Source organism: Triturus cristatus, chromosome 3_2 (assembly GCF_964204655.1).
Source record: "Triturus cristatus chromosome 3_2, aTriCri1.1, whole genome shotgun sequence".
Lineage (NCBI taxonomy): Eukaryota > Metazoa > Chordata > Amphibia > Caudata > Salamandridae > Triturus > Triturus cristatus.
Window position 1 is genome coordinate 725,720,115 of NC_140584.1, and position 1,153,433 is coordinate 726,873,547.

The 1,153,433-nt window shown below is 43.7% G+C and overlaps 1 protein-coding gene across 1 annotated transcript; it reads left to right on the top strand.

Annotated features, from left to right (window-relative positions):
* The first annotated feature begins 104,607 nt into the window (after positions 1 to 104,607).
* On the top strand, positions 104,608 to 931,202 carry TMEFF2 (transmembrane protein with EGF like and two follistatin like domains 2). The gene is made up of 10 exons (XM_085648776.1): positions 104,608 to 105,016; positions 108,950 to 109,059; positions 175,998 to 176,127; positions 198,177 to 198,203; positions 489,853 to 489,949; positions 646,431 to 646,579; positions 727,154 to 727,213; positions 847,741 to 847,864; positions 886,377 to 886,535; positions 930,798 to 931,202. Exons 1-10 carry the CDS (start codon positions 104,848 to 104,850, stop codon positions 930,892 to 930,894), a joined length of 1,122 nt encoding a protein of 373 aa, XP_085504902.1. The 5' UTR covers positions 104,608 to 104,847; the 3' UTR covers positions 930,895 to 931,202.
* The last annotated feature ends 222,231 nt before the right edge of the window (positions 931,203 to 1,153,433 follow it).

The following is a 1,153,433-nucleotide window of genomic DNA, read 5'->3' on the forward strand; positions in this document are numbered from 1 at the left end:
TCTTAGGGGTATATTTATGTATTGTAATGCTGTTTACGATTTTTATATTATTTATTATGTCATAGTAGCTCTATTTATTGCTTACACAATAATTTGGTATTAGATGTTTCCCTTCCCCCCTCCTTTTAAGTTTATATGAATATGACTATTTTCTTTTCTATTGAAATGAGTTCGACAATGTTTTTATACGCATTGTATTAGATATTTTAGTTTATTATTACTCTTTTTTGTATGTTTATGTTGGTGCTGTTCATTATAAAATTTTCAATAAAATATTTTGAACACAAAAAAAAAAAGAAACAACTCACTGGTGCGTCGAGGTCACGTCGGGTAAATATAACAAAGCCCCAAGCGGGAACCTGCTTTCTAGACGTTTACGAAAAGTGCCAGTGTGTTGTATAGAAAATACAAGTATGTGCGAACTTCTCTCTGTTGTCTTGGGGGAAATCGATTTAAATGGGTAATTTTCGCATTTATTGTGAAAAATACGGAGGTGCTCCGGCTGCAAGGAAGTTGCCAATGTTAGAAGCGAAATGTTAAATAGAGTTTCATGCACCCCTTCACAGCATTGCGCACCTGATATGGGTCTGCCCTGCACTTTCTTAGGATGGGACGCACAGCCGGGGCAGCGTGCTCGTGTACTGCTCAGATTCATGAGAACTCACTCAACCATGGCTGTAGTTTATTATGTAATTTTTTATTTTTTTTTAGATAAGAGGTAAGTTATAAAAAAGTAGTTTTTTTGTCGATTTGCAGAGATCTCACTGGTCCATGCGTGAGCTGCTCATCGATCCACGTTCTTTCATTGCATTCTGGGACTTGAAGTGGCGAATACAAAATGACATAGAAGGGCTGCAAACACCTGAAAACATTTGTTTTTATTTAAATCATGTCCTGCTGCACTACTCACGCTGGGACGGGGAACTTTGAGAGCCCTGAATAATTTGTAAGGCTGGGAGCGAAGCGTGTGTCTGAATGAACATTGCAGTCGATGGGCAGATTGATTTGAGTTAAGATGGCACGAGTCTATCAGATCCGGGAGGTGCCCATTTCTTCAATATTCAGTTATTTCTCAGAAAGGTGTGCCCCAGTCTATATTCCTGGCACAAGACTAATTAAAGTAAGATTAAGTACATATCCATACACTTCGGGGCAGATTTATGTTGCACTTGCGGCACTTTTGCGCCGCCGTTGCGTCACTTTTGTGACGCAGCAGCGGCGCAAATCCTGCGCCATGGTGCGGGGCATTTACAAACGTGACGCATCTCCCAGATGCGTCACGTTGTAAAGCCCTGCGCCACATGTAGGCGTTCCAGGGCAGGTGGGGGCGTTCCGGCGCAGGAACGCCTCCTAAAAGTGGCTGAGTGAAATCTACAAGATTTCACTCAGTCACTTTTAGGCCCATGCTGCGTCAAAACCCTGCGCCTGCTTGAAGCAGGCGTAAGGATTGACGCAGCATTGTATAGATAGGGCCCCCCAGATCATTGCTGGAGCTGCGTCGCGCTTGCGACGCAACTCCAGCAATGCGCCACTTTTCGGCAAAGATGCGTCACGCATCTGTGCCGTTTTTGCCCCATGGTGCGCCGCATTATAAATGCGGCGCATCCATGGTGGCGCAGCTGTGGCGCATAATAACTGGCGCATCCCTGCTGATATGCAGGGATGCGCCAGTCATCATAAATCTGCCCCTTCGTTTCCTGTTTATTCAGTGAACGGATGAGAAAAGTAATGAATGCGTATCAATCAAGTGGATTAACATTTGTATTTTCGACTTTCACGAACCAATTAATGCATGACGATGAATGACTCAACTTGAACTTTTTACTTGCGAAAAATGTACAACTGATGAAAAGGGAGCCACCGAATAAACAGTTAAAGAAATGTAAAAATATGTGTTGAATCGTATTTCAATGTGACTTGTGCAAACGGCACGTACCCATAGCATACCATATGCTTTCAAAAGAATAAGAAACCTTTCTTTGAAAGTAAATAATTTTGTAAAAAAAAAAAAGATGTGTGCAAATACAGGATGATAACTATTAACCAGGTGTTCCTCCTGTACTGTCAACTTCCATTACTCTATGCTGCATGCTAGTTATCAAGGGTGTGTGGGTTCATTTTGGTGTGTCAGTCATCTGACATAAAGTTGAGGTCTCAATGCTTCCTAAACGGAGTCAATTCAGGGACAAGCTGGGAATTCCATTGATATCCCGAATACTAAATTGAAACCCCATGAATGTCGTAGACATCAACACATTCCAAATATTAACTGAAATTTTCCTCACAGTAGTGCAGAAGATGTCCAAAACCCGCATGTTAGCAAGTTAATCCAGTACAAACCATTTCTAACTGGTCAACTACAATGTCCATCAGTACCCTTTTCATATCTAGTGGCATTGTAGTCAAATTTCCCCACTGATTATTGATGCAAGCTCCCTCCTATGTCACTTCGACAGAGGATAAGGATTAAACACACAAGCAATTGAAAAGTAAGCTCTAGCGGTCCTGTTAATGCTTTTCAGTGAGGGAATGGGAGTTATAAGAGTTTTAGAAATTCAACTATATTAAAGCTCTGCAAAATATCTAGTGCTCGTTTTAGTCTGAGATGTATGTATTCAGATTCAATTACAATACCGGCATACTCAGTAATGAACCCCTCAGATCTTGATTCTGTCTGTGTGGGCAACTCCACTGCCTGGGGAAGGAGTGTAGGAGAGTAGGATCTGCACTTCTGTTGCCCCCACTTTTTTTCTGATGTATACACTGGTTTCTGGCTATAGTCAGGCTGGGTCCCTGCTAATCAGGGCCCCAGTCTCTCTGTTCTCTCTAAACGACTTGGTGTGCATATTAGATGCACTAGTGATTGGATACTGTGGTCCCTTATGAGCCCCTACTTATATGGTACCTTAGGTACCTAGGGCATAGGCACTTCACAGGCCTACCAGGGGCTGCAGCATGTATTATGCCACCCCTGGGAAGCATTCACAATCTGACACCACAGGCCGGCTACTGCAGCCTGTGTGAGGTAGTGTTAGCACTCCTCACTGAGATATTGGTTTCTATATCTCACCATACATACACATATAAACCTATCAGCCACCCCTATGGCAGGCCCTATCAATCCTGAGGGCAGGGTGCTTCGTTTACAATGTGAGGGGTGCCTCTGCCTGAGCAGGGTCCCTCTGCAGCTACCTGAGTCTATTCTCTATGGCTGTTTGTGGATGCGGTTAAACCATATACTCTTAAGTGCATTAACATGCTAACTTTGGAATGACTGCATCAAAACATGTCGTGTTTGGTGTCAAACAACTTCAAATCATACCCCCACATCAGTCCATGATGTGGGAGCATGATCCCACCCTTCTAGAGGGGACGACATGTACAACGATAGAAATTCTATAGAGCCCTGGCATCACAAAATGGATGCCACCAGCACAGACACTGGGCTGCCCTCCTGCTGCTGACTGAAACTCGCAGTGGAGGAAGCTCAACAAAAGGCATCCTGTCACAGGGAGGTGTCACCACCTTCCAGACAGGATTTAGTGTTTTGGGGCTGGGTGGGTGCACTCCTAGAGTGCTTTGAAGTCCTGCACTGGGGGAGCTGTAGGCTTCTCTGTGCATATGCCAGCTCAAACTGATTCAGGGGCTACCTGTCCCTGCTCTGGCACGAAACTGGACAAAGGGAAGTGGGTGTGACCATCCCCTCCCCTGACCCTCCTAGAGGAGTGGTCATAGAGCTAGTCCTTTCCCTATCTTCACTATAAGATAGCAAACTTTGCCATTGCAAATCAGATAACCCTCGACGACGCTCTACAAAGAAGAATCCTTGCCCTTCGACGTTCCACTACCTTTGGAAGACAGAAAAATCTCCCTTGGAGTCAAGGAGTGACTCCCCTGCTTGGCAGGCACCAAAAACCTTAAACAACGGTTGCAAACTTTCCCGCTCCCGCCAGAGTTCGAAGTCCCTGCAGCCCTGGAAGTAGATTTCCTGACTTCTCAATGGCCATTGTGAGACCCCAGCAGAGCTGTGGCAAGTGGACCCCACGAGTGACGAGGAACAGCAATACCCAGGGACCGTGCACTATTGTCAAGTGCAAACTCTTTGCGACATTCCACAAACTTGTCCATTTGATCATTTCTGGCCCAAGCATCCAGCAGGTTCTGCAGCAAAAATCAGAGGCCTACCCCATCCAGAGTGACCATGGGCTCCTGTGAAGCATTTCCTGAAGAAGCACATTCGCGATCCCTTGCCCATGTGCTTGTGGGTCTCCTGAAGACTTTCTTATCAACTAAAGGGGCTCCTCTGGTTGCCCTGGGCCTGCCCTCACTCACCGTTGCAGAGTGAGTCCCTCAGACCTTGCTGGTTTGCACCATCGACTTTCATCAGTGTACACAAGACTTGCAGTTGCCAAGGCTTGTTGGCTCTAATCCGGTTGCTGACAATGCCATCAGCTGCAGACCTTACAGGACACTTCTAATCCAGCTGCTGGTCATCGTCGATCCCTCCTGGACCTCATGAGCAAAGAGTCAAAACACCATCGATGACCTGAAATCACCCAACATCCGTGGTCAGCCACCTTCCTGGCCACCGGTCACTGGCAAGTGACTTTGAACACTGTCCCTTCAATTTTCAGGTCTTCAGCATCTTGAATCCACCCTTGGATTCCACCGGACACTTCTTCAGTCGACACAAGCAGCAAGTCTTCTTTGGTCTCCATAGAAAACAGCGACGCGACCCGACACCAAAAGACACATATGCACCCGGCTTCCCTGGGTGAGGTAACTCGTGCACTCCAGTGCCCTAGTGTGTGTTGGCCCTCGAAGTACTTACCTTGTAAGTAGCTTGCTTGTAGACTTCCTCGAAGCACCCTAGAACTTTAAAAATCAAACCACGACTTGCACCATTATAATCAATAGGGAACCCGTGGCTGTGTTTACACACTGCACGAGTCTCCTGTGGGCCTGTTACTTACCTGCTAACAATGCAGTAGTGAAGCCCCAGCGATACCCCAGGCCCTAGGCCTTGACATTTTGCAAGTCGACATTCTTATACCATTTTTTTAGTATATGGTCTGGTACGTCCCTAGGTCTCCAGCCATATTTGTGCTAAATTTATTGTGAAACGTTGACATTTGAATGTGTATATGGCTTCTAATCTCATAAAGAGATTAGTAGAGTGTGTCTAGTAATAAATACATATATATTTGATATATATACCCGTGTGGTGTCCTTTCATTTGGTAATTCAAGAGACTATAAGGTAAAACAAGCTGCTTTACATTCCTCTAAGACTTAGCCTGAAGGCTGCTCTCCACAGCTTCCACTAGGATAGCATTCTTTAAAAAGTTGTCTTAAACCTATCTACCATAAGAGTCGAATTGGACTGGTGCAAGGTGGCCACTATAACTAATGACCAGCATATGCCAGGCCAACTTCTCACATTGGTGGGCAGCTTGTGGGATTCCAGCTTGCCAATGTTTTACCAGAAAATCTCTATTTGAATTACTAACTGAAAACCACTAAAGGTACTCAAGGTACATATAAAGTCAAGCTTTGTATCAATATGTTGTACTGAACTTAGAGCTGTTTGTGAAGGGATAGCACACCCTTGCTACAGCTCAAGGTATGTTCAGTAGGCCACAAACTAGTGTAGGCAGTACAACACTGCACAACACTAGAATGTCCTTAAAAGGTGGAGCCAGTGGGTCCACCCAGCCTCAGTACAAGGACATGGCCTACACTGACTTGAAGGCAATGTGTGTTGAAAGACACCGGAAGCTAGGACGGAGTCCCTCAGCCCTACACCTGATAGATCTGTTAATAGCAGATGACCTTAGGTCAGCTCTAGGAGCTGACAGGTCTGAACCAGGGGATGGGTCAATTACAGTGTCTGGGTCTGATGATGAAAATCAGGATGACCAGGACTCTGTGATTGAAGGGCCAGACCCAGAAAGGTCTGAACAGGACAGAGGAATCCTCCCTAAGAGGACTGATAGAGTGGAAGAGAGGCCTAGGTCCCCTTCAAGGGAATCTGACCATTCATATCACTCTAACAGATAATCTGTCCATCAGAGGAACAAATACTTACGTAGAGAGACCTCCTCTGAAAGAAGGTACAAGTTGCTCCAGTATGAGGAAGCTAGGCTTGCCCTCAGAACCAAGCAATTGGCCTTAGATAGAGAAGCCTTTGAGCTCCAGAGAGCTTCTAGAAAAGAGGGGTTATATACCCCTGGTGGCAGCAACAGTGTCTTTAGAGGTAGAGAATATATTCCAGACCATAGGAACCTGTCCAAGGTTGTTCCTCCCTACCAGAGTGGGGATGATATCCACAAAGGGGAACAACCTTTACAACGCAACTTTTACAACGCACTACACTTACAACGCATTTTTTACAACGCAACATCCACTACAACGCATTCCATTACATCGCATGACACTACAACGCATTTTTAAAAACTACCTTTACAACGCATTCCATTACATCGCATACTACCTTTACAACGCATACCATTACAATGCATAATATTACATTGCATTTAAGGTAAGTATGCACCCCCTGGAGTTAGAATAGTAAATTTTACCCCTACACCATCCAACACTTACCCTACTGTTGCACCCCCTGGAGTTAGAATAGTAAATTTTACCCCTACACCATCCAACACTTACCCTACTGTTGCACCCCCTGGAGTTAGAATAGTAAATTTTACCCCTACACTAGCCAACACTTACCCTACTGTTGCACCCCCTGGAGTTAGAATAGTAATTTTTACCCCTATACTATCCAACACTTACCCTACTGTTGCACCCCCTGGAGTTAGAATAGTAATTTTTACCCCTACACTATCCAACACTTACCCTACTGTTGCACCCCCTGGAGTTAGTATAGTAATTTTTACCCCTATACTATCCAACACTTACCCTACTGTTGCACCCCCTGGAGTTAGAATAGTAATTTTTACCCCTACACTATCCAACACTTACCCTACTGTTGCACCCCCTGGAGTTAGAATAGTAATTTTTACCCCTATACTATCCAACACTTACCCTACTGTTGCACCCCCTGGAGTTAGAATAGTAATTGTTACCCCTACACTATCCAACACTTACCCTACTGTTGCACCCCCTGGAGTTAGAATAGTAATTTTTACCCCTACACTATCCAACACTTACCCTACTGTTGCACCCCCTGGAGTTAGAATAGTATTTTTTACCCCTATACTATCCAACACTTACCCTACTGTTGCACCCCCTGGAGTTAGAATAGTAATTTGTACCCCTATACTATCCAACACTTACCCTACTGTTGCACCCCCTGGAGTGAGAATAGTAATTTTTACCCCTATACTATCCAACACTTACCCTACTGTTGCACCCCCTGGAGTGAGAATAGTAATTTTTACCCCTATACTATCCAACACTTACCTTAAATGCAATGTAATATAATGCGTTGTAATGGTATGCGTTGTAAAGGTAGTATGCGATGTAATGGAATGCGTTGTAAAGGTAGTTTTTAAAAATGCGTTGTAGTGTCATGCGATGTAATGGAATGCGTTGTAGTGGATGTTGCGTTGTAAAAATTGCGTTGTAAGTGCATGCGTTGTAAAAGTATGCGTTGTAACGTCATACATCCATCCACAAATGGATAACTGCTATGGAGAGGGCCTGTAAATTTCAACAGGTCCCCCAGAAACAGTGGGCAGCAATCTTGTGGCTCTCCTTTTCTGATAAAGGTAGAGACAAGCTCCTCACTGTTAGAGAAGAGGATGCTAATGACTATGAAGCCCTGAAGAGTGCATTAATAGATGGGTTTGACTTACCAATGAACAGTACAGGTTGAAGTTCAGAGATACCCAGAAAGCACAGACTCAGGAGTGGACTGACTTTATTGATTGTGCAACCAAGGCTCTAGAAGGTTGGCTGGTTGGTAGTAGAGTTACTGATTTTAAGGGATTGTATAATCTTATAATGAGAGAACAGATCCTTAATAATTGCCAAAAACAGTTGTTGCATCAATACCTGGTGGACTCTGATCTGCCCTCTCTCCCAAGAATTGGGAAAGAAGGCAGACAAATAGGTCAGAACCAGGGTGAGGCAGAAAACCCAGAACCAGGGGGGTGACACCAAGAAGCAAGATCCAAAAGGCTCAGATAAAGGTGGGAATAAGGCAAAAGACCAGAAGTTTTCACATGGGCCCCAACAATCGGCATCTGGTGGGGATTCACTGTCTACAAAGGGAAAAGGCCAAAAGAAGCCCTGGTATAAATTCTGTAAACAGAAAGGGCATTGGACTTCTGATTGTACCAAGTCCAAAGACCAAACCACCACCACTCCAGTCCCTAAGGCACCTGTTCCCCCTAGTGCAGTTATTGGTGGAGGTGGTAACCAGAATAAGGGTGTAGTAGGGTTGAAACAAATACAAATAGGGTCTGAGGGAAAATATTTAAAGACCTTAACGGATTCTTAATCCCCCTTTCCGAATATTCAAATACAATAAAGAAATCCGAGGTCTATAACTAAGCAACTCTTGATGCAATTCAAGATGGTTGTCATTTAGCAATTGCTCCAACAAATAAAATAAGAGGTAAGCATGTAATATATCAGATGCAAAAGGTGAAGAACAAAACAGGTGAGAGAAAAGAACTTGATAAGGATAATCAGCATCCCATCATTACACTCTCAAAGTGCCCAGTGTCATCATCTGGGGTACCAAACAACTCTTCTCAGCAACCTCTTATAACATAGAGGAGATATGAACGAGTTGAGTCCTCTTACCAAGTATAGATCAAAGAAAAGAGGAAAAGACTATTGGAGTGCAGTGCAAATTTTCTGGGAAAGAATTTTTGTGTTTTTAAAATAGAATAAGCAAAAGACAAACAACAAGTATATATTTCTTGCTTGTGTCTAATCAATCGCATTCCTGTCTAAAAGCTGTGTATGAAAGAAAATAAACAAGAAGGAACAGTTGAAAACGATTACTGCTCCTGTTTGCTGGTCGACATGTTTCAGCCTTCGGGAAGACTATCCCTGGCTTTCTTCAGGACCTCATAACCAAAGCTTCTAGTAGTAGGCTTCGCAAGAAATAATGGGTTATTACTATACCCTCATTGCTGTTTCCAATTCCTCACTGTAAATATTGATGTATTATGACATCTAAAAGCAACAGAGAGACGTGTATTAAAATTTAAGTTGTGCAAATAATCACATGGCATTTTGTGCTTACACCTTTTGTCCCCATTAATCAAAGTATCTAAAAAGGATAATGATAATAATGCTTACCAATACATATTGAGGAAAAGACCTCACCTCGCTTGGCACCAGCTCAAGTCAAGAAAGAGGCCCCGCTCTGAAAATAAACGTGAGCCAATAAGGAGAAAAGAAAAAGAAAGATGCAGTCTCTTAACTCAAAAAACAGAATGCAAAACAAAACAAAAACGCTTGACCAGGTCCCTTACTATTTCAGTATTCGAATGTGAAGCCTGTCAGCGAAGCAACAAATAATATTTAAGGACCAAAGTCCGCGGTATGGCACGGAAGACAATGCAACAATTTTTCATAGACAAAAGACACCCAAGGTAAAAAAGCCCATCTGGCTTATGATGTAAAGACAGTCCTAGCAAACTGGCAAAACACTGCTCAGGTCAGAGCTACATCTCTTAATCTTAGCAACATACTGACATAGTTGACAATAATGTAATTTAGAGCAGTGATAGAAAAGTAACTAGGACAGTGATTTTCTGTGGCATGGTAGATGTTTATAATCGACAGAGTTCTAAACGTAAGTTAAAAAGCATCAGAAAGCATGTACATATCTCTAGAGCGGAAAAAAAGGCAAGTCATTTACAAGAGACACAAAGGAATGCTATGTGTCCGTACCTGTCCGTCGGTACCTCCGACAGGGACTCGTGCTGGGATGGAGGTACCGAACGTGACCAAACAGCTTACGTTTATACCGTTTGCAAATAATCATCAGCTGTAAGCAATCCGGAATAGACCGCCGTGGAGACTTCCGGCGCTTAAAGCATTGCGTACATCAGAACTACAAAACAGCGTCATAATGGCTGGTAGTTGTAGTTTTCTGTGTCACTACGTATTGTTAACGATATGTCTGTAGGGCATCTATATTGTTGTAATAGTATGTGTACAGTGGCATCAAAAGGGGTGTGATAGCTATCATGCTAGACTTAATTTAAGAGAAATACCCATTAATGATCGGAAAAGAATTTTAATTTTTATTATTTACAAGCAATGTTGATACGGCACTCGTCCTGTCTGTAGATGCCTGTAGGACTAAGTGCGGTGGGGAAAGCAGGATCTGACGTGTATCAATATCATCTAATCTCCGCGTAGGCTAATGTCAATGCTGAAAAAATAGCGTTACTGCTATCAACTAGTAGCTGAGACATGAGATAGTCAAGACTATGCCGACATTCTTACAGGACACTAAGGATGTTCTGCGTTTGCTGCCAGAGATTGATTTTGACTTGGACCAAGACTATTTAGTGTCTTTTGACGTGGAATCACTCTACACGTCAATACCTCAAGATGAGACCTTAGACACTGTTTTTAACATCTTGACTAATGCTACTTTGGACTCTATAACACCAGTCCCATTTATAATGTCTTTGGCCCAACTGGCTATGAAGGACAATTTTTTCAAATATGAGGATACCATCTATCTACAGACCTCTGGGACCAGTATGGGCAGTATTTTCGCGCCTAGCTTGGTGAACCTTTACGTCCATACTTTTGAGCAAGAACATGTCCTGACCACATCTAATCCATTCTTTGAATCGATCAGTTTTTGGAAACGGTATATCGATGATATTTTAATTGTGTGGCGTGGTAGTCTTGAGTCCATTACCACATTCAAAGAGTGGCTAAATACTAGAAATGAATTTCTGAGATTTACTGTAGAAGTGGGAAAAGACAGGATAACTTTTCTAGACCTCTCCATTTTCGCCACTTCTACAGGTTTACAAAGCGAACTATACCGTAAACCAATGGCACGGAATTCACTACTTCGCTTTGACAGCCAACATCCCAAATCACTCCGAGAGAACTTACCTTACGGTCAGTTCCTTCGCATTCGGAGGAACTGTTCTACTCGTGATAAATTTGAGGCACATTCCAACAATCTCAAACAACAACTAAAAGAGAAAGAGTATCCCAAGAAACTGATCAAACGAGCATATGAAAGAGCCTCCAACAACAACCGTGAGGCCCTTTTGGATCTCCCAGTGAGTAAACCTCCACTGGAGTGTTTGACTTTTGTGACTACCTTTTGCACTTTAACAAATGGCATTCAAAAAAGTGTCCGCAAACATTGGCGGATTTTGAACAGCCATACAGATAAGATACCATTACCATTGTTTTCCTTGAAAAGGAGTACCAATCTAAAGGACATATTGGTCCACACTCGACCACGCTATCAGAGACATACAGCAGATGTTACTCTATGGGGCCTACCTCCGGTCCAGGGCCACCATCCGTGCGGCTCCTGTGCCATCTGTCCACAGACTCAAGCGTCAAAAACTGTTGACATTGGCACTACTAAACCATGGGTACAAAAGAGTTTCACGAATTGTAACAGTGAAAACTTAATATACCTCATCACATGTCCGTGCCCTTTTCAATACATTGGCATGACAACGAGGAAAGTTAAGTTACGGATGCAGGAACATAAAAGCACATTTAGATGCAAAAAAACCATGACTAAACTCACCAAACACTTCTTTGAAAAGGGCCACAATGCAGAAGATTTTAATTGGACTGTGTTAGAGAAACCTTACATCCCACCACATGTTAGTGATGTGTCCAATTTTCTGCTTCTACGAGAGCAGAGATGAATATTTAAATTGTCCAGTGATGTATGCGGTCTGAATGACGCAATACCATGGATGTCTCTCAACAAGAAGTAAGAGTTGAGTTCGACCTAAAAAACTGCATTGTAGTTCTGACAAAAGCATTTTTGTATCTAGTAAATTGTCTTATACATGGTATTAATATAAATGCCCATGAGATTGCACCATTGAGAATACTACCACACCTCATAATGTAATTAAAAATTGACAGAGGGCCCCTTCGTTGCATTTTTAAGCTATATAGTACTTGTACATCTATTGACATTTTCTCATGTGGCAAACAGCATGCAGATCGATCATGTCTCAGCTACTAGTTGATAGCAGTAACGCTATTTTTTCAGAATTGACATTAGCCTACGCGGAGATTAGATGATATTGATACACGTCAGATCCTGCTTTCCCCACCGCACTTAGTCCTACAGGCATCTACAGACAGGACGAGTGCCATATCAACATTGCTTGTAAATAATAAAAATTAAAATTATTTTCCGATCATTAATGGGTATTTCTCTTAAATTAAGTCTAGCATGATAGCTATCACACCCCTTTTGATGCCACTGTACACATACTATTACAACAATATAGATGCCCTACAGACATATCGTTAACAATACGTAGTGACACAGAAAACTACAACTACCAGCCATTATGACGCTGTTTTGTAGTTCTGATGTACGCAATGCTTTAAGCGCCGGAAGTCTCCACGGCGGTCTATTCCGGATTGCTTACAGCGGATGATTATTTGCAAACGGTATAAACGTAAGCTGTTTGGTCACGTTCGGTACCTCCATCCCAGCACGAGTCCCTGTCGGAGGTACCGACGGACAGGTACGGACACATAGCATTCCTTTGTGTCTCTTGTAAATGACTTGCCTTTTTTCCGCTCTAGAGATAAGTACATGCTTTCTGATGCTTTTTAACTTACGTTTAGAACTCTGTTGATTATAAACATCTACCATGCCACAGAAAATCACTGTCCTAGTTACTTTTCTATCACTGCTCTAAATTACATTATTGTCAACTATGTCAGTATGTTGCTAAGATTAAGAGATGTAGCTCTGACCTGAGCAGTGTTTTGCCAGTTTGCTAGGACTGTCTTTACATCATAAGCCAGATGGGCTTTTTTACCTTGGGTGTCTTTTGACTATGAAAAATTGTTGCATTGTCTTCCGTGCCATACCGCGGACTTTGGTCCTTAAATATTATTTGTTGCTTCGCTCACAGGCTTCACATTCGAATACTGAAATAGTAAGGGACCTGGTCAAGCGTTTTTGTTTTGTTTTGTTTTGCATTCTGTTTTTTGAGTTAAGAGACTGCATCTTTCTTTTTCTTTTCTCCTTATTGGCTCACGTTTATTTTCAGAGCGGGGCCTCTTTCTTGACTTGAGCTGGTGCCAAGCGAGGTGAGGTCTTTTCCTTAATATGTATTGGTAAGCATTATTATCATTATCCTTTTTAGATACTTTGATTAATGGGGACAAAATGTGTAAGCACAAAATGCCATGTGATTATTTGCACAACTTAAATTTTAATACACGTCTCTCTGTTGCTTTTAGATGTCATAATACATCAATATTTACAGTGAGGAATTGGAAACAGCAATGAGGGTATAGTAATAACCCATTATTTCTTGCGAAGCCTACTACTAGAAGCTTTGGTTATGAGGTCCTGAAGAAAGCCAGGGATAGTCTTCCCGAAGGCTGAAACATGTCGACCAGCAAACAGGAGCAGTAATCGTTTTCAACTGTTACTTCTTGTTTATTTTCTTTCATACACAGCTTTTAGACAGGAATGCGATTGATTAGACACAAGCAAGAAATATATACTTGTTGTTTGTCTTTTGCTTATTCTATTTTAAAAACACAAAAATTCTTTCCCAGAAAATTTGCACTGCACTCCAATAGTCTTTTCCTCTTTTCTTTGATCTATACTTGGTAAGAGGACTCAACTCGTTCATATCTCCTCTATGTTATAAGAGGTTGCTGAGAAGAGTTGTTTGGTACCCCAGATGATGACACTGGGCACTTTGAGAGTGTAATGATGGGATGCTGATTATCCTTATCAAGTTCTTTTCTCTCACCTGTTTTGTTCTTCACCTTTTGCATCTGATATCTTACATGCTTACCTCGTATTTTATTTGTTGGAGCAATTGCTAAATGACAACCATCTTGAATTGCATCAAGAGTTGCTTAGTTATAGACCTCGGATTTCTTTATTGTATTTGTAGTAGGGTTGACCCTGGGTTCTGATGTGGACTCTGGCCTAGTCAGAGTACCAACACAGGCATTGCTAGTTTGTGAGGGAGACCTTGATATGTCCTTCCTAGTGAGCCCCAGTAATCTGGGCAAGTACAAACAGCAGCCTATTATTAATGGCAAGCAGGCTTTGGCATTCAGGGACACAGGTGCTAGTGTCACCATGGTGGCAGAGGATCTAGTGGACCCTGCACAGATCATCCTGGGTGAAATGTACCAGGTGACCAATGCAAGCAATGTCAGGACCAACCATAGTCTGGCAGTTGTGAATTTCTCCTGGGGAGGGGTAACTGGCCTCAAAAAGGTAGTAGTCAGTGCAGACATCCCTGTCGAATGTTTGTTGGGCAATGATCTGGAGACTTCAGCATGGTCTGAAGTAGCATTATGGACTCATGCTGAGATGTTGGGCATACCAGGTCACAGGCCAAAATGCATAAAGTTGAACCAGCTCTGGATCCTGAAACTATGGATCAGATGCTACCCAAGAGGAGGAGCAGTAGGGTTAAGGCGGTGCCTTCCCCTCTGTCTCAGATCTCAGATTCCCCTCCTGAGGGAGGAGAAGCAGAGCCTGAAGAAGGAACTGCCCCAGAGGAACTTGAGCCTGGTCAGGTGGAGTTCTTGGGGGCAGGGTGACCTTCCAGGGAAGATCTGAGCAAAGAGCTGCAGTGCTGCCCCTCTCTTGAACCCCTCAGACAGCAAGCTGCTGCTGAGGCTGCTGGGAGAGCTAGTGGGTCCCATAAAGTTTATTGGGATGAGGGACTCCTATATTCCGAGGCTAGAGATCCTACCCCTGGAAACACCAGGAGGTTGGTAATACTTCAGAAGTTTAGGGGGTTCCTCTTGACCCTAGCACATGACATCCCATTGGCAGGACACTCGGGCCAAAACAAGACCTGGGACAGGCTTGTCCCTCATTTTCATTGGCCACACATGTCTGAGGACACCAAGGAGTTTTATCACTCTTGTGTCACTTGCCAAGCCAGTGGAAAAGTCAGGTGGCACATCAAAGCCCCCCTGATACCACTACCTGTGGTGGGGGTTCCCTTTGAAAGGGTAGGGATTGACATTGTTGGTCCCCCTGACCCTCCAACTGCATCTGGGCACAGATTTATACTGGTGGTAGTGGATCATGCCACCAGGTATCCAGAAGCTATACCCCTCAGGACTACCACAGCCCCTGTGGTAGCAAGAGCCCTCATTGGAGTTTTCTCCAGAGTGGGTTTCCCTAAGGAGGTCATATCTGACAGAGTTACAAACAAAATGTCAGGATATTTAAAAGCAATGTGGAAGGAGTGTGGTGTAAATTATAAATTCACTACTCCCTATCATCCACAATGCAATGGTTTAGTTGAGAGATTCAACAAAACCCTAAAGGGAATGATTATAGGCCTCCGAGAAAAGCTTAGGCGAAAATGGGACCATTTACTTCCCTGCCTTCTGTTTGCATACAGGGAGGTTCCACAGAAGGGGGTTGGCTACAGCCCTTTTGAACTTCTGTTTGGGCACCCTGTCAGAGGACCCTTATGTCTGGTGAAGGAGGGATGGGAGATACCTCTCAAACAAGGATGTGATGGACTATGTACTTGGTCTCTGCTCCCGGGTGGCAGAGCACATGAAGAAGGCAACTAAAAACCTTGAGGCAAGCCAAGAATTACAAAAAGTTTGGTATGACCATAAGGCTGTCCTGACTGTTTATCAGCCAGGCCAGAAAGTGTGGGTGTTGGAGCCTGTGGCCCCAGCAGCTTTCCAGGACAAATGGAGTGGCCCCCATACAATTGTTGAGATAAAGGGAGAGGTCCACTACTTGGTGGATCTTGGAACTCCCAGGAGCCCCCTTAGGGTGCTCCATGTCAGCAAACTTAAGCCATATGTGGACAGGGCTGACAGGGGCTTGCTCATGGCAACTGATGAGGCCCAGGAGGAGGAGAGTGACCCTCTCCCTGACCTGCTCTCACAGAACCCTGATGATGGGTCAGTTGATGGTGTTGCTTTGGCAAGCAGCCTCACTGAACATCAGCAAACTGAATGCAGACAAGTGCTGCACCAGTTTAGACATATGTTTAGCCTGACCCCAAGTCAGACTTCCTGGTGCACCCATGAGGTGGACACTGGAGACAGTCTGCCTGTAAAGAGTAAAATTTACAGGCAACATGACCATGTCAGTGATTGTATCAGCACTGAAGTCCAGAAAATGTTGGAACTAGGTGTTATTGAGCCTTCAGATAGCCCTTGGGCTAGCCCAGTAGTCCTTGTACCTAAACCTCATACCCAGGGTGATAAGAAAGAAATGAGGTTTTGTGTTGACTACAGAGACCTCAATGCAGTCACCAGGACTGATGTCTATCCAATTCCCAGGGCCGATGAACTTATAGAAACTTTGGCCTCAGCCGAGTATCTTAGTACATTGACAGTTGGCTACTGGCAAAACAAGTTAGCTGATGATGCCAAGGCCAAAACAGCATTTTCAAACCCTGGTGGGCACTATCACTTTGTGGTAATGCCCTTTGGTTTGAAGAATGCACCTGCCACTTTTCAGAGGTTGGTGAATAAAGTTCTGACTGGTATGGAAACCTATTGCTCAACTTATCTTGATGATATTGCTGTCTTTAGTTCCACCTTGCAGGATCACCTGGTCCACCTCAGGAATGTTTTGGAGGCCCTGCAAAAATCAGGCCTCACTATCAAGGCCACTAAGTGCCAGATAGGGCAGAGTCAGGTTGTGTACCTGGGCCACCTTGTGGGTGGAGGCCAGGTTCAACCATTGCAGAGCAAAATCCAAACCATCATGGAATGGGTAGCTCCAACCACCCAGACACAGGTTAGAGCCTTTTTAGGCCTGACTGGGTACTATAGGAGGTTTGTTAAGGTATATGGATCTATAGTGACCCCTTAAATTATCTGACCTCTAAGAAAATGCCCAAAAAGCTTTAGTGGACAGCTAGCTGTCAGAAGGCATTTGATGACCTCAAGCAGGCAATGTGCACTGCCCCCATCTTGCAAAGTTCAGATTACAAAAAGAAGTTCATTGTTCAAACAGATGCTTCAGAGCTGGGTGTGGGAGCTGTACTGTCTCAACTTAATGATGAAGGTCAAGACCAGCCAGTAGCTTTCATAAGCCGAAGGCTGACCCCTAGAGAGAAACGTTGGTCAGCTATAGAGAGGGAGGCCTTTGCTGTGGTGTCGGCCCTGAAGAAGCTGAGGCCATACTTGTTTGGCACTCACTTCATAGTTCAGACTGACTACAAGCCCCTCCTATGGCTCAAACAGATGAAAGGTGAAAATCCTAAATTGCTCAGGTGGTCCATGTCCCTAGAGGGGATGGACTATACAATGGAACATAGACCTGGGACCCAACATGATAATGCAGATGGACTCCCAAGGTATTTCCACTTAGAACATGAAGACTCAACTGGTCAAGGTTAGTTTAATGTCCCTGCGTTTGGGGTGGGGGGTTGTGTAGGAGAGTAGGATCTGCACTTATGTTGCCCCCACTTATTTTCTAAAGAATACACTGGTTTCTGGCTATAGTCAGGCTGGGTCCCATTGTTTCTGTCCTCTCTAAACGACTTGGTGTGCATATTAGATGCACTAGTGATTGGATACTGTGGTACCTTATGAGCCCCTAGTATGTGGTACCTTAGGTACCTAGGGCATAGGCACTTCACAGGCCTACCAGGGGCTGCAGCATGTATTATGTCACCCCTGGGAAGCATTCACAATCTGACACCACAGACCTGCTACTGCAGCCTGTGTGAGGTAGTGTTAGCACTCCTCACTGAGATATAGGTTTCTATATCTCACCATACACACACATATAAACTTATCAGCCACCCCTATGGCAGGCCCTATCAATCCTGAGGGCAGGGTGCTTGGTTTACAATGTGAGGGGGTGCCTCTGCCTGAGCAGGGCCCCTCTGCAGCTACCAGAGTCTATTCTCTATGGCTGTTTGTGGATGCGGTTAAACCATATACTCTTAAGTGCATTAAAATGCTAACTTTGGGATGACTGCATCAAAACATGTTGTGTTTGGTGTCAAACAACTTTGAATCATACCCCCACATCAGTCCATGATGTGGGAGCATGATCCCACCCTTCTAGAGGGGACGACATGTAAAATGATAGAAATCCTATAGAGCCCTGACATCACAAAATGGATGCCACCAGCACAGACACTGGGCTGCCCTCCTGCTGCTGACTGAAACTCGCAGTGGAGGAAGCCAAACAAAAGGCATCCTGTCACAGGAAGGTGTCACCACCTTCCAGACAGGATTTAGTGTTTTGGGGCTGGGTGGGTGCACTCCTAGAGTGCTTTGAAGTCCTGCCCTGGGGGAGCAGTAGGCTCCTCTGCGCATATGCCAGCTCAAACCGGTTCAGGGGCTACCTGTCCCTGCTCTGGCGTGAAACTGGACAAAGGGAAGTGGGTGTAACCACCGCCTCCCCTGACCCTCCTAGAGGAGTGGTCATAGAGCTAGTCCCTTCCCTATCTTCACTATAAGATAGCAAACTTTGCCATTGCAAATCAGATAACCCTGGATGACGCTCTACAAAGAAGAATGCTGGCCCTTCGACGTTCCACTACCTTTGGAAGACAGAAGAATCTCCCTTGGAGTCAAGGAGTGACTCCCCTGCTTGGCAGGCACCAAAAACCTTAAACAACGGTTGCAAACTTTCCTGCTCCCGCCGGAGTTCGAAGTCCCTGCAGCCCCAGAAGTAGATTTCCTGACTTCTCGATGGCCATTGTGAGTCCCAAGCGGAGCTGTGGCAAGTGGACTCCACGAGGGACGAGGAACAGCAATACCCGGGGACTGTGCCCTATTGTCGAGTGCAAACCCTTCTCGACGGTCCATGAACTTGTGCATTGGACCATTATTGGCCCAATCATCCAGCAGGTTTTGCAGCGAAAATCAGAGGCCTATCCTATCCCGAGTGACCGTGGGCTCCTGTTAAGCATTTCCTAAAGAGGCACCTTTGCGATCAATTGCCTGTTGGCTTGTGGGTCCCCCGAAGACTTTCTTATCAACTAAAGGGGCTCCACTGGTTGATCCAGGCCTGCCCTTACTCACCGTTGCTGGGTGAGTCCCTCAGATCTTGCTGGTCTGCACCATCGACCTTCTTCAGTCTACACAAGACTTGCAGTTGCCAAGGCTTGTTGGCTCCAATCCGGTTGCCGACACCGCCATCAGCTGCAGACCTTGTGGGACACTCCGAATCCAGCTGCTGGTCATCGTTGATCCCTCCTGGACCTCGTGAGTAAAGAGTCAAAACACCATCGACGACCTGAAATCACCCAACATCCGTGGTCAGCCATCTTCCTGGCCACCGGTCACTGGCAAGTGACTTTGAACACTGTCCCTTTAATTTTCAGGTCTTCAGCATCTTGAATCCACCCTTGAATTCCACCGGACACTTCTTTAGTCGACGCAAGCAGCAAGTCTTCTTTGGTCTCCATAGAAAACAGCGACGCCACCCGACACCAAAAGACACCTATGCACCCGGATTCCCTGAGTGAGGTAACTCGTGCACTCCGGTGCCCTAGTGTGTGTTGGCCCTCGAAGTACTTACCTTGTAAGTAGCTTGCTTGTAGACTTCCTCGAAGTACCCTAGAACTTTAAAAATCAAACCGCGACTTGCACCATTATAATCAATAGGGAACCCGTGGCTGTGTTCACACACTGCACGCGTCTCCCGTGGACCTGTTACTTACCTGCTAACACTGCAGTAGTGAAGCCCCAGCGATACCCCAGGCCCTAGGCCTTGACATTTTGCAAGTCGACATTCTTATACCATTTTTTTAGTATATGGTCTGGTATGCCCCTAGGGCTCCAGCCACATTTGTGCTTAATTTATTGTGAAACGTTGACATTTGAATGTGTATCTGGCTTCTAATCTCATAAAGAGATTAGTAGAGTGTGTATAGTAATAAATACATATATATTTGATATATATACCTGTGTGGTGTCCTTTCATTTGGTAATTCAAGAGATTATAAGGTAAAACAAGCTGCTTTACATTCCTCTGAGACTTAGCCTGAAGGCTGCTCTCCGCAGCTACCACTAGGATAGCTTTCTTTAAAAGGTTGTTGTTAGATCTGGGGGTCTCTAGTTGGCAGAGGTAAGTACCTTAGACCAAATAGGGACCCTTGCTTCTAGTCAGGGTACAGGGACACACACGGTAGATAACCCCTGCTCACCCTCTAGGTAGCTTGGCTCGAGCAGACAGGCTTATCCCCAAGGCAATGTGTAAAGTATTTGCACCTAATCACCACAATGACCCCCCCTAGTACACCACAAACGTAGACCACACCGGTGAGTATATCAAAAATATAGCTTTATCTAGTTTCAGCAGTAAAAAGCTATTATCATAGCATTGCACATTAATCTTCTGTTTCTCTTTTAGCTTTCTTGGATCGCTAGGCACGCAAAATAAATAGTCTCTAGTCTCTTGTGAGCGTTAGGTGTCAAGAAGAATATGTCTTTAGACTCTCAGCACTGAAAACACCTTTTTAGCTATGCCCCTGCACTTATAATTGAAGCGCTCCTCTCCGGCTGCTCCTCCAAGCAAAGGTACCCCGGGCGTTGTCTTCCGGGCCCCACAAGCTATGCGGGACGTTCGGGGGTCAAGCGGGCTGTCACAACAGTTACCGATGCTCCCTCTCCCTGCACGGACTCACCAGGCTGCGGGTCGGGGCGCAAGGACTCAGCGCGTCGGAGCCCTTCCTCGGGACAGAGTTCCCGTAGCTCACGGACGGCGGCCAATCAGGTCGCGGCTCCCTCGACGAGCCCCCATGGACGACATCAGACGTCACCAGCCCTCCGCCAATCGTAGCGCAGTACCTCCGGCCAGGCCTCCGCCGTCAACCAATCAGGACGCGACCTCCTCGCTTCGTTCTTCGCAGTCTGTGGAACGGAGAGGCACATCTCCTGGACGATCTCGGGCCCCCGGGCCGTGGCGATGAATTACGGGCAGGATATTTCAAAGCGCCGTAGTACAGGTGCCGATAAGCACGTCGATCTTCTCAGCGCAGCAGCCGGTTTCAGGCACTAATCAGCGCCGCTCTCTCAAGCAAAGCAGAGAGCAGACAGCGCACTTCACGGGACACAGCAGAGTCTTGAAGTCTCTGCAACCTTTATATCCCTGGGTTGCCAAACAGGAGGCCAGCTCTTCTCAGGCCCTTGGAGATTCCAAATTGTAGACACAGCACACAGCAAAGTCTTGGTTAGGTCAAGTAGGCAGGGTCACAGCACACAGCAAGACCCCTTTCTCCTCCTCAGCTTCAGTTGGTCAGCAAGACAGGTCAGCCCTTAGAGCACACAGCAAGGCAATCTTCCTTTGGTCCTTCAGCGGTCCGTCTTTCAGCAGAGGTTCCTCTTGATTGTAAAATCTAAAAATCTGTTGTCAGGGGTCTTGTACTTATACCCCTAAAAGTCTTTGAAGTCTTTGTGCAAGTGGGTCCTGAGCCCGGTCTGATCCAGTTCTGGGTGTTGCTGGAGCACTTTGTTTTCCTGGCTTCTCCTTTCTTTTCAGAGTGAGGGGCAGAGTCGTCAGCCACCCAGCAGGAGGTGGAGCCAGCAGTGTGGCAGGCAGGCACAGCCCTATTCAATCCCAGGTGCTACCTCCTCCCTCCACTCTACTTGCAAATGTCGCCATTCAGCAAAGGGCTGACTCAGCCAACCTCCTGGGGGATCCCCAGCCCCTGTCACTCTCAAACCAGACAGTCAATCCACAAGCATGCCCAGGCACACAGAAGGGTCAGACAAGAGAACAGCTACTCTCTAAAAAGTACTATTCTCCAACTCAGGATTTAAAAACAACCTCCCCTAAACGATGTGTTATTAAATGCTGAGCTCAGGGATATCAAACACTCATGTCTTATCTTGTTCCTATGAGAAGATAGGCTGATAGCCATTGGCACCAGCCTCCCCCATGTTAGCCTATGGAGCAAGATAAACTTGCAGCAGTGAACACACAAAATGGCCGCTGTTCACTACCAGAGCATGGTACCTGCACTAGTACATACTCTACCTTTTACATACACTGCACCCTGCCCAGGGGGGTACCTTGGGCCTTCCATTGGGATGACTGATGTGCACAAAAAGGGAAGGGTTAGGCCTAGTCAGTGGGGACACTGACCAGGGTGACATGGCAGTCCGGGGACTGCAGGCATGCCTGCGGCGGCAGGCCTGAGACACCATTTTAGGGCTACTCATGTGGGTGGCGCAATCAGCGCTGCAGGCCCACTAGTAGCATCTGTCATCACCAGCCCTGGCACACACAGTGCACTTTACTAGGGACTTCAGGGTGATACAAATATGCCAATCAGGTATATCCAATCAATATGATATTTTACACAGGGAGCACTTACACTCTGGCACTGATTAGCAGTGGCAGAGTGTCCAAAGCATCTAAACCAGCAAAAACGAAATCCAGCACAGCATCAAAAATCCAGGTAGTAGAGGCAAAAGATAGGGGAAAAACCCACGCCAAGGATGTCAGGTCTAACAGTTGTCTTAAACCTATCTACCATAAGAGTCGAATTGGGCTGGTGCAAGGTGGCCACTATAACTAGTGACCAGCATATGCCAGGCCAACTTCTCACAAGGAGGCTGCTAGCTGAGGGCCTGAGGGCCTGTGGTGGGAATAGTCTCATCTTTGGGGTGTAGCCTGCACACACTGCACACACTGCACCTGTAGGTCACATGGTGGAGGCGCTGCATTGTGAAAGGGCTATCACCCACCCCCATGCAACTGATCTGCCTAGATTAATGTGTAACATGCTTATATGAGCAGTGCAAATGCATCTCCACTCACTACGAACCTGCGTCCCAGGAAGTCTGAGGAAGAGGTGTCATGCCTCAGGGGTCTGGGAATCAGCGGTTCCCCGGTAGGGGTGAATACATGGGCGCTATAACATCCCAGTGAGAAACACGGCCCCCTCCCCCGAGGTTAGGATTGGAGCTGTGTTTCTATAGAGCTGCAGACACTTTAAACATACCTAATCAATGTGGAATACTCTTTTAAAACAGTTTTCATTGATTTACGGCTGAAATGAATGATTATGAGTAAAATAAAGTGCCACAAAAATGCCACAAAATGTCAATATTTGTGCCTCAAAATGTCAATTTTTGTGGCACAAAATTTGCAAATCTATGCTGCAATATCCTCTGGGTCTGACTGGTTAGCAGTGGTAAAGTGCACAGAGTCCTAAGGCCAACAGAAGCAAAAATCCAGCGGGTAAGCAGGCAGAATGTTTGGGGGAACACAACTCCAAGGCTTTCAGGTCTAAAATTAGACCTGCCCTTTCCCCTTCCAAATCCATCGAAAATCTGGAGATCTTCAGGGACAATCAAGTTACCATGTATAAACAGGTAAATCAAGTCACCTTTTGCTGCTTTGTGATTCTCCGAATGCTAAGAAATAAAAAATACAGCTTCTCCAGTTCTACTCACAAATCGGTTAGGCAGGCTCTTATTATGTGCGGTTTGCACTATGGCAACGCACTTGCTTCAGGGATTCACACCAGCATGATGCCTAGACTTCAGGTGACTCAACTTTATATAACTACACAACTCCTGTACTCTGCACACTTTCAACTAGACACAGTTTGATGTGTACATCGAACCAAACAGGATGGAAAGTCCTTTTCTGACCTAGCAGGTAAATATTGGAATCTTCTTCCCAGGAATACTGATGACCTTCCCATGTTTATCAAACTTCTCAAAACCTGGCTTTTCCAAAACTCCGATCTTGCTTTTCTCTTGCCTTAATTGAGTCTCAGCACCAGGATCCACTTTTGAGCACAGCGCCCTTAAAATCTAAATAAAATAAATATATAGTGAGACAACAGGCTCATTCTGAGGGTATCTGGTTAAAAACAATTTAAATATTTCCTTGTGTGTTATAATATCAATGAAGCATGGCTAAAGTGAAGATCATAGTATCATGTGATACTTTACTTAACACCATTATTTTTCGACTTTGACCTGGTCATGCGAGACTAGATATCCACAGTTGGTGCTTTGATATTTTAGGTGATAGTTTTACCTAAAAGCTAAAAAGATTCTGAATTTCAGTTCAACCAATTGAAATGTTGTCATTTTTGGTGTTAATTTTGCACGGTTTACTCTATTTTTCTAAATTGGTGTGGGATATTTTCCCTTTAAATCTGTGGGTGTGCTGTATAAATAATTTACTCATTGCTTTGAAGTTAAGCCTGAGTGCTTTTATGCCAAGCGACCAGAGGGTCAAGAGCTGGTTAATTTAGTGAATTCTATGGTATACCCAGACCTGGGACAGGAGTTGGCACGACTTGGCAGGTCAGAAAGCCCAACAGTGGAGTACAGGGACTGCATATGAAGTCTTTGATGGCCCTGAGCCGTCTTAACAGGAGGCAAGAACACAGGCCCTTGGATAACCTTGGATAGCAGGATACAGAAAGCATCTTTCACTGCCCAAGACAGAAGCAGGAAGCAGTAGGCCAGCACAACACAGCAATAAGCAGAGTGGCAGTTCCCCTCCTACAGCTTCTCCAGCTCTTCTTGGCAGAATCTCCTATTAGTACAGATGTGTTCTGAAGTTATGGTGTCACAGCGACTGTACTTATTCCAGTTTCTGCCTTTGAAGAAGGCAAAAAAAAATTTAAAACAAATTTTATAAACTTTTCTTCTAAAATCTCCTAGATTACTGGTTGTACAACTGAGCCTTGCAAAATCTTCATAAATACAGTGTATACTGGATAACAATCGCCTTAGTCAATCACAACGTTATACAATTATGCCCAATTGAATCTCCATACTCTGGTTTGTCACTTTGAAGTAGGCAAACTTGAAAGGAAAGTCTTTGTAGTGTACAAGACCCTGCCTTTTCCTGACCTGGCTCCAAACACACTGCAGGAGGGTGGAGACAGCTTTGTGTGAGGACAGGCGCATCTCAATTCAGGTGTCAATGACAACTCCTCCAACTACTCTAGCTCAGGAAGACCCGTCAGCCTGGTGATGGGTCATCATGATATTCAGGGCACAACTCAGCTCTCCTTGTGTGACTGTCTAGAGTGAATTCACAAACAGCCCAACTTTCAATCTAAACCAGACATGGATTCCACAGGCAGGCACAGAATAGTAAAGCAAGAAAATGCCCAGTTTCTAAGAGTGGCATTTTCAAACAAGCAATTTAAAAACTAACTTCACTAAAAGATGTATTTTTAAATTGTGAGTTCAGGGATCTCTAAACTCCAAATCTCTATCTCTTCCCAAATGCAACTCACACTTGTAAGAGGTTACAAGGTAGATTCAATAATTACCTATTGGAGAGTCAGTCCTCACAATAGTGAAAAACGAAATTGACAGTATTTCACTATCAGGACATGTCAAACACACCAGTACATGTCCTAGTTTTTACATACACTACACCCTGTCCATGGGCTATGTTGGGCCTTATGTGTAGTAAAAGGGAAGATTTGGGCTTGGCAAGTGGGTGCACTAGCCAGGTCGACATGCTAGTTAAAAACTGCACACAGGCATTACAGTGACAGGTCTGAGACATGGTTGCAGGGCTACTCATGTGGGTGGCACAATCAGTGCTGCATGCCACTAGCAGCATTTGATTTACAGGCCCTGGGTACACTCGTTGCACTTTACTAGGGACTTTCCAGTAAATCAAATATGCCAATGATTGATATCTAATCCTAATCACAATTTACACAGGGAGCACTTGCACTTTAGCACTGATCTGCAGTGGTAAAGCACCCAGAGTTCTAAAACCAGCAAAAACGAAATGCAGCACACAGCCCAAAACAATAGGTCAGAAACAAAAAAGACACAGGAAAAACACACCAAAGATGCCAGGTCTAACACCTGACCCCCCCAGCCTAACGTGGGGAGAACTAACAAACTTCATGTTAATAATCTTCACTAAGGCGGAAGAACCTGGACAGATCATCAGCACTGGTGTGCTCTGTGCCAGAACAGTGTTCCACAGTAAAGTCCATTCCTGGTAGGGAGATGGACCAACTCAACAGTACTCACCCCTCATCTGCATTAATCATCTGAGGGGCCTGTGGATTGTCTAAACCCGGAAGAAGTGAGTTCCAAACACGTAAGGTCCTAGTGGCAGATGAATAAAACTATTTTGCGTTTGCAAATGGTGCGAATTGCTAACATCGGCCGTTTGTGAATGCAAAATGGGCCTTTCCCAATGTATGAAAGGGTTCGCATTTGCAAAATTGCTAATCACAAAAAATGTGAATCCTTATTTTTCGAGATTTTATTTTGCGAATCTCAAATTGTGAATTTGCAAATTGATAATCGCAGACCAATATATGAACCATTCGCTAATTCCGAATGATCCAACAATCGCAATTTTACACATGCAAATTACCACCAGTTCCAATCAGGTGGTAACCAAGTGCATAAACAGGCCTAAAGTGCCTCAGAATGTTTCACAATGGCAGAGCTGTACATGATAGCGAGGAGAATGAGGATTGTTGCAGCAGCACAGAGAAGGAGGAGGAGACAAGAATGCACAAGAGTGCGCCTAACACTGTTTCAGCAGAGAGAGGAAGAAATCTTTGAGAAATATAGATTAGACGCCGCTACAATCCAAGACCTGATAGCTAAACTTTATCCACTACTGCAGTATCATAATTGCAGGACCAATTCCATTCCCACACATGTGCAGGTCCTATGTTCACTGCACCTTCTAGCTTCAGGGAGCTACCAGGGGCTGATAGCACTTTTTGATTGCCTTCTTGGATGCAATTATCCAGAAGATAAATTATTACATTAGATTCCCCACTAACCCACAGGAATTGCAGCAGACCAAATCAGATTTCTACCAAATAGCCTTATTCCCCCATGTAATTGGGTGCATGATGGTATGCAAGTAGCCATTTGTCCCCCCTCAGGTAATGAGTTCCATGTTCAGGAACTAGGAAATCCTTTCATTCAATGAACATCCAGGTCACATGGAATGCTTCACAGATATTAGATGACATAGTGGCAAAATTCCCTGGCAGTATACAAACTTCTTTCATATTCAGACACAATGGTATATACACACGTCTCTTTTGGGAGTGAATTAGGCAAAGGATACCTGCTAGGGAAATGCATGTAAGACAGTCTGGCAGACTCTCTGAATATGGTGAAACAGTACAGTGACCAATCTATTGCTTTTTACCCTGTAGGTGACAGCGCATATGCTGTGCGCTCCTTCATACTGACCCCGTATCTAAATCCTGAAACTCAAAGTGAATGGAAATACAATGCTGTACATAAGTCTACACACAATATGATAGAGCGGACCTTCGGCTTACTGAAGAGTAGGTTCCGCTGACTACACAAAAGTGGAGGTGCATTGCAGTATAGGCCGGAGATATAATGTAAAATTGTGGCCACTTGTGCCATGTTGCACAACCTTGCAACAACCAAAGGCATAACATTGGACCTGATAGATTCTGCTTCTGATGAAGAGGATGAGTCAAGTCAACCTCTCCAATCAGCAGACGGTGCAAGGGCAGCAGATAGTAAAGACATGACAAGATAACACAGAATGTTTTGTAAGTAAGTAATGATGAGACAATGCACAATACAATTTCAACTGTTAATGTGTTTTATTCACCCAGGTTGTGTTCATTCACACATTCAAAGTAAGGGATAATAATTGAGAAAGTAATGATGCAAAAATATAACTTTTACACAGTACTTGACTGTCTGCCATGACAACTGAATGCTACAGGTTACATCACCAAATTGATTGTAAAGGCTCAAGCCAATTCTCTTTCTTGCAGTCACGCACTCCTGTGGCCTGGTCTGCTGGCTCTGTTGCCTGCCTTGATGATGCCTCTGAGGCAGAGGCTTGTCTAGAACTGTGCCTTCTACATTCAGTAACTGGTACTGTGAAACTGCTTAGGCTTGATGCCTCCTCACTATCCCCCATCCCAGTAAATTGCTACCACCAACAGTAGCAGTTTGTAACTGTTCTACAGCATTTGTGACCTAAATCAAACCCCTGGCCACATCTCTGCTACAATGTACCATTTCCACTTGGATGGCTACTGCACGTCACTCATGCTGTTGATAGTCCTAATGCAGCCGTCTAAAGATCCAAGTAATTAGTAGTGGCGTCTGCTGTGGGACACATGGTCTTCCAATAGGACATTGCAAAGTTCCCTGATGGCATCCACCATGTGCCTGAAGTTTTCTGAACTTTCTCTCTGCCCTTCCACCACTGCTGTACTGAGCTGTGTTATGCTGTGCTTTATTTCTGAAATTTTGTTTTTGATGGAAACAAGCTGTGTCTGCATTGACCGCATGTGCCGGCATTGCATGCGCTGCACTTTCAACATAGTTGTCTCCAGGCTACCAAAGACTGGAGAGCCGTCGCCTTCCTCCTCTTCCAACTGTGCGATTGCACTGCGCCTCCTGCTTGGGATGTTGTAACGCCGCATGTTGACGTGGACTTTTGGGGGGATGTATGCTCTGCCTGAGTTGTGGGCAGTTCAGGTTTACTTTCCTCTCCTTCCAGACCAAAGTCAGTTAGTGGTGCCACTGGCTTCCTGCACCTTGTAGTTGCAGGTGTTGGGGGAGCTTCTGTGTGCACATCTCCTGACTATTCCTGAGTCTCCACAGAGTCACTGTATGGACTTCCTTCTGGCTCTTGCGCTTGTGCATTTGTGACATTAAACAGTACTCCTTAAGTGTAAATATTTTTGTACTGATATGTCACATTTCACATTGTTTTGTAAAATAAAGTGTGTTTAGCATCAACCAGTGTGTGTTATTGTTACTTGCTTGTATTACTTAAATACACATATGCTGCTTGGTCATGCCTCCTTGCCTTTCCTCTTGTGTTTTCAAACTACTACTACCATAATGCATTGCTGTGTTGCATAAATATGTGGACTGGAGTGGTATTAGCAGTTTTCTGCCTGCTCAACCTAACTTGAGAATTTGCTACACATACCATGCACATGTAGTTTAAAATTCATTTTACCCTGGAAGGTACTGGGTCCCGCGGAGGTGTCTCTGTCACTCCTATGCCAGCTTCAGGCTGAGTGGTAGACTCCACCAAGTCCTCTAAGGGTATGGAACCAGTTTTTGTGGGTGGGCCTGCTCCTTTCTTCTTTGCCTCTGCAAGCCTTGCAACCACCTTTTCCATACCAGCGCTTGCGAAGATCCTCCATGGAGTGTTGTGCGACCCCCACAGCACTGATTTTTTGTGGAATGTCCTGCCATATTTTCCTCTTTTCACTCTCAGGGAGATAGAGTGATGTCTTCCCAAACAGTTTGTCATGGTGCATGACCACTTCCTCAGTAAGGACTTCTAACTTCTTCTCACTAAATTAAATTTTTCTTTTGCACATTACTGCCTCCTATCCACTGTCTTCAGCTGCCATGGTTGTTGTATTCACTGGCTCTGCTCTACAAACAGGTTCCCAGGTGCTATGCTCCTCTCCCTCAGAACACAGGTGTGCGAATGGTATGCCTCACTTTCTGGTTGCGAGGTTATCATGCTGCATCAAAATAGTAGATTTGCAATTTTGCAATTTTTTAAATTGCAAATTCGCTAATTTGCGAATCACAAATTGGGAATCTGTATCTGCAGATGTGAATTTTACCGAGTCAGTATTTTTTTGCGATTTTTTTCATACATTGCATTTTGCCATTACCAAAAAGTGATTTGGTAAAAATCGCTATTTGAGAATCACAAAATGTTTTTTGATACATCTGTCCCATTAGCTTCTTCAGTGCCCACACCACAGGAAAAGCTTCCCTTTCAATTGCACTCCACCTCTGTTCCCGGGGAAATAGCTTCCTAATAATGAAAGCTACAGGTTGGGCAAGGCCTCTTTCATTTAGCTGTGAAAACACAGCTCCTACAACATGCTCTGAGTAACCAGTCTCCACCATGAACTCCTTGTAGAAGTCAGGAGCCTTGAGCACGGGCGCCATGCACATGACCTCCTTCAGGGTAGCAAAAGAGGTTTGGCATGTCTCAGTCCAGATCACCTGACATGGCTGCTTCCTCAAAGTCAGCTCAGTCAAGGGGGCAACAATGGTTCCATACCACTTGACAAATCTGCTGTGGTACTGGGTGAGACCTGAGAAGGCTCTCACATCTGGGTCTTGGGCTGCAGGGGTGCCACTTGGTCACTTCCTACCTGGTGCCCCAAATACACCATAGACCCCTTCCCTATGTGGCCCTTACTGGCCCTGATAGTGATGACTGCCTTTTGCAGGGCCTTCTAAAGTTCCCAGAGGTGTTGCAGCGGGTCTTCCCAATGGGAGCTGAACACTGCAATATCATACATGTAGGCAGCACTAAAATGCTCCAGCCCAGCTAGGACCTGGTTAACCAACCTCTGTAAGGTAGCTGTGGTGTTCTTCAACCCAAAAGGCATGACCTGGAACTGGTAGTGCCCTTCTGGTATTGAGAACAGTAACCTCTCCTCTGCCCCCTCAGTCAAGGCAATCTACCACTACTCAGACATTAGATCAAACGTACTGAAGAACTCGGCTGCTCCCAGCCATACAATGAGCTCATCAGCTTGGGGGATGGGATGGCCATCAGTCTTATTGACAGCATTGAGTCTACGGTCGTCCACACGGTACCGGAGTTCTTGGGTGGCACCAGGTGCAACAGCATTGGGAACCAAGACTACTGGATTGGACCAAGGACTGCGGGAGGGCTTAATCAACCCCAAAGCTAAAATCTTGGACACCTACTCCTTGATGCTACCCTTCACTCTGTCTGTCAACCTGTAAATCTTGTGTTTCAAAGGTCGACTGTCCCCATTATCAATATTATGAATGTACCAATGGGTGACACCTGGGGTATGTGAGAATAGAGTGGAAAACTGCCCCACCAACTGGTAATCACTCATGCACTCATTCACCATGTATGGAGCAGACCACTTATCCTGTAGAGCACGGGGCTTTATTGTCTCCATCCCCCACACCTTCTGGCCAGGCTGAATTTCAACAAGAGTGATATTCTGGTCATACCTGAATTTCATGTCCTTCTGGCTTGCTTCCAGGTTCGTCTGAGCGACTTTCCTTAAGCGGGCTGTCTGGTTTCGGAAGGCCAGCATGTAGCGCAATACATCCTGGGGTGGCTTCCTAGGAGCTTCTTTCCAGCCCTCTTTGACCAAACTAAGCGGTGCTCTCACAGGGTGCCCATACAACAGCTGAAAGGGGCTAAAGCCAACCTCCTTCTGTGGTACTACCCTGTAAGCAAAGAGAAAGCATTGATGGAAGATGTCCCACTTACGTCTCATGGGTTCTGACAGACCCCCAATCATGGCTTTCAGGATACGGTTGAATCTCAACCAACCAATTATGCTGGGGATGGTAAGGAGTGGTTAATTTGCAGTTTACCCCACACTATTTCCACATAGCCTTCATGTACAGTGACATGAAGTTGGCACCCTGGTCAGATGCCACCTCCTTGGAGAATCCCACATGAGTAAAGATCCCCATCAGTGCCCAGGCCACAACAGGAGCCGTCACTGGTCTCAGAGTGATAGCTTCCGGGTACTGAGTGGCATGGTCTACCAAGACGAGGATGAATCTGTTGCCCATGGGAGACACGGGAGCCAGTGTGACTACTGTCATGTGTCACCTGGTGCCTGAAGAGCAAGTAGTCCCTAAAGTACTTTACCAAGCCATGGCAGTAGACAATAGTGAGCCCTTGTGTAAAATGGTTGAGGTTCCCTTTGAGTGTGGGGGTCACAGGTACCTTGAGAGTAGCTGTGAGCCAATCCATGCCTGTGGATTGTCTGCTGGGAAACAACCCGGAGCATACCACCTGGAAGGTGGTGGAGCTCAGGTCACACATGGAGATGTTGGAGATGTTGAGGTTGCCTGAGTGGGCATGCCTGACAACATGGTCCATGGCGGCCATGGTAACCAGTGGGACCCTGGAGCTTGAAACAGTCGCCCAGGTGTCTGCCAAGAACAGTAGAGGCAAAGGGCGCAGGAAACCTGCTCCTGAAATACTCTTGTTCCTAGAGGAAGCTGAACCTGAGGGGGACATCCCGGAACCTACAGGGGAGGAAGTGGCTGAACTGGGCCACTTGCCTGAACTGAACCATTAACAGCAAGAAGTGGGTCCAACCAGGGAAGTGTTATGCCCTGAGTAGAAGACATGCACAATTATTGTGGGTCTTAGGCAGCAGGTCAAGGTCCTGGCAGCTGGCAAAGACTCATAATCACATTTGCTTTACTGGGAGAATGGTCTCCTTCACAGCGGGCCTAAGGTTGTTGAGCCTGGGGCAGCCCGTGTTCTGGTGGTATCCCTGCACTTCAGAACCTTCCTACTGAATTTGGCTCATGATGTGCCTTTGGCGGGAAATTTGGGGCAGGGCAAGACCCTTGACAGGCTTATCACCCATTTATACTGGCCCCGAATGTGAAGGCAATTAGATGCATTTTGTAAGTCTTGTCAGACTTGCCAAGCAAGTAGCAAGAGTGGGGAGAAGTGTAAGGCTGCCCTCCAACCATTCCCTGTCATGAGCACCCCTTTCAAGCGGGTGGGCATTGACATTATGGAGCCTCTGGATCCTAAGACAGCCATGGGCAACAGGTTCATCCTCCTCACCTTCACCCCAGGAAGATCATGAACCATCAGTACATCCTCATGCAAGTTTTGCTCCTCAATGAGATCCTCAGAGTGCCCACTGGCTTTCCCTGGAAGCTACCAAGGCCCTCCGAGCCTTTGTAGCTCCTCCTTTCTGGTGAGGCCTTTGAACTGAACCTTGTGGTCTCCTCAGATCTGCTTAAGTTGCTGCACACTGTAGGACTCCAACCTGTTGTCCTAAAAAATTAAATCTGCAGGGCCAACAGATGATTCTCTAAACTGAGACATGCTTGTAGTAGAAAGCACAGAAAGTATCCAAACTCAAGAAGGTAAAAATAAAAAAGGTATGTGGATGCGCAATGGTCTGCTATCTGGTAGTAGGACACAACAATCACTGTATGTCAAGTACAAACAAAAGTCTTAGCCTCACTGCTGACCACCTATGTTAGAAATGGTGGTCTCTAGTTGGCAGTGGCTTGTACCCTGTCCAAGTAGGGAACCTTATTCTAGTCAGGGTATGGGGATTACACAGCTAAGATAACCCCTGCTTACCCCTTGGCATGAGCAGTCAGGTTTACAGAAGAGGCAATGTGTAATGCATTTATACATAAACACACAGTGACAGGGTGAAAAGACTACAAAAAGACACCACAGCAGTTTAGAGAATAACCAATATGCACAAGCAAAGATATTACTTTTAACTGGTTCACAACAGTTCAGTCCATAGGAGACTATGAATGCACCACTTTTATCACAAAGTGCCTGGGATGCTTCAAAATAAAAGTTGACAACAGGCGCAGGGGAGATGTAGTGCCAGAAAAAGCAAAGAAATGTGTTGATCCCTTACTTTCAGGGGCTGTGATGCATTGAATCCTTATTGTCTGGGGAGGCGATGCATCGATTCCTTACTGTAGCGCAGGGGAGGTGATGCGTCGATTCCTTACAGTCAGGAGAGGTGATGCGTTGATTCCTTAATGTGGGGGAAGGAGATGTGTCAGCTTACAGACACGCAGCCATGGTTCCTTACTGCTAGGCTGCGTCAATGAAGAACTTAGTGTGCAGGTGCGATGCATCGAAAATCAGGATGCATTGCAGCGATTTGGTGGTGGTGAAACATCTGCTGCATCGATTTTCCAGCTATGTAGCAGGTGATGCATTGATTTCTTCAGCCACACAGCAGTGCCTGTGTCGGAGTCAGAGCAGGTGCCTTGGACTGCGGTGATCTTTTTAGCCACACGGCAGTCACTACATCGATTCTTCTGCCGCACCGCAGTGATGTGTTGGTTTTTCAGCTGAACAGTGGTACTGCATCAGGAAAAACAGGTGCTGAAGCTCAGTGCATGAATTATCTCAGTCGTTCGCAGCAAAACCCATTCCAAGGGCCCAGAATGGGAGTTGGCACCACTTGACAAGTCACACCTCTCAGCAGAGGAGTTCAGGGTCTGCAGAGTAAGTCTTAAATGTCCCTGCACCTCTAAACATGAGGCAAGCACAAACAAGCTCATGGAGAACCTTGGTAAGCAGGATACAAGACAGAAGCAGCTAACAGTAGGTCAGCCCAACAAAGCAATAAGCAGCTGGCAGTCCCCCTTGTACAGCTTTTCAAGCTCTTCTTCTTGGCAAAATCTCTTCCTAGTCCAGAGGTTTTCTGAAGTTATGGTGTCACAGCTCTAGTACCTACACCATGTTCTGCCTTTGAAATAGGCAACCTTCAAAGGAAAGTCTTTGAGGTGACCTGGTGCCAGACACACTACAGGAGGGCAGATACTGCTCTGTATGAGGACAGGCACATCCCTATTCAGGTGTCAGTGACAACTTCTCACACTGCTCTAGCTCAGGAAGACCCATCAACCTGGTGATGAGCCATTGGGTTATGCAGGGACACCTCAGCTCCCTCTGTGTGACTGTCTAGAGTGAATGCACAAGCAGCCCAACTGTCAGTCTAAACCAGACATGGCAGGCAGAGGCAGAATGGTAAAGCAAGAAAATGCTCACTTTCTAAAAGGGGTGTTCTCAAACACGCTATTTAAAAACGAACTTCACTAAAAGATGTATTTTAAAATTATGAGTTCAGGGTCCCCAAACAGCAAATCTCTCTCTCTTGCCAATTAGAAATTACATTTATAAGAGGTTAGACGGCAGCTCCATTGATAACCTATGGGAGAGATGGTCCTTGTATTAGTTAAAAACAAAGGGGAACTTTGCTGCTTGTTCGTTGTGTCCACTTGCCGCTTGCATTGCCGCATCAGCCTCCTAGAGAACCCCTGGTGGGATGAGGGTCCCAGGGGCAACGCCACCATTCCAGCATCACTCGCACTGCTCTACACACTCTGGGGAGGACTGCAACCCCCAGAGTGCACCGCTCTATCCCGCAGCTGCTGCGAGTGAGGGGAGGTGTGGCCAACGTGCTTAAAGCGCAGCCTCTCCCACCGCGGCGCGGGACTCAGCCCGGGAGTAGCCCAGGCCAAGGGCGGGCCCGTCTGGGCCCGTCCGTGCCTGGACAAGGCTGAGCTGGGCCACCCCCTTCACATCTGTATTTGGAACTTCATTAGCAGGTGAGAGTGGATTTTTCATGACAGTCCTGCATAGCTAAAGTTTTATGCTGTAGTAATAATGGGGAAGAAGAGTGGGATGTTCTGTACTCGCCCCACCACAAGTATAGACAGAATGCTAGAACGAGCTGTAAGCATTGTTGCCAACAAAACTGAACATGTGGAGAGGTGCCTATCTATGGGGGCTGCGTCTGGCCAGCTTGGGCTTTTGTCGGAGGTGGTTGCATTGGATCCCATGGTCAGTCCACCTGTTTCTATTTCTACTTCGCAACCGAATACAATAAGCTCCCTGCAAGGTTTAAATACTACTTTAGGCCATTTAGGCGACGTTACTAACGCTGCTAATAATGACCTGCCTCGTGTCTCAGGTAATGAGGACAACATGGATAATTTACCGGGCATCTCGGATTCTACGATTATTTCTTCCACCCTGGGCGCTAAAAGGAAAAGGAAGTCGGCCAAACCTGTGTCTACTAAAAGGAAACAACCCCCACGTAATATTCCTTCTCGCACATCTATGAGTTCATGGCTTAAGTGCCCTCCTTCCTCCTCTACTTCTTCCTCTATTGTTAACCCTGTGACTGACGCCCCCCTTACCATTTTAAGCAGAACAATCGCTACTCAGACTGACTGTTATTCTTTTTGCCCATTGGGTGGCTCACCGGACAAAAATGCTATAGACAATATTGCGAATATTGTTTCTACCAGTATTAAAGGCTTGATTGATAAACATTTCACCACCCTGTGGATATGCTTAGACCGATTAGACACTTTGTCTAATAATATAAGTTCTCAAGTAAAATCAGTGAAACGGGTAACGACTGTGGGGGGAAGCAACAACGGGACCATTTGTGAGTCTGCTATTATTACAAATCCAAATTCACAGCCATTATTGCCCACCTCCTTCTTCAAGGATTCATGTGTTACTAGTACCAAAATTAAGGGATGTTTTACATTGGGAGTCGCACCATCATTAGTAGAAACACAGCCTAGTATAGATCTTCCCAGTAATGTTGGAAGTATAGCATCCTTACCACCTATTAATGCCCCTTCACTTTTTAACCCTAATGTAATGCCGCAGATCCATCAGGGCTCTACAAATCGGATTGCTGAATCACAGAAAGAGGGTATTTCATCCCCCGAGGCTATAGACGATCTAACACCTTGCAATGAGTTATTAAATTTACCTCCCGCTGCCAGCCCATATGTGCTAGTCTTAGCCGGAGTACCTTCACTTAGAAGAAACCAGGGAGAATCTTGGGACCAACTCCGAAACAAATGTGCAGATTGGCTTATAAAACATAGGGGCCTCCGGGAATCACAGATTGGAGAAATCATTATGGCCCGCAGGGTCGGGTGGGTTGGGACTCATATTAAGAACATCCAGGGTGACTGTATTGTTATTAATTTCCGTCACACGAACATGGCGAGGTCCCTGCTGTCATCATATGGAACAAACATTGCCAGAACAACTAAGATCTGGCCGTTGCACCTAGGTCATTTTATAAGCCCTCAACTGAGTATAAAATCATAGCCCCATTCATCCCAAAAACATATAATAGGTTCTCTCCCCTATCGGACTTGGACCAGCAAGATTGACTGGTTTCCTCTGCAATATCAGATAATATTTTGACTAATCACAGTTGCTCAAATTTGTCTACCTCTATATTACATCCTATTGAGCCTGTGGATCGCCACATTGTAACACCGCCATCTTTGAACGACCGCGTGAAAATTCTGTCTTGGACTGTAGCGGGCCTAAAGTCAAAAAGAGGCCTTTTAAATTGGGATTTGTTTTTGCAGATCATCATATCATTGCCCTTCAGGAAACGTGGGAGGCTAATGACTGTTTTTATTTAGATTGTTTTAAATCTTTTTGTAAATATGCTATTCCCTCAAATATGGGTAAAGCACGAGGGGGCTTACTTTTAATGTTTTCACTCATACTCTCCTGTAAATCCGAATGGTTGAATGTAAATCTCATCACTTGCTAGCGGTAGAACTTTCTTTTAAGAATCGCGCTACTTTGCTAGAAGTGAACTTTTATCATTCCTTTTCCAGTGGTCACGAGCTCGAACACTTGCTAGCTTTAGAAGGGTTCCTTGCAAATTATGAGGAGGGTTAATCTTTACATTATGATTTAATAATTTTGGGAGATTTTAATATTCATTTGTGCGCCCTAAACTGTATTATTGAACTGGACCAAGGCGAGTTTCCCTCTGCGCTAAATCATTTTGAACACACACCATCTGGCACTTTTTTGGAAAACACTCTTTCAACCTATAATTTACTCCGTTCTTGGCAAACAAGCAGTTTGGAGTCAGTGCCAACCTATACAGGGAACGGAAGGTCTAGTACCATTGATTATATCTTTTTGACTGCACCATCAGCCTCAAATATCGTGGATTGAACAGTTTCTTGGTCATGTTACAGTGACCATAATCCCTTTATACTAACAATTTCACCTTCTGCGATTGAATTCGAGGGGATAATTACCCATATTATAAATAAAGACATTACAACTAAAGATCAAAGTCGCAGGCTAAAATGGGAAAGGATTACCCCAGATAGCTTCCTTGAAAACCTGTATACTTCTTGTGCCTCTGAAATCCAACTCTGCCTAGATCCATCCATGGACGGTTATACCACTCTAGAAGCCTTCGAAACACTAACAAAACATATCTCCACTGACCTTACCGTTGTGAGTACGGTCAGCTGTTCGAAGGCCGAAAGATGGTTTGATAGTACTTGTTCTAAAACTCATAGGGAGCTCCTACAGGCCATTAAACATGTCCCTAGAGATGCAGCAGAAATTAGAGCTAAAAGGACGGCTTATAAATTGGCTACTCAAAATAGAAAGAATCAGTTAAAAGAGCAGGCGTGGGAAGCCCTGAGCGAAGCACGTGTACTGAAAGATAGTGCAAATTTCTGGTCAGTAGTCAATAGCCCTTTCCTCTCTGATTCCCAAACTTTAAATAAAAAGTGTTTAATTCCAGCTGACCAATGGCTTCAGCACTTTGGCCGTATTTTTAACAATGTTAGTGTAGAAGAAATTATAGAGCCCGTGGAGGTTGAGCACATTAGTGCAGGGCTTATTTTTAGCACAGAGGAAGTTTATAATGCAATTTTATCTATAGCGGGGGGAAAGGCTCAGGGCCCCGATGGGGTACCAGCAGATCTGTTTAAGGCTGACCCTAGTGTTTGGTCGAGAATTTAAGCACATGTTTTTAACGCGGCGTGTTCACAAAGTCTTCCGTTATCCTGGGGAAAGGCAGTCATTGTCCCTAATTTTAAAAAAGGTGCAAGAGATGACCCTATATGTTATAGGCCGATCTCTCTTTTAGACTCTGCTGCTAAAATTATGGGCAAATTCATTTTAGAGCGCCTGACAACTTGGTTAGACCCTTTAAATGTTATTTCCGATCTACAATATGGCTTTAGGGCGGGCAAAGGGACCCTGGACCAATGCCTTAATTTACATTTAGTCATAGGAAAGTATACTATTGCCAAACAGTGAGTACTATATTTGGCTTTTATGGATCTGACACAAGCGTTTGATTGTGTAAATAGGTCCAAACTATGGCTAATTTTAAGGGATATGGGCCTTGAACCCCAGCTGGTGGCTTTTTTGTTTAATATTCATGAAAAAAACACGCCCGCAGTCAGATAAAATTAAAATGAAGCCCTTGGGATGTAAAGACGGGGGTACGCCAGGGATGTATACTGGCCCCCTCCTTTTTACTCTTTACATAAACAAGCTGGGGGATTTTTTTAACAACTAGCTGTATGAACATCCCTAGGGTTGGTGACAAGAAAATCCCCGCATTGTTATATGCAGATGATACGGTTTTACTTGCAAGAACAGCTGGGGGGCTCCAAAGATTACTAGATGGTTTTATAGTTTTTATGGATTCTTTAGATCTATCAACAAATTTTAAGAAGTCACACATAATGTCTATTGGCTCCCGAAAACCCCCGAAGTCCAAATTTTATTGCAAGGGAGTTGAACTAACTAAAGTCCCAACATTTCCATATTTGGGGGTACTCTTTGATGAATGCGGGTCGTGGGGAGCACAAATTATACAAAAAAAGAACATCTTGGCCAGAGCAACGGGGGCTACCCTAAACTTTGCAAAGAGACTAGAAACTAAACCTTTACCCATCCTGTTGAAAGTTTATAAAGAAAAGTGTATCCCTATTGCTTCCTATGGTTGTAATATTTGAGGCTATAAGGAAGGTAAAGAGATTCAAAGAGCCGAAGATAAGTTTTTACGCAAACTATTGGCGGTACCTTCCACCACCCCGGCGTTTATATTACATGATGAGGTTGGGGTGGGGTATATTGAGGATGAGATAGAGATAGCCCCCTTGCTACATTGGCTTAGAGTTTGGGCTAGTCCTAGCACAAACTTAAACCAATTGATAATCATGGATTGTATAGCTTTGGACAGAGCCTTGCATATCCCGTGGTTGAAGTATATAATGGACCTGACTAAATGGCTAGGTTGCCCAGATTTATATAACAGGCCGAAACCGATGGGCAAATCTAAAATTTGAGCCCTTAAATCACAGTTTTTGGAGAAGCAACAGGGCCTTAGGGAGGAAACAGAGCTAATAAAACCAACGGTTAGAAGATACATCACATTACCCTTGTATCACCAAGTCCAACCATATTGACTTATTGTGAATAATGCTTTTCCTCGTTTTGTGCTAACAAGATTTCGATTACATTTGATCCCTTGGGTTTTAGCTGTCCAACAAGGTTTTGGGAAACAAGGTACTCGTAAACCTTGTCCTTGCGACGATTTTTCAGAACAAGATACTTTACATTTTATCTTTTTCTGTGATTTTTATGTTCAGCTGCGTAAAAGATTTATACTTCCTCTTCTTAAAGATTGTCACTTTTCCCAAGTTTGGCCCGCTTTGTTATACCTCCAAATGCTATCTTCGCCTATGGTCTGTTTTGGGGTTGCAAGTTTTTTAACAGGAGCCATTAAATGCGGAAAAAAAACCTGTCATTTTAATAATTATTATAAAATAATCATTTTTTATGTAACTATGATTATTCAAATGTTTACTGTTATTTAAACTGTAAATTTAGCACATTGCACTTTATATTCCAGCATTTTTGCACGTCATTGGATACCCCCTGTTCTACTTAGTAATCTTAACTTGTATTGTTTATTATACTGTGAGCATCAACATTTATTTTTTAAATATTAAAATTTGTCTAATTGCTTATGATATTGTGAATGTAGTATTTTGTACTCCACCTGTTAGTACTTGATATTTTATATGTTATCATCTGCTCCAGTCAGGAATTTTAACCTGTTTTCTTATTGTTTATTGTCATGTGAATTTGGCACTATGCACTTTACATGAAACCCTCTGCTCTACCTGATAACCCTAACTCTATCTTTTGGTTTACAAAATTTTAATTACTGTTCTTAAAGCAATGTTTTTTGACGAAACGTTTCCTCTCACATGTTTACTTTTATGGCATTGATTTGTCGAATAAAGTATCTTTTGACTTTGACTTTGACTTTAGTGAAAAACAAAATTGACCTTATTTCACTATCAGAACATGTAAAACATGCCAGTATATTTCCTACCTTTTACATACACTGCACCCGGTCCATGGCCTACCTTGGGCCTACCTTAGAGGTGCCTTACATGTAGTAAAAGGGAAGGTTTGGCCCTGGCAAGCGGGTGCACTTGCCAGGTCGACATGGCAGTTCAAACCTGTACACACAGACACTGTAGTGGCAGGTATGAGACATCTTTGCAGGGCTACTCATGGGGGTGGTACAATCAGTGCCACAGGCCCACTAGTAGCATTTGATTTACCGGCACTAGTCACACTCAGTGCACCTTACTAGGGACTTACAAGTACATCAAATATGCCAATCATGTATAGCCAACCCTAATCACAATTTACACAGGGAGTACTTGCACTTTAGCACTGATCAGCAGTGGTAAAGTGCCCAGAGTTCTAAAACCAGCAAAAATGAAATCCAGCGCACAGTCAAAAACAGCAGGTCAGAAGCAAAAAAGACAGGGAAAAACAAGCCAAAGATGCCAGGTCTAACAGTAGTGTTTGGGGATATATGAGTGCATATGGGTATGAGGTGTTTTCAGGACAGCTGGAATTGAGGGGAGGTGGAGGGAGCATGTGGTGAAATGGGGTTAGTGGTTGGAATGGAGGCAGAAAGAGACATAAAGGCAGGTGTGCCAGGAGCATGGTGTCAGCAGAGGCACTAGCAGAGACCGGACCACTTGGTGAGGCAGACAGGGCAGATCACATGCCGTCCAGGATGTTTTAACTTGAGAGTTGCTAACACCAAGGATGAAATGCAACACATAAATCCTGTCTACCCACAGAGAGGCTCTTCAGAACCACAGGTGTTAGCTCCAATACCCGTGCTGGCAGGTTAGGGCAGAGCAAGTGGTGCCCAGTGCGAAGAAGACCCCAGTCTGTTAATGGATTGGGTGCTGGCATTGAACCGGTTGGATAGGAGAGTGAGGGGTGCTGATACAAGTGATAGTGGAGGCCTCAGTCACAAATCATCTGGCCTGCGTTGTTTCAACCATCACCACAAGGGTCTGGCCCAAGTCAGAGGCATTGCATTCAGATCGGGGAAGTTAATTAGACAACAGGTCTTTGACCCCTAGCTTGCTTCTTGCAACCCCTTGTACTGCCTGTGAAAACCCTGGCCTCAGAAATGGCAAAATCAGTGCCATGAGCACAGGGGCAGCTCCGCATTACTTATCTTTTGCCAATTTGTCATTATACTAATTGTGAGATATTCTGTTATTCACTGTTAGTTTAATAAAATGGAGCAAACTAAGCTGGAATGGGACCTTTGGTGGCAGCTGTGGTAAGTAAAAACTGTTTTAAAAGTATGTTGTGTGGTGGCTTGCAGGTGAAAGTGTTTATGTGAGGGACAGCATTTGCATGTGTGAGCATGTATGTTAGTAAAAGTGAGTGATAGTCAATGACAGGTAATGAGAGAGATTGTGTGAGATTGATGCCTGGATTTAATATACTTAGACACAAGGCAATGCTACACCAAAGTTGATGCACTGGCTTGCATTTAAGGGGGAGAGAAAAATGTGTCATATCTACTAAGATATAGCTAATTATTCCCTCCCTGTACTCTAGCACACTTTTAGAAACTATGTACCAAAGCACAACCTCTTCAGCCACACTGCAATGGTGTGTGCCTTCTCTGAAGCATAGGTTTTGCACTGGTAGGATTCTCTTTCAGCAGAAAAACTATACTTTAACCCGTTCCCTGCTCATGACGGAACCACTCCGTCATGAGCCACGGGCGCTGTGTGCTCATTACGGAGTGGTTCCGTCATGCTGCGGCCGTTGGCGGCCGCTCCGCCCACGCAGCACTGATTCCCCGCCTGTGCGGGCGATCAATGCAAGTGGGCGGAGTCATGACGGAACCACGCCGTCATGAGCACAGCTCGCCCGTGACTCATGACGGCGTGGTTCCGTCATGAGCATGGCGGCGCCGCGCTGACCCCAAACCCCCCCAGCACCGCGGCGGAATTCGTGCCGCGGCGAAGGGGTTAAGGTTATTCCCACTTTGTATGTACGCTGTACAATGCAGCACATATGAAAGGTTGAAAAAAACTAAGAAAAATGACAACCTTTCTTCTTGTTATGCCTGCCTACCAATGTTTGTAGCTAGGATTTTGCATCAAACTTGATGGGTGATTGCATGGGAATGCCCATGTACTACCCATAGAATTCCCTATCAACACAAAGTAATGCAAAGTGGTGTAAAGAGCAACTTTGTATTACTTTGGAATACTATTCATATTTGCATTGGGTAGTAAATTCCACCCTAAGACTTTGTGCCGGGTTTGCTTCCCAAAAGTGATGCAACCCCGGTGCAAAGGTTTAGGAAACCGTGACCTGAGTATCAGTAAGTACGAGTGAGTGAGAATGCTTGAGATTAAGAGTGAATGCAAGTGAGCCAGTTGGAATAAATAAGAAAGAGTGTATGGGGTAAGGGAGTGTGAGTGAGAGGATTGTCAGTTAGTGGATGTGCATGTGAGTGAGAATGTGATGTAATGCTTGTGAGTTTGTCATTGGCCCTGACATACTGGAAGTAAATATTGTGTTATAGATAATATGCTGGCGCTGGCATACTTGTAGAAATTCTTATCATGACAAACACCTGTGACAAAATACTGGCACTGGCTAACTGGGGCTAATTCTTGCCATAAAGGGCATCAATGGTAAATTACTGCTACTGGCATACTAGAGGTAATTTAAGGCATATAGGCCACCCATGGAAAAATACTGGCGTACTTGAGACATTTCTTGGTATGTTGACACCAGTAAGCCTGTACGGAGTTCGCATAGCAGCGCTGTATGGAACTCCACGAAGCAGTAAAAAACACCTCTGCTTTGCTATGGGGAGTTCCGCAAGGGGGCTGAAATGCTTGTCCCACCTGTTCACATGAAGTTTCCGCAGTACGGCAATGCGGATTGCATATTCGGGGGCAAATATTGCATGAAATGCACCACGAGGTCGCACATGGGTGCGGCCATCTTGTTTTTATCTCTATTATGGTGCTGGTGCCTACTTTTTGAATCCTCCTTAAATCTTTTCAATCCTTCTTTCCCAAAACATTTTTCTGATCTTTTTTATTTGTTATCTTCCCCTTGGTCATCTTAAGTGTATATTGTGCGTTTTTTCTACGTTTTGGATGTTTTTTAGTGAGTTTTGTTCTGTTTTCCTCTCTCCTTCTTAAATCATTTCTACTTCCTTCCTTCTTCTCCCTTAAATTTGTAATACTTTCTACATTTTATTTTCCGCCCCCCCATCCCTAGAATCATGACAGAGACCCGTGCCAATAAAAAGTTTGCAAAGAAGAGCTGCCTGGAAGGGGTGCAGCCATGGGCCTTGTTTTCAGAAGTGGAGGTGGCAGCAGTGAGTTTATTTGTGCAGCCTGGCAGCAGGCAGCAGGCCTGGGCTCGGGCTCTGGGCTCCAGGAGTGCCATCTGCAATGGGCAAGGGTGTGCTGGGCAGTGTATCACTGCTCTAGGGTCCGAAGCACCCACAATCAGCTGACGCACCAGTGGGCAGACATACTGGATTGAGAGCAGAACCTGCTGGACCTGCTAGGGGTTGAGGTCGCGGGGCTTTGTGAGTGGCTAATTATTAATATTATTATCACTTGTGTGTTCGATGTTATTGCTAATATTTGTTTCCCAAATAGCAAGCATGCTGCTCACATGCAGGTAAGTTACATTTTCAAATCTTATATTATGTGACAGTCATTATTCTAGACAGGTGCTCGGTGCCATCTAAGCATAATTGTTTGCATCTTTGCGCTCGGTTGGGCTGAATATGTATGAACTTAAGTTAAGTAAGGCAGACTAGAGAGAGACTTTTTTCCTTTGTCCTGTCACCAAGATAGTGGTAGTTAGTTAGTATTAGTAATTTAGCGGCGCATGTCCTCTCACTACAGTTCTTAGAACTTTTTTGTAGCTCGTACAGTGACAAGCAACCAACCAATTTGGTGTATAAATCCCTCCATCTATGCATTTATTGGCAAAATGCAGACTTAGTGAATTTGCCCATCAAAAGGGGTTGAGAATGATTGCGAATGAGATCGGAATTTGGAAGCAAATAATTTGTTGCAATTTATTCCACAGTCTTTGGAATACACGGGCTAGGTAGGTTTAGAAAATGTGGAATAGATAGTGCGATCCGCGATACTAGTCTACTACTAGTCGATATGATTTAGGAAAATTCAGTGTAATTGCAATTACCGTTTCCTGTCTAAAAATCCTTTTGGAGAGATTATTTATTTACCACCAATTATTTCTTGTCTCTTTAATTATGTCTTGCATCAGCATCCAGGGGCAAGAGCAAGAGGTTGTCTGAGGCAGGTGAGGGAGATGGAGGTGCTTCCCAGGAAGAACACTCCTTGGGTGATGGATCTGCGGGGCCCAGTAAGTCCTCCTGTTAATATTAATATATATTTCTGTAACTTTTACTGCTCCTTAATTTGAACTATTTTCTACCTGTTTCCTCATTTTATTTTTTCCCAAATACACTTAGACCTATCCATTTAAAAAATCTTGTTATCCCTGCATTATCCTATTTACTAAGTTATTTTATATTTCTAGTGTCTGTATTTTACCTCAAACTGCCTCTGTCTGTACTAGTTTGTCTGTAGCTTCCTAGCTTCCTTTCTTCTGATTTTTCAGTCAGCTTTTCCTCTCCCCGTATATAGTTTGTGGACTGCCTAGTGGTGGTACTGTAAGACTCAGAGAACCCATTGGTCCTTACTTCTCTAATATACTAGTACTATTACTCTGCCGTGCAGATTGCATGCCCAAGTAAGGTTTTCTACACATGTTTTTTTAGATGAGAAGGCTTTATTTTACTTTCTCATGCTCAATCAGAAAAAATGAGAGAGTGGCCGAGGTCACGTTGAACACCCTAAAGCTGTGTCTTCTTCTTATCTAGGCCTAGTATTATTAGCAGCAGTTGATGGTGAACTGACTACAGTGCACCATGGCTGGAAGCAAGTATGAGTTGGAGGAGGATGCCACCATTACATTTACTAACCAAGAAGGCCTTATGTCTGATTGTCCGCCCAGTTGGCCACTCTTATTTCTTTAAAAAAAAACTCAGATTCACCATTATCTCTAGTCATTTACAGGTTGTCTTCTTGAGAGGCTTTTCAAAAATTGCCACCACCAAAATGCCCAACCGGATATTTTATTATTTTTGATAGGACATAATGTCTGTACCCAAATTGTTAGTGATGTATGTGGTGTATGTATTTTCAATTTTGCCACGAAAAAAAGAAATAGGGGGAAGCACATATGGCATCTAAAAAATGTGTAATGTTTTTCCAGTCGCACTGACCACCAGTGCCGGGGCAAGCGGGGATGACGGCAGCATCCAGCGAGCAGATGTGGCAGGGGGTGAGCCAGCAACAGTGGCGTGGAAGTGGTAAGTCATATTGCTTGCTTATTGACAATTTATATACTCACTGCAAGGGTGTACATTGTACTATTGACAGTGGGACTACGTTGTGAACAGTTAAAGACATCCCTCTTTATTTAGCATTAGTATATAGCGCTTTGATGCCTCGTCAGGGGTAGTAAGTGCCATAAAAATACAATTACAATACAATATACAGTGGGAGTTGAGTAACAAATGGCCTCTTTTATCTTCAACTCAGCAGAGAAAGTTTCATGAAGAAGAGTCAGAAATTGATCGGTTGATGGAAAAGGGAGAGAAGTATGGGAGGAGGAAGGATAGGTAAAATGTAATATGACTGACAGAGAGGATGCGTGGGTGAAAGGATGCATATAGGTGGCTGACAGGATGCATACATGGGTGGGTGAAGGATGGGTGAAAGTTGAAAGAAATGATGCCTGCCTGGGTGGGTGAAATTGTATTGATGAAAGGAGTCCTCCGGGCGGTTTGATGGGTCAAAGCAAGGATGCATGGGTGGTTAAAATGACAAATGTATGTTGATGAAAGGTTTATTGAGGATGATAGCCATGTTTGGATGGGTGGTACTATTCATAGATGAAGACTGGATGAAAAGAATGTGAAACTTAAACGGTGACTGATCAGCAAAGCCAAGGGTGAAGAATGAAAATAATGCTAGAAGAAAAATGCAATGATAAATGGAAAAATCCCTGGGAAGAAGAGTAACAAGGAATCATTTTTATCAAGGTTTTTGATTCAAAAGTTTGAGCAAGGTTGTATTTCAGACTACTGCCTTGACTCACAGTATTTTTCAAGCACAACACATATTATGTACCCTGACCCACCCATCATCATCAATCGCCTCCCTCCAAGGCCCACTCCCGACTCGTGGTATTTCGCTAGTGTCAGCCATGGGTGGCCTATCGGGTGCATGGTTACAATAGTAGTACCTCACGTCGTACTGTATATCATTCATATATTAATAACTATTCATTTGCCTTGTTTCAGTGTTGTGTGAAAGTGAAATTTAGCTTTTGAATTTCCATAGTATATAGATTATTGTAGCTCAGCACTGAATCCCCCACAGTTCTTCTCTTACTTGTGATTAGGCAAATCGATGGCTGCATGGTTTCCCAAGGTGCCATGGTGGTGGTAGTAGACAGTAGCAGCAAGCTAGTGGACTAGTCAAATATTAGTTAAAGCAGGGTTCTACTCCCTCCTAGCCAAACTCAAACTGCAGGATGAGGAATATTTATTGCAGGTAGCTAATTAAATTAAAATGAAAACCATGCTGTTTTATATGTAAGCTTTACAAAACTAGTAGTACACGCTTAGACTCTGTTGTCTTGCTGACTTACTGACTTCTAACCCCAGAAAAAAGGAGAGCAGGCATGCTGCAACTACCTGTTTTGCTCCTACCGCTGCAGCTCAACCCCCCGCTTTCATTAGCGGTCCGCGGGGGTGCGGTGGTAGCGGCAGCGGCGGATGCAGCGGCGGATGTGGTTGCAGTGCGGTGATCCATGCTCCAGGCAGTTGAGTGTTGAGCATTGAGCAGCGGAGCGGCAAGCTTACCAAGGCGCGGAAGTGTGCTCCTGATCTCCAGCGCCCCCAGGCACTGGCATCAGCATCTGTGCGCCGGACCAGAGTACAGAGGAAGCAGAGGTGAGAGGTGGAGCATGAGTCTACTCGCATAGCAAGAGAAAATTTGAAGTGAGCATGGTGAGTCCGCTCCAGCCCCGAAAACAACTGCACATTGCCTTCTCACCATCCGGTGCCTAGCTTATAGCTCTCAGTACGCAGTAACAGCAGAAGAAAGCGGAGATTAGGAGGAGTAAGGAGGGGTGTGGAGGTTTGTGGACGTGAACGGAGGTGAGCGGCGAAATCCTGAGTTCTGCTCCTGCTTTCAGCGACAGCTGAACACCCAGTCAACATTCAGTGATAAGGAGGGAAGCAGAGGGAAGAAGTATAAGACGTGCAAATAAAGTAATGCGTTCAGGGAGAATAAGAGGAGCACGGGAGGTAGTGCTTATGAAGCAAAAATTGCAAGCCAGGTATAATAGCACAGTGCCTTGATAGAACTCCAAATTGTGAACAAATAAAAAGGGTAGGGAAGACGGACTTTTTGAAGAACCCGGTGGATGTACTGCTCACATATCGAAAAGACATGCATAATAGAGAGCTACAAAGCCCGACTCAACCACAAGCAACGGGGCCTTCCAAATCGGCCCCCAGCAAAAACATGAGCAAAAAAGAGGAATTGAAACCTTGCTCTCCCTTGGGGGGGTAAAATACAAAAATAAACACAAAAAAACCCTTGTTTAACTGGGAAACCTGGCATCTAAGTAGTGACCGGCTACGTGAGAAGGAAAGTACCACTATAGTGGCCCAACAAGGGGAGACACCAGCCATTCAGGAAGTAGGCGATAACGGTGATCCACAATCGAACTCGGAGTCGTCTAATAGCAGCAAGGCGCAAGTGGGGCAAAAGGAATGAATGACTCAGACTTGATTGGGAAAAGAAATCCAGATTCAAGTTGAGGTGCACCAACACGTAGACAACGAGATGGTATATATGGTTAATTTGGATGAACTAGATGATGTAGAAGGAATAGATCCTGTTCGGAAATTAAAATTGGAAACAGAGTTAACGGCGGTATTGGACACTGTTGGGGTTATCGCAGTACCTGTGGCGATAGAAGTGCAAATAGAAAAAGTATATGAATCATCGGATGATCCAATTCGTGAACCATCCCAAGACTTATCTCAGAGAAATGTTGCCATTGGGGATAATACAACACCTGTAAAGATAGAAGCTCAATCAGAAAAGAAATATGAACTAACACAGAGAGAGGACAGGGTTGAGGTAGCTGAATTACCAGGGGCTCAATTTGTTGGGTCCCTGGTAATGGGCTCCCCGGCTGATGGCATGCAAGATGGATCTCCAAGTAGAGAATCATTGGGGGAAAAAGGCATGAATAACAACACTTGGGGGATTTTACTTAATTCATTTCAATCGGTGGTCAATGCATTGACATATCAATCAAGTAAGTTGGATATCCAGGTGGACCTTTTAAATACAATAGCGTTATATGTTACAGCGATTGATACAAAAATTGGAGCATTGAATCAGCTGATCCTAAGGGCGCAGGCAGAAGCGTAGGTGGAGACATTGCCTGAGAATACTTGTGAATGTAGCCCAGTATTGGATAAACTGTCCTCGCTGCCTGGGATGCTGGAAACAGGCTCTGGCAGAAATAAAGGGGCAATTACAATCTGCTAAAGACGTGATGAGCACAGTGGGTCAAATAGTTAACAACAGTGGGAAACCAGAGGGAAATAAACCTGCCCGAGTAAGCGTACTGGTGAGGTGGATCCTCGGGGGGAAATTTCAAGTTTGGACAAGACACAGTTGAGGAACAAAGTAGACATAATACAGTTATCCAGAAAAAAACTAAGACAAAACCATTGCCATATGTGAAAGGCTTTCAAGTAACCAGACATCGTCTAGCATGTCAGGTAGGAATGTGCCTGTTGAGCAGGAAGCCCTAGAACTGTCCGCACACGGGGAAGCAGTCAAGATATTTAAGCTCTCTAAGAGACAGAGAAAAAGACTTAGGAAAAGCCACAATAAAAAAGAGGAGGAGAATAATCCAGGTCTCCAAGGGAAGGTGTATCCAATTTTTTGCCCAAAATTAGGAAAACAAGTGGCACCGCCGGAACAAGAAAAGAGTAATGACAAGGTAAGGGAAAATAATGTGGAGAAGGAGTATGAGAATATACCAGCTAGTGAGAAAGGGAAAAGGATGAAGATAAAGGAGGGACAAATGGAAGAGAACCAAAAGGGACTAGTCCAGGCCAAATCAGTAAAAGAAGAACATACAAACCAAATTAAAACAGTTAAGATGGTGGAGCTTTGGGGAACATCGCTCAACTCTCCGGAAGTAGAGAAAGGCTTGGAGGAGAAAGATGAAAAGGAGAACAGAATGCAACAAGTACGGGAACAATCACTAAGGAATGATAATGACCCACAAGGGGAGCAGAGGCAACGACCGCAGGATGAACGTGAATTGGTAAAGCACGACCGAAATGAAACAGGGCAGGTCAAGAATATTCAGCAGGAAATGGTCTGCACGATTCAGCAGGGTCAAAGAGACAGGTCAATTTGGCACAGCTCGCCTAGTATTCACTGTAAAATGACATTCGTACCAAAATATAAATCTAGGGGTCACTTTGATCGAATAAATAGAGGGTCTATGATTCGAATGACCAAAGAAATAGCGGCATTACAACAAATAGAGTCCACGGATATACATTCAGTTACATTTGTAAGTAACCCGATGTGGGGAAGTGAGGAATCCACAATGATTACATGGGCGACTGCTGAGGTAGCAGACCAACTATGGGCGGAAAAGGCGAAACATGGGGTATTGAGATGGTAACGGAAAAGGAGGAACCCTATTCACAGTTCCTAAGACGGAAGGGTGGCGAAAATTGGTTTAAGAGTGTCGATGAAGAATGTGGTAGGGGAAGTCAGAAACTAACAAAAAGTCCACAAATGGGCAATAAAAATCAGCAATCGGGCATAACGACGATCTTGAAAGGGGCAAGGAGTAGCTCAATCACTCCTTTAAGGGACAATATAACCCTTTAGGCAGATAACTACACGGATGTCAAGGGGAGCAAAACTCTTTACTCGAAATCGGACTGGTCCTGGCTCCCGAGTGCCTTGAATGTGAGGACATACAAAGACTTAAGATATTGACAGGCTAAAAAACGTTTTGTTGGTCACAGAAACAAAGGTGACACCTGCTCATGGAATATAGAGGGGCTGGCAGCAAAGGTAGACATCTGCTCCTGGAACATAGAGGGTCTGGCAGCAAAGGTAGACAATCATGAATTTCTAACATATATTGGAGGGTTTCAGATAATCCTCCTTCAAGAAACATGGGCACAAGAGGAAATTAAGTTACCGACATACTCATGCTATAGCAAGCCAGCAATTAAAATAAAATTGAAGGGGCAAGCAGCAGGAGGTTTGGCCTTATACGTAACATTGGCCTTAAAAATAAAGATCGAAGAAGTGAAAATTAACCATTCAAACATTCAAGCAATTGAGGTCTGGCCTCTTAGCCCAGGAAATAAGACTCCTTTGATGATAATAAATGTATATAAACATCCCCTTGGCAGCAAGAAAAAAGAAACTATAGATAAAATACTGAGCATATTGTTAACACTAAGCATGATGAATACAGCTCCTTGGATCCTCTTGACAGGAGATTTTAATATGATTTTCTTCCAGGCGGCTCCTAGGGATCAAATATTGGAGGTGATTGATCAAATTTGGCATATCCCGGCAACTGATGCAATGAAACAACGATCTGACAGAATGGGCAAAAAAAGCGGTGAGAAATCTGGAGCATCACGGCCTTTAAGTTTTGAATGGCCGAGTGGAACCAGACATTCCAGCTCAGGCGACCCATTTTGCGGCACAATCCAAAGCTGCTATTGATTACACCTTTGTGTCCCTCCCATTATATCAATCAATAATAAGCTACAAGCTGGGAAATTGGCTGGAAAGTGATCATCAGCCACAAATGATCAGCCTCAATCTAAATATTACCCGACACGAACAAAGTGCCCCAGAGTTAGGGGAGCCTATGTGTCTGAACTATAGGAGGCTAAACTGGACAGTAAATATTATACAAAACATCGAACAGCAGGCAAGAGACCAGTTGGAAGAAGAGTTAAATAGAATAGATCAAAATCCTTTGACCCTTTGGGAGCAGTTCATAATTAACCTAGTAGAGAAAAATGCTGTGCGTTCAAAAGGCATGGTAACAACGTCTACGTCTTTTCCCAAAAAAATGACTGTTCAACTTAAGATAGCGAAAAGGAAATTAAACAATGCCCTGAGAGTCCTAAGAAATCATACATCCTCCAATGACCGGAATGAGATACTACCAAAACTGAGCTCACTCTACAAAAAAAGAGGTATGGATACAAACAAAAACCAAACTAGATCTGTTCTGGAGTAAAATCAATTATGCATCAAAACGCAAAGATGCACGTGAGTTTTGGAGACTGGTTAATCAAGCCAATGGTAGGAAACAACAACAAGTGGCTACAAATATATATCGGAAGAAGTCTGGGAGAAGCATTTGGGATCCATGACAGGTTGCACAAGAAATATAATAAAGCCAACAGAAGTAGGTACAGCAGACAATACAAGGGATAATGACAATGCAAGGGAAAATACCCAGCTAATGATCCAGCAGACAATAGTGGAAAAAATTATAAGTTCTAGCAGATGGAGTAGTGCTCCAGGGCCAAATGGCCTTCCTCAAGCACTATTCAAAGAAAATCCACAATATTGGGCAAAGAAACTGTCAAACTTATTCAATCATGTTTTGACGAAGGAAGAAGTCCCAGACAAATGGAGGGGTTCAATTTTGGCTCCGATTTACAAATCTGGTCAAGCCTTGGATCCTGCTAATTATAGACTTATAGCTTTAATGGATTGTGAAGCAAAGTTTTTTGATAAATGTCTGCTGGCAGAACTATTATTAACATTCAAATGTTAGTTCTTATAATGGAACTGGCCAGGCGCCGTAAGATGAACCTTCATTTGTGTTTTATTGATTTTAGCTCGGCTTTCGATATGGTGCATAGAAATATTCTTTGGAACAAATTAACGAAAATGGAAATTGCACCGAGTCTGTTGAGAGCGATACAATTGTTATATACCAATACTTGGACGAGAGTAAGGTTGGGACAGGGCACAGTACTGTCAAAAAAATTATGATAAGGGACGGGTTGAAGCAAGGATGTGTTTTGGACCCAACCTTATTCAACTTGTATTTAGCTGGTATTTCATCAAGGCTTAATGAAATTAATTCTCATTCCCCGACTGTGGCAGGTTTTAACGTTTCGCATTTATTGTATGCCGATGATATTGTATTAATAAGTTACACCAAGGTGGGGTTGCAGAGATTAATTAGTGAAAGTGCACATTATGCCTCTACTCAGGGGCTAAAGATTAACTTAAAAAAGACAAAAACAATGCTGGTGACTAGGGGGTTGGCTGCAAGACCAAAATTGAGAATGGAAGGTTCTGTTTTAGAATCAGTTACTAAGTATAGATATCTGGGGGTTATAATAGATGCTAGGGGCATGGGTAAAAATCAGTGCATTGCACTACAGAGAAGAAATAACTAATTAATTGCAGCGTTTTACACACTCCAGAATAACTTAAAAGGGCTTTCCCTTAATCCATTATTACAAATGATGTCAGTTAAACATGTGCCAAATCTCACATATGGAGTAGAGACCTTGAGAGGATGTGCTGACAACACCATAGATAAACTAGTGACAGGGAACTTCAGACGCCTGTTTAATCTACCTCGACAAACTTCACCAGCGCAAATCCGACTTGAGTTCGGACTTAAACAACACAACCTAAACAGCTTAGGAACATATGTAAAATTCTGCCATAAAATTAGAAGGGATAATAACTCCTCGCTTATGACAGTGGTCTGGGAGGCAATATGTGATAATAAACATAAGCAGGCTCATGAATATTTCAAACTGGCGATAGACACGTTCAAGGCGGAACAACAATGGACCTTACCGCTCTCACAGGTGGATTTTAATAAAGTTATAAATGGGTGCAGTAAAAAATTGTAGTCTTTATGGGATAAAGCAGTATTGGCAAAGAGATCCCATGAGTGGACAGTTATTGCTTCGTACGGTATGTTGAAACCTCAGTGCTATCTAGGAGACTCAAATAGCCAAAGGGCAAAGCTGAAGTTTATGAATCTCCGATATGGAAACAGCCAATTTCTTGGAGAAGCCCCTGCATGGAAAATGATGAGTAGAGAGATGATGTGTCGCCTCTGTAACTACAAGAGAGGAGATATTAGCCATATCATTTGTAGCTGCCCTGCTCTAATAGGTGAACGTAGGAGGCTGTTAAGGTCGGACTTTAATAGTCAAATGATACGAACATGTCGACAAGCAGTCATAGCCAGTTTACAAGAATAAAGTTTGCAATTCACAGGCAGACTTTTGATGTTTATAGAAATAGTGGAGAAAAAACTGCTTAACTGAGGACAATGAGGATTGTTTTATATATTCTTGGTTTTTATGAATTGATGAAAAGTACCTCAAATCGGTTGAGTTCAGTGAATTGGTAAACTTCCATCATCTTCTGGTGGCAGTTCTAGAAGTAGCCACACCCACGCCCTGAGTCATTCCATCATCTCTGATCCTTCTGAGTCTGACCCTGAGTATGGTGTTCAACTCCGTACCAACGATGTCCCGAGTCCAGACTAAAAATGCAATAAATAAGCCTGTAGTAGTAAAATGTTGTTATTGAACAACAAGAAGGGAAAGATTGAGTCACTTTTTGAGTAGACTAGAATTGTGTTTTCAAACTTTTCATTCTTTAAGGGACAAGTCGGGTCGGAGTCTTTGAGGAGTATAAAGCATAAAACAATGAAAAACAAAACTGTGTGGATTGTGTGGAGTGGAACCGTGAAAGAACCTTGCTATCCCATTGCTCAAAGGGTAAGGAAAAAAAACAACCTTCTGAGGAAAATTAGTGATCAGCTGTTGGTACTTAGGCCACCAACATTGTATGAATCTCAAATCTCAATCATCACTAACACATTAAGGGTAATAAACAAGCACCCAGTCTCACACTGCCTGCCACCACATGAATCATCTCTTCTCAATCTCAACACACTTGATGATGACATATCACAACAAGTTGACATCACAACACACAGCAATCACTCTGCTTGCAATGCATGCCAGCATTTACCTGTTCTTCCGGTGTGCGCAACTTAATCGATTGGTGGTACATTGCAGAATGCAGATCTTCCATTTGTTCACAAAGCAGAGAATTGCCAGTGTAAATCGAATTATAATAATTTCACATATGGGGAAGTCCCTCTAGGGTAGGAAAGGATAGTCACAGGCCAAGGCCCAGGGTTGGAGGCAGGCACACATTTGTTTGTATTCTCCGTCCAATTTCTGGCTTGAGGGAAATGGCTTTGGATGGCGAGTCGGTCGGGACTTCTTCACTGCACTCAGTTGCAACTCAAATCCAGCAATAAACTGTGTCTAAGAGTAAGATGGGGGTGATGAATTGGTCAACCAGACACTCACAAACAAAAAAGTAAATAATTTTTCCTAGCTCTATCTTGTTTTTGGGGGGGGGCATCAAATAAAGAAAGAAAGCCTGGTTGTCAGGTAAGTAGACCTTGTCTCCAAATTCTGGTGGTTCACCCAGAAGTAGGTCATCTAGCATGCTACTTCCATGACCTGAGTCTCCGTCATCTTCTTCTGGGGGTTCTTCAGGTATGGTGTAATCCAGTGGTATAAAGTGCTGATTCATTTTGATCATGGTTTAGGGTGAGAGTCTGGTCCTTCTAACTGTGACAGCGGCACCAGCAGCACTGAAAACACACTCATCAGATGTATATGAAAGGGCCATCACACAACACCAAAAGTGTTTACAGCATATCACAACTGCAACATGTTTACCAAGGAACCATGTAAAGCAAACTCTAAGCAAAACGTTGACTTCCTAATTTTTACCAGCTCTATTGCATGCCTGTGCAGAGAGATAATTTCATATCCCTAAAATTGTGACTAATTTTGCTGTATTTGTAGGCAGAACCTAGAACAAGGTATCCGAAGCAGATCACCCAAGGTGTCAGCGGGCATGTCAACTGGTGCATAGTGTCAAGAATTCCTGTCATACGAGGGGAGGAAAACGGTAACCAGCGAAAACGGACTACATCTCCCAGGATGCTTAGCGGTTGAGAGGTTATGTAAACAGGAGAGCTGTTACATAACTCAAGGGAAACACGCCCTTATGTAAACAGGAGAGCTGTTACATAACTCAAGGGAAACACGCCCTTATGTAAACAGGAGAGCTGTTACATAACTCAAGGAAAACACGCCCTATAAAGGGAGGAACCGGGAGGTACAAGGCTGTCGGATATTGTGTTTACACCGACGTACCTGCTTCGTGAAGAGCAGTGTTCCGGAGTGGTGCTCCAGTAAGGCAAGAACGGAGGTAGGTCGAGTCGTTACTCCCTGGGCCGTGTCTTGCCCCATCGTCACCTGTGAAGGACCCGGAAGCTCTACCGGTCAACCATTGAGCTTCGCTTTTTGACTCGGCTGAGTCCAAGCGCAGTGGCGCTTTTGCTGGTTGGAGTCGTAACTCCCAGCCCGACCAGAGACACAGGGACTGCCAGCTGTAACGCACACCAGGAGGTGTTTGCCGCGTTACAGACTCGGAAGTCCACAGGATCGATCGAGCGGCTGCTCTCGGTTCAGTCTTCTTGCTTGTGATTGGGGTATCGGTGACGCATCACCAGGAGGTGACTCCGCGTCCCGGTGCAGTCTGAGGAAGAGGTTGAGCGGCTGCTCCCTTCAGGTAGAGACCCCGGCTGGGTGTTTCCCTGACTCCTCGATTCTCCCCAACACTCTTCGTGCCCCTCACAGCCTACCGATTGGCATTGTCGGCCATTTCATTTCTCCCCTCTGTTGGCATACGCCGGGATCGGCGTATATGCAGAGGACGGTTAGGACCATCCGTGCTGTGGGCTGGTAACGTACTTAGCCTGGAGGATTCCAGTGACTATAACTTTTGTTTGTTCTTTGTATTTTATTTGCCTTCATTAAAAGAACTAACCCTTCACAAGTGGTTGCGTCCTCATTGTCGTGTCTGTTAAACGATCCTGAGACGTTCAGGGCGTTACAAAATATCCGACCTTAATAACACTAACTGTCTCCCGGTCGATAACAGACATGGCAACACTTGATGATGTGCTGGCTGCTTTAGCGGCCATGCAAGTTGAAGTGGCTGCCTCTAGGCAAGAAACAGCCGATGTAAAAGCCAGACTGGATGCTATCCAATTGGACCCGCTCACGCCCAGCACCTCCCTCACGAACCAGACCCCTGCGGTAGTAGTGGAAATGCCGGTAGCCATCCCCTTGGCAACACCAGAGAGGTACAGTGGGGATCCTAACACAGTGCAGGTATTCCTCACACAAGTGGCGCTACATTTATCGTGCAAACCAAAGGCGTTCCCCACGAGTCAGGCTCGTGTGGCTTTCCTTATATCCTATTTGGCTGGAAACGCGGCACAATGGGCCGTACCTCTGGTGAGCAGGGACGACCCCCTCTTATGTGATTGGGGTGCTTTTCGCGAGGAATTCCTGAAGGTATTCGACAGAAGGGCTGACTCGTACACGGCGGACCGTGAAATGCTTGAGTTGAGACAGGGATCCAACGACCTGGTGCAGTATCTCAACGCGTTTCGAAGGCTGGTTGCGGAAACCAAGTGGCCTGTTGCTAAACAGACGGCGCTCTTCCATCAAGGGCTGTGCGATGAGCTCAAGGACGCCGTGGCTCATATTGACCCTCAACCCAAGACATGTGAGGGCCTTATCAACCTGGTATTACGGCTGGAACATAGGCTAAGTGAAAGAAAGGGGGATCATGGGAGAAAAGGAAAATCCCTTCCATCCTATGTGACGGTGGGAAGTCCTGAAACTTCCACCGCATCCAAGGGAGAACCCATGGACATCAGCGCAATACGAGCGAGCCTCACAGCCACGGAGAAAGAGTCACGCCGTAAACAAGGATTGTGCCTATATTGTGGCAAAAAAGGCCACTACGTACGTGAATGCCCTGCCAAACCGAAGACGTCACGTTATCGGGCCAACCGGTCGGTAACAGCCGTGGTGGACATACCGGCGGAAAACTAGAGGACTCCAAGACCAGAGAAGGGGCATCTCGGAGTCACTCATCCATCCCTTCACTTTCCAACTCGGTCACTAAGGGACAACGACACCTGTTTATCACGGTGCACGTGGGAGTGCATGACCAGTGGATACCCGTTGTGGCCATGGTGGATTCAGGGGCCACTGGCATGTTTATGGACCACAACGAGGCATGCAGGCTAGGGCTAGTGCTTCTTCCCAAAGCAGTACCCGAAGACGTCTATGCGGTAGACGGAAGGCGATTGGTGACGGGGCCCATCGGACAGCACACGGGGGTCCTTCCGATGAGATATGGGAGGAACCATTTGGAACAAATCGATTTTAACATCATCCGAGCGCCCCAATATGGCGTCATATTGGGATTGCCGTGGCTACAGAAACACAACCCCTTTGTGGATTGGCCAACACATCGCATCGAAATGACGTCACCGTATTGCATCCTGCATTGTGGAATAAGAACGGAATCCCTTGACGCAGATGAGAGCGGGAGTCAGACGGTGGCTACAGCGGCAGAAAAAGATGTGGCTCTCCCCCAGGCTTATCACAGTTTTGAGGATGTATTTGATGAGGTGAAGGCGGAAGTGCTACCACCACATAGACAGTTTGACTGCCAGATCGACCTGGTGCCAGGGGCCAGCGTTCCCAGCGGCAGGCTGTATGCCCTCACGGAGCCTGAAAACGTGCATCTCCGGGGGTACCTGGATAAACTCCTCAAGCTAGGATTCATCCGCCCGTCCAAGTCTCCGGCCGCCTCGCCACTCTTCTTCATCCCGAAGGCTAATGGGGAGCTGAGAGCCTGTGTGGACTTTAGGGCATTGAATGCGATAACCATAAAAAATCGGTACCCCTTGCCTCTCATCAGTGTACTTCTGGAACAGGTCAAGAAAGCTCGTATCTACACCAAGTTGGATTTGAAAGGGGCATACCATCTGGTGCGCATGAGGGACGGAGACGAGTGGAAGACCGCCTTTAAGACCAGGTTCGGCCTTTTTGAGTACCTCGTCATGCCGTTCGGTCTGTGCAACGCCCCGGCAGCCTTTCAGTACTTTTTGAATGAGGTATTCAGAGAGGAGTTGGATATCTACGTGGTCGTATATATCGACGACATCCTCATCTATTCGTCCAGTGTGGAGGAGCACGTACACCACGTCAAAGCTGTGCTCCAAAAGCTGAGGGAAAACATGCTGTTTTGTAAACTCAGCAAGTGTGACTTCCACGTCACATCCGTGGAATTCCTCGGAGTGATGCTGAGTCCAGAGGGACAGGAGATGGCAGAACGAAAGATCAAGGCGGTGAAAGAATGGCCGGTGCCCCAAAGCGTGAAGGACGTCCAAAGTTTCATTGGCTTCGCCAACTTTTACAGGCGGTTTATAGATGGATTTTCAGGAGTGGTGGCCCCAATCACACAGCTACTGAGGAAGTCCAAGGAGTTTGTCTGGTCCCCTGAAGCGAACAAAGCCTTTGAGGCACTGAAAAGCGCCTTTGGTAAGGCGCCGGTGTTGGCTCACCCCGATCCGGATCTCCCCTACGTGGTGGAAGCGGACGCGTCGGATGTGGCGCTGGGGGCTATCTTGTCCCAACGCAACCACGACACAGGGGTGCTTCATCCCGTTGCGTACATGTCCCGCAAACTCAACAACGCCGAACGCAACTACCATATTGCGGAGAAGGAGCTTCTCGCAATCAAGGACGCCTTCACCGAATGGAGGCATTGGTTGATGGGGGCAAGACATGTGGTATCGGTGTACACGGACCATCGGAACCTACAGTTCATGACGGCCACTAGACACCTTTCTCCCAGGCAGCTGCGGTGGATGATCTTCTTTGCGGGGTTCAACTTCCGCATCACATATCGGCCGGGGACGGAAAACCGGAAGGCGGACGCCCTGTCCCGTCAATCTGCAGTTAAGGAACCATTGCCTGCAACCGAGCGTTCCATCATTTCCCCGAGGATGGTATTGGGGGTTATCCAACCGGATACTTTCCTGAGGGGAATAAAGAGAGGGATCAGGTCATTCGCATGGCGGAGGTGGCTCCTCAGTCACAGAGAATGGCAGCTGAAGGACGGGATACCCCTGAAGGGCAGGTGCCTATTGATACCCACGCCTAGGCTAAGGAAACAAGCATTCATCTGGTGCCATGACTCTCCATGCGCAGGTCATTTGGGCTTTGAAAAAACGGTGGCTAGCATGGGACGGCATTTCTGGTGGCCAACCATGAGAGTGGATGTCAGGAGGTGGGGACAGGAGTGTCCTACGTGTGCTACCATGAAGGCCGACCATGGCCGAACCCAAGGGCTCTTACATCCACTTCCGACCCCGGATAGACCATGGGATAGCATATCACTGGACTTCGTGGTGGGCCTACCGGTAGACCAGGGGATGACGGCAATACTGGTGGTGGTGGATTACTTGACGAAAATGGGGCACTTCATCCCCTGCAAGAGAGTCCCTACGGCCGGGGAATTGGCGTCACTACTCCTAAAGAATGTGGTACGACTGCATGGATTACCTGGGGTGATCGTGTCGGACCGGGGGTCGCAGTTTACTGCGCAATTCTGGAAGACTTGGTGCACTGCGCTGCATGTTAAGACCGCCCTGTCCACCAGCTACCACCCTCAAACGGACGGCCAAACCGAGCGCCTGAACCAAACGCTCAAACAGTATCTGCGATGTTTTGTGGACCAGGGCAGGGAAGAATGGGTCGACTTGCTATGGGTTGCAGAGATAGCCTATAACAACGCCACTCACAGCTCCACACAGTCGTCTCCGTTCTATAGCAACTATGGCCAACATCCCAGGTTCTTGCCATTTCTACATCCGTTCAGAGAGGACAGGATTCCCGCCACAGCGGACAGGGTGGCACACATAAAAGACACGTTGATGCGCTCAAGGGCTGTCCTAATAGAGGCCAAGAGAAGATACAAGGCTGCGGCAGATAGGAAGAGAAGGCCCGGGCCACTGTACCGCACTGGAGACTACGTCTGGATATCCACAAGAAACATGAGGATTCGAAAGAACAGTGTGTTCCATCCCAAGTACATGGGCCCCTATCGAATTACCAAGTGTATGGGTCCCGTGAACGTGAAGGTGTGCTTGCCCCAGTCATTGCGGATACACCCTGTCTTTCATGTATCATTGCTCAAACCAGCACCCTCCAAGCCGTCTGGGACACCTAGGCCGGTATGCGTGGAGTCGGAGGTGGAGTATGAAGTGTCGGGCATACGGGCGTCCAAATGGTGCAGGGGGAAGCTGTGGTACCTGGTTGCGTGGAAAGGCTATGGCCCGGAGGAGCATTCATGGGAACCGGCTGAAGGGGTTCATGCTCCGCGCTTGGTCTCCTTGTTCCATCGGCGTTTTCCTGCCAGCGCTGGACCCGTGGGGAGCCGCTGAGAGGGAGGATGTACTGTCAAGAATTCCTGTCATACGAGGGGAGGAAAACGGTAACCAGCGAAAACGGACTACATCTCCCAGGATGCTTAGCGGTTGAGAGGTTATGTAAACAGGAGAGCTGTTACATAACTCAAGGGAAACACGCCCTTATGTAAACAGGAGAGCTGTTACATAACTCAAGGGAAACACGCCCTTATGTAAACAGGAGAGCTGTTACATAACTCAAGGAAAACACGCCCTATAAAGGGAGGAACCGGGAGGTACAAGGCTGTCGGATATTGTGTTTACACCGACGTACCTGCTTCGTGAAGAGCAGTGTTCCGGAGTGGTGCTCCAGTAAGGCAAGAACGGAGGTAGGTCGAGTCGTTACTCCCTGGGCCGTGTCTTGCCCCATCGTCACCTGTGAAGGACCCGGAAGCTCTACCGGTCAACCATTGAGCTTCGCTTTTTGACTCGGCTGAGTCCAAGCGCAGTGGCGCTTTTGCTGGTTGGAGTCGTAACTCCCAGCCCGACCAGAGACACAGGGACTGCCAGCTGTAACGCACACCAGGAGGTGTTTGCCGCGTTACAGACTCGGAAGTCCACAGGATCGATCGAGCGGCTGCTCTCGGTTCAGTCTTCTTGCTTGTGATTGGGGTATCGGTGACGCATCACCAGGAGGTGACTCCGCGTCCCGGTGCAGTCTGAGGAAGAGGTTGAGCGGCTGCTCCCTTCAGGTAGAGACCCCGGCTGGGTGTTTCCCTGACTCCTCGATTCTCCCCAACACTCTTCGTGCCCCTCACAGCCTACCGATTGGCATTGTCGGCCATTTCATTTCTGCCCTCTGTTGGCATACGCCGGGATCGGCGTATATGCAGAGGACGGTTAGGACCATCCGTGCTGTGGGCTGGTAACGTACTTAGCCTGGAGGATTCCAGTGACTATAACTTTTGTTTGTTCTTTGTATTTTATTTGCCTTCATTAAAAGAACTAACCCTTCACAAGTGGTTGCGTCCTCATTGTCGTGTCTGTTAAACGATCCTGAGACGTTCAGGGCGTTACACATAGTTCTGCTTAAATACAGGAATTAAGACGCCAAAAGATTCTAGATGTGTGTTTTCCCTAAGAAAATAGAAGCGTTACCTAACACAACTCTATAACAGGTCGCCTTTTTCCAAAAGTCAAAGACGCACAACTGAAAGGGCGGAAGCACCTGTACCTGATGAAGTTACACTCCACAGAAGAATCAAACAACTTTGGTACAACAGCCCAGTGAGTTAGTCACATGGGTGTGAGGGTGGCGTGCCCCTACCTTGGCGAGCATGGCATTGCGGGTGGCGGTGGCCAGGTCCCTCAGGCTGGCCGTGGTGCTGCCAGCCCTGGTGTGTAAGGCCGGTGAGCCCCCTCCCCCTGAGCTCCAGCTCAGGCTCTCCGAGGGGCTCCTGCCGCCCGCCGCCCTGGGCCGTTGTTGGATGCCGTCCAGCAGGATGTTGGCTGGCAGGCCGTCCACCCTGCATGCCACCAGGACCCTGCACTCTGGGCAGTGCAGCTCCTGGTGGGAGATGGCGATGTTCTGCAAGCAGCGGCGGCAGAAGGTGTGCTGGCAGGGTGTTGTAAATTGAAACGACGATGTGATTAAGCATTTACTAAAGACATGAATTCTCCTTCCTTAGAACATGTCTCTTTCGTTATGTTGACTAAAGTCTGGACTCCATTTTGTATTGTCATGTCTCCACGTGCTCAACACGAGAAGAGTCCTATCTTCGTGTTAGTTGCTCTTGCAATCTGCCTAGTAACAGTCTATAAATAGCTCCTTTGTCCGTCCGGCGCATGCCCAGACTTGACCACATCTGTTATCAGTTAGTCCTTGCTTGACCATGTTTTCGCGGGCCCAGGAAATTGTTGACTCCGCCCACATATTGATCTTGTATCGAAAATGTCCTTAAAAGGTAATGAATTTCGCTCTATGTTGTATCCACCCACTTATGAGCCCCTCTGTTGTGTATAAAAGGGGACCGTGTACGCAAGTTCTTTGTGCTACTCTATGCAATACTGAAGGGTGTTGTATGGATTGTAGGACCACCCTTAAGGGTTAATAAACTTTGTCTTTGTACTTTGCAGTTTCCGTGCCAACTTCCTTATAGATTCCATTTGCAGGAGAGCGAACCCTTGTGTCCTGCGGGCCTAGCTGGGGCCTGTATTCATCAATTGGCGCCCGTCACGTGGGGCTCATCGGCGACTCGGATGCTCGAAGGACTGGTCGCGACGAAGGTGAGGAATTTGGCCGGGGACGTGATCACTGCCAGAGGCACTTTAGTCCTGGCATCCGAGGTTTTCTTCCTTCCCTTCCGAGCTGACCATCTGGGTGGCGCCGGTCCTCGACTGAGACCTCTTCTGTCGGTCCTGCCGTGACAGCCGTTTGGGCGAATTTTGGAGATTGGCAGTTGGAATCTGGACTCTTGATTGGTAAGAACCGTTGTACGGTACTTGCTCCGAGTTTTGGAAGCCTGGTTTGGCTATTTGAGTTTGATTTGTGATGACCGGTCATATCTTGTATTGATTATTGTGAGAATATATGCGTTGCAACACATATACGCAGGTAATGTGGAGATATTTCTCCGGAACTGTGTAACTTTGAACGGCACAACGTTTAAGTGCCATTTTTTTGATAATACTGCATATTTTGCATTATTTTTGAGCATGCCTGCTTTTAGCGCACTCCGTAAGTGGTGCTGCTGCTTTGGAAACCGGTTAAACCTCGAGGAATCTGCTCCAGCTCCCCCAGAGGGGACTCCCAATAGGGATATGTATGTGAAGCATGGTCTTTCATCCATAATGTACAGCACAATATGGAGGAAATACACCAGAAAGGATCCTGAGTTACGATGGCCTTTGTATGGATCGTTTGATATGCGTAAGATTGAGTATGTGGAACAGTGTATGTGTAAACGGCGTGCTCGTCAAGACATGTTTGAATGTGTGTGATTATGGGTGAAGGAAGTGCGTGAGCGAGAGAAACGGGAGAAAGCGCTGTTTGATAAAGAGCAACGGAAGAATGATCATGTGCGAGCACAGGAAGCGAAGCGTCGGGAGGAAAGAGAACAGACGGAGAGACAAGAGAAAGAGCGTAGGTTGCAAGTCTCGGGTCAATATGCTGTCCGTCAGTCACTTTATCCTGTCCTTAATAATCCTGACGATGATTTTTTTTACTAGATCGCTCTCCGCCCCCTTATATTGGCGCGTCTGCCCCGGGACAACCGGATTCTGGATCGGTGTCGGGTAAGGTAGACACGCGGTCCATGTTATCGGCTGACCGAATGGGTGAGCTTCGGCAAGTTTCCTATCGTGCACTTAAGGGCAAGTTATCCCTTGCTGAGTTGTTGAATTCTTGGGAGAAGTGGCAGGATAGAGAGAAGTTGTATTTTTTGGGCCACTTTTCTGATGAAGTGATTGCTGCTTTCCGGAAATATTCCAGCGTCTTTGAGCCTGATGATGTGGTATCAGATGCTAAAGCATTGCGTAATGGTGTTTTCTCTCCCTCTAAGGCGCCTGATGCGGTTCGACGGCTGTTTGCATTACGGGACGCGGTGAGTGACCTTAAAGAGAAAGCGCGACAGAAAGCTGAGGAGGAAAAGCAGTCGGCTTCACGTGTCGGTGATGACCAATCATCTACCTCCCACTCAGATAAGAGCGATTTAGTGCATGTTAAACCAATGCGAGAGGCGGCGCCTTTGTATGTTCCTCCTAAAGGAGCGGGAACTAGTTCGGATATTACCTCCGCCGATGCTAAGGGATATTTTGTGTACAATTGGGTTTATACTCCCTGGCATAGGGCTGACGTCATGGCATTAAAGAATGCGTTGCCTGATCCCCGCAAGAATCCAGCGGCCTTTTACGAAGAAGTCGAGGGGGCCTTGAATTCTTGTACTATGACCTTAGCAGATATAGATTTGTTCTTTGGGCTTATTTTACCACCAGATATGTGGCGATCTGTGCGGAAGGTGGATGATGTTGCCGCTTTTAAGGCTCGGTGGTCTGAGCTTGAGGATGAGAATAGGGAGAGGAAGCCCGCGCAGAAACCACCTCAGGTTATCTTAGATCTCCCCGCTGCTATTCTGACTAAGTTGAAGACAATCATCCCCCCTAAAAAGATTGACTGGAACATGTTAGCCTCGTGTAAGCAGAAAGTCGATGAATCAGTTGCAGATTTCTTTACGCGTTTTGAGGAGACGTTTCATGATTTTAGTGGTCAGTCACTTACGGATGATACGGGTCGACACCTCTTTGCTGATAAATATGTGGCGAATTTACTACCGGCGATCGCAGCCCGCCTAAAAGCGAGTGAAAGTTCTTGGTCCACTGCGACCCCGACAGCCCTCCTGACTATAGCTCAGTATTATGAGCGCCAGGAGCAAGAAGCGAAGGGACAGGAGGAGAAGAAATCGAAGGATTTAAAAACGAAGGTGATGTTAGCGCAAGTATATGGTCCGCCCCGTCGGGGTGTCAATAGAGGTAGGGGAGGATTTTATGGTCCTCCCTCGGGCCGATCTGATTTGAACAGGAATCAATGTGCGTATTGTACGCAATCGGGACACTGGGCCAGAGATTGCACGGCGTTGCATGCTTCGCGTCAGGGACATAATCAGGGTGGCCCGAGAGGTAGAGGGGGTTTCTCGAATTTTAGAGGGAATTCTAACGATCACGCTCGTTTTGACCCTGCCGGGCAGCAACGAGATAGGCCTAATGTTTTTGATCGACAAAACCAGTATCAAGTGTCGGGGATTGACCGCTCTGGGTACCATGATTCTCAGCATGCATAGGAATGCGTTGGATGGGGGTTAGAATCAGTTGAGGTGCCGGTTGATCAGAAGGGTCCTTATGTATCAGCTGAGGTTTTGGGTTCTACTGATCAGTTCCTAGTGGATACAGGAGCGACTCGTAGTGCGCTGTCTAAACAATTGGTTCCGAGGGCTCCCCCATCTGGCTTAATGGTTACATCGGTAGGGTTTGACGGTACACTCTCCCGAAGCCCTCTTTCGCGGCCCCTCACATTTCAGGTTGATTCTTTTTCTGCACCCTGTCTGTTTTTGCTTGCCCCGAACACGCCAGACAACATTATGGGCCTTGATATGTTAAAGCACTTCAGAGCTACGATTCGCTGCTCCCCTGCTGGAGTGCGAGTGATATTAAATGACAATTACCCTCGGTCTGAACGGATGTGTGTGGTTGCAGAGGATGCTGTGTTAGCTACCCTCCCTCGTGCTTTGTGGGCCACTTCGGATACTGATGTGGGACAGATGGTGATTCCGCCTGTCCATATTAGTGTCAAGGAGGGGGCAATGTTACCACGCCTCCCGCAGTATCGTATTTCCCAGGAGGGGGAGGAGGCCCTTATACAGATTGTGCAGGATTTGATTAAGGTGGGAGTAGTGGAGGAAGTTCCCTACAACGTCTGTAATAGCCCGATTCTACCCATTTTGAAAAAGGATACGGATGCCAAGGTTTATCGGTTTATAATTGATTTGAGAGAAGTAAACAAGATCGTGATACCTCAGTATCCAGTGGTTTCTGATATCACGACGTTGCTTACTTTGGTCCCGCCTACGGCGACGACGTTTTCAGTCATTGATTTGAAAAATGCTTTCTTTTCGATTCCTATTCATCCCGATAGCCGATACCTTTTTGGTTTCACTCTGAATAATAGGTCTTATCGATTTTGTAGAGTTCCTCAGGGCTACACAGAAAGCCCTAGCATTCATAGTCAAGCTTTGAAAAGGCAATTGGACTCCTTTGTTCTGCCCGAGGGTGTCGCCCTCATTCAATATGTCGACGACATCTTGCTGGCGGCCGACACTTCGGAGTTGTGTGAAAGGAGTACGTTGTCCTTGCTTTCTTTTTTGGCATCCCACAATCACAAAGTATCTCGGAAGAAATTGCAGTTCTGTAGACCAAAGGTGACTTATCTGGGTCACCTTTTGTCTAAGGAGGGGCGTGCACTCACACCAGATCGTATCCAAGTAATTTTGGACACGCCAGTACCTTCCACGCAGAAGGACGTGCGTGCATTTTTGGGTCTTGTTTCTTTTTGTAGGCAATGGATACTAGGGTTTTCACACATAGCCAAGCCATTGTTAGCCCTTTTGACAAAAGACACACCTATTCCGCTTCCTTGGTCAAATGAGTGTGACACTGCCTTCCAGAAATTGCGACAGGCCCTTTGTTCAGCACCAGTGTTAGGGACTCCTGATTATACAAAACCTTTTTCGCTGTATGTGCATGAGAAAGATGGATGTGCATTATCAGTTTTAGTGCAGATGCACGGCGACAAGCAGCGCCCTTGTGCATATTTTTCGGCTGTACTTGACCCTGTTGCCCGAGCATTGCCTGGTTGTTTCCGTTCGGTTGCGGCGACAGCTGTGTCAATACGCCAAAGCGAGGGAATTGTGTTATCTCATAAGCTGTTGGTATTAGTCCCCCATGCTGTTGATGCCCTGCTTAATCAGACAAAGACGCAGCATTTGACCAGTGCCCGTTTAACGGGATATGAGCTGACGCTTTTGGCTCCTCATATTACGTTAAGGAGGTGCGTAACGTTAAATCCGGCCACATTGTTGCCATACCCCGAGGCTCAGTCTGAAGCACGGAAAGCACATGATTGTATTCTTGTGACTGAGGAACAAACAAAGGGTCGTATTGATCTCCAGGATACGCCCTTTCCAGATGTAGATGGAGAACTGTGGGTGGACGGATCATGCCTGAAGCTACCAGATGGTACGACTTCAGCAGCGTATGCAATTACCACACTGCAAACAATAGTGGAGACAGCACGCATACCACAGAAATCAGCTCAAGCAGTGGAACTGATAGCATTAACACGAGCATGTGAGCTCAGTACAGGATTGTGTGTGAATGTTTATACAGACAGCCGGTATGCCTTCGGAGTAGCGCACGATTTCGGCCTACTCTGTAAGGAGAGAGGGTTTCTAACGTCGCATGGAGTACAAATAATGCATGGAGAGTTAGTTCATAACCTTTTGACTGCATTGACATATCCGAGGAAAATTGCTATCATTAAATGTAGTGCCCATAAGAAAGTAGTTGATAAAGTTGGAGAAGGAAATGCGTTAGCAGACCGGGTGGCACGGGAGACTGCGATGCAGCCCGGTGCTACTGCCATGTATGTAGTGAAGTCGCAAGTAGAAAGATGGCACGATGCGAAGGAAGAAGTGCGAGAAATACAGAGGACCGCTTCTGATAAAGAACGGGACCAATGGTCCAGTGAGGGAGAATTGGATGATGAGGGTTGCTGGAGAAATAAGCAGATGGACAGATGGAAGCTACCCACGGCTTTTGTACAACCTATGGTTCAGATGGCACATGGGCTAGCACATGTTGGAGCTTCCGCAATTGTAAAATTGCTTACCCAAGTCTGGGAGCATCCAGAGATTGCTAGCACGGCAAAGAGGGTGGTGCAGACCTGTATGATCTGCCTGAGGTACAACCCAGGAAAGGGTACTCGGACTCCAGCAGGAGGATTTGTAACACCTACTGCACCCTTTGAGGTTTTGCAGATGGATTACATCCAGCTTGAGCGCTGTAACAATTTGAAGTATGTTCTAGTAGTGGTTTGTGCCTTTAGCGAATGGGTTGAGGCATACCCTACGAAAGACAATACTGCAATGACTACCGCCAAGATGCTGTTGAAGGAGTTCTTCCCTCGATATGGCGTTTGTAGACTTCTGTGGAGTGATAACGGACCCCACTTTATAGCGGATGTTATAAAGTATGTTTTGAAGGGTCTGGGCATCACCCAGAAGTTTCACGCAGTGTTTCACCCTCAATCTGCGGGACTAGTCGAGAAGTATAATGGTACACTGAAGCTCAAGATCGCTAAAATCCAAGCTTCTACGTCTTTGACTTGGCCAGATGCTTTACCGCTGGCGTTATTGTCAATTAGATCGGTACCGCACTCTCGAACCGGTCTTACACCGTACGAGATTGTCTTTGGACGCCCAATGAATATTTGGGGTCCACCAAAACCTAAGACTGTGTATGATGTACCTTGTGTAATGATGAATGATTATCTGGCGCAGTTAACGGATAACTTGGTTTCTATTCATCAACAGGTCCGGGAGGCGCTCCCTGATCGGTCCACCGGTGAAGGACATAGTCTCAGGCCTGGCGACTATGTCATGGTGAAGATCTTTGACAGGACGAACAGCTTGGAGCCGAGATGGGTTGGTCCTGAGCAGGTCCTACTTGCAACGAGGACGGCTGTGCGAGTTTCCAACAGAAAGAATTGGATCCATTCCCTGCACTGCCGCAAAGTACCGCCCGGATTGGTGGAGTCTGCTGTATTGACCGATCAACGAGAAATTCTGGCCGCAGAGAAAGGCCGTGCTGGGGAACCGAACGACACTGAGGAGCTCTTCCCGGACCACGCGACTCCTGGAGGAAAGCGATATCATCTCAGGCCAAGGAAGTGAATTCTTCAGTACTGGGACATGTTGTCAGAACGGCCCTTGGGTTAGTGAAACGGAGAGCCAATGAGGCAAGGGGGGGGGATCAGCCCTGCATTAGTGTAGCGACACCCGTCTTGGCCCGCTGGTGAAGAAATCGACCGCTGCCCAAGGGGAAGAGTTCTGACAAACCTTTTAGTTTCAGGAAGATATTGATTCTTATTTCTGACATGGAGAAAAAGAAAATCCTTTGTGCAACAGGTTTTATGCTCACAGTAGCTATTGTTGGGATAACCACATGGTTTGTGGAGGATGTGACTCCTGCTCGAAAGTTACTTGTGTTGACTACTCCAGTGCCTGAGGAGCACTACTTCTATACCCTTCCGTATCAAGAATTGAAGCATCGTCAGTCTTATTTGAATAACACTTTCATCCAGATGTTGCATCATACCCACGTTGCCACGAATGCTACGAACTGTTGGATATGTGGTATGATGCCAGCTCACCAGAAGAAAGGAGGAACGCCATTCATACCTCTGCCTTTCTCTCATAACGGCTCTTGTAGAGCATGGTACACTTTGCTTTTTGCCACCCGGAAACCCACAGTGGAACGATTACTCTTCAGACTCAATAAAGAATGTCATCAGGATAAAGATGGATATCCGCAAGCGAATGGGACAATTTGGGAATGGGAAGAGTATCGATCAGACAATGAATCGATTCCCTATATTTTCACGAACACCAGAGACACTGTGGGAAAAGACAGATTTGTGATCCAAGTGGCACAAGCTCAAGCGGACCTGTGTGTCCAGAGTGTGGGTTATATTCCTGTTGGTGTTAGTGATTGCATTACCATATTAAACATCGACGGGTTGAATAACAGTACCTTTTTAGCATCCCATAATACATACTTCGTATGTGGAAATAAAGGTTATTACCGTTTGCCAGCCGGTTGGTCTGGAGTATGTTATGTAGCATTTCTATTGCCCCCTGTATTTTTGGCACCTGCATCTTATCATAAGGATTTGAAGTTGTTAAATAATGTGACTGTAAATAGGTATAAACGTACTCTATCAATTGATGATGTGGATCAGACTGACACTAGTCTGCAGCAGTATATTGATTTTAATTTAGGATTGTTTTTCTTCGTTGGAGCTGCCCTAAATAGTAGGAAAGTTTGAAGGTTAACAAGAGTGGTAGAGGCTGTGACAAACCAAACCGCTGCTGCTCTTGGGAATCTTACGGAAGAATTACAGATTACTAGAATTGTTGCATTGCAGAATCGTATGGTGCTAGATGTTATGTTAGCCGACCGAGGTGGAGCTTGTAAAATTATCGGAAGTAGTTGTTGTGTGTTTATCCCTGACCACACGCCGTCAGTTTATAATGCTATCAACGGGTTGCATAAAATTGCAGCTGAAATCCATACAGAAAACGGCACTTGGTCCTTTTCTGGATGGTTTTGGGCATTGATCACTGCTTGGGGGTGGAAGGTTTTAACTGGTCTCTGTATTATTGTAGCAGTTCTGTTCTCTTGTTGCATTTGTGTCCAATGTGGTCCTTTGCTCTGTTCCTTATGTGTATCATTCTGTATTCCCGATAAGAAAGCTATTGCCGATGTCACTTATCAGAAACATTTAGCTAAAGAAGTAGAAGAAATGATGACAATTGACATATACGATGATTATCCTAACAAACCGGATGTCTTCAGTAAATGCTGAAAGGGTCGTCTGTTGTAAATTGAAACGACGATGTGATTAAGCATTTACTAAAGACATGAATTCTCCTTCCTTAGAACATGTCTCTTTCGTTATGTTGACTAAAGTCTGGACTCCATTTTGTATTGTCATGTCTCCACGTGCTCAACACGAGAAGAGTCCTATCTTCGTGTTAGTTGCTCTTGCAATCTGCCTAGTAACAGTCTATAAATAGCTCCTTTGTCCGTCCGGCGCATGCCCAGACTTGACCACATCTGTTATCAGTTAGTCCTTGCTTGACCATGTTTTCGCGGGCCCAGGAAATTGTTGACTCCGCCCACATATTGATCTTGTATCGAAAATGTCCTTAAAAGGTAATGAATTTCGCTCTATGTTGTATCCACCCACTTATGAGCCCCTCTGTTGTGTATAAAAGGGGACCGTGTACGCAAGTTCTTTGTGCTACTCTATGCAATACTGAAGGGTGTTGTATGGATTGTAGGACCACCCTTAAGGGTTAATAAACTTTGTCTTTGTACTTTGCAGTTTCCGTGCCAACTTCCTTATAGATTCCATTTGCGGGAGAGCGAACCCTTGTGTCCTGCGGGCCTAGCTGGGGCCTGTATTCATCAAGGGCAGCACCCTGGACAAGGTTTCCAGTTGCTCCAGGCACACGGAGCACTCCAGCAGGTCCAGCAGCGATGACTCATCCATCTCGCCGCCGCCTCCTCCTCCTCAACCCCTGACGCTGCCGTCTCTTCTGGCTCCTCCATCCCTCTGCGCTCCGTTCTCCTCTCCTCCTCTTCTTGGGTGGCTTTCTGCGGTCCCTTGGGTGTGCACAGCCAAGATGCCCCGAGGAGCATTTAAATCAGATGCCCAGGCCAGGCAGGGAGACAGGTGGGCACTGGCAGTGCCATGCAAGGCACCACCGGTGTGGTGGGAGACAACTCGGAGCAGAGAATTACCCAGAAAAAAAGCAAAAAAACAACTGTGCCGGTAACTCTCCTGACAGAAAGTCTTAGTTGTATTAACAGCATTTGCAATTCAATAGGACTCGCATTTATACGAGACCTATTGCATTGCAAACGGGAGTGCGGTGGGTGAGAAGGCACGAACAACGGGAGTGGGGGCGAGAAGGCATGGACTGCGAGAGGGGGGAGGCAGGGGAAGAAAATAGTGCTCACAAACTAAATAAAGTAAAGGGGCCAATAGCCATGGAAGGATACAAATTGCGACATGGCAGTCATAAGGAGGGACTAACAAACCTAAAACCAATCGGAAGGCAGCATTTAGGAATAACAAAGACACAAGCCAATGAAAAAGATGGGCTGAGAGTGTGGCAAAGCTTCCACGGAGCTTCCACTCCGTACTGAATACTGCATGCCTCGTAAAGCGAGCAGTGCATGCGAGCTGCCGCTATAGGCTCAACCTAAAAAAGGACCTCCAACACCAACTCTTGAGTTCTGGACCTCTGAATCCTCTGCCAGGAAGACGGACTGTTGTGCTGCTCCTGAAGGACTGCCACTCTGCTGAACTGCACTCACCTGGACAACTACCTTGCTATGATGCTGCTTTGCTGTGCTCAACTGCTGCTCACCTACTGCCCTCCTGCCTTGTTGATAAGAACTGATCCTTCATCCCTTGAACCCAGAACCCCAGAGTGACTCTTATGGCGTGTTGGCTGGCCTCCTCACTTGAACCTCAGTGACATAAGGCTCCAACAACCTTGTGCCTGCACCTGGACTCTGGCATCTTTGAGTCTACCCTTCCAAGTGGTGCAACCCCAGTCCTGGACCCTTGAAAGTAGGCTTGAGTGTCTTTGCCAGCCTCTTTGGATCCAGCCGATCTGACACATCTCCTCTGCTGCGTGGCACAACCCCGAGCAGAACCAACACATCTCTGCTGTTACATAGATTGGACCCATCACAAGGAACTGCATTCCTGCCACAGTTCGCATCACCTTCAGAACCACTGCTTTGTGACACATCTTTGGGTTGATGGCTGCCTCGCTGATGATGCCAGAATCTGCATCACATACTCACAGCTCCTTGGAACCGGTGCAGCACCCCGAATAGGAGAGGCATCTCTGACTCTGGACTTTGCATTGCAAGTCCTCATCGATGGGATCTTTAACAAGGATGCAACAGGATCTTCCACTGCAGCCTCGTCACTTTTCTGAACTGACATATCACTTTGGCTGTGCGATGCATCTTTGACCGAGATCCTCACAAGGCTTCGCAAATCAGTATTGAAAGTTCTTTGTTCAGCGGGCCTAACTAGTTCCCTGTAGCTGGTGTGCGCTCCATCGAGGTTGGCTTGAACTTGTGACCTTGTCCTAGTCCAGCGTGACCAAATGTACACAGTTGTCGATTTACGCTTTTTGTCTTACTAGTACCTATAATACTGGGATAGCTCCGGTTCTACTCATAAGATTTTTGTCGCTCTGGTCTTGTTTTACATATTACAAACTGCGTTTCCAACCCTGTTGTGGGCCCGTTTTGTGGTGTGTTTTCACTGTGTTAGTGCTTGAGGTGTTGCACAAATAATTTACACATTGCCTCTGAGTTTAGACTAACTTCTCTGTGCCATACTATCCGATGGTTGATCACAGGTTAATTTAGGGTTTGCTTGTGACTTCATCCTGAGAAAAATTGTGGTTGCTGCTTGAGAAGGGTTTCACCCCCTCAACCAGTAACCCAATGTAATTACCATGTGGGAGCATAGAATAGTAGAACATTTGTTTTTAACAATTGCAATTTGCTGCATTTGAGCCTTCCAAATGGAAGCCAGAGTGTAAGATAGAAGACATTTTGAAAAATGCCCTCTAAATGATATAATAGGAGGGGTACCTACAAATTCAGAGATGTACAAATAACTACAGTTCCTTAACTACATATCTTCTGCCCATTGCAGAAATACATAGGTTTCCGAGATACCCATTTTTCACTCCATACAGTTCACCATTTAAATTGGTCTATACTCTCTACACAATAAAAAACCACATAACAATGCAACTCAGATGTTGGCTCTAAGTACCTTGGGTTTTCAGAGAACCTTCAAACCATATATAACCCCACAACCAGAATGACGTAGTGGTCATAGTAGTATATTGCATTTGTAAATCAGCCATTGTGACAAAATGTTACACTTTCAAACATTGTAACAAATTGCTACTTTTTCCTACTCATTTTCAATGTTTCTGTAGTTCAGCAGTTAATTTCTTTGGGAAAGCCTTGAGAGGTCTACGCAGATGACCACTTGCTGAATTTGTTATTTTGTCTATTTTTCAGAAATCTATGGCTTTACTGGATGACCCATGGGTTTCACACTGGTTTCCACCACAAAGTTGACAGCACAAAAATAAAAATACTAGGCTACTTCTTTGAAAAATGCTAAAACTGTGGTAAAAAAAATCTACTTTTTATTCAGCTCTGCATATTTCTGAAAGCTGGGAAGATGGTGACTTTAGCACAGCATTTGTTGATGTCATTTTAAGGAAGAAACTGACACTTTTAATCAGAGCACTTTTTTACTATTTTCCCCCAAAAACTAAAAATGCATCTATAATTTGCCTATTTACTTGGTCCCCTCCAGGAGAATCTACAAACCATGGGTACCTTTAGAGTCCAAACAGGATTCTGAGAAAAAAGGGTGCAAATTTGGCATGGATACCGTATATGGAACAAAATTATGGAGCCTTTATCGAAATAGCTAGAAAAGAGCTCCCCACTGGGGTGGCGGGGTAGGGGGCAGTGGAGGGGTTAAAGCGCAATTTAAAACCATTTTTTGAATTGTTTAGTTAGAAGAAAATGCCTGGTAGCCAGTTCGGCGCTGCCTGCAAATTAAGTCCTACTGACGATTCGACAACAGTGACTACAGCTTTGGGGGGTGATTAGGATGGCGGGCGGACTTAAGTCCGCCCGCCATCCTCGCAGTGTTGGGACCGGCTGCCAGACATGCGGCGGTCCAACACCACTAATCAGGATGCGACCGCCACCCTGGTGGTCGCATTCCGCAGTTTTCAATTGCCATGTTTTGCATTTCCATGGACAAGGTGGAAGGCACCGCACAGTGCCTGCCAGCTTGTGCATGGAAATGCCAAGTGCACCCCCCACCACCCCCCGACCACCGCGGGGGCCCGCAACAGTCCCCCATGGCAAATCCCCACCAGCCTTTCCATGGCGCCTGAAAAGGCCTGTAAATCCCAGCATCCTAATATGGATGGCGGTGCCTGCTAAGCACCGCCACCATATGGTGGCCCAAGTCCGACCGGCCGGCAATCGGAATGATTGCCGATCTGCAAAAAAGGGGCGGACGAGGGCATCCGCCGCAATACCCCCGCCTTATAATATGGCGGAAGGTAAGTCAGGTTAAGATGGCGGGCGGATCGCCACCGCCGAGTCGGTGGTGGCAATCCGCCCGCAATCTTAATCAGCCCCATGGTGTCAATTCTGGTCTTTGCTGGTTCTTTGGGGAAAAAGGCCCAAAAATGTTTCTAATTGTCCAGTTTTGCAGATTTTAGGGTCAGAGGAGTACGCTCTAACACCACTGGGTGTGGCGGGGTAGGGGGCAGTGGAGGGGTTAAAGCGCACTTCAAAATCATGTTTTGAATTGTTTAGTTAGAACGAAATGCCTGGTGGTCAGTTTGGTGCTGCCTGCAAATTAAGTCCTACTGATGATTTGACAACAGTGGCTACAGCTTTGGGGGGTGATTAGGATGGTGGGTGTACTTCCCCGCAGTGTTTGGGCCGGCCGCCAGACATGCGGTGGCCCCGCACCACTAATCAGGATGCGACCGCCACCCTGGCGGTCACATTCCAAAGTTTAACATTGCGGCGGGTGCTGCTGTAAGCAGCACCCACAGCAATGCCAAATTGCCATGCTGTGCATTTCCATGCACTAGGTGACAGGCACCGCACAGTGCCTGTCACCTTGTGCATGGAAATGTCAAGTGCACCCCCCACCCCCTGACCCCCGCGTGGCCCCGCAATGGTCCCCCATGGCAAATCCCCGCTTGCCTTTTCCTGGCGGGTGAAAAGTCCTTTAAATCCCAGCATCCTAATATGGATGGTAGTGCCTGGTAGGCACCGCCACCATATTGTGGCCCAAGTCAGCCCGCCGACCGGCGTAAAAGGGGCGGAGGCACTTTGCGTCCGCCACGATACCCCTACCATCATAATATGGCGGAAGGTAAATCAGGTGAAGATGGCGGGCGGATCGCCACCGCCGAGTCGGTGGTGGCGATCCGCCCGCAATCGTAATCAGCCCCATGGTGTCAATTCTGGTCTTTGCTGGTTCTTTGGAGAAAAAGGCCCAAAAATGTTTCTAATTGTCCAGTCCATGCCGTGCAGGTACTGGTGTGCATGCTCACAGTGACCCCCTGCATGTAACCCATAGCTCAGATGCCACAGGGGGCCCCGTAGGCCCCTCTTTGCTTCGTCTCTGACACGGTTTTCATGGAGGAGGAACCGCTATGAAAACCATTGTGGGGAGGAAACTCGTAAAATGCTTGGTGGGACTGCAGCGGTCCCGCCAAGCATATTGCAGCTTTAAGACCACCGTGTCACCGCCAGTGATCTCTGATCCCTGTCGGTTGTGGCAGTGCAATTGCAGTCCAACCACCCTAGATGTGATAGGGAGGTCATAAGACTACCACCACCGCACCACCACTAGTTTGGATGTCTGTGGACCACCAGACTCATAATCAGACCATAAGTGCTCCAATCCACTAGTGACATTTAACTTGCAGGTCTGAATACACATGGCCTCATAGGTAAGTTAAGAGTGCCAATCAGGATTTTAACCAATATAAAAAGTTTGTAGTGGTCAGAGCACCTGCTCTGGGGACTGTTTAGAAGGCTCACAGAATACAGAGTCCTAAACCTAACAGCATCAGTACAACAAAATGGAGGTGATCATGCAAAAGAGACATTTCTTTACAATGTCGGTGAGGTGTAAATAATTACTGACAAATTTGTACATCTGATTTTTGAAGATGTCTCTTTACACAAGGATTTAAAAGTGAAATTGGCTACATTCTTGGATGAACTGGAACTGATATTATGTAAGATAAAATCTGAATAAGCAGAAGGTATTTTGATTATTGCTACAGATTTTAATTTGAAAATGAAACTAATTAACAATGATGAAGTATTAAATGGTATCCTTGAAATATATAATATTCCAAACACATTGTTCCCTGTAGTGATCACCCAGCAACTATACCCTGATCCCCAAACCAGATGCAGTGCACTTCAACCTCTGGCCAGGCCGAGCCGGGGGATATACACTTTCACATAGGCCTTTATGCAGGCCACATTTACATTGGTGACAAATGACTCACTCTGCACTTACAGCTGCTTCGATCCTGCTGCGGAATGCCCCTGCTCTCGTCAGCCCTGCCTTTGCACCAGACCTGAAAATTGCAGCTGTCTCTTTGCTTGCTGTTTGCTTCCCATTAGCCGTGTTATGGCCTGCATGTCGCAACAGTGAGCTCCATTGGTGGACCAGCTGTTCTCTGAGCAGGGCATGGTCAGACCTCAGCCTCGGTTGGCCTCCCTGCTCTTCCCCACCCCCTCCTGGCAGATCTGCACAGAGCACATATGCTGGCCTTTGGAGCAGGTCTTTCCACATGGACAGTATAGGGCTTGTTCCAGGTTGGATTGTTGGAGGTGGGGGACCCTGTCTGAGGCGTAAGCTGCCCCCTTCCTGCAGTAGCTGTTGCAGAGTCCAGGGGAGTTCACCAGCAGCCCCAGTGACTTTACAAGAGGTACAGTGCCAGTGGCTGATGATGTCAACACCGCGCAAACCCCGGCACCACCCTTACCTGCAGCTGCTCCACATCACAACTCAATTGGGGCCCTTCAACTGTTCAGTGGGCTAGCAGATCCTGCCACTGCTGCTCCTAGAAGGAAGACTTGGGTGGACCAGTTGAATAATTACTTTCGAGCCACTCGTGAAACTGATGACACAGTTAAGCATTCCCTTCTACTTCATTATGTGGGGAGGAGATTTGCAAATTGTTTGAACACCTCCCCACCACAGGTTATAATGCGGCTATGACGGCCCTCAATGGTCATTTTGACCCACAGCTGAACCTTGATTTTGTGTGTTTCATGCTATGCCAAGTACACCAACTTGAAGAGGAGTAGATTGATAACTTCTACACCCTCCTCCACGAGCTTGCCTGAACCTGCACTGCTGATGACCAGCCAAAGGAGATTTGCGCACAGATCATACAGGGACACTGGACAAAGACCCTCTGTGGTCTGATACTGAGACAACCCAATATCAGTCCCGATAACATCCTCATCCTGGTGAGGTGACATAACCTATCAGTGGTGCAGGCCATAGAGATGGACTTAGCCTTGACAAATGGCTCCAGAAAGCCGCCTGTGGTAAAGCTGGACATCGTAAATGCAGTGTCTCCCAGAGCAAACACCATGTGCCGCAAGGGTCCCCTCGCACCTGTGCAATTGATCGCATGGTGCAGGAACTGTGAACATACCCTGTAAAACAGCCCGGCCCAAGTGTAGACGTGCCCTAACTGTGACAAGCCCAATCACTTTGTTAAGTTTTGCCGTGAAGTACTGAAGGACCATCGGGCACCTGGAAGAATGGCGGATATGAAAGCTATTCGTCAGCTCTGTCTGGCTGACCCAGAACACCAGATTTCGGCCAAGTGCAGCACGTAGGCGTGTGACACTCAAGATAAGTCTTTCTCATTTCAATCACCGAGCACCTCAAATGGCACAGGACACCTTAGCACACAGGTGTGGTTGAAGGAGCCGGCACGTCCATCAAGGCCCTCATTGACACGGGGTGTCCTTCAATGTGATGGGCTTCCAGCAGTATTGACGTCCCTGCCCTAGACCAGTTCTCTCACCATCAGCAACCAAGATCTATTCATATGGGGAGCAGATGCCCCAACCATTAAAAGGGACTATGAATGTACATGTCCGGTCCAATAGTCAGGAGATTTCGACTACGTTCCACATTATCAAAAAGGGCGCCAACACCCTCCTCGGGTGCCACATTGTGGAGGACCTGGGAGGAGGAATCGTTATCTGGCCGAGAGAAAAATATGAGTTGGAAGTACAGCGACAACTAGCGGACAATAAATACTATAGAAAAACCAATGAAGACTGGAACCTGAAAATTAAAGAAAAACTCCTGCCAATTATCAACATAGGCAAAGAAGAAGGATGGCTGACAAGAAAAGAGTCACAGTTTTTGATCAATGACAACCCTAGGACACCCATCATGTATGTTCTTCCAAAAGAGCACAAGGACTCCAGAAACCCGCCAGGAAGACCCATAATTTCGGGAGTAAATTCGATACTGGAAAGACCAGCGAAATATGTGGATACTTTTTTAAAACCATTGATCAGAGATACCCCAAGCTATGTCAAAGACACAATGCAGGCAATCACCATGCTTGAAAATTTCCCCTTCGATGGAGAAAACGAAATTCTTGTGACTCTCGATATTGTCAGTTTATATTCCAACATCCCACAAGAGGGAGGCCTAGAAGCCATACAAGTGTTCCTTGACAAACGCGCTCGACCACATAACGTACCAACGAATTATCTCATTCAACTAGCAGAAATCTGCTTGAAACGCAATTTCTTCACCTTTAACGAAACACAATTTCTGCAAGTCATGGGAACCGCGATGGGATGTCCATTCGCCCCAGAAATGGCCATAATGTTTATGGCTCTATACGAAGAAAAATGGGTGTACAACAATAACCCATACGACGGCCACATAAAAATGTGGCGCCATTACATCGACGATGTTTTTCTGCTGTGGAGAGGCGATGTACAAGCTTTAGAAACCTTTGTGACATGGTTGAACAATAGGAACCCAAACATTCAATTTACAGTTAACCACAACAAAACAGAAATGAATTTTTTGGATCTCCTAATCAGACATGAAGAGGGCCACCTCTACACAACACTCTACACCAAAAAAACTGACCAAAATACATTTCTCCATTTCTCAAGCTTCCACCAACGTAATTTACGGGAAAACCTTCCCTTCAGCCAGTTCCTGAGAATAAGGCGGAACTGCTCCAAAAAAGAGGATTATTTCGTTAATGCGTACTCACTAATGGAGAAATTGCTAAAGAGGAATTACCCTAAAAAACTACTCAAAAGGGCATTAAAAAGGGCCTGGTATACTCCCAGAGACTCACTCCTCACCCCAAGACCAGAGAAAAAAAGTCCAAAACTGGTATGCGTCACGACATTTTCAAGCCGAACAACTGAGATGCAAAAGATCATCCGAAGAAACTGGGATACAGTAAAAGGCATTCCATCTTTCACAGAGATACCAATCTTTGCTCTCAAAAAAAACACAAGCATACGAGAAAAATTGGTACGTGCCAATACGACCTGCAAACAACCAGCAACATCCTTGAGGTCCATGCTTTTATTACCTCCAATAAAAGGACACAAAAAATGCGGTACATGTGTATCCTGCGACAGCACATTGGAAGGCACAAAGTTTGTGTACGGGCAGAAATACATAATCCATGAAAATTTTACCAACTGTAACACACACAACGTCATCTATTGTGTTCTGTGTCCATGCCCACTGGCTTACATCGGGAAAACCACACAATCTGTAAAAAATCGAATTTCCCAACACCGCTCAAGGATCAAATGCAAAACTCCGAATGCCCCTCTGGTATCACACTGCATTGAGAAAAATCATGGTCCTAATGACCTCAAGTGGACAGTTCTGCGCCACATTCAAGGAAAAAACGTTGACGCGATTCTATCAAAAACTGAAGCCAAAACCATCATGTTCCTAGGCACCATAGAAAATGGGCTAAACGAGATGACGGAAATATCACACATCATATAATAGGGGCCAGATATGACACCTCCTCTAGAAGCTACAAGCTGCATCAATAACATAAGCAGACACTTTAACTGAACTACTATCACTAGCCAAATCTGTGAGAAATATACAAAACTTTAAGCACTCATCCTACTTTTTTAAGATAACAATAAACCAACATACTAGCTCCCCAAAGAAGTGGAATCATAAGATCGAACAGAAAGAACCCCAACGCCCCCCCTTTTTTTCAAAAAAGGACTTTTTTATAAAAAAAAGATTACACCAACAACAAAAAGCTATTACAAAAAAATGGACAACCCTTGTTAAAGTCTTTTGTGATTCCAACCACGTCAGAAAAACCAAACAGGCGGGTCCACGAAAAACCGAATATACCTACTTGGTAGAAACCACAGACCAAATACGTCTCTGCCTCTCTCCAAATCAATAGGTTTAAAATAAAAAAGTGACAAAAACACAATCTGACATGAGGTGATAAAGTTTTATTCAAATCCCGTAACTCCGGAGCAACAACAACCTCGTTACCATGACTACGTCCCACGTAATCACGCCGGAAACCCCATAAGAACTAACCAATACGCATGAGCGACTCACAGCACCATGCAAATGCCGGAAACGTGAGGAAAGAGAAACGCCGAAGACGGGAAAAGAAAAGAAACCACGAACTTTCAAGCGAGACGGCCATTCATCCAACAACTACCGAGAAAAAGGTACGGAGTGCTCAAACGGAAAAATCTACTAACAAGCACGCGGTGATGCAAAGGGGCACGCGCTATTCTGAAACACCGACACAAGTGTAACAACCAGATATGACACGGGTGAAGCAACCACACCACGCATGCGACACACAAAAAAAGCCCAGGGAGAACCGATTGGTTTTTAAAGTCCGATCACCCTTTTTTCGGCATTTAAAACCACTTAAAAACACGAGTAACCAGCACCAGTAACTATAACAAGACATAACGTACTGCCAGTCACGTCTCTAATCCTGATACAGACAACATGGCCACGCCCCCACAATGCAGCAATAAACAAAGCTAAGAGCTAGATACTAAATGCACAAGGATAGTCTCGACACAAAATGTACTAACAGCATCAGTTACCCTTGACTGCACGTACAAAATATTTTTCCCATCCACTTTCTGTCCCATAGAGAGAAACCAGCCGCATCAGGCAAGATAAGTTCAACCTCGTAAGCCGGCCTCCTTCACAAAGAACGGCAAGGTAGGACATGCACCAATCAAGCACCAAACCACAAACAGACAACCCCTAAACCAAGAGTGCTAACACCCTTACAATGTATTCATGTATTACAGACAAAGAAGAAAAGCCACCATTACCTGAGTGTACGTAAGTTACTATAACACCCTTGTTTCTACAACGCCCTAATTTAGTTCAAAAATTAAAACAGGCATACCTTTGTCCCAACAGGAATAGATGTCCGACTTCAATCACACAACAGCCCTGAAGACGACCTTACAAACACAATACAGGTCCCCTATGATACAGGTCGAAACGCGTTGGCTAACAAGCAGAGATCCAGAAAATTCTGGGAGAGACTAATCTAGACATCAGAACTCCCAAAAGAGCGCAAACAGCAACTAAGTTTATTGCTCTCTTAAACCACCTAGCCACAACTATTCGACTCTGTCTAGGACCGTAGCAATAGTCAGAACTAGAAGAGCTAACCTGCTTCAGTTCCTAAAGATACACAACATCAGACAACCCAATTATTGTTTTGCAAAAATTCATTATTGGTTTGTTTTCAAGTCTTTTTCAGTGTTGTACGATATGTCATGAAGTCACTGTATAAATGTAAATATTTGCCACTGTTTTATGTATATAACATATGTACTGCAAAATGAAGTAGTGTTCGTTCAGCTTTAAATTAACAAGAAAGTGCAAAAATTGATTTATAAATCGCAGTCATTAAAAAGGCTAGATGGAAAAGACAACCTGTGATCAATGGTGTCAGAGGTAAAATGCATGTTATAAAAAGTATCCATTGCTAGGCATGTATAAGCGTAACAAATTTATGAACTGTTGAGCCAGTTTTCCAGCCTCCTCACGGGGCCGGGGTACCACCACAATCCCCCAATCCAGCTTCACATAGACAAGACAGTCAAGCCAGTGGCACTACAACATCAGTGTGTTTCCTTCCACCTGAGGCCACTAACAGAGCAAGAGCTGGACAAGTTTGAGAAGTTGGGACTAATTAAGAAGGTCTCTGGGCCAATGTTATGGGTATCACTGATGGTCATTGCCCCAAAAACTAAAGCTGCCCAGTAAAATAGGCCTGTGCATTGAAATGCACCTCACAAACAATGCCAATAAATGGGAAAGACATATCACTCCCAAGATAGACGATTTCACTGGGCATCAATGGGGTATGTGGTTTTCGAAGTTTGATCTTAATGCTGGGTACCACCAGCTACAGTTGAATCAAGGAAGCAGATACATCACAATATTCTCCATACTCTTGGTCCTACGGAAGTACAAGCGCCTAAGCTTTGGAATATCATCCAAAATGTGATCAGGGAGATGCTCCCTTTACTGCAAGGGGTGATAAATGGCTGAGACTGTGGCGGAACATCATAAGCGGCTAAGAGCTACTCTGAAGTGCCTGTGTGATCATGGCCTTACTCTCCATTGGGAGAAGTGCCCCTTCTTTCAGACCAGCATTGAGTTCTTCAGACATGTTTTCATCCAGTGGGGCATTGAAGTCGACCCAAGGAAGTCACAAATGATTCACCAGGCACCAGAACCATGCAGTTCCACAACAGTTTGAAGCTATGGTGTCTGGTTCATCCCTAACCTAGCGACCATTTTGGAACTACTCAGGACTCTGACAAAGACAAAGGATGACGTCCCCAGGAAGAGGACACGTTCCAAAGAGTCAAGTTGGAGCTCATCAGCAAAGCAAAGCAACAATGGCTTCATAAACTCAGAGAAAAGGACAGAGCTCTTTATGGACGCAAGCCCCACGAAACTTGGGGCATTGCTGACACAAGAGGTCAACCTCGGAAGGTAGGCACCTCTGCCCTTCGTGAGCCGAGCTTTCTTCCAGACAGAAGCAAGATAGGCCCTGGTCGAGAGGGAAGCCCTCACCATCAAGTGGGCCTGTGGACATTCCACCTGTACTTGTGTGGATGATTGTTCTGTGTAATCATTGACAAAAAGCCACTGGTCCCATTCTTCAAGGATACAGCGGCCCATCCTCCACCCCAGATCCAACGTTGGGCAATACAGTTGCAGTACTAGCAGTCTGAGTTGATATACCAACAGGGGTCCAGTCACACAGCTGACTTTTTATCACGGCACCTCCCTGAGCAGACAGAAGGCCAGAGCATGAGGCAAGACTGATGGTAGAATACATATGGTCGGTGAGCCAGGGAGCGTGCCCAAGGGCTTTGAGTCTTCTGAGATCAGCCAAGCGACTGCTGATGATATCGTGCTAATGAGGGTCATGGCAACATTACACAAGGGATCTTGGAACACGTTCTTGCAGGACGCTAACAAGGAACAACTTATGTAACTTTGGAGAGTCCAGTATGAACTCAGCTCTACTCCTAACATTGTTGTACCAAGAGGGCACCGCACAGTCATCTCTGCAAGTCTGACAACGCAGGTGGCAGAGCTTGCTCATGAAGGACACCAAGGGACCATGGCCCAAATGCATCAAAGCAAAAAACGGTCACAAATGGGCAGAGTCTCAGAATCTGCCCCTTTGCTACCGGTATTTTTGCATTTGGGATGCATCATCCCAAATGCAAAAATCGCAATTTAAGTAATCTCTAAATTGTGATTACTTAAATTGCCATTGCATTTAAGGAATAGCAAATTGAGATTCCTTAAATGCAATGCATTAAAGTAAAGAAACTAGCGATTTTGCCAATAGCGGGAGCAAATTACCATGAAGTTGAACTTCATGGTAATTTGCAAAAACTTTGAAAAATGCACCAAAGTGCCTTTTTCAAAGTTCCATTTTATACACACACATGCCCTTGGGGCATGTGTGTGTGCAAGATATACTCATATGCAGATTTCAGGGGTGCAACAGGGTGTCCTTTTGACACCCTGGCACCCTTGAAATTGCATTCTCAATTTGCGAGTCTCTAATTGAGAATCGCAAATTGAGAATGTCTTCCCATTCATTCCTATGGGCCTCTAGGCCCCTAGGAATAAATGGGGAAATATTCCTTAATTGCGACTCGCAATTTGCGAGTCGCAATTAAGGAATGTTTAGAAATCGCTATTTTTTAAGCAATTTCTACATGCATAGCCTTTTGCTATTCCTTATTAGCAAATCCTTATTTTTCGCTAATAAGGCATCGTAAATGGCATTGTTGATGCATGTGCCAGCATGAGAATGAAAACTCAGTGGCATGGGAAAGCGTGGTTCCCTGGGTTTGAGGCCGTAGTGGATGACCTTGTGCAACAGTGTAAAGAATGATAAGTCACCTGTAGACTGGAAACCCCAGCACTGTTAATCATGGTAGAACCTTGTAAAGGTAGAGTTAGCCTTGATTTTGGCAGCTTCCGAGGTGGGAGGGCCACCATGGTACTAGCAGAAATCCATTCCAACTACCCCATCAAGAACCTCATTGAACTGAGTGCACTCTCCAATGTTGCCCTGGCACAGGAGAAGGTCTTGACCCTGTCCTCCCTTCAGGAAGAAATTAGGACTGACAATGGCCCACCATTTCAAGGCCTTGAATTCCAGGGTTTGCTCCAACACCTGGGTATATGACATCGCAGAACCACCCCGTGCTTTATGTGTACATTAAACAAGGCCCTGAGAATTGCTGTGCATGAGAGAGTGAACCCGAAAACTAGCCTACACCGGTTTCTGTAAGGAATACCGAGGCAACCTGCTTGCACAACCTAGTGCCCTCCTTGGGCTCTCATGCTAAAAGGAGTACCGATGTGACATAATCCAGTAAAACATTGAGTGGACCCTGCCTGAGTATGATCCAGATGGTACCAAGACCAGGCGGGTGCAGAACAACAAATGGGTAAGCCTTAGGAGGGAAGCAACCCACTGCTGTCTGGGACCTGGAGATCATGTGCTCTTGAAAGACAGCCGACTGGGATGAAAGTTCGGTACCGCATACAAATCGGAAATGTGGGAGATAACAACTGTGGAAGGCATGATAGTGACCACCTACAGAGGTGTGGAGACGTGACTTGGAACATATTCTGATTTAAGATGGTGGATGCCCCAGAGGGGGTTTACGATGTTTGGGAAGGGAACCAAGAGGAAGGAGACCTAACTGCAGAAGACAGACCCCATGACCACCACCTGGAGGGCAACCAGTCTCTAAAACAGGCCAGGCATGAGAGTCAAACAACAGACTCCTGAGGTGAAGTGAGCCAAGAGAAACCACCTAACAGTTCCTGGAGCCAGCACTGCAACCTATGCCAAAATCCTCAACCTAGTCAGAGAATTAATGACTTTGTGTCATGGAAATCTGAGTAAAGTGGGAAAGGGATGTAGTGAGCCACCCGGCCCTAAACCCACATGTAGCACACCTCACCCTCCAGTTGGGTGAGGGATGAGGTTATAAATAAAAGGACAAAAGACAGCTTGGTATCTTTGCTGGTAACTACCAACCATTGTGTGCTGTGTAATCTATTGTTGCTCCTGCACATTTACATAGGCCTATCTGCAGGCCATGTTTACATTCTCCCCAGTTTATCACTCGAATGAGACTCACCATGTGTGATTGTCTTAGTTAGAAATGAACTCATAATCCTAAATGGCCTATTTGCACAGGATAGGCCGGCAGCAAAAACCTTTCGCTTTAGGTCTCATCACTGTCCTAGATTATTTGTTTGTTCCGAATTATGTTTTTCATTTTTTAAAGTGATGAAGCATGAAGAAAGAAATTATTGGGTATTGCAAAGGCATACTTGTCTTACAAAAAGTAACATTAACAAATAAGGTATTAGCATGAGGAACGTACTTCCCGAGAAAGCTAAAAACTCAACTTGGCCCAAGTCAACTCCAGGTATTTGCACTACTCCAACTGTCATTTGATCCGTATACTAACTTCTTCACCTATGAAGACAAACTTGTCTGGTTTGCTTTTCTAATGGACAGTGTGCTGGCATGTTGACAAATTCAATCAAAGGATATTAGAATGGTGAGAAATAATTATACCCACAAAACACCTGGGGCCTGGCTTGACCATAGCGGTAGAGTACATAAGAAATTGATTTGGAAAAGGCACCCCCTAAGAGAGGCTCAGGAAACCTACCCCTTCAGTTGTCTCATCAAAAATATAAATATCTGTAATGGCATGTGTCAAGGGTGCATTTTATCACCAATTTTCTTTAGCCTGTATTTGTCCAATCTCTCTGGCGCATTAAAGAGCACCAAACTCCTTTACAACAAAAAATGGACTGAATTCAAATACCATGTTTAATGTATGCCAATGACATGGGAATTTTAAGATGACACACCAAGGAGGCTGCAAAGGAAACTTGATGAATTAACTAGGTACCGAAAGACAAGTTGTTTAAAAATAAACATGAAAAAAACTTTAGCATTTGGTAAGAGGTGTCAAATTATGCTTGCTTTTTAGATAATGCAAAAGTGGGGGCAGTTAAAATGTATAGATGTTTCAGGATGTACTTTATGTCGAACTGTAAATGGGATGAACAAGCAAATTCCAGTCAAAGAAGAACATTTCCGCAGTCTAGATCACTGTTTAAATGTAATTCCATTTATGGGGGGTCTTTCACTTGCACATGTTTTAAAATCAATTTTCGCAAGAGTATTCCTTTACCATTTTATGATTCAGAAATACTTTACATAGAAAAATAGTATATTAGGCCCAGTGGTAAGTGAATGTCTAAAAAGAATCCCCAACTCCGGGTTAAGGAAAACATAATGGCGTTGCTATTTTATGTCATAAACGTTTGGATATACAAATTCTTGCCCAGGATGTTGATTGTGAAAGGCAGATGGGTTTCAGTTTCCTTACTCATTAATAAAATTTCCTTGAATATTGTTATTTTTTATGCGCCTACTAATCCAGATAGATCCTTTTAGCCATGAGTATTGTCTAAATTGATGACTTACACTGATGATTATTTGATAGTTGGTGGTGGTTGTAACATGGTTTTTGATCTCATTATAGATAGACGCTCTAAAACTAAATGTATGCCTTCACAAGTGTATTCCCAGTTTTAAATCAACAATATCCCAACGATCTCCTATTGATGCTTGGACATTATGCATTCCAACACTTCAAAAATATATTTTCTTTTACCCTGTTCATTTTCCCAATCTCGGATGGATTATAAGTTTATTTCTAAGGCTCTTGCTCAACATGTTATCAATTCTGATATTGGGTCCATATTAGTTTCAAATCATGCACTAGTCACTTTGGATTTAGATCCCCTCCCACCTATTCAGGAAACTAGACGATGGAGATTTAATAATTCTCTTCTTTTAGATCTGCAGTTTACACACACTTTTGAACAATTTGATAATAAAGTTTTTTAAAGGAAATAAATCTCCTGACCTTTCTTCTCAGATTATTTGGGATACTTTTAAAGCTGCTGAAGGTACTTACTTCTTGTGTGAAGCAACTAGAGCACTCTTTTTATAAATCTAACTTTAAATTTAACATTTTAGATGACATAGTTGCTGCTACATTTGAATTCAATAAACTTTTAAAATTCAAGATATTTCTAGTGCTATTCGCTTCATTAAACGTGGTAAGGCTCCGTGCACTGATGGTTTTACCATTGAATTTTATTCATATTGTTCCTCGTTTCTTCTACCTACATTACACCAACTTTTTCTCTATTTTAAATTGTCTCGTGTAACGGGCGGTTCTTTTCAAGAGGCTTTTATATGTCTTCTTCCCAAGCACCAACAATGACCATATATTATGTAAAAATTACCACCCGATTTCTCTAATAAATTTAGATTATGTTTTGCTAAAATATTAGCTCTTCGTTTGGATACACTATTATTGCAATTAATTGGGAGGGAACAATGTGGGTTCATTAAAGGTAGGCATCTCTCAGATAATGCTAGATTATTTTTCAATGTTCTAAGTAAATCTAAATCATATAATTCTCCTTTGGCAGCTGTCTCTTTAGATTCAGAAAAAGCATTTTGACAGAGTAGTTGGACTTTTACCTTTTCTACCCTTTCCTGGTTCGGGTTTGGTTCTAAATTTATTACCTATGTTTCTTTTGTGCATTCTTCCCCCAGGTCCTCTATTTTAGTCAATGGCCTTATATCTCCATTTTTCTCTCTTTATGAAGGTGTCTGACAAGGCTGCCTGCATTCTCCTTTATTGTTTATTCTTACCTTAGAACCCTTTTAAATAAATATTCTATCAAATCCACAAATTACATGCTTTGCTTATAGAGACAACCAGCTCAAAATGTATGTTTATGCTGATGATATTTTCTCTCATCCACAGACGACTTCACTTGATTTTTTATTAGAAGTAGACAACTTTGCATCTGTCTCAGGCCATAAATTAAATGCGGATAAGTGTGGAATTCTTCCCCTAAATAGTTTATGTTTTCATGCCGATTTCAAATCTTCCTCTTTTCATTGGAATCCAGATAAGATGAAATATCTTGGGTTGTGGTTCACCAATACCGTTAAAGATACAGTAGCTTTAAACTCAAAAGCACTGCACTCAGTTTTACGTTCATTTACATCTCGTTGGAGTCCTTTATTTTTATCTTGGTGGGGTCGCCTAGGTACTATGAAAATAATGCTAGTCCCTATAATATTATTTTATTTTTCGCTTTTTTAATTTCTTTTCTTATTGAACTTACAGATGTACATCACATCACATTTGAGTGACAAGCAAGTATCATTTACATTCTTCGAGGTTTCAGCTACTAACAGCTTCCAATGCAGGCAGTTCTCGTTGGATCCCGATCTCTCAAGTAACTTGTATATCATCTGGGAGTTCCTGTCCCACTATACCTCGCACTCCTCACATAACTTATTACCTTTACCATTTCAATTCAACAGGTCCCTCTATATGCGCCCACTTAGCCCATGCTTTCCCCGATTTCATATGGCACCCCCTACTTTGGTAAATCACCTTCTCTGCAGCACTACATCAGTAAAGGTCTTTTTCTCAGTAGGTGGCCTTGGGAGGGAGTGTTGACCCCCAATTCCTTGCTATTTTTCTCTTTGCTATTACCGCTGCTAATGACAGCCAATTCTTGATATATTTTGACCATTTGGTTTCCTCCATTTCACACAGGATAAGCCACCTTGCATCTAGAGCGATTAGCTGCCCCGTTACTGCAGTCATCAGTTGTGTATCTAATATTATTTTATCTTTCAAACATGCCTATTAATATTCCCCATTCTCAATACAAAAAGATGTATTCCAGTTTATCTAATTTCTTATGGAATATGAACACCCAGCATGTCGATCCACAAACTTAAAAGACCAAAACATTTGGGTGGAGTTCATTTTCTGGATTTCCATACCTATCACTTAGCCTTTTGCCTTAAACAAACTTCTTTTTTATTACAGGATACTAATCCTTTTCTCTCTCCTTTATGGACTGATCTTGATAATTTTTGGGAAAGATTGGTATTATAAAGGTTTTGAATGGATTCACCAGTTTTTTCAAAATGGTGCTTGTTTTCCATTTTCGGTAAACAGTCACTGTTTTCCTTCCTAGATTCATATGAAACCAAATACTTGTCATTAGTCTCTTTAACTCAATCCTCTTATAACAAATTGTCTGTTGATCTTACACTTTCTTTCACAGCAATTCATATACATAAACTATTGGATGTATTCCCTTTTGCATCCCAATTATATAAACATCTGACACTTATTTCTGATAAAAATAAAACAGAGGTAGACAATTTTGGGGCAATCGATTTGAAAACATATTTTTCTATTTCACTGTGGAATAAACTGTGGATCAAAATAAGGAAATCTTCAAGAGCAGCTAACACAACTCAAACTTTGTTTTTTATATACAATTGACTTTTGATCACTGCTGCTACATTACACAGAATAGATTCTTCTGTCCCTTTTGATTGCTGGTCATGTCCTACACACTTAGCAGACCTTAAACCCATGTTATTTGAGTGTCCTTTTTATTTATAATTTTTGGTTGACGATCTGGTCACAGTTAAATACTATTTTAACACATGTGCCATATACTTTTATTAATATTTTTCTAGGTCGTATTTCTGATAATTGGTTGTCTCAATTCAAATATTTAAACATGATAGATTTACTTCTGGCTGTTGCTTTTCAACAGATTACAAAATCTTGGAAGGATGCATCTCTGGTTTCTTTTCAATTACGATGGTATGGAGTTTGTTACAATCGCAGACTTGATAGAACATATGTTTATCCAGATGTGCTTGTTCTCAAAATGTATCTCTTATGGCTACCCGTAACTACTTTTTAAAATAATTCTGCCTGTAAATTATATTTACATATTCCTCGAAAGGAAGAAGTACCTAAACGTCCATGAATTGTTCTTTATTAATATTATTTCGTTTATTTGATTATGCCTTTAGGCTTTTAGTAGAGCTTTCTGCATTGTAATATAGTTAATCCTTTTTCATGATGGTGTTTATGTGTTTCATACCTGTGATTATATTTTTAATGAGTATCTTGTTTTTTTTCTCATTATAATTGCCTATTTATCTCAACAAACTTTTACTTTCAAACAAGAAAATAATATTCCCCAACCCCCAAAATGGGCTAATGATACAAAGTATACACTGTGAGCTGAACTTATTGGCATGGTCAGGTATGGCTGGAACACCAGGTTTAACATTTTTAAATAATATTTCATTAGAAAGTAGTCCTCATGTGATTTGCCAGATTCATTGGCTTGAGGCATAGCACAGTCAGCATAAATGTGCACAGTCTCCAGAACCACTTAGAAGCTCAGAAAGACTACTAATTATCATTAGGAATTGTCAGAGTTTGGGATCCTTTTTGCATCAAAAATGTTTTTATAAGATGGGGCATTATCACTATCCACCGAAAAAGATACCAATAGTCCGCTTTTGATACAAATAATTCAATAAAAAGTTGGATGAACAAGACTCCTGTGGAATTGATTCTATTTGAACCGTCATTTTGGATACACCTAGACACGGAAACTTTTGGGATTTGTGCATAAATGCTCCAATTTGAGCAATACTGATGATATGATACATTTTTCGCTCCTTTTCAATTGTTCTGTTTGGTTTAAGCGACATTTTTTCATACCTGTTTTATTGGTCTGATCCAGCACTCTCCAACAACTCCAACCTGCGATTTTAAAATATAGGTTATGGTGTAACCCACTAATGCCAAGTACCCCCCTCATCCCCATATGCCTGGACTTAGGAATCAGACCTATCGCAGAGGAGATTGGACTCAGACCATTAACCTTTTGGCGTAGACTGTGGGCGACCCCAGAACTAGCGGTCTACCAGTCTGAAATAAAGGGGATTTTGGGACTCCCGGGGATGGGCGAACTACCATGGTTTTTATGTTTAAGAGATGCATGCCATAGAATAGGCTTACCAAACCTATGGAGCAACCCCGAGGTAGCGTGTCCGACAATTTCACACCTAGAACTAGTAAGAGCCTATAGATCGCTCAAACTAGCTGATATCCAGGGGAACACTAAACTTGGTCACTTAACTGCTGCCTTCCTTAATATTAAAGCTGAGTACCTTATTGAGCCTTTTCTGGATGATATACAACCTACCATGGCAAGGAAGTTATACATCCAGTTTAGAATAGGGACCCTGCCGTTTCGTGCCTTCACAAATAAATGGTCAAAGGCCCATTCCCTTGGGTGCCCTGCCTGCAACTGCGTAGATGAGTCAGATATTCATGTCTTTTCTTTTGCCCTGCCTATAAAACAGCCAGACGACGTTGGCTTGTACCACTTTGCAGAAATTTGGGGTGCAGGCAGTGTTTGGATGCATATAGAATATTGGGAACTGATGCACATTTGCCTATAGTCTTTGCCGTGTTCCGATTTCTGAATTCTATGTGTCATAGTCGCAGGGTGCTGTTAAACTCACCACCCCAAGCATAAACATCTCTCTTCGTACACTGTGTCACATTTTAATCATTTTTAACTTTTTTAACTCGCTTTTTATCATTCTTACCTTCCAAAAACTAAAAATATTAATGAAATGAAACTCGATTAATCTAAAATGAAATGTGGCTACCTTTTTTATGACAATTGTGGCTTTATCTAGGATAATTGCTGTGGTAGCTGCTTGAGGTCGAGAAGAAGTTTTCTATTTCTAGATCATCCCTGCCTGTGATGAAATTTTTATATTGTAAAAAATCAAGTTTTGTTTGTATTTTATTTTTATGTACCTGTTTTGTTACATGTCTCTTTTTTTTTTGCTACTGTTTGAATCATCTACTTTTTATGGTCTATGCTGACCAAAATAAAGTTTGATGGAATGGAATATTTGCAGAATCCTCGAAAGGAAGAAGCACCTAAACGTCCATGAATTGTTCTTTACTAATATTATTTGGCGTATTTGCTTTATGCTTTTAGGTCTTTTAGTAGAGCTTTCTGAATGTTTATATAGGTAATCCTTTTTCATGATGGTGTTTATGTGTTTCATACCTGTGATTATATGTTTAATGAGTATCTTGTTTTTCTTCTCATTATATTTGCCTAAGTATCTCAACAACATTTTACTTTCAAACAAAAAAATATATATTCCTCAACCTCCAAAAAGGGCCAATGATACAAAGTATACACTGTGAGCTGAACTTATTGGCATGGTCAGGTAAGGCTGGAACACCACGTTTTAACATTTTTAAAGAATATTTCATTAGAAATCAGTCCTCATGTGATTTGCCAGATTCATTGGATTGAGGCACTGCATAGTCAGTATAAATGTGCACAGTCTCCAGAACCATTTAGAAGCTCAGTAAGACTACTATTTGTCATTAGGAATTGTCAGAGGTTTGGATCCCACAGGCGGTCGCTCCTATCCCCTGCTGCTGCCTACGCCTGCTGCTGCCTACGCCTGCCTACGCCTGCCGCTGCCTTTCACCCACTGCAACCCCCGTTGGCGCCACTTACCTCCTTCCGCCGCTCTCAGGTACCGGCCTCCGCTCGCTGCCTGCTTGTTTTTCTTCTTTTTCGCCGTTTCCGCCGCCACTGCCCCGGTCACTCTTTCCCCTCCTCCCGCTTCCCTGTTCCGGTCCCCGCAGTCCCGCCTCCCCTCACTGCCCATTGGCTACCCAGCCTCCCGCCTCCCTGCTGACCCTCCCTCCGGGCTCCTACTTAGGGATCCTCACCGCGCTGGTCAGTGTGACCCCCCTGTGACCCACAGGCGGTCGCTCCTATCCCCTGCTGCTGCCTACGCCTGCTGCTGCCTACGCCTGCCGCTGCCTACGCCTGCCGCTGCCTTTCACCCACTGCAACCCCCGTTGGCGCCACTTACCTCCTTCCGCCGCTCTCAGGTACCGGCCTCCGCTCGCTGCCTGCTTGTTTTTCTTCTTTTTCGCCGTTTCCGCCGCCACTGCCCCGGTCACTCTTTCCCCTCCTCCCGCTTCCCTGTTCCGGTCCCCGCAGTCCCGCCTCCCCTCACTGCCCATTGGCTACCCAGCCTCCCGCCTCCCTGCTGACCCTCCCTCCGGGCTCCTACTTAGGGATCCTCACCGCGCTGGTCAGTGTGACCCCCCTGTGACCCACAGGCGGTCGCTCCTATCCCCTGCTGCTGCCTACGCCTGCTGCTGCCTACGCCTGCCGCTGCCTACGCCTGCCGCTGCCTTTCACCCACTGCAACCCCCGTTGGCGCCACTTACCTCCTTCCGCCGCTCTCAGGTACCGGCCTCCGCTCGCTGCCTGCTTGTTTTTCTTCTTTTTCGCCGTTTCCGCCGCCACTGCCCCGGTCACTCTTTCCCCTCCTCCCGCTTCCCTGTTCCGGTCCCCGCAGTCCCGCCTCCCCTCACTGCCCATTGGCTACCCAGCCTCCCGCCTCCCTGCTGACCCTCCCTCCGGGCTCCTACTTATGACGCCCCTTCCGCGACCGCGCAGCGGACGCGCGCAGCGGGAGCGCCGATTGAGCGCCGAAGGTGCGCCAAAGGTAAGCCCGTCTGCGCCCGTCCGCGCCTGGACCGCGCCCAGCGCCAGACTCCCTGGTCCCCGCGCCCGCCAGCCCCCCCGCAGGATCTACGACTTCGCTACGCTCATCGCACTCAAAACCGCCCGAGCCCCCGGATGCTACCGAGCGTCCCCGCGACGCACCCATGGACCCTTCACCTGCCGATCCTGCAACTTCTCTTGCCTCCAAACAAGCACCACGCCCACCAAGACGGACAACAGCAACCACCTCAAGTGCATCCTGCTCAACACCCGCTCCGTCCACAGACACGCCGTGGAACTCTGGAACCTCCTCGACACCGCATCTCCGGACGTCGGCTTCCTCACGGAAACCTGGATGAACGACTCTTCAGCCCCCGACATCGCCATAGCCATCCCGGACGGCTACAAGATCATCAGGAAGGATCGCGTCAACCAGACCGGAGGAGGCATCGCCATCGTACACAAGAGCACCATTCGCATCTCGACTGACTCCATCGACGTATTCAACGCCGCCGAATACCTGCACTTCCAGATCCACACCGACCCCAAGACTACCCTCAGAGGCACCCTCATCTACAGACCCCCGGGACCACGCGCACAGTTCTGCGAAGACATCGCCGACTTCATCAGCCCTCACGCCCTCCCCTCCGCCGACTACATCCTCCTCGGGGACCTCAACTTCCACCTGGAGAACAACAATGACCACAACACCACCGCCCTGCTGGATAACCTCGCCAACCTCGGACTTCAGCAACTGGTCAACACCCCCACCCACTTCGCCGGCCACACGCTCGACCCACTCTTCTCGTCCAGCAAGCACGTCACCTTTAGCCACTCCACCGGACTTCACTGGACCGACCACAGCTGCGTCCATTTCAGCTTCAGAAAGAACACGGTCCACAATCACCCGAAGCAGGCTCCCCACAGAAACTGGAGCAAGATCACCGCCGACCAGCTCGCCACCTCCCTCAGCCAGAGCCCACCTGCCAGGACCACGGACCCTAACACAGCTGCCCTCGACCTCACGCAGTGGCTGACCTCCTGTGCCGACGACCTCGCCCCACTGAAGAACCCCCCCTCCAGACCCAGAAGCAAGAAGGCCCCCTGGTTCACCGACGAACTCAAGGACTCCAAGAAGGCCTGCCGCACCCTCGAGAAGGCCTGGCTCCTCAACAAGACCGCCGACAACAGAACAGCACTCAAACTCGCCACTCGCAGACATCACCAGCTCATCCGCACCACCAAGAAGAAATCTCTGCGGGAACGACTGGACAAGAACGCCCATGACAGCAAGGAGCTCTTCAACATCGTCAAGGAGTTCTCCAACCCCAGCACCGGCAACAACGACATCACTCCCTCACAGGACCTCTGCGACTCCCTCGCCTCGTACTTCCACCGCAAGATCGCCGACATCCACAACAGCTTCGACATTTCACCCCCGCACCCATCGGTTGTACCTTCGCGCCCCGCCGCCACCCTCCAGACATGGACCGAGGTGACCCCCGAAGACACGTCACGCATGATGAACACCATCCACTCCGGATCTCCGACCGACCCGTGCCCCCATCATGTCTTCAACAAGGCAGCCTCTACCATCGCACCCCACCTCCGAGACATCATCAACACCTCCTTCAACACAGCAACCTTCCCGGAGAGCTGGAAGCACGCCGAACTCAGCGCTCTGCTGAAGAAACCAACAGCGGACCCGACCGACCTCAAGAACTACCGCCCCATCTCGCTCCTTCCTTTCCCGGCCAAAGTCATCGAGAAGGTCGTCAACAAGCAACTGGCAGCCTTCCTCGAGACGAACGGATCCCTCGACCCATCACAGTCCGGATTCAGAGCCAACCACAGCACCGAGACAGCCCTCATCGCAGCCACCGACGACATCCGAGCCCTGCTCGACAACGGCGAAACAGCGGCACTCATCCTCCTAGACCTCTCCGCAGCATTTGACACTGTCTGCCACCGCACACTAGTCCAACGCCTCAACGACACCGGCATCCAAGGGAAGGCTCTGGAATGGATCATCTCATACCTCTCCGGCAGAACACAGAGAGTACGCCTCCCTCCGTTCCGCTCCGAGGCCACCGAAGTCATCTGCGGCGTCCCGCAAGGATCGTCGCTCAGCCCTACTCTCTTCAACATCTACATGAAACCCCTCGCTGCCATCGCACGCCAACACAACCTCAACATCATTTCCTACGCCGATGACACCCAGCTGATTCTCTCCCTCTCCAGAGACCCCGACACCGCCAAAGCCAGCCTGCACGAAGGGATGACAGACGTCGCTGAATGGATGAACATCAGCCGCCTGAAACTGAACACGGACAAGACAGAAGTCCTCATTCTGGGACCATCACCCTCCGCATGGGACGACTCCTGGTGGCCCCCGGCACTAGGCACCGCACCTGAACCGACGGACCACGCACGCAACTTGGGCGTCATACTGGATTCCTCCCTATCGATGACCAGACAAGTCAACGCCGTCTCCTCAGCTTGCTTCCACAACCTCCGCTTGCTCCGAAAGATCTTCCGATGGATCCCGACCGAGACCAGGAAGACGGTCACCCACGCTCTCGTCACCAGCAGACTAGACTACGGAAACACCCTCTACGCCGGTACTACAGCCAAGCTTCAGAAAAGACTTCAGCGTATCCAGAACGCCTCCGCCCGACTCATCCTGGACGTCCCCCGACGCAGCCACATCTCGTGCCACCTGAGAGACCTGCACTGGCTCCCTGTCAACAAGAGGATCACGTTCAGACTCCTCACCCACGCACACAAGTCCCTCCACGACCTAGGCCCAGGGTACCTCAACAGCCGCCTCACCTTCTACACGCCCACCCGCCGGCTACGTTCCGCTAACCTCGCCCTCGCCGTCGTCCCTCGCATCCAGAGAGCCACCGCTGGAGGAAGGTCATTCTCCTACCTGGCAGCTAAGACTTGGAACTCCCTACCCGTCCACCTGCGGATGACCCAGGACCACCTGGCCTTCAGGAAACAGCTCAAGACCTGGCTGTTCGAGCAGTAGCAGACCCCCTTCCCCAAGCGCCTTGAGACCCTTACGGGTGAGTAGTGCGCGATATAAGTTCCATGATTGATTGATTGATTGATCCTTTTTTCATCAAAAAGGGTTTTTACAAGACGAGGTATTATCACTATCCACCGAAAAAGATACCAATAGTCTTTTTTTTATAGACATAATTCAATACAAAGTTGGGTGAACAAGACTCCTGTGGAATTTATTCTATTTGAACCGTCATTTTGGATACACCTAGACACGGAAACTTTTGGAACTTGTGCATAAATGCTCCATTTTGAGCAATACTGATGATACATTTTTTGCTCTTTGAAAAAGAGCGAAAAATGTATTTTCAGTATTACTCAAATTGTTCTGTTTGGTTTAAGCGACATTTTTTCATACCTGTATTATTGGTCTGATCCAGCACTCTCCAATGACTCCAACCTGAGATTTTAAAATATAGGTTATGGTGTAACCCACTAATGTGGGTTCCCTGTCTAACCACAAAAATTAAGGCTAGTAAAGGATTCTGTATTTGTGCCCCTTTGATGTGTGTTGGTTTTACAGTCAAACATATGTATTTACTTACTTACTGTGTCTAGAATATAGGTTATAGTGTAACCCACTGATGTGGGTACCCTGTCTAACCACAAAAATTAAGGCTAGTGAAGAATGTGGTATTTGGGCCTCTATGATGTGTGTTGATTTTACAGGCAAACATAATTATTTACTTACTTAATGTGCCTAACTCCTCAAACCATTAGACAGCCAGCAGTTACTCGCAGAAGAGGCTAACGCGGATCCTGATCTGCCTTCCAAATACCGGCCTATTTGTTTACTGCCGGCTTTCTCAAAGATTTTAGAGAGGCATATTAATCTACAATTATCCCAATTTGTAGAGTCGCAAAAGTTCCTACATCCATCTCAATCTGGCTTTAGAGCCGGCTTTTCAACGGAAACTACACTCCTTGGAGTTACAGTAAGACTGCAACGCCACCTAGACTCTGCAGACACGGTGGCCCTCATACTACTTGACTTAAGCACGGCTTTTGACACGGTGTCTCACACCGTGTTAGTGAAAGCCTTAAGATTATTGGGCGTTACTGGGTCGGCTCTTAACTGGCTTATTTATTTTCTTGCTAATCGGACTTTCCAGGTCTTCTGTCCAACAGCCATTTCCGATACCCATTCTTCACCTTATGGGGTACCCCACGGCTCTATTTTTAGCCCTTTACTGTTAAGATATACGTCAGACCTTTGGCTGATATTGCGGAAGAAGCCGGGCTGTCCTTGTTCTTCTATTTGGACAACACCCAAATTATCTTCTCTCTCTCAGTAGAGAGGGCGTCTCAGACTTCTCCCCTCCAGTTGGGCTTGGGTTAAATTACTTCATGGATGCAGGCAAATTATCTCAAGCTCAATGGAGAGGAGACCGATGTCTTGATTCTAGGGAAGAATAAAGATCTTTGGGGTCCTCAACATTGGCCTACTGAAATGGGTACTCTTCCTCAGCCCTTCCGCCAAGTTCGTAACTTAGGCTTCATCAACGATGACTCATTAACTATGCAACACCAAGCCGTAAAGATGGCTGCAACTTGCTTTACCATCTTGAAATGGCTTAAAAAGATTAATTGGATGTTGCCTGGTCATACCCAGAGAACTGTAGTCCAGGCTCTTGTCACATCTAGACTGGACTACAGAAACATTCTTCATCTGGGGACTAACAAGGATGTGACATGTAAGTTGCAGGTGGTAAAGAAGTCTGCCGCCAGACTGATATGCCAGGTTCCTAGCGCTATCTCTGCCTCTGGCTATCTGTGTGATCTTCATTGGCTCAGGGTGGAGAACCAAATTAAGTTGAAAGCCCTGAGCTATATGTTTAAAATCAAAACTGGAGTGGCTCCCCAGTACCTGCAGGCCCTGGTTCATCCTTACGTGCCTCCTCGTCCCCTCGGCTTGTCCACTCAAGTGAAATTCTCTGTCCCCAGAATCAGATTGTCATGGATGGGCGGTCGATCTCTTGCCTGTCTGGGCCCCTCCCTATGGAACTCTCTTCCCATATCACATCGCAATGAAACTGTGTATGTCAATTTCCGTAAATTCTTTAAAACCTGACTTTCTAACCAATAAATTTCACTTTGTTCTGTTCCCTTCTGGCTGGCGCCGGGAAAGCCTTTTTGGGTAGCTGTTGCACCTTGCAAATTAAATTAACATAACATAACATTCAGAACATAAATTAGAAACCAGAACATACTGTTAGACTTACCCTTTGGGAGAAATTCAATCTTCAAATAGGCACATTGGCATATAGCAAAATTATTTATTTGGGTTGCCTGCAAAATATGTAACAGGTCGAAAAGATGGCAACCACTCATGCTATGGCTGCTCAGTTGCCAGCACTAGGCACTAATTCGGGCCATATCTTTGGGCTAAAATTGGCTCTTCCTGGTTGTGGTCTCCATGTACCACAGAGCTTCAGAGATACATGTCACACTCTTAAAGCGTTTTTAACTTGACATGTTTATAGATAGACGACAGAGATAGGTGAAACATTCCTGAGGAATTTTACTTCGGAATTTTTATTCGGAAACACGAGTATTGGTGGCAACCTCGTGCATATGTTAGAACCAATAGAAGAAGTGTGGTGACATTCCAGATATACGTCAGAGTTGAGAGTAAACTTTCCACATTCATTCTAAGGCCAACTTCTTATTCTGTTCCTCTTGCCGGACTGAGTTTTTTCAGCTTGCCCTTCCTGCTCATGGTTCAGAAGCAATGTTTTGATGGAGAATAAAATGCTACATAACCACGCCAAATCAACTGTGTATAGACTATGTTTCCTAACAGAAAATTATAACTCTACCACCAAGTGTAGGGGTTCCATACCTGGGTCAAATGTGCTTTAATGTATGTGGGTGTGCGGATGAGTACATACACGTTGGCAAGGGAAAGTGCCACTATAGCTTAAAAACAGGAAGGAGCTGCGTTCCCTTCAGAGACTCCCACTATTGTTGTGTTCAAGTGGACTGAAATTACCAGACCTCATTCATTTGCGGAAAGTTCACCCAGGTAGAATTACAATACAGTTCACTGCTGCTGTCAGCTTTGATGTGCGCGTAGAGATAATTTAGTCAAATGCATTTAGTATTTCAACCTGGTAATCGTTTCACATGAAGGGGTCGTTGAGCGCATATTGTAGACTATAATAACTGTGAAAACTGCAAAAAATGATGTTCTTCTGCCACACGGTGGTGTTCTCCAGAGTTATCCCTCTTAAATTTAGGGACATTACGCTTTTAAATAATTCAGAAAGTAAATATCAGTGAATGCATAGTTATTTATTTACATACTGTTCACAAACAGTAGCTCTCGGGTTCTGGTACCTGCTCTACCTGGACTGTCATAAATAAACAAGTCAGAATCGATAAACATTAGGACCCAGTGAGGTTCTCGTGTAATGACGGAACGGTTAAGAGGCTGCAGTACACCGAGGCTGCTCTGAATGGCAGCGACTTCCCACACTACCAATGAAATCTTTTAGAACGTGCCTCACTGAGGTCAATGAACAATTGATTTCTGATTGCATGAGTCGCAAAATGTATTCAGATTTCCAAACTGCATTGACGCGGAGATGTTTACGAGTTGCATCTGTCTGTCAGCTGCATCCCTATTTAAACATGTTTTGCCGTTCTACTCTATCTCCCACTGTTTCTCGGTCTCCCCTCCCTCTCTCTCTCGCTTTCTCTTCCAGTGCTTCTCACTCTGCATTCCCATTTCTTTATCTAGGCTTCTTTCATTCATTTTTTACACTCAGTAACAATCTCGGCGATTCTCACAAATGCTCTATCTGTTTTAAGACCACGTCGACGGATGAGTACATAGAGCGCCTTTATCGCGCCACCATGGAGCAAACGTGGGCTCTGTGCTTGCTCTCTCGCCCTCTTCCTTCTGCTATATTGAATGACAGTCCTGGCTAATGGGTATTCCTTAAAGAATTCAGCTGCTATGTCTAGAAATTGAAACTGATTCTCCACTGCCCGGGCCGTCTGGGCACATTGATCTGTTTTAATGGAGTCCTCGGAGCAAGGTGCCCCGGCTCACAACGCGGGGGTGAGATCCACCTTAATTGCCAGAGGTGGGAGAGGGGTCGCTGTATGGGGCAAAGCACGGAGAGAAACCCTTTTATATTGGTATAGCGCGAGTATAAAAATGTAAACAGTAACGTCTCCACGAAGAGAACGTGCGTGAGGGCGAGAGTGTTTTGCTAAAAAAAAAAAAAAAAAAAACTGCTCTCTGTTAATAGCCAGGACCGAGGGCTAATTCTGTGTCGATAAAAGCCAAGGACATGTGGAGAATTATTACTACTTGTGGTGTACAGTAAAGTGAACTATAAATGGGCTGGTGTAGCCTAAGTCTTCGCTGAGTCAATAGAGCAGCAGCTAATTACACTCGCTGCGTTCAAAACAAAGTTGACTTCAATGCCTTGCCTTTTCATAAAAGACGCATTCTGTTTTCCATTCGGTGTCCCGCGGGTTGGACCTTTTAGCGTGTAATTCCTTCCCGGCATCATACACGAAATTGGATATTGCAAACCAGAGAACAGTATGCTGTACTAGGTCGGGCTTCCTGGGATAAAACATTGTTTTCTTTCTTCACTATAACGCCACATGATGCACGTGAGCAATATTGATAAATAGAAAATAATAGAAATCTGCCAGAGGTATAGAATTGAAATATCCTCCAGTTTTCAAATAAGGACATGAAGCGCAAGTTGGCGGTGGTCTTCCCGAATGCAGGGGTGAAATAATCATACATTTTCAAATCTTGGTTCTAATTTCAGTAGCATGTTAGGTTATTGTTGCACAATTCATTTTAAAGCTCAAGGCAGACATACAGCATAGAGGAAATTTGACGGGGGAAAAAAGCATTTATTTATCGTCCCCAAAGAAAATACTTTTAGATATATTTATTTTCGGATAAGGACCACGTTCAAGAAGATGAATGGCATCCCTAAAGAACATGGCTCACGACTTTTCATGTGTGAGAATGGCCCACCCATCAGTTTCCATTGGCAGGATGCTCAATGTGTTTGCTATGAAAGTCGGCAACAGACAAAGGTTCTACTGAAGCGGCGTCTGTGACTGAAACACATATATTTAAGCGGTCTCTCCTGGAGCACAGCTTCGGGTACGCTTGCTTGCTCACTTCAGACTGTCGTGTCCTGCCCTCCGATGGCCCCGCTGCACAGTCAGGGAGATGCAAGTCACACACCGTCCTTGTGCTGCCGCCTCGCGCGCACTCCTTCCTAAAACGCCGTATCCGCATTCTCCCCACAGCGTCGCCGCGCTGAACAGCACCGGTGTAAAAACACAAAAGCACAAACGGGTAAAAGCCGTCGCTGTCTGGGGTCTGGAGGGGCCGTGGGGCTCGCGCAGCGCGAGCGCCTCGGGATTGAGACAGCTCTGGGGCGCCGCAGGCGGCTGCCGGAGCCTGGCGATGGGAGACGCTGAGAGTGAATACTGAAGAAGTGGCGGAGAGTGGCTGTTAGAAACGGACGAATGGCGGTTGCACAACAGACTGGTGCAGACCGAGGAAAGAGGCTGTGCAAGCGTCTATCTCTCTGCCAGTTAAGCCGCGTGAGATAGAACAGTCACCGAAAAGAGTGGGTAAATTCAGATTCTCGACGCCGGTGAAAGTCGTCCGTGGAAAAAACTAACGGATCACTTGATACTACGGAGAAAGAAAGGCAAACGCTGGTTAGGAACAGGATGAGTAGCAGTGTGGAGGAGGACTGTGCAAGGAGTAGGTACCGGCGGTGGTGGTGGAGGAGATGGCGGTGGGTCCCCCCAGGGCAGCCCTAAACCCGCAGCCGCCCAAAGCGGGGCTGAAAAGCGGAGAGCTATTGCCTGAGCCCGAGTCAACCGAGTCTCCTACCTATCGGGTCCCGCCCCTGTCCCTGGACTGAGTCCTGATAGGCGGAGGCAGCCTCTTTGCTTCCAATCAGCTCCTCTGCTCACCTGAGCACGTGACGACGGCCGGCGGGATCGGAGACAGGGAATCTGCTGCTGCTCTGCAACCCGCCAGAGGGCTGCGCGCTGCGGAGCAGGACAGGCTGTGCTGGCGTCTCCTCCTCCTCCCCATGGCAACTCCGTCCGCATCCTCACTCTAGCCGGCAGGTGGGTGTCCCCCTCTCCGCGGACCATGGGAAGGCCGTGCCGCTGCCGGCTGGAGGGATGCTGAGCAGTACCCATCTTCATCATTGCCATCTCCATCACTTCGCCCCCTGGGCCGGACTCCTGGGACTAGCGGAGCACATCTAGTCATGGTGCTTGGGGCGGAGTCCACCCCTCGGCAGTGCTGGACACTCTGTGATTGCCTGGGATCCCTGGTGCTTACCGCGATGTTGCTCGTTATTGCCAGACCAGTGAAACTTGCAGCTTTCCCTACCTCCCTAAGTGACTGTCAAACGCCCACCGGTTGGAACTGCTCCGGTAAGCATGCACACCCCTGCAAGTGGGGCCAGACCTGGGAAAATCACTGCCACCAACTCTTCCAGCAAAGCTACGGAGTCTTTTGCCCAAGCCCTCCCTGCGGATAGAGCGTGGGCAGGACACCACTCACCGAACCACCCGTTCACATGGAGCTCTGCCAAACACAATCGACAGAGGCGCACGACTAGGCTTCAATTCCCCGAAATATTGCCAGTATGGGAGCATGACTAGTGCATCGATTCCATCACCCATCTGCCTGCTTTTAGGCTCCCACAAAAAGCGTGAGCATGGGACCCATTCCCCAACCCATCCCAATATAGCACAGCCACTCGCCTAAGCTCCCGCAACACAGACAACAGAGTCGAGGCAACTACCAACTAACTCCTCTAGCAGCTCCATTCCCATGAGCCCCACCAAATAGGCGGCAGATCCAGGGCACCCACTGTCCGCAAACGTATCCAGAGACAATATGTAGAATGCACCAATTTCGTCAAACCCTCTGAATGCTGCAGATACACAGCTGCCAATACTTTTTCTACAAAGGGGAAATGCACATGTTTCAACCTCAATCCATCCAAACGTTAACGAGCGATTCAAATATATTGATGTGAATTTTTTTAATGTGTTAAATAAAGCAAAATATCACCCAAATAATAATGAGCAATCACATATCAAATAAACGCCCCGTAACGCCTTATCCCAGGGAATGCCCATCAAAAACTGACCAAAAACACCTCCTGTGTATAGGGTGCAACTGAATAAATTAGTTGAAACGCTCTAGTGCAACAGAGTACACTGGAGTAGTACAATCAGTTCCCTTATGGAAAGGTAGCTCAAACGAGCCCCAAACCATTCTCCACACGTTGATCGATAGAAAGCAAACACCCCTTAATTCGTACATAAAATAACTCCAACCCGCACAACGGAGAGAACACACAGAAGAAGAGCTCATATTCCACACAAAGCTTCTGGGCAGACATGGGCATGCATGCAATGTTGCATCTAATGTTCAGCAACAAGCAAGGCATACCTGCACCGTAGATGCCACAGTGCCAGCAAAAAATAACAGCCAGGACATTTACAGCCCTCATTCACCCATTTCAATCACAGCAAAGATCACCCCCGTAAATCCACCACTTCTGAGACCAATGCAAAGAAACGAGCTCCCAAAAAGTTCCCACCAGGTACCCGTGCAAACAAAGCAGCTCCGAACTTCTTGTCACATTTGGATGTATTGAAAAAACACCCTCGAAAACTTGCAACATAAGCTACCAGACCAGTTCAGCCCATTGCATGAACTTGAGTTCAAACCCAGTGCAGGCGCGAACAATACCCTGCATAAGTCTAGGAGGTTGTATGGCTTGGCTTTGCAGGATGCACAGACTAGTTTGGCCTTTGTGGTGTACTGAAGAGTTACATTCTCTCCTTTGCATGTGTCTCTGTGTCTGTATGCCGGTGTAAAGGTTGTGCTCACTATCACATTCGCATTTTCGCCTATTTTGTTCGTGTGCTCAGCTCTAGCTGGGGAAAAGTACGCGGCTTTTTCTGCGCTTGACATACAATGTGGGCTTTTTTACTTTCATCTTTTTTTGGAGCCAACATCCATCCGGTGATAGATGTGTGTTTGTCTACCATAGTCATAGCTTGCTTCAGAGCTGCACTTATTTGAAAACAAACTGGAGACCGACGGGGTCGATTATCTGTCCTTTTTCAGGTTTGGTTGTGGTGCCCAAGATGGTCGGGAAAGTGGAGCGCTTAAGTCTCTTTTGTCGTGCCATTACTCCTTGTTTGGCTGTCCTGTCAGCACTCGGTGCTTGGGAAATGGTAGCACAGAGCGATAATTGTTCCGGGCCTACCCAGGCGTCGCCCCGGAGGTGTCTGTTTTTATCGTCCTGCATTGAAAGTATCATGAGACAAAAAGCAGGAACTTGTGTGTTATTCCAGCTGCATTTCCACGGCAGAGGGTTTCATCGCCACAAACTCTGACAACTGCATGCAATTTAAACATGATTTTAAAGGGCCAGAAAGGCCACCGCCTGCCTAGCTCCCCATTGTGATAATGTTAATATGATATTTCAGGTCATCTCAGGTGAGAGTTGCTTGGGACTGCTTTAAACCCAGAGAGGCCTATAAATCAAACAGTGGCTGTCAAGGAAATGCTGAGTCTCAGGGAAAGTGCAACAGGGATGCGCCAGGATACAGCAACTCTCAGAGGCAGAGAATATTATCATTTTTGAGAAATCGATTTCGGATCTTTGCTTTTGGCCAGTTGATTGCTTTTCTCCGCCGTTCGTCTGGGCATTGATGCCGCCGCTAGCGGCGTGCAGCTCGAAGGAGTTCACGAGGGATGGTGCCGTTTTTGGATGTGGCCTGCCCCCGGCCATATGGATTTAGCTGCGAGTGATGGAAGACAGCTCTGGCGCAGAGGCAGGAGCTAAACGCATCCGACAGTGCAGGGTTAAGCAGGGCCCTTCCTCCTCGCTGCTGTATTCCAGCCTCAGAGCCAGGGCTGGCCGTTCTGCCGAGCTGCTGTTCCAACATTGGGAAATGTCCTAATTGAATAAGGAAGGATGGGCGCTGGAGTTGCTGCACTTGTAAATCAGCCTGGTGGCTGGAGCTAGCATTTTAATTAGATAATTACCCGCTGATGCTGCGGGGAGGCTTTTCTGGACCATCCCAGTCACATTAAGAGAGTGGCGTGAAGGCGGAACCTCCATGTCTGCACCGTCCTTGGCGCGCTCTCGTGTGAGTCTGTTGCACAGTGTGTAAGTGGGGAGGGCTGGGGGAGCGTGCGTCTCCTTTCTGCTCCGCCCCATGCGTGTTACTGCACTGACTGACAAGCAGTGGCTCGCCCTTCACGTATGAAGTTATCACACCGACACGTATTTGAATGCCCACGTCATGCCAGCGGCTCTCTGTTGGTCACAGTGTAGTAACGAGGTCACACATAGGCTTTGATATTAAATGGTGGAAACGCTCAGCAAGCGCTGCATTCCTCTGAGAACTCACCTGCCGAAGTCGGGCCCCACTTATGATGCGCATGTTTTATTTTTCTTCAAGCAGCGAGCAAGGGATTTGGTTGCATATAAGAGATGCCAAAAAGTCGATAGAACAAATCCTAATGGGTTTGACGTCTAATGTAACGGGTCCGTGCAGCATAATGGGGCGGGGTGGGCGGCGAGCGAGGGAAGCAGCTGAAATCTGAAATTCCTGCTGTCACTTAGAAGCTGCCTGTTCGGCCACATCTGTTAGCATGTCTGCGCAAATTGAGGATGAGAGGTCTGGCAATGAGACTGGCTCAGCTGCTTGTGGGTGACCTTGCACCCCTCCTGCAAGTGGAACTTAGCGGTGATCAATCTTCATTCGAGCCAGGCCCACTGCCTGTTTGTCTTTATTAGGAGGCGCGTGACGTCGGCGCCTCGCGTGCGCTCGAATGTTTGCGGCAACACTTAGCAAGAGAGGAAATACCAAACGCTGAACATACGCATGTAAAAGAGAACCAGGAGGCAGCAGGCACTAAGCCACAACTCAGAGCATCGTCTAAGCTCTAGCAGCATTCGCTAAAGGCACATGACATGAACAGTGTTTACATTATAGGGGAGAGAGGGGAAACTGGAGAACCAGGGTACCAGGTTCGGGTCTAGAATTCAGTTCAACATCCTGTGATTCTGGGCAAATCTCTTAATCCCCCTTGCCTGCCAAAAATGTGCGATGTAACTGTGCTCATGTAAAGCGCTCCAATACCTCCGGGTCCAGCTCGCGCTGCGCAAACTGCAAAAATAATAAAGAGGAGGCGGTGGCAGGGGAGGGCGTGTATCGGATGCTTGTCTTTATTTGTGTGATCGTTGTACCAGCCAAATCTGTGTTTAAAAACTAGATTGAATCACCGAATTGATCTCAAAGCTGAAACTGTTTCTTTCGCTTGCATTCGAGGTTACGACGACAGAGAAAACGACCTTTTTCTTTGTGACACCAATACCTGTAAATTTGATGGGGAGTGTTTAAGGATTGGAGACAGCGTCACGTGCGACTGCCAGTTCAAGGTAAGGAGACGGCCGCGGGCCCTTTTCTTTCTTTCGCTGACGGGAGTTGTTGTGTGGGGCCAACTTGTACTGTCCATTTCTGCGCAAGTGTAGCGAAGCCTGGCGCCAAAAGGGAGCTGGGAGGAGAAAGCAAGCGGCGTCGAGATTGCACACATCCCATTCTCTGTTGAGATGCAGGTGCTGTCTCTGCCAGTGCCCCCGGGGAGCTCGTGCTTCCGGCTGCAGGTGTGTTGAAGGTGCAGAATGATGCTGCGGGTGTGGTGTTTAGGTGAATCCACCAGCATGTCTGCTGAAATGCTGAGAACAGCCGTAGCCGGGTGTGGTCATGAAGGTGCTCCAAGCTGAGGTCTTGGATCAGAGCTTCTGCAGCCATCTAGACCCTGCGACTCTCTCTCCCTGGCCTGCTGCTTTGTTAGTGTGTCAGTGCACGCTCGCCCTTTTTTATTCTGTTTAGATCAGGGTCTTGCTGGTTAAAACATGCCATATTGTGTCATTTAAATGCTGAGTTTCCTTTCCTGATTCGGAATTGAACCTTCAATGTTATCATTTTATCCTATGCTATGTTGTGTCAAGAAGTAATCGTCATACACATCAATGTCATCCCCACTGCTTGAGGGCTTGGGTCCTCACCTATGGGGACATATTGTGACACTAGCGTTTGTTTATTGTCCAAGCTGTGGCATGTGCCTCTTCAAAGAACGTTGGAAGATTTCAGTTTTCAAAAGTCTCTTGAACTTGAAGTGGCTTTTTCTCAGTAATTGCTTCTGTCAGTTTATTCCAAAGTCCATGATCCCTGCATTCCACGGTGCATTACCCTGCTTTGATTTTCAGTGGCTGATATATATGCTTTATATGGTCAATTATGCAACACCCGCAATACTTTTTTGTTAAACATAGGCAGACTTGTGCTACTGGAAGGAGACATGGAGGTGAGGCTGAAATGTTTCAGCAAAAGTCTCTTTGTGTCAAGCACAGTACTGAAAATTGTACTTGGATACTTACTGGAAGCCAGTGAGGTAGGCACATTTCGGGTGCGATGTGTCCAAGTACAGCTCCTGCATGCTTCCATTTAGCAGAGGATAATGAATTTGTTTGGCAGCTCAGGTTGAAAGAAAGGACTAGGTAAAATGTGCAACGAAAGAAGCAGTGAAGTCACTAGGCATCTATATTAAACACAAGTGCACGCATCTAAAGTTATAACTTTGACAGCCAAGTCAACATATCATTAAGACAAAATATCGAAAGACGTTTTTTTGTTAGTGTCACATTTTTAAAGTAACAATCTATCGTTATTCTGCTTTGCAGCCCATTAATTTCATAATTTGTTTATTTTATTTGTTAAACAATTTGTGAGTTATTTATTCTCCTGTAGAATAAGTTTGTATTTCTACTATACCTTCAAGTCACTATGAGTTACTTATGTCCACTGTGCAATTGTGGAATGGTGATCTGTACTCATATGGGCATGATATGATCAGATCACAAACCAGTCAGTGTTTGTTGCACAATATCTAGTTTTCTAACGTGACCTTTAAACATCAGGCCCATGTTTCTATATTGAGTACTTTACTACATCAGCATACCCGCTAGAGATCATAAAATAGGTCAAATAATCTGCATTTAGCTCTTGAATGCCTAGCATAATGAATGAGTGTTAAGGTCCTGTAGAATGTAAAGTCTGGTGATTTTTCATTTCAAGCAAGCGAGGTCGGAATGCGCTCCAGGGAGCTTCTCACGCAACAGGAAGCTAAAATATTCTCTTTAGATGTAGACAATTAAAGCACCAAGGGACTGGCCAAGCTAAGGGAGACTTAACATGCCTTGATCTCTGGATGCAGATATATGTTTAAATTACGGCAATTCATGTGGTGGCAGAAACAGCTAGAGTCCCATCGCTGAAAGATTTTTGAAAAAGTGTTCAGATCATAAAGTCAAATGGCTAAGTGATAGGCATTGATCCTGGCGGGCCACCGTCAAACAGTCCCTTTTAGACCGACTATGTCTCAAGTGATCTCTTTGCAGCATCGGCGTGTGGTTGATTGCATTTCTTGAGTAGGTCACTGTATGGCGAATGCTAATATTGCAATGCCGCAGTCATGTTAGTTAGCCGAGGATAAGAATACCACTTCTGTGCATGCCACAGTTATTGTGCCATGCTGATCCATGGTTATATTCTAGAATAGGTACTGTATATAACCTACAGCTTCAAAAAGACACACTGAAAGGTAAACATGCTAAAAACACATCAAGTTGTATGACAAATGTTCTGACAGCTTCATGGCGAAATAATTATTCTAGGGATATTCGGTGTTTTAATTGGGTCCTTTTACCTGTACACTTTGTCCCTTTGCTTAATTTGTTATAGTTGTTATCATAGATGCACTGAAGTACAACATTAGTTCTTGAAATTATATATAGTGTGCATCAATTTTATTGTATTTGTTTTCTGCAGAAGTTATGTTCTATTAGTAAGCAAAAAAGGTTTATCAATCTAAAATATACATGGCATGTTCAGCATATGTTATTGAATTATGTACATAAAACACTCCATATGGAATGTATGGACCATTAAGCTACATATTTCCAAAAGCAGCAGTCAAACATGTTGTTTTGAGAAGTCGATATACCAACACGAGCATCGTTTTTAACTCGGACATCTCAGTAAAAGTCCTGTGAATTTTCTCGTTCAGGGAACAGAATCTGATAAGACATTTAAAGAGTCAATCACATTCTATCCCACTAAAATATTTTTAAAACGAGAGGTGTGCCCACAGAATTTTGGTTATGTGGAAAAAACCACGCCTGAAAGGGGTTGTCCACAAATGTCCAAGCAGACTCATTCTGCAAAACAGAGTAAAAGCTACTCAGTTGTTGGCTTGAAGATCTGTGATTTATGCCTCTATAATTGATGCCCAATTCACAAGGGTGAATTTGGTTGATACTTATGCGTTATATAACTTTGTAGACTAAGCACCAGTGCACAGGCATTCATTTTGTCAAATTAAAGTACACTAATGGATGCTCTAAGGGTGTGTTAGCTGAAGTCCTGTGAAATTATAACATACACTCAACTTTCAAGAAGAGATAATTGAGACATGTTTATCTATGCATTTCTCACAATTTTAGAACAACTAAAGTACACCGGAATGACACATGTACTAGTCATTTTCCTTCAGTTCAAGGAGGCAGTAGTGAATTCACTGGAGAAATCACAACAAAGTTTGTTTAAGTAATGTGCCTCAGTAAAAAAGGCATCATGTAATACGGACAGGCGATTTTATTGGTAAGGTCCCAGAATCTAGAGCCAGATATACCGAAGGATTTTGCATTTGCAAGGTCTGCAAATCACAACATCGCAGGGTTTGTAACAGAAAACTTTCTTTTTGAAATGTACTTTGCTCATTTTACGAGTTTGAAATGTTTCTTTGAATTGAGAAATGAGATTGCAACTAATACCAAATTGAAATTTGTAAGGGACATTCCTTCCAAATTTGATTCAGTATCAGTATGGTATGTGTCAATTGTTTACCACTGCAGTTCTGGTCACAAACTACTAAAATAAAAATTGCACTCAAGCACACACAATTCCAATAAGAAGATAAGTCTTCTGTTTGTTGTCTGTTTTTAATTCCAGCAACAAATCAAGGTATTCTACAAAGTATTTTACTTTAAGAGCAGATTTCCATACAATGCTGTCCAACAATGCCGCAGCCGACACATGTTTCGTCCTACCTGGACTTTTTCAAGGCTATATGTATGGTAATATGTCCAAAATAGGTATAAGGTCTCTCCCAATTGTAATGATTGCAAAGTGTAGGACAATAGTTCGGTCTGTCTGGGACCTCAAAATAATGGTTGTCCCATTGCTGGGCTGACTACGAAGTAATCCCCCAAATGTTTCTGTGCCTGCTTCAGTAGAGTTAAACCATAAAGAGGGATGGCACCAACCTGATAAGTGTACCGGTCTGTAAGTTCCTAGGTCTGGGTACGCTGTATGCGCTTGAGTGCAATTTCTGTTTTGGACATTGGGCACACACTCTGGCTTCAAAGTGTGTCCAAAGTTGCACCAAAGGTTGCTTGGTGCTAAGCACAATAGCAGCAAGAAGAGTACAAATTTTGCAATTAATGGTTTGACTATAGCCAGTGACTACAAATAGTTGTGCAGACATTGGGCCTAGTCACCAAATGTTTTTCTCTGGTCAGAAACTACTGATCAGCTAACAACTCTTCAAAGGAGGTGGGAAGGGCGGGCAAAGGGAATAATGTTGGCACCCTCAGGGGGCATAAGCAGTGTTCTGAGGTCTACTGCCTGCGCTCCCTGATGTTTTCCCAAGTAGGGCTGCTTTAGAAAAATGTTCATTATTTGGGAATGCAAACACAAGGATTGTGGTCTGCTATCCCCGGCAGGCTAACAATCACTGTGTTTGTAGCCAATTGTAGATCACCCTAATGAATAGTCATTAGGGAGGTCATTCTGCGAGCCCCTGCAGGTGACGAATTCGGGAACCAAACTAATAAAGGTAGGTCAGTTGGAAAAATCAAAGTTCATTCACAAAAGAGCCGGAGTGCGGTTTGCAAACATTCTTTGTGGCTAGACTCTTAGTGCATCATGTATGTGGGCACTAAAATGAAATTGGTAGGGATTTAGATATACAACGGTGGATTTATGATCCTTTATTTCAACATTGTGCATCATATAGAAGTGGCTGTCTCATATTCAGTTTCGTAGACATGGCAACCCACACACATCTCAGTTTTTTAGTAGGGACACTTTCAAAATTGATATTGACTTCTATAGAGACATTCAAGAACGTAACCATCACCAGTTAATATTTGTGTTAAATACTTCTATTTTTAGTTAACGTTTAGCTCACTTATTATCAATAGGTTGATGGCGGTCTTTTTTGATTGCTAAAGTAATTAATCATTGTTTGCAGATTAATAAATATGTTCAAATAAAAATAATTCTAAATAGTTTATTGGAGGTGCAGGATGTATTTTTTTCACACTGGATTTGATCTAACTAGTTCAGGATCTGCAATCAATAAACATGTTTTTGAGAAGGGAGAACAAAAACGAGTAGCTCTACAGATAGCAACACACTGTCACAGGAGGTCATAAAAGGGAGATAGGTGATTTTAAAAGACCCATTAGAAATGGATGCACGTGCAACTGATAATTGCTTTGTAGAATGTTTCTTTTTTTTAACATATATCTTTATTAGATTTTTAAACAGTCTCAATGGCAATTACAAAGAAACGACAATTATAGCGTTATGCGAGGATATGTAAATGAGCAACCTGCATGGCAACCATTCAATCCCCAAAAATCACTTCTGTGCTTTGATCAGGTCCATGTGCTTTATCCTGTGGTGGTGGCAATAAAATCGAAATACAAACGTTGCAACCAAAAGGATATTCTATAACCAGCATATACAATAGGCAAGAGAATGATAAGTTATTTTGGGAAATACTGGGTAAAGGTATTATGTCTAAGATCTGAGTGATATTTCACGTCCTATATCCAATGACTGGAGGGCAGCATATATTGAGCTTACATATAGGTGCAAGGAACAGCCATTTACAGCACCCAAAATAGTACTAAGAAGTAAGACCACAACCACTGTAATGTACAAAAATACTTTAATCGATTAAAAGTTGTAAAACATTGGCTGAACCTGCACCAGATGGTTGGCCCATTATCACCTTGAGTATGCAACCACCAGTGGGCAGTTTTATTATTCCAATGATTGAAAGTTATCAATGTAGTGAAAAAGACACTAGTAAAGAGATACCATAGTTCAAGAAGGAAATAAATCTGACCTCCCTGTCTCCGTGACTGCGTTGCATCCCCCTTGCAAGACATTTGCCAAAAGCCTCAAAGGTCTCACTGCCTGGGTGACACTAACCATCTTACACCAGAATATGGACTAATTTCAGGAAGTACGTATCAACAGGGCACCATGCAATGGCTCGCTGAGCTATGAACAGCTACGCCCTGTTTACAAATATTTTCCAAAGCTCTTGACTGCATGGTCAGTGCTTTGGTATAAATAACCTACCATTTCTTTCACACCACATAACTTGATCACCGTATTAAGTGAGCTCTTTACTTACACAATTGTTCTCTCTTCTCCTTTTTATTGAAGGGCTTTCTTCTTTACCTGGATCCCATCCTCGGCATGCCTTTCTTTCCCTGAGCGTGGCCCAGTGTGCCACATGCCTGTCTGTCTCACTGTTATTGTATCTCTGCTCAAACCGTATCCCATAGATCACAGCCTCTCTTTGCTTGAGATCATATCGCTGCAGTCTAAAGTAACTTTCTCTAGATTGTCTACTCATCCTACCGCCATTTGCATGAACTCATAATAAGGGTCCCACCTAACGCCTATTAATTTAATGTAACCCGAGGAAACTGGAGCAAATACAGGGAATAATGCCCTTGAAAGCACAATACTAATCTCAATAAGTAACAATTAATAACAATGACCAATAACCTTTAGATTAACTGTGTTTCACGAATAGCATGCCGTGTGTCATAAAACACTGCAACGCATCCTCCGGGTAAGTGCTATGTAAATTTGATTAAACTACAGTACAATAGAATGCGTCTAAATTCTAAAGTCAAATCGCGCTTGAATTCCTTTGGTAAGTTGCAGCCGCGCTGGTGTGCGCCATGGCTGTATTCTGCCGCCCGTGTCTTTTCATATTTACTTGAATGGCTGTAAAGACCTGTTGTCATCATCTAGAACCAACTCACCTGGAGTGGTTCAAAGAAAGGTGGGACTACGCTGACGACTCGTTTCCGTGTGGTCACAACCCGGTTGGCCCACTGATATCTTTGTATACGCTATGTGCTTGGGCTGGCCAGAATAAAGTTAATATCAGGTATGCAAAAAGTCAAATGACGTGTGAATAAACAGCTACTCTGGGAATTGTTACACACAAGGTGTGTGCGTCTCTGCCATAAACGAGCACTCACTTTAGATGGTTCTGAACTCAGGAATAACATGGACTTCCTTTATTGAAGCAAGAACCTACTCACCGGCCCCCTCTATTATCTGATGCTTTGTATGAAAATGTGAAGTATTTGTTTCAAGTAAATCTAGCATCAAAGCAAGGGGGCAGTGTTCTAAGAGATGCAGATGCAATAAGTGCCTTGTACTCTGCAGAAATGGATGAGTTAGTGATTGAACGTTGAGGCAGGAGAATTCTCTAAGTTGAGTCCAGGGGCAGTCAAGGTAAAAGGCACGACATGGGGCTGCAGAGAAGAGACCGAGGTGAGGGATGAAGGGAAATGTACCTAAAACATTATTAAAGGACATTAAGATACTGTTAACCGGTATTAAATGATGCCACCCCAGTCAAGTTCGAGTGTATAACAAGAATTACAGGCTGCCCTGAAAGCTTTCGTTTTAAGAAGGGAACTGGTGTCTAAACATGCGCACCCATTTAATTAAGTTGACTTGAATTAGGAATAGATTTGATCTTGGCTCATTTCTCCTTTTTCCTGCTACTATACTATACATTATAATGTACGAATTTATATGGGCAAACATGCACATTTAACCTGTTTTGTACTATTTAGATTAAAGAACTAAAGTTGGAATCATTAATTAAATACCATTCCACCAAGAGTGACCTGTTTACATCGAGACTGAAAGTTTCCTAAAAGCTTATTCAAAACAAGCAGTACTTTTATCAGTAACTAAATAATAAAGAAATAATGCTCCGCGCTGGCTACTCTACAGGTCAAATTCCAGCATTTGATTTTAGGGTTATGGTGGCAACTTGTATCGCTAGAACGGTTTCATGTAGTTTCGATTTGCATAGTTTCGGTACTCTACTTTTTAAAAGTTAAAGAGAGCCACTGCTGTCTTTACTGGAACACAATGAAACCAGCATTGGCCAAGCCAATAGGTTTTACCTATTAGACCTGTACAATTTGCTATTTCTTTTAGTCAGAATGTACTGCATCGGAGCTGCCGTGCAGAATGGCTGAAAAAACAAGACATCCTGACGGGGCCACTGCTTGATTTTGGAGATGTGCATGCGTTCAACATGCATGCGCCCACCTACAAAAAGACACGTTTTTTAGTTTACTGATCCAACATAAATAATTAAATTAAAGAGTAGAACAAAAATGCTGCTTTAAAGTATAGTGAGAAAGTGCTTAAAAAATAAATAGTGGATGACCTGGTTGCTGGATTGGCAGGGTGAAGCAACGTGGAAATGGGGGAGAGGCAACACAGCTGGCGGAGGGGGAAGACTGGTGAAACAGTGCAGTCTTGAGCACTGAAGGGACGAAGCACATGGGCGAGAGAGAGCAACTCAAATTCGGTTGCCTGGAGAGAAGCACATGGGCAGAGAGAGCAAGGAGAGGAGAAAAGCACACAAAGAGACAGCTAGAAAACAAATTCCCTCTCAATAATTGCTTGAACGAAAAGAAAAAAAGTTGTTTCCTAAAAGCAAGCAGAGAAAGCATAGAAGCAAGCTGTTGGACTTGGCCCTTTTTGGCTAAAGTTCTTTAAACTTTTTGCCTTCCTCCTAGACCTTTTTCTGACATGATGTTGCCGACTTAGATGCTTTGGGCACTTTGCCACTGCTGATCAGTGTCAAAGTGCAAGTGCTCCCTGTATAAAGTTTTATGGTAATTGGTAGTCCATTATTGGTATATTTGTCTTACTAGTTAAGTCCCCAGTAAAGTGCACTATGTGTGCCAGGGCTGGTAATGCAAATGCTACTAGTGGGCCTGCAGCACTAATTGTGCCACCCACTCAAGTAGCCCTAAAAAGAGATGTCAGGCCTGCCACTGCAGTGCCTGTGCGCAGTTTGTTAGCTGCCTTGTTGTACTGACAAGTGCACCCACTTGCCAGGCCTTACACATCCCTTTTTATGCACATCAGACACCCCTATGGTAGGCCCAAGGTACCCCCCTGGGCAGGGTGCAGTGTATGTGAAAGGCAGGACCATGTCCTGACAGTGAAATACTGCCAAATTCGTTTTTCACTGTTGCAAAGCCATCTTGCCCATAGGATAGAATGGGGAATGCTGTGTGCCATGTTTCCCGCTTATCTTCCCATAGGCATACGATGGAGTTTAGTGTGCCTGAACTCAGAATTTAATAACACATCTTTTTGTGAAGGTGTTTTTTAAATTGTGTGTTTAGAAACCACGCATTTAGAAGTGGCTGGTTTCTTGTCTTAAACCATCCTGTGTGCCTCTGCCTGGTTGTGTATTAACTGTCTGTGTTTGGATGTGACAGGGTCTGGGGAGTGTCCTGACCCATGGGACGAGTAAGTGAGACAGCAACAGGCTGGCCTGCATTTGATGTGGGGGGAGGAGTAGCCCCCTGGATGTGAAGAGGGCTGTGTTGCTGCCACCAAAGGATGGCTCCACCTCCTGCGGAGTGTCTGGGGCTCAGACCCTCACTATCAAAGGAAGAGGGTGTGCACTGGCAGGAAGACACCAAGGTCTGGTTTGGCCTGGGCTCAGAGCCCCCCTGAACAGAAAGAGTTCAAAGGCATTTAGGGGTATAAATGTGAGAGCTGAAACCCCTGAACTCAAGACTGAACTCAAGCCTGAAAAAGGATTGAAACTACTTCGTGATCAAGAGGAACCTCTGCCAAGGAAGAACAGCTGAAGAGACTGAAGAGAAGAACTGCCCTTGCTGTGTGTTCTGGGGCTGGCCTGCAGTTTGCTGATTTGACTAAGGAGAGGACAAGGGACATTGCTGTGGGCTGTGTCCCCCTGCTTGAAAGGAATTTGCTGTGTGCTGTGTCCTGAAGTAACTTGTCTCCAAGGGCCCGAGAGGAGCTGGCTCCCTGTTGTGGAAACTCAGGAACATAAAAGTTTCCAAGTGTGTCTCAGCAACGCTGTGTGCGTGTGCTTTTTGCAGCCTGAAACCGTCATAAGAATTGCCCCGTGACCGTGTGCCCTGGAGCAGTCTTGCGCTCTGCTTCGATCAACAGCATGACCAGAAGTGCTGTGATGGTTATCGCCATCAGCCCGGACCACTGTCCCAAGGGGGAGCAGTTAGAAATCAACGCCGCCGGCCCAAGCCTGCCATTGCCAAGGAGAGACCTGTGAATCTTCACCATCGTGGGTCCGAGGTCCTTTGCCCAAGATCAAAGGAGTCGCGCCAGGAGCCGATCAGCTGCGAGGCTGTTGCCTGGTAGTCAGACTCTCACTGCGAGGAGCTGCCGCCGCCAACCCAAAGCCGCACAGCGTGACGCCCAAGCCGCGAGGAGAGGAGAGAGAGACAGACTGCATCCACTTAGCGAGCGTGCGTGTGTCGCCGCCTGGGGCGGAGTGCGTGCTACAAGAGACTGCTCTCGGACTTTCCCATCTTTGCAGCACGAGCCTCTGCTCAAGTCAGTATCGTGGCCCGTACTCGCCGAGGAGTGGCAGTACCGGGGTCCGATTGGGGAGCTGCACTTTGTTTCCTTAGTAACAGGATTGGGGGCATATTTTGGCAATCACTGACCGCGAGTCAGCCAGGAGTGGCATGGAGACCTTCATGAGCACCGCGATCGGTGCAGAATTATTTTTACGATCCACATTAGTACTTACACTACAAACTGCATTATTACTTGCTTTTACGATCCGCATTAATACTTGCACTACGAACTGACTTATTGTTTTTGCGATCCACATTAGTACGTGCACTACGAACTGCATTATTACTTGTTTGACGATCCGCATTAGTACTTGCATTAAGGACTATCTTATTTCTACATTACGAACTGCATTACGAACTGCATAGCATTGCATTAGGACTGCATTAGATCATCTTGAACTGCTCATTAATACCGCAAGAACCTACAAGTGATTGTTGGCCTAATAACCGGCCCAGTGAAATATTATGAATACGCATATGCTGGATATTTTTATCGTTTGGTCTCATCGTATTTCTTCTTCATAAAGATACCGCTATTTTCCTAAATCAGTGTGGTGTTCATTTGTGGTGTTATCACTGTGTTACTGGGGGTGTGGTTGCAAATACTTTACACATTGCCTTGGAGATAAGCCTGGCTGCTCGTGCCAAGCTACCGGGGGGTGAGCAGGGGTTATCTGAGAGGGTGTCCCTCCTTTCCCTGACTAGAAGCAAGGGTCTCTATTTGGACTAAGGTACCTATCTCAACAAACTAGAGACCCCCAGTTCTAACACAAGCCAATCAAAGAAATAGGCTAAGAGGCACTACTCCAAGTGAGAGAAAACACAAGGATGACAAAAAGCCATCAAAATAGAAGCAATCAAATGAGATTGACAGGAAAGCCAACAAATTTAAAGCAATGAGTGGGCTCCAAGCACTTGTTTGTTTATCGTAGGCTCTCAGTATATCTTTCCCAACAAGACAGCTTGCGCTGTCTTGTAATTTCCACCTAAACACAAATGTACATTATGTTTCATTGATGGGCCCTGCCCCATTTATTAAAACATGTGTATTGATATTTATCACACTGAATATCTAAATTATTTTGCTTTTATATTTTTAAATGTCGGTCATTGGAACACCCATGAGCATAGTTTCAACAGTATTTGTCGATAGGAGCCACACACTTGTCATTAAGAGCCACCAGCCGCGGTCGGTAGTTGGAGTTCCTGCAGGGCGGTGACGTCGGGAGGGGGAGGGGCAGGGTGGGGGGGTAGTAAACTATGGATTACGGAGGTTTACAGGTAAGTAAGCATATAAATTAATAAAACGAATTTCGTTGCGTGCATTACTTACCTGTAAACCTCCGTAATCCATAGTTTACTACCCCCCACCCTGCCCCTCCCCCTCCCGACGTCACCGCCCTGCAGGAACTCCTACTACCGACCGCGGCTGAGAGCCACTAAATTTTCTTTAAAAAAGGACCAGATGAAATAACAAATACATCTTGTGAAAGCAAACCATACAAACGTTGCTCTTTAGCATATGTGTGGTGATGATCTTTCCTCCTCATGGATCTCGTAGTTAGAGGCACATAAAGGACTTCTACATTTAACTGAGTAATTGACTTCAATCTGCAAAGATGGGAATCAATTAACATAATACAGCTTGGCCTAGATTTATCAAAGTTAAGTGTTGGCACTGGAGTCTTTGTGATGCTAAGCTGCACTGTTTGCACCAGTGCTGAACATTGTACCACCGAATCAATGCCCCATTTTGGTAGTCTGTGGTAGCACACATGTACTTTTTGAATGCCTGCGGCTGGCACTTCTGTTCCTATTTAAATGAGTTGCTAAGTGATTTATGAAGTCTCTGCCTTGGCATGAACTTGCACAATGTGTCCAGTACTTAATGGCAGTTGAGAAATGGTGTTAGGAAGCCACAAAGACCAACGTGTCTGCAGTCCTGCTCTCCATAAAGAAGGCAATATTGTAAAGGATGCTTGTTTCTCTGTAGCTCCCTTTATGCATAGGCATTCTGGGTCGTGCATTATTTCTGACAACATTATTTTCTTCATTATGTGTATTTTGTCTGATTGTCATTTTCATCAACAGCGATCTTTCTTTCGCTTTGCATCCGCTGCAATTCGTGTCTGTTTGCGACCATCTCTACGATGATTTGATATCATTATTAAGGACGAAGGAATCTTCCCGTGTTTAGTGTATTAAGGTAATGTTAAGTTAGGTTGTCCACAGTAACTGTCTTTGAAAGGCAAAACTGATGAAAGTGGCACTTGTAGGAGACAGCAGAACACATTCCTCGTCGCAGTCCCTCAGAGAGCACGTCCTGTATTGATTGTAGCCGGCTTTGTATACGTCAACGGCATTGCTCACTTTGATCAAAAATGATTTCATTGTTCTAAATAATAAACCTACCTTTCTGTGTATTAAGATATGCGTTGAACGTGCAAGTTTCTCTTCGTAACGTGCACATTATTACATTTTGGGGGACAAAGCAGTAATATTTGCTTGCATGAAGGTAGAGTGCATAAAAAGGTCCCCAAGCCCCTGCAGCCATTACGGCGCAAGGGGGTACAGCCCTTCAGAGGGCCCCCAACCCTTCAGAGTTCAGCCCGAGGCCAATGAGCATTTGTGCGATATGGGAGAATCAGGGGCCCTTCATCACATTCCGCAGGGGGCCCCTATCAATTTGCGTTATGTCACCGCATTTTCCTTTCGCATATTTTATTAATTGCTACAGTAGAAGTCTACGTGGATTACAGAGCATGGTATTGCACAGAAGTTGAAGTGGTGAAGTTGCAGAATTTGCCTTTTAGTGAAACCATATACCATGGATCCTGGAGGTGGGGGGAATTGTAGATGGTGCTATGAATGGAAGGTGATCAGAAACAAAGAATCGGTCAAGAATTGGAGCCTTAGACGGAAAGTTACTTCCTGCTGGCTTTTAAAGTTGCTTTGAAATGGAAAACTCTTTCACTGTATCAAGACTTTGCCCACCAGACTACTTTGTTCTAAGTGATGTTTTAGTGCTTCTCGTGACGATTTGTGCTATGCGTGAAAACATGTCCAGAGGCAATTGCTCATTTACTCTTCTTTTGCCCTCATTAGTTATCACTGAGGAAAGAATGGATATTTCCATTGTGTAGACTTGGTGGTCCGGGTCATTATCTTGAGGGAATCATTGTATACTGACACCCATAGACCATTGGTCTTTGGCCTTTCCAGATTCTGGTAGGCACTGTGGATCAGGTGTGGGAAGCTACTTGTATGAAGCACTTTATTTTTCTAGGAACTGCTGTATTTCTTTCTTTGCATATCTAACTAATGAAATTGTTTTTAACATATTTATTCCCAAATCTTCTTATCTCTGTTTTTATACTTGTGCTGTGTCCTTTTTTGGATCCTGGTGATCGTAATAATGTTTTGATGGGATCATCAAGTGTCATTGGAGGTTTCTTAGTGGACTTGAGTTCTAGAATTGAGCGGTGGGTAGGTGAGTGATGGGACATGGTTAGCCATTAGCAGAATATGGTCTGGCTAACAAGGCTACCGTAGGACTTAGTCATGGGTGCATTACATTTTTTCTTTACTCTGCTTCCAGCCATCTTTATTAGAGAGATTTGGAGCTTCTTTGAGCAGGGATTCAGCTCGTTCGAGACATTAATTTGCAGAGCTGAGATAAACAACAACATGCAGAGAAAAGCATGGTGAGAAGAGAAACGTAGAATGCATGACCACGTTGCAAACATCTGACAAGCAATTTGCCTGTGGCAGCTTCACTCCGTTTTTAAAACTGACTGAACCACTCAAAATTCGTGCCTTCACTGTGACTTTCAGTTGTTTCAGGAATTACAATGAAGAAATGATACATTACTTTTGAGAATTGATAATTTCCTCTATCATAATTCCAGGACGCCACTTTAGTCGTGTATTTTTAAATATATGTTTTTACCACATTCCCTGGCCTCTCTCAGGTATCTTATGGTGGTAAGAATAGTCTTGCTTCAAAGATCACCAGCTGCTCTTGTTTCAAACATCATTATGTAGGAAAACTGTATCTTAGCTCAAATAGATCATGGCTGATGCCTTCAGAACTTTGCAAATATGTTTTTTTAAAAATAATTTACAAGTAGATGATCGGAGTATAAAGTGCACCAAATGATTTTCAACAGAATAGATTAAGATACACTTACAAAAGTTTGATTACTACGAAGTTATATTTATCAACAGTAGGTTGTTACACTTTGATAGAGCATACAATAATTATTCATCCTAATGATTCAGTCTTAAAATATTTTGCTTTATGACAGTGATGGTGTATTCTCCTCACCATCTCATACTTCTTTCATGCAACATCTATGAGTGTCAGAAAGTAAGTTATTAATTTAGGAAGGGAGACCCATGCCAATTAAATAAACGCACCCTGTTTAGATCCCAACAGACTCAGTGAAACTGCTTAACCACCGGTAGTTTTGGCACAAGCAAATGGCAAATAAAAGTAAAGAAAACAAAACAATAAAATTCTCAAACCAATGAAAAACAAACATTCAACTAACAAAAAGTCACCATAATGACTACATTTGGTTGAGAGAAGATGTGAATTTTTAAAGTTTATGGCAAACACGTGCATACAAAACAGTACAGCACAAATGCAAAGTCTGAGTTTGCAGTTGTTTGGGACCTAGGCAGCATTTTATGTCACCTGCGATGGAGAAGAGTCCGAATGCACAAGCAAAGTATTCGACCTCCCACAGAACTCTTCCCAAGCCCAAATAAGAAGGGAGTTTTTTCAAGTGGAGCAACATTTTTTCTTGAAAGCAAACTTCCTCAAATATATTTTTTCACTACAATACGTGTTGAACTTGGCACTTTTTTAAGGTTTATCCCCTGACTTTTTGCATTTTGCCTCCTATTTTTCTGACCCTCTTTTTGTGGACTTTAGGACTCTGGGCACTCTACAACTGCTGGTCAGTGCTAAAGTGGATTTGCTCTCTGTCTAAATTGTGATTATGATTGGTTAGCCCTAATTGGCATATTTAATTTACTTGTAAGTCCCTAGTAAAGTGCACTATGTGTGCCCAGGGCCTGTGAATCATTCTACTAGGGGCCACAGGTTGTGCCACTTACACAAGTAGCCCTATAAACAAGTATTTGGCCAGACATTGCAGTGTTTTCAAGTGCAGTTTTAAAATTGCCACGTTGACCTGGAAAGCTCCCTCATTTGCCAAGCCCAAACCTTCCTTTTTACTACATGAAGGCACCCCTAAGGTAGGTCCAAGGCAGCCACATGGGCAGAGTGCAGTGAATGTAAAAGTGAGGACATGTACTGGTGTACTTTACATGTCCTGATAGTGAAATACTGCCAATTTAGTTTTTCGCTAATGCAAGGACTAGCTCTCCTGTAGGTTGTCATTGCAGTTGCCCTGTAACATCATACAAGTGTAGCTTTCAATTGAGAAGAGCTAGAGATTTGGAGTTTGGGCTCTCTGAGCTCAGAAGTTAAGAACACATCTTTTAGTGAAGGTGGTTTTTAAATTGTGTGTTTGAAAATGGTGCTTTTTGTAACTGGGTATATTTTTGCTCTGCCATCCTGTCCCTTTGTCTGCCTGTGGAATCTATGTCTGGTTTAGACTGACAGTTGAGCTCTTTGTGCATTCACTCTAGACAGTCACAAAAAAGGTACTGAGACATGGCCTGCACATCCTGATTGCTCATCACCAGGCTGATGGGCCTTCCTGAGCTAGAATGGTGAGAGGTGTTATCACTGACACCATAAATAAGGATGTACCTGGCTTCTCACAAAGCTGTCTCCTCATGTGTCTGGAGCCAAGACAGTGCAAGAGAGGATCTGTGCACTACAAAGACTAACCTTTGAAGTATACCTACTTCGAAGGCCAAAAGGGGTAAAAGTATTAGACCTATAACCCCAGACTTGTAGAACACTTCTTGGTCAAGAGTAAACTCTACGATGAGGAAGAGCTGGAGAGCTGTCAGGAGGAGTACTGTGTTTGCTGTGTTGGCCTTCAGTTGCTGCTCTTGTCTTGGAGAGGAAAAAGACTGGACTTTGCTTTGTATCCTGCTTGAGAAGGTTCTCCAAGGACTTGTGTGTGCTTGCCTCCTGTTAAGAAGTCTTAGGACCATCAATAACTTCATGTGCAGCTTCCCTGGAACATTCTGCTGTGAGTTCCAACCTGCCAAGTGGTATCAATTCCAGTTCTAAGCCCTTGAAGGTGGTTTTGCTGCTTCAAAGACTGAAAAGCAAAGCATCGCCCTTCAGCATTGTTTTTGCAAGCTTGCCATGCAGTTGAAAAACAAATTCACTGTTGCTATGCTGCAGAAAAAATCAGTGCAGCACGTGTCCGTGGCTGAATGAACCATCGCAGCCTGAGTCCAGAGCACCGCATCTCCGACTTCCAAGACTTCCTCTCTGACTCAGGCCTTGCTGTGCAGTGGAAGGAACTGACGCATTGCTTACTCTGGCTGGAAAAATGAATGCAGGGCATGTTTCGCCGCTGCCGCATTGATTCCAGCATGTCCGGAATTTCTACGCATGCACCTGTGTGCCAAGTCAACATCGACGTTGGGCTTCAGTAAGGAACCGAGGCTGCCTGTCAGGAGAATCGACGCATCACCTCACCGAACGCAACCAATGCATCACCTCCCTTCACAGAAGGAAACCGACGCATCACCTCCTCTCTCAGTAAGGTGTGACGAATCCCCTCCCCTCCGTAACATTAAGAAACCACCCCTGAAACAAGAAACCAAGGAACAAGGAACCAACTCATCACCTTCCATGTGAGTAAGGCACCGGCGCATCTCCTTCCCTGTGTGTAAGCAACCAACGCAATGCTGTGCTTTCCAGCGCCTCATCTCCCCGTGTCTCCCCGTGTCTGTTTTCCACTGTGATTTTGAAGCATTCCATTTGTGCTAAAAGTCATGCATCTTGAGTTTTATGTGGACTGAACTATTTGAAACCTTTTAAAAGTGATATTTGGTTTATGTATGTTGGATTTTTTCGTTTTGGTCTTGTTTGATTTAGATAAAGATTAGTTATTTTTGTAAACTGGTGTGGTGTCAATTTATAGTGTTTTCACTATGTTACTGTGTGTTTATGTACACATACTTTACACATTGCCTCTGAGATAAGCCTGACCACGCTACTAAGGGCGTGAGCAGGAGTTATCTTGGATGTTTAACTCCCTTATCCTGACTAGAAGGAACGGTCCCTCCTTGAACAGGGTGCATGCCACTGCCAACTAGAAACCTTCAGTTCTAACAACACGCAAAGGAGGCAACTTGAAAAACTTATATCTGGAAGAAAATTCAGGCTGACCTTACCACAAGATTGAACCCCATGGTTAATTTCATTCATAAAAGTGCTTCAGTTTGCATGTTCTTTCTAAGAACAAGAGCAACCATATAATACTTTCACAAAATTGCTTAATAAACTGCTAGAAAAGCTGATTTTATATTATGGACACGAAAAACATAGCAAAAATGTATAAGCATCTTTTTTTCACAAGGTTATCTAGCAGAAAAGGTTAAATAAAGGCTGTTATAGAATAAAGGTCTTACAACTACTCTTCGGACTGTTCCCCTCTTATGACTGCCTTCCAAAGGAAACTGTAGACTATGTTCACAGCAAAAGGAAACATTCATTCATTTAGTTTGCATTTGAATGTCTTTATTGAATGAACCCAAATTCTGGCTCCGCAATGTTCTCAATTAAAAACGACATTCATATATGTTATCAAGTGATAATTAGCTACATGAGGGGTGAATGAATTTGCACACGTGGTCACAAGATTTACTAAGTAGATGAACAGGGCAGATAGACTACTGATATTTTAAAGCAATAATAACTGACTGCTGGTTTTAAAATCTACAGCAGGCAGCCCCTCTGTCTTTAAAATTGAATATTTTATAATATTTTTTCAACCAATTTAGCTTAACCTTTGGTACTTAGCAAATTGCGCTTTACTCTGTGATGAAAAGTCTTTTAGTATAAACCTGAAGGCAGTAATCATAGCTACACGGTTATCTATTCAGATGGCTATTCTAGAGTTGTTGATCAGTCTGGGACTTCTTTGGGGGACCAGAGGAGACATGGAAGAGAAAGCAAGTCAGAACGAGAAACTAGTAACAGAATCTAATAGAGAAGTGGATGATACTTCATGAACAACTTAGATAACTAATACCAGACTATTACTGTGGAAGAAGGAGGGTAACAGGAGGCGAATGAGCTAAAGAGGCAAGTATGAGACCAGACATGATCACAGGAGGAAATGATACTTTCAGGACTAGAAATATCAATAGCCACATTGTTAGTCTTGATTCTTGAGCAGGGGAATCTCAAGGAAAGAGATAACTGCGAGGGCGTCTGTGAGAGGCAAGATGGCGACCACCTAGCGGTCGACTGCAGCACTGGCGAGCTGGGTCAGGTCGTGATTAGAGGAACACCCTACAGGACTACCGAATGTAGCAAATTAGCAAACTCTCTTAGGAATTGTGGAAGAAAAATACCCCATACCTCTATGTTGGGGCCACGGAGGATCCATTTCAGGCTCTGGGTGGCTCTCACAAAGATCGGGCTGCGGATAATAGAGCGCTCCATCTGGAAGTATCTGCCTCACCTGGTGAAGGTACGGAGTGGAGGAGGAATGGCGCCGAAGCTGGCAACAAATGCAGTTGGATCCAAGGCGGCTGCGGCAGCTCTAAAGTTGCGGGGTGGGGCTGTCACGGGCTCGGCCGTGTCGGCGCCGAATGTAATGGAGCAGACGCCGGGTGACCCGCACCGGATGTTTACACCAGACCTGCCGAGGAGGGGGAGAGGTGGAGTCATGGGGAAGAACCGTCCAGCCCTCCCCGCCCCCCCCCCCAAGCCTGATCCAAAATGGCGAAAACAGCGGCGAAAACGTAGATATTTCAGAAAAGGCATCTGTAACTGGAGGGGTAGAAGATGAAACAGGGTTTCACCATTCGGCTTCTGTGGTGGAAATCGGTGATATGATGGTGGCATTGGATCTTCTAGCAGGCGACAAGGATACACTGGATCTGGATAAGCATAAAGAAAAGGACCTAGTGACTGTTTCTTTTCCATCTCTGAGGGGGCTGAATGGTCCCAAGATGACCGGAGTTCATCACTAGGGGATAGTAATCTGGACTCAGATCCTGAGGACAGTGATTTAGATCACCCCACAAAAACTAAGAAACCCAACTTTCAATCAGACGCACAAGGTCGGGGTAGAGAAGATCTGAAATGGGATTATTCATCTGCTACTCCACACGCTGGTACTCCCCCATCGGAATCTGCCGCAACTCCCCCCATGTTGGAGATAATACATCAGGCCATCCTCTCTCATAGGGAAGAAACGCGCCAGGATAGTCGCAAAGCTCAGGCCGCTATGAGAAAGATGAAAGGGGTCGTAAGGAAGCTCTACAAAACATGTATAAATATAGGAGACAGGGTGACGAACCTCGAGGAAAGAATAGTAGCGACTGAAACAGAAATGGCCACCGCCTCCACTCAAGTACAGGCTCAAAGCGCGCAAATTAAGGATATCCAGTGGAAGCTGGAAGAATTTCAAAACAGACAGAGGAGGAATAACCTCAGGGTGTTGGGGGTCCCAGAGGGGGTGGAAGGGACAGATACTAGAGCCTTTATAATTGATTTGTTTAAATCTGCCTTCCCGGAGCTGTTGGAGTGGAACTGGTCAGTCGAAATTCAAAGGGCACACCGTACCCTGTTCAAGATACGAGCTTCAACAAAAGAGGGGGATAAGCCGCGGGCAAGCTTGGTATTCCTAGGGAAATTCCTCCTGCGGCAAGCTATTTCTGAGAAAGCCAGACCTGAAACAAGGAGATCAAGCGGGGTGGTTGCATTTTTTGTCCAGCCCGACTTTTGCCACACAAGGGTAGAGAGACGCTGGAGACTGAGGCAGTTAATTAAACCATTTTAAGAGAAAAATATTCAGATCTACCTTATTAATCTAGCACAACTTAAGGTGATTCACGATGGACAGACCCGGTATTTTGCGTCCGAGATAAAAGCTAAAGAGTATCTGGATGCTGTGGGTAATCATAGGGAATAATCTCTATTGTCGGACTTGCAGGATGTTTGGTCTAAGGTTTAGTGGGGGGATGGTGGGGTGATGGGGCTGTTAAGTAACAATATGAACTATGGTTTGCTGCTTTCGTTCTTGTTTTTTGGTATGTTTGATCTGTTAGGATGGGGGGGTAATGTAAAAAATTGGGGGACTGGTTTAGGAATGACCCAGGCCGCTATTGCTGCATACATCACATGCACAGACCTAGGTCTGAGTGCTTCACGGGACGACGGGTGAAGGGGGGAAGGGGGAGGGGAGTATGGGGGGTGGAGGGGGTTGGGTGGGATGGTTGGGGCTGGTTGGGGGTGGAAAGGAAGGGGAGGCAAAATAAAAAATAAAAAGAAAAAATACCTGGTGCTATTTGATTTTTTACGGTGTAGGGCTTCCTATATTGATACAGGAAGAGGCAAAGATTGGGCCACTTTGTTAGCACACGCTTTATAGATGTATTATGCTTACAGGAAACCCATCTACCCTGGGAAAAAAACATCTGTCAAGCATAAGAGGCTTCGACTTGTTGGCCTGTTCCTCACAGAAGTTTACAGTAAAAGGGGTGGCAGTTTTAGCTACATCGATGTTGGGAGGGGCAAAACGCGACAGGGCAGATACCTTAGGGAGGTTGGCACTGGTTGTGCTGGATGCTGGATGTACAATCTGTATGATTTATGGCTCTAATCAGGATGATCCTGAGGTATTTGAGTTTTTGGAAGTCAAACTATCTAATTGGCCCAGACCTATTATAGTGTGCGGAGATTTAAGTATCTCTGCTGACTTTATAAATAAGGGTTCTTATGTAGGGCAAAAGCCTAGGGTATTCCGAGCTTTGAGCTCTTTAATTAAGTCACACGGGTTAGAAGATGCCTGGGGGAGTAAAGAGCCTAATAACCCGGGGTTTACATATTTACATATTTCTCATGTCCATTTCAGAAATATACTAAACTGGACTACTTTTTGCTATCTGCAACAGAATTGAAGAAGGTTAGTATCAATAAGCTTCCGAAAATGATGTCTGATCATAGTCCATTAATTCTGCAGTATGATTTAGAAGTTTTTAATAAAAAAACATTCAAGATGGACTTTTGAGAGGAAGCTATTAGCAGACACCAGATGTGTTGAGCATTTAAGGAAATGGGCTCAAGATTATTTTGATGTGAACCGTTTTAGTGCGTCCAGAAATAATGTCTGGGATGCATTCAAGGCAGCTTTGAGAGGTGAAACAATCAGCTTCTCTGCTAGGCTCGGGAAGGATGCTCGGCTAGAAAATGAGAGATTTACTGACCAGCTAGTAGCAGCAGAAGAGCAACATATGAGGGATATTGGGGCAGGGAAAGGAGGGCTGGGGAGCCAGCAGAGGATTCTTACTATCAAAGCAGAGCTACATAAGTGGATAGCCCAGAAAGCTGCTGGGGAATACCAGACCCATAGGGGTAAGCTCTATGAGACCAGAGAACAGGTGGGTAAAATATTGGCACTTCGGATAAGTCAGGGAAGCATCAAGAATATAATCTCAAATATATGGGAAGGTAACCAGAATTATTCGGAACCAAATGATATTCTGAAAGCCTGTAAACATTTTTATAAAAACACTGTATAAAGAAGAGATTGGTCCAGATGCTGTTAGCTGTGAGTTTGAGGATATAGGCCCCCAGCAGGGTAATGTGGATAGAGAAATGCTAGATAAGGATTAGGTAATAAGTGAAGTTGTGGAAGCATTATAGGAGCTAGCAGCGGCAAAGGCTGCAGGGCCAGACAGTATCCCGTTAGAAGTTTATAAAAGTATCCAGAGTGAGATTGCCCCAATACTGCTGGATCTATTTAGCGGGATAATGTGTACCGGTCTAATTCCAGATTCCTGGAAGGAAACAAATATTATTGTGTTCCACAAAAAGGGAAAGCCCAAAGAGAACCCTGGATCATATCGGCCAATATCCTTCCTCAATACGGACACCAAGATCTACGCTAAGATTCTAGCTAAAAGGTTGGGAAGGATCATTGGCAGTCTGGTTTCCCCGTGGCAGCATGTGTTCATCCCAGGCCGAGGGACAACTGACCATATCAGGTGGGCCATTACTCTTTTTGATGTGCAGGCTGCCGCGGGGGACGGATGGCCATAGTCCTTCTCGATGTGGAAAAGGCCTTTGATCACGTTACGTGGAAGTATTTATGGGGGATATTGGATCGAAGGGGCTTTGGCCCTAAAACAATGAGAGCTGTCAAGGCCATGTATTGTGATCCCAAGGCCAAAATCCAGTTAATGGGAGAAAGCTCAGAAAAAATTCACATTTCTAGGGGTACGCACCAGGGGTGTCCCTGTTCACCTATTCTTTTCGCCCTGTATATAGATCCGCAGGTATGGAGGATTTTGGGCTGCGATGATATTAAGCCAGTAGTTTTTAATAGGTTTGAGGCAAAACTGCTGGCCTATGCAGACGATTTGGCTGTAATTACCCCGGAACCAGATAGGGCTATGGCAGCTCTTACAGGGATAGCAGGGGAATTTGGTCGCTGCTCGGGGTACCTTCTGAATGAGAGCAAGACTCAGATAATTTGAACCAACAATATTAGAAGAGATGATACAATATTTTCTGATTCGGCAGTCTATTTAGGAGTCAGGGTTAGCTCAGTGACAGACTCAATTATAAAAGATAATTTTACCCCTCTTTTAAAAACAATGACGGCAGATCTTAAAAGAATAGATGCCCTTCACCTGTCCTTAATAGGGAGGGCTGAAAATGACCATGCTCCCCAAGATCCTGTATCTCTTTCGCTCTATCCCGTTTTTGATAGAGGAGGGACTGATAAAGTCAATAGAGGCAGTTTTCACGAGGTTTATCTGGCAATATGGCAAAATAAGGCGTTCAATGAAATACCGGTCTCTTCCACAGGAAAAAGGGGGGTTAGCAATTCCGATTGTTAGATTCTACCAGTGGGCTTGCCTGCTAACCCAGATGGCAATATTATTTGATCCTGCTACAAATCCCTCCGATACCCCATTCGGCAACCAAAACCCCCCCATCATCTTTGAATTGCTGTTGGGCAGAGAAGCCCTGGGACTTCTACTGCAGAAAACTGATTGGCGATATTACAAGAAAACGCGGTATAAGGTTTTAGATAGTGTTTGGGGGGTCTGGAAGTTAGTGCAAAGTTTATTGGCAATTCCGAAAATTGACTGTTATTCACCACTCTGGAATTCCAGCGTCTTTCCACAATTCAGCAATGATAGAATGGGGAAGCTTTGGGAGCAGCAAGGAATTAAAAGATTAGGTGACATTTTTGAAGGGGACATTCTGATGAGGTTTGACAATATTCAGCAGAAATTTGGCATTTCGACTAACCAAGGGTTTAAATTCTTGCACATCCATAAAACTCTAATGGCAATAAGACCACGGATATCCCAAGGGGGCAGAATTAATATCATGGATTACCTATTAAATGGTGGCACTAAGATCAAAATGGTATATAGGTCCCTATTGTTAGGGATCCAAGATGACTTGGAAAAGGTTGAAGCCGCCTGGGCAGTGAAACTGGGGGACCCGGACGTTGATGTGGACAAAGCACTGCAATTAGCTGTGAAACTCTTCCGCTCCAACAGTATAAAACCCTTTTTAACTTATACTTCACACCAGCCAAACTGTATGATTGGGGTAAAAGGGAGGATGATAGATGCCCTAGGTGTCTGGAAGGGCCAGCTAATCTACTACATATGTTCCATCAGTGTGAGAAATTAAGTACAATCCGAGGGGAAATTGAGAAGCTCTGGGAGGAGCTGCTAGGTGTTAAGATCAACCTATCCCCAACCCTTATGATAATAGGAACTGATAGTAACCTGGGGTTGAATAAGGAGGAGGAAGCCCTTGTTTTTATATCTGTTGCGGTCCTCCGGATTCTCATCTCGGCAGGCTGGAAGGACACTGTAGCACCTTCCTTCCAGATGTGGCTGGCTAGACTTCTGGGGATACACAATATCGAATCTTCCCTATATGTGCATAGGGGCAGGAAAACAAGGTAATTGGGGCTGAAGATCTGGGCCCCTATCAAGTGGTGGAGGGATTTCTGCTTATAAATTTGATCAGTTTAGTAATAACGACAGTGAGCGGATGAGGGTTCCCACCTTACACTGACCTATGAAAGAAGCCGCTCCTGTAAAGTGATTTTATTGCATCATTATCCCGAAGCAATGAAATATTATTACCTCTCAGGTTTAAATGCTTTTAGTAAGCCCTATTCTAGTTTATATCTTGTATAATTGTATTTTGTCTTAAATTTATGTATATTGGATATTTTTAACAATAATGCAATGTAAAGTATATTTATTGTTGTTTGTACCTGGTATTTTTTTTCTGCTAATAAAAAAAAAAAAGAAAGAGATACCTTGTCTTCCATTTGAACGGCTACAGGCATGAATGTCTGGATGAACTGAGAACAAACTATCAAAATTATAGCTGCCCTATAATGGACTTATAAGAACAGTGAATGATGAACGTAACATAAAGGTCGGCGTGGTGCACTACAGAATTGTTAAAATGTGAAGAACCCCAAGGAGGTGGCCAGTGCTCCCGACTAACAGTTCACAATTAAACTAATTACAAACATTATGAGAAGAAACCACAAGGGATTTCACACACCCTCTTACTTCCACTCACTCAATTACAAATGCATCTTATTGTATCTTTAGATTGCACCCCAGCACTAATTTATGAGTTACTGCTCCAATAAAAACTGTTGAACTCTCAGGGAATGCGAAGGGCATACACGTCTCTCTCTCATTCTGTAGGACATCACCCTGTGGATGAAAGCAATAGGAATGGTACATGATGGTTGCTGTCTGTGGTGCTAGAGACACTTCTTTATTTCTTGCAAATGGTATCTTTCTGCCAAAAGCTCACTTCCATTGGTTGTATTCTGCATGGTAAAATAAATGGGACAAAGTACTCCCTACCATGAATTATAAGGATATTGCAAGTCACCAAAGAGTTCCATGGCCATATAGAAGATTGAGGCTGAAGACCGAGTTCAATTATAAGGTTAGGGAACTCCGAGGTGACTTGCAATATCCTTATCATGTACAGCAGAGTGTACTTTATTCCTTATATTACATGGTCACACCATCACCTTTCCAACAATCCACTTAACTACTTGGTGCATTGCTCTTTCAAATAAAAGAGAGAGTATGTTTGCAAACATGAAAAATAAGCAAAAAATATCTAGTGCAAAATAAAACACATAAACTGTTTGATACTTATTGCAAGAAGATATTAGAATCAGTTTAATACAAGTCAGTTTAAAAAAAAAAATAAAGGCGCATGAGCCCAGAGTATGTAGAAATATTCAGAAAGAGTCTAACTTTTCTATAATTACCTGAGGAGTGTAAAAAAGAAACATGTTTCAAAAAAAATCTCCTTCATTAAACAGCTGCTTTAATTGTGTTCCATGGCCTGACCTGCCTTTCACCTCAGTTGCCAGCAGCAGGCATTTTGATGTCAGAACTCAACTGTAATAAGTTATTACAGTTGAGTGGCCGCTTAACTTTCTTATAATTGGTGAATGGGTGGGTCACAAGTTGCTGAATATTAAGAAAGTAAATACAGGTTTGTATGCAGGGATTGCAGAATCCCATGTTTCATACAGAAATTAGAGGCATGTATTTATACAGGGATTGCAGAATCCCATGCATTATAAATAGATATTTATTTTAATTAAAACATTTAGCAATAGAAGACACCAAAATGTACCCATTGGGGTGTAAAAGATCTCCCTAGAGGCCTCGAGGTTCACACCCAGGAAAATCATGATTTGGAGATGGTGAACACCAAAAATTACGACACCCATGGAAATTAGAAATCAGGTGCGCGTGCAATTTGTGCCTGATTTTCGATTTTAATAGGATCTCACAATAAAGGCATTAGAAAAGTTATCTTCCCCACAGAAGTATGTATCCATGCAAATCATTTATGCTATTGCATTCTTCATATTTGTAAATCAGTTGGACATTTCAGTGTTTCAGAACAATTTACTCCATTTGCCTCGCTTAAAAAATGTCAGTCAGTGCAAAACGTGCATGTTGGACCGGGCTCTCTGATGGTCAGTCCCAAACCTTTTGTCTTCACCTTTTCTGTTTTCTGAATTAACTTTTGTTGGTTTTATGACTATTTGCACTTTACCACTGCTAACCAGTGCTAAGGTGCTTGTGCTTTCTTCTTTAAACATCGCAAAATTGGCCTACACCTAATTAGCACATTCAAATTTCTTGTAAGTTCCTAGTTTATCCTACTACATGTGCCAAGGACTGTAAATTAAATGCTATTAGTCGGCCTGCAGCACTCATTGTGCAACCTACTAAAACAGCACTTTAATGCCTGTCTCAGTCCGGGCACTGCAGCCTTTTGTGCAGTTTTAAACTGCCATTTCGACCTGGCAAAATGAACCTTTTGCCTGGTCTAAACCTGCTTTTTAAATACTTATAAGTCACTTCTGAGGTAGTCCCTAAAAGCCCCTAGGGTGTATGATGTTTGCAAATGCAAGAAATGTGGGTTTAAGTTGTATATTCCCTGTTAGTGAAAAACACCTAAAATCGCATTTCGTCACTGTATGGACTTTCTCTGTCATTGGTTAACATTGGCTTGTACTATTACATGTAATACATGCTATTTTGGGAGAAGATAGGCATATGCTCTTTATACTCAAAGTGGTTGTACTTTACAATCCTCTTTAACGGTGAAGTCAGATTTTAAGTCACAATTCAGAAAATGCCACTTTTAGAAAGTTATTACAATCACCACAGAAGCAACTCATTTAAATAGTAAGGGTAGTACATACAGCAATCATAAAGCAACAAATTCCCCTGCAGGTTTGTATTTGATAATACAGATAGTATAGCAGTCTTAGATTGTCAATCAATGTAATTGCAATTAAATATATTCAGGACAAAAGTAATAGTTGGACAAAATGTCAAAAGTTTCAGACTCTTGTACTGTAAGGAAAAGATCTACAGTAAACAAAGAATGGCGCTCTGTGACACAGTGCATGTGACATTTATTTGCTTCCGCTTGCTTAAATTGACAATCTAAGAAAATTATACTGTACTATTAAATGAAACCTAGAGGAGGATTTGTTGCTTTATGATTAGTTTTAGAAAGTTGACAACTTTTTGTCCGAACCGTTTGTGCCTTCTGCCAGTGTCCTAGGTCACATGACTGTGAATGGCTCTGCGGTTGGGGTTTGTGTTTTCCTCCCAGACTTTGCGCTACAGCTATGACAACCCATGGGGATCACCAACGCAAACCTACAGTAATGACCATCCCTAATGACTGACCAGCTCTTCGCACTACAGCAATGACTGCCCGTGACTCTCAGCCTGCTCCTTGCGGCCTCTTCCAGTGTGAATGGAACTCTTTGCGCTGGACTTTGATGACAATTTTTCAGTAAGACTAAACTGGTCCCTGTGCCCCGCCTGCACTTCCAATGACTAATAGTGGCGTTTTGTGCTTTTTAAGCTCTATTTTCACCTAACACTTTAAAATTGAATATCTCTGGTTCTACTGGTTTTTCTTCTTCCAGTACCATTTTAGTTATTTACATTTACTCAATTCTTTTAAAGTTGATTTGGATTGTTCTTGTTGTGTTTTCACTTTCTTAATGTTTGGTTCAACATAAATACTTTACTCATTGCCTCTAGGTTAAGCCTGACTGCTTTTGCAGTAAGCTACCAGAGGATTAAATACAGGTTAATGTTGTGACTTCTGAGGTTCACCCTAACAAGGATTGTGGTTGTTTGAGTGGGGCTTTCACTCCACTCAACCAATGACCCAATTTCGTACAGTGCACTTGAACAAAGTGCAGAAAATCTAAACTTAATTTGAAAAACTTACCCTGCAAAACAACTCACTGGATCAGAATGATTCTAAGTACAAGTAATAATTCCAAGTGACAGTTTGAGGTTTTGTCAGTCACTACTTTGTTCTCTGTGCAAGGATCACAAATTTGAAAGTATATTTGTTGTATAAAACTGTTACTGAATTCAGTGTCCTCTACTTAAAAGTGCAGGATAGTATACACCTTTTGTTGCAAGATATTTGATGGCCTTGTGAAGCCAGGCATGAAATCCATGAGTACAAATAAGAAATAGTCAGATTGGGAGAGGAGATGTGAGGTATTTTTGAAATTTTGGTCACAAAATACCAAGAGTTAATTTGCAACAAATGTTTGTAAATGGCAAACCAATTTCTATACAATGAAGTCAGTTTGCTAAATCACCATTTCAAGGGGATCATAGAGCAACCTTACTAATGAATGGTAATTAGGCAGGGCACACATTCTGACCAGTGAAAAACTGTATGGTTTTTTCCACAAGGCATTTCCCCAGTGGGCATGAGCATTTGGAGGCTGGTTTTTAGAGCCAGGGCCATAGCAGGCATCTCTCTCTATTTCTTCCGCTTTCACAAGAAATTACAGCACTTTAGGTGGGAGATTTTGGGAGACAGAGAGAGAGAGGAAAAATATGATCAATAATATCACCAGCACAGATTGGCAAACATACGTAACTTCTCTGTATGCATCAAATAATCAGAAGGGCTATAAGAATGACATGGAGTTCCCAGGTGAGATATCGGATGGGAGACTCTTTCCCCTTTCTCCTCCGACTAGACAGGAGGTGTTGCAGTATCTTAAGGCTGCTAGAAACACAGGTGAAAGAGACCCAGATCAATTACAAATTGCTATTATAGAATTTTATCTGGACCTATGGGTCTCTTATCTAGCTCTTGGAGGGACAGTGTTATTCTGCCACTACATCAAAAGGCACTCACCTAGCAATTGTAGGCATATTATCCCATTGGACGCCACAGGAAAGATTTTTTCTAGATGTGTATTAGTTCACCTCTTAGAATAGGTGGAAGAATAGTGTATCGTACCATTGGAGCAAACAGGTTTTAGAGCAGGCCATTCGACTTTAGATAATATAACGGCAATACATCTTATAATGGAGAAATAGGGGAAGTGAAGGGGGATGCCTGTCTGTGCAGAATTTATTGATTATTCAGCTGCTTTTCACAGGGTAGACAGGCAGACCCTCTGGAGGAAGTTGAGCACCATGGGAATACCAGAGGGTCTTTTGAAACTCATCTTTTCCCCTACATACTGAAACTTGGTGACATGTTATGTTGGGAGGCAGGTGGGGTATGAGTCCAAGGTCCCCTTCCAGAAATGGTTTGAAACATAGATGCCTGTTGGCCAACCTCCTTTTCTTGTTGTACATGGTGGATTTTACAAATGTGCTGAGTAAGGTAGCTGGCGATGCCTCACAATTAGGCTTGTATCCTTTAGGCACACTCCTTTATGCGGATGCTATTGTTGTGCTGGACCTGGGTCTTCAGAGATGTCTCGATGCTGTCATATTCAGGTGCTCAATTTGTGAAATTAAATATAAATAAAACTAAGGTCATGAGTTTCATCCATGGGGGTATCGGATAGATATGATGTATAATTGGTTGCTTAATAATTCCATCTTAGAAATGGTAAAATCTAACACTTATCTTGGCAGAAGAGTGTTGTCAAACTTGACTGACAATGAGCATATTGCAGATGTATCAACTACGTCCCTGGCCCAGGGAAATACACTAAAGGCACTTTATGGAGCAATAAAGCATAGGAATTTTAATCACCTTTTAACAGTACATAATAAGATTTCCCCCATCACATTTATATGCTATAGAGAAAATAACTGCTGACCAATGGCATTTTATACATAAAGAAGAGGGGAAAGTTCTTCGTACTATCTGGACCTTAAACTGTATTTTCTCTATAGAGGCCCTAATGTTGGAAATAGGACTGGTGAGCATTTTTGTAAGAGGTCTGGCCATAATGTTACGGCAGGACCATTGTTTATTGCATGCTAGAGTAAAGTCCATAATGAGTATTATGGATTTGGAATGTTTTGCATCTACTATGGGGACTGGATTATTTTTAACATATATTTTAACTGCACTGAAGCACTTTTCTTTAACTACATCAGATGTTCAGGATATGAGTTATATTCATCTTAAACATTATTTAAAACAGTCTGTGAAAAACTGCTCCATGGAAAAAGATTTAAAGGTATGGATAGCAAAATGTTGATTTAATAAATAACATATTTCAATCATGTCAGGCAACAGTTCCTCAAATCTACGTGACATGGAAATTGGAACACAAATTGAGAAGATGTATAATGCTCTGTGGACTGAATTGTTTGCTGTTAAAAACTGTGACGGATGCATGGCAGAATGCAATCTGGGAGGAGAGAATATGTACTTTATGCTAGAATGATGTACAGACTATTAAACATGTTATATTTACTTGTCCTGCTTTGGAAATTTATCAACAGAGATTTGTAAAACCACTTAAAAAATGGTATTGCAATGGTTAGTGCTACAATGGAGAACATACATTGATCAGTCAATGAATTAATGTGCTGTAAATGTTTTTAAAGATTTTAGTTCGTTTTTAACCTTATATTAATGAATGTAATAATGTATACTGTAGATCTCATTGATCTCATTATACGATCTAGATCTCTAAATCTTTGATAAAACTTGAACTTGAGAAAAGATAAAAAAGGAAGAGAGAGATGAGAGACTGAGGAGTAAGGGAGCAGGGCTCACTAGTTTGAACATCTTTGCTAGGGCTGCTTTTGGTTTCCAGTCCGGTTCTGTTGATGACACTTTGCAAAACACTATAAACACAGGGGTGTTGTCCTGCAAGGAACGGTAGGTCACCATCCCTGTCTTTGCATTCACAAACAGAAAACCTTATTTTTTATTAGCAGCCTGAGATTCTTAAAGGGACAGGGGATGTTTTAGAAAAAATAAAGCTTTCCAGTTTTGTAAAACATCAGGGGAAACAGGAGTAGTCCTTGGATCACTGCCTATTCTCAGTGAGGCTTCCAACATGATGCCCAAAGGATGAGATCCAAGGCGCCCTTTTCCATTTTCTCCTTCAAGACTGCAGTAATTTGTCAATGGTTTGTCACAGGAATTGCATTGGCAAATCACTGTCATATACCACACTGAATTGGAATTTGAAAGGAGCACCCCTTTCATGCCACTTCTAAATTGTGATTCAGTGTGGGTCTTAAAATCCATGTTATGATGAGGGAAAACTATTCCAATTCATAAAATGGACTTTGCACATTACGAAAAGGAAAAAAGGAATTTTGGGGCCACATACCCAGTAATGTTCTGAATTGTATGGATTGTTATTGCAAATTCCTTTAGTACATCTGGTCCTTGATGACTGAACACATCTGAATATAGAACACAGTGACATGTTTGGAAAACAACAGGAACAGTGTTTTAGATCATGGTACAACCATGGGCACTATTTTAAACCACACCAAGACACATAATTAGAAATTGCTCTACACATCAGTTACATCTTCGATATTCATAAATATAGATAATTTAATGCAGCCATTTGTAGAACAATATTTAGATAGAGCTATATGTTTTTGGACATTAATGTTGTTGACAACAATACATATCCGCATTGTAAGAAATTACAGTATTAGTTAAGGGGGCTGAGAACCTACCTCAAATATTTATCACAATCCCTGTTAGGATGAACCACTAAAGTCACAAAAATAAACCTCAAGCACTACTAAAGTAAAAACAAAAAAACAATACAAGAAAAATCACACACCAATTGAGAAAAAAGAGAATATTTTAAGAAATAAAATGACAGTAAAATGACAAAAATCCAATATGGAGAACTTTAAATATGAATTGTGCCCTGCTTTTTAAATGCCATGCTCAACGCCCTGTGTTTTTAGGTTTAGGAAGTTTAGCATTTGCAAAAGGTCTGTTTTGCCGAATGGAAATGGTAGTTTAAAACTGCACACCCAGGACTCAGGAGCAGGCATGGAGACATGTTTTACAGTGATACTATATTGGGTGGCACAATAAATTCTGCAGCCACTTGTAGCATTCATTTTACAGGCCATGGGTATATGTGCTACCATTCACTAGGGACTGACACAAAATGTGTCAATTAGGTATATGCCAATTTTACCATGTTTAACATTGAGAGCACAAGCACTTTACCACTGGCTAGTAGGAGTAAAGTGAGCAATATCCTAGGACCAACAAAAAAGGGTTCAGCAAAAGTAGGCACATATCTGGGGGAATGCCATGCAAAAGATGGTCACTTCCAACAGCAATGTAAAGAGATAACTTTGTATGATTGCCATACAGTACAAAGAATCAATGTTCTGTAATTAACAAAGAGGGCAAGATATGTATGAGTGAAAGGGACTAACCTATTAGAGAGAAAAACAGCTACCAACCATATCCAAATAACAATTCTTTACGATTTTCAGTACCCTAAGAAAATACCTTTGGCTGCTAATTTCTGGCATGTGAGCATTTTACTTCAGGATGTCAAATGTTCTGAATAAAAGCTATAATATACTTTACAAATAGCCATTATCCTTGCTGTTCATGACGATTGCTATGGCATTCTTTATTTGGCCCATTCAAATTTATTTTTGTCTGGCCTAGCATTAGCTTTAAGTGTTTTGCCAGCTTGGGTCAGCCTTCTTCATCCATTGGTCTGTTCATCTGTCATTTTCTTCTGACTTCTGCCTACAGCAGCATAGAGCATTGGGCAATGAGTTAGCTCAGCTCACTTCAGCCAGTGGCTTGCTTGCACTGTGAACTACAGCATTTGTTCCTGATTACATGAGCACCTTCACCTAAGAAGTGCACCACAGTGACAGACCATTTGGCCCAATACTTTACTGTGACGATATGTTTTTCTTTACAATATTTATCCTTTGTAGGCATTCTTGTATGTTTAAACTATGTCTACAGATTACAGGTATTGAAAGCTGATAGCCTTTCTATGCACCAAAAGGAATCATATTACCTGTTTCAAGCACACATAAAGTATGCAGCATCTGCAATGTTCAGTGAACATTATATACAAGTTGATTTATTTTCAAAGTTAACAATTTTATTGCAAGCATAGGGTGACCACATTAGGGCAGTGACCTGTTCATTTTTTTCTTTAAATGTTTGTAGTATGGTCTCACAATAACTTTAAAAAAATTATAATAATCGTGCCAGCTGTCCAAGGTCAAACTTAACGGTTTTGTAAATGCTTGTTGGTGAATTTTGATGCCAACATTGCAACAAACATTCCCAAGCTACTTTTCTATAACGTGAAATTTAATTTAGTAGTAATTATCAGTGACAATCATGACTGATTTGTTGCAGACAAACTGACAGAGATAATTGAATATGTTTTCTTGCAGTTTCATTGTTGAAGGAACGTTCTCTTTTGGCGTCATCAACCCCATTTTTTCTGAACAGACGCTGCTTTCACTTTGACTTTGGCACTGGGACACCACTACACAGATCACAGTGCATGTGCCCTGACCGCTATAGTTTGACAATGGCTAACTGCCTGCATTGCACCTTAACTATACTCTAAGGGCTTAGTATATGGTGTGGAAATAAACCTGTGGACTACAGCACTCATTGTGTCATGCAGTAGTGTGACAAAGGAAAACATGGGTCGAAGCCTACCATTGCAGCCAAACTGCTGCAGTGTAAAACTTGAAGTACAACCTGTTAAGATAATCTTTTTTAACAGGTAACCCTCCCCCTTTTAAGTATTAGGAAATAATTTTTATGTAAGCCTTGTAACACACACAGTAGCGTGGGTTAGAAATTGGCTTTCTGGTTGGCAGAGGTATGCAACCTGTCCAGGCAGGTCACAACACACACTAAAATAGCCTGTGCTCACACTCTTGGAGCTTGCCACAGAGCTGTCAGTCTTAAACTAAAAGGCAATGTGCAAAGTACTTGTGCAACACTTTATACAATAACACAGTGAAAACACCACAAAAAGACTCCACACCAGGTTAAAAAAATAGGTTATGATTTTAAACAAGACCAAAACGACAAAATTACAATATGTGGAAGTAGATATATGAATTTTTAAAGAATAAATGTCTAAATATCGCTTAGAAGCAATAAAAGGTTAAATGAGTTATCTGGTCGCTCTAGAACGGGGCAAAGTTTAAATTGTGAGTTCACTGACACCAAACTAGAAGAGTCTACCGCTTCACAATTGGGAATTACACTTAAAAGATGTAATAAGGTAATCCAAATGTTATCCTATGGGAGAGATAGGCCTTGCAGTAGTGAAAAACTAAATTAGTAGTTTTTCACTACCAGGACATGTGAAACTTAAAAGTATATGTGTTGCCTTCTAAATACATGTCACCCTGCCCTGTAGATTAGACAGGACGTACTTTTGGGGTAACTTATTTTATATGCAGGGCCACTAGAACTATGCAATTGTCTGCCTGCAGCAATTTTCACCTAAAACAGATTTGCCACATTTGCCACATAATCCATTATCTGCCACATTATCCAGAGATTTTAGCAAAAAATTGTTTCTAGGTCAAACGGTTCAAAAGTTAAAAAAAATATGATGACATGTGTAGCCGCACAGCAGAAGGCCCTTTGCAAAGCTAGACTGCACACTTTTCTGCTGCTTATTGCTATATTTGGGTGTTAAACTGGTATAAATAAGGGGCAACAAATGTCCAGAGAGTGTTAGCAAATTTAAAAATGATGAATTACAGAAGTAATTCTATTACAAAATGTGGCGCATTATGCCCCATAATTTACCAACCCTGAAGCATAATTTGGCCCTCTCATGCTGTATAATTCCAGTGGCCCTGCTTATATGTATAAAAAGGGAAGGTTTAGGCCTGCCAAGAGGGTTACCTTGCCAGGTCGTGGTGGCAGTCAAAAACTGCACATGCAAACTCTGCAATGGCAAGTCTGAGCCATGGTTAGAGGGCTACTTAAGTGGGTGGTGCAATGAGTGCTTTAGGCCCACGAGTAGCATTTGATTTACAGGCCCTCCGCACATGTAGTGCACATTACTAAGGTTGTATAAGTCAATTAAATATGCCAATTGGGAATATGCCCTTGCTACCATGTTTAGGGGAGAGAGCAAAATCACTTTAGCACTAGTCATCAGTGATAAAGTGCACAGAGTCCTAAGACCAGCAAAAATTAGTTTAGAAAATAGAAGTGAGGCAGGCCAAAAGTTAGGGGAAGACCACGCTATGGTTGTCAGGTCTAACAGATGTTCTTTAAAAATGGGAAATATAAAAAAAAATTATGTTAGCACAGCTCTACTGTAACAAGGCCAAAAAAGCTGTAATTGCTGTGGCAAGGTCTAGCTATCATATGTAGAAAACAAGAGTGCCGGATAAAATAATAATACTGCCAACTCAGGAAACGGTCCAGCTACAAAAATAATTTTGCATCTATTTTGAAAAGTTATTAAAAATTTGAATTCAATAGCGAAGTCGGAATTTTAATAAATATTAAGGAACTGATATTTTTAGTAAGCTACCTTTTACCTTCCTGAACTTTCAGGAAACTAATTTGCATTAGCTCTCCAGCTACTCCCACCCAGTGCACAGACTTGAATGAGGTGTAAATGAGGTGTGAATGTCCTCTCAGTAGAGCACTAGAGGCTGAGCTGAATTGGCAGAGCTGACTCGCCTGCGCTCAATAGAATATGCAGGGTGTGGGATATGCCTCTCATATGGATACCCCAGTGCTAACTCCTGTATATCCAGTCTTCCTGAAGGACATCCAAATGTTTTGTGCCCTTCAGAGGGCGAAAACAGGATGCCAGGAAAATTCTTGTCTAACACTTTTCTGGTTGCCAAATAATCCCTCTTTTGTACTACCAAACTTCAATCTCTTAGTTGGTTGTGGTTACAGTGCCTGCTTCAAACTGGATTTAAGTGTTAGATGTGGGAGGACAATGTGAATACCATAGTACACTCCTCACATGCAACCCAGAATCAGAGCCCCATTTTAGTGTGGCTGAAGACCTTTGCACTCTTGGATTTACCCTGACACATTGTATTTTGGCCAGTTTGAAGAAAAACAAACAGGAACTACAGCAAAAGTGGGTAGGCCAGGACCTGAAAACCTTTACTCCACTGGCCAGAGAAGAGCTAAGAGTGTAGTAAGTTGTCGCTACCCATTGGCTAGTGAACGCTTCAAAGCTGAATCCTCAGCCAGCCGTCCTCAGAATACTGCTGAACTTGCAAAAGGATACCAGGGTTCTGAACATGCTGCACACAACATCTGTGACCTGTGAGAAGGACCTGAGGAGGTTGGACCCCTTCCACTGGAAATCCAAGGACAGAAAGATCTCTAAGGATCATAAGACATGTCCCCTTGGTGGCTTCAGCAATATAAAAAAGAGGAAGAGGACATTCCTGTTCTTCAGTACAAAGCTGAAGAATTCCAGCTGACCAGTGGCTACAAGACCTGGACTAGACTTTGCTGTTGCCCTCTGCTTGACACCTTGAGAGTCTCTAAGTACTCCCACTTAGGTCCTGGGGGACTTGGAGGTGTGCTTGTGTGGTTGTTGCGGCAGAAAAATACTTTTAGGAACCTTTTAAAAATGTTTTGCTCCAGAACTTCAAGGGAACTGAGTACGAAAGTATCCTACTTGTAGTTTCGCAGTGTCAGAATACATTTCAGGTTTGTCCCATGTGGAGAGGATTTTTTCTTCAGAAAAACAACAACGTTCCATTTAAGACTGGGGCTTAGAAAAGTTTTGGAACTTACCTACTTTCTTAGTGGGACCAATCTACTTAGTGTATCCGCCCTGTTCTCCATTGTGTTCAGCCTCAAATGGCGCCTTGCTCCCAGTCTACTGCTATTGTTGACTACCATTGACATTTTGCAGTTTTTGGTGCTATTTACACTCACATTGTTAAAAATGTATATTGCTTGCTCCCTTATTGTTTTTGTTGTTGTTTTGATGTCTGTTTATTACATTTATTACTATTTCTACAAATTGGACACAATTTTTATTGCATTGCATTTATCATCATGGTTTTTAGACCTTTTTTAGCAACTGTACGAAACTCCCATACTTGCTGATTTACTGATCACATTGATTTTATTTATTTACTCTCTATAGTTTAAACATTGGACTGATGCTTTATCTAGGAATGAAGGTTCCAACCCATTTATCCCCCTGGAGTTTTCCTTCTGTCTGACTGTTTTTTGTTTGCCTTAGCTTGGAGAATCACTAACTGAGTCTCACTCACTGCAAACTCTGTTAAATGGTTTGGGAGTGCTACCCGCTAGTGTATGCCTTTTAAAACAAGGTGGGCTGTTCCACAGTTGGGGTATAGTGGAAAATGCAGATACTATGTAATGCTGATCAGATGCTAAGTTGTTGCTATGTAAAGAGTGCTGGCATCCTCATACAATTCTATTAATGTAAGACTCATGTTTGAATGTTTGATCACAGAAAAAGAAAATATATAAATAGCAAGTGACTCTATAAATAGAACTAAGAATGTTGGGGACTTGGGGCAACCCTGCCTCATACCCCTCTTGAGGTAATCTACATCTGCACTGTTATTAACAAGCATTTTAGCTTTGGCTATATTGTATAGAGAAGATATCAACCTGATGTGCTTGTTAGAGGGTTATTAAATTCATCAACAATTATAAATATGAATTCCTTGCTTACTAGTTAAAAAATTTTTTCCATATCCATCAAGAATCGCTACTGGAATATTGTTGTTTTAAAATGCAGTATTCTGTAATCTGTATTGATCAGGGATGGCAATCTTTGGCAGTCAATTTGATATTATTTTAGCTACTTTTTTGTACTCCAGGAATGTGGGGTATTAGAACTGCTAGTATTCCCTTCAGGTGGCTCTCTAAGACCATCACTTCCTGCTCCCCAATGCAGACTGCTGTACAGACAGTGCAAGATGCTGGCATTCATCTGTAGTTTCAGGAAACTGCCGATTCCCCTCAACATCCTCGGTTTATTCTACCTTTTCATGTTGTGAGCAGCGCCTTTCGTCCCCAGGGTTTATGTTGAGAGTTTGTTAAATTGAACAGTGTTGAGAAAAGCTAAACATTTACATTGTATCACTGGGACCACTAAGATTGATAGCTTTTTTATAGACTCTCCAGCAAGGGAATACAGGCGTTCTGGGTGTCAGTGCTATTGTTCATAATTAACGAGCTGAATGTTTGCATGGCAACATTGTTTAGTGTGAAGACTGTAGTGATTACAGGCTCCAGCACAGTGCTGTTAATCTTCAGTTTTGTGCAAATGGCGTCTGATGGAATTGTATGCCATAAAATTAAAGGTGGGTGGGTTTACTTGTTCTTTCTTGGATGTTAGTGCAAGTTACTTTTAGACTATTTGGACTTCAGTAACTTTCTTCACCACGACCCACTGGCCCCATCATTTGTTAAACTTTACAGGGAGCAGTGAAGTATGGTAAGGAGGTGGTCAGGGGTAAAAGGAAGCATGGTAGGTGGTGGAGATGAGTGCTGGTACCACCATGTGAAGGAGGCATCCAGGAGAATGTATTTCAAACTGAAGGCTCAAATATGTTTTTAACAAGAGCTATCTAAACAAATACTAGACCAAATATGCGACTAAATACTTTTGCTATTTGTCGTTGGATAAAAAGCTTTTTGATGAAATCTCAAGGTAATTTATTTAGAGCCCATCAAGGAGGTAAAATGACCAATAATATAGTAGATGGCTCTACAACTAAAATAAATCCAGGGAAATTTTAAATAACCCTGAGAGGAGTGATCCTTGCACACTTCGGATCACTCCTCAGTTTCTGAAACCTCTAGTTTGAAGGTCAGCGCAGAAACACCTGTGAATCTCAAATAGCTGTGCATATGGATTCCGGAATTCACTTCAGATTGGATTGATAATTCCCAAAGTTTAGAGTCAACAGAACCAATACCTGGAAAAAAGAAAATCACAACCAATTGATAATACTGTTAGGAGCAATAAACAAAACACTGACAATAAATTCTGATGGCTTCAGATCTAAGCATGAACATTTAACTATGAAAATGAGCCATTGCTCACATAGCATGCCTTTTCCCTCAGAATTGAATGAACAATTCTATAAGGGTGCAAATGATATTTTACCAATGACTGAGTTTCAAGAAATTTAGGAAAGAAATAGAGTGCAGGAAATGTTTCCCAAAATCAATTGATCCTGAGCTATTGATATTTCAGTCAGTAACTCTAAAGGGAGTCAAACTTTCTTGGCACAAAACCATTTGATTCTAACATATTCAGTTTGCTCCATAGACTACTTCTATAAGAAGTACAAGATAGAAAGACCTCTGTTAGACCTGTCATCCTTAGAGTGCTCTTTCCCCTGACTTTTTGCATTTTCCCTCCCATGTTTGCTGATTCTTTTTGCTGGCATTAGGACTCTGAGCACTTTACCATTGCTAACCAGTACTAAAGTGCATGTGCCTCTCCCCTAAACATGGTTGCTTTGGTGGATACCTGATTGGCATATTGGTTGTACTGGTAAGTCCCTTGTAAAGTGGTATACCGTATATCCAGGGCCTGTTCTTCAAATGTCAATAGTGGGCCTGCAGCACTGATTGTGTTGCAGCGTGGAACATCAAATTCCCCTTCGCCACAGACCAAATACCTCAACATCAAATTCACTCATATACATTCATCGGTGGGGCCCATAACACCAATACTTACACTCCGTTGGTCTGCTTTCCTAGGGAAATAAGCTTCCAAACGCTGACATGAAAGGAATACCTTTTACCTTACCCTAAACACACTGACTTCAAACCTAAGATATCCCTCTCATAAGGAAATGGATCATTTAGTTGTTATATATGATTTTATTGACTAAACTCATCTATTTACACATTACTGCTTTATCCTAATACTCTTCTTCGAATAATCGACACAACACATTTGTCAATTAATCAAGTATTCTTTATCTAAGAAATATTGCAAGAAACGTTAGAAAATCATCATCAGCATTTCAGAGCATCATATTTACCTATACTGGCTAAAGTCGTCCTCTAAGTCAGTCAGTCAAGGAAGAATTTTATTTAGCAAAGTTAGGCCGCAATTCAGTCTCTCAAAGATTCAGGATAACAGCTGTCCAGCAGTGTCACCGTCCTCTCCGTCAGCATAACGTCAGGAAATCAAGTTCGTCAAAGAAGAGCGTGAACATTTAGCTCAATTCCCTACCTACTTTTATGATGAAAATAATGTCAAAAAGTATCAAGATCGGGGTTTAGAAAGTCCTGATTGGTCAACTTGGGGTTGTGAGGTGAAGTTCTCAGGGTATCCAAACGATGAACTCATCATACTTGCTGGTTCCAGTTTTTAAATCAAGCATTGTCTTTGGTATTGGCTAGGTTCCCGGAGCGTCCTTGAACGGTACATGTTCTCCCGGGGTTAGGTCCAGGCCACTGCTGCTAGTGGTGACGCATGCGCTCTTCACCCAGAACCTCGTGTTGTCAGGGCAGTCACGTTCAACATCTCGTTCAGCCATTTTGTTTAGGCCGAAATGGTCAACTTAAGCAAAAGAAACACAAAAACTTAATTAAAACATAGAAATAGCTAATAAAATGTTATCCCCCTGCTAATACCCATATGTGTGTGTATTTATCTAGCAGAAGCAACACTCAGAGCAGTTTATACTCACTGAATAAAGCACAAATCACAAATACATCACCAAAGCAACATATAACATGCAATATTCTAATTTCCTACTATTAATATGCGTACTTAAATTAGTTTACAATTAGTATAGCCATGCAAAGTGCAATTCCCACGTGTAATTCTTTTGTTAGTATGATTGGTAAATGTTTCACTGCAAACCAATTAATATGATTACTATTAGTTAATTATTCAGATTATTATAAACATGCAGAATGGGGGGTATACAAAATTTTGTATTACCCGCTCCAGCAATTGCACCACCGCAGAAGTAGCCTTTCAAACCTGTCTCGGGTCTGTCACCGCAGTGCCTGTGTATGCAGTTTACTGCTACTTCGACTTGGCATTTAAAACTACTTGCTAGGTCTTAAACTCCCCTTTTCTTACAAATATGTCATTCCTAAATTAGGCCCTAAGTAACCCCAGGGGCAGGGGAGCATGTAAGTAAAAGGCAGAATATGTGCTTTTATATTTGGCATGTCCTGCAAATTACAAATAGCCTATTTCATTTTGTATTACTGTGAGACCAGCCCCTCTCATAGGCCAGCATAGTGAAGTCCTTGATACACTTCCAGATTAGGGAGGTGTAGCTTTTTCATGTTTCATATCTTTGGAATGGTAAAAATAAATCCTGTAGATTTGTCATGTTTCACATCTTTGGAATGGTAACGATAAAAACTGCTCTATGTGCCTGACATCCGGTCTCCAAAACATGTGTGGGGTTGGTGATAGCTACACATTATGCATTCCCTCTAGACAACCAGAAACACAGGAAGGTGAGGTTTATCTGCATTTTGAATACACATTTGCATTCATTGGCATTCTGATGGATCTTCCTTGTGCAGGGTGGATTGGGAGGGCTGACACTTAAACTTCAATAGGTAATGTGTGGTCCACATACAAAGCACTGATGTATCCCCCACATCCCCCCACAGCTAGCCTTAAAAACAGGACTGGGTTGAAAGGGATGCTTGTGCACAAGTCTATAAGGGTGTTCTTCAGAGAGCTGCTTTGAAGTGACCCCCTAAATCAATGGCACTTTTGGGTATAAGTACCGGGTCTTGAACCCCCTAAAATGAGACACTTCGGATCTTGAACTGAACCCATATCAGAATGACTGCTGTGCTGCTTAAAGGATTCAACTGGACTGCTTTTCTGGATGGACCACTTTTCTGATTGTTACCCTGCTGCCTGCTACTCCCTGACTCTGCTGAAGGAGAACTGGACTCTGCCCTCCCTCCAAGTGATCTCCAAGGGCTTGCTGGCTTGCCTCCTGTTTTCTGAAGTCTCAGTGACACATAAGACTTCCTGCAATTCTGCTGGTGTTACTAGACTCTGCCTTCTGTGAGTCCTAACCTTGCCTGAAGTGCCCTCCCCAAGTTCTGGGCCTCAAAATTGGGTTCTGCAGCTGTTTTCCTACAAAACCGATGAATTGCCAACATTGCGCCAATTGGAACCAGCGCACAACCCTTTGACGCCGACTCAGAGGCTGCTCGACAACAGCAGTTCTACAGCCTACGCAGCCCTATGATGACACTCTGCGAGGCACGACGAGAACACATTGCCTTGACCTCAGCGAAGCTTGACAACAATGCAGCTGCGTGGAAAAGATCAACGCATCATGCCCTCAGCATCAACGCTTTTCTCCATACAAGGTATTTTCTCGGCAGGACCTGTGTGGCTCATGTATCTGACCTGCCCTCCATCGCGGTCAGCCTGAACTTTGGATTTGCACCGGTTCCTTGTGACCTCATATAACCTTTTGACCACTTGTGTAGTCTAAGCAGTGTTTTTGCATTTAATCTTTAAAAATACATAACTTGACTTCAACCGATTGTATTTTTATGCTCTTATTGCCCTCAAATAAATATTCTACAGATACCCAAGCAAACCTTGCTAACAAAGGTTTAGAAGCTGAATTTAGTGGCAGAAAGAGGAAAGCAAAATGAGGCATTCAAAGAATGTAATATGTTTGAAAATAATGCTGAATTAAACTAATCCAATTATCATTGGTTTGGGTTACTACTCGTATCATTCATATGTACAATAACAAGGCACCATTTTGGATGCAAAGGTGGGCAATGTATCAAAAATGGTAAAGTTTGGACACCCAGGGTAGGGTTTTTTAATGAGTTTAATAATGAGTGTGGGGTGGAAGAAGATGGGCGGTTAATAAGGGGTTGTGGGAAGTGGGGAAATTTAAAAATGGAAATGCAGGTGCAGCATTCTGTTTGTAACAATTAACACAGTTTACTTGACACATTATGCAATTTATTTTACACAGTTGATATTGATATATTTTATAAATACTATTTAATATTGTAAGTTTTAATGTCAGTGATATATTTAATAGGAGAAAATGCTGAGCATTATTAGAATAGTTAAAAATGAAAAACACAAAAATTAGTTTGCTTCAAGAAATCCACTTAGGAGAAGAGAACACAGGATCAGATTGTCCTGTGTTCTCTACTCCTGACTATTTGGACCATCTTTATTTTTCATCTTCAACTTTCAGCAGAGCTAAAATTTTGATCAATAAAAACATGTCTTATGGTTATGTCCAAACCAATACAAAATGATGATGAATTATACTAATTGTTACAACTTTGTAAAATATTCTCTTAGTATGGTCAGACTCCTCAGAACCATGCTTCATTACAAAAATTGGAATGGCAGCTAGCCCAATTGCCATGTACTATTTGTATTGGTGGAGAGCATCACTTCCTACCAAACAATAAGTTAGACTGCTCCAATGTGATTTAGGGTCTACACATATGTTTCGGGAAGGTTTAAATCTGCATCTTGTACAGATCATTTTTTAGTTTCAAGCATATTTTTAAATTTCACTATAGGCTATGAACCAGAACCAGTTTCAGATCGTTCTCTATTGTTATTACAAATTCCTAATATTATTCACCCATGTGTGCCTAGATGAAGACTAGACAGATCCATACTTTCAGTAGAAGAAAAAAAAGTTTAAAATTGGGAATAACAGATTTCTTTTAGCACAAAAATAATACTACAGACACTGCTATTGTCTAGTAAGCCTCGACGGCCACAAGTATTGGAATCTTAGTTTCTTTGAAATTATACCAATGTAAATGGATGGGAAGAGAATTACTTGTGTTCAGCATTATCTGAGAGAAAGGGAAAAGAAAAGCTTTTCTAATTGATTCAAAAAAGTTTAATTTATAAGCATTAAATCTGGCAAAATATGATTTGCATTTAGAAGGTGATAACAGGATCCAGGTTTACATAGAAGGGGAGAAGATAGGCCAATTCTTAGTTTGGCTGTCTAGAGAAAAGAGAACTAGAAATCGAATTACAGCAATAAGAGATTGTTCCACAAAAGCTAAAGGATCAAGAGCAGATAGAAATTCTCCTGTTATGTAAACAGAACTGTAAACTAATTTATGGGGAAAGCTAAAGATGTCATAAATAAGCCATACTTTTTGTTGCTAAGCTTTCTATCACAAATCTTTCCAAAGTACCAAGTGATTTATTTGCTGTCCCAATAACAGCTCAGGATATAAAGCAGGCTATTGATTAAATAGCCTGTAGAAATTCACGAGGATAAGATGGGACTCTTATGAAACTGTGCGTTGTCTTTAGATTTAATAGCTCCCCTCCTCCAACAGCTCGTGGATTCTATAATGGAAGGAGGGAAGAATATTCCATCGTTTAATAAAGGTATGATAATTAGCATCCTAAAGTCTTGTAAAGAACTAGAAGAGGTAGGCTCCTCCAATCCAGTTACTTACTTAAACGGGAAAGGCCTGTTGATGAACTGAGGATGGTGGCCCTTTGACAGCTGGGCAGATATCAATGATTGAACACCAATCAAAATATTGGGGAATTTACACCAATGCACCATCAGCAATATCCCATCTCTAAATAAGGAACCATTTGTTTGGCTGGATGGCAGTCCCGCAAATTGCCAGCCAAGCTCCTGCTCTATCATACTGTAAATAAGAGCCCCCAATCCAGTTCTACAGATGGTTACTGAGAATTTCATATATATCAAAATCTGCTTGTTTTTGGAGATGCTTCTTCTTCTTTGGCAACAAACATGTGGATCCTATGGATGAATGTAACAGAGAAGCATATAGATATCAAGATTAATGCTACTTATTTCAGTGACCTTTACATAGCCTACAGTATTTTTTCAAGTATTTGTACCAGAGACAGATCCTCAGGCTAGATATTCAGCACTCTCAAAAAGGATTCAGAGATTTTTCTATGTTTGCAGTTTTCGCCTGATGTTTTGAGTTATCTTATGATTTTGAATTAGTATGAAAACTCTCCTCTTTCCCATTAGGTCAGAGTCCATCTTTATTTTAACAGATATTTTGTTACTTCAACATGTTATGCGTTTTACTGTACACATTTTTATTACTTTGTATCATTGAAGCTCATCGAGCTATGAAGGGTTCGACCACTTTACTGATGATTTTGTACAGCCTAGTTACCCAGTAGATTTTGTGAAAAATATCACACCACACCAAATGTAGTTCATCCATCCTGAACCAATTCTTTGAGAATGTTATCTCTGAATGAAATCTGTTCTGGACAAAGTTTCTCACCCTAATGTCATTGGGCAAGATCGAGAATCAACATATTAACCTAATGGAGAGGAACAAATCATCGTAAGCCACGTATGTAAAACCTTGATACAAATAACTCTCCAGGATCTTTTAATAAGTAGGACCAGTTCCATACTGTAAAACACCTCTATATAGTGATGTCTTGGCCATGAAAGCATTAAATATAATCCAGTCTTCAAAATGTGTTTCTTCTGGATGCCTTTTGGACTAGACGCCTGTAACAGAGTACCCCTTATGGCACATGAAGGCTTTGGTATGAAACAGTCCATTACTCTTTGTATGAGAACATATTTTGAACCATCTTCTAAATCTTTTGATTTAAAGTACAAAGCTTGAATGTATGAGATATACATAGTGAGGGGAAAACTAGCAAAATGTTTACAACAACTGTTGCCAAAGATTGTGAGAGTCAGGGCAAGACATCCTATTTTAATTTTCACATTGTTCTTAGACACAAAAATGCTGACTTGGTTAGAGTGGCTCATAACCTGCAAAAATTGGAAAATCCTAATAATTTGGCAGGCATTTTACAGTAACCTCAGAAAAGGCCCTAGAAGATAATGCAATGACGGCTATAATTAGATGTATGTGCATCCATAGACACTCCTGGGTTTTCATGTGTTTATTTCACTCTGAAATCTAACCGAAAGCAATGGATACACAATTGGAGGAGAAGACTTTATTTTATATAATTAGAGAAGTGAAAAACAAACTTATTGATGGCTAAATATTTAAGTGTAATAGTATCTGCACCCTCTAGATTGAACGCTTATCATTCTGTCATGATTCTTAAGCCTTCAAGCCAAGACTGCAGACTAAAACAAAGTAACAAGAATCCAACAGAGTATTTTTTTCATTCCAGCTTCAAATCAACCACTTCTTCCAAAGTTGTAACCTTGGACTCCTCTTAGAAGTCAGGCTAACATCTCACTGGGTGTGCAAGAGGTAACAATGTGTCCTTTTCAGGCATCCATCCCATGTATTAGACATTCCAGCTTGAGTCATCTTGGTGTATGCAGGCTGTACATGAGGAAAGTGGGTTTATTGTTACTAAAAGTTAGTGAATATTCGAGTTAGTGGGTTCTCAATATCATCAAGATTTTCTTTGAACCTTTTAGTTTGCAAAAGACCACACCGAAGATCATAGAAGAACCTCCACAACATCTTTTCAGGAGGATTTTGCAGAGAAAAACTGTCAGTATCAGTGATGGTCAGATGTCTTTCCAGGTATTTTATTATGCACAAAAAAGCCACAGCATCAGGTGGATTTTAGACCCCTGCTCAGAATCAATTTCGTACAGTGAATGCCTCTCACATTGTCAAACTGGGTAGCTTTAGGAGACTGGATGCCATCTATATATCGCCACAGTGTGTCTTTACAATTTCTGATCAATGAAAACATATAAGCCTGTTTAGCAGCTATGCCATCACAGATCAGCTTTTTCAGTACAATTGGGTACAGTTTGTTCTGAACCCTTCGCCGATGGTTTTTAAGCAGGGTTCTTTAATGGTGCATCATCCTGTTTCTGAAGAAGTTCATTTGTATTCAACCAGAAGGAGCCTTATCTGTTCCCATTGCAAAGTTCAGTTTAGAAGATAAGTTATAGGCCCCTGTATATGCTCAATGTATTCCCTCACAGAGAAAATGCTTCTCTGAAGCAAACAGTAAAGTATGTTTTCAGGTTTCTGGTGGCATTGGCTTATTGTATCCTAGAGTGTGTTTTACTTATGACTAAGTGACCGTATGCAGTTTATTTGACTCATCTGCAAATATATATTCTGGAACACCATTCTGTCAAGTACCGCCACAGGGCCTTATTTACCAGTTTGGCGAACGTGTTACACTGGCACAAGGGTGACGGAGCTACATCCACCATATAACAAGTCTCAAAGGATATAATGTACTGCAATAAGAATAACGAGATATCTGTCACGTTTGTGATAGAGTAACATGTCACTCAAACTCTAAATCAGGCCTCTTCTCTCTTGAGTTGCAGGTCAAAAATATTTAAACTGCTTTTCAAGTGTTGGAGTTTGTTATTTTTGGACTCTAAGGGCCAGATGTATCAATAATGGATTTTGAGATTCCATAATAGCAAATTTTACTGATTTGCTATTATGGAATCGCAAAATGCAATGTATGTAGGTTTTGCAATAATAATTGTGATTCCTACATATTCCTTATTTGCGACTCACAAATAATGAATGGCTTCCCATTCATTCCTATGGGCCCTGAGGCAATTTCAAGGGTGCAAGGGTGCCAAATGGAGACCCTGTTGCACCCCTGGAATATGCATGTGTGCACATGTGGCACACATACATGCCCTAAGGGCATGTATGTACACCACATGGCACCTTGAAAAATGCCAAAAAGTGAATTTTTCATGGAATTCGCATATTACCACCAACTTGAAGTTGGTGGTAATTTGCCATTCCTTAAAGGCAGTTTGCAATTTATTTTGGCTTTGTCCATTTCATTTAAGGAATCGCAAACTGTGATTCCTTAAATACATTCGCACAATAGGGAATCACAATTTTTGCGAGTTCCCCATTTTGCAAATGCATTTTGGGATGATACATCCCAAAAGGCTTTTTCCCATAAGCAAACGGGCTGATTTGAATAATCGGCCCGTTTGCGAATGGGAAAAACTCTTGATACATCTGGCCCTAAATTCTATCCCCTGAAGGCAGTTCTCTGTATTTCCCTGACACCCACAATTACACAAGCCAAAGACATGTCTCAGTAAAGGTACAAAACTCACTGCAGTGGCAATTAGACTTAGGTCTTTTTCACATTCTAGGACTGGGATCTATACATCAACATATTGAGTGAAAGTCAATTTTTCGGATCTGAAGTACTTATTTCCTGTCCTGTGGAGGAATGTTGTCCAAATACTCAGAGAGCACCACTGCTCTGTTTCATGTATAAACGCAGTGGGAACTCATTTTCATCCTTACACTCCTCCAAGAAGTTACGCTAACTTCTTCTTGGGCACTGTTGAAACTAAGGGCCGATTCACAAACTTCTTCACAAAATGTACTACAAAATGCTATTTGTGAACATACCTCATCTCTGCCCAAGTGTGGAATCTTCACACATTTAATTATACGTTTTAGAAGTAAATGTTGAAGGGACAGAGGGCAGTGTTTGGAAAATCAGGAATACTTACTACTAAAGGAAAGAGCAATAGGAAAAAGTAAGGAGGGCTGAGGAGAGCGACAGGGAGGAGTTTAGAGAGGGACGTGTAACTACTCCCAAAAGAATAGCCATATTTCTACTCACAAATTGCACTTTTCAAGTTAGTACAGCCAAAAGGAACCCAAAATGGCAGTAAATTACTCCGGCTCAGAACTGAAGTAAGACATGGCCAACCACTAGAACTTTAACGCACTCAAATAAAACTCAGTAAAGTTTGGGACTTAAAGTAAAATCCCATAGGCAATAATGCTAATTTAAATTGCATTAATTTAAATAGGTATCAAATATAAATAATGATAATATAATGTTGAAAAAATATTGCAAATACTACTTATTTTTTATTAATGACAAATTATTTTTATATCTTCTTTTGCATTTTTAAATTAATGTAGCAGTTAATTTTATTCAATACAAGTTAATTGCTCTTAATTCTGTACATCAATTTTAATCATCATAAATGCATAACATTTATTCTATTATCTTTGGGTGGGAATTTAATTGTAATTGAACCTTTTGAAAAATATGTAATTTAATATAGTTACATTAAAGATTTATTTTAAAAAATTAGTTAGTAGAGCTGTCGTATTTTCTTCTTTAGTTCTTCCTCTAAAAAGAATATATTAAATGAATTTAAATTAATATATAGCATCAGAATACTTTTGCAAACTTTTTCAAAGTGTAATAAACGTTCTTAATTTTCTCTATACTTTACCTCAGGGAAACTCCATAGTCGGGGCGGAGATCTCTATGCTTTACCATAGGAAGATCTCCAACATCATGTCAAAGGTCTTCATATGTTAAAATATATGGAAAATGCACTATATCATACAGAGATGGCCACCATGGTGGCAGAAATCTCAGCATGATAAACTGGTGCCTGATAGCTGAAGCCAGATATACTAGAATGGTTGGCTGCAGTGGCTACTGTCTGATTCTCCCACCCGGAACTTCTAGATACGAGGAGGGCATTTCTCTTTTAAGTTTGGACAACAACTAAGACTTATATTCTTCACTCTCTTTCTGGCACAGGTTATGTTGAGTGATGTTATTGATGAACAGTGAACAGTACCACCAGCATCAGGACAGCATTCATGTACATCAGTCAAATAATGTTATGAGGAATGGAAAAATCACCTTAGACTGCATAGGTTTCAGAATACATAAACCCAGGTGGAGTGGTTTCCCAGAATCATCCTTGCATGGTATTGGCAACTACATTTGTCTTCAATCCTGCTAACTTGCAAATTTTGCATTTAATGGCCCCAAGTGTTCTTTCAATTCCAACAAAAGCTGATGAGTGATTTCCTGCTTGGAGAAACCACTAAGCAATTATGGAAGTACACACTGGACATGTTGTTACTGGAAGTTGAAACTTTGAACCAATTGTTTTGGCCTCAATATGGCAATGGCCTAGTTCAGCACGAGAAAGCTATGTAAATAAAGACTCTTGGGAAGATTTGCTATTTGAAGTTTAAATTTTGGACCAATTGCATTGTCCCCAAAAGGGCAATGACCTAGTACAGAACAAGAAAGCTATGTAAATAACACATCAAGTGAAGCTGAAATAGATTTACTGTAGACTGTTCTTGCCAGATATGTTACCACTACAGAGAAAGCAGGGCTACTTCTCATTGTTGAGTAGACTGTGTTGGCTCCAAAAGAATGGCAGAACCTAGCTCTGGCTAAGGACCTATGCAGAGGAAATTACAGTGATGCATACTATCACCATAAGATTATAACCCTTTGAAATGTTACTCTATTTTGTGTGTTTTTCTCATGTCTATACTCTTGCGTAAGTATTATCAATGAGAAGTCAATTCCTGTTTGATGCCATGCCTTTACATTACATCACCATAACAAAGATATAGAAATTCCATATTTTTTTGTTTCCCCTGGATATTTTGTTTTTCATGGACCTAGATTGCCCATGTTACTGATCTCTGGGCAGTGGTGACCTGAGTTGTCCTCTGCATGCACCATTCCAAAAACATTATGTTCATCTAGACTCTGTTAATTGTATGTTATTTGTCCTTCTGTAAGTTGGTCAGAAGATGTGCAAAAGTCAAATATCATGTGTGTCATGCAGCAAGGCTTTTACTACTCATATGGGAGGACATCATACATGACGAGCTGGGAAGTAGTTATCTGGCACTGCAGGGCAGCCCTCAGTGCTGAAATACACAGTGAACCCATTCTTAAGTAAAAGTATTAAATTTGACACTAGGAGAGTCAACCAAGTAAGTTAACTGTCTTTGTGATTTAAAGCCCAGCCACAGGATGTTTAAATCTGAAAGATGCAGGTTGTCCTATGTTGAAAGTCCTCACATAGGCTGTCAGCGAGATACTACAGTGTTTATATTTTTAAAACCTTTTTAGTTCCCAAACATAATACCTCTAACTTTGGCTCAGAAAGAGAAAGAAAAAGTATTCTTACAACTAATTAGTATAAATAAAACTCATTAGTCAAATTGAATCTTAATTTCAAATGCCACTGTAACACTTCTTTATACTGACGTTATAGTTCTCACTCAGTTTACATGTGAAGGCTGTCATCTCCTGCCCTTGATTGAATTCCTACAGGACACCAGCAATTAGTTACTCCAACACCTCATCCCACCCAGGGCAGTGTGTGAAAAAGTGTGAATTGGCTACAAATCTGAGGTTCCCTGGCAGATTAGGCTTACTTCACTCAAGTCCCTGTTCTGTTTGAAAACTATATGTAAAATATCAATGAAAGGCATGTTCAAGGAAAGGACTGTTTTGTGCCTTCATACTCAGCACACTTAGCACCCTCGTCTCAGACTCTATTCAAAGAAGAACCCTTGCAAAGAGCATACTGCGTCCTGTTTTAACATTGACACCCGGAAGTCAAAATTGATCCCTTTGATGCTTTGGAAGGTCACAGAGCTGTAGGAGCCTAGCTTTCTGGAAAGAAAAGACTGTGCTGCCTAGAAAAAGTATGTTTAGTATAGTGCCAGAAAGCAAAAAAACACCAATCAACAGTTATCTGGTCGTGCCAGACCAGGGAAAGTCATAAATTCAGTCCGACTATGATAGAGCATGAGCCATATACAGGGACCAGGTTAGTCCTGCCGAAAATGTTAACTTCTGGCGAGAAGTGTCTAGATTGCGGTGGAGAAGGGCCATGAGGAGCAGGAAGAGCGTTCAGATGGTTGCAGCTGTAGCACGAAAAGCAGGCCAAGTGCCACGGATGGTCATCGCCGTAGTGTGAAGTAACTGTTGGGAGTCGCAGACTGTTGTTGCTGGAGCTTTGCATTTGTGGGCAATGCTAGCGGTCAGTGCTTTAGAGCGAAGTGAAAATCTCACGTTACTGGTTGTCGCTGGCAGTCTTTGTAGCGGAAGAGTTGGGTACACCAGAGGTTCACTTTGGAGGTATGTGCGGATTAAAAGATTTTTGAACAAACTGGTCCATGTGTGATTGCAAAGAGCCAAAAAGCTTCAGGATGTCTTCCTTTTCTCCCAGAAGAAGCTCAACATTTGCCACACCAGGGGTCCAGGACCTGGGAGGCATCTTTTGTGGATGAGAAACTCATTCCAGCAGAGGCCAGGAGGGCTCAGGCACGTCCTGTTGCAGGTCCAGTACAGCAGGTCAGCTGGGAAGTTGGAAAGAAGACTCTGGAGCTTGTTGTGTCTCTGTAGCTCAGAACAGAAGTCCAGCACACTAGCCCTTAACGTCACTCAGATAGACTTGGGTGAAGGGAGCAGGTCAGTCTTCCATCTGAAGCAGCAGGGTAGGTCTTAAATAGCAGGGCACTCTTCTGGAGCAGGTCAGTTCTTCATCTGTAGTGTCCATTGCTCACAGGTGAAGAGTGGGTGTGAGGGTTCTATTTTTATAAATGGTGCTAGCTTTGAAGTGTAAGAAACATCTGCAGCACCCCACACAGAAGTATTCTGACATTTCCTGCCTCCCTGTACTGGTCCCAAGATGTCTGGGGCACAATAGGCTAGTGTAAAGTTCTTTGAGTGGCTGTGTTGTTAAAGTGCAAGTGTGACAAGTGACAGCTCCGCCCCTCCCATCAAGTCTGGATGGACAATCCTGCCAACACCCAGTCCCTTTATTGTGTGGCTGTCTGGGAGGAATACACAAAGGCCAACTGCCAACTACACATTGTCATGGGATCCAGAATACAGGCTAAAGGCATCAAATGGTTAGGACAAAAAAAAACTTTCTAAAAGTAGCATGTAAGAAATGGGGTTACTGGTTGAGGGAAGTGAAATCTTTCTCAAGGAGAAACCACACCTCCTTTCATGGTGAAGTCACAAGCAAACCCTATATTAACCTGTGCTCTACACTTGATAACTTGGCACAGAACAGTCAGGCTTAACTTAGAGGCAATGTGTAAAGTATTTGTGCAACATTTCAAACAATAGCACAGTGAAAACACACCACAAAAAGGATCCCACACTAGAATAGAAAAATAGATTAATTTAGACTAAATAAAACAGTTGAACCGGAGATATTAAATTTTAAACATTTCAGTAAAAATAGCACCAAAAGGTACAAAGCACCACTGTGAATATCCAATCGAGCCAGACTGCGACAAAGTCACAAGTTCAGATTGGCCAAGATGGAGCGCGGACCAGCTATATGGACCCAGTTGCCCACTGAACAAAGTACCTGAAATCCTGGTTTGTGCAGCGTTGTGAGGGTTTGCATCAAAGATACTTCAAACTTGTGTTGTGCAGCTGAAGCGATGCATCAGTTCCGAGATGCAGTGGGGCTACAGTGTGAGGTCCTGCATCATCATAGAGAATCCCATTGACGAGGACTTGCAATGGAAAGTCTGACATTGAGAAGGCGTCGCGCCTCAGGCGCAGCAAGGCTGTGATGCTGAGTCCAGCATTTGTGGTGAGGCAACAGTCAATAAGGGATGGAAGGGCCTGTGCCAAGGATGGAGTGGCTCCGATGAGGCAATGGACTGCGATGCCCTATGGGTCTTTGCGACACAGAAGATGAGGCGAGGTGCGCTGATGCGTTGGTTGTGTTCAGGGTTGTGCGGCACAGCAGAGAAGAATTGTCAGTTCTGCTGGATCCACAGAAGCTGGCAGAGCCCCTAAGGCCTACTTCCAAGGATCACGGACTGGGGTGGCACCACTTGGCAGGGTAGACTCACAGATGGCAGAGTCCAGGTGCTGTGCCCAAGATTGTTGAAGCCTTTTGTCCCTGAAGCTTAAGTCAGGAAGCCTACCAACTAGCCCTTGGAGTCACTCTAGTGGTCCTGGGGTCAACAGATTCAGGTGTAGTCCTTCTAACCCAGGCAGGAGAGCAGCAAGCAGTAGATCAGCACAGCAGGTCAGCAGCCCTTCAGAGCAGCAGTCCAGCAGAGTGACAGAAGGGGTGGCGAAATTCATGGAGTTTCAGTGTGCAGAATTACACAGAGTTACATAAAAACTCTGCAAGATTCCACAGAGTTCTACAAGTGGGAGAAATTCAGTGTGTTATGCTGCTAGCATTGCTTTTTAGCACTGGGAGTTTATTCTACACTGTAAATGCGGCCTGAGGGCTCTATTTTTTTATGCCGCTTGAGTATATTTTCTACTGGAGCGTCAGCTTTCTCAACACAAACAGTCGCAACCTGCTGCAACTGCACGTGTTGAGAAATCTCGCCGAGAGGTGATCTAGCGACTGAAAATCATGCTAGGGGATGCACATTCTCGCTCATGCTCAGCAACTTAACATTGCCGAGCTACACACGAGCCAGAACACAGTGTTCAAAGCGGAACACAGAGTGGGCAACGCTTCTTGAACTCTGCCGACAGAGTGGAGTTTATTGCCCAACCCTAAGTGACAGTCCTTTCAGCAGCACAGCAGTACTTCCTCATTGCAGAGTATTCACAGGTCTAGAAGTGCACTGAAGAGTTGGTATCTGAGCTCCAATATTTATACCCAGTTCTGCCTTTGAAGTGGAGAGATGCTTCTGGAGATTACCCCTTGAAATGCACAGCTGACCTGCCTTGCTGGCCCAGGCTTCTGGCTAATTACAGGGGGTATTCCAGCCCTTTGTGTGGAGACAGGACACAGGCTATTCAAGTATAAGCAGGGCTGTGGCTAGCTCCTCCTCCCATCCTGACAGGAATGACCCATCCAGGCCACCGAAGCGTGTGTGTGTGGCTCTGTAGGAGGAATATACAAAGCCCAACTCTCAACCACACCCAGTCATGTGGCCCACAGACAGGCTGCAGGCACCAAATGGCTAAGGCAGGAAAATGCCATCTTTCTAAATGTGTAATTTACAAAATTGTAGTTCAAAATCTGACCACCATAAGAGGGTTTTTATTACAATTTCAAAGACATCAAACATGAGCTGGTTCCCATTTGGAAGTTACAGCTTATTAAATGGAATAAGGTAACCCCAATGTTATTCTATGAGAAAGGTAGGCCTTGCAATAGTGAACAACAAATTTAAGAGTATTTTGCTACCAATACATATACAATTTAAAAGTGTATGCCCAGTTTTTCAAATACACAATCATCTTGCCCTCTGGGCTCTCCAGGGCCGACCCTAGGGGTGACATATGTATTAAAATGGTAGGTCTGGGCCTGTGAAATGGTTTATCTTGCCAGGTCCAAATGGCAGTTTAGAACTGCACACACAGGCTGCAATGGCGGGCTTCAGACCAACTTGAAAGGGCTACCTAAGTGAGTGGCGCATTTCATTTACAGGCCCTGGGTACATATAGTACCACTTTACTAGGGACTTGGAAGTAAAGTAAATATGCCAATTGGGCACAAGCCAAGGTTATCATGTTTTAAGGAGCAAGAACATGCACTATAGCACTGGTAAGCAATGGTAAGGAGTCCCAAGGCCAGCAACAAAGAGATAAAATAATGGAGGAGGACGGCAAAATATTTAAGGGAAGACCACCATAAGGCTGACATGTCTAACATGGCATGTTCCGTCTAGTGACTTAAAATACAACTTTACTGTTTAGAGGGTTTTAAATAATAATACCTTTCAGACCAAACTTGACATTCCTACCTACTTCTAATCTAAAGTTATCACGTATTAAATGTAACAAGGCAACCCAATGTTATCTTAAGGGAGAGGTAGGCCTCAGAGTAGTGATAAACGAATTTGTGAGTTTTTCACCGCCAGAACATGTAAAACTTAAAAGTACATGTCCAACTTTTTAAATGCAGTTTACCATTCCAGTGGCGCTGCTTTGGGCCCACTTTAAGGGTGACCTATAAGTATAAGAAAATGTGAGTTTTAGGATTGGCATGGGGTTTGTTTTGTCAAGTTGAATTGGCAGTTTCAAATTGGATACAAGCTGTAATAGACATGTTTAAAAAGGCAACGTACGTACGCGGGTGGCACAATAAGCGCAGCAGGCCCACTAGTAGCATTTAATTCACTGGCCCTGGGTACATATAGCGCCATTTTACCAGGGACTTCTAGGTAAATTGAAAGTGCCATTTGGTGTAAGGCAATTTTACCATGTTTAACGAAGAGAGCGCAGGCACTTTATCACTGAGTTGAAGTAATACAATCCACAGAATCCTAAACATCAATAAAAACAAGTTAAAAAACAGGAGGGTGAGGTGAAAAGGTTTGAGGGTGACACTGCAGAGAGGGTCAGGTCCAGCATTATTAATTTAGTAAAATCAGTCAGTTATTTGGGGGCAACCCTGCTCTTGTCTCTCACAGAGTTAAGTTCTGACTCAAAAAGAGAAAATAGAGGACTACATAATGTTATATCTGCCTGATAGAGATTTGAGAAGAGGTGGTGCTTGCTTTCCCCATAATCCCTGAGACTGGACAGCTTCACTTAGCGCTCACTTAATACGCTGCATGCTGACCCATACAGTTAAATGGTCTGAATCCGTGTGCCTACATTCTGTAGACTGCCTACCTTTTCGAGAATTGGAAATGAGAGAATCTAAGAAGCCGACCTGTCCGCATTTAAAAGAATGCAAGAGCAGCACTGATTGGACTTTTGCCTATGGTTCTGTTTAGGGTTGCGGAAAAGTCTTTCTCCCCCGGAGGCTGTTTTTTAAGCGTATATAAAGACCACAATGGCTCCATAAAGAATTATTTTACAAAATATGTTGAAAAGGAGAAAAGAAAGAAGAACAAGTGCCCACACAGGAATTTTGCAAACAATTACATTTATTATAAAGTTTGTAATGTCTCAGAATTCAAGATGCCAAGTAAGTCACTTGTAGCATGGAAATCTCCAACCCTCTGGACAATCAAGGGGTTCAGAGACACTCAAAAAATTCTTGTGGGATTCACTTTTATGTGCGAAGTTTCGGGACACAGAGGAGGACTCTGTTCCCTTGTAAACAAAAATTGTGGTTGCCTTAATTCGATTGGCAAATCCTGTAAGAGGATCCCATGAGATTTTTTGGGGGAGGTGGGTCTCTGAACTCCTTGATTCTCCAGATCGCTGGAAACTTCCATGCTACAAGTGACTTACTTGAATTCTGAAACATTGTATGCAGTCTGTCCAGTGATCATTTATAATTTATGTCTTGTGGTTGCTCAAAAGTGTTTCCTTGTCCTGATGATAACCTAATACGTTGCAAGAGTCGAAATGCCATCGATGCACCTCTGGCAAATTGGGATAAACCATTAACTGTGTTCTGTTCCTGTTGTAATATGGACAACTTTATGGAACATTTTACCAATAGGATTGTTTTCTTCTTACACAGTATATTGTCGCTATAGGTTTGTTTAGTGTAACGTGGTGAACACCAATGTTTGTTTTTATATTGTATGGTTGTTTGATATATTATTAGTACAATTACATTTTTGTAAAAAAAACACATAACTTGCATTGTTTGAAAATTTCCTGTGTGGGTGCCTGTTCTTTTTTCTTTTCTTCTTGTCGACATATTCTTGAAAAATAATTCTTTCTGGAGCCATTGTGGTCTTTATATTAAATAACAGCCCCAGCTTCTGGGTTTGTAGGGGCATCCCGGTTCGGTGTAATCGTTTTTAAAACATAGACATTTAGTATTCATTGGAAACTATGTTTTAAATTGATAACGTTTTTGAGAAACTACTCACTATTAAATAGATGAAGGGACATTGATTAATTTTACTGTACAAAAATGAATGCACTGATCTCTTCCACAGACTGCCTTTCATTAACAAAACATACCATTTTTAATGTCTCCTTCGCTGTCTTTAGTTTGTTCATCTGTAGTTAAATAGTTAGGCTGTTTTAAAAAAAAAAAAATCTTTTCATATGGAAATTAACACCCTACATATTATAGTTTGATTATATAATTCCTATTGTACACATTCTCTAAAGACCTCAAGGAAGTTCCTGTTATATGCATCACTTTGGGATGCACCTTTTTAATTACAGTAGTTTGTGATTATCATCTTGTTTTTTCTTTTCTGTAATGTTGTTTTGGTGTTGCTATTCATGCACTATTATACTTTTCTCTGAGTAAGGCCTTGTTGCTTGTGCCAAGCTAGTGAGTGCTAGCTCAATACTTTGTGGAGAAAACTGTTTACTTCTAAGAAATGGATAGTTGTGTGGCAGCTCATCCAACTCATATCAAGATGAAGGTTTCACTCGTTCATAATCTACAAATTCTGTTATGGAAACCAAATCCACCGGTCGAGCCCTCTCCTATATCATTTCTAAAGAGTGGAACGACCTGCCACTACACATAAGAGCCTCCGCTTCACTTCTTGAATTCTGCAAGAAACTGAAGACCTGGCTTTTTGAGATGCCCTACTAGGCCCAGGGTTTGTCTAGACTCTCACCTGGTCAGTGTAAGGATACCCTTCTGGGTGATAATGTACTCTACAAATCTGCAAAGCAAGCACAATATAACATAACATTTCCTATATATTGTGAAAAAAGAAACACCCTCTTGTCATTCCTTCATACATATTTAAATAATTGGGTATGCTCTGGGACTTTATGCTTCTTCATTTTTTGTCATATTTCTGTTTACTCATAGTGGTTCATTAACCCCTTCCCTGCTCATGACGGAACCACTCCGTCATGAGCCACGGTCGCGCTGTGCTCATCACGGAGTGGTTCCATCATGCCGCGGCCGTTGGCGGCCGCTCCGCCCATGCGGTGCCTTTTCCCCGCCAGTGCGGGCGTGTAGCGTAAGTGGGCGGTGCCGTGACGGAACCACTCCGTCATGAGCACAGCTCACCCGTGACTCATGACGGCGTGGTTCCGTCATGAGCACAGCGGCGCCGCGCTCACCGAAAACCCCCCCAGCGCCGCGGCGGAATTCGCGCCGCGGCGAAGGGGTTAATGAGAAGGTCTGTGCTCAGTCCCTCTCCTTCCTGCCTATTAATTTTCTTTGTAGTTTCTGTTCACACTGCTGCTTCTGACACTCACTTGGTGTGTCAGACAGCATATTTTATTTGTAACTTGCCTTGAAATGAGGAAGTCACATGGTTGTTTTAGAAATTTTCCTCTTCCTAGCTCTAGGTTATTATTATTACTGTTTGATCACAAAAAAAGAGTGACCAAAACCGTATCGAAAGGAATTTGTTTCTTTGTTGCAGACCTGCAGAGTACATAAACCTATCATGTTTTCGCAATTCATATGTATAACGTATGTGTAAATATGGATAATGCAATCAGCACAAATCATTCTCAAGTATTCGACTTTCAAAAATATCCCTTCAGATTTGCCTTTTACATTTATATTCAAACTTTTCTTGGGGAGAGAACCTCTTCCCCCTAATCCTTTTTTATTATAAGAGTTTGATTCAAGTGCTTGCTAAAATGCAGGACGGTGGTTGCGCCCCATTTATTTGTGCAATGAAATGAATCTTATCTTACGCCACATCACTTTTAAACTTCACCCTTCACCAGTTGCCATTACTGCTTACATCACTAAATGTACCTTTCAATCCTTGCTGCTATCACCACTTTAAAGAATACTAATGAGCAAATTTTAAGTGAATTAGACGTGCTGCGCTACCTGTGCTACTAAAACTTTTTTTTAAAATGTATACATTTAAAGTAATGTATGACCCCAAAGGCGCTTGTTGTAGTTCGTTCGAATGCCTTAAGTCATTCACTCACATCTAAGGAAAGTCCACTCAATACTAATAGGATTGGCAAACTGGCTTACTCCTAATGCTTATCACACCCATAAAATTCGGTCCTATCACATTCTTTTATTCTATTGTTATGTGTCTAAAAAACATTCTTAAAGAGAAGCTACAGTAAAAGTTTATTTCAAAATGTGTTATTAAAAATGTCAAAGATGGATAAAGTCACGCAATGGTACAGGAAATAAAACCTTCTCATGATACCACTTTGCGGTTTGTAATACAGTACAATAATCAATGTGTGAGTACCTAGTAATATGATTGAAATCTGTGATAGCCAAGAATTCTGATAAGGTGTAATGTTACTTGAAGTAATATTTATCCGTTGCTGCCCTTGTTGTAGAGGATGTGTATGCATTTTATTTTTATTTCAGAAGTTTATGCACCACTAAAACTAAACATAACTTTCACCACCTTTGTAGGATAAATTACATAGCACACAATCTTAAAAGAACAACGAAAAATGTTGAATGAACAGAAAATGTGTAATTCAATAAAAGTACCAGAAATTGTAAGGAAATAACCTCCAACGCCATGGATGAATACTTGCTTGAGTTCTCTTTTCATTCATGATAACACTTTAGCTAAAGTGAAGAATGGTATTGTGAGGACTGTAACATGTTCTGCCTCTAAAACCTTGAGAAATGATCGAAGGCCCTAACATGTGACAGTGTGGTGCTTCCCCTAATGCACAGAAATAAAACTAATATTATTCATGAAATAATATTTAAAAAATGTCCAGGGAATAAATTGTGAAGTTGTTTTTCTGAAGAAGCAAGCAGGGTCCGAATTCAATTGAGTGCAAAGAAGGAAAATGCATTTTAGGTAGGTCTGTGACTTCTTTTATGTTACACCAGTCTATCTCACATATGTCCAGAATTTCGTGTTATGTTAAACGTGAATTTTCCAACATTTGCATAACGTCAAAATGTCATGTAATTCTTGACTGTTGGAGACTGGTACAGGTAGAAAATGACTGCAGGAGATACATTTTCTCCTTAAAGTTTTTTCACCTCAAACCAATCTCCTGTCGTATTTGTTATCACTTTTCTGTGTGAGGTTTACTCCTGTAGAATTGTCAATATAGGTGTGTTATATAAGAAATCACTACTTAATTTAAGTCTGTGGTTGCCAGTGGGCACTGCCGGACCTACCGGCACTAATTGTAGGGGACTGGGACACTTACTTGTTTCATGGGCAGCAGACCCGATTATCAGATATTAACTGTAAACAGAACTGGTAAATGAGTTCTTGATATTCCACTAGCTGTATCGAGTAACTACATGCGAGCGCCATCACCTTACGCGGAATTGCAAACAGCTTAGTAATTAAATGTAGTGCCAGATAAATTAATTAAGCAATAAGCAATGACAGGAGTCTCCTACTATTGTGATTATATGTACTTTGGTTGTGGCTGATAGTAGTTGTCAGGCCCAGAGCACAATAAATGTAAGTTCCCAGGAATGAACTGCCCACACTATTGGTGGAAGCTCGCCACACATGTGGCGGAAGCGGGCCTTGCTTGTGGTGAAAATGGATTGCGGCCTCCTAAAAACATTTTGAACAACTGCATTTGATTTTTCTTTTTTACAGATGAAGCACTGCCTATATTTTTGAAAGTATCATTTGTATTCTGCAGAAAAGAATAGTGTACACCCCTAATAAAATGTCAATTTATGTTCATGCAGAGTAATATTCAGAGTATGTGGAATCAATGGTGAGGAATTATGTTTTTCAAAACAGGGCATGAGTTTGTATTGTGTTGTAAGCTACTCAGTACTCTCATGCACATAAATATTATTGGCATCTTGACGTATACAGGAATCAAGTACATCTGTAGAAACAATAAGTTCCTTCTAGAAATCTGCTCAATTTCGGAATCTAAAGTGCATTAATTTGGAAACGAAAACACACTTTCTCCTGAAGTGCGCATTTTGAATTGTATTGAAATTGCATTTATTTAGCACTTTCCATCCCTGATGAGGCATCGAAAAGCTTTATGATGAGTTATGTCCTATGCCGGAGCCCAATGTTAGTGGTTAATCAAGTGGGTATTGTGGATCAGTCTTGTGCTCTCAAAAACATAATTTCATGCATTTTAATTCTATTTCTTTGTGGTGCATTAATGAGTTAGGTGTGATTATTAGTGAGGGTTATGTGAGATCAAATACATGATGGAATGATTAGATATATTGTAATGTTTCAGGAATATGGTTTAATACAGAGATTGAGTAAAACCAGCATGCCTTAATACTCACCTAACACAACAAAGCAAAAAAAAAAGCTCCTCGATCAACATCAGTTCAGTAGAATAATATCTTTATAAGTTTACTGATTGATTGAAACCTACTCTCAATATGGGTCATGAAGACAAATTTAACTTAATTAGTATAATAATTAAGGGGAAAAATCCAAATATCCAAATCCAAATCTAAAGACAATTTAGCAAAGTATTTATTCTGCAATGCCTGTTTTTATCATTGCATTACTTGGTTGATAGATTTAATACAGACAACAAATACCACAAATATACAATTCACATAAAACATATAAACATGATACTAAAAAAATCAGCTAAGCAAACAAGACAACTCAAAGAGAGGCCTTAATATTGTTCCTCAAAGTTGATTATTAAAGGAAGCATCACCTGGCGTTTACAAGATAGGCTTCTTCAAGTATACAATTGACTTTTTCTCACATCGTAGCTATTCATCAGGGCCATCACCATCGTGCTGTATGGGTCACAATCTCTTATTAGTACTGCTGAAAGAATAGAAAACAGAAATTAAGATTTTTCCACATATAATATATCTCCACAGTCACCTGTAACTTGCAAATGTGAACTGCGAATCAATCAAAGGTCGGGTTATATTTAATGCACTTAGGTCAATCAATGGGGTCTTAACATTTTGACAGTTATCATATATCCAAACTGTCATCTCCAAGATGCCAATATGATCTGTAAATCAGTCTAAGGTTGGCATATGTACAAAATCTTAAATAAATCAATGAGGTCTGAACAAACAAAACCATTCTCTGGGCTTGTTCCAAGGATAAATGTCAATCAAATTTAACAACGCATGTGTAAGATGCTTAAATTATTCCATGATGCAGTAACACCATATATAAAGAATAAACACTGACCATTCCAATGGTATAAACAAATGTACAGTGCAAAAAACGAAACGTCCTATTTTATAATCTAATCATCATAAAACCACACATATGGACATTCATATAATCAGATGAATTTAATATTCTACTGGGTTAGTCTAACATTAATTAGAATTTTTGGGGTCTCAGAAATGCATTTAAATAATGCTCAGGTGTCATGCAGAAAGTGGGGGACGGGAGGAGAAGATCATTTAAAAGAAATAAAGGAGAGGAAATTTGAAAGTTTGTCAAGGTCACATTTTCAAGTAGGTTTTTAGGAATATAGAGGGTGGAGTGCTTTTTGTGATAGCACACGTTCTATGAATGTAAACCAATAGAATGAAACTGCAATTCATCTGCTGTGAGACCCAACCACGGTTTTAAATTCTGCTTTAAAGAAAGGTAGCTTTTAGCACTCCCGCTAGAGACAATTTAACATTCAAAGAGGTATCACATATTTGCCTCACTACCGGCAAACCTACTGCTTTTTGTGAAATCCCTTTACGAACAACCCTGAAGCAGTGAGAGTTTAAAGCACATCCTATTACATGAATGTATCATTCAGCAACACCATTGAGAAAGTTAGCATTTACAATGGTTCAAAGCATGTCAGATTATATCTAGCACATTGCCCCACTGTAGAAAATGCATCGCAATAGATACTTTCAAACCTGAAAAGGACCACTGTGTGTACTTACCAAGGCAGTACATTCAATATTACGAATTATGTTCAAACATATAAATGTTAAAAAAATTAAACACCCGCCAACCTAACAATTGACAAGACATTTGATAAACATGTTCAAGCATCATCATTAGTAAATACAGTGCATGTTTATCTACCTTTTCATTACCTGGTTCCCCAACTTGAAGAGCACCTGTCCCACAGAACAGACACCACCTTATGCAGAATAGGTATGCTTGAGGTCACTGTTACTCCTCCATATCCACCTTGTCTCATCTGTCTAGTCAAGTTATGTCAAGCTCATCATCAATAAAACATGTTATGCACAAATATGAATGTGCCATAATGTATGTACAAACCTGTCTTGAAGGTGTTTGGAGAAACACGCGTATTAAGCTGCACAGTGTTAGGTGGTGTGGCTGAGGAGAGGCTCCTCATTCGATGTGAGGTTGAGAGGGATACTCATTTGTATTTGGAAACTAGTAGACAAATAAAAAACGATTTTAACATAGTTTTAGCTGGAGCTCAGTGAATTGATGGTTTGTCAGGCACTGCATATTGTTTGGTCAAAAATTCCACTGTCTGCAATGTCGCCACCGCAACACATCTCCTCCTTGATATCGGCCAGTACTTGCAGAGGCCTCATTCCGAACGTAAATGAATGTATTTCAGTCTTGCAATTTGTTTGAATTGGAGCCTCTACAAGTGGTGGCCACTTGTTTTTGAAAGTCTATTACATGCTTTCTGAAAGACAACATGCTTGTCATGTGTTTTGCTGAGGAAGGTTACATACAGTATGTACCCTTTGGTTTAATGTTAACGTAGAATGTATTAGTGAGCTGGGGTGAAACATACTCTATCACGTTCAATACAGTGTATGAAAAGGCATGGGAACTTGACATAAGACCAATGCATTTTGTGAATCAGCCGATACTAAAATATCATGGCTATATAATATGGTTACTAGGTGGGGTGTCAAATGTCCCCATCACTGTTCACAATGGGTATATAACCCTCAGCGATAGCAACCAGACAATCTCCTGTCATGTTGGAGAATGCGCTGAACACTTAACTTTGAGGATGAGGTAATGCCTTATCTAAACCAAGAACCTCCATCCCTCCATCACTTCAGCTGTTGGCACAGTTTGGGAATGCCTTGGGCAATAAGATTATCTCTGTCAGAGACATTGCCCCTACGTGTAGATATTGCAGAGTATGAATTTCTGGAGAGGGAAACTCTGTTTAGTATTTAGGAAGGTACAACAATTGTGGCTTAGGCTTCCAGACTGTCAGGAGCTACTGCAGGACAGAGGATCCTAAATGACTGGACAGTGAGGGATTCTGAACACCACTGACACATGGACAGAACATTGGCAAGCAGGATGATATGAGATGTTTTCCAGATTCCCAAATTAGCAAGACTGAAACAACTTTATCTAAGACAACTTACCAGTATTACACTACAGGTAGAAGACTCCATAGCTTTAATTAGGAGGCGGATGACATTCCTCTCTCCCTTGTCTCCGACGCTCCATAATATGGTCTTCACACCTGTTTTTTAAGGCTTCAAATCTAAGAAATGGATAGAGGAAAACTGTAGAATAATAGCTGAATTTTATGAACAAGGACAACTGAGATTCTTTGACACCTGTAAGAACACATTCAATGTGGCAGAGTTTAAACGGTACTACAGAGTAAGGCCCTGGGTAACCCACCCAACAGTCAAAGAGGCTGCTACACAACTAACACATTGTGCACACTTTGTAACACTATAAGAAGGTAGTGAAGTCAATGCATCTAAAACATACAAAATACAGACTATGCCACCATTACAAAAAAGATGGAACTACGTGAGAGGGTGAGAAACGTTACTTAGGAGAGTAATGCAAGATCAAAAACAGAGGAAGCTTGAAAGAGACAGATACACGTACAACAAGTTTGTCATATAGGGGCAATCATACATTAAAATGATGATGGGGTTGTATCTAAGACCCATCAAGACATTCAAGATGTTGGGAGGAGACAGGGATCAGTGCCCAAGGGTTGTAGTGAAAGAGGGCACCCAATCCGTGAGTTCTGGAGCTGACCAAATCTTAAAGTATTCCGGGAATAAATGCTGACAGCCATAAAAGAAATGGTACTAATGCAAGGGCTGAGTCTGGTGACATGGCATTTCATATAAAGCATATAAAGCAGAGACCTGGCAATAGTGGTAACACGTCAATGGAAGCAAACTGCAAAACTAATATTAAATGTATTGTATGCAAAATTGGGAAGACTATGTGGTTGGAACAACTATGGATGTACCTAAAAATAAAAAGACAAGGGTGACTTTCTGTCATCATGGTTGTCTGTACCAACCTTTATAAGTGGGGACTGTTGAGGAGTGAAATGGCCACTAAGACTAGGGGCTTTATATCTACTTACGTTAATAGCTGTGTGAAAGTTTGCAACGTTACGGCTTTGTTGTATCCTTCCACGATAACTATGGTATAAGTTAGAGGCAGGGGAGTGGCAACATTATGGGGCATTAGTTAATTAGTTTTCAAAGTGGTGGTTGGCCCTGTGTCGATTGCTAGCGATATTGGGGTACAGAAACACTGTGACATAAGTGCATTCTACCCTGTGTTAGAGAGAAAGCTTTATTAAATATCATATACAACTAATAAAATACTTTAGAAATAACAATGATGGTCTTTAGCAAGATACGCCTAAGAGATAAATGGCACCTTAAGCACAGATGCTGCATCATACATTTTTCTGGTGGAGAGAGGCACAGACAGGAAAGAGGTCAGCATTTAGCAGGAAAATCAATGTATGAATATACTCCTTGTTATTGTTATGCTTTCTTCAATAATTAAGGGCTATCTGGGTAGGATGAGAAGTATTATGTGTAAAGTTTCTTTACTTTTTTAATTAGTAGCTATGGGGGTAGGATGAAAAGTATTATGTGGAAAGTTTCTTTACTTTTTTAATTAGGAGCTATGTGGGTAGGATGAGACGTATTAGGTGGAATGTTTCTACAATTATTTAATTAAGGGCTATGTGGGTAGGATGAGAAGCAGCATGTGAAGTGTGTCATTACTGATTGCTGCACCATTTTTAATGTCCTGTTGTGAATATGTAGCCTCACTATGTATAACCTTTATATTTTTTTATTAGTGTCACAATGACTACGTGCCAGTTTGTGGTTCCAACGGTGTGACTTTTCGAAACAAGTGCAGTTTACGGGAAGCGGCCTGCAGACAACAGAGTGAAATACTAGTGGTTTCTGAGGGATCATGTGTAACTGGTAAGTGTCAATGCCTAGAGATATTTTTGTGAATCATTAACTGGAAAAAAATATTTAAAGGGCAGGGCCAGCCAAGATGGTCGAGAGCATGTGATCTACTAAGGCTCTGCTGCATCCAGCATCAAAGTTAAGGAATGACTATGCAACATATCCAATTTCCCTGCCACAGCACTGATGCCTGCTCTGGGGAACAAAGTTGGCACACAGTGCCTTTGATTTTTATGCCCCTAAGATGGAGGATGGCAACGGACACTCCATAGGCCTGTAGAGGCATGTGATCAGCGTGACGGGTTGGTAGGGCGCATCAGCACTGTAGCTTACTGAGAACCCTGTACAGCAACTCAAGGGTAGGCACCACATTCTGCCAAGACCGCATGCCCACCATCGCCATGGCGGGGAACCCCTCACAACCTTCTGGATCATCAGTGAGTGGGGCGGTGCACAGCCGGGGGGACGGCGCTCAGCCTGCATGGCCTGCGCAGCCTGCCTGATGGGGGGCAGATTTGGACTGAGTGCACCCCGTAGGAACTAAGGCGGACAAGGTGGTGGCTCCAGGTGAGGGGTCCCCCTACATCAGCACTTGGGGCCTCCCAAAGCCATTTGCCCTCAGATTGCGGCAGCGTGGGCCATGTGCCTGGCCCCAAGATGGCTGTGTGAGAGGACTGAGGACAGGCGCTTTTTTTCTTGGTGCCTCTATCGACTCCTTGCTAATTGCACGGCTGGATGGTGGCATCTCTTACCCATTGTGGGGCGCTTAGGCAGCCTCATTAATTAGTGGGTGTACGCACTCCCTCAAGCTGCCAGCCTCTCAGTGCCTGACCCTAAGATGGAGGATGGAGAAAGCAGGTTGAGAACTCCCCTGAAATAGAGACCATGCTGCCGCCCCTGATTTTTATAAGTGGCATCACCCAGCATCACAAGCAGGATTACATCAAACCAGGGATCACTCCCTCACAGCAACAGAGACACTGTGGCTTTGAGTTGGAGTATCTACATGGCTCAGTGCTAAGCCAGGGCTTTCCACCATACATGACACTGCAAGAAATGTGAGAACGAGCCAAACTGGATTCAGTGGGGACCAGGGTGGTGGTTTTAGACGCTAACATCCTCGAGCTCAAATGCTTTGCCGGCCAGATGGAGGACCACACAAACTCTCTACACACGCAGCTCAAAGTATCCATTTTGAAAAAGTAAGATCTGGAGAACAGGTCAAGGCCCAATAATAAATGTATCTAAGACCTGGAGGAAGGAGCGAAGGGCTCGGGCCTAGAGGTCTTCGTAACTAACATATTTTCAGAGCTGCTGGCGGAAGTGCCACCAAAGGTCTAACTAGACAGGGTCCACTGTGTAGCTCTACAATCACCTGGTGAAAGAAAATGTCCTCGTGAGGTGCTGGTCAAACTTCATTGCTTCAAGGTTAAGGAAGCTATCCTTCAGGTGGCGCAGAAGGCCGGGACGTACACCTTCCAAAGGCTACTTGTTTGCTTCTCCAGGACATAGCTTCTGCCACATTTGCCAAACACTTCAGATCAGTGACTGATAAACTGAGAAGAGAGCACATGAAATACTGTTGGACATACCCATTTGGACTAGCCTTCCAATTTCACAATCATTCACCCCATGTGATAGACCTCTTAGAAGCCCTGGCTCTCTTGGACATTCCTGCCCCGAATCACCAGCAGTTCGGAGATGGCCAGGAGACCTCGAGGAATAGTACCAACAGAACTCCAAACATGAACATCTGGCTCGACCAACGCCACCTATGCCAACACAAGAAATGTTGAATCACTGTAACTGTGCATCTCATTTTCAAAACCGGAGTTTGGTGTCATGGCTTCTTAAGAAGTTGGGCGGTGGCGCCTATCTAGCAGTGCAAATGGTTCTCCCATGAATGGGCCTGCGAAGAAAACACTGGATGTTCAGCGAAATGCTTGTAATTTTTTATGGGGCCTTCTCCTCCTAGTTTCTTTTCTATTTCTTACTGTTGATTGATAATGTCTATTGCTTTCACATTTCCTCAACTGAATGTGCTTCAATGCAGATGCATTTGCTGTTTAAGACCAAGTCACCTATCAGGATGCAAATTAATTTTCACTGTATGTTAAAACTGGCATCTGTTGTCCCGCTTATTTCTGTTTTAAAATTCCAGATTCTCAGGGTTTGGATGCATGGAGGGCAGATTTTCCTAGTGGCATGGGGGGGTGAGGAGAGTGCGACACAGACTACAACAGACTCCAAAGGGAGGGCGACGGAGAGAGCATTCCTCTTAAAGGGGCTGAAAGAGGAGGTTCATGGAGCAGATACCGTGGGGTGACATACCATGGTAATTACTACACTCACTGGAATAATAAAGGCCTGAATTTCCCAACAAAACACCACACGTTATGGAAATCTGTACTTGACTAACACTATGATGTAGTTACACTTCAAGAGACACACTTTGAGCGTAATGAGGATCACAGATTATGGCATAAATCTTATCCAATGATGTATAAATCCTCAGCCTCCACGAAACATAAGTGTGAAGATTGTGTTCCATACGTCAACCTAATTTCAACCACAGGGGTACAAAACAGACAAGGAAGGAAGGATTGTACTAGTAAAGAGCTACCTCACAGGTAGATTATCCACTTTTGCATCTATTCACACCACTAACACTAATCAAGCCTCGTTTGTGCACTCCATTTTATCATAGCTGAGGTGTTTTTGAGAGGTTATGATATTTAATGGGGGATTTCATACTCACATGGAACTCGAACGCTGACAGCACTCCCCCCCCCCCCCCCACAGGTCACCCATTGGGGGGCCCGGGTGGTAAACTCGCACTGTTCATGTGGTTTGAGGACTTTTTCGCACTTCGCGTAGCTCGCAGAGTTTCCCTGCTCACGCTCACCAACGATAAATTGGCAAGGGCAAGCAAGGAAAAGCCAATGCTAGGCTGCTTCCCATTGAGATTTCTCAACTCGGGCGGTAGCGGATGGTCGCTACCACTAATAAACCTTCCGTTTGCATTAAGGAAGCTGCCGCTTGAGTAGAACTTCTACTCGAGCAGCAGAAAGAAGTTGAGCTCTCTTGTGCTGCGCGTTAAGACATTTGCCTGATTTTACAGCATGGGACAAACACCCGACACAAAAAATCTGCCTCAACGGCTCGAGGTACTGCGCTCCCCCGCTTGTGGAACTCTGTGTAGCTTGACAGAGATTTTTGTCACTTAATGGAGTTCTGCATAGCTGAATTTACACGGAGCTTGCCGAATTTGGCCGAGGCCTACCCAAAGGGAGCTTCCCAAAGCGTTGAAGCAAGCAATACATGTACGCTGGCTAATAGACGCATGGCGTACACTTCATCCCAACTCCCGCGATTATACATTTTTCTCCCACTCACACCATACTTGCTCTAGGCAGGATTATATATTTCTTAGCCAATCCCTCCTGACCACGACTATCCACCCAATCACTATTTCTGATCATGCCCGGGTGGTGGCAACACTGGATTGTGGACATGCCCCACTGAGATATCGCCGTTGGTCTTCCGTAGCTCCCTCTCCAAATATCGCTTCTTGAGAGACAACATGAGGAAAGCCATATAGTAATTTTCGAATAAATAACACTGGGGACACTACTCCCTCTTTTGATGCATGTCAGGTAGTGCTTAGAGGGAAATGTGTTTCCTTGGTGGCAGCTCGGAACAGGCAGAGAGCGAAAAAATTCTAGCACTTGAAACAGAACTGCACACATTGGAGCTGACACATAAGGAACAACCAACCCTTATCCTGCAGTGGGAAGTTACAGCCAAGGTGGGGGAACTTAATGCTATTTATATCAACAGGGCAGATCTTTCAATGCTTTGCCTTAAGCGCACATTCTACAACCAGTGCAATATGGTCAGATCCCAGCTAGTGAGACAACTCATGGTCAAGTGAGAGAATATATTGCAAACATTAAGCAAATGACAGGTGACCTCACGAGCTCTGACACGGAGAAGGCCCAAATATTCGTCGACTTTTACAAGCGGCTCTAAACAGATGACCATACCACCGTTCAAGCCCAGCTTGACTACTTTGATTATGTAGAGCTCCCACACCATGTGATTCCCCCAAAAATGAAAGACTGGGTGATCCTATTAGTGAAGACGAAGTCTGTTTGGCGATAACAGGCTGGAAGCTCCACAAATCTCAGGGCCGCATGGCCTCACAGCCCACTTCTATAATACCGTCAATTTTGACTTGAACCCCAACTTGACCTCCATGCAAACTACATAGCAGAGGTGGGAGCTGTTATACCCTGATTTTGATGATCCCATAGACGGTAAAAGATCCTCATTCGTGTGGTTCAAATAGACCTATTATGCTATTGAATCTGGACGTCAAGCTTCATTCTAAGATCCTGGCCTTCAGACTGGATTACTTGATGCCGGATTTGATCTACCGGATTTGATCTACCCGGATCAATCCGGTTTATAAAGGGAAAACAGACACATGATAATTTGAGGAAAATGCTTCGTCTAATGGCCACAAACAAAAGAATATCCACAATACTGCTAAATCTCGATGCTGTGAATGCAATCGATCAGGTAGACTATCCATTCCTATTTCTCACTCTTAAATGCTATGGCTTCTGTGATCGATTCATAACAATGATTCAAGCTAACTATGCAACACCTAGGTCTAGAGTCTTGGGTTCAAATCTCATTTAGCTGGAGAGGGGGACGCAACACTCTTTGTGCACAGTATTTAAACCCTAGGAATACAGTCCACATCCGATATCAAGGGAATCACCTTTGGCTCTGTGGCTAATAAGATTTCTGTATTTGCTGATGATGTGCTCTTAATGCTCATTAATCCCCTACCCTCCCAAACAGTGCTCCTGAGGGGATTACACCAATTTGAAGTTGCGGCAGGCTTTACAATTAAACGTAACTAAATCATTTGTACCTAATTTTTTACACTGCCTAAAGTAGATATGGAGACCCTGCTGGCCTCAACACCCTTCCATTGGGTCAGGAAATAGATCAATAATCTCAGTATTGACATCACCCCCAAACTAGGAGACCAATATTGAGCAAACTTTCCACCACTTCTATTATATTCTTTCTTGGGTTGGACATATCCATGCCATAAATATGTCAGTACTGCCCAGGGTTTTATACCTGTTGCAAAGCCTTCCCATGGAAGTAGATCGGAAATTTTTACCTACTCTGCGCACCTTACTTACATGTTTCATCTGGCAGAATCGCAGGGTCTGCTTACCATTTAAGCTGCTTTGGCTTCCCAAAGACTCTCGTGGCCTAGCCCTCCCAGATTTCCACCTCTACTATAAAGCAACTCAATTACGTGTCATTTCAGAATGGTCGCTTCGCGAGTCAGATAAGCACTGATTGCATATGGCCAGGACGATAGTGGAGCGAGTTATTTTGGATGTATTATGGAAGCCAAAGGCAGATCGCCCACCCAATGCATACCTTAACACCCCAACAAAAATGATTCAAAGTTTGGTATGAGGTGGTTAAAACAACGGGGTGGACTACTTTCTCATCTCCGTATACACCACTGCACTACAATCCAGCATTCCCTCTGGCCCCTTTAATGCCTGGAGGGAAGGGGGTGCATTACTCAATCTGATATCTTCCATAACTGGGATAACTTCAACAATGAGATATATTATGAAGCCACCCAGCTTCAATGGCCCAGGCGCTGGCTTGCAAAGACAAATCTAGCTGAACTAGACACGTGGGCAATATCGCTAGCATGACCTGAACTAATTGAATGGCTATCAGGTACAATAACTCCGCTCCAGAGAACAGAGGGTTTTACTCTGCTACGGGCAGCAGGCAGCGCCTGTTCACGCTACATGATACCCAAACGCCGCTCTACTCCGTATGCCCCAGACCTCCCCATCGAGATGCTTCCAGGATCATACACCTATTTAAAACACCCGGAACTGGCCGACTGACAGGCAGCTGGATTGACAACATGGGGAGACTTATTCGTAGACTCTACCTTGTGTGGCTTTGACACTTTGAGGGACGACTATGGGGTGGCTCCCGGAACATTCCTTCTATATGTGATATTGACACAACAGGCAACACACATCTGGGGGGACATAAGCTCGGTTCCACCTACTTCCGAAACTTCACGGACACTACTGACGCATGGGTCAGGTAGGAAGGCCATCACGGCCATATATACTTCACTTAGAGCAGACACAGCCCCCTCATTGTCTCCACTGCGTGTGTATTGGACAGCGGCGCTCTCTACTGAAATCACAGATAAGCAATGGCAACAATGCATCAGAAGCCCCAAGACAATCTCAATTAATGCCCATTTGAAATTCACGCAATTCAATTATCTGCACCACAAATACTTATCCCCGCACAGGCTGGTGCAAATATAGCCGACCTCCATAGATATTTGGCCCAGGTGCTACGACACGAACGCTAATTTCTTGTATATGGTCTGGACGTGCTCCCACATTCTAGCATACTGGGGGAGGATCTCCGACATACTGGAGGCGGCAACGGGAACCAAGTCTCCAATTCAAGGGGCGCATTACCTGCTAGGCATTACTAAGAGAAATGTGAAACGGAAGAACCTTAACAAATTTATTGACTTGACACTGATGCTGGGCAAACGTTCTCTAGTGATGGCCTGGAAATCCCCGACTGGCCCCTCCATAAGACACTGGTTGCTGGCCCTTCGACGTGGCCTAGTAGCTGAACATGACACATCGACAGCGCAGCCCCCACCCCCAATGGCTAGGACCCAACCTGCGGACTGGCAACACTTTGTGACTATCATAGAAGCAAGACTTAGGGACCTGAACGACTATGGGGGATAAGGCATAAACACTGCTGCACCACCGGACTACTGTAACCATGATACCCTGAACACCCACGCTTAGATAAGCCAGTGACAGGGAAGAGGGGACATACGCACAGACGCTTTGGCATGGCACTTAGGTATAACTGTCCCACACAAATGGCCTGACCAGACCGCACCTATATGTAATGCAGCACTTGGGCAGCGTACCCTCCTCCTTATTCTGTTCCCATAATTGCACCCAATACAACAGGACCCCACCAGTTTGCACTCTTTAGTGGCGGTATATTAAGCGTCTATATACATATGACACTTATAGAATAGGCACACTAGCATGGTGGTATCAAGTTTAAAGGTTTTCTTTGTATTTCTCTCTTCTTTTTCTCTTTTGCATTGAGTTTCAATATAGTTATGTACAGTAATATTGGTTGTTAATCTTTGTAATGACTTGACGCTGTCATCGTTTGGGAGTAATGTCGTGAGTGGCAATTTGCCACCCCATCTAGTGGGCACAAACATGCAAATGGAGATCATCTATGTTTTGCACTTCAATATGAGGTATATACAGCTGTATGGTATGATGGATGGAAAACGAATAAAGATTATTAAAAAAAAACCTGGGATATCTTGACTTTTAAACATTGCAAGAGGAACTTACATTTTCTAGACGCAGAGCATTACCATTATACACTGTGACAGTGGTCACTACACTTCGAAGCCATAATGGCTGCCATATGAGATCTGACCCACCACTGAGCAATTTGTTAAATGAATGGGCATTTCCAGGGGTACTATATCCTTTTTGTACTCATTACTGCTCTCCACACTCTCTACCTCAAAACCGCAACATATAATGTTTTGAGGAGACGTACTTGGAGAAGACATTGCTGAAGCAAAATGGCTTCCTCTTTGGAGATACATTCCGGAATGTTATCCCTCTATATGTTTGAGAGTGTTGTCCCACACCCGATAATCTTGGAGGAAATAAGATATGCCATCATCTTTTAATTTCGAATTTGAGATAAGATGGCTTAACCCTTTCTCCTGCTTTAGCAATACTTACTTGATGACAGCATGAATAGCGCTGCTGTCCCTTAACTGTTGGTCCTCCTGGATTTAGACCTACGATGTTCTGGAGATTCTGTGCTCTCTGGTTCATATTTCCTTTTTGTTTTGAGCAAACAGTTGATTGTATCAGAAGACTTTGGTTGGGGACTCTATTTTGCTGTTCTCATTCAGGAAGCGGTGACTTGTTCTGGAGCTGCTGCCTTTTCTGACAACTTGGGTCAATCGATTTCCCCAAAGAGGTCCATCTCTGATGCTGTTGCTGTTCCCTTCTGTGCTGTCTTTCATTTCCAATTATTTACAGGTTGGACTTGTTACTGCCAGTCTGGCATTAGTACTGAGTTGCTGCCTTTCTTCTGCGTAATATACCCTTACGTTTTCTGCTGCTTCCAAGGTTGTTGTTGTGTTGGCCGTTGTTTGCTCTTTGAGTTCCATTGGTCGTTCTGTACTTTAGGGCATTTGTCTCCTTCAGTACCTTTCACAATTGTCTTGCTCTTTCAGCCATTTACTGGGTCATTCCAACGTTCCTTGTCTTCTCTTTGGGTGCAGCCATTTTTGTGTCTCTTCTTGTGGTTTCTGAGTACTGCCATGGCTTCTCCTAGGGCTTCTATTGCATTTCACCTGACCTTAGTTTCTTTGTTTTGGCAAGGCATTGTGGGTCTGCTCTTTGGGCTGTTGCTCTGTGATTCTTGTTTCACTCACCTTGACTGCTATTACTTTGCCCGGGTGGCCTCTCTTCGATTGTCTGTGTTTGGGTTAATTGCCATTGTTACTGCTTCATATACACTCATATATTAGAACTGGGATCAGGAAGAGCAACATAGTGGTAACAACGTGGTTACTTGCTAGTTTCAGAATTGCTAGTTAATGTATTCATCACCACAAGTAAGTGTTGGCTAATACATTTAAGATGTTTGGAATAGAGATGCACAAAAATCGTTTCACACCTCAATGCAATTTCGTCACACAAATATGGCTGTATGTCAAATTCTGGATGATAGAAACACAATGCTACCAAATATCATGACAAAGAGGATCACATTATCGAGAAGGTAAGTGTGTTCAAACTAGTGGGATTTTGAAATCGGAAAAGGAATTATCCACACTTGAGTGCAATTCTGATTGTGTGGGGCTACAGAAGTTCCAGGACGGAGATATCTGTAAAATGTTGTGAGCGCATAAACGCATATGTTTGTGAGTTTTTAAAAGCCTTTGCAGGAAATTTCCCCTACTGAAAATAGGGAAAGGTTAACACCTGTCAAGATAAAATGGCTATGCGTGTAGGGGAACATGTGTTTCCCTGTGGAGAGGGAAAAGATAACTAAACATAGCAAATGCACATGTACATTATATTTGCACATGCAGGGTAGTATTGATGAGATTACACCTATTTAATTCAGCTACACATTTGTTTAGTCCTTAAATTCTGAGCCTTCTTTGAGAATTCCAAGAAAGTCAACATTTGCTCCAAGCAGAGAGTTAACCCCATGGAAGCAGTTTTCTTATGTTCTCTGTGACCTGTTTTCATTCACTCCCTTTATCATCACATTTTCTTTCCCTACATGTAAACCAAATGGCAATAAGTAATACCTAATTTGCACTGTAATCCAGCCAATGATGATAGCAGCCTTCTGCATTTGCCATTACGATTCTAAATTTGAAATGTTAGATATAAAATGCTTCATATGTACTTAAAGTCCCCCTGTCTGCTCTTCTGGTTTATTTTGTACTACTTATACAATGCTGCAGCAGTATTAGATGACAATTCTGAAAAGCAAAGAAAGGAATCATTTGTTCTGTAGAATCTTGGGATTTTTCCGGCTAGCATTTCAGAATTTCATAATAAATACATTATGTGATTTGAATTATTCAGTACCAAGTGGTATTTACATTATATGCACAAATGGATAGCCACTGTTGCTTCTGATAAGCATGGTCTTTTGTAATAAAAAGTATGATCAAAGGAATGGCAAGTGAAAGGATCAGGAGCAATATTGTAGCAGAGGTTCTGTGAAAAATGATAAATTTCTAGGTGGAGTCAAACTGAAAAGCCCTATTTTGACCTTACAACTACTAACATACAGTACAGCATGGATCAATGGTTCAAGTTATTTCGTTTCACTCAAATCCTGATTAAATCCCTTTATAGTCCATGCCATTGCTGGCAGGAGCTTAAGCCTTAGTGTTCTTCATTTTAGTTTATAACAACTAGTCAGCTTTTCTTTTCCCACTTCATCCTAAAATATCAAGCTATAGATTCAATATAGTTGGCAATATATTCATCCATATATGCATGGTGCAGCCAACTGTTCTCAACACAATGCCTGTCTTTAATGTGGTAACATTCCTGTTCATACTGTGTATCCATACAAAACTGTTACTGAATGGTGCCCGTCGCATGCATTTTTATGTTTTGCTAACACTGTGTTTGTCCTTCAATATAAGAGCATGCCATGCTTGAAATGCATGAACAGCTGTCTCAGATGATAGGTGTGCTTTATTCCTGACTCTAATTTCTGTTCTCTAGTTCTGCTTGATTTCAGAATTGTTTCTTGGCACTTATACTTAAGTCCCAGTAACCCTAACTGGTGTAAAGCCTGACTCCTTGTGTTAAAAGAATTAGCAAAAGAGGGCAGTGATGCTAAATGTGAAATCATAGTGCAAAAAAAGGAAAACTTGAAGGACTTACAATAGGACACTTAGATTGGATTTTCTACTGTGATTTAGTATCAGATAATATTTAGAATAATCCTATAAGGTTTGTTAGTCAAACAATTCACAGTCATGTTGCTCACAATAGTAATGACGATAAGGAGCAGTCCTAGTCAGCAATTTTTAAATCTAACTAATCAAGAATAATTAGTATACAAAATCTTCAATTGTTCTAACCTTACTCAAAAAATCCATAGCTGGCCCTTCAAACCAGCTAACTGTCATCCAGTCTCATAATGTCCTTTGTTGACCAAAAGTTTGGAAAAATTAGTTTTTAACTGTCTCGCCTTATTTCTCACTGCCCAGAATTAAATTAACTAATTTAAATCTGGCTTCAAGCTATACCCTCCACTGAGACTACCATTTGTCACATCTTCAATTTCATCACATAAGCTCAACCACAAGAACTGATAATTTTTTGTCATATTTGCTATTGTTGGCTGTCCTTCTTTCTGCTATCACTGCTCAAACGATTAAAGATCATGCCCCAAATAGTTCTCTTCCTATTTCTCTGAAAGATCCTTCTCCACCTCACAGTGCTCTTCATTCTAACAGAGGTGTCCTTGATCTCTTAGCAGCATTTGAGACAGTGTCCATCCGATGCTTCTCAGCCATTTGTCTCTAATATGTAACTCTGCCACTGCTCTAGCCTGGCTCAAATCTGTTTTGTTAGAAATGTCTTACACTGTTTATCTTCTGCCCTATCGCTCTGCCAATGAACATTTTTTACTGTGAGGTCAATCAGGGCTCTTCACATAGCCGTACACCTTTCAGTAAATATGTTAAGGGCTCCTGTTGTGTAGCTCCCATAAAATAAAAATATTGGTTATCAGTGATCATATCACCCTCTAGTCCTCTAACAAGTAGACTCCTGAGCGTGGTTCACTTCATAATGCATACAAAATGTAGGCCTACTTTTTGACAGTTTTGCTTCACTGACCAAATGAATTGTGATTAATGTACCAATTTTTTCTAAATCTCTATTCTTGGCAAATCGTTTTTCTTTCCCCAGTTGACTGATCACACACTGTTATGCTGTCCCTTTCTTCCTATTTCAAATTATGGCAATGCACTGGGCATCCCATGAACCATGATTCATTGTCTTCAGATCATCCAGAATGCAGCCACTCAGCGCATTTTTAGTCTTCCTGCCCTTAATTTAACTACTGCTCTGTTATGGCCTATACTGGCATCTAATGACAGAGCATTCCATATTAGATGCTTTATGCATTTGCCATGGGACCTTTCATTAGGAGAGTCGCAACTCTTGCACATTAATTTACCCCTTTGTCGTCCATCATATGCTGTACTCTTGGATTCTGCCACCCTAACGCTTTTTCTGTCCTTTAGAAACTTTTGCAACAGTTGTTGGATCTTTGAGGAGCATAAAGAGGGGAAAAGAACGCCACATGTAAAGGGCTTTGGACTGACACCTAATTGCGCAGGCAAGGCACTAGATTATGCAACCAGTCATTACACTGGGGGAAGATGACTTATCTATGAAATATGTTGAGACAAACCCTAACTAGAATAAAGAACATATAGTGCTGTGTATTAAATGTGTGAAAAGATTGCATGCCCCTTGAGGTATCAAGGTGCAGATATTGGGTAGCAGAGGGAAGTGCAGACACCCTGGCCCATCTTTCTTTCTCCCAGAAAATGCAACATGAATCCCTCCGTGTCTTCTTGAAATATTGGGCAGGAGTCGCAGGGGCTCTTCAAATTGGTCCTGCCTCTCCATGGCCAGTGTCAGGTTCCTAACACCTCTCAAGCAAGGAATATCTAAGGACTGTGACAGAGACAGGCAGTCCTTGATACACAATCTGTTTAGGAAAAGAGCCTACTCACCCAGATTCTGCGCTACAATAACAAATGACAAGTCCTTAAAACATCCTCAAGGTACATAAGCCCTAGTGCCCTGTGTGAAATAAACAAGGAGGTGGATGGTGGTAAACCCAAAAGGTGTTTTGTATATATTTATTTTCAGTAGTCTGTAATGGCATTAACGCCTGAGAGCCCCATGCCCCTGTGCCGTAGGTGGCCATGGCCATATCAGCACATTTAGCACGATAAATGACCAACATGTGAGTAAGTGATCTTTTGCCCACTTTTCCAGCAAAGGAGAAAACTGCATTAATACTCCTTGCAATCTGGTAATTTCTGTTACCTTTTTGTGGCGTCCAGGAACTGCTGCCATTAAAGGTTACCCCCAAATAGTTAAAGTTAGCCACATCCTTAAGAGGGGCTGTCTGGAGATTAAAAACTGGCCTCGGGTCAAACCTATGACCGCAGGACATTACTAAAATATTACTAGTGTTACTCTTTATATCTAGCCCCTCCATAAAGGAGGCAAAGGTGTTCAGGAGATGCAGCAGAGCTACCGGTATACAACCCATGATGACTGCATTGTCTGCGTACAATAGAAAGACTTTAGCATTAACCATGGTTGAAATGTAGATGGCCAACCCCCCTTTTGAGTGCCCAGAGAGGTATGAAGTGCTGGTAGATGGAATTTGCTAACCCCATTGATATGGGCAGGCAGGATAGACCATGATCCTGTAGGCATAAAATCAAGTTGGAACTCACAAACTCAGTCCACGAGTGGTCCTAGATTTTCCTTTTAATTCTGGCCACATTCCACACTAACAAGGAACATTTGTGGGGATGGGCGCCTCCACTGTCAGGCCATTCCACACCTTCATCTTGTGTTGTATCCAAGGCCAAACAATCAGGAAGTCTGTAAGGTGTGGTAAGAATTTCCAAGCCCTGCACACCATATACTAATTTGGGGCCCAATTCACAAACAGCCCCCGGAGTTGTGGCAGAGACTCTGCACTCGGGGCAGAATCTCTGCACTACAGTTTTTCATAGCGGAGATTCCGCCCATGTGCAGAGCCTCTGCCACGACTGTGGAGGCTCTTTGTGAATCGTGCCCTTGTTCTCCTGAGGTGAGTAAGAAGGTGTAGGAAAAGCACGTTGGAATCCAGTGGCTGTATTTGAGATGGGACATGAAGGTCCACCTGACCCATAATTCACTAGGAAGGGCCTTTTTCGAGCTCCATATTTAATTCATTGGCTGCTGGTCGCCAGAGGCAGGCTACAACTTCAGATTGTCTCAGGTAGGTGCACTTCAATGACATGAGACAGTAAAACTGATCATGAGCACATAACAAAATTCTTTGACCAAATAAGTACCCCAACACTCTCAGGATAGCATTGTAAAGGAGTAAGGTGACTGTTTTAATGGAATTTTCTCACTATATGATAATCAAGCCAAGATTATCCGATGACAGGTACGAAGAATGAATTAGGCAAATCCAACCACTTTTTGCACAGTTGACTAGTACATGATGGTCGACGATTACATGTACAAATCACATTTTGTCACTTCCCCCACATGCTGTTATATTTTCAAACCATACTAGAAATTTCACACAATGGGCGATCACCCATTTTCTATGTAAAAAACAATTTTGTGTGTAAAGCTGCACTCCTTTTAGTGCCTGTGAACTCTGTATTTTTGATGTGCTGTTCAGTGAAGACCATTTGTTAAAGCGACTTGTACAAATATTTACACTTTGTTACTAATATTGACATGTTTTTAATATCACAACACTTCTGAACAAAGCAGCTGAAGACAAGCCACTATTTATTTCACTCACTGTCACTTGTTTTTGCCTTTGCTAACTATTTTCTTAATTCATCCTAACACTGTAAATTGTATTTTTTTCATACACAACATTTCCTAATTCACCCAAACAATGTCAATCAGGCAAACCCTATTTTCATCATGAGTTTGCTATTGTGTGACAATGTCAGTCATGCACAGTACCATTTTACCAATCTCTCAGCCGGATATTTAACTATGACCAAAGAGATGGTAACTAACTGTCTCATATTCACTCACATGCATTGACGACACATTTGCAAACATTTTTCCCTTCTACCCTCCTATTTTGCTGAATTTGTTGTTGTTGATCTCAGGACTCTGCACTTTACCACTGCTAATCAGTACTGAAGAACTTGTGCTCACTCTCTAAAACACAGTAAAATTGGCTTACACCTGATTGGCCTATTTAATTTACTTGTAAGTCCCTAGTAAAATGGTATACCATATACTTAGGGCTGGCAAATTAAATGCTGCTAGTGGGCCTTCAGCACTTATTGTGCCACCCACTTAAGTAGCCCCTTAAGGTAGGAAAGTCATGTTTGCTGCCTGAGAATTGTAATGTAAAACCCTCTTTAATGGTGAAGTCCGATTTTACTTCACAATTCTGAAAATGTCTCTTGTAGAAAGTTGCATTTTCTTGTCCAAAGCATTTGGGGCCCACAGCCTGTTTCCTGGGTCACAAGACTAGGTGTAGATGGTTTTTGTGTATTCCTCCCAGACATTATCACAAAGGAGGGTCTGGTTGTTGGCAGGATTGTCCATCTCAAACTTGATAGGGGGGCAGAGCTGGCACCTACCACACAGGCAATTCAAAAGCACTGGCTCAGCTCACACACAAAGGACTTCACACTAACCTATTGCACCCCCAGACAGTCTGGGATCAGGACAGGGACGCAGGAAATTCCAGACACCTCTGTAGGGGGAAAACTCCAGAAGCTTCTCATACTAAGTGTGCACCAGTTATAAAAATGAGACCGTCAGACCCCCACTTCAGTCCACTTGAGGACCTGTAGATACTACAGAAGAAGGACGTCCTACTGCCCTAGTGCTTGAGGCCTGCCCTGGTGGCTGAGAAGGAAGACTGGACCTACTCCCTTCATCCTAAGCTGAAGTGACTCCAAGGGTGAACTGATTGACTTCCTCTTCTGACCTAAAGGGACACAACAAGCTCCAGAAACCCCTCTGCAACTGCCCAGCTAACCTGCTGCAACTGGGCATGCCTGGATCTGCAACTGGATCTGCCTAAACCTGCTGGCCTCCGATTGAGTGAGTTTTAATCCTCAAGAGGTGTCTCCAAAGTCCTAGACCTTTGTTGTAGCACCAGTTGAGCTCCTGCTTGTAGAAAATGAGGAATCTTGAAGATTTGGGCTCTTTGTGACTGGGAACAGGCCTGTGGGTGCCAAGATCTTGCCACCCGTGCAGATCGCCAAATCGAAGCTCCGATGAACCCACTCTTCTCACTACATCGACCACCAGTGACGCCCAGCAATCAACAGATTGGGTTGATCACCAACGCAAAGCTCAAGCAGTGACCATCTGCAGTGCCCGACAAGATCTTTGCACTACAGCGATTACCCTCTGTGACACCCGCCCTGCTCTTCGCACTACAGGGACAACCATCCACAACAATTCCTTCTCCTCGCAGTCTTCTCAATACAAACTGGATTCTTCATGCTAGACTTTAGAAGGTAACTTTTTCAGCGTGACTAACCTGGTTCCTGTATCTGGCCTACACTACAAATCATTTGGACTGAACTTGTGACTTTCACTTGCACATCCACATAATCACAAGTGGAGATTTGTGGCTGTATGCTCTATAGTCACTTGAAATCTTTTAAATTGCATATCTCCAGTTCTACTGATTGGATATTTATAATTTCTGTGTCAAATGATTTATTAAATTGTACTCAATTGGTGTGGGATCTTTCTTGTGTTTTTGTGTGTTTTTCCCAAGCTACCAGAGAGTTAAGCACAGATTAATATAGTGCCTCTTTGTGGTTTGCCCTGACAAGGGTTGTGGCTGTTGTTTGAGAAGTGTTTCCCCCACCTCAACCAAGAACTCTGTTTCACACATTAGTGCTCAGTGGTAGGATTTGGTACTTCAATCAATTGGTGTTTTTTAAACCTGACTACTCACCTGTGAAAGTCTCAAGGCGCTGGGGGTGGGAGGAGCTGTAGGTTGTGATGGGCACTGAGGTTCAGTCAAAGAGCCAGGTATTTAGATCCTTCCTGAATTGGGTCAGCGACGGGGATAGCCTGATGTGGAGACGCAGGGTGTTCCAGGTTTTGGTGGCAAGGTAGGAGAAGGATTTTCTTCTGGTCCAAGTCTTGTGGATCCAAGGAACAGGGGCAAGGGCCAGTTTGGCAGTGCGGAGATGTCTGGTGGATACGTGGAACGATATGCAGTGATTCAGGTATGCTGGCCCAGCATTGTGGAGGGCATTGTAGGCGTTTGTGAGGAGCTTGAACGTGACTCTTTTGTTGACTGGGAGCCAGTGGAGTTCTCGCAGGTGTTCAGAGATGTGGCTGCAGTGGGGGATGTTGAGGACCAGTCTGCCTGCGGCGTTCTGAACGTTCTGTAGTTTCCTGAGGAGTTTCTGGGTGAATCCTGCATAGTGTGCATTACAGTAGTCAAGTCTGATGCTGAGGAGTGAGCGGGTGAATGTCTTTCTGGTCTCAGCGGGGATCTATCTGAAGGTCTTTCAAAGCAGGCAAAGAGTGTGGAAACATGATGAGGAGATGACGTTGATCTGGTGGGTCATCATGAGTGAGGAGTCAAGTATGATGCTGATGTTTCATGCGTGGGCGCAGTATGAGAGACAGTTGCCTCAGCTCAACTCAGACAAGACCAAAGTCCTCATCCCGGGACACAACACCTCCGCTTAGGAATACTCAATGGTGGCCCACCATGTTAGGAACCCCCCCCACACCTACAGACCACACACTAAACCTCTGCATCATACTGGACTTCTCAGTCACAATGAGCCACTCTTTGCCTGCTTCAAAAACCTTTCAGATGGATCCTCACTGAGGCCAGAAAGACGGTCAACCACACACTCATCAGCAGACGACTACGGCAACGCACTCTACGCAAGTTCGTGCTTGTGTTTATGCAGCACTATACTGTGATTAGTGTAACACTAAAATCACAAATAAATAATTTAAACTCAGAGTAGACCTCTTTTAATATTCACTTTATTTTTTAATTAGCTATTTTTTGCTATTTTTCTTACTTTTCCACATGTAAGTTTTTTCCACCTCCTTTTTGCCTAAAATGGAGATGGAGCTGCTCATGCCACCCAGCCTGTTAGGTCTCGCCTATGCAGCGCGCATGTGCTGCATAGGAAAAAAGACCTTTTGCAATTGATTCAATTTTCGCCCTTAAAACGTGCACGCGTTCCATTACGTTCAATGGCAACACTTGCACGTTTGGCGATTTCCTTACGCGAGCGAGCTTTGACAACCTATGTTTGTAATTAACTTGCAAACACCTGGTGCCCCTGGCTCGCTCCCGCAAGGGAAACGCTTTGTGTGTCTCCCATTTTCCCCCGCTTGTGAGCGCGAGCACTTGTTTTTTTAGACACTAACTCTCTCTCGCTCGAAAACATGTTTTTTGCAAATGTGTATCAATAAACACGTATTTCCACATGTATTATTACAATGTAAAGGTCATTTGTCACGTTATTCCTGTAATGGAACATAAGTAACTTGAAACCTCGCTCAAACACACTGTGTTTAACCACAGTCAACAAAGACGTCTATCAAAATAAACGCCATACTCATTTTCCACCAGCCAGCAATCAACAGGTCATGAATCTTCCTGGAGATCTGCCATTAAATGCACTTTACCAGCTTGTTCCGGGATTGAAAACAATATGCATTGATGTGAGGGTGAAATAGACGCCGTGCTTATTGTATTTGAATTTGATACCAGCGCAATTACCGATCAAAGGGAAAGGACATGAGGAGGAACTTGCCAAACAGAGCGCAGTTCAGAGGCAAAAGGAGACTCCACTTTTCACTGACACTGCTTTAAAACATGACCCTGTGGTCTGTAGGTGGTAATGAAATCCAACTTTTACATGATCAAAATAAAAACATAAATCCGGTTTATAAAGCAAAGCAGTATGCTCAAGATGTTCACTTTTTCTGATGGAAAAGCTGAATATATTAAACAAGTTTTTTGAACTGTCAACGAGCTAACTTGTAACTTTTTCAGTTCTTTAAACATGCCAGAAAAAATACAGTTGCGGGTTCATATCAGCTCTTTACATTGAGGTACATTTTAAAAACATTTTGAAAGTCACTTTAAATAAACATGTTCATCACAAAAGAGCTGCTCCTAACACTAGGAGCAGCTCTTTTGTGATGAACATTTAATATTGGAGGCTGCTGCTCCTAGAACCCCACGCCTCTAGTTCCCCCCTCCACACATCTTGTGGAGTTTTCTTGTGATTGAACTTTAAATAAACAAACATTGGCATAGCCAATAGGTCTCGCCTTTGGGACCTTGTAAGTAAAAAAAAAAAACTGAAGTGTAAGACTTCACGTTTACATTTACTGCATCCGAAATACGAAGTAAATGTAAATGTAAAGTCTTATATTTCAGTTTTTTTTTTACTTACATGGTCCCAAAGGCAAGACCTATTGGCTATGCCAATGCTTGTTTTTTTATGCTACTGCGATTACCATCCACGACACTCTCCCTGCCTAAACAGGCTTGAAATAATCACAAGACCTTTTTTTCTCACAACATTCTCACCGACTGTATACAGTGTGCTCAGGGCTTGGATATTCGGTGGCTGACTTATGTTAAACATACTTTTGTTACTCTGGACAAATCTAGTTTGTTTGGTACTCCTGCATCTGTATGTAAGGCTAATAAGACCATTGTGAAGCTATTGTTTCTGGATAAATGTTGTACTGAACTGGAGCATCTACAAATTAGCAAATCACTTGTATTTAACTATTCCGTTTTGATAAATGCTGTTCTAGAGCCTTATTTAACATATGTGACCAATAATTGGGAAAGAGTTCTACTGTTAAAACTCAGGGAGGGTATTACATCTCCTATGTTGTGATTTCCCCTGATAAGAAATGCGCCTATCAAAATGTTTTCACCTGATATTTTGCACATTGTATAAACCTTTTAGAATATGTTATCTATTACTTCTTTGTAAATCTTACAATTTTAAACAATGTAGAGTCGCCTTTAGGTTTCTTCAATCATTGCCAAGTAGCGATGTCTTTTTTAGAGTGATCAGTTTTCTTAAGGCAGCTGTGTTTTATTGGATAAGTCTTGATCTCTAGTTAACGTATTTTCATATTGCTACTAATGATTGCCATATGTATGTTTTTAGAATTCCTTTATTTTTATCTTTTGTGATTGTCTTTGACATTCTAATAAAGAGAGGTTTGACTTTGACTACTGAATAGTACACCTTCTGGACCAAGATCTAGCTTTCTACCAAATTTGGTGTAAAGTTGTTCAGCCTTTTGGGCTGTAGCTGTGTCTCAATTTCCTATGGAAAAATGAATGAGAAAACGCATTTGGGAGCCTCACTTTTTCTTGGCCCCTGCTTGATGGATCACCTCAAAAGTTTCCAGGTAGAAGCTGAGGTGAAAGATAATTTTTTGGAAAGTTTCATAAAGATTTGTCAAAAGGTGCCAAAGTTATTTCCTATGGAAACACAATCCTTACTATATACATATGTATATTTATATAACTACATATGCGTAATACATTGATTTACTTCCACATTTAATTTTTTACTTGCTCAATACCCTCAAAGGTGTCTCTTGGTACGGTGCTTGTTGGAACTTATAAAAAAAAAAAAATCCTGAGGTTTTTTAAAGCCTTGCAAAGATTGGGCTTGGCGAAGTTCAGTAGGCACTGGATTCCAAAGCTAATGGCCATAGGTGGAAAAGGCCCTGCCTTGCCTTGAGTTCAGTTTATAGCAAGGGGATATCAGGTGCTCGCAATATAGGCTCCTGAGGTTACTGGTTGGGATGAACGTTTTGATTCTATTAACTAGAGAAGCAGGTGAAGTTTGTGTCATCACTGACATGTGAAGCTGACAATGTTAAACTGTATTTGTTGACACCCTGGGAGGTGGCTCAGAGGTCTCTAGCTGCATAGATGTTGTCCCTTTTATGTGAACACTAAGTCATACAGATGTATTTCAGTCTTTCTGGAGTACAAATTTGATAAACATATAACACAGATTTGATAAACCGGGACCTCTGCATGAAAGTTGATGGCACCAAAAACTAGACTTCTATGCTCTAAGCAGAAGTAAGACGAGGTGCATTAATTGGGGCAGTTCATAGAAAGAGCTATGCATCATTGTTTTGATGTGGGCATTAATATTTTTTCACTTATATTTAGGAAAATAATTTCCAAAGAGTTTAGACGTGGGAAGAGAAGTTACCCTAAACCATTCTTGATTAGCTCGGTCTTTGAGCCGTTCAACTGAGCTCTTCACTAGCAGTTATCTGCAGCCATCCACCTATTGATATTATTCCTGAAGTTCTGTTGCATTTTCATCACAACGGGCTCATTGGGTAACAGCAACATTTCAGTGTGGAGTCACCATCCTCTTTGGAATTTAAAATTGAGTTATAATATTTCCTTACATAATGATGGCTATGAAAGTTTTCTAATCCTCTAAATAAGCATCATCACCTTCTTCAAAGTGTGATTACTGGTGAGAATGCAGTTAGGTGTGTATTCAACAGATATGGATCCCGGCTGAAGGACCCTAGAAAGGGAGGTAAACTGGCTGTCATTGGTCCTCCCAGTAACAGCACCTACATATAGGTAACGAAAAAAAACACACAAAAAACAACAGTCCATGTATGCTTCATGTCCATATTATTGATGTTTTTTTAACTTGGAAAAAAGGCAATCAGGAGGTGTTGGCATTAGTCCTAGCCATTGGATTGGCTCAGACAATCTGAGCCTTCACTACAGGGTATTCCCAAGAATTAGTATTAGAAAATCTAACCATGCTCCTGTTATCAACTTCAGAAATATGGTGGGCTTTGTCAGATCTATAGGGAGTTGAATGTGTGATCTTCTCATTATGCACACACAGATAGCAGCGACAGACATTTAACTCACTGTACTATCCTACAGGATTCTGCTTTAATATACGTGTTTTTCTGCATGGCACTAATACCACATTCTTCTACCAGACCTATGGACTCATTACAAGTCCATTTCTCATCCTGATTCACTCAGAAACGTGAATTTCTGCTCAAATTTAAATTGCACATTTTGCAGGGAAAAAAAGGCACATTTGGCCATTCCCAGCCTTTAAAATGTCACTAGGAAAAACCAGTCGAAACGAGAAAAGTGTCTGAAATGGGTGAAAACCTTCATAAATCAGTCCTCAAATAGAGATTCATTTGTATATCCCTCATTTAAAGGGTTCAAAACTGTAAACGGGAGAGAATTCTGCACCTAGTAATCACCACACCCTGTGTATCAGCAATTCAACATCCTTAAGAAGGATTCAGTGCCAAAGGTTTACAGCTATTTTCATAAATTCCATGAAAGCCTTTAGCATTGCTGTGCAGCTGCGGGCAGACATTTACGCATGGGGAAGCCAGCCTGAATGGAACATGTCCAGATTAGATCCATTCAGTTTCTTCAACAACCACAGCCATCCTTGTAACTTGTAACATGGAACAGTAACAGTGTGGAACGTATCAGTGCCTCATCAATGCGTATGGAATGAGTTCATACATGTGAATACAAATTGTATTTTCTTCTTGTTGCAGATGCGGGATCGGGATCTGGGGATGGAGGTAGGAGACATTTTAATAGCTCAGCTTAAACCAATGTGGTTTGTTATCTGTGTGCGTTATGATTATGCCTCTGTATCTCTTCAACGTACCGATGAGCTCTCTCTGACAATAGCGAATAGTAATTTTACGAGGCTGCCAGGAAATTCCATAAGACACTATTATTTGAAAAAGAAAATCGTTTTGTTATTCTAGACTTGGGTTTATCACCATATCCTCGGGGAAAACATTCCCAGTGTTTGAATGTACAAATGTCTGTTCAAATATACCATCGGGTAGGTGTTTAGCACAAAGTGAGCAGTCAGTGGAATAATTTGGTAATTTTCCATAAAATGCAAATGTGAGGTAACCCTTTTTTAATGACAGGCTGAATGCTAGGGTTCCTCCATAAGACCTGATCGGTTAAGCTGATGTCTGCAGAACTGCAAGAGGTCTTCTGCTATTTCTCCAGTCTAATAATGTCATTAATTCTTTATTTAGTCAATGCTGTATTCAGCTTATTTTATTGGCCAGTTGTATAGTATTTGATATATTTATCTTGGAATCAGTTTTCTGGTGGTTTCTGGAAGAGGAAGAAGCATTTAACAAAACTGGCCTTTTTCCTTGTTTGCGATTTAATATTGGAGGGTGAAAAGGATACATGTGGTGGGTGTATATTTTATAGATTGCGTTTTTTGCATACATATGGCAAACGAAGATGAACCGTCACTAAACGTTACGATATTAGAATTCCCCGAGCGCATCTGTCCTTCGGTGCCCCTATCTATGCAAGTGACACCAAAACACTGTGAGAAAGATAAGTGCGCGTCCCATTCTTTTCCTTGGCTGGATCATCTTTTTAATTGGATGAATCAATCTATTTTAATTGGGACGGAAAGCACACTTAGACGCCTCTGATCTTAAATAACGCACAGAGCTCTGCCTCACCATCAACAGAAAAAGACAAGCCCTTATTTGAGTGAAATAGTGCAAGAAGCTGTGGGGAACATGTGCGTCATTTATGCAATACCTTTCCCCTACAGCTAAATAAAAAAACATTCTCAAAATCGTATTTTTTGTCGCCAACACTGTTTGAAGTAATTGACATGGCCACACAATACTACGCTATGCCATAAGTTTGCTCTCTGAGAGTGTTTCAGTTAATATGAACTTTTCTCTTCTTTACGCTGTAGTGCTCTGCCTGTTCAAGTAACCTGGTTTGTTTTGCCAAATGTATTGTAATGATGTGTTTATTGACGCTCGAAGTCCATTTTGTGTTCATAAAGTGTATTGTGTACGTCTTATTAAATAGAATGTTTCTTATTTGATTCCATGTAACTTTTATTTCTGTGTCATTATTTGTTAAAACGAACTGTGAGCATTGGGCATTTCAAGAGATCTGTTGGACTTTTTATTTTAATCTTTGGCTACCGTATTAGATGTACTCGAATTTTACTAAAGGCATTGCATAATTTTTGAAAGAACGCTGCATTTAAAAAAAAAATCTAAGAATCTTGTTACAAATTGTAGTTTTAGTGGGTTTAGAAAAGTACTCTATTTACACTTGTCTGTTTTCAGGCCTAGTCTTGATTTGTCAGAGTTCTGCATTTAATTTTAGAATGACTCCCTCGTCACTACTACTACTTCCAGGTCTATTTACTTACTTTAGGTCCTAAAGAGCCTCTAAGTACCACCCTTCTTAGGGAAGAAGAGGACACTGGTGAAACATTAGGGTGAATGAAACTATTTTTGTATAAAAACCACAGAAGCAAACTATAGATCTAAGTGAAGAGGGGTACTAGTAGCTATTCAGAACAGTGTCTAAGAAGGATTCTGTATTAAGAACAAATGAGATGTTTACAAGATACCACAAGTGTATCCTAAACATAATGAATGTGAAAAGCAACCATACATCTATATAGAAGGAGAAAAGAACATGACCATGTATAACAATTAGACAGAGGCGAATTTAAATAAACAATTACCGCAGGACATAGTATAATTAAGAACTGAGCAGTAGGAAAATGAATTAAACATGTGTTCAGTGTGCAAAGTAAACACACACTGCCAATATGAAAGTGGCAGAAAAAGTGATCCCACATCAGAAAGAAAACAGTGATAGACTCAATACAATATAAATGTGCCTGGCCGTAAGCCATAATATGGGATTTGCTGAAGTTGGCGACTAGCTCCAATTTCCCCATGCAAGATACAAAAGACCTTACAAGTTTGCGAAGAGCATTTGGTGTACAGGCCAAAAAACACACGCAATCAGCATATAATACTGCTGGAATGTGGGTCTTCCCCATCACCAGAACATCAACAGAGACATTGCCTAAACAGGAGATAAGGTCATGGATATATAAGAGTAAATAAAAATGGGGCCAGGATACAACCCTGGCGTACCCCTGGAGATAAATCAAAAGAGTTAGTAAGTTCACCCATAATACCATGACAAACTCTGGCTGACAATTTAACATGAAGAGTATGTAGAAAGCTTACCAAAGAAACTCCAACCTCTATATCCATCAAGAGTAGCCACAACTTGGTTTGATTGGCACAATCAAATGCAGTTGACAGGTCTATAAAGCCGAGGTACAGTGGGAAGCGCCTAGCAAAGATATACTTGCCCAAAAGAGAATTTCTTTCAACCTGAATTTAAGGCGAGAAAACACAACCCTGCCTAATATCTTTACTGTGCTATCGCTCAGTGAAAAGATGATTATTGGATGTTCATAGCTTAAGCCTACTAAGCATCGCTAAGGGTGTTCCAGTTTGATATAGATTATAGTTATCATGATATCTTTTACCTATTTCTCAGGCAACGTTTTCTACTTCGCCAATGCTTGTTTTAGTTTATGATTTTTCTAATAGGAAAGGATTAAACAGCCCTACAATAAAGCTAATTCATTTCTCTATTAACATTATGCAGTCTTCTGGTGGCCTTCAGATGGTTCAATATAAATTGTTAGTATATAGTTGTTTCTGCTAGGAGGCACACTTCTCTACAACTAGCAAATTATTTGAGGTTATCAAAGCAAATTAATTTTAATAGCATACCAATGCCATCATTTTCCGTTATTCAAATGTATGAGGGATGTGCCAAAAATACCTCAGACATGATTCTGTGAAAAAAATGATGTTCTAAAATCAATGAAAACAGTGTTCACTGACCTCAGTGCACGCAGAGGTCTTACAAGGTTGCATGCAATTTAGGTTCTTGATGAGGTCATAGTGTACACAAAGAATTCTTATTTGTTTTACAACAATGAAAAACAGTTCCACTTATACGCTTCCTCTAGTCTCTTGCCAAGACTATAATTCAGTCACATTTCCATATAGGGGTTTAAAGTCTGTCATTCTTCTCCACGGGTCCACTTATCACTTGTTACAACATTCAGAGAAACGCAAGAATTGAATGCTATGAATGTAAAATAACTTCAATCAGGTCGAGTTACTAGGCCTAAAACAAACCCCGCTCGTTTTGGTCGATTTTTAACGTATGCACATTTGTGAGTTAACTTTGTTTATTGGATATCTGCCTTAATATTAGTTTTTCCCTTTTGCATTGGGATATAACTGTTTCCAAAACCCCCATGTCCATGATGTGGAGTAAATTGATCTTTGAGTTTGAACGATAGCGGTTTTAGTCAAACTGGATTTTTGGGTTGCTGTCTGAGTTTGCAGCCAGATGGAGGTTCTTCAAAAAGACAGCCATACTGCTACCATATTTCTAAATACCCCAAAGCGCATACCACAAAGATATGTGCTGTTGCGGGTGCACTGCTGGAATAGTTGCTGTTGCAGGAATGCCTAAATAAACTAGCTGGATCTCAGTTTATTTGTTATATAAACTAGTCTTATACATCCGATATTCAGGTATGCTGAGCAATTCTAGGGATCCCTTCCGATAAGGTCTGGACTCTGTCTTCCTCTCTCCTTGTTCACATTGATTGGGTATATGTTCATGTAAGAATCTGTGAATATATTGGCATTGCAGAGCTCAAGAGGAGTTATTCAATCAGTATCCATTATTTGCCAACTACCATCTTACTATATTCACATAAGCTTGCAATAAACAGAGTTCTAATAATGAATCTAAGATGGAGAGGAGAGGATATAATTTTATTTTCTCTGTTTCTCTATTGTGTCATAGCAGATTTTGGTCAATTCAAGCATCAAAGCAGGTGCATCTTTGGAACTTCCAAATGCTGGATAAATATTACTTCTGCTCAGTAAATATTTCAAACATACCTATGTGCTCTACATGCCTCCTAATAGACCGCAACCTTTGTGTCTTACAGACTGACTTGCAGTTCGTGGCTGGCTAGTTAAGTCTAAATTAAAATAGTCCTTTGTCTTAAATGCTTATGGCCTTCCTCTTTGGAATTTACATTTGGCGGTGGGTTATTTGCTTATTGTCTTTCTTCTAACCTCTTTCATTGCTTTGAATCTAGTTTACTTTTTATATGTAACCTATGTCAAAGTCCGACAAGCAGCACAAAGTCTGTAAGCAGCACATGTCAATGAATTCCTTTGGAATGACTGAGAAAAGTTTCGTAGTGTCTGTCTTGTTGCAGCTTGTAATCACTTTTTTTTATGAGTATGTAATGATGATTGGACATTTTCCTGTATTGGAATCTGTGATATTGCTGGCTCAGGGAGGATTTGTACTGCAATGTGCACATACTGCTGTAGTACACAGTGGCCTAAACCATGCCACCACGTTGTAACATGAGGCCAAACATTTTGCACCTTGTCCGGGTTTTGGCAAGCTGCCTTGTCCTAAAGCAGAGGAGTGCTAGCATAACATCCATTGCTGTATCTGGGTTGGAGCATGCACTTTCTTTTGCTACTTTCAAATCTCACAATTGCTCTTGTGTGCCATTCTGACCTGCACCAGCTCCACAATTTAAGCTAGGGGCCAAATTGAGAACTCTATGACTGGTGGAGGCAATGATAGTTCTGTCACTATGGAGATGGAACAAGGCTCCTTTTGTATTAGAAATGAGGAAAAATGTGGTTTGTTCATCATTTGTATTTTTAGATTTTAACTAGAGACAAAATATGTATTAGAGTTGACTTTAGGTCAGCTCCTTGCTTGGGACTGGATGACTTTGTTGACTATCTCACATTCCTGCACCGGATTCAAAGGCTTTCATCCCTATTCTGGTTTTTGTTGTGCCCATGAGCATTTTGGGCGTACAGTATTTTGATTGGATGATGTATTGATCCAACACTGATATCAGACATTGCTTTGCTGTGCATGGGACAGGATATTTTCTCACTCTGTATCTCTCCTGGTTCCCCTTCTCCAACATCCTCTTGTTTTTATTCCCTCTTCCTACACCTCACCCAGCGCCCAAGTATCCGCCATGCTTTTGCTAGCCAATGTTATGCAATTAGTGGCTGGCAATCTTAAGATTACTTTTTGACTATTGCTAGAACCGCATTAGTGCAAAAGCGCACTTGGGCCTTGTGCATCTCATTCAAAAATGCACATTTTTGCATTTCAGCCATCTTTGAAATAAAACAAAATGTATTCAAAGACAGCCACCTGTTGATGCATGTTTATCTGCTGTGGCCATATCTTAATATATTTTCCCATATTTTAACTACTCCTATTCAATATGCCCATCGCATATGCACAGTCATCCTTGATGACCATTCTGAAAGGTATTTTATTTTAAAACATGGCAGAATACATCCAAAGATGGCCGATGTGGATGAACACACATTCACAGCCAACATATACCAGCTACCCTCAAGGGTGATAGTGCTTTTTATAAGCACATATAGCATAATGTATTTAAATGTGTTGTGTCCAAGAAATTGCAGCCTAAGATAGCTACTGCGGATACATGCACATTCACTGCTTCTATAATACACAAAATCATTGGCATAACCTTTGTAGCTGATACCTGTTGTATTTGCTAATGCTTGATTTAAAGTTGTAGCTTTGGGTCTTCTACAAATGTATGGGGTAATTCGTATTAGTGTGCAAGCTTGATAGAGGTGCATAATGTAAAATGAATTGCATAAATATTATTCTGATTGGGAATACTTTTATTTATGCTTATAGAGGACTTTCCAGCTTGCGTACATTTAATATATTTCAATACAAACTTGTGATAGGTAACTAGCAGCAAATTTAACCAATTTCTCTTGTTTGTATGCACGCCAGCTTCGTTTTTTCCTACTTATAAACAACTCTTTTACCTGCAAGCTACCTAAAGTTTAGCATCAATTACCAAATATTTAGTAATCGTTATGTACCGGAATAGCTCACATGGGGCCTCATTCCAAGTTAGGGCAAGAGAATACCTGGGCTGGAAGTACTGATTCTGGCTGATGCTACTAGGCTTAATGCTGGAAATTCTGAGTGGAAGTCTGGCAAGTAAAATCATCTGCTTAATCCCGAACTATGTCCCAAAAGCTTTCTTAATTGTTCACCTTTATCACCCTCTCTGGACAGGTGGTAAAGATGAGTGGGGTACAGTGGGTATCCCCGCATCAGATGTTTCAACAGGTAAATAGGCAAAGTGATTTCTCCACCAGGAAAAATGGTTTTATTGAGGAGAGAAAAGAAAAAAACAAGTGCTAACATACATTTTCACTAAATGAGTGCTTACAGGACGGATATTCTGCTGAAGTAGATTTGGTGGCAGAAGAGTACTAATGGAAAGCTACAACTAGAATCCCCTGGAAATCGGAGGTCCACTGAAATTGTAGGGAAATATTTGAATGGGTTCCCTTGAAATCAGAAAATTTACCCTCAGAACTCCACTTGTACATTCTCATGGCATGGATATGTAAACATCAATTCAGCAACCATCTGCGAAATTAGTGTCAGCTCGAATTGGATCCTCTAAAATTGTATGAGTAAATGATTTGTTTGTCAAAATTATGGTAATCAATTCGTGTGCTTTTTGTTTCTAACAAAACCACCATTTGTACATCTCATGAAGTGACAGGCAGTCTAGTATCTAGATAGAATTTCTTTCTGCAATGACTTGGTCTCTGTGATCTCTGCTGTTTTTCACTACATTTCTTTTCATTGTCTGCAACATTAGCTATTTACTCCCACATCTCATTTTTCTGCATTGATATCTCTCTTCACTCTTATGTTATATAATTTTATGCGTATTTGTACTGCGCATCGCTCACCTGAGAGGATATTATGGCACTTATTAACTCACTGGCCTCTGTGTCTTTTTTTTTTTAATCGATTGCCTTGCAATGTTTTTTCAGATACCAGATGCATATATTTTTACAATGTAATATTATTTTTTGAATATTGACTAGCAGTATGCATAGAATAGCTTGTTCAGGTCAACATCTACAATGGTGGCACAATGAATAGACACTGCTAAATATCCTAATGTATTACTTGTTCAATCACCATTACATTTTCAAGGCATTAACTACTACCTGATTCTGGTCTGTCTATCAGTCGCCCTTTGCTGTTTACATAAAAACATAACAATTTGTGCGTTTTCTGCCTTCAGTTTTCACGCCTTGATTTATTACTAAAATGATGAATGGCCAAAACACATGCAATATTGTTGTGAGCACCTTCCGTGTAATAAGACGTCAGAATGGCATTTAACAGAGAGAAGCATATTTTGAAGAGAACTCATATGCATTCAATCTGTTTTGAAGAAACTGTGGTTACCACAAAGGTTAGGAGAGGGTTCTGGTATCGAACCAATGTTACGAGAAATACATTATTCAAAGTCAATTGTCCAAAAGGGGTGGTAATCATTTATTACTAAACGCATGTCATTTGTTCCTTTGTTTTTTAAAAGATTTTGACCATGAATGTAATGTTTAAGAAGAGCAGACAGAACACGTTTAGTTGTTTCATTCAGTCTCCCTGTCAGTCCAAAACTGTGGTTATTTGAAATGGGAAAATGATCTTGACCACCTACCAAGAAAACTGTCAAATTTCAAGCTATTTCTGTTATGAAAATGTAACTGCCTCTGGTTGCAGTGCCATGCTCTCTATCATGAGACATAAAATAGACATTCCCACAAGGAAATGTGTGTGGACTTTATTTCAGACTTCATCGTGGCACAATCTCATTATTATGAAAGTGGTGACAAAGCCAACTCTTATTCTTTATCTAGTGCCTTAATTTATAGGCCTCTGGGTCAATCAATCAATCAGTGGGTCTTGTAAAGCACAACTTGTGAACCCAGGGGTCCCCAGGCACTTGTGGGTTAGGCGAGCATGGGTCGGAGGGCAATGGTGGTCGAAAATTCAAGTCTTAAACTGCGTCCTGCAGTGCTTCAGAGATGTGGAGGTGCACAGGTGGAGGGGTAGGTCATTCCAGGAATTGATGGCAAGGTAGGAGAAGGAGCGACCTCCGCAGCCGCTATCACAGATTCAGTGAATGTGGACCAGGGCAAGGGAAAGGGAACGGAGCTCTCTGGTCAGTTGGTGGAATGTCAGGCAGTTGTTGATGTAGGTGGGCCTGGATTCATGGAGGACTTTGTAAGCGTGCATGAGGAGCTTGAAGAGGCATTGTTCTATACAGGAAGACAGCGGAGAGCTCTGAGGTAAGAGGTGATGCTGGTTCTTCTGGGGAGGTCGAGGAGGATTTTTGCCACCGAATTCTGGATGGTCTGGAGGTGGTTCAGGAGCTGTTTAGTGGTTCCAGCATAGAGTGCGTTGCCGTAGTCGAGTCAGCTGGAGATAAAGGCTTGGGTGTCTGTTTTCCTGGTTGAGATGGGGATCCATTGGAAAATCTTGCAGAGCATGCGGAGGGTGTGGAAGCAGTCATAGGAGACAATGTTGATCTGCTTTTTCATAATCTGATGGGTGTCCAGGATGATTCTGAGTTTACGTGCATGGTTGGCTGCGGTGGGTGAGTGTCCGAATGTGGGGGGGGGGGCACCTGGTGTCCTCCCAAGATGAGGGCTTGCCTTACAAACTCCCTCCATCAGCTCACAGACATAATAGGGCAACTGTCGCTTCTTTACTCTAACTTTATAGTATTAGGGGATTTTAATCTACATGTAAATTATTCAAACAGTAGTAAAGCCAAGCAGTCTGAGGCCGCTCTAGATGGTTTTAATTTAAAATAATTATTGATCGGCCCTACACATAAGGCAGGTTACACTTTATATCTTATCTTTTCCAGTCTTTACATGCTATATGTTAAACTAGCCCCTTAGTTCATCTTGTCTGACCAGTTTTTGGTACCTTTCGTGTTTACTATTCCCTTGATTTACAGGTGGCAGGAAGCAGGAAGCAATACAGAAGGTCTGAAGAGTGTGACACAAAAGTTTGGAACCTCTCTTAGCCAATGTCCTTCAATCTATCATAATAAGTATTTTGGGTTCTCTAGATACTGATGTTGAATGCTTTAATGGCTGGTTATCTAAGGCTTCAGATCATATTGTTCCAAAAAAAGAAGTTACTGCTAGAAGATCTAAGCCTTCTGCTTAGTTGTTCTTGCCTACTTTAAAGAGGAAACACTTCAATGCAAATCTCTGGAAAGCAAATGGAGGCAATTATATAATGATAAGGCCAAAATGGCTTATAAAAATGTATTAAAAAGTTTCATAAATCCAATTGTAAAGCCCACAGGGACTATATTTCCTCCACAATTTCTTCTGCATCTAATATGCCCAGGGAACTTTTTAAAATCATCAGTTCTTGTCTTTCTCCTACTGCCTTCAAGTATAAACTTATTCCTATGGCTTAATTATGAGACAGTCTTTCAGATTTCTTATATAAGAAAATCCAAACAATCTATCTTCTGTTTCCAACTCAAGGCCCGATTGTTAATTTTGATGTCTCTAGCCTGTATTCTGGTCCTCTACTATCAGCATTTAAACTTGTATCTCTTGAGAGAAGAGCTTGCCAAATGCAAACCTGGGTCCCCTCTAGATCAATGTCCCCCTGATATCTGAAAGTTAGCCTCCACATCTGTCAGTCCTAATTTGAATGAGATCATGAGCACTTCAATAGCGTCTGCATCAGTTACTAGGAGCTAGAAAATGGTTATTTCGCTTACATTGATAAAGAAACCAAATGCTGATCCTAATATTTTAAGAAATTGTAGATGTATTTCACTTTAGCCGGCCGTGGTAAAAATAATGGAGAAACTAGTTATTAGACAACTCACCTATTACTTAGAACCCAATCATCTTCTACACGACTCACCATCCGGATTCTGCTCAGGTTTTAGTACCGAATCTGTCTTGCTCAAAGTTACAGATTTTATTAGGAACAATCTCAACCAGAATTCCTCGGTGATGGTGGTCCTACTTGATCTAACTTTGGCATTTGATTCGCTTTCTAATACAATTTTATTAAACAGGATCAAGAAAATTGGAATCCAACAGGGTGCCTTGGCTTGGCTTAAATCCTTTCTCGAAGACAGGACTCAGGCTGGTTGTCTTCCATCTTATACATCCACTCAAAAACCTCTAGGATATGGGGTTTCACAGGGCTCAGCTCCGGGTCCTACTCTTTTTGATATATAGATTGAGCCACTGGAGAGCCTTGTTGAATCATGGGGCTTGCTGACAACACTCAACTTCTCCTGTCGAATCAGGAGAAGGATGCGGAAGTTCTGATTTCATTTTTAACAGTGTCTCAAGTCAGAAGTAGAGTGGATAACAGTAATTGTCTCAAGGTAAATCCAGACAAAGATGTTACCAAGCTTTCATATGAACCTCAAATTAAGGCAATTTCCTCCTGGTGTTTTACAATGCTCAAATCTTTTAAAAGGATGTTGCACTTGTATCCAGAATACACTAGTAAGATTATTGTTCACTAAATGGTAGTTTCAAAGCTTGACTTTGCGAACAGTTTGTATTTGGGTCTGCCAGCTAATCTGCTTCAGTGCCTTCGTATTATTCAAAATGCAACTGCTCGTTTCATTTAGAAAATTCCTTTTTGAATTTCAGTGACACCTTATTTGTCACAACTGCACTGGCTGCTTGTAATCTAACATATTCAATTTAAGGCTCTAACGTTTGCCTATAGAGCACTTGAGCTCTTGAGCAGAAAGAACCCCTCTAATTAAGGAAGAGATTTAAACCCTATCGCCCGGCCAGAACTCTGAGATTGAATAAATCCAAACTACTTCAAGTTCCCCGGGTCCGAAAAGCTAGGATAGTCGGGAGATCATTTGTTTATCCCATATCCAAACACTGGTATTCTCTCCCACTTAGTCTTTGCTGAGCCCCTTCTGAAGGCAATTTTAAAAGATAATCTGAAGACTTTACTTTTTTATGTCTTGTTTCTTGTTTTCCGAGTTTTCACTGGATAGTTTTTACTTAGTTTTGTACTGAGCTACTTAAGTGTCACGAACGCCAGGGCGCTTCTTCATAAGCAGTTGTACGCTTTATAAATTGAATACAGAAATCAATAATTGACACAGATTTAGGAGTGTGGAACAGGTTTTGTCTAGAAGTGAGAAGGCGCACTCCAGCTAGGACTTAATTTGTGTCCAACCAAAGGCACATACTTGATGGGACTCTGAGTTTGTTTTTGTTACCCCTCCCACTCTGCCTTGTCTGGCCTGCAGCTGCTTTGATTTACAGAGAAGTGGGAGACGTCATATTCAATAGTTTATTTATTTCTACATACCTTTTTAGAAATAAAAGGATGGTCAATACGGTGATCTTTCCCCATTTAGTCTGTTGGCAGCCCATATCTATTTCCTCAAACTATAATCAAATTAAAAGAAGGACTATTCCCTTCCTCTCTAGCATGCTGCTTCATGGCAAGGCTAACAATACAACTAAAGGGTTGCCTACTGTAAAAAAATTAATTACTGTGAGAGCTCCGAGCCACTAATGGAACAGTAGCTACTTTTGGGACCTGGGCTGTTCAAAAAGTGAGGAAGCTAAAGCTTTCCTCCCTGGCTAACAACCTCTCCTTGTTCTGAAGCAGGATGCTCCTCCTGAACTTTTAAGACCAAGTAGCATGCTCAGTACGTGGATTTACACCACATTGTACAATTTTGATATTGGAAGTAATGTGAGTAAGAAACACCCCTTTCTCCACCAAGAGAGAGAGAGAGTGAGAGAGATGCAGGCATGATTGAGTCTGCTCACAGTAGAAACATTTTAAATAACTGTTGTAACATGTTAGCTTGATGAAGAAAATAATGCTTTTTAATGCTAAGCAATTTAAGACTCATCTGGGTGTAGTATTTCTTAATTTAAATGTATTATTAGGTTAATTTAGGAATATTTAGACGTCTGAAAAGGTTATGATGAAATAATGGGAGTTCTTACTGCCTAGCGACAGCATGGCTCTAGTAATAAATTTAGTGCCTCTGTTGTAGTGGTTTCTCTTCCTTTTAGGTCCTCCCGTTATATCATGTGTATGAACTTAGTGTGATGGATGTTGTGATCCCACTAATGAAAATAGGCTAATTTACATATCCATATGTGGCAACTTTTTCGCTTTCACCATAAAGAAGACACAGAGGAGAGCTGATGTTCACTTATTTGTTATAATAATCTTAGTTTACCACTGGAACAAACAAAATCTTGTATTTTCTTACAACTGTTATTCCTTTTAGTTCTTAAGGGTGCTATATAAGCAGTGTGAGCATATGTAGATAATTATTAGAATATTTCCAGGCAACAGCTATCATTACCATATAAGTGTAGGAGTCTCAAGCATAGGTACGATATTAAAATTATTTTGAATAATGTATGCCTGATGTATTTCAAAGCAAGGTTCTGGCACCCCTTTCCGTAGCATAAATATTTGAATGAAATCGTGCACCAAGCCTTTGAAACAGCTACTCATGAACATGATAATTAGCCATCAGTGGAAGCCAAGTGAAACAAAAGTGGGTCGCCAACGCGAGCTTTAGCCCATCAAAAATAATTCACACATCTTGGAAAGGGAACATGTTGCCTTTTAGGCCACATTTATTCACATTATTTACAGATTTATGTTCTTCCTTAACACAGATAATGTTGCAGCAATGAAGTATGAACCCCTCATTAATTTGTGGGTGTACAAAGATGAATACAAATCTTTGTGCTTATGCATCAGAGAAAGTATGTGAACAAAAACACAGTGCAGCTAGATCCATTTTACAAGGGGTTTAAGTACATGTTAAGTTTGTGGAACTCAAATCAGCCAGAGACACAATGACAGGTTATGTGAATGATTCGTTGTTAGCCTTGTATAGATTGTGTACTGGTATTTCTTTGTTTAAGTAAAGGTGAAACTGTTGGAAATCTGTGCTAAATGTCTCGAGTCGGTAATTGCCAATTGATTGAATTTGTCAGTTGCTCCAGTAATAGGATTGTCAAGTGATACAGTTTGCAATATATTATATTATAAATGTTTAGGACTTTTTTTTACTGATAACATTTTTCAAGGCAGTGTCAGATCCCTATTTAATTCTTTTCAATTGCAGTCAGTATTTTACCTTTATTTATGGGTAGTCCAGCAGTAATATTTCTTGAGCATGAATAAATATTTAACTTGAGATGTTCTCATGTGAGTAGATTGCGATGTAAAACAATAACTGAATTTTATGTATGGTGCCTATGGAAAAGCAGCATTGATTTTTCTTAATGATTTTACCTGTTAATTAAAGAATGTTCATGAAAGAAGAGTAAACTATTTTGTTATTGTGGATAGAAACGTAAAATGTAGCACCTCATTATTAGTAGTGATGCAATTGCACAATTTGGACACCGCACATGGAAAAGTCTGTAAGAATGTAAGGAGACGCATCTAATCGAAAGTCCAGAATAAAAAACACATAACCTATACCTCCAAATGTGCTGAACTGTAATGAAAAGAACAGTCCCTGAGAGAAACTACTGAAATTAATTTTAAACAAGGCATATCTAAACAGAGACTATTCAATCATTTGCCTGCCTGATCTCAACCACATGGCTAAAAGACATTAGCATCTCCCAGTAGCCTTTTCAGTTTTACGATGAACTACTATCCAAAACTTAGAAAAATATGTAGTAGAAGGCATTTCCATTATTCGTCCGTTCATCATCTCAATCTGAACCCCTTCAAATAGGAATTCCTTCCCATTTCTCCTGTTCAAAGATCTATTCTGGATAATCATGACTCGTCCTGAATTTACTGGAATGTGAGCTCTCCATTATCTAATGCATTTAATTATTTGGCTTCACAGCTGAAGCAGAGTGCCACATAAACTCTGTTAAAAAAGGGGCTAGTATCAACTTGATGGGTAAAAGCTTCACCCTGAAACACATTTCAAAAATGTTGGGACAATTTCTCTCCTGTTGAGACTAAACAATGGAAATGGTATGATCAAATGTGTATCTAAGATTCACCTTGCAACTTTTAAGATAAACCTACATGTTCTAGTCAGGCTCTGGAATCAACCCTTTTATCACATAACTCCTGTTCTTATCGCCTTGAATTGGCTTTCTTTGGAAACTAGCAATATTTTCAAACAACCTGGCCATGCCACAAATCAGTTCCATTGAGTGTTAAAAAAACCTGACTCAAAAATTGAGTATCACGTTTGGAATCTAGTGTGTGCCGAACTTGGATTCTGTTCTACTGAAAATTGCTGCCTTAAAGAAAATAAGAAACCTTGCACAGTCATTTTCAGTGAAATCCATAAAAATCACTACTTTGAGAGATTCAAAAATAGTTTACAGTTCCTATTATTTCACCAAAATTTCTAATGATCATGTCACAGCCGGGAAATTATTGAACATGTAAATATTGCTAGAACAGTTATGTTTTTAATTGCCTTTCATATTTATTATATATTGTCTTGAAACTGATTATATGACTATATGCATTCCGACTTATATTTTCCTAGCGTATTTCCATGCATAAGTGATATTTTGTTTGACCTACAACAAAACTATTATCTCTTGAATGTTACAAGCTGAAAGTAATGTTATTTTTTTGTTTTGTGGTCAAACACAAGATTTTTCGGGGTAGTGGACGTTTCAGTAGAGTGCTCTTTCACCCCTTGGGTCTGGCATACTTCATAAGAAATTGCTAATAAATAATTTTTAAAGACAACAACAATGAGTTTGGCTGCAATATTCCGAAGAACAATTTCAGAAGTTCATAACTAAGTTCAATGGAATAATCTATCGTATGGTGCCATTCTTTAATATATTTTTATATAGGATTGTTACTCCTACAACGAGTTTTGTTTGAATTAAGCAGTCTCTTGCACATCACTATAGGAAGCAAATGTGATTAGAGAAACCTGCAAGTCATCAATTCATTTAAAGAAATCTAGACTGTCCAGCATCCAGTGATACACAATCTTGTGCAGATGGTTCTTTTATTTATTAAAAATGAATCACTCTAGTAAGCTAGTATTTTATTCACCTGTGACTGATACTATATACTAACATGCCCAATGTGCAAAACAAAGTATATAACTAGATGAAGATTTAGGAAAAACATATGTGCTTAAAGAAGTTGTGCTTTGTTAAGAACTATGAAAGCAGCTGCCGTGTTACCTAATTCAGGGAATACTCTTTCAGGGTGGTCATTAGGCTAATAATGAGGGATTCTTCATTTAGTAATAGGCAACCTAGTGCCATTTTTGGTAACTGGACAATGTCACTGTTCCCCAAATTTTTCCTATCTGAATGCAAGAATATTTTGTTTATGATTTTCTTTGTTATTAACAATTATGTTATTCTTATGAAAGGAGCTGTATTTTGACAAAGAAATGCAGCCTGCTCACCGCTACAATAGGACAGTTGGTCAAAATGATATTGATCACATTGAGCATAAACCAATGGATTCTAATACTAAATTGCATTTTCAGAGGTGGGGCATGGACTTGAGTGGAATATTACAAATGGAGAGCCCCAAACACATTTGCAAGCAGAATTTTTATAGTGTGCTAAACCACTCCAATAGCCATAATGATTGGTACTATTCTTGTGTTTTCTCTACCCTGGTTCCTCACAATATATTAGTCAAGGGCATAAAAACATTTACCACAGCTAAGCGTGGTCTACATACAGACTAGGGGTGGGCAGAATTTGCGAAATTCACTTTTGCAAATTATCACAAAAATGTTAAAAATCTCCGCAAACACGCGGAAATATCGCGAAGATGCGGAAGTGTTTTTCCCGCCCGTTCGCGATATTTTCTGCGTGGTCGCGGCTCGCCAACTTACCCATGCGGTTGCTCGCGGGCGCGGTCATCTTGTTTTCACTTGTCTCGCGGTGCATGATCGCGAGAAGAAAGACGTGATCGCGCGACGAATGACGTTACTGCGGGCGCGAACTGTCGCGAGACAGCGCAAATGGCTACCAACAATCCAACATCTCATGGAGAACGCGACCGGATCGGGAAAACTTGTCGGCGAACGCGGGGATTCAGGTAAGGCGATCGCGCACACGTGAGAATGTATTATTTTACAGCGGGAGCAAGCAAAACATTTCCGGTAAAATGTGGATTGCGGAAATTTTGACATTTTCGCGCTCTCCGCGAAACGCGAAAATGTCAAATTATCGCAATTTCCGCGAGCGGAACGGATTTTTAGCCCAGGCCTAATACAGACATGGAAACTGCAACAGATCTGTCCGGAATCTCTGAACAAACAGAGTCACGGGTTTTCTAAAACTATTCTTCTCCATCAAGATCAACATATATAAATATCAGTCAGTCACTGTAAATAATGATGCTCCTGCGCTGGGATTGATACTGAAGCACAAGCATAGTGATGTATAGGAAACTGTTACCCCCAGATAACGCACCAGAAATCTGCCATATCCCCATTAAAATATTTTACGATCTAGGGTTTTGTTCTAGAAAAAAAACATGCACTGTAACATATCCTAATAGAAGGCTACTTCTCACTGTGTTTTATTCAGTTTTAGCTGTTCCTTGTCTTTTAGCTTGCAACAGATATTTAAAAAATGTCTATAAAAGAGCATTACCCTACCTGGTCAGAAAGTATTAATGCTGCCATGAAAGGCTTGTAAATTCAACAATTTGTGAGTGTCTATGGGTAGCAATCTTCTAATCCTCCAAATATTACCAAGAAGTTTCATATGAATAATAATGTTTCTATTATTCTGCTAATCAATTAAGCCATACACGCTGTGACGTGCATTTTGAGGCAACAAACGGATTATCAATGATTTTCTCTGTCCCATAATTGAGAAAAGGTGATCTGTTTTGGTCACTGACATGAAATGGCGACTCCGACCTTTTTCCAGAGGACGGGTATCAATATTTCCACGGAGACCACCAAAATGGCATCAATTAGCCTTTTATAGATTCAAGAAATGTATTTCATTGGCAAGGAATCTAAGCCTCCTTGAGGCCCCCAGGGGCCCCCCTCACTGCAGAGTCTTGACATGAGTTAGTGGTCTCTGATTCCTAACGCTTGCTGCATCTGCCTCGGGGAGTGGATTTCATATAGGGTGAGGCAGCTAATGTGAAACGTGAGTGGGTTCATTGGATTAACTGACTCTGTTTTCACTGACTTGGCATAGAAAATGATCCTTTGGAGTGCTGATTGCACTTTGCTGTCACATATATTTTATGAACCAGTAAGTGTTTTATTTGCTATCAATAGTGTGTTTCCGTGCTCCTATCTCCGTTACTCTCTGGAACAGGACGTGTGATAGACTGCATAGTGCAACAGCATATTGCAACAATTGCTTTTAGACTGCATACTGCAACAACTGCTTTTAGGCTGCATATTGCAACAATTGCTTTTAGGCTGCATATTGCAACAATTGCTTTTAGACTGCATATTGCAACAATTGCTTTTAGACTGCATATTGCAACAATTGCTTTTAGACTGCATATTGCAACAATTGCTTTTAGGCTGCATATTGCAACAATTGCTTTTAGACTCCATATTGCAACAATTGCTTTTAGGCTGCATATTGCAACAATTGCTTTCCCAACCAGTTCAAGTGTATTTCATTTCCCCAAAAACAGCTTCAACGATGTGCCTCGATCATTGTTCAAATTCTTTTATCCCATAGTGTAGCAGCAGAGACGTTTTAAGGCATTGGCAAAGTGGGCTCTGGCCCAGGGCCCCAGACTTTCAGGGGACCCCTTATAGATCCAGCCATGTTCTGCAGAGTCTTGCCCTAATGAGGGTAATTCTCAAATCAATTGTTTTAAATACCGTTTTCCTTTCATTTATTTTTAATGTGGGTGATGTGTGAGTTTTTTAGGGGCATTTTGAAGGGAAATGCTGAGTTTATGTTTCATGCAACATTCATAAAAAAGTTTATTTTAGATCAAAACAGGACCTCACCTATGAGAAATGGGAGGGTGTCACAGACATTATTTGCAGTAATATTAGTGAGCTGCTGACGTGTTAAATATTGAAAGCACACATCACCATCCCTGAGTATTAGATGGAAACACATTCAAAATTTGGACGAGTGTACCTGTGTGCTGTCAGTGACCTGGCCAAAGAGGTCATGAAATATCTGAAATTGAATATTAAATTCAAAGTTGTTCTGAACAGGGGGCCCCCAAAATCAGTTCGGCCCAGGGCCCCCAAAATCCTTAAGATGCCCCTGTGTAGCAGACTTGCTGTTATTTCTTTCCCCCAGTCTTTGCTTAATTAGCACGTTGCACATTAAAACACGTGCCATAATTAATCAGGAGGTAGGACATATTTTTCACTTATCACGGAAGGGATTTATATTTCGTTTATGAGTTTGTTTGTTGGCTGCAGCTGCAGAGGATGTCTTTTGGAGCCAAAAATATAATATTGCAATAGTGACAGCTAGCTGACACTATGTACTACTGCATTCAGAATAATGACGTATTTTGATGTATACTAAACAACACAACGTCTTCTGCTATCAAGAGCACACATATTATACACACTCGGAGAAATGCTACTTTGAAAACTATAAGAGTTTTCCAACACTTAACTTTTCCTTTGACAGGACTACTTTGGGACAGTGAATAAATTGAGTATATTATGTAACACTGCGACTGAAATATATAAAATTCCCACAGTTGGGAAATAATTTCATATACAACTCCATGGGTGTAAGGTAGGGAGTTGCCTTTTTTCAAGGTGTTCCTTCCTGGTTCAATGTGTGCTTTTAATTAATCACATTTAAAAGTCTAGACCATAAAGGCCATAAAGCAGTAAATTACATAGATGTACATTCAGTTGTCCTAAAGAGATGCCAGTGTCAGACCGGAAGAACGAAAGTCATCCATGTTTGCCATGCACGTGATTGTAGTGGACTGGTAGAACAGCCCTTGGACTTCGTGACTTTATGCCTTCCTTGTGCCTGGGCACGCTGCCTGCCTCCCCTTTGCTTCCCTCAAAACGATGCCACATTTATGAAAGGAATAGAAAAATTGCTCTTAAAACCATGCCCTTTCTTTCTAGGAAATAAATGTCTCATTGCTGCTTCGAGCCAAAGGAAGGTCAGCACATTGTGACCTTGATAACAACCTAAATTGATGCACTCTCTTAAACATAAATGCTAAATGCAGCTGTCATTGATTGGACAAAATTGGATTGCGCTTCCTAACTATTTCTGTCACATAAAGAGATTTGTTCCCGAGTGGATACAATGTAAGAGTTAGCTTACATGAGAAAAAATATATTTTATGAATATTCTGCGATCCATTTATTGGCTGCAGCATGTCACCAGAAGGCACTAGAACTAGTCTGGCTACTCCTTTTATCGTGGTTCAGTAATACCATCGTGATATGCAGTTCCATCTTCTGATTTGTGTGACAATGGAAAACATGGGGAAAGTGAAGACTCAGCCAATTACTACCCCTCATTTAGATACTCAATTATTGAACATTCATATAGCTCAGAATGATGCTATAGCTCACCAGTTTGAAAACACCATACCACCGAAGATTCAATTTTAATAGCAATTTAAATTTAGTGCTATTTTTGTTTCTCCATTGGATATACAACACCTTCTGGATTGTGGCTAATGGCAAACAGAACATATCATATATATTTCTAAAGCGCAAGTTTAACCCAAAGGGTATCTGGGCCCTGAATAACAAATGTTTATTGTTACCCAACTCAATTGTACTCATTTTATCGCTCTCATAAGGATGAAAGGCTGAGGATATCCGCCAGAATTTGAACCCGTGACCATGAGGTCAACACAGGCCCCTACAGTGGACGCATTATTCCACTAAGTCACCAGACAAGTGAGCTGTAAACTTTCATATTTCCATCAAAAAACGTTTAAATCACCCTCCACTCCACAGGAAATATCGACTAAAGTGTATTTATAGGGAAGGATTGGACCATTACATCCCACCTGCAGTGAAAGCTGCCGCGAGCCTTAAGTCTGTCGGGGAAATGTCAAAGTGGTAAAATGGACATTCTTGCCCTGCTGGGGAACTGTCAGAGTGATAGAATGGACATTTCAGCCCTTTAAGGGAACTCAAAATATGTTTGTTATTCGATCTATCCAAGTTTCAAATTCTGCATAGTTTATGTCCCCTGCATGTTTTGCCCATAGTTTTGCACAAGTACAGAAACTCAAATTTGACAGAATTAATAGATGTGTGGGCAGTGGCTCTTCCGACTTTAGATGCTGTTGACAGCACTTCTCTCTCAGGTGCGGTGATCTAGCGCAGTGACAGCACAAGTGAGTAAAAAAGAGGGCATGATCCAGTGCTTGATTGGTAAAAAAACATGGGCCACATTTATGATGAATTTGCATAGGGCAGCACCGTAATTCTTCTTGCAGCACTGCCCTACCCCAATGTGAAAGGGCAGGAGTGCACCATATTTATGAAATATGGTGCATTCTTTTCCTTTCCCCCTGCACTGGCACTCAATGTATTGCCTACTGCCAACATAACCACCCCTGCACCACAGTGCCAGAGTGCCTCTTGCAGGCAGGATTGTTTTGGTGCAGGAAGCAGAACCTTCCTGCACAGAAACAATCCAGAGAGGTGTTTTCCTCTTTCCACGTGTACTTTAGAATACAGCACACATGGAAAGAGGAAAAAAAGAGAAGAGATAAAAATATTTCTCCTCGTTACGCCTACTCTGGCGAGGCATAAGGTTTTCGCGCTGCCCCATCTTTACGTGAGTAAGTACATGGGGCAGCATCAAAATACATGATTGTTGCATGTGAAAAACCCCACCACAATGCCTATGGATGGCCCCCTTGATGCAGAGTAAGGCAAGGCAGCAACTTGCTCTACTTTGTCTTACTCCATATCTATAAGGCCCTGCAAGCCCACGCAGAGTGGCTTTACATCGCCTCATAGATATGATTCAAAGGCTTGCGCCGTTGGAGTATCAAAAAAGTGATGTTCCGATGGTGCAGGCCTCTCATCAATAAGCCCCCAAGTGACAGGGTCATCATCAGGAGGCCACTGCAGCTTGCACCACTCATTCCCCAGCCAATGCTACTAATGATAGAAACAACACAGGCTACTAACTACCACACTCCTACAAAAATGATAATTCAGACTATTCCAGGCGCCCAAAACTATAAGAATGGCTTGGGCAGCAACTGTTAGTCATTTTTAATGTGTATTTGCCAGCTGTTGTTGTGCTCACCTCTAAATTAGACAACCAGTGCCACCATGTGCAGACTGTCATAACTGTCAGTGTGGACAATTAAGTGCCTCGGAAACCACCAACTCAAATAAATCACTGGGATGATTACTAGAATACTGTGAAGTTGTGACCTCTACTGCTTTAGTTTGTTTCCACACAAAAAGCTGCGCACAAATTGTGTGACATGGGAGCAGAACATTGTTAAGAATTCTGTGAGCTAGGTATCCTGCACAATTCTTGTATCTTAGCAACCCCATTTGCCTCCTACCAAAAGGACTATGTAGGCCATTCGGAGAGGTTTTCACCGACTCTTGAGAGTGGATAGTACAGTTCATATGGATGCACCACTTTGAAAGAATGAGGGAATCACTGTAGATTGAATGCAGTTTCAATGGGCTCTGTGGGAATGACGGGGAATTAAAACAATGGAGACCGCTTTGATGGGGACTCATTTAGTTCCTTTGAGTCATCAAAATCTGAACTTTCTCTTCCACATTTGCAGCTTTGGAAGTACTGGCAAGTGCGCCATTGCTTGAGTGGTAAACTAGGGCGAGATCCAATCAATCTCTCAGCCTCGCCGGTTGTGGACTTCCTTAGCCTGTGGAGTGTTTCTAAGAGTGGTGTGTCTAGTATGTATCAAATACCTATTGACAATTTATACTCATGTGAAACTTGTTTTGTGGCTAAATCCTATTGACAGGAGCGGTTAGAAGTAGAATACTCAGAGGGTGACTGGAAGGAAATATTTAAGTATCATAATCGCTCGTTCAGAGAAGCGTGCTTAAAGTTTGCCTATTTTAAAATTAAGCATAATTGGTAATTGTCTCCATTCAAATTGTACAAAGCTCTTCTAGTTCCCAATGCGGCATGATGGAGGCGCTCTAGCACAGCACGTAATTTGTACCACATACATTAGTCATGCCCTGCATTAGATACATATTAGCGTTGTATATGGGAAACTCTAAGTTGAACTAGTTTTATTTCTTTTGAGAAGTCAGACAAAATAGCTTTGTTACACGAGTGTTGAATTGAATATTATGTCTTCCTATTGGTGTAGATTGAAGTTAATGGCACTTATAGTGGCCAAGATCTGTATTTTAGGCATTGGTCACTGCATTGGTGCAAGAGTGGATAGCCGAGTTTTAAAGGTTGTCTACGTATAAATGCCAAATCTACAGGGTTCAGGATCCAATGCATCTTGTTGATGAGTATTGGGGTTCTTTTTTAAGGCTTTGTGATCATTGACTGTTTTCCTTCGGCATGGGACTACTTCTTTTATACATTAAACTAGGATGGTGTTAGGAGTGCTTTCAGTTCAGGATTAGAGTCTGGTATAATATCCTTGGGGCTTGTGGTGTTATATGTTTGTTTGTAGGGAGTTCGTTTTATGTGGGGGAGCGTTACCCTAGGTATTGCTTAAACTTTGCTATTTAAACATGATGGCTCTTCTGTTTCGTATTGGTTTTTTTTTAACGTTCTCTTTCTCTTCTTTCTTTCTTATGATCTTATTATTCGTTATTGGGATATTATATATTTTAGTGTCCATGTTGAAGGGAGGTACATTGTGGGGTACTTTCTGCGTTATTACAGTTCTTTTCATGTATTATATAAATCACAATAAAGAAAGAAAGAATAACATCAAAAACTCTTACAGCTACTTAATTGCCCCCTTTCATCACCAAGATAGGCATCACGACCAGCAGCATATGTGCTGCAAATGTAGCCAAGAATTCTGTTTGGGTGCTGATGACTGGGTGGTAGGATGGAGAAGAGAAATAGTGGCAAGTAGAAGCAGAGAGAAGTGACAGAAGTGGAAGGAGAGGAAAAAAGAGTGACACAGAGGAAAAAGACATTGAGATTGGAGCATCTAGGTAATACGAGGAAAAACTAGTGTTTGGTATTTGTGCTCAAAAACACTGAAAAAAGAGAACGGTGGGAAGAGATTTTACAGGATGTGGCTGGGGACAGGAAGTAGAAGAAATGGGATCGAATAGGGCAGAGTGTTTAACATTATAGTGCATAGGGCAAAGAGTGGACTGTGGGAACTGAAGAGAGAACCAGGCAAGGCAGGTAATATGGGAGCCAATGAGTGAATGGTATGGGACAACAGAACAGGCTTGATTTGTAGCTAGTCAGGGCCGTGTGTGGCCAAAGCTTATTTATGAGGTTTGTGTAGTCAATCACTTTGCTAGAATTGAGAAAGAAAGACATCAAGCATAGTCTTTGTTGAACAGTTTAAGGAATAGTGTGAGGTTTTTCCTGGACCAGACAGTACCAGGCCAATGCTAGGAATATCCTGTTGGGAAGCACTTCCTAAAATGGTCTGTGTTATGCACTAGCTTTAAATAATTTATATTTCGTTTGTTGGAATAGGTTGTTGGCGCATGTTGGAAGTATCCTTTGTGAGATATTTACTGGAACAGTCCACTCAAGCCATTGACCATCGAGGAATTTTTCTATTCTAATCCATGTTGCCCATGATGCCAGTATTGGAGGCATTTGCTGGAGTAGTCTGTGCGAGCTGTGTTCTAGAATAGTCTGTGCAGGGCACATGCTGCCAGTCCGGTCTAGGCACATGCAGACACGCTGGGCTGCAGGCAGTGGCGGCTCCTCCATACGGGCGTTTGGGCGCCGCCCCCCTGCTTTCTCGCAGTGCGAGAAGGCAGAAACATAAATGGTAATAACTACCATTTATGTTTCTGCCTTCTCGCACTGCGAGAAAGCAGAAGTGCCTGATCGGGGGTGGGCGGTCCTGCTTGAGGGCAGGGGGGAGTGGCTTGCCCAGTGTTGTGCATAGGGACTGTTTGGCCGGCCCTGGGGCCGATCAAACAGTCCGTATGCACAACACTGGGCAAGCCACTCCCCCCATGCCCTCGAGCAGCACCGCCCACGGCGCCCACTCTACATAGCGAAAATGGTCCCGGCTGGGGCGCTCTCTACTGCGCCTCAGCGTTGTGATTGGCAGAGCGGAGGGAGGGAGGCTGCCTTTCATTCATGACGACATGACGACGAGAGCTTCAGGACGGCGGGAGCGGCAGTTTGGACGCATCCAGAAGCTGCGGTGTTGCAGGACGGAGCGGGAGTTGGAACGCATCCAGAAGATGTTGCAGGACGAGGATGGTAAGTTTTATAATCTTCTTTCATTTACCCACCCGCCTCCACCCCCCGTGACGACCCCCATCATGCCGGCCGTTACTGTGAAGTTATGAATGTACAAAACTATTTTAGGCCCTCCTTAGGCCTAAAATAGTTATGTACATTCATTACTATTTTAGACCCTCCGGTGCCGTATCAATGCCAGTCAGGGCTGGCTTTAGGGCGTTGCGATCGGTGCCACCGCACCGGGTGCTGGAATCCTGGGGGCGCCGTGTTTGAAAGTTTATTATGCCTTTAAAGTACCTGCTGCAGCGTTTCTTTCACCCCGCAATTACCAGGCCTCACATAAATGTCAAGATAACTCGTGTGATTAATTATCTTCCTGGAGAGAGAGATCAGCATTTTGTATAGTTGTGGTTTTGACTTAGGTGAAGTTAGTGCAGAGGGTTAATATGCCTGCTACAGAGAACGTGTACCATGTAGATTACAGATGTAAACAGATCAGCAGGTTACTTGCAATGTATAATTTAAAGTCCTTAGTCCTAATATAGAATAGTGAGGTATTAACTTTCATCCTAGAACTGCATACACGCTGCAAAGTACAGAACATTGATCAATGTTGCAAAAAGGGTTAATTTGGCTAGAAATCGATTCTTATTATTAAAGAAAACTCCCAACTATGCTGTTTCTTTTTCGACTCTGAGTTTGTGCTTCTCCACACCAAGCACTCTTAATCTATGCTGCCTACCAGTATGGATGACATGTGACTCCTACACTTTTAGTCCTTTGGCTTACGTAACATTTCCTACACAGTGATTTACACATGTATGATTGAATGTCTGTGTGTAATATGCGTGTGATGCAAAGTGCTCAGACACCCTGCACTGGTATGAGTGGCGCTATATAACTAATTCAATGCATCTGAGAGAGTGTGGTTATGGAGACTTGGTCACTGTTTTCGCCACCCAATCTTTGGCCCTAATGGAGACCTGAGGTGACATATAGTTCATCTTTCTTTGGCAATAAGGTCAGGCGGCTAACGCCAATGTTCCCTATTCTTTTAAAATAATGCAGTCAGGCTAAATGGATGGCACGGGTGCAAGCAGGAATGAAGCACGATATGGGACAGTTTTAAATGTGTTTAATTATTTCAAGTCTACATATCCTACCTACTTTTATAAATATTCTTGCTTTCTGAAATGTGGTTTAACCTGCATCCTTTGGGCCTTTTTTTTTTGTTCTTCAAAATTTCCTTGGCGTGAGGGTCCTGCAGTTCCCCTTTAGTCAATCAGGCTCGCTATGACACAAAACACATTTAGACCCTTTTTTTACGCCCCACCACTTTCAAATGTCACCAGCCACCACTGGCTGCAGGATGTCTTAGCTAGAATGGACCGTTCCGGACGTGTGTTAAAAAATCTTTGGGAAGCATTAGCATGAACAGTTGTGGAAGGAACATTCTGAACTCCACTCTACAATGCTGCGAGTTGGCACAGGGTGACAATAATAAGAAAGAGGGAATCATTCTGTTGTAACAGAGTGTGTTGGCACATGAAGGAAAGTGTTTTTCAATAAACTATGTCAGCACATGCTGTTCATCTGTGAAAAGTGTTGGTTTATGTGGATTAGGCACTTGCAGAGGGCTGTGTGCGAGACACATTTGTAAAACAGCTAGGATAATCTGGGAGATGTTTTCCCAATAGTCTGTGCCAGGTATTTTCTAAAATAGTACGTGCTGGACAACCTGTTTGAGAGTGCATTTGTGGGAATTGTCTAACAAAACATTTTACGGTAAATTGTGTACAAAGCACAATGAAATAATGATTATAGGTATCATCAGCAGCCGTGGTTATTTCTAGGTACATGCTGAAAATAAAGGAGAACACTTCTAGAAAAATCTCTCCTAGCCACATGCTGAGGAAACACTGCGAGGCATATCAAAATCAATCTGTACAATTTTGTTCTAGAAGAGTCTGCCAGACTCTGGGAATCTGTTGGGAATATTTTGTCAAAGGTCTTTGATGGCAAAGATATGTGAAATTCACTGGGTGCTAAAAATGTATGAACAAGTGTACTGGTGCATTCTGTCCTGGATCGTGCTTGGAGGAATCTTTGTGACATACGTTGGGGACATTTTCAGGGATACCCCACACAAGGCATGTGCTGAGAATACCCTGTGCTGAGTGCAGGCTGATAGAGCTCACTTAGAGACATATGATGGGATTGTCTTTGCTAAAATCATGCCGAATCTGACCAAAAAAAGCAAGTTCATAATATGAAGCCTTTTCTGGAATCGACATTGCTAGGTGCTTCATAGAATACTACACGGCTAATGATTACTGTAAAAACCTGTAATGGGTGAGTCCTTTCCAAAGGTCGAGTTGTAGCATTTGTATTCTTGTGACACAAAAAAAAACATTATTTGCTGTTAGACCTGTCACAATTGGCGTGGGTCTCCCTTCCCCTTTTTCACTGTTGCCTCCTATGTTTTTGCTATGTTTTTGCTGGTCTAGATGCTTTGGGCACTTTGCCACTGCTATTCAGTGCCAAAGTGCAAGTGGTCCCTATTGTAAATTGTTGTATTGGATTAGTGGCTCCATGATTTGCTTATTTGATTTACTTGTCAGACCCTAGTACAGTGCACCATGTGTGCCCAGGGCCTGTAAATCAAATGCTGCTGGTGGGCTTGCAGCACTGGTTGTGCCACCCACAGAAGCAGCTTGTAAAATGTGGCCCAGGCCTGCCATTGCAGAGCCTGTGTGAAGTCTGGGACTGACAAGTTGACTTGCAAGTGCAACCACTTGCAAGTCCCTAAACCTTCACTTTTCTACATATTAGTCACCCCTAAGGTAGGCCCAAGGGCAGGGTGCATTGTATGTAAAATGTAGGACATGCCCTGATGTGTATGGCATGTCCTAATAGTGAATTACAGCCAATTTTGTTTTTCACTATTGCAAGGCTATCTGTTCCCATAGGCCAGAATGGGCAGTTTGATTATAACATCATATAATCATAATTGATCCTAGGAACAAGAGGGCAAAATAACATTTAGTGTGCCTGAAATCAGAATGTTAAAATACATCTTTTAGTGAGGGTGATTTTTACATTCTGTGTTTGAAAATACCACTTTTAGAAAGTAGGTATTTTCTTGCCTAACCATCCAGCCTGCCTCAGCTAGGTTGTGTATTACATGTCTGGTTTGTGAGTGACAGGGGCAGGGGTGGCTCCAGGTGGCAGGGTGAGTCAGCACTAGGCTGAATAGACCTATCTGCATTGGGAGTGGTGGGAGGAGTAGCACCTGGGCCTGAATAGGTCTGTGCCTGCTTTCCACAATGCTGGCTCCACCTCCTGTGGTGCGTCTGATGACCTTGACCCACACTGGCAAAGGAAGAAGTTGTGCACTGGCAGAATGCACCCAGAACTGGTTTGGACTAGGTACAGACACTCTCTGCCTTCAGAGACAAAGGATTTGTGTGTATAAAAAGGGGGACCCAGAACCCAGAATTTTAGATCACTTCTGGTCATCAAGACGGACCTTTTGCCAAGGAGAAGTACTAGAGACTCTGCAGGAGTTTTTGACTGCCCCTGTGCCAGCGTGTAATTGCTGGGGTTGGCCTGCAGTGGTTTCTTTATTGCCAAGGAATGGAGAAAGACTTTTATTTGCAACTTTCATCGTCTTGAAGAAGAATCTCCAGGGCTGGAACTGTGCTTGTCTTCCTCTGAAGTCTCAGTGACACCAGACTTCACCACCAGCTGCCCCCTGAATTTCCTTGCTGGGAATCCTGTCTGCAGAAGCCTGCGTGTTGTTGAGAGCTAGAACCGTGACTCAACGAGAAGAAGCGTGTCGCATCCGCAGCCGTCGCATCATCGGAGAAGCGTGTCGCCACCGCAAGGGTTGCAGTCGCCGTTGCAGTTGTGTGTCGTTGCATTCCTGGAGCAGCGTGTCGCCACCGCAATGGTCGCCGTTGCATCACCGGAGAAACGTATCGCAGGGCCTGACGCGGCTCCAAATTTACAGTCGCCGCATGGGTGCCGGGTGTGCACGCATCATCTTCACGTCGTCGCATCGCATCAAGGGCGCCATCTTCTTGCATCGCATCAGATCATCGCATCAAGACGCCATCTTGGTGCATCACAACCGGGACGCACCACAAAGATTGTCGCATCACCTCCTCTCCGGTAAGGAACCAACGCATCGCCTACTTTGCCCAAGCACTGAGGAACAGACGCATCGCCTCCCCCGAAGCAAGGAACTGACACATTATTATCCCTGCAAACCTTCTGTTTATCTTGCGTGACGCATCCAAGGTACTTTGTGAGAAACGTGTCGCATTTACCATCTAAAGTGAACTGAATTATTTCTACCATCTTAAAGTCCTTTTCTTAATACTGTATTGTGGACTTTTGTCGTTTGGGTCTTGTGTTAAGTCTATGTAAATAATACTTATTTTTATAAAAACCTGTGTTGTGCCCATCTGTAGTGTTTTCACTGTATTACTGTATGTGTTCACAAATGCTTTACACACTGCCTCCGAGATAAGTCTTCCTACTCGTGCCAAGCTACCAGGGTTGAGCAGGGGTTATTTGAGGAGTGTAGCCCCCTTACTCTGACTAGAAGCAAGGGTCCCTATTTGGACAAAGGTGCAAGCCATTGCCAACTAGAGACCCCCAGTTCTAACAGTGTTCACAAATGCTTTACACACTGCCTCTTAAACTACCAAGGGGATGAGCAGGGGTTATACATTTTGTGATGCAGCGCGCGCAATTAAATTCATTTTATTAATTTAAATGTGTACTTACCTCAGTTCATCCATATTCTGGTGTTTACATTTCCCCACCCAGCCCACCCCGCCTCACTGCCCACCGAACTCCCACCACGAGCCGCTACTGCTTAGCATGGAGAAACTTGTTTTTTCACTGCCTGGACTGATGCTAATCAGAATCCTGGTAGCACATAAAACAGACTCCATTTTGGAAACATTCTGCAAATAAACACATATTCCCTTTGGTTTAAAAAGTTTTTTGTGATGCTGTACATTGACCCAAATCATAGTGGTTAATGTATTACAGCTTAGATGCAGTTTACCTTGCATGATATAATATGCATTTCAAAATGCTACAGACTTAAATTGCCCTGTTAGCAGGTACATAGCTACATATTTATTCCAAATCGAATAAAACAACTTTTTTGTTACTGTGAAACTGATTGCAAAATCAAGAAAGATTAAAAGATTCATGCATGAAGAAAAAATATTAAATGTAGAATAATAATCAAAACAAAACCTCTTTATCAGCTCTTATACAAATCTTGCAAATTATTGTGGAAAGCAAATAACACCACGATAAAATAACGTATAACTTCAGATTTTTTTTTGGTGTTATTTGATTACTTTTTTGACATCAACAATATATGATGTTGCCAATTCTCTTTAATTAATAAATATTTCCAATATTTAGCCTGATCAAGGTAAAGGTCTCCCATTAACTTAAAATTGAGCTTCTTAGTGACACACATAGCCCTACTGGTCATAGAGATTGTGAATTCACAGATGGGAGAGAGTGCAGATGGGGACTTTCTTGATACATTGTCTCGACCTTGTACGTGCCAGTGGAACGAAAACCTTTATTTTACTAATGAGCTGCTTCTTACAGATGAGCTAATAGCTGTCACTACCAGCTACTGCTATGAATAAAAATGAACTGTATCACTGCAAGCGAGCTCTATCTGGCAAGTTTGCAAAATTTCAATTAGACCCTCGTCTCAGATGAATCATGAAAAATGTATGAACTGAATTTTTTGCCTAGCGTTATGCAACATTTGGCATGAGTTCCGATGTCAAATTAGGATTTTGTCATTATTTGTTTACAAGAATAAAGTGAATGTTTACTTTTTCCTTTTTCTTGTGTGTATGTATAGTTTTTATCTATCTATCTATCTATCTATCTATCTATCTATCTATCTATCTATCTATCTATCTATCTATCTATCTATCTATCTATCTATCTATCTATCTATCTATCGATACATATATATATATATCTATATCTATATAAAAAAACTTGAAATTCACTGAAAAAACCATAGGTTTCAGGGTCGTTATAGTTAGAAATTAGCATTTAAAAAACCTTTGAAATTCACTGGAAAAACCATAGGTTTCAGTGATGTTATAGTTAGTTGGACATTTCACTCGTGCAAAACCAGAGATATTCACCCGTTCTAGTTAGGGCTAACTATAACTCGCGCACCCGCAATACACTGCTGATGACGTCACATATTACATCACTCATGACATGGTCAGTGACATCACTCATGACCTCTCTGATGACATCTCTGATGACATCACTGATGACATCCTCCAGTGACTGTGTGTTTCTGTAAAGTTTAAATATGTTTTACATATATATATATATATATATATATATATATATATATATATATATATATATATATATATATATATATATATATATATATATATATATATATATATATATATATATATATATATATATATATATATATGCCAAGGTGTATTGAAGAATGAGTGGGTGTATAAGTGTCTGAATGGATGATTTAGTAGGTGTGACTGACTGTATAAGTGAGTGATTAAACGTGTCTTACTGAATGCATGCATTAGTGACTAATCTGTGTGAATGTCTGTATCAGTCTGTCAGTTGGTGTGTAAGTGGCTGCCTGGGTTGGTGAGTAGCTACCTGAGTGTCTATATGGGTCATTGATTGGTTGAGTATCTGTATGGGTGCCTGAGTGTCTGTGTGGGTGGGTGGGGGTGTGTGACTGTGCATAAATGTGTGAGTTGGTGATTCACTGGGTGTATGGGTTAAAGAGTGTATCTGTGCAGGGCTGTATGGGTGGGTGACTGTGTGTATGGGTATGTTGGTGAGCACATGGATGTCTCAGTGGTACATGTGTGAGTAACTACATATGTGAAAGGCAGTATATATGAGTGTTAGAGTATATAAATGACTATATGTGAGAGATGCATAGGACTTATGGGAGGTACCAGGAGGGCTTCTTGGCCCCCAAAGTCCCTAAGGACCAAAGTGGACTTTATCCCTCCTCCCGTAGTCTGCCAGGAGGCGCGTTTGCAGAGTGGTGAAGAAAGGGGGTGTGGCCTCTGAAGATGTCTTAGCAATCCTACTGTGTGGGACATACTGGAGGTAAAAAGAGGGGTAGTTGTCCCCCAAAGACATCTTTGTTTGGAGCGTTGGCAGCCAATCAAAATGTAGCTTGTGCTCGGAAGGGTTCGCGAACCCTCCTCACTGCTCAGATATCGATATTTTTTTTTTGTTGATTTTCTCAGGAACTACTGAACGGAATAACACCATTTAAAAAGGGCCCTTTCTGAACCAAGAACTACTTTTTTGCTAAATTTGGTGTAATTCCGTTTAGCAGTTCGGGCTGTAGCCTGTTCAAAGTTTTCTATGGAAATTAATATGGGGAAAATGTGTTTTGGGACCCCCTTTTTTCTCGGCCCCCGCTTGATGAATCATCCCGAAACTTTCAGGACAGGAGTTGACCTGAGTGCACCATTAGTTTTGAAAATTTCGCAAAGATTCGTCAAACGGCGCCAAAGATTTTGGCAAAAAAAAACGCTTTTTGAATATAAACAAGGTCCTAACTATAACTACCTACTGGCGACTGCCAGAAGGTAATATATATATATATATATATCTATATATATATATATATATATATATATATATATATATATATATATATATTTCACCAATGGCCCGAAGCATTTCAGGAGGGCACTCGACCGAATTCCCACCATTCAGTTAGTAGCGTAAGCCTTGCCTTCATTTTCACGCTTCATTAATTATCTGCCCAACGCGTTTCAAGGAATTGCTCCTCTTCGTCAGGGGTTCGCTTGTTTGAACAAAGGAAAAGCCAGTCCGACTTTTATCTTCATGGCATTGCATGTGTTTAATTAGTTACAGCCATCAGTTGGCCCGCCTTGTGTACCGCGGCATGCTGGGACTTGAAGTCCCTGTTGTTCCCTTAGTGGGTAAGGTTCCTTGTGTCCATATTTAAAAGCATGTGCATATTTTCCTGAGTAGGACTCGTGGCATTTCAGGCAAGTCTGTAGAAGCTTGGAACTCTGTGCTGCATCGCGCTTGAAATCGTTTTCAGCAGCAGCCTCTCATGATGTATGCGGATGGTGCTCCTCCCCTTGGGGAGCCTCCAGGCTCCCGCAGCAGCAGGAGCTAGCATTGCTCCCACCCACGGGTAGCTAATACTTATGCTGCTCCCTTCATGGCTCAAGCAATATTTTGAGCTGTTTTCCTGCCCGCATTAGGATGGGCAGAGAAACAGATCTTAAGTCTGATTCCAGCCTGTGGGAGCATTTTCATAGCCTCCACCTGCTGGGGGCAGACTGTGGGCCTGACTCACAAAGGTACATTTTCACTTTCATGTAAGTTTATGATTGTTTGCTCTTCGCAAAGTGATTTACGCATAGTATATTTGAGTGTTGAGTTTCCGCACATAAACAGCCCTATCTTTTTATCGGCGGAGACTTCACCATTCTAAACATACTACTTGTAAATCCCTCTGTGAATAACAAACAATTGTACACTTACACGAAAGTGTAAGTTTATCTTTATGAATCAGGCTCCTTATGTTTGCTTCAGCGTGGTGGAAGATTAAAAAATTCTCCTGCCAAGTGGGAGAAAACACAGGTTTTTCTGCCCATGCTGATGCGGGCAGGAAAACCACTGTGTCCTGAGGGTGGGCTCCTCTGGACATAGCTGCTGAGCCAGACACGATGGGGGGGGGGGTCCCTGGGGCCATTAAAGGATCAGGTAGGGTTGGCAGTATGCCCCGGTCCTTTCTAAAGACTTTAGGGGTCCCTGCGGCTTTGATAGGCTCAGGGAAGGGGCCTGTGCAATCCCTGTGAGAAGTTGGCCTGGTATATGCTGCCCACTAGTAATAGTGGGCAACTTGTACCAGTCCAAACAACCTCTTATTGGTTATAGGTTAAAGACAACCTTTATTGAAAGCTATCCTAGTGGTAGCTATGGAGAGCAGCCTTCAGGCTAAGACTTGAAGGAATGTAAAGCAGCTTGTTTTACCAGTCTATAATCTCTTGAATGGCTAAATGAAAGATAACCACACCAGGTATATATATAAAATATATGTATTTATTTCTAAACACACCCTTCTAGTCTCTTTATGAGACTAGAGGTCAAAACACATAAGTACAAATAGTACAGTAAAATAGCACATATACACGACAGGCCCTAGGGGCGAGCCAAACCATATACTAAAATAGTGGTATAAGAACCATGACTTAACTAGACACAAGGCCTAGAGCCTGTAGAATCGCTGGTACCCAAAGGAAACACCCAAGGTAGTGACACAGGGGACCCACAGGGGCGTGTGCAGTGTGAGAACACAGCCGTGAGCTCGCGTTAGCTTCTATGGGGAAAGTCGCAGTTTGATTTCTAAAGATTAGGTACACTTGGAAACGAGTCAAGACCAATTCTTTGGGACTTAGGAAGTTCTAGGGTCAACACCCACGGGAGCACCAGAGTACTCGTGTTACCTCACCCAGGGAAGCCGGGTGCATAGGTGTCAAATGGTGTTGGGTCGCATCAATCGATTTCAATGGGAGCCGGCAAAGAAGTGCTGCTGCCGGGAAGATGCGAAGTGTCCAAAGAGATCCAAGCCTGGATCGAAGTCAAGAAGAACCTGAAAGCAGAGGGGACAGAGTCTGGGTCACTTGCCAGTGACCAGGAGGACAATAGGCGGATGCCCACCGATGTCGGGTAATTTCAGGTGAAGAAGGTGAAGATTGACTCTTCAGCTACGAGGACCAGGTGGCGTTGAGGATGACCAGGAGCTGGATTTGAGCTGTCCCACAAAGGATGTCGAGTGCTGCAGCATCGGTGCCCGGATTGGAAACAACAGGCCTTGGCAAGTGTAACCCATGCAGAAAGGAGAAAGATGCTTCGGTGCAGACCAGCAAAGTTTGAGGGACTCACCACTTGGTTACCACTTGGTTTGGAGTCACGGCACGTCTGGAGCAACCAGGGAAGCCCAAGGAAATTCAAAGTTACCCTCTCAGGGACCCACCAGTTGACGGACCAGGGATCGCAAAGGGTCCTTGAGAAGAAACACAAAATGGCAGCCCACGGGTCACTCGGGGTGACTAGGCTGACAATCTTCAGTGGATTCTCTGCTTGCGGTGGGGGCTACAAGTAACCTCAAGCACGACTTCAAGAGATGTTGAGAAGTCAATGCACTTGCAAAAGTGCACGGTGACCAGGAGTTCCAGTTCCATGCTACTCACGAGGGCTGTGGGTCTCAGCATTGCTGGGGACTCGAGTCAGCCTCTGAGATGTCTGGAAATCCTCTTCGTGGGCTGAAAATACTTCAGAGTCCAGTGGGAGCTTTGGAGATGCAGACCGGCAAAATGCTTTGTTGGTGCCTGCCAAGCAGGTGAGTCACTCCTTGGCCCCAAGGGAGATTTTTTCAGTCCTCAAGTCTTTAGTAGAGCATCGAAGTTCCAGGATTCAGCTTCAGAGTTTCATCCATGGATATCTAAAAATCTGGTTTTAGAGGTTCCTTACTTATACCTAAGGAAAGGGTTGGACTAACTCTGGGGACCCACCTATGGGAGGGTTTGGAAAGAAGGGTGGCTACACCCATTTCCTTTGTCCAGTTTCATGCCAGAGCAGGAGCTGGAAGCCCCTGAACTGGTTTGAGCTGGACTATGCACAGGGACACCAAATGTGCCCCCAGTGCAGGACTTCAAAGCACTCTGAGAGTGCTCCACCCAGCCCCAATACACATAAGCCTGTCTGGGAGGTGGTTACAGCTCCTGTGACAGGAAACCTATTGTCCAGGCCTCCCCTGCCGGAGTTTCAGTCAGCAGCAGTAGGCCAGACCCATGTCTGTGGCTGCAGCATCCATTTTTTGATGCCAGGGCTCTGTTAAGTTGATACCGGGTATACCGGTGCTGCCATGTCTCTGCCTCTAGAAGGGTGGGATCATATTCACACATCAGGAATTGATGTGGGGGTATGATTCCGAGGTGTTTTACACCAAACACGACATGTTTCCGTGCAGCCAGTCCAAAGTTAGCATTAACCGTTTTAGATGTAATGCATTTAAGAGTATATGGTCAGGCTGCACCACTGACAACCCCGGAGGAAAGATTCTGAAGGCTGCAGAGGGGCTCAGCTCATGCCTGGGCACCCTCTCACATATAACCAAGCAATCTGCCTTCAGGATTGATAAGGCCTGCCATAGGGGTGACTGATAGGTTTCTATGTGCAGTGATAGGTGAGATATAGTGAACCTATATCTCTGTAAGGGGTGCATGCACCACCTTACCCAGGCTGCAGTAGCAGACCAGTGGTGTCATTTTGGAGGGCTTTCCAGGGGTGGCATAATACATGCTTCAGCCCCTGGTAGGCCTCTGGGGTACCTATGCCATAGGTATAAGGGCACCTCAGAATCCAATCTGTTATGTACCTAAGGTACATGGAATCAATTTATAAGAGAAAGCAGATAGGCTGGGGACCTGAATAGCAGGTTCCCAGCCAAAGTAAGTAAAAAACCATCAAAACACCAGGAAAAAAATGGGGGCAAACATATAGTCAGATTCCACCTTCCTACAATCCCCTTCCTGTGTAGAGAAACTTTGGCCCCAGTGTTGGGCTTCCACAGGCATGTAATGGCTCAAGTAGGGAGGCCCACAGCCACCCTCAACTTAATTATTGAATTCGACCCTGGGGGATGAGATCCCCGTGGCCTCTGGGGACTCGGGAGGGGGTGTGCATGACCTCCCTCCCTTTCTATGCAGGGCATTTCATGGCTTGTGTGGAGAAGTTGCACGGCAACCCTCCTCTTATTTAATACAGCCCAGGAGGTGGGTTCTGTGAGACCTTTAATTAATGAGTATGGCCTGACAACCATTTTAGGTTGTTTTATTTAGATCCTATGGAAGTCTCACAGGATCGTAGCAATTTTTGCTAATTTATTTCTCCACCGTGGGGCCGAAGTGGTCAGGGCATCCCTATCCTGCCCCCTTATATTACTTTTCGTTTTTTACTTCAGGACAGGGGACTTAGTCCCCAAGTCCTGTAGTCTCCTGCGGGAGTGTGCATCCCATGGGAGCGAGATTACCCATGGGAAACAAAGCTCTCCGGGCCAATCAGAAAGCTCCATTTTTGAATTGGTTCTCCTGCGAGTGTCTCTTGAGCCTCTAGCAGATGCAGCTTGTCCATTCAGTAGTTTTTGCTGTAGCCTAACTATAACTATACGGTGGAAACTGCCCCTAGGTTTTATATATCAGATTGTATCTCCTGAGGCGGAAAGCCGGGTGTGTGATTCGTGCTATTTTAAAAATTTGAGTGTCACTATTCTCTGTGTTTTTACTACTCACTCTGCTCCCTCCCAGCTCGTCTTCGGTAACTTAATCACCCGACCACACCGCGCAGCGGATCCAGCGCTGCTGCGGTAGTCGACCCGGGATACTCTTGGCGCCATCACCGGCGCTCGCCGAGGCCACGCCCCTCAGTGAGGCCACGCCCTCTTCTTTCCCTGCCCTCTCTCTATAAATCATGTGCCGTTACAGGACGCGCAGCGGACGAGTGCAGCGGGAGCGCCGTTTGCGCGCCTAAGGCAAGCCCGTCTGCGCCCGTCCGCGCCAGGACGGGCCCTAGGGCACGCCACGCTGACCATCTTATCACGTATTCACTCCAATTACTCAGAGATATACAACATACTACCACCATGCCATCCCCAACGGCCATTCGCCGCATAGTCACTGCTGGCCTTATGCGCCCTGACCAACTCCATCTATGCGGACGCACACCTTCAGCTATGCCGATTAGGAATACCACGTCCATCAGGGTGTTATATTTGAACACTCGTTCGTTAGTGAAACACTCCGAGGACATTTTCATCTTGTTATCCAACACCAATCCTGACATGCTCCTGCTTACGGAAACTTGGCTAACATCAGAGTCCCTCCCAGATATCCTGGCTGCCCTCCCCCCTGATTATTACATCCTCCACGCCGATCGCCCCGGTGATCGGCCCGGGGGTGGGGTGGCAGCCATCATATCTAAACGCCTGAACTCTATCTCCTCTCACTCTCTTCCCCTCCCGGAGGTGGAGAACTAACTCTTCAGTGTGCAAACGGACATCGGCACCCTTACTTTCCTCCTCTTATACCGGCCTCCCCATTCCATGTCATCCTTCTCCTCCATCATGAGTGAACAACTGGCCACACTCTTAACGCTGCACTCCAGTTTCGCCATCTTTGGTGACCTAAACTATTGGTTTAACGACACCAATTCCGGCCCCCATGCCACAGAGCTCTTTGAGACTCTTAAAAGTCTGAATCTCACTCAACAGGTCACCCAACCCACCCATATCAAGGGACACATCCTGGAACAGATCTGGACTTGCAATCTGGCCCTGTCCCCACCAGACTTACTCCCCTGCGTCTGGTCCGACCATTACCTAGTTGACACCACCATCACAGTCACCGGTCAGATTTCTGCCCCCCTGATGGCTGGTGGCTTCTCACGGAAATGGAGCACATACGACTCTCTGGGATTCCTCACTGCCCTGGCCGACACCCGCCCAGCCACTCCCCCTTCTAACGACATCGATGAACTAGAACAAGACATCGGCTCCTGGTTAGAATCGGCCAGCGACCTGTTTGCTCCCCTAGTCAAATTCCCCCGCACCAGGCATCGGAACTCCCATAGGTGGTTCTCTGATGACCTCAAGGCTCAGAAATTATAAACGCACCAGTTAGAACGCACCTGGAGACGCGATTATTCCGATTCATCCAGACAGTCCTATCTGGCCGCGCGTAAAGATTATAAAGCAGCCATCAGTTTAGCTAAGATGGAACACTTTTCCAACAGGATCTCTTCGGCGGTCGACAAATCTAAGGAGGTGTTCAGAGTCTTGAATGAGCTAACTACAGATGACAGAACCCTCCCAGCCCAGACCCCCACTCAGGAGGCTTGCGACACCCTCAACTCTTTCTTCTTGGAAAAGATCACAAAAATTAAAAAATCTATCCCCCCCCTTCCCCAGTCACATTCACCGGATATCTCCTCTAATAACTCCTCGACTTTTACCACTTTCCCCGCTTTAGACCCTACTTCCCTAGCGGAACTTGCCACCCGCGTGAAATCTGGCTCCCCGAACGACTGCTGTCCACCGTCCGTCCTGCGGAGTATATGCCTTAACTTGCCAGATTGTATCCTACATTTACTTAACAGGTCTCTTAGCAGTGGCATCTTTCCTACTTCTTTCAAGGAGGCCATCCTAGTGCCCCTCCTCAAAAAACCCGGGGCCGACCCTGCAGAGCCGTCGAATATCGCCCCATCTCCCTCCTCCCATACTTCTCTAAACTAATGGAGGCCCACGTAACCCGGTGCCTGTCAAACTTTATTGAATCTTCCTGTCATCTTGAGCCTAATCAGGCCGGCTTCAGACCTGCCCACTCTACAGAGGCCGTCATCCTGGCAGTCCTTGACACACTCAGGAGCAACGCGGACGCAGGGCTCCCCCAAGCCCTCGTTCTCCTGGACTTGTCGGCCGCATTCGACACGGTGGATCATAACATCCTTCTCCACCGTGTCGAGCAGGCAGGCATCCAGGGTACTGCTCTTGAGTGGGTCAGGTCCTTCCTCACTGGAAGAACACAGGCCTGGGTCCCTACACTGCCAAAAAAAAACCCACGTCTTGCGGAGTCCTCCAAGGCTCCTCCCTTTCCCCACTTCTATTTAATCTATATCTCTGGCCACTGATTCAATCTCTTTTGAAATGGGATATTATCGTCTATAATTACGCCGACGATCTACAAATCATCCTGTCACTCAACTCACCACATGCCATCAATACGTTCCACGCAGCCATGATTCACATCCAACTCTGGATGAACCAGAACCAATTGAAGTTGAACCCCGGTAAAACTGAGCTCCTTCTCCCTGGACTCCGTCACGCCCACTGGGGCCCGCAGTTCTGGCCTCCGAAGCTTGGCTCTCCCCCTGTCCCGGCAAAAACAGTAAAGAGCTTGGGTGTAATCATTGACGCCGAACTCTCCCTTAGAGCCCAAGTTGGAGCGGCAGTCTCATCCTGCATGTACCAACTTCGGAGGATCCGCAAAGTCCGCCACCTTCTTCCCCCTGCGGCACTTACCCAAACTGTCATATCATTTGTGCTCTCCCGTCTGGACTTCTCCAATTCCATTTACCATGGTCTCCCACAATTCTTGCTACATCGCCTCCAAGTCATCCAGAATCAAGCGGCTCGCTTAATTCATGGAACCCCCAGATGGCAATCAGCCAAGCCTTTGCTCCATAGCCTTCATTGGCTCCCAATAGACCAAAGGGCAGCCTTCAAGGTGGCATGCCTCACTTTCAAAGCCCTTCACTGCTCTGGCCCCGCATTCCTCAAATCTCTCATCCGTCCTCATTGTCCAATACGTAACCTCCGATCAGCTCACCGTCATCTGCTAGTCACTCCTAAAAATAAAACCAAGAAATTCGGCGGTCGCCGTTTCTCCTACCTGGCTCCCGTGCTTTGGAATCTCCTTCCTCTTTCAATCAAATCCTCCTCTTCCCTTCTGAACTTCAGGAAATTGCTAAAAACTCACCTCTTCCCTCCCCCTAGCTAGAATCCCGCCATTCATGCTCCCTCCTCTCTCATTCTGTCTATCAGCTCCAGGAAGCTTTGGCGTCAGTGCGCTTTACAAATTGCACCTAAGATAAGATAAGATATATATATATATATATATATATATATATATATATATTCTACAACTCAGCAGCCTTTCCGCAACTGTAAAAACGGAGAGCACACTCAGATAATTTCCTCGCTGGTGTTTATTGTGCAGACTCCCCCCCCCCCCCCCCCTCCTCTGAAAAAATAAATAAAATATATATATATATGATCTATTTTGGATGTATATAGGAATTGTAGTCAAATGTTAAAATAAATGATCACTGGTGATAAATGATTTAAGCAATTAGCACTTTAGTTTTTTGTAGCACATCAACACTTTAAGAATAAAAATAAAAATAATAAAATAAATGTTAGGTTTAAGAAAAAGAGGGAAAAAAAGTGTTTTCATAGGAACAATGGAATAGCATTGATTTTGTAGGAAGGAATAAAGTGACATCGTTGGAGCATTTGAGCAGATATCAAAGTAATTTCAAGTATTAAGCCGACAGATGATAGTAGTATCCCATGTCTTCAATTTACTGTATGACATATAAAGATGTAGAACTTTGTGGTTTTGCACATTTTTATCATTTGCATTAATATATATTTATATATATTAAAAAGGGACATAATTTTGGAGACTATATAAAATGTTGAGATATTTTCTGAAAGTGTATTGGTCTGCGTATTTGCAAAGCAATATGATTCTTTGTTTTGATGTTGCAAATGTTCATGGAACGTTCGTTAGAATACATAAATGCATTGCTAATATTGTCAAAGTAAGAACCTCGTATGAAACACTAATTCCAAACAAACCTGTTATACACGTGTTTAAATAATCAACACTTGTTTTTATGTCTTGCAATGAAATTTTATTGGTGAAACACGTTAGAACAGAATAAGGGTAAATAAGTATGTGGTAAGTCTTTTGTTCATTGTGACTACCATTCTGTACCATGTGATCGGCTGAAAACGTGGTTAAAAGCTTTGTATTGGAGATGCCACCTCATGTGATCAAGGTTACAGCAGTAACTGAAACGCCTCATGGCAAGCTGGAGCGGTTTTAAATAAACAAAGATTGCTGCCGTACCCTTTTCTTTCCATTTGGAAATCGACATTTTGGGGAAACTTGGCTTTTGGTCTAGAAAGCACTCTTTTGTTTATTTGGTGTAAATACGTTCAGTAGTTTTGGAGAAATATACAAATTTACAGATATCAATATTTGGGAATTCTGCCATCTGATTGGCTGAGGCGTTACGAGCACAAGCTTGCTGCTTATTGGCTGCGAGCGGTGCGAGCAGTTGCAACTAGGAAGTGTTGCCAGCCATTTTGTGATTCTGTTGAAGCGAGTAAGGGGAAAAAGGGCAAAAAGAGTAGGAAAGTAGAGGGTAGGAGTGCTGTGAGCTCTGTGGGGGGGTTAGGGTGTGCTATACAGGGAGTGTGAAGCGATGTATTCACCCCTACCGGTGTGAAAGTGCTGTTTTGCACATAGTGAGATGGTGCTGAGGTGAGGTGCCGGTACACTCGGGAATGAAACCGTGAGCTGATTGCTGTAAACTGATGTGCTCTGGACGCTGTAGCATACTGGCCGCTGTAGCATAGCTGTGCAAGTGGTGTTAGTATGGGTTTAGACTATAGCGGGAGTGGGAAGCAAACTACTCACACCTACCGGTCTGAAGACTCAAATGGAGAGTTTTAGCAAGCAGGAATAAAGAAATAATCATGAAGAATATAATACAGAATGTTGCAATGCCACAGAAGACAAATGGTGAAATCAGGTGTGTTTAAGAAAGTGGCTGTGTGGGATAAAATGATGAAGTCTGCAAGTTATATAAAAAGTGTCTTTATTTAAGTGCCATAAATGGACCCACTGGTGCAAGAGCTAAGGCATCCAGCTGAGGCAAACTCCAACCGCTTCTGCTGTATTCAAACCTAAGCTCCTGCATCAGTCAATTCCACATTACATGTTACAGTTCCATGTGACATAAACAATACCTATTAGACATAAATGACTGTAAATTGTAGAATGAAAATAAAGGTAGGATTCGATTACCACACTGTGCCAACCAGTTCCTAAACAATGTCGTGTTTTTTTATCTTGATCGCCATCTCGTGAGCAGAGGCTGAGGATGAGCTAATTTGTGTGAAAGGGCTTCGTGGAAGGCAGGCAGAGAGACGTTTGTACAAAGAATAGACATGGTTTCAAAATGGAAGTCCGGTTTAGGCTAATTTAGCAAGTAAATAGCATATTTGCATAGGCCATACATCAGCCATCCCTGGTTAGTCTGGAGACGTAAGGGGCAATAATGAAAACAGAGTTCAAATGCCTAAGCATACTTAGAAAGTTATTATATGAAAATAGTTCAATTGAAGTGTATTAATAAATTTAATATGAAAAAGTCAAAAAATTTGGAAAAAATCAATCCAAGAATAAAGTGAATTTCTTACAAGTCTTGGAGATTGCAGTCCGGAAGTTCTTCAGCGGCTTGAGATGTGTAATGTTCCAAGAGGCGATTGTTGCCATCGTGTGATGTTGTCAAAGGTCGCATGTTGCAGGAGATCTTTCGTGGCTGTGCAGAAATCCCATTCCACCAGGATACCTTTTTGCGTTGCATCCGACATTGCTCCACTGCCCGAACAATTAAGTTCATGGTTTTCAAGATACTCCATTACCTGCTGGATATCGGGAGCATTAGCTGGGATGTTGGCAAGGCATAGATCCATTTGCCAGTTGAATGGGCATGTTTTCCAATAAAAAGATGGTTGCAAGCAGATTGTATATGTGTAAATAAATGTCATGTTGTTGGAGGCTCCAATAATAGATAGAGACATGCTTGTTACCACAGGGAGCGCAGACATTTTTTACAAGCTAAAATAGTAGTAGGATGGCCCCAAACAGAGCGAGAATTATGGGCACCGTTCCTGTTATTCCAGAGATGATCGAATGAATGAAGTCTGGTATTATACCAAAAACAGTTTGAAAGCCTGTGACAAGGCTGGAGGAGACAGTGTTAAAAAAGTGTGCCAGAGCTTAAATGTCAGATGTGTTGAAAATTTTGTAACAATTCACAAATTGTAATGGTAGGTTCGTATTTAAAAGGGAGTGTATTTTACTTGAAGTTCGTACTGTCGATAAATTACTTTTGGAGAAGTGAGGGACACTTCTGTTTGAAACAAAAGCGCTTTCAGTTTGCTCCGTTTAATAAAATCTGTTTTCAAAGTAGGTAGTGAAGGCCAAGTTGAACTTTGGGAGTTACTTTGTGTGGGTGGGAATAGAGATTGCCACAGGAAGTTATCTGGTTTGAAACAGTAAGGACATACGGTATGCCAGCTCACAGTGCATATCAGTCCATGTTATTAAGAAGCAGATAACTGCCATCAGAAAGCTGTGTGAATGTTGGTCTGAATGTGGGAGTTGGCGTGCTTTTAAGAAAGCACACAAGATTGGGGGCTGTAAGGTTAGAAGCGTCGTGCAGTTTGACATTCTTGCATAGTAATGAATGACTGCCATTGTGGTCCCACTTTTCACCTGTGAGAAAGTTCTGTATCCTCTTTAACACAGCGATATGTAAATGGGAGAAACCAATGCTCGTAAATAAATGCGCTACCTTATATAATCACATACAACATGACAAACAACATGTACACCTAGCAGACACAACGACACTAGGTACTGTGGGAACCGTGGCTAGCCATGTACACAAACCAAACATAGCACCTCTGCCACACTATGCAGAATGCGGGGAGAGATGGGAGCAAAGTATGTGTGAAGGTGGCAAGTGATTCTCGATTATAAAAGTATTACAATGAAAAGTGTTTAGGGGATGTGTCGGACAGGCTTGAGTATGCAGAGCACAGACATATGCATGTCAACATAGGGGAGAGGAGTTGGCCTAATGGCCGGGGCGCTCGACCTCGGATCTGTGGAACTGGGTTCGAGGCTCGGTAATGATGCTGAACATCCTGTGATTCTGGGCAAATCACTTAATCACCCCGTGCCTAACAAAGAATGAATGTGTGTCCTAATGTAACGTAACTGGTGCTATGTGAAGCGCTCTGATACCTGATTGGATTCGGGTCAAGTTCGCGCTATATAAAACTCTGCAAAAAACCCCCAAAAAACATACACTGATGGTCTATTGAGAGAAGTGGACATTGGATGCAACAATGATAGTACAGTCAGTAGGGAAGATTATGAAAACATAGCGCGTATGTGCCCCCTCCCCCCCAAATCTTTAGTGTAGTGGGCTGGCTCGGCGTACGCAAGGCTAGTGTAGGGGTATGAATAAAAGGCACGTTTCTCTGGGTGTGGTTCTCTTCCAGAATGGCGAACATGTCTGTCAGGTCTGCGCAGTTTACACCACCACGAGGCTGACGCCGTGAGCGTAGGTGGCTGCGGGAATAATGCTCTCAGCCTGCTGGTACCCAGAAACCGTCTTGGCCGCTGTGACGCACATATGCCCCACAGTTCACCTTTCGACAGCGCCGTATGTGAAAGAGGGCCCACCACATGCCGGTGGAAGCTTTTGGGCCGAGGTCTGTGAGCTAGGACGGCTCCTGAGATCAACGCTGGTTACCGCGACACAGGCAGACAGCACCCAGCGTGAGGCCCAGCACCGTGGAGTGGTCTGTATACTACGAACACAGTAGTCCAGCAGGTACCAACAGTGGAACGGTGTCTTGATCCCACAATGGACGATGTTAGAACTGCATTTGAGAGTACAGATGAAGGTACTCTCTTCGACCAGGTGTAACCAACTTTAGGTCCCAACAGTGGAACGGTGTCTTGATCCCACAATGGACAATGTCCGATATTACCTGCTGCTTGTTGGTTTTCACAGAACCCCCTCCATTGAGGTGCATCAGACTCTGTGCTTCCGTAGCTAATTGCTGCACATGATTATTGGGCTTGGCTGACTGCAGTTGCTGGAGTACACCGCGGTACAGCAGTCCCAAACAGTGAATCGGGGTCTTGATCCCACAAGTTACAATGTTAGAACTGCATCTGAGAGTGGAGATGAAGGTACTCCCTTTGACCAGGTGCAACCAACTCTAGATCCCAACAGTGGAATGGTGTCTTGATCCCAAAATGGACGATGTGCAATATTACCTGCTACTTGTTTTTCACAGAACTCCCTCTGTTGAGGAGCATCACACTCTGTGCTTCCGTAGCTAACTGCTGCACATGATTATTGGGCTTGGTTGACTGCAGTCGGTGGAGTACACCGTGGTACAGCAGGTCAGAACAGTGAAACGGGATCTTGATTCTGTGATTGAGGATGTCAGAAGTTAAAGTCTGTGATGATTTGTGTGTACCCCCTCCAATCAGGTGCAACCAACTTCATGCTTTCAAATCCAACGGCACGTGGCTGTGAGGCGTTAATGACCATTGCCTCTGGCCTACACGGCGGTCAGCAGGGCTCACAATTCAGATCGAGTGGTGATTGTTTAATTACAGAATCCAGTAGGCAACTAACTACAACGTCTATTGATATATACACAATAGCCTTTCAGTATACTTGCTTGAAGAACTTTTTTTAGATAACTTACAGGTCTAGTACAATGATCAAATTCTTCTTGGTAGTGGTAAAGAACACTGAATAACAGTCTACAATGTGGACAGCAGAGATCGCAATTCGGATTGCTTTGATTTATTTATTGCGGAGTTTTTTGTAATTTATGTTGTATTTTGTGAAGAGGAAATGAGAAAGTATTCATGGATGACTGTGCTCACTACTGCCTTCAATATACACTGCAGACAGCAGTGTTCACAATTCAGATCGAGTCGCTATTGTAGATGACGCAGTTCTGTAGGCAAAAGACATTGCTCCAGTGCGCTCTGTCCGCACCATGCATACGCATCATCACAGGGTCCGCACACGGTTTTTGTTGCTTCGCGTATGACAAACTGGGCAGCTCAAGTCAACGCCACATGGCTGTGGGCCCTTGCTGACCGCTCTCTGGCCTACACTGCAGACAGCAGTGTTTACAATTCAGATCGAGTAGCTATTGCAGATGAGGCAGTCCTGTAGGCAACAGACATTGTTCGTAGTACAGCCTGCCCGCAGCACGCATCATCGCTGGCTGTGCACATGCTGAATGCTTTTGATGTGGCTATCTGAGTGCACTAGACCTGACGGACCCAATATGATACAATCTTTTTGTGTATTATTTCAGATCTACTGCCTGTATCTCAGTATACCACAAGTTATGGTTCTTTTATGATAGAATCTTTTCTGTATTATTTCACATCTAGTGTCCCCACCTTACTGCTGCACAAACTATTGACCCTTTTATTATTGAATCTCTGGGTGTGATCCAATGATTACTGTTGTAGTTGATGCTAGCAGCAACCATTCCCTGAGGGCTTGTTTACAATCACCCCACATGCATTCAGCACAGACGTCACTGGATATGTGACCCTGGCAATAAAAAGGAGTCAAGCGCGCGTTCCCGGACCCACTTCCACTATATATCTGTGTCCGTGTGTTCATTATCTATGCATGATACTGCCCCTGGGCCGTACCACATTACATTGTGCTGTGGACAGCGTATGCAACCATGTTACCTCTGGCAGTGGGGAAGACTTCTGTTATGTAGCTTTTAGATGCATGGCTATCATAGGTGGAAGGCTACTTTACAGAGCATGAATATTGATGAAGATGATGTTTGCATGTTGTGTGTAGTGTCAGATATGTGTACATAGCAAAAAGTTTTCAAGAAAGCTCTCTAAGCAGAAGAGGAGTCTCTCATCAAACGCAGTAGAGAGAATTACTAAAATGGGTGGGGTCCTCCAACTGTTACAATGGGAAATGTTATGAACCAATCAAATGCTTTTCTTTAAGGTCATATGACAATTGTGCACCGAGCACGCAAGGAGGCCACACCCGACGTGATTTTGATAAAATATATTTACCATAATATAAGCTAATTACAGTTAGAAATATATAAATGTTGAAAATATTTTAGATTATCGCTTGTTCTCATATACACTTTAAACTTATTTAGATATAGTTTTGAGACAAAAAAAAATGAGGGAATGGCATTCCCGGCGTGACAACATACATCTATGATGTAACTCAGGGCCTGGCAGCGTGCACTCGTCGAATATGCAACGCGCAGCGGGCGCGACACCATACGTACATGACGTAAGGCGTGGCTTGGTACTGCGTACCCGTCGCATACCAAAGTAGCTGCTGGCGCAACCACATACGTATATGATGTTACGCGGGATGCTGTGCTACGAACCCGCTGGATACGAAATGCGTATCCTTTACGAGTTTAGAAATATGGGGATAGGATTCACGTGCTGATGGAGCTTGGTACACTACCGATACGTGACTTCAGTTTTCTCAACAAAAAAAAAAAAAAGATATAGATACTTTTTTTTGAAGATATAAAACATTACATATTTTTTAAAATTAATTTGAAAAAAGGATAATAGAGTATATATAGAAAAAAATATAGGTTTTATAAATATTAAAATATGAAATTAACATTAAAAAAACTTTCGAAATTCACTGAAAAAACCATAGGTTTTACAGACATTATAGTTGGGAATTAGCATTTAAAAAACCTTTGAAATTCACTGAAAAAAACATAGGTTTTACAGACGTTATAGTTAGGAATTAGCATTTAAAAAACCTTAGAAATTCACTGAAAAAACCTTAGGTTTCAGGGACGTTATAGTTAGTTGGACATTTGACTCATATAAAACCAGAGAAATATGCCCGTTATAGTTAGTTTAGCTAACTATAACTCGCGTGCCCGCAATGCACTGGTGATGACATCACATATTACATCACTCATGACATGGTCAGTGACATCACTGATGACATCTCAAATGACATCACTGATGACATCATCCAGTGAATGTGTGTTTCTGTAAATTTTTAAAATATTTTTCATATATACCTATGCTAAGGTGTATTGAAGAATGAATGGATTTACAAGTGCCTGAATGGATTATCTAGTAGGTGCATGACTGACTGTATAAGTGAGTGATTGAACATGTGTTACTGAATGTATGAGTTAGTGACTAAACTGTGTGAAAGTCTGTATTAGTGTCTCAGTTGGTGTATAAGCGGCTGCATGGGTTGGTGAGTAGCTACATGAGTGTATATATGGGTTATTGATTTGTTGTCTGAGTATCTGTATGAGTGCCTGAGTGTCCGTGTGGGTGGGTGGGGGTGGTGTGTGACTCTGTGCATACATGTCTGAGTGAGTGATTCACTGGTTGTATGGATTCAAAAGTACATCTGGGAAGGGCTGTATGGGTGAGTTAGTGTGAGTTTGGGTGTGTTGATGAGTGAATGAATGTCTCACTGGTATATGTGTGAGTAACTACATATGTTTTAAGGCAGTATATGTGAGTGTTGGAGTATATAAATGACTATATGTGAGAGTAAGTTATTTGAAGAGGGGGTGTATAAAAGAGTGTCTGCTTGTATCAGTGATTGTATAAGACAGTAAATATGTGTTAGTATGTGCATAAATAAGTGATGTGGTGTGTGTATAAATAACACAGTTGGTGTGTTTAACTGTATACATGAGTAAATGGATATGTGATTGATTCTTTGTGTGAGTAACTATGGATGAGTGGCGGACTGTGACTGTATGTCAAGGTGTATGAGTGGATATTATAGTACTGTATTGATGAGTAACTGCATGTATAAGTGAGTGGATGTGAGTGTAGTAGACCTAGGAAATAGTGGGTGGTATGTAGTATCTGGCATTGTTGTGTGTATGGTTTCAAAAATAGTAGTCTGTATTTTAGAGTGCGTGTATCAAAGTATAACCTATGGTTTTTTCAATGAATATATATATATATATATATATATATATATAGATATTACCTACTGGCGGTCACCAGTAGGTAGTTATAGTTAGGATCTTTTATCCATAGGAAATTCGTAACATTATTTTCCCAATAACTTTGGCGCCGGATGACGAATCTTCGTGAAATTTTCAAAACAGGTAGGGCGCTCCAGTCAGCTCCTATCCTGAAAGCTTGGGGGTGATTCATCAAGCGGGGGCTGAGGAAAAAAAAGGGGGGGCCCAAAACGTGTTTTCTCCATGTTTCCCATAGGAAATTTTGGAACAGGCTACTTCCCGAACTGCTGAACGGAATTACACCAAATTTTGCAAAAAGGTAGCCCTTGGCTCAGAAAGAGACCTTTTTTTTTAAAATGGTGTAAATCCGTTCAGTAGTTCCTGAGAAAATCAAAAAATAGAGGTCAAAAAATCAATTTCCCATAGGAAAGTTTAGACACAGTTGTAGCAAAAACTGCTGAACGGAATTACAACAAATTTGGCAAAAAGGTACTGCTTGGCTCAGAAAGCGTCCTTTTTAAAAATAGTGTAAATCCGTTCAGTAGTTTTTGAGAAATGAAGAAATAAAAATAGTGATATCTATGGCCGCGGTGGATCCGCACACCCCCCTTCGATCACAAGCTTTATTCTAATTGGCTGTCAACACTCCAAACCAGGAAGTGTTGGCAGCCATCTTGTGCCTCGGTAGAACCGAGGCACAAGAAAAGAGAAAAACAAAGGCACAAAACAAGAAAAGGGGCAGGGTAGAAATACCCTGACCCCATGGGCCTGATCAGGGGGTCCCACAAGGCCCCCAGGGTCAAAAAAAGCATTTAAAAAAAAAAGAAATCAGCGAGATTCGCACACCCAGCGCGAATTTCGGCCAAAAATTTAAAAAAACAAAGCACGGGCTCCCATGCTTCGTTTAATTAAAGCCCCCGGGTGGGACAGGTCCTGGGGGCATGTAAACAAATGTGTGGGGGGGGCCAATCCCCCCCACACTGCCCCGGGGACCACCACCCCTGGGGCTAAGCAAGAATATTTGCGGGAGCACTGGGCCCCCCCACAAGCCCCGGGGACCACCACCCCCGGGGCTTTTATTTATTAATTAGTGGGGCATGGCACCCCGCTGCCACCCCCGGGGCTTTTGTTTTTAAAATAAAAAGACCTGTGTGAGGGTGGGCTCGCTCCCACACACCCTGGGGACCGCTACCTCCCCGGGGCACTAATTTTTAAATGCGGGGGTCCGTAACAGACACCTGAGCCCCGGGGACCACCACCCCCAGGGCTTTCACAATGTTGGGAGGGGGGCCGCGCGGCCCCCCTCCAGGAGCCAGTGATGACCTTGGGGACCACCACCCCAAGGCCGGGTCCTGCAGTGTCCCGGGGTGCCCACCCAGGGATACTGCAGTTTGCTATGACAGGGCGGGAGCCTGTCACAGCAAACTCTGGTTTGCTTTTTGGAAGAGAGAGCAGAGAACCTGCTCTCTCTTCCAAAAACCAAACCAGATTTCTTTTCCACACGGGGAGCTGCATCTTAGCAGCTCCCCATGTGGAAAAGCAATGCCGGCTCCTGCAGGAGGCGGGGAGCCGGCGGGACCGTGTGGGAATTGGGTACCCCCCACGATCCCCAACGATGCAGCCAGGGCCAGGGGGATGAGGTCCCCGGGGCCAGTAGTGGCTAGGGATGGGGGCCATGAGGCCCCCCTCCCCCATAATTAAAAAAAAAAAAAAATGCAAAGGCAGGCCCCAGGGGATGTGGTTTCTGGGGCCACAAATGGCCTCAGGAGGGGGGCCACGCAGCCCCCATCCAAAAATGTTTTTTAAAAAACACAACCACTGGCCATGCCCCGGGGGATGGGTTCCCCGGGGCCAAATATAGCCTCGGGAGGGTGGCCCCCTTCCGTTTAAAAAAATAACCCCAAAAAAAGGGGTCAGGCCCTGAGAGATGGGGTCCCCAGGGCCCATAAAATAGAAAATGATGGGGTGCCACACAGCCCCCCTTCTTAAAAAACTTAAAAAAGAGAAAAACACGCAATCGTGCCAGAGGCCCCGCCCCCTCCAGCAACACTCTGCAAACGCGACCTGTGGCTCGTTTTAAGTTGGGGAATTAATTCCCCTTCAATACTGGGGGTCCCTGGGGGCCAACTAGCCCACCAGGAACATCCAATAAGCCCCACAGGGCTGCGTTGCAGAGAGGTGGTCCAGGCCACGCCCCTTTTTACACCTCTCTGCAACACAGCTCTGTGGCGCTTACTGGAGGTACCTGGTGGGCTAGTCAGACTCCAGGGACCCTTAGGATCCAAGGGGACTTAATCCCCCAACTTAAAACCCGCCACAGTGTGTGTTTGCACAGTGGTAAAGGGAGGGGGCTGGGCCTGATGTGACATATGCCCTGTGGTGCGTTTTAAGGTGGGGAAATAATTCCCCTTCAATCCTGAGGGTTCCTGTGGGCCAACTAGCCCCCCAGGTACCGGCAGTAAGCGCCACAGGGCTGCGTTGCAGAGAGGTGTAAAAACGGGCATGGCCTCAGACCACCTCTATGCAACGCAGCTCTGTGGTGCTTACTGGAGATTCCTGGTGGGCTAGTCGGACCCCAGGGACCCTCAGGATTCAAGGGGACTTAATCCCCCAACTTAAAATGTGCCACGGGCGTGTTTGCACAGTGGTGAAGGAAGGGCACGGGGCCTGAGGTGATGTGTGCAAACACGCCCTGTGGCGTGTTTTTAGTTGGGGAATTAATTCCCCTTCAATCCTGAAGGCCCCTGGGGACCAACTAGCCCACAAGTTGCTTCCAGTAAGCGCCACTGCGCTGCGTTACAGAGAGGTGGTCCAGGCCATGCCCCTTTTTACACCTCTCTGCAACGCAGCTCTGTGGCGCTTACTGGAGGTAACTGGTTGGCTAGTTGGATTCCAGGGACCGTCAGGATTGAAGGGGAGTTAATCTCCCAACTTAAAACAGTAGGATCTTCTATTTACGGCTGCAAAAAAGGGTCCTACATCTGGCCACAAATGTATAAATTTAGCATGTAAAGAAACCCTTAAATGAGCAACTATAAAAAAATATTCAGCCAGTGCCACTGAGCAATGTTCATAATAATAGTAAAGTCCGCTTATGCTACAAAGTTCCATCACACACCAAAATGGAAAACAAAAACATGAACTGGAGTTTCATTCAAATCATGAGCCACAATGGAAGAGTCTATCTCTTAAATGTCTATATCTAAAAATAAATGCACTAAACAGTAGTGTCACCACTAGCTGTGTCTCTGGTCTGTCTGACAACTGCTTTTTGGCTCACCACAGACTGTGCCTGATAGCCTGCTTGTGCTGTACTCTAAATGCGCACTTTGTTTGGAGAGAGATCAGGCTCCTTCCTGAGCTTGTGCCTGTTGCAGCCGAGAGGCAGTGCTTGTTGATCTGGAGCATTGCCAGGAAACACTGGGCCCCTCCTACCCTTTGGATGGGAGATTGCTGCAGTGCCCCATGTGCACCAACTCAGCACAGCCCCAGGCAGATTACCTCCTCATGAAGAGCCCCATCTATAAAGTCCCCCCAGTCAGAGGTTCACCTTTCTGGAATTAAGCACTTCAATAAGGCACTGTGTACAAAGGACTGGTGCGGTCCCAGGGGAGTCATTGAGGATCTCCTGTGCTCGTGTTTGATGGGCTTGGTCGGAGTGACTGTGCATAACCTATGAAATGTGGGTGTTCTCCGATCACTCAAAACTGAAAAGCCCAGTTATGAGATTGTTCTTTCATACACTCATAGCTTAAAAAAGTGTTATTTTACCTGTATTTTAAAACCTTTATATCTTGCAAAGTTTTCATTGTATTTGTATTGGTTTGGTCTTGTTTTGGTTGGAATATATTAATTTATATTTCTAAACCTATGTAGAGTCTTTTTATGGTGTATTTATTGTCTTACTGTGTGTACGTGTGTGTTGCACAAATACTTTGCACATTGCCTCTTTAGATAAGCTTGATTGCTTGGTGCCAAGCAAGGGTGAGCACGGGCTATCTTTTTGAATGTACCAGCTTACCCTGAATAGAGTCGCCTGGGTGCATACCTCAGCCAACCAAGATTTCCAATTCTAACAGCTTTTGTCTCACCTCTGATTGAAAGTGCATGCACTTCCCCTCCACACATGCACACACACATATTCCCAGATATTATCCACTTTTCCACAAAGAACATCTCCACAATTGTATAAGAAATAACAGCTTGAAATTCACACTCATTTCTGAACTTCACACATTCCAAACATGATCCACTGTTACGCTAAAAGCAAATAAACATTCATAGCCTTTATGGACCCTTTATTCATTGCTTACTAAGTCCAATATATACACAGATAAATACACTTCCACACGACTTGTGTTCACTTTATCACGCATGCACATACAAACACATACTTGATCCACTGTTAACAGAGACTGAATAAAACTATATAAGTCTTTTGCAGAAGTCCACTCCACAGACCTACGAAAGAAGCACACAGACTGAATCAGCAATGATATCACATTAAGATGCTTGTGAATGCATACTCTTTGTCAAACCGAATATAGAGTGATTTAAAAATTCCATACCACCACACATGTATAGTCTAACTCAGACTCCGCCATTCATGGCATACGCAATAACCATCCATACAACATTTATACATTTATACATACAAACCAGACACTGAATCAAAAAACAGTATGCCATACAGTGCCTAGAGCGGCATCTCTTAAAGTCCAACATATGATCCATAGTTCCACACAGACAGAATAACTATCCAAATATTTTTAAACACACACCCCTTATCAAACGTAACAAATACAGTATTCATACAGATCCACAATATATTTGAACCCCTGAGCATGGGTGGACACAACTATTTCATGATTTAGTGTTTCAAAAACTCCTGGCGCTACATTTGAGCACTTGCACTTATGTACTCCTTCTTGAATCCAACACATGCACAGTGAATACTTATCTTCGGTACATCTGAATACACAGACATGTGAACCAGAATATCTGACTCATGATTTTCTCTTTTACAAACTTTGATCAGCATCCATGAAGCACTTGATAAATAGTGAAAGTACCCTTTCAAAAAATTCAACATATGCCAAAAGAAAACACAAATCCATATGTCATCCCATCCCTTGAGCATGCCTGCAAACACAGTCAAGTCATCTGTACAACAACAGGGCCTTTATGTAAGCACAGTGATCTATGAATGAAGTACATTGGAAACAAAGACATCTATATATTCATGCATTGGACATTGTGAGAATGTTCTTCTTTTTGCATGGCCAGACCCATATTTTGTGGACTGAAGCTGCTGTTTTTTTTACTCTTTGCACTCGGATACTTTTAACCAGTTCTTAGTGCATATGCTTTGATTCCTAAAACATGTCGAATTAGCTAACATGAATTGTCATATTTACATTTCCTACAAGTTCACAGTATATGGAGTCCAAAGTACACCCAAGACATAGAAAGTTAAATGATACCTGTTAGATTTGGGGGTCTCTAGTTGGCAGAGGTAGTTACCTTTGACCAAATAGGGACTCTAAAATCTAACATTGGTGGTCAGCAGTGAGGGTTTGGACTTGCATTTGTGACTCATATACAGTGATTGGTGTACACTACTAGTGAGTGCAGACCATAACGCAACCACATACATTTTGGTACAGTGTTTTCCTTGGAACTTCTTTTCTATTTTTGATTCTTGAGAACTGCCAGTCTTTTCTACCATGAGTAAGCCAACATCCATAGCATCTGTAGACATTGAATTGGAAGAAGAGAGAATTGATGCTTACACTGTGCCTAATCTCAAAGCTTTATGCAAGCAATTTAAAATCTCTGTGAAAGGCCTCACTAGGAAAGAGGACTACCAAAAGGCGCTGAGGGCCTGGTTGGAATCTAGGAATGCCAGTGAGCATCCTGAGGAGCTGGTGGTGGAGGCAGAGGATTTAGATGGGCAGCTTGTGAGGCCAGTGGGCCCAACCGGCAATATAGTACCTTCCAGGGCGGGCAGCAGTGTTTCTTCCAAGGGTCTGTCCCCAGGAGAGCTGAAGGACAGCGAGGGAAAGGGTGCACAATTTGGAGCTAGCTAAGCTCAAAATGGATGGTCAGAAAGACATAGAGAGCAAGAAAATAGAGCTTGGGATGGAGTTAGAAAACAAGAAGTTAGCCTTAGAGGAAAATAAAATGCATTTTGAACATGAGAGAGTGTTGAGGGAGTTAGAACTCAAGGCGAAAAAGTTTAGAGGTTCCTTCCTCTGGTGGCAGCGCACCACCAGTGCCTGTAGAAGCAAGAGCCTACATCCCCAAAGAAATAGTTAAAGATTTCCCCAAGAATGAGGATATTGGTCAATGGTTTAGGGCTTATGAAGCTGCAATGTTGGCCCACCGGGTCCCTGATAAGGATTGGGGAGCGGGGTTGTGGGGCCGCTTTGTTAGTGATGGGAGGCACACTTTGTTAAATTTACTTACAGAGGAGCAGGTGGCCAATGCCCACATGAAGGGAGTCCTAATGTTCAGATATGGTTTGACCCCAGAGTTATACAGACAAAGGTTTAGGAAATGCAGAAAACTTAGGTGAAATATATGTCTTTCTTTTGCAGACCATTGGATGGTTGGGTGAAGGGTAGCACAGGGGATACTTTTGAGGTACTCTATGATTTGATTGCATGGGAGCACTTGTCCAATAACTGGTTTCCAGAGCTACGCCAGCACCTGATTGATTGTAAGCTGACTAACCCTAGGAAGCTTGCTGAGAAGGCGTAGCGCTGGGTGAGCACCCGGGTTCAAAAGGGTCATGTGGGGGACTTCGCCAAAGATGGACAGGGTCCCCAGGAGAAGAGTGGGGGGGCAAGGGTAAACAGAGGGAGTTCCAGAAAGGTTCGCAAAGTAATCCCCAAGGGAACAAAGGGAAGGGTTCCCAGCCTCCCCCTAAGAAGAAGGCAGGGGCCCCGACAGATAAGCCTGTTCACAGGGGACCCAACACTTGTTTTAAGTGTGTTCTAGTGGGCCACTGTTCTTATGATGCTAGATGTCCCTTGAATGGACAGACAGCACCCACTGGTGCACCACCCCGGCAGATGGCTAGTGTAGCCCTGAGGGAGGAGATGGGTGCCCAAGGTGGGTGGGGTCCCACAGAGATGTCCCTAGTCTCTTTAGGAGACTGTGAGGTGGTCCCCAGGACCCAGCTGCCTGATATCACTAAAAAGTACAGGCAGTGGGTGACCATCAATGGCCATAGGGTGGAAGCTCTTGGAGACACCAGAGCCAGTGTGACAGCTGTCAGTTGTCGGCAGGTGTCTGAAGAGCAGGTAATCCCCCTTGCATTTTACCCAGTTATTGCCGCTGACAACACAGAGAGCCACTGTAAGGTGGCTCAGGTTCCCTTTGAGTGGGGGGGGGTCTCATGGACTCTTCAAGTAGCTGTGAGGCCAGCCATGTCTGTTGGTAGTCTGTTGGGTAATGATTTGGAGAGCTCCCCTTGGGCTAAGGTGGAGCCCTGTGCGCTCCAGGATAAGTGGACCAGACTATTTGAGGTGGTGGAGCGCAAGAGTGATGTCGCCTACTTGGTGGAATTGCTGTCTCCAAGGAACCCTTTGTGGGTCCTACATGTCAACTGCCTGAAGCCCCACTTAGAGCGGACCGAAGTGGGCATGCTCCTAGCAACAGATGCTGGAATGGAGGAGGATACTGAGCCTTTTCCTGACCTCCTGTCTGCAACAGAGCAAGATGGGTCAGTGGATGGTGTGAACCTCTCTTCCACCCTGACCCCTGAGCAACAGAATGACTGTCACCAGTTGCTGGGACAAGTTTCTGATCTGTTCTCCCTAATTCCTAGTGTCACTGATTGGTGCCTCCATGATGTAGAGGCTGGTGACAGTCCTCCTGTTAAGCACAAAACTTAAAGTTTGACTGACAGGGTAAGAGCTTGCATCAAGGAGGAGGTCTCCAAGATGCGTTGGAGGTGATTGAGTCCTCTAAGAATCCTTGTGCCAGCCCAGTGGTCTTGGTCCCAAAGGCTGCTGCACCGGGTGTCATGCCAGAACTGCGGTTCTGTGTGGACTACCGAGGGCTCAATTCAGTCACCAAGACTGATGCGCACCCCATCCCCAGGGGTGATGAGCTCATTGATCGGTTAGGGGCTGCCCGGTACCTCTCCACGTTTTACTTAACGTCTGGCAGATCACCTTGACTGATTTGGCAAGAGATAGGTCATCATTCTCCACACCAGATGGGCACTACCAATTCTGGGTTATGCCCTTTGGGATGAAGAATGACCCTGCCACCTTTCAGAGGTTGGTCAACCAGGTGTTCGCTGGACTGGAAGGGTTCAGTGCCGCCTACCTGGATGACATTGCAGTGTTCAGCGCCAGTTGGGAAGAACACCTGCGCCACCTCTGAGAAGTGTTGATGGCACTGCGGAGAGCAGGCCTCACAATCAGGGCAAGTAAGTGCAAGATCAGGCAGGGTTCCGTGGTGTACTTGGACCCAGGTAGGGAGCGGCTAGGTGGTGCCCCTCCTGCCCAAGATTGAGACTATCCTGGCTTAGGAACCCCCCAAGACCCAGATGGAGGTGAGAGCCTTTTAAGGACTCACTGGGTATTACAGGAGGTTTGTCAAGCGGTATGGCTGCATCGTTGCCCCCTTGACAGAGCTGACTTCCAGGAAGCAGCCCAAGAAAGTGAACTGGATGACACCTGTCAAAAAGCTTTTGATGTCCTGAAGACTGCCATGTGCACAGCGCAGGTGCACCTGGCACCCAACTTCTCAAAAGATTCGCTTCAGAGCATGGTGTGGGGGTTGTTCTGTCACAGATGAATGAGGAGGGCCTAGACCAACCTAAAGCATTCATTAGTAGGAGGTTACTTCCATGGGAACAGAGGTGAGACATTTGCTGTGGTCTGGGCACTGAAGATGTTGAGACCATACTTGTTTGGGACTCACTTCCGGGTTCAGACAGACCGCAGGCCCCTGAGATGGTTGATACACATGAGGGGTGAGAATCCAAAGCTGTTGAGTTGGTCCATTTCCCTACAGGGGATGGACTTCAATGAAGTGGCGTAATGAAACTCAATCAGGAACTCTGGGTGCTGTGCTGGGGGGGCCCTCTGGAGCTTGGGTGCATCCCCTCACTGCAGGAGCTGTGGGCCTATGTTATGCTCATTCAATGAGGTGCAAAATCACATTTGGTACAACATAAACAGGAGTAGTGTGACACTAGGGTGACCAGGCGTCCCGGATTTGCCCGGATGGTCCCGGTTTTTCAACAGTTGACCCAGCACATTGCGGGAAAAGTGCCTCATGTCCCAGTTTTTTGAGAGGGTAAACTGAAAACAGTGTGAGGCTCTTTTTTAGGTGTTCCAAAGCATGACTAGTAAGCAACTGTTATGAGTAAGCAATTTAATTAACAGGTATGATGCTGGTTTTAAACATTACATTATATTTATTTTCATAGTGCCTCTTCTGTGTGTGTCTATGGGGATAGGGGCTGTCATTCTTTGGCACTTTATTGTTGTAAATTTGTAGTCCTTCCTCTATTTTTACTAAATGTCCCGCTTTGGGTCGCACGATCTGGTTATCATAGTAGTGTGGCAATAGTGTAATATGAAATGAAGTTGCAAAATCGCTCAAAAGAGACAGAAACTGCCGTAGAAAGTTGTCACATGAGGGTTATCGGTGTGCATGAACGTGATAGGATGGCAGCTCATTCACATGAAAAAGCACCATTGGTGAAACAATAGCATAGGTTTGCAAAACGTTTATAAACACAAATGTGCAGCATCACATTTATGATTAAATTCACTCTCTGTGTAAATGATGCAGGGTGCACTATCACCTTTTGGATCGAAATCTTACGGGTGCAAAAATACACGGAGTGCAAATTTAGCAGGCGTGTAGGAAACACATTTAGGAGTACAAATCCCTTTTAGGAGCAAAAACACATTTCAACAAAATTGAATTTAGTTGCAAAATCAGATTTGGATGAAAAAAGAGCTGGGTCTGATGAGACGCTTTCGGGAGGAAAAATAAAATTAAGACAAAAAATAGTTTCGGTGGAAACAAACATTTAGGTGCAAAATCACTCTAGGCACAACATCAGCAGGGGGGTGATACCAATAAGAGGTGCAAAGTCATCGAATACAGAGAGAAAATAAGGTTATAAGAAGTTACATCAACTGTACATATGAGATGGTAGAGATAGACTATTTTCCAATCATCATTCCAAAATGTAAAGCAGCGCAATACACATATGGCTTTATACAGATTGGAAATACTCTTTAAGTAAGCAATGCTGAAGGGGGCCGACCCAAACAATTCAGTGGCTGGAGGCAGCTGACCCAAAGCCCACTCTGTGGATTTTTGTTTATCGGTGACGTGAACCTTAGCTATCAGCAAGGACTCTCTGTAACAAGGCCTAAAATTAATGGAATGGAGTGTGGAGTGTGCAGCAACTGAATGCACCCAGTGTGCTTCCTGCCCGAGCTAGTGACGACTCTGAATAGGTTAATGGTTGCCAGTGGGACTGGGAGAAGGAAGGGTGGGGTTAAGGTGAAGAGAGGCATCACAGAGGCTGGAAATTAAAGCGCAAAACATGTTTCCACAATTTGTGCTACAAACGCTTTGCAGGATCCCACCTCCCTTCTATGCAGCCCACCTTCACAAGGACTATAACAATGTTCCACCTCATGGGCAGTGCTTATGTCTCACAGTGTGACTGACCTCCCAGTTACAGCGGTATCAGATGAGTGTCCCCTACATCTAAATATTGCTGATACCCATCTGCCTCAGTCACCATAGCCCCCAATGGCACCACCCCCCACTCAACCAAAGCACCACCCGGTACTTTCATCTTCCTAAAACTCCCTCTCCTGTATTGACCCCTACACATAATGAAAACATGCACCTGAGCCCCGGCATGCAACCCCCATTGGGCTGAAAGGGCTTCAAATCTCACCCCCCCTACCCCCACACACCCTGTTGTGTGTGTCATCCCGAGTTGAGACACAAGTCTTTAAAAGACCATTTACTTGCTAACGAGGCTTTGTTGTTCTTTCTCCCCTTCTTAGAGCCCCTGCATCTCCACTCTGGCTATCACAGGAAGTATAACCCCCCCCTCTTGAAATTGATGGTAGCCACCCCGCCCTGAAATGTGGCTCTCTCTAGTTGCGCCTCTGCCTGAGCCTATAAGGGGTTCTCTCATCTGTGTGGCCCCTGCCGCCATGTTAATGAGCTTGTACCATTCCAGAAATTAGCATATCCCCGCGCCCTCCATTTTACAAGAACGAGATAGCGGCCCCTCCCGTAATAGGAAATACAATGCAAGCAGTGGTCAAAGTGGAGGGGAAAAAAGTAGGGGAACTGTGGGCCGAGAATCAGAGGGCGGGAGTAATGCTTACATTGGGTCAGTGGGCAGAGTCAGAGGTATGGCAGAAAGAGCAAAATATCCCAATGTTTAGTATTTGTTTCCCATTTCACTAACCGGTTACAGCTTATTATGTTATTTAATTTGACCAATAGATACACATGTTTATTTAAGGTTTAATATGAGTTATTGACATTAAAATACACTCACAAAGTGGGATATGTTTCTAATCACAGAATGTCCCAAATATCGTTAAAAGTGGAATCACAAGCCATTTCTCTCCCAGCCATGAGGTTTTTGTCATCAGCACTTCTCCTCCCTTTTTCCACAAGAGCAGCTCAAACATGAATGGCAAAATATCCTAGTTTGCAACTGTTTTCCACATAATTATGGCTCTGCCATATTTGCCTCATAATGCATCATCTGCTGCATAATCTGACGATTTAACTAATAAATTGTTTATAGCTCAAACGGATCAAAGGTCACTAAAAAATGTGACTTATGCTGCTGTGAAGTGGAGGGTCCTTTGCAAAGGTTGACTGGTCACCTTTCTCACTGCTGCAGTTGTATGTTCCACTGGTACTAATAAGGAAAAATCTTTGCAGAGACTGTTAGCATGTGTAAAAATGCCAAAATAACAAAGTATCAGAAAATGTACAATACCACTAATACCAGTGTAGGGTGTCAGAGCACTTACATCATACACATTACACAGAGACAATCGTTCATACGTGTGTAAATCACTGTATAGGAAATATAAGACAAAGGACTACAAGGTGTAGGAGTCACATGACAATCATACTAGTAGGCAGCATAGTTTTAATAGTGATTGGTCTGGAGAAACACAAACTCAGAATTCAAAACGTAATACCAGGGTTGGGCGTTCTCTTTAATAATCAGAATTGATTTCTACCCAAATGAACCCTTTTTTGCAACATTAGGATAATCAAAGACTGGGGAAAAAACCATAACGCTCTAATTTATACCTTGCAGTTTGCATGCAGCTCTTACACGACAGTTAATAGCTCACGGTTCTATTTTAGGATTTTAACTTATTAACTGCAAGTAACAATAGGGTCTCTCTGACAAAGCAGAAACCCACTGACCTATTTACATTATGTGCTATTTGTGATCTGAATGGTACATGTTCTTAGCAGCAGGCACATTAACCCTCTGTGGTTCCTATTTATGAGTCAAAACTTCCACTAGACAAAACACCATCTTTCTCTACTAAGAACATTAATCACTGGAGTTATCATGACATTTTTATTGTTGCCGAAAATTGTTGGAGGCCAGGAGGAGGCAGCAAGTGCTTTAAAAACCATATTATACTTATAAACACGACGTCCCGACCCGAAGTCAGTGCCCGGTGCGGTCGCACTGCCCTAGAGCCACCCTGTTCCAGGCTCCTGTGACCTCAGTGACAGTCACTGTCACTCTAGGGTGTGCTGCTTCATAGGCATGCCCCCAAGACTGGAGGTGAACTTCTTGGATCATGGTGGACAGGCCTAGAAGGTTAACCCTCACTTGCCACCGCTAGAGTTCACCTGCTGGTGCTAAGACACCAGGGCTTCTAAGGTCTTGCAGGCCTTCTAAGGTCTAGCATGGGAATGTGCTCCCTCAGGAGAGTGGTCTGGGAGACTGGTCATAAACGCTGAACCTGGTTTCCAGTTCTAAATTCAGTAGCTCTGATCATAGTGCCACATCCTCTCCTCCACTGAAAACCATACTGCCCCACTGAGAGAAACTTGCACTGCACTGACCCGCTATAAACACCTGGATGTGACTCAATTTAAATTACGCAATAGACAAGAGCAATATGCTGCCTAAAAAAAATAACAACATCCTAGAAAAAGCAAACACTCATAGGTAATGCAGGATTAAGTCAACTATGTGAAATGTAAGCAGGAACAACATGGTTACCTTTTTCCTTTTACACTCATTATTCAGAAATTAGTGAATGCTTTTGCCTAAAAAGTTAAGGCACTGACTAAAGGGCCGGGAAAGGACCCATTTCAGTGTCCATTTCATATATCCTTTCAAAACATAGGCAGTGTGGTTTAAAAAGACCACGTTTGTGAACACACAGCCGCTGTACACATTTTTTTCCAATTCACACATCAAGCAGGTATTTCAGTACCTCCAGGAAAGGGGCACTTTCCCACCCAGGGAATACAATGTTGGTCAAAGAGAGGAGAAAACAAAAGTAGCGCTTCTCTGGCAAACACTGTAATGTGGCGCTACTGTGTTTAAGTGTGAAAAAGAAATGTGGCCACCTTGCAGCCACTCTGTCTTGCTTTAGTTAGTTAGTTGCTTATTTTTTATATTCGGAATGTTTTATTTCTCTCCACCCCGAGGCTGCACGTAGAAATCGAAAAATGTCAGTAAAAGACAGTTTCCAGCAAAACTGTTTTTCTTTTTTAGATCCATTTCACAGGGGAGCAAATAAACGAAAGAGAAGGTAATACCTGTTTCTTGAAGTCTCGATTTTCACTAAATGAGGAGGAGCGAGAAGAAAGAGAGGGAAGAGGGGGAACAAACAGAGGGGCGGGCAGCTGCCAGTGGCATGAAAACTGGACACTGTTCTCGTCTTCTCAGGGCACGACGCACAAAGTAAAAGAGTGCAAAGTGGTTGCTGGTTGACGGCTGCGGAGGGGCCCCTGAAGCACAGGGGCCCCATGCACCGCGGGGGCCACGGGGACCTGTTTTACGCCCCTGCTTCACTGTGGAACACCGCCCTGGTACAGAACACGCCAATGCTGATGGTCTGTCCAGATTTTTCCGCCTTTAGTGATGAGAACTCCCAAGAGGTAGGGTAGTTCTCCACACATTTCAGCTGGAGGGGACACGTCTTAGACCTGGCACCATTGGCGTGGGTCTCACTTCCATTTTTTGTGGTTGCCTCTGATGTTTTTGCTGGTTTTAGATGCTTTGGCCACTGCTATTCAGTGCCACAGTGCAAGTGCTCCCTATGTTAAATTGATGTATGGATTAGTGACTCCATGACTGGCTTATTTGGTTTACTTGTCAGACCCTAGTACAGTGAACTACGTGTGCCCAGGGCTTGTAAATCAAATGCAACTGGTGGGCTTGCAGCACTGATTGTGCCACCCACCGGAGTAGCTTGTAAAGTGTGTCTCAGGCCTGCCATTGCAGAGCCTGTGTGCAGTCTGGTAGTGCCATGTTGACTTGGCAAGTACACCCACTTGCCAGTCCCCAAACTTTCCCTTTTCCACATATCAGACACCCCTAAGGTAGGCCCAAGGGCAGGGTGCATTGTAGGTAAAAGGTAGGACATGCCCTGATGTGTGTGGCATGTACTAATAGTGAATTACAGCCATTTTCGTTTTTCACTATTGCAAGGCTACCTGCTTCCATAGGCCAGAATGGGCAGTTTGATTATAACACCTTATAATCATAACTGACCCAGGGAACATGGTAGAAAAACGAATGTAGTATGCCTGAACTCATGATAAAATACATCTTTTGGTGAAGTTGGTTTTAACATTCTGTGCTTGAAAATACCACTTTTAGAAAGTAAGTATTTTCTTGCGTAACTATCCAGCCTGCCTCTGCTAGGTTGTGTATTCCATGTCTCGTCTCTGAGTGACAGGGGCTGAGGAGCTCCAGGAGATGGGGGTGAGTCAGCACAAGTCTGAATAGACCTATCTGCATGAGGAGTGGTGAGAGGAGTAGCACCTGGGCCTGAATAGGGCTGTGCCTGCCTTCCACAATGCTGGTTCCACCTCCTGTGGTGTGTCTGAAGACCCTGGCCCACACTGACAAAGGAAGAGGGTGTACACTGGCAGGATGCACCCAGAACTGGTTTGGACTAGGTACAGATACTCTCTGCTTTCAGAGACAAAGGGTTTTGGTGTATAAAATGGGGGACTCAGACCCCAGAACTTTAGATCACTTCTGGGAATCAAGGCACACCTTTGCTGAGGAGAAACAAAAAGGAAGCTGAAGGAGGAGACTACCCCTGTGCTGTGTGTTTGGGGGTTGACCTGCAGTGATTGCTTCATTGCCAACGAGAGGAGGAGAAGACTGAGTGTGCTTTTCATCAACTTGAAGAAGAATCTCCAAGGGCTTGAACTTTGAGCTTGCCTCCTGCCTGAAGTCTCAGGCATGCAAGACTTCACCAACCAGCTTCCTCCCTGAATTCCCTTGCTGGGATTTGAAGTGCCTACTGTTGAGCTGGGCCTTCTGAGAGACAGCATGTCGCTGGGACCTGGAAGCTTGACTCGACAACGAGAAGTGTGTCGCCGCCGCAGCAGTTGCCGTTGCATTGCCAAGGAAGCGTGCCGTCGCTGCCGCTGTCGCCATCGCATCACCGAAGCGCGTCGCATCACCGGAGAAGCATGCCGCCGCTGTAGAGGTCGCCGTTGCATCACCAGAGAAGCGTGTCGCAGGGCCTTTCGCGGCTCCAAAGATCATGGAGTCACCGCACGGCCATCGGGCGTGCACGCATCACGTCAACGTTGTCGCATTGTAAACCAGATGCCATTTTGTCGCATCACACAGGAGAGAAGTATCGCATCGAGGCCCCATCTTGTCGGATTTTACCGGAGAGCAGTAAGAAACTGACGCATCACCTCCCCACACAGTAAGGAAGCGAGCATCAACTCCTCTGCGCAACAGTAAGGAACCAACGCATCCACTCCCCTGAGTGTAAGGAACCGGCGCATCACCTTCCCTGCGACCCTTTTGTTGGCTTTGCGTTACGCATCCAAGGTTCTTTGAGAGTAAAGTGTCACATTTACAATCTTAAGAGAACTGAGCTATTTCCTACCATTTTAAAGTCTATTTTTGAGTACAGTATTGTGGATTTTTGTTGTTTGGTCTTGTGTTAAGTCTATATAAAAATACTTATTTTTATAATACATCCTGTGTGGTGTCCATCTGTAGTATTGTCACTGTATTACTGTATGTGTTCACAGATGCTTTACACACTGCCTCTGAGATAAGCCTGCCTGCTCGTGCCAAGCTACCAAGGGGATGAGCAGGGGCTAATATTAGGAGTGTAGCCCCTTACCCTGACTAGACACAAGGGTCCCTATTTGGTCAAAGGTACCTACCTCTGCCAACTAGACCCCCAAATCTAACAATACCTTTGGGCTACAGCACTACTGTGCCATCCACGAATGACTCCAGGCCTACCAGAGCAACCTGGCAGCTGCAGTTTAAGTTAACAACGTGACCTGTCAAAAATAACCCTTTTTGACTGGAGAAGACCTCCTTTTTAAAATAATATTGTCACCCCTAGGTAGACTGTACAGCCTACAAGGCAGGGTGCATGGTATTTAGAATTAAGACATGTAAAAAATGTATATTAATATGTCCTCATAGTGACTACACCCAAAAGCTATTTTCACTGTGGCTGACTTTCCCATTGAGAAACAATGGAAAGAAATATTACTTATCAGTCTTGCTATCCCAGGTTAGGGACCGGTTAGAAACATATTTCAGACACCATTTTTAATATTTATTACAAACTCAACTCAATGGTGAAGTCAGATTTTTTTATAAACATTAAGAAAAGGGTATATTTAGAAAATTATCCTTTCCCTGCCTAAATCATCTCGCTCCAGCCCTCGAGTGCTCAAGCTCTTAATGAGATTTGAAAACTTCTCCCAGGTCAGGGATAAAAGCCTGGGTGGGAGAGGTAGTTCTGTTCTTCTTGAGGGATTATGGTTTGGGCAACACTCAGAAATGTAATTACCATCAAAGTGACCTCCCCTGTCACTCACAGATGGCAGATTATACATGGATCGTCACTTTCTTCGTTGCCCCAGTCATGCAGCCTCCAATCCCAGTGGGAGGAAGATGACTCCAGAACTGGGTTTAAATTCCCACAGAGGAGAGGTTGCTCATTTCCTTGGCCACAACTCTGAGGTGGGCATAAAGACTTAGCACCTAGGAGAAGAGTTTCACCATCTTGGATTTAGGCAGAGAGGGGCATTGTTGGATTGTTTACAGTAGGACACATAGGGAATGCTGCAAACATTGGTACGGTAACCCCTGGGTACTTTTACTCCATTGGCTAGGGAGCAGTCAGTAATGTCCCCCAACCACAAGCTGGTGCTAGGCTTACATAAGCTATCCCCAATGCCTTCCTCGGAAAACTGTGGGTCTGTGGAAGAACAGAAGAAGACATCACCTGCTATTTGAGACCAGTGAGGAGATTATAAGGGTTTGACCTGCTCCAAATTGTACCCAGAACAAAGAAGTAAACTCCAAGGGTCAGTGGGATGACCACATTTGTAAGCTACAGGGCAACAACAACAAGCATTAGCCCATTTCCTTGAAGAGCCCAGATGACCAGTGCCAACTAGACCTGAACTGGACCCTGTTGGTGGCCTCTGCTAGAGAGTGAGTCTTGGCCCCAAGAGCCGTTCCTCAGCTGAAGAAAGAGGTGTCCCCTGCTCAAAGCTTCTCCACAGCAGTAAATCCCATTCATTGACACCTCGCTGAGAAGGTTTCCAACCTCACAGAGCTCTCTTAAATGCAGCCTACATCCTTGCAATGCTGAAGGATCCTGAGCTCCAAAAAAAGAGAATAAGTCTGAAGCAAAAAATCTTGATGAGGTGAAGGCCCAAAGGTGTAGGACTCGCGAGCGGACTTCCCTTGGCTTGATATCCTCCTTCTCAAGGCTTTTCCTTCCAAAACGAGTGGCATCACTGGTACCTCGTCCAAAACCTATCCATCATTGTGGAGCCCTCTTCAGAAATAGCATGCTGCCTTGCCTCACAGAAAGATTTTGACTTCCAGAAAATAGCTTAAATCCCAAGTTAATATCTCTAACTGAGTCAAACATGGTTGGTATATTTGAACCGTACTCCAATCATGGCCAGTATGAAATCGTGCCTAGGTCCGAGTCTACTGCGACCATTGGCTATCTTTGGAACTTTGCATTTTCTGGCGTTATTTTTAAATAAAGCTTTATCTATCAATCAATCTTCATTTAATCTCAAAAGTGGATAATAAAAAATGCACATTGATTCACAAAGTTATTATGAATTAAAAAAAATATTATAAATATAAACCAGTCAGATAAAAATTCATAAGACAGGTTGAAAAAATATCATAATAAGAACCTTACTTTAGGAATTTCATCATCAAAAGGTGCAAAATGTTGTTATTCCTCAGTGCAACAGACAAAGGAGATCCAAGACAAAGTAGTACAAAGCATAGCAGCATAACAACAAATACAATGGCAATTACTATCATTGTGTAAAACAAATGCATATCAGATACAATTTGGCCTAATGGTTTACTTGAAATAACATTCTCTTCCTCTGAGCTAGGACTCCTTTCACAAAGCTTCCAACCCATGAAACTTTGGTTTTGCGATTCTCAAATAGCAATTTTTAGAGAATCTCTATTTGAGAATCGCAAAATGCTATGTATGTAGGATTTAGAAATAATTTTGTGAATCCTACATATTCCTTAATTGTGAATCGCAAATTGCAATTTGCAATTAAGGAATACCTCCCCATTCATTCCTATGGGCCTACAGGAATGAATGGGAAGACATTCTCAATTTGCGATTCTCAATTAGAGAATCGCAAATTGAGAATGCAATTGAGAATGCAATTTCAAGGGTGCCAGGGTGTGAAAAGGACACCCTGTTGCACCCCTGAAATGTACATGTGCGCACATGTGGCACACATATATGCCCTAAGGGCATGTATGTGTGCCACATGGCACTTTGAAAAATGCAAAAAAGTGAATTTTTCACAGAAAGCGTAAATTACCACCAACTTGAAGTTGGTGGTAATTTGCGATTCCTTAAGGCCAAATTGCACATTTTCTGGGCCTCTTACATTGCATTTAAGGAATCGCTATTTGCGATTCCTTAAATGCAATCGCAAAAAAAGGAATTGCAAATTTTGCGATTCCTTATTTTGCGAAGCTGTTTTCCTTTCATACATCCCACTTAGCTAAATTGCGATCGCAAATGCCGAAATTCTGCTAATTTCGGGGTTTGCGATCGCAATTTTGAATGATACATATGGCCCATAGTCATTAAGTTGCTCTAAAAAGAGCAGATCAGCATTACATTTAGAGAATCTAAACCTATGCAACAGAGACCGTATAACCTTTGTGGTATACGGAAGGTAAAAGCCACAAAAAAAGTCAAAGTGCAATAGAGACTGAGATGATTTCTCATCACATGGACAAGTACATATATCTGAATGGGAGCATTGCCCTAGCGGGAAACACAGCAACCACTGTTTTGAGCCGAATCTAAATCTGGTCAACATTGTTCACTCGGGCAGTGGGACCACGAGCAGCTATCATCAAAATCCAGGCTGAGGTATGGAAAGGAACTTACCCTATCCAGCTTTCTTACTCCTATATTTGGAGCTCTAGTTTTAGAATAGGGATACACACTAAGTTTTAGTAAACCTAAAGCTTTAAAAATTCATTATCCTGGTCACCTTCTTGGAGTTTTGACATTTTTATGTCATTTTATTCATTAAATTGCTCTCTATTTTTATTAATTGAAGTGGGATTTTTATTATGTTGCGTTTTTGGCTTTTTAACTGTTTTGGTACTTCTACATGCTTTACACATGCCCCTATGTTAAGCCTGTCTTCACTATGATATAACTACCTGAGGTTGAGCTCAGGTTTAAATTATTGAAATATGAAACGTTTAACTGAACCTAACAAAACAGTGACCTTAGTACTTGTAGTGGACAGCCATCCACCCCAATTAATAATGCTCTTACTCACAGACATCAAAACTCCTGTGCACCACAATATTACCCTCCAGGACACATTACATTGTGCCACACAAATTGAATACACATCTCCACCACCTTTGGACATTGCACATTGTAGCATGTGCTCCCATCCGTATATTCAGCTCATAAACAACCTACCGTAGACTTGAATATTGCACAATGACATATACACACAGGCAAACCATGGGTCATATAAGTGTATAAACAGCATATCTGATCGTAGTTCATATATTTACAAGCGTGTGGCGCTAGAAGACCTTGGGGCCCCCAATGGGTTGCTCTCCCCCCTGCACCACAGGTGCTTCCGAGGCCTGCTTTACGCTCCTGCTGCAGATGCTGGAAATGGACATAGTGGAACACATGAAATAATAACTCTAATAGAATTAAACATATAGCAACACTCAATACTTTAGCATAATAGGATATAATACCAGAATGAAATGGCACACTATTTTGCCGCTCTGTCATACCGCACCTTACGCAACATAAAGAACACGAAATTAAAGCCTAACATGTACGAGGTGTAAAATTCATGTTGTTTGAACCTCAACAATTTAAAAAAAATCTGAATTTACTGATACGTGTCAGTAAATTCCTTTGCTTTCTTTTCTGTTCCCCATTTGCCATATTAAACGTTCTCACACCACAACAGTCCGCATACAAGTGAAACCAAAAAGCCCTCTGGCACAGGAGGAAAGGTCATTTGTCCCATTAGAACGCTCTGTTTCTCCGAGCAGCTAATTGCTTTTGGAATGATCCAGTGGTTTTTATTCGATTTCTTAGTGCTATCTTTCAGAAATGTCACACACCTGCTGTACTTTGCGAGCAGCGGGGGCTCTCGGCAGGATCTTTCTTTTAAACTGTAATTATGTTAGCATGTTGTTAAACTTCTGTCTCTTCGAAGATCGTGTACATTTCAAAGATGAGGCAGATGAGATTCTGACTTGTGTCCTTTTAGTGAAAATAGAAAGTTCATTAAAACAGATCTCGTAGAAACATTACCTTCCTTTCCACCATCCCGAGTTTAAATGAACAATTTGTGTATTTCTTGTTGCATTGCAGAATCTAAATAAGGTTAACAAAATCGACATCTAAATATGTTCCAAATAAACCATAATCTGATTATTTCAGCTTCTGTCAATCTGTTTATGTAGATCTGGGGTCAGATCGGAAGTACTGCTGGAAACTCTGAAGTGCATTTATACATTTCGACTGACAAAAGTAGGCTTATTCAGTGTCTTTTGACAAGATTGACACCATACAGTAGCCTCTTGATTTAATGGCATTATAACAAAGTTGATGACATGGGCCAGTACGCGCCTAAAGTAATCCCTGTCCATAGACTCCTTTTTACTACATATCTTTCAGGCATGGACGTCATTTGGGGGTAGTCAGGGTTTTTAGCTGTGACCTCTAGCTTGCTCCCTGCTACTCCTGGAACTCCCTGTGTGACCCCTGGCCTCAGAGGTGGCAAAGGTTTTCCCCCCTCTGAGGCCAGGGGTTGAAAGGGAAGTGCCAGGAGTAGCAGGGAGCACGCTAGAGGTCACAGCTGCGACCCCGGACTACCCAAAACGAGTCCCATGCTTTTAGTGAGCCCAGCAAGAATGTACGTGGAGAGATATAGAATTTGAGTAAAACTGAAATTCAATGAAATAAAAAAACGCATGGGGGATTGGAAGTGGCAACTGTTAAAATATGAGTTACACCCTTTTCACTTCAGTACCGGAGTTGGAGGAAGTCAGGAGGAAATCGAAGGGGCACTCCTAGAGGACAGCATGCACGCATGATCATTCCCACACCAGCGTCTATGGAAGAAATAAATGCTCTGGAGTTCCCTAGTCACCTCTAGAATATTGATAAACTATCCTCCGCTGAGGTTCTATCAACCACTCAAACACTGTGTGGAATGGTGGGATTGGTTATTCACTGCAAATTCTCAGAAGTGAGAGAAAAAACTATGCTGCCAGCATTTTTCAAATCTGTCACTGCACTTCCACAGGGGCTGTGTTTTCAAAGTCATGAATCCAGCCTACAATAGAACAACATACAAATGATCCTCTTCAGAAAATATGTTCTCACTATTCTGCCAGTGGAAGCCTTGGTTTGACCCCACTGTACAACTAGCTAAAGATGAAGACAGGCAGAAGACCTCAACGATATGCTTCCATGCAGACATCAATCATGTGCTCAGATTCAAGCAATGCAGGAAGTCTACAGTAACAAATACAGCCTGCTGTACTGCTGCACTCAAAGGAAACTTGGGCTTGGTGGGTAGCTGCATTTATCTCCTGCCAGATGTCCTACCCAGTGCATGCACGTAGGGTCTGGTTTGTGCATTGACAGTCCCCTGCAAGCAACCTTCAATATTGTCATGGCTAATGGGAGTTTTCCTCTATGAACACAAAGGATAAAAACACGACTTCCTTCTCTTCCACAGCACAGCTTCTGCGTCAGCACTAACTCACTTTTGTCTGTTTTGGATCCTGACAAATAACAACATTGCAAACTCCCAACTCAACCTCAAAGCATGTCACTCATCCAGCCTGAATCCTTACTCACCTGCCAATTAATATGTTTTCTAATTTTCCCAACGCTGATGAAGCCGCTGCCTCAATGTATCTATGCCACCACAGAGGAGCAGCTGGCGAAAGAGTGTGCTCTATGACATACTTCTAGAAGCAAAGCATGATGACTTGCTTCATGTCAGGGGCTCTCTCCTAGATATGTTCTACTAAATTAAAGATAGTCATTCACAAAGTTAAGGTTTATTTCTATTTCATCAATAGTCTTGAAACCTCTACGATTGAACTCTCAAGGTGCTCGTTTACAAGGGTCAGTAATACACCCGCCATCATGGAATGACAGACGCACAATTCTGCACAGATAACACAGGATGGCATTTTATAATTTATTTTGCTTTTTTATTTATCTACAATTTGACCATCACTCATTTCAAAGCTACTCAAGGGCTGGAAGCTACACGATACGCACAAGAGGGAGTGGTAGGTCATATGTAGGGACAGACAGGTCTGGAAGGGAAAGTTGGCACTTCAAAGCTGAGACGTAGTGTGTGAGGAAATGGAAAACTGACTAGTTGGGATTATCCAAGAGGAGAGTGGATTTCAGAATCTTGCAGAGCAAAGGAAAACAGTAAGAATGTAGGGTTTGGAATAAAAGCAAATTTAGAAGAAGGATATTAGGGGATGTGCTTCATGCTCCCTGTCCCTAATCCATGCACTTACTTTCAGAGTCCAAACATAACGAGACAAAGTGAGGCAACAGTTAAGTGCCAACAGTTAAGTGCTGGTTCTGAAGCCTCTTTTTTCTAAGTGCTCACGACATGTGGAAAATATTTCATGGTGTCCACTGAGGGTCTATGCTAGGCACTTTCTTATAGTTTCTGAACAGAACAAATACTATTGGGTGGAATGCTTGAATTAATCTTGGTAATATCAGCCACTGGTAATTAGCATGGACCACATTACAGTACATTCTTTTTTGCTTACTGTGTCATGGCTAGCCATATGCAAAGCAGTCTTGTGTCCACACAAAATTAGACAATTCAACCCAAACAGTCGAGGTCTGTAGGAAACATATGCACTTACAGACAGGTTATGCCTTGTGTGCTATGATCCTGAACACAGAAGATGTTGGTGTGGCTGTTACAGTGATTTTGTACTTAGACTGTGTCGGAATTAGCTGTGACAATTCAACAATGAGAAACGAGCATTCAGAATTGTTCCCATCGTTCTTATGCAAGGGATTTTATCATAGCAGAGGGTTAAACTGGGATGGAGCTACATTCATAGAGTAATTTAAATTCCACCCTGACACATAAGGGAGGGATCCATACTGCTAGTGACCAGCGCAATTGACCCGAGGGGGTATTGCATAAGTCCCGTGGGGGCCAATGGGAATTTGAATGCTTTTTTGCTCCACCAAGCACTTCATATTGCAGAATGGGATGCATATGCATGTGCAGCACGTTCCGTCTTACAGATTGTGCGGGTGCACATTTTGCAGCACCATGATTGCGTGGGTGCACATTTTGCACCACCATGATTGTGTGGATGCATATTTTGCATCGCCATGATTACATGGGTGTTAGAACTGGGGGTCTCTAGTTGGCAGAGGTAGGTATCTTTGACCAAATAGGGACCCTTGATTCTAGTCAGGGTAAGGGGGATACACACTTTAGATAACCCCGGCTCACCCCAAAGGCAATGTGTAAAGTATTTGTACCAACACAAATGCACACCTCACCAGTTTAGAAAAATAATATATCTGTATCTAAACTTAACAATATCAAAACGACAAAAATCCAACATACAGATACATAGCAGAATGTCTTTAAAAAGGTTGTTGCAAAACTAAGAATGTAGATGATAAATGCGACACTTAGTCTCAAAGTACCTGGGATGCGTAACGTAAAACAAACAAAAAGGGTCGCAGAGAATGCGATGCATCGATTCTGCCTGCGCTCTGGTTCCGATGCGACAAGATGGCACCTCGATGCATTGCGATCATCCGGTGTAATGTGACAGGATGGCGTCTTTGATGCGATGCGACAACGTGGAGGAGATGCATGCATGCATGAAGGCCGTGCGGCGAAATCGGTGGTTTCCTGAGCCGCGACAGGCCCTGCGACACGCTTCTCCGGTGATGCAACAGCGATCCGCAGCGGCTGCGACGCACTTCCTCAGCGATACGAGGGCCGTACGAAATGCTTCTCTGGTGATGCAGCGGTGTACAGAGCTTCCAGTCCACAACAACCAAGGGCCTCACACACAGTTACAGGCACATCCTGGCAGGCTAGAACTCCCAGCAAGGAAGTTCGGGGAAGCTGGGAGTGAAGTCCTTCTGGTCCTGGGACTTCAGAAAGAAGGAGGCCAGCTCTTCTCAGGCCCATGGAGACTTTTCTTCAGATGGACACAGCACACAGCAGAGTCCTTCTTCAAGCAAAGTCCCTTGGTCCTCTCCTCAGTAGAAACAGCAAACTGCAGGCCAACCCCAGGCACACAGCAAGGGCAGTACTTCTCCTCAGTCTCTTCAGCTGATCTTCTTTGGCAGGAATTCCTCTTGATCACAAAGTAGTCTGACTTACAGGGGTTTCAGCTCTTACATGTAAAAACCAAAAGTCTTTGTTCTCTATTTTCAAGGGGTCCTGGACCCAGTCCAAACCCGTTCTGGGTGCACGCTGCCAGTGCACAATTCTTCCTTTGTGAATGCGGACCAGAGTCTTCAGACGCACCAGTGGAGATGGAGCCAGTATTGTGGAAGGCAGGCACAGCCCTGTTCAGGCCCAGGTGCTACTCCTCCCACCACTCCAAATGCAGATTGGTCTATTCAGCCTAGTGCTGACTCACCCAGACTCCTGGAGCCACCCCAGCTCCTGTAACTCTCAAGCCAGACAGTCAATCCACAAACAGGCAGAGGCACACAGAAAGGTTGAAAAAGAAAATAGCCTCTTTCTAAAAGTGCTATTTTCAAACAAAGAATTTAAAAAACATCCTTACTAAAAGATGTGTTATTAAATTCTGAGTTCAGGGATACCAGACTCCAATTTTCTATCTTACTCCTATGGGAAGATATGCTTGTAAAATGTTACACAGCATTCCCATTCTGTCCTATGGGCAAGATAGCCTTTCAATAGTGAAAAACTAAACTGGCAGTATTTCACTATCAGGACATGTTACACACACTAGAACATGTCCTACCTTTTATATACACTGCACCCTGCCCAGGGGGGTACCTAGGGCCTACCATAGGGGTGTCCTAGGTGCAAGAAAAGGCCTAGCAAGTGGGTACACTGGCCAGGTCGACATGGCAGTTAACAAACTGCTTACAGGAACTGCAGTGGCAGGCCTGGGACCTCTTTTCAGAGCTACTCATGTGGATGGCACAATCTGTGCTGCAAGCCCACTAGTAGCATTTGAGTTACCAGCCCTGGCACACTTGGTGCACTTTACTAGGGACCAAATGGTAAGACAAATATGCCAATCATGGATAACCAATCACAATAACAATTTACACAGAGAGCATATGCCCTTTAGCACTGATCAGCAGTGGTAATGTGCCCAGAGTCCTAAAGCCAACAACCACAGGTCAGGAAAAACAAAGGCGGAAGAAGCAAAAAGTTTGGGGATAACCCTGAAAAAAGGGCCATTTCCAACAGTGGGTGCATATTTTGCACCAGCATGATCTCACTGGAATATTCCCTCATTTTTACAAGATGATGCGATTGCTTTTGCACCCAAGTGGTATTATAAACCTGGGCACGGGCTGTTAGAAGGTGCACTGTGTGCGACAAAGGAAAGGGTGCACAGTTAGCACCCGAATCACACTTTCTAACTCCCTGTAGTGTGATCAGTGCCCCACATTTGGGAAAAAAATCTGGGTCCAGAGTCCATTTATAATGATGCCACAGTTTCATCCAGTTGCTCTGTCTCCCAGTGTTGCACTCGCTCCAGCACAGATAACACCCTAGGATTTGGAGCAGTGCTTTATAAGTGCCAAGGGTCTCGTCAGGAGGTCAGTGCAGGTTGTAACACCCATTGCCCCTGCCATGCTGCCAATGATAGTAACAGCATAGTGTGGCATTTTGGACTATTTCAGGCCCTAAAACTATAAGAATGACTTAGGCACCAGGAAATCGTCATGTTTACTGTTTATTGAATTAATAATTGCCTGTTGTGGTCATTTCTAAATTATCCAGACAGCACCACCTTGTGTCAGACTGCACAAGCACAAGTGTTGACAATTAAGTGCTGGTACTGAGCACCGGAAACCACTGGCTTTAATTTAGCACTGATATGTAGCCTTAATTATGGAAAGTGTGTCTATTCTGTGATCTGGCACACAGTTCCGACCTGCACTGGGTGCACCTGGTGAATGGGGGTCGATTCTCTAAGCCATGGAGAGAGAAAAATTGTGAATTTTTTAAATGAAAGTAAAATTAGAAAGTATATGAACACATTGTAAAAAACATATTCAAGATCAAATGGAAGTCTACGTTTTATCCCAAAATATATTGAGACAAGGTCGACGATTTTAATCAAGTACACTTTAAGAAACATAATGTCACTTCCTCCATTCTTTCACCGAGACAAGGACTAATCCAGCATTTAGTAAAATAAAGATGTTTACTTTAAGTAGCACATATGCAACTGATTTTGACATGCGCATTTTAGGAAAAATTGTTTGAACTAGGACACAAGCATGCTATGTTATTTCACTAACCATATTAATAAAGTACTCAATATGACATATTATGAGATCCTGCCATACCTATGATTAAAGGAGACCTGAAGCGTGCACATGCTCTTTGAATTTCTCCATTAAGTGAAACATCCCACTCCTTGGAAAGATGTGTTTCTTCACTGCATAATTTTGAGGATGATCAGATCAAGCAGAGTCATCCAATTAACCTGTAATTCAACCCAGGCTTGCCCTTAATATTGATCTTCTTTGCTATGCACCAACCATGGCAATTGATGCACCCCCCTCTCCGCCCCGCCCTCCCGGGATTTGTCATGCACAAATGTAACAGGTTTTTAATTGGGTTCTCTGAGGTTACACTGATGCTTAATGTGGAGCAATGATATATTTCCCTTTTCTGAAAAAGGATGTCTTCATAAGTTGAGGGTTTGAGCTATGCTGCATAAAATAGATAAAAGTACATGCAATGTGGACACGCGGTGTCCCAATGTGATGTGGTTTCAAAGTAGACAGTGGACACATCATTCATTGTAATATTTGCTTTTTAGGAAACAGGCACATGGATGTACATTTTGGGTACAAGCGCCATCACTAAGCAGGTCTACACCAATATACATTTTTCACCGTTTAACACTAGCAGGATGACTGCACTGTCAAAATAAATGGCTGCAATAAATATGAGATAAGGGCCAACTCATCTACTCATGTCGATGACTTGGAACCCTTTCATTTGCAGTATCTATATTTTCAATGTTTCTCAAATATACAAAAATATAATGACTGTCTGACATAATACTAATCTGGTTTTCCGCGCAGCAATGGTTTCATGCAAAGTCAGACTTTCATACATTTAAAGGTAATAATGAGAACCAGACCCTAGAAGTACCTTTGATGATCAGGAGCAGAATGTAGGCGTCATGTGATCCGGTCTGGCTGCTCGTGGACTAATTCTGAAGTCTGTGTATGACTGTGTGGTCACAGGTATGAGTCCAGACAGCTCAGCCTTTCATCCTTCTGAGGTCTATCAAATGCTTACTACTGTCTACGCTAAAAATCCATTATCGGAATTAAAAACATCTCTACTTGTAAATGCAAATATTTATGCCATGCGCTTTTTTTCATTTTATTCAACTTTTCAGCAGTAGCAGATAATGAAAGATGCCACCTGATGCCACCTGTAATAAATCTTTAGACACCAACCAATCAGCAGTCTCTAAATGCTATCTAATAGTCACTAACATTTGGCCCCTCCTCCTCAGTGACCAGTAATTGTCCCGGTGGTATGGGATGCCTCAGTTTATCATGGCTCTTTTATGGTGCAAGTATTGGTAGTTTGTTTGAGTGCTGGTAAGATTGTACATATCATTTACCGGCCACGTTATGTATTATAGAATGCGAAGTGCCTCTTGGCCCACCTGATGTTTTCAAAAGATGTCACATTTCATTAAATGTTTCTGAGTTAGCTGCAAAGTTCTTGGCTTGGTTGTCAGCTAAAGTGATTTTCTACGTTTCTGCACTTTTCAGACTGGTCCGTCCAACATGACCCATTCTCACAGGGATTGAGCTGACCTGTCCAAGGACCACTGACTGTAGGTGCGAATGATCATTGTCCAAGTTTGTCAGATTGGTGCACAACAGCAGACCACAGCTGCAAACGCCCTGCTTTCTTGTTAATCTGACAAGTACCACACATTTGCAACATGGCCACCATAAATTAGCATCAAACTACCAGAGAACGTCTTAATACGACCCAATATTGGATGGAGTTCTTAATTTGTAAAAACAAAATAGGTGCCAGGGCCCTCATCAGGGGGCGACTGCAGCTTGCACCTCCCATTGGCCCTAGCAGTGCAGCCAGTACCAGTAACAACCCAACTATTAACTATTACACTCCTGCAGGTGTGGCAATTCAGACTATTCCAGGTCTCCAAAGCTATCTGAATGGCTTGGGCGGCATCGATTAGTCGCTTTTAATGCATATTGAACAAATAAACAACTGTTGTTCTCATCTCCAAATTACACAAGCAGTTTCACCATGTGGCAGGCTGTCATGTGTGCCGGTGTTGACAATTAAATGTTGATTCTGAGCCAAAGGAACTCTCAGGACAAATTTTGGGGGAAAAACGTGGTGAATGTCTGGCAAGTGGTAAGCCTCACAACTTTAAAACATTACCAGTATCTACTGCAGACCAGAAATGTCAGATCTTTTTGAGCTGTTCTATCAGGCCTCAAAGAACAAAATAAGTGTATAATGGTCTCAACATCATCAGAGGAGCACACACACATGCACTCCTGCAGTGGCTTCACTTTCCTGGGACCCAATCCAAGCAGTCAGAGAGCCAGTAAAAAGAGGATGTGATTAAAAGGCTTGAGAAATATAGAAATCTTTTGAAGCTCCTGGTCACAGTCGGCGAAGACTGAGCACAGCTAATAGTGGTTCATAATGGGGTATCACCTTGCATCTTTGTGAATGAAAAATGTCAGGAAGGGATATAGAACATTTGTAAAGCTATTTGAAAATTCTGCCGACCAAGCCAAGGCTATATTGGACATGCAAAAAGTTATTAATTCACACACCTGCAAACACATTTTACCTGGTGTCAAATCAATGCATCCAAGAACCATTTTGAATCATTTTGAGTTTATGGTACCAAAACTGTCAAGTCCAGAACTGCTAATGGTTTACAACAGCTGATTGATGCTTTTGTCTCATACATGGAGCAAAGAGATCTAAAATTAAATTTGACCAAGGTGTTTGTGATGGTCCGTGGACAGGGGAGGACCAAGAAAAATAATCTTCGTGTGAGGGAATATATGTTGGCTGAAGTCCAAACATATTCCCAGCTAGGTATATTTTTCTCCCATAACAGCAGTTGGGGCCCGCACATAGACCAGACAAGACTTAAACTAATTCGAACCATGAAGGCTTTAGTGTCGGGCAATGCTAACACACTTACATTACAAACCTGTGAAAATGCTTTTTTCTGCCGCTTGTTGGCTGCACCAAGGTCTACTTCTGTGTATATTATACATAAGGAACTGGATGCACCATATATCGCCGATTTAAAAGTGAGGGCTTTCTGTTCCTGGTATAACATTTCATCCAAGGAAGGAACAAAGTTCACCAGGGATATGATTGAGGATTGTCTGGCCTTGGAACACTATAACAAAATTCCATCGTTAGCATATATGCTACTTAAAGAGGTTGATGAAGATCTATCAACGATAAAACCTGCAGGGATATTGTAATATAGCAAAAATGAAGTTAAAATGATTTATCTGGAGAAACAATGTCAAGAAAGAGCTAGCAGGTAAGGGGAAAAAACAAGTGTGTCAAGATATGTGACTAGTACAACCTTATTTGGCCTACCTGAATACCTAGTCAAAGTTACAGAAGTGCAAGTTAGGTTCTATTTGACTAGGTTACTGTTGGGCACAATTTACTAACTGGTGGCATTCCCAAGTCGTGAAAAATGGTAAAAAATCATTTGCAGGTGTCCATGTGATGGGAAAACTATCCAGTCTACGATGCACTTTATGCTCTTTTCAGGGCTCTATCAAGCTATCATGCAGACATTTCTACGAACATTCTTTATTGCTAAGAAACGTTTCTTTTATAAGTATGCCATGAAATGTATATGTACTCTTGATAATGAAAAAGCATGTTGAGCTGTTGCAGGTTATATTATTTGGGCTGTAAAAAGAAGGAAATCCTTTGTATACTTGTATAACCTGGATTATAAAGAAGAGTAAAAGATGGCTTTAGGATGATAACAAAAAAACATTATGTATTTTTATCAATCAAATCACTGAATGGCTTTTTACATTATAACGTGTGGAATTATGTTTAATATTTTATCTTATGATGCTTTTTTATGTACTTTTATGGATCAATAAAAAGATTCAGAATAAAGTTAGTCTTGGTTTGGCTAAGTCAAGTCAATATTTGCAGACTCAGAATTTTAGCTACGAACTTAGAACTTAGGGCCAGAGGTACGACCATTCAGTTTAGCAAGTTGCAAATTGCGCAGAATTGCGACTCGCAATTTATGACTCGCTAAACTGGATGCACAACAGTGTCTCAGACACTCTTTGCAATTCCCAATTGGGTTGCAAATTGCATGCCTCATTAATATTGATGAGGCAAGCACAATTTGTGACCACATTGGGAATGGCTAGCACTCATATGGATGGTGGCCTGCTGGGGTCACAGAGATGTGGAAATAGTATAGCCCGATGCCCAGGACATGTTGTTTGGGGTCAAGGGCAACAAGTTTTCATGTGCATTTTGTCCTTGGGACAAGTAGGCCTAACCCCCTACAGCACAAACCCTTTGGCTGCCAGTTTACAGTACAAACCCTTTGGCTGCCAGTTTACAGTAACCACATTATGGGTCAGGGACGGGAATTATCTGCAGTTAAGGTTATAATTGTATCCATGTGTTAATGCTGTTCATTAATGCAAAGCCTTTATTATTAGGGTGAGCGCTCTAAATAAATGTTTTTCGCTCCAAGTGCACTTCACAGTGGTTCCAGTATAAAAATGTGTACACACATTTCCAAAGTTTTGCAATATGAAGCTATGTATAATGTTCCCCGAATGCTCTCTGATAAGATGCAAATATTTGCAGAAGCTTAAAAGCAAGATTCTTATCTTCAAAATAAAATGTTCACAAAAAGAAATGTAAGTAGGAGCTAAAGTACTCAAACAATTTAGATACCATTTCTTTGCAGCATCATTTAGTAAAATGTGTTGATGCATGCTAGTATTTCCCAAAAATATTCAGATTGGAAAATAAGTGTAGCCAGTTTCAATAAGATTATATAAAACATAAAAATAAACAAGCATTGGCAAATCCATAGGTCTCAAATTGGTGGTCAGCCTTTTGGTTTTGGCATGGCTTTTGTAAAGCCTTACTGGTGTGGGAGCTGCTGGGCCCTCACCATTATAACAAACTTTGGCAAAAGCAAAAATTGTTTTTGGTCTCAAAAAGCATACATTGCAACAGTAGTTTCAGGCACTCAACAAAACTACTTAGTGTGCCGATATGCAAAGGTCTAGATTAAAGCCAGACCTAATTCGGGACCCAATTATTAAAGAAAGTCACATAGTGCATCCATGTATATGTCCTTCTGTTAAGTGCAGATATATGGATTTCATGAATTCACAAGAATTTACAGAAGTAGTCCAAGAAATCGTACTCATAGAAAATATTTCTGAACTGAATTTTAGCATGAGAAAATATACACGAGCTGATTTGCTCATTAAAAAGTCTGAGTGTTTGCAAGTTCACTTTGTCTCCAACCCACTATTTTCCCAATCCTGGAAGAAGTTTTATTTCTGCCATTGTCTGGAGTAAATTTTCAACCTTTCTCAGTATAGGAAAAGGTTAGAGAAGAGTTGGTGAAAACCCTTAAAACATTCAGGTTATTAGGTTTGCACAGACTCAAAATGGCATTCTAACCCTGGAACTATTGCTGGCCAATACCTTCAGCCCTAGTATGTACACGTGCAGAAATGCGGCAAAAAAGGGAATTACAATTATTTAAACCCTATATATGAGCCCTGGCATAATCAGTGATGTTATATCCAAGATCTAGTATAATGAGATTGCTGCCATAATCTATCGCCGCATTACATGGCACAAAAGGAACAAGTGAATTTTGTTACAGTACAAGTAGATTTATGAAGCAACTTGCCCCATGGACAAGTGATATTTTATTAAATTCCACACCCTTGGGTCAGCAGATCACCATGTCTGTGACTGTTTTTTCAATAATGTAGAAAGAAAATGGTCCCAGAACATGTGTACTTTTAAAACCTGAACAAAATCAACAAAATAAATATTGAAACAATTAAGGCATATTGAAGTGTTAAATAATCACACCTGGATCGAACACATGAATGTGAAAGTAAATTCACATTAATCAAAAAAGTGCAGGGTGCCACGGGGAAGGGGAGGGAGTGACGAGTAGGGTAATAGGATAAGTGACATACATATATTTATAACAATAGTACAAGTCAATTGCTGGGCACATTAATATCGTGCCAAATAGTCAGGATGAAATTCATTCATTGCAAGATTGCATGTTTTGACAAAAACCATATACAAGCGAAAGAACACAGTGCCCATTGCACTATTGAAAGTACTGGCATAGTCAAATGTCGACGTTTCGACCCCTCGGCAAGGGTAGGTTGATTCAGTCCTTACGGGCGGGGTCTTCCTCAGGACAAAGAGGACGGTGAGACAAGAAGGGTAGGCACCTATAAAGACATTGGGTAGGTATTAAAAATAGTATCAGGTCCCCAAGCGGAATTAATCAGGGAGACTGGGTGAGGGAGGGCATCACCATAGTTACCATGTTAAAGAAGGGACATCTAGTCACTGTCAGCTTGGCGTCCAAAGGCGCAGTGGCTGGTAGGCTCCAAAAACGGGTGAGAGTGACGGACACCTATAACGAATTTAGGGTGTCATTGTGGTGATCCAAAGAACAACTAAATGGATTCTTATGATATGGCTGAATATGAATGTGAACTTACTAGTATTGATACAATCACAAAGGAGGTATTGATTACTCCATCATAACACGCCGTGACGTAGATCGGTGAGTTGAGTGAAATGAATCACGGGGGAATCGGCCTCTATAAATCAAATGAAAAGAGTACTATTTTGGAAAAAACCCACATGGTAATCCAAACCTAGAGAAATATAGAGCAACAGGGACCTGGTCCCCTAATCTATCATCCACACAATAATGTTCAATCAATGGGGGGATAGTCAACACCGTGAAGACGTGGTGGGGCGTGCAATCTGTCATTTAACTGTACGTCAATAGAGAACAGATGTTCAAACCTATCAAAGGAAAAACTGTCCGGAATCTCAATCAGTGCCATGCGTGGTAGAGGAAATCGCATCCAAAATTAAAAGGGAAAAGAAAGGAAAAATCATATACTAAAACGGAAAAGAACTTATCGTGTTAAAATAAGGAGTGAGGAAAAGAGCCACACATTGAACCAAGGGTCGCATTATCAACGTAAAGGGTTGTGAAACACAGGCTAAACGGAAGGGTTAACGGTGGAGCTCCCATACCTTTAGACGGCATCCATGAATGCGGCGCTCGGGGTTCTGACAAAGCACTGGACCCGTGGGGAAACGCCCTCATAAGGAGAACGCCACGCACCGCTTGACGTTAAACCGGGCGCAGCCGCTAGATGCTGCCCGCACCGGTGTATTAGAAGAAAGACAACCCGAGTAGTTTATTGGGGAAAAGAACTATTGGTTAGTGGAGCTATATTGATAATAAACAAAGGTGATGAATAATTGAGTGGGCAAAGCTAAGAGGTGTATCTCAATAACACGAGTAGTGTTTATACATTATTTAAGTAAACTCCAAGTCTTAGAGTGTGCCACTCAACAGGAGTGATCAAAAACAGGTTCATGAACGTAATCAGCCAAATGGTTGTGTGACAGAGAAAAAATATACGTTTGAGTAAATCATAATATACATTACATAACGAAATATAAAGAGAAACATCTAGATGTGCATTGTTTGTAAACACGCATGTGGGTTTGAGCGGATGAACATTGTCCCATTATATTGAAGAGAATAACGTGAAGACATCTTGGATAGGTGAAAAAAAGACACTCAAATTTACCTATGAACATTGTGTACATTAGTCACATGCTTCAAACGGTCAATATAACAAAAGCTTCAAAGATGACATTGACAACAGGCTAGAGTACGAGCTGGATGAAACAGAAAATCATGAACATTATTCCCTAGTTACTGAGAATGGCTAATTGAGCATTACTGGGATCTTGTTCGTTCAAACCCATGATAATAGTATCAAAGCGAATCATCCATTTAGACTCTCTGATGGTCAGGATAGAGGATATATTGCCTCCCCTGGGGCCCAGTTCGGTTTTTTCCAACACAATCCATTGCATTTGATCAGGGCTGTGTCCCAATTGATGATAGTGTTCAACTAGGGGTGCACCCGTCACATTACATCTTATTCTGCTCTGGTGCTGAAGAATTCTCGCTTTAACTTTTTGCTGTGTCTGGCCAATATATAGTTGGCCACAAGGGCAGAGGATTCCATAAATAACGTTAATAGAATTGCAGTTTGTATGGGATTGCAATGTAATAGTCTGATGTTTATATACAAACTTCTTAGATTGGATAGTGGTGGGGCATGCTTTACATGACCCGCATTTGAAATGGCCTATGACTGGTGGTAGATTCCAGAGTGACTGGATAGTCGGTTCCACTGGGTCCTCAAGAAAGGAATGTACCACATGGTCCTTAATGCTCATGGCTTTTCTAAAGGAGTGCATCGGTAAGTTCGGTTGGTCAATCTCAGTAGATACAAGACTCCAGTGTTTGTTAATGATCTTTTTCACGGCATTACTTCTAGTAGAGAATGTTGTGACACATATCATCTTGTTGTTTTTAAGCGATGTGGCAGGATCTTTGGTTGAGAGCAAAATGTCCCGTGGGTTGTACCAGGACCTCTTCTGGGCCCTCTTCACCAAGCGCTTCGGGTAGCCTCTTGCGATTAGTCTGGCACTTAGGTCCTCAGACTCTGCTGTGTAATCTGTTCGCTTCGTGCAGTTCCTGCGGATCCGCAGGAACTGGCCTACTGGAAGATTGTCACGCAGGCCACGTGGGTGGTAACTGCTATACCTCAGTAGGGAATTTCTTTCAGTTGGTTTTCTGTATAGGGTGGTGAAGAGTCACTCCCTCCCCTTCCCCGTGGCACCCTGCACTTTTTTGATTAATGTGAATTTACTTACACATTCATGTGTTCGATCCAGGTGTGATTAAATAACACTTCGATATGCCTTAATTGTTTCAATATTTATTTTGTTGATTTTGTACAGGTTTTAAAAGTACACATGTTCTGGGACCATTTTCTTTCTACTGTCTGATACCCAGGTCCCAGTGACTTTTGGGTTTGCCCTTTGTTTTAATGCTTTTTCAATAAAGCTGTTTTTTTTAATGCAGCCTGTTTTCCTTAAAGAAAAACGGGTTTCATTTAAAAAGAAAAAATGAAACTTATCATGTTCATTTTTTAAGGGCAGCCAGTGGTCCCTGGCACCACTGCCTGCTCTTAAAAAATATTTTCGCACCCATTCACAAATGAGAAGGGGTACTTTCAAATAAGTGGCAAACTGCAAGTGTTTTGTGACAGCAAAGGCAGTTGCAAAACAATAGTACACTGGTGTTAGAGTCGCTATTAGGAAGGGACACCCTTGGCACGCCCCTTCCTAATAGCAAGTCGCAAACGCTATTTTGAGAGTCAGTAACTCGCAAAATAGCATTTGTACATACCACCACCATTTCAACGGGTTGATTTCCCTTTTGCGACTGCAAAAACGGTTGTACATCTGGGCCTTAGTGAACAAATTGAGAGATGTAAATTCATAAACAGCTAAATCAGCAGAGTACTGCATTTTGCTTAGGCCACTTGTCCTCATGCTAAGAATTGCCTCCAAATATCCCAGTGCCAACATTTTGCCACAAGTACCCCATGCCAAGAATGTTAGCCAGTGTGCCAGCACCAACATTTTTCCATGGCTGCCACCATGCCAAGAATTACTTCTAGTATGACAGGGCCTTCATTTTACCTTGGGGGCCCTGCCCTATGCCCAAAACCATCTGCAGTATGCAATCAGCATCATGTTATCTTGGGTGCTGCCTTAAGCCCAAAATTATATTGATCATGCCATGGCAAGTGGCAAACTCACAATCACAAAACACAAACAAACACACAGTTATTTGCACTTCCTCACTCATACTCTCTTTCACGCTCTTTCCCCGCACTCACTCTGACTCATACTCTTTCACTTACTCATTCTTACTCCTGTTCACTCATTGTACCTCACAAACATGCTCACACTGACTGGTTTTCACTCTCATTTACAAACGCACTTACACACATTCACCCTTTCACTCTCACTGACTCTCAAACACAAATCCAGATGTAGAGTCTTTCTGCCTTAAATAGGATTTATTAGGCCTCTTAAGCCCCAGGTGCAACAGCTGCTGCAGCACCATTGATAGCCACACCCCAGACTTACTTTACCTCCCTCTCACAATCTCCCCACACTCACTCCTTCTAAAACTCTCTCTTATTCCTTCACTCCCTCACACCCACTTTCACTTATACTTGCACTCCCTCAATCTCACTGATTATCACTCCCTTTTGGGGGGGGGGGGGAGTTTTATAAAGAGCAAACACGACACAAAGGTATCAGGGCACTTTACATGAGCACCAGTTGCACTACAGATGGACACATTGATTTGTTTGTTAGGCATGGGGAGATTAAATGATTTACCCAGAATCACAGGATATTGAGCATCCTTGCTGAGGCTCGAACCTGGCTCCCCAGCTTCAAGGTCGACCGCTCTAACCGTTGGGTGTCATCCTCTCCTCATTGACACTCTCCAATATACTAACACACACACTCTTACCCAATCTCATTCGCTTTCTGTCATTCACTGACCCACTCACACATGAAACAAAACATTTTTTCACTTAGATTGCTTTCATTACTGGCAACTTAGAGGCTCCATGGCAGCAGAAGAGCAAGATTAAGATACGGAACATCGGAACCCAGTGAGGAGCAAGACAAAACAGCAGGACCAGGTTGAAAAAGGGGAACATCCACCTCTACCCCTCTCCCTGCTTCTCGATAGGGGTGGCCGGAATTTGCACAGTCGCGCTACGCAAAGCTCAGCGAAACAGTAAATAACCGCGAGCACGCAGAAATTCTGCAAACACGCGGAATTGCTTGTTCGCAATGCTTTTTTCCTGTTCGCGAATGCTGTTTGCGTGCTCGGGGGGAAATATCTCGCAAACACGCATTTTGAGAAAGCAAACAAACAAAAAATTCCAAGAAGCTGCGGAACGCAGAATTTTGGGCAATTCCACGTTCTCCGAGGAACGCTAAATTACCCAAATTCCACAAATTTCGCGAGCGGAAAGGAATTTACCGCCCAGGCCTACTTCTCGATATGACTGTAAGTACTATAAGGAACACTAGGCTAGTGCAGGGAAACTTGCCCCAGATGCTCTGAATCCCTTTTCATTGGCTTCAGGGATGTGCTGATGTCCTCCCAGACAGCCCTATTTCAGCAGTTGTACAATGTTGCCTGAGGTACGCACAGTATGTCTGCCAAATAAAAAGGATTGTGATTGTGTTGGGGGATCATAATTAAACTATACCCATCATACATGCACAATCCAGACATCATCCTATAGAAGACCATGCTTTTAAACAGTACTCTTCCGATAGATCATACCTCAGCCCCATTAGCCCCCCTTTTCCTTCTGTTTTCGGGAGCCTGTAGGCGACACCAAAAGAACTGACATGGAAGCTGGCACTGTCCATGAAAACAGAAAAGTTATGTTTTTATGAGCACTGCCCAGCTAAAAGTTGTGGGCAGCGGCAAAGAGCAGTATGCGGCACCTCAAAAGTTGCAGGACTGTACCCTGAAGCCCCTGTTAAGATGCCATCACTGCTGTTCTGCCAGGAATGCTACAAGTTCTTTAGCTCCACAACCAACCATTTTGTAGTTTTTGAAGTTTGGGTTATCCTTTTATACTGAGAGGTTATTACTACTTATTTTTTTGAATCTTAGACGTTGCAGATTTGTAAATTTAGAAGAGGATCTATTAATGCTTTTAACAATTATGCTTTCACTTTATTGTATATCATATATTCTAATTCTCTACAGCATGAACATTATGGTGAATATTTACTTGTGTCGCTCATGGTATTCCAATCTGTACAATTGTTTTAGCTCAAAGACCATTTTGTGAGTTTGGGACTTTAATCTGTACAAACTTACACTAGAGAGTGATTTAAAGAAAATGGCAAAAATATATTTACTGTATTTAAAATGGATTTTGTGGTCTAAGAGTTTATACTCATACTCTTGATTGTTGACTAGAAAGGCACAATTTGTGCATCTATGAAATTGTGATTGGCAGGTAGGTGAAAGTTAGGGGCTCTAAAAATGGTATTAGTGAAATACTACTGCACAATTTTATTTGTTCATTTACTACTGGGACTTTTTTTGCATAAAGTTACATTTAAGAGAATCTATAATATATACAAATAAAGATGAATTATTAAAATTGCATAATTTATGGAATAATGATCAAATTATGTAGCTTCATAAAATTGTTACCTAATACTACCATATTGCTTTACAAGTCTGATTTAGTTCCTCATTTCCCTTTCGGGCAAAGTAATGCTACATGAAAAAAAAGTGATTGACAACCCTGCTATTTTCATTTACCACTGCTTTGTCATGCCAACCTGTAAAATATATAATCAGTCTATTAAATTTAAAAAATGCAATACTGTATAGCTATAACATGGATGCAGCAAAAAATATATCTCATTACAGCCAACTCCCTCACCTGAAATCAGGGCTGGGACAAAGCGGTCCCAAAAAATCATTTGTGGCATTAAACTCACACTCTTTGTCTGTATTCCGGGGTTTTACATACACTGTCCTGTAGAGTTATCTCTCGACCACAAAACACATATACAGATTTAGCTATTAATAAGCTTCTCAACTATCATGAACAGGTAAATGTCGGCATATATAGTAATTTATATATACAGCACGCTTTTGCTCAGGGGTGGCTTGGCACTAGAAAAACTCTTGAGAGCTAAAATGACACAATTATCGGTCCTACTAGACACTCTGATATGGGGTATCCCAGTGGGAAGTGCGCATCTCACTGTATGTGGACTACATTTTGCTATACTAAAGGAAGCCAAGGCAAACTATTGACAGGATACTACAAATCTTCGGTATTTTTGGAGAACACTAGGGGTATCGAATAAATTGGGACACATTCCTGTTATTCCCATAGGTAAGCGATCCCCCAAGATTAACATCTAGGTGTAACGTCCCATTAGAGTTGAAGGGGTTGAAATACCAAGGGATATATGTATTAAGAAACCCACAAGAGTTCCTTGAACAGAATTTGGAGACACAACTAGAGAAATTTATAAGAGACTCCCAGCGTTGGCAGATGCTTCCATTCACATTGTTGGGCAGCACAGACATATTCAAGATGATGACAATGCCCTGTAAGTTATGTCTTGCAGAACACACCTTATCAGCTTCCACCACCTTTCTTTCAGAAATTAGAAGCCGAATAGCAAACTCAGATTCTGAGTCAAGGTATTGCCCTGCATAATTTACAGAGAGAGGTCTGTGATGGGGGACTTGCAATACCCGATGTCAAACTATATTACTGGCCTCCCAACTAGTTACTGTGAATGGGTGGTTGTTCAGGGACTGACTGAGGGGAACCAGCATACAGAGTTGATAGAGCCGGCATGGGAGCCAGAGGCCACCTCCCTCTGCTATACAACAGGAAAGCAGAGAATGGCCTCACAACACACACAAAATCAGTGATAGGAGCATGGAGAGCGCCCACAAAATACCTGGGCTGGGATGATAAATTAACGGCAATCACTCAGCTGTGTGACAGGGATAAACTCAACAAAGTGGGTGGGTTGCGTAGCTCTAGTAAATTTGAAGTTAATTGGTTTAGAGACCCTAGGTGACATCTGGAGAGGGCAGGCATATGTCACGTTTGACTCCCTACAAAGGGGCTACGAGATAGGGAAAGGTGAGTGGCTGAGATATATGCAGTGAGGACATGCATTACTCTATCCGAGAGGGGGAGGAACTGGCAGAAGCGTTTTCCCTGGAAGACCAGCTATAAACGGAACCCCTTGAGAAGCCAATATCGTTAATATCTAAGAAATAAGTAAACAATGCACCAGATTTCCTGTGACCCTGAGAGTAGCGTGGTAAAAAGATGGGGGCCACTATGAAGACGATGAGTGGTTAGATGCCATGCAGGCCCCTCGAGAAGTAGCGATACGGTCCAGATTCCATCTAATTCAATTAAAAATATTTCATAGAGTATATTCCCTCCGAACATTATTACACCGTTTAGGTCATGTGGGAAATGACTGTGTCATTGTGGGTGCTGGCAGGAGGGAACTTTTTATCACCTGTTATGGGAATGCACAGCAATACAGGACTATTGGAAGGCAGTAGGGAGGATTTTGGTGGAGGTTGCAGTGGTGGAAGTCCCATTAGAGCCGAAGTGGCTCCTGCTGTTGATCCCGGGAGCTGATGCCTGACCCAAGCATACAAAGCTGTGGCTGGCTCTGACGGCAGTAGTGGCAAAGCGTAGCATTGCACATTTCTGGTGGGTCCCAACTCTGCCTAAAGCGGTTGACTGGGGAAACAATCTTGACTGGTGCAGGCAAGCAGAGTGTACAATTTATTTGAGCAGAGGATGTCCGAAGAAATGGGGAAAGTTCTGAGAGAACTGGCAGGGCTATAGAGGGCTGTGATCGGGTAGGGGATGGAGTGACTGTTGCCTCTCTATGTGGATTATTCATTCATTATCTAAAACTGTTAAATGTAAATCAAGGCAAGTCAGAAGATTCAATTACTTGTATTCTGTAATACTGTTATTCGAATGAACTGCAATAAAAATATTTTTTTTTTAAAGACACAAGTAGGCCAACTCGACAGAAATTGAACAACAGAGAGACGTTTTCATGGCTGTTTGAGGTGAGCTAATTTATGCACAGCTTGAATAAGAGTGGGCTCCAGACCTTGGAGCCAATACGGTTTTTATATCACATATTAAAAAGTGGAAATCTCGCATCAGCAAACCTCTTTAACAGTGTCCTAGCAGGGATAGATGAGATCCCATTGAGAGAACGGAACTGAGGGCCTGTCCTAGACTTCCTGTTGTAACAGAAATAGGGCTGTAAACAGAAATTGAGGCAGTTGCAAACTCAAAAGAATTGTTTGAGACAAACTTGCCACGGACACTTCATCCTTCCCTCAGAATTGAAGCCAACCTTTCTGTAATTCTGTGGTGGAGGCTTTCCACCTCCAGGTTGAAAATGTATAATAACTTTTCCTCTCTTGGATCTACATCCTCCTCAGCTTTGCTATCCCCCATACTAACTGATATGGGATCTGCACTTAGCCATTTCATGCCACCACCTTCAACCTGGAAGACTGTGTCGGTTCTACCATTAAAAAACCTTTGATCCATGAGACCCTAGTCGTATTTCCCATCTCCTGTCTTACACTGCCAGCCAATATTAGTGAAAAAGTCCTGAATAAACAACTGATGGCGCATATCCCCGCTAGCAACTTCTTAAATGCCACCCAATTCGCCTTTCGTGCTGGGCACAGTACGGAGATTGTACTTATTAAAGCAACCGAGGAGATCAAATTGTCACTGGAACAGAGAGGCAGAACTGCCCTGATCCTGCTTGACTTGTCAGCAGCCTTTGACACAGTGAATCACAGGCTTCTGATGGGTCGCTTAGGCAGGATGGGGGTGACCGGAGCAGAATGGGAGTTGTTAAACTCTTTCCTCACGGGTCGCGAGCAATCAGTATGATCTTGTGACTTTATTTTTCCCTCTTTCTTTTTTCATCACGGGGTCTCCCAGGGATACCCACATATCCTTACTCTTTTTAATAAATGTCACCCCCTTGGCAGAGCTAATTCGATCGTATGGCTTTGCACTGACATCCTATGCTGATGACACAAAAATCGTCCTTTCACTTGCCATGGAGGACAAGGATGTTGCTGCCAGATTCTATGACTGCATGAAGGCATTCAGTCTGTGGATGGCTATGGATAGCCTCAAACTCAACTCTAGTAAAACAGAAGTGTTTCTGTTTGGGGCTCAACCTTCCTTTTGCTCTCCTGAATGGTGACCTCCAGAACTTGGTTCACTACCTTTCACAGTTAGGTCGATGAGGAACCTGGGAGCTTTTCCAAATGGAAAACTGTCCTACGTCAGTCAGGCCAATGCAGTTACCTCTGCCACCTTCTTCATCCTCAAAATGATTAAGAAAATTCTTCCTTTCATCCTTGCCCATTTGCAGAAAACAGTGTTAACTTCACTGGTGTTGTTCAAGATCGATTAGTGCAATGAATTATATTTGAATGCACACCAGCTTGTCATAGTCCTAATAAATTGCAGACATTGCAGAATCCAGTAGCCCACGTACTGAAAGATTCCCAAGTACCAATCAGTTTCTATGGGAGTCAAGAAATTACATTGGCTCCCCGTTAGGCTCTGGATCACCTTTAAAGTGTTATGTTTGATGTATAAAGCACTACACAAGCAAAACCCAGTCTATCTGAGAAATAGTTTTTCCTGGTATGCACCAGGCAGGTAGCTATGCTCAGTCACTACCAAATTGGTGGCAGTCCCTGGATTCAAGCGCATAATTTGAGGCGGCAGAGGCTTTGTACTTGGAGCTTCGAAGACCTGGAATGCCCTTCCCTTGCCCTTCAGAACTATGCTTAATCTTCTGGCTTTCAGAAACTCCCTGAATACATGGCTTTTCCCATCCTGCTAAATACCTCACATGGGTTTACATGTCTTCTGCTAACTCAGTCTGTGCCAGAATGCCTCTTTTGTTATTCAAGCACTTTAAAACATTTATTGAAAGCCATCTTTAAAAACTCAACAAAGCCAAATAGCTTGAGCAGAGCTATTTGACTTTGTTAATGTTATTTTAAGGAGGTTGCACAGCAATGCAGGATGCTGTGCAACATGGATAAAGTAAATACAAATAAAAAGGTATAGTGTGGTCAGTGCTGGAGTCCTGTGCACACTGTGCCACTGGAATCAAGCTATACCTGGCTGATGAGCCCATACCAGGGTGAAAGCAATTCTAGGTTGCTTGTGTCGCGGTTCAAGGAGGACCTGGCTTGGCAGTTCAGGCTGGACTGTAGACATTGGAGAAGGGTCTAGATTGGTTTGCATATGGTTGTGTCTAATGTAAGGTGGCATGGTGGGTGAAAAGCTACGGATTGGGATGCAGCCAGAGCGATTGCAATTTGTTGAGATAAAAAGTATTCCATCCAATATCTTGTTGCTGTTCTTGCTGATTGTGGTTTGGCGAAAGTGACTCTGTCAGAACGTCAGAGCCACCAACCGAGGGAGTATCACTCATAGTGCCAATCGCAGGCATGTGTGCCTTTCACGTAGGAGGCCCTTGCTGTGTGTTCCGAGTTGGACCAGAAGAACAGGAATGCATTTGTCTTTCAGGGCCATGACAGTGCGCGCCAGATCCAGCAGCAGAGATAAGACAGTAGCAGATGTGGGCTACTCACAGGTAGTAGGTATTAAATATATATTATCCATATCCAATGATAACATATTCTGTCTGATTCCCACAATACATTTTTTCTGTACCTATCGTCTTCACTGACCCTTGTCTTCTTTAGCTACTGGCCTGGCTGTCTGTCAGCACAAGGAGAGGCCATGTGACATCACATGGTTACAAGGGAGGGCCTTATAAGGTGAGAGGGCAGGGAGTGCAGGGGCAGTCCATTATAATTATACAAGGCGGTCAATGGTAGTGCTTACATGTACTATCACAGATTGACAGCCCTACAAGCAAATAACATCACTGTGAGTGGTGTTGAATGTTATTACATGTGTTCACATCAAAGGCTAGTGAAAAAACTTTTTAGATGCCTAGAGGGTAGAGAGGATTCAGAGTCAGAGTAACTCCTCCTTACTATAATCAGTTAACCACTATTAAATTACTCTAATAGACCAACAGTGGTCAATATGGATGCACTATGATGGGAAAGATGTGATGAGCTTATGTGGGGTAATCTCTCTTTCTTCACCTGAAGGTGAGCAAGGAAAAAGCTTCCTTTTTATTTAGTTACCCTGACACACCCTAGTGGTGTCATGCTTCATCATCGGGTCACCCCGACGCCTAAAAGTCGGGGTGGGCTCAACCACAGTGTTGGGAGCTCTTGAAAGAAGTGTATGACCTGGGGGGCTGAGAGATTAAAATACCTCAGACAGATTCCCTGTATCCCTTTATTTTTGGGTCTGTCTGGGTTAGTAAAACAAAAAGAATTTTGGTTTTATTGGAAGTCTTATGGTCCTAAGACCCTAGTGCCAACATGTTTCAGTCCATTAGTGGCCAGAAAGGTCCAGGACTTTCTTCAGGGCAAAGTAGGCCTCCCTAGGGGACAGGAAAAAGGGGGGTTCCCTATCCTGCGCGTCTTACAAGGGCAGAGTAGCTACTCTTTGTGTTAATGATTGATTATTTATCAATCATGCGTCATCCTCCATCTGAAAAGAGAAGAACAAACGACAAAGAAACAAACAACATACTTTTGTACGATATCATAATAGTATTTCTATAATGCTGTGTCCCATAACGCGTGCTTTGGAAAAAGACCAAAAACCACAGGTGCCAAATTGTGTCTATGACATAGTGGTGTTCAATTCTTTCCAGACATGTACCACTCATATCCGTATCTGTACATAATATTGCTACGTGACAGATGATTAGTGTGGTGGCGAATTTGCTCATATCCTGACAATAAACTCTTACCACAGAAGAAGAAATGGTCCTATAAAAGGGCTTGGGATTTGTAACAACTTCCCATCTGGACAAATTCCGCTTACACTGTGAGTTGGGGGATTTCTTCAGAAAGATCCGCTTAAAAACATTTTTTAGGGATAAAGAGGATCCACGAGAGGACGATATCCACACTGATCTAAGGTGTAAATCTACCTTCTGTCCTCCTACCAACATGATGCCCCGGAGGTACTCGCCTTTGAAGATGCAGTGACTAAGGAAGTAGAATTACTCCAAATCAGGAAGAATGTATTCAACAACTTAAGCAAAAAAGAATGAGTGGCTTTGACAACCCTTCAATCTAGGACGGACATAATCATAAAACCAGCAGATAAGGGTGGAGCCACGGTCATTCAAAGTACTAGTGCTTACAGAACCACTTGTATGAATTTACTAGCTGACACAAGATACTACAAGAAGATCAACAAAGATCCCACATGACGGATTAAAATTACCATCTCAACACTTACAGCGGATGCATTAGACAAAGAGTGGATCACCAAAAAGGAATATGATTTTCTAAATCAGGAGGACCCAAGAACACCATTGTTCTATACAATCCCAAAAATACACAAAGGGAAAACCCCACCGCCAGGTAGACCGATTGTCTCTGGGATAGGGTCCCTTCTCGAACCCTTATCAAAATACACAGACTGGTTCTTACGTCCTCTGGTAACTAAGATTAAATCTTATGTTCAGGAAAATAAACACCTCTTCAATCTACTTAAACAAGTAGAATACAACTCAGACGAGAACATCTTGGTCAGCCTTGACGTTGAAGCACTATATACAAACATACCCCAGGCTGAAAGTTTCAGAGTGGTTGAAGAAATCCTCAAACAAGAATAATGGCCATGGGCAGCACCAATTGAATGGATCACAACCCTTATTCATTTGGCACTTACAGAAAACTTCTTTAAGTTTGAAAATCAAATATATCTCCAAATACACGGAACTTCAATGGGCAGTACATTCGCCCCGAGCCTGGCCTGTCTATATGTGGGGTTCTTTGAGGATCAACACATATGGACACAGAACCCGTTTTCCATCAATATATGTAGATGGTATAGATATATTGACTACGTGCTCCTGATTTGGAAAGGAGATATGACCAGTCTTAATGATTTCGAAACTTGGATCAACAGTCTGAACCCCCACCTCCATTTAACAATGACCATGGACAGAGAAAGAATATCATTTCTGGACGTCATCTTCACAGCCAGTGAAGGTACTTTTAAGAACTCTCTATACACAAAGGTTACGGACAAGAACAGTCTACTTAGATTTGATAGCGCACATCCACGCTCCCTAAGGGAAAATCTACCTATAGGCCAATTCTTGAGGGTACGTAGAAATTGCTCGGATCTTGAGACATACAAGAAATAAGCAGTTATCCTCACTAACAAACTGAAACAAAAGAAGTATCCTACCAGGATTGTAGAGAGAGCAAACAAAAGAGCACGTAATACACCAAGAGAGGCTCTTTTGGAAACACATGTAAAAAAACAGTCCGACCAATTGATATGTGTTACCGCGTACAATTCGTCCTCTAATGATCTGAAAAAGATAATAAACAAAAAGTGGTCCATATTAACATCAAATACAATATCCTTTGAGAAACCAATGTTCTCATTCAGGAAGAATACGAGCTTGAGAGATGTACTAGTGCATACTGATACATTTACACCAAGAACCACTAATCAGTTGACCCTTTGGAGAACCCCCCAGGTCACTGGACACTATCCATGTGGATCCTGTGTAGCATGCCCCTTCACGGAACACACTAAAACAATAGAATTAGGATTACACTCACCTTGGGAACAAAGATCACATACCAATTGTAATTCTGAATCAGTGATCTACATGATCAAATGCCCGTGTGATCTAATGTACATTGGAATGACGAGTCGCAAAGTAAAAATTCGCATCAGCGAACATAGAAGCACAATACGACGTGCAATAACAGCAACCAGACTTACTGCACACTACAATGATAAGAGACATAAGGAGGATACAGAGATTAAATGGACCATCATAGAAAAGGTTAAAAATGTGAATAATCTACAACGCAAACTCCTGGAACGTGAACAACGATGGGTTCACCGGTTGAAGACCCATGAAAGGGGTTTGAACGACTGTATTCCTTGGAATCAATTGACTAGATGAAATAATTCACCCATAGTCATGATCTATATCTGTGCATTATGGTGTATCCCAATAATGTGATATTCACACTAAAAATCTCCAGTTTGGGAACATAAACATATGGTCATATTATCATAATGCCCTTTCTAAGCATCTCCGAATATACTGTGATCTTTATTACACCACTGATCCATTATCAAACGTATGCATATGATCACGTTATATCTACGCGCATTATGATATTAGAATATTAGATACACTCCCTTAAACAAAAAATCTTTTTGCAAAAACCCTAATATACCATTCATAAAGGGTTGTGTGTACTTTATAATAGAAATTCTTCCAGAAACAGTTGTGAAGAGTATATCATAAATAATTTGATGTGGATATATACATTGATGAGGGCTATGATACATTAATCCACATACCAGCGATCTTTCCTATGTAACTTTCACGCTGGCATTGCAAACACACTACATTTCCCATGACTCCTTAACCTAAATACGGTGTCTGTCATGTGATCACGCATCATTCCACTAGCGCTTAGCAATGAATGGATGAACTATGCATAAGAATGAATGATTATCCCCGTGGTTTATCGCCTATGGTTACTTAGAAATATGGACACATGGAGACAGTGATAATATAGCTTTCTATCGGGATTAATCGTAACCAGTTAATCATGCCGATTTCATTGGATACTACAATTCCCATGATTCCCTGTTGACGTTATGTTCGTCATTACGTCACACTGTGCGCGCACACAAGCGCCAACCAATCAGTATAACGAATAATACGGAAGTACAAAAACCCGTTACTACCGCACCACCAACGCGAAAGCCAGGAACCGAAGCCAAATAGGTTTGCAGGAAGGTAAGGACTCTTGATGAAGTAAGTGACGGGCATGTGCACGGATGTCTCTGTATGATCGTGTTTCCCCACACGGGGAACACATGGGAATATAGACACGATTCAGAGTAATACCCCTTACGCTGCTCTCTTGCATTTCCCTTACCTATTCGGGGCCATTATATTAGGGTTTGACTATAGAGCTACCCTAGATGCATTACGGTTCCTCGAGACACAGAAACCCTCCAGAACTTGGGTAAGGAAGTTTTTATTGATGTTTCCTGCACAACCCTTTGTAAGGAGAGATAATGATCAGTGACTATGTTTTATTCACAAGCACGGTGTGAGTGATGAGTGAGAGCGAGGTATAGAGTTATTTTACTGAGAATATATAGACCAACTGGCAAGAATTTATTGTCAGGATATGAGCAAATTCGCCACCACACTAATCATCTGTCACGTAGCAATATTATGTACAGATACGGATATGAGTGGTACACGTCTGGAAAGAATTGAACACCACTATGTCATAGACACAATTTGGCACCTGTGGTTTTTGGTCTTTTTCCAAAGCACGCGTTATGGGACACAGCATTATAGAAATACTATTATGATATCGTACAAATGTATGCTGTTTGTTTCTTTGTCGTTTGTTCTTCTCTTTTCAGATGGAGGATGATGCATGATTGATAAATAATCAATCATTAACACAAGGAGTAGCTACTCTGCCCTTGTACGACGCGCAGGATAGGGAACCCCCCTTTTTCCTGTCCCCTAGAGAGGCCTACTTTGCCCTGAAGAAAGTCCTGGACCTTTATGGCCACTAATGGACTGAAACATGTTGGCGCTAGGGTCTTAGGACCATAAGACTTCCAATAAGACCCAAATTCTTTTTGTTTTACTAACCCAGACAGACCCAAAAATAAAGGGATACCGGGGATCTGTCTGAGGTATTTTAATCTTTCAGCCCCCCAGGTCATACACTTCTTTCAAGAGCTCCCAACACTGTGGTTGAGCCCACCCCGACTTTAGGCGTCGGGGTGACCCGATGATGAGGCATGACACCACTAGGGTGTGTGAGGGTAACTAAATAAAAAGGAAGCTTTTTCCTTGCTCACCTTCAGGTGAAGAAAGAGAGATTACCCCACATAAACTCATCACATCTTTCCCATCATAGTGCATCCATATTGACCACTGTTGGTCTGTTAGAATGTTATTACATGTCATGTGAGGTTTTAAACAGCAGTGCGAATGCACAGACCTGATAAGCTGGCAGGAGGCTAACCTTGGGAGGATGGAAACTTTAAGTTAGTGGACTGGCGGCTGATTTTATTACTGGAGGCTGATATTTAGGCACTGCTGCAAAAGCGCCTTTCCTCCCTTCCTCCTCAATTCAGGTATTGCTTGATTCCAGTGGTACAGTGAGCATTCAAAAGGTTACTCATAAGTATATACTTACATGTCTCCATGCCCTGAAATGGGGTGGAGCGAAATTTACAAGTGTAAAGTTATTATTGGCAAAAAGTAGCACTAGCAAATTCAGCAACAAACATGATCTACCACTGATATTGCAAAACCGTCAAACTGAAAATAATGAAGACAGTCTTAAAATACAACCCTATAGGAAATAGTGTTAAATTTAATTACATTATTTAAAATATGCAATTTATAGTTTAAAATATGCAACATTACTTTTATTAAAATATAATTAACTTAACTAATTAATTTTATGATTCACTTTATTAAATATTAACACATAATAAAAATATAATTGTTTTAATTAGGCCAGAGTTTCATTTATAAATATTATTTTCCCTATATTTTGTCCACAGTGTGAAGATCTCCATATGGCAAAATATAGGAAAAAGTAAAAAAGTGTATTAAACTTAAAAAAAAAAGTAAACATATTTTATGTTAAATAGTAATGCAATTTACCTATATTTTTATTTTAAATTTAGTACATAATTTTAAAAAATTGTGATGTCACTGTTTACTTAATTTTCCATTAAATTAATTTAAATATACTAGATGAAATAAATCATATTTTTCTGCAGATTAAAGTGAAAAAAATCCCACCTTAAGAAGAAACACTTTTATTATATATCAATAATTATTGAAAGTGATGTATTGAATTAATTAAAACTTAATCAGATTGTATTTTAATAAAATGCAATTTAACATTTTTAAAATCAATTTTTTTATTAAAATAGTTGTAAATTAAATAATAAAGGTTTTCATTTTACATTTTTAGCATTAAAATAAATGTCTTTACATTATTGTGAATTTTGTGAATAGCTCTAAGTAGTAAAGTTACTCAAAAGTATACGAGGATATTTACTAACAGTAAATATGCACGTGTAGATTTGCATTTGTGTCTACACCCCTCAGTCTCAAAGGTCAAATGCTACTGTCCATACCATGGATTCCTGATGTGTATCCTTAAAAGTATATCAAATATGAGGTGTTTGAAGCACCAACTAATAAAAAGGCATGCACTGCTACTTGTTCTTTATTTTTGAGGGAATGCTTCTAGTTAGCTCACACCCACTATGTCCAAAGGTTTTTGTAAATAAGCAGGAGTGCACTCGGGGGTTACTAGTTTAGATTTATGTCTCTCAGCCTGAAGCATCAGGGTTATAGTCTAGCTACTACCATCGGCATGTGCTTGCTTAATCATCTTTTCAATCACAGTCTGTTTCAAGGGCCTTTCTAGTAAGTCAACTGTTTTCACACAACAAAGATATAATCATATTTAGCTAAATAGAAGCTGCTACCATGGCATTCTGGCATCCTATTTTGAGTGACTGGATGTGTCTGGAGCTCATATGCCCTATCACATCTGCTACGGTGGTTACTGTTTACCTGTGGTCTTCAACCTTTCTATTCAGGATTCCATTCTTCTGAGATTGTTTTCACAAATTACACTGGATTATAGTCACCTGTTCTTTGTGGATGCTTCGACAGGGTAGGGCCTGCTGTTTACTGGTGTTAGTTTCTGATCTGTATGTTGTAGGTTCGAGTTCCATTGTCTACCCTTGCTATTACTCCCTCTTACACTGATAAATGTGTGTTTTCCCTTTTTCAGTTTTCAGTCTGTATCATATTTGCTGGCTGAGTGTTCAGCTTGGGACATGTCTTATAGAGGACTTTCTTTATGTTGTGTTCTGTCTTTACTCCTGTACATTCATCCAGTTTCTGCTTCATTGGTCATGGTTGCCACATTTCTGACTAGCTCCTTGTAATCCTAGGCATGGTATTCATGTAGCTTCTGCTCCTACAGGTTCAGGGGCTAGTATCAGCTGCTCCTATGATATTGTGACTGTTTTAAAATGTTCTATTTGTTTTTGGTGTTTCAGCAGTCTAAGCTTAGTGAATGGTCAATATTCCTTTATCCCACTAGGTCTGCAAGCTCTTTCTGGGGAGCAATTCCTGAAGGCCTCCACGCATTCCTGTGGGAGTCTTGGTTGTGATGATCTAGGCTTGCATCCATGGGTCTGGCCAGTGTCAGTGAGTTAGCTCAAAGGATCTAAGTAAGCATTGGGCTTCCACTGGTGTCTGCAGATTAGACTATAGGTAGAGCTTCTGAGCTTTTCTTTTTTATCTGATATAGAATCTGACTAGTAATCTTTCCTGGTTCGTTTTCTGCTGTTCATACATCTTGGCTAAGTATTCGCAGTCTGCTGTTGGCTTGTCATCTTCTTGTCTGCTGTAACAGCTTGAGCATTCGCCCTGGTTATTGGTAATTTTTCGGCTGGTCTGTAACTTCAGCTTCTCACTTCTAAAGCTCAATCTTTGTGCTCTTTCCGAGAAGGTTACAGTTGCTGTGGTTGCTCCGCCTCCCCCATTGTTGATTTCTTTTCTAGGTGTCCTTTACTTGTTTTTTCATCCATGGGGCTACCTGCCTGTAGAGGGAGATGGAATCTTTGGCATCACCACAGTGAATTCATGGGATATGGTTTAGCCTCAGAAGGTACACTATATCGACCGTAGTTGGTACAGGATTAGGAGATCAGCTGGGATTTCTAGCTGCTCTGAGTGAGAATATTCAGTTGTGCTACCCCAGTTCTCCACTAGTGTGCGGACGTTTTCCCTTATGTGGTGAGGTTGCTATTTGGCAAGTCCAATTCTGCTCCTAGTTACCAAGGTATTCATGGCCTTCCTGCCCAGTCTCTGAATTTCAGCCTGGCACTTGTCATTAATTGCCAAAAAGAGCAGGTTAGTTTCTGTTTGCCCTGGGGTCAGTCCCTGTATGAGAACATGGTGACTTTGGTGCTGGTGTTTTCTCTGAACATTCTTGGTATTCCCGACTGCATTTTATGAGACTGAAAATCTTTGGTATTGTTGGTTGCAGGCACAATCCCTTTGACAGATTTACTTTTGCTTTAGCTTTCTCTGACAGACTATCACTGTTGTGGTCCTAGTCTTATTTTTGACATTCACTCATTTTGAGAGGACCTCCATTCTCTTTGCTCATGTACTGTGGGTCATTGTTTAAAATGAAATTATGTTTCATGTTTCTGTTGCTATCTTGTACTGTCATTTGTCAAGGGTCCGGCCAACTTGGGCTGCTTACCTCTGCAGAACATTTACTTGCAATGGTTATCTACTTCCATTCATGTGCTGCTGGTTTCATGGCTTGGGTCCATAGTTGTCAACCTTTTTTGTCAGTTTAGTTCTTAGAAGTTTTTTGTGCTGTCTGCTTTATGCACTTGAAATTACTGCGGGTCACTCCATTGTCTCCTCTCTAATTTAACCATGAGGTTAATCCTTGCTTTTACTGTGCCTTCCAGTTGTGCCAGGAGTCTTTTGCGTTTTCACTCCTTCACTTTTCTGGGGGCAGAGGGAGGTCAGTCTTGGCTATTTTTTCAAATCATGGTTTTGCTGAAGATTACTTTTTGCTTTTTCGCTTAATACATTCCCTGTTGCAGATTTCCCTTGAGTCATCCATGTGGGTTCCTACCTGGAGCAGGATAGATTCTGCATGCGCCCCCCTGGATGAACAATCCATTCTGCCCTGTTGGTAATGTTCTTTTCCATTTTTGCACAGTAGTGGTTCTCCTCCCTTTCTTTTCTGGGTTGTTGATTTTAAAGCCCAGCATCTGTTTTGAGGGATACATTGCTATCTTTTCTGTTCCTGCTGCTTCTGCTCTGCATGACCAGTGCAGCTCTATTGGTTATGGATCATTTGTACCTTTCATAGTTGTGGGTACTTATCAGAATGTGTGGCTTGCTACCATTGTTGCAGTATCATTGAATTTTGTTCCCCTATTTTCCTTTGGAACAATTGGTCATTCAATTCCTGCTGAGTCACGCTGTCTTGTTCTAAGCCCCTTCTGGTTTATGTGGGCATATCAGGGGGAGTGGTGTCTGGTAAGTTCCCAAGGATTTAGTACTGGAATGAGGAAGACAAAAAAAGTGGTAATGGATTACTTATTTACCAGCGATCTTCATTTTGCCAAGGCCAGCTCTTATTTGCCCTACTAAAACCTGAACTCAGAGAGATGAGGATTACTGGTGACTAATGAGGCCCATGTTCCACAAATATTTTACAATGAACAAATGGACGGCATTGCATTTGCAAAGGTCTTGCTACTCCTGAAATTGTTTTCGTGATCGCTGTGCTTGTGAGCAGTACTGTTGCACTTGAAAAGTCAAGACACTATAAAACACTAGCAAGGGTTTCATACCCACCGTTAGCTTCCTCTCAGTTTCAGTCTTGCTCTCTGAAGGTGTAATGCTCACATAGTAGATTCTTCTGCACATTTACATAGAGACCCGCATCTTAAATGGTCATAATATCTCCTTTACATCCATTGAGCGAGATAACCCCCAAGGACCCATTCCAGAATATGAGACTGTGCACACTGGTTATCCTTCTTTGTGTCTAATGACCTGGACAACAGCTACAGATGCATTTCGCTTCAGAGATTTGCTGGATAAATGTGTCAAGATTTGAATGGTAAGCTGTATGTTTTCATTACGTTTCTTATTATGGGATTAATATTTTAATGCAATGTACATTCATTTTCATAATAAAAGAAAATCTCAGAAAATGCATTATTTAAATGCCATCGACATTACAGCTATTCATGACAATAACAGTCATGTAAATGAAGTAAATACACATTAAAAAAACATTACACTAATGCTAGTATTATCGCAGATACAAATTACCAGCCAGCTAGTTTTAAATTAAAATACTGCCTATTTTCATTAGATAATTTGTGTTCCTATAAATACTTCTTAATATTTACAGTCAATGCATCCAAGTGTACTCAGTCTTTGGAAATGGAAAAAAATGGATTCAGGTGGAACATCAGTGAGCAGTAAATGGTGCTAGATTGCCTCCATACTCGTTTTATGGTAGTTTAATGTGTTTTCCCCACCACTAACATCCTCCACCAGAGGACGGAATTTATTCTGTGCTCGTTCTATCTCTTGCGCTAGTTGCCAATTTTGTGTCCAAGAAATATGGAATTGGATGTCTTGGATCTCAATCATTTCCTTTTCCAAATGATACCACTTTCCTGAGTGTTTTTAAATTATCGACAGTGAATTCAAGAAGCAAGAAATTCTTACTCTGTTGATCGATTATATTTGTAAAGGTCTAGAAACATTTTAATACTTTGTACGACTAGAAATTACCTGGGTTATGGAGGCGTCTCTGCTTCTTACAGATACATCTGATTACTTCGGAAGGCGGTCTTCTGTATTATCGTCCTTAATAAGAGAGGTTTATTATCATTCACGGAACTGTACCAACTAAACCAAACAAATAAAAATATTTTTCTTTCTTTGTAAGCTGTCTCTGTGTTTGACTCCTCCTCTTCCTGCCATGACAAATGCATTTGTTTCCTTCTTTCATTGTAAGCTGTTCCAAGCTCCTCCTGTTTTATCTCATACCTGCTCCAAAATGTTCATCAAGACTCAATGTTACCCATTCCATTAAACATCTACATTGAAACTTTAGCCCACATCCCTATACAGTCAATCATCAACGAAACAGATTACTTGCAACGAGATCCAGGCCTGGAACTGCAGTCAACATCTTCAATTCAACCTAATAAAAAAATAATTCCTCCTCATCTCACCCCCACTGTAGCACCCCAATAAAAACTTTGCTCAAAGAATATAATTTTCTCAACACCATTTATCCTCCGTGACTCAAAACTATTTCTGGGGTTCATACTAGACAAACACATGAACCTGTGATATCAATATATGAATATAATTGCAAAGGGCACACAATTCCGAATTAGACTTCTGAGAGAAATATAACAATTCATCCTGCAAGAGGACTTCAAACACATCACAAAGACATTAGTTATTTCAAAAGTCAATTATAGAAACTCAGTTCTAGTTGGAATTCCAAATGTACACCTGCTCCCACCCTCAAAGAAGCACTTCATCAAGCTGCCAGGCTGATCTCCGGAGCAAGAGAATTTGACCACATTTACCCTATGCTGATCTCACCGAAATGGCTCCCTACCAAATTTAAATCCAATTTTAATTTTTTTCAGCATTACATACAAAGCAGTACACAAAGCATACCTAGATATCAAGCAAGGATACTTCACATCTCAGGTGGTGAAAAGACAACTGAGGATCACAAAATAACTTGTACTCAAAATTTGAAAGATGATGAAATCCAAAAGGACCAAACAGTTTGTCTCAGTGAATGCTCCTAGACTTTGGTAGTCCATCCCCAAGAAGATCAGAGCAATTGTCTGCTTTGAGCTAGCTAAAATAAAACTCAGAAACCTACCTTTCAAGTGTAACCTTCTTCAATGAAAAACCCACATCTCCCAGCTAGAAGAGTAGTCAGATTCTATAGTAGCTTCTCCAAATGAGGGATTACTGAATCTCACTCATCCAGTAAACAATTGATTTGACACTTATTCCCCTAATCCACTTCTAGACATTGAAAACTCCATGCACATCTCTAACTCTCCTAATTAACCAGCCATGCAATTTAACCAGCATGTATTACATCCGCCAAAGAGGAGCTCTGTTTGTACTGATTGTTGAATTGATTGCATTCACTAGTGTATTTTTCTTATAAACGTATAATTAGAACTATTTATAAAGTAAAGTACTCTGACGCCCATGGGTCTTCTTCACTCCATAGATAACCAAACAATTGAATAAATACAGAAATATAATGAAAATCTGCAAACTAGACATTTTGCAACTTGAAAACTGTTTGGATGAACAAAGAATATAGTATAATAAATGTATCTTGAAAGAGATTTTGAAACACTAAAACTACTGAATGATACATATGCAAGATATTGTGTGGTGTAAGGACTTGCAGTCCTTGCTATGCAGATTTAAACAATTCATTAAATTGATTTTTCCTGTACAAACAATTTTGTTTGAATTGTTCCTATTCTACTTCCAATGGCTATGACTCCAGCTCAAGCAATTTTAATCTGCACATTCTTGGGGCATCATTTTCTCCAGGTCCTACTTTCATGCACACTGTGCCAGATGGGTTTGCTATAAATAGAGTTGGTCTGTTTAGCTTCAGAATTGTTACTCCTGGTGTCTGTCGTATAGTTCAAAAAATTTACTTGAATTAAGGATGAGATTACCCAATTCTTCCTCTAATTTCTGGATACATCAGAGAAGCAAATTCCCTTCAACACATTTCATTAACTGTTTCTTTAGCTTAGGATATATTCTTGAAGAATCAAGGCATTCCAGAGTAGTCATGATGCTAAATAAATGCCTTCCTAAGTTGTTACTGTGAATTATTGCTGTCTCTATTGTACTTTATATTGGAAAAATTCAGGAGATGAAAACCACAATTTAGATTCTGAATAGATTTTTCCTGAAAACGACAATATTCTGTTACTCTTGCCCTGCTAAACCATCTTCTCATGGGAGAACTGGGGGAGGTCTCTCAATATGGGTTAAACTAAATCTAAGGGTAGATGTTTCAGCTATTTACAAAGTTAGCTCCTCATATCAGACCCTGATTATCAAGGATAGCCTAGGCTCTTTCTATTTTTATTTGGTACATTTGTTTTTTGATAATCAAGTTTTATTGGTTTTAAACACATAGAACAAATCAACAAGTACACAGAAGTCATTAAAAGAATTACATTCCCATGATCAATGCAACCCCCAATCACGACCCCCAAAATGGTTTTATCAATACTTTTCGCTCTCTGTTTGAGGAGTTGCTTCAGTTTATTATGAGCTTAAAACCTACTGGGACTGATGCCACACCCAAAACTCAATTTTTGTTACGTGGTGATTTTAAAGCCAAACTCCGGGGGTTTCTTAAAGAATTTGGTTTCATGGGTTTAGTAGTGAAGGCATCACCACTGGACATTAGAGGGAAGGAGCTGAGGAACCTGTTTGTGTCATATAATCTTGTAGATGTAATTAACATCTTTCAGGGTGATGGGCCAAATAAATCCACCTATGGGGTGAGGAGGTGCCTGTTATTGACTACATATTTGCTTTCAGGCACTTCCTTAACCCCTTCCATGCTGCGCAGATTCCGCCGCTGTGCTGACGGAATCTTGCGCGGGCGGGGTCATGACGGAACGGTTCCGTCATGAGCACAGCTCAACCGTGGCTCATGACGGAACCGTTCCGTCATGAGCACCGAAGGGGTTAACAGTTCAATACTAGAAACCAAAGGGGGACCATAATGCATTATCAATAGAAGGTGTTTTCTCCTTGGGTAGGGATGAACCGCCAACAGTATGTACTGAAATTAATCAGCACTCAAGAGATAGGCTTACACTAGTTTGGCACCTAGAAAATCCTAGCTGTATTCTTGGTCTCTTACTCATCTCTCTGTGTTTATGGGGTGTTTAGCAGAGTAATCTGGGAAAGTTTTATCTACCTGTTACCAACTTTTATGCTCCTGCATTAAGAATCACTTGCTGAAACCATATTCCCATCCCAGACCACCCACGCTGGTTCGATGCAATTTGTTCAGCGACTAGCCACCATTTGTGGAAAGCTTTGACAGGGCACCCAAGAGATTTCAAGGCGGTCCCGGAGGTTAGTAGGGATTATAAATGATCTGTTAAGGAATGGAAGAACTCCCTCAATAAAATGGACTAAGAGAAGCTGGCAATAGCAGCTACCCAGACTAACAGTAAAGTATGCTGGGATAAAGTTAACACGTTTTGCCAGCAGGATGCTCCTCCCAACTGAGTCCCATTCTGTACATTTCTGGCACAGAGTGGGTTAAGGATTTTACCTCTATTTATCAGCTTCCACAGACAAGCTGTGCAACAATAGATTACTTGTGCATTTGGCTGATTCTCCTACTCTCTAGATTTCCTTTCACGAAGTGGCTGAAACTATCAGACAGAGCTCAATCGGTAAAGTCCCTGGGCCCGATGGGATCCAAATAGACTTACATAAGTATAATTTAGATGTCTGGGGTTCCCTGCTCACTTATATGTTCAATAATTCTATGTTCAATAATTCCTTGTGCAGTAGGGTTCCAAATTCCTGGGCTCTTTCAATAATTGTCCCAATTTACAATAAAGGGGACTGAGGGTCCCCCAAATGCTGCAGGCTGATATCACTTATTGACAGCTCAACGAAGATTTATAGGGAGGGTAATTTTTAATCGTCTGTATATTTGGGCTAGCAACAATAGCATCTTGTCCCCATGTCAGTACGGCTTTTGCCCAGGGCTAGGTACAGTGGAGCAGTCCCTGAACTTGCATTAGATCATGAGTAAATATGCAATTGCAAGGGCTGTTCACTGTACCTGACCTTTATGGAATTATAGTCCACATTTGATTGCTTAGATATGGCCAAGCTATGGACGACCTTGATAGATTTGGGGGTGGAAATTCCACTGGTAAACATTTTGCACTCCTTAAATAAAAATCTAGGGGTCGTAGTGCGATATGGGTGAGCAGGAGAAACCTCAGATGTTTTCCCTCTAGCTAGTGGGGTGTGTCAGTGGTTCATTTTGGCACCCCTGCTTTTCAATACCCCCTGTCCACCTCTACCAGTGATCTACACAAAATTGCTAACTCATTCGTCTCGGCATTATTATACGCCGACAATACCATTTTAATGGCTAGGATGCCCCATGCCCTGCGTATTCTGGTAGAGGATTTTGTTTCATTTATGGTAATTTAGGCATGTTAACTAATTATGAGAAATCACATGTAATGGCCTTTGGGCCAGGCATGAGAAATCTGCTGTTTCTAAAAGCTGCAAGACCAATCCCTGAGTTCAGTGCAGTGGTTTTGGAACCGGAGGGGTCACCTTGGATTCCTCCAATTTTCGGCAACTCTAGGTTAATGCAGCAAGTACCAAGCTAGGCAAGGTGTCTGGGTCCCTATTTAATCTCGTTATGAGGGAAAGTAGGGGCCTTATCTCTCCTAACATCAAGATTTATAATTTGTAGTGCGTTCCTACAGTTGCATATGGAGCAGGGGTTTGGGAGTACCATAATGCTTCCCCCATCCAGGTGGAAGAAAATAGGAGCTTTTGAACCTTCCGCCAACTAGCTCCCATTTCATCCTAAACTCTGAACTGAATTTGGACTAAGCCACAGATAAAGTTAAAGTGGCCCGCTCCTGCTTTGGATGAGCGTGTGGTCTAGTACTGAAGCAAGTTTTAATAGAGAAGTTATTTTAGATTGCCTCATTTTAGACAAGGTTCTTTCAATTCCCTGTTTGAAATATGTCAGTCAGTCTTTCACTGATATAGATCTCCCCTAAATGTTTACCGCTCAGCCACTATAAGTAAACTTGATAAGAGGCTGGTTAATCCCCACCATGAAAAGTTCCATCTCTCCCAAAGAACGGCGGAGGTTTTTAGTTAGCAGCTATTTTATTTCACTAGCAACAGGAGATCTGGCATTTTAGCTAAGTCTCAGTGGGAGAGGTCTCTTTACTTTAGATTTAGGGCATGTACTGTGTGGCGTCTTTTGTGCTTTTTTAATGGGGCGAAGGCTTGGGACAGCAGTATGCCATCATGGCCTTGTGATAGGTTGGCTGAGCAATCGTTGTTTCATTTTTATGGGTTTTTTTTAATGTTCTTGCAGTTTTTTTCAGCACTGTTTTAGGCATATTTGAAACCACTATCCTTTAAGAAATGTAGGGATGCTTTAATCTATCTCCAGATGTTAGGAAGTCCTGATATCTGTTTCAGTGTTTGTTGTTTCCTCAAAATGTCCGCAAGAAGAAGGTAATCAATGAAGGGGTTATAGCAGTGGAGTGAGCTTGTTGCTAAGTTAACACACTTCATTGTAACAGCTAACATTTCAATGAAGCTGTGTTTTTAATCGATCCTGTACCAATGTTTTAAAGGTTTATAATGCGTTTTATTGTGTGAATTGTATTTTGCTCTTTTATAGTTTGTATCTAAAGATTGTATAAAGATATTTTAACTAGCAATATCCTTTGTAATTGGTAATTAAGCTGTAGGCCACACAGAGGCACAGAAGCAGCTTTACCCAATGACCAATCTGCCATCCTGGACTTCCTTGATGATGGCTCATAATCTAAGAGTAAGATGCTGGACTTGCCTAGAGCTGCTTGATTTTCTTCATTACGTCATTTTAATGTCTGTAATTGGAGAGGTGATCGTGGTATCCCTTTGGACAAAATACTTTTTTTGATACTTTTATAAATAAGGGCTGTATGACATGCTTTGGAAAATCCAACTCTGTGCAGTTTTAGGTTACTTGAGGTCTCCCACATGGCTGTTGCTTGTCTCCGTCTCTTTTTACTATCTATATACAGCATCTACACCAGTTTCTTATGTAACAGCAGGAAAACGTGAGTTGCCTGGATAAACTCTCTGTGCTAGGTTTAAGGAACCTGGGTGGCGGCTATCAGATTTTGAAAACTACGTCTGTGACTCATTTTGGTAGTCCTATTGTATAGTGTAAAATCTATATGAGTATATTGTTCTCAGCAGTAATGGTAGACCAGATGATAAAGTAATTTGGGTTTGTTGGTATGACTCTAAGTTTAAAGAGCCCAGCTACTTTAAGAAAGTCATATTTAGAACCCTGCAAGTACCTTTTTAAGGATACAGTGGATTGCCCAAAACATCTCTGAAAAGGGGGACCCAAAAACTGATAACCATGGAACAATTCAACATTTCTGCCAGAACGTACAAATGCAGGTCAGGGTTGGAATGGTATAGTCGAGGCTGAACAGGTATTCGACCTTAATAGCAAATCAATTGTATTAACTCTACCGCAAAAAGAAAGGATTCGCTTTGGGTGAAATGTATGTAAAGTTCTACAACTTAGAAGCTATTAGGTCAGCTCAAGGGAATCGTACAGTTCTTTGACCTTTCTAGTTGCCTTTTAGAAGCCACTCAGTAAGGGAAATATTTCTCAGATCTATTTAAAATTAAATTCAGTCATTTTTTTTGTTTAAATCTGTGTTATTAATTTCATGGCTTACATCTTTATGACAGACAAATAACAATATGTATGGCCGACCATATATTGAACCAATCATCGATCTCTAGTAGTCATTACAGTAGGGCAGGTACAAAACTAACATTCATGCCAGTGACTTCATTGACGTAGGTGCAATTAGACCTTCAACAGTTAGTCCAATCCAACTAGGGTAAAAACACTGAGTATTAGCGATGTGGTTCCATTGTTGTGTTGCACCGAGCCTATTCAGATTGTTTAGTTTGAGTAATGAACAGATGCCATAGATTGTAAGGAACAAAACTCAAAACAGTAACAGCAGCATAGACCATCATCCTTAAAATTAAATTCAGTCTTAGCAATAATGCACAAACAACTGTGCAAGGCAGGCGGAGGATCTGGATTTCTGTTTCTTCCATTCGGAGTGGAAAAGAGTGAATGTGGATATGCAAACCTTACTATTACATTCCGTTTTAAGATGAGTACAGTTTTGTGGAATTTACGGATACCTCAAAAAGATTATTAAAACGTCTAGGCAAGATATTTCAGTGAATACCTGAGGGACCTTGCAGCAGAGGGGATTTGGTGCCATATCCTATTACTCTGCACCAAAATACAGGATTTTTGGGGAGGTTTGTTCCTCAAGCTAAGTGAGCTGTTTAATCTTGAGCTGCTACCCACCGCTCCTGCCTGCTGCTCAGCTCCTGTCAGGAGATGCCTGCATTGTCTTTACTGCACAGGAATGGTTTTCTTTTTTTAATGGCTCTGTTTATAAGCCGGAGATCTGTCCACATTGCTTGCCTGGTTAAAGTGATTGATTTTAGTGATGTATCGTAAGGTAACGTGGATTTTTAGAGGGCGAAACGTGTCACCCGTCAGGGTATACAGGTGCTGAAACACAATTAAACACAATGTTTTTTATTCCAAACGTGACATTCAAATAAATAATCAGCTATTGGGTTCTTTAAGATCAAAACTGATAAGGAAGACTAAGAAATAAATGTGTTTGAATGATTTAAATTGTTCTTATTTAAATTTAATGAGTTAAAGAAATGTAAAATATGAATGACCTGTCAATGTTGGCCTTTTATATAATGATTTCATGTTTGAATTTCTAATTATTTTGTCTATTTCCTAAATGCAAGATATGCTTTCAGGTACAGGTCTGTCGATTCCTAACATTCTCATTTTTCTGGGCAGGTTCCCTCTTTTATTCAGTCCATAATGTTGAATAACAGTGATATGCACCTAAACGAGTCAGAACCAGAGTTTATGCTACTAGGGCCCCAACTTCCATTCAGATCAGCATGTATTATGAATAGGCCAGGATTGGTGCGTTTCCATCACACCTAGAACTAAGGATATACCTCTGTGAGCAGAATTCGATTCTACTCATGGTATGGAGAATAAGATGAAAGTTGTATTTTAGTCAAAGGAGCGTCTCTGGCAGAGTTAATCCCTTAATGGATGAAAAGCATGGGGTCACCTTTTCAAAGTCGTTATTTGCACTAAAGTATTCTATTGTAATTTCTAGCACAAGCTATTGTATTATTTTAGTCATTTGTTCCAGTAAACGCACAAATACAGAAACGCCAAATACATTAGAATTCAGCTGCTAGAGCACTGGCCAGGTTTTCCCGAGACAAATAATATATTTCCTGTAATCTAAAAAGGTTACACCGACATCAAAGTCAATGTTTAAGTCTCTGAGTCTATGACCCTAATTTATAGCGCTTCGTAGGGGTGTCTGGCAGCTCAACCTAATTTCAGGCTTAAGATGCCCTCCCTAGCAGATCTCAGAGGGGGAGCAGTGACCGTCCATCGTTGTCATGCCTGAAACTTCCTGCCTGGACCCACAGTCACAAAACCCGATGTTCTCCCTCTGAGACCAGTGGAAGTACACGAATTTGATTCCTACCATCTGTTCTCTACACAAGTATGCTCGTCAGCGCTCAGATGCCTATACCTTTAATAAACTACAGAAGAGCATGCGATGAAGCGATGGTGCATGTGTATACCAAGAGTTTGTGATGAATACATCAAGAACCCCCACCTTTTGCGTTCAGCATAGAGGGACTCAGGGCACCATGCATCCGGCAGTGATATTTCATGATTATTATTGTTGATACTCTGCCCCTCTATGCTTGAAGTGGCACCCACCCTATATATTAGGCAAGATTCGAAGAGGGCTGCTGTTTCACTGGCCCTCCAACTGCATAAGTGCCTGTGAAAAGTGCATCTGTACTGCTAGAACTTGCATCGATTCTGGCAGCTCATGTAAGCGCAGAGGAGACGAGTACGGACACATTCATTTATAAAAATTATGATGCATATTTTTATGTTTTATTTCACGTTTCCTTTTCCTTAAACCTCTTATAACAAGCAGCAGTAGGGTTTTGGTGAATTGAAATGTATGAAATACCTCCATGTTTAATGGGGATATAGGAGAAGTGAAGACATTTTTTTCCAGTTGCCAGAAAATCCCCAAAATGTTAACCGTGTAACTAAGTGCACGTTTGCAACACACACTGCTGTTGATCTTCTACCTGTCAAAAAATCATGTGATCAATTGTAGAGAAGGAGGAGCATGTATGTAAATGTAGGGTTTTAGCATGTTTTCATGTGTCCTCCTATTTGCCCTTTGTCCTGATGGTAGTCAAATGTACGCAACTCACAAGATGGAAAATGTGGCACAGAGATTTCTTTGTGAATTCGCCTATTGACCACTGGACTCCAATGGCAAGTAAAACATACAGAAAAAGAAGCATTTTTTTCTTCATTGTGCTAACTCCTTTTTACACACCTTTTGATTTCTACACCAATTGATTTATATTTCTTGTTTTTGTATAATTGTCTTTCTCGTCGACTCCGTTGTTAAGCGCTGAATGACTTTGTTTCCATTTTCCCAAATATTCTCAGCTTCTGTTTCCAAAACCCATGTATTTGGAGACAATTGAGTGCTCAAGACAGTGAAGATACGCCAGCGATCATTGTGTCAGAGCAGATTTCTCGAAGCTCAGTTACTCCCAACAGGGGGCCCAGAGGGCTCTATTCTTTAAACATTAGTGTACATTGATTATGATTGATTAAGTCATAATGGGAAGCTGTTCAGTAATTATACAGCTAATCACAAATGTTCAAGGTTGCTGAGGGCATTTAGTGAAGTTCATTTACTTATCGTTTGCTCCAGTTTGCATGTCATTACTGTAATGATCACGACTGCATATAAGATATTGGACGGCTCTTCTGCTTACTTAATGTCTACTTTAAAAAAATGAAAAATCGTGGTACGACCAATAGGGGACAGTTTCAAGTGACAATCCCTTTAGTTGAACTGATCATTGATACATGTTGCGTGCTCTTTTATGTCAGGGACTTGACCAATGTACACTTTGCTTCTAAGAGCCCTTAGTTGCTACAGGAGAATCTCCAATGGTAGAAGCTGAGCACTGAACAGTTCTGAGCATGTGAGGTGTGAGTGACATTAGTGAAGGAGGAGGAATAATTGGGCAGTTCTATTATTATTATTTTTTACAGCACACATAATTCCATATTAACCATCTACTTTTCAGTACATCTATTTACAATTTAAATCACTGAGATGTGCACTTATTTGTGTCGACCTGCACATTGTTTTCAAGTGCTGATTTCGGGGTTAGGATCTAGGTCTCTGCTTTGGAAGCTAGGTGACAATGTGACCGGTCTTCATGTGCAAGTCGAGGAGGAGTCTGATGACCTACTTTCCCACGGGCCCTAGATCCTTGTCCATTTGAATTCTGAACCTGCCCAACATCTTTCTTGCATCTCCCCAGATTCAGTCTTTTTCCATTCCCACATACCTCCTCATCCTCTCTTCCAGTTACTGCCTCACTTCTTCATAAGCAGCCCTGATTCCCAAATAGGATGTCAACATATTTTTCTATTACTTTCTTACTTACATCTTTATGCTGTCCCAGTGTACACCACTACCCATGTTGGTCTCTCTGTGCTCACTATGCCATTGGATTCAAGGTAGCCTGGCTGATGAGGGGTGATACCCTGAAACCAGTCCCAGGATGCTTGTTTCTGGTCCAGGGAGGACCTGACCTGTCAGTTCAGGTTGGACTGTTCCCATGGGGAGCCGGGTCAAGGTTGATTTGCATATGGCTAGGTACAAACTAGAATGGCATAGTGAGCAAAAAACACTGGATTTAGGCTCAGATATCTGTACTTGGGGTCAGAGTTTGACAATGTTCAGCATTCTGTCCATCATCTTTTTGTGTTGCTGCAGTCCCCCTAAGTGGGAATGGTGTGCCCCGACATAGGTCTCGTGGCCACTATGCCATTTTATTCAAGATACCCTGGCTAATGAGGTTTGATACCCCAAACCCTGTCCCATGATGTTTGTTTTCGGTCCAGTGAGAACCTGACCTGGCAGTTCGGGCTGAACTGTTCCCAGGGGGAGTTAGGGTCAATGCTGATTCACATATGACTGGACCCAAGCTGGAATTGCATGGTGAGCAAAACAATGATGTATTTAGGCCCAGATCTCTGTACTGGGGATGCATGTTTGGCAATGTTTAGCATTCTGTCCATCGTCTTTTTATGTTGCTATAGTCACACTAAGTGGGAAAGGGGTGCCCAGACGTGGGTCCCGTGCTCAGTATGGTATTGGATTCAAGCTAGCCTGGCTGATGAGGGGTGATACCCCAAAGCTGGGCCAAAGATGATTGTTACCAGTCCAGGGAGGATCTGGCTTGGCAGGTTAGGCTGGACTGGTCCCATAGGGGCAGTGTCAAGACTGATTTGCATATGGCTGGGTTCAAACTGGAATGGCATTTGGAGCATAAAACAATGTATTTAGGCCCGGATCTCTGTACTGGGGTGAATGTTTGACAGTGTTCAGCATTCCGTCCATCATCTTTTTATGTTGCTATAGGCGCCCTAAGTTGAAAGGGTATGCCCAAGCCTGGGTCCCATGCTCACTATACTATTGGATTTCAACTAGCCTGGCTGATTAGTGGTGATACCCCGAAACTGGTCCCAGTATACTTGTTTCTTGTCCAAAGACTTGGCCTGGCAGTTCAGGCTGGACTGTTCGCATGGGGAGAAGGGTCAAGACCGATTTGCATATTGTTGGGCCCAAACTGGAATGGCATGGCGAGCAAAAATACAATGGACTCGGGCCCAGATCTCTGAACTGGGAGAGAATGTTTGACAATGTTCAACAATCTGTCCATTATCTTTTGTGTTGCTATAGTCCCTCTGCATTTGCCATAACCACCTACTTGCCCTTTTATGCCTCCTCTATATTTTGCCATCTACTATTTTACGCATTGTTAGTAGAATCATATCTTAATGTCTGGTGGGACATATGCTCACTAGCAAAATTGAAACCATATGGTAAAGCCCTTGCCGCAGACTTAGGCCCACTCCCACACTTAAGCATCCCTACTACTTCTCATTATTAGTTGGGATGTTTAACAACTTCACATTTTGGTATCTTCTCTTTTGTAAAGTTTTAATTAATTTGTCATGATTCAAACTATCTACAAGGTGGGTGTAAGAACAACAGAAACCTTGCTTCTTTTTGTGAGCGGCACACGTTAACAATTACTTGTTTTTTTGGCACAAATAGTGCAGGTATTTTTACCTTTTTAAGCCTTCCTCTTTCATGCATTACTGTATTTACTTATGCATCATTAAGTCTCAGGCTCTTGAATGGATAAAACCCAACCACCGCCCCCATTCTCCTTCCGCACACATCCCTCCGCTTTTTAATTCTTTAAAATTCCTGTCAACAATGGAGGGATAATGAGGTAAGCAAAATAAGCTAAAGCAAGCAGAATTCCATTTCAGTACTTTGTCAATTGATTAAAATATTGTGCTTTCTGCGCCATTTTAACACGTGCTACTGGAACCACTAAAGAACACTGCCCATGCTCTTTTGTGTGGAGAAAAATCATTATTCCCCTAGAGATTATGAGCAAAAGAATCTGCAGATCCACACAGGCTCAGATGGCAGGGTTGCCAGATGCAGGGAATGACACATTAATTACCGATGAGCACAAATACGCAGAGTGAGATGTACAGGGCCTATTGTTTGGGCCTGATTTAATGCGCTCATTGTTATCTCTCCCCAGCCCATATAATGACACAGATGCACAGCAGGGCTGCAAAGCCTTTGTGGAACTAGAGCAGAATGGCACAGTGGTAGCCGCAGTGGGTATTTGTACTGTGTCATGTTACTGCACTTGTAGTTGTGTCTGGGAGAGAAATACCAGATCTAAAAACACACAGAAGCCTGATCAGTGATTTCTGATCGCCCCGCTCCTGCCGCAGGAGAGTCAGCGCGGGCTTCCTTTGTGCAATGGATCCTAATTACTCTTTGCTCGGCGCGTTGTTAAGCTCACATATTTGCCATAGTTCAAGCAGAAGCTGATATTATGATCAATCGTATGAAATGTAATCTTGGGAATTTGCTACAACGTGCATTGTGATAGTGTTTACAACACTTTCAGTAGGATCAGACAGAGCTGACCTTTGACTAGAATGGCCCCTGGGGCAACAAAATGTGGTGCCTCACCAACCTTTCATTGAACAATATTCCACCCACCGTCTTCCTGAGATGAGGGTGACCCTCAACTTTCTTAGTCCCCACGCCTGCATCGTGTTACCCGAATCACCTATAGCAGAACTACTTCACTATAGAGTGCAATCAATTTCTCTGTTGTCACTGTGGGAAAAATCAATTGTCCCAAAAAAGATTTATCATGAAAATCATAAAAACTGACTTAGCTGATCTGAAGGCCAAAGTGCTGCAACAAAAACCTATTATTTCAGAGACACACTGTGGGTAAAAGTATTTTCTCCTGGAGGTGTAAGTTGTAAATTTTCTTATTTGGACTTACACTTTTTTACCATACACTGTGTGCCGTGCTCCAGAAATATTGCACTGACCTTTAAGTAGCGACCTCTGCTTCTGGCATACAGTGGACGCTCTTCCTCGCATTTATTTGCACGCAATCTTTCAATATTCTATTATATTAAGACTAAAAGCAATATTTGAGGGGGCTTGCTCTACCCTTGTGAAGTTTATCGAAAAAATGGGTGGACCAGGAAGGATACGGGAATTCACAGACAAGTTGACCAGGGGCACAATAAGTCAGCAGAGACAATGATTAAAGACATTTTGGAAAACTGTTTTACCCTGATAATCATGACATAATGACGGTTAGATATCTTTAAAACATTTTTGAGCCTCTTTGACTTGTATGATAGGAATTGCCATTTAAGGATATGTAGATTTCTATGTATATCACACATTACATTTTCCAGCTTTTAAATTGCCAATTGCTTAACACAGGACCTTTATTCTGTTACATGTATTGCTTTTTCAAATGCATATCCTTGCATCTCTCTGTACCACTGTTGGGATAACACTTGAGGTAAGTCCACTATACTTAGTGATGAGTCAATCATATGTGAAACAGCCCTGTTGGAAGTGGTTTATTAGTAGCGACAAGTAGGGACCTACCACTAGTAATAAAGTCACAAACACAATAAAAGGCTCAGCCAAGGTCTCAATAAATTATTCCCTTGCCTTGGTAGCTGGCAATGAGCAGGCAGGCTTTATTTTGGAGACATGTGCATTTATAAACACCAGTACATTGAACAGGTAAGACACAGTACACAATAAAAATTCAACACAAATTTATAAAAATAGGCTATGTTTTTATAGAAAAATAGACACCCAAACGACAAAAATCCAATGTAGAAAACCAAAGATATGAATTTTTAAAGATTAAAAGTAAAACTAGAGCTTAGAAGCAACTAGCTCTCCAGGTGTTAAATAAGGTCATTCTGGTCACGGACAAAGCCAAGAGTTTTTTACACCTACTTCCAGAAGTGTTTCTTGATGCAGGGAAGTATTTCACAGCACCAGCCAAGGGTTCAGATGCTCTGGTTTGACTCTTGGGGTCTGGGACTGCAACTCTCAACATGCAGCTGTTTAAGGTATGGAGCTCTTTACAAACGTTGCTTCAAACTACTCCAAACTTCTGGAACTTTTTCCTGAAGTTCATCTTGCGGATTTGAAGTGTCAAAAATACCTATCAAAGGGGTTAGAAGCTCTGAGATTATCCTTGGGATATTGGGACTACAATTCTCACACAGGACCTGGCCACATAATTAAAAGTCCACTGGACGCACTCCAGGCTGGGCACTGCTTGTTGAGATGGTGCAGGTGAGCTCTGTTAACCTGTTGCTGCCAGGGAGCCCACTCCTTAATCCTTGTGAAACTAGGCAAAGTCCTTAGGGCTGTAGTATCAGATTGTTCAGCAGGTGTAGTCCTTCAGAGTGCAATTCTTTGGGTGCAGATCAAAGTTCCAGCAGGTCAGTCTTTCTTCTCCTTGTTGTTTCAGGCAGCAGATCTGAGTTGCCATGCAGCTCTCCAATATTTATTCTGTGTTCCTGGGCATCAAGCGGGGGCATCCCTGACCAGTGGGATGCAGGGTGACACCCAAGTGTGTGACCACTTCCTCCAAAGTATGGCATATTTTTGTCCCAAAGAGCACTATTCTTCCAAAATCAAAAATGAAGAAAGTCTCTCCCGAAGAATTAGATGTGGCAAGGCCAGCCTAATGGCATGGCTAAGATTCTCTAACACTCCCTTTCCAGCACCTTCACTAATCTAGTTACAGGGGCTACTGTGTGACTGGGTGTGCAGGATGTGTGGGTGAGCCTGTGCTGTCCTAAAGTGTCTTTGAAGACCAGTTTTTTTTATTTTATTTTTATAGTTTATAACGCGCTAGAATCGACTCTGTACAGAGTATCTCTGCGCACAGAAAGAAAATAGAGAGAGGAAGAGAGAAAAGCCATAAAAAAGACATCAGCAGCAGCAGAAAGTATATTGTTCAATAAAATTAAAATAAGAATGTTTTAAGTTTTTTTCTAAAATTTAAATGTTCTGGGCATTGCCTAAGCTCGAGAGGAAGAGTATTCCACAAGGTAGGTCCGACAACCGAAAAAGCTTTACTACCTTGTCTGACCTTCTTTGTGATAGGTATTTTCAATAAAAGTTGGCTGCTTGACCTAAGTGAGCGAGTAGGATTGTAAGGGACGAATTTATCAGTCCAATAGGAAGGTCCACATCCATTTAGGCTCTTATGGATCAGACAGCAAATCTTAAAATAAATTCTCTTACGAACTGAAAGCCAGTGTAACTTATCCAGGAGGGGCTTGGAGGGCGTTCTTGAAGGGGCGTTCAGCACGAACCTCGCTGCAGTATTTTGTATCACCTGGAGTTTTGCTAGGACACCCTCATTAGCTGACAGCAAAAGTCCATTGCAATAATCAAGGCGGCTCAGTACTAGCGCCTGTACCAGGGTTTTTCTGACAGAGTCCGGTAGGATTGGAAAAACTTTTCGTAGGAGTCCAATAACATGGAAACATTGGCCAACCACCCAGTTGCCATGTTGATTAAAATTGAGCTCTCGATCGAGGCAAACCCTAGGGTTTTTTACTACCTGTTTAGGTTCTGGCACTTGGCCAAGCTCACATGGCCACCAATCTGGTGTCCACAATGTTCTTACCTCCCCGAAGAGCACGACTTCGGTCTTGTTTACATTGCATTGGAGATAGTTTGATGTCATCCAATTTGCCACAGCCTTCATGCCTTCTGAGAAGGCCGTCCTCACTTCCTGTGTGAGTTTTTTAAAAGGGAATAAGAGCTGCGTATCATCCGCGTAGGAGACGGGGATGAACCCAAAGTCTCTCAGAATTGTGGCCAGGGGTGCCACATAGATGTTAAAAAGAGTAGGGCTTAGACAGGAGCCCTGTGGCACCCCCTTCGTAATGCAAGTCTCAATCGACCGAAATGCGCCCATGTTGACAGCTTGGGTACGATTAGATAGAAAGCTCTTTAACCAGGCTAATGCTGTGCTCTCAACGCCGATCATAACCAGGCGTTCAATTAAGATTTTATGAGATATTGTATCGAACGCTGCCGATAAATCTAATAGTACCAGGATAACAGAATATCCTCGGTCCTGGTACATATGAAGATCGTCAGTCACTGATAACAGGGCAGATTCGGTACTATGTTTTGGTCTGAAGCCAAACTGAGAGCAGTCTAGCCTACCAGTCTGTTCAATGTAATTTGATACATGTTTGTTGACGTGTTTTTCTATCAGTTTCCCCAAGAAAGGGAGTAAGGAAATGGGCCTAAGGTTGGACATATCAGTCCAGGGAATTGAAGGGTTTTTCCTGATAGGTCGTACTAATGCTTTCTTCCATTCCCTCGGAACTTGACCCTCCTTCAATGAGAGATTGACGAGACATTGGATCTGCGGGCTAATAATCTTACCTACTATTGGTACGATTCTAGCCGGCATGATGTCTGAGTGGCTCCCACTCTTAATCTGGCCTAGATAACATTCAGTTTCTAACAAAGAGATGGGGGGAAAGGAGTCCAAGGTCGCCGATCCTAATTCTGTTCTTTCTTCCCGGGGTAGGGATGTATCTTCTATGATAGACAGATTTGATCTAGTAATGTCATCATGTATCCTATTTATTTTGTTGGTGAAAAACTGAGCGACTTCGTTGCATAATTGTTGAGATGTTAATTCAGAGGTTTCGCAAGCAGCTGGTCTCGAAAACGAATGGAGGGTTCGGTATAGAACTCTTGGATTATTTCCTGCGGTTGAGAGAAGGGACTCAATATGAGTTTTTCGGGCGCGCCGAATTTCTTTGTGATAAGTGGTGAGAGCTGCCCAATAATGCTTCTTGTCATGTTCATCATGGGTCGTTCTCCACACCCTTTCCAGTTTCCTAGCTAGTTGTTTAAGCGATTTTAAATGCTCTGAAAACCATGCTTCTTGTTTACAAGCTAGGCATGGCTTAAATGTTTTCATGGGGGCTATGTAATCTATCGCTTTCAGAATGGCCTGATTATAATTGGCCAAAACCATATCCACATCATCTGTAGAGCCAATAAAAGGTGCAGTAAATTGCTCTTGAAATGATTCGGGGGAGACTTTATACCATTGCCTGCGTCTGGTAGAGAAGGTTTGTACCTGCAAGGGGGCTTTACCTAGGTGGGAGGTGTGGAATTCCAAAACAAAATGATCTGTCCAGTTCACTTGAGTTGGAGGAGCACATGTCATGGTGGTGGGTTTATTAGTAAAAATGAGGTCCAGGGTGTGACCTGCTAAGTGTGTGGGACCAGAGTTCATATGAGTTAGTCCGAACAGAGAAAGATCTGTCAGTAGGGATTGTGCATCTCTACTATCTTCCAGGTCACTATGCACATTGAAATCTCCTAAGAGTATGAATTCATTCTCAGGGTCAATGTGTCTGGCCAGCACTTTCAGCAGTAAGATATTAAAGCTGGCACAGGGACCTGGAGGACGGTATACTAAAGCCCCTTTGTAGTTAATTTTATTAGAGATGCAGACCCTAAAAACCAAAATTTCTAGCTCTGGAGTATTCATTTCTTCTAAGATGGTAATCGATAGGACATTTTTATATACAATCGCAATACCACCCCCAATCTTGACAGGACGATCTAACCTAACTATTTTATAGCCTTCTGGGATTCCTAGTGTGATTGCCGGGACTGAATAGGGTTTTAGCCAGGTTTCAGTCAGATAACAAAGTTCAGGTTGTACTGAGGTAATCAAGTCCCATACTTCACTGTAATGTTTTGACAGTGATCTGATGTTACACAAAAGATTTTTGCTATTGAACCGGCTCTGTGCGATAGCTTTTTGTGTAGTGGTTTCATATGGAATACAAAGCGATTGACATGAAAGGGCTTGATATTGGCATTTGCGACAAGCAAATGGTCCCTCTGGAGGTTCTCCTCCTTCTCCTGAGCAATCATGAAGCGGTGGTGTCCAGATACGTAGTAGATCTAGTACAGAATATCTAACCTGGGGTTTGGTCAGTTCAAAGGGCATGAGAACCATTTCCTCTGGCCCCTAGCCTCGTCCAGTCGCAGACGGGCGCAGACGGGCTTCTCTTTGGCTTGTCTTAGGCGCATTCTTAGGCACACCCCTGCGCGCGACCGCTGCTCGCTCAGAGTGACGAGCAGCCTTTGTAGTCCTCGCAGCTCGCAGTTCGAAACGCTAGAGCGCTAACCGCTCGCAAAGCGGAAGTAGCTGGGTCTGCCTGTCCGCCCTCTGCTCAACGGCTACAATAACCGAGTTGGACCGAGGCGTACAGGCTGGCAACTGACTCCAGACTTCCCTACCAACTCAGTGCGGGTAAGAGGGGGATTAATACACTGATTCTGTTAGCTGTAGCGTATTTTAAAACAAACAAAGGTACGTGATTTTTTGGTTTCTCCACCCCTATCCTGCCTTCTGCTTGTGCAGTTTCACTTCATCCACAGGAAATCTTGTGTCTCTCTACCAGGTTACTTCACACCTCATTAAGACAGCTTGGCTCAGCCTGGTAGAGGCTGACCAATCAGGAGAAAGCAGCTGGAAGGGTGGATTTTGGCTTACAGAAAAGAAAGTACTCTAACGTATTTTCTGTAATAGTTATAACAAATCTAACAATGGCAAGTTGTTGGATTTATCATAACTATTTTTAAGTCCTTCAATGATATTTTTAACTCCTTCCTATCAACAGTTACACTTTATTCAAGTATTCCCATGTCAGCCTATGGAGCCAATGCCTTACATTGGGGAAAAACAGAATTGGCAGTTTTTCCCTCACCATGACGTAAAATATATTTTAAAATGTTCCTGCTTGTAGGTAAAGGCCCCTTACCCCAGAGCCACCAAGGGGAGACATTAGGGGTGAGTTATAAGTAAAAATAAGGTAATTTAATACCTTGGTAGAACCTTTAATTCCAAAGTAGTATTTGCATATAATTCTACTTTAACCCCTTCAGCGCGGCGCGGATTTCCACGCCACGCTGAAGGTTCTGTGCGCGGGCGGGGCCATGACTGAGCGGTTCCGTCATGCGCACAGCGCAACCGACGTGCATGACGGAACCGCTCCGTCATGCGCGTCGAAGGGGTTAAAAGCAGCCTGCCAGGCAGGGCTGGCTTTTAAAATGACAGCAGACACCACCGTAGTGCTCACTTAAGTACATTAAGTCTACTGGGCCTCTGATCCTACATGCCCTACCATATACTAGGGACTTACAGGTAGGTTGTTAGTACCAATTGTAATCATACTTAATGACCATGTACTTTTGATCAAAGCACAAGACCTGGGTCTGGTCAGCAGAGCCCAGGGCACAATCGGAGTCAGAAATCCAGCATCTAGTAGTCAAAATGGGGGCAAAAAGTAGTGGGACACTGCAAACAGGTCCTGGTTTCTCAAAAGCCCTTTGGCTAGTATTGCGATTTTCTAGCAAGGGTGAGCGAGAGCTCACAGAACAAGCATATTTAAGTCTCCCTTCACTCCCCCAACCCTCACTGTAAGAGCATGTCTAGTGCTATAAAGCTATTTGAGTTTGGGGGACATCTATGCTTATAAGAGGAGCAATAGTGGCAAGCACTCTTGTGTCTGAGCTGCAGTGGGGAGATGAAGGCCCTTCTTTTGCTTTTAGTAGTGATCAGTGGGTGCGATGATGGGCTTGGCTATAGAATGGTAAATGTATGACTGTGGGGATTACATTAAGTGAGTGGGAATAGCTGCAGTCATTAGGGCCTGAACATATGATACACTGAAATGTGTTATGGATGTGACACAGTGTGCACTTCGACACCACAAATACGAGCCAGTATACTGAAACACAGGAGCTGGCATGTACCCAACGGGGACTTTGACCAGGCTGGCCCCCTTTAAGACCGACATAAGGCCAGGTCCCTGGAATTTTGGCTTCTGGGAGAGTTGTTTGAAAATATATATATAAACATATAACGTGATTATTTGTGACAGTGGATGGTCCTCATTGTTATGTAATTATTATGCAGCCCTCTTCAATGATGTTGAAAGATTTCAAAGAGATGTGACTCCTTCAGTGGGTTTGTCTAGTTAGTATGACCTTTGCTGCTGGCAGATGCCATGTGGAGGAATTTCTGAGCAACGCCGAATCTCTGCTCACATGCGTTGTGTCTATCCCCACCCCCCATTGCCGCCCACCCCCGCTCTGGCCCCGAGAGGGTTTCACACTGCACTGAAGCTCCACGCTGCGCAAAACTTGTAATATAGTTATTAATATTATCATTAACTTGGTGGAAAAACCGCCCACATCCAAATCATTACTATTATGTGCTGAGCGCAGACGATCTTAATGGATGTCGTGGTCAGCAGTTGCCCCCGTAAAGCCCGTTCCTGCTGCCCGAGGGAGCAGGCCCTCAAGCCGTCTTTGATGAATGAGGTAATTAGTGAACTCACGTGTCGGCGTGCGCGCGCGCGCGCTCACGCGGGATAAGCAGCCACGGCTGCGCTAAAGTAGGCCAGAGTTGGCCGAGCGCGCCTCGATTTGTATGCCACAAGGCTGCACTGTGCACGCTTCGTTGACTTTTAAGTAGAAGTCCTCGGTTTCGGCCGCATAAGGAATGTGTTTCGTCTGCTCATGAAAGGACACGCAGTTGCCCCTACATTCATTAACAGCTAATGCTATTCACGATCCTTTTATTTAGAAATTTATTAACATCAGATTTGAGGCCAGCGGTTCAGTTTTAAAACGGCCTCTCAGAATGAAGGAAACCGCATTATCTGCATACATAATTATATCCACAGAAATGAAAGCTGCAGGCAGGCCTGGGATCAACAGAGTAATCTGGTGGAAACAAGGGACTTACCCTCGGGAGGTCACCTGGAAAAGGCAAGCAACCAGAACAGAACGCCACGCCGCCACATGATATAGGCACAGGATGAATCCATTTAATCAAATACAGATTAGAGTGCTAAAGCCCAGAGATTGCTTTTCCAACTAGTAGAAATCATTTCCGAGATAAAAGCATATCTATGCTCATTTGCCTCCGTGAAAGGGAAAAGGATGCGGATTTGGGAAGAAAATGAGAAACTGTGCAGTGTTACAGGAAATAAAACTAGGAAGGGCAAAATGGTTATTGTAAGAAAACACAGCGAATGCCACAAAATCAGGGATGCAACTGCTTTGCATAGTGCGTAAAATGTGCCCATGTCACTGTGTGCCTTTTGATAGCAAGTCCAGCGGCGGCTCCTATCGCTAAAGCGGAGGGGAAGGGATGGGAGGGTGTCATCCCACTGCTTTTGGCAGTATAAAAAAAAGGAAAAATAAATGATAATAACTTGACATTGTTATCGTTTTATTTGTTCCTGGTGTGGAGTCTTGTAGAGATGGAGTAGGACTGCTCTGATCTCAGAGCAGTAGGGAGAATTGGCGGGCATTCTGTGAGTGCGCAATGACTGATTGGCCGGCCCGAGTCATGCCTACTTTGATTGTTCTCCACCCAGACTGCATTACAGCCTGGGTGGAGAACATGCCCAGGCTTCCATTCCCCTGCTGAGCGCTGAACTACGGCGCTCAGATCAATCCCAACGCTGCAATGTAGCATTGTGTTAGGCTATGGGGAGTCTGGGAGCCCAAATGCTTCCTGTTTGCACAGAAGAATCCAGGAAGAGGACAGAGGAGATGCAACAGCCGGCCAGCGGCCAGTCGGCAAGTAAGTAATTTTTTTATTTAACTCCCCCCCCTCCTTTCCCCTGCCCGCCCCACTGCTGCTTCCCAAGAGCAGCCGCCACTGAGCATGTCATTTCATAGACATTAGAAGTGCAACAATTATATATAACTGGCCACGTGGAGTGCACAACCTGTGCATACTTCTTCCATGTAATTTTACAGTATCGAGGTACAGCAGAGTAAAACGCATTTGCAGAGCTTCACAAAATACTTTTCATTTCCTTGCCTTTCTATACTAAAACATTTATGAGCAATGCAATGAACAGTCAAGGCAACAGGAGGTTTAATCTGACCCAGCTGGTTCAGTTTAGCACACAGTCAGGCTGCCATTACTTCAGACAAGCCTTCAACTGAGATTGACATGAAACAAGGCTAGCAATGAAGAATATCAGGCATATTTACTAACTGCTTCCTTCAACAATTGAGTTGTAGTTCCTTACAGGCTACGACTTTTAAGTTACAAAAAGTAAATAAAATAAGCAGTGAGAAAGCCAATGAATCACAGCTGTGAAACATATCGCCTTTGCCGATGCTTGGTGCTATCCAGGGCTTTAAGTGGGCCGGGTCTGTCTGGGCACAGACAGTTATTTTCAGGGGGCCTCGAAACGGGTCTCTATCAGGCTCTATTTTCGGGCCTCGCAAATGTAGTCCATTTTCTTTTTCTTTAATTTGACTGCAGTGAGAGCATGCACATCGCTCACTACTGAGAAGTGGAGATGTCATGCCAGGTGAGTCGCGTTGTAAGGGAAAGGAAATCCTTTAAAGAGAGCCAATTCGTCTCAGGATTTCCCTTCTCTTTTTGCAGCGCAGGAGCAGCAACATCATCGTAGGATGACTAGGAGAGGGACGACCAGCCGCGCAATGCCCATTGCCCCGGGCTGAGACAGCTTCCCAGGCGCACACACACAGCCGCACTCGATTACTTCACAGGTCTTTAAAAGACCATTTGTTTGTAAATGAGGCTCTGTTGTTTTTCACCCCCTTTTAGAGCCCCTGCATCCTCACTCTGCCTATTGCTGGAAGAATTAGCCTCCCCCAAAATTTGGCTCTAGTTGCGCCTCTGGAGACGACCACAGGCAGCCAACTCCAGCACGACCCTGCTCTGACCTTTCATAGTGTCTTGTTTTAGTGCTACGAAAACACACGCTTTGCCTGGCTCACTTAGTTCTCACAACCCCTGTTTAATATGAAGATAGTAGCGTTGGAATTACCTTTATGTTCCTATACTGTGCTTCACATGGAAATATAGAAGGGCAGGTTGTCACCACCCCAAATTAGCTGTTTGGTATACTCTCTCAAATGTAAGAACTACAGGTATTCAGTATCTGTCAGTCACAGCCAATTTAAAGCTGTATTCCTATATAGAAATGGACAAAAGGTTATGTTTCTGAATTAGCGTCTTACACTGAAAAGCTGGTTTACATTTCTTTTGCTGGATCAACCGTTGTTTAAAACACCACCAGAGAAGGGTGGTGAACTATGGTCCACAAAGAGCAACTCAAAGCTTTCTTGTTCTTTATCAGAAACTTCTGCCTGTCAATGGTTATCACCAGCCTTTTCGGCCCATTAAGAGGCTGGGTGGAAGAGTATAATACGGGGTGCTTAGGATTGAGGGCGAAGGGTGCACGGAAAGAAGGACAGATAGGTGAATAAAGGACGAGTGGATGGATGGCCAGATGGATGAATGGACAGCTAGATGGATGAATGGATGAATATATGGATGTATGGATGGATGGAAGGATGAATGGATGCATGGACCAGTACTTAGGATAGGCGGGTGGGCTGATAGATGCTTAGGATAGGTTCTGGGACAGATGGATGTATGGGCGTATGGATGGGTGGATGGCACAGTGCTTAGGATAGGCAGGTGGGCTGATAGATGTTTAGGATAGGTCCAGGGACACATGTATGTATGTATGGACGGAAGGATAGCTGGATGCATGAATGAATGAATGAATGGATTGCTGGCTGGATGAATGGATGGGTGGATGAATGGATGGATGGATGAATGGATGAATGGACCAGTACTTAGGATAGGCGAGTGTGCTGATAGATGCTTAGGATAGGTGCAGGGACAGATGTATGTATGCATGTAGGTAGGAATGTATGGATGGATTGAAAGATGGTTGGATGGTGCAGTGCTTAGGATGGATGGATGCAGGGCTTTAAGTGGGCCGGGTTTGAGCACCGGCAGTTATTTTCAGGGGGCCTCGAAACAGGTCTCTATCTGGCTCTATTTTCGGGCCTCGCCAAGGTAGTCCGTTTTCTTTTTTTTTTTTATTGGACTGCAGTGAGACCATGCACATCGATGTGCACATGCTCATTTTGCTCACTACTGAGAAGTGGAGACGTCATGCTAGGTGAGCCGCGTTTAGGAGGAAGGGAAATCCTTTAAAGAGTGTTTTCCGAAGGTAGGATAATTGGAGGGGATTTTCTTAAGCACACAGTGCTAGTTATCTTGATTTAGACCACACCTCTACTTGGATAGGCCACACCCCTTTAAGAGGTTTGCCCCGCACCTTTTAGAACACTCCCAGTGTGTTTTCCCACTTAAAGCCCGGGTGCTATCCTAGAAGGCAGTAGCCATCTTTGAATGCCTATTGTTTTATGTTAGCAAAGTAAGGTTCCATGATGGCTGCCATGGAGCCCAGATATCTGCCACTGCCATCGTCAAATAGCATTTTATTAAAGGAAAATACATTCAAATATGGCCAATGAGGATGCATATGCATCTGCAATGACCAGCGGAAATGTGTCTAATTTTAACAAATCCTGTTCAAGAAATGCTGAACCCCTCACAAGATCTATTCATGTGGCCAGTGTTTATTCCCATTCTACATGGCAATATAATACTACAGCACAAATGTAGCTTGTCTAACAACGTTTTAAGAATATGTTAACCTTTAGAGATGCTAATGGACGAAAGGTAAAACCTACAAGAAAGCGGTCCTGAACTGTCAGGATAGCAGTCCTAAATGAGTCAGGAACTCCATAAGGCCTTATTTATATAAGTCAGATTCAACTAACAGCCAGTCCAGGGACTAGTGATAAAGTCTGAGATGTCTTGTTAAGAAGATTAATTAATTTAACTAATATTCCAGTCTGTAAAAAACAGAAAAATGCAACTTAGTGACTACAAGTGTCCCTTTTTGCCACTGAGGAATCTGGTGGAAGACTGTTGCTTCCACATATATTTATTGGGATGAGAATATAACGCTATTCACAAAATTTGAGACCAAATCATGACAATAAGCTTGTAAGTCTAACTTGACAGTGCAGATATCTCCTAGAACGTTTGTCACTACTCTCCTAAAGAATATATATAAAGTGGAATTCAGAGGATTACTCTCTTATCACATGCTACTGGCTGTACGGTGTGCCATTCAGCCTCTTATTGAGTGCTGTAGTGCAATGCTTAAGGGTCCATTTTAAATCTTAAAAGTACAATAGTAATCAAACCTTGTGCCAACTTTAAGTCTATAACTTACGTATACATTCTATGCAGAAAGCAATCCTTTTTTTTCTTCTTTTTTTTTAAGAGAAGGTCATCAATACATCAGTTTTAGAAGATGCAGAAAATAATTTAGAAAAAAGTCAGGTCGGAACAGGCGCGGTCAAATGACTAGTGGGAGGAATGTAGTATTACATTCATACTTAACAAATTAATCAAATTGAAAAAGCTGTTTCCCGGTTATGAGAAAGTTTCAAATAGCTAATTTTCCCCTTAGCTTTCAGTGCTGTGCATTCCACACAGAAAAAGCATTGGCAAAGCCAATAGGATTTGCATCTGCAAATCCTTTTGTTTTTATATATGTTTATAGGCATGGTTCACAGCAGCTCTATCTAGAGCAGGGGTACTCATAGTACGGCCCGCGGGCCGCCAGCAGCCCGGCAAGCCTTTCTTGGCGGCCCGCGGACCTTGCAGACATCGTACCGGTGTTTGTTTAACAGTGTCAGCAAACACGTGGAGCTGCTGGGGCGCTAAGAGGTGAAATACAACAAAGCCTCGTTATCATGCAAATGGTCTCTTAAAGACCTGTGAAGTACTCGGGTGGGGCTGTGTGTGCGCCCTGGAAGGGAAGCTGCCTCAGCTGCCAGGGGCATAACGCAGCCCCCGCGGTGCGGGGGCCCCCACGCTCCAGGGGCCCCCTCACTCTAAGTGAGGGAGACGGCTGCGCCTGGAAGCAATCCTCTTCAGCCTCCCCAAGTCCCCATAAATTAAACTGTGTGCGCACACCATGGTGACGGCATCTAAGCCTCAGAGTCTTCGCTCTCATTCTGTCTCGCTCCTCAGTTAGTGAAAACCGAGACTTCAAGAAACGGGTATTACCCTCTCTTTCCTCCTTTCGTTTATTTGCTCCCCTGTGAAATGGATCCAAAAAAGAATAACATTTTTGCTGGAAACGTTGTCTTTCTCTGACACAAGTGCAGCCTCCGGGTGGAGAGAAATAAAACATTCCAAATGTGAAAAATAAATAACTAATTAAAGCAAGACAGAGTGGTTGCAAGATGTCCAGATTGATTTATTTACACCTAAACACATTAGTGCCACTTTACAGTATTTGCCAGTGAAGTGATACTTTTGTTTTCTCCTCTCTCTTTGAACAACATCGTTTTCCCTGTGTGGGAAAGTGCACCTTGCCTGGAGGTACTGAAATACCTGCTTGATGGGTAAATTGGAAAACAAAATGTGTACAGCGACTGTGTGTTTACGAATGTGGTCTTTTTAAACCATACTGCCTATGTTTTGAAAGAATATAAGCAATGGGCACTGAAGCGGGTCCCTTCCGGGCCCTGTAGTCATGGCCTTACCTTTTCATGCAAAAGCACTCACTAATTTCAGAATAATGAGTGTAAAAGGAAAAAGGTAACCATGACTGAGAGGGAGGGAGACGGGGAGAGGGAGGGAGATGGAGGGAGAGAGGGGAAGAGAGGGAGAGGGGGAGGGAGGGAGGGCGACGGAGAGGGAGGGAGACGGAGAGAGAGAGAGGGAGGGAGAGAGGGAGGGAGACAGGGAGGGAGACAGAGAGGGGGAGACAGAGAGGGGGGAGACAGAGGGAGACGGAGAGGGAGGGAGAGAGGGCGAGAGAGAGAGGGGGAGAGAGAGGGAGGGAGACAGGGAGGGAGACAGAGGGGGTGGGAGACAGAGGGGGAGAGAGACAGAGAGGGGGAGACAGAGAGGGGGGAGACAGAGGGAGACGGAGAGGGAGGGAGAGAGGGAGAGAGAGAAAGGGGGAGAGACAGGGAGGGAGGGAGACAGAGGGGGAGGGAGACAGAGGGGGAGAGAGACAGAGAGGGGGAGACAGAGAGAGACGGAGAGGGAGAGAGACGGATAGTTCATTTTTACAAACTATATAGGAGGCTGTGTAACAGCTGGCGTTGCTGTGCAACATGTTTTAAAAACATTGACAAAACCAATAGATTCCGCAGAGGCGAAACCTATTGCCTTTGCCAATGCTTGTATTATCTAGCCAACACAGGATGTGGCAGATTGGCTACAGCGTCCAACTTTGCAGCTTGCGATCATTGCGATTGCGGGCAAATCACTTAATTTTACCGTTCCTAAAAATAAATGTGTCCATCTGTAATGCAACTGGTGCTAATGTAAAGCCTGTGATACCTTACGGTCGAGTTCATGCTATATAAAACTGCCTAAATTATGCTCAGCAAAAAATGTGCGCTTTTCCTCAACCATTATAAAGAAACGTGCACAGTCTTCTTCAGTAAAGTTAAGGAAATGTACAGTTTGTATTCAACTATAAAAAGGTAATCTGCTTCTTTTGATACAAAACAGAAGGAAACAACAGTGTTCCTTTATTTTAAGAAACCATGCATTCTTTTCACTAATGAAATGAACCATGCAATGTATTTGATAACGGAAATTGTGATAAGCATTGTTTAAGCGAGCAATGGACGCAGTAAGTAGTTGTATTTAGTAATGAAAAGGAACTTCCTGTCATATAAAGTGATAAAATGAGCAATTCCAGAAACAGAATGGCCGGCACTGTTTATTCAGCAACTAGAAGGAATGCGCACATCACTGGTCAACAACCTTGAGGAATGTCCATGGACGAAAACCGCCCAAAGTGAAATAGCTCACTCGGGATCCTGCCTCCAAGCGTGGGACGGGTCTCCGTAGCCAGCTGGAAGTAAACAGTGACAAGCGGAAGCGGAGCCGACCCGGCCCACAGATGTCGGGGTGGGGACAGCGCGGCGCGGCTACACTCCATACGAGTCACATGATGAACAAGCTATTGTCCGCATTGCATAAAGATTAATGCACTACGACAAAACATGTGGCAAACTGAAAAAAGGGTGCATTTTAAAGCACCATTTCTTGTTAAGTGGTAATGACACGACACAGCCGACAGACAGGGTTGGATTGGGATTCAAAATCGCCCGGGCACGCTAAAAATGTGGCCCGCATTTGCATATTGCCTCTCCTCAAAACACTGTTTCGGCAAAATTTTATAAAAAAAAGGGGGGGGATACAAAAAAAGGCACGGTAAGGCCCATTCTGCTCAAGCCCCCTGCCCCGCTAGGTATGCATACATTAATGGGCTGGCCCTGCGAGAGAAAGAAAGTGATACCTCTGCCTGTTGCTAAATGTGAGGTAATGAGCGCCCATCTGCCTCCAGAAAGGCCACTCAGACACCCACTGGGCCTCTGTCTGTATCCAAACAACAGCGACACCGCCCAAATCTGCCTCAAAGACTGCTCCAAAAAGCAGCCCACATTTGGAACTCGTCACCGGCCCCTCGGGCATGGCTCGAGTGTCCGCGTTACCAATCCGACGCTGCCGGCAGAGTTGGGCCCCTTCCTTCCCCGTCGGTGTTAGGTAGTTGGCATTGAGCACTGGTCTTAAGGCGAGGGCTGGAGTTGCTAAAATGGCAGATTATACCGCGCTCCAGAAACCGCTTGCGCACCGGGCAAGAGTTGCCATGCATGTGCATCAGTACCACTCAGGTTTAACTCCTGTGACTATGCGAAACGAAAAAGAATTTCAATAAAAACGCACTGTTAAAGTCAAATGAAGCTTGCCTTTATTAGTAATTTGGTGGTAAAGAACTGTATTCCAACAGGTCATTAACAGGTCACTTAGTCAGATCCCCCAGGATTAGCAAATTTAGCGACACAAATATGGAAATTTAGCGGCAGAAATATGGAAATTTAGCCTCATTTTTGCGGCACTTTATTTTACTCATAATCATTCATTTTCAGCCTGAAATCAATGGAAGGTGTTTTAGCAGAGTATTCCACTTTGAAATAGGCATGTTTAAAGTGTCTGCAGCTCTATGGAAGCACAGCACCAGTCCTAACCTAGTGGGAGGGAGCTGTATTTATCCCTGGGATGTTTTAGGGCCATGTATGCACCCCTATTGGGGCACCGCTGCCTACGGATCCGAGAGGCAGGACACCTCTTCCTCAGGCAATCTTTTGCCAGTTGCGGGTGCCACTGATGCCCTGCAACATTGGTAGCAACATAATATTTCTTTTTTTTAATTTGCTGCAAAGATATTGGTAACAGAGGACAAATGTGACAGTTACTCAATTGGTTACATAGAGGCTGCATTTTAAAATATCTCACAGGGTTAAGATACCTGTTGTAGAGACCATTGTGTGCCCTGCAATTTCGAGGGGATTTTAATAGAGGTAAGATAACTTTTGCTCCCAGCTGAATGTTGAAATAAGAAAGCCCTCCTACTGCCTGCACGTTGCTGCACCCAGCCGAATACAAACAGCATGCAGGCGCTGCTGAATTATCAGACACCAGGACAAATTCAGCATTTTTCTCTGGGAAATTAGCTGCCAGAAGTGAGATCAGGTGAGTTCCCCCTACTTTCCAGCACTGGTTGCCATCCAAAGAAATTGATAGTTCATGTAGCTGATAATTGAAGTTTTCTTATCGGTTACGTTGAACAGTGCATTCTGCACAGACAGGAAACCTTTCGTCATGCCGCAACAAGGTTCAATGGCCACCGCCCATCTTCCCTTCCCTTGGAATTTTGTGAGTATTGACACCCTTATGCCTGCAAAGGCCTATCCAATAAGGCACACATACTGACATCGCAGACAGCTGTACTGTCAACACAGACCTAAAATAATTCAGTTATTTCCATTTCAATCGTTGACTCATTCCTTCTCTCTCTTCGTTTTCTTGCTTTACTGTTATTTTTCTCAATCCTTTTCGCTCCTCTTCCTTTACTCTGTTTTCATTGCCCCTTCCCTTTCTCTTCTCTTTATTTCCTTCCTGCCATTTCTCTGTTCTCGTTTTCAGTTTTGTTCTTGCTTCCATCACTTCTCATCCCTATAATTCCCACTCCAGTGCATCTTATCATTCTCTTTCAAATTCTCTTTCCTCCTTACTCGCTCTGTTCTCTTCGTCGTTTTTTTCTCTCTCTTCCTTGTTTCTTTTCAGTGCACTGTTCTTCCTTTCATGCCTTTCCCTCCTGCTTTCAGTTTGTCCTTCCTGCCTCTCTCGCTCATTCACTTCCCGCACTTCTCCTTTGTCTTCCCATCTCTTCTATCTTTGTCTCTCGTTTATATTCCATCAACCCACCTCTCCTCCTCTTCTCATCCCACCTCTTTGCCTCCCTCCCCCACTTCCGCTCTCAAGCTCTCACCAACCCCTCTATTTCCGCTCGGGGAACCTTTTACTCATTCTCCTCACATCTCTATTCTCCTATCCCACCGCTCGCTACATCTTGAACTCTTTCTCCCTTCTTCCCCCATCTCTTCTGCTCCTCTTTTTCCCATCTCAACCTCGTTCTGCCCCCCTCAAGGCCTCTCCCTTCCCTCCCCTCTTTAGCCTTGGCCTCCTTTCGCACACCTAATTCTTCTATCCCATCTCTCCTTTGCCATCGCTATCTTCCTTTCCACCCTCTCCAACTCACACCTTCCATTTCTTTCCAACCTTCCCCTTTCTAGCTCCTTCACTCTTCCTTCACATCTCACACTTCTCTCCCCTTCTTGTCTCTTCACCTTTCCCCCTCCTCCAATCTCTCTTCCCCTCGCCTCTACATCATCCAGCCCTCCCCCGTTCGCACCCCCTCACTCTTTCTCCCTCCATCTCTTCCTCTTCCAATCCTCATCCTCACATCTCATTCGCAGCTCCCCCCTCTCCACGCTGCACATCTTTCCGTCCCTCGCAGTTTGTTCTTCATTTAAATGCCTGCAGTTGCCGCTGGTCACATCAGCCCCTCTTTCCCCCACACCTCCTTCGCCTACTCCCCCACAGGATGCACAGGCTGTCCGAAATCTCGCTTTTTCGGCACCTACCAGAGATTCACCATGGGTGGGCGGGGGGTCTAGGAGTGAAGCCACCCCCTGTTCCCCACGAGGGCGATGTGCAGGAATACACACGTGGGGCCGACATTCCAGCAGGTCAGGCGAGATCTGCTAAAAAGAGACCTCCCCACAGCTCCTGAAACATTAGACAGACATCGTTGTAACGTTTATCTGCTGATCCCTGCAAAGGCCTAACAAATATGCAGACATTGCAGACATCTGTCCTGTCAGCACAGACACCTAAAAGGGGACTCCTTCCAAGAGCTGACCAACAGTCCAAATTTTGCAGGCAGTTTTGTAAAAATCGCGGCATTTTTACAAAACTGCAGATTTCGCAATTTTTTTGCAAATTGCGCAATCACGAAATCCTGGAGGGTCTGCTTAGTCCAGATTGCTCATGCTGATATGTATACATTTTAAGGCACAAATTGAAATAAGCATGAACAAGCACATCAAGTCTGGAAATAACAACGTGAAAAGAGCGATGGGGTGAAGAGAAGAGGGCCTACAGATGCAATCGCTTGGAGTGTTTGAAAGCAAATATTAAAAAAATAGTACCTTCATGATGTGTAGGCAGTGATGATATTGTCCACGAGCCAGTGGCAGTTGCCTGGAAGCTGCATTTGGTCCAAGCTTCTAGTCAGGCACGGACGGCAAAGCAAGAGCAGAAGTGCAAGCAGACGATGTGGAGACAACGTGCTGGCCAATGAGAAGCACGTAAATTAGACCAACGTTGGACTAAACCAATAGTGGGTTCAGGTAAGTAAGGGCCAGGTTCTAAGCCTCTTTTAAGATTGTTTATTATTCATAAAAGTTTTAACAACAAGCACAGCGCAAGCGGTGTGCAGGGGAAACCTAAAAAGTGGTACATCGAGATATGTCAAGAGTACAAAGTTGGCAGAAATTGACTTTTCCAATATTTTGCAATAGAGTCTTACAATCCCTCTCAGCACTTTTAGATCAGTATCCAGCATAATGTTCATAATGTTCTATTAGTCCAATTCCATCTCTACCTTCAGTCTGAAGTTAGTGAAGATTTTCCTGCATGTTACTTAATATTTCAATTCCTAAATATGTGGCAGCAGTGGTAATCCTAGCATCCAGTATTGTGGTAGCATTATTTTCTATTACTGGGTCTGTGTCTGTGTCTTGTTCATGTTCGATTTGTAGCCTGATGCTTTACCAAACATTAGCACCACCTGTTTGATGTAGGTTATAACCGCAGTGGCATCCCCAGAGTATTTAGCCACATCATCTGCATATGCATCTGCAATCTCAATAGGTGATATGCATTGATTGCTCAAAGGCCGGGATATATACAGTTTGTGATATGTTATAAACATTAAAGTGACAAAAGACAGGACCTGTTGGGTACCCTGGTTGATCAAAATGATTCTGATGCCTCTCTATCTATTATAACCTGAGCCCTAGGGCTTTGATAGAGGCTCTGAATGTGACTCATTCACTTTATGCCGATTCACAATTTTTCCATAGTATCCTAGAAATAGGGCCAAGAGACCTTGTCAAATACCTTCACCAAATCCAAGAAGATCATAACAACATCTTTCTGTAGATTGTTTGGAGAATCAAAGAAAGCTATGGCTGTATTTGTGTGACTAGTAGTGTCTATGCCTAGAATAATACCATGCTGTTGTGTACTGACAAGTTTATCAATAACTGCAACAAGTCTGGCAGTTAAGTTCTTTGCATATATTCCAGCGTCAGCATTGGTGAGTGAAATTGATCGGTATGAACTTCTTTCAATGGGAAGCTTCTCCTATTTTTTTTTTTTTTTTTGTAAATGCTGCATTGACAGAGTCCCAAGACCTAGGGATAGCCTGCCTGTAGTCAATGCTTTTAATTATTTTAAAAAAAGATCAGATCTAGTATATCCAGAAAGAGTTTATAGAATTCGGCAAGGATCCTGCCCTCATCTGAAGCTCTGCCAGATGATAGAGATACGATCACTGTTTTAATTGCTTTCATGTATATACCTACCTGAAACATATTAATTTGGGGCTCACTATGCATTGATATTTCTGCTGTTTTTAAGTAATTAATAGTTGTATCCAGGGTTTGCTCATTATCGGCCATATACAGAGATTGGTAATAGACCCCCAATGTCATGTCGGCTCTCTCTAGGTTGGGAAACAATGTTCCCTTCGCTATACTTATTGCTCACTATGTTATTTCTATTCTGCCTAAATTTATATTACAGGATATTGTGCTGATGGATTCACCTTACTTATAGTCACTTCCCTTTCCAGACAAGTAGGAAGCAGACACTTTCCCCCTGAAAACCCAGCAGATTTTACTCCAGCATTCTACCATACGCTGGAAAAAAGAAAGCAATCCTTTTTTGCTATTGTTTTCCATTGCTGTTTTCACTGCTCAAGTGCAAACCTGACCCCAAGAAGGCTACTTGAAGTATTGCAAGACCAACAAAAATAGCCACAATCTCACAAGACTTTGCAAGTCCTTCTTCAGGTCAAGTCATAACGATGCAGTACTCATCCATGATGTACTGCAAGAATCCCTGTTAAAGGTCCATTGCAATGAATTGACTCCACACCAACTTGGCTGGCTTGTGTAATTTTCATAAGGATAAGAGGATTCACCCTGGGCCAGATGTACGACCTGCCAATTTGCGAGTCCGAAATTGCATTGCATTTGCGACTCGGAAATTGGGATGCAAAACAGTGTCTGAGACACTGTTTGCGATTCCCAATGGGGTTGCAAATTGCATGCCTCATGCATATTAATGAGGCACTTGAAATTTGCGACCCCATTAGGAATGGCTGGCCCTCCCCGGTATGGTGGCCTGCTGGGCTCAGCAGACCTCTATGTCTAGGACTGCTTTTAAATAAAGCAGATTTGTTTTGTTTTTTAAATGCAGCTCGTTTTCCTTAAAGGAAAACGGGATGCATTTAAAAAAAGGAAAATGAAAGGTTTTCGTTTAATTTTTTAAGGGTAGGTGGTGGTCCCTGGGACCACAGCCTGCCCCTGAAAAATATTTTCCCCTGCATTCACAGAGGGGAATGGGGTCCCCTGAGGATGCCTTCCCATTTGCGAGTGCTTTACCACCCTCTTGAAGAGGGCAGTAGATTACAAATATTTTGCGACTGCAATGGCGGTCGCAAAACATTCTTACATAGACCTCTGACTCGGTATTAGGAAGTGATGCACTTGGAACACCCTCCCATAATAGCGACTCGAAATTCCTATTTAGCGAGTCATAAAAAAAATTGTTACTCGCTAAATCATCAGGATTGTACATGGCCCTATTAGATTCTGCATGCGCACATGGGTCGCAAACCGGTTAGCGCATGCAAAATAGGGTTGTACATCTGGTCCTCTATTTCTTCATATCTCCAAGAGCACCCCTTTCAACCCTGTGGAATGGGCTGTGAACCTCTGTTTATATGTTATAAATCCAAAAACGAAAACAGAGAACTAAAAAGATCAGACAATCTAAGTTTCCGTATCTATTCCATCTCAAAGAACACAAGCTACTACGGACGGACACTTTAGTTGACCAGTGACGTTAAAGTATATCCTTTTTCATTCTTCGCTCACTCTTTATACATGACAATCTACCCATCTTGCTGATATTTGAGCCAGTAACCTATCCTAAGCTAAATGGATCCCTAATTCTGAAGTCTGTTCTGTAGTGTGTGGATTTAGCGTTGCTCTACCTTGCATATTGTGAATAGTTGAAGAGGCTCACTGCAGAGCCAAGCACCTGTTCTTAAGTATGTTAGAACTTGTGTACTGGTTGACTGGGGTGTGAGCCCTGGACAAGCAGCAACCACAATCCTAGTCAGGGTAAGGCATTAGAAAACCCCACATTTACCTATGCTTAACCCCCTGGTACCTTGGCACAGAGCAGTGGGGTCCACTCAGAAGCAAAATGTAAAGTATTCGTGCTAGCTTCAAACAGTAAAACAGTATAAACCACAAAAAACATCCCATGCCATGTTAGAAAATTAGATGTAAATTTAATAAATCAAACAAGACAAAAATAAGAAAAATCCAATCAGTAGAAATGGAGTTATGGATTTCTAAAGAATAAACTGCCATATAGCGCCTAAAACCATAAAGTGCCCATTACGGCTATCTGGTCACATTGGACATGGTCAAAATCAAATGTTCAGGCTAACCATGATGGAGCACAGGTACGATGCAATCCAACATTAGTCCAGCTGAAGGTTTAACTTCTCACGTTTTGTGCCAAGAGTCCCGTTCAGGTTGGAGAGGGCCTCAGGAAACAAGTAGATTGTCACTGGCAGTGGTCCACATGGTGCAAGGGGCAGGCCAGGTATTGCAGACAGGCTGGAAGTGGCTTGTGCTGATTTTCAGTGCACACAACATGGTTCATGTGCACATGGGTCCATTTGCAGTTGCGAGGAGCCCAAAAGCTTTGATTTCAAGAGCTCAAGAGCCACGCCAAGGACCCATGACCTGAGAGGCGTAACTTGGGGGCTAGGAGCTTGTTAAATATGGGTATAGGAGGTATTGGGGAGTTTTTTTATGTCCCTGAGGCTCAGAACAGGAGATCATCAGACTAGCCCTTTGAGTCACTCTGGGGTCCTAGGTTCAAGAGGGATTGAAGGTCTTGTTTTTCTTCCCTAGGCAAGAGAGCAGCAGGCAGCAGCTTAGCACAGCAGGGCAGTTGCTCCTTCAGAGTAGCTGTCCAGCAGAGTGGCAGTTCTTTCAGCAATACAGCAGTCCTTCTTCTTGGCAGAGTATCCACAGGTCCAGAAGTATACTGAAGAGTTGGTGTCTGTGGTTCCCTTTCCTTTTTAAAGCCTAGTGCCCCAGTTAAGGAAGGTGGGAGAAGCTTCCAAACAGTGTCTTTGACATGCAGGGAATTCCCAATCTCTCCTGCCCTGTCTCCAAGCTGGCGGAAGTGACAATGCAGGATTGTTAGGCCCTTTGTGTGGAGACAGGACACAGCCTATTCAGGTGTAAGTGAGGCTGGGCCCAGCTCCTCTCTCCCATTCTACCAGTGATGGTCCATCCAGTCACACCTAGGCTCCCATTGTGTGTGGCATTCAAGGAGGAATACACAAAGCCCATCTGCCAACTACACCCAGGCATGTGACCAGAGACAGGCTGCAGGCACCAAAGGGATAAAGTAAGAAAATGGCAACTTTCTAAAAGTGGCATTTTTAGAATTAAAATGTAAAATCCAACTTCACCATAAGTCACAATTTTAAATTAGGGTTCCAGAGATACCAAACTTGATTTAGTTATATTTTCCCCTTTGGAAAATACATTTATAAAATGTAGTAAGGCAACTCCAATTGTATCCTATGGGAGAGCTAGGCCTTGCAGTAGTGAAAAGTTAATTTAAGTGTTTTTTCCATTACAAGACATGTAAAACATAAGCATACATGTCCTACTTTTTGAATAAATTGCACCCTGGCCTCTGGGCTTTCCAGGTTCTACCCTATGAGTGACTTATATGTATTAAAAAGGAAGGTTTAGGCCTGGCAAAAGCTATTTTGTCAGGTCGAATGGCAGTTTAAACTGCACACACAGGCTCTGCAATGGCAGGCATGAGACATGAAGGACTACTTAAGTGGGTGGCAAAATCAGTGCTGCAGGTCCACTAGTAGCATTTAATTTACTGACTTAAATTAAATTTCAGTTTGGTATAGTCCAATATTAACATGTTTAGTGGAGAGAGCACATGCACTTTAGCACTGGTTAGCAATGTTAAAGTGCTCAGAGACCTAAGGCCAGCAAAAACGAGGTCAGAAATAATGGAGTAGAAAGGCATATATGTGGGGGAAGACCACCTTAAGGCTCACAGGTCTAACAATGCAGTTGTACTATTTCAAGTGCATACATATACCTTGAAATTTCGTATACAATGGAATCCTTTACTGGTTAATGTTGGATTTGATCCATGTTAAATACATAATTGTATGCACTTTAAAAGTATTATTCATCTCACTTTGGTCTGTCCGGCCTTACCTGAACAAAGCACAGTCAAAAGCATAGTGTGCATTTGATTAGGACAGTTTGTGTCTGCAAGTGCCACTTTGTTGTCTGAAGCTGATCAACACACACAGACGTGGCGCGGAAATGCCAATAAGTCCCCTAAGGACAGTCACAGCAGCTGTAAAATAGCACATTTGTAATAAGGAATCAAACGTCCAATAGTTTCCTGCATTTAAGGGGAATAGATTAGCTAATGTGTTGAAAGGGCAAGGGTGGTCGCTGGTCATGTTTTGCAATGTTAATCATGACACTAGAGTGGCAGAGGAATGCACAGGCAGCTGTCATGGGAGAAAGATCTTCCAAAGCAGAGTTAGTCCAAAAGATGCTGACATGTTGACTTCTTACTTGGAAAAAATTGACATGCTGAGAAACTGTATAAATCTTTTCCTGATCTTATTGAAAAAGGAGCCTGCTAAAATCAAGCCTCATGAATCAGGCTCATTAAAGTGAGTCAAAACACTGCCGACCGCTCCAAATAGCATCTGGTGATGTATATGAATCAATGAAATACAGCTCAACAGGACCATCGGCTGTGTACAGTGCGCGCCTGATGCACTGGTTTTTGGCTTTGCAGAGTGGCTTTTTGGAGCGAGTAATTGGTGCTTGCACGATTTGCTGCTGTTGAAATGAACTCTCCACTCTAGCACAATGGAATCATTCTGGCACCCAACAGGGGCTTCATGGATGCCAAAAGGCGTTTTTCAGTGATGGATAAATAACTTTTAATGGAACATTTATCACTGCTGCGTGGTTGCGTTAAGGCTCAAGTTGCTGCCAGGTTATGCTGGCATATTGCCGCAAGTGGATTTGTTATTTATTTAGATTTTTTTTTTTTGTCCTATTTGAATTGTTGTCTATCGGAAAGCGCGCGGGGTGTAAAATCCAGCATACATTTCATGTCAGGTCCTTCTTTATTTTTAAGTTGTGAAATCATAAATCGCTTTGTAACAACAAGTGAAGTTATTAACAAGCATAATTGCAGAGAAATACAACGCGCGAATGCTTAAATGGAGCGCTGTGCTGGGCCGTTTAATATTGAGAAGCGGCCGCAGTGTGGTAATCAGCCCGCTCGGTCAAGCCCCTGAATGTGCGGTAATCCTGTTCCTAAGTGAGTTTCACAGAAGATTTGCGGTGAGGCGCGTGTTGCTAAATAGGAGCTAGAGACAGTGAAAGAGCTGCATAGACAGGCAGGGAGACAGAGGGCGAGAGAGTGAGGAAGAGAAGACACGGCATTTATCAGAACACACTTATGTTTCACTCCAGTGGTTGTGCTGACAACCCTACAAAACATTAAGTGTTGCGTGATTTATGTTTGGAAAGTTCATTAGAAATGCAAGCCCCGTTTAAATCAATTGTGGGTACAGCTTTCTATTTTTCCTGAAACATAACAAATATATGTGACTCTGGGACCAGGCCTGCTGGCCCGGGCACCTATTGTCGGGAAGAATCGGGTCAAGAGCTTCCCTAGGGGCCCCTCGGACTCTCCCTAAGGCCCATGGTCTTCCACAGACCGACTGATCTCTGCCCACACTCCTAGGCCCCCTAAGAACCTAGGTCTGTCTCTCAGGCTTCCATCTGTGCCTGGAGGCTTATCCCCCTCTGAATACGTGTAGTGCCTGCCATGGTATGCATGTGCTGTGCCGAGAGGACATGACCTCATTCACAGCAATTGTGTAATCTGCAGGGGCATGGCTATGTCCACAGCACTCAGAGGTGTCATGAGTGCGAGACCCTACATTTCTTACAGTTACTAAGCTGTTGTTGCTAATACTCTAAACACAATATTTCTCCCAAGAACTGTTCAATAATATCAAAACAGTTGAGATCGTAGGCTACATTCCCAGATATGAAATGCATTCATTGCAGGGTCAATAGTGGTTAAAAGGACCTAATAAGAGTAAAACAATACACTATAAGAGGATGCAGTATTTTACGCAATGTGTTCTCTTATCTTCCTGCATTTAACTTTCAATTAGTTTTACCAGAACCTCGAATGTCTCTTCACTTCTCTTGGAAAAGGAAAACGTATCTTTCTCGCTAATATAAGGCCCTCTTAGTGTTGGCTAAATTCTTACAGCTCTGGCGGGGGTGCGGGTGTCGGATACGTGAAGGTCAGTCAGTCCGAGAGCTTTTTACAATGATGCTCTCGCATTACGTTGGCCAGTGTTTGTACTGTTGTGGTCTCCATTTCATATTAAAGTTGATCTGTGTCAGGGTCGTGCTTTGCCTCAAGGCACCTTAAAACGTGGTGTTTGACTGCAGGAAGGCGGGCCACTTTTCAAAGGAATCAGTGGATAGAATGTCTTTGTTTGTTAAAAAAAATGGTCACGAGCACCCACAAACTGTGCTAACATATGTGGTTTAAAAAAAAAAATGACCTAAACAGGACAGCACTCATATTGGCAAATAAGGAGACTTTGAGATAATGGAAGAATATGAAAAGCTTGATTGTTGATTTCATGACCTTGGCTCACCAGTGGCCAAAAAGCTAACATATTTTTTTTGTAAAAGAAATGTGTTTCAATCAAAATTTGAGGATATTTGGGCAGGCAACATGTTGTACAAATTGTTCATACATTAATTCATTCATTTATTTCTTTAAATATTATCTCACCGATTTTAAAGTAACATCATTTACATGTCACAGCCCTTTTTGACAGGTATCTATAAGGGTATCATGATTAATCTGTTGTCCTGTTATCTCACCTTTTTACTTAACTAAAGATTGTATCTCCTTCTCTTTTCAGATGTTTATTGTGCGTTAGTTATTAGCTTCATTATAACTAACATTTGATATGAATGTTTCTAGGACCGAGCATCAATTATACGTTTATTTTTATATGCAAACAATTTTTTTGCATTTCTTGGTTAAAATAATTACAAATTTTTGTCAAGCTATTTCACAGATAATCTGCTTATCAATAAATAACATAACATGGGTGCTGAATTAAAATTATGATGACTCAAAGGTCGAAATATCTCTAACTTTGCTAGATGGCCCACCAAATGCAGTGATCTTCCCACAAAACAGTAGTAGCTCTACCAGCATGTTTACGGGACATAGAACTGTAAAAGCTTGCCATCAGAATGGCCATGGACTTACAAGAAACAATAGGTATGGTGTTGCTGTTGTGCAGAGTGCAGCACCATCATCGTGCGAGGGAGAGCTATGGCAGCACTGAAAACGTATTCTCATTTTTAGATTTATTTCCAGTCTTCCCAGTGGTGCCACTGAACTGCAAACCTCTGGAGGGTTCTCATCTCTAGAATATTTGGTTGTTAACTACGACATCAGAACTCCCAATGAGGGTTGGTCTACAATCAGGGCTGGATACTAGTGATTTTTTCTCTGAATATGCTCTGAAGCCTTTTAGTCTGTGGAAGGAAACAAAAAGAACCAAGTGGTAAGGCATATCTCTGGAGCCTTTTGGGCAGGCACCTTTAGTGCATACCTGTTGTTGTTTTTTCATAATTGAGCTTGCTGCAGGATAATTAAGTTGTGCGTGTGAAGTAGCAAGTTTGCTCACTGTCTAAATTCTACAGATAGTACTCGCCTTAATTATTTTTTTGTTGTTGCAACTATCCTTTACTGACTTTGTAAGTGTTGGAAATTGCTCAACTAAGAAATTGAGTTACTGGTTGACTGAGGTGTGAGCCCTGGTCAAGCAAACAATTCGAATTACGATCTCTGCTGTCCACTGTGTACACTGTTATTCAGTGTTCTTTACCACTACCAAGAAGAATTTGGTCATTGTACTAGACCTATAAGTCATCTTAAAAAACTTCTTCAAGAAAGTATACTAAAAGGCTATTGTGTATATTTCAATAGACGTTGTAGTTAGTTGCCTACTGGATTCTGTAATTAAACAATCACCACTCCATCTGAATTGTGAGCCCTGCTGACCGCACTGTAGGCCAGAGGCAGTTGTCATTAACGCCTCACAGCCACATGCCGTTGGATTCGGAAGCACGCAGTTGGTTGCACCTGATCCTAGTGGGTACACAGAAATCATCACAAACTTTAACTTCTGACATCCTCAATCACAGAATCAAGATCCCGTTTCACTGTTCCCACCTGCTGTACCACAGTGTACTCCACCGGCTGCAGTCAACCAAGCCCAATAACCATGTGCAGCAGGTAGCTACGGAAGCACAGAGTCTGATGCACCTCGACGGAGGGAGTTCTGTCAAAACCAAGCAGAAAGTAATATTGGACATTGTCCATTTTGGGATCAAGGCACCGTTCCACTGTTGGGACCTAGAGTTGCTTGGACCTGGTCGAAGGGAGTACCTTCATCTCCACTCTCAGATACAGTTCTAGCATCGTCCATTGTGGGATCAAGACCCCGTTCCACTGTTCGGACCTGCTGTACTGCGGTGTACTCTGCCGACTGCAGTCACCCAACCCCAATAATCATGTGCAGCAATTAGCTACGGAAGCACAGAGTCTGATGCACCTAAATGGAGGGAGTCCTGTGAAAACCAAGCAGCACATAGTATCGGACATCGTCCATTCTGGGATCAAGACACCATTCCACTGTTGGGACCTAGAGTTGGTTACACCTGGTCAAAGGGAGTACCTTCATCTGCACTCTCAGATGCAGTTCTAACATCGTCCATTTTCGGATCAAGACCCCGTTCCAGTGTTCGGACCTGCTTTACCACGGTGTACTCCACCGACTGGCGTCAACCAAGCACAATAATCATGTGCAGCACTTAGCTACGGAAGCACAGAGTCTGATGCACGTCAACGCAGGGATTTCTGTGAAAATTCACAAGCAGCAGCTAATATCGGACATCGTCCATTGTGGGATCAAGACACCGTTCCACTGTTGGGACCTAGAGTTGCTTACACCTGCTCGAAGCGAGTACCTTCATCTCCACTCTCAGATGTAGTTCTTACATCGTCCATTGTGGGATCAAGACACCGTTCCACTGTTGGTACCTCATCGACTCCTGTGTTAGTAGTATACAGAGCACTTCACAGTGCTGTGCCTGAGGCTGGGCTCTGTCTGCCTGTGTTGTGGTAGCCAGCGTTGATCTCAGGAGCCATCCCAGCTCGCAGACCTCGGCCCAAAAGCTTCCGCCGGCACGTGGTGGGCCCTCTTTCACATACGACGGTGTCGAAAGGTGAACTGTGGGGCATATGTGCATCGCAGCGGCCATGACGGTTTCTGGGTAGCAGAAGGCTGAGAGCATTATTCCCGCAGCCACCTTCGCTCACGGCGTCAGCCTCGTTGCGGTGTAAGCTGCGCAGACCTGACAGACATATTAGCCATTCCGGAAGAGAACCACACCCAGAGAAACATGCCTTTTATTCATTCCCATACGCTAGCCTTGGGTATGCCGAGCCAGCCCACTACGCTAAAGATTTGGGGGGGAAGGGGGCACGTACGCGCTATGTTTTCGAAATCTTCCATACTGACTGTACTATTATGGTTCCGTCCACTATCTAATTCACTCAATAGGCCATCAGTGTATGTTGACATGTACATGTCTGTGCTCTGCATACTCAAGTCTGTCCGGCACATCCCCTCAACACTTTGCATTGTATACTTTTATAATCGAAAATCACTTGCCACCTTCGCACATACTTTGCTCCCATCTCTCCCCGCATTCTGCATTATGTGGCAGAGGTGCCATGCCATGTTTGGTTTGTGTACATGGCTAGCCACAGTTCCCACAGTACGTAGTGTTGTTGTGTCTGCTAGGTGTACATGTTGTTTGTCATGTTGTATTTGATTATATAAGGTAGCGCGTTTATTTATGATCAGTGGTTTTTCCCATTTACATATCGCTGTCTTAAAGAGGATACAAACGTTTTTCTCACAGGTGAAAAGTGCGACCACAATGGCAGTCATTCATAACTATGCAAGAATGTCCAACTGCACAACGCTTCTAACCTTACAGCCCCAAACTTGCATACTCTCTTAAAAGCACACCAACTCCCACAATCAGACCAACATTCACACAGCTTTCTAACGGCAGTTATCTGCTTCTTAATAACATGGACTGCTACGCAATGTGAGCTGTCATACCGTATGTCCTTACTGTTTCAAACCGGATAACTTCCTCTGGCAATCTCTATTCCCACCCACACAAAGTAACTCCCAAACTTCAATTTGGCCTTCAATACCTACTTTGAAAACAGATTTTATTACGAAAGCGCTTTTGTTTTAAACAGAAGTGTCCCTCACTTCTCCAAAAGTAATTTATCCACTGCAGATAGCACGAACTTCAAGTAAAATACAATCCCTTTTAAATACGAACCTTCCATTACACTTTGTGAATTATTACACAATTTAAAACACATCTGACATTTAAGGTCTTTCACACTTTTTTAACATTGTCTCCTCCGGCCTTCTCACAGGCTTTCAAACTGTTTTTAGTCTAATACCAGACTTCATTCATTCGATCATCTCTGGAATAACAGCAACAGTGCCCATAATTCTCTCTCTGTTTGCGGCCATCCTACTACTATTTTAGCTTGTTAAAAATGGCTACCCTCCCTGTGGTAACAAGCATGTCCGACAGAATACGCCTCTATGCGAAGATACATCAATACTGTGAAAAAATGGAACAACTTTTCGGCTGCCTGACTCTATCTATTATCGGAGCCAGCTACAACATTACATTTATTTACACATATACAATCTGCGTGCAACCATCTTTTTATTGCAAAACTTGCCCAATCGACTGGCGAATGGATCTATGCCTTGCCAACATCCCAGCAAACGCTCCCGATATCCATCAGGTAATGGAGTATCTTGAAAACCATGAACTTGATTGTTCGGGCAGTGGAGCAATGGCAGATGCAACGCAAAAAGGTATCCTGGCGGAAAGGGATTGATGCGCAGCCGCGAAAGATCTCCTGCAACGTGCAACCTTTGACAACATCGCAGATTGCCTGCCAATTCAAATTGCCGCTCCAACATTCGAGGAACATTACTGTTCCTTCGAGGATATGAATTGGATCGCTTCGCTTTTCACACACGATGGCAACAATCACCTCTTGGAACATTACGCATCTGAAGCCGCTGAAGAACTTCCGGACTGCAATCTCCAAGACTTGTAAGAAATTCACTTTATTCTTGGATTGATTTTTTCCGACTTTTTTGACTTTTTCCTATTACATTTTTTAATACACTTCAATTGAACTATTTTCATATATTAACTTTCTAAGTATGCTTAGGTATTTGAACTCTGTTTTCATTATTGACCCTTACCTCTCCACACTAACCAGGGATGGATGATGTATGGCCTATGCAAATACGCTATGTATTTGCTAAATTAGCGTAAACCTGACATCCATTTTGAAACCATATCTTTGTACACACCTCTCTCTGCCTGCCTCTTATCCACGAAGCCATTTCACACAAATTAGCTCATCCTCAGCCTCTGCTCACGAACTGGCGATCAAGATCTAAAAACACGCCATTGTTTAGGAACTGGTTGGCACAGTGTGGTAATCGTATCCTTCCTTTATTTTCATTCTACAATTTACAGTCATTCATGTCTAATAGGTATTGTTTATGTCACATGGAACTGTAACATATAATGTGGAATTGACTGATGAAGGAGCTTAGGTTTGAATACAGCAGAAGCGGCTGGAGTTTGCCTCAGCTGGATGCCTTAGCTCTTGCACCAGTGATTCCATTTATGGCACTTAAATAAAGACACTTTTTATACAACTTGCAGACTCCATCGCTTTATCCCACACATCCACTTTCTTAAACACACAGAATTTCACCATTTGTCTTCTGTGGCATTGCAACCTTCTGCATTATATTCTTCACGATTATTTCTTTATTCCTACTTGCTAAAACACTCCATTCGAGTCTTCAGACCGGTAGGGGTGAGTAGTTTGCTTCCCACTTCCTCTATACTCTAATCCCATACTAACATCACTTGCACAGCTATGCTACAGCGGCCAGTATCCTACAGCGCCCAGAGCACATCAGTTTACAGCAATCAGCTCATAGTTTCATTCCCGAGTGTACCGGCACCTCACCTCAGCACCATCTCACTCTGGGCAAAACAGCACTTTCACACCAGTAGCGGTGAATACATCGCTTCACACTCCCTGTATAGCACACCCTTACCACCCCACAGACCTCACAGCGCTCCTACCCTCCTCTTTCCTACTCTTTTCACCCTTTTTCCCCTTACTCACTTCAACAGAATCATAAAATGGTGGCCAACACTTCCTAGTTGTAACTGCTCGCAGCGCTCACAACCAATAAGCAGCAAGCTCGTAACGCCTCAGCCAATCAGATGGCAGAATTCCCAAATATCGATATCTGTAAATTTCAATATTTCTCAAAAACTACTGATCGGATTTACACCAAATAAACAAAAGCGTGCTTTCTTGACCAAGACCCTTCTCTCTGCCAAATGTGGGGTAATTCCGTTCACTGGTTCGACCTGTAGCCTTGTCTAAAGTTTCCAATGGAAATTAACATGGAGAAAACATGTTTTGGGACCCCCCTTTTTTCTCGGCCCCCCCTTGACGAATCACCCCCAAACTTCTGAGCTGAAACGAACCAAAAATTAGTTTGGAAAATTTCATGAAGATTCATCAAACGACGCCAAAGTTATCAGCAAAACAAAAAATGCTCTTCCTATGGAAACTTGCTCCTAACTATAACTACCTACTGGCAACCGCCAGTAGGTAATAAAAAAAAGAAAAAAAAAAATATATATATATATATATATATATATATATATATATATATATATATATATATATATATTTCAACACTCCAGTTTCTGCAATGCGCATCCAGGCGTAGAAAATGATACAGACCCACTAGGACACTGTAGATAGTTTATTGGTGGTTGCACAAGTCGAACGTGATGCGTCTTGGCCGCAGCCGCGGCCTTGATCACACAATTGCTGCGGCACCATATTTGGAAGTTTTGTATCTCAAGTAAGCATAAACATAAACAAAATACTTTCTCTTATTTACTTTTTTCATTATTTTGACTCATCCACTACCTATTATTTGATATTTGTTTTCTTATTTTAAAACCAACATAAACACTTTATAAATGTCTTCTATTGCACATGTTATTTCCAAAATAACATTTAGACTTTTCAAAACTGCATGTACAAAATATATAATACATTGTTGACACAGAGTATGGCGCTACCTTTTTAGGATTAATTAATCCATATTAATCATTACCACTGTGACATCTCTCTATGTATTCCTACACATCTTAGGTCTGTCTGGGGATGACTCGCACTTGCACCTAGGTGGTTACTACTTGTAGAGCATGTGTAATTGTGTATATTTATCGCCTATTGCAGAAGTATCAAAGCATCTTGAACATTTTTTAGCTTATGTATTCTTATACTTTCTAATCATATCACTGATAATTCTTATCCATATTAGTGATAAGCAACCACTGTGTAGGATCCAATAATAGACCAATTTAATTGGGAAAATACAATAACTGCAACATATTCCTTGTGTGTAGTTTCTACAAGCTTCTGTGTGGAATTGTGTTGAAGAGTATGGAGTATACTTTCTATCATTACATCATAGAAAATTATATAAATCCTCTTCTATATTCAATCTATTAGGGTGTTGAGAATCAAGGTTTAGCATATACAAACTCTCCAACCTTTCGGAGGGTTTTGACTCTCCCTCCCCCACTTGTATTTGGTATCGTATCAAAATAGGACATTTGTGCTTCATTATTTTGATGTTCATCAGCACAGTGTCTAGCTGCAGGGTAAGACACATCTTTGTTCTTGATAGCACGCTTGTGTTGTAGGATACTCTTATGTACTTGTAACGTCGTGCTACCACCATACCTTTTTTTGCAGGTACAGGTGAGCACATAGATAGCAAAATCACTATTTGGTGTGTATCTGCCCTTTAACGGTATTGGTTTGTGTGCAATGGGGAAGTATATTCCTTAGTGTTTTTACCTATTCTGCATGCTTTGTATTTCGAACATTTATAAAACCCCTTCACCCCTTCACCCCAGTCATCCAGTCATCAGTTCTTACATTTTCTGGACTCGATTTAACCAGAGTATCCGTCATGGATTTAGCTCCTCGTTATGTGATACAGGGTTTGATTGGTATCTTCTTATCTATGACTGGGTCAGCACACACAATGTGCCAGTTTTTCTTAACTATCTTTTCAAACTGTTTATGCTCATTACTATACTAAGTAATTAACCTCACACTTTCATCTTTGTCCTCCATTTTCTTCCTTCCAAATAATAGCTGTTCTCTTGAAATGGTATTAATTTGTTTCATTGCTGTAATCAATGTGTGTGAATTGTACCCTCTGTCTGTAAATCTTTGTATCTTTGCTTCTTGGCTCGTTTTTATACGTTGTGGTAGGCTACAATTTCTACGTGCTTGGGATGGAAACTTGTTGAATGCAATATAGAATTGCCGGCCATAGTTTTCCTAAATAGTTTGGTTTCAATCTTTCCATCCAGCACAGATATTTCTAGATCTAAAAAATGAATTGAGTGTTTACTGGGTTCCCCCGTAAAGTGTAGATTAAGATCATTGTGATTGATGGAGTCTATAAAGTTTAAAGCACTTTCTTCTGATCCTCTCCATATGATGAAGAAGTCATCAATGTATCGTAACCAAACTACCAAATGTTCTTCCCATAGCTTGCTGTGAGGCACTTTGAGAACCCTCTCCTCCCACCAGCCCACATGTAAACACACGTAGCTGGGGGAGAAGCATGCTCCCATCATGGTTCCTCATATCTGTTGATATAGTTGATTGTTAAACAGAAACAGGTTGTTTTCTAGACACATTCTTATCATAGTTAGTAACATCCTTGCATGTTGATGTAATGCCAGAGGCCTGTTGCCTAAATAAGATTCCACTGCTCTTAAACAGTCTTGGTGGCCTATACTGGTATAGAGGGATGAAAAATCTAATGACATCAAAATAAATTCTTCTTCCCATGGCATATCGTAAATCACTTTTAGAAAGCCCCTGTGTCAAGTTCTGGTCATATACTGCAAAAAATAGTCAATATATTTCAATATATTTTGATATATTCTCATACAATCCCCCTACATCCAAAGTAATAGGTCTTCCTGGAGGTTTGACTGGATTTGTATGCATCTTGGGAATCATGTAAAAGAATTGCAATTTTGGATGTTCATTTATAAGGTTATTTCTGCTGTGTTAGGAGACCCTCCTCACGCCAGTATAGTGAAGCAATTGTAGATAAATAGTTATGAAAAATATTTACTTATTTATGCTATCACTTATATACATGTTAAATACATAGAATAATATAGCTATAAATAATATGTACTTTTGTTATGCTGACAAAAGTCATATATCTATATATATATATATATATATATATATATATATATATATATATATATATATATATATATATATATATATATATATATATATATATTTTAAACATAATTATTCCACATGTTTATACAAAGCAATATACATATATATCGGTACATGTCTATACAACAAATAAATGCTTATATGCAGAAGGATATGCTGTATATTTCTGTTTGTGTATGGTGGTTATGTGAGGAATTACACTTAATAAGTGATTACTTCAGTTTGACAGCAGCTAGATAAATGGTTTTGCCACTCATTTAAATTATAATTTAAAATTATATGTAACGGCAAAATCAGATTTTAAGTTACTATTCTAGAAATGGCACTTTTAGAAAGGTGTAATTTTTCAGGCTTTATCCAAATATTCTTTCCTGCCAGTGTCCAGGGTCACATGACATTTAATTTACAGGGTACAAATATTACCATATTCTAGGGATATGGAAGTAAATTCAACGCGCCAATTAGGTGTAGACCAATTTTACCATGTTCATTATGGCGAGTACAAACAGTTTACTACTGGTTAGCAGGAACAACGTGCACAGAGACCTAAAACCAACAAAAACAGTTTCAGGAAAAATAACACTGTGAAGTTAAAAAAATCTTCGTGAATACTGCCCAAAAGATGGTAATTTCCAACACACATATTAAGGAGGGATCAATCATATGGTAGCTGAGATTTAGGTAAAATTGAAATGACTGTAAATGGGGATAAAGGTGGTTTTATGGGTAAACTGTATCAGATACAGTGATAATGACTATGATCAACAAGCTAATGTATTGTGCTGTGATCACATCCTGCTATCTCACAATACCTGAACAGTCTATGGCAGGAGAGCTAGAGTGTAAACTAGGGAGGAGTGTAACTAGCATAAAATTAGTGCTGTGCCCATCTCGTATACTCATATCAGTATATATAGTAAGAATTCCCTGAAAAACATCAATAGGAGAGTTACCCAGATGGCATGGCTATTCATAATGCTTTCCCTGTGCCAATAAACACTGCTGTCCTCATATTTGTCATCAATATTTGTCTATGCTAGATCATCTGGAGCTCACAACTGCCTATCTAAAAGAGAAAACCTTTAGTGTTTCCAAGACATTCCCCTTGCTCCCTTTCATGATGTCTCGTCACTGGCAACAAACACTGCTACATTGATATGTGGTGTCAATATTTCTTCATGCACAACATTTCTATTTGGATCTCATAGCACTAGTGTGCCTAAAAGAGAAAAACCCAAGGTTCATCCATGGACATCCTCCATGCTAATATGAATAATGCCTTCTCTGTGCAACAAATGCTGTGTTTTTTATATTAGTCATTAATGTTTCTCCATGCTACACTTCTTTAGCTGGAGCGCAAATGAGGCTCTAAAACCTAATCTCATTATTTTCGTCACACAAATCACTATACAGACCATTTGAATTTCTTATATGTATTATTATAGTTTTTTTTTATAAAGGGCTAAGAAATTAACTAGCCAGTAGATCTTGTTTTGTAAAAATAGATAACCTGCTTTAGGTGGTTCCTTTCAATCTCTATGCTATATTTTCACTGTATCCAAAAAACATTAAAGACAAATGGGGTAAATAAGAGTTGGAAAAACATGATCTCTTTACAGTTCTTGAGTGTATGAGTCCCTGAGAGCTACTCATTTGAGGGTGCAATTACTATGGTTTCCAATTAAAACAGAGGACACTTGAGCCTTGAAATTATTTTCAAATGGTGATTTTTGGAAATTGGGTTATTGCTTGAGGTGGGTGAAACTCTTCTCAAGCAGGAACCACAACCTCTGACAGGGTGTAAAACATGCAAACCCCAAATTAACATGTGCTTAACCCTCTGGTAGCTTGCCACAAAGCAGTCATGCTTAACTTTGAAGCAAACATTAAACTATTTATGCTGCACTTCAAACAGTAATAATGTGAAAACACAATAAAAACAAAACCTTATACCAAGTTATAATAATAGAGTAACATTTAAGACCAAAACCACTTCTCTGGGGACTTACAAGTAATTAAAATTTGCCAATTGGGTATAAGTCAATTTCACCACATTTAAAGGGGAGAGCACAAGAACTATAGCACTAATTACCAGTGGTAAAATGGGCATAGTCTTAAAAGCAAACCAAAACAGGTTTTGAAAACAGGAGGGTGAAAGTAAAAAGTTTGGGGATTACACTCATTTGAGAAGAATTTTGAAATGTCTCCTACACACCAATAGAAGTGACTTTGGTTTCCAAGGATGAAGGAGGCTAGACAACCTTAATTATGGTGATATGTTTCCATATGTTTAAACGAAAATGTAAACATTCCACCAAGTCCTAACTTTGTTCTTCTAAGAGATATTTATTTACCCTTTTTCATAGTCTTGCTGCAGGGATTCTGCTCGGGAACAGAGCTATGCTTGGGACCATACAACATCAGCATGTAGGGACTGAGTCAACATACCAACTCAGTATCTGTGAGCCCCAGTCCGACTAGCTGTAGTGCCTCACGTGCTCTCCTAACCTTTCCAGAGAAACCCCAGAACACAACACTCTTGATCCTCTTGGGATCACGGTAACAGGAAACACCCTTACGCTCTCTCACTCTTACCTGTCCACAATAAGATAAACGAGAGGCACAAAAGAAAATTATAATACTTATTTAAACTATCATGCTCAAAGAAACATTATTGGCGCCAAAATTAGAAAACAGATGCATGCAAAAGATATCATTAGCATGGTAACCAAACAATACACCCTAAACAGCCCTGCCATGTTATAAGAGAGATTAGCCTAAACCACCCCTCTTTCTACTGAAGCTAAATGATTATATATCTTAGATCTCTGGGATTAGTAGTAGAACCCGTACTTTAGCACACACAGTTGGATGCTCTACATCTTGGCTGATGAAGCACTCTTACCTCAGGACCTTGGCTCGATGTGTATTTTTTTCAGAACCTCTGTCCTCGGTTATATGAAAAGATATATGTGCTCTCAAACAGCAGCTGCATTCTCTTGCTATGTCTAAGTGCTTGTGTCTGACCAGAGAGAATAACAAGGGGCATTGTTATTTGACCTTGTCTAGTGTGTTCAGACCAAATCCCAGGAAAGGAACAAAATACAAAAAAAACATGTGCAGGTTCTGTATGAAAATGTAATGTGGCGCAAAAGCGAGAGTGTTATTTAGTGATGTGTGCAAAATAAAAGTGGCCTACAAAGTGCACAGTTAGGCTAACATCGGAAAAACTACCATGGGCCATGCAAGAAAGACGCAACAGTCTCCGAATTGGAAATATCTTTCACAATATATCTTGTGTCGTCAGAGCAGTTCATTGTAGCTCCTTTCTTTGTCATAATAAATGTGGGAAATATGTATATTTACATGAACTAAAAAGTTTAAAAAAATACTGCTGTACAGTTGGCTTTTTGGATACACAGGCATTTAGTGCAGTATTCTTCATTATTTACATTTCTGTAGCTGGACATGTTATAACACTGAAAATGCTATGATAGAACTAACATTTATATGGTTTGCTGTAATCTTGCAATCATGTAATCAATAGTAGCGAACAAATGTTTTAATCAAACTTGCCACTTATTACCATATAACTCTATACGCAAATAAGAGATTTCAAATATTTATAGGATAGCTCTGAGCACAAAGCACCCATTTGAAAGGTTCGATGTTATATTTTTAAAATTTTCTATATTGAACTAGAACAGATTTGCTATTTTTTGGGGAAGCCAGCATGTAATAACAAAGTATTATTATTAAATTAGTACCGACTTCTATTCAGTCAGTAAAACAATGTTATTAAAAGAGAGTTGGATGTAGAATTCATTATTTGGGCAATAGTTATGTAAGTGAGTTCTGATCTCATCTGAGGATAATGAAACACACAATGTTCATGAGGGTGCCCTGTAGAGATCATTGCTGCATTTACAACTGTAAATTTGGGAAAAACGGCCTAACAGCTGTGCAAGAACAAATAACAATTGGGGTGTTTAATTGGTCATACTGTTATGATTTGTTTGTGAACTCCCCTACAAAAGACATCTTACGCCCAACATTTCCTAAAAGCATTGCCCTGTGGGCGATGTTTCATGATGTTTCATGACATAGCACCACAATTTTATATATTGAATCATTAAATGAGAAGGATAGCTAATTGACATATTTTTGGGGAAAGTGTACCTCTACATGAATAGTAAATAAAAGCAATTTTACATAATATTATTCTGGTTGGATTATACATATCAAACATGTTCAAATATGCAGTGATAACCAAAGGATCTTTAAGTTTCATTCACAAGCCAAAATTATACAATTACTATCAATGTCTGGAAAGCTAAATGTGCACCTCACAGCCCTCTTCTTTCAACCTTATAGACAACACACAATTGTATTATGTTCTCAGGAGCATGTCTTAATTGCATTGGTTTGTTTTACATTATACATCGCATTTAATATGAAACAGAAATTCTATATGTTAAGGGAATATGAGAATGCCATTTAGAATAGGAGTTGTTCATGGAATTCCCCTCTGGTTTATTGCTAATTATCCATCCTGCGATATCAGGTTTTATGCATATCACATTCATGAAAATCAATAGTGTGCTCGTTTATGAATCCATAAAAATCTAGAATGTCTGAGGGGCAGGTCCGGTACACATCCTTAATAGTATTCATGGCCTTGTCACATACACACATTTATCTCTTAACAGCAATGGGCATGGGGCTGAAAATGTCTTCATTGATTAATTTGGGTTCATGTGAAATGTCACCATCAGATTGGAATGGTTATATCACTGTTGGACCTGACATCCTTGGCGTTGTTTTACATCAACATTTTGCCATCCAGCCTCCTCTTTTCACTGACTTTGTTTTTCCTGGCCTTGGCACTCTGTAAACATATTTAATGCTAACCAGTGCTACAGTGCTTATGCTCTCTCCTTTAAACCAGGTAACATTGGCTTATACCCAATTGGCATATTTAGTTCACTTTTAACTCCCTAGTAAAGTGGTATTACATGTACACAGGGCTTATAAATTAAGTGGTACTAGTGAGCATGCATTTACAAACAAATGGGTGACCAAGTACACCCTTGTGGGCTTGGGTAAATAAGCGTCCGGTAATGATGCTACAAGGGATGTACTTGAGGAAATATTTAAGTAAAGAATCTCCAATTGCTTATTAAATGTCCGCTCATGGATGCGAAGAAAGCAGTTCAAGGCAGAGTAGTCTATATTACTTAAGCAAAGAAATAATACAACCGGCTGCATCTGTTAAATCCTTGTATTTCAATCATACAAAAAAGGTTTCATTATTGGTACAACATGAGGATGTACTTCAACAACATTGATAACAGAACAGAGACGAGTTTCTTAACGGATAGATTTTGCTACTTGTCAATGCACAGTAGCCCAATCCCAAGGATATATAGTTTGGAGAATGTCCTAGACATAGCAACAAAATCTCCCAGGTTTTAATCTTGAGAGAGGAAAGGGGTTAGAGCCTCTATGTTTCACTCTGAGAATATCATTAGGACAAGATGTTTCATATGAAGAGGCCAGATCCTTCAAGGCAAAAGTCAAAGCAAATCTAGAAAGGAAGTTCTCGCAGAATAATTGCAGAATATTAACGCCGAATAAGAGGCGTCCCATAACAATTCGATCCAATATCGTTATTTTAGTGAAAGTCAATGCACAGTAGCCCAATCCCAAGGATATATAGTTTGGAGAATGTCCTAGACATAGCAGGTAGGAATGTCAACTTGGTGTCTAAAGCCTTGACATTTAAATCCCTCTTTAAATGTAAAGGCAGATTTTAGGACACTATTCTGAAAAGGCCAAAGTTGGCATTTACTTGTCCTAAATATTTGGTGCCTGTGTCCTGGGTCACATGACTATAGGTAACTGGCAGTTGGTCTTTGTGTATTGCTCCCAGAGAGTGAGACAAACGAAAGATAGTTGTTGGCAGGATAGGCCACTCTAACTTAATGAGGGGAGGAGCTATCACCCTCCACTATTGCACATCACAGTGGCTCTGCCCATCACACTGGATTTGTCACCAGTCTTTTGTGCTGGGGCGAAGGTAGGGAGTGAGGAAATTTCAAACACCACTGGTAGGGGACACTTTCTAGAAACGTCTTTTACTTTAAAGTGGGCACCACATGTAAATAGTGGACATCAATTCCAACTCTTCAGTACACCTCCAGATCTGTTGAAGACTCAGGACTACTGTGCTGCTCAGCCAGAAGGGCAGCTACTCTGTTGCCCTGATGCTCTACTGCCTGCCACTCTGCTGCCTGAGTGAAGGACTGGACCTGCATCGTGAACCCAGGACCACTAGATTGACTTCAAGTGCCAGTTGGCTGACCTCCAGATCAGAGCCTCAGGGACAGAACAGGCTCCAGCAAACTTTAACCCTGCACATGGACTCTGCCAGCTGTGAGTCCTGTCCCACCAAGTTGTGCCCCCCCCCCCAGTCCTGGACTATTGGAAGTGGGTATGGATGTGCTTTAGCAGCCCATTTGTGGTCGCAGTAGATCCGACGCAGAGTGACCCATGCCTTGAAAGTCTCTGCTTCAGAACCACTATGCGACACATCCCCGATTCAGGCCTGCACCTTGCAGCCCTCTGCCTCCTTGGAACCACCGCTGATTAACGTATTAATAAATCCAAGGAAAGCAGCAGTCCATAAGAAAGCTTTATTATCTCCAACCACCGACAGGACTTGCCAACATGTCCGCACTCCAGTGTCTCCTGAGTCAGAATCCCAGTCTGTCATGGAACCATCAGACTCACATTCTGTCACCAGGACAACCACTGACATAGCACAGAACACAGAAATACAAGCAGATTACAACACATCCCCTTTACCAACAACAAAAGAAAACAAGCCCCCAGAAGACAAGATGAATGAACTAGGAAAGAAAAGCAATAAACCTTGCATTTACACTAACAACTAAAACACAAGAAAAACAGCACTAATACAAAACATAATCTTTAAACTTTGAAGGCATGTGCCCTCGTCTATGCAACCTCCCAAAACCCTCATTTCCCTCTACTGTAACAGGACCATGAACACTGGCTGCACCCGGAACCAAGGCATCAGACTTAATCAATCTAGACATACTCCAAGTGCAACCATTGTCCAAGGTCACAACATTTTTTTTAATTGCAATAATGACAAAAGGACCAGATAGATTAGACACCCCTTTGTAACAACGTTTCACACCCTTCACCCAAACTTTATCCCCAACATTCCACACCCTTTCCTTCACAGACTTCTTGTCATCATAACGCACCTTGTATCGTGCCTGATACTCAGAAAGCTTAGTTTTCCTTTCCTCCTCACACACACCCTTGCTCACCCATTTAGGCAGCCAAACCGGATTCAACTTAGAAACTGCCAACCTCCCCCTCAAAGCTTCAAAAGGAGATTTCTGAGAAATCGCATTGGGAACAGTACGATGAGCCCACCAGGTTTCCCTCAACACATCACTCAAAGAGACCTTGGAATCAAGCGCCCTTTGAACACAACTCTTGACAACCCTGTTCATCCTCTCCGTGAGACCATTAGCCTGTGGAGAATATAATGCAGTCTTCTGATGAACTATCCCTAGCCCTTCAAGAAAAATTTGCATCTCTTGGGAGATGAACTGCACACCATTGTCAGTAACCAGAAACTTGGGCACCCCTTCAGAAATAAAAACATCCTTAAGAAACTCAATTATTGACTTGGAATTGACCGTGGCCATGCACCTGGTAATCACCCATTTTGATGTATAATCTACCAAAAGCACAACAAACCTCTCATGAGACGGCATTAATTCCAACGGACCCATGATGTCCAACCCCAACTTAGTCCACACTGCATCTGGTACATCCACAGGTGAAAGGGGAACCTGATTGGCCACATGAGACTTGTCATTAACAGCACATAAATGACAATCTTTAACAACAGCTTCCACCACTCGATCCATCCCTGGCCACCAGTACCTTTCCCTAACACGTGCTTTTGTGAGACTTCTCCCAAGATGTCCCTCATGGGCCAGATTAACCACCTTATCCCTGAGGACACCAGGCGGAACCAATCTATCCCCCCTCATCAATTTGCCTCCACAAAAAGATAATTCATCCCTTACGCTCCAAAATGGTTCCACAACAGGATTGAGATCTTTGTAACTTGGCCAGCCCTTAGCTACAAACTCTTTCAGGAAAGCAAAAGCCTCGTCTTCAACAGCACCAGCCAACCACTCTTCCTCTGAGAGCGGATCTTCCATCACCCAATTCACATACTCAGACACATCACCAATATCTTCACCACTCACTGGCAACCTTGACAAACAATCAGCTGATTTGTTACTCAAGCCAGAAATGTAGTGCACACGAAAATTAAATTCCTGCAAACCTTCACTCCATCTCTTAAGCCTAGGAGTCAAATGGTCACTGTGATGACACGAGAAAATTTGAACCAGCGGGCGATGATCAGATTTTACTTCAAAAGGAATTCCCCATAAATAAAACTTAAAATGATGTATGGCCCAAAACACACTCAATGCCTCCCTCTCAATACAGGAATAGTTAACCTCTGCTTCTCTGAGAGCCCTGGAGGCAAAAGCCACAACCTTCTCTACGCCATCCTCCACCTGCGAAAGTACTGCCCCCAGACCCTTGAGACTCGCATCTGTTGTAAGAATGGTTCTTAATTTTGCATCAAAATGACCCAAAGTGGGCATCTTTCCAATTTCTGATTTAACTGACTCAAAAGCCCTTTCACACTCAGGTGTCCAGACAAAATGCACCCCTTTCTTCAGTAAAACCCTAATTGGTTCAACCACACTGGCAAACCCCCTCACAAATTTGGAGTAAAACTCCGCCATGCCCAGAAAAGACCTAACCTGCTCCTTGTCCTGCGGGGCAGGGGCCAACACAATACTCTCTGCCAACTTGAGTTTGGGTTGTATTCCCTCTCCAGAAATAACGTGTCCCAGATATGTCACAGATTTCAACCCTATACGACACTTGTCTCTTTTAAGAGTGAGCCCTCTTTCCTTCAACTTGCATAACACAGATCTCAAAACCCTTTCATGCTCACTCTCACACTTCCCATAAGCTAAGATATCGTCTTGGAAGAACAAGACATTAGGAAGATCTCCCAGCACCATCTTCATAATTCTTTGGAAACAAGCTGCGGCTGAAGCCAGCCCAAAAGGCATCCTCAAAAACTGGTAAGCTCCCAAAGGAGTAACAAAAGATGTTAGATGCCTGGAACTTTTGTGAAGCTTAACCTGATGATACGCGGAGGACAAGTCCAACACGCTAAAAACTTTGGCCCCCTTTAACAAACTGATGCATTCAGAAATGTTAGGAAGAGGTTGTCTATCAACCCAGATCCACTCATTCAATCCGCGCAAGTCCACACACATCCTCACCGCTGTTCCCCCATCCTTGGGTGCCAAAACCACCGGGGCCAGCCACTCTGACGCCTCAATCTCCTCAATCACCTTCAGATCCAGCAATCTTTTGAGTTCCATCTTCAGTGGTTCCATCATTAAATTTGGCACCCTACGTACCTTATGTACACAAGGCTTAGCTGAGCTCTTCAAGATAATCCGATGTTCAAAACCATTCAAACAACCAAGACTATCCGAAAACACTTCCGGGAAGTCTTTGACGTATTTCTCATCACCAACCACTTCATCAACCTTTGAAATTCTCCCACTCAACCTCTCACACAATTCATCCATCAACATTACTTGATCTCTCGGGTCACTGGCATTGGGATTTAAAATTATACCCAAGTCACGTTGATGCCTCCACCCCAGCAGATTGTCTCCCCTCACAGCAACATAAACTTTCCCAGTTATCACCCTCTGTTTAAATCCAATCTTGGCAGTTACATATCCAACAATGTCCACACGGGAACCACCATAACTAAAAGGAGCAATATCCGGAGGTTGTAACATCACGCTATCCAACCCAACCACCTCATCCCAAATTTTGTTCCCAATCAGGGTGAAAGGCGAGCCAGAATCAGCCATGACCGTGAAGTTGTTGCCATCAACAGAAATGTCACAAAAAGGCATGGTGACCCTGCCCGAGTCCACCTTGTCACCTACTTCAGAAATGTTGGAAATAACTAACGTACGAATCATATCAGAAGGATTTTCTACATTATGACTCTTCTTGGATGATTTACAAACCCGGGCATAATGCCCCTTGACACCACAGTTTAAACATATCGAGTCTCTGGCATAACAGTTAGGAAAACTGGAGGAATGTGAAAAACTTCCACATCTATAACAGCGTGCCCTCCTAATGTCATTGCTATTCTTCTCCCTATCAAAAACACGCTGTTGTCGAGGGTCACGCTCATTTTTTTGTTGGATGTCTTTGTCTTTACCGCCAGCAACATGTGACTGCGTGTTCTTCAAAGTGTTCTTATTCCTCGTACCCAAAGATACTTTAGCAATCCCCTCAGGAAAATCAGTCTCATCATCACACTCTGCCATGGAGTGGACACTTCCTTGACCTCTCTTCATACTGTCATTATGAGCTAGGTTACCATCCTCTTTGTCTTTTCTAATTTCTTTCACCCAGGAAGAAGTGTTTTCAACACCTTCCACTATTGCGATTGCCTCAGTCAGAGAGGGATTTTTAGACAGTAGCTTCCCTTGTACCCTTGAACTATTTGTGCACCGCACAAGTTGATCTCTTACTAAGGAGTCTGATAATTCGCCAAAGTCACAGGTGCGTGCTAATGTCTTTAAGGAAGCAATATAAGTTCCAACTCGTTCTGTAGGACCCTGAATCCTTGTGAAAAATCTATGACGTTCTAAAACCACATTTATGCGTGGACCAAAATATGTCTCTAACATAGTCATGGACATTTCATAGACATCTGACGGTTCTCCATCACCACTACCAATAGTCAGAGGATCCATGCTGTCGTAGGTGTTCCTGCCTTCAACACCTAAATTGTGTAATAATATGGCTTGTTTCCGTACAGCAGAGAACTTTTCTCCCCCAATTGCCACCAAATAGGAATCAAATAGGTTCCGCCACCTCTTCCAAGGAAGAAGGGGTTCACCCTTTTCAGATAAAAATGCTGGGGGTTGGGACATGCTGGTGGAAGTGGCCATATTTCAAACAATGTCCAATTTAAGTAAAATAACCATAAAAAACGACAAAAATCCAGATAACTGTCTCACCTCAAAGTTTCCTCGCAAATACAATGCCAGAATGTGAAGAGATTGAAAAAAACGCAGGTTGCGAAGAATATCCCAATTCAAAATGGCCGTCACGCTCACTGACGCGAGGTGTGAAAACAGCCCAATCTAAAATGGCCGCCACGCTTGATGACGCTTCACGCTTCACGCTTCACCCCACGTAACGTGAGCGTCGATGTCACAGCGTTGGAACTCCAGACTGAGTTAGAGAACGAAGGACGAGACGCGAGCGAAGAGGGTTGCCATGGAGTCAGCAGCGCGCAGAGATGGCCTCGTGAGACGTTTGAAAGTAAGTAACGTTGAACGTTGGCAGTAACGTTTCCCAACACTTTTGGAGAGCCAAGAAAAATCCATTTACGATCCAAGTCTCGCTGAAAATTACATCTTAGTAGAGTAGATCGGCAAGTCCAACCAGTAGCCAATGAATATTTAAAGCAAATCCGTTAAATCCAAGGTTAGACCAAAACCAAATCAATCCAGCGTAGGTTCGGAGGGGAGTCGGTGGTTGCAGCTTGTCCCCAATCAAGCAACTCGTCGCCAGTAATAAATCCAAGGAAAGCAGCAGTCCATAAGAAAGCTTTATTATCTCCAACCACCGACAGGACTTGCCAACAGGTCCGCACTCCAGTGTCTCCTGAGTCAGAATCCCAGTCTGTCATGGAACCATCAGACTCACATTCTGTCACCAGGACAACCACTGACATAGCACAGAACACAGAAATACAAGCAGATTACAACACGTATCCTTGACGCATCTTCAATGCAGGACTTCGCATCACAAGCCCCTCATTGACGGCATCCTCGATGACAGCACAGGACTTTGCATCACACCTCCGCAGCTCCTCGGAACTACTACTGCATGACCTACCCTCGACGTGGGATCTCACAACGCCCCGCAAAACAGGATTTATGGTACATTGTTCAGCAGCCTAACTGGATCCCTGTATTCGGACTGTGCTGCATCGCCTTCAATCTGAACTTGGCACTTTGTCCTGGTCCGACATGACCAGATAACTGCAGTTGGTGCTTCTTGCTTCACAGCACTATTCTCACTCAACTCTTTAAAATTGCATACCTCCAGTTCCACTGATTAGATTTTTGTTGCTTTGGTGTCAAAACATTAATTAAATCTTACTATATTGTTCCAAATTGGTATGGAATGTTTTTGTGTTGTGTTTCACTTTCTTACTGTTTGAAGTGCTGCATAAATACTTTACATATTGCCTCTAAGTTAAGCCTGACTGCTAGTGCCAAGCTACCAGAGGCTTAAGTACAGAATAATTTGGAGTTAGCTTGAGACTTCACACTTACAGAAATTGTGACTGCTGCTTGAGCAGGGTTTCACCCCTCCAGAGCAGTATGCCAATTTCCAACAACACCTTAATAATACTCATTGGTATACTATGAAACTCATAAATCCAAGAAATGTTTGCTCAGAGCATCAGGAAATACTCCAAAGGCAGAAGACACTGTCAGGCTTTTTACCACATGTTGCAGCAGAGAGGGGTTAACTCACTGAGATCTGCTGCTGGTCTTGTTGAAATCTGTATGTTACCTTCAAGGAGCAAAGGACAGGTGAACACTATCATGTGGCTTATTGTTCTATCTGCATACTATATTGGAAGCTTCAACTGGTCTTGTTTAAACACACCACAATATTAAAAATGGACTGATACTCACTCACATACTGCGACAGGGTAAGCAGCATACAATTTAAAAAACAAATGCAAACTCTGCGAATGACGACTCCTATCAGGCAGTCCTTCTAATGCTAATGATGATGTATCACTGCCTTAAGGCAGGGTGCGATTATTTATAGCCTAGGTTGTTTCTTTGTTTTTGTAATATGTTTTCTGGGACTGTTTTCTGACAGCCCTGCACAATTAAGTGATGTGCCAGATGCCACTGCAAAAAAATTAAGCACTTTGAATTTAAGGTCTTGTTCCCTGATTACTCGTGTGCGCATGAATAGGTTTATGAAGCTTTAAAAGGAGTAATAAATTTAGAATTTAGAAATGTTTTTTTCTTCTTTACTAGCACCTGATTTACATAACCCACGGCTAATCACGGATTTAAATGGTGCATTAATAATGGGAGTCACCTATGAAGCACTTATTTCGAAAATAAACATTAAATGATGCAGTGTGTCTTGCTGGCGAAATGCAGTCATTGACGGTGTACGTGCCTCCTGTTTATTGACTGCATTCACTGGCAAAGTTCAACAGAAAGTCATTAACTCTTCTGAGCCCAAGGTGGAGACTTCATCAACAATGTGGTGTAAAAGAAGGTTTGAATTCATCACCAAGATGTACCAAATATTCCGTGGATTGACCATTGCAACAATGCCTGAAACCCTAAATTGGACAAGACTCTCCACTTTGCTATGTCTATGCAAGCACAGGGAGGCATTTGTGCAAAAGGACCCTGGACTTTCAGAGACTGTGCAGTGGAAGTGGTCATGTTTACTAATGCAGAATTTAGGCTCATAGTGTCTAAGATCATATCGCAATTCTCAACAACCACTGCAATACTCAATGGCAACATGATGAATCCATGTGAGACAAAGTGGAAAGGGTGTATGCCCCGCCTGTAAACTCACATGAACAGGTGCTCATGATATGATTGTAAAGTATTGAATGACTACTGTCTGCAACCTGTTGGCAGTCACAAATGAAGTGGATCTTTTTGGCATTTTATAACATTGAAACTACTGACTGCTGTGTGAGGTCTCAACTTGTAAAATGCGTTGCCCTTATCAGCTGGGGCAGGCTCCAGCCCCTAATGTTTGTTTCACAATGTACTTCTCATTGTGGTGGACACAGGCAATGCCAATTAAATGTGAGCCTGAAACAAACCACAGAGTAGTGTTTGGCATTGTAGCCATCTGCTCCAGCCTTTACTGCTGTTTGCTATGAGCACTGCAGCAAAACAAGCATTAATAAAGCAGCTAGGTCTAACTTGAATGTGCTAATGCATGCAAACCATCTGTGTGCCTGCCTATGTTTGAATGCGTTAGCACATTAAAGGCTTTGCAATTGCCAATGTATTTTTTTTTTAAGTTTAAGAAGCTTTATTTAAACATCACAAATCAATAGTATACATTAAAGGCCTAGAGAATAACAATATGAGAATAACATGTAAGCAAAATAAAATAGGCAGTGAATCAGAGATGAAAGCTATTTATCATTTTTAGGGATTTAGGGAAACGGAAAGGAAAGGAAAAAAAAAAAGACGGGGATAAAGTATCTTGTAATCAAAATCACTGAAATATACGTCAATCAAAACTATGCTCATAAGAAACGGAAAGTGTAAAGAACAAATAAATGTTGAGTATAAACATTGCCAAGTAATAGGAGAAGAGGAAAGATAATAACAAGAGGAAGGAATTCAAGGGGGTTGGAAATTTTCTGAACAATGATGAGAAACATTATTGATTGAAACAATATTTAAATAAGCAATTAATGGCACTCAAAAATCATTTCTATTAACATGTGAATTACATTGGGAGGCAAAAGCCATATCTAACCTATGATAATGACAAACAGTATTCCACCATGACTTAGTTGAAAGTTTAGCCAAACATTTCCAATTGATAATAAGTTGTTGAAATGCTAAAGCCAACATAATATCAAACAACCCTTTTTCATAGGAAGGTAGAAGAATGGATTCTGAGAGACTTCCCATAAAGAGAAGAACATTGGATAATGGAGTGTGAATCTGAAAATCTTTTGATAAACGAACCCAGATTTGTGACCAAAAAGAAAGAACAGCAGGACATGAAAAAAGGAGATGTAAGAAATCTGCTGACGGGAAATCACAGGGCCAACATTTCTTATTATCTGTCTGTGCAAAAGTAGCTATGGAGACAGGAGTGAAATATAATCTATGAGAAAGAAAAAACATTGAGTAGTGTAAGCAGATCTTGAAATCCTCAGCGACCGAGCCCAAATCTTATTTCATATATCAGTGCTCCACTGAGAAATTAAATCTGATTCCCTGGCGAGTTCCAATTTAGTCTTATCACGTTCTGGATTGGTGGTATAAAAGAATTTGTAAATTGAGGAAGCTTTTGGGATTATTGTTAAGATTTTAAGGAGTGAGTCGTGAGTGATGGGATCTTCATCAGAAGGGAGGGAAAAAAAATGGTTAAAAGTAATTCCTTAAGTATGGAAAATGTATGCAAAAAAGATCGAGGACAATTAATAGTAGCTTGAAAGTCAGGAAAAGAACAAGCAGAGATGCCATCAAATAAATCATTAACCCAAGAGATTCCTTTTGCTCTCCATGAAGCCCATAGGTCTATTATTAATAGTTATAAGACGATTATGCCACAAAGGAGAACGAAGAAAGGTATTTCTGGAAATTTATTTTGGTTGAAAATGAGATTGTAATAAATAACAAGTGTGTTTAAATAGCGGGGGGATGTGAGGGTATTTTTAGCAGTAAAAGAAAGAACTTCTTTGAACGAGAAAGGAGCAAACATACAACGTTCAATGGTGACCCATAAAGGAGTAAAAGGAGAGGATTCTGTGAGAAGCCAATGAGAAGCTTGTTTGAAGCTAAAAGCTTTATGGTATAATCGGAAATCCAAAAAGTTCACTCCGCCTACAAGTCTCGGTTTTCTGAGATGAAGTAAAGAGATTCTAGATGTTTTGTTATTCCATAGAAATTGAGAAAGCAGAGAATCTATTTTTTTTTTTTAAATGTTCCATGGATATGAATAGGAATCATTGAAAAATAATATAATGAAATAGGAGTAATCATCATCTTAATGGAATCAAAACGGACCCACCAGGAGAGGAAAAGAGGATTAAAGTATGAGAAGAGTTTGGATATACGATCTAACGCTACATTCATGTTTAATTTAACCGAGTCACAAATGGAATTGGAAAACTAAATACCAACGAATTTGATTTTGGAGCTATTCCAATGAAAACTGGTAGTGTCAAATTGTTGTTTGATGCAAAACTTTGTAATTGGTAAAACTTCTGTTTTATCAGAATTGATCTTATAGCCTGATACCACTGAAAAATCAGATTTCTTGTAATAACAAAGGAATAGAAGAATCTGGTTCGGAGATGAAAAGTAAAATATCATCAGCATAGGCGGATAATTTCAGGTGATGATCTCCATATGGAAAACCAAAGATAGAGGGATTCTGGCGAATACGGGAGAGAAAAGGTTCAAGAGAAAGAACAAACAAAAGGGGGGATAATGGGCAACCTGGCCTAACACCTCTATGAAGAGGGAAATGCTGTGAAATTTGACCATTAACAATAGTAGATGCAGAGGTGGTAGAATAAAGAAGAGAGATAAGAGAAATAAGTTTAGTACCAAAACCATGTCATCTAAGAGATTTAAATAAAAAGGACCAATCTGTCCTATCAAAAGCTTTTTCCGCATCAATGGAGATCGCCGCGAGCAGAAAAGATAGAGAAGGAGCTTTATCAAGAACATTGAAAAATAGACGAGAGTTATCAGAGGTTAGTCTACCTTTAACAAATCCACATTGTTCAGGGCCTATTAAATGAGGGAGCAAGTATTCAAGGCGTAATGCTAAGAGTTTAGCAAAGATTTTATAATCAACATTTATCAAGGATATGGGGCGATAATTTTTACAAAATTTAGGGTCTTTGCCTTCCTTATGAATAGACAAATAGATGCTTCCAGAAAAATACCACTTGCTGCACCAGTAGAACAAAAATATTGGAAAATGTTAAAAAGTGTTGGTAATAGTAAATTGGAAAAATGAATATAAAATTCTACAGAAAAACTGTCAGGGCCTGGGGATTTGTTCTTCTTCAGAGAATTTAAAGAGGAGGATATTTCCTGTAATGAAAGATCTTTGTCGAGAGAGGTGAAATCTAGATCAGAAGAAGAAGGAGAGGGGATAGTACTAAGATAATCATTGAAAAGTGTATCTGTTGGGGGCGACTCAGGAGTGTATAGGGCAGTATAAAACTTTGTAAATTCAGCTGATATATCTGTATCTTTAAAGAGATGTTTACCATCAGTAGACTAAATAGATTCAATGAATGTTCACTCTTTTCTAGATTTTAACTAGCAAGAAGTGAGCCAACCTTATTACGACCACCGTAATACCTGGCACTGCTACGAAGCATGGTGAAGGATGCACTATCAGTAGAAATTTTATTAAATTCCATCTTAGCACGGATAAGTTGTTGCAGAGTAGAGTCTGATAAGGAAGTATAAAACTGGTGCTCTAATAGTTTGATAGCAGATAATAATGCTTTATGTTTATTGGAAGACGGTTTCTTTTTCTGAGAAACAAAGTCAATAATAAAGCCTCGAGCAGCTGCTTTAAAACTGTCCCATTTAGAAACAGGAGATATAGAGACATCGTCATTAATAGAGAAAAATTCCTTAACTGGATCCTGTAGAAGATAGTTATTAAATCTCCACCTAGACATTTTAGAGTGGGGAGGAAGTAAATCAAAGTCCGCGATCACCGGAGCATGATCTGAAATCAAAATGGGCTCATTCGAGGAGGAAACAAGGTTCTGGGCTAAAGATTTAGAAAGAAATATGTAATCAATCCGAGATAGGGAACCATGGGAAGGGGAAAAAAAGGAAAATTCTGCTTGGTCTGGGTTACATAGCCTCTAGGCATCAACCAGTTGAGTCTGCGTAATAGTATTGAGAAATTGTTTGTGGGTTCTATGAGGGAATGGACCTGGGATTTGCGATCAATAATAGGGTCTGCAACTTGATTACAATCACCTCCAAGTATATAAAATTCATCCTAGTTTTGAAAAAATGTGTCGGTATTAGTAGGCCAAATAGAAGAATCAGGTTGAGTTGGGCCGTAGAGGTTAAACACAGTGAGAGGGATGTTATTGATTAATAGTTTGACCAGAATCCACCCTCCATCAGAGTCAGTATCTTGTGCGACAACAGTGCACTTCAATTTTTTGCGACAAAGGATTGCAGCTCCATTCTTTTTTGTATTGGTAGGGGAGATCAATACTGAACCAACCCACTTACGTTTAAGTTTAAGAGCTTCAGCCTCAGATAAGTGAGTTTCCTGTAACAAAACTAAATCAGGATTATATGAGGCTAAATGTGAAAGAATTCTCTGCCTTTTTAAAGCTTTTACGTTCCATGTAATAACTCTGAATAAAAAAGATTAGCATTGCAGAAACAACAGTATAATTTTTAAGAAAAAATGCAATTGAGCATAATATGTAGGATGATCATGTGAAAAATTGGAAGAAATAGATGATAGCAATAAGATGAGATGATAAGGAGTAAAGAAAAAGAGTGAGAAAAGTGGAGAATTAAGAGGAAATAAGATAAAAATAGATTTCTTCCAGCATCACTAAAAGAGAAAACAAAATATAGTTAAAAAGAAAAAGACAGGATATGAAGAAGAGAGAGTCAGATATAGGAAGAAAAAAGAAGAATGTAAAGAAGAGGGAAAGAGGAAAAGAGGAAAAAGAAGAAAGGATAGCAAGAAGAGAAGACAGTACATATCCAAAAGGATGACTGAAAAAACATACCTGAGGGGACAAAGAATGAAAGAAAAACTGGGGCATGAACGACACATGAAAAGATGAAACACCTGAACACGGGGGGTCCGAACCAACATCGGGACAGGGAAGAGAAGGAAAACGAGACCATGATACGAAACGTGGACGAGCGGACCTAAAGAGGGAAAAAAAGGAAAAACAAGAATGATAAACATCAAATACATATGAGAAAGGAATTGCACGCTTATTGAATTTAAGAAAAACAGAGAAAAACAGAGAGGAACAGTGGGACGGGTCGACATGTTCTATTACATAACCAGAGAAAATTCCAAAAACTGAACCATGTCATAAAACACTTCAAATGTAGCTGAAAAAATACCATTACAATTACAGAAGTATTATTCAATCAACCATTAGAAGAGCCAGCAGTGTCCATTTTGTTAGCAGTATGAGATTGGAGAACATTTCTGAGCTCCGCAGGGTCTTCAAAGGACCAAGTTCGATTTTGAAAAGTCACCTTAAATATGCAGGGATGAAAGAAACCATATCTGGCTCCAAGAGATCGGAGAGGCGGACGAAGACTTAGGAATTCCTTTCTCCCAGTTGCTGTGGCATTGGAGACATCTTGGGATAGAAATACCTTCTGACCAAGCCAAGTAATTTGATGTTTTGCTCTAGCTGCAGAGAGGACGGAAAGCAGATCCGTGAATTTTAATAAAAGGATGATGACTCCTCTTGGTCGAACTGGAGACGTGGAGAGTGAAGGACGAGGGCTGAGCCTGTGTGCCCTCTGGATGTTGAGGAATGTGGTAGAAGGCATGTGCAAGAGTTTCATCAATGAGGTTGTAAAAAAGGAGACAGGGTCGTCACCCTCCAAAGTTTCAGGCAGACCATAAATGCGTAGATTGTTCTTCCTATTTCGGTTTTCCAAATCTTCAGTATGTTGTTCCAAAGTATCAACTTATTTTCTAAAGAAGACAGTTATCTGGGAATCACCTTGGACCGCCAAAAGCTGCTGTTCTACTGAAGACACTCTAGATTCTATTGTAGACCATTTCTCTTCCAGGAATTGCATCTTGCTATTCGTTTCCTCCACAAATGGGCGTATGGCGCGAATCTCTTCCAACAGCAATTCCATAGAGATGGGAGAAGACGCCGTGTCCGGAGAAGGAGGACCTTGCTTCAGACGTTTAGAAGCCGAAGACGGTGGGGATGATTTAGAAGTTGATTGTGACGAGGAAGAGCGATTGGAAGATACCCCAGCCATTGATCCTGCAGTAAAAGGTGCAGCCAGAGCAGAAGCAGGAAGAGAAGATGATGATGAGGTACGTCCTTTACATGTGAAAACAAATTTTGGCTTGCGCAGTAAATTCATATATAAGAGTCATCGAAATAGTGCATAGATCATTGAACGGTTATCAAAGTTTTTGGTATACAGACATTCACAAGAGAGGTGAATGTTGGATGACCTCTAGAAATGAGTAAAATATGGACGACACTTGTTATATGATGGGAGGCATAGTGTAGTTTAGTTAATATTTGAAAGGAACCTGACTGAAGACCACCAAATAGTGATGTAAGCAAAATTGTATCAGGAAATATAAAACAGCAAATTCCGGTCAGAATGGTTCTAAAATACCATAAATTCTGTAAGAGGGTAGCAGATATTCTGAAGAAAATGCAGCGTTTTATGCCTTACAGTAAAGTAGCTGACATAGTATTAAGGACAAAATGGAGGGTATTCTGAGGTAAACCCAGCAGCAGAGTAAATGTCCCCTAACGCTGTAATAAACAGGACTTGGTATATTTTCCATTAGATAAGATGTTTGCAGGCATGAGGGCAGCCAGTCAGTGGCAATATGCTGAGGCGAAGAGAAAAAGCGGGCAATTCATGCTCGGAGCTGTGAGGATGGCGGACGTTTTTGTAGAAAAGCCGTTCATGGCTGTAAATAATGATGCGCTTGAGACGAGAAGGAGCTCACCGGGGTCTGCACATCCTCCGATGCCAGGAACAAAGGTTTCCAAGAAAAAAGAGTGCGAAATGACGCACTCGCAGATCTTCAAACGTCCCGGCGGCACGGAGCTTTCCCCCTCAGGTGGCCATCTCATCCGGCGCCGAAGCCACGCCCCTATTGCCAATATTTTTTATCCCATCTCAATGGCAAAAACATCATTGATGTTGCGACATACCATGTGAGCCAGTATACAGGAATGGATACTTGTATCTGGCCCAGTGTATCTCACCTGGCAGCACTGCGTAGGGTGGAAGCACTGTGAAGGCATTGGATATGTTTTGTGATAAAAAATATTTTTGCTTTTAACCAATGCTTTTTATATTGGTAAGAGCCCTGCAAATCCATGATAAAATGCCAGAACCATTGGCGTTACCAATACTTGCTAGTTTTTCTGATGTGTTTATTCCTGTTTCAGAGGTGGCTGAAATGACACGTAGAGGGGCAACTGCAACAACCTGGTGGCATGAACTCACATGTTTTTCTCCACCGTAATGGAAATGTGGTGAGGCATGAACAGTAAAGATTTGCTCTTACCACCAATGGAGGAAACACATTTCTTACCTATTTTAAAAACACTTTTAGTAATGTACATTTCATCCCAGAAGGTGAGCTACTTCAGTCATCGATAAATCAATCCAATCTGGTATTTTCTTTCTTTCAGCTCTGTACATAGGGGGCAGGTTACTGAGAACTTGCAATGTGAAGATGGATATTCTAGTAATGACGTCATCCCGCCATACCTAAGTTCAGTGGTGAATACACACACACACTTCATAACAGTATTTGTCTGTATGTGAACACCTATCTGTACATGTGTCAGCATTTTAGAGAAAACCACATTCACATTCATTGATTTGGCTTATAAAAAGAAGCAGAAACATGGAGTAGTAAGGAGTAAGTAGTAGTGGAGGAGTTTATCAACAAGTTGGATTTTAAAATGCAATTAATATGGATCCTTGAACCATTTTTCTAGTTGCTCCCAAACAAAAATTATGCATAATTTTTCGTGTGACCCAGTGTTTTCCTAAGGGAGAACTGGCCTTGCCACATGAAAAAACAACTTTTGAGGATATTCACTGCCAGGGCATTTAAAACAAATATACATTCCCTACTTTTTAAATATCATGCACCCTGCTATATTGATACTTAGGTCCTACCTGAGGGGTAACTAATAAGCCTTAAAAGGAAGATTTAGGCATGGCAAAAACGTTAATTTTGCCAGGTTCAAATGGCAGTTTAAAATTGCATGATCCAGGCTGCAGTGTCAGTCTTGGAGACATGTTTTTATAGTGCTACTTTACTGATTGCTTCAGCCCATTGGTAGCATATAATTTACCGGTACCAGGCACACATAATACTGTATACTGGGAACTTCCTTAGTAGATTAAGTGTGCCAATTGGGGATATGCCAAGTTTAACATGTTTGAAGGGCACACACATTTTACCTCTGGTTAGCTGTCGTAAAACATGCAGAGTCTTCCGGCCAACAAAAATGGGCATGGAAAAAGAAGGCAAAAAATCTGTCGTGACCCTAAAGAAAAGGCAGTTTTCCAACACTATATCTTTCTTTTTTTATACCCAGTGAGTTGTAAAAACCTGGCTGTATCTTGACTTGTTTATGGTGGAAACTCTGAGAGTGCTGATGTGTACAATACATCATCTATAAAGCCCTTTCTACCTGACCCACTTTTCTGCAGCTCTGACAATATGTGGCTCCTGGCACACTGGTCAAAGCATTGGGTGAGTGTGTGGGGACAGCAATTCTAGAGGCAACATAGTACAGTCCCCTCAAATGGAGGAGATGATGACGAGTATTGGCTTGCTCTCAGACACTCATCACTATCTAGTCTGTGCCCACCTCACTGCTCCTGATTACTTCTCATCATCTCAGTGACACAACTGTAATGTTCTGATGACCTTTGACTAGCCACTGCAGAGCAGCGCACCAGTTGTATAGTGCAGTACTCAAGCAGACTCCCTATGTGAAAGTAAGCTTGTTCGAGTGCTTCCCCTTACGTTTGGAAACAGGTGCACAAAATGAGACCTGATGCATGTAGTCCAGCAGCTATCAATCTATCTTCAAGATATGGAGCCAGGTCAGTCTGGTACAAAAGATAGGCCTGAGCCCCAAAAAGTGGCCCTTTAGCCAACCCGATAGCTAAATAACTGGCCTGCGTTTGCTAATCAGACCAGTTTTTGACTTGTAAAGAGATGTTGTATGGGTATTTTACAAGGTATGGGATAATAAATGCACCTGTGTTAGTGGCAAAATCAGGGAAATCTACATTAAAACAGGCCCACCTGGTCATAAAACAGGACCACAAACTGCTAAAGGAAACAGCCCACATACTGATCAGTCAGGCCAGCCCATCGGGCACTGCCTGATTGCCCTACAGGCCAGTCCAAACCTGCATTAAACGCTTATGTTAGGGCACAGCCTATTGGTGTTACCTGGCCCAGTAGTTTCCGGGGCACAGATGCTCCTCTACCCTCCTACCCCAAGGGGCTCAACTTCATTGGTCTCTCGGAATGTGCCTGATTCAACTTTCTTTTCACCGTCACCTGTGTCTGTGAAGTAATGCAGCTCTGCACCATCGAGCATAAAGATATTTTCCACCCAAAATATTGGCCCAGTTTAGTATATATAATTAAGTCTAGATTTACTATTCTTAATTCCAAATCACAAACCTTCATGATGTATGTGGATATGTGTATATATATATATATATATTCACTTAAAAAACCATAGGTTTCACACATGTTATAGTTAGGTGGACATTTCACTCGTAAAAAACCAATGAAATTCCCCCGTTATAGTTAGTTCAGATAGCTATAACTCGCGCGCCCACAATCCACTGCTCATGCCGTCACATATTACATCACTCATGACATGGTCAGTGGCATCACTCATGACATCACTGATGACATCATCCTTGTGATAGAGTGGCGGTCGCTTGAGCTATCTGAACTAACTATAACGGGGGAATTTCATTGGTTTTTTACGAGTGAAATGTCCACCTAACTATAACATGTGTGAAACCTATGGTTTTCTAAGTGAATTTGCAAGGTTTTTTAAATGCTAATTCCTAACTATAACGTGTGTGAAACCTATGGTTTTTTAAGTGAATTTGTACGGTTTTTTAAATGCTATGTTATGTATGTATTATATATTTTTTTCAGCTTTTTCACCGTGCGCGCACCGTGCGCACACCCTGCGATTTAAAAAAAAAAAAATGTTTTTTTCAGCGTCCGGGGTCCTTTAGGGACCCCCTGACAAAGGCTAGGGGGTCAGGAACTCTCTACCCTGCCCCCTTTTCACGTTCGCCACCTCTCTTTTTCACTGTCGCACCCAAAACAAACAAAATGGCGGCCGACACTTCCTGATTTCGACCGATTCGAACGTTGACTGACATGTAACCATCAATCAGAATTACGCTCGCGCACGTTAGGGTGCGCGCACCGTGCGCGCACGGTGCGCGCTTATAGATATATATGTACTTTTAACTGCAATTTTCTCAGGAACTACTGAACAGATTGACTACATATATGCAAAAGGCACATGCCTGACCTGAGGACTACCTCTCTGCCAAATTTCAAGTAATTCTGTTCAGCCGTTCGGGCTGTACCTTCGACTAAAGGTCCTATGGGAAAATGCATGGGGAGAACGCGTTTTGGGACCCCCCTTTTTTCTCGGCCCCCACTTGACGAATCACCCCGAGACTTTCAGGGTAGGAGCTGAGCGGAGCGCCCCATTAGTTTTGAAAATTTTGCGAGAATTCGTCAACCGGCGCCAAAGTTATTCAAAATAGAATTTTGAGATTTCCTATGGAAACACGGTCCTAACGACCGCCAGTAGATAATATATATATATACATATACTACAGCATTCTGGGAGCTGTAGTTTGTTCACGAGCTACAGGAAGTTGCCATCATGTGACTGTTGTCAGCGGATTTCCGCCTATGGGTGAGACTCTGGACATTTCAAAAAGGTGGGAGTGAAAGTCTATTCTTGTATTCAGCTGCATCTGAGGAAGGCCGAAAGGCAGAAATGCATTACGCAACAGCTGACTAATTAAAGGTTTCCCGAACGCATCCCCTCAGTGGCCTCTACCTGTTCTTTTGGGAGTGGGATGTTTCTGATATATATATATATATATATATATATATATATATATATATATATATATATATATATATATATATATTTTCCTACTTACTCAAGGGGGAACCGCATACGGACTTCATTTCCCAGTATGCAGCAGCCTGTCCTTTCAGCGCAAATTGAACTGTCGCTGTGGCAGAGGAGGAGCCTCGATAAAGGGGGAGTGGTCGAGGGAACACCTAAATGGCCACCAGGTGCGATGACCTGCCATTAGTAACAGGCACTGAGGAAAGCCGCGCCGCTGAAACGTGTCTGCCGAATTGTTACTTACTTGTGCTGTGAAGTCACCCTGAATAAATCCTCTCGATTTCAACCCGGCTGTGTTAGACCCTTCTTCGATAATTAAGTGGAGACTTGGACTTTGTGTTATGCCAGTTTTGCAGGCACTGGCTTACCTGACACGCCCTCTCGGTCTGGAGCAATGTGGTGGCCAGCAGTTTGAATGGACTTTTGTATTTTACATGCAAACGCGTTTCCCCCCCCGCACAGACGAAAGCACGACTGTGTGCAAACATCATTGTGTGGGGAGAGAGGAGCAGCATTTTCTGCAAGGGAAGATTGAGGGGTCTCAGCAAGGATATTTATCAGGACAGTAAGCTGTGGTGGAGTGAAGTCCGGAGCACAGTGATGGGACACCACCAGGTGTTTGGTTTTCCTACTTACTCAAGGGGGATCCACATACGGACTTCATTTCCCAGTATGCAGCAGCCTGTCCTTTCAGCGCGAATTGAACTATCGCTGTGGCAGAGGAGGAGCCTCGATGGAGGGGGGTGGTCGAGGGAACACCTAAATGGCCACCAGGTGCGAGGACCTGCCATTAGTAACAGGCACTGAGGAAAGCCGAGCTGCTGAAACGTGTCTGCCGAATTGTTACTTACTTGCGATGTGAAGTCAACCTGAATAAATCCTCTCTATTTCAACCCGGCTGTGTCAGACCCTTCTTCGATAGTTAAATGGGGACTTGGACTTATATATATATATATATATATATATAAGTCCAAGTCCCCATTTAATATATATAGATAGATAGATAGATAGATAGATAGATAGATAGATAGATAGATAGATAGATAGATAGATAGATAGATAGATAGATAGATAGATAGATAGATAGATAGATAGATAGATTGTTGGTAATGCACCAGGTACACCCCTCGCCAGCCGCTGGATGTCATCCGAGACGTAGCTGCAGGCGTCGATCAGATGGATCGGTGTCCTTGGGCTTGGATAGCCCACGACCTTACTTGGTCAGCAGGGTAGTCAGGGAAGTGGCAGTTCAAGCGGTTAAAAATAGTACAGCTCCATTGTTTCACCAAAGCAGCTGAACTCCAAGGGTGGGTGCTATCATTGTGCGAGGGTGAGCTCGCATATAATATCAAAGCTCCAAAGGTACGAGGCACTCGTAGGGTTTCATGCAAATATTTATTAAAAGCAGTTCCGCAGATGCATTTAGACATGCTGCCTTCTTCAGTGTTTGAACTGCTGAAATATAGTACATGGTTTCCCATTGGCTTATATTCATTGTCCCAAGTTCTAATTGGTTGGTTCTCAGTCAATGGAAGGGCAGCATCGCTTTGATGGCTATTCCATGGCTACAGCGTGTCCCCGCACTGGCACTGACTTCAATTAAGTCTCTCATCAAGTCTAAATGGCAAATATAGTTCATGAACTCCAGATGGGTCGATTCAAATGCCAGCGCAATGCGTGTCTCACGCCATTGGCCATCACATTCGAGCAGTCCCTGTTGGCCCCTCGGTATGGGCGGTAAGTTGTTTATGCATCAGGTACACCCCTCGCCAGCCGCTGGATGTCATCCGAGACGTAGCTGCAGGTGTCGATCAGATGGATCGGCGTCCTTGGGATTGGATAGCCCACAACCTTACTTGGTCAGCAGGGTAGTCAGGGCAGTGGCGATTTAAGCGATTAAAATTAGTAGAGCTCCATTGTCTCACCAAAGCCGCTGAACTCCAAGGACGGGTGCTACCGTTGTGCAATGGTAAGCTCGCATATAATACCAAATATCCAAAGATACGAAGCACTCGCAGGGTTTCCTGCAAATATTTATTAAAAGCAGTTCCCCAGATGCATTTTGGCGTCTTGCCTTCTTCAGTGTTTGAACTTCTGAAATATGGTACCTGGTGTCCCATTGGCTTATATTCATTGTCCCAAGTTCTAAATGGTTGGTTCTCAGCCAATGGAAGGGCAGCATCGCTTTGATAGATATTCCACGGCTACAGCGTGTCCCCGCACTGGCACTGGCACTGCGATCAATTAAGTCTCTCATCAAGCGTATATGGCAAATATAGTTAATGAACTCCCGATGGATCGATTCAAATGTCAGCGCAATGCGTGTTTCTCGCCATTGGCCGTCACATTCGAGCAGTCCCTGTTGGCCCCTCGGTGTGGGTGGTAAGTTATTAATGCACCAGGTACACCACTCGCCAGCCGCTGGATGTCATCCGAGACGTAGCTGCAGGTGTCGATCAGATGGATCGGCGTCCTTGGGCTTGGATAGCCCACGACCTTACATGGTCAGCAGGGTAGTCAGGGCAGCGGCGGTTCAAGCTGGTAAAATTAGTACATCTCAATTGTCTCACCAAAGCCGCTGAACTCCAAGGGCCGGTGCTACCGTTGTGCGAGGGTGAGCTCACATATAATATCAAAGCTCCAAAGGTACGAAGCACTCGCAGGGTTTCACGAAAATATTTATTAAAAGCAGTTCCCCAGATGCATTTCGGCGTGATGACTTCTTCAGTGTTTGAATTGCTGAAATATGGTACCTGGTGTCTACTGTCTATTTATATATAGAAAGCAAATCAGGAAAATCGAAAAAACGCCTTCATGATTAATGAGTGATGCAAATCTGAACATGTACTATGGGGTTAAGGGTAGCTGGTAACTTCATGTGCTCATTAAATATTACTGAGCTAAACATGCTGTTATGATTAACGTGCAATAGTGCAATTCTGAGCATCTATTAAGGATTACAACGGGATTGCCAAATCTGAACATGCACGATGGTGTTAATTCTTTAGGTAATGTAGGCATTCTCGTCACTATGGTTCTAAATCCAGGTTGCATGCTTCATCCTGAATAATAATGGAAACTCTTTGTACATTGTGATCATTCTTGGCACAATGCTGTTCAGCCCCTGTGGAATGATTTCGCTTACAATAAATTGTAATTCTGGTATTTTAATAACATTGAAACTACTGACTGCTGTGTGAGGTCTCAACTTATACAATTTGTGTAGCCTGCCTGTGTTAATCCATACACTCACTTATTCAACCATTGTTTGAAGCACTTATATATTGATCTGTTGGTGCACTCATTCATCTAGCCAGTTATCTCATGTCCACATTTGCGCATTCGCCAAACATACAAATACACTAATCAATTAAACAAACTTTCACCTATAAAATAACCAGAGATATTAACTTAGCTAAATCTTACTTCCACAGTGACCTTCAAATTATTGGGCATGGCTGAGATTAGTAAATGTCTTTAGTACTGGATGTTTATAGCAAACTTTCTCCTAAATGTGCAACTTATGTGCACAAACATCACAACTTGAATCCATTGAAGTTTTTGTGCAACAAATAACAAATTGTCTTCCAACGCTCATATTTCTTTTGAGGCTATGAAAAGGCCTATGAAAATCTTCCTTATGGTGGCAAAATTTGAGAATGCCCTGAATTTCACATTTCAAGAAATTTGAAATGTCATGAACTATACATTATGCAAAGTTGTGTAATTGTTTTTTTTTACCCGAGAGTGCATCATAAATTAAAAAGTCTCATGAAATACCAGCAGGAGACTGGTTTGCCAGAAAATGCCTCACAAAGAGACATTTTCTACACAAACCATTCTCCTACTAGTAACTTGCTTGACTTTTCAATGCCAGGCGTCCATTCAGGTAAAAAAATGTAATGCCAGATACCAGCAATTCACCACTGTTGGACGTGGCCCTCTCGGCAGGGCTATCCCAAAACTTTTTGCCTTCACCCTCCTGTTTGTTATGCCATTTTTGTTGGCTTTTAGAACTCTGTGCACTTTACTACTGGCTTATATGCAATTGGCACCTTTAATTTACTTACAAGTCCCTAGAAAAGTAGTACTACATATCCCCAGGGCCAGTAAAATAACTGCTCCTAGTTCCCCTGATTGTTCCACCCCTTTATCTCAATCCTGCCATTGCAGAATCAATGGGCAGACTAAACTTCAATTCTGACCTGTCAAGGTAAACCTTTTGGTGGGCCTAGGCCTTCCTTTTTAATACATATAAGTCTTCTCTTAGGCAGGCCCTGAACAGTCCATTCAGCATGGTGCAGTGTATTTAAAATGTTGTCCATGTACTTTCAAGTTTTACATGTCCTGATAGTGAAAAACTCCTACATTCGTTTTTCACTACTGTGAAGGCCTACCGCTCCCTTAGGATAACATTGGCTTACCTTATTACATTTTAATAAGTGATAACTTCCAATTGGTAGGAGGTAGAATGGTCAAGCTTGGTCTCTAAAGAATTTTAATTTAAAACCCTCTTTAGTGGTAAAGTCGGATTTTAAGCCACAATTCTGAAAATGCTACTTTCAGAAAGCTGGTATTTTGCTGTCTTAACCTTTTGATGCCTGCAGCCTGTATCCTGGGTCACATGACTAGATGTGGACTGGCATTTGATCTTTTTGTATTATTCCCAGATTGTGAGACAAAGAGGGATAGGTGTTAACAGAACGGGCTATCTCTGACTTGATAGGTAGGTTGAGTTGTTACCTACCACATTTGCACGTCACAAAACTCTGCCTCAGCATACTCATAAGGGGTTTTTACACTAGACTTTTATGCCCCCTGAGAAGTTGGGGCCAGGGCAGCAAGGCAGGAAATTCCAGGCGCCTCTTTAGGGAGATGGCTCCTGAACCTCCTCCTACTTTAAAGTGGGAACAGGGTATAAATGGTGGCCCATCAAACCATACTCTTCAGTACATATCTGGACCTGTGGAAGACTAAGAAGAATGACTGCTGTGATGCTCTGTCGCAAGAAGGGCTGCCACTCTGCTGCCCTGTTACTCTGGTGCCATGATGCTTAAGTGAGAAGAACTGAATCTGCCTCTTTAACATAGGACGGAGAATATACTAAGGCTATAAGTCCAAAATACAAATTCTGTTGAGCCCTAGATACAAGAAGCCCTAGATACAGAAGCTGCAACTCGGCAATCCTGCTACTACGACGTTTGATTCCCATACCAGCTGAAGGCGCTGGACGGGTAATGGACCTCTCCTCTTGTATTTAGGGCTCATCAGTATTTGCATTATGTACTTTTCGCCTTAGTATATTCTCCGTCCTACTCTGGAGAGGACCAGCGGCTCCAACAAGGGATCACATTATCCATTGACCCTCGGGTGTTCTACTTGGTGTTCCACTCCTGAGGACTCTGATATTCTCCTCTCCTGACTCAGGGACTTGGTCCACAGATCTTGGTGGCTCTGGCCACGAGTCTCTTCATCGTCTACCTACCAGTGACTTTTTTGCCTCCTTGTTCCTACCAGGCGCGTCCTCCCTTGTTTGTATCTGACCATTGGGCCCTGAAGAAGGGGAGACCTTTATCAGGGTCACCCACCGAAATGCGCGTCGGCGATGGAGTCAACTTGTTGTCTTTCCCCCTTTGTATTTATCAATATGTTGAGAAAAAAATTAATTTCAAAAACGAATTGTGCTATTAACTGTTTGTTCATTGATTGATTAACTCTGAATTTGACCTAATTGTTCCATCTTTATTGACCTGACAGAGTCATCAATTGTCAAATGTTGAGAGGGGGGGTCTTGCTTCCATGTGTATATTGTTATTTGGAAAGTTGTGAACCCTTATTTTGTAGGACGTTTGAGTATGTATGGGTATGCTTTTGTTGGTATGAACGATTGTGTGTGTGGTGTGGGATGTGCTTGGGCTATTTATGGTACATTATTTACTGTGTTTTCATACAATTGCAATATTATATTTATTGACTAAATTTAATTTTTTTTTGGTACCCATGTAATTGTGGATTACATTTTGTAAGGCCATTGTTTCAGGTTTGTGATTCTATTTTCAGTGACAATTAGCACTCTGGACGATGTACACAGGCAGAGAAATTTGGTTCTGATTGTACCATACTCTGTTGTGGCCTAAACTTGTCTCTTTGTCCAGCACGACAAGATAACCCCAGATGGCGCTTAGTGCTTTTAAGTACTATCTTTAACTAAATCTTTAACACTGCATATCTCTGGTTCTACTGATTGGATTTTTGTTGTTTTGATGTCAAATTATGTATTAAAATGTACTCTATTTTTCTGTATGGGATTTTTTGGGTGCTGGGTTTTCACTTAATTACTGTTTGTGTGCTGCATAAATACTTTACACTTTGACTCTAAGTTATGCCTGCCTGCTTTTGTGCCAAGCCACTAGAGGGTTGAGCCAAGAATAAAGATTTGACAAGAATTGTGGTTGCTGTTTGAGTAGGGTTTCACCCCTTCAACCAGTAACCACATTTCCTACCACCATAAAATCATAACTTCATAAAACATTATTTCGCACAGCCCTAGAGAATAACTGCAGAAGTTTACCTTTTAATAAAGGGCTGACTGCCATTTTAGATTCATGCAAGAAAAGGGACCCTTGTTTGGTTCCATTTTCTACCTATAAAGAAAAGTACTAAATAAGTATTTTCTAAAGCTCAGTGCAACGCTGAATTTGTAACCACATTTTAGAATACTGTTAAGTGGCCTAACTATTTTTCATCATTTTTCTAAATAAGCAAAAAGGATTGAACAGGTGCGTCTGTGTAACACAATATAAACTGTGGAGTTAGAACTGCAAGCAATCTGTTTGCTCTATCTCATATTTGATATATGGCCAAAAAAAGTAATGCTTGTAGTACAATCACTTCATTTTGATGGACTGCTTTTCTAGAAAAGGGTCATCGTTGTTGCCCCATAGCTACCAGGTCAAAAATCAATGCGGGTCTTTCTTCATAGTCCAGCAAGCAAGTCAGAAAATGAAAGAATTCTAGCGTGTCCAAGATGCCGGAAAAAAGGGAATGATGCAATGGTCTTGGAAAAAGCAGCATTATGAAAGGGCATATGAAATTGGCCTGAATGAAACATGCTTTGAATGAAACAAAGGTCTGGAATTTGGAAATAAAGGGCCAGATGTACTGTTTTCCCATTCACAAAAAGTGGCCACAAGTTGTTCACCTACTTTTTGCGAATGTAATCAGATTTTGAGTCTTAAGCTATGTACTAATAGGTCAGTTCACAAAATAGCGAATCATACCTGCTTGCAGAATGACCTACATTCATAGTTTTCATTCGCGTCATTAAGTTTGCGATCTCCTGTGGCTGCAACCACAGATATGATGGCCTGCAAAGGTTAGCAGACCACCATCCTTCTGATTACATTTCAAAACAGAAAAATCTCAAACACAGAGTGTGCCACAAGAACAACACTACTGTGAAAATGATAATACTGAATGATCAGTGTATTGTGTGGCAGAGGCAGCTTGAGAGTAGAGACCAGGTACATAGAACAATGTAAGACAGCCACTGATGTCCTCAGTGACAATAATGAAGTGCAGGCTCTCATTGGATTGTTTACCACAAGTAGCCGCTCCTAGTGTGAAAACCCAAAGCGAGTTACAGGAACGTCGTAAGTGTGGGCATCTCACAAAAAGTCACGGACTGGTCTCACACACCACCTGGTGTCATGCTTCATCATTGACCAGTCCTCGCCCTCTAAAACCTTCGTTTGATAGAGGGCGGGCATACACTTGACGACAAGGATGCACTTTCTAAATGGTTAAGTGGGGGCCCGTGAGATTGTGAGTGAGGTTAAAAATCATTATAGTGGTCAAAAGTGATTTTAATGTGAATGACAACTATATGATATTAAAAATATGTGTGACGGTGTATAGGGTTTCAATGTCCCCAAACCGTCCTATGTGTGGTCAACATGTTTCTGCCAAATGGCCCTGTCGGGTCCGCGGCATTCATCAGGACCAACGATGGGTGAGGGCTCCGTTCTTACCATATGTCAGTAAGATACTACCACCGCGTGAGTGTGGCATGGGTCACACTTCACTTCATATGGTGCTTCCAAAGGTGAAGCCTATAAACAAGGTAAAAACAGAATTTGTTTAGAACTCGTTGACGCGAACGTACCTGTAAACGAAAAGGGAGAAAGAGAATACAATCCATGCATTGACCTCTAAAAGTGAAAAAATAGTGTTCGTGACTCTGTGACACTCTATTTGTGTACACTTTATGTGAGCAATTACAGCCTGGGAGCAGTAAATACTGCTACCAAACTTACCCTAATCGGTCGGACAACTTGTCCCAAGGGGGGAAGGAGGGACCTGTGGAGATCCACTGTTAATTAAACTCTGTAAGGAGAAAAGCACATATCCTGATGCTCAATAAATGTTTTAAAATGAAAAAGTTCACAAATTATCGTCACACAGGAAGGATGGTAGTTGACAAAATAGGCGAATCCCATACTGTCTTACTTGTGGCTTTGATGGCAGCCAGTATGTAAATAACAGAACAAAGTAAATATACACACGCATGCCGTTCAGTCTTTCGCATCATTCGCACTCTTACTGTAACAAGTGGCAGAAAATGCCTGTATCCTACGCGTCCGCTCCAGGCTCCCGGTTGCGAAGACTGGGGAGAGCGGACGTGGCCTTATATGTGCTGCTTAATTGTGTGATTGGAGCCGGGACCTGAAACAGGTGGTGGGTTCCCGGTGTCAGCGAGGCGCAGTGCCTGAGCTCAAGATGGCGGGGTATGCGCATAAAGAGACATGGGTCTTCATTGGTAGAGAACGTAGGTGTGTAAGTGTCTCATCCAATGTGATGCATAACAAACCCACCGACAAAAACAGCCTACTCCTTTATGAGAGCTATCATCCTAAAGCCCTAAAACAGAACCTACCAGTGGGTCAGTTCCTACGTATCAGGAGAAACTGTTCAGAGAAAATGACTTATATTGAGCAAGCAGAACAACTTGAGGAAAAACTGGTTGAACGCCATTATCCGAGGAAACTGGTGAAGAAAGCTAACAAAAGAGCAAGGAACAACCCAAGGGAGGCGCTTCTGGATAACGTGGAAAGAGAGAAAACCAACAGACCGGTCTGTGTCACCACCTTTACCCCAATCTCAAATTCAGTCCAGAAAATCATTCAAAAAAGATGGCACATACTAAACAGCACTGGAAAACATTGGGAACCACCGCTGTTCGCATATAAACGGAATAAAAATCTCAGAGATGAACTTGTACATGCCCAAATGAACACAAATGAGAACACAAATCAACCAAGACTCTGGGAACAACCACCAGTGATTGGCCATTTCTCGTGTGGCGGATGCCAATCGTGCAATCTCACTAAGAACACTAAAACAGTGGACATTGGAACCAACAGACCATGGCAACTAAAATCATTTAGTAATTGCAACACGGATAATGTAATATATCTACTAACATGCCCTTGCCAACTTCAATACGTAGGGATGACTACGAGGAAAGTGAGAATTCGTATTAATGAGCACCGAAGCACCATCAGGTGCAAAAAAACGAACACCAAGCTAACCCGACACTTTTGTGAAAAAAACCACACAGATACAGACCTACAGTGGACTATCCTAGAGGTTATGAAAAAGACAAAATTTGATCTTACAAGGGCCCTTCATGTGAGGGAACAACGTTGGGTGTACCGTCTACGCTCTCATGAGAAGGGTCTCAATGATGACATTCCTTGGTTGCAGCTAACTAATTGAAGAAAGAAGACATAATTCTGACAGTAGAATAACTATACTTAATGGTGTTCTTCATCTTCCTTACTTCCCAAATACCATCACTTTCTGAATAATACACAAATGATCCAACCATTAATAGCCATCTTGCATGTTTTGACCATATATTCTTATTACATGCCAAAAAACGGGCCCCTTTACAAACTGGGAATCTGTGAATGTACTCGTTTTTATTAATGAAGCAGCGTCTTGCACACGTGCTACTTAGCCATTTCATTCTAACGTTAGTATGTTATAGGATTAAACATCTCTGGTTTGATGTAACCAGGTTAACGCTGATGAGCCGATCTCACGTAATCATGCCAGTCCGGTACATTACACTAGTCCGGTTATAGCACGCTCTTTCCACGGCATTTACCTATTACCCGTTCATCATTGGACGGTTCTCTCACACACCCCTAGGCTCCTCATTAAGCCTACGTCACTCCCAGTGATTTTTGGTCGATCTCTCACACTGAACCTGACAGGCTGCAGCGCGCACCACGAGGGGCGCGTTCCTTGCATCACATTGGATGAGACACTTACACACCTACGTTCTCTACCAATGAAGACCCATGTCTCTTTATGCGCATACCCCGCCATCTTGAGCTCAGGCACTGCGCCTCGCTGACACCGGGAACCCACCACCTGTTTCAGGTCCCGGCTCCAATCACACAATTAAGCAGCACATATAAGGCCACGTCCGCTCTCCCCAGTCTTCGCAACCGGGAGCCTGGAGCGGACGCGTAGGATACAGGCATTTTCTGCCACTTGTTACAGTAAGAGTGCGAATGATGCGAAAGACTGAACGGCATGCGTGTGTATATTTACTTTGTTCTGTTATTTACATACTGGCTGCCATCAAAGCCACAAGTAAGACAGTATGGGATTCGCCTATTTTGTCAACTACCATCCTTCCTGTGTGACGATAATTTGTGAACTTTTTCATTTTAAAACATTTATTGAGCATCAGGATATGTGCTTTTCTCCTTACAGAGTTTAATTAACAGTGGATCTCCACAGGTCCCTCCTTCCCCCCTTGGGACAAGTTGTCCGACCGATTAGGGTAAGTTTGGTAGCAGTATTTACTGCTCCCAGGCTGTAATTGCTCACATAAAGTGTACACAAATAGAGTGTCACAGAGTCACGAACACTATTTTTTCACTTTTAGAGGTCAATGCATGGATTGTATTCTCTTTCTCCCTTTTCGTTTACAGGTACGTTCGCGTCAACGAGTTCTAAACACATTCTGTTTTTACCTTGTTTATAGGCTTCACCTTTGGAAGCACCATATGAAGTGAAGTGTGGCCCATGCCACACTCACGCGGTGGTAGTATCTTACTGACATATGGTAAGAACGGAGCCCTCACCCATCGTTGGTCCTGATGAATGCCGCGGACCCGACAGGGCCATTTGGCAGAAACATGTTGACCACACATAGGACGGTTTGGGGACATTGAAACCCTATACACCGTCACACATATTTTTAATATCATATAGTTGTCATTCACATTAAAATCACTTTTGACCACTATAATGATTTTTAACCTCACTCACAATCTCACGGGCCCCCACTTAACCATTTAGAAAGTGCATCCTTGTCGTCAAGTGTATGCCCGCCCTCTATCAAACGAAGGTTTTAGAGGGCGAGGACTGGTCAATGATGAAGCATGACACCAGGTGGTGTGTGAGACCAGTCCGTAACTTTTTGTGAGATGCCCACACTTACGACGTTCCTGTAACTCGCTTTGGGTTTTCACACTAGGAGCGGCTACTTGTGGTAAACAGTTATAGTGGAGGCTGCCAGCTCCTAGAACCCCTGTGCCTCTAGTTCCCTCCTCCACAGATCCAGTGGAGACTTTGTGTGTGCTACCTCTCATTGGATTGTGACACTTACATGACATTTGTCTGTGTAAAGTCCCTGTTGATTTCAAGGCTCCGGTATCCACCACTGAGCCCCCTGCGCGTGGCGCAGCATAGTCAACTTTGACTCGTGATACACCAACCATGGACTTTGGCTTCTTTTTCCTCTTTTTCTTTACATTCAGCCACATGATGTGCACAGCTTCTACTTTTGCTGCTGTTCATTTACAATCTAGTTTACATATTAAAATGTACGTGTTCTTATATACATCTTTGTCTTTTATAAGGGGCTTTCGGTTGTGTCTTTCTATGGGCAATCATTGTAGATTCCAGTGCATTTCTGCCCTCTACATACATGTCTCGACCGTGTCACCATTTCTCCGTGGGCGCCGCCTTTTCCTTTACATGTTCAGGCAGAGCGCTTTGGAGGCGCTGCTCGTTGAGAGAGCCGCGCTATCGAAGTGGGAACAACAGCGTCTGGCAGGCAAATGTTAATGTGTTCTGTGTTTTCTGAAGCAGACACATTCCCAGGGTTGTGTTCAGTCAGAAGTGATAGTCACCTAAGGATTATTCAAATTTGTAAGTGAATTCAAAACTGTGTTCGGATTGAGATAAAGAGTTTTTTAAGAGCGTGCCCCCGTCATTTTAATGCATTTCCAAGATGCAGCCTATTTTGTTGTCACAATTACCAAGCTTTTTAAGCGAACAAGCAATTAACCAAGCGTCCTCGCGCTCGCAGGGCACGCACGTTGACGACTGAACGCTCTTTGTGAGAGAACAGATAAACATCAGAGTATAAAAGCAATTATCAAGAATGTTTACAAAGTTACATGCAAAGTAAAGAAACTCCAGTACACCATGAACAGTGGGGGTTCAGCTTCTTCCCCTTGCAGTCCTTATACAGAATTTGGTTGAATTTTGAAAAGTGTGCTTGCAGGCAGCGCTAGTGCAATTTCATATTTTCCATTAGACAGCTTTGAATTTCTTATACTGTAAAACATAATTCGGGATAATATACATACATCTGGAGGCATCAGGCAACTGTGGTTCAGCATCAGGATACATTTTAACATAATCTTTTAGGTAGGTCCTGAAGACAATAGATTTGTCTGTTGTTGCCTCAATGTTAATTCAAATTGCAACACCAACCTAATTATTTTCTGGGAAAGGCTGATACATTTATAGTCATGTGACATCATGACAAATCTTGTCTTTAATTGATAATGGACTCTGCCCTGATCTCTTTTTGATTCTCTCTCGCACATCAAACTGATTCACTCACTCAGCAGTGGCTTCAATCATTATGCAGACAATCGGATGCATTGTTTATGGGACATAGGTCTGTTGCTCGCGGTGTCACTTGATCCAAGCTATAGCTCACTGATGGGGCCTAGCAAGGTTGAAGCCAGTCTGGCATTATTTATGTTCTCTTCTGAAGGGGAACTCACTTCGTGGTTCGGGGTGGACTGTTCGCATGAGGGGCATCCTCAGCACTGATTTGTTTAATGTAGGTCTCTGTCTAAATTGACACCATGGGTAAACATTATGGGTTGGGATGCTGCCAAGAGTGATTGCCAGTTGTTTTGATTATTTGCAAGCATCACTCACATCACCTTTGTTTGTTTTCTGTAACTCCCTAAGTGGCTAAAGGTATTCCCTTCCTAGCTGTGCCATAGGATCCCGACTGTATCACACTAGTGAGGCCTAATAGGATCAAAATCGGTCTGGGATTGACTGTTTGCCCTTCTGGACAGGGCCCTGGCTGCATTTTGGGCTGGATTATTAAAATGAGGAGCAGGGCCAGTCCTAATTTGCACATGGCTAGCCTCTAATCTGGACCAATGGGTAAAAAGTGATGTTGGAATGCTACCCTGAGCGACTGCTAGTGGTTTAGATCACTCACAAGAATTGGTTCATTGTCCTTTTTATGTGTTTGGTTAAGGTTTGCCCATGTCATACAGTGCATTAAACGTTCTCCAACTACCCATTAACTATTGATTTTTAGATGACAAAAATACATTTAACATAAATACATCAGCAATGGACATTCTCTTTGCTGAAGAAACAGCCAAGTATTTGCAAAGCAATACCCGCACAAATTTCTGCCTCGCTTCTCTTGTAGCAAATTCAAAAACCTGTATTATTTCAGAACCTCTAAGCCCCTAATTTGACAAAGGTAGGGTTTTTCATTCACCTCTTAAGCAAATCTTTTTCCAGTCTCCTTTCACCCTAAAGTGTATGCATTTTTGGCTTGATTAATATTGTCAATTCATGATGCAACAGGATGTATTTAAGCATGCCATAAGAATCCACCTCCTGCAATGAGTAAACAGTTTTGGTATTGTTCATTTTTCACCTTAGGTGCAGATGCTATTTTTTTCCCACACTGGTACCGTTGCACTTGCTCCCTCTCCGTATGTGTTTAATTAGCTTCCAAAAATTCACACCTCTAAACAATACACAAACAAGTATCAGTGCTAATGAATATGATTATTATTTCAGAAAGCAGATGAAGACCCATCTGTTCATATCCAAGTTCGAGTCTCACTTAAGCAGGAGAGCTTTTCAACATATCTTTATGTCAAGATCTATATCTTTGCCTGCAAAGACATATTTATGAAAACTCAGATAATATAACATGTAATTGTTATGTATAACTTTATTTTCTGCATTGGGTGATTGTCAAAGTCAGAATATGAGATTGTGTGTATAAAGAAATCCATGTGTTACCTTGTCCTCCACTGTCATTTATTTTGCTATGCACATCTGGTGCTTTGACCAGCCCTGTGAAAAAGTTTCCAGCACGCTTCCATAATTCATGAAATTTCATATCATGCAAATTACCTGAAATTTCTGAAGACAGCCTAACATATTATCCAATTTTTTGCTGCAGAGGTCTGGTTGAAGCACAAAAAAATACTGTGGGAAACAGGTTCAAACAGAAAATGTGTCTCAAGAGGCAATTTTATCCATGAACCAGGTCCTTTCCCGCAAACTTTTGCGACTTTTGAAAGTAAGGTACGTCCTTGTGGTCAGTTTTCAATCGAGACACCTCAAATCGCATTTTGTGCAATATGCACATTATTTCACATAATATTCCTAACATTTAGTTGAACTGAGGGGAAAAAAATTGATTTTGCTCATTCTTAGTTTTGTCCTCTGTAGTAGCTGTGGCCTGCTGAATAGTTATTAACTACTTGTGCTAATTTTCTATGGTACCGAATCTATATTGGCCTAATTAACTGAGTGCTGGACCCCAGCACAACTGATTCATCAACAGATAGAGGTTTAGGAGAGAATGAAATATGTCCTGAAATGCACCTTAAGCACAACATGTTACTATAGATCAACCGTTTTTCCTATCGGCCTGCTGCGGTCATATTCTCAGTGTGCATAATTCATTTAAACCTTTAAAACAGTAACTTTTTCTGCAAAGATTTCTAAAAAAAGAAATCTCCAGCTTAAAGCTTTTATTAACTATTATTATTTTCCAGTTTTTTACTGTCCCTATCTGCCAATGCATTGAGAAGAACATTAGGCCCTGAATCCAATATACATGGTACTGGCAGTGCAGTAATTTCACACCTACAATTACTGCAACTGTACTTTAAATCTGCACCAGTACCATGCAATTACAATGTCATTTAAAGCTTGGAAAGCCGCACAGAATTCTCATTTTGATGGGATTCAATGCATATGTTTACCACTTGTTCCGAGCAGGTGGTAAATGTAACCTACTGCCACAGGATGGTGTGGTGCGTAGGAAGGGGGTTGAGGTAAATAAGGAAGGGAAGGGGCAGATAAGAGCTGGCATATCCAGGGCTGGTCCAGGTACCAACAGCATTCCCTGGCCCAGTCTGAAGCGTTTTGGTCTAAGTCATAACACTGGCAAGAACAATAAGTCTAAGTCATATGATCACCATGTGTATTAAAACATAACAGTACCTAGTACAGCAAATCATGAGGAAACCGAAACTGGTGCCTAGAGTCATCAATAAATGGATCAGAAGGCAACTGAAGGAGAAGAAAAGGCAATATTGACACAGGAAATGTGGAAGGTACAAGACACAATCAATCTATCAGGAGAGGAAGCAAATGCTACTCAGGTAAGATCAATGATTAGAACCCATATGACACAGAGAAACTACTTAATATTTTATGGAAAATGAACAGCCCCGAAGTGCTGAAGAACATCTCCAGCACAGCCGAACAACACTATAAAAACACATGTTCTGCTTTTCAATGCTAACAACAAAAATGCATAAAATCATTCTGAGCAGTTTGGAGTTCTCATCAAATCCTATCATCCTCCTTCCCCCCTCTTCTGAACTCCTTCGATACACTGAAAATAGTGACTAAGAAGGAGATTACAATAAATGTGTTATATCCAGAATATGTGAGCGACCATTGAAATCTTGCTGGACCACACTGAGGAACAAACTCCCCTCACGACATGAAGCTTGCATGACTATCCTGAAAAGCATGTGAAAAGGGTTGATTCCAAATCAGTTGAAATATGCAATCATTTCCTCACCCCTCGGACAAATTCCCAACAATTGAGCAACTATCCACTCACCAAACCAGGAAATTACTGAAAATGCATGGTCACACAACAGCTGGCCCTGATCTCGTCCTTACCCTTGATCGATGCTAGCATCCCGCTGTCATGCTTCCCTACTTGCTCCAGATTATGAAGAACTGTAATGGTAAATATTGTTATTCAGATTACAAATAATAGAAATGAATGTCTGTAAGTGCCATTAACTCCTTCTCCTTCTTTTGTGAGCATAGCCAGCACATCTGCATACAGTTCACGGAATCATCGCCTCTGTAGTGCCCAATGGAGTGCTTTGGGTCATCACTCTCCCCACCAAGGTCAGTGGCCACATGTGTCTGTCCACTACAGCAGGCAGTGGAGCAGTAATAGATGAATTTCCACTAGACTGCTAATGACACCAGATCCACTTCTGACTTGAGAAAAGATCCACAGAAGTGATTAAAATCACAAGATGCCCAGACTGCATCCATCATTTAATGAGAGAGCACTGCTTCTGTCTACAGAGAGCCAGATGTGAGGATCTAACCCCAGGGATCTCTGGGACAGAGCAGAACCCACTAAATTATCATTCCTCTGGGTCAAGCATGGGCAATGAACTGCCATCTCAGAGAAAAGAAGGGGCATGGGAATTATCTTTAAATGTTCTGTGCCTCAATTACATTTGTGATTTTGGCTATTAACATTCAACTATCCAAAAATCAAATAATTCTCCTTCCATAAAATTACACCGGTTAAGGTTGATAAGGGGTCTGATGATGGCATGCTCGAACTATTATGACGTCATTCAAGATTTACCTAAACATGACATACAGTCTGCAGACTTCAAAATCAGACACTCAGGATGTGATTGGACTTACATGAAGACATTATCAAACCAGCCCCTAAATGTATCAACAGGTTTTCAGTGGTATCAAGAATTATGTTTAAAAGAGTATTCATTGTGCAGAAAGCTTAGTGGATTAAGGTACGTAGGAAACTGCAAAAGGTGGAGCCCCTCTGCCAGTTACCCACTTCTTAATTGATCCACCAGTGAGTTCTCATATAGCTAAACAAGGACAGTTTTTCTGCAATGTCCCAAATTCTGAATCACGTAAACCCGTGCCTAAGAGCAGGGCCATCAGCTGCTGCCAAATCTTCAAGAATGGCACTTGCGACAATGTTGACTATCCTAACCCCAAACAATATCATTGAAAGCAAAATATTCTAAACTGGCAAGAAAAACACTTCTATAGTTCTCCAAAATTACATGACACTTAGATAGATCTCAAAAAAGGCCTCAGAATACTGCATTATATAGCTCTCAACTGATCCTATTTTGCACTGGCAGGACCTCATTTTACAATCCGCAGTCTCTTCGCTTTTACATGGGAAGCTGGAGTTATACTAGCCTTTCACAGTTGCAGTTAGGTTAGGCACAAGATCCGACATCTTCTGGCTCAGACGTCAGTTCAGCAATTTTGCTTTAAGAAGATTTGAACCTGAATCTGTGGCAGCCTCCTCTGCTTTTGACCAGCACAAAGGTAATCTCTTTTTGAGGGAAATGTTTCCTCAAATGATGGCTGCTACTAGTAGTAAAGCATTTGCATTTGGCAGTTTTATTTCTGGTCATCGCAAGCCTGTTCAGTTCTTTCCACCAGGCAGTTTATATTTTTCCATTGCAGTATTTCACCGCATTAATTAAAAATGCTGTTGTTTTTACAGTGACGCCTTTTAATCAGGAGGTGGGTGATACATTTGCATGCCTGTTAGCTTTAGAAAAAAGCAGTTTCTGCGGTACAATCTCAGGTAATATTGAAATCCTAGTTTATTATCATAAACAGCAGAGGTTTTGTCAAATTAAAAGTTAACTTTCTGGTTTGCTGACAGAACAAATTAATAAAATATAGCAAAAAGGAAGAACATTATTGAAATTCTTAGCCTGCACTGGAAAAAAATGTTCTCTGGTGATCTGTTTAAAATAGTGGTTTTTCGGTCCAAGTACGTGTTCTGCCACAGTGCCAGATGGAGCATCTTGGGTCTTAGGCCCACATGCCGAGTAAATGACTACACAGACACATAGAATGTGGAACTGTAACTGGCCCAGCGCACATGCGCTCAGCCCCTTTTATTAGCAGGGTCACCTGACCGGTGATGCCTGTGATGGATGGGTGTACATTGTGTAACATCCATCCCCTGAACACTAGAACATGTCCCACTGGACACTACATCCCTTACAAACTTAATTGGTAACGAAACCAAACAAAAGTCTAACCTATGGAAAAAAAATAAACAACAATACGCAGCACCATTAAGTCTCTTCAAGCCATTTGCCTGGCAGTGCTGGGTATCTGGATCGCACTGCAGAGGTATAGTCCACCTCGGCGATGTAGTTTGGACCAGCCTGGTCTCGCCGTGTTGGAGTCTATTTAAACAGTTCAAATAGTGGTGCATCTGGAGTGGTAGTGGAGTCCACTTTGGAGATCTTCTTGAAGGCACTCAAGCTCCGGTGGACGGCAAACCTGCAAATAATGAGGATGACCTAGGTGGATGAGGACCTTCCTTGGAGGTGATAATGCTTCCCAGTGCTCGCTGGTAGAGCAGCTTCAGACTTGCCTCTCCTGCCTGGACTCCCCTCTCACAGGAGTCTTCTGGAGAGCCTTCCTACGGGGCTGCCATAGGACTGTGTGGTCTGTGCAGGCCTCTCATAGGCCTTGCTGAGGAGATGCCAACAGGACCACAGCCAAGTTGCTCATGCAGCCCCATAAGGGTGGGGTCTCAGAGTCTGTGTGCTCCCACCATCAGGACTTAGGTTCACATGCCTTCATCAGATGGTCTTTGGGTGACCAGTCTCCATCCACAACCTCCATGCTTCCCGATGCCTGTCGAGGAGCTGCTGCAGAAGCATTTCTCTTGTTGGGATCCCCCTCTCACCAGAATTCCCTTGAGGCCCTTGCTCCTGTATTGCCACGTGACTACATGGGCTGTGCGGAGCCTCTCAAAGGCCGCACTGAGGGGTCGCCGCGGAACTCCCAACAGGGCCACAGCCAAGTCTCATGCAACCCCAGGGGTGTTGTCCAATGGTCGAGTATGCTCTTCTTCAGTAGGAGTCAGGTTTACGGGGGCACACAGAAGGTTCCTGGGTGGCTAGCCTCCCACGGCACCAGGAATGTCTCACTGGTCTCCAGATTTCTCAGGTGTTTGGATCCACTCTGGTGGTGCGATGCTCATAGGTGTTTCTGATGGTGCACCAGGGTAATGAGGACGATTACCTTCTTCTATTTGGGTGACAGATGGTGATATCATGCTTGAGGCGATAGGTTAGAGTGAGGAGGAATAGAGGGACTTTGTGGCCACTTGCGGTTGTCTTTTGGTAGGTAGTCGTGATGCCATCGATGCCAATCAGCCGGAGACAGGTGAGTGGACGGTCGCACTGTGAAGAATGGGGCCTGGATGCAGATCATGCTTGCTAGCGGCTTACGGTTGGTCCTCCCATGGAGCTGTCTCCGGTGACATCCCTGCAACCCGTTGGCTGGCTTGTGTATGAACACCTTCTCCAGTGGTGGCATGAGTCCTCTGTTCTATCGCTCTTCTCCTTTTTTTCTTGCGCAGCTGTGGTGTTTGTCCTGTGGCATCCTGCCACTCTCTTCTCCTCTTTTGCGAAATGGTGTCCTGACACACCCTTTTCCTCCTTCACGGTGTGGCACCCTGCCACACTCTTCTCCTCTGTTGGGACATGGAATCCTGCTATGCTCTTCCTTGCTTCTGACCAGGTTCCACACTTGGATGTGGCATCCTGTCACATCTCATGTTTGCAGCACATGGACATCTCGCTGGTCATGTTCAGTTGTTAGGACTGTGGCTTTTTATTTGCTTCGGACCTATTGCAGGTCTGTCCTGTCAGTAGGACATGTTTCTACTCCTCGTGGACCTCTCGCAGGCCCCATTCCCTCCTCAGGGATTTTCGCGGTGCTCCTCTATCAGGATGGCAGGTCACCTTCTCCACTTGAGGGCATTGTGCTTGTGTCTCAAGCCTGCGCCATTTTGGCGCCTGCTCCTGCGTCCATTCAGGCATACTTGGTGGGGTCAGTCACTGCGTGTAACGTGCTCCTTCTTGCATCTGGCCACATGTCACATATCTTCGGTGCAAATATTGTGGTGGCAATTTGCCACTTGTAGCTTGTGACTCTCCTCTTGCCTTGAGGTAGTGTGAGGGAAGACACTCTGTGCTGTCTTTGGCCCACTGCAGGGCTTCGCTGGTGCAGTGGAGATGTAGAGGTTCTCCCAGCTGCCTTCAACATTGCTTCTTCTCTGTGGAGAGGTCTCTCTTTCCTGGGTGCCTGCCCGTGTTGTCAAGCTTCTGATTGCATGCGTCTTGCACCTCAGGCTCCGCACTCTTGGTCCTTCTACAGGGCGTCCTCTTCTGGAGCTTAGCCGGCTTGCTCTTCTTTCTTGTGGTGGTGTCCATTTACCACCAGGGGTACGTGAGGCAGTTTCCTCGCTGTGGTGGTGTCATACATACACTGGGGGTTTGAGTGTTCATTGCATTTCTTTCTTGTGCTTTTTGTGGGGCTTGCTTGGTGCTCTTTCTCAGCAGGGGTTTAGTCTCTCCCCCTTCAGCCCACTAGGCAGTCCAAAAGGGGGTGTGCTGTGCTCACTTCTAATGGTCTTTTGGCTGTGGCTGCTTGGGGCTCGCAGTCTCTTGGGGTTTGCTGCTTGGCTGCCCTTAGCAACACTGGACTTTTGGCAGTCTCTTGATTACCTTAGTGCTTCCTTTCCCCAGTGCCGCACTTTGTGTACTGCCCGCCCATCTCGTCTCACCTACTGAGGAACAGGGGCTTTTGGATTCACTGAACGTGGCTGTCCTCTTCTTGGCAGATTTAGACTGCTTGAGGCTTTCTGCGGGTTTAAGTGTCCCAGCATTCTCTTCATGAGGGACAGTTCATTTGTCTTGCTGCAGTGACCTTATGTCACTAGGGGGCACACAATACTCTTCTCTATTCCGTTCAGTCTTTGGTCTGTGAGAAACTGCTCCCAGCACTCCTGGTGAATGTGCCTGAATGGTGAGAATGATGCAACACTGACTGTTTCAGTCCTTGTGACTACCAGAGGATGGGTAGCCGCTTCCACTGCCTCTGATTTTTTTTTTGCGTTGGTTCAGGCTGGAGTACGTGCCTTCCAATGTGCTCCGTTTCCTTTTGCAGGTCTTCAAACCTTTGTGGTCCCTCTTTCGCTAGGGTGTGATAAAAGGTGGCACTGCAGCACTTCTATTTACAGGTCTCAGTTAATTCCTGAGACTACAGCCGGGAAGTTCTTATTTGCAGAGAGGGGAGACTGCTCTCGTAGCTGCAGACATTTCAAGGCCGTAAGCAGGGGCACTATTTTTGATTCACGGTGGGCAGCAGAGTTGCTTTACTGTTGCACAATTGATGGCCTGAGTCACCTACTTGGCCTGTTTGTGACACTGGTGCATGAGGCCATGGCAGTCATCCCTCGAGCCCCGGGCCACACCAAGCTCGTGTCGCTGGTGTGGGGTGTGGGGGCACTGTGATGCCGATGTGGGCTTCCTTCAATGTTGGTGGGGCAGGGCGACTTGTCTTTCATCTGCTGTTCGCCCAGTCGATGCCACTAGGTGGTGTCGCTTCAAACAGGGGCTGCAGCAGTCTTCTTTTTGTTGCGGCCCGTGTCTTTCCTTGTGGGCGTTTCTCCTCGTAGCTACAGGGTAGATGCGTGATGTCAGCTGATGATGAGTGGCAGTCGCTCTATACTCTGGGTGTGCATATAGGTGTCGCTACCGTTTATGTGCCTCATTTAACTTTAAGGGAACAGTGCTACTCTCCTTTCCTCACCTCTCAGTGCAGCCTGTTCACAAACCCTTCTCGAATTGGGGGACCGCTGCAGCCTGTCCTCTGGTGGGCGTTATCTCTTCTCTCATGCAGGCACCTCCTATGTAGGAGTGGGGGACTTATTCAATGTTGGTGCAACGCGACTCAAACCATGAGGGAGCCCTGTGACAGCTGCAGCACTCTCCCTTTCTAGATTCTCTTGCTGCCGGACCCAGTTAGCACTACGGCTGCAGGGGCCTTACTGGTGGATGCTGTTAGGCTCGCTGCATGGCCGTGGATGTGCCCCGTCAGCCTTGGTTGCTGTTGTGTTGCCAGCAGATGCAGGGTGCCTTATGCTCTTGCAATTATACTCCCCTCATGACAAAACAGACAACGGATGACAGCTCACACGCGGGGATCAACCCACTCATCGCCATTGTGGCATCTTGGACCTTAGGCTCACATGCCAAGTAAATGACTGCATAGATACATAGAATGTGGTACTGTAACTGGCCCAAGGCACATGCGCCTGGCCCCTTTTATTAGCAGGGTCGCCTGACCAGTGACTGTGATGGATGGGTGTAAAGTGTGTAAACATCCATCTCCTGAACACTGAAATCTGTCCCAGCAGATACTACACCAGAAAAATAAAAAATCTTCGATTTTTCCTATTTGTTGAGAAATGCCCCAACTGAATATAATAAACGTCGAACCAACTGCACCAACAAAGGAAGAGCTGATTATGCCACTAGGTTTTTTTAGTAAAGTTTAGGGCTTTGTATAGTTTTCATTATCAAGGTTATTCTCATGGACTTCCTAATCCTTGGCCCTTCATAGTTTGTGGTATTCCCTGCTTTTCCTTCACCTACGCACATATGTGGTATTAGGTCACGCATGTAAGTTGGCGTTTGTAAATTGGGAGAATTTTGTGAGTGAGTGGTTCATTTTTTCTCACGAGTACTGGGAAATTGTTTTATGTTGGTAACTCACTATCATTTTGTATAACTAAATATAAATAACAGCTGCATAGAAAATTACAACTGTACTAAAGAAGGAACCACCATAACAAGTATAAAGTGGACAAAGTCAAAAGGTTAAAAAGGAATGTTCATTTTTAAATATTATGCTGCAAGTTGATCATAACATGCTAATATCTTAATCAAAGGTCCCTGTTCTTCCAAGAGCTCTCTAAAGATCAGCGGAAGCGCTGCTGGTGTTAAGAAGTACAGTTACCAATAAAATATTTTATTTCACTCCAAAAATACACATGACATAAGGCTTCCTTATATTGGATGTGAAATTAAAAGGGCACCTGCAAAGTAATGTAGGTTTTGACATGATAAAAAAGTGCGATTTAGGAAAATCAATAGTAAAGTTGCATGTGTAAATAGGTCAGGGTTGTGATCTTTCGATTATGTAGCTGGCCCAGAAAGGTGTGAAAACAAAAGATTTATAGAAATATATAGTATTATAGATGAGTAACTAAGAATGATGAGGATCTTTCTTATTGAGGGATTTTGAGTGGCATTAGATATACAAGGAGAACTATACCTGACTTGTCTATGATTTCACCCATAATCCGAGGAGGAAAACATCACTCTTACTCACAGTTTACCCATCTGTAATTTTATGGTACATCTGACCAATGGCGGCTTGCACTTATTCCCAGCATTACCGACTCGGCAAAGTAAGTGCTTATATTTATTTATTTCTTTACTCTCCTTTTTCCCGTTGTATGTCACACTCCACTACCCCCGACCCAGCCCCACCCCTGCCCTGCCCCGCCTCACCGCCCCACAGCGTTACCTGTGCGAGCCGCTACTGCATCTGGCCTCCTCATTCATCTGCACTTGCTTCCAACATAAATGGAGTAATGAGGGAGCCATACATTGCAAGGCATGATTTTAAATATTAAACTAGCCAACTCTGGCTTCCTACCACCCACCCCCACCACTCTTGACACTCTTGACATCGAACCTTCCCTCCACCACCAACAATTGAAAGTAAAATAACTGGCCTACTGAAACCCACATTAAGCTCCTTCTGCAAATAATTCTCCCCTCTCCAATACATATATAAAATAATACCTGGCCTCCTACCACTGTGCCATCCCACTATCCTCCCTGCTCAGAGATGTGTGCTCCATTCACATTGAGAGTGGACAGCCAGCAGCACAGTGAGTCTGTGAGAACCACTTGTCAATGCGTGTCACTTTGTCCTGTCAGTGCAGCTTACCAGTGTCCAATGCTGACAAGAGCGAAGATAATAGAAGCAAGCACCGTGCAGCCCTTCGTCCACAGCCATGCTGCAGCTATGCTCGATTGTGTCAAGACCCAGGAGAGGTGGCAGAATAAAGGGAGCCAAGCACTTTCCCATGTGAAATCACAACATGAGATAAACATTTTGGTACCCACCGTTGTTATGTCACTGCTGTGACTAACTGACATTGATCTAATTGTTAATGAAAGAGCCTCCCTTTCGAGGTCAGATATATCTAAGGAATGGTAGGTAAAGGAAAGGCTGCTTTGAACTGATTTTTCATTATCATGTTTGGAGTTAAGCTGCTGGACCTCAAATACAACTAGTGATATTTATCCATTCCTAATGCATGATCCATCATTTTGCCAATTCTTTCCCCTCCTATTTGTTAAGCTTGGCATTATGTCAGGCACCTCTAAGTGCACTCTTTTCTAAGTAATACTACTACCACTAGGACTGACAATGGATATTTACTGTCAAACTAAACTGCTTTTTTAAGGATGTCCATTATTGTAGTTCTTTTGGTGAGTGAGTTTTGTAGCTATGTAAAACACAGATTTCCAATAGAATAAAGCTGAACATACAATTTGTTTTTTTAATTTTAAGAATTCCTAATGCATAGTTCGGAGAAAGTGAATTATTGATTGGTGTGGATGGAAGTCCACCACAAGTAGTAAAGTCACTCACTATCTTGTTAGGTCTTGTTAAAGGTTTCACTAGTTAAATCTGAGCTCAAGCCTTGGTACTTATGGTAGGGATCAGACAGGGATAACTTCAGAAAATATGTAAATGATTTAGAAGCATCAAACAGTTAAAAAACTCATAAACCCAATCAAATAATCTCACTCCAATTTATAAAAGAGAATACTTTTTTGAATATTTACAGATTGTACATCTTTTAAATAGATATAATTTCTCGTTTACTTGCACCCCGTCTAAGTTGGTGACTGCTATTTTTGGAGCAAAAGTAAGAGGGGTGGGGAATTAGTACCGCCTTTTGTGCACTCAAAGTGAATCTTGTCTGGTCGAGAAGTTCTTAGAAAGGGTAACCAGGGAAACTCAATGTACCTTCTCCAGTCAGGAGTGGCAGGTCATATCTTAGTTAGGAAGTAAGGCTTTAAAGAGCAGCCAACTTTAAAAGAATGGACTTTTTGTCCCGGTGGCTGGCATACTATACACCCAAAGCTCTCAATAAAAAATATCCAGAAGTAGAAAACAGATGCTTCTGCTGCCAGGCAGAAGGGAAAGGGGCTTGGCTACATATCATTTTTTATGTGTCCAAGGCTAGGGCCTTTCTGGTTTAAGATTTTTTCTCCAGAAGCGGTGCGATCCAGAAGAGGGTAGATCTAGAGGCTGAGCCCGCCCTCTTTGGCATGACTAGATCTAGGGCAAATCTGACAAAGGCGGAGGAGACTTTTCTAGCCATTTCCTCCCTTGCTGCTCGCTCCCTAATTCTTCAGAATTGGAGGTCGGCGGAAGCACCTACTTATGTGAGGTGGCTAAACAAGATGAAACAGACCAGGATTTTTGAAGAAGCATATGCAAGGTGGGTGGGCACTACAAAAAAAGTTTACTGCGATTTGGAAATATTTAGTTAATCTCGAAACCTTGTCGGATTAGTAGTCTTATTGATATTTTAAGCAGGACCATCTACATTTTAAGGCTGGGGGTAATGTGTTCTGGGTTTTCCGGCATATTTAGCACCTTAGCACCTTAGTACTTTTACACTTTAGTAAATTTGAACTGTATATCCGCAAACAAAGTTGGGATATTAATTCAAATACCCCAAAAAATGTGTATGCCTCCAGAGTATTGCTGCAATAGGCTTTTTGTACTTATTTTTGTACTTTCACTGTATTGGTTTTATCCATCTCTTGTATGTTCTGATCAAATGCTGTTTTTTAAATCCCCTGTTATCTATCATTATTGTTATGCCCCTGATGCTCTGCTCAATAAAAAAAACATAAAAAAGAGAATACTTTAATGAATACAATTACACCAAAATGACAAAAATCCAATTAGAGGAACCAAAGATATGAATTTCTAAAGTTTTAAGAAAAAATAGAGCTAAAAGTACTCAATTGTCCTAGTAGCTAGGGGCCTATGCCAAATTTCAGGTTTAGCTCTCAAGCGTTGGTCAGATGCAGCAAACAGGTTTAAACATGTCAGAGGTTTCATCTTGGAAATTGGTTGTTTTTCTGGAATTCTAAATCATTCTGCAGGGTAAGACAGAAGACTGTATATGAGAAGGGCTCAATGATGTCAGATAAGTATTGGCCAAGGTCCCGGTGAAGCCTTTGGTTATGGCAGGAAAAGCTCAGAGTGAAAAAATTTGAATTTCACACTAAGGGAAGCCCTGTCGCCATTTGGATACTTTTGGTTGCCTTTGCCCGATCAAGATTTCAGAGCTTGAAATCCTTCAGCATGGCAAGGCTCCAGGCCATATCAGAAGAGGGCTCCAGTATGCTGGATATCTTCTCTGAAAGGTCCAGCTGAATCAGATTTGCTGCTGCTGAAAAGCTCCAAGTAGTGGAAACCTGTCCCTTCAGCCCAGCAGCAACACACCTTGGGCAGATCTGCTTGGCAGATGTGTCCAGGTCTTTCAGAGGTCTACAATTCCAAAAATATTTTAAGTCCCATGTTTTCAGGGATATAGGAGAAGTCCAGTTGCACACAGCCAAGGTTTCCGGGACTTAACAAACAGTACTTGTGGGTCAAGACACACTCCAGCAGAGGCCACCAGAAGCATCCAATTGGAACTGGTCAGCTGGGCTCTTCTAGGGAAAGGCCTCTTACAGCTTGTTGTGACCAAGTACCTTAAACAGAAGGTAAGTCAACTGACCTTTGAATCTACATCTTTGGCCTGGCTACAAATGGGAGCAGGTGCAGCCCTTCACACCTCCTTACAGGTCTCTAACAGGAGATGCAGTCCTTCAGTTCTTCCAAAATGTCCAGCAGTGTTCTGAAGAAGGTGCCTTGGGTACCACATTTATGCCAGGCCCTTGTTTGTGGGTGGGAGTGACACCAGACCCTCCCTAACAAAATGAGTAAAAGTTTCCAGAGGAAACCCTACCCACCTCTACAGCAGTTCCTGTGTGCCCTACTTTAAACAATTCCATAGGGTTGCTCACTCACTAACTTGAAGATAGAGAACTCCTTCTCGCCTTGTGCAGACCCTGTGGAGAGTTGTGGACAGAATAATGAGGTTTCCCCTCCTACTTGGTCACTCCGTACCACTTTTGGGGAAAGCTTTCTCTCCACTGGGTTTTGTGCCTGATGATTGCTAGAACAAATGAAGCTGCCTGTGCATATGTCATCTGACATCTGCTTGTGACAGGGGAGTCCCATTTGATGTAAATTTAGCACTGCACAACTGGTCTTCCTGCCAGAGGAACGAAATACCTCCCGACCCCAGACCATTTTCTCTACTCCTGGAGCAGTTTTCACACCTTATCTGGGCCATTCACCAGGTGTGGGATAGTCAGGGGCTAATGAAAATTAGCCTTCAGAAGCTTCAGGCAAGGAGAAGGCAACTTTCTAAAAGTTGTTTTCCCTTATTATTTATAACAATCTGACTTTGCCATTGCGTTGAGCTTTTAATAAATACTAGAACAGCCATTTCATTATTTTTCTAGCTGATCCCACCAGCCATAGGTAGCAGAATTAATATGTACTATTGCTTCACAGTGTTCGCCGATGGGGCTAGGCCTAGGCGGTTAATTCCGTTCCGCTCGCAGAATTTGCGGAATTTGGGTAATTTTTTTGCGTTCCGCGAAGAAGGCAAAATTGGCCAAAATTCTGCGATAGGCGGCTTCGCAGAATTTTTTGCTTGTTCTCGCTTTCAAAATGCGTATTCGCAAGATATTTCTCCCCGAGCACGCAAACAGTGTTCGCGAACAAGAAAAAAGCATCTTGAACGGGTGTAACAAGCAATTCCGCATGTTCGCGGAACTTTTGAGTGCTCGCAGAGATTTCTCACCGTTGCGTGGAGCTTTGCGTAGCGCGACTACGCAAACTTCGCCCACCCCTACATGGGGAAACCAGGCTTCCCAGAGTGAAAATAGCTTTTAGGGGTATGTCACTTTAAAGACATGTTAACTTAAACTTTTTACATGTCCTACTTTTAAATACCACACACCTTTCCCTGCTATAATTGTATTCTGGAACACAATATACTATGGCCTTATAGGAAAGTTAAATATGCCAAATAGGGTTGAGGCAATTTTATCTATGGGTGGGCGTTACTTATGTAATCATGTGTATTGCCTAGAAAATTCCAGGAGATTATGCTTGAATTACGCAAGAAGAGTAATTAAACGTTTAGCGCAATGTTTTAGTGCAAAAATAACTCACATCCAACATGGACACAAGGATGCATTTTGCAATGAGAAATAGTGCTAAATGCAACAGAAGATAAATAGTGAATGTGAGCGTCCGCCCACGTTTGCTAATTGTGCTCTTGGGGTAGGAATTTCTCCCTATTTACTACTGACATTTAGAGCTATTTTCTTAGTGTAAAATGCACCCTTGGTCCAAAATAGATGTGAGGATGGATTTTGCGCTAAGAAATACAGCTAAATGCAGCAAAATATATGTAACCTTCTATTTTTTATTGATCCTTCAGCAAATGCTTTCTGAGATGCTGAGGATGTTAATTGCAAGGGGATGGTGTCCAAGGTTGTCTGGGCAAAGGAGTGTTTTGTTACAATCCTCGTGTTTTACAATTTGCAGAGAGCAATGCAACTCCTTGCTGCGGCCATAATTGTTAATGACAGCTCCTGTTTGTTAGAAAGGAAATCAGGCATGCAAAGTTTTGATTGAGTTAACCATCCATGTATGACATTACTATGCATCCCCTCCTGGTTCGCACCTTTTGCTATGGAGTTCATGTGATTAACAGGCGACCTTCTGTAGGATTTAATTTACCTCCAGTGATTTCTGACATTTAAAATTCTTGTGCTCTGTGACATGTCTTCCTATGGGGATAGACGTAATGCTGTCAGACAGCAGAGGGTTGATGGTAGAGTATTCAGTATGGCTCAAGTAGCAAATGAAGGTACCTAATGTATTAGAGCAGCTGCTTTCCTGAACGGTTCTGCAGAATCTAATACCACTCAGAAGAATGGACTTTTTCATAAGCAATTCAAAAGGCTGTCTTGTTTTGATCATGAGCTGTGAGATATTGAAGAAGGCTTGCCACAATGCGAAGAATCTGTTTTTAAGCAAATTAGAGTTGGTCTCTCTACCTTGCCACAGGTTGGATCATAAGGCATCCAATTATGTGTCTGTCAAAGTCCTGTCAACATAAGGCTGCATTCTCTAGGGTGAACATGGTAGGTCTTGCTTTCAGTACTTGGCTCAACACACACTTCGTCCTTTCCAACTTTGCAATGCAAGTGTGTTCTTGGATCCCTGTTGTAGTCTTGTTGGGCTTTTCAAGACTCTATAGTGAGGAATAATGGGTGATGGACAGCATTTCTAGCGGTCTCCTCAGAATCCATTTCTCTGACAAAATACTTGGTGCCAGAATGTGCAAAAAAGATAGCATTGGAGGCTATGGTACAGTGCTATGAGACAATTTTTCTGGTACCTTGAGGAGAAAAGGGATCTGGGATTTATTCTGTAATTGTTCTGGTAGCAAATGTTAGTGGTGGTTTGATAGATGAGATCCCTAAAAAACCTCAACTGGTTTAATATAGTGACTTGCTTCAAGAGAGAAACTATCCAGGATTAATTTCCACAGATTCTCTCAAAGATTGGATGAAAATGACAACTTTTTACTCACAGATAGGAGTGGGCAAAGTAACAATCTTTGATTCCAAAGATGAGCAAAGTCTGAAACTTGACACTGGTAAAAGCACACCTGTCCAGTTTCACCATGGCAAGATTTCTGCACCCACTCAAGCATTTGTGCTAGTTCAAGAAGGTGCAGAAACTGTTCATTATTTCAGTCATATGTTCACTGGGCAGAATTACATACATCATTGGGTTTTGTTTCAATGTTTGATCATTCTTTGTCTTATTTTCTGTCTATGATTCTGGATTTTTGACTGGTAAAATGTCATAAAGTGTGGCCTGGGGTTCATCAGAAGCTCCAATGGCCTGCTCTACTTGACTTTCTCTCACCCTTGGAATGGTTTAGCAGTGTATACGTCGTTTGTTCCTAAAGAATTAGCATTGGGTTGAATTGGCTTGCATTGGCTTGTTCTGGTTACTTCATGGAACTTGACCTTGGATGTGTTGGTGCTTTGAGCTGCATCCTTTAAGCCTCTGCCCCACTTGAACTTTTTATTTTCAAAAACAAATTTGCTTTCAGTAACATCTCTATAACTGACCAGCGCAATTGGTCTATGCTAAGCTTTATCGGTAGGTTCATCTCATCTCCCAAGCTCTCTGTATTAGGCTAGACCTTTTTACAAAGATCTAGGTGGCTTTTGTCTGGATCATTAGGTGCATCTACCAAAAACCATGGATCAGAGTTTTAGGTGTTAGTGGGTTTAGATGTGTGAGCATAGGATCTAAAACTTCTGAATTGAAGAGATATTTTCAGGCAATGTGAGGATCTTCTTGTTAATTTTAGGCCCATCTATTGGTGTTGTGGTATAACCAATGCACACATAATCAGTGAGTGGGGTGCAGACCTACGCATTGGTCAGTCAGGAGCTTGGTTCCTTTGAGCAAGACTGATTTCCTTAATCGGTTTTGGTGGGTTGACAGATTCTTATCTCTATGAGGGCAGTTCTTCTGTTTCCTATACCACTACTGTACATTAATTTGTAATTACTGTCTGTGGGTGGGGATTGAAGGGAGAGTTTGCTATTATTAGAATGTCAAACTGATATGTACTGTTCTCGAGATCTATGAGATCCTGAGGCAGGCATTAGAAAGGGAAACCGTACAGTAGCTCAGGCATCAAATTTGTTTGGCTGACACATTTGTAAATCTGCAATCTCTCTTTTTTGCATTCTATTTTATTTTATGACTGCATACGATGAAGTATTAGGAGCAAACTATCTATGCTCATATCATATATGATTATTAGCACGGGGCAAATAGAGATATCAACTTCATGCATAACCACAGCAAGTATGGGAATCGACATGGATGGCATTCTAAATAATTAAACTCATATAGTAAAAGCAAGAAGACAGGGATGTCTATAAGCTCCTAAGTTGTTTCCATACTACAAGTCACATTATGAGCTCTATTGGCACATATTCCTTTGATGAATTGTATCCAAGATATTCTTCCACTGTATGAGAATATCACTGTCATGTGCTCACACATGACATACAGCCTACAAAAGCTGCTCTTACGTTTTGAATGATTCTGTAGGAACAAGAGTCTGGCTAGTCTTATTTTAAATATTAGACATTGGTTGTCAGAAAGAGGCAAACTAAGAGGAGGCAAATGAGTCAGGTAGGGAAGAAAATGGTACAGGTTGATGAGTACAGGCCCCAGCTAGGCCCGCAAATACAAGGGTTCGCCCTCCTGTAAGGAAAGCTAGAAGGAAGTTGGCACGGAAACTGCAAATACAAAGACAGAGTTTATTAACCCTTAAGGGTGGTCCTACAACCTACACAACACTCTTCAGTATTGCATAGAGTAGCACACAGAACTTGCGTACATGGTCCCCTTTTATACACAACAGAGGGGCTCATAAGTGGGTGGATACAACATAGAGCAAAATTCATTACCATTTATGGACATAGTCGATACAGGATCAATATGTGGGCGGAGTTAACAATTTCCTGCGCCCGCGAAAACATGGTCAAACAAGGACTAATTGATAACAGATGTGGTCAAGTCTGGGCATGCGCCAGACGGACAAAGGAGCTATTTATAGACTGTTACTAGGCAGATTACAAGAGCAACTAGCAAAGAGGTAGGACTCTTCTCGTGCAAAGCACGTGGAGACATGACAATACAAAATGGACTCCGGACATTAGTCAACATAAGACAACAAACACGTTTTAACTGTAGAGAATTCATGTCTTCAGTTAATGCTTAATCATATCGCTGTTTTAGTTTTCAACAAGGTGATTGTGTTTCATCATTTAGCTTGCCAGTTCTGTGTGCCAGGGAATGAGAAATGATCAGATCTCTAAACCATGAGTTCATTGGCTGCTTCCACCAAAGGGGCTCTGGTCCATTCAGTAAACAATTGGGACTGTACAGTCCCAGCTGCATAAATGGATACAATGTCAAGCTTTTGCCAATTACCTAATGTGGGCCAGAGAACTGGAGACATCAGAATATGGAATCTTTACAAACCTTTAAGAGCAGATATCTGAACACTATTATTAAACGTTTGCAACAACCTTTAAACTTATCTCTATATAGAAATCTTGGTATGCAGAGAATAGAAGGTAAGACTAAATATGAGTTGGGACTAACCTGAACAACTTTCTGTCCGGAGCCTTCTTTTGGCCAGTGAAGGGGCAGCCCATATTCTGTTGTTCAATTATTTTAATAACTTCATCAAGAACATTATTTACACCTTGAGCATGTCATATATTTGCCATATGACAGAGATATTACTGACATCAGATGTTGTGTTATTGGAAATAAAGTTGGACAAAATGTTGAGTTTGCAGATTTTTTTAGACAGTTTTTTCTTCTAGGAATGTTTTGGTTCTATTGCCAAATTAGGCCTAACCCAAGAAGGGAATCCAATATATAGGTCCCCCAGAAACTAGGGCTTTCTATACCCTTTTCAGATGGATTCTCCTTTTAGCAAGCACTGATCAATCAATCAATCAGAGTGGGTAAAGTGCAACTACTCACCCGTGATGGTCTCAAGGCGTTGGATGCGGGAGGTGGCAGCTCCGTTGAGTGCTGAGGTCAACCGAAGAGCCCGGTTTTGAGGTCCTTCCTGAACTGGGGCAGTGTGGGGGCTTGCCAGAGGTGGAGGGGGAGGTCGTTTCCAATGATATGGGCATAGAAACAAGGCTCACTGGATCTACCCCCTTCTCTGAAGTTTCCAGAAGACACTTTTTTAAAGGAATGTGCCGGTAAGGAAGTTGGGTGACAAGAGCAGTACACTGTTTCTTTATGAGAGAGAAGAGTGTTGGGACTTTTGCTGTTGCAAGGTTTACCTAGTTAATTATCCTACCAGTGATTGCCCTATAAGTGTCTTTCCATGACAGATATATGAACTGCCTTCTGATCATGACAGCAGCATTTATAATGACTGTCTATATGATTTGGATACATGATTGGATTATTTTAGTATGCAGAGTGTGCATATTTTGTATTAAATACATGGTAAAGTTTTATAATCCTTTGCCAGTATGCATATTACATTGTTTATCCTCTACTTGGGATAAGTTCATATTGTGAGGAGTTTTTCATTGATAGCTGTATCGATGTAATTGATTGATGATTAATTTAAATGTATTTATTGATTTAAGAATACCTTTCCTTTTCTGGATAAATAAATTTGAGTGATTGACTACGGAGTATTCTTATCCAACACCAGCATTAAGTATGGCTTATCTGTTTTTAATTCCTATCCAGTGTCTGGATGCCTCAGGTAAAGACCTTTCAAAAGGCCTGGGCCAATAACAGAGTAACAGTAAATCAATCTGTGAATGCCTCTTCAATTACCTCTACTTACATTGTGCTTTCTGATTAGATTGGGGAATTCAATGACACAAAGAGGAACTTGTGGGGGTCGTCTTCTTCTCCGAAAAAATATACCATTCTCTCAGAATCTCCTTTGGCTTTAGTATTCTCTGACTTGTAAAAGAATTAATCATTTTATAGTATCTCCCACATTTTTTATAAACCACTTTAAATTTGAAGGCCTTTGTAAATTTCAAAATGAGAAATCCTTTAGATGATACATAGTTTACCTAAAATAGTTGACTTGTTTGCATAGACGAATGAAAGTTATTCTCTGTAAAATTATCATTTTAATCATAATTCAAGCCCAAAGCATTCTAATTGGTATTTATCTCAACCTAGATGACGTAATATTTGTACATTTGGAGTTTTTTATGATAAATAAATGTAGTTATTGGGGAGCACAATATTATAGTGCTGCTTCCATGCCTTCAATTTCCTCCTCATTTAACATACTTTTGCGTATGTGTGCAAGTGTGTGTTTGTGTTTGTGTAAATGTATCAGAACTATCAATAGTGACAGTACTTAAATTTCAGTCACACTTCCATATTCAAAGCATATTTTTATTGCTGATTACTTTGAAGATGTTTCATGAATCTGCAAAAAAACTTGTTCAACATCCAGTTTGCCAATTTACATGCAGATTCATACAGAAACAAAATGTTAGGACGAGTGGTTAAAAAGCAAGCATTTCCCATTCTAGTTACCATCTCAAAATTTGCTGTTTATTAAATAGAAAATTCCTAAATGCCCTTAAACTAACTTGATATAAAAGTAGAACTTGAATTTTATGTAAATGTGTGCATTAGTTTTTGAGAAATTACTGTTTAAAAACTGTGATTTTTCTGCAGTTCAAATTCATGAGGTGGAAATGTGAGTTCTGTCAATCTCATTTTTTTTTTGTTTAGAGAAGTGATTGGTTGATGAAAGGATTATTTTATTTTTTTGCCATTTTGAAATTCACAAGTTCAGTCAGTCAATTATCTTCATTCGATTATTAAAAATCATAAAAGAACGAGCAAAAGTACATGTCACCATTTCATCAGATCACAAATTTTTACAAACAATCATTATATAAAAAAAAACATTAAATTTTACAATAAAATGTGCATAAATATTTAAAAAAGATAAAAAGAAGGGTTTATTAAAATACAAGCTCATTTAAGTAAATGAGTAAAGAGAGAATTCATTTTTCAGAGATAAAGTGCCTGTGCCTTGTACGATGCTTGTTTAAACGTGCTCCTGCAACTAAAAAACTAGCAACTGAAAAAGCTACTTTTGTGTTAGGAAGAAGTTGCAAAAACAGCAGGGCTGGTTTTACCTGAATGAAGCCCTGATTACGTAAAATAGGGAACAAATATCTTTTTCTAATCTCAATATAATGACCGCAAAACATAATAAAGTGCATTGTGTCCTGCGTTAAAAAATGATCGCAGTCACATGGTTCAGCATCATCAGGTCTAGCCCAGGTTCTAAAATCGCCCAGAATAAAATGAATTAAATCAAAACGAAATCTTGTTAGGAGAAAACGATGGTAAGGGTTTGTAACCGACAAAAGGTATGGTTCCATTCCTGGGGCAGAGGAAAGCATACAGTGTTTCCTTACCATGACCATGATTTTTTTCAGCTCTGTTTCTTCCCTCTCCAGACAATATAAGTTTGACAGAGTGTTTTTGACTGATTTTAAGTCTTCATGGGTTATTCCATCTGGAGATGAGAAAAGCTCCGGACGACCTGCTAGGGTAAGCTGGATTTTCACATGTCATACCCATGGAATGTTAAGGGCTCTATCCAGGGCTAAACAATCTTTTAAAATGATATGATTTAGAGTAAGCTCCTGGTTGAGCCAAGTTTTTAACCAGCCAATCACTGGAGCTAATTTTAGGGTATCAGATATGTAGCCCAAACCTAACTCTGTATGCAGTGAAAAGATCGGAGTTGATTGGGGAACAGAAAGCAGAGATCTCAAAAATTTATTTTCTACGTTCTGTATTTTGGCAGAGCTAGTATATCCCCAAATAGCAGAGCCAGACTGACAAACATTTTGCTTTATAAACTTTGATGATACTTTCCATGGGGCGGGCGCCCAGTTTTTTAGCAAAACCTAGCAGCCCTGCGGCCGCTCTAGCGACAGCTCTGCTTTTAACCAAAAGCTGGGGGCCCCAGGTGCCCTTTTCATCGAAGGTCACGCCCAGGTATGGAAAAGAGGGAACTCTCTTAACCTCCTTCCCTGCGCAATAAAATGTTAGCGACTTTCTTTTCCTACCTGCGGATCCAGCAATCATTACATGTGATTTTTCTGTGTTAATTTTCATGTCCAAAGATGACATGAAAACTCCAAAGGAAGTAAGAAGTTTGTTCAACGCAACTCCGGAGCGTGCTAAAAGAACAGCATCGTCCGCGTACAGGAGGACGGGTATCTTTGTCTCACCTGCACGCGGGATGTCACTATGGGATTTTGACATTACTGCCTCAAGGTCATTTATGTATAAAGTGAAGAGGAGGGGGGCGAGTATACACCCTTGCCTAACCCCCCTCTCTGACCTGAAATGACAAGTGCATCTTCCTTCCCTAGTGACTCTAACTGAGGTCATAAGGTCCTTGTGTAGCTCAGCTAGGTATTCAACCAAAGGGGGGTCAGGTCTCACAGCCAAAAGGATCCCCCACAGCTTCGACCTATTGACCAGGTCAAAAGCTGAGGAGAGATCCATAAAGGCTATGTACAATGAACCCCCCTTGGCGATTACATATTTATTTAGGATTAATTCTAGGTTTAGGCACTTGTCTAAAGTTCCTCTATTGGCTCTAAAGCCATATTGTGCATTAGATAAAATACCCTTACTTTCTAAAATCAAGGTCAATCTACCTAAGAGGACTCTCCCTAAGATTTTAACGCTCGAGTCAATAAGAGAGATTGGCCTATAGCAGGCCGGGTCTGTCCTTTGTCCTTTCTTGAAGATTGGCACAATGGTCGAAATTGCCCAGCTAGAGGGGAAAATAAATTCCCTTGTAGCATTAAAAATGTTAGTTAAAATTTTTGAGCTAAGTTCAGGAGCGCTCTTAAAAAAGTCTGCAGGGACCCCATCTGGCCCCGGTGCCTTTTTACAGAGTGTGTCTTTAATTGCTTGTTTCACCTCTTCCTGAGTAAAAGGTGAGATGTGAGTTAGCGATTTTAGGAGAGGAGTTTCACATTCTATAGTGGTGTGAGTATAACTATAGATGTTACTAAAATGTGTCACCCACTGTTCATCTGGAATAATACAATCAGCTCTCTGATTATCTAATCCCACAAAATATGGGTGATTTATAACTGCCCAAAATTTAGCGCTATCTTTCTGTGTCTCGGGCAGTAATAAATCATTCCAGGCCTCGTCTTTTATCTCAGATTTCCTCTTCCTAATAGCTAGATTGTACTGTTTCCTCAGTAGCGCTATCAGCGCTCTGTCTCTAGGTTTAAGTTTTAGGGCCTTAAGAAGGGTTGAAATGGCCCTAGAACAGTTTGTGTCAAACCATTTAGGTCCTTTTATTTTATTAAGTTTTGCCTTTACAGTCAGGTCTAAGTTGACTTGATGGCAAATAACACCAAAGGCCTCGACCATAGTGACACTGGGGTTTGTATTATCTAGACAGATAGCAATTTCACCGGCGACTTTGGCCAGAGTTTCCTGTAGGAAAGTTATTGGGGTAACTTGTTCCCATTTGAGCCTCCGATTTTGATCTCTTAGCACAAGATCAGTCGCACACAATGTGTCCATCTTCCTAGTTCCCAAGACGCCTTGAGCTAAAACCTCTAAAATCACAGGGTTGGGATCACTAAAAACAGAAGTTTCTACCTTATAAGCATCTATTTCAGGTAGAAATCTTAAAGAAACAAAAATATAATCAATGATTGAGCCTGAATCGTTACCCACATATGTCGGTAACCTCAGATCATTTGAACAGGTACATGATTCATAAAGATTGAGGGTAGCCAAGAGCAATTCCAAAGCCTCTCCGCTAGGTGTGTGTTCAAAATGAGGCGAGGAGGAATACAAAGAAAATTTCTCAGCTTCCCTCTGACGACCCGCCAAGCAGGGATGAATATTAAAATCTCCCATGAGGATCACCTCATACCCGTGACAACTATTTTCGATATAAGTGGATAAGAGGTCCTCAAGGGATAACAAGTGCTCGTTTAAAAATTGACTGGTCGGGGAATTATAAAAGTTGACAAGTAAAATAGGGTTACAATTTGGTGAAGTCAATTCAACCACTAAACAGTTTTTAGATTTAGACTTAATATGCCTAGGTTTACCTTTGATGTCAAGTGAAATATATATAGCCAACCCGCCCCTTGCTCTTCCTGCTTTACTTGGGTCTGCAGGTACAAAGAAATGAGCATAGCCATCTAAGGCCAAACAATCTAGCGTTACCCAAGTTTCCTGAAAAGCAAGAATATCATAGTTCCTGATTTTGTCCAACCAGATCTTATCTTTGAATTTGGTTCTAAGCCCAGCGATGTTCCAACTCTTGATTTTGCAGATCCTGACGCCTGCAAAGGACTGTGCTGACGAACCAAAAGCAAGATGTGTTCCTTCTACGTCATTTTTGTGACTTGGCAAAAGTCAGTCATTTTGATCCATAGAAGATAGTGGCATAAAGCGGTTAAACAGTTCCAGAGGCTGGGTATCAGGGTTAAGCATAGAAGGATGATGGCGATGAACTGATGCGTTATTCCTTGAAACTTGTCCCCATCTGGAATGCGAATCCCAATTAGTGTTCCACCCTGGGGCAGGAGTCCTTGGGATAGATACATTCTGTTGTTCCCCATAAAAGAATTTCAAAGTAAGGGGGACCACAGTACCTTGTCTTCGTTGGGGAGGAAGGATATTTGCAAGGATGTTAGGAAGAACGTGTTGATTTGAAAAGCTCACAGCCACACAGTCACCTTTAAGTTTTTTTGGCCGATTTCCCAGCCAGGGAACCCTAGTTGCTGATCTGATTGCATTTGCGAGATGATGCTGACCCCCGGGAGCTAACCGCATATTACTAGTTAGCCAATGTAGGGCTTTGCTACACAGTGAATTAGAGCTTTCCGCCAAGCCTCTTTCCAGCGGGGGGACATTTGCGAGCACTAAAACCACAGGTGTGGCTTCAACTATGAATTGCAGGGGATCCGTAGTAAAAGTTTGGGCTTGTGCTTGTGTTTGCGCTGGGGGAATTTTAGCTGGAGGGTTTGGGTTTATTGGGGGACATGGTAGTATAGGGCCATCACTGATAGCAGACAAGGTTGATGGCGATAAGTTCTCCCTAAGTAATTCACTTCCTTCTCCAACCCCCAAAGCACTTCCGGTGACAACTCCCCTAGAATTATTGCCCAAACCAGTAACTAACATAGTTATATTTTCAATGCCACTTGCAACTGTATTTTGAGAAGCACCCAGCTTCTTAACCTCAGCTTGCAGTTTGTCAATCTTAGATAAGAGAGGTTTAACAATAATGCTGATTTTAGTCTCGATAAGATCTGCAATTTTATCAAGAAGAGCTTCTTCAAGAAGACAAGTAGGGTGATCCTCAGCATGAGTCACTTGTATGCGTTTTGGGGTGATAGCCTTCTTCCGCTTTGTCCCTGAGCGTAGACCACCCCGCTTAGGGGGAACCTTTGTACAATGTTGCTTATGTCTGGCTACATGACCTAGAGGAGATTGGTCAAGAGCAGAGGCCTGAGTCTGTGTATCTTGATCAAAATCATTTTCACTGTAGGTATCTGCATTGCCCTCAGCGGGCAAACCCTCATAGGCCGGGGTTACCTTATCCGGAGAACCAGGTATACTTTGGGACGAGATATCAACAAACGTGGTTGCACTATCAGCATTTTGCGTAATGGGTTCATCTGTCAGAGTAATATCAAATGTGGGTGGGGACAGACAAAGCAGATCAGGGGATTGGCTCAACCCCAAGGACTCCCTCCTTTGCATATTAATTTTCTGTACAGTCTGAACAAGATAATTATTAATCTTGTTTAGTTGGGCTCCACCAAGTTTTTTAGGCATAGCTTATAATAATGTAACGTATATTTCAAACAAACGTAAATACAACTATAAATTAAGTCTTGTATAGGCTCGCCTTACTTCAGTAGTGATGATAGAGATGGCTCGTATAGCGTTTCTGGCCCAGCCCCTGCCTCCTCCTGCCGATGAGGGCCGTAGAGGGCCCGCCCTTTGCCCGGGCTTAGCCCGGCACACACCCGCACGCGTCCCGCGTAGCGGGCCTTGCGCTGATTTTATGCGCCTCCTGGCGCCGTTGGTACGTGCGTGCTGTGCGCCGCCGCAAGTGCTGCCGGGATTCGTAGTCCCGTTGTGCGGCGACGCGGTATCTGGCTGGCAATGACCCTTGGCGGTGGCGGCACAACCGTCTGCTCGGTGCGGTCTCCTGTTGATGGCGGCGTTAAGGTGAGCGTTAAGGTGAGCTCGGTTCCCCCCGCTCCGCCGGCCTTGCGCTGATTTTATGCGCCTCCTGGCGCCGTTGGTACGTGCGTGCTGTGCGCCGCCGCAAGTGCTGCCGGGATTCGTAGTCCCGTTGTGCGGCGACGTGGTATCTGGCTGGCAATGACTCTTGGCGGTGGCGGCACAACCGTCTGCTCGGTGCGGTCTCCTGTTGATGGCGGCGTTAAGGTGAGCGTTAAGGTGAGCTCGGTTCCCCCCGCTCCGCCGGCCTTGCGCTGATTTTATGCGCCTCCTGGCGCCGTTGGTACGTGCGTGCTGTGCGCCGCCGCAAGTGCTGCCGGGATTCGTAGTCCCGTTGTGCGGCGACGCGGTATCTGGCTGGCAATGACTCTTGGCGGTGGCGGCACAACCGTCTGCTCGGTGCGGTCTCCTGTTGATGGCGGCGTTAAGGTGAGCGTTAAGGTGAGCTCGGTTCCCCCCGCTCCGCCGGCCTTGCGCTGATTTTATGCGCCTCCTGGCGCCGTTGGTACGTGCGTGCTGTGCGCCGCCGCAAGTGCTGCCGGGATTCGTAGTCCCGTTGTGCGGCGACGTGGTATCTGGCTGGCAATGACTCTTGGCGGTGGCGGCACAACCGTCTGCTCGGTGCGGTCTCCTGTTGATGGCGGCGTTAAGGTGAGCGTTAAGGTGAGCTCGGTTCCCCCCGCTCCGCCGGCCTTGCGCTGATTTTATGCGCCTCCTGGCGCCGTTGGTACGTGCGTGCTGTGCGCCGCCGCAAGTGCTGCCGGGATTCGTAGTCCCGTTCGTAGTCCCGTTGTGCGGCGATGCGGTATCTGGCTGGCAATGAATCTTGGCGGTGGCGGCACAACCGTCTGCTCGGTGCGGTCTCCTGTTGATGGCGGCGTTAAGGTGAGCGTTAAGGTGAGCTCGGTTATTTTATTTTTTTGCCATTTTGAAATTCACAAGTTCACAAAATCATAAGTTTAAAAAATAAACAAAAATCAATATATATTACCACTCATAACTAAGCAATAGTAGTGCTAGACTTTGCACAGTCCCTTTCTCACTCCAATCTTAGCAAAAGTAGGGAAAGTGATGGACTTTGGAAGGCTCAAATTTACTATTCCAATTCCAATCTGAGAAACATTAGGGAAAATGTTGGATTGCATTAACTTATTAAAATAAAGCAAAACAAATAATTTTATAAACCCAAAATTTATATTACAAATAAAAAATAGTAATTTTAAAAAATTTACAAATGTGTTCAATTAAAACACTTCCCTACCGACTACCCTCTTGAAAGAACGCTGACAAACAATTAAAATTAATTTAAAAAAGTGAATTAAACAAATTATATATGAATATACTAAAAATGTAATAAAACAATTGAAATGAATACAATCAATAAATATAAAAGAATTAGCACAATTAACAAAATCAAATAAATATTGATCAATCAATTAACAATTAGTAAAGACCAACAAATAATTAAAACAATAAATCAATCAATTAATTTACATAATTGTCAATTGAAGAAATAAATCAAATAAAAAAATCATTATACATTATAAATAATAATTTACATATTAAAAACATTACCACCATAATCTCATACACGTCCAAAAACCCGCCACTAAATTATCAATTTCTAGTTAAATTTAAAAAAAATGCATTTCATATAATAATTATAAAATACACTAAAACAAACTATATAGAAATATCATTACTATACTGACAACTTGCAATACTAAAATAGTTGAAAGTTATCAGCTAATCAAAAGAAGATATTATGTACAACTCTTTTAAAACACATCATATACAGCTTTATTTGAGGAAGGATCAGTAAAAGAAAGAACTAAAGGAACTCAAAAGTGCTTTCAACTTTCAATTGAGATGGCCTGCAGTTATTTGCTGCCTGGCCCTCTGCATTAAACTCTAAGACACAGATGTATCATACTTTCACACAACGCAATGTAGCAAGACACTGCGCTGTGTGAAAGTGACAGGGCAGGAATGCACAATATTTAACCATATATGGTGCATTCCTACTCTCTATTTGTGCCGGTGCACAATCTGCTGCCTAGCGCCAATGCAAGTACACTTGCGCCGTGGTGCAAGGTTGACTTCATTGTAGGCAGGATTGTTTTTTGTGCAAAACAAGGCACCTTCCTGCACAAAAACAACCCTAGGAGACATTTCCCTCTTTCCAAGTGTGCTGCAAAATGCAGCATACAAACAAAGAAGAAACAACGAGGAGAAATAAATCTACTTCTCCTTCTTGCGCCTCTGGCGGGAAATGGGAACAATTCTGATGCATTATTGTAATTAGAATACCCCTGAGCAACCATAGACAATTCAACAATGATTGATGATTGTATAAATGTGCCAAAAGTCTAATGAATAAAAAATGAATCCACTTTATAATTATGAATTTAACATCTATGATTAAAATTAAAAACATAATATACAAAATGTGAAAATACAGTCATAGATATGTCGGAAGACAATCACATCTCCATACAATCATCCTTGCCCACAACAAAATAACAACTTCATTATATATTGCCTCTAATAACTTAGTCTGATTCTTTTCAAGTCAGGGCAACAGTAGTCCAAGATCATGAGTGAGCAGTGATACTCAAAGATTATAATATGGCCCAATTGACATGATTACAGAATTCTGAGGTATTTCCAGGTCTACCAGTGTTGGTAAATATGGGCATGTGTCAGAATACATGGGTGGATGCGTGGGAACATTCAGACTCCATCCATGTAATGCCCCAATCATGTATTGTAATGCAAAGTGGTGACCTATGCTACCTTGTGTTACACCAGATGTGCCTATCCATGCAAGGCCATGCATGGTGGTCTTGTTTTTCTCGGTAATTTTAAATCTAGGTGTTGTGTCACACTTCGTTGCCTTGTGTGGTGCAAGGGTGATGCAAAACTGCGTTAAATCAGGTACTAAATGTAAAAACGGCAACAGGTAGGGGGAGGAGATAGCAAAGGGAAGCTGTAGGGGGCAACAACATTGAGCAGGAGGGTGGGTTGGGGCAGCAGTGGGGAGCATAAGGGTTGAAGGGGGCAACAACAATTGAGGAAGACACACACAAGCAAGAAAGCAATGCGGGAGGAGAAGCGCACAAGAGCATGCATAAAACCGAAGGGGTGGGTAGAAGCACATGGGTGAGAGAGAGCAACACATAACAAGGCAGAGGAGCAGAAAGAAGCATATGAGGGAGAAAGCTGGAAAACAGACACACTCTCAAGGAGTGCTTAAAAAAAAAGAATAAAATAGTGTCTGAAACATAAGCAGTGGAAGGAGATAAGTAATGAGACTATACTCCAGGGGGAAGGACAAAGAGGAGAAGAGAAAGATGTGCCTACCCAAGCTAATAAAAGGCAATCAAATGAGTGACGATAAAGCTAACTAATGGTAACTAATTGGTCGGCTCTAAGCCCACTGTAATCTGTCACTAGGTCTTTCGTAAACCAGACAGCTACAGTATCGGTATTGGTAGGTGAGACATAGAAAAGGAGTAGTCTCATCAAAGAAAACCAAATGAAACCACCTCAGGCCACTGTAGGAGTAGCAATGATCCCTGTAAGTCAATCTGAAGGCCCTTTAACTCCCTTAGAACCCAATATATGCATGTTGGTCATTAGAAGTAAAGAATCTGAGGGTCCGCTGGGAGCTGAGGTAAGTCCCCAACAGCCCCCATGTACATTAAGAAATGTGTTTAATCTTCAGTCTCCCTGGAGGGAGAATGCAGATGCCAAGGAGGAGCCTGGCTTTTATCAAGGCCCATGAGGGTGCGTGGCCCGTTGTGTTGTGGCAGACATGATTGACACTAGGCAGCCGGGTATTAAAAAAATGCTCTTGTCCGAGATTGTAAGCTCTAAAAAGCGGCATTTTCAAACACACAATTTAAAAACAATCTTCACTAAAAGATAAGTTATTAAATTGTGAGTTCAGAGAGCCTAAACTCCATTTCTGCATCTTGTCCTAATGGGAAGTTATATTTGTAAAATTTTACAAAGAAACTCCCACGTTAGCCTAAGTGACGGATAGCCTTTTAATAGTGAAAGAAGAAATACAGTCTTTCACTATGAGGACATGTCACACACCCCAGTACATGTCCTACCTTTCACATACACTGCACCCTTAAGTGGGTGACACAATCAGTGCCGCCAGCCCACTAGTAGCATTCCATTTACAGGCCCTGGGCACTCTCAGTACACTTTACAAAGGACTTACCAGTAAATCAAATATGACAATCATGGATAACCAATTGCAATAACAATTTGTACAGGGAGCACTTGCCCTTTGACACTGATCAGCAGTGGCAAAGTGCACAGATTACCTAAGCCAGCAATAAGGAAATCCAGCACAGCATCAAAAATACAAGAGGTAGAGGCAAAAAGTCATGGGAAAGCCAAGGATGCCAAGTGTAACAGGTGCCAACTGGTGTTTCCACCTATCATCCTGTATATATTAATATTTGTAACTTTAAGTATATTATTTAGTTATACATGTGCCACGTATTTTCCTTTTGAAAGAGAAAACACTGAATGGACAGCGATTTATGAAGTGTGTTGTTGTGTACAGCTGAGTTCTGAGCCTCTAACCCACAGCACCCCACTGAGTCATCCTCGACTGCTAGCCCTCACCGCCAGGACTTCTAACTGGAGGCAATTACCAAGGGTTTGCTCAAAGTGATAACAGACAAACTTCACCCAACTCTGGATTGTGTGCGGTATACTTGTGTATCCCTGCACATAGACTCTGTGGAGCTCAGTTGGCAGAGTCTTCCTGGAAAGCCCGTCCATCACCTGCCCACACCAGGCTCGGCTATTTCCAGCCTCTTTCATAAACGTTTAATTCCTCAAATGATGCAAACATCTATGTTTCACCTACAGGATTGTGTTCAATCGCATCTTCTGTAAGATTGAAAGCGTGTTCATCTGCTGAGAAAACATACATAGATGCTCATCGACGACACGACACGAAATGAATGTGTGATGCAAGACCTTCAGTGGGAGCAGAATAGATGCAATTACAGTGTTTAAATATCTAGAAATATTACCTTCCTGCAATTAGAATTGCGATCCACCTCTTAAACAAAAGTATTACAATAGTAATAATGTGGAAATAATAAATGTGCTCTGAATACACTGCTGTTTCTAAAGCTCCTATTCAGTCTTTGACCTTCTGTTAATTAAGTGCGGCGCAGATAAGCACAGAGCCTCAGTGGCATGAAAGAAAACTGGGCCTCAGTGTAAAAATACCTTCGAAGGGAATACTGACGCCAAGAAACGGGAATGCTACTATAGCGGTACAAAAATGCAGATAAACTGTATTGAATTTAGGTTGGAACAACTGCAGATAATGAGTGCCTCACACAGCATTTCTCCTACCCTTATAAATATTGATGCTTATGAATAAAGATCAACATTCGGAAAACGTGTGCCAGCCTGTGCCTTCTGCAGACATGCACATATGTGTGCCAGCCTGTGCCTTTTGCAGACATACACATATGTGTGCCAGCCTGTGCCTTTTGCAGATATGCAAATACGTGTGCCAGCCTGTGCCTTTTGCAGACATGCACATTCGTATGCCAGCCGGTGCCTTTTGCAGACATGCACATACGTGTGCCAGCCCGTGCATTTTGCAGACATGCACATACGTGTGCCAGTCTGTGTCTTTTGAGTGTGCCAGGCTGTGCCTTTTGCAGACATGCACACCAGGGGCGGCTCTAGGCTCATGGTGGCCCTGTGCAGGGAGCGCAGGTAGGGGGCCCCGGAAGAGGGGGTCCGGGTGGGGCAGAGCTCAGGAAGGTGTTTTCATAAAACGTCCAGAAAAGGCGTTAGATGACCAGTAACATGGTAACAGAAAAATGACGTTTACTTTTTGAGTGCTCATCACTTGGATACTTTGTTTTAGAATCTGGGTCTCTGGAGGGACCCCTTTCAACAAGAAAAACACGTTGCGCGTCCGTAAGAAAGTTCGTGCAACAAAGTAGGATCCCTCCAATCACATAAATCATATTCAGAACACAGGTCTGTAACATGGTCTTGCTCTTTGGCTTCCTTTTCAATCCCAGCATCATCCGCCTGTAAACTCTGAACCTCCTTCAGAATGCCAGATGTTGATGGACCGATGAATGATGTTTCAGTTTCTCTGTCTGAGGGTCTTTTGTAATAATCCTCATCCTGAGTTGGTAATTGCTGCATGTTTGTATCAATTTCAGAGTCACCTTGTTCATTTTCATTGGTCTACTCATGAGTATCATTCTGCTCATGGATATCATCATTTTTTTGTTCTTCTTTATGGTCGTCAGCGCCTGTTTTACAGTGAGTCCTAAGGCTATGAAAAGGCACTAGAGGTTCACTGAAGCAAAATTAATGTGCAAGGAACATCCAGTCAGGAGACAACTTTCAAGCAGACGTACGAATCACTAGCACAGCGTACCAACGACCCCATGGGCCGTGGCATAAGCAAGGAAAATGGCCCCTTTGGCTGCTGCTCAGGAAGTAACATATAGCAATTATCAGGGTTCAATGGGCTCCTGAGGGTTTTGGGTCTCAGTACCACTGTACTTGCTGAACCAATGGTAACTATGCCCCTAGTATGGACAGAGAAGGCTGCTTCACCAATTGCAAACTGAGGACTAGTTAAACTAGTTTTCTCTGCTAGTCAGATGACAAGCACTGGAATGTAATTAAAGAAATGATCAAGAAGCCAGTCTCCTACCAAGGTCTCTGCAAAAGGGCATTAGATTGAGTTAACATGGGTAGGCACTGCCATCCTATTCCAGGCGTCCATCCATAGGTGCTTGCATTTCATGTCTGCCTCAACACCATATAAACAGACATAACCAAATGCCAAGTACATTCGAACACTCGATGTTTTAAAAGATTTGTGCAGGCAGATCCACTCATTAGATCACAAGTATCAGCTTCATACTCTGTTTTTATGATTGTTGATAAGTAATTGTAATCATTTTAATGAATCCTTAACATTACGTCTAACACCTCGTACCCTGCTCTTCTCTTCCCCCCAATACGACCGTGCCTCCCAAGTTACACCTCCAAAAGTCACCATGCCTCCCCTCAGCCACAAGTAAACACCGCCCCTGCACTCCTGACTCACTCTTCCCTCAACATACAGCGCCGATCTGTACCACTCCCTACCCCTGGCGCACGGTGACCACCTCTCCGACCCGCTCCCTCTCAGAGATGAATCGTGAGAGAGAGGCTCTCTCTCATGATTCATCATGCCCTCCCTTCCCATGACCACCAGAATACCTCCAGCTCGCCACCTCACATGGCTTACCTCCACCCAGACCCAAAGCACACACCATCTACAATAACATCCTCACTCAACCTTCCCCACGCCCCTGGCTCCTCACCCCCACGAGCTGGGATACATTCCTACGCCTGATCTGCCCTCCTCCCCAGGGCTCCCCACACCCTCGTCCAATGGCTCACCTTCCCTCGGGTTCACTCTGCAGTGGCACACGCTGACTCACTCCCCCTCCCCATGCCCTGACCCTCGGGCTGCTCACCTCGCAGCTGGCACCAAAGGTTGCACACTGGCATGCTATCCTCTGCAAGGCGGCCTTTCTTGCCCAGGGTCTCTAGGCGCGCCGGTGCATGGCCTCGGCCGGTCTCGGTGCTGCTCGCTGCACGCCAGGCACGGGTGCTGCCACCCCTCCTGCCACCAGTGATGCGTGGTGCTTCTGTAACCCCTTCGCTGCAGGACTCGCGGTTACTGCGCATGCCGCGCATGCGAGCATCCGGAGGTGCCAGATCTGGACTATTAAAACAAGCTTGATTCTCCTGGAAAAAAAGTTCTAAACAAGCACAAGACCTACCAGAAGAGCCCGAAACAAGGCCGACCCCACACAAAGACGAGACTGGGTTAGAAAGGAAAAGAGTATAAGAACAATTATTCAGCGTGCATCACATTGGATTTAGCACGCCTCAGTCGTTCATGCGCCAAATCCCTGCCAGGGGCCGCCACGAATATGTATTGTATCCGATTCCTCGTGGTGGCCCCTGGGGTTTGGTGGCCCTGTGCAGGTGCACAGCTTGCACATGCCTAAGGCCGCCCCTGTGCACACACTCATCATGTACAGCAAACGCACGGAGGTGGGTTCACCCTTCTCTGCCCAAGTGGCAGACGGGTATGGAATATATGATTGTGCAAAGGGGGCAATCGTATTTAACAATCGCGTGCACAGTCTGATATAAAGGAAGGCAACGTTTACACCAAATTTATTTCTGTCACTCTAGTCATATATTTTTGTTGTTTATTCATTTTTTAGCATTTATTTACCAGGACCAGCACAATAAACCTAAAATCACTGTGAATATGAAAAGTTGTAAAAACTAAAACTCCTTTCTACGCCAGAAAAGTTTTGTAAAATGTTCTATTTTGGTCCCTCTGAGCAGCTTGCATAGTTTCCCGGTTTAACTCTACCTTCACCTTGCAAAGTCCCTCTGTGCATTGTGAGTACATTTTCTTCGCATTATGGAATCATTTTCTCTCTTTTGGAACCCATTCAAACTGGAAAAAGCTTGCAGATTTTTCTCTGCAAGTTTACGTTTTGCTTTGCATGCGCCATCGTAAATTGTTCAACAGAAGAACTCCATTTACTCGATCCACAAACAATCTGTGTAAATCCACGACTGTACTCATCTCTTGTGAAAGGATTGAAGATTTAAGATTTTTTGGAACTCACATCTGTTCGTGAAGTAGCATGCATTAAAAGGTACACCAGTCGCAGGGTCATGGGGATACTATTGTGAATGTCATATGATATTTGCTATTGTGCCAATATAGAGGTGAACTGAATACACAGTTTAACTTCGCATTGGGGAAAGGCTGCCCGCTCTTAAAATTTACTTTTTTTTTTTCATATATCCCCAAATGGCCGAGGTGGCGATGCAGCGCGCTTAAGATAAATAGTGTTTTTATTTATCTACCTACTATACTCGTGGACGTCGTATGTCCGACTCCACTACCACCCCACCCTGCCCCGCCCACAGCACTCCCGCCTCACAGCACTCCCGCTGCGAGCCGCCACTGATTTTATCATGGGACATTTGATGTCCTTAATTGACAAAAAAATGTATACTAAAGACAGAAATTAATAATAATAATAACGTTTGCAAATATAGCCTCATTGAGTAAGGTTTCTATCTGCTTCATCAACACTGCTTTTGCACTTCACTTGGCAGCCAATTGACAACTTCTGAATGCTAGTTAGCAAGGAGTGGCTTTTCAGCGTAATCACATTTCTCATTGTCACCTGCTGGTAATCATCATCATAAAGCAGAGTTTCTGCACGATCCTTGCAAGGTTATGCGAACGTAGTCTTATGTTTGAGCAGATTCATTCGTTTTTAAGTTGTACCATCGATTTAAGTAAGGCGGTCATCGGGCCTCGTGTGTGTAACTGATTCAATTTCTCGTGTCCTTTCTGGTAGTACTCACATATGTGTATTAGGACAACAATTTTCATCTGACGCCTGTGATAATGCGAGCGCTTAGAGAGTTATAGATTGTATTCAATCACTGAGGTTTAATAAAACCTATACATTCCAAAATGATAATTCATTTGCTTACTTCGCATTGTACCCACCTCGTGTAAACGCTTGTGATATTTTTTTGGGGGGGTGGAGGGAAGAAAGTTTTAATTATTCTGTCACCATTTTTTCTGAACTTCAGCATGCACATTTAAACTATCTCACAAAAGAAAGTAAAAGGTTAGGAAATAAAGTATTAGGATTTTATTTCAGTTAAGAACATTTCAAACGATTTCATGTGAATAAATGGGTTTCCAGTTTAATATCAACTGTGTGTTTGAGAAGAGGTACCAAAGATTTGCACACCAACAGACAGATTCATGAAAAAACGGATGCACACTGGTGCAAAGCCTAAAACTTGGATTTAGCATATAGGAGTTCCTATTCAACCACCCATAGATTTTATGGAAAGTCCTATCTACTCAAATAGTTATACAAGGCGTAATGCTAAACATTCATGCCTCCCTTAAGGCAGGTGTGACATTTTGGAAAAGTTTTTTTTTACAAAACTTTAATGCGGCACACATACAAAGTGAAAAACATTTTAAATTGTGTCCAAACATAGTATGTTGGATTGGAAGGCTGCCCCTTTAGTACAACACCTATAATAATCATCACTGCATCACCCTTGCACTGGTGTGTAAGGGTGGGTGAGTGCGTGGCGCAAGCAGCCTTAAGTGTGTCAGTCGTGGGGTGGAGAACAACAATGCTATATCTTTGTATATATGGTGGTGTCCTACTCTCTCCCTTTAACGCAACTCAGTCACTTTTGGTGCTGCATTCCATTGTATGACTTTTAGATGAATTTGGCTCTATCATCAACAACTACTCCCTAGCGTCGATTTATTTAAAACATGTATCATCAATGCAATTCAGACAGATTTGTACATGTGGTCTATTTTGCTTGGTATGTTGGTTTTACTAGTCTGCCTCCAGATGTTGCATAATTAACGCAAGGTTTCTATTTTTGTTTAACTTTATGTGATTTAACACATGTATGGCGAGTGCCTATAGGAAACTAATTAAGATATTCGATTGGTTACAGAAAAACTGCATTACTGTCTTCACTCTTTGCAATTATATTTGCAATTCCCCAATTACTTTAAGTTTTCAAATACTTTAAATAAGTTCTGAACTTTCTTACTGCAAATTTTTTGAAATTGAGAGTGCTTTGAAATGGTTTAAAATTGCAAGATTGTCTATGAAGGCGTGTCCACTTATTTTTTTTTATAGGGATATGTGTGATCCTGCAACAAATAATTGTAAAAATCCACAATCAATAGGTCAAATGCCGAATTAAAATGTATAACATCATTTATCAAGTCATTGGTATACAATGAGAGAACCAGGGTTCAATGATTTATGTAGGGTCCCTTTATTTATTGATCTAACCAAAACAACCATGGGCAGAATATTTGAAGCAAAGAAACTACAGATTTATTAACCCCCTATATCGTTCCATTTCTATCTTTTGATAGACCTATTAATCCATAATGTAGCTATAAGATTGTGATATCCATGACTGTACAACTTTACATCCTGGGTGCATTCCATTTCTAGAATGCTCAAGTTTCTGTCAGGTATATCTTCTTCAACACTATAAACAATGTTTTAAGCTATGTAAACTTTACAGTGTGGCAAAATATGTGAATTTTGCATTTTGAATGTGGATGTGTGATGGTCTCGTCTTGCCTATCTACCCCGCATCTTGCATACTACAGTGAAATCAGAAATAATTTTCTGCCACTTTGGTATGGTATTTCAGTTGAATTTCCCTTGTGGTAGAGGATGATTGACTGCTGCTGCAAAGTCTACTGGCTACATTTTGCTTGTTAGCTGCTAGACCTGTCATCCTTAGGGTGGACTTGCCCCCAATTATTTTACTTTTGCTTCACATTTCTGCTGATTCTTTTCATTTGCCTTAGGACACTGAGCACTTTACCACTGCTACGTATGATGATATTGGTGTAAAGGCACTCTCCCTGGCGGATTTCAGAAAGAAACTCCAGACCTGGCTTTTTGACGGAGACATCTAACCCATAGTGTCCAGATACCCCCAGGGGTGACAATGCTGCGCTTAACAAATGATGACTGATTGAGCGATGTATACCTGATTGGCAGATTAGTTTTACTGATAAGTCCCTTGTAAAGTGGTATAACATATACACAAGGCCTGTACTTCAAATGCTACTAGTGGGCTGCAGCACTGATTGTGCAACCCACAGAAGTAGCCTTGAAACCTCTCTGTGGCCTGCCACTGCAGTGCCTGTGTGTGCAGTTTAATGCCACTTCGACTTGACATTTAAAACTACTTGTCATGCCTTAAACCCCCCTTTCATGACATATAAGTCACCATGTGACAGGATTCAGGGTGCACAGCATGACCATCAGGAACCCGTGGGTACTGAGAGGAGCCACCAAGTTAGCGTTCTAGGGGCTGGCAGTGGAGCAGCCAACCAGGTTCAAGGGGGTAGACTCTGATGGTGCGGACACAGACCTGGAAGACGGTGGCATGTGGGAGAATGTGAAGAAGGAAAGTGGCGGACAGGGAACGTGGAGAGAAGAGGATGTGGGCATGTGCCCAGACGAATGACAGTGTGAATGTGGCACCTCCCCCAGAGGTGGTCGGAGTTCGAAGGGACAGCGCCAGAAGCACTGGGCTGGAGCCTGAATAGGAGACACCAAAGACCCATCAGCAGACTGGGAGGAGACGCCGGAGGTTTCCTCTGGGAGAGGCACTTGGGAAGTCGCTGCCACGACTCTGGAACAGAGTCATGGCTTAAGGGAAATGTCAGAAAGCGGGTTGGGAAAGGCCAGGTGGTGGGAGGTGATGAGGTAATGCCTCTTTGGAATGTAGCTGCATACAAACCCATCGGGCTGCAGTAGTTGAGGAATTAAGACTTTTGCACGTTTCATAAAACTTCACAGAACACCTTCTAACTGGATAGTGTTGCTCCATTTGTTACAATGTTACAAGTTAGTCACTTTGTTGTGTGGTGGCGGATCTAGTACTGGCCCTGAGGACATGCCTGACTAAGTCCTGTGTCCCTTTCCTCCCGAGGCACAGAGACGTTCACAACCAAGGAGTCGAGTCTAGGAGTCAAAGCCGCTGGAGATACAAAGAAGACCAGACTCGTAACAGTTCCCCCCTATTGAGGAGTTATAAAACAGTTTAGAAATAAAAATCTACTTACCCAAACCACTGCTGTAGTCAAGTCCCATCCATTCTCCTGTTTCATACCCCTAAGGTAGGCTCTAAGTTACCCTAATGACAGGGTGCTATGTAAGTAAAAGGTAGGACACATAGCTTTATTTGGTCTTGTTTTAAAGAGTAACAGAAATACTATTTTGCTAAAGTGGTGTGGAGTATTTTTGGTGCTGTTTTCACTGTGATACTATAATTTAAGCATTGTACAAATACTTTACACATTGCCTCTTAAGACTGCTCTGTGCCAAGCTATAAGCGGGTGAGCACAGGTTGTGCATCTGACCTACCCTGAATAGCATTGTTGTTCCTGCTTGGACAGGGTACAACCCTTTTCCAGCCAGAAACCCAATTTCTAACATTGGTGATCAGCGGTTAGGATAGGACTTGTGTTTTTGCAGTACCTTGTAGTATAATTTGGTGTACACTACTATCCACAGCCGGAGCAATTTGACTCAAGTGTCTCTGATACCCATTGTCATTTTTTCCTGCTCTCTTCAATTTGCATTTTTTAATTTTCCAATTCTCCCTTATTGTTTTTTTTGGAGGTTTTCCTAAAATCATGTTTCTGATTGGTGGTTCTGCATCTGCACCTTTAAGAATGGAGTTTGATCTGGACAGAATTAAGAGTTACACGGTGGCCCATCATAAGGATTTCCGCAAAGATTGTGGTATTCCAGTAAGGAGCACCACCAGGAAGGTGGAGCTGCAAAAGGCACTGGGAGCCTGGTCTGAAGCCCATGCTCTGTTTGATTTGAATCCCAGAGGCTGAGAAAGAGCTGGACCAGGGTTCATGAGGAGGCCTTGTGCTGCTGTCTGTGGCAGAGTAGGGCAGCTTACTTCCAGGAATAAGGGCCACTGGCTGGACAGGGAACAGTGTCATCCAAAGGCCTTTCCCCAGAGGAGCTGGAGGACTGGAGGGAGGAGAGAAAGTTCAAATTGGAGCTGGGTAATCTCAAATTGGGGAGAGAGAAGGAGAAGGTGGAGAGAGCCTTGAAGAAGATGAGAAGGGCTGAGGCTGATTGAGCCTTAGCCAACGGAAAACTTGCTATGGAGGCAGCTTATGCTGAGAGAGCAATGGAAGAAAGCAAGATCTTGTGGGCTCATGAACTGAGTCTAAAGGAACTGGACTTAATAGCAAAGCAAGTAGAGTCCAGTTGTGCCAGTGAAAGTACCATGTCCAGTGCTGAAGGAAAGGTCCACACAACCAGAGATTTGGTGCCTGACTTCAGGGAAGGGGATGAATAGACAGGTGGTTTTAGGTGTATGAGGTCACTCTAGTAGTGCACAGGGTGTCTGAGGAGGATAGGTGGGCTGTCCTATAAAGGCATGTACGTAGTGATGGGAGGTCTTCCCTACTGGCCCTAGATGGGATAGACAGGCTGAGGTATCCAACCACGAAGGGAATCCTTGTCAAGAGATATGGTTTCACCACAGAATAGTGCAGTTTGAGATTCGGGGGCAGTAGGAAACTGTATCACCAATCCTGGTGGAATTTTGTGAGTCACGTTTGCAGGATACTGGATGGTTGGGGTGAAGGGTAGTAGGATCTGTACAATTTGATTGCTAGATAGCATATGTTCAGTCATTGTTTTCCAGAGCTAGGCCAACACCTGGTGGATTGTAAGTTTTCTGAGCCCAGGGAGCTTGTAAAGGAGGCAGACCTCTGGGAGGCAGGATGATGGAATTGGGGAGTGATCACAGAGAGAATGACTCAGGTTTTCTCCATCAAAGTGAGGGGGATAGTCACAGTGACCAAGACAGGTCTAAGTGTAGTAAGTGGGAAAAGGGTCCCATGTCCTTTCCATGAGTAGGAAAAGGGGTGAGGATGGGCAGAGGCCCATGGCACCCTATTTCCATCCCTAGTGCTTGGAGTGCCAGCAGAGTGGGAACAAGTAGGGGGACCTGGTCTGTTCCAGGAAACCATCCACAGATGGGAGTCCCACAGTGTCAGTAGACCTGGGGGAGGCAGCTGCCACAAGCACCCTACCAGTTCTGGTTTCGGAGGGTATCGCTCCAAAGCAGAGGGTACAGAGGCCCTATGGATGGGCAGGAGGTAGAAGCGGTCCACAGTGGGACAACCAGTGGAACCAGGGTTGCCAGCTCTGAGATCAAATGACCCCAATACAGACTCTGGTGAGCCCAATTCCGGCCTGGGGGGCTCCGTGCACTGTCACAGGCACAGACGAATGAGGACCTGCACCAGGCAGACTCTTGCACAACACATGCAGAATGTGTTTGCCTTGAGGGGGTGGTTGTACTCCCCTGGAAGTCCTGGCTCTCCAGGCACATGTTCAGCCTAAGCATACAGACCCTAGGTTGAAGGACCAGTGTCAGGATACAACCCTTGAACTGGTGGGAGGGAGAGTGGAAAAAGGGAGCCAGTCACCTTGGTCCCCCACTCTGAGAGACCACAGAGGTTAGAGACCACTGGATGTCTTGGGGCCTGCTTCTTAACACTGGCAGCTGTCAGTGGTCTCTGTTGGTTGTTGTCCTTGTGGTCAGAGTTTTCCCTGGGTTGGTGACAGAAGTCAGACCTAAGGGGTGGAATGGGCCACATCACGCTGTAGGCCATGACTGTACTGTCTGCCTACTGGTATGCATCTGTGAACAGAGTACATTTAGGTGCTGCATAGATGGGGTCCACAGGTGAGGAAAAAGGTTCCCCATGGGTCATTTCAGTGGGCTCTGTGAGTATAGACAGAGGGATCCAACTGAGGCATAGAACTGGCAAGTGCCCCTGCAGTAGTGGGCCATTGTCCATGTTCCATCGCCCTAAGTAGGAAAGTCCATCAACATATTGATTAGTCTAGTCTGGATTTAGGCTGGAGGAGGGTCTTGTTGGAAATTGCCCTTTCTGCAGGGTCACCCCCAATGTTTTTGCTTGCCTCCTCCCTTTTATTGCTGAATTAGTTTTTGTTGGCTCTAGAACTCTGGGCACTTACCCTTGCTAAACAGTGCTGAAGTGCATATGCTCTGTACTCTAAACATGTTGATATTGATTCACCAAAAATTGGCATATTTGATTTATGCCAATTTGATTTACTTATGCGTCCCTATTAAAGTGCACTACCTGTGTCCAGGGCCTGTAAATTAAATTCTACTAGTAGGCTTGCAGCCCTGAATGTGCCACCCACTTCAGTTGCCCTATAAACAGGGCTCAGGATTGCCACTGCAGAGCCTATGAGTTCAGTTTTATAGAGCCATTTCAACCTGGAAAGTTAATCTATTTGACTGACTCAAACCTTCCTTTTATCACATATAAGTCAGTCCTAAGTTAGACTCTAGACAGCCAAATGGGCGGGGTGCAATGCATTGAAAAGGTAGGACATGCACGTTTGAGGTTTACATGTCCTGGTAGTAAAAAACTGCTAAATTCATTTTTCACTCCTGCAAGGCCTATCTCTCCCATAGCTTAACATTAGGTTTGCCTTAAAACATCTTTTAACCATACTTTCCAATTTTGAAAGATAGAGACTTGGAGTTCCATGTCTCTGGACTCACAATTTAAAATCACAACTTATGGTGAAGTCAGATTTGAATTGTAAATCTGAAAATGACACGTTTAGAAGGTTGGCATTTTCTTAATTTAACCATTCTGTACCTCTACGTGTCTCTGAGTAAACGTCTGGGCTAGGTGACAGCTGGTCTTTGTACATTTCCTCTAAACAGTCACACAATGGGAGCTGAGGTGTGCCATGCATATCCTGATGGGTCTCTCTGAGCTAGAGCGAGAGGGAGGAGCTGAAACCTGCACTTTCTTAGGGCAGGGCCTACCCCCACAGAAAGAGCTGCATACTCCCCTGTAATGTGTATGGAGCCAGAAAAGGAACGGCAGGGACCTTGTGAGGTTCAAAGATCTCTTTGAAGTTTGCCTACTTCAAAGACCAAAATGGGTATAAGTACTGAGACTCTGGCATAATGTACTCAGTTCACTTTGGGTCCTGAGGTGTCTCTGCCAAAAAGAGGAGCTACGCTTCCAGGAGGGACTGTTACTTTGCTAACTATTTTTCTGTGTTGGCCTGCTGCCTGCTGATTGCTGTGCTGTAGGAGGGACTGACACTTTGCTACTTGCTTTGCTGTGGTGACATGCTACCTTCTGCCTCTTGTTTGACAGTGAAAAGGACTGGATCTACTCTCTGCAACCTCTACCCACTTACGTGACACCAAGGGCTTACTAAGTTGCTTCCTGTTGCATGGTCTCAAGGTCATCAAAAACTTCACTCAGATTCCATGACCATTGCTGAACCTGGCTGTCCTATTGTGCCTGAATTGCCAAAAGTGCAGTCCTGGCCCTTTAAGCAGGCTGTTAGCTACACCTGCATGCATCGTCACTGTACACTGACAGGGGTTGCCATGTCTGCCTTCCTGATCAAGATCGCCGCGCCAGCTTGAAATCACTACAGCCATGCCACCCGAAGGCAGACCAGTGTGACTCATCATTTTGTCTATAACCCCGAAAGGAGGGGTTAACCACCCAATGGACTTCCTGAGGGAGACTCCAGTGTTTACCCTCTCCAACCAGACCACCACAGCTGCCTCGAATGTTGCTGCAGCGTTGCCTGAGAACCATCGCAGCGCAGTCCATCACCACATCACTGTTTCCCACAAGAATGTACTGTGCAAATCAACACCAGCATTATCGCAGATGGCTGGAATTGCCTGTATTACACTGGTCTCAAGGACTCTGAAATAGCCTTACTTTTGAATGATTGTGAAAGCACTGTGACATTGAGAAAGCCTATTTGCTGATCCACTACTTAGATCATTGTCATTGTGTACCCTAAATGACCTACTAAACGGGAATGTGTTTTCTACTTGGTATTCTGCATCGATACTTGAAGCATTATTATCTCATGAACCATTTATTGGATTTTTGTTATTTGGATCTTGCTTTAAAGCGTAAAAGTGATACTATGTTTCTAAACTGGTGTCGGGTCTTTTTGGTGATATTTACATGAGTTACTGTAATTTAGGTGTTTCACAAATACTTTTCACAATGCCTCTTAATTTTTGCCTGGCTGCTCTGTGCCAAGCTATCAGAAGATGAACACTGGTTAAGTTTGGGTGCGCGTATGACTTACCCTTACTAGGATTGGGGTTCTTGCTTGGACAGCTTGCATACCTCTGCATACGAGAAACGTTTCTAACAAGCTGCAAGAAATTCCTGGGCCTTTGAAGACTCCACCTAAAGAAGAAGACTCCTGACACATAGCTGCTGGAACAATAGGACTCACTTAAGGACTCAAGGCACTCAAGGACTCCTGAGTCCTAAAGGGGCCCATGGACTGCAACTACTTTCTATGGGTCAAATGTTTCCCCTCCTGTTTGCTTGCTTCAGGGACACAAAAAGCACAGGGATTCCTGATTCCAAGAGGAACAGCTGACCACAGCGCACTAGACCTAGCTGTAGAGATCGTTGTGCTTAGAAGTAGTCTGTCCAGAGAAGCTAGTGGTATAGAATGGACCGGGAGGTACTTTTCTAGAACTTTGAACTGTTTTCCACCTCCAGGTGACCAGAACAAGGTGTGGAGGATTGCCCAGGGAGTTCACACCCAAAGAAGGTAAGAACTCCAGATACATCTCATTTGGAGCTTTTTACTCTGCTAAAAACTGATTTAGCTGTACCTCAAAGAGAAGTCATCTGGCCGCATGGGAATCTGTCAAGATACAGCTTCTAGCCTTGCCATGAGCTAGGATTTTTACTTTAAAAACAGCACCTATATCCGAAGTTAAAACTTTCGATCTGGTAGAGGTGGCACATCTATCCAACCTGTGAAGCGATCTCAGTAGCTACAAAATCCTGCTCAGATCTTTTTTTGCCAAAAACAATGGCTTCAGCAAGAGCACGGCGAAAACATGTCTGACTTTAAGGGACCCTGATCGTCACAGACTTGGATGTAGCCCCACTGCAAAATATTGGCATCCATTTTAAAGACTAATTTTGAAGGTAAAAACCATAATCGCAAAGACTTGCTTGATGTATTTGACTTTTGATCCCTCACAGTTAGCCTTAAATCGGAACTAGGTCAACTCTGAATGGTAGATTTTGATTGACATTTTCCTTTTTCTTGGTGCCTTTTCTCATAACATTTTAAAATTCATGTCTCTGATTCCCCTAACCTATTTTAATTATATTGGTGCCTTTTAGCTCTTTGTTTTTCTCTCTATTTCTATAAATTATCTTTGAGATTCTATGATGTTGTGTTTTTTACTTAAAAAAAAAATAATGGTACTGTTTGAACCTAGTACATTTTTCTCTGGGGATTGCCTGTTGCTTGTGCAATAACTACCAGTGACTGAGCAAAGATTCTTTTATAATCATGTTTTGAACCAACCAAGAGGGATTATTGACTTTGTAGGGGTAACATCCTCCTGAAATATTAATACCATTCCTGATACTTGCTTGTGTGAACCTGGCATACTAGGCAGCAGTGGCTTACTCTTATTTGCTAGTATCTATCCACTGATTTGACCTATGTATCTAGCACAGCTGCTGACTGTTTAGAGCTGGTTGCATTGACAGAGATTGCTTGCCGAGTCTGGCCGTGCATGCCTGTTGCCATTCCCTGTGAATCTGACCACATTGAAAGATACTAGAACTCTGAGACATGCTTGACTCTCATGCCTGAGATTCCCATAAATGCTCAATCCTCCTAAATTTACCTAACCAGGAGCCAAGCTGGTTCTTAATGATGAACTCATACTGCTCCCAGGCTGAGAGCAACTGAGGATCCTTATGGTGATCTGTGCCTTGCAGTGTTTTTGAGTGAGGCAGTGGCAATCAACATGAGTACCTGTAATGTGGGAGTTGGCTAGTCCCTCCTCAGGCTCTAGTCTGTCGCATATTGTGGTGATGACTAGCACTGTCTGATGTTTGTGTGGTGGCATACATCCTAACTCATCTCAGCTACACTGTGGTAATCCATTGTTATTCCATTTCACTTCTATCAAAGCAGTTTTGTTATTTCTGAAGCAGAGAGTTGTTTCCTAAGTCATTTGAACTTTTCCAAGAGAATGGGAGTTTTGCACTGTACATGCCTGTACAGTATTTTGTCTACTACTATGCAATAGACAAAACTTTCCTTTCTCTATCAATTCTTCCTAGTTATTCATAGTAGCCCGTTTATCTGGCTTTCTTTGATCCTGCTCTTTAGTTCTCTTCAGGAAGAGCATCATGTTAGGTTTTACTACCTTCCTTGCAGCCCTCAACTCATTGTATAATCATTATTACCTTTTTGCCTGTTTTGTGCTTGAGTATACTTTTGGTTATGTCTGACATTCTTTTGTTACATAGGTTCACTTGTCTGGGCTAGAGAAATTTCTGTAACTTATTCAGATCTCCTCAAATTTGAAGCATTATGATCACTCTTTTCCTCACCCCTGTTTCGGGACTGTCATTTCTTTTATTCTTTTCCTCTGAGTCTCTAATCAATCTGAAGTCTCTGCATTATTATTCAAAATAACTGGTATAGGAGTTTATTTTTTAACAAGGGTACAAAGTTTCAAAAGTATAATTGCCAAAAGGATCCTCTTCATCATCTATTTCTGGTTCTAATGCATTCTTCTTTTTCCACCTCAACAATATTCTGCTCTGTGCCCATTGTTTAATTTGAGGGATCTTCCAACTCCTTGATAGTTCTATATTCAAATTAATGTTTTTGCTATAGTGGACATTGCTTCACTTTAGCCATTATTAAAACATCTGTCTTGCTTGCTCAGACAATTTGGCTTTATAGATTGTTCTCTCAGAATTCATGATTTCAACCATTCATGGAGAACCCAGGTGAATCCAACTAAGTTCAGGTCCATAGACCTGGTACAATGTATACTGCAGGCTAATCATGACTTGGGTATACTTGGGATGTGTACCCTTCTCAAATGCCACATTGTAAATGTTCTTCTGATGGTAAAAGCTCAAATTATTGATCAGAGATGTGAAGCTTCATTTGCATATTTAAATCTCTTACAACTCTCTTAGCAGCTCTTTTACATATTGATAGAAGTTTGTTTTATTAAAAAAGCATACAGTATAAAATATGGAGATAGCCTCACAGTATCAGAAAAAGAAAATAGAAAGAGAAGAAGAGGGTGACAGTCAACATATTAAATCTGTTTCAGTTCATCATTCAGGGCATTAAATATTCTACATATACTCCAAAAGTTTACTGATACCTATCAATAAACCATCATATTTAAATATATAGGGCTCGACCTCTAGCATCTATCCAGTTCCCCTCGAAATCCATTTATGAAAGATCTCTCTCTGAGTTAGATATCGACAGATTTCCCCCCAAATTTGAGGGACCTTTACTGAGGGGTACTGCATTTTGGCTATCCGATGCTGTAGTTTGTAAACCATGCACAATTTCCCTCCACCATTCATCAAATGCAAGTGGAAGGACTGATTTCCATTAAGTAGCCATTATCAATCCAGTGATAGTTAATGCATAAAGAAATCTTCTGTCCAATAGGGACTTGGGTACAGGTAAATAGCCAACCTCTTCTGGTTATGTTATGTTAAAAATGATGTGTAGAGGGCAACAAACACCAAGAGGTTTTCTTGGCACTGCTTCCGATGATGCAGGTAAAAGGTAGGTTCCTAACAGTTAAAAAGCAATGTTTTCAAAGCTTCTGGAAAGACCTAAGGTCTGGCAAAGCCTTAATAGTAGCTGGGCGCTGCGTTCCACAGCCTCTGCATTCCGCATGAAGCTCCTTCCGTCACAGGAAGCACATCTGAAGATTGGAACAATTATTCTTTTTGTGTTGAGAGAGCGTAAATCTCTGGTTGGGCGATACCAGATGAAACTCTGCTGTAGATGTTTTCAGCCTATGCCATGAAGGGCCTTATGGATGATACATAAGGTCACAAAAATGATTCTAAGGCTGAACGGTAGCCAGTGGAGCTTAGGGATACCCATGAGCAAATGTGCTGCTCTGTTCTGAAGGACTTGGAGTTTGGTGAGGAATTGGATATTTAAAAATAGACCATTGCAGTAATCTAGTCTAGCCTAGTGCAAGGGTGCCTGAGTTGCAGGGAATTATATTTTAAGAAAAGAAAGGTGTTCATTCCTGCACATAAACAATCAATAATGGTGATTTGCTACTTCTATGTGTGCTGAATTATGTGGCACACATAGAAATAGCAATACGCCATTATTTAATGATTGTTTATGTGCAAGAAGGTACCTTCCTGCACATAAACAATCATTGAAGGCGTTTTGCTCTTTCTACATGTGCTGCAGAATGCAGCACACACATAAAATGCAAACACCAAGAGAAATAAAAGTATTTCTCCTTGTTGCACCAATGTAACACTTGCTTTTGCATGTTGTTTCTTTTTTGGAGTTGCCTCTGATTTACAGATCCTTGTAAATCTGGGGCAGCGTCAAAAAGCCATGGTGTTGCAGTGGAATGACCACAGCAACACCCATTCCACGCCCCCTTTCATGCAGAAAACTGTGTGAAAGAGTACCCTATTTACAGTCAGTGTTAAGCCATGCAAAGTGACTTAACGCCATTGTTTAAATATGGTGCAGGGCATTGCTCTACCGGAACTTCATAAAAAGTGACGCAATCCCCTTTGAAATATGCCCCATTATTCTTTTGCTCTAGTGGCTGGATTACATTTTTTGTCTCAATGACTCTAATGCCGCTCAAGTCTACATTATTTCTCAAAATTGCAATTTATTTTTCAAAGGTATGAGTTTAGTTCTGCAAGTCTCTTTGTCAATGCCATTGTGTCTGTTAGGCTCTGGGTTGTTTATCTAGTTGTGTGTTCCAATAGAGCAGGCGCCTTCTCCTGCTAGCCATGGGCTTCATGGAAGATCAACATTTTCTTCTGGGCCATTGTTCGTGCCCGGGTACTCTCATAAGGACCCACCAGCCTCCTGCTACATTTCTCTTTTGGCATTGGGCCACCAGGCTCATCTCTTTCTCCTCTGTGTCACCACCCTTCAGGCTCCGTGCCCAGGGTGATCCCCCATCACTGCTCACTTGGTGCATTGCCCTGATGTGGTGTGAGGACATCTGTTTCTTCTGGAGCGCCGGGGTCTAGTGCGACACGAGCACATGAGTGGGTAGGTCCAGTCTTGTCTCCTCGTTCAGGATGGCAACCACCGCTTGTGACTTGTTGCTCAGTTTCTCCTGTTGTGGCTAGAGTGTCCCAATTGGCAGGACTCGCGGAGGTTCTCCTCTCTGCAGGGCTGGACTGGGAACCAAAACCGGCCCTGCCAAAGTGCTCGGCCGGCCCCCCGGGGGGTTGAGGGTGCGGCCGAGCTCTTTGCCAGGGCCGGTTTTCGGCCGATTTTGTTACAGGGCCGATTGGCCCTGTAACAAACACGGCCCACAGGGGCCCAAAACCGGCCCCACCCATGTGGCGCACTGGGGAATTGCCCGGTGCCCACTATGGCCAGTCCGGCCCTGCCTCTCTGTGAGTGGATCGTTCTGTTGTTTCTGCATTGACTGTTTTCCGTCATTTCTGGATGGCTCTTTCGGAGCCTCAGCACAATTCAGCCATCTTGCTCCTCATCACCTCCGTATGTACATCTTTTGATGACTGCGGGCATTAAAGTTTTTAAATTTTTTTGATGAGTGATATTTAATTCAGAAGTACATTTCAAGAGGTTTGCTGTTGTTATGCAGAGCCAAACTGTTTTTCAGCAATGAAGCCAAATGAGAAACGGCAATATTTATGGCAATGCTAAAATGGGTGAGAATAAACATTTTAAATTTAATCAAACAATATCCGGATTCACTGAAATAAAATAGAAAATGCGTTCATCCTTCAATATTATTAAAATCTTAGCTGTACTGAGGCTTCGATAAAACATCTGATCTCTGCTTCGAACATAAATTACCGGCCAAATGTATGTGTTAAAACACCATACATGCCTTGTAAGTTCAATGGTGACATACACATTCTTTGACAACTTTCAAATACTGTTCTTGATAATACTAGTGTTAGCAAAATCGAACTAAGCATGCAAAGGAAACTTGGAAGAAACAATCAATAATTTGAAAGAAATCTCAGTAAAACAGACTTGAAGTGCTATTCTTGCCAGTAAAATCCCAACTCCTCCAAATCGACCAAGTAATATGTCATTCTGCACAATTGGCCGTTCATTATAAAAGACGAGCATGTTTCCTGCTCATGAAGTGTGCAAGAAGCCACGGCTGAGGCAAGGGTGGTTTTGTGCCCAGTACTTAAAGGATCTTAGACCTTTTCGCGGTCGTTTTTTTGTTTACGTTTTCATAAAATATATAGACCGAAAGGATTAATACCAAACACGAGGTCCTCACACCCCTCCATTAATGGAGGGAACGGAGCCGACTGATAAGTAGGGTGATCACGTGGCTAGAAACAATGCAAAAAGATTTTCTTTTAAAATACATTTAATTCAAAACAATACAGAGGTGAATGGTTCTAAAACAAAGTGTATGACTAAACAGAAAAAACATCACTCGTATACAGAAAAAATACATTCAGGCTGAAACGTTTCGTCCTTTTTATGGGGCAGTTGCTAAGCAATAAGGAAGTCCCTGATGCCATGTTGTAGGTTCTATTATGCTGCATGCACAAGGAAAGCAATTTCAGCTTGTGGAACATGAACTGCAGGCAAAAGAAATGGGGGTATGCAATTTGTGTTCCTAGGGTTAAAGGAGTAAGTTGGGTTCCACGACTTGAGCGCATCGAGCCCGATGTATTAAAGGATTTTGAGTTTGTAAACCCTGCGATTCACAAAATCACAGGCGGCATGGCAGCAAAATGTCTTTATCACGTTCAAAACTCACTTTGAGATTCAGAAAGGCCTTCCAGAATCACTAAATAGGGGGGATATGCACAATAAAGTGGTGGTGCGTGTTGTTAGCCTCCTTGGCCTAACGACACGCGCCGCCACTTTGGAAACGCAAGGCTGCACCATATTTACAAGAATGTGGTGCAGCCTTGCGTTTCCCCCTGCGATGGCGCTAAGTTTAACAACTTAGCGCCAACGCAGGCACCCTTGCACCAGAGTGCAAGGGTGTCTGCGTGCAGGGAAGGATTGTGTGTAGGAAGTTGTCCCTTCATGCACATAAACTATTTTAAAATGCCATTCTGTCACTGTCATGTGTGCTGCTTTATTGCATTTTTTAAAGGTTTGTTTATGTAAAGGAAGGGACACCTTCCTGTACATAAACAAACCATGCCATTTTGCTTTTTCCATGTGTGCTGCACAAGGGAGCACACATGGAAAAAGCAAAAACTAGGAGAAATAATGCATTTCTCCTCGTTTCGCCAACTTAAGACCAGGGTTTTCCTGGGCTTAATTTTGGTGCTGCCTCTTATGTACGCCACCCTTGAACATAGGGGGCAGCATCAAATACAATGGGTGTTGCGGTGGAACACCCACCACAACACCCACTGCACACCCCTTTCACGCTAACCATAGCATGAAAGGATGCCTTATGTACAAGGCAGCGTTAAACCATGTTAAGTGGCTTAAAGCTGCCTTGTACATAAGGCAAGGCCCCTATCGCCACAGGAATGTCACAAAAGGTGACGTTGCCGTGGCAATTGGGGCTTGTACATATGCCCCTAGGTCTACTAATTCATTCCATATCACAAATAGTGGGGAATATTTGCAGTTCTGAATGATATATATCAGTGGTTTGTGACCTCAATTCAGGAAACCAATCCGTTGAAAATTATTAATTGCTCGAAGAAGGTGGTTACCCTTTCACAAATTTGAAGCTGACCAGTAGGACCCCCCTTTTCTTTGAGAGACGGTCTTAGGGGACAATGCGGTAAACCCAAATCTTTGATAGTGTAAAGTTTTTACTGGATGAGGTCATTGCAGTATTAGAGTATTGTTGCTAAGGACCATATACTGAGTAGAATTTATGTGTGCTAGAAACTCTGGGGCAGATTTACAAGAACTGATGCATCTCAGCAGAGCTGCGTCAGTTCAATTGCGTCACGCAAAAAAACCCTTGCGCCACCATGGATGTGTCACATTTAAAATGCGGCGCACCGTGTCACAAGGATTGACAGATGCATGACGCATCTGTTGTCGTAAAGGTAACGGAGTCGTGTCTCAAGCACGACGCAACTCCAGCAATGCTCAGGAATGTCTATTCCTATTGTGCAGTGTCACTCCTTATGCCTACGTCAAGCAGGTGTAAGGTTTTGACGTTGTGGCGTCTTAGAAGTGACTCAGTGAAATGTTGTAGCTTTCACTGCTTCACTTTTACAAGGCTTTCTTGCATCGGAACGCCCACCCTGCATACATTCTACCTGACGCAGGCATAATGTGACGCAGGGCTTAACAATGTGACGCAACTCTCTAGATGCGTCACGTTGTAAATGTGTCGCATTGTTTAGGCCGCCGCTGCATCACAAAGTGACGCAACAGATGCGTAAAAGTGTTGCAAGGGGATTGTAAATCTGCACCCCTGTTTTAATAAGTGTGAATTTATAAGAGTGGTGAACGTGTTATAGCTATTGACCCATGCTATGATTATCATTCCACCAAGTCGAACCCAGGAGGGAGCCGAGGTATTCTCTAATCAAAGATCTCCTTCATGCAGTGATGGCTTCCAGGGCACCGAGGCATCTGTTCAGTCCACCATCTTAGCAGTATACATTTTGTGGCAAGCAGTAGACTCCTAGATAAGGTATACCCGCCAGACAATTAATTTTACTATACCATGTGATACTGTGCAAAATATACTGTGGCAAAAAAAGTGAAACAAGTGCCAGAACTAACATTTTGCAAACATAGAATCAGTGCAGGCTTTCCTTATATGTATAACGTGCCAAAATAATGCTTATGTTACTGTTGCTCTCTTGGGTCCAGTCGGTATAGGTTTTTAATTAACATTCTTATATGTTAACATCTAGGCAGCGCATAAGTCCTGAAAAAGAGAAGTTGGGTGACTAACCAGGTTAGGCAGTGTGCAAGTGAAATTATGACGCGCGCCATCACAGCATATGATGTCACGATGCATAACATTGCAGGTGACATCAAAGGAAGTGAAATCACTGGACGTGATATCACAAGAATTGACAACAGATATTAAGACCTCACACATATGATTATCAGGTATATCATGAGTACATTAAAGGCATTATGAGATTTAACAAATGAGATTTGCTGTCAGGGTTGTGCCAAAAAAGTGGTGCAACCCCGATGCAAAATCTGGGCCTCGACTAATAAGCCCTGCCACAGAGAAATTGGCAACAAGGAGAAACATGGCAGTGAATCTGTTATGCTTAATTGGTTACAAAGTCAGCATTTTAAAATATTTGATTGGGTTAAGGCATCTGCTGTAAAGGGGCCCAGTAAATCTCGGGGAATAGAAATAATGGTGAGATATCTCTGGAGTGTAACGTATTTGTTAAGAGAGATCTGTGTTTTGTGAAGTTCCAGATTTGAATCAAAGTAGTATAAGGTTAATGTGTCTCCTGCAAAGCACATCATATAACATACAGATGACAGATTGTTTATTTTATGTAGATAGTGAAGTGGGTTACTACTCTTTACACAGAGATCCTTTTGTTTCCTGCAGTTCATAAATTGTAATCCTTGTAATATAGCACAGCGAGCTGTGAAGGACATGTGACTCCTACACCTTGTAACCCTGTCTCAAGTAACTCATCTTGTACATTGATTTACACATGTACATTATTTACTGTCGATGTATAATGTGTATGTTACGTAAAGAGCTCTGACACCCTGCATTGGGTTGCGTAGCGCTATAAAATAAATAAAATGGTGCTACTGAAATTGTTATTTGTGTAAATACTGTGACAGACCAACACATCTGACATTCTTATGGTGTATGCATCTCTTCTATACAGGGGCTGGACAAAGGCAAAAGCTGGCTCTCTTGAATATCTGTGAAGAGATAACAAACTGTGTGACTTTGTTTCCCCTCCATGGCATTTGCATTTAAGTGTGAGTTTCAAGGCCGCCTCCAGTCAGGATATTCAAACAAAAGGAGGCCCGATGGCCCCTTAACTTCGGCCCAGCTGGAGGTGAGAAAAAAGCCCCCTCAACACCTGCACCTTGCTGCTGGGGATTGAAAGCAGACAAGGCACAGGCACTGCTGGACGTGTCTGGTGTCTTACAACGGGACAAGTTCAGCATATTTCTGGGGGCCCAACTTCTTGGCAAGGGGGACGGCATCCACCCCGTGAAAATAGTGAGTGGACACTGTGTACCTGTGTATACACCCGAGTTGTGCCCTGGATCTAGTTGATTTCCACAGGTTTAATCAGTTAGGTGACTGCAGAACTTAATCTTTTTATTAAAAAGAATATAAATGGAGCAGGAAAATGCTGCGGCTCTGTCTCCCGCTTGTTAGCTCATGTCAGCGTCACCAAAATACTCTGGATTGAAGCATTAAGAAAGCTCGACATAAACAGACAGCTCAATTAGACGTGTTGGGCTCCTTTCATACTACATGCATGAAATATTTACTGGTGCGTCTGAGCGACCTCTTTACCTCAGAAGTGCCACACTGCTGTGGGCCGTCGCGTCATCAGAGCAGATGGTGTCCTCGACGGAAATCTGTGTACGTATTAACATAACATTCGTTCTTTTGAGCGAACCCTGTGTAATCAAGACTAATAACGGAGCTGGGATTGGTTGATAGCCATGCACAGTGGGCTGGTTTGTTAATGAAAATTTGAAAAGGAGTGGCGCATTTATTACCCTTAATGTCGCAGCTCAAAATACGCTTTCGATGTAGAGACATCATGCAGCCGGCGTGAGATCTACAGTTGTAGCCTGCCCCTCTTATATGCATTTAACATCTCATCTTCAAACAATGTTCAACCGACAATTATTTCACTGCATTCAAGGCCGTACTGACTTTGGAAAAAAGATGATGTCTTAAGCTTTGACCTTCTGTCCTTCATTTTGGGATCTATTCGAGTTCGCTAACTGCGAAAAGTAAAACTGTGAGTCCCTGACAGAAATCAGGAAGGTGTACTGGCACTGGCCTGCAATGGTGATGCATTGTGGCTTCTTTCATTGTATATCTGTAAAACGAGGGTCCCCTGAGCAGCCCCTACCTCGAATGATGATGTATTCCTGTTGCTGGTCCCTCATGGAGGCCATTGCTAAAAATCAATATGTTCAATTACTGGTCCTATGTTGTCTCCGAAAAGAACCCTCCCTGTTTTCTTGTGCAGACCCAGGTTCTGCCTCCTGTGGTTAGGCGTTCATACTGCTGCAAGGTTGGACAGGCCTTTTATTCCACCCAGGGGCGTAACATTAGTCCCCCAGGGACCCTGCGGTGCGGGGAGACCCCTGAGCTCCAGGCCCCCTCCCTCCCCCAGTACTGGCCCCTGGCCTGAGAGCCCCTGTACATTGCAGGAAGAGGGTTGGGTCTCAGGTTAAGTAACACCACTGATACCACTGGAAATTTCCTTGGTGGTCCTGAGCCCTTGGAGGCTGATTTTGATAGCACAAGGCCATTACTAGTGTCTTTTCCACCTTCTCCAGCCCCCTCACCCCCATTCCTCAAAGTAATCCCAGAATGCCGAGGAAGGCTTCAAGAAAGAAAAAGAAGAGGGCGGTTGAAGGTAGAGAAAAAGTGATCAGAGACTTAGAAGAGAAAATGGAGAGTAGGCGGGACTGAGAATGGATGGATGAAAATAGAGAGAGCATGAGGAGAGGAAGTCAGCATGTACGGTTTCAGCTTTTTGTCCAGGGCTGCTTTTACTTAACCGGCCTGGCCTTGGCCTTGCACTACAGGAAGTGCCATGGACGTCGCTATCAATAACGCAGGCAATGCAATGGAACTGGTGTCATGGGCACATGGTGCCCACTGCATTGCAATAAGACGCTGCTTTTTGCTAAAACTATTGGAGTGAGGAAGCTGTGGGCCCTAAAGTAAGCGCTTCAGATTGTGACTGTTGAATGTCTTGTTGCATTCCTGGATACGTGATTAGCTGAATGATTGAATGCACTGCCTGGTACAGAAATATTTTTGAAGGAAATGTAACACTTATGGGAGGCACACCAATGAGAATTTGTAATCATTGGTAGCATTGCCACGTCATATCTTGTCTCCTACAGATGGTGGTGCAGGATTGTGTCTGTCATGTGCAAAGTTGTCTTCTCTGGGTGACTGTGTCGTGAATTGGTGATAGGTGTGTTGCATAGAAATCTTGATTTTTAATATTGCTAATTTAAATCAGGCTGTGTGCATGTGCTGGCTATATTGTTCAGCTTTGTACAGCTGTCGGTCTGCAATGTGAGGGAGCTGTTTTAGGACAGTCACCTGCCAACTCTTGAGTTTGTACATATTGGGCAGTTTGGTGCAGTTCCCATAAGTTTCTATGTTCACGATGCTCACTCTGTTTTGTCACAGTGATCTTCCTTGAAATGTAACTGCTTCCAGTGTCCACATGTATCTCATGGTAGGACTAGTTCCAGGTGTGCCCGGTTTCCTTTTGGGAGTTCAGGACTGAGGGGACGTGCATTGGTAATACAGTTTTCAGTTTTCAAGTCTTTTGTACTCATTGGTGAATTATATTTTTCAATGCCATTAAATATGTGAGTTGGATTTATGGTAAGATGTATGGCGAAAGAGCACAAGAGAACACACACAAGCACCCCCACACACACAAATGCACATAACCAAACCTTGCCTACTGACTTAGAAGTTGCCTCAGTAATCGGCAAAGGCATCTGGCTATAACCCTGTGGTATCAAAATCGTCCACCCTCGAAAATGATCTAGCTACTATGACTAGAAAATGATATATATATATATATATTCACTTAAAAAACCATAGGTTTCACACATGTTATAGTTAGCAGGACATTTCCCTCGTAAAAAACCAATGAAATTCCCCCGTTATAGTTAGTAAAGGGAACTATAACTCACGCGACCGCAATCCACTGCTGATGACGTCAGATATTACATCACTGATGACATATGTGTCTTTCTGTAAAATAAATATTTATTAAATATGTATAGCTAAAGGTTAAAGGAAAGAAAAATGGGTAAATAAGTGAATAAATACAGTGATGTAATATCTGACGTCATCAGCAGTGGATTGCGGTCGCGTGAGTTATAGTTCCCTTTACTAACTATAACGGGGGAATTTCATTGGTTTTTTACGAGGGAAATGTCCTGCTAACTATAACATGTGTGAAACCTATGGTTTTTTAAGTGAATTTGCAAGGTTTTTTAAATGCTAATTCCTAACTATAACATGTGTGAAACCTATGGTTTTTTCAGTGAATTTGTACGGTTTTTTAAATGCTAAGTTATGTATTTATTATTATTTTTTTTTTTTTTTTTAAGGTTTTTCACGGTAAGCGCACTCCGTGATTTTTCGTCAAAATATTAAAAACATTTATGGCCCTTGGGGACCCCCTGACAATGGCTAGGGGGTCAGGAACTGTCCACCCTGCCCCCTTTTCATGTTCTCCACCTTTATTTTTCACCTCCCTCGAACTGCGAGAGACAAAATGGCGGCCGACACTTCCTGGTTTCGACCGATTCGAATGTTTACTAAGATCTAACAACCTATCAGAATTGCGCTCGCGCACGGCAGGGTGCGCTTACCGTACGCGCACGGTGCACGCCTATAGATATATATATGCTTTTAAATGCTATTTTCTCAGAAAATACTGAACAGATTTACACCAGACCTGCAAAAGGCACATCCCTGACCTGAGGACTACCTCTCTGCCAAATTTCAAGGTTTTCTGTTCAGTCGTTCGGGCTGTAGCGCGGACTAAAAGTCCTATGGGAAAATGCATGGGGAAAACGTGTTTTGGGACCCCCCCTTTTTCTCAGCCCCCGCTTGACGAATTCACCCGAGACTTTCAGGGAAGGAGCGGAGCGGAGCGTCCCACCTATTTTGAAAATTTCGCGAGGATTTGTCAATCGACGCAAAAGTTATTCAAAATAGAATGTTGCGGATTTCCTATGGAAACACGGTCCTAACTATAACTATCTACTGGCGACCGCCAGTAGATAATATATATATATATTTGTATGTGTGTGTGTGTGTGTGTGTGTGTGTGTGTGTGTGTGTGTGTGTGTGTGTGTGTGTGTGTACGTGAGCACACACATATACATATAAAGAGAGAGTGCGCATGAATAGATCTCCTTCAACATCAGCACATTTTCTGTTCTAACAAGTGCGGGTGAATAATGTTTAGCACATGCGTAGTTATTTTCCGCACATCATGAGGTGAGGAATTCAAAATTGCTTTCTCGTTTAGTATGGAAAATACGTGTAGTAAAACAGGAACAAAAACCTTAACCGGTGTGTAGTTTTAGACTAATAGATTGTGGAGCAGCAAATGCGAGCACGACAAATTGTATCTTTAGATACAGGTTATTATTTCATAAAGCAGTTTAGAGGAATTGTGACACCTCTATCTTTCACAATAAAGGTGTGTGGTTGGGGGTTGCTGCTGTCACCACATTACCAACTGGTAAGCGCTGTGAAGCATAATTTATATGTTGATAACAACGAAAAATTCTCTAAATTGACTTTCTGCATCATCCTGGTTAAAGGCTGAAGAAGGAATAAGTCCATGAAGAGCTGACAAAATGCAGATTTATTACACATGTATATCAATAAATAAAATGCTATTTAAAAATGGTTCCATTGGTGGAGCCCAGACTTCACAATAAATAAATGTTATGTGCATTTTCTTACTTTACACAGTATCTTCGTTATTTTAGCTATAAATTATATGTAAACTAGTGTTTCTTAATTATTGAACCTTTGATTTCGGCTAAAAGTCATAAGATGTTACAATCACAGAAATATAAAATTCATTATCAATATCAATAAAAACGCATAACTAGTTATTTTAATGAATATAAATGTATTCAAATCTAAATATTACTTTTGCAAAATATCAACATTTGTAAAAAAATAAACATACCTTAATTTTGAAAATATATACATGGCATACTGTGAGCATACAAAAGATGGAGAAAAGATTAAGGGCCTGATTTAGATCTTTACAGTAATGGTCCCGCCAGCTCTTTTTCATCGTATTTCCCGACCGCCTACCAGGTGATCCATTCACCCTATTTAGATGTTGGCCGGCCTATAGATGAAAGACCATAGGAGTGCCACCGTCTCCGTCAAAATTTCTCACCTGTGTCGATGGCTCCATAGGGAAAGGCGGCTGTCGGAGGTGCAGCCTTTGTCCGCCGGGTCAATCACGATGCGCATTACCGCCGACGCAATTTTGGCAGCAAAGCCTCCACACTTGAGTTGGTGGATTGGAAGGGATAAAAGGCAGAACCACACTTTTTCTCACTTTCATACTCCCAGTTCCACCTTAGAGCTGATCTTCCAAGTCCTGCTTCTGCTGCCTAACCATGAAGCAAATCCAGCCAGACCATCTTCAACGTCTACATGACACCGCTCGCCAACATCGTCTGATCAAACAACCTCAACATCATCTCATATGCCGACGACACTCAGCTGATCCTCTCCCTCACCAAAGACCCCGCCACCGCCAAAACCAACTTCCACGATGGAATGAAGTCCGTCGCCGAATGGATGAAGAACAGTCGCCTGAAACTGAACCCGGACAAGACGGAGGTCCTCATCATCGGCTCCACCCCCTCCACCTGGGACGACTCCTGGTGCCCGGCCTCACTGGGAGCTGCGCCTACACCCACCAACCACGCACGCAACCTGGGTTTCATCCTGGTCTCATCTCTGTCAATGACCCAGCAAGTCATCGCCGTCTCTTCCTCCTGCTTCAGCACCCTCTGTATACTTTTCAAGATCTACACATGGATCCCCACCAGAACCAGAAGGACGGTCCCCCAGGCCCTCGTCACCAGCAGTCTGGACTATGGCAATGCCCTCTATGCAGGAACCACGGCTAAACTCCAGAAGAGACTCCAACGCATACAGAACGTCTCCACATGTCTCATCCTCGACATCCCCCGACACAACCACATCACTGCCCACCTGATGAACCTGCACTGGCTCCCCGTCAACAAGAGGATCACCTTCAAGCTCCTCATCCACGCCCACAAAGCACTCCACAATACCGGACCAGCATACCTCAACAAACGACTCACCTTCTACACTCCCAACTGCCAGCTTCGCTCCGCTGACCTCGCCCTCGCCATCATTCCACGCATCCACCGAACGACTACCGGTGGCAGATCCTTCTCTCACTTCGCCGCCAAGACATGGAGCACCCTCCCCATCCACCTACGACAGACCCAGGACCAGCTGACCTTCAGGAGACTTCTCAAGACTTGGTTGTTCGAACAGTAGCAGCTCCCCCCCTCCCTCAGCGCCTTGAGACCCTCCCGGGTGAGTAGCGCACACTACAAATGTTTGATTGATTGATTGACCCTGTCTTGACCAGAATCGGAGATAAGCTCCTCTTTTACCTGCTAACTCTTGACTTGTTTGTTAAAATTTGCATTGTACTCATGGATTTTTAAATCTCTTACAAGAAATAGCATGCCAATGTGCGATGCATATGTGTGAAATGTTGACATTTAAAAAAATTAAAGAAACGCACCTGTATGATTGCAATGTATTTCAAAATATGATGCAAGCTGCCTTCAATAAATGCAAGTTGTAGCACGCCCCAAGCAGTAGATGCTTGGGATGGCCCCAATGATGAAGCATGTCACCTAGGGGCAACCCTGGGTGAGTGAGGGGACTCTAGAAAAGCATTTTCCTTTTCTAAATTGTTGAGGCTCACCACTGTATGTTGACTTAGGCTAGTTTCTCATGATCCATTATCTATGGATCAATTGAGTGTACTTCAATAAATGTTCACTCACACAAAAAAGGACATCAACACAAAAAATCTAAAAGTGACCATTCAGGTGTGTTTAAATAAATTGCGTAAATTATCAAATTAAATACATGTGCATTGCACATCACAGGGATAAGTGAAATTTAACATGATCCAGGTATGCTAACATTTGTTGCATATGGCAACTAAGTCCTTGGATGGCATTCAGGAGTGCAGGCTAGATTATAGAGGTGCTGCGTAAGAGAGGTTGGCCAACTGGGGGGAGCAAGAGGGAGGGTGGAGATGGCTCTATAGGTGGCAGACACGGATACAGGTGAAACAGTTGCTGTGGGGTTTGCCACCGCTCGGGTCTGGTCGCTTCTGGAGCCCTCCGAAGATGACATAGAACTGGTGGCCTCCATGCCAGTCCCCTCAACTGCTGTGCCACTGCATCCATCAGTGTTGGTGGTCTCACCAGTCTAAACACAGTGGACAGCTGTTTCCCCACCTATGTGGCCAATTTCTCCTTCGCCTGCTCCTGATGATACTGAAAACACATATACAATAGTTTTATTATATCTGTGTAAATAGAACTGAACATAAACTGTATTCTCAAAACATTTTTCAAGTTTTCAGATTTCACTTGCTTCAAAGCTCACAAAATGTTGTTCTTTATTATCAATATCTCATGCATGTAGGGAAGATCTTCAGAAACTATTTTGTTACAGTTTTGTAATTTCTCAGGATAGCTCCTATGTCATTTATGATATTGTCTCTTTTCCATGTTTTATTCTCTGCAGAACTGTTAAACACATCTGAATGGTTGGGCTTTGTTGTTTGGGATAGTAAATGTAGGTCACCAAAATGCATATTAACTAAAAATACCTTTGGATAGTGTGTGTACAAGGTCAAAAGAGCTACATTATACTCATTCACACGAAGTAAAATATGAATCAATGTGTGTAAACAAATACTGCAATGTTGTACAAGTAGTTGTATAAACTGAAAGCCTGTTTCCTTTGGGCATTTCACAATGGGCCCATGAGATGGAAGTGGGACGTCTTTTTGCCACGCCTGTTGTTTGCCTAAAGGGAGGTACCTCAGACGTCCTTAGGGTTCAGTCCCTATGAACTCCTGTACGGTCACCCTGTGAGAGGACCTCTGAGTCTGGGGAAGGAGGGTTGGGAAAAGTCCCCTGGTAATACCCCCTAGGATGTGTTCAGCTATATGCTGGCATTCCGCAACCAGACTCAACGCTTCAGGAAACTCGCTCAGGCGAACCTGGAAGCTATCAAAAAGAACAAGGCTTAGCACCAAGAGGATTTACAATTTTTACTTAGGAGCTACACAGCCCATGGGAATAATAATTTCCCCTCAGCTACTGGTATTGCATCCAGATTAATGTAGTCCTAGTCCTCTTTAATTTCAGAAGAAACCAATATAACAACCCTCCGCTATCTGACAATCACTCCTCCACAAAAACAGGTGAAAAAACCTCAAGAAAATGAAGGTGGGAGTGAGAGGGCACCTCACGTACGCAACACCAGGGAGGCTACCAGCCGGTTCTCGCCAGTATGCCCACGTTTTATCATCATCGGTTGCCCACTCACAAAAGTCAGGAAACTAGTGTCCAGTGAAAAAAGAAAGAAAACAGATCAAGGAAGAAAAGTTTTTACTGTCTCCATCAAAGAAAGAAGCCCGTGTATTGCGAAGAACCAGATGTCCCAAGCAATATTTTAAATTGAGTTAAACTCACTAAAAGTAACCCTCTTTATTCAAACTAGTGAGTCTACTCAAAATAGAAGCATTCGCTGTTGCTAACCTTTGTAAAGAAGGCCAACATGTTTCATTGCCATTTATCTTTGTTCGATACCAAAGGGGATGATGGACTGAGCGTTTGAGCAAATCAAACACTCACCCCCAGTCAACTGATCTGGGTTTAATCCATCATCATTCTTTAGCTCACTCCACCACCCCAGTTCAGACATGGCCATATGCAAATCAGTCTGACCCTGTGCCTCATGGGAACAGTCCAGCCCGAACTGCCAAGCCATGTCTTCCCTGGACCGGAAACAAGCATCCTGGGACCGGTTTCGGGTTCATAACCCTCATCAGCCAGGCTATCTTGAATCTAGTGGAAAAGTGAGCAAGGGATCCACGTCTGGACATACCCTGCAAACTTAGGGCGAACAAAGCGATACCAAAGGGGATGATGGACTGAGCGTTTGAGCAAATCAAACACTCACCCCCAGTCAACTGATCTGGGTTTAATCTATCATCATTCTTTAGCTCACTCCTCCACCCCAGTTCAGACATGGCCATATGCAAATCAGTCTGACCCTGTGCCTCATGGGAACAGTCCAGCCCGAACTGCCAAGCCATGTCTTCCCTGGACCGGAAACAAGCATCCTGGGACCGGTTTCGGGTTCATAACCCTCATCAGCCAGGCTATCTTGAATCTAGTGGAAAAGTGAGCAAGGGATCCACGTCTGGACATACCCTGCCAACTTAGGGCGAACAAAGCGATACCAAAGGGGATGATGGACTGTTCTGGCAAATTCATCAGGGCATAGGGTTTCAATCAAGCACCTCACTGGACAAATGCTTTTATGTTGCGGAAGGGCTGTTAAAAACAGAGAAGAAAACAAAACAGAATAGCCAATTTCTGTTCTATTATCAATAAAAACGGACCAACCACATCTATTCATAGTCGAGTCTTTTACACACCAATTACGCGTTTCAATTGGAGGTATTTGCCATGTAGAGGCCGAGGGCATTCGTACCTGCCTCCACTATACCACACGGGGTTGTGTTGAGTACTCTTTCCCCGCTTTTTAGAGCTGCACTATCGCTAACTCGTTATCCACCTGTGGAAAGAAGGCGTTTAAAAAAAAAAAAAAAAAAAAAACTTTTTGTCAGTCAGACTTCGTATCTCACTTCGTTTCATAGTGTGTGTAGTATATTTTGAATACCCCTATTTATTCCACACTGACACTCTCATTGAGTCCAGCATCCATCTAGTAATATGCCGGAGGGGTTTCTGCTTTCCACAATGCACCCAATGCGGCTGTGTCTACCTTCAGTCAGCGCATCTAATCACCACCCCGGCACATGATATTTGCCCGTAATCACACAGAGCATTTGTAAGAGCACTCAACCGCTGAGACCGTTTCTCTCACCGCAACTGCTATCTGGAAGGGCCGTCTCTCATCCCCGCTTCACTTTCCTGTTGAAACGCGGCTACTGATATTATCCTACCTGAGCTCCGCCCCTCTGCTTCCACCTTACGTGTTACGGGGCCAGAGCTCGCACCACTTAGATCTCTTACCCGCCAGCGGCGGCCATCTTAAAGTGTATAATGGTCCCTACAAGCCATATTAACTCGGGACCTCTAAGCACTACAGAAGGGCTAAATGAGGATTGTTCACTACAATATAACCACGTTTATCCAATAAACATGAATACAACCAGATTCTCATCATGTGATCATTGAGCGGTTTATCAATTTCAGACTGCTCATATCATCTTATGTTTTTTGCATGGCAATGCTGGATCTAAGAATAAACAGGGGAAGCACACTCTCTTTTCACCTACCCCCGGTGTACACCACAACCGCTTCAATCAAGAAAATCTGGGAGGAGTATATTGTGAATTACTCCACCCACCACTGCATCTATTCTGAAGGGATTCATATTAGTTTCACTTCTTACATGTCTCATGCCTGTCTCCTGGGCATTTCTGCAGTACGACCCAATAGGTTCTTAACAATACTGTCAAGGGTTCTACTGTCTGCTTACTTTGTTCCACTCAACATGATCGTTTAAACCCACCTGATCCACTTTTTCAGAAAAAATCCAACGAGCTTCTCTTGTTGCTAGGACTTGCTCAATACAATCATTGCTGGCCACTACCTTCTCCAAAACCACCCACTTCAAGGCCTGTAAATCATGTTTAGATTCGCAAAAGTGTTGTACCAGGCGCGTGGTAAGTTTACCAGCTTTAATAGTGCTTAAGTGTTCTTGAATCCGAATTTTTATTTTCCTTGTTGTGAGGCCAACATACTGTAACCCACACTGACATGTAAGTCTATAGATAACATTTGTTGTGTTACAATTTGAAAATGTATTTAAATACCACATTTTACCGTTATTTAGGCTTACAAACTTGGTCTTCTCCGTCAAATTACAGACCGAACAACTGCCACAAGCATAGTGTCCGGCCGGAACTGATGAAATCCTTTGTGTCACCTGCGGTCGTGAATGTACCAATTTATCTTTTAAATTAGTAGCACGCTTGAATGCAAATCTGGGTTGAGGCATTTTAAAATCTGCAGTGGACAGCAGTGGCCAATGTTTCCTCATCAATTGTCTTATCTTGGATGCCAAGGGGTCATATGTCATAACCACAGTCAGACAATCACCTACTTCCCTTATGTTCCTTTCTAAAAGTGCCTCCCGAGGTGTATTCCGGGCCCTTTTACATGCTCTATTAATGATCTCCATGGGATAAGATCTTTGAATCAATTTACCCGAGAGCTCTTCTGCCTGTTGAGAGAAAGTCTCTAAGGTAGAGCAATTACGGCGGTACCTAAAAAATTGGCCTACCGGTAAATTATCCCGTAGAGCCCTAGGGTGATATGACTGATAGTGTAGCAATGAATTTCTATCAGACCCTTTTTGGTGGACCATCGTGTTCAGTTTGTTACCTGGAAGCTAGCCAGGAAGAAATTAAAAGAATGCCACTCTGGTCGAATTTTAACCTGGGCAGAATGTGTGGGTGATGGCGCCAGTGGAGCCTTGTGTGCTCCAAGACCAGTGGACTGAGCCATATGAGGTGGTGGAGCACAAGAACGATGTAACCTATCTGTTTGACTTTCGGTCTCCCAGGAACCCTTTGAGGGTCCTCACATGTGAACCACCTCAAGCCACACTTTGAGAGGTCTGATGTGACCATGCTCCTTGCTACAGATGATGGGATGGAGGAAGAGAGTGACCCTCTTCCCGACCTCCTGTCAGCAGAGGAGCAGGATGGGTCAGTGGATGGGGTAAACCTCTCACCTACCCTGACCCCAGAATAGCAGAGGGACTGTCGCCATGTGATGGGTCAGTTCACCTCCCTGTTCTCCCTGATGCCAGGAGTCACCAATTGGTGCATCCATGATGTGGACACTGGGGACAGTCTACCTGTGAAACAGAAATTTTACAGGGTAGCTGACAAGGTCAGGGCCAGCATCAAGGAAGAAGTTTCCAAGATGTTGGCGCTAGGGGTAATTGAGCCCTCCAGCAGCCCGTGGGCTAGCGCAGTGGTCTTAGTACCAAAAGCTGCTGCACCCTGTGCCACCCCAGAACTCCGGTTCTGTGTGGACTACCGTGGGGTCAATGGGGTCACCAAGACTAATGCACACCCCATCCCCAGAGCTGATGAGCTCGTGGATCGGTTGATCGCTCCCCAGTACCTCAGTACATTTGATTTAAGCTCTGGGTACTGACAGATTGCCTTAATTGAGGGGGCCAAAGAGAGGTCAGCGTTTTTTACACCAGAGGGGCACTTCCAGTTCCGTGTCATGCCCTTTGGGTTGAAAAATGCCCCTGCCACTTTCCATAGACTGTTCAACCGGGTACTGTGCGGGCTGGAGGAATTCAGCGCCACTTACCTGGATGACATTGCTGTGTTCAGCTCCAGTTGGGAAGAACATTTGCAACACCTCTGTGAAGTGTTGAAGGCTCTGCAAAGGCCAGGCCTCACTATCAAGGCCAGTAAGTGCCAGATAGGGCAGGGATCTGTGGTGTACTTGGGACACCAGGTAGGGAGCATCCAGGTGGTGCCCCTACAAGCAAAGATTGATACCATTCCGGCTTGGGAGCCCCCCAAGACCAAGACAGAGGTGAGAGCCATCTTAGGTCTCACCAGGTATTACAGACGGTTTGTCAAGGGGTATGGCACCATTGTTGCCACCTTGACAGAGCTGACTTCAAGGAAGCAGCGCAGGAAGGTGATCTGTACCGATGCCTGCCGGACTGCATTTGATGCCCTGAAAGCTGCCACGTGCACAGCACCCGTGCTCAAGGCGCCTGATTTCTCCAAAGAGTTTGTGGTGCAGACAGATGCTTCAGAGCATGGAGTGGGAGCAGTACTCTCACAATTGAACAACGAGGGCTTGGATCAACCCGTAGATTTCATTAGCAGGAGGCTACTTCCCAGGAACAAAGTAGGAGTGCAATTGAAAGGGAAGCTTTTGCTGTGGTCTGGACGCTGAAGAAGCTAAGGCGCTACTTGTTTGCGACTCACTTCCGGGTTCAGACAGACCACAGGCCCCTCAGATGGTTAATGCAGATGAGGGGTGAGAACCCAAAACTGTTGAGGTGGTCCACCACCCTATAGGGAATGGACTTTACGGTGGAACACCGCCCTGGTACAGAACACGCCAGTGCTGATGATCTGTCCAGGTTCTTCTGCCTTAGTGATGAGAATTCCCAAGAGGGTGAGTAGTTCTCCCCACTTTTCAGCTGGAGGGGACACTTGTTAGACCTGGCATCCTTGGTGTGGTTTCCCCTGACTTTTTGCCTCTACCTCCTGTATTTTTTGACACTGTGCTGGAATTCGTTTTTGCTGGTTTAGATGCTTTGGGCACTTTGCCACTGCTGATCAGTGCCAAATTGCAAGTGCTCCCTGTGTAAATTGTTATTGTGATTGGTTATCCATGATTGACATATTTGTTTTACCAGTAAGTCCCTAATAAAGTGCACTGAGTATGCCAGGGCTGGTAATTCATATGCTACTAGTGGGCTTGCAGCACTGATTGTGCCACCCACACGGGTAGCCCTAAAAAGGAGTCTCAGGCCTGCCACTGCAGTGCCTTTGCGCAGTTTGTTAACTGCCATGTTGATCTGGCCAGTGTACCCACTTGCTGGGCCTGACCCTTCCCTTTTCTTACACATTGGACACTCCTATGGTAGGCCCAAGGTACCCCCCCTGGGCAGGGTGCAGTGTATGTGAAAGGTAGGACATGTACTAGTGTGGGTAAGATGCCCTGATAGTGAAATACTGCCAATTTTGTTTTTCAGTATTGAAAGGCTATCTTGCCCATAGGACAGAATGGGGAATGCTGTGTAACATGTTTACCTGCATATCTTCCCATAGCAGCAAGATAGAAAAGAGTCTGGTATCCCTGAACTCAGAATTTAGTAACACATCTTTTAGGAAGGATGGTTTTTAAATTCTGTGTTTGAAAATAGCACTTTTAGAGAGTGGCTATTTTCTTGTTTAACATTTCTGTGTGCCTCTGCCTGTTTGTGGATTGACTGTCTGGTTTGAGAGTGGCAGTGGCTGGAGTGGCTCCAGGAGTCTGGGTGAGTCAGCAATAGGCTGAATAAGACCTATCTGCATTTGGAGTGGTGGGAGGAGTAGCACCTGGGCCTGAATAGGGCTGTGCCTGCCTTTCACAATGCTGGCTACACCTCCTGCGGTGTGTCTGATGGCCCTGGCCCATACTCACAAAGAAAGAATATGTGCACTAGCAAAGTGCACCCAGAGTTGGTTTGTTCTGGGTCCAGGACCCCTCACACATAGAGAACAAAGACTTTTGGGGTATAAATACGAGAGCTGAAACCCCTGAAGGTTAGACTACTTCGTGATCAAGAGGAATCCCTGCCAAAGAAGATCAGCTGAAGAGACTGAGGAGAAGTACTGCCCTTGCTGTGTGTCTGGGGTTGGCCTGCAGTTTGCTGTTTCTACTGAGGAGAGGACCAAGGGACTTTCCTGTGTGCTGTGTCTCCTGCTTGAAGAAGGACTTTGCTGTGTGCTGTGTCCATCTGAAGAAAAACTCTCCACGGGCCTGAGAAGTACTGGCCTCCTGTTTCTGAAGTCCCAGGCACAAAATGACTTCACCCCCAGCTTCCCTGAACTTCCTTGCTGGGAGTTCCAGTCTTCCAGGAGGGCCTGTAATTGTGTGTGAGGCCTTTTTGCTTTTGGAAGCCAAAAGCGCGACGCAATGAGAGAGAAGCGTGATGCCGCCGCAGCAGCCACTGTTGCATCATCGAGGAAGTGTGTCACCGCTGCTGCTGTTTGCCGTCGCCTCCCCGGAGAAACGTGCCGCCGCCACAGACGGTGCCGCATGTCGCAGGGCTGTTGCATCGCTGAGGAAGCGCACCTCTGCTGATCACCGCCGCAACACCAGAGAAGCGTGTCACCGAGGGTGTCGTCGTAGAAGCGTGTTGCAGGGCCTGTCACGGCTCAGAAAACCACCGAATTCGCCGCAAAGCTGTCGGGCTTGCACGCATCGCCTCCATGTTGTCGCATTGCAGCAAAGACGCCATTTTGGTGCATCACACCAGATCGTCGCAACGCATCGAGGCTCTATCTTGTCACATTGTAACCAGAGCGCAGGAAGAATCGACGCATCACCTTCTCTGCAACCCTTTTGTTTGTTTTGCGTTACGCATCCCAGGTACTTTGAAAATAAAGTGTCGCATTTATGATCTGCAAGTTTTTTTTTTGCAACAATCCATTCTACTGAGTATCTGGATGTTGGATTTTTGTCGTTTTGGTCTTGTTTAGTTTAGATAAAGATATTTTATTTTAAACTGGTGGGGTGTCCATTTGTTGTGTTTTCACTGTGTTACTGTGAGTGTTGGTACAAATACTTTACACCTTGCCTTTGGAATAAGCCTGTCTACTCGTGCCAAGCTACCAAGGGGGAGAGCAGGGGTTATCTAAAATGTGTATCCCCCTTACCCTGACTAGAAGCAAGGGTCCCTATTTGGTCAGAGGTATCTACCTCTGCCAACTAGAGACCCCCATTTCTAACAAAGGGTAAATACGGCATGATACTACGCGCCAGGCATATTACTAATTTAATTAAGCTTCTAGTTTATGCAGAAAATTAGTGTGAAATTGCGGATTCTGCTCTGACTGAGCTGTGCCACTCCGGTGACCAGGCACTGGGCGGATTCCTGCGCAGAGGAGCCTCCTGCTGGAGAACGGCTGTCGGGATAGTTTCAGGGAACAGCCAGCACCTCCCATTCCCAAGTCCGAGCCCCACCCGCACCGACGATCCCGAAGAGACAAAGCGGCGCACGGGATAGGCAAGGCACGGGCGCTGTCGCCGTGTGACCCATCGCCAGCTTTCTGATTTCGAGGATTGGTGCTCACCTGAGGTTTCCGGCTCCTGGCTCCTCCCATTCCCTTCGAGGCTGTGCGGCTGCGGCGGTGGTAGATGCGGATGTGGATGGCGGATGGCGGTGAAGGGTGCCAAGCGTTTCGTTGATTGAAGCGCCCTCAGGGCTCCAACTACGCACAGGACCCGGAGCGGCTCTTCCGTCCATCTTTCTTTTGGCGCTGCAAGTATACGTGTATGCGGTTTCACGCCCGCGGTCATGGTGAAGTTTGCGGGCTGATTTACTATCAGCAGAGGTAAATACGTGCCGTTGCTGTGTGAGGGACAAATCAACTCTTTTTCTGATACTGGTTCAGATGCTCAGGTTCTAAACATCCGCTAATAATCGCATGGGTGCTGTTATTTGAGCAGTGCAGGTGCAGCCTGTGGACTCAAGCATCCAGCAGCCTCAGTGGCAGGAGCTGTTGTCATCATTCTAGCGCGCCTGGAGGCGCTTTAAAAGCTGGCATGGCTCCCGCAGCGCGGGACCCGTTATTTGAGCAGTGCAGTGGTGGTGCAGCCCGTGGACTCTAGCATCCAGCAGCCTCAGCGGCGGGAGCTGCGGTCATCATTCTAGCGCGCCTGGAGGTGCTTGCTTCTTGCCTGGGATTGCTGGGATCACTGTGCTCTGTGGACTGCGCACTCGGGGAGGCCGCCGCTTGACATCGCTATCCGGGACTGCGAGGACCAGGGTGCTCGTTGGTCTTTGATCGAGCACACCTGTGAACTCTTCCCGGCCCCTCCCCCTTTCCTAATATTTGCACAGCATAAGAGCCCCGCCCCTACGCGCCAGCGGAACGCGTCCGGGGCGAAGACCGGGCAAAGAGCGGGCCCTCTGAGGCCCTCAGAGGCACGAGGAGACCGGACCGGACCGGGGAACCCCTTCTTCTTGCCAGTAATCGTGAGTTCTGATTCAGTTGATTGCATTATTTATCATGGCCGAGACTTTGTCCACAAACACGCCCACAATTACTGGTGGTATAAACAAAGGTACATTGGACGATTATTTTACTAAGGCTGTTGCGGCCATTGGAAAGGAGACTATGTTAGCTGAACGGAGGGCTGAGCGACGTCGGTCCATAGAATGTATAAAAAATAGGATGCCTATGGATAACCTGCTGCCTACTACCCCTTCTGAGATAAGTCCTCCCACTCTTACTCAGGAGGCATTAGCCATTGACAATGTTCCTATGTTGCTCCGAGACACTGAATCCCCACCTGATAAACTTAATTGTCCGTATGTTTCCACTGACTTACTTCCCTCCAGCACTTCTACTAAGGAAACTGATACGATCATTGTTCCTACTCAATCTGCGGTTAAACCCACTAAAATGAAGGTGGGGAGGGTTGCGGTGCCTAAAGCTCCAAGGCCCCCTCCCACTAAAAGAAGAAAGAGGTTAGGTGATCCGCCAAGGGATAAGATTAATCATTCTGATTTTGGCAAAGGACCCATTCATACTCTAGAATCTTTATCCTTGCCAAAGGTAACACCTATTTTATCCACAGTACACACCATGGCCACAAGTACCTCTACTTCATCGGTACCCTCCTTTTCTGACCCGATTTGTCCCCCGCATTGCCTAACTAACGAAGGTTCGATGGTAGCCCCTCTCGAGGGCATCGAACAACTGATAAGGTCACTCGTTTTACCTTTAATTGAAAGATTAAAAAATATTGAGCAATGCTTAGGGGATTTAGAACTGGCTATCACTAAACACGCGGGGGTATTCAAAGACCACACACATTCAGTCCTGCCCCCCCCCCCGTGGTACCAATGTCACCCTCTATCCACACCAGGAAAAACGATTTGGTTGGTCTTGATAGCCAGTCTATGGCCAAATCTTCCAATATAGCCCATTACCACCAAGTACAAAATGATGTGGGTGAAACGATAAAGGAAGTACCTGACCCTACCCTAGGAATGATTCCAAATGTGAGGGGTGGTATTCATCCTCTAGTCAGGGCAAGAGACCGACCAAGTCATCAAGTTGACTTACCCCCAGAAGCAGTCCCATATGTGGTAGTGCTCACGAGAGTCCCGCTTCTGGAAAAGGGCAAAAAGGAAGGCTTCCATGAGCTTAAAAATAAAACCATGCATTGGCTCATGCTAAATAGGCCCCTTCCCCCTAATGTCAACGGGGAGATATTACACGTCCGGAGACTCCCTTGGTTGGGTTGTAGAACCAAGGATATTGAGGAGGACATAATTATCATTAATTTTAGAGACCCCAGAGCAGTTACCCACATTCTTGATTGTTCTCTGGGTAATACTTGTGGCTCCATTAAACCCTGCGAATTGTTATACTTTTATCCAAGACCTCCAGTCTTTCACAACACATATCCCAGGGCCCTGGCCCGAATGCCGACATACCCCCTTGCATTCTCTGTACCCTTTGATAACCATCATTATACTTATGCACCCATTCCCGCGGCCCACGAAAACGTACCAGATTGGGTCACAGTGCCGTTCGGGAGCTATCAACATGGCCCTAGGAGGGTCAACTACAGATCACCATTTACCCCCCTGGAAGTCGTAAACAGATTCGATGCCCTATCAGGCGTTGATGATTGCGATTGACAGAGGAGTCTCTCTAATAACGGGCCCTGTACTCTGGAGTACCAGGTTGTGGATACTGATCTGACTCCCCCACTGCAGATTTCTTCCCCGCAACAATCTACTCCCTCTGGGCTAGCTCTATTTTCACCTGACCCCTATGTATTGCCCCACGAACATGTTTCTGTGTTAGCAGAGGGACCAGCTACAAATCCACCCAATCCTGTATTCGGGGGGGAGAGGAAAAATGCGGTGGGTGGGCGCTTACTAAGACAGATCCTCCCGACACAGGTTGTCCCGGCCAGGGAACGCTCTGATACTGGGGTTCGGGCCCCCTCAGTGCCAGCACAAAGTATTCCTGACGAGATTGTTATAAGTACAGCTAAGGATTTGAGGTCGCTAGAAATCCTATCTTGGAACATTGCTGGGTTACCCAACAAGTTAGATTGCGGTGAATGGGCAACCTTCATAAAGAAATATGATATATGCATGTTCCAGGAGACGTGGGCTAGAGAGAACGATTGCTACCCTGGGTTTGCAACCTTTAATGTTTTAGCCAGATGGGGAGGGAAGGGACGCCCGTCCGGAGGTTTGTCAATATGGATTGGCTCCCATCTTGGCTGCAAGGCCGAGATTGTAGAAACCAATTCAGTTGACATCTTGTGTGTGGTCTTACGCTGGCCCACTGGGAAGGGCCTAACACTGGTAAACGTATATTCCAGACCGGTTGGAGTTGCGGGCACCTCAGGGACAATGGAGGACTTGGTGACATTCCTTGATTCTCTCTCTAGTTCAGTAACACTCCTGGTTGGAGGTGACTTCAACACCCAGTACGAACCATTCCCGATTCATCTAGATGGGGTTAGTAGCGAGGAGGATGATCTCTGGGATATTCCAAGTATTGCGGGTCCGCCGGTTAGGTCATGCTCACCACTCCTACTCCAAATAATAACAATGATCCTTGCAAACTCACTTAGAGCTTGCAATGGCAGGTTCAAAGGGGACACACCTCGGCAACCAACCTTCAACAGATTAGGCCAGGAGTCTCGGATAGATTATATATTGATCAAACTTCAGGACTGGAAACTAGTTTTAGATTTTAAAATAGCCCCCAGGCTGGACAGTGACCACAATGGCCTGACCCTCTCCCTGGCTGCTGACGGATTTCTAAATGCTGCTGCCCCAGAAAATAGAGTATTCGCTCCAAGTCTAACCTTATCTAGCAACAGGCGAAGAATAAGGTGGGACAAACTCTTAGAAAAACCAAACTGCATTAGGACTATCTATGAGCTAGTGGCATCAGCCCTTGAAAAGGTGGGAAGACTTCTCCCACTACTGCCCTCGCCTGATGGGTGCCTCTCTCTTGGGGACATTCATCTGAATCTGTGCAATAACCTCGCTGAGGTATTGAACCCTGTGGTCCGGGACAGGAAAGTGAAGAGAGAAAGAGCCTCATGGTTCAATGCTAGCTGTAGAAAAGCCAAGGCAGACCTTCTCCTGGCATTTAAAAGTAAGGAGGCCTCATCGGTAATTAGGGAAAAGCGGGCTGCTTATAAGCTCCTTCTTGAAAATGCCAAAATAGATTGGGACTGGGAGAATTGGTCAGAAATGACATCTGCACTCAATGTCAGAGACCCTAGGAAATTCTGGCAAATAGTCAAACATGGCTCAGTCGAGCCTGTTATGGCTATAGAGGGAAACATCGCGCCTGAAGTGTGGGAGGAACATTTTTCATCGCTCTACAGTATAGCTGGGCTGGATCACCTAGGAACTCAGGTTGGGGCAATAGCCTCCCTAACCACTGATAACTCTTCCGCGATGGGTGACTTCAATTTGGAGGAATTGGAAATGGCAATTACTCGCCTTTCCTCGGGAAAAGCGCCAGGTCTTGATAAGCTCCCAGGCGACCTTCTAAAGCACGAGGTTAGAATCTGGGCCCCCTACCTCCTGGTATTGTTCAATGCCATCGTCCACGGTATGGCGGTCCCGCCACTTGGCTTGGGGCGGAGATCGTGCCTATTTTTAAAAGGGGCTCACCCCTACTCCCCGCTAATTATAGACCGATCAGTCTGATAGACGTCCCTCAGAAGCTTTTTGCGAGGCTTCTGTTGGATCGTCTCTTGGACTGGATCGAAGATAGGGACATCTTGAGCCCCCTCCAGGCCGGGTTTCGGCAAAAGACTTCTACCATAGACCAGGTCTTCAGGCTGTCCCTTTTATACTGGAAAACAATACAGTTGGAGGGTGGCAGCCTCTATACTGTATTTGTGGACCTAAGGGCGGCCTTCGACCTGGTTCCACGTGGTAAGCTGTGGGAAGTGCTGGCTAGAGCCGGGGTGCCAGGTGATCTTCTGTCAATGATCATCCGCCTCCATACCAACACCTATGCTCAAGTGAGGTGTGGTAGGCATGGCTCCTTATCAAATAAGTTTCCCGTTGACAGAGGGGTAAGACAGGGGTGTGTACTCGCACCGACCCTGTTCTGCCTCTTTGTCAACGGGGTTATTGATCACCTTAACGAGGTCCCCAACTCCGACGTCCCAAAGCTGGCGGGAAGGAGGGTTCCGGCAATTATGTTTGCGGGCGATACCCTCCTTCTCTCCAAGTCGCCGATGGGAATTCAGCGTGTGTTAGATGGCTTTGGGGACTTCTGTAGAGAGCACGGTTTGGAGATTAACACTCTAAAGACCAAATTTATGGCCTTCAATCCGCCACCTAGGTTTCACCGTATCCCACGCATAGGGAATAACATGCTAGAACGAGTCAACACCTTTGAATATCTTGGTGTAACCCTTAATGAGAAAATGGGGTGGGGTTCGCACCAGGAGAAAGCAAGGCTGAAACTAGCGCAACACGTGGGTGGGATACTAAGGTTGGCGGGGAAGAATAGGTCGACCCTCAAACCCATAGGCCCTCCGCTCCACATTTACAGGGTGCAAGCCAGAGGAGCCGTTATTTATGGCAGCGAACTATGGGGACATAAAGTCTTGCCAAGTCTGACAAAAGAGGAGAATAGGTTTCTTAGGTGCCTAGTAGCCCTCCCACCCAGCACACCCCTAGTGCCATTAAGACTCGACCTAGGCATTAGACCCCTGGAAGAAGAATTGGCGCTCCGCCCTCTGATCTACTGGCGTAGATTGTGGGCGGTGCCCGAATTGATTCACTACAGACAGGGCCTGCAGGAAGTCCTTAGTCTTCCTAATTCGGGGAACATTGCCTGGTTCAAATTTGTAAGGAATAGTCTGGTGGGCTTAGGCCTTGATGCTCTCTGGAACGACCCCCTAGATGCTTGCCCCAGACTCTCAAAAAAGGCCCTAACTAAATTGCATTACAACTCCAAGGCTCCCACATCCCGACCTTCCACAACCCTAGGGACTCTAACGGATCAATTTCTCTGTATTAACCCCTTGCATGCCCGCCCCTTTCCCCGCCGAGTGCCGCGCTTAACATTAGCGGGCGGAGTTCATGACGAGCTGGACTCGTCATGGGCACAGCGCCACCGCAGCCCATGACGAGTCCAGCTCGTCATGGGCACTGAAGGGGTTAAAAATGCCTACAGTTTGGAACTAACCCTAGACAATATTTACCCTGTATTAATTAGGAAGCTCTATCTACAATGGAGGCACGGGTCCCTGCCGATACGTGCACTCACTAGTCATTGGTCTGCGTCTACACCCAGCACTTGCCCGGCATGCAGAGTAAGCGGCGAATCCGAGCTGCACATTATATTTTTTTGTCCGGGCTATAGTGAGGCGCGCAGAAAATGGATCATTCCCATTTGTAGGAATTTGGGTTTTACTAGGTGTCATGAAGCCTTCAGAATCCTTAAGAGTGAAATGGCTGCTCACATTGTGTTTGCTGTGGCCAAATTTCTGGGGGCTTTCTGGCATACGAGAAAACGGTACCTGAAAATGCTTACCTGATTAAACTTGCACTGGGCTAAATTGCACATGATTTTTTGTAATTAGCGGACATATAGTAATCCTGGTGTTTTTAATGTTGCAACCATTTTTAACTATTTTCTAACTATCCAATGTATGTTTTTAAACGTTTTTATATTTCTATCTTATGTACCTTTTATGGAGACTTTCTCCGAAATAAAGTTCTTTTGACTTGACTTTAATATGGTTGTCTGAAATGTATCAAATCTGAGACCAGATGTTCTAAACTTTCTGATGGTCACAAGCACTCTGGTTCCACTAGATTATTGGGTTTGCGACCAATAAAAAGATTTAATCTATGTTCTAAAATCATCATGACTTTGGAAATGGTTTGCGAATTGCTAAGTTGATGAGGGTGAGGGGTTTGTGCGCATCCTTTCTAAAAAGCAATGTGGAGCCATATGTCAATGGGTTCCTTTTAAAGAAAGCACTTTACATAAAGTCAATCATGGATGTGGTTGTCTTCTGACCCTAACAAGCCACTATCCCTGTGATTTTCTCCAATTGAACTTAGGCAGAATTTGTAACCTACCCCCTAAATATTAAGTGAGTTGGTCAGTTTACAACCCACTGTGATTATTTTTATGTAAACCTGCCTATTTCTTCTCAGGTTGGTTTAAAAAAATATATATATGGCTGCAAAAATACTGGGTGGAATTATGACCAGTGTTTACAACCCCAAAATGTGCACATGTGGTTCTCTAACAAAAATTGTAGACTGACTTTTAAAATTATTCTCGTACAGTTTCATTTCTACCTTATATTTATATAGACTTTCTTCTCATTTTATTTGTCACGCTTTGTGTGAAAGGTGTGTGTTGGATTGCCTGCCTCCTGGTCAATGAGAGTGAAAGAAATCCTAGCTGAGTTATAACAGAGTAGCCTAGAGACAGCAGGCAGCTGGATGAACCCGATGTGACCCGGCACCTGTCGGTGTGTTCCCATTCTGTGCTGGTGAGAAGTGGCGGGTCTTGACAGGTTCTCAGTGGCTAATTGTTTCCTGAACAACATCTCTTCGAGGGGCCTATCGGAATAAGTATTAAAGTATCTGTAGTCTCCTTCTGACACTGAGAACAAATGTCAAAGCTTAATGCAATGGCAGAGCTTGCATGTGGCAGCCGTTGTGGTACAGGAATGTCTCCCAAATGTTTACATTAAAAGTGATAAACTGGGAACATTTTCCCTCAAGGTGTACTCCATTTTCAGGGTCAATTTCGGAGTGCGTCCATTAATGAGAAGCGCCAAAAAGAATAAACGCTTGTGAGGTTCATGACAACACATTCATCTAGGACACAAAACGTCCAGTTTAATTCAAGTTTTTGTCTTATTTCAAGTTTTTGTCTTTTATTACAGCTTGTCGCAATACACACATTTTCCTCTGTAGACATTTATGCAGCGCTAACGTTCAGAGAAAAAATAAAGCAGTTGTGGATGCTACTTTACAGCAGTGGGGAGGGGGGGTCATGCGAGGGTGAGGGGGAAGCAGGAGGGAATGAAAAAAAATGTAAACTCACTTACCTGCCTTCCAGCTGCCGCCTCTCGGTCCTCTTTGCCTGCTTCCAGGACTCCAGGGGCAGGAAGCAGGAACAGCAAGCACCCAGGGTTCCAGACTCCCCTAGCCAAACACGACGCTGCTGATAGCAGAGGGACTGGGAGGCTGGGCATGTTCTCCACCAGGCTGTGCAATACAACATGCAAAGTGTGCATGACTGTTTGGCCAGCCCAGGACAGCCGGCCAAACCGTCATGCTCACCACTCCTCCCCCTGCTCCTGTCACAGTCAGCCCCGCTCCTAACCAGCTGAGCAACGAAGGAAAAATAAAATGTTTATAACAATGCATTATTATCATTACATCTTTTTCCTTTTTGACCTGCTCGCAGAGCAGTGGGGCGGTGCCCCTCTGCCTTAGTGGAGAAGCCACCCCTGAAATAAAGTTGGATAAAAAATGTTTGTATAACTTCGGAAGGAATATAATGCTTGAGTTTCTTTTCAATGGCTTCGAGTGTCCTACTGCAAGCTACACTTTTTGATGAACAATCCCAGCATTACTTGTTCAATATGGGGTGCTCCTATGTAAGCACTTCCTGCTGCACATAAGACCAATTTTAAATCGGTGCCTCACTGGCTCTGGGACCGACCTCTGCAAAAGTGTTCAGGACTGTTCCTGAGAAAGGGATATGGCAGAAAGTATCACAGCAGCAAAGGCACCCCGGTCATATTGAAGCAGAGCTTGGATGATGTGCTATGCCTCATGCTTGCAGTGTGTGTGTGTGTGCGCGTGTGTGCTTTAATCTCTTTTGTCCGGTCTCTCGTCTATTGGTGTCATTCTGCCTCTGTTTTCTTCTCTAACTGACTCTGTGTTCCTGTTGGTCTCTGTCTCTTTGTGTTTCTGAATGCCCGTGTGTGCCTTCTACTGTGGAGCTGGTGTCTATGTGGTACTATGAAAACAGGAGTGCCAATGGGGACTGAAGATGTATCTGATCATTTGTGTTGATTGTTTCAATGTTTTATTGCTTATTCTGTCCAGTGGTTATAATATAATAATGCCAGATGATCAATATTGCTAATTTCCCTCTTCAGTCATTTATTCAAATAGTGCTCAATAAATAAATTATATTTATTCATGTTGGACGTAGAGCTATTTGTTCAACATGGCTAAGTGTTGTTAGACTTAAGGTCATTATTGTAATTCTTTCCTGAACGATTATAGTTGCAGAAGAGTTTGATAAAAATGCAATGCATTGCATGTTTCTGAGTGTTGTCATTTTACAATGTCACATAAATGGTTTAAATAGTATATTATGTTGCATGCAAGGGTGAACGCAAGCACGGCTACTGACAATAGTATATGAGGGGTACAGTGACACCAGGAGTTGTGGTGGCACCATTAGCTTTTCCACACGGTGGTAACTTTCATTATCCCTGGATGGGACTTCATGTGGGTGGTTTAGCATTCTTTAAATTATAACATGTCTCTCTGTGCTTACGTAGGGGGATGTAATGTTAAATGAGATATATTTTGAATGTATTATTAATACCATAAAGGAAATCAAAATGTAGGAGAATAGTAATTCAAACCTGTGGGTATTAAGTAGATGTCCTCGCCATTCCTTTAAAAACTGATTGCTTAAACCTGCCAGAAGTAGCATTGGCAAAGGCAGAAGGTCTGGCCTAAATGTGCCAATGGACATATTTCTAGATACTGGTCTTACCACATTAAGCCGGACCACAGTGCCTGTGCTTTCCTTCATATGGCAGAGCATTCTAACTCATATGGCAATTCTGTCCAGAGCTGGGCAGGATAGTCAAAGCTTGTCAATTATTGCTGACCATGCGGATCTCAGTAAGTTTGCCCGAACAAGAACTTCAATGTGTCTTCAAGAATCCAAAAGCTCTGTGAAGGCCATTGTTTAACCTCATATTGCGTCTACAGCCTTACTATAGGCCGTGAAAACTCCAGACTGTAGTGCTAGTAGAAGTGGGCTCTGTAAAAATCTATTGTGATTGTATGCATAAAATTTCTCAAAAAGCTGAATCTGCTGCTGAACAATATTCAAAAACTAACTGTACTTCATATTGGAAATATTTAAATAACGCACACTAGAGAGGCATTAGGTCTATCCTTACCACTCAGTAGTGTTGTCAGGATGGCTAACATCTGTTTCATTTGAAGCCTAACTTGGGTAATTACAACCGAATCAAAAGATAGGCATGCATACACCAATATGAAGACTAAGGATAGTGAACACAGAGAGAAGGTTTGCCGAACTAACGGATATTTTCCGTCAGACAAGCAAAGTGGTTCAACAGATGAAAACTTATAGAGATACCCCGTCAGACATGGAATCTGCCGCACTAGCTGAAAACTGATGGAGAAACTCCATCAGAAAAGTAACCGTTTGCACTAGCTGAAAACAAAATGAGATACTCTGTCAGATATGGAATTGAGTGCACTAGCTGAAAACTGATGGAGATACCTGTCATACATGGAAATGGGAGCACTAGCTGAAAACTGAGGGAGATCCCCTGTGTTAGAAATGGGGGTCTCTAGTTGGCAGTGGTATGCACCCTGTTCAAGTAGGGACCATTATTTCTAGTCACCTCCTTGGTAGCTTGGCACGAGCAATCAAGCCTATCTCATAGGCAATGTGTAAAGCATTTGTACATAAAGCTCACAGTAACACAGTGAAAACATTACAAGTGGACCTTGTACCAGTTTAGAAAATAACTAATCTTTATCTAAACCAAACAAGAAAAAAATGACAAAAATCCAACATACACAACTCAAGATATTACTTTTTAAAGGTTTAAGCAATTCAGTCTACAGAACTCTATGGATTTGTTGATTTTAGCACAAAGTACCTTTGATGCGTCAAAATCGAGATAAAAACAGCCGCAAAATAGGGAAGCATCAGAAAACACAAGCAGTGCATTGATTCCTGATTCCCAGGGAAGTGGAAGCATCAGTTCTGCTGCACGCAGGAGAACTGTTGTGTTGATTCCTTACTGTGAGGAGAAGTGATGCGTCTATTTCCGAAGCCGGCTCCTTCGTGCGGAGTGATGTGCTAAAAACTTGGTGCACAGGTGCGATTAAAAATCATGGCACGCTGGGTCGATGCAGCGTTGAAACAGGTGCTGAGCTGATTCTTTAGCTGCAGACAGGTGATGCGTCAATTACTTCAGCCACAAAGCAAGGCCTGCACCAAGTCGAAGCGGGAGTTTTGGACATTGGAGACTTGGTACTCTGGATTAAGTCTGTGTTGCTTCTTCCAGCCGCAAACAGGTGCTGAGTTGATTTTACTTCCACACCATGGCTATGTGTTGGTTTTTCAAACACACTGCAATCTTACGGTGGGAAAAATATTGGTGCTGAAGGGCGATGCATGGATTTTCAGCTCTTGTAACAGCAAAACCACCTCCAAGGGCCCAGAAACAGAGTTTGCACTACTTGTCAGGTCAGAACTCCCAGCAGAGGAGTTCAGGGGAGCTGCAGATGAAGCCTTTGATGGCCCCGAGACTTCCAACAGGAGATAAGCCCACACAAGCCATTGGAGAATTCAGAAAGTAGGATTCCAGAAAGCATAGTCCAGTTTTTTCACTGCTCACAGACAGAACCAGCAACCGCAGGCCAGCAAAGCAACCCCTTCAGACGTGGAAATGGGTGCATTAGCTGAAAATCAATGGTGATAATCTGCCTGAGATGAGAATGGAAATACCAGCTGAAAACATATGGAGATACTCATCAGACATGGAAATGGGTACAATAGCTGAAAACTAATGGAGGTACCCCATCAGACATAGAAACAGGTGCACTAGCTGACAACTGATGGAGAATCTCCGTCAGACTTAGAACCTGATGCACAAGCTGAAAACTGATGGGAGACCTTTTAGACATGGACATGGGTGCACTAGCTGAAAACTGATGGAGGTACACCATTAGACATAAAAACGGGTGCACAAGCTGAAAACTGAGGTCCATACCAGTCAGACATAGAAATGGGTGCAGTATTTGAGCAATTATGGAAATACCCATCAGATACTGAAATGGGTCTGGTAGCAGAACATTGATGGCTATACCCCGTCCGACATGGAAATTGATGCAGTAGCTGAAAATCAATGATGATATTCTGTGAGACATGAAACTAGATATACCAGCTGAAAACATATGGAGATACCTGTCAGGCATTGAAACACGTGAACTGGCTGAAAACTGATGGAGGCACCCCATCAAAAATGGAAACGGATGCACTAGCTGAAAACCGATGCCGATATCAGTCAGGCATGGAAATGGGTGCAGTAGGTGAACACTAATTGAGATATCAGACATGGAAATGGGCCTAGTAGTGGACCATTGGTGGCTATACCCGTCAGATAAGGCAAAAGATGCACTAGCAGAAAATCGATGGTGACACCCTGTGAGACATGAAAACGGATATACCCGCTGAAAATGCAGGGTGATACCCATCAGACATAGAAACGGGTGCACTAGCTGAAAACTCACGGAGATACCCGTCAGACATGGAAACGGGGGCAGTAGCTGAACAGCGATGAAGATTCCAATCAGATATGGAAATGGGGACATTAGCTGAACATCGATTGCTATATCCAGTCAGACACCGAAACTGGTGCACTAGCTGAATATGGATGGTGACACCCTGTCAGACATGAAAACGGATATTGCAGCTGAAAACGTTCAGACATGGAAATGGACTGACAAGTTCAATAGAAGACGATGAGTAAAAAACAGGCAGAAGCAGTGATGGGAAAATATACCAAAAACCGACTGAGACAGATGCATAAACAGACAAGCAGAGTGAGCAGGCATTTAGAAATGGTCAAGACTGGCAGACGCACAGAGGTCGTGAGAGGGAAAGAGAAGGGAAAGACGTGAAAAGCCAGGCAGCTAGAAAGAGGGCTAGAGGAACAGACTGAGCAGCAGAAGGACAGTGGGAAGCAGGGGCCGGTGGCCTGCTTCTTGACAGACTGCCAACAACGTACAATCAGTGTTGTCATCACTAGTTGAATGATGTGAACCTCTGTACCAGGATCAGGAACAAGCATTTTATGTTAAATCGAACATCTTGGACAATATATTGACCTCGTACAGATATGTGAAAATTGTACTTAGTTTCTAACACCTACTGTACATCTGCGTTACCAATTTTGAACGGCAGGCCATGTTAATTTTATATCTAGGCAAACAAAGTCTCGCCAATCGAGGGTATTTATTGTATTGGTATCTTGTTGTATCTGTGTACTGTGTAGAACTGATACAAGACGTAAACACAGGTTCATTGTTTCATGCGAGACGCGAAGCAGTGGCGAGGCAACAGCTATAAAACCTGTATCCGGCCCTCCGATGGTGTTAGAAATTTCGAAAGCTGAAGCAGAAAGCGAATCCAATTTGAGGGGAAGAAGCTTTTCGAAAATATGTTGTTCTCTGTTTTTATGGCATTCTTGGTAGGGCTAGTTTCAAGCGGCGGCGGTCGATTGCGCCTCTTTGTGGGAGCACTCAACATGCAAGAGGCAGCAGGACTCAGAACCCGGGCCGGGTAGGCGAAGCCGGACCCAATAGGGGCCCGGGCAAAACGCCGTCCGGGGGCGGCGCCCCTCCCCTCCCCCGGCCACCCCCTTCAGGCATTTACATAAGGGCTAGGCCGACGGGGGCCAGGATTGGTCCCCGAGGGCGCGAGCGAGCCCCCCCCAATCAGGGGACGAGCTCAGGGGCCAAGGGGGGGAATAAAAGGGGGTCACCGGGTCCAGCGACCACAAATCCCCCCCCCCGGGCCAAGGGCGAAGAAAGAAGAATCCCACCCACCCACACCTAAGAGTCGGGCGTCGCAGCTGCAAGGTGGAGGGTAGCGGAGCTAGACGGACTAAATTAACAAAAGAAAGGGGAGAACCCATTAGAAGATAGATGAGAGGCTCTCGCAGTGCCTTGGTGATGCCGCACGGCAGGGGCGCTGAGGGAGCCAAAAGGGCGGCACGCCGCCAACAAAGATTAGAGACAATGCTCTCCCCATGACCCTTGGGATGCCTCACGGCAGGGGCTCAGAAGGAGACAAAAACAAGGACCCAGTCACAAGAAATTAAAGTAGATACACAAGAAAGGCCCTTGGGATGCCAGCCGGCAGGGGCCTCTGGGAGAAGGGAGGGCCCATGTAAGGACACAGGGCGAGCGGGACGGCACTTGCGGCCCAGACAGGTCCAAACGGAGACCCGCCCAATCGGTAGCAAGCTGAAGCCTAAACCCGGAAGCAGGAAACACAGGAATGGTTCCCTCCCCTCCCAGGTGATTGATAAAGCTGGGGCAAGAATAACCATGCAACATGTACATAACCATGAACAATGTGTTACAATTGTATAAAATTTTATTATATGAATAAACTGCGACCTTTTCAGGCACCCAACAAAAGTTGTCAGTGGTGATTTGAGGTAGCAGAGCATAGCAGGATGGTACGAGGAGGGAAGCAGGGAGGGGAGATCCGCCGCCTGGATGGGGTTTCACACTAGTAAATGGCTGTCTGTAGTGACAGGAAGGATCTGTGAATCTGCGCACTGGGTGCAAACTGTGCCAGGAAGTGAAGAAGCAGCATGCCTTTGTAAAGCCACTACCTTCTAGTTTTTGTAGGTGAGCTGGAGGTACCAGCTTTTGGCACAGCATATGCCATTGTAAGACAGCTTTTCCATCCCCATCATTGGGAAAAAAATGCCCCCCTTCGAGACAATCTTGTGTTTACCACTGTGAGGATTTTTAAACACCCCAGATGGTGAACGTTTGTTTGGACTTATAAACAAATGGGTAATTGGGGGTTGTGTTGTGCTCAGTAGAGGAGGATTGTTTTCGAAAACATGTGAGATTCATGATTTACGGAGCATAAACCTGTTTCCACCGACAGGAAGTTGCACCATCTCAAGAGAGAATGTGGCTGAATTTATTAAAAGCTTGAAGCACACAACCTAAGCATCAAGTGTGTTTCCATTCTAAATGTCACATAAAGAGGCAGGTTTCTTTTGCAGCTGGTTCATGCCCGAGCTGCTGGCCGCTTCCATTATCAGTTATGTAGGGCAGGGCATGGAGCTGTGGATGTTAAGAAGAATGGAGATTTAAAGAGAATCAAACAATCGCACTAGCAGGAGCGGTCACAAAATGGAATATGGGTCACAGCACAGACATGTCTCGGGTATGTTCACTTAGAGGAAAAGGAAAGCATGGTTTGAAAGAAAAAGCTTTGAAAATATTGGAAATCGCGACTGAGACAAGTAGCATTGACAGAGACCCCCTAAAATAATGATCTTCCCCTCAAACCTTTAACCCAATTCTCTAATACGCAGTAAAATAAGACTGTCTTACTCAAGTGCAGCATATCCTTTTGCATAAAAATTACAAAAGCACAGTCGGTGCTTAATTTGTAAAAGCACAGGTGTTAGGGCCCAGCATTTTGCTGGCCAGCTCTCTCGAATGTTGGGAGTGAGGAATACCAAGGCTGCGTGGTGTTGATTCCACCTTATGGCTCTTTCATCCACCACCAGACAATCCCTGCACATGTATCTCACTCTTTCGGATTCTTTTCCATCCCTACTTTCTTTCCTTGTCAGAGTTTTTTCGTCTTTCTCTTTCTCCATCTTACCCTCTTTTGCATTCATCTTTTGCATTTGTCTCTCTTTTGTCTGATGAAGACAAATATGTGGGGGCTCCCAAAAACAAGTGCAAGTGGGCCCCACCTACGACTACCTGCTCAAATGAAGCACTGAACATAGAGTCCATTTTAGAGGTCCACTTAAAGGAGACTAGAAGGCCTTCATGTTAAGGAAGTTAGGAAGAATATAATTTAATTTCCTCAGGTACATATCAATACAGTAGAAGCCGTAGTCAGAGGGGAGTGGCAGGGCGTAAGGGGGACAAACAACAGAAAAGAAGAGAAAAAAAAAAGAACTTACCTGCGGCCTGAAGCTCACTGCATTGCCGTCTTCTGCCGTCTTCTACTCCTTGTGGATCCACTGCAAGGCAGAGGCTCCCAGCCTCCCCTGCGGCCAATCTTGAAGCTGCTCTCATACAAGGAACCAGCTTCAGGATTCACCTGAGAGCCGATGATTTGCCCTCCCGGGTAGACTGGGAGCCTGTACTTTGCTGTCCCCAATTCCAGCAATGCAGCTGGGTTGGAGAAAGCATTAATGCGCATGACGGTTTGACTGGCCTCGGAATGCCAGCCAATCTGTCCTGGGCATTAATAATAGTGTATACCACTCCCTGTGGGTGCCTGATGTCCCCATGAACCCGCCCCATGGCTCCAGGAAAAAAATTAAACGACAATAAACCTAGGTTAATTATTGTTTTATTTGTTTTTATTTTTACCTGCTGGCAGGGTGGGCGATGCTCCTCTGCCACAGCAGAGGAGCCGCCCCTGCATCAATAGCCATATTGCGACAGTAATTAGGCTTATGAACAAGCGGTGGGAACATGGATTTAATAGAGAAAGAAGAGGCTATAGGGTGTCTTCATGATTTCCGCCACCGTAAAGAGAGTGTTTCCTAGGAGGAAGGCATGTTTGCACGCAGCAGGGCTACTTGCGTGGAATCCTACGTAGTTTAGTCCATTGTTATGTTTTCAATTTGAAACCACTTAAGTAAGAAAACGTAACAAAAATATATTGTGAAATAATTTCTTCTATTAAAATGCTATCAATGTATACTCAAAGTAATATTCAAAAACACTATGTGTAACTGTGGCTCTTTGGGATTTGCGTCAAAGAATACTACAACCTTACTGATATGTGCTAGCCGCTAACATTTTGACGCTTTCTTTCACTACTAGCAAGCCAGTACAAAAAAAGGGGTATGGGGTGCACCATGAAAAGGAACAGAAACAGACAAGCTACTAAGTACTTAACAACAGGTAGGGTGGTGATGGGTTACAGGATGATGGCTGGGCTCTCCATGTTACGAATGAAAGTGAACGAAAGACGCAGAAAAACACATACCAACCGTCATATTCATTGCATTCATCCTGTTGATATTGTTGAGGTCAGCCTTTTAAAACTCTTAATTTGAAAACTAAATATTCTCCAGAAACGCAATGCAAGAGCTCACCTAATGGACTTGCCTTTCGGACTTTTAGTGGCCTTTCCCAGGCCGTAAAGTTCAGTTATGACCATTCCTGTCTCGCTATGCAGAGCCTGCACTGACCTTCAGTGCAGTCAAGTATTGAATTTCATGTCCTGAGCATGGTCCAGAAAGAAGTTCATGGAGCTATCTCATTTTTCTTCCAAGTGAGTCATACTTTCTTCGGTGGAACTTAATATGACCCCAGGCCTTTCTACTCAAGGTCACTCAATTCAGAAAGGCCACACGTGGAGGCCAATCCTTTTTACCACCCAGTCAGTCTCTCAGGGAAGACCTTTCTCCCCAACTTGTCTTTGCCAGACCAGAAGAGAACCGATAAATATAGTAAAGATCCACCTGTTTCCCAACCTTGTTCTTGGTTCAGTGGTAGCTGTAGTTGTTGGTCAGGTGAACTTGCTTTCTAAAAGTGATGCTCCCATAACAGCCTAACGTTACCAGTTGGCATGACTAGAACACACAGCGCTCCAAGGTTGATCATCAGACACCCTTTTATGGTGACTGCTGATATGACAATCCAGTATGCTTGCTGTGGAAGTCTCTGTGTGACGTCCACCTCACTCTTTTGAAGGATGGCCGTTTCATGCAACCAATCATGCATATGAGCTTGGGCAAAAATTACGAGTCTCTGATTTGGTAAATGCTGCATCCAAAATACCAGTTGCAAGTGTTATTATTCAGATGGAATTAACACAAAGGTATCTGAGGAGGCCCAGTACTTCTTGAGTTCTTGGAAAGGGTAAATTAGAATATGAAGCATAGTCGCTGGTGTTTTTGTTGATTGGGACATTAGGGAACCGCTCTCGTGCCCCGTCGCTGCCTCTAATTTCTATGTGCTGATAACATTCAATGGAAGGCCACGAGGCTGGGGCAGGGTTAGGGGTGCAATGCAGACATGGACTCATCCCATCAGGCAGATTATTTTTCAACAGACAGGTATTGCGTTTAGCAGTGCCTTTTCCTGCAATTTAGTGCAGCGCTGCAGCCCACTGGGAACTGTCTCGAAATCTGGATTTCAGAGTGCAGTGGTAAATGAGGCTGCTGCGTCGTACCTGTCTGCCTAGGCATCAGGAGAACATCTCCTAATGCTGTCAATTACACGTGTAATCTGACAGGAGCCTCGCAGAATGATCTTTCTGATCCGACTGCTAATCTCTGATAAGGGTGGGCTGATCCCATAATTTGATTTAAACCTGCTCCAGCATTTGCAAGCATTTTACTGCAGACCGTGTCACTTCGTTAGGACCGGTCTCCCTACAAAAACAGTTCATTTCTGTAATATAAATTGCGATTCTCAAACACGGGTTTCAGCAGTTCAGCAGTTCGGAAATGATTTCCAGAGCTCCAATTATGTTCCTTCTAAAAGCACCGAATTTGTACCTACGCAGACAATCAATACGTGTCCCACCGAGTGTAAATTCCGATGCATCATCCTGCACCCGGCAGCGACAAATAAACATAATTAGGCGAGCAATGAGCTAAGGGCCTTATTGAACAGATATGCAGTAACTCTAGATGCACAATGAAAAGCCAATTGTGCTTGTAATTTTTTTAGCTATGCACCTCTGAGTAATGAGGTACTATTTCTATGACCTTCCTTAGTAGCAACCCAAAACACTTCAGTAATTAAAAACACTGATGTATACGTACACATTCCGATATAGGAACCTGCAAAAATATACCCGGTGTTAACTCAACTATATCTGAAAACGACATGAATATGTATAAACTAGGTTGTACTGCAAAGGGGTGTCTGGCCACGCCTCCAGTTGATGAGGAGGCAGTGCAGCTTTGTTATCTATGTGATCACTGTCAACACCCAACCTGCCTCACCCAACCTGCCTCAGTAATCTCTTCCTCCATGAGAGGCTCATCTTTTCTGCTCTTGTCTGCCTGAACATGGAGAGCGACTAGAGAGTTAACATGGAAGCATGCTTTGGTCTTGGGAGCCCTTATTGCTCAAAGTGTCACTCAGACAGGTTATTAGGATCTGCCCCTGCTGCCTCTCATTGTGGCAAGTAAACCTGGAGGTGGGGGACAGCAGGCTGTGGGATCTCAGGAAGGGTATCTAAGAAACCGCTAAACATGATTAAGGTTTAATCAGCCTGACAGCACCACACAACCAAAGCTCACCCCTTTAAAAGTGTGAGCAGGCTGCCAATGCGTGGTTTAATTGAACCAGTTGGCCAAAATTGATCTGAGTTTCTCTGTTTTGGCTCCTGGTGGCATTTTCCCGTCAACAGTATTGTTAGAAATGGGGGTCTGTAGTTGGCAATGGTTTGCATCTTTTTCCAAGTAGGGACCCTTCTTCCTACTCAGGGTAAGCGGGATACACTTCTAAAATAACCCCTGCTCACCCCCTTGGTAGATTGGCACTAGTAGACAGACTAATCTCAGAGGCAGTGTGTAAAGCATTTGTGAACACATACAGTAATACAGTGAAAACACTACAACTGGACACCACACCCATTTAGAGAAATAAGTAATCTTTATCTAAAACAAACAAGACCAAAACGGCAAAAATCCACAATACAGTTATCCAGATATGGCTGTTAGAAGGTAAAAACAGTTCTGTCCATAGCAAACTATAGTTGCAACACATTCATCACAAAGTACCTTGAATGCATCAAAATCATAAACAAAAACAGCCGACGGGAAGGTGATGCGTCGGTTCCTTACTCCAGGGGAGGTGATGCGTCGGTTTCTTACTGCCACGCAGGAGAGGTGATGCATCGGTTCCTTATTGAAGGGGAGGTGATGTGTCGGTTTCTTGCTGTGCAGGGAGGTGATGGGTCGGTTTCTTACTGTGGCCCCGGCATTGATGTAGACTTGACACCCCGGTGCAATGCGTGGGGTTTGGAGAAGCATCGATTCTCAATGTGGCAGCACGGCAACATCCCTTCGTTGATCTCTCCAGCCGCGGTCCAAATATGCGTTGGCACTTGCAACCGCACAGCAGAGCCTGCATTGGAATCGGTGAGGTGATCTCGGACTTCGGGGATCGATGCAGGGATTCGTAGTGTGGCGATTTCTACAGCCGCTGGCAGACGCTGCGTCAGTTTCTTCAGTGGCACAGCAACAATGCATTGGAAATGGGTGTGGATGTGTCGCACTTCTCGTAGTTGCGACTTTTTTGCAGCTCCCAGCAGCAGGAACAACCTACATAGGCTCAACTCAGCAGCAGGAACCTCTTGGAAGGTCAGAACTCCCAGCAAGGAAGTTCAGGGGAGCTGGTGGTGAAGTCTGTGTGTCCCTGAAAGTTCAGAAAAGGAGACATGCTCTACTTCAAGACTTTGGAGATCTTCTTCAAGAAGGATACAAGCACACAGCACACAGCAAAGTTGTTGTCCTATCGTTGGCAGAAACAACCACTGCAGGCCAGCCCCAGACAGCACACAGGAAAGGGGTAGTACTTCTCCTTCAGCTTTCCCATCTTTTTTCGTTGGCAGAGGTTCCTCTTGAGTCCAGTAGTAATCTAAAGTTCTGGGGTCTGGGCCCACATTTCACTTTGTTCTCTTGTGGCAGAGATGCTCAGTCAAAACCAGTTCTGTCCTCTCTGCCCAGCTTCCCAGCAGGAGGTGGCAAAAGCATTGTTTAAGGCACACCAGGTCCATTCAGGTGAAAGGAAATGTTCTCCCCTTCTCTAAATGCAGCCCAGGGTTATTCAGCCCAGCACTGACTCATCCAGGAAAGGCAGGACACACCTCAGCCCCCAAGTGGCTGTCTACAGTGAATGCACATCCCCAGCCCCTGTCATTCCAAGGCCAGACAGTGAATACACAAACCAGCAGAGACGCACAGGATGGCTAAGCAAGAAAATACCCACTTTCTAAAAGTGGTATTTTCAAACACAGAATGTAAAAGTTATCCTTACTAAAAGAAGCATTTTTATATTCTGAGTTTAGGCATACTGAACTTCACTTTCCTATATTGTCCCAATGGGAAATTATACTTAAGATGTAATAAATAAACTCCAACTCTATCCTATGGGACAGATAGCCTTTCAATAGTGAAAAGCAAAATATCCTGTATTTCTCTATCAGGACATGTCACACACATCAGAACTTGTCCTACTTTTCACATACATTGCACCCTGCCCACAGGGCTACCTCAGACCTACCTTAGGGGTGACTCACATGTAAGAAAAGGGAAGATTAGGGCCTGGCAAGTGGGTGCACTTGCCAGGTCGAAATAGCAGGAGAGACTGAGTGCAAACTGCAGTGGCAGGTCTGAGACCCCCTTTGAAAGGCTGCTTGTGTGGGTGGCACTATCAGTGCTGCAGACCCACTAGCAGCAGTTAACTTACAGGACCTGAGCACACATAGTGCACTGTACTAGGGACTGAGTAGTAAGTCAAACAAGCCAATCATGGAAACACCAATCCATACTCACAATTTAGAGAGGGAACACTTGCACTTTGACACTGATCAGCAGTGGCAAAGTGCCTAAAGCATCCATGCTTTGGGATGCTGGTATGTTCTGTTGATCTAAGTGAAGCTACCAATACGATTTAATTATTGCATGGAAGATACCTTGCAAGTAAGATCAGTTTATTCTACAGATGAGAAGTAATGGATGAACTGCTCTCGATGTTAGGAGACAGAAAGTGGAAAGATAACAAGGAAAAAAAATTTTTAGTGCTTGTGAGACCTCTAATTTCCCCACTATTTTGTATCCAGATATAGGTTTGTCATTAACTTTATAGAATGTTGTAGCATCTTGCAGCTGGAACAGACGTTTGAATATGTTAGTACATAGGCTCAATGAACAAGATAGCAAAAGTTTATGAATTCCGGTACAGCCAATTTAATCTGCTTGCTATGATTGTTTTACTGTATGATGTATTCGACAAACTCTCTTACACATATAAATTTAGTGCAAATGCATATACAACTTATCAGAAACCCTTTCAGAGGGACATGGGACAAATAGGGCTTACTGGGCCTAACCGTGGTTGGTTGAGGTCTTTTACCACTGATGTCCCAGGGCCAACCTACGATGGATCCTACTCAACTTGGTCAAGTATCCATTCGGCACTTAACTCTTAGTGGTAGCTGTGGTCGAGCAGGCAAGGATTCCTCTCCTCCTCATGCCTTCACCAGGCAGGCCTGGGCTTCTCAAAATGGAACACGGGGTCCTTCATACAATGTGCCATTGCAGGCACACTTAGTGTACATACACAGCACACTTAGGGTGCAGCACTCCTACCTCTATGCTTTGTACCCTTACATGTACACATGCATTCAGTATACACACTCAATCTGCACACACTGTTCAGCACTGAAAATGTTTTATCTTTATTTAGAGTGTGTTATTTACAGACACTTACACACTGCCAGTAAACACACTCACTATTTGTGCGATGCACAATACTCCACCCTTCATGTATTGTACCTCACACAAGCACACATGCACCCAGCACATGCATCCATTTTGCACGCACTACACAGCACAATATCTGTCATATCATGTATTTCGAACACGCATACATACACCCAGCACATACACTAATCCCACATGACTGCTCATTCACTGTAGTATGCCTTTCCCAGGCACACCTATCACCACGCAGAGTCACCACTACTGCTCTAGGAGGCACTCCACATTATCCTGATGTAGGCCAAAGGTGAGTAAAGCACACAGCTGCTGAACGTTTACGAGATGAGAGGGCCTATGGCCTCACTCCAGTGACACAGGGTAAAAATTTTGTGTTCACTACTTCTGATCACTAAACAGATATACTACCACCACCATGCTCCTGCCGCTTAATTCCTGGTGAAGGCAGTAGTTTTCCATAACTATGAGGGTAGCCCTGTAGGCATCCCTCCTGTTTCAAACAAACCACAATCCTTGAGCAGGCCTATGTCATGGTGCATATGCATGATCCTTGTTCACCTATAACAAAAAACACAGCATTAGAGATCCAGACAACACTACAGTTGGGCACTCAGGGCAGGAGTACCGTATTTTCCAAGCAGGTGACTTTTCCTTTCCAACACACCAGTTGTCAGTATGCCCCTGACCATAGCAAACATCAATTATGTTTTTTCTAGAAGAAAATAGTAAATCTGTTCTGTTTTTGCGTGTTTTTCTTTATTTGAGCTTCTGAATATTTTTATAATAATACATATACTGCCACATCGACCTGCAGTTACCTCATATGTATTAAATCGATGACGTCTACTTTGTCAAGTTAACCATATAATGTGTTTTACCACTTCCTCATGCCAACTACATCGATCCCACATCTACTCTTACTTATTTCCTTTTCATACTTATTATTTTGTAATCAATTAATCTATTTGAACTGTAATTATAACCCTGTGCTTTTATGTATTAAATATTGGTGTATCCTTTACCTTACTCCAAGAATTCTTTTAAAGGTTTTAGTTTATTTTTATTTAATTACCTTTTTATTGAATTCATTTCACTAACGCTAATTCTTACCCTAAATGTAATCCTTTGTTATCTAGACTTAAGCGAAAATATGATTCAAGATCGACCTAATCATATTACTAACAATAAACTTTCACTTGTATCTAATTCTAATACCTTTTTATGATATAATTAAGCCTGGGCAAAGCACTACGCTACGCTCGCGTAGTTTGCGCTACTTCGCACTACGCGAATTGCACGTAGCACAGTGCAAACATGCGTAGCATAGCGTTGCGTAGTGCAGCGGTCATTTTCTACTTGCTCGCGGTCCTCAACATCAAGTTGGCAACCGCGAGCAAGCAAAATGACATCCCGGCGAGACTTTTTCCTTGTTCGCGATCAGCAACATCAAGTTGCTGATCGCGAGCGTGGAAAATAAACATCCTGGCGAGATTCTCAATGCGAGGAGGTCAGGTTTCTCATTGTGAGTGGTCGCGTATGCTCGCAACCGCTCGCGATGTGAAACTACCAGTCCGCGTTGAGAAAGCTGCCACTCGAGTAAAAATCTACTCGAGCGGCAGAAAACTACAGCTCGCACTGTACAATCATTGAAAACGGCATCTTGCACAGTGCGAACAGGGTACTACGCAGTTCGCGAAGTGCTACGCGTAGCTCGCGTAGTGCGAAGTGCACTTTGCGTAGCTTCGCGTAGTGCTACTTCGCGAACTACGCCCAGGGTTAGATATAATCACAACTCATTCCCTAATACTAATTCTAAACCATAAATAATTTAGTTTTTGTTTTAATATATTTAATAGGTGGTCTCAATTCAACATTAATCCTTAATCATTTCATAGTACTTAAAATGAAAGTTAATTTCCTGAATAAATATAGAAACCGGTAATGTGATGTCCCAGGAGGAAACCTCCTAACAGCATCCCAAATACCATTTTTTTCAGGCAATTCGAATTATGGGGCTGATTACGATTGCGGAAGGCCAGTCACCGCCAGCCATGCGGTCCTTCTGCAATCGGACTGCAATTTCCCCCCGCCACATTATGATGGCGGTGGGAATCGCGCTGGGACCGTGGCGGACGCAAAGATCGACTGCCATGGGACCGCCGCAAGTAATCATACAGATTGCCTGGCAGACGGTTCAGACAGCCCAAAATGGTGGTGGTGCCTAGCAGGCACCGTACACCAAATTAGGATGCTTGCTACAGCCGGCCTTTCCATGGTGGCGATACCGCCATGGAAAGGCTGGTGTGGATTTGTTACGGGGGCCTGTTGTGTTGGGGGGAGGAGTGGGTGAACTGGGCGGTACCCATGGTGCCCCCCTACATTTACACAGCACTAAGTGGCAGTCACTGTGTGGTGCCTGCCACGTAGTGCAGTGAAAGGCACATCTTGCATATTGGGCATCGCTGCAGTTAGCAGCACCTGCCACAATGTTAAATGGCAAAATGCGACTGCCATGGTGGCAGACACATCCTGATTTGGTGTGCGGGACCGCCGCATGCATGGTGGACGGTCACTGTCACCCCTACAATGGCGGACTGACTCCAGTACCTATGTTACTACAGTCACCCTTTTTTGTGTGATATATTATTTCTTTTTTAATTATCCCTTTGTATCTCGGGGAGAAACCCCATGACTCATTCTATATTTTTAGCTAATTTTATTTTGTAATGTGCTATTCTTAGTTTATTTAATGAACCATTTTAATTAGCACTTATTCTTAATGTATTTCCTTTAATTTATTTGTATTACCTACATTAGTCTGTGTAGTGGCCTGTGATATAGTGGAAGTCGATGCAGTGGTCAGATCAATGTAGTTCCCCGATTAAGTGACACATCAATGTAGCGGAGGAATACCCTCTCACTATGTTCATAATGTGCGCAATATGTATATGCTAAACATGAAGACATGAAAAAACATAAGAATATGAAACATGGAAAGCATCTTGAAAATACATCCAGACTCATGACCCTTACAAAAATACTAACTGAAGTATGTATTGCAAGTTGGGTGCTAAACAAGTTCCTCAAAGCCGCATTTTCTACTGTATTTGCTAATGCTGTTTATTTGTGTCGTTAAGCTTTTATTGAATATTTGCAGAGGTCAGTGGATTGGATGCCCAGGATCAATTAATGCTCTAATGTTCAAATAGTTTACATAAGGGCTCCAATTTTGTGACTGCCAGCCGACGTCGAATAGTTTGCTGTGCCTTTAAAGATGTCTACCACTGCTTCTCCAGGCTCAATGTCACTGCTCTAAAGAACAGATAAATGCTTCTTATTGAGTATTTTGTTAATTTTTTCAGATGCCAATGTAGGCCACTGCCACCACTATGATGCAGGGGACCTGTCCACAGCGCTAGCCTTTTAAGGGGCGGTGCTACTGAAGAGGAAGGTCCACCCAGTCCAAGGCGTTTGTTTATTTGTATTTTGTGTGTGTGTGCTGCTGGGATTTGTTGAGCTGAAACAAAACTGGGGAATATTATTTGATCCATCAGCACATTTTGTAATAGGGCTACGCCAATGTGCAGTAAACCATTGGCAATTCTAGAATCATTGTTTACGGCAGTGATCCTGTGTAGTGGGAATTCCAATATTTCTTAACATTGAATCGGGAGTCCTAGCACAGTTCCATTCTGCAACTGTGCAGAGGTGCATAAAAGCACATGCACCACTGTTTCAATAAAATCTTCCTGTCCACAGCGTGTACATTAACTTAGTATGTGCACAAAATTATGAATGAGCTGCATACACCGCAACTTGGAAACACGGAACTGCAAGTACTGCTCGATGTTATCAGGCTATTGTATCTGCAGCATATGCAATAACCTGCATGATTATTGGTTGTGAGAATGCATTATAGGCAGTTCAGTTTTGCTATGTACAACAGCATGGCCTGCTCGTGCGCCTATGCACGGCCGGGGTACTGTATCATGATATAGCCCTTGATGTTGACTCACAAAATGATGTTTGATCTCTGATGGCATCAGAGTCTTATTAGAACTAAATGCACAGTACTGAGGCAAGTAAAAGCTACTCCGGGAAGGATGAAAATTGATGGAGCACCTTGCAAGATAGCCCCATCTGGTGAGCGCCCACAGCTGAAGAGCAGCAGGAGCTGTGGAGAAAAGAGCTCTTTCAAAGCTGCCTGTCTTCAGCGAGCCTCTCATCTCCACAGTGGGGGATCAAGCGATAAAGTAGATAGTCAGGAGGACTCAACACAGTTTCAAAATGAATGTTAAAGCAGCAATGCTGGTAAATGTAAAAGCAACACAAGCAATTGTGTTGATGGCCTGAAAGAAGGGCCTCCAGCCATGTACATGCAACATAGAGCTATATTCGGACACAATTCGCACATTTAAAAAATGAATCATAGAAATGTTACCTTTACTTCTCGAGAGAAAATTGTATATCATTTAGGTGATAGATAGATAGATAGATAGATAGATAGATAGATAGATAGATAGATAGATAGATAGATAGATAGATAGATAGATAGATAGATAGATAGATAGATAGATAGCAGCTAACATGTCAGAGATTACGTACATTGCTCATTTCAAAATCAATGCCCTACTTTTAACATTTAGAAAAAATATGTTGAACTATTCAGTTTACAAGAAAACAAACATCATCAGAAAATCTATCTGATGGTGGAACATCCAATGAGGCATGATTATCAACTGCCAACATGTATCTACTGGATTCACATAATGCAAACCTAGCTTGAAAGTAACAGAGCGCTGTAAATTATTTGGTGGAATGGAAGGCGATCTACAAGATCACGTACATCGAGTGAGGATTGCACAAACACAATTCACACATTATATGCTTTTAGGCACAGGGAAATGAAATGATTTGCCCACAATCCCATGATGTTGAGGCAGGGTCCGAGGCCAGGACTCAACCCTGCATCCCAAAGAGAAAAGTCAGCAGTTCTTGCCACTAGGTCACATCCCTCTAGCCACTTGTATCCATTTTCATGTTCAAAAGTTTTTTTTTCTAAAGCAGCTTTATCATTTAACTACACATCACTACTACACATCTGGCTAATTGCAAAGTTTAAGACGAATGACCTGAGGCCATTAGTCAGTCGCCTTGATGCTCCCACTATTGACATTCTCCTCTCAGTCCATGCATCCCTGCCTTTTAAAAATGGCCAAGGTTGTAGAGCTCCATCACCACCATGAACCTGGTAAGCAATCTGGGTGTCACCATTGGGTTGGACCTGTCCCTTTGAGTGCAAATCAACAGCATGACTAGATGGGTCAGCTTTCTTCAAACTATAGCTATGGATAGATTTCCTAACACTCTTGATGTAATACGATTTGCAGAAGTCATGTCTCAGATCATTTAGAGTAATTTATTCAATGCTGACCTTCTAGCTCCTATGGTAAAGGATGTGAGTATGTTGAGGACCATGCCTCCCTATTCACCTTTGGCTGACAGTACGTTGAGCATCACATCTCCACTGAAGGCTTATGGTCCGCTGATGATGCTCTGTCAGGTCACATAGGAATCTCTGCCCCATACCCGCTTCTTGTGGATACCTTTTAATGCCACCGGCTTACCAGACACAAATTCTCATCTTTCCTATCAGTGCCCTCTATCAGCAACCTTACACTCAAACAATTCTGAAGTAGATGCCACTGCACCAAGACTCATCCTGATGCAACTCATTTCCTATGCACCTTTAAATGGAGTGGAGGCATTTGAAGTTCAGAGGATATCTTGAGAGCTGCTTGTTGCCCTCTGCTGACACACCCAACCCTCATGAGCATCTTTGCTACTCCTTTCTTTGCATCTTTAATTTAACCAGCCACAAACTGCGGTTTGTGTCCAGAGAATGAATTTAAATTCATAACGTACTTGAAAGACCAGAGTTTGGGGGTATGTTTCTAAATCCCTATTACTTTCCCACTGCACATTTTACTACTTCACGGAGCCCACCGCCCCACTGACCCACATCTCCGTCAGAAGAGGAGATGCGTGTGGTAGAAGACAGCATGTAACAGGGGCCAATGTATTTACCTATTTTGCATCACTCTCTGCCCACATCATAGTATCCACTATCAACAGTAATCTTCGCCTTTCACATATCACAGCTGTCTTTTGACTTTCATCCTCTGGAGGCAATCTGACGCTCTGCTAACACATTCGAATTTCTACATAATGTAACAATGAATGCACCTAACCGAATAGCGGTTTCCACTGGGATGGGTGTACATTTTACAACATAAAGTCAGAATCCCTTCAACTGAAGTTGTCAGATTCTAAAGGAGAAGGGTTGTGTGTGGTGCATCCAATTGTGCCAAATGGGGTTCATTTAGAAATAAGTTTTGAAATTCAAATCTAAGGTTAGAAAGAGGAGTACCAGCATCAAAGCCTGGACAAGACTAGACTTAACATATAACATTGTGCCTTGTTTTATTGTACATTTTGGTATTGGAGAGCATATGAACATGTGATGATAACAGGATCAAATCTGCAACTTCCCCAGTGTTATATTGTGATATAATTGCTCCAATGCCCACGGGTGGAACTCTCCGAACTTCCAAGCTCACATTGGTGTTTTGTGGTTTCATGCAGGCAGCGAAGGATCTGGGGAAGCCAGCGAGAATGAAACATCTACCTGTGACATTTGCCAGTTTGGAGCAGAGTGTGACGAAGATGCAGAGGATGTTTGGTAATTACTTGCAGATATTATCTATTATGAGAAGTTATTTGTACACCTATTGTCTTCAATTGGTTATGACATCTTGGTGCATGTAAATATATTTCCAATGTGTTTTAGTTTGCTGCAACTACATTTTACGATATCATTCACTAAATACCTTCTATATGAATTCCTTTGTCAAGACAGGGGAGAAAGAAAAATTAGAGGCTTAACTTTGTAAACTGAGATGCCAATATACCCAGATAAAAGTATTCGCAAAGAAAGCTTCGTTATCGGGTCCCTACGATCCCACAGGTAGGGCATGGCTCTCTTTTCGGTGGCTGTGCTTATAACTTCGCTCTCAGAAAGGTACTGTGTGATGGAAGAGACAAACAAGTATAACGAGAAACAAAACAAACAAGCATTTGCAATGCAAATCGGTCTTGCATGTGTGAGAGTTAGAGGCATTGCCGTTTTAAATGACAATGTCTTTTACCCATGTGATTTATAATGGAGTGGAGTGAATCTACAAGGCTGCAAATGTTCCTTTTATCAAGCCGGCACAAAGCAAATAAAACACACATACATCATTATAATCCACAAGCAAATACAAAGAAAAAAAATCATGCCATTGCAACACATACATCACAAAGAAAGTAGAAGTAGTACCTCAATGATAGCGCTTGCAGTGGAGGGACACCAGTTGAGTGTGATTAATTGAAACTGTATCAGAACATCCCTTGGAACGCTCTTTTACTCCCTCCAATCATGACCCTGTTTTTTGTCAGTCCTTCATCCGGTTCACTAAGCATTCCTGCTCTCAGTTTTATGCACCTGTGTCTCAACTCCTCTTCATTAATTTGTATGTTTCCTCCCCTTTTCCCTGAACGTATTTATCTGTATGACAATGTGAACCCCTGAGGGTTTACTTTGTCGGTCGCATATCGTTTCTGGAGTTTATAGAGTGCATTATTGTGTGCATTCATATCAAATACGAGACATTTATATTTCCTTTGTCCTGCACTTGTGTACGGGGTGTTGTAAAAAGACATCAACACATTTTATTTAGAGGGACACATGTGCCACAAAGAAAGACTGCTGTAGAAAACAGAACCGATTTGAGCCTTTTTTGTTGGTTTTTTATCTGCCACGCTATATTACCGTGTAGCTGTTAATTCCAGAATGTAAGGCTGAGTCTTGTCATCGTGGGATGGCGCAATCCCTTTCTGCCCTCACTGATCTCTCTCATTCGTGGAAAGAAAACAAGGGGCAATCACAGTGGCAACAGACTTCGAAGGAGTACTGTGGCCTAATGTGCACACTAGCACACGGTGCGCACCCTGTGATCTGCGCTGTCTGAAGGTTGTGTAGGGACCCTGGGGTGTCTCAACACAGCCCTCCATACCACAGCCGCGCTCTGTAGACCCATCGGCAAGGCACAGCTTTAGCTGTCATCCAGCATGTGAGCAATGCACAGCCTGCATTGTGTAATACATAAGAGGTGTGCTGAAAATCCAACAAGGAAGGTACCGAAAATATAAAAATTATTACAAAATGCAGTTCATCTATTTAACAGTAAAAGTGGTAGGATACAGTTCCTGCTGCTTCTACTTACTAGTCTCAGCACGTTCCATTCAACGCAGTGATCTCATAAATATATGCGGACAGAAAACAAATCTACCCAAAATACATAAAAATAAAAAGCAAGAGGCACCGTGTAGTTGTAATTTAAACTGCCACTCTTCACCTGACTGAAGATTTCTTCTGCTGAGTATTAGTCTGTTTTTGCAGCTATATCAAATGCACTGGCACCCTTGAATAGGGTCAACATTGCGCTGTACATGAACTAAAATACATAAATTCAACGGCCTATATTAAGTCCAGACATGGGATGCTTGGACCACAGTGACATATCATTTTCCATATGCAATTACACAGTTACATGCGTGGTAAGCAGCTAAAGGGCAAACTCCTTCATCACACTCATGAATTCCAATGAGGATCTACATGAAATTTATTTTACTTTCATATTAACCCTTTTGCTGCGGCGGGAATTCCGCCGCAGCGCTGGGGGGGGCTTGGGGGCAGCGCGGTGGCGCGGTGCTCATGACGAAACCACTCCGTCACGAGCCGCGGTTGAGCTGTGCTCATGACGGAGTGGTTCCGTCATGACTCCACCCACTGTGCTAATCGCCCGCACAGGCGGGGAATTAGCGCCGCGTGGGCGGCACGGCCGCAGCATGACGGAACCACTCCGTCATGAGCACACGGCGACCGTGGCTCATGACGGAGTGGTTCCGTCATGAGTGGGGAAGGAGTTAACAGACGCAAATCTCCTTTAAAGTAAACGTTCTACATCTGTCTTACAAGCGCCTAATACCAAACATATACAACCAACTGATGCCATTGATCCAGTGCCAGACTGGGGGGGTACAACATTTACAGGTCCTCCCTGCGTCACAGACCCGACGTCACGCTAACTCATTCACACACGCATTCATTGGTGGGGCCCATAACACCAAACACTCATACATTTCTCTCACAGGTCTGCACACAGGAGGAATGATGCGCTGGACATGTGGGGGGTACCTTATTACCTATAGGGAAGAAAAGTTATATTACAGAATATACATATATGCATCACCACCTTTAGGATCCTAATCTTAACATCAAGGCACTCCACCACTTGGTCGACGGACCAATTAGTTGGACTGGTTGATGGTGATTTAGAACCAGCTAAAACACATTTAAGTTTCAGAATCCTCTAATCTCCTAATGGGAAAATAATCACAAACTCATAATTTCTGTTAATCAAATTTTGTTTCTCTAAATCTTGTTTGCAATTATATAATTAGCATTTCGGTCAATCAAAGTTGAAATTTAGTTAAACAACACAATCGCATGACATTTTATATTTACCTATTCTTGCTATCGGGGTCTTTTTTCTAATTCAATTGGCTCTGCATAAACCGAATTTTCTGCTCAATTGTCCCAATAAAGCAGGCCAAGACTCAAAGTCCGGAAAAAGTTCCTTGCTCAGCACGTCACAGTCCCAAAGATCTCCAAAGGACCAGGAATCGTGCAAGCATCTAGCTCATCTGTCATCGCCTGTGGGGTCGGTAGGGGTGTGCGGAAAATGTGAGATCTAACTCCTTCCTATTCTAGATTTTTTATAATAAAATTTGGGATAACATGAAACATTTTTGACAATGCTATAATCCGATTGGTCCATTTGAAGAAAATTTTAACATCGTCCTACTTTCCCATCCTTTTCGTTCCCAAAGAAGTGTTAAGTCACTTCCTCGGTCCAGGACACGTCCATGAAACATTGTTATTTCTCCTGGTTGTGGATATTCATTGTTCTTGTATTGTTTTTTACTAATTGAAGTTTGGCAGTCCTCCGTGTTCCTATCCTTGACCAGGAACACTGTGCTCTGACTTGAGGTTGCCTGGAGGTCTACGGAGCCATCCGAGTCTGTGCAGTAGACATCACGCTCACGAGACGGTGGCCAAATCTGAACTCCATTTTGGATGTCATGGTTTGGTAGGCCCAAATGCCAACTTAAGCAAAACAAACACAAAAGAATAATTAATACACCGAATTGAAGATTCTAATGTTAAACCAGCACTAGTCCTTTTTTTATTAGTATTTACCTAGCTTATAACGACATTTAAAGTGATAACTCACCATTCGGTCCAAACGGGAATGCAAACTTCACAAAAGCAACATAAATCATGCAATATTCTATCACCACACGTACTACTATTAATAGGCGTACCACAGTTTGTTATTAGAGTTATTCCGCCATGCAATAGCAAAGAGTCCCGCGTGTAATTTGTGTTTACCAAAATTGCAAAAGCTTCGTTAGTATAACACAGCAAACAGTTAATTAAAATTATAATATAAGTTGATTAAATGATTAGTATTTTCATGCAAAATAGAGGAGATATGCAAAATTTTGCTTTACCTGCTCCATCAATCCCCCCTTTGGTGATTTTTAGTATCACCACAAATCCCTTATATTTTTGATAACATTTGTAATAGAAATGAATTCAGTTCTCTTAAGTTTGTTAGGTCATATAATTGTTTCCCCTGTTTCTTCCTCTCTTGTCTTTTTATACACATTCTCTTTCCATTCTTCTAATTCTATATCTTCCATTTCTCTTTCCTTCTTTTCTTTCTCTCTTTTCTTAGTAGCTTCTCTTTTTATGTGTTTTCGTAATTTTCTTTTCTTACTACATAAGCATCCTAGTCTCAGAATTAATACTAAAAATACCACACAAGTTACTGGAATTAAAATCTTACCAATAAATGTACTACCTAATTTTAGTAAAAAGTCCTTAATAGTAGAAAACCCTTTTCCAATCTTTTCCCAAACACCTTCAACCTCCAGTGGAACAATCTCCTCGTGCAAATCAGTTATATTCTTTATGTATGTCTTCAAATCTTGACTTTCGTCAGGAATATAAGTACAACAATGTTGAACCTTCAGCATTCCACAGACTCCACCCTCTTTGGCCAAAATAATATCAAGGGCAAGTCGATTTTGCATCACCATGGCTCGCATGGCAACCATTTCTGTGTTTACCAATAAAAGTCCTCCAGCAGTGCTTGTTGACAAGCGATCTACTACTGTAGACAATTTTCTAATTTTGTGTGCATTCAGAGATATTCCAACAGCTGGTATCAGTGCTCCAAAAATATCCCCTACAATTTCTGCCCAACATTCTCTCCTTCTATGTGTTAATTGTCTACATATTTCATGTGCACTATTTTTTCTCCTTCCCATATGAAATATCTTTGGGGAAACCAGGCCTAGGTAACATGTGCCATACCAATGGTCAGGTAATCGATAATAAGCTTTGTTCCCACAGATAAAATATAATCCAGGGAATACCGGATCATTTCCTACTTTAAATCCCCATCCACCCATGATTCTATAAGTGTCATGGCAATCACTTGCACCTATAAAGTAATTATCATACACAGTTTGATTTCTTCTAATACACAATTTCCCTTTCTGAGGCCAATCTAAAGCCATAGCTGGACTAGTTTCTCCATTCAAATGGTTTTCTCTTTCAACATCCCAGACTGTCTTTTCTTCTTTTCTCTCAGGTATCTTCTTTTTCATTTGTATTCTCCTTTCTTCTACCATATCTAGAAAAGTATTTTCTTCCGTCTTCAAACTACAAGTGAGATTATTTCTAAATACTGATTCTAAAGTTAATTCTCTAGTTTCTAGAAAAAATTCACCTAACACTTTACCAGGTTTTACTCTATTTCGTTCAGGAACTACAGGTACTTGTGAAAAAATATTATCTACATCAGAAAAATAATATTCTAGTTTCCCTGTCATAGAAAACAAACTTGCTAATACACTACATGTTATTCCGTATGTTACTAGAAGGTGGTGGTAGGTCACTCCCTCAGACACTGATGCAGGCAATTGCATGCAGACGTAGCAATCTCTCACATCCATCGTTTTTACATATTCATACAATAATTTTGAAAAAACATTGTTAGAAAAATCAGTTATGGACCTATCTTTATGTAAATAAGTTTTATCTATTCCTCTAGTTGGATTAATATCATGAATCTTCTCTACACCAGTTCTATTTTCAGTATGACCTTCTATAGTCTCAAACGTTAATTTAAATGATACTATCAAAGCTAACGCACTCCACAGAAGCATTAATAATCCTGTACAACAGCAACACACCTTGCATCATCTTTGAAGGAACACACATGTAGATTTTCTATTTTCTGTGTTTGCCATTTCAGAAAATGATCAGTGTCTTTTGACTTAACCTCGTCCACACACAACTAGTTTTGTCTAAACCCAAGGCTCTAGGCGCCTACTTGGTTATTTTCGGATATGTCTCTTTCTTGGTATTTTTCAAAATTCTCTCCTGGAGAACTTTTGGCTCCTCAATTTGGCATTTGATTATCTTTCACTTTGCTCTCACAATCTTGATTCAGAATTTCCTGAACATCTGTCTCTTCTCCAATGTCGGACAAGATAACTCTCAGGATTTCCGATTCTTTGTCTTCCTCAGCCACTTTTGGTATAGTCACTCCTAGATCCCCTTGGCTACCTGCTTCCTCTTGTACTTCAGGAAGTGCCACATATGACCATTCTGGTGACTTATACTTCTGGTTAGGCTATCTAGTCCGTTTTCTTTCCTCTGATGGTGTCTGTTCAACGTCTTTTGATTTCTCTTGGCTAGACACCTCGTTCACTTGTTCAGCTCTGGATGACTTTACTCGTGTCAGCAAGGGACATGAATTCATTTCTTTTTCCCTACCGCGATTTGCAGAGTTCTGATTTTGTGCACAATATTGTGCCATGTCATTAGCAAACTCGTTCCCCGCTGATATATAATCAGCAGACTTCGAGTGTGCAGCACATTTTACTACTACCAATTGCCTAGGCAGCTGTATCATCTCAAGCAACTTTCCAACCACTTCAGCATTCCTTATAGGAGTTACACTCGATGTCAAAATTCCTCTTTGGGACCAAATTTTCCCAAAGTCATGCACCACACCAAAGCCATACTGACTATCAGTGATCACTGTCACTCTCAGATTTTTTCCCAACTTGCATGCTCTTGTTAATGCAAATAGTTCAGCAACCTGGGCCGATTTTACACCTTTTAGACAAGATGCTTCCAGTACAGCTACTACAGTACATACTGCGTATGCTGCACTAAAATTTCCCTCATCCGTTCTCAAACATGATCCATCCACAAACATCACATAGTCACTTTCTGTCAAAGGTACATCTTTTATGTCAGGGTGTGGCTTGGTACAAAATTCAAGCACTTCCAAACAGTCATGATCCACATCATCTCTGACTTCCACATTCTCAGCATCAGGTAACAATGTTGAAGGGTTCACATTCAGACATCTCACAAGGCTCACATTTGTTGCACCTAATATGACTTTCTCATATTGAGTTAGACGACTATGTGTCATAAACTGAGTGTGGCTCCTAGTTAAAAGGATCGCCACATCATGAGGCACAAAGACTCTCACAGGATATCCCATCACAATTCCTCTACTCTGTTCCAGACTCTTACAAGTGGCTGCTACAGCTTTCAAACTCCCAGGCAATGCCACAGCTACAGGATCTAGTATAGCTCAATAATATGCAATTGGTCTTCTCAATTTCCCATGTTTCTGTACTAGTACGGAAAGAGCACATCCATTCCTTTCGCTGCAATAGAGTTCAAATTCTTTCTCATAGTCAGGCATGCCAAGAGCTGGGGCTTCACACAAGCCATCTCTCAATTAATTAAAAGCCGTCAACTCTTCTTTATTTAATTCAATGAGGTATTTTACATCACTCTTTGTTAAGTGTACCAGAGGTTTTGCAATCAATGAAAAATTACTAATCCACTGACGGCAATATCTAACCATTCCAAGAAACATTCACACCTCTCTGAGTCATTGGGGGTCTCATTCCTTTGATTATCCTGATTCTGTCTGCAGTCACTTTTCTTAGCCCTTTTTCAATTTTATGGCCTAAATACTGTACTTCCTTTTGACAGAATTGTAGTTTTGATGGGGATACTTTAAGTCCTCTATCTGCTAAATGATTTAGCAATGCAACAGTATCCACTACACAAGCTTCTCGAGTTCTCGATGCCACAAGTAGGTCATCGATATATTGGACCAGTACCGAACTTTCAGGCATTTTTAAATCTTCTAGGGACTTTTTCAGGATCTGATTAAATATCGATGGGCTTTCTGCATATCCCTGTGGGATTCGGCACCATGCCAAAGTTCGTTCGCCGAACCGAAATGCAAAAATTTGTTGGCTATCAGGGTGCAATGGAATGGAAAAGAAAGCATGACACAAATCAATCACTGTGTACCATTCTGCATCATGAGGATTCTGATATAAAATCACAGAAGTATTTGGTACAATGGGACAACATGATACAACAATTTTATTCACTTTTCTCAGGTCTTGTACTATTCTGAAATTTCCATTAGGTTTTTTCAGACCCATAATTGGTGAATTACACGGACTGCTCATTATTTCCCTCAATATACCTTGTTCAATCATTCTGTCTATTATAGGAGTAACTCCTGCAATTATCTCGGGTGTCAATTTGTATTGTGGAATATTTGGGTAACTTACTCCTTCCATTACAGAAATGTTTACGGGATCTACATTTTTCATTAATCCCACATCTTCTCCCGTGAAATCCCATACCTCCGTTTTCACTGTTTTCTTCAATTCCTGAGGCAATTCTTGGGGGTCAAATACAGCAAATGCCTCAGTAAATTCATGTTCCATATTAGCTATAGTCATTTTGTACCGTACATCCTCATCAGGAGTCTCAAAAGCTATGCCATTAGGAGTACAGAAGATTGTGCAGTTCATTTTGCTCAGCAAGTCCCTTCCTAACAAATTTACAGGGCTTGTATCGCACACGACAAAACGGTGCATTTCAGAAAATTTCCCTATTTTGACCTTAACTGGTTCAGTAAGATATGTTTTTATCTGTCTGTTTGATACTCCAACTACTTGGAATGTCTCATCCGAGAGAGGAAGATTTTTGACATCAGCCGATCTAACAGTTGAACGAGTAGCACCAGTATCTACTAGGAAAGTAATGTTTTCGTCATTTATCTTTCCATCCACAAAAGGGCCTGTCTGGTCTACTTCCAGAGTTGCGCCAAGTACGCACTCTTCTTCCTCTCCTCGGCACCGTCAATAACTCTCTGACTCACTGTCATGGCGATTTAGCCAATACTGCCAAACAGCACTAGTGCGCGGCAGCTTAGTTACCTGTCCTTCGTTGTAGAATCCTGTCTCATTACTGTATATCTGAGGATTTACGCTCTGTGGAAAAGGCGGTTTTGGCACCTGACACTGTTGGACAACAACCTGCTGCTGACGCTGCGGTTGACAACTCACCTCATTCTGCAACTGTGGATTTAATGATGCATTATCGCCATTAGCACTTGGGGGAAATTTACACTCAGTCTTTCAATGCCCTATCCTGCCGCAGTTATGACATGGCCACTTATTTTTGGCTTCTTCTATACCAATCTGTCCTTTTCCTTTCCCAATCTCGGGCTTTTTTTTCACGCTCATGCCATTTGCCTGTTCAATCAGTTGGGCTTCCTGTCTTTCTGCCTTTTTTACTTGAGCCCACATGGCTTTTTCTTTTAACTTACGTTGCTTGGCTTCAATCTCATCGCTAAAATATTTTGCATGTCTCAATACTTCATCTATCTTTTTATTTTGCCAATCCACTGTATGCTGTTTAATCATTTCACTTACTTCAGGACGCAACCCATACACAAATCGATATACAAAATGACTTAAATCTTTCTCGCTCACATTTTCATCACCACTGTATTGTTTAAAAGCCAATAATAATCTTTCATAATAGGCATGTACAGATTCTTTTACTTCTTGGTGAGTTCTGTCAATCTTTACCCAATCAGTTACGTTTGGAGGCACTTTATTTTTCAGGAAGGTAACTACCTGTTCATATTTTCTCATTACTTCTGGATCGGGAGCACCTGTTTTTGGATCCCTAGGGTATTCTTGAGTAGGCCAACCTATTGTAATTTTACATTCTGCCCATAGATCTGCTGGCACAATTATGTCAAATAAACTGTTCAAATCAATCCATAGTACTTTTGATAATTTGACAAACCTGTCTACCTGCCTGTACCATTCAAATGGCTTCTCGCGCAGGCGAGGAAAGTCATTGGTGAATGATAAAATGTCCTTTCTAGTCCAGGGGACATGCACATAGCCTCCTCCTGGAATTTCCCTCATGGGACACCTTTTCTTTTTCTCTTACTGGGAAAGCTGCGAACGTTTTGTCTGTTGCATCGTCCCGTTTTCGAAACCACCTACTTTTCCATTTATCTACATCGCCCCATTTATTCAAAAAAACAATTAGCTCTTTAATTTGAGTTATTCTCCCTGCTGTATTCAGATTTTCAATGTCTTTTTCAGCAAAGTCTACTCTGTATGGTTTTTGTAATGATTTTATTTTTTCAAAATCGATACCCATTTCACTTGCTACTTCTTCCAATTTTTCATGTAAATTTCTCGCTTTCCATGTTATACTTTTACATAGAAACATTAGTTCTTCATCCTGAAATGCTTTTAATTTTTCTGTGGGAATAGTTCCTACTATTAATTCTTCTAAAACTATTTTAAATGTTGCCACATCTAAAGGTCGAGGTTCAGCATCTTTTTGCTGTAAGCTCCTTAACCATTCACTTAGTTCCTCAGAAGTAGGACCTATGGGATTTGGTTATTTTTTGTTTGTTCTAAACTCTTTGGTGTCCCTGATACTGATTCTGTCGTCATTATTGCTTTTTTCGCTAGGCTCTGATTCACTGTCTAATTTTTAGGAGTACTTAATCCAGAAGTTCCTACCACTTGTCCCCATGGATTTTCTCTTGAATCTCTTTTTTCCATTTCGGTTTGTTTATTACTGTTGTAAGGGATCGTTAGACAATGTTCACTATCCTTCTGCTTATCAAAAATAGGCATCACTGGTCCTATTGTTACAGGAACAGTTACAGCTTCCATATTTTTAGTAAATTCCCTAATCTTTTCAGTTAACTCTAAAGTAGTCCTGGCTAATTCAGTTAAATTTGCATTTGTCATTTTACCAGGTTGTGTATTTTCTGACTCTCTAAAGGGATTATTTCTCCCTACCTCAGGTGGCATTGACTCAAATTTTATATTTTGTGGTGTCTCTTTTACTGGGGCACTTGGTGTCAATAACATGGAATGTGGTTGATAAGGAGGAGGATTTTTATAAAACATGTCCTCAAGTACATCATCCTCCGACTCATGCACACCATACTTGTAACTTTCTGATCTTGTATTATTTTTCTTCTCTGTACATTTTCTACTACTAGTCTCTTCAGCATTTCTCATAGGGAACATCCCATCAGCCATATTTGCACTTCGCCATCTCCTCATTCTGTCATCATGATTCTCTTGTCCACACGGTCTACCAAACATGTATTTATACCTTCCGCTACTCCGCTGTCGTTCTCTTTCATAGATCTCATCTTCCCATTCTGTCAATGCTTCAAACTGAGTAGGTCTAGGTCTCGGTTCTAATCTCATCATCCTTTCTCTTAAATGCCTCAATACCGCTAAATTAAATGAGCCATGTTCTGGAAATGCTAAAACTCCATCATCTTTTGTATACTTTGCCCAATTGTCTAGCCAAATACATGTATGATACACATATTTCGCAACCATGAAGGATGCGGGCGATATCGGTGGAGGAAGCAACTGACCCTCTCTAGTCACAATCGGTTTATCCTTTTTTAAAAATCCTTGATCTTTCCAAACCCGGACTTTTTCTCTTTTTCTGGTGGATCGTAATACATCATCTTCTTTTCTTTGTATCGCTATATTTCTCCTACGACTATTCGGTTGTCTTAGCCAATCGTAGCGCGACTCACACTAATGCACCAATCCGGAGCGTCTATGTCACTTTTGCAATTCTCCAATCCCAACGCGACCTACACTAACGCACCAATCCGGAGCGTCTACGTCTCTTAATGGCTGGCCAATCCAGCGCGGTCTTTCTGACGTCAGCTTGTCTCGCTACTCCTGTTTATGCTGACCCCTCCTTTACAAATGTTATCAGCACAATTTCTCTTACGCTCTTTTTTTTACTCAAAGTTTGTTAGTAACGACATAAAAACACCACCATTGTCCGCTTCGCTAACCAAAAGAGATAGTTTTGATCTTTCTCACAAGAATTCCGTATTTCTAGGGAACAGCGCTTACCTCTGCCCTACCACGGAATTATTTCACTCGCCGATAAAGTAGCACTTCTCTCTACCTCACCCTTCTAGCAAGCATTAGCTAACCATTTCTCTGGAGATAAAACACCTGTTGGAGACTACACTGCTCCTGAGAATTAAAACCAGAGTTTCACAATTAAGCCGAATGCTATTTCATTTACACACATTCATACGGAAAAAGTAGTCCATTCGCACAAGAATTCTGTATTTCTTGAGAGCAGAGCTTACCTCTGCCCTTCCACAGAATTATTTCATTCGTTGATAAAGTAGCACTTCCCTCTAATTTACCCTTCTAACAAGCTTAGGGAACACATATTAACTTTCCAGTGATAAGCGTAATCAGAGCTCACAATGGACTCCAGTTACTTAAGACCAAAATTTCAGAGGTGGCCTTCGCTATCCATACACCTCTTTCACACAGAAATGTCCCTAATGATAACACACAACGATGTTACCAATTCGAACCCAGACAATGCGTTGTGGGACTCCAATCGTCACACGTTTTTCCCCGTGTACCTACAGGGCAACTATCAATACACCATGTGACTTCACTTGCCACAGGGCATCTGACTTCCTACATCCCAGAAGTCTTCAAAACAACATAGAACGCGACGCGACTCAACATGGAATGTTAGAACATAAATCAATACTCAATCAAACATCCGCAATCAATAATCAGAAATCAAAATCCATAAGCATTAATCACCAAACCAATGCAATAAAACCATCAATAATCACCAATTAGCCAAAAATAACTATCATTCTGCTACCAGAAAAACTGATCCAGCGCAAGACTGGGGGGGCAAAATGTACAGATCCTCCCTGCGTCACAGACCCGACGTCACGCTAACTCATTCACTCATTGGTGGAGCCCATAACACCAAACACTCATACGTTTCTCTCACAGGTCTGCACACAGGAGGAATGATGCGCTGGACATGTGGGGGGTACCTTATTACCTATAGGGAAGAAAAGTTATATGACAGAATATACATATATGCATCACCACCTGTAGGATCCTAACCTTAACATCAAGGCACTCCACCACTTGGTCGACGGACCAACTAGTTGGACTGGTTGATGCTGATTTAGAACCAGCTAAAACACACTTAAGTTTCAGAATCCTCTATTCTCCTAATGGGAAAATAATCACAAACTCATAATTTCTCTTAATCAAATTTTGTTTATCTAAACAACACAATCGCATGACATTTTATATTTACCTATTCTTGCTATCGGGGTCTTTTTTCTAATTCAATTGGCTCTGCATAAACAAAATTTTCTGCTCAATTGTCCCAATAAAGCAGGCCAAGACTCAAAGTCCGGAAAAAGTTCCTTGCTCAGCACGTTACAGTCCCAAATATCTCCAAAGGACCAGGAATCGTGCAAGCATCTAGCTCATCTCTCATCGCCTGTGGGGTCGGTAGGGGTGTGCGGAAAATGGGAAATCTAACTCCTCCCTATTCTACTACCCTTTTTATAATAAAATTTGGGATAACATGAAACATTTCTTTGACAATGCTATAATGCGATTGGTCCATTTGAAGAAAATTTTAACATCGTCCTACTTTCCCATCCTTTTGGTTCCCAAAGAAGTGTTAAGTCACTTCCTTGGTCCAGGACATGCCCATGAAACATTGTTATTTCCCCTGGTTGTGGATATTCATTGTTCTTGTATTGGTTTTTACTAACTGAAGTTTGGCAGTCCTCCGTGTTCCTATCCTTGACCAGGAACACTGTGCTCTGACTTGAGGTTGCCTGGAGGTCTACGGAGCCATCCGAGTCTGCGCAGTAGACATTGCGCTCACGAGACGGTGGCCACATCTGAACTCCATTTTGGATGTCATGGTTTGGTAGGCCCAAATGCCAACTTAAGCAAAACAAACACAAAAGAATAATTAATACACCGAAATGAAGATTCTAATGTTAAACCAGCACTAGTCCCTTTTTGTATTAGTATTTACCTAGCTTATAACGACATTTAAAGCGATAAAACTCACGATTCGGTCCAAACGGGAACACAAACGTCACCAAAGCAACATAAATCACGCAATATTCTATCACCACACGTACTACTATTAATAGGCGTACCACAGTTAGTTATTAGAGTTATTCTGCCATGCAATAGCAATGAGTCCCGCGTGTAATTTGTGTTTACCAAAATTGCAAAAGGTTGGTTAGTATAACACAGCAAACAGTTAATTCAAATTATAATATAAGTTGATTAAATGATTAGTATTTTCATGCAAAATAGACGAGGTATACAAACTTTTGCGTTACCTGCTCCATCACCATTTTAAGACTCTGTACAGAAGCGAACACAGACTAAACAAGCATTTGCAATGCAATCGGTCTCTCCTATGGGACCTTATTTGTATTTAGCACACACACATGGAGAGAAATATTGCCTTTCAGCGGGAAATGGCATAGTCCAAAGCGCTGTTTTTAATATAATATCAGGGCCTTCGGTTGTCATATCCCTGAAAATACAAGATTTGAAAAACAATATTATTGTCTACAGGTGCTCGTGAAAGACAATTTGGTATTTTACTGACCTCTGCTGGTCGTTTTCTATCAAGAGAGTTAGATACAGGCAGTTGAACAGAAAAAAAAGTCCCTAAGCGGAAGCAGACAAGTCCTAAGGCTGATCGCCAGGTCCAATAAAGTACATACACATATAAGTATATAATAAGTATATACTAAAGGATATACAAGAGGTCTCGAAAGCTCAACATAAAAAGCGCTACAGCGCCATAATACTGATACAAAGTGCTATGTAAAAGATGACAACATAGCACAACTCAAAGCAATAGCATTTGCATGGATCCAATTCAGCATTCCTACTTCCAGACATTAGTCATATAATGAATTCAAAGATGCATGTGTGTTAGAAGTAAGATGAGTTAGTTACTTCCTTCACCTTTTGATAAAATCCCAGATAACTCAGAACATCTATAATGCTTTAGGCCTTTCAAGGGTTATGGAAAGCGTAATAGAAATAACAATACAACACAACTTAAGGTTTCCACCAGCATGTGTACTAAGTTTCAAATTATTGTTGGCGATGGCCCATAATATACATCACAGACTGTTGTAGTTAGGAAGGGAAATCAATTATTCAGTTTCATGAGTTAAAATCATAAATCTTGATAAAACAGACAAAGGCTGTTAAGGCATTAAAACTCAAAATTTTGGATAAGAACTGTGTGTTCAGTGTGTACTCTACCTACTCTCACTTCAGCTGTGAGTTGTCACGTTCTCAGTGTGGGTGCTGGTGCCCCTCTCTGACACTTGCTATGCTGAATGATGAAGCATGCTTACTCCAAAAACTCTTCCTAAGAGGTCAGACTAGAGACAAACGCCTACAGTAGGCAGAAATGCAGACGGATAACCAGACAGATATAGCCTGGCTCGCCAAAACTCTGTCCTAAGTGGGAAAGCGCCCCTCGCAGGCAGCCGTTCTTCGAAAACATTTCAAAAGGAACGGCTTTGGAAAAACCCAGCATAGAGGCCCATTATCAAGCATTTTATTCCGACCCTCTGTGTATCCCCCCCAATATGAAATGCTTCCTCTACTATATAAGAGTGCCGACCTGCTCTTCTGGGACTCCGGACGATATTCTGGGCCGCTGCTTAGTGCACCTTTTGGGTCCCCCATCTCCTGCAGATCTGCTGAAGAGATATGAAAACTAATGACCATGGGAAAGGAAACACCAAAATGAAAAGGCTGCTACCAGCAAAGGATTTTACAGATTTACAGGGATGTGAGAGCTCGGAAACACAAGCGCTTACTACAACAAGTAAATGATAAAGTGCGGCGCTCATGAAGTGGGTGCCGTGCTGAGAGTTTATGTATGTTGCAATTGATTAAAAACATGGAGGTGGGAGAGCTGCACCCCAACAATTATAAATGAGCTGTGCAATGAGGAGCACTTATGAAGACCCGTGCAGCTGGGCGCAGCGAGGTGGGAGGGAACCAAGCTCTGTATAAGGCTGCAGTGCCCATACGGGAGGAGGGAGAAGAGGCCATCACATGGTGTACATTGTGATGGCCAACTAAAATGTTCTCTTAGTGAAATCGCCAGAGAGGGAATTAAGCACACAAAGGCGGGACATGATCACGAAGGTACCAATAACAAGTTAGTATTTCTAAATCCCACAGATAGCAGCCAATGGAAATCAGTGGGTCTGCCAAAAGCCCACAGAAGAGATGCAATAGGTCGAGCCTCGACCTTAAAACTAAGTACACCATCAAGTGACCACTGGTAATAATAGGAGCTACTAAATCAATAGAGTCGTTTTAAGGTCCTCCACCTATGGTTTACTAGAAGTGCTCATTTGACATTGATGATGGCTAGAACCCATTCTACAAGTAGAATTTTAGTACGGCTCTTGTAATGTACTACATATTATCAAAGCTGGTGTGCAGAGCGGGAGACCGATCATCACATTCCTCAAGCAGATGAACTGTTAGAGAGCTTTCTGAAGCCGAGCCTTCCATTTGTCTAAGAAAAGGCGATAGGGTTACTATACTGCTTTAGATGTTCTAGACTCTGAGACTAGCAGGCCCTACCATTGCAGATGTAATGAAGCTTTCCACCGTAGCATTTGAACTTGCTGTAAGAATTCTCAAATCCTTATTAAAAGAATCTAGATTTATGGAATTTGCAACTGCAAAGCCTACTTACTGCTGCAGACAGTACAATGGGAGGGCATGTTTTTCAGTCATGAGTTTAGGATTAGGGGTGTCTGGAGCAGTGAAAGGGCAGGCATGTAACTGCTGGGAATGTGGTGTAGGTATTGGCAATATTTCAAAATGTTTTTCCCTATTTACAGGTCACTTAAGTTGTAAACATTTTTGCAAAAAATGTGTACCTAGGATGGAAAAGTTCACCAAGCAGTCCCATCTTTTCAGGGAGTTTAGGGGATGGTTCCTCCCTTAAAGGAAACAAAAACCGTTTTCAGAGCAAATGGGGAAATGTGTAATGTGCAAATGCCTCTTTTTGAAATACATTTCTCTGCTTTTTTTCTGGACTGTGAACCATGTCAGTAATACCTACTAAAGAGTAGTTGTATCCCAAGAAATGTACCTCTTGCTTATATTCCCAGGTACACATCTTGGATCTTCAGAATAGCGGTAAATGGTTATGATGCATATATTTGTGCATTTTTGTCAATTGTGCGCATCAGGCTAGATTTGAAAAACAGTGGCTGCACCTTTACGCGTAAAAAAATCCATTGGTAAATGTACAGTCATGTTTATATGCCCACAATTCCTTATTTATCAGCAGCGAGCCCAATTACCGTGCTTGTATTTTCATCCTGGAGATCCTTGCATAAGAAAGCAGCCAGTGTACTAACTACACCATTGCGCATTGTCTCCAGCACTCACACTCATGTCAGCCTTGGGAGCAGAATCATCATGGACACGCCTTAAAGGATTCATAGAGGTCACTGCTTAGAATGTTATTTCCAAGACTAAATTAAGGGTGAGAATGAACTGTAACATCTATTCCCCTGATTTCGCATTTAATGAGTCATGGAGCATGGTGTCTGAAAAGCAGACACGCGATATTTATGTACCCTACATACGCTGCACCGTCCCCTGCAGAAGCGATGCGCTAATTCAGGACTGCGGTAGGAGAACTGGACATGAGCCATGCTCAGTCTGTGTGGGATGCACTGGAACCTTCATCTGCCACACCTCTTGGCGAGGACTCAAGTGCAAAATGTGCCAACGCCTATGACCAAGTGAGTTTGTACACATGATGCATACTTTCTGCAAATACCGATTCTTTTGGAGAGTAAGCATTGCACCTCCTCTGTGTCTGCACAGATTGGAAATAAACATTTTGTGGCTGCCCATGTCACGCACAGGGAGACACAGTTCATGGGCAGCCCCTAGTGAGGCTTTCCCGTGGCAGCAGTGACCTGTTTACTCTCCAGGGTTTACAGGGAAGACGTTGCATGATCGGAGCACGATGGGAAGCGTGCCTAAAAGGGCCATCACTGGGCTCCGGCTACCAGGGTACTTCTAGAGTGGGGCCAGAAGGCCAAACCTCCAGTGGAGACTAAGCTCGCCCTCTTTTCTGTGGTCACGGCAAAATCGACCCCATTGCTTACCCATATGAGGAGATGGTTAATGTGCATGCTCTTTAGTTAACCTTAATGTGCCATTGTATGTAGACACATATGAAGCGATAGTTGATCTGTATGTCCTTATATTCATGCATTTGTTTTGATGAGATTGGTGGAAGCCTTGGCTATGAGATATCAGTGCTATTTCTTTTAGGCAAATGTCACCAGCTGACACATTGCTGTGAGTGATGCACAGTTAAGGGTGCAGAAGGATTATGCTCCTTGCATCCATCAGTCTTTTCTCACAGTGTGCCCTAGGCATCAGGTGCATGGTTAACAGCTGTGCCATCTAAGACACGTTTTCATTTATTAAGTTACCATGAAGTGGACGGGAGGAATAGGAATTTAACGGGGAAACTTTAAAATTGACTAATTAGAAAAGATGAGCATTGTTTCCCTCTGTTGACCACCACTAATTCCAGAGCCAGATTAAGAGGTTTAAAGGCCCTAGGCACATTGGGGCAGATGTACGACCCGCCAATTAGCGAGTTGCAAATTGCATCGCATTTGCGACCCACAATTTGCAACTCGCTCATCGGAATGCACAACAGTGTCTCAGACACTGTTTGCGATTCCTAATGGGGTCGCAAATTGCATGCCTCATTAATATTAACGAAGCAGGCGCAATTTGCGACCCCTTTAGGAATGGCTAACATTCACAGGAATGGTGGCCTGCTAGGGTCAGCAGACCATCATGTCTGTGACTGCTTTTTTAATAAAGCAGTTTTCTTTTTTATAAATGCAGCCCGTTTTCCTTAAAGGAAAACGGGCTGCATTTAAAAAAGAAAAATTAAACTTTTCAGTTTCATGTTTTTTAAGGGCAGGCAGTAGTCTCTGGGACTACTGCCTGCTCTCAAAATATTTTCCCCACATACTCACAAAGGGGAAGGGGTCCCCTAGGGAGCCTTTCCCCTTTGCAAGTGGTTTACCACCAATTGAAGTAGGTGGTAAACTTCAAGTGTTTTGCGGCTGCAAATGCGAACGCAAAACATTAGTACATAGCATGTTCACTCACTATTAGGAAGGGACGCCCCTTCCTAATACCGAGAGTTGCAAATGCTATTTTGCGAGTCAGTGACTTGCAAAATAGCATTTGTACATGCTAATACCCTTTTTTGTGGCTGCAAACGGGAGGATCTCCCGTTTGCGACCACAAAAAAGGTTCGTTCATCTGGCCCATTGGAGATTTTGGTGCGTCCATATATATCTAAGTCAAAATATAAACAATAATTAACCATAAAATTAAATTTTAATTTCCGAAAGGAAACAAAGCTTACAGTATGATGGAATATATTGTTTATTTTTGTATACTTCCACTTTATTTATCGGATCAGCTGCACCATTTGCAGTTTTGCACCATGTGTTCCATGGTAAGTCTGGCAATGGAAAATGTCTGTGGTTACCCCCCTTCCCTGGCTGCCCCAAACAGGTGCTTATTTTGCTTAATGGTTAACCCAGCCCTGACCCATTCCAAAACGGTATGAATGCGATTGCGTAGAATTAATTGCATTTTCTATTAACAACACAGCAATTATTACATGTAATTGATGTATCGTTTATTACATTGCGAGCAAACTCTGCGTCAGAATCTATTTCAGAATCATACCTATTAGAGACTTCGCAAAAGAAAGTATTTGGAATTGTTGTGTAAGTGCATTTCATGTGCGTTTGAAATATCTAATGAATGCCTTAGAAACGCCGACAGTGGCGGCTGTTTTAATAGCAGGTAGCATCGAGCTTACAGCCACGGACAGGAAAGAAGGTTTTGTTCCTATTACAAGCCGCAGAGGGCACTGGAGGGGGTGGAACCATGTGTTCCCTTCAGCTGAGCCTATATCGTGATCAGGAGGCTAGTGCGAGAAAGGATGCTTGAAAATGACATTTAAAATGAAAAGAATAGCATTGTGAGCTGTAGGAAAAGCCTCCTGTGGGGAGGCGATGCATGCACTTCAGGGTATGTGAGCTATGAGTTTCTTTACAGCTTTAATAAAAACACACAAAGTACATTGGATAACTTGAAAATAAAAGAAGACAAAGGTGGGGTAAAAAGTAAGAGGGAAGGTACATTGTAAGGAGCCAGCTACAAACTATGAGACATTTCTTAAAGTCAGAACCCTTTTTAAATCAACACAATATTAAAGAGGGGTCTTTGCTCATCACTGCCACAGTTAGAAGATAACCAGTCACATTTTGTATGAGAGTCTACTTCTGTGTGTCTAGGATATTTATCCCCTGGGAAATGTTGTTGCAAGCCCTATTATGATATGTTGTGACATAATATGTTATGTGTCTAAGGGTCTGAACTTCGGAATTTTCCCCTTTACAACTATTATGGGGTTGAGCTTTCTAGATGATGCCTGCCCAGAACTAACATCAGGGGTGAAGTTGTGCTTTGCAGGAAGTTACTGCCATAAGGAATCTGGTACATTACTGTTTCTATATACACATTGTTTTCCATTCATATATATCAAGTTTCCAACTTTTTCTAGTTGCATATTAAAATCATTCTCTGGTGTGAGATTCTGGTTAATTTCCTGAATTGAGTAAGGACGTCCAACAATGTGGCTCTTTAAGGAGAACACAGTTTGAACGAGAAAGCAGCAATTCCACAGAGCAGAAGGATTTTCATCTGACAAGTGTGTGTTAGGTATTTAAGTAGCCCAATACTACATTAAAATCAGCAAACAATACAAAATTCCGAAAACAATTGGTAAAACAATGACAATTTTAACGATTAAATGTAAAAAAACACAAAAAACTAGTTAAGGGGATCAGGAGGTAGGAATTTGGGCAGAAAGTGACAAAAATGCCCAAAGGAGTAATGGTGACATAAAAGATCCTGTTAGTCTATGTGCTTCACTAAAAGTGGCTATCAGTAGTCAGTCTTGCACCAAAAGTAAAAAGCAGGTACCAGCTTTGTTCTGCTGCACACAGGCTGGGACAGCAGGTGCAGAGTACTTCAATTTTTAGACTGCTACCTCCAATGCATCCAATATTCCAAGCATTCGTCTGTGGGATTACAGCCACAGATCCAAGGGGCAGAAATATCTCTCTGCCCTGCTTCTTGTTAGAGCCAGAAGGTTCAATGTCTTCAAATGATTGCTGCATTCATTTCAGTCGCTTCTAAAGCTCCACGTCAGCTGGGGAGCATGCTGGGATCTAGACCACAGTCTGTAGAGGTCAATCACTTTCTTCAGCCAGGGCTTCCAGCCAGTGGCAGCTGGCACAGATCAGGGTGGTAGGGTGGAGGGGAGGGGATTGAGGGAGAGAGGAGATAAAGGAAAAAATCAAAATAAAAAGGACCTTTATCTCCAAATCATCCCTCGTCATCATCCCTCCGGAACAGGGAGCACCCGGGCTTCCCTAAGCCAATCACCCACACTGCAATGCAGCATTGTGATTGATCTGAGCGCTGTGATTGGGCACTCAGCCAGGGAATGGGAGCCTGGGCATGTTCTCCACCCAGGCTGTAATGCAGCCTGGGTAAAGAACATGCAAAGTGCACATGACTTTTTGGACGGCCGAAGAGGTCCAGCCAATTAGTCATTGTGCACTTACAAAGTGGCCACCACTCCGCCCCCTGCTCTGAGAGCAGAGCAGCCCCGCACCACCCCACAAAGACGCCGCAGCAGGAACAAATAAAATGATAGTAACTATGAATTATTATCATTTTATTTTTCCTTTATGTCCACTGCTGAAAGCAGTGGGGCGAAGCTCCCCTGCCTCAGGCGAAGAACCGCCACTGCTTCCAGCCTAGCTCATAGTCCCATCTGGTGTGCTGGTTATTCTTTCAAGCTGCTTTCACTTTTATCCCGCAAAGGTTAGCCAAGGGCAGATGGCCTGTCCCTTGAAAATCACTTCTAAAGCTTGGGTACAGTGGAAAGCAAGATGCAAGGCATCCGTAATTCCCCAGGCAGACACAGCAACAGGTCCTTTATTTTTGGTTTTTATTTCTAGTGCAATTGTATTTTGAGGGGCTAATGATAGAGTTTTTCTCTCAGGAGCGCTTGCAAGTGATTGGTGACGGCTCCTTATTCTGTCTTAAGAAAAGTCTCTTACCTAAATCTTCCTTAATTTGAAGCACTTCTTGCTGTTTTAGTGTAAAAGAAATAACCAGTACACCTTTGTGTACTGGTTGGGGATCTTTCATGATGGACGGACAACAGTGTTAGTGGGTGGAGTTCTTAATTCACATTAATGGTCTCTCCTTGAATGTTATCCTTGGTTGCTTCTGGGTTCAAGTCCCTGTCTGATTAAGAATAGAAATGGGTTGACTGGGAACAGAGGTCCTCAGAGCACTTTCTCTTAACCACCAACAAGCCAAATATCCAGGCCGCAGCCTATGATGTATTCTGCTACCCCTGCCCACGAATATGCCAAGTTAGTTTGCATGCGTTTACCACGCATGTCATTACAACGCGGTCGTTACAACGACCACTTTGTTACCTCACATACCAATTCAATTCAAGTCTGAACAACGACTTGCTGTAGGGGACGCTGGATTCTGGAATGTTATAATTTACTTTTCCAACTCCAGTCTGTGCAACAATAGGGAAGGTGTTGGGTTTTAAATCCAACACCTTCTGCCCCCCACAGCAAGTTGTTGTTCCGACTTGCTTTGTAATGGCATACGTTGTAACAACGTGGTCGTTGTAACGACCGCGTTGTAATGGCATGCGTGGTTTTGCATTCATGGTAAACTATGTTTACCCCTGGCCACTTTCCCCCACATTCCAGTTGATGGCCTGCAAATAAACCTCCCCCACTCGCCTTCTTGCCTGCAGGCTAGGGTCATTGCTATCTTTCTGTAAACATATTACACACCTCACCAAATTTAACAAAAACCTATATTTACCAATCAAACTATTTTCATATCTATTGCAATGATGCATATTCCTAACAGCTTACAGTAAATAGCACTTTTATTTAGAAATGGGTATTCACTATAATAAATCCTTCAGCAGCCTAATGCAGTAATAGCAAAGGTTGTGCTTTGTCTCTACAGAGACGTTGCAATCTAAATATTCGTAATATATCACCTTGACATCATGCGCTCACAGCTGGTAGGCATCAAAGCACTACTTACAGGCAACTTAATTAATGTCAAAAGTAGGCATGTAAACATGTGGAAAAATGTCCTTTTCAGATCTAACAACCGCCTGAATTAATGCTTTGAAAGTCACTCATGTGGGCAAAGTAAAGCTAGATTGCATGCCACGTGTGGTATTTAAATATTGTGCCCCTGAGGCACATTCTGCATGATATTATTGTGGCCTTACTTAATCATTACATACGCGAATTGGGATAGCCAATCATTCACCACGCTTAGGGATCAGAGCGCATGCACGTAGAGCTGTTTAGCAATCTCTCAGTGCTCACTTTGAAATAGAAATAGACCTTTCAGTCCCATAAAAGCAGAAATACTGTGAAGACCACAAAAAACAGGCAGACACCCTACATCTAGTGTCTTATTTTTCTTTTTTTTTCTCTTTACATTTTGTTATTCACTGCATACTACCTTGCGTTCTTTTAGAATAATTAAGCGTATCATGCTCTCACCTGCTCAAATACTTTCTTAGTACTTCACGCCGGTCATTTACCGTTTTAATTATGTAGCATTGTGTTTAAGGATGCTTTAGGAGCCATTCAAAGATTTCTGCAACGGATTTTCATCCGTAGGCCAATGTTTGCTTTAACTGTCTAAGCGAGGGGAAATTCAAGGGGATATTACAAAATTACAGATTTTACTATTTCATAGATGTACCACGTGTTATGAGGTCACTTCCGTGGCCTAGCTTTGCTTTGCTCAGATAATTGGGCTAGAATAGTTTTCACCCCACTCTTTTCAGAATTGCTGGAGAACTTTTCTGATAATTCCCATTGCACAAGGATCATCCTCAAGTTTTTGTATGTCTTCCTATTGGGCGTAACCTATACTTCCTGAAAGGTGGGTTCAAGCCACCCATGGCAGGATTATCCATATTGCTTTGAGGCCACCAGGTTTCAGGGTCCATAGGAAATATGACCTATTTGACAGTTGTCATATCTGCTTGAAGGCCCTTCTGTGTCATGGGACAAAATATAACTTGTGATTGTCAGAGTTGTGGGGAATTCAGAAAGACATCCTGAGGGCTCTATTGGCTTCTACTCCCTCCCACCTTTAACAATTACAGCTAAATGAGTTGCTCACTCTTTTCAAATATGCATACAAAACATTTGGTTCTTTTTCCAACCTTTCCCAAAATAGCCCCACTTAATACAGCATTGGGGTATATGGGGTCATGGGGCTCAAAGGAATCCCACCGTTTGACCGTATCTAAATCTTTGACTTCTCTTCATGTTCAAGTCGGAAGTGTGTGATGTCTTAATTACTGCCATGGATTCAGATTTATTGCTCCCTGATAATTATTTTGGGTCCTATTTTTGGGGGGCGGGGGTTGAACTATTTTGCAGACCTTATAAACGATTCCCTATATTTCACCTTAAAATATACTGTGTGGTCAATATTAAGACTTAGACTTGGGGTCCGAAAATACTACATTCAACGTACAATAGCCTTAAACTTTGACTTCAAGGCTGACATTTCTTTCTTCCTCTCTGTGCACACACATGTTTTGCACAAAGCCCAATTACTGCTTTGCTCTGCACTGCTATTTGGTGTCTGACCTTTCATTGTCTCTGCAGTTTGCAAGTAAGTGTGCAAAGCGCTTGGAACTCTCATGCTGTCACTGCTGTGCACAGTAGTTTTGATCCCTTGTGCAGAAACCTGAAGACATTGCTTTGCTTTCTCTGTAGTGCTACTGAACAGAGAGCAGCTCTAGTGAAACTGGCCATCTCCACCCAGTCTTCAGGATCGGTGTTCTGAAGCACCACTGCCCCTTCACTAGAGAGCTAAAGTCACAGCACTCTGCCCCTGGTCACTCAGCAGTCCTCTCTGGAGTCCCTGAGCTGCACAAGACCAGCACCCAAACCAACACATTTGTCTCTGGGGTAAGAGGGAGGATGATAGAAGAGGCAAGAAACTGCAAAAGGTCCATAATAGCTCCAGCGTTAAAGGTTCATTGTGAACATATGATTGACAGCCACTTCACACTCCTGCAACAGGCAAAGATTTACTAAGAGAGTCCTTTCTAAAGAATGGTCACAAACGTGTTTGGGCACACCACCTTACACTAAATAACTTCGTTTTTTAAATTAGATGGAAAGTCTTGGAGAAACTCTCAGTTTTCTGTCTAGCATCTATTCATGAAACTTGACCCAGGGGTGGGTGAACCACACAGCTTCCATGCAGTGAATGTCAGGGTTGGCATGGTGTTTCCAGCTGCAAGATCCATCTCATGGCTCAATAATGGTTGATAAGGAGCTTGCACTGTACATGACAATTAGACAGACACAACCTATTATAGAGACTCTTCTGGCTATTGCAAGGGATCTTTGAGAAACATATTGACTGGCGTTGTGGGCTTCTTGTTCCTGCAAAGATGTGAGTATGTGCCTCTCTTTCAACATTTTAGTTTAAAATCTGACTGACTAACTGCTTGGTTTTGGTTTCAAAGCACAGAGCTTACCACACAAAGTATCGGCACAAAGGAAGCTTAAAAAATGGATAATAAGTGTGTCACACAAATGTGTGAGTTTGCCTTACCGATTTTCTGGCTGAATTTCTACCCTGAATTCAAAGACTTGCAAGGTAGTGCCTCTGTGTACTTCCATTGTAACAATAAATGTATTTCCATTTAGTTTGGAGGTAAATGTAATTTGAGCCAAAATGCAGATCTGTTCTCTCCGGAAATATATATTGAGTAACATTTTTGTACAAGAGCTCTCACTCAATGCCCTAGGGAACCCCACTTCTGTATAGCTTGGAACCCACCAGAAAGGTTGACACTTTTTGGAGGGTCCTGAGTTATTTCCTGAGACTTGGATTGAGCTATTTCTTCTAGACTTGGATACAGAAAGGCAGATTGAGTAAACAGGTCATTTTAGTTAAAAAAAGGAAACAGAGCTGTACTATGTGTTCCATTGAGTCATCTTCATACAAATCGAATCTGATGTTTGATTTTAAATTAACCTTTGACCAGAATTTTATTTCATAATATTAGAAGTGTTAAAAATAGTGTTTCAATAAAAAAAATAGACAAAGGCAAGGAATGCAGAAAAGTGACATGGACTCCATAGGCAGTCCTTTCTGTAATCTATGACAACTTCAAACCCCAGACCTACCGCCACCGTCAGCATCAACCCCCTCCCACCCATGAACACAAACCCCAAACACCTGCTCACCAACTCATCACTCAAGTCAAAATCTACATCATGAACTCTGTGCACTCAAGAGCAACATGGATCCCTCTCACCACTACGTCTTCAACCTTGGAAGCAAGACGATTGGCGATGAGCTCAAAGAAGTCCTGAACACCTCCATCACCTCGGCCTCCTTTCCTGAGGACTGGAAACGCACTGAAGTGAGGCCCCTCCTGAAGAAATCATCCGCCTACCCAGCAGAACCTAAGAACTACCGGCCCATCTCTCTGCTCCCCTTTCCAGCAAAAGTCCTCAAGAAAGCAATCACTGAAACTCACTGAACACCTGGAACTCAACAACCACCTGGACCCCTCCAAATACAGATTTTGAGCCAACCATAGTACCATGACAGGCTTGATTACAGCCATCGATGACAACAGGACTCTTCTTGACCATGGCAAAACAGCAGCCCTCATCATCCTAGACCTGTCAGCCGCCTTCGACATTGTCTCCCATCATATCTTGATCAGCAGACTCCACCCACATAGGAATCTAGGGAAACACCTTAACATGGATTGCCTCATACCTCACCAGAAGAACCCAGAGAATCTGTCTCCTACTTCTCACCTCGGAACCCAAGGAGATCATTTGCAGTGTCCCCTATTGGTCGTCCCTCAGTCCCACCCTCTTCAACATCTACATGATCCCCTGGCCAACACCATGAGATCACAAGGACTCAACATCATCTCCTACACCAACGACATACAGCTCATCCTCTCACTGTCAGAAAACCCCTCCACCTCCAGAGCCAACTTCCGCAGATGTATGATGGACATCGCCGACTGAATGAAGGACTTCTGCCTCAAACTCAACATAGACAAGATGGATGTCCGCATCTTTGGGAACACCACCTCACCATGGAAAGACGCATGGTGGCTTGTGGATCTCAGCCCACCCTACCCGCGCCCTGACAGATCACGCCCACAACCATGGCATCTTCCTAGACAGCAAGATATCTGTGAAGAAACAGCTAAATGTAGATTCATCCGCCTGATTCCACACTCTGCGCATGCTCCACAAGATCTTCAGATGGCTCCTAGCCAACACCAAAAGGACCATCTCCCAGGCCCTCATCACCAACAGGCTAGACTATGGGAACACACTCTACATAGGAATCACTGCATGCCTCCTGCAGAGACTACAGACCATACAAAAGCCAGTGGCAAGACTCATCCTTGACATCCCCAGAAGGGCCCACATCCCACCCCACCTCAAGAAGCTACTCTGGCTCCTGATCCAGAAGAGATGCTAGTTCAAAATGCTGGCCCACACATACAAAGCCCTGCACAATGAAGGACCAGCATACAACAACAAATGGATGGCCTACCACCTACCGACGAGACACAATAATCGGCTTCCCTCTTTCTCATTGACATCCACTGGATCTGCTGAAAAAACTGCAGAGGACACTTTTTTCTACACCTGGGGGCCAAAACTTTTAACAACTGTCTCCAGCAATTCAAGAAAGGACTCAAGACCCGGCTGTTTGAATGAGAAAACCATCTCATAGAAGCTAGCAACTTCAGCTCCTTGAGACCTTCATGAGTAATTTGTCGTGTTTTATCTATATTGTGATTGAGTGATTGATATAAAGTGCTCTATTTGCAGGTTAGTTTGTAATAGAATGCTCTTCTACAGTTTGCTATCAACCCGATCATCTTTCAGCCTTTTAATTTTACTTCATGTCCAACAGCAATATAAACCACTACAGGCTGTGTTATGTATTAGTATTATTTGAATTTCTTGGTGTAATACAGAGGGTGGGGTTACTTAAAAGGTTAGTTTATCTAACTTCATGGACCTGGCATCCTTTTTTTGCTATCCGTTTTCCTGAACAGTTAATGTGTAGGACAATATGAAACAACCATGTAATATTTCAGTAGATATAACAGTGTTCTAGACAGGAAAACAGTTTTATGATTGATGCTATGCGAAGTACATTGTTATATGCATTTGAGCAGAAATGTCAGCATCAATCCTGTAGTGTCTCATGCCACACATGTGTACTTTGTGCGTGAGAACAGACCGCATATCAACATACCACCAATCATGGCAAGGACAAGCCATACAGGTCAGTTCTTTGTTTAAAACTAGGTAAAAACCAGGAACCCCAAAATACGCGAACATTCCAAAGACACAACACCGTAATCATCTAAGTCATTTAATGCTATTGTAATCAGTATATCGCAATAATCAGAAAACTAGATTTAAACCTCATTAATACCCCATAAGCTCAGCAGGCAGGGTCGTACTTGCCTATAGGGCTATCTGGCCGTGCTGGAAGGGCTTGTCTCATAGATGAGTGTATATGGTGGTTTTTGGCTGTTTGTGTGCCTGTTTTATAATCCTGTGGACCTGTTTTTACTGTTGATTTGTCTGATATTACAACAAACATTGCCTGCAACAGGCACAAATAACATAACATATGTATTTGTAAAGCGCACGTTCACCCGAAGGCATCTTGGCACTGAATAACAGATGTGTATTGCTAACCAACTCAATGGTATTCATTTTATCGATCTCAGAAGGATGAAAGGCTGAGTGGACCCTAGGATTTGAATCTGTGACCGTGAGGTCAAACACAGGCCCCTACAGTGGTTGCATTCGTCCACTAAGCCACCAGATCCAGCTCAATGCATGCAGTCCCCCATAACTTCCAAAACACTTATTCAACTTGTCTTTACAAGTTTAAAAACGTGTTTGATTCGCAAGTGGACATTTTTTTTAGCTGTCTGGTTTGCTAACAGGAGCCACTTTACATATGATGCCGGGTCCAATTTTGTTCCCCAGTCCGACCCTCCCAGCGGGTCATGAGTCCAAAAACGAAAACTCGTTCCTCAATGAGTATAAACTTAAGACTGCCGCCCATTATACTGTCAATAATTTTGCTTGAGGTGGTGGGGAACTTGTAGAATATTTCTTATACTGATGCGCTCTCTTTGAATAGAATATATTGCAATATTTTTTCCAGAAGAAGGCGACATGCATTTACTTATAACTTGGGAAATTATTGCTCTCTGTACAGATATATTTAATGTTCAATTCAGACTCTATGTGTGTATAATGATGTTTTTAGCTGACGGTCATTTTGAGACATTTGCTAAAAGGTTCTACGATTTCAAGCTCTGTTTGCATGCACTGAATGTCATTTACATGCATTCACATGTGTATCTTTTTCTTGCTGTATGCTTAGTATTTTATGTATGTGAGTAAAACTAAAACGTAGGATGTGAAGCAGTTAGGTTTTATATGTTAGGCCGTGCTCTTCCATGTGATGCGCTTTGACGTCATTACCAATGCCATGACAACTCTTACAGCTGCCATTGTGCAGAAACGATCTTCAACAACTACTTTCAGTGCTAATCAAGTACTGAAGGCCCTACCTCAGCAGTGTCCTATTAACCCATCTCTCTTTTTGAGTGGTTCCAATAAAAGCATCACAGTTAGGACATACACAACAAGTAAACACATCCCTAAATAATCGAATTAGCAAAGTAGAATCGAACCATTCAGATGGCATTCACTCACCCCTGCAAACTATCACTGTGTTTGCCCTGACCATAGTTTCAACGACTGACTAGACAGAAAGAGCGACAGTGCATGCACTGCCTTACATTCGACTGAGCTGTGCAAAATGGCGACATCTAGTGGACAAAAAGACACATTTTAATATTTATTTCCCATCTGATGGAAAAGTATTTACAGGGCGGTTGCACGTTTTTTTCACTCTAGTTACACGTTAGTCTTAAGATCATTTAGCATTAAAGCTGCAACTGGGTTTAACTTTATGCGTTCCTTCCTCAAAGAAAAAATATGTATCCAAGTGCAGTGATCTGAATGGCCTATTATTTTACATTTCTTTAACTGTGTCTCACAGCAGTGCAGTGCAGCATGATTTGGCAGCCTTTCCTCCGTATTTTCTTTCTTGTGCAGCACGTTGACTACAGGAAGACGGTTTACTAATTGATTATAATATAAATTAGAAAGCATATGACATTTATTGTGCAATGTACCCTGAGTTAAAGTTAATTGCAATGAAGATTAAAACGAAGATACGTTTTCATTATTAGTCTAGGATGGAATCAATTCATGAAATAAATTTCGCTTCGAACAGTAAACTGACTTTTTCTTTGCACTAATATACACGTGCACCAATAGCTGAAATAATAGTTTTTAATAAGCTAAACCAAAGCCGCCCTCGTTTCCAGCTGAGTGTTGACCCATCCCGGCATCCATAGTAAGAAATCTCTGAATCACCTCTCTTGCCCCTCGAGTGATGAAGAGTACAGATCTCAACCACATGCGACCAGACCAGTTAACTCAACGCCCAGCTTTATCATAAAGACTCTCTCTTCCACACACACCTGGACTATCATTCCTAGACTTTTGAAACTATTGGTACAAAACCTGGTGGCAAAACAGGGCTTGGGTAAGAATAGGATGGGCATTTCACACCTGAACTCCATGGCTGGCACTGTCTACATTTGGAAAGTGTAACACTCCGGATGATGTGGAAAACTCACCAAGCTTGCAGATATGCGGATCTGGGACACCCATCAAACTAACCCTTCCCTACTAGGAGGCCAAAGGCTGGGACGATCAGCAAGCAGAATCCACACCAGCGTCCCTCCACAAAACCACAAAAGCACACTGTCAGGAGGAAACTGCCCCCAGCACTAAGACACCAACCACCAAGACACTGACAGGTTCCAGAGGGAGCTGGAAACTAGCCTGTCCCGCCACGACTTGCCAATACTAAAGTCCAGCTGAACAGAAGGATACTGGTCAAGATTATGAGTACTGGGATTCTTTCCATTGTCCTGCAAATAACAGTCACTCTTTCAAGGTCGGTTCAAAGGAATAACCAGTACATTGGCCTGCGTGAGTGCATCGTGGACTGCACCTACCAGTTAAACAAGCATTTGCAATGCAATCTATTTCGCCTTTGGGACCTTATATGTATTTAGCTATGCAGCACATTAGCCTGGGTGTTGAAACATCTACTGTTCTTTAACACGGAGGGAAATAAGCACCAAACTGCGTGGCATGCCAGGTATAAATACATGGAGAGAAATATTGCCTTTCAGTGGGAAATGGTATAGTTCAAAGCTCTGTTTTTAATATAAAATCGGGGACTTCCGGGGTCATATCACTGAAAATACAAGATTTGAAAAAAATATTATTGTCTACGGATGCTTGTGAAAGACAATTTCTACGGACGAGAATCTAGAGAATGCTAAAGTGATTCTGGTATTTTACTGACCTCTGCTTGTCATTTTCTATCAAGACAGTTAAATAGAGGCAGTTGCCAGAAAAATTTAAAAAATAAAGTCCCTCAGCAGAAAGCAATTCTGGTATTTTTCTGACCTCTACTGGTCGTTTTCTATCAGGACGGTTAAATAGAGGCAGTTGAACAAGCAGAAAGCAATTCTGGAATTTTACTGACCTCTACTGGTTATTTTCTATCAAGACAGTTAAATAGAGGCAGTTGAACCGAAATAAAGTCCTGAAGGGGAAGCAGACAAGTCTTAGGGCTGATCTCCAGAGCCTACAAAGTACATACACATATAAGTATATACTAAAGTATATACAAAAGGTCTCAAATGCTCGACCTAAAAAGTTACCTGCTGTTTCTACTTTTAGGATCTACCTGCCCGTATTCCCCAGTTCTCAATTTTTTAATAATATCTGAAGGCATGAGGTGGAGCAGAAAGCTAACAACATAAAAAAGGAAGCGATCCCCCATTAAAGGTAGGATTAGTGCATGCAAATAAGGCCTAATTTGCTTCCCCCAGCTCATATCCCATTAAAGGGCACATGCCAAGAGTACCATCCTTTCATGAGGTTTTCAAAATGTTTGACAACAAGTATGTGTAAATATGAATTAGAATATCTTAGCCATTAACGTTTTCCAGATCCTTGGAACCATATAGCAATGAGAAGGATCGTGTCCATTTATTTAATTTTTAATGTGCAGGCAAGGCAGAACAACGTTTCTGCAAATGTATTTCCAATTAGAATAACTATAAATGCGAAGCAGCAAATGGACTACAATTTTATTACCAGATGCAGCAGATGCAGATTAAAAAGTGACCGGATTCTTTTATTATAAGAACAGAATTGAATGTGTTTAAAATTATTCACAACTGCAGTGGATCAGACTGGATTCTGCAATGGAATGGCGAAGCAATCATTAGATCTTGGGAAAAAAAACACAGGCCAAATTATGGATCAAGTGCATGGTTTGGTGAAACAGAGAAAGGCAATGAACAGGCTCCTTTGGAGAATTACATTTAAGGTTGATGGACAGACTGAAACAGAGCTGTTTTGCCTTTTACAATAGGTTCCTGCTTTCCACCTGGCTAAACATGTGAAACTGCAAATCTCAACTTCAAAATTGAAGCTATTTTCTGCAAATGTGAATCGACTCTCCGCCGGGCAAACTAGCTCTTTTCTCAAAGTGTACAAGTTTTCAACAAGGTAAAGGAGAAAAGTTTTCCTTTTTAGAAAAAAGTGCTCTAATTCAGTTAATGACTTTCCACATCCCCCTTCTTGCTTCAAGAAACAAAGAATCATGAAATCATTTCTACAAATTAAATTAATGTAGACAACATTGTGGCATTTTTCATTGAGCAATAGGGTTTTTAGTTCCTTGGAAGCCACCCCTACGTGTAAAGGAAAGAAGCTTGTTCTCTGTTCATTGTGCATAAACCTGTGCACTTGATCTTGGGCAGTACATCCCTGTGAGTGGCCATTTCTGACTGGTGGATGAAAATTACTAACAACCAACGCGCGGAGTATTTTTCTGTAATGTCTTTTAAAGGCATTCTAATTAAATTGTTTATGCTGCTCTAAGATGTTTCCCTGTGATTCAGGGCTGGCGTTCCTGCTGGTGGCACCTGGTGGGCGTATTCCACCCACCCCCCTTGACCTCCTCGGATTCTGTCACTACCACCAAGCAGAACTGCCCCCTTCTCTCCATAGCCTCTCTCTCACTTGCATTTCATTTGTTTTAAAGCTCTAGTAAAGGCTGTCCTTACTAATCCACTGAGCAATACATATATAAAACATAGATTTGTGTTTTGCCGCAGGCCTATTAACCTTTTATGCTACTCTATGGGAGTCGAGCTGCCAGTAGACAAAACTCTGATCTCTCTCTCTCCAGCAGAAACATCAATCAAAAGAGTTTTCTTGACATTGTTATAGATGCCTGAAAGCTGGAGGCACACGGAACTTTGGAGCAGGTGCGTTTACATCGTACGTTATTGCTAAACACAGAGCTGCCCTGAGGACAGTGCCCCCCCTTCATTGTAGCACCCAGGGCGGCCGCACTGGTCCCACCGCCCTAAAGCCGGCCCTGATGTCATTTATTCAAATCAAACTGCACTGATCACATCACTAGACAATTCTCTTACTTTCTAGGGCATATGTTCCACACATGAAATTGTATTGATCATACTCAGACCATATTCTCTGTATGGACCCCAATCCTGATTATCTACCCAAGATTTCTGTGGCTATACTTGCACCATAAATGTTTATAACCGTGAGGCATTTTCAGCGGGTCCTGGGCAGCAATGGATAATTTGCAAGTACCTATAATGGTAACTGTCAGTTACACATAGTTTCTATGTATTTTGGGCACATTGCAGCCAAATTGGATATACCAAGTACTACACGTCCTCTCTTTGTCCCTTAGCAGTAGCTTGGGTCAGCAGTCAGGACTAATTCTTGGCGGTGGTTGTTGTTGGTTTGCCACTCCAATATATTAGACACCATTATCACATTCCATAAAAGTGAATGTCATTGGAGAGGTGTTTCCTTTACTTAGCTATTTATATGCACATTCACATGTCTTGGTAGAGACCATTTTGGCAACAATATTTCATCTACAATATTCCAGTAGCCTACTGTGTTGCACCGAGAGTGCAAGAAGCACTTAGTGACAGACAGGGGCGGCTCTTCCACTTGAGCGGAGGAGCATCGTCCCACAAGCCCCAGAGGTGAAACAAATGGTAATAAAGTTTATTTATTACAGTTTTACTTATCAGCAACCCATCCTGAACTAAGTGTCAGGACAGGGCAGGGCCAGCGCTGCTGAGTGGCAGAAGCAGAGAGCTATGCGATTTAAAATGTGCATGTCTCTTTGGCCGGCCGTCTTCAGACAGCCAGCTAGACATGCACATTTGAATGTTCTCTAACCAAGCTGTCTTAGACAGCTGTGTTAGAGAAAGCGCAGCCCTCCAGTGCTCTTAGGAGCATGAGAGAGGCCGCTCTATCCAACCCTGGCACTGCTTAGATGCTGTGAAAGCAGCACCAGGATTGGGTAGTACAGTTTCCTGCTTTCGGGGCTTCCAGAAGACTCCAGAGGGAGAAGGACATTGTGCTAGAAAGAAAGAAACAAGGGAAGTTACTTTAATTATTTTTAGTTTTTTTGTGCCCCCCAGAACACCTCCCACCCTCTGTACGTGCCAGCCGCTGCTGATGACAGAGTGGTATGCACAGAGAGCATGGAAGTCTAATTTTGGCTTCAGTAGCGCTAAAACATGTAACCATAATAGCCTGCTAAACGTGGTGCCAGTGGTTCAATGTAAGCTGCTCCATGCAATGATCATCACACTCGGGATACTAGATGAGAAGGGCAAAGTCTTATTTTTCTTAGGGTCCTACAAACTCGAACAAAAGTCTCTCCATCTGTCTTTCCGTACGGTGCAGAGCTTCCCGCTAAAGAAAAACGTGCAAAACATATTTCCTTCTGGATCTCAGTAAGAATGAAAAGAGAATGGTACTGCTGGGAATTAAAAGGGGATGGCACTGATGAGAATACACGTCCCAAGAACAGTGTTTGACAGCTTTCATATTCAAGCTCCGTGGCCTACCAGAAGAGGGAGCACAGTGAGAACAGGGAGCATCCTTAAAGGTATGGCATTTTTTGCCTAAAACTAGGGGGGGAAAGAATAGTAAATGAAAACTGTGATAATTAATGTGAGATCACAGTTCAAACATTCCATGTGAGTTCAGTCTCTGCCTACCCTGGTTAGGGACACTCCTTGGTGAATGGGGCACACGTTTTGTGCATCCCAGTCTACCAGACAGACCCACTTTGCTAGGAAAGAAATAATACTATTGAGGTGTTCCACCATTGACTCAAATATATCAAGGCCATTGGGAAGAAGCAGCCAGTGTTAAACCCCAAAGGTGCAAAAAGTGCTAAATGGTACTACTGTCTGCAAAGCATGATGACTTTGAGGCCTGCAGTTACCCCTATAGTGCTTATAAAAACCTGCAGTCCTACTAGTGGAAGACCTTTCTCTAGTACGCCTCTCAAAAAAAACAAACCATTGTACTCTCTGCTATGTGAAAATATACCTTGATTACATGATCTAAGGTAATAGCACTTAACAGTGCATGAGTTTAGAAGTTGATAGTGACAAGAAAATGGTATTTATTGCAGACTTTTATTTTTAATGAACGCCTATTTGACATCAAATATACTATTGGTAAACTGCATCTCTAGGTGTTGCACATAAATCAATCCTTTTTATGAAATCTAGAAAACTAAGCAGCAGTATTACCTAATCTTTACCTACCCATAGTGCGATATGGCCGGCTACTTCCTCGTGGTCCATCCCGCTGGAGCTTTCCGCTCAGAGAATTTATTGTGGACATACTGTTTTTTGTGTTGCATTTGATGGCCACGCTGCAAAGATTCTTGAAATGTTCTTCCAGCAATAGAGGGATGACTTTTTGTTTATGGCATGATGTCAAATTTAAGGCAGACTTGAGGTTGCCTTCCAAGAATCCGCGCTTGATTTGGAAATGGAGAGCTGGGAACAGTGCACTTCTGGGGTGTCGCTTACTAGTGTTTCAAAAATATTTATTGACACAAATAATGTGTTGAAAATATTGTGATGTCAAAATATCATGGGATAGAATATTGCAGGGAAGGATATGGTTTAGTTAGACGCTTTATATTATTTTATTAAGTATAGTTGTATATAATACTTATTCTAATATTATTTTTGCTCTATCAGTTCTTGTGTTAAACATTGATATTTTACTGTTAAATGAGTTATACATTTTTTGTATATTTTATTTTAATTTGGTATGGTATTTAAAGAACTGTTTTATTTTTGATTGGATTTGTTTATTTATTGGTAAATTGTTGGGTGTGTAGGGGATTAGAATGGGAAGCATTTTTAATATTTATTCTTCAGATGAATGCAAAAATAGTTAACTCGTTTATAAAAATATAATTTATTAATTTGAAAAATAATGACATCATTTATTTTAGTTTTAAATCATTTAATAGTTGAAGGGAATAAAAATCGTAAGTAATCTTCTTAATTGCACATTTTTAATTAGATCACTAATTTTTTTAATTATTTAATGTTCCTAATAATTTACATATTAATTGTATTTTTCGTTTTTTCTAATACATATTATTATTATTATTATTATTATTATTATTATTATTATTATTATTATTATTATTGTTCATAATAATAATGTTATTATTGTATAAATTAATGTGCATTGCTATTTTTTCAAGTATGATTTTAATTAGTTTTTGGGGATGTTGGACTTTTGGAGTAGGAAGTTTGAAGGTGTTTTAAATACATATTTCCTTTACATTTTTAACCAGTAAATATTTGTTACATTTTATTTTATTAGCAATTTTATTTGTAAATCTGAGAAATTGATTTGTTGTTTTGGGGGCTTTGAGCCCTTCTCAAGCAAAAGCAACAATGCTTGTCAGACTGAACCACAAAAGTCAATAAATTGAATTGTGCTTAACCTCTGATAGCTTGACTCAAAACCGGTCAGGCTTAACTTAGAGGCAATGTGTGAAGTATTTATGTAGCATAAAATCAACAATAATCTCAAAACAAAACACAAGAGAAATCACGCACTAATTTAGATTTTTTTTAAAAAATGTAATAAATTATTTAATATTAAAATGACAAAAATCCAATCAGTAGAACTGGGGATATGCAATTTTAAATATTTAAGTTAAGTATAGCTACGAAATGCACAAAGAGTCACTCAAGGTTATCTGGTTGTGTGGGACCAGGTGAAAGTAACAAGATTAGGCTGACTGTGAGGTACCATGGGCTGAAAAAAAGGGACAAGGTTAGGCCCTCCTTAAGTCACTTTCTAAAAAGTCCAGTGAGAAAAATTCTGTTCGCTGTAGAGGAGGCTGTGAGGAGCAGGGAAGCATTGCGGATGGTCATCGATGTAGCATGACGAGTAGGATGGGCGTCGCTGACAGTCACAGCTGTAGTGAGAAGATCCTGTTGGATGTTGTAGTGGTCGTTGATGGAGTTTTGTGTTAGCAATCACTGTGAGCTGTCAATTCTGTAGAGCGAAGTGCAGATCTTGGGTTGCTGGTTGTTGATGGCTGTTTCAGGAGAGCCTTGCATTGGTGGTTGGTGCTCGCAGCTAGATCTTGACATGAAGAGGCCTGTTCGCAGTTGCAAAGAGAAACAAATGATAAAAAACAAGGACCCCCTGAACAATGGATAGTTCAATTCCTAGGACAGGGACTTGAATAATAATGACAAAAACTCCTAGGCAATATCAATAAAGTAAACAAATTACACAATATCTATGACAATAAGACGACCAAGGAAGACAGAAAAAATATATTCAAATTTGTTACTATTTTAATAATTTCTTCTCATATTATTTAAACAAATTATATTGATACAAAACATCTAAAAAATGAAACAATATTTAGCACATTACATTTAATCAATATGTATAAATAAAAAGTTAAAAAGTGGCAATATCTTTATTAACTCGACGCGCGTTTCGGCGTATACAACGCCTTCTTCAGGAAAGCCACACAATTATCTAAAAAAGAAAAAAACATACTCAGATTTCATCAGTGGTTGTCCATATCTTGTTATGTATTCTCATGAAAAACATCTATTTAAACAAGACATATCTTTTTTTTAAATTATCATAAAAAGCACAATATGTATCAATAGCAACAATCTGACGGTCTTCCTATGTATCACACATTACGATTTTATATTTATTTACGGTGCTATATCTGAGTGCTCAGTATCTGAGTTTCTCAGATATGTATTGTTTAAATAGATGTGTTAAATATTGATTCATTTTTTAGGTCTTCTTAGTGTCATAGATATTGTGTAATTTATTGATACTACGCAGTTGCAAAGAGCCCAAACCTCAGGACCAAGAACTCAACTGATGCATCCAGGGCCTGGGAGGCACTTCTTGGGGATCAGGAGCTCAATCCAGCAGAGGTCAGCAGGGCTCAGACTGGTCCTGTTGCAGGTCCAGGCAGGTCCAGTTGCAGCAGGTCAGCTGAACAGTTGCAGAGAGGCATCTGGAACTTGCTGTGTCCCTGTAGCTCAAACAAGGATGTCAGTCAGCTGTCCCTTGGAGTCACTACAAGCTGAAATGAAGGGTGCAGGGCCAGTCTTCTTTCTCAGACTGCAGGTCATGCCTCAGACATCAGGGTAGTCCTCTTGAAGCATTGCATTTCTTCTTTTGTAGCATCCACAGGTCCCGAAGTGTACGGAAGACTGGGTCTGATGGTCCTATTTGTATACCTTGTATCCCCTTTGAAGTGGAACAAACTTTAAGAGTTTTCCCCCTACAGAGGTGTCTGAAATTTCCTGCCTCCCTGCCCTGGTCCCAGTCTGTCTGCAGGTACAATTGGCTAGTTTGAAGTTCTTTGTGTTTGAGCTGAGCCAGTGCCTTTCAAGTGAAAGCGTGACATGTGAAAGCTCCACCCCTCTCATCAAGTGAGAATGGCGCATCCTGCGAACGCCCTGACTCACTTTTGTGATACTGTCGGGGAGGAATACACAAAGGCCAACAGCCAATTGCACCTAGCGATTTGACCGAGGAAATAGGCTGCAGGCACCAAATGGTTAGGACAAGAAAATTCCACCTATGTAAACATGATTTTACTATTAAAGAGGGTTTTAAATTTCAATTCCTAACAAATTCCTCACATATTAAATGTAATAAGGTAACCCAATGTTATCCTATGGGAGAGACAGGCCTTGCAATAGTGAAAATCGAGTTTCTCACTAGAAGCAACTTAAAAGTACATGCCTAATGTTTCAATACAACACACTCTTCCCTGTGGGCTGCTTTGAGCCTACCATAGGGGTGACATGTATGTATTAAATGTTTATTATGCCAGGTCAAAATGGCAGTTTAAATTTGCACACAGGCTGCAAAGGCAAGCCTGAGACAGGTTTTAAAGGGCTGCTTAAGTGGTGGCAAAATAAGTGCTGGAGGACCACTAGTAGCATTTAATTTACCAGCCCTGAGTACATGTAGTGCCACTTTACTAGGGACTTAGAAGTACATTAAATGTGCCAATTGGGTGTACGTGAATGTTACCTTGTTAAAAGGAGAGAGCACAAGCACTTTAGCACTGATTAGCAGTGGTAAAGCACTCAGAGTCCTAAGATCAGCAAAATCAAATTCATCAAAGCAGGATGAGTGAAGGCAATGTATTATTTTAATAATTTTAAAAATATTATGTTTTATATATATTCGTTAAAATATATTTTGTGCTTACTTTTTATTGACATTAGTTATTTTCTTGTTTTAAAGAGTGATAATAGTACATTTAGGCCTTCCAAAGTCTAACACGTTCTGTACTATCGCTTACGCTAGAGTGGGAATGGCCTCCAAACTCTACCACTTTTTCTACTGATGCTTGGGTTGGAGTAGAAATAATAAATATAACCCCACCAAAGTCCAACACTTTCCATTCTGTTTCTTACTTTGGACTGCTGCTTAGATTGGAGTGGGAGTAATACATCTGATTGCTTCAAAGTCAATAATTTTCCTGCTGTTGCTTATGTTTGGAGTGTGAATAGAAAATTTGGCCCCTTCAAAGTCAAACACGTTCCCTACTGTTGCTTAGGTTGTTTTGTTAATACTAAATCTCACCACTCCAAAGGCAGGAACTTTCAGTACTATTGCCAAAACTGGAGTGCGAATAGTAAATCTGACCCCTCCAAACTTCAACACTTTCCCTAATGTTGCCTAATTTGGAGTAGTACTAGTTAAAATTACCTCTACAAGTATACATTTCTATGTGATTATTTTTTAAGATTCATTTTTCAATCATGCACTTTTATTTTTGGAGATTAATAGTTTTCTTTTTTTCTTTTAATATTTTATGTATATATGGTTTTTAATATTTTTGATATATATTGTTTTCATTCTTTTTAATTATTAATAATATATTTTGTTTAATTTTTTTTGTGTGTTTATCTCATATTATGTTTATTATTTATGTTTAATTTTAAAGTATATATTGTTATTATTGTTTTATATTTTACATTTGCAAGTTAGAAAAATAAATGGCATATGTTGGTGCTAAATATGGCTTTTTAAGTGTAATTTCAGTTCCAGTTATTATATTATTTAAAGTTAATATAATGTTTAATAGTTAAAATTCCATAAAGTGACCTCTTTTATGATATTTAGGTCTCCCAATTTTTTGTAGCTGATGATTTTGTACTTTGTAATCAAAGTATGTAGTCAATAATTATGTCCTTGAATTGTTTTGATTATATGTCGTATTGCAGTATTTTTGTTGCGATATTCTGTCCCAACCATACTTCCGTAGTATCCATTATCATCATCAAAAGGTGAATCTCATTCTGAAACAGAAATCTTGTTCAGGAATTGAATATCAGTATACATAAAACTAATCCACCTTAAACTTTCTATTGTGCAACAAGCAAAAGGGATAGAGAAAAACAATAAAAGATTCTCTGGTTACCGCTACGTAGACGGAGCATACTGAATGGCAATCCTCTATGAATTCTATCACAATCTCAGGGTAATGGTACAGTGGGATCCAGGTAAAGGGGAAGGCTTTAGTTGCAGGAGTCTGTGGGGAATACAGTAAAAACCCCTTAATATAAAATTAATGCCTTCAGAAAACTGTTTAATCTACAAACATCCATTGAGTCTCAGCTATAATGAAAAGAACTTGTATAATCACAGTATGGTGGTGGAAACCTACATAACTACCATTTTTTTTAAGGTAATGTGACCACCACCTCACCAAGCATGCAAGCCCCTCATACAGAACTACTACCTTTGCAGCAGCCTCACAAGAATCCTTCCTGAAGCACCCCACAGATGTCCAGTAGCTGAAATATACAGTATGTGATAGCCACATTGAAGAGTATTCCACATAGCAACATGTCAGACAGGAGAGGCTGTAATGTAGGAAGTGTAGTGGGAGAAGAACATTTCCACCAAGAGAGACATTCCCTGTCAAAGAAGCACAGTAAGAGCATTAATGTAGTTCCAAGAGCTGTGTGTGTGCACAAGAATGATTACTGTGTTCCTGGGATTAACAAAATCACTCAAATGTTCTGGAACCATATAGTTCATTGTATCACAGTGAGCCTCCATGTCAAAAGACGGAGTATCTGCACAACCAGAAATATGCAAGAACAAAAATGTGCACTACCAAAACGTGACCTTTGCTGGGAGACCCAACAGAAATGGGAAAATGGACCAAGGGAAGAGTACCAATAATGATGGATCTCAGACACAACATCTAAGCAGAGTATGACTGTTAAAGTCTTACACTTCCACATTTGAGTAGAACACTAATAAGGGAAAGGTGGCTGTGAAAGATGCAAGTGACATACCCTTTCTTACTCGTGTGTATAAGAGTAGGTAGGAATATGGATAGCAAATCACAAGGCATAGTAATTTACTAACACACACAACTGCCACTGCCTTACCTCTATACATTCAACGCAAAACACTCATTTACTTTGTCACATCACTGCCAATAAATGATTTTGAAGTGTGAATTTCTGGGACTGGTCTACCCACCTCATCTCCATTTCTCCTGCTGCTGTCTATGGCTGTGTGGGAGACCTACTGTCCTTACAAGCAGACCTGAGGGCACTGTTGGCGACTTTGAGTTCACCTACTCTCTTGTGCTCCCTCAAGCTGCTCCCAGAAAGCCAGGGCTGGAGTACAGCTGCGTCAGGCCAGACACAGGCAGCCTAGTCACGTTTCCTGAATGTATATATTAATACTCCTGATTTCAAATATTTGTCAGATAAATGACCCCCAACAGCGATGGATTGCGACCTTCCAAGCCCCACATGCAGGTGCTGGAACTCGAGCCCTCCTTACCTTGGGCAGTCTTAGCATGTTGCAAGTTAAACATGGTGGCCGATTGCATCTTCTTGCAGCAACCTCTCACTCTCCGGAGATGACTCTCCACTGGGTGAGCTTCTCACTCATCCACCCCAGGGCAGCGGGACGATGGTCTTCCCACTGAACCCATTGGATAAATAGTAACATTTTGACTAAAATAAAGAGCAAACAGACTGTGACGTGTTTATAAGATATACGAAAGCCAACATATGGAATAGAAACGATGGATGAAATGTATAATGAACGCGAATTTGAAATCGTTGTTTCAATGAAATGAAAGAGTCCCAGCGTAGACAGTCGGTTGTTTCCATTGGGGATAGGGTGCGGCTTAACGGCTGGGGCGGCCGACCTTGGAGCCGAGGAACCGAGCTCGAGTCTGGTGGGAGGCTCAAACATCCTGTGATTGTGGGCAAATGACTTAATCTCCCGCTGCCTGAAAATGAATGTGCCTGTCTGTAGTGCAACTGGTTCTCATGTTAAGCCTCTGATACCTTCAGGTCGAGTTATATAAAACTGCACTAATAAAAAAACAGAAGGAAATCTTATGCACACCAGGATTTGCAACACGTCAGTCACAGGTTTGAATCCCGATTGGACAGACTCGGATTGTTATTAAATAGGCATCATTAAAAATGTAAACGTGCATCTGTGCGTATGGCTTTGTGACGTCAGTGAATCAGCACTGTGTAAAAGGGCCATTATTGCAATTATGCGTCATCCTGATGTGAGCTTCTAAGTGCAGTATTTTTAAAGGAGACATCGATCCCTTTAAAAACAAGAGCACGCGTTGGCCGTGCACTGCCGATGTGAGAGAGAAGTGAATTTCAATGTAATAAATATATACTATTTGGGAGGATTAAGACCGATGGATGTATGAATGATCTCCGCACTCATATGGCCTGAGAGATCCCTCTTTGTTCTCTCCTTTGTCACGTGGGCTCCCCGGATCATCGCGTGATTGCATTTTCCCAGTCCATTTTATCATCTTTATTTGGCAGGCCGGCTGAGCGCTAAAAGCCACTTTGAGAAAAAAAAGCCGTGCAATAATTCGAAAGGATGTACGGGGCTATTTGTTAAAGACAAATTACAAACCACATGTTCAACCAAACGTACAACTACGGTGTGAGAGGCTACTTCGAAGACGACGGAGCCATCGAGATCCAGACTAAACTGCTTTCCCCTGAGCTCGAGCCCTTGATTGCTGTTCAGGTGCAATTTTATTTTAGCAAGAACTGTTCGACCGATAGATGTTTAGGATTTCTTGAGGAATATTGGAGTTTAGGTGAATACGTTTTCTGAAAAGAATTATATATCAAAGAGCGTCATTGTCACGAAAGGATAATGTGTAGGACCTTTCCTTTGCTTAATAGAAGAGGAATGGAGCAAACATATTTGTAGTGTGGAATATCGAGTATAGAATATTGTCTTATTATCGTAAACAAAATATCACCCGGTAAGTGTACAGAGGGAGGTTTCTTAACTCCACTTCTATGTATCTCGAGAATCGCCACTGCCTAGATACAATTAGGACCTAGTTACCATAGGAAGTGCGTTCTTTGGTTTGCTAATAACTAACCATTTTGAAAAAACTTCACAAAACAATCCGAAAAAAAAGTTTATCCACCTCAGCTCATTCCTGAAAAGTTTCTAGGTGATCCATCAAGTTGCGGACAAGAAAAAAGGGGGGATCCACAACACAATTTCCCTTTGCCATTTTACATAGGAAGATTAAACAGCTGTACCATGAAAACAGCTGGACTCAATTAAACCAGATTTGGCAGAAAGATAGAGATCTTTGTCTAGCAATCATACTTTTTATAATTTAGTATTAATTTGTTCAGTAATTTTTGAGAAATTAAGGTTGAAAAATGTCACATTTCTGGGCGGTTGGGTTCACGAGTGGCAGTCTTGTATTCACGCAACTTCAAATAATTGAGCAATTTCATGGGCCAAGGGGTTTTATATTCCCTTTGGCTGCCTCACTCCTGCAGGAGCGAAAAGCTCCCACAAACTCCATCTGGGGTTCATTGCTCTGACCGACTGGCTGCAGCATGAAGAGTAATGTTGGCACTGCCATTTCAGGGCTCGCAGATCCAGTCACCGTGTCCTGAAAACAAACAAAAATAGTTATAAGGGGGCCGGACAGGGGTTCCCTGACTCTCCGGACCTTGTATGGGGTTGCAGAAAGACTTACCTCGGAGCAAAATTTAAAAACAATATTTTTGGGAGGTTTCTGTGATCCCGCAGATGTCCCGCGGGAGCCAGCATGACGTCCCCGGATGCTTGTGAGGCACAGGGGGCTGCTCTTGCGAGAGTTTTGTGGAATCAGAATATTTTCTTTTTTTAAAGGGAGACGGTGACTGAATGTCTGCGGTGTGCTGTCCTGAACAGGCAAAGTCCATGCATGGCAGTGGGGTTGGCTACTCACTGGAGATCCGGACAGGGGCCTGGTCACAGACCAGGCCATGCTCCGGGGGCGGGGCCTTGGCCATACATTTGGTAAAAAAATATTACTTTACATAAACAAATGATAGAAATTCACTGAAAAAAACATAGGTCAAAGAGACTTATGTTTAGGTATAGTAATAATATCTTATGTCAAAATGTACACAATCCTAGGCAAACTTACATTTCTAAACTGTCAAATCCATCTCGACAACACTTGGGGCATGTAATGCAGTGACCATTGAAACAATTGATTATATATCGGTAACTATGTTTATTCTTTAGAAAAATGTATTATTTAATATCTGCTAGAAAAGAAATGTATTCATGATTTTTAAAAAATCTGTGATATTTCATTTCATGTTGTTTCAACCATTCACTCACTCAAACCCTCTCAATCCTCCACAACATTCATCCAATCACAGGCACAGGACAAGGTTCCTCAGTAACAGGCAAGTAAGTTTAATATTGTCTTTATCACTATTTATAGAAATAATGGTGGATATAATGTCACAAACTGGTTCCTATATAGTACATGTAACTTTTGTACATTGTATTTCTAATACATTGTCCATTTTATACTGTAAATTTCTCACGTTTCGGCTGGCAGCCTTCTTTAGGAAGCCACAAATTGTAGAACATATGCTGTTTCTGTGGACATAACAGATCTAAATATGGTCATGCAAACCCTCATTCATTTTTCTATATACGTTGAAATAAAACTGGTTCATGCAAATCGATGCATTATTAGGTACTTTCTGTTTGTATCAATCCATGTTACTATAAAGTGCATGACTGTCTCTGATTATATATTAATCTTTTTATCTGTTTTTATCTGTATTATTCATTTATTGTATCTTTTAATGTATGCTGTTATGATTTTGCTTTGAAAATCGAATAAAGCTTTCTTGATTGATTGATTGAGGTACTTTCTGTTTGTATCAATCCATGTTACTATAAAGTGCATGCAAATAGAGCTTATCAAAGATCCCAGTTCTCCAAACTTCCCCTTAGAGAAACACCTCATAGTGCTCAATATATAAGACAAAAAAGATTATGTAAAAGAATATATGACAATGAGTAAAAGGATTATGCACGTGGTCTGCCTCAACCACTGAGGTATAGGTCTATTTCTCACAAACCTAATAACGGCCTGTAGTTGTATCGGAGTCAATGACAATTCCAGATAGCTGGCAGCCTCATTCTAATGCATGTCTTCCTGGTAATGCAAGCTAGATTGTAGAATGGTATTTTTAAAGAAATATATGCCTCAAATACCGGTCAAAGATTTGTCCGTGCCTTAGGAACTATATTCAGTAGCACAGGGAAACCCCTTTAGATTCACAATATTATCCTATGTTGCATTACTAAAGGTTAAAGCACCAGTTTGAATGCAGCATTCTAAACTAAAAAAAACACAGAATTTCAGCTGTTATAGTTGTTCAAACTAACTATAACTCAAGCTCTTGCCATGCTCTGCTTATGATCTCACATAATACAACACTCATGCAAAGTTCTGTGACATCATTGATATATTTACCAATAACAACTGAACTGACAGCAATGATGACAACTCTGTGCATGGTTGGGTACGGAGCTGACTGCCATGGCATGAGGTACGCTCTCTTGGAGCTCCTTGAGTGCCCCGGGGACTACCGTCCTTCTTTTCCTGTAATCCCCCCTTTCAGTGGCTAAATGGGGAAAATCATGTAGTTGAGTGTGGCATGCCACTTGTGGACATCAGGCGGGGCCTGGTAGATCTTGATCACTACTTTTTAGAAGAGGACTGCAGCCATGAGGAACAACAAGATGGCAGCCACAGTGAGTACGAACCTCATCTGCCTGCAGGTCAGCTCAGCAGCCGGATGAGATCCTCCCAGACTTGAGGGGCCATGGCAAGTTAGGAAGGCCCAAATGACCACAGAAAACAGTGCCCCCATGCCACAGTATGAGGAGACTGCCCTGGGCATTGAAGGGCCTGGCCCTCGGCCTCCCGCTGCTCTGGGGTTGCTGTTGAACCATAGGCAGGGTGAGGTGACAGGAAATCTTCCCCCTTGGACTGCTGCGGCGGCTATGTACCTTGTCTTGAGGGCTGGGTTGAGTGTGTCCCTCCATCCACCATTATGAGATGAGATTGATGAGTGGTGCCAGTCACGGTAGACTAATTCTGCCCCTCCCAACTATAGATTTGGACTCAACCGCTTCAATATTGGGGAGTACTATTGGCGACACCAATGCAGCATAAGCATACCACATTATCCAGTGGGCTACACTCTTCCCCTCCTCACTGTTCTTTTTAGACCCTGATGTGTGGAGGTTGTTTGAAGACACAGAGCTGACCCCCATGAATAAGTAAGGTGGTACTGCTCCTGGCCACATGAGTGTTCCTGGTTCCCGCTCATACAGCTAGCTGGTGACACTAGGGGTGCCGTTCTTGTCTTTCAGTGCGTAGAACCTACGGAGTGAGACATAAAGTATTACCCCCTTTTTCTTGTGGAACCCTGTGAGTACAGATTTTTTCTTTTATTCATCTCCCACATCATAACTGCCTTTCTCACTGCCACAGAGTTGAATTGGCTGCCCTGACCTGCTGGGTCACTTGGTCAAACCTCTGATGGCTGACACTTCCTCCTCTCCCTGGGAGCTATGGGGCACACACTGCAGGAGAAGGAGGTCCCCCACACCTGGCTGTGGCCAAGGGGTCACCCCACCAACCAAATTTCTTCAGTGCCCCGCCAGAGGTGCACCTTCCTACCAGAGATACATTGGATGTAATATTGGTGGCCAATACGTCCAGGGGAAAACTCCTAAACACTAAAAAAAGATTCATAGATCCATTGATAGTAGAACCCAGTCTTTTGAAAGCCGACAATCTCAAAATGGTTGAGCAGGTCCTTACTGATGAAAGCGACTACACAGCTGCTGTACAAAAACATAGAGCAACTTTTGTAGCAGTAAAGAAGCAGCTATGAGAGCTCGCCTTTCCTTTTGCACAAACCGCATTCTTTGATACTCCAGAGGAGGCCTGAAATTGTCTCAATACTCACAATGCATTTCCCTGCCAGATGTACCGGACAGAATTCATATGGACATGGATGGATGTGCCCAACCATGCATCAGGACGGTGAATGTAGGGTCTGACGCTGACTGCACCGGCCATGGTGGGGCAGGCACTAGAGGGAAGAACTGTCAAGGCTTCCACGCCAGAAGACTCCAGGACCGACTCTGAGAATGGCCCTGCATTGAACTTAGTATTATTCTAACTCATGTGACTCCAGGCACAGCCGATGACATTATTTTAGATTTGCTCAACCCTTCCCACTTCTGATGCCATGACTGAGTGCATTTTTAATTGAACCACTAGTGTCTATTATTGTAAATGTTGGTCCAGATGAACGTCTGTTCTCCTAACAATTCTGTTGATTGCTTGTGAAACCCTTAGGCCAGGGAAGACTTGTCTGGGCACTTCGTGTTGGACTGTTTCCATGAAGAACAGTGTCCAGACTGATTTGCATATGGCTGTGTCTGAATTGGGGTGGCGATGTGAGCTAAAGAACAATGATAGATTCAATACAGATCTGTGACTGGGGGTGAGTGTCTGAAAAGTTTCAAGCGCTCCGTCCGTCCATAATCTCTTTGTGTTTGCTTCGTTCCTAATGGTTGCCATGACCTCTACTATCAAAGTGATCACATTAAATATGCGGGCCATAATTCAATTCCCCAGGTAAACGGTACAGAGTTCAAATGTACCTTAAGAGGTAAGTAGCATGTCTCGAAGATACCCATCTTATGAAAACAGAAAGCTTAGCCTTACAGAAACACTGGAGATGGAACATCTTTGCCACTGCTTACTTCTCCTTTTCTATGGGAGTGATGATATGGGTACATCCTGGCATCCCCTTTCTTCCCCAAGTGGCTATCGTTGATCCAGAGGGTTGTTATGTGGTTCTGTGGTGCAAATTAGATTGGAATGATGTTGCTTTTGTCAAAACACAGAACAACCTATATTCTTGGCCTCTATTGCCTCACACATCTCTAAGGAACTTCAATTACCACTCGTGGTGGGAGGTGACTTCAACGGCATAACAGATTATTCTCTCGATAGATCACACCCAACATCCCTACCTCCCTGATCCACAAGGTCGCACAACTCTTTCGCACCTGGATATCAGACTGGGACCTGGTCAATATATGGAGGTTAAACAGCCAACACAGCACTTTATATTCCTACTATACTGGCCTACATGACCTTTCTATCCCTTTGGAAATGTTCTTTTGCTCTGCCTCATTTCATAACAGGGTCACCCAAGTTGAATACCTTGCAAAGACTCACTCGGATCATAATCCACTATTGCCTGCCTGGGGCCAATCCAGACCCCCTATACTGTCCTTGAGATTAAATGTCCTTTCACTGGATGACCCCAGCTTTTGGGAGAGATTGGGGAATACAGTCTGTGACAACTATGCAGAAAGAAAGGAAACTGGCTCTGCTCCCCTTACATAGTGGGAAGAGTTTCACGTGATTATTTGAGGGCACTGCATAACTAATGTCATTACGGTCAGAGCTCAGTTATATAGAGAAATTCAGCAACAGGAGGACCTCTTAGCAGGTCTGGGCTACGTCCTACCGGTGACCCCGCCCCCACAGACTGATTCTCCTAGAGCGAGAGAAGCTCCTGGCATAATTGAGCATCTACAGGCCTATAACTAAAAGGCCTAATCAACGAGAGTGCATAATGAGCATGGGAAGACAGGATAACTGTTGGCTTGGTTGTCCAACCCTGATTGGTGAATCTTCCAGCTCCTTCAACTACGCTAAGCCAATGATAAAGCGGTATACACTCAAACTGCAATCCATGAGGTTTTCACTAGGTATTATGGCCAGCACTACCCAGAAATAGACAGGGCACCCAGCAAACCTATGCTGGACTACATTGTCACAAAGTGGACACTCTGACTCCCTCCTTCAGTGGCGACTGCTCTTGCGGGTGAAATCCTAGTACAGGTGGGGAGGGGGGCCATCAATGCATTGGGCCAGGGCAAGGTTCCTGGAAGAGAATGCCTCCCCATAGAATTTTAGTCTATGTATGTAGACGTTCTCGCTTCATGTTGACCAAACTGTTTACCACCACCAGGGACATTGGCTCCCTCCTGCAAATGCTCTGTGAGGCCCTATCAGTTCCTCTCGATAAGAAAGATAAACCTGAGCAGGTGGTTACCTCTTACAAACCCCTCTCTATCCTGAATGATGATTATACATATTGAGTTAAATCCTGAATAGACTGCTCCTACATATCAAGGACCTCATGCATGAAAACCACTCGGGATTCACCCCTACCTTATATACTGCAACCAATGTTCATCAATTGATAGAAATCATGTACTCTATGCCAAACAACCACCTGAGGGCCCTTGTCATGCCTGTTGACATTGAAAAGGTCTTTGAATCCCTGGGATGGACATATCTGTATGCCACTAAGGCTAGTATGAGAGTGGTTTCCTGGGTTTTACACATTTCTTTTATGCAAATCCTGTGGCTCTTTTGAACACTGGCTCCATCACCTCTTCACTACACACAATGGAGAGGGGCACACGCCAAGGCTGCCCCATCATACCTTTATTGTTTGCCTTAGCAATGGAGCCACTTGCTCTCACACTCCGTACTGGACACCACTTTCACGGGTTGCTAGTTGGGAGCTCATCTCGTTACATCTCTTTCTATGTGGAGGACTCCCTCCTCTACACTGCAGGGGAACACATTGGCGATGAGGAAGCCATTGCCCTACTGACAGAGTTCGGCCAACATTCTGGTTTGCGGATCAATTGGAACAAATCAAATGCATTTCCATTGTATACCCCACCCACCCGGGCTCCCCCTCCTGAGATGGGAACCACCCTCGCTGGGAACTAATTACTTTCCAGGACCTCTAAGTAAATGTTCATCACTCCAAGACAGAGCTAATAGAGGGTAATATAAGAGCGGACGATGCCTCTCTTTATCAGTTTGTACACTTTTGTCTCTCACTCTCTTTCTCTGTGATGGGAAGAGTCGCTTTATCGAAGATGATATTTCTGCCTAGACTACTCTACTATTTTACTACACTGCCAGTCCAACTCCCTAGGTCCCTTTTTGTGGAAATATGCGACTTACTAATTCATCTTATTAAGGGTATAAAACGCTGCTGAATAGCACTGGCTAAATTACACCTCCCTGCCAACGAATGGTAACTAGAGGTACCAGATCTGGAACTCTACAACATTGCCTTACAAATAAAATGGGTGGCCCATTGGTACAATCTCCGATAGAGTAGCGACACCAGTGGGCAATGATTTGTCCCCACGTGGACCTCGATGGTGGCATTACTCCTTATGCCGAGGTCTGAGCCCCAGACAAAACTCAAAAACAGTTTTGTTTGAACTAATTTTCTAAGCGTGTAGTCCTTCTGCCTATAACATCAACAATCTGCTATAATTATGATAGTCAATCTTTCCGCTCCTCATCATGTCTGCAGTCGGCCCGATAATTCCGCTGTTGCGACGTTCAAAGAAGATGGTTTCAGAATATATTTGCAGACTAAGAGATTCATTTACATTGGATATAGAAAACATGTGTTTTCAACATAGAAACCAGAGGATATATTTATGGTTGATTTAGCCTCAAGATATGGTTCACTAATATGAATAAGAGGATAATTATTGGACTGGAAGGAAATTATCAAGATAGGAAACTTTTGAATTATTTGGAATATAGGAGCCCTGATGATGTCCCGGAAGGGGACGAAACGCATTGACTGTATAAATCATGAATTATTGTTGGATGAAATATTCTTTTGATATTGATCTGGAAGAGGAATAACAATTACAAAATAAAGAACAAGACATGAAGCAGTCATCATAACGATCTCTTTTGTTGGACTTGAATATTTTATTGTGAAATGGAATTATACAACGGCGCTCCTTCTTGATTATCAAAAAATGTTTATTTGAAGAGTGGTTTGGACGATGACCCTTAAGAGGTTGAGCGTCAAAATTGATTACTATTATTATTGATTGATATTGTAATACTCACCAGTGCACACAGGGTTTGACCCTCATCGTCTTCTAGTATTGAACTGCTGAAATCTTGTCTTCAGAATGCCGTAGCCCCTGAGGAAGTGTTAGTACATGAAACGCGTTGGGCAGGTGAATCAACTCTGCGAGGCAATACCGATGTTTACAGTCTTTGTGTCCTGCAACAATAAATGGTGAAAGCACACGTACCTGGTGTGGCCCTTCTTACAGTAGGCAACTTTGTGGTGTTTGAGATATATTATATATATATGTATATATATATAATACACACCTTTACCACCAGTCTCAGCTTTCAGGAAGGAATGAAGGACGTCGCAACCTGGATGAGTAACAGCTGCCTGAAGCTCAACTCGGAGAAGACAGAGGTCCTCGTCCTCGGACCCTCCCTGACTGCTTGGGGCACCACCTGGTCGGACACCACCCTCAGCAGCCCACCCAACCCCACTGACCATGCCCGGAACCTCAGCATCATACTCGACTCCTCCCTCTCCATGACCAAGTCAACACGGTCGCCTCCACCTGCTTCAACACACTCTGCATACTCTGCAAGACCTTCAAATGGATCCCTCCGAATCAAGAAAAACCGGCATCCACGCACTCATAACCTGAAGACTAGACCACGGAAATGCCCTCTACGCCAGAATCAACAAGTTGCTGCTCTGCAAACTTCAGACCATTCAGACCACCGCAGCCAGACTAGTCCTAGGCGTCCTTCAACAGGAACACATCACCCAACAATAGCTCCACTGGCTCCCTGTCGAGAAGAGAGTAACCTTCAAGCTGCTCATCCATGTCTACAAATGCATCAACAACGCCAGACTCCAATTCCTCAACGAGAGAATCTCCTTCCATGCACCTAAGAGAAACCTCCGATTCGCTGACCTCGCCCTTGCCAAAACCCTGCGCATCCGCAGAGCCAGAACGGGAGGAAGGGCTTTCTCCTACATCGCGGCCAAGACCTGGAACAAGCTCCCGAACAAGCTCCCGATCGACATCAGACACGCTCCCTCTCTGATCATCTTCAGGAAGACGGGCAAGATTTGGCCTTTTGACTGAACAGAGCTGCTCACCCCACCCATCACCTTGAGACCCTTACGGGTGAGTATTGTGCTTACAATTCACTGATTGATTGAGATATATATATATATATATATGCCACGACGTTTTCCAACCAAAATCCTCCTGAAGCAGATAGAAGGGTATGGACTCCAGCAATTGTGTTTAAATGACCTTTATTTACTCACTCCAACTCTCCATTACGCGTTTCGGTCACTGCACGTGACCTTGATCACATGAGGAAACGCCGCAAATCATAATGTTTAAATCATTTATGTCATCATGTCACATGATAGGAGTGACTATAATCACCATAAAAGACAGACTGTTTGATAATAAGGCATTTGTTGCGATAAATACAGCTTACATCATTTTATAAATTCTGTTTCGGCATGAAATAGTTAATCCGTTTTTTTCAAGGCATTTATATACACAAATGGGTATGATCAAATGTATAAATATACACAGAAAAAGGAATAAATGATGATATCATCAATCAATTCAATAAATAAATAAATAGATAAAATGCATAAACCTATTTACTAGATATTTATATTGCTCATATGTGGGACGACTTGAATCTCGCTGCATAGTACTTTTAGTGTCATTGTCTTACCTATACATAAACATAATTATTCACCTCTAAAATTATTATGTTTCTTTTTGATTTGATTACAATCTTTCCTATTTTTGTCTTGTTATCAGACTGATTTCAGCTTCAATGCTTCACCACTTGTTCCTCTTTGAGTTTTTGCCGTCTTATTATATCGCAAAGTGCTAATGTGCAATTGACAACATTTGTCAATACTTTCTTAAAGTGCTAAGTGTCGCCCAAAGTGCTAAGTGCCTGCAATTTTTTAAAGTGCATATTTTCTCCTATAATTATGTTGAAAAAACAGTTAAATAGATGTTTAAAAGAGAGATAAAATACAGTGTATAGCAGCTAGATGTTAAGTGCAGAGGCCTGACGCTCTCTTATCAACAATTTCTGTCTGCGAGGCGCTCAGATTTCCTTTTTGTTTAATTGGCGAAAGGGAGCAATCTGACTTCGTTCTATTTCTCTTTTCTCTGTAACTTTATATTCTCCTTATTTGTTTGTACAAAATTAGTTTGCCTTTAGAGAAATAAATGGTATAATCCTATACCATGTTCGTTTGTCATGTTCAGATGGTTCTGTTGTGTCATCATATATTTCTAGAGTGTGTTTATGCTAAATTTCAAGAGCATCGAAAATGAATACCATAAAACCTTCATAAAACTTCCATAAAATTTCATAACAGTTGAAATGAAATAAAATTAAATATTTATAAAGCGTGCGGATACCCACAAGGAGTGTCCCGGCACTGATCTCATGACAGAAACCTCATGAAAGACGAACCCCACCCGTAGTTATTGTTGGAACAGCCACGTTTTCAGTTGTTTCCTAAAAGAAAGCAGATCCTGCTCTTGCTTCAGATATAGTGGTAATTCATTCCATAAACGCTCCGCATGCACTTGGAAAGACCTTCCTCCAATCCGAGATTTTTTGATCTTAGGAATCACCATAGAGATTGCTTAGAGGATCTAAGGACCCGTCGAGGCGGGTAACATTGGATCCTGTTCCTCAGGTATGCAGCACCCGTATCATGGAAAGCCTGATAAGCAAGCACTAAGGCCTTAAACTGAACCCTTTTTCTCACCGGGAGCCAATGAAGCGCTTCCAGGAGAGGTGACATACGTGTTCTGGTGCTTACCATAAGAGTAGCTATGGCTGCAGCGTTCTGCACAACCTGCAGCCGATTGAGCAAATTCTCAGGCAGCCCAAGATACAAGATGTTCACATAGTCCAGCCTAGATGTGATCAAGGCTTGCACAACGATCTTACGGGACTCCATCGATAGGAGAGGAAGGAAGTTCTTTATCATTCTTATCAGGCTGTTTCATAAAAACTTCATAAACATTTCATACGAATATCATAAATAACCCTGCAAAACTCATTATAGGACTAACCTTCAAAACCCTGCATTTTATCATCTCAAAGTGTTCCACACTTATAACAGGTTTACAATCGCTCATTTTCATTATTTGTTGAACCAGATCTGTTTCCACGTGACTGAGTAGTTTGTAGGTGGGGCTGAGAGAATATTTTTATGTTAGCTAGGTGTGCCGAACGATGGACGATAGCTGCTTCCTGACCATATTATAGACCCCAGGATAGTACTCGACATTGTACATTTGGGTTTGCATATTACCATTGTACGTTTCAGTTTGAGGCTCCTATGGCGAGTCTCGAATACTGCAACCAGTTTCTGAAGACAGAATCAGCCTGCTGCACTGTATAACACCAGGGCCGGACTGGGACTGAAAACCGGCCCCCACCCGTGCGGCGCACCGGGGGATTGCCCGGTGCCCGCTACGGCCAGTCCGGCCCTGTATAACACACACTCCAGGGCTGGGGCGCACTTTAGACATTTTCTCTCTATTAACAGACGTTTTGCAGGTGCGCTGCAATGGCGGTCTAGGAACACATAATTTTATTGTACTTCTCAGTGTGTCAACTTCGTGCACAACTCCATACACTAATGTTCTTTGTCAGAATTTTCACTACAAAAATATCATAGTAACAATAGCAATTACTTAACGTGGTGAAAAGAAATCCAGATTTACTATTCTTGGCTTCAAACCCACGTACCTAGAAGACATTTGTTGATGTAGTATCTATAAGTGAAGTTAAGTACAACTAACTTATATTCAGGATATTCTGGTTATGATATTTCTGTAGCACATATTTAGGAGTTGATTTTCTACAGTACACTATACAAAGGTAGGCGCTATATCTAAATTCCCGATTCCCGCCAAGTTACGACTATGACACTGAATACCGTTTTCATCCTTTTCGAAGCAGTTTAATTTAAATAACAACCATTAGCAATGTTATGGTGGATACTACCACAGAAGGGTGGAAGGCTGGGGATGATCTCAAGAGCCTTACGGTGGGCAGCGGTAAGCATTCAGCTAACTCGGGTATCCTCGGGCCTAGCAAGGTGACATGCCACATCTAATATTTCAATACCCACTCCCAATTACACTGGCTTTGTGCAGGCCTCTGACTGCCGAAGATATAGGTGTTGTTCACACACTATTTCTAAAAATGACTTTACATGTAAAACATACGGCCTTGCAGAGTATACCATTTATAAGTCTGGAATGATTATGGTAAGGCAGGCGCGTTCAGAAACGGCTGTATCGCGTAGATCTCATGCTTATCACGTGTCTCCCTTCTTCGACACTCAAGTTGTTAAAACGTTGGAAAATAACCTAAAAACGTGTAAACAGTTGTTACTAATAGTTCTCCATAAAATCGTGTTTAGCCAACAAATATACTTAATAAAAAATGCTGGCCACACTGAACTGTAACGATCTTCATACAAAGTTGTGGGCTAGCCTCAAGTAAGAAGTTATATCCGAGCAAAACAATCGCAACTGAAGCTGTCAAATGTGTCATTTTAAGAATCATCAGGGCTGAACTACACCCCATACACACCTTCCTAATGTATTCACAACGTATGTGCTTCCCCGTGCACAGAAAATAACAGTAATATGCAAATTTAGAAACGTAACCATTTAAAATCATGTAAACTAAAATATAAATGTATTATTTAAAAAGTGCACATCAGTTAATGGTTCTTCACCGAGAAGTGGCGCAAATGCATACTGTTGGACTTGGCCCTTCTGGCAGGTTCACCCCTGAACTTTTTGCTTTTATTGGTGACCTGGTGATAGCGGTTTTTGGTTTCTGCGCACTTTCCCTGTGTCCCAGGGTAAAGTGCGTGCACACTCTGAGTGCATGTGGTGAGATAGGCCTGCCCTCCCATGGGAATGCATGGGGAATGTATGTGTCCCTAGTAGTTCCTGATGCGTGGGGTGTGCAGGCCCGAGTTTGGTATGTGCAGATTGTGTGATCGAATGCTTCGCAATGATATATAATGCGTGATTATGTCATGTGCGGAAGTGCCACTTCTAGGAGTTGGCATATTAGTGTAAAGTGTGTCTGGCGTGTGATTGGCTGGAGCTGGCTGGTGAACCTGGCTCCAGGAGTCTGGTTGGGTCTGCCCCAGTGGTGAGTGTGAGATTAGCATGCTGATGGCTGGGGAGGAGTGCACCTTGGACCTGAATAGGGGAGGGCTTTCCCCACACAATGCTGGCTCCGCCCCCTGTGGTATGACTGACGACCCTAGCCCCGCCAGTGAATAAAGTGAGGGGCTGAGCACATCAAGGGTGCTTCCCAATCAGCTGCCACTGGTTTTCCCCCTCACCCTGAACTAAGAACAAAGGGTTTTACTGTATAAAAATGGGGCTGTGTCCCCACAGAAACTGTTCTCTTCCGGGATCCTACCTGAGAGGGGCTGCTGCTGCTGCTGGACCAGAGGACCGCCACTTGGACTACCTCCCTGCCTGGAGGCCCAGTGCGCTGGCTCTGGGTCCAGCCTTGCCCCCCCCACCCCTGCCTTGCTGTATGCAGGGAAGAACTTTGCTGGACTTTGTTATTATCCTTCTTAAAGCGCTGGGAGCGCTTTATTTGCATCCCAAAGCGCCTGGAAGCGCTTTTATTTGTCCTAGCGCTCGGAGCGCTTTATTTCTGAAATCCGGTGCCCACCCGGCGTTTGCCCCATCATTGCCGATTCTGAAGTCCCCTGGCAGGTGCCCACCCTGCCAGGGACATTACCGCCCATATCGAGTGCCCACCTCGATTTATTGCATTTTTTATTGGCTGGCGGGTGCCCACCCCGCTTATCTCCTTCTCTTTAAACGTGAGTACGAAGGCGGGAGCCCACCCCGCGCTTCGGTGTAAGGAGAAGATCACCGCCGCGGCCGGGCTCGAAGGGAGTCAGGCGGGCTGGGGGCGGGCCGCCGGGACAACCGGAACAGGAAGAAGGAGGGCGGGAGCCTACCCCGCCTTCCTCCGAAGACTCGCAACTGTTTGGTTGGGCCCCGGAGCAGGCAGGAGCCTACCCTGCGCCCCGGTGCCCTCGCCAGAGAAGAGGAGAGCCCCGCCGCCTTCGGAGACGTCAGCGCCGCCTCTCCAGAGTCCCGGTGAGTGGGGGCCGCATGGGGATCGAGCGCCTGCGCTCCAACGAGGCCCGCATTATTTTCTTTGAGCGCTGGTGCGCTCCAACGGGGCCACAGTGCTCATAGAGCCTGCGAGGCTCCAACGTTCTTTGGGGCATAATAGTGACAATCAGAGCGGCCCCGGAAGGCAGTGGGCCGCTCCAATGGTAACGGGGGCAATCTCGATTTAGAGCCCCGAGGCTTTAACAAAAGGGGGCATTTATTTGAGTGAGTAGAGCGGCCCCGGAAGGCAGCGGGCCGCTCCAACTTCGCCCCACATCTGGTCTAGAGCGCTAGACGCTCCAACGTTGGGGACGACATTTTGTAGAGTCCAGAGGGACTCCGGGGCCACGATTGTTGAAAGAGCCTGTGAGGCTCAACGCCCGGCCCCCTCACTTCTTGTTGTTTAGAGCCCAGAGGGGCTCAGGGGACAGTCAGTTGGACAGAGCCTGCAAGGCTCCAGCGTTGGCCCCAACATTGTCCTACAGCTGCCCAGCACTTTGTGGGCAGCTGCTCCGTTTAGGCCCCTGACTCTGCTGGACGCAGGGCGTCCAAGCCCCTACAAGGCCAGTTGGCCTAGGGACTGCCACAGGTGGTGGCTTATGTGAGTTCTTGCGCTATTGTTCCTTTCCTGCACCTCTGAATGTGTGTTTATGCGTCATGTGCCTTGTTTTACACCGCTGAATGTATTTTAGGCATCATGTGTTTTCCTTCCCAACACCTCTGAATGTGATGCATCATGTGTAATGTGCGTTTACCCCTACATGTATTGTGATACTTAGGTGGTTGTTTGTTTACTCCTAGTACAGGTGGTGCTAGTGAGGTCCTAGTTCCCTGCGTGACATTTTCCTAAGGTGGTTAGGGTTGCGTAGGTGGTACTTACCTGTTACCAGTAGTTACTGGTTGTGTGCGACATTTTGCTATTTTGTACTACAGTATTATTCCTACGTTCTAAGTGCTATTCTACAAAGTGCTAACTCCTGACAGTGGTCCATGTGGCCCTGTCCCCTGTACATATAATCCCTTGTAAATTCTGCCCGTGCCTGTTGGCACATTGTAAAGTGTGTGTTTATATCTAATGTGTTTGGTATAATACAAAGGCTATTTTTATATAATACCTTGTGTGGAGTTTCCTTTGTGGTGGGCCTTGGGTGTTGTTGCTGGGTGCGCGCGCAAACGCTTTACACATTGCCTCCGGGATAAGCCTGACTGCTCGTGCCAAGCTACCAAGGGGGTGAGCAGGGGTTATCTTTGGCGTGTAACTCCCCAGCCCTGACTAGAGTGGTGGTTTTTGCCTGGCTTTGGCGCAAGCCCTAGCCAACCAGAAATCGCCATTTCTAACATTGGTGATCAGCGGTGGGATTTGGACTTGCGTTTGCGCTGTACCGCAGCAGCAACTGGCTGCACCACAAAACTCTGCATTTAGATAATCACATGGTATAGGGATTATTGTGCTAAATTGTTCTTAAGTGTCATTTCTGTGGAAATGTGTTTCTGGATTCACCAGTAGGGTGGGATCCAGTGGTGGCAGCATAATAGTGTCCAGTACTTTTGTTACCCGCCCTGCGCCCAGAGTTGGTACCTGTGTAACTTGTGGTCAGGTTGAGGAATCAGGGGTGGTAGAAACTGCCTTACCAGTCCGAGGGGAGGGTTGTGTGTGGATGAATGGTGTGTGGCACTAGGCAAGTGAGTGTGAGTTCTCTGGGATAGAGAGCTTGCTGAACCCCTTTTTGTGAATTGTGTACTCCTGTTAAGCTCAGACCCCTAGGTTCCCTGTGTAATCGTTCACCAGAACGTCCGCCAGAATGGAGCCTGCTTTTGATCTCAGTGATCTAGCTTGGTACAGTATGCAGGAGTTGGAAAGGTTCTGTAGAGAGAGAGACATAGGGGTGAGAGAGTCAGACACTGTGTACGAACTTAGGAGCCACATGATCCAGTGGGTCAAGAGGCAAAGGGATCTTGAGCGCAGTAGAGAAAGGGCCCGGGCCTCACACCTGGAGGGTGGTGGGTCAGTGGGGAGCCCTGAAGATTCCGAAGAGGAGGAAGAAGATGACAGTACCTGGACGCCAGTAGAGAGTGAGGACCCCATAGGTAGGGTGTCCCTTGCTGGGTCCAGCGTAGGAGGCAGCGCCTCATCCCTTTCCCTGTCCCCAGAGGAGTGGGAAGATAGGAGGAAAGAAAGGGAGTACCAGCTGGCATTAGAAAAGCTCAGGTTAGAGCATGCTCAGGCTATGGCGCAGCTGGAGGTCAATAAGCAACAGCTAGAGACTGAGAGGGTCTTGGCGCAGGAAAGGATAGAGGAGGCTGAGAGGGCCTCCACCAGAGGCAAAGTAGCTCTGGAGGGTAGGCTATCCCCTGCGTGCAGTTTTAATTTTCTGGACTCCCCAGGGAGGGTTGAGTCCAGTGGAGGCAGTTATATAGAGTCCCGTGCGAGAAGTCCCACTCCCAGTTCCCCGGGTATGGTACCTGTTTCCCAAGAGGAGGAGTATAGGTTGAAATTCAGGGGCAGTAGGAAACTGTCTCACCAGTCTTGGGAGGAGTTTGTGGATGACTGTCAGGATGCACTGGTGTAGTGGCTGATGGTTAACCTGGAAGAGGATTTGAAGGCAGTGATCAAAATGATTATCAAAGAGCAGATGCTCAGTAGTTGTTCTCCAGGGTTGCGCCAACACCTGCTGAGGTACGACTTTTTTTGTCCTTGGGAGCTTGCAGAGGAAGCAGAGCGCTGGGAAAGTGCTAGAGGTTCTCTAGAGTCATTAGGGAGTGACTCCAAAAGTAGTGGGTCAGGTATCTTCCAGCCCAGCATGGTGGAAGAGGCTCAGTGGAGCCCAGCTAGGTCCCAGGATAGCGAGGAGGGTGTAGGGGCTTACGGCCTGGCTCAGTGGAGCGGGAGTAAGTGGGTGACCGAGGGTCCCCAGACGTACGAAACCCTGCCTCAGGACTTGGATGGTTTCATGAGGAAACACCAAGTTGGGGACCTAGGCTGTCCTGTTAGCCCATTTGAGGAAGATCTCCTAGTGAGTAGAGGACCTGGAGCGCCGGTAAGCAGGGCTCCTGTGGTTCTAGAGTCTGGCAGTACCACTCCGGTAGAATCAGGTTCAGGGTCAGCCTGACCTGAAGGATGGGACGTCTGTAACCCACGTCCTGACCGGTCCTTCTTCCAGAGGTACCGCCCCAGTTGGTAGGGAGCAGGGCTCTGGAAGGGGGTGCAGAGGGTGGAAGAGCCCACCTCTGGCCCCGGTACAACCTGAGGGGTTAAACCCTGGGTTGGAATGGCATTCTAGGTGTACCCCTTGCCAGAGGAGGAGGAACCCTAGGAGAAGAGGTAGGGGGAGGAGAGCCTTCCCTGAGACTCCTGGTCCGCCTGAGTTTCTAGACCCTAGGCTGGAGAACCGGTGGCAGTCTAGTCCTGTCTTGCAGAGAGGAAGAGTGGAGAATGGCCGCTATGTGCCAGGGGTTACTACCCGCCACTCTGTGATTAGGCAAGGACCAGTGGCACCTGGGTGGCCTAGGGCCTGGTCTTGGCCGCGGACAGCTTGGGAGTACCAGTCGGGTAGCCCAGTTGGTCCGGACATTGGTTTTAGAAGGAATTCCATGGGTTCACCGTGGCGTAGAACCGGAGGGTGTCCCTGCAGTTGCTGGCCCGCATCCGTGTTCTATCGCCCCAAGCAGGGAAGTCCATCACGGTGGTGATTGGTCTGCCCTGCATTTTGGCTGGAACTGGCAGGTTCACCCCTGAACTTTTTGCTTTTATTGGTGACCTGGTGATAGTGGTTTTTGGTTTCTGCGCACTTTCCCTGTGTCCCAGGGTAAAGTGCGTGCACACTCTGAGTGCATGTGGTGAGATAGGCCTGCCCTCCCATAGGAATGCATGGGGAATGTATGTGTCCCTAGTAGTTCCTGATGCATGGGGTGTGCAGGCCCGAGTTTGGTTTGTGCGGACTCGTGTGATCGAATGCTTCGCAATGATATATAATGCGTGATTATGTCATGTGCGGAAGTGCCACTTCTAGGAGTTGGCATATTAGTGTAAAGTGTGTCTGGCGTGTGATTGGCTGGAGCTGGCTGGTGAACCTGGCTCCAGGAGTCTGGTTGGGTCTGCCCCAGGGGTGAGTGTGAGATTAGCATGCTGATGGCTGGGGAGGGTTGCACCTTGGACCTGAATAGGGCAGGGCTTTCCCCACACAATGCTGGCTCCGCCCCCTGTGGTGCGACTGATGACCCTAGCCCTGCCAGTGAATATAGTGAGGGGCTGAGCACATCAAGGGTGCTCCCCAACCAGCTGCGACTGGTTTTCCCCCTCACCCTGAACCAAGAACAAAGGGTTTTACTGTATAAAAATGGGGCTGTGTCCCCACAGAAACTGTTCTCTTCCAGGATCCAACCTGAGGGGAGCTGCTGCTGCTGCTGGACCAGAGGACCGCCACTTGGACTACCTCCCTGCCTGGAGGCCCAGTGCGCTGGCTCTGGGTCCAGCCTTGCCCCCCCCCACCCCTGCCTTGCTGTATGCAGGGAAGAACTTTGCTGGACTTTGTTATTATCCTTCTTAAAGCGCTGGGAGCGCTTTATTTGCATCCCGAAGCGCCTGGAAGCACTTTTATTTGTCCTAGCGCTCGGAGCGCTTTATTTCTGAAAGCCGGTGCCCACCCGGCGTTTGCCCCATCATTGCCGATTCTGAAGTCCCCTGGCAGGTGCCCACCCTGTCAGGGACATTGCCGCCCATATCGAGTGCCCACCTTGATTTATTGCATTTTTTATTGGCTGGCGGGTGCCCACCCCTCTTATCTCCTTCTCTTTAAACGTGAGTACGAAGGCGGGAGCCCACCCCGCGCTTCGGTGTAAGGAGAAGATCACCGCCGCGGCCGGGCTCGAAGGGAGTCAGGCGGGCTGGGGGCGGGCCGCCGGGACAACCGGAACAGGAAGAAGGAGGGCGGGAGCCTACCCCGCCTTCCTCCGAAGACTCGCAACTGTTTGGTTGGGCCCCGGAGCAGGCAGGAGCCTACCCTGCGCCCCGGTGCCCTCGCCGGAGAAGAGGAGAGCCCCGCCGCCTTCGGAGACGTCAGCGCCGCCTCTCCAGAGTCCCGGTGAGTGGGGGCCGCATGGGGATCGAGCGCCTGCGCTCCAACGAGGCCCGCATTATTTTCTTTGAGCGCTGGTGCGCTCCAACGGGGCCACAGTGCTCATAGAGCCTGCGAGGCTCCAACGTTCTTTGGGGCATAATAGTGACAATCAGAGCGGCCCCGGAAGGCAGTGGACCGCTCCAATGGTAACAGGGGCAATCTCGATTTAGAGCCCCGAGGCTCTAACAAAAGGGGGCATTTATTTGAGTGAGTAGAGCGGCCCCGGAAGGCAGCGGGCCGCTCCAACTTCGCCCCACATCTGGTCTAGAGTGCTAGACGCTCCAACGTTGGGGACGACATTTTGTAGAGTCCAGAGGGACTCCGGGGCCACGATTGTTGAAAGAGCCTGTGAGGCTCAACGCCCGGCCCCCTCACTTCTTGTTGTTTAGAGCCCAGAGGGGCTCAGGGGACAGTCAGTTGGACAGAGCCTGCAAGGCTCCAGCGTTTGCCCCAACATTGTCCTACAGCTGCCCAGCACTTCGTGGGCAGCTGCTCCGTTTAGGCCCCTGACTCTGCTGGACGCAGGGCGTCCAAGCCCCTACAAGGCCAGTTGGCCTAGGGACTGCCACAGGTGGTGGCTTATGTGAGTTCTTACGCTATTGTTCCTTTCCTGCACCTCTGAATGTGTGTTTATGCATCATGTGCCTTGTTTTACACCGCTGAATGTATTTTAGGCATCATGTGTTTTCCTTCCTAACACCTCTGAATGTGATGCATCATGTGTAATGTGCGTTTACCCCTACAGGTATTGTGATACTTAGGTGGTTGTTTGTTTACTCCTAGTACAGGTGGTGCTAGTGAGGTCCTAGTTCCCTGCGTGACATTTTCCTAAGGTGGTTAGGGTTGCGTAGGCGGTACTTACCTGTTACCTTTAGTTACTGGTTGTGTGCGACATTTTGATATTTTGTACTACAGTATTATTCCTACGTTCTAAGTGCTATTCTACAAAGTGCTAACTCCTGACAGTGGTCCATGTGGCCCTGTCCCCTGTACATATAATCCCTTGTAAATTCTGCCCGTGCCTGTTGGCACATTGTAAAGTGTGTGTTTATATCTAATGTGTTTGGTATAATACAAAGGCTATTTTTATATAATACCTTGTGTGGAGTTTCCTTTGTGGTGGGCCTTGGGTGTTGTTGCTGGGTGCGCGCGCAAACGCTTTACACATTGCCTCCGGGATAAGCCTGACTGCTCGTGCCAAGCTACCAAGGGGGTGAGCAGGGGTTATCTTTGGCGTGTAACTCCCCAGCCCTGACTAGAGTGGTGGTTTCTGCCTGGCTTTGGCGCAAGCCCTAGCCAACCAGAAATCGCCATTTCTAACACATACTATGTGAAAGGAAGTCACACGCAGTTCAAATGTGGGAGCTGAGTTTATGGCACATAATCCGGTCTTTCTCCTGGATTAATTTCGGAACAGGGGCCTGGGCACTGCATGAGGCCCACCTTTCCTTTTTCCCCCACAGGTCAAATCATCTTTATCAAAAACTGTTGATGGCATCTATGGCATTCATTAGAAGCGTTGCCAACAGCAGCCACTGAATTCTACAGCACCCAAAACTGCACCAATTGCAGCCATAGCCCCAAGAGTAGCCGCTGTTTTCAAACAGTACCCAACGCGGCACCAAGAGCAGCCATTGGCTCCAAAGAGTGCTCTGTGTAGCCCCAAGAGTAGCCGCTGTTTTCAAACAGTACCCAATGCGGCACCAAGAGCAGCCATTGGCTCCAAAGAGTGCTCTGTGGAGCCCCAAGAGTAGCCCCTGTTTTCAAACAGACCCAACGCGGCACCAAGAGCAGCCCAGGCATCAGCTCAGCACCCAGTATTATGCTAGGGCCGACTACTGTATTAAAATAGAGTACAATTCGGCACCAGTAGCAGCCCAGGCTCAACACGTCACCCCCAATTTAGCATGAAGATCAACCATTAGTTTGCAAACCGCATCAAATATGTGGTTAGGTAGAGCGATTGAATGAATCAAATTAGGCACAGTAGTGTTCTTTTTTTAAAGAGGGTACAATGCTATGCCAACAGCAATCATGTTTAGCAGCGGCCACACACAGCGATGTATTGACACCTCTCCACTAGCAACTAGTGTAGGGAACCCCCCCCCCCCCCCCATTGCAGTCAGTGTCAAACTAAAGAAAGCGCCAAAGAACGCCACCGCTAAACAATAAAAATTAGAATAACCGTGCAGCGCCTAGACTGGCCACTTCCACTACAGTGCATAGGCAAACCAGCATAAGTAACTGCCTTCCTTCCCACACAACGCCCATGGGTTTTGATGAATTCCCAGATTTACAACATGGCATAAATCTTAAATGCATCAAAACCTTATGCCTCACCAGAACAGGCGTAACAAGGAGAAATGTTTCAATTTCTCCTTGTTTTTTCCTCTTTCTCTGTGTGCTGCTCATTAGAAAGAGGAAAACATATTTTAGGATTGTTTTGTGCAGTAAGGTACCCCTTCCTGCACCAAAACAATCCTGCCAACAACGCAGAGGGCAGAGTCTCTTGCACCCTGGTGCAAGGGTGCCTATGGGGCACGCGGCTGCAAAATGTGCACCTGCACTGGCTGTAAGGGCAGGAATGCACTGTATCTTGAAGAAATGGTGCATTTCCGTCCTTATCAATTGGCGTAGGACAACGCACACAAAGGCCTCGTGGCGCTGCCCTACACCAATTTCTTGACAATACGTCCCCAAGTATGTGTGCATTCATAGGTGGACTTATTGCTGCGCCTTAATCAGACTCCGTAGGCACAATGGCCGCATTCAGCAAAAGTAAATGACACGGTCAGACATCTGTTTCTTCATCTATCTCATTTGACTGATCTGCTGGCCAGAGAGCAAGAGAGGTGAACTGATACCAGCACCGGTGGGCAAGATTACAAGGCAATTAGCCCAGAAGTTTCAGTTTATCCTATCAATCAGAAAAGATATGTCTGCCCAGGGGCTGGCACATAATCCAGAGTAAATAAGAGGAGAGCCGGCCGGGGGCTGACGCTTAGCCAGGGGAGAGGTAACTAGCGAGCTGGCTCCCTGCCGCATTCTCTCCTTTCGATGAGAATAAATGAGAAAGGAACAGTCCGGTGCGGCGGCAGATGTGGCTCAGCGTCAGGTGATGCAGAGAGATAAACGCCACTGTTCGCCATCACTCTAAGCTATAGCGCTGCGGTTGGCTGGTCCGCCCTTTACCGGGACGTGCGGCATCATAAAAAGAATTCTGTTTTGTTTGTTTTTTTAAATAAAAAAGAAACCTTGTGTTCTTAGAAAATTCAGAGGCGTCTGCTTTGGAACATTTACGGTTCACGAGACCCAGGGTGTCGCATCCCAAGGGGTATATTATCATTTCTTTGCGTGAGAAAAGCTGATTCTTTAGTTTATGTTTCAAACTCCAGGATTTCACGTGTTATTGCTTAATGATGAAATTCCTATCAGATTCCGGCCTGGGCACAGCAGGGCGTCTGCACCGTGCTATCTGCTCACAATGAAAACCTTTACTTTGGAAACTGCGAAATTGCCTATTAGGGGACAATAATGGGAAACCCTCCTTCTCGGTCCTCGAAATATATTTCCATTTGCTAACCTTCGGAGTGCTTGAGAATCATAGAGAAACATAATAACAGCTCAACACAAAACCTTAATACACCTGCCCACATAACAGAAACGGGACCAAAGTTCGTTCTTCCGTAGCTGATGACACAAATGTTTTTCAGGGAGGAATACACAAACCTACAAACACAAATGGTGATGTTATCAGCCATTGGGCATGTCTAGCTTATTTTCAAATGCATTTAGCTCACCATATTTTTATTATGTGATGGCATTTGATACATTTTCTTGAGTAACCGAAAATGTTTGCTGGCTTTCTTCTCCTGTCTTTGTGTGCGGAGCAAAATGTGTCATGCCTCATGTCCTCCACTGATTTACTTGTTAAGGTCTTGTCTGTAGGCCTGTGTTGCTTCTGGGAAGTGTTGTCAAAGGAGAGAAGTCACTGTGAACAAGCCACTGTTCCCATGGAAACACAGCAGAACTAGAAAGAGCTTGAGCACTGGTCAGGCTCATGTTTGAAATAGTGATACAAAGCTTGCATCAGCCCTCTTGACATGTGTTGGGATGGAAATTTCCCCTGCAATGTATATATGAGTGACTGATTGCATTTATCCGATATCCTGACTCATTTTCGGAACTAATTCAGCAAGTGCACAGTAAACTAGGCATGTCCTTGACAATACTAGATTTAGGACTTGTCCTGAGCCATGGTGGGGCTCACCATGCATACCCTTGTAGTCAATGTCCTAAGTGTAGCTCATATTGTGATGAGGCAGGATACAGTCACTTATATGTGATCAGACCTTGTTATCTGAGTCAGTGAGAGAGGACCCGCTGTTGGCCCCTCGTATAAAGTTATACTGTTATGTGAATACCCAGAACTTTGTGTTGACATCCTGCGTGTATGAAGAATTTGTGTGCATGTAGCACAAGTATAGTATTAGGACTCTCTGTGTGTATATGAGTGTGAGCAATGACATCGTTGTCATATACTTTCCATGCCCCTGGTTTTCCATGGTAACAGATGATGGGCGAGAACAGCTTCACAAGGAAGTGGAAGTGTATTGCCTATATTCCTGTGGTTGCAAGGTAAAGACCTGAAATGAGGAGGATTCCATGATGCCATTCATAGCAAGGGCCTGCTGATCAGTTTGTTCCTGACCACTGTCATTCAGTAGATGATGCGGATGAAGGGTGGGACTGCAGTTTCTGTTATTTGCAGTGAGGACGTTTCTATTTCAAACTTCCACTTTTGCCTATCCTTGATGACTGCTTCAGAGACGTTGATGGTAGCCAGGGAAGAAACCTTACACTTCATTGTCACTTTGCTGTAGGCACTCTAGTTTGGGGACAGTCCAGTGCTACCTGCAGTGGGAAACATCACTATACACAAAGGCTGTGCCAGGAGAGCAGCTGTCAGGAAATCTTGGAAGAGAACCACACCAATCGGTTCTGAAGAATGGGACAATGGATCAACATCCTCTGCCTGGAATGTGTGCATAAAAGTAAGAGCCAAACCACCCCACCTGGCTCCATATCCAAGTTCTTCAAGACCAAAGAATGGAGTGCTTCACAGAGCACTCAAAGAACCAAGTTGTGTCTACAAGGCTGGTGTCTTACTGACTACTAGTCACCCCAATGTGATGGGACATCACCTGAAGTCTGCAATTTGTGCTGGAGGAGATTTGAGTTCTAGTGGCTAAAAGCCGACCTGCTTAGAGAGAGAAGTCTGCCTGGATCTGAAGGAGGAGAACATTTCCAGGAGAAGAAGCCCAGTGTGTTCCTGCTCAGAAGAACACCCAGAGAAAGAGGACTACCAAAAAAATTTAAACCTGGAGTTAAGCAAGTGTAGAGGGTGTCCGAGTCTCTCTGTGGTTCCTGGCTAGAACTGTAAACGTCTATGTGACTCCGCACATTGGACTGAGGCAGGCCACATCAAACTATCCATGTATATCAGCCAGATGCATGCTGCATCTATCTCACTTTCAGCCCAAGGTCAGTGCTGCATCTACTTTGCTGTCAGCACAGGTTGGGCTGCATCTGCCTTGCTTTTGACCTGGTCACGGCAGGAACTGCCTTGACATAGTCACCATCCTGGTCAGTGTCTCATCTGCTGTGAACAAAAAGGTTCGCGGTCCTGCTGATAGACACCAGATCAGCCTAGGTGGCTATATTCAGGAGAGATGCTGAGCACACTCTTCCACCTCAGTAGCTGCTGTTGAACTCCACGTGATCACTGTAGGTGTCCACCTGTGATGGGACTAACCTGCTGAGTTTGAACATGAAGGGAGCAATGGACTGAAATACTAAAATCCTACCCAATAAATCACTAGGGGTAAAATCCTGAGTAAACAAGCAACTGATTGTGCATTAGACATATGGCTATCCATTATCATGACCTGAGCCTTATTCATGCTTCTACTCTATTTGTTGGATGGAAAGAACCAATTAGGGTCAAATGGGAGTCACACAGCATTCGGTATGGCTGGAGCGCTACCACCGACAAGAGTATTGCGATCAGTTTTACCACACTCTTTAGTAAATTGTATTGTGTGTTACTGAGCACTTATGTGAAATTAAAAAGTACTTTCTTTTTCTTAAAAAAACAAGCATTTGGTGGCACATCAAATTTTTGTGTCTGTTACTTGGATTCTCAGCTCACCTGTCCCTGAGAAGTTTTTGGCTCGCTACCCTGGAAGGCATGCGTCTACAAAATTGCACTGGACTTGATTTGCACAGTCATAGTAGGATGGGTCCCAGTAGACCATTAACAAATCACATCAACCACCAGTTTAGGGGGCCAATAGACCCTCTTTGCCCTATTACCCCAAAATGGTGTATGGCAACATGGCACTTATGCTTTTTTTTCTCTTCTTGCCAGAAACGACATAAAATGGCTCACTGATAAAATTCTTGAATTATTAATGTTATGTTATGTTAGATATTTTTATAGCGCGCAATAGTTACTCCGAGGAGTGTCCCAGCGCGAAGCCAAGTGAGGAGATAACAGAGTAGAAAGTTATGGAAACAAATGGGTTTTAAGGAGACGCTTAAAACAGAGTGGGTCCTGAGTATTACGCAGGAAAAATGGGAGAGCATTCCAGGCCACGGCGGCTTTGACCGCAAGCGAGCTGCCCCCTATCCTGGACCGGGAGAAGCGCGGAACCCTGGCCAACAAAAGAGCTGACGAGCGTAGTGCTCTAGTCGGAACGTAAAAGGCCTCTGCAAATAGATGGGACCCAAATTGTGGAGGGCTCTGTGGGCAATGACCAATGCTTTAAACTTAACCCTCTCAACCATGGGCAGCCAGTGCAGGGCATGAAGATGAGCGCGAACACTACTACTTCTAGCGATACCAAGAAGCAGCCTTGCGGCCGCATTCTGGATCACTTGTAGCCAACATATAGGGCATTGGCATAGTCCAAGCGGGACAATACCAATGCCCGAACAACTGTTTCCTTGGCAGATCTAGGGAGAAGAGGGAGAAAACTCCTAAGAACCTTAAGAAGGCCAAAGCAGCCGCCCGAGATCTTCTTCACCTGGACAGAAAATGATAAATTATCCTCAAACCAGACTCCTAGGTTTAGCGGAGCTCCCATTAGAAGAAGGAGGGGGGAAATCCGGGGGCCAGATCTTACATCTGAAGTCCAAGGGGAAGTTACCAAAAAGAACGATCTCCGATTTGTCTTCATTGCACTTGAGTTGAGCTCTAGCAAGCCAACCAAATACCGAAGACAAACACTTCTGCACAGGCAAGACGGAATCATCCCCCTTGCCCCAGGTGAAAAGAAGCTGGGTGTCATCGGCATAGGCTATCACCTTAGCCCCCAACTTCTCGGCCAGAAAGACCAGAGGAGTAACATAGATGTTAAAGAGGAGGGGGCTAAGGGACGAGCCATGGGGGGCACCTGTGGAGACCTCCTGCAGGGAAGAGGCTGCTGGCGGCAACCAAACCTGTTGGGTACGACCCTCCAGAAAAGACCTCAGCCAGGCCAGATCCAAGCCAGAGACCCCAATCTCAGAGAGGCGGGAGAGCAGTCTGGCATGCGGCACCGTGTCAAATGCTGCTGACAAATCAAGCATCACCAAAACTGCTTTGCCACCTACATCTAAGCAGTCCCGAATTGCTTCTGAGATCTCAACTAGCACTGACTCCGTGCTATAAGATGCCCGGAACCCAGACTGAGCTGGGTGCAGAGCCTCAGATCTTTCCACAAATTCGGAGAGTTGTCTGGTCACTGCCTTCTCACAGACCTTAGCTAGGCTGGGGAGAAGGGAGATTGGGCGGTAGTTGCCAGGCAGCGCAGGGTCAAGGGACGGTTTCTTCAATAAAGGAAGAATTTTGGCCTGTTTCCATTCCGGCGGAACCCAAGCCTCCCCAAGGGAGAAGTTAATAATGGCATTGACCTCAGGATTGATGGTCTCCGCAACTGCTGCCAGCAGTCTGGCTGGGCAGAAATCCGAGGGCGAACCGGACTTAAGGCCCTTAAGTATTTTCAGAGAACTAGCGAGATCAACAGGAGAGAAGACCGACAGGGCATGATTCAAAGAAACCTGGAGAGGCGCAGTCCATCCATCTTCCACCAGGGAAGCTGCACACACAGGCAGGGACTGCTGTATCAAACGGATTTTATCCGAGAAGAAACAGGAGAGGGTGTTGCACCAGCCATCCGTGGCCGGGCCAGACCAGTTGAGAGCGGCAGGAGATGTAAAACTCTGCACTATATGGAAAATCTCCTTCGTATTATTACAGGCCTGCTCAATACGCTTGGTAAAATATTGCTTTTTTGCCTGATAAATGGCAGAATAATAGAGTTTTTGACTAACCCTCAAAGCGGCCTTAGCCAGAGGACAGTAATCCCGGCTACGCCAAATCCGTTCCAGCCTTTTGCAATCCTGTTTAAGCGCGCGCAGCTCAGCCGAAAACCAGGGCTTTGATGGCGAAACTCTCGAGGACCTAGAGGAGGTGGGAGTAGCCAGCAAGGTCATAGACTTGTCTAACCAGTTAGTAAAGCCAGCGAGGCTCCCCTCAAGATCACCGGTAAGGGTCGGCCTGGAGGCCGCTAAGGCCCCAGCCAGGGAGGCGGGATCCACCTTCTTAAAAGCTGGTTTCCACGAGATAGATTCGGCACCACGGGGCGGGCCTACCTTCCAGGAGAAAAAAGTGATGAAGTGGTCTGACCCTTAAGGGGTAGAGGATCCTCTACTAAAATATTAAAATTAGAGCAGATAGGATCAAGGATGTGACCACCCTGATGTGTTGGGTGGACAACCCATTGAGACAGTTGGGCAAGCTGAAGCATATCTTTTAAGGCAATAGCATCAGTACACGACCCTTGATCCAGATGAATATTCAAGTCTCCGAGGAACAAGACTGCGAAAAACGAAGCGCCCTGGAAATCAGCTCGTCGCCCCAATACTGAATGGTGGCGTGGGCAGAACCAGGGGGGCGATAGACCAACGTCCCACCCAATAGAAAATGGGGGGAAAACCTGATACTAAAGTCCAACGCTTCTCCTGTCCCCCAAGCATGGGTCACGCCCCTAATGAACTCCCACTTCTCTCTAAATATGACCGCCACACCGCCACCCCTTCCTTCTAAGCGATCAGCCCTTGCAACTTTGTAACCCGCAGGAATAGCCAGAGTAACAAAAGGGTCAGAGTTGGAATCGAGCCATGTTTCCGTAAGGAACAGAAGGTCAACAGGGTGGTCAGAGAGCAGCTCGAAGATGTCGGAGTGATGTTTTTTAAGGGAGCGTACATTGATTAGGGCGGCAGAGATGGATGGTGCAGTATCAAGTTTAGGCTGCCGGCCTGACGCAAATGAGGCAGCTGGAGGAATGGCCGGGAGACAGAAACCACATACAGCACAAACATGCTCCTGAGCGGCCAACAGGTCAAATTGAAGGTGGGAGAGGCCTAGAGTCACATTCCGATTTAGTAACTCATCCCTACCGTTTGTCAGCGCAGCCTGAACGCCCCCCGGTCGGCGGGCAGAGTAACAGGCCCTGGCCACTGCCGGGACGCTGACGGGCGCAGACGGGCTTGCCTTAGGCGCGCCTCCGGCGCGCCAGCGGCACACCCGCAGCGCTCGTCCGCTGCGCGTCCGCCCCTCGTGCATATTTGTAGGCCGGCAGCCAAAAAGACTAGAGAGCGCGCTGCCAAAATGGCGCCTCTAGATGGCTGACCGGCAAAACCAGGAAGTAGGTGAAGCCCCTCACCCGAACAAAAAGCAAAATCTCCCCCAGCAGATTCCCACACAGTAAAATATGTTAAAAAGTAATGAAACTTCCCTTCACACAGCCAATAAGATCAGGGCTAGTTCAGATCAAAAAAGTATTTTGTTTTTTAAAAGCACAATTTACAGTAAAAACGAGAATATTTAAAAGGCACAGCACAGAGATAGGCAATACGAGTGACCGGCAGTAGAAACCCCTCAATACTTAATGAAATCAAGTATTTCCAGCTGAATGCTGCTATCCATGTGCAAATATTCGGACATACATCTGAGTGGAACTCTTCTGACATCACATGCTTGCTTGGGAAGGAATGATGATTGTGGTCATTTACGCATTTCTGAAATGATTCTTCCCCCCGGCAGACTCTCATGAAGTTTGATTCTTAGTTTCAAATTCATAGTCTCTCTCATGTTTGAAATAACAGCACATATTATCACTAGTGGTATCTACAGGACAAAGGAGAGAGTAAATATTAAAGGCTAAAGACATTAGTTCTAATGAAGCTCAGAGTTTTGAGTGACTCACCTTTGTGCCAATCATGAGCTTGAGCAAACATAGGAAGAAACTATGGTTCATTGTGGATCTCACATGTTCCATAAAGATTCGTGAAGGAGTTATAGAAGTAAACCTATTTACAGAACCTGCTGATTTGCAGACTCAAGTTTTGCAGTTCTTTATGAGTAGCTAAATGCGACAGTCAAAAAACCGGATCAATGAGATTAGAGTGTTTTTACAATAGTTTGCATCTCATTTGATATTTTAGCGTATTTAATATTTGTCTGAAGGTGATGCCTCATGTTTACTGCAAGCTTAGACATAGTTTGGCGGTGCCCACGACTCACAAGTCTGGGGCCACAGGCACTACAAGTATATTAAGCAGGCGCAGGCACCACTAAGTTCACATTTTTAGATCATTTCCCATAGGGCTTAGCAATGAGGTTCTGATACAGAAGGCTCACTGGCGGATATAGTAACAAGATGGTACTAAATTGGGTGGCAGCCAAAACAATTTCTCTCAGCATCACTGCTGCCAAATTGAGGTCTCCATTGGTGGTGTAGATTTGCCACTAGAAACTCCCCATAACCCACTCTTTAATTGAGATGGGTAAATGAAGAAGAGGGCACGTGGGACACATGCTTTGTTTTGTGGGTTTCTCCTTACTTCCGTTCTCTAAATGAGGAGTTGCCATTGCAGACTAGAGTCGGGTTCAGTTTCTGAAAATGTGCTACATATATTATTTTCTAGTCATTGCAGCTAAATCATTTTCATTTTCCAGAGTGGGTACAGTTTTGATGCCACAAGGTTACAGCCAGGTGCCTACGTCGATTACTGAATTTCAGAAAAAAGTTCACCTTTTATGAAGCGTCCTCAAGGTAGAAGATGACAACCCTGTCTTCAGACTATATGCGCATATGGTTGTAAATGGAATTCTATATAGTTGCTTGAAGAGATGAATAGATGCTTGGCTCAGACAGTCTAAAGTGCCTCGGGCATTTTAAAATCAACAACAAATGAAGAATTAGCCTACTGCTGACTGGCTTGAAAGCACTTCAGCTTGGGAAGCTTGCAAAACATGATGCATGCTGCCTCTATTTGTTTTGCTTCTCTATTACATTAAAGACAGGTATTGATTCTTTCAGTAGCATTGATTTCAGAGGTTGTTGTTGCTGACAGTTACATGATTTGTTCAAATATCTCCCATATGTAATGCAGTTTATTTGCATGAGAATGAAGTTAGGGCTTATTGATGTGTATTGTACAGAAATTCATGTGCATTTGCCTTTCAGCTAAAATCAAGCATGAGTTTTGTTTATGACGTGATTAGAAATACAAGATATGATGAAGAAATAGAAACTTTTAGTTCTCCTTGAACTAATAGATTTAAAAAAAGAGTGTGTTTGAGAGAAAGAGTTGAAGGGTGCTATATAGAGTGTGTGTATATAGGTGAAAAATTGTGACTTTTTCTCCCTAGCACAAAGCTCTGCCAAGAGTTTTAGTAGCAAAGACTTTTTGTAACATGAGATAAAATAGCACTGAAGTTATGAAGCTTAACCTCTTGGGCACTATTAACATTGCCTCTACGCCAAGAGCACTCTAAGCCTGGCACTATTGTTGTGAAACTCACTTCAAAATGCCAAGGATGGGGAGTCCCTCTTTAATATCAGGATAAGCTGCTAAGGAAAAGCTTCCTCTGCAGCTTGAGGTAGTTTCTTTTTTTTTTTTGTAATGTCGATCAGTGTGCACGGTGCACTGACTTCATTACAGTAAAAGAGCTCATTTTACGTTCACTTGCATCAGTGCACAGGGGTATATTTCAGCCTCTAGGCACCAATTTGATGGGAGAGGTATGGTTGAAAAGGGGAGAGTCTCCTTTTTAAAAACCCTAGCATAGAACTATGCCTCCACTATCAAATGGGCAATGCAGTCTTTCTGCCACCTATGAAGCAGATTGGGAGTTTTATCCCCAATCAGTCCCTGCTGGGGCATGTAGTAGAAAGCCTGACAGCAGGACTGGGTTTTAGGACAAAGTGTTTGGAAAGGGCGGAGATGGCCCACCCTGGCCTTGGGCCTACCCCCACAAATGGAGCAGCAGTCTTTCTGCCACCGAGGAGTAAATGAGAAGCATGTTTAATTTGCCCCCGGGTTGGGGTATTAAGCCCATGAGACAGCAGGGATTTTGAAATGGTGCCAAAAAAATAAATGGAGACTCGCATTGTCCCTGATTTGAGCCACATATGTAGGGTGGTGCGTTATTAGAGACAACAGTGGGTTCACCTTGTAGGAATTTTGTGGATCCTTGCCGATTCTAGACGTTTCTGTCGCAGAAATATGAGGAAAATGTGTGATTTTTAAGATAAGTATAATGTTTGCTAGCTAACAAAACATTGGGTGATCCACACAAGTCACACCACCCTGGACTCCCCTGGATGTTTAGTTTCTAGAAATGTTTGATCTGACAATGTTGTTTTGAGGCCTTTATTGTTGCAGGTACTGGGCCCACCCGGGCCCATCCACCCTACTTGGGTATTGTTTTTATCAGGACAAGTATGGACATACTGGGTATTAGAACATTTCCATTGCTTCTGGAACTTTCTCTCACATAAATATTATGATAATATACAACGTTATCCCGCATACTTTTATCCCGCATATCATCACTCCGCATTTTTCACGACGAAAATGCCATTGCTCCGCGATACCATTACCCCGCAAACTTTCACTCCTGATATGACTTTAGCACGCATGCGTGGTGAAGTCATAAACTGTGTAAAAGTGCTATATATATATATATATATATATATATATATCGCGCTCGGTGGGGAGTGACCAAAAATTGAGTCGCACTCGAACAAAGGAAAGCTTTCCCCAAGCAGCCTTTAATTTCGAATCAACCAGCACAGCATGTCAGCAAATCTTCAGCATGAGACTGCAGTCCTGACGCGTTTCGAGAGGTTCTCTTTTTCAAAGGCTAGTGCAGTCAGAAAGCGTGTGATTGGCTCACCTTCGAATTTCAAGCAACATTGCATGCCCTTGATTGGCTACTCTGGATGAGTCTATGCATTGCTTTATGGGAGGTGTAGTCCTTTCTTTTCCCCAGATGGATGCGCTTTCAACATTGAATGCAGGCTCTCACATGAGCCTCTGGCAAGTGTAGCTGGTGCATTTCATGTCCTTTGTCCCACAACGAGCTCCTCGTATACGAGCCCTGTGGCCCCCACATTCCGGAGTGGTGCAGACTCAGCGGCTGGACAGCCGCCAAAACATCGCGCTCGGTGGGGAGTGACCAAAAATTGAGTCGCACTCGAACAAAGGAAAGCTTTCCCCAAGCAGCCTTTAATTTCGAATCAACCAGCACAGCATGTCAGCAAATCTTCAGCATGAGACTGCAGTCCTGACGCGTTTCGAGAGGTTCTCTTTTTCAAAGGCTAGTGCAGTCAGAAAGCGTGTGATTGGCTCACCTTCGAATTTCAAGCAACATTGCATGCCCTTGATTGGCTACTCTGGATGAGTCTATGCATTGCTTTATGGGAGCTGTAGTCCTTTCTTTTCCCCAGATGGATGCGCTTTCAACATTGAATGCAGGCTCTCACATGAGCCTCTGGCAAGTGTAGCTGGTGCATTTCATGTCCTTTGTCCCACAAAGAGCCCCTCGTATACGAGCCCTGTGGCCCCCACATTCCGGAGTGGTGCAGACTCAGCGGCTGGACAGCCGCCAAAACATCGCGCTCAGTGGGGAGTGACCAAAAATTGAGTCGCACTCGAACAAAGGAAAGCTTTCCCCAAGCAGCCTTTAATTTCGAATCAACCAGCACAGCATGTCAGCAAATCTTCAGCATGAGACTGCAGTCCTGACGCGTTTCGAGAGGTTCTCTTTTTCAAAGGCTAGTGCAGTCAGAAAGCGTGTGATTGGCTCACCTTCGAATTTCAAGCAACATTGCATGCCCTTGATTGGCTACTCTGGATGAGTCTATGCATTGCTTTATGGGAGGTGTAGTCCTTTCTTTTCCCCAGATGGATGCGCTTTCAACATTGAATGCAGGCTCTCACATGAGCCTCTGGCAAGTGTAGCTGGTGCATTTCATGTCCTTTGTCCCACAACGAGCCCCTCGTATACGAGCCCTGTGGCCCCCACATTCCGGAGTGGTGCAGACTCAGCGGCTGGACAGCCGCCAAAACATCGCGCTCGGTGGGGAGTGACCAAAAATTGAGTCGCACTCGAACAAAGGAAAGCTTTCCCCAAGCAGCCTTTAATTTCGAATCAACCAGCACAGCATGTCAGCAAATCTTCAGCATGAGACTGCAGTCCTGACGCGTTTCGAGAGGTTCTCTTTTTCAAAGGCTAGTGCAGTCAGAAAGCGTGTGATTGGCTCACCTTCGAATTTCAAGCAACATTGCATGCCCTTGATTGGCTACTCTGGATGAGTCTATGCATTGCTTTATGGGAGGTGTAGTCCTTTCTTTTCCCCAGATGGATGCGCTTTCAACATTGAATGCAGGCTCTCACATGAGCCTCTGGCAAGTGTAGCTGGTGCATTTCATGTCCTTTGTCCCACAACGAGCCCCTCGTATACGAGCCCTGTGGCCCCCACATTCCGGAGTGGTGCAGACTCAGCGGCTGGACAGCCGCCAAAACATCGCGCTCGGTGGGGAGTGACCAAAAATTGAGTCGCACTCGAACAAAGGAAAGCTTTCCCCAAGCAGCCTTTAATTTCGAATCAACCAGCACAGCATGTCAGCAAATCTTCAGCATGAGACTGCAGTCCTGACGCGTTTCGAGAGGTTCTCTTTTTCAAAGGCTAGTGCAGTCAGAAAGCGTGTGATTGGCTCACCTTCGAATTTCAAGCAACATTGCATGCCCTTGATTGGCTACTCTGGATGAGTCTATGCATTGCTTTATGGGAGGTGTAGTCCTTTCTTTTCCCCAGATGGATGCGCTTTCAACATTGAATGCAGGCTCTCACATGAGCCTCTGGCAAGTGTAGCTGGTGCATTTCATGTCCTTTGTCCCACAACGAGCCCCTCGTATACGAGCCCTGTGGCCCCCACATTCCGGAGTGGTGCAGACTCAGCGGCTGGACAGCCGCCAAAACATCGCGCTCGGTGGGGAGTGACCAAAAATTGAGTCGCACTCGAACAAAGGAAAGCTTTCCCCAAGCAGCCTTTAATTTCGAATCAACCAGCACAGCATGTCAGCAAATCTTCAGCATGAGACTGCAGTCCTGACGCGTTTCGAGAGGTTCTCTTTTTCTCTTTTTGGTCACTCCCCACCGAGCGCGATGTTTTGGCGGCTGTCCAGCCGCTGAGTCTGCACCACTCCGGAATGTGGGGGCCACAGGGCTCGTATACGAGGGGCTCGTTGTGGGACAAAGGACATGAAATGCACCAGCTACACTTGCCAGAGGCTCATGTGAGAGCCTGCATTCAATGTTGAAAGCGCATCCATCTGGGGAAAAGAAAGGACTACACCTCCCATAAAGCAATGCATAGACTCATCCAGAGTAGCCAATCAAGGGCATGCAATGTTGCTTGATATTCGAAGGTGAGCCAATCACACGCTTTCTGACTGCACTAGCCTTTGAAAAAGAGAACCTCTCGAAACGCGTCAGGACTGCAGTCTCATGCTGAAGATTTGCTGACATGCTGTGCTGGTTGATTCGAAATTAAAGGCTGCTTGGGGAAAGCTTTCCTTTGTTCGAGTGCGACTCAATTTTTGGTCACTCCCCACCGAGCGCGATATATATATATATATATATATATATATATATATATATATATATATAAATCTCTAGATATATATATATTTTTCTTAATGTATTCACCCCAAAAACAAAACCCACCCTGATCCCTAAAATTACCCCTGCACCCCAAAAGCTAAATGCACCCTGAACCCTATAATTACCCCCTACACCCCAAAACCCTAACCCACCCTAACCCCTAAAATTACCCCCGCACCCCAAAACCTAAACGCACCCTGAACCCCAAAAATACCCTAGCACCCCAAAACCTTAAACGCACCCTGAACCCTAAAAATACCCCCCACACCCCAAAACCCTAACCCACCCTTACCCCTAAAAATACCCCAGTACCCCAAAACCCAAACATACATACTTCCTGTACCCCCATAACATATGCCCTTACACCCCAAACCCTATACTTACCTTATACTTACATTTAAAAAACATATGCTTTTACCATTCATGCATTTACAATGAATTTTGTTGTAAAAGCATGCATGGTGAAAGCAAATAAAATGTAATGCCATGCGTTGTAATGGCATTGGAGAGTAATGGTATTTGCGTTCATGGTGTGCGGGGTGATGGTATGCGGGATAAAAGATTTGTGGTAATGGTTGTTTACCATATAATGAAGATATGTGTCAAAGTTTTAGGTTTGAAGGGTATTGTAGGTAAGAAAAGGTAGGGGGATCCACATAAGCCACATCACTCTGGACTGCCCTGGGTGTCTAGTTTTCAGAAATGTGTTAGTTTACTAGGTTTTACTAGATAGCATCTGAGCTAAAGCTCACATTCTGCAGCTGACTGCATTGTAAAGAAAATAGTGTTGATTTTGCTGTGTAAAATATGATGTATCCAAGTCACATTTTGGAGTGTTTTGTTACACAGGTGCTAAAATGGTATGACCTATTGGATTTCTCTCCTCTTTTGGCTTCCAAATGTAAGCCAGTATGAAAGCCAGTATGGAAGAAAGAACACATTTTGCAAAATGCTTTCTGAATCACTAATATGGATAGCTCCCAAAGTCAGGGGTGTACAAATAACCCATGTTGCTAAACTCATTATCCAAATGCTCATTTCAGAAATATATAGGCTTTTTCACACCCATTCATTATTAATTCGATTTCAACATATACATTGCTGCATGGTTGGTCCATGATGAAAACTCACTGTACGCTACAGCTTTGTTAATTGCTCTGGGTTTCATGTATTTCTGGAAAACCTAAAAAATCTTATATATCCTTGCAATTAGAAGTGTCTTATGAACGTAACAGTAGATTGTCTTTGTAAATCAGAAGCCTGTTACAAAAAAAATACACATGAAAACATTGTTACCAATTTCTATTTTTTTGTTACGCATTTTGACTGCTTTTTTAGTTCAATGATTAGCTTCTTCAGGAAAACCTTTAGGAAACTACTCAAATGCCTTTTTGCTGAATTCAGAATATTGTCTACTTTTCAGACATGTATAGATTTCTAGGATCATCCATGATTTTATACCTGATTCCACCATAAACTTCAGATGGTTGAAACCCAAAAAACGAGGAAAGCAGGACTGCCTCTTAGAAAAATGAAAACGCTGTGATAAACTTTTTTTTTGATACAACTGTGCTTGTTCCTGAAAGCTGGGAAGATTGTGATTCTAGCACAGTGAACCATTAGTTTGAGCCATTTTTAGAAAAAAAAATCATATGCTTTCTTTCAGAACACTTTTTCCCTATTCCCATTCACACCAAAAACGAAATGTAGCTATATTTGAGCTCTTTCCTATGTTTTTTTTTAAGGAAATCATTGAAAAACACACACATTTGATGTGACTACCTTTTGTGAAAAACAGTTATAAAGGTTTAAGCACAAGCTACCCCAATCATAAAAAGGGCTTAGTTTGTAGTGTAAAGCAGTCAAATGATTAATGAAAAACTAAGTAGCCCGATATAGATTTTTACATGTGACTTACAAGTTACACACTTATCTCCAAAAGGCACACTTCATCACTTAAAACATGTACTATTTAAAAACGAATGACCAAGTGCAGAAAACACCAGCCAATGTCATTTCAACGTTCTGGACGATCGTATATATTTTTTAAGCCATTTTCCCTCAATTTTTCGATTTGGTCCGGATTGTCTTGCATGTATTATTTATTGCAATAAAACCCTCTCATTTATGATCAGCAAAGATAAAAATATGAGTGCTGTACACTCAAGATGCTTTTGAAATACTTTTTATTTCACCCATAAACCGAGATTTAAATTATAGAAAATAGAACCTATAAATAAGTAACAGTGTTAAGTGCATAACTTGGTTCGCTCTGTTTTTTAGCCTCATGCTTCACTTCTTCCAGCCAGATGCATCAGGGCGATGTGCATCTGTGGCCGGATGGCCTTTGAAAAGGCTTCTGTTTGATTTCGTTAATGTTTTATTAGACATGGTACGGGAGGCTCCGAGCGCTGTGGTAGATGCTACCTGAAACATTACACTGTCATCAGACCCAGAAGCACTACTCCCAGGGGACATGAGAGGAGAAGACAATTCACACCTTCCCCGTTATCCTGAAGGCACAGACACTCACAAAGAAGGCCAATCATCGTGGGAAACGTTACATATCATTTTTAATGATGTACAAGTTGTGAAAGTGAATGCACATCAATCTCCTCTCATAAGCCAAAGAGCTGAGGCAGGAAAGTATGAGAGCAAGCACTTAACACCGCATGGCTGAAGTGCCATGTGAACACAGTGCTAAACTCTATCTTTCTGGTAAGGCACTCCCACGTTTTGTATTTGATTTCTAACTTTGTATGTTTTTAAACGATAGGAAGCTGTGAATCTGCATCTTATCACTTAAAACTCGTTCTTACAATGGCCAAAGGCAACATTTGCTTTGAAATGTCCAGTGGGACAGGGACAAAGAGTAGCCTAGCTGATCTTTCAAAGCCAAAAGGACACCAGCGCGCACGTGCCACGTTTTACAGACTCAGACTTTCATCCCTGTGGCCAAGGGGATAGTTAGCCTTTTTAAATGTGCACAAAATGCAGAGGGTTCTCAATGAATATAGGCCAGACTTGGCTCAGTATATATTGTAATCATTTTAACTTTGTAACAACATTGCGATTCAATGAGGGAAAACCACACAAGTTATCTCAATGAAATGTGGCCAACGTCCTGCATTGGGTTTGCGAATCTACGAGCATCACCGCTGTTGTTTGATATGGTGTAGACTTAGTTCATATCTATTGGTGCAGAACACTGTTTTTTGTAGCAGGAGAGTCTCAAATACTTATTGAGTGTGGGCTCCGGCTGAGCATGGATTACAGAAATCAATGTGCACCAAGGTAGGGGTATGGATAAGACCGACTTTCAGAGAGCGGGGTATCCTCTGAAGGGTTGTGGACATGTGTAATCTGGGCAGAACTATACTGGGCAAAGTGGATCTGTTTTTTGGCATATTAAAAAATTGACGTTTCTGGTCCACAAAAACAATATTTTTGGAGTTTATGGGAACCCAGGTGTCCGGTTTCCAGGGGCAACATCGTGGGCAATCGCCAACATCAGCTTCAATAAAAAATACTTCAGTGCCCCCTCATACAACATACTCATGTCACATGTTGCTGTATGCCTGTTTAAGTTTCCTGAAGAAAGGTGAGTAGAAGGTAGTGATCATGTATAGTGATGATGTCTGAATAAAACATACTTGCACCGCAGTATGTGTTTTCAGTCTTCTGTGGAGTGCAAGTAAATCATAACATAGAGGGGACAGTGTCTACAATGTATGGTTGTGTAAAGGAGTGATGACTCCCAAGAATCTTGAATATCAGGGGTGCTGCTAAATTGTAGTAACTTACTGTTTTTTTATTGGCACGTTCTCCCCCTGAGCATAATACCATTGGAACTTAGACTCACTCGAGCACCCCAAACAGCGGTTATTAGCGCTGTCACGGGCTCCGTGAAAAGATTGCCGCCATTGCCGAGCATACCAGGACACGCCCACGACCGTGAGGCCACGTTCCCCGCCAGAAGTATAAATAAAGGGCGCTGAATACAAGCGCAACCTTGAAAATCTCCACCATCTCCTGAGGCGGAAGCCGGGAGACCACTCGCCACAACTTTTTAAAATTGTAGTAACTTACTGTGTTTTTATTGGCACGTTCTACCCCTGAGCAATAATACCATTGGAACTTAGACTCACTCGAGCACCCCAAACAGCGGATATTAGCGCTGTCACGGGCTCCGTGAAAAGATTGCCGCCATTGCCGAGCATACCAGGACACGCCCACTACCATGAGGCCACGCCCCCGCCAGAAGTATAAATAAAGGGCGCTAAATACAAGCGCAACTTTGAAAATCTCCACCATCTCCTGAGGCGGAAGCCGGGAGACCACTCACCACAACTTTTTAAAATTGTAGTAACTTACTGTGTTTTTATTGGCACGTTCTCCCCCTGAGCATAATACCATTGGAACTTAGACTCACTCGAGCACCCCGAACAGCGGATATTAGCGCTGTCACGGGCTCCGTGAAAAGATTGCTGCCATTGCCGAGCATACCAGGACACGCCCATTACCGTGAGGCCACGCCCCCCACCAGAAGTATAAATAAAGGGCGCTGAATACAAGCGCAACCTTGAAAATCTCCACCATCTCCTGAGGCGGAAGCCGGGAGACCACTCGCCACAACTTTTTAAAATTGTAGTAACTTACTGTGTTTTTATTGGCACGTTCTCCCCCTGAGCATAATACCATTGGAACTTAGACTCACTCGAGCACCCCAAACAGCGGATATTCGCGCTGTCACGGGCTCCGTGAAAAGATTGCCGCCATTGCCGAGCATACCAGGACACGCCCACTACCGTGAGGCCACGCCCCCCGCCAGAAGTTCCCTTCTATAGAACATGTGCATTCCTAGGACGCGCAGCGGACGAGCGCAGCGGGCGCGATGATGGCGCGCCGAAGGCACGCCTAAGGCAAGCCCGTCTGCGCCCGTCTGCACCAGAACGAGCCAGTAGCCAGGCACGGGGGCCCGAGCGAGGATTCCATACTCCAGAGATTCCTTATGCCACCTCAACCTGCCTGTTCTACCGCCATGTTCCCATTCACTGAGAGGAGATTCATGCTTCACCCACTGTCCCCACTGTCCTTTCAAACGCACTCCCTCTATAAACAAGCACCACCCTCAGACGATCATTAATATGGCTCTGATCAACTGCAGGTCTCTGCCCAAACACGCTCATGAAATACACTTACTTATCGAGGAACACCATCTAGAGATCCTGTTTCTTACAGAAACATGGCTTGCGCCTGATTCAGACGCCGATATAGTACAGGCACTACCCCACGGATTCCTGATTGAACACCTGAACCGTCCCAAGGGCAGGGGAGGAGGAATTGCCGTTATCTTTAAAGAGTCTTTCTCTTGCAGATTCCTTGATAGCCCCCTGACGGACTGTGAAAATACACACTTCACTATCCAAATGTCCCCCTGTATCTCCCTCTCAGGAGTCCTCATTTATCGTCCACCAGGAGCCATGGGGCAATTCCACAATTCACTTCTGGAATGCTCCTTGGCCATGGCCAGTACACGGCCCAATCTCCTAATTTTAGGGGACCTCAATGTCCACTTTGACAATAGTAAAGACGAAATAGCCACAGAACTGATTTTAGACCTGGCAGCCCATCAACTCCACTTACAAAACGATCTTCCCACACATAATCGTGGACACCTGCTTGATCCCATCTTTTGCAACTTTCCTGACCTTGTGGTGGGAACACCGATCCCTGTACCATGGTCCGACCATCTGCTCATCCCTTTTAGTTGGCGAATTCAGTCCACTCCTCCTTCCACCCAAGCACCTAGCAGACCTTCCCGTCCATGGGCGAAACTTGACATCGACAAATGGAAACAAGCACTAGAGGACACCAGGCCACATCCCGAAATGAACCCTTACTTAGCAGACGTGGAGTTCATGTCCTGGATAGCTAAATCTTTAGATACAGTCCTTCCCAAAAAACCGCATCGGAAACAGGAAAAAAGCCACCTCCCCGTGGTTCACCCATGAGGTACACCTCTTAAAGAAAATTTGCAAGAGAGCGGAAAGAGTATGGAGGAAAGATTTCGATCCCAATAGCAAAAATGACTACAAACAGACTATCCTCAACTACAAAAAGGCTCTAAAAAACGCTAAAATATCCTTTTTTAATGAAAAAATTAGTGAGGCATCCTGTTCGTCCAGAGAAACGTTCCAAATTGTGAAAAAACTTCTAAAGACCCCAGTACCATCTGTCACGCATAATCTCTCGGACAATCATTGTAATGAGTTAGCCACGTTCTTTGACCTGAAAATACAAAATATCCTTCAACACCTCCCCCCTCTTCTCCCTGTGGACCCCCCTCCTCTTCACTCGCCGCAGTGCCAGACAGGGATACAGAACTAATTAGGTTTTTTTCCATCAGTGAGGCAACCTTAGGGCCCATCCTTCAATCCCTCAAAAGCGGGTCCCCGCATGACCCAGCGCCAGTCAGACATCTAAAACAGGTCGCCCCTACCATCCTAGCACCAATGGTGAACCTGATAAACTCTTCTATAGAAAGTGGAACGGTTCCCGCAAGCTGGAAGAAGGCTGTGGTAAAAGCCTTAATCAAAAAACCCAACCTTGACCCTGGCAATCTGGCCAACTTCAGGCCGATTTCTCTTCTCCCTGGCATTAGCAAGAAAAATTCATCAATGGTCAGCTATCAAACTATTTGGAATCCAACGATTTGCTAAAAACATCACAGACTGGCTTCCGCCCGGGCCAGGGCACGGAAACAGCGATGGTGGCGGTTGTCGAAGAGGCTAGGAAGATCATTGATGCAGGAGGATCAGTGGCAGTGATCCTTCTGGATCTCAGCGCGGCATTCAACACCGTCAACCACATCATCCTGGCACAGCGGCTTGTAAACCTTGGTATTTCAGGGCCGGCCCTCTCTTGGCTCAAATCTTATCTCCACAATCGCTATTTCAGGTGGCGGAAGGCGACTTTATCTCCAGGGAGACCCCTATACGTTGCGGAGTGCCTCAGGGCTCTTCAACGTGTATATGTCGCCCCTGGAAAAAATTGTCGGCCCGTATGGTATTAAACTCCTGACCTACGCAGACGACACTCAACTGGTTGTCTCCCTCAGTCGGCCAGATAATCTCACCATCGACCTGCACTCCTGCCTGGGGGACATAGTCAGCTGGATGAACGCCTCCCATCTAAAACTCAATGGGGATAAAACGGAGATAATGGTGATGGGCAATCAGTCCCACTTTCGACCGGAGTCTCTATGGCCCTCGTGCATGGGTCCTCCCCCAACCCCCAAAACTGACATCAAAAGCTTGGGGATTTGGTTGGACCATAACCTGACCCTAAACACCCAGGCAAGGAAAACTGCTGGAACCTGCTTTGGCTTATTACGTACCACCCGCAAGATCCTCCACCTGCTTCCTTTCCAGTAAAGAAAGCTACTCCTACAGGGCCTCATCCTGTCCAGACTGGACTACGGAAATGCCCTATATCTCGGTGCAACAAAAAAAGTCACAGCCAGGCTGCAGGTGGTGCAAAATGCTGCCGCTCGGATTCTCACGGGCACAAAAAACCGCTGCTCTGCCAAACCGGCGATCAGAGCACTCCACTGGCTGCCCGTGGAGCAAAGGGTGCAGTTCAAGGCCCTGTGCCTAACCCATAAAATCCTTCATGGAAAAGCCCCGCCCATCCTTAAAGACCTCGTGGTCCCTCATACCACGACTAGAACCCTCCGATCCTCTAATGCCCACCTTACCCAAATACCCAGGATTAAGAAAGCACGCTCCGGAGGCCGGCGGTTTTCCTATCAGGCGTCCAAGATGTGGAATGCCCTTCCACTGGACCTCCGTGCCCAACCTAACCTTCTGCCCTTTCGAAAGTCTTTAAAGACTTGGCTGTTCCCTTAACCACCTTCACGCTTCCGCCTGATCTATCCAGATTTTCTGTCAGCGCTGGGACGCTCTCGGGCAGCCATGCGCTTTAAAAATCTCATTCCATTCCATTCCTGTCTGGCATATAATTTGTGTCTATTAGGTGGGTACCTCCAGAAAAAACTTACCAAATTGATAGACATTTGCATGCAGATCATTTAGAGTGGTCTACAATTCAAAAAAGTCAGAGCATTGTTTTGTGTATGAGATTAGGTCACAAGGGGGCATATGTATCAATGGAATTTTTAATCGCAAACGCTGCGATTCGCAAAAAACAGCGTTTGCGATTAAAAATTCGCAAAACGGGATGTATGAGGCAAATTCTCATCGCAAATTTAATGAATCGCTAATTTAGCGATTTCTTAAGTTTGCGTAAGCATTTAAGAAATCGCAAATTGCGATTTCTTAAATGATATGTACCACGCACCAAAGCATTGCGAATTATCCTTAAGAAATTACCACCAACTTCTAGTTGGTGGTAATTTGCGATTTCTGTTAAATGCACTTTTTGTAATTTTACAAAGTGCCACATGGCGCACATACATGCCCTTAGGGCATGTATGTGCGCCATATGCACACACATGCTCATTTCAGGGGTGCATCAGGGTGTCATCATGACACCCTTGCACCTTTGAAATTATTCTCAAATTGCGATTAGCAAATTGCGAATCGCAATTTGAGAATTACTTCCCATTCATTCCTATGGGTCTCCTGGCCCATAGAAATGAATGGGAAGGTATTCCTTAATTGCGATTTCGCAATTTGCTAATCGCAATTAAGGAATTTTAAGAAATCGCTAAAGTTTTGTGATTTTTTACATACATTCCGTTTTGCAATTCTCAAATAGCGATTCTTTAAAAATCGCTATTTGAGAATCGCAAATGGAGATGTTGATACATATGCCCCAAGGTCACTCATGTTGAAAAAATGAATGTTTAATATATTTGTAGCAACACATTACTTAACACTTATAAAAGCCCTGTGGTAATGAAAAGTGAAAATATGTCCTGGAAGAGATTATGGTTTGTTAAAATGGAGAATACCTCAGTATGAAATGGTCGTAGTCAATCACCAAATGAAGCACTCGTTTATAGAATTGAGGATAAATATTCTAAAAAGGAGTGAAATGAAAGATTCATTTTAGAAAGTATTTGCAAGATAGAGGTAGCCGCTTTAACACTTGATGGCATCTTGCTAGCACTTGGCAAGATGGATGGATAATTGTCTTGTAATTGTCGTTAGAGATCACACAGTAATGTGTACCTTTATGGGGAAATAAGCTATGTTTTATTATCCTTGCTCATATCACCTCTCACTGAAGCTTAATTGTAAGAGGGGAGTTTTTTGGTGCCACACCCTAGAAAGGTTATTCACCAACCGCAACATTAATATTGATAGAAATGGGATTTTGGTTGGCTAGGGCATGTTCCTAAGCCAGGCAGAAACCACCACTCTAGTCAGAGCAAGGGAGTTACACGCTGAAGATAACCCCTGCTCACCCCCTTGGTAGCTTGGCACGAGCTGTCAGGCTTATCCCAGAGGCAATGTGTAAAGTGTTTCCTCAACACACACACACAGCAGCAACACACTAGGCACACCACAAAAGAAACTCCACACAAGGTTATATAAAAAATAGCCTTTGTATTATCATAAACACATTAGAATCATATTCACACAATATACACTGTGCCAACTGGCAGTAGGCAATATTCACAGGGGATTATATACAGGACAGGGACAATCGGGCCACTGTCAGGACCTTTAGAGAGCACTAGTAACACATATAAAACACAACCAGTAACTACTGGCACAATAATCACCTCAGCATTATATCGCATTAGCATTAGCAACATAACTGCATTATGTCTGCATCACCACATTAGGCAATAACATTAGGCATAAAACACATTGCGCCTAAACCCCCTAAGCATAAACCCATTATGCCATAGGCATCACAAACATGTCACACACTTAAGGTACATGTCCTACCTTTTACCTACAATGCATCCTGCCCATTGGGCTAGCTAGGGCCTACCTTAGGGGTGACTGACATGCAGTAAAACGGAGGTCACAGACACGGCACATGGCAGAGGCCTGAGACGGGTTTGAAAGGCTACTTTGGTGGGTGGCGCAATCAGCACTGCAAGCCCACCCATAGCATTTAATTTACCAGGCCCGGGTAGATGAGATACCACTTTACAAGGGACTGACAGGTAAATTAAATATGCCAAACAGGTGTAGACCAATATTACCATGTTTACCACAGAGAGCACATGCACTTTACACTGGACAGCAGTGCTAAAGTGCCCAGATTCCTAGAACCACCAACACCATGTCAGAAAAAAAGGCTAGGAGAAAGCAAAAAGTTCAGGGATGACCCTGCAAAAAAGGCCAAGTCCAACAAATATAGATATCCACACATACATGAATAAATAGGTTACAAAGTCACCGAAACATCACAAAATCTATTGCTTAAGAATCAAATCTCTCCTTCATACATGTTATGAGATGATATTCTATCTAATGGGCATAAACGGTGATGCCCAGGAGATGGAAGACACTTAAATTTTACACTGCAACAATCTACACAGGTGATATCATACTATTAAACAGTAGTCCCACTATATACTGCAAAAATGTTTTGAATAATTTCTATTCAACAATATTTAGTATTACTAAGTAACAATATTCAGTATCACTAAGTAAGCAAATAACATTCTTGAAATTTCTTGTGGTACTGAGCACTGGCATGTCAGCATTATTCAGTTATGAGTTACTTTTTTTCAGGACAGATGATTGCGCAAAACATTGTTTATCAAAAGTAGGTGCTTTGCAACCTGAGCCAAGAGGACAAATAAATTAATAAAGGCATTTTTGTACAAAGCAACAAATAAATTATTTCTTAAACCAAACGTATTTTCTTCGTACCTGAAATAAAATGTAATTCTACTTTGATCAAATTTACCTTAAACCACATTAAGCTATGCACATTCACTGATTCATAGAAAAATGCATAAAGCCTTTTCTACCAATACAATGATACAATGGAAATATGTCACTTTTCTGATGTTTAGGGCCCATAAGATAAATGTTTATTCTGGAAAATATTTCGTTGCAAATAATATGTATTTGAGGATCCTTCTATTTGTATGGTTCTCAGCTACCATAAGGCACGAGGAAATGCCGCAATGGACACATAACATTGTAAGGGAGTCTCAGAACATATTTATACTGCTATGTGTGGATCCTTGTGAAGGCCTGAATTTGCTGAATTGCATCCAGGAAAACATTTACATCTTTGAGAGACTTACATCTCTGTGCAAAGAGACCCCTGCACTAGATACACCTTTCTGAATTACGTCCTAAGGGACCAATTCACAAAGGCATTTCCACATATGTGTGATAGTGTGCCTGTAGTACTAATTGAAATTCTCATAAATACATTAGACCTAAGTTTATATGTAAATATGTGAGTGGTAAGGGGAGTGGCTGTAAAAGTGAATGATGAAAAGGAAAAATTAAGGAGGGGGCATATGAAAGGACACGCCAATGAAAAAAAAACTACAAAGCGTTAACCATTTGGCATTTGCAATTCAAAATCTACCGTGTTACTCACAAGTGTAGCAAGGGACTCAGACTTTACTAGCACAAACACCAAGACTAAAACAAATAAAAATGCATTAAAGGAACAAAAAATGGTTATATAGTAATAGACATTGTAAACAACCATAAAAATAGCATTCTAGAGATGTTTGAAAAAATAAAAAATATAAGAAATAAAATACATCTTAAAAAATAATCATCCAAAATTAAGTTTTACATACATCCATTCAAAATACATAGTAAACATGTAAACATAGAAGATATACATGCTTTAAAAAAAACCAAATATTTGAATTTGTAATAAATTATAAATAAACTAGACTCTACACTCAATCAAAAAACATCATAAAAGATTACATGTCCCAAAGAAACACACATACAGGTGTACTCACACAACACACAGGCAAACACACACACACAAATTTACACCACAAATGCTGCTTAATTTTAGCTCCCCAACTTCACTCAGCACACTGGGAAAGGGACAGAGGAGAGTGGATGACGTGGGTTCTGTTTATGTGCTCCCAGCAGAAATTATTGCAAAGCATGTGTCTTCAGGAGATACCTCTTTTTGTCTTCTTTTCAAATCGGAGTAAAAAACAGCGCAGGCAGAAGACATCTCTGCATTTGAAAAACTCAATTTCAAGGTTAATGTTTAAAATGTGATAGTAAAGTTAGTAGTAGTAAGCAACTGCTAATATTTTGAGTTGTACATGTTCCCCACCTCCTCGTGTATGGGGATGAGAACACATTCTCTCACTATTAACCTTAAACCTCCACCTGGAGTTTCTGAAGTACAATTATGCGAAGAGATACACCCAGTCATAGGAGACAATCTAGTTGAGCAGTTGTCACCACCAGTAAATTAGCACTTTAGAATAGGGGCTTAGATACTGTTTGGATTTTTTTTTTACACAAACCAATAGGCCAATATTTAAACCAAAATAGTCACTTTACAAAATAGGTAATTTTATTATTTTAGTTCAAATTAGATTTTTATCCGCCTTTTGAATATAGTACACTTTTCGTACACGTCATTATTTGGACTATACGATGATGTCCATGGATATGCCTCGCTTTACGTGCATGTCACTGTGAACCACTGAAAGACTAATTAAATGAAATAAATAAACCTTTCTAACACTGCCCTGTTAAGAAGTATGGAGAAGAGCCCTGATGTGCTGGATTGTTAATGTTCACATAAAGGATAGAGTGCTAATGTCTATTAAATATTCATGTCTATTGGCATACCATCTTCTGTGTACATCAGTGCATTACAGCATAGAAGACGAAGTACAGGGAAGTCTTGCTCCAATGAGACTTTTCAATGAAAATCATTTTGTTCTCTCCTCCCATTTTCTACCAGTTTTAATCGTGCTTGGATCATCTCTAGTAGAAGACTCAGAGGTTTCAAGGGTGAATGATCTAAAGATTCGCTAATGATATCTCAGAGTGAGAGGCTGAATAAGAGAAGTTTAAATTACCTTTTGTTTCTTTGCTAACCGATTGCTTGGAGTTGGCTGCCATTATTTTTTGTAAGGTGAGTGCAATTGATATATATTGTGGTCCCTAATCTATGGTTGCTTTTGTTGCTCAGAATTCCCGCAGTATATTAAATAAAACCTTTTTAATAGCTGAACTCAGGGAATTGTGTTGTTTACATGAGCAAATGCCAGCTTAGATTCCATTGCTTCTAATGATAAAGAGAACTTGTAAATTCATGGTTGTCACCCAGCAAGGTATCCTAGCATTAAGGGTAAGAAATAATAAGAGAGACACAGTTTGGCAGAGGAGAGAACAACTCTAAAAGGAATACTGAAGCTTAATAATCTCAGTAATTTATGGTATGGAATGAGAAATGGTCAAAAATAAAACCCACAGAGTGAGACATAGGGTGTTCCAAAATTCGATAGAATTAATAGAAGAGAATGGAAAATCATAGTCTTTCACCGAAGAATCGGTGGACATCCGCTCAAAAAGTATGATATCTAAAACCTTATTAGCTTGCTAAAGTAGCACTATACATATGTATAATAGCTTTTGATTAACGTGAATATTGAAGCATTATTGTCTCCCAAGAGTAATATACATGGGGGGGGATTTACAAACATTTTGCGCTGGGTTAGTGTCACAAAAGTGACACTAACCAGCTATTTACTTTACAGCACAAAACTTGTTTTGCACTGGAAAGCACCCTCAAAGTAGCGCAAAGCAGCACAAAGCACTGCTTTGCATTACTTGGCACCGAGGGGGCGTTACATGGGTGGGACATGGGCGTTCCCATGCAACCACCCATGCCTTTTGACGCAAAACCATTTTACAAAGATTTGTAGACATGGTTTTGCGCCAAATGTTAACACCCCTTCAAAGGAGGCGCTAACAGGAGAAATGCTGTCATTTCTCCGTGCTTTTCTGACTTTGCATGTGTGCTGAACTGTGCAGCACGTATGCAAAGTGGGAAAAGCTTTCCATCATGTCTAGGCATAGTATTTTGTACAAGACCTACGCTACACTCCTGCACACCCTCTAGCACTATGGCGCTAAGGTGTGTGCATGGAACACGGCTGCTGAAATCAGAGCCAGCTCAAGGGAAAGGGGAGGAGAGAGCCATAGCTCTGAAGATATGGTGCTCTCCCGCTCCCTCACTGTCGCGCAATGCAGCGCAGCCTCGTAGAGGGCTGCTCGGAAATACATTACTTTTTTGTATATCTCCCCCATGGTTTGTTGCTTATTTAGGAGACTTCTTCCAGGACTAGGAAGGAATGAATGGTTCTAGCTGACACTTCTGTGGAAAAATAATACTTTCCTCAACTTTGTGAATGATATATAAGAAACCTAATTGCTGAGACAGCCTCTACTTGAGCACTTAGGTAGCTGTAGAATCATTTTACCACTCCAATTAAACTTTCAGTCTCTACCCAGTTTGAGATTCTTAAACTAATTATAAATTATAATTTAGTCGAGATAACATCTTATAAATCGGTAGCTAAAGGGTTATGGAATAATTGTGGACCTAAGTGATATGCGTCTTTTAATCTCTTCGTCTTCGTGCTATTTTAAATTTGGCCATGGGGTTCATCATCAGGACACACAGCCTAAATGAAGGCTGTATGTCTTTACTAATAGGAATTTATATATAACCAAACAAACTCTTTTCATCAACATTATGAAAAGATAAAGAAAGACGGGGGAGGGGAGGGCAGAACGTCCTAACATATTTTATGGAGGTTGCATGCAGCTCTTTGATGACAGTTCGTAACAGTCACTGTTCTATATTAGGGTTGTATCTTATGAACCTCAGTAACAAAAGGATCTCTGTGACAAAAGCAGTAATGCACTCAGCTACTCACATACTATACAGTTCTGTGATCTGCACCGTGCGCATTCGTTGCAGCAGGCTTAACCCACTGAGCAACGTTATGCCCCCCAGGTCAGCGCTCAGTGCAGCTGCACCAGTCGCACCGGCCCTGGTTGCAGGTCGTCTCGGAATTCTGTGATAGTGCAAGGGGGCTCAGTCATCTATCATGTAATGGACCTATCGTGGTATTTGATATTCTTGTGAAGGTACTGCAGAGTCGGACTACCTTCTAGAACTGTCGATGCTCCAATATTTCCACCAAAAGTTCATTTCCAAGAATTCTTTGTTTTAGTCTTGATTTGTACAATATTTTCTCATTTTATGCTGCTATATCAGTGCAGTACATTTAGGAATAAATCTATCACGATTAGGAAAATAATAAAACATGCTCGAATGTGTCTCGCATTTTATTTTGCCAGTAGCTACCCACGCTGCCGAATGCCTAATTAAACGAAATAAATAAATCTGGGGCTTTGGGAGGAAAATAATTGTTTGTTCTTCGTAAAAATCCCACGGTAGTCTTTTTATGGGATGCGTGGAAGGTCCCTGCTGTGCAAGACTCTGAAAGTGCCCATAAAGGATAGCGTGAAGACGTTCATTAAAAATTCATGTCTATTGACATATCATCTTCCGTGTACATCAAGGCATTACATCATGGGCGAACAAGAACGAGGACCTTTTGCAGCAAAGGATTTTTTATTTTTACCTGTGGAGAAAAAGTCCGCCTTCTCCTCTCGCACCATTCATTTTACAGAGAGCGACGCCCCAGTAGTAAACAGGCTGCTGCCCTGACGATGCCCTATTTAGATGTAATAAAAGCATATTGTCCTAATGCACAAGTGACATTTATTGTTTCAGTTTTATGACCCGTGAACAGAGCAAGAAGTGGAGGTCTGGTGTGCCTTAGGGAAACCGACCAGCTGCCATGAATCCTATTTATTTCTTTGCCAATTCCATTTTTTAAGCAATAATCACGGCGGGTTTACCATTGAGTTGTATTTAAAAGTATATACAGCCAGAAAGAATGAAACAATCTATGAATGTGTGAGGCAAATGGATGAGAGAAAACACCGCCTGCAGCCATGTTGATGGCTGGACAAAGATATATATTAGACAGGTTGAAACACTTTTATAAAGACATGCATATGCGCTAGATTAGAGACATTTTGTTGAATGTGAGATTTGGAAATCATCGCAGCCTCCTCTGTGTAAATCTAAGCAGGAAGAAGGGTATTGCTTTGAAAGCTGCCTGCGCTGCGTATGTCTTGCTTCCTGTGAAACGTCCATTACGTGGTTATGCGGTATTATGATTATGCGAGCACAGTGTTCAGCAAGGATTTGATCTGCGTGTCTGAAAATGTACATCCTTTCCCATGTTCCCAAGATACTGTAATCCATAGCACAACCTGCAACTATATACTAAGTGGAATGCTTTCAGGTACATAGAAGACACCTGAGAGGCAGACTTGTTCTACAATCGATTTGACCTTTTCAGAATTCTGAGGTCAGCTCTTTAAAAAGAGTGACAGCATTGTTGAAAATGATTTTTTTTAAACTGCTGGAGTGTAGAGATTTGAACAAAATATAAGTGCTGTAATTCTCAGTGGTTTGTTTTGCCTCACATAAAAGAATGGTGAAACGCCTGAAATGTTGGAGTGAATATTCACTTTGAAAACATATTTCAGAACCCACTGATCACTAGAGATGCCCTTATGATTTGCTTCTTTTTCCAAATTTCTCAACAAAAGCAGTTTTTATTTTGATAGTTTAGTCATTGTATGCATATTCTGTTTGCTTTCGTTTTAGCCATTTTGTGTTATCAAAGGATCGTGTTTCATGTTAAAAAATGCACTTTGTATTGGTTTTAATGCAATTTAAAATATCCCCAATCGGATATCACTTTAAACAAGTATTATCAAAGAATATCTGAAGGAGCATGTAAGAAAACTAAGTAAATTAAAATAGATGTAACTAAGTATTACGAACTAGTAACAATAATATCAAAGAGCACTTTACTAAAAATCAATAATCTGTTAAAATGTTTAAGATTTCATTGTCAGAAACTTTTAGCTGCTGGGAATTTGGAAAATAATAAGGAAGTAAATAGGGATCTTTGGGTGCCCCTGCACATTTCTGTCATAGGATTACTAACCTTTTGGAAGGAGGAGTTTGAAAGAGTTCATATTGTTATGGGATAAAATGTTCCTAGAACACCCGTCTTATTGATTGACAGTAATGTCTTCTTCGTTTGCCAACTTTCATTTTCACAATATGCATGGCTTTACAAGTATTTGCAAAAAAAGGAAATCTTGAAATTGTAAAGACTCAAAGCTAAGCATAACATAAAGGGTTAGGTTTAAAGTTTAACATTCCTATCATTGCAATAAAAAATCTGTTGTGTATAAAAAAGAAGAGGCACACATTTGTAATATGTGTGCAACCCTTTGATTATTTACTTATTTGAAATTTTATTTATAACTCCATTTGTGGGACTGTGTTAAGAATCGTAGTTCAGACAAGAGAATTGGGTCTACTCACAGAGAGCATGTGGTCAATTTCTCTAGTTTTTAAAGCTCAAGTTCTACAATCTAATCTCTTACAATCTAAGAAAGAATCCTGTTCTGTAGCTCAGGCTTGATTGGGTGGGCATCTTGAGGTTGAGGCAGTGCCCATAAATCGTGAATACAAAAATGCAGAGAAAGAGAGGAATTAGACCAAAACATACCCTCCTTATGTCAAAATAATCACAAGGTGTTGATCAAGTGATTATGTTAAAACCTATAGGAATCCTGCAGATTTTGGAAAAATCACTTCACCCACAAGTGCTTTATCATAGACGATTTTTCCACACCTAAGTAGGTAAATTCATCCATCAACTCAGAATAGCCCCACAGTGGGGCCAGCAGGCCGAACCTTGATCACCATAACAGAGGTGGACCGCCTTACACGAGAATTAACCAGAACTCACAGGCACCCTTGGCAGACAACATTGAGAACTTCAACAAGTGGATCACCAACTGCGCTGTCACTCTGGCCCCCATGACATGAAGTAGCACAGCAAAAACCAGAATGCAAGCCCACTGTTATACAGAAGACCTCAAAATGACCAAGCAACACTGCATATAGCTGGAAAGGAAATGGAGAACCAGCAAAAGGGTAGTGGAAACATATGCCATAAGAGCTGCCCTGAGGAAGTACCACCATCTCAACTAAGAAACCAAGAGGAAGGCACTAGTCAAACAGACAAATGTCAGCTCCAACAGCAGCAAATAAATCTTTGCAGTAGTCCAAGACTTCACTACACTCACAGCTGTTACTGGAAACATCAATCCATCACAAGACCTGTGCAATGACCTCTCGAAGTTCTACAGAAAGAGTGCACCTATAAACAGCAACACCCCAATAACTGGATTCCCCGGTACTCTCTTAAAATCTCCCAGTGATTCAGGAATTCAACACAGTCACCACACGTGACACCATTAGCATAGAGGAAGTCACAACAACCATGGAGGCTATTCTCTCTAGACCCCTGGCAGACCCCTTCCACGCTATGCTATCAACAGAGGAGCAATCCCTATCAGTGAGGTCCTCACCCCTATGCTCAATACTTGCAGCAATGCAGTCACTTTCCCAGAACCATAAAAACAGGCAGCCATCAATGTCCTAATAAAGAAACCCTAGACTGGCATGACCAAACTCACCAATTACAGACCAACATCCCTCCTGCTCTACCTCACCAAAGTCCTGGAAAAAGCCATCAATAAGTGCCTCTCCAACCACCTTCCCAAAAAACTAGCTTCCACACACCACACAATTGAGACTCAAACCCATCTACAGTACAGAAACCACTGATATAGTAGCAAAGCATTACATTGGGATGATCCTTGGAAGTCGGAAACCGCATCGCTCATCCTTCTAGACCTATCAGCAACCTTCAACATCATCTCCTACCCCATCCTAATTTAGCGATTCCATGATGCAGGCATCCTGGGTCTTTCCCTCAAATGGATGTGCTCCTTCCTCAGGGAAAGAACTCAGACCATGAACATGCCCCCTATGAACCTCTTGGGACATTTGGAGTCACTCTTGGAGTGCCCATATTTGTAGCACTCAGTACACTAGGGTAAAAACCTCCCTGTTTACTTTTCAATGAACCCCTTCTTCTTAGTATCAGACTGGGACTGATTACCACTGCTCCCATAAGAACTATTTTTGGGGCCTTTAGAGAACTCATTATTTTTACGTTTTTCTCCCTCTTTCTTCTGGTTGGAACCCTGACAAGCTTTGTGGGAGTCCCCTCCCATACCTTTTTTGGTAGCCCAGAGGCCCACCTCCTCAGCAAGCTTTCTCAGTCAGCTTATTGTCAACTGGGTGCTGGGGAAACTCTGCAACATAGATGCTGAGCATGTGCTATCTCATGATTAAATTGTACAACCCAACATAATCATTCACGGCTTGATTCACAAAGGGCCTCCACATACATGATGGAGGCTCCACAGTGAAGGGGGAGTCTCTGCACTCAGGGCAGAATCTTTGCAATGAGCATTCTCATTGCAGAGATTCTGTCCCGAGTGTGGAAACTCCCCCATCTCCACCACAAGTGCAGAGGCCCTTTGTGAAACATGCCTCAGTGGCTTGCTGGAGAAGTCCACAAAACCTACACAGAATTGGTTGGGGAGCTTCTGGCTTTCTCTGAATCGTTTCGATACATCACAGGGGTCAGATCAAATTTATCAAGTAAAATGGCCTTCATGAGAATGTGCCTGGTTTGGTCCCCAACCTCTAATGTCAGAAGTGTGTCCCCCCACAGTAGGCACGTGTTTCTACAGACCACTCACCCCCTCATGCTCTTCAGGTAACTTGTGAACCCTCAGTGCAACTTCGTAGGCAGAAAACTATTTGTCAATGTCATCTCCCACAACATACCTGGTCACCAAATCCTTGGGTATGCTTTCCCTTTTCTCTCCCTCAAATACTGTCTGGCCTTGATGTCCTTCTAGAATCCACCTGTCTGGCCTTGATGTCCAGCTACTTTAGGCTCATTGTTAGAAATGGGGTTCTCTAGTTGGCAACAGTGTGCACCTTTGTTCAAGTAGGGACCCTTCTTCCTAGTCAGGGTAAGGGGGAAACACTTTTAAAATAACCCCTGCTCACCTCCTTGGTAGCTTGGGACGAGCAGACAGGCTTATCTCAGAGGCAGTGTGTAAAGCATTTATGAACACTTACAGTAATACAGTGAAAACACTATATATAGACACCACACCAGTTCAGAAAAATAAGTAATCTTTATCTAAACCAAACTAGTCAAAACAATAAAAATCCACAATACAGTAATAAAAGTATGACTTTCGAAAGGTAGAAACAGTTCAGTTCAAAGCAAATTGCAGACACAACATTTTTCACACTAAGTAGCGTCGTACACACAAACAAAAAGGGTCGCAGGGAAGGTGATGTGTCCGTTCCTTGCTCGGGGGGAGGTGATGCGTCGGTTCCTTACCAGAGAGGAGGTGATGCGTGGGTTTCTTACTGCGTGGGGAGGTGGTACGTCGGTTTCTGACTGTGTCCCCCACCGATTCGACAGACTTGGCATCTTGATGCGATGCAATGATCCAGGACGATGCATGGGTTCTTGCAGCTGCACAGCAGGGCTTGCGTCAGAATCGGTGCAGTGATCTCGGACTTCGAAGACCAGTGCACTCGATGTCGCCTGCGGTAATATCTTGAGCCAAGGGCAGGCGCTGCAATGGTTTCTTCAGTGATGCGTTGGAAACAGGTGCAGATGCGTCAGGCTTTTAGATGTTGCCTTCCTTTTCCAGCTCCCAACAACCAGAACAACCTCCAGACAGCCAGAACAGCTACAGGCACCTCTCGGGAGGTCAGAACTCCCAGCAAGGAAGTTCAGGGGAGCGGGGGGTGAAGTCTTTGTGTCTGTGAGACTTCAGAACAGAAGGCAAGCTCTTCTTCAAACTCTTGGAGATTTTCCTTGAACATGGGACACAGCAAACAGCAAAGTCTTTTTCCCTTTCCTTGGGAGAAAGTAGCCACTGCAGGCAAACCCCAGACAACAAAATCACAGGGGCAGTATTCTTCCTCAGTTTCTCCAGTTCTTCTCTTTGGCAACGGTTCCTTTTGATATCCAAGAAGTGATCTAAAAGTCTCAGGTCTGGGCACCTCTTTTTATACAGCAAAATCCTTTGTTCTCTGGTGGCAGACAATCCCTGTTCTTAGTAAAAATCAGTTTTGTCCTTTCTGGTGCAGCTTCCTGGCAGGAGGTGGAGACAGCATTGTGGAAGGCAGACCAGGCCCATTCGGGTTAAAGGAAATCTCCTCTCCTTCTATAAATGCAGCCCAGGTATATTCAGCCCAACCCTGACTCATCCAGACTCTCAGGATCCACTGCACATCCCCATCCCATGTCACTCCAAAGCCAGACAGTCAAAACACATCCTAGGAGGGGCACACTGGATGGCTAAGCAAGAAAATAACTCCTCTCTAAAAGTTGTATTTTCAAACACAGAATGTAAAAATCACCCTCACTAAAAGATGTATTTTAACATTCTAAGTTTAGGCATACTAAACTTTATTTCCCTCCCTTGTTCGCAGGGTTAGTTATGATTATAAGATGTCATAAGCAAACTCCCCATTCTATTCTATGTGAACAGGTAGCCTTGCAATAGTGAAAGATGAAATTGACTGTATTTCACTTTAGGGTTGACTAACATGTAAGAAAAGTGAAGGTTAGGGACTGGCAAGTGGACATGGCAGTACCAGACTGAACACAGGTTCTGCAATGGCAGGCCTGAGTTGAATTTATAGGCTGCTTATGTGGGTGGCACAAACAGTGCTGCAGGCCCACAAGCAGCATTTGATTTACAGGCCCTGGGCACACACAGTGCACTGTACTAGGGACTGGCTACTAATTCAAATATAGAACCATGGAATCACCAATCCATAACAATAATTGACAAAGGGAGCACTTGCATTTGACACTGAACAGCAGTGGCAAGGTGCCCAAAGCATCTATACCAGCAAAACGAAGTCCAACATACAGCAAAATAATAGGAGGCAAAGGCAAAAGTACAGGGGAAACCCACGCCAATGATGCTAGGTCTAACACTCATCTTATGAGCCAGTAACATATTTTCTTCATCCAAGGCACTTGCAGCATTCTTCTCTGCCTCCATATTTAATTTAGCCATCTTTAGGTTAAATTCGCTCTCTTCCCTCCTCTCCACCAGTTACTTTGGGGACCGGTTGCGGGAAGATACAGTGCTCCCTGCCCTGTCGAGAAACTCTAAATCAGGGGTCAGCTTCTCCCTTTTCACTGCAGGTGGTTCCTCAGATATGTCATCCTCCACTGCATCATCCTCTCCTTATGGTCTCACCCAGCACTGAGTGAGATTCTGCCCAGGCCCTCGGTGCCTTTTGCAACTCCACCTCCCAGATTATATTCTTTGCAAAAAGTTAATTTTCTTTACAGATGTTTTGAGCCGGACCACACTGAATACCTCTGTTGCCCAGCTCAAATTCCATTCTTACAGGTGCATTTGTAGATCCAGCAGCCAAAGACATGATTTTGAAAAAAAACTAAAAATGCCAATTAGTGAGAATTTAAGTCCTATCCTCACCGCTGATCACCAGTGTTAGTAATTGGGTCGCTGATTGACTGTGGTGTGAGCCCTAGGCAAGCAACAACCACAGTCCTATTCAGTGTAAGAGGCAGGCAAACACTAAATTAACCTGTGCTTACCTTCTGGTAGCTCTGTACATAGCAGCCACACTTAACTTAGAGGCAGTGTGTAAAGTATTTGTGCAATATTTCAAATAGTAAACATTGAAAACACCATTCAAAAATATTCCACACCAGGTTAGAATAATAGAACTTAATTTAATAAATAAAATAAGACTGAAATGTCAAAAAGCCAATAAGTAGAAGTTGAGGTATTGAATTTTAATGTTTTTAGGTAAAAAATATGCCTAAAAGCAAAAAGTGCTGTTTGGTTAATTTGGTCGTGGGACAACGTCAAAAGTTCAGGCTGACCTTGATGGAGTGTGGACTAGATACAGGGACCCAGTGAGGCCCACTGAACCAAAATACCTTAATCCTGGGTGCTTCGATGTCGAAGATCAGGAGTTGGTGTGGGAAGCGCAACGTGCTGATTTATTTTTGTGTGACAAGTCATGAGGAAGAGTGCTGTTTGGAGCATTTGAAAGATAATTATATGGCATATTGCTACTGTTTGACCTGTGTGAGTTTTTTGTCGAAATATTTCATATTTGGTGGTGGGCTGTCCTTTGAAAACCAAATAAGAATGCAAAATGTACATGAGACGGTGTAGCTGTAATTTAGTTACAGCAAGCCTCAAAGGAAACCAATTAACGGCCTCACACAATGTGTGAAATTTGGTCTACTGCAGAGCTCAAATTTGCATACAGAAATAGACATTGAGAAGTTATTGCATATTGAGAGCCATTGCAACAACTGTTTGTCTAAGACTGCTGTGCAGAGTAGACACCGTGCATGCAGTTATCTTTGGTGATGAGCTTTGAAACAATCGAATAAACCCACAGTTCAGTGAAGACTGAAAATATCTGTCATTCATATACTGAGTTCCACTAACATGCTGTCAGTCGTTCAGTGTTTATGCAACTTCAAAGTAACTGCATGCATTGACGTCAGAGGAGACCCTAGGACAAGTCTATTGACTTAAATAAACGCATGTTTATTACCATAAATGCTTCCTTTTCCCCCTGACAGCTATTTCACAAAACACCTGTCAGGTGTAAATTGATTTTATTACTGTGTAATTCTCCAACGGTGATGTATAAATTACACAATAGCAAACACCACGCTAAGAGTAGGAAACAGGAAGGGCATGGCCGTTTCCATACCAGTTTGTGGATTCCTACAAATCTTATGAATTCATATGCAATCGTAGACTCATATTCGACTCTTCACACCCTGAACACTGTCAGAGTTTTACTCCAGAATATGGCTGGAGTAACTTCCTTTCAGCGGTGGTAAGGGGGATGGATCACCCCCTAACTTCTTGAGGGTATAGAAGAATGTGCTGTGCATGCTTACTGGTGCAGAAAAAAGCTGTCTTTCACCAATGCCTAATTGCACACAGTGTGAAAAAATTAATTTGGAAAAATAACCGCCTAAAAAAAAATATTCAAATGACTTGCTCGACTGGCCCAGTTTTCCGGTGTTCTATGGATGAGTTTTGTGAATAAGGAAAAATCGTAAATTTGCACTGATGAGGAACAGAACTCCAACCAGTGTACATTTACCATCCTGCTGGTAGGCCAGACCCCAGGTCTCTGTCTTCTGCTCACTAGGCCTAAATGTGGAGACTATTAAAGCTAGATAGGTACTCCCCCATGCCCGACGGATCCATCACGGTAATTGACACGCATAGCTTTTAAATAATTATTCAGTTCATTTTTCAAGTGATTAAATAACAAACAAATCATCACGTACAGATTGAAACCTATTTGAGTGACTTTGGTTTTCTTTCAGCATCCAAATGTGTTGAAATTGATTATCATAATGACTGAAATAAGGGAAGAGGAAGGATGGAGGATGTGAGTCATTCTGAGTGCATTTAAATCATTATCCTAAGTGATTCTGGTCCCAACCAAACCAGCTGTGTTCTCTGCTCTCGGTAATGCATGATTAGAGGGGGGGGGGGGGGGGGATCTCCCAACCCTCTTCCACCCTGAACCTCTTCCTTGGTACCTCCCCCCCCCCCCCCATGCCTTCCTCCTGTATCCTTATCGCAGTGGCTTTGCAATTATGCAACACATTAGGGCAGATTTGTTTGTTACATCTTGCTCCTGGTGCCATACAGTTAGGAACAGATTGTATCTGCAGCATGCCAATTCATAAGTAAAACTATCGTCACGCTATTTTCCTGTTTACGTTTTAAAAAGAGGAAAATACATGCCCATCACTTTTCAAATGTGAAATATGGGCTGTGCTTGAAGAAAAACCTGTTTCTTCCTTTTTTAATTGTATAAATTGAATAATTTGTGCAGAATCAGTGCTTTAAGTTTTCTGATGGTTTTTGCGGATCGAGGTCATTGTTAAAATGTATACACTGACCTTAGAATTCTATATAAGAAGCGCATGTTTTCCACAGGTTTTTACTATCTGCTCAATTTTATACAGGTGCAAAAATCTTTCTGTTAAACGGACTGGAGCAAAATTCTGTATAACACAAATAGGAAAAAAAATAGTGCAAATAAATTTGTCATACATCTTTGATACAGTCTACAGAGTTATCCCCCTCAAAAAAGCAATCCGATTATAAAGCACGGGGTGAAAGGACTACAGAGTCATTCTCTTGTTCTATGATGTTGCCTTTGTTCGGTCCACTGGTACATCCATCCACAATGGATCATTGTAAAACATGATTACTGATGCAAATGTTGACGTTATTTTTTAATTTTGATTGATTATGATTGCTTGTCATTTCTAAACATTCTATAGATGATGATTTATTACATTTTGCAGTCACACACCCTGCGATTTGTAAAATCACATGGTTTGTGACAGAGAAATGCAAGGGCGCAATATCCAAAAGACATTGTTCATGTCGGAAATACTTTTACTTGCAAAATGCCCTTTGCTACTCATTCCAAATCGTAATAAGGAAGCATAAAAAGAGCGTGCCCTTCAAACTGATATCCACAATAACATATCAGTGCTTTAATACTGCAATTGCAGTCTGAAATTATTGATCAGATATCAAAACTCGAGTTGAGATTGTATCTGATTTCGAAATAGAAGCTGTCCTGTGGGACACGTTTGTGTGATTCATGTAAGGCAGTCTTAGAGAGCAGTCATTTGTCCAGAGACCATGCATGCTCCCTAAGATGTCTTTCCAGATGTGACATTTTATTTTTAAAAGCAGCACCTGTCTCTTTAAAGGACATAGTATGCAGGAGCTTAGCTTCAGGGGTGGTGTTTGGGGTGTGACATCCCTCCACCCCCCAATAAATGTATTCTTTGCCTGGTAGTTGGTCAGGAGGCCAGAGTTGGATCTGCTATGTCAATTTTTCGTCATGAGCCAAGAATAAAAGACAAAATAGTGACTTTTTCTGTAAAATAGAAAAGAGAGGGATACAGGCAGATATATACATCTGGTGGCTGAAGTTCAAAATGTGAAACCAGATAACCAGGAATCAATGCCAGATTCCCTGCTTGTCCAAATTGTGTGATTCTAGGCAAACATTTTGTTTTAGAGCCTCCTTTTACTTTATTATCACATATGAGAGAATTTTTAAATACCTGAGTTCAGGATTCACGCTGTACAAGCGCCACTTATGATTGGTTTTATAGACTATAATGTTGCTGTATCCAGGAATGGCATGGGTTTATTCACAAACTGCATATTGCAGTACATTTAGTAATACTGCACTAGCAATACAAACATTCTCTAAAATGCTATACACAAGCTTCACTTCTAAAGTACTGCTGGGCTTTGCAGTAGGCTTTGAAAATGCAGTATGTGAATAGCATTTTGTGGTGCATTTGTAGTACTATTGTGGTACTACAAACCATACTGCAAAATGCAAATTGTGAAAAGCACCGAGGCGCTTCGGTTTGAAGTTGCACTTTTGAAGGGAATTTTCACTCTGATTTTGTGAATAGCCAAAAAGTAATAAACCTAGTCAAAAGTGTAAATTATTCAAAAGTGTAAGTTACCGTTGGAAAGTAGGGCCATATATAGTGGTTCACTAAACAAAATTCAATTTGCACCTACAGAAGCACCCCTTGAACGGGTGCAGATGTACTAGCAGTTGGGATTCACAAACATTGGCAATAATAGATTTGGAAAGCTGCACCAGTCTCAGGTTTCCAGGCATACTATTGGCAATCAGTCAAAACGTGATTTGAAAACTTGCAAATAGTCTAATCAGTGGCAATCGCTCAGGGTAGCATTCCAACTTATGGACATCCGTTCACTGTGCCACGGTGCCACTTCAGAGAGTCCATCCTGAATCCTGGTTATCTCACCCCTCTACACTGCTGTCCACTGCTTTTCTAGTTGGGTAATTTGAGATTCACATCCCCTTAACCTCAAGAGCTAAGCTATGCTCTCGATAGTATGCTTTTGAAAAATATTCCTATATAGGTATGGAAATACAGGGATGGAGGTCTGATGATCTATACAGGCCACCATTCTGGCATTTGCAAACAATTTGAGTTTGAAATAGCCCACTACCGAAGTACTATTGAGTAGGCAGGTCCTTTTCTGATGCCTTGTGAGTGAGCACTTTGTGATGTGGCTTGTTAGTACCTAGGCCTGGTTACAAATTGCATCCCTGTTCGCAAACCAGTCGTGTTACCAATTGTTGCACAAGTAACAAAAAGCCATTCTCTGCAAAGCCCTGGAAGCAGTAAAACATGGCTCTGTAAAAATGTGACTCGCTGTTTCCCTTTAGCTATGAAACCTTGGCAAAGCCAGGGAATTTGCCAATGTGCTGTGAGAATGAGAGACTTGGTGCATCTGGCGATCCTCGTTTGTAGTCTCGGTGTGTGCGCCCCCGCACCCACATGTAGTGTTAACACCCACCTGTGAGGGCAGGAGAGTGTATCTTGACTAGGGAAAACATGGCTTATGTCCATGGTGTCATCGCCTGCTGGCAAGTAGCACAACACGGAAGTTATACTACATAATATTTATTGTTTGATGATTAATTATCAAAGATTGTGTATTAATAGTTAGTTCTTCACTGCAAATGTAATTTTCAATGTGTTAGATTGTGGACTACATGTTGTGGAATAGGCACACTCTGCCTGCTGGAGGAAAACGCTTTGGAACTGATGAACTGCACTTCAGCAATGAGAGATTTGTACCACTATATGAACATGTATACAGAGTTTTGCAAAATCCATATTAAGTTGTGTTCTTCTTTCGGCAGAGTCAGTGGGTCTCTAAGTACTTAGCAGAGAAACCATCACCACAGTGCCTTTCTTAGAGCTGAGCTCTAACTGCAGCGGTGAAATGCTGCCCGGCTAGTGTGGTGCGGCCTGAAAGCACAGAGGTGAAACTCTACCCTCTGAGTAGGGATCCATATTGAAAGATGAAGTTGTACTTCTGGTACGGCAACAAACGGCAGGTCAATTTGTTCCAGGAGAAGGAGCTTGTTGTAAGAGATCTGCATTCAAAATTAAGTGTTAACAATTTTTATTTACAAAGCATTTCCCAGAAACAGCTACACTAAAATAAATCTAAACTTATCAGTGTTCCACAGATACACGTTTAAAATCTAAAAATGGCTACTCCTGCATAGATGTTTGAAAGCCTATGGAACCACAGGTAGGGGCGCAGCTTTCATGACGCGAGGATACTCTGCTTCCTTGGGGATCCCCTCTGTAGGTAGTGCCCAATTATTAGAAAAGGCATGACTTTTATTTTTTATAGTAACGGTTTGGTGGCCCCAAGACAAAATAGATGCAGCGTACATACCCATGGAAAGGTTCTGCGAAGGATGTGGTTACAATATATTCACTAATTTCTCGGTGTGATGTTATTGTTTGGAACTTACTTGTTGCACAGTGACAAATATATCCTTTAGGGTATATGAATGGGTGCATTTACCTCACGTTTTCTGACATATATTCGCGCTTCCCCACTTCACATGGTTTGTCAGTCTTTGTGTTTAATTGGTTTCCTGCACAGACTCTATAGGGTTCCTGCACTTCCTACTATCATTGAAATTAGGACAGGGTATCAGGTTGATTAAAACACTATGGGGCCGATTCCGATCCGGGTCGGAAGGGCACCGAACGCGATCCATCCGGAAAAACTACACGCCGTACAAGTGTTTTCCGCTCGACTCGTACAGCTGTACAAGCGAGCAAGTACGATTCGAGCTACATGAAATTCACTGACCGACTCGTTTCCGGGTCCAAACCGCTCGGTACGTCTCGGTCGTAAGCTAACCGTGGCGTGCAATGGATGCGATTCACGACCGAGCCAGTACACAATGCACGCGTCGGACAGCCTGTGCGAGACAGAGTTTCCGGTTCGTAAATCGTCCAGGTGGTTGCCTTTGGGGGTCCGCGTCGGACCCCCTGTCATCCGCAGCCCTACGACTCGGACACAGGGGGAGCCCCATGGTTCTCCCGAACACAGACATGTACGGTGCGGATGGCACCGACGCGTATTCACTGTAGGGGGCACACTTGTCTGCGACGTTCCCATTCAGTCAATAGGAGCCCATGTACGCGTCGTACGACCGGCTCCCATTGACTTCTATGGCTGTTCTACCGAACCGAGTCTGACAGCATACGGCCGCATCATACTTGCTTGGTCAGACTGCAGGACTCCGGCTCGGTCGGAAAACACTCCGGGCACGGCTCGGTCGGAGTGCTTTCCGACCCGGATCGGAATCGGCCCCTATGTAGCTATTCCTGCCTGAGCACTTGCAATGGTAGCAGTTGAGGGCTTTAAAACATTATCCTCTTGGCCAGTGTCCTTCACATTTGCCTGCTTCGTGGGAAAATTCCAGCAAATTTCATTATCAGATTGTCCATTTTTTTACACAAGGCAGTGGATTAAATCAACCAGTCTAGTTATCGGTTACATATGCACTATACTAATGCATTCTATATATCTCCATATATGAAGACCATAAGGAAGTGGGTCATTATTTGCAGTGGGTGACTGCCCACCTCAAGGAATAATAACACTTCTTGTCAAGATGAGCCCTCAAAGTCACTAAATTAATCGGAGTTCAACCCCATGTACCTGTGGCACAAAGCCGACCGGCTTAACTTAGGGCAATGTATGAATTTGTTATACAGTACCAAAACAGCAATAAAGCCAAACTAGCAAACAATAAAAACCCCAAACTGAATTAAAAGAACAGAAAAAAAGTGTAATAAGGAGAATGCCACCAAAATGACAAGAATCCAATGAGAGAAACTGAATATATGAATTTTTAAAGTTTAAAGTAGAACTACCTCCAAAATGCACAAATGCACCAATGATAGTCTATGAGAGCGGTAGATCCAGACTGAAGCACGACGTGAGGTCAAACGCAATGGAGTTCTGGTCAGCTACCACGAATGGATTGATCCTGGTGAAAAGTATGAAAATCAAAAGGTTCACAAAAATGCCTAAGTCCCACGTTAGCAAGGGGCCTGGTCACTTTTCTTTTAATGAAAAACGTTGACATTTTTTCTAGTCCCAACTCAGAAAGGGCCTTTGCCAATTTTTGCCATGAAATATCTTGTTTTGCAGGCCATTTGCCTAATAACTGCTTGAGGTCCATTTCTGCTGCATACAGAACGATCTTTAATAAGCCTTTCCACTCATTAGGGTTCACCATCACCTCTACTTATCAAGTGACCTCCAATGACAATTGAGATTTATATATATCCTGTCCCGCTTTTTGCATTTAAATATTTGTTCACCCTACTGGGCGGTGCCACATGTGATCGAACAGGAGCATGCTACTGACGTTTTCTTTAGAAGTGTTCCTGCAACCTTAAAGAATATGGCTTTTCTCCTTTTTTCGTCTAGTAAAGATAACCAACGGAAAAGTGAAAACAGAACTCATGATCATGGAGTGTGGAGCTGCTGTAGGGCCCGGCAACGTTGCAGCGCTTACCACAAGAGGGCGCTGTAGAACAGGCGAAACGAACACGACGTAGCCAACATTTATTTAGTGCTGTTACTGTACCGGTGATTTGGTAGCAAACGGAAAAGTTGTGGGGGGGGGAGTCTATCGCTGTCTCTTTGCTGGAATTATTATCATTTTTATCATTCTTTTACGGACAACCATAAACTTTTCTGGGTTGCGTAGATTTGGAGAAGATTCCACTGACATTTTAAAGCGTTCGCTGTCTAACACACAAGCTGCATTTTTTATTTTTTGTTGTTTTAACACAGCACGATCTTCCAACTTGCCGGAGCGACGAGCGAGTTATAGAGTTGGAAAAAAGTGTTTGATAAGTGCAAAACAGTGGATGAGAAAGGGGTCCATTCTTAATTTTACGTTGTAATTGGTACTAGAATGTATGAATCTTCAGATATTGAATAATATTATATATATGTATATATGTATATGTGTGTGTACATGTATATCTGGTAGGCTCGTTCGCCATACTTGTTTCGATATGCGTGGAAAATAGCCATAAAGTGGCGCAACAAGTCATTTGAGAGCAGTCTTTTTGGGTGTAAGGTCGCGAGCGCTGTAGCTTTCTAATTGTTCACTCTTACAGCCATTGTCGCAGGGTCTCGTGCAGCTCCTGCTGTGTTTCAGAGCTGTGAACGCCATGCCTTGTAAGAAGGCCAAAGCCAGCTCCTGCCGCTATTATCTTGAGCAGACCCAGTAAAATACCAGGGGAGCTGTAACTCCCGCACTCCGCGCGCTTCCATCACCGGCCCAAATGAGATGTTACCAGCGAGTTAGAAGAATCCGAAGTCCTTTCAATTTAATATACGGAAATGTTTCATTCATCTGGCACAGGCTTTGCATATCTTGTGACTTTTATGGTATTTCACTGACCTTGCGGTACTTCAGGAGGCCGAGCAAAGTGCAATTTGAGTTGGATTGTCAGCTCTAAATCATAATAAACTGTATTTCGGGCGGCAGGGTTTTATGATAAGGCATAAAGGGATAATTGCTACGTACAACTGTGGTGATAAAATAATAATTACAGGCATGCTGAACTGTCAGACAGAATACTGGTTTAGTGATAGTCAATGGCTGCACGTAGGCTCAGTGAAACGTCGAGTGTGTGTGATTCACACTCTGAGTGTTAACTGTGTCTACACCGTCTGTACTGACGATGAGTAGGGCGCGGACGCACGTGCAGAGTTGCCACTCCATTTTACCGTTTGGTACAAAATGCCCTACACTGCCATCACAACCTAAGGAGCTGCCATGGATGCCCAGAGCTCCACTGATTTACATGAGCCCCCCCATCCCCCCCACACCTGCACAGGTACCCATGCTGGCAAGGCGTGTACAGTGAACGGGATTTGGAATTGTTTACCCGTCAGAGCCTCCGCTTGGCTCTTGACTAGTTGGTGAAAAAGGTTTAATTAGTGGCCATACACTTGCTTTCAGATTATAGGTGGATTGTTTATGTCCAGGGGATAAAGCAGGTGCTTACACCTGATCCTGGAGAGATAACAGTCCTGCAAGTTCCTCTATATCTGATCAACATAATGCAGCTGGATTAGCTATAATAAAGTCTGATTTCTGAAAACAATAATGATCATGAAACATGAAAGAAGTTAATCAATAGCATTTATGTCACTCACTAAGTAGAATTAAGGGGCATGTTTACAGGAAAGTGTCCATGCATGCTTTTAAGCCAAGAAGGCTAACGCCTCGCTCCATCACTTTAGAAATGCAGGGCTGCACCATATTTACAAGAATATGGTGCAGCCTGCATTTCCCCCTGCGCTGGCACAAAATTTAGCTGCCTAGCGCCAATGTAGGCACCCTTGCAGGGTGCCTCTGTTAAGGCGACTGAGTGTTTATGTGCAGGAAGGTCTTCCTTTCTGCACATAAACAATCTTTAAATGGCGTTTTGCAACTTCTATCTGTGCTAAGCAGCACACATAGAAGTTGCAAAACGTAATTTTTTTAAAAGATTGTTTATGTGGAGGAAGGGACATCTTCCTGCACATACCTAATCAATGGCGTTTTGCTTATTTTTATGTGTGCTGCACAACGCAGCACACATGGAAACAGCAAAAAACAAGGAGAAATTAAACATTTCTCCTCATTGTGCCCTGTTAAGACTAGGTTTTCCCTGGTCTTAATTTCGACGCTGCCCCATATTTACGTCGCCCTTGTAAATAGGGGGCAGTGTCAAAATCAATGGGTGTTGCGGTGAAACGCCCACAGCAACACCCATTGTCGTCCAATTACACGCTAAGTATAGCGCAAAAGGGTGTCTAATTTACAAGGCAGCATTAAGCCACGGTAGGTGGCTTAACACTGTCTTGTAAATAAGGTAAGGCCCCTAACACCTAAACAGACTGCAACTCGTGCAAAATGCAGCAGCCAGATTGCTGACTGGGACACCCAAGTGTGTCTCGGTTAAGAAAGAACTAAAACAGCTTCATTGGCTCCGAGTCAAACAACAGACTCAATTTAAAGCCCTTTGTACTGTTTTTAAGGCCCTCTAGGGAGCTGGCACCAACTATCTGAAGCAGCGTTTTCAATGGTATGTTTCCAGAAGGGCCCTTTGCTCCAAAAAAAGTGATCGTACCCCCAGTCAAAAAAGCAAACTGGAGTGGCAGGACTTTTATTACAGGTGCTGCAAGGGCCTGGAACGAACTTCCATTCCACCTTAGAAACTCAACCGAGCTCCTCTCGTTTAGGAATGTCACAATCTCTTCTTTCCTTTCCAGGCAATAATGGTAATATCTAGATTTTGTGTACAACCTAACACCAAACAGCTGGGATCCTTAGTCACTTAAAGTATGTTTGAAATATAACTTATCATCAAACAGAAGTGGTACTTATTTTATGTACCATGTGATGGTGACATGCAGGACTTCCACGAAGTGGCAAAAATCGTATCTGACAGAAACCCAGCCCACAATCTCTCTTTGTCCAACCACCTATCCTTCTCTCTCCACCTCTCAATTTAAATGGAGTTAGCACTGAAACTCCAGAATTACTGTGTGAATGTATGTATGTTCTGACACAACAGGAAAAGAACAGCGGTTGTTATTGCGTTTCAAGCATATCACCAGTGAAAGCCTTGAGCATTAGCATATTGTAGCAAATGGGTTCCACCCATTTAGTCCCCCAGGATGTTTTTCTTCTAACTACCTGGTTTTTGGACTTTTACTGTGAGTGAGTCTCAATACCTGAGTCTCATTCACGGAAAATTCACAGTAATTTACGTGAGTGTGCTAAGTGCCAGTGTCTGCCTTTTAAGATAAGCCTGCTACTGTGCAGCTAGGGTAAGAGGTTCTGGGCTGGTAACAAGCAAATATGTGTTCACGTGTGTGTGTGCATGCATGTGGGATGCGCATGTAAGGCTACCATCTTTTGCAACCTGATTTCGGCACACAGGTGGCCTGTCACAGAAGGAACTCTTCAGGGATTATCTGAGCTGAGGTATGTCTTATGGTCTGTGTTGGCATTCATATTGTAGGTTTGTGGTGTTTACTGAAGGCCCATTGTGCCTACAGTGTGCGTGTACACATTGTAGGAGAAATCTATTCAGCTTTATTCCACTTAAACTTACAGCTTATGGCACGTTAAGATTTGTTATATGTCCCTGGTTCAGCTTAGAATCAAAATCCAGGCCTTTGTTTCCCTACTGAGCCAAGTTAGTCATACTGTTGCCAAGCAGAGGGATCAAAGGCCCCACCACACAAATAAGTCAATCCTATAGTGCTTGACCCAGTTCCTCGGAAAGGAACATATCAAGATTAAATCTGCATCTCTTTAACAGTTTTTCAACCTGACCTAGGCTGGGAATCATTGGAACAAAGAAGAAGTCAAGCTCCCCATGAAAAGTGCTCCTTTATAGGCTAAAGACCTGAAAAAATGCTCCTCATTGCTAAGGCTGGCCACCAGAAGCAAAGCAAGTCAAAGATCAGCAAGTTTGGCCGCAGATTTGCCTATTGAAAGTTTTTCCTTTTTCAAACAACAAAGGAAGAAACCAGAGTGCTTGCTGCTCTGCCTGATTCCTTTGAAATCCCTGGTCCTGGGCTGGGGTAAGGGGGGGTGGGGCGGCAATTAAATTATTACCCCATCCTGGAGGAGGAGGCATGCGTGCATTCCCCTTTCCCTAAATGCTTATTACCACTACAGGGCCCCATCTCCCCAAGGGCTGATGCATGAACCTTAGGTCTCAATGACCACATTCCCCAGGACCGAAAAGACCTACCTATGTGGGTAAGTTGCTCTCCCCTACTGTCCATGTCTGAGGGTAGTGTGCTTGAGCTTCCTTCTTTCCTGTCTGCAGCCAGCATGGGCACAGGACAATACCTATCTTCTGTCATGGTGGGAGCAGAAACAAAAATGGCAGCCTCCACGTGCTGCACCAGAGGTATGCACTCAAAAGGAGGGAACCGTGAAGGGCCTTTAAGGCCTTTGTCTCCCACCACAGTCCCAACGTACCCTTAGATCTGTGGGGGCCTCAGGTAGGATCGGGACACCCAAAACAAAGAAAAGTGACAAGGCCACAGTAAAAAAAAGGCTGCTTCCCCAAACCTGCTAATAAGAATATTCATAGAGATATGCAAAGAGCACCCCATAGTGCCATACGAAGGCTACTTGGCATATTTTGTTTTGCTTCTGGTGGCCCTGGACTGAGCAGGGACTCCACCAACTAACTCTAAAGTGTGTTTGTGGGGGTGTGGCTGCATGAAGTGCAATGGCCACCACCAGAAAATGCTCAAAATATACTCTAAGTTTCCCGGGGAATTCAATCCAAAAGCTCATAGGGAAGGCTTACCATTCTTTGAATGCACTCCAGAGCTGAGCTATAGACCTGTGGAGTGCAGATCATCTGCGTGGTAGTTCCTATGGCTCTATTTTGTGGCCTATTGGTTGATAAACAAATACTCTGACACACACTTTTGAAGTTAAAATTCTTCATTGACACCATTGATACTGATAATGAAGCATTTACCTCTATAAAGAAAGATTATGACTATTAGTAGTGCCTCCATTGGATTAACTGGTGATGCAATGTTGTATCATGATACGTTAATGCCACATTAATGTTTTTAATAACACAATATTACCCTCACAAAGCCAGTAGGCCTGCCTTATAGAAAATGACACCCCCTTCTTTGTGTTGTTACTTCTGGTATAGGTTAGTGGCATTGTATTGATAGGGTTCAGCACCCTCTAAGGATGTAATGATTTCTGTGGGTGGTACCTTGGTGGTAGTAATGTGATTCCCAACATAAAAAGAGGATCCTCTTGCACGGTAGTTTTTGACTCAGTCCGCCTCAAAGAACAGATGTAGTGCAGGTTCCTGTTGCCACTGGCGCCTTTCCTTGTTTACCTCATTGGCAACCACCCAGAGATTTTCTTCGTCTGCTGTCAGAAATTATCAAGGGAGAGAATATGTTGGCTTATTCTAGGAATCTTAGTTCATGTATTGAAGAAACTCTAATGAAGCTCATGAAGGAGATTCTCAAGCAGCCTAAATGGTTCAATTTCAACTGCTCTGTAGCTAACAGTAATCTTAGTAATGTCTTGGCTGCCAAGCCTAGGATCCAGGCTTAGCTTATCATTGCACTAAACATTACAAAAGTACGCTAAACAGAAAAAGATATGACCTGCTGAGGGTGGCTTTGGAATAGTTGGAGACTGCAGCAGTTAACAAGAACAATAAAATGTTTTGGAACACAGTCAACATATTCTGTAAGGCAGCTGCTGCACATAACACCCTGATATGCGGCATTACTGACAGTGAGACGGTTTCCCATTTTCAGTCTTGGTGAGAGTCTAACCCACTTGTTGTTGAGCAGGGTGAAGGGTGCAGCATGTTTGTCACCCACATTAGCTGAAGTCACCCTGGCTAATAATCAAAGCCTGGGGGCAATCCCCGTGGCCTAATGGTATTCCCATTGAACTGATTAAGTGCAAACCAGAGATCTGGGGACCTTTGCTGACTAATGTTTTTAATATCGTTTGAAGCAGCAGGTTTCCTAGGTTGTGGTCCCTCTTGGTGATTGTCTTTAGGAATGGTAACCCAAATGCTCCAAGGTGGTACAGTCCCATTTTTTCAATTGACAGTTCTGCGAAGAACTTAAGCAGGGTTCTGTTTTCACACCTCAAATGTTGGTCTGAGGGAAACATTTTTTACACCCTTGTTAGTCTGAGTTCAGGTCAGGGCTGGGCACAGTGAAGCAGTGTCTTCATTTGCATCTTATTCTGGGCAAGTACAACACCGCTAGACGCTGCCCTCTGTACCTAGCCTTTATGGAACTGTCCACTGCCTTTGATTGTGTTATCCATACCAAATTGTGGCTGCTTTTGGTGGAAATGGGAGTAGAAGTCTCACTGCTCAGTTTTCCCCATACCCTTCATGTTAATCTGGTTGCCGGATTTCATCATGGCACTTTGGGGGAATTAACTGACTCTTTTGATCTCTCCTGGGGAGATTGGTAAGGTTGTATCCTGGCCCTGTTATTGTTTACTCTTTATATCATTACTCTTATGTAATGTAATGTAATGTAAACGTGCATTTGTAAAGCGCAAACTGTCACTCTGCGAGGAGCCTCCTGCGCTGAGAGGACGAGGTAAGAGAAGCTGGGGAAGCAAAGAAAATGGAAGAAGATTTAGATTAGTGCAAAGCAGCGGTCATCTGGGCACTTGTAGATCCAGGTTTTTAATGCTGTTCTAAAGAGCGACTCCGAATTTTGCATACGAAGGCCGATCGGGAGTGCATTCCATGCTTTGGAACCAAGGTAGGCAACCGTTTTCCCTCCTTTGGTGGTGAGTTTAACGTGGGGTGTCTTTAGCAAATTAGCCGAGGAGGATCTGAGTGTCCTGGTGGTGGTGTATGGTGAGAAACGGGCTGTGAGGTATCTAGGGCCTGCCCGGCGAGTGGCTTTATGGGTGATCAAAAGCATTTTAAAGAGGATTCTTTTGTGGATTGGGAGCCAATGTAGAGTGTTTAAAGCTGAGGATGCCGAAGATCTGCATGGGAGCTAAAGGACTAGGCGGGTTGCCGCATTCTGTACTATTTGTAGTCTTTTTATTGTGGCTTTGTTGGCGCCTGCCAACAAGCAGTTGCAATAGTCCAAGCGTGAGAGGACGAGAGCTACTGTTACTGATTTCTTGGCAGCCAGAGGAATCAGATCAAAGAATTTCTTCAAGAATCTCATTATGCTAAAGCAGGTGCCTGCCGTTACCAGAGCGTGGGGGAGGAAGGATAAGGAAGAATCAAACTTGACCCCCAAGTTTCTGGCCACCTTGACCGTTTCCGGTGGAGGTGTGGTACCTTCCGGCCACCAACAGCCAGGGATGAAAGTCACATTCGTGCCAATGGGTAGTATTTCCGTTTTGTCCGTATTGCATTGTAAGTGATTATTTTTCATCCATTGTATGACCTGGAGAAGGTGACTACCACGCTTCGCTGGGATTACATGAATAGCCCTTTGCTGTAACTTGCGCTTGCAATTTTAAAGCCTCCTCATTTTGTATTTCATTTGAGCTTATTTTTTTACCCTTGTTTTAACTACAGTCGCGCCCCCCCCCTGGCCCCCTCACGCACTATAAAACTTCTTATAAGCACCGCAATTTTGCGGGTCCGGGCTCACGGGGTCACGTGACGCGCCACTGCCATTTTGGGAAGGCCAGTGCCACTTCCTGTGTTCGGGGGTTAGCGCTCTAGCGCTGTTACACCGCCACATCGCCTATTTAAGGCGAGCTTTTAACGTGGGTCAGCCTGGAGAAGGTGACTACCACGCTGCGCTGGGATTACATGAATAGCGCTTTGCTGTAACTTGCGCTTGCAATTTTAAAGCCTCCTCATTTTGTATTTCATTTGAGCTTATTTTTTTACCCTTGTTTTAACTACAGTCGCGCCCCCCCTGACCCCCTCACGCACTATAAAACTTCTTACAAGCACCGCAATTTTGCGGGTGCGGGGTCACGTGACGCGCCGCCGCCATTTTGGGAAGGTCAGTGCCACTTCCTGTGTTCGGGGGTTAGCGCTCTAGCGCTGTTACACCGCCACATCGCCTATTTAAGGCGAGCTTTTAACATGGGTCAGCCTGGAGAAGGTGACTACCACGCTGCGCTGGGATTACATGAATAGCGCTTTGCTGTAACTTGCGCTTGCAATGTTAAAGCCTCCTCATTTTGTATTTCATTTGAGCTTATTTTTTTACCCTTGTTTTAACTACAGTCGCGCCCCCCCCGGCCCCCTTACGCACTATAAAACTTCTTACAAGCACCGCAATTTTGCGGGTCCGGGCTCACGGGGTCACGTGACGCGCCGCCGCCATTTTGGGAAGGTCAGTGCCACTTCCTGTGGTCGGGGGTTAGCGTTCTAGCGCTGTTACACCGCCACATCGCCTATTTAAAGCTCGCCTCGGCGCGCAGCGGTCGCGCCTTCGCTACGCCTGAGTCTAGCCAGAGTCCTGCCCGTCTGCGCCCGTCAGCGCTAAGGCAGGGTCAGGGCAGGAGACGCTGGACCCCTCAGGATGATATCGGCTGACGCCCTGCGCCAACTGCGCTGCGAGGTAAGAAGCTGCCACCATGGCGCCTTGGACCCTCTGAGCGGCCCTTACCAGTGTTCTAGCTGTTCCTTTAGGCTTCAAAGGCCACAGCCCATCTTAAAACTCCAACCTAGCCCACCCACGCTACATACAGCTGATGTAGTCGCTGATCATGTCGCCCGACCCTCAATAAAAATCCTGCATCTAAACGTCAGATCCCTGGTCTGCCATTATCTGGAAGTGTTCTCCCTGATTACGGATGAGAATCCCGATGTATTCTTTCTCACCGAAACATGGCTACATGATCAAGCCATGGTAGCCACGAACTTAGCCCTACCAGTGGGTTACACAATGTACACGCTTCATCGTAACGCTAGAGGGGGAGGCATCGCGGCTGCGGTAAAATCATGCTACCCATGTGCCTGGCAGCCTGTTTCCATAGCGGGGTGTGAGAGCGCTCAATTTAACATCTCTATAAACCCCCATTTCACTTTCTCGGGACTGCTCATCTATAGGCCTCCTGGCCCTGATGTAGCCTTTCGTAATAGCCTCCTGGAGGTAGTCTCCTCCCTTGCCTTGAAGACTGCCAACTTCACTATAGTAGGAGATCTGAACTTACACATGGATTCACCAATTACCAACTCAGTCAGCAGTCTTCTAGCTGATCTAGAAGCCCTTCAACTAGTTCAGCTGATGGAACAACAGACTCACACTGGAGGCCACCTACTGGACCCCTTCCTGACAAATATCACCAACATTTCAGTGACTCAGCCTAAACCCCATGGCCTGGACCGATCATTATTTGATCGAGATCCACATTGCAACATCTACCCCCTCCTTTAGAAATAACCTCCCCAACATTTTTAAACGACCATGGAAAAATTTAAACCTAGTGGATTTCCACCAGCTCCTGATGAAGCATCACCCATACCCCCCCACTGAAGTTACCCGTGGTTATGACAGTTTTTGTGAGTGGCTAACTCAAGCTTTGGATTCGCTCATACCTGCTAGATGGAGCAAGACCAGATCAGGTCCCTCCAGTCCATGGTACAATGATTCCCTTAAGCAGCTTAAATCCTCCTGCAAAAAGGCGGAACGAGCCTGGCGTAGAGCGTATGACACTGACCTCAAGTTAGCCTACAGGGCCTGCACTAGGCTATACCAGGCCATATGCAAAGCCAGGGCTGCGTATTACTCGTTGGAAATAAAAAACAGCACTAATCCAACGAAGGTAATCTTTAAGGTGTGTAAAGATTTAACTAGCAAAAAGATGGCAACCTCAGTAAAAGCCACCTTAGCCCACTGCGAAGATCTCGCCTCTTTTTTTGTTGAAAAGGTCGAGGCTATATATAGGTCCTTCCCTCAGTCCACTTCCTTAAATAATACACCTGTTCCTAAGCCAACTGCCTCAAAATCATTGCTATCCATTCCGGGCCCCACCTCTGAGGAGTTCAGATCTTTGGTTACCAAAGTTAAGTCTGGCTCCCCCATGGATCCTCTAAGACCTGCTCAATTTCGGGATCTTGCAGAGTGCTGCTATCCTTCACTTCACAATCTCATTGAACTCTCCTTTGACTCTGGTACTGTGCCCACTAAGTGGAAGCAGGGCACCATCATTCCTATATTAAAGAAACCTTCCCTCGACCCGCCAAACCCGAACACTATCGGCCCATTTCCCTTCTCCCTTGGATATCAAAATTAGCAGAAGCACACGCCAATAACATCCTGTCTTCACACCTGCAGGAAGCTAGCATTCTTGATCCTTCTCAGAATGGGTTCCGTGCGGGTCACAGCACCGAGACCGCTCTTTTAGCAGTTGTGGAGCAGATAAGGAAGATGCTAGACAGTGATCAGACGGTGGCACTGATCCTTTTGGATCTTAGTGCCGCTTTCGACACTGTCTCTCATCCGATCCTACTCCAACGGCTTTCTGAGGCGGGAGTCGGGAAAGTAGCGATTGATTGGTTCCGCTCCTTTCTTGCGGAGCGCACCTTTAAAGTCTCTACGTCGCCTTACGAATCCTCTCCCCGCCCTATCTTACAAGGTGTTCCACAGGGTTCGGCTCTTAGCCCTACCTTGTTCAACTTATATGTTCAGCCGTTGGCGGAGGTGCCCGTAGTCGTGGTCTTACCATGGTGTCATACGCTGATGACACTCAGCTGGCGGTTGCACTTAATGGTGACACCACTATGGATGCTCCCGCCTTCCAGGCTGCCCTTAAAGAAGTAGCAGGGTGGATGTCGGAGAATCGACTTCAACTCAATGCTACTAAGACCGAGGTCCTTGTCTTCGGCAAGGAGACTAAGCTCTGGGGAGATCAATGGTGGCCATCAGAGCTGGGCCCCGTTCCCACTCCCATTACAGAGGTTAGAAATCTCGGGGTGTGGCTTGATGACAAGCTCTCCTTTACTCCCCACACTAAGAGAGTGGCTGGTGTCTGTTTCGGCACTTTGCAGTGCCTTCGGCCGATTTTTAAATTTTTCGATGCGGCTACCAGACAAATAATAGTCCAAGCCATGGTCCTCACCAGACTGGACTATGCCAGCTCACTCCTGCTGGGAGTGAACCAGGCAGAGCTAGCTCGCCTCCAGCGTGTCCAAAATGCGGCAGCCAGGATGTTGGTTGGCCTCCCTAAATTTTGCTCAGCGCGACGCACTATCCAAGATCTCCACTGGCTGCCAGTAGGGCAAAGGATCAAGTTTAAGGCTCTCTGCCTGACTTTTAAAATCCTTAAATTGGCCTCTCCCCCTATCCTTGCCCAGACTATCTCTTATTATATCCCTTTCAGAGCTCTCCGGTCATCAGGGCAAAATCTTGCCATTGTCCCACGCTACAAAAGAACAAGAATAGGCGGACGCTCTTTTGCAGTGTTGGCGGCCTCTCTCTGGAACACTCTGCCTACCTCACTCCGTTTTATTCCCGATCTGCTCCTGTTTAGGAAGGCATTGAAAACCTTCCTATTCTCCACAGTCTAACTCTCTGCTGATCTGGTCTTCTCAATGTATGTTGTGTTTGTCACCATCTCTTTAGCGCCGGGACGCCTCTTGGCTGCGGCATCTGTGCGCTTTATAAAATTATATAACATAACATAACTTGAGAGAGACACATTTGAAAATTACTTTCGGCTTCATTATTATTTTTGTCCAGGGAGACGATCATTTGAGTGTCGTCAGCGTATGAGGTGACTTCAATTCCAAAAGCTCTTATAAGGAAGATGAGGGGGGCCATGTAAACGTTAAATAACAAGGGGCTCAAGGAAGAGCCCTGAGGGACACCTGTCGTTATGGTCTACTCTGTAGAAAGAAAGGGGCCTAGTGCAACGGTTTGTCTGCGATTGGTAAGAAACGATCTGACCCATGTCAAGGCGGTACCCGTAATACCGCCGCGTTCGAGTCTAGCCAGAAGGATGTCATGGGAGATGGTATCGAACGCGGCGGAAAGGTCCAGAAGGATCAGAACGGCTTTCTTACCTGATTCAGCAAGGGTTTTTAACACCTCCGTGGTCTCCAGGAGGGCAGACTCCGTTGAATGACTAAGACGAAAACCGGATTGCTGAGGGTGGAGGATGTCGTTAGATTCGATAAAGTTTGAAAGTTCTTTAAGCACGAACCTCTCCGTTATTTTGCCCAGCACCTGGAGCAACGAGATGGGTCGCAAGTTAGAGAGGACTGAAGTGTCTACGTTCTTTTTTTTTTAAGGGGTTTAACCAGGGCAAGTTTCCAAACCTCTGGGACAATGCCTGTACTTAGCGAGGAATTAACTATTTGGTTAACGACTGGGTTGATGGTGTCAATGAGTTTATGCAGAATCCTGGGGGGACAGGCATCTAGTGGGGATCCTGAGTTGCAGGTCATTATGGCCTTGAGTGTAGAACCCAGTGAAACTGGTGAAAAGGTAGAGAAATTTGCAAGAGCAGGAGCTGGAGTGGAAACTTCCGTCTTGATGCTAGGAGAGGTAGGAGAAAAGTTTTTTTGTATTTTAGCGATCTTTTCTTCAAAGTAATTAGAGATGTTGTCACACAGAGATTGTGAGGGGGAAGGTCTTTCTTTAATCCCTTCGGATGTGTGAAGGCGTTGACTAATTTAAAAATAGATTTTTGGTCCAGTTTAGACTCTAGTATAGCTTTTGAGTAGTGTAATTTTTTGGTGATTTTAATGTGAGCATGGTAGCGTCTTCTACCAGCTTTATAGGCTCGCCTCTCCTCAGTAGAATAGGACTTTCTCCATTTGCGTTCTAGCTGTTTGCACTGGTGTTGTTCTTTGGCTAGCTCAGGGGTAAACCATGGTGGTCTCTGAGTTTTTGATTTCTTATTCCTTTCCTGTTCTGAAACTCCAGGGGCGCCAAGTCATCACAAATGTTGGAGATCCAGGTATGAATGTAGGTCGAATCTTTGTTCGGGTCACCTGTGAGGGTGGGAGTGTAGATTTGAGCATGGGACTGAAGCTTAGGGTTATTTAATAGTTTGGACCAATTGCGGCGGGGTTTGGAATTGAAGGAGGGGTCCGGGCTGTCAGTGGACGGGTGATCTAGGATGAGAGGGATCATGTAATGATCTGTCCATATAAGTGGGATGGGAGGAGTCACCGTAAGAGCCGAGAAATTGGAGCAGATCCCGTCTAAAGTGTGGCCCGCCTGGTGAGTGGGGTGTTGTACAAGTTGTTTTAGAGTAAGGAGCTCAGTTATTTGGAGAAAGTTGTCCGTCCCCGGAGATCCTTTGGATTCCAAGTGAAGGTTAAAATCCCCTAGCATCGTGAAGTTGAGAAGCGGCTGGCTTAGGGCATCACCTAGGGAGTCAATAAAGGTAGTGCTATATGTCCAGGTGGCCGGTAATTAAGGACCCCTGCAAAGGACAGTGAGGCATCCAGAGAAATACGGAAGCCTAGGCTTTCAGCGCCTTTAAGGGAGTCTATATCTATGGTGGTGCAGAGTAGGGAGTCACGGATGATGATGGCCAATCCCCCTCCTCTCCCTTCTGACCTGTCCTTCCTATGGATATTGTAATTAGGGGGGAGTGCAATGGCTAAGTCTGGATTAGAGCAGTCTTTCAGCCAAGATTCTGTGATAAACAGGAAGTCGAGTTGCATGTCCAGTATTAAGTCTCTGATGTCTTGGCAGTGTTTGCTGAGGGACCTTGCGTTAACAAGTCCTCCTTGTAATTTGAGTTTGTGAGTTGGGGAAGGAGGGCTGGTCTTGTTGGTCACTGTAGGGGCGCTACCAGGAAACACATGTCTGCACTTGTAGCATGTGAAGGAGCCCCGTAGTATGTCCGTGTCGATTAGGTGGGAACAGTCCTTCCTAACGTTGAGAGCCCTTAAGGCCACGGAACTGTATGTTAGTATGGAGGCTGTATGGGCAGGGATTCCCGCCTTGGGCACGTCCTTGGCGCGGACGGGCGCAGACGGGCTTGCCTTTGGCGCGCCGGCGGCGTGTCCGCTGCGCGCTCGTTCTAGCATACAATTTATCCCCGGTACTCGGAAGTGAAGGGGGAGAGGGGGGAGGAGTTACCGCCCGAGGTCAACCCTCCGTTCAAACGGCACTTGCCGTGACGGACCAGGGTGCAGGGCCACCTCCGGAACAACAGCAGGTAAGATAGTTTCCCCACCACCCTCCACAAAGTTAATATCACAGTATTCTAAAAGCTTCTGGCGAATTTAGAAGCAGATTCGATCTAAAAGCATGTACAAATTAGCAAAGTAGGCAAATTGAGTGAAGGTGCGAGCAGCGCAGCTGGCGGCACTCCACCGCGTCCGCCTTATCCCCTGTCTATCAAATTATTCTGCTGATGAAGTCCAAGTGGTGAGAAAACCTGCAGTCCAGCTTTATTATACACTGATGATGCAGTACTTATGGCCGGTAAACCAAAAGCACTTCGTAAACTGGTGGGCTCCTTTGTGTCTTTTATGGACGAACTGGATTTAGTTACTAATTTCAGCAAGTCTCATATTATAACTTGTGACTCATATAAAGCCAATAATGTGAACTTAATCATTGGTAACAGCATACTAACTAGGGCCAACAGTTTTCCATACCTTGAAATTATTTTTGACTCCATAGGTACTTGGCATATTCATATTTGGATTATCTGTTTGAAGATGTCTAAATCTGCAGGAGCCTTTCTTAATTTACCACTGCCCCAAGGCAAAAGGACCTTGCTTCCTCTGCATGCAATTTATATAGCTCAGTGTGTTCCAACTGCTTTATATGGGGACAGTGTTTGGGGTTACTCGAACTTATCTTCAGTATGTGGAAAATCGTTACTGTAGATGACTCTTTCAATTCCATTAGCTATCCCACATTTATATAACCTGCATACGGAGCCGTCACTGCAGCATGTTTCGGATTTAGCGTGCTTGGCACCTTTGATGCTTTGGGCATCTATTTGGACCTCGCAGGAAGCAGGCCTGCATAGAGAGATAATCAAGGACTGCTTAACCTGCGAGTATGGGCTGTGGTTACCATGCCTTTATTATGCGAAGGATTCTTTATATGAGATAGTATTCTTGCAATTCTTTGCTACACTGGTGTCACTTCTTATGAAAGACAAACAGTTGGTTAAGCTTAGATTTTTGGGGTTTAGCTGACAGAGAGCCTAAGGGAGGAATTAGTGAAGACTTCCAACATCCAATTTAGGGGAACTGGTGACACAACTCTGGGGCAGATTTACAATCCCCTTGAGCCACTTTTGCGTCATTTTTAACATAGGAACAGTGACGCAAAAGTGGCGCAAAGGGCTTGTAAATAAGCCCCCCTGTATTTAGATCTTCCGTTGGCCCTGTGGTAAAGGTCCATCCCTGTTTGTTTTAGGGCTGGGATCGTCTGGTGACTAGTAAGTTTTCCCCCTCTGCCGGTTAGTTTAGAGAAGCTTGCTGGTTTGTCTATGTAATGGTGTATCTTCCCAGCCCTTTCTGCAGTTTATGTACATTATTAGGCAGTATTTTGAGTGTCACTTAAAGCCTTTTTTAAAGCATTTAGCGTTCAGGCAGAGTAGAATTTCGCTATTTTATTTCCAACTTTTAGGTAACACGGAGGTGTGCTGTAGAGTAGCTCTTTCCTGAAAGCAGCAATTAAAGCACAGAAATCTATGGAAGAATAACTTGTTTTTAGTTTTGCAGTCTATGGTATTATGTCTATTATCGCAGATAATGTTCCACATTGCCCACCCTATAATTCTGTTCTTTGCAGACCCTTTTGTGTTGTTGCCATTTATTCCAATGTACGCTACTTTATTGCATTGCTTGTAGGTTGTCATCATGCACATTATGTATGGACTTTATTATGGTTCCTGGAAAACCATTTTATGGTTTTATGAAGGATGCATTTTGTAAATGTACTTTTATGATTTTATTTAAAATCCAATAAAGGTTTGTGAACTGAACTGATATGAGGGTGTTGTTAAATGGTAGCGGCAGTCGTAGTCGATAACCTTTCAAGTATTGCCCGGCGGTAATCGCCTCTTATACCATTCGATGCTAAACCAATAAAGAGGCAGGCGCCGGAGACTGGAAGGCAGGAAACAAAGTTTTTTTCCGTCGGAGTGGAACACATCAGATCAGACAGCGAGGTATCGTCACAAGGTGCTCTAACTGCATCTCTGAGGCCTTTCCTCTTATACACAGGTGTATGACTTTATTGCAGGTTTATCATACATGGCACATTCTTGAGATTGTTTTGATACATGAAAGAACATCCTCGGAATCTCCACTTCCAGCTCGTTCCCACACATATCTACAGTGGAAGTCCCCACCCCACCCACAGTGGGAGATGGCTATCACACAGCTGGACATTCCGCCAATTCCCGGGGGTGTGTGCGACCGGTCGGGTCTCAGGGGGTGGGGGGCCTTGATCTACTGTAATTCCTTTGATGTGGGGTGTTTCCCTTACAGTAGGGGCAATAAACTGTATCCGCAGGGCTAGGTGATGGCCTGGGATCGGTTCGGACAATGGGGCGCAGAGGAAGGGGGTTATCAAAGAGATGCATGACCATGTATGGGATGTCGGTCAGGCGTGGGATGTGGTTCCATGGCAGGGTCGCGCAGAAGGAGAGGGTTTATGGCCCGTGTATGAGAGAGCGGGGGTGGCCGGCGCGCGGGGGAATGCTTGCAGCGCCAGGGGGACGCGCTGGCGATCGGCAATGAGCAGGGTGGGACCAGGGTGCCTAAAATGGCTGCCGTGCGCTTTCCTGTGTGTCGCGCTGGGGAGAGGCAAGATGGCGCAGATAATGTTCAGTTGTAAACTAAATTTCCACAGTCCTCCCTTTTAGCATATCTCGCCAGCTTGCCTGGCCGATATTCACCTTCGTTAACCTTTTAGCCATAATACCGTAAATGTTTTTCATGCTTTCCTTAAAAGTACAGAGTCTTTAGGACAGGCAGGAGCAATCTGACACAATTGTACATAGTTACATGTGGTTGACGTGACAGTTGATGGCGTGGTGTATACAGAATTTCATTGGAACACAAACTCGATACTTGAAAAAGGTTCGGTAAAACAAGGGATAATTACGCCCATTTACTTAAGGTCTAGACTTCGCGTGGATCAAGCTAAACAGCATAGTCATGTGTACGGTTGATGTTATACAAATGTCATTATACAAAGTTAGAGTTTCTTAACTTATTAGTGTACAGTTGGAAGTGACTGATGCAATATCATGAAAACTCGATTGGAAGATAGTCAATATAAAAGCGGTTGGGAGAGGAATTCAACTTAACATGAGTTACAGTCAGGGAAGGGAGTTCTTCTTTCCAGTGTCCTATTATAACGAGCCATCACTGGTAAGCTCTTATTGTTTTTCTTCTTTTGTTGGCACTGTTGAGCACCGGCGGTGGAGCTAAGGTCCAGCTCAAATCCAAGTTTTCACGTAGCAGGGTGTGACCATTGGTTGTTCTCGGATCACAGTCCTGTTCCCTAACACATTTTATCATAGCTACTTTGAGACGGGGTACCCGCTTTTTGTTCTTCTGTAGTTAAGTCAAATTCAAAATCCATATAAAAGAGAGAGAGAGAAGGGGTGTGGCGTGCTTTGGGATGCCGAGGGAAGAGGGGGTGGAGTGGGATCGGATCAAAAAGCGGACCAAGGAGAGCAGAATCTTTCAGCACTGGGCCCATCAATCGGGCCCGACGGGTTGGGACTTCAGGCACGTTGGTCAGCGAGCAGGGGGCCTCGAGATAGCCCTTCGTTTTATCGTTTATCATGCTGATAATGGTGCCTCGTCTCACGCCCTTTTTGCTTCGTTGCTCCCCCCTTGGTCGATGCCATAGATGTTCCATGGTCCGCAGCCAGGCTGTGCGTCACGTCCGACCCCTCTCTTCCGATGGCCGCAGGTTATCTTTGAATGAGTACAAGAAACAAAATCTTAGAGAGTTGGCAGGGAAGTCATTTACACACTTCATCCTCTCTCCCAACCACCGAGTAGTTGGGGAAATGCTTTTATCGGTTGCTGTATGATTGATGTCTATTAACTCTTATGTCAGTGTGTGTTACTAATTTATTAATCATTGCTGTGGTGCAGGTTTCTGTGGGTGTTCCTGTCCATCGTCTGGCCTGCTAGGTGTCGAATCCTGTGCCCTATAATCGTTGCAGGAAGCCTGACATCTGTCAACTTTCTAGTCTATCAAAAATTCGAACCGGCTTCTCCGGTAGAGACTCGTTCATCTTAACACAAGTTCTGTTAATACACATTTTCCTCCGAGGACTGCTAAGTTTATGAAAAAAGTGCGAGGTGCTACTGTCATGGGTTCACAGGTATCTATTTCGGGGAGGGACATAAGCTAAACATTTTTCTTGCTGGAGACAATAGGTAACCCTCATCAGCTTAGGCGATGTACCTTTAAAAAATCAAGTCATCAGCTGTTTTGTTCGGAATACTCTGCGACGGCTAGTACAGAGCTGGGGTGATTCTGGGAGGACGGGGTGCTTGGACATTCTAGTTCGGAACAATCGGGCGGGGGCAGTTCTGGGCGGTGGAGATGGTGTCGTTAAAGCTCTAAAAACGAAAACCACTGACATATAGTCCCCGTGATGAGGGCCAGATTGGGAGACATCAGTCGTCTTACCTGTCCTTTCCTTCTCAGCCAATTAAATTCAACATTTTGCAGAAAGGAGAGGTAGTAACGTGGTAAAGTATGGTCGTTTTTGTTTCTGTCAATTTGTTCGAACACCGCCGTGTTTGAGGCCAATTATACACATACTGAGGAGGTATGTGTCGTTAATTTGTTCAAAAAGAAAGAGGGCAAGAAAGCCTTCAGCGAGGGAGGGAGAGAGAGTAAGAGAGAGAGAGAGAGAGAGAGAGAGAGAGAGAGAGAGAGAGAGAGAGAGAGAGAGACGTGCGCATCAAGTAGGCTATTTGGCATACGTACGACACAAAACGAGAGAGAGAGAGAGAGTGACATGTGTACGATAATAGGCTACTTGGTGCACACACAACATGGAGAAGCATGGGTCAGTTCTATGTAAGAAAACACAAGCGGGGGAAAGACATAAATTCGGTGATCACGTACACACAAATACCGGATAGGGTGTGACAGTACATACATCAAGCGCGGAAACTTAAGACGGAGATACAGGGCTACTTTGAGTATGGGGGCCTCTCCTTTCCTGTCCTCTTTCCTATGCATGCTGCGTATTTTCAGTATTTTCCGTAATTCATTTTGGGGGGGGGGGGGAGTCGGACCTTTCACTCCCCTCCCTTTGATCGATAGACAAGCACTTCAGTCATACGATGACGTTCTGTTTCAGCGACCCAAGCCTATGAAATGCATACATATTCATACCGTATAATCAGGGCACATACGCACAGCCATACCATACAGTTTTTCACGCTCCCAGTGGTGGTCTGCGCTTCACGCACCATCCCACAACGTTTGTCTATGTTTTTCCCTACATTGAGCACAGTGCGGTTCATGTCTACTCCATTCTTCAGTCGGAACTCCGATGTGACCTATAGAGAGGGAAAAGAGGGTGGGGGGGTGTGCAGTATTCAAAGTACATTAGCGCGCGTAGACACAAAAAAGTTCTACTTACCACGTACCAGGCTAGCCGCAGGAGTGGGTAATACCACGGACCTATTATGCTTTTCTTCCGATATACAAAGATGCTCTATTTCATTCTTCTCCTAAATTCGGGTTCCCTGGTCGTACATGTATTTCTCAATCGGTCGTATATTATGGTGCAAGATACCATGCCTTGCAGTCGGCATATACCTTAAGCTATAGTCGACCATTTTCTGACAACTCTTGGAAAAAGACAGGTGTGACGGGTGTGGTAAATAAAATTCCTTTACCTGGACTTAATTTGATACAGAAACATAATAAAATAGCTCAGTAAAATGAGAGGCAGAATCCGTGGTATTAGAGGTTCGGAATGGGCTTTATTCCAGTGATCGATTATAATCGGTTGCTCCAAGTTCCATCACCACGGGGGTTCAGGAAGTGAAGTACATACATTATTGACATGAAGTAACTTTTATAGTACATACATTACAATGAAGCGAATGCAGTAGGCGTAACAATTGATAAGGAAAATGACGATTTATCTGCGTAACCAAAAATGGGTGTAATAAGAAGTAAAAAGGAACGTAATTGGTTATGATGTCACATATAGGTGGATCTATAAGATAATACTTGGCATAGATGCGCGCGCAGCAGTATGACGTGTAATTGACGTGCAACTAGGGGGTGAAGGGGACTTGACATTTAGCTCTACATGTGGAGACAAGAAGTCTGGGGGGTCAAGTCAACCTAATCCCAAATCATATCTAACATCCTATGTTTAAAGAACTATGTTATCCACGAAAGAAGGACTCTTGGACAGAATCTATTCTATACTGACTGTGCGTGTGTGTACAAGCGTCTAAGTGTCTACACTAAATGCGAGGGGGTAGAAATATTCCATGGTAACAGGACTATGAATTACTTGCATGAGGACAGAGAAGCCGGGCCTTTTGCTTGGTAACTGGAAGAATGTTTACTTAAACTACTAGGCAGGAATGCATCGGCTGAGGGGGAAGCAGATAATTCGAAGGTGAAATACAGTTCTTGGCAGAGAATAGGCTGATGTCAGGCTTCGTGAGCCGCGCAGAGAATGAGACAAAGTTCATGGTCACAGATGCAGGCTCAGACTGGAGCTTTCAGAGGCAGAAGGCAAGAAGAGTTTGATGACAGAATCAGGGCCTACTTGCCTGGACTGTAAAATGGAGTAACTGAGCCATATAAAGCCGGTGGCCTTTCATATTTAGGAATGGAATATCCGGCCTATTCATGGCGGATCTGACAGAGGACATGTTGACGGTGGACGCACATGTATTTGCGTCTTCCTAACTGGAACTGGAGGAAACATACATGTACTTGTAACATGCACATAGAACCGTTGGGGTCCAAGATAGGGGACATAACTGACCAGAAAAATCCATATTTCCACATTCCCTCCTTGTCCCCTACTTGCCCGTCAAGAGATATCAATCTTCATTAATCCATTGATCTGTTCATATAGCATCATTTGTTCTTCTTTCTTCTTCCGTGACGAATGAAATCTTGGTGGTGGAATACACGATGTGGCACACAGACCACAGATCGCTGGTCCACATTGTAGACATAGACAGCAACTGAATAGTATGAGAAGGCCAATACCTAGGAAGGATAGAACTCTCCATCCCCAGGCTGATATCACACTCCAAAACCAACTGGACCAAGTCCAGGTGCCTGGGTTCTGGTGTATCTGGTTTACAATCTTATGAAGGCGAGTTATGGCTTTATATACTGATGGCGAATTTTCTGGTATGAATACGCAGCAGCTTGATCCGATGACCCTACAAGCTCCGCCCCTATCAGCCAGGATGACGTCAAGGACAAGACGATTTTGAAGCACAACAATCCGCATAGCAGACTGCTCTTCTGTTAAATTGCCTAGGGCGGAAATAGTTTCATTCACTACTGCTTCAAGGGTTCTAGTTAATCTACGTATCAGTTTACTATTTGTAACAGTACCTATATAAGGAAAGATGCCTTTATTGAAATCTGTGTATTTTTCCCATGCTGTTTCAGTGTAATCGACAATTGGGAGATCTCTCCGCTCTCTGCTGTGTACTAAATGAATATTTCTGTAATAATCAGGAGGAGCTAGGAAAACAGGTGGCAAAAGAAATGCAATGTAGCAGGTACCATCCCAATCTAGAGGCAGACGCATATATGCAGTCTGACCACATATAAAGTAGGAGTGGCGATAAGCTCTAAATGAAGATTTGCCTTGATCACTGAATTCTACTATAGTAGTGCATTTACTATGGCCCATATGTATGGAACCAACCTTTCTTACACACAATTCACCCTTCGCTGGGAATACTGACATGGTGGGTAAGACTAGTTCAACTTCGGATACGACATTTAGAATCATGAGATTAGGTGTAAAATTACCTAATCCATATACTTCATTTTCTAGATCAGTTCCTGTTCTTTTGGGGCGACCCTCCTTGTCAGGGTAGCAGACCTTGAGTAAAACTAGGTTCAGGTTTCCCCATACCCAATGATCTTGGTAAACTGCCGTGTCTGAGTCTATGGAATTGATTAAACTAAACCATGCTCCACAGGAGCCATTATGTGTAAATGGATGTGGAAAGAAAGGCAGGACTCCTTCATAATTCTGATAGGGAGGGAGTCGGCCACACACCCAACAATTAGTAGCATTACTAGTCTGATGGGAATGATGTAACATACTAATGAAAGTGTTATTGCGCAGCGCAAGTCTATAAGACAATTCATGCGGCGGTAGGTCACTAAAAGAATGTTCTGCGGTAACATTGTAAACGTTTCTGGCAATAGGGTAATATATGTGCAACAATATACTTGCAGTAATTATTAAAAGACTTAAGGAAAACAAAATTATTAATGTCACTATGCAATGGCTACGCAGTGATTTACAATACGCCTGTCGTTTCAACATTTTTCGCGACTGTCCATGATTCAGGTCTAGAGGATACATGTCAGAGACAAATTCAACCGCTTCACCTTGGAGAGGACTTAAACAATCAAATTGTCTGACGTTCTAGGCCTCAATTTTACTTTATAGAGTTCGGTTTCAGTCTTTTCAACCAAAGGAAGTTTTGAATCAGTCTGTGAGGGAGTGCAGGGCACAATGTCTATATCCGAGGATAGTCCATGAAATTTCTTGATATGACTTGAATGAATCCAGCCCTTGCGGCCCTCGATCTTCACGGCTGTCCTTGTGGTCAGCAGAACCAACTTGGGTGTCTTCCACCTGGGCTCCAGCTGAGTCTTTCGGTCGAAATTTCTCACAAATACGAGATCACCCGGAACTACGTCATGGGGTTTCACCTCAGTGTTGTCGGGAAAGGCTGCAGCTACCTGTGAACGACAAGATTGTAGTGCAGACATCAAGGAAGCCAAGTAATCTGTCAGCATATTACAGTCAACATCAGTTATTTTGCGTGGTACAGGCGTCCCCCACATATTTGGTGGTCTGCCGAAGATCACCTCATACGGGGATAGCCCTGTTCGAGAGTGTGCTACCATTCTCATGTAAAAGAGTGCAACTGGTAACGCTACTATCCAGTCGACACCTTTCTCTCTGCATATTTTGGACAATCTGATTTTCAGTATCTGGTTATGTCTTTCTACGAGACCTGCTGCCTCGGGGTGTCGGACACAGTGGAATTTCCACTGATATCCTAACAGAAGTGAAACGTGTTTCATTAATTCGGATGAGAACGGCTGGCCGTTATCTGAGTAGACAACACGTGGTAAACCGTATCGTGGGAAGAATTCTCGAACCAACTGTTTGGCAGTAGTCGGGGCAGTGTAATCTGAAACCGGGTATGCCTCTGTCCAACGGGACAGAGCGCAGACAACTACGAGAACATATTTGAATCCTCGACATCGTTCCATCTGGATATAATCCATCTGGAGGGCTTCAAAAGGGTGATCAGGAGGATGAAATCCACCCTGTTCTACGGGAACGCTTTTTCCTGGGTTGAACTGGCAACAGATCATACAGGTACGGACCTTTTGTTTGGCTGCTGCTCGTAAATGTTTATTGAACCAAATGTGTTGAATGCTGTCTAGCATAGCTTTTTCTCCTAGATGTGCTGGACTATGTATACTGTTAATTATAACTTGGACCATTGAATCAGGAAGGAACCATACAGACTTTTCCTTCATCATCCATCCTTGGTCCGTTTGGATCCCTCCTAATTCAGTCCATTTCTTTATTTCGTCTGGTGTAGCATGTGTCTGTATGTCAATTACGTCAAGAGTAGGATCTTTAACTGTCATACACTGTGTCGGTGTCGGAACTATTGTCTTTGTCATGTCGGGGGTTTGAGTTTGAGCAGTCTGTTTAGCTGTTCTGTCGGCTAGATCATTGCCTTGGGAAATGATATCAGTAACCTTCGTATGAGCCTTACATTTCATAATTGATATTGCAGTGGGTCGATGTATTGCATCTAATAAGGCATGAATGAGGGGTCCGTGCTGAATGTGGGCACCGTGGGAAGTTAAATAACCTCTCTCTCGCCACAGCACGCCGAAGTCATGTACAACTCCGAATGCATAACGTGAATCAGTATATATGTTGACTTTTTTATTTGTGGCTTGAATACAGGCTTGTGTCAGAGCGATGAGCTCTGCGGCTTGAGCTGACAAAGTATTTATACGATTAGTTTCAATGACTTCAGTATCTGTTGTGACTGCGTAAGCGGCCACTAATTCTCCTGTACTTGTTCTCATACATGAACCATCTACATACAATATCAGGTCTGGATCTGACAATGGGACATCTGTCAAGTCCTGTCTGGGTTTCGTCGTGATTGTAATAACTTCAATACAGTCATGAGCTAGTGGGTCTGTTCCGATTACTGGCAAAAGTGTGGCAGGATTCAATGTGTTACAGCGTCTGATTTCTATATGTGGCTGAAACAATGTAAGTTCGTACCCTGTAAGTCGCGCTATAGTCAAGTGTTGTGTTTGCGTTCTGTTTACAAGAACCTCTACTGCGTGTGGTACTTGAACTGTCAATGGATGTCCTAACACTATGGCATCGCTTTGTCTGATTGCTAAAGCTGTCGCTGCTACTGATTTCAGGCATGCAGGTAAAGCCTGAGCTACGGGATCTAATGTACTAGAAAAATAAGCACATGGTTTGTGTGCTCCTGCCTGTTCCTGTGTGAGTACTGACAAAGCAGTACCTTCGCGTTCTGTAACAAAGAGTGTAAACTGTTTTCTGTAACATGGCGTTGCTAAAACAGGTGCTTGACATAAAGCTTTCTTTAAGCTTTCAAAAGCTTGTGTATGTTCCTGAGTCCAAGGGAGAACAGTCGATGTGGCTGCCTCCTGTGTGGTTAACTGAATGAGTGGTTTTGCTAGAAATGCGTACTGAGGGATCCACTGCCTGCAATATGAAGTGAGACCTATGAAAGCCCGCACCTCCTTTTGTGTCTTGGGTGTTGGCATGTTAGCTATTAACTGAATGCGGTCCGGTGTAAGCTGCCTTCCCTCCTTGGACAGCGAGTGTCCAAGATAAACAACTCGCTGGACACAGAATTGCAGCTTAGAAGGGGACACCTTGTGCCCCTTTTCGGCTAGAAATTGTAAAACTGTCAGTGATGCTTTTTCACATTCCGGTTCGCTTCTCGCGGTGATCAGCAGATCATCGACGTATTGAAGCAGAGCAGTGTTAACTGGCATGTGGATACTATCTAGTTCTCGTTTCAGTGCTTGGCTATAGATGCTGGGGCTTTCTGTAAATCCTTGAGGTGCGCGTGAGAATTTAAAGCTACGTCCATTTAAACTAAATCCGAACAAATATTGGCTTTCCGGATCTATTGGGACGCTGAAAAAGGCATTCTTGAGATCAATTACAGTAAAGAATGTTGCTTCGGAATCAATGGCTGTCAGTAATGACGAGATATCTGGGACCACAGGGAATTGTGGCACAATGCATTTGTTTAATTCGCGCAGATCAATAACCAATCGATATACTGGCGGGGCCTTTGGATCTGTTCGTTTAAGAATCGGAATTATCGGTGAATTACATACATTGGAGTCTGTTTCCACAACTACTCCTTGGGCAATGAGCTCGTCAATGATTTGTAGTAAAGCCACTACAGCATCTGGTGGTAACTTGTATTGTCGCATTCGTGGTAGCACCACTCCTGCCTTTAATGTGACTCGATATGGTGTAATATTCATGCAACCAACATCAGTAGGGCCTTGTGCCCATAGATGTGTAGGTAAAGTCTGCAGTCGGGGATCCATGTCTCTAGACACATAGTGACCTTTAAAATCACGTAAAAACAACCTTACTCCTTCCGGAGAACAACATATTATGGCTCCTAGAGCTTTCAATGTTTTTATTCCTAGCAAGTTTTCTGGACATGATTTAGTAAGCAATAAATCTGTAGTTCGGGTCAGAGGTCCTATCGTAAGTGGAAGAGGCTGTGATACTTCATTAACAATAGGTTTTCCTGAAAAACCAAGGGAAATATTCTGAGAGCCTGAGAGGGGTGCCCCTGGAACTTCACTACGTTTTATAGTTGTTCGACTTGCCCCTGTATCGAGTAAAAATTTTCGATCTTGGCCTAATAATTCACTATGTACATAAGGTCCTTCTTGATCTACAGGAATCTCGATAAGGGGTAAGTCAACTTCCCTCTCTAGGCTAGTTCATGCGTAACGCTGATACTCAGGATATTCATACTGGGCGGTCTGATACATTTGTCGTGTTGTTGTCTGTGTGGCAGCAACAGGCAGCGCTGGTGCAGCTGGCACAAACTGTATTGGCTGTTGTGCGGCTGGCATGGCCTGGGCATGCTGCAAAGCTCCTTGTTCATTCTGATCTTGTCTGAGTGGCCGTGATCTTTCTTGTGTTTTACCTATGGCGATATTATGTTTTAAAACTGGACAATCGTGTACGTAATGACCTGGCTTTTTACAATAATTGCATGTCCCTTTTACAGGTCCTGCTGAATCGGAATGTGTCATACCCTTTTTATGTCCTTCAGCTGGAACTGTCTGGGAAACTAGCATTTTCATTTTCGTGTCTTTCATGCGTCTGTGTTCATGTTCTTGTTCCTCTCTAATTCTATTGTGATGGTACTGTAACATTTGTAACATTTGTGATGGAGTGTTACCTTGCCAGGTACTCTCGAATTTTAATACTCTATTCTTTACTGGGGGCAGGGCATTTTCTACTAATTTTGTTACAAACAGATGTGGGTATGATTCGCTACTTGCTTTTATGCCACTATTTATACCAAAACATTTTTCAAATCGGGCATAGTAATCACTAGTGTCTTCATCTTGCTTCTGTTTACAGGCTGAAATTGTACCCCAATCTTCCTTTTTCGTAGTTAATAAACGTGGCAGTACCTGTACTAATAAACCTGGTAGTGCTTTAGTTTTATCCCCAAGTCCTGCTCCTGCAGTTCGGGCCTTTTCTTCCGCTTCTAACACTGACCATTCTATCTTTTGGTCTCCTACCTCCCACTCTTTTTCCTTGAGTTTCTCATAAATACCAGCAGGCATCAATACCTTTAATATTGTCATAATGTCGGGATAGGTATACTCTCCCATGAGTAACATGTCTTTAATTTCTCGGTGAAAACCCGCTGGATCTTTGTCATGACTGGGTACCACTTTCTTCATTTGTAACAATTCTATTTTTGATATGGGCGTATATACAAATACGCGCTTAAACTCGTTGTCCTCGCCTTTTATTGGGTGCACTTCTCGTAAGGGATTCTGTCTATCCATGTGATACGTGGTTCTTTCCTTGACGGGCAATGAGACATGCTCTGCGCATACAAAAAGAATATACTGCTTTCTTGATTCTAGAAATTCTTTAATTAATTTAGTACCTGCGCCTCTCCATTTATTCATAAGCAATTCAGTCAATATGTCAGGTAAGGGACCAGGGTCCGAACGCTGACTCCGATATAGTATAATGAGTTGTTGAATCATATAAATCCCAACTAACCTCTGTTCATCTGGGGTGAGATTCAAAAATGTGCGTATTACTGTATCATCACTATATTTTCCGGGACTGTCCACCCAATGGACAGCTGCCCTGGCTAAATCTTGTTCATCCATAGAATCGAGAAAATGATAACCCCTTCGTTCTCGGAGTAGTTTGTCGGCGGTTTGGAACGAATGCTCGTTAGACCTTATATTAATTATAGGTATTTGGAAATTCCTGTTATTATCTGGACATATCGGACGTATCGGGTCAATAAGACATCTATTACTATTACAAGATCTTCCTCTTCCTACATAGGCTATGGTGTCTGACTGTCCTGTGGGCAGTCCTGACCCTTCTTCCTCGCTTTGTTCGAACTCGTCTACCTCTAATCTCTCTTCGTGTAGGGGTTCTATTTCTTTACGGATCTTTCGGCACATGGCTATTATACAATTTTGCTTATCATGTCTCCCTTCTGATATATTCTGGCTCCATCTGGTAAGAATTTGCATTGCTTCCGGGTTTACCCCCGGTCGGTCTTGATTTCTGATCACACAGTTTATGAGGAAACGTAACAGTTCCCCCTGTATCTCTACTTTCTGCTATTCCATAGCTCTGTTAATACATTCTGGATCTCGCCCTGTTTGGACAAAATGATATATTTTATCTAGATGCGCAGTCATTCCTGGTAACTTCCCTAAATACACTGCGGCTCGTCTGATACGCAATGATGCCAGTGTCATTTCGTCCTCTTTACCGGGCACAGGGTCATATCTGCAATCTATAAGAAGTTCCTTCAGCGTACGGGCACTTATGAGTTTGGGTGTACGTGAATGTGCTGACTCTTGAAAAGTAAGTTTATTTATTCTGGGTGGCGTAGAAAAAATATTGGTAGCACCTCCCGTGGCCCCATCTGGGGTGTCGGGTGTGAAAGGATTCGTCGAACGTGACACAGCAACTACAGGTGTGGACACAGCTATAGAAGTAGCTGTAGGAGCGGATGCAGAAACAGATGTGCTTGCCGGAACTTGTGACTCGATTTGTTGCTGTAGGGATACGGGTACTGGATCTTGGCGTTGGATCTCCCTGGTATGCGGTCTATGTGGGGCGGAATTAGCATACTCGGGAGCTGCGTCATCTAAATATGAGGAAAGAAAAACATCTTCTGCGGTTCTAGGATGCCCCTTAGGATGTACCTTTATTGGGAACAATGGGGGTGGCAAGTCTTTCGGTATTTCTGGAATAGCCTTAGGTAATCCTTCGGCCAGAAGGGGATACATACCATTCATAAGGGCATTTCTTTGTCTGTCTACTTGTTCTGATTTCACTCGGATACCTTCCTCAATTAATAGATTCTCTCGAACTTTATTTGAACTCTCTTTATTCTTTTCTTCCTGTCTACGTGCTTTTTCTGTGCGTCTATGAGATTCTTTACGCCATAACTCAACGGCGTCTTTCTGTGACTGTCTGACCTTCCTTTTCCATAACTCTTCCTCGACTTTCATGATGCACTCTGCATCCCAGGTTCCCGCTGCGGGCCACCTCTGACTTTCTGGTAATCCCTTGGTGTAGTCTACCCATAAATCAAGAAATAATATAGCGTCTAAGCCATGTTTGTGATACATGAAGTGCCCTGGAGTATCCCTAGGAGGAATAGGGACGGCTTCTTCGAGAACCCCTTTTCTAGTAGTGATCTGTCTTAATTTCGAAAAGAGCGGCATATTGGCAACTGATCCGATACTTAATCTTGAACACACTTAATACAAAAGCACAATAATGAACAACCATTCATACCACAATATGCAGGACGTTTTTAAACACATTAAACATTGAACATTAAACCTTTAACTGAAACAACAGTGATGATCGTCTGCATAACTAATCACCAAGCTTAATTCTTGACAATAACTAGATACTTCGGAATACTTGATATACTGCTAAACAGTACAGATACACTGCTAAAACAGTGCAGACCGGATTTGTGTACCCAAACCCGTCTTGACCGGCACAACCTATGTGCACGTCAGAAATGCCTCCCCAGCAATGGTACTCACCGGGTAGCTTCGGAAACGGAAGGCCTCGGTAACTTGAACTTGAACCGGACTGGACTCGACTCGACTCGTCGGAAACTGGGCTTGACTTCGAACTGGTGGGCCTCTGTATACCTCGGATCTTGCTCTCTCAGCTAGGCTCTGGTCGGGATACTTCGCACTTCTCACCGCCTCGTCTGGGTGTTGATCGCAGCCTCAGTCGCCCCCGCTTGACCGGAGGGAGATACAGGAAATCCTGCTGGTACGCGTTATTGTCCGTCCAGCTGTGGCAGGAGACCGGGCCTGCAACTCACCGCCGGCGCGTGAGATGAGAAAGTGTCCCTGTTCGGGCGCCATTCATGTGGTAAATAAAATTCCTTTACCTGGACTTAATTTGATACAGAAACATAATAAAATAGCTCAGTAAAATGAGAGGCAGAATCCGTGGTATTAGAGGTTCGGAATGGGCTTTATTCCAGTGATCGATTATAATCGGTTGCTCCAAGTTCCATCACCACGGGGGTTCAGGAAGTGAAGTACATACATTATTGACATGAAGTAACTTTTATAGTACATACATTACAATGAAGCGAATGCAGTAGGCGTAACAATTGATAAGGAAAATGACGATTTATCTGCGTAACCAAAAATGGGTGTAATAAGAAGTAAAAAGGAACGTAATTGGTTATGATGTCACATATAGGTGGATCTATAAGATAATACTTGGCATAGATGCGCGCGCAGCAGTATGACGTGTAATTGACGTGCAACTAGGGGGTGAAGGGGACTTGACATTTAGCTCTACATGTGGAGACAAGAAGTCTGGGGGGTCAAGTCAACCTAATCCCAAATCATATCTAACATCCTATGTTTAAAGAACTATGTTATCCACGAAAGAAGGACTCTTGGACAGAATCTATTCTATACTGACTGTGCGTGTGTGTACAAGCGTCTAAGTGTCTACACTAAATGCGAGGGGGTAGAAATATTCCATGGTAACAGGACTATGAATTACTTGCATGAGGACAGAGAAGCCGGGCCTTTTGCTTGGTAACTGGAAGAATGTTTACTTAAACTACTAGGCAGGAATGCATCGGCTGAGGGGGAAGCAGATAATTCGAAGGTGAAATACAGTTCTTGGCAGAGAATAGGCTGATGTCAGGCTTCGTGAGCCGCGCAGGGAATGAGACAAAGTTCATGGTCACAGATGCAGGCTCAGACTGGAGCTTTCAGAGGCAGAAGGCAAGAAGAGTTTGATGACAGAATCAGGGCCTACTTGCCTGGACTGTAAAATGGAGTAACTGAGCCATATAAAGCCGGTGGCCTTTCATATTTAGGAATGGAATATCCGGCCTATTCATGGCGGATCTGACAGAGGACATGTTGACGGTGGACGCACATGTATTTGCGTCTTCCTAACTGGAACTGGAGGAAACATACATGTACTTGTAACATGCACATAGAACCGTTGGGGTCCAAGATAGGGGACATAACTGACCAGAAAAATCCATATTTCCACACGGGTACAAATTCCGTTAATAAAAAGATTCAGGCAAATGGGGTCTGCATTATCTGTTTTCTATTGCTTGGGAGTAACAATCATTTATTCAAAAACCTTTACCAACCTAGATGATTTGTCATGACACTGATTCCGTAATTCCTTTAAGAAGCCCTTTATTTAAAACAATGTCAGTATACAAATACGGGCCTACAACCGTTCAGGCCGGCCACGGTGTGAGAGGCGTCTCGGCGCCATTTTGGGGCGAGGTCGGGTGGGTCCAGTGCACAGTCTAAGTCTTTCCACTAACTAGCTGCCGGACCAGAATCCCCTTCAGTAGTTCGAGAACTTTTCGTCAGCGTCAGCTTGCGTCAGCATGGCGTCACCGCGGTCTTGTAGCGATGCCGTGGTCCGTCCTTGGGGCGGGACAGCAGGCGGGTTCTTCCGCTGTCGCCCTGAATCAGTCTTTCTTTTACGGCATCAAACGGAGGCAAGATGGCTGCCGCCCGGGGCAAGGACAAGTTAATGTGGAATAATCAAGCAAATAGCGGCGATTGCCCCCACCGGAGGTCCACGGGAGTCGAGTGTCAATGACTCCCGCAGAATCTGCAAAGCTGAGAGGGTGTTTTTTAAGGGTGGGGCCCACGCCCGAGCAGACAAGCTTCCGAGTCCAGGGCCGTCTTTCGGTGGGCCAGGCCTGGATCCGAAGAACCGGCCGCCAGAGTCCAGAGGCAGCAGCAGCAGCAGCTCTTCGTTACAGCCACCGGGGTGGGTCCCTCGATCCCTCGGCTGCGGGGGCCCATTTCTCGAGTGAAACGCTAATGGCAATCTTAGTGGATCCGCGCCTGAGTGGCTACCCGGCAGGCAAGACTTGAATGGCTGTCTTGCTGCAGCTGGTCGGTGAGTGCAGGGGCGCCTACTCATCTGGACGGCGAGTGAAATGGTTTGGTGCAGCTCAGCTGGCCGGCGAAAGAAACGGCGGGGTGCAACTCAGCTGGTCGGCGAGTGAAACGGCAGGGTGCAACTCAGCTGGCCGGCGAATAAAATGGCTGGGTGCAACTCAGCTGGCCGGCGAGTAAAATGGCTGGGGTGCCCTCTTCTGCTGGCGAGCCTCCACCTGGGGAGGCCCGTCCGCGTCGCTTCCCCCCTGCCAGGGCACCCTTCGCTGCCGGTCGAAGCAGAGAATGGGAAGACCAATACAACATGGTGGACTCCACCTTGGCGCTGCCAGGGCCTCGGCGCTGCGTGTAGCCTCCGGCCTATTCGCACAATCGTCCGCCACTGATGTCGATGGATTTTTGCATGGCTTTTATAGCCCAAAGCCGACTAAAAGGACCGCCCAAAACAGGCCAATGTTGCAACTTCGAGGAAGGAGAGGCGAGGACGGTGTCACGCGGACGTAAATGCTTTGGGATGGAGGTTGCAGCAGACTGTCATGTAAATAGTTGTTTAAAACGTGTTTTAACTTGTTCACCCTGTCGGAATGTTTTTATACCTATAAGTTATTAAAATGTTTTAATCATACTACTTTGTTGGAGTGTTGTACATATTTGCAATCTAGCAACGAGCACAAGGATGTTACTGTGTAATCGGAAAATGGCATAGTCCAATTGGGCGTGATTCTAGTCCAGTGCGGTGGCGTCGATGGTGGGTATCAGCAGGCTTCCGGTTGTGCAGGATTTTGTCGTGTTTACTGGGCGGGGTGGGTGGTAGGGCAGACATGTTTAGGCAGCGAGAGCGACGGAGCCGAGTTACCTCGTGGCCGTCTTGACCGTGAGCTCGGCTCCTTCCCCTAGTTTCATATATCCCACAAAGGGCTATTTCCTAGTGTTTCTTTAGTTTTGTAGGGTCAAAAAGGATCCCACCAGTGGCCACTGACTCTCGGGGTCCCCCATGTATATTTATGCCATAGCTTGCTATAAGCTACGGCGACTAGTCCATATTTAGTGAACATGTCCTTATTAGGGTGCCTTCCAGTGGAGCCGGATGGTCCACCTCTAATAAGCGGTCCGGGCAGAACCAACTACCAATCAGTGGGGAGAAGATAGGCATGACGGGTTACAACGGGGACAAAAGTCAGCACTACCTATCTTTTCACTGCTTGCAAAGACTAGACAGAATATCTCTATTCCTCGTTATTTGTAAGCAGAGAATACCTCCAAAGAACCAATATCGAACAACTAGTGTTCGGACAATCAATCAATCAATGGGGAGATAAAGATAGGCACGACGGGTTACAATGGGGACAAAAGTCTGCGTTACCTACCCTTCACTATTTGCAAAGACTAGACAGAATGTTTCTATTCTACGTTATTTGCAAACAGAGAATATCTCAAAGAGCACTATCCTTCAAAACAATCAATGTTCGGAAAATCAATCAGTGGGGAGATAAAGATAGGCACGACGGGTTACAATGGGGACAAAAGTCTGCGTTACCTACCCTTCACTATCTGCAAAGGGAGAGAGAGAGAGTATTTCTACTCCTCCCCGTTTGTAGACAGCGAATATCTAAAAAGAGAACAATCAATAAGCAATACTAGTATTTTTCAATCAATCAATCAATCGTTTCGCAATTTGTCGTGTTTCACGACCTTACCGGGACGCGTGGACAGTTTCTCGTCTTCCGCCTCCAGCGCCCGATCGTCCTCTACTCTCCGTATTTGCCGCGGCACTCCTGATGGTTCCCAGTCAGGACCGTAGATCACTCGAGAGAGGTCTGCTCGGAACCAGTGAAGTTCGGATGATCGGCTGCCAGACGAGGGTCTTTCGGGCAGGAGCTCTCCCGATCGTTGCAGTCGTTCACTCTGTCGTCGGGACCTCTCCCACTGGATCCACGTGTCACTGATGGGCCCCACGCTTGGGACGCCAATTGTTAAATGGTAGCGGCAGTCGTAGTCGATAACCTTTCAAGTATTGCCCGCCGGTAATCGCCTCTTATACCATTCGATGCTAAACCAACAAAGAGGCAGGCGCCGGAGACTGGAAGGCAGGAAACAAAGTTTTATTCCGTCGGAGTGGAACACATCAGATCAGACAGCGAGGTATCGTCACGAGGTGCTCTAACTGCATCTCTGAGGCCTGGCCTCTTATACACAGGTTTAGGACTTTATTGCAGGTTTATCATACATGGCACATTCTTGAGATTGTTTTGATACATGAAAGAACATCCTCAGAATCCCCACTTCGAGCTCGTTCCCACACATATCTACAGTGGAAGTCCCCACCCCACCCACAGTGGGAGATGGCTATCACACAGCTGGACATTCCGCCAATTCCCGGGGGTGTGTGCGACCGGTCGGGTCTCAGGGGGTGGGGGGCCTTGATCTACTGTAATTCCTTTGATGTGGGGTGTTTCCCTTACAGTAGGGGCAATAAACTGTATCCGCAGGGCTAGGTGATGGCCTGGGATCGGTTCGGACAATGGGGTGCAGAGGAAGGGGGTTATCAAAGAGATGCATGCCCATGGATGGGATGTCGGTCAGGCGTGGGATGTGGTTCCATGGCAGGGTCGCGCAGAAGGAGAGGGTTTATGGCCCGTGTATGAGAGAGCGGGGGTGGCCGGCGCGCGGGGGAATGCTTGCAGCGCCAGGGGGACGCGCTGGCGATCGGCAATGAGCAGGGAGAGACCAGGGTGCCTAAAATGGCTGCCGTGCGCTTTCCTGTGTGTCGCGCTGGGGAGAGGCAAGATGGCGCAGATAATGTTCAGTTGTAAACTAAATTTCCACAGTGTCACCATAGGTGTTTTAAACTACCTCATGGATACATGTGTAATTTAGTGCCCAGTGTTTAGTAGTGTGTGCAATTAAAACACTTTATCTTTTTAAAATAACATTTTTTGAATGAATGATAATTTAGTAAGGGTTGTTGGTGCATGCCAGCAAATTGAGCTTGCTAGCCTACATTGCCTCCCTTGAGTAGGCCTCGGACTGCTCAGCTTTGCTACCCAGAGAGAGTCAAGTGCTACAATGGAATGCTTTGTTTACAGTAACCAGACAGTTGCAAACGTATTATTTGGTAAGGACTCACATCCTTTGCTACTACCAACACAATTTGCTACACATTGTGAGAAGTTGGCCTGGTATATGCTGTCCACTAGTTATAGTGGGCACCCTGTACCAGTCCAAACAGCCCCTTATTGGTTATAGGTTAAAGACAACCTTTATTGAAAGTTATCCTAGTGGTAACTATGGAGAAAAGCCTTCAGGCTAATTCTTGAAGGAATGCCGGGTACATAGGTGTCAAATGGTGTTGGGTCGCGTCGTCGATTTCAATGGGAGCTGGCAAAGAAGTGCTGCTGCCGGGAAGATGCGGAGTGTCTGAAGCGATCCAAGCCTGGATCGAAGTCGAGAAGAACCTGAAAGCAGAGGGGACAGAGTCTGGGTCACTAGCCAGTGACCAGGAAGGCGATAGGCAGATGCCCACCGATGTCGGGTGATTTCAGGTGAAGTAGGTGAAGCTTGACTCTTCAGCCATGAGGACCAGGAGGTGTTGAGGATGTCCAGGAGCTGGATTCGAGCTGTCCCACAAAGGATGTCGAGTGCTGCAGCGTTAGTGCCCGGATTGGATACAACAAGCCTTGGCAACAGCAACCCATGCAGAAAGAGAAGAAATGCTCAGAGCAGACCAGCAAGATCTGAGAGACTCACCACTTGGTTGGGAGTCAGGGCACGTCTGTAGCAATTATGGAAGCCAAAGGAAATTCAAAGTTACCCCCTCAGGGACCCACTAGTCGATCGACAAGGAATCGTGAAGGGACTTCGAGACGAAACACAAAATGGTGACCCACGGGTCACACGGGGTGACTAGGCCAAAAATCTTCAGTGGATTCTGTGCTCGAGGTGTGAGCTACAAGTAAGCCCAAGTATGACTTCAAGAGACGTCAAGAAGCCAATGCACTTGCAAAAGTGCACGGTGACCAGGAGTTCCGGTTCCACGCTACTTACGAGGGCTGCGGGTCTCAGCTTTGCTGGGGACTCGGGTTGACCTCTGAGATGTCTGGAAATCCTCTTCCTGGGCTGCAAATACTTCGGAGTCTGGCGGGAGCTTCAGAAATACAGACTGGCAAATTGCTTCATTGGTGCCTACCAAGCAGGGGAGTCACTCCTTGACCCCAAGGGAGATTTCTTCAGTCCTCTAGTCTTGAGTAGAGCGTCGAAGTTCCAGGATTCAGCTTCAGAGTTTCGTCCAGGGATATCTAAATTTCTGGTTACAGAGGTTCCTTACTTATACCTAAGGAAGGGGTTGGACTAGCTCTGGGGACCCACCTATGGGAGGGTTTGGAAAGAGGGGTGGCTACACCCATTTCCTTTGTCCAGTTTCACATTAGAGCAGGGGCTGGAAGCCCCTGAACCGACTTGAGCTGGACTATGCACAGGGACACCAAATGTGCCCCCAGTGCAGGACTTCAAAGCACTCTGAGAGCGCTCCCACCCAGCCCCAATACACATCATCCTGTCTGGGAGGTGGTTACACCTCCCTGTGACAGGAAACCTATTATCCAGGCCTCCCCTGCCAGAGTTTCGGTCAGCAGCAGGAGGCCAGACCCTTGTCTGTGGCTGCAGCATCTATTTTGTGATGCCAGGGCTCTGTTAAGTTTCTACTGCGTATACCAGTACTGCCATGTCTCTCCCTCTAGAAGGGTGGGATCATACTCTCACAACAGTTACTGGTGTGGGGGGATGATTCCAAGGTGTTTGACACCAAACACAAAATTTTTCCGTGCAGCCAGTCCAAAGTTAGCATTTACTGTTTGGTTATAATGCACTTAAGAGTATATGGTCAGGCTTCACCACTGACAGCCCCGGAGAAGAGATTCCGAAGGCTGCAGAGGGGCTCAGCTCATGCCTGGGCACCCTCTCACATATAACCAAGCACTCTGCCTTCAGGATTGATAAGGCCTGCCACAGGAGTGACTGATAGGTTTGTATGTGCAGTGTTAGGTGAGGTATAGTGAACCTGTTCCTGCATGCACCACCTTACCCAGGCTGCAGTAGCAGACCTGTGGTGTCATTTTGGGTGGCTTTCCAGGGGTGGCATAATACATGCTTCAGCTCCTGGTAGGCATCTGGGGTACCTATGCCCTGGGTACATAGTGTACCATATACTAGGGATTCACACGGGTAACTCAGGATCCAATCTGTGGTGTACCTAAAGTACATGCAATCAATTTAGAGAGGAACGGCTAGGCTGGGGCCCTGAATAGCAGGGCCCCAGCCAGACTAAAGTCGAAAAACAGTGAAACACCAACAAAAAGTGGGGGTAAACTTGTGAAGCAGATCCTACTCTCCTACACACATATAAAAATGAAAGTACATCTTACTCTCATTTCAGTTTTGTATTCAAGACTGAGAAACAGCAAATACTTTACTCCAGAATTCAACATGGCAGTTTGCCTGAATTTTTCAGGTAACAGGGAGGACAGCCACTCTGTGCCTGTCTATGCAGAACAAACAGGTCATCCATAATGTGGTGGTCTGTTGGTAGCAGATATGGGAGCCTACACCTAGGGATGGGTAGGGCACACACAGGATAACCAGCCCTCCAGCTGCCTGCTGTCTCTCATAATTTTCACGCACTTTGACTTACCTCGATCTGGCAAGTGCTGCTTCAGATGTCACAGACTTCTCTCAGCAGAGGCTCCTCCAGGCCTGGATGGCGCTGGATGCAAACTTCATGGTCTTCATATTGCTTTTTGTTGTACAGACAATGTTTTAAGTGGGAAGATAAAGGTGAACAATCTTTTAAAAGGGCTTGCCAATCATTTCCAAAAGATGTGGTCTTATTAATTAAGTTAGTGACTAAAAACATGAAAAGTAAAATTCAAGGCATGATACAGCTTGCCACCTGACAAGTCTTTGGATGCCTTTTTGTGAGTTTTCATTTTTACTTCCAGACATGTCACACAACAATGGAACTATGCCTTAAACAAGTACCTCCCATAGGTTTTGCCAGTGCTTGTTAGCAGTATCAAATAAATAAGTAACAACAATGATTTTGTAGTGAATTATTAGTCTTTGGAAGGGAAATCCTCCATTTGCATATCTTATGTCACCTGCTTCTTAAACTTTACAAGGCCTTTGGAAGGGAAATCCTCCAATTGCATATCTTATGTCAGCTGCTGTCATTACACGGTTGCCTGTGAAATATGGATTTTATCATCATAATGAACCATTCTGAAGTGCTTTATCATCATCAGGGCTACTGGGAATATGCTGATGAAGGACCAAATTAAGCTTATCCAGAATATGTAGCAAAATTGTAAATTATGCATCACATTCTCTGGCAGATTTAGTTTCACGCATTTGAGCTAGCACAATATTTTGCCCAGTGTACAGCTTTTACAAATGATGTGTCACATATAGTAAATCCATAATTATGCAGCAACTGCTGCTGGCAAAGAATCACCTGTAGTATTCACAAATTATTTAGGAAAAGCAAACAAAGTCTAAACATTCCAACTCCAAAAAGTTACCACTCTAAGGTGCTCTTTGAAGGAAGCAGTTTTTCAGTTAACTGTCCAAAATAAAAAAAGTGATATAAAACTTACATAATGGATACCATGTGTAATACAGAGCAGTATTACCAACTCAGGGTGCTGGTGACACTTTGAACCCGCTCAGTGGCTTATGATGTCACCAGGACTTCTCACCTCCCAATGACCACATTACAGTTAGTTGCTATATAGAAACAAAACGTCATCAAATCAGGATCGAGCTCGGGTGTGAGCACAGATAATAAAGACCCAATAAGGGGAAGACTGGGAGCGGTCTTGGGTTTTCAAAAGGAGTACTAATTGATGATTCAGGCCGACAAACCCAGTAAGGACAGACTTCCACTGAATGGAGGGGAAAGAGGGAGAATAAGAGGCCTTTTGGTGGGGTCCCAGAGAAACTCTGCATGGCGCCAAAAAGTTTTTGGGTAATTGCACCATGAATTTGCAGAGGATCTGCAAATCTGCACCAAATTGCAGGATGTGGCGAATGCAGCCTTCCTCCCCAGGTCGGTTTTGGCCCTGGGACCCGATCCTCTGGAGCCCAAATTATGTTTTGAAAGGAGGGGGGCACAAAGCCCATATCCCAGGCCCAATGTTTCTTTTAGGGGAGGGGGCACACTGTATTTTTAAAGGGGCGGGACCTGCACAGCACCCCTCCCTGAGCCTCTAAATGCCTCAGGCACTCCATCGCCGGGGCCACAAAACATTTGAGAAGGAAATAGGACCACATTCCCCGGGGTTCGGCTCACCAGCTATGTGCTGGGGAGCCCAGCCAGTGACAGAGCGGTTTCCCTGCCTGCACCAGCGCAGACAGGGAAACCTGTGTTTGCTCTCACTTGGCAGGAGCATTTATAAATCTTCCACCATATGGAAAAAAATACAAAGTCCGCTCGCAGTCAGCAGGAACTTTGAAAATGCTCCTGTCGGCTGGAGGCAGACTTTTCATCTGTTTCCCTGCTCGCAGTGATGCGGGTAAGGAAACATCAAAATATTGCTCCCGCCCCGGAGGTAGTAGTATAAGTACCTGCTACCTGTGGGTGGGAGCAATGCCAGCTCCTACTGCATGCAGTGAGCTGGCTGGAGCTGCAGGTGCCCCCCAATGAATATATATTAGGTGCCCTGGGTGGGCAAAAGGGCACCCACCTTTAAGAAATGTGAGCCCTGGTAGAAGGGGTCCCCAGGGCCATTAATGGCTCAGGTGGGGAGGCACACAGCCCCCTTTATTTTAAGAAATGTGGACCCTGGTAGATGGGGTCCCCAGGGCCGTTAATGGCTCAAGTAGGGGGGGCACGCAGCCCCCTCTCCTTTATTTAAAGAAGTGGCTCTTGAGGATGGGTCCCCTGGGCCTAATAAGGCTCTGGAGGGTACGCAGACCCAGTACCCTTAAATAAAGGCCGAGGGGGTCCTCAGGGCCAAGTGGCCCCATTCCCTTTAAAATATATATTGCCCTGGTGATGTAGTCCTCAGGGACACATGGCCCCCTCTCCTTTAAGAAAAAAGGCTCTGGGGGATAGGGTCCCCAGGGTCAGGCCCTGTGGCCAACCCACCGCCAAGCCTAGCTGAAGGCGGCGTGCAGCGTGGAATTAGCTGCATGCGGGGGGTTGGAGACAGAGCCTGGCCGAAGGCTAAGCATTGTGGCCAACACCCCACTGCGCGTCGCCAAAGGTCGTGTGCAGCATCGAGTAGACTGCCTTTAGGGGGTTGGCTGGATAGCCTCGTCACAGGCCAGGCCTTGTGGACAAAGCATTACCTGCACATGGGCCAAGGCAATGCACAGCGTGTGGTTGACTGCTTGTGGGGGCTGGCTGCAGGGCCTGCTGCCAATCCCCTGCCATGCATGGCCACACACACCACACCCGCCACACACCCTCTCTGTAGGTCGTGGACCCAGGCCAAGCCCTATGGTCCACCCCCTCCCGCAGGCAGCCAGACCCCTCACTATGCATGGCTTTCGGCCATGCAGTGTTGGGTTGGCTTCAAGGCTGGTCTGCAGCCAGGCCCTACATTCAACCCATTAGCATAGCCCCCCTCCTCATGACACTTTGGGCCCCAGGGTCCTTATCCCCTGTTCAAAATTATATTTGTAAAGGGGAGGGTGTACCTGTCTCCCCTCCTGGGCCACAAAGGGCCCTGGGTACCCCAATCTCCAGGCTTTTAATGGGAGGGGGAGCACAACGCCCCCTTAAGGTAATAGTTGCCCCTTAAGCCCCAACTCCTGGGCAGCTGCTTAAATGCAAGGGAGGGACCCCCCTCCCCGAGCCTTACTAGGCCCTGGGAACCAAATCCCCAGGGCGAATGCCATAAAAAGGAGAGTGGTGCACAGCCCCCCTCCCGAACATTATTAGGTCCTGCAGATCCCATCCCCTGTGAACCATTGTCATTAAATAGGAGAGCACCCCCCTTCTAAAACTTTATCAGGCCCTAGAGACCCCATCCCCTTCAATCTGGCTGGAGACTTAAAAATGCTCCAACCAGGGGGGAGTTAACATATGTTTCCCTCCCATACTCATGCAGGCAGGAAAACTACTGTGTCCGGGGCAGAGTTATTGAGCGGAACCCAGGGAATGGGGTGTACAAGGCTTTAAGAGGCTCAAGAAGGGGGTACATGGCTCCCTCTTTCTTTTAAATGCTGTTCTGCCCTGGGAAATGGCATCCACATGGCCTATTAAGACTTGGGGAGGGGGATCCATGTGGCCTCCTCCCCTTATTTATTGTTATGGCCCTGGGGACTAAGGTCTGTGGGCCTTCTTAGGCTTGAGGAGGCAGGCGATGGGGTTCCCAAAGCGTAATTCATTTAGCCACCATATTAGACCCAATATAAGCCCCAAGCATTTTACCTTAAGTTAAATCCTCACATTGGCCAATTTTTATATTGGTGCATGATGTACAGCTCTTAACATGTTTGTTTTAATTATGGTCATTCTTTAAAAATTGTTGCACTTTTCACTTAAACAAACTGGACTGCATCAAGAATTTTCTGGATATCTTCCAAATATATATAATCAGATCGTTTCACATTGAGTCCATATTGAAGAGATGAATGTGATTCTTTCTTAAATGCTTTTATTTTTCTTTATAATTAAGCCACAGCTGACGCGTTTCGTTCTGCTAACAGAACTTCTTCAGGGCATTCATAAATCTCTCGGAGCAAATATAAAATATGGTGCTATGAGGTAATAATTTCCTTTTTATAATGAATATTGATGTTGCGCTTCTAAATCTTATGATAAATTTGACGTCCTTGAGTAACAATCCATAAGCTTCGAGTGAAAAATGATGATATGATAGTCAATTCAAAATATCCAGTCCGTTTCTTATATTGGACTAGGAATCGGGACGCTGTGAGATCGTTTTTGGGCATATAGGACTAGTCGAAACGGCATGGTATATATTTGCTCCGAGAGATTTATGAATGCCCTGAAGAAGTTCTGTTCGCTGAACGAAACGCGTCGGCTGTGGCTTAATTATAAAGAAAAATAAAAGCATTTAAGAAAGAATCACATTCATCTCTTCAATATGGACTCAATGTGAAACGATCTGATTATATATATTTGGAAGGTGGTGCAGCTTCAATATAAGAGATACATAGGATTGACCCTGTTGACAATGGTGGTGTCCTTGGACAGAGGGTACCTTTGAAGCTGGCACACAGAATTTACTTTGTGTTTAACTATTTATTGGTCTATTTTCTGAGGTTGGTGCTTGTTGCAGGAAATTGGTCCACTGTCCAGTTTATGTGTGTATAAGAATTTTCTGGATGTTCACAACAAAAACAATCTAAATTGACAGTTAAGAGCTAATATATCATGCTTAGGGTGTTGAACTGTTTATTGTTTGAACTATGAAATATGTTGGGAGCATTTCCTATTGGTATATAAAATAAGGCATTGTATTTTACAGTTTCTAAATCTGGCAAATATTTCTGGCTTCTTTACCTTTTGACTGGGTTTGGAAATACCATGTACACACATTCATTCATACATGCAAACTTGTCAAGTACTTGTGTGTTACAATGTGCAATTCTATAACTGGCTAATGTGCATCACTCTGATGGTCAGCTATATTGAGGGTTACCGGATATTGATTTATAATGATGTCTGGGCAAAATTATCCTTGTTGAGCCTTTTGCCATTTATAACTATGTTTTACTATGCCACACACATTTCAAAGAAGACTTTCTCTCCTTTGAAATGGATGTTTAGTGTGACAACAGATGTTATCTGCTTTTATTGTGACAACAGATGTTATCTGCTTCCAAATGTATTTTCAGTAAGATATGGACATGGGCACAATTGCTTTCTTTATGTGATAGGCGTTTTTGCCAAGTGTCATTTTATTTTTATTTTTTCATGCATGAGGATTTTAACTGATTTGCTCAGAATCACAGGGGTACAGTACCAAGATGTAGAGAGCATTGGGAAAGCCAATAGGTCTCGCCTTTGAGACTATTAGCTTCGCCATTGCCTCTTATTCCTGCTGTGAAGTATAGGCATTGCTGACTTCGGCATTGATTTGTAGTCATACTGTATAGCAGCGTGGTGGCAGGGCAGCACAGCCAAAATAATATTTTAATAGGACTATGATGCCTCCAGTGCTAATTTTAAAAAGTGCATTGCCCTGACTGCTTCATAGAGCTTTTTTTAAATTAGTTTTGCCCATTTTGCAAAGCATCCATGCTGCTGTACAGCATGGTTGGAAAACTTTGCCATGGCAAGTGGCTCTCATAGGCGAGGCCTTTTGGCTGTACCAGTGCTTGATTAGGCCCCAGCCAGAAGGTGGTGCTTGACTGAAAATAATATTATTCCTTGTGCTGAGCAGTTTCCTTTAGTTTCCCCATAACATTTACGTTATATGGAATAACTTGGTTGAGTGGGCCATAGCAGATGAGCGACACAGGAGGAATTCTAGATGAGAAGGTAAGTTGACAGAGGACTTAGCAGAGAGGTTCGAAATTCTGACCAGGTTACCTGCTCCAAAAAATAACAGGCCCCCCTAAAGGAAAACTATATAAATGGTTGGAATCACTTTGAAAGAAATGTGGCGAAGCAAATTTTATGATTTACTCCACCACACAAGTAGTGCCCCAACACTGCTAACACATGAGAAAGTCACCCATATTAAGTCTTTGACCCTCACCAAACAAAAGGATATAATGTATGAATCAGTGCACAGTTTGAAGCTGAGTCAAGATGCAGAGAATGGATGAACACTATGTCCCGCTACTTCTTAAGTGAAACTTCACCACTTGTTGTCAAAAGTGTTGTGTCAGCACGAGAAAACAGCGGGAAAACCTGCAGTGCAGAAGAAAAGATTTTAATAGGGCACAGCCATTGAATGTGCCCGTCAGTGATCGATTGACACAATTCCCCCACGGCCCTCACAACTCCCCAGTGTTGTGGATGCGGCAGCAGAGTTCTGTGATGTTGTGACACCACCTACCACCCACGGACACTGCTATAGAGATCACCTCTCCCCAGGTCATTAAGGGCACTGTTTTCAGTTTTGGACTTTTGTGATATGATATAGTACAATCTGTGGACCATAGCCTTTGTTTATTTCCATTGAACTAATTAGACAAACACATCTGAAATCAATGATTGTGGGTGTGTAAAGTTCAGGACTAGAGAAAGTTTTTGTTCTGACATGGAGGTCCAGTCCATAGGATTTTTCTCTCTCATTTGTACTGCAAAAACTGCCTACTCGACCTTTGCCGGAAGTCACCGGTTTGACTGAGAAGGTTCCCTTATTTGGTCTATTGTGAGTCGGGCTCACATGTTTTCAGCACAAAATCTGGCTGTGAAGAACTCGTTGTTTTCTGGCATCCAATATGAACACTGCTCTGACCAAAACAAATGCGAGCATAGTGGATTGCAGGGGAAGATCAATGTGAGCATGCACCATTTGACTATTGGGTCCGATATCCAGGTTAAGGGCTTCAAACTGCATTCCATGAGTGTCAGCTTTAAATGTTCTGCACACTATGGACATGGAACAGCAAATATTTGTGTGCACAAAAGTTTGATTTCCCATTCAATTTTATGTTAAGTAGAACACAATCATTGCAGGCCTGGGTCCATGCCCTTAGGTACTCTGGGTATGTTTAGTGGCTCAAGGCATGGTGAAAAAGTCATGCCTGGTAACCATGGGACAAGATTGGAGGCTGTGTCCAGTAGAGACTGCATTAATGGCCCCCTGGTTCAGTGCATTCTCAGACGCCATGCTAGAGCTCAGTGCCACAGGACCTCAGCCAAAGGTCTTTCCCATAGTCATGATGGACAGGTGTGCTAGTCAAAAGGAACTGGTACTGCAGCACATATGGCGCATCATAAAACATTCCCCCTTGGACTTAGGCCATGCCTATCAGGTACCGTAGGCAGTGATAAAGGGCTCAACTTATGACTGAAGGGTAGATTCAGTGGCTTCTAGCCAGAATTAGAGTTTGCCCAGGAAGTACTGCTGTAATGTCTTTTGTGCACAGAATATAGATAAAAGTAGCTGCAGCCCGTGCAGGTAAGAGCAGCGGGGCGCTGGGGCCGGGTGGGGGATTTCAAAATACGACAACAAGGGGAAATTAATTATTTATTTAATTTTCCCTGTTTGTTGTATGTTGAAATCCCCCCTCCCCCTGCAGCAGGCCCCACCGCCCCACCACTCTTATCTGCATGGGCTGTGGGTGGCTAAAAGCCATGCCTTCAGTGAAGTGTTCACTGGATATGGTTGCAAGATGTGACCAGAGTCACTGAGCACAAATAACGTGCATGCTCAGTGGGTACTGCAGGAAGGGCTATAGATCACATACCGAATATAATACTAGGGTGTGAAGCTGCAAGGCATAAGGCAGAAATACCTCCATGTCGTCTTAGATTCTGCTTTCCATCTAATTAAATGGCCTCCACTTCTCAAATTCATATTTATTTATTTATGCATGTATATATATTAATGTTTAGGTCGAGCATTCGAGACCTCTTGTATATACTTTAGTATATACTTATAGGTGTATGTACTTTGTGGCCTCTGGAGATCAGCCCTAGGACTTGTCTGCTTCCGCTTAGGGACTTTTTTTCTGTTCAGCTGCCTCTATTTAATTGTCTTGATAAAAAACGACCAGTCGAGGTCAGTAAAATACCAGAGTTGCTTTCTGCTTGTTCAACTGCCTCTATTTAACTGTCTTGATAGAAAACGACCAGTAGAGGTCAGTAAAATACCAGAGTTACTTTCTCCTTGTTCAACTTGTCATTAAAATACCAGAATCGCTTTAGCATTCTCTAGATTCCAGTCCCTAGAAATTGTCTTCCACGAGCACCCGTAGACAATAATATTTTGTTCACAGGTTGTATTTTCAGTGCTATGACCACTGAAGGCCCTAATTTTATGTTAAAAACAGAGCTTTGGACTATTTCCCGCTGAAAGGCAATATTTCTCTCTATGTGTTCCCATACCTGGCGTGGCACGCAGTTTGGTGCTTACTTTCCCTCCCTGTTAAAGAACAGTAGATGTTTCAGCACCGAGGCTAATATGCTGCATAGCTCAATACATATAAGGTCCCAAAGGCGAGACCGATTGCATTGTAAATGCTTGTTACTAGTGTGTAGTAGCACTAAATTTATACTTTAATTGGTGAAGTAGTACCTGTAGGCGGAGAGGAGATTTCTATACATATTAATTATTGTCATTTTTTAAGTAAATGACTTTCTAGCCCGTTCAAGCGCAGATTTACTGTTTTCTGTGAGGGTGGAATATATTGTTGTTATTGCAAACATGCCCTTTATTTTATCCAGATGACAACTGATTAGGTAATCCAAGACCCATGTCGCATTCTCCTTCCAAATCATACATTTTGCTGTGAGCAAGATGACAAAAGAAGGTGTAAATACATCAAAGAAATACAAAACCGAAATCGCTTACCAACTCTTTGAGCCATCGACCATTCAGTATCCTGTGGAGAAAACAGGTTATAACACAGTTAATGTCCCACAACATTTTTCTCCATATGGTTTTGTATTCGATCAAGTGAGTTAAGGATAAAATACAAAAAGTCATGTATTTGCCAGTTGTTCGATAATTGCAATGTTAATGTTTGCTTAAGCATATGTGCGCATTATGTCCGCCACCGCACTAACGCCACTTATCTGACAGCGTCTGTCTTTTCCCTTAGGTGTGTCTGCAACATTGACTGTTCTCACATCAGCTTCAACCCGGTGTGCGCTTCCGACGGGAAGTCGTATGATAATCCGTGTCAAATCAAGGATGCATCATGCCAGAAACAGGAGAAAATTGAAGTCAAGTATTTGGGTCGATGTCAAGGTAATGCAGAGTTCATTTCAATGAGGCGCGTTCCATTCCAGCCGTGAGAAAGAAGGCGCGGCGCATTGGTATGCGCGGCATCCCCGGTGTGTAATGGACACATTGAATGTATTGTGTGATAGAGACGGGAAAGGGCAGGATAAAAGGTCACTTTGCGAGAATCAGATCACCCGAGCCCCCTGCTGGGTGACGGCGGCACGTTTATGAAAAGACAGAGGTGTCTCAGGAGCTGGCCGGCTCATGAATAATGCAGGAGGACGCGCTTGGACGGTCGGGTGAATGAATATCCAGAAGAAAATGAGTATTAACAAGTTAGCCAAGTCTAGCCACAAGCCGCAGCAAGCAGGTCCTCTACTCATCCTTTCATCATTTTCAGAGTAACAACAAGCCCTGGCAAAGCTAATACATCTCATCTTTGTGGCGCTTAATTTGAGGTAAATGGTGCCGGTGGGGGACAACCGCACTGATTTTTGGGGAGAGATACTTATTTTTCCTTTATTAGATATTTACCAGGAGCAAGACAGGGATAATCGCACATATCAGAAAGACAGAGGAATAAAGAGATGGCAAAACCGTCACAAACAAGAACCTGCAAGTGCGAGAAAAAGGGGCAGGGAGTGTGTGGTAATGGATTAAGGAGTACTGGCCTCGGAATTTGGCTCGTCAATGTTTGATTGCACCGGCTGCCAGCTTCTGAGCAGAGCTTTGAGCACCAGAACTCTTTCTTTCACAAACTAGCAACTGCACCTTTGTGGCCTTTTGGTCTTGCCAATGGTTTTTAGCCATGCTGCACAGCCTCACTGATGCTGTGCAGCATGGCTATTGTTAAGTAGAAGCCCTGATGCGGCTTGACCCTCATTTTGTAGGTGCGCATACCACACATGGACACGTTTACAACATGATCCAAGTTGGATTGGTAACTAAAAAGAAAAGAAAAAATCCCAAAAATATTTTTTGAAGCATGCGTGGAGGACAGAAGCAATGGGGTGGCAGAAGTAACACCAACGAAGACCATGAGGAGCGAAAGCAATATGGGGAGGGTGAGAGGCAGGCGTAAGTTACATCAGGTTTGATGAGAGGGAGGTGAAAGCAACAGGGTGGAGGGTGGGAGGTTCGGTGAAGCAACATCGGGGTTGTGGGAAAGCAACATGGTGGGTGCAGATGAGGGAAAGGACCACAGGGAGAGAAAAGGAGGACTTGGTGGGGGACAGCAGCATAGAGGGCCTGGGGCGACAGTAGGAAGAAGCACACCATTGATCGCCACAGGGGGGAAGGCGGGGAGAAGCAGTTGAACAACAGCTGCACAAGTGCATTAGTAGAGAAGTACATGAGGGATACAGTTCGAAAACACATGCACTCTCATGAGGTCCTTAATAAAAACAAAAAAAAGTGCTTAAAAAGTAAGCTGTAGAAGCACAGATGCCAGCCAGTCAAAAAGATTTGTAAAGATGCAACCCTCCATGGAAGGGAAAAATACAAGAAAAATACAAGATTGACAAGCTGACACAAATAAGAAGCAATCAAGAGTGACAGGAAAGCCAAACCCTTCTAAGTTCTAGGTAGGCCACAATATGCCATACAACAGAGAGCCAATGCATTATCTAATAGGTGCAAGCCAAAAATAGGTGCCCCTGAGTTAGGAATCAGAAAACCACTTTTATCATAAGCATAAAAACGATGGACCCCTTTGGTGGTAGAACCTCTTTTATGCGCAATGCGTGAATATCACGCTATAGAGGCATACGTTCTCCAAACTACAATCTTACTGTTCAGCGTATGCTGATGATACATTGTTGTATATACGGAACCCAGAGCAGAATCTCGCCCCATGCTCCAAGAAGTTTTGCGATTTGGTCAGCACTCGGGGCTACACATTAATTGGCACAAATCGCTTATTTTCCCTCTAACGCCTTGCACGATCCCAGTACAGACCACCTATCTGCTGGAATGGACAACTGAGCCGGTTAAGTATTTGGGAATCAAGATCCATACAGACCCGGAACTCATGCTTTCTGAGAATTAGGGCCGTGCAGTCCAAAAGCTGACTGAAGTAATAGAATCATGGATTAAGCTCCCCTTGTCTATGGTAGGACATATAGCGCTGGCAAAGATGGTGGTGCTATAGCGTTTTTTATTTCTCTTTCCCAACATACCCATCAGCCTTCCACAGTCATTTTTTCGTACATTGCGGGTTTTGCTATCACATTTGGTGTGGGCGGGCACGCAGCCTAGGGTTCGCTGGGACGGGCTGACTAGGCCATATGCGGAGGGTGGGCTAAACGCACCAGATATTGAAAGGTACGACAGAGCTGCTCAGACTTTCCATGCACATGTATGGTTACATGGACCTAGCAATTTACCACATAGTCTTATTGAACACAATATGGTATCTCCAGTCCCACTTCCACAGCTACTGATGGGAGCGGCACGTCCTGTGCTGCGCACTATAGATCTCGTTCATTGCACTGGGCATCGTCTATTGAAAATAGCTAGCAAACATCAAACCAAAATAGTTTACTCTGCCAAACTCCCCCTGCGATGGTGTACTTGGCTCCCTCTTAAGGAAGACAGTGCTGTCCTACACACCTTGTTCAAGTTGGGCATAGACGTTATGGGAGATATGTTTCAGGACGGTAAGGTCAAAACATGGGACAAGTTGGTGGGCCAAGGGCATATGGTCACCTCGCTCGATGAATTCCAGTTTCATAGGTTCCGCTGCGCAATGCGTGAATTGTTGGGCCCTGATATGCTTGAGCCGGACAGTCTACAATCGCTTACATACCTGCTGACTACACAATACCCACAGCATGGTATATCTATCTTATACACCCTTTTCAGGGTTAGGGGCACACAGGATAAACTTAAATCCCAACTTGACTGGGAGGAGGAATTGGCCACTGTGATCACAACTGCACAATGGTTGTGGTGTTTTAACAAAACCAAGTCAATCTCCTTGAACGGCAGGCACAGACTGCTTCATTTTAAATATTTGCATAGATTAAACTATACTCCAGCGAGGATGTGCAGATTAGGCCTTAGAGAGGGCAGTAAATGCATGAGATGCACAGCCACGTACGCCCACTTCACTCATTTAGCCTGGGAATGTCCTGGCATACGTAAATTCTGGATTGAGGTGCTGGGTGTCTTATCCAAAATGATAGAACATACTATAACACAGTCACCGTTGGTAGCCCTGCTGGGATTTGATAAACAAATACTTAAGGGAGTACGCAAGCTGGGGGCTATAGGACTCCTGTTAGCGAAACGCAGAGTTGCCATGAGGTGGATGAGGGGTCCACTTCCCACCATAGCAGATTGGCACACTGACCTGGCATACTGTTCTACCCAATCTGATAACTATAATGCATTAATGCCATCGAAATGCACACCCAAAGATATATGGGGGTCGTTCAGACAATATTTGCTAGACACTGCGGCTTTGCGGGAGGAGTCAGACCGTGTGGGGTGGAGTAAGGGGAATGGCAGGTAGATGGGTGGTGGCTGGCATATGCCCTCATGCTTCAGTCACACTGTCTCAACAACGGTAGGAATTGCTCCTCTGTGGTTCATTACTGCAGGGTAAAGGAAGTTATTTACAAGATATAATTGTGAAATATGTGGACTTGATGTATAAGTACTTGTTGCATACCACAGGAGTGTTAAGGGGCGGGAACTTTGAAATCTGTGAATTGCTTAAATGTTTGGAATGTAGATATCGGTCAGGCACATTAGGGGTCTGTGTGCAGTATATTATGACTATGTGGGGTCCTTTGTTTTTCTGTATTGTGAAGTATTTGAAAATGACAAATAACGTTTTTTTAAAAAACGATGGGACCCATTAACGAAGGCAAATTCAGTCGTAAACATACGTTTACAATCATATTTACGTTTTGTTTACTCCTGCAAGAAAATCACAAAGGGAAGACATTAGCCTATTTGTTTCTGAAGAGATCTCAACCACTTCCCTACTCAAGAGGTAGGAAACTGGGAGTTACAATGCATGGTTAGACTTATAAGCTCCTATCAAATGACTTTCCATCCAGTAGAGAGTCAACGTATACTCATTCTAATGGCTGATGTAAATCCCTTTCTAAGATGGCAATAGGAATAACTCACCTCCAAATTTGGCCAGAGTGTGGGGAAGAGGTTTCTACATGGGGAAATGTTTTTTCTATGTGGAGGGAAAAAAACAAAAGGGCAGAGCTAACCATGCCTTGCAACACCCACTTTTGCACCCCCTGAATGGGATTTAAGGGTTCAGAGAAAGGTGCAAATATATAGAGGCTACCGCTTGCCTTAGTAAAGTCCTGGAAGGTAAAAAAGTTAAATCTAGTTGTAAATGTACATTTGTGACTACATTTACCCTTGTGACCTTTGGTCGGTTTGAGTTGGAAACAGTTGGAAACATTAAAACATCCCCCTCATACTACTCTATGCATAGAGTAGTATGAGGGGGATGTTTTAATGTACAAAATTTGTTTATTTGTATTGTATATGATTTTTGTGAAACGTCAAAATTTGGTAAATAAATGACCAAAGAAATTTATATTAATTGAATACAAAAATAAAATGAAAGATTGAATCTAACAACGTGAGTCCAACCCACTTATAGTTTTGTTCATAGGTGAGGAGCCTAAATAATTAAGCTTTATTAAGTTTAGCAGCATTGGCAATTTTTGGGTATATATAGAAGGCAGTGGTTTGGCCTTGCTGCTTGGGAACCCATACCCGGTGGTGTCATATATTATCTTTCTTCAGGCAAAAAAAGATGTGTATTGTTCTCTTTTGCTTTAGCTGAAGGTTCGGGGTAGTTATGTTGGAGACACTTGGAGATGGCAGCAAATACTATTTTATTCTGGCATCACCACTGAAAGTAATATTAATTTGCAATCTTAGATCGCTAGCACTGCTCAGATTTCCGAGGAATCATAAACATGGTAGTAGGTAGGTGTGGAATTTGGCCTGATATATGCTGTCCACTAGTTATAGTGGGCACCCTGTATCACTCCAAACAACCCCTTATGGTGAGAGGTTAAAGACAACCTTTATTGAAAGCTATTCTAGTGGTAGCTATGGAGAGCAGCCTTCAGGCTAAGTCTTGAAGGAATGTAAAGCAGCTTGTTTTACCAGTCTATAATCTCTTGAATGACCAAATGAAAGGACAACCACACCAGGTATATATTTAAAATATATGTATTTAATCCCAGTTGAATTTTATAAGGTCTTTCAGACCTTTTTGCTAGCAGACATGTTCAATATAATGGTGTCAGCGCAACTGGGTGAAACTGTTCCATGTTCCTGGGGTGGTGCAGACATCATTGTTATTCCAAAAAAAGGTAAACCGCCAGATGTCCCAGGCTCCTATCGACCCATTACCTTAATGAATGCCGATGTCAAGGTGTTTTCAAAAATGTTGGCAAAAAGACTATCCAAGATAATTGAATCGTTAGTTACACCCTCTCAGCATGGATTTATTCCAGGGAAAGGCACAACCCACCATACCAGGCAGGTAATAACGGCACTTGATGTTGCAGACATCTTGGAGGACCCAATGGCAGCGGTGTTTCTTGACGCTGAAAAGGCCTTTGATAGGGTCTCATGGGGGTATCTATGGGATGCTCTAAGGTGGCATGGTATAGGACCAGGGTTCACAAAGGCTCTGCAGACGTTATACATAGCACCGACGGCCAAGATAAGAGTCAATAGAGGTTATTCAGCTGCAGTTAACATCCAGAGAGGAACAAGGCAGGGGTGTCCCTCTTCTCCCCTATTGTTTGCTCTGTATCTTGATCCCTATATTCGTAAATTGGAAATGAATCAACAAATACCTCCACTAGTACTAAATGGGTGCAGACTTAAATCACTAGCCTACGCGGACGACGTTGCCATCCTGACTCCAGACCCTGTAGCCGCCATCAGGGCAATTGAATCAGAAGCTGAGAAGTTTGGTCAGTTCTCTGGTTATAGGTTGAATACAACTAAAACACAGATAGTCAAGAATCAGTGGGTAATGTGTAATGATGTAAGAGTGGTAAACACGGCAACTTATCTAGGGGTGCAAATGACGGCAGAAGTAAGCAAAATTGTGGAAAAAAACATGGATCCCTTGATAACTCAAATGAAAAAAGACCTAGAAAGAATGAACAATTTACATCTGTCACTGGTTGGTTGTACAAACACTATCAAAATGATGATCTTACCCAAATTTCTGTATGTATTCAGGGCTGTCCCATTGTTGATTGAAGCTAGCTGGTTTAATCGCATAGAGTCTATCTGTAACAGGTTTATATGGGCCCAAGGTAAAACCCGGAGAGTTTATAGGTACATGACGCTCCCTAGAGAAAGAGGGGGATGGGGGGCACCAGATTTTCGCTTATATTATATGGCCTCTGTACTGCAATATATTCAAGGTCTTATCGGTGGAAGCTCTGATGATGTTAGAATGCAGAAAATGTCTACAGATGTGTATGCTCTCGCTTTAGGGGTAAATGCTGAGAATTGCTTTCTGAAGTGCATTGATTATAGCTATTTCAAGAGGACCAAGTTTAAAACTGTTAAAGCGGCAGTGACGACGTGGAATGCATTCTTGAAGAGGGTAAAACTTGGGAGGTATAATAGATATGTCTCATTAAGTAACAACAGGTCGCTCCCTAAGGAAATTTTTGGAGATTATACTATGGCAGAGTGGGCATTAAAGGGGGTTATGCAAATTGGAGATTTGTATACACAAGATGGCCTTATGCAATTTTCAGAGCTGAGAGTAAAATATGGCTTAGATAATAGGGGATTTTTCAAATATCTACAGGTTAGAAGTTTCCTTGATAATAAAGTGGGGGGCCCGGCAGGTTTTAATAAAGTGGAAATAATGGAGAAAATAAAACTGTCGGGGGATTGCACCATCAAGTCCTTTTATGCAGCATTGGTGAAAGACAAGCAGGACGATCTAGTCAAATTTAGTAAAAAATGGGAAGATAAACTGGGTATTGATAATAGGCTTTTTTATGATTCATTGAATCTTGGATCTACGATACTATGTGCTGCCCCGCTGCAGTCGCAGCATTATAAAACATTATACTCTTTGTACTTTACTCCTGCAAAGATCGCAAAATGGGGAGGAAATCAAGGAATCAATTGTCCTAGATGTAATGAGCTGGAAGTAGATAGCGTACACATTTTTGCTACATGTCCACAACTAAGAACTCTGATTAGGGAAATTGAGGGGTTTTTAGCAAACTCACTGGATATTGAGATATCCCTTACACCAGTTTGGATTATGTTAGGAGTAAGTGATGACGAGCAGGCTCAATATGCTGATTTCCTTTTTGTAGCAATGGCTGTCTATAGACTAACAATAGCTAGGGCATGGCTAGATAAAAGTTCTCCGAAAATGCAATGTTGGCTGGCAAATACCCTATATGCATATAATATAGAGGAAAAAATTTTTGCACGAAAGGGGAGGAGTGGAAGACGTTTGGGGAAAAGAATCTGGGAGCCAATATGTAAATGGAAAGAGAGACAAAGAAGGAATAGCTAGGGAGAGGGGTAGGTTGTTGCCTGTACTTTGATGTCGAGTATTTTAATCATAGCTGATTTCTATAAATGTGTACACTTTGATCGGTCAGATTTACTGTATAAGTTAGTATTTAAGACTTGTGATATGGGTAATGCTCATAATCTATTGTTGTAATGAAGAAAAATAAAAAATTTCACAAATAAAAAAAAAAAAAAAAAAATAAAATATATGTATTTAAGATAAAACACACACCTCTAGTCTCTTTATGAGGCTGGAGTTCGAAGTACTTAAGTTACAAGTCAGTATTCAACAGTAAAAGCACAAATACACGTTTGGGCCCTAGGGGCGTACCAAACCATATACCAATAAAGTGGTATAAGAACCACGACTGAGCTAGACACAAGGCCTAGAGTCTGTAGAAGTGCTTGGACCACAAGGAACCACCCAAGGCACTGACACAGGGGATCCACGGGGGACGCGTGCAGTGTGAGAACACAGCCGCAAACCGCCGTTAACTTCTATGGGGAAACTCGCGGTTGGAAATTAAGAGTTTATGGACACTTAGAGGATGACTAAAAGCAAACCCTTTTGGACTTAGAGGTGTCTAGGGCCAACACCCACGGGAGCACCAGAGTACTCGAGTTACCTCACTCAGGGAAGCCAGTACATAGGTGTCAAATGGTGTCGGGTCGCGGCGTCATTTTCAATGGAAGCTGGCAAAGAAGTGCTGCTGCCGTGAAGAGGAGAAGTGTCCGTAGAGATCCAAGTCTTGATCAAGGATGGAAGGAACCTGAAAGCAGAGGGGACAGAGTCTGGGTCACTTACCAGTGACCAGGGGCACGATAGTCCAATGCCCACAGATGTCGGGTGCTTCAGGTGAGTTGACGGGTGTCTTGACTCTTCAGCCACGAGGTCCAGGAGGCGTCGACAATGACCAGGAGCTGGATTAGAACTGTCCCACAAAGTCTGTCGAGTGCTGCAGTGTCGGCGACCAGAATCGACCCAACAAGCCTTGGCAACGGCAAGTCAAATGGAAATAGAAGAAAGACGTCGGTGCAGACCAGCAAGGTCTGGGGGACTCACCCAGCGAGGGTAAGTTGGGGCACATCTGGAGCAACCAGGAAAGCTCAATCAGAAGAGGAGTTGCCTTCGTGGGGACCCACTAGCCAATGGGCTAGCAATGGCGAAGAAGCCTCGTGCAGTCGCACTGGAAACTGGCCCACGGGTCACTCGTGGAGTGGAGACCAGAGATCTTCGGTGCTGTAGGTGCCCAAGGCTGGGGCTACTCGGAGCCCAAAGCACAACTTCAAGGAAGACCAGGAAGATGATGTACTGGCAAAAGTTCAGTGTTCAGGGGTCATGGTTCCACATCACCCACGATAGCCACGGGCCTCAGCTTTGCTGTGGACTCAAAGTAGCCTTGATGAAGTCTGGAAATCTACCTCTGGTGATGCAAAGACTTCGGCGTCCGGCGGGAGCTTCAGAGTTGCAGACCAGACAGTTGCTTCTTTGGTGCCTGCCAAGCAGGGGAGTCACTCCTTGACCCCAAGGGAGATTTCTTTAGTCTTCTAGCGAAAATAGAAAGTCGAAGGTCCAGGATATATGTTGCAGCGTTTCGTCCAGGGTAATCTAAAGTCTCAAAGACTGGGTTCCCATACTTATACTAAGTTTGGGGTTGGACATACTCTAGGTACCCACCTACGGGACAGTTTGGAAAGAGGGGTGGTTACACCCATTTCCTTTGTCCAGTTTCACGCCAGAGCAGGGGCAGGTAGCCCCTGGAACCGGTTTGAACTGGACTATGCACAGGGACACCAAGTGTGCCCCCAGTGCAGGACTTCAAAGCACCAGAGAGTGCTCCCGCCCAGCCCTAATACACATCTGCCTGTCTGGGGAGGTGGTTACACCTTCCTGGGACAGGAAACCTATTCTCCAGGCCTCCACTGCCGGAGTTTCGGTCAGCAGCAGGAGTCCAGACCCATGTCTGTGGCAGTGGCATCCATTTTGTGATGCCAGGGCTTTAGAAAGTCTTTACCGGATAGACCAGTGTGAACATGTCTCTCCCTCCAGAAGGGTGGAATGCTACCCCCGCTGCCAGAACTGGCGGGGGGGAGGGGGTAGTATTCCAAAGTGTTTGACACCAAACACCACATGTTTCCATGCAGCTAGTCCAAAGTTAGCATTTGCCATGATGTTATAATGCAATTAAGAGTACATGGTCAGGCTGCACCACAAACAGCATCAGAGGAGGTACTCCGAATGCTGCAGAGGGGCTCTGCTCATGCAGGGGCACCCTCTCACATAAAAACCAAGCACTCTGCCTTCAGGATTGTTAAGGCCTGCCATAGGAGTGACTTATAGGTTTTATATGTGTGTGCAATGGTAGTGATATAGGTAGCCTATACCACAGTAAGTGTTGCATGCATCACCTTACCCAGGCTGCAGTAGCAGACCTGTGGTGTTATTTTGGAGTGCTTCCCAGGGGTGGCATAATACATGCTTCAGCCCCTGGTAGGCCTCTGAGGTACCTATGCCCTGGGTACATAGTATACCATATACATAGAACTGATAAGGCACTCCAGAATCCAATTGGAGATGTACCTAATGTACATGGAAACCATTTTAGAGAGGAAGCAGCTAGGCTGGGGTCCTGATTAGCAGGGCCACAGCCAGACTAAGGGCGAAAAACAGTGAAACACCAGCAAAGAATGGGGGTACCCATGTGAAGCAGATCCTACTTACCTACAGTAGGTTTCACAAAGGTCTGTACCTGTGGTCTAAATGATACCTGAGAGTCAAAAAGAACTCCCAGATTCCATGTCACTTCAGCAATAATATGCCTTTACCTAGCTAGGAGGGCCAGCATAAATCCAGTGGTATCCTGGAGTTTTTATCAATGACTAAGATCTTGATTTTGCTACTGTTTAAGCGAAAGGCATTCAGTCTCATACAGCCTTTGATTGCTAGAAGTCAGTCAGTCAGTCATTATAGTCTCATTGGAGTTGCTGCTATATGTGCCAGAAACTGAGTGTTGCCAATGTATTGCTTCTTGCGCAGGTGGGTTATGCATGACATGTATAGGCAAAAAAGGAGCGGCAACAGAGTACAGCATTGGTGACCCCATAATTAATATTTTGTTTTATGTGGAGTTTTGGATCTTTTGTGCTATTGCCTAGCTAATTTAGGAAGCATTTAAACCAATGCCACATGTTTCCTGAGATGTTGAACCTGTTTCTCAGGCAACTTAGTAGACCTTCCGGTCCACAGTATTGAAAGTCACAGGTATGTCCAATAGAAATGCAACGGATTGCCCTTTTCTCTGCTGTCCAAGATGGCTGTCTACTCCCCTCAATGGACTGCAGCCTGTTCGGCATTGGGTAGCAAGCTGCCTGATTGCATGTGGTTCTAGAGCTGCAAGGCTAATTGTGTTTCCAGAATCTTTGCAAGGAAACGAAGAGTAATAATTGTTTGAAAGTTTGTTGGACTCGAATGGTCCAGATTAGGTTTATTGAGTGAGGGGCCTAGGACTTCTTGTTCATGACACTGGGTGATGATCTCTTTGCAGGGAAGTATTGATTATGCCAGAGTTACCTACTTCTGTAACACCTGCATTTGTAGTCATTAACGCAGCAGGGAATGTGTCTCCGATGTAGCCTGGTGGTATAATTTTGTCTACACTTGTTGCCACATCTTTAACTGCTACTAAATTGAAGGGAGCTTGTTTCCAGAATGTTCAGAGAGTGGAGACATGGGCGAAGGGTGTATGTGTTTCAGATATCCAGGTTTTCTGTAGAAAGTAGATTGTCAGGAATTTGCATAGAGCTATGATGTCACCCAAAGCGAAAACTACATCATAGGTGTAGGTAGTGGGAAGGTAGCTTGAGCACCATTAGATTCTCTGGTAGGCAGCAAGGGAATCACTCTGATCTTTGATATTGCATAGTACTAATACCACAAAATTGAAGTCGTCTGTTTCCCTATATCTTATGAACTGTGTTGCTCAGCGCATTTGGCATGGTGGCAGAGAGGCTGAAAGTGTAGGTCCTGATTCCAGGCCAGCCGTCGAACTGGTGTCTGAAACGTATTACCACCATATGGGTTTGGTGGGCTGTGTAAAAGCAGCTAGGCTGTTTCCGACATATTTGTGTAGTAGCATGGAGTTCTGCTATTTTATGCAACAAGAGTATTGACCTTTTCCTTCTCCAAGTTATCGCCACAGCCATTGACCAAGTGAGCTTGGGATCAGCATTATCTGTTCTCCTGAGTCTGAAAGATCTATGGTGGAAGGCGTGGGTGCCTTACGACTGCATGTTTATGAACAGCTTTCTAGTCTGGAAAGAAAAATGGATCACCTCCAAATGTGTTGGGAGAGTAGGGGAAAGTCGTTTGGCCATGTGGATAAGTATTTTCCCCATGGATAAATGAGATATGGCCAAAGCTAACCATGCCTTGGAACACCCACTTATGCACCCCTTGAGTAGGATTTAAGGGTGCGGAGAAATTCTCACCCATAAACAGGCTGCTTTAGTTCTGGAAAGTACAAAAAGGTAAATCTGGTCATATATTTACATTTATAGTTGCATTCACGTTTGTGAATAGGGCTTAAACAACATACATGTCCATCTATCTATTGCAATCATAAATACTAGTCAGTTCCCTTGGAGACTAGGTAGTAATACAAGCCAGAATTCCTAAGTGCTGGATCGGTCTAAATCAGACTTTCATGTTTAGAAACATCAAACACTTTTCTGAAAGTAAATCGTCTTTTAAATGCCACGTGTCAAGCTTCTATGTGCATACAACAAAACAATTATAAAACAGAAAATAGAAATGGCCACAATGCTAACACATGGAATAACTTGGTATTCAGCACCCAATATCGCAGTTTACATTACACCCGAGAAGTTAATAACAATATATAAGCATTATTCTACGGGTCACTGCGTTAATGATCCCCCCGATAGCCACATCTCCTAGAAAGCCATATCCGGAGGCACATATATTACAGGTGCAAAACTGCTGAGTTATCAAGTAATCTCTCAGAAAATGGCCTTGCATCCAAGAAGATAAAGGCACTTCCTTTAAGTGCAACACAGATTTCCAGAGAGTGACTGAAATGATAGCTGGCACGCTCCTATAATTGGCAACACTGAATTCATAAATGCAGGTTAACTGCACCATAATTCACACGAACTTGCAATTAATCACTAATTCTGTCACCTGTACAATTGTGGCCTTAAAATCCATTATTTCATTTTTAATTTCGAACACCAGTTTTACAGGAGCCATTTCACACTTTTTTTCAAAGAGAAGATATATAAAGCTGAGATGTGTTCAATTTTCCCTGTAGTTCGACAATTCTTTCAGTTATTTTTGATTATTCAGTGAATGATTATAATGCATGAAGTGGGTCTTTCCATAAATGCATGCGTAGTCAAAAGCGCACTGTGCAACCATTACATTTGTGAGTCAGCGTGCTTCTTGCTGAGTCAAAGTAAAGCCTCTAGGCACTTATAAATCCTAATGATACAAAAACAACATTTTAAATTAAACCCGCAAAACACCAGTGAAAATTTGTCGTGGTCTCCAACCCCTACTTGTTAAATACTACTATTCACCACCATAATTTTGTTTTAGAGTACTAATGCTTCCTCAGCAAGCACCACTTTTGTTCAGCAAAACCGACAGTCTCAGGACACAGAGGGGCATATTATCAAGCATGGAGTTAAAATTATCGCCTCTTTAGCGGCAGAAAACTATCGATTAAAGCGGCAATAATGGGCTTGATAATATGCCCCTTGAGAATTCCCATAGAAGCCCATATTGTCACCAAAACATGGGCTTCTATGGGAATTCTCAAGGGCATATTATCAAGCCCATTATCACTGCTTTAGCTGCAGTTTTCTGCCCTGGATACCCACACGGGTGATTAGCCGCGCTTTACAAATTCACATAACATAAAATTGTGATCAGGGTGCACTGGCTAAGGCATTTCTCAATATTGTATGAAACAACAGCGATAATGCACTCTAATTTCTAATAGTAAACCCAATATTCCAATGAATCAAAATTCCTCAAAAGTGGTGTGAGCCTTCTGAGGTGGTTCCACCCTACCACCTGTTCAACATTGAAAAAGCAATTCTAGGACGCAAGACTTATAGTGCGCACTACCTAATAAACTCAAAATGAGTGTATCAACACAATTGTTAATCGAAAACCTCTAACATCAAATGAAGATAGAATTGACAGTTATCCAATATACAAAAAATCTTGCAATATTCAGCAGAAAAAGTGATGATGATAGCTGCATTCACCTGCGTGTCTTCAACGTGCTATATTCAAAGATGACAGCTTCAACAAACACTCTTGTGGATTCATAAATCAAGTAATGCTTTCAAACGTGGATATTCGTCACTCCCAATGCATTTCGGGTGTACAATCACCCTTCGTCAGGGGAAATCTACAGATAAACATATATATAATAAAGCAACATCACTGACTATTAATCAAACCGTGTAACTTAAACTTGCTTAAACATCCGGAATGGTTACAGTGATTACGACTCCTAAATCAAGTGACTTTTTATGTGAAGATGGTTTAAGAGTTGACCTAAAGCAGCCACATCATATATATATGATGTATATATAGCACAAGGGAAAGTAGCATAGGTATGACAGGGAAAGTCCAAAAATGACGTGCCCAGTTGTGCTGAAAAAATGCTAATGTGTGAATCACCCGTGAGAGAAATAATATGTCATACAACAAATATAATGTAAAAATACCTCCACTGCAATACGAAACTGAACTCTAGACGGGTCCACAGCCCTTGCCCATAAACATATGTTAACTGCCCTGTGACTTGGAGCACCTGAAGCAAATGAAGAGCCATGCGCAGGACAAGAGTAAAGGCTATGCAAGGTACCCGTGATTGTATTTGTTGATTTTCCAATACTGTATATTGAGCCCTCATATGCAGCTCATTTTCATCATGCACCACGACCAGAGACAAATGTTAATGCTTCTAAATAGTCCTTTGTTAAGATGGCCGCCTTTTTTTGTATCCGTTTTTCTACACTTCTTCTGTTGTCCTACTGCTATTCTTGTTCTTGCACTTATTGACGTGGGAAGTCGGACACTGCTAATTTAAACACACCGCACGGAGGTTCCTTTATCACACCTGGGTTTTAGGAAGTTGCAGGGATACTTCTTCTATGTTAATTTGGTGAGTCTAATTTCGCCCAGGATTACGGGATATTGACTCTATGATGAGGCACTGGCTTTATGCACGTTTCCCCTTTTTAGGTCTCGCTGAGCCAAAGGCTCGAAGAGACATTTTGTATGTGGGATTTTCAAAGTGCTACCCACAGTCTTTTGGCTGGCCTAAACCTTGAGTGCACGATCACATGCACGTGCACAGCTGCTCCCACTCCCCCCTCCCTTCTCTATAGCTTTCTTTCACTTTAGCCGCTTTGACCCTTGCATTCCCCCCTCCCTTCTCACCCAGCCCTTTGATGCTCTGCTCGATTACTTTCACTTTCGCCGCTTTGATGTTTGATTTTTATTGCCTTTGTTAATGTGACGGAGATCCATTGCATTTGGCAGAACATTTCTGGGGCCGTATTGCATGAAATACACCAGGTGGCGCTAACGTGTCTTACAGAGCACCATACAGCATTTTGTTCTGCGTTAAAAAAAAGACGCTTTAGGAGCGGAAAGGAGCTATCCCTTTTACTTGTATTAAAATGTATTTTTAAAGGTGTTTCAAAGGATCCTGAACATAGTTTATACTAGCATGCTCCAATACTGTCCGTATTACACTCCTGATTGCACTGGCCTTCCAGGTCCTAAGACTCAGACTCATGATTTTACTGTTATTTCAAAACCAATCCAACATTTGTTTTGTTTTAGGTATTACCTTAGTAAAGCATACCTATGTGATCTTACTCTCCTTGGTCAGTGTTTTATTATGGATGATAAGATGTTTTCTCATTAGGACTCTCACCATAAGCCTCTTTCATTCCAAACATCTGGAAACGCATTCGTCTTTGTAACTATATAGTAATGGCTTTCAGTTACAGCTGGCAGAAATTATGCTACACACCTATTTATTGCCTTCACCAAACGATTCTGCTTTCACTGGTGTGACCATAACTTGCCAAAATATTTTACTGATGCTTTCGGCAGTGTCTCCACTTCTGTCTGATCACTCCTCAAATGACACCTTCCTTAATCCCACCCACAAGCAAGGTAAGCCACTCAATTTTATGCTAATTTCAAACACTTTATCCAAATCTAAACCCATCATCGCTCCATCTGACATCACACATTTCACATGCAAATCAGTTTGTCTCCTTGTAGATCGCTCTCTCATGTACCCATCTGCTGTAGAAAACAGGACCCCACTGCTCTCACTGCTTTCCACGTGATCTTCATAAAGACCTCACTTCAGTCTTGCACTACAGCTCATACAACTGCTTCATTATCCACCTTGTACCAAAGATAGGCCTCAGCCATGAATTACACTTGAAATAAGAGCGCATAACAGTAAATGAGGGCAGCAGGACATAAATGGCGAAAGCACATATTCACTGCTAACTTCTTGGTTAATAAGCAAGCCCTTCATACACTGCATAATGATCTAGGAGGTGTCAATTCTACCTATTTCCAGGACCTCATTACCTCACCATCCACAAGCGCTCTGTGCAAACCTTCAGCTCTTTACTTTCTCCATCATCTTCAATTATCAGTATTCTATTGTTCATCCTTACCTGCTCATGACTTCACCCTGCTACATCTGCTCCAAGATTAACACTATAATTAGTCCACAGTGCTCAAGTCCTCACTCGCCTCAACCCCGCGCAGTTACATTATTATGATTTAACACAACATCCTCCTAACAAACGTTTCCTCTTATGAAAGTAGCTAATCCACCCTGTGCCCCCCCTGTAACCATTTCGTCCTCCCTTCATCAAATCTTTGCCTCTTTCATCCAACAGTTTCCCCTGCGTTTCCCTTCGCACTGACTGCCTGTCCTGTAACCGACTACTCAACCCTCTCCTGTGTTCGGGATCCTTCATTCCACTATCCTATCCTCTCCTCTGTTCTTGTCTATGCTCATACTCTTAGATCGTTCTGCCTCTCCTTTGATATTGCTGGTCACCCCACACTTTTCTCAATGAGCGCACGGGGCATTAGCTGGGTACCAGCCCTTATGCTCCTCAATAAGCAGCAGCAATCGTTGCAGTTTCACCAAGGTGAGTTTAGTAAAAGTTTATTTTACTACTTTCGATAACTGGTGCCTTTCGCAAACAGAAAAGGTAATGACAATGTATGGCACATTACAAGATGGCATGTTTTAATACTAGGGCTTCTGATTATATGCATAACGTTTGATCTCGCAGACATGATTGAACATATGGTGAGACCCTTAAATGAAGGCTTAGGGCTCAAATCACAAAGGGACTAATATGCAATAAAGTTACATGTCTATTCACTCATGGCAGAATCTCCGCACTGCACTCACTGCAGTGCGCTAGACAGAGAGGCTGCCCAGAGTGCAGAGACTCCACACTTGTACCTTAACTACACGTAAGTCCCTTTGCAAATCAGACCCTTAACCTCTACTTCTTTGTGATTTTTAAAATAAAGAGAGGGAAACATTTATAGTAAAAATGGAAAACTCGTGTCTCTATTTACAATGCAGTTATTGGTTGTTTTTAACTTTCAAGAAAATAACACATTTGTTCTTAAATGACATCCATATCTTAAATCACACATTTTATGATTTTGACATTTGGAATTTCATGTCATACCCTTCACTTGTGCCCATTCCCGACTTCTTATACCCTTGTTATCTAGCAGTGCTTTCAACACCACAGGCCATCAAATTCTGGACGGAACGGCCCTAAACGGTTTCGCCCATACCTCTATAATCACACTCAAATGCTAACGAGCATTGGCATAGCCAATAGGTCTCGCCTTTGGGACCGTTTAAGTGTTTAGTTATCCAGCACAATATCCTTGGTGCAGTAACATTAACTGTTGCATGGCTAAACACTTATAAGGTCCCAAAGGCGAGACCTATTGGCTATGCCAATGCTTGTTTTATTTCGCGATGTGATTTACAGGGAGAAACAGCAGCGTTTTACACCAGCACGTGAAGGGTCTTGCGTTTTTTGGGAACATTCAATGCTCGGTAAGCTTCAGGTTTCACTTAAGCACTTAATGGGTTTAGTTTATTTCATTGTCACTGTTCAGGGTAACCATTAGCATTTTTTGACCTTTTAGCATAACAACCAGTGGACAGGAGGACAGTTTTTAGCACTTGGTTGGATTTAAGTTCATCTGTATTCCTCATAGCAATGATCTACTGGTAAGCCTTAACTCATTTTACTGTTTCTAAGTCTATAATGTCCTCAGTGTTAGTCGGGACGTTTACGTATGTTGCATATCCTTTACTCTTGTCCTGCGTAGGGTTCTTGATTTGCTTCAGGTGCTCCAAGTCACGGGGCAGTTAACATACGTCTATGGGCACGGGCTGTAGACCCGTCTAGAGGTCAGTTTCGTATTGCAGTGGAGGTATTTTTACGTAAAAATTTGTCTTAAGTTTAACTTAAGACCAAAATTTAAGATTGACTGAGACAAAATCCTAACTTTAGTACTCCTAAATGCCTTCTCTGAATACCGAAAGTCGTAAAGTTAAAATTTTGTCTCTGATTACTTTTGTGAATCAAGTCCAGAATGTGCAAAATGTTAGTATTTCTTAGTAAATGACAAACAGTTGTGTATTAAAATAGCCCCTTGTGATGTAAAATGTGGCTATTTCATACAGTTTTGTATCACCTTTGAAGCTCAGATTAGTTTTGGGAGAAGCAATATGCAGACTTGATTGATCTGTCACATAGTTGTGCTGTTCATTCTTAGTTGTGAAGTCGGAATTAGTCACATGCAGTGATTTTAAAAACTGTGGGGTGCCCTTTGGAAGTCACGTAGTTACTTGATCAGGGGGGAGGGGGAATGGATCGCACTTAAAAGAAACATTCTGGCTTATTTAGTAAATTCATTATGAGCAAGCACAACTGCCTGCTCAAAACATGCTTAGCCCACATGATGACAGGGGTTTGCTTATCATTGAATTTATGCGAGTTAAGCTTATTTTGGACTTTTTTCATTTAGAGTTGTGCTTCTACTGTGGGCCTGTTTCTCGTGAACTAAGTGGATTCTAGAGGTATGGCTTGAGAAGATGTGGGAATGCTAGCAAACCCTTAGAACCGGTATTTATATAGAAAGCGGCTCACTGGAAGATTTTGATTACTGAGGAACCACTGGCCTCTGAGAGGCAGGTATTGCTGTGGAGCAGTCAGTAATATGGTAATATTAGATTGATGTTTTCCTAGCACTACTGTGGAACAGTCAGTAATAATGGGGTATATATTTCCCTGCCACTGCCAGCCTTTTAAAGACAAATAAAGAAGAGAAGGTTACAAAAGAGAAAAGGTGGGACACGAGTGATGGGCAGCCATAAAAGAGCATATTTGACAGTAGAGAGGTTTGTGAATTGGCAGTAGACAGGGTGGAGGGAATTATGTGGTGCTCTGAGTGAAATGAGATGAGAACTAAGATGATGGGAAAGGTTTAAGAATATAGAGTGAGAGATGCGAACAGGAAAAAGAAGAAGGAGCAGTGATGGGAGCGGTGGGCATTGATGTGAGAGATTGATGCTCATGGGAGATGTGTGCACTGCCAAGGGTGAGAGGGCAGTAATTTGAGTGTGTGGCAAATTGGGCCTCTGACAGGAGACAGGTACATCGATGGTAGAAGAAGACACTGACAGGAGAGCTAGGCAGTGACAGATGAAGGTGACTCTTATGGGAGAGGCAGAAGATAGACACTGTGATCTGATACATGGTCAGTGAAGGAAGTTGCTGGGGATGACGGGAGATGGTCACAGTTAGAGCAATTGTGCACAATGACAAGAGATGTGATGGAAAAGAAGTACTGTGAAGAAATTCTGTAATATTCTGGAACATCATCAGCCCTTTTACAGGTTAGAATATATACCTGTTAAGCTTCCTTAAAATGCCCATCAGCAGTTATGTAGCTGGGTTGTTGTGCCCTACCTGCTGCTCTGCAGAATCATATGACCTTCTTTGTTACTGACTCAAGACATGCCCACATAACAACCTCAAGTAAAATCTAAAAATATCTGGTATGTCCAAATTCATCAAGCATCTCTGAACACTAAACTAGCAGTACAAACCTCACCCAATCTATAGATTATGCAGGAAGTGCAGATTTAAAAAGTGTCTTGCTTATCTGTTAATGATTGCAGTAGTGAGCCTGTTCCCAAACACAATGAAGGATAGTATCTTCTTACTGTGCTACTGCTCCTCAAAGAGAGGTATTGGTTATGTTCTAGTGGACGTCATAAACCTACGTAAAGTGTTTCAAACTTTACATTTATAAGAAGAAGCAGGTTTTTAAGACATTGACCAACGGACTCAAGTTTACAGAATTAGAACATAGTGGTTCCGGCAAAGCTGATTACAATTTTGTGGTTAATTTACTCTTTCCTCCGGAAGAGGGATACAAATGCATTTTATGAGGATTATGAGTGAGGACACTGCTTTATATTTTATACAGACCTTTGTTGCATTGATGCTACAATTCTAAGTCTAGTCATCACCACAAATAAAAAAGGTGGGATGCACATCCTGGGTGACTAAGATCAGCATTTAAATAAAACATCTTTCATGTAAACAATATTTACATGATGAAGAAGAGAGATATCAATTCTCCTAAAACACAGTTGTGAATTTTCTAATGCCATTCTGCAACTTGTTACTCATTTCTTACTGAAAGCTGCACTATACCCTTCTTCTGTTAGTAGATAAGAAAAGGAGCGCAATCATCTTTCTTCAGAGAGGTGTAATCAGGGGCTGTGCATTCCGTCACCATGTCCCTGATGTACAATTTGTTTTAAGTGTCATAAACCCTCAAATTCGGTAAATCTGAGGGTCTGTGACCAAGAAATCACTTTTTGTAATATAGTGAACCTAATGAACTATTCGGAGAAGGTTATCCGAATCATTAAATGGGTTAAGTAAACATTAAAGAATCACTATTTGGAAAGGGTGGTTTAAGGTCATCCCTTCCAAATAAGGTATGAAATAATGTTTTGCAACTGAAATCTGATCGCAAAATATTAATATTTTACCACCAATTCAAAACTGATGGTAAGCCATTCGCAAATGGGAAGAAGGTTGACAAAAACGTTTTTTGGAGGTAGGCAGTGCTCCACGTTTTTATCTTTCCTTATATTTTCTTTTAATGCATCTTGTTTTCTTTTTAGGAAAATGGGCTGCATTAAAAAAAAGTGTGCTTTATTTAAAAAGAGTGCTTTATTTAAAAGCAATCACAGACATGGTGGTCTGCTGACCCCAAAAGGTCACTATGTCTGTGACTTTAGCCAATCATAGTTTGTTGCAATATGTTTTCTGCCTCAAGCCCACTGTCATATGGAATTTTACAAACTAACCTATTAGTCTATAAGTCGGTTTGTAAAAATCCTATCCATTCGCAAAAAGTTGGTGACAACTTGTGACTACTTTTTGTACAGCAGCTACAAATGTGCAACATATTTCATACTAATGTGATATTTCTCATTCCATTCTGCTTGATGCTAATATTTGATCAATAGCAATAACATACAAAAAAGAATAGCCCTTCAGGAATAGATAAAGGAAAAGGAAAAAATATCTGTTTAGAGGAAATTAGCCTCCTCTATACTATGAATCAAGTGATTGGGCCATTGTAGCATTTGGAGAACATGGCATTTTGAAACACATTTTGATAAGTTAACTTATTGAGTTTGATGTCTGCTGCTGATACCTATTTGTAACCTTTAAGGATAGCAAACTCTATTGTTCGTCCTAGAGCAGCCTTTAAACTGCGTACCCATAAATTGGGTGAAGGCGATACCTGTTATTTACAGACATCAAATTGAAAAACTGCTCTAATAAATGACAGTTAATATTTGTTGTTGTAGTATTAGTTCTAGGTACTAATGTACGCATGCAACTGGAAGAGTCAACGTCAAACGTAAGGTCAACGAGTCTTTGCTCAGGGGTAGCATCATTTGTGGATAAACAAATATATTGGGCTACGAATTAGTCGAGTTTCACCCTACTAAAAATTGTTTTTTTGTTAATTCTGTCTGCCTCTTATTAAAGTCTTCTGTGGCCATTAAGTTATATCTGTACTTTTATGAACAAAAGTTGGTTTTATTTTCACTTTTACCATCTCTGTTTCTCTGGAATGTCACAAGTACTTTAAGAGGCTAGGTCTTTTACCTCCTAGGTCTCCAGGAAAATACCAACAACCAGTTAGTTGGCTTTTTCCTCGTTGTGCAGAATTAAATGACCTTGGATATTTGTTTATCGCATGGTCACGTCGTATCGTCTACTGAAACCTACACACGTCCAGCATCGCTCAATTCATCACGTTCATTTGAGCCTTATCCTTGACGTAAGGAATATGCAGATTTACAATGTATCTGGTTAGAGGGCTAATGGCTATAGCACTGAGTGTGTTTTCCCAAGCCCAATGAAAAATGATATTTTCACACAATGCTTGAGCTACTCAGAAGGAAGCCTTGGTTATGCACTACAAAGGTTATATTTGTATAAGTTAGCTCGATGAGTTGAGTGTTTGCTGCAGATACCTGATTCTGATTTTCAAAGCACTGCAAACTCTACTGTTCATCCTACGGCAGCATGAAACTGATGGGCATGCTCATCACTGTGTTGTCTTGCCCTTGAGCCACACGGTAGGTGGGGGGTTGCTAGGGTGACACAAAAATAAAGTAAGATGTTTCTAGCCATGCCAGCCCGCCTTGCATGGTCTTCCAAGGCTTGATAAATCTTGGATAACACTATGCAGCCCAAATCGCTGCGTTGCGATACATTGCCCCAGGGAGGCGTTCCATGGGTGGAGCGTAGGTGTTCCCAGGTATCCACCCATGGATATTGGCGCATTCCTAGATTTACCAACAATGGTAAAGCTTGGAATTAATCAAAACGCCCCATGGGAGGCGCAACGAGGAGAAATAATTTTATTTCTTCTCATTGTTTCCTCTTTCAAAGTGTGCTTCTTTCTGTAGCACACTTGAAAATATTGAAAATGCCTCCGAGGATTGGTTTTGGTGCAGAAAGGTAGCATTCCTGCAGAAAAAACATTCCTGCCGACAACACAGGCAACCTTGCACCACAGTTTAGGGTGCCCGAGTTGGCGCTGGGCAGCCAAAAGAGCGCCAGTGCATGGAAAGTGCCTGAATGCACTGTATGATTGTAAATCCTGCACATTCCTGCCCTTTCCCCTTCATGCTGTGCAGCGCAGCAAGGTGGCTCTGCGCTGCATGAAACTTTGATAAATCTGCCCGGGTACCATCGAAGAGGGCAAAGGTGATACCTGCTATTTACAGGTCTCAAATTCCAAAGCTGCTCTAACACATAGGGAACTGTGCTGCAGTGTTAGTTCTATGTGTATGTATCCCCGTGTCGTACGTATAAGGCAGCAGAATTCTGGACAAGATCAATCAGTGAGTGACTGAAGAGGTAGCCGGGCATTAATAACCTAAGTGACTGTTACTGTCTCAAGGTGTAGTGTTCCTACAGGAGGGACATCCTCTTCCTCGTCTTACATTGCAGCAGGATTGCGGCATAAGGCTGGATACCCAGGTGATGTTCCAGATCCTGGCTGCATAGCAGAAACAGCACGTTATCTTGTTTATTCTTTACGGCACGTCCGTCCTTGTCTCATACTGATGACGTCCTGGTCGCGGGTGTGCCCGGAGCCACTGAGCGCTCTTTCAACGTTTCCTCCTCAGTTTCCAACTGGTTTATCTGAGATGTTGTCTCGAGAGCTAAAGACCCCTTACATAATAGAGACTTGTGCCAGGGCTGACGCTGCACATGGGAGGCGCTTGCCCAAATCATTGGGTACCACAACGAACCTGCTCAGGAAGTACACTGGCTGCTCGGATGCTGCTGCTTTGTCACTTATCTCGCAGCCAAGGTACGTTTGTAAACACTACTAATTCCTTGCTGCATTTTACTGCTCCCCATTTCTCTGGAGCGAGCACTGGCACCTGGCCTCCATTTTGCCTATTATGCATCATTTAAAAAATGGATTTAAAGGAAAGTCGAAAAAGAACAAACAGAGTGAACCCTTTTCATGTGTTAGATGTTTAGACTGGCTGAAATTAGATGCTTTTGACACAACGTTATTAGGAACGCAATGTACAAGTTAAGCGCGTGGCCAGATGCCCAGGGAACTGGCTGGCAACTCTTTTATTCAGATTGGCACAACTCATGGGTTTAGACACATTAGGATAAAGCACACAAAGCACTGATGCATTGTGTTGATCATCTAAATGTTGCACTTATTTGAGATCATTACAAATGATGCTCTGTATCACTCATTTATGCTATGAACTGCGGTCCTGATGTTGCTGGAGGTGAAACGAGTCACACCGAGCTCTTTGGCGTGTTTGGACTCTGGATCCGGCCTGTAAACGAACACAGCTAGAGAGTTTAGCAGATTCTGACGCTGACGTCAGCTGCAAGTAAAGCTCCCTGATTCGCTGAAAGAATGAGAAGAAGGAAGGGCAGATGGAAAGAAGGACAGAGAGTGAAATGGGAATATACAAATGGGCAGAAGGAAAGAATGGTAGAGGGAACGAAATTGAAGAAAAGAGAGCTGACTGAAGGAATAAAATTAGAATTGAAACAGTAAAGAAAGCACAATAGAAAGTCTTGAAGAAAGCCGGAAGAATAAAATCGAAGAAGATGGAGAGAAAGAAGTAAATACACGTTAATGCAATTTTTAGCCAATTTCTATTAAAATATCCTGAAAATACATCATTTTGAGCCATTTTTGCGAACTTTCCTCAGGGAAGAATTCTCACCAGCTTTCATTTGAAAGGTCGATGTCACTTGCTTCGCCCGATTATGTAGCCATGGTCAAGGTTTTTTTTCTTGTCCACACCATTGCAATGCATCGCAAGTGCACTATCTTTTAATAAAAACAAAAAGTGCCTTCATAGCAAGTACTACACTTCCTTCGGGCAAAATGATATTAGCACTAAACATACCTCACCTCACTCTTATAGGAAATAAATGATGTGGTCACAGTTATACAGGATTGCCAAACAATGCACGACTCGCACGCAAAAGGTTTTCATCCAAAAAAGAAAAAGGTCGGAATTATGAGCTTTCTGGGCCTTGTTCCACTTGCTACACCCGGGGATTGGCCACTGTTTTGTAGCAAAAAGTGTCACAACTTACATGTGTACCAGATTTAAAGGTGACACCTATCGTTCATGATTTTGTCTGAGGTTTGAATTCTGGAGGAAGATTGCGAGTATGTTGGTTTACACATGCATCTTTCATAGTCAGGGAACTAGATTTCTGCTTCTGAACTATACTGTCAGCATCTCCCTGGCTGTTTTAATAACACTTTTTATTAATTCCCCCTGGTGGGGATGGTGAGTATGGTGTGCTCATGGCAAAGTTGTCCACATATTGCACACACACTCCTGATGTATTGCACATGGTGATCCCCTGAGCTCTGCAGTCCAATGTTACCCAATTCTGCCATCTATCGCCAGGAGCACTACATTGCAGCAGTCCGTTATTCAGATGGTTGGGTATTAATAACTGCAGATTGGATCAATAAGCCTGATATCACGATTCATAGGAAGAAAGTGGTTTCTACAAAACAGTAACTATCAGCCAGACACTGAGTTAGCAAAGGCCAGAGGCAGCGGAAATGACATCACTGGTGACATTGATGGGTGACCCCTTGCTCCCCCCTCCGTTCCCTTCGTTTTGCAGCTGAGGGGCCAAGGTATGGGCGAGCAGAAGCAAGTAAGGACCGTGCAGACCCAGCAGGAGCAGGATTCCCGCCTTCGTGTCCCTGCAATTGATCGACTATTTTTAGTATGGCAAGTTTTTTTTTATTACAAATCATTATTTTATTAATATCAAGTATGTGATTCAGTTCGTCCAATGGAAGCGAAGTGTGACTGACCCCACATACTCATTTAGGGACTTTGGAGCTGCGCTGCTAGCCTGTCGGTGCAACCTGTGCACCGGTCACCAAGACAGCACCGAATGTGATTACGCACAATTCATCAAAATAGATGCTTTTCAGAATGGATTCTGTAGATTTATTAATTCTGGTGTCTGCTCTAGCCATGTGCAAGTGTGCCATTTTTGCAAATCTAGCATTCATTTCACCCATTATTAATTATAAATGATGTTTTTCATTTAACCTGCAACAATTAATTTCAGAATTGCTCTCACTCTCCCCCTCGACCAATGAGTGTTCGAATCCACACCTGACTTATTGTGACTAATGCATCTCTGTGGCTGGAGAAAACAGCTGTTGCTGACTATTAACCTTACGGTCTTCGCCGCCGTCATCTCTCCAAGCGCTATCCCTAATTGCTCATTAAAAAACAGACGAAGAAGAGAGTTTATCTCGAGGGCCAGGTTTCCTTTAAGCTGCAGCTGTTGTGGCGTTTATGTCTTTAATAGCGCCATTTTGCCTCATCAGCACAGGCACACAGGACTGAGGATCGCGCTGCAACCTTTGTGGCGCGTTCGATTAATTTTCGAGTTTCGGAGAATCAATAAATTGCACACGTTATAATTAAGAAACTCGGGGGTGGAAATGGCAGGGAGAAAGTCTGTATTTCCTTTCAAACAAGCCCCGTTTGCTTTTCTAACGATGGAGATAACTTTTTTCTTTTTAACTAGTAAGGTATCTGATCACGTTTCTTGTGGTATTTGCCTGACAATAAAGGGTTTATAAGCTGCTAGGGTGGCATGTCAGTGCCGTGTGAAATGGAGGAATGTGTAAATAAATGAACACCTATTGACACTGAAGCCAAAAGGCAGTGTCACGCGGCCAACTCACATTCAGCCGAAATGTGCCTCGATGAGAGGCTCATAACTGAGACCCACTCGGTGAAAATGTGCCACCTGCTCGGCCAATGAGCTTGCAAAGTGATGGCAAAGTGCTCGCGCAAGATGCCTGGCTCCAACAGCAACAGGGGTCTCCATCAAGAGAACACTTGATGTTTGTAGCGGTTCAAGCGGGCAGATTTCCTTTAAAAAGATATACATTGAAAGGAGTTCGAGCATCATGTAGTGTTTTTGTTACTCTAGCGCCATGAAACCGTTGGTGTACGTACGAGCACTTTATAAATGCTAGTAACATAACATAACAGGGGTATAATATGAACGCCAATTCACCAAAAGGCTATTAACAGTGTAGGTGGCGTCACACACCATTGACCTTTCCCTTCACTCACACTGACATGGTTACACATAGACACGATCACAAATCCACACACTCTCGCTGACATCAACACACTCCCACGTGCATGCATGCACACAACATACATTTAAAAGCATTTTATACTTACCTCTGCTGCGAACAAGGCTCGTATTACATCTAATTGTAATCCAATTTCATGACACTGATAGTGAATTACACAATATTATTCACTATTTCTGTAATAAAAAAATATTTGACAGAAAACAAGGACATTGGACTCCCAACCGATGACACTAAGGACGAGCTGCCCCCTGTGTTCCTTGTGCTTCATTTTCTACCTTCTGATACCAGGGCTCAAAAATGGAGTGGCATGGGTCACAATGGGCAAGCCTGGGGTCGCAGCTGTGACCCCTGGTGACCCCTAAATGTCGTCCATGGTAAAAAAAATGTTCTGAAGTCACCACTGCTTTTCTTTGCTGTCCGTAAATATGTGTGTGCAAGGCAGTAATACTGGCGGAACACGTCGTAACAGTGCTAACAGCCTAATAAAAAGAACGACATTTTATCAGCCTGCAGAGTCGGTGACCGGTGTTAGGACAACTGGAAATTGTATACCACTTTTTACAAATAGTTTCAGAAGCTCAGAAGTAGCACTCATTTTGGTTAGGCTGGTGTGGGCTGCCCATCCTGGCATTTCCAACGGGTGTTAAAGTAAACTAAATGTAGTAAAATATCACTGACCTGGATGGAATTGTTCTGATCATCGCAAGGAAACATTTAAGAACGGTTCTCTTTACCCAGTCGTGCACCAACCCCAACAATACGCATTCCAGTATGCTGCTTTGTTTGTTGATGTCTGCATTGGTTTTGAGATGTACTGCGAAAACGTTCACTGCATGGCCCCTTGAAATGAGGGTAAAACCAGTCACATTCCATCCTCTGTATTTGAGACAGCACTGAGAAACCGAGATGTAACTAAAATATTGCATAGCATTGAATACCACTTTTGTGCTGCTATGTGCCTTTCAATAAGCTTTGCTACTATAGACGTGTAGGCTATACCAGTTATTAAAGGCCCTGAAATGGAGTTGTAGGCCTGAGCCGCAGGATATAGCCTATTACGAGGGTGAGGGCCTTTAACGCTTGTGTAGCCTAAGGCAGAAGGGCTTTAAGACTAGTACAACATTCCACACTGAGGGTAGAATGTTCTAAATTAAAAAGGGAGAAACAGAAAGACTAGTTCTAGTTCTAGTGATAACTTTATTTCGGTCGACCGACCATAAAAGTGCACATGCATACATCAACAATTACAAAGACATGATAAAACAATAAATATACATATAAAGTTAAAAAAGTTAAAAAGAGTTAAACTTCAGGTTATCATACAAAGATAGTTAAGTTAAGAAGGTTTGTCTCCTACGCCACATACTGTGCAAATAGCGGGATACAGCAAAGACAATGTTGGGATGAGTGTCATAGATTAGTGACCTGCAAGCCTGCTTAAAGTGGCGAAATCCCAAATTCCTACAGATAGGAGTCAACCAACATTTCCTGATTGCGTGATAGGCTGGACAGAAGAGCAGTACATGTGCAACAGACTCTGTTTTATAATTGCAAGCAGGACAGCTTTCCTGATTTTGAGTCTGCCACTTAGACGAAAAGGACCGAACCGGTAAAGTACCAAATCTTAGCTGGATATACAATTTTCGTGCCAATGGGGGTTCTATTTGATCCATGAATTCCTCTAGTTTGGAGTCTTGCTTAACCATGAGGAATTCTAGGGACAACCTACCCAAGGCTGAAGAGCTCGAAAAGGAAGAAAAATTCTTCATGGATATCAGGGCAAGAAGTTTTTTCCTTGTTATCCCAGGGCAACTTGCTTCCGGGTTTGCCCACAGATCTGGAAGTCCTAATTGGATACAACCTTCATTAATATGTGTAAGCCAGGGGATCTCTTTATATTTAAGAGCAGGCCAAATCTTTGCGAATTCTGACCTATAAGAGGTCAATTCAGGCACTGACCACAGCCTCTTCCAATACAAAATTGGTCTCGCACTGATGATCTCCTCTATTGGGACTAGTCCAAGATCAAGCCTAAGGGGGATCAGCGGAGTGCTAGAAGGAAGCCCCAAAAGGGATCTTAGGAAAGACTGCTCAACCTTGAGGAGAGACACTGTCTGCTTATGCCCCCAAAGTTCAGCCCCATAAATTACTGCCACTCTTGCCTGTCGACAATAAATTTCAAGGGCAGGGGAGACAGGTTTAAAAGTTGATTTTTTAAAAACTTTATTTAAACCCCCTGTCAATTGGGCAAGTTTGAGCGTAGACTTAGCAATTTGGGAATTCCAGCTAAAGTTCTCCGTTAATGTAACGCCCAGATAAACAAAAGTTTTAACCCTTTCAAGGGGAATATCAAATAAAACTGGGTTAGGACGCACCCGCTTAGGGGGGTTAAAAATCATATATTTTGTTTTCCCCAGATTTATTTCAAGTCCTCTTAGCTCACAAAACCTCGCAAAACCATTCAGTATGTTTTGTATGCCCGATGACGTTTTTGACAATAACAGAGTATCGTCTGCAAACATCAATGCGGGCACACGACCTGACACCAATTTAGGAGCGTCATTGTCTACCACACGGTTTAGGTGGTCGACAAGACCATTTATATAAAGGCTGAATAATGTCGGGGCCAGGACACACCCTTGGCGAACGCCTTTTTGAACAGGGAAGCGTTCAGTAAGCTCACCATACTTGCCACACCTTACTTGGGCAAAATTGTTGTTATGGAGCCTAATTAGGACGGCCAATAAGTAAGGTGGAAGGCCCAGTTCTGCCAATACTTGCCACAGTTTAGTTCGTGGGACTAGATCGAATGCCGCCCGCAGGTCCACAAACACTAGGTAGAGGCTGCCACCCTCAACCAGAGCTGTTTTCCAATACAAGACCTGCAGGCGAAAAATCTGATCTAGGGTAGAGGTACCAGCCCTAAAGCCTCCCTGAAATGTGGAAAGAATCCCATTCTCCTCAATCCATCCCATGACCCTGTCCAAAAGAACCCTCCCCATTAATTTTTGTGAGGTGTCGATAAGGCTAATCGGCCTATAATTGGAGGGGGTTAATGGACAGCCCTTTTTAAAAACGGGTACTATTTCGGCCCCAAGCCAGGTGTAAGGTACTTCGCCCCCCTGTAGGATACGATTAAACAGGACAACCAAGTACGGTGCCCATATCTTTGGTTGAGCCCTAAATAAGTCCCCTGGCAATTTGTCCAAGCCTGGAGCCTTATTTGGGAGCATTTTTCCAATTGCTATTTCCACCTCAGCCAAAGTGAAAAGTTCAGATGGGGCATAGCACCCTGGGGCTGGTAAAAGATCTGGAGTATCAATAGACAGACTATCAAGGTTGCTTGCGCCATAGAGATCACTAAAATGACGTTCCCAAATTGAAGCAGCTATGTTAGGGGCAGGGGTGTGGGAATGCTAACCAACTCCAGTTGCAACAATGGTCCAAAAGGATTTTATGTCCTTGCAGCCAAGCGCACGTCCCAACTCTTCCCACAGTACAGCCTCCCCTTCCTTCTTCGCTTTGCTGATTGCCTTTTTATACAAAGAACGATTTGCTCTAATTTGCTCCCTGTCCTTAATTTTTATTGCAATCAGCAAGTCCTTTTTGGCTGTGCGGCAGGTTTTATTAAACCACCTGTCTGTTAAGGCCCGGGACTGTTTAACCCTTTTAACTGGGTATAGGGTGTCCTTTAATGCAATAACCAGATTGCCATGGATATCTGTAGGGCTACCAAGAGGCCCGACTCTCCCCATCTCTTCTATGAATGGTATTATTATTCCATACAGCTCCGCCAGCTTACTAATGGACATTTGAAGTTCTGGCCACTTTACTCTCCTTCTACAATTTGTGATTGTCAATGGGTCAATCACAAGATGGTCACCCGGAGCAGGATTTTTAAGTCCAAAACTTCCTGGTTTAAGTGTCAGGGCTAGAGCATTGTGATCACTATCAGACCTCTCAATGACCACAAATTCATGGAGCCTGTCCCAATGTCTGGCTTCAATGAAAATGTAGTCAATTGTTGAGGTATGATTTGCTCTATTAAACGTTACATTACCAGGTCTATCTGGCATCACCCTACCATTGCATGCTCGCAGTGATGTAGCTAGGGAGAGTGACTGCAATTGCAAAACAAGGGGGGTCCATACCTTGACCAGAGGGGCCAAAGACAAAAGAAAGACAAACACTGGAATGTTGAAGCACAAGGCGGATACCAGCCATTACAACCCTGGAGCCACTCCATTGTCTTCAAATGAGCTCTCAACATTTTAATGACCTAATACAATGCTCTAGTCTCCACTCCCTCCAGTGATTTGCTCCTGCGCAACATATTGTGGGTTGATTTTTACCATCTGCATCATGCCTTCTACTCAGCCCAGTCCATTGTGTTTGCCACCTTTTCACTCTGCTTGCAACCAGTGTGCAAAGTGGACTGAAATACACCAAAATGCCATTTTAGTGTTAACTCTATAGCTGAAACACTGTTGAGTAGGGGACTCCATTGCAGTTTTAATATATTTTGAGCTGTGGGCCACAGATGAGGAGAATGCTGACAGTCAACTGTGTATACACTAAACTGATTTCGTTAAGCCCAAGATTGGGTCACATTAATGGAAAGGAGCCCCGGGCCAAGGCAGACTCAAAGAATTCAAACGAACAAAGAGAATAAAAGAAACATATTTTATTTGAACAACAATATTACGATGATAGTCTTTGCCAGAAGGATAAACAATATGGCAAACAGTTTATTTTAGCTATAAACACAAAGTCCCACACAGAAACACAAACATACAAACTCTCATTCATACAACACGTTCATATTTTTTGTCCCACACACCTTACATCGTCGTTGCCCTGATGAAGGTGTAGCTTACACCGAAACGTGCATTGGCTTCTGCCCTTTTGGGCTCATGGAAAGAACTTATCTATCCCTATAAAATGGGAATGCACGAGCCTATTTGAACTGTTTTTTCTCTGAAACTTTACGTCACTGATGCGATTTTTAATGTGTTGGCAATAATAACATGTATAATGTGTTTTACATGCATCAGTTTTGTCAAAAATATGAACGTGTTGTATGAATGAGAGTTTGTATGTTTGTGTTTCTGTGTGGGACTTTGTGTTTATAGCTAAAATAAACTGTTTGCCATATTGTTTATCCTTCTGGCAAAGACTATCATCGTAATATTGTTGTTCAAATAAAATATGTTTCTTTTATTCTCTTTGTTCGTTTGAATTCTTTGAGTCTGCCTTGGCCCGGGGCTCCTTTCCATTAATGTGACCCAATCTTGGGCTTAACGAAATCAGTTTAGTGTAGACAGTGGGGCCTGTTTCTTCTTTGAAGGTTTCCGTTGTTCCCTTTCCCCTGTCTACCCATCCTATTCCTAGGGACCCCCCTTCTTCTGAATAGTCAACTGTGTATGCCAAAGTTTGAGGCTCCCTCCATTCATTCTGATAGAAGGGCCTCCCAATACCACACAGCGGATGCTCTGTTCCAGTGCACAGGTGGTTGGGTGACTAGAGAAAGTGTAAAACACCCTTAACCTTTAACAAGGAGGAATGGTAATTGTCTCCATACACATAAGAGACATATTATAGAATCTGTGCTGCTTGTTGGCCACTTGCCTTGCACGGGGCACCAATTGGAGTTACATAGGTAGCTCCAAGGCCGCCTCTGTAATAGGAATGCACTCCCGCTTTTGCAGCAAATAAACATTTAAAGAGGGCGTTGCAAATAACACCATTAAAATGACGGAATCCCTGTGCTTGTGGACATGCTCCACAAATGGTACACATGCACACGGGAAATGGTGCCCTGGGGAGATGGGAAGACTGGGTATTATACAGGATGAGAAATATATTTAATGCCCCTTTCAAGGCACCATTTCAGAGGTGGTAGGCAGCATAAAAGACTGCACCCTGGCTAGGGTGGTCATGGTTTTCGGACACATGACGGCTTCAATGCCACTTCAGAGACAGTGACAGTTCAGCAAATGGTATTCTGTCAGTATCTGCGCAGGCATGCTCTACACGCTGACTAGGGCGTAGCGGTGAAGACCCCATTGATGACAGGTACAGTCTGCACATGAAATGAGGGGGGTTGAGCCACATCTCTGTTCCATCGTCCTCTACTGTGCATGCATACACTGGATTATGACTCCAAAGGAGACTGTATTTTTTCATGTTACTAAGCACATAATGCAAGTCTTTGTATGGGACACCAGCAGGGCGCCTCTCTGATAACCCGGCCTTATCATCTCCTTTTTTTACCTAACAATGCTCAATTTTCCGAGTTGGCACCATGGGAAACATTGACCAGGACAGCAGAAACCAGACAAAATTAATGGGGTTAACGGGATGTCTTTTTTGGGCAAATCTGTAACTCTACTGTGAGTGTGACTAAGTAAATCTCAGCTTTTCCACTTTTTGTATACGGGAGTATCAAGAATGAACAAATGCAGGGTAATTTTAGCAAAAGGGCTAATATTTGGTCACACGTTTTGCATTGTGATATAACTGTTAAAAAGGTGTAGTATTCATGGTTGTTTCATTAATCCTAGTGCTCAAAATGGGAGACAAATGAAAATTCTTAGTCACAAAATATATTCTTTGGTCTGAGAAGTTCATGCACTTTTCAATTAATGCATAGCAGTCATGCTGAGACTTTCCGACAACATTTCATGAGTAGTACAGCAGCCCTTTTGAGAAATTGTTGCTGGCCTTTTAAATTATGTGTTGGGCTTGACTCTTCCTGCAGGGTCAACCCAAACCTTTTGTCTTTACCCTCCTGTTTTCTGACCCTGTTTTTGTTGGATTGTAGGATTATATGCTACTTACCAGTGCTGGGATAAAGCACTGTGCTATCTCCTTTAAAACATGGTAAAATTGGCTTACACACAATTTAACCCAAATTTAATTTACCTATAAGTACCTGGTAAACTGGTATCATATGTAGACAGGGCCTGTAAATTAAATGCTACTAGAGGGTTAGCAGCACTAGTTCTGCCACCCACTTAAGTAGCCCTTTAAACATGTCCCAGGCCTGCCATTGCAGCCTGTGTGTGCAGTTTTAAAATGCCATTTCAACCTGGCAAGATAAACCTCTTGCCAGGCCTAAACCTTTCCTTTTAATATATAAATCACCCATTGACCCCCTAGAGCAAGCCCAAAACAGCCCAAAGTGCATGGTGTAGTGTATTAAAAAAGTTGGACATGTGCTTTTAACTTTTACTTGACCTAGTAGTGAAACACAATAAAAAAAAAATTTCACTACTAGAAGGCCTACCTCTCCCATAGGATAATATTGGAGTTACCTTTGTAATTATTATAAGTGTAATTTCAAAATTGGATCAGGAACAAGTTCATGTTTGCTGTATCTGGAAATGTTATGGTGAAATCAGATTTTAAAATATAATTTCGAAAATGCCACATTAAAAAGGACGATGTTAGTAATTAAAACATATGTTTGTGTTTTATGCAGAACGATATATTCACGATTATGTTATTTCTTATATTTGAATTGATGAGTTTATTTGTATTGTGTATTTTCTTTTATTAAGGAGCTTGTATTATGAACAGTAGTTATGTTTTACTTAGGCCTACGTGATGTAGATTGTTTCTTTAAGTGGGGAGCAGTATTTCATTTATTTCAACTTGGCTGAAGGGGTTGGTGATCGCAGTCACAGGTTCTGTTTGAATTTCATGACTAGCTTAAATGGACAAATAACACCTGTGGTTTAGAGTAGTCCATTAAGCATTTGTTCCGTTTGTGCACAGCATTGTTGGCTACACGGATATCCGTTTAAGCGCCACACCACAGGCCACGATGCTGCTTAATTTAGAATTGGATTATTTATTTTGGGGCGATATGAGTTTCTTTTTGATTTTTACTGCTTGGTTCACATCACTCATGATTTAGCTTTGCATGAGGGAAATAAAATTTAATATTCATACTTTTTCTTGCCATATTGCAGTTTTATTTGGAGTATGGTTTATGTTGTATGGTATTACAATTGTTCTTTTCTGCAATTAGTGCTAGTTTTATTTTGCGAATGTTTTTGGTTAACAAGCAGTTTATATTTTATGGTGAATTAATGTTTAAAAGATGTAATCTTGTAATTTAGGTGATTTTATTTTTAAAAGATACAATTACGTTATTCTGATGAGCTTCCCATTTCTATCATAGCTACCCTGAGGAAAGGCTTTTAGCCCGAAATGCATTGGGGTATTGTTCTCATGGTTACCCAGGAACAAAAGTGTATTTTTACGTGTTCCAGAAAAACACCTGGATGGGCATTTCTTCAACATTAAAGTTTAGAATCACTTTGAATCTGTGTGAATTTCGTAAAAAATTGGGTTAACATTAAAAGTGGATGACCTTGGATTACTGGATGTTTAATGCATCTATATTGTGATATTATCAGCTTCTTCCAATACCGGCAGTGCATCTTGAGGCCGGGGCACAACAGCGCAACAGTTGTATACAGTTTCATACAGGTGCCATTGGGGTGGAGCACCTTCAAGCTTGCACGCTAAATCGCTGCCTTTATGCATTCTTTAACCATCAATGAAAAAGTAATACATTGAAAGGAGTGCATTCAACCATTTCTTAGCTACTTTTAAAAAGTTGGCATATTCCTGACTTAGCCCTGTAGTGCATGTAGCCTGTACCTGGGTCACACGACTAGGTGTAGTCAACGGTTGAGCTTTGTATATCGCTCCTAGACAGCCACACACAGTAGGGAGCTTAGGTGTGCCTGGATGGGCCATCACTGGCCGGAAGAGGGGGGAGGAGCTGGGCACAGTCCCATCTACACTTGTACTAGTTTGCCTTCAGCACTGATTATACCACCTACTTTAGTAGCCCTTTAAACATGTCTCAGGTCTCCAATTGCAACCTGTATGTGCATTATATAACTACTGTTTGGACCTGGCAAAATTACATTTTTGCCAGGCCCAAACCTTCTATTTGTTTTCAACAAATCTTTTTATTGAATTTGTTTTATAACACCAACATCAATTTCTAATAGCACTGTCTTAAGCATCAGGAAACACTCAAGAATGTTCCCTAGCCCTCAACCTCCCCTTGTCTTATGACTACCTTGCAGCCCTCTGATGACTTGCCACACTCCCACTAGAATGCTCTGAGTCTCTCTGGATCAGTCCCCTATCTGAGTTCCAACCTCTCCACATTTTCTCTAATTTCTGGGGGCAGCCCATGCACTCATATGCCACATTTTGGGCTAACATGCATCAATCCATGTCTCGTTCACATGCCTTTTGGTCCAGGGTTTCTCTGGCACCCCAAGCTTACGCTACATTCCCCTTCACCACAATCAAGCCCAGTATCATTCATGAATGATGCTCCTTGCCGTGTCTCACTTCTCCCCATATATTAAGAACTCATTGTTTGGGAGAGAGTGTTATTCTCTCTCGCCCCACCCTCACTAGACATTCTGCAATGCTAGACCAGAAGTCCCTTATCATAGGGCAGTCCCAAAGGATCCAGTCTGCCTACAATCTTGTAAGCACAACTGGGTGGTAGCCCATCCCATCTTAACCAGGATCATCCAGCAATAGTATGAGCCATAGAACATCCACACCCTCACCAGTCTGAAACCTAATCTTATGGCTACCTCTCTAGGGGTACCAAGGGTCAACTTCGATTCCACATCATCAAGACCACCCAGCTCACTGTCTCATTGTACCCACAAGTGCTGTTGGACATCAGGGATATGGTTCACAATCTTTTGATATAGCAGTGATGTGGCTTTGCGGGGGATGGGATCCCCCAACAGCCTGTCCTTCAACAGGGAAGATTCCACAAGCTCCGTACCCTATGTCAAACCTGTGTTAAGAGTGTGCTGGAATTTCAAATATCTTGTCTCAGAGGGCGCCAAATGGTATTCTCTTCATAAGTCGGGCAACATCCCCCGAACCCACAGGTCACCCTCTGTGGAAATACCAATGAGGTCCATTTGATGAACCCCTGTTGCCTTAATAAATATCCTAGAATTTCTGCATCTCAAAGTGAAGTTGATTGCATGTCAGAATTCTTCCACCCTAGGTATGCCATATCTTCTTTTTAGAGTTTAACTACCACCTTGGTATGATCAGTTAAATCAATTTCCTACAGCCATATAGGGTCTCTGAATACTCTTTCACCCATCACATTGTAGGAGACTAGGATCAGCTTCACATGGGTACCGCCTCTTTTTGCTGGTGTTTCACTGTCTTTCGACTTTAGTCTGGCTGTGGCCCTGCTAATCAGGCCCACAGCCTAGCTGCTTCCTCTCTAAAATGGTTTGCATGTACATTAGGTACATATCTAATTGGAGTCTGGAGTGCCTTATAAGCCCCTAGTATATGGTATACTATGTACCTAGGGCATAGGTACCTCAGAGGCCTACCAGGGGCTGAAGCATGTATTATGCCACCCCTGGGAAGCACTCCAAAATGGCACCACAGGTCTGCTACTGCAGCCTGGGTAAGGGTGTGCTTGCACCCCTTACAGTGGTATAGGCTACCTATATCCACATATATATTCAGACACATATAAACCTATAAGTTACTCCTATGGCAGGCCTTGACAATCCTGAAGGCAGAGTGCTTGGTTTTGTGTGAGAGGGTGCCCAAGCATGAGCTGAGCCCCTCTGCAGCTTTCGGAAATACTTCCTTATGGCTGTTCTGTGATACAGCCATACCATATACTCTTAAGTGCATTATAACCTCGCAGTAAATGCTAACTTTGGAATGGCGGAATGGCTGCATCAAAACATGTCGTGTTTGGTGTCAAACATCTTGGACTACTACCCCTCCTCCAGTTCTGGCGGCGGGGGTAGCATTCCACCCTTCTAGAGGGAGACACATGTTCACACTGGTCAAATGCGGTAGGACTTTCCTGAGCCCTGGCATCACAAAATGGATGCCTCTGCCACAGACACAGGTCTGGCCTCCTACTGCTGACCGAAACTCTGGCAGGGGAGGCCTGGACAATAGGTTTCCTGTCGAAGGGAGGTGTAACCACCTCCCCAGACAGGCAGATGTGTATTGGGGCTGGGCGGGAGCACTCTCTGGTGCTTTGAAGTCCTGCACTGGGGGCACGTTTGCTGTCCCTGTGCATAGTCTAGTTCAAACCGGTTGCAGGGGATACCTGTCCCTGCTCTGGCGTGAAACTGGACAAAGGAAATGGGTGTAACCACCCCTCTTTCCAAACCCTCCCATAGGTGGGTCCCTAAAGTATGTCCAACCCCCAAACTTAGTATAAGTATGGGAACCCAGTCATTGTGACTTTAGATTACCCTGGACGAAACTCTGCAACATAAATCCTGGACCTTCGACTGTCTATCCTGACTAGAACGTAAAAATCAAAGGGGAGGGAATGAGAAGCAGTGATCCATCCGGCTTCCAATGGTAGTACAAATAATCAATTGAGGGAAAATGGATCATAGAAAACCCTCATATGAGTACACAGGTCGGGGGCGGTGTATCTTGATTCTCCGCCTTCGTGTACTGTCACAGCATCTTAATTGGGTTTCTTTTGTTTGTATGCTGTCCTCCACCTGGAGGTAGACCAACTGATTTCACAGTAGAGTCCAGATATCAAAAAGAGAAAAGAGGGATGTGCGAAGTGCTCAAAGTGGTGAAGTTAAAATTCCCTACTGCACTCAAAAAACCACAAAATTTTATTAAAGATGCGAGTGAGGTGGTAAATTAAAAATAAAAATGATGTTGTACTAGACAAAGTTACTGGTCTATTGCATCTGTGAATAAGGTCAACATGTTTCAGCCTTCTCTCTCAATTTTAAGGCTTTCGTCAGGACCAGGGTATGAAGGGGGCGTATTCTGCCGCCTTTTCTGGGTGATCAGGTTATCACTTGTATTTTAATTCGTTCGAAGAGTCATTATCTCTGTAAATCAATTAGAATTATTTATAAATGTTATAATCGTTGTGCCCTCTAATCATTATTAATATTATAGTGACCATTTGTCCTACATATTTAAATCAAGCTATGACAGTAGTAACATATTTTGTTATGTATCATGCCATCGAATGAACAATTCAACAGGGAATTTGGCGCGCCAAAAAACACTCTGAGCAATCTTGGGGAAGCTAGCGTGTGTGCTGGTTGGAGACAGGCTGTTAATGAAATTTTCTCCCATGCGAATAACAAGCACAATTACGATAGCGCTTAGTTGGACTGTGTGTGTGTGCAGGGATGTGAAATCAAGCACAAAAGTAGGAAAACAATAACTCATGCGAATGTCAAAATGTGTGCCACTGAGTCAATAGTTACGAAAGTACATATGCGTTTTCTAATCACAATGAAAAATATGTGCGCGGTTATCGTAAGGAACGCACTGGCAGCTATGCCCTGAAAGCTGTTGCTGTTAATTAAATTGTGCTAGCGTTGTTCCACCTCAATTACCTTTCTGGATGCCTCGTTGTGGCCTCCTCAGGACATCAGAGATCAGGGAACCTGTTCCTGTAGGATTAGATATAATTTAATGAATGGGCTCTTACCGCGTTTATCTTCTACCTCGTGGTTACGAGGAATGGAGGCTTACCGGAGCATTATCAGGAGCACCTGAAGCACCCGACATCTGTCCATCCTGCCCTCGGTCACTGGCTAGTGACCAAGACTCTGTCCCCTCTGCTTTCAGGTTCCTTCCATCCTAGATCCAGGCTTGGATCTATTCGGACACTTCTCCTCTTCACGGCAGCAGCAGTTCTTTGCAGGCTTCCATTGCAATCGACGACGCGACCCGACACCAAGAGACACCTATGCACCCGGCTTCCCTGGGTGAGGTAACTCGAGTACTCCAGTGCTCCCGTGGGTGCTAGCCATAGAACTTCTTAAGTCCAAAAGGGTTTGGTCCTGACTTGATTCTAAGTGTCCCTAATCTTTACATTTCCAACCGCGACATTGCCCATAGAAGATAACGGGAACCCGCGGTTGTGTTCACACACTGCATACAGTCCCCGTGGGTCCCCTGTGTCACTACCTTGGGTGGTTCCTTGGGGTCCTAGCAATTCTACAGGCTCTAGGCCTTATGTCTAGTTCAGTCATTGTTCTTATACGACTTTATTGGTATATGGTTTGGCACGCCCCTAGGGCCCAAACGTGAATTTGTGCTATTACTGATGATTGCCCACTTGTAACTTAAGTACTTCGAACTCCAGTCTCATAAAGAGACTAGAGGGGTGTGTTTTAACCTAAATACATATACTTTAAATATATACCTGGTGTATTTGTCCTTTCATTTGATCATTCAAGAGATTATAGACTGGTAAAACAAGCTGCTTTACATTCCTTCAAGACTTAGCCTGAAGGCTGCTCTCCATAGCTACCAATAGGATAGCTTTCAATAAAGATTGTCCTGGAGGAGCCTAGCGCGCAACCAAGATGGCTGCGTAGGTGCGAGGCTCCCGAGGACCTCTGCGACCTCCTACGTTTATCCTGTCTTCATCCTGCATCGGTTGAGGGGACTGTGTCAGTGAGCCTGAGCCGAGGTGGTACCCGTTTCCCGTTTTCGAATCGGACCTCGGGTGCCGGAGTGAGCACCGATTGAAGTTTGCGGCCTGCTTTGCTCCTGACCCCGGACTCGCGTTTGGGGGCGACCCGGTGGCAAAGTGAACAACAACGGCGGGCTGGGCCTGGCGAGTCGCGTACCCCGCACTTTCACTTTCACTTTCGCGCCCCCTTGCCGTCTTTGCAAGTGAGATCGCGGCGCTCTTTGTGTCGGGGTGGCCTCGCTGGGTGACCCAGCCTGCCTGCCTGCTGTGGCCCGCTCCGCCGTCCTGGGGTGACCCCCCGGAGCCCGTGGCCTTGATTGCTTGCCTTTTACTGAGTGACTGGTGAGGGTGTGAGACCCGCGACGATGGCCACGAAACAAGATGGCGATCGGTTGAAGGCCAAGTCGACCCGGCGTGGCGCCGCACATCAGGCCAACATCATGGACCGCTACACCCTCCCGAAGGGATCTCCCGGTGGACCGCACAAGTCCTCTGAGTGCCCCCCGGATGCCCCGGATTTGCCCACAGAGCTGACTCTGCAAGACGTCATGGGCGCCATTGCTGAGATGAAGGCCTCGGTGGGCCAGCGGTTTGACACCTTAGCCCATAAAATCGACGCGGTCCTCGTTGATGTCAACCTGGTGAGGGCTGATCTCTCCAAGACCAACGACTGGGTCGATTCTTTGGCCCACACCGCGTCGGGCCTCACGACTGAGGTGGCGGCCCTCCAAACGGAGGTGCACCGACTTCGTCAGGCGAGTGCGCTCATGGATCGGCGCCTGGAGGACTCCGAGAGTCGGGCCCGGAGGAATAACATCCGCATCATCGGAGTACCCGAGGGACGGGAGGAGGCGGCGGCGGATCTCTTTGTGGAGGACCTGATTACTACCCATCTCCAGCCTCGGGGACTGAGTAAATTCTTTGCCGTGGAGAGGGCTCATAGAGTTCCCGGGGGAAAGCCGAAGGTCGGAGCCCCTCCGCGGCCTCTCATTGCCCGTATTTTTAACTTTCGGGACAGGGACGCGATTCTGCAAGCCTCCAGACTGCAAGGGCCGCTTAAGCTGGAGAATATGGGGGTAAACTTTTATCCTGACTTCACCCAAGCGGTCCAGAAGCAGAGACTGAGTTTCCTGGGCGTCAAGCGGTGGCTTCGGGACATGAACTTAAAATACGCCATGCTCTTCCCGGCCAGGCTGCGGATAGAGGTGGATGGTCGCACGCACTTTTTTGATCGTCCTGAAGTGGCCGGGGACTGGCTGGACACTCTGTCTGGGGGTCGTGATCGGGATGGCGGGGGGGGGCGGCGGGAGGAGACGGCCCACTGGACCGGGACTGAGGTGTTGATACTGGGCCTCACTCTGGACGGATATGATGCCACTTTCGGCCAAGCTTAGGGTCTTTCGTTCTTATGTATTCGTTTTTCCCTCCTTTGGAGGTGGTGCGGGGTCTAGAAGGGGTACTCTTTCCTCCTCTAGGGGGTCTAGCTAGTTTCATTATATAGGGGCGACAGGCACACTGCAAGTTGGGGGGGGCTGTTTGGGCTCATGCAGGGGTGCAGGGAGGGGGGAGTTTTGTTGGGGCGGTTGGGTTGGGGTGGGGTGTTGTTCGTTTACACCACAAGGCAAAAGTATCGTTGTGCTATTTCTAAAGTGCTCTCTGGGGGACGAGTGATTGCTTTCGTTTATGATGGGGTGGTAGGGGACTGAGTCTTTTGTCCTGGAATGTTAATGGACTGGGGGATAGGATAAAACGAGGTGTGGTCCTGCAGTTCCTGAAACGAATCTCACCCGATATAGTTTTTCTGCAGGAGACACACCTCATTGGCAACTCCTTTTGTGCTATGAATCGACGGGGCTACCGCCTTGTGGCCCATTCGGGCTTCACGTCTGGTTCAAGGGGTGTGGGCATCATGGCCAAGAACTCGCTCCCGTTGGAAATTGATGAGGTGCTCCATGATGACAGGGGACGTTACACGGTTCTGGTGGGTAGAATGGAGGGCAGAGTGGTCGTTTTTGTGTCTGTCTATGTCCCGCCAGGGTTGCAGACGACCACCTTTGCGGATCTGGGACGCCTCCTCCTTGGCCTTCCAGAGGGGATTATAGTGGTTGGGGGGGATTTTAACGCTGTGGTTTCCGGAACGGAGGATCATCACCCCCCTAGGGATCTCCCCCGTGCCCAAGCGTGGTTGTCTGGCCTCTTGGATACCTTGGGGCTGGTGGATTGTTGGCATTTGAAACATCCCACGCAGCTACAGTACACCTTTCATTCTGGGGCCCATGGTAGTCTCTCAAGGCTAGATTATGTCCTGGTGCCGGCGGCGCATGCAGGGAGGATAGGGGAGGTGCGCCATTTGGCGCGGGGTATTTCAGACCACTCCCCGCTCTTGTTGCACTTTGATATTCTCCCGAGGGGAGAGGGTAGGGTGGTCCCGATTAATCCCTGGTACCTGCGTGACCCCACCATTCGCGCAGAGTTGGTTAAATCCCTTAAGCGATATTTTGACGATAATGTGGGGTCTGTGTCATCGGCGGTCTCTCTGTGGGAGGCGTTCAAGACGGTACTCCGGGGGGAGGCCCTGTCCCTTATTTCCCATTCCCGGAGGCGCGAGCGGGAGGAGGTGACCCGTGTTGAAACTGAGATAACCGAGTTGGAGGGTGATCTAGAATGTGGGGTGACGGATGACAAATTACATGTTCTCCGACTCAAGCAAGCGGCCTATAAGGCCCTCGTCACGGAGGCGGCCAGGGGCCTCAGTCGAGAGCAACAGGGGAGACTGTATGATGTGGGTGATAAGGCTGGTAAATTGATTGCGTGGCTGGACAAAAAGGAGAGAGCGAGTCGAGTTGTTCCAACGATTGAGAAACAGGATGGTGTGTGTGTCACTGAACCGGAAGAAATTGTTGACTGCTTTGCAGAATATTTCCGTGGGGTGTATTCCCCGGTGTCCTCCCGCTCGGAAGAGGATTCCCATGCCCTGCTCAGAGATATCGTGCTGCCTTCCCTTTCGGAGGAGGACAGAGTGTCGTTGGACGCCGCCCCAACATCTGAGGTAATTGCCCTCGCCATACGTTCGGTTGCTTCCGGCAAGGCCATGGGTCCTAATGGTCTTCCCATCGAGTTATACAAGCTGCGACCGGATACGCTGGCGCCGCATCTCCGTGCTATGTTCCTCGCGGCCCACTCGGCGGGTTCCCTCCCGCTAGACCAGCGTCTGGCTACTATTGTGGTTATTCATAAGGAGGGGAGGCCGCGGGACCGGGTCACATCCTATCGGCCTATTTCGCTGTTGAATGCGGAGCCCAAAATTCTCGCCAAGGTGTTGGCTACTCGGCTGGTTGGCGTGGTGTGCGACTTGATTCACCAGGATCAGTCCGGCTTTATCCCTCATCGCAACACTGCGCTTAACCTGCGGCGCTTGCATGGGGTGCTCGCACGTGTCCCGTTCATACGGGAGCCGGCCATTTTGGCGTCCTTGGACGCCACTATGGCGTTTGACACACTTGAGTGGCCATATATTTGGGCGACGCTCGCGAAGTTTGGGTTTGGCCCAGGATTCATCGGTTGGGTAAAATTGTTGTACTCTGGACCGCTGGCACAGGTGGTTGTGAACGGTAGAGTATCGGCTCCGTTCGAGCTGGGCAGGGGCACGCGGCAGGGCTGCCCGTTATCACCGCTCCTTTTCGCGCTTGCTTTGGAGCCCCTGGCGGCGTGGCTGCGGTGGGAACCTTCTATCCGTGGTCTCCGTTGGACCCCTGAGTATGAGGACCGCGTATCTCTATACGCTGATGATATTCTTCTGTACCTGGCTTCCCCACGTAAATCACTGATAGTACTGGTTGATGTATTGCGCTCATTTGGCCTCAACTCCGGCCTTGTCATTAACTGGGCTAAATCGTGTGTGTATGTTCTCTCTGGGGAGGATCCTATCCTTCCGTGGGGTTGTCCTGTCCAGATCGCCCCGCGGGGATTTAGGTACCTGGGTGTCTTCATTACCCTGGACGCGGAGGCCCGATATAGTCAGAATTTGCTTCCCCCCCTCCAGCGCCTGAAGGAGGACGTCGCGCGTTGGAGGCGCTTGCCGCTCTCGTCGCTCGGCCGAGCGGCATTGTTTAAGATGATGTCGCTGCCACGTTTCCTGTACGCTTTACAGAACACAATGGACGTTGTCCCGGCGCTCTACTTTCGCGAGGTGGAGAGTCTGCAGCGCCAACTGTTTTGGGAGGGTAGACCGCGTATCGCCCTGGCGAAGCTGACGCTCCCGTGGTATGACGGGGGGGTCGCCTTCCCGGATATCAAGCGATATTATTGGGCCTCCCAGCTGGCTGCGATCAATCACGGCCTGTACGGGCCCGCTCTAAACCCTGCCTTTGAAATGGATAAGATGTTACTGCCGGGTGGTGATTATAATCGGGCGCTTTACTCTAGCTCGCTCGACGCACGTCTGACGGGCCCCACGCGGGTCATGGTACGAGTGTGGCACGCGGCTAACGTGGCGATGGGGTGGAGGGACCGCTTGACCCGGGCGACGCCACTATACGCATCTGAGCGGCTGGGCTCCCTGTGGACCTCGAAGGGCTTTGAGAAGTGGGACATGATAGGCATCAGCAGGGTGGGCGATCTCTGGACGAGGGGGGGATTCAAGACGTTCGATGTGCTGCAGACAGAATTCCAGCTGCAGGACAGGGAGTATTTTCGATATCTGCAGATTCGTCATGCGTTGTGCTCCGTCTTTCCGGACGTCCCCTCCATCCCGGAGTACTCCCCTCTGGAAGATAGAGTGCTGGATGGGCATGTACCGGACGGCACGATTTCATTAATTTATAAAAAACTTATCAATGACCGTTTGGGACTGCTGACTAGCCTTCGTGAGGCATGGGTTGCCGATGGACTGGAGCTGGATGACGAGGACTGGGTGTCTGCGGTGGCCTCCCCGAAAGAGGTGGCCATACCGGCCCGCCTTCGCTTCGCTTCGTCCAGCTCAAGATACTCCATAGGGTCTATGTCACGGGGCCGAGGCTGATGCGTATGGGCTATGCTGTGGACGGGTTGTGTAAGCGTGGGTGTGGCTCTTTGGGGACCTTTCTCCATATTTTGTGGGAATGCCCGGATGTGGCGCGATTCTGGCGTGGTGTGCATGAGGTTTTGCGGGTAGTTACGCGTGTGCCGCTGCTGCCCGAGGCGAGGAGATGTCTTCTGAATGTGTGGGAGCCAACCGACTACTCGGTGCCGCAGACGTGGTGGGCGACTCTGGGATATATGGTGGCCAAACGTGACATTGCTCAATTGTGGGGCTCCCAGAGGTCGCCGACTTTCTCGGCGTGGAAAGATAACATGGATTGGTGCATGTTTCGGGAAAAGGTGGTTATGTTGCGAGAGGTAAGCCTGGGACATGGGTGAAAGTATGGGGCCCCTGGAACGCCTACCGTGGGGGAATATGTACCCCGCCGTTATTGCCTGATCCGTCACCGGCCCCGTCTCCTTAGCCAGTTTGTCTTCCCGGTTCTGGGCAATGAGTCTACTTAGTCCCCGTCCTGACCTTTTCCCCCCCTCGATACTCCTATGGACTGGTGGGGTCCCCCTCCTCGGGGAGCACATGCTGCTGTTTCCGATTGAGGGTTGCCTTGTGGATTTGTTTTTCGTTGTTATTTATATTAAAAAGAAACCGTTATGTGGGGTCCGGATGGTGTGGCTGCCAACGCTTCTTCCAACTCCTGTGAATTTCCCTCTACCGCAGCATGCGTCCTATTGTCTGTATTACATGCTCCTTCTGCTTGCTAGCGGCCGGCCTGAAGGTTGTAGGCCCATCTTTGTATATTTTTTGGATTCTGTAATAAACGGTTTCAAAAATCAAAAAAAAAAAAAAAATTAAAGATTGTCCTAATAAGGGGTTGTTTGGACTGATACAAGGTGGCCACTAGAACTATTGGATAACATATATCAGGCCACCTTCTCACACACATATCTGTCCATTTGAAGCTCTGGCACTGTCTGTGGCAGATACACCCAGTCATTAACCGTGCTCAAATGTACCACCCAGTAATATGTCTTAATATTCGACAGAGCAATGCCTCCATCGTACCAACCTCTTGCAAGTTAGGGCAGTGAAATTCTTGCTAGACCTCCATCCCGCAGCATGGAGCAGATCCCACTTCAATTGCCTTGAAGTATGTAATGGGGTATTCTGCACATGAAACCTGGCAGTGACATCATTTTAAATAGCAGCGCTCTACTCAGTAGGTAGGAAAGCTCTGCGTCAGGGGTAGTGTATATCTCCAAGAAGCGGAAGCCAGTCTGTGCCATGATGACCTTACAATCTGGTAGCAGTCGCGTCGCATCACCCCAAAGTAAGTAGATTAAAGGATTGTGCCAGTTGTTAGTATATCCAGAATATGTTCCAAAATGTGTGATGATCTGCATCCATCTGGCCATTGTTAATTCTGGGTCATTGGTCTATAAAAGCATGTTGTCCACATACAGTGATATTCTCAAAGCTTCCCCTTTTATACATAGAAGTCGCTCCTAGGGTAAGTCCAAGGCAGTGAAGAGTGCAGGGTGCAGTGTATTTAAAAAGTGTGACATGTACTTTTAAGTTTAACATGTCCTGGTAGGGAAAAACCTTTAAATACATGTTTCACTACTGCAAGGCCGACCTCTCTCAGAGAATTCCATTTGGTTAATTTATCACATTTAATAAATGATAACTTTCAATTGAGAGTATGTAGGAATGTTGAGTTTGCCGTCCAAAGTACTGTAATATAAAACCCTTTTCAATGGTAAAGTCAGATTTTAAGTCACAACTTGTCCTAGCCTTTTGATGCCTGTAGCCTGTTTCCCTGGTCATATAGCTGGAAGTTGGTCTTTGTATATTGCTCCCATACAGTAAAACAAAGGAACATAGATGTTGGCAGGATAAGCCATCTCTGACTTGACTGGGATGAGCTGTCACCTACCACACTAGCACATCACAAAGGTTCTGCCTTAGGACACTCACTAAGGGTTTTACACTAGTCTTAGGGCAGGAAATTACAAACACCTCTAGAGGTGAAAGCCTCCAAAACATTTTCTAGCTTCATAGTGGGCACGAGGCTTACATTTTGGACCCTCTGATCCAACTATTAAGTACATTTCTGGGAGACTTAGGACTGATGTGCTGCTCTGCAAGAAAGACTGCTACTCTGTTGCCCTGCTGCTTTGCTGCCTTTCTGCCTGAGTGAAAGAACTCGACCTGCATCTTTAACCTAGGATCACCCGAGTTACTCCAAGGGCTAGTTAGATGGCCTACTGATGGGAGTTGCAGAGACAGAAAAGGCTCCAACCACCTTGAACCTCGAACCTGGACACTGTCTGCTATGGGTCCTACTCTCAAGTGGTACCATCCCAGTCCTGGACCCTAGAAAGTGGCCTCAAGGTGCTCTGCCAGCCCAGCTGTGGTCCTACGAGCGGAACCAATGCAGTGCAACGCAACTCTGTGCAGTCACATTGGAACTAATGCAGCGCGACGTATCCCTGATGCCGAACCTCAACTCACAACCCGAAGTCTCCTTGGAATCACCAATGCATGACACATCTTAGACTCAGGCCTTTGCATTGCAGCCGTACAGCTTTATTGGAACTTATTCTACACAATGCATCTTTGGCGCAGAACTTTGCATCATGGGCCTTTCATCCATGGCATCCTCAACAATGACACAGGACTCAGCATAGCAGCCATGCTGCTCCATGGAAGCACCGCTATGCAACACAACCTCGACGTGGGATGTCACAATGCTCTGCAAACCAGGATTTAAGATACTTTGTTCAACAGGCCTAACTGGGTTCCTATATATGCGGGCCACACTCCGACGCGGTAGGTCCGAACATGTGACTTTATCCTGCTATAGCTCAACCAGATACCCACAGTTGGCACTTTGAACTTCTAGGCACTGTTTTTAGTTAAAACTTTGACATTACACTGATTGTGCCACCCACCAAAGTAGCTCTTTAAACATATCTCAGATCTGCCATTGCAGCCTGTGTGTGTAGTTATAGACCTTTTGCCAGGCCCTAACCTTCTTTTTGAAAACATATGTCACCCCTTGGGTTGGCCCTCGACAGTCTACAGAACATGGTGTAATGTATTTTAAATGTATGAAATGTGCTTTTAAAGTTTACGTCCAGGTAGTGAAAAACTATAAAATAAATAGTTCACTGCTGAAACGCCTACCTCTCCCTTAAGATAACATTGAAGTTAACTAATTACATTTTTTAAATGTAATTTCCAAATAGGAATAGGTAACCAGTTGATGCTTGGTGTTGCTGGAATCCTAATTCAAAATCCTAACTTGTCGTAGAATCAGTTTTTAAATGACAGTTCTGTAAATGGTACTTTTAGGACTTTTCTGTTTTCCTGCATTAGCCATTTAGAGACTGTAGCCTTTCTCTGGTCACATGACTGGGTGTAGCTTACAGTTGGTCCTTGTGTATTCCTCCTAGACAGCCACACACAGTCAGGAGCTTGGGTGCGCCTGGATGGGCCGTCACTGGCAGCATGTGAGGGAGGTGCTGCTAACAGCCCCACTTACACCTGAATATGATGTCTTCTGCCTCCACATGAAGAGCATCATAACTCCTATAGTTAATCTGAAGCCAGGAGAAGGAAGGCAGGATGCATGGGGATATCAAAGGGAAACCTCCAAAAGCTTCTCCCCCACTTCAAAGGCACAACTGGGTATACATTTTGGACCTCAGACACCACCACTTCAGTGTACTTCTGGGCTTATGGATACTGGCAGGAGAAAGGACTACTGTGCTGCGGAAGGCCCGCCACTCTGCTGGACTGCACTCTGCTGGACTACTGGTTTGCTCAGCTGCTGATTTTCTGTGCTGACCTGATCCCTGCTGGCCTTCTGGTTGTATGAGAAGGACTGGATCTACATCTCTTGAACTCAGAACCCCAGAGTAACTCCAAGGGCTAGTTGGCTGGCCTCCTGACACGAGCCTCGGGAACAGAAGGCTCCAACAAGACTCTGCCATCTATGAGTCTACCTTCCGAAGTGGTGCCACCTCAGTCCTGGACCCTTGAAAGTGGGCTTAGGGTGCTTTGTCAGCCTCTATGAATCCAGCGGAACCACAGCTCGTCGTCTGCTATGTGGTGCTCCCCTAAGCAGATAGGACACATCTCCACTGCTGCATGGATCAGAGCTACTGCAAAGACCCGCATCACATCACAGTCATCACTGCATCAGAACAACCACTGCGCAATGCATCCTCGGCGTATACCCACACATCCTTCCTCAATGGCAGCCTCAACAACGACGCCAGACTCTGCATCACATGCTGCAGCTCCTCAGAACTGACACATCACCCTGTTTGCACGATGCATCCACAACCCCAGACTTCCTATCACAAGCCCTGCCGGTGGGATGTTTAAAGACAACTCAACAGGACCTTGCACTGCAGCTTTGTTGTATCACAGAACCAACTCATCCCTTCGGCTGCGTGATTAATCTTCGATGCGGTTCATCACAATGCTCTGCAAACCAGGATTGAAGGTACTCTGTTCAGTGGGCTTAAGTGCTTCCCTGTAGGTGGCCCACATTCCATCAAAGTCGGCCTGAACTTGTGACTTTGTCCCATTCCAGTGTGACGAAACAACCACAGTTGGTGCTTCAAGCCGTTTGGTGCTATTTTTACTTAAATCTTTAAAACTGAATATCTTTGGTTCCACTGATTTGATTATTGTAATTTTGGTTGATACATACAAAATTACTCTTTTTTTCTGACTCTGTTTTGAGTGCCTTTTGTGGTGTTTTCACTGTGTTACCATTTGAAGTGTTGCACAAATACTTTATGCATTGCCCCTGAGTTAAGCCCTACTGCTCTGTGCCAAGCTATCTGAGGGTTGTACACAGGTTAAGGTAGGGTTTGCCTGTGACTTCACCCTGAGAAGAATTGTGGTTGCTGCTTGAGAAGTGTTTTACCCCCCTTAACCAGTAACCCAATATCTTACAATCAGTTCGACTGTTTGGTTTTCTGGTATTTTAGCCTCAAATAATTTATTGCAATTTACTCTATTTTTTTTAATTTATCTGAGATTTTTCCTTGTGTTGTGCTTTCACTTTACTACTGGATGAAGTGCTGCAAAAATACTTTACACATTGCCTCTAAGTTAAACCTGACTGCTTTCGTGCCAAGTTATCAGAAGGTTAAGCATAGGTTAATCTAGTGTTTGCTTGTGGCTTCACCCTGACAGAAATTGTGGCTGCTACTTGAGACGTCTTCACCCCCCTCAACAAGTAACCCAATTTACAACAATATGGCAATGCAACAGAATCATCCTTTTAAACAGTATAGGAGCCCCACAGGGAATGATCGGTGTTGTCCTGCTAAAAGTGTGACATTCAAACAACAGTTGTTATTGACCTGTTCCTAGTATTTCAGTCCTCCTAAGAAGGTTTGGTACGATTACCACTAAAGTTAGCCTACTGACAAGTTTTCATACTTGCTTTCCAAACTTATAACACGCTGCTCAGAAATGCCCACACTGTCTTTCATTAGCATTGCAGATGCGCAGAGATATGATGTTCATTACTCGATTATGTTCCGGTTAAGAATTTTTAGTCCTATCCCTTACTGTGTTGAATCTTTTCTAGGAAGTATTGGTAATATTAGTTATAAGATATATTGCAAGTGGGTGGAAATGTGTCTGCATTGTAACAGCAGTGACATGATGGGTTACTGGTGTGCATTTGACCAAGGGTGCCCGTTAGCCACCAGTCAAAGTGACCCATTAGCCAGACCACTAGCTCAACCCCATGCCAGCCCTATCAGAATTGTTTGCAGAGCTTAGGTCACAAATTGCTGTAATCCCACTGGGCACCTGATTCTATATTCTTCAGGGAAAGAGAAAACATGGCAGCTACATCATCTTGCGTCATCTAATGGAATGGCCATTTAAGGTACCTCCTTAATCATAAAGACAACAGTTTTCCTTCAAATTAAAAATGTATACACCCATGTTGCTGCAGGAATGTGGGAGCCACAAAAACATGAAGCCAGGTGCCCTATTCTCCTCCCCCCTTTAGACGGCTCCAACCCATTCTATCCCTTCTTCAATCAAGGAAAGCAGATTACTTATTCAAATTGTTTAATTTCACTCATTTTCTACTACCTCAGATTTGCCTCATTGTACGTTGCACTTTTTGCTTATGCCCAAACTGAGCAGTATAGCCTTTAACCTTAATAATAAGGATAATGTGATCAGTCTTTTGTTACACACAGAGCTCAGAGGTGACCGAGATATCTGTTTATTTCTGGAGTACCATAAATACATTTTCAGGTACTGGGAGTTTATTCAATGTGTGTGTCTTCTGCTCTGAAATTGGAAACAGTTGTGACGGATCTGCTGTGCAGAACCCTACTAAAAGTGAGCAGAAGATGAAAGTAATTATATATGTATCTAGAAAAGCAAAAGGTTGGCACATTTTATATCAATTGTTTTGGTATCATATTATTTACAAATTGTGCTGATTTCTTAGGAGATATTACTCTTTGAAGATTGCTTATCCTCTGCTATGATTTCCTCATGGAGGTTATGGAAGTTGCAGAAGCTAAAATGAGGACGCATGCGCGGCTGAGAAAATTATATATGATCAAGACAGTACGCTGTTCAAATCTGTAGCTGGACTAGAAAACCTCCACTCTGTGTAACTCCTTGAGTGTGCACTTCCCTTGGACACTCTGTGTATGATATATACATATATATATATATATAACGTCCCTGCAACCCTTGTTTTGTGTATACATATATGTATGTATATATATATATATTCACTTAAAAAAACCATAGGTTTCACACATGTTATAGTTAGCTGGACACTTCACTCGTAAAAAACCAATGAATTTCCCCCGTTATAGTTAGTGCAGGCAACTATAACTCACGCGACCGCAATCCTCTGCTGATTACGTCAGATATTACATCACTGTATTTAGACACTTATTTACCCATGTCTTCTTCCATTAATCTTTAGCTATACATTTATTACAAATATTTATTTTTCATAAAGACACATATGTCATCAGTGATGTAATATCTGACGTCATCAGCAGAGGATTGCGGTTGCGTGAGTTATAGTTGCCTGCACTAACTATAACGGGGGAATTTCATTGGTTTTTTACGAGTGAAATGTCCAGCTAACCATAACATGTGTGAAACCTATCGTTTTTTAAGTGAATTTGCAAGGTTTTCTAAATGCTAATTCGTAACTATGACATGTGTGAAACCTATGGTTTTTTCAAAGTACTAAATTCTGATTATGTTATTGTATATACATGTATTTTACAATAATGTGCTGCTAACTGAGTTTTATTTGTATTTATATATTTATACTCTATGATTGTTAGCTTTATGAATTTTCAAGCATTTATGCCATTATTGTTCAAGTGTTTGGAAACATGCAAATTATTCAATGTTTGATGCTTTCTATGTCTATGAATTATATGATTGGATGCCGTCACTTTAAATAGACTAAACACACGAGGTAACGCTGTCATGTGATCAAGGCAGGGAGCTGTCGAAACGCGTCATGGCGATATTCTAAAGGAATAAAATAGAAAATGAGCACTTATCTTGGGTCCACTCTCGTTTGTTTGTCTGAAAAACTTTGTGAGACGAGACTGCTTCATATATATATATATATATATTCACTTAAAAAACCATAGGTTTCACACATGTTATAGTTAGCTGGACACTTCACTCGTAAAAAACCAATGAAATTCCCCCATTATAGTTAGTGCAGGCAACTATAACTCACGCGACCGCAATCCTCTGCTGATTACGTCAGATATTACATCACTGTATTTAGACACTTATTTACCCATGTCTTCTTCCATTAATCTTTAGCTATACATTTATTGCAAATATTTATTTTTCATAAAGACACATATGTCATCAGTGATGTAATATCTGACGTCATCAGCAGAGGATTGCGGTTGCGTGAGTTATAGTTGCCTGCACTAACTATAACGGGGGAATTTCATTGTTTTTTTACGAGTGAAATGTCCAGCTAACCATAACATGTGTGAAACCTATCGTTTTTTAAGTGAATTTGCAAGGTTTTCTAAATGCTAATTCGTAACTATAACATGTGTGAAACCTATGGTTTTTTCAGTGAATTTGTACGGTTTTTTAAATGCTAAGTTATTTATTTATTACATTTTTTTTTTCAGGTTTTTCACCGTGCGCGCACCGTGATTTTTTTTTTAAATTTAAATCGCGAGGTGCGCGCATCGTGCGCACGCTGTGGGCGCACGGTGCGCTTCGCTCCCCGAGCACCCACGATTCGCAGTGCGTGCCGTGCGCGAGCAGTGCGCGCACCTCACGATTTTAAAAAAAACTAAATAAATTGTTTTTTTCTCCCTTGGGGGTCCTTCTGTGACCCCCTGACCAAGGCTAAGGGGTCAGGAACTGTCCACTCTGCCCCCTTTTCACGTTCTCCACCTTTTTTTTTCACCCCCTCAGACTGCGAGAGTCAAAATGGCGGCCGACACTTCCTGGTTTCGACCGATTCGAATGTTTACCGACATCTAACAACCAATCAGAATTGCGCTCGCGCACGGCAGGGTGCACGCGTATAGATATTGATATGCTTTTAAATGCTATTTTCTCAGGAAATACTGAACAGATTTACACCAGACTGGCAAAAGGCACTTCCTTGACCTTATGGCTACCTCTCTTCCAAATTTCACGTAATTCTGTTCAGCCGTTCGGGCTGTAGCTGCGACTAAAGGTCCTATGGAAAAATGCATGGGGAAAACACGTTTTGGGACCCCCCCTTTTTCTCGGCCCCCGCTTGACGAATCACCCCGAGACTTTCAGGGTAGGAGCTCAGCGGAGCGCCCCATTAGTTTTGAAAATTTCGCAAGGATTCGTCAACCGGCGCCAAAGTTATTCAAAATAGAATTTTGAGATTTCCTATGGAAACTAGGTTGTAACTATAACTATCTACTGGCGACCGCCAGTAGATAAAATATATATTTCTAGGAAGAAAATCTATGAACTTATTTGAACACAATTGTATGATTATTGAATTTGTTGAATTCTGTTTATGCAATAATATATTCCTCTTCCAAGACCAACTCTTCAAACAGATACGCGGTACTGCGATGGGCACCTGCTTCTCCCCCAGCTACGCGAACCTTTTCGTGGGCTGGTGGGAGGAGCGGGTGGCCTGGGCAGAACCGGTTAATGCAGAATGGAACACTAGAGTTGTGAGCTGGAGCAGGTACATAGATGACCTATTTATCATCTATAGAGGTACCGAACAATCAGCTAGGGACTATATTGATATATTAAACACCAATATATTAAACCTGAAATTCACAGGAGTGGTGAGTAAAGAAAGTGTAGAATTTTTGGATTTGAAGGTATTTCCTGAGGGGGGCAGACTGTGCACTGCGTTGCACAGGAAACCAACCGCGGGAAATTCCGTACTACACGCGAGTAGCTGTCACCCGGGGAAAACTATAACAAGTATCCCATACGGGGAATTGTTGAGAATTAAAAGAAACTGTACACGTCCATGTGACTATACAGTAGCAGCAAGGGAGAGCATGAACAGATTCAAAATGAGAGGGTACAGACAGGAGACTCTGGAAGAAGCCATGCTAAAAGTAGAAAAGAAATCCAGAAAAGAGTTGCTAGATGAGAACAGTACGATCAAAGACAGGAAAAAACAAATGGAAGGAACCAAAAATAACTTGAGGATGATCACAGATCACTCTGGGGATGCGGGAGCAATTAGAAAAATCTTTGTTAAACATTGGCACATCCTGAGATCAGACCCAACAATAGGGGAGGATCTGCCGAAAGCTCCCTTACTCACTTTTAGACGAGCTAAATCCCTACGCAACATACTGGTCCAAAGCCATTGCGAGAGTGACAGTAAAGTTCAACATTTTGGCAAACTTGCAGGATTCTACCCATGTCTTAAATGTAGGGCATGCAAGAATAGTAAAAAAACACTGGAGTATAAGGTACCTGGAATGAGGGAACCGAAGAAAATCAAAACTCTAATGAACTGCAACACTACCCACACGGTATATTGTTTGATATGTCCGTGTGGGTTGAGATATATTGGCAGTACAATTCACCCGACAAAGATCAGAATTTTAGAACATCTCAGGGCCATACAAAACAGAGATCCCACCTATCCGGTGGCACGGCATTTTGAGATGTTCCATCAAAGTAACAGAGACCTTTTAAGCTTCTTTTGCATGGACCAAGTGCCCAATAATGTGAGAGGTGGTAACAGACTGCTGCAACTACGCAGACTGGAATCACGACACATTATTGATAACCAGACCAAAAGACCAGGTGGCCTCAACAGTGGGGAAGAAATGGCTGTACATTTATAATATTCTCTACTCTGTAAGGTCTTGTGTCTTTTTGTTTTTTTGTTTTTTGTTCTAAAAAATGAGAGATCATCGGGTTAATTATTATGAAAACATATAATAGGATGCAAAGCCCATCCAGGGCATAATTGTAAAGTTTTCTGTTTTTTATGCAACCAATGACTATATTATGTTCTTTGTAGTCTGTTACAGCCCATCCAGGGCAAAATGTCTATGTTTATTTGAATATAATGCATATTACGAACCCATTCTAAGATGGATGACACCTTCACTGAAGCAAGTGTAGTTGTCCCTTGTTGATGTCTCTTAATGTAAAGATATTTAAATCTGTGGAAAACTGGCGCCGGCCTCTATTGACAAAGGCGGCAAGCCGAAACGCGTCTAGTGTGTGTGTTAAACCTTTCAAATAAATATCTGAAAGGAGCGTTCTTGTGAGTGCTGGTGTTTTTGCCACGAGCTTGGGATTCGGAATCCGCACGGTTTCTGTCACCGTGCATGAAAGCACCCGATCGCGAGTGCAGGGACTAAGACGGAGTGAGAGCAGGATATATATATATATATATATATATATATATATATATATATATATATATATATATATATATGTGTGTGTTGGACTTGTCCCTTTTGGCAGGTTCACCCCAAAACGTTTTGCGTTCTACTAGCCTTTTTCTGTAACCTGGTGTTGGTGATTTTAGGCCTCTGAGCACTTTTAGCACTGGGGTCCAGTGTAAAGTGCGTGCACTCTGTGTATGTGTGGTGAGATGGGCCTGCCCTCCCATAGGAATGCATGGGGGATATGTGTGTCCCTGGTGGTTCCTGGTGTGAGAGGAGGGCGAGGTCGAGGTCCTGAACTGGTGGTAGAGTTGTGTTCTGGTGGGTGCTTCCCTGGGAGGGTGCGGAACCCCAGAAGTAGATGTAGGGTGGGGCACTCTTGCCCGTGACCTCTGGTCAACCTGAGGGTGCGGACCCTAGGTTGAAGGATCAGTGGTAGTTTGCGACTACACTGAGAGGGAGAGTGGAGAATGGCTATTGTGTGCCAGGGTTTACTGCCCCCACTCTGTGGATTGGGAAGGACCTGTGACATCTGGATGGCCTAGGGCCTGGTCCTGGCCATGGACAACTAGGGAGTACCAGTGGGGTATCCTAGTTGGCCCGGAGAGTTCTTTTTCAGAGGGAACCACGTGGGTTCAGAGTGGCGTAGAACCGGAGGGTGTCCCTCCCGTTGCGGGCCCGCGTCCGTGTTCTATCGCCCAAAGCAGGGAAGCCCATCAAGAGAGTGATTGGTCTGCCCTGCGTTTTGGTTGGAAGGGGGTTGTGTTGGACTTGGCCCTTTTGGCAGGTTCACCCCGAAACTTTTTGCGTTCTCCTAGCCTTTTTCTGTAACCTGGTGTTGGTGATTTTAGGCCTCTGAGCACTTTAGCACTGGGGTCCATTGTAAAGTGTGTGCGTTCTCTGTGTATGTGTGGTGAGATGGGCCTGCCCTCCCATAGGAATGCATGGGGGATACATGTGTCCTTGGTGGTTCCTGATGTGAGAGGAGGACGGGGTCGAGTTTGGTATGTGCGAACTCGTGACAATAAATGCTGCGCAATGGTGTGCACAGATTTATGGTGACTGGGGGAGAAGTGCCACTTCTAGAAGTTGGCATTTCTGTGTGCGGTGTGTCTGCCTGCCTGATGTGGAGTGAATGTCTGGCTTGTGACTGACAGGAGCTGAGAGGGCTGGGGAATTCCAGGAGCCAGGGTGAGTCTGCCCAGTGGTGAATGGAGAGATCTGCATGTAGATGGGAGGGTGGAGTTGCACCTGGGACCTGAAAAGGGCTGTGCCTTCCCTCCACAATTCTGGCTCCACCCCCTGTGGTGCGTCTGATGCCTGAGCCCCCACCTGACAAAGGAGAGAGGAGCTGAGCAAAACAAAGTGCTCCAAATCTCCCCTAAACCAGTTCTAACTGGTATCCCCCATGCCCTGTGCTGTGACACAAAGGGATTTAGTAGTATAAATATAGGGGCTATTCACCCATGAATTGGTTCTTGTTCTGTTCTGGAGTGCTTGTTCCTGACTTGCAGGGGGCTGACTGCTGCTGGGGCCCTGGAGGAACCGCCATGGGGGCTCGCCTCCCTGCTGGAGGGCCCCGTGTGCTGGCCTCATTGGGCCCAGCTATGCCCCATGGACCTGGAGGAACTCTTGTCTGGACTCCTGCTTTTTGACTGCAGGACCTTTTCTGCATCTAGCGCTTTGTGAGCTAGGAGGAAGGAGTTGGCTCACCTGCAGCTGAGGCTTGGAGGGAACCCCTGCATGTGGGATTCCCCCTGCACTGCTTATTTAAAGCAGGCACCTACCCAGCATGAGTGCCATGCAGCGCTTTGCTGCGTGCCATTTCCTGGAGGGAACCCTGACATGAGGGCTTCCCCCGAGTTGGGGGAATCGCGGGTTCCCATCCCGCATTGGCGATTTTATTTTTGGAGAGCGGGTGCCCACCCCGCTCTCAGGTCACTTTAATCGCGGGTGCCTACCCCACTTTATATTTTAAAATCCAAGGGAGCCCACCCCTCATTGCCGCCACAAGAAAAGGGAGCCGCCGCTGCAGCACAACCCGGAAGTCAGGCGAGTTACTTGACTGGGCGGAGCAGCGACCGGAAAGAGGAAGTGCCGGCACAGCCTCGCGTTTCCTTAGAAAAGTCCCGGGTCCCAGGAGGGGGCCCGGGTGTGAAGAACCAGGGCCTTATGGGCCTGGCGGCACAGGTCACGCCTTAATCTCCTGAGTTCACCTGCTTTGTTGAACAGAGACACAGGACATTCTGTTGAGCGTAGAAGATCAGGTTTATTAGCTGCAGCTAAGTACAGTTGTCCCAGAAGTACACTCAGTATGTTCTTAGGAGACTGCCACTTTACTCCGTGGCGCACAATCTTTTATAGCGCATAGATTCACCAAGAACACTCCCAATGCATACATGGTTTTCCAATGAGAAGAGTTTGAAAATAAGATATAACCAATGAGAAAAGTTTGAAAACAAGATATCAAGTAACCCAAATAAACCTCTCTTCCAACTGTTTTTGTCACCCCTCCCCACAAGTTAATCAGTGGTAGTGTCTACAACTCAACTTGCAGGTGGCAGAACATATTTGTATGCTTTGGAGGACAGTTGTGAAATGAGAGAATACAAGTAGAGAATAGCGAAGGCCAGAAGATAAGATAAAGTCAGGAAAGAATGGTGTGAACCGACAGACAGTTGAGACAGGGTTTAGTCAAACCAGACGAGGATTAGTGGACTCAGCCAGTCCCTGACATCAGTCTCGTAAACAGAGGCAGAAGGTTATTTGACACGTCGCAGTAAGATCAGCAGAAAAACTTTGTTCATTGTGCTGCCTGAGTGAGGGCAACACAAAATGGTGGTGGAACACAACTGAATACAAGCGAGATCGAAAATCGAATTTCCTCAGGTGAAGGCAGGGAGGTGTTGCGGCAATTCAGCGGGGCTACCATGTGCGAGGGAGAGCCCCGCCTATGTCCACAGAAATCCCGGGTCCCAGGAGGGGGCCCGGGTGAACAGAAGTGCCGCCGCAGGGAAGAAGTGCTGCCGATCCTGGTGAGAAGACCCAGAGCCGCACAAGTAAATCCCGGTGAGTGCAATAGTCCGAGCGGCCCTGCCTGGTAGGCGTGGGGGCATGTTTATTTTAAGAGCCTGTGTGTGGCTCTATCGCCGAGGGCACAAATGTGCCAGGGCCCCCCTTCACCTTGTCATTTCAGCTGCCCCGCTCTCAGAGGGCAGCTGCAACGCTATGGGAGTGAAGTATGTTGAGAGTCCCAGAGTCCGCTCCACCGAGGCACATTGTCAGTGCCTGAGTGGTCCCGCCGTTGCGAGCCTCTCAAATGTGGGGCGTGTTTGTGTTAGGGGCCCATAAAAGCCCCGTGGGCCAGTAGTGCCCGTGCCCTCCCAGTGTTGACTGATCCCAGCTGTCCTGCGAGAGGGCAGGCAGCTGCAACGATGGGGGCAGAGTAACTTAGAGAGCCCAGTGGGGCCCAGAGGGCACAGTCGTGCCAGGGCCCATCTTCCTGGTCCCCAGCTGCGCCACACCAGCGCGGGCAGCTGCAGTATTTTGCCCATTTGCTCAGGAGGCACAGTGAGTGCCAGTGAGGATCCCAGCTGCCCAGCAATTAGTGGGTAGCTGCAACGTTTAGGCCTGTGCGCACTTTCTTCAGCTGCAAGTGGCAGCTTAGCGCCCTGACATTCAGGACAAAGGGCATTTGAGCCCTAGAGGAGGCCAGTTGGCCTAGGGTCATTGTGAGTGGAAGTGGTAGAGAACCAGGCTCTACAAAACTACACAATGTTTTTTATGCCCCTTGTGATTGTGATTGCATAATGTGTTTTATGTGATGTGACGTATGCACCCTGTTTTTATGCCTCTAATGAAGTTGATGCTCATGAGGTTATGGCGTAATGTGTTTATGCTGGTGAGGCCTAATGCGTTATGTGTTTATGCTTAGGAGGGTGTTTATGCTAATGTGTTTGGGCTGCTGATGTCCTAGTGCGTAAGGTGTTTATGCTTAGGAGGGTGTCTTATGCTAATGTGGTTGTGCCCAATGGTAGGTTATGCTATTTTAGGATGGTGTCTAATATGACTGTGACAATGCTTAGGTCATTATTGTACCAATAGTTACTGGTTGTGTTTTACATTTACTTACCCGTTCTGATAGTTCTGACCGTGGTCCGATTGGTCCGGTCCTGTATATAATCCCCTGTGAATATTGCCTAGTGCCAGTTGGCACAGTGTATATTATGTGATTATGTTTCTAATTTGTTTATGACAATACAAAGGCTATTTTTTGTATAACCTTGTGTGGAGTTCCTTTTGTGGTGTGCTTAGGGTGTTGTTGCTGTGTGCGTGCGCAAATGCTTTACACATGGCCACCGGGATAAGCCTGACTGCTCGTGCCAAGCTACCAAGGGGGTGAGCAGGGGTTATCTTTGGCGTGTAACTCCCTTGCCCTGACTAGAGTGGTGGTGGCACCTCCAGGACATCAGGAGGCCTCGGTGGTGGAAAAGGGTTGGGGAATTTGCCAGCATCCTCCTACGCCTTTACCCACATGGAACAATATGGATTTTATTTTTATTTTTCCACTGGGTTTGAAGTTAAAAGAGTAGGCAGAGCCCACTGGGGAAAAAGTTACACAAAAGCCCAGGCAACTCTTTAATGGACTATCAGTACCCGGATGCCGTTGGCCCATTTAGATGGGACTTTAATCAAATAAATGCCAGAACAATCACCGCCACTCTTGTTTTGATTAATCTGTCACTGACGAAGAACACAGACTCGAAACGCGTTTGGCTGCACGTGTGAGATCCAACGCATGAAGGTGTATGAGAATGCTGGTGAGCAACTGCCAGCATCGGTGTGCAGCAACTCTTGATGGTGAGACCCTCTCACCGAGGCAACCCTCATGTTCTTTTTTGTTTAGCGGCTGGTCCGGCAGCAAGAGGTGTCCCGCTGCTTACATGGCAGATCCTGGTGCAGGCAACCGCAGGCACAACCAGGACATCAGGAGGCCTCGGTGCTGGAAAATGATTGGGGAATTTGCCAGCATCCTCCTACGCCTTTACCCAGATGGGACAATATGGATTTTATCTTTCAACTGGGTTTGAAGTTACAAGAGTTGGTGGAGCCCACTGGGAAAAAAGTTACATAAAAGCGCAGGCAACCATTTAATGGACTATCAGTACCAGGATGCCGTGCGCCCATTTGGGCAGGACTTTAATCAAATAAATGCAGTAACAATCACTGCCACTCTTGTTTTCATAAATCTGCCACTGACGAAGAGCACAGACTCGAAACGCGTTTGGCTGCGCGTGTGAGATCCAGCGCATGAAGGTGTATGAGCACGCTGGTGAGCAGCTGCCGGCATCGGTGTGCAGCAACTCTTGATGGTGAGACCCTCTCACTGAGTCACCCCTCATGTTCTTTTATACATCACTCCACACCTCCTCCAGCAACGAAGAAGCAGAGGCCACACAGGGGAGGTGGTGGAAGCCCTTTAATATGTAATGCGGCATAATGCATTTCGGCCTAACGGCCTTCTTCAGATGCTTAACAATGTTCAGGCGACTTGACCACTTGCTTTTGAATGACCTGCTAGTTCCCCTATTGGTCGGAGTCCGCCCTGCCCTTCATAGATTATTTGCTCACCACTCGCTGTTGATGAAGACTACGAGTCCCAGAATCCCATTCTCTGGTAAGTGTTGTGCGGGATATTTCTAAGTAGTTGGGCAGAATACATAGCAGTTAGTGATGTGATCAATAGTCAATATCCTGTGATTTTGAACCAAAAAAGCTTCCTCCAGTCCCCAAACGTTCCAGCCACTCAGCAAACAATTTCCACCGGGTAGGGGTAGATATGGGAGTGCACTCCACCCTCCGTGAAGTCACGGACCGCGCTGCAGCTGCCCTTGTGTCATCTGTGCTGTGCGGTGGGCACCAGGTAGGGCTGGGCTAAATTTCCGTTCCGCTCGCGGAAATTGCGATAATTTGACATTTTCGCGTTCCGCGGAGAGCGCGAAAATGTCAAAATTTCCGCATTCCGCAGCTTAGCGATAATTTGTTTCTTGCTCGCGCTGTAAAATAATACATTCTCGCGTGCGTGCGATCGCCTTACCTGAATCCCGCGTTTGCCGACAAGTTTTCCCAATCCGGTCGCGTTCTCCACGAGATGTTGGATTGTTGGTACCCATTTGCGCTGTCTCGCGACAGTTCGCACCGGCAGTAATGTCATCGGTCGCGCGATCACGTCTTTCTTCTCGCGATCATGCACCGCGAGAAGAGTGAAAACAAGATGGCCGCGCCCGCGAGCAACCGCATGGGTAAGTTGGCGAGCTGCGACCACGCAGAAAATACCGCGAATGGGCGGGAAAAAACTTCCGCATCTTCGCGATATTTCCACGTGTTTGTGGAGATTTTTAACATTTTCGCGATAAGTCGCAAATTCCGCCCACCCCTAGCACCAGGTCCTCCCAATACCTTGGATGAAAGAAAAACCATGCCGAAGCACGCACCAGTGTGACCTGGGCCAACTTGAAGAACGGGGCCCCTGTAGCGCGTCTCTGGCAATCACGCAAAATATCACTCCACACCTTCTCCAGCAACGAAGAAGCAGAGGCCACACAGGGGAGACAGTGGAAGCCCTTTAATTTGTAATGCAGCATAATGCATTTTGGCCTAACGGCCTTCTTCAGATGCCTTACAATGTTCAGGCGACTTGACCACTTGCTTTTGAATGACCTGCTAGTTCCCCAATTGGTCGGAGTCCGCCCTGCCCTTCATAGATTATTTGCTCACCACTCGCTGTTGATGAAGACTACGAGTCCCAGAATCCCATTCTCTGGTAAGTGTTGCGCGGGGCATTTCTAAGTATTTGGGCGGAATACAGCGCATGAAGGTGTATGAGCATGCTGGTGAGCAACTGCCGGCATCGGTGTGCAGCAACTCTTGATGGTGAGACCCTCTCACTGAGTCACCCCTCATGTTCTTTTATACATATATATATAGGTTGCAGGGATGTTATAGTTAGGGGGTAGAATAAAAGACAAATGACATCACTGATTATATCATCTAGTGATTCTTTTTTACATGTTTTTGAGTGTTAGAAATATATACTAAGGAATCACAAAAGTTACATTAGTATACTTTGTGTACTACTAATGAGTGATACTATTTCTAACATATATTATGTGAGTGGCTGTGTGACTGTATCTGTGTGAGAGGGCATGTATCGGTATGAGAGTGGGTATATGAGTTTCTGTAGTGGTGAATAATTGAGTGTGTGAGTAGTGGTATGGTTAAATAAGTAAGTGTGTGAGTAGCTGTATGGGTGAGTGAGTGGCAGTGAGTGAGGCTGTAATGGTGAGTGAGCAGGTGTGTGAGTGACTGTATAGATAGGTGAGTGGCAGTGTGAGTGGCTGTATGAGTGTATGTATGAGCATATGTATGAGTTGCTGTATGGGTGAGTGAATGGGTGTGTGAGTGGCTCCTTGGGTAAGTGATTGGGTGTATAACTGGCTTAATGGGTGAGTGTTTGGCTGTTTGTGTGTGTGTTTGGTTAAGTGAGTTGCTGTGTAAGTGGCTGTACTGAAGAGTGATGTTTGTGTGAGTGTCTGCATGGGTGAGTGTATGGCTGTGTGCAGAGGTTGTATGCGTGAGTGAATAGCTGTGTAAGTGATTGTATGGTTGAATAAGTGGGTGTGTGAGTAGCGGTACGGGTGAGTGTGTGGCTGTTTGAGTTGTTATATGGGTAAGTGAGTGGTTTTGTGAGTAGCTGTATGAGTGTGTGAGTGGCTGTGTGAGTGTCTGCATAGGTGACTAAGTGGGCATGTAGGTGGCTGCATGGTAGAGTGAGTGCGTGTGTGAGTGGTATGGGTTTGTGAATGGGTATGTTAGTGGGAGTATGAAAGGTTGTGAGTGGAGGGGTGACTGGTTCTGTGGATGATATAATCTGTGATGTCATTTGAGATGACAGTGATGTCACTGGCCATGCCATGAGTGATGTAATATGTGAGGTCATAAGCAATGCATTGCGGGGGCATAAGTTATAGTTGGCTCAGGTAACTATAACTACTAAATTTCTATAGTTTTGAACAAGTGAAATCTGAGCCTAACTGTAATGTCCCTGTAACCTTTGTTTTTTTCAGTGAATTTCTAAGGTTTTTTTAATTCTATTTACTAACTATAACATCCCTTTAACCTTTGTTTATTTCAGATAATTTCTACATTTTTTAATGTTATTTACTAACTATAACAAACCTTGTAAAATATGTTTTTTACTGAATTTCTAAGGTTTTTCAAATTCTATTTCCTTTGAGGGTGGGTGTGTAACTGGCTGTATAGGTGGACAAGAGGGTGTGTGAGTAGCTGTATGGGTCTGTGAGAGTGAGAGGCTTTGTGAGTGTGTGAATGATGGTATGGGCCAGTGAGTAAGTTTTTTTGTGAGTTAGTGTGTGAGTGACTGGGTCTGTGAGTAGATGTGAGAGTAGCAGAATGAATGTGTGAGTTGGTACCTGATGGTTTGTATAGGTCTATTAGAAGCTGTGTGAGTGACTGTAGCAGAACCTCACCTGCCTATTTATCCAACAAGAGTCCACAGTTTTGCACAAATGTCTTCTCAACTGGAGTACTTTCTACTGGTTAATTAGTAAGTGCTACCTCATTAGGTAAATATCTACTGCATATTCTGCACTACAGCTGCGCAATAAACCACAAGTAAATGTCTCCAGTGACGTTGTGCACGTTTTGGCAATGTGATTGGTTCTCATTTGTCTTCATCCAGAACTCTGTGATAACAAGAATCCTTATATTGAGAAGACAACAGGGCTACAAAAAGGTAAATCTCCAGCAAAGAAGGGTGTTTCTTTGTTTGATGAAGATGTCCTCATATTCCTCGACATCAAGATCACATCACCAAAATCGGTGGGAAATGTGATAGGGGGCCTTAGGGTAAGCTGCCTATCATCCTGGCAAAAGGCAAAAAAAAAATTGTATACTACTAAGGTGAACAGGGCGGGGCCAGATGTTCAGAGCTTCAGGTGATTTTGCACATTTCTATACTTGTAGTCATTTAAATGGAGAACTATGGACTCTGCTCTCTCCAGGTAAGGACAAGAAATAACCCACTCACCACAGTCACTGCAGATTGTGCTCCAATAGATCAACAATGCATTCACCTGCACAAAGCATTTCATATCATCTTTCAAAGTGAAATTGCCAAGAAAACACACTTGATGTGCCTTTGTCAAGCCCAGAAGGTCAGGATCATTTGTCCTTTAAAGAAGTGGAGCTTCTACTGGGGCACCTGCTATGTTAATATTTCTGAGTGCTTCCTGTTTAGGTCTAATTCTTGTGAAACAAGCATTAGGGCCAGAATGTCCCACCAAACCTTTTTGGAGTAAAAGAGCCGCAACCCACCCCAAGGCCCATTTCACCCCCAGTGCCCACATCCCCTGGGACCTGGTCAAAATTCAATGTGGGAGGCGCAACCAACACTCTGAGCTGATTTCGCCCCCTGGCAACCACATCCCCAAGGGCCCACCTAAAATTTAATGGGGTAGGGCCACGCAGCCACCCTCCCTGTGCCGATTTCTGCCTCTGGTACCCCAACTCCAGGGGCCCGGCCATGTCTACCTGGGTGCACTAGCACCACTCAGGGCACCCAGTGTGCTTTGATGGAGACCACGGAGGCAGCCTAAATGCCCTTGTGGTCTCAGCCATTTCTCTGCCTCCTGCAAGAGCCAGCATTGTTCCCACATGCAGAGAGCTGTCCCCTGTCTGCATGAGCAATCTTTCATCTGGTGCCCATGGCAGTGGGCAGGGAAACAGATGAAAATACCACTCCCAGCAACCAGGAGCAGTTTGACAGCTCGTGCTTGCTGGGAGTTAATGTTTCCTTTTGATAGGTGGGAGCTGTCATAGCTCCTACCAAGCAAATGACTATCTCAGTCTAAGGTGGGCACCTCAAGAGATAGCAGGAGCTGACCCTGGGGGGTGGCAGTCCCCAAGGCCATTAATGGCTCCAAGAGGGGGGCCAAGTGGCCCTCCTCCTTAAATTGGCACTGGCGAGCCCCAGGGAGGTGGTGGTCCCCAGGGCCATATATGACTTAGGAGGGGGTCGCACAGACTCCTCACACTTATATATATTACATAGGCCCCGGGGAGGTGATTTCCTCTGGGCCGGAGGAGTCTGTGCAGTCTCCTTTCAAATATTTTTTCTTAGTCCTGAGAGGTGGTGGTCACCAGAGTTTTAAACAGCCCTACGAGGGGGGTCCACGTTGCCCCCTCCATTTAAAGAAATAAAGCCCCTGGGAGGTGTGGTCTCCGGGGCTTAAATGAGCCCATGGAAGGGCGTCCGCGTGGCGCCTCTCCAATAACTTAAAAAAACCCAGAGGTCATGGTCCTCAGGGCTCAAGAGAGCCTTAGAAGGGGACCCCTTGCACCTGCCTCCTTTTATTCCATGCATACATGCCCCTGGGACATGGCACACCCAGGGTCTATACTGTAAACAAGCATGGGAGACCGCATGTGAGTTTTGTTTAAAAAATTGCCAGTCATGATTCTTGCCGCAAAAATAAAAAAAAATGTTTTTGTGCCCTGGCTAGGTCCATGGGGACCCTAGCACCAGGCCTAGGGGTCGGGGTATTTTTACTTTTGAGTTCTAACTATATTGTCCCTGTTAGATCTGGGGGTCTCTAGTTGGCAGGGTAGGTACCTCTGTCCAAGTAGGAACCCTTGCTTCTAGTCAGGGAAAGGGGGATACACTGTTAAGATAACCCCTGCTCACCCTCTAGGTAGCTTGGCCTGAGCAGTCTAGGCTATCAAAGGCAATGTGTAAAGTATTTGTACCAACACTCACAGTAACACAGTGAAAACACCACAGATTTACTCCACACCAGTTTTAGAAAAATAAGGTATCTTTACTAAAAACTTAACAAGACCAAATACTACAGACAAACCAACATATAATTCAAAAAGGTTACTTTAAAGATAGTTCAAGAGCTTGCAGAAAGTACTCCAGGATGTAAAAGTCAGTGTCTTGCACAATGCGACTCTCAATGCACAAAATGCGACACTTTCGTGCCCAACAGTACCTGTAGTTGCGATAAGGTTCCCAAAAGCTATAACAAGGAAGATGGCAAAGACGATGCGATACTCCTGAGATCCTGGGGAGGCTTTGCAGCAGCCCTGCTTCACGCAGCAGAGGTGGATGCGCCGGCTCCGATCTGTAAGGGGAGGATGCGATGACTTTGGCCTTCGTTGCGTAGGTTTCTTAGGGGGAAGCTTCACGCACAGGTTCGATGCGACACGCTTCGATGTGGCACGATGCGCGGTGCAGCGTTGTCTTCCGGCGCCGCAACTCTCGATGCGCCACGGAACGGGACTCTGCGTCGACGCACCCGATGACTGGAGACTTTCACGCACCGGCAGTGGTGCGGCTCGCAAGCTGGTTCTGCGACGAACCTCGCAATGTCAGGAATCTTCACGCTTCGGGACGATGCTCGACGCACTCTGCAATGCGGGGACCCTGCGTGTTGCGATGGTGCCGCGATGAAATTTTCCACGCACTCTCGTTCTTGCGACAAGCAATCGGATGATGCGTTGGGTACCAGTTACTCTTTTTCACGCTTCTGCTTCCCAGCTCCCAAACACAGCAAAACGACCTCCTGAGGCCCCAAGACTGGGCAAGCACTCCAAGGCAGGTCAGAACTCTCTCAGCAGAGTTCCAGGGGAGCTGGTGGTGAAGTCCTTTTGTTCCTGGGACTTCTTAACAGGGAGCCAGCTCTTCTCAGGCCCTTGGAGATCAGAATCAAAAGAAGGGGACACAGCAAAGTCCTTCCCCTCTCCTTGGCAGCAAAGCAAAACAGCAAGCCGGCAGTCTTCTCCTCTTCAGTTTCTTCCAGCTTTCTCCTTGGCAGAGGTTTCTTCTTAGTTCCAAAGTGATCTAAAGTTTAGGTGTCTGGGGTCCTCTTCTTATACCCCTCCAAGTCTTTGTCTCTCTGTGTTTCAGTGGGGGGATTCCCCTGCTCAAACCGGTTCCTGGGTGTGCTCTGCTCTGGAGCACCTGGTTCCTTTCAGAGTGAGGGGCAGGGTCGTTAGACGCTCAGCAGGAGGTGGAGCCTTCTTTGTGCCAGCAGAGGCAGAGTCCTCAGCCTGGCCAGCAGGGGGTGGAGCCAGCTTTGTGTTGTCAGGGGCAGCCCTATTCAAACCCAGGGACTACTCCTCCCACCCATCTAAAGCAGATCTCCCTATTCACCCTGCTGCTGACTCATCCAGGCTCCTGGAGCCACCTAGCCCATCACATGACACCAGTCTGCCAACCAGCACACAGGCACACAGGAAGGTTAAACAGGAGAATAGCTACTTTCTAAAAAGTGCTATTCTCACACAGTGAATTTAAAAACCATCTTGCTAAAAAGATGTATAATTAAATTCTGAACACAAAGATACCAAACTTGGATTTTCTATCTTGCCCTTATGGGAAGATAGGCATGTAAACAGCCTTCCCCATTCTATCCTATGGGCAAGATAGCCTCTCAGCAGTGAAAAAGGAAAATGGCTGTAATTCACTACCAGGACATGTTACATACCTCAGTACATGCCCTACCTTTCAGATACACTGCACCCAGCCCAGGGGGGTACCTAGGGCCACCATAGGGATGCCTGACATGTACAGAAAAGGAAGGATAAGGCCTGGTCAGTGGGTGCACTGGCCAGGTCGACATGGCAGTCCTGGACTGCACATAGGCACTGCAAGCAGGCCTAAGACATCATTTTAGCGCTACTCCTGTGGGTGGCACAATCAGTGCTGCAGCCCACTAGTAGCATTTGAATCACCAGCCCTGGCACACCCAGTGCACTTTACTAGGGGCTAACAGGTGAAACAAATATGCCAATCATGGATAACCAATCAATATAACAATTTATACATATGCACTTTAGCACTGATCAGCAGTGGTAAAGTGCCCAGAGTCCTATTGCCAACAACCACGGGTCAGAAAAAATAAAGGAGGAAGAAGCAAAAAGTTTGGGGATAACCCTGCAAAAAGGGCCGTTTCCAACAGTCCCTGTAACCTTTGTCTTTTTCAGTAAATATCTATCGTTTTTTTGATGCTATTTCGTAACTATAATGTCATTGAAGCCTAGGTGTGTGAGGGAGGTGTGAGTGGTTGTATGGATGTGTAAGTGGGTGTGTGAGTGTGTGGTGGGTGTGTGAGTACATGTGTGACTGGATGGATAACTCTGAATACCTATGCAGTGCCAGTCGCTCAAAAGTACTTTAATCTGGGCTATGCCAAGTATATAAAAATGAGCTTCATGAAGTATAGACTTGGTCTGTTACCCTGCATACAGCATCTCTCACCCTGGCTAAAGGAGAAAGCGGGCCTTATGTGCCGCCTACGCGGTTCAGCACCGGAAGATCTGCTGCATCCATTATGCTCCTGTAAAGAACTTTTACAAGATTGGAATAATTACTAAAAGGTAAATTTAATCTGCGAGGGCATCAAACTAGGAGGCAAGTAGTTCTGGCATGTTTTACACCTAGCTGAGCTGCTCCTTGGTAAAGTTCTTGAGGATATGCGAAAAGAAAATACCGGCAACATAGTTATTAAAACAACCAAACCGCATATACAACCCAGCCCTGTGAAACAAATGCAGGATCAGGAGGAGTTCCCTGTCAAGCACTAATGAACTGTGTAATTATTTAGATTACAAGACAAAAAACTACGAGTCTTTTTTCCATCATACTGTTTATGTAGTCCACCATGTGACCTTTGTTTTGATTTGTGCACATTTAAATTGGTGAAAAACTTTATTTAAAATGTTGGTGAGCAAGCCTGCAGGTCAGGCGAAACGCGTCCAGCAGCTGACAAATAAAACTATTTTGCAGCACAAGACACGGCGTCGTCAATCCTTATTAAGGAATTCGTGGAAATTAATTACGGACCTTGCGGGGTTGGTCCGACAAGACGACCCGCCCTTTGGTCTGGAGACGCGGCAGGATTAACCAAGCGGTTTTTCAAAGAGTTTATCTAAACGACTGCCGCCCCCCTTATCGTATAACGCAGCAGCGTCAAGATTTGAAACACGTCCCGAGCGAAACCTGGAGCGCTGAGTAGCAGAACAGCGAGTCGGAGGACCCGAGGCTTTCTACTGAGACCCAGGTAAGCCGGGATTTGGATTAACGATAAGGAAAAGGGAAAGCCAGTTTTTGATCACTACAGTCTATGCTGAATTACAAGCTGTGACACTGGCGGTTCATGTGGGAGCGAGTAAAATCTACTCTTAAGAATTAATTGATTTAAACACAACATGTTGGCTGAAGAAGTTAAAGAAAGGGAGGAAGTGGCATTATGCATCTTCGATGATGTATTGCTTAAATCCAAAAGTAAATACGCAACAAAAGTTGTCGACAAAGATGATGTCAGTGTACGGCTGAAAAGACTGGAAAAGCTCAAGCGAGCAGAACTTTCAAAATGGTGGGAGACTAAATCATTGACAAGATATCTTGAAGTCAAACGAATCCCCAGAGGACTACGCATCCTGGTTGCTCCCACGTTTGAAAACCCAAACCCCAACATGTTACGTGAGTGGGCAGAGAATAACCATGAGTCATCGGCTAGAATGTTAGCAATTCTCATAAAATATGCTGAAATAGACAGAGTAAAGATCATTGAAGAGATTCAACAAATCACTGAGTTTTTGGACAAAGAAAAAGATCAAGAATGTATCAATAAATTTAAGATTGGGATGTCGGAGAGAATGCGTAAATTGGAAGATTCAATAAAAGAAAGGAAAGCACAGAAATTCATACGAGACAAACAGGATTATGAGCGAGGTCAGATCTACACGTTTGCAAAAAAATTTGAAAACATACGACGCCAAAAATTAAACGAAGGAGGTAAAATAACAGGTCAAGTGCAGTCAGAGTTAAGCAGTGTCCCGAGCTCAGAGGTTGACACAGATGCAGAGGAAGTAACCAATGGGCAGATGGCTCCAACCCCTTCAGTATTGGATGAGTTTAGTTTTTTAGAGCAAGAGAGAAGATTCAATCTCCGGCCAAGACAATTCGTCCAGTACACAAAGCCTCCAAGAGGAAGAGGCAGAGGAAACAGAGGAGGAAGGGCACAAAACTATTCAGAAAACGCAGGGCAGCCCAAGAACAAAAGGAAATATTAGATGATGATAAAGCTACAATCGTAAATCTGACCAACATACAATTATCTGAAAAAGAACAAAGAATTTTAAAATTAGGCCTATCTTTTTGCCCAAAAGAAGACTTTAATTACGTTCAAACAAGACTCGATGTTTTCAAATTTACTCGATCACTAAAGCTGAAGAAATACTTCAATGACAACGCGAAAACGACATTATCAAGTGAAGACCCCTCTACATCGGAAACAATCACAGAATTAGTGGTAGAGGACATGAACTTAATGCTAGACATGTATAATTTGCAGGAACAACCATGTTCTTCTCAACCATCTACAAGTACAAGTGTGGACATTGATCGAGCAGTATCATTGGCAGAATGTGAAGGCATCAATATCATCAGCAATGATCCAACGCATTTCAAACCAACCTCTAAATTTATCCCAATGACTGGAAAGGATGCAGTTGACATCTATAGTGAATTGGTAGTCAATGACTTAAAACAACTATGTACTAAAACACTGTCTAAACAAGAAATTGTACCAAAACAACAACGTGAATACCTTGCCTTAGTCAACAAATTAGCAATGAACTCTAACTGCATTGTGAGGAATGCTGACAAAGGCGGCAATGTGGTACTTTGGGACAAACAGAAATACTTACTGGAAGCAAACAAACAATTGAACAATCGTTCAAACTATGTCAAAATATCTGAATCAACTATGCAGGATAGTCATGTCTTGTATAATAGCATGTTATCAGATTGGTATACAAGGGGTCTATTGAAGCAAGAGGAAATGAATTTTTTGAAAATCAGTAACCCAGTAACACCTGTGTTGTATCTAATACCGAAGATACATAAAGATCAATTGAACCCTCCAGGCCGCCCTATAATTTCGGCTATCGGTAGTGCACTAGCTAATACTTCCAAGTTTGTAGACTCTTTTTTATGCCCCCTAACAAAATGCCTTTCATCATATATCCAGGATACAGGAGATTTTTTGAAACGAATATATGACATGCCATGGGAAGGTGACTTTTTATTGGTAACTATAGACGTGACAAGTTTATACACCAGCATTCGCCATGAAGATGGCTTAAATGCAGTCAAACATTTTTTGGGCAATCGACCAGTAAAATTCTGGGCACATACCCAGATGTTAATAGAAATGACAGCTTTTTGCCTAAAGAATAATTACTTTCTTTTTAATGGTGAACTATACCATCAGATATGTGGCACAGCGATGGGCACCTGCTTCGCCACCAGCTTTGCGAATTTGCATATGGGCTGGTGGGAGGAGCAGGTGATCCAAAAAATGTACCCAGAAATTTGGCAAAACAATGTGATGCATTGGAGCAGATTCATTGATGATTTATTCATCGTATGGAAAGGCTCCAGAAACTCTGCAATTGACTTTATTGCGCATTTACAGAATAATGATCTGAATTTAAAATTTACAAGTGACATCAGTGACACCATAGTCAATTTTCTAGATCTTACCATCTATATTGACAAGGGTAGAGTAGAAACAGTGTTATACCGTAAACCTACGGCAGGTAACACGTTCCTACATGCCAAAAGCTTCCATCCCCGGAATTTAATCAACAGTATTCCGTATGGGGAAAGCCTCAGAACAATCCGTAATTGTAGCAACAAAAATAACTGTGATGCAGAGTTGAAAATTTTACATACACGATTTCAGGCGAGAGGGTACCCAGATCAATGTATAGACTCAGCCATTCTGAAAGCTAAAAAAAGAACCAGAGAAGACATTCTATTTAAGACAAGCAACACAAAAAAGAAAAAAGAAACTCTAAATGTGAATGTATGCAGGATGATAACCACGTTTAACACACAGCACATACATGTAAGAAACATACTATCCAAACACTGGCACCTTATCAGAAATGATCCGGTGCTGGGTAAAATCGTGCAGAGAAGGCCCCAACTAACATTCAGAAAAGCGAGAAGCTTTAAAGAAATGTTGGTTAGCAATGTAATGAAAAAGGTGCCCATTAAATCATCCAAGATGTGGTTAAACAAAAAAGAAGGTTTTATCAAATGCACAAAATGCAAAGCCTGCATCCATGGGACTAACACTACAAAATATACATCAAATCTAGCAAGTAAGGAATTTAAAATCAGAGGTCATTATACTTGCAAGACAGACCATGCTGTCTACGTGCTTCAGTGTCCGTGTGGACTGAGGTACGTGGGCAGCACGATCTTACCAGTCCACAAGAGGGTGTTGCAGCATTTAAGAGCAGTCAAAAATGGAGACAGAACGTACCCAGTGGCATGCCACTTTGAACGACACCACCAAAAAAACATAACGGTCCTAACCTATTATGTAATAGATGCTGTCAAACCAAATGATAGAGGGGGAAATCGTGAGAAGCAGTTGAGGAAATTGGAATCTAAGTACATAATAAAATTAAACTGCAAAACCCCTGCAGGTTTGAATGTAGAAGAAGACTTATACACACATCTGTAAACAGAATAGGAACTGAAAAATACGCTACTCCCTTTTCTGTTTTTAACCATTTTCACATTTAAGCACGGTTAATTTGTTGTAGGTATTAGAAGAAAGTCACATACTACTGGAAGCATAAAGAGACTGTAGATAACTGTATCAACTGTTGCCCACTTGGGCTATGCTAATTGCAACATAACGGGCACAGAACACATGTTCAGCAGATGAAATGCGATATACCAAGTGTTGTATATACCAAGTGCTGATTTTCAGGCACGAGCCGTATTAATATTGTTTCTTATATACAACTTTTGAGTCGCAAAGCCCACTGGGGCTAAAACTATTTATATGCAGAGATCGGTATATATTCTGGCTTTGCATAAAAACAAAAAATATTAGTATATGTCTGATCATTCATAGAAACAAAATATTCGAAATGTATTAACATAAATAAATGATCTATGTTTGAGGCATTATGTGTGCAGGGAAAAGGATTGTGTAATTATTTAGATTACAAGACAAAAAACTACGAGTCTTTTAACCATCATTCTGTTTATGTAGTCCACCATCTGACCTTTGTTTTGATTTGTGCACATTTAAATTGGTGAAAAACTTTATTTAAAATGTTGGTGAGCAAGCCTGCAGGTCAGGCGAAACGCGTCCAGCAGCTGACAAATAAAACTATTTTGCAGCACAAGACACGGCGTCGTCAATCCTTATTAAGGAATTCGTGGAAATATATATATATATATATATATATGACAGCAGTTGCTGTGACAACCACAAGTGGTGACTATGCACTTAATGACTTTTTTCAATGGCGCCCATTATTGTGAAGAAGGCGGCTCGCCGCCGAAACGCGTCAAGGTTTTTTGTTGTGAAAGAATATACTACAGTGGCAAATTTCCACGGTGTGAGCACCTGGCATTTTTATACAGTGTACAGGATTGGTCATGCACTGTAGATATATATATATATATATATATATATATATATATATATATATATATATATCACTGAAAAAACCATAGGTTTCACACATGTTATAGTTAGCTGGACATTTTACTGATAAAAAACCAATGAAATTCCCCCGTTATAGTTACTGTAGGCAACTATAACTCACGCGACCGCAATCCTCTGCTGATGCTAATACTGTATTTAGACACTTATTTGCCCATATCTTCTTCCATTAAATTTTAGCTATACATATATTACAAATATTTTTTTTTCATAAAGACACATATGTCATCAGCAGAGGATTACGGTCGCGTGAGTTATAGTTGCCTACAGTAACTATAACGGGGGAATTTCATTGGTTTTTTATCAGTAAAATGTCCAGCTAACTATAACATGTGTGAAACCTATGGTTTTTTCAGTGAATTAGCAAGGTTTTTTAAATGCTATTTCCTAACTATAACGTGTGTGAAACCTATGGTTTTTTCAGTGAATTTGTACGGTTTTTTAAATGCTAAGTTACTTTACGCCATTTGTGGCGTGCGCGCCCACTTAACGCAGTTCATTCCGTGCACGGTTTTTATCAACTTTAATAAGCCCTGTACATTTGGTGGCCTTCGGCCACCAAAAGCACAGGGGGTGAGGTCAATGTGGATAGTGTTTTTTTTATTTCGATTTTATAATTTCATGTTGCCAAAATTACGTTTTTTTTCTCTATTAATAAGCCCTGCACATTTGGTGGCCTGCGGCCACCAAAAGCACAGGGGGTGGGGTAAGTGTGGATAGTGTTTTTTTTATTTTTATTTTTTTACCGTAAGCGTACGGTAAGCTTACGGTAAGCGTACGGTAAGCGTACGGTAAGCGTACCCCGCGAAATTGCCGAAAAAAAAATAAAACCGTTTTTGCTCTTGGGGGATGTTTGGGGACTCCCTCAACATGACTATGTGGGAGGGAGTTGTCAAAACAGCCCCGTAACATGTTTTTGGCCATCATGTTTGATAAACAACACTCAGTGCGAGAGACAAAATGGCGGACGCCGCTTCCTGGTTTCGGCCGATTCGAATGTTTACTAAGATCTAAGAGCCAATCAGAATCGCGCTCGCGCACGCCACCGTAAGCTTACGGTAAGCGTACGGTAAGCGTACGGTAAGCGTACCGTAAGCGGGCTCAGATATATATATTGATTTAAAGGCTATTTTCTCAGAATCTACTGAACAGATTTACACCAAACCTACAAAAGGCACTTCATTGACCTAGGGACTACCTCTCTGCCAAATTTCTAGTAATTCTGTTCAGCCGTTCGGGCTGTAGCTCGTTCTAAAGGTCCTATGGAAAAATGCATGGGAAAAACGTGTTTTGGGACCCCCCTTTTATCTCAGCCCCCGCTTGACGAATCCCCCCGAGACTTTCAGGGTAGGAGCGGAGCGTAGCGCCCCACCTATTTTGAGAAATTCGCGAGGATTCGTCGACCGGCGCCAAAGTTATTCAAAATAGAATGTTGAGGTTTTCCTATGGAAACGTGGTCCTAACTATAACTACCTACTGGCGACCGCCAGTAGGTAATATATATATATATATATATATATATATATTCACTTAAAAAACCATAGGTTTCACACATGTTATAGTTAGCTGGACATTTCACTCGTAAAAAAACAATGAAATTCCCCCGTTATAGTTAGTGCAGGCAACTATAACTCACGCGACCGCAATCCTCTGCTGATGACGTCAGATATTTCATCACTGTATTTAGACACTTATTTACCCATGTCTTCTTCCATTAATCTTTAGCTATACATATATTACAAAAATTTATTTTTCACAAAGACACATATGTCATCATTGATGTAATATCTGACGTCATCAGCAGAGGATTGTGGTCGCGTGAGTTATAGTTGCCTGCACGAACTATAACTGGGGAATTTCATTGGTTTTTTACGAGTGAAATGTCCAGCTAACTATAACATGTGTGAAACCTATGGTTTTTTAAGTTAATTTGCAAGGTTTTTTAAATGCTAATTCGTAACTATAATGTGTGTGAAACCTATGGTTTTTTCAGTGAATTTGTACGGTTTTTTAAATGCTAAGTTATGTATTTATTTATTTATTTATTTTTCAGGTTTTTCACCGTTCGCGCACTGTGCACACACTGTGGGCACTCGGTGCGCTTTGCGCACCGAGCACCCACGGTTCGCAGTGCATGCTGTGCGCGCACCTCGCAATTTGAAAAAAAAAAATAACGTTTTTTTTTCCCTTGGGGGTCCTTCTGTGACCCCCTGACCAAGGGTAGGGGGTCAGGAACTGTCCACTCTCCCCCTTTTCACGTTCTCCACCTTTTTTTTTCTCCCCCTCAGACTGCGAGAGACAAAATGGCGGCCGACACTTCCTGGTTTCGACCGATTTGAATGTTTACCGACATCTAACAACCAATCAGAATTGCGCTCGCGCACGGCAGGGTGCGCGCACAGTGCGCGCACAGTGCGCGCGTATAGATATTGATATGCTTTTAAATGCTATTTTCTCAGGAAATACTGAACAGATTTACACCAGACCTGCAAAAGGCACTTCCTTGACCTTATGGCTACCTCTCTGCCAAATTTCACGTAATTCTGTTCAGCCGTTTGGGCTGTAGCTGCGACTAAAGGTCCTATGGAAAAATGCATGGGGAAAACGTGTTTTGGGACCCCCCTTTTTCTCGGCCCCCGCTTGACGAATCACCCCGAGACTTTCAGGGTAGGATCTGAACGGAGCGCCCCATTAGTTTTGAACATTTCGCGAGGATTCGTCAACCGGCGCCAAAGTTATTAAAAATAGAATTTTGAGATTTCCTATGGAAACTAGGTTGTGACTATGACTATCTATTGGCGACCGCCAGTAGATAATATATATATATATATATATATATAATGTTATATTAAAAAAACTTCATGCACACTCAGCACTGTGCTTCAAGGGTGTTTATTCAAAGGTGCAACCAGCAAGATACAATGCGTGTCTGCCATCCTGGCCTTGCTCACACATTAAGTTTGTAAAGCACCACACCACTATATGTACATACAAGCATGGACTACATGGCGGCCTATAGGCATAGATGATACCTAATCCTGATGCATTGTCGTGGCCATCTTATATTATTTTAATGTGTAGACATGGCAAGTCCAGAAAATTCCTTCCTAATGAAGAGAAATGTATCCATATGCAAGAAATAAATGAAATCAACTGCTGGAGACCTGACTTTAGATGTCACCCTATGCATGTAGATATAAGGAACAGCTCTGTAATATAGGTTATAAAGCAAACATATGCATACATCACTGTCAACAAGTTATAATCAACATAAACATAAATAATCATTACATTGGGCAGTCATGTTAAAGTTCATCCATAATGAGTATAATGGACCGCCCTAGGTTCAATGTTTGCTCACGTGGACACACCCCAGGGAAAGCTAGGGGGAAATAATCACCTGCAACCTCTGCTGTGAACAGCATATCTGTGTATAAAGGTGCTACACATATCACCCCAGTGGGCTTTCAGAACCCATTGTCAGAACTGTTCGTGTTCATATGGTTGAGGGCTCAGAGTACAGGCTATCCCCATTCGTCATTGCACACATCAAGCCTAATTGGGCAAAGCTAATATTAGGTCATAGTTTTGTGCAGTAAATGTAGTCTTATGCTAAAAACAGTGACTCTGTGCATAAGAACCAAAATAAAATTGAATCCAAACCCTCAAATTGTGAATCCCCAGTACTCCTCTAGAAGAGTAGGATAGGGACCCACACCTGAAATACTTTAATGAAGAAATGATACCAAACAACGAAAATGCACTAAGTGAACTAGAGTGGTGAATTCTAACATTTTAAATCTAAAAATAGCACACAAAACTCAAATGCCAACCACAGTCATCTGGTTACGCTAGACTAGGATCCAAGTGTGATTTAATTTTGACCGACACAGAGTGTGGGTCGTATACAGAAACAAGGTTCATCCCATTCATAAGTTTTACCTTCTGACTTTGCCTCTGAGATGGAAGTCAGAAATCATCAGCAGTGTAAGTCAAAAGGCTGTGGATGAAAAGGGCTTTGTGAAGTCAGATAGCCACTGGATGAGGTCCTGGTGAAGCCTTTGAGTTTTAACAGGAAAGCACGGAGTGGGAGAAATTCAAAATTGGTGCCCTGGGAAGGTCCCTCACTCGACAGATACTTTTGGTGCCTTTGCCCAGTTTTGATTTCTATCTTCAGACTTAGTCACTTTTTTGGAGCTTGGATTCCTCCAGCGGGTGAGGCTGCAAGCTGGAAGCAAACAGGGCTCTACGAGGCCAGATAACCTCTCTGCGACATCCTGCTGAAATGTATATGCGGCTGTGGATGAACTCCAAATGACAGCATCCTGAATCTTTCGCCCACCAGCAACTCACCATCATCAGATTGACTTGACAGGGTTGTACCAGACCTTAGATGTCTTTGGAGCCAAAAAAGTTTCTAAGTTCCTGATTTTCAGGATATTAGGAAGAGTACACTATGACACAACCAAGGGTTCTGGGAGCTCATGATCCAGGACAGGTCCAGTTGGAACTGGTCAGCCAGGCTCTTCAGGAAAAATGGCATCGAGCAGCTTATTGTGTCCATGTAACTTAAAAGGAGGTCAGCCAACTGTCCCCTGGAGTCTTATTCCTTTCGCTGGGTACAAGTTGTAACAGGTCCAGCCTTTCAGGTCTCCTCATAGGTATCAACAGAAAACACAGTACTTCTTCTGTCTTCACATGTCCAGTAGTATTCTGAAGAGGGTGCCACATGTATCCCTAGCACTGGCATATGGGTGGGAGTGAAATGTTAATATTGAGAAAGTCAATGTCAAGATGAATGACAATACATTCATGGAAAAAAACAAAATCACATCTTTATTGATAAATTTGCCTGTTGTGAACTCCACATCAACTCGGACTTAGAGGTACGCGTTTAGGCATACCCTTAGACCCAGGATCAAAGTTACTGACTGACAGATCACAGGGAGCATGTAATCAGCATACAAATGTGCAAACCAGAAATTCCAGATCCAAAGTAGCATGCCCCTGACAATGAACTAAGAGAGGTGGAATGTGGAGGAGAAATCAAACCAAGGCGAGGATGCATTGGAGTGGCCACAGATAAGAAAAACAGAGATAGCAACAAGTAGAGAAATGAGAGGGAGGCAAAGAAGAATAGAAGCAAACATAGGATTCCTCTGGAAGGTTGGGGCATAGACACAACAACAGGAGAAAGGTCAACAGGTATTACAAGGCAGTCAAGGTGGTGAGATCTTTTCTTGAATCGAGAACCCTGTGAACAACTGTGAAGAAATTAGCGAGATGCAGCACAGGCAAATTAGGGACTTAATGTCTAATGGTAGTAAATATAAGGAATTACACTTGATCATAAAAGTTCAGGTTTTGAAGTAAAGTGCTACATCTCCACTTACCGTTGCTGTTTTTCTTTAATGTAATACACATGTAATACACTTCTCTTTCAATGTAATTTTATATCTATCACATCATTTCAGGTTTAATGTAAATATTACCATTTAATCTATTTCACTTCATTTTATGTTTAAGTAAACATTAACATCTATTCTATTTATCTTCCTCATTAGAAAATACAACTACAACTACAAGATCTGAAGATGGGCATTATGCAAGAACAGATTATGCAGGTATGCCTTTTCGAACCTTCAGGAAACTGTGTGCATATTTCAGCATGTAAGGAAAGAAAGCATAAAAGCAAATTCTCACTTTCAGTTTATGTGAGGGGACTATATATATATATATATATATATATATATATATATATATATATATATATATATATATATATATATACACATACATACATACATACATACATACATATATATGTCCTTGCACTTAAATGTGACAGTTCGTTTTTTTGTACAAAGGGCTTATTAAGGTTGCCTTTTTAGGTGGATTATATGCACTATGCACTTATTTTAAAACCACCTTTTATGGCACCTCCTTTTTGTATTTTATATTTTTTATATATTTTATATATTTCTTATATATATGTATATATTTATACATTTTTGTCAATGACTGTCTATTTTGTTAAATTACTGTTTACTGAGCCCCGTTGTTACAGTTTGCGTATTTTGCACAAGACATTGAATGCATTGCTGATCATGCCTAAAGGGAGCAGATTGTGTGTCAGGATCTATTTGGCAGTCTGTCTTCTATTTTCTTCTTTGTGGTGTTCAGTGTCGCTCTATTTATGAGCTCATTTCACGGAGACGCATCATGTAATCAAGCTCCCTGCGTGGAGCGAAACGCGTCATGGAGGACACTGGTCCGTTTATTTCTTCATTTTAATTGGGTATTAAATTATTTGCTTCACCCGCCCTGGCTTGTGGGACTGTTTGATTTTTGATTTGGAGGCGAGAGGTCCGTGCCTGTATTTCCGCCGAGTGGAAAGGAGAGCGGAAAGGACTATTTCTATTTTCAAATCTACCGGAGCAGGCTGTTTCCGGTTTCTCGGACCCTTCTGTGATTGTGAGGCACAGCGTGTACACAGCCATCTGCGTTTCGGCGCATTTCCTGTTTTTGCTCGGAAGAGAATCGCCGTTGCTGTGCCCCCCGGTTGAACCCTAGATACGATTACCACTGAACACGTTGTTTCTCCGGACGACGTGAAGTTGCGGAGTTCGCTTGGTCGGAGGACCGGCAGAGCTGCAGTCTTCATTTCGGGTAAGGAGTTCCTCGGTTCTGGTGTGGTTCTCTGATTGGGTAACTAACGGGTTACAGAATTTCCTCCTATATCTTCATTTTACTTGAAGCAACACCCATTGCAATATAAATATAATCATGTTTTCCAGTGATGCCATCCGTGACAGGGAATCAGCGGCGGATGCCCTATTCCTGAATGTACCTACAGCAATAGAGGAACATAGAAACTCCAAGAATGATACAGCCAATGATGATGTTAAAACATTGCTTAAGACTTTAGAGAAATTACTGAAAAATGAACTTTCAAAATGGTGGGAGAAAAAATCACTTGAAAAGTATAGAGATGCCAATCGTGTTCCTAGGGGACTGCGTGTTCTTATTGCACCTACTTTTGAAAATCCGAATCCTCATATGTTACAAGAATGGGCAGAAAATAATTTACAGGCTTCGATGAATATGATCAATATGCTGAAATCGACCGTAATGCCCTTCTGATTGAAATAGAACGCATAAATGGACTACTCGATGCATCTGGTCAAAGTGAAAATATTAATAAATGCAAACATGACATCGATATACGTCTAAAGAAATATGAGGATGTGATTAAAGAGAGAAAGATTTTCAAATTTGCGAGAGACCAGAATGACTACGCTACTGGTAGAATCTTTACTTTTGCACGCAAGTACGATAACTATAAAAGACAAGCACTAACTGGGGGTACTACACGTGGCAAACAAACTGTTGTGAATATTGATGTCCAAGCTAGTGAAGGGGATTCAGACATACTGTCCCTCACCTCCAATGATGATTCTGATGATAGCCGATCAAACTCTGCCCTACCTTTAACATCTGCTGCTTCAAGTTTTTCCTTAGTTGAGGAACTAAATTTTGTGAGCGAGGACCGGAGGTATGCCTTGCGCCCCCGCAAACCTCAATTCGTGCAAGGAGATCAGTTAACCAACGCAGGAGGGAGAGGAGGCTCAGGCACCGCCAAAAATACATCAAGAGGCAATGCGAGAAGGGCCTGGAAAAAGCATTAAACACAAAAGAAAACACAGTTATCAATTTAACTGATACCACATTGACGACAACTGAAACACAATTACTATCACTGGGCCTTTCCTTTTGTCCTAAAAACCGTTTTTCCTACAATCTCTCTAGGATTGACGTGTTCAAGTTTATAAGGAAAATCAAACTAATTAAATATTTTCAACTTAACACATCAGCTGCTAAGAATCCAGTTAATATTACGAATACCACAGACATTGGAGGCTCCTTACAAGTTAATGACATCTCTAATCTACAACTAATGTTTGATTTGGCACAAGTGACTGAAGATGGGGATCCTTCTTCGGCCAGTCAATTCATATGTTCTAAAACGACGGCCCCCAGCCCTTTTCGTCCCACCTCCACCTTTCTTCCACTGATGCCAAAAGATGCAGTGGATGTTTTCAGTGACCGTGTAATTACAGAACTTAAGATTTTAAATAGAACAGTTCCTTTTGCATCACGACAGAGGGATTATCGCAACAAACAATATCACACCTTAATGTCCAAATTACAGAATAATCCTAATCTTATTATCAGAAAATCGGATAAAGGGGGCAATACAGTACTGTGGTCTCGGAAAGATTATCTGACAGAAGCTACTCGTCACCTATCCGATGTATCTTGCTATAGACAAACAACGAAATTTGAAATGAGATCTGCGGAGGAAAAAACACGTAAAAAAATCTACCTTTGGAAAAGAGACGGATTGTTAACTAAAGATGAAATGAATTTTCTAAATATTGAACATCCGGTTATTCCTATTTTATATTTTTTACCGAAGGTTCACAAAAAAGTAACTCCAGTACCTGGGCGTCCCATTATCTCTGCCCAAAATAGCATGAATGAGAATCTGTCGAAGTATGTTGATTTTTTTCTACAGCCACATATGACTTCACTGCCATCCTATATCAGGGACACGACTGATCTCTTGAATAAGATTAAAGACATTTCATGGTGTTCCAACTACCTGCTGATAGTTATGGATATTGAATCCCTCTACACAAGTATTAAGCATTGTCATGGCATGATTGCTACTAAATATTTCTTAGACAACAGGGATATCAATATGAAGGACCACAACAAAATGATTTTGGAGATGATTGAACTTTGTTTGTCTACCAATTTCTTTCTATTTGAGAATGTGATATACCATCAAGTGCGTGGTGTGGCGATGGGGGCATGCTTCTCCCCCAGCTACTCATGTTTACATGTGGGTTGGTGGGAGGAGCATGTCCTCAGGACCACCCACCAGCACTGGTGGAGCCATGTGGTTCATTACTGGAGGTATATTGATGATATATTCTTAATTTGGAATGGTTCAAAAGAAGATGCCAGTAGTTTTGTTGACGATATTAATGTGAATGATCTGAACCTCAGGTTTACTGCTTCCATTGATGTTTCTTCTGTCGAGTTTCTTGATGTTCTGGTTTATATTGACAACAATATACTCTGTACCAAATTACATAGGAAGACAACTGCAGGAAACTCGATTTTACATGCTGAAAGTGCACATCCACGTCACCTTATCAACAGTATACCGTATGGCGAATTCATCCGCATACGACGTATCTGTAGTCATGATACTGTCTCAATTGAATGTCAGATGGCAGCTTTTAATAGGTTCCTGGACAGGGGCTATAAAGAACCTCTCCTCACACATGCCCTTAATAAAGCTAATTCGGTGCCCAGGGTTACTCTTTTACAACCTAGCAGTAATAAGATCACTGAATTAGATCTTCAGTCTATTCGTCTTATTACCACGTTTAGCTCTCAAGAAAAAGCCATTCGTAAAATTATTTATTCTGAATGGCCTATTGTCTTAACAGACAATATTTTGGGTCCTATCCTCCCGAGTTTACCTTCTATTACTTTTAGGAAGGCGCCCTCTATGAGAGATGCTCTAGTGAGAACCATGCCTCCGGTTAATACCAGAGGCACTTGGCTTAATAAAAGTGGTTTTTTTAAGTGTAATTCCTGTCGGGCCTGCACATTTGCCACCAATAGTACACACTACAGAACAGCCTTTAATTGCAAAGAAATAGCCATTCAGGGACATCTGACGTGCCGCACTGATTATGCAATTTACAAACTTAAATGCACCTGCAATCTTGAATATATAGGAAGTACAAAACTTCCTGTGCATAAACGAATCCTGCAACATATCAGGGCGATAGTAAACTCAGACCACAACTATCCCGTGGCAAGACATTTTAAGTCCATCCATGATAATAAATTAAAAGATCTGGAATACACTGTCATAGGAGCAGTTGCCAACCCCGGACGAGGTGGCAACCGTGATAAATTACTTAGACAGCGTGAATCACATTTTATTCTAGCCTTAGATACAAGAGCTCCTAATGGTTTGAATATTAATGAGGATCTTCACAATTTTTTATGAGTGGTTTTGTGAATTACTGTCGCTACTTGCCTTGTCAATTTAATTCTATTGCTGAAATGGTTTTTATACTTTTTTTATGTCTTTTAGGCATTTTATGAATAAGTTTTTAACTTTCAGACTGCTTGATTCTTTAAAGATTTTCTATTTTCCCTGGGCTTTTGATCTGTTTAATAAGATGAATTTTTTATATGGCTTTTTTAGTATATTTATGAAATTTTGTTTCTCTTTTTTGACTAGTTTTATTCATATATGCTGCTAATTTTGACCTATGTCCTGTGCTGTACACATTGAGTTTTGCAACATACCTCTTGGGCTCTCAGTCACTGGACACTTGTCCTTGCACTTAAATGTGACAGTTCATTTTTTTGTACAAAGGGCTTATTAAGGTTGCCTTTTTAGGTGGATTATATGCACTATGCACTTATTTTAAAACCACCTTTTATGGCACCTCCTTTTTGTATTTTATATTTTTTATATATTTTATATATTTCTTATATATATGTATATATTTATACATTTTTGTCAATGACTGTCTATTTTGTTAAATTACTGTTTACTGAGCCCCGTTGTTACAGTTTGCGTATTTTGCACAAGACATTGAATGCATTGCTGATCATGCCTAAAGGGAGCAGATTGTGTGTCAGGATCTATTTGGCAGTCTGTCTTCTATTTTCTTCTTTGTGGTGTTCAGTGTCGCTCTATTTATGAGCTCATTTCACGGAGACGCATCATGTGATCAAGCTCCCTGCGTGGAGCGAAACGCGTCATGGAGGACACTGGTCCGTTTATTTCTTCATTTTAATTGGGTATTAAATTATTTGCTTCACCCGCCCTGGCTTGTGGGACTGTTTGATTTTTGATTTGGAGGCGAGAGGTCCGTGCCTGTATTTCCGCCGAGTGGAAAGGAGAGCGGAAAGGACTATTTATATATATATATATATATATATATATATATATATATATATATATTTGTTTATGATGACATTAAAATGCCATATTCATTATGAACATCTCCATGTTTTGATTGTGTAAGGGATTGAACATAAAAGGTCAGACAAATCACATGTTCTGGCATGTTTTTTCTAATCTCAAACAATCACAGAATGGCTAATAGTAATTCAGCCTCAAATATTAGTCAATATATCGCACAATAACTATTTGTGTATCAGTAGTTTCATTATTTCTGTTTCCTGAACATTTCATCCATCACAAAGAGAATTGAGGCCTATTTTGCCTTAAACTATCATAGGATGATTTACCACTCAAGTAGTGATAGTGCATATAAATGCTACACATCTGCACTAGTACAGCAAGTTGTTACTTTGAGATCCTCATGTACTCATATCCCATCAAGACGATTTGATATTTTTGTCTCTTTTGGTTGGGTTCAACAACACAATCTCTGAGACCAATTCCCAATTGCCTTCCCGTTCCAGCTCTCCAGTTTGTTCGACCACCACTGGAGGTTCTCTCAAGCCTCCTGAGATAGAGGAACTGAATCTATATACCAAAGACGTTTTCTCAAACCTAAGACTTTTAGTCTCCGAAGAGCCTTGTAATGCACCGGCCCTGGGAAGACAGCTTTGATTGATGAGGACAAAAGGCTGACCACTCTTGCCAAGCTCCTCAAATTCACCAGATCTTTTGATAGAACATAAGCTACCTCCTTCTTGATTTTTGTTAGCTTCCTCCAAGGGAGAAGTAGCTGGGTCTTGATGGTACCTGCATGAAACCCCAGAAACTCCAAACTCTGTGTAGGGACCACAACCGACTTGTCTATATTGATAATGAAACCTAACTCCTCTAAGAGATCTTTTAACAACTTCATGTGGTTCAACAATTCCTTCTGACACATCAATAGTACGTCGTCTATGTAGATCTAGAAGTGTATTCCTCTTCTTCGTAAGGAGGCCACTACTGGTCGTAGGATTTTGGCGAAAAACCAGGGGGCTGATGAAAGTCAAAAAGGAAGACAACAAAACTGGTGCAGAGCACTCTTCCAACTGGAGTGTAAGAATTTCTGACTGTGTGGATCCATAGGGATTGTGAAGTGAACGTCCTTGAGATCTAACTTCACAAGCCAGTCTCTCTCCTGCAAAATGTCCCTCAGAAGATGAATACCTTCCATCTTGAAATATCTGTTAACCAGAAACTGTTGATGTCCTTCAAATTTATAACTGGCTGCCAGCCCTTGTCCTCTTTGCTACAAAACCCGTACTCACAAAGCCTCCTTCTGAGCTGGTCACCTTGCAAATTCCTCCTTTGAGAAACATTTTCACCACTCCTAAATCTACTAAATCTGATTGTTTCTGGTCTAGGGAGAGCTCCCTTGGCTGATTCATTTGGTAATGTTTTTCACAAAATCTATTTTAAAACCCTTCATGCTTTGTAGCACTCAAGAATTTTTTGTTATGCTTGACCAAGCCTCTAGAAAATTATGTAACCTTCCCCCTACCTTTAAAAGGGAAGAACCATTTGAGGAGGTACTCTTACCTTGATCTCCAGATCCCTTGTATCTGCGTATCTGCCCCTGTTGCTTTGAGAGCAGGGGGCCTGCCCTCTCTGTGGGAAGAAATTGTTGTTTCCAAGGAAATCTATTCCATAACCTTGTTGATCATGACGATAGTATTGGGACCTTTGCTGACCACGGCCGACAGTCCTCTCCTGTCAGCCATTCCAAAACTCTATTGCTGAACATGCACTGCATATTGCTTTCTACTAAAGGTGGAGAATGCTGAAATCTACTTCTTTAAAGTCTTAATAAAACTCTCTCCAAAGAGTTGGCTGTTTGGATCTTCTTGCACCTCTTTATTGGCAAGGCCTCCTAGTATTTGGTTGATTGCCATTAGAAGAGCTCTATTTTTCTCGGAAATTATTTTTGGCATTAGCATTGCTGAGCAGTCATAGGGCCCACTGGCTCTTTCCACAGAGGAGCTGTGCATCCATAGCCACTCCTTTAAAGGAAGCCCCCTCGGCCATGTCTAGTATTTTGACCAGTGGGCCTAGAGTGTCAAATACTCTCTCCTGACACTGCTTAAGGCAGTTTTCTAAGCCCTTTCGAGCGTCCATTCCGGTCGTGAACAAAAAAGTCAGCAACTCTGGAACTGAATTCGCAGTCCTTCCAGACTTGTTGTTCAAGAATGGCTTGATCACTCAGCCCTCATTAAGTTCTGTGTCTCTATATCAAGTGGTTTGCGCATCCGAAGCTTGATAAAGGACGTCACATGGTCCATTGGCCACCCTCTAGGTTGTGTAATGCAGGTGGGATTAAGCACATCAACACCTGAGGGGTCCATTATAGCTTTTGAAGTAGAGGGCTGTTATAGGTCCTTATCCAGGAAATCATTGTCTAACATTTCCATGTCCATCTCAAATAGGTATTCCTTTTCATCAGTTATAAAACTGCGGTCCTTTGTGCCATGAAGGACACCTCTGCTAATCGCGCCACGATGGCTGCTCTTACTCATTGTGCTGCTGTGGACACCACAGTCACTCATAGTGCTCAGGCTACCCAAATATTGTTATCTTTCTCTTGCAGTACTCAAGCTACCCAAAGCATGTACCTCACAGCACTTTTTTGAGGCCTTACCATGTCTCCTAGTTGGAAGGGTTTCCTCTTCGAAGGATATCAAAAGGTCTTCCTCAACAGGTGAATCTCTTTGCCTTTTACTGAGTCCAACGTCAAGCGCCCCCTTCAGGGAATATTTATACTCCCTTTCAAAGTACCTCTTAAAGGAATCCTGGTTGAGGCAGACATCAGACATACCTTCCAGGTAATTCTCTGACATTCTAACCTAATAAAATCTACACCCAGGTAAAGAAAAACACTCTACCTTACTAGGTAACCAGGGGATTTCTACAGCTTGTTCCTGTAGTTCTTTTCTTTTCGGTCCCCTTTGTTCCTTTCTTTGTTTTTTTATGTTATAACCGAAGCAGGAGCGAAAAAAGGGGGATGGCTGAAAGTCACGCTGTAACCAAAACAGCTGATAAGACTGTGCGTCTCATGTTAAACTCGTTGCTCTAGACACACTATGTATCCAGCCAACATCTGGTAAATTCCCGTTGTCCTATTTCTTTTTCCATTACTATCGGCGCTGGGACACTTATGTCCAAAACGTTGCACCGTCCTTGTGCCCTTCTGGCCTCTCCCTGCTCCGATTGCGAAGTCTGAGTGAGGCTTAGGGGGGGCAGGAGAGGGGATGGGGTTGGTCTTCCGTGACAGTACTGATGGTGCAGGAGAACTGGCAGGTGAAGGGCCCTTTAGAGGAGCATGGTGAAGTGCGGCAACATGAGCTGTTAGAGGTGTGGATGTTGAGGGTGAGAATCTCTTCTCTTGGGCAGTGGCGGGCGTTAGTAGATCTATAGGTCCTGCTGTTGGGTGGGCTCCAGGCATGGACAGGCACAGACGGGCTTGCCTTTGGTGTGCCAGATGTGTGTCGGTGCAGCGGCCTCCATAAATATCGCTGAGAGGTAGTAGGGGCTGACAGGGATGGGGCGGGCTGAGGAGCACAGGCAAGAGAAAATGGTGGGAGTCTGCTGGGGAGGGGTGGGAGACTGGCCAAGAACTACAGCACAGAAATAACAAGTAACTAGTGACCAGTACACAGCTCAACTACAATAGCAATGACACTAACCAGTATAGCACAATAACAAAAATATCCAAGTAGCAGCAGTAAATAAAGTGAAAATGAGCAGGAGAACCTAGGGAGAGCAGCTGGAGCGAACCTGTAGCTTCAGAAGGGAAGGCAAGTGAGCAGACTGCAGAGCAAGCTCAGGCAGCAGGTAAATGGTAATACTGACAAGAGTCATCTGCTGCTGTATTCAGCTTAGAGGCAATGGCTATGATTTTGCTCTGCACTACCACTTTCAGCGTTTTTCCCACAGCAGGGAAACGGAAGTATCAGGAGTGTCGTCAGTGTTGAGGAAGGAGCACATGGTTTCAGTGACCTCAGTAATGTTAGAGTTGTATGTAAGCAATGTATAATTAAGCTGCCAGTTGGGGGAGCATTGTCTGGGACTCGCATTGCGATGGAGGTGGGCGAGTGGTCAAAAAGGGCAGCTACACCTATGTCTACTGCCATGGTAAAGCAATGTGAGGAAGAGGTCTATGTGGTCATATGTTTGCTGTGTCACCGAAAAGAATGTGTAATCTTTCAGTGTTGGCTGACATAGTCACCACACATCCATTAGTCCCATGTCCCTCAGCCATTGAAGGTGAATGCCTCTGTTTGACTGGACCTTTAAGTAAACTTGTCCAAAAGTGCATCCTGACCCAGATTTAAATCTCCCCCCAGCTGGGTGTTGTTATCAGTGGTGGTCATCATCCAGCCCTTAGCTTTCGGCAGGAAGGCCTCTTGATTTACATTTGGGGCACAGATGTCAGCTAAAGTGAATGTGGAAGCATTAATAGCAATGCATAAAGCGGGAAACCAACCTGGTATTTTTGCCTGTATCTGGGTGAATCAGCCTGGAAAATATGTATCTAATAGGACTGCCACACTGGCCCATTTCTCCATTTCCAATAATAATTATTGGCGATCAAACCAATGGGCCCATAGGCGTTTCAAGTCTACTTGAAGGAGATGGGTTTTCTGAATCAGGCATTTATCACATCTAGAATCTTTAAGCATGGAGAGGAGTACTAGAGGCTTCACTGGTGAGTTAAGGCCCCGGACATTTAAGCTAATAACTTTAATCATGGTTTATAAGGGTTGTATTGGAACAAAGTAGGCAGCCATGTCCTCTCCCCCTCATGCATGTGTAGTCTTTATTGCCTATATTGTGTGTATTTATGTATGGGTCGTAATTCAGAAAGGAATGGGGAAAAATGCAAAGAAATACAACTATAATATTCCTTCTCCTGGGAACACAATAAATAGAGTGAACGGGGTCTGTGTCTCTGGCAGTTGATCATCATTGTGGGGTAGGTTTGGAGCTCAGCCGCTGTTTACTGAAGCACCAATCAGGAAGCAGCAGTGCAACTGGGGTTTCCACAACTGAATCGGGGAAGGACCGCTTTGCCGGGAGAGTCTAGCAACTGCTGCGTGGATGACGCTGTTTCATAGTATTAGTCATTGTCATGGTCTGACGTGCTGCCTCGATGCTGTAATTGTCAAATGAAGGCTGTTCTTTCAGTGTGGCTTTAGCAAAGTGTCTTTTCACTGCTCGGGAGGGTCATCGTTATTTAACTGAGAAGAGCAGGGGATTGTGTGGTTTGGGCTGTCTGTTCTCATCTACGTAGGGGGTCTTAAAGCCCAGTAAAGAATGTTTTTCTTCCAGAGTGCGGACCAAGTGAGTGTATGCCAAACAAAGATGCATCGGAAAGAATGTCCCCAATTACAGCAAATCCCCTTCTCCTGTAGTAATGTTGTTGTGGGGCGGAGGGTCCTACGGCGCTGCAATGTTGTAGCGGACAGATTGTGGACCAGCCACACCTTCGAACCTTCAAAAGAAATGGTGGCTTGATCCTGTATGGCTTTCATGATAATTTATTTCTGGTGGAAGGAGTGTAGGCAACTTAGTGTATCTTGTGGTATGCCTGGCGTTTTAGCGGGTCGACCTGCTCAATGGGTACGGTCCAACATGATGTCCTTGTCCGCCACCTTTCAGAACAAATGGATGACATAATCCTCCAGTTTCCTTGAGTCCGCTTGAAACGGGGCTCCTTTAATTTGATTATTGGAACTTGTGATCAATTTTCAAGGCCCTCCAACTGATACCCCAACTCCTCATTTTTGTCCCTGAACTCCAATACCTTGTGTCGATGTTCATCATGTAGGTTTGCTCCAGTATGACAATCCCTTGGCACAGGTGTCCCAGGTCTCTTTTGATGTCCTTGATATCTGCTGCCATGTTGCATTTAAGGGCCGCAATGTCGTCTCTCTGAGTGCCGAACAACGTCTCCAGAAAGGCGAGGTGACTGGCGCTTCTTCTCTTGCCAATGGGTATGCATTGTTTGGGACCACGTGTGAAGATGCCGTACGGCAGACCTCCAGAGGCTAGTTAGGTTTTTTTGTTGGAGGTTTGCTAAGCATGTCTTTTAAGGTAGTATCCTCATTGCATCCTCATTGCAAGTCTCCATGCCTGCATCTTAAGAACATTCCAAGGTTGAGGGCTGAAAGTTCTGCCACATTAACTCTGCTAAGCGGACTGTGCTATCTCAACTAGTGTGGATTTCCTGTGCGGAGCTACGGGTTTCCAATGCCACTCCAAGCCACAAGTGTGAAATTGGAGTACTGTGCAGACTAGAGTGCTGGTGGCATTTGAAAGTCTTGTGGGCCTTCAAGGCAGCAGTTGCCCCTATATGTTCAGCAATGGAGGATGCCCCCAGTGCTGCCATCCTAGAGCACCTGAATTCCACAGTAAGGGTCTCTCGGGTGCAGCATTGCTTCTGTAGCTGGGTTCCAGTACTGTTAATTTCCCCTGGCCAGTGAGTTTATCTGTGGTGAATTAAGGTCTCTGGGCCTGGGAACTCCTAGGCAGGCAGGAGAGGATTCATGCTCCGTTCAGAGGCATCACCATGCATTTCCTTATGCATCCCAGTTCCACATTCCCCCAGGAGTGCATCTTGCTCTCCATCTCGTCCCACGCATGGTCTTGCCGCCCCTGCTGCTACTAGCATGAGAGATGCTGGTGTCTTCTGGTGCTGTCAGTGCAAGCTGCACCTCCTGAGCTGATCTCCATCCTCCTCGCTGTGCCCACAAACCCCACTGCTAACCAGTCACTCAGCCCATTTGATGTGCTACAGTGCTTACTGGCCTTATGCTGTTGTCCTCAGTCATGGCTGCAGGGGTGGGGAATCTGTGCAACATGGACCGCAGGAGCCTCTACAGGCAGTGCTCCATGGTGGCCTACATTTTGAGAATGTTGGTGACCGTTCCGCTCAGGGCCGGCTTTAGCGCTGGTGGCACCCTGTGCGACAATGTCTGTTGGTACCCCCCCCCAATGACCACCTCTGCCACAGATTCCCTCACTAACACTCTTTAACAGTGCCTCTCACGTCTCCGTAACCACTGTCTCTCAAATTAATTTAGTTTTATAGCACCAATCATACTAGTGTAAGGTGTCAGAGCACTTTACACCACACACACATTGCATAAAGACAATCATGTAGTGAAGGATGATCATTGAATCCAGGTAATTGATCAAGTATATTTATTTTAAGTAGATGGTACAGGATAAGAGTACATAAATTAAGTTAAAGTAAAGGAAATAATAAACCCCACCAAGAGCAGGATGGTACCAGCTCAGCCCTAACTCTCAACTGACAACCCAGAGCACTGCAGCATTCTCATACATCATCATGATGTCAACATTCTACAGGCTAGGCAGGAGTCTATGGGGAAGTGCCGTCACTACACATCTTCCCCTTTTACAATATCAACAAAAATATGAGGCTCACACAATGCAGTAAAAAGAAGACAAAGTAGAGAAGAATAAGAAAAACACTAAAAGAAAGAACAACAAGAAAATCACATCAAGAATAAGAATAAGAGAAAGCAATAAAGGCATAAAGTGGAACAAGTAAGTAACACCATGAAGAAAAACTAGAAAAGATTAAAGAAACAATGCTAGGTGGCACTGAGAATAACAAGAACTAAGCGAGGAAGAAAGAAGAAAGATTTTGAAAGAAACAATGCTAGGGTGCACTGAGAAGGACAAGAACCAATCGCGGAAGAAAGAAGAAAGATTATCAAGGATGCAAGAAGGAAGACAGGACATCATCTCCTTCAACAACAATATAGAAAAGAGAAAGAGGAAAACAGAACGAAGAATACACTGAAAGACGAAAGGTAACACGTACAGAAAAACGTTCAAGATACAGCGAGGCATACCAGTTGGCCATACTGGAATGTATGCATGAATCAAGGAACGATGAGATATGAAAAGAAGACAGAACATATAAAAGCAAGAAAATTACTCCAACATGAGAACATAAGAGATCTCCAAAACATGAATGAGAAAGGTGAGGAAAAGAAAACTACACCTAACAGGAGTAACAATAATAAATGAATTAAAGGAAAATCTTAACTTGCCAGGAAAATGTCAGAATGAAAACTTTGCGTAAAATAGAACATAACATGGCAAAACTTAAGAAAAACATTTACCAACAGGAGTTCCATGCACAGAACCGCTGTAAAACTCATGAGTTCATAGTGAATAAATAAGAAAATGCAGGAGTCGACAACCTAAAAGAAGAAATTTCCATAAAACAGCATAAAATGACACATTTTCTAAAATAAAACTTGTGAGAAAAAGCACTGTGCAAGAACTCAAGCGAAGGTACGAAAAATTCTGCAAATAAATAAGCATTCCAACAAGTATAGAAAATTAAATGCATCATAAAATACGAAGAAAATGTGAACAGCTGTTTGAACTAAGTATAGTAAGTCATAAAAGACATAACTATCGGGATAAACAGAAAATTCTAGAATGAAATAAGTGCAGAAACACAACATGCATCAACTAAACGAAGAATGCATACATTCTGAAAACGAATGAGAAGTCAAACCTGCGAAGAAAATCCATCATTAATGAAAAAATGTTTTTTGAAGAACACGAAAACTCTATGAAATATGTGTAGACGATAAAATGGGAAAGGAAATGAAGCGTTTCACAATTTCATTTTAAAAGAGTTAGCAGGTAAAAGTCATGCTACGTTATGAGTTGAAAATAATAAATGGTAGAACATAACATCGTACATAACACATTCATGAAATACAATATAATAAATAAATTGTACAATCTGGATTCTGGCGAAGGAAACAAGAAAACAATAAAATAAAATAAAAGAAGTGGTCACCGTTGTCGTCTCCGTATAAATGTAACAGGAGCAAAGTACTTACGTTCTTCGTGGTTATTTAATGAAGAGAGTACAATCACCAACAGAACCTGAGGGGACAAAAACCTTGAATTTGCCGATGCCTTGCACATTCCGAAGAACTGGGAACAACAATCCTGTGAGATGAGAAAAAGGTCGACGTCCCCTAAGTCATGGAAAATTTAGAAGATTTCTTGGTAACAAGTGTACTTGAGGCACGTTGACAAAACTGTTGAAAAAAAACGTGGTTGGCAGTAGCTCCCTTTTGAAGTTGCAGGTACAATGAGGCAGAAATCAATGGTAGCACGCATACAGAATGCTTGGATAAGTGCCAACCGCAAGATGGCGGTATGTTTCTTGACGCAATGCAGGGTGGTTCAAGGGGCGCAAAGGCATGCAGGCGTCGATAGGCAGCTGCACAAGAGCCATGGAGGAACGAGGAGAGACAGACGTAATAGATGCACTCAGGCTCCACGCAACGCTAGAAGTAAGGTGAAGAGCGCGCGCGTGTGCTTTGAATTTGAATATTGCGCTGCCGTTAATCATAGTGGGGGAGCGCCTCGAAAATAATTAAAAAATGAAAGAAAATGGCACAGACTTTTAAAATATGCGCATATGCTCCCCAAAATGCCTGTACTCCAATAACCAATTACAAGGCCAGTTTCTCAGAGAAAGGCCCAGGACTGTTGAATGTAAACTTGATCCTTGCAGGCAGGCAGGCAGGATTGAAAGTGAACGCTGCTGTGGAAAACTGTGCCTTAGATAAACATACTTCGAAGGTAGCAGGAAGATAACAGGTGGTCATCATTTAACACTTTGTCGAATTAAGTTATTAAAGTATTTTAAACACTGCCAGTTTGTTTTGAAAACGAATGCCAGATCGTAGTTCACAGGGTTTCTCAACTTGACAAAACAACTAGAAAAAGCAGGGGAATCCTCACACAGGTACGCAGTAAAATTACAGCAAGGACTGAAATGCTTGCTTCAAGAAGGCATTAATTACAGCAGGGACTGGCATATTAAAGAAGAGGACGACCGGTGATTGGTCACTGGTGGGGTTAGCCAGTATGCTTAAGAAAGAATACGAAGTCCATTACCTTGCAGTGGCTTGGTTTTTGAAAATCCTTGTAGGTTTCTTAGTTGCTTAAGGAAGGTTGCTTGAAGAGAAAGTCCTTAGAATTTGAATCCACACCGGGGTTTGAAGACCAGATCGTCGCCAAAATAAATGTAGTGAAGGATGATCATTGAATCCAGGTAATTGATCAAGTATATTTATTTTAAGTAGATGGTACAGGATAAGAGTACATAAATTAAGTTAAAGTAAAGGAAATAATAAACCCCACCAGGAGCAGGATGGTACCAGCTCAGCCCTAACTCTCAACTGACAACCCAGAGCACTGCAGCATTCTCATACATCATCATGATGTCAACATTCTACAGGCTAGGCAGGAGACTATGGGGAAGGAAGTGTGAAGTGCCGTCACTACAAATCATATGCGTGCAAATCGGTGTATACGAAATGTTACATCAGACAGGGCTACAAGGTGTAGTGTAGGAGTGACAGGTCATCGATACTGGTAGGCAATATAGTTTGAGTCCTTATTCTGTAAAAGCACAAATTCAGAATTTAAAACGCAACATCATTGTTAGGGGTTCTCTTTCATAATAAGAATAGTTTTCTACCCAAATGAACCCTTTTTACAAGATTAGGATGATGTAAGACTGTGCAAAAAAACATATAACGCTAACATATTCGTTGCAGTTTGCATGCAGCTCTAGGATGACCGTTAATAACTCAATGTTCTATGTTAGGATTTTGACTTATAAACAACAAGTAACAAAAGGAGCTCTCTTACAGAAGCAGTAACTGCCCTATTTACATTATATACATTTTGTTATCCGCATGGTACGCGTTCTTAGCAGCAGGCATTTTAACCCTCTGCACTACCTAAGGATGAGTCAAAACTTCCACTAGACAAACCTTGGTCTCTTTCCAGGAAGACGATTAATCGCTGGAGTTATCTTGACGTTTTAATTGATGTCTGAAAATTCCTGGAGACGAGGAACGTGGCAGCATGTTCTTTTAAAATAATAATATACATTTTCAAAAATGACGTCCCCACCCCAAGTCAACGCCTGGTGCGGTCGCACCGATCACACCGCCCTAGAGCCGGCCCTGGCCCCGCTGCCCAGGGCGCTTTCTTATGCAACAGCCTCTTGCTGGTCACGGGTGCTGGTACGCTACTGCTGCCTACTTCCCCCAACGATGGTGGAGATTGTATGAGCCCCGTGTTTGCCACATCTGCTGCTTGATCTGAATGGGCGGCAGAGCTCCATGAAGGCACATCTACTCAGGCACCATCTTTGACACGCCCCCTTCAATATTGTTTTATGCCAGTATTCTGAAACACGGGTGTGTGATTTTAATAACTCAAATAGTGATAATGCTACTCACTTTAAGCATTCAGTTTATGGCAAGGCACTAAATGAATTGATGTTGAAGAATAATTTAAACTTTTCAAGTGATATTCTTGGCATGCAGAATGCTTTTATTCCAACCTTTTTAGGAAACCAAGTTGGGAGCACCATAGATTATATTCTTCTATCAGCTGCGTTACTCCCCTTCCTCATAGACTTTGTGGTGTCTCGTAGCTGTATAAATGATCACAACCTGCTTTCCATTAATCTAAATTCCTTTATTAAATCTGCTAACCCAAGAAGAAGCAATAGAATGCAGTTCTCCAAGAATAAAGGTCTAACGATAAAATGGGATAAGGTAGACCCAGTTTCTTTTAATCAAGTTAATGTAAAAGAGGCTATGAGATCCATCTTAATGTGTCTAACTGATGACTCTGGACCAGCTAGGATACAAACCAAAGTTGACAATATTTGCAGGTCCATCTTGAATAATCCCACCTCTGCCAGATCCCAGTGCGAGACACCAGCTGTCCACTTGTAGCACATGTTGTCGAGTAAAGAAGAACATGTTCAGGTACTTGAGGTAAGGAAAACAGATAAGGACTAAAGCCTGGGAAAGTCTTATAGTGGCAGGAAAGTCAAGAGATAGCTCGAAGATCTTGGAAGTGGCTAATCAGCCTTTTTTTTTTTTTGCTGGGCTAGAAGCTCTGGAAATAGATAACCTAATTACTGTGGCTGCGTCGATAACTCATTTTACAAAAAAAATCACCAGAATATGTGCACATTAACTTAGGCGCAGACCACAGCCCAAATATTGAGCACTCCTATAACTTCCCAAGCCCTGTTAAAAGTTCACAAAGTGACTGTAGTCATCAAACATTTTATTTCTGGACGGGGCCCATGCCGGGATGGCCCCCCTACTGACATTTTTTAAACTAATATAAATCTGCAGGCCCCTTTACTGACAAACATTGCCGTGTCTTGTCAGGCCCTATTCTGACTCTTGGAGGACGAGCTTTGTCATTCCCGTTGTCAAAATGGGGGATAGAACCTCCCCAACGTGTTACGGCCAATTTTACTACTGGACTCCAGCACCAAGATACTGTGCTGTGGACTGTGGTACATAACATTTTGATGGAAGTCGAATTTGGATTTAGACCAGGTATTGGCACTGTTGAACAATGTGTAAATGTTTACCAAATAGGGGGAAAGTATGTCAAGGATAAAATGGGTTTAATATATTTGACCTTTATCGATCTATCAAGTGCCTTTGATCTAGTGAATCGCTCCGAGCTGTGGGATCTGATGGGCAGGATGGGCGTCAAGAAATAACTTCTCACCCTTATTAGGTGCCCATACCAAGACCTCACAGTAAGGGTGCGTTACGTTCCTTCACGTGAAGGATCCTCCCACATTCGCTTCACCCGTGTTGTTAGACAAGGGTGTATCCTGGTACCCTTTCTCTTCCTGCATTATATAAATGGTATCAATAAATATCTGTGGAAAATGGAAAGGATATGCCGCGTATGGGAATTAAATTCATATCCACTTTGCTGGGTGCCTGCATGGCAAATGGCCTCAAGATTCTTTTTGACTTGTTTTTGCCTTATATCGATGACCCTGACCTCCAGGTAAATTATTCAAAATCTTATAAAATGACCTGTGGATGTCCAAGCACAAAGTCCAAATGTTTTGTTATAGGAGGATTCTCATTTAGCAAAGGTATTTTTTTTTTTATTACTTGGGGATTCTTTGCAGTACATTTTTTTTCTGTACTGCACTTTTAACATCAAAAATGCAGAACTTTAATAGGAATATTGAGTCCATATTTATATTTGCATATAATTTAAAGAATAAACCAATAGCAGAAATGCTGAGTCTATGTAAGAGAAAATGTACTTTGGTTGGGGTACTTGAGGCTGGGCAGACATCCTCCAGCGGGAGGCATGCACAGATTATTGTCAATTCCTGGCCACATTGCCAATTTTATATGCATGAAGAACTTGGGATGCCATATTTGGAGGATCTTATTGGGTTTGCTCCACTGCTATTATGGATTAAAGCTTGGGGAACCACTGTGACTGGCAACTTGCCAGGACCTTTATTACTGACTGTTTGTCACTTGACAGGCATACCAGATACCCTGTCTTTCCTATTTGAGGGAATTCATTAAGACCACAGGCCTTCAAGATCTACCTAATACTCTGCTTATTATCAGACGAGAACACAAAGAACAGGTTAAGCAATGTTACCTGGAACATTGTCTGAACTCATGCCTAGAGAAGGCCCGGCCACAGGAATTAATTGTAAAATATTCACTAGTGTCAAAAACAATGAGCATAGAGCAATAACTAGGATGGATTTTGAATCCCACCCAGCACCATTTTCCTACACTTTTCAGGGTCTACACATTGCACTTTAAACGTGCTTCCCCATGTCAGGGGCCGGGTAACAGGACTTACCCCCATGCTGATGCGACAATGTTTCCATGCAAAACACTCGTAATTTCATACTGTTTAGTACTTTGTATTCAGCCCGCGGTTCTCCTTTCTGGTCCCCATTCTGCGAAAGATGAACTTGAGACATTATATGGATAGGCTTGTATTCTTGCAGTGTTGAGGATCACCAGATACTTGTTATTTAATTTAAAATTTTAAAAGAGTGCCTCTTAATATCAGGAAACAATATTAAGCCCAATAATTTGTGAAATATTTGGACTTTGAATTGCATTGGAGCACTTTTATTTCCCACTTAAGGAGCCTATGTTCTTGCTGAGATGTCAACTCCTTGGATGGTTGGTATTTATTGTCAAGAAATTAATATAGGAATTGTTAGAAAACTGTGCTATACATGTTCCATGAACTGCACATGAGCACTTAACTTCCTATTGATTTGAGTGTATGCCTTTTATGTTAGTGTCGTGCTTTTATGGCACCGGCCGAATAAAGAATTGATTGATTGATTGACTTGAAATTACCTGTGAGTGGAAGAGGAATCGCTGTTTGTTGTGCAGGTGAGTCAGCTAGAAGTTGAGAGCTACATATTTAGATCGACTGCCATGGGGTGAAAGTTAACAGTGTCTCCCTGCATCTAGGAAAGCAGGAATATAGTTTAATGAAACAGTATTTTTTTTGTAGGCCAGGCGTAAACGGATGCACTGGGGTCCTCCGTATTAAAACACTGTGTTCAGATGACAAAAATGCTTTCATTATGTTCAAACCCGTAAATACGATTTTCACTCTGTTTTCTTTGCTGGTTGAGGAGGTAGGGGAGGTACGATTTCTCCCAGAACCACAGTGCGTTTAGATGTTTAGTTCTGAAAATGGAATGCTCCCCTAGTCGCCTGACGCATAAACTACCTCACAACACAGCATGCACAGACTCCTCTGTTATTTGATAATGACTGTTCCAAAAAGCTGCCGTTCCTTTGAAATAAAAGCACAGTATGGATTTTCAGATTTTTAAATGAGTGAGCTTGGTGACAAGTGCTCTTTAAGGGAAAGACTAATTGCACTGGCTTGTTTTGTGCGGCTTTTACTACACAGTTCTTTTAAGGTGCCTCAGTCCTGACGTACATTACACATCTCAATTGGAAAAAATAAGCCAATTCGATCAAATATTGGAAGAGCGTGTGTAGGTGTTTGTATGGAAATATAGAAATGGAAATCACTTGAAATTAAATATTTCTGTAAATTAAAAGGCAATGGCACGTGCAATAATTTAGACGAATCGAAGTTTAAATGCATCACTGCCACGTTTCGTTTTCCCATGTCCAAGACTAATTCAATGTAGAAATAATTCAGTTATTTTTTACTTACTACTACAAAGGACAGTCCGTTTAACATCATTTACAATGCATGAACGTAAAATATACACTGTTCAGTGCATTTACTTACCCCCTGCCCGCACTCCTCAGTAATATCCCATAAGTGAATGTGCTAGTTTCTGTAAAACTACTATGACATAGTTCAGGGTTCTCCAAAGTCTGTCCTGGAGGGCCGCATCCGTGCCAGATTTTTAAGATAGCTACTTTTATCTTAATGGGATTATGCTAAAATTCTGGCATTGATCCGACCCTCCAGGACCGACTTTGGAGAACCCTGACATCGACGATCATACTCGTTGCCTTAACCATAGCACTATCCTTCACAATCACTCACCTAGCTGCCCTGGGGGCACGGATTGCATTCAAGGCACTGTATCGGAAAAGAACAAACTGCGGAGAGATGGTGTTTTAGGCGAAATGTGAAATGCGAGAAGAGTTGGGTTTATTGAGCTTCATATAGCACTGTTTGAGCAAGCATGTAATGTTACGTTATGTTATATAATTTGTAGAGCGGAAGGCTGCCTCAACAACGGGACGTCCCAGCGCTAGTTCCAGAAACATATTTGCGGAAGAGATAGGACTGGGTAAACTATGCCGGAAAGAGCCAGGTCTTCATGGCCTTTCTAAAAGCCTAATAGTTCTGAATGATCCTTATGGTCACCGAGACCCCGTTCCACAGGGCTGACGCCATCGCACGGAACGAGTGCCCTCCAGCTCCTGCTCTTCTGACTCGGGGAACACACACCAGCTGAAGGTCCGCAGAGCGCAATTCACGGCGTGGGAGATACGGTGATACCAAATTAGATAGAATCAGGGTTACGTGGGAGGTGAGACACCTGCAACTGCTTTTGTCTGCGCTTCATAAGACAAAGAACTGTCGACAGAGACCCCCAGATTTTTTAACACCTTCTTGAGCAGGGGGGCTGCCCCAAGCAAGGCGCGCTCCCACCGCTCACCCCAAATATGAGTATCTCTTCCTAGAAGAAGAATTTCAGATTTGTCAGTAATAAACTGCAGACGGTAAGCCATCATCCAGTCTGCAACAGCCACCATGTCATTGTGAAATTTGACCAGATTATGGTTAGAGTTCTTAGAGAAGGAGATCACAAGCTGAGCGTCATCAGCATAGGATGCTAAAGACAACCCTCTGTCTCTTGCTACCACCGACAGGGGTTGTATATAGATATTAAAAAGCGTCAGACTCAATGCCGATCCTTGGGGCACTCCATGACGTACGGCCTACTCTTGAGAGTGGTAGGGGAGAGCGATAACCTGAAAGATCTTCCAGCAAGAAATGACAAGAACCAGGCCAAAGCATTACCTCCGATACCTATCTCCTGTGAGCACCGCAGCAGGATCTCATGCGATGTTGTATCTAACATGTCGCTTAGGTCGAGTTGGATCAGGGCTGAGGTGTTTCTCTCGTTAAGGGAGTCCCGCAGATGTTCTATAACTGCCAACAAGGTGGATTCAGTGCTATGGTGCGGTCTAACAACATCCTGGGAAGAGTCCAGAATTTCATTGGACTCCACGTATTTGCTCCGAATGGAGTTTACATAAGATTCAGTAGCTGTAGCCAAGAAGGAGAGCAGGGAAATAGGATGACAATTTTCCGGCTTAAATATATCCAAAGAGGGTTTTTTCAGAATTGGAATGACTTTAGCGTGCTTCCAAGGGCCGGTACAGTCGCCGTAGACAATGACAGGTTAATCAGCTCACTGCAGAATGGTAAAAATTATTCCTGAAATTTCTGAAACTGGTCATGTTTGAGTGGATCGGCGTGAGAGCCCGATTTGATTTTGCTGCTAAGCATGCTTACCTCTGCCTTAGACAGGGGCCTGTGGAGCATGTTTGAGCCTTAGGACTTGTACAGCCCCTCATGGGGGGACGTTTTTAAAATATTCTCCCCCTTATTAATGAAGTAGTTAGCCAGATCGTCGCAATGTGAATTTGAGGTGATTGTAGGTTCGGCAGCCGTGTTTCGCAAATCTTTAAGAAGGGGGAAGATGCTTTTCGCAGGGTTACTGCTACTTTTAATTTTGAGAGTAAAATAATCCGCCCTGGACTTCTGTATTAGTTTGTAGTAAGCTTTAATGGACGTGCAATATTGAATTGTTAGGTTTGGATCATAGTAGCATCTCCATGCACGCTCCAACTCCTTGCAGTTTGTTTCAGCAAGGGCCACAGACTCGTTAAACCATGGACTGGTCAGAATTCTTTACCTATGGGTAAGTTAAGCGGGAATGCAAGCTGTCAAGAGCCTGTGTGAGCCATGCATGTGAAAGGCTAAAAGCTGCCTCTATATTAGGAGGCAACTGGGGCATCTGTGTTAGAAGGAGGTCACAGAAGTGGTCTGCATCTAGTTTATGCCATGGGAGTTTCAGCATGGGACGGGATCGAATACGCCGTGGTGGACCTTGACCTTGTAGCGACATAGAAATTAAGAAGTGATCCGTTCAGGCCATAAGAAGAGGGTGCTGAACCAAGGGTAAATCCGTGAATACAGGATCGAAAAGATGCCCAGCTAAGTGCGTAGAATTTGGGGCACATTGTACTAGCTGGCAGGCCGCAAGATCTGCCAAGGGATTAGCGACCTCATTGTTATGGCGGTCTTCGAAGTGGAGGTTAAGATCCCCCACAATACTGAAATTGGCAGACTTGATAGCCAGTGTGGTGACCAGGTTCACCAAAGCTTACCTAAATGCTTTAGGGCGATCAGGGGGACGATAGATCAGCAGACTGGATACCATGAAATTGCAATTGAGTATTATTTTACAGAGGGCATTTTCACAATCGGGAATGGTCTCCCTGGTGAGACTGCAAGGATAGTTTAGTGTTCCTTAAGGATTATAGTGATGTCCCTCCCCCCCCCCATTACAAACTCGATGATACTGCGTCATAGTGTAACCCTGAGGGAGGGCCAGCAGTGGCTCAGATAGAGATACCGGCGTAAGCCAGGTCTCTGTTAAAAACAGGACACCCGGAGACTTATCTTGTAACAGCACAAACACTTCAGTGTGGTGTTTGACCAGCGAACTGTATTTAAAAATCAAGAATATAAACTCCGCGGTGTGGAGGGGGGTGGCGAATTGCAGCCGCCCACACTTAGCTTGAAGTAACACTGTTTTCAGAGAAAAGGGCATTGACAAAGCCAATAGTTTTTGCTCTAATGGGCTATTGGCTGTTCCAATGCTTTCTGGCAACAACAAACAAACGTTTACATGCAGCAAGATTCACGCAAACACATAACCATCAATCATTTAATGAGTTTTTCATTAAAGAAAACTAATTAAAAGCTGGCCTCTTATGCACACACATGCATTGTGATTCATATGTGTGTGTAGTGACAAGTGTTTTGTGACGTGCACATATGTGCATGTATCATTACCATGGTCACTGGAATTATGCAGCTGAGGAGTACAAAATTATGTGACAAGTTTGATTAAACAATGCAGCAAAAAAAGTCAAATAATGCGGTGTAATGCAGAACATTTTGAAATATTATTATTTTATTATTTTGACATGTTAACGCTTATTTGGACCTTGGTTGCACTGCATTAGTACCAATTTACACCACAATATAGCCATAAGCAACAGAATGGTGATCAGTCAAGCTTTGCAAAGAGCCTTCAACATTTTTTGTAAGGTTTGAACCGTTTGCGATAGCAACAAAATACTTTGCTGCAGACTATGTAGCAGATGATTGATTACATTGCAAATGTGGCAATTTTACAAGTATGTAAAAAAAATGCTGCAGTCGTACAAACACATAATTCAGGCAGCCCGGATCATGATGCTTAGAGGCCACTTCTAGTATTCTATTTTAATATGGCTGGTAGCCAAGTTAGAACAGTAAATTAAAATGTAAAAGAATGACAAATTGCACATGAAGAGCAGAAACGGAACTTGGGACCTGCCAGGCTCTTACAAATAAATAAAGAAATAATTTAGCGAATGAAAGCATGGGTGAGACGTGGGGAGCATTGGGGAGCAAGAGAATGAAAACAGCACATGAAGGGGAGGTAGAGAAAAAAGGAGGAGCAAGAGAAAGGAGCCAAATGCACTCCTATGGAGTACTTAAAACAAAACTGAAGAGTCGAAGGATACAACTTATTTAATCAAAACTATGTTTCCCAGAAACATTCCCAGGCCAGGATAAAAGCAAGAATGGGGAGGAAAGTAATCACATCAAGGCAAGCGAGATAGACAACAAGGACATCTAATCATGAGCAAGAGGCTGCTCCAAAGCTCTTCATGCGTTTTAGAAAGAACAGGCCTGCTCAGAGACAGCCAAGTATGTCTGTAGACAAGACCTAAACAAGCATTGGCATAGCCAATAGGTCTCGCCTTTGGGACCTTATAAGTATTTATCTATGCAACAGTTGCATAGCTAAATACTTATAAGGTCCCAAAAGCGAGACCTATTGGCTATGCCAAGCGGCCGTGCGGCCGCGAAAGTGAAAGTAATCATGGTAAAGCGCAGCGCGTGCGCCTGTGCACATGCACTGTAGCTCTAGGCTGGCCTGGTAGCACTTTTTGAAGCCCTCTCAATAAGGCTCGCCAGACCAGCGCATTCGCTGGGTCAGGCGAGACCTAAAAAGGAGATGTCTCAGAAAAGTTCTGTTTCTGTGCATGCCCAAAGGATGTGGATTACACTACTTGTACTATTACGGGTGAATGGAGATTCGTAAATTTTTAGAAAACAATCTGTAATCACATTCAGTCTCTAAAAAAAGCAAAGAGACATGAAATGGACAGGAAAGTTATCTATGTTTATTACACCTACTCACATTTTCATTTGTATAAATTGAGGGCGCGAAGAAGGCACAAGTATCTGTCTGGAAGCTGGCAAAAACAATACATTTAGTTTCAAATATAAACTGCAAATATATAGACTATAAAAAGTACTACGACAGTGAATATTTAACATGAAAATATACTTATTGTATATAATGACTTAAATTTAAAACATAAGTTTGCTTATTGTTATAAAAATCAAATACAGGATGCATTGTCAACAGTGATATTAAAAATGTCTGGTCTGCATTTTATACAAATAATATTTCAAGAAAATTGTGAAAAATAATTTTATGTCCATTCATTTGTAACACACATTTAATAAACGTAAACATATAAAAAAGCAACTCTTTTGTAATAAATACTGAAGCATTGTAATTATTTAAGAAAAACTAAATTGAACTTATTTGTTAAAAATCATGTACAGTCTAAGCATATGTAATTGATTAAAAATGTACATAATATGAATATGAAACATCATAGACTATTAAGTTTTTAATTCCTTCATAAATAATATACTTATATAATGATATATAAACAAAGTATTACAAAAAGCAATCAATGTAAAATAAATTAGTAAATATACATCAACATTTACAGTCCTTTAAGCATTTCTATTAGCATATTCTAACTCCAGTCCAAAATAAATATCGAAAGGGCATAATTTTAAGGGTTTTAAGGTGTAATATTCTAACTCCTATCAAACTTGCATTGAAGTGAGTGCATTATTGAGGGGGGTCCCATTTACCAATTTAACCCCAAGAAACAATGTAGAAAGTGTATATATTTGATGTTGGAGCATATTTACTAATCACTTACAAGGGAAAAGTGCTTATTGGGGAAGTTCTGATTTACTTTTCTAACTCCATGACCACATGCTTTAGGAAAATGCATATTTTTGAGCAGTTCAGATTTACTGTTCCAACTCCTTTCCAAATTACTTTGAGAAAAGTGCATATGTGTTGGAAGGTAAGTTTTAGTATTCTAATCTCAGACTCATTTATATTATGGAAAGTGCATACTGTAGAAGTTGGATCCGTTTTATTATTCGAACTCCAATACAGCAAACATTCAGGAGAGTGGAAATAATTTTTCTGGTGCAGATTTAGGGCCTTATTATGACTTTGGCGATGTGGCAGCGGGCTGCCACGCCAGCCCCCGTGCCACACCACCAACGTCCTATTGAGAACGCCCGTCGGACTTCAACTAAAATCCAGGTCGGGTGGTCCTGTGGCGGCAGGCACGCGGTGGTGCAGTGCTAAGGCTCATACGTGAGCCTTAGCGAGGCACTACAATGGGAAAGCCATTGCATGTTCCTGCAGGGCATGGACTTTCACGTCCATGCCTGCAGGAACTGGGGGTGCATGCGTACAGCGGAGGCACAGCATCTGCCCTCTGTATGCATCTCATGGCACAGGTGCAACTGGGGGCCCTGTAGAGCCCCCTTTTTTTCCTCAACACCACACTTGTCATGGCAGGGGCACCAACATGAAAACTGTGGCAGTGATGAAACTCCTAATATGCTTGATGGTGTCGCAGCGGCATCGACAGCATGGTAGGGGTCTCAGACCACTGTAAGACCACTAGAGATCACGGATCCCTGGTGGCAGCAGCAGTCCCATGGTGGTACGACAACCCTACTTATAATAGGGCAGTCTGAGCACCGCCACCGTGGGTATTACGGTCCTATAAGGCCCTTAGTATTTTATCTACAGGGTTTCAGACATTGAGCAAACTGCTTACATTGGGAGAAGATCAGATTTACTATTCAATCTCCAGGTCCACAAACATAAGGGAGTGTGTATATATTGGACAGGGGCAGATTTACTTTTCAATCTCCCACTACGCTTAAATGGGGAAAATGCATATATTGGGGGAAGGTTAGATTCACAAATCTACCTCCAGGCCCCAAAATATTGAAAAAGTGCATATATTCAGGAAAAGAGGGCCACAATTATATTTCTAATTCCAGACCAACAAACATTCGGGAACTAATAGTTTCTTGAGGGGCTACAATTAAGTTTCGATATCCATTTTCTTTGAAATTAAATATATATTAGTAATTAGAAACTGTTAGACTTGGCCCTTTTTGCAGGGTCATCCCTGAACTTTTTGCCTTCCTCCTGGTATTTATTTCTGGCGTGGTGTTGGTGGTTATAGGACTCTGGGCACTTTATCACTGCTGTCCAGTGTTAAAGTGCATGTGCTCTCTATGGTAAACGTGGTAAGATTGGACTACACCTTGACGTATGTAATTTACCTATCAGTCCCCTCTAAGGTGGTATCTCATATACCCAGGGCCAGTAAATTAAATGCTACAGGTGGGCTTGCAGCACTGCTTGCGCCACCGACCAAAGTAGCCTTTCAAACCTGTCTCAGGCCTCTGCCATTGCAGGGCCTGCGTGAGCAGTTTACTGCCGCTGTGACGTGGCATATAAAGTGGGTGCCATGTCTGTGACTCTCTATAAAACTACACATCAGTCACCCCTAATGTAGGCCCTAGCTAGCCCTATGGTCAGAATGCAATGTCGGTAAAAGGTAGGACATGTGCCTTAACTGTGTGGCATGTCCTGGTTGTGAGAAACAACCTATTTGGTTTCTCACTACTGGGAGGCTGCCCTCTCATACGAGTGCATTGGGAATTCCCTGATATGTGTTTCAGTGGCAATTCCTGATATGAGAGGGGTGGCGTGATCAAGTCTGGTATGTTTGGAATAGTGGTAATAAATGCTGTATGATGATGTTTGCAGATTTATTATCACTATTTTAGAAATGCCACTTTTAGAAGTGGGCATTTCTGTGTGCTATGTGTCTTTGTGCCTGCCTGTTGGGTATTGCATGTCTGGCTCTGGATGACAGGGGCTGGAGAGGTGCAGTGGCTCCAGAGGGGCTGTGTGAGTCAGCGCTAGGCTAAATAGGCTGATCTGCATTTGAAGTAGTGGGAGGAGTAGCACATGGATCTGAATAGGACTGTGCCTGCCTTACACAATGCTAGCTCTGCCCCCCTGTGGTGTGTCTGGGGCCAGAGCCTACACTGACAAAGGAGGTTGTTGTGCACTGTAAAGATGTTCTTAGGTGCCCCCAGAACTGGTTTGGACTGGGCTTAGGCCAGTGCCAGGGGGAAGAACAAATACACTGACTGGTATAAGTATTGGGGCTGTGACCCCATGAAAAGGTTGTACCTGCTTGGAGCTGTGAAGAGAGGACTGCTGGGCGCCAGTAGGAACCGCCACAAAGGACTTCCCTCCTGTTGGAGAGCGCTGTGAGCTGGCCTGCCTAGGCCCAGCTCTGCCCTGTGCGAGTGCGTGTTGAGGGCTCTTTTACCCTGCTGCCCAAAGGAGCGCTTTGTGCCCAGCAGCGTGGGCAGCACCATCCTCTCCTATGTGATCTGAGCCCCAGGTGTGTGCTTACTCTTTCCCGAAGCGTGATGAGGGTTTTGTGAGCTTTGCGCTCAAAAACGCTGTGCAGGGAAGCCATCTCCTTCCCGGAATCCTGCTGAGAAGGAATCCCGGTGCGGGGATTGCTCCATGTTGCCTGGTTGTGGGCGGAGCTTTGCCCGAGGATGCCTGATTGTGGGCGGGACTAGCTGAAAGGAAGGAGCCCAGAAAACGCCATCATTGCTCCCCAGTGTCATGAGGGGGGATGTGGAAGGGGCACGGGCACCTCATGGCCACACCGCCCCACAGAGTCCTCTCCTCATCACCGCCGTTGCTAGGCACCACCGAAGGGAGGCAAAACCACAAAATGCAGCCGAAAGTCAGGCAGAGTCGTGCCTGACTGTGGGCGGGTTGCCATAGCCAGGAGAAAGCCCATGAGGAGACCGGAAGTAATGCGAAGTACGCCTGGTTGTGGGCGGAGTCCCACAAGAGGGATCGCATCGGGAGCCTCGTGAAGGATCTGTGCTTGGGGGGAAGCAGGGCTCTCCCTCTCCCAGCCCCTAAATGAAAGGAGCAGCCGTAGTGCTGTGGCCATCGAGAGGCCACACACCTTTTTGGGGCCTGACTCGCTGGAGTGAGGGTGAGTCTGGCCTCTGGGGGAATTGCCTACGCGGAGGAGACCAAGGTCTTCCCGCCCTTGAGGGCATTGCGCTACCTGTTGGTAGCAGTGCCCCCCCCCCCCCCTGTTTATCTCGGGCCTTGTTTCTGCTGCATCGGCAGCCAGGAGGCTGGTTTGGAGGCCTTGTTTTAGAAAGGACACACAGTGGGGAAAGCCCTCATTTTGGACAGGGGCATAACGGAGATGCCCAGGATGAGCCCACGAGGAGAAGGCCAGACGGTCCGGTGTTGCTCTATGTTTTGGGGGTGTAAGGTACTTAGGTGATGTGCGCACCTTAGCAGTGATTACGGTGCCCTAATGATGGGGTTTTGCTCCTAATGCTTCTTACTAGGATGTACTGATAATTAGGATGTATGCCTAATAGCTGTACGCCTAATGTGTTTATTCTGAGTGCCCTATTGCCAGTGGTTACTGGTTGTTTTCACTAACAGTGATATGGTGGTTATGACAGTCGCCCAATTGTTCCTGTCGTGTATATAATCCCTGTAAAATCATACCAGGTGCCCCGTGGTACAGTTTATATATGTGGTTACGTTCTAATGTGTTTCATGAGTAATTCAAAGGCTATTTGTGATATAACATTGAGTAGAGTTTCTTTCGTGGTGTGCCTAGTATGTCACTGCTGTGTGTGTTTTGTGCAAATGCTTTACACATTGCCTCTGGGATAAGCCTGAATGCTCATGCCAAGCTACCAAGGGGGTGAATAGGGTTTATCTTCAGCGTGTAACTCCCTTGCCCTGACTTGAGTGGTGGTTTCTGCCTGGCTTAGGCGCATGCCCTAGCCAACCAGATATCCCATTTCTAACAGAAACCTACTGTATCAATAAGCATATATTTTTCTAAATAACTTATTGCCATATTATATATTTTACTTCAAATAAAACTTGCTATTTTGTGTGTGTATACAAGCCGTGGTAACAGCATGTCATATACAATCTATTGGTAAATAACAGTCTTCAAAGTCACAAGGGAACAGGACACATTTAGTAAATAAATAATGTTTCATTTTATTTTTCATCCTCCACTTACTTTATTTTAGTTTTTAAAACTGCATGGCAAATTCTTTCAATCACAGCATCCCGTTGCATTAGTGAGAACTAATGGTGGTCATTATAGCATCAGATATGATGACCCTGCTACGGAAATGGACCTCCGGTGCAAGAGTGCCTGATCTATTGCCAGCTTTTGATGCATTCACGCTATATTTGATGTTAGCATCGGATCGATTTATAAAAAAGGTCTCGCTTTAAGGATTTCAGCACACCTCAGAGCAACTGTTGATTGCTCTACACAAATTTGCAATAAAACACTTGTTACAGTTTCAGAGAAACCTAGAATTTAGATCAACATAACCCAGCTGCCCTCTGTTCAGCCCTAGAGCTTCCTGTGATGGAAACACCAGATATGGAACAAGTCTCAAACACACCTGGAAGATTGCAGCAATAAATCACATGTGACTCAGGAAGTAATACGTAAAGAAAAGAGTCAGATACACAAACACCATAAACACACACAAATCCACATCAGGGGGCTTACATTCGGCCTAAGGACGTGATACCAGCTGGACCGGTCAGTTGCATTCATCTGATAAGGCCCAAACAATGCCCATTAGTAAGCATCACCCTTGCTAACCCACACAACACACCCGTCCACCTGGAAAACCTGCAGCTGGTATTTATGACCCCTTCTATCACGGTGGGATCATGCATCTAAACACACAATTTATGCCCCACCTTACCAGTATTTCCTGCCCAAAGGGGGTCGAGCTTCTCTTTATTGCATTCGCTGTACAGTATAAAGCATGCCGTGTATCTAATGCAAGTTGAAATCCAGCACACAGCTGTCCTGTAAGAGAGGCAGCTGCTGTTCCCGGCCATTATTGTTTAAACCTAAATGTTCCTGATTCCCAAACCAAGCTGTTCTCCTTTTTGATAGTCAGAACCTGCTTTAACAGTTACTTTTCTTTATTAGAGATAGAAAGAACCTTGTTCTGAACTATATTTTTTTATATTTTAAAGACTCTTTGAGAGAAAAAACGGTAAAAATAAAAGTACAGACCCCGGTTGTGCTGAAAAGTTGAGAATAAACAATCTGACAGTTTTAGGCTGCAGCCACCGGAATGGCCTTTCTCTCAACCTTCTTTACACAATTACACCAAGAAATAGCTTGGAGATATAAAGTAATCTGAAAGCGCCTGCAGATGCTGAATATCTGGGCGCACGAGCTGCTCACCGCAGTCAGACGTTATTGCTTTTCAAACTGCATCAAAGTCGAAGAACGCAATTTTACAGTCCAGGCTTCCATCACTGATAAAAAAAAACGACATTAGTGCGCATGTCCCCTGAACACAAAGAAACACAATGCAGAGCTCTGAGCTCTAGCTCCAGTTTTGGTGAAAGTATTTCATAAGTACATGCACGTGTATATTGTTTCTTTAAGTAACGAGGCTGATTATTTTACAATCAAACACAATTTATTTTGAGGGCAACACTGACGTAAGTGGGTAATTGTTGGCATTTATCAGAAACACACGATTTAGAAATAAATTCCTGAATATGCAATTTGCACTATACACCATTAATAACCTCCATTTTAAAAAGGGTATTCTTTGTGGATTATTGTAAACACAGATGTTTTGTGGTGAAAAGTGTTATGACAGGCATGGGGTTTATTGAAGACTTGTCCTGCATAGTATGAAATTACACTTTCGAATTCCTTTTTTTAGGCAAGTGGGTTGTATTTTTCTGAACTAGAGCTAAATGTCAGGAAATATAACAGTTCAAGGAGATCACCTGACAGGTGTTTTGCGGGCAAGCTCTGCCCGTGAGCTTTCCCAAGACAATTTCACTAAAAGGGATTAATCAAGTCAACTTTACAATGTGGTGAGTGCTGGGCCGAGAGGGCTCTGCCTGCTAGTCACCGCCAGAGAGGAGGTTTGTTCATGTCGATGTGACTGTCTGTGGTCCTCCTTATGCTGTGAAACTGATCTCCTTGTACTCAGTTTATCTTGTGACTGACATTTCAGCACTAATCACAAACAGAAAACAAGCTTGCCCAAACTTGAATCTGAAATATTGTGTAATTACTTGATTTATACTTGGAATAGTATGCTGCATGCTATTTGGTATGAGGGACACACGGACGCCCAATGTACTTGGTATGAGGGACACGGGGACGCCCAATTTCTGCATTTTATGAAGAAGAACTTTAGTATCACTTCCAGAAAATTGACCAGCTATCGGCCCTTTCTGGTTGCCTCAGATCCGTGTCTCAGAAAGGCGTGCACCAGAAGATGGATGCTTTCTATGCACATTAGCCCCTACTTCTATGATTAGCCATCAAACCCTCTGTCTTTGGGTTTTGTGCCAAGCCTGCTACTGTTCACCTTTATCCTGATTCACAAAGCTATTCTTACCATGGGTTGGTGTTTCCTAGCCATGCTAATTCAAGAGTAAATCATCCGAAATTTGAAATGAAGAGACACCTACGCGCCGGTAAAGGGTTTATGAGTTGAAGCCCTTTGTCTGTGTTGCGATTGTATTGCCAAGATTGGTTAGCCTCAGACTGCAGTACCTATACATTTTCCAGTACAACTGATTTTATTTCATAGTAGAGGGTGAAACTGGTACCACGGTTGTGGTGACAAAATGTTAAAGTGTTCGAGGCTACCAGTGGCTCGACCGCAGAGCCAGACGTGAACGAGGCGCTGTGACATCCTCTGCCAGCGTAGGGCTACTCTGCAAGAAAGGAAAGATTTCAACAAGGCTGAGTTAGACACAAGGTGTAACTCAGCATGGGGCTTCAAAAGAGCAACTGGTAGCGGGTGCATGGAGCATGGACCCCCTCCAGATTTAATTTCAAATCAAAGCATGAGAATAAATCAATTAACTCATGAGATGGAAATAAATGTGTCATCGGATCATCTCGGCAAGTTACCCCCGCCCTCCATAGAGATTTTCTGTGTGAATTAAAGTTATAACATAAAATAAAATATTAGATCCTGAGTCCTTGCACACATGATTAGGATCCGTAGTTTCAGGTTACCTCTACACATGAGCATGATCATCTGGCTATTCCCCACGACTGATCTCCAGTGTAGACACCGACGTTGGCTCAGAGCACACGGCTGGTGACTCCGCACCCTCACAGCAAGCACTGCTCTGTCAGTGAACGCTTTGAATAGATTGCGGGCTAAAGTATTTGCGGATGAGAGAGAGAGAACACCTCATAATAATTGAGCAATCAAAGTTTTCATTTCCCAAGACAACCATGCTTGAAAAGGAAAATATGTATATCTGCAGGATGTAAAATTCATGTGAATGAAGGCAACAGCTCAGTAAAAGACTAGACACAAAGCACCATGCTAGCGAACAAATGCTGTTTGGAACTATTTATAGTCTGAATTATTTATTGCTAGGAAATATATCACAGTGTCAACCATCTTCCAGATATCCGGGAAGAAATTTCGCGATTGGACTGTTTTTTCCCTCTGGGAATAAGCAGTGGTGCTTAAAGCCTCGCAAGATCAGCCCCCTCTCAGTGGTCCAGAGATTAGCCAATTTCTGCGAAGTGCAGTGTGCCACTTGGGTTTCTGCATCGCTCCCTGCGCCATGGTATCATGTAGTCAGCTGTAAGATTGAGTTATGCTTATGTCTGAGATAAACATAAGAAATGCATTTGCGAGGCAGAGGCAGGTCTGGGACAGAGAAAGCAGCTTCGGGCTTTGTTTGAAATGTCTTTGTTTACGCTCTGATTCATAAATGCATTATGCATCTTTCAGACGTGCATCAGTGTATTCAAAAGAAGAAAGTCTTATTTTTTTCAAGCAAACTACAAGATCTGGAAACTGTTCCTCTTCTTTGAGCCAATGCACACACATTGTTTGTATGACTGCATCCAGAGCCTGCATATAGGTAGGTATTATAACAATAGATTTTTTTAGATTTTGTTTTAGGGATGATCAGATGTGTGTTCTCTGTACTGTGCCTTGTATTCGCCTTCAGCCTTTCTGAATGTTAAGCTGACACAGAGAAACAGGATAGCACGCACTTCAAAATGTGTTAGAAAGAACAGGAATACCTGTAACTGAATGAGTTGCAATCAATACAATTGTTGTTGTCATTGTTGGACTTGGCCCTTTTTGCAGGGTCATCCCTGAACTTTTGGCCTTCCTCCTATATTTTTTCAGACATGGTGTTGGCTGTTTTATGACTCTGGGCACTTTACCACTGCTGATCAGTGATAAAGTGCATATGCTCTCCCTATTGTAAATTGATGTATGGATTAGTGACTCCATGATTGGCTTGTTTGGTTTACTTGTCAGACCCTAGTACAGTGTACTGAGTGTGCCCAGGGCTGGTAATCCAAATGCTGCTAGTGGGCTTGCAGCACTGGTGGGTGTGCCACCCCCAGAAGCAGCCTGTAAAAGTGTGTCTGGTCTGCCATTGCAGAGCCTGTGTGCAATCTGGTACTGCCATGCTGGCTGGGCAAGTGCACCCACTTGCCAGTCCCTAAACCTTCCCTTTTCTTCATATCAGACACCCCTATGGTCGGCCCAAGGGCAGGGTGCATTGTAAGTATAAGGTAGGCCAAGCCCTGATGTGTGTGGCATGTCCTAATAGTGGATTACAGCAATTTTTGTTTTTCACTATTGCAAGGCTATCTGTTCCCCATAGGCCAGAATGGGCAGTTTGATTATTACATCCTATAATCCTAACTGGCTCAGGGAACATGGTAGAAATTCGAGTTTAGTATGCCTGAACTCAGAATGATAAAATACATCTTTTAGTACAGTTGGTTTTAACATTCTGTGTTTGAAAATACCACTTTTAGAAAGTAGGTATGTTCTTGTCTAGCCATCCAAACCTGCCTCTGCTAGGCTGTGTATTCCTTCCTTCCACAATGCTGGCTCCACCTCCTGTGGTGCGTCTGATGTCTCTGCCCTGCACCCTGAAAGGAAAGAAGGAGTCAAGTAAACAAAGTGCTCCAGGACTGACCAGAACTGGTTTGGACTAGGCAACGGCCTCTCTGCCTTCAGAGAACAAAGCGAAACTTGGTATAAATATTGGGACCCAAACCCAAGAACTTTAGATCACTTTGGGAACAAGAAGAAACCTTTACTGAGGAGTGGAACCAGAAGAAACTGCGGAGAGACTATCCCTAAGCTGAAGTGCTGCTTAGGGAAATTGGCCTGCAGTGGTTGCCTGACTGCCAAAGAAAGGAGAAAGGACTTTGTGTGCATTGAACTTGTGAAGGATCTCCAAGGGCTTGGAAAAGAGCTTGCCTCCTGCTGAAGCCTCAGGGACAACAGACTTCACTCACCAGCTCCCCAAGAGTTCTCTTGAAGTGCCTGCAGTTGTGCTGGACTTTTTGAGGACTTGCGTGTCGCAAGGAGCTGGAAGCGCGACTCAAGAACAAGAAGCGTGTCGCGAACTGCCGCTTCACAACATGAAGCGCCTCGCATCGCCGGAGAAGAGGATCGAAGTCGCAGCAGATGCTGCAGCATCTCCGGGAAGCGTGTCGCAGAAGAATCGTTGAGTCAACGCAGGTCCACCGAAGCGCCTCGCAACACCAGGAGAAGAGGATCGACGTCGCAGCAGAAGTTTCCGCATCTCCGAGAAGCGCGTCGCAGGGCCTGTCGCGGCTCATCACCGGAGAAGAGGATCAACATCGCAGCAGGCGCCATCACTTCACCGGGAAGAGTGTCGCAGGGCCTGTCGCGGCACGCATCATTGTGGAAGCAACTCGCTTCTCCAGGGGAGAGGATCGACGTTGCAGCAGACGCCGCCGCATCACTGGGGAAACTTGTCGCACGGCCTGTCATGGCTCGCATCGTGTAAAGCATCTCTCATCGTCGGAGAACAGGATCGAAGTCGCAACAGACGCCTTCACATCACCGGGAAGCGTGTCGCATCAAAAAGAAAGCACCATCCTTGTTTATTTGCACCAGATGTTCAACGCATCACCGGCCTTGCAACACTTTAGTTGCCCTGCGTGTCGCATCTAAGGTACATTGAACTCTGAGTGTCGCATTTACCATCTTAAGAGAACTAAGTTAAATTCTACCATCTTAAAGTAACTGTATTGTGGATTTTTGTAGTTTATGGTCTTGTGATGAATCTATATAAAGAATACTTATTTTTAATATAAAACTTGTGTGGTGTCCATCTGTAGTGTTGTCACTTGATTACTGTATGTGTTCACAAATGCTTTACACACTGCCTCTGAGATAAGCCTGTTTGCTCGTGCCAAGCTACTACGGGGGTGAGCAGGGGTTATTTTAGGAGTGTACCCCTTTACCCTGACTAGACGCAAGGGTCCCTATTTGTCACAGGTACCTACCTATGCCAACTAGAGACCCCTAAATCTAACAGTCATCCTACGCCCTTATCTTTCTCAGAGTCAGTTATTTTTTTGGTGTTTTATCAAGTGATGACTGGCATCATGTGATAACTTTGGAGCAATGAGGTTAGATTTCTAGGAAAAAATAGCACATTGAGTATAATAGAGGTCGTAACATGGTTGTTAGAGTAGTTTAGGTAAAGGGGGCATGCCCCCTCATGCTTCAATTGTAGACCCACGTTTTACCATAGGGAAAGGCAGAGCTTAATTTGTGAAAGGATGAGGGCTGGTGCCCTAAGCTCTGCTCAGAAGTCCGCAGCCAGTGAAAATTAATATGAGGGTGCCCAACGCCGAAGGTTTGCAGCCTGTAATTCACTACAGACCTCTTTAATCTGTTAAGAGACACTCTCTGCCCTTTTATCTCACTCTGGCAGGTTTCTGCTTTCTCTATTGGTGAGGGGTTTTCTGTCTTTCTATTCTCCTGCCTTTCCTCTTTGTGTGCTTTCCCACTATTGCTCTCTGTAAATGTCCAAAGAGGAAAAATAAGTACCAATTCCCAAGTATAACTGCTGATGGCCCCTACCGGCTACCACTGGCTCAAATTAAGCACTGGAAGGCTTTCTTAAAGAGGTTTGTTTTGAAGAGTGTCTGAAATTGGAGGCAGCTCTGCTTAGCTCTAAGTTCGGGATCCAAGGTGTCCTAGCATTTATGAACCAACTTTCCCAAGCATCACTCTGTGAGTTTCTGCCAGCTGAAGCAACATTGAGAAATCAGATGTGATGTTGCTGATCAGAGGGTCCTAGCACAGATATTTTGAGGTTCAACCTTTGTACGTCTTCAGGGTCTTTATTCCAGTAGGCCTTGTGGATGATGCAAAGTACCTTGAAATTCCATAAGAGGTATGATATTGCGGGTGAGTCCTCCTCCTCAAGGACCCTTTAAGCAAAATATAGGCTTTGCAGAAAGCATAGTATGCCTACCAGGGAAGACTCTGTGGACCTGGCAGCGGAGCGTATTAAAACATTTATTATCAGGACGCTGAAGATTGTGCTTGCAAATTGTGAAGATTCCGAGTTTTGCTCCCTGAAATGAGGGAAAATATGCAGGATTTCCATGTTATGCCCACTGGAGATGCAAATCTTTGACTAAATAAGACCCAAGTATCTTTATTTACTGAGTGTGGCATCACCACACCAAGTGATAATGAGCGTTAAATTACAAGGATGGTCTGTAGAGAAGGAGTGTGTTAGTTTGAAAAGAGTCTGTCCCTCCAATTCTTGCAGAACATTTTTCTATGGCGTGGCTAAAAGCTGCTGTTTACTCGTGATGGGTGGCAATTAAATTATTCAGAGAAGAATGGGTTTGATTGGCTGAGGGTGGCACTCTGGCACAGCTTTTCTCGGGTGAGACCTCATGCTAGGCTAATGATGGACTTTGGAATTTATCTCATGGTGGTCAGCCCTTTGAATACTTAGGCCTTCATAATATAGAGATAAGATTGTCCTTTCTGTCTAGACAGGAGATTATTAGCAGCTGTTTTCCCATCCACTTCTGCAGAGAAGGAGTGATTGTGGCTCTAACTGATTGCACATATGGCAGTCTTTCTTTTATTTATTCTTTCAGATAGTTTTATCTGTTTCTTTAAATTTGGATCACTGGTTAATTACTCAGGGACCCAAGCAATGGATGGAATGCTCTTGTGATATCCATTAGTCATTAGATAATATATACATATGTAATAGTGCGGCCTGAGTCCTATTACAGGCATGTTCACCAAACAGAAATTCAGGACTGCGCTCAAGGCCGGACTGGCCACAGCGGGCATCAGGTGTTTATCCAACAGTTTTCAGTTAACAATAAAAGTGCCAAGATAACTCTGGTAATTCATGTTCCTGCTTGAGAGAGATTGGAGTTTTTTCTCTTGGCAGTTTTGACTCATCTAATTTAGCGCAGAGGGTTAATATCCCTGCTGTGTAAAGCGTGCACTATGCAGATCACAGAACAGTATTTTATGTGCATAGCTCAGTGAGTTACTGCTTTTGTCACAAAGATTATTTTGCTAATGCAGTTCATAAGTTACAATCGTAATCTAGGTTAGACAGTTATGTTTTTTCCCCCAATCTTTTATTATCCTAATTTTGGTAAAAGGGATTGTTTGGTTAGAAACAAATTCTTATTTGTAAAGTCAACCGTAACCACTGTGTTACATTCTGAATCCCGAGTTTGTGCTACCTCAAACCAAGGACTCTTTAAAAAAATGCCTGCCAGTATGAATGACATGTGAATCCTACACCCTGTACTCCCCTTGTCTTATGTAACATTTTCCATACACTGATGTACACACGTATGATTAATTGTCGATGTATGTGTGTGTCATGTAAAATGCCCCACACCTTACACTGGTACGAGAGTGACTATAAAACAAATGAAATACATGTGAAAGAGGGACTATGGGGAGATGAGAGGAACTGTTAGAGGGTGAGAATGAGGGAATAATTGAAGAGTCCCAATAATGATTGTAGTATATTGGTGCACTGTAAGCCCATCATTTACTATGGTTTAAAAACGAATACAATTGAATATATGATGAAAAATGTGTTGTAGAATGCACCATTTTCCCCCAAATGTTTTTGGGGAGAACCCTTCTGTTAGAAATTGCGTCTCTAGGTAGTAGAGGTATACACCCAGTCTAAGTAGGGACTGCAATCCCAGTCAGGGTCAGTCACAGGACAATCCTAAATTATCTTGTGCTCACCCTCAGGTAGCTTGAGACAGAGCAGGCAGGTTTAACTTAGAAGGCAATGTGTAAAGTATTTGTGCAATAACTCACACAACAACACAGTAAATGCACCCTAGAAAGACTCTACAACAGTCTATATAAATAGAGGATATTTATCTAAGTAAACAATCAAAATCCATCAAGTAGAAGTTGAGATATTGAATTTTGTAGAAATAAATGCAATTAAGTGCTTGGAAGCAGGTAATGCAAAAAAGGTTTCTTCAGGTCGTGAGGGACTTTATACAAATCCAAAGTTCAGGCCGACTGCAATGGAGCACGGGACAGCTATAGGGACCCACATAGGGACCCACTTGATCCCTCTGAACACAGTACCTTGGATCCTAGGGAACAGTCTATGCGGCTAGGCTTTGCGTCGTCCGCTGTCAATTTCAAGACCTGTCAGTGAGGCTTTGGGTTGCTTCAGGTAGGATTTGGCAGAAACTCAGCTGCAGAACCCTATTTTGAGGCCCAGAACTTGGAGGGGGCCGTCAGGCTTTGGTAGGACACACAGAGGGCAGAGTCCAGCAGCACTTTCAGAACTGCAGGCAGTAATTTGTGTCCTTGAGACTTCAGAAACAGAAGACAAGCTAACAAGCCATTGGAGATCACTTTGGAGGAAACGCAGAGTCCAGCTCTTCTTCCAGCAGAATCAGGAGCAGTAGGCAGCAGGGCAGCAAGCAGGAAAGCAGTCCTTTTAGAAATTCAATCCAGTTGAGTCATTTGGGCAGCACCACAGTCCACTGACAGAGACTCAGATCAAGATCGAGAACTGTCCTATTTGGGAGGGTCAGAGACCCAGTAGGTATACCTAAATGTGCCTTTGAAGTGGGGGAAGCTTCAAAGAGTGGGTTTGAAGTGATCAAGAGCCCCTTTGTGTGGAGTCAGGTCATAACCTTTGATGTCCCACTGTGAGCGCCTTTCCTTCCGTCTGCCCAGACTGGCCATTGGTTTGCAGTTTTATACAGAGGGATGTTCAACTCCCTGTTGCCTACCTGGGCGTATGGCTGTCAGGGAGGAATGGACAAATGGGATTTGTCACCCGCTCCAGATGGGTATTGGAGACAGGCTAAAAGATCACATAGAGCAAAGTTAAGAGCAGAAAAATGACCACTGTCTGAAAGAGGCATTCTGCACTAGTAGTGTTAAATCCACCCATACCAGCAATGCACATTTATCACTAATATTCCACTTACATCAAAAATGATAACGCTACTCCCCTGGGGTCAGCAATTACCATTCAGAAGCACAAAAGGGAATTCCCAATGCTAGTCTATGATATCCATGGTGCAGGTGTTTTTTTCTGACGTCGGAGCAACTACGAAGGTGAGATGCACCTGACGAACGCCTGCCATGTCATCTTTACCACTGTTTTCATGGAGAAATCACCAGCCTTTCTCACACACAGCAGCGATCTTAAGATGGTGGTGCCCGACGTCTGCTGCCTCTAGAGGCTCCGTGCTGCTCTCATGCTGTGAATCCTGCAAGCCACGAAATACACATTCCCTGGAGATCCAAGGATTCAATAAAGCCAGCAAATAAATCCAGCAATCCCTCGGTAAGCAACCGTCAAGCTCTCTTTGTGCTTTCCTCTTCACAGAACTATCGTTTGAATCGGTTCGTCAGCGGTCACAAAATGGTGGCACCCGTTCTTTCCTCACATTGAGGCTCTGCTTCTATTAGGGTTCCCGGCCATTCAAATGATGATTTTTTAACATTGTGATGTACCACTGGGGTCCTCAGAGTGGAGCAAGTAAATATAGCTTGCATGTAGGTTTGCCTGCAGTGAGGCGTGAAGTTTATTTACAAACTAAAAGTGCATTTGTAGTGCTAACCAAGCTTGGCTGATCTTTTATGCCTTATTTTTTTTAATAACAAGAGCGCAGTGCCTGCTTTATCCAGTGTGAGGTCAGATTGATTTACGCACAACCTGATTTATGCACTTCTGCACTGCCCTTTGTAAGAACTTGTTAAGAGGTGGGTTTCCGCCTTCTTCTGTATATCACATGTCTTTTACTGCCTTCTAACACTACCTACCATCAGCGTATATCCTGTATCTCGCTTACAGTGGCTGCTGCCCACTTCTGACCTATGTCCTGATTTCAGCAGGCTCTCCTCACAACAACCAAGAAGCATAACATGGCTCCCTCAAAATGTGCTTCTTTGCTCTGTTATGTGGTATTGTGGCTGCTGTGAGGAGTAAACCACGAAGAACAAGACTTGGTTTCAATTAGTAAGCTCCCTTCTCTACAGCAAGTCCTCATTGCGCTATTTTTCTTCTTTAAGCTCTTTACTAACTAGCTGGCTCTACAGGATATTAAGAGCGCATTATGTCTGGCTTTAAAGAAAACAACCCGAAGGAAAGAGACACTAAGTCAAGCCTGAAGCACTCTAAACAATCTCCTCCAATCCCAGAATCTCCTGTGAAAATTGGTCCTGACTCACCTGCACAAGAGGCAATTTTAGTGAAACAAAATGCAGTAAATGACATTGCACAAAGTACTAAAACAAGATCACAGATCTCCTTTAAATAGAAATAGCTGGGATAGGCAATGATTTAAAAGACTTAATTATCTGGCTCTATAATGCTGAAACGAGGATCAGTAATGTGGAGGACTTTACAAATACTCAGGACAAGGACATATATCTCCTAGAGCGTTCTCTTTTAGCAGTGAGAAGAGACGTCACTGATCACGAGAACCGTAACAGACGCAGCAATTAGCATTTTTGGACTACCTGAAGAGGTTGAAAACTCCAGCAGCTCGGTCGCTGATTTCCTAATTTCCTGGATCCCAGAAATACTTCCGCTAACATTTGTTAAAGATTTTGAGATTGAAAGGGCTAATAGGACCCCAACTTTCAGAAATAAGAACGTGGTGGCTTCACGTCCTCTAATATTCAAACCACTACACCACCAACACACTGAGCAAATCTTGGTGTGATCTAGTTCGTTGAGGGTTCACAAAATCTCAATTATACAAGACTTTGCAAGAGATGCGGTTATACGGCAAAAAGTTTTTTTTCTCTTCGACAAAGAGTCACAGCTATGCAGAGCTTTCATTACCAGTTCAGAATCATTTTCAAGGTCCACCCACTTATTTTACAGAGCCTTCGGATCTAACCTCATTCTTAGATAACAAAACAAACACTATGGATGCAGGTTCTCCTTCAGATGTCTCTTAAGGGGTCTACATACTATATCTCCGACTCACTTGGGAGGGGAGCCCAATGTGGTGAAACATAGATTCCCAACATACATATGGTTGAAATGCTACTTATTTTAAGCTTACGGTTCTGTGGGTATTTACCCTATACTTCTGTGGGTATTTACCCTATACTTCTCTGTTATGATATATTTAATGAGGTTTTGCTGTTATCTCAGTGTTTCTGTTTGTCTGTTTGAGTGCTGTCTCCTTGACCCTCCTTGACCCATCCTAAGAGTGGTTTGGATACTGGTTATCTTCTTTATTCAGAGATGTATTTTGAATTCCAGTTAATCTTTGGCTACTCCTCTTCCAACTACGTTTTAGGGTATTACTGTATTCTTTTGTCCACTCTTCCTGTATTGGTATCACTCGGATATGCTTCCTTCTTCCTTTCCTAACAGGTTTCTCTCATTATGATAGAATAGTCTCAATATTTTTGGATTATCACTGTGCACAATCGGAGCTCCCTTTTTATTATTATTATCATACTTTGTACCTTTGGTTGGACTGAGCCATCTCTCACTCGAACCGTCACATGAGATAATTAGTCAATATACTCACATAATGCTTCTTTTCTGATTCCTCCCCTCACTGGATCTTTATGATCTATTCATACACAGTATCATTTAGGAACCGTCCGTCACCCTAAATACTCATATGAATTTGTCTCTTGTAAGGCAGATGCGATTGGGAACTGCCCATTACTCCATAATGTTTTATATGTTATGCTTTGTGAAATGTTTTTTTAATGGCAAATATGGGCTGCAATTGTTATGTTATGATCTATTTGTCCAGTCTGTGGGCTTCACCAGCTCGTGAGCTGTATCCTGTGTGCTCCTACATACATCCCCCAGGCTTTTTGTCTGTTATAGACTTCCCCAGATGGGTAGAGTCCATGTGGACTCAAATTGCTTTCTGTTGCTTTTAAACTCCTTTCCTTGTCTCCCTCCTCCCCCTCTGCTCAGCACTTGCGAGAAATGTGACGGCCATACAATCCCTACCAGGCTACTTCTGCTCTAATGCTGGAGCTCTTGATTTTGGCACCTTTGTCTGAATTGGATTCCAGTATCACCTGCTACTCCCTAATGGCCTCTCTTAATGTAATCTTCCTTAATGCCAAGGGAATAAATCATCCAGTGAAAAGAACAAAAATTCTAGACTATTGTAAAGATCTGTGTGGGGTCATTATAGTATTACAGGAAACCACATTTGGATTCAATGAAGCTCTTCTCATGAGAAAGGGATGGGTAGCTAATGTTACAAGCTCTGAATCACAAGGAAAGAAAAATGGGGTCCTCACCCTTCTTTTAAAAGAATCAGACCTTTGGATTATTACATCAGAACATGACTCTAGTGGCCTTTGGCTTCTATTCATGCTAAACAATGGCGTTAAAGTGTTACACATAATTAATATTTACACCCCTAATGTTGATGACCTGGATTTTTGGCTCTCTTAATACTAAACTTAATGACATTCCACAAGGAGCTCAGTTGATTTTAGGAGTAGACTTTAATCTTCCATTAGATCCATTTCTGGGCTGGCGTTCCGCCTTTGTTTTCAGACCTTCTAGAGCTCACAAACAAATGATTGACCCATGCACAACACATCATCTCCATGATGCTTGGAGACTCCATAACCCAAAAGGCAGTGAGTTTGCCTTTATCTACTTCCCACAATCAAGCTTCTCTCTCATTGACTACTTGTTGGTGGACCCGTCACATAATGTTACTACTGACCAAAAGATCCACCCCACTCTTATCTGATAATGCTGCCATCTCTTTGTCAATCCAAAGTCGATCCGAGAAATCGGGTCCTCAACTATGGTGGCTGAATTTGGATATACTAGAAAATGAGGCTGATGTTTCAGATCTTAAGATTGAGATTGAATTATTTTTAAAAAAAATAAAGCATCAGTCTCCTCCCCGTTGATCCTTTAGGATTAGTTTAAATGCGTTGTTGGATAGCAAATCATTAAGTGCATGGCAAAAAAGAATTGTGACATTAAAGATGGCTTACAAGAGTTGGAAATAAAACTGAAGGAAATCAACTTCAGACTTTCTAAATAGAGAAACTTATAGCAAGAAATTAAATAACTTAAAAACACGTTTGATACCATTGTCAGCAAAAGGGTTCAAGTTCAAGCACAAAAATATAAAAATCTTCTTTTCAGAAATAGAGCCGGTAGAACTCTCACCAATATGCTGAAATTTAAAGCTACTAGCAATCACATCACATCAATCAAGCATATGGATGGGTCTCATAAATATAAGACCAAATAAATACTTGAGGTCTTTAGGAAGTTTTACGAGAATCTATATACACCTCAGAATCCCCTAGATAAGACTGCATATTCAGATTTTCTTCAATCCATTCCCATGTGTTCTGTCTCTGAGTTGGAGAGGGAACGCTTGAATAAACTTATCTCCCTTGACGAGATTACTACTGCAATAAAATCAATACACTCGGATAAAGCTCCGGGTTCTGATGGGTTCAGAGTTGACTTTCACAAGACCTTACAACACACTCTTGTGGGTCAGCTGAAAAGTACGCTTGACCACTTTGCTCGCACCAGTGATGTTTCAGGTACAGCAATAGAAGCTACAATAGTAGTCATCCCAAAAGTGGACAAAGATCATTCTGATCCCAAAACAAATCAGCCCATATCCCTTTTCAAACATGGAAGCAAACATACTTGCAAACATTCTTGTCGAAAGAGTGCAGCCAATTATTCAATACATGATTCACAAATGGATTTCGTAAAGGGACGGCTGGCTAGGGATAACATACGGACATTTTGCCATGTAATCGAAAAAGCTTGTCTCTTCACTACCCCAACAGCCATCATTTCACTGGATGCAGAAAAGGCCTTCGATAAAGTATCTTGGCCATTTCATCATGCAGTACTTGACTCCCACAATTTAGGTACGTCTTTCATCACTATGATTATGGCTGTTTACATGAACCCTAATGCTACCATTAAAATCAACAGTGATACCACCTCCTCCTTCAATCTAATCAAGCCATGCATCAGAGTTGCCCTCTATCTCCTCTATTATTTGTTCTCACCATTGATCCTCTCATCACCTTATCAAAACTGTCCCAGGAGATTAAAGGGCTGCAATTTCGGTCCAAGTCGTACAAAACTGCAGCTTATGCAAATGATGTTCTAATAATTAGCGAGGGCAATCCCTTGTATTTCAGACATTACCAGAAGTTTTCCTGGGTCTCAGGCTATTCTCTGAACAGATATAAGACAGAAGTCTTTCCATTAAATCCACTTTGTTTCTCCTCCTATGGATTAAATGGAAGCCAAGCAGTTTGAAGTGTCTGGGAATATGGTTTGGTAAAGACTTAGCCAATACTCTTGCTCTGAATGAAACACTATCTCCAAAATCAGAAACTTACTAAATATGTGGTCCCTTAAATGTATTTCATGGTGGGGTAGAATCCAAACTCTCAAAAGGATGGTAACTCTTATCGCAAATTTTATTTTGGCCATGCTCCCTTTTAATATGCCAATCTCCTTGTAGGACAGTGATATATTAACCTCTAAAATTCAATGGAGAGATAAGAGGGCGCAAATCTCATACACAATCCTTATGAAAGATATCTGTTTAGGGGGTAGTACCCTCTCTATTTCCAGTCTACATCAATCAGCATTCCTAGCTGCTCAGGGTGCTCTCTGGTTTGAATCCCGTCCGCAGAACCTTCCACGATGGGTGGAAATAGAGACTGTTTTGTGCGCCCCATTTAATCTTTTGGCCATAATCACTATGTCAAAATTTAAAGCTCCTCAATCACAGATAATCTTTTCCAACACCATAGGGGCTCCTAAAAGGTTGGAAAAACACATGCAGATACCTTAGCAAAACTCCATGCTAACAGCTCTCTGATATAATCCCAAAACTAGAATAGAGACTACTAATTTGTCGCCGGCTTCTTGATCCTGAAGAAGTGTTGCTTGATTTTGGAACATTCACGACACTAAATATGTTGACCACACTCAACCAATGGCTACCTAGATACCTAGAATTGTTGCAGTAGCCCCACTGTTTTTCCTTAGTCCCAGCCCCAATACCCGAATTAAAATACTCATAGGGCTGGAGCCTATTTTAATCACTTTTTTGACTCAGAACATACATTAAGATTCACTCAATCTTTACTCGCACACACCCTTCACATACGGCGACCTCAGATCAAAAGAACTCCGCTAAAGATGCCACAAGGACCGTTGGACATTGCAGCGCCGGTCTGACTAGGAGCGCCCTATGATGAAGCATGACACCCTAACAGGTGTGTGAGGGCATTACGATCTGAAATATAGATCCCCCTGTGACTACAAACAGCAGGCAGACCGTGACCTCTAGCAATTCTGCCTCAAGAGAGGAACTGTCTCCTTTTGATGAATCAGGTGCATACACATAGGAGCATAGGAACAGGACCTCTTTAAATAATTAGCTCTTTTGTCACCTTGTTGATTACACGGCCACCCCAGTGCATGAATACAAACTTTTTCCTCATTCAACTGTGCATGGATCTTGTAAAGGACATTATGAAAGGTTCAGAATTTTGTATTCCCTATTGGTATCAGAAAGTTGTATAAATATTTTAAGACTAAGACATTGACTTCCAATTACATGCTTCTGGGCATTAAAACCGACTGTCTACTCTTATGTGACTTTGTTGCTCATGCATGACCTTCACCATCTGTGATTTAATAAGTTGGGGTGTAACATACTAATCTTGTATTTTTAAAATTATCTATGGTTTGTATCACAATGAATTCTATTGAAATGCATTGTGTAATCTATATGTTGCAAGGTCTATGCATCCTTGAACTATCTTATGATAATTTAAATGGCAATAAAAAAAGCTTTGGAACATTAAAAAAAATCTCACAGACCAACTTTCCAAATTAATGGGCTTCAAATGTGTAGTATATTGCACTAGCTTTAGTGATTCTCCACAAGATCCCCCCTTTCTATTCTTCCTGGCTACTCCAACCCTCCCTTCTTAACTGTTTGGTATATTTCTAGGTCTCGCCTAGCGAACACAGCACATGCGCACTGCTTCGCCTTGGCGAGACTTTTGTTGTGGGTTTGGTGCGCGAAGGGAGACAAACCATGTGCGCGCATGGACAGGCGATGTGCACGCGCATGGCGTCTCCTCTCCCACCGTGCGCTTGATTCAGCTCCTCCACGTGCCGGTACAAGAGATGTGCACGCATTTGCTATGCGGGCACGGCGCTTCGGCGTGTGTTCACTTTCTTTACAATTTTTTTTACAGCGTTTCCTAGTTCAGCGCTTGTTAAGAACAGTTGCTAAGAAGTTTCTCCAAGCCGAGGCTCGGTTTCTGACTGCAGTGTCTGCGCCCTCGTGAAAGGAGCAGCACATTCCCCTCTTCGACCCAGGGGACCAGCGTATGGATATTTATCTGGAAGGACTCGAGTAAAGCAGCTGGCAAACTCACCATAATACATTAAACCCTATATTTTGATGCACAATTATCCATCCAAAATAGCATTTAAGTGTTAACTGCCAAATGAGGGCGCGCTTAGAAGCAGGGTCAACGCCAGGTTTGAATGATATATAAAACCTGAACGTGTGCATCTTTAATGGTACACCATAGTGCTCCTGTAATTCGGTTTCGCCTGAGGCGCTATAATTAACCGCCTGTTTGGCGGACGTCTAGGCCATCACGGCAGTTGTGCAGAGCTCTACATCACAAATGGCACACACCTAGCAGTTGTATGGGCACAGTATGGCCCCTTCCCTCGCTAGACAATACAGATACCTTGGCCAGGTAACTCCTGCCCGCCGAATATGTCCGGGCCGGCCACTGACTCTATTCCACGCATTCACATAGCTTCCTGCTAGCATTTCATGTAAGCATGTACATACAGGTAAGCACACATGCAGCTCACACCATGGCCTGTGTCTGGACTGACAACTCCTTGCTTCCGCTGTTCCAGCTAATAAACCGTGTGCTCCATTGCAACAATCAAATGCGAGGGGTGAGACGGGGTTCATGCAAAGACTCGAGCTGCGCCGAAATCGCCAAAAAACACAGAAAAGTATAAACATGGGTATAAATCAGGCCGGCAACTAGAACCATATTTCGGGGGGGCAAAAAAAGATTTCGGGGGGGGGGGTAAATTCTTCTAGGCAGAGTAGCTCTAAGAAGGGGTGAAAACACAACAAAAGCCTCATTAACAAGTAAATGGTCTTTAAAAGACCTGTGAAGTACTCGGGTGCGGCTTCAATTAGACGGTCACCAGCCCGCAAAGCTGTCTCATTCCGGGCTGACACACACGACGGCGGGGGGAGTGGTGGGTGTGGGGGGTTAGGGGGCATGACGCCCGGTGAGCCCAATGGGTGTTGCGTGCCTGATATAAATAGACACATTATTTTGCATTAATCCGATGTATGTTTTAAATGATAAATAAGGCTCCCTGTTTTCCGACTCTCAGTGCTATCTTTCAGGGATTGTACCCCAACAGCTGAGCAGATGTACAGCATGGGAAATTAAAAAGCAGGATGACATTTCTTTAAATAAGGGCATATGTCATCATACATTTGTGGTAGAATGCTAATATTTAGTGGGTGTATTGTTTTGTTACATTTGGCAGCTTAAATAGCTAAATCATGACAGAGATCAAAGTATGTGTACACGTCTATCAGTTAAATAAATATGGAAATGCACAGTTTTACAACTTCATTTATACACAGAACACAAAATAAATATGGATAAATACTGATAAAATGGCCCAAAAATAAGTATGGATAAATACAGACGGAAATGTTATTAAATACCATAAAACCGGGAGCCCTAAATATAAACCATAATAAACATACCCATAAATACAAAATACACAAACATATAGATACACATGCAGAAATATAAGTATATGTCTACTAACAAAAATGTTCACACACAGTAAATGTATAAAGTCGGCGTTTTCCACTATGTGACATTTCAGGGCTCCAATGAATTGTGTCATGATGAGAGATCTATGTGCAATGCCCCGTTGTGCACAGTACTCAGGTGCTAAAAGTGTGCACAGTGCCCCCCCCCCATTGAGTGGACTTGTGCTGTGTGTGCAGCACCGTGCTGCGAAGTGCACCTTGGGTAGTATAATGGTGTTCAATATACCGGTCTCTCCTCCCGTGCTCACTCCATGTGAAACACAGTCTGGAAATCACACAGAATAAAAATATAAAACATCTAATATGCATATCTCATACATTGTTTACTGTATTTTAAAATCCTACAGCCAACTAAGCTCACTTTCCACTTGTGATAAGGGCTGGTTACTTTCCTGGTCTATTTGAATGGCACGTGCTTCACAACTGGACAGTGAAAATCAACGTTTTTAGACAAAGATATTTGTACACAATAGATATTTCAGCAGTCAGTATTTTGGAGCCTCTATTTCACACTGTAGCGCTCTACTTGTTCCACGTGTACACTTACTGAGAGCACGCTATAAGTAGTTCACGTGCAGTCGCTCCACATGCACGTTAGTGAACGTCCCACTTGTGCAGTGTCCCTGTTGTGCAGTGCATTAGTAATTCAAGTGTAGCCTACTGCTGGGCACTCTAAAATCCTGATGCCACTACAGACCTATGTGTGGTCTTCTAGTGCTGAAATGTAAAGTGCGCAGGTAAACTGCAGGACAGCACCTGGTTGGGGTGAAGGGGGGAAAGGTGTTTTTTGGTAGGTTCACTTTTGGTACACACACCTGGAGCAGCAAGAGAGACGAGGCAAGGGGAGAACAAGCATTGAAAATGCAATAGGTCTCGCCTTTGATGAAGTTAAAGCCATTTGCTTTGCTAATGGTATTGTATAACAAAGCAAATGGTTATAAATTAATGAAAGGCAAGACCTATTGCATTTGTAATGCTTGTTTTTTATGTGGCTGTTGTAAACTTATTATGTATAAGCATTTCATGTTGCATGTAAAGCACTTTAATACCAACTGGTGGTGTGGCACTGTAGAAAAAATATGTAAATAAAACTCAGGTAAGTTCCGATCTCTGCAGAGTCAGATGATACCAGCTGAGATAATTATTACACCTGTGACAAAGTGAATTATTAATTGGTGTAGATGTTAGTCCACCAATACGATCAGTCTGAGATTATTTATCAATTCATATTTGGTGGAAATATTTCTGCTAGTTCAGTAGACTGTCAAACAATCAATAAAGAACTCTTTTGACAGAGGCAGTGTGGTGATATATAAATTTGAAAGGAGGTGGTTGATGGCCAAGGGATCCTGCAAAGAGAGAGTGACATCATCAGTGGGTGACATGGCCGGGGGCTTTAAGGAACAGTGAGGTGAGTGACCGGCCCCTTCCATCCCCGATCGCGCACCTTGGAGGAACCCCTCGTGGACCCGGGAACCTGCAGCAGCAGTCGCATTACAAAAAAGAATACCTGTCTCTAGAATAGGCGCTCTTCGGTGGTCTTTGAACTAGATAAGATTGGACTTCCCAAACAAATTGGACTGCTGTGCTGGTTTTGTCCCTCTCTTGGGGTGATGATTTTTTAGGGCATGGGCAGGAAGTTGGACTGACCTGCTGGTGGTCCTGGACCTTTCTGCGCTACCAGGTGTTGATGAAACGGGGGCTTTACCTGATGACCAGCACCCCAGTAGGGATAGAGCATTACGCAGTGCCCTGGTGTTGTGTATTTGTGATTGAAATTGCGTAAATTTCACATCCTTTTGGGAAACAGAGGGGAACCTTGCATTCGATAGATTAACCTTGGCAAAATGTGCCTTATTGAATATATAATGCAAGAGACAATTGTTCTAAAGTCGGTGCACTGCTGTGCTTTCTCTTCTTTCATCGTATATCATAACAAACGTCTATGTTACCGCCTTTTATTCCTTCTTGGGTTTGGAGCTACCCTTTAGTAGAACCTCACATTGGTGTTTGCTTGCCTTTCCTGGGGTTGGGGGCGAGGGGGACTTGGTGGAGGGTTGAGGGTGGGTGCAGTTGCGGTTGTTTGTACAGTGACTCGCACTTTGTGGGCGCACTATGGATTTTCTCCTAGTGATTCAGCCCTTTGTGGGATGCACAGGTCACATCCTGTCAATCTTGTTCCATTTTTAAATTGTCAAATTGCCATTTGACATTCAAGTGAAGTATGTTGGCGCCAAATTGAGCAGGGTGACATTAACGTGATGAATTATGCTGCACTCTGGAAACGGGAAAATGAAAGAAATGTGACCCTCTTTAAACACGGCTGGCATCAAAAGATGCTGGTGACTCAGGGCTTCGAGATTCCTTTACATCTCCTCCTGTGCACGAACAAAGCGGGACTGGGCATGTTGAAGAGCGCTTTTCAAGAGAGGAATTTTGATGGTCAACCCCTTTGTCTTGTTGAATTTCGGCGAGTCGAGTTTCTCAATGAAAACGTGTCTGTTTTATGTATTGTTTGTACAAAGCAAATAAAGGTGAGGTTGCATTAAAAGCAGCATCGAATCGATGCCAAACAACAGTCAATGTTGCTGCGATCTTTTTCCCCTTTGTCAGTTTTGCGTCGTCTAGAATAATGTGCAAAGTTGTTTATTGCTACTAGTCCTTTTATCTCATTAAAATTGAGTGACGTAACCGCGTGAAAAAAGGATTGTACTCATTAACTTATCACAATGAATGTTAGTTAAAAGCACAGACATGGCTTGCAAAGAAGTACCAGCTTCACTTGGAAGAAAATATGTCGGTTCTGTGAGGGGTTTAGTTGGTAAAGGAAGAATGGCGCTCAGACATAACACACCAAGGGTCGAATTCTGAACAGTAGTTACGGTGCTGCGAGATCAGGGGAAAACAAACCCTGGCAAGAAAAGAACCCCTGCGAGTTGGAGTGTAGGAGACACCCACTGTAAATAGAAACAGGTTCTGCGCACACGTTATGGAATAAACACAATGTAGTACGATCATAGGGAATGGTAGAAATACACAATTGAAGTCAACACCAGAAATGTCTTTGTAGGATTTAATAGTGCGTTTCTTCAAATGAATTGAAGGGACAAGAAAACAACCAGCCGACACGTGTTTCGTCAACGGGAAACTACCCGTGACTCTTCAGGGCTGAAAGGAAATGACCATGGCAACAGGGTGATCAATGAACGTAGGTTCAATCGGTGAATGATGAGTGGGGACACCACAGTCACAAACGCGGTAAAACAGGGTATTGACAACCGAAGCTTAGGATCAAAAGCAATCGTAGTAAACAGGTTTAAAGAAGAATCGTCTCTAGCTTATAAGCAGGAGGCGACGGAAATAATTGGTAAAATCCGTGGTAGGAGTGGATGACGGATAAGTCAATCCACAGGTCGATCATGTAGTACGGGCAACGAGGGTAGAGATTCCTTTCAGCCCTGAAGAGTCACGGGTTGTTTCCCGTTGACGAAGCACGTGTCGGCTGGTTGTATTCACTTTGAAGAAAATATGGTCTATTGTAGTTGTTGACTAAAGTACTTGGGGACCTAGATTTTAACCCCGTGTACTCACCGGAAAAACATATTTTATGATTCTCATTTAATCAATTTATAGTCAGGGGCCTGACATTTGAATCAGTTAGGCACTCATTACGAGCTGGCCGGATGTTGGCGCGGAGATACCATGGGGCAGGAATTACAATTTCTAGTCAGTATCTCTACACCAGCGTCCGACCATTGCCAGTTTTCACCTCGAAATGAGGAATAACTGATCAGACCCAGAGATACAGGTGGTTTCTCGGGCAACCTTTTTCCGTTTTGGTGAAAAAACACTGACATGTTCCTCCTGCTCGGAGCAGGCAGAGAGTGCTGCAGGAGAGCTGGCCGAGGCTTAGGAGGTGAGGGGCAGGGGTGCAGGGTACGCCGGTGCCTGTTAAGGCGCATTGTCTTCTTCCCCCGGGCTGCTGCAGCAGGGAGTGGATGAGGGGTGGGCAACGCTGCTTCCTGCAGTCTTTGCACTCGGGTACCCTGGAAATGGTGACATGGGAAATCTCACCTGGCGGTATTGATCCCGATAAAATTCTTCAACGTGCAATGAGTGTCTCTGGGTTACCCGTAGTGATGTCCCAGTTGTGCTAGTTCTCTGAGAAAATGAAGTTTGAAAAATGAAGCAATACCTTTATGAAGATTTGATTGAAAGAATTCGGTTCTGAAGAGCAATGCATTTTACGTTGTATTGACCATTATGATAAAATAATTAGGAAGAAAAACAGAATGAAGAACATTCTTGACAGTATAAACCCTAAGTATAAACAAAACCTTACCCTACCCCATCTCAAACCCTAAACCTAATTACAGCCCTGCCCTAAAACTAAACCTAACTTTGAATATTACCCTTTCCCTAACTTACAATGAACTCATTCTCACTCATACCCTTCTAAATCGAATAGTGAAACTGAAAACAGGACTGGAGGAACAGAGGATGTCCTTATTGGCACATAAAGGATGAGTAAGGAGAAAGTGTAACACGGTGGATGGGAGCGGAGGAATTCAAATGATGAATGCATTTGAAATGGGGGCGGAGCACATACCGGATGCAGGTAGAAACAAGGCACAAGACCATTGGAAAGGTGGAACCAAGGGCCACATTTTGGGTTACTGGATTTCAGTTTTAACTGATCTTATTAAAACCTATTTTCAAGCCAGCTATGTTTGTTTTGCGTTGTGCTATAATGTTGCAATGTAAAAGATGCATTTTTAGAATGAAAATGAAAAGTAAAATTCATAATTCTGCAGGAAGTTAAACTGTCTGCCACAAACATCCTCCTAAACACTGAACGTCTATTTGGTACACACAGGATAAGAGAGTCTGAATGCAGAATGAAACCATGCTCTTTTACGCCTAAAATGTGGCTTTTTGATGAACCCTGACACTGTTCACCATGCAATAGTGCTCGATGACTGTTTGTCCACTTAAGTTCCAGCACAAAAGACCCTTGATAGGGTGGCTGTGCCTAAATAATTTGACTAAATACATAAAAAGATGAGTCTCACCCCTTTTTCTGACTGTTTATCATCTGACATCAGGTGCCATCATTGTTGTCTTTGTAAAAAATGGGCCCTTGTGCTCCCAGTCATTCCTCCTGGGGCTGTATTACAGAAGGTGCCCTAGGGGGCGCAGGCGCTTGTGCATCCCCTTCTATAATACCGATAGCGCTGGCACACTTAATGCCAGCGCTACCGTCAGAGGGTGTTCCCTCATTTGCACAGGGGCGTGCCCTATACAAATGAGGGAATTCCTTTGACTCTGTGCCCGCGCCATATTACAGATGTGGAGACGCTTCATTCATCCCGGTGATTTACTCCTGGACCAGTATTTATCGCCGACCGTAGCGGCTATTACTTGCACCTCCCGCTGCCGACTCACGTTACAGACAGTGACTTTTCTACATGCTGCTATCTTCGCGTAATAATTGGAGTAGCTGCCATCAATCATACATCGATGTGACGATCCGCAGGCATCTTTGATCTTCGGACCCTGGCCATACCGCTGCCCAGTTTAATTCACGGACAGCGTTGTCATGTTTTTCTCGCCCTGATGCCACATGAATAATTCCTTCACTCCCATTGCTCTCTGATATTGATCGCTCCTTAATTACCCCTGCGATTACCTTATCTGATTTATTCGCCGCGTGCCTTCAGCACTACTACTAAAAAAAATTTGAAACCATTGTCCTGATGATGACCTTTATTTGACAAGGTCGAAACGCCACCGACATTACAGCGTAATCTATGGCCACCACAGGATCATTTTAGAAATCCTTCAAAAAACGAATCATTTTTTGTATTATTTCGGTTTATACCACTTGATCCTGATTATTGTCTGTTTTTATTGTTTTGCGCCGTCCCACGCTGTGTTTATATCACTTGTGTCACTGCACGTATCACTTACACCAAGCACGGTCAGTGTACAATTGGTTGTTTTTTGGTTACCTTAATCCATTTGTAATGTAGTTCTGCTATAACTACTTGCTTAATAACAACCTTTATCCCTTATCTTGGTCTCCTGTTTTCCCTCCCTCAGTGTCTCATGCACTTATGATAACAAAACAACAATGTCTCAACCAGTGATCATTAAAAACACAATTACAATATTACAGATGTGGGCACAGAGTCAAAGAAGACCTCAGGAGGCGCACTGACAGTGCACCATTTAAAAGGTGCCGCACTGTTAGTGCGCCTCCTGACAGCAGCCCCCTGCAGGGGGTGAAGGGGGTCCCATGGAACCCCCAGACATCCCCTTGCAGGCAGGTGCGGTCACTGACTGCACCCGCCTGAAAGGGAATCTCTAATCCCCTTTGAAAGTGCAGGCGGGTGCCGCTTGCACAGTGAAAACAAGGAGCAGCTGCTTCGTGTTTTCACATGAATGCGCTGCCATGGGGGCAGCGCGAGTTCGCAACTGCCCTGGGCCAGCACATAGATCATAATAGGGTGCATTGGCATGGTTTGCGCTCGGTGAACCTTTTGAATGCTGCACTGGCGCAAACCATGCCAATGCGTAATACGGCCCCTGCTGTCTAAATGAGTCTTATTCTTTTTATGCTGGAGAGGGGTCTCAGCTTGTTTAAGTAAGTCAAGCCCTCCGCCCAGAAGCAGAAATGTTAGTGTAGACTGCTTTGAGTCTATAACCTTGCCTTTTCTTCTATTTTTATTATCATTTACATTTCGAGAATTATAAACAATAGTGTAGCACAGTACATATAGATTTTTTATTTGTTTTGCTATACATCTCTTGTCGTTTTGCACATTAACAGGTAATATGGTTTAGAAGGGGGATGGGAGCACACTGCTACATCCCAGCACAGTTCGCCCCTTTGCATCCTGGTACATGCAGTTCAATTTAAATGCTTACTTGAAATTTTGCAGAGTGTCTCACCAAAGTTGGTGCAGGTTAGTGCTGTTAATCTCTAGACACATGTGTTTCTGGATTTCATCCTTCTTCAGTAGAGATAAAACAAAATTGTTCTGGGGTTTGCTGAGAAAGCTGCCACAATCCTCTAAGGTCTCTGTACCTCTCCCTCGCGCACAGGTGCCTCCCATGAGCTCGTCAGCCCAGTGGCTCAAGGGAGCCTTTTTGAAACAGAAGGGGGATGGGAGCACACTGCTACCTCCCAGCACAGTTCGCCCCTTTGCATCCTGGTACATGCAGTTCAATTAAAATGCTTACTTGAAATTTGGCAGAGTGTCTCACCAAAGTTGGTGCAGGTTAGTGCTGTTAATCTCTAGACACATGTGTTTCTGGATTTCGTCCTTCTTCAGTAGAGATAAAACGAAATTGTTCTGGGGTTTGCTGAGAAAGCTGCCACAATCCTCTCAGGTCTCTGTACCTCTCCCTGGCACACAGGTGCCTCCCATGAGCTCGTCAGCCCAGAGGCTCCAGGGAGCCTTTTTGAAACAGAAGGGGGATGGGAGCACACTGCTACCTCCCAGCACAGTTCGCCCCTTTGCATCCTGGTACATGCAGTTCAATTTAAATGCTTACTTGAAATTTTGCAGAGTGTCTCACCAAAGTTGGTGCAGGTTAGTGCTGTTAATCTCTAGACACATGTGTTTCTGGATTTCATCCTTCTTCAGTAGAGATAAAACGAAATTGTTCTGGGGTTTGCTGAGAAAGCTGCCACAATCCTCTCAGGTCTCTGTACCTCTCCCTGGCTCACAGGTGCCTCCCATGAGCTCGTCAGCCCAGTGGCTCAAGGGAGCCTTTTTGAAACAAAAGGGGGATGGGAGCACACTGCTACCTCCCAGCACAGTTCGCCCCTTTGCATCCTGGTACATGCAGTTCAATTTAAATGCTTACTTGAAATTTTGCAGAGTGTCAGCACATAGATCATAATAGGGTGCATTGGCATTGTTTGCGCTCGGTGAACCTTTTGAATGGTGCAATGGCGCAAACCATGCCCAGTCTCCTTGCTTTTAGAAAAGAGCTTAAAACGTTGCTTTTTACTAAATAAACTTTTTACTAAATAAACTTGATCCTTCTCGTCTGTCTGCTTTTTTAGTTGTTATGTCTTGTTTTGCCTGCCGATATTCTTCATCAAAGCGCCGGGATGCTCCTCGGAGTAGCCGAGCGCTATAGAAGAAATAAATTAACATAACGTAACATAACAATGCGTAATACGGCCCCTGCTGTCTAAATGAGTCTTATTCTTTTTATGCTGGGGAGAGGTCTCAGCTTGTTTAAGTAAGTCAAGCCCTCCGCCAAGAAGCAGAAATGTTAGTGTAGACTGCTTTGAGTCTATAACCTTGCCTTTTCTTCTATTTTTATTATCATTTACATTTCGAGAATTATAAACAATAGTGTAGCACAGTAGTTTACATATAGATTTTTTATTTGTTTTGCTATACATCTCTTGTCGTTTTGCACATTAACAGGTAATATTGTTTCCTGGGTACATTTTCTGCTCACAGTCCGCTACATATTTGCTAGTTTTAGACTTGTCAGGTTTGCATTTGTTTTCAGTTTCCGGTAAACAGGTTTCACCCTGTAAAAGTCTGCAAGCGGATAGAAGTTGTCTCAATGCAGTCCTACGCGTAAGTCCATCTTGTTCAGTCAATTTGTGATCTAAACACTTTTATGATTTCATTTTCATTCCCGTCAGGCTCTTTTAATCTCCTAATAGCCTTACGGGTTTGGAGGAAGCACCCACTTTAATTCTTATCTGTTGGCTCCAAAGGGTGCAGAGAGCTGTTGTGGCTAATACTCAGAGTCCATTGGCTCTCTTCCCTTCAGTGTGAAAGCAAGATACTGTAACAGGGATATTTCATACTGGGAAGAACCCTTCACCCTCATCAAGATTTAATACTTATTTGGTACCCATGTCCTTAGTTAGGAATGATTATTCACGGCATTTGGTGGTTTTAAGACCGTCTTAAGTGGGAACAGTTCTTTGAGACAAGACATTCTTGACAGATAAGGGGAATAAGATACTGGCAAACTTTGCCTTTACCTTTCTGATAGATCAGTGTCTGAAGTGTCCATGTTCCAGTTTGTTGAGGGCACACTCAAGTAATTTTCAGCAAGATTTTATTTTAATCAAATTATAATAGAGTTGCAGAGGGTCAGTAAAATAATGACTGCAGAAAAGATATTACTGAAGACATGAATATTGAATAACACTATGATGGAGGAATACGAGCAATTAGAAGGACTGACATCAGCTGCATATCTCTTTTGGGCAAACATTCTAACTGTAGAAAACCAAGAAATCGTGTAGAGGTAAGGCCAGAAAAAAATGGAGAGTTGGGAGAAATGCAGAGCTGTCTGTGGTACCTAGACAAAAACTGTAGAGTGAATCCAAAAATGATGTAGAACAGAGGGTCAAAAGCTCACCAAGGAAAATGCCTACTACTTTTGCAGTCTGTCCATAGCTTAGCACCCCATGAGAAACTTAAGGTCACCCAGAGTATCACTCTTCATTCCAAACAAGCCCTGAAGAAATAACATGGATGAAGAACCACCGTGAGCCCGGTCCCTGCCCCTTGGTATGATCTGGATCCTCCATGAAGGGATCAAAGGAGCTAGCTCTTCTTCTGCAACACTTTTAACAGTCCTCCATTGCGCAGGTCCACCTATCAATGAAATGGACCCAAGCTCCTCATTCCTAGACTTCCACGTATATATATTCATCTCTCCCACCTTGTCAATTGGTGTCCCGCAATGGACCCGGCTCCTCCCACACTTGCTACCCTCTATCAGTTTTAGTTGTACTGCCAGCATGCACCAGCCACGTGACGGTGCCACACAACAAGACGAAAAGCAAATCTGTCAACCGTGTCTTGAACTGATACATTTCAAATCCCAGTAAATTAGTGCACATGGCAACCCACCGTTGACACCTTCTTGCCACTGGGCAGTGCCACTTCCGCCCATTTAAAGTCCACATGCGGTTGATCGTTTCTCAAAGGGTGTACACCATTTTAGAGAGGATAGCATTATACTTACAATCATGGTATTAGAACACGCAATCTATAGCTATATAATTTTCTCAGAGCAGTTCCTATAGAATACATGCAAATACCCGGAATGCTGTATAAACAAGCACTATCAAAGCAGGGCAGCTGCGTTGAACATGCATCTGTTTCTGTCTGATGAAAGCAACCCTTAATTGCTTTAATTTCTGTGCAGCTTTCCCTTGGCACCTAGTAGCTACGTGTAGTAAGGAACTTCTGTCCTTCGATACAATATTCCTTTGTTTCCTAGTGGAAGTGTTCGGTACCTCTAGTTATGTGGGCCCGGGGAGGATCACACGCAGAGTATCCATCAGCAAACATGAAGGCTGCGAACCTGTTGATACACCAACATGGAACGTGGAGTGGAAAGAACGTGGTCAGCCACGCCGCCGGGCCGAGGGAACCCTGGCCAGGCATTTCTGAATGCATTGCGGGATACAATGTATGCAAATAATTATACTCGTCGCTGTGCCCACCGCAGGGCTGGATTAAGACCATTAGAGGCCCTAAACTCCCAAAAGATGTTGACCCCCCGTATATATCGAATTCAAAATATAAACAATAATAAACCATAAAATAGCATTTTATTTTTCGAAATGAAACTAAACTTACAGTAGGATGGATAGTAATGTTTATTTTTGTATAACTCTATTTTAATTATATTTGAAAAGTGTTCTCCTACTGTTTCTAAGCGCAGCATTTGCAGTTTTGCATCATAAGGTCCATGGTAAATCTGGCAATGTGACATTTCTGTGGTGCCCCCCCCCCTTCCCTTGATGCCCTGGGCACCTGCTTATTTTGCTAAATGGTTAATCCTGCCCTGCCAGCGCGCGCTGTCACTGCTGCTCCCATCCATTATACAGCAGTAATGTGAAGAACAGGACGCCATTTGGTTTGCTAATGTAATGTGCTGCTTCTGAAAGGGAAGTTCCGCGCGCCATGGAAACTTGACCTTCTCCCTGTCAAAGCACCCATTTACAGAAATTATCCTCCGCATTACTCGCTGCTTTCCCTGTTTGTCGCATTGCCATCACGGCAATGAGAGGTACTAACAGATGAGCCACAGCAACGAGACGGACACTAATTAATTGGAGGGGAGAGTATTAAACAGAGACTGCTTCTCACAAGCTTGGCTGTGAGCAGGGCTGTAAATTAAGATGTGTAAACGGAGAAGTAAAAAAAAAGACAAATGTCAGACCAACATATGTATGCAGCACGCACATCTGTTTGTTTATGGTTTATCCGCACATGAGATACACATTCAAAATTAGTTCATTCCTTTTATGTGCTACTTTACATTCATCTGCCTTAATCTCTAGCTCTCTCTATATCTTCGTCCCTCATTTATTTTTCTCTTCCTCTGTCTCTAGTCTCTCTCTATCTCTCTCCATTTTCCCCTTTCCCACTCTCTGCATCGTAGTCCTTATCTCTGTTGTGGTCTCTTTCTCATGTTTTCCTAAAGCTTCTTCTGCGGCATTTTCCTCCCCTGCCTCTATTCCTCTGACTTCTTGTCTTTTCATTCTAACTCATTAGTTGTACTAGAATGCCTGCCCTTGTCTGTGCATCTCTCTATTATTATATTTTTCTCCCCTGCTCTCTTACCTACACCTTCACATTTACATTATTTTTCTCTTGCTCACAGATTGAAATTCTGAGTTGGGCACCAATTACCACTCTCTGCATTTTCTCCTTACAGATTTCACCCAAAAAGTTGAGGGAATCTAATAGGATAAAATGCTAAGGCATAGATGTAAAACATGTAGTATACTTTGTGGCAAACACTAATTCCAGATGTTAGGATTTATTCTGAGATGGTGAACTCAGGGGAGGCTAAATATTTTGTCCAGTAAATAACTCAAATCAGGCTTTAGGTAAGTATTGTGTGTATGAATTGAAATTTTTTGTACTTGTATAGCGCACTGCTGCCCCAGCGACGGGGGTATCCTGGCGCTTGTACTCATACTGCTGTGAACCCTTCCTGGCTTTCCCTGTGAAATATCCACTCCTGGGCACCCCCAAGGTGAAGCCAGGCATCCCCAGCGCTGTTGGGGCCATTGTGGAGATTAAGCAAGCTATTGCCCAGAGTTGCAGAGTGGGACCCATGATTAGAGTAGGCACCGAGGCGAGAATTATCAGGTCCGAGGAAATTGAGCCAAGACCCGCCGAGGCGGGAATTGAACCCTGGTCCCGGGCCAGATCTCTGCATCAGGGTCTGCCGCTCTAACCATTGAGCCACACTTCTCCACTGAGCCACACATCTGCACTCTACATAACTTAGAATCATGGCCATAGTTGCCAAATCTGTTTTCCCAATAACTCTGCAACACTCTAGTGAACTACTTCTACAACAAGATATCCATCATCTACTGCAACTTTGATACACAACCCACTAACGTAGAGAACCTCCTGACACCAGCAGATGCCACCCACAACCATCCGCTCATCGCATAGAAGCCACTCACCATGCAGAACACCACAGCCATCATGACCTCCACTTATGCCAGGAGCACCAACGGACCCATACCACAATCACATCTTTGACCCCAGACACAAAGAAATCAGCAGTGCACTCACCGCCATTCTCAATTCATCCATCACCATGCCACCTTCCCAGACTTATGAAAACAAGCAGAGGTCCAACCCCTCCTGAAGAAACCCTCTCCTGACCTCATCAAACTCAAAAATTACTACCCCGTCTTGCTGCTCCTTTTTCCCACCAAAGTGCTGGAGAATGCCATCAACCACCAGCTCACTGAACACCTTGAAAGAAACAACCTACTCAACGCCTCCTAATCCGGCTTCCACACCAACCTCTAGCACTGAGACTGCCCTGATCGCCACAACCGATGACATCAGAAACCTCTTCCACTGAGGTGAAACAGCGGCCTTTATCCTCCTCATTCTCTCACCATAATTTAACACACTATCCCACCACACCCTCATCAGAAGACACCATCACATCGACATCCAGGGAGATGCCCTCAAATGGATCGCATCATTCCTCACAGGGCAAACTAAGAGAATCCAGCTTCAGCCCTTAACCTCAAATCCCATGAGCTTTATCTGTGGCATGCCCGAAGGATCTTCTCTCAGTCCCACCTTTTTCACCACCCACATGACACCGCTGGTCGACATCGTCCAAACCCATGAAATCAACATAATCTCCTACGCTGACGACACCCAACACATCCTCTCACTCATAGAAGATCGCACCACCATCAGAACCAACTTCTGAAACTCCAGGACGAGCGTTGCTGACTAGATGAGGACCAACTACCTGAAGCTCAACATAAACAAGATGGAAATACTGATTTTTCTGGAAGAACACCTCACCATGGGACAACACCTGGTGGCCCCCTGAACTCAATCTTGCACCCGTCCCCACTGACCATGCCCACAACCTCTTCATCATCCTGGACAGAAAACTCCACAAGAAATGGCAGGTCAGAGCAGACTTCTCTGCCTGCTTTCACACGCTCTGCATGCTTCTAAAGACCTTCAGAGGCATCTCCAGCCACACCAGGAAAATGGCCTTGTAACCTCTTGTCACCAACAGGCTGGACAGAATGAAGCAGCCAGAATCATCCTCAGTATCCCCAAATGGACCCACATCACCCCCTCACCTCAGAAACCTCCACTGGCTACCTGTCCAGAAGAGATGCCAGTTCAAGATGCTGACCCACTCCTATGAATTCCTCGACATCCAGGGTCCAGCCTACATTAACCACAGCCTGAACTTCCACCAGCCCTCCAGACTTCAGTGCTGCTCCTCCCTTGCCCTCTCTCACATTCCCCACATTTGCTGAAGTCACAGTGGAACACGTTTCTTTTCCTACCTCACTGCCAAGTCCTGGGACAACCTCCCTCTCCAACTACAAACATCACAATCACTTGGTAACTTCAAAAAGGGACTCAAGATATGGCTCTTCGACTAGAGACATTCGAGACTTCAGTGCCTGGATACCCCCCAGGGGTGAACAGCCACGCTCTAAAAGTACAGTTTGATTGATTGATTGTTTTGTACTTCTATAATGATGATAGTTATACAGGTACACAGCTAACAAAATATTAGTCTCAGTTTGGGGTCACAAAGCCCATCTGGTTTTCTCATTTTTCTTCCTGCTGTAACCTATTGGCCTCTAAATTATTTCCACTATTGTCTTAGCCCTGACAGAAAAAAATTGTATTATAAACAGAGAAAGGGATGTTGGGGTGTAGATGTGTGTGTTTATGTGTGTGGGAAGAGTGATGGAACCCATCCACCCATCCATTGTGTCAATTTTCCTGCCGTCACCAGCTCTGTCTTAGCTCTGCTCTATAATAAGGGATAAGGTATCTACTGCCATACATTATAAGAACATTGCAAGTCACTGAGAAGCTCAGTTACCATATAGAGGAACAAGGCCGAAGACCATGGGGAAGAGACCCAGGAGAGACATACTCTCCTAGCAGTGGAAGAATGCATCTCAATCAGAACACTGTGAAACCGATGCTCCTGGGTGTGCTTAACACAACAATAGGTAGGAATATATTGTAGTTGTATTTATACAATACTTCATACTCCAAATGAGACACCAAAAGATATTTGCAGTGGGGTGGCATGCTACTTAATGAATGCCAAAGATGGGTGTCTGTGTACTTGTAGCATAGCCAATATCAGGATTTTCTTTTTTATGTCAAGTGTCAAGACGAGTGTTACAATCTTAATGAGCTTCATTAGTATGCCTCTTCATGAAGTTAAAGAGAAAATTAATGAGGATAGATTGTGTAAGCTTCAGATTATAACAGAACAGAAGTGTGTGAGTGCAGTCTTGCCTATGTTTGAAGTGTTTTGGTTTATGGATATATCTTAAACTGTTAAAACAGAATGATGGATAAGCAGGTAGCTGCCCCTACTTCTTACTTTAAGAGAGGCTTGTGAGTTTAAACAAGGCTGCATGAGGCAATACCTGTCATCTATGGAGTGGTCTGTGTATATACAACTCAAACCTCATAGAATACATGTCTAAGAAAGTGCACAGAAATGAAGGGAGGTCCAAACTGATGGATTGAAACAGTTACGAGGCTAGAGAGTGCATCTAATCAACCCCACAATAGCCTTTGCGGAGCGAAAAATTCATATAAAATTCACAGTAGAACAAGTCCTACAACACCCACAATACACTGCTTCTTCTGACAATAGTTACATGGGATCAGGAAAGTGGACAGGCTTTGGAGGCATGGGGTATTAATTTGAAATATTGATAAAACCTTATGACAGAAAGTATATTTTTTAATTCAACTTCTGTTTGAATAGTGTCTGATGTAATATATTGGTTGAAAGCATTAAGGAAATAAAACGATGGAGCATTTCTTGTTTCTTGTGTCTGCACTTTCAGGGTTTCAGGCGTTAGGAAAGTGCTATACAAATGACGATAGAATACAACACCACTGTCTCTCTTTATGAGATTCTGATGGACTCCTACATTGTTTGTCTTTTGCAGAAGTTACTATCTGACTTAAGATTAATTTGAGTAGTGGTCAAATTCCCCTGCTGTTTATTTATAGATGTGGGGGGAGGTAACTAGGCCTTTTATTCCTAATGATCTATCCCTAGGTACTTTATGTCGCCCACCATGACCTTACAAGTTGCACGGTAGTGAAAGGGTGCAAACTCCCTACCAGTTACTACCAGTATAGTAACAACCCACCAATACTGTGCAAATACTAGTTAACCTCACAGTATTTAGGGGCGTGGCCAAGCCGCAGACCAAGATGGCCGCACCGCATTGATGCTCCTCCACCCAACTCCTACTCAGCAGCGATATCCCCCACACATGTGGCAGTAATTGATCCCAGCTCGACACCACCGGATCGCTACGCGAGTGGCGCACACGGCGATCCCACCAGATCACGGATTGGAGCCTCAGAAACTGGTTTCCCGGCGCTCGGAGGGTTCTGGGGCAGAGCGAGTAGCGGCCGATGCCGGATTCTGTCTCCACGCAGCGCAGCTGAGGGGTAGATGCGGCCGGAGACTGGTGCCCGACTGGAGCGGAAGGCTAACACTGTGGTGAGGGCACCGGGCGCGGGTCTTCTTTTGTGCTCTCCTCCCCCCACCTAATCTCTGACTCCGCCGAGACATGGCCACGTTTGGCTGCACCCGGACTCTACCACTCGTTCCTGCCTCTTCCCTAAGGCCCCATGGGGACAGGGCCTGCGGGCGGGTTTGGGAGGCGACCACCCGGTCGCTTGCAGGTGTGGAACAGGGGGTAGGAGAGAGTGGACCCATCGCTCCCTGCGCCAGGCTGCCCCAGCGCAACTTCATATCCATCCGGCCCGCTAAGTACGCGGACTGCGGCCGTCGGGCCCAACGCTCTGGCTGCTTGCTATGTCACTAGGCCCATGACTGCTGCCACCACAGCGCATCACTTCGCAGCGAAGGCAGACATCTGCACCCTGAATCTGGGCCTACACACAACTGACTGCACCCCATGAATCGCCTGCCTCCAGTCCTCTGCATCCCTATGTAAGGGCCCCATCATTCCTCAGTGTTGAAGTCAAAGTGTGGACATACTTATACATCTGAGCGTGCCAGTCAGCATGCTCGCTTCCCAGGGCGCCCATCACTCTCCTTATCAGGCTGCTCAGAGGAACGGCTCGCCTGCTCTATCTGTGCCCTGGGCCCTGCCTCAATTCCCCTCGCTAGTTGAAGGTCCTGGCTTGTCTTCTACCTGTAATCAGCACCGGGTTCATCTTGCTGCCGCCCCTCTTGTGTTGTTGTACAGCGGCATGGGCCGCAAAGACCCTAAGCAAAAGACTCTCCTTTTCGAAAAGCCTGTTGAGAAAGTTCCAGAGGGCAGCTCCAACATGGCGGAGGGTGGCCAGGGCACAGACGACGTTGACGACTCCTCCGTTCAATCCTTATTACTACTACAGGAGATGAGAGCAGGTTTTAGGGCACTGGATGGGCGATTTGAAACCCTGGACAAGAGTCTCGAGAGCCTGTGGGCTAAACTTCAAGTTCACAATAAGTGCCTGGATGTGGCTGAGGCGCGCATCTCTGACATTTAGGATGAGACTGCCTAGTACCTCAGAAGATTAGAGCATGTGGAGCGCATCCTCAAGGACGTGGCGATTAAGAATGAAGACCTCGAGGCGCACAGCAGGCTAAACAACATCCGCATTTTGGGGTTCTGGAGACCACCACCACTGGCTGTCTTGACCTCTTTGTTGAGATCTTGCTTGCTGACATGTGTGGGAGAGAGTCCTTTACCCCTGGGTTTGTGGTGGAGTGCGCTCACCGCACACTGGGTCCCCGGCCCCTTCCAGGCTGTCCCCCAAGACCTATCATCGCACGTATCATGAAGTTTTGAGACTGTGACACTGCACTACGCCTCGCCAGAGAACATGGGGACACCACATGGCAGGGCTCTAAACTAGCACTTTATCCAGACTTTACATTCATGGTGCAAGAAGCCCATCAAAATCACTGGTGAGTTGCTGGTGCTTTTGTGGGAATTGGATTGGTATGTTGGCAAGAAAACAATAAAAAATGTTTTAAAAAAATAAAAAAAAGAAGCCCGTCAAAAATACAATGTGGTTAAGGCCACCCTCCGGAACTTGGGTCTGAAGTATGGCATGCTCTACCCTGCCAGATTGCGAGTCGATGTCAATGGCCGGGCCCGCATTTTCGACACCCCTACTGAGGTGCAGGAATTCTGCCAAGCACACTAGCAAAACAACAACCAGACGATCGCTGATGGGGCCAGATCCTCGCCTCTATGCAGCGGCTCCAACGCAAGCATGGAACTTTTTTCAAGTGCAGACACTGGCTGACTTTACCATACTGTTCATTGTTCTTTTGTTAATATAGCTGGATTGGGATAATAACACTTGTCAACATGAAATGTTTCAAATGGCTGGTCGACTGGCGTGGCATTACCACCCCTCATGGTGTACACCTTTGGTCTGTTTTCTAGTGATACGGATATACCGATACAGGGATTTCTCATTCCAGCTCAAAGTTGCATGGTATATCATGTTTTGTTGTATGCTGTGGATTATGCCTTGCTTTCTTTGTGGTGAGGTTGGGTGGGGGGTGGGGTGGACAACTTTCCTCGTACAGACATTCTGAGTTATTTACTGTTATGCTCGCTGTCCAATTTAACATTTATCAACAATTGATTATTCTGGTCATTGATGTCAAGACCATTAGATGGCACAGCTAGGTAATGTTGATGGTCCCTCTGGTATGTACCTGGAATGTCAGAGGGCTTAATGACAACCGCAAGAAAAGGCATGTCGTTCACTATATGCTATGTCACAACATCGACATTGCTTTTTTACAGGAAACACACTTGTCCAAATCAGACTCCGTACGTTTTGTTTAAGCTGGGGTACACGCAGATATTTTTCTAACTTCAGCAAATATTCCCGTGACACAGCAATTATTATCCATAAAAGGGTGCCATTCAGTCTTCGCTCCACCATTGGGGATAGCGAGGGTAGCTACACAATTGTTATAGGATCATTAATGGGTCACAGTGTCGCCCTGGTGTGTGTCTATGCCCTGAACACTGATTCTCCTGAATTCTTTCATTCCTTATATGCTCAGCTTGTTAAGTTGGACTCTGTCCTATTGGTGGTAGGGGGTGATTTCAATTTGCTCCTTAACCCTGCCTTAGACAGCACCGCTGAATCTCCTGGCTCTAAACTGCGTGCTCGTTGAGCGCTTCTGAACAATTATCGCTCCTCGATATATGGCGTAAGCGAAGCCCCTCCACCACTGAATACACACATTATGCCGGCCATCACAACACTTGGACCAGGATAGATTATTGGCTTATTTCCCCTGGTTTATCCTGCTGGTACCAATCAATCACGACCCTTCCGAGAACATATGCCGACCACTCCCCAGTTAAACTTCTCTTTAGTGTGCCCAGACCAGATGGGTACGAGTGACAATGGCGATTTCCTAGTCGAGCCCTCAACGATGAAGTCTTCTAGTCTGAAGTGCACAAAGCCATTGAAGAATACTTTGCCATCAATACCGGCTCGTTGATTCCTGGGCAGTTCTGTGGGAATGGTTCAAAGCATACATTAGGGGCGTCTGCATTGCCAAACATGCCGAGATACTAAAGGCTCTACGAGCGACACTCTCTCGTCTGGAACTAGACCTGAAGGACATTGATAGCGCAACAATAAACAGTTCTAACCCAGAGGTGACCAAGCGCCTACTTGCTCTCCTCACTGAATATAGGGCGTCTGCAGATAGCGAGATACTTTTTTTAGGTAAATATCACATTGCACGTCGCTATGGCAAGGTCGGGTGCTAGCGCAGATGCTTCATCCCCCATACAGCAAAGCCCATATCACTGAGTTGAGATCCTCCACTGACCAGACACTCACAGACACCTCGGAGATCCGTAACGAATTCCTCGACTACTACACCCCTCTGTACACTTCTAGAGTAGGACACGACTCCACTGCGCAGGAAACATACCTATCTGAGATCGCTTTGGTCTATCTAGAGAAGAATATGCAGGAATTCTTGGCTGAACCGATCTCAGAGGACGAGGTCATTAGTGTCATCGTGGCCCTTCGAGGCTCCTCGGCCCTTGGTCTGGATGGCTTTACAGGGAATTTTTACAAGTCATATAAGGACCTACTGGCGCCTCAACTGATTGAGGTATATGCAGAAGCCCTTGAAAGGAAAATCCTATCCCCTACCCTTCATGAGGCTGTCATTATACTTCTTCCCAAACCTGGCAGGGACCCGTCTCTATGTGGGTCATACCGACTCCTGTCCTTACTAGAAGTAGACAATAAAATTCTGGCCAAGGTTCTCGCTATGCGCTTGTCTCTCCTGATGGAATTCATTATTTCCCCGGCCCAATCAGGCTTTGTCCCCCATCAATCCACTTCACTGAATCTTAGGACGCTCTTTTTGATTCTCCATAGGATTAACAATGAGGTCCCAGCAGCCGCCATCTTGTTGTACACTGAAAAAGCATTCGACTCCCTAGAGTGGCCCTTTTTGTGTCCGTCATGCGCCGCATGGGGATGCCTAAGGGATTTATTGCCACCACCGAATTATTGTATAGCCGCCCCACAGCGAGACTTCGCCTGAACGGTACACTCTCCCAACCCTTCTCTCTATCCCGTGGCACCCGACAAGGCTGTCCCCTGTCTCCATTATTGCTCATTCTCGCCATGGACCCCTTAAGCCATTATTTCCAGGAGAAGCACCTACAGAGGGACCTCCAATTCAACACTGGCCCTCTGTTGGTCTCACTCTATGCGGATGACACTATTCTTTATGTCAGGGAACCTCTTGTTAACTTGGAACCACTTATTAGTGAAATAATAAGATTTGGACAACATTCTGGCCTGGGCATCAACTGGCGCAAGTCAGTTATTTTTCACTTAAACTCGAGCATGCTGCAGTGAGAGTGAATTCCTCCTTGAATGGTGCACTGACTCCTTTAAGTATTTGGACATTCATATCCATTTGGACACAGCTCATATCCTTCGCCTCAATTATGGTCAAGCAGTCAACGCCCTCGAGGCTCAGGTGGAGAGATGGCTGCGATTACCATTATCCATCGCTGGTAGAGTAGCAATAACCAAGATGGCTGTGCTCCCCACATTTTTATATCTTTTCAATAACATCCCCATACCCTTCCCGAACAGTTTCTTTTTAACATTGCGCTCGCATCTTATCAGATTGGTCTGGGGGGGCAGACAACCCCGAATGCGTTTGCAAGTACTGACCCTTCCATATGAAAGAGGGGGGTTTATAGTGCCCGACCTTCAGTTATACTATTTAGTGGCCCAATGCAGCTACGCCTTTGCTTGGTTCTCCCCGAGCAACACTAGGATTCCATTTCTCGGTCCCGAGGCTGATTTCATACTGCCTGAGAAGCTGTCTACAGTATTACCCAAGGGCATACCCAGAGACCCCAACGACATACAGACTGTCTCTACCACCAGTTGGGCTTGGGAAAAACTGGCACTTCTACACCATATTCCTCGGCTTTACCCATCCCCAATGCCCTATGGCTGTCGATCACAGCAGCGCACCTTGGTCACATTTGACATCGCTAAAGCGGGGGACCTGTTCCCTAATGGACATGTCTTCTCAGATCGCTTCGTTATGGGACGAATCCGTTCGGCACTGTGGGCCTCTCTGCTTGGTTTTCTCATTAAACCAGAGTCGTTCACTCCACTCTCCATGGTGATCGAGAGTCAGGGAGGGATACACCTTGTATCTAAGCTATATACAAGGAAAGCTGTGATATCATTCCGGTCACTGACGACAAGATCCGCAAAGACTGGAAAGGCGACTTAGGACGCCCCATCACAGACGACCAATAGGTCAAATGCTGTACAGTAACAAAAGAAGTCTCTTTAAACAGCTGACATAAACTGCTCCATTTTAAATTTCTGCGTCTAATGTACGTCACCCCGGGCAGATATCACAGTCTTGATCCGTCCAGGCCGCACAACAGACGTAAATGTAATGCTCTATACACTGACTTCACCCATTTCACGTGGACATTTCCAAAAATACAGTCATATTGGGAGGCTGTGCACGAGACACTGGGAGACATGATTGAACTGACTCTCGTCCCCACCCCTGAGATTGCATTATTAGGCTATGTGGTAAACTTCCCCAAAGGACTTTGGAGGTTTGGCTCCCTTAGTTTGCTGCTGTCCAAAAGGGCAATCGCACTACATTGGGGCCGCAAAACAGTTCCCACATTACGAAGTTGGCTGAACAGCATTGCATTCTGCATCACTAACACTGAAGTTTATTCCACCACATTGCCTCGCTCCTCACATCCCAAAGACATCTGGAGGCCATTCAGGGCTTATACAGGGGCCGAACACCGAACCACTGCCTCTCAACTCGAACAAGGTATAGTCCCGACTGGAGTGGGATGATCAGCTTGTGTACCACAATCATCTGTTTCCAAATGTCTCTATGCAAGCTGCCGAGGTTGTTATTCTTGATTATATGCATATGTTTGGAATTGCCTTTTTTGCGGGAGGGCTAAATGTTCGGCTGTTGGAGGAGAACGTTCTCCTCTTGATGACATGGACATGCCACAGGAACTGTATTTACAAACATTAATTGTTTCTCTTCTTTCCCTTTTGTTTCTTGACATATTGGCTTTTATATGGTCAACATACTTGCATGATCCAGTTAATGCAACAATGACAGTGAGCGTTCATGTTTGTATCGCTGTAACATACTAAAATGGTAAATAAAGTTAAAAGAAACAAAAAAACACAATATGTAGAAATCTGTACAGATGCATATTTACAGGCAGTAGTCAGTATGATATTCTCTTTTCCGTGGGATTTAATTCACACATTTAACAATTGCTTTGGCAGGAGTTGAAAATGTCTGGTAGTGGTAGGGAGCATTACATTTTATTCCAGCACCCAATAAATCTGGATGCAGCAACAGAGACCTCTTACAATTGTGCAGAATGGAATTTCATGGAAGAATTCTGTACTGCTCAGTAGCCAAATGGGGCCCATGTCTTGTATGGTCACCTTGCCTGAGGGCTGATTAGGCAGAATGGCAATGCTCGTCTTTTTAAAATTGTCCAACACCAGTTCACAGAAATGACCCCAGAGTTTGAAGTGGGTGGGATCCATTGGGAACAATGTTGCTAAATGTTTTTATTTATTTATTTTACATTAATAGTTACCATACTTTTTGTTAATGAACATGGTTCTGGAATGGATGCTGTTAAACTTCACATGCCCCTCTGGATGGAAGGAAAGATAAAGGGTCTCCTGTTTTGTGAAGCACGAGGAGGGGCGGGGAGGAAGGAACAACAAGCCTTCTGTCCAGGGAGCCTCCTACCTTAATGAAAGCTAAATGTGTGCGATTGATTATTCAATCTAAAGGCTGCTTGGGAGTCAGTGTATGTCTTTAATTGATTGATTCATTTGAAGAGTAATCATGGCAAAGATGTATTCTTTTTGAGAGGTAATGTAAGGAAGGTATCAGCTGAGTTCTGGGGTGCATCCTTATAATGGAAACTTGTAGAAAAAGATTTGCATTCCGTACCCTCTAATACCAAAAATATATTTTAACACACTTGTTTTTATCATAAATGCTAAATCTCTAAGCACATTTTGCAGCAGCATATCTTCTATGTGTAATACCATTTTTAAATAATGACGTACATATTCACAGTACTTTCAAGTCAGCTGAAACCTCATAGCAGGATATACACACTTGTCACTATTGCCCACTGCACCTACCAGGATTCAGTTCTGTGACTTTGTGCTTATACACACATGCATTCATCTGCTTTGAATGCATTATCCAAATGATCTTTCATGACATTAAAGAATGCATTTCTACCTATTACTTTAATTTGCATTTATTTTTGATTGCAGGTGTGTATGTTATATTTTAAATGTATGTTTACCTGAATTCGAAAGGCAACAATGTAGTTTTGAATATTTTGTACATGTTTCAGGCCCACTCTCAAACTCTCGTACCCGGGTCCTGTTGCACTAAGGATCAAAGTTCCCATACCTTTTTTATGCACTTCGGTCTCTGGATGAACTGTGAAATATTTTGTAGGAGGCAGTCACTGAGGCTCCATCTCTGGTGCAGCCCAGAAAATGCCAGCTATGTTTGACCTGTCAGTCTTAGGGTGTTCTTCTCTCCAACTTTTTGCCTTCCTTCTCCATTTTTTCAGATCTTGTTTTTGCTGGCATTAGGACACTGCATACTTTACCTCTGCTAACCAGGGATAAAGTGCATGTGCTATCTAGTCTAAACAAGGCGATATTGGCTTATCCCCAATTGGCATATTTAATGTACTTATAAGGCCCAAGCAAAGTGGTGCTACATGTACACAGGGCCTGTAAACTAATTGCTACTAGTGGGGCTGCACCACTGATTGTGTCACTCAAATAGACATGTAAAAATGCCTCAGGCCTGTCATTGCAAAGCCTGTGTGTGTAGCTTTAAACTGCCATTTCTACTTGGCAAAATATATCATTTGCTAGGCCCAAACCTTCCTTTTAAATAAATTTATGTCAACCCCAAGAGTAGCCCTGGACAGCTCAGAGGGCAGAGTACAATATATTTAAAAGTCGGACATGTAATTTTAAGTATTACATATCCTGGTGGTGAAAAACTAGTTTTTCACTACTGCAAGGCCTATCCCTCACATAGGATAACATTGAAGTTGCCTTAATGCATTTTAAAACTGTAATTTCCAAATGGGAAGATATCTAGTTCATGTTTGGTGTCTCTGGAATCGCAACTTAAAATACTAACTTATGGTGTAGTCGGATTCTAAGTTGCAGTTCTGAGAATGCCACTTTTAGAAAATTTGTATTTTCTTGCCTTAGCTATTTAATGCCTGTAGCCTGTCTCTGTTCACATGACTGAGTTTGGCTGACAGTTGAGCTTTGCGTATTCCTCCTAGACAGCCACACACAATAGGGAGCTAAGGTGTTGCTGGATGGGCCATCGCTGGCAGGATAGGAGGGAGGGGCTCTGCACAGCCTCAGTTACACCTGAATAGGCTGTGTCCTGCCTCCACACAAAGGGCTGCATACCCCCTGTAGTTAGTCTGGAGCCAGGGCAGTAAACCTCTAAAAGCGTCCCCCTTCTTCAAAGGCACAACCGGGTACAAATACTGGACCTCAGACACCAACTCTCCAGTACACTTTTCGACCTTTGGATACTGTGCCAGGAAAAAAGACTATTGTGCTTCTGAAGGACTGCCTCTCTGCTTGACTGCACTCTGCTGATCTCCTGCTTTGCTGAACTGACCTGCTGTCTGCTGCCTTCTTGCCTAGGTGAGAAGGACTGGACCTGCATTTCTTGAGCCCAGAACCCAGAGTGACTCCAAGAGCTAGTTGGTTGGCCTCCTGATCTGAAGCCTCATGTACACAACAGGCTTCCATTCACCTTGACTCTGCACCTGGAATATGCCATCTGTGAGTCTACCGTGTAAAGTGGTGCCACCCCAGTCCTGGACCATTGAAAGTGGGCTTAAGATGCTTTGCCAGCCTCTGTGGATCCAGCAGAACTAATGCATCTCTTCTGTTGTGCTGCGCGGTGCAACCCTCTGCAGAACCCATACATTTCCGCTGGTGCATGAATGGTACCTGTCCCAAAAGACTTGCATCATCTCTGCAGCCCGAATTGCCTTTGGAACTGCCGCTGTGTGATGCATCCTCAGCTCAGGCCCTCGAATCCCTCGTCGACGGCAGCCTTGACGACGACGACAAACTCAGCATCACAGCCTCACAGCATCTCAGAAATTATGCATCGCCCCAACTGCATGACGCATCTCTGTTTCAGGATTTTACATTGCAAGACCTCATTGACAGTATTCTCAATGTCAGCCTAACAGGACCTCACAACGCAGCCTTGCTGAATCTTTGAACCCTTGTATTGCTTCAACTATGCGACATATTCTTAACGCGGATCAGCGCAAAGCTCCGTTAACCAGGATTTAAGGTACTCTGTTCAGCAGGTTTAACTGGTCCCCTTTAGTTGGCCCATGCTCCATTGTGGTGGGTCTGAACATGCGACGATGTCAAGGTCTGGTATGACCAGGTATCCACAGTTGGTACGTTACACCTTTTAGTGTAATTGTTTCTTAAAACGTTAACATTCAATTTCTCCAGTTGCACCAATTGGATTTTTGTCATTTTGGTCTTGTCTTATGTATGAATAATGACTCTATTTTGCTAATACAGTTATAGTTGTCTGGTGTGTCCTTACTGTTGCACTAATATATTATGCATTGCCTCTAAGTTGAGCCTGACTACTCATTTGCCAAACTACCAGTGGTTTAAGCACAGTTTAATTTGGGAAGTTCTTGTACCTCACCCTGACAAATATGGTGGTTGCTGCTTGACCAAAGCTCACACTCCAGTCAACCAGCAATTCAATTTCTTAGGAGCTAAGAAATGTGTGTCCTTGAAGGTGAGACACACAACATTGGAGGAGTGGCAGAGGGGCTGATGTCCTTCAATCCCAAAAGGTGTTGCACACCTGGGATAGACCCATTGGTGGAAAGCAATGGTTTCCATGGGGGAAGTAATATGGAGTGGGATTCACTTTTGGCAAAACATTTTTGCTCAGGAAGATAAATCAGAAACAAAACAAGAGCATTATTTAGTCAATAAATACCACATTAATTTGGAATCAAAAATGACAGCACAGATTAGACACAGCCAGGTAAAGGGAAAGCTGGAAAGCAAGAAGGTGTTTGTTTTTTAAATTGATGGAAACTCTTTCTACTTGATGGGCACATTATCCTCCGTATTCTCACTGCTGATTCTTTTATGATACAAGAAAACACATTTTCTTGACAAACCCGAATTTTACATTTATAAGCAGTCTCTTTCACTATATGCTTATTCTTTGAACAAGTGTGCAAATATATATGCAGTTCCTAACTTCCACCATTGGTAAGTAATAATAATAATAATGATGATAATAATACAAATGATAATAGGTAAAATAATAATAATGATAATAAAAGCACTTGCTATTGCGACGTGAAGCTGTGTTAATAATGCACATTCTCATAGTAGTGCTTTTAAGGTGTTGATGGTAAACTCTCCACAACCAATTTTCCTGGATCAACCATGAAGGAAAAAAATGAAAGATGACACATCATTAATCATACAAACTTCCTCCTTCAACTATATCAACAAATGATATTCCTTATGCCCCATGTCCATATTCTAGACATCAGTCTTAAGGCTCAGGTCATACATATCAATCTGCGATTAAAAAAGTGTCACGGTGCAAGCATCCTTCCGCCGTTTTGAAAATCGCGTCCATCAGCACACTGTCAACTCATCCAGGCTGCTGGGTTCACATTAGCTGGAACCGCTCACAGTGGTCGTATTTTCCCTCTTGTTTTGTAAAAATAAAAAATAAGTAATCATTAGATGGGTGACTGTATCAAAAGCGTGTATGGTATCTCTTAGCCTTTCAGGTGTCGGCTGTGATGATCATTACATCCTGTTGTCAATTTCCGCTGTTACTTCCCCCTTCCCGCGTCCAAGTTGGGAATTCAGTTGAGACATCCCGAAAGTACGAAAAACTTTATTGACTTGCAGCATGAAAATTATGCACATGCGTTATTCTAACCCCGGCATGCAGGCCAAGGAATGGCTAGCGATGTCTCGACATGTGACACAAAGTAAGGAAGATGTGCTCTGTAGGTGATAGCATATTGGCAGAGGCAACCCAATTTTTTCAAGCTTCACCAACAGCTAAGGGTTCCATGACTTGTCATCAAGATGGTCAAAGAAAGCACTGCAATGCTTATGGCCTCAAAATACAAATATTAAATTATGACACATACTCAAAGAAAGCAGTGAAGCTGTATTCAATACGTTAATGGTAAGGTGATAAGTCATTTTACTAGTGAAAACATGTAATTTCTGCTATAATCTGCCACATCCTGGGTGATGTCATAAATGCTCCATTTGGTGTGAGTTATGGTTTGCATGATGGGTGTGCGCATTATAGTTTCAGGAACTAACTGTTGGATTTCTGGAACTTTTTCGTTTTAATGTTATAACCATATTTGTTATTTAATTATAACTCTGCTGTTTGAAGTGAATATGTGACATACTGGAAGGTAACACAACTTTTAAATTATGTTACTTGCTTTTAATTTTAGTTTCTCTTCTTAACCACTTGTGGTAGTTCTGATTTATTTTCCTTTCACTATGATACATGTTTTCTTCTAATTATTAGGTTGTTATGCGTAAACTTGACAATTCCTATATCCATGCCTGCATTGTGACTAATGTATGTGATTTTCTGAAGAAACTGATTTTAAATATTCTTTCAAGGGTAGCATTACAAGGTGGTTGTTAGCCCATAACCAGTAATGTATCCCCCAAATCTTCACAATACTGAGTGTATTGATAACTCTGGTAGGTATAATTACCACGGAATCTTAAAGTGGACACTAAGGCCCCCTCAGATATTTTTCACATCCTGAAGTCAGAAATAGCTCATCTGACTCTGGTCTGGTTATTTCTCATTTACCGCAGTTCTGTAACTGGGAGACTGGGCAGTTAAAAGGAGACATAATTGACTGGTGAAAACAACAACCAGCCAATGGAGTTACAACAACCCCACAATTTCCATGACACCTGTAAATTGCTACTGTTCAGTCCAAATAAGGGTAATTTATAATGAGGTGATTATATGTGTGTACATAGAAATGTATTCATATAGTTTTTTTTATTTTGAAAGGAATAACACTATGCATTTTGTATATTTCCTACGCCCAGCATTTTACCATATTGCACCAAGGTTCATGGTTAGATAAAAGTATAGACCTTCAAGTTAAACGTTTCTTGTGAAAAATGTATTTCACGATTAAGGTATGAAATATAGGACCAGATATAATAAGAAGTGGGTAAGTAAAAGTGGTTGAAATTTGCGCACCGACTTTTACCAAATTCATTCAGATTTTTTGTGACCCGATGTATGTAATAATGGGTTGCTTCACAAAAAGCAGAATCATAGTGGGTCGTAATTCATCACGATTCATGAATATTAATGAAGTAGGTCGCAAATTGCAATCCATTACCATTGGCTAGAGTCACAGGTAAGGTGATCTGTTGAAGTCAGCAGACCAACTTGTCTAGAACTGCTCTTAAATAAAGCACTTTTAAAAAATGCATCCCATTTTTTCTAGGAGAAAATTGGGCAAAGTTTAAAAATAAATAAAGAAAACGTTAATACACCACTGCCTAGTCCTAAAAAACATTTTTGTCAACAGTCTCACGAGGGAAAGGGTCCCTGCCATAAGAGGAGCTTTGGCCTGCTGGGTTCAGCAGACTACCATGTTCGTGATTGACCCCTTCCCATTTGTGAAGGCCGTACCACTACCTTTTAGTAGTCAGTAGAACATTATTACATACCATTATGATTTGGTATTGGTTTGGTAATGTGTTACTGAATCACAATTTGGGTATCATACATGACAAAAAGCCTTTTCGCAGTTGCAAATGGCCTGATTCTGTGAATCAGAAGTTTTGTGAAAAGAAAAACGTTTTTTATATCTGGCCATTAGTTCCTTATTTTGTTAAATACCCTGAATCTGGTCCCAGGATGCTTGTTTTCGGTCCGGGGAGGAACTGGCTTTGCAGTTCGAGCTGGACTGTTCTCATGAGGAACAAGCATTGGCATAGCCAATAGGTCTCGCCATTGGGACCTTATAAGTGTTTACCCATGCAACAGTTGATGTTGTTGCAACAAGGATATTGCGCTACATAACTAAATACTTATAATGTCCCAAAAGCGAGACCTATCGGCTATGCCAATGCTTTGATCATAGGAAGGGACTTTCCTAATGTTGTTATTGCTATGTAAATGCGTTTCAATACTAATGTGGACTAGGATTATAAATCAGCAAAGGTTAATGACTGGATGCGTGCGATGGACTTGTTTACAGAAACAGCCCAACAATGTAAAATTTACAAGAGATTTAATGACAGTGGCTGGCAAATCGCTAAAACCAACAGCCCAGAACACGGTGACATTAAGAAAAAATACTACCCAGTGTAACTATTCCAAAATAAGTCAATTAGCGTCAGGGCAAAAGCTTGCAAGCGCCTGACCCCCTCGGTGCTCTCCTCAGCACGCGCTCACTCTTTCACCATGACGCGAGGAGCGAAGTTTAACCTGCTCTGCATTGCACTGGCGCTGCTCTGACGCCGACGCTTCCTCCCTCGGCCACCCTAAACGCCAGAGGTTGAATGAGTGGCCCCCTCCACCCGCTCTTCGGTATAATAGCGATCGGTGCCATTTGCAATAATAGGACAAGCAAAAAGGCAGCTTATAATTGTGTTGTTCAAATGAGGAGTGAAAGGGGCGAACTGAAAAATGAGGGAGGAGGGGCCCTGGTCACAAAATAAGTACACATAAAATCCAATCTGTGCTTATTCAAAAGGCGCTGCGCTCCTGCAAAAGGCAAATGCGCAGTCAATTTGTGAACTCTGAACCTGTGCGACCTTTTAGAAGAAACGAAACAGCCCCTCACATTTACAAGCAAGAACGGCACATGCAAATGCCCCCAACCCCGCCAGCTCCCCACTACCACCCATGAACCCCCCCTCACCACCCGCCACCTCCCCTAGCTCTCGCGCGGGCTGACTCCGGGAAACCGTTATGGAGAACGCGCTCTCAAAAAAACCAAATTAAAAGGCTGTTACTTAAATGTCAAAGCACACCATTGTGTTCGGCTACAGATCATTACACCTGATACGAACACTTCATAAAGAGGAAAAACGCCTGTAATAACTCGGAAAATATTACACTGAATGCCCACATGTATAAGGGGGATAAAAAACAAGACATGCAGACCCCAAGCCCGGGAGTTGTGGTGAGGGAGGGGGAGGAAGTTGACGCGCGGCCGGGCTGAAAGTAAAAAGACGCACTCTGTGGTGAGGGAGGGGGTGGGAGTTGAAGCATGAAAGTGAAAGGAAAACAAGCAAGCGAGTGGTGCGTGGTGGAAAAGAAGACCGGGATTTGTGTGCACACGCTCGCGCGCACCGCGAAAGTGATCGGATTTACACGATAAAGCCAGATGGCAGCTGTGCACGTCGCGTGCGCTTGTGTGCATAACAGCAAGCTGGTGGCCAGCTGCCTCTGGGTAGCACTTTCAAAATTCGCTTACTAAATGTCTCGCTTGAAACAGCGCATGCGCTGGCTCAGGCGAGACCTAAAAAGGGTCAAGACTGATTACCATATGGCTGGGTCTAAACTGGGGTGTCATGTTGAGCAAAAGAACGACGGATTTAACCCAGATCTCTTAAATGCATGATTTAATAAGCATTCTGTCAATCGTTTGTTTACGTAACGAGTAACAAGACAGAGCATGAACTCATTGCTTACTCATTGCATTTTCAATTCCATTCACTCACGACATGCAAGCTCTCACTGTGGAGCCCCAACTAACAAATGGCAACAGATGCCACCTTACAGTCTATAGAGCAGGCCAGCCACCAGGATTTAATTCCGTAGGCTGCTCATTGATTTCCATCAAATAAGGCACATGGATGTGTGCATATTTATTCACATTTTACATTCTTTTTTCATCAATTCAAATCATGTTCCCGGGTCATGTAGCTTTTCCCGTTCTGCTCGTCGGCATATTTAGCAATAAATAGTTGGAATGAGACGGGGTCTCATCTCGGATATGGTAATTGTTTAATTTGAGTACAATTTTACCAAGGCGAATTATTTTGTTTTGAAATGACTTTGGAAGTCATGGCAAACTGTTTACAGAAAGGAGAAAACACCTTCATATGCAAATGCCTGACATTTGGAAATGTCATATGCCAGCATCTACATATAAATAAGCTGCCTTCCGTGGGGTAGAGAAGCAAGATTATATATTAGCAGAGAAATTGGATAATGACATTCTGGAGCAGAGCTGAGTGCAAGCTTTCTTCTGTTAGGACAGCGGAGTTGTAAACCACTGGAATGTGTCTTCAGAGACCATAAATGTCTCAGTTATAAACTGCCAGCTATATATCCAATTCTATAAGCTAGTTTAGGCTCCAGACTTTATATGAAACTGAACAGTGATATCAAAAATGTATTATCACAAACGCTAATTCTGAATTCCATGATACGAAAGAAGCCATGTACCTGATACTAGAGGTGGGGGAGGGAAATGATCACAGAAATTACCGACTGATTTGTAATATATGCTTTTGTTCCTAAATAAACAGGCGCTGCTAAAGCCAGTGGTTTTTGCTTTTGTGAGGTGTAAAAATGTTCTCAAGCATCACTAAGCGCCGCAGCCCACAGAAAGGGGGTCTCTAGCTGGCAGGCTCACTACAAGTTTCAGCCACAGTTATTTCCTATATTAACAAGCATCCACAAAGTAATTTTTTTCTCTTTTTAGAGAGAAAGATTTTTGGTAAGCACCGCATGGACAGCAGCATTGGACCCTTCGTTCGTTTACAGGCAGAGAGACGTCTCGACGGCTGATACAGTTTCACCGGTATCAATGACAGTACAGGCAGCTGCAGCATAGACTTTAACACACGCAGGCATGCACACAAAGCACACATCCTGTGCAGCACAAGCAGAAGCAGTACAAGCGCCCCTCCCAGAACAGTGCAAAGGGCTCAGGCGGCGCATGGAGTCCTAGGGCAAAATTACAAAACAATTGTGGCCAATGCTTATTCATTGCCTTGGTGCGATGTAAGGAGTTCTGTGCAATCAACCTTTACCACTGTATAATGAAAGCAGATTTCTGGAGGTGCTAATATGTGACAAGAATGGTTGTTCATGTTTGTTGTGTAGCATTTTGATGTGGTGGTGATGTATTGTGTTTTTGTGCTCTTGTATTATTGTGCTGCATTACTCCATTAAATTGTTTTAGCGCACTGTGATTGATGAGTTTTATTTTGATGTGACTGTTTTAGCAGTGTTATATTCATTTGTGTTGTTATTGTTTTAGGTTCCGTTTTTTATTTCAGAGATGTTAGAAACTGCTTCTTCATTTCCAGCTCAAACGCAGAATATTCCTTTAAATTTCCAGTGACAAACAACAATCTAAGGATAGAATGCCACTGCTCCAGCTCGTCCACTACTTAAGACATACGTTAGCCGATAACAGTGGCAGTGATCTGACTCAAATTAGCACTTCCGGGGATCAGTGCATATGATATATCCGCATGTTTCTAATTTGGGTGGTTCTTTCGTGTTGGTAACTCTCCTCGGGAGTACAGTAGAATATCCTCAAACATGCACAAGGCTTCTTTCAATATTGTTGTCAATGTTCTTGTTTCACAATTTCTTATTGTTGTAAAAAACTTGTGGTTCTCTTACCTTCCACAAGTTATTCTACTACCTTTGTTGAGGGTTTGAGCTACTATATATAACCTTTCTTGTTATATTCTACATTTTAAATGTACATCTCCATAGTCCATTAATAATGGAAAAGGAGAGAACTTTCCATCTACTTCATCCTGTTGCCTGTTAATAATGACAGCAGTGAGTTGTCACAACTATTTTTTCCTGGATACTTTAAAACAAATGCAAACATCCAATGTAGTCTGGGTTTTGTGATGGGAGGTACTCTTTCATTGGTTTCTTTATATTACTTCTTCTAATGATCTCATTTACTTTTTCATTAAAGCGTCATGCTTCTCATATTGAATCGACTACATAGAGGGCGTGGCAAAGATGGTGGAGGAGAAAGTTGCACTTTGCTTTCCTCCGCTGCCCAGGCCATACAATACCAGTGTTTAGCGGTGGCCCAGATACACAATCCGCTGGAGAATCCCAACAGCCACACATGAGAGGTGTCAGAGGTGGTGGAGAGACAGGAAACTTGTGGTGGATCGCCTCCTGAGTGCCAGAGACTCCTGGAGCAGTGCGTTGCGCTCCCTTTAACATGGTGGCTGCCTGATCACACTTCCCTGGACAGCTAGCACAGCTCCTGCTTAGATGGCTGCAAGTGGCCAGGTACTTCAAAATACTTGCAGGAAACACATCAACTTTTCAAAGATATCCCACAAATGCAGCCCATATGGTTCCTGCGCCAGGTTTGGTCCTCAGGCTCCACGAAAAAGGGCTGGTGGTGATTCTTTTTTTAAAGGGGAAATCTTTTCTAAGGTAACTGAGGTCAACGGATGACTTATGGCATACAGGCTTATGGTAGGCGCCTTCCATTTGACTATTCTCAATATCTATGAGCCCAATAAACAACAGGAGCCATTTCATACTGGCACCATGACACCAACGCTCTGACCAAACCGAGGCCTTCTCCGTCTGGGCCTATGCTGGTTAAATGATTGTGGGCCAGAGGCTGTCTGGTGACAATTACATCCCTCTGCGATAGACTACACCTATTAGTCTGCGACACACAAATCCTATGCCCGTATTGACCACTTTCTGGTGACTCCAGCCATAAAAGCCCTAGTATCGGATGTATTCATTGCTCCCTGGTCTTTATCCAACCATGCTCCCTTTTTCCCTAGCGTTACGCCTCGACTCTACTCAGCCTAGAATGTCCCACTGGTGCCTCAGTGACTTCCTGCTCAAATCTCCGCAAGGTGATCGCTGATTATCTTCACAATAATGACACAGGAGATTTATCTAACCTCCCTTTGGGAAGCATTGAAGCTAGTCGTTAGGGGGGAACACATACCTATCTCATCAGAAGAAAATCACTGTAGAAATAAAAAAGACAGAGCTTGGAGCAGACAGTTTCAGAACTTGAAGCTATACAGAAAAGAACTGGGACCCCCAGAGTCTGGAGGGACCTTGGAAAAGCTACTTCTCATATGCTTTGACATCTACAGAGAGGAATACACAATGGCACACTTGAAACATCATTTCTTTCTTGGGAGTAATCACTGTGCCTCGAATGCTAGTGCACTGCCTTCGGTCCTAAATCTACTCGGTCAGTTCAGTGCATACTGATGTACAAATAGTGTCAGCATTTCAGACTTTCCTCCGATAGCTCCAGTGAAGATGTCCTTGGGCTACCTACACAATGTCACACTCACTCCCCTTCCGGACGAGAACCCCGAAGGACTCGAGGAGCCCATCCGGATACAGGAGGTGATCTCAGCCATCGCCCGCTTAAAATAGATGGAGTCCCCAGGGCCTGACGGCTTCTCCCCACAATTCTATAGTCTTTTGCCAGGAACTGGGTCCCTTGCTCATACGCCTTTACAGTTCCTTTGTTGACACTACCTCCCTCATTGACACCATGCTCGAAGGCGCAATTTCCATAGTCCTGAAGCCCGGCAAGGACCCGACACTTTCTGAATGTAGACACAAAACTATTCTCAAGCATTTTGGCCCATTGCCTCAACCTCCTGGTGCCTGACCTGATTGAAGCAGACCAAGTAGGCTTTAGTCCCTCCCGCCTGTTTGGCAGCAACACCAAACACCTCATACAGCTGTTCCTGTTGTTGCAGAGTGGGGGTGGACCACAAGCCCCAGCCATTTCTTCTGCAGAGGAAGTCGCTGAGTCCCTTCCACACCAGGAGGCGCTTATTAAAAGCCCACCAGGCTCCTGCAATACGGGATGTGCCTGGGCGCATACCTGGACGTAAACGGGGACAAGAGCGGGACCATCTGTGCCCATCGAGGCTGGGCTGGGCCAACTCTCTTAGCTGTCATGGCTGGATCCTGTTCTTATATTTCTGCCTCGGAATCTCTGAAGATTTCAGCAGAGGCAAAGCTTTGTCTGTGGCTGCCAACGGGCCATGATCATTTGAGGTGACAATTTTGATTCCTTTATGTAATGTCTGTAAGTTGGACACTAATCATGGGGAGACGGAAAGCCGCAGCAGTTGCAACCACCACCAGTGCCACACTGGATGTTTCTTTTTGCAGAAGGCTTTGGGGGTAATTAACCAGGAAATTGAAATAACACTGCGGAGACTTTCACTTGTCCCTATTCAATCAGTTTCTCCTCTGGTCTCTTTGGACTTTTTTATCAGTGACACTGATGCCAGGCCCCCATTACCACTTTTGCCAGAGGTGAACATTATCATCAAAGACAACTGTTGTAAAAATGTTGACTCAAACTCGCCGACACCTAACCTGTTTATGGGGGAGCCCCGACACTGACAGGCTGTAGGAGGAAACAGAAAAATTGTAGAGGGGTGGAGATAGAGCCCAAATCAAAGGGTCAGTGCCCTGTGCTTAAAAAAACAGGAATGAGCCTTTAAAGGGAAGTGCCAACAGGGCAAGAGGTGGTTTGGGTAGGGTGCCTCACTAGAGACACTGAATACTCCCTTCCTCCCCAAAGTAAATCAACTGATAGTAGAGGCCTTCCACCCTATTTTCAAACGTCTGGGTCATATTGAAGATCAGCTCTGTTTATTGGTGAGGAAACCAAAAACAGGTAAGGGATGCGGCTACCCACACTGATAATCATGATGCCTCCCCCGCTGAGAGAAGCGTCTCCTCGACTATCACACACTCCCCCACTTTAAATGTAGCTGACCTCAATAAGCCTACTTTTTCAATAATTCAGGATCCCTGGGTAAACAGTTCTATATAGGCGTGCCCCTTGACCTCTTTAAAAATAATCTTAATGGGGCGTGGCCAAGACGCAAATGGAGTGAGCAGTGTGTAGCTGGGTCTCCACTTCATCGCGTCCTGTTAAAGCCGTTAATCCTGGCCACAGGGTCTGTTGACTGGCGCTATGTGAACCGCTTGGAGGAGCTCCAAGAACTGGAGAGGAGGCCTCGCTGTACTCGGGGGCTCTGATTTCCATGACCACTATCCAGCGAGACCTCATGCTTCTTGGATGGGGGCGTCGCTGGGGTGTTCTCGCCAGGCCGCAGATCTTAGCCCGGAGATCGCAGCTGCTAAGGCGGTGAAGTGGAGGAACCCATGTACCAGACCCTATCTGCTGAGGGGCCACTGGGTCCCCCAGGAGCAGAGCCGTGACCTGTGGACCCTCAGCGATTCCGCAACGCTATACCCTGGGCCAGTGATGGTCAAGGGGAGGGGTCTGACGAGTTGAAAAAGGGAAAGCAGGTGTGAGAGTTGGAAGGCGGTTTTTGAAAAAGGAGGAATGAGATCGGTACATGCACTACAGGTACAGGAGTGTTTCCATGAGGTTTGGTTTAACGAGTATGGGGCAGTTTGAGCATTGAGGCAGCGGGGTGACATTCTCACAAGGTTTATAATATGATCTACAACGTGGGATTGAGAGAGAGAAGAATGGGGTGGTATTGCATTGTGGTTTTACGTTGGTGGCCATTAGAGGGAGAACGCCGATTGAGGCATTTTATAATGCACACATTAAGAGGAAATCACTAAGTCAGTATGTAACATGTTTTGAAAGTTTAAACATATTGTCTAAAGTCGTTGTTTATATTTGTAGTGAACCCCTGACGAAGGGCGATGAAGCAGCCCGAAATGCATTGGGAATTACACACTACTGAGGATGGAACATCTATATGTCCTGCTTTAGTGAAAAGGCCTGGAAGGGCATACCTACAGCATCAGATTTTTATACGTAAATTGGATTTCATGTGACAGAATGAACTGAGAAAAAAAATCAAAAGATTGGAATAATATGAATAAAATGATTGAACGGAAATAAGTGTGGCACAGTTTTTGCGACGCAGCAGTGCTCCCGGCATCGGAGCGATAATACTCTCCCTAATAAATGGACTGTATCTTTATTTACGTGGCCGTAGGGCGGACCGCGTTACCAGGATGCACGCAACAATTGATCAAATTGACGAAATATTGATGTAAAGGAGTGCACTTCAACTCATTGTTTTTGCAGTATGCTATTTCGCCATGTCTCCTAAAAATAAAGTCAACAAAGACTCAGATTCTGCCTCGTCCCGAGACAACCACGTAAAGTTCCTAGGGTCCAAAACCAATGTACAGATACAGGACGCCTATGTTCCTTTAGTCACTGCACCAGAAAAGGCCAGCCCGGATACGCCAATCACCCAGGTCTTCATGGCGTCATTCCTCCAAGTGATTAAAGATGAAATTGGATCCCTTAAGCAATATTTCAAAGCTGGGTTTCAGGACATCTGGTGGGAGATCACAGAGATTGGCAGAAGGGTGGATGACCTCGAGCACACCATGGACGCTAGGTCAGAGGACCACAAGAGCCTATGGAGAAAGATGGCGGAACTGGAGGATCAAAACATTAGCCTACAGCTGAAGCAGGAGGACCTCGTAAATCGCAGTAGGTGAAACAACCTGCGTATTAGAGGAGCCCCCTTGGGAGTGGATGGCAAGGACATCATGGCCTACACGGCAGATTTCTTACAGGCCATTAGAGAGAATGAAGAAGCTTCCCTCCCTATACTTGATAGAGCCCATTGAGTCTCGAGCCATCGCAACCGGCCCGACTTCATCCCAGAAAAACTCAAGTGGGTTTACTTCTTTGCCGAAAAATAAGATATTCTGAAAAAGATTCAGGGGGTCAAAGCTCTTTCTTACAATGGTCTTTCGATCCAGATTTTTCAAGACCTAGCACCGGCTATGCTGCAAAGGAGGAAAGATTTCAAACCACTCACGGAAAAGCTCCGAGGCCTCAACATTAAATACCAGTGGGGCCACACCTTTGCCCTGATGTTTACCTGGGAGGGTAAGCGACGCACTCTTTGTTTATTGAAAGACACAAAACAGCTCTTGCAGATCCCGCTGGAATATGAGGGTGATGACCTGCCTTGTCGGAGGATCCTTACGTCCAGAATGGTCTACTGTCATGCCGCCTAAGTACAAGCGACGCCGAATCCGCACAGGTCGAACAGGAGATCATCAGTCACATTCAGTCCATGAGTGACTCTCCTCCGCCATCTCGATCACCAGATCATAAGGACTAACTTGGCCTTGGTGCATCCAATCTCCTATGCCTTTCACAGCTAAGTTTGCGATCAGGCACTGGGACCATCTGACAGAAACTTTTCATACAATTGTTTCAGCTTCTCTTGTGCCCAGACAATGGCTGACCCACTGCGAGAGCGCAAATCCGTCCCCAAGAACTCAATCACTATAGGAGTGGACCTTTGGACACTGCTATCCCTAGCTCTGGATTCCTCGGTGATGACCCAGTGGAGGATGAATCTTTCGCTCATTTCGTATTGCCACAGGCCGCTGGATGCGGGGACCCACAAACTTTCTTGTGCCTGCCACCCCCCCTCTTTCATGGTCCCTTTGGAGATTGACTTCTCCTGAATAGCCTGTCTTATAGACGTTGGGCTGTTCCTGGTAGACTCTGACATTGCTTGGCCCAGTTGGCCACCCATTGTTGAGTATTTTGCCTTTCTTTCTATTCTATCCCTTTGTCCTTTTTTCTGGATGTGCTGCTGCTACGAGGATGGGGCCTGCGTGAATACAGCCTTGGATCTTGGGAGATTGCTGGGAGATTCTTTGCTTGTTCAATAATTTCAGATGTGTTTCCGGTCATGCTGCTTTGTTATGGGGTTCTGGGATGGGAGGATGTGCACCCACAATGTTGGTTTATTGGTTACTGCGGGCGAATCACCTTTTCAGACTTATTATGACCAAACCCATTAAGTTTCTTTCGCTAAACGTTAAGGGGCTCAACTCTCCCAATAAGAGAGATCGAGTTTGGTGATACCTCATCCAACAGGACCCTGATGTCAGTTTTCCTGCAGGAGACTCATTAGCTTTCCTCCGACACTCGCCTTATGTCCCACCCCAAATATCCTACCCAATACTAGGTCTGCTCCTCTTCTAAAACTGGAGGGGTGGCCATTCTCCTTAAAGCTGGCTGGAATGTGACCTCTTTTAAAGCTACGGCAGATAAAGACGGGAGGTTCTTAAAAATCCAAATGCCCTGAGGTAGGCTACCCCTGACCCTCGTTAAAATATACGCCCCAATCAAAATCAGGATGTATTTTTACGCTTACACCTTAGCGATCTCTTACACACAGTCACAACGCCGATTATTCTTGGGGGGGGGGGGGCTTTAATTTGGTATGCAACCCGGAATGGGATCGCATGGCACAAGTCTATCAAAGTGCTGGGGCTATGTCCGCAACTCTAAGAAATGTCATTACGGACTTAGGATTAGTTGACGCACACCTATCATACTCTCGCATTGCTTACTATTTTCTTTCTCTACCTTTACTACACGCACTAGTCGGTGCGGAGATATCTGATATTTCATTATCGAATCATGCGCACGTCTCGATATCTTTACAACCCCCAACCATTGTACGGAGACCCTACCTAGATGGAGATTACCACACCAGGTCCTCTGGGATCCTGTTGATGTGGCTGATGTTCGAAAAGAGATTGAGGTCTTCTTTGTAGTAAATGATCTTACTGACACCTTAAAGCTATCTTGTGGTACGTCTTTAAGGCCACCATCCGGGGTATTATTTCATCTATATCGTTAGCCCGAACCCGTGAATCCCATTTACTGGAGACCTCCCTCTCCGCGGATATTAAAAACTTAGAACGAAAAGATCACCTACAACCATCTGTTCACAATAAACGACTATTCTCTGAACTACGGGGTCAACTGCGTTTACACCACACTAATAAGGCAGAGAGACTCCTGCTTGCCTTTAAACAGAAATTCTACACGGGCGACATGGTTGGGGCATGCCTGGCGCAACGCCTTTGGGCTCGGACCACGAGAGCACACGTTGCCATACTTAAATGTCCGGATGTTACATGGGCTATTTCGGAGTCCGATAAACTCTTTGCTCTATCGAATTTTTACAGAGAACTTTATGCAGATAAACCTTGCTCTCCCAATGCAGTTACTGACTTTCTGGATTCTTGTCCTTGGGACTCTATTGGTTCTCATCATAGGAGACTGATGGAGGAACCCATCTCAAATGAAGAAATAGCGAAGGCTCTGAAACAGCTCCAAATGGGAAAGACGCCGGGTCCCGATGGTCTTCCGGTAACTTTCTACCGGGTTTTTTACCCGCAGCTTGACGCTGAGAAAGCCTTTGATCGGGTGGATTGGAGCTTCCTTAGAGAGGTCCTACAGAGGGTGGTGTTGGGCCCCGTGATGGTTTCTAGATTGATGGCTTCCTAAACGCGGCCCACTATTTGCATTTGCCTTAACGGACGTCTCAATGCTCCCATTCCAATTTATCGCGGCACCAGGCAGGGATGCCCGCTATCCCTTCTCGTATTTGCCTTAGTAGTGGAACCCCTGGCCATTGCCATCTGACGGGATCAGGCAATTCAGGGCATTCCCATAGGGGTTTATGAACATAAAATCTCCCTCTTCACGGAGAACCTCCTCCTCTCTCTCTCCTCCCCGTCCACTTCCCTCCCAGCGTTAGCTATGCTTTTGCGGTCTTTTGTGGGTGCGTCGGGATTCCGGATCAATCTTGCTAATTGTCATGCCCTTAATCTTACTCTTCCAGCCTCGGAGGTCCAGGATTTTCCCTTTGAAAGGGCTGCAACACATTGCTTCTTTTATCGTTTTAGTTTGTTTTTCATTTAATTATTTGGGTGTGTTTTGAAAGGTGCTGGCTCTTTCTTACAAGTTTTTACTGATGCACTTTGCTGTCTAAAATGGTTATGTGTTTTGACAGGGATGTATACCTTTAACCTGTTTGTTTATCGTTGTCTGTCATATGTTCAATACACAGATAACCTTAAGCTCTTTGCTTATGAATATCTTCAAAGCTGTCATTATTGGCCCTTTGCCCTCATCATGGAAGGAAGCAACCATGGTCCCAATCTTTAGAAAAGGACCAAGAAGTGACCCAGCGTGCTATAGGCCCATTTCATTGATAGATGCAACGGCTAAGGTTTTGGGCAGGGTCCTCCTTGCACACTTCGAAGATTGGGTATTAGAAAATGGGATTATGTCCAATACTCAATTTGGTTTTAGGGGAGGGTGGGGTACCACTGAATAATGTCTCAATTTAGCACTAATTATTATTAAGCACGTAAGGTCCATGAAGAGCTCTATCCATCTGGCCTTCATGGACCTATCTAGAGCTTTTGCTACTGTCAACCAAGATAAATTATGGGCTATGTTGGAAGGTATGGGTGTGGAAAAAGCTTTAGTAACTCTACTCCGCAGGTTTCACTCCGGTACCTCAGTCAAAATAAGATATGGCAGTAAAGTGGAAAAAACACACTCAATTATTTCTACGGAAGGAGTCAGGCAAGGATGCATCCTAGCCCACATCCTGTTTTTAATTTATACAAATGGGTTGGAGGCTTTCTTATTAAGTAAGGAACTTGATTTTTCCCAAAATTGGCTATAAACGTATCCCGCTTTTATCTTATGCAGGTGACACGGTTTTATTAGCAAGGACAGCTGCGAGTTTGAAGAAATCTCTTGATGCTTTTACTGATTTTATGACCTTGCTTGACATAAAAGATAATTTTATAAAATCATATACAGTGTTATGCGGACCTAAAATCACTAAAACCAAACCTTTTATTGTGCAAGCAAAGATGATAGAAATGGTCAGTCATTTCTCATACCTGGGCAATCTTCTTAATAGCCAATTGAGATGGGAACCACTTTTGACCTTACGAGCACAGCAGACAAGTAGGGTGCTGGATGCACTTTTCCGTTTTGTTTGTAAATTGGAGCATAAACCTGTGAAGGAACTAATTAACCTTTATAGAGCCAAATGTCTCTCTATTGCCACATATGGAGCTGTGGATTTTGGCTACGCTAAAAGACAACAGCTTGTAGTAATCGAAAATACATTTATGAAAAGGTTACTAATGCTCCTGAAAAGCGCTCCTACCCTATTCAGTCACATGGAACTTGGCCTAGAATTTATAGAAGACCGTGTAAGCAATGCCCCTTTGCTCCTATGGGCCAAGAAATGGACCTCTGATGATTTAACGTTTTCATGTGATGTTATGAAAGACTGCCTAAAATTAGACAATGTTTAAAAGATTCCATGGTTTCAATATTTAAGGAGGAAATACCATGGGATTGGTCTGTAATAATTTTTTGAAAACTCTGAAGGAATTCCCTGAATGTCAAAGGTATTATCAAGGAGACATACTGCTCCAGGGGCATTAGGCTTATTAGTTACCAACATGATGATATAGGAGACCCCCACTTGCCTCCTGCCCCTGCACAATTTTATCTATCATTTTCTAATAAGACTCAGTTTTGATTTTATCTAATCAGGTTCCATTTATGCACTGTGCACTTTTTGCTGCCATTTCCTCCCCAAGGAGGGTGGTCAAACAAGCTTATGCCCTGCCCATGTGATAATATCTCTATTCAAAGCACTATGCACTTTATATTATTTTGTATTAATTGCACTAGATTTCTGCTCCCATTACTAAGGAAAGCTTGCCCTTGCTCGTATATTGATGGTTTTAATTTTTCACAGCCTTTGGCTACGGCTGGAATCTGTATTGCAGCAGCTAATTGCATAAGAGGCTATATGGCTATCAGAAAAAATTGCATAGAGACTTTAACTTTTATTGTGAATCTTGTATGTACTGTATTTTAATATTTTTAATCTGTAAATCCTTTTATGGTTCCCTGAGCCGAAATAAATGTATTTTTGACTTGACCTCATACATCTTAGATGCCAATAAGTCATTTGATACAATCCATCGGCCTTACCTGTTTGCAACCCTACAATGATTATGCCTCAGCAAAAATTGTTTGCAGATGGGTCCGCTGCATCTACAGTGCTCCACAGACTTTAGTGAGGGTCAATTTCCCTATCTAATGGGGTACACAACAGGGTTGTCAACTCTCCCCACTTCATTTTGCCTTATTTGGGAGCCCGTAGCTCAATTGCTAAGGGCCAATCAGTCTGTTTCTGGGATTCCCTTTGGCGTAGACCCCCATCTCATCAGCATTTACAAAGACAATGTAATTCTGTCAGTCACTGGCCTGATATCCTTGCTTTCCGCTCTCATAGCAGAACTCCAGGCCTTTTGGAAGGTCTCTGGATTTAAAGTAAATATGCAGAAGCCCCAGATTTTGAATCTCTTGGTTGCCCCCATGAAGTTCATTTACGCTCCCTGTTTCCTTTTGAATGGACAATTCACTCCATAACTTATCTCAGCATTAAGCTGGCTCAATATATTTCTAGGGCCATAGTAATCAACTATGCCGCTCTCACCTCTCAAATATGCGGCGACCTGTACAACTGGAGTCGCTTCTTCCTTTCATGGGTGGGTAGAATATCGGCGATTTAAATGACAATGCTGTCACACATTCTCTATCTATTTCAGACTCTCCCATCAACACCGGCACAACACACTCTTGGTTCCCTCAAACTATAATTTAACAAATTTATTTGGGATGGTAAGAAATCCCACCATCATAAACACCTACGCTATCAATCGACACATGTACTGCGCTACTACCAAGCCTCCCAGCTGCATTTCCTGGTGGATGGAACTGGCCGCTCTCTGAAAAGCACTGGCCCTTCATGGACCAAGTTGTAAAAGGCTCCCCCATAGAGGAGGAAGCCTTGCTTCCCCATCAGCACAGGGCTTGGGGCCTCAATTCCTCAGTGGTGACTTCCTCCACATTCAGTGTGTGGGACGTTGTAGGTATCAGGGCAGGCTTGATTACATTCCCCTCCCCTATGACCACAATTATGGCCAACCCAAATTTTACCCCCGGTGATGCAACAGGAGGAGTTCCAGCACTGGCGGGGAGGTGGTTATCAACGCATTGGATGTCTATTTGATGCTCAAGGGATCATCCCCTTTGAACAATTAACATCTGAATATGCCCTAGAATAAATGAACCCTCTCAAATACCTCCAGATACAACACTGGGTTATGCAACCCGATATTAAGCCACAAGCATGTAGACCTCTCTGACCCCCTTCGAAAAGTGAGTACTCGTTAAGATGGATGATAAATGCTTGATTACAGAAGTTTATACCCTACTGGGTAAAGGGTTTTCACCGATCAAATCCAAGGGCCAGATGAGATGGGAGGCTGAGATGGGCAAAACTCTTTCTTCCAAAGTGTGGAAAGACATCTACTATAGAACCCGTTACTCCGCACATAAGAAGGCAGGCACCGAAACTGCATACAAGATAGTGTAATATTGGTACTTGACCCCATCGAGACTCCAGGCATGGAACCTGTGTTGCTCGAAGGAGTGCAGGAGGGTATACGGGGACACTGGCACATTAATCCATTTTCTGTGGCACTGGAGAATTTAACTTGATTCTGGGATCAAATCCTAACTGACATGGACAGCAACTTTCAAAAATCAATCCTGAGGTTTCCTGCCTACATCATACTAGGGCCTACTAATCCTTTGACTTATCTGCTCTGTGCCAGGGAGGCAAATGGCCTTAGCTCTAGGAGGAGCCCATCAGGCGATTCTTTCCCTGTGGGGTACAGGATCCCTGATTACACCTCTTGGCTCCACAAACTGTGTTTCATCCTAGGAATGGAGAAACGGTTTTTATTGGTTGATCCAAAACACAACTCCTATCCTAAACTGTGGGCTTCCTTTATTTCCACTCTTTCCTCTGAATTCTGTGACCTGACATGCCCAACCTACTTGAAGTTGCTACGCCTGGTCCCAGAAATTGCACCCAGAGATAGCTTGCCCTAACCTGACATTGCAGACCACTATATACATGTGAAATCACCTTGTTGATTCCAATATGCTAACACTTCATACTACTGAGCTATTTCTAAAGAAGAAGATCGGGGGAAGGGAAGAGGTTTGGTGCAACGGCCAGATGGCTGACTCCGGAACACGGGGGCTCACGGTCCGATCGCCGACGGCAGGTTAGCCCAGCACCAAATTCCTAAGAGACGCTGCCGGCCTCAGGTTTGTAGGTGGTTAGCTGTGTTAATCTAGATTCATCTGTTTCATTGAACGCTGCTGGCCCCCTGGGTTGTAGGTGAGGACCTGTGTATGTAATGGTGGGCTCTGAAATCATGTGCCTGAATTAGGATTGGCACCATTAGACCTCGATATATAATCCCCTAGAAATTACCCCATGCCACATATTCAAATGCAGTAATGGTTGTGAGCCCTACGTAACGGCTTTGATGGTGTAGTCAGCACTATAAAAATATCCTATTAGGCTATCCAGATTGCTGATATTCAGTATCACTAATATTATTCACGGGAACACAGCGTATATTCTTTCTGTAAAAAGTGAGTACCATAAATGGACCAAAAATAAATTTCACTAAAGAGCATCAAACCCAAGCAGAAATTTCAGTGCAAAGGCAGCATGGGCATCCCTTACAGAATAGGGGTGTGAAAGCCATGGTTTTACACTGAAAATCTAGACCATTAGTCATATATCTTACATGGAGGAAGCTGCTTCATCAGAGCTGGCTCACTCACTGCTATTTTGCCTTGCCAATAAAAAGGAAGCATTGGCCAATCCAGTCGGTCTTGATCTGTCAACCCTGCATTGGTGACACTATCATCTGGGTCAATATCGAAGATTTTGAAAAGGCGCAGCGATAGCAAAGCCAATAAGGTCGACCAGTCATGCTAAAGTATATAAACATTGTTTCATATATTTTCAATGTGACCGCTGTGTTGCAACCTGCTTTGCTTCACCACATCATGCAATGTAAGAGCATTTTTAAAAGTATGGAAAACAATATGTTTTCTGCACTTTTATTATGGTATTTATGTTGTGTAAAACAACTTGGGTTGCATAGTCACATCATAACATGCAGTGTGACAGCCATCTTGAAAGAATAGAAAACAAAGTTTTGTGTGATGAAACATCCGAAAAGCACATTTTGTCAACTAACACGGTGACTATCTTGTGTTTTCCATACTGTGAACAAGACTGGCTGCCTCAATTGACATTGAAAATGGTGGCAGATTTTATAAGCTTCCAGCATTGGTAAAGACAGTAATGGCTAACACCATGCAGCAGAAGACAGGTGATCGGTGACAGGCAGCAGGGGAGAGAAATAAAAAAGGAGGGGGACTAAGAGGCCAAACTCGTGCAGGGGCACAACATTCAGGGAACCCCCAAGTTCATCGTCCAACAACTGGTGCCACTCATAGGAACATCAGGTGAGAGGTTGAGAAGAGAGGGGAGACATGCAGTACGCCACATTGGAGGACTGGGAAGAAGAGTGAAAGAGGAGCTCAAGGGAAAGCCCTCAAGCTCGCTTTAAAGAAAGGGAAAAAGGACAAGACACATATTCTCATAGAGTGCTAAACTACAACAGAAAGTTAAAAAACAATCTCCATGACATCAGCAGTACAAGGGTGACACCCTATTTAATGGAAAGCAAGAGTAAGCAAGCTTTGATCCACGAATGACACAAACACAGATTAGTGAAGAAAGACGTCCTATAAAGAGTGGGGGACTGAAATCGCATGAGAGATGTGTGATTTGTTTGTATATATGTGTGCATTGCCAGGCACCTGAATGTACATGTGTTTGTTCATGTTTAAAGTATTTAAGGAATGCTCTTGCTGTTGAGAAAGATGGATACCTGTTTTCATGTTCATCAGCAAACCACTGTGTCAATGCTTTCTCCATGGTCATACAAAGGATAACTTCAGTACAGTTTTGTTTTTGACCACCCATTTTACTGGGTAGTGGAATCGAGATGTATTCTCTGAAATGTATCTCGTGGCTCCTCTGTAATAGTGGAAAAGAGTGGAACTGTGATTATTTAGAATAATTTTGTCAGAACCCCTTTCAGAAGGGTACAGGGAAAACAGGAGCTACTAGGTCCAACCATGAGCACTGTGTCTGTTTACTCCCGATGTCTTACTATGGGTCCTGAGTAACTGGGCCTAGTACCACCCTTTCAGCAATTGGCTATCAGAGGTAGAGCAGGTCAAGCAGTCCAAGGCTTCTACGGGTGGGTTGGAGTGGGAGGTAGATGCAGGGTGAACACAAACCCACCACTCTAAACAACCATAAGAGAAATAATGTCCTGCCAGATGCGTGCTGTTATAGAAAAAAAAACCTGGTATTTATCTTCAAACTGTGATGATTGTGGTGTAATATGTGGTGTGAATGGTGTGGTTGTGAAACCTTAACTTGTAATAAACTCACAAAGCAATCTTGGGTCCAGTGAGGCTCACTTGTGAAACTTCTTGTGCAACTCTGGGTAGCTGTGGCTTTGGGCAGCATGGCTTAAACAAAGAAATTAGTCTAAAGCATTTAGAAGCACCAAATAAACAGATTAACAAAGTCACACAACATGAAAGAAATTTAACGCCAATTAAAAAAAAGATTATATTTTTAGACACTAATATGATCAAAATCCCACAGAAGGTTCCAGAATATATATATTTGTAGGTGAAACATAAATCCCAGCTTTTTAGTACAGATGGCAAATAAGCATTGGGAAATGTATTTTTGGCAACTTTTGAAAAGTTTGAAAGAGTTGTGTTTGGCTACTCCAGCACGGACTAATCGACTAATTCCAACTGGGAGAAGGTCAGGGAGGCCAATAAGAAATATTTAGACAGTTAGTTGGTCACCAAAGCAGTTTCAAGTCCAGCTCCACACTTTACATTAAAACCCCCTATAGACTTCAATGGTCTTGATGCTGAGGATGCAGGATGCTGGTGATGCTGAAAGCTGCTCTGGATGTTGTGGGGTTGATGGGGATCTTCCTGGGGTTATTTCTCAGTCCACAGGGAAAGGTTTAGCAACTTTGACCGTAGGGGTCTCTCGAAGTCCTCTTTGATCCATTTGAAGTTTAGCAGTGGCTGGCCTATTGATCTCAGTTCACAGCGGGTCCCATTGTTTCTTTCATTGATGTCTAATGTCAGTCTTTGCAATCAATCTGTAATCTGATGACTCACCCGACTCTGATAGATATGGGTGCTACTTGTGGTTATCTAGGGGAGGTCTTCTCGGTTGTACATTGGCTGTCAGTGGCAATTCCTTGCAGATGGCTACTGACCAGCCTGGACAGGATATTTCCGCTTTTATGGCCCTGGTGCTGAAACACAGGTTCAGCTGACTGACCCTTGGAGCTCACCTTTTCAGACTTTCTTTAGTCCTTTCTCCAGTCCAGATGTAATTTGTGGTTCAGGGTGCAAGGGTGCCATATTTATACCCAGAAAGTGCCCTGTGTGATGTTGTGGTCAATAGTCAACGGGTTCCCATGATCCCTGCCACCTTATGACAACTTTCAGCTATGAGTTACAGCTAGAAAATACCAGAGTACACAATTCTGCTCACTTCCAAGATGTCTGAACCCTTCCTTGGATGTTAGGAACTTGGTAACCCACCATGTAAGTTGGGCTACCTGTGTGCTACACGCCCACGGAAAACCCAGTATGCAACTGGTTTACCATCTCTTTTCACACTGTCAGTCTGTCTACCTGAACAAAGGCGCAGCCGTTTCTTAAGTGTGATCACAATGTGCCCACCTCATGTGTCTTCATCTTTGAAGATCGCCATTGAGACGAACACCCTGAGTGATTTCCTGCACACAGTAGGTGACATCTCCCACTGTGGGAGGCCCCTATTGTTCCTGAGACTAGGAAACAATTACTCTACCGCCTAGGAGGGAAAAGACTGCCTGGTGGACAGCAGCTGCGAATAGCAACTGTATAATCCGGGCAACAGAGTACCATATGTCTAAACATTGCCGTTCCATAGGTAACATGTGACTTGGGCATCAAATCAGCTTAAATGCCACAATTAATTTGATACCTTGAAGCTTCCATTTTAGTTGTCCAATTCAGAAATTAGCAGGGCTGAGATGTCAGCCTGTAACTCTATGCTGGCCAAAAGGGCTACTAGCTTTTCCAAAAGAAAAACGACAATTTGGTAGTTTTACTGTTAGGACATATTTAACTACATGTTCGACTTAATAATAAACAGCTCCCTGCCTTAGGGCTTGATAAGCCTCCTTCAGGGGTGACTTATATATCTTCTTAAGGGAAGTGGGGGCTTTGCAATTGGTTTAAATGCCAAAGCCAAACTAGCAGTTTAAAACTGCTCGTCTAGGCCACAGTGGCAGGTTGAGAGACATTTTGTAGCTTGTCACACTCAGGGTGGCACAACCAATCCTGCAGCTCTGGGCGGAGACTTTAACTTACAGGCCCAGGGTACTTTTTAGACCATATAGTGGCACTGAGGTCTGATTATCAGGCCCCAGTGCACTCTCGGAGTTGAACAACCAGTAGCATAGGTTCAAAAACGTTGGGGGTGATCATGCAACAAGATGCATTTCCTTACACAAACACAAAGTGAAATATAGCCTACATCAAATAAAACACACATTCTTCCGGGTACGTCCCTAAGTCCCACTACCATATATAAGAATGATGGTTATTTCACATGAGGCTATCATTCAGGTTATTCCCCCTAGAAAGCATAAGTCGTAGAAGCTCAACAATGACTTCTAAAAAGTCAAAGTGTTCCAGCAAAGTTGCACTTTTAAAGAGAGCATGTTCCCTCAGAGACTTGATGGCCCGACAGCATTTCCTTCTCTTGCTAGTGCTGGAGTTTAGCAGACCTTGGCACGTATCAGCAGAAGGATGGTAAGCAGTAGTCTGGATGCTGCTTCAAAGCAGTAGGCATCCATGGCATTCCTTTAATCATGCAGGTAGTCTTCCTGTGCCCAGTGACCAAACTCAGGTGCTTATGGTTTCTGGTGATGTGGGGCACAACCTCTACACAGCTCTAGGGTGTGCTGCTCCAAGGACACACCTCTTTTCTTCACCACGGCACCTGGGTAGTGGCAAGGGGGTCGTAAACAGCGTACTGCAGGCAAGAGCTCATTTGGTTCAAAATGCTGCATGGGGGTGATGGCCCTGTTCCTTGTCATAACGCTGTACCAGGTTGAAGGCCCTTATGTTCACCACAGCCCTCACCTTGCAACTCAAATCACAAACAACTGCACTTGGGCTGATGGCCTGATATGCGCAACAATCCTCGAGGCAGACCTAAAAATCCTTGACTCTGGTTTGGGGATCCATTCCAAAGGGTCCCCACTGGGCCTTTCTCCCTCCAGTTACTCTCATCCACCTCACAAATCCTCTGGTCTTGGCAGGCAGGCATGCAGGTTTCAGGTCATGAGGTCTTGATTTTCCTATGTGATGCCCCCTTACCCAGCTTGGAGGCTGGCAGACCTCAGTCCTTGTTACAACAGGCAGACGTCATGCTGAGCTTCTTCATGCTGGTTTGCAGCTCCAGTTTGACAGTTTTGGGAGACTCAAGCTCCCATATTTATAGTCCGTTTCCAGACCCAGGTTTTATTTTGTGTCTTTGTTTGAATTTCACAATGTGTGGTTGTAGTAAAAGATGTGCTCTTGTGATTTGCCACCCTATGATGACCCTCAACTACCACCATTTTAACTGACTTTAGTGTGTTATTTTGCCCTAGCCTTAATGTAGGTCAGTCCTGCATATGCCTGCTTCTCTTCTTTATTGAAATCTTGCTGTCTTTCAGTGGGAGCTGTCACGGTGTAGAACAGTCTTGCCAAAAACAGAAGGTGTGAGATGTGCATTTGAAGGCTTGAGAGGGTGAGAGACGTGTGGAATGTACTGTTTGGTCTTGAAGTGCAGTGTTGTGAGCGGTGGTGCACACATGTGCTCGGTGTTGTACATTGAGAGATAAAGTATGTGATGCTAAATGACATTGAGAGATAAAGTATGTGATGCTATAAGCAGTTGTGAAGAAAAGTGTATGGTGTTGTTTGGGTTATGTGAATTATGAGCTCTTACTATTGGCTTTGACATGGCTTCATGTCATCTTGTTCTCTGACTTTGACTATTGGTTTTGACTTGGTCTCATGTCAATCTTGTTTTCTGACTTTGCCTGGCTTATGAGTTCTGACTATTGACTTTGGCATGGCTTCATGTCATCTTGTTCTTTGACTTTGACTATTGGCTTTGACAGGGCCTCATGTCTGACTTTGCCTTGTTTCTCTGCGTGCACAGCAGTGCTTGCAAGTTGTTTGGGTTATTCACATTCAAGGTCTTGCTGTTTTCCTGTGCGATTGTTTTTGTTTAATGTACTCTGGAAGGCCTTGTGAGAGCTTTGTCAAGATAGAGGCTGGAAGATGTGAGAATGGAGGATGCTTGGGGATGCTTGCTTGGAACTTGGTCAGTTCTGTTAAAATTCCTCTAGTGCTGGGAGGAGGTCTTTCGCAAATCTTCAAGTGTGTTCAAAGCTGAGGGTTGCAGACTGAGAAACTGGGAGTTTGGAATCCGAGCGAGGGCAGACATGTCTATCTCGGAGTGACCCTGGTAGCTAAAGCTCTGAATCCCGGCTGTGAACTTCCCCGGCCAGAAGTGGGCTAAGATGCGGATGCAGTGTTTGCGCCAGGTGATGTATTGAGTTTTGTGGTTATTGCCATTGTGATGTTTTGCCAGTGGCTTTGATCATTTGAGGTGTTTTCTTTGTGGTGTGGGAGGTGCACATCCAGAGTAATCCTCTGCTGTATATATGTGATCAAGGCAGAGGAGCTGCCGAAACGCGTCATGGCGCAGTGCTCCTTGCAATAAAAACAAGTTAAGCACTTAACTGGGTCCACTCTCATTTCGTTCCAGCAAAGTGGATTTGAAAAGCGAGGATTCTTCATATATATATATATATTGTGATCAAGGCCGTGGTGACGCGGCCGAAACGTGTAATGCCGATTGACCTGGAATAAATTTGCACAAAAATATATTTTTCTGCGTGCTGTGGTCTGTACCCGTCTCCACTTATCTGCTGGATCTTTTGGGAATCTGCCATCTATATATATATATATATAAGTATCCAGCCCCCTTACACTACAGGATCCACAATTCCATGGGAGCTGCAGTTACCGCCCACTGGGGAAAGGACTTCCGTTTGTGTCACTGCAGCAAAAGGGCTCGGGGCAGCGAGTCCGGAAAATCTTCCCTTCGAAAGTGGAAGGAGTGTCTCCATATATCCCAGTGAGACGCCCCGGTTCCTTTGGTGGACAGCAAATTTTAAACGAGCAAGGCATCTGAGGAAGGCACGGAGTGCCGAAATGCATAATGCACGCTCGCTTTTAACTGGAAATTAAAGGAGGTGGATCAACTTACCTGTGTGGTCTCTCGTCATTTCTGTAGGAGGAAACGGCTTGGTTCGGATGTTGTGTGCGTGGCCACTCGCACTAAGAGCCCCCACCCTCAAGAAGCCGGCGGTTCGTGGCAGCTGTTGGTATGTCCCAAAGTGCTTGGGAAAACGCCGGATCACCGCAACTCTCAGCGCATTGCCAGGCCAGTATACCACTGGGTGATGACTTCATTGAGATGCCTCTGCTTACATAGGCGAAGGTATCCCGGCGCACTGGAAGTATTGTTGGTTGGGTGAAGGTCAGTGTATCCAGCCCCCTTACACTACAGGATCCACAATTCCATGGGAGCTGCAGTTACCGCCCACTGGGGAAACGACTTCCGTTTGTGTCACTGCAGCAAAAGGGCTCGGGGCAGCGAGTCCGGAAAATCTTCCCTTCGAAAGTGGAAGGAGTGTCTCCATATATCCCAGTGAGACGCCCCGGTTCCTTTGGTGGACAGCAAATTTTAAACGAGCAAGGCATCTGAGGAAGGCACGGAGTGCCGAAATGCATAATGCACGCTCGCTTTTAACTGGAAATTAAAGGAGGTGGATCAACTTACCTGTGTGGTCTCTCGTCATTTCTGTAGGAGGAAACGGCTTGGTTCGGATATATATATATATATATATATATATATATATATATATATATATATATATATATATATATGTCTATATGTCTATATATATGTCTATATATATATATATATATATATATATATATATATATATATATATATATCTTTCTGATCTCTTGCAGGACGTCCAGTGTGTCTTATCTTATATTAGTTGCTGCTTGTTTATTAATCAGTATTATTCATACATTTGATGAGTATTAATCAGTATTGTTCATGCATTTAGATTATAGTTTGCTACATTTGTTTAAATCTAGTGCATCAGGCATCTGAGACAGCCTTTGTTTGGAGAGCATTGTTTTATAAACCCCAAGCCTTATTCTAAGAGAGAGAGAGTCCCTGCATTTTATTTTACTTGTTCATTTAAAAGTGATTGATACCTAATGAATCTGCATTTACTGATATATTTGGACTACCGTTCATTAATAAACTTGTGTGTGTGTTATTTCAAAGCACCTGAATTTGTTTTTCTTGCCTTGCCTAAAGGGAGTGCAGTGTCCTCACCTCGTCTTTAGGAAGTGCTGTTCAAAGTGTATTTTTAAAGGTGCAGTGGTAGATTTGCCTCCCAGAAAGGGAGTGCAGGGGTTGGGTGTGTTCTTTTAGTGAAAAACAGATTAATTACAGTGAGTTCCTCAAGTGCCCACTTCTCTGTCCTGGCCTTTGTCCACAAAGCAATCTGACACATCAGGAGTGATTCCAAACTTGATAGCCCTACTCATAGTCCTTGGGAGTCACTAAAGGATCCCACCTGGATGATAGCCTAACTGTGACACACGTAGAATGGACTGTTTACTTTCTTGATCTCTGTCACATAGAAAAGGTATCCTACCACCTCCGTGTTCATACTACATAACCCTTCATGAGTGTAGTAGCCCATTACCGTTTTTAGAGTTACGCTTTGTGCACCCCACCTGGTGTAACAAGACCGCAATCCTTGAGACAGGCCTAAGAAATAGTGCAAATGCATGATCCTTGGTTGATGGAAAAAATTGTACCAAGGATTTGACTATCATTGTGGCTGGAACACTCAAAGCTGGGGTACCCGTCCATTACCATGCATCATACCTTACTGTCCCAGCAACTGCTATGTGCTAAGTATTGACAGTTGCTGAAAATAGCTCTTAGAGTAGGAAACCACAATAGGCGACAATGCTAGAGACACTGCTGTGTCAAAGGAATCACTGTTATCGGAGTCTGAGCTAGTTAAGATTGGAGTCCACAGTAGCAAATTGCTTCCAAGCTCATAATATCCTTTTTCTGTATTGATTGCAAATGAAAACATTTGATAAATGCCTGCACATACAAGTGGATGGGTGGGTAATGTACATATTTATTGCAGTTAATCGGATGCCCACTGGAAAAGCAGTTGGGATACTAACTCCATGCCGCCTCTTTTTCTCATTCTACCACTTGTCCTCCACTTACTCCTACTCCACAATCTCTTCAATAGCTGCTCCCCAACATTGCAGAGTTTACATCACATCCAACTAAACGGATTATCTTTACAATGCATGTTTTATTTCTTCCACAATGTATTATCTGAGTCACGGTCAAAGCAAAAATGTTGAGCAATGGTCCAGTGGACTGTTCGATAGACTGTTGACGTTGCAGAAATTTTAAAAAAAAACTTTTAATCAAATGGAAGGAGTTTGTATTTTAAATGTTACTTCTAATTCTTTATTACACCTCAGCTGATATCTGAATCCACATTCATACCAGGTAACATCATTTCTAATATGCACATACATTTCAAAGGCGCATATACATTCAAACGATGTTCCAGTGAAAAAGTGTCATTCTGCATATGTTTGCATCCAGTTGCTAACATGTTAAAAACAAAGACTAATATTTTTTATTAACAAAGATGAAATTTAAAAATAACAATTTCATTGAGTACAAAATGACTTTTGTTGTTTATATAAAACCTTGGTCCTACAACATACTCCTTATGAAAGCGTTATTAAAAAATAAAAGTGCAGTATCTTTGAAAATTTTAGAGCTAGACAGTGACTTAAGACCTGCAACAAGGAGTCAGATGTACTAAGCATTTTTACTGTGTCAAATACATTGGGGTTTGCAAATGTAAAAACTTTTTCTCAGATATAGTAATCCTACTTTAGGAGTTGGAAAGGTTAGATCAACCCCTAAAATGGAATTTGTGAATGAATGCCAGTTCGATATCTTGAAGGGGGTGCGGTAGGTGTATGCTCCAAATACAGAATCAGTATCTCATGTATCAATGATTTGTGATTGCAATTTGGTCATACAACATTGAAAATGTACAGAGTCCTCAAAGGAAGTAACATATTCACTAAAAAGAATGGGTCAATTTGGGATCCTTTTCGCTTTGTCAATCAAGAAACAAGTTTGTTGCCAGGACAACTGCCCAAAAATGTAAAAATCTAAAAGAACTTTTTCTTTTCAAACACAGCCCTTTATGTAAAGGGAAATAGGCTGCATTTTAAAAGGAAGAAGTAGCTATACTTAAAAGCAATCACAGACGTGGCAGTCAACCAACCCCAGTTGACCTCCAATCGTAGTGAGATGCAAACTACATTTACCTCTTAAATATTCATGAAATAGGTCAGATTGTGACCCACATGATTTCGATTTTTCCGACCAACCTATTTGTACACAGGTTGCTTGGTATTATTTCCTGGTCCCAAAAATACAGTTTGCATTTTGTAACCAGTATTTTTGGCAGTAAATAGTACATCTGGCCCAGGGTTCCTTTTAATCCTTGCTCTTGGATCTCTGTACTGTGTCTGCTGTGATACTTCAATACCACTTGTGTGTGAGAGCTTTATCATGTTCATTTTGTGTAGCTCCGAAACTACTCATCACTGTAATTAAAAGCACTCATGACAGGTTGTATGATACGCCGAATGACATCTTGGTAAAGTTTGGCAGCTGATGACACACCAAAGCATAATTGTTTTTATCTGAGCAAACCAATATTAGTATAGAAGGAGTTAATGTACCTGCAATTGTCTTCAATTTCCAATTGATGAGTCCCTATGTTCAGATCAAAGCAACAGAAGACCGTGGCACCATTTAGCTGTGTAATCATGTCGGCAATGTTCAGAATAGGATGTTGTTCTCTAACAATCGTCTTTTTGGCTTGACTATTATCAACACAGTTTCTTAACTGTCCTTTTTGGGCACTACCACTATGGGCGAAACCCATGGAGCTGACCAGTTGATCGCTCAGGGATATCATGCTTTAGTAACGTTAACAGCTTCCTGTGGATGAAATGCAATTAATCTATGTCTTTGAGCAACAGGACAAAGATCCTCATTGATATGCAGTAGGACTTCATGGTCTTAAGTTTTTTCAATCCGTGAAAAACCACGGGAACTGACATACTCTTTCATGATGAGCATTCGCGTTGTAGTTCACACATATCAGTCCCATAGCAGCAGCAGTATTGAAACTGAGTAAACAGGCACTTGACGCAGTACCCTGAAGTACATGATGGGTGCTTGTTCTTTTGTCCTTTTGTGTTTCATGGTTGCTACGAATGAACCTTGACTCTTAAATATTGTATATGTAGCCAGGTATACATTTTAGTCTTTGTCAGTGTGAGACGGGGCAATGGAGACAGTTCATTGTATTTCTCCTGAGGCATAATGTTTATTGATACACCACTATCCGTAACAAAACATATGGAGTAACCGTTTATTTTTAGTTTAATTTTCAATGTTTGGATTACTTTTATGATTTTATTTATCGACCTTTCTTTGACTTGTATTTTTATCTGCATGTGGGCAGTCCAAAATGCGCACATTTTTCTGAGGTAAACATTGACATCAGATATCCGTTGTCCTCACTGTCACTTGACAATTAACCTGAAGAACACTTGGAAAAAGATTTACATGACGATCAACTTTGTTTAGTGTCAATTTGCCTCAGGAGATGTTGCCGCTTGGCCTTGTGGGTGTGTGTAGACCGTCACTTCTGGAACGTTTGGGCATTTCAAAACGTTTCATTCGTTTTGTAAACTGTTATAAAATGGTTCTCCTTCACACAACCTTGCCATACTTGTCCAATGGTGGTACATTTACATTCATGTGGAAATGAAAATCCACATGTAAAGCACAGTTTCTTTTTCTTTAGACACATCATTTTGTGCCCTTCATCTTTGTGTTTCTGCTTACTTTTCATGTTCATGACTGACTCATTCTGGGCACCTCCGGCCTCCATGTCAGTACCTTGTCGATTAGCACATTCCTCAGCACTGGCAGCCATGAGAACTCGCTCCAGACTAATGGTTTCTCTCAGCATTAGACTAACGGTTTCTCCCAGCATTCCTTGTATGAATGAATCTGACAGACATCCGTCGATAACTCTCAGACCTATAGCTTCTTTATCATTAAATTCACTGAACTTACAGTGTTTCATGAGCATATCAAGTCTCTCAACAAATTTGTTGATTGTTTCATCAGCTGTCTCTCATTCCTGATTGAAAATATATATTTCTTATTCGACATTCAGCATTGGATTGAACTTAAGAGTTGATGCTTCTTTGTTTTGACGGTATGTGACTTTGTCAGTTTGCTGTAATTTCTTTATTACCTTTTTTACTCCTTCTCCAGCTAGATTTCTGAGGTGTTTTACAATCTTGCTGTTGTCTGTTTCTTCCAGGGCATTGACAAAATCATAAAATGTTTCTATCCAGGAAGTCCATCTGTCACCAATACTCTGCTTTTTAGCAGTGTCGAATTGAAGTGGTGGTTTCAGAAAGGAACAGGCTGTACAACCAGTTGTGGAACTTACTGGCATTGAAAGTCTATGCTGCTCACCTGGACAGTGGCAAATCACATTGGAGGGCGTAAAAAATGCATACATTACAAGTACACATAGTAATATACACAATAATAAAAACATTAATATAAATATAAATATTTAAAAAAATAACTTACCTTACACTGCAGCTCGATTTTCTGCTGCACATCCTCGTTGTTCTGCAGCACGTCTTCAGAGCACAAAACCCACAGCCAACTCTCTCATCCAATAAAGACACTGTTCTCATGCTGTTATTTAGCATGTATAAAGTAGCTTGATTGCCTGGAGCAGGCTGGCTCCACACTCCAGAAGACACTGTAGGCCTTTGCCTGCTCTCCAACCCGGCTGTTGGTGATGTTTGAATTGCGCATCTCGGGTTGGCTATAGTAAGGTAGCCAGTCAAACCGTCATGCGCACTTCAAACTTAAGTGGCCACTCATCATAGCTGCCAATCATTGGCAACAGTGACACACTAGCCCGCCTGCCCTCATGCTCTGTTTTCTGGCAGAAAGTGTCAGAAATAAAATGTTTTTTACCATTTTATTTTTGACAATTTCTAGCCAGAAGTGTGGGGGGTGATGCTCTTCCGCTCCCACGGAGGAACAGCCGCTGCACCTAGACTTGCACCATTTGTACCATAGGCAAATCCTAGCAACGTGCTTGCTTTAGGGTAATTATGGCCAATTTTAATGGATAGAGCTTCGTTTTGTGTGGTCATCTGAGTATTTCAAGTCAAAAAGGACTTTTGAGTTATGAAGAATGCACCCGGCACCTTTGGTGGTGTCCGTTTCAGGTATCAATAGCTTCGTACTCACAAACCCGGGTATTCTACTTGGGTCACAGGGCCCACAGCAGTGGTATGATGACTCTCTTTACACAGCTTTTGGGTAAATACCACAATAATTTCTCAACCTGGTTTTCCCTGCCTTTAGTGCTTTTCTGTATTTGGCTATTTTCTCTGCTAGCACTTTCTTGCACTTATGCCTTGCTGCATCCAGCACTTCTCTGTACCTGATTGTTTCTGCCTTTAGTGTTATTGTTCGATACGATGTATAGCACAGTATTGCGTAGTGGCGCAGAACCGTTTCACAGCCTTAGTAACAGATTCCTGGACAACAATGCATGAACTTCTCAGTGAGGCTTTAGTTATCTTCAAATGCTTCACGGTGGCTGGAGTGGTGCTTTGACTCCACATACGCCAAACGTTGATCTTCACTTTGACTGAGTAATTGCCAATATCTGCCTATGGACCATAAGAGTACTTTCAGCTTTTGCACAGCTTTTGTTAACCATTGGCTATACAAACGGATGCTAAACACTTAAGTACTACGAATGGCGAGTAATTTGCAGCGCACCTCAGGGTGTTCAATGCCTCTTCAGGGGTAGTAAGCGCTATAGAAGTACAATTATAGTAGATAATGTGAGTATTGTTTAATTAATGATATAACTGCACCTGGCACAGTGTGTCAACCCATGGCATTGTGCAGGTTGTGGCAAGGGGGAGTGAGTCAACAGCACAGTTTGCACAAGTATAGTATGATAATGCTCATTATTGCATAGCAAATTACGTTTTCTATTGGATCCAGTCCCATCATCACTATGCACCACATTATGCCACACAGATGCCATTGCGAAGGTATGGGTTGCATGTGGTGTAGGGTTTGCAGCGGGTTGCCGCCATCTTCCACCTCACACTAGTTTACAACTACGATTCCTAGTTTCTTCTATTCACTGTTTGCGTATGCTTCACATATACATTCAGTAAACTGCTATTTTGGAGTCCTTATTTGGAAATCGACAATTACTTCTATAAATAGTGAATTTCTTGTATAGTCTAGTTGCTGTGTTATTTGTGCTATGCTATGTTTAGAAATGAGCATTTCTCACTGTTTATTGCATCTCTTTGTAAAGCTTTTAGGGTGGCTAATTAATTGGAAACAGATTTGATTCTCAGAAACCTCATATACCAGACCGAACGTGAGCATAGGGCAGCTGGTGTTTGCTATATGGATTGTGGCATGTTTCTTTTCTGTGAGGTCACTGGGATTGGACTCTCGGTAGCAGCCACAAACTGCTGCCATCGCTGACACTGGGCCTGTAGGGAGCTGCTCATGAAATGTAGGTTATTCCTATAGGCCACCACTTTATTATCTCTGTGCTTGGGGTCATTTATTTATGTGCATCTACAGCCTACGTCTGCGTCACCAAACTGGATTAAAGGTAAAAAATGATTTCATAGTTATTACCATTTATCATGTTCCAGCTTGATATTTAAATAAGCTTACAATAATAGCCTTTCTCGGTATCTATATATATCTTGTAATTATAAACCGAAACATGAACTATTCCGTGTGGATTTTGTACCAGGAAAAAGTGGGTCACACTGAATAATGCCATTCCAATTAAGACTGAACCCTTTGCTAGAAAGGACATTTACAGGTTTTGCACAGTTCTCATATTTTTAACTGCAAACTATTTTTCAAATTAACATTTCACGTTTTTTCGTTGTCACTCTTTCAGGTCTTAGACCGAGAAAACCCGACTGGCCTGTTCAAAATGGCTCTCTAATTGGCAAACAAGCGCAGTCCTAGGCAAACACGTGCATCTTCGATGATGGGTTTTATAAAGCGCCCAGCTGCTGCTTGATACATTTACCAGCACTTGGGCGGGTGGAAGAAACGCTTCAATCGCAAATGTTACTTGTGATTACTTATTTAAAATATTTATTGAAATTTATACAGTGCAGCTTTATAATGCTCGCGGTAATCATCTCATCAGCCTAGCAATCTTGAGCTAATTATGTAAATGCATGCACCTTGTCTCCGAGTGGTACATTGTGCCGGCATTGTGGAACGCAGTGTGCTAGTCAGGGTTGCAAAGCCTGACCCCGGGCGGAGCTACCTTTAAATATAAGATCCTTTGCGGGATCTCATCAGTGTGAGTGAGCAGGTTTCTGAGCACGAAGAAAGAATGTATGGGGTAGAAACGCCTACTAGCAGCTGGAGTGACGGCTGGCAGCACAAGTCACGTGGATTTTAATGGAAGACCTACAAAAATATAATATTCCCATGGTAATAGTTTTATACTCCTTTCCTTAGAGAATAGTCTTATAGATTAATTCGTGAAACTAATGTGATCTGCATAGTGTTTGCTTGTCCGCCTGTGAGATGGGGCAAGAGGTCACCCGCACAGACATTATCTGTCTTCACTGTGAGTGATAGCATTTAGTTCTTTCAAAAGGCGCACATTTGCACACAAAGTAGTTCCCTTCAGTGCCATGCGTCACTATGATAATGTGTAGATTTTGTGATCAATATTTCTTTTTTGCCTATACTCATTTTTATTTTTATTGGTGAGGAACAAGCATTTCTCCCAAAAAGAAAAGCCTAGCAAAAACCATAACAAAACAAATCATGCAATGATAAAGCCAAAAGGCTGGTAGCCAGCATCAGACCTATTGGTGTTTCCAATGCTTGTTACCCCTTGCAGTTAACTGAACAGGAAAAGAGACAGGGGAAATAAAAAGAAGACGTGTTAGATTATAGAGAAATTAATAATGGATATAAAAACCTTTGTAGGGTGAATAAAAGGGAATCATTTAATCAATATTGAGTAAGTATTGACCAGTTCCATATTAATGGAAACAAATATTGTTTAATGAATACAAAATAATGTCGCGCCTAGGACACCAATTAGCGGTGCCAAAGAAACTTAGCCATGTTGTACAGTAGCACTGTTGCTGTGCATTATGGTTAAAATATATATTTTTTTAACATGCTTTAACGTGCTATGATACGGCCATCTCATCCTTTTGTAGGGTCACACCAACGGGCATACTCCCGCAATTACAATCTAATGGGGTGACCCAGTGGACCTCAGGACTTGGGTATCACTAACACAGTCACAAAATAGTCCTGTTGGTAGCCAACAGGACTATTCTTTTTGACTGTACTATACAAAATGAGGTGAGCATTTTTAAATTTTATTTTACCAATTTGAGATGGATTGGAAAATAAATAAGAAGTGACAAAGTGATTTATTTTCAAAAAGTTTTGCACAAAAGTGCTTTTATTGAAAAAAAAAATGTGGGTGCGGGAGGCTTCAGAAGTGAAAACAATCATTAAAAGGAAGCATTGTAACAATATAACGTAATTCAGCTTGCTTAACAGAACTTGCTCCACTGCAGACAAAACCCCTAACAGCCAAATAGCGTTTGTTTTAAATGAACTGTAAAAAGACCTATAAATGGAACGCAAAGCAGGAAATGAAGCTCCTGTCGAGAGCATCTGCACCATCATCCATACTCTTAGCCTTTCCCTGGTCTCACGAGCAGTCACTAGACCTGAAGCTGAATGCCAGATGAGATACAGCACTGTTGGACTGTGGGACACTAGAAAACAGCCTATGGGTCCTGCACTTACAGAACTCGACCACTTGGGGCCATAGTACATATATGACACATTTTTCCTGTTTGCTCCATGGCGCACCTTTAAATAGGTGCACCATGCACAAACAGGGAAAGTGCGCCGCATTACCAGGAATGCGCTGCCCCCAGGGAAACTGCAAACTCATGCTGCCCTGGGAGCAGCGCATTCAAGTGAAATACGGAGCGGCTGCTTCAAAGCCACTCCATGTTTCACTGTGCAGATGGCAATCTGCCTTCGCTTTGAAGACAAGAGAGAGCTCCCTTGCAGGTGAGTGCAATGAGTGAGTCCCACCTGCACAGGGATATCTTGGGGAGTCCAAGGGACCCTCCCTCCCCCTGAATTCTGCCTTTAGGAGGCACGTTGAAAGTGCGCCACCTATTTGTAACGCACTTTCAGTGCGCCTCCTGAAGAAATGTTTGCCTCTGAACCACATCCATGAAACTTCGCGGCCGCAGAGGCTACTATGCCTTATCCAGCAGTGGCCCAGAATATTTGCAAGTTAAGTTGCTGTGATATACATCAAGCCAGAACCTCAGATCTAGGGAGCAAATCTTTCTATGTCCCAGCCTAGGCGCATCCATTTGGCCAGAAATGGAGGCTGCTCTATCTCAGTTATTGGAATCAGGCTGCCTTTGCAGCTACGCTCCTGTCCGAATTTAGTTTTATTCAAAAAATCTCTTAAAAAATGTCTTTTTAACCTTTAACTCATTTTGATCTGACCTCTGGAGGTGCTCGAGAAGCGTGTGACCCTTTTAGGGGTGATCAGAGCGCTTAACAAATGCAATTAACATAGCATAACAGAGGCAAAGTGATTCCCTCATTTGCATGCAAATCCTATGCACGCTCTCTAATTATAGCATTGCTGCTGCATGTGCGCCAGAGCTGTCTGTGTTATAGAAGGGGCCGCACGAGCATCTGCGACCCCTTCTGTAATGCCTGATCTGCAAAATAAAATTTATTTTACTTTTAAAAGGTAATTATCTCTTAAGGAGCTATACTACAAATGAAGCATGAAAGAAAGTTCATTCCAAAAACAAAAATGTAGGGGTCAGATCAGAAGTTCAAAAATGTTCCAGTGGACCTGGTTTAATCAGTCAAGGGCGAGAGCAACATTTACTGAATGTGAATACCAGCTAAGATACCTCATGGTGTAACGGTAGGGGTGCAGATAAGCAAGCAAAAATCGAGTGAAACATCTATTTGTTCTGAATTTAAATACTTTCCCTAATGATGTCAAAGTTCATAATCTACCACTCAAAATATATATATTTTAAAATATGGGTTTATCTTATATTTAAAGATGTAAGAAAATGAGAAATATGCAAATTACTTGAGAAACTCAAGCTAATAATTAAGACTCACACAACGCCCATGTCCCCTATGGGCACCTAGGAATTCTTATTCAAATACAAAGATTTTAGTACTGAACAGGATTTGCTATCATTAAGAAATTGGAATAGGCACATGTATGGGCTTTGCCAGAGCTTAACTTGTGAAAGAAAAAGTGCTGGTGCCCAAAACTGTGCTCAGAAGACTGCAGCCAGGGCAATTTAATGTCAGTACACTGAATACCAATGCTGGTAGTCTTAAATCCAATTTATTCCTATTTAACTCCATAGACACTCCGTGCACCTTTATCTCACTCCTGCAGGGTCCTGATTTCTCCCTTGGTGGCGGTTTTGCCGTCTTTCTCTTCCTCTGACTTTCAGATCTGTGGGCCCGATTCACAGAGAGTCTCTGCATCAATGGCGGAAACTCCACAGTCATGGTGGAATCTCCACACTCGTGGCGGTATCATCGCAATGAGAAACTGCAGGACAGCGATCCCACTATCACTGTTGAGTCTTCGCCATGAGTGCGGAGGCTCTTTGTAAATCAGGCCCTCTGTGTTTTTCCCTCTCTTGAGTTCATAAAATATCTAATGAGGAAAAATAAGTGACGGTCCCCCAAAACAAGTCTTGGTGGCCCCCACTGGCAACCACCCTCTCAAATTAAGCACCGCTTCACTCCAATGCAGTATGAGTCAATGCATTCAGAGCTTTTTGCCTCCCAGGACATGCAAAGTTCCTGCCACGTTCTAGAAGAATGTGAATTGGCATTTTGCTTTACAATTGTATATATAGAGGTCCCCATTTCGAGTGCCCTAGTTCTTGTTGGGGATATACCATACCCATTAGGTACTGGTACCTCAGAGTGGTGTTTTTACCTGGTGTGGTATTACCCCCACATCCCGAGTTTTGCACCACAGGAATAGAGATAGTGGGGTAATTCTGCATGTTTTCCGACTTTCCGTACTGTAAAACTCAGAATATTGCCGTATTTTACCACAAAATGTATGAATGAAAATAATAATACAGTACTTGTACTCTGACATTGGAATGAGGGCTTGAATTTCTGCTATTATTTTCATTTGAATGATAGCCTAATTTTCAATAAAGCCAGGTGGTCACTACCATCAAACGCTACATAAGATCCATGTCCAAATATACGATGTAATGCTTTTATGTTTAGAACATGGGGCGTTCTATATTTATTTAAATAATCAAGCAAGAACAAAAGAGCACTTTCTATCCAAGAAAAAGGAAATTCAGGCAAATGAAATAGATCGTACTCACGCTTTTTCTGATGATTCACAACTTTGATTTATTTCGGACATGATAGCATCAATTTGAAGTACTTCAAAGATTAGTACAATTATCTTGTAAGCAAGACATGGTTTCTAGAAAGGTAAGATCACTGCATTTATTACAGTCCTTTGGAGGATATTTTGATATAAATGTCACCGCTAGCCATCATTGTTTTCAAAGGGAGAAGCACAGAAAATTAAGGTACATGCGCTTGCTCCCTGACACTGCGCATGGGCTCCCTATTCCTGTGATCATACAGCAGCAGTCAACATGTATGTGCATAGCTTAGTAACTCAGCTTTATGTCTGATTAAAATATAAACACCAGTCAAGGTTAGTAAGCAAATACTCATAAATGTCATGACAATCAAATTAATAAAGGGCACCATAAAACTAGCACCGATTTCTTTACAATTAATAATACAAATGGCACCCTAGATGGCATCACTGATAAGACTCTATATGAAATCCGACAGACACCGAACATGCTTTTGCTGAAACAACATAAAACAAGCATTGGCAAAGCCAATAGGTCTGGTTTCGGCTGCAAATCATCTGGCTTTGGCAATGCATGTTTTGTTTTGTTTGTCATGGTGTTTGCAAAATGCTATTCTTGGGAAGCTTCTGGACCATTATTACTCTGAAAAAAACAGTGGCTAATAGCAAACATATTTTAGGCATCAAAATGCACACTTTGCCATAGTTACAATTAATCCTATAGGGAACTACTTTGGGTGTGGTTGTATGGCGTAGCCGGCAGAAGACAAATGTGAATGAAACAATAAAGACCAATGAATAAAGAGAGCTACATTAAAGCTTCTACAAATATGTAAAATCTACATAAATATGTACAATATAAATATACGTTTTGTAAAATTAAAATATCTTGCCTAATCCAACACTAAAACGTCAGCTGACAAGCCTATAATGTGGTGTTAAAAAAAGATCCAGTTTTAGTAATATGATAAATTACTAATTTATACTTATAATTTGTTCAATTGTTGGATAACTTTGACCATGACTTAATATCAGTGAAATGCAAGTTTACTCCCTGTAAAGCTCATTGAGTAGAGGCCGACCAGTTCAACAGCTACTAACTATAAATATGCATAGGACCTCCACCTGCCACCATGCCTCTGAAAAGGAATAAAGTGCAATCAACTCCCTCTTTGCATCATACATCTGTAGTCCTCCTACAAAGTAGGAGCTTTTATATAACGTAATATTGTTCAAATATGAAAATACAGCAAAACTGTGACAATGTTGGTACTGGTAGTCCATACTGAACATATCCTTCGTGCTCCTGAGAAACTCCAGTGATTCATTCAAATAGGCAAGTTAGTCAATTTATCTGGGGCAGCTTCACATGCAAATGATGGGGCCTCAATTATCACAGGACCTGCTACTTAGAAAATATAGCTCAACTAGGAAGAGGAGTCTGTGTCTTGTCTACAAGGAGGGTCTAAGAAAGCCCACACAACAGAGTGCGGGGCTGCCAGAAGGAGAAGTGATGGACTGCAGCTCAGTGAGAATTTTGGGGACAGAGGAAGCATGCCGCTGCCAAACTCTGCAACAGAGAACTGACTCCAGGTCTTTAATGTGGCTGGGATTATGTAAACTCCAATGAACAATAATCATACTACTCGAATGGAGTTTGTGAATGAAAGAGTTAACTGATACAAAAGTGTTTCAATTTTGACTATGGAGTACAAACCATATCACCTTTTGACCTGTTTTGGGGAAAAGGTACATTTTCTTCCTTTTGATGCATGTTCAAACACATAGGAGATAGTTAACAGGGATTTCCCTAGTATGATGACAGCAAGAGGCTAGTTTATCTTACAGTTGATCCAACGTTACCACCCAAAAAAGTGACATTATTCTTCCTTATTTACCTGAAAGTCGAATGAACTTGCCATGCCAATTCCTCCTAGGGCAACCATCACTATAATCTCCTCATAGATGCTTGATGTGCTTGTTTACATTTGTAGATAGTACATAATAAATGGAGCAAATAATCCCATAGAAATACTCACCCTTCCCCCTTTAGATCTAATTTCCCGCTACTTCCTCAAATACAGATCTATAACAATCACTCTGAATTTTAATCTCCAGAAAAACAGGGAAAAACTATTTTTAGGGCCCAATGACGAGTCTTGTGGAGCGGAATTTTCATGCGGAGTTCCAATCACTAATCAGAAATTGCCAATTGTTCCTGCATCAAGATTACCTGCATAAGGAACCAGCCCCGATTTTATCAGCTGAAAATTACAGCAGGTAAAATTGCTGTTTTGCGAAAGGGCTGCTCAGAAATGGCGCAGGGTAGCATGTATTGCTCCTTCATGCCAAGTAACTGTCTCCCTTTCCCTCCCACACCCTTGCCACCTCTCTCACCTTGCCCCCAGCCTGTACTACAGCTGACAACTGTTCAAATCAGGTGGTAAATTTGCAATGGTGGCTGGTACTACCCGCGGGTGATGCGCATGGGAGGTCATGGTGGGAGTGGGGGGCACAGGGTTGTGTAATGCAAAAAAAAATGCAAATATACACTTATCTTGCCACCGGGTCCCGCCTCTCTGCTCCTGCTCTCCTCGTGGGACTTGAACAGGCAGCCAGGAAGAACAGCCAGACTCACCTGACCAATCACAATGCTTCAAGGCAGAGTTGTGATTGGTAAGCACCCAGGCTCCCCTGACAAATCACAACGCTGCAATGCAGCATTGTGTTTGGTTTTGAGCGTCCAAGTTCAATGCTCAATGCTCAACCAGGGAATGGTGGCCTGGGCATGTTCTCCACGCAGGATGCAATTCAGCCTGCACGGAGAACGGGCAAAGTGCGCATGGCTGGTTTGGGCACCCAAGAGTGCCTACCAAACAGCCATTGCACTCCTAAGAGTGGGCAAACCACTCCTCCACTCTTCCCCTGCTCCGAGAGCAGAACAGCCCTGCCCACCTGCCTACCTTTAAAGGAAACATAAAATGATAATAACTCATAATAAACATTATCTTTTTATATTTCCTTTACTTTGCACTGCTCAAAATCAGTGGGGCAACTCCCCTCAGCCATAGCAAAAGAGCTGCAACTCTAAATAAGACCTTTAATTCCCACTGAACAAAGAATATTGTGCGTAATTCTGCCTGGCCTGGATCCGCACAGTCATCCCTTATTCTTTTAGGGAGTACACTCCAGCTCCCCTCTCCCACACTGCCAAACTTGTTTGCCGACCACCGGCCAGATTAGGCGGATGAAAACTGTGGCAGTGAGGAAACTTGTAATATGCTTGGCAGTGCTACAGTGGCATGACCAAGCATATTGTGGGCCTCAGACCCCTGCGCAACCACCGGAGGTCTGGGATAGCCAGTTGTTGCAGTGGTCTGTTGGCAATTCGACTGCCAAACTCGTAATAGGGCAGGCAGACCGCCGGTGGGGCTGTGCCCGCACTGCCACTGCAGCTACGGTGCTCCATAATGTGACCTAAAAATTTGCAGAAGAGATATTTGTGTTAGAAGCAGTTACAAAAAAATTGTTTAAGGATATTTGGAATATTGTTTTTCAAAACTTCATTTATTCTTCATCTTGCTCCTTTCAAGTAGTCACAAGCACTTGGAATGGGCATGATAACAAATAAAGAATTTTACATATCTAATAATCAAAGGCTGTAGACTGTAGAGCTGGGCTCCACATGTCTAACTGATTTATATAGCAAAGCTACTGAAAATTAAATCTGAGCGCTAGTCAGAAGGTAGGTGACACAAGTGCTACATGCTCACACAGCTGTAGTGATTATGCCATCTATATATTTACATACACCCATATGGCATACACAAATTCATATATAGAGCTATATTTTGTAATACTATAGCCTCCAGCAGATGTTGTTGCTTCAGTCTTGTTCTTCGCAAATACTTTATTGGATTTCAAAGGGTTCTTCACAATAGCCAACACGTGTTTTGTCGTAATTACGACTTTTGTTCAGTGCTTCGTATCTCAATTCCCAAAATATGTACAATGTTGCTCTTAATTAGCGCAAACCACAAGTCCACCCTATTCTAATCAAGGAAAAGCTCAATGGTGGAAATGTTCGATTCCAACATTTGAAGATCCGACTAAGACCGCTATTTGGAAAGTTCACACGTAGTCATTATGCTGCAGGTTGCTGTTCTCCAATATGATAATCGGGGTCCGAGTATGGCCCCCAAACTCTGATTTCTTCCGCAGTGAGAGTACACAGTAATTTATGGTGTTTACGCTATACATTTATTGGTACAGATGACAAAATGCCTCAACAAGAGACATGAAATAATCATAGAGGTTTTTGACCTCTTAAACTTTGAATCAAAATCAGAAATGTGTCACAAACACAGCATGAATTATTTCTTAAATATCACATTCATATTTCTGAAAGACAGTAATTTTGTATTCAAGGTCGTTATTTCTGATCTGTACTATTTGCTCACAATAAACTTGTAATAAAGAAATAATTAAAAAGAAGAAATATGGTAATTTTGTTTGTACATACAATATTTTTATTTGGGATACATTTGCACAACTCCCACAATCAGAATCTTGCTAGTATCTTGCAAGAAACAACACTTCCTCCATTAATAGATTTCATGTTTAAATACATTTTAGTCCCCAAATGTTAGAATGGCATCGCAAAGGTACTTCAATACACCACTGGCATACATACATAGCTTCTGCCCATGTCCATGTATCATTGGTTTGCAATTCCAGGGATACAACACATCATATGCCAAGAATTGCCTACACTACTATACCTGCGATACTATAAATATCTCAAGAATGGCCAGAAAAAGCCAATGGGGGTCTGGGTTATGCTAGAGATAGCCTGATTGCCCACTTTATAGCAAGGATGGACCACTATCATGATAGGGTCAATCAGACTGTAGGCAAGAATGCTGACAAATAGCAAGGTCGAGACATTATAATGGCATGGTTAGCATGAATGTCACCATAAATGCTAGCAAATTCGGGTGGCTGGAGATTCGGAATACAAGCAAGGATGTCTACATTGTAACACAGATGGTCCACAGTTAGCCAGGACTTTATCAAGAATGCTCACGCATGGATCACGCTCATGCAGGCATTCACTATTGCAGTTCAGAAAAAAATTCAAGGCACAATTCCCCAAGAAGCTCCTCATACCCAGATGATAAGGAGTCTTTCAGATCACACCGCCCATCTAGGCTCAGCACCAAGGAAACATGACAATCCACCAACCCTGCACAACATATGAAATCCCATCCGAGACCACCTTGTTGTACATCAGTCAGCGGCTCTCCAGCTAGATTTGGTGGAAACATACACCCATACATGCATTTCTAAGTTTTATGGCAACTGTGATCGTTGTGAACATTTCACTGCCGCTTTTTTGACTGTCTTTATTCCATTGATAATGGTGAACATTTGAAAACGGTACTCATTTAAAAAAATCTTACATTGGAAGAAAAGTGTCATTGGACCCATCTTTGGAAAATTCACCCAATCATCCACTGTTCAGCTTTAAACTATGCGAATTAAAGCAAGCTATTGCTTTACAAGCCTATTTTTTGGAAATTAATAATGCATTGGCTGAGCTCTCAATAGTGATTTCTGGAATTTCTGAAATAAACACGTAAATCACCTGAAGAAAGTGAATAAAGCAGTACAATTTGACTTTGATGATGTTGACAGAGCCTTGCTTTAAATATATGCCATTGAGGTCTCTAGGAATCCCAGCCGTAGGCAGCAGAGTGCATGAGACTGTTTGCACACTTGGATTAGATAACTCAAGGGACAGTTGGAGGGCGGGGCATTGTATACACCTGTTCAGTCTTCTCTGCTTTCACATGCAAGTATGTTGACATTCCTTTCACTGATTTACACATTTCCCTTTCTGTTCCCACAGAGAATGCAAACAAACTAGAAGAAACTGCTAGGGGACATTTTATCCCTTGCCCCGAACTCTACCACGACTACTGCATACATGGAAAGTGTGAACACCCCATCGACATGCTCAAGCCGTCTTGCAGGTAACAACTCTTTCTATGCATCGTGTGAAGTTGACTGGTGGAATAGGCAGCCTAGAGACCATTGGGACTGAAGAAAACAATTAGCCTTGTGTTTGTATCGCGGGGAATGCGACCTACTTACTTTAAAAACAAAAAACATCCTGTTTAGGTCAACAAAATTGATAGTGAAGGGAGCGCATCTCTTTGAAAATGTGAAAGGTGGATCTATATAAGGCATGCAGTCAAAAATGACAGCACTAAATAACCATGTAAGAAATTGTTATTTTGTGTGTTTTCTAGAAAAGTATTGACTCCCGCACGGTGCTGACAGGGTGGAAACTATTATTATAGCGAACAGAACTCCATTATGGCACAAAATGAGCACTTGCCTTTCTTTCAATCATCCCAGGTGCAAACCTGTTCAAAAGGTGGATCGATTTTGATAGCATGTTAGTGTGAAATAAGGTGAGCCCTTCTATCCTGCACTTGAAGGTATCCATCAGCCACAATTGGGGAAAACACCAGTGCACCCCAAAACACATATTTCTTGGTACCTAACTCAACCTTCTAACATTTAGTGAGACAGACTACCTGATCAACTTGGTCCTAAATCGAAATGTGTTTGTAAAATGTGAAAGGAGCTAGAAACAAGTTCATATTGACTTTATTTGTCGAAGGCTGTATCTGCGCCCATCCGGAAAAATACCCTTGTGACACCACACAAAATGGGGGAACAGCCAAAATCTGTTACCCATCTGACTGTGACAAAAAACGATGGTTTATATAATGCATCAATTACTTACTGGTAATTGCATTACTCTGAGTCCTACTCCCTCACTTCTATTAATTACATGTACGAGGCATCCCTGCCTCACCAGACACCCATACCACATGACCTGAAACGTGGAGCATTTATTGCCCCCACCCCCCTCCATCCTCCTCCAATACCACATAATCCGAAACCATACCAAAAGGTTGACCTGGACTACCAGGGAGGGTTGTAATGAATAGAAGCCGGGTGTAGGACTCAGAGTAATTTTATTACCGGTAAGTAATTGATGCATTACCTCCTCGGCCCTCCCTTGTTTCCTTTCATTACATATACGAGATGTGCAAAGCCAAACAGGACAACCAAAATGCGTATGCACAAAAACAGATTTATTACTCAAACACAGTCAACAAGGAAGCACCACTATTAAGGAACCATAGAGGAAAGAACCTTGGAACCAAAAATCTCAGAAGGGTCAACCTCCTGGCCAATCCTGTAATGAGAGGCAAAGGTCAACGGCAAAGCCCAGGTGGCTGCCCCGCAAATCTTGGAAATGGGTGCCCCCTGGATCTCCACAAAAGAGGCCGCCATGAACCGAGTGGAACGACCCTGAACTCCCAAGGGAAACATTTGCCCATCATCCCTGTAAGCCAGAGAAATCTGAATCCGAACCCAACGACTTAAAGAAGAAGTGGAAGGACGCACACCCCAATTCACAGACCCAAGTTTCACAAAAAGGCAATCAGAAAGACGAAAAGGAGTGAGCCATTCCAAATAGGTCAGGAGAGCCCTCCTGAAATCCAAGGAGTGCAGCCGCACCTGAGAGTCCGAGGAAGGGGAATCAAAAGAGGAAGAGAGGATCAATTCCTGATCCTGATGGAACTGAGAATCCACCTTAGGACGAAAGGAAAGAACAGGCCACAAAATTATCCTGTCATCAAAAACCCTAAAAAAATAAAGTTTGGAAGACAGAGCACCAAGTTCACTCAGGTGGAGATCAGAGGAAATAGCCACCAAAAAAGAACGTCTTAAAAGAGAAGAAACACAAATCCACAGAGAGCAGAGGCTCAAAAGGAGGCGACATCAAAGCCTCCAACACCAGAGACAGATCACAAGATGAAAAGTGCTGCAGAGGGGCAGGGAGAACATTACACAACCCCTTGAAAAGGCGCCCAATCAACCCATCAGGATCCTAGAGATTATCCCAAGAACTCCGGAAAGCCTGAATTGCAGACCACTGTAAACGAAGGGAGGAAATCTTTAAACCCAACACAGCCCCATCCTGGAGAAACAACATCACCTCAAACAAAGAAGAGGATGCCGGGTCCAAACCCTTATCATGACACAATCTACCGAAAGAATGTCAGTGTCTCAGTTAAGATTTGTTGGTAGAAGAGTGCTTAGCCGCCTGCAGAGTCTAGGTCAAACCAGCCGGAACCCCCTTATGCAGCAGACCTAAGCGTTTAACCTCCAGGCCGCCAAGAGCATCCAGGACAGAGCTTCCTGCTGCAACCCTGGAAACAACAAAGGCGACGGAGTCAGGGACAGCAACAACTCCAACTGCGACCGCATCTCCACCAGGAGAGGAAACCAGGAGGCATGAGGGCCAAGCCAGAGCAACTAGAATCACAGGTGCCCTCAAGGACTGGACCCGCAGAAGGAAGCGGAGAAGAAGGGGAAAGGGAGAGAAAACATACAGAAATCCGCAAGGCCAAGGTAAGGAGAGACCGTCCACTGCCCAAGCTGAACTTTCCTGACTGCGGAAGCAAAATCTGGTCACCTTGCCATTGCCCACACTTGTAAAAAGGTCCATCACCGGAACACTCCAGCGCACTATCAGTTCCACAAACAACTTCAGACGGAGGCAAAAATCCACTGAGGACGGGATGGCCCTGCTGCGAGCATCTGCCAGGGAATTGGACACCCCCTGAAAACGAACCGCGAGATTGCCAACAGACAGGACTCCGCCCAACTGAAAAACTTCTCCGCCACCAGAGATGAGGACGTGGTCCCCCCTTCCTGTTCACATAAGCCATGGCCGTGATGTTGTCCGTCCTGATCAGAACAACCAAACCCCTCAGAAACCGGGAGAAGGCCCTCTGAGCCAAATGAACATCCTCCATATCCCTCCAATTCGAAGACTTCACGCTCTGCGAGAGAGATTAGAAGCCCCTGGTCTGATGATCCCCCAACCAGGCCTCCCACACCGAGAGGCTGGCAACCGTGGTGACCACCAAAGGCACCTCCGGCAGCAGGTGACCCCGAACCAGCCACCAACCCAGATCCTCCCTGAACTGAGGGGACACTGGAGAAGAGAGGGGGAGACAATGGGGAGACCAATGCACCAGAATGTGAACCATCAGTTTGTGCACATGAAACCGGGCCCTTGAAACCAGAAAAACAGTGGCTGCCAGATCCCCTTGGACCTGAAGCCAACGAGCTGCCACCTGGACCTGGTTGGACAAAAGAGACCGAATGTGAGAATGGAATTTGGACACACGAACCTCGGGCAGCGTGACCACCCCCAAATCTGTACAAAATCTTGCCCCAATAAAGAGAAGATCTTGGGACGAACAAGGCAGGATTTTCCCATATTGATATGAAAACTGTGTCCCCTCAAAATGTCCAGAACCACCCCAGGGTAACTGACAGCCAACTGGAAAGTGGGAGCGTGAACCAACCAGTTGTCCAAGTAGGGATGAAGAAAAATCCCTTGATTGTGAATCAAAGACACCAACAGAGCCAAAAGCTTGGTGAAGACCCGCGGAGTCCAAATGGCAACACTGCAACCTGTAAGTGGCAGTCGCCTAAAGCAAAACACAGAAACCTCTGATGCTCCCTAGCCATGGGAACATGCAGATAAGCATCTTGAAGGTCTATAGAATTCAGGAAGTCCTGGACCCCAATCAACGGAATTATATACTGCAAAGTCACCATCTTGAAGTGAATGGTCCTGACCCACCCATTCACCCTCTTGAGGTCCAGAACTGGCCTGAACCCGCCTGACACCTTCTGAACCAGAAAGAGAATGGAATAGTAACCAATTCCCTGGTCCGCCAGGGGGACCGGCACAATTGCCTTCTTCTCCAGAAGATCCTGAACCCCCTTCTGAAGCGTCCTCCTCTTCACTGGATCCATGTCGATAGGAGTACGGATGGTGCCCCAGCCAGGTGGTTAAGTGACAAAGTCGATATGATTACCACTCCTGACAGTGCTCAAAACCCAATGATCCCTCACATCCAGACTCCAAGCCTCCAGAAAATACAACCGCCCACAGGCCTTGAAGCTGTCTCGCCATCATTGTCAGGACTTCCGCTTGAAGGAATCTGACTGACCCTTCGTGCCTGCCAAGGAAGATGCCTTTTTGGGCTGGAACTTACACCGCAGTCCGAAAAGGGCTTGGGGGACTGATGGGAGGAATGAAAAGAAGAGGCGGAAGAAGGAGGATTCCACAAACGATGGTAGTGAGTAGACAAATTCTTCAACTTTTATGGCAGAGCATGCCTCCGATCCTCGAAAGCCTTCATGTTCATGCTGTCCAGATGCTCACCAAAGAGAATTTTGCAACCAAATGGAATTTTAGATGACTACCCAGAGAAATCCGCCTTCCAGCCCCTTATCCACAGGTTCCTACGAGCCAGGATCATGGAACCGGAAGCCATGGCAGAAGATTTAAGAACATCCAAAGAGATGTCAGCCAATAATTTGGCCTGTTGATCCATGTTTACAAGCAAGTCAGAACAGTCAGTCTCCTCCTCAATAGCGGTCGCTAGCTTCTCAAAGTCAGACATCAAGAACTGAGCAGCATAAGCACAGTATATGCCAACCCTTAAAGTCAAATTCTCAGCAGAGAATGCCTTCTTCAGAGCCCCATCTACTTTCTTGTAAGTCGCATCTGAAGGCGAACAATCCTCCGTATTGATCGCCGTACCACCAATCAGAGTGGCCAACATAGCATCCACCTTCACAGAGTCAGGAAGAGAGTCTTGCTCCTCCTCCAGAGAGTATAGTTTCTGCAAAAAGTGTGGAACCGAGGAGCGCTCCAGATCATGCCATTCACCAGATATTAAGTCTTTGATGCAACCATGAAAAGGCATCGCAAAAACCAGGGGGTTTAACATATTCGAGAAATATGTCCTCTGACCCCTCGGGAGAAGAAAACTCAAAAATCCCAGGTTCTCCCAGATGTGTTGAAGAATAACAGGGACCTCCTCCCTATGAACAAACTTCCCAGAAGAGGTAGAAGGCAGGCTATTCTTTGAAGCCTTGCTGTCCTCGGAGGGTGAATCCTCCGGACCCACCACAGAACGAGATACCTCGTGCTTAGACGGAGCCCTGGATTCCAGAGCACAAGCCACAGCAGCCTCAATCATATCCTGCGCCTCAGAAGCCAACAGTAGGGCAGAAGAATCCCCCAGACCCTTGAACCTACTACGGTGAGCCGGAATGGGCTCATCATCGTCAGAAGAGGAGGACAGCACATGCTTGCACTTGGTTGTACATTTCCCCAACCTAATGACACACAGACATAAGTACGGCAGATTGACATCCATATATAGGAGCCTCTCCCAACAAAAAGCACCAACCAAAATAGTTAACAAAAACTGGGAGGAAACCCCAGACTTCCAATTGAAAACATGCCAGAAGTAGTGTAAAAATGAAAACCCAATCAGAAAAGAACACGCAGAGTAGAGAAATGATTAAAAAACAGCCTTTTTCGAGGCCCTTACTGTGTATAGGAACCTGAAACAGCCAGGCGAGGAGCCCTGCAGTCCCCACTGCTGCCGCTTCCCTTTCCGGCCTCCAACATGGAAACACAGCACCAGCCACGAAGAGTCCGCAACTCCGTCAGCCGGACCCCACCCGCTCTGCCGCCAAGAGCGCACCACGACTCCAGGCGCAATGAGGGAGGGCATCGCACTGCTCAGACCGGCCCCGCTATGCCCAGCAGGCTGAGAATGGAGGCAACACCTCCAAGAAGTCGAAAAGCACAAACGAACGGCAGGAAAAGACCGCAGCACTGCAAACGGCATGCACGTGGTATGCGTGTCTCATCAGGTGAGACACGGAATAAACATGAGTTTGGAGGAGGGTGGGGGCAATAAATGCTCCATGTTTCAGGTCACGTGGCCTCGTATGTGCAATGAGGGGAAGCGAGGGAGGGACGAAGAGGTAAAGAGGCATATCATCAATGGCCAGCGATAATTATCGCTGGCCGCTCTTAGCGTTAAAATGTTTAACGCCGGCTATCGCAGATAATTATCGCCATGCTAGCGCTGTATTAACAACGCTCAGCGCAATGGCGATAATTATCCTAGCAATAGCGATGTTTTCCATGGAACATCGCTGGTTTCCCAGCGATGTTCCATGGAAAACGGCGATACCCTTGATAATAGGGGCCTGTGGTCTTAGCCACACAATCCACCCCCCATGTTAAGTATGCCTTAGTCAGGAATGTAACAGACGTTAAATTCCTGCGTTAAGGCATACTTAGCGCGATTTAAATAATCGCTTCCCCGCATTGTAAATATCGCGAAGCTGCCTTCGTGATATTTACCCATGTTGTTTCCACAGACACACCTACTTTGCATCTCATTAGCGATGCAAAGTTAGGCGTGCTGGAAATGCAAAATCAGCAAAACATGCGATAGCGTGTCTTTGCTGATAAGGCGATAAAATTATCGCCGCTTTTCGGCCAAAAACGGCCGCAAAAGCGGCGATAATTTGTTATCGCCGCATTGTTAATATGCCCCAATTTCTCTCCACATTTTGACTCTGTCACTAAGGCTCTTTCTCTATCACGGAAACATGTTGTTGCTGTTGACAATGGCTTACCTAGAAAATTGGTTGTGTATCCTGGCCCTGTTTAGGAACTATGGGGCATATAATCAAGACAGGCGATAAAATTATCGGCATAAAACTGCTGCTAAAACGGCGATAATGGGCTTGATAATATGCTCTATGGAAGTCCAATTGAAGCTCAGGTTAGATGTCCTTCAAATAATATTTCTATTTGGTTGCTGACCATCCAACTTCCCTAAGGGGATAAACACACATGCAACAGAAAAATCTATGCATGTAAAGGCTTACTAGCCCACTTGATTATTGGAATGTTAAAACTTGATTCCTGTAAGTAAAAAACATGACATTTTTTTGTCAAACACATACATACGTCTGGATAAACTCAATAACTGCAGTGAATTTGACAATTCTTCTTTTTCTATTTGTTATGATGCAACATCATGTGAATTTCTTTTGTTGCAATACACATATATCATGCCTCTAATCCAGACGGCTATACTCAATCATATCTCAGGTGTCACTCGTGGTTTTGAGCTGGGAGCAAACATGCAAAACGTGTCAAAGCCACTTACATCTATATGGATCAATAAAGGAGACATACAACATGCTTTAGTGTGATGACACGACATTGCACTGCAAACATGCTTTTATTACCCTGTTATGGAATCTCTTGTGTGCTGCTAAGGACACCCAGACACATTTCTATCTACATGAGACGATCCCAGTTGACAATGCTCTGGGACCAGTAAATGGTAGTTATCTTTTTCCCAACATGTGGGATGCTGTCCACCAATCTAATGCTTTTGGAATGGGCTTTGATTTGTCTGACACTACACACGTGCCAGATGCACACTCTTCTACTGCCACACTCATAGAAGTTCCTAATCTAAGTCCAATGGTGCCCATTCCAGATATGATGATGAAGACACTGTTAGTCTCCTGGAATGTGGTGGGGCTTTATTCCAAGTCATTTCTACCTGATTGGAACGATTTCCTTAGCGGTTTTGACTTCTACTTATTGCAGGAAACTTGACGTACGAAACCAATCTACAGGGTAGGATATTTATGTATTGCATCCCTGCCACTACTAACCCCATAGGGCGGGTGTCAGGAGGCTTACTTATTTGGGCTCAGTTTTCATTAAAGTGTTCCATAAGCATGTTGTCTATAACCACAGGACATTTTAGGAATTGGAGTAAAACGTAGTTTAAACATCCTAGTGGATATTTATAACATTTATATGAGAGGTGTTCAGGGAGGTCAACAGTCACCCATACTACAAATTCTTGAGAAACACCTGGACCATCACTTAATAATAGCGAGTGATTTTGACGCACTTTTGAGCCCCTGTATAGGGATGATGTTAGCTTTGCTGTCGAACACGATAAATTGTGGACCATCCCTCCATTAGATCTAGCCCCGGTTAAGAAGTAATTACGGGTAGGGCTCCAGCCAAAGGCCCTCCCGCGTAGAGTATGGGCTGAGGGCTTCTAACGGAAGAACTAAAGGCAACAAGCATGGGACCATCACGTACTATAGACACAACAATGTGAGTCAAATCGATTACGTATTAACTGACCTTAGAATGTGGCACATCATTGAAGATATGGAATGCAGGGGGACATTAGAGAGTGACCATAAGCCACTGTGCCTCACTCTAAGATCACTGTATGAAAATTGATTGAGTGACTCCCACCCACATTGTCAAACACAATATGTCATCCTCACTAACAATAGGCATCACCTTAAGTGGCATTATGTAGCTCTCGAAATGGACATCCTTTCCCAAATAAACTTAGACTTACAATTAGCTAAGCTAGATGCTACTCAAACTAGAAATGGTGAGTGGAATGAGGCTGCTAGCATTCACTCACATTCTTTTCAGGCATATTGTGCAGATCTTTATAGCCCCCTCTACAAACCCAAAAAAAGAAGTTTCATCACCCAAATACATGGTTTAACTAGAACTGCAGGCAGGCTAGGACTGAGCTGACCCAGGCCATAAAACAAAAGGACCTGGGCTCAATAAGCATGATGAAGAAAATTTACAAGCAAACTAAAAACAGGGCAAAGAGAGAATGCTATGAAGAAAATGGAGAGACATTAAAGATGCCTGTGCAGATAAAGACCCCTGCAAATTTTGGGCCTTTCGTCACTGGGGGTGGAAACAGGACAACATTACAACCGGACAACTCTATTCCTCCCTCTTTCTGGGTTAATTATTTCCAAACTCTTTCCACTGATGATTCCCAGTTACAGCCTCTGGATTTTCAACTTGCAGCTGCTTCTATGGGACATCAAGATCTGCTTGAGCTGGGTGAGATTTGCACCTCCTTAGATGCAATAGTTTGTGGAAAAGCACCTGGCCGGGACACCATTTTGGGTGACTTATTTAAATATGAAAATGCGAACTAGGCAAAATACATCTAAAATTGGCTAACAAGATAGCCAGGGGTGTGCTGATAGCCGGCTCCTGGAAAAGTGCAAAGGGGGTGCCGATATTTTAAAAGGGGGATAGGACCTCACCTACCAGTAATAGTAATTAGTCTTATTGACGCTATCCAGAAAGTACCCTGCTGTGCGGTCCTGGCTAAGGTACAGGACTGGATAGATGAAAAAGGAATCCTAACACCTTATCAGGCAGGCTTTAGGGCAAAATTAGCACTATAGACCAGGTCTTTTGCTTTATGCTTTTATATTGGAAAACCAATTTAATCAGCAAGGGCAGTCTTATGTTGCCTTTGGTGATTTACAATCTATTTTTGACTTGGTCCCGCTGCACAAACTGTGGTATGTACTTCATGACATGGGTATGCCGTTGGATATTCTTTCCATAACCATTTGCTTGCCCAAGGTAACCTTGAAAAAATCCAGTGGGGGGAGCAAGGCCATCAGACTGATCCAATTATAATTATCAAAGGATTCTTTTAGGGCTGTGTACAAGCCCCCACACTGTTTTCTTGTATTTGAATGAGTAAGTGCACTTCCTTTGCATCTTTCAGGCTGATGATCCATCTATAGGAACGTCTAAAATGTCTACAATCCTCAATCAGACAATACTTTATTGGTGGCTAAAACACCTGGAGGTCTCCAATTATAATTAAATTGCTTTGAAGAGTTCTATGCCTGTCTATAAACCCGCATAAGACGTATAGGGGGAAGCTTCTTTTAGGTGGAGAGGTTCTTGAGAGAGTAGACTCCTTTAAGTGCCTAGGAATCAAATTAGCAGTAAACATGACATGGCAGCCCCACTTAGAAAAATCATCATAAAGCATAGGCAAACTGTTGGTGCTCTGTTGAAAGGGCAAAAAGCATCTACCAGAAAGCTGGTGGCAACTGCACTTCAGAGCTATGATTCAAAGGCTGTGGGGACGGCCCTATAAGGGGCCGAAATCTAGGATTTCTCAAGTATTGCAGAGATGTCTAGGACGAAACATATGTTTCTAAGAAACCTAGTGCAATTGCTGTCCATCTGCCCTCTTTACCCCTGAAAAGTTGATGTGGGTAGAAAATCCATCATGGACAAAGCTAGACTTCACCCACTACTATACTGGAGGAGGCTGGTGTCACCCCAAGAACTAGCTCCCTATGATGAGCATTCAAGGAGGTAGTTAACGCTGACAGCTTCCATAAAATATCTTGGTTTAGCAATGTTAAGAAGCTGCTAACTTCTCTGGGTCTGCAAGCAGCATGGAATACTACTCTCCCGAAGCTTATTCCAGAGAAAGCCCAACTGAAGAAATGCTACTGGGCCTGTGTAGTGCAGATCTACCCTTGGAGGGTCCTTGACAAATATGTTTTTAGGTTTCAAGTCTGTTGACTTGAGACTTACTTGGATTTTATTACAGTCCCTTTAGATAAGAAGCTGTACATGCAATTTAGACTTAGCTCACTCCCCCTAAAAACATTCAGCAGAATTGTCAGTGAATTGTGCCACATTCACTCTTTGCCTGGTTGTAAATCTGCGAATGAAACAGTAGCTCATATTCTATTTGCTTGCTGTGTATATTCAGTCCCACATTGAAGGTGGATTAAGCCTGTCTTCAGGGAAGTGGGTACGCACTGTTAAACATCTGTACTGAGTACACTAAGCGCCGATCCCAGTCGCCTTTATGCTTGCTTCATTGCTAAGATCTTGGGGTGCCTGTGGATTATTAGAAGTAAGACTCTAAAAGGTTGGATGATGAATGCCTAAAAGTGTTTTACATTGTTCAAAGGTGAATTTGCCCAATAGACCTGCTGTGATTATCTCTTTGTGATTGCTATATTGTACAGAATTTTATGTATTAGGATATATGATCTTATATTTAGTTTTAGTTATAAAGCAATGCAACATCCATGGTAGATCGAATAGGTGCAGAGGTAGGTCAATGTTATTGTTAGCATTTGCAACTATGAACAAAGCATTGCTGTCGGTTTGTAATACTCTGAGAGAAATGCAACACAAACTGACAATAAACCTGTGGTTACGACTTCATGGGCAAACAATATTACCATGATTTCATGCTTTGGAATTTTTGAAATTATTATATTTATTAATTTACCTGTACCTACCTGTAAACACTTTTATGTCACTGGTTGCAGAAATAAAGTATGGAAACCTAGCAGCATGGGAGGAGGAGATGGACCCGCCCCTGTAGTCGCACACTTTGAGAAAGTAGCCATGGTATACAGGGAGTTAAATGTCGAATGAAAGAGAAAAAACAATGCAAGCATGAATGTGCGAGTCTTTCACCACTTGGTTTACATTTTCAAGGGTGCTGTGTCACCCGGTACCTATTTTGACCCTCTTTGCTGATGGCTCCACCATGAGAGAAAGCCATGCAGCTTCTGTTTTTTGAAGCCTGATGCCTGTGGTGTGTCACTTAGCTACATTTGGCCCTGGAAGAAACACAGCCATTTTACATGTACATGTTTCTTAAATTGCCTTCTCTTCTACATGATGCATGGATATTGCTATTAAAAACACACACACATTTCTGTGTTCAAATCAGAGGAGCAGTCTGCTGGCATTGTGAGGTCCCTATGCCAGATTCTCAGCCCAGCTGATTCCTGTTTATACTCTGCAAGGAGGGATGTCCAACTTGTAACCAAGACAGAGACCTGTATACACTTACCTTCATGTGATGGGGAGTTAGATCATCCAGTAGGGGATTCTTGGCAGAACATCCACCCTAGCAAACTAGGTTAGGGAGCACATAGTATATGTACAACGGTGGAATTGCTTATCCTTTTCACTGTTCTTATACAGCTAATAACATTTATCTGCTTCTGTCTATTCATCATTGCAGTGCACATATTTTTTTATACAAGAATCACAATGGTTCAATAAATATTGAAATGCCTCTTTGTGTATTTCATGTGTACCTTTCTGTGTGTGCACGAGTAACTGATCAAAAAGGTTCTAGATCTGTTACCACAATTCCTTAGGGAGTCAGGGTTGTCATGTTCGGAGGTTGCCCACACTATTTATTACATTACTACCTTTAGGGGTACATATGGTGGCGCTGTGAGCTAGATAATCAACAGGTCAACATATCCTGAGGGGTTTCCCAGAATCAGTCTGTCACCAGCCCCAATGTTTACGTTGTCCAGCAGATGAACAGTCCCTGGAAATCATATGGTAGGTTGACATGGGTAGCAACTCCATGTGGTTACATCATAGTGGACAATGCCCCATGTGATTACATCATCACTGGGGAAAGTGCATCCGAGGATTATGGGAAAGGCAGTCCATTCTGTTGTAAGAGTAGAGCCATGACGTAACAAAAACATTTAAGTTATGTGGGCAACTAACCTTACTAGGGAAACAATTGCTACCAAAACCTATTGTATCCTAAAAATAAACAATTACAAATAAAAATGCAACAGCCAATTGGGATAATCAAGTGCAGGTATTATGGTCATCAATTGATCTCAAAAAGAGAAAAAGCCTCTATTCAGCTATCATGTGTTTACGAGGAAAAAAACACGCCGAAACAAAGATGGTTCCTTCTCAGCAAATGAACAGATATGGGCTGTGTTATTCATGCATGCTTAAACTCTGTGCGAGATTCCACCAACAGGCAGGAACTATGCTGCTCATGCTGCAATTTAGCGCCGGTAGCATGAGCAGCACTGAAAATCAGCGGCAAGTGCCACATGCGTTGCACCAGAGTGCTCGGCCATTTGAGTTGATTTTGCTGCTGCTCGAGTAGAAAATCTACTCAAACAAAGCCCTCTTAGACTGCGACCGCTCGCATACACCCGCATTATGAAATGGCGCTGGAAGGCTCCATGGCGACTGTGAATCACACCAGGGGCTGACAAATTGCGTTCGCACTCGCAAGCACGCATCGTGCAGCCTCGCGTTAATCCTGTGAGGTAAGAATTGAAGAATAATTCTGCCACACCCCTATTGGCGGAATGTGGCAGGAACTTCACCTTACTAGCGTAACAAGACGTTATCCCAATTTCTCCAATTCCGCAAGCAGAATTATAAATCTTTGAGTTACATACATCCACAGTGTTTAAATGTTATTAGACACTACTGTTCTCAGTTTGAGCGTGTTTTTACTCACTGCTCCATTGCACATTAACTTGCAGAGGTCTCATTGACGAATGTTGTGGCTGAATTTGTTGTTATGGTTCTATTGCACTGTTACATACAGTAATACATGCTGGACACTTTTTAGTATGAACCAGGAGATCACATAGCAAGGGATTATCAGAGAGCGATTTATACTAGCTAACCAGTGAGACTCGTTGTTTAATTTCTCATGAACTATCTGGTTTGTAGTGGTGCAATGTAGCTTTTTGCACAATTATTTCTCGTTGTTCAAACCAATTGGCTAGAACAACATCATTTGTGACATGAGTCTTGGTACATAGCACTGTAACAGTGCCTCCTCATGATCAGATGTAAAGTAATAATATCATCTTCATCGTTAGGGGCGTAATCAACGTTGGTGCAAGAGGTGCATTGGCACCGGTGCCCAGAGCCCTCAGAGGCCCACTGAGCCCTTGCAATGCTGCATTTTACTACCCCAAGAGCAGTCAAAGGGGCCATAGACCCTGCTTGCACCTGGGCCCATGGCATCCTTGCTACTCTACCCATCATCAGCTGCATTATCAGCAAATGATTGCTAGTAATTAAAGAGCTTTCTTCACGAATTTAGATCTCAGAAGGGACCACTCCCCAAAAATTCAGATTGTGGAAAGCGCTATACAACGCCATTGTTATCACAGCTATTGTGTGTCGACGATGATATGGTTAATAAGCCCCGTCCAATTAGGTCCAAAACGCAACAAAACCTTGCTGTTCGTCATTAAATGCCTTGTTTATATGACTAGCCGACATTTTCATTTACCAGGCACATATTATGCAAGACATAAAATAATCACGAATTCAACTGTGAACCTCTCACAATATCAGCATTTTATCAAAGAGTCTGGAAACTCTGAAACAGTGAACTCAGGGTCAGGTCTAGTGACAATAAAAAACGTTAATCTTTATGCTTCCAGCGTGGGGGGAGGGGCAGCAGCAGAGGCAGTGTTTCCTGTGTCAGGGTTAATTGCAAAAATAAGACTTTGTACACAAATATTTTTGGGCCAAAAATATATTTTCTTACAAATTACGAGATATGAATTTCTCGCTTATGCTAATTTGGAAGGGGTGCAACGAACTACAAGTGTAACAGGAACAACTCATGTATTTCTGTTTCTGCGTGAAATAGCAAATTCTCTTGTGAGTGTGAGCAATGTTTCCAGCGCCTGTCTGCTCTGGAGCACTCCCATCTTATGCAAGTCAATGAGAAGCTTTTCATTGCCATCTATCCATGCCCCTATATTTTACCAATGACCTGCAGTTTGGACAGGTGTACTTAAATCAGTGCTTAATTTGTAAAATATTACGTGCCAGGGATCAGACCAGGAGGCCACTGCAGCGTGCACCACCCATGGCCCCTGTAATCGCTGCCAAAACAACTGCTAACCATCTCTCTCACGTGTAAATGCGACTGTTCAGATTATTCCAGGTCCCCAGAGCTAAAGGAATGGCTGGGGAGGCAGGCATTAGTCATTTTTTAATGTATATTGTTTTTCTAAACAACTGTTACACTGCTCATCTCTAAATTACATGAGCAGCGCCACCTTGTGGCAGACTGCTCTAAATATGGTGTTGACAATTAGGGGCCAGTGCCCAGCACCGGAAACCAACTAAGAGCCAATGCTCAGCAATGGAAAGCTCCAGCTCAAATTAAGTACACTTTGTTCAGTCAATAATTTAATGCACATGTGGAACAATGCATGACAGGTGAATCTTACATTATGTTACCTTTGTCAATCACACACGTATCACATCTATATGGTTTCATTATGGGCTCATGTCTATGTATTTACCTATTTGTGAATCGGCTACAGAATGTTTGAGTAAATTAGTATGTACAATGGAGCAGCTTAATGGCTATTTTACTTTTGGTCGGAAAATCTATTTTCTCAGCAATAAATTGTCGATAGCCAACTTCAATTTTAAGAAAGTAGACAGAACATTAATTTTACGGATCAGTGACGAAACTCATTATAAATAAAGTGTTCTTCTGAATAATCCTCTTCGTGTGCATCACTGCAGAACTTTACAAAGTGAAATTCAAGTTGTAGTACGTGGATAAATTACCCGTGTGTCTGCACCAAGTCTGTGTGACTTTGCCGTGTCTTCTTTGAAGAGTTTCTTGCGATAGAATAGTGTACCTATTTAGGCTAGTCTTTCCTTGACTCTTACCATTTTCTCATATTCCTTCCTCTACACATTTCATTGTCCGTGCATCTACTAGTCCCACTTCCAATCTAAATTAGCCTTAAATATGTAGTAATTCTGGAAAGGTTATGGACTCCTATAGCGTGCAGTAGACAATTGCCTCAACCCAGACACACACACACACACACACACACACACACACACACACACAAGCAAACACGCACACACACACACACACACACACACACAAGCAAACACGCACACAGCGTGGAGGATTATGAGGCTGCATTTGCTATTTGCTATTTGCTCTTTACAGATTGCTTACCGGTAGAAAGGAAAACTGAAATGCCTATCTAATGAGCTCAGATGTTGCGCTATAACCAGATGGGAGAGGATGTGGTCCATCGGCTAAACTGCCGACTTTGGTGCTGGAAACCAGAGTTCGAGCCTCTTAATCGCGTCCACATCCTGTGATTCTGGACAAATCACTTAATCTCCGCGTGCCTGAATGTTTAATGTAAATACGGTGCTCATGTAAAGCGCTCCAATCCCTTGGGTCGAGTTCGCGCTATATAAATATACAGCAAAACAAATGCGCACATGAACACCTTCCTGTATCACTAGTGTAGATTCCATCCTCTGAACATAAATAAATACCTCATGTCACCTGCTGTCTGCCATTCCACCTGAGGGCACCTCCCTCTCTTAACAGGGCATAGTTGTTAAATGGCCCATCTTCTCAAGCCCAGTTTCTTGTATGTTAGCCTTCTAAGTAGATATGGACTGAATTTGTACAAAGGGAGCAAATCAGTTGAGCCTTAAGAAGTTAGTGAGAACAGAAAGGATCATTTCTGCTGCACTCACGTTTCCTTCAGTTTTTCTTGGTTCATAGAGAGATGTAAAGGATGTGAAAGTGGAGGAACCTCCTAATTTTTAGCAGGAAGCAAGAGATGTGTGTACCATTGTCAGGTGTACAATGACTAAGATTGTTCATGGTATTTACAGAAAGTCATTATACAAAACAAATGATTCTTCTATCTGTATTCAGCTGCTAAGATTTTACACCAATGTGCAATCAAATAGCGGCTACCTTACCTTGCCACCAAAGAGCCAACAGTAGGATCTGAGCTTCCATAAGGCACGGTAAGGTTACAACCAGAAGGTGCCACCTGATGGTGATGGCGTACTACTGGAAAAGGGCCCCAGATTTGATTTTAAAATGGTATAGGGAGTGTTCTTTCTGAAGAAGAGTTATTGTGTTTGAATTTGTGAAGATCCTTGCACCTGCACCTGTTTTCTACAACCCCTCTCAAGCCACCACAGATCCAAAAAAGAAGCAACATATTGGTCTTTGTGTACCTGAGGGAAGTGGAGGAGAGGTGGATGCTGCAGCTTTGGTTGTTCCCCCAACTTCCTTCACCTCATTAGAGACTCTAAACCAGTGTTGGCAAAGCCAACAGATTTGGATTTTTGTTAGGGAAAATGTTTTCTTATAATTAGTGCACCTCACTAGTCTCAAAGAAAATCTACACAATGAAGGACAATCTTGAGTTAGAACAGTGTGGACCTGGGAGTAGGCTGCCAAGGCTGAACAGACTGCATTAGCAGTGGTATCAAAGAGTTTTATGAAGAGGAGTCAGAAGAAGAGTTTTACATCAGGAAGCAGAGGAGAACTCACGCTCCAGTTCTGAGAGTAATTTTCTCATTAATTGTTTATCGGTGCATTTGGGTTTGGAGTGATCAGTTCTTTAACCAGTATTATCTGATGGTTACATGATTATGCAGACACATCTCTAGGGCTGATGCCATTGTTCTTCTGTCATGATGAAGTCCCCATAGCAAGCGTTTTTAGGGGTTGAAACATTGGCAAATTCAAATTTTGCCTGCTGCTGAGTTGTTCTCTTGTACAGTCAAATTCATGTATATGAGTTCTGTACCTGTAGAAATGTTTTATTCATCAACAGTGTGTCATCCCTTATAAATATCTTAAGCGCATATCAACATTCACTTTTGTCACAAACCACTTGCACTACGCTATTTTTTGTAGCACCTATAATGACATTTATATATATACGACAGTAAGGAAATCAACAAATTGAACATGCAGCTGGTTTTGTATGTGGTATCACCTTTTTAAGAAATTGCCTAGAGAGCATAGACTTGAAACTCTCTCCGAAGGAGCCGTTTGCCTAAGGATTGGGTAGGTTTCATGGAATCTCCTATTACTTACCGGTAATCTTCATCACTCCTGGTCCCGTTGCCCTGGTCCGATTCAGAAACAAGTGAGATAATCCTATCCCAACAACAGAAAAAAAGAATATAGGAATGCTGGCCCTACCCCACCCCCTCCCACCGGGAGTACATAAACATACCTTACCCAGCATTCACTCTGAACTACCAAGCCACAGATGAAGACCGACAAGTTTGGGAGGAAGAGAAGGTAGTTATGAATGGGATGAGGACAGCGGGAATAGTAGTAATGAAGATTACCGGTAAGTAATAGGGCATTATCCCCAGGTCCCTCCTGTCCGCGTCCCATTCAGAAACAAGTGAGAATACCTAAGCAACTACTGGCATTCATCAACAACAAACCACCAGGACACAAGGCCGACAGCAACACCCAGTGATTTATAGGCACAGAAAAACAAGAAGTCAGGAGCACACAGCCTGCAGTACGCAATCCCAAAATCAGCATCATGGCCCAGCAAATTCTGGACCCGATAATGCCTCACAAAAGTATTAGAGGACTCCCAAGTAGCAGCCCTACAGATCTCAGACAAGGAAACCCACCAAACCTCAGCCCAGGAGGCCGCCATTGCTCGGTTAGAACACCACTGCACACCCCCCGGAGGAGGGGAACCCGAAAGGGAGTAGGCCAAAATAATGACCTGCTTCAGCCAGCGACCATGGGAAGAAGAAGAAGCCTTACCTCCATGAGAGGAAAACCCAAAAGACACAAACAGGGAGTTGGACTTCCTAAAAGGATGTGTGCAAACCAGATAGATACGCAAAGCCCTGCAAACATCAAGCAAACACCAAGGAAGGTCATCGCTAGACCCCAGATCAGTGCACCACGCAGGCAACACCAACTCCTGAGAACGCTAAAACTGAGAAGGCACCTTGGGGATAAAAGAGGAATCCAACCAGAGTACCACTGAATTCTCTGAAAAAGACAAAAGGGGCTCCTGAGCCATCAGAGCCCCCAACTCCCCAAGGTGTCTGGCCGAAGGAATGGCCACCAAAAAACCACCTTCAACGTCAGAAACATGAGGTCCACCTCAGCCGAAGGTTCAAAGGGAGAAGCCACTAGAGCATGCAACACCAGGGGAAGGTCCCAAAAAGGAAATAACAGCCACACCACAGGACGGGCCAAATAAAAATTCCTCATCAACGAGAGACCAAGTCATCCACATCCAACAAATTCCCCTAAGGGGAACAAAATGCCTTAATTGCGGCCCATTGAGCCTGCAAAATGGAAACAGACAACCTCTTCTCCAACCCCTCCCATAGAAATTGCAGCACACCAGGTAGAGAGCAGTCCAGGGGATAACTCCAGAGCATGACACCATCACTAGAAATTCCCCCAGTGCCGCCCATAGGACCTGAGAGTAGAAGGATTCAGAGACTGTTGCAGAGCCCAGGCTAAATGCTCAGGGAAACCTGACATCACCACCCCTGCCTCTCAACCTCTAACCTGACAGCCGCTACTGCGGGAGAGACTGTATTGGAGACGACTGCAGGGAAAACATAAAGCAGGGGAGCAACAAGAACCCTGAACAGCCAACAGCCTCAGAGTGGGGAACTAAGACCGACGAGGCCAAAACGGCACACTAACACCACCTCCCGGGACTCTAGCACCATATGAGCCAAAAACCGGGGGATCTGTGCAAGGGGTGGGAAGGCATACAACAGGCGCGATGGCCAAGGAATGGTCTGAGCATCCACCGCCCACGTCCCTTCCTGACAGACACAGGAGCAAAACTAAGGCAGCTGAGCATTGTGCCGGAAAACAAATAAGTAGAGAAAGGGAAGACCAAACCTCCTGCACTCAAGCTGAAAGGCCTCCGGAGTAAGAGATAAATCCTGGGAGGCAGGGAAATAATGATTGAGGGCATCTGCCACCCCATTGTCCACTCCAAGGATATGAACATCTGCCAGATGCCCCTCCACCCAACAAAACAAGGGAATCACCACTGCATTCAGAGATTTGGACCTGGTTCCCCTTAATGCTCAGGTAGGCCACAGTCACCATGTTGTCTGAACACACCACCACAATGCACCCCCAACAACTGACTGTGGAAGCCTATGACAGCCTGGGACACCGCCATCAACTCTGCCAATTCAAAGAATACCTCCCTTCCAGAAGGGACCAATGACTGTGAAGCAAGCCGGACTCCAATGTCGCCCCCCCACCCAAAAGCACTGGCATCCATTGTCAGGACCCCCGGAGGAGAGGGCTGCAACGGCAGACCCCCGGAAAGGTTGGCCAACACCGTCCGCAAGCGCAGGGAGCATGGAAGGAGACACCAGAACCAGAAGGGCCAAATTCTGAGAAAAAGGATTCCAACGGGCCAAGAGATGCACCCACAGAGGCATGAGATGAAACCGCACCCAAGGCACTGTAAACAGTGCCGCTAGCATGAGACCCAGAAGCCTCAACCAGAGACAGATAGGGAAGGAGAATCCCATCAAGAACTTCAGAGCACAGGAACCCAAGGTCACTGTTAAATGGTAGCGGCAGTTTCAGTCGATAACCTTTCAAGTATTTGCCCGGCGGTAATCGCCTCTCATACCACTCGATAATTTACCAATAAAAGAGGCAGGCGCAGGAGACTGGAAGGCAGGAAACAAAGTTTTATTCCGTCGGAGCAGAACACATCAGATCAGACAGCAAGGTATCGTCACGAGGTGCTCTAACTGCATCTCTGAGACCTGGTCTCTTATACACTGGTTTATTGCTTTATTACACATAGTACATTCTTGAGATTCCCTTGATGTACGGGGGGAATATCCCCTGAAGCCCCGGTTCAGATCCGATCCCACACATAGATACAGTAGAAGTTCCCACCCCACCCACAGTAGGAGATGGCTATTGCGCAGCAGGGTATTCCGCCAATTCCTGGGGGGTGTGTGACCGGTCGGGTCTCAGGGAGTAGGGGCTTTGATCTACTGTAATCCCTTTGATGTGGGGTGTTTCCCTTACAGTAGGGGCAATAAACTGCATCCGCAGGGCTAGGTGATGGCCTGGGACCAGTTCAGACAATGGGGCGCAGAGGAAGGGGGTTATCAAAGGAGAGGCATGACCATGTATGGGTTGTCGGTCGGAAGTGGTTCCGTAGCAGGGTCGCGCAGAAAGAGAGGGTTTATGGCCTGTATGAGAGAGCGGGGGTGTCCAGCGCGCGGGGGATGCCCGCAGCGCCAAGGGGACCGCGCTGGCGATTGACAATGAGTGGGGAGAGAGTGGGGTGCCTAAAATGGCGGCCGTGCATTCGCTGCGCGTGGCGCTGAGGAGAGGAAAGATGGCGCAGATAATGTTCAGTTTGTAAGCTAAATTTCCACAGTCCTCCCTTTTAACATATCTCGCCAGCTTGTCTAGTTCGGATTTATCCCCATAATACTACGGACCTCCACCTCATAAAGGGCTTTCATCCGCTCTGTTTCAAAGTTCAAAGTCTTAGGGCAGATGCAGTTCATAAAAAGCGAACATAAAGGTGGCAGACACTGAATCCCCAAGCAACATCCACATAGTATCACAATCGGTATTAGGATAAATGAAAACAGCCTCCATCCCCAACTTTTAATAGCGTCCCAAAACCAACTCCCCAGCGACCATTCTTCTTGCTCTTGATGGACCTCTGTGGACAGTCTGTGGAGGTGTTCAATTGCTTTGTAGACTGAGGGTGAGTTGTCTGGTACGTAGGTACAACAGCTGGACCCAATGATGCGGCATGCTCCTCCACGATCAGCCAGAACCACATCTAGAACGAGGCGGTTCTGAAGGGCCACTAAGCGGACGGCCTGGAGCTCGGCGGTGTTGTTGGCGAGGGCGCCAGCCGTAATGTTCATTGCCGTTTCGACTGCCTGGGTTAAGTGGCGGATGGCACGGCTGTTTGCCATTGGGCCCCAGAGTGGAACAAGGCCCTTGACTGCGTCCATGAACTGTGCTCCGGTGGAGTCGGCCTGCACAATGTCTTTGGCCCGTTTCTGTCGGTGATGGTTTGCTGGGGCCACATACGTCGGAGGAAGGACAAAGGCGATGTAGCAAGTGCCTCCCCAACCTCTCGGGAGCCAGGTGTAGGCCTTAGTACCACAGACGAAGTACATATTCGGGGAGGCTACAAAGGAGGGTGGGTCAACTGAATCCAATGTTCGGGTGATGAGGCAGGAGCTGTGGCCCACCAGCTGTGCCCCCAGGCCTTCGAGGCATACAGATCCAGTGATGTTGATGACGGACAGGGCCACTGTTAGGGTGGCGGCCGTCCGTTTTCGGAGGTAAGAGAAGGTGGGTCTGGCTGGATTGTTGAACACTTGCATTTCAACTCGTTCTTTGGCAGGGATGTCCATGTGAAAGGAAGTGTTCGATCTCAGAGGGCAGAAGAGGGCGGAAGTTCTACCAGTTTTGTTCATCCAGAACCCATGGTAGAAGTGTGACATGGTTCTGCCGGAAGTGGCATTGTCCTTGTAGCTCTCCTGCAGAAGGATCAGCCAGGCGAGGCAGGAACCATGGACAGAAAAAGGTGAAGGGATGAAAGGGATTGAGTGCCCAGTGGCATGTGGTAGCAATCCACAGATCCAGCAGTTAGTGGCGTTGGTGGCAAGATTGTGTTGGTGGAGCAACTGCACAAAAGAGTTATTCCAGAACTCCTTACGCCTTTCTCGGAGTTGGGGGGAAAGTGAGATCAGATGGTGCTCCTTCGTGGTGGTAGGTTGAACGGTGGTCAGCAATGTCTTATGAGCGGGTGTGTTCTCCTCCATGATCCAGAAGGTGACCATGAGGAGAAGGCAAAAGAGAAGGGTAATAAAAAGTGTTATAGTCTTAAAGCTGTGCATTCGGTCAGTCTTTGGGTTTTTGTAGGGGATCTTCGGACGTCCGGTTGCTTCCATCACCTTCATGTCGGGCGCTTCCATCACCTTCGAGAGACTCGGTAGCGGGCAGAACCACAGACTTTGCTTAGTTTCTCTCCTGGTGGCCTTTGAAGTGACTAGGCTACCGCTCTGAGATTTCCACTTAGCCTGTGGTCTGCTTAGCCGAAGTTCTCTCCTTTCGTCGCAAGTTATACCCTTCTTTGGATGGCACAGTGGGATCGGGATATTCAATCAATTCAAGTGTCTCTGTATCCGGGCAGCGGCTCAGGGATGGTCGGTCTTTGTTCAGAAGTTCCTCTTGGGCGGTGACGTTGTCCGTGGTTGTCAGGGTCGGTGATACCTTCTTGCAGTGGTGTGCATGCAGCCAATTGCGTTTCCCCTCCACTCGAAGAGCTGTTCGGGTGGTGATCAGGACTTGCAGGGGGCCCGTCCACCGGGGCTCCAGACTCTTGGTGCGCTGGAAGTTACGCACTAAGACGAAGTCACCTGGTTGGATGTCGTGCCCGGGGCCCCTGGAAACATCGGGAATGGCGTGCAGCACCTGCTGATGGATGATAGACAACGTTTTAGTTAGATTGTACAGATAATCAGACATGAGGACGTCCGGGACGTCGTGGATGGATGTGGGTTTTGGTGCAGTCCAAAGGTTCATGGGCCGCCCGAAGACGACCTCGTAGGGGGTTAAGTGGTGTTTGGTGGGGGTGGAACGCATTGATAGCAATGCTAGTGGGAGAGCGTCTGGCCATCTTAGCCCTGTGGTGGCGACTATTTTTGCTATCTTAAGCTTCAATGTGGCATTGTGTCGTTCAACCAGGCCTGCAGATTGGGGATGGAAAACCGCATGGAACTTCTGTTTTACACCCAACCCTTTTAAGATGAGTTGGATAACTTCGGCTACGAAGTGGGGGCCATTGTCGCTCCACAAAATTCGACAAAGGCCGTATCGGGGGAAGAATTCCTTCAGTAGTACCTTTGCGGTAGTCATAGCGGTGTTGTCATGGGTTGGGTAGGCTTCCACCCACTTGCTGAAGGCACACACAATGACGAGTACATACTTCAAACCTTGGCACCTTTCTAGCTGGACATAGTCCATTTGTAGGACTTCAAAGGGGTGATTGGGGACCCCAAACCCTCCCCGGGGTACAGCAGTTCCTTTCCCAGGGTTGTGTTGGAGGCATACTAGGCATTGTTGGACTAGACGTTTGGCTGAGTCTGGTATTTTGTCGTTGTGCCAGACTTTAGAGATGAGTTCGATCATGGGGGCAGACCCTATGTGTGCGGGGGAGTGTGCCATGGTCAGCATGGGGATCAAGTATGAATCTGGTAACAACCATTTGTTCAAGTCTTTGGTTCGCCAGCAACCGTCATCGTCCTTCAATCCCACCCGGGCCCATTCAGGTAACTCGTGTGGTGTGCTGGCTAGTTGGATATCCCTAATTGTTTCCCTAGCATCCTTCCATTTCTCAGTTTGTGACCTGGTCACGTACATACGGGTCGTGGACCTATTCTCGGCTGTGGTTCGGGCAGTAATGTCAGCTAGTGCATTTCCCTGTCCTATAATGTCTGTCACCTTCTTGTGTGCCTGGCATTTGATCACAGCTAACCGTGTGGGGAGGAGGACTGCTTCGGTCAGGGCAGAGACTAGATCTCCATGCAGGATGGGTGTGCCATGAGAAGTCAAGAATCCCCTCTCTTTCCATAAGAGCCCAAAGTGGTGAACTACCCCGAAGGCGTACTGACTGTCTGTGTAAATGTTTGCGGTTGTCCCTGCTGCCAGGATGCAAGCTCGTGTAAGAGCAATTAGTTCCGCCGCCTGTGCGGATCGCTGTGTGATGCGGGCTGTCTCAACAACTGTTCGGGCTGTGGTGACTGCATAGGCAGCTGAGGTGGTGCCATCGGGGAGCTTGATGCATGAGCCATCCACCCACAGTTCTCCGTCAGGGTCCGGGAAGGCAGTATCCCGGAGGTCAACCCTACTCTTGGTTTGTTCGTCGGTGAGGGTCACGCAATCATGTATAGGGGATGCATTGGGGTCAGCGTCAGGTAGAGGCAGTAGTGTAGCTGGATTCAGAGTGGTGCATCGTTTCAATGTGATGTGGGGTGCAAGCAGAGTCAGTTCATAACCGGTCAGTCGTGCGCTAGTCAGGTGTTGAGTCTTGGTTTGGTTCAGGAGGGTGTCAACAGCATGGGGTACCAATACCATGAGGGGGTTCGAGAGCACGATCCCCTCACTTTGTCAGATAGAGACAGCAGCGGCGGCTACTGCTCGAAGACAGGCGGGCAAAGCTCTGGCTACGGGGTCGAGAGTGGCAGAGAAGTAGGCACAAGGGCGTTGCTTAGGGCCTATGGACTGGGTTAGGACAGACAACGCACATCCCTCCCTTTCGTGGGTGTAGAGGGAGAAAGGTTTAGTGTAGTCTGGGGTTCCTAGGACTGGGGCCGAGCAGAGGGCGTCTCGTAATTCTTTGAAGGAGGATTGACATTCAGGTGTCCAGGGGAGGGGGAAGGGGACATCCTTAGCCAGCAGGGAAAGCAGAGGCTTTATGGTAAGACTGAAGTTTGGCAACCACTGTCGACAAAAGGAGGTGAGGCCCACTAGGGATCGTACTTGCTTCTGAGTTTTGGGACTACTTTGTTAACCTCTCGCAAGTCAACAATGAAACGGTAGGCTTTCTCATCCCCCTCGCCTTGCTTCTTTACAATGGGTAGGATAGGGCTGTTGCAAACATTACTGACTACTTCTTCTACCACTCCTGCCTCGGCCAGGGACTCGATGATTTCCACCAATGCCTTCTCGCCTTCGGGTGATATCCGATACTGTGGAAGCTTTGGGAGCACTGCGTCCGGTCGGACGGTTATGTGTACCGGGTCGATCACCATGCGCCCTACATCTGAGTCGGTTTTAGCCCATAGATGTGAAGGTAATGTGTCGAGTAGGGACGTATCAGCATCGGTTATAGAGAGCATACGCCGTGTGTGACAGGGTCTGGACAGATCTGGGTTATCGTGTAGGATGACTCGAACTCCGTCTGGGGAGCATCTGATGGTGGCTCGAAAATGTTTTAGCAAATCGAGCCCCATAATAGCATCGGGGGTGTTGGAGGAGAGCAGAAAGGTCGTGTCAGTGGTGTTATCTTCTAAGTCAAAGGAGATTGGTGCTGATAAGGGGTTAGTGGAGGGCGTTCCGTCAAAGCCTATTGAGGTTACGTGTGAGCCAGACAAGGGTGCCCTAGGAATCAGTCATTTAGATAACGCACTACGTGTCGCCCCAGTATCTACCAGGAATGAAGATTTTGTGCCCAAGACCTTAGCGGTGACGTAAGGACCTTGCTGGTCAACACGGAGTTCGACTGGATCCCTCCCTTGTCCCTGGCGGTCCTATGCGAAGTCATGGGTGCTCTCGTAGTCGGACTGCTGATACTGGTTTTGTCGGGGGCGATCAAAGGTGTTCGGTCTGCCTGGCCTGTCGTTGATGGTGTTGTTCGTGTGCCCTCGTCCCTGTCCTCTATTTCTGGGGTCATATGCTGTGTCTCTGGGGTCCCTATTCTTGTTCATTTCCAGAAGGACCGGGCACTGGGATTTCCAGTGTCCGAACCCTCTACAGAACGCACATTGATTCCCATCTAAGTCTCTCCGTCCGTTGTAGGGTGTAGGTGTATGGTCTCTAGGGGGTAGCTTTCTAGGGGCGGTTGGTTGGTAATTCTCTTTTGGGGGTTCCCTTCCTATGGTCACCCCTTGCAACTGTGCTATCATCACCCTCTCCTTTAATTCCTTTTTCTTCTTCTCTGACGCCCTATCGTTCTCGTTCTTCTGGTTTTCGTAGTATTGGGCCATCTGGAGAATTGCTGCGGGTTTGGAGGTTGCCCAACTACTCTCGCTGGTCTGTAGTTTCTGGGAAACTTCTGGCGACAGACCCTTTACATAATTCTGGACAAAAAGGTGATGTCCGGTTGCGGTGGTCATGTCTTGGCCACTGTAATCGGAGAACACAGTCTCGAATCGGGAGAAGTATTCAGACACATCCTCCTGGGGTTTCTGGCGGCAAGCCGTCACTATCGACCAGTCTACCTTTCTTTCTGGGATTAGAGTCTTCAGCTTTTGTACAATCTTGTCTGGGAGCTCTAAGATGGCCTTCGGGGGTTTCTGTCCTGGTTCTCGCTGTTTATCTATGGTATCGAGTTGTACCCAGGTATATCCGAACGGCTCAGCGTGGTCAACTTTCCGGATTTGTTTCCACACATCAGCCGGCAGGCATAGCCCAAAGAACAAGTCGATATCTGCTAACGTCATTATCGTTGAGCCTAAGGCTGTACCCAATTCAGTGTAGAAGGCAGTCGGGTTCTTTCTCAAGTCGGGTAGAGTCTTTCTAAAGGTCAAAATATCTTGCCGGTCCCACGGCTGGTAGACCCAGTTATATACAACCCTTCCCTTCGCATCTTGGTGGTTGATGTCGTCGTGTGTTCCCTGACCCCGTGGGGGGACCCAGTAGGGGGCAGCTTCTTTAATGGGCATCATGGCATTGGACCTTCCTCCCTGGGGCTTAGTTGCTATGGGGGTTTCTGTTTTGGTGGTCTGTCCATGTTCTTTAAGGTGTCGGTAGACCTCGAGTGTACGGGTGAAGAGGTTCGCTACATCGCCCTCTCTTTCTTCCCCAATGTCTACCTTCCTATATAGGGCCGCTAAGCCTTCGGGACCTTTATCGTGGTACCTATCCTCATATGCATTCAGGGCGTGATAACAGAGCCGTACGACGAAGTGTCGTCTGCGGTTGTCGGCGTACGAGTTATACACGTCTGTTATATACTCCTCACTTTCTTTTCGTTCCACTAGCGTCCCTACTATCTTGTCAATTCCTGCTCGTTCATCCTTAGTTAATCGATTCATTCTGGTGGACTCTTTCTTTCCTATCTCATGGTCGTCTAGCGTTGTAGTCGACGTTGGGTTCGGCACAAGAGGCTCAGCCGGCGCGGAGGCCGTGAGGGCCGAGGCCCCTGTACTGCTTTCGCTCGTGTTCGGGGGTTGTGGGTGTTGCACTATTGATTGGGAGGGTGCATACGGAGGGGGCATGTAAATGATCGGGGGACCTAACAGTAACTCGTCATTCGTTCGCTGCTTGGAGGACAACTCAGGGTAGAGCAAAGAAGGGGTCCTAACAGCGTACTGGCCTGAGGTTTCGGGCTCCTGTCTTAGTTTAGTTTCCCTTCTCTCCTTTATGTCTTCTTCTAACTTTCTAGCGGCAAGGTGAGCTGCCTTTCGTAATTCCTTTTCTGCTTTTACTTCTTCCCTCTTTTTCCGTTGCGTCGCTTCTTTGCGACACATGCCGATACTGTCAAGCATAGTAGGCGTCGTCTTGTTGCTACGCAGAGCTATTTCTAGCGCTTCTATCTTATGGTCGTCGAAGGATCCCATCAGTGGCCACTGACTTTCGGGGTCCTTCTTGGTATATTTATGCCACAGCTTGCTATAAGCTACGGCGACTAGTCCATATTTAGTGAACATGTCCTTATTAGGGGTGCCTTCCAGTGGAGCCGGGTGGTTCACCTCTAATAAGCGGTCCGGGCAGAACCAACTACCAATCAGTGGGGAGAAGATAGGCATGACGGGTTTCAACGGGGACAAAAGTCAGCACTACCTATCTTTTCACTGCTTGCAAAGACTAGACAGAATATCTCTATTCTTCGTTATTTGTAAGCAGAGAATACCTCCAAAGAACCAATATCGAACAACTAGTGTTCGGACAATCAATCAATCAATCAATGGGGAGATAAAGATAGGCACGACGGGTTTCAACGGGGACAAAAGTCTGCGTTACCTATCCTTCACTATTTGCAAAGACTAGACAGAATATTCCTATTCTACGTTATTTGCAAACAGAGAATATCTCAAAAAGCACTATTCTTCAAAACAATCAATGTTCGGACAATCAATCAATGGGGAGATAAAGATAGGCACGACGGGTTTCAACGGGGACAAAAGTCTGCGTTACCTACCCTTCACTATCTGCAAAGGGAGAGAGAGAGAGAGTATTTCTACTCCTCCCCGTTTGTAGACAGCGAATATCCCAAAAAGAACAATCAATGAGCAATACTAGTATTTCCAAAGCATCAAACAATCAATCAATTATTTCTCAATTTGTCGTGTATCACGACCTTACCCGGACCGCGTGGACAGTTTCTCATCTTCCGCCTCCAGCGCCCGATCGTCCTCTACTCTCCGTATTTGCCGCGGCACTCCTGATGGTTCCCAGTCAGGACCGTAGATCACTCGAGAGAGGTCTGCTCGGAACCAGTGAAGTTCGGATGATCGGCTGCCAGACGAGGGTCTATTGGGCAGGAGCTCTCCCGATCGTTGCAGTCGTTCACTCTGTCGTCGGGACCTCTCCCACTGGATCCACGTGTCGCTGATGGGCCCCACGTTTGGGACGCCAATTGTTAAATGGTAGCGGCAGTTTCAGTCGATAACCTTTCAAGTATTTGCCCGGCGGTAATCGCCTCTCATACCACTCGATAATTTACCAATAAAAGAGGCAGGCGCCGGAGACTGGAAGGCAGGAAACAAAGTTTTATTCCGTCGGAGCAGAACACATCAGATCAGACAGCAAGGTATCGTCACGAGGTGCTCTAACTGCATCTCTGAGACCTGGTCTCTTATACACTGGTTTATTGCTTTATTACACATAGTACATTCTTGAGATTCCCTTGATGTACGGGGGGAATATCCCCTGAAGCCCCGGTTCAGATCCGATCCCACACATAGATACAGTAGAAGTTCCCACCCCACCCACAGTAGGAGATGGCTATTGCGCAGCAGGGTATTCCGCCAATTCCTGGGGGGTGTGTGACCGGTCGTGTCTCAGGGAGTAGGGGATTTGATCTACTGTAATCCCTTTGATGTGGGGTGTTTCCCTTACAGTAGGGGCAATAAACTGCATCCGCAGGGCTAGGTGATGGCCTGGGACCAGTTCAGACAATGGGGCGCAGAGGAAGGGGGTTATCAAAGGAGAGGCATGACCATGTATGGGTTGTCGGTCGGAAGTGGTTCCGTAGCAGGGTCGCGCAGAAAGAGAGGGTTTATGGCCTGTATGAGAGAGCGGGGGTGTCCAGAGCGCGGGGGATGCTCGCAGCGCCAAGGGGACCGCGCTGGCGATTGACAATGAGTGGGGAGAGAGTGGGGTGCCTAAAATGGCGGCCGTGCATTCGCTGCGCGTGGCGCTGAGGAGAGGCAAGATGGCGCAGATAATGTTCAGTTTGTAAGCTAAATTTCCACAGTCACCACCCGAGAGACAGGCAGGAACACCCTGTTCAGATTGGTGCAAAAGCGAGCCCCGATGAAAGTCATGTCCTGAGATGGCTCCAGTTGACACTTGGGATGGTTCAGCAGAAACCCGTGAGCCCGCAACGCACACACCTACTCCCGATCTATCAACAACTGATCCTGAGATGGAGCAGGGATAAGCCAATCATCAAGGTATGGGTAGATGAGGACACCCTGAAGATGGAACGAGGCCACTAACGGTGCCATCACCTTGGTGACCATCCTCAGGGTAGACATCAGGCCAAAGGGTAGAACCCGAAACTGAAAATGACAGCCCAAAGGCAAAACCTAAGGAACCTGCAAGAGGTGGGGTGAACTGGGACATGATGGTAGGCATCCTGCAGATCTTGGGTGTACAAGAATTGGCCCGAGAAAACCAACGGAATCACCCTCTGAAGAGTCTCCATCTTGAAGGGCAGATGAACCACAAACTGGTTCAGGGCCTTCAAGTCCAGCACCAGACGGAACCCCCCTGTCACTTTGGGCACATGAAAGTTCAGGGAGTAAAACCCCCTCCCCATCTCTAGAGTAGGTACCTCCTGAATTGCACCCTTTGCCAAGAGGGACACGACCCCCAGAGACAGCTCGACCCTCTTGGTCCGACTGGATGGCCAAGGAGTCGGACGAACCCCTGAATCTGGAGGAGGCTCTGAAAACTCAATGTGATACCCCAGTTAAACAATGTCCAGCACCCACACATCGGAACATAACTGTAACCAGACTGAAAGAAAGAGATGAAGCCGACCTCTGACCAACAATCCTGAATTGGATGCCATATAGTCAGAAACAAGGTTTCGGCGGCGGAGACTTCGCCTTCCTGCCTTGACCCCTGCCAGAAGAAAACCTTCCATGACCTCTAGAAAACTGCCTCCGAGAGGGCAGATGAAAGAGGGATTCAGGCTTAGATGAAACAGCCACAGCGGAGGACTGCTTAAAAGAAGTAGAGTGATGTTTCTCTTAAAAATTCTGTGCAATTTTCCCTCCAACTCTTCCCCAAACATCATAGTACCCTGAGAAGGCAAGCATAGGGCTGAAGCCTTCTGAGCAGAAGCAGTCTTCCAGTCTTACAAAACCAGATTGCGGTGAGCCACCACACCAGTCCGCCCAGAAAGGGCTGAGGCCTGCACCACATCAAAGGACACATCGGAAAGGAATTCAATTTGCCGCTCGATATGCTCCAAAAATCCAAAAACAGTCAGACGTATCATCCAGAGACTGATATAGAGCCTTGATATGTGAAATCAGAGACTATGCTACACAAGTACCATAAATGCCAGCACCCAGGGCCAAATGGGAACCTGAATAAACCTTCCAAAGGGAAGTATCCACCTTATCCACAGGATCTCTAATAACTGCATCCTCAGCCAACGAAGTCTGATCCACCGGACTAGCCACAAAACAATCAATTAGGATGGAGTCTGGCAAGTCCTTTGACATGTCCTGAAGAGGATACAGTTTGGCCATGAACCAGGAAATCATAATACGATCAGGGTCCTCCACTCCCATTTGAACACCTCATGGATGTAGGGATGGGCAGGTACATCCATCACTGATGAACTCTGAAATTGGCACAGCAATGAACCACCCAATGTGCTGGGAGCTTCCTCGGCAGGAAAACTCATTTTGAACTTGACATGCTTCAGCAAGTCCGACAACATGTCCTTATCAATGTATTTGCCCTTATGCTCCTCATCCCCCTTCCAATCCTCCTCAGAATCTGAAGAACAAGAGGATTGAACTGGAAAATAGCCCTTGGGATGCCCCCGCCCCATCTCCTGCAATGTTTTCTTAATCAGTCTCTTAATTCTGACATCATCCCCCTCTCTGCAGCGTTTAGATCACGCTTGAGAAGGAGAAGAGGAATACTCAGAAGACAAAGTGGAGGAGCGCTCCACATGTTCGCATTTCCTGGAATGTTTGCCCATTCCTGCAAACACCAAATTACAACAGGAGCACTAAACAGAAACAGAAATAGTAACAGGGGCACACTAGGAACCAGCCACTGATCGAAAAAGTCCATTGCACCTGGTATAACAAAGCAGAGTCCCAAACAGGAACTAACCATGCCTGATCCTGCATAACTTCTGAGACCAGGCGAGAACAGGTGCTTTCAGGGCAGCCTACAGCACCCTGTATTCACATGAGGAATCCCATCCAGGCACTAACCAGGGCCAACTCAGCTTAACTCCGATATCAGACGAGACCAGGCATTTTCAGGGCAGTATGGCCGCAGGAACCAGAAAAAAAGAACCACAAAACCGCTATGCAGTACTTACCCCTGCGGCCGTAATTAACTTTCGAATCATTCCCACAGCAGACCAGCATCAAAACACCTAACTTTCTGGACTTTGTAAATGCCGGAAGTCAGACAACGCCACCCGGAAGGGAACCACACACCTGTAGCAACACCCACCCAGGTCATGGACCGGGAAACAGCAGAGGCCACCAACGAAAGGAAAAAATGTATCACCTTCCGACGTGCCTAGCAACCCAGTAGGGCCAGCATTCCTTCAGTCTTTTTTTCTGTTGGTGAGATAGGATTATCTCACTTGTTTCTGAATGGGACGAGAACAGGGGGGACCTGAGGGTAACAAGTCCTTTCTAAGAGGCACTTTACTGGCTGGATTTTCCAATTGATATCTGATCCATTGTTCTCAAACCAAGTTAGTTTGGGTGGTGGAAGAACAGCCAGAACGGACCGGAATTCAATATGGAAATTCTACTCCATTCAACTCATAATCAAATTCTTAGTTTTGTGGGCATGCAGGGCCATAGGGCTGCTGCATGACAGTGACGCACCCAATGTTGGGTGGATAGGGGGTGGTGTTAGGCAATGTGTTTCTATAGACAAGATTCAAAACAGAATTTCCAAAATACAGCAAAAAAGAAAAGGCTTACTTAAAGAAAGACATTTAGTAAAAACCATGAAGGTTTATTACAAAATGTAAAGGTACAGTACAGGAATAGTAAAATGCAGATGGAGCAGTAATCTCATTGAATTACATAAAAGTAATTTGCGATGAAGGTTATCAAATCCTGAATAACATAACAATGGTCATTAATCAGAGAAATGTTAAATCTCAAGTGTGCAGCAAAATCAATAAGGAATCTGACAACATCTGGAGGATCAGAAAAGGTCTCAAAGTTATCTGGCTCACCTCCACATTCAGAGGTTTATATAAAGTTTTATTGCATTAAACATTATTACAAATGCAAAGTCAGCATGGTCTGATCATTTTTAAAACAAATCACATTTTCTTATTTCAAAACTTCACTTAACCCTGTCACCATAGCACTAACCTTCTACATGAACACGTATTTGCCCCTTCTAACCTGATATTATCTGGAGGTGTTAGAACAAACTATTTACATAAACAACAGTCAACCATTGTAAATTAATGGAATACAGTGTGCAAGCTGGAAACACTTTGGAGAATGTAACAGTAGCGACCTCTTTGAGAACAGTATCACACAGAACTAAGCAATCCATTTCCTGCTGCATTTAGTGTCTGGTGAGAAATATAAACACAGAATGAACATTATCATATAGCATTCATTTTCAATATGATGATGTTGAGGACTGAGGCCTAGGCTGCCAAAGCCAGAAAAAGCCACTTCAACACATCGTAATGATTTTGTTGCAATTGTAATAGCTGTATTTCAGTGTACATGTGTGAACTGAGGTGCACAACAACTGATGTCAATGCACATTTTCGTTCAAATTTAAGAGAGCTCCTTCAGTTTACAGGAAACATATCTATGTGCCACTCATGGTACCAATGTGAATTCTTTCAGAGTTTTGTTGAATCTATGGAAGTGTTCAAGGGGGTGTTCTGCCACAGTATTGAGTATAAATATTCACCAGCACTGTTATTGATTCAAGAATATTGACTACCAACGTATCATCCTAGTATGTAGATGTGGAGTTAAGAGTAGTAAATGTACACTTCACCTTGTATGCTTACCTGGACATGTTGGGACTCTTCATTCTGTATTGAGTATATGTCCAAATCAATATTTTTGATGACACCATTATGACATAAAACCCTCAGGAGGGCATTAGTTTCATCAGCTTTATCAGGGAACATGTTGCTTTTGTTATGCTTTATTTGGTGCATCTACGTTTCATCACTTACAAATGTTAGCAAAGCTACTCAGGGGAAGTGGGATTACCTTTCATGGACCAAAGTTCCAGCAAACTCTTGCAAAGTTTTTGCAAGATGGATTAATCAGTCTTGCCCAACATAATGTTGGATTTATTGACCAATGTGAGGGCTATAAGTTTCACCCATAACTCCTGTTTATTATTTAATGTTCATTTTTGAGGGCTCGATTACGATGTTTGTCGGAGCTGCCTCAGACCGACACCGTTGTGGTCCCAGGGTCGACTGTCCTCCGGTCGGTGGTCCCGACACAGGTGCGGTCGCATTATCCCATTTCTCTATGTAATCATAATAAGGCCCTAAGTGTTTAGAAGTGACCTAACTGCTGCATGTACCACTTTGCCTAAACAAGTCACTAAATAAATGATTATTAGACACATAGAAATAGTTCAGCGAGATGATGAAATATTCGCAAATAATTTCCCATTCCTTAGTCAATTTTTAACACTCATGCCCCAGTCACAAGTGATGCTGTAATTCAGGAATGGTAATTTATCAAGTGGAATTATCTGTAGTTTTGGAATTAGTATTTATAGGATACAAACTCACTGATGTATTAAAAGCTATCTCATTTAAAGACACTAAGGCATGGGCAATAATATGCACCAATTTTCGATTGTGAATCCCAAATTCTGAGCCTGTATACAGGGATAAATGTGACTATATTTCTCTTGGTGTTTTTCCACAGTAACATACTTCTATGCCGCAAGACCAGTATGTATATTGTTATATTCCTTGTTAAATTGGTTTGGTGGGTGTTAGAAATGGGAGTCTATAGTTAGCAACGGTTTGCACCTTTGTCCAAAGAGGGAGCCTTCCTTCTAGTCAGGATAAGGAGGATGCACTACTGAAATAACCCCTGCTCACCCGCTTGATAGCTTGGCACAGGCAGTCAGGCTTATCTCAGAGGAAGTGTGTGAAGCATTTGCACATAACCAACAATAATAGCGTGAAAACACTACAATAGGACACAACATCAGCTTTAGAAAAATAACCAATATTTATCTGTGCAAACAAGAGCAAAACGATAAAAACATACAGTAATCAAATGTATTCACTTTGTAAGAATGACACAGAGGCCACAGTGGTGCTGGTGACGGTATCGGCTGCTTTCCTCCTCTGTGGCAACTGAAACCCATGGTTCTAGAGGTGGTACCCAGAAGTAGGTGACGTTTTTGCTGTGCCTGAGACTTCTTGAACAGGAGGCAAGCTCTATTTCAAGCCCTTGGAGATACTCAGCGACAAGTAAAGAAAGTTCAGTCCAGTCCTTTTCCTGCCCCAGGTAGAAGCAGCAGCTGCAAGCCAACCCAGCAAAGCAACAATAGAGCAAAGGGGCAGTACTCCTCCTAGCAGTTCTTCCAGCTCTTCTTCTTGGCAGGTTCCTTAATCCAAGCAAGTTCTAAAATTCTGTGCTCTGGGTACCAATATTTATACTGCATTTATCTTTGTTCTCTTGGGCAGAGCGTGTCTGTGCTCAGTCCAAACCAGTTTGGTCCTCTCTGGCCCATCTTCTCAGCAGGAGGTGGAGACAGCATTGTCCAAGGCAGACCAGGCCCATTCAGGTGCAAGGAAAACCCCTCCCACTACTCTAAATGCAGCCCAGCCCTGACTCATCCAGGAAAGGCAGGACACACATCAACCCCCCAGTGGCTGTCGAAAGAGAATGCCCATCCCCAGCCCCTGTCACTCCAAAGCCAGACGGTCAATCCACAACCCAGCAGAGGCACACAGGATGGCTAAGAAAGAAAATACCTAATTTCTAAAAGTGGCATTTTCAAACACAGAAGATAATAATAATCTTTACTAAAAGATGCATTTCTACATTCTGAGTTCAGGCCTACTTAACTCCATTTCTTCATCTTGTCCCAATGGGAAGATGTATTTGTAAAATGTTACAGAGTATTCCCCATTCTATCCTATGGAACAGATAGCCTTTCAACAGTGAAAAACGAATTACACTGTATTTCACCATCAGAACATGTCACACATACCAGGACATGTCCTACCTTTCACATACACTGTACCCTACCCATAGGGGTAACTTGTGCCTACCTTAGGGGTGACTCACATGTAATAAAACGAAAGGTTAGGGCTTGGCAAGTGGGTGCACAAACCCTTTGAATGGCTACTCGTGTGCGTGGCACAATCCATGCTGCAGGCCCACTAGCAGCATTTGATTTACAGGCCCTGGCACTCACAGTGCACTTTACTAGGGACTTACCAGTAAATCAAATGTGCCAAACATGGACACACCGATCCATATTCCAATTTACAAAAGGAGCACTTGCACTTAAACACTGAACAGCAGTGAGAAAGTTCCCCGAGACACTAAACCAGCAAAAACAGAGTCAAAACCAGAAGGTCAGAAAGCAAAAAGACAGAGGAAACATGCCAAAAGATGCCAGCTCCAACAGTGGGGAAATCCTGTTTCCACCCAATTCGGTATTATGAGATCACTTGTAATGTGGGCCACAGCGTTTTCCTAAAATGTGCAACTCATATTTCTTTTGTGACTCTTCCAACTGTTCTGTACCATATCAGGTAAGAAAATCTTTAGCTAACTTCTTCTAGCCGTGTAAAAAAGCTTATGTTTAGACATGATATGTATTCTCTATGACCGATGAAAACAGCATTGGTACTGAGCAAAAATATGATCTTTTTTGATTATTTACTCAGTTGTGATTCAGAAGATCAGTGTAGAGGCTAAAGCAGCATCATGCACAAAAAGACGTTAACCACCATTACACAGACATTTTTCTCCTGAAATGTAGTTACTACTCACAACCATATAGCAACTAACCAAACCCCAAGTGTGTAAGTCTCCCCTTGGTATCGTTTATCATAAGAAACCTATTCATTTACAGCTGATATATGGCATACTAGGCATGTCTTTACATTTGTTGAAACAAATGAGCAGTGACCTTGGGGAGCCACATAACATGTAATGGCATTATAAATGAGAAGTGCTACAGAAAGTAATTTGCATGTTTAATAGATTTTATTCAGGGTGATCAGATTACAAGACGGATTTACTCATCACCGAGGCATCCTAATTAAGAGACTTTTCCTGTTTGATAGCATTATCACCATGCACATCCCTCCGCATAAGGCGCTCTGAGATCACTGGTACAATGCAATACAACATAATGTTATAATGTGTCACAATCACTTTATGTTACATGTTGACAGATATTTCTTTTGGAAACTTAATTCTGAAAAATAAAATCCACTGCTGAAAGAAATGCCAGTGGTTTGAAGGCCCATGGAAAAGTCGTTGGTGTGCCCGGTTACATTAGCAGAAAGCATACGTCGAGGCCGATATAGAGGCAGCTTACAACTTTTCTCTTTCAATATTTATATGCTTTGTTCATCTCCCCTACCATTTTAGTAAGGAATATGGCAGTAATTTTGAATTGAAAGTGGCCCTCAGGAATTGAAATGTTGAGCTGTCATTGCCACCCTCAACCAGGGCAATATGCCCCTACAATCAATTGATGTTAAAGGTACTAAGAAATGTGCTGGTCTCTAACCTGTTAAGGAGCTCAAGGTATGGGGTGGGGACCCATCTTGGCAACAGAGATGAGTGCCGCAATCCTCACAGAACATACCTTCTGGTGTACTCTACTAGAGGAGCCCTTGAAGGTTTGTACTACCTCCAGACTGGATTAAGGACCAATGAAGACACCTGTAACAATAAGGTACAACATTGTGGCCACCTTTTTCTTGATGCTGGACATCAGATTGTCTGACATCCTATTTAGCGTCATTTCGATAGGATGTTTGCACTCAGAGGGTGCACAACAAATACAACAGATGGTTCAGAATCACTGCTGTTCTTCTTTCGGGTTGGGAGAGTGATTCGGTGGTTGGGCGGAGCAAACTTTTAATTAATCAAGAAGCAAATGTCTGATAGGCTACCAAGAGAAAGAGTTGAATGAGCCTATCATCAGCAGTATTCTCATATGAGTCCTGTCATAATGGTATTCCGCGCAGCAATCTCTCTGGTCTAACCCTTTTAACTGAGGTGCAGGGCCGGACTGGCCGTATCGGGCACCGGGCGTTTCCCCAGTGGGCCGCTAGGGTGGGGCCGGTTTTGGGCCCCTGGGGGCCGTTTTTGTTACGGGGTCAGTTATATCGACCCCCTTTAACAAAATAGTCCGAAACCGGCACTCGCAAACTGCTTGGCTGCACCCTCCCCCCACCTCCCCCCCTCACCCCAGGGGGTGCCAGCCAAGCAGTTTGGCAGTCGCCAGGGCCGGTTTCGGTTCCCAGTCCGACCCTGCGGAGGTGGTAAGTGCGAGCAGAAAGGGGTTTGTTATTCGGCCCAGAATGGGAATGCACTTGTAGTTTTCGACCCGATAAACAGGGTTTCCATGTTATTCTCTATCCCCGAGGAGTGACTCATAATTGAACTGTGCAGAGGTGCAATTACCGTCCAGAACTGACAAATTCTGAAACCAGTGAATTTTGCACCTCTGCACCCTGCAACCTGTTTTCAGCATCTTAATGGCTTATCATGTAAACAAGAGGTGAAGCAGCCTGTTCGTTAATGAGCTTTTCTACTCCATTTTCTCCAGGCTATTGAATTCTTATTGTTCATTCCTGGTGACTATTTTCACAGGCGTTTTGTTTCTCGTGGTTAATGGCTCTCGCCTTTGATTTCAGGTGTGATGCTGGCTACAGTGGACCGCACTGTGAAAAGAAAGACTTCAACGTGTTATATGTGGTCCCGGGCCCGGTGCGGTTTCAGTATGTCCTCATAGCTGCTGTCATTGGGACTATCCAGATCGCGATCATCTGCGTCGTGGTTCTCTGCATCACAAGGTGTGTCTTTCTTTGTGTTAATTTGGAAGAAAGCAAGCATGGTGATGACTCTCTGTGCAGTAAACGTGCACCTCCAGTTGCTGCATAAGAACCAGTAAAATGTGCTAATAACATTCTGAAAATAGCAACCACTTAGAACACGCTATGAATTTGCATGTTGTACTAACGAATCATTTGCACTTTTGCACGATTTGATGATGCAGAAATACTTGCCTTGTTTCTTCTTTTGACTGATATGCATTATTTCCCAAGTGTCAAGATATTCTTAGGATTCGAACAGATATAGTTGAATTATTACATGATCGTAAAATAGTTGTTTCAGTAGCATCAGTAGCAGTACTTTAAAACGTTCTCCAATCTTACTGCCTTAAGTGGCAGGTTCACGTTGTTAGTATTTTCAGCCTAGGACCTTTCTGGTATGTGTTTCTGTGCACCCTGTCTCCTTCCTTGCATCTCTTTTGTATTCCCCTAATTGTTAGCCTTGCATTTTTTTATTTAGTTCCGTAAGCTTGTGGTGCTTGTCCATGCAGCCTCATAAGCTTAGTATAAACACACAGGAGGCATAGATAGAGTCAGGTTGCACGGAGTTATGGCACAAAACGAATTTGCACGTAAGTGCATTATTAGCTTTTGTAATTTTTTTTTAGATTTATTGAAATTGTTGTACCATTCATGTTGATTTTTTTGTCAATGGAACATGAGAGAGGAGTTCTCAGAAATGAAAATGGAATATCGTTAATTTTTGGTGCTCGTTTGCACCTTTTCATTATGGCTTTTTAGGTCTCGCCTGACCCAGCGCATGCGCTGGTCTGGCGAGACTTATTGAGAGGGCTCCAAAAAGTGCTACCAGGCCAGCCTAGAGCTACAGTGCATGTGCGGGGGCGCGCGCGCATGTCGCGATAACTTTTACTGTTGCGGCTGCTTGACATAGCCAATAGGTCTCGCTTTTGGGACCTAACTGACAGGTGGCATAGGTAAATGATGCATTCTAATAGTAACTTTTTATATTTTATAAATTTAACACCTTAAGTGTGGCTTGTATAGCCAGATGCGAACCCCGTTCTCATTTTCCCAAAGACCTCAAGTTGCATCTCTTGTGAGGCTAACGCCGGTCTGGTTTTGCTTGTATGCTCATATACTTGTGACCTGCTTGGAGATAAAGTCCTGCATTCTACTTTTAACTGGACAGCTTCTATAAAGATCGTAGTTGACAAACATGACAGAAAGCAAGCATTGGCTAGTCTTTTTCATCAATGTAGATTGATAAGCTTTCACAGAGCACCGTAACTGACTTTTGGGACTAAGGACAGAGCACTCAAACCATGCAAACAGTAACAACATGTGAAGCAACTATTTTCAAATGGGCCACAGCTTAAAAATAAATACATATTCTAACAACTCATTGTCAATATATACCAGGAATGCTTTCTAGCAGATTAATACGACAGCAGCACTGAAAGAGCCACTTCAAAAACTAGACAGGATGGAAAATGCATCCAGGATGAAGCAGTTGCCTGCTTCCTAGGTCTTCTCAAACTCACAGGCATTTGACATAATTTACCCCCACTGGCTAAATGTTACCCGGGGAACATTGAAGGGGTTTGCAAAGACAAGTGCTGTGACGGCTGGAAACCTTTCTAACAAAACAGTATAAAATGATTAAGATTGTAAAGGAGAACAAAAACTAAAGTTACATTTTGTCTTGCTCAGACATAACTTTGACCCCCTTTACAAAGATGAAAAGCCTCAGACGTCTCATCGTTCAAACTGAAATTATGTATTCTGTGGAAGCCACGCCAATTGATATTCCAACGACAGGTTTCCCCTGCTTCAAACAGACAAATTCTCTACATGGAAGACAGGAGAAAAACATGACGAAGTCAACAAAGTATCTCAGAAAACTACACGTTATTCCCCAAAACTCAAAATTCCTGTAATCAGTCGTTATTCCCTCAACAGCAGAACTACTGGAACCCCCTGGATTAAATGGTAAATACAGAAAGGGGAATCTTCATGGGCCACTAGAGGTCCTCGCCCTCCATCAGTGATCTGAAAACTGCAGATCGCCCTCTCCTCGCTTTCCAGTATGATCTTGTTAACACCTTACAAGCAGGTCAACAACAAGCCACACTGGAAGCAGTTCTCCAAAGCGTAAACACACTGCTACCCACTACAAAAAACAAGCATTTGCAATGCAATAGGTCTCGCAATTGCGAGATATTGAGCTATTGGAATTGTAAATGACAATGCCTTTTATTTATGTTTAAAAAACCTGCAGTAATAAAAGGCATTGCCGTTTACAATACCAAAAGATTAAAGTTTCGAAAATGCGAGACCTATTGCATTGCAAATGCTTGTTTATGGTGGTATTGGATGTTAAGCTCTCTGTGTCCATCCGTGGCGACAAAGTAACCCTTGTACACTTCTCAGTTTAGTATGAAAACGTACCTTACAATGTCGCTTATGTTACCTCTGAAGAGTAATTTTGAATCCATTCGGGAACTAAGTATTACTTGAAGGAAAATGTGTAGTGTACATTCTAGGCCTCAATTTTGCATTTTAAAGTCGCCAAAGTTCTTTGACATCAAAAAAATGTTTTAATTGCACGACTTGTTTAGGAATACCTATATTTGTCCTCTATGCATCTGTTGCATTTGACCAGGGTATCTTACCATTTAAGTCTAGGCCTGAGTGAAATTGCAAGATTTCCACATAAAATAATTATAATTTACGTGAAAACTATGGGTATTATGGAAACTATGCTTGGGCAGTCTGAGTCAAAATTGTATGAGAGGTGTGCCATTAGTGCAACAGCCAAACAACAAACTGCACAGTGTATTTTCTATACAATTTCTAAATTTATTTGGGGAACGAACATTGCTAGTCCAATGCGTGCAGCCCTCGCACACATCCAGGTTTATAGTTCCCATGGGTTATTTGAACCTCAAAACAGAGTCTCATGAGTCAAAACTTTGCAAAAACACACACGGAAGTGAAATACACGAAATAAAGTATTCACTATTTATTCCCTCCCACCCCTTTCCGCTTTTCTATCTTCAAGTATCATATTATGTGGGGTCACTTGAGGTTGTGGTGAAGAGCAAAAGAGTGATCGCTCCCATTGGATTCAAGGTAGCCAACTAGCGCTTTCTGATAAAAACAGCAAGGCACACTTTGGAATGTTAGAGCAGATGTTTCTCTTGATAAAAACAGTGCCTCAGTTGTGTGGTTGTGTCTATCACCCATTATGAAAGACAACAAAATTAAATGTGTAAACATCAAGGTTTGTCCTGTGAATTTCAGTCATTCTGAAAGTAGAGGTAACTGCAACATTTAGGGGCAGGGTCGTCCAGCTCCCAGGAAAATCGAGGGTGCTACTGCTCCATGGATCCCACCACTTTGTATTTCCCTGAATTCTCTACTGTCATCAGACTTTGGCTAAGATAAAAGATGTTCCCCAGATTGCAGGGAGGGACGGTCACAGAATGTTCAGGGATTGACTAATGTTCGATTTACTAAACAGCATTCTCATAATGTTCTTGATAACAACAGTACCCAACATGTGCAGGTATTTCTACCACCTGTGGCAGGAAATACGCCACAATGCTACATGGTAACATTAAGAATTTTTAATTCAATTTTAATCATTCCGTCAATTTGGGTATCTGTGAACATCTGTGGTATTTGTGCCCAGGGTCGGCTGGCATCCATTGAAACCCACCAGTCTGGAGTAGTTCTGAAAATTAGACAGTCTGAGGGTCCAGGGAGGCCAGAGTGGCATGGTTTAAGTGGATCACTTCACTTTTCTGAGAGAGAAAGAGCAAGAATCTGCCAGGATTGACAAAAGTCTTACCGCCCATTGCTTCCATACTTCTCCAGTTAAAAATGGTATCTCACTTCGATAGGTAGGCCTTTCACTTGTGACAGGAAAGACACTAAAAATACAACTTAGCGATGCCAATATTTTTCCTTGTAATTTTAATATCTCTAAGGATGTAGGCAGTTGTGGCACTGTGACCCAATGACAGCCAGCACCCAGAGAAACCTACCAACGTTTGGCATTCCTGAAAAGTAGACACCTAGGGGAGCCCATTGTGGTGTGGCTTTCATGCATCCCACCACTTTTTCTTGCCTTTAGTGCGCTGTAAGCATCAACATCTGACTAAAATATAAGATTTTCCTTAATTTCTCGTGATTAAATTTACACCCCACTTGTGCCGGTTTGCTTATTCACAACAAATAATAGCCCTAAAAATGATCTTCTCTTTTATTAGAATTACCGTCGTTCTGTGGGCAAATGAGAACCTACCAACATCATACTTGACATCCCCATGAAGTCCATGGTGGTGTGGCATGAATGAATCCCACTAGACGTTTTTGCCCCAAATGTCCTTTAAATATCAAAGTTTTTCTAAAAACACATAGGGGCAGATTTATGACGTCTGGCGCATATCTGCTAATCAGCAGAGATGCGCCAGAAGAGTTGCGACGCATCTGCCCACCCGTGCGCCACCATTGATACGCCGCATTTACAATGCGGCGCACCGTGGCACTCGGATAAGCAGATGCGTGACGCATCTCCTGTCGGAAAGGCGGCGCATTGCTGGAGTAGCGTCGCAAGCGCGACGCACCTCCAGCAAGGCTCGGGGGTGCCCTATCATTACAATGCTGCGTCAATCCTTATGCCTGCTTCAAGCAGGCGCAGGATTTTGACGCAGCATGGGCTCAAAAGTGACTGGGTGAAATCTTGTAGATTTCACTCAGCCACTTATAGGAGGCGTTCCTGCGACGGAACGCCCCCCCCTGCACAGGTGCGCCTACTGCTGGCGCAGGGCTTTACAACGTGACGCATCTCCCAGATGCGTCACGTTGTAAATACCCCGCAGCATGGCGCAGGATTTGCGCCGCCGCTGCTTCACAAAAGTGACGCAACGGCGGCGTAAATGAGGTGCCAGGGCTTCATAAATCTGCCCCAGAATGTTCTCATATTTTGCTGACAGAAGGTTCCAACAGCTTTTGGAATTGACAATAGTCCTACTACACAGTGTTACCATTCTTCTCTCAATAAATACAGTACCCCTCTTGTGTTAGACGGCCTATCAACTGTGACACCAAAGACTCAAAAATTCAATGTGTAAATATAAAGAGTATTCTATTCTGGCAATATAACGACTTTACTGAAAGCGCAAGAATGTGCAGTGTCTAGGCTCGTGTGACTTGTATGCATCAAGCTGTGACTAAAATCAAGTAATTTGCTTTCATTTGTGGAATTAAAAGTTCCAGAATGTGGGAGGATGGGCTAAAGTCATATCACTCAGCATTCCCAAGCTTCCTCCAATATAGTCAGACCCTCACTTGAGTGTGCAGTCCTATCACCCTTGACCGGAACAAGTCAAAACTTGTCAATGTGATCTTCACATGGTTAGAATTTGGTCCATTCCTATGATGTGTGTGAAGCTCACACAACCATGGAGGCAGCATTATTACTGGAAAAAATGTGATAGGGTGGTAAGAACTTAGCCACTTGTTGATCCACTTTCATAACAAGAACTAGCCTAAGGCTACTGGGGAAGTACTTCCCAAGCATTATGAGATGAGTGCCAGAAAGGGAATCCTTTGTACTGTTCGTAGTTGGAGGGTGTAATTTTCACATTCTCCACACTCTAAAGGTAATAGGGAGGATATTCGTGTCTCATTCTCCACACTAAAGGGTTTAAGAGGCACTATTGCCCTGAGGGTGATGGCAGTAAGGCTATTAGCACCCTTCCTCTAGTGGTAAATTTACCTCAGTGTTTTACGGCAGAATGTGAACACCACAGCTCCAACTCACTTCATAAGCCAATCTCTCTGCCACACAGTTCCAGAATCATGACTTCTTTCAAGAAAGGGGAACATAAGCCCACATGCCTAGTATAAAAATGAACCTGTCAGTTTTTATGTTGTTTTTTTTTACTTTACAAATGTTTTCTGGCTTACATTTCCTTTTGGAAAAGCGGGGGAGGGGCAAACAGTGTGACAGAGAGTCTGCCTTCTGGAGAAAAAAAGATGCTGTGTATCTCAACAGGAGCCATTTGTAGGTAGCTATAACCTTCCAAAGAGAGCATTTTGATTGGTTGTCAGCACACATCATTCTTTACGAGGTGCTAATATAAATTTATAATCCATTAACAATGCGGTGAAATCAGTTACAAAGAAAAAAAGTCTTAATTGAGAAAAAGGGGCACATGTACTAGGCATGGTTTGCTGGTGCCTCTGATCATGGAGTGGTGCAGGTAGGATACCTTTGGAAAATTCTTGTTGTGCCTAGGTCACAGACTCACCAGTGTTATACCTAGAGGGATTCGCCAAGTACCCAAAACTGCCTTTGTGAAAAGAAAATCTGCAATTATAAACAAGGGTGAATAGAAAGGGATAACAAGAAGTGATGCCTTTCAAAGCATTATACCAATTAATAGAGTAATACTCCCAGAGTCAGCACCTCTGAATACTAGGAAGCGAAATGTAAAAGCAGAGAACATTCCAGTCTAATAAGGAAATGAAATGGAAGCCTGTCTACTTCACAATTTCGTTAGTGTTCATACATGGAAAGCGGGATAGAAGTATGTCAATGAAAATATCTGGTTATTTTTAAATAAAGTAAATCAAATTTAAAATGGAACTGCAGTTTACAATTAAGGCATATAGGTTGTTGGTATGGATTGATGGTAAAGGCAGATTATATTAAAGAAAGGCCTACTGAGATAATTTAACGTTGAAAGATCTATACATTCATGGGTATGTTTTCTTTTCGGTTGTGGGGTTTCCACACCTAGTTTTTGTTGTGGGGAAGGCAGCCCTTGTCTAACATTCTTGATGCTAAAGTGCTTGTGCTCTCTCCCAGAGATAGTAACCAGTAGCGGCTGGTGTGCTGTTAAAGTGGAGCGGTGGGGTATAGGGGATGACCGACAAAGAAAACAATAACAAAAAAGTTTTTAAAAAAAGGAACTTCCCTGATGCATCGCACCTTCCGAAACAACGCTCTTCTGCCTCTTGCTCGCTGCAGCACAGGCACTCATCCTCCCGAGGCCAATCCTGATGCTGCTCTCATGCATCAGGATGGCCTGCGCTCCCTCGATTGGCGCTCCCAGGGCAATTGGGAGCCTGTGACTACTGTCTTCAACCCAGCAATGCAGCTAGGGTTGGAGAGAGTTGCACTGCGCATGATGCTTTGGCAGGCCTGAGACGACTTGCCAAACCTTTATGCGCAGTGAATCACTGTGCTAACCACTCTTCTTCCTGCGTTTCCCCACCCCCACAAGCCTCATTCAATAGAGGAACAATTAACGATGATAAACCCATTTTTTCATTGTTTTATCTTTTGAGTTTTTAGGGTGGTGTGGGGGGCGACACTACTCCACCATAGCGGAGGAGCCACCGATGGTAGCCACATTATTATAACAATGACCCCATCGGTAAAGATTACATTAGTGTCCATAGCACGCAGGATTGCAGGCATTTATAACTTCAGGCAAGGTCACCTGAAATAATGTCAAAATAACTTTATTTATTATAATTTTAATGAATCTATTCTGCAGTGCGCTTTGGCCAACTCATAATGATCCACTTATAATTGCACGCTTGATAGTTTGATTATGAATCCTGATCCAGAGATCATTTGCTTCTTTACCTACTTCCTGTAAGGAGGCTTCCAATAGTTTACTGTGGATAATTTTGTCAATTTGGAGATCTTCATGCTAATTATAAGACCATGGTACTCTATGAAACATTTGTTTCCAGTGTCTTGGTTCTAACAAGAGCTAGTAGATTTTACTAAAGTAATGTTCTGTCACTTTGGAGGTTGTTTTATATAAGGTTCGTAGAGCTATATGACTGTTGTTGGCTCAAACCTCTGCCTAGGGCCCTTGGCTTTGCTTCAATTATTTTTACTGTCTTCCATCCTCTTTGTCCTTCTGGATACGTATTAAACAGGTCTAGGTTGGTTTTGAACTTAACCTGCCTTCAACAAGGTGTGTCCTATCTCCTGGCAGCTCCCTCATGTCAACTCTATGTGACTCTCTCCACCTGCCTTGTAAGATGCTACAAAGTTACAGTTTTTGAAGATTTCCTTCCATACTGTGGATACCAGAGGATCTCAGGTTGAACCAAATCTCTTTAAATCTTAATGAATTGAGTTTATCCTCAAAGTGAACTGTGCCAATAGCCATACCGAGTGCTACAACTGGATGGCGAGAAGGCATTCTAAGTAGATTTTACCTGAATGTACTTGGTACCGTCCTGCTGTAAGGAGGTGACTTCTTCAGATAGAGGCCTCAACTATGCTATGCTATTCCTTATATTATTCCCACACATTCTCATAAATGTCAGTATTCCATTTGTGGGTGCTTCTGCTTTCCTCACTGACCCATGGTTTTTGGGCCAGGTCCTCTATGATTTCAATCCTGGTGTATGGAGAGGGAGTGGAATCAGGCAATATTTAGCTACATCGAGATATTGGTCATTACGTAACACGTAATCAACCTCTGGGAGCTGTAGCACAAGCAGCAGACTTTTTTCACAGAGATACCATTAACACTGTAACAAACAACATTAAAGTCAAGAAGCAACACAATAAAATTCCTAAGCCACTTTAGGAAAACCAAGAGAATTTTAACAGACCGGTATAAAAAAGTATACAAATTGGCTTAAGGGATACTTAGCTATGAGTTTGCAAAGTGTTGAGTTAAAATGCACAAAGAAACCACCAATTAGACTCACTGTTTGCAGTTGACCATGACCTAGGCATCATTTCAGAATCCGAGAAATAGAGCAGGCACGGTTAAGCCTTGCTGGTAACACCGGGACAAAAGATTTACCTTGAGACATTCGTTTTTTCCTGCAATTCAAACTCTCACAGTGGGACAAGACTAAATGATAAAGCAACCAAGGGTCCCTCAAAGTAGGATACACTGTTGTTGAGCTCCTGCTGAAGCTTTCGCTTTTGTTACCATAAGGTGCAAGTGCAATAAAGCTGGATTCTGTTGCTGCCGAGCTCATTTTGATGGTGCAGTTACTTTGCCTTCTCATTAGTTCTCAGACTTTTCTTCCAAATCAAGGCCGGATGACGAAGCTGATGAGGTCTCAACAAGCCAGATAGATACTGTAGGTGCCACAATCTTTTCTTGAATAAGCTCTGAGCTGGAAAAACTTTACATTTATTGTTGCAGCTGTTGCACCAGTCTCATGAAGCCTTTTAGTCTTTAGTAATCGGTGTGCCTTTGTTGGATCTTACTTTTTGAAGTCTGTAGGTATAAGGAAGGTGATTTCAAATCTCACTCTTTTAATGTTCGTATTGACGTTCAAAGACAAATGTGAAATATCAACTCAAAACGGCTGACTTTGACTACCCAATATATAGTGCAGTGTTCACGTAGCACTTACTATTTTAAATTTTCATAATCATATCATATATTTAATTTCTGATTCTTAAACTTGACCTTAAACCTATAGAAACCATATGATATTAAAGACACAGACACTGGATCAAGGGTCATGTCAGATGGGGAACAACCTTTACAACGCAACTTTTACACCGCACTACCATTACAACGAAACTTTTACAACGCATGCGATGTTACAACGCATGCTTTTACAACGCAAGTCTTTACATCGACTTGCACTAGATGGCGTGCTAACATTAGAAATAGTGTAGTTTACTATCCAAACACCTTCCCTACTGCAACGTGGACTGGAGTTAGAATAGTAAATTACACATTTCTAATGTCAGCACGCCATCTAGTGTATGTCGATGTAAAGACTTGCGTTGTAAAAGCATGCGTTGTAACATCGCATGCGTTGTAAAACTTTCGTTGTAACAGCATGCGTTGTAAAAGCATGCGTTGTAACGTCATACATCCATGTCAGATATCACACATCCCTTCCATCTCTAATGGAGGCAGCCGTTAAAAGCTAGAAAGTCTCCAGGGTGGGAGCTGCAAAGAGGATTTCGGGATCTTAGGGACAGTCCAGGTAATGTGAATAAAAAAATCCTAAGCATAGTATAGCAGATTGCTACCCAGAGCTTGCTGGACCATGTTTCTAATTCAGAGCCATGCCCTATAATCAGTGAAGCAGCCATAATGCTTCAACACATGAAGTTACATATAGAGCGTACGTTTGTCCTCAAACGCCCATACTAACCCTTAATCTCCTAAATATTTTGTTTGCACTTTGATATTTTGCTTAACTGTCTGCCTCAAACATTTAACAAGTCACCCCAAGTCTGAAATTGTTGTTTATGAACAACAAATGTGTCAGATATGTGGGGTGCTGGAGTATTTCTAAACGGTATCAAATGGTCAAAAGGTCAGTTTTGTGTCTGGCAGTCTGTCTCATGCACCATAAATATATAACCAAAGTTCAGAAAGCTCTTGTAAACCAGACACTTTTGACTTGGTCCTCTTATGAAAACTAATGGCTCAAAGATTAGCCTACAAGGAATACTGGCTAGGGTACTACTCCTCACATCGATTGGTTCTCAGACTACCCTTTCTTTTGCTTAATAATTTGAATATTATATTGATTTTTCAGCATTGTGCAGTGGCCAAAGGATGGCACTATGTAAAATTGTAGAAGTCCCAGGAAAATAAATTGCCCAGAAATGTGCAGCTCAGCCTTTGGGAGCGCTTTTAGTCGTGCATACAGCTGAGACAATAAGCAAAGGCGGTCATATAAGTGTTGTTACCGATTCGGACACCGGGTTTGATAGTGCGTCATGCCTCAGATTGATCAAAATTGGCAAATAAACCTATAGACAAAACGTACAGGTTCTAACAGAAACCGATTTTCTTTTTTTCTCTGACATAGTAGTGAGTGTTCTAGGCACTCTCAAAATTGTGCAAATAAGAGTTACATAAAGAAATAACAATGAGAATTAAAATATTCACCTTTTTGTTAGCTTTCACATATTAGGACTACCAAATATGCATTCACTTAATATCGCTATCAAAGTTTTAAATGCAGAATGAAACGTCCAAAAAAATCGCTAAAACCCATAATCAAAATGCATTTATATTTGGAACATCTAATCTCTCCTTTTATAAAATGGTGAGCATTTTCTAATCCTTTGCAGTTGCAATTTAATAGAGACAATTTCTTTAAAATCCTTCACCTTTTCTGTAATTGCACTTTCAAAACATCGTCTTATACAGCGAAAGTTTTAAAAATGCCTAACCTTTATTGCAGTTCACTTAATGGACAAACTGTGCCTATAACCCGCTTCTCCAAAACGAAAAACACTTCTGAAACAACTCTTTTGAGAAGATAAATGCAGCATTTAGCATTTCAGTTTGCTTCTCGCACCACCCAAACATTCTTGTTGTATTAGCTTTAGACTCTTAAGTTACATTATGAATTAATTGTACCTAAGAACATGTGCAAGTCGCTGATGCCTTCTTTTTACTGCTGGTTGCCGCTGTCTTTGTTCTTATTCTTTTCCTGCTGTGCACGTGAATTGAGCACAGCGGGGCTCCTCTAAAGTATATTTAAATCCGACTCTTCTTCACAATAAATCTCGAGGTATACAAATAGGTGATGTATTTCCTGCGCAAGACATTATATTCATAGTTGTATTGTTACGTAAAAGATTTGGAAGGAAATGTAAATGCAGCCTTGTTCATCGACCATAGAAATTAGGATGAGTTTTATTATTTCATGTGATGTGTGTTTATGGGGTGTGGAGCAGGATCACTATTTGCACCTTTGAAAACTATTTCGTCTCGTGGGGCCCGAGGTGCAAAGAGACCCTTCTCAAATAAAGCGGCCCCAAATTGCGTGCTCAGCGTTTGCGACCTGTTTCTGAATTTGTGATACAACCTCTTTACTGATGCCTCAAAAACTCTCCATTTGCAGGGGAGCGTATAATACCCTGCCCAACGAATATTATTTAGGCAGGTCTCTATTTGCGGACCCAGGGCCTAGTAGACCATCGTCACCTTGTTTTTATTTCTAAAAGGGGACACTTTTTTATTCTTTTAAAGCAGACTGTGTTTCCTAACTGAATCTGCTTTTCAAAACACATTGACGACACATGGGGGAGGAGACAGTGGTCCAGTGGACAACGTCTGCTCTCAACAAGGTCACCTGACACGATTTCCAAAATGGAGACTGTCTAGTGGGACAGCTTCCCTGGTTACACATCTGTTAATACCTTCTTTGAAGCATCATTTACATTTATTCATATCACTGTGATTCTGCTACTTTCACCACTTTTCCTAATTGTGATTCTGAATGAGGTGCAAAACCCCTTTTGCAATAAAGAAAGTATTTACCAAATTGCAAAATGGCTTTAGTCAATACTAAGGTGCCGATTCCGATCCGGGTCGTAAAGCACTCCGACCGAGCCGGATCCGGAGTGTTTTCCGACCGAGCGAGTACTATACGGCCGTATGCTGCCAGACTCGGTTCGGTCGGACTCCCATAGAAGCCAATGGGAACCGGTCGTACGACGCGTACATGGGCTCCCATTGACTGAATGGGTACGTCTCGCACAAGGGCTCCCCCTACAGTGTTAATGTGTCGCTGCCTTCCGCACCGTACATGCCTGTGTTGGGGGGCCCCTTGGGTCTCTCCCTGTGTCCGAGTTGTAGGGCTGCGGGTGACACGGGGTCCGACACGGCGCCCCATAGGCAACTACCCGGACGTTTTGCGAGCCGGACACTCCGGCTCGCACAGGCTGTCCGACGCATGCATTGTACTGGCTCGGTCATCAATCGCATCCATTGCACGCCACGGTTAGCTTCTGACCGAGACGTACGGAACGGTACGGACCCGGGAACGACTCGGTCGGTGAATTTCACGTAGCTCACATCGTACTTGCTCGCTCGTACAGATGTACGAGTTGGGCTAAAAACACGCGTACAGCTCGTAGCTTACCGGCCGGATCTCGTTTGGTGCCCTTCCGACCCGGATCAGAATCGGCCCCTATATTGTAATTTTGTAGGGTTTTTGTGAATTGCATGGCTCATGACCACAAAATGTTTTAGTTCGTACTTTAGACCTAGGATGTTACTCAGAGTGATTCTGTAATCTTTGTCTCATCTTTGAGAGTCCTGGAGCAGATAGCACAGACTGGTGTTCTCTGGCTATTGTACTATTTTGGTGTCTGAGTGGTTTTCCCACTGAATCCTAAGCAGGCTTCAGTTGTCGGAATGGAGTGAGAAGAATATTCTCCTGGGTTCAACTATTTCATTCATGCCATCCCCTTCTTTTACTGCTTCATACACACAAGTACGTCATTCTCACTGTGCACGTTCGTTGCAGTTCATGCCAGATGAACGCATGCATGCTGATAATGTCGTGGAGCAGAATCTGGGAAGTTGTAATTCCCACCAAAAATAAACCAACCTAAAGGCCTGTACCATCACATGTCTGAGCATAGCTAACTAATAAAAAAAAAAGAAAATGCAAAGTATGTGTTTCTTGTTTGTGGGTGCTGGGAAGAGGAATCGTATTTGTGAACACATTTGAGATAGTACATCTTAAATTAAAGAATAAAGGTTTGAAGAGTGGAATCAATGAAAGGATGAACTCTTGATTGATGCAGTAAAAAAATGCAAGTAAGCACCAATCGCAGGTCCATTTGTGCTGAAAGTTCTTCCATAAAGCACTTGTACATGACGTCTATATGTCACTGCTCCTACTCTGATCCCATCAACCACTGTTGACTAATGAGAGTATAACCAGTTTTTGAGAAATATCTACTCCTGATTCTTCTGATAATAGTAACAGAGGCAGGTGATGGAGAGCCTCTTTTCCATTGCCAAAGTCCAGATGGATTTACCTATCAGGGACACTTAGGTCTCCATTAGTCATTTGGTCAATGCAAGTCTTGTTGTTGGGGTAATAATAAAGGTACAGTCTGCACAGCAGAGCAGCTGTCCATTACATGGATGGCTAACCTGCATATTAAGTGGAACCCTTGTAGGAGGTGTATTGTTCCTTTCTTCAACCACTTTGTTTCTGCTTCAGCATTACTGAATCCAGTGAGCGGAATCTCCTCTACTGCAGTTGGTGGCCTGACATTACCATTTGTCCCAGTTCTTCTCTCAAAAAGTGATTTTTCAAACATTTGTTTTAAATACACCATTATGCTTTTTTTCACTCATACTGTTTGAGGGCAGACATTTTGCTATAAGTTTGAGAGTAAAATGTCTAGGTTTTAGGAACTTCAACTAATGCATTCATTTGATTTTGGCTTTCCACATATGGTAGTATACGACTGTATTTTTCTATTGCTCAGTTAATGTGTTTTTTACACAATTTAATTCCTTTTTACACAGTTCAACATATTTGGATCTCCATCTTATGTCCGGTCACATTGGAATGCTATGACTGTAGATGTCTGGTGGGGATAGAAGAGTTGCAAGATTATTAAATAGTGGATTGTGCATAGTAGCTTCAATGTGTTTGTCTTTTCAAGCAGAGTAATTGGAGAATGACAATGCTGAGGGTATGTGTTCATGCTATATGGGATGTTAAGACATGTCCTGTTTGCTTCATTTGGAAGTATTTATAGTTTCCCTGTTGGTGTGTCAGAACACTGATGTACATATGGTTGAAATTCACAAGTCACAATAATTTCAGGGATTTCATGAGTCCTCTATTATGTCTGCAACGGATTGGGGATACAAACCTCCTTAGAGAGTCCCAAAGGTAGTTCACACTCATGCCATCATTTTGACCCAGAGTGTTGGAGTAAGGCCAGCCCTGAGCAGGATACAAATTTTTCCGGTTTTGGTCACTGGCTCGGAGGTTGTTATAGTATACAATTAAGGCTAAAACAGACATTCAGGTTTGCTTATGAAGGTAAATGATGAACTATAAGTTCACATTTGTATGTCTTCGGGTAGGCATTTGGATGGAAACATAGGTGGTCTCATAATTAGCTCAAAAAAGTGATATACATTTGGCGGAAGGATTGATATGGTACTTATGGCCATAGCGTACTACTACTTTTACTAAATTGATGGCAAGTTATGATGCATTTCAGCTAATGTAGGGGAAGACGATACCTGTTAGGGTTGAACAGTCACAAAAAAGTTGAATGGTCTTCAGATAACATAAAGATAAGAGTGGTAGATATGCTTCAGTAGGAAACAGTTTGTTATGATGACAGTAAGGGAAATGAGACATGAATCCATTAATTGTAGAAGCCAGCTGAAACACTGTGAGAACCAGAGTTGATAGAGTTTGGAATCTGAGAAGACTTTGAAGGGTAATACACTGAGCTAAAATGTACCTTCTAAAAAACAAATTGTTTTATTTTTCTGTGTTCTTTTATTTTTTAATAGGGGATGTGTATTGTCTTACAGCCGAGTTGTAGGGTTCCATTACATCAAGGAACTCTGCTGCATCATTGTATCACTCTTTTGGCACAGTGTGGTCATTGAGTTATAGAGTAATCAACTGGAGCTGTTCTGGGAAAGGCAACAATAATCAGAGGTTTGATCGATAAAAACATGTGTACCTTAGAGTTCCAGGTTCATACTATGCGTTCAAAATATTTAATTGGATTTTATAATGAGAACAACACAAAAAATGCATAGAATTTGGGACTTATACAGGAGGAATGACAATATTAATAATAGAATAACAGTACCTTTGTACAAAAAAAGTCTATGATATATAGGAAATGAAAACATTAACTAAAAAAAGGAAAAGGAGTAATACAGATTAGCAACATTGTATGAAAAGCAAACAAAGCTAATAATAATAACTATAACAAATGTGTAAATATAGGAATAAACAGAGCAATACAAATAAATGAATATAAAATGTAGAGCAATATAATCTTCAGTTGGCTTCCAAAATATATAATACACAGAACTATTATGAATAACATCAGATAAAGATAGATTAGCACCTCTTCTAGTAAAACCTATTCATGACCAACATGTGTGGAGTGATAATGATGAAGCATCTTTCCAAATAGTAGTGATAGATTTTAAGGCTGCTGATGATAAAGAATCAAAGAGTTTACATTCTAGAACAGACATATTCATAAAAAGAAATACATATTTACAAATCTAAATTCTATACAAAATTATAGAAAAGTTAAATATACTTTGGATGACATCCTACAGCTCTTTCCAAAATTGAAAAACAATATTACATTCATAAATTAACAAACCTGTATGTAGTTTACAATGTCAACAACAAGGGGTAGGTACAAGCTTAGCCTGAAATAACTTGAATTAAAAATAATATGAGAGTTGGTTTGATATAAGGACACAGGAAGCCATCCGGAAGCACTTTTTAACCCGATTTTCTGCCAAATACCTTACAATAATGATAAAGTTACTTTTTTATTCCAGAAGTTAGAAATTATATCAATATTATTGAAACAGAAATGTTGCATCTTTTTTATAAAACAGGGATACCGCATGAGCTGAGGTATTCACTGTTTGAAGATAAAGATCTAAATCAGAAGTATTATTTGAGGGAATATTATTAGAAAAGGAATCTAAAATAGAATTAAATAAAAGTTCATATTTAGAAAAATTAGATGAAGGCAAACAAAATTTGTGTTCCAATTCTGCAAATGAGGAAAAGGCATTATTATGATATATTTCCTTAAGAAAGAAAATGCCTGCCATTGCCCAAGCCTTCCAAAAGCGTACATTTCTGGAAAGTTTCAACTGCGGATTATATCATAACAATATTTTGAAGAAATGGGAGGATGGAGATTGAAATAGCGAATCTAAATCATGTAATATCAGTTTAGTGGATTTTAAAATAACAGATTTATTGAGTAATAATGAAGTATTCAACATAGTTAATAAAGCAGGTAAAGGAATTGGCGCTATTAACCATTTTCTGTGAGAAGCCAGGTAGGAGGATTAGTAAATTGAAAGTTAGTAAACCAAAGACAACTTTGCTTTAATATAAATGCTTTGTGATAATAAAAAAAAATCAGGTAACCCCTTTTGCAAATTTCTATTTATTATAACTAATGCAAGGAGGTTTATTGTTCCAAATGAATTTAGAAATAAGTGTATCAATATTTTTTATAAAATGACCTAGGGAATTGAGCCAGCAACTTAGCAAGGAGATAAAATATTTTGGGAGCAATTACCGTTTTAATTGAATCTATTTTTCTCCACCATGTGAGATGTAAAGAAGACCATTGGGGCAATTTTTCTTTGATATTATGTATAATGTTGTCACAGTTTAATGAGATTGATTTTTCAATCCAATGGGAAAAGAAAACACCAAGATATTTAAATTTCACCTTTTGGCTCCATGTCTGGAGTACAATAAACATTTAAAGGAAATAATTCTACTTTGTTGGTATTTAACTTATATCCAGAAATCTGAGGATATAACAAGATTACATCAAATAAAGGAGGAAGGGATGATTCAGGATTACTAATAAACAAAAGAACATAATCTGCATAAACTAATGTTTTTATAATAATGTCATTAATAGTAACACTAGCACGTTCTGTACAATTTCTAATAGCAGTGAGTAGATTCAATAAACAGAAGGAAAAGTAAAGGTGACAAAGAACAAACTCGTCTTGTACCCCTGAAAATAGAAAATTCATTGGAAATATGACCATTTATAAAAAGTTGAGCAGAAGGCCTAAAATCAAGAATGGGTATCATGCGAATAAATGAGTCTCCAAAATTAAACACAGCTAATGTTTGAAATTAAAATTGCCAATGTACTTTATCAAAAGCTTTTTCAGCATCTAATACCAACACTCCAGAAGGTATCGACAAAGTGTGACCTTGCTCAGTAGCATGGAGTAACACCCTGGTATTATTGGCAGAATATCAAAGTTTCACAAAAAAGATTGACCAGGATATGTAAGAGAATCAAGCACAGAGGTCAACCTATCAACCTAGTATGAAGTTTACAATCTTGATTTATTTGGGGAAATCGGTCTATAATTTGAAGCAATACTAGGGCTGTGGAAGAACGATAATGAATGCTTCAGTTAATGATCCAGAAGTTGTTCCTAAAGTGCTAAAAGTGGTAAAAAACTGACACAAGTGAGGTATGAGGTAGGAAGGAAATCTTAAAAACTCAGGTGGTAATCATTCAGGTCCAGGAGATTCATTAAGTTTAAGGGATTTGATAGCCAAAGCAATTTCTTTTAAAGTAATTGGTGAATCTAAATCCTCTTTGGCTGATTGTGATATTTTCTGTCAGCCACAATTGTCCAGAAAATGACCAATCAATACAGATTCTACAGTGAGAGGCTTATTATATAAAGTTTTATAACAATTTAAAAATTCATTAGATATATAACTTTATGGGATAAGGCAATATTACCATTGACACCATGAATTGTATTAATATGAGCTTTATCATTTTGAATACGGAAGTAATTTGCCAAAAATCCACCTGACCTATTAGCATTAAAAGAAAATTTGGCCTTGTTATTGGAAAGTTGCATACTTGCTCATTTACTTAATAGGGAATTAAATTTGTAACAGTGTTTTTATAATTGCATTTTATATTTAAAATCATTAGACAAGATAAATAGCCTCTTTAATTTTCCAATTCGTTTGTCCAAATCTTTGATTTGAGCATCAAAAGATTTGTTTTTATGAGCCATAAGAGAAATGTTTACTCCTCTAGTATATGTTTAAATGCATCCCATTGGGTTACCAAAGACACTGGACCCTCAGGTTTAAAAGAAAAATAATCCTGAAGTGCAAATAAAAGTTTTGGTTTAATAAGGTAATTGAGAACAGTATGAGTATTCATACACCATCTGCATTGTGTAGAAAGTGTTGGGGTGCATTGAAAAACAGCTGATCAAAAATATCTATATTATGTATTAATGGAGTAGAAATTGAATTAATTGAAAGCTGGGATACTAATAAATAATCAAGTTCTGAATAGGAATTATAAGGATTCGAGAAAAACGTAAAATATTTTTCAGTTAGGTAATGTAACTGCCAAATATCAACCAGTTTATTTGTTTTAAAAAAACTACAAGGTAAATGAAAGCCTTAGGGGGACAATATTTAGATTGTGATGATCTATCTAACAACAGATCACAGATTAAATTAAACATTTCCCACAGTAATGAGTGGAGCATTACCTAATTTGAGCACCTCTGTAGTAAAGAAGGACCAAAATTTGGGGTCATCTTTTGTTGGCTCATAAACATTAATTAAATAAATAGGCATATTATCCAATTGAATTTTGACATTAATATAACTTTGCTCAATATGTTCAAATGTAATCTCTTTGCAAAAAGAATAGCCACTCCATTCTTCTTAATAACTGCAGGTGAAGAAACCATTGTACCAACCCAATTTTTCTGTCTATATGCTAGAACCATATCATTAATATGTGTCTACTGTGAAAAACAAATATCAGTTTTGTGACTTGCAAAATAGTCCAAAATGCTAACACGTTTAACAGGATGTCTTAAATCATTAATATTCAAAGATTTTTTTTCATATTGCTTATATTGGCCATGTTTTGAGAGGAAAGTGACTAAAAAAGGACAGAAAAAAGAAAGATAATATACCAAAAGTAGCTTTAGATACAAAAAACAGGGAATGAAGGCAAGACAAGGACAAACATAAGACAACATAAAAACCTAAATAAAATTGCAGAATCATGCACACTCATAACCAAGAGCAACATACCCAGAAAACGCCCACATAACTAATCTCAGAGAAAGTGCATATTAGACTGAAAAACAAAACTGAAAAAGTAGCATTTGTATCCATAGACAATGGGAATTGTTGGTCTAAGAATGTGCATGCTCTTCCGGTATTGGAAAGGACTTTTAAACACCATCTTTCCAAATTCTCATTGTAGAAGGATCAAAAAGACCATATTTGAAACCAGACGAGCGTAGTCGTGGTCACAGCTCAGCAAACTCTTTATGAAGATGAACAGTTTTCTTAGCATAGTCTTGATGAATTTAGATTTTATTTCCATTTACCATTAAAGACAGAATGTCACTAAATGGTTAAGGGCGCAGAACTTTAAATATAATTTGTCATGGATTACCTTGATGAGGATTTCAGTGAAAAGGAAGTCTATGTGCATTGTCCACTTCAAACTTTTCAGGAAATTTTACCTGTAACAGGCTAGAAAACTCTTTCCCTAAATACTGCCTACAATAATTTCCTTCCAAATCTTCTGGCAAATGAAAACTGCGCAAGTTGTATTAGTGATTAAGGTTTTTTAAATGCAACAGCAACTTACTCATTGGTAGAATTTTTGCTGCCATAGGTGTGAGGCTATTAATTGTGGCATTATTATCTTGAATTTGAATTGTGTTATCAGAAGCTTTTATAGACAGACTAGCCATGTCTTTGCAGATATTTTTAATTTCAGATGCAATAGAATCAGTATTTACATGCATAGCCTACAGCTCCTCCAACATAGTGGACATAGAAGGTTCATTAGAATCAACAAATGTAGATTTGACAGGTGGAGGAGAACAAGTTTGTTTACATTTGTTATATCCAGTAGAAATATTTTTTCCTTCCATTTTGCTGAAATAATTATGATCAAATATATGAAAAATTATTCTCACCAGAAATAGCACTGAAGAAGCAGAAATAAATGATATTCACCATAGAAGCTAAATAGGCAGCAGCTAAAGCAAACTGTAGAAGTGGCTTTAGGCCTCAGCCTCACCATTTCCTGAGGTAAACTCTGCCTTCCATACAGGAAAAAACAGCAGAGCAGAAGTAGAGCAACTTATAGGAGCAGCAGAAGGGAACAAAGCACAAGACCTGCTCAAAAACCTTCAACAAACCTTCCAAAGGGAAGTGCTGAGGCACACAAACCAAGTTCTGCGCAAAAAGTGAGTAAAAACAATACCCTAATTGTTCATTTTAATCATCATTTTGTAGGCAAAAACGGAGCGTCAGAGGGAGGCAGCCATCTTGCTGCTCGCGTGACTCTCAAGGTTACACTTTAACATTCATTCTGTCTGGCCATAGTTTACTTGCCCAGTTTTCCAATTTGGGTACCCATAATTCAATTCTTAATTGACCCCTACAAGAAACTATCATCCATTCATAGTTTGAACATTTCTGAACATTGGACTATTAATCACCGAGCTAATAGATTTGTGGTCAGTTTATTGCGAGTTATTCTTAACAGTATTTGAATACCATCAGCATAATTAAATGCGGTCCCACCATAAACATTGATGAATTTTAAAAAGAGAGTCACAAAAATAGTATATAATGCAGGCTAAAATGCTGGGCCATGCACATTGCTGCCTGTGATTTACGCAGTGAAGAGCAAAATGGTGATAGGCCAGCAGCTTGTTTTTTGCTAGAATGGAAATCTGCGATCCAACTAGATATTTCACTTGTTCATCTGGTATATGAGTTAGGCGAGTCTGATGATGGACGGTTTGGAATGTTCCATCCATAACAGTATAATCATCTTCCCTGATACAATCTATAGTGGGCATCAGAATGATTCAGACAGTTCCTTTAGTCTGAAGAATGGTTATTAGTTATCCATGAACTAATGAAGTTACAAAGATTTAGCAGTGTTCTGTAACCGCTTTTAAATTTTTTGGGGGGTAAAGCATGTTTGATATTAGTGTGCATTTAATTGCATGGAATTAACCTGGTCTCCTAAAAATTGGGGCTAAGATTTATGGGGGTTGTGCCAGTCCAATGGGACTCAAAGAGTCGATTTCCTATTATGACAGGTGGCTACTGGAATATGGCCCAGGCAAAGTGATTGAGACCTAATAAAATATGTTTCTTGGAGTGTGAGAGCATGTGTGTCTATGTAAGTATATATTTTAACGTGTGTTTGTGTACAAGTGGATAACCCAGGGATTGTCTTTTTATTTTCTCAGTGCCCTGGGACCTTGTTTACTGTGTTATTTGTTGTATTATCTCTGTGTAACTGTCGTCGGTTTTGCACTGATTTTACTCAAACTCACTGGTGCCTTTGACACCGTGTGCCATTCCATACTGGTGACTGGTGAATAGGTTGAGCTATGTTGGGATCAGAAAGACAAGCATTCTGCTGCACACATAGAAAGAGAAAAATGCCTTTCAGGATTGTTTTTGTTTAGGAAGGTTTCCCTTCCTGCACAAAAACAATTCTGAATGCAACACAGGCACCCTCACACTATGGTGCAAAGGGGCCTGCGTTGGTGCTAAGCTGCCAAAAGGGCACCAGTGCAGGGAAAAAGGCAGGAATGAGCAATATTTTCTTAAATATGGTGCATTGCTGCCCCTTTTCTGTCACGGCTTTCTGCACTGCACTGCATGACAACTTCGGAAATAGGCCCCTAAATATCCTGTAAGCAGTGGTGAGCTCCTGGATTGAATAGGACCTCTATCTTTTCCCCATAATCAATTGGTACAAAGTGTTGCTGCTCACCTGCTTTTGAAACTTTCTTGGTAGACTCCAGTACCAGTGCACTTAAAGTACCTACACAGGCTCTTTTTGACCAACAGGCTGCTCTGCAAAAGCTTCTTCATTTGTTGCATATCACTCAATGCGGAGGGACCTCTGTTCAATTGGCAAATGTCCTCTTGGTGTTGACCGGTGCATCCTTTATGCTCTGCTTCAGTTTCCCTCTATTATCATTTTATTTTTCCTACTGCAGTGGCTCAGTTGGTTATGTGTGGGTGGAGCTACTCTGTGGCGCCAGAGCACTACAGGGGGAGGAGTGGTGGGCACACTCCGTAAGTGCGCATGACGCTTTGGCCAGCAGTCTCAGGCCGGCAAAATCGCCACGCACACTTTGCATGTGATCCACCTAGGCTGTATTACAGCCTGGACAGAGAATATGCCCAGGCTCCTACTGCCTGTCTAAGTGCCAAACCACGGCGCTCATACCAATCGCAATGCTGCATTGCAGCATTGTGATTAGCCGTGTGGAGCCCATGTGCTTCTTGTTGCTGGAGATTAAGAGGATGGAGGAGAGGCAGCGGCCGGCTGACTGGCTGTAGCCAGGTAAGTGTGTTTTTTCGTTTCTTTCATCTTTTTCATTTGCCCTCCCCACCTCACCACTCCCATCCAGTAGCAGCCGCTACTGTACAAATACCATGAATATTCATAAAAATACATAAGTTCTTTTCTTGAAGTAGATTGCTAGTGCACTGCGCAGATCACGGGAGAGTTCAGGTGAGCCCTCCACCACATCTTTTCGATCATGCTTGGTAATTGCTGCTTCTAACATCATTAACAGGTAAAATATTTTTTTTTAGCTTTTCTTAATGGCATTAACTAACATCTGAGCTATGTTAATTCTATGTAATGATGTGGGATTGTCATAAACTGTCACCAGTTATGCGGTACAGTGTTCTTCATTTTAGGCAACTTTACAATGACAGATATCCTTCTGTCAAGCTTTCCTTCCTAATGTTAACTGGAATTACAGTTTAAGTAATTCAGGTGTTGATATTTTTACAAGTCCTTCACAAAAGCACCATAGATTACTGTCTTATTTCAAAATAATACTTGTGTAAAAAATGGAGCAGACTTTAATACTCAAAATGTAACATTAAATCCAGGATTCCATCGCATGTTGCTGTGGGGACCGATTTATCACTTTTGTGATGTGCACTGGACACAGCGGTGCAGATTTACCAAAAACTAGCACAATGCAGTAAAGCAACCAAAGTTACTGGCAACATTGTGCTATGGGGAGAGAGCAGCGTAAAGCCATTCTTACTACTCTCTTGCCCTGCACCAGTGGAACAATAGACTGCCTAGTGCTGTGCACACACACTTAGTGCAAAGGTGTGAGAGTGCTGTATAGCATAGGTTTTGTACTGGAAGGATACCCTTCCAGTTTGCGAAAGGGTAGCCATCCACATACTGGAAGTTGTGTAGCACACATACAATGTATGAAATGTTAGGAGAAATTAACACTGTTCTCAGACTTTGTGCTTGCCTCAAGTAGGTGTGATTTTCTTATGTAAAGCCAAGTCCTACAACCCTTGTAGAGGTTTAATTGCATCAAAAACTATGGGTGTTTACCCTCCGTGGATCCAATTGACATGGACATTTTATTTATACAATTGCCATATACGTCACGGTGCTTTGTCATCAATGGTGCATCATGTATTCATGCTTTGTTTGGAGTTTGTTTTATTTTTCGAAAATAAAATAAAAATATTCATAATAAGAAATAGAAAAAAAAAACACACTTTGGGTGGTAGCGTTGGAACGACCAAGTACCACCCATGGTACCCTCCCTTGAAGCAATACACCAGAGATTGACATTTGCTCTACGAAAATGCCAGATTTTCAGCACAAAAACAGTTTTGAACAGGAATGTTATCACCCTTTCAGGCCTATTTGCATCTCAACAAAGTCTGTGGCTTTTTTTGTTAAATGCAAATGTAGTGCTTACCTTGTGCTTTTAGTTGCAAATGGAGAGCACTGGCTCTCATTTTTGGTAACTGGGACTCATTTCCCATCTCAGACTTTGACTGAAGCAGGAGGAAAAATGGCAGGTAAAGGTTGAATGTAAGGAGGATAGAGGAAAAAATGTGACACAGGGAGAAAATAGGCCGGGGGAAAGAACCATGAGTCTGAATCATCAGTAGGTATCGTTGGCCTTTGGCAACCCAGTCATTCAGCAGCCATGGCTGCAGGATCCTAAACAATTTACACCTACAATTTATTTTATCTATTTACAAGTTATGCGCACAAGCTAATGAGTCTGACGTATGATAATCTTTCAGAAATAAAGATTAGAAATGTGCCCTTGTCACTCTTTTCAAATGTCTGTGTAGTGCTTTGTGTTGACATTGGTTTAAACATGCACTACATTGTTTCTTACATTCATTAGCATAATTAAATAGACACAAAATTAGAGAACATATGGCACAAGATGTAACATCGAGCCACCATACAGCAAACCTTTTGAAATCAGCGAGTCCTTGTGCTGTTTAACAGGAGCTAGAAGTTGCACGAGGTGAATGAAATTAAGGAACGCATTTTTAGAGCCCACTGTACGGAGTAAATGTTCACAAATTCGTGACAGTTCATTTAATGGGGTTTTGGGATTGTCTGTCTTGATTGCTATTCCTGTCCTGTAGCACTTGATATACATGTGTGAAGTAAATCTGATTACTGTCTTTTGAAAGAATGTGCAGCAGATTGCTGCTTTAATCAAGGTAGATGGAGCTTTCGATTTTGAACTACATTTGATTACCCGCTTGGAAAATTGTCTAACAAATTGCTCTGCTAATCAAGGTGAATCAAGCCATGCATCGCTTTACCTTCCCATGTGGTAATGCATGTTGTATATTTTTAAACCTAGTTATGACTCAGTTCATGGGTGGATATTAGTCTGTGATGAAAGTAGGACATTGTTTTACTTTGTGTTTCGTTTTGAAATGTGAGCTGCTTCTTTGTTGTTTACCATGAAAGGCATTTTAGGGCTTGAAAATCGAGAGCTTTAGCTGTCTGACTGCATCTGTTAGTTCAAATACATCACATATACCTAGAGTGGGCTTTCGGTCAACTAAATGATTGTTTGACTTTGTTGCCTATCTCACTTTTGCCCCTTATTCGAAGGCTCTCTTCCCTTGTTTTGTCCCACTGAGTAGCATTTCAATCAAGCTATGTTTTGATAGTTTGGTGTATACTTTCAAGGTAGACTTCAGGCCTTCCTTGCCATATGGGGATTTCTTCTTTTTCTCCCTCTCTCTTCCTTTTTGGCACCAAGAAAGTGTTTTTTGTGTGATTTGGTGTAAATCTGTTCATTTGTTTTTGAGGAATGAAGGTTCAAAATGTATATATACAGTTGGGTATGCAAGACTCCTGTGGGCATGCAACTTCAAATAATAGAGTGACATGATTTTTTCCCCATCGTCTGCCTCAATCCCACAGGAGTGAGAGTATCCAATGGCTCCTGCAGGTGCTCATGCTCTGATTGGCTGGCTGTAACATTGAGAGAAATGTTGCGGCTGTCATTACATAATACAAGGTCTCAGTCCCTGTGTCCTGCATGCTAACAAATAAGATAGAAGGGGGCATGGTAGTAGTACAATGACCCCAAAAAATAAAAAAACAGTTAGGGGGAGTTGCAGTGATCCTCCAGGACTTCTACGGGAGCCAGCCCAACACATATCTGTGACTCCTATGTGAGCAAAAGGGCCAGTTCTGACTCCCAGTCCTGCATAGATCAGTGGGTGAAGTGTGGCGCAGCGGCCAGAGCTGCTGACTCCAGAGCATGGGGGGGTCACGGTTCTGTCGCCAGAAACAGCTCAGTTCAGTGTCATGTGACTGTGGATAATAGCTGATTTAATATCCCCAATGGCACCCTGCACCTTGAAACCTTAAGTGGCGACAGGTTCGCGCTTTACAAGTACGATTTATTTATTTGCATCCATTGAAAAAGGAAATGCATGTGTGTCTGTGGTGGGTTGTAGTTGGCTGGCGACATACAGGCATTTGGCCCTACAGGTAACTCATACTGCGCATGGTCAAAGTCCTTGTTCATAGTACTATATGAGAACTCTTTAACGTTAGTTTGTGCTCAAAAACCTACAGGTGACTAATGTATTTTAAGTTGAAGCTTTAGTTTTTCGCTTATATTTAGGCACCTGGCCTTTGAATTATTCCACATCGTCTTTGAAACACATGCCTGGCACTTACGATAGTTGCTCTACCTTGTTTAAAGGATATACTGTTTGCACTTAAACTTGTGATAGGGGTTAACCTGCATACTATATAAATGTTACATACATGTTTGGGGGGTTTCTTACTTATCAATTTCTTTTAACATGATCAAGCAGCTTAAGACTTATTTGAGTAGCAGTATCTTGAATGATGTCATTAGTGATGTATGCCATTAAGGATGCTATTTGAGATGCCGAGACTGATGTAATATGTGAGGCCATAAGTAGTGCATAGTGGGAGGGGGGGGGAAATTCTAGTTTGCTCAGTAAATAATAAGTTTTGAATTTCTGTGTCCTGTATTCGTTTTTGTATTCCTGTATTATTGCATAGCCTAACTTTAGCCTATGTTATTTCACTGAATATATCCAAAACACCCATAATCTCCTCCAACAAGAGACGGGCACAGACAAGAATGTATATTGATGTTGTTTATGGCAGTTTAGTCAGCATGACGTGATTCGGCCAATCCTGGCCTTGATCATATACGCACCCCGAGAGCTCAACTTTCATTTATAGGTATCTCATGGTTCCTAAACATTAAAGACATGCTGAAAACATCTGATAAAACCCAATTTTAAACATTGCGATTGTAGTAAAAAAATAGAGAGATATGCTGTTGCTGATACTGACTTGTATAATACATAAAGTGCATAGTACTTCAAGTTTCCAGGATAATTGGAATAAATGATCTCCGCCCAAATGATAAGCACAGGGACTCAGTGGTTTTAGAGGTTACATATATATACATGTATTTTTTTTTTGCACACAAAAACCTTCACTCAGCTCACTGTGAAGAAACGAGCCACTCTGGATCAACTTGTTCAAAGGTTTTTTATACAACAGCAAACACAACATGTTTTGACCAAATTGAGGTCTTGATCAGATGACCTCAGGTCAAAATCAGTGCTTTTTATCCATTCCATTGCAGAAGGGACTTATTATCCATGTAAGTAAGAGTAAGTGAAGGATTTATAGAGCTCACAAATGCCGAGGTGTCTTGGTGCTAAAGTTTGCTTAGAAATGTGAACAACGCAAAGGAAGTACTGGAACCTTCCTAAGTAGGAAATAACCAGGTTTTGACAATTTTCCTGAACAAATGTCTAGTAGGTTGAAGCCTAATGTGGGTCGGTAGCTTATTCCAGAGCTTTTGAGCAGAATAAGCGAAGCATCTACCTCCCAATCTTGCTTTGTTGATTTTAGAAACCCGGGCCCAGCATTTACTGGCCTATCTAAGATGCCGACGAGGGGTCTACCACTAAAAAAGTTTCTGTTGATTCAATGGCCCTCCACCGTAGAGTGCTTTATGTACCAGGCAGAGCACCTTAAACTGGATGCGCTGCCTAACTGGGAGCCAGTGGAGCTTCCTGATGCTGCCAGAGATATGCTGGTACCTAGGAACATTAAGCAGAATTATTGCTGCAGCATTTTGCGGTGATTGTAGTTTTAACAGTTCACGCTTGTCAAAGCCTAAATAGAGAGCATTACAATAGTCAATTCGAGAAAGGATTAGGATGCATACTACCATTTTTCTAAGGTCTGATGGAATGAAAGGCAGGATGCTACACAATATTTTTAGTAAAAAGAAGCAAGATGAGGTCAGAAAATTGAACTGTCCTGAGAAATTTAACTGGACATCACAGAGAATCCTCAAGTTCCTCAATTTTGTCACCGGACAGACCCCTGCCACTGCCAGCCACCACGATTTCGAAGGATCCGACTGCAGCATCCAGTTCTTCAGACTCACTGAGTTCTGGCCTTTATCAAGGAGGCCCACACAGTCACATTAATTTGTGCACTTCATATTCTTCACTGCTGCATATTCTTCTTTGCGACGCATTGAACATACTGGACCTAGTTCGCGCTTTACATATGAGAACATCTGGGGAACCAAGGACCATCACTCAATGCCCTGAAGAAGTTCATTTCATATGAACGAAATGCGTTGGCTGGTATCTCTTACTGTTGGATGTTTATGAAAATAAAGGATTTACTGATACAATACAACAAGACTAAATGACTTATTAATATACAACTATTGCTTCTGAGTAGTGCACCACTCCAACTTTGGGTCTGGCCACCAAGATTGACTCCAGATTGGAGGTCCATTTCCAAATTCCATGACCTCAATTTTTTCTGTGTTCAATTTGAGGAAGTTGTTATGCATCCATTCCATAATGTGCTCAATACACCTGTGAAATCTCCCCACCAATGTGTCTATGCTTGAGAAAATGGAGATAACAGTCTGAGTATTGATGGTGTATGACACCAACGAAAAATCATGGGCCCTTATCAGTTTGGCCAAAGGCATAAAATAGTTGTTAAATAGTGTTGGCGACAGAGCTGAGCCTTGGGGGACTCCACAGCGGAGAGAGAAACTCTCAGATATAAAATTTTCCCAGCACATGCTCTGTTCTCTTGCAGTCAGGAATGAGGTGAGAAGAGTTAGAGTGGCCTTTTAATTCCTATTGCCTCCGGCCGTTGCATGAGTACCGTGTGATTCACAGTATCAAACTTTCAAAATCAGAATTTCTTCAGTGGCCACTCTGTGGAGTGGCATGGATAGAAGCCATGTTGAGTGGAATCTAGGTGGACATTGTACATGTACCTTTAAAATACTTCTTTTTTTATTAGGAGTTATTTACAGAGTTCAGTATTAAATACAGTAACAGTATCAGATACAGCTGTGGCAAAAACTGTCAGACTAGTATTGGTTAGCCACATGCCTGCCAAACAGGCTACTTTTTACCCTTATAAATGATCAACTGGGGGTAATGATGAGGAATTTTAACAATTATAGGCATTGTCAGATATCGCCTTGACTCTATAAACTTTGAACTTTAAATAACAGGCTAAGTAGAGCCACAGAGATTAACTCTGCAAAGTATTTCTCATACAGTATCAATTATAATGTCAAATTCATATTGTGTAAACAATAAATGGTTAAATGTTCTGAAATATGGTAGCCGAACGATGCAATTTGAATATGTCTAATTTGCCTTCAATATGTGTTTCCCAATGAAGAGTTATTTGATTATGTTTATTGATTTCCCTTCTCTAGTGACATGGATAAATAGCACTGAGTTGGACCTGAGGTCATGTGCTCAAGACCTCAATTTGGTCGGAGTGGCACGTTCCTTCCCCATGAGCTGAGTGAAGGTGTTTGTGCGTGATATATAGTAGCAGCATCTGCTTTCAAGCCCTGACCCATCTCCCAGGGCATTACTCTAACCACCAATGATGTAGGGGCCTGGCAGATGTGGAGCAAGACAGGGGATTATCGGAGTGGGCCATACAGAAATTCTTAAAGTGGATGCACTTCTCCACTGGAAGCCAATGCACTTTGTGGAAAAGGTCAGAGACCAGAGCAAAACTTTTTAAGGGCAAAAAACAGGATGGCTGCCACATTTTGGGAAAGCTGGAGTCTTCTGTCGACTGACGTGTTGGTGCCAAGATACAAGATGTTACAGTAGTCAAGTTGGGACAAAATTACTGCTCAAGTGATGGTTTGACGGCTGCTAGCATCAAAAAGGCCAAGAATGGGTTTAAGCCTTCTCAAAAGCCTGAAACGGGTGCTAACTGATTTAGCTTGGGCTTTAAAGGGCAGTGTACTGTTCATGATGAATACTAGGATTTTAATAGAGGACTTTAGTATGGGGGAGACCCTTTGGAAGAAGGTCACCAATGGCTGCCCCAAGAAAAGGTGTCTTTTCCTACTAGCAGGACTTCAGTTTTATTGGGACTGAGGCGGAGGCAGTTGCCATTCATCCCTTCTGCAACGCTTAGCAGTCCTCTTTGGAAATTTGACCTGTCCAGTGTTATGTAAGATAACATCAACTGAGTGCCATTGGCATTGGATATGATAACAATCCCTGTGGATTTGATAACGTGTGCCAGAGGTTGGATGTAAACATTGAACAGGGTGGGACTCAAAGCGGAGCCCTGGGGGATGCCATGGGGTAGAGAATGGAGGGGAGAGCTGTGGGTAGGAGAGATGACCTGGATGGAGCATTCAGACAGAAAAGACGCAAACCATGACAGTGCCACCCCACCTATCCCAATGCCTTTGTAGATGTAGCAGTAAGATTTTATGAGACACCGTATCAAATGCAGAGTTCCGATCCAATAGCATCGGGTCTGAAGAGTGCCTTCATCCAGGGCAGTATGGAGTTCTCAATGACTTGAGAAATACAGATTCCATACTATGTCCAGTCCAGAAACCATTTTGGGAAGGATACAAGATGTCATTGCCCTCCAGGAATTTGGTCAAAATTCCAATGTCTCTCTGCTACTTTCACAAGAAAAGGGAGATGTGACGGACATTTTCAGGTTTGGAGGCGTCCAAGAAGGGTGTCTTCAGGAGCGAGACCTTGACGTGCTTCCATGGACCATACAAGTGAGCTGAAGACAGGGAAGGATTAATCACTTCTAGGCAGAGTTGCAGGTGAGAATCATAAAATTTGAGAAGCAAATGTAGATTAAGCGGATCTGCAGGTGAGCCAAATTTTTCCTATAAATGGTAAACAGCTAGGGCAGACACAGTGGAGGAAATAAATTGAACCTACAGCTGGCAGTGCCTGGGATCGCCTTAGGAAAATATAAAGGACAAAACTGCAAGATGCCTTCTATTTTGCCAGTAAAGTATTCTGCTAATTTCTCACATTGCCCACTAGAAGTGTCAATATGGTCAGCAGTAAGAGTGAGCTTAATAGGTCTATTCAGTCATGAGTGATGTAATATGTGAGGTAATAAGCAGTGTATTGGGGGACATAGGTTATAGTTGGCTCAGGCTACCAAAACTGTGAAATCTGAGCCTCACTATAATGTCCTAGGTTTCTTTAAATTATTTTTCCTAACTATAACGTCTCTGTAACCTTTGTATTTATATGTGAATTTCTGATAATTTGCAAATGCTGTTTAATAACTACAATAACCCTATAGCATTTGTTTTTTAAGTGAATGTCTATGTTTATTTAACTAGAAGTTGCATTTGCAGAGTGGTGGAGAAAGGGGACAGGGCCTCGGACTAGCTCTCAGGAATCCCACTGTATTGGAGATACAATAGGTAACAGTAGAGCTTCATGGCCCCCAAGGTCCCTCAGCATCCAAGAGGACTTAATCCCCCAACCAGTAGCGCATCAGGCGGGGAATTTGCAGAGTGGTGGGTAAAGGGGGGTGGCTTCAGTAGACCTCTCAGCAATCCCGCTGTCTGGGTCTTACTGGCTGTAATAGGAGAGGTATTTGGCCTCCAAGGACCCTCAGCAGTCAAAGGGACTTTATCCCCCACCCAGCTGTGCACCAGGAAGCGCATTTTCCGAGCAGTGGAGAAAGGGGCTGTGGCCTCCAACAACCTCTCAGCAATCCCACAGGATGGGTATTTTGCCCCAAAAGACTCTCAAGAACCAAGGGGACTTCACCCCCGAAATAGTAGTGCACCATGAGGTGTATTTGCAGAGTGGTGGAGAAAGGGGACATGGCCTCTGATAATCTCTCAGTAGTCCCACTGTGTGGGACTTACTGAAGGTAACAGGAGGGGTTACTGGCACCTCAGCAGCCAAGGGGCTTCATCCCCCAGGCAAAAGTGAGCCATGAGGTGCCTTTGCAGTATGGTGGAGAAAGGGGTTGGGGCCTCTGGGGACCTTCCAGTCCACTTTTTAAACAATTATTTATTTATTAGTAGAGAGGGCTGCATGGCACCCATTCCCTGGGCCAATTAGGGTCCCAGGGACCCCATCCCCCAGGGCTAGGCCTTTTCAGAATGCGGAAATGGGGCTGCACAGCCCCTCTTCTCGGGCCAAGTTAGGGCCCGGGGACCCCATCCCCCAGGGCCGGGATTTTCTTTCTTTTTTTAAATAAGTTGAGGAGGGCCGCATCACCCTGCATCCAGCCAATATTGTGGGTGCCCTGGTCCCACCCAGGGCACCCACTCACTACTGATGGTGACCAAAGGGGGAACCTGAAGGCCCCCACGGTCTCTGCTAGCTTCCCCCCTCCTAAGGTGAGCCAGCATTGCTTTGCCACACTGAGAGCTGCTAAACATATCCAGCCAAAAATTAAAAAAACTAAAATGCTTATTTGGTCCTGCAGGTCCCCATGGGATCCCCCCCCAGAGTCCTAGGATATCAGGGTATTCCTATCCTGCCCCCATCTCTTTTTTAATGATTTTTTCTTTGACTCGTTTCAAGTCGAGTCACAAGCTGGCTGCCAACACTTCCTGGTTTGAAGTGTTGGCAGCCAATCAGATCTTAGCTCGAGATCATGAGGGGTCATGGATCCTCCACAATCCTATATATACACATTTGGATTTTCCTTAATATTAAAAAATCTACTGAATGGATTTACACTAAATCACAAAAAGGCACTTCCCTTTACCATACCTTTCTGTCAAATTTAGTGTAATTCTGTTCAGCAGTTCGGGCTGTAGCCATGTCTAAAGGTCCTATGGGAATTAACATGAGAAACACACATTTTTTGACACCCCAAAACATTCCATGCCCAACAAGAATCAGGAGGACACAATTTGGGAACATTTTGTGAAGATTCGCCAGACAGCGCCAAGGATAAAGGCAAACAAACTAGGTCCTAACTATAAATACCTACTGGCGACCACGTCAAAAGTAGTGTAATATGTGAGGTCATAAGCAGTGCATTGTGTGGCATAAGTTATAATTCGCTCAGGTAACTATAAATGCTGAATTTCTATTTCCTAACTATAACATCCCTGTAACCTTCAGTGAATATAAATACAAATGACATGTGGCTGATGGCACTAAGTACTCCTGTTGGGGCATCAAGTCCAGTGGCTGTCCCTGTACAGTGAAAAAACATGACCACAACTGATATTATCTAAGGCACAATCCTAAAAGGAAATGAACCCTAAGACCATCATAGTGAGCCCTGTCTCTTAACCCTAAAAGAAACTAGGATGATTGGATGGGTTCTGAACTGTTGGTTTGGCGCCATCAACTTTTACTTTGTAAAGGTGTCCATAACCAGGCACCAGTGACCTGCTACTGGTATTTTGCTCTGTGTGGCTCTACTTGCTAGTGCAGTGAGTTTCTGAATTACGATAATTTTTTAGGATTAACCCTTTTTCATATGGCCCTGTCATTTTTATGTGAGACACAATTTTATTCAGTTTAGGTACCAGTGAGGTACCCCCAATTGGTCCAGGACAAAGTTGGATACAGACTCCCTGCCTCGATTTCCCATTTCCACTTTGCAGACTGTTTTGCAAGACACTATTTACTGCTAAAAATCAGTGCACCCAGTGCTTCCAAGGATTCCTGAGATAACCAAAATAAAGCCCCATTTTTTTAACATTGGCCAGAGGGGCAATTTAATCAGCAATCTAATGCTTAGCACTGAGGCATCATAAGTACATTTGCAGTTGTTGTTTGGCCCTTTAAGTTGCCTGCATCCTCTAGTTTTCTCTTTTTATTTATTATTGTATTTAATAGTTAACTACAGCATCCATGCAGTAATGAAAATATTGGGACACTGCACTTCCTGATAAGTAAAGTAATTTACTTTTATAAAGGAAAGAAATGTACTTACTGTGTCAAACTAGACCGGCATTTCTGTCAAACCCCATTTTCTGGTACAAGCGTTGACAGCCCCTCCTCACTTACCTGTGAGAGTCTCATGTCTGTAAGAAGCATCTTGGTTATCCTGATGAAGTACCTATTGGTGGCCCAGGACACCACGGGTGAACAACAAACCTACACAGATTACTGACATGTAACTACTGATTGCCCAGTCTCTCAAGAAAAGACCTCGCAGGGTCAAATGTCAGACAGATTGTAATAAAGGTCTGTTTGTTTGGCATGCCTAGGCCTCTGCAATAAAATGAATAGTGAAATTAAAGTAAAAATGGCTCAACATTTGATAAAAATGTAGGGCAAATAAATTTGACACAAATGAAATAAGTTGTTCAGTTCAGAGACTACTAGAGACTTATTAAGTAAATGTTAGCCGTCATTATAACGTGAAGTAGTCCAATCTTTTTGTGTCCCAGCGTGGCATCTCACTGAAAGGGAACAAGTGACATCTGAAGCAAAGGCCAAAAAACACCTATAGAATAGGAGCTGTGGATATGTGAATCTTTTGTTACTGGGCAAAGTAAAGCACAGGTAATATTCATGTGTGGGTTTTGTGCCATTTTCTGTGACCTTATTATAGTCTGAAAAGATGCTTCCATGAGTTTACAAAAAGCTTAAAATAAAATGAAAGCAGCAGTCATTTTTGCATCATTCCAAAGCAAAAGTAGGCCAAGGAACGCAAAGTAATCAGAAAAATAAATTCTCTTCGAAAGTGTGATTTAGAACAAGATGATCGTAGTGTTAATATTAATTCATTAAAAAAAAACAAAGGTTTCAGGGATGTTATAGTTAGGCTCACATTTCACTTGTACAAAATCAGTGAAATTCAGCAGTTATCATTACCTGAGCTAACTATAGCTTACGCCCTACAATGCACTGCTAATGAGCTCACATATTACATCACTTATGACATGGACATATCAAAAGACATCACTGACGACATCATCAAGTGAGTGTAAGTGTTTTTCAAGAGTTTATGAGTGTTAAACATATATACTATCCTGCTACAATAATAGTATACTAGTATTAGTATACTAGTTGTACTACTGAGTGATAATAATTTATAACATATGTAATCTGTGTATCAGTATGTGAGTGGGTGTGTGAGTGGCTGTATGGGTGTGTGAGTGCATGCACGAGTATTTGTTGGGGTGAGTGAGTGTGTTTCTGACTAGCTCTGTGGGTGTGTGAGTGGTTGTATGAGTGTGTGACTGGGTGTCCGAATGGTTGAATGGGGGTGTAACTAGGTGTGTGAGTGGTTTTGTGGGTGTGTGAGTGGGTATGTGAGTGGCTTTATACATGTGTAAGCGGGTGTGTGAGTAGCTGTGTGGGTGAGTAAGTGGCTGTGTGAGTGGCCGAATGGGTATTTGAGCGGCTGCATGGGTGTGTGAGTGGGCGTGTCAGTGGCTGTATGGGCAAGTGAGTGGCTGTAATAGTGGGTGAGTAGGTGGTTGAGTGACTGTATGGGTGAGTGGGTCGGTGCATGAATGGCTACATGAGTGAGTGACATGGTGTGTATGTAGATGTGTGGGTAAGTGAGGGGCTGTTTGAATGGGTGCTTGGTTAAATGAGTTGGTGTTAGTGGCTATATTGGAGCATGAGGGTGTGTGTGAATGGCTGTGTGGGTGAGTGAGAGAGGATATGGGAGTGTCTGTATAAATCTATGAATGGGTATATAAGTGGTTGTGTGGGTGTATGAGTGAGTGTTTGAGTGCTTGTATGGTTGAGTGAGTGGCTGTGTTGAGAGGCTGTATTGGTGGGTTACTGTTGTATGAGTGGCTGTATGGGTGAGTGAATGGTTGCATGAGTGAGTGAGTAGGTGTGTGAGTAGCTCTATGGAGGAGCGAATGGCTATGTAAGTACTTTTGTGGGTCCGTGTATGGGTATGTCAGTGGTCATGTGAGATTTGAATGGGTGTATGAAAGGTGGTATGGGGTTGTGAGTAGGTGTAGGAGTGGTTCTGTAGATGAGGTCGGGGATGTCTGTGTGACCCCTGCTTTCTATTAAAATTACCCCAGGGGAGGTGGTGGTCCCCGGGGAATTTGTAAGCCCTTAGAGGGGGCACCGTACACCCTCCTCCATTTTTTATTGAACTACTGGGCCATCCGAGGGCTACAAGTAAAAAAAGTGTGGGAGTCAGCACTTTTAAAAAACAATTCACAGTGATATTTGTGAATATTTTGTAAAAATCACCATGAATTAAAAAAATAATGGTTTTATGCTGTGGCAGGGTCCTGGGGGGGTCAAGGCTTGTGGATCAACATCAAGGTATTTCTGCCCTGCTCCTTTTTCTGTTTTTCTGTTTTTTGTGGTACTTGCCAGAAGCTGAATCCAAAAATTCTGCCAACACTTCCTGCTGCTAATCAGAGCTCTGCAGTTCCATGCACAAGCTTGTTATTATTTGCAAATTAGCCGAGATCTCAGATGTACAAATTTGTATTTCCTTAAATATCTCAACAGCTACTGAATTAATTTATACCAATTAACTGAAAGTGTGATCTGTTTAACCAAATCTACCTTTGTGCCAACTTTGGTGTAATTCTGTCCAGCACTTCGGTCTGCAGGCATCCTATAGAAATTAACATGGGAAATACACTTTTTTTGATCCTCCTTTCTCAGGCCCCGCCTGACAGATCATGTAGAAACTTTCCATGTGCAACAAGAATCACAGGCATGCGTTTTTTGGAAAATATTGTGAAGATTCAGTAACCACTAAAGATATCAGCAAGTAAACTAAACATTTTTCCTATATAATCATGGCCCTAGTTATAACTACCTACTTTATAATCACCGAAACAATCATCAAGCTTCATTTAAAGGGCAACCTACATATGTACATAACAAAGTTGAGAACTTGCTTTTGCCACAGGACTCGACCAGCTAAGGATGATCCGATCACCTTTCTAATTATAACCATCCCAACATGGTTGATGTTGACTATCCAGTACTGTCTGAGAGCCATCTCAATTGTATGTGTTTAGTTGACTGCTAAGATAAATTATACATCATTGAGGAGTGGATATGCAAAATATTGTCAGTGAGATAGCATTAAATATGTACGTTTATTAATGTTCAATTAATTTAAATCATTACAAAAAGCAAAAGGCACATGTGTACCCCTCATCCCATTTCCCCGTAGCTCCCTTCACAACAAAATCACCCCAAACATAAAATAAATTCATCTATTACTATGCAAAGGTCCCAACGTGCTTAGTACATGAACAGAATAGAAATTTTGAAGAAAATATATTTAATATTCCTAAAAATGTGCAACTTCAACCTGGAGTCCTTTAGTATTATGCAGATATGTATGGGCACATGGTGAAGACTTCCCCACTACTGGGGTTTCTTTTTTAGCAAAAGACTTCTGGTCTGCTCAGTCCTCGTTCGGCCCCTTCGTTTATGTCAGACAATAGGACACAAGGTGCTTAGTGTCAGATTATGTCTTAAGGTTATATCTTAATGTGCTTGCTGGGCACTGTAGACTGAGCTTTGACTTTTCCACTCATCAGTTCATTCTTAGTGAGACCGCAGGGAATGAGATTGCAGCTCATTTGATAAAAGCTGCCCCTTGCATAAATTCTAGGAGCTGCCCTGACAGCTGGCACGATTCCCCCTAAAGGCAGCTGTTAGAATTGACAGCATTAGGGTGGTCTCTCCCCCAACTTTTTGCCTACCATCTTCACTTTTAAGACTTTGCTTTTTCTGCCTTTAAGACACATGGGGGCACATGCACATGATAATTACTGGTCACAAAGGGGCCGATTCACAGAATCGGCCCCTTTGTAACTGGTAATTTGCATTTTGGGATGCATCAAGCCCAAAGCCATTCACAAAATAGGCAATCGCAAAATGTGCGATTACCTATTTTGCAAATGCAGTTAGGGAATCACAATTTGCGATTCCCTACATGTAATGAAAGAAGCATTCTCAGAATTCCCAGAATGCAACTTTGCATTAAGGAATCGCAAATTACCATCAACTTCAAGTTGTTGGTAATTTGCAATTCCTTAGAAAAAATGCACAATATTGCATTTTTCTAAGAGCCATGTATTGAACACACATGCCCTTGAGGCATATGTGTGTGCCACATCTGCACAAATGCCTATTTTAGGGGTGCATCAGGGTGGCCTTTTGGCCCCATAGAACCCTTGAAATTGCATGCGCAATTTGCGATTACCTTTTTGAGGATCGCAAATTGCAAATGGTTTCCAATTCATTCCTATGGGCTTCTAGCGAATCACAATTTGCAAGTTGCTAATAGGGAATGTGTACGAATCACAATTTATTTAGCAATTCCTACATGCATAAGGAATTGCGATTCCTAGATAGGGATTCCTTAATAATCTGTATTAGGGAATTGCAATTCCTTATGTTGATGCATGTGCCCCACAGACTTTCCTACTGATATCCAGTGCTAAAGACTTGTGCTCTCTCCACTAACCATGGTAACATTGGCTCATCGCCAATTAGCACAATTAATTTACTTATAAATCCCTAGTAAAGTGCACCACATGTGCCCAGGGCCTGTAAATTAAATGCCATTAGCGGCCTGCATCACATATACTGCCACCCACTTAAGTAGCCCTCTAACCATGGCACAGGCCTACCATTGCAGGGCCTTTGTGTGCAGTTTACATTCCCATTTGAACCTGAAAGATAAACCTCTTGCCTGGCCCAAACCTTCCTCGTTTATACATATAGGTCACCCCTAAAGTAGGCTCTGGACAACCAGAAGGGCAAGGTGGAATGAATTTAAAAGGCAGGGAATGTACTTTTAATTTTTACATGTCCTGATAAGGAAAAACTCTCAAATTAATTTTTTACTACTGCAAGGCCCATCTCGCCCACAGGCTAACAATGAGATTACCTTATTTTATGATTTAAGTGTAATTCCCAATTGTGAAGAGAGGAATTCTTCAAGTTTGGCATCTCTAAAATCACAATTTATGGTGAATTTGGATTTTATATTGTAGTTATTGAAATGGAACTTTTAGAAAGTTGGCATTTTCTTACTTTTTTGTGCCTGGTGCCTGTCTCTAATATACGTCTGAGAAGGATGACAGCTGGGCTTTTTTGCATTCCCCCAGACATCCACACACAAAGGGAGTTTAGGTGTGACTTGATGGGCCATCCTGGTAAGAGGGAGGAAGGAGCTGAACCCAGCCTCACTTACTAATGAATAGCATGTGTCCTATACCCACACAAAGTGGTGCCTACCCCCCATGTAGCAAGTCTGGAGCAAGGGATGGAAGGAAGGATCTCTGTGCACTTCAAAGACCTGTATTGACTGGTCAACCCCAATTTAAAGGTGTAACTGTATATAAGTATTGGACATCTGACACCACCACTTTAGTACACTTCTGGACCTTTGAAGACTGTGCCAGGAAGAAGGACTGTTGTGCTGATGAAGGACTGCCACTCTGCAGGACTTTTTTTTTGCTGGACTTCGGCTTTGCTGGGCTACATGCTGCCCACTGCTTCCCTCCCTAGGTAAGATGGATTGGACCTGAATCTCTTGAACCCAGAGTGACTCCAAGGGGTAGCTAGCTGGCCTCCTGACCTGAAGTCTTGAGGACATAAAAGACTTCCAACTTACCTGCTCTGTACCTGGACTTTGTAATCTGTGAGTCTGCCCTGCCAAGTGATTCCACCCCAGTCCTGGACCTTTGGAAGCGAGGCCAAGGAGCTTGGTTCATAAAAGCCCACGCATCTTCAGCAGAACCGGTACATTGGTGGCCTTGCATGGATCAAAATCTTCACATCATTCCTGTTGTGTGGTTCGGAACTGGCACATCCTCTTGCATGGATTGGAACTAGCACAGCGCTCCTGTTGCGTGACCAGAACCGGTGCATGGGCTCGGCTTCATGGATTAGCCCCGACGCATCGCCTTGGGAACCGCCACTACACAAGGTCTCGCATCTCCGTCAACAGCATCCTCAACAATAGATCTCCACATCGCAGCTTTTCCCTCATCGGAGCTGGTGCATAGTCGCTGCTGCACGGATCAGGATGGGTGCATCACTGTGTGGATTGACACTAAAGCATTGTTTCAGCTGTGGTCCGCATCTTCAACGTCGATGCAGTCAGGATCAAGGTACTTTTGTTTAGCTGGCCTCACTTGGTCCCTGTTCTGGCCCATGCTCATTTGCAGTTGGCCTGAACTTTAGACTTTGTCCCAGTCCGGTGCGACCAGATATCCCAAGTACGTGCTTATTGTTTCTAAGTGTTATTTTACAGTTTGTTCTTCAAAAAATTATATCTCAAGTTCTACTTATTTGATTTTTGCTGCTTTTGTCTTGTTTAACTCATTGAATTAAGTTATATTTGTCTAACTTGGCATTGAATATTTTTCTGTGGTGTTTTCAGTGTTTTACTGTTTGAAGTATTGCACACATACTTTAAACATTGCCTAGAAGTTAAGCCTAACTGTTCTGTGAAAAGTTACTAGAGCGTGAGCGCAGGGTAAATTAGTGTTTGCCTGCCTCTTACCCTGAGTAGGATTGTGGTTGCTCCTTGACTAAGGCTCATACCCCTGCCAACCTACAACCCAATTTCTATTAGAAGCAAAGAACCGCAGCCTTGCAAGATCTCATATTTAATACTCTGGACATCTGCCATGACCTGAGCTGCCTCAGAGGTTTTAGTCTTTCAAAGATACATGTCACATGAATCAGTGACTCTTCCGTTGGCTGCATAATCTGCATTGCTTATTAGGTTCTCCCTCCTTGCGACCATACCAGTTGCATCTTAGCTGTATTAGGCCGAAGCAGAGTCTTATGAGATTATGTTTGATCTGATTAGAAAGTAGTAGGCTCAAATAGTCTCTACCACCTAACTAGCATGCACCTTGGTCTTTAGATTCTGTGAATCCTGTACCGTTGAAATTAAGCTTGCCTTTTTTTATAAACAATTTCGCCCCCAGCTGATTAGGAAGGTTTCCTCTGATTGTCTTCTCCACCTGCAAGATTTCGACAACATTTAGTACTAGTGACCCCACACTGAGTTTGGCTACTGAATGTTCTCTCACAAAAGTTGGGTCATTGTGTCAGTATCAAATAAATGTAATTTTACACAATATGATACATATTTAGCATGGAGCACTAGATACTGTTTGGTCAGGTTGAATTCCAGCCTGATTTGTGCATGCACATTGTTGTTTCTCAAGCCATCAAACAGATGATCTTTAAACATGATCTCCTCATCCAAAATTGTGGGCATCTATTTACACATGACTACCGTCTGTTCAGCTGTGGTGTTTTAACAAGCCAAGTTATTTTTTAGGTATCCCATCGTGCACAACAGATGTTGGGCAGTTACCCTTAGGATATGTTTGTGTGCCCCTTTATCACCACTTTTATCAAGGTGTACTCCTATGTTCGTGTGCCCCTTTATCACCCCTTTCATCAAGCTGTACTCCTAAGCATTTGAAGCTTTTAACTCTTTTTAAGCGGGATCCCTCAATGTACCATGCACGCTTTTTTATCAATTTTCTTCCATATGTCATCTTTTTCATTTTAGCTAAGTTAATGATGACAGCATTATCTGCGCAGTAGTGATAAAGAGATTTGAGTGACCTCTGGAGGCCCAGTTTGATGTGATCTAGAAATACCATTTCATCTGTTTAATTGAGGTTTTGTATTTTCCTCCTCCTCAAATGTGCAGGACAAGTCCTGGACACGGGCCTCCAACCTATTCTGTAATAAGAACAAGTTACGATCAATGGAAATCTTCTTGAGCTACTATTATTCTAAATTATGTAATAGTAACAACGTCAGACAAGATTATCAGTACCCACCATTTGCAAGATTAGTAGCAGTGATCACCTCAGTTCATTGGGCATAGTGGAAAGCAGTAATGTATGGAAGACTTCTTTAATGTGTAATGCCTCTTGGTGAGTAATACATAACAGCCATAGCTGCAATGTCTCCAGCACAAAGGAAATAATATTAGGAATAATTCTCCCAAGCACCACATGATTTATCACTGAAATATCAGCCTTAAATATATTTTGAAAATTCTGTAATTTTTAGGCAAATAGCAGCTGAGTTTCTAAAAATACACACATTCTCGTCTTGAATTTTGGTTTACATATATTAGTTCAACCAGTCAATAACTTCTTATTTAGTAGGCTGGGCTGCACATAGAAGTGGTACTTGGAGAGCTACCTGAAGCCATGAGCTACTTGTTGGGGAAGCTTGGGAATAGAGTGTGATCATGGTACAGATTAAATTCACTTGCCTAGAAATAGGAGAACACATATGGTATGTTGTCTCAATAATAGAGGGCATTGTCTTACATTACAAACAAGCACCAACAGCTCCAAGTATATTTAATGTAAGTGCAAAATGCAAAAGCTCCTCTGTCATATCATAAGAATAGCATTTAAATGTTTTTATATAGCTATTGCGCTCATCCATGTATTTATTATTTATATTCTGACAACTGATTTCTTTAGTGTCAAAATCCAGCAGAAGAGAAAAATATGGAGTGCTCAGAGATAAACGGCATACTAGTTTAATTATATTGAGTCTGGTGCACCGGGAAAGATAATATGTAGTATACCACCAGGTACTTTAATAAAATGCAGGATGCCTGTTCGTACGGTATTCCTTTGTACCTGTTGTATCAAAAGTAAAAAATCTAAATTAAATGAGTAAGTGAACTTCTCAATAAGAAATAAGTATTACCCAACTCATTTGCATACATACTACCAGACTCATCTGCATATATTACAATGTTTTGCAGCTTATCAGCTGATAAAGATTTACTTATAATGTTCTCTCCAGTTATTAAAGCGAGGCTGCTGCTAAGAAAGTGCCTGCAAAGGTTACTTGTTTGTTAATATTGTGCATCAAAAGGTCAGCTGCTGTTATTCCTGGTAGATTTATATTTAAAGTTAGTTATTAGTGATATTGTGGCTTAATTGTTGTATTGTTTTGCCTTTGAGGACAAAGATTTCAGTATAACACATGTTACTTAGCTGCATGGTTCTGCATGGTCACAACATTTCTTCCTAGAGAAGGTGTTGGCGGCACTTGTGCAAAGCTGACGGACATTTGTAAGGCATGTTTTATGGTTTGGCTTGACAGCGCAACTGTTGCCAGACAGTTATATGGGCATCACCAGTAGAGGAACTTTTGCTTCACTCACATGTTGGGAGCGAGGAGTACATGTTGTGATTGGGCAGAAATTGTGTGCTTTCAGGAAAGGTGTTTGCTTTCCATGCAGCTGTAATATTTTTATTTATTGATTCAGCTGCCTAAACTTGAGCTTTCAGGGGCACACACATGACATTGCAATGCTATGAAAGTGTCTTAGATAACAAGATAATTTATGTTGCTATTCTCCGGCAGCAACACAATGGGAGGAGGGCAGTCATTAACCTACATGGATTTTTAGGTCTGGCTTGACAGTGCAGCTATCACCTGACCTTTTAACCTACTCAGATAGTATTCTGCAGTTCCTTACCTCCACATGAATACATATTCATTACTATGATATTTACTTGTAACGCTTTACCTTACCATTCAACATTCCTCTAAATCCACATCTATTGCATTGCCAATGCTTGTTAAGGGATGTGTATCAAGGTCCAGGCGAGATGAGCAGGAGGAGCAGTAGATGCACTTAAAGTGTATGAAATAATTTTCGACACGGTGCCTCAAGTGCTGTATTGTTCAAGTACATGTAAAGCAATCATATTGCCCTTAGTGGGCACTGTATTCATTTTCTTCTGTTGTTCCATTGCATCATAAACAAAGAAACAGCTAAAGGCAGTGTACAATGACCGATGGGGATGTGTTCAGAATATATGTTGACAATGGCTTCATAGAGAAATGATGTCATTGTGAGGAAGGGGCCATATTATCAAGGAACGGCGATAACATTATCGCAGCTTTAGCAACAAGTCCTAATGTACTGAACCCCATGTTTCTCTACTAGAACGTAACTCAAACTGTTACAAGTACAACAGTTACTGCTTCACATTTTACAAATCCTTAATATTTTGTTTTTAACAGAAAATGTCCGAGGACCAACCGAATCCACAGACAGAAGCAAAACACGGGGCACTACAGTTCAGACAACACAACCAGAGCATCCACGAGGCTGATCTGAAGGAAGCATGCTCCCCCAGGGCCGAGCTGACACCAGGCAGAGTCTGGACTCCGAACACTCTAGAGACAAGATGGAGACAAGAGATCGACACATGTTGCCTTGCATTTGTGGTAATCTACACCAATGAAAACATGTACTACAGCTATATTTGATTATGTATGGATATATTTGAAATAGTATACATTGTCTTGATGTTTTTCTGTAATGTAAATAAACTATTTATATCTCACAATATAGTTTTTTCCTTTTCATGTATTTGTTATATATAATAAATACTCAGTGATGAGAAACAAAATTGTCACTCTTACATTTGCTGTTTCCGCCTTTCCTGTCCATCCAAAGAGTGAATGTTGTTGCACCAGTGTGTACTGTTCTAGCAGGTCCACAAGGAGGGGTTTCTCCACGCCATCCCTTTCAGAGTCAGAGTGCACATTGATGAAGTGGTACATGCATCCTCTAGGCGGCTCGGGGTCGGGTTCATCTACACTGATGCTGTCATGCATGGTACCCATGGTGTTCTGAAGCCATGGTTTCGCTCCTTGCATGGTCTATTCACCTGGAGTGCAGTGGCTTGTGACAAAGTCTTCACAAAAAAGGCCGTCTCATTATTTTGGGCAAGCAGACGCTCCAATAGTGCACATCCTTTGAGGCGGGTAGGTAGAAATATCTTGGCTTCCGTAAGCAATGGACATTTTGTAAATGTAAAGGTAAAATAAACATCAGAAGTTTTGATCAAACGATTCAAGTAGCAGCTTCTCTGAAATACGTGTTTCTGACTGTTCAGAACAAATGTGTTTCAGTGCAAATGTCAACCATAAAATCATTGCTCAGATTAAAGAACAGGAATTGTTTTGGTGCACTAGATTCTGCCAGGTTATAAATTCCCTTCCCTCTGAACCAAGGGCATCAGATCCTTTTCCACGTTTGGAGTCTGCTTAATTGTTTATGCACTTACTTATACAAAATATTCTCAGATGTGCCCCAGAACATCGAGATGGGAATCTCAAAGGTACAAAATATTGTGACCAGAATATTGTAGCTGAAGTTTAAAAAGGAAGGTGGAGATTTTCTATACCTAACTCCATAAAAATATACCTTGACGATATTTATATCTTCGAGGTGCATAGATGTGGAGTTAAGAATAGTTAACCTATACTTCTATATGCACTTATCTTTCAATATTTGGTCGCCCTATATTCTGTCCACCACGTTGTGATACCACGATATTCCCATGCTCCATATTCCATGGTACACTCATATGCTCATGTAATAGTATCACATGAGTTTCTTTGATCCTCAAAAAACTATTCACAGCACTGACACCTCTCCCGGTATTGATGATCACATTTGTGAAACCAGGGAGAGCAGGCAGCCCAAAAACCGCGTTTTTTTGTAACATCTTCTTGGCTTGAAATGCCTTGAAAGCAAACCTCAGACAATCTTAGAACAGGGAAGATTGTTAACTTAATTCCACCCATATATTGTAGTTAGCTGTCAGTAACACCAACTGTCATTATTTGTGTTTACAAGTTTGTTAGGTTTGTGTTTGCATTTAAACATCTGTGATAATTATGTATTTTAACTTTGGAATATCAAACATCCTGCATTCAACATTTTAATATGACAATACCCATTGTAGATCCAATTTGAGGCACCAACTTTTCTACTGCCAAGAGTTAAAATTCAGTTAATTCCTATATTGTGCCTACACCAAACTCCCATGATCTGTGGGTAACATAGCTCACCAACCCTCAAAAAGAATAAAGCCTCAAAAGTCTCCACAGCATAGCAACCATACAGACCTATCCAATATTCCTTGGCGTGGCAAAATCACCTACAAATGTTATTCAATCCAACTGAACAAATACCTCAGTGGCAATGCTATATTATCTGCCTGTCAATCAACTTTCAGAGAAGGCCACAACACAAACTGTTACAGGGATTCTGCGGTGTCACAGACCTATGCTTGGGATCATAGAACCTTAGTAGGCAGGGACTGAGTCATCCTCGCAACTGAGTACCCATGAGCCTGGGACCGACTAGCTATAGTGTCTCACTTGCTCTCCTACTTACTCAGAGAGGAACAAGTAATTAGACATCCTAGAACACAACCCTTCTGACCCTCTCAGGAATCGCGGTTGCAGTTCACACCCTTTCGCTCTCACACTTGTACTAGTCGACAATAAGATATGACAGAAACACGAGGAAAGGTGTAAATGTTTATTTTAACTATCGTGCTCTACTATGCAGTATACATGCCACAATAAGTAAGCAAATGCCTAACACAAATACGGTCAGCATAATAAGTAGCAAATAAATCATAAAATAAGCTTTCATTATATATGACAGGGTAGCCTAGACCCTCCCCTTCTACAGAAGCAAAGTGATGATATAGCAGATGATGTCTGGGTGTCAAAATACTTTATTTCGGCAGCATGCCATCTCATCGTAAATACCATAAAATAAATTATTCTAATTAGTTATTTAAACTACTCGGATTATCTTTGAAAAGTTAAAAACCATTAGGATAAGACACGCTTCAACTTTTAAAAGATTAAAATAAAATAAAAGCATATAATTTACAATTATAACATGTTGATGATTAATTGATTTGTCAAACATCTTTAAAACCCCAATACATATTCATGACCTTCCGGTCAGCGCTCTTCGACTGATGTGTCACATGTGTCCTAGAAACTTGGCAGTGGCGAAGGTGCACAGTGGTCTGGCATCCGATTTTAAAATTTGCATGGCCACCTGGTAATCTCGTGTACCCATTTGCCTGCAAATAGGTTTTAGCCACTTCGATCTAGGCCATGCATAAGCCGGACATGCAGACATAACGTGAGGCATGGATTCTGAGTGGGAGTTGCACCCAGGGCAATTTCTTGGTGCTAGTGTGTTGTTATGCCACACACTTTGGAAATCATGCAAAGGGAGAGCGGCGCCTGAACTGAATATACAGCTTTCTATCAAACTGTAGTAGGATTAGATCTAAGTAAGCCTCCAAGTGGCTAGTTTGCTTATGAATTCTAAATTCCGCTGATAGCCTCCCCTAGGAAGTTTTCTGTCAGGCTATCTGCATGACCCTATCCCAGTAGTGGCGTTTAATTTTTCTTTGTAGGAGCAGGGATATACTAGGGTTGTCCCAAGCTTCCTTTAGCCCAATATCTATTAAGAGCCTCCTTATATTGCGCAACCAGCTGATCTTGTTTTTGTTGAGGCGGGTTACTTCTATCAAGGCATTTGCTTAAGAGGAAAGTTCCGGGACTGCTCTGATTCTAGCCCAGAACAACAACAGGCAGAGCTTAGCAATGTCATTAATAGGTCTCCTGCCCACGTCCAACATTAGAGGATGAAGTGGAGTGCTCTGGGGTAGTGCTGCCAGGTTCCTCAGAAAATTGTGCTTGGATCTAGCGAGGCCCTCTAAATTGTAAAACCCCCAAAATTCTGACCCATACAGGGCAGAGTTGACTGCCTTTGCATCATAGACTTGTAGGGCTGCAGCTACTGGTTTGCTTGTTGACAGACGATGTTCCTTCCCTACTATCCCTATTATTTGTTTGTGTTTCAGGGCTATTTCTTGGACATGGAAACTCCAGGACATTTTCTCGGACAGTTTAATACCTAGGTATTCAAACATGTTCACTCTTTCTAGTGGTACCCCTCCCAGTGATGGTCTGCTCCTATAAGATTTATGGGGGCTTAAGGTCATACATTTGGTTTTGGAGGTGTTTATCATTAGGCCCCGGATATCACAAAAGCAATCTGTCTAGGAGTAACTGGAGCCCGCTCAGGGTTTTGGACACCAGCAAATCTCTGGATGTTGGCAGCAGACCCTGTACCTTAGCATGCACAGACGAATGTTCTACATCTCAGGTGCTGTCAAGATGTCTTCTCTGGAAAATCCCTCTCAAAGTGTGTTGGTACCTATTCTGTGCATAGCTATATGATGAAGTACGTGTACCCAAACAACAACTGCATTCATGTGTTTTGTTTAGGTGCTGAGGCATGACCAGAACAAAATAACGTGCGGCATTGTTGTTTGACCGTGTCTACAGTGTGCAGACTAAATCCCAGGAAAGGACAGAATGTGACAACAGCAGACTGTGTGTGAAAGTACAATGTGGCACAAAGCAAAATAAGTTTGCATAGTAACGTGCTCAAAGCAGAGGGCTGTCTGCAACATGCTCATGCTAACATAGGAAAAGCGACAATCAGCCTGCACGGGACATATGTATATGAGTGATGTCACTGACCATGTCATGAGTGATGTAATTTGTGAGGTCATAAGCAGTGCATTGGGGGGCACAAGTTAAAGTTAACTCCGGTAACTACATTTGCTGAATTTCTCTGGTTTTGTACTAGTGAAATCTTACCCTAACTATAACGTTCCTGTAACCTTTGGTTTTTTTCTTGTGAATTTCGAAGTTTTTTTAATGCTAATTCCTAAATATAACGTCCCTGTAGCCTTTTTAAAAAAAAATATTTCTAAGGTTTTTTCACTAGCAGTCATGTTTGCAGAGTGGTGGAGAAAGGGGGCTGGGCCTCTGACCAGCTCTGCTGCATAGGACTTACAGTAGGTACCAGGAGGTCCTTTTAGGGAGAGGATGTGGCCTTATGGCTAGAGCGGCTGACCTCGACACTGGGGAACCGGGTTAGAGTCTCGACAGGGACGCTCAACATCCTGTGATTCTGGGCAAATCACTTAGGGGCATATTTACAAGCTGGCGATAATAAATTATCGCCGCTTTAGCAGCCGTTTTCGGCCGAAAAGCGGCGATAATTTTATCGCCTAATTAGCAAGGTCATGCTAACGCGTGAAATCTTGCTTTAGCGTGGGGATTCCTAACGCCCAGCTTTGCATCTCTAATGAGATGCACAGTGGGCGTTCCTGACCTAACATGACAGGAGAAATGTCGCTAAGCGACATTTCTCCTATCATCAAGCCCCACGCTATGAAGCACAGTGGCAGGAAAAGTAGCGATAACCCCTGTTATCGCTACTTTCCTTACGCCTGCTTCAGGACTGACTTAGCCATGATATCCTATGGAAGGTGGATATCATGGCTAAGTTTGTGAGTCCCTATCAACAAGCTAACGTGAGATTATCGCTGGGTTTCCAGCGATAATCCTCCCGTTAGGCAGTTAGCATGAGGATTTTTATCGCTTTTGAGATAAGCGTTGCTAATAGCACGCTATCTCAGCAATAAAAATCCACGCTAGTCGGCGATAATTATCCTAGCGCTAAGTGTGCTTAGCAATAATTATCGCCGGTTGTTGTTGATAGGCCCCTTAATCTTCCTGTGCCTAACAAAAAAAAATGAATGTGTCCTTGTGTAATGCAACTGCTGCTCATGTAAAGCGCTCTGATACCTAAAACCTGCGAAACAATTTTGTGCTATATAAAAAGGTCCCTCTGGAGCCAAGGGGACTTTATCCCCCAACTTGTAGTGTGCCAGGAGGCACATTTGTAGAGTGGTGGAGAAGGGCGTGTGGCCTCTTAACTTCTCAGCAATCCTGCTATGTGGTTCTTACTGGAAGTAATAGGAGGTCACGTTGGCCCAAAGGACGTTGTTGGGGGCCAACTACTCCTCCTATTATCTCCACTAAGTCCCATACAGGAGAATTGCTGAGATCTGATAGCAGTAACCCTGGGCGTCGTGCTCCGCTTTGCCCACGGAGTGCACGTAGCGCTGCCTGCATCGCCGTTTACGAAGTAGGCGAAGCAGGCAGCACTACGCACGCACCTGTAGCGAAGCAGAGCTGCCCGCCACCCGCCTCCCGCCCGCCCTAACTTTAAAATAATTAAAAGAAGATTAAAAGTAAATAAACTACCTTACCTTCAGTGCGGCGTCCCGGGGCTCCCTCTTCTTGCTAACGGTAACTTCTTCATGCAAATACGCATACGCGGACCCTCGCGAGAAATGCACATACGCGGGTGTCAGCGCATGTGCATTTGCATGAAGAAGTTACCGTCAGCAAGTAGAGGGAGCCCCGGGACGCCGCGCTGAAGGTAAGGCGGTTTATATATACTTTTAACCTTCTTTTAATTATTTTAAAATTAGGGCGGGAGGCGGGCAGCGCGTATTGGGGCTACGCGGAGCGCGCGAGTGTGCATAGATTTTGCCACACTGCACGCTGCCCCACGTAGCCCCACGTAGCCCACTACGCCCAGGCTTGGATAGCAGGCCATGCCCCCTTTCTCCACGACTCTGCAAACATACCTCCTGATGCACTACTAGCAGGGGGATGAAGTCCCCTTGGCTATTGAGGGTCATCGGGAGCTAATTACCCCTCCTGTTACTTCCAGCAAGTCCCACGCAGAGGATTTGCTGCAAGGTTTTCAGGGGCCATGCCCTCTTTCTCCTCTACTCTGCAAACGCACCGCCTGCTGCACTACTATTTGGGGGATGAAGTCCCCTTCGCTCTTGAGGGTCCTTGCGGGCCAACCAGCCCTTCCGTTACCTCTAGTAAGTCCCACACAGCTGGATTGTTCAGAGGTGGCCAGATGCCATGCCCGCTGTCTCCACCAATCTGCAAACAGGCCTCCTGGCGCACTGATGCTTGTGGGATTAAGTCCACTTCAGTCCTGGGGCCCTTATGAGTCAAGGGGACCTCATCCCCCCACCAGCAGTGTGCAGAGAGGCACGTTTGCAGAGTGGTGGAGAAAGGGGAATGGCCTGCAACCACCTCTGAGCAATCCCACAATACTTTTATTTCTCCCCGTTTGTTCCTCTTACTATACATGCTGTATTCTCAGCACACATAAAATGATGAAAATACCTTTAATGATTGGTTTTGTCGAGGAAGTTGCACAAAAACAATCATCCTCTCAGGGCAGGCACCCTTGCAAAAAGGAGCAAGTGTATCTGTGTTGGCACAGGGCTGCTGTTTGTGCGCCGGTGCAGGGGAGAAGGACAGGAATGAGCCATATTTTGTAGATACAGTGCATTCCTGCCCTTTTATTTTAATGCACGGCAGTGCAGGAGGAAGGCTTGCTGTGCTGCAATGCATCAAAATATTCTAAATGTGGCCCTTCATTTTTTTTTTTTATTGCAATTTTATATAGCACAGACTTGACCTGAAGTTATTGGAGTACTTTACATCAGCATCAGTTACATTACACAATGACACATTCATTTTGGTTTAAGGCATGGTGAGATTAAGTGATTTGCCCAAAATCACAGGATGTCGAGCTGATGCTGAAACTTAAACCTGTAACGCCACAGTCTCTCCCCTGGGTGTAACATATGATCAAGTGAGAAACTGGATAAAAGAAACATAAAGGGCCACATGCATCAAAAGAAAAACTGGTCGCAAACATGCAGATTCTCAGAATCTGCCCCATTGCAAGCGTTTTTTTTGCATTTGGGATGCATCATCCCAAATGCAAAAATTTCAATATAAGGAATCGCAAAATTTGTGATGCCTCAAATGTAATGCATGATGCCATTGAAAATAGTGATTTCGCTATTAGGGGACGCACATTACCGACAAATGAAACTTGGCGGTAATTTGTAAAAACTTTAAAAAATGCACTAAAGTGCATTTGTCAAAGTTCCTAGTTACACACACAAACACACTGCCCTTGGGGCATGTGTGTGCGCAACATGTGTTCACATTACAATTTCAGGGGTGCAACAGGGTGTCCTTTTGGCACCATTGCACCCTTGAAATTGCATGCCCAATTTGCGAGTACCTATTTGGTACTCGCAAATTGCGCATGCAATTCCCATTCAGAGGCCCATAGGAATGAATGGGAAGCAATTCCTTAATTGCGACTCACAATTTGCGAGTCGCAATTAAGGAATTTGTAGGAATCGCAATATATTTGCGATTCCTATATGCATAGGCAATAGCAATTCTTTTATTGCGATTCTTTATAAATCGCAATTAAAGAATCACTATTGACTTCTTTGATGCATGTGCACCAAAGTCATCAAATAATTTAAAGTGCTTTGTCGCTATTTTAGAACTTAGAAAATATGTCCTCATTTTAGCATTTTAGAGCACTAACCATAATCTCTTTGGGAGAAAGCCCCTCTCATTTTGTAATTTCTAAAGGAAATGCTTTAGTTTTGATTACATCAAGATGAAGTCAGGCGTGCAACACTTTTGTATTAAATATAGATTGTTAGCATTCTAGTTGTTCATTAGAATACTGTGGGGGGCAAAGGCCAGGGCCACGGACTCAGATAACTGAGGGCAGAGAGGAGGGTGCAGAGGCAGTAAATTAGCCACAATGAAGAGGGGGAAGGAGCAGTGGCAGCACAACGGATCATAGAGAGCAGGGTAAAGGGGACCTGGGTCAACAAATCAACCATGCAGAACAGGCAAGAGAGGCTGTGGCAATATAACAGACCATTTGAGGGCAGAAGGAAGAGGCAGTGGCAGGACAACCATACATGCCAAAAGGCCCGATTCAGGCAGGAGACTCCCAATCTTTTTAAGGCCAAAAAGGCTTTATTTTTTCTGCCTCCTGCCTAAAATCTCCTCTTTTTCAATGCAAGTCAATGGGGAAAATCAATTCCCCAGGTTTATTTTTCGAAATCTCCCTTTTCCCAAGTTCAAAATGTTGGCAGGTATGGTAGATCGGATCCCTGAGGGCAGGAGGAAAGGGGTAGGGACATAGATTAGGATAACAGAGGGCAATAGGGAGATGCACAGGTGTACCAAACTGACCTAACTGGGAAGGAGGGGTTGCAGCAGCACAATATACCACAAAGGCTAAGTGAGCCGGCAATGCAGCACAATGGATCTTGGAAAGCAATAAGGAAGGGACAGGGTCATGCACATGGACAACAGGGAACAGAGGGGAAAGAGGCAAGGGCAACAAGCTGACCATACTAGACAGACAGGAGGAGAAGTTGCAACATAACAGACCATGAAGGGCATGAGAGAAAGGGCAGGGGCAAGTGCGTGGCAACGGACCAAGCAAGGCAGTATGGAGGGAATAGGAGTCTACAGATAGAAAACAGAGGGCAGGAGCAAGGAGGCAGGGCAAGAGCAGCAAGCTGACCATGGAGGGCAGGCGGGATGGGCACACACACACCCTGGAGGGCTAGAGTGAGACTATAGTGGCATGCATACAGACAATTGAGGTGGGTCAGGGACAACAGCTCACCAGAAAGGGCAGATGGTAGGGGCTGTGGCAGCACAGAAGACCATGCTTGTCAAGCGGGAGGGCTAGTGGCAGCACAATTGCCAAGGTGAGAAAGAAGGAGGGGCAGGGACATACACAAAGGACCATAGAGGACAGAAGGGATGGGTAGGAGCTGGACACAGAAAAGAGTGAGGAAGGGAAGGGGCTTGGCAACAGACCACACAGGTCAGGGAGGAGGAGCAGTCGTAGCACAACAGAGCATGGAGTGAAGAAGGGAGTAGCAGCTAAATGGACCATGGAGGAGAGGAGGGAGGAGATAGGGGAATGAAACTCAGACAGACAGGGTGGTGCTGGCAGGGACAGGTGGCAGCCATCTGACCATGCTAGGCAGGGACGAGGGGCAGTGGAAGCTCAGCAGAACACTCAGAGTAGATAGGGGAGGCAGTGACAGGTGGGCAAAAAGGTTAGAGCCGGGGCTTGCACACAGACATGGGTGGGCAGGGGGAAGGACAGTAGGGGCAGCAAGCTAAGCACAGAGGATCAGAAGGAGGGCAATGATGAGCAAAGAATTGGGTAATGGAGGGCAGGAAAACTGAGCAAGGACAGCAAGCTAAATGGAGGGCAGTGGCAGCACATAGAACTGTGCAGGGCAGGAGGGAAGGGGCTGGTGCATGGACTCAGAAAACAGAGGGTAGGGAGGAGGTGGATGGGGAAGCAAGATATATGTTCAGGGCAGGCTTGAAGGTCAGTGGCAGAATAACGGCCACACAGGGCTGTAATCAGGGAGCAGGGGCATGGACTTGGACAATGGATGGCAAGGAGGATCAGCAAGCTTGGGTGGGGGCAGCACAATGACACTGTGCATTGTGATGGGCATTTTTTAGCATTAAAACCCCCCAGAAATTCACTGAAAAAAATGAAAGGTTACAGGGACATTATAGTTAGGAAATAGAATTTTAAAAATGTAGAAATTCACTTAAGACAGCCAAAGGTGAGAGGGACGTTATAGTTAGGCTCATATTTCACTTGTACCAAACCAGGGAAATTCAGCAGTTATAGTTACCTGAGCTAACTATAATTTACACCCCCAAAATGCAGTGCTTATGATTTCATATATTACATCACTCATGACATGGTCAGTGATATCCCTCATGATATCACTGATTACATCTCAATTTACATCCTTGATTATATCACTGATTACATCATCCAGTGATTGTGAGTGTTTTCCAAACATTTATGAGTGTTAAACATCTATACTAAGGTACTACAAAAGTTAAATTACTATTCTTTGTGTACTACTAATGAGTGATAGTATTTCTAACATATATTATGTGAGTGGCTATGTGACTGTGTTTCCATATGTGAGTGAATGTCTGAGTGGCTGCAAAGGTGTGTGGGTGGGTGGGTGAGTGGCTGTTTCAGTGAATAAGCAGGTATGTGAGTACCTGTATGGGTGAATAGGTGGGTGTGTGAGTAAGTGTATGAGTGTGGGAGTGTCTGTATTGTGAGAAAGTGTATGAGTGGCTGTATGGGTGGATGAGTGGCTGTGTGGGTCTATGAGTGGACATGTAAGTGGCTGCATGGCTGACTAAGTAGCTACGTGAGTGGCTGTGTGGGTGAGTGACTGTGTGTGTGTGTGTTTAAGTAGCTATATGGGTGTCTGAGTGACTGTTTGAATGGGTGTTTGGTTAATTGATTTGTTGTGTGAGTGGCTGTATTGGAGAGTGAATGTCTATATGAGTGGCTGTATGGGTGATTGAGTACACATGTGAGTGGTTGTATGGGTCTGTGAATGGGTATTTGAGTGTTTGTATGGATGCATGTATGGCTCTGTTAAGAGGCTGTAAGAGTGAGTGAATAGGTGTGAGAGTGTTTGTATGGGTGAACAAGTGGGTGTGTGAGTAGCTGTATGTATGAGTGAGTGGCTGTGTGAGTGACTGTATAGGTGAGTGAGTGGCTATGTGAATAGGTATATGGGAAGTGAGTGGCTGTGTGAGTTGCTGTATTGGTGGGTGTCTGAGTGGCTCTATGGATGAGTGAGTGGGTATGTGAGTGGTTGTATGGGTGTGTGAGAGTGTATATGAGTGGTTGTGTGGGTGTGTGAGTGGATGTGTGAGTGGTTCTGTGGGTGATGTTAAGAGTGATATCATTTGAGATGTCAGCAGTGATGTTGTGAGTGATGTCACTAACAATGTCATGAGTGAAGTAATATGTGAGGTCATAACCAGCGCATTGCGGGAGGGTAAGTTATAGTTAGCTCAGGTAACTATAACTGCTGAATAGTTACCTATCTATACTGGCAGCCACCAGTAAGTAGAGTAGATAGATATAGTTAGGACCTAGTTTCCATAGGAAAAGCATTTTTGTTTGCAATAACCTTGCCACTGCTCAACGAATCTTCATGAAATTTTCAAAATCTGTACAAAGCTCAGTTCAGCTGTTAGGTTGAAAGTTTCATAATTAATCATCAAGCTGGGGCCGAGAAAAAGGGGGGTCCCAAAACACTTTTTCTCCATGCTATTTATAATGGGGATTTTAGACACAACTACAGGTGAACTGCTGGATGGAATTGCACAAAATTCCGCAGAAAGCTAGCTCTTGGTCCAGAAAGAACTCCTTTTGTTATGTGGTGTAAATCCATTCAGTAGTTTCATTGATATAAAATGAAAAACAAATTTGTATATCTAAAGGCGTCAAGCCTTCAATAATCTTACCGATCTCGTGTAGAGATCCGATTCATTGCCAACACTTCAACCAGGAAGTGTTAGCAGCTTTCTTGAGACTCAGACTCAGCCGATTCTGAAACAATAACATTAAAAAAATAGAAGAGGGCAGAGTAGGAATACCCTGAACCCCTAAGCCTGGTGGTGGGTTCTCCTAAGGAATCCACCAAAAAGCCTTTTTTTTAAAAAAATGTTTTTTGTGAAAATCGCAAAGATTCATGAATCCCTATGAAAATTAAACAAAAACAAGCACGATCTCCCATGCTTGTTTGTAGTTCAGCCCCAGGGTGGGCCAGGTCCCTGGGGCAAGCATTAATTTTTCTCAAAAGAGGAGGGTCGCAAGTGGCCATCCTCTCTAAAGGCAATTTAAGCCCCTGGGTCCACCACCTCCACAGGGTTTATTTTAAAAATGAATGGGAGAGAGACGTGTGACCACTCCTTCTTTAGCCTTTAAAAGCCCCGGGGACCACCACCTCCCAAAGGCAGTATGCATAAAAAGAAGGGTGCTGCATGTACCCCCTCACACGTTTGATACTGTCCTGGGGAACAAAGCTAGAAAGAAGGGGGATTGGGGCTGGGAGCCTCCTCCCGGGCCATATTTGCCTACCACCGCCCCAAGGCATGTGTTAAAGTAAAGTGGATGGGAGGCCGCATAGCACCCCAGGCCGTTTTCAGCCCCAAAGACCACCGTCTCCCCAGGACTGACCCTCTGTGAATTAAAGGATACACACCCAGTCACTGGCCCTTACAGCTACTCACACATCCACTCACAGACCCATACAGCCTCTTACACACCCACTCACATGCCCATTGCCCATACAGCCCCCTCCTTGAGCTAATAATTGCCCTGGGGACTACCACCGCTCGAGCCAGGTCTCTATCTCCCAAGGAGCCCACACTCAGGAGAGAGCAGTTTGCTTTCACTTGGCAGAAGCTTTGACAGCTCCCACCAAGTGAGAGCAAACTTTAAGTCCGCTCCCAGCAGATGGGAGGAAGAAAACTGCTCCCATCTACTGGGTGCTGACTTTTCTTATGCAATTCTTCCTGCTGTCAAGTGAGAAGGAGAACAGATGAAATGAATTGCTCCACACACAGGGAACAGCCTTTTTGGCTACCCCCGGCATATGGATGCAACATCGACTCCCACTGGAGGTGGTGAGCTGGCAGGTACGGCAGGGTCATTGAGGCTTCCCTGTAGTCACCAATATTGCAGGCTGGGTGACCTGGGTGGGCTCCTGGTCACTGAGCATCAAAAGACCAGGCCCCCAGGGATTTGGGTCCCCAGACTAAATTAGCCCAGGGAGGGTACTGTACAGCCTCCCTCCCCTTTACTTCTAAACTAAAGAGGAAGTACCCCTGTTTGGTAGAGATTCAACTCTTTGTAGTCTGTCGCCTCCTCTTGATAGGGATTCATGTTATCACAGATTTGTGGGTGAAGACACTCCAGGGACAATCACATTGCCAAATTTACATGCACACAAGGTCAATGGAGGCATTAACTTGTGGGCCTTTATGCAAATGTAATGTAGAGTATGCACTAGATATTTACCCAACGAGGAAGTACTTACTTAATAATGAGTTGAAAGCCCTCCAGTTTAGTAGATATTTTTGGTAAAACTGTGGACTCTGCTTGTAAAAAAGGAGGTTCTGTTATGGTGCTGATGCTCATTTCACAGAAATTAAACCTCAATGGGAAGCATTTACACACATAAACACAGCAGGTGCCCTAGTTGAAGCTCCAACTCTGTAAAACACAAATGATCCTAACTTCTGGGCTTAGCGAAGGCAAAGCAAGGGTGTTTCCTCTTGTATTCCACACTGGCCATCTGAAATCATTAATGGAGATGAATACATCATTGATCGATTGGAGCTCAATCTGATCTGTAATGACTGTGACGAATAGCTTCTTTCTTGTCTTGAGAGCAGAGTCCATAGTTTTCACTTTTAATTACCTTGAGTATACAACTGCCCAAAATCATCTGCAGGGTCATTCTGTTAGGACCTGCCCCGTTTGCCTTAGTTTTATGAAAAGGTCTTCCCACCTTTTCCTACATAGATGGACAGTTTACCAAAAGGCCCCCAAGCACGTTTCCTGCCTATTTTGTTAACACTCTTGATGTAGAGGAATTTTGAGGACATCTCCACCTAACAAAGAGGCATTTACTTCATATAGTTAGAAGGAAGTACCCTTGTTTGGAGGATATTCTCCTCTTTGTAGTCTCGTCCTCATGCACACAAGGTCACTGGAGAAATTTCCTTGTGGTCCATTATGCAGCTGTAGTGTAGACTATGCTCTAATTATTACCCAATGAGGTAGCACATACTAATTAACCAGCAGAAAATACTCCAGTAAGGTAGATTTTTCAGCAAAGCTGTGGACTCTTGTTGGGTAAAGAGGCAGGTGAGGTTTGATTCTAGCTCAGTCATTCACACAGCTACTGATAAACCCACACAGACTCTCAGACACCCACTCACACACCTATTCAGCCAATCTTGTATATACTCACACACCCGCACAGCCACTAACACACCCACTCACACACCCATACAGCCACTTACATACCCATACACCTACTTACATACCCACAAAACCACTAACAGACCCACTCTCGGATCCATACAGCCACTCACACCCCCACTTACACACCCATACAACCACTAACACACCCAATTGCAGACCCATACAGCCATTCACACTCCCATTCACATACCCAAACAATGACTCACACACCAGGAAAACTACTCTGACACACACCCACTCACACGCATACTGCCACTCACATACCCACTTACTGATCCATACAGCCACTCACACACCCATTCACAGACCCATGCAGTCAATCACACACCCACTCAGACTTATGCAGCCACTCACAAAACTGGTCATACACCCCTATAGCTACTCGCCTGCCCACTAACAGACTCATACTGCAGGTCACAAAACCTGTCACTGACCCATACAGCTACTCATGCACCAAATCACAGACCCATTCAGCCACTTACACACCCACTCACAGACAAACACATTTACTCAAACACATTCTCACTGACCCATACAGCCACTCACATACCCACTCCCATACCTACAGAATCACTCACAGACCCATAAAGCCACTCACACATCCACTCACTGGCCTATACACTCACACACCCGCTCACTGACCTATAGAGCTACTCACAGAGTGGAGTGACATATCATAGAGTGGAGTTGTGTGTTGTACAGTGGAGTGGAGTGGCGTGTCGTACAGTGTTGTTTAAAACAGACGTAGCAACAAAATGGCTGAATGGATTTAGATGGCAATTTACAGAAATATAGATTATGGGATGTGAATGGTCCTTTTTGGAAGTAACTGTAAATTGGTTCAGTAGTGTTATAGTTATAGGGCCTGATTCACAAAGATAAACTTACATTTTTATGTAAGTTTATAATTCTTTGCTATTCACAAAGGGTTTTTATGAGTAGATTCTTTACGACTGTGGACCCTCCTCGTACCAAAAGATAGGACAGTCCTTTCCAGGTTGTACCACGGTACTATGCAAACTTATTTTAAAATATATAAAGTAATAAAACTACTTTTACCTACCTTTACACACTTATATAAACTAACTCATACCTATCCATTTACAAAGCAGTAGTACACTATGGGCCTGATTCACAAAGGTAAACTGAGACAAAGGTTTATCTTGACGACGTTCAGTACCCACAAAGGGCATTTAGGAGTAGAAAAGTTAGACTTTTGTCTCAGTTTTACTTAGGTTTTGTCCTTAAGTCTAACTAAGACCAAAACTTAAGTTTAACTGAGACAAAACACTAACTTTACTACTCGTTAATGCTCTTTGCGATTACTGAAAGTTGGAAAGTTATGTTAGGTTATTTAAATTTGTAAGGCGAACAGCTACCTCGAGGGGTTTCCCGGCACCGACAGGTAGGGAGAAGAAGGATAAATAGGTAGTTACTGATTGAATAACCACGTCTTCACTTGTCTACGGAAACTACCAAGGACAGTTTCCTCTCGAATAGAGATTGGAAGAGCGTTCCACAGTGAGGGTCCCAAAAACGAAAAGGACCTACCGCCTATCCTGGTAAGTTTAATTCTGGGGATAACATATTCTGACTGTCCAGCAGAATGTAGAAGACGAGGAGGTGTATACAGCTGGATTGAAGATTGCAAGTATTATGGGGCAGTTCCAGATTTAATTTAAAACATAAAGCTCAAGGCTTTAAATTTAATACGGTTCTCCACTTTAAGCCAGTGTAGTTTGCGAAGAGAGTCGGTAGCTGACACCAACCTAGGGACCTGACACAGCAGCCTAGCAGCTGCGTTTTGCACCACCTGCAGCCTTTTTACTATGATTTTGTTAGAGCCTAAGTATAGAACGTTGCCATAGTCAAGCCTGGACGTAATCAGGGCCTGGACCACAGTACGTTTAACAGAGAGGGGTATTATCCACAAAACTTTCTTTAACCATTTCAGAATGGTAAAGCAGGTTGCAGCCACCCTAGTGATTTGATTTGTTGTTTCATTGACAGTTGGTCGTCAATGATGATACCCTGGTTGCGAACTTGATGTACCGGTTGGGGTAGGGTGCCCAGTTTATTGGGCCAGTGTTTAGGTCTCCAGAGCTCTTGCTCATTTCCTAAGAACATTACTTCAGTTTTATCTGTATTCAGTCTGAGTAAGTTGTTTTGCATCCAAGATGTCATTTTTCTCAGACCTACCTGGAGTGCAGATAAATCTGATTCCTTGGATGAAGTAAGGGAAAAAACTATCTATGTGTCGTCAGTATAGGAGAATAGGAACAACCCCGCCTCTTCTGCAATATATGCCAATGGGCAAACATAGATATTGAACAGCAAAGGACTCAGCACCATCCCTAGGGAACTCCACAAGGAGATCGATGGATATTAGAGCTTGCAGAGGTAGAGAAAACCTGACAAGTTCGATCAGCTAAGAAAGAGCAAAGCCATTGTAAGGCTGAACCTCCAAGGCCTAAGGAATGCAAGGCATTCAGCAGAACCGTGTGAGACACCGTGTCGAAAGCGGCACTGAGATCAAGTAAAATGAGAGGCACCATATTACTGTGGTCCAAATGATGTCTCAACATTTCGGTAAAACCAAGTAAAGTAGATTCCGTGGAGAATCCTGCTCTGAAACCAGACTGCGGTGGATGAAGAAATTTCTGAGACTCAACTAAAGAAGTCAAGTGGGAATTGACATGTTTTTCGAGGAGCTTGTAGAAAGCCTGGAGCAAAGAAATAGGATGGAAATTCGATGGCATAGAAGGATCTGCATTAGGTTTCTTTAAAAGATGGAGCACCATGGCATGCTTCCATTCTGGAGGAACTAAACCTTCTTGTAAAGAGGCGTTCAGAAGGTCCATGATCAGCCGGAGCATGGGTGCCTCAAGCTGTTTCGTCACGGAAATAGGAAGAGGGTCACTAGGAGAGCCTGATTTAATGCTAGCTAAGATTCAGTTAAAAGTGCTAGGTTCTAGGAGGGACCATGCTTCCAACCTAATGATGTGTTTTACATTATCCTGGATCTGAGAGACCCCAGCACTGGCAATAGGAGGTAAGGTGTTGGAAGTATGAGGGGTACTTAGCAGGTTATCATAGGTTAGAGCAGGATATATGTTCTCAACTTTCTCTACAAAGAAGCAATTGAGGTTCTCACATTGCATTCCAGTTAGGGCCCAAGGGGTGGTCTGAGAATTAGACTCAGATAGTTCTTTAACTACCTTAAAAAGGGGTTTAGGGCATTGCTGGGCTTGAGAAATGTTTTGAAGGACAAACTTAGCGCAAGCTGCTTTGCATAGAATATGATAGCCACTTACAGCACTTCTGTAGGCTATCTTAGCATCTGTCTTATAGTATTTCCTCCATTGCCTTTCCAGAGTTTTACATTTAGATTTCTCAATCTTGAGCTTCTCTGGAAACCAGGGGGCAGGCAGCCGATGGTTACCTAATCGTTTATAGGAGAGACAAAGGTAAGCCTTCCCAGAGCAGAGTAAAGCAATACAGCGATTTGAGCTGCTTTGCTTTACTCCAGATTTATGGATCCACTCGGAGCCACGCAAGGTACCCTTGCGTGGCTTCATAACTCTCACTTAAGGATGCATGTACCACGTTGCGTGGTGCAAACGTGACGCAAACCAGGTCATAAATATGCTTCATAGGTTATAAGTGGTTTGGAGGATTGTGGTGGTTCCTGGGTCACTGTAATGAAAGAAGTTGGTATTTGGCCAGAGTTAAGGTTTGTGATGTAGATCTGTTTTTGAGGGTGGACTAATACAGAGGCTGAGGTAATAGAGCATTCCTCCAGCAACCACTCTTGGATAATTTTGTCTGTCAAGGACGAAAACCTTATGGCCCTTAATACTGTAATATTTTAGTTCAAGGATAACAGAACTAATTGAATCTTTTGTTAGCAAAACAACAAGAGACGAACAATCAATAGCTTACATTGGTAACAACATCTGAAAATCTTAGTAATATAAATTTGTCATTTTCCAAAACCCTCTAAAATCTAGTAGGAGGGATTCATGAATCTATTGTTCATATACTCAATACATAACTTGGCAAGTAATTTTGAGTTTACAACACCCTTTTTTCAATGTGTTGCATATTATAGTATTCCCTTGAAAAAGGGAAAAATGGTCTCACCCTATTGCAGATTGTGGTAATGAGATAATTTTGAGTTGTTATTTATATACCAGCGTAGAATACATCACCAGTTTCAAACCTCTTCAATAGCAGATCAGAAAAGAAACACCATAATCTATTAAATTGTTGTACATCTCAATAGGAAACAACAATTATAATTCTAATTGCGATAAATTAAATGATATAGTTATTCCTTTTCGGTTACAGCAATAGGGTTTGCTTATTCCTCTTGCAGTTTCTCTCATATATCATTTATAATTTCTTATATATAATATTATAATTAGTCACATTAGTTCAGTTTAGATAATTTATTATAGCATTTGGTGAACCGTAACTCATTAAAATAAATGAATACATTCTTTAGAAAACACTGTGCATATTTTGTCCAAGCTTTTATATAGATGAAAATTAAATCGGATAAAAATGTCAACAATTTTATTCCCTTCTTCATCTCACTTAAAGCGTCAGACACTGTTAGCTGATATTCATTATCCTGCCTCATCTATTTTATTATTATTTTAATTAACTCTGACAATCTATCCCTAAAACTGTTATATCTGATTCATAAATTGCTTCAAAATTACAGTAACAATATTAATTTTACTATTTATAAGTTTAATCAAGGAAAAATGCACACACATAACAGAGCCGTAATTCATACAACAACCATATATTGTGCCAAAGTTTATGTACTGATATTCCATCCTGCTGGTAGAAGCAAAGGAGCACAAATGGCATAAACATTTGCAGCATCAATTGCCAAAAAAAGACAGAGCCAAGCAGTATTATCCAAACCCTGAGTTTCTTTCCTCTCTATACAAGGTACAGAATAATTAAGAATACATGTTTGTCTCTAGCAATGTTTCATGACAGATACAGCATTTCCCTATTTCTCGTCCCAATATTAAATGTTGCAACAGGGGAGAGGTTGCAGAGTCCTAGGCATGCAATAAGGATGTATTACAGTCATTCATTGCCTCTTTAACCACGATCTCCCAAACAATTCTTTCCATACTCTTCCCTCTTCCATTCATCCTTTATCCTATTCATCCAAATAACAGGGTCTCTGACTCTTCATATGCCTTTCTTACTACTATGAGCTCTCAAATAATCTAAACTCTTCCCTCCACTATCCATCCACTTTCACCACTATGAATAAAGATTCATATTTCCTCCTACTAATCCATCATAAATCCATCTTTGGGTTTCAGAGTAGAGTGCTACTCGTCGAAACGCATTTCATCAGGGGTAGTATGAGCTAATTATATGAATACAATTACAAATGCAAAATTCCATTGGTCCTGTGTCAGCAACGGACATTAATAAGGATGCATAGGGCACGATGTACAATGCCCCATTTGCAAAACAGGATGTTGAATTTGCCCATTAATTGCTTTGCAAATGGGTATAAATTTGAGATGTGAACAATGTACCTACAGGTCACATACCATACATAGCGCATTTAAAAGTTTCACAAAACACTTTGTCTAACGAATAGTAATTAGGCAAGTTGCAAATTGTGACGCCCATGAATGTCTGCAAATGCAGGGATGGTGTCCACATGGAACAGGAGACCAGCACAATTGTATTTGCTTTCCAAAAGGAGAAACATTATGGGGCATATTAACAAGCCAGGCGATAAAATTATCGCCGCTTTTGCGGCAGAAAACTGCCGCTAAAACGGCGATAATGAGCTTGATAATATGCTCTATGGAATTCCAATTGAAGCCCATGTTAGATGTCCTTCACATTTAACATGGGTTTCAATTGGAATTCCATAGAGCATATTATCAAGCCCATTATCGCCGTTTTAGCGGCAGTTTTCTGCCGCTAAAGCGGCGATAATTGTATCGCCTGGCTTGTTAATATGCCCCTATATTTTTTAAACCAGCTGGTGTTGCACTTTTTGCAGGGTTATCCCCAAACTTTTTGCTTTTTCCTCCTATTTTTTCCTGACCTGTGGTTGTTGGCTATAGGACTCTGGGCACTTTACTTACCACTGCTAATCAGTGCTAAATTGCATATGCTCTCTGTGTAAATTGTTGTTACAATTGGTTCTCCCTGATTGGCATAGCTGATTTACTGGTAAGTCTCTAGTAAAGTGCACTGAAGTGTGCCAGGGCTTGTAAATCAAACGTGACTAATGGGCCTGCAGCACGGATTGTGCCACCCACATGAGTAGCTCTGAAAAGGTAACTCAGACCTGCCACTGCAGTGTCTGTGCGCAGTTGTTAACTGCCATGTCGACTTGGCAAGTGCACTCAGTTGCCAGGGCCTAACATCCCCTTTTTCTACATGAAAGGCACCCCTATGGTAGGCCCAAGGTACCCCCTTGGGCAGAGTGCAGTGTATGTGAAAGGTAGAACATATACTCATGTGTGTAACGTCCTGATAGTGAAATAATGCCAATTTCATTTTCACTGTTGAAAGGCTATCTTGCCCCATAGAAAAGAATGGGAGTTTATTTTTAACATCTTATAAATATAACTTCCAATTGGGAAAAGATGGAAAAATAAAGTTTAGGCTCTCCGAACTCAGAATTTTATAACACATCTTTTAGTAGATATGGTTTTTAAATTGTGTGTTTGAAAATGACACTTTTAGAAAATATGCATTTTTTGTTTAACCATTCTGTGTGCCTCTGCCTGTTTGTGTATTGACTGTCTGGTTATGGAGTGATAGGGGCTGGGTAGGTGCATTCTCTCAGACAGCCACCAGGGGTGGGGGGTTGATGTGTATCCTGCCTTTCCTGAATGAGTCAGTGCTGGACTGAATAGACCTGGGCTGCATTCAGAGTAGGGGGAGGAGTTCTCACTACCACCTGAATCGGCCTGGTCTGTGTTTAGAGTGGTGGGAGAGATTTCCCTTGCACCTGAATATGGTCTGTCTGCCTTACACAATGCTGCCTCCACCTCCTGTCGGGCAGCTGCAGAAGAGAGGATAGAACTTGTTTGGACTGGGCTCAGAGACCCTTGCACAAAGAGAACAAAGACATTTTGGGGTATAAGTATTAGACCTAAAACCCCTGAACTATAGACTACTCCTAGAATCAAGAGAAACCTTTGCCAAGGAGAAGAGCTGGAGGAACTGAGGAAAAGTACTGCCCCTTTGCTTTGTGTCTGGAGTTGGCCTGCAGTAGCTGTTTCTGGCAAAGAAAGGAGAAAGACTTTGCTGTGTGCTGTGTCCCCTGTTTATGGAATATCTCCAGGAGAGTTTCTGCTGTGGAAAAGAAACACAACTACAAGAAAATTGACGCATCACTCTTCTTGCAGCAGCTTTTCTGACACAGCACCGCAGTCTGAGAAGAATCTCCACGCATTGCCGTTCCGCTGCTGAAACTGACGTAGTGTCTATCGATGCTGCAAGAACTGACACATTGCCCCCGCATTGATCGCCGATGCATCCTGGATTACCATGCATCATACCTGTGCAACAAGTTTTCTCGACACCTTACCTGCGTATCGGAGTCACCTCAGAATCGATGCATCGCTTTCCCCCTACAGACCGGACCCGATTCATCTCTCTCCTGTGTGCAGCAGAACTGTCACATCGCATCCCCAAGTTCCCAGGAAACGACTCATCTCTTTTTTCTTCAACGCCTCCCATCTCTGCAGCTGTTTGGCCTTGTGAATTTTGTCAGGTAGTTTGAAAGAAATTACGCATCCATAGTATACTATGGACCCAGTTGCCTAAAACCTTTTTAAAGTCATTTTATTAATACTTGTATATTGGATTTTTTTCATTTTGGTCTTGTGGAGTTCAGATAAAGATACTTTATTTTTCTAGGCAGGTGTGGTGTCCATTTGTGGTGTTATCTCTGTATTACTGTGTGTTTTGAGTACAAATACTTTACACATTGCCTTTGGGATAGGCCTGTCTGCTCATGCCAAGCTACCCAGGGGGTGAGCAGGGGTTATCTAAAGCATGTATCCCCCTTACCCTGACTAGAAGCAAGGGTCCCTATTTGGACAAAGGTACCTACCTCTGCCAACTAGAGACCCCCATTTCTAACAGCTGGTGACCATTAAAAGGACGTGTGCTGCTCTTAAACCTGCCCAATGTGATTTCTAGAGAAAACATGTCCCAAAAGAGCTGCAGCAGCCCGTTCGTAAATCAGATACAACCACGTTGAAGTTTAGAATTGGATCAATGGTGCGCTTGTGGTCACAAAGCACTGTTAGTCTACTGTTAATCAAACATTAGAGGGTGCCCTTTCATTTTTTTGTGAAGGCAACCCTATTATGTTGTGAATCATAAGTTCTGTGAATACAAAATTGTTTTGTACATTGGGCATTTAGCTTCAGCCAATAAATGATCAGTCACATTGGTTTTGCAGAATATTTCCCTCGCCAGTTTTCATGTCTGCTTTTTTGATTTTAAATTTTATCATTTATCAAACAGGATTTTTTCTCAAATGCATTCATAACTCATCCTCAATAAAGAATAAAGGAGCCTAGAAATCACTCTTTGATACATCAGGAGCCCTGCAATCTTCTTTCTAACAGCTCCTGTGAATCAAAGAAAAGTCCAAAACACATTAATCATATGCTGAATCCTGGCCATGCTACTCATACATGATTTGGCTGACGGCATAGGTACCCCAAGAAGCATTCATGATATGTGGGGCCAGATTTATCAAAGGTTTTATATCACCCTTGCACAACGCAAGGGGATATAGGGAAACGCAAAACCTACAATAGGTTTTGCCATGCCACAGAAGGCTACCTTGTGTTGCCCTAAATGGTTTGGTATATCTGGAGTAACACCAGACTGCGAAAGTCGCTACCTTACTTTACTCTATCCCAGGAAGATGTCCCTTGAGTGGTGAGGGTGTTCCCACACATTCACCCAGGGAGTTCAGTGCTTTCCCTGATATGCTATGTGTGGTAGACCTGGGAATGTGTCAAAATGCTACACCTTACCTAAGGGAGGTGTAACAAGGGGAAATATGTTTAGTTCTCTTCACTTTTTTGCATTCTGCAGTACACTTAGTAAGAAGAAAAAGCTTCAGAGCATTGTTTTTGTGCGGGAAGTTGTGCCATCCTGCAAAACAATTCCTGCCTGCAATGCAGGTACCCTTGCACCATGGTGCGAGGGTGCCTGTGTTGGCACTAGGCAGCACATGTTGCGCCAGCACTAGACGACAGGAATGTGCCATATAATGTTAAATATGGTGCACTGTTGCCCTCTCCCTTTCTCGCAAAACAGCACAGAAAGCCTGCAGCCATGGACATGAGCTCATGCATTTTCAGTGGCAAAACTTTAATTCTCTCCTGTGGCAGAAGCAAAACAACAAAACATTTAATTTGTCCACTTATTACTTTTATCACCTTCAAGCTATAGGCAGCTGAGGGAAGTCTTTCTGAAAATCAAAGGCCAAAATAATCATTGCATGCAGTTGAGAGGTTAAGTTTCCCTGAACATAGACATTGGGTGAGGAAGTATTTCTTTGCCCATCAACAAAGTTTCTGCACTGTAGTACATTTATGTATAGCGTCAATAATTTACCAGTTTGGTATAGTCAGTGATGTGGAACTCTTGAGCAATAGGAATGCACAGCATTAGGAATATGTCAGGTGCATAGAGGACCTCAGGGTTTCTCTCTACATCACACATGTACCACCTGCTCTTGTTTCATGGAATACTGCTTCTTAATCATATACATACTTATTGAATATAGCTGGTGCTCCTAGGCATCCCTCTTGTACTTCTCATAGAGTCCCAAAAGTGGCAGCTAGACTGTCCCCTTCCTCAAATCAGACCAGATTGTAAGATTTAGGTGCAGAGGAAGGCTCCAGAGTCCCTAGTCTATTCCCTTGGATCCTACCGCTTCCCAGACTTAGCTTCTATCTAAACTACCAAAAGTTATTCAAATATATATATTATATCAGCTAATGTTTATACTTTGCATCTGCATACCTTAAGGTACGCGGACCTCAAATGATGTAAGTTGAAGACTGGATCAGTTATTCCTAGCCCTTCTCTGAATTAGTGTGGCATGTGGCTAAAACTCTCATTAATTTCCTCCAATCACAGTTTTACTTCACATTCACTAGGATAGCCATAAACAAATATAGCAAAAACAGTTATGGTCAGCTCTGCTGCACATCTTAACTTTGGCAGTATACTTGTTGATGTCTAAATGAACAACAGATAGTTGTAGGAGAGTAGGATCTGCTTCACATGTTTACCCCCACTTTTTGCTGGTGTTGTACTGTTTTTCGACTTTAGTCTGGCTGGGACCCTGCTATTCAGGGCCCCAGCCTAGCTGCTTCCTCTCTAAAATGATTCCATGTACTTTCGGTACATTACAGATTGGATCTGAGGTGCCCTTATAAGTCCCTAGTATATGGTATACTATATACCCAGGGCATAGGTACCCCAGAGGCCTACCAGGGGCTGAAGCATGCATTATGCCACCCCTGGAAAGCCACCCAAAAGGACACCACAGGTCTGCTACGGCAGCCTGAGTAAGGTGGTGCATGCACCCCTTACTGAGATATAGGTTCACTATATCTCACCATAAACTGCACATACAAACCTATCAGTCACCCCTATGGCAGGCCTTATCAATCCTGAAGGTAGGGTGCTTGGTTATATGTGAGGGGAGCCCAGGCATGAGCTGAGCCCCTCTGCAGCCTTCGGAATCTCTTATCCGGGGTTGTCAGTAGTGCAGCCTGACCATATACACTTAAGTGCACTATAACCAAACGGTTAATGCTAACTTTGGACTGGCTGCACGGAAACATGTAGTGTTTGGTGTCAAACACCTTGGAATCATACCCCCACACCAGTAACTCTTGTGGGAGTATGATCCCACCCTTCTAGAGGGAGAGACATGACAGTACTGGTATTCCCGGTAGAAACTTAATAGAACCCTGGCATCACAAACTGGATGCTGCAGCCACAGACACGGGTCTGGCCTCCTGCTGCTGACCGAAACTCCGGCAGGGGAGGCCTGGACAATAGGTTTCCTGTCACAGGGAGGTGTGATCACCTCCCAGACAGACTTATGTGTATTGGGGCTGGGTGGGAGCACTCGCTGAGTGCTTTGAAGTCCTGCACTGGGGGCACATTTGGTGTCCCTGTGCATAGTCCAGCTCAAACCGGTTCAGGGGCTTTCAGCCCCTGCTCTGGCGTGAAACTGGACAAAGGAAATGGGTGTAGCCACCCCTCTTTCCAAACCCTCCCATAGGTGGGCCCCCAGAGTATGTCCAACCCCTACCTTAGTATAAGTATGGGACCCCAGTCCTTAGGACTTTAGATTACCCTGGACGAAACTCTGAAGCTGAATCCTGGACCTTCAACGCTCTGCTCAAGACCAGAGGACTGAAGCAATCTTCCTTGGGGTCAAGGAGTGACTCCCCTGCTTGGCAGGCACCAACGAAGCAATTTGCCTTTCTGCATCATCAAAGCTCCCGCTGGACTCTGAAGAATTTGCAGCCCAGGAAGAGGATTTCCAGACATCGCAGAGGCCAACCCAAGTCCCCAGCAAAGCTGAGACCCACATCCCTCGTGAGTAGTGTGGAACCGGAACTCCTGGTCACCATGCGCTTTTGCAAGTGCATTGACTTTTCGACGTCTCTTGTAGTCGTGCTTGGGCTAACTTGTAGCGCCTACCTCGAGCACTGAATCCACCTAAGATTGTTGGCCTGGTCATTCCGAGTAACCCGTGGGCTGCCATTTTGGGTTTCATCGTGAGGTCCCTTCGCAATCCCTAGTCCGTTGACTGGTGGGTCTCTGAGGGGGTAACTTGCATTACTTTGGGCTTGCCTGGTTGCTCCGGACATGCCCTGACTCCCAACCAAGTGGTGAGTCCCACAGACCTTGCTGGTCTGCACCGAAGCATCTCTCTTGTTTCTGTGTGGGTTGCTGTTGCCAAGGCTTGTTGTGTCCAATCCTGGCACCGACACTGCAGCACTCGACATCCTTTGTGGGCCAGCTCGAATCCAGCTCCTGGTCATCCTCGATGCCTCCTGGTCTTCGTGGCTGAAGAGTCAAGCTTCACCTCATTCACCTGAAATCACCCGACATCGGTGGGTATCTGCTCATCTCCTTCCTGGCCACTGGCTAGTGACCCAGACTCTGTCCCCTCTGCTTTTAGGTTCTTCTCATCTTCGATCCAGGCTTGGATCTCTTCGGACACTTCGCATCTTCACGGCAGCAGCACTTCTTCGCCAGCTCCCATTGAAATCGACGACGCGACCCGACACCAAAAGACACCTATACACCCGGCTCCCCTGGGTAGGGTAACACGAGTACTCCAGTACTCCTGTGGGTTATAGCCCTAGAACTTCCTAAGTCCAAAAGGGTTTGGTCATGACACATTTCTAAGTGTCCCTAATCTTTAAAAATGTAACCGCAACTTTCCCCATAGAAGCTAACGGGAGCTCGCGGCTGTGTTCACACACTGCACCCGTGGGTCCCCTGTGTCACTACCTTGGGTGGTTCCTTGGGGTCCCAGCGATTTTACAGGCTCTAGGCCTTGTGTCTATTTAAGTCATGGTTCTTATACCACTATTTTAGTATATGGTTTGGCTCGCCCCTAGGGCTTGACGTGTATTTGTGCTCTTTTACTGTGATTATTGAAGTGTAACTTATTTGTTTTGACCTCTAGTCTCATAAAAAGACTAGGAGGATGTGTTTAGTAATAAATATATATATTTTATATATATACCTGGTGTGGATATCTTTCATTTAGTGGCTCAAGAGATTATAGACTGGTAAAACAAGCTGCTTTACATTCCTTCAAGACTTAGACTGAACACTGCTCTCCATAGCTACCACTAGGATAGCTTTCAATAAAGGTTGTCTTTAACCTATAACCAATAAGGGGTTGTTTGGACTGATACAAGGTGCCCACTATAACTAGTGGACAGCATATATCAGGCCAACTTCTCACAAGACTTGTCAAAAGTGTTTGTAAAATATTTGGAATTAATGGCCCCAAACATATAGGTATAACTTATAGACATTGCTGGGTATAGCATCAGTGCCGGGTGCTTTTTGAGAGTAACCTAGTTGGAATCACAACTAGGAGTAGCAAGATTATGCACAGGAGTACAGTCCTCACTTGCTTCAGTGTAGTATTGCCTATACAAACCAAAGTAATGTTCCTCCTACTGTGTAAGACACGCATTGAAAGTTGTTATATCAATCACAGTGTCCATTCACTTAGAAGCAGGAATATGGAACTCCTTACCGCCGACCTTACGCACCACCACTTCGTTGGCCGTCTTCAAATCGGAGCTGAAAGCCATCCTCCTTCAAAGACATTTTGTGCAGTCTCAACAATGACCCATATCATGGGAATGGCTACCCTTCTCCATCATCTTGATTTGGGCATCAAAAGTCAAACTGCTACTTATTTAATGTACATACCTCTCAGGAAAATTTGACTTTTGTAATCTTGAATCTTTGTAGCAAATCTTACTCACTGTAATGAGCTATGGCACCTTTGGGTAATGTCTGAGCTACACAAAAATGAATAAATAAATTTAGAAAAAACAACTAACATTCATAGATAAAGATGCCTCCTAGAGGTCTTCCCTTGTGTTATAAATGGGGTTTATGGTTGGCTAGTGTTTGCAACTAAGTCAGACAGAACCCACAACTCTAGTCAGGGCAAGTCAGTTACACACCAAAGATAACCTGTACTTAACCTCTGGTAGCTTGGCACAGAGCAGGCAGGCTTATCATCAGAGGCAATGTGTAAAGCGTTTGTGCAACACACTCACACAACAACACAATGAATACACCTCAAAAGAGACTCCACACAGTGGTATATAAAAATAGATTCTATATTCCATCCACATTAGGAACAAAATGACAGAAACATATCAGAAGTGCATTTAATGCAGGATTAAAATGTCACATTAAATGCAGGGAATAACCAATACTTTATATTCATGTAACCTCTAAATACTTTTTAAGGTGCATAAACATTGCTTTCCAGCCAAATAACACCTGAATAGTTTACCAGGCATGCACATTTGAAGTAGAACATTAGCTGTATCCACAAAACATGGAGCAAAGGAGGACCTGGTCTCCTTTCCTTACACTTTTTTGAGGGTGCACCCCTTTTCTGGGGTAAATGCTGGTAAAGCGGATACCCGCATAGAGTGGCTTCATGATAATCTCAAGCAACGGTCAACAATGCAGGGTTCTCCCAGTGCGGGGACGCGTTGGTGGGATTCCTTCCCAGCCAGCTATGAAACATGATGCAACCACTCCTTCTAACAAGGAATAACAGCTGAAAAGTGGCTTAAGGAACTCCCAATGCTAGCCTATAAGAGGGGTAGGCATTACAGAAATGAACAGCAAATTTAGCTGTGTGTCACTACCAGGAAAGGTAAAACGTGAAAGTGCATGTCCTAACTGTTACTTACACAGCACCCTGCCCTTAAGGCTACCTAGAATTTACCTTAGCAGTGACCTATGTGTAATAGAAGGGGAGTTTAAGTCTTGGCAAGTGTTTTTAAATTCCATGTTGAAGAAGCAGTAAACTGCACACACTTCCCTTTCAATGGCAGGCCTGAGACAGGTTTGAAAGGCTTCTTGTTTGGGTGGCACACCAGTGCTGCAGGCCCACTCGTAGGATTTAGATTACAGGCCCTGGGTATATGGCATACCACTTTACAAGAGACTTGTAAGTAAACAAAATATGCCAGTCAGGTATGTACCAATGTCAACATGTTTTAGGGGACAAACACATGCATATTAGCACTGGTTAGCGGTGGTAAAGTGCTCAGAGTCCTAAAGCCACCAAAAAGATACAGCAAAAAGTGGAGGTAAGCAGGCAAAAAGTTGAGGGAAGACCACCTTAAATATTGCATGTCTAACAGTCACAGTCTTCCTTCCACAGCTGCTGGAAAAAATAATGATGTGGTAATCCAGTTCTCTAATGAACGTGATTTTCAGATACTAGACAAACTTTTAGATACTGATTGCAGGTTTTCAATTTTTAAAATTCAAATATATAATACAGTTTTGCATCTGCTCATTACTTAAGGACCCATTGCTGATGATCCGACCTTTTGGAGAAATATTACTTCTGAAGTGGCAAGGGTAAGATTTCCCTTATTGTTGGATGTGGTTTTTAACTTAATATGTAACCCTTTACTAGACCATTTTTCTTCTACTGAATTTAGACCCCTCAAAGCTTTTCATGCACTCAAATATTTATTTTAAACTATCAAACTTGTTGACATATGGCACTTACACTACCCAACAAGTAAAGAGTTTACTTTTGTGTCCTCTTCGTAATCCATATTCAATGATTGATTACTAAATATCCTAAATAAACTTTATCCATTTAATCCTATTATTGGAAACACTGATATTTCAGATCGTGCTCTGACGTATTTCTATCTACACTTAGACTCACCACATACCTCTCACTCCAGATGTCATAAGAATGAGTATACTGTTCTCAATGAGACCAACATGGTTAAAATGTTGTCAGCTACTGAAGATTATTTCAACCTCAGTTTGGATGGTGTAACATCTAACACTGCTTGTTGGGATGCTTTTACCGCATATGTTAGAGGTGTAACAATATCACTAATGACAGAAGAAAATAAATCATTTTTAACTAAACTTTCTGATTTAGGCAAACAATTAGCCACATTTTAACTTGTTTTATCACTTCTAATGAGAGTACTACAAAACTCAACTACAAAAGGTCTCTTATGAATATAACTTCTTTTAAGCGAATGAGCTGGTATACAGGTTTTCAATAATAAAGCTATTTATTCAATACTAAGAGATCTGGGAAATTAGTAGTCAACTGTCTCTTTATCGACATGGGCAATGCTTTGTATCCTCACTTCTTTCATAGTATTTTACTGAAATAAAGAGAGTTTTGATTGATTGATTAGTGGCCAATTATCTTCATCTCAAAAATGATAATCATAAAATTCATGCAATTCATAGCACTAATGTGACAATACTATTGTCTACTACTGACATTTTAAATGATTTTATCAATTTCCAAAGAAGAAATTTAAATAGCCGTTAGAATATTAAAAACACAAAAATCTCCACGACCTGATGGTATTGCAGCAGAATTTTATCAAATGTTTTTTTCTCACTGTAACCCTAGTTATATCAGTTTTATATTGAATTTAGCAATTATGGTATTGTCTCAGGTTCTTTTACGTAAGCTTTGATTATTGTCCTCCCTAACCTGATACTGATAATACTAAAGTATCTAACTATCATCCTATTTCTTTAATTACACAAGAATGTATATGTAAATTCTTGCCACCAGATTATCTCACATTCTGTAAAATATAACTCATGTAGATCAAACCGGATTTATGAAAAATGGATATTCTGCCTATAATACCAGACTTTTATGCAATTGAAGCCATACAAGACAAGTTAAGACGGACGCTATCCGACTTTGCCAAAATAAGATGGGAGACGCTCCCGTACCTCCGCGATATGCAGCTTGCTCTGCAATGTGCTCCCGGGTTAGTCTCTTACACGACGGGAGCGTCTTCCACCTTATCTTGGCAAAGTCGGACAGCATCCGCCGTCGTAACTTGTCTTGTTGGTGCTGGTTTTGACACACGTTTCTGGTTATAGAGGTGGCCGCTAAGAGCATAACACATGTACAACTGACTGTTCACCGGACGGAGGGTTGTCATAGAACCGAAATACATTGGGTAGCATAAGAAGAATTGGAATTAAGTTGTTATGTTATGTTTTTGTAAACCTCGTATATGTATATGTCAAAGGATGTGACGCAACATTGATAGGCTTATAAATATTTTGTTTATCATGAAAATATGAGACTTTCATCATTCATAAAAATTGGATTATCAATTCATGTTTATCCTGTGCAAAGTGTTTTAAAGAAAAGTTTCATTACCTATAAAATTGGTGAGAACCTTTTGGGTCTTGGAGTAGTGCGCTTAGTGAAAGGTGTGCATGCACACCAGGTTTGTTAAGTGGGTGCACTTGCCAGGTTGAAATGGATGTTTAAATCTGCATTTCACAGACACTGTAGTGACAGGTCGGAAACATGTTTGCGGGCTACTTATATGGGTGGCACAATCAGTGCTGCCAGCCTATTAGTAGCATTCAATTTACAGGCCCTGGGCACACACGGTACGCTTTACTAGAGACTTATCAGTAAATCAAATATGCCAATCATGGATAACCAATTACAATCACATTTTACACAGAGAGTACTTCCAATTTACTACTGATCAGCAGTGGTAAAGTGCCCAGAGTTCTAAAGCCAACAAAAACTAAATGCAGCACACAGTCAAAAACAGGATGTCAAAAGCAAAAAGACAGGTGGAAAACACGCCAACACATGTTCACCCACCAGCTGAAAGCGAGGAAAACTACACAACCTCATGGGACATCTTTTCACTAAGGCAGAAAAACCTAGACAGACCATCAGCACTGTGTGTTCTGTGCCAGTGCTTTGTTCCACCATAAACTCCATTCCCTTTAGAGAGATGGACCACCTCAACAGTTTAGGGTTCTTACCCCTCACCTGTATTGATCATCTGAGGGGCCTGTGGCATGTCTGAACTCAGAAATGAGTCCCAAACAAATAAGGCATTACATTCTTCAGGGCCCAGACCACAGAAAAAGCTTCCCTTTCAATTGCACTCCATCTCTCTTCCTAGGGAAGTAGCCTCCTACTGATGGAAGCTACCCATTGATCTAGGCACTCTGTGCCACAAACTCCTTGGGGGAAGTCTGAAGCCTTGAGCACAGGCACCGTGCATAAAGCCTCCTTCAGGGTATCAAAAGTGGTCTTGCATACCTCAGTCCAGATCACCTGACGTGGATGCTTCATGGAAGTCAGCTCACTCAAAGGGGCACCAATGGTGCCATACCCCTTGACAAACCTGTGGTAGTACCCAGTGAGACCTAAGAAGGGTCTCACCTCTGTCTGGCTCTTGTTGGCTGCCCAAGCCAGAATGGTGTCAATCTTGGGTAGTGGGTCACCTGGCCGAATCCTACCTGATGCCCCAAGTACACCACAGATCCCTGGCCTTCTCGCACTTACTGGTCATGATAGTGAGCCCTGCCTCCTGGAGGGCCTTCAACACTGCAATGTCATCCAGGTAGGCGGCACTGAAATTCTCCAGCCCAGCCAAAATCTGGTTGACCAACCTCTGAAAGGTGGCGGGGGCGTCCTTCAACCCAAGGGCATAACTTGGAACTGGTTCAGTCAGGCAGCTTGCTGTCAATCAAGTGCTGTCACATCTCTGGAAAGTAATGATTGGGCAAGTGCTCTCACGCAATGAAATAGTAGAGCCCCTGATAATCTGTTACCTCACTGCCCTTCACCTAACCATCCAGTGCTCTGCAGTAGAAATCAACATACTCAGCTGAGATTGATGAGCCAAGTTTAGTGCTCTCCCTAAACCTTGACCTATAACTCTCATGTGTGAGACCATACCTCTTGATCAGGGCTTCCTTAATGGCTGGATACTTCATAAGATCTTCTGCTGCTAAGGCAAACAAGATGTCACTCCTCTCCACTGTGAAGCGGTTCCACAGACCTGCTCCCCAATCTCTCTCATTGACCCTGTGTGACCTCAGTGCTATGGCATAGCCCCTTAACCACTGGTCAATGTCATCCCCCACAACATAATCCTTCACTACACCCTTGGGTATGTGTACCTTTCCCTCTGAGTGCACTAAAGACTTGCTGCCACCATCTGTGTTAGATTTGGCCTTCAAGTCCAACTCTTTTAAGCTCATCTCCTGAGCTAAGGTCATCTTTTTCCCCGTGTAGGAAAGTGATTATTTTTGCATGGTTTGACCCCACTTTTTGCCCTATGTGATTTTGAACTGTAAGTGCACTGGGTCCCTGCTATCCAGGTCCCCAGTGCCAGATCTCTCTCCCAATTGGTACAACTTTAGTTATGCTGTAAGTCCCTAGTAAGTGGGCCCCTGGTACCTAGGCATGGGTACTGAAGAGAGTCCTCCGGTGCTGCAGCACTGGTTGTGCCACCCTAGGGCCCCCTCACCAAGGCTATGCACTCTGGCTGCATGTCTTTGTACAGGAAAATCTGAAGAGTCGACATGGCACACAGCCCTGTGTGCCATGCTACCCATGCACTGCATAAGATACCCCTACTGCAGGTCTGTAGCCCTAATACAGGGAGCACTATATCCTATGTGTGGGCATATCAGATGAGCAGATATGCCCCTAAAATGTCTGGTCCATTCTGTAATGTTGTAAGTGAACAGAGAAGCCACAAAGAGTACATGGGCTGGATGATTCCTAGCTCTATGATGGCTTCACTGATTTCTTAGATGTTTGGTACCAAACCGTCTGTCTTAATAAGTCCTCACTGATTCCAGCATGGATTTATTAATATATTCACACACGAGACCCTTTTAGAGGGTCTCCTGAAACATAACTAGAAACTAGTAGGGTCTCTGGCTAGTTTTCACCAGCATGCCACCATCAGACATGTCTCTGACCTCATGTGGTGAGAGCCAGCACTGTCAGATGACAGAAACAATACGTGATCTGAGAGGGGGTGTTTCACACCTCTTCCAAGCCAGGATGGCCTTACTGGGCGGGAAGCTCCAAAGGCAATGCCACTCTCAAAACTCAGGATCCTCCAGATGGTGGAGGAGATGAGGCTACATTTTCTGCTCCACTTTTGGTGGGAGGAAAGACGAGAACATTAGTTAGATGAGGAGGAGGGTCCCCCTCAGCCTGCACCACCCATAAATTTCTCCTGAAATTCCACCATATTGAGATGGTGAGAAAACCTCCAATCAGTACCAGGGTCACTAGAGGGTGTAGAGGGTGTAGACATTCTAAGAGTAAGTAGCCCATTGGCTACTACCTGTCTCCCCTTGTAACACCCCTAAATTCAGTATTTAGGTGGCTCCCAGAGACCTGAACCTCAGATGCATCGGACAAAAGAAGTCCAAGACAAGACAAAAGAAGATCTGCTACTTGAGAACAGAACCACTGCTGCAGACAGAAAAGGTACCAAACCCTGCCAGCTGCAAGAAGGACCCGACCATTGCTACTACTGTGTTGTCATGAACCCTGAAAGGACTCCAAGACCCCTGGAGCACCTCCAGCCTTTGGGAAATCACTGAGAAGCCCCCTTGGAGTGAAGGTATCACTCCTGTGAACACAGAAGGCACCAATCCCAAGAACTCTGGTTTGTTGATTTGCTGCTCCCCAGTGACCTCGACGCAGCACCAAAGCAAGAGGAGGTACAACAGCTCCAGAGAGCCAGATCTGCTTCCTCACCAGGTTTGAAGGCATCAGGACCTACCAGAGCTGTGACATACCAATATTCAGTGTAACAGACCACAATGGTAAAAACCAAGAAGAAGAGTCCACACCGGACTCCCAAAGCACCAGAAGCAAGCACCTGTAGAGCAACCTTGAGACACCCGAGACCCAATTCCTGGGTGGCCCAGCTGTCCCGAGATCGCCTCTCCATATTTCCTGCTCCTGACCGATAGGACCCTAAAGACGAACAATGCCCAACTGGCCTGTTCGCTCTGCACCCGTCCCCACCGGCCCCACCACCGACTAACTAACTCTGCTCCTGTGGTCCCCAGACCCTTGCGACCTCCAAGAAGACCCACCAGACTTATCTGCAAGCCAGTCTGTGCAGTACATTTTGAAGTGACCCCCTTTGTTTTTGCACACAAGTTTACAAGACCCTCAGCACTCTGCTCCCACCCAATCAGGTTCGCTCCTGAAATTCTTATGCTGGAACTTTGGACCTGGTCCCAACATTCAACAAAAACGAGAAGGTGAACTTCGTCAAAGCATTGCCTGATTTTATATGCAATTCCCCATTGATTTCAATAATGCAGAACTATGCACAAAAGTGATACATTTACCAAACTTTGAAAAATCGTATCTCTGAAAGTACTTACTTTAGAACTTTGTTCTTGGTCTTATGAAATACATAAAAACCTACTTTATTTTTACAACTTGTTCTCTGATTTATTCCTGAGTGTGTGTCACATTTATTGCCTCTATGAGTACAGCAAATGCTTAGCACCACCCTCTGATTAGCCTAACTGCTCTCCCACACTACCATAAAAAGAACATTAGAATAATCTGCTTTTACCTTTGTGTACCATTTGTGGATTCTATGGACTCTATGCACAGTGTGCTCCTTTTTAGTAGACTATACAGAGAGCCAGCTTCCTGCACTCTTCCATCCTGTTTATAGCAAGTCCTAAATGGAAATGCCTCTTTTCACACTTGCCCACCAGCTCATCTTGGGACAGACTCTTAGAGGAAACACTGATGCTTGGCATGGAAGGTACCCTCCTCCGAGGCAGGACCTGATCCACAGCATCACCTGGCGAGCTCTGCTCTTCCACTACCACATCATTAATCTCCTCCTCTGGGTGCCCACCAGCCTTTCTAGCTGCCAACTAGGCTCTCAGCACCTTTTGCAGCTCTCCCTTTCTCGTGAGACGTCTATTTGAACATTTGAAACCTTTGCAAAGATTTTGAAGTTGAGGCACTGTGTAGGACTCCAGTTTCACCTCCTCAGACTCAAAATCTGCAGGCAAACTGATGGCTCCTCATGTTGAAACATGATTGGTAGACCAACGAACTCAGGAGCTAGAAAATAGAAAAGTTAAAAAGAGCATGTGGTAGCATAACGGTCTGCATTCTGGTAGTAGTGTACACCACTCACTGTATGTTAAGTACAAACACAAGTCCTATCCTCACCGCTGACATCCAATTTTAGAAGTGGGAGTCTCTAGTTTGCAGTGGCTTGCACCCTGTCCAAGTAGGGACCTGTAGGAGAGTGGCATCGACTGCATAGTTTCCCCCAACTTTTTGCTGATGTTTTGACTGTTTTATGACACTAGCCAGGACCCCAGCCTATCTGCTTCTTCTCTAAACTGATGTGAGTACCCTAGGTACCTTCCAATTGGATACTGAGGACATCCTACCAGCCCCTTGTAGATGGTACCCTGCTACCCAGGGCATGGATCCCTCAGAGACCTAACAGGGGCTGCAGCACTTATTGTGCCACCCCTGGGACAGCCATACCAAATGACACCGCCAGACCACTACTGTAGTCTGGGTAAGGTGGTGCTTGCACCCCTTACAGGGATATAGGTAGCCTGTATCCCACTTAATACAAAACATATATCCTCATAGGACACCCCTAGAGCAGGCCTTGCTAATCCTACAAGGCAGGGTGCTGAGATATGTGTGAGGGGGACCCCTACCTGAGTAGGGCCCCTCTGCAACCTTCGTAAAATGATTACTGGGTTGTTTGTAGTGTAGCCATACCATACTCTTAACTGCATTATAAGTATAGCGTAATAACTTGAGAATGGCTACACAGAACCATATCGTGTTTGGTGTCAAACATGTAGGAATCATACCCCCAATCCAGCCATGGGACTGAGGGCATGATTCCCCCCTGCTAGAGGGGCGATATGGGAAAAGCGGCAGAATTTAGACATCAATTTAAAAGTGCACGTGAAGTAAAAAATGGATGCTATCCGCCACCCACATGACTCTGGCTGCCTGTTGCTGGGCAGAACTCCAGCCACGGCAGCTGGACAATAGGGATCCTGTTGCAGGGAGGTGTTCCCACCTCCCCAGACAAACTATGTGGATTGGAACTGGGTGGGTGCACCACAGGATACCTTTCAGAGTTGCACGTAGGCTTCTCCAGTGCCTACATTCTGCATACACTGCCTGGAACCGGTTTAGGGGCATCCTGTCCCCTGCCCTGGCGGGAAACACACAAAGGGGAGAGGGTGTAGCCACCCTTTCCCGCCTGACCTCTCATTGGTGGACCCTGATCTGGACACTCCCCTAATCTTTGGATAAAGGTGAATACTGGGTCCCCAGAGCCTCAGATTATTCTTGAACTTCACAGTCTTGACCTTCGACTTGCTGCCGCACAACTACCTGAAGAAATCTCCCTTGGGGTAAAGGAGTCAATCAATCAATCATCGCATTTGTATAGCGCGCTACTCACCCGTAAGGGTCTCAAGGCGCTGGGGGAGAGGGGTCTGTTACTGCTTGAAGAGCCAGGTCTTGAGTTGCTTCCTGAAGGAGAGATGGCCCTGGGTCAGCCGAAGGTGGATGGGGAGGGAGTTCTAAGTCTTGGCTGCCAGGTAGGAGAAGGATCTTCCTCCGGCGGTGGCTCTGCGGATGCGTGGTACGGCGGCGAGGGCGAGGCTGGACGATCGTAGCTGGCGGGTGGGCGTGTAGAAGGTCAGGTGGTTGTTGAGGTACTTGGGGCCCAGGTCGTGAAGAGCCTTGTGTGCATGGGTGAGGAACCTGAACGTGATCCTCTTGCTGACGGGGAGCCAGTGCAGGTCTCTCAGGTGGCCGGAGATGTGGCTGTGTCGGGGGAGGTCCAGGACGAGTCGTGCGGAGGCGTTCTGGATGCGTTGGAGTCTTTTCTGAAGTTTGGCTGTGGTTCCGGCGTAGAGGGTGTTCCCGTAGTCCAGTCGGCTGGTGACGAGTGCCTGGGTGACCGTCTTCCTGGTTTCGGTGGGGATCCATCGGAAGATCTTACGGAGCATGCACAGGGTGTTGAAGCATGATGATGAGACAGCGTTGACTTGTCTGGTCATCGAGAGGGAGGAGTCCAGGATGAAGCCCAGGTTGCGTGCGTGGTCCGTTGGCTTGGGAGTGGCGCCCAGGGCAGGGGGCCACCAGGAGTCGTCCCAGGCGGAGGGCGATGATCCCAGGATGAGGACTTCCGCCTTGTCTGAGTTCAGTTTCAGGCGGCTGTTCTTCATCCATTCGGCGACGTCTTTCATACCTTCAGAGGATCAGCTGGGTGTCGTCGGCGTAGGAGATGATGTTGAGGTTGTGTTGGCATGCGATGGCTGCGAGGGGGCTCATGTAGACGTTGAAGAGGGTTGGGCTGAGTGATGATCCTTCTGGTACGCCGCAGATGACTTCGGTGGCCTCGGATCTGAACGGGGGAGGCGGACTCTCTGAGTTCTTCCAGCGAGGAACGAGATGATCCACTTCAGTGCCTTCTCTTGGATCCCGATGTTGCCGAGGTGCTGTACTAGGGTGCGGTGGAAGACAGTGACGAACGCTGCAGAGAGGTCCAGGAGGATGAGGGCCGCTGTTTCCCCGTTGTCGAGCAAGGATCTGATGTCATCGGTGGCTGCGATCAGTGCGGTCTCGGTGCTGTGGTTGGTTCGAAAGCCGGACTGCGAGGGGTCGAGGGATCCGTTTGTCTCGAGGAAGGCAGCGATCTGTCTGTTGACGGTCTTCTCGATGACTTTGGCAGGAAAAGGGAGGAGCGAGATGGGGCGGAAGTTTGTGAGGTCGGTGGGGTCCGCTGTTGGTTTCTTCAGGAGGGCGCTGAGCTCGGCGTGCTTCCAGCTCTCCGGGAAGGTGGCGGTGTGGAAGGAGGTGTTGATGATGTCCCGGAGTTGGGGTGCGATGATGGAGTCGGCCTTGTTGAAGACGTGGTGGGGGCAGGGGTCAGTTGGTGATCCGGAGTGGATGGTGTTCATCATGCGGGTGGTGTCTTCGGTGCTGACTGGGGTCCAGGCGCAGAGGGTGGTGGTGGGGGGCGTTGGTTCGGCGGTTGGGTGCGTGGTTGCTGCGCTGAAGCTGTTGTGTATGTTGGTGATCTTGCAGTGGAAGAACGAGGCGAGTGAGTCGCAGAGGTCTTGTGAAGGAGTGATGTTGTTGTTTCCGGTGCTGGGGTTGGAGATTACCCCCCTGCTTGGCAGGCACCTGAACCACTGCAAGTTACCCGGTTGGACCCTCACTGCTCCTTTGGACATCGACGACTCTTTCCTACCTTGAGGTGGGTTTCCAAGCATCCCAGAGGCCAGTGAGTGTGCACAACAAAACTCTGCACTGTGGACCCTGTGGGTGCCGAGATCCCCAATACCCCAGGACACCAGCCACCTCTTGCACAGCACCCGACCCCGACAAGTGGGGAAGTTGTGCTTTGGCCCATTATTGAAACAACCTCTCAGCAGTATCTGTGCCAAAGATCGACGCCCTAGCTCGCTCCGGCGACCCGTGGGCGCACCTTTACACACACCAAATTGCTGCCTTCCACGGTCCCTTGTCTCTCAACTTGTGGGCCCTAGCGAAGGACAATTTTCGATTTCAAGAGTTCCCTTGGTTGCTTTAGGCCTGCTCTTCAGTTTCCTTGCTGGAGACCTCGCTCAGACCTTGTGGGTCTGCACCAGTAGCTGCATTGTGTTTCTTGCATGGGTTGCAGTTGCCAAGGCTTAGTGGATCCAATCCGGACACTAACATGGCAGCGACCCTCATCCTTTGTGGGTCAGTTGACCTCCAGAAGCTAGCCTTCCTTGAAGTCTCCTGGACCCCGTGGCTGACAATCCAAGCTACACCTCTTCCACCTGGAAGCACCCGACATTGAAGGGCTCCTTCTCTTGAGCCCCCTGGTCACTGTGCCATGACCCAGACTCTGTCCCCTCTGCTTTCAGGTCCTTCTCTACAAGATCTACATTTTAATTCTTCACAACAACAACGACGCTTGCGGCTAGTAGCAGTTCTTCACGTTTTGCCATTGAAAATCAGCCCGCGACCCGACATCGAAAACGACCTATGCACCCGGCTTCCCTGGGGCAGGTAACAGTGGTACCTCGGTACTCTCGTGGGTTTGGGCCCTTCAAAAGCTTAACTCTAAAGTGTTGAACTTGAACTCCTGCTAGAAGTGTTTTTAAACTTGTAAAATTCAACCGCGACATTCTCCATAGGCTATAATAGAGATCCCGACAGTAACTTCAGTCACTGCACGCGTCTCCCGTGGGTCCCCTTCCTCACTACCTTGGGTGGTTTCACAAGGGGCCAGCGACCCTAAATGCCCTAGACATTGTCTGTAGAATTGTCGTGGTTCTTATACCACTTTTTTGATATATGGTTTGGTCCCCCCCTGGGGCCTTGTGATTCCAGTGCTATTTATTGTAACTATCAATGCTTGTTTGAATGGTATCTTCATCTCTAGCTTCATAAAGAGACTAGTGGGGTTATTCCTAGAATAAATACATATATTTTATATATATACCTGTGTGGACTACTCTTTGATTTGGTTATTCAAGAGGTTATCTATGGTAAAACAATAAGCTTAACACTCCTTCAAGACTTAGCCTGAAGGCTGCTCTCCACAGCTACCACTAGGATAGCTTTCTTTAAAGGTTGTCTTTAACCTATCACCTTAAGAGTCGAATTGGACTGGTGCAAGGTGGCCACTATAACTATTGACCAGCATATGCCAGGCCAACTTCTCACAGGACCCTTCCTTCTAGTCATGGTAAGGGGATTACACAGCTAAAATATACACTGCTCACCCCTTTGGTAGCTTGACATGAGCAGTCACGCAATGTGTAAAGTATTTGTACATAAACACAGTAGCACAGTGAAAGCACTAGAAATGGACACCATACCAGTTTAGAAAAATAATCAATCTCTATCTAAACCAAACAAGACCAAAACAACACAAATCCAACATACACAGATCAAGATATCACTTTAAAGAGGTTTAAAACAGTTCAGTCCATATAGAACTATGGATGCATCACTTTTAGCACCAAATACTTGGGATGCGTCAAAATCACAAGACAAAAATAGGCGCAGAGGAGGTTAGGTGCCAGAAAGCAAAGCGATGTGTCGGTTCCTTACATGCAGGGAAAGTGATGCATTTGTTCCTTGCTCCCAGGCGAGGTGATGCGTCGGTTCCTTGCTGCTATGCAGGGGATATGATGCATCGGTTTCCTACCGTGTGAGGTGGTGATGGGTCATTTCTCTGGACACACGGCCTCGGGTTCCTTATTGAAGCCCATCGTCGATGTAGACTTGGTACACAAGTGCGATGCATGGAAAATCTGGATGCGCTGGATTTGATGCAGTGGCGGCGAAACAGGCGCTGCAGGTGATGCGTCGATTCCTTCAGGAGCAGAGCATGCGCTACATTTGAGGCGGGGTCTCGGACGTTGGAGACACAGTGCTCTGAACTTGGGATGTGGCAGTTCTTGAGGCAATGAACAGGTGCTGCATTGTTATTTTCTGCCGCACCGCAGCAATGTGGTTTTTCAACCACACGGCAAGCTTGAGGCGAGAAAAATGGTGCTGAACGGCGATGCGTGGATTTTCAGCTCTTATTGCAGAAGGCACCTCCAAAGGCCCAGAACTGGAATTGGTACCACTTGACAGGTGAGAGCTCACAGCAAAGGAGATCAGGGGCTGCAGGTGGAGTATTTTATGGCCCTGGCACTTCTTAACAGGAGGCAAGTACACACAAGCCATTGGAGAATCTTCACAAGCAGGAAACCAAAGCAAAAGTCAGTCCTTAGTCTCTCTAAGACAGAAGCAGCAACTGCAGGCCAACCCATCAATGTAAACACAGCAAAGGGGCAGTACTGCTCCTGACAGCTCTCCAGCTCTTCCACTTGGCAGAGTCTCCTCTTTAAAACATGTGGGGTTACAGGTCCAATACTTATACCCTTTTTGGCCTTTTAAGTAGACATACTTCAAAGGAAAGTCTTTGTTGTCCACAAGATCCTGACTTGCCCTGCCTTGGCTACAGACACATTATAGGGGGGGTGGAGACAGCATTGTGAGAGGCCTGGCACAGCCCTATTAAAGTGTCAGTAACAACTCCTCCCATCACTCTAGCTCAGGAAGGTCCATCAGCATGGTGATGGGCAATCAGGATATACAGGGCACACCTCATCTCAATTTTTGTGATTATCTAGAGTGAATGCACAAACAACCCAGATGTCAGTCTACCAGACGTTGATTCCATGGGCAGGCAGAGGCACAGGATGGTAAAGCAAGCAAATGCCCACTTTCTAAAAGTAGCAATTTCAAACACACAATTTAAAAACCACCTTCACTAAAAGATGTATTTTTGAATTCTGAGCTCAGGGATTTCAAACTCCAAATCTCTATCTCTTCCCAACTGAAAGTTACACTTATAAGATGTCACAAGGCAAATCCAATGATACATTATTAGTTAGTCCTTGCCATAGTGGAAAATGAAATTGGCTTTATTTCACTATCAGGACATTTAAAACACACCAGTACATGTCCTACCTTTCACATTCACTGCACCCTGCACATGGGGGTACTTTGGGCCTACTTAAGGGGTGCCTTTCATGCAGTTAAAGGGAAGGTTTGGGCCTGGCAAGTGGGTGCTCTTGCCAGATCTACATAGAAGTTTAAAACTGCACTCACAGACACCGAAGTGACAGGTCTGAGACATGTTTGCAGGGTTACTCGGGGGTGGCACAATCAGTGCTGCAGGCCCAGTAGTAGCATTTGGGCCATTTAGGCTTTGGGCAAAACAGTTCCCTTTATCAGGAGCTTACCAGTAAATCAAATATGGCAATCATGGATAACAAATTCCAATCAAATTTTACACAGGGAGCACTTGCACTTTTTTGTCTTCTGTATTGTTAAGCAGCAGGCTAAGTTAGATACGTACCTTAGCGGGTACTTTGCTATAATGTTTTATCTCTTAAATGTTCTGTCATCCTAGAAATGGAGTTCCATGTTCTGCCATTCTCACTGCTGATCTGGTCATTCCCCAATGCCATTCAGTAATGGAGCAATAGAGATGGAGGTCATTTGAGGATGTGCTCTTCTATTGGATTTACATTTATTCAATAAACTTCTTGGAAACCTACCTAATAACCTTTAACCCTGAGCGGAGCAGACATAGTGCTTCTATGCAAAGTTCCACGGAGTGCCCTCTCCCCTTCCAAAGTAATTATAAAGTAATTAAAAAGGCACTTATCTGCCGTGGCTGCCTCCTCCTCGCCATGGCCGCTCTTCTTCCTTGTTCTCACCGTCTTTCTTCTTAGATTACCCCTACGTTGTACGTCTTGTGCGTGCGCATGCGCACATGGAAGACGTACAACCTGGGGTTACTTTGGGTGGGTGGAGGGGCCGGCCTATGCTCCACCACGGAGTCGTAGTTTTCCTAAACTCCACGTTCCCTACGGAACACGGAGTAGGCAAAACTACGCTGGTGAAGCTTACTTCTTCACGTTACAAAATCTATTTGGCAATGAAGATGGGCTCTTCCATCGGATTTACATTTCTTTACGTCTTTGAAACCTACCTAATAATCTTGTGGATTACTTCTTCATGTTACAACACACTTTAGCAATGATGAGCAGTGTTAAAGTGCCTAGAGTTCTAAACCCAGAAAAAACGAAATGCAGCATACAGTATAAAACAAGAGTTCAAATGCAAAACGGCAGGGGGAAAACACTCCAAAGATGCCAGGTCTAACAAATGCTATAACATTTAGGCTTCCTTGGAAAGATGCCTGCATTTTTTATCTTTGTGATATTTGTAACAATGATGGATTTTTTCAGAATTACAGTATAAGTTATTCATTACCTGCAGCAGAGTTTCAAAAATAAGACACTTTGTGCAATTCAATTCTAATTGTTTTACAGAAAAGTTACCTACTCTTCGTATTTCAGATTCTGAAATTTGTGTTAATTCCTTCACTACATTCCCACATGCTCTATCCCAACTATATAAAAAATGTTATACCGTAAATAATAATAGCAATTTATTTTTTCTTTGTAATTTTTGAAACACTGATCTCACAACAACCTTTTACCTAAGTACATGGAAAACCATGTGGTTACCTAACATATATGGTTGGCTTTCTGTTGCTTTATGCCAAAGAATTCAAATATTAAGAATGTATTGTGTAGTTAGTTAAAACCATTACACATTTAGCATAAAATCATCAAGTGGGACTACATTCCTACTTACATTTTAAATTTGTGAAAGTTAAAAAGTTCATTTGGACTTCTAATATAAAACCTTGAACATTAGTGTATCTAATGCCAAGCCAGCACATTTGAGTTCGCGTAACTCATGTGCAAAAATGCGAATGCGCAAATCAATGTAGCGAGCACTTAAAAGATAGTGCGATCTTAAACAGCTTGGCACAGAGTGCGTCAAAACTTCAGAAAAGTGTACCATGTACGAGTTGATGCCAGATGACAGATGTACATCTACACTGTGCCCTTTGTAGCAGCGACATAATTAAAGATTGTGTGTAAAATAAGCCGATTTAATATAGCAGTTGTATGATGAATTATTAAATTGAATATTAGATGCTATTTATTTGATATTTGTTGTAAGTTGCTGACTTGTTGCAGGAATTTAGCTGCTCTGCATGAAATCTGTAGCAACTGGCTGTTTAATAACGCCATTACGGCTTGTCGGAAAGCAGGAAGTAGGAAATGCCGTCTCAAGTTGTTCACAGCTGGGCAGATACACAGAAGGTGATAGAGTGAGTCTTCTGCCTGTTCACAGAGTCTGTACTTAGTGGACGGCCATGTTCATTTCCATGTTGGAACCTGATCTTTTGAGCAAAAATCTCCCAGTCGAATCAAGAGTAGAGAATTCTGTACGGTTGGCGTTATGTGTTGGATCAGATATGGCTGTGGTGACCAGATCTCATATGAAGATAAAACCATCCAGCTGTGTTTTTTCTTTGCCATGGCAGCTTTGTTCAATAGCCAGGCTTTTTGTTTTGCGGCATTGTTTGCTATTTTTTTAAATGCAAGGAAGCTATAGCTTGTGTCCCGGGCTACGTGTACGTTAAATGCGAGTAAAGCTTGGTCATGGGCAGTTGGCCAGTCTTTCTTTCCTTTTGGCTGGTTCTTCAGTTCCATCCAACAAAGCCCCTGCAAGGATTCTGAGCTGCTCTTAGTTTCCAGCACAACTTTAGTAATGCTACTTGCCTTTCCGGGAGTTGATTGAACAGCCCGAATTCCAGGCGAACTTGTGCTTGAAATGTAAATTGAAGAATCCCCAAATTGTTGGAGATTCAAAAGATTTGCATCTTGGCCCTTAAATAATTTGGAGCCATAAGTAAGGGTTGGGAGAAACTTGGCAGTAATAACTTTTAGTAGATGGGAGTTTGATGGGCAAATTAGTTTCTGTATTAGGGTGTTTAGTGCAAAGCGTAATTTGTTCGCCTGTGCTCGTCTTTTGATTAGATGGTTTTTATGTGTAAATCTGGAATCTACCACCACTCCCAAATATTTGTAAGATCAACTCTGCTCAATGCTGTTCCCTGCTGCATATCACTTATGTTTTTTTCTATGGGCCCGGTGTTTGCAGTGAAACAGATGACCTTGGTTTTGTTGCAATTTAGAGATAGGCCGAACTCCTCTGTGTATTCCAGCAGCTTCGTAATCAGGCGCTGAAGGCCTACTGGGGTCTGACTACATAGGACAATTTCATCTGCATACTGCAAACTTCTGACTTGGTGGTGTGCTAGCTTTGGAGGGTCACTTTGAACTTCTGTGAGCCTTTTGTCTAGATTTGCTGTGAATATGTTAAATAGGCTGGGGGCTAGCACACACCCTTGTTTTAGGCCTCTATGCGTTAGTATCCTTGCTGTGGTTCTTTCTCTGTTTTCTAGTTTTATCTGGACCCAAGTGGATGAGTACAAATTCATTATGGCCCTTAGTAGCCGAGGCGGGATGCCCCATTTTTTCATCTTTTGCCATAGAAGTACTCTACCATATTGAATGCTGCTTTCAGGTCGACGAAACACGTATACAGTTTGATGAACTTTCGCTGCGCTTTTTCAACCAGGAGATTCAGAGCCAGAAGGTTACTCATTGTGCTTGTGCCGGGTCTGAAACCTGTTTGTGAAATTGGAAGAATCTTGCTGGAGGTGACCCATTCTTTGAGGTCGATAAGGAGGTTTGACACATATAGTTTAGCTCCTACGTCAATAAGAGCAATTAGTCTGTAGTTTGCCGGGGCTGATCTGATGCCAGCTTTGAATCTCTGGTGCAGATCGCTGCTTAGCCCTGATTCTGTTATGCTGTTTGATTGGAAAGCGTAATTGAACAGCAGTGTTAGAAATTCGGCCCAGAAACATTTAACAGATTTTAAAAGCTCGTTTGGCAAGCCGTTTGGGCCCGGGGCTCCACTGGATTTAAGTTGATTTAGGACTGTCTCAACTTGGGTAATTCCAATCCAATTTTCCTCGGAGACAGTTTCTACATGGCCACTTTTCGATTGGTTGTGGGCATACTGATGTTTTTTCATAGCTACAGGATGTATGACGTTACAACGCACACTTTTACAACGCATGCACTTACAACGCATTTTTTACAACGCATAATCCATTACAACGCATGACATTACAACGCATGACACTACAACGCATTTTTAAAAACTACCTTTACAACGCATTTCCATTACAACGCATAATACCTTTACAACGCATACCATTACAACGCATAATATTAAATTGCATTTAAGGTAAGTATTAGATAGTATAGGGGTAAAAGTTACTTTTCTAACTCCAGGGGGTGCAACAGTGGGATAAGTGTTGGATAGTATAGGGGTAAAAATTACTATTCTAACTCCAGGGGGTGCAACAGTAGGGTAAGTGTTGGATAGTATAGGGGTAAAAATTACTATTCTAACTCCAGGGGGTGCATCAGTAGGGTAAGTGTTGGATAGTATAGGGGTAAAAATTACTATTCTAACTCCAGGGGGTGCAACAGTAGGGTAAGTGTTGGATAGTATAGGGGTAAAAATTACTATTCTAACTCCAGGGGGTGCAACAGTAGGGTAAGTGTTGGATAGTATAGGGGTAAAAATTACTATTCTAACTCCAGGGGGTGCATCAGTAGGGTAAGTGTTGGATAGTATAGGGGTAAAAATTACTATTCTAACTCCAGGGGGTGCAACAGTAGGGTAAGTGTTGGATAGTATAGGGGTAAAAATTACTATTCTAACTCCAGGGGGTGCAACAGTAGGGTAAGTGTTGGATAGTATAGGGGTAAAAATTACTATTCTAACTCCAGGGGGTGCAACAGTAGGGTAAGTGTTGGATAGTATAGGGGTAAAAATTACTATTCTAACTCCAGGGGGTGCAACAGTAGGGTAAGTGTTTGATAGTATAGGGGTAAAAATTACTATTCTAACTCCAGGGGGTGCAACAGTAGGGTAAGTGTTGGATAGTGTAGTGTAATATTATGCGTTGTAATGGTATGCGTTGTAATGGTAGTATGCGTTGTAATGGAATGCGTTGTAAAGGTAGTTTTTAAAAATGCGTTGTAGTGTCATGCGTTGTAATGTCATGCGTTGTAATGGATTATGCGTTGTAAAAAATGCGTTGTAAAGGTACTGCGTTGTAAAAGTTGCGTTGTAAAGGTTGTTCCCCATAGCTACATATTTGTTGGTTTGGCTCAAATTGGCTATCCAATCTGCCTCAATGATGTTTGTATTGTGGTGACGTAAGGAGCCATTTGCCATATTATTTATTTCTGCCCAGAACTTATTATTATTATTTGATTTACTTGTCTGCAGCAGCTTTAGCCAGTTGTTTGTTTGATGTTATTTCTTTGCAGTCCATACTTCCTGTGTGTATTTACGCCTTTATTTGGAGATTTACAACTTCGCTTGTTGTTAGTGCGTTGCCACGGAGTCTTCTTATTTCCCTTTGAAGTGTCCTTTTTTTCCCTGCTAACAAACTGCCAAACTCTGTTGTTGCTTTCTCGGATCTACTTCTGTGTTGCTTGTTGTGTGATGAAAATTCTGAAATAAGCATCATTATCATATTTTCCCATTTTTTCCATGACAGGTGCATTTTTTGAGCTTGGTTATTTATAAGAGTTTTTTAATGTAATTGATTAATACACCGGCATTTTTGCCGTTCCATACCAGCCTTTTTAGGTTGTACGGGCTAGGGACTTCCAGCAGGTCATTGCTTTCAGCCACTCTCACAGTGTGTATGCAAAAATCAATTGCCTTCATACTATGGTCTCTCTTTAATCTGTGAATGATTTGGTAACTGGAAGTCATTTGTAGAAACTCTATAGCCACTGTAGTGTAGTCTAGAATGGAGTTGTCATGCCTCAATATTCTGGTTGGGGCAGCCGGTTGGTCTTGTGGTAGACGTCCATTTAGAGTTAAAATCCCTATTTTGGCTAATGATGAGGCATAGAGTTTGCCATATTAAACATGTTTGTGATGATTTGTGATTACTGAGGGAGTATTTTTCCCTTTAAATTTGTTTTGTTGTTTGCTTTGGAATGGGCCCGATAGCAATAGGAACATATTGAAATCACCTGTCAGCACGATGCCTGCTTGCGGGAAGGTGAATTGCAATGATTTGAGTAAGGCAATTAAGGTCTCGATTTTTTCAGATTTTTCCTTTGTTCCCGGGTGGATGTACATGTTACATATTAGTAATGACTTTTTCTCATATCTACGCAATGGTTCACTGTGAGGATTTTGCGATAATGAGATTTGAATACATTGGATCCTGTGTTGCCCTAACTCGATCGACTCAGATTTCCACCTTATGTTGGTGGTAAGGTAGATTGATAAACCACCAGACGCTCTTCCTGATGCTTTTCCCTTCATAGCATATTGGTGGTATTCTTCAAAGCCATTGATCATTGTTGGTGCCATATCCCTGGTCTCCTGGAATAGTAACATTTTTGGAGAAAAGTTAGAGGATTGGCCTCCTCTATCTTACAACCAAGGCCGTTGATGTTCCAAGAGCACAATTTTAAATCACTTACCCATGCCTCATTTATTGTGGTCGCATTGCCCCAGGCTGTTGAAATGAAAACTTGTCTGTTTTGACTGGCTGCTCCTGATGCTACGTGGTGGGTAATTCGTAAATTGGACCGTCTCTCCAGGGCACTGTCGGTAGGCCCTACGGCCCCACAGAGTAATCAGTTGACAGTGTGCGTTCTAGCTTCTACTGTTGGACATAGCTGCCCTGGATACCATTCTGTTTTGATTGTTTTTACTTTAATTCCCCTTTTTGCGAAGAGTTCTCAGTGGAAACAGAATCCCATTGTGATTTTTAGATCACTCCAGGTTACAACCGTCATTTGTCTCCCTTTTGCATTTGTGTCTAGTTTGAATTTTACACTTTCAATGTGGTTTGTGTTGAGATGTTTTAATGTTTTGATGGATCTTGCGAGCTTTAGTATTGCACTGCGGTTAAGAATATCATGGTGTCCTCTTGGTTTATAGTGAGGAATCAATTCTAATGTTAATAAACCTTCTGGAATTGTATGTCCATCGTTGCTTAAAGGCGTGTCAGCACTGTGGTGGTGTGGCCTGTCAGAATTTCCACTAAATTTGTGCTCTCCTGTAGCGGGTTTCCCTTCTATTGGGTTATGAAACAGGGTTGTTTTGTCCAGTCTGTTGTTATTGTCTGGCTTTCAGCTCGCTCACCGAGTGTGGAAAACGGATCTGTATGATTTGCTGAGTAATATGACGTTTTAGTTGGTGGCTGCGTTTCAACCAAACTTTTTCTGCTGTGTGAATTTAATGTTTTGGAAAATATTGGGATATGATTGGCTGCTCGAGCGTTCGATGAGATGCCATGTTCTTTTTGATCTGGGATGGAGAGAGATGGTAACAAGAAGGCTTTTGACTGTTTATCAATGATGTTGTTGGAGCTGAGGGGAGTGTGAGCTTTCCACAGTAGTCTATTTGTGGTTTGGAATCAGACAAGTTGTTATGAGAGTATTGCTTAACCTTACTTCCTCAAAACCCCATTTCCAAAGTCTACCTTATGCGATTTCACATGTTGACCGCGTATGGCGGGCTGCGTTCCAGGTAACTTTTGTGCCTGATTATGAGGAGTCTGCACTATGGCTTGCTCCATCTTCTGTTTGTTGTTTATTGATTTTCTCAGTCGCTTGCGTTCCCTTTTTGTTAATGGGTCGCTGGGATTTTGTTGCTGCGGATTTGAGACTACTATGTCAGGCGACGGACAACCACGTTGTTGATTGATTTGCGTGGATGTGTTATTCGAAATTTCTGACTGGATGTCATCTGGGTCCGAGTCTCTCATGGTACGGTCGATTTCATTCACACTATCCAAAATACTTGGGGAAGTGATAAGATTCTATTTAATTGAGCCTGATTTGTTGGATGCATTAGGTGATGTGACGATATTCCTTGGGTTTTTTACTTCTGTCAGTATGTCTGTCAGAATCTCCGGGATGTTCTTCAGTTGATTCATGGTGCTGGAACATTAACATTCATGGTACGTTTTGTGGGGTCTTTTTGCACCCGCTTAACTATGGAGTATAGGTCTTGAGATTTTCTGGATGCCGGAAACATGAAACGCCAGGGCTTGCAGCAGATCAACTTGCAGCACTAGTTTATCTGAGTGTTGGAATAATGCAGTAGAGATGGTCTCCATAGTGTTGATGAAGGGGGACCATAACAGGGCTGTAAAGGGTGAAAAATGCTCTGTCTTGTGAGCATTCATGCGCTGACTTGGACGGATACAATCGCATAAATTGTTCATGTTGTCCTCCATGGCATCCTGCACCGGGCTAGTGTTTGATTGTGTGATGAAACCGGGCCCTGGTCGAGTCTTTATTGAAGAAAGTAAAGTGTTATAATCGTGGAGGCGCCCTGTCATTATTTTTGTGTTAAATGGAAATGTTTCTTCCTCTAGGCTTCCTGTCTTAACTCAAAAAACCTTATTAGGAATTCCTGGTTTTCGACTGCGACTTCTGACAGAGACTGTAACATGTCCCCAAGAGCGTTGTCCCCTTCATTAGCGGTAGAGTTATTGATCAGGCTATCCCTAGATAAAACAGGTACTAGACTTTTGCCTGTAGAGGCCCCCAGGATGAGGGAGGGAGGTAGTGAAGAGCTCCCAGTGTAGGGATTTAGTGCTACTTCTAGGGCTGCTTCGTTTGCATTTATTTGTGGTGCTTCACTTGCATTTATATTTATTTGTGCTTTCACAGTTACTTGTTTGCCGGCTGCTTTCCGGATGTTTGGGGTTCTAAAGCTAGCCTCTGGCAGGTTACTGGTCTGCACAAGCGACATGTTAGATGTTGGTTGGGCTGGAGATGAAATGCTTGTGGTAAGATCCTGAATTCTGAATCCTGGAGAAATTAGGAAGTCTGTGATTGTTATCTTCCTGCCTGCTAGTTTTGTTTGGAGTTAGGGACGATATTAATGATTGTTCCAAGTTTGTTTCCAATTTTGTCTCTTCCTTGGTTGAAGCAGGGGCTCTTTTGCTATTCTTCCTTGGATTCTGGCAAGTTTTTTTCTTTGGCTTGATTTCTTATCTTGTACTCCCGGATCTCATAGCGGCCCTTCTGTCTGCAGGCTGCCCGTCGCTCACGGATTCACAGGGACTGGGTGCACTTCTCCCTTCTTGAAGAAGTTCCTACTTAAAGCTGCTTTGAACGCCTTTTTCACTTTGGCTTGTGGTGTGCGCAGAATTGTCTGAATTGTATGAACTATGGCTACGATGTAGAGTAGTTTAGTTTAGTTTAAGCCATGCACCTCCTCACCCCTCGCCCCGTTTACTTCGGCTCCTGCCTCGAGCTTCAGACCTCAGGTGGCTGGATTGTATCTGGGTGCAAGGGGGGGCTATTGACCTGATGCAAGTGCGGGAAGTGGAGGCGGCTGGTCTAGTGGCTAATCTAGCATCTAAGGACCTCAGGGGCACTCCCCACGAATCCTGCCTGCTTTGTTAGTTGCTACCGCAAGGGCCAAGAGGACTACGTCGTGTGAAGTTTTTTTTTTTTACAGATAGGGGACCAATCCAAATTAATTAATAATTAAATAACTAATCTGCAAAATTGTGTTTTCTTTGCAGTTACAGTTTTTCTGCGCTGCACCAGCTGGTTCACAAACTCTCACTATGTCTTGCCGTGTCACACCGTGTCTCACATTTTTCACCCTCTGACCTGAGGGCTTGGGCTTGGGCTTGAAGGGAAGTGATGCCAACAAAATTCAGCACAGAACTTCTTTAGATCTCCTCAATGGCGTAGAGCCTGTCCGTGGCTCAACCTCAGCTCTGAGACTGAGTGATGCTGTTAAGCTGGTGAGAATAGGGGGGAGCACGCGGGCAGGAGCAGGGCACTCTGGTGAGCCGCAAGCTGCACCCAACCTAGTTGGGCCGCTTCCGCACACTCACCGGGCACACACTCAGTGGCCGCTACTAATAGCAGCCGCACTCTCTGCTCTCGCGCTTGCCCCCGCTGCCGTTTACCCTGCCGTTGCAGCTGCTGCTTTTCAGAAGGTCCCTGATGCTCCCGATACTCCTGCCGGTGACCTTCAAGGGATGTATTTCGGCCGATGTTTGCAGGATTTTACAAAGATTCACTGGATTACAGCCGCGCGGCCGCTCCTCTGCTCCGCCGCTTCTCCGCTCAGCTCGTCTCACCCACTATGTGTCATGTGACCTTATGTCCTCACTCTCTCCTTTCGTACCAAAGAATTCATTTATTCTGTTTAACAGTTTATGAACGCTGTTGGACATGGCCCTATTTGCAGGGTCATCCCTGAACTTTTTGCCTTCCTCCTAGCCTTTTTTTCTGACATGGTGTTGGTGGTTCTAGGAATCTGTGCTCTTTAGCACTGATGTCCAGTGTAAAGTGCGTGTGCTCTCTGTGGTAAACGTTTGGCGTATTTAATTTACCTGTCAGTCCCTTGTAAAGTGGTATCTCAGATACCCAGGGCCAGTAAATTAAATGCTACTGGCGGCTTGCAGCGCTGATTGCGACACCCACCAAAGTAGCCTTTCAAACCTGTCTCAGGCCACTGCCATTGCTGGGCTTGTGTGTGCAGTTTTACTGCCGCTGTGACGTGGCATGCATAGTGGTTGCCACGTCTGTGACCCCCCCTTTGACTGCATCTCAGTCACCTTTACGGTAGGCCCTAGGTAGCCCTATGGGCAGGGTGCATTGTAGGTACAAGGTAAGACATGTACCTTAAGTGTGTGACATGTCCTGGCAGTGACAAACAGCCATTTTGGTTTCTCACTGCTGTGAGGCTGCCCTCTCATAGGAATTCATTGGGGATTCCCTGGTAAGTGTTTCAGTGGTAGTTCCTGATATGAGAGGAGCAGCGTGGTCAAGTTTGGTATGTTTGGAGTAGTAATAATAAATGTTGCCCAATGGTGTGCACAGATTTATTAGCACTTTTTTAGAAATGCCACTTTTAGAAGTTGGCATTTCTGTGTACTATGTGTCTGGCTGCCTGATGTGTATTGCATGTCTGGCTCTGGAGGACAGGGGCTGAAGAGGTGTGTGTGGCTCCAGGGAGGGCAGGGTGAGTCAGCGCTAGGCTGAATAGGGGATCTGCATTTGGAGTAGTGGGAGGAGTAGTCCACTGACCCTGAATTGGTCTGTGGCTGCTTAGGTGAATGCTGGCTCCCCCCCTGTAGTGTGTCTAATGACCGAGCCCTCACCTGACAAAGGGGAAGAGGAGCCCTGTAAACAGAGTGCTTCAAAAAAAAAAACAGAACCAGTTGGGACTGGTTCCCCCAGCCCTGTGCCAGGGCAGAACAAAGGAAAATGTGATATAAGTACTAGGGCTGTGACCCCATGTTTAGTGTGCTTGTGCTTCCTTGTGCTGCTTGGGGGACTTGCTGCTTGCTGGGCCCCAGGACTAACCACCACGAGGGGCTGCCTCCCTGCTGGAGGGCCCTGCCTGGGCCCAGCCTTTTCCCCTTGTACTTTGGGGTTCCAGCACCTCGTGAGCGCTGCACCGCAGTGCTTTATTCTCCAGGGACAGGGAGAGTACGGGGGCGTGGCAGCTCTGAGCTGCGCCCTGTTCTGAAGGAATCCTGACATGGGGATTCCCCCACATTGCTGGTGGAGAAGTGGGAGCCCACCCCGCATCGTGGTATGCTGAGGAGCAGAGTGGGAGCCGACCCCGCATTGATGTCTCTGAGCGGGAGCCCACCGCGCATTTCTGTGTATCTTAAAGAAGGGAGCCTACCCCGCATCTCAAATCTCTGATAAGGGCGGCCGCACCATGAGTGGCGACCCGGAAGCCAGGCAAGCTGCCTGGTTGTAGGCTGGGAGCAAGTGGGTGAAGTTGCTGGCCGACATCACGCCCGAGTCAGCCTGACATTGGGAGGAGCCTCGCCTGCGGCCGTGGAAAGGAAGCGGAGCGTGGAGATGGAGCCTGCGAGGCACAGTGTCGTGCCTTTTCCCTGTGTGCCGATCAATGGAGGTGGAGCCCCGCGTACTCACCAGATGCCAGAGGAGCCCAGAAAGGAGGGGCTCGAACAGAGCCTCAGGGCCCGAGCGCCGATTGATAGATCTCTTCCTGCCCTGACGGGGAGCCTAAAGAGGAGCCTCGGTGAGTGGGGCTGAGCGAGGGAGCAGAGTTGGTGCTCCCAAGGCACAGTGGGTGCCTGTGCTGATGCACTCAGCTGCACCGCAGGAGCGCGGGCAGCTGCGATGCTGGGGCAATTGTTGTTCCCTGATTGGGAGCTAAGAGGCACAGTAGTTCCAGTGATTGTTGTTTCGCACAGCTGACCCGCCTGTGGGAGGGCAGCTGCAACAAAGGGGGCAGGTTTATTTTTACCTCAAGGAAGTGGTGAGATACACCCGGCGCTTTGCGCACAGTGATTTTACTGCTTTAGCAGCCAGAAGGACAGTTGGAAGGCCCTAGAGTTACGCCCTGACTTTTGGGACAGAGGGCATTTGGGCCCCAATGAAAGGCCAGTTGGCCTGGGGTCATTTTTGTGGTGTGCCAGGAGGGCGCAAGGCTCTAAGAAAGGTGATGTATGAACCTGGGGAGTGTCACTAAGGTACCTCCTAATTGTGAGTTATGCGTAAATGTGTTTGATGCCTAATGTGATGCCTACAGAGGTTGCATAATGTGTTTATGCTTATGAGGTTTATGCATAATGTGTTTATGCCAATGTGATGCAGACATAATGTGTTTATGTTGCTAATGCTATTGCTGAGTACAGTATTTCGCCAGTAGTTACTGGTAGTGCTTTATTTTTACTACTTGTGCTTGTGACGGTTCTGACAGTGACCCGATTGGCCCTGTCATGTATATAATCCCCTGTGAATATTGCCTAGTGCCAGTTGGCACAGTGTATATGTGGGATTAGGGTTTTAATGTGTTTTGGATAATACAAAGGCTATTTTTTATATAACCTTGTGTGGAGTTTCTTGTGTAGTGTGCCTAGTGTGTTGCTGCTGTGTGTGTCTTGCGCAAGCGCTTTACATATTGCCTCTAGGATAAGCCTGACTGCTCATGCCATGCTAGCAAGAGGGTGAGCTGGGGTTATCTTCAGCCTGTAACTTCCTTGCCCTGACTAGAATGGTGGTTTCTGCCTGGCTTAGGCGCAAGCCCTAGCCAACCAGAAATCCCATTTCTAACAGATTCCTTATAAATCATTTGAAGCTAAACTTTTAGATTCTCCATTGTGCTGACATTATAAGCTATTCACTGGATCACTCAAACATGTTTTTTTGAAAGTCTAATTATTACACCGTTTTTGAAAGATGTAAGGGACATTATTTTGAAAACTCTCCCCATATCTGTAATCTCTTTTATGGCATGCTTATTTGTAAATCTTCCTCTTTATGCACTGCATCATTTGAGAAGCAAAACAGATTATTTGATTATTTTAATCTCCTCAACTCTCAAATCAATTACCTTTAACTGGAAGAATGCCTCTTTGTCAGTTCACACATGGTGGTCTGGGATGAGTAGTCAGTTTATCTTTTAAGGATGTTGTTCCTAACCCCTCCTCTTTTCAATCATTTTGGAAACCTGTTGATCATTATATTACATTCTATTTTAAAGTTCATCACTGGTATCTCGTGATTGTTGCACCCTTGTTACGTTCTTTTTTTATGCATCGAGAAGCTCTTGTTTGTTTACATTATGTTCTTTTTGTTTTTCTTTCATTTCATTTTCATATTATATTGTATATTGATTCCTTTATCATTTTCAAGGAACAATATCAATTGAATTTGTGTAACTTGACCTACATTCGAATATGTACCAATTTGGTATTCTTGTTTGTATTGTCGCTTTCACTGTAATACTCAATAAAATATAATGAACCCAAAAAGAATCACAGTAACATTCTTCATGCGGGTGGTGCAGGGGATACCCTTGCCTCTTGGTCCCCAGCTCCCCTTTGCCTAATGCGACCTTGAATGGTAGAAAGATAAATGCTGTCACTGTCAAAGCCTGAGGCTTCAATTAGTAAACGGCTGTCTTATGGGCCGGACTAAAACGTTAATGGTGCTGCCAACAAAATATAATATCTGTAGGAGTCTGATCATTTGCCCCACTCTGAGCATGCTCTCCTGTGGGCTGATCGAAAATATGAATGACACTCCACTGGAGCAATGGCTGACCCAAACCCCCTCTATAGATTATTATTTATTATGTATTACCTTTCTTTATTACAAGTACTGACAGACCATAAATTAAAAGATTTTCAGTAGAGAAAAATGGATAGAAAAGTTTGTCAAATTAATTTTGCATTATATTTCCTATGTATTTTCATTCAATAAATAACGAGGCAGAAAGATTGTGCTTCCATTACAGTGCCATTTTTCACGTCTGAAAAGATTACGAGATATATTTTCTACACTTATTATAATCAGGAAAAATATCTTGAGTGTAAATACACGTTTTCCTTTCGCTATTAGAGAAACAGCAATGGTGGATTGCCCTGGAAAGACTTTGCTCTGCAGCCTGGTGGGTTAGCAAACTGCAGTATTGAACTAATAATGGGGCATATCAACAAGGGCTTTATCTCTGCTTTTTTGGCTTTAAAAGCCAAAAAAGCAGAGATAAAACTAGCGCCCTATCAACAACAGGGTGCTAACATGCAAATTCGCATGTTAGCACCCTTTTACTCTACGCTTCCCCTTGCATCTCTAATGAGATGCAAAGGGGGCGTTCCAGAGTAAAATAATAGGAGAAATGTCGCTAAGCGACATTTCTCCTATTATCAAGAATATCGCTAACCCTGTTAGAGACAAAAAAAGCAGCACTAACCGCGGTTAACGCTGCTTTTTTACGTCTGGTATTTTTCTGACTTAGCCATGATATCCTATGGGAGGAGGATATCATGGCTAAGTTTGCCTGTCCCTATCAACAAGCTAACGTGAGATTATCGCTGGGTTTCCAGCGATAATCTCACGTTAGCCTGTTAGCGTGAGGATTTTTATCGCTATTGAGATAAGCGTTGCTAATAGCACGCTATCTCAGCGATAAAAATTCACGCTAGCCGGCGATAATTATCCTAGCGCTAAGTGCGCTAGAGATAATTATCGCAGGTTGTTGTTGATATGCCCCAAAGGAAGGTGTCACGTGTTGTGAAAACTGATGTCTCACCTTTCCAGCATCTAGTCGTCCCCAAATCTAAAGACAGACCTCTGATTTTAACAGTGAGCTGGACTTGTTCTTAGGAGGTGAATGCTCATACCACTGCTGGAAACAGGCATGTGTGCAACATCTGCATTCGAAGTATTGCCCGCTGCCGCTGTACACGCGCGTATTTCTAAGTGTAGACAACTGATCGCATCCGAAGCCTGTCTCAGTCAGTCCCTGTGAAGGTGATCTTCAGACGCTGCGATCTTTGTCTTCCAGCTGATGGGCGGATAACAATGGGATCGCTCGGTAGAGTGAAAATTACTAACTATAAAAAAGGGCCATCATGGCCGAGCTGACAGAGCTGTTAGCACTTCCCACGCACTTTGATATATTTTATTTTTCTTCTTTGAGAGATGGGATCACAAACATCATACATTATGAGTGATATTATGGGTGACCCGACTCCATTAGTTTTAATAGAGCTCGCGCTGCGCTGATACCGTGGGCGCGCGGGGACCGATGCTGTCCGCTGGTTCCGTGAGGGATCGGACGCGGACACCCCCGGGCCCCGCAGCAGCTTGGAAGATCCGCTAACGGAGGGCGAAGGCGTTATCCTGCACTGTGAATAACACCGAGCCACCCAGATTAAACCATTATCGTTGAAAAGGCGTCATTATGTGTACAATAAAGAGCATGCGAGGAGGCACTAGTGCAACCCATCCTCGCTTATGATGGTCAAATATGCCGACCATCTGGCGGTGGTCGTCGAGCCAAGGTGACATCAGTTAACACTGGCAGCCTCTTCCAGGCAGAGAGGTGTATATTAAAACGCCATCACTTGGTCCACATACTGCTCCCGGGATGCCAGACTTGGCAGAGGCAAACATTTAAATACGGCATGAAATTTAACTCACTCTCGCCTAAAGAGCTTGTTACTGCAGAGCGGGGCTGAGGCACTCCTGGGAAGCTGTCGGTTTATGTATTCACTGAATGCCAGTGCATTGCTGGGACAGCTAATAAACAATGTGAGGCCCCGTCACTCAAGTAGTCACTTTAAGCTAACGGCTGTAACTCCTAAAATGGAAATTTTTCGAATCCACTTGTCATATGAAAAAACTGAACGTGTGCCATTTCAAGTAAACACATTGTATATGTATTTGACGACAACAAATACTGTTCGCTGTATTTGAATGTGTTGTCCGTGAATTATCAAGTGCCTGATGTCAGCACCATGTTGACCATAGAGATGGTTATTTTCATTATTTTCACACGCATTTGCGAAAAGTAAATTTTTCAAAACAGAAATGGTCCATTAACAGAAAACACACATACATAGACCCAGGTTCATAGAACTCGGCCAAATCCACATTTTCAGACACGCACATACAGGCACACATGAATCCAAACAACTTTGATGTGGCCAAACGCAGGGGGAGGTGGGTTTCGATTAGATGTGTGAATGGATGAATTGATGGATGTGCTGTCTGTGAACTGATGGACAAATATATGGGTGGCTGGATATGTGTAGGAGTGAGGATGATGATGCATGGGGATAGATCAATGCAGGCATGGGGATAGGTTGAAAGATCCGCATTAGAGGGTAGATGTATGTGGAGGGGTCAGTGAATGTCTGTGGATAGAATGATAAATGGACGAGTCCATGGATGAATAAGTGTCAGTAGAGGGTGGATCGGCAGGTGAATCTGTGAGGATTGAAAGTTATCAATTATTAAATGTAAACAGATAACCCAATGTTATTCATTGGGAGAGGGATGCCTTGCAATAGTGAAAAACGAATTTAAGAGGGTTTCTCCCTACCAGGGCATTAACAAGTTAAAAGTACATGTCCAACTTTTTGAATACACTGCACCCTGCCTTATGGACTGTGTAGGGGGTTATCCTATGGGTGACATATAGTAGCATAAATGTAAGTAGCATTTAATATACAGGCCCTGAGTGCATGTAGTAACACTGTACTAGTGACTCGCAAGTAAATTTAATGTGACATTTGGGTGTCATTTAATGTGACATTTGGGTGTAATGTTTTAGGGAGTGAACACATGGGGGCAGATTTACGAGTTCTGTGGTATTTCTTCAAATCAGCAGGGATGTGCCAGAACAGATGGGACACACAATTCCTCTCTGCGCCACCACGAATGCATCGCATTTACAATGCGTCGCGCTGTGGCGCAAGGATATGGCGATGCATGTCGCATCCTGTGGCGTAAGGGCGTCGCAATGCTGGAGTCGTGTTGCAAGCGCGACGCGGCTCCTGCAATGCTCGGGCCGCCCTATGCCTAACATGTTGCGTCACTCCTTACGCCTGCTTCAAGCAGGCGCAGGGTTTTGACGCAGCATGGACGTAAAAGTGACTCAGTGAAATCTGTGCCGAACGCCCACATGAAACCTAATGCAGGGTTCATGTGGCACAGGGCTTTACAACGTGAACCATCTCCCAAGATACGTCACGTTGTAAATAAGGCGCAACGTGGCGCATGCTTTATGTCGACGCTGCATCACAGAAGTGACGCAATGGCGGCGTAAATGTGACGCATGGGGCTTGTAAATCTGCCCCATGCACTTTAGCACTGGTCAGCAGTGATAAAGTGTGCAAAGTCCTAAGGCAACACAAAGCAGATCAGCAAACATGGATGAGTAAGGCAACGTTTTGGTGGAAGACCACCCTAAACTGACAGATCTAAAAAACACACAGGAAGTGCAGCATAAGTGGGTAGGGTCACCCCTGGGAACTTTTCCTCTATTGGTTAGGGAGTGGCCAGGAGTTTCCCCTACCCACAGCTGTCACTGGCGGTAAATGTGGCACCTCCAGTACCCTCTTCAGAACATTGCTGGACCTGTGAAACACAGAAAAATGACTGTACCTGCTGTTGTGACCTGTGAGGAGAACCCTTAGTGCTGGACCTGCTCCAACTTGTACCCAAGACAAAGAATTAAACTTCAAGGGTCAGTTGGTTGACCTCCTGTAAACCTACGGGGCACAAAAGCTGCAAGAAATCCATACTGAACGGCTTAGCTGACCAGTTTTAACTGAACCTGCCTTGGACCCTACTGGTGTCTGGGGGAGTCCCTACACTCAAGTGTATTCCTGAGGTCCTGGGACCCTTAACACACATAAGAATACATATGTCTAGTCAATTGGAGAGTGTTCTTTGTCTTGGAAAAAATGTTTATTTTGTCTGTGAATTTTTTTTTATTTTAAAGGACCAGAACCCTCACTCACCAAATTGTGGCATACTTCATCATTGGATTCCCTCCTCACACCAGGACAGAAAAGTACCTGGGATGGGGTGCAACTCTCCACCAGAGAGGAGCTGAGGTGTTTTCAGTAGTTGAGATGAGCTTGAGGTATGGGTGAGAGGCAGAGTGCTAGGTATATAAAGTAAATTGAGTCTAAAACCATCCCCTAGTCAGCTAAATGTACATTTTATTCAGGTATACTGTGGATAGGATCAAACAAAATGTGAAGGGGATCTGGAAAAAATATTCTACTTAACTGTTCAACATGTTTCTGCCTTTTTGTGGCCCAGCTCTGGGTTTTGAGGCATTTGTCAGTTCCAGTTCTTGCAGTCATTCGGTGATAATAACAAAAAAAAGAAACCTAACGCTGCCCTATTAAGAGTAGGCCAGGAGATACAACCAGTGGCCCACATTCATATTTTGGGGGGGTACACCACTGTACAATATCATTAGGAGACAACAAAGAACATTAACAGCATTATCCACACAACACATAAGAAGAATGTATGCTGCCATGTTCAAGTGAGAAGACCTGGGTGTAAGTTCCCTCCACCAATGTACACACAAGGGCAGTGGAATAAGATATGAATGTTCTTAACCTCAATGTGGGAATTCTGCTCACTCTCAAGCCAAATTAGGCCACACAGATTGTGGATCTGAGTAACATAATATGTAACACACAGGGATTATAGTAGAAAGTAGGACAACATCAATAAGAAGCATACACAATAGAAAAAATTGAAGAGTGAGGGATCAGGGAATATCACACATAACCCACTCAACTCGTAATGTCAGGAAAGATAACATAAAAGGTACCTTTTGCCACATTACACTATCTACTGTTTGCATTGCGTAAAAACAAGTTTGGAGAAAAATAGTATAAATTGTTGACAATGCTGTAAGAATGTTCAAATCTTATTCCACTGCACTAATGTGTACATAGGTGGAGGGCCAGGCACCCACTTGAAAATGGCAGTATATGTTGTTCTTATGTGTTGTGCGGATAATGCTTTTAATGTTATTTGTTGTCTCTCTGTCATATGGAATGCCGGTGTACCCTCTTAAAAATACGATTGTGGGACACTGACTGTATCTCCTAGCGTATTCTTAATAGGCCAGCATCAGGTTTTATTTGTCTGTTATTATCACAGAGGGAGTGCACAAACTGGTTCCAACAAATGCCTCAGGAGCCACGAGCTGGGTCATAAAAAGACAGAAACATGTTGCCCATCAAAGAGGAATACTTTTTCAAGATCCACCCTTCACATTTCCTTTAATCCTATCCACTGGAGGCGCCTGAATAAAATCTACAATTAGCCAACAAGGAGAAAGTTTCAGACTCACTACATTGTATACACCTAGCACGCTGCCTCTTACTCATACCTCAAGCTCAACTTGACTACTTAAAACACCTCAGATCCTCGCCTGTGGAGAATTGTAGCCCACATCAGGTACCTTGCGGTCTTGGTATGAGGAGGGAACCAAATTGTGAAGCATTCCACTGATGGAGTGGAAGTTTTGTATTTGCATTTTACTCATTTGTATTGGTGCATCATAATCACGTATAGAGTGCACCCGCATATAATAGTGTCTTGTGTAAATGCGAGAGTTAGAATTGTGAACTGTGTTAACGTATCCACGTGACATATTTTAGTTACTGGTAAGTAGTATCAAGAGTTAACAGAGGAAATAAGCATAACTAGCAGAAAATGCTAACATGGATAAATTGTATTCTGAAGTTTTTTTTTTTTAAACAGATTTTATTTGTCAAAATAACACATGTACTGCAGACCTCTGAATCCCAGAGACAGCTGCCGCATGTAAGATACAACAAAAATCGACTTTGACCGCTTTGCATATTTGTGAACAGGAAAATATGAAGAGCAATACAAATAAAATCAATCCCTGCAAACAGCCAACATTCCCCCTCCCTCCCCATCCCCCCGCTCACTGTCTCCTTGTTCTGGAACAACACATCACTGAGCTAGACTGCCATTGATCTACATAAGAGCACAGCGTCCACCATACCATTTCCTACTGTGGAGCTGCGAGCAACACATAGGAGAGTGTAGGGAACGGGAGAGGCCAATAGGTTACTTTGGGTCTCGGCCCTGGCCCCCCTGCGGCGGCTCCAGCTCCAGACCCCGATAATCCGCCCAGCGCTTCCAGATCTTATAGTGCTTCAGGGGGCACCCCCAGCTTCAAAGATGAGGACTTCGAGGCCCATACAGAAGTCAAGACCATTTTTCTAAATCGAGACCGAGGGGGTAACCACCACCTTCCAGGCTCTAGCTATATCACTCTTTGCTAAGATGAAGCCTAGGAGCATGAGATGTCGCTTGTAGATGTTGCCCCCGATCCCTTCCATCACATGAAGGAGGACAAGCTTCAGTGAATTAGGGAGCTCCCACCCCAGTACTTCGGAAAGGCAGGCCAGAACCTCCCTCTGGAATTGTGTTAGTGCTGTGCAGTGCCATATGGTGTGCAGCAGGGTCCCCTCCTCGTGCTCGCAAAGGAGACAAACCGGGGAAGCCACCAAGCCCTCCCTCCAGAGCCTAACCCTAGTAAAATAGACCCGGTGGAGGTATTTAAATTGAATAAGCCGCAGGCTCACTGCAATGGCCGCCCCTCGTGGGGAAGCCAATGCTTCCGTCCAGTCCTCTTCCTCCATCTGGCCCACATCTCCCTCCCAGGCCTCCCTCAGGCGCTGCAGTGAGGGAGAACTGTGCGTAACCAGGGACTGATACATTTTAGAGATCTTATGGTCTAGGAGATCCCCCATAAAAACATTAGCCTCTACTGGGCTGAACTCCGGCAGCGAGTCCAAACCCTCCAAGCGGGGGAGATGGCATGCCTAAATTGTAGATATTTAAAGAATTGAGTCTTTGGCATCTGGTAATCCTTCTGGATGTCTTGAAAGGACTTTAAGATCGTGCCTCGCATAACATCTCCCAGAGTAGATATTCCAATGTTGTCCCAATTGCGAAACCCGGAGAGACTTTGTGCCATAATGGGGTCTCTCGAGTCAAGCTATTCCACCAGCCCATCCTCCGCAATGCCTGCCTCCAAAGCTGCAAAACCATCTGCGTGGCAGATGGAAGGAGACGCCGCAACGGAGCAGAGTACAGAAGAGTGTGTAGGGACTGGTCACCCATGCAACGCCACTCCACGGCATAGGCCGGGTCCGCTCTGTCACCATACCACCACTCGTTTAAAACAAGTAAATGCGATGCTACATAATAAGACCAAATATCGGAAGTAGCCAGCCCGCCCACGATACGTAGATAGGAAGCACGTCCGAACCGCCACCATCACAGCATCACCTTTCCAAAGGAACTGTCCCAGGACAGAATTCACTTGCAGGAACCACCGTGGAGGAATCAGGTATGGATGATTTTGCAATTGATACAATAGTCGCGGGAGCCCCACCATCTTAAAAATGGCTGATCGGCCATATATGGACAGGGGCATGTGGGACCAGGTCTTAACATCCTCCCGCACACGCTCCCAGACAGGTGCGAGATTTCGCTCCCAAGCCGTGGTGGGAGAATCGGACACCCAAATGTTTCAGGCCCCCATATACCACCCGTACCGACATTGCCCAGGAACTGAGAATGCCCCGACCTCCCAATACCCACAGGGTGGACTTCCTAGGGTTCATATATAGACCCGATGTTTCCCCAAAGATCTGCATGATGCGCTATAACTGGTGGCCCGTTCGTTCCAAGTTGGTTAGGAAAAATAGCACAACATCTGCATAGAGGGCGATGCGATCGGAGAGTCCATGCGCCCATTCAAAGCCGGACCCCTGAGCATCCATCTGTACCCTGGAGGCCAGGGGTTCCATTGCAAGAGCAAAAAGATATGGGGATAACGGACACCCCTGCCTGGTGCTCCGCCCAATAGGGAATGCGGTAGAAATGCAGCCCTCAACTCGCACCGATGCCGTCAGGTCAGTGTATAACAGGGTCAGGTAGGACAAGAAACACGGCCCGAAATTCAGCCGCCGCAAGAGCGCAAATAAATAAACCCAACTCAGGGAATCGAACACCCTGTCCATGTCCGCCAGTAAAAGCGCCACCCATTCCCCCAGTCTCTGAACCGTCGCGACAGCCACATGGGCTCGCCTAATATTATGATGGGTTGCGCGCTGGGGCATGAACCCAGCCTGGTCCGGGTGCACAAGTAGGGCAATATGGGGGCGAAGGCGGTTCGCCAATGTCTTAGCTAAAATCTTGGCCTCTACGTTGAGGAGTGAGATAGGGTGATACGATGGGTGGTGCTCCGGCGGCCTACCGGGCTGGTGAAAAAATACTATCTCTGCATGTCGCTAGTCGCTGGGCAGACACCCCCAGTCCCTGGCTTCCTCCACCGCCTGCGGTAGTGGGGCCCCAGCTGCAGAAAATATATTTTTTTTAATTCGCACAGGGTGCTGTTAGGGCCAAAGGCCTGCCAGCTTTGAGATCTCCCAGGGCTGCCCCCAGTTCTTCTTCAGTAAATGGGCATTCCAGTTCTGCCCGAACTGCATCCGAAACTGCCTTCGGTGAGAGATAATCCAAGAAACGATCAATGACTTTCGCATGGATGCATTCCGTGGTGGCATACAATTGGGCGTAATAGTCTGCAAAACTACGTGCGATAGCGGACGCGCCAGAGAGAGGGAGCCCATCCAATCCCACAACACCCGGGAGGGCCTGGGGGTGAAGCAAACCCTGACACAATCGGTGCAACATTTTACCAGATTTGTCGCCCCACTGGTATATCCTACTACGAGTAGCCAGCCAAGCCTGGCGAGCTTCATCTAAGAGGACATGAGAATATTGCTGCTGTGCTAGCAGTAACTGATGTCGGGACAGCCGCCCCACCCCCCCTCTTCCCTGCCACGCGCATTGAACTCGAGGATAGCAGCTTCCACGCGAACCAAGGCCTCTCTACGCAGTCTGCGGGCAGCAGCACAGAACAAAATATCCACCCCCTGAATGGTGGGCTTCAAGGCCTCCCAAAGAGTCCCATTCCCCGAGACTGAACCTAAATTATTGGCCAGGTATTGATCAATGGCATCCCCCATTCGTTCCCTGTAATCCTCTTTCTGGAGGTTCCAGACGGATAAGCGCCATCGGAATGGCCCACTGGCCCCCCCGGCTCTTATAGTAAGTGACACTGGCAAGTGGTCGGAGAGTCCCCACGGGAGAATGTCCACAGCCACCACCCTACTATCAAAGGCCCGTGGAAGAAATAGATAATCTAGGCGGGAAAAAGAACCATGGACTGCTGAGAGATATCTGTAACACCTTGTGCTACCATAAATCCTGCGCCAGGGGTCGACCCAATCAAGCCTCATCACTACGGAGTATAATTTAGTAGGATGGTGGGCCTCAGACAGATCCCCGGACCTCCACCTGTCCATGGCAACATCCATCACATCATTCCAATCCCCTCCAACAACTGCCAGGCCCTCAGGTACATCCACCCACAGGGTCATAATTTTCTCCGCCAGTCCTCAGGAAAGATGGGGGGCATAGACACTCCCCAGAACTAAGATCTCACCACCTACCGTGCCTTGCACAAACATGTACCTGCCCTGGAGGTCCCCCCCATGTCTTAACATGCGTGTATGCAATTCTATGGTGTACGAAGATTGCAACTCCTCTGGATCCCCTCACAAACCCGGAAGGAAAGACCTGGCAGGCAGAGCAGCCTGACCCCAACAGGATGTCCCACCCCTCACACGCCAATGGATCTGAATATTAAAGTCACAGCCCATTGTCTATTGGCCTCCTCTCCATCTGTGGAGCCCCACAGAGAGACCGGCCATCATGCACGCTTCCCCGGTCAAGAAAGAATGTTCAAGTTCGGAAAATGACATGGTCATCCTGGTTTCAGTCTGCCGAGTCAAGTGACAGAGATATGGATCCCTCCCGTGCCGCTACACCTGCAGACTGTGAGCGACGCCCAGACTTGGACTTGGAGCACCTTCCCCTATGCCCCCTCAGCCTCTGCTGACTCTGGGCGGGCCCACCCAAAGAGAAGCCGGATTACCTTCCCGGGAGACAGTGGGAACACAGCCGCACAGTTTCATCTGTCCAGTGGAACACCTCCTCCGGTGTGTCCAAGAAGTGGGTACGAGACTGGTACACCATACGCAGCCTGGCCGGAAAAAGCAAGGCATAAGGGAGCTTGAGTTCACGGAGGTGGGCCTTGGCAGCTAGGAATGACTGCCGCCGCTGCTGTACTAGCTTAGTGTAGTCTGGAAAGATTAAGATGCGAAAGTTGTTGAACAGCAGCGGTTCCCTAACTCGGGCCTGCTTCAGTATGGTGGCCCTGTCATGGTAGTTGAGGAGCTTGGCAATGACGGGCCTTGGACAGGCCCCTGGGGGGGTGCTTCTGTATCAGGGCCCTGTGTGCGCGTTCCACCACAAAGCAAGACAATAGTTCCCCAGGAGGGAGCCAGCCCTGAAGCCAGTCCGTAAGAAACTGCTCCATATTCCCCTTTTCGCAGTCCTCCGGCAAACAAACAAAACATAGGTTGTTGCGCTGTGCCCTCCCCTCCGCGTCCTCCACCTTCAATGCCAGGCCCCGTTGTGTAGTTTTGAGGGACGATACCTTCTGCTGCAACGTACCGACCACGTCCTCCACGCCCGAGATCCTCGTCTCCGTCTCTGTAATACGGGTGACCGCTTTTCTCAGGTCCTGGCGCAGGAGCATTCTGTCCCTGCCGACTGCCCCGATCTTGGCTTCCAGGTCGTCTGTGGATTGGGTAATAGCGGCCATGAGGGCTGCATTATCTGGTACAGCAGCTTGAGCCCCCCCTGGCAGTGCCGCTGGAGCCCCCTGGCCCGTGAATTTGTCAATAGTGCTCTGTTTAGACGAGCCACCACCATGCTTGTCTCTAGTCATAGTGGCCTAAGCGCTGCCACCAATCCTGGCCGAGAAACCTCCAGGGGGCGGAGATGCGGTCGCTCTGACAGGGGTCAGGGTCCCACTCCTGATGGGGTCTAGGTGGAGGGAGGCCGCCCCGGAAGCCTCCCCTCGTCTGGCCCCAGTGGGCCCGACCCGACCACCGAACCCCTGTCGGAACCACCCTCAAAGAAGTCAACAACGGGGGGGGAAGGAAGGGAGGGGAACGCCGGGGCCCCAGCGATGAACTTAAGGGCGCTAACTCCAGCGGCGCTCCCCACCATGACCCGACTCGATTGCCGAAGTCCCCAACACTCCTTGCCGGCCGTGCCAATATCCGGATGAATGCCCCCTACAAAATCCCTCGTACTGACCGGCCGACAGCCGGTCGAAATGACTGGGTAGGCTGCGGGGGCCAGGAGAGGGATCCTAGTGTATCGCTCCGGCCTCGTGGACTACTCCGGGTCATCCCCCTCTTACTGCTGTAGGGGTGCAGGCTCCCCCTCCCATGAGGCCCGACAAGACCACCAGACCCCCAGTGGACACAAATACTCAGAGGAGGGGGGGTGAGAGATGATGCAGCGAGAGGTGTAGGCCGCCGTCAGGCCACCCCCAGACAGAGCGTCCGCACTCACGTGTTGGGCTCCTCGGTAGGAGAATCTCCGGCACCAAGATGGTGGCCAGCCGGCCACGTCTCACACTCCCGACTCCTTCGCTACGCCGCTCCGCAGCCCGATCAGGTCGCCGACAGAATCTGCACGCCGCCGGGTTCCAGAGGGCCACTGATGTCCCAGGGCAAACCCCGCTCTGCACATTTTGGCCGAGGCCCACACCGCTGCCCATTCTGGCGGTCTCCTTCTGTTGTCACGGCGGCGGCCAGGCAATGCGGCAGGAGACTTAAGCAACACCGCGCTCCGGACGGGGCCACGTCGCAGTCAGGCCACAGCTGCCGCCGATCGCCGCACCTCCGTCTGTGGACCTTCCACGACTACCCAAACCGACTACGGGGGAAGTCCTCAGCAATCGATGGTGGCGTGGCAGCCCAGGGACCACAGATAATGCCAGAGAGGCAGGATATGTGGAGGATTAAGGTGAGGCTGGACGGAGCGCGCTCAGCTCACGTTCGCCATGAATGCCCGCCAAGCCACGCCCACGTATTCTGAAGTTTGACATTACACATGTATTAAATGTGTTTAATAATAATGATGCTTTCCATAATAAGCAAATGTGTTAGTCAAAATGCAAAATTAATTATGCAAAGCGTAATGTTTAAATTATACGTTCTTATGTTAGCAATAGCTGTAGGCCTGAAATGCAAACCCCTGATGACTCTCGCTTCAGAATTAATGTTCTGAATTTCATGTGCACTGTGGAAGCTGTCTTTCTTACTTTTTGCATTGAAGGTGGAGAAACATCCTTTTGGCAATGTATTGTCTTTTTTTTGGCAGCTAAGCAAGGAGAGAAGAAGTTACAATTACATGGTTTGGAGGCGATAAAGGAAAGAGTTGGTTTAAACACAAGAGAATGCATGGAAGCCAAGGACGAATTGTTGCAAGGGATGTACATGGAGAACACCATGGAAAAGAACACACATGATTGTACCCATTGTGGAGTACATGCAAGGAGTGCATTATGGGAATTTTACCTGTGGATAACTGGTTGTTGGAATTAGGTATAGTGCCCACATCCTCCTTGCCGTTGAAGCGGGAGCATCTCAAATTGAGCTCTTCCTCTTGTGGTAGTTGCTTTATGCTACTTACAGTGGAGAGACTTCTTCGGAAGACTCCGTGACTGACACCATTTCCTCCTTAATCAAAATGCTGCTTACTCATAAAGTAGGGATGGCACTATAGGGATAGAGTAGGGATAGTTGGCACTAGTTGGCAGTAACATCGGGGACAAATTAATTTAGCTGCCGGGTGTTGGACTCCTCCTGTATGCCATTGATCATAACTCGTATCTTTTTAAATTGTTTATAGCCTGTTTATTTGCTTTTAGCTCATATTTTTAGTTTCCACTTTGCACCTTGCAGCCAGTTTGCACAGACTGTATTTGTCTTAAGCAGCCAGCTTCTACCCCCACTAGCGCAGCTACTTGTGCGTTCTATCTTTTAATTTTGATGCGTTACTCACTGTTTTAGATTCACTGACCGCCACATTAGTCCCCGCCCTGGTCCGCCTTGGCTGTTGTGCGGTTTGAGCAGAGGGTGGGACTTGAATTCAATTGAAACACCTACTTCCGCCTTTACTTCCGTAATCGGAAGTTGGCGGTCTAATTCTTTTGAAAATTGGCTCTATATCAGCTGCAGCAGACGCGTGCAGTGGTGGCGCCTGCGTGCTGTTGGCGTGCCAAAGACAAGCCACAAACACTACACGAAGGTCCTAAGTCAAAGAATAAACAAAAAGCCGCATGATGCTGTATGTGCAGTCCCTTACATCAAAACTTTAGAACATTACTGCATCACCAGGCAGGAAGATTAAAGGGTCTATCGGGCCACCCTTAATGGCGGAGCTTCATCATGTATGACCCTTAGAGATCAAAGTCAGGGCCCCTACACTCTTGAGCCACCCGGCTCTACTGGGTGCCCGTCACAATGATCCCTGACAGAAGAATCTCATGCCAACGGTGTGCAACCAATAGTTCAAAGAATACAAAAAAGTGCAGTGCGAATGTGATAGTGTGCTAAAAATGACTACGTGGTCAAAAAAATCTGTTTAATATGAATTGACCAGGTGTCATGTCTAAAAACCAAATTAGTCAAAAAACTTATGTATGACTATTCCCTGGCTTGGTCTGTCTAGGTCGACATGTTTCAGCCGATCTGGTTATTTCACCCGGCTTTCTTCAGGACCAGTTAGTTGATTTAAAAGAAGCTACTGCAGGATTAATTTGGTAAACAGTGATGTGAATCAAATTAAGAAAATTCTCGAAAAAAAAAAAAAAAAAAAAAAAAAATTCTCGAAAAAAAATGTTATGTGGCCGAAGCCACCCTACCAGACTAGCATAGTTACGCTTAGATTTGGTGTAGTCACCTCTTCTTCTTTCCTGAAAAGAAAGGGTGGTAGGTGTCACACATAATTTGTGATGGGATTTACACATAACAAAACAGCATCAGCGACTAATGTTTAGTAGTGCTGGTCTAGAGCACTACTCAGTTTATAGTATGGCCACCAATTGGTCCATATAGGAGAGAACATTCTCTGAAAACATGCAAAATTATAACTCACCCAGCGTTCTGTGGGAGGAGAGCCTCACCTCACCCGGCAGATTGCTCGGTATAGGAGGCACCGCTCTGTTAAAAATAGGGACACAAGAGAGCGGGTTGTAAAAACATACACCAACACTCCGTGGTCCCTACATAAGGAATAACACAAACCAATCAACTCCTGACTCACAAGCCAACACACCCAATGCCTGACAAAACTGTGCCATGCACTTTCTTTCGCTTAGAGTCTGCTTAGTGGTAACGTCTTCAGACACATAATTTAGATGCAGTGTAGACATATCCACAGTATACACCTCTATCTAATGCTCAAACTATACAAGTTAAAGTGGTAAAAGAGCAATATCTAGTGCAGAGGTCAATGTTAAATCAAAACCTAATCATGGAGGTTCAAGGTTAACCTAGGCTGATAGTTTTGCTCGCATTGTCTTAAAGAGCGCTAGGTCAAAGCACGCATTTATTCACAACCTTACCTATCCGTCGAGACCTCAAACTGGACCTCGAGCAGTCTGGGAGGTAGCGATCTCCAGGAAGGTGGCTCCTTAAATAATGGCTGTGATTAATTTGGATTCACGCCACATCGCAGGTGTTGTGTATCGACTCGGCTGGAGATGAGTCATCACGACACAGCGCATGTGGGAACACAGCGTCGCCACTCCCGACCGTCAACGTAAGCAACATCGGGCATGCGTCGTGTAAAGAATGCTTTGTGTACCTAGGACACCGAACTCTGTTCTGACCGCGCATGCGCCATCCAAAATGTCACCAATCACTGCGCATGCACAGAACCTAAAACGATCACAACATTAGTTCGTGACAGCAAAACTTTGAAAGTGAATCCTCTCACAAGGCCACTACAAAGTGCATACAAATGTTGCACAAAATCAAAGAATCACGAGTTCCGGGACGGAACAGTCAAACAAAACATGACTACGGGAACAACTAGACAGTGGTCATCTCGATCGTTGTTAAAAAAAAAAAAAAAAAAATGTGTGAACACATTTGTGCAAGCCAAAGAGCCACTACTCCTGGCGCATGCGCTCTGGTACCAAGACAGGCAAAGCATGCAGTGTGTCAACACTGTTCAACAAGACCTAGTACATTCAGGCAAGCTTGATGCGTGCCATACTCAGCAGCGTGCTGCTCGCGATGTTCATGTTATAGGACAAAACCTCATATTTTTCATTTACGAAACTGTGTCAACATAAAGACTCCTGACCCTTGTGACTTCAAAATAATTTCGATTATAGTGTAATGATACGTTAGTACTGACACTAATGTCCAACTTGGAGGGTAGGCCTGCCTGATAGTTTCTCCAAATGCTCAATCGATGGTTATACTACCTCAATCCGTATGCGTTAACGCTGGACAAGGTCTGTAAATAAGAGCAAAAAGCATCTCAATTAGATTACCTAGGTCTGCTGGCAGAATAGAGCCAGAAAAGGGCTCAGGACAATGATGTAAGAATCCTACCTCTCAGGGTGAATCTAAGAGCAGTGTGAATCTCAAAGCAGTGTAGGTGCCTATAGGGAACCACATCATGATGTTTGTAACAGGAAAGAGGACTGTAACAAATATTATCTCGTTAAGCAGACCTACAGATCCAGATTCATCTACTCGTCTAGTTCTTATTATAGTCGCAATAGTGGATATTGTCTGGATCTATTGCTAATGGATGTTGTTCTGCTGAGGTTATAGACAAAATAGGTCACCTAATGTCAAAAATACATGCAGTACTATGTATCACATAAAGTCTCTATGGCAGAATGGCTGTGTATGGGACAATCTACTCACTGGTAATCGTTAGCAAAGTGAGGCAAGTTTAAATGTCTCGTAGAGTCATCCACACATAATCAAATAATCACCTGTCGGCACACCAGGGGTCAACACTCAAATGGACGTCCATGGAATATTATCGTTGAGTCCATGAGTGTCCGTCCTCATTTTAAAAATCCATTTCTGCTCTTTCACGAATAGAAACTTGGAAATGTCGCTCACATGTGAGGGAATGAGCGGTCGTTCAAGCACAATCCATCTCATGTCGTCTGCTGTATGATGTTTTACAAGAAAGTGGTCCGTCAGACATGTAGACTGTTTTCTGCAACGGATAGTGCTCTTGTGCTCGCTGATACGGAGCTTAATCTTCCTTGTTGTGTGGCCAATGTAATGTAGAGAACAAGGACACGTGATCATATAGATCACGTTCTCTGAATTACAGTTCGTATGACTGGTCAGAATCCAAGGACGTGCCGTACCTACATCAACAGAAGTGGTTTTGGAAGTTTGAGGGCAGACACTGCAAGACCCACATGGGTAATGTCCCCTCACCGGTGGTAACGACCATAAAGTTTTATCGACCCGTGTGTGTTCGGTCCGTGGTCGTGTGTGGACTAGACTGTTGCGCAGACTGGGACCTTTCTTGAAAGCGAACAAAGGAGGCGGAATGTTCTCCGCGGCCACATTCAAAATGTGCCAGTGCTTCCGTACCAACTTCTGCAAATTGTTTGAAAGGGTACAGAAGGTAGTCACAAAAGTGAGCCTCTCGTTTGGTGTCCTCATTATACTATTGTCTAGGAGGGCATCTCGATGGTTATTAGACGCTCTTTTCCAAGCCTGTCGTACAAGTCTCCTGGGGTACTGGCGTGATTGCAAATGATTAGCCAATACTTCCGCATGTTTGTGAAAGAGGTCTGTAGTGGAACAGTTCCGTCTAACACGCAGGAACTGACCCACCGGGAGGTTCTCTTTTAGGGCCCTCGGATGATGACTATCAAAAGACAACAGCGAGTTCCTGGACATAGGTTTTTTGAACAGCTCACAATGTAGCGAGTTGCCAATAGGGAATATTGATATATCAAGAAAAGACAAACGTTGTTTACTGAACTCCATCGTGAAATTAAGGAATGTGTTTTGCTCATTAAGCCAGACATGAAAGGCCTGAATCTCAGGGCTGGAGCCTCGCCACACCACCAAAATATCATCTATGTACCTCTTCCACAACACCAGATGTTCAAAAAAAGGGTTGTTGTGGTTCAATACATGTTGTTGTTCAAAGAGGTGTACATAGAGATTGGCGAGGCTCGGCGCAAAAACACTCCCCATCGATGTGCCAGAAATTTGCAAAAAAATCTGGTCCTCGAAACGAAAAAAGTTCTCGGTCATCGCTATTCTAGCACACTGCATGATGAAAGAGACAGGTGTTATGCTATCAAGATCCCGACCTTCCAAGAGCCCTCTGATGGACTCAAGGGTCTCCATTTGCGGGATGCATGTGTAGAGCGACTCTACATCGAAGCTCGCCAGAATATCAGTTTCGGGATGGAAATCAATTTCTGCTTACTCATAAAGTAGGGATGGCACTATAGGGATAGAGTAGGGATAGTTGGCACTAGTTGGCAGTAACATCGGGGACAAATTAATTTAGCTGCCGGGTGTTGGACTCCTCCTGTATGCCATTGATCATAACTCGTATCTTTTTAAATTGTTTATAGCCTGTTTATTTGCTTTTAGCTCATATTTTTAGTTTCCACTTTGCACCTTGCAGCCAGTTTGCACAGACTGTATTTGTCTTAAGCAGCCAGCTTCTACCCCCACTAGCGCAGCTACTTGTGCGTTCTATCTTTTAATTTTGATGCGTTACTCACTGTTTTAGATTCACTGACCGCCACATTAGTCCCCGCCCTGGTCCGCCTTGGCTGTTGTGCGGTTTGAGCAGAGGGTGGGACTTGAATTCAATTGAAACACCTACTTCCGCCTTTACTTCCGTAATCGGAAGTTGGCGGTCTAATTCTTTTGAAAATTGGCTCTATATCAGCTGCAGCAGACGCGTGCAGTGGTGGCGCCTGCGTGCTGCTGGCGTGCCAAAGACAAGCCCATCTGCACCCGTCTGCGCACGATCTGCGCACAGCGCCAGCCACTATGCAGGTTTTACCCTAGACGACGCAAGCTGCCACCAATACAGTACTCCATGGAAACTCTACTGCACCTTATTAAAACCACAGGGAAACCCTGCTTGAGCACTCCCTATGACCCAGGTCAGATTCAAGAGAAAAAAGTATGCCCTCACTGCACTACTGTGCTTCTAAGTCTTCCCCTACATCAAGCAAGATGCTGGTATACAAAGCAAACAAACCCTGACACCAGTCTTAAGATATCTCATTGTTTACTCATCAATAAGAGATCTCTCATCAAAAACGCCTTAGCATTTCATGACCTCATGGAGGAGCATGCTATCAATATAGCCTTCATTACAGAAACCTGGGCTGATCCCTCATCGGAACCAGATATTCTGGGAGCCCTTCCAGATGATTTCAACATCTATAGGAAAGACAGAGTTGGGAAAAGAGGGGGGTATAGCACTCATAGCCAGAAATTGTCTTAATATTCAGTTCAATGCTATCCCCGATTTCACAGAAGGGGAGGTAGCCACTTTCAAAATCAATCTTGACAACCAGAACACTTTTAATAGCACTCTCATCTATTGCCCACCACTAGCTAAACCCAAGTTCCTAAACTCCATAGGCCAGCTCTTTGATCCTAAAGCAATACTACCTAATTATACTGTCCTTGGTGATTTTAATTTCTATCTCGAAAACTTCACAGACACAGATACAGAGGCCCTTTTAGATCATATGGCCAGAGTAGGACTAAGTCAACTGGTCAAGGAAGCAACCCACTCGGGGGGCACTGTCTGGATGGAATCTTCTCAGACCACCCCAATCTTCTATGGAATAAAGCCCTACCACTTATTTGGTCAGACCATAGAGCAGTACTGTTTAAAATATGCCTACCTCCCAAAAAGTCCACCTCTGTATCTAAGAAAGCTTTCAGCTCTCGGCCTTGGCATAAAATTGAGAGAGATGAACTTAGCAAGACACTACAAGGCTCAAGCAAACCCACTCTGGTAAACTTAGACCAGGCACTGACAAATTATCACTCCTGGATCTACCATGCGGGGCAACAATTAGCCCCCCTAACTACACGGCACTCCATCAGACCATCCGAACCTTGGTTCAATAAATGCCTGAAAGAACAAAATCAGACCTGCAGAAAACTTGAAAGGAAATAGAGACTAGCTAATAATGATCAAACAAAATCAGAATAGAGACTGGCCATGCAAACCTACAAGCATCTCATTCTTAAAGCCAAATCTGACTTCATCAAAGAAAGTATTGAAGTATCTAATGGCTGTGCAAAAGAAATTGTTTGCTACGGCAAAAAAACTTTCTAAGCTCCCTGAAATCCAAAGTCAGGGCAATAGCCAGCAATTCTGCAACAAGCTAGCAAACGCCTTCCAACCAAAAGTCAACCAAGTCTTCGGCAGCTTTACCCTCCAAGTTAATTCATCTGCACTCACGAATAAAAACCTAAGTGCCAATTCATCCCACCAAATTAATACAGCCAGCCCTCCCACCACCACTCTATCTATGTTTCTGCCAGTCTCTCTTAACCATAATATTGAATTAATTTCCCTAGTAAAGTCAGGATCTCCCTCTGATCCATGCCCTTCTAAATTCTTGCATCTGGTCCCTGAAGTCGTGGGACCCGCACTCTGGCCTATTTTCAACAGTATAATTTCTTCGGGAGCCTTTCCCACTGACTGGAAAAGAGCCTCTATACTGCCACTCCTGAAAAAGCCAAAATTGGACAGAGATAACCCCTCCAACTACAAGCCAATTTCCACGATACTGTTCCCGGCCAAAATCATAGAAAAATATCTTAATGAAGAACTGTCCGCCTTCTACATGGATGGTGATATCCTGCATCAGTCACAATTTGGCTTCTGGGCCAACCAAAATACGGAACTGGCCCTGATTACAGCCACGGAGGAACTTAGGTTAAGGCTAGAGGCACAGGAGTCGCAAGAGGACCTCAAGTGATTTTACAAAACAGCAGCCCACGGAGCACTCGGCATGAGGAGGCAGGAGTTCTTGGTATGAAATGGTGTCAGTGGTTTGGGCTACTCGGAGCACAGTGCAATTGTTTGGAAAATGCCAACAAGTATATGTTATGTTATGTTATGTTATGTTATGTTATTTATACACTTCTATAGCGCACGGCCACTCCACTGGAGTATCCCGGCGCTTTAACGAAGACTCCCATCCGAAGATGGGGAAAAACATAACACCAAAAGGGCTACAAACACAGAAACAGCATCAAGATTACGGGAAGAGCAAAGTCTTAAGGGCCTTGCGGAAAGACAGAAGACTAGAAGTCTGTCTTAGAGAGATTGGCAGATCATTCCAGGCATGAGGGGCTAAGTGACGAAAAGACCGTCCTCCTGCTCTTGCTCGTTTGATAGAGGGAACACTCATCTTTGATAGGGACGAGGATCTGAGAGATCTTGAAGGGGTATACCAAGACAGTCGTTTCGAGATATATTTGGGGCCTATGCCATGCAAGGCCTTGAAGGTCATGGTCAAAGTTTTAAATAAAATCCTTTTTGCAACTGGGAGCCAATGCAATGTGGCAAGAAGATCCGTGGCTCTGACTTTCCTTGGAAGACCAAAAATGGCTCGGGCTGCAGAATTCTGGGCGATTTGCAGACGCCTGACCAAATATTTGGGAAGTCCCAGAAACAGAATGTTTGCATAATCCAGCCTGGAACAGATCAGTGCCTGGACAATAATTTTTCTGTGCTGGATAGAGACTAAAGGGAGAAATTTGCGAAGCATCCGCAGGATGCCGAAACATTTCCCAGTAAGAGATGAAATATGTGGTCCGAAAGATAGCTTGTTGTCAATCACCACTCCCAAATTTTTAGCTTTCACAGACGAGCTAGTGGGAGGAGACATATCTTTCGGCCACCAGGTTTTCCAATCGGGTTCAGATGTACAGCCAAAGAAGAGCAGCTCCGACTTGTCGGCGTTGCACTTCAGCCCATGGCGTCCAAACCACTCAAAGACGGCACTCAAACATCCGTTGACCTGAACACTATCAAACTGACCATCCCTGTTACTTACAAAGAGGAGCTGGGTGTCGTCAGCATAGCTGACAATCCGGGCGCCAAAAGCCTCCGCTGTCACCGCCAGGGGGGCCATAAAGATGTTGAACAGGAGGGGGCTCAAGATGGAACCTTGAGGGACCCCCACTTCAAGTGGTGACATTTCAGCAGAGAAGGGTGGCGCCCAGATTGTCTGCCGGCGGTCGGCTAAGAAGGATTTAAGCCAATTCCACACCGTTCCCCGCAGACCAAAGTCCCAGAGTCTCGAGAGTAGAAGTGCGTGGGGAACAGTGTCGAACGCCGCCGACAGGTCCAGCATAATCAGTACCACTTTTTTACCAACATCCAACTCCTCCCTGATGGCATCTGTGACTTCAAGGAGCGCGGTCTCCGTGCTGAAATTAGCACGGAAGCCAGATTGAGTATTATGCAACAGACCCCTTTCCTCAATAAAATTGGAAATAGATCTGTGAGCAAACCTTTCAGTCACTTTCGCCAGAGCAGGGAGTAAGGAGATGGGTCTGTAATTTGCGTAGACTGCAGGGTCGAGCGCAGGTTTTTTTATAAGTGGCAGGATCATGGCACTCTTCCAAGCTTTGGGAACTACCCCGGAAGAGAGTGACAGATTCAAAATGGGATTAATCAAATCATTAAGAACAGGTGCCATATTTGCTAGACACTTGGCAGGGCAAGGATCCTGTGGAGATCCAGATTTGAGACTTATCAGAATAGCAAGAGAGCTCTCATGATCTATTTGCACTTGCAAATGTACGTGATGCACAGGGGTTCGGGTATTGCAGCCCCCACAAGTGATTCTGACCTCAAATTTGGTGAGAAGGCAGCTCAGACATTGAGGGACATAGAAACCCACCTTCTGTGTTACTGATGCCTTCAGAGTCCGTAGGAGCTCAGGGTCAGCAGACCGGACAGCAGTGTTGTGGTGCCTGCGAATGCAGGGGAATGACTCCTTCACTCCAAGGGAGATATCTTCAGTTGCCCTTGATGCTCCACAGGTCCTGCACAGATCCTGTATGGTGCACGGGCACAGACGATTCTTCAGACTGAGAGGGAGACGAAGTCGGCCCAAGCAAAGTCCAGCGAAGTCCAGAGTGTCCAGATTGTCCAGATGGTCGAAGTTCAGTGGTTTCTGGTTCAGAATCTTGTCCATGTCAAATCTAAGGACCTACAGCCAGGTAAGTCCTTTTGTATCCACAGGAGAGGGGTGGACAGATTCAGGGGACCCTCCCAGGGCAGGGTCTGGACAGTGGGGAGATTACTAACACCTAGCGTCAGAGCAGGAGCCAACGGCTCCCAAGACTGGTTTGAACTGGACTATGCACTGACCCTTTCAGAATTTCGCTGTCTTCTCGGGCACAGGCTATCCGCCTCATATATTCTGCTTTCAACATGACCTTTAGCTGCGGAGTTAGGGACGTTGGTTCCTTAAAGTATTTTGCAAAACCCAACCACTCCAGTTTATCCTGAACATATTTAAGCCATGGTATCTTATGACCTTTGTCCCTGTTAATACAGTCTATTAATATTTCTCTGCTTAGACTTGCTTCAGGGTTGGTCCAGATTTTAATCCAACACTGTAAGGGCTTAAAACTTAATCTGTCGGAGATATAGGGAATCCCTAGCTCCTCATGAATAATATAGGCCGGTATGCTTTGAGGAACCTGCAAGATCCTCCTAAGAAACTTATTTTCCTCTAATTGTACAGTGGACATGCTTCTGAATCCCCAAACCTCACTCCCATACATGATTTTGGAACAACAGATTGAATTATATAAGTTCAATATTTCCAACACTGACCAACGACCTAATCTCGTGGCACGATTCATGATTGAGCCCATTATGCTCACGTGCTGTTTGCGTTTTTCAGTGATTAATGCATTAAAATTGAGGTGTTTGTCGAAGATGATCCCTAAGTAATTGAAGACCTCGACCTTCTCTAATTTGTGTCCCCCAATTTTAAAGATAAAATTCTTAGTTGGTCTTTTTCCTACTTCCATGATATAGGATTTTGTTAGGTTAGGGGATAAATCTAAGTTTGCCATAAACTCACAGAAGCCATCAATAAGAGACTGCAGTCCCCTCCCTGTACGCGAGAGGAGTACTGCGTCATCCGCATACAGTAAGACAGGAATGCTTCTATTTGCTACTCTCGGGCAATCAACTCCCAATGTTCTCAGAGCATTGTCCAAACCGTTTATGTACAATGTGAATAAAAAAGGCGCCAGAATACAGCCTTGTCTCACGCCTCCTGTGCAAGAAAAGTGATCGGTCAGATTCCCCTCGTTGCTATACCGAACCTGGGCTGTGGTATTCATGTGCAATGATTTTAAAATAAATATCAAGCTTAAATCTGCCCCTAGCAACTCTAAAATCCCCCATAATTTTCCTCGATTAACCCGGTCGAAGGCTGCTGTCAGGTCCATAAATGCTAAAAAAACTGTACCTTCGCCAGCCACGGTATATTTTGCGACCAGATTATATAAATTCAGGCATTGGTCAGTTGTTGAGCGGCCCATTCTAAAACCGTACTGGGTGTCTGTAATAATTTCCTTTTCCTCCGCCCAGTCCATTAAACGATTTAGAATCACCTTCCCTAGCACCTTTGCCGACACATCGATTAAAGAAATCGGTCGGTAACATTGTGGATTACTCTTATTTCCCTTTTTAAATATGGGGACAATATGGGCAGTTGACCAGGACCTAGGCAGTCCCTCTTCCACGGCTGTGTTAAAAATTCTCACTAGTATAGGAGCCCACAGCTCAACCTGTGATAGGAATAGATCAGGAGGAATCCCATCTGGCCCCGGGGCCTTGTTTCTTGTCAGGGCACGTATTCCATTTTTAACCTCGTCCACTGTGAACTCCACCCATGAGTTTGGAAGAGTCCCCACATCTGTGGCTAATTGGGCGGGTGCACTAACATGGTTATACAACTTGCTGAAATGAGAGACCCATTCTTCTGGGAGGATGTTACAGGCCAACTTCTCGCTATTTAATGTCTGAAAAGTTGGGTCATTTATCACCTTCCAGAATTTAGACATGTCTCTCAACTCCGCTGCCTCCTTTAGATTCTCCCAAGCCTCAGATTGGATAGTTTGTTTCCTCCTTTTTATGGCCAACTTATATTTGGCCCTACATTCCATTATCCTACTCCTGTCTTTCGGTACCTTTTTAAGTGCCCGTTTTAATTCTTTTTGAGCACTGGAGCATACTTTGTCAAACCATTTTGGTTGACGATTGGACGTAGGTAGTGATTTGGCCCTGAGTGACTTATCAATGTCCCTTGCCATGTTTACAAAGGCATTTATCAATTTTTTGCCTTTGACATCCTGGTCTAAACACATCCAGATCCCGCTATCGGGGGATGCAATAAGCTTTTGGTAAAATTCTTCCCCATCTATGTTCCCAGGGCAGGGTCTGGACAGTGGGGAGATTACTAACACCTAGCGTCAGAGCAGGAGCCAACGGCTCCCAAGACTGGTTTGAACTGGACTATGCACAGGGACACCAAATGTGCCCCTCACACAGACTTTTGGTCGCTGGCAAGCGCACCCACCCAGCCCTAATGTAATAACTCCTGTCTGGGAGGTGGTCACACCTCCCCATGACAGGATGTCTATTGTTCTGCCTTCAACTGCTCGAGCAGCAGGAGGGCAGAAATGTGTCTCTGGTCAGCAGTAACAATTTTGTGCTGCCTGGGACTAGAAGGCTGGTACCGGAAACACCAGGGACCCAACAAAGCTTGTTTCTGAGGGGTGGAATCATACCTCCCACACCTGTTACCAATGTGGGGGTTTGAATCCAACCTGTTTGACAACAAACACGATAGGGTTTGTTTCAGCCGTTTTAGAGTTGGTCATCATGTGGTCGCATAATGCCACTCTATATGTCGTAAATGGCTGCTTCACTAACAACCTCGGAAAATGGACTACGTAGGCTGCAGGGATGTCCTGCTCATGCAGTGGCACCCTCTCAGTCAGAACCAAGCGCCCTGCCTTCAGGATTGTTAAGGCCTGCTATAGGAGTGACTTATAGGTTTTAAGTGCAGTGACCCTTAGATATAGTGAACCTATATCTTAAGTAAGTGGTGCATGCACCAACTAACACAGGCTGCAGTGGCAAGCCTGTAGTTCCATTTTGCATGGCCTCTCATGGGTGGCTTAATACATGCATCAGCCCATGGGAGGCCTCAGGGGTATCTATGCCCTGGGTATATAGGTACCACATACTAGGGACTGCCAAGGGTAACCCAGTATCCAATCTGGAGCGTACCTAAGTACATAACATAACAGTTTAGGGAGAAAGCAGATAGACTGGGGTCCTGATTAGCATGGTCCCAGTCAGACTAGTCAAAAACAGTATCACATTTAGCAAAAAGTGGGGCTAACCATAAGAAGCAGTTCCTACGTTCCTACACAATGTAACTTGTTAAACTAAAAAAACCACTGAAATTCACCAGTCATAGTTATCTCCAGTTACTAAAACACATGCCCTAAAGTAAAGATAACTCGACCCTTCGCCATGCACAGCTAATTAACCCACAAATTACATCAATCATGACATGTTCTATAACATAATTGAAAACATCTACCTTTGTTTTTTGCAGTGAATTTCTAGATTTTTTAAAATAGCATTAATATTATTTACATTATGTTCTACCATGTGTAAAGCCAACCCCCGCCATACAAGCCCATTGCCCTTTGGCCATGTGCAGCATGGGGCTGGCCGCAGGGCCTGGCCGGTGGCCAGGTCCTGCAGCCAACTTCCCCAGGCAGCCAACTCCCGTGCCACACACGGCTGAAGTCTGTGTGCGGCAAGGGTTTGCAGGTCCTGGTCGCACTCAGGCAGACTTTGTCAAAAAATCACACCACCAAAATATGAAAAGGGAGCCTATTGGTTTTTTAAAGGGTGAGCATATCAAGATACATAAAACAGATCTATCATCTTTCGCCAAAAATCATCAATATTTATAATCCAATGTATATTTCAGTAATTCACTCAATGGAATATTATTGTTGTTACCATATAGCTCCAGTAGGAGTGCTTTAAAAAACTATGGCAAGTAGTTCTCCTGGGGTCATGGATTTAATTACTCAGGAGACGTACTGTTTTTAATGTTGCTGGGGGTTACTGGACTCCTTACAGCCCCCAAGAACATTAAAAAAAAGGCTTCACTGTGCCCCTTCCTATTTTTAGGGGCACCAGCAATCTCAGAAAATATAAGAAAAAAGTCCTTGCATTGTACTATGAGGCACTCCTTCAAATGGGCAGTGAATAAAAAAGGAGCTGTTCCTGCCATGCCACTTATTTATTATACCTTTTGGTGTCCCGGTGCCCACCCGGGAGATCATTTTTTAAATATTTATTGGGGAGGGGGCACATGGCCTTTGCAGCCCCTAGAGAACCCTCTCCGAAGCTGTATTTTGTTTTATTAAAGGTTGGGGGGCATACTGTCCTCCTCCCCAAGCCAACGAGGGCCTTGGGGGCCCCATTCACCAAGGCTTTTAAGGGAATGGGGAGCTTGTAACCCCATTCCCCATTTAATAGTGGCCCCAGGGACCTCATGCACTGTGGCCACTACATACTTGCAAAGGAGAGAGGGTGCACGACCCCCCTTCCTGCATCAAGCTTGCAGAACTAATAGTGGCCCAGGGACCCATCCCCTGGGGCCTTGTGTGAGTGTCCCGGTTCCAACTCGGGGCACCCACAGCACACTATGCGCGGGCCTCCAGGTGAGCCCCAGGGCCCCGCAGTCCCCACCAGCTCCCTGCATGCACCCTTCAGCGGGCACTGGCATTGCTCCTGCCCGGTGGGAGCAGCTGTTTTTGCTTGTGCCTGCTCGGGCAGAAGAAATTAAAGTATCCCTGCCCACAAATGCATGGGCAGGGAAAGAAATATCTGCTCCCACCCGGCCTTTTCATAGCTACCGCTCCGCTGGGTGGGAGCACACAAGGACAGAGGATAAGCTGGGAGCACACAATGTTCCCTGCCAACGTCTTGCTGGCTGGAAATGGTGTCACAGTGTGGGCTCCCCAAGACTCAGCATTAGTACTGGCCCCAGGGGATGAGGTCCCTAGGGACTTTAGAGGCTCTGGGAGGGATGCAGTGCATCCTCACCCTATAATTATACGTAGGCCCAGGGGGACAGGGTTCCTGGGGCCTTTACAGGCTCAGGAAGGGGTTCCCCACCCCAGGCCTCAGTGGGGTTCTGGGAGAGGGGGGCAGTGCACCCCTCTATTCTTACATTTGGGAAAGGGCTCATGGGGGGTGCGCAATCCCTTTATAGACCTGTCCTTGAGATGGCTGAAAGGGTGTCTATGATTTGGTTGATCATTCAGGATCAATGCTTCCATATGTTACTGGGATTGTTACTTTACATGATTTTCCTTTCTTTAACTAAATTCCAACATTTCTAGGTTTTCTGATACCAGTCCTTTTACCTGAATCTCAGTTTACAGAAGTCTCCTTTTATTTCTATTTTCGTGATCAACAGGCCAGTCTCTTTTTCCATGAAACAAAATTTGCAACTAGCGTTGCCAAAAGCCAGAAGAAGGATCAATGCCTATCCACTTCTATGGGAAACAAGAGGACTCAAAGAGGCTTATACCTGGGGACTGGAGAGAGGGGCATTGATTAAAATAGAGCAGACTAGTCACCCAAGTGGAAAACTCTGCTTACTCGGTTGTAGACTCGACATGTCAAATGACGGACATTCTCACTACATAGCATGTGTCTATAGTACCCATTATAACTATTTAATATGAGCACATCCCCAGATATCCACTGCTGGATACACTATTGTGAACAGGTTTGGCCTTTCTCACAGAGTTTTTGGAGCATGCATAATAAAAATCTACCATTAAAAAAACACTGAAATTCACCATTTACAAGTAACTGACATCAGTTTAAATAGACTACTATGATACATTGCTTATGTCTACTCTTAGTACATCTTCGATGATGTCTGATATCTTCGGCAGTGCAAGTTATACTGCTCTTTGGGCCACATGTATCATTATCACAAGTAGCAATTACCTAATTGCGATTTTCTCCGATTCGCAATTAGGTAATCACTAATCCTAATGTATAAAACTGTTTTCAGTTTCACTAGCGATTCTTAATGGGTTGCAAATAGACCTAACTCATGCATATTAATGAGGTAGGTTGCAATTTGTGAGCCATTAGGAATCTACGCCATCACAGGTATGGTGGCCTGCTGAGGTCAGCAGACCACCATGTCTGTGATTGCTTTTAAATAAAGCAGTTTTTTTTGTTTTTAAATGCAGCCCGTTTTTCTGAAAGAAAAACAGGATGCATTTAAAAATAAAAAATTTAACTTTACAGTTTCATTTTTTAAGAGTAGGCAGTGGTCTGTGGGACGACTGCCTGCTCTTAAAAATGCTTTTACAATCATTCACAAAGGAGAAGAGGTCCCTTGTGGACCCCTTCACTTTTGTGAATGGGTTACCCACCTACTTGAAATAGGTGGTAATATGCAAATGTTTTGCGACCGCATTCATGGTCACAAAACATTCATGCATACCGTTAGGATTCGGTATTTGGAAGGGATGCCCCAAACACCCCCCTTCCAAATACCGAATCGCAAACCCATTTCGCGATTCAGTAACAGGTTACCGAATCGCAAATTAGGGTTTGCTGCATCTAAGAAGCTTTTTTTGCGTTCGTAAACGGGTTGATTCTAAGAATCGTCCCGTTTGCGAAGGAAATAATGCTTGATGCACGTGCCTCTTAAATATGTATAACTGGTGAATTTCAGTGGTTTCTTGTTTTAAAATGGTAGTTTTGTATTACTATACGACCTGCATATAACTCCAGTTTATCTATCTATCTATCTATCTATCTATCTATCTATCTATCTATCTATCTATCTATCTATCTATCTATCTATCTATCTATCTATCTATCTATCTATCTATCTATCTATCTATCTATCTATCTATCTTTCTATATATCTATCTATATTTTCACTGAAAAAACAAAGGTTACAGGGACGTAATAGTTAAGTTCACGTTTTATCCACAAAAAACCATGGAAATTCAGCAGTTATGTTAAGAAACTAAAACTCATGGCCTAAAGTTACTTATAGTTTCTTCAGATAAGTATAGCTATAACTGTTGCAGTTCTATGGTTTTGTGTGGGTAAAACATAAACCTAACTACAACGTGCCTGTAACCTTAGGGTTTTTCAGTGAATTTATATATTTTTTAACGTCAAGTAATATCTAGTTGGATCTGCAGATACCGACGGGTAACTGCGGATCCGCTGAGGATCCACGTCCCTAGATATTCCAAGTTTTATTTCTTAAAGAACACCTAAACTACTGAACATATTTACATCAAATTACAAAAAGGGCTCTTTCTACACTAAGAGCTAACTTTCTGACACATTTGGTGTAAATCGGTTTAGAGGTTGGGCCTGTAGCTGTGTCTAAAAATTACAAAATCTCTATTGACATTGCATAGTTAAAAATCAATTTGGGACCCCCCCATTTTCTTGGCTTCTGCTTGACTATTCACCCCAAAACTTTCCATGCACAACTAGGCAAAGAAGGCCACATTTTTGGCCAAAATGTGGTAAAGATTAGTCAAACGGTGCCAAAGTTATTAGCAAACCAAAAAACACTTTGTCTTTGGGAAAAGTTGGTCCTGATTATAACTACTTACAGTATATATATATGTGTGTGTGTGTGTTTTGTGTGTGTGCATGTGTGTGTGTGTGTTTTGTGTGTGTGCATGTATGTGTGTGTGTGTGTGTGTGTGTGTGTGTGTGTGTGTATGTGTGTGTGTGTGTGTGTGTGTGTGTGTGTGTGTGTGTGTGTGCGTGTGTGTGTGTGTGTGTAAATATATATATACACACAAAACAAAGTCCATGAAGGGGGTGTCCAACCCTGCTGGGTTTTTTCTGCTGACGGAAATGGAGAGTCCCATTACAATAATGCACAAAGAAAGGAGCGCAAAAGCCCAATTTCAGATTGAATCCAAGTGTTTATTTCTCATGAAACTTTCTGCAAGTTTAAATCCTGATGCGTTTCTGCGATCATGACTTGTTCATAGGTAAGTAGGATTGCATTCTGTGGAATACAGGTGCTTAAATCCATATTGTCACATGGCTTGTGACACAATCCTACGAGTACCAGAATACAACAGTGTTGTTTGTCAAAATTTGTACTGCGCTGCAATATTTATTATTGCTTAATAGCAACACAACACCATAGTTTAAAAGTTCATGTTGTTTCCAGTCCAGTAGTCTATTCCTTAAAAAATTAGGATCCACGTGCAACTGATATCAAATTAGTATATGCTTTAGCAACACTTGCTCATCATTGTTGCTGCCACAATAATATCTCTTTTACGCAAGGAGTCCGGACTTTATATATATATATATATATTTTCAGTGAAAAAACAATGGTTACAGGGACCTTATATTGGGCTCAGATTTCACACACAGAAAAACCATAGAAATTCAGCAGTTGTAGTTACCTAAGCAAACAATAACTTACCCCCGCAATGCACTGCTTATGACCTCACATATTACATCACTCATGACATGGTCACTGATGACATCTCCGATGACATCATCCAGTGAGTGTAATGTAATCACTCCCACTGGACACCAATGGAGTTAATTATTAAATATTGTGGTCTACTATGCACCGAGATCTTTGTTCCTTTCTTCCCTTACTAGTTGATCAGTTTTCTTGCGGCAGCCGTATTCTCCTGGTTGTCCTCAAGGCTTCCTCTTTGCCAGCACAGCCACTTCTGTGGCACTAGGAGCCTACCTAGAACATCTGGCTGCTGCACCCTTCTCGTTCCTCTTATGTTATGTTCTTGGACTTCATCCTTTGCCCCCATAGCTTATTCTATTGGCCCTTGCCCCTCACACCAAGGACTATGAAGCCAATCCATCGACCTTAAACCATCAATTATTTATTAATATTACTTAATCTTGTCTTATTTGTCTCCTTTTATGTGCTCCTGGTGCAACATTGTGTGCCCACCCTATGCTAGGAAGCAATATGCCCAATGTCAGCATCGATATCACAGAGCTCTGCAGAGAAAGAGCCCCTCTCACTTGCCTTCTGTTCTGTGAATGGAGCTAGAGCTCATGGTCTGCCCCCACCATTCCTGCATACTATTAACCCCCATGTAATGAAGAGCGTTGAATCGCGCCACCTTAGGCGAGCTGTGCCTACCTCTCAAACACCCTGGATAGCTTAAATTATTCTATTCCTTGATTCCACTGCAGAGTATGGAGCCCCACCAACGAGCAGCCTGGACCGAAATTTAAACCTTTCCTCTTATTATATCAGCCTCCTTGTTTCCTGTGAAAGAGTCCAACAATTCTTTGTTTGCATATATTCAGTGTTGAGCGACTCCAGGCAACTGCATGGAAAAACAGCTGTATCCTGCTTAGAGCAGAAATCTTGAGTTATTGTCATGTAAAAAAGACATTTGAAGCAGGAGATAAAAAGGAAGGAAATATTTCGCTTTTGTCTGTACCTGGGCTTCCATCTGAAAAACACTGCCAGAGGTGACACAGCCCACTATGACAGGAGGAAACCAAGGAGCTTGTTTATAAGAGGCTTGTACTGCCAGAGTGTCACTTTTTTGGACGCTCCAGCGTTGTAAGCCTCTCAATCATATCTATGGGGTGGTATTGCAGGCCTATGGAGTAAGACAAAGCAGCACAAGTCACTGTGTTGCCTTACTCTGCATCAAGAATGCATCCCATGGGCGTTGCAGTGAGTTTTACCACGCAACACTCATGGATTTTGATGCTACCGCAGATTTACTTAATCACGTAAACCTGAGGCAGCGCCAAAACCTTACGTCTCCCCAGCTGTAACGAGGAGAATTCTTTGTATTTCTCCTAGTTTTTCCTCTTTCCATAGGTGCTGCAATCTGAAGCACAAATAGAAAGAGGAAAATACTTCTCCGGGTTGATTTTGTGCAGGAAGGTGTCCCTTCCTGCACAAAAACAATCCTGCCTGCAACAGAGGCACCATGATGCAAACGTGCCCACATTGGCATTAAACAGCAAATTATGTACCAGCGCAGAGGGATAGGACAGGAATGCACCATACTTCACGAATATGGTGCATTCCTGTCTTTTCACATCAGCATAGGGCAGCGCAGCAGGAAGATTAGTGGCGCTGCCCCACACCAATTCCTCCTAAATGATACCCCAGTATCCAGTCTTGACCTATATTGTCATTTGCGTTTATGAAGTGTTTTGCTTGTTTCATATGTTCTCAAACCACATCAACGTTTTATAGATAACAACCAACACGTTAGGAATCATAAAACTAATTAATCTTCCTAAACGATGGGGCAGATTTATGTTCCCTGGCGCATCCCTGCAAATCAGCATGGATGCGCCAGGGAAGATGCGTCACGCAAGTTTACCCTTGCGCCACAATAGATGCGCCGCATTTACAATGCAGCGCATCGTGGCGCAAGGATAAACAGATGCGTGACGCATCTGAAGGCGGAAGGGCGGCGCATTGCTGGAGTTGCGTCGCAAGCGCGACGCAGCTCCAGCAAGGCTCGGGGGTGCCCTATCGGTACAATGCTGTGTCAATCCTTACGCCTGCTTCAAGCAGGCGCAGGGATTTGACGCAGCATGGCCGGAAAAGTGACTGAGTGAAATCTTGTAGATTTCACTCAGCCACTTTTCGGAGGCGTTCCTGCGCCGGAACGCCCCCCCCCCCCCGTGAAGGTACGCCCACATGTGGCGCAAGCTTTACAACGTGACGCACGTTGTAAATCTGCCGCAGCATGGCGCTGGCTTTGCGCCGCCGCTGCGTCACAAAAGTGACGCACAGGGCTTATAAATCTGCCCCGATATTTCTAAGTCTTGCAATGATGGATTCCTATCCACCCTCAATGTACCCAGTACCAGCCTTCGAGAGGTATGAGGCTAGTCTCATTCAGGCTTTCGAACTCGTTTCCTATATTCCTCTGGCTATTTCACCCAAGAACGTTCGATTGATAGGGACTCTTTTCTTAAGCCTTACAATCCAGGCCCTCCTATCACACACAGAGGTACAGCCGCTTTGATGAATACGAGTCAGAATCTGGCATCTGTGTAGCTCCACGTCCATACTCGGGTGAAGGAAGAGCTTCATGCACATAACTTGCCGGTGCATCTCCTCCTCCAATGCTGTTTTCACCTCCGTAGCTCAGGCGTGGGCCCCTTCCATACCACGTGCAGCCCTGTATCCGATGCATGGGTGTCCGGGTGAGTACTGAAGGACAGAAGAACAAGTTGGGTCTGAGTAAGGCATCTGTTCTCATTCTGATGCAGTTTCTGCTATAATTCAAGCAGTTCAAGTCCATTCCACTGTTTAGTTTGGTTTTACTTAGTCATGATCAAGGCCATCCACTATTAAAATATATTCAGTCTGATTAGATCCAGAAGTGACTGCCGAATTAAAAACATGTTTTGCAGAAAAAAAAGACTATACAAAGCAAGATTGATGCAATACAAGCCCAGGCCTGGATGTAAAGTGTACAGCTGACATCAGAGCTGCAAAGCGGACTGGTAGCTCTTTCGCAGGAACGGATTTGTGCCAAGGGAGACCTAGACCCACACAACCTGCGGCTAATATTTGACCCTACTATCAGCATCGTTTGCCCATCGCCGATAGCCCCACCGTGACAGTACACGTATCGACGCCCCCCTATGCCCCTGTCAGTGGAAATCTGGAGCACAGAACGAGGCTATATTTCCTGTTTTTGACAGGCAGGTCTGAAATTTTCGTTCTTCAAAGATAGCGCCAATGCCTTCTTCAAAACAAAATGATTAAAGGAAGCCTTCCTTCTCATCCAACAACATCAGAAGAATCTCAATGCCCAGGCTTTCACTGCTCATTATTAATGCACGCTCGCTCCACGATAACTTTGTGGTTTTCCCTTGGATCAGAGGTTAACAAAGCATTTTAATTCAAGTTGCTTATGCTGTAGCTCATTGAAGAAATAACCTTTCAGCCTTTGCTACACGTGGCTCTCCCTTTATGCTTTTTACTCAAACAGTGTTGAAACACGCTGCTGATTAGCGACGAGTGGGAAGCGGAGAGGGAGCGAGGCCCTCACTGGGTACTTAGCGGGCCAGCTGAAACGAGACCGCCATTCCCCTGAGCCATCTGGCCGCGGGGTGGCCCCCAGTGCCAGGGCAGGCTCGAGAGCAGGCCCGGATCCCGACGGGCGCCAAGCGAAGCATGCCAGTGCTGATCGGGTGTATGCAGTGATCTGGTTGCTTGGGGGGGGGGGGGCTTTTGGGGGAGCACATTAGCACATTTATGTCAATTGAAAAGCATTTTCAATGCGTGTTTAAACGTATGTCGTAAAAACTTTCCAAACTGGGAGGAAATGCTGCATTTTGGAAAAAAGACGCCTTGTTGGTTAAATAGCTAGTGTCAGAAATATAGCTCTTTTCAGAAATGCCTCCTCTACCCCTGCCTCATTGAAATGGGTCAGGTGGGAGTTGCTGGGCTCACTTGGGTATTGTTCTACTGCCTAGCCCCTTTTAATGGTAATATCTTGGTTACTTTCCGTTAGTCGTTATCACTCAGATTCCTTATTTCTCATCCCATTGCTTACTCTCTGTACTTGCCAGGACATTCCTCGCCCCTATAAAGCAGCTCTAAAACAGGAACATACCCAAAGCAATAACCCTTCCCCTTCACTACTGAAGGGAAATGAGGATTCCATACTTCCTGATTATACCAAACCTTTTCAGACACTCCCAGGAATAACAAGGAAGGGAGGGAACAAAAGTGAATGGACGAGGAATAAGGAATCGGAGTAAAGAAGATTACCAGAAAGCAACCCAGGCATTACCTCTTCATCAATTGTTCCTCCCATGACTTATTCTTCGCCAGACTACCCAAGCATGCGAAAATAAAACGCTCTCAACAGATATCATTCTAAATACATTTTGAATAGACAATGAAAAATGAAAAAGAACAGGCATGAATTTGCCAAAAACACTGCAGTCTTACTTGTGCTTAGCCTTCAGGACCGCTCTGCTAAAATCCAGTTCAGAACCTTGGGCTAAATTTAATCTGTACTGTTCAACAAATGTAGGCGTGTAAATCCATGTTGCTGCAGCGCAAGTGTCCATAATGGACCCTCAAACCAACTCAGTCCAAGAAGCAGCCAAACATTTTGTTGGCCTGGGGAAACACGATCAGCCTTGGAGTGAGCCATGCAAATGGCATCCTTTATTGGCCAAGACAAAGTGGAAAGAGATGATTTCTTTGCTTTACTTGCTTGACCAAAGTTGACAAAATTGATCGGTTTTCCTAAACCGCAGCATATCTAGGCAAATACATTCTAACTGCTCTGACTGCATCCAAAAGAGAATTAGAATCAGTGGGTGTTAGACCTGGTACCATTGGCGTTGGTCTCCCTTCCATTTTTCGCTGTTGCCTTCCGTGTTTTTGTTACATGTTTTGCTTGTCTAGATGCTTTGGGCACTTTGCCACTGCTAATCAGTGCCAATGTGCAAGTGCTCCCTATTGTAAAGTGATGTAATGGATTAGTGACTCCATGATTGGCCTATTTGGTTTACTTGTCAGACCCTAGTACAGTGCACCGTGTGTGCCCAGGGCCTGTAAATCAAATGCTGCTGGTGGGCTTGCAGCACTGATTGTGCCACCCACTGAAGCAGCTTGTAAACTATGGCTCAGGCCTGCCATTGCAGAGCCTGTGTGCAGTCTGGGACAGCCATGTTGACTTGGCAAGTGCACACACTTGCTAGTCCCCGAACCTTCTTTTTCTACATGTTAGCCACCCCTAAGGTAGGTCCAAGGGCAGGGTGCATTGAATGTGAAAGGTAGGACATGCCCTGATGTGTGTGGCATGTCCTGATAGTGAATTACAGCCATTTTCGTTTTTTACTTTTGCAAGGCTACCTGCTCCCATAGGCCAGAATCGGCAGTTTGATTATAACATCTTATAATCCTAACTGACCCATGGAACAAGGTAGAAATTAGAGTTTAGTATGCCTGCACTCAGAATGTTAAAATACATCTTTTAGTGTGGGTAATTTTTACATTCTGTGTTCGAAAATACTACTTATAGAAAGTTGGTATTTTCTTGCCTTACCATCCAGCCTGCCTCTGCTAGGGTGTGTATTGCTTGTCGGGGTTGTGAGTGACAGCAGGGCCTGGGCTCCAGCAGTCTGATGGGTCAGTGCTGGGCTGAATAGGACCTTGGCTGAATACAGAATAGGGGTAGGGGATTTCCTTTCACTCCCCTGAGCCCTCATAGAATAGAGAGTAAGGGGAGGAGATTTCCTTTCAGCTACCTGGTCTGCTTTCAACACGGCTGTCTCCACCTCCTGCCAGAAAGCTGTGCCATTGAGGACAGAACTGGTTTTGGCCAGGCACAGACACTCTCTGCCTTCAGAGAACAAAGGATTTAGGAGTATATATATTGGGGCCCAGACCCCAAGACTTTAGATCACTTCTGGGAATCAAGACAAACCTTTGCTGATGAGAAGAACCAGGAAACTGAAGGAGGAGCCTATCCCTGTGCTGTGTGCTGTTTGGGGGTTGGCCTGCAGTGGTTGCTTCATTGCCAAAGAAAGGAGAAAAAGACTGAGTGTGCTTTCATCATCTTGAAGAATATCTCCAAGGGCTTGAAGACTGAGCATGCCTCCTACCTGAAGTCTCAGGGATACAAGACTTCACCACCAGCTCCCCCCCTTGAATTCCCTTGCTGGAATTGAAGTGCCTGCTGTTGTGCAGGGCCTTCTAAGAGACTACGTGTTGCTGGGAGATGTAAGCATGACTCAACAAAGAAGAAGCCCGTCGCCGCTGCAGGAGTTGCCGTCGCATAGCCAAGTGAGCGTGCTGCCGCTATTCACCATCGCATCACCGAGGTGCGTCGCATCGCCGGAAAAGCGTGCCGCCACCGCAGAGGTCGCCGTCGCATCACCGGAGAAGTGTGTCGCAAGGCCTGTCGCGGCTCAGAAGTTCACCGAGTCGCCGCACGGCCGTCGGGCATGCACGCATCGCATCTACGTTGTCGCACCGTAACCAAGACGCCATTTTGTCGCATCGCACCGGAGTGTCATTGCATCGGATCTCAGTAAGAAACCGACGCATCCACTCCCCTGAGTGTAAGGAATGCCACATCACCTTCCCTGCAACCTTTTTGTTTGTTTTGCATTACGAATCCCAGGTACTTTGAGAGTATAGATTTGCATTTCCAATCTAAAGTTAAAAACGCTATTTCTACCATTTTAAGGACTTATTTTGATTACAGTTTTGTGGATTTTTGTTGTTTGGTCTTGTGTTAAGTCTAGTAAAGATTACTTATTTTTCTAAACCTGTGTGGTGTCCATCTGTAGTGTTTTCACTGGAATACTGTATGTGTTCACACATGCTTTATACACTGCCTCTAAATTAAGCCTGCCTGCTCGTGCCAAGATACCAAGGGGGTGAGAAGGGGTGATTTTAGGAGTGTAGCCCCTTACCCTGACTAGACACAAGGGTCGTATTTGGACAAAGGTGTAAACCATTGCCAACTAGAGACCCCCAAATCTAACAGTGGGAGAACAGGAAGAACAATTTACTGAGATCTATGAAACAACGAAATTCCATAAGGCACAAACTGAGGACAAAGGTTTAACACAAAATGATCCTTGTGGGACTTGGCCCTTTTTGGCTAAAGTTCCCTAAACTTTTTCCTTTTCCCCTAGACATTTTGTTCTGACATGTGTTGCCAACTTAGATGCTTTGGACACTGCCACTGCTAAACAGTGTCAAAATTCAAGTGCTCCCTGTGTAGAGTGTAATGGAGATTGGCTGTCCATTATTGGTATGTTTGCTTTACTAGTAAAGTCCCTAGTAAAGTGCACTATGTGTGCCAGGGATAGTAATGCAAATGCTACTGGTGGGCCTGCAGCATTTATTGTGCCACCCACTCAAGTAGCCTTGAGAAGGGAACTCAGGCCTGCCATTGCAGGGCCTGCGCACAGTTTCCTAAACTGCCATGTTGTTCTGGTAAGTGCAAGAACTTACCAGACCCTGCCCTTCCCTTTCCATACACATCAGGCACCCCTATGGTAGGTCTAGGGTACCCCCTGGACAGGGTGCAGAGCATGTGAAAGGTGGGACATGTACCAAGGTGTGTACCATGTCCTGGCAGTGGAATAATCTCCATTCCGTTTTCACTGCTGAAAGGCCACCTTGCCCATTAGAATAGAATGGAAAGGCTGTGTAATGTGTTTTCCAGCCTATCTTCCCAAAGGCTGTAGATGGAAAGGTGAAGTTTAGTATGCCTGAATTCACCCTGCAATAACATATCTTTTAATAAAGATGGGTTTTGCATTATGTGTTTGTAACACTTTCAGAAGTGGCTGGGTTTTTGTGCTTTAAACATTTCTGTGTGTCTCTGCCTGGTTGTAGATTGACTGGCTGGATTTAAAAGTGATAGGATCTTGGGAATGTCTTGACCCAGGGGAGGAGGTGAGACAGCACAGGCTGACCTGCATCTGGAGTGTATAGGGGGAGGAATAGTCCTAGAGGTGAAGAGCCCTGGGCTGGTGCTATAAAATATTTGTCCCATCTCCTGCTGAGTGATTGAGACTCCAGACCCCCACTAATCAAAGGAAGAAGGTGTCAGTGGTAGGGAGGCACCCAGAACTGGTTAGAGCAGGGGTCAGTGCCACCTGTAACAAAAAACCATTGAGGGGTATAACTATGCGAGCTGAAGCCCCTGAACTTTGACTGGAGCTACTTCGTGGATCAAGAGGAACCTTTGCCAAAGAAGAAGCAACTGAAGAGACTGATGGATAGGACTGCTCTTGCTGTGTGATCTGGGGCTGGCCTGTAGTTTGCTGTTTCAACTAAGGAAAGGCTATAGGAACCTTGCTGTGTGCTGCATCCCCCTGCTTGAAGGACTTTGCTGTGTGCTGTGTCCTGAAGTAACTATCCCCAAGGGCCCGAGGTGTGCTGGCTCCCTGTTTGGAAACACAGGAACACAAAAGTTTCCAAAGAAGACTCTCAGATACGCTGTGTGTGCATGTGCTCTGCCTAGCCTGAGATCTTTGCAAGTTGTGCCCTGTGATCGTGGGCACTTGGAGTTCCAAACGAGATTCAGAGACACGGTGTGCGTGTGCTCTGTCTAGCCTGAGTCCTTCGAGAGCATCGTCCCGTGAACGTGTGTACCAGAGACCCAAGTAAGTCTCAGCGACGCAGTGTGCGTGTACTTGGGGGCAGTCTGAGACTTTCGTGTAGATTGGCACATGATCATGTACACCAGAAGAACAAGTATGTCTCAGCGACGCTGTGTGTGTGTGCTGTTTGCAACCTGAGACCCTCGCTGGAGGTGCCCTGTGATCGGGGGCACCGGAAGATAAAGTGTGTCTCAGCGACGCTGTGTGCGTGTACTTTCTACTGCCTGAGACCAGCACCAGAGGTGCCCTGTGATCAGGGGCACCGGAAGATAAAGTGTGTCTCAGTGCCGCTGTGTGCGTGTACTTTCTACCAGCTGAGACCTGTGCAAGTTTTACCCTGTGATTGTAGGCACCGGAAGATCAAGTGTGTTTCAGCGATGCTGCGTGCGTGTGCCGTGCGCAGCCTGAGACCCTTGTGAGGAGTTGTCTGGTTATCGTGCACCCGGAGTTCCCGCGAGACTCATTGACTCTGAATGCGGGTGTAGTGTGCAGCCTGGGATCTTCCCATTGCCCGGAAATTCAGAGAAATTGCATCAAATGCCCAAGTCACTGGATGAGGAGAGGAGAGTGGGTTCGCGCCCCCCAGGTAACGTGTGTCAACTCCTGGGGCAGGGTGGGGCGCGGGCTCAGAGGGAGACGCTCTCAGCCTCTCTCTCTGTCCTGCAGCGTAAGCCTCTGCTTCGGCGCCGATTGAGGCCCATGCGCCAAGGGAGTGGCAGCACCGGGGCCTGAGTGTGAAGCTGCATTTACTGTGTTCTATCTTACCCGTGTGGGGGGGCAACTGTTTCCAGAGACTAACCGCAAGCCAGCACGAGTGGCGGAGAGACCGCCAGAGGCACCGTGAACGGTGTCGGAGTAACTTACGTATTGCATTACTTCTGCATAACGGAGTATCTGATGATTGCATAACGCATTGCTTTATTTCTGCACAACGGACTGCCTGCTTTGTCGTTTTGCCCATTGCATTAGTTCGCCTAACAAACTGCCTTAAAGGTGTGTTACGCATTGCACTAGGTTTGCATAACGAACTGCCTGTTAGATGTGTTACGTCATGTCGTAGTCCTGCATCACGATCTGCCGGATTGTTGTATTACACATTGCATTAGTGTTGCATACCGAACTGACGGATATATGTGTTCCGCATTGCATTAGTTTTGCATAACGAACTGCCTGATCACTGTATTACACGTTGCACTGCTTTTTCCTAACAGAGTACCTGAAAGGGGACCGTATGCATTGCATTACGGGGGCACAGTAGTTTACCACGTTGTTGCTTTACGCATTGCATTGCAGTGACAGTACAAATTGCCAGATAGCCGTATTACCATCTGCATTATTCTTATGTTGTGAAGTACCTGATTCTTGCATAACTAACTACATATTACAACATTAGGATTACGTAGGATTGTTTAGCTTAGCTAAATAATAATAGGCCAGGGGGAGCATTATTCTGCCGCATATGTTGGTTTAGGATTGTGTGGTCGCATCGTATATCTTTTTATAAACATATACTTGTTTTTCTATGAAACTCATGTGGAGTCTATTTGTGGTGTCATCATTGAATTGCTGTGAGCGTAATTGCAAATACTTTACACATTGGCCTTGAAGATAAGCCTGGCTGCTCGTGCCAATCTACCAAGGGGGGGGAGCGGGGGCTATCTCTAGATACGACCTGTCTTTTCCCTAACGTTGTGGCTCCCGGGTCCCTGTTTGGCCTACGGTACCTACCTCAGCCAACGAGGGATCCTGGGAATTCTAACAATCCTCAATCACACAAAGGTAAGGAGAACTACAGTTCATTGCTGAAAGTTCACCTATCCTTCTGGTATTGACAATGGCCACCAAAAGACACATTTACAGATTCACATTTCAGATAAACCTCAGACAAATGCTTAAAGGTAGGGCCCTGTAGCTATTCTAACAGCACAAAAAGGTCCCAGGCTGGAAAAATATTCCTTATTTTTGGTCTGAACAAATCAAAGCCCTTGAAAAAGCTTGGGAACCCAAACTTCAATCGCAGAAAGAGACTTCTAAAAGAACGAAAAACCTTAATTGCTGCCAACTGAACCCTCAAAGTAAAAGAGGACCAACCCTTGTCAAACTCCTATTCCAGAAACAGTAAAATAATCTCATTGGAAGAAAGGACTGGAGAAAACCCATTATTTTAACAGCAGTTTGAAAAAGAGGCCCAGTAATGATCATAAGACTTCCTGATTGAGAGCTACATTGAATCCTGTATGGAATTTGAGTCAGCCAAAACCTAGATTTAGAAGCCCTTCCATCTCAACCTGCGAACCACTAACCGTAACCTCTGCAAGCATGGATAAGGTGAAAGAGGAGATGCCACAATCCGATTTGGAGAGGGAGGTAAAAAAGAGACTTTAGAATTCAACATTTCATTGAGAGAAAACCAGTGGCGCAGGGGCCTGAATGGATAAACTAGAACAACCTTTACTCCCTACCTCTGAATTCTGCATAGAAGATGAATAATCAGTGGAATTGGAGGAAAGGCATACAAATGGAAGTTCTGCCACTCGCATTTGAAAACATCCACCCCTGCTGCCTGGGGATCCCTCCCTGAACCTAGAGAAATACATGGGAAGAAGAGCATTGATCTGATTTGCAAAACTGTCTACAGTGGGATTGCCAAGTTTCTGACAAATCATTTGGAACACCTTCCTTGTGACTCTCAAATTGTAGGTGGAGCAAAATATCTTGCTCAAGGTGTCTGCTTTAGTGTTGTCCTTGCCCTGAATGCGAATTGACCTCTAAAATAATAGATTCTCTTTTGTCCAATCCGTTATCTTCTGAACTAGGAGGTACAGGGTGCTGGAACCTTCCCAAATTAGCTGTGCACATGCATCATCACTACTGAATTGCCTGTTCTCACAACAGCATTCTTCTCAAGGACTTTGGATTGGAAGCTCTGTAGTGCCATGTATATTGCTCTGAGTTCCTTCCAAATTGAAGAAATGGTTCTTTCTTGAATCCTCCAAACTCCCTGTACTGCATCTGAACCCAGAATCGCTCCGCAGCCCCTGAAGCTGGCATATGATTTTATCACCGGAAGAGAAACTCCTCTCTCCAGATTGACGGGCCCCAACCCTCATTGAATTTGAGTTCTCAGGGACTGAGATATCTTGATGAGGTGCTCAAAATTGTTGGAAGTCGGAAAACAGAGGTGACAAGTATGAAAAAACAAGAAGCCCCAAGTGTTTTCTGGCCCAAGGTATCACAAACAGAGAAGCAGACCTTAAAAATGAAATATATCCAGGACATCAGGGCCAACCATTGATGTCCTACAGATGATAAACATAGACCCTGGCACTGTGCAGAATGTACTTTAGGACCTAATTTCCCTTTAATTATGAAGGGGTGGGTATATTGGTTTTAGTTATGTTTCTGTTTTAGGGATGCTTTATACGAGGAATTCCCTCACAAGTACATAGAGTAAGTCTTGGGACAAGGAATGGATGAGGAAGTAATGCATCATTACTTTGCTTGTTCGTCTGCGTCCATGTGCTTAATTTCATGATTGGGGCTACCTCATTCATTCGGCACAAAGACCCAAGTCTTTGTTATTTCTATTGTTACCCGCTTATTCTCACAACAAAAAATGTTTATTCACGCACCATGACCTGTACATAACAAACCAAAGCACAATGGAGTGATACCAAATGCCTCTTAGAGGGAGGGGGCATCAGTACTGGGACAGAGAGGAGAAATGTAGGTAATGACGATTATTGATAAATAATCTAACAATTACAACCTCAATGTGTTATCTACCTCACACTTTACTTTGATTAGTATAAACCAAAGTAGTGAGCCTTAATCGTGACCCATTCCAAAAAACACAGAACAGTCTAGACACAAAGCAACACACAATACTTATTGGTGCACTATCAAGATAAAAAGAAATATCAAGAAAAAACACAATAGCAATCAAACTCCTGAGTCCCTCACCTGGGTATAAGTACCATAAACCAATTTGGAATTGGATGCCACGTCCAACTGGTAGTGAGAAACGAACCAGGAGGCTGCAGTGTAACTATCTGAAATAAAAATACCCCCACCCTCTGCCCAGGATGATGCCATACTTCTCAATGATGGAGCCTTTACCTCACCAGGGAGAAAAAAAATCAGCTTGGCTGTATGAGAAGGAAACCACCCAATGGCCCAGATTAGCTGAAACGATTTGAAATTCTGACACACTTCATCATAACCATAATTAATGAAAGGTTACCACCCTTCCTAAAATCTACAGTTCTATGCAGGTAAATTTGTACAGCTCTTGATACTTCTCGAAATAGGCTCATACCTCAACATCTGAGGAGACGTGAAGAAAACAATTGGGAAAACCCACTTATTTTTGATGTTAAGCAAAATTGACTTTTGGTATAAATCTGGGCACCAATGGGCATCAAAAATTCTCAAGTAGAGAGGAGCACACTGAAGGGAACTCAGCTCTCCCAATCTACTGGTAGGTCTGAAAGTCTCAAAAATAGGATTTGAAAAGATAAACACTTTCACACAATTTCTTCTAAGGGCTAAAATGGAGGCGCCTGCTGCAGCAAAATCCTAATCCACTAAAAAGTGCATACTTTAGTTGATGTCCCCTCACCTCTGGAACACTGGCTGTCATGCAGACACCAGCCCTGGTGACATACCATTCCTTTGAGTACTCGACATAGCACTCGCTTCCTTAGTCAATTAGAATTTGGGACTAGACTGAAGTAGGTCGGCTTGCACTTCATGTTTATAGTCATTTTCCAGTTAGATGATGTGGACAAATGTATTAGGTTTCAAAAATGGTTTGGGTTGATCTGCTTTTATTTTCTGCCAGCCTCCCAGACATACACTTTGTGTTAGGAGATATTTCTAAGAGGAGGTACATATGATGCTACCTCTAAGTAGGAGAATCAAAAGCAATAATGTGTGAAATCTTTGCATTTGACTTTCAGCCTTCCTGAAGCAGTAATTAGAGACAGAATATAGGGCAGGGCATGCCCAAGAGTGTCCTCTCCTTAAACAACACAAAGAGCATCCCCACCCCTCAAACCTACATCTACCAAATGGCAGTGTCCAAGAAGAGCTAATCAGAAGTCCTTTGCTAATAAGCTCCTCATTCACGGCCTAATTATGAGTTTGGCGGTCTTATCACTGTACCGCTGTGGTGGCGGTCTGAAGAAGACCGCCGCAGCATCGGTCTACTGCCTGCTGTATTACAAAGTGACCACTGGCCCAGCAGCAGTGTTCCTGATGGCAGTGTGTGTTTTTTCATATATGCCGATGCTGGTGTGTATCTTTTGATTGCAATGTACACATATGCATGACACATGAAAAAATACATGATACAAGTATTTTCCCATTGCTGGAGTCTGGACCATATTTGCCTAGTTCGGTCAATGGATAAATAGTACAAAATGAGCTTACCCCCCCAGGTACTGCCTATGCAACAGTAGAGCAGGGTGACTCCCACCCTCGTTCTACATGCCGACACATAGCCGAGACGCCCCCTCTGTCACCTTTATACCCCCTATCGGCTTGCATACCACGCACAGAGCCTCCCTGCATTTAGGGACCGGCATGGCCCCAGCATGATGAAGGAAATCAAAGTCTGCAGGGCTCCATATGGTACTGCTGATATTTCAAGCCTCCCTCCTTCTTACACACGCCTGAACAAATTACGACCACCACCTGAAACGCTGAAACAGGCATGTCCCCCATGACGCGGCCCCTCCCCCTCCCCAGTATTCCACCACCCACCCTCTTACACCTTGGATATTTCTTTCAGCTACCAAGAGGCACACGCCATACAAGTTCTTTTTGCACTATCTACTCTGGCCATTGTACTTGTGTGGCCGATGCTGTTGTCATCAAGATGTTATCTTTTGAAACAATTGCTAATAAAGAATTACAACACAAAAACGTGGACTTACCTGGATTTCGGTCCCAAAAGGGTAGTTTTCTTCGGGGTCAAGATATTGCTAATAAAGGGGGACCTGGAGACTGGGATCCACGTCGGAGACTGAAGGGAAGAAAAGAAATGTGTGAGTATGCACCCCAATTCCTTCAATTCCGCAGGCTCAAAGAAGGCTATGCCACCACATTGGTCGGCTCATCGGAAAGCCAACTTGTAATTCGGACACCGGTGAAACTTGTCTGCACCACCCTATGACAGCTGCTTTCCCCAACCACCGTTGAAGCAGTCTGCAAATGGCTGTTGGGTCGACAGTCTTTTGAACCGCAATCCGCCAACATCGTAATATGGCGGGTGAACCGCCCAGTTGGTGAGGGTGAATCCGACACAATGACGGCAGTTGGGCCACCAAACACGTAATCAGGCCATATATTTGTAAGGGTAGCTCAGTCTCCACCTTCCTTCATTTTAATGCCAGGGCCCCACCCTCCAGGAAGCATGATTAGCAAACATGCTCCTGCCGGCAGGGACTGAAAAAGTATGGCATTATGGCAGCAGCCTCCACAGGCGCTTGGGTCACAGAGCACGTGTGAGAATCAGCATCTCAGGTCTTATCTCTGGCAGTTGCGCCTCCCAGGACAGTTTTAGATAGGTGCTCTGTCCATGACAGTTCCAGCCAACCGGATGGATCTTTAGCAGGTGATTATTTTTGGCAGTTGCAGTCTCCTAGGCAGATTACAAACAGTGACTCAGTCACAAGAGTTGCAGCTTCTGACCTGGGTTTTTAGCAGGTGGTGTTCTCTGGCAGTTGTGGCCTCCCAGGTTGATCAGTGATTCCGCATTAGTGATTATGGTGTTTCTTCTTTGGGCAGTTGCAGCATCAGGAAAAGGCAGCACCAGCCTCTTGGGTACATAGCTGGCCTCTGGATGTTCCCTCTCACCTGCATAGCTTAGGTCAGCTCTCAACGAGGATCACTAAGGGAGTACGGGAGATCACACTGAAAATCAGTCACTGCGGCTGCGCTCTCATGGGCAGTCATCCTCTTTAGGATGTACCTGGGAACATGCTGGGCTTCTCCTCATGGGCAGTCATACCTCTCGCAAAGCCAGGCATTCTCCGTTTCTCTCTGATGTAGCAAGAAATGCCAGAACAAAGTGGTGTGGTTTAGGTCCCAATTTTATATGACTTTTCCTGCCAGAAGATGTTGATCCACTGTTTACGATTGCAAGAATGGTTTGAGTTTGTTCTTTTTCAAAGAAAACTTTCCGTCTCTCTCTCTCTCAGTCATTGTCTACGTGCAAGGTGATGACTCTAATTGCAATTAGCAATTATGCTAGTTGTAAGCATGAATTTTCAAATCAAGGTCACAATAGGGTGTTAGATTTCCTCCCCTGGCTGTCATAAGACTTCCTGAGCAGTAATTGGTGAAAAACAAAAGGATAGGCACTACCAAGAAACCTCCCCATTTTGAACAATAGAAACTACAATCCCACCCCTTATCCTTTCATCCACCAAATGACAGTGCTCAGGAAGAACTAAATAGCAGTCCCTTGCTAACAAGGTCCTCATTGAATTCCTAAAAGTAGCCCTGTCTCCAGGTGCCCCTTCCTGCACAAAAACAGTCCTGCAGGCAACAAAAATAACCTTGCAGCATGGTGCAAGGGTAACTGAGTTGGCGCTAGGGAGCTGTAGGAGAGTGGAATCTGACTAATGGTTGCCCCCAACTTTTTGCCTGATATTTGAGTGGTTTTTGACTAGTCTGGCTGGGATCCTGCTATCCAGGACCCCAGCCTATCTGCTTTCTCCCTAAAACTGATGTGAGTACTCTAGGTACCACCCTAATTGGATGCTGGGCATGCCCTACCAGTCCCTTGTAGATGGTACCCTAGGTACCCAGGGCATGGGTCCCCCAGTAGGCCTACCAGGGCTGCAGCACTTATTGTGCCACCCTTGGACAGCCATACAAACTGACACCACCAGACCACTACTGTAGTCTGGGTAAGGTGGTGCTAGCACCCCTTACAGGGATGTAGGTACCCTATATCCCACACCCTTACAACACATATACTCTCATAGGTCACCCCTATGGCAGGCCCTGGTAATCCTACAGGGCTGGGTGCTGAGGTATGTGTGAGGGGGGACAACTACGTGAGTAGGACCTCTCTGCAATCTTTGTAAAATCGTTACTGGGTTGTTTGTAGTGTAGCCATACCATATACTCTTAACCGCATTATAAGTGAATCGCGTCATCGCAATAACTTGAGAATGGCTACACAGAACCATATCGTGTTTGGTGTCAAACATGAAGGAATCATACCCCCAGTCCAGCCATGGGCATGAGGGTACGATTCCCCCTTGCTAGAAGGGCGATATGGGAAAAGCGGTAGAATTTAGACACCAATTTAAAAGTGCACATGTACCACAAAATGGCCACTGTCCGCCACCTACACGACTCTGGCTGGCTGTTGCTGGGGAAAACCCCAGCCTCGCCATCTGGACAATAGGGCTCCTGTGGCAGGGAGGTGCCAGTACCTCCCCAGACAGGATATGTGGATTGGAACAGGGTGGGTGCACCAAATGTCCATTCAGAGTTGCACGTAGGCAACTGCAGAGCTCCAATTCTGCATACACTGCCTGGAACCGGTTCAGGGGCATCCTGCCCCTTGCCCAGGCGGGAAACACACAAAGGGGAGTGGGTGTAGCCACCCTTTCCCGCCTCTACTCTGATTGGCAGGCTCCATTTGGGACCATCCCCTAATCTTGGGGATATAAGTGAATAACATGGCCCCAGAGCCTCAGATTCGTCCAGAACTTAACAGAACTGACCTTCAACGAGCTGCTGCCCAGCTGACTGAAGAAATCTCCCTTTGGATAAAGGAGTTATCCCCCTGCTTGGCAGGCACCTAAAAGACTGCAAGATACCCGGTTGGAACTTCGCTGCTCTCACGAACTTCGACGCCTTCCATCAACCTTGAGGTGAGTCTCCAGTACATCCCAGAGTCGTGTGAGCATGCCCAGCAAGTCTGAGCACCGTGGACCACGTGGGTGCCGAGATCCCTGCATACCCCGAGACCCCAGCCACCTCTTGCATAGCACACGACCCCGACCAGTGGGGAAGTTGTGCTTTGGCCCATTTCTGAGCCAACCGTCAAGCAGCATCCGTGCCAAAGCTCAGCTCCCTAGTCTGCTCCGGTGGCCCGTGGGAGCCCTTTTACGCACTCCATTTTGCTGCCTTCTGCGGTCCCTTGTCTCTTAACTTGTGGGCCCTGACAGAGGACAATCTACCTTTCCAAGAGTTCCCCTGGTTGCTCCAGGCCTGCTCTGTGCTCCCTGAAAAGGAGAGCACCCTCAGACCTCGTGGATCTGCACCAGCAGCTGCTTTGTACATCTTGCGTGGGTTGCGGTTGCCAATGCTTAGTGGATCGAATCGGGACACTAACACCGCAGCGACCCTCATCCGATGTGGGACAGTCACCCTCAAGAAGCTGGCCTTCCTTGAAGCCTCCCGGAGCCCGTGACTGCAGAGCCCAGCTGTACCTTCCTCACCTGAAGCACCCAACATCCACGAGCTCCTTCCTGTGAGCTCCCCGGTCACTGTGCCGTGACCCAGACTCTGTCCCCTCTGCTTTCAGGTCCTTCTCTACATTTCCTGCATCTTCAATCTTCACGACTTCAGCGACGCTTTCAGCTAGCAGCAGTTTGGTCTACTTTTCCATTGAAAATCAGCCCGTGACCCGACACCAGAATTGACCTATGCACCCGGCTTCCCTGGGGCAGGTAACAGTGGTACTTCGGTACTCCCGTGGTGGTGGGCTCTCCAAAGCCTTAAGTCTCAAGTCTTAACTTTGTACTACTGCTAGAAGTGTCCTTTAACTTTAAATATTCAACCGCGACATTCTCCATAGGCTAACATTGTGATCCCGACAGCAGCTTCTCGCACTGCACACGCCTCCCGTGGGTCCCCTTCCTCATAACTGTGGGTGGATTCTGAAGGGGCAAGCGATCCTGAATGCCCTAGGCATTGCCTGCAGAATTGTCGTGGTTCTTATACCACTATTTTAGTATATGGTCCCCCCTGGGGCCCATTGATTTCTGTGCTATTTATTGTGTTTATAAATGCTTGTTTAACTTGTAACTTTGCCACTAGTCACATAAAGTGTCTGTGGGATTCTACTTAGAATAAATACATATATTTTATATATATACCTGTATGGACTACTCTTTCATTTGGTTATTCAAGAGGTTATTATGGTAAAACAATAAGCTTAACACTCTTTCAAGACTTAGCCTGAAGGCTGCTCTCCACAGCTACCACTAGGATAGCTTTCTTTAAAGGTTGTCTTAAACCTACCATCAATAAGAGTCGAATTGGACTGGTGCAAGGTGGCCCTATAACTAGGAACAGCATATGCCAGGCCAACTTCTCACATTGGTGGCAGCGGTGGGATTCAAGCTTGCCATTGTTTTACCAGATAACAAATTGAATTTCTAAAGTGAAAGCCACTTGGTACCAAAGGTACATATAAATTCAAGCTAGAATACAATAAGTTCTACTGAACTTGGAGTTGTGTGTAGAGGGTTTAGCACACCTTGACTACAACTCAAGAGAGGGTTCAGTAGGCCACACTTAGTGTAGGTAGATACACCACTATCACTACACTAGACATGTCTTCAGGTGCAGGTGCCACTAAGGCTCTGGAAGGACCCCAAAGGGTCCCAGTCGATAAGTATGATCATCTCTCCTTTGCTGAGCTCAGGGAGATGTGCACCCTTAGAAAACTGAAGACAAACAAAGGTGCCAACACTCAACGTCTCAGGGAAATCCTGCTCATAGCAGACTTTATGGAGACCATAGGGTCCAGTGGGGTAGACAGGTTGGGTGGGCATCCTTCAGAAGAGGACCCTCCAGTGGGGGACTCTGATGAGGACCAGGAAGAGGATGAAAGTCCTGACCTGGAAGAAACAAACCACTCACAGCATGGAGGTGATGGCCCAAGAGGCACTCCCTCCATCCCTAAAGGGAGAGTGGTGGGTCCAAGAAGGAAGAGATCCCCCTCAGGAGGATCCAACCATTCTGGGAGATCCAAAGGGTCCTCTGCCTCTTCTCAGAGAAGAGAATCCTCCCATGAGAGGAAATGCAGACTGATCAAATTTGAGCAGGCTAAGCTTCAGCTTAAAAGAGAACAGTTAGCATTGGACAGGGAAGCCCTGGAGCTTCAGAAAGCTTCAATGAAGTGGGGTCTAGAGACCCCTGGTGGCAGTAAGGAAACCCCTAGAGTTAGAGAGAAAGTCCCTGACAATAGGAACCTCCACAAGATTGTGCCCCCCTATCAGAATGGGGATGACATCCACAAATGGATATCTGCTCTTGAGAGGGCCTGTAGAGTACAGAGGGTCCCAGTAGAGCAGTGGGCAGCAATCCCGTGGCTCTCCTTTTCAGATAAAGGTAGAGACAAGCTCCTCTCTGTAAGAGAAGGGGATGCTGATGATTACTATATCTTGAAAGCTGCTTTAATAGATGGGTTTGGCTTAACCACTGATCAATATAGACTTAAGTTCAGAGACACCCAGAAAGCACAGAATCAAGATTGGGTAGACTTTGTGGATTGTGCAACCAAGGCACTGGAAGGTTGGTTAAATGGCAGTAAAGTTAATGATTATCAAGGATTGTATAATCTCATAATGAGGGAGCAGATTCTTAATAATTGTCAGAACCAACTTTTACACCAGCACCTGGTGGACTCTGATCTGACCTCTCCCCAAGAATTGGGAAAGAAGGCAGACAAATGGGTCAGAACCAGGATTAGGCCTAAGAGCCAAGTTGGTGACCAGAAGAAGGATTCCACTAAGCCCAAAGAGAAAGGTGGGGATGATAAACAAGAAAAGTCCTCTGAAGGGCCCCAAAAACCCAGTGCTGGGGGTGGGTCCCAAAATACTTCCTCTAATAACAAGAAACCATATTGCCATGTGTGTAAGCAACCTGGCCACTGGAAAACTGACTCCAGCTGTCCAAAGAATGGCAATAAAGAAAATGTTCCTCCAAAAGCAGCTCCAACACCTCCTGTTGCTACTAGTAGTAATCCCCCAGGTGATGGGAGTGCACCCAAAAATTTAGTTGGGATTTCTTGGGGAACTCAGGGGGACTCTGGCCTATCCAGGTCCCCTACTCAAGCAACTATGGTCTGTGATGGTGGCATGGGGTTTGCCAACTTTACCATGAGCCCCAATATCTTGGGCAGGTACAGACAAGAACCAATAATCAATGGTCAAAAGGCTGTGGCCTATAAGGACACATGGGCCAGTGTCACCATGGTGACCAAGAGGCTAGTGCCCCTAGAACAGCTTTTACCTGGATTTAGCTACCAGGTGACCAATATAGATGGAATCAGGACAGACCATCCCATGGCAGTAGTAAATCTCAGCTGGGGAGGGGTCACTGGCTCAAAGAGAGTGGCAGTGTCCCCAAACTTGCCTGTAGATTGTCTACTGGGGAATGATCTGGAAATCTCAGCCTGGGCTGAGGTTGACCACAAGGCCCATTTGAAAATGGTAGGAATCCCTGAGAGAGTGGATGAGACCCTGAGGGCCTCACCTCCACCCCAGGAGAAAATAGAAAGAGTGAAGCCTGAAACTATGGATCACTCTACCCAAACAGAGAGCATAGGGGAAGAGGAACAGTCCTCCCCCCACCAGACTAAAGGTAAGGGTCAAGTTTCTCAGGGAACTGATCCTGCCCCTTGGGAAGTAACTGCCCCAGAAGTGGACAGGCCTGGCCTGCCCACCTCTCTCTGATGGCAGGGGATCCTTCCAAGGTGGTACCCAGTCTGGAGCAGGTATCCTGCCCCTCTCTACCCTGCCTCAGTCAGCCCAGGGCTGCAGAGGTCAGGGAGGTCAGTGGACCCTTAAGGGGCCCCTGTCCAGAGGAACCCCATCATCAGCAGATTAGGGACACACAGCAGAGTAGTTTCAGCCAGGTGAATATTCCTCTACAAACTGAGGGTTCCCCCTTACCCTTAGGTATAGGCACCCCTCAAATGGATGTTGTTGAGCACAGGGAAACCTGGGGCATAGTTGCCCCAAACATTCCAGTGCCCTCCACTATTCCAGCCAAAGGGATCCGACCCCCAGCTGTAGGCAGCCAGAGGTTGACCCTTAGGGCCAGATATGACACAGTCATGGGCAGAAAGGCTTCCATAGTGGCCAGTGATCTGAGGAGGTTGAGTCCAACCCAAGTAGGGCCTCACTTCCAGACTCAGACACCCCACCAGCCCACCTCTGACCCAAAAACCAATACAGGTAATTTCCCTAGACTTTGGAGAAACTCTAGAACCCCTTGGGGTAAGATTTCCCAAGTGGACCATGAGACAGGAAGCAACCATGCTAGTGCAGGTTCTTCCTTATATGACCACTCAGGAAATAAAGGCTTATCTGGACAAGGTTAGCCTTATCTCCTTTTGTTTGGGGGGGGGGGGTATGTAGGAGAGTGGAATCTGACTAATGGTTGCCCCCAACTTTTTGCCTGGTATTTGAGTGGTTTTTGACTAGTCTGGCTGGAATCCTGCTATCCAGGACCCCAGCCTATCTGCTTTCTCCCTAAAACTGATGTGAGTACTCTAGGTACCACCCTAATTGGATGCTGGGCATGCCCTACCAGTCCCTTGTAGATGGTACCCTAGGTACCCAGGGCATGGGTCCCCCAGTAGGCCTACCAGGGCTGCAGCACTTATTGTGCCACCCTGGGACAGCCATACAAACTGACACCACCAGACCACTACTGTAGTCTGGGTAAGGTGGTGCTAGCACCCCTTACAGGGATGTAGGTACCCTATATCCCACACCCTTACAACACATATACTCTCATAGGTCACCCCTATGGCAGGCCCTGGTAATCCTACAGGGCTGGGTGCTGAGGTATGTGTGAGGGGGGACCCCTACGTGAGTAGGACCTCTCTGCAACCTTTGTAAAATTGTTACTGGGTTGTTTGTAGTGTAGCCATACCATATACTCTTAACCGCATTATAAGTGAATCGCGTCATCGCAATAACTTGAGAATGGCTACACAGAACCATATCGTGTTTGGTGTCAAACATGAAGGAATCATACCCCCAGTCCAGCCATGGGCATGAGGGTACGATTCCCCCTTGCTAGAAGGGCGATATGGGAAAAGCGGTAGAATTTAGACACCAATTTAAAAGTGCACATATACCACAAAATGGCTACTGTCCGCCACCTACACGACTCTGGCTGGCTGTTGCTGGGGAAAACCCCAGCCTCGCCATCTGGACAATAGGGCTCCTGTGGCAGGGAGGTGCCAGCACCTCCCCAGACAGGATATGTGGATTGGAACAGGGTGGGTGCACCAAATGTCCATTCAGAGTTGCACGTAGGCAACTGCAGAGCTCCAATTCTGCATACACCGCCTGGAACCGGTTCAGGGGCATCCTGCCCCTCGCCCAGGCGGGAAACACACAAAGGGGAGTGGGTGTAGCCACCCTTCCCGCCTCTACTCTGATTGGCAGGCTCCATTTGGGACCATCCCCTAATCTTGGGGATATAAGTGAATAACATGGCCCCAGAGCCTCAGATTCGTCCAGAACTTAACAGAACTGACCTTTGACGAGCTGCTGCCCAGCTGACTGAAGAAATCTCCCTTGGGATAAAGGAGTTATCCCCCTGCTTGGCAGGCACCTACAAGACTGCAAGATACCCGGTTGGAACTTCGCTGCTCTCATGAACTTTGACGCCTTCCATCAACCTTGAGGTGGGTCTCCAGTGCATCCCAGAGTCCTGTGAGCGTGCCCAGCAAGTCTGAGCACCGTGGACCACGTGGGTGCCGAGATCCCTGCATACCCCGAGACCCCAGCCACCTCTTGCATAGCACACGACCCCGACCAGTGGGGAAGTTGTGCTTTGGCCCATTTCTGAGCCAACCATCAAGCAGCATCCGTGCCAAAGCTCAGCTCCCTAGTCCGCTCCGGTGGCCCGTGGGAGCCCTTTTACGCACTCCATTTTGCTGCCTTCCGCGGTCCCTTGTCTCTCGACTTGTGGGCCCTGACGGAGGACAATCTACCTTTCCAAGAGTTCCCCTGGTTGTTCCAGGCCTGCTCTGCGCTCCCTGAAAAGGAGAGCACCCTCAAACCTCATGGATCTGCACCAGCAGCTGCTTTGTACATCTTGCGTGGGTTGCAGTTGCCAATGCTTAGTGGATCCAATCGGGACACTAACACCGCAGCGACCCTCATCGGACGTGGGACAGTTGCCCTCCAGAAGCTGGCCTTCCTTGAAGCCTCCCGGAGCCCGTGACTGCAGAGCCCAGCTGTACCTTCCTCACCTGAAGCACCCGACATCCACGAGCTCCTTCCTGTGAGCTCCCCGGTCACTGTGCCGTGACCCAGACTCTGTCCCCTCTGCTTTCAGGTCCTTCTCTACATTTCCTGCATCTTCAATCTTCACGACTTCAGCGACGCTTTCAGCTAGCAGCAGTTTGGTCTACTTTTCCATTGAAAATCAGCCCGCGACCCGACACCAGAATCGACCTATGCACCCGGCTTCCCTGGGGCAGGTAACAGTGGTACTTCGGTACTCCCGTGGTGGTGGGCTCTCCAAAGCCTTAAGTCTCAAGTCTTAACTTTGTACTACTGCTAGAAGTGTCCTTTAACTTTAAATATTCAAACGCGACATTCTCCATAGGCTAACATTGTGATCCCGATAGCAGCTTCTCGCACTGCACACGCCTCCCGTGGGTCCCCTTCCTCATAACTGTGGGTGGATTCTGAAGGGGCAAGCGATCCTGAATGCCCTAGGCATTGCCTGCAGAATTGTCGTGGTTCTTATACCACTATTTTAGTATATGGTTTGGTCCCCCCCTGGGGCCCATTGATTTCTGTGCTATTTATTGTGTTTATAAATGCTTGTTTAACTTGTAACTTTGCCACTAGTCACATAAAGTGTCTGTGGGATTCTACTTAGAATAAATACATATATTATATATATATACCTGTGTGGACTACTCTTTCATTTGGTTATTCAAGAGGTTATTATGGTAAAACAATAAGCTTAACACTCTTTCAAGACTTAGCCTGAAGGCTGCTCTCCACAGCTACCACTAGGATAGCTTTCTTTAAAGGTTGTCTTAAACCTACCATCAATAAGAGTCGAATTGGACTGGTGCAAGGTGGCCCTATAACTAGGAACAGCATATGCCAGGCCAACTTCTCACATTGGTGGCAGCGGTGGGATTCAAGCTTGCCATTGTTTTACCAGATAACAAATTGAATTTCTAAAGTGAAAGCCACTTGGTACCAAAGGTACATATAAATTCAAGCTAGAATACAATAAGTTCTACTGAACTTGGAGTTGTGTGTAGAGGGTTTAGCACACCTTGACTACAACTCAAGAAAGGGTTCAGTAGGCCACACTTAGTGTAGGTAGATACACCACTATCACTACACTAGACATGTCTTCAGGTGCAGGTGCCACTAAGGCTCTGGAAGGACCCCAAAGGGTCCCAGTCGATAAGTATGATCATCTCTCCTTTGCTGAGCTCAGGGAGATGTGCACCCTTAGAAAACTGAAGACAAACAAAGGTGCCAACACCCAACGTCTCAGGGAAATCCTGCTCATAGCAGACTTTATGGAGACCATAGGGTCCAGTGGGGTAGACAGGTTGGGTGGGCATCCTTCAGAAGAGGACCCTCCAGTGGGGGACTCTGATGAGGACCAGGAAGAGGATGAAAGTCCTGACCTGTAAGAAACAAACCACTCACAGCATGGAGGTGATGGCCCAAGAGGTACTCCCTCCATCCCTAAAGGGAGAGTGGTGGGTCCAAGAAGGAACAGATCCCCCTCAGGAGGATCCAACCATTCTGGGAGATCCAAAGGGTCCTCTGCCTCTTCACAGAGAAGAGAATCCTCCCATGAGAGGAAATGCAGACTGATCAAATTTGAGCAGGCTAAGCTTCAGCTTAAAAGAGAACAGTTAGCATTGGACAGGGAAGCCTTGGAGCTTCAGAAAGCTTCAATGAAGTGGGGTCTAGAGACCCCTGGTGGCAGTAAGGAAACCCCTAGAGTTAGAGAGAAAGTCCCTGACAATAGGAACCTCCACAAGATTGTGCCCCCTATCAGAATGGGGATGACATCCACAAATGGATATCTGCTCTTGAGAGGGCCTGTAGAGTACAGAGGGTCCCAGTAGAGCAGTGGGCAGCAATCCTGTGGCTCTCCTTTTCAGATAAAGGTAGAGACAAGCTCCTCTCTGTAAGAGAAGGGGATGCTGATGATTACTATATCTTGAAAGCTGCTTTAATAGATGGGTTTAGCTTAACCACTGATCAATACAGACTTAAGTTCAGAGACACCCAGAAAGCACAGAATCAAGATTGGGTAGACTTTGTGGATTGTGCAACCAAGGCACTGGAAGGTTGGTTAAATGGCAGTAAAGTTAATGATTATCAAGGATTGTATAATCTCATAATGAGGGAGCAGATTCTTAATAATTGTCAGAGCCAACTTTTACACCAGCACCTGGTGGACTCTGATCTGACCTCTCCCCAAGAATTGGGAAAGAAGGCAGACAAATGGGTCAGAACCAGGATTAGGCCTAAGAGCCAAGTTGGTGACCAGAAGAAGGATTCCACTAAGCCCAAAGAGAAAGGTGGGGATGATAAACAAGAAAAGTCCTCTGAAGGCCCCCAAAAACCCAGTGCTGGGGGTGGGTCCCAAAATACTTCCTCTAATAACAAGAAACCATATTGCCATGTGTGTAAGCAACCTGGCCACTGGAAAACTGACTCCAGCTGTCCAAAGAATGGCAATAAAGAAAATGTTCCTCCAAAAGCAGCTCCAACACCTCCTGTTGCTACTAGTAGTAATCCCTCAGGTGGTGGGAGTGCACCCAAAAATTCAGTTGGGATTTCTTGGGGAACTCAGGGGGACTCTGGCCTATCCAGGTCCTCTACTCAAGCAACTATGGTCTGTGATGGTGGCATGGGGTTTGCCAACTTTACCATGAGCCCCAATATCTTGGGCAGGTACAGACAAGAACCAATAATCAATGGTCAAAAGGCTGTGGCCTATAAGGACACATGGGCCAGTGTCACCATGGTGACCAAGAGGCTAGTGCCCCTAGAACAGCTTTTACCTGGATTTAGCTACCAGGTGACCAATATAGATGGAATCAGGACAGACCATCCCATGGCAGTAATAAATCTCAGCTGGGGAGGGGTCACTGGCCCAAAGAGAGTGGCAGTGTCCCCAAACTTGCCTGTAGATTGTCTACTGGGGAATGATCTGGAAATCTCGGCCTGGGCTGAGGTTGACCACAAGGCCCATTTGAAAATGGTAGGAATCCCTGAGAGAGTGGATGAGACCCTGAGGGCCTCACCTCCACCCCAGGAGAAAATAGAAAGAGTGAAGCCTGAAACTATGGATCACTCTACCCAAACAGAGAGCATAGGGGAAGAGGAACAGTCCTCCCCCCACCAGACTAAAGGTAAGGGTCAAGTTTCTCAGGGAATTGATCCTGCCCCTTGGGAAGTAACTGCCCCAGAAGTGGACAGGCCTGGCCTGCCCACCTCTCTGATGGCAGGGGATCCTTCCAAGGTGGTACCCAGTCTGGAGCAGGTATCCTGCCCCTCTCTACCCTGCCTCAGTCAGCCCAGGGCTGCAGAGTTCAGGGAGGTCAGTGGACCCTTAAGGGGCCCCTGTCCAGAGGAACCCCATCATCAGCAGATTAGGGACACCCAGCAGAGTAGTTTCAGCCAGGTGAATATTCCTCTACAAACTGAGGGATCCCCCTTACCCTTAGGTATAGGCACCCCTCAAATGGATGTTGTTGAGCACAGGGAAACCTGGGGCATAGTTGCCCCAAACATTCCAGTGCCCTCCACTATTCCAGCCAAAGGGATCCGACCCCCAGCTGTAGGCAGCCAGAGGTTGACCCTTAGGGCCAGATATGACACAGTCATGGGCAGAAAGGCTTCCATAGTGGCCAGTGATCTGAGGAGGTTGAGACCAACCCAAGTAGGGCCTCACTTCCAGACTCAGACACCCCACCAGCCCATCTCTGACCCAAAAACCAATACAGGTAATTTCCCTAGACTTTGGAGAAACTCTAGAACCCCTTGGGGTAATATTTCCCAAGTGGACCATGAGACAGGGAGCAACCATGCTAGTCCAGGTTCTTCCTTATATGGCCACTCAGGAAATAAAGGCTTATCTGGACAAGGTTAGCCTTATCTCCTTTCGTTTGGGGGGGGGGGGTTATGTAGGAGAGTGGAATCTGACTAATGGTTGCCCCCAACTTTTTGCCTGGTATTTGAGTGGTTTTTGACTAGTCTGGCTGGGATCCTGCTATCCAGGACCCCGGCCTATCTGCTTTCTCCCTAAAACTGATGTGAGTACTCTAGGTACCACCCTAATTGGATGCTGGGCATGCCCTACCAGTCCCTTGTAGATGGTACCCTAGGTACCCAGGGCATGGGTCCCCCAGTAGGCCTACCAGGGCTGCAGCACTTATTGTGCCACCCTGGGACAGCCATACAAACTGACACCACCAGACCACTACTGTAGTCTGGGTAAGGTGGTGCTAGCACCCCTTACAGGGATGTAGGTACCCTATATCCCACACCCTTACAACACATATACTCTCATAGGTCACCCCTATGGCAGGCCCTGGTAATCCTACAGGGCTGGGTGCTGAGGTATGTGTGAAGGGGGACCCCTACGTGAGTAGGACCTCTCTGCAACCTTTGTAAAATCGTTACTGGGTTGTTTGTAGTGTAGCCATACCATATACTCTTAACCGCATTATAAGTGAATCGCGTCATCGCAATAACTTGAGAATGGCTACACAGAACCATATCGTGTTTGGTGTCAAACATGAAGGAATCATACTCCCAGTCCAGCCATGGGCATGAGGGTACGATTCCCCCTTGCTAGAAGGGCGATATGGGAAAAGCGGTAGAATTTAGACACCAATTTAAAAGTGCACATGTACCACAAAATGGCTACTGTCCGCCACCTACACGACTCTGGCTGGCTGTTGCTGGGGAAAACCCCAGCCTCGCCATCTGGACAATAGGGCTCCTGTGGCAGGGAGGTGCCAGCACCTCCCCAGACAGGATATGTGGATTGGAACAGGGTGGGTGCACCAAATGTCCATTCAGAGTTGCACGTAGGCAACTGCAGAGCTCCAATTCTGCATACACCGCCTGGAACCGGTTCAGGGGCATCCTGCCCCTTGCCCAGGCGGGAAACACACAAAGGGGAGTGGGTGTAGCCACCCTTTCCCGCCTCTACTCTGATTGGCAGGCTCCATTTGGGACCATCCCCTAATCTTGGGGATATAAGTGAATAACATGGCCCCAGAGCCTCAGATTCGTCCAGAACTTAACAGAACTGACCTTCCACGAGCTGCTGCCCAGCTGACTGAAGAAATCTCCCTTGGGATAAAGGAGTTATCCCCCTGCTTGGCAGGCACCTAAAAGACTGCAAGATACCCGGTTGGAACTTCGCTGCTCTCACGAACTTCAACGCCTTCCATCAAACTTGAGGTGGGTCTCCAGTGCATCCCAGAGTCCTCTGAGTGTGCCCAGCAAGTCTGAGCACCGTGAACCACGTGGGTGCCGAGATCCCTGCATACCCCTAGACCCCGGCCACCTCTTGCATAGCACATGACCCCAACCAGTGGGGAAGTTGTGCTTTGGCCCATTTCTGAGCCAACCTTCAAGCAGTATCCGTGCCAAAGCTCAGCTCCCTAGTCCACTCCGGTGGCCCGTGGGAGCCCTTTTACGCACTCCATTTTGCTGCCTTCCGTGGTCCCTTGTCTCTCAACTTGTGGGCCCTGACGGAGGACAATCTACCTTTCCAAGAGTTTCCCTGGTTGCTCCAGGCCTGTTCTGCGCTCCCTGCAAAGGAGAGCACCCTCAGACCTTGTGGGTCTGCACCAGTAGCTGCTTTGTACATCTTGCGTAGGTTGCGGTTGCCAATGCTTAGTGGATCCAATCGGGACACTAACACCGCAGCAACCCTTATCCGACGTGGGACAGTTGCCCTCCAGAAGCTGGCCTTCCTTGAAGCCTCCCGGAGCCCGTGACTGCAGAGCCCAGCTGTACCTTCCTCACCTGAAGCACCCGACATCCACGAGCTCCTTCCTGTGAGCTCCCTGGTCACTGTGCCGTGACCCAGACTCTGTCCCCTCTGCTTTCAGGTCCTTCTCTACATTTCCTGCATCTTCAATCTTCACGACTTCAGCGACGCTTTCAGCTAGCAGCAGTTTGGTCTACTTTTCCATTGAAAATCAGCCCGCGACCCGACACCAGAATCGACCTATGCACCCGGCTTCCCTGGGGCAGGTAACAGTGGTACTTCGGTACTCCCGTGGTGGTGGGCTCTCCAAAGCCTTAAGTCTCAAGTCTTAACTTTGTACTACTGCTAGAAGTGTCCTTTAACTTTAAATATTCAACCGCGACATTCTCCATAGGCTAACATTGCGATCCCGACAGCAGCTTCTCGCACTGCACACGCCTCCCGTGGGTCCACTTCCTCATAACTGTGGGTGGATTCTGAATGGGCAAGCGATCCTGAATGCCCTAGGCATTGCCTGTAGAATTGTCGTGGTTCTTATACCACTATTTTAGTATATGGTTTGGTCCCCCCCCTGGGGCCCATTGATTTCTGTGCTATTTATTGTGTTTATAAATGCTTGTTTAACTTGTAACTTTGCCACTAGTCACATGAAGTGTCTGTGGGATTCTACTTAGAATAAATACATATATTTTATATATATACCTGTGTGGACTACTCTTTCATTTGGTTATTCAAGAGGTTATTATGGTAAAACAATAAGCTTAACACTCCTTCAAGACTTAGCCTGAAGGCTGCTCTCCACAGCTACCACTAGGATAGCTTTCTTTAAAGGTTGTCTTAAACCTACCATCAATAAGAGTCGAATTGGACTGGTGCAAGGTGGCCCTATAACTAGGAACAGCATATGCCAGGCCAACTTCTCACAGGAGCAAATTGCAGGGGGAACGGACAGGAATGCACTGTATTTCATAAATACTGTGCATTCCTGCTCTTTCACTTTGGCGTAGGGCAGCGCATTAAGAAGACTTGCATAGCTGCCCTATGCCAGTTATTCATAAATAACGCCCTTAGTTTGTAGAATGAATGGCTGACCATAGTCAGCAGCCTTCAACACAGGTTCTTTACAAAGTAGTGTCTTGGGGTCCTAAAAGGTCTTCTGACACTCTGAATTCACATAATTTTCTTAGGTTGTTTCTTGAATGTTAGGGCAATAAAGTGTGCAACTATGGTCAATTATTCGGCCAGTCAGTCCTAAGCAGTCTCTCACTAAAGTTGCAAGGTTGAGCGTCAAGAGTGCCTCTCAGGTCCCCTCCCTCATAGTCAACTCATTTGGTATGTAATGGGTGCATATGGTATAGGTTCTTTCACTTGAAGGTCGCTTTTTTAGTGCAGATCATTGTAACACCCACCACTACATTCCCCTCTCCTCTTTTTTTCTTCTTCTTTCTTTTTGGAATCATTCCTCTTGTCTCTCCTGACTCATTTTCTCTTGTTCTTCAAGCGAATCACAACTTCTCCTTATGAAGCTCCCACAACAGATCCCCCTCATCAGCCTTAGCCTTCTGGAGTGTCAAATGCAAATTCAAGGTCATAGTTAGATATAGCTTACTCAAGGTAATGACTCCTGGAGTCAGTGAAAGTGTCAGGGGAATCAAGGAAATCTTATGTGGGGACAAACTTAAGTGTGTATGGGTAAAACCTAAGGAGCTATGGCAGCTTCAAACCACAATTTTTCATCCCAGGGTTCTATCATAGCACCGTCCCCAGTCTAGCATGCTCACTTAGTTAAATGTTTAAATGTGCGTCTGAACCTTGGCTGTCCTTGACCCAAATATATTCACCATAAATTTGTAAAAATCTTTAAAGATGAACGATGAGCACAGCTGTGCATTTGTATAAGAGGTTCGAGAGAGAGAACTCACAGGTCCATGAACTAAAATATTCTATAGTCACATTTCCTATCAATGTGGGATACCAGTGGATAGATGGAAGAAGCATGCAGAATCAAGATATTGCAGATATAAATCTGTTTAGATTATCAAACATTCAGAGAAAAGATCCACTATTACTTTGTGTAGGAAATTGTATTATTGGTTGAGAGGGGGTGGAAGGCCTGTGCAAGTAACAACCAAAATTCGCGCAAAAACAGTCAGGCTTAACTTAGAGGCAATGTGCAAAGTATTCATGCAGCACACAAGCAGTAATAAAGTGAAAGCACACCACCAGAAAACTAATTTACAAAAATAAAGTAAATGTTAATAAATGAAATGATACCAGAACAACAAAAAGTCAATCTGAAGAACCGGAGATATTCAATTTGAAAGAGTTTAGCGAAAATAGAACCTAAAAGCACAACCATCGCTCACGGTCGTCTGGTCGCGCTAGTCCATGGTAAAGTCCCAAGTTCAAGCCAACAACAATGGAGCATGGGTCAGATACAGGGACTAGGTTAGTCCCAATGAGAAGCTACCTTCTTAAATGAGGCGTGAAGAGTTCCGTTCACATTGGAGGAGGTCTCCTCATTGGGGCTGCCGCAATAATCCATAAATCTGGCTTTTAGGTATTTTTTATTTTACAGAGATGTACTACTTAAGTACACATGTCCCACATTTTAAATACAATGCACCTTCCCCTAGGTTTATTTTGCCAGGTCAAAATGGGAGTTTAAAACTGCACTATGGACTGCAGTGGCAAGCCTGAGAAATGCTTTTAAAGTACCGCTGTAGTGGATGGCACAATGAGTACAGCAGGCCCACTGGTTTTGAATGGGTACATGTAGTGCCCTTTACTAGGGATTTACAAGAGAGTTACATGTGCCAATTAGGTGTAGGCCAGATTTACCATGTTTTAAAGAGAGAGGACAAGTATTTTTAGCACACGTTAGCACCGATTCACTGCACAGAGCTCAAATGTCAACAAAAACAAATTCAGCTGACAGGAGGGGTGAACGCAGAAACGCTTGGGGGAATACCATGCCAGGGATGTCAGGTGTAACACTATTCAAGCAATTCTGTAAGTCATTTTTGCATTTTTCTGCATGGTTTTCACAGTGCCACATAATTTGACTCCTCACTTGAGCTCAATTGGATGGTCCAGCAAATCTACAATGGATTCTCAACTTCTGTACTTTTAAGACAGCAGACTCGAGTACATCTGGGGGTTGTCAGTTCTCGCTTCGTTTCGGGTTTTTTTTTTTTCCTCCTTGGTCTGCTCACAACGATCCCATCCTCGTCGCCACTTTTAAGACAGCAGACTCGATAAAAGTGAAGGAACTTTATTAAGATAAGAGAGCAACCCCCAGTTACATCCTCTCCCCGCAACTGCCAGCACTCCTCTGTCTAGCATCCAGTTCCCATGGATACTCCAGAAGAATCCAGGCTCTATCGCTAAGGCAACCACTGAGCTACCTGATGTTAAGACATAACATGTACTGTTCGTGGTCCAGAGGTTTGCACAAGTGACTTGACAGGAAAAATCTTAGATACAAACTATGGGCCTGATGCACAGGTAAACGTACACTTTTGTGAAAGTGTTCAATGTTTTGAAATTCACAAAGCAATTTTACAAGTAGTATCTTTACAACTGGCTATCTTTTTATGTGTGTAGACTCCAACGACATAGAGGTATTACTTTTAACATTGCTTTGTGTACGGCACAAAAGTGTATGGTTAACTTTGTGAATCAGGCCCTTACTGCCATCTGCAGCTACTTCTCACCCTGCCTCCTTGTTTGTAATAGTATGCTAATTAATATATTTTAGTATTCTATCTTTCTTGTGAACCTGTTTTACTTTAACTCAGGTTACAATTTCCAGGTGGTTGTTTGTATGCTCCTAGTTGACTACTGCTGTTGTGGAGGGTTCCTACCTAATAAGTACTTACTAGTCATTTCATAGTTTGCCCTGTCTGCTGTCCCACCACAGTGGTGGTCACACGTACTCCGTCAAGCTGACAGTGGTCCGCCCACCATATTTAGATTTTGCGGCAATAGACAGGAGACCACCGCCGCTGCAGTCTTCTCTGTTAGCAAACTGTACTCCGTCGCCATCATGCTGGTGGGTTTCCACCAAGCAGATTTACATGTTGCCGTTGGGCTGGCAGTGTCATGGCAGCGGTGTCTTGACAGAACGAGGCCATGGTGGTGTGGAGATAGGTAAGTGCTAGTCATCATTATCTTACTACACATGTTGTGTATGTGTCATAATGTATATGTATGTACAGTTATATGCCCATTTTGCTACATATTGCATGCCACACAAACAACATATACACTATTGATTACACACCCACAGGCACTACAAGCACAACACCCACAATCACCACAACAACAATATTTTTTTTAAGTGTCAATGCAGGTAAGTTCTTTTTACCTTGATGAGTAGGAATTACATTACACCTAGGATAAATATTTAATGTACTGAGCAATGCATAAGTATATGAGGACACAGCAATTGTCAATACACAATACATAGGGCAATTGTACAAGCAGCTTACCGTAGATCTCGGCAGCAAAAGAATCTTTTGGCAGCGTGGTGGAGTCCGTGCAGCAAGGGAGGGAACTGGACAATGGGCTGCAAGATAGAAATGGGAGCTGGAAGCATAAAAAAAGTTATGTTTTTCTCTCATTTCCTTTGATCCTGCCAACTTGAAGTAGAAGGGATTCTCACCACAGTTGCAATGGTGGAAAGGCACATCGTAATCGTTGACACGGTTGAGAATTCCTGGCTGACGGCGGGATTATGGCGGTGTTTCATGTATGGACCAGCCAACATCTAATAGGCCAGGCAGATCACCAAGTCGGTGTTTGGAAGACTGTCTAAAAAGCGACGGTAGGACCTGAACCGCCAAGAGCTAAATCAGGCCCTTTTTTCCGCCCTGGTACTACGAGAAGTTTATGCTTTGAATTAATTGCAGGAGTTGGCCAGCAGATAATGTGCTAGTTTTTTAATGAAACTGTTGTGAATATAGGTAGCAGGATAAATAAGGGTGCATCACCTACCAGTATGAATAGGCCAGTTGCTATAATGGATCACCCCACTAAGATATCCTTTTTTCAGGGGAAAAGGCCTTAACAGTGTCCAGCTAGAAGACTGAACATCAGAGAACTCTCAGATCTGTATTTTTGAGCGGATTTCTTGCTTGCTGTGTTGTTCCATGGTTTGTCCAGTGTTGCGAGTACCTATTAACCAACATGGAGAAATCTTCCCATATGTCTTAGTTTTGGCACAATCATTAACAACAAATGATATATATGGTGCTTTCCCATAGAATGGAATATACAGGGCTGAGAAGGATCTCCATCTTTCTAGAGATTGTTTACAAAAATAGTGCAGGAAGTAGCAGGCAGGGTCTGTGCGAGGAGCATTCTCTTTTGATCATTTACATCCTCTGTGGCGGATGTAAATGACCGGAGAGTACCCTATGTGTGGCACTTCAGAACCTGTAGAGGTGTGTTTCAGATTTGCTGAATTTTGCTGTGAAAACTCAATACCATTTCAAGATGCATTAATACTGGGGGCGTGTTTTAGTTGGCCATCATGGCAGACGCACACTAGGTGAGCTCCCGGCAGTTGTTTCCAAATCTGCTATTATCCTGCACACATCATGCTCAAATCTCCCCCATCCCTGCTTTGGGATCAACAGCGTTAGGAGAGGAAGCCTCAGCGCGGCTGGGAGTCAGGGGACCCCCAATGTGGCAAATTTTCGACACGAGATGCATGGCAAAGAGGCCTGGAGGCCGTGCCTGGAGGCTTGGAGTTGTGGCATCTGGGTACTCTGTCCTGCTGGGGGAGTGGTCTGTGGGGGTATATTTGGTGGCCTGAGCAAGCCTGGGCGGGCCACAGTGAGAGCGGAGGACATGATCTGGCCACTTCTTGGTCTCCCAGTCTGGTGGCAGCGGACAGCGCCGGAGCTTGGGATGTGCCATGGATGACAAGGTGGATTGGTGGTAGGTAGAGGCATCAGGCAATCCCCGGGGTGGCCTGCTGCAGCGGTCACGCACCCACTTCCAGCCCCTAGTGCAGTGTGGAAGTGCTACGAGCTGCATCGCTTAGTGCCACGTTGTTGGACTAAGCCCTTCTGGCAGGTTCACCCCTGAAACTTTTTGCTTTTTATTGTGACCTGGTGTTAGTGATTTGTAGCTTCTGCTCACTTTACCACTGTGTCCCAGGGTAAAGTGCGTGCGTGTAGTGAGGTTGGCCTGCCCTCCCATAGGAATGCATGGGGAAATGTATGTGTCCCTGGCAGGTTTCTGATGCATGGGGAGTGCAGGTGCGAGTTTGGTATGTGCGGACTCGTATGATGAAATGCTGCGCGATGATGTGTGCGGCGTCAATGTACCTGGTGTGGAAGTGCCACTTCTAGAAGTTGGCATTTCTGTGTGCAGTGTGAGATAAGTGCCTTGTCTGGCGATTGGCTGGCTGAGGTCATGTGATGGGCTAGGGAATCCCCAGAGTCAGGAGGAGTCACCCATTGGTGAATGGGGAGATCAGCAGCCAGATGGGTGGGAGGAGTACACCTGGGACTTGAATAGGGCTGGGCTTTCCCCACACAATGCTGGCTCCGCCCCCTGTGGTGCGTCTGATGGCCCTGGCCTGTCCTGTGAAAGGAAGGAGAGGAGCTGAGCAAAACAAAGTGCTCAAGTGCTCCTGAACCAGTTGTAACTGGTTCTGCCCTAAACCCTGTGCTTTGTCACAAAGGAAACCTGTGTATAAAAAGGGGCTGTGACCCCATGTATGTGTTCTCTGCTGATCCTAATTGGGGGGGGGCCTGCTGCTGCTGCTGGGCGCCAGGAGAGACTGCCTTCCTGTCTGGAGGGCCCTGTGAGCTGGCCCCTCGGCTCAGCCCTTGACCCCCCTGCCTTCCTAGGAGAACTTTGCTCCTGGACCTTTAACTGTTACCCCTGGAGCGCTTTTAAGGAGAGGGCTGGTGACTGTGCCCTAGCGCTTAGAGAGCGCTTCTATGTCGCATCTGCAGCGCTGAGCTGCTCAGGGAATCCCCGGCATAGAGGATTCCCCCGCATCCCTGTGTTTTTCAGCGGGAGCCCACCCCGCAATCGTGTGCCCTCCAGCGGGTGCCCACCCCGCTTTTATTACTTATTCATCGCAGGTGCCCACCCCGCTTTATCATTTATTCATCGCGGGTGCCCACCCCGCTTGCCGCCGAAGAAGAATCACCGCTGCGGCCCGGTCCGTAACAGGAAGCCAGGCAGCCTCGGTGAGGATGTGGGCGGGACTTACAGCAGGAAGCGGACGGGAGCCTACCCCGTGCTCCTGCGACTGAGAGACGAGGAAGCGAGTAGTTGGGACGGTGGGCGGGAGCCTACCCCGCCGGAGAGAAGAAGCGCCGTGTCCCAAGACCCAGGCGGGAGCCCACCCCGCACTGGGACGTGCCACCGGGAAGGTCTGGAGCTCTGCAGGCTCAGTGTCCAAGTCCCAGGTCCCTGGAGGGGGCCCGGGTGAAGAGAGGTCCACCGCCTGGACGAGACCACAAGCCAGAAGCCCGGTAAGGAGAGGGCTCGGGGTGGTTCCGGTCTGCATCGAGTCCCCCGAGCGGGACTCCAACGAAGGGGGCCTGGTATCTTGCTGAGTCCCCCGAGCGGGACTCCAACGACGGGGCACAGTTGTTCAGAGCCCCGAGTGAGGCTCCAACGTTGGGGGCATTTCTTGCGGGAGAGCGGCCCAGGATGTCAGCGGGCCGCCCCCGAGACTGAGGTTCATTTTCCCGCTGCCCCGCCTGACAGTGGGCAGCGGCAGCACTTTTGGGGGTATATTTGTTTTAGAGCTTGCGGGCCCCAACGAAGGGGGCATTATTGTTCAAGAGCCAGAAAGGGGGCATTATTTTCTCAGAGCCCAGAGTGCGCTCCCACGTGGGACACGTTTGATTTAAAAGGCACAGTGGTGCCCAAGCTCATTTTCCTAGCTGCCCAGCACTTAGTGGGCAGCTGCACCATTTAGGTTGTGCCCCTGCGCGCTTTGGCTTGCGCAGCCTGCGCAGTCCAGCCCTGACTCGATGGACAAAGGGCGTTTGAGCCCCTGAAAGGCCAAGTTGGCCTAGGGACAGTTTATCTGTGGTACATATGTACTTTTGCGCCTGCACAATGCCTTTATGCTATTTTCATTCCTAAACTGTGTTTATGCCTAGGAGATTGTTTTGCTAGTAGAGATTATGCTAGTGTGTACATGGTTCCCTGCGTGATGTGTACCTAAGGTGTTTTAGGATTGCGTAGGGTGTATTTACCTGTTACCAGTGGTTACTGGTTGTGCGCTACATTTATTATTTGTTCTACATTTCTACATTTACAATTTGGTGATTTGTGATGATTCTGACAGTGGTCCATGTGGCCCTGTCTTGTGTAAATAGTCCCCTGTAAATTCTGCCCAGTGCCAGTTGGCACAGTGTAAATTGTGTGAATATTATCTAATGTGTTTTGGTATAATACAAAGGCTATTTTTATATAATACCTTGTGTGGAGTTTCTTTTGTGGTGGGCCTTGGGTGTTGTTGCTGGGTGCGCGCGCAAACGCTTTACACATTACCTCCGGGATAAGCCTGACTGCTCGTGCCAAGCTACCAAGGGGGTGAGCAGGGGTTATCTTTGGCGTGTAACTCCCCAGCCCTGACTAGAGTGGTGGTTTCTGCCTGGCTTTGGCGCAAGCCCTAGCCAACCAGAAATCCCATTTCTAACACACGTGCTCCATCTCTTGCTCTTGTGGAGAGGTGTGGTGCAGAGGCCAGGGCGGCTGACTTCAGAGCACAGGGCTCACGGTTCGATCACAGGCTCCGGCAGCAGCTCAGCTCTGCACCATGTGACTCTGGGTAATAGCTCACTTAATTTCCACGACGGCCCCCAGTGCCTTGAGACCCGTAAGGGTGAGTAGTTCATGCTATACAACTACGGATTTATTTATTTATTTATTTGTTCTAGGTGTGGCTGATAGTCGGCGACCCATGATGACCAGGGTGGTGAAAGACCCCTTTCTACACTGTATACCCGTGAGAAAACTTAAAGAGGAGCCAGAGGGGATAGATATATGAACGGCCACAGGTGGACTGTGGTTGGCGCCGCCAGCCCTCACAGTAGCTGAATGACCCAGCTTTATCCTCCATATCCCAAGACATGATGGATAGAGGCCCTGAAACAAACCTGCTGGACTTAGAAGTGACTCCTTACTAAGGGCTCGCTGCTGACTTGGGTGCTGTGGGGCAGAGTCTACTTCCCTCTTCAGCAAAGGCCTAGTCTGTAGACCTAAAGATTGTACTGACATACGCGTGACAGGGCATGTGCCCTCGTTATGATGCTGTGCTGCAGTTAGTCCCCTGGTCATTGGAGCGGTCTGGCTAGGTTCTGGTGTGGCTTGTGGCCGGGGACTATCTGGGTTTAGTGGGCCCACATCCGCCAGGGCTCCCCTGTAAGACTTCACTGGAATATTTAAATGACCCTATACTCTGTTGGATTCCGCCAGATACCTTCTCTCACTGACTGCTCATGCCGACCATTGGAGTCGCGATCTGGGGGTCTGGTGGGTCGGATGTGTCTGTGACTCTGGAAAGGTCATCCTTCTGAATTCAGCACATGAGGAGCTTCAACATAGCGAAAGATAAACTACCTAGTTCCATGGCTAAATAGAGTAACATAATAAATCCACTGGGGTCAATGCCGTGATGATGGATTCCGGGGGGCGCACAGGGGTCTAGCCCTCTGATGTTAACCTTCTGCGTCAAGATCTTTTGAAAGCAATTGAGAGGATTACGGCAGCTGAGACCAGGGTGTCTAGCATTGAGGATTTTGTGGTATCCCTTCAGCAGAAGGTCACCACACTCATGACTGTGACTAAAGAATTGGCGGAACGAGTCAAAGATGTGGAGGGCTGCGCTTGCAGCAATAACCTACAGTTTGTGGGATTTCCTGAGGACTACAAGGTTGCCTCCAAGAACTAATTTCTTACCCATTGCTCCAATCGATCATACCCATGGAGTTGCTTTCCTCATGCTTTTTAATAGAAGGGGCCTGTAAAGCATTGGTGAAAAAGCCCCTCCCCTGGGTGCTCGGCCACAACCAGTTATGAACAAATTCCTATGTTTTCTCAACAGAGACGCTAACACGAAGCCAAGACAAGATCCTTTTCGAATCCCACCTCATTATAATATGCCGGGACTATCCCAAAAGGGTCCAAAACAGCTCAAATTCTTTGGTGTGGCGAAGCGATGCCTTCAAGACCTTAAAATACCATGCATGCTGCTCTTTCCCGCTCGCATGTGTGTTGTTTTCAGTTCTCTCAGGAAGAGGTCTTTGTGTGGATGGATGAAACAGTGACCTTGAAGCCTCACACCCCACCACGCCTGGACTCAGACTTGTCCTTGAGTGGCAGACGTTCTTGGCCTGCCAAGCCTGTGGGGAAGCATTGGAATGGGTCCTACTCCTCCTGGCAAAATACGCATCTTGGCGATGAACGCTAGGTGACCTTCATTAACACTGGTAGCTAAGTTCACATTCCATTGAGATGTATCTGAGCCAAAACTGTCTGTTGTGTCTAAATGAACATTGCTCTTTGGATGATCGCGATGTGGGCATGATTTTTTAGACTGCATCTCTAGAGTATATCGAACTGTGGTTCTCTATAGAAGATTCCTGGTTGGTTGAGGGACATGGGGAACCATTGGAGGGGTCCATTTCTCGGTCTTCGTTTGGGTCGGAAGTGTGCCTCTTCCGCGACAGATACTTCAATGTTTGTGAGGTATTGCAGAGGGGTGAAGGGAGGGCAGGGAGAGTTTGTTTTAATGTTTTGTTAGCTGTTGTAATGCACCGGCCTGGCGCCCGCTCAGCCACACTCTTTATATTGTCTCCCTCGCCATTTCTGCTTCAGAACTAGATGGCTGACACAGGCCCCACTGACTCCATTGGTCATCTCCGTGTTCTAACATGTAATATCCATGGAGTCCTAGATTAAGTAAGGAGAAGTGCTTTAACAGGCCAAAATGCTACAAGCAGACACACAAACATTTCACTCCATGTTCATGAGGGGATCACGGGGTAGAGCTATCCTCATTCATCGCAGGGTCCTCTTTAGGTCCCCTAGAGTGTGGATGGATGGCCAGGTTAGATATATGTTTGTGGGGGGGACGCTATACGGAGAGTCCCTTGCCCTCAGCAGTCTGAATACCCTGCTGCCACTGGGACAGACCTTTGTACACCGCATTATTGGACTATGGGGAGAACTGGTGAGAGGTCTCGCAGTGATAGCAAGTGATTGCACCCAGAAGTTGATAGATAGTGCACCGTGGGTTGGTGTTTTGGAACACAGGGGTCCAGAATGGGGTCTCTGGTGACAGTGCTGGGGTGGGAGGACACCTGGAAGGCATATCACCCAGCAGAAACCGAATATACATATTATTTCACATTCCATGGCTTCTTTTTCTCAGCTAGATTATCTGCTAGTACCCGCTGGCTTCACACATTGAGTTTCTGGGATTGACATTCTACCCAGAGGGCTGTCTGACCACTCCCAGGTGGCACTTTGGCTTCATATGTGTCTAAAATGCCCTTCCTTTGGATGGCAGTTGTTACCTTGGCATCTTAGAAATCCATCCTATAAGGTGCTTCTATGCCGTTCCAGAACAGAATACTTCTCCCTCAACATCGGGATGGAGTCCTCCAAGACAACACTGTGAAAGGCCATTAAGCCCATGCTCAGGGGGTGTGTTTTCGCACGGGTCAGCATAGGTGTAGATCCCATGAGATGACTGAACTCGAGGTGCAGATGTTGGCCCTTGAGAAGCATAATAGTGAAGGGAATGGTGACTTGGCATGATGACAGCTATGCCTGACCCAACATAAATATTAGCAATTGCTCCTAGACAATGCCAAATGGGCCTGGCAGGATTCACAGAGCAAAAACCAAAGGAAATGATGGACGGAGTGTTGAACATTGCAAGCACTCACCCCCAGTCAACTGATCTGGGTTTAATCCATCACCGTTCTTTAGCCCACTCTGCCACCCCAGTTCAGACATGGCCATATGCAAATCAGTCTGACCCCGTGCCTCATGGGAACAGTCCAGCCCGAACTGCCAAGCCATGTCTTCCCTGGACCGGAAACAAGCTTCCTAGGACCGGTTTCTTGCATTTCAGCCGTCTTCAGCCAGGCTTGCTTGAATCCAGTGGCAAAGTGAGCAAGGGACTCACGTCTGAGCATACCCTGCCAACTTATGGCGAACAAAGCAAAAACCAAAGGAAATGATGGACGGAGTGTTGAACATTGCAAGCACTCACCCCCAGTCAACTGATCTGGGTTTAATCCATCACCGTTCTTTAGTCCACTCTGCCACCCCAGTTCAGACATGGCCATATGCAAATCAGTCTGACCCTGTGCCTCATGGGAACAGTCCAGCCCGAACTGCCAAGCCATGTCTTCCCTGGACCGGAAACAAGCTTCCTAGGACTGGTTTCTTGCATTTCAGCCGTCTTCAGCCAGGCTTGCTTGAATCCAGTGGCAAAGTGAGCAAGGGACTCACGTCTGAGCATACCCTGCCAACTTATGGCGAACAAAGCAAAAACCAAAGGAAATGATGGACGGAGTGTTGAACATTGCAAGCACTCACCCCCAGTCAACTGATCTGGGTTTAATCCATCACCGTTCTTTAGCCCACTCTGCCACCCCAGTTCAGACATGGCCATATGCAAATCAGTCTGACCCTGTGCCTCATGGGAACAGTCCAGCCCGAACTGCCAAGCCATGTCTTCCCTGGACCGGAAACAAGCTTCCTAGGACCGGTTTCTTGCATTTCAGCCGTCTTCAGCCAGGCTTGCTTGAATCCAGTGGCAAAGTGAGCAAGGGACTCACGTCTGAGCATACCCTGCCAACTTATGGCGAACAAAGCAAAAACCAAAGGAAATGATGGACGGAGTGTTGAACATTGCAAGCACTCACCCCCAGTCAACTGATCTGGGTTTAGTCCATCACCGTTCTTTAGCCCACTCTGCCACCCCAGTTCAGACATGGCCATATGCAAATCAGTCTGACCCTGTGCCTCATGGGAACAGTCCAGCCCGAACTGCCAAGCCATGTCTTCCCTGGACCGGAAACAAGCTTCCTAGGACTGGTTTCTTGCATTTCATCCGTCTTCAGCCAGGCTTGCTTGAATCCAGTGGCAAAGTGAGCAAGGGACTCACGTCTGAGCATAACCTGCCAACTTATGGCGAACAAAGCAAAAACCAAAGGAAATGATGGACGGAGTGTTGAACATTGCAAGCACTCACCCCCAGTCAACTGATCTGGGTTTAATCCATCACCGTTCTTTAGCCCACTCTGCCACCCCAGTTCAGACATGGCCATATGCAAATCAGTCTGACCCTGTGCCTCATGGGAACAGTCCAGCCCGAACTGCCAAGCCATGTCTTCCCTGGACCGGAAACAAGCTTCCTAGGACCGGTTTCTTGCATTTCAGCCGTCTTCAGCCAGGCTTGCTTGAATCCAGTGGCAAAGTGAGCAAGGGACTCACGTCTGAGCATACCCTGCCAACTTATGGCGAACAAAGCAAAAACCAAAGGAAATGATGGACGGAGTGTTGAACATTGCAAGCACTCACCCCCAGTCAACTGATCTGGGTTTAATCCATCACCGTTCTTTAGCCCACTCTGCCACCCCAGTTCAGACATGGCCATATGCAAATCAGTCTGACCCTGTGCCTCATGGGAACAGTCCAGCCCGAACTGCCAAGCCATGTCTTCCCTGGACCGGAAACAAGCTTCCTAGGACCGGTTTCTTGCATTTCAGCCGTCTTCAGCCAGGCTTGCTTGAATCCAGTGGCAAAGTGAGCAAGGGACTCACGTCTGAGCATACCCTGCCAACTTATGGCGAACAAAGCAAAAACCAAAGGAAATGATGGACGGAGTGTTGAACATTGCAAGCACTCACCCCCAGTCAACTGATCTGGGTTTAATCCATCACCGTTCTTTAGCCCACTCTGCCACCCCAGTTCAGACATGGCCATATGCAAATCAGTCTGACCCTGTGCCTCATGGGAACAGTCCAGCCCGAACTGCCAAGCCATGTCTTCCCTGGACCGGAAACAAGCTTCCTAGGACCGGTTTCTTGCATTTCAGCCGTCTTCAGCCAGGCTTGCTTGAATCCAGTGGCAAAGTGAGCAAGGGACACGTCTGAGCATACCCTGCCAACTTATGGCGAACAAAGCAAAAACCAAAGGAAATGATGGACGGAGTGTTGAACATTGCAAGCACTCACCCCCAGTCAACTGATCTGGGTTTAATCCATCACCGTTCTTTAGCCCACTCTGCCACCCCAGTTCAGACATGGCCATATGCAAATCAGTCTGACCCTGTGCCTCATGGGAACAGTCCAGCCCGAACTGCCAAGCCATGTCTTCCCTGGACCGGAAACAAGCTTCCTAGGACCGGTTTCTGGCATTTCAGCCGTCTTCAGCCAGGCTTGCTTGAATCCAGTGGCAAAGTGAGCAAGAAGTTGATAGATAGTGCACCGTGGGTTGGTGTTTTGGAACACAGGGGTCCAGAATGGGGTCTCTGGTGACAGTGCTGGGGTGGGAGGACACCTGGAAGGCATATCACCCAGCAGAAACCGAATATACATATTATTTCACATTCCATGGCTTCTTTTTCTCAGCTAGATTATCTGCTAGTACCCGCTGGCTTCACACATTGAGTTTCTGGGATTGACATTCTACCCAGAGGGCTGTCTGACCACTCCCAGGTGGCACTTTGGCTTCATATGGGTCTAAAATGCCCTTCCTTTGGATGGCAGTTGTTACCTTGGCATCTTAGAAATCCATCCTATAAGGTGCTTCTATGCCGTTCCAGAACAGAATACTTCTCCCTCAACATCGGGATGGAGTCCTCCAAGACAACACTGTGGAAGGCCATTAAGCCCATGCTCAGGGGGTGTGTTTTCGCACGGGTCAGCATAGGTGTAGATCCCATGAGATGACTGAACTCGAGGTGCAGATGTTGGCCCTTGAGAAGCATAATAGTGAAGGGAATGGTGACTTGGCATGATGACAGCTATGCCTGACCCAACATAAATATTAGCAATTGCTCCTAGACAATGCCAAATGGGCCTGGCAGGATTCACAGAGCCTCATATATCAATGTGGTGAAAAAGCGATTAGAATGCTGCACAGGCTGTCTCAGGACTCCTGCGCGGCCACCCCAGTGCTGGTAAAATTTGACGAGCATGGGAGCTACTGTTGGGCCCCCAGGAAGTGTCTCAAAGCTTTGCCAAATAATATAAAGACCTAAATGCTAAAAGAGAGGTGGTGACCAATGACCAAATAATAGATTTTGTTAAAGCCCTGCCCCCTAAATCCTTGTCAGACGCCACCCACAAACTGTTGGATGAGCCACTCACTGAGGAGGAGCTGTCTACAACCCTGGTGGCGTTGCATCCTAACAAGGCCACTGGGCCTAATGGTTTACCCAGTGAGTTTAATAAAGCTGATATGCCGCAGTTGAGGGCACATTTGTTGGGGTTGATCTATGTGGTGACTGGAGAGTCACAGCTCTACTCGGATTGGCCGCATGCTGAAATCATCATATTCCCCAAACCAGGTCACCCTCCAGAGACCCATTCATCTTACAGCCCAATCTCTTTTCTTAACGTTGAGGTTAAGCTTCTCGCTAAGGCCCAGATAAACAGATTGATGGAATATATGCTTAGCTGGTCCACCCAGATCAGGCTGGTTTCATGCTCCACCGGGCCACTCATCACAATATAAGATGTGCCTATAATGCCTTGACATATCGAATGGGATGACTCGTGGCTTTACTACTGTCTGGCATTGATAAGGCTTTCGACTCCTTGAGCTGGGAGTATCTCTTTGCTCTTTTATTGCGACTCAACATAGGGCCACAATTAATTTCATATATTTGTGTGGCGGATGTGTTCTCTGCTCCTCTTCCTATCCGTAGGTACACCAGGCAGGACTGCAATTGTACCCCCTCCTGGTTGCCTTGGCAATGAAGCCTCTGGCTGTTTGGGTTAGGGTTGAAGCCCAGGTACAGGGATTTGAATGGTCTACAGGAGTATTGGACAGAATTGCCCTGCGTGCTGATGATGTTTGATTCTTTATGACAGACCCTGCGACTTTGGGACCTCATATTTTACAGACCATGCAGGACTCCAGACTATATATGAATGTTTGCAAGTCTGTGCTATTCCCGTTTTGCAGGGTCTCAGGAGACACAACGTGGGCATTGGGATTGACACCAGATTGGTTTAAGTATCTCTGGGTTTTGTCTCTCCAGACCCTACCGTTTCATGGACCCACAACATGGCCTCATTGCTCTTGCATGTCAGGGAGGAGGTGAAGTCCTGGTCTCCATTGCCTTTATCCCTACTTGGTAGACTGGCCATTTTTAACTTTAAGATGGTCTCATTACCCCGCTTGCTATATCAAATTCAGAATTACCCCCATCACTGTTTCTCCATCATGGTTCAGACAGATTAATACACTCCTAGGTGAATTCTTGTGGGGGGAGGCACCTCCCGCATAGCTCTTCAGACTTTGTTAATTGAGTCTATGTATTGCGAAGGCATTACTGCTGCGGATGTGCAGTCACACTATGCAGCTTCTCACCTGCAGATCATTAATGACTGGTGGCATGGACCACATGACAACCCAGCATATGTCACAGAGAGATGGGCAACAGCCGATTCCTTTGTGCCTGACCTGCTTAATAGTGAGAAAAAAATGGGTTCCCTCTCAGAGCAACAAGAGTAGTGATACACATGTGGAGACAGTCCCTCCATAGCATGGGTTGGTGGAGAAGACTGATGCAGGAGATACCTCTGTGGCAGGGAACTCTCCTCCAATAAGTAGCCCAGCTGAGGTGTTTTCAAAAGTGGGATCATATAGACGCTTCTACATTGGGAGTCGTGATGCATGGCACCATGCTTAAATCATTTTCAAGAGATGCAAACTGAATTCCAGTTGCAGCGTAATCAGTTTTATAAATACCTGCAACTGCGATACGCTATCTCCCCTTATCTACACGACCTTCCGGACTTGCCAAAACTCAGTCCGCCAGAAGGCAAGCTAATAATGAGTGATCTAGACACTGATAGGACCTTCAAAATCTACCAATCCCTGGTCACAAAGAGCTCCACTACACTGCCTGCCCTTCGGGTGGACTGGGAGGCTGACATTGACAAAATGGAGGAGGATGACTAGACCGAAGATCCAGATGCTCCCCGCGGAGCAGCGATATCTTTCCAACTCTGATTGATCCACTTAAAATACTTGCATAGGTGCATTATACATGAAGTCGCCTTCGTCCCATTTGGGTCTAATTGGACCTCCCATACTTCTCCATTGCAAGGCCAAAGAAGGCACTTTCCTACATGAGGTATGGAGCTGTACTGCATTGGCAACCTTTTGGAGGGCGGTGGTGTCCTGCCTGGGCGAGGCTCTCCCATGGGTTGTTCCTTGGTCCCAAGACTGCTCCTCCTTAATAGCAGTGAGGAGATAAGTGGAAACCACTATAAACTTCATTTACTAGTACTGGGGCTCTCACTAGCGGAAAGAGACATAGCTCGACACTGGAAAGCAAGTACGCCACCATCCCTACAGTCATGGAAGAGAGGGATGGACTACTGCATGGGGCTGGAAGTAGCAGTATTCCAGACTAGGGGAGGCCCCCAGAAACATCAGAGGATATGGCAGAGATGGGCTGATTATAGAGGCATTTACTGGTGCCTGTTAGCACTGCAGAATCTCAAATGATGCCGACATTCAACACTATTGCCATGCCCTACAGGAGACCGAGATGGGATCCAGTGCTGCAATTGACTAGAATAGCTGTCAAATAATTTGTGGAGGGAGGGGAGTCATTAGGGGTACACTGCACATGTTTTCATGTTTTTAATGTTCATGGGGTACTATCCTACAAAGTCCCGTACATGAATGGGGGCCGCTTTGGCCCTTTTATTGACAAAACTCCCCCAAAATTCCTGGTGCATTGGATCATGTCGCCACTTGTAACATACTTTTCACTGCTTCCCATGATTCTAATTGAAAAATAGCTCTTGCAATTGTGTCCACGTTCATATGGCACTAGTGGCCTTACAACCATACTGTATTTCATACTATAGGCATTTAGTGGTGTTATTCTTCCTTGCAACATTTGATAGTTACCGGATATGGTCATTGTCGGTTGCAATACAGGATATAATGAAGGTACCTCAAAGGATCTCCTCAACTTTTTCTATGCAAGAAGACATATTGAATTGATGTGATTTGAAAAATCTCTGTTCACTAATTCCTTGAGATATGTTCTTCCTTGTTTGAGCACCTTCTGTCTAGGTCAACTAAACTAGTCTCTTTGTTTTGGCCTTTTCATGGATCACTGACACAATATTAAACACAATATTGAGATACAGAAATAGGTTTTTCTATACTTATAATGGTAAGTACACAAATCTAAAAAAACTAAGATTTTGTTTCAAATAATATCATTAAAAACATACAATTTTTTTTCTTTAATTTGTATAATATATATTCTATATTAAAATAGTAAATCTTAGATATTTTAATATAAAATATTATTATAATGTAATTTAAATTAAATACAATTATTAATTAATTAATATTTAATACTATATTTAAAGGAATATATTTTACATCATATTACATTTTTGGGAGTAATTTGCTTATTTAATTACTTTAGTAAAAAAAGAAACAAATAATAATAGATAAATATATTAAAACAACATTAAGAAACATTAAAGTCTGGGAATAATAGATATACTATCCCCACTCCATTTTAAGGAACAGAAGTGAAAGCGTAGGCTTTCAGAGTGTGTAAATGTACTATTCCCACTCCAGTCAGTGCAACTGTAGAGAAAGCGTTGGACTTCAGAGGCCTTCAATTTGGTATTCCTACTCCAGTCTGTGCAAGAGAAGGGACAGCGTTGGACTTCGGAGGGGGAATATTTACTATTCCCACTCCAGTCTGTGCAGCAGTAAGGAAAACATTAGACTTTTGAGGGGTTAATTTTACTATCACTACTCCAGTCTGTGCAACAGTAGGTAAAGTACTTCACTTCAAACGCATAACGTATTTGAATAACACTTTTAATTTACAACAACTATTAAACATTAAACTCTCAATATATGAACATTATTAACTAACCAAATGAATATATATATATATATATATATATATATATATATATATATATATGAATGGTAAACAGCAAACATTTAACAATGTTTAGAATATGTTCGTAATATTTAGAAGGTAACACACCAAATCTAATTTTTTATAACAATGTAACAATCACTTACAGTTGACTGTGTTTAACACATGATGATAATGTGTATTTAATGCTTTATAGTTGTTCTTTACGTGATTCTATCATTAATGTGTCACTTACCTCAAGAACTCTTCTATGTCCTTCACTAACCTCATGTCACTAAGGCAACCACTTAACGTTTTGGCATAAAGGTTGAAAACTGAGATAGGACTGTAATTGAGTGAAAAATTTGGGAAAGTGAGCAAGGCGGACTTGTCCGCCGAAACGCGTCTTGATTTGGACCGTTGTTGATGGAATAAATATCTTTGGAATCATCCCACGGTGTCAGTGCCTGTGCGTAATGTGCTAGCGGGTTTTGGACTTAATATTAGAGGCATTCCGGAGCCTCCTACACTGACCCTCCTCGTTCTGGTGCACTCCGTTGCCGGTGAAACGTGTGGACTGTCTTTGTCGTGCAAGGAAAGCGGAGAGCCCCCCTAGCCGTGACTTCGGTGTTACACTGGATGTGATTACGCGTACGTGAGTCTCCTGTTTCTCGTGATTGTCGGAGGGCAGACCGGGATCCAGGTAGGCTCACAGTGTGATCCATCATTTGTGTTTTCCGACCAGGTGGCTTCTGGGAGAGTGAGTTCTGTAAGGTTCGTCACTTACAGACAGTGGGTGTTTGAAATATACGTTATTCCACAACAATGGCTGAGGATTGGATCAGGGAGAGAGAAGCGGCAGCAATTGACATATTTAGCGATCAGCATGAAAGCACAGCTACCCCGAGAGGGAACACGCAAACGACAGCAGCAGGAAACAGCGTAAAACAACTATTGGGTGAATTAGAGAAATTACGGAGACATGAGGTGGCCAAGTGGTGGGAGTGCACATCTCTAAAAAGATATCTCGAGGTGGGGCGGATACCGAGGGGTCTGAGGATTTTAGTCGCACCGACCTATGAAAACCCAGATCCCGCTATGCTCCAGGAATGGGCTGAGAACAGTGCCCAATCGTCCAGAAACATGTTGGAAATACTAATAAAGTTTGCCACGACGGACAGAGAAAAGATCTTGCTACGTATTGATGAAATTTGTAAAGAACTTGACAAAGCGTCAAACCCAGATGAAGTGAGTAAGGGTCTGTTGGACATCAAGAATCGTGTCCTCAAGTATGAACAAACTATCAAGGAGAGAAAAGCCATAAAATTCCAGCGAGACAGGAACGATTATCTCTTTGGTCGTATTTACACCTTTTCGAGGAAATTTGACAATATTCGGCGCCAACAACTGTCAACAACTACAAGCAGCGGTACCAGTGGACAGCCTGCACCCAGTGAATCTGAACTAAGTTCAGAAGTCGAGTCTGATCCGGAAGGTACCGGGAGCGGACCCCAAGTAAGCAAAGCACCCACACCCGCACAAGAGTTGGGTTTTTTACGTGTAGAACGTCTAATGAGCTTGCGCCCAAGGCCACAACAACGCGAATTCACAACGAACAGAAATCCAAATCAAAGAGCAGACGGAGAAAAAACAGGAGATGGCGACAACGCTCAACAGTTCGCAAAACCGACATACAGACGGAACAGACGGAGATAATCGATACTACAGAGGCTGATAACACAGTAATAAATCTTTCTACGATGGCGTTATCAACAACAGAAGAAAAAGTTTTAAGTCTTGGCCTATCTTTCTGTAAACTCACGAATTTTGACTATGCACAGACCAGGATAGACCTTTACCATTTCACGAGAAATTTGAAATTACGTAAACATTTCTTCAGTATGAAAAACAAAAAGGATGCGCAAGCAGAAGACAATCTTTTTCCAATGGCATTAGATGTGGCAGACATGACAACCCTGAGGGACATGGTGGAGTTGGAATACAATGAAGGAAGTGATCAAGTAAGCGTGAGTCAAGCAGCAGACAGAGCGGAGCTAGACATTTCTACAACTCTCCGTACGCCATTTAAACCGAAATCGGTTTTCAACCCCATAATGCCAAGAGACAATATTGACATTTTCTCTGATAAAGTGATTACTGATTTAAAGAGATTGGCAATCAGCAGCAGTAATGAATTTCAAAAAAACTTAAACAAACAGGCTACGCAATACACAAAGGTTATGCAAAAAATTAAGGAACGGACTGACATTGTCATTCGTTGGTCAGACAAAGGAGGAAACGTAGTGTTGTGGCCGATTGAAATGTACAATAGAGAAGCTTTGTCACAACTCTTGGACAAAAATTGTTACACTCGTATAACAGCCACAAACATAATCAGTATTAAGGAAAGATACCATGGCTGTTTATATGACTGGAGAGGAAAAGGTCTAATCTCCAAAGCAGAACTTGAATATCTAAAGAACGATTATCCTATCACTCCGCAGCTTTATCTACTTCCTAAAGTCCACAAGAATGCAGAATGCCCACCGGGCAGGCCCATCATTTCTGCCATTGGAAGCCTTTTCGAAAACACCAGCAAATACATAGATTATTTTCTTCAACCGTTCGTGCAAACATTACCTGCATATTTGAAGGACACTGGGGACTTTTTGAGGAAGATTTTCGATTGTAATTGGCAGAATGATTTTGTGTTTATGACATTAGACGTTCAAAGTCTTTATACAAGCATTCGACACAGAGACGGCTTGAATGCAGTGAAACATTATCTCAGCACGAGGAATATTGGTCTCCATCAACACACTTACATGTTGTTGAATATGATTGAATGGTGTCTAGAAAATAACATTTTTTTGTTTGACAGACTTCTGTACAAACAACTACAAGGCACTGCGATGGGTACTTGCTTCGCCCCCAGCTATGCTAATTTGCATATGGGCTGGTGGGAGGAGCAAGTACTCATGCAAGAATTTTCTACAGTAGTGTCACAAAATGTAGTGCTATACCAGCGCTACATTGATGACATTTTCATTTTATGGAGAGGTGCTGAACAGGAAGCTATTGATTTCGCTACCAGACTAAATGTAAATAATTTGAATTTGAAATTTACGTGTAATACTAGTACGACATCCATAGTATTCCTTGATCTAGAGTTGTACATCAGTGCAAACAAAGTTCAGTCTCGCACATTTAGGAAAGCCACATCGGGGAATGCGATTTTACATGCCCAGAGTTTCCATCCAACCAAATTAATTGAGAGCATTCCCTATGCTGAATGTTTACGAATGAAACGAAATTGTAGCACCACAGAGTCTTTACACGTTTCCACAAATAATCTTTTTAAAAGACTTACCAAGAGAGGCTACAAAGTACAAACTTTGAACAAAGCTAAACAGAAGTGTTTAAGTACCACCAGAGAAAATTTGATCTTCAAAAAGTCAGAAGTAAAGTCGATCCAGGAAGTTCAAACCCCTAGATTAGTCACAGGGTACAACCAGTATCATAATAACCTAAGAAAAATCTTGTATAGACACTGGCCGTTAGTTCAATGTGACCCCGTCATAGGCTCCTCATGTACCAAGCTCCCGCAATTAACATTCAGGCGGGCTAAGTCTATGAAAAGCGAATTGGTTGTCAATGCCCCTGTAGCTGAGAAAGGTAGCAGTTGGTTAAAAGCACAGAAGGGATTTTTCAAGTGCACAAAATGCAAAGCCTGCAAACATGGGGAAAATACTACATCAGTCCCCACCCCCCTTAGGAAAACTCCGTTTGTAATCCGTGAGCACTACACTTGCAAGACAGAATTTGCGGTGTATGTGCTACGCTGCACATGTAATAAAATGTACGTGGGTAGTACAATTCACCCCGTTAATGTAAGGATACTTCAACACCTGAGGGCAATTAATAACGACGATCCGACATATCCAGTGGCCCGACATATAAATACAGTACACGGAGGAAGATCAGAGGATCTTATATATTTTGTCATTGACAGTGTAAAAAAGAATATCAGGGGTGGGAACAGGCAGATGCTGCTGCGGAAATTAGAATCCAGATATATAATCTCATTGGATTGTAAAATTCCAAATGGCATGAATGCAGATGAGGCATTGAGTACACACCTGTAATCCCCCAGTGCTGCTTAATTACAGGCATGTCTTAGAAATCGCTTTATGATGTAAAGTTGTTGTCCGCTTTGAAACCCTTGTGAGAATTCTCAGGAAATGTAATAAGTTTCATTTGTTCCAAACCTCCCCCCCCCCCTTTTTCCTTTATTTTGTTGACTGGTTTTAAGTCCAATTTCAGTTTCCTTTAAATTTGTAAATTTGTTAGAATATCGAATTCACGTAATCAGGTCAACTGTTCCAATTTTATTATTTGCATTATTTCATTTTGTTTCAATTAAGATCCATTGATGTCTGCCCACTGGGGCTGAATGGTAAACAGCAAACATTTAACAATGTTTAGAATATGTTCGTAATATTTAGAAGGTAACACACCAAATCTAATTTTTTATAACAATGTAACAATCACTTACAGTTGACTGTGTTTAACACATGATGATAATGTGTATTTAATGCTTTATAGTTGTTCTTTACGTGATTCTATCATTAATGTGTCACTTACCTCAAGAACTCTTCTATGTCCTTCACTAACCTCATGTCACTAAGGCAACCACTTAACGTTTTGGCATAAAGGTTGAAAACTGAGATAGGACTGTAATTGAGTGAAAAATTTGGGAAAGTGAGCAAGGCGGACTTGTCCGCCGAAACGCGTCTTGGTTTGGACCGTTGTTGATGGAATAAATATCTTTGGAATCATCCCACGGTGTCAGTGCCTGTGCGTAATGTGCTAGCGGGTTTTGGACTTAATATATATATATATATATATGAGAACCATCACTTTCGTATTCACGAAAATAAACTCGGACTCCGATGCTGCATGCAAATATTTAATTTCCAAGTGCAAGAACGACGCGTTTCACCGATATGGCTTGTTCACGCTCGAAAATGTTAACCAACCGCCATGTTTAAATACACAAATTCATTGAATGACGGGTTTACACATGGTGTCAGAAATAATGTGAATTGGGTGGCCATCTTGTAACGGTGTATGATACATTGTATATCCATTACTGTTGACACAAGTGTTTGCAAAATACAAATAGGCGCATATTAACACCAATAAAAACTTTGTTGTGTCTAATACAAACATAATATAGATCAAATGAATGTAGATGCGTGAAAATAGCGCAATTAAAGTTCGTTACATGATAAATATTATATATCTACAATGGTATTAATGTGTCTATCAACACCGTATAATTACGATTTGGGCATGCCTTTATGATGTACGACCCCAAAACGAAACGGTATAATCAATTGCGTGAATAAACAATGTCACTCACGTACCAAACGCCCAAGTGGGCGGAACCCAAAGGGGTCAGCCAATCAATACAGTAGAAAGGGGGTAACTAAATGTACCCGATTAGGTCGTACACCAAGCAAACACTGCTTCCCAAATAGTAAATGGCTATACTTAGACTGTATTCAGTGATTATACATTACAATACTCATTGGCGTCCAATCGCCCAAGTGGGCGTTACTGAAAGACATCTTATACAGTAAGGAGTTCAAGCCACCAATGTAGTCTTTGTCCCAGTAGATATATGATGCTACATATGTCTCATTGTCTAAATGCGATATGATTATACATTATTATACCCCAAATGAGGTTTAGGCTAAAGAGTAGTCCCCCAAGAATACAAAGTCATAGAATCCCTGATAGCAACTGAAAAAATTAAATTATGACATAGTGTATATCCAAATTGTAACAAATCTGACCACCTTCCTCACAGTTCCTGACACACCGTCTGAAAAATAAACAGATATGAATATAAAATTTAAAATGAGTCTACAACAGCTTAAGATAAACTTTCATTGATGCTTATTCATGCAGATGAACAGATAATTCTTCGCTCATATTTAATCCCTTAGGAGCAAGACTTTCAAAGTCCACAATATAACGGGATTCCAATTTCCTCAACAATAGTTCTCGATTGCCACCTCTCATGCCTAGATCCACAGAATCAATAACAACCATGCGTAACCTGGTCTCATCTTGGAAATGTTGATCAAAGAAATGTCTGGCAATAGGGTATGCTCTGTTGTTATTACGTATTGCCCGTAAGTGCTCTAACACACGTTTCTTTGCTGCATGTTTGGTACTGCCGATGTACCATTTAGCACATGGGCAGATCAACACATACACGCAGTGGTTGGAATTACATGTGAGTTTCTTTTTTATAACAAATTCTCTTTTGGAGTTTGGTATCTGTAGCTTGGCACAATCGGTGCTGTTTTTGCACGCTTTACATTTCTGACAACATTTGAAACCCCCTTCTCTGTTCTTGGGGTCAATTTCATTGCTTGTGATGTAACTGCAACTCAATTCATCCGCCAGACAACGACTTTTTCTGAAAGTGATCTGTGGATTGCTACTCAGATCTTGTTTAAGATGTTCATCTGTGAGTAGCACATGCCAATGTTTCTTAAAAACTCTGCGTATTTTAGCAGCTTGGCCTGAGAAAGTGGTGATAAATCTAATTTTATCTTCTTTGGTTTCTTTCTGTTTTGGATAAATAAGTTCATCACGTGTTTTTGTTTCTACCCTGGAAATTGCATCTTTCACAGTTTTGGCACTGTAGCCTCTTTCCCTGAATCTCTGGCACATAATGTCCCTCTCTTTCTCATATGCCACTTTCGTACTACAATTTCTTTTAGCACGGAGCAATTCCCCATAGGGAATGCTCCGTATCAGATTGCCTGGATGGCTGCTCTTGGCATTTAAAATGCTGTTACCCGCCGTTTCCTTACGGAATAATTTTGAAGTCAATTGATTGTTAATGACTTCCAGGCGGACATCCAGAAATTCCATAGAGTTTTTGCTGATGTTTTCACTGAAATGTAGATTGCAAGTGTTCTGGTTTAATTTGTTAATAAAGATTCGAACAGAATCTTCATCACCACACCAAATGAGAAAAATGTCGTCAATGTAACGCAGCCACAGGGCAACGTTGTTAAATTCCAGCATATTGGCGACCACCTGCTCCTCCCACCAGCCCATGAACAAATTCGCATAGCTGGGGGCGAAGCAGGTTCCCATCGCTGTGCCCTGTGACTGCTTGTAGATGACATCATTGAAAATGAAAAAGTTATTTTTGAGACAAATCTCAATCATTTCCAATAACATCTGAGAGTGGTGTAGTAAAGAGATGGATCTGGTTTTAAAGAAGTGTTGGATAGCCAATAAGCCTTGTTCATGTTGGATGCTCGTGTGTAAACTGCTAACATCCAAAGAAACCAGAGTGTACTCTGCCTCCCAATGTATGCCCTCAATGATGGTTAGAAAATGCGTAGTATCCCTAAGATATGAGGGTAGGGCAACCACATATGGCCTCAAAAAGTAGTCGATAAATCTAGAGGTATTCTCATATAGTGACCCAATGGAAGACACTATGGGTCTACCCGGAGGATTTAGCAAATCCTTATGTATCTTTGGTAATAGATACAAGATAGGTATTCTGGGATGTGCACAATACAGGTAACTGAATTCTTCCTGTTCTAACAGACCCCTGTCTTTCCATCCCACCAGGATTTCTCTATATGTGATTTTAGATTTCAATACCTCAGCCATATCTGTTTTGCAATAACAGTTAACATCCTCCAACTGTCTCAATCCTTCAGATAGATATTTTTGCTTATCCAAGACAACCACGTTGCCACCCTTATCTGACTGGCGGATCACAATATTGTGATCCGCTTTCAGCTCGTCGATGGATGTGATTTGTCTAGCTGACAGATTTTTTTGTCTCCCTGCTATTTTGTTATATCTTATTCTCTGTAGGTCATACAACACACCCTTTTCAAAGATGTCAATTGCTTCACATTGTACATTAGGGAGAAATACAGATTTGGGTTTGAATACACTCCCTGGATTGTTATCCAAATTTTCGCCCCATGTGTCCCATTCAGGTAAGGACTGACCACCATCAACGTTCTCTGTCATGTCATATAATGCATGCAAAAGTTCAACATCCAAAACATTCAAATTACTCTCTCTTTGATTAACACTTACAGTTTCTTGTTGTTGGGGTTTTGTATTAAACCATTTCTTGAGTTTAAGTTTTCTTGAAAACAGGAATAGATCAATACGAGTCTGAGTGTAGTTCATATTTGCAGTAGGGCAAAAGGTGAGTCCAAGTGACAAAGTCTCAATTTCCTCACAGGAAAGAGACCGTTGAGATAGGTTTACAACTGTCATATTTGTTGCTGTTTCTTGACCCTTGTTTCCATTCCCATCGGGCTTCTTTCTGCGTTGTTTCCTCCTCTTCTTTGCCAGTTGGTTCCTCTTGTTCTTCCTCTGTTTCCTCGTCCTCGTCCTCGTCCCCTCTGCGACCCGCTGTCCTGTTGGTGTTCCGTCCTGTTTTGATTTAACAACTGGAACTGTAATAAAAAATTGCTACCTTTTCTCTGTGTGTCATTGTTGGCTTCTTGATTCATACCCGAAGCGGACACATCCGAGACATTGCCATCAGAAACATCACTTTCCACCAGTTCCTCCGTTGAATCTACAGGCCTAGGGGGAACTATCATCGTGCCTGTCTTCTTTTCAAAAAGATGGTCATATTTCCTCTGGAATGTTAGTGTTCTACCAGCCTGATAATCCTTGTAGTCTCGAAGAAATTTGCGCTGTTTTTTGGCTGTTATTTCTTCTTCTAGTTTGTCCATCTTTTTGTGTAAGTTTTCCATGTGTTCGTCTAGCGCTTCTTTGGTCATGATTTTACTGATTTCAGTGAGTAATTTCTCGATTTCCGATAGCAATTTGGCACGATCCTTTAAAGCATATTTCACTAATATGCGCATCATGGTCATTGAACATTCCGCTGAATTGTTGGTCTATTCCTCTAACATGTCAGTGTCAGGATCCTCATAGGTCGGAACGGTGAAAATCCTCAGTCCTCTGGGGACTCTTTTTACCTCAATATATCGTTGTAAGGACTCCGCTTCCCACCACTTTGCCAGTTCTTTCCTGTGTAATTTTTCTAAATTACTTAGTAATGTTTGTAAATTGATTTCTTCAAGGATGTTGGTGGACGAATTCCCTCCACTGTTTACAGAGCCAGTCTGTGTAAAGAAAAGCCTATCCGCTGTTTGTTTCCTCCGAGCTTCCAAAGCACTTGCCATGATGTTTTTGTAGTTATCAGCATACAGCACCTGCGTGTCTTACCGGCAACGTAGTCTGTAGCCTCAACACGCTCCCTTGCCCTTCAAAAATTGGTGTCACTTCAGTGTTGAACACAATCCTCTGTCACGGAACGAGCCCGCACCCAGCCGTGCACGAACACCACCGTAACCGAAGATCTATAATCCAAACACCTGTGCGTCTAAATACTGGCTGTTTACACCGTTTCGTGTGCTCGAAAATTCCCAGCCGCCGAAATCAGACTGTGGACCCGGTAATATCAGGTCATTGAAGGGGTCAGATCGTTCCTATTAAAGTCATAAGAAGCCACAAGTACCGGTAAAGGGACCCTTCTGTCACGGGCGGTCCGAGTCAGGAAACCGGAATTCCTAATATTTGAGAACCATCACTTTCGTATTCACGAAAATAAACTCGGACTCCGATGCTGCATGCAAATATTTAATTTCCAAGTGCAAGAACGACGCGTTTCACCGATATGGCTTGTTCACACTCGAAAATGTTAACCAACCGCCATGTTTAAATACACAAATTCATTGAATGACGGGTTTACACATGGTGTCAGAAATAATGTGAATTGGGCGGCCATCTTGTAACGGTGTATGATACATTGTATATCCATTACTGTTGACACAAGTGTTTGCAAAATAAAAATAGGCGCATATTAACACCAATAAAAACTTCGTTGTGTCTAATACAAACATAATATAGATCAAATGAATGTAGATGCGTGAAAATAGCGCAATTAAAGTTCGTTACATGATAAATATTATATATCTACAATGGTATTAATGTGTCTATCAACACCGTATAATTACGATTTGGGCATGCCTTTATGATGTACGACCCCAAAACGAAACGGTATAATCAATTGCGTGAATAAACAATGTCACTCACGTACCAAACGTTGGTACGTGAGTGACATTGTTTATTCACGCAATTGATTATACCGTTTCGTTTTGGGGTCGTACATCATAAAGGCATGCCCAAATCGTAATTATACGGTGTTGATAGACACATTAATACCATTGTAGATATATAATATTTATCATGTAACGAACTTTAATTGCGCTATTTTCACGCATCTACATTCATTTGATCTATATTATGTTTGTATTAGACACAACAAAGTTTTTATTGGTGTTAATATGCGCCTATTTGTATTTTGCAAACACTTGTGTCAACAGTAATGGATATACAATGTATCATACACCGTTACAAGATGGCCGCCCAATTCACATTATTTCTGACACCATGTGTAAACCCGTCATTCATTGAATTTGTGTATTTAAACATGGCGGTTGGTTAACATTTTCGAGCGTGAACAAGCCATATCGGTGAAACGCGTCGTTCTTGCACTTGGAAATTAAATATTTGCATGCAGCATCGGAGTCCGAGTTTATTTTCGTGAATACGAAAGTGATGGTTCTCAAATATTAGGAATTCCGGTTTCCTGACTCGGACCGCCCGTGACAGAAGGGTCCCTTTACCGGTACTTGTGGCTTCTTATGACTTTAATGGGAACGATCTGACCCCTTCAATGACCTGATATTACCGGGTCCACAGTCTGATTTCGGCGGCTGGGAATTTTCGAGCACACAAAACGGTGTAAACAGCCAGTATTTAGACGCACAGGTGTTTGGATTATAGATCTTCGGTTACGGCGGTGTTCGTGCACGGCTGGGTGCGGGCTCGTTCCGTGACAGAGGATTGTGTTCAACACTGAAGTGACACCAATTTTTGAAGGGCAAGGGAGCGTGTTGAGGCTACAGACTACGTTGCCGGTAAGACACGCAGGTGCTGTATGCTGATAACTACAAAAACATCATGGCAAGTGCTTTGGAAGCTCGGAGGAAACAAACAGCGGATAGGCTTTTCTTTACACAGACTGGCTCTGTAAACAGTGGAGGGAATTCGTCCACCAACATCCTTGAAGAAATCAATTTACAAACATTACTAAGTAATTTAGAAAAATTACACAGGAAAGAACTGGCAAAGTGGTGGGAAGCGGAGTCCTTACAACGATATATTGAGGTAAAAAGAGTCCCCAGAGGACTGAGGATTTTCACCGTTCCGACCTATGAGGATCCTGACACTGACATGTTAGAGGAATGGACCAACAATTCAGCGGAATGTTCAATGACCATGATGCGCATATTAGTGAAATATGCTTTAAAGGATCGTGCCAAATTGCTATCGGAAATCGAGAAATTACTCACTGAAATCAGTAAAATCATGACCAAAGAAGCGCTAGACGAACACATGGAAAACTTACACAAAAAGATGGACAAACTAGAAGAAGAAATAACAGCCAAAAAACAGCGCAAATTTCTTCGAGACTACAAGGATTATCAGGCTGGTAGAACACTAACATTCCAGAGGAAATATGACCATCTTTTTGAAAAGAAGACAGGCACGATGATAGTTCCCCCTAGGCCTGTAGATTCAACGGAGGAACTGGTGGAAAGTGATGTTTCTGATGGCAATGTCTCGGATGTGTCCGCTTCGGGTATGAATCAAGAAGCCAACAATGACACACAGAGAAAAGGTAGCAATTTTTTATTACAGTTCCAGTTGTTAAATCAAAACAGGACGGAACACCAACAGGACAGCGGGTCGCAGAGGGGACGAGGACGAGGACGAGGAAACAGAGGAAGAACAAGAGGAACCAACTGGCAAAGAAGAGGAGGAAACAACGCAGAAAGAAGCCCGATGGGAATGGAAACAAGGGTCAAGAAACAGCAACAAATATGACAGTTGTAAACCTATCTCAACGGTCTCTTTCCTGTGAGGAAATTGAGACTTTGTCACTTGGACTCACCTTTTGCCCTACTGCAAATATGAACTACACTCAGACTCGTATTGATCTATTCCTGTTTTCAAGAAAACTTAAACTCAAGAAATGGTTTAATACAAAACCCCAACAACAAGAAACTGTAAGTGTTAATCAAAGAGAGAGTAATTTGAATGTTTTGGATGTTGAACTTTTGCATGCATTATATGACATGACAGAGAACGTTGATGGTGGTCAGTCCTTACCTGAATGGGACACATGGGGCGAAAATTTGGATAACAATCCAGGGAGTGTATTCAAACCCAAATCTGTATTTCTCCCTAATGTACAATGTGAAGCAATTGACATCTTTGAAAAGGGTGTGTTGTATGACCTACAGAGAATAAGATATAACAAAATAGCAGGGAGACAAAAAAATCTGTCAGCTAGACAAATCACATCCATCGACGAGCTGAAAGCGGATCACAATATTGTGATCCGCCAGTCAGATAAGGGTGGCAACGTGGTTGTCTTGGATAAGCAAAAATATCTATCTGAAGGATTGAGACAGTTGGAGGATGTTAACTGTTATTGCAAAACAGATATGGCTGAGGTATTGAAATCTAAAATCACATATAGAGAAATCCTGGTGGGATGGAAAGACAGGGGTCTGTTAGAACAGGAAGAATTCAGTTACCTGTATTGTGCACATCCCAGAATACCTATCTTGTATCTATTACCAAAGATACATAAGGATTTGCTAAATCCTCCGGGTAGACCCATAGTGTCTTCCATTGGGTCACTATATGAGAATACCTCTAGATTTATCGACTACTTTTTGAGGCCATATGTGGTTGCCCTACCCTCATATCTTAGGGATACTACGCATTTTCTAACCATCATTGAGGGCATACATTGGGAGGCAGAGTACACTCTGGTTTCTTTGGATGTTAGCAGTTTATACACGAGCATCCAACATGAACAAGGCTTATTGGCTATCCAACACTTCTTTAAAACCAGATCCATCTCTTTACTACACCACTCTCAGATGTTATTGGAAATGATTGAGATTTGTCTCAAAAATAACTTTTTCATTTTCAATGATGTCATCTACAAGCAGTCACAGGGCACAGCGATGGGAACCTGCTTCGCCCCCAGCTATGCGAATTTGTTCATGGGCTGGTGGGAGGAGCAGGTGGTCGCCAATATGCTGGAATTTAACAACGTTGCCCTGTGGCTGCGTTACATTGACGACATTTTTCTCATTTGGTGTGGTGATGAAGATTCTGTTCGAATCTTTATTAACAAATTAAACCAGAACACTTGCAATCTACATTTCAGTGAAAACATCAGCAAAAACTCTATGGAATTTCTGGATGTCCGCCTGGAAGTCATTAACAATCAATTGACTTCAAAATTATTCCGTAAGGAAACGGCGGGTAACAGCATTTTAAATGCCAAGAGCAGCCATCCAGGCAATCTGATACGGAGCATTCCCTATGGGGAATTGCTCCGTGCTAAAAGAAATTGTAGTACGAAAGTGGCATATGAGAAAGAGAGGGACATTATGTGCCAGAGATTCAGGGAAAGAGGCTACAGTGCCAAAACTGTGAAAGATGCAATTTCCAGGTTAGAAACAAAAACACGTGATGAACTTATTTATCCAAAACAGAAAGAAACCAAAGAAGATAAAATTAGATTTATCACCACTTTCTCAGGCCAAGCTGCTAAAATACGCAGAGTTTTTAAGAAACATTGGCATGTGCTACTCACAGATGAACATCTTAAACAAGATCTGAGTAGCAATCCACAGATCACTTTCAGAAAAAGTCGTTGTCTGGCGGATGAATTGAGTTGCAGTTACATCACAAGCAATGAAATTGACCCCAAGAACAGAGAAGGGGGTTTCAAATGTTGTCAGAAATGTAAAGCGTGCAAAAACAGCACCGATTGTGCCAAGCTACAGATACCAAACTCCAAAAGAGAATTTGTTATAAAAAAGAAACTCACATGTAATTCCAACCACTGCGTGTATGTGTTGATCTGCCCATGTGCTAAATGGTACATCGGCAGTACCAAACATGCAGCAAAGAAACGTGTGTTAGAGCACTTACGGGCAATACGTAATAACAACAGAGCATACCCTATTGCCAGACATTTCTTTGATCAACATTTCCAAGATGAGACCAGGTTACGCATGGTTGTTATTGATTCTGTGGATCTAGGCATGAGAGGTGGCAATCGAGAACTATTGTTGAGGAAATTGGAATCCCGTTATATTGTGGACTTTGAAAGTCTTGCTCCTAAGGGATTAAATATGAGCGAAGAATTATCTGTTCATCTGCATGAATAAGCATCAATGAAAGTTTATCTTAAGCTGGTTTAGACTCATTTTAAATTTTATATTCATATCTGTTTATTTTTCAGACGGTGTGTCAGGAACTGTGAGGAAGGTGGTCAGATTTGTTACAATTTGGATATACACTATGTCATAATTTAATTTTTTCAGTTGCTATCAGGGATTCTATGACTTTGTATTCTTGGGGGACTACTCTTTAGCCTAAACCTCATTTGGGGTATAATAATGTATAATCATATCGCATTTAGACAATGAGACATATGTAGCATCATATATCTACTGGGACAAAGACTACATTGGTGGCTTGAACTCCTTACTGTATAAGATGTCTTTCAGTAACGCCCACTTGGGCGATTGGACGCCAATGAGTATCGTAATGTATAATCACTGAATACAGTCTAAGTATAGCCATTTACTATTTGGGAAGCAGTGTTTGCTTGGTGTACGACCTAATCGGGTACATTTAGTTACCCCCTTTCTACTGTATTGATTGGCTGACCCCTTTGGGTTCCGCCCACTTGGGCGTTTGGTACGTGAGTGACATTGTTTATTCACGCAATTGATTATACCGTTTCGTTTTGGGGTCGTACATCATAAAGGCATGCCCAAATCGTAATTATACGGTGTTGATAGACACATTAATACCATTGTAGATATATAATATTTATCATGTAACGAACTTTAATTGCGCTATTTTCACGCATCTACATTCATTTGATCTATATTATGTTTGTATTAGACACAACGAAGTTTTTATTGGTGTTAATATGCGCCTATTTGTATTTTGCAAACACTTGTGTCAACAGTAATGGATATACAATGTATCATACACCGTTACAAGATGGCCGCCCAATTCACATTATTTCTGACACCATGTGTAAACCCGTCATTCAATGAATTTGTGTATTTAAACATGGCGGTTGGTTAACATTTTCGAGCGTGAACAAGCCATATCGGTGAAACGCGTCGTTCTTGCACTTGGAAATTAAATATTTGCATGCAGCATCGGAGTCCGAGTTTATTTTCGTGAATACGAAAGTGATGGTTCTCAAATATTAGGAATTCCGGTTTCCTGACTCGGACCGCCCGTGACAGAAGGGTCCCTTTACAGGTACTTGTGGCTTCATATATATATATATATATACATTTTTTTCACTGGAAAAACCACAGATTACAGAAACTTTATAGTTAGGCTGACATTTCACTCACAAAACCAGAGAAATTCAGCCATTATAAGTTAGCTGAGCTAACTACAACTCACGCCCCCGCAACACACTGCTAATGATGTCACATATTACATCACTCATGACATGGTCAGTGACATCACTTATGACATCACTCATGACATCATCCACATAACCTCTATCTCTACCTCTGTCTGAACCTTTCTTCCTCTTTCTGTGCCTCTCTTGCCTCTTTCTGGACTTCTCTTGCTTCTTTCTGCAACTTTCTTCCTCTTTCAACGCCTCTGTTTCTATTTTCTGCACTTCTCTTGCCTCTTCCTGTGCCTCACTTGTTTCTTTCTGTGCAGCTGTGATCCCATCCTACGTTGGTCACCCTGTGCTTACACTTTTCATTATCTGTATTCAGGAGCTCCTGGTGTGCTCGTTTCTGTCTCACACACTGCACTTCTTTTCATAATTTGTTAAGGGTTGTAGAGTCTCACTATAGGTTTTCGAGGATTCTGTGCACCAGCTCTGTTATCAATTTAATTCTGTCTTGCTTTTAGCTCCATGCACTGCCAGCAGGTTATTTGAACCATCTCAGGGATTCTTCTTTTGCTCTTGTTTTCCATTTCAGTTCACTGTAACTCTGCCTTTTATGCAACTTGGACTCCTGCTCATGTTTACATGACATCCTTACTGTTGGCGACATCTATTCTTGTGAGGTAATGCTTTATTGACTTTTCTAAATATGTAATCCTTGCCAAAGCTCGGATTACTGTGTACATCCCAGAAGCATCTCACAGATAGAGCCTGTTTCTAATGTGTATGATCCCACAGCCTGGCTACACCTAGCCTTATAGGACAGCAGTCTGTAGGTACCCCAGAGTTTTCTTGTGTGCTAGGTACCAGAGTACAGGTGACAGCTGGCCCTTTTTGGGTCTCGCCTTGGTAGCGCTTGTGCTGTCTCTTCGAGACATGCTCTATTCAGGATATGGGCATTTAACATGACCAGTGCTTCTAGTTGATTTGTTGGCCTCCTTTCTATATTCCTTTACTCTGGCTGGCCAATATTGTCCATCTGTCCCGTCTTTGTGTAAATGGTTCCCTCCTAGCGGACATCACCAATTGTACTTTTTGGTTGGCCATCTGTTCCCCATTCTGCTCGCACCCCCTCCCTCCTGTCATTGCTGACATCCTTCCTGCGGCATGCCCTACCCCCCTGCACAACACTGCATTGACTTTTGTGGCTATGGTGGCACGCAGCACCTTAGCTTTAAAAATCTAAAGTGCGGCTTGCTGCCATTGCTACAAAAGTCAATAAATAGGAAAACAAAGACAGGTGGATGCCGCATTTCTTATATATTTGCAAAGCAATAGCTCAACATTTAACTAATGCAAGACCTATTGCTTTGCAAATGGTTGCACACCCTTAGTACCAGTTTAACACCCACATTTTGCAATAAGTAACAGGTGACCATTCCAGCTTTGCAAAGGGCCTTCCACCATGCTGTAACATGTGTTGCTGCATTTTTCGTAACGTTTGAGCTAGAAACAAGGTTTTTTGTTCAAATCTGCACAATATGCGGCAGATTATGGATTATGTGGCAAATGTGGAAAAATATAAATAATGCAAAAATTTGCAAGCCAGATCAGCAGCATAATTCCAGGGGCCCTGCTCATACCTCTGACTAGGTCTAGAAGTGTTCCTCTGTGGTTGCTTCTTTTTTTGTGTGTAATTGAGTTTATAGTTTGGCCTCTATGGAAATGAGGAAGACTAAACGTGAGGTTACACCTCCACAACATGGACTACCATACCACATAATTACTCTCCATAACACATAATCCCACTCCACATAATTCCTATACACTAAATACCACATACTTTCTATCCACATAATTTTACTGCACAACATACCACATAATTCCACTACACACAACGTACATCCACTCCACTCCAAAAAACATTAGTAAGAGACATTTACATTTACAATGCCAATAGCTCTAGCTCTCTCAAATGCGAGACCTATTGCATTGCAACTGCTTGTTTAACTAGTAGTCGCGTTTGCAGAGTGGTGGAGAAAGGGAGATGGGCCTCTAACCAGCGCTAAGGAATTTCACTGCGTAGGAGTTACAGGAGGTACGAGGAGGTCTTCTTGGCCCCCAAGGTCCCTCAGGAATAAAGTGGACTTCATCTCCCAGCCAGTAGTGCACCAGGAGACATTTTGCAGAGTGGTGGAGTAAGGGGGTGTGCTCTTCAAAGATCTTTTAGCAATCCCACTGTGTGGGACTTACTGAAGGTGACAGGAGGGGTAGTTGGCCCCAAAGGACATCCTTGTGGGCCAACTACCCCTCCTATTACCTCCAGTAAGTCCCACAAAGCAGGATTGATTAGTTCTGATTGCAGGCCATGTACTTTTTCTCCACCACTTTGTAAACACATCTAGTGGCACGTACTTGGTTGGGGGATGAAATCCCCTTCACCCCTGGGGATCCTTAGGGGCCAACTAGCCTACCTGTTACCTCCAGTAAGTCCCACACAGTGGAGTTGCTGAGAGGTGGACACAGACCATGCCCATTTTCTCATCCACTCTGCAAACGCGTGTCCTGGCTCGCTCTTGGTTGGGGGAGGAAGTCCCTTTGCCTCTTGAGGGTCCCTGGGGGCCAACTAGTCCTCCTGTTACCTCTAGTAAGCCCCACACAGCTGGATTGCTGAAAGGTGGTCAGAGGCCACGCCCCCTTTTTATACCACTCTGCAATCGCGCCTCCTGGCGCACTGCTGCTTCGGGGATAAAGTCCACTTTAGTCCTCAGGTCCTCAAGACACAAGGGGACCTTGTCGCCCCACCAGCAGTGCGCCAAGAGGCGCATTTGCAGACTGGTGGGAAAAGGGGTGTGGCCTTCGACCAGCTCTCAGCAATCCCAATGTGTAGGGCTTACTGGAGGTAAGAGGTGGGCTAGTTGGCCCCTAAGGACCCTCAGCAGTGAATGGGACTTCATCCCCCAACCAAGAGCACGCCAGGAGGTGTGTTTGCAGAGTAGTGGAGAAAGGGGGAAGGCCTACGGCGAGTTGCCGGCGTACTTTTTTTTTAGGAAGGAATGCTGTGTGGCCCCCTTCCCTTGACCCTTTTGGGCCCCGGGGACACCATCCCTCAGGGCCAGACCCATTTAAAAAAATGTTTTAAATAAAAAGGGACTGGACGTGCGGCACCCCTACTGGGGCCAATTTAAGCCCTGGAGACCCCATCCCCCGGGGCCCGGCTAATTTTTTTAAAATGTTTTTTTTATGTGGGGGCAAGCGGCTCCCCTCCCCAGGCTGATTTTGGCCCCAGGCCCCCAGCTCCCAAGGCTTGCCAATTTTATTTTAATGTTTTTTTTTATGGGAGGGGGCCAAGCGGCACCCCTACCAGCTCATTTTCGGCCCCAGGGAGCCCTTCCCTCTGGGCTTTGCCATTTTTTAAAAATGTTTAATTTTCAGGGAGGGGGTCATGTGGCCCACCTCCCCAGCAGATTTCGGCCACAGGGAATGGCCATCTATAAAGGGACCACGGGGGGAGCGCGGAGGCCCCTGCAGTCCCGGCCAGCTCGCGCATCTCGCTTGTTCAAAGTCAGTACACTGTTTGCTATGGGATGGCAGGAGCAGTGCTCCCGCAATCCTATAGCAAACTGCAATGTTAGGTACCCCAGGACATTGCTGGAGCCGGCCCTAGGGGGTAGCGGTCCCCAGGGCCATGGACGGCTCCATGAGGGAGGTCATGTGGCCCCCTCCAACATGTTTAAAGCTCCGGGGAGGTGGTGGTACCTAGGGCCGGGAGTCTGCAACAGACCCTAGCATTTAATTAATGTATGCCCCAAGGAGGAGGCGGTCCCTGCGGCTGCGGGGGGGGGCGCATGGTCCCACTGCATTTAATAACTATAGCCCCTGTGAGGTGGCAGTCCCTGCGGCTGCGTGGGGGGAAGGAGCCCCCCATTCATTTTTAAAAAATAAAGCCCTAGGGAGGTGGTGTTCCTCAGGGTTGCGGGGGCCACATGCCCCCCTTATTTAAAGACTATCGCCCTGGGGAGGTGGCGGTCCCCAGGGCTGCAGGGTGGGCCAGTGGCCCCCAGCATTTAATAACTATAGCCTCAGGGAGGTGGCAGTCCCCAGAGCTGCAGGAGCCCCTGTGGGCCACCACATCATAATTTGGCATTACCCCTAGACCTGGCCCAACCAGGGGCTTAAAAGAAACGAAGTGCGGGAGACAGCGCTTCGTTTTTTAACATTTTCTGGCGGGATTTGCACTCCCAGAGCAAATACTGCGGAACATTTTTTAAACAAAATGCTTTTTTTGTCCCCGGGTGTCCCTGAGTGACCCTCTGAGCAGGCCTAGGTGGTCTGGGGGTTTCTACCCTCCCCCATTTTCTTGATGTTTATCCCTTTTCAACCTTTTTCCTTGTGACTCGGTTCAAACGACTCACAAGAAGGCTGCCAACACTTCCTGGTTGGAACTGTTACAGCCAATCAGATCTCAGGCACAAGATCGGAGGGTTCGTGGATCCTCCGCTGGGATATTTGTATATCTGAGAAATGTTTAAATTCCTCAGGAACTACTGAACGAATTTACACCATTTAACAAAAAGAGTGCACTCTGGACTAGGAGCTACCTATTTGGCCAATTTGGTGTAATTCCTTTCAGCAGTTTCGGCTGCAGCTGCGTCAACAATTCCCTACGGAAATAAACATGAAGAAAATGCATTTTGGGCCCCCTCTTTTTCTCGAACCCTGCTTGAAAGAATCACCCCGAAACTTTCTGGGTAGTTCTCAAGTTTAGGTGGAAAGCAGCTCCTGTTAGAGCACTCTCAACACCAGCGACACTCACCTCAAATGTCTGCTTTTCTATCAAACTCTTTAAGCATATGATTAGCACAGTGCCATCCACGCCGGGATAGAAAGGGACTCTCAGAATGCTCTAACAGGAGCTGCTTTCCACCTAAACCTGATAACTACCCACAGTTCTCTGCTTCTTTTTTTTGCATAATCTATGCGTCACTCTATGCCTGAAAGGGTGGTGTTTTTACTTATACTGGGTGCTACCTTGTGTCTGGACAAAGCTATACCTCTCTGAACTGTGTCAGGGGTTGCTTTTACTCATTTTGGGTGGGGTTGGTTGGTATTTTACCAATTCAAAGCTGTAATACTGTGCTTGGAGTGATAAATGGCTTTTGTCATTTTACAGCTCGGCAAGGACAGCACTGTGCTAGTTCTATGCTTAAAGACTTTACTGTAGAAATGGCAAAAGACTTTGTCCTTTTCTATCTCGGCGTGGATGGCACTGTGCTAATCCTATGCTTAAAGACTTTGATAGAAAAGCAGACATTTGAGGTGAGCAGATCTAGACTGTCGCTGGCGTTGAGAGTGCTCTCACAGGAACTGCTTTCCACCTAAACTTGAGAACTACCCAGAGCTCTCTGCCTATATATATATATATATATATATATATATATATATATATATATATATATATATATATATATATATATATATATATATATATATATATATATATATATATATATATATATATATATATATTCACTTAAAAAAACATAGGTTTCACACACGTTATAGTTAGAAATTAGCATTTAAAAAACCTTGCAAATTCACTGAAAAAACCATAGGTTTCACACATGTTATAGTTAGCTGGACATTTCACTCGTAAAAAACCATTGAAATTCCCCCGTTATAGTTAGTTCAGCTAAATATAACTCGCGCGACCGCAATCCACTGCTGATGACGTCACATATTACATCACTGTATTCACTAAGATACTGTTAATAAGTCAGTTATACAATTAATTTTACAAAAAAACCCATCCATTTAGACACTTATTTACCCATTTATTCTTCCATTAACCTTTAGATATACATCTATAAAAAATATTTATTTTTCAGAAACACACATATTCACTGGATGATGTCATCAGTGATGTCATCAGTGATGTCATTTGAGATGTCATCAGTGATGTCATGAGTGATGTCACTGACCATGTCATGAGTGATGTAATATGTGATGTCATCAGCAGTGGATTGCGGTCGCGCGAGTTATATTTAGCTGAACTAACTATAATGGGGGAATTTCAATGGTTTTTTACGAGTGAAATGTCCAGCTAACTATAACATGTGTGAAACCTATGGTTTTTTCAGTGAATTTGCAAGGTTTTTTAAATGCTAATTCCTAACTATAACATGTGTGAAACCTATGGTTTTTTTAGTGAATTTGTAAGGTTTTTTAAATGCTAATTTAAAATGTTTTTTTCACCCTTCGGGGTCCTTCAGGGACCCCCTGACAAAGGCTAGGGGGTCAGGAACTCTCTACCCTGCCCTCTTTTCGGGTTCTCCACCTTTCTTTTTCACTGCCACACACATGGCGTCCGACACTTCCTGATTTCGATCGATTCGAATGTTGACTGACATCTAACCACCAATCAGAATTACGCTCGCGCACGGCACCGTGCGCGTATATAGATATTTATGTACTTTTAACTGCAATTTTCTCACAGATTGACACCATATATGCAAAAGGCACATCCCTGACCTGAGGACTACCTCTTTGCCAAATTTCAAGTAATTCTGTTCAGCCGTTCGGGCTGTACCTTCGACTAAAGGTCCTATGGGAAAATGCATGGGGAAAACGCGTTTTGGGACCCCCCTTTTTTCTCAGCCCCCGCTTGACGAATCACCCCGAGACTTTCAGGGTAGGAGCTGAGCGGAGCGCCCCATTAGTTTTGAAAATTTCACGAAGATAAGTCAACCGGTGCCAAAGTTATTCAAAATAGAATTTTCAGATTTCCTATGGGAACTCGGTCCTAACTATAACTATCTACTGGCGACCGCCAGTAGATAATATATATATATATACATACATATATATGTTATATATATTTCTATATATTATATATATGTATATATATTTATATATATATATTTATTATATATATATATATATATATATATATATATATATATATATATATATATATATATATATATATATATATATATATATATATATATATATATATGTATATTCACTGAAAAAACCATAGGTTTCACACATGTTATAGTTAGCGGAAATTTTAATCATAAAAAACCATTGAAATTCCCCCGTTATAGTTAGTGCAGGCAACTATAACTCACGCAACCGCAATCCTCTGCTGATGACATATGTGACTTTATGAAAAAAAAATATTTGTAATATATGTATAGCTAAAATTTAATGGAAGAAGACATGGGCAAATAAGTGTCTAAATACAGTATTAGCATCAGCAGAGGATTGCGGTTGTGTGAGTTATAGTTGCCTGCACTAACTATAACGGGGGAATTTCAATGGTTTTTTATAATTAAAATTTCCGCTAACTATAACATGTGTGAAACCTATGGTTTTTTCAGTGAATTTGCAAGGTTTTTTAAATGCTAATTCCTAACTATAACGTGTGTGAAACTTATGGTTTTTTCAGTGAATTTGTATGGTTTTTTAAATGCTAAGTTACTTTACGCCATTCGTGGCGTGCGCGCCCACTTAACGCAGTTCGTTCCGTGCGCGCACGGTGCGCTTCGTGCACCGTGCGCGCACAGTGAGCACGCGGTGCGCTTCGCGCACTGCGCGCCCACTTTACGCAGTTAGTGCCGTGCACGCACGGTGGGCACGCGGTGCGCTTCGCGCACCGTGCGCACATGGAGGACATATGATGCGCTTCGTTGTGAAAGGTAATATTTTAATTTTTAAGGAAATAATTGTGCCATGCACAACTGGTGTCCTTCGGGCACCATTTGCACACGGGGTGGGGAGAGTATGGAAAATTTTGGATTTTTTTAGGAATTTTTACTGTATGCGTACGGTAAGCGTAATCGGCGAAATTTTCGAAAAAATTTAAATTCCCTTTTTGGCCTTGGGGGATCTTTGGGGACTCCCTCAACATGGCTAGGTGCTTAGGAGCTGTCTAAACAGCCCCTTTACATGTTTTTTGCCTTTGTTTTTCAAGCCCCTCTCAGAGTGCGAGAGAGAAAATGGCGGCCGCAACTTCCTGGTTTCGACCGATTCGAATGTTTACTAAGATCTAACAGCCAATCAGATTCGCGCTCGCGCACGGCACCGTACGCGTACGGTAAGCTTACCGTAAGCGCACCGTAAGCGCACCGTAAGCTGCCACAGATATATATATTGATTTAAATGCTATTTTCTCAGGAACTACTGAACAGATTTACACCAGACCTACAAAAGGCACTTCCTTGACCTGAGGACTACCTCTCTGCCAAATTTCAAGTAACTCTGTTCAGCCGTTCGGGCTGTAGCTGTGTCTAAAGGTCCTATGGAAAAATGCATGGGGAAAACGTGTTTTGGGACCCCCCTTTTTTCTCAGCCCCCGCTTGACGAATCCCCCCGAGACTTTCAGGGTAGGAGCGGAGCGTAGCGCCCCCACCTATTTTGAAAATTTCGCGAGGATTCGTCGACCGGCGCCAAAGTTATTCCAAATAGAATGTTGCGGTTTTCCTATGGAAACAGGGTCCTAACTATACCTACCTACTGGCGACCGCCAGTAGGTAATATATATATATATATATATATATATAATAACATTTCGCGAAGTACCCAAGCCTCTTTGGCGATGGCGGGCCGTGATGGGATCGTGCACCCCTAATATTCCACCAAACGTGCCGTCCTTTTTCCACACGAACAACAATGCCACAGCTCAAGCTTCTTTCCAACATGTATTTTATCTTAACAACAGCACCCTACACGTGCTCACAAGGGAAGGGCATGCACTTCACCAATGTTTTTAAAGTAAATCATGTGACACATCTGAGTATAGATACAAACAACAGACTTCAATTTCAGTCTTTGTAACGATGAAACTTATCTCAATGTGGTCACCACAATACATCCGTATTAAACATAAAGGGGCAGATTTACAAGCCCCTTGCGCTCCTCTTGCGTCACTTTTAACATGGGAAAAGTGACGCAAAAGTGGCGCAAGGGGCTTGTATATCTGCCCCAAAAAGTGTTAGTTACAATTTTTATCATTATTAGCAAAAAACATATTGGTTGCAAGTGTATGCTTCATTCCAAATTAATCAGACTGTTTTGAGCCAGACCCCAGCTTTCCACATGCTTGTCATTTTCTACGATCAATAAAACGTGTCATATACAACATTCAAGTGCTTTATTTTAAGGCTACCGGTGGACAATTGTAATACTTGATCTCAAGTGTGTGCAACACTGTTCAGTTAACCACAATCTAAAAATATGAGATGCTTGCCCCAGTGGGCTTAACAAATGAAAAGACCTCCTGATGCCAATTCTGTGCGAATTTGTTTAAGTAGTAAATAATTAACCATTTATTATCATTCCTAAATAATTATTCAATTACTTAATAATCATGCAAATAGTTTATTTTAATTTATATATATATACATACATATATAGATATATATAGATAGATATAGTAATTACCTACTGGCGGTCGCCAGTAGGTAGTTATAGTTAGGACCACGTTTCCATAGGAAAACCTCAACATTCTATTTTGAATAACTTTGGCGCCGGTCGACGAATCCTCGCAAATTTCTCAAAATAGGTGGGGCGCTACGCTCCGCTACTACCCTGAAAGTCTCGGGGGGATCCGTCAAGCGGGGGCTGAGATAAAAGGGGGGTCCCAAAACGCGTTTTTCCCATGCATTTTTCCATAGGACCTTTAGAACGAGCTACAGCCCGAACGGCTGAACAGAATTACTCAAAATTTGGCAGAGAGGTAGTCCCTAGGTCAAGGAAGTGCCTTTTGTAGGTTTGGTGTAAATCTGTTCAGTAGATTCTGAGAAAATAGCCTTTAAATCAATATATATATCTGAGCCCGCTTACGGTACGCTTACCGTACGCTTACGGTAAGCGTACGGTGGCGTGCGCGAGCGCGATTCTGATTGGCTCTTAGATCTTAGTAAACATTCGAATCGGCCGAAACCAGGAAGCGGCGGCCGCCATTTTCTGTGTTTCACTCTGAAAAAAAAAGAGTGAAAACAAGAAAAGGGGGCAATGAGGAGAGTTACAGACCCCCTTACATTTGTGAGGGGGTCAAAGAAGGACTGTAAAGTACAAAACAAACATTTATTGATTTTTAAAAAAAATCACGGGGTACGCGTACGGTAAGCTTACGGTAAGCGTGCGGAGGAAACATGGCGTGCGCGAAGGAGATTCTGATTGGCCCATAGATCTTAGTAAACATTCGAATCGGCCGAAACCAGGAAGCGGCGGCCGCCATTTTGTGTGTTTCACTCAGAAAAAAAACAGAGAAAACAAGGAAAGGGGGCAATGAGGAGAGTTACAGACCCCCTAACATTTGTAAGGGGGTCAAAGAAGGACAGAAAAGTACAAAAAAAACATTTATTGATTTTAAAAAAAATCACGGGGTACGCGTACCGTAAGCTTACGGTAAGCGTACGGTAAAAAAAATAAAAATAAATAAATGAAAAGCAGATTTAAGAGTTTAGAAATTAGGGAGCTCTAAAAAGAGCTGTTGTGTTTATGAAGTCATTTTTTTAGTGGTACCTACAAGTAAGTACCGATGCAGAGTCTAAGGTTCAAGAGGAAGACTCTGTTCCCTTCATCATTGAAGTGCACACCATCTCCTCTATAAATGTCTTGCATGTCATAACGCAAGTTGTTGTGGTAAATGGCACCCATACCATAGTCACGGAGGAAAGCAGAAACAGATTTGTTGACGTGCTTTCTTGCTTTGTCAATCTGCGGACAGAAATGATTGGACCAGTTCCATTTTTGCCTTTGGCATATGTTGGAAAACACAAAGGCAGTTTTAGGGAAAAGTGTAAACAGTTTTGCAAAGGTGTCCTTCATAAGCATTTCCAGACCTACCCCAGTCAAAGTGCCTAGGTCATTGCCACCACAGTGCACTATTATGAGGTCAGGGTGTTGGATTTGAATGAAGGATTTCACCAATGGCATCAATTGGTGCCACTTTAACCCTCTCTGACCAATCCATTTAATGTCTACATTTGGCAAAGCAAGGTCTCTCACCATACCTGTTTTCTCTGCAAACTTTTCACTCCAGAAGACATAGCTGTGCCCTACAATCCACACTGTGAACATCTTCAAAGGAGAACTGGATGCACTCAGGAGGTGTCTTTCAGTAGAATGGCAATATGAAAAGAAAGACAGTTTGGAAATGGAGGCATACATATTTTTTTCAAAACAAAAAGAACTGATTGGCTGTTTCATACCATTCTAGAATAAAAACTAGGCTGTATGTGTAAATTAATAGAAGCATGTTTTGTATTGGTACAAAAAAATGTGTAACCAAAGAACAGTACTATGGATTTGCTGTAAGGTTTGAAAAGTCAAGCACTCTTGATCTGTGGAATTGAAACATTGTGTGTCGAACTTCTGACCTAACTCTACACAGCAGTGTTCCATGAGCTGTTGCTATGGTAGCAGGCAGAAGTCAAGTTGGGGGAAGGGTACTAGGCAGAAGTCAAGTTGGGGGAAGGGTACTTTTGGAAAAGGGTTGGTTTTCAACCAATAGAAATGTGTGATTACATTTGAAAAAAAGGGGGAAGCACTGAGATTTGAAACTTACATGTATATGTGTGGAAAAATAGAGGGAAAGTTTGCCATTATCTGGTTCTGCTGAGAGGAGAGAGGTGAACACAACAGAGATCCTGGCTCTGATAATCTGCTGTTTGAGTGTCACATTTCTTTCACAACTAACTAATTTTAAAGGTGAGTTTACAGTTTGAGAGGGGATGTATGTGGTAACTTAAGAAATGAATAATAGAAATGGGAATTGTTTTTGTTGTAGTTACACATGGTGGTTTCATAATGTGTCAGTCTGTAAAAGTGATTTACACTTGCCCCGAAAAAAAAAAGAGCAGTAAGTGTGCTTTCAAATTGGCAAAGAAATTTCGTTTTGGGACTAATGTGAAAACATGACTCTGTGTGCATAGAAGAATTATAGGCAGAGATTTATTGCGTCTTGCTCTGGTGATTTCACAGTTGCATTAGATGGAAAGGGGGAGCGAATTTTTGGGGGAAGAAGCAGAGTCTTAGCACACACCCATGTGCTTGCCATGTATAGTCATGCACAGTATTTAGAAGCGAGTGGGGTTTTCAGGTTTAAGTCTGTAATGCAAATACATTCAGCATCACTAAGGCTGGTTGCCCTTGCTGGAGTGTAGGCAGTCACAGAGAATACACATGGTGGTGGTCTGAAAAAACAGCTTGGACATGTGCATTTAAATAAATCAAAAAAAGTGGTTTTATAATGTGTCAGTCTGTAAAAGTGATTTCCAATTGTAAAAAGTGATTTTCACTTGGCCCGAAAAAAAAAGAGCAGTAAGTGTGCTTTCAAAATGGCAAAGAAATTTCGTTTTGGGACTAATGTGAAAAAATGACTCTGTGTGCATAGAGGAATTATAGGCAGAGATTTATTGCGTCTTGCTCTGGTGATTTCACAGTTGCATTAGATGGAAAGGGGGAGCGAATTTTTGGGGGAAGAAGCAGAGTCTTAGCACACACCCATGTGCTTGCCATGTATAGTCATGCACAGTATTTAGAAGCGAGTGGGGTTTTCAGGTTTAAGTCTGTAATGCAAATACATTCAGCATCACTAAGGCTGGTTGCCCTTGCTGGAGTGTAGGCAGTCACCGCGAATACACATGGTGGTGGTCTGAAAAAAACAGCTTGGACAAGTGCAATTAAATAAATTAAAAAAAAAGGTTTCATAATGTGTCAGTCTGTAAAAGTGATTTTCACTTGCCCCGAAAAAAAAAAGAGCAGTAAGTGTGCTTTAAAAATGGCAAAGAAATTTCGTTTTGGGACTAATGTGAAAACATGACTCCGTGTGCATAGAGGAATTATAGGCAGAGATTTATTGCGTCTTGCTCTGGTGATTTCACAGTTGCATTAGATGGAAAGGGGGAGCGAATTTTTGGGGGAAGAAGCAGAGTCTTAGCACACACTCATGTGCTTGCCATGTATAGTCACGCACAGTATTTAGAAGCGAGTGGGGTTTTCAGGTTTAAGTCTGTAATGCAAATACATTCAGCATCACTAAGGCTGGTTGCCCTTGCTGGAGTGTAGGCAGTCACAGAGAATACACATGGTGGTGGTCTGAAAAAACAGCTTGGACATGTGCATTTAAATAAATCAAAAAAAGTGGTTTCATAATGTGTCAGTCTGTAAAAGTGATTTCCAATTGTAAAAAGTGATATTCACTTGGCCCGAAAAAAAAAGAGCAGTAAGTGTGCTTTCAAAATGGCAAAGAAATTTCGTTTTGGGACTAATGTGAAAACATGACTCTGTGTGCATAGAGGAATTATAGGCAGAGATTTATTGCGTCTTGCTCTGGTGATTTCACAGTTGCATTAGATGGAAAGGGGGGCGAATTTTTGGGGGAAGAAGCAGAGTCTTAGCACACACCCATGTGCTTGCCATGTATAGTCATGCACAGTATTTAGAAGCGAGTGGGGTTTTCAGGTTTAAGTCTGTAATGCAAATACATTCAGCATCACTAAGGCTGGTTGCCCTTGCTGGAGTGTAGGCAGTCACAGAGAATACACATGGTGGTGGTCTGAAAAAACAGCTTGGACATGTGCAATTAAATAAATTTAAAAAAAAGGTTTCATAATGTGTCAGTCTGTAAAAGTGATTTTCACTTGCCCCGAAAAAAAAAAGAGCAGTAAGTGTGCTTTAAAAATGGCAAAGAAATTTCGTTTTGGGACTAATGTGAAAACATGACTCTGTGTGCATAGAGGAATTATAGGCAGAGATTTATTGCGTCTTGCTCTGGTGATTTCACAGTTGCATTAGATGGAAAGGGGGAGCGAATTTTTGGGGGAAGAAGCAGAGTCTTAGCACACACCCATGTGCTTGCCATGTATAGTCATGCACAGTATTTAGAAGCGAGTGGGGTTTTCAGGTTTAAGTCTGTAATGCAAATACATTCAGCATCACTAAGGCTGGTTGCCCTTGCTGGAGTGTAGGCAGTCACAGAGAATACACATGGTGGTGGTCTGAAAAAACAGCTTGGACATGTGCATTTAAATAAATCAAAAAAAGTGGTTTCATAATGTGTCAGTCTGTAAAAGTGATTTCCAATTGTAAAAAGTGATTTTCACTTGGCCCGAAAAAAAAAGAGCAGTAAGTGTGCTTTAAAAATGGCAAAGAAATTTCGTTTTGGGACTAATGTGAAAACATGACTCTGTGTGCATAGAGGAATTATAGGCAGAGATTTATTGCGTCTTGCTCTGGTGATTTCACAGTTGCATTAGATGGAAAGGGGGAGCGAATTTTTGGGGGAAGAAGCAGAGTCTTAGCACACACCCATGTGCTTGCCATGTATAGTCATGCACAGTATTTAGAAGCGAGTGGGGTTTTCAGGTTTAAGTCTGTAATGCAAATACATTCAGCATCACTAAGGCTGGTTGCCCTTGCTGGAGTGTAGGCAGTCACAGAGAATACACATGGTGGTGGTCTGAAAAAACAGCTTGGACATGTGCATTTAAATAAATCAAAAAAAGTGGTTTTATAATGTGTCAGTCTGTAAAAGTGATTTCCAATTGTAAAAAGTGATTTTCACTTGGCCCGAAAAAAAAAGAGCAGTAAGTGTGCTTTCAAAATGGCAAAGAAATTTCGTTTTGGGACTAATGTGAAAAAATGACTCTGTGTGTATAGAGGAATTATAGGCAGAGATTTATTGCGTCTTGCTCTGGTGATTTCACAGTTGCATTAGATGGAAAGGGGGAGCGAATTTTTGGGGGAAGAAGCAGAGTCTTAGCACACACCCATGTGCTTGCCATGTATAGTCATGCACAGTATTTACAAGCGAGTGGGGTTTTCAGGTTTAAGTCTGTAATGCAAATACATTCAGCATCACTAAGGCTGGTTGCCCTTGCTGGAGTGTAGGCAGTCACCGCGAATACACATGGTGGTGGTCTGAAAAAAACAGCTTGGACAAGTGCAATTAAATAAATTAAAAAAAAAGGTTTCATAATGTGTCAGTCTGTAAAAGTGATTTTCACTTGCCCCGAAAAAAAAAAGAGCAGTAAGTGTGCTTTAAAAATGGCAAAGAAATTTCGTTTTGGGACTAATGTGAAAACATGACTCTGTGTGCATAGAGGAATTATAGGCAGAGATTTATTGCGTCTTGCTCTGGTGATTTCACAGTTGCATTAGATGGAAAGGGGGAGTGAATTTTTGGGGGAAGAAGCAGAGTCTTAGCACACACCCATGTGCTTGCCGTGTATAGTCATGCACAGTATTTAGAAGCGAGTGGGGTTTTCAGGTTTCAGTCTGTAATGCAAATACATTCAGCTTCACTAAGGCTGGTTGCCCTTGCTGGAGTGTAGCACTCTGGACATGGGCTTTTTAAAAAATCTGAAAAGTGGTTTCATAATGTGACAGTTTGTAAAAGAGATTTTCACTTGCCCAAAAAAAAGAGCAGTTTGTGTGCATTCAAATTGGCAAAGAAATGTTGTTTTGTGACTATTGTGAAAAGAAATGTAGTAATATATTTAAATACAATAAAGGATTTTTTTTTAGTTTTTTTCAGGTATTGCTGAAGAACAGTGAACAAAATTTAAGATGCCTACAAAATCTCGAGTTCAAAAAACGCTAAAAAAAAAACTATATTTGAAGACAACTGGAGGACCAAAGTTAGTAGAAGATGCTCATGTTGGGAAAAAGAAAAAATCTTCTGGTAAGCAGAAAAAAGAATTTCTTAAAAAAATATTCAAAACAAAGAAAAATGTACAAAATGTCTGTCCTGGGAAGAATGTAACAAAACGAAGAGAACAGCAAAAAATTGAGAATTTAGTTAATGCAAATATACCTTCTGCAACTGAAAAGTTTTACATAAACAGAAAAACAGCGTTTAAAGAGATACGTAGAAAAATGTTTCAGAGAAGAGTTATGTCCAATTTGATAAAGGATGTGAAGAAATATAAGCAAAAGGCAAAATATTACAAGAGAAAAAAAGAAATTGAAGCCATTGCAGCAAAAGCATTAGAATTAAAAAGGAAACTATTCATATTAATTTTGAATAGGATGCGTACATTAGATAAAATGGTTAATGTACTGAAATCACAAAGCAAAAGCAAAAGAGTAGTGAACAGAACAAACTTTTGTAAAGTGTTTTTAGGAAAGTGGATGCATAGTTCAAGTAGTGAACCTTTTTTTAATGAAGAGAGCTATTTTCAAAGTAATAGTTTGCTGCATGCAGTTGACACCAGAGGTCGTTCATACGAAGTAAAAAATGGTTGCATAATGGAGAAGGAGATAATGGTTCCAAGAGATGAGGTACAAGTGATGGCAGATGAGGCAATGGGGAGACGTCCTAAAGCCCCAGTGTACACTTGGAATTGTAGTAGTATTTGCACTGTGCGTCAGGAATCTATTGACAGATTTCGAGAGTTTCTAAGAGAATATAGTAAAAAAAGTGTAAAACAGAAGATTAAGGTGCTTCAAAGTCTGGATCCATGCAGAGTGAGAGAGAATACTGGTTTGCAGGGTCATTCTCTGGCTTGTCTATCTAGAAAAGTGTGCAATAGTGTTTTCCATCATTTTAGGATGCTGGCTGTTCATCATACTGAAATGAGAAAGTTTGTGAGACGGTTGTATTTTGCCAAAAGTCCAGCAATAAAGTTAAATGAATTGAATAGGGCTCTGTTCCGAGGAACGGTATCAGATGTAGAGAAGGTTGTTGATGAAATTCAGTTTTGTTACTTTGGTCCTGAACAAAACAGTGCAGAGAAGGACACAGTAAATGAGGAAGAAGTGGAAGAGAATGTAGAACCTTCTGTAAGTAAGACATTTAATGATCACATAACAAAATTTGCAATAGTCTCTAATGAAAGACCAAATGTTACTTGTATTTGTTGCCGCAGAACTCATTATAGAAAACAAACTAGGAATGTTGATCTCTACAGAAAGAGTGAAAATGAAGATAATTATAAGTGGATGGATTTTGCCACATATATATTTCTTGAAAATTGTTTTGAATTGGGTGAAGATCAGCGTATTTGTAAATATTGTTACAACAAGTTAGAGGAAAATAGAATGCCGACCAGAGCTGTACATAATAATTTAGAATTGGATGCTATTCCTGCTGAACTTTCTGAATTAAATACATATGAGTCTATACTCATTCAATGTGTTCATCCGTTCCAGACCATAGTACGTATGGAGCCCAAAACTGGTAAATTACCTCCTTCAGATTTACTGAGAGGTTTAAAAGGTAGAGTGGTGTATTTGCCCTTGGATTTGAAAAAAAATATGGAAACTATTGATGCGGATACTTTGGAAACTGAACCATTAATTATTCTGGTTAATGGTGTACCTACAAAGAATAAGAAGATTTGGCAGGAGCTGGTAGATGTGCGGAAAGTACAAAGAGCAAATTTGTATTTGAAAAAAAATAACAAATGGTATGAATCAATTTATATAGAAGAAGAAGAAGAAGACGAAGATTTTCAAGAAGACACAGAAACACCAACTGGACAAATTGAAAAAGTGGACAAGACAAAGGAAGAAGAAATTTATGAACATTTTAGCATACATCCTCTTCATTCGAAAGAAGTTATGGGAGACAATATTGATCTCTTTCAGATGAAGAAAGCAAAAGGAACTCCCGTGAGTGTATGGGAGGAGAGCTTGGAAGCTCGATGTTTTCCCCAGCTGTTTCCTACGGGAAAAGGAGGACGATACGATGAACGTCCAGAACAGATTCCAGCTTCAGAGTATCGGACTACAAGACTATATGCTGAAGATCCCAGATTTCGACAAAGTATTCCTTATTTGTTTCATCTTTTATTTGAAAGCGACTTGTCTGCACTGTCTTATGCAGTAAATCACATTTTAAAAAGTGGAGTACATTTACAAAATGTGTCTGCTAAGGATTTTATGGAGAAAGTGCAGCACCGAGATGATCATTTGGAAACACAACTGATCAATCTGATGGCTTGTCAGCGTGGGACAAATGAATATTGGTACCGACGCCATGGTGAACTAAAATGCATGTTACGCAATTTAGGAACACCAACATGGTTCCTTACCCTAAGCTGTGCCGAGTACGCTTGGGATGATTTACAGGATTTTCTACGAGAGGCCAATTCAAACATTAAAAACATCGAATACAAGACAGCAGGAGAACTGTGCTCATTGGATCCGGTTAATGTTTGCAGATATTTCAATCATAGATTTGAGGCTATGATGTCCTTCATCTGCAATAAAAAAAATCCACCCCTTGGAGAAGTAGTGGATTTCTTTTGGAGAAAAGAGTACCAGGCAAGAGGTGCTCCTCATATTCATATGCTGTTGTGGATCAAGGATGCCCCAAAGTTTGGAACAGATACTGATGAAGCAGTGTTATCTTACATTGAAGAATATGCAACATGTGGTATACCAAAAAGCACAGAAGAGAACAAGTTAAAGGAGCAAGTTTTACGTTTCCAAAGTCATCGGTGTGGAAAATACTGTCGACGGAAATACAAGAGCAAAGAAAAATACTACACTAAATGTCGATTTGGATTTCCTAGACCTGTTCTTTCAAATGGAAGAGTAAACAGTTTTATGTCAGCTGTGAGACATACTATCACAAGAAAATCACCTAAGAATACCTACAACCTTAAAAGAAAAGAAGAATCAAAAAATATAAATGACTACAACCCAGTCATTTTATCCATGTGGAACGCTAACATGGATATACAGTATGTAGCTGACAATTCCATTGCTGTTGCACGATATGTAACGTCTTACATTACGAAATCAGAAAAAACAGAATTGAAGGAAATGTGGGAAGAGATTTCTCACGAGAAGACTGTCAGTAAGAAGCTGTACAGTTTCAGTTTGAAGATGTTATCGCATCGAGAAATTGGATCCTACGAATGTTCAGATAGGTTATCTTCTGCAAGTCTCTACTCGAAGTCAAGAAGAATAATTTGGGCAAGTTTAGGCCTTGCAGCAATGAGAAATCGGGTACTGAAATCTGTTGGAGAAATTGAATATTTGGCCGAGAATGACCCAGAAAGTACAGATATATTGAAAACAAACATGTTGGACACATATTATCCCAAGAGAAGTCATCATCTGGAGAACATGTGTCTCTATGAAGTGTTGCAGAACTACATTTATTCACGGAAAGCTGCAGAAGACATTAATAATGGAAAATATAAAGTTGTTGGTGAAGAAGGATGTTTGGTGAAGCAAACCAAAGGAAGTTTGATAAATCACCGGAAGCTGAGTTGCGACACTACCGACAAGAAAGAATTTTACTACTTGGCTCTTTTACAGTTGTTTAAACCATGGCGTACAGAGGATGAACTACTGGGAGAATTTCAAAGCTATGAGGATTCATTTAATGCTTGCAAAGACAGCATACAATGCAATACATTCACAACTTATCTGCAAATGTTAAATGAAGAAATTGAACAGGAAACTACAATTGCAGCAGAAATAGCTAGAGACAGTTCTCAGGACAGCCAAAGTTCAGGAACACACAGTCAAGATCCCCTAGGACAACCAATCGTTAAAAATGAAGCATCAATAGCCATGAATGAAGTGGAAACAGCTATGAATCAAGCTCAAGAAGAATTTATAGACTTAGAAAATTTGGAAAGACAACTGAATCAAGAGCAGCAACAAATTTATGAAGAGATCAAAAACAAAATTGATCACGGATTTCTACATGTAAAAAAAGAGTGCTCATGCACATCATTTCATCCAATCAGGATGTATGTAAGCGGACAAGCTGGCACTGGAAAAAGTTTCCTAATTAAAGTCATCAGAAGCTACCTAAAGCAAAAAACGGATTCTACTTTGTCTTGTGTGGTTACTGCTCCAACTGGGTTAGCAGCATATAACATAAAAGGAATCACCTTACATCGTTTGCTAATGTTACCAGTGGAGCATGAGAACAAAATACAATTCAACAAGCTAACTGGAGAAGCATCCTTGGAAGTTTCACGAGTATTGAAGAAGATGCAAGTTCTCATTATTGATGAGGTGAGCATGGTATCAAACTTAATGCTTGCCTTTGTGCATTTAAGAATGCAGCAAATTTTGAAGACAGACTATGACGTGTTATTTGGTGGAAAACACGTCATAGTTTTTGGAGATCTTTTGCAACTTACTCCAGTTAAAGGACAACCAGGGTTTAATACTGTGACACATGAAGACACGAAGAAGTCATTGGGAAGTATCGGTAATACAAATATTTGGTCCTTCTTTGAGTACAAGGAACTTACAACTAATATGAGGCAAGCAAACGATGAAGAATATGGAAGTATTCTGAAAGATATCAGGATTGGACTACTCACAGAAGCTGGCAAAAAAGCATTACAGACTCGGCTGCTACATAATTTATTTCCAAAGGAAGAAATAGTTGCAGAGAAGATATACAAGAACATTGCAGAAAACAAAAGTGTCATCTGCTTAATGCCTACTCTACGTGAATGCTCAATATTCAATGAGGAGCTTTTGAAATTGGGAAAGGAAGAGATCAGGAAATTGGAAGCAGTGGACAAAATTGAGGATGGAAGAATTACTGTCACAGTAACAGGCAAACTGAAAAATAAATTGGACTCACTAGAGAAGAACATCTCCAAAACAGCTGGATTAGAAAAGAATCTATATGTTTGCATGAACTGTAGAGTGTTTTTAAGGAGAAATTTGGATGTTGAGAAAGGTTTAGTTAATGGAGCGATGGGAAGAGTTGTGGGTTTTATTAATTATCAGAAAAAAGAAGGAATTGAATGTTTAAAAATAAAATTTGATCAGATAGATGAAGTTAAAGATATTTGTCGTTGTACAGTTCGTTTTATGCTTGTGAAAGACTTATATGTACGTAGGAAGCAGTTTCCGTTTTCTCTAGCATATGCTGTAACTATTCACAAGTCTCAAGGATTGACTGTAGATTGTGCATTTGTGAACATTGGTTCAACTGTGTTCAAAGAAGGTATGGCATATGTTGCTTTGTCACGAGTCAAAACATTATCAGGTTTATTCATGATAGACTTTGAAGAATCAAAAGTTAGTGCTGATACAAATTGTGTAAAGGAGTATAATAGATTAAGAAGAAGCTATGCTCCTCATTTAGGTCAGTATCCTGTGTTGGAGAAACGTGTAGTTTCTCGTAAAAGAAAAAATGAGAATATCTGTAGTGAAGATGTAGAGAAGAGGAAAAAAAAGAGGAGTGATGTAATTGCAAGCAAAAAGAAAAAGGAAAATGAAGAACAGGTTGTAGGATGTCATTTTGAAAATAGCTCTGGTGTCAACTGCTACGCAAATGTAGTGCTGAATGTTGCATTTTATCTGGAAAGTTTGCAAGAGCAGATAATAGTAAATCAGGGAAAAAGATTCTGTTCAGAGCTGAGTCTCCTTTTTCAAAAGTTGAGTAAAGATAAAACTCAAATAGAAAGTGCTACTGACATTAGAAAACTTTTAGATGTATGTTCAGGACGAACACAGTTTTCTCAAAATGAACAGCAAGATGCACATGAATTTTTGATGTATTTTCTTCAGGTAGTGGAAGAAGAAGGAGTTCCCATTGACATTTTTTTTGGTCTCTCTTATAAATGGGAACATAGTTGTGATAATTGTTATAATATATGTGGCTCTATTGTTGATAATGAAAGGTTTATTTATTTGACATTGCCAGAGAGTAAAACAGTCACTTTTGCAAAATTAGTTAAAGATGCTAATCATAGCATGAAATGTGGTGAGTGTAATTCTGACATGTTTTCAACATTAATTTTAAAGGAATACGGACAGTATGTAATTTTAATGATGCAACGATGTAGAGCTGATGGTTCAAAATTGGATACTTTAATAAAGAAGTTTACAGGACAGCAATTATCAATTTCAGGAAAAACTTTTGTAACTGTTGCAATAATTTTCCATGATGGACCTACTGTTACTTCTGGACATTACACAGTTTATCTTAAATGTGAAAAAGGCTGGACACTGTGTAATGATTCCCAATTGATTTTCAAACAACGTTTGCCTTTTGATTTAGCAAATTCCTATCTAATCTTCCTGAAACCTAAATTTTAGAGAGACTTGGCAAGATCTGGACAAAATAATTTTACCATTTTACTGGATTACCATTGCAATTTTGTAAAAAAAAGATTTTTAAAATTATCATTTGGCCTAATGGAAAGATAACCAATTGTAATGTGGACTTTTTTAATTTTTAATGCAATTTTGAAAAACCAATAATTTAGAGATTATCGGTAACTTCTGCACATTTTAAATTTTGGAATGTTATTGGACTGCCATTGGAAATTTTTTCAAAAATGATTTAAAAAATTACTATTTGGCCATGTGGAAAAGTAACCAATTCTATTGTGGACTAAATAAATTATTCAAAAAATTTTCGTGAACCAAAATGTTACAGAGAATCGGTGAGATCTGGACAAATTAAACTTTAGAATTTTATTGGATTTCCGTTGGAAATTTATTCCAAAAAAAAAATTAAAATTACTATTTGGCCTAAAGGAAATGAAATCAGATGTATTTTGGAGTTATTTGAGATATAATATTGTGATTATAGTTCTGAAACAAACATATCAGACGGTATTTTAAAGAAATAAGTATTGGTATTAGATGATATTTTTTTACAATATTATGCATTTCTATAATGTTAAGTTTAATTAAAAAAAGAATCAGGGCTTTTTTAATACAATCTTTGTGATTGGTATTTTTTTTTGCCCGCTGTAAAATGATGAATGCAATTGCTTTCACAATTTATAGTGAAATGCAATATATTCTGAAAACAGCAAAAATAAGGCAAAAAGATTTTTGGGTAAAAAATGTAAATATGTGTACTGTATTATAAAATGTTTAAAAAATATTAATACTTTTTTCTTTTTTTCCAGATAGATATAGAAAATTTTCGAAAACTACAAACATTTTTAAAACTATTTTTAAAAAAAAGAAATGAATAAATATTTTTTCAGTGAGTATGGTAAGTCAATAATAATAATTGTAGTCTCTCAAGGACAATGTAATGTGATAAATGATTTTTAGTGTTTTTTTAAAAAAATAAAAAAAAAGTACGCGCACCGTACGCGTACGGTAAAAAAAAAAAAATTTTTTTTTTTAAAAACATATGTAAAGAAAGATGAAAGATAAGGTTGGCTCTTAAAAGAACCGTTGTGTTCATGCAGGGACAGAGGAAAGGAAGCATGGGAAAATTATTCAAAGCGACAAATGTGCTGATCTATTTTGTTGTTCACTAGGGAAACACTGGTCTCCCTATGGCAAATTAGATCTTTACAAAATGTGCAATGAATATCAACCTTCCGAAATCGAGGGTTCATTTCCAGAGGGCCAGCAAAAGGAGATTCTCCCCCCACAGATGAAGGGCTCACCTGACCTGCAGAAGAAGGAGTAAGCCCTGCAGGTGATGGTCCAGGCTGAGCTGCTGTGGATGTACTGGCTCGTCTTTCTGAAGAGTTACCTCCAAAAAGATGACCATGTGTCCTTCTGTGTACATCCTGGAGGTGTCTCTTCATGGTGTGATTCCCAAAGGAATACTTCCTGTTAGGATTACCTCTAGAAAGTACACGCTGACACAGCTTGCAAGTAACTAAGGGTGCATTCACCTTTTGCTGGCCTTCTGGAAAAGTAAAATAATCCCAAACATAAGAAGGCTTTTGTTTCCTCGATCTCTGCCTCAAGACAGTGCTGCTAGTGCTAGCCTCACTCTCAGAAGAGCTCTGCTGTTCTGCCATCGTATCCCAAAGACAAACCAGCTCCTTCTCCCAAGGGATCACAAGCAGAAATGAGGGGAATGGGTGTGGTGTAGGAGAGTTCTAGAACTGAAAGTAGTTTCAACCAATCAAAAGTTGTGTTTCAAGATCACATGACCTACCGTACGCTTACGGTACGCTTACGGTACGCTTACGGCAAAAAGTACGCGTGCGCGTAAAAAAGACACGCGCTTGCGCGCATGCGCATAACGGTCACTCCCCGGCACTTCCGCGTAACGTGCGCGTGTGGCGTAAGCGCGCACGCGTCCCACGCGCAGTACGCGCGGCTACGCAAAGTGCGTAACTATATGCAAGCAGCGTAGATAGATTACGGACGTTGCGTAAACCGTACGCTTACCGTGAGCTTACGGTACGCGTACCAAAAAAAAATAAAAAAAAAAAAAAAGAACTGGAAATAAATTTTACGTTTATTTTAAAAAATATATTAAAAAAAAATATTTAAGGATTTTAAAAATTAAAGCATAGTCTTTATAAAAGGTAAGTAAATTAAATTAAAAATATGTTTGAAAAAATTGAAGAATAAAAAAAAAATTAGCATTTAAAAAACCTTGCAAATTCACTGAAAAAACCATGGGTTTCACACACGTTATAGTTAGGAATTAGCATTTAAAAAACCTTTGAAATTCAGTGAAAAAACCATAGGTTTCACACACGTTATAGTTAGGAATTAGCATTTAAAAAACCTTAGAAATTCAGTGAAAAAACCATAGGTTTCACACATGTTATAGTTAGCTGGACATTTTACTCGTAAAAAACCAATGAAATTGCCCCGTTATAGTTAGTTCAGCTAACTATAACTCGCGCGCCCGCAATGCACTGCTGATGACGTCACATATTACATCACTCATGACATGGTCAGTGACATCACTCATGACATCACTGATGACATCTCAAATGACATCACTGATGACATCACTGATGACATCATCCTTGTGATAGAGTGGCAGACCTCCTCTTCCCCTAATATAACCTTTGACACACACATTCAAAAATAGAAACTACAATGTTCAAAACAATGGACATACCAATACCAGTTAAAACAACCTTTTCAGTAATTCTAAGATCCACATACACATCCACTCATTCACCAACAGTCCAATTCAGTCACTCATACATGTACTCACTCATCATATGTACTCATACACCTATACATCCTGTTACACAATGCCACTCATCCATAGAGTTACTCACACACATAGTCACTCATGCTAACAAAGAATCAAACATACATTTACTTGCATATACAGTTATACACACACCACCACACTTACTTCTACGGAAACTTACACATACTTAGTCTTTTAAACAATCACTTATAGAAACACATACTTATTCATACAAGAACTCTTTCAATCTCTCACTCTCACATATACTCACATATATACACCAATAGTCACATATACTAGTTTAAAACATATGTAGTTACTCATAAAGACACTATTGAGACAGTCATTCACTCAATAACACATCCATGCACACACTCATCCACCCATACAGTCCTGCACACATGCTGTGTTCAACACATACAAACAGTGAGTCACTCATTCATACACCTATGCACTACGTAATACCCCCCACCGAACCATGCAGACACTCAGACTGATACTCAAAAAACCAACTAATAACCTATATAGACACCCATGTATCTACTCACCAACCCATGCAGCCACTTATACACAAAGTGAGAGACTGATACAGATATATACATATTTAAACATTACTCACTAAAACATGTATTCACTATGATACACTTAATCAGTCAGTTAAACAATCAATTTTTCAAAAACAAATCATCCATTTAGACACTTATATACCCATTTATTCTTCCATTGACCTTGAGATATACATATATAAAACATATTTAATTTTCAGAAAAACCCACATTCACTGGATGATGTCATCAGTGATGTCATCAGTGATGTCATTTGAGATGTCATCAGTGATGTCATGAGTGATGTCACTGACCATGTCATGAGTGATGTAATATGTGACGTCATCAGCAGTGCATTGCGGGCGCGCGAGTTATAGTTAGCTGAACTAACTATAACGGGGCAATTTCATTGGTTTTTTACGAGTAAAATGTCCAGCTAACTATAACATGTGTGAAACCTATGGTTTTTTCACTGAATTTCTAAGGTTTTTTAAATGCTAATTCCTAACTATAACGTGTGTGAAACCTATGGTTTTTTCACTGAATATATATATATATAAATTTAAATTAAATTAAACTATTTGCATGATTATTAATCAATTTAATATTTATTTAGGAATGATAATAAATGGTTAATTATTTACTACTCAAACAAATTTGCACACTATACCCAACCACACCTAGCAGGCCACACTTAAAATATAACAGAAATAAATAAGTATAATACAATTACCATAATTAATACTAAATTAAATAATTATTAAGAAATTAATTATGAAATGTTAATTATTACTTAATTAACTTCCCTGTATATACGCCTACAAACCAAGTTGCCCGCATCTTAGATATAACTTTAAAAAATCATTGTTACACAATGTACATAATTAAGAATCAATTAAATAATTTATAATAGATAATTAATTGTTAATTAATTATACTTAAACCTAATTTCCCACCCTATACCCCTACAAACCCAGCAGCCTGCACCTGATATATAACGTAAAAACATAATTATTACATAATTTACATATTTACTAATCAATTATTTAATTAATAATTAATTATTAATTCTTTGTCAATTAATTATAGTTAATTAACTTCCCAACCTACATCCTACAAACCTAGCAACTCGCTTTGACCCTTTAAATTACTATTAGCAATTAAATTAAAAATTATAAATCACTTTAACTTAAAAATTAAATTTAAAATATTAAGTATACAAACAATAATACAATCAATATATGAACTAAAGAACAAAGAAAATTAAAATCAACATTGTTTATATCTATATTATTAAAAACATTATTAACAACAACAATATTCTGGACAACGGTATTACTTACCTGAAAAGAATCGGTATTCTTGACAGTGATATTTCTGGATCACAATATTTTTATTTCACAATATTTTTCCCCATATTTCTGTAACTTGATATTTAAAACTCAATATTTTGTTCAAATACCCCATTTTATGTCAGCAAGATTGTTTCTTAATTGCAAGTGGTGTGCAGATCCAAAATGTCAAAATGTAGGAGGGGTGCTCGTGGCTATTGGGTGGATTAGCCTTCTCTTTGCCAAGGCCTATCAAACAAGCATTTGCAATGCAATAGGTCTCGCATTATAAAAGTGTGAGCAGCTGGCATTGCTAATAATAATGCAACACTAGCTATTGGCTTTGTAAATGATAAATAAATGCCATTATGTGTTTGTTTTATAAAATAGATTAAAAAAGGCATTGTCATGAACAATGGCAATGGCTTAAACTTTTGCAAATGCGAGACCTATTGCATTGCAAATGCTTGTTCATGCGGCTCCCATGAGTTATTCGGTAATACTGAATTAAATCCATACAGGAGGCTCCGTCACGATTAACGCACTACGGATGGTTACTACAAATGACCCTGTAGAAGGCCTAATGTCCATGGAATGGCAAGACTAGGGTTTACAGGTACGATCATCTCGATGGACACCCCAATAATGGCGTCAGCAAGCTGTTATCGATAAAGTACCCACCACACATGAGGGAGGGGTTGTGCTGCCGTCCACTGGAGCGCTGGGGGGCATCCACTAAGAGCACTGCACCTATAAACCACAGTCGTACCTTTCGATAAGGTTCTGGTTTCCACGCGCCGCGGCGCTGAACTGCGAAGCCTGGAATGGGCTGACTTGAGCGCGCATGATAAAAGCTTCGTCGTAGCAAGGGAGATAAACCGATGCCACTCGCCTCAAGCCTCGAGGAAGCGCTCGTCTGTGAAACACGTGTCGGCTGTAGGAGTAAATATATATTAATACAACGGTACTCTCTGGACTCGGGTATTTATCATCAAAGAAAAACGGGGTGATTCTGTGGACCACGCTGGATTGTGCACTGTTATTTGAGGTGGTTTGACGTATGCCCAAACCATATTGGATTTGCTAATAACTAATGCTTTGTTTACTTCGTATTATAATGGTGTCCTGTTCATGTCCCTTGAATACATTGGAACCCATACCAGCGATCTGCTGCCCTGGTCATTGGCTAGTGTTCGCAATGCATCCTGGGATCAGCAGTCACCACTGCAGGCCCTCGGGGGAGCCGTACATACGGGCTCTCCTTGGGACAAAGGGCAAAAGCCCCTGACCCGAGCTGGAGGCTGGCTAATTGGAGAGAGCTGCTGGGTGTGGGAGGATCTCCCCTCCCCCACACTGATGTAAATGCAACCCCCCACTTCCCATCCATTGTTGGTGGACGGGGGGCCCCTGACAGTGCGCCGCGGGGACCCTCTGTCCCGAGAGGAGGAAGGGCTGGCAGGCTGACTACAGAGCTTCCAACGTGTAGTCTTTCAGACATGGGGGGTGAGGTGCTTCCCTGCTCCAAGCTCTCTCTGCACCACGCCCCATAACTCAATAAAATGCATTCTGGAGTGATTAGCCGCAGAAGCCTTCCTGGCCAGGCCTGCTCCCAAGGGGCGAGCAGGGGCTGTGGGCAGGCAGCGAGTGCTTCGAAATATAAGGTCTTGCTGCAGAACATACCGGGCTCGGAGATTTTAACAGAGATATCAGGGCACCCGCAGTACACAGTAGGAAATCTATGCGATGTAAACGTTAGCCCGTGAGCGACCTGCTGGAAATACCAGCTGACCAGTTACAGATGGTTCCATGTGGGTCGGGTGTTGAGCCATGCCACCAGATTCTGTTTAAACATGAAAGTGAAATCAAAAGTGACTATTTCCAAAGTATTTGAATAGCTGTTGTGAAAAGTTGAATCAGTGAAAAACATCTGCACAGTTCCCACTGGTTCAACACAAAAGACACGCCAGCCCCCAGCTGATGCTTGTCCTGAATTTTTACTTTCACAGTCCTGAATTTGCAACAGTGCAAGGTGGTCACCCTAGCTGTTCGAAGCAGTCATAACAGCAGGGATGACAACCCAATGCCGAGCAATAGGTCTCGCATTAGCGAAATTTTAAGCTATTGGCATTGTAAATGACAATGCCTTTTATTTCTCTGTTTTTAAAAACAACACATAGATAAAAGGTTTGTCATTTACAATGCCAGTAGCTCAAAGTCTCGCAAATGAGAGACCTATTGCATTGCAAATGCTTGTTTAAAGCCCTCCCAAGAATGTGTGTAGACCACAAACATACTAGGATACCAAAACACAAAACAGTTACTGAAAACGAACAAATAAATGTACTGCTTTTAAAAACCATTTAAAATGTTCATTTCTTTCATGTTTACTCAAGATCACACAGGGCTTTCTTTAATACATCACAGAGTTACCACCTCAAGGTAAGAGGACTGGAACAAAACTCTGCTGCAAGAATGTAGCAGCCAGGCTGCTTGGCGCTTCAATCTCAAAGATGTTATCTTGTGCAATAAAGAATTCTGAAATGACAAAGGTAAGCACTGTAAACTGCCCCAGATCACCATATGTGAAAGTGACGCCAAGACTCAAATGGTTGTTTTGTACTTTAAAATCGCTGTGGTTTGTGAAAAAAAGAACATCAGCATGCACTTTTTTTTCCATCTGTGGTTTTCAGTTCCGGTACCTCTTTGCCCTGCAACACCTTCACAAATAAGGGTAATATGCAATGCTACTCAGCCTATTCTCGCGAGAACTACGCATCAAACGACCACGATCCAAGTAAAATGTGTCACGACATGGGCACTGGAGAAACGTCTGTAATTAAATCTTTCGGAGTATTGAAAGGGCGTGGTCAAAATAAAACGTGCGCACCTTTAATTTGAAAACAATGCTTACTATTCAGCATGCACTTTTTTTCCGTCTGTGGTTTTCAGTTCCGGTACCTCTTTGCCCTGCAACGCCTTCACAAATAAGGGTAATATGCAATGCTACTCAGCCTATTCTCGCGAGAACTACGCATCAAACGACCACGATCCAAGTAAAATGTGTCACGACATGGCCACTGGAGAAACGTCTGTAATTAAATCTTTCGGAGTATTGAAAGGGCGTGGTCAAAATAAAACGTGCGCACCTTTAATTTGAAAACAATGCTTACTATTCAGCATGCACTTTTTTTTCCGTCTGTGGTTTTCAGTTCCGGTACCTCTTTGCCCTGCAACGCCTTCACAAATAAGGGTAATATGCAATGCTACTCAGCCTATTCTCGCGAGAACTACGCATCAAACGACCACGATCCAAGTAAAATGTGTCACGACATGGCCACTGGAGAAACGTCTGTAATTAAATCTTTCGGAGTATTGAAAGACGTGGTCAAAATAAAACGTGCGCACCTTTAATTTGAAAACAATGCTTACTATTTAAAAACGGACAGAGTACTGAGGAGTGAAAGGGTTCTTACAACCAAGGTGGCTAGAGCCATGAAAAAGCAGCACAAATGGGTGCTGGTGTATTTTCTCCACTTTCATGATTCTTTTTAAAACGTGAGCTCAGTTTAAGAACTCGGATTAACTATCTCTCGGGGATAAAGTACTTTATGAATAAGCAATTGAATACATTGGCATGGAAAAGTGCATGTCTAAATTCACCGAGGCGCAGTTTGTCTTACGTTTCTAGTGCGCTGGTCAGTTGGCATTAGAAACAGACACACTAAGCAAACTTATTTAGAAAGCATGCTGGATTTGGAATCGTCGTGAAATAACGTAGAAATAAGGTGCAACTGGATAACAAGCGCGCACTGAAGTTGACGAGGAGGGAGTGGGAGGGGGGAGTGGGGGCAGGCACAGTGCAAATGGTGTGCACTTTGAAGTCCTCAGTGGCCGCGCGGCTCACTGACGGACATCAAAGGGGCCACGAAGTGATCAGGCAGTGCTTTTCAGACTGCCAAATGGTGCGCGCGCCCGGGGCACATGCACTGTATTTGGAGGCCTGAAAAGCACTGTTTGCACTTCCAAAACTCGCTTACTATAAGTCTCGCCAGAGCAGCGCTAAAGCGCTGTCTCAGACGAGACCTAAAAAGGAAATGTATAGTTAGTCCTGTCTGTGTCACAGCTGATCAGATACGTTACCCAGCACCAGAGACGTCAGAAATCCTTGTTGCAAGACCCAAAATCAACGATTGGTAATTTCCTGTATATGCTAGTATTTCATTTTGGTCTTGTTTCTAGATTAATAAAGTGTGCAGCCTAGCTCTAGTTGCCACTGTCAGTAATCCTGAGGAATTCACATATTCTCCATCATCACTGTGGATGCTTTAGGGATGTGAGACAGGATGGGACAGGTCTATAATATCATCTGTTACCATACCGGCATAGCATGTAGCATCTTACCAGACTGAAAATGGTGGCTTGCCACCTCCACTGTGGTCAGTGTCCTAAATACTCTCAACTCAGATAAGCTTCTTATATAACTTTTGCTAATTGTTCATACTGATATCAACACCCTTAGGTAAGCTTTTTTTAAAGAAATGTAAATCTTACATCTTGGTACGATTTTTGGTGCTAGCCATAGATATAGCAATAGCACATGCAAGCAGAGAGGATAGTAAGCACAGTTGAGAAGAAAGGAGCAACATTTGCAGAGGTCGCCTTAATTACAGGTGATTCTAAGAAAATTTGGAAGTCGGTTTCAAAGGGAGGGGATAAGCAGAGTTTAGTTACTAAAAGAATGTGTGCTGGGGCCCAAACTTTTGAGTAGACTCCCATGGTCAGTGCTATCAAAGGTATTATTTGGAAATACTTGCATAGTTTTTGCACCTTTCAACCTACTTTGGACAGTGACACAACGACTCTCCTCGTTGGAAGTCTATACACTCTTGAGACTTCACCATTAATGTTTTGATTGCTGGGATGGATTTGGGCTTGGCGTAAGAACAGATAAAACAAAATAAATGTGTTTAGCACAGTGTAAGAAAATGTGTCTTTTTCATGATTACCCCTATTTGTTTGGACTGTCGTGGTATACAGAGACACGGAATACTTCTGGATGGCATCAGAGACCAAATTTATTAGCTGCAGCTAGTAACAGTGATCCTAGAAATACATCACGGTGTAAATTCTCAGGAGACTGCTCATTTTACTCAATATTCACATTATAAATGTACACCCACTGCACAAAATTCTAGCCAATAAGGTACATTTTCAAACAAAGTGTCACATAACAAAAACTCAATTTACAGTATCCCAACCCAAAAGTTAATTATTAGGAATGTCCCAAATTCAATCTCCACAAGCCGGACAAACCTATAATTGAAAGCATAACCCATGTAATGAAGAAACATAAAAAAAGAAACGGTAACAGATGCTGAACAAGATAAGGCATGTGCAAGGAAACTAAAAGTTAACGATGTCCTGAACATTGATTGGCAATCTCAAGATCGATCAGGGAAATTGGCTTTGCGGGGTCAGTTTCAGGTGCAGAGGTCAGTTTCTTACAGTTCATTTCAGAGTCAAAAAGAAACCTAGTTAATGCATACATGAACTAAGAAGGCCAGGCCACTTTATTCGCCAGGCTACCTTCACAGGCCTACGTGAGGGCAACACAAAATGGTGGCACAGAACAAAATGGAGTCAGACTCGAGAATTACGGAACCTCAGACCCTCCTTTTGCCATTACGTAGGCAATAACCTAAGACTCATGTTAATCTGAATCTAGGTCTATGTCGATATTCATTAGGTCATCAAGGTGTTGCTGTAGCATCATCTTATTATTCTCTACTTCTCTCGGGACAGGTCTCCGAACACACATAGTAGCACAAAGACTACAAATGGCGGGACCACACTGGATGCAAAGACAACAAGAGAAAAGGATGGTTAAAACCATACCAAGGAATGTCAAAATCTTCCATCCCCATTTGGACAGCAGTCCCCAAAACCATCCCGTCAATGACCAGTCTCCTTCGTCTACATGGATAGACTCAGAGATTTTATACAACCTAGAGATGCTTGGTACACTGTAGGGGCATTATCTGGTATGTAAACACAGCAACTGGATCCAATCAATTTACATACTCCTCCTCGATCTGCAAGTATGATGTCTAATACCATACGGTTCTGCAAAGTCATAAGGTGGTCCGCTTGAAGCTCAGCTGTAACATTACTAAGAGCACCTGCTGTCTCATTAATAGTAGCTTCAACAACGCGGAGAAGCTGTCGAATATGCCTACTATTGATCATAGGACCCCAAAAGGGCAAGAAGCCCATGAAGAAATCTCCTACTTCGTGTGCTGCGGTATCTTCCTTATTGAAGACACCTCTACCATATCTCGTTCTATGATAGTCTGAAGCAGTAGTGTATGTAGGGGGAAGTAGAAACGCCACATAACACGTTCCTGAAAAATCAGGTGGCAACCATGTGTAGCCTCTGTCATGACAAACAAAATATGTGCCTTTAGCTGGCACAAACGGTGGAGAAGTCCGAGATGAATAGACATAGGTTTGAGCACACACACTCTTACCTAGCTGAGCTTTCGGATTACGACCATTACCTTGGAAACAAAAGTGGCCTCGGTGGGGTACAATCCTAATAGGGGGAGACCTTTTTCGTCTCTCCTTCTCTGTCAAACTGGTACTATATCCAGTCACGTTCCAACCAACGTAAGCCTGCACCTCATCCTTAGGGATAGCATTATATGCATCAATATCTCGGATCATAGCTACTATTCCCCTTATTAAGGCACTATTGCTCGAGTTATCTTTAAGGGAACGTAAGGGGCGTACCTCATTTGCATAGATAAACATGGTCTGAAAAGCCCACACAGACCCATTAAAAGAAAAAGGCAAAACCAAATATGGCATACCTTTATCTGTCGTATGAGGCATAAGACCACAAACCCAACAATTAGTGGTATTTACTACTAACTGATTCTGATGCAACAACTGTATAAACAAGTTGTTGACAAATTCTGATCTCCTTGTCTGTTCATGTTCAGGCAACGTATAAAACTGGTGCAAAGAAACAGTAGTGAAAGAAAGCATAGGTTGGGAGGTGGGTGCAGATGTCTGTTGTGTAGCATAGACAGTCCAACCCACACAAGCTAATGTGATACTTAAAAATATCAAAAAGCACAATATTATAAAACATTTGCTATGTATCAATGTACAAAATCTTGTCTTAAGATCTATTCTCTCAACATCTCTTTCAGTTACAACAGACTCCATCCTCTAACGTGCTGCTCGCGGCAATTTTCCTTCTTCACTCAAGTGTGCGTCCAGGTGTCCTAGACGTCCCTAGAACCGCAGACCTTTCGTCAATACGCGGGTCACCCCTTAAGTTCTTATACCGCGACCCTGCAGCTGAACCCGGATGGTGGTTCGAAAAAGAAAAAGAAAAATAGTCTCTTGTCTGAAAGAGTGTAATTCACAAAAAAATTCAAATTTCATTTGTCCTTTTTAGACCTTAAGTTGTAGCGTTCTTTACCAGGCACAGTTTGATCCTGAAAGAGTGTCTCTGGGTGCGTAGTATCAAGTCTCAAACATGGCAGCACAGCTTCTTGCAAGACTTTATCGTCCGCGCGTTCTGACTGAGTCCATTCCAGATGTGCATCGCTAAAAGGTACAAATCTCGGAACCCTTTCACTCTCGGAATCGGCAACACCTTCCCGGACCCACTTAACGTACAGTAAGGGCAAAGGTATCTTCTTACAATGGGTACCATGTACCCAGTTTTTCTTATCGAACACCTTAATAGCAGTCCGAGTTGATAACAGGACTTGGTATGGACCGGTCCATCCTGGTTCCAAGTTCTTAGACCTCTGGAAATTCTTGGTTAGAACCCAGTCGCCAGGTTGAATCGTGTGGCCTGCGTCTACAGAAACTGAAGGCAAAGTGTCATGGACCTGTTGGTGAAGAACATGCAATTTAGCAGTCAAATCATGTAAGTAGTCAACCAACATAGGGTACTCGATATCACTGTACTTCTTAGGCCTCGGCACACCCCAGACATTCGCCGGGCGTCCAAAAACAATCTCGTATGGGCTAAGTCCCACGTGAGAATGTACTGTCGTTCTCGTGGACAAAACTGCCAATGGTAAGGCATTGGGCCATGTAAGACCAGAGCTCGCTTGAACCTTGGCCAACTTCAGCTTCAGAGTGCCATTATAGCACTCGACCAGGCCTGCTGGCTGGGGGAGATTCGCAGCGTGAAATTTCTGTGTAATACCCAGACCCGCACATACTTTCTTCATAATCTGACCCATGAATTCACTTCCATTATCACTCCATACCATCCTCGGCAAGCCATATCTGGGAAAGAATTCTTTGAGCAAAACCTTGGCTGTAGACAAGGCAGTATTATCCTTTAGGGGGTAGGCCTCTATCCATCTGGAAAAGGCACAAACAACCACAAGGACATACTTCAAGTTATTGCATCTTTCCATATGAATATAGTCTATCTGCAGCACCTCGAACGGATATGTTGGAGGAGCAAAATGACCCGCTGGAGTTGGGGTTCCCTTTCCAGGATTATGCATCAAGCAAATCATGCAGTGTTTAACCAAATTCTCAGCACACTTAGGAATTCCACCATTCTGCCATACCGGAGCCAACAACTTACATATCCCTTTTGAACTAATGTGAGCCAACCCATGAGCGATAGTAACCACCGGAAGCACATATGCATCTGGCAACAACCATCGCTGGTGCTCAGACAACTCAACCCAACAGCCTGTTGAATCCAACATTCCCGTACTCTCTCTCCACATACTCAATTCTTTCTCAGTAGCTTCTGCCTGAATCATCTTCACACTTTCTGTTGTATGTTCACACATTCCTCCTTCCACAACCCATCTGGCAGGACCTGCAACAGTTTCTGAAACTGTGGGGGTTGCTGAAACTGGGAAGGTTGCTGAAACTGACGCTGATTAGGGCGAGGCGGATAAGCCTGCTGCAGAAGAACTTTCGTTTTTAATTCTCTAGTCTTCTTCTCTACTTTATCCTTCTCATCTTTATCTCTATTCTCATAGTATTGTGCAGTAGCCAATATCTGAGCCGAAGAAGAAACAGCCCATGAACTCTCAGAGTCCTTTAACTTATTAGAAAGTTCAGGAAGTAAATTAAAAACAAACTTATCTACAAACAACATCTGACCACCTTCTGTACTCATATCCTGACCACTATGATCAATGAATGTTTCCTCAAATCTAGTGAAGAGATCAGACACACTCTCGTCTTTCTTTTGTTTGCATGCTGCTAACTTGTCCCAATTCACCCGCAGAGGAGGCATCATAGTTTTCATTAAATTAATAATCCTACCAGGTAGTTCTGCAACTAAGGGTTCAGGTTTGGCACCTCCTACCTGCCGACCATCTACAGCAGTAATATTAACCTACGTATCTCCTAACTCTGGCGCGTGATCCTCGTGACGGATCTTCGCCCACAAGGGTTGAGGAACTACATTACCCATCAACATATCTATGTCAGCTAAATTCATAACACATGCATCAACTGTCTGAGACAACTCCTTATAATAACCAGCAGGATTTTTACGGGGGTCAGGCAAAGTCTGCTTAAGAGCCAGGACCTCAGCTCTCTTCCAAGGGACATGCACCCACACTCGCTGAAAATGAGCCGGTGCAGCCGCAATACCATGAGCGGCATCAGTCTCAACTGCCTCTCTCCATACAGGGGGAACCTCTCTCATAGGATACTGCTTCACTTTTCTCCTAATAGAAGGGTCAGGTTCGAACAATGACCGAGGTGGAAGTCTAGACCTAAAAGTGAGTAGTGTCTCTACCGCTTCCTCAACATCGGAACCCACTATCGTCCCTTTAGCAAATTCAGACTGAACATTAAGCAATTCCAGTGGAATTGAACCCAACTCATTATCTTCCCACTCTTGACGAAGGAAGGTACACATGACATCAAAAACATACCTTTGTTTTGGTGCCTCCCACTGTAGGAAGATATCCATAACCACTTGTGGACTGTACATGGAGGTATTCGAAACCCATCTACGAGCAAGGAGATCTAACACTGCCCGCTCTTCGGGACCAGGGAGCTGACTACGTCTCTGCTTACGTTCAGAAACAGGGGTCATATTCAGTGACCCAAAGAAAGGAGACAAAAGACTAGTGACAGTCTCAGTCATTCGTTGCCGAGCAGAAGGAGAAGACGTTGACATGAGGACAGGAGACAAAGTGTTTTGAGGTGACAGAGACGTAGGGACAGAAATAAGAGAAGTCGAAGATAAAGGAGTGTAAGGCAAAGGAGTTTGAGGCAAGGCTGGTGGCAAGGCTGGCGGCCCTGGAGGGGGCTGCGCCAGGGGAGGAAGAACCACCTATGAAACAACAACAGGGGGTTGAACGACAACAAGGGGTGCAACAACTGGAGGTAACTGGAGGTAACGGAGGTGCAGTAGCACCCTGCACATAAGGGGGTGGTAATCTCGATAAATGTGACATCAAAGGATCCTTTTCAGGGTCTACAGTCACATTTGAAAGGGGAGGTGGCAAAGCCGGATAACATTTGTCAATGGCCATGCAATGTTGTCTATCTGACACTTCAATCGCACGATCTTCTTCATCTTCCTTAAACTGCCTAGCAGCTTGCATTACCGATATATTCCTTTCCTTCCTATCTCTCTTAGCTTGCTTAATTTCTCGCTGTTTGGCTTTCTTACGCCAAAGGCGGAAAGAGTCAAACATCGCCGGCCGGGCTTTCTTCTTAAATAGCGCAACTTCTAGGTTATCTAAAACATCTGATTCAAAACTACCATGTTGGGGCCATCGTAAAACACCATCTTTCCTTGTATAACGGACCCATACTTCATTAAAGGTAATGGGACCTACACCATGCTTTGAATAGAGCTCATAAGTTGGAGTTCCAACCGGAGGTATCGGACACGAATCCTCCAATCGGTAATCCCTATTACAACTACAACAAAACCATTTCCTAAATTTGCTAAAACCAGACATCTTTTAGCTCACTAGTCTTGCTTCAAACTTCAATGGGTTATCAAAAATGATACACCCGCAAATATACGAACCCCCCTGGCTTCGACTATTGCAATGGCCGAATCAAAACCAAGAAACAAAACAAAGTCGTGGGAGCGACCCACTTATACTTAACCAAAATGTCTCTCATGCCACCAGAAGACTGTCTAATGTCTCGCCTTACAAATCATCACAAGAGGGTCCAAGACAGGGCGACAGTCAGGGCAGCAGTCCTTCGCAGCCGTCGGAAAGGGGAAGCCTCGCAGAAAAAACCTTCGGTCCACGTCGACATGCAGGGGTCGATGAAGTGGCGGCCGTCCTCCAGAATTTCCTCACGGGGCTCCTCACAATCTTCGGGCTTGGACCAGTACCGCTGAAGTCGCCCGACGTTGGGCGCCAGTTGAAGAACTGGGGTTTAACCCAGCGGCGCCAGGGGCACGCCTAAGATCTTCGAGTTCACCTGTCTTGGTATACAGAGACACGGAATACTTCTGGATGGCATCAGAGACCAAGTTTATTAGCTGCAGCTAGTAACAGTGATCCTAGAAATACATCACGGTGTAAATTCTCAGGAGACTGCTCATTTTACTAAGGCGAGACGTCTCCTTTTATACCCAATATTCACATTATAAATGTACACCCACTGCACAAAATTCTAGCCAATAAGGTACATTTTCAAACAAAGTGTCACATAACAAAAACTCAATTTACAGTATCCCAACCCAAAAGTTAATTATTAGGAATGTCCCAAATTCAATCTCCACAAGCCGGACAAACCTATAATTGAAAGCATAACCTATGTAATGAAGAAACATAAAAAAAGAAACGGTAACAGATGCTGAACAAGATAAGGCATGTGCAAGGAAACTAAAAGTTAACGATGTCCTGAACATTGATTGGCAATCTCAGACAAAGATCGATCAGGGAAATTGGCTTAGCGGGGTCAGTTTCAGGTGCAGAGGTCAGTTTCTTACAGTTCATTTCAGAGTCAAAAAGAAACCTAGTTAATGTACACATGAACTAAGAAGGCCAGGCCACTTTATTCACCAGGCTACCTTCACAGGCCTACGTGAGGGCAACACAAAATGGTGGTACAGAACAAAATGGAGTCAGACTCGAGAATTACAGAACCTCAGTTCCAACAGTAAAGTGACTGTGTAAATTATGACTCTAGGCCTGCCACAGCTGCCTAACTGGGCAGCTTTAAAACTGTCATTTCAACCTGTTAAAATCACTGTTTTAACAGACCTAGACCTTCTTTTTAAATAGTAATAAATCACCTCTAAAGTATACCTTAGCACCCCTAAGGCATGGTGCATAGTATTTAAAAGTAGGACATTTGTATTGATTGTTTTTTACATGTCCTTACTGTGAATAAATACCCAATCTCGTTTTCCACTGTAGTAGGGCTGGCTGTGCCATAGAAAAAAACTGGGTTATTTTATTACACTTAAAGGTTTCTGCAGATTGGCAATAGCTAGGAAAATACTTTTTCTAAAAACTCTCATTTTTATTATTAAATAGAATCCAGTTTAATGCCAAAGTTGAATTTCCTTGAACTATTTGAGAAATAGTAACCTTAGAAAGTCACTGTTTTTCTGCCTAAAGCCTCTTGTAGCCTTTTCAGATTTAATCCATAATTGTCATCTGGAAGTCTGCTGGCCCCCTCAAGGAGGTTTGAATGGCTTTCAGGAAAAGGAACAAAAGGGCCTTGGGTGACGAGGGGTGACTTTCTCCTGACAGCTCCCCAGTTCCCAATGGATTTGCCCTGCCGATCACTTCTAGGAGAGTGACTCCTAACCCCCAAGTGGTGCCCCACGATCCTGGACTGGTCTCTGACCCTAAAATCTTCAATGATGGAAACTTAGAATCTTTTCAAAAACGTTTCCTCCAGAGAACCAGTGGAGACTGAAACTGGCACTGACGCCTTAGCCACCCATGGCCAATCACCAATCAGACTCAACTTTCAGGTCTCCCCCCCTGAAAAAGGTTTCAACTTCCAGAAAAGTTTTTAAGTCCAAATATAGAGAGAGGCTTCACAGATGTTCATGTAGAACAGCAAACAACAGCAACAAGATCTTCCTGAGCAAAGATTACGGCTTTGCCCACTTAGGGCTTTCCCACAGTCAATGACAACAGCACCAAGATTTCCGCTGATGCTCCTCCTGAGGACGCAAGATTCTCCAGGATGCCATTGCCAAACCCTTCTTCATATCCAAACTGAACTGCCAACCAACCATCGACAAGGAGTTTTCATTTGGATTTTTTTATGTCAGATAGTAATTCTTCTGATGGGACAAATCTGGTCCCTGTATCAGACCAACAGTACCTTGCAATCTACCTTAACCTTCGATTTGGATCCAGTCGAGCTGGACCAAATGCACTCGATTGACATTTTTTACTTTTCAGCACTACTTCGACTTACAACTTCTAAAAATCATATCTGCTGTGCTACATCTGATTTTTGTCAATTTGCAATGCATCACATTACTTTTTACTGTATTTAATATATTGGAGTGGGATCATTTTTGTGTTGAGTTATTTTTTTTAACTGCTTTAGTACTGATAAATATATTAAATATTTTATCTGAGCAAAGCCTATTTGCTCTGTGCTACACCCATCAAGGTTTGAGCTCAGGTTTAAATTACTGCAACCTATCTGGACCTGTCATAGAATTGTGAAATTATTGCTTAGTGTGGACTCCCATTCCTTCCAACTAATATTCCACACTCTAGCATACCCTTAGGGACTGATTATGAATTTAGGAGTTACACATTGCCCCTCATAAATAATGATACCAAATTATTTTTTGGGTGTGTTAAATAACACCTACTACGAGTTATTGGGAACCTTCTAACAAACTTGCCTCTGCCGTTTTGGATTCCTGAGGACACTCTGTGAAACTTTGTCCACGCCTCGCGGAACCCGCGGCGCGGGTCCCGCTTCGCAGAGGGGCGCTTTCCTGGGCTGAAGCTGCTGCGGGGGTACACCAGGGGCCGAGGGCTGCGAGCAAGAGGGCTGGGACTCCATTTCCCAGGAGCCCCAGCAACCCGCGCCCGCTCCACCTGGGCTGCTCTCCCTCCCCGCCCCGCCCCCAACGACCAGGTGAATTAAATACCGGCTTGCCCTGCAGTTCGTGGGACCTTCTAACAAACTTGCCTCTGCCGTTTTGGATTCCTGAGGACACTCTGTGAAACTTTGTCCACGCCTCGCGGAACCCGCTGCGCGGGTCCCGCTTCGCAGAGGGGCGCTTTCCTGGGCTGAAGCTGCTGCGGGGGTACACCAGGGGCCGAGGGCTGCGAGCAAGAGGGCTGGGACTCCATTTCCCAGGAGCCCCAGCAACCCGCGCCCGCTCCACCTGGGCTGCTCTCCCTCCCCGCCCCGCCCCCAACGACCAGGTGAATTAAATACCGGCTTGCCCTGCAGTTCGTGGGACCTTCTAACAAACTTGCCTCTGCCGTTTTGGATTCCTGAGGACACTCTGTGAAACTTTGTCCACGCCTCGCGGAACCCGCTGCGCGGGTCCCGCTTCGCAGAGGGGCGCTTTCCTGGGCTGAAGCTGCTGCGGGGGTACACCAGGGGCCGAGGGCTGCGAGCAAGAGGGCTGGGACTCCATTTCCCAGGAGCCCCAGCAACCCGCGCCCGCTCCACCTGGGCTGCTCTCCCTCCCCGCCCCGCCCCCAACGACCAGGTGAATTAAATACCGGCTTGCCCTGCAGTTCGTGGGACCTTCTAACAAACTTGCCTCTGCCGTTTTGGATTCCTGAGGACACTCTGTGAAACTTTGTCCACGCCTCGCGGAACCCGCTGCGCGGGTCCCGCTTCGCAGAGGGGCGCTTTCCTGGGCTGAAGCTGCTGCGGGGGTACACCAGGGGCCGAGGGCTGCGAGCAAGAGGGCTGGGACTCCATTTCCCAGGAGCCCCAGCAACCCGCGCCCGCTCCACCTGGGCTGCCCTTCCTTCCCTGCCCCGCCCCCAACGACCAGCCCACCTCCACCACAGCTATAAACTAACGCGTGAATACCGCTGCGCGGGAGCGCGCGGGAGCTCGCCGGGAGAAGCCCGGGACAAGGGCGGGACCGTCTGTGGCCGTCAGGGGCCAAAGGAGGCCGGGCTGGGCCATACCCCTTATCCTTTCCACCCAGGGGTGCTTGTGCATAAGGTGATGCCCTCTCCTGCAGCACGTGAAACTCCAGCAAGGGAGGGGGGTAGCAATACTGGGACGCTGGACAATTACTTCAAACCCGCCAAAGGAGATGGGGGCAAAGAAAACTCCCTAGAGAGACGTAGGGCGGACCGTCGGCGATCCATTGAATCAATGAAGAGTAGACCCCTGACTGAAATTATCCCGTATCCTATCTCTCAAGAGGAGGGTACTCCCCCCAATAGCTTGAATCCGACGACTCTTGAGGACTTCCCCCTCTTACTTCGGGAAATCCCAAGCACCCCTGGCATGCTGCCTGAAAAAGTCGCAGACACAACTCCACTCTTGTCATCTGACACTCCAGTTAACCTGGTTATCCAATCTCCCCCCTTGAATATAAATAAGAAGAGCAAGCCAAAGCAAAGTGTTGTGGTGGAGATGCACATGCCTCCACCTAGCAAACGCAGTAGGAAGTCCATGGGAGGGCGGGGGAAAACCAAACTATCTCACCTAGATTTTGGCAAAAAACATAAAAATGCACTCCAATCTGGGAAGGACAATGAGACTGCGCCTATCGCTGTCCCCCCCAAAGATCCAAGCCCCAACACAGCTGCTATTAACAGCGATCCAGTGGCCAACACATCCAACACAAACCCCCCTCTCACATCTATAGGGAGTATAGAATTCTTATTTCGTTCCCTCTTGCAGCCTATTAGTGACAGCCTGAAAAAGGTTGAGATAAGGCTGACTATACTAGAGACATCCCTAAATACCTTAGTTAGTAAGCAATCCAAGAATGTGGGACCTCATCTCCCTGTAGGAAACGCCCCTAAAACAGGAGCTTTACAGGGTACCAACATAGTCCCCTCCCGGGGTGCTCCTACTGCTCCCCCCCTGCAGCAACTAATGGCTATTCCAGTCCAGCCACCGCGTAATAATCCAACTTATAGGCCTTTACAACCAACAGACTCTGCCCCCCAAAGCTCTCAGACAGGGACCAATGATGGCCTCCCCGAAGCTGGAAGCACCCTCCTTCTTTCCCCGGGGCGACCAGTCCCAAGACCACGGAGACCAGATCTGCCGCCAGAAGCTAATAATCTAACGGTGGTGTTAGCAGGTGCTCCTCAACTAAGAACTGGCGAAAATGAAGATTACCAATCCCTAAAGAAAAAGGTGATCAAGTGGCTAAATTGGAACCGACCCTTACCATCTCATTTTAACAACGAGATTATTATGGTTAGAAGGGTCCCTTGGCTAGGGAAGACCAGAAAAACAATAATAGGGGACTGCATTCTGGTAACTTTTAAAGATCCGGGCACCGTTTTGCATATTTGTGAAGGAGTAAATCGTTCATTGGATTCCACCATCCAGACCCGCCCAGTATCCTTTTTCTTCCCTCCTATTCGCATGCACTATGCTCCTCTGCATGACGAATGGATAAGGGTGGAACTTAGACGCGGACACAAAGCTTATGCACAGCACCCTAACTTCCAAGTGCCTGATACACCCTATTTCCACTTCAATCATTTTAACTGCTTGAACAGCTTGGATGGGGTTGACTGACTCTCTGCTCACAGCCCAGTGACTCTGGATAATGGCACCGACGGATTTCCTGATCCATCTCCCCCGATCGCTGGTAAAATTCCTGGTCTATTGAATGTCACGGTGACCCCGGACAATGGCTCTTGCAGACCCTCTGATCCACTCGCCCGTAGTGCTGGCAATGTTACTGAACTATTAAATGGTCCAGAGCTCCTGGATAATGGCCCCTGCAGTCTCCCTGAGCCATCTGCCCCCACCGTCTGTAATGTCCCAGAACTATTGATCGAAGCGGCACCTGTAACCATCTCCTCCAACCCTTCTGGCACGGCAACTGACACCTCCGAACACCTAAGGCTAATCTGCTGGAATGTTGCTGGACTGGCCAACAAACTGGGTGACCCGGACTGGGTAAATTACATCGAGACTGGAGATGTATGTATGTTCAGGAAACCTGGGCTAGAGAGAATTATGGTCATCAAGGCTACATGTCCTTTTCCATCCCAGCTAGGTGGGAAGGCAAGGGCCGTCCGTCAGGGGGGCTGACGATCTGGGTTGCATCTCATCTAGGCTGCACGGCAACACGGCTGCCGGCTAACTCAGAAGACATTCTTGTGGTTTCATTATCCTGGCCTAACCAAGCCAAACTTGTGTTAATTAACATCTATTCTAGGCCAGTGGGAATTGCAAAGGAATCACCGACCATAGATGAACTCACGAACTTTATATCTGAACTACCGAGTGATTCATTTTATGTGGTGGGAGGGGATTTTAATTCTCATTTTGAGCCACTTCCTGGTCTTTTGGAGGGGTTCTCATCGGAAGAAGAGGCCAGATGGGCAGTCCCCCCAGTGGAAGCTCCCCCCCCGAAGGCTTGGACCCCACTTGCATTACAAATCACAGCTCTAACCCTAAAGTTCGGAATCAGATATACCCAGTAAAACCACCTACAACAGACTGGGAAGAGAGTCCCGCCTGGATTATGTCCTGGCCCAAATAGTGAAGTGGCCGACCATTCAGGATTTTAGGGTTATGGAACGGTCAGATAGCGACCATAATGCGCTCGAGCTCGACCTGGTCACCCCTGGCCCTCAAGCTCCTGTGACCAATGTAGAAGGGAACAAACCTGCGCTTCTCCTGGAAAATAGTAGGAGAAGAATCAGGTGGGAGCACTTGGTTACAAGTAAGAACAAACTCCCCATGCTCTATGACGGGATAACTCCCATCTTGGAAACTGTGGGGAGTTTGGACAACGAGGCAAGCAATAATGATTCCCGGGCTAAATTGTACAAGGCTCATGAGGACCTTATAAAGGCTGCGGCCCCTCATCTCTCTAGTAGCTCACGAAAACCTAGACAGGGGCGACAAGGCAAACCAACATGGTATAGTCCGGCATGCAGAAGGGCAAAAGCAGAACTCCTCAGACTTATTAAGGAGGGACGAGGGGGGGATAGCCTAAGACAAAGCAGGCGGGCTTACAAGAAACTAGTTACCCACGCTAAGGCCGAGTGGGAGGAAAATCAGTGGGAAGAACTTAGCAAGGCCCTAGCGACCCAAAACCAACGTCTGTTCTGGAGGATAGTGAATGGGGGGTCGGGGCATCTTCAATCGGCAATAGAGCCCAATATTGCCCCAGGGGTGTGGCAGGCTCACTTTCAGTCTCTTTACAGTTCTGAGCCGGGAGAATCTCCTACTGTCACCGAGGTTGGTTGGCCAGGCTATGAAGGAGAGCTGATAACGCTGGGTGAGGTCACCGCTGCCATCTCAGGTCTTGCTTCTGGAAAGGCGCCAGGACTGGATGGCTTACCTGGGGATATGTTCAAACAGGAGCCCATTGTATGGGCCCCCTACCTTACTGCCCTTTTCAATGGAGTTCTAAGCGGCATGGAAATCCCTGGTACTTGGCTGGGGGCAGAGGTGGTCCCTATCTTTAAAAAGGGCTCGCCTCTCCTCCCGGCCAACTACAGACCCATCAGCTTAATCGACGTAGCACAGAAGCTGTTTGGCAGGGTTTTGCTGAATCGCCTCCAGGATTGGATGGAAGAGGTGGGTGCCCTTAGTCCCTATCAGGCGGGATTTAGGAAGGGGGTATCCACAGTGGACCAGGCTTTTAGGTTGAATCTCATCTATTGGAGGGCAGCAATATTCGAGGGCGGCAGTCTGTACACAATTTTTGTGGACTTACGGGCCGCCTTCGATCTGGTGCCCAGGGGAAAACTCTGGAGCGTCTTGGCAGAGATGGGCGTCCCCCCGGACATCCTAGTAATCTTACAGAGGCTTCACCATAATAATTATGCCCGAGTGAGGTGTGGGAGGTCGGGGGAATTGACCGATAGATTCCCCGTTGACCGAGGGGTAAGGCAGGGTTGTGTGTTGGCACCGACCCTGTTTTGCCTCTTCGTCAACGGGGTAATCGCCCACCTAAATGCCACCGATTATACTGACGCCCCCAAACTTAATGGCAGCAGGGTGCCCGCAATCATGTTTGCGGACGACACCCTGCTGCTATCTAAAACCCCCATGGGGATACAGAGGATCCTTGATTCATTTGTAGCCTTCTGTACGGACAGAGGGCTAGAAATCAATGCGGCCAAAACTAAATTCATGGTTTTAAATCCGAGCCAAAAATTGCGGCCGAATCCGCAATTGGGAGTAGCACGGCTCGAGAGGGTTGTCACCTTTGAATATCTAGGTGTGACTCTCAATGAAACCATGACTTGGGGATCCCACCAGATTAGGGCGAACCTCAAACTTACACAAATTACTGGGGGTATCGCCCGGATGATGACCGGCTCCTCATACCGCCCGCTGGGGGCCCTAATTCAGATATACAAGGCCCAGGCCAGGGGAGCGATCATGTATGGGGCGGAACTGTGGGGACACACACCATGCCATAGCCTGTCATTAATAGAAAACAAGTTTATAAGACAGATAACCGCGCTTCCCCCCAGTACCCCGCTCCTCCCCTTGAGGCTTGACCTCGGTCTACGACCATTATCTGATGAAATAAGCCTGAGACCAATAGCCTTCTGGCGTAGGTTGTGGAGCAGTAATGATCTTGCAGCATACAGGGCGGAACTGGCAGAATTATTGAACCACCCAAAAGCGCTCCGTATCCCTTGGGTCAAAAACATCCAATCCACCTGCATGGAACTAGGGCTCCCCGACTTATGGACTGACCCTGCGAATGCCGCACTGAATATCTCTAAAAGGTCCCTGACTAACGTATACCACGAATGCAAATTAGCTAGGGCCCGAGTTACCCAGGCAGAAGGGTCTCTATCCTCTGTGTTTTTGCAAAGCAAGGACCTTTATAGGTTTGAGAGGGTATTGGATCCTATCTTTCCGGTACTTGCTAGGAAGCTGTTTCTCCAATGGAGATACGGCTCATTGCCCTTTCGGTCCTTTACAAGTACTTGGTCATCGCCCCCCACTACGACGCAGTGCCCGGCTTGTGATGCCTTGGAGGAAACCGATTTACACGTGGCCTTCTTCTGCCCAGCCTACAGGGCAGCCCGGAAATACTGGCTTCTTCCCTTGATTAGGAATATGGGCGGCAGGGAATATGCTCCAATGTATAGGATTTTAAAATCTGATCTCTCTGGTCCAACTGTCCTCGCATTATCTAAATTTCTTACTAATGTTTGGCATACGCGCAACCGCATTTTAAAGGTGTTGGGTCCCCCTTAAAATTTTAGATGCACAGTTTTTATTGTATTTTTAACATATGTACTTCCAATGTTTTAATGTTTGGATTTATTGTGATTGTATATGTGTATTGTTTTTCTTTTATGGCCAAATGGCCGAAATAAAGATTGGAAAGATTCAAGATTTATTGGGAAATACCATGTGGATTTTGGTGTTTAACACACCAAAATCCTCATGATACTTTAAATACCCTATGGTTTACCCCATTAAATTTGAGCAAGTTTGACTTGCCGAAATTTAATGATGGTTGAGTTATTTAACAAATCCGGTGAGTTAAAGACCTTCAAGCTCGTAATACTGACCCATGTGTATACAGGAGTTTACGCATGGGTTGGAATCTCCTAATCAGGGCCTTAATAGAACAACACGGACAGCAGTATATGAGTATTTTGGAACACCATCAACCACATTTGCTGTGGAAGATGACTGAACCAGCTAATACACCTGCATTTCCCTCGTTTCTTTTCAAAGTGTGTGTAGCAAATCTGCCTTTTTTATGTGGTCACCCCATATTTTTCACCTGCTGCTGGACCCTATATTTCTGCTGGCTTTAGAACTCTGTTCACTTTAACCCTGCTAACCAGTATTAAAGTGCATGTGCTTACCTGTCCAACAAGGTTGAATTGGCATTTTTCCAATTGGTATATTTAACTTACTTAGAAGTCCCTGGTGTAGGGTACAAAATGTAGCCAGCGGCTGCAATTTAAATGTACTGCAGCACATATTCTGCCATCTACTGCAGTGACAGTGCAAAACATGGCTACAGGGCGACCACTTCAGCCTGACTGTGGCAGTTTAAACACTGCAATTCGACCAGCCAAAATAAACCCTTTTAACAGGACAAACCTCCCTTTTAAAAAGTAATGTGTCACCACTATGTAGGCCTCATATTTCACATGGCAGGGTGCAAGGTATTTAAAATTAGGAAATGTAGATATTTAAAGTTAACATGTCCTTACAATGACTAGCATCCAAAAGCAATTTTTACTGTTGGAAAGCTGTCTGGTCCATTGAGAAAAGTGGAGTGCAGATTAAAATGATAATACTGTATCACAGGAATGAGCCTTACTAAATTAATTAAACAATTCTTTGTAATAGTTATAAAAAATCCAATTCAATTGTGAAGTTGGATTTGTAACAACTGCTCTGGAAAAATAATGTTTTCGAAAGTTATCTTATCCTCATTCGAACTTCTTGTAGGCTTATTTCCATTTTCTCTCCTACTTCTCCTAGCCAGTAATTAGCATTTGAATAGGCGTGAGGTATGAATAAGGTATGCAGCTCCTTCGAGGAGCTGCACAATAGGTCAATGTGATCGACAGGTCAACTTGAATGGGCAGTGTGAGAAGCTGACCTGGTATATGATCTCTATGAATGTAAGTAGGCATGTTGCACCAGTCCAGACAACCCTTATGGTGAATTAAGAGGTCTCAGAAAACCTTAGAAAGCTATCCAAGTGATAGCTGTGGAGAGCAGCCTTCAGGCTTAGGCTTGTTTTACCAGAATGCAATCTCATAGTATTGATTAAATGAAAAGGAACCACACCAAGTATGTATAAAAATACATATCTATTATATGACACTCTCTATTACGTTACAATATTTCCTACATGGAGATAGACACAAAGCACACAATACTTTAGCAGGGAAATCACAGTAAATAGCACTAATACACAGTTTGCCCCAGGGGCACCAAACCATATACTAAGAAAGTGGTTTAAGAACCATGACTCAAGTCAGGACAATGTCGAGAGGACGTAGAATTGCTGGGGACCCACAGAACCACCCAAGGTAAGTAGATAGGGACCCCATGGAGAGCGTGTGCAGTGTGAGAACATGACTGTGTGCTCCATACAAGTCTATTTCCAAGTCGCGGTTGGAATTTTAAAGATAAGGGACCCTTCCCAGTGGACCCTAAAAAAACCTTGTAGAAGAAAGAAGGTTAGAGAGCCACCCCATCCATGGATACTGTGGTACCCAAGTAACCTATCCCAGGGAGTCCAGGTGCATAGGTGTGAAGTGGCATCGGAAACCAACGTCAAACCCAATGGAGGACTTCAGGAACGTGTCGCTGCTGGAAGAGGAGAAAGTGTACGGAGGAATCCAGATATGGATTCTTGATGAGGAGGACCTGAAAGTAGAGGGTACAGAGTCTATGTCACTCAGGGGTGACCAGGAGACTTTGAAGACGAATGCCCTCTGATGTCAGGAATGATGGCGGGGACCTTGACTCTGCAGTTGCGAGGACCAGGCAATGCTGAGGATGACCAGAACCCGCATACAAGCTGCCCCATAAGTGATGTTGAGTGCTGAGGGGTCAGTGTCTGGCGAGAGCACCAGCAAGCAGTGGCAAATGCAACCGATGCAGGAAATCAAGAAGGTACACGGTTGGGACCAGCAAGGTCCAGGAGACTCACCACAAGCAGGGAAGTCAGGGCAGGCCCAGAGCAATCAGGGGAGCCCAAAGAAAACAAAGGTGACCCTCAAATGGATCCACAGGCCAGATGCCCAGGAGAGGACCTCAAGCAGCCCACCAACAGGAGCAGGCCACAGTGCCCACAAGGCAGTGTTGCTGAAGATCTTGGTGGAAGACGTTGTCGGAGGTTGGGGCTACTGGGAGCCCAATGTACTTGTCGCAAAGTTGCCAACAAGCATATGCACTTGCAAACGTATGCAGTGCACAGGGGTTTGGCAAATGCAGCCCCCACGAGGGATTTTGACCTCAAACTCAGTGAGAGAACAGCTCGGGCCTCAAGAGATGTAGATAACCACCACCTGTGTTGTTGAACCCTTTGAAGTCTGCAGGAGGCTGGAATCAGCAGACCGGTCAGCAGTGTTAAGGTGCCTGCGAATGCAGGGTAGTGACTCCTTCACTTTAAAGGAGATTATCTTTAAGGGTCTTGGATGCTTCACAGGTCCTGCATGGATCCTGTATGATGCACAGGCACAGACGATGCAGCAGACTGAAAGGGAGATAAAGTCAGGCCCATACAAAGTCTAGCAAAGTCTAGAGTGCCCAGACGGTAGAAGTGCAGTGGTTTCAGTTTTGAATATAGTCCACAATAAATCTAGGGACCTACACCCAGATAAGCCATTAAGTACCCTAAGGAAAGGGTTGGGAAGATTCAGGGGACCCTCCCTGGGGAGGTTCTGGAAAGGGGGGAGATTACTCCCATGTCCTTTGTCCTGTTTTGCACCAGAGCGGGAGCCAATGGCTCCCAGGACTTGTTTGAACTCGACTATGCACAGGAACACCAAATGTGCCCCTCATGCAGACTTTCAGGCACTGGCAAGCGCACCCACCCAGCCCTAATACACTAAATCCTGTCTGGGAGGTGGTAACACCTCCCTGTGACAGGATGCCTATTGTTCTGCCTTCCCCTGCTCGAGCTTGGCTCAGTATCATGAGGGCAGAAATGTGTCTCTGGTCGGCAGCAACCATTTTGTGCTGTACGAGACTAGAAGACTGGTATCGGTAACACTGAGAGCCTAACAGAGGGCTCTCTCGGTGCTTGGAATTATACCTCCCACACCGTTTACAGTGTGGGGGTATGATTCCAACATGTTTGATACCAAACATGATATGATTTGTTGCAGCCATTTTTGAGATGGTCATTGTGTGGTCACGCGATGCCTCTCTATATAGAATATGGCTGCTTCACTGACAACCCAAGACAGTGGACTCCGTAGGCTGCAGGGTTGTACTGCGCATTAAGAGGCACCCTCTCACTTAGAACCAAGCACCCTGCCCTCAGGATTGTAAAGGTCTGCTAGAGGGGTGACTTATAGTTTTAAGTGCAGTGACCCTTAGATATAGTAAACCTATACCTTCAGTGAGTGGTGCATGCACCAATTTACACAGGCTGCAATGGCAGGCCCGTAGTTCCATTTTGAATGGTCTTTCATGGGTGTCATAATGTATGCTTCAGCCCATGGGAGACCTCTGTGGTACCTATGCTCTGGGTACATGGGCACCATATACTAGGGGCTGACAAGGGTACCCCAGTATCCAATCTGGGATGTACTGAGGTACTGAACACAACAGTTTAGGGAGAAAGCAGATAGACTGGGGACCTAATTAGCAGGATCCCATTCAAAAACAGCATCACATCAAGCAAAAGTGGGGATAACCATAAGAAGCGGATCCTACTTTCCTACACAAACCCCCCAAACATAAGACATGAGACTAACCTTGCCCAGTTGAGTTTTCATTTTCTAAGTGGAAATATATGGAGAGTCCATCTGCATTGGCATGGTTACTCCCAGGTCTATGTTCCACTGTACAGTCCATCCCCTGTAGGGAGATGGACCACCTCAAACGTTTGGGGTTTTCACCCTTCATCTGTTTTAGCCATAAGAGGGGCTGATGGTCTGTCTGAATAATGAAGTGAGTGCCAAACAAGTATGGTCTCAGCTTCTTCAGGGCCCAGACCACAGCAAAGGCTTGATTCTCTATAGCTGACCAACGTTTCTCTCTGGGGGTCAACCTTCTGCGAATAAAAGCTACTGGTTGATCCTGACCCTCTGCATTAAGTTTTGACAACACAGCATCTACTCCCAACTCAGATGCATCAGTTTGGACAATGAATTGCTTAGAGAAGTGAGGACTCTGCAGAATGGGAACAGTGCATATGGCTTGCTTGAGATCATCAAATGCCTTCTGACAGCTAGCTGTCCACTGAATTTTCTTGGGCATTTTCTTGGAGGTGAGATCATTTAAGGGAGTTACTTTTGACCCCTACCCTTTTAAAAATCTCCTGACCTGGGTCTGGGTAGTTGGAGCAACCCAGTCCATTATAGTCTAGATTTTTGCTCTGAAATGTTTCAATCTGGCCTCCACCCACAAGTTGACCCAGGTACACAACCTCTGCCCAATGTGGCACTTAGTAGCCTTGATAGTGAGGCCTGCTTTCTGCAGGGTCCTCAGAACATTCTTCAGGTGAACCAGGTGATCCTCCCAGGTGGAGCTAACAACAGCGATATCATCAAGATATGCTGCACTATAACCTTCCAGACCTGTGAGAACTTTGTTCACAAGCCTCTGAAATGTGGCAGGTGCATTCTTCAAACCAAAGGGCATCACAATAAATTGATAACGCTCACTAGGGGTTGAGAATGCTGTTTTTGTTTAGCATCCTCAGCTAGTCTGATTTGCCAATAGCCAGCAGTCCGGTCAAATGAGCTTAAGAACTTCCCTAGAAATTGGGCGAGCATCGGTCCTCTTGACTGCAGTGAGTCCCCTGTAGTCAGCACAAAACATTGTCTCTCTCTTACCATCCTGGGTGTGAGGTTTTGGTACCAACACCACTGGGCTAGCCCAAGGGTTATCTGATGGCTCAGTTACTCTCAACTCCAGCATCCTTTGGACCTCTGTCCTAATGCAATCTTTGACATGGTAAGGCTGCCTGTAGATTTTATTCTTTACCTGTGTCTACTTCATGGGTACACCAGGAGGTTTGACTGGGTGTCAAAGAAAACATATTGTTTCAGGACCTTCCTGCAATAAATCTGCTGTTAGTCAGTGAGGCTGCCTGCCAAGGCTACACCATCAACTGACCAATTATCAGGGTTTTGTGAGAGGAGATCAGGGAGAGGGTCACTCTCTTCCTCCTGTTCCTTATCAGTTGCCATGAGCAAGCCCATGTCAGTCCCGTCTACAAAGGTTTGAGCCTATTCACATGGAGTACCCTGTGGGGGCTCATGGGAGTGCCAAGGTCCACCAGATAGGTGACCTCACCTTTTTGCTCAATAATAGTGTGGGGTCCACTCCATGTATCTTGGAGAGCTGCTGGGGCCACAGGCTCCAACAACCACACCTTCTGGCCTGACTGGTAAACAGTCAGGACAGCCTTTTGTCATGCCAAGATTTTTGCAATTCTTGACTGGCCTCCAGGTGTTTACTTGCCATCTTCATGTACTCAGCCATCCTGGAGCAGAGACCAAGTACATAGTCATCTATGTCTTGTGTGGGGGGTTTGAGAGGTTCCTCCAATCCCTCCTTCACCAAACATAAGGGACCCCTAACTGGATTCCCAAACAGAAGTTCAAAAGGTCTGTAACCATCCCACTTCTGAGGGACCACTCTGTAGACAAACAGAAGGCAGGGCAGAAGGACATCCCATTTTTGCCTTAGTTTTTCAGGGAGGCCTATGATCATGCCCTTGAGGGTTTTGTTGAATCTCTCAACTAACCTATTGCATTGTGGATGGTAGGGGATGGTAAACTTGTAATTTACACAACACTCCTTCCACATTGCAGTTATATAACTTGACATGAAGTTTGTATCTCTGACAGTTAAAACCTCCTTAGGAAAGCTTACCCTGGAAACAATTCCCAAGAGGGCCCTTGCCACAACCATAGCTGCAGTGGACCTAAGGGTAATGGCTTCTGGGTACCTAGTGGCATGGTCCACCACCACTAGAATATAGCTGTGCCCAGAGGCTGTAGGAGGGTTCATGGGAGCAATGATGTCAATCTTAACCCTCTCAAAGGGAACCCCAATCACTGGAAGTGGCTTTAGGGGGGCCTTTGTGGTGCCACCTGCCTTACCACTGGGTTGGCGAGTGGCATAGGAGTGACTTCAGACGTGTGAGGCCAGTGAAAGTGAGGGGCAAGCCTGTCCCAAGTCTTGCTTTGGCCTTGGTGTCCTGCCAGGGGAATCTCATGTGCTAGGGTGAATAGCAATCCACTAAACTTCAGAGGTATAACCAACCTCCTAGTAGTACCAGGCTTGGGGTCTCAACCCCCTGAATAAAGGAGTCTCTCATCCCAGTAGATCCTGTGGGACCCGCTGACATTCCCAGCAGCCTCAGCAGCAGCTTGCTGTCTGAGAGGTTCAAGAGAGGGGCAGTTGTGCTGCTCAAAACTCAAGTCTGCCCTGGAAGGGCCCCTTGTCCCCTAGAACTCAACCTGGTCAGGCTCAAGCTCATCTAGGACAGTTCCTTCACAGGGCCTGAGATCATCTCCCTAAAGAGACTGATCCTCACTCTGAGTCTGGGGGGAAGATACAGCCTGTTCTTTCTCTTGGAAGGCACCTGGTCCATTGTCCCAGTGTCCAGGGCCTGTTCAGTGGATGTCAGTTTGGCGTGTGGCCTAGTCACAGCAAACACATCTACAAAGATGGCCAACATTGCTACAAAAGTCCTAAATTCAACTTCAGCCGAGGCTGAAGTCTCCTAATCATTGCCCAACAAATAATCTACTGGTAGGTCTGAACTTACCACAACCTTCTTAACGTCAGTTACCCCTCCCCAGCTGAAATTGACAACTGCCAAGGAATGGCCAGTCCTGACATTGTTTGCATTCGTCGCTTGGTACATTTCACCAAGTATGATCTGTCCAGGAGATACCAGCTTTTATGTCACCATGGTGACACTGGCCCCTGTGTCCCTGTAGGCCATTGCCTCTGTTTCAATGATCAAAGGCTGTTGTCTGTACTTACCCAGGTTACTGGGACTGACAGCTAAAGTGGCAATATACATGCCACCATCACAGACTAGAACAGCCTAAGATGGAGTTCTGACTAAGCCAGAACCCACCTCAGATCCCAAGGTTAACCCCACTAATCCTTTATTCCCTGTACCACCACTTGTACTTGTGCTAAAGGAGTAGGTTCCTTAGCCTTTGGACAACCAGCATCTCTTGTCCAATGGGTCTTCTGTTTACAGAGATAGCACCAAGGTTTTTTTTGCCTTTTCCCTTGTTGGATTGTGACTCTCTCCCCCAGATGCAAGTTTTTGGGGCCCTGATGAAGACTCTTTACTTTATCCTTGTCCCCACCCTTACTTGGGCTTTTGAAGAATCTTGCTTCTTCTGGTCACCACTATTGTTCTGGTTTTTCTGCTTCACCCTGGTCCTAACCCATGTATCTGCCTTCTTTCCCAATTATTGGGGAGAAGTCAGATCTGAGTCCACCAGGTACTGATGCAATAGCTGATTTTGGCAATTATTAAGGATCTGCTCCCTCATAATCAAATTGTACAATCCATCAACATCATGCACTTTGCTGCCAAGCAAGCAACCTTCCAGGACCTTAATAGCACTATCCACAAACTCTACCCAGTCTTAATTCCTTGTCTTCTGGGTGTCTCTGAACTTAATCCTATACTGTTCAGTGGTTAAGCCAAACCCATCAATGAGAACACTCTTTAGAACTGAGTAATTGTCAGCCTCCTCTTCTTTAACAGTGAGGAGCGTATCTCTACCTTTGTCAGCAAAGGAGAGCCACAAGATAGCTGCCCACTGCTCTTGAGGGACCCTCTGAACTTCACAGGCCCTCTCTAAAGCAGTTATCCATTTATGGATTTCATCCCCAACATGGTAGGGAGGGACAATCTTGCTCAGGTTCCTTTTGTCAAAGGAATGTTCCTTACTTCTAGGGACACTGTTGCTGCCACCATTGGACTCTAGTCCCAATTTCTTCCTTGCCTTCTGGACTTCTAGAGACTTCTAGGCAAACTGCTCTTTCCTGAGCCTAAGCCTAACTTTCTCAAGTTCAAGCATGTGTTACTCCCTATCCAAAGAGTTCCCTCCTTTACTAGAAATAGAAGTCCCTACTGACTGTCTAAAAGTATTGGGCTCTGCAGAGGAGGACCTAGACCTCCTTGGTCTACCCTGCACCATCCTAGGAGGATCAAAGAGGGCATCACCTTGTTCCTCTGTGTTCTCCTCTGGGGGGTCTGAATTGTCCAGGTGGGAGCCATCAGGCTCCACATGGTCAGGGTTTGATTCTAGGTCAAAGAGGGGTTCCCCTCCTGCCCTATCTTCATTCCCTGGCCTACCAACTCTGTCCTGTTCATCTGACCCAGAGGCTTTCCGCAGGTCATCCAACAGTAACACCTCTACCAGGCGTTGAGTGTTGTCACTTCTCCCGTCTTCAGCCTTCTAGATGCACACAGTGCTTTCAGTTCTTGGAACGAACGTTCACTGTATCTATTAGGCGGAGAGCCACTGGAGTCTCTGCAGAGGAGGATCTAGACCTCCTTGGTCCACCCTACACCTTCCCAGGAGGATCAAAGAGGGCATCACCTTGTCCCTCTGTGTTCTCCTCTGGGGGGTCTGAATTGTCCAGGTGGGAGCTATCAGGCTCCACCTGGTCAGGGTTAGATTGTGGGTCAAAGAGTGGTTCCCTTCCTGCCCTACCTTCATTCCCTGGCCCACCAACTCTGTCCTGTTCATCTGACCCAGAGGCTTTCCGCAGGTCATCCAACAGAAAGCACCTCTACCAGGCGTTAAGTGTTGTCACTTCTCCCATCTTAAGCTTTCTAGATGCACCCAGTGCTTTCAGTTCTTGGAACGAAAGTTCACTGTATCTATTAGGCAGAGAGCCACTGGCGTCCCCTTTACTAAGTGAGGTGTGGTGTTGCACCTACCTAACCTAGTGAGAACTAAACTCGCTGAGGTTGGAGAAAGGGTGTGCTAGACCCTTGACTTACCCAACCCTGAGTCCAGTAGAACTTACCATTCTAATCTTGTATTTATTTGTGCCTAGTACTTGTGGTTTTTCAGTTAATCAATAGAAAGATTTATCTGGCAAAACAATGCTGGCTTGAATCCCAACCACTGCACACCAATGTGAGAAGCTGGCCTGGTATATGATGCCCAGTAATGTAAGTGGGCACCTTGCACCAGTACAAACAACCCTTATGGTGATTTAAGAGGTCTCAGACAACCTTAGAAAAATATCCAAGTGGTAGCTGTGGACAGCAGCATTGTTTTACCAGAATCCATATCTTACAGTATAGATTAAATGAAAAGGAGCCTAACAAAGTATGTATAAAAATATGTATGTATTATATAACACTCTCTGGTATGTTACAGTATCTCATACATGGAGATAGACACAAAGCACACAATTATTTAGCAAAGAAATCACAGTAAATAGCAATAATACACAGTGGGCCGGGGGGGGGGGAGGGACCGAACCATATACTAAGAAAGTGGTATAAGAGCCACGAATTGAGTCAGGACAATATTGAGAGGACGTAGAATTGCTGGGGACCCACAGAACCACCCAAGGTTAGTAGATACGGACCCCACGGTGAGCATGTGCAGTGTGAAAACACAACTGCGTGTTCCGTCCAAGTCTATGTGCAAGTCGCGGTTGGAATTTCAAAGATTAGGTACCCTTCCCAGTGGATATTGAAGAAACCCAGTGAAAGACAGAAGATTGTAGAGCCACCCCAACCGTGGATACCATGGTACCCAAGTTACCTATCCCAGGGAGGCCGGCTGTATAGGTGTGAAGTGGCATCGGAAACCGCTGTCGAACCCAATGGAGTACTTCAGGAAAGTGCCACTGCTGGAAGAGGAGAAAGTGTACGGAGGAATCCAAATGTGGATTCTTGATGAGGAGGACCTGAAAGCAGAGGGGACAGAGTCTATGTCACTCAGGGGTGACCAGGAGACATGGAAGATAAATGCCCTCCGATGTCGGGTGCTTCAGGAAGGATGACGGTGACATTGACACTGAAGCTGTGAGGACCAGGCAATGCTAAGGACAACTAGGACATGGATACAAGATGTCCCACAAAGGATGTCGAGTGTTGAGGGGTTGGTGTCCGGCGGGAGCACCAACAAGCCTTGGCAAATGCAACCCATGCAGGAAACCAAGAAGGTGCACCGTTGGGACCCGCAAGATCCAGGAGACACACCACAAGCAGGGGAGTCAGGGCAGGCCCTGACCAATCAAGGGAGCTTAAGGAAAGCAAAGGTGACCCTCAAATGGACCCACAGGCCAGAGGCACAGGAGTCACGAGAGGACTTCGAGCAGCTCACCAACAGGAGCAGGCCACGGTGCCCCCAAGGGAGTGTGGCTAAAGATCTTGGTGGAAGAAGTTGATGGAGGTTGGGGCTACTTGGAGCCCAATGCTCTTGTCACAAAGTTGCCAGCAAGCATATGCACTTGCAAAAGTATGCAGTGCACAGGGGTTCAGTTAATGCAGCCCCCACGAGGGATTCTGATCTTAAACTTGGTGAGAGGACAGCTTGGGCCTTGAGAGATGTAGATAAAGATCACCTGTGTTGTTGAACCCTTTGGAGTCTGCAGGAGCTCGGGATCAGGAGACTGGTCAGCAGTGTTGAGGTGCCTGCCAATGCAGGAAAGTGACTCCTTCGCTTCAAGGGCGATTATCTTCAAGGATCTTGAATGCTGCACAGGTCCTGCATGGATCCTGTATGGTGCACAGGCACAGAAGATGCAGCAGACTGAAAGGAAGACCAAGTCAAGCCCAAACAAAGCCCAGCAAAGTTAATAGTGCCCGGAGGGAGAAGTGCAGTGGTTTCAGTTCTAAATCTTGTCCATGATGAATCTAACGACCTACACCCAGGTAAACCCTTAAGTACCCTAAGGAAATGGTTGGGAAGATTCAGGGGACCCACCCAGGGAAGGGTCTGGATAGGGGGGAGGTTACTCTCATGTCCTTTGTCCAGTTTTGCGCCAGAGCGGGAGCCAACATCTTCCAGGACTGGTTTGAACTGGACTATGCACAGGGATATCAAAAGTGCCCCTCATGCAGACTTTCAGGCGCTAGAAAGTGCACCCACCCAGCCCTAAAACACTAAATCCTGTCTGGGAGGTGGTCACACCTCCCTGGAACAGGATGCCTATTGTCCGGCCTTACCCTACTCGAGCTTGGCTCAGCAGCAGGAGGGCAGAAATGTGTCTCTGGTCAGCAGCAACCATTTTGTGCTATCCGGGACTAGAAGGCTGGTACCGGTAACACTGAGAAGCTAAAAGAGGGCTCTCCCGGTGCTTGGAATCATATCTCCCTTTACAGTGTGGGGGTATGATTCCAATATGTTTGATACCCAGCATGATAGGATTTGTTGCAACCGTTTTCGAGATGGTCATCATGCGGTCACGTGATGCCTCTCTATATAGTAAATTGCTGCTTCACTGACAACTCGGGAAAATGGACTCCATAGGCTGCAGGGGGTCCTGCTCATGCAGGGACACCCTCTCTTTTAGAACTAAACATCCTGCCCTCAGTATTGTATAGGCCTGCTAGAGGGGTGACTTATGGGTTTTAAGTGCAGTGACCCTTAGATATAGTAAACATATATCTTCAGTAAGTGGTGCATGCCCCAACTTACAGAGGCTGCAATGGCAGGCCTGTAGTTCCATTTTAAATGGTCTCTCTCATGGGTGACATTATGTATGCTTCAACCCATGGGAGCCCTCTGGGGTACCTATGCCCTGGGTACATGGGTACCATAAACTAGGGACTGACAAGGGTACCCCTGTATCCATTCTGGGATGTACCTAGGTACTAAACACAACAGTTTACGGAGAAAGCTTATAGACTGTAGTCTTAATTAGAAGGATTCCAGTGAGACTAATCAAAAACAGCATCACTTCAAGCTAAAAGTGGGGGTAACCATAAGAAGCAGATCCTACTTTCCTACAGGCAGGGATGACTCTTATCATCTCAGGAGCAGGGTAGAGTCTGTAAGCATCCTTTTTTGACATTACAGTGTCAAATCCTGCTGGAGTGTTAATAACTGCTTAAAAGGTCAGCTGGGTTTACATATAGCACTGGGTACGCGCTTGGAAGGACAATAACAGAATACCAAAACATTTCTTGTGTATCTGCTCTCTGGCTGCTCGAATACCATGCTTTTGTTCTGCCAGATTTCAGTCTCAGGGTTTAATGGGGGTACTGTGGCTGCCTCAAACAGGATCATAGTGTAAGATGTGGGAGGACAATAGAATTATCATAGTACCCTCCCCACAACGATCGTCATTCCTCACAGCCCAAGCTTAGTGTGGCTAAAGACATATTTCATCTTGAAAATGCCCAAAGAGAGTAGGGTTGACCACCAGAAAGGTTCCCATCCACTAGCTCGTATCAGGCATACATTTGACACCTCTAGGCACCCACTTCAGAACACTTTCTGGAACTGAGGAAGAATAGAAGAGGACTGAACCTACAGTCTTTGACCTGAGAGGTGCCCTGAAGGACCGGACCTGCTCCCTCTTGTACCCAAGACAAACAAGTGGAGACCAAGTGTCAGTTGGCTTATCTTCTGTTCAAGTTAAAGGGAGACACCAAGCTACAAGAAGCCTTTGCTGCAAATACTCAGCTGACCAGTGGAAACTGGTCATGGACTGGACCTTGCTGTTGTCCTCTACCTGACACCCTGTGAGTCTCGAAGTGCCCCCCTGAGGTTCTGGGGGTCTTCAGAAGTGTACACCTGTGGTGGAGTGGGATTTAACGGACTAAGTCAGAAGGTAAAATCTTTGTCCCGGATGAACCAGTTTGGTACACCTGACATGAGCTCCATCGTGGGTAACCTTACATTGCACCCAGGTCTATCGTGACCATCAATTATCATTGGCACTTTTTAGCCTTATTTCTATTTAAAACTTTAAAAAATCATATCTCTGGTTCCCTTTATTGTATTTTTGTATTTTTGGTGTCACTCTGTTTATTAAATATGACTATATTGTTCTTATTCAGCCTGTGATATTTGATGCTTGGCAGTTTGACTTTAGTACTGTTTTGGTGCTGCATAAATTCTTTACACATTCCCTAAATTAAGATTGTCTGCTTTGTGTTATAATTGCTGCATACATTCTTTACACATTCCCTAAATTAAGCTTGTCTGCTCTGTGTTATGATTACAAGGGGGTTGAGTTCAGGCTTATTAAGTGACTTTGAGGGTTCACTCTGACAAAGGTTGTGAATATTCCTTGAAGTGGGTAGTTAGCCACCCCAATTATTATTCCAAATACTTACAGTGTTCATTCCAAAATTGATGCTTAATGGAAAGAAACAATACTTATCTGATTTCTAGACAATGTATGTGCCCCATATTGCACTCTGGTGCCTGTCCCTTGTACACACCCTACAGATGAGTCTCATTAATTGCCTTAACCTTTGGTGCAGGAATGACATTTAGTTTCATGTGTGTCTTGCTCACCTCATCCATACCTGCATATGAAAGGAATAAAACCATGAGGGCTTATTGAACTCTTCTCCTATACGAACATGCTGCTATTTACAAAGAAAATCATACCTCAGTCTCATTCTTCTAACAAGGCAATAAAAATAATCGAGTAGACTCTTTATGTGAATGTAATACTTTGGCAAATATCTACTGGCTAAAAAATCTCTCTCTCCGTTTTGTTGAACCTGCGAACTGCCTCATTGTTCACTCTCCCACTGCTTACACAATTGACATTAAGACCAGCAAGATGGACAGCATCTAGTCCTTCTCCATGGCAGGTTGACTGTTTTTTCTACGTGCCTGTGAAGTCCTGGCAGTGAGGACAATGAATCCCTCTTCATAAGGGCAGTAGTTGGGGAACAAAGTCATAGCAGACCATTTGTCAATTTGCTTGTTCATTAACTAGCTATTATAGTAATCCCAAAGTGAAGATTTGTGCACCACCCCCAAAGATGGATAGGGTCTCCAGGGACACACCGCACCACAGTGGGTCTTGAGTAGTCCCATTATTAACCCTGTATATACATTTCATAATATGAATTGAAGATCAGCCTGTAATTACTCTAAATTTAGGGGATATATGCTCTTACATCACCTGCTCTATAGCATTAATGTTGCATATGGAGCCGGCCTTCAGCGACGCAAAATATGTTTTGCATGGGCATGCGCCAAACAAAGTAACCCTCACCTCTCCCTTTTGCCATTGACAACGATTACAGGTTCAGACTCATGGGGATTTAGCAACAGTGGGAGGTAAAGTTGGGCCAGTCACTGGAAGCTTGAGTCTAGCTCAAATCAGATGCCTGGCTCTGGTTCAGCGTAAGAACCTCTTGGAACCTCAAGGTGAAATGATAAATGTGGCTTCTTCCGCCTCGCACTCTCACTTGTGTGTGGAGGGTGGGTTAGACTGGCTGACCATACAAACATCATGGAATGGTGTTAAAGTGCTCAGAAAGGAACATTATGTTAGTGATTTTTCAACAAAAAAAAAAACTTGCATCCCTGTACAAGAAATTTAGCAGCACTAATCAGTCTTCAAAAGCAGTCCATCTGCCGTATAAAAAAATGCAGTGTGATGATTTGTTGAAGTCTGCCAGCAGCCAAGCTCTGCATTTCACTTTTGCCCCAGTGAAGACCCCTGTGCATTTTGTTTTCCTAATTCATGTAATTGCCTCAAGTTATTTATTCATTCTCTTTTTCTACCGTCACTTAAGTGAAGCTACTTTTTCTAGAAAGATGTCCTGTGTCAATTTGTTTTACAGCCTAAAAGGTATATTTATGCAGCACAATGTACTGAACTACCTTCTCAAAATTAGGGTGCAAATTTATCACAGTTTTTTGGTGGCCTTGTTCCTCGCAAGGGGGCATAAGGGCAAAGCAAAACCTAAGTGAGATTTATCAAATCTTGCATGGCCATACATTTTTGAGTATCGCAAGTCAGTGCAAATCAGTGCCGTGCATTACTCTGCCCCAGGAAAGTTTTCAACGGCTGGAGCGTGAGTATTTCCACGCATCCATCCATGGATTTTGGCATATTCTCAGATTTACCAAAACTGATAAACCTGGGAATGCATCAAAATGCTACACCTGACCATGGGAGTTGAAACAGGGAGAAATGTCTTTATTTATCCTCATTGGTTCCTCTTTCTAAGTGCGCTGAATTCTGCAGCATATTTAGAAAGAAGAAAATGCCTTTGACGATTGTTTTGTGCTGGAAGGTGCCCCTTTATGTAAAAAAACTATCCTGGCTGCAATGCAGGCACCCTTGCACCATAGTGCAAGGGTGCCTGCATTGGTGCTAGGCAGCACATTCTGCACAAGCACAAGGACAGGAATGAGCGGTATCATATTAAATATGGCACATTCCCACCCTTTCATGCAGCGAAGTGCAGCAAGCAGTGGTGGTCGACACAGGTAAGAGCGGTGGGGTGGTGGGGTGGGGGCAGGGCAGGGTGGAGTTCGGGGAAGTCAACATATGACGGGATAAGAAAGTAAATAAAAAAAAAAAAACACTTACTTTGCACTCACCGCATCGCCAAGTTGGAGCTGCATAAAATAATTGATAAATCTGTCCCTAAATGTAAAGCTCTGTCCTCTGGTGTTCACTAGTGAGAGGGGAAAATACACATTGATGCCCAGATTTAAAATAAATCTTACAAAACCGTGCAGGACAGCAAGTAAATTGCTGAGCTGAGTTGCGTTAATGGGAGAGAGCAGAACAGTGCAGTAGGTACTAAGATGTGCCTCTGTTCTGCTTTCTCCCCACGCTGGAACACTATAAGCTGCCATGCCCCAACGTCGACAGCCATGTGCCATAGTAAAAGGATGTCTCTATTGTGCTAAGAATATATTTTTTGCACAAAATCTATGTTTTAAGACGTTTCTTCATTATATGTGTGCTGTATAATGCATCACACATGCAACAAGGGAAAAAATTAGGAAAAATTGAAACGCTACTCCTTGTTATGCCTGCCTCAGGGAGGCACAGGATTTGGGTGCAAATCCCTGTCTACAATTCTTTATAGAAAGGAATTTGCATTAGGTGGCTGCTTGGAGAATGCCCATGCACCACCCATGAAACGCCCCCTTGATGCAAAGTGGTGCAATGCAGCACATTGCGCAGCGTTGCATTCCTTTTATTACAATCCAACGCACATCATGATTTTCATTGGATTGTAAATACCAACTTAACACTTTGCTACGCAATATTAACTAAAAGACAGTCTTTGTAAATGTGGGCTCACTGTGCAGTTGAGAAAACTGAGTTCTGTCCTGGCTTCTTTGGTGGACCAAATGGTAAGATCCTCAGCAATTAATTTACCTCACTTTGCATCCTTTTGATTAATTAACACATTTGAGTCTGTCTTCAAATAATTCAAATCACAATGAACACTGTATAAAAACCTCTTATTCATGCCTTACCAAACTACTTCATCTCTATTAACCCTTTCCATGCATCTGACATGTGGGAGCCTTCCGAAGCAGAGGCTCTCACATGCGTCAGACGGCTCCCGCGCGTCCGACGCCATTACAGAAGAAATCCCTCTGGTGCCTGCTTCTTTTTCTCCCCAAAAGCCTCGGCTTCCCCAGCTCCCGAGGCCCCCACCTGCGTTTCTGTGAAATGACGATCAGCGCGCACTTCGTGCGGACGTCATTTCACAGAAACCGAAAACTTTCCAAGTGCTCAGGGGGCTATCTCAGCCCCCTGAGCATGTAGAAAGACGGGAGAGGTATCACTGGAAAGGGGAGAAATTCCCCAGTGGATCCCTGCTTGGGGATCTCCCCAGAAGGGCGATCCCCAAGCCGGGACCTACCCACTAGACACCAGGGTGGGGGGAGCGGCCCCTTGGGCAAGGTCCTTCACTCCCCCCATAAAAAATTGGCATAATTCAGTCTTTCTGCCCCCCTTGGGGGGCAGATGGGGGCAGTAGCCTCCATCTGCCCCCTAGGGGGGAGCACTTGGAAAGTTTTCGGTTTCTGTGAAAGGCCACTAAACGGCAGAGATTTTTTTGCGCAATTGTTTTTAGGGTGGGGGCTGCCCAAAATGGGCATTCCAATGCCCCCACCCCCTGCTGCAATAACAGCCTTTCTGCCCCCCCTGGGGGGAGATAGGGGCAATATCCCACTATATGCCCCCCGGGGGGGCAGAAAGCCCACTAAATGCCAGGGATTTTCTTTTACGCAATTGTTTTTAGGGTGGGGCTGCCCAAAACGGGCATTCCAATGCCCCCACCCCCTTCCACAATCACAGCCTTTCTGCCCCCCCGGGGGGAGCTAGGGGCAGTATCCCACAATATGCCCCCCGGGGGGGCAAAAAGCCCACTAAACGCCAGGGATTTTCTTTTGCGCAATTGTTTTTAGGGTGGGGGCTGCCCAAAATGGGCATTCCAATGCCCCCACCCCCTGCCACAATAACAGCCTTTCTGCCCCCCCTGGTGGCAGATAGGGGCAGTATCCCACTATATGCCCCCGTGGGGCAGAAAGCCCACTAAACACCAGGGATTTTCTTTTGCACAATTCTTTTTAAGGTGGGGCTCCCCAAAATGGGCATTGCAATGCCACCACCCCTCCCTGCACAGCAACAGCCTTTCTTCCCCCCCCCTGGGGACAGGAAGCCCACTAAACGCAAGGGATTTTCTTTTGCGCAATTGTTTTTAGGGAGGGGGCTGCCCAAAACGGGCATTCCAATGCCCCCACCCCCCCCTGCCACAATAACAGCCTTTCTGCCCCCCCTGGGGGGGCAGATGAAGGGAATAGCCACCATCTATCCCCCGGGGGACAGAAAGCCCACTAAACGCCAGGGATTTTCTTTTTCGCAATTGTTTCTAGAGTAGGGGCTGCCCAAAACGGGCATTCCAATGCCCCCACCCCTCCCCGCACAATAACCTTTCTGCCCCCCCTGGGGGGAAGATGGGGGCGGTAGCCCCCAATCTGCCCACCCGCTGGACAGAAAGCCCACTAGATGCCAGGAATTTTTTTTGTATAATTTAATTAGGGTAGGAGCTGCCCAAAACGGATATGCCAATGCCCTCCCCCCCACCGCAATTACAGCCTTTCTTTCCCCCCTGGGGACAGGAAGCCCACTAAACGCAAGGGATTTTCTTTTGTGCAATTGTTTTTAGGGTGGGGGCTGCCCAAAATGGACATTCCAATGCCCCCACCCCTCCCCGCACAATAACAGCCTTTCTGCCCCCCTGGGGCCCACTAGATGCCAGGAATTTTTTTGTATAATTTAATTAGGGTAGGAGCTGCCCAAAACAGGCCTGCCAGTGCCCTCACCCCCACCACAATTATAGCCTTTCTGCCCCCTGGGGGACAGATGGGGGCAGTAGCCCCCAATCTGACCCCCCGGGGGGCAAAATGAACACTAGACACCAAGGATTTTTTTAGGGCAATTTGAATTAGGGTGGGTGCTGCCCAAAACGGGCATGTCAATGCCCCCACCAAAACTACAGCCATTCTGTCCCCCCAGGGGGCAGCAGGCCCCAATCTGCCCCCCACGGGTGGCAAAAAGCCCACTAGATGCCAGGGATTTATTTTTGCCAATTTGATTAAGGGGTGGGGGCTGCCCAAAACGGGCATGCCAATGCCCCCACCCCCACCCATAAAAATTCCAGTCTTTCTGCCCCCTGGGGGTGGCATATGGGGGCTGCAGCCCCCAATCTGCCCCCGGGGGCAGAAACCCCACTTGAAACCAGGGATTTCTTTTTTATTCATGTAGGGTTGGGGGCTGCCCAAAATGGGCATGACAATACAGCCACCCCCTCCCAGATAAATTCCATTCTTTCTGCCCCCCTGGGGGGGCAGATGGGGGCAGTGGTCCCTGATCTGCCCCTCCGGGGGCAGAAAGCCCCCTATGCGCCAGCAATTACGCTGGCTTTTTTATGCGTGGGGGTGGGGGCTGCCCAGGATGGGCATACCAATGCCCCTACCGCCACAAAAAATAGCCACAGTCTTTCTGCCTCCCATTGGGGACATATCAGGGCAAACCCGCTGCCCCCGATTCCTTCCCAGGGCGGTAGAAAGCCCATTAGGTACCAACTTTTTTTTTAGCAATGTGCCTACCTGTCGATTTTGGGACCTAGTGTAGCTGACACAAGGGGAAACCTAGCAAACCTGTAAATGTTTTTAAACTAGACACCAAGGGGAATCCAGGATGGGGTGACTTGTCTGGCTTTCACCAGGTTCTGTTACCCAGAATCCCTTGCAAACCTCAAACTTTGTATAAAAAAACATATTTTCCTCTCATTTATGTGATGGAAAGTTCTGGAATCTGCATGGATCCACGAAATTCCACCCACCCTGCATTGCCAAAGTCTTCCGAGAAAAATGGTACCTCACTTGTGCCTAGTGCCCGCGACAGCAAATGGACCAAAACGCAACCTGGACACACCACATTTTCACAGTGAAAATGGACCCTTTTTTGAAAAGTGCCTAGCTGTAGATTTTGAACCCTAGCTCTGCCGGCACCTAAGGAAACCTAGCAAACCTATGCATTTTTTAAAACTAGACACCAAGGGGAATCCAAGATGGGGTGTCTTGTCTAGTTCTCACCAGCTTCTGTTACCCAGAATCCCTTGCAAATCTCACAATGTGTCCAAAAAAACACATTTTCCTCACATTTCTGTGGTGGAAACTTCTGGAATCTGCGTAGATCCACAAAATTCCACCCACCCCATGTTCCCGAAAGTCTTCAAGAAAAATGGTACCTCACTTGTGTGGGTAGGCCTAGTGCACGTGACAGAAAACGGCCCAAAACGCAACTTGGACACACCACATTTTCACCGTGAAAACTGGCCCTTTTTTGCAAAGTTCATAATTGTAGATTTTGAAACCTAGCTCTGCCGGCACCTAGGGAAACCTACCAAACCTATACATTTTTTAAAACTAGACACCCAGGGGAATCCAGGATGGGGTGACTTGTCTGGCTCTCACCAGGTTCTGTTACCCAGAATCCCTTGCAAAACTCAAAATGTGTCCCAAAAAATTTATTTTCCTCACATTTCTGTGGTGGAAAGTTCTGGAATCTGTGTGGGTCCAAAAAATGTTACCCACCCCGCATTCCTCAAAGTCTTCTGAGAAAAATGGTACCTCACTTGTGTGGGTGGGTCAAGTACCCGCGACAGGCAAGGGCCCAAAACCTATTGAGGCAACATCAAAATTACCTATCACAAAACAACCTGGTTTTGCAAGAGGGGGGTCCCATGAGTTTTTGGCCCTGAGGTCAGCGGCCATATAGGGAAACCTACCAAACCCACACGTTTCTGAAAACTAGACACTCAGGGGAGTCCAGCAAGGTACCCATGCGAGTGAGGTATCAATTTTATTGGGAGACCTGGGGGAACACTGGGTGGTAGGAAATGTGTGGATCCACATAGATTCAGAACTTTCCCAGACAGAAATTTGAGAAAAAAGTGATTTTTTTCAGCTAAATTTGAGTTTTGGAGGGGATTCTGGGTAAGAGCACGTTAGTGGACCTGGGGGACTTGGAATCCCCTGGGTGTTTAGTTTTCAAAAATGTATAGGTTTGCTAGGTTTCCCTAGGTGCCCGCAGAGCTAGGGTTCAAAATCTACAGCTAGGCACTTTGCAAAAAAGGGTAAGTTTCCACTGTAAAAATGTGGTGTGTCCACATTGCGTTTTGGGACGTTTCCTCTCGCGGGCACTAGGCTTACCCACACAAGTGAGGTACCAATTTTCTCAGAAGACTTTGCGGAACATGGGGTGGGTGGAATTTTGTGGATCTACGCAGATTCTAGAACTTTCCACCACAGAAATGTGAGGAAAATTTGTTTTTTTGGACACATTTTGAGGTTTGCAAGGGATTCTGGGTAACAGAACCTGGTGAGAGCCAGACAAGTCACCCCATCCTGGATTCCCCTGGGTGTCTAGTTTTCAAAAACGTATAGATTTGCTAGGTTTCCCTAGGTGCCGGCAGAGCTAGGGTTCAAAATCTACAATTAGGCACTTTGCAAAAAAAGGGTCCGTTTTCACTGTGAAAATGTGGTGTGTCGAGGTTGCGTTTTGGGCCATTTCCTGTGGCGGGCACTAGCTCTACCCACACAAGTGAGGTACCATTTTTCTTGGAAGGCTTTGGGAATGTGGGGAGGGTGGAATTTTGTGGATCCATGCAGATTTCATAACTTTCCACCAAAGAAAACTGAGGAAAATGTGTTTTTTTTAATACATTTTTAGATTTGCAAGGGATTCTGGGTAACATAACCTAGTGAGAGCTAGTCAAATCACTCCATCCTGGAGTCCACTGGGTGTCTTGTTTTAAAAAATGTATAGGTTCGCTAGGTTTACCTAGGTGCCAGCAGAGTTAGGGTTCAAAATGTACAGCTAGGCACTTTGCAAAAAAAGGGTCAGTTTTCACTGTGAAAATGTGGTGTGTCCATGTTGCGTTTTGGGCCGTTTCCTGTCATGGGCACTAGGCCTACCCACACAAGTGAGGTACCATTTTTCTCAGCAGACTTTGAGGAACACGGGGTGGGTGGAATTTTGTGGATCTACACAGATTCTAGAACTTTCCACCACAGAAATGTGAGGAAAATGTGTTTTTTTAGACACATTTTGAGGTTTGCATGGGATTCTGGGTAACAGAACCTGATGAGACCCAGACAAGTCACCCCATCTTGGATTTCCCTGGATGTCTAGTGTTAAAAAATGTATAGGTTTGCTAGGTTTCCCTAGGTGCCGGCAGAGCTAGGGTTCAAAATCTACAGCTAGGCACTTTGCAAAAAAAGGGTCCGTTTTCACTGTGCAAATGTGGTGTGTCCAGGTTGCGTTTTGGGCCGTTTCCTGTGGCGGGCCCTAGGCCTACACACACAAGTGAGGTACCATTTTTCTCAGAAGACTTTGGGGAAAGCGGGGTGGGTGGAATTTTGTGGATCCATGCAGATTCCATAACTTTCCACCACAGAAATGTGAGGAAAATGTGTTTTAAAAAAAAAAAAAAAATCTTTAAGTTTGCAATGGATTCTGGGTAACAGAACCTAGAGAGAGCTAGTCAAGTCACCCCATCCTGGAGTCCACTGGGTGTCTTGTTTTAAAAAATGTATAGGTTTGCTAGGTTTACCTAGGTGCCAGCAGAGTTAGGGTTCAAAATCTACAGCTAGGCACTTTGCAAAAAAAGGGTCAGTTTTCACTGTGAAAATGTGGTGTGTCCATGTTGCGTTTTGGGCCGTTTCCTGTCATGGGCACTAGGCCTACCCACACAAGTGAGGTACCATTTTTCTCAGCAGACTTTGGGGAACACGGGGTGGGTGGAATTTTGTGGATCTACGCAGATTCTAGAACTTTCCACCACAGAAATGTGAGGAAAATGTGTTTTTTTGGACACATTTTGAGGTTTGCAAGGGATTCTGGGTAACATAACCTGATGAGACCCAGACAAGTCACCCCATCTTGGATTTCCCTGGGTGTCTAGTTTTAAAAAATGTATAGGTTTGCTAGGTTTCCCTAGGTGCCGGCAGAGCTAGGGTTCAAAATCTACAGCTAGGCACTTTGCAAAAAAAGGGTCCGTTTTCACTATGCAAATGTGGTGTGTCCAGGTTGCGTTTTGGGCCGTTTCCTGTGGCGGGCCCTAGGCCTACACACACAAGTGAGGTACCATTTTTCTCAGAAGACTTTGGGGAATGCAGGGTGGGTGGAATTTTGTGGATCCATGCAGATTCCATAATTTTCCACCACAGAAATGTGAGGAAAATGTGTTTAAAAAAAAAAAAATCTTTAAGTTTGCAATGGATTCTGGGTAACAGAACTTAGAGAGAGAGCTAGTCAAGTCACCCCATTCTTCTGGGTGTCTTGTTTTCAAAAATTTATAGGTTTGCTAGGTTTACCTAGGTGCCAGAAGAGTTAGGGTTCAAAATATACAGCTAGGCACTTTGCAAAAAAAGGGTCCGTTTCACTGTGAAAATGCGGTGTGTCCAGGTTGCGTTTTGGGCCGTTTCCTGTGGAGGGCACTAGGTCCACCCACACAAGTGAGGTACCATTTTTCTCGGAAGACTTTGGGGAACACGGG

Bases quoted from the DNA above. Each gene is read 5' to 3' on its own strand.
- TMEFF2 (XM_085648776.1), top strand. From the start codon at position 104,848: ATGGTGCTTGGGGCGGAGTCCACCCCTCGGCAGTGCTGGACACTCTGT. The intron at 727,214-847,740 runs GTATGCCTTTTC...CTGTTCCCACAG, and splicing joins TGCAAGAACAGATTATGCAG to AGAATGCAAACAAACTAGAA. The intron at 886,536-930,797 runs GTGTGTCTTTCT...TGTTTTTAACAG, and splicing joins GTGGTTCTCTGCATCACAAG to AAAATGTCCGAGGACCAACC.